The following is a 1,070,204-nucleotide window of genomic DNA, read 5'->3' as shown; positions in this document are numbered from 1 at the left end:
TTTAAAACTTTGAGCACGGCCTGAGCATGTCTTCCTCCCTCAAATCCTAAGCAGCAGCAGCAGCGGAGCTGTCACGAGAGAGAGAAGGGTCCTACAAGTGGCAGCGGGCAAAACCCGCAGTGCTGGCATGTGGGTGCTTGACTGCATCCTCCCAGAGAGAGGGAGGGGGCCTTCTGCTTCTCGTTAAGAGACATCACTTGATGGAAACGATGAAGTTGCCTCCTTCCTCTTACACAGCACTCAAAGGAAGAAAAAAAAAAAAAACCTGTCCAAACCAAACCTCATAAAAAGTACCATTTCTCTTGGCGTGTTTGCTGTAGATGCCTGTAGGCAGCAAGGGAATGAGTAAACAAAGATTTCCAAACCTGCTGAGTATGTGGTGCTTTTCTGAATGTCTCAGATACGGAACCACGTGATTTCTTTTAAATGAAAGATAACATCACTTTATTATTAATATTTTGTATAAAAATACATGAAATAATCCGAATTACTCAGATGCCAGAAACCAAAAAATATGCAGATTTCTGGGGAGAAATATACGGCTACTTTGACTAGGAAAAAAGAGAAAATAGGAGTTTTGCCTACGTGGGGCTAGCAGTGCTTCCTTTCCAAGACCAAGTTCAGCAGTTTGCAAGAAGGAAATCTCCCTGCAGATCTTTGGAATTTAGAAAACTTGGCAGAGGCTGGGTCCGGTTTCATTTCCCTGCATAATTCCTAGTAGGAAGCCATCCAATGGGTGGACGAGCACATTACTGAAGCCTGACTCAGAACCCGTTTGCCCTTGATTTTGCAGGAATCCCGAAAATACCGAGCCCTCCCGCGGGATGCCCCGCGGCACAGAATCACCGCGGTTGGAAGGGACCCCCGAGGTCACCGGGTCCAGCCTCTGACCTAACGCTAACAAGTGCCCCACTGAACCATCGCGCTGAAAGCGGTACACAGGGTGACTCGGCACGCTGGGATGGAGAGCGAGCGTGACAGGAAAACTCTACGAGAAAGAAACGAGCTTTATTTACAACGGCGCTAAAACCGCCGGGACGGATGTAAGCGCGGCGGGACGAGCCCCTAACAGCGGCACAGCCCTCACGGCGATCTCCTGTCGGCGCCCGTCGGTGCCCGTTGTTGGCCGATGGCGGCGGCCCAGCGCCCCAGGGGCGGTCCGGGGCGGTGCGGGGCGGAGCGGGAAGCATGAAATGGCGGGCGCGCGGCGGGGGCAGGGCGAGAGCAGCGCTGGGACGGAGCCGCGAGGGTCGGGGCTGCTGCTCCCGCAGGGTGAGTACGGCGCGGTGCCGCCGCCTCGGGAAGGGTCATCTCCGTACCCGGGAGGGGAGGAGAGGAGCGGGAAGACGGCGGGGCCGGCACCGGCTCGGGCCATCGCCGCTCCCCCGAGGCTTCCGCGGCCGGGCTGCGCCGGGCCGGGCTGCCCCGGGCGGCCGCCGCGGTTCTCGCCCGACCCCCTCGGGCCGTTTCTCGCCCCCCCGGTCCCTGCCCGGCGCCTCTCTCCCTGCGGTTCTCCCCTTCCTTTGTTCCAGCCCGCTGAGCCCTGCCTTCAGCCGCCTGTTTTTATTTTTGTTTTTATTAACTCGCCGCCTTCCCGCCGCGTGCTGCCTGCCCACCCGCTGTCGCTGGTATCACGATGGGGCTCCCCCCTTGCTGGCTCTGACCGGCCGCCGGGTCACCCCCGCCCCGCTGCTGCTCCCGCGGCCCGCCGCCCGGCTTTGTCCCCCTCGGCTGCGCTCTCCCAGCCCGTGCGGGGCCGTGCCGGGCGCTCCCGGGGCGGAGGGCTGCTTACCGGGGGGGAGCCCTGCGGCAGGGACCCCCGAGGGGCCGCTGCCCTCCAGCGGGAGGGGTGGCTGCGGGGACGGGGGGTGGCAGCGATGGAGCAAGGGAAGAGCGGTCCCTGCCTGCGCCTGCCTCTCGGAGCAACAGTTTGCGGTGACTCTATTTTTTTAAGAACAATATTCTATAGACTTCACTAAAAATCGCGGCACCAGCGCCTCAGAACTAGTTAAACTATGCCAGCCTTTGTGCGGAAGGCCCAGGCTCCTTTCAGAACAGCGTGCCCACTGCTCTGGTGTTTCCTGGGGTATCTGGGTCAAAATCTCGTAGTACGCTTCTTTCACGGTCTCTCCGAGTTGCTTAAAAGCCCTTTGGTGGAGGAAGGAGCAAGGTGGTTCCCCGGCAGGAAATTATTTCTAAGGTGTGCTTTCTCTTTCCTTGTAAAGGACTTTTTGCAAAAGTCCGCTTTTGTGTGTCGGGGGGAAATGATTGGGGTTCTCCTGTGAACTTTTTTTTGGTCTGTAGTCAAACTGAAACTTTTTTTCACCTGCTTATGAAGGCATAATATTGTGAAAGATACTGGTTGAAAAGGAGGTTTTTCTGCATGGTCTTTTTTTTCCTGGCATTTTTTTTTAATATAATCTTAAACCTTTTAAGAGCCTTCTTTAGGGTAAAGCAGCATCTCCTCCTTGTCATCTCCTCTGTGCTGCTGGTGATGTACAAAACGGCTGGGGAATGCACTGTATAAAAATAAGTCAAACTAATAGTTTATTTGCTGGAATTTCTGCAACCTGTCCCTTCCCATTTTCCTGCCTTCTCTTCTAGCTCTCCTCTGTCACTGAGTAACTGATTGGCGGTGCTTAAGAACCAGCCAGGACAAACTCCCATTGTGCAGGTGGAGAGCGTAAGATTTGACTGTAAATCTTATGAACAGGTTGCCTGTTACTAAGAAAGATGTGAAGATCTTGTGTTCTTACTTGCCTTCTCCTTCTAGTATATACCTGGTCATATCTGCTGAATTTAGGAAGGAAAAACAGGGCCATTTGGTTAGGTGGCTTTGTTGGGTTCCCACCAGCCCCTCGCCAGTTTCTTACAACCACCTTAGGCCAGCTGGAGCTGGCACAGCTGGGCTTGCTTGCTGTGAGTTCAGCTCCATGCCTAACCACACACCGTCGGCAGGATCGTGCTGCCTGTGCAAGCCTCGAGTCTCTGTTCTCGGGACTCGCGTGCTTGCACCCAGCACTAGAAGGCTGTGTTTGAGTAATGTGAGCACCTTGTAGAGGTGCTCAGTGTGGCTTTTGATTTCCGTTAACTCCAGGGCAGTAAGAGCTGTGGTAATTATAATTAGGGAAGGCTGGTGTGTGTGTGTAGTCTGTGAGCACCCCTAACTGGGGTTGGTTAAGCCAGGTTGTTTCCTGGTATTGTTTTTCCTGTGTAACAGGATGGCGGGGGTCATCCTCGCTCCTCAGAAGTCTAAGGAGCTGGCAGATCAAACAGACTATTCTGTGATAGGATGAAAATGCTTTATCTGGAAGCAGGCAGGCACATAAATCCTGTGACTGCCACCTCTGGAGACCTTTCCGGAGTGGCTTGGCATCTACAAGTTATTGCTTCCCTTATTGCGGGGTGCATGGGCGAATAGGACGTAATACATGTTACAGCCTTAAGCTTGTGATAGCTCCACACAGGGCCCGCTGACATAACTGTGGAGTCGTGGCTGTGAGAGGTAGGCTCCTTGATAAAGCTGCTCCTGTTGCCCCTGGATATGAACTAATAAGCAGCAGGGGGTTGGGGGAATCGGTTCAGCCGACGGTTTTCTCTATTGACAGGAACGGTCTGCGAAAGAGCAGGTTTCATTTCCACCAGTTAGCAGTTCCTCAGTTGAATTTACCAGCAAATCTGATATTTCTTTGCATAGCACCTTCCTCTGGTTTTCTCTTAGCATGCTGTGGCTTTTCGTCTGTGTCATATTGCACATTATTTGGAGCTGGAGTTATCTTCATATCTATGTGCTGTACCAAGCCAAATGCATGCAAATATTTCTAATTAGGGAGTTGAACTTGTCGATTGACTGAAGGTGCAAAACTCCTACTTGAAGTTTGATCCCATTTTAGTTTTGGATGGCTTATCTTGGGATGAGGGAGCTGGGCTAGTTAAAACTCATCAGTTAATGATTACAGGATGGATATAGTTGGTCCTTTCCCCAAAGATTTTGAATCTTTTTGACCCAAGCCAGAGAAGGGTAGAGGAAGGTAAAATGTAGAAAGAAATACTATGAGATGTGTGGAGCATCACATCTTCCTTTTGGGATTTGAAAGCAATCCGTTCTATAGCTTCTGTGATTGCCTTGATTTGTACCAGATGTCTGTAGGGGAAGGTGTCCTGGCATCCTGCTGTTACCCTGACTATAATGGGAAGTGAACAGGACTCTGTAGCTGCCAGTGCCAAGCATTAGACACCTTTCACCAGGATGAGATGGCATGGGTTGTTCCCAGCATGATTTTTGGAGCAGTTGCTCAAGGGTAGGGCACAGTAGTGTGATAATGTCTTTTTTTTTGTACCCATTTTTGCAACAACTACTCTTAAGAGTCCTCTAGTCCCACCTCCCTTCAGTAGACCCTTGGCTTAGTTATAGTGTTGTTAGGACTGCTTTGGGTGTGTAGTAATTCCTGTTCTTGATCCAGTCACCTGGCTTTCCTCGCTTTGCACCCATACAGCACTTCTTGGAGATGACAAAGCGTGCCTCCTGGTCATGGTGGGGTTTGGCTGGGCTGTCCTTGGTGGTGAATATGAGGAAAAGGTGATATGCTGCAATATATCCTTATGTGTGACACTCCCCACAAAAGGGGAGAGGGGTCACTGTGGCTCTAAACACCTTTTACGTTGAGTGTGTTGCTCAGAACTTGACTTCAAAATCCCAGGCCTCTTACTCAGCTTTGGCTAAGGTGTGAGCAGGGGACCTGGGCCGTGTGTACAGTTGTTGCCCATGTGGGTGCTGTTTTTGTTTTTACGTTCACTTTTACATTTGGATTTGGTTTTGCATTCGCTTTCTGGGACAGAACATTAATCTGTTTCCTCTTAAGCTAAAACTGAAAGTGAAATAGGCCGCGTTACTTCGTGCACAGTCATGCTTTTTCTCTTAGTAAAATCCACACTTTTCCGCAGCGCTCACAGACCTACAGCCGGAGGGCCCGAAGCAGTGTCAAGGAGAAGATTGATGCGGGTGCCGAGAAGCCCTGTGCGGCAGTGAGAAATGGTGTTCCCCGGGCAGCTGCTTGGTAGTCCTGCTGCTGCAGTTTCTAAACAGCTCCTGTTGCACTTCTTTGGAAGAGAACATTCTCTTAGCTGTGTGTTCTTGTTTAAAGGTGCTTAACAGAGATTACGCTTTCTTTGTCCTCACAGTGTTGATGAGGAGTTGCTGTTAAAAGGGTTTAATTGGATCTGTGAGTGCTGTGTTGTTACCATTGCTTTTGGTTGCAGTTTGATGAATGGTTTGCTCTGAGGTTTTGGAGGATGCCTTGGCTCCTGTCTTAAGAGATTCCATCGAGGTGACTTTTTTTTCTTTTCCCCTGGCTTCACCTGTTTAATTTCTGTGGCAGGAGTGAGAGTTGGAAATACAACACAAGAGGAGAGGGTTCTGAGGACCAGCACACTTCATGTCACCAAAGGAATGTTGTCAGGCTTCTCTGAGGATCGTCTGCTTGTACTGATGCATGGTTGCTTTCTGAAAGACAGAGGTGTTTATAGCTGTGGGGTACTTGACCTTTAGAAGGAAGGAAGCCCGTTTAAAATGCATCGTGGTGTTTTGCAGAAGTTCTCAAATACTGAGATGGTGCTGTGCATGCTGCCAGAGCAGCTAAGTGTGCAGTTGTGAAGATCTGTCTTTGTACCTCTTTTTCTGTAACTGCTTAAGACCCTCTCTTCATAGAGGGCATTCAGAGCTGGGTAAGGTGAATGGTTTCCACTTAAATTGGCCTGGGGTGTAGCAGCTGCTCTGCAGGAGGGGTGCTGAGAGGAACCTGTCCTGTGCTCAGCACTGTTGCGCAGTATCTTGGCCAGTGCCCTGCTGCCGATTGCATCAGCAGGCTTGTTTTTGTTCAGCGGGGAACTTTGGTCGGGTTCCCTTACGACGTACTGTTCCTTGCACACCTAGTCCCAAATGTCCCCTGCTGATCCAGCATTTAAAATTCTGTGCTGGGAGCATCTTTGCAGCTTCTCTTTTTCAGAAAGCACCGTGGATACTCCTTGTACTCCTGAGTCTGGAGTTCTTGTCCAGCAATATGGTCTGGAGTGTGCCACTGGTGGTGTCCCTATGTCTGTCTTTCCTCACCAGTTCCCTTCCTTGCTCCTGTGATGTCGCAGTTAGGCAAAGTCAGCTCACTTGCATCCTTTACTGGTGGTATCAGCTGTGAAATGTACCTAAGTTGCAAGGTGAAGCGGCATTCCTGACTTTCTGACTGACCCGTGCTCATGCTGGCACATGTTAACAGAGTATGGGTGTTCAAAACGAGGAGGTCTTGTCCTCTAGTTGGCGTGACAGTTTCTGTGTCCAGTCCTCCTTTCCAAGGTCTCTTGGTTGCCAGCAATTGTCTGAGCTTGCCCAGGTGGCACCTGAGTTTGTCAGCCATTTCTGCCAGGTGGCAGAGGCTGCCTGCTCCGTCCCTGGGGCTGGGCGCTTTGTCCCTGCTCGACTGCAGAGGCAGACCGGAGCGCAAGCAGCTGGTGCTTGTGCCCCCAGCAGGGCCATCTTCTAGATCTGGAAGAAAACCTCTAACCTGACACCGCCATCTGCACAGGCTCAGTCTCAGATCAGCATAACCACACACGCTGCAGCAGCCAAGATCCAAATCTTGCACCTTCCTTTTTGGGTGTGGAGGTCCCCAAAATACAGAGACGCGCGGATTCCCTTTGGGTCCAGCTGAATCCAGGTTCTGGCTCTAAGCGTTGGGGCAGTGCAAGCTGCGGACTTTGTGCTGACTAAACCCAGCCCTGGTGCATCCGTAGGCTGGCTTCTGAGAAATGCTGAACAGTGTTGTCATGCTGCCTCCGGCACTGGTCTGACAGAAAAACCACAGTCATCACAAGGGCCTACCTCTTCCTTTTCCTCTTTAAAGAGGACTAGCAATGCGGCAGTGCTCCTTCCTGTTCACTGACGGTGCCACCTAGGGACTGGGTGAGAGCATTTTGAGCTGAATGAAAATTAAGGCTGATGAGGAAGTGGGATGGCTTGTCCCACTAGGAAGTCGTGGAACGGCCTCTGACAACTAGAGGACTGCTGTAGCTCGTGTAGTCAGCATAATCTCCAGCCAAAAGCACAGAATTAAAAATAATGCGAAACCTCTGGGAGACTAAATATATCTCTAATAAAAAGGTCAGTCTAACTCTCCTCTTTAGAAGAGTCTCCAGTACAGCTTTCCTTTCAAAAAGGGGAAGAAAACCCCCACTGAACCAGCTGCAGTGTGTCTGAGCCCACGTGCACAGCTGGGGATACTGTCCAGGCTGAGGTGCGCCCTTAGTGCGGTGTGATTGTGAAGGAGCCACAGAGAAACTGCCCCAGCTAAGGAGCGTCTGTTGGTGCCAGGCCTTGGTGTCCCATTTACAGCACCAGCGCCACAGACTGCTGGGAGGTAAGTATGCAATGAAACTGTTAGGAGCAAAAGTATTCAACGTGTTTCAACGTATTTTTTATCAACAGCGTTACGGGCAAACAGCAGGTTTCTTCTTTTTCTTTCTTTGCTAGAGTGCTTGGAAGTGGTGTTGCTCACAAATCTTAGAGGAGGAAGCAAGCTGAAGCTGGAAGCGAGAGAAACGAAAGCCAACAATCTCGAGCAGTTGGCACTCATACTTGGGAGTGGGAGGGATGGATGAATTTAGGTGTCTGCTGTGTTCCTGACGGGCAGGGTATCTTCCCAAAGAGCCTAGCAAATAAATCACAAGTCATGGGGTTTGTCCTGTGCTGTGCCACAGACTTGCTGGCATTTCAAAGTATTCTGCCCCATGGCTTGCCAGCTTTACCACTTCTGAAATGAAGCCAATGATATATCCTCCCTCTGAGACACGTGCATGGAAAACGCCTGTAGTTTGGAAGCTGCTGCCTATGATGGGAAGTTCCCGAGAAACCTGAAGCCAGTAGCTGTGGTATTAGCCAGAAGGTACCAAGCAAGTGATTTGGTTTCGTGGTAGCACGTGTACAAAGAGGCTTGTTCAGCCCCTCCTTCGCCTGGCTGATACTGTGCGATATCTGTCTGCCCTCCCCAGCCCCTCACCTGAGCTCTTCTTTCCTAAGCCTTAATGAAATCCTTTAGGAGGACAGCAGGTCTCGGGGGGGTAAAAGCTTGGGGCCTTCTAAGAGCTGTTAGGGGCTGGCATGTGCTTTGCAGGCTGAGCAGTGACGAGGATAGATCTTCGGTGGTCAGGATAACATTAGGGTTAAACTTGTTAAGACTTGTTAAACTTGGTACTGCCTCATTTAAACTTTTTTTTTCAGATCAATAATTTTCCTTTTTACTGTGGATTTTCTCCCTCTCCCCTTGCAAAGCCTGAGGTGCACGTGCAGCTGCTGTGTGAGCAGTCAGGCTTCTTCCACAGCTAGAGTTGTGGGGAAGGAGCCTGGTATCAGCTCCTAGCTGGGCCATGCAGTTCCTTTTGGATTCGTGTGCTAGAAAGTGTGTGTGGCAGAGTGATGGGGGATTCCTGGGGACCTTGGGCTGCATGATGTGGATTTTGTTTACACAGAAATGCCTGTGGAGGTGTTAAGGACAATAGACTGGCACAGCTCAGAAATCCTCAAATAAGGAACTTGGTAGAGATCTGTGGCTTGTTTCTGACTTCGCAGTACTGATGCATGTAAAGCAGTCGTGCCTGTGGCATGCTTTGGGGAGCGTCGTGAAATTGGGTGGCTATGGCTTGAAATGTGGATTTAAATGCCAGGAGACAGAGCAAGTTGCATCAGCTCCAAGTGCCCCAGTGTCCCCGTCTGTAAAATGATCCCTCCTTCTGTAAAGGGCTCTGCAGCTCAACAATGAAGCGTTCGCCTGCCAGACAGGTAAAGGCCACCGGGTCCAGAGTTGGACAAACAGGTACTGTTCCCTTTACTCCACAGTGATGTCATCCTGACTGCCAAAAATAACTTCCTTATCTCCAGCTGTCAGGCAGAGAAATCAATGCGCAGGCTGTAAGCTCTCCCCATAATGACTGATGCCTTTTCACAGCTTCTGCTTTGAAGGCTTGAATTTGCTCCTAACCCAAACGTGAAACAAAGATAAGTATCTTGACAGCTCGCACACTAAGTGCTTTGACTGATGGCGGGGCAGTCCGGGTGTTTGTACAGGATGTGTCCTGGAATCTAGACAAGCTGTTACGGGAGCCAGCGCCACCGACTGCGGCTGGGAAGTGTCTGTGACCAGGCGGTGTCTGGTGCAGCTGGGGATGGCTAACCACAGGCCAGGCTGCGAGGAGAGGTGAGGGATCCGAGGGAAAAGTGATGGCAGGCAGGGGCACTGCACGGCATGGATTCCTTTCTGCCTCGTCTTGGGGGTGCAGTGAAAGTGTGGAGAAGGGATGAAAGCTGATTGTGCTCAGCGTTATTGCTGTGGGGGTTCTGGGACCTATGCATCTTTGTGGCTGCCCTGAGAATAATGGCTGCTACTGAGAACTTCCCCCAACAGCAGAGCTCTGTGCTGCTCTTAGAGCAGGTGAAACCTTTGTGTGCTTTGTGGCTGTATCATGTCTGTGCGTAGCTCCTCACCTGGGAAGAGGAAACTGTGTGCTTGCAGTGGTTGCTCTCGAATTAGCTAGTGTGTGGCGGTGTACGGCCCTTCAGGATGCACACAGTACCAGCTGAGAAGTGGCGTTTGTCTTGGAGGAAGCCTCGGAGGCTTGCTGTGGAGGAAGCCACCACAGGATCCTCCTGTGAAAGCTGGGATGCGTGAGGTGACGACGTGAGCTCTGCCATCCTGTGCTGGCAGGCAGCTGGTGAGGGATGTGCTGCTTTGCCTGCAGTCGTGTTCGTGTAGCGCTCAGCCTGTGTCGCGGCAGGCACTGCTTCGGTGGGCAGGAGAGGATCGAATGTGGAGGGTGTGTTAGCAGGTTAACACTTGTGTATTTGTGCTGGAAGTCGTCATGGGACTTGTAAGAAAACAGAAGTGCCTTGGGAAAGTGATCGCCGTGGTCATTTCCAGCTGTCGGATCCCAGGGAAAGCCCAGGGTGCGTGCAGGTACGTTTACATCCACAGAGGCCCATGCAGCAGCTTTTGTGCAAGTGCTACAGGGAAGCGATGCCCTTACTGTTTTAGACTGAGTTTATCTTTTGAGGTCAGACCCCTTGTGGGAAATCTGTCAGTCTTTCAGCACGTTTCAGTTAGGAGAAATGCTTGTTGTGTCATGTCCTTCACAGCCCCGCAGGAGCACACGGTGGCTTTTAGGAGGAATTTTGAATAACTTTGTCTCTCTGTGCCCATGTGTTTTCTCCTGTCAGTGAGACTCCTTGGATGCTCTGCTCTGTGTTAACACAGGACAGCTTTTTCTTCTGGTGCACAGTTTGAATAGGAGGGGTTTCTTCTTATGCTATTTTTTTAATGTTTTTGCTTGTTTTGTTTTCCCACCCGGAGGTTACCTGCCCTCAAGTTGCAGTGATTCAGCTCTACTGGTCTGGCACCGTTTCAGTGCACAGCTCGTAACTGAGCAGGCAGTGGTCACTGAGGTATGGAGGGGGAGGAAATAAGGAGATGAGAGAGATTTGCCACTGCATAAATGGTAACAAGGAAGATCAGCAGACTTACAACTGCAGCTGTGTTTATCAGTGACTGTTCTGCTGAGTGTCGTCTTGACACAGTGCTGAGCTGCAACAGAGACTGTGAAAGAATAATGCATTTCAAATAAATTGGTACTTTACCTCAAAAATCGTCCTCCATAAAATACTTTCCAAGACTTCTAGCAGTTGTAAAGCAGCCTTAGCAGGTGATCTAGTTTTACTCTGAATCTGAGTACAGATGGAGTTTGTAGTCTCCATCTCTATCTTATTTTCATTTTCCTACTAAAGATACTGTTCATCCCATAATAGACAACTTCTTCCATCCATTGGGAGACGTCTTAAAATCTTGATCTACAGCTACCAGGATTCAAAAGCTTTAATGAATTAAAATATTCAGATAGCATTGGTATGATTGCATTTGATTGTTCAGGGGTTTGCTCTTTAAGGGTCTGATTTATATTTTTTTTGAGATGCCACTAAGGAGTTTGACTTCTCAGGATGAGCTCTGTGAATATCAAAACCCCTTGTATTGATTCAAGGGAGTTACCTAAAATTTGAGGCCTCTGGAACTACTAATTATTTTTTTAAAAAAAGCTTCCTGTCTCTATAGTAGAGAGCCATTTTGTGGCAGGAAAGAAGTTATTTTTTCCTGTTCTCAGGTGTGTTTTTGACCACCCAAGTGGAACTTGTTTAGCCAAAGGCTGGAACCCCTCAGGGGCTTTCACTGCCTGGGTGGTGATTGCTTGGTGTGGGAAGAGCTCATGAAATTACCAGCTTCAAGCTTCTTTGTCTCAATTTTTTACCATATAAGTACTCGAGTGCAGCTGGGGGGGACTTTGTTTGTTTTGTCTGTTTTCTTTTCTCTTTATGTCAGGCCCTTAGCTCAGCCCAGTGGACAGGAGTGGACAACCTCTCAACTTGCAGTGAGGACGGGTGATTTTATTTTTGTGTTTTTTAAATATCTTTATTTTTGTGGATTCGCCCTGATGAGTGTAACTTAGATAAAGTGGAGATGACTCCCAGAGGGAAAGGGGATGAGGTGATCCCCCACGTATTGCAGGTGTCTCCCTGGGAGGAATGCCAGGGCAGGGGCTGCTTAGCCCTCTTCCCCCTGCGTTGAAGCTCCTGTCCTTTCTGCCATGACCAGCTTATGTGCTTTTTTTTTTCTTTGAAAAGCACAAAGAGCTTTCCAAATGTGACGATAGGATGGTCAGAGCTGTAGCCAGGCAAGCGAGGCTTGCTGCAGCTTTCCAGGAATTCACGCGAGGAGCGTGCACAGGCCGGCCTGCTCCAGCGCCCCTTACTGGCTTCGTGCGCTGGCGGGGAGCGGTGCAGGCAAGGCGCTCGCTTGGGCATGCCCCAAGCCTCCGTGCCCTGCCTCTCCAGCCCTACCCAGAGAAATGCCTATGGGCATGCTGGGGGGGGGGGGGGGACGGACGTCTGTGTGTGTCCAGAATAGGTCTTTGTTCTGGTAGATTTGTATTTGCAGATTTGGGGGTGGAGCAGGGTGCCTGGTTTCCTTTCCGGACTGGAGCAGTCTGTGCCTCGCTTTTAGAGCAAGGAGGGTTTCTTGCAAGTAGTGTTTCTCTCAGGCTGTCTCTTCTTTATGAATATTTGGATTGTGCCAAAGGGCTTTCCTGTCAGTGTGAACTAGTGTGCCAAAAACAAATAAAAAAAAAAAAACCTAGGGAATCCAGATTTTTTAAAGCCACAGTTTGAGCTTTCCTTAGAAAGTTGTGACAGGTGACAAACACCGCAAGGTGTCTCGACTCCTATTTCCGTTCCATCCTCCTTTTATAAGTAAGAAAGATGGCTTCTGTTCGGGCTGACACCTTATTTAGTCTGTTTATCATCTCCTGACTGTACTCAGCTGACCTTCCAGCAGATTTCTGGAATTCCTCTCCGTGGGGAAGGAGCAGGTCATCCTGTAGCGCTTTGCCTAGGTCAGGTGGAAGCGGTCTTCGTGTGAAGTTTTGCTAGAGAAGTCCCACTCAGCTAGTTTCACTTGCGCATCTGGATGCTTACTTGTGCACAGGCTGCAGCTGCCGGGGCTCGAGTGGCACCGCACGCCGGTCAGAGCTGCAGGACACCTGCCCTGCATCTGCGCCGCCGTGCCCAGCGAGGATGGCCTCGCTTCTCCCCTCTTGAAAGAGGGGGAGACTTGCTCAGCATGTACTCGTATTCCAGAATTAGAACCTGAGCCCAAATGAGTCAGCGTGGGTTAGTCTGACCAGTTGTGCAGTAATGCTGTGGTCCCACGTGCAGCTTTTGGCATCGGCCGGAGCTGGGTGGGGATGACAGTCCTGGGGGAGCCCACGGTCGCTGCGGTGAATGTGGGATTTGAGGCAGATGTGATGTGGGCAGCACAGGCTCAGTACTACTTCAAGCCTCCTGTGGTCTCAGCCATGGTAGTTCAGGAGCTGGTGTTTAACTCGGCAGGCATTTGTGTCAAAGGATATCCCCTTTTCCCTAGTGGTAACACAAATGCCTCTGTTCTGGGCTGGATTGCTTTGAATGGAGAATGTTACATAAAAAATCTGCAAGTTGAGGCTTTGCTTAGCTTACAGGTAAGTTACTGATCTGGGTGACTCCTGAGGAGTTTGCACAAAGCCAAGGTCCTGCTGCTGACTTAATGCTAAATTCTCAATTTCCTCTTGATTCTGGGGATGCTTTATCAAATTCTCCAACCGTAATCAACATCTCTCTCTCTTCCAGCAAAGGCAAAGCCCAGGAGAAGGGTCGCCCTGTTCTGTTGCAGAGCTCCTGTCAGGTCCCAGGAAATCAGAGGGGACTGCGTTCTAACCAGGCAGCACCTCTTTAGGTGGTAGAGGTGAGTGGCAGCAGTATGGATTTGAACCGAACAGAGAAATTGCATGATGCAAAGCAATCTGTTTTAGGAAGCCAGAAGTTTAGTATAATGATTAAGTGAAAAGAAGAGCCCATGGCTGAAAGGCTGGTGTGGGCTATTGTGTTTTTTAAAGTATGTTTGAGGTTGTGTTTTGGTTCTGGGGACTTCTAAGGGTCTTTGAAAAGCTGGGAAATTCCTGGTCTCTAGAAGCTGTTACTGTAGTTTCCTTCAGAGTTTGAATTCATTTCTGCTTTCACTTCCTCCCTATTTTCCCACCTGCACGCTTACCCCTCCACAACTGTGTTTTAAATAATTACTACAATAAATTAGGGTCTGTCATTGTGAGTCCAGATTTTGGTGGCTAGCTGGTGATCTGGTCGGGTGGGCTCTTGGGTGCTTTCACCCCGTTTGGGGTCAGCAGGTACCTGTGCAGCAGCCAGGCTATTGCCTGGGGTGAAGAAGGCTGGGTGGGAATGCAGTGCCTGTTTTCAGGCAGGCCCTGCTCGATGAGAGTCAGAATTAATTCTGCATGTGGTTTTGGGGCTGTTGCACATGAGGCAGCAAATGCAGATTTCAAACTGCATTCTTCCCCTCTTGTCTTGGCCTTTGCTAGGTAGTCCTGTGCGCCTGGTGCTTGCTGTGCTGCTCCAGCACCTCTCCTGCCCTGTGACTTGGGCTGCCAGGTGTGGCTTCTTGGGCTGCTGGTCTGGCCAACCCGCAGCCACACCTGTCTGGATGAGAAGTGAGCACTGCGCTCTTACCAGGCCCCTTTTTTTGGTGGGTGAGGGAGGCCACCCCTGAGCATGCTCTGAGACCCCTCCCTGCATGCCACTTCCCTTGGCACTGCCTGGGTGTAAGACAGGCTGAGGGCTGTCAGCCCTGAGCACCCACCGTGGGGGCAGGGGAAGCTGTGAGCTGTTGTTTTTCCCACTTCTGCCAGTCAAACCTCTCTGGAGGCTTAGCAGAGTTTCGTTGGTGTGACTGAAAGCCTTTGACACTTGATGCCCTCCGTGTTCCTAGATATTTGTTGGAAAAGTGTTGAAACAAGCCTGAGTATATGCATGTATCTCTGTGTGTGGGGCCTTCTTCATAGGCAGCACTTTCCAGAGGCGTGGGTGTGTGTGTGGCTGTGAGACAAGGGCGGACCCATAAGCAGGACTTCAAGATATGTGTATGTGGGAGTTATTTTTTGCCTTTCACCATTTATTCTCACTCTTGCAGGGCAAGGACTTTGATCTGAAGCAGAGGGTGACAAGAGTCGCTTTGTTTCTGAACCTATCATGGAACAGGTTGGTTTCAAATGTGACTGAAGTCACTGGTTCTCTTGTGCGCTTGTTCTGAGACACCTTGAAGGGGCTGAGTTTCAAAAAGTATGGGCTCATCTTCCTCAGAGTTCATGCTGGGGCTTCTGGTGCTGCTCCTCTCCGTCATGAATACAAACAAAAAGCAGATGGAAACATCTAGTTTGCAAGCTGCTTCCTCAGTCTCAGTGTGAGACTTGAGATGCAGCTGACTTTAAGAGCCTACAATGTCTCATTAAGCAGCAAATTACGAAAACTGATAAACCAACTGACACATTGCTGCGATCAATTTATTAGTGTTTTGTGTGATATTAAACACAATCCTGAAGCTACTATTTATCACACACAAGTCTTGCTAAACACTTAAACTACTGTTGAAATGTCTGCCACTGTCTGTACCACGCTTAATGTTAAGGTACAATTCTAGCCCTCTTTCTTCTGCCTTTCCTTAACTCTTCTGACCATAAATCTGATGACAAGTCCAGTGGGTTGTTCGGGGGATTGTTGCTGGTGTCCCAGTGAGCATTGCTGCTGTCTGTAGACACCCATGCTCAGATCATGGAAGGTGTGCTTTCTCTTGATACCTGATCATGCACCTTACTTTCCATTTGTTTCCATTTCCAGATGTGTTGCCCTTGTTCCACTTCTTTGCCCAGTCTCCTCCCAAGTAAATATGATGCCACAGGCATCTGAACGGGTTTATTGTGGAGCTTGTCTAGATCCCTTTCAAAAGGGAGAAGAAATGCAAACTGTAGATTTTGGAGGCTTATGCTGTTCTCTGCGTTCCCCACCTTGTTACTGTTCTGCTCTGATATTTAAATGGGGAGCTGTTGGCTTAGTTCAGTACAGGAAGCAGAATGCCCAATTCCCAAATACCTTCGAAATGCAGATCTGTGAAAAGAGGCGGGTGACTTGTACTGAGTACACAGCTGTGGTCTAGAAGAGTTCTGATCAGGGATTTAGTCCATGCCACTGCTAGAAACATGCAGGAAGAGGTGAGCTGGTGCCTTCACTGCGGGTTGGTAAGAACAGAGCCATCTAGTGTTAGCCATCAGACAGTTCAGTGTGCGCACATCCAGGAGTTGGCGTTAGTTTGCTCGTCTTGTCAGTTGGGCATCATCATGCAATGGGCCCAAAGGAGGCCAGAAGAAGGTGCTCACCGATTGGAAAACAGAATCTGCACAGACCTACTGAGTGGGACATGGGCTTAACAGTGATTCCTTTATGTTTAGGATATCCATAGCGATGGATTTAACCAGATGGAGCGCATGCTATTGTTTGCTTTCCTGGAGGAGTCCTCTGGTTGTGAGTTTAAAGAGCAGCTGCCATCCCTACGAAGCCAGGGGATTGTGTACCCTCTGCAAGACATCCTCTACTGTGACAGTGATGGCGAACTTCAGACTGATGGGAATCGGAGTGGCCACTTCCAGAACGGTGAGCAAGGTGAGTGCTCTTTTCTCCTTCCTACATGCTTTCTCTGAAGGTCGCAGGCTTTTTTTTCCTTCCCCTCTTTACTCTTCTGCAACAAACCATCAGTAACGTTCTCTCCACTGAGAAACTTCAGAGTTGATGGTTGTGTTGGCTGGGATTTTAATCCTTGGGGTAAGACAGCTAGTGCAGTGTATCTCCCTGTGGATTTCAGGACCGCCTGTCTGCAGCACATCAGACAAGGGGCACAAAGCTGGTACTAATGATTGCTGCCCTTGCTGTGATCTTAAGCAGTTCTGCTAGCCTCACGCTGCTCCTCAAGGAGTTTGAGTACTTGGGTTAGGTTTTTGGAGCAACTCTTTTTCTGGTACTGAATGAATCCCTTTGTGCTGTACCAGTGTGGCAGAAATGGCTTCTCAGTTTCTTGTGCTGTTCCTGTTTCACTAGCCATGAGCAGCATGGCTGTTGCCCCTTGCCCAGGATGTGTCAGCTGGCACACTGATCTCAACCCAAGTAGCACGAAGAGTTACTTGTCTACAGTAAACATGTGTCCATCGTGTAAAGCAGTATTGATTTCACACCCCAAAGCAACAATGGGAAGCTCTGCCAAAAGGAGGTGCTATGTTTCACACTGTTCCCTTTCCCTTCCTAGAGGGGGTGTTGGCTGTAGCTGTCCTGCACAAATCTTGGCTGGATATGTTCTGACTCCCCTCCTCAAGTTTTTTGTTTAGGGTAATGAAGCATTTTACTTACACTACACCTTAAAAAGCTATTTGCTTCTTAAGCAAATGTCTGGCAAATGAGGAGTTGGCGGCACAAGTGACCTGTAGTACAGGCAGCTGTCACAATAAGGGAGAGACTGGAGGTGGATGGGGAGGAGGCTGGTAATAGCGATGGGCAAAATGTCATGGGTCAGCTTACCTGCACTGAACCCAGTCTGACTGCAGCCTGTGAACTAAATCCTGCTGTCTGTGTTGGCAGTGTTTGACCCTGAGGTAAATGAAGAAATTGTCCGGACCATTGCTGCTCAGCTTGCTGAGATTGGAGACCAGCTGGATAAAGAAATCAAAGCAAAAGTAGTAAATGATCTAGTGCAGCACTTCCTGAATGAGAATCTGTCTAGAGAGGTGAGTGAAAAACAACCTGATTAGTAGATCCACTTCCAGCTTGCACATCCTTCCTGCTGTAACTCAGAAGCATCAGGCTTGTAATGCATCTCTTTGCTGTTCTCATGCCTTAATTATTGCAATTTTAACATGCAGCCCTAACACTAACCTTCGATGCAAGGATTTTACTAGAGCCGATGCTGTGATGGACCTGTATGCTGTGGCAGCCTTTGCCCTGCCAAGTGGGTTACTTGTGCTCTTTGTCCCCTTTCTGCAGATGGGGAAACAGAGGTAGTTGTGGACAAGGACTGACTTTCAGAGGTAGTTTGTCCTTTATTTTGTTGTCTCAAGGGTTTATCTTTAAAAATCAACTGTCTGGTTAAGGTTCAGTATTTGTCCTTAAGATCTTTGAACTCATGCTGGGTCCTGTATGTCTGTTGCTTGTCACATGGGCAAAACTTGAGCACTCCTAGAAGCTTGGTTTGTGTTTATTACAGTACACTGTGAGACAGCAAGTAGTGAAACCCAGTGCTTCCTTCTATAGCGCCTTAACCCTTTAGCTTACAGGCTGTCAGCGTTGGGAGTAGCACTGGGGTTTGGCCTAGATGGGTGACCTGCTAAAGAGGCCTCTCTGGGTGGCACCTCCACCACTCCAATGCCATGTCTGTCCCACCAAATGGTGTAATGTGGCTTGGTCCTTGGCCCAGCATCTACCGTGCCTCACTGCTCTGCACAGGAAATAATTGGAGGCTTGTGGTATTAAACCTTCCTCTTAAGGATTGGATCCACATCTGGATCCAGAAGCAGTTTGCTTCCCCAGGGCCTTTTTGGCATCTTCAAGATATAACTGGTTATTTGGCTTGTTTGTCTTTCTCTGCCTGTGATGAAGCTTCCTATGCTCCAGAAGCTAGTGCTGCCTTTGATTTGAGGGTATGCCCTTTCTGAAAAGGCAGGACTGAATTTTTTGGGGTGTTTCTTTTTGTTCTGTCCCCCAGCACTTGGCAGGTACACAAACTGATAGCATTCCCCACTCCTTGGGTCTTGCTGTCCACCCAGTTAGGTTCCAGACTTCAACTTTATTGCCTAAGCTTTCAGTCCTCGATAAGGCAGAGACAAACATGACCAGGCAGACCTTGATTTTTTTCAAACTAGTGGTGTAGCTTGATGTGTGCATGCACACATCCTGCTTGGGAAACTGATCCTGGGAGCAAGACAGTGTTCTGAGCCTGGACCCTGTCTCCAGCTCCTGCCTGTTTGAAGGCTTTTCTTTGAAACTTGCCTTGTTGTCCCCCCCCAGGCTGGTGCCACTGATCTTCCCTCTGTTTAAGGTAGGTTCCCCTCACCTGGGAGCCCAGGAATCCTGGGTCATCTCAGGACCAGGCAGGCTAGGTGCAAATCCTGGGGAGGCGTGGTGGCTGTTCCTCCCTGAGCACGAGGCAGTGTCTGAATCTTCCAGTGTTGTTTCCATTGTTTTTTGTCTTGGGTGAGCAGCTGAGCTCTGAGGTACCATCCTTACTGCCACCAGGGGGTGCCTGCGAAGGAGCACAGCACCTCGTGGGGTGCCCCTACAGTCATATGGGTCACTGGCATGGTGCTGGCTGTGCCAAGACCTCTTTCTCCCACAGCTGCTGCACTGACACCCTCTCTTCCCTCCACACAGGAGATAACCCGGTGCCTGTCACAGGCTGTGGAAGTGCTTGCGAGAGCCATCCCCTCAGACCTGGAACGAGAGAAGGCCATGTTGGTGCTAGCAATGGTCTTAACTAAGAAAGTGGCAAATAAGGTGCCCTTCCTTCTACAGCGTGTCTTCAGCACCACTGTGAACTACATCAGCCAACACTTCCACGGCTACGTTGCCAGAATGGTGAGTGCTGTCACACAGCCCTGCGGCTCTGAGAGTTACAGCCAGACTTAAATGGCTTAGGTCGTGTCCCATGGGAGTAACCAGCTGCCTGCTCTGGGCTCTGGCGGCTTGGTGGGGAGGAGCTGCCCGTCCCTTGCAGAGCTCTGACAGCCTGATGCGCTGAGCAGGGTGTCACTTCTGCTTGCCCCAGTCCCGCAGCAACAAGCAGACAGAGGGGATTTATTCTGTGGGGCAGAAAGACGTGAGGGGTTGCCTCTCTTGTCCATGCAGCCACCCTAGTGGCAGAGAGGTGGCCTGGGTGTGGAGTGCTGCAGGGCAGTGGGACAGCAGCCCCCAGAGCGCCTGGCTCGTGTCTGCCTTGCAGTGCTCATGTTATGAGGCAGCGGCACTTCAGTGTTGCTTGGCGCTGCCCTCCCCTTCGCTCAGCTTAGCCTGAGGGGGGTGAGCTGCTGCAGGAACCTGTCGCTGCTTTAAGAGACCGGCCCCTGTGCTGCCACGGAGCAGGGCAGGCAGGCAGATGGCTGCGTGTTAATGGGGAAACAGAAGCGGGGCCCGGGTAGGGTCTGCTCCCCTGGGACTGCTGGTGGCCCCACACCCCTGCCATCCCAGCAGAGAGCAGCGCTGGGGTGGTGGCAGAGCCGCAGCACAGCAGGTGGCAGAGTTGAGGCAGACTTCGTGGAGCTGGAGAGGCAGCGCTGCAACAGGCCCCTGCCCGCTCCCCTGCAGCACAGGCCGTGCTGCTGCTGCCTTACCCTCCCTGGGGGCTGCAGGCACAGGGCTTGTGGCTGGGGCGAGGCTCTGCGGCTGCTGATGCTGGTTCTGTTTCTTTCCCTCCAGCTGCGCGAGTGAGAGATCTCCAGCCCTTGGTGTGGAGAGCGGGTTTCTGAAGACTTTAACATCTGGATTTGCTCAAATTACTTCTGTTCTTAACTTTGAAATACAGCTGTGAAAGGGAAGGCAGAGCTTTGTAGATAGGCTTTTGTAGACTAGCACGGCAATGATGGTAGTGTGAGCTGCATGACAGGTCTGCCAGTGCCTGTAAGGTAGAGTGCTTACCCTTGTCTATTTCACCAGCTTGGGTTTTTTCTTTTCCTTTTCTTCCCCTGTCCCTGTTGGTAGCAGATGTAGTGCAGGGAGGGTGCGGTGGGCACTGAGCTGTCCCTCCCTGTGTTTCTCCTCGCCAGCTGATGGGTTCTGCAGGCTGTTGTGCTGCAGCTGGGCCCTGCCATGTGTGAGCCCTTCCCAGGAAGGCAGCGAGCTGTAGAAGGGGTGGTTTATCAGCACAGCCCACCATGGCCTGCGTGTGTGTGGGGGATCAGCTCCATCTCAGAGGGGTGCTGGCAGCAAGCAGCCTTTAAGAAAGTAGGGATGTCTGGCTGGGGATGGCTAAAGTGAAGGTGCTACATCATCAATCCACATCAACCTGTGGTTGCTTGAAAAATCAAAACAAACTTTAGGTACAAGGGTGACTTGTCGGGGGGAATGCAGTCTGGCTATGCTGGAGGAAAGGTAGTCTTTAGCTTTAGCGCAGCTTGCCAGAAAGAGAGAGAAGGTAACAGCCGTGTGCCCGGCAGTGTACCTGGCATCTCTTGTCAGCAACCTCTTGTGTTTGTGTCTCAGGTTCAGCTAACAAATGTGGACTCAGGGTCTTTGATACTTGTAGCAATCACACACAAGGTGGCTGAGGTTTTGGGGGTGATTCAGCTGCCCCTGAAGAAATTATGTAAATACTTCAGTGTTTTTGCTCATTGTTTTTTTTAAATAAAAATTGTCTGTTCTCATGGCAGTACACTTATTAAGAATGTGAATTTCTACCTGTTTCATTCTCAGGAGCTGTCAGTCTTTTGCGTGCATTCTTGTGCCATTCTCCTTATGATGCTGCTAGTGGTAACACAGCTGCACTCTGGTCATGACCTTGCATAATGAAAATGACCTTTTATTGTTTGTTAGTGTCTGCACTTGAAGGGGGGGAAGGAGGAAAATAACACAACCTAGGTTTTGTTTTTGAAAACTGTACCATTTATTAAAGTGCAACCTGGGGGCATGGTCTTACAGCAGTGTCCCAGTGGCAGAGGGAAAAAGGTACATACCCCTTCACTTAAACTGAATCTAGAACAACAAAGCTGGAAAGAACTTTCTTTTAAAGGTGGAAACACTTTTATTAACCAAATGGCACAAGAAGCTTTAGACAGTTTTCCCCAAGAGGGCTGCACTTGCATATTAAAAGGAATAATATGACCAGTTCCTTGGGCAAGGGGTGACCTCAGGCCCCTTCAGGGTCTCTTCCCCCAGGCAGTCCTCTCGGGAACAGAACCTGACATCCCTTAAGTCAGCCACTGCCTGCTGATAACCCAGCAGAAGCCTAGTGGAAGATTTCCCCAACATACATGTGTCAGAGTCAGTCCCATTAGACTTTGCTACTTCAATCAAGTGGGTTTTAGCTTGACGCTTGAATAAAAGCTTATACTGCAAGTTAAAAATGGGGAGATGCCCCCTAAAGGTATAGCAATAAGATGCATCCTCTGCAGCTTGTTCTGTCCAAATCAGTAGTGTTTCCTTGCCTCCCCTGCAAATACTGCAGGGAGATCAAAAGCAGCTTCCACTGGAAGCTCACTGTAGCTCCCTCTCTCCTACAGCGTACCCATAGACTCCTAGCTAGGAGGAAGCAAGTCAGCCTACCTAAGAGACCGAGACAGGGTCAGCTCTGAATAGAAGAAAAAGCGATCAAGTCATCTGAGTGGGGCGGTGAAGCTGAGCAGTGTGTTCTGGTTCCCCTGGATGTATTGGTAACACCACAGCCCACCCCTTCCGAGCTGCTGCAGGTTTCGCTCCCCAGCTGAATACACGAGCTGAGAGCGTTCGCAGCGGCAGCCCAGCCCAGGAGCCACGGCATAAAGCCAGCCCTCTGCTCCCTGCTCTGGAGCAGGCCCGTGAGCTGGTGGTACTCGTGTGAATACTGGTGGATTAAATGCTAACCCTGCCCACCCCCCTTTTCTTTTTTTGCATGGCAATACCTAGCTCACACTTCGAAGCGCAGCACAGATGCACACAAAGCGCCGCTGCTCCTGTAACCTCCCTAGGCCTGAAACTAGGCAGACCGAGCCACGTGGCAGTCCTGCACAACTTGCCCCATCAGCAGGCACAGGCCATAACGTGCCTCCCCTCACCGTGTTTCTCCTCCTGTGCACCCTGCACCTGTACAACATGCGTACAGGTGAGTCGCCGTTCACTGTGGGTCATGTCTGGAATGAGGCATGCTGCTGAAGGCCTGGGCTATACGTACCCGTGGCAGCTGCGGGGGGCAGGGTAGGGGAGGTGCTCACTTCTCTCCCTCCCCCCCATGTTTCACAGCAAGAGACTCCAGTAAGTACAGTCTCAGATACACATTTTGTAGCACGAGCGTGTGCTGGTTCAGTGAATGAAAGCCTATGCTGCCAGAAGCACTTCTACTTTAGCCAGGATAACAACATCTACCTTACTAGGGCTTTGCTACTGCTGCCACACCACTGTGGCTAAAGGTAGGGAAGGCTTTCTGATCTCAGATTAGTTTTGTCTACTACAGTCATTACAATGAAAAAAGACTAAGCTGCTCAACTATAGTACTTTTTTCCTCCATTTGTGCCCATCAGAAAGCCTTGGTTAGTTTAAAAATACAGTCCAACTCATTAGGCTAGCTGCGATCAGTGCTACATGAAAAGGAAACAGGCTTCCCGCAGCAGAACGGGCCCTATGCAAAAGTGCTCAGCACTACAGCTGCCAGCCTGCCCTTGAGCTGCAGACCCCAGAGCACGGCCCCCAGCCCAGATGCGGCTCGGGCAGGTTGGACAAAGCCAACTGCGAGCACCACACCAGCAGGCACAGCACCATCCATCCCACACTTAAACTGGCATCCAAAACCCAGTGCGACACAGCAACGACTGCACTTCTGCTTCATCGGCTGCTGTTCAGGCAGGTAAGTACCAGCAGCAGGCAGGTGCTTAACAGGTCAAAGCTGACCAGTCTGCAAGCTCGTGCTGCTCTCCTGGCTGCTCTAGCTTGCTCCTTCCTTGGGCCAGCTCTAGTACTTTAAGCAGCAGTTCTCGTCAATATTTAGGCAGCCACGTTATCCCTGGGAGCCTCTCCTGCCCTATTCAAGGAGCCTGCCTTGCGCTCACACAGCGCACGGCTGCCTGCTGTGCTCCTTGTGTCCCTAACTCGGGCCATGCTCCCAAGCCAAGTCTCGGCTGTGTCCAGAGGCATTCCAGAGGGCAGCATTTCACATGTTTTGCAGATCCAGCCCTTTGTTTTATCTCAGCTCGATGTGCTGCAGACCAGGATAAGGTGAAGAAGAAAGAACGGGTCTAAGGTAGATACTTCGTTAAGGTACAGGCCACTCAAGGACATATCGAGGCACTTTTGGGAAGGGGATAAGTAACACAAATGGGAGCAATTCTATATGCCTTTTCTTAAGTATACAGCTACTGCCTTTGCCAGCTGCAAGAGAGGTTGCATCATGAAGTTCAGGGTAAAATAGACCGTGCCATTTAGGATTACTTTACTATACTCAAAGATAAGAAAAAGTGCTTCCATTTTCTAGTTCATGCCTGCAACAGAGCATGAAGCCTGGCGCTCAAGTCAGTAAGAACGCTGCGGTCTGCGCCTACACAGCCCCGCTGGTGACTTCCAAAGGGCCTGTGCCAGCTCTGACCACAGGACTCCAACCTCAGTAGAATCCAAGTCCATAACCAACCCTTCTAGCTAGTGGAGTGTTCCTAGAGGAAAGAGAAATACATGACAGATTTTCTTTCTAAACACACAGAGGGACGGGGGAGGAAAAGGTACAAATGCTTCTTGAATTGTCAAATCTATAAGACCCTAAAGATGGGAAGAACAACAAGAAGGGGCCACTCAACCAAATTACAAAGCAGTGCAGCTGATGCAAAACACCAGGTACTCAAGGCTTTCACACCACCATGAAAATGCTTAACAACAACCACAACAACATTTCTTTTCCTTACTACCGCTACTGCCTTCTTCAAACTGCTGCGTACAGAAAAAGATGCTTACTTAATGTCCCATCAGGCTCCTCACATCAGTAAGCTAGGGACTTTTCCCTAGTAGATTTATTGTCATCTGCCCTGTACTCATCTCCTACACTACAAGTAAAATAACCACATACAGAGAAGAGCCAAAGGAACAACTTGCCCCCACCAATTTGCACACAAGTTATCCATCATAACCATCTCTGCTTCAGAGTGGATTTAGGTACTTCTGCGTAACCCACTGAGCAGCTGCAGACGGGGCATTTCGCAAACAGGTGCCTCACCTTCAGTAAGGAGATGGGGTTAAGAACAGCCCCATTCCCAGCAGCAACATGCCCGGCAAGGACACAAAGCCACCAGCAAAGCAGCAGGAGGGGAGGCCTCTCCTGTCTCACCGGGCAATAAAGCAGCCCTTGCCACCTGGCACCAGCCTCCTACCCTCAGAGCTCACACCACTCATCAATAAACACTGTTGTGACGTGAAACGAAGCAAAACTGTAAACGCATGTCTGTGACAAAAGGAGCATAAAGACGCCTCTCCCCAGAGAGGAAAGCCCCCATGAGGTACCAGGAGGGAGCACTTCGATGGAAGAAGGCCGGCACAGCACAGCAATGAGAGAGGGCACACGAAAAGATAAAAAAAAAAAAAAAGAAAGCCACTTCTATTTTGCAACCTAGTGCATGTTTAGTTTTTATGCTGATTTTTTTTGTTTTAAGGATAACCTGCTACCTCTTACACGCAAGCAAAAGAGCCATCTATGATCAACAGTGGAGTCCAGAACACCCGAGCGAGCAGCAGTACATATGTAACACTCCCTCCTCTCTGCATTCAACCTCACACAGTTCAAAACCCAAGTTTTCTACAAAATCCACTCTCAAAAAAGCTTAAACAAAAAAATTCCCTAGACTCTGCCAGGTTCTTACTGACTTACCAGCATACTGGGATATGGGGTGGGATAGGAAAATGCGGCAAGGATATGCTAAAATAGAGAATATGCTAAAATCTCTGGATTATCAGATTACTTAAGAAACAGGCTCGTTACAAGAAATACTCTAGACAACGTTGTTTAGAAATAAAGTACCTTGTGTTTGTGCTTTACGAAGAGTAAGCTTATACAGGAAGCTCACATTTCAATTTCCATATTATCACAAGTCCCCTTTCACCTACCTCCATCTGTTCTAAGCCACAGTGCCAGCATAAACCCTCAGAGATGCATCAGTAATTCTGCCTGGAAATCTAAGCTCCGGCCCAGAGAGCTGCAGTGCAGACAAGGACAGACACAGACGTGCGCTGGAAGAGGACCACTTGCGGCTGGATCTGATGTGACTTGTGCATGGTAACACACGTTCCGGGTTTCTCTTTACACACATTGGAAATGTTGTGACTGCAGGAAGAGGGGGTTGTATTTTTCCAAAGCAACTGCCTCATCATTTGTGAACCTGCAAATTTAGCCAATTACAGGTTTGGAATCGCAAAAGAAATTGCACTGAACAACACTGCAGGTCAGCTCAGGAACGGACAAACAGGAGACGTTTAATGCTGCTCTGCGTAGCTACTAGAACCCACTGCTCTGCATACCTGGGACTCTGTCACAGCCAACACCGAGTTAGGACTAAGCACGCTGTGCTTAACCTGGGGACGACAATACAGACCACAGCAGGATACGGGGCAAAACAGCGTTTAACCTCTGAATTTCACAGGGGGCACCAGCGCCCCTTTCACACATAGTCGTGCTGTATCTTTGCTGGATATACTCTGGTGTCAAAGCACTCATCAGAATGGCACTGCGTCCAGCATGAATTTGCATCTCTGGTAACTCGGGGGTGGCAGTAAGGTGGGCGGGCAGGAGCATAGCGAATGGATTCCCAAACCAGCGAAGCGCAGCGCAGCACCCCTCCCGCCCTCCTCAGCGGCCAGAAGTGCCGTGCTGCGCCTCTCCCCCACGGACACCAGGGTGCTCAGAGAGAACACAGCGACAGAGGCAGCATCTTTATACGACGGGGGCTTCAAGAACTGTTAGGGGCCAATCCAGGTGTGAGCAAAGAGGTAAGAATAAGCACTCTCCCACTTGGGTTTAGGGGGAACCTGCGAGGTTACGAGGAGCAGTGCAGTACCTGAGAGGAAGCCGAGACAAAAGGGAGACCAGCCTCTCGCTACAGGACTCGGGTTGGCTAACGTTTTGTTAGGGAGGGCTCGGGGCGCAAAGGGAAGTGACAAGACAGCACAGCTGCAATAGCGGTCAGTCTGAGAAGCCAAAAACTCCAGGGGTTGGCAGCAGCTGGCTCTCCCCTTCCCCTGGGGATTCTCCGTTCCAGTTCCTAGAGTACGAGCACCCCTTTCTTCAGCACCTGCACTTAAGTTCTTAAATTTGCAGAATTTATTATTATTATTTTAAAAATACCCCTGTACTTTAATCACGAAAAACCAGTCCCCGCCCCAATTCTACTAAAAACATGATTGTCCATAGCTGGAGGCTTATTGAATGACCTCACCCCGTCACCATTACGTTACTCAAATGTCCAATTAAACAGCAGGCAGCTCAACCTTTAGGTAACACAACTACAAAAATTGGATCGTGCTCTCTTCTCTCCCCCTCCTCCTCCTCCTCCAGAGAGCTCTGTTACTTTTTTCTAAGCGCCAGCGCTACTCCGACCGCCACAGCTAGTATCGCCACTGCAGCAGCCCCACCGTACAGCAGTATAGATTTCCCTTCCGGCAATAAGATAGGCTTCTCCTCTGCAGCAGAAGATTTCTCTTCTATTTCTTCCAAACGGCCCTCTTTCCCCACTTTTTTTTCCCCTGGAAGCAGTATTTTCTCAGGTTCTGGTGCAGCCTTTTCTTCTGACGGGGCTAACTTTGGGACAGGTTTACTTAATATGGGGATTTCAGGTTCAACAAGCTCTTCAGACGCTTTTCCCTTTTCCTCCTGTTTTGTACGCGGAAGCACGGAGGGATGTGCTTTTTCAACAGCCACAACTTCAGCTTGAGGTGGTTTTACTTCCTGTAAAGAAGCAGGGGGTTCTGGAAACGCTGCCTGCATAGTCTCCGCAGCAACTGCCGACACCACCGCTTCCTCAATCCCCTCCGGTATCTCTTCCTTCTCCACGTGAACAATATCTGAGTTGGAAGAGTTGTTCTCGCTCCTCTCTTCGCCCCCTCCGTTGCTGTCCAGGCTTTTGACTTCTTCAGGATCCATGGCCACTTGCTGCCAGGACTCGGGTCCCAGGGAGACGGGCAGGCTCTCCGTGTGCCAGCTCTGGCTCGCTGACAGGGAGACGGGCAGGCTCTCTGACTGCCACGACGTGGTCACCGTGGGAGACTCCGGGGGGCTCACCTGTCCTGAGTTGTCGCTGGTCAGGATGTAGATGTCATTGCTGTCCTCTGCGATGAGGCTGGGGTACTCCTCCTCCTCAGATTCCAAACTGAAGACCGTCCCCTACAAATGAAAAGGAGGAACAACACATGAGCAATGGCTTCAGCATCACGTGCCCTGCACGGGGAGGAGGAGGACACCTGGGAATTTAGGAAGGCTGGCAGAAAACTGAGAGGGCCTCTGCAGGAGCGGGATTTGTCTGACCTGCGTTACGGAAGAGATTACAAAACCCAGCCGGTGCAACTGGGACTTGCAGGGAATGGAACCCCATTGAAGAGCTTTGCTGTGAGCTCCTCCTTGCCCTGCTGTCACCTCATCACAGTACATCACCAGAACATACCATTTAGGCATTATTGCTCAGAGAAGAAGAAACTGAAGTCCAACAAGCATGTGAGCAGAGCTGAACACCACTTCCCTCCCCGTTTTGTGCACATGCTCTGTATTGCTTCTCTGTCTAACAGGGTTTCTGTACGTTAATTTTATTGCATTTCCTGTGCTATCTGAAGCCTGCATCCCTAATTTGTACCAGCAAGCTGCAATCTACGCTAATTCTAGTAATTTGCTAAGAACTAATTTTGCTGTTCTTAAAATGTCACTTTCAAGTCTGACATTACAACTCTGGCCACGCAACTTAAGTTAAACCAGACAAATGAGCACAGACATCCTAACATGCAGACAGGGTTTCTTGGATTTTATTCAGCTAGGCGAAATCTGTAGACACCCTAAAAACCAGGCTCCAGTTAGAGAAAATGCAAGTGTAAAACACTGATTCCCTCCCTGTAGAAGGAACAGCATTGTTGAACCTAGTCATGTATAGACTGCTGAATTTGTAGCACAGAAGAGACATGCCTTAGGGGGAAAATTAAAAGTGAAAAAAGAATTACGTGCAGAAGAAGAACCTAAGACGTGCATGATACCAAGAACATAAAAACAACAGCTAGGGGCCAAGAGGAACCCCAAAGTTTGATATGCCATATAGTCAATGCCTGTGAAACTAGAAGCAAAGGTTAGATTACTCCCTTGTTCCTAAAAAAATGATTTGAACATTTTACCAATCGCTGCAGTACTGGGAGCCTTTCCAGTGCAAATTCCCTTTTCAATTACCAAGCTTTCCTGTACAGTCCCATCATAACATGAAGCACTGGAAAAAAAATCCATTATTTTTCTTTCTCCCTGATCTCTTCTGCAATTAATAGTTCTCCTGTGCAGTTGTCCTCCTCTTTTTTAAACCCTTCCTGACACCTATGTATTTGGGCTTTGGTTCTAGTCCAGTCTCCTACCACTGGTCTTCCTGTTCCAAGATACCTCGTTGGTTCTCCCACAACTTTTTTTGTGGATCCATGCGGTGATCTGTATGAGGAAGTGATCCAAATTAAACATACTATTTATTTAGGTGAGTTGTTTTTAACCCTGATCACCTTCCAGTTAGGTTTGCTGAGATACGCCAGTGTGCTAGTGTGAGGGTAGAAGAAGGCCAGCAACCACTCTTGCTTGCACTGATGCCAAAAAATGCTGTATTTATCCCCGTGCCCGGCTTCCAGAGTAGAAGGAAAATGTATTTCGGCTTTGTAAACTCCCGGTTATCACTTTGTTCCTAATATGCTAAGAATCCAGTGCCTACAAGGGAATGGGTTTTAGCTTTCAGTAGGCATATCAGCAGGGCTGATAACGACCAGGCCAGAAGCGAAGTGCTCTTCTCGCAGGGAAGCGCGAGGGGCCCAGGCTCTGCACAGGCAGTGGCGCATGTTCCCAGGGCTGCCACACACACTGCACTTCTTCGCCTCCCTAGAAGGGGGAAGGATCTCCACACAAATGAAACAAAACCGAGTATACAGGCACAGGAGAGAAAGTTCATCACTTGCATTAACTGAAGAGCACACGAAGCAGGAACAGACCCCTGGCAAAAGCACTGACCTGGGACTTGAGAGATCTGTGGAGCTTATGGGCAGTAACACTTGGCTCTTTCACAGTGTAGGCTATCACTGTATCAATAAACTTGTGTTGATTACGGGAGCGAGGTTTCTCCATTCATTCCCCCCAAACACACTGACATTTTGCAAAACTAGACTGACTCATACCTGGACACTTTAGTACAACAGTGCTATCCTGCACTACAGCCTACACTGGGAACATAAAGATTTCATAACATATTTTGTCAGGGGCAGGATCTGAATCTCCTCAGCCCATTGAGCTTTGGAAGATATTTATGCACTAGAAGAAAAATCTTGCGTAATACTTTGAAAGGAACTTTTCTTCATAAAATCTCTTAAATTGCTTGGATATGGATACTGGTCACTTCAGTACCCTCTTGGAAGTCATGCTTCACTACAAAAATACTTTTTTCAAATACACCACACACCATTAAAATAAAATGGAGCTCTGTGACTTAGGAAGATGCAACAGGCATCATACAGTAAGGACAACAAAAGAGAAAACCTAAGAAGTAAATGCAGAGGCTACTGTATCTGCAGAGACTGAACACTGCAGGCGAGAGCTGCCCTGCAGTGTGCAAGGATGGAAACCTGCACAGCACCATCCGGTCCTGATCCACCAGGTGCTCAGGAGCAGTGGCACTGTGGTTAGCTTCTTACATGCCGCCTTTTGCTGAGTGTGGAAAGGCAGCCTGCTGCCTGGACACACTCTGAGATCATACATTTGCGCTTCTGATCATCCAGATTTTCTCTGGATGTTGATTAAGAAAGAAATATTCTCACTGTAATGCAAGCTGCTAACAAACACCTGTGATAATGGCATTTTTTTTTTTAATTTCCACAGGTGGTACAGACTCAGAACCACCACAATTAAACAACAAAATAACTAAGAGTAAAACCTGCAGTCTCATGAACCTGTGATGTTCCCCTCCTCTCCCCTCAGCACTACTCTTCAACAAATCAGAGTCAATGACTCTTTCCTGGCCTGCCCTCAGCACAACATGACAAACAGACTGCATTTGTAATCTGATGCTAGCAAAAAGAATGGGGAAGAAACCCCACACAATTGGTAACAGCTCTTCTCTTAACATACTGCTGGAAGGGCACAGACATTATTATGACTGGTCAAATATGAAGCACAGATAAATATTCTGAAACCACACTCTCCTACAGAATTGTGAGCTGAGTGGTTGTAACAAACATCTTTTCAACAGCAAACTTAAAAAAAACCCCACTAACTAGGCCTGTATTCAGAGGGCCAAGTTCCCCTGAAGTCTCTGTCTAGATGATGGCGGAAAGTCAAGTGCCTTTGAGCAGTGACTCAGCAGCCTGCAGCAGAGATGAAGGAGCCGCCTATAGTCACTACAGGCACTACAAAGACTGAGGTGAAATTTAAGCCGTTCTAATGTTCCTCAGTACATGTTCCTCTAACCCCTTGGAGTGGGTTTACATGGCAAGGTTGTGGTAGTGGGGGGCTATAGGGGTGGCCTCTGTGAGCAGGGCCCAGCAGCTGCCCCATGGTAGATAAGGGCCAGTTTCAGCTGTCTCCAAAGGGACGTGCTGCTGGCCAGAGCCAAGCCAATAAGTGATGTTTGCGTCTCTGGGAGAGTAGATTTAAGAAAGGGGAAAAAGCCTGCTGCACAACAGCAGCTGGGAGAGCAAGGAGTGAACCAGCCCTGCAGCCCCCCAGGTGAGTGCTGCAGGAGGGCAGGAGGTGCTCCAGGCACGCAGCAGCAGCAGTTCCCCTGCAGGCTGTGGAGAGGCCCCTGGTGGAGCAGGCTGTCCCCCTGCAGCCGTGGGTCCCACACGGAGCAGATCTCCACGCTGCAGCCCGTGGAGGAGCCCCCGGTGGAGCAGGTGGATGTGGCCTGGAGGAGGCTGTGGCTCATGGAGAGCCCCCGCAGGAGCAGGCCCCGGGCCGGAGCTGCAGCCCGTGGAGAGGAGCCCACGCAGGAGCAGGGGTCTGGGGGGAGCTGCTGCCCGTGGGGGACCTGTGCTGGAGCCATTTGCTCCTGGGGGATGGACCCCGTGGTACGGAGCCGTGTGGGAGCAGTTCTCAAAGAGCTGCTGCCTGTGGGCAGCCCCTGCAGATCAGTTCAGAAGGACGGCATCCCATGGGAGGGACCCCACGTGGAGCAAGGGCAGAGAGTGACCGAGAAGGAGCAGCAGAGACAAAGTGCTATAGACTGACCACAACCCCCATTCCCCCACTCACCTGCACTGCTCAGGGGGAGGAGATGGAAGAGAGTGGATGGAGGGGAAGGTGTTATTAGTTTCTTTCCTTTGTTTCTCACTTCTCTAGCTTGTTAGTAATAGGCAATAAATTTTACTAATCTCCTATGCTGAGTCTGTTTTGCCTGTGACAATAATAGTCGAGCGATCTCCCTGCCCTTATCTCAACCTTTGATCCCTTAATGTATCTTCTCCCCTTCCCCTTTGAGGAAGGGGAATGAGAGGGCAGCTGTGGTAGAGCTCAGCTGCCCACCTGAGTAAAACCACCACACCCTTGCTTCTGCTCTGTTCCTGATCCACCACTCAACTCCCCTTCCTCTCACAAGGAAAATCAAAGTTGTTCTTTGATGAGAAAGAAAAGAAAACAAGATCAAAGATGTTCTTTGGAACCCACAGATGGGTTGATACAGATAAAATGAACAAATGATATCAACAAAGCACCACCACAGCTACTATGTGGACCAGTAGCTTCCCAGACCCAGCAAAGTATCTTAGCTCAGCATGACATGATGCCAGATCCTCATCAGGTTAACAAATGGGGGAGTCAACACTGATACATAAGGATCAGGCATTAGTTATTCTAATTATTCCCACACATCAGGGCAGTTTCCAAACGTGATGTGGTTTCCCGGAGCACTATCACTGGAGAGGTGCTTCTCACAAAATACAGGTAAGATCTCGGCATGTGTTGAGGGCAACATGATAAACTCTTCTGGAGAGGGTAAGGGAATGAAGGGATGGTATATGGGGAATATGGGCAATTTTCAGCATTTCAAATTAATGCATGTGCAAACCAAGCCCCACACACCCATCCTACCTTCAGCAGAGTGGAGGGCCCAAGAGGCTCAAGCATTATTGTTCCTTTCCCACACTGTACAGACTGGACTGACCTCAAAAGAGTTATCAGTCACTGACTCCCCTATAAACCAGGCCCTTATAAAGCCCAGGTGAGCCTTTCGGTAGCAAGTCTTCACAGACAATTTAACTTCCACTTCAGTGCCTCAGGGACAGAACTCTCCAAGCTTAAACAGACAGACTGTCCAAGGTTGAAAACCAGGGGGAAAGCTAACATAACGAGTGTCAATGAATAATTTTGCCATGTTTATCATTGAAAGCATATGAAGTTTTAATTGAAAAGCCAAACAGTAATATGCATTATTTAAAATAGATGACTTTTCTTGAGCTGAATTAAGAGTTAATTCAGAAAGTCAAGAGGACAAAGCTGTGCTTTCATACTGATTTGGTTGAGGTTTTATTTTGTTTGTTTGTTTTGTTTTTCTTTTAAAGCAGCTGCAATAAAAACTGAACGACATTTAGGACAACTCTCTTGATTCATCTACAGATGTGACCCAGAAGCAAAGCTTCCACAGACAGATTAATTCAGGACAGGATGGAACATTTGGGAGGATTTTTAATAACCCGAGGTCTTATATAAGCCATACTCTTTAGATTTAATGGTAACTAAGGAATGTATGTATTTCTTTATCTGCTTTATTTATTGTAAATAGATAGTCTACTGCTCTAGACCAGAAAAATCAGAGTTGAGTTTTCAAATCTGGGACGGGACATTTGCAAACTTGGAGTGCTTTTCTTATTCTTACAGAATACCCATTATTCTTACAGAACTATATCATGTTTGCCCACAGAAGCAAGAATAAGTCCTTCACTGCACCACACTGTCACTTCTGACTCCAACCACTGCCACTTGAGGGAAGAGTTGGCACAAGTCATGACAAGAGGAAGGAGAAACAGATAGTTCCCTTCTTAGCCAGAACACAAGGATGGTCCACAGCACATGCGGCTGTCTTGAGAAGGTCAACTTAATTCTGTTGAGGTGGCATCTGCAGATAGAAAAAACGAGCTCCAGAAGTCAATCACTGTCTTCAACCTACTGGTTGTAGAACTTTTCCCCAGGACTTCTACAAGTGACAGAAAGCACCTTCAATAAACATGCTAGACTATTCCTCAGGACAGGCCATGGCCATTACGCTACAGGCCGAGCTACACTAGTCAACTGTAAACCAGTAACAAAGCAATGATCTGAAACCTCCTTCTCTAGGCAGAACCTATCAGTTTGGATTCAGCCGTAGCCCTACTAGCATCACTAACCTGAACTTTGAAAATCAATCTCAGCAGGGAATTCAAAACATTACCAATCTTTAACATATAGTCAGAGATTGCTACTTAACAACACTCGTCAAGTTACAACTATGACTTAAAGACAATGAAAAGCAAAAATATAAAAAAAGTCAAGATTTGGAAACTGATGCTCGTGACAACTATTTTACAAAGTTTTCTAATAGGTCTGTTATTAATTTCATACAGACAAGCTGACTTACTAACTAAAGAAGTTATTTTTGCTATAGAACAAAATCTTTAACTATACATAATGGAACAAAAATATTCAATAGAATAAAAATTACATTTGAATATATATGAAGCTGCTTCTGGTAGAAATAGGTATTCAAATTAAAATACTGAATGCCTCAAAATACAACTTTTTTTCCTACAAACGTAGTGTTACATCTCTAACAAAAAGATGTTGATATCTGGGTTTACAGATTATCTCTGCAATTAGCTTGCTGAGTTGAGCTCCTCAAAAGTCAAGCTAGTAGACAAGGAAGTGCATCTCCCTGCTTCCAACTGAACACATGCTCTGTTTCTCTCCTAACACATCCCCAGAACAACCTGTTATATGATGCTAAATTAACTCTATAAGTAAGTTTTATCTAGATGTTAAGGTTCGCTCTAAAAACATATGAGGTTATAATAAAAGTCTTCCAAAACAGAAAGTGGGTGGTGTTTTTCATTTATTTACATTTAAGTGTTCTGAAAAGCGTGACTGGTCTGGTTCAGTTCTTACAGAAGTTTAAGCAGGCAGGTAACAGCTAACTGTTCACACAAGGAATGATTTGAATAGGCAACTCATTCAAAATTAAAATCTAATGACACAGACAAAAAAAGCTATACAGCCAAATGAGGCAGCCATACACCCCAGATCTTGATTTTGTCTAGAGAAGGTAAAACTTCTGTACGCTGGTCAGAGAGGAGTGCCACCTTCCAGCAAAAAAAAAGTAAATATATGCTGCCTGAATCTTTTTTCTCCTGCCAACTGAATAGATTCACATCAAATGGACTGAGAGCAGCCCTGAGAAGAAGGACTTGGGGGTGCTGGTGTATGAAAAGCTCACCAGAAGACGTCAATGTATGCTTGCAGCCCAGAAAGCCGACCGTACCCTGGGCTGCATCAAAGCAGCGAGGCCAGCAGTGCGAGGGAGGTGATTCTGCCCCTCTGCTCTGCTCTGTGAGGCCCCACCTGGAGCCCTGCGTTCAGCTCTGGGGCCCCCAGCACCAGAAGGACGTGGACCTGTGGGAGTGGGCCCAGAGGAGGCCACGGGGCTGATCAGAGGGCTGGAGCACCCCTCCTATGGAGACAGGCTGAGGGAGCTGGGGTTGCTCAGCCTGGAGAAGGGAAGGCTCCGGGGAGACCTTACAGCGGCCTTCCAGTGCCTAAAGGGGCCTGCAGGAAAGCTGGGGAGGGACTCCTGGTCAGGGAGTGTAGTGATAGGACAGGGGGAATCGCTTTAACCTAAAAGAGGGTAGAGTTAGATGAGGTATAAGGAAGAAATGCTTCACTCAGAGGATGGTGGGGCACTGGCACAGGCTGCACAGAGAAGCTGTGGCTGCCCCATCCCTGGAGGTGCTCAAGGCCAGGCTGGATGGGGCTTTGGGCAGCCTGGTCTGGTGGGAGGTGTCCCTGCCCATGGCAAGGGCATGGAACCAGATGCTCTTTCAGGGCCCTTCCAACCCAAACCTTTCTGTGGGTCCATGTAAATCCCCAAGGAAACACCTTGAAATACAGGAGGAAATGCTGACAGAAAGTGGAACATTCCAGAAGAGCAATATTTACAATAAGAAATTCAAAACACTCAACACAGCCAGAAGTTTCTTAGGCTAGCGTACTCAACTTTACCTTGTAACATAATCTGTCTAAGACAAATGAGGCTCAGTCATTTCTTTCCTTGTCACAGCAATGAAAAAAGTACTAGGAACCCATTAGACACTTTTGTGCTTAAAATCTAGTGTCTGAAAAACAGGAGGCAATGAATTATGAACTGGCCTGCATCCAGGAATACCAAAAGATCTCCCTCTGAGGAAATACGCAAGTTTCCTGCAGTAACACATTTCCCCAGAGCTGGGAGTACACTTGTCATATGATTTCTACTGTAACAGAGGTGTAGCCGTACACTGGTGAACCACTGAAGTGCCGTCCATGCCAAGGGCTGAGCAGGAAAGGCTGTGCCTGCGGACTCGGTGCAGCTTCATCCCCACCCGAGCCAAGAACTCGGGCGACAGACTCCATCCTGCCTCTGCATTCATAGCTGTGCTATGCCTCTTCAGATAAGTCTGAATTCAGACTTAACAGCATTACCGTGCTCGTCCTTCAGAGAAATGGATTATTACAGAAGGGCAGCTCACGACACCCAGATCCAAAATAGTTCCAAAATAATAAAAATCCCCCAGTCACTCACTGTAGCATTCATCTTTATGAAACTCAAGATAGGTGGAGCCAAGAAAAACAGAGCAGAATTCACAAATAGGACTGTCTGACTTAAACTTTCTATCAAAATACAAGAATGGAAAAAAAAGAATGCATTGTTCATCTGAACCAAATCATATCATGCTGATATTACAGCCATTGCTCCTACCCCTTCAACGCCTGTTTGACTAGAACACCCTTCAGAAATGATCCTATTGATTCCCCTGTCCTCCGGCATAACCTCTGCTACGTGCAGAGTGGCAATTCCAAAGCAATACCCTATTAGGTTTTAGCTGTAGCAGTGAAAATTGAAGTAAATTCATTAATTTAGAGACCATTTCGTTAGAAAGGCTGATCTGAACTTGTTGAAGGACAAAATGAAAGATCTAGTTGCTCAGTCATTCACCGTTTCAGTTCCTTTTCCTTCAGCCACAGTGCCTAAAAAAAAATAATAATCTATTACTGTACTAAAGAAGTTACATACACAAAAAAGTGGATATTTCATTGCCATCTTCCATGGCACAAATACAAAGTATAATTATTTTGAAAGGAAAACTCCTTTATAGAACTACTTTAATTAGGTTCCCCTTTCTTGCGCCACTACCGTTATTAAACTTACTTATCTTTCCTCCAGTGTAGCAAGTCTGTCTATTTTTGCATTGTCATTCTTGAGGCAGACACCTGGGCTGCTGCAGAAGATTTTGATCTCCAGTTGCGCACACTGACTGCCTTGCTTGCCTGGGATGACAAGTGCCTCTTTATCCTTTCTCTCCAGATTGTTAACAGACTCTAGTACGTACATTATTCAATAAACAGCAGCAAAGAAAATGTCAAAAAGCAGAAAAGCCCAAACCAAAACACTGGAGATAAAGAACAGCCCTTCTGAAGCTGAGATAAACTGTAAACATTATGCATGCTTCCAGGAAATTTACTTTATCCTCTTCAACACGGGCAAATGACTAGTTAAATTCAAATCCAGGTCTGAACATCCTAAGACACGAACCCTGGGAAGGCAGAGTCGATTTCAGCTATGGGTCATAAATACAAACGCAAGCCTCCTACTGAGAGAAGAAAGGTTACTGGTTCCTGATAAACACCAACTGCATACATTTATTTCACCCCTTTCAGCGATATGAAAGGCAGATGGGCTTGTAACATGAGAGTGAATCTGAGAAAAAAAGAAACAATACCTAGCTTCCAAGTAATCTTATACTTTTTCCCTTTTACAGACATCCCCAGACAGATGAAATCTAACCACTGAAATCAGAATACGCAGAGCTTGAGAAGAAATAAATTACTTAGGAGGAGGGATGGGAAAGGAAGAGGAAAAAATCCTTACCAACTGACTGGCCTTACTGTGCACTTCTCCAGGAGATCAAGAATTGCTTCTGATGCAGCAACATTCAGCCCTGGAGAAGTCAGACAGAGGGAAAAGGGAGGGGAGGTAAGAGGAGGGGAAGGGAGGAGACAGGAGGAGAGGGGAGGGGAGAGCGTGTACACCGCACGTCAGTTTGTTGAGCCCTAACATTGCCTTTGGGAAGTACAATGAAATTACTGCCAAATCAGACTAGGAATGGGCTTGTGATGCTTCAAAACAACACAGAAACAAGATCCTAGCGTGACCACTGGGGTTCAGAGCAGAATCAGAAGGAAGAAATGTGTATTCTCACATGTAGCTATTCAGAGCACTTGAAACGCCAAACGTGCTTTTTGCTCCAATGAGAGATCATACTAAAATTTAAAATCAAGCAGAGTAAATGTAAGAGCTGCAGCAAAACCTGTCACTGCAATTAGTGAAAGAGGGAGACCATTCCGAAGAAAGCAAGATTACCTTGCTTTCCTAAAGTCTTCCAAACTCAGCTTGCAGCTACTTGCAAACCTATGAGATTGTGAACGAGATGGAATAGTCATTTCAACTCTTCATACACAGACATTTCCATGACAGCTGCATCCAAACACAGCATGCAATGCGCTGAAGGCAGACATCCCTCTTCGGAAGACTTTTACCCTAAAGCAGTACAGCACACTAGTAGGAAAGGGATCAACACACACATTTTGATAGCATCCAAATATGGTATACACTTCCACATGCACAAATATGACAGCGATTCTCCTACCAACCAACCATTACAACCCAGTCCCACTCTACCATTAAAAGCTAACAGAATTGAAATTTTAGAGCCTGAAGGAAGAATGGGAGGGGAACATTCATTGTTCAACTCATCACCACATCTTGACAGAACAGAGAAAAAAATCCAAAAGTTACTTCGCACCTTAGAGGTGCTACCTTTAGTTTAGTATCTCAAATTCCCCATTCCTCACAAGCCGTGCTGATTTCCTAAAATACGTTGCCTCGCTATCCATTTTCTCAACATTTATTCCCTTGAGCCAGCAATTGTGCTTCTAATAATTGTTGTCTACTGTCCTCTATCAGATGCTTTCCCACACCTACAAGACGCCCAAGCCCACAAAATAGTTTGAAACCTTGTAGACAGGCAGAATCTCCGGAGCTCTACAAGCTGTACACTGGCAGCACAGCGTTACGCAGCAAACAGTCTCACTGCATGATGCAACACCATACAGTTTTGACTCCACAGAACAGCAGTTTGTATAGAGAAAGGGCTCATCTAGCCCCTGCTCCTCCAACTGACTACTTTTCTTCTGGCAAAGGTAGGCTTCAATCCAAACACCAAGGAGGATCCCAAATTATACAGTGCCAAGGGAATAGACAGAACCTTAAAGACTACAGATTTTATTCAGGTTTAGCACTGAAAAACAGGCTCCTGTAAAGCTCTCCTCTGCTGCTGATCCACAAAACACCAGATATGCTGTTCCGATACCTTTTCAGTTTTAAATAGAGAGCTCTTGCCAGCTGCAGGAAAAACTTATCTGCACACCACTCTGGAATAACATAAAAACCCAACCTCTTAGTGTCCTAGCAGTGTAATTCACTGGAGACTCAAGTTTATAGATCACCCGTGGCTCTAAAAAAGCATTACTGATAACTTGATCTGGCACACAGCACTCCTGTGACAGATGCTTATCTTAAAAAAATGCAAAACACTTGCATGATAGCTAACAGCCTGCCATGTGGCTCTCCCAAATCCTTCTAAAAAATAAAAGTATCTTCCACTCCCTGCTCTCAGCATTGCCATCCCCAGAATACCATTCCCAGTAAAACCACAAGCAAAGCAGGTCCCCCAACCCCAGCCCCACAGCAACTCACAAAGGGTTAGCGCAGCTATGCTAACTCAGTTGGAAAGGATTTTTGTCACCTTGCCTCTTTCCTCGCCTCTTCTGCTGTTTCAAAAATAGCTCTGGCTTGTTTGCTGTACCGCTTATGTCAGTCTGATTTTATGCCTGAGTGGATGTATACAGACAAGTTCGTAGCCCATTAAACACTGGCTACCCAGACCTGTACATACATGCACAGTCACACAAACACAAAGCACACCCCCCTCCCTCAGAGGCCATGCTGAAAAGCTGCTTGTTTTCAGAGGCTTTGCGCTGTATTAAGTATGTTTATAGCAGGCCTCAAATAGGGGCTAGAAAATAGACCACAGCCTTTTCTGAGATTAAAAAAAAAGAAAAAAAAAAGTAACTCTCACATCCACCCCTCTTAAAGTTGTAAGTAAGGGCCTTCCCTGTGATGAAAAGACTTTGAAATGGAAATGCATTTATCAAGTGACCTAAGGTCATTTGGATGCATGCTGTTCAGTGTTTCTGTCCATTAAAGACAACCCCCCTCTCCCCCCCCCCAGAGGTTTTGAAAACCATTATCCACAATTGCCAGGAAGTGAAAGGAGTTAGGTAGGTGCAGAAATACAGAAATTCTGGAACTACTGCTAAAGAAAATTTCAGGTAACGTCCTGAAATCTGAGAAGTCCTTTGAATGAGATTTTTCCTACTAACACTTTTTAATCATTAGGTTTTACTGAATAGCTTTTCTTTTTACAATAAATCAACTTGCATTTCCCTAATCCCAGGTTAATCCCATTCAAATCTGGTATCCTTCCCAAACACAGTAATCTAAAGATCAGCATCCTTTACCACAGCTCTGCCTTCAAGACCCAACTCATCACCTGTGAGTTAACTGATACATTTTTGATGCATCTTGCTCAGTATGCCATGACTCAGGAATATTGGTTATCATGAATTTAAGATTTCCATAAGGAAATGCAGCACAAAGCAATTTTGCTTGTTCCTATATAAAATCCAATATGCATTAACTATTTAATATTAAATAATAATAAATTAGTACCTACTGACATTTCTGTACTACGTGCTCCCCAATTGCTTATCTGCTAAAAACCCTTTGAAATTTAAGAGGAGAAAAAAAAATAACATTTCCAGCAGTCATTGTAGCATGAAGACAAGATTAAAAAGACGACCCTCTCAGGCACTGTATCTCTTTTACTATGAGTCTTTGCATGTACATGTAATTCTATATGTATATTAACAGGAAAGAGCATTCAAACAAAAGCTCAACCATTAGCATACACAAAGTGTATGAAAATTAGTTATTATTTTACTTCAGAGGACTTCTATTTCAACAACAGTCCAACACACCAGACACGCAAAGAACTGGAACAGACCAGCTGGGGAAACTGTGGGGTCCAATCACATACGTCTTCAATACCAACATCAATAACAAACAGGTAAAAGTCAATTATGCCTTGGGGCGGAGAGGTAAAATACATTATTGCCCAGCATCTCTTTCCAAGTATATGGTCCTGACCTCCTGATTCTTTTCTCCCTTTTCTGAGGCATCCCTTCTCCCACAGGCTTAGTACTAGCAATTCCTCTTAGCTTTCTGCTTTATGTACAAATAGCTTTTCTACTATTAAGACCAGTATTATGCTTAGAAATAAGCTTTGAACAAAATATGGAAATTAAACTTTGTCTTCTTACCCATCCTCCTTGTTGAATGATATAGTCTGCAGAATAGTCTTCTAGATATGTCACCCCAAAGTTCACAAGTGCACTCAGTGGTTCCTGGCCTCTTCTGGTTAATTCCATAAGGAATTGCTGTAGCAGAACAAGGGGTACCAAGACCTTAAAAAAAAAAACAAACAAGAAATATGAGTAAATACAGAAAGCCTTATCAATACTATTGTATAGGTAAAATGAAGAACTCGTGGTCTACGGAAAAGGTCTGAATCTACAAGTTCAAAGTTATCAGAGACTATACACTTCATTTTTATAAAGAAAAGAGGCAGAAATACAATACAAAACAGTAAGAAATCTGACAAGCAAAACACCACAATGTAACTTCGGAGTTTCACAGAACAGAACTGCAGTCATTTCTTGACCCCCGTGTTTTCCCAACATGAGATTCAGGTAAAGAAGCACAACAGGTCCAGAACTTACTACCCCAGAAGTGACAAAACGCAACATTATATGTAATTTGAAGGGATATGCATCAAAAATGTATTCAAACAGCAAACTCATTTACAATCTTTAATAGATGCACTGTGTTTTAGAAGTTCACGCTCTGCTTTTAGACAGGACAGAAGCAAACAACTTGGGCTTAATGGGTTATAATAAATGGGGTTACATCAGGCTGGTTGGCAATCACTAGTGGGGTTCTGCAGGGCTCAATTTTAGGATCAATTCTCTTTTATGTTTTATAAGTGAATTGGACACAGGACTAAAATACATATTCAGTTTGCAGATATTACTAAATTAGGAGAAGCTGTTGAATTCCTTGAGGGTAGAGAGGCCTTGCAGAGAGATCTTGACAGATTAGAGTGCTGGGCAATCACCAACCCTGTGCAATTTTATCAAGAGCAAGCACTGGATTCTGCACCTAGGATGGAGTAATCCTGCATCCATACAATACGGACTTGGGGATGAGAGGCTGGAGAGCAGCCCCACAGAAAGGGATCCGGGGGTTCTGGCTGACAGCAACTTGAACACACGTCAGTGTGCTATGGCAGCCAAAAGGGCCAACCGCATCCTGGGGTGCATCAGGCACATCATTGCTAGCCGGTCGAGGGAGGGGATTGTCCTGCTCTGCTCTGGGGCAGCCTCACCTCGAGTACAATTTATAGTCTGGGGCACCACAATATAAGAAAGGCATCAAACTATTAGAGAGTGTCCAAAGAAGGGCTACAGAGGTGGTGAGAGTCTAGAGGACAAGACATGAGGAGCAGCTGAGGCCCCTCGGTTTGTTCAGCCCAGAGCAAAGCAGGCTGAGGGGAGGCCTCATGGCGGCCTGCAGCTCCCTCACGAGGGGAGCGGAGGGGCAGGCGCTGAGCTCTGCTCTCTGGGGACAGCGACAGGACCCGAGGGAACGGCATGGAGCTGGGACAGGCTGGGTGTTAGGGAAAGGTTCTGCACCCAGAGGGTGGTCGGGCACTGGGACAGGCTCCCCAGGGCAGTGGTCATGGCATTGAGCCTGCCAGAGCTCAAGAAGCGTTTAGACAACGCTCTCAGACAGAGTCTGGTTTTTGGGTGGTCTTGTGTGGTGGCCAGGAGTTGGACTTCATGATCCCTGTGGGTCCCTTCCAACTCTATATATTCTATTATTCTATGAACTCCCCACAGCAGCATAACATTACAGGCATGGTTAAAGTGATAAACACGTACCCCTCTCTATGTTTAAAATCTCTCTCCTGTGCCAAATTTACCACGTACAGAATTTCCTGCCTCTGTTCCTACTCCTATTTCTCCTTCCAACTTTTTTAACTGAATGTTCAGTCTTAACCCAAATGTGAATTGCTCTGGAAAATGCAGTAATCTGTGAACTCACCTCCTTTATATAACATAGTTCTAGACACTTCCTTCTGAAATTATGGTTTTGTTTGCCTAAACAACATGCAGTTGAACTTTTAAACTCTAAATTTATTCTCCTAGAGCAAGCAAGTGGCCCTCTGGGCAATGTTTATATGCAGTACTTTGCCAAGTTCAGGAAAAACTGGTATGAATTGAAATCATTAGCATCTGAAAAAGCCACTATTATAACACAAGAGAAAAATAAATATTAATTTTACTGCATCTAGTTTGTGACAACTGCATTGCACTTCTATTCTCTGTAAAGGCTGAAGAAGGTCATTAGAACACTGTGCAAATCAGACCACTGTTTCCTGCCCACACAAGGTAGATACAAGTTAATACTATTGCACAGTTTGAACTCTAAATGCCTCCTTTCCCAGTCTTCTCCTCCTTTAGCCTGATCTTCTTTTCTGTAAATATCCTCTCTTACTATTCCCAAAAATCACACCTTAGGAAGCACAGCTGGAGGAAGAAGCATAGGAAAAGCAGGCTGGGTTTGAAATTTGTACTAAATCCATGGTGAAGTCAGACTCAGATGGACCACTAAGAACAGATAGGGCCTTAAAAATGCCTGCAGTCTGATAAATTTAAAATGTTCTAGTTGATTAAAAACAGTTAGAGTCCAATACTATGAAAAACAGATTATATTACTGTTCTTCTGGGAAGAACAGTAAACACTTCATTCACTTAACTAGAAATGAGATGGTGCTTGAATTTTAAAAGCCTTGTGGTTTTTTGAGTTTCTTGTAATTAATCTCAACCCAGAGGCAGAAAAGATGCAAACTCAGTTACATGCACAGGCACAAGGAACAGGTCAAGGTGAGATAAGTGTCAGAGGAAATTGCAGTCTTTTTGGATTAAAGAAAAAAAATCTGTCAAGACTAGGTATCTTTCAAAGGCTTTGAACACACCCACATAATTCTACAAGGTGAACATTTCAATCTCAAAATATTTGACACTTACTTTAAGATCAAGGGAGGACAAACAAAGGCAAAAAAGAAGCTGCTTAAGAAATGAAGTGAGTTCAAATTATTGCCTTCTTCCTTTGCCAATTTAAACATCTAATCCATCTACTCCTCCCAAATTTAGCATGTCTTGCTGGTCCCTTACTCTTAAGGCCTAATTCAGATGCTGACATTCAGTTCCATGCAGACCAACAAACAGCCTGGTTTTTCTTTCCCATTGAAATTACAGACTTCTACCTTTGAGATCAGCAGGAGCAGGACCAGGTCTGCACAAAACTACCCCAAATTCAAGAAAGAAAACAAGTTCACAGTACTTCCATTAAGGCTAACAACAACTTTTTGTACTTAAGTGTAACTACGAGAATGGTGATAAGATTTAAACTAGACTTAAGTAAAAATGCAGCCTTAAAAATTCAAAGCAACTGCAATTCACTCCACCATTGTGCATAGAAAGGAGTAAGAGGGACCCTTTTCACTTTGACCAAAGAAAACAAATACAGTGTCAAGCAGAGCATGCCAGAAAATAGCTGATGGGAGAAAACTTCTAAGGAATAATTAAAATTAAAATATTTTATGATCAGAAGATTTCTGATTGTGTATATGAAAGATTTCTGCCAGTTATACTATTGCAATCCCACACTACAATATTACAATTTTGAAGAGAGATCTTGAAGTTTTTTTTTATTTTGAAGATATATTGAAAGTAATTGCCATTTCTGTGTAACTTTTTACTACTTCAACACAAAAATTCACCTATTTCTTTACATTATTAGTTCTTACATTTTTGTTTTATTGCTCTTTAGCTCCCATTAATCAGTAAAAATGTGACATTAAGATAACTGCTAACCTACCTACCAGTTCAGTTGGCTCTCAATATCAGTATTTTTTATCCTTTTATCCGATGCACAATAGTGGGATTATGTACTTTTGGAGTATTTACATAATTTTCAATTTCAAGCAAAGCATAAAAAAACAGTGAAGTATTTTGTTACCAGATTTTCAAATATATTCATTACAAAAATAAGATCTTGTTTAAGCTTGTTTTTAGCAGTTTTTAATTTTTTTTTTTTAAACAGAGCCTTATCCTTTTCTTTACAGAATCCATCATATCTATTACTCTCACATCACAATTTCTGAGAAATACATGAAATATTTTTTTCTCCTGTAATTTACTGAGAGCCAACACTTCAACTATCTACAGGTAAACTTTGCTTCTGTGGGATGTTAGTGGAAGAACTGATGTTCCTATGCATTTGTTTACCTGGCAATATTTTCTTATTCACATGAACGCTGATGTTTTAGTGACAGAAAACATTCTTTTACATTCCATCCCTCGTAAGTTAATCACATCTCTTCAGCAGTTCAAGCATACCACTGCACTCTAGAAAAGGTCCACATTTTTAAATGGAAAAAATACCAGCTACATTTAGAAGTGTCTTCTTTCTGCTTATGCTTGCATAATGAACAGGTTCTGTGAAAACTGGTGTGACTAAAAAATTGACACCTTGCCAATTGTAAAACAGATAGGTCAAGCCTTTGTCCATATTAACTTGCAACCAGCTAACTTCACTATTTTAATCCAATACCTACCCAGAATTGTATGCTTACCTGCGTCTCATATACACCTAACTTCAAGCAAGATTTACAAAGACTGCTTTGAGTCTGCTTTGTGCCACAGAAGTACTGCACCATTAGGGGATCAGTGAGGCTCTCTGAGCTCACGTCATTCAATATATTAAATAGGTGGAGCTTTTATATATACACATATATGATAATAGATACCTATATATACATATACACACACACACTATGGATCCAATAACTTGTCAAATGTGAAATCGGAGTAGAAAAACAGTTCATTCTGACTTGGGCTCCTCACCAGTGTCCAGGTTGCTGAAAGGGACCATGGAGCTTTCCCTTCAACAGCAAGGACTCAGAAATTTAAAGTGAGATCTTATATATTAGTTTATAGGATACTAAAAGTAAGAACATCTTGCTGCATGAGGTGCCACTACTGAGCACAAGAGATGCAGCTTACCTGAAACTTATATATTTAATCTATTAGATTTAGTAATTTTATTTCTTCTAGTCTGGACCAAACACAAGCCTTGATCACAGATGTACCGGCCAAAAGTCTGTGGGAAAGCACTTCTACGTTTTTAACCCTTCATATCTGACAATTGCTGTGTCTTCTCAATTTCTGCTCCACCCAAGCAATTAAGGATGTGTGATGGCCAAAGCATATAACAGGGAGTGATTTACTATTCTGCTTAGCTAGCTCAGCTTGTTGTATGTCTTCTTAACTTACACAGTTAGTCATCAAAGGACCTAAGCTTCAATTCAGCAATACTTCTCATTAGAGGGATGGAAAGTCTTCCTTCATCATTCTTAGCAAACTGACAAAACCAAATTCAGTAAGAGACATACCTTTATGGAAAATCTGAGGAAGTGTCAAGAAACTAACCTGTTAAAGAGCTATCTATGGAGTATTGTATTTCTTGCTTTCTCTTGGGTTTTTCATTATAAAGTACATTTAACAAATTTAATTACTAAGTATATTTAGCAAGGAAAACACTTTATTCATTGTAAACTACTATTCTTATTGTCTTTCCCCTCTTAAAGTAGTCACACCATGGGCATCTTCACTGCTTCCCACAGTCCTTTTTTCCTACAGAAATATATCAGTAGATTTGCAGGAGCAGACAAGTCTTCTGATAGTCAATTTAAATACAAATCCTTCATGAACCTGAGGCCAGCATGGCCTCATTTTGCTGCATGTCTTCTAATTAGACCTAACACTGTATGTCTATTTATAGCTATGTTTAAAAATTATTTTACAAACAGCTTCTTCTTAGAGTGAAAATTAAGTTAGACTGAGGTTGGAGGAGAGATACCTAGATCTCTTTTGTTATAAAATATGATGCTGGTTAAGACGATAAAGGAATTTAAAAGGAAATGAAACTAAACCAAAGGTATTCAATCTCCTCAAAACAAGTATTATTAAAGGAACTGCTAGGCATTCCTGAAATATCAAGCTACCACAGAAACAATATAAATGGACGCTGTATTATTATACAAAGTTTCCGTTCTGTTTTGATTGTGGACTAAAAGTTTTGTAGCAACAAGTATTACGGGTAAGTAAAGATGATGGCAAAGACAACATCTGACTGATATTCTCAATCAAAAGCTAATGTGGACCAAAACCCATTAATCACAGAGGTTGCACAAATGTATCAGCAATGGAGGAATAATATAACTGAATCATAAAACTCTCAATATGGATGATCGATCTACCCAGTGCTATAGCTGCAACAGCTGTGTACCAACAGCACATGGAGATGCAGTAGAGAATAAATCTCCATCCATCTCCCCCTGGCCATCTGAGCCATAATGTCTAGTTTTATGCCCATTTATAGTTTACACCAACTGAAAAGAAAAACATAGAATCTTAAAGAACCTTCTTGATAATCAGATTTCATGGTTGTTTAAGCTAAAACGCTATGAGTCACAATACAATAAACTGAAAGCAAACACACCAATTATAATTGACATAGCCATGGGCAGTAACTTGTCAAGAAACATTAACAAACTGCTTTAAAAGTGCCCCACACCCTTGCTTAGATGATCAGTTTCTGAAGCACGCAGGGAAATCTAGTTAAGGAGATGAAATATTTCTTTTAAAAAATTAAAATAGGAAAAATATACTTTAAGACTAAATTTTAAACACTCAATTTATGATTAAATTTGCAAATATTTCATTATTTTTCTGATGCACACTGAACCTGTCAGAGAATGATTAAGATTACAAATTTGAATGGTTAATGAAAGACTAATTTCGGGGGCAGTAATTCTACTCATTTTACATTAAAACTATTACAAGACAGTTCACTTACAAATTTGCATGCTGTTCTACAATGAAGCTTCATACCATTTGAGACAACTACTTCTGAAACCAGGTATGCACACCCTCCTCATGTTTTCTGAGCAACTGATGCAAGAGATATCAAAGTGAAAGTCACTTATTTGGTACCTTGTTCCATCCACTGGCATGAGCAGCTGTCTCTTGTGTGCGCTCTCGATATTCTTGGTATGTCACTGGCCTGCAGAAGTTAAATCAACACTGAAAGTTATAAAGGGAAACAAAAGAACAAGAATAAAATAAAACTCTCAGTTACCAGAGAACAAAATATTTTCACATATATTAAAGCAAATAATTTTCAAGAGCAAACAAGACTCGTATTTCAGGGCGTAAAACACCATCACCAGACAGGGGAAGGAAGATACCACCTTCTCCCAGGTACACAATTTCAAATAACCGGTTAGATGAATTTTATAAGAATTTAGTAGTCTACAAATGGAAGGACATTAGAAAAGTGGGTTCTCTGACATGCAGACAATATTTCTGATCTCTTGCACATCGTTTTTTTATAATCTAAGACTTTGAAGATAAAAAAATCACTACGAAATTCGACTGTGAGATGGAGGTCAATGCAGGGTAAAACTTTTATAAACAGTACAGACTACGAACCACCAATGTATGCTTAATAGTGTTAACATTATTTTAAAGCTCAAGCTTCTAGTTGCAAGAAACAGTACTTTTGATCAAAAAACTTTTTATTTTAGTAGACATCTCAACAAGACTTCCCATTTTAGAATTATCACATCTCTACTTCTCTGAATTCAGATGATAAAATTCCTCTCTTCCATATTCTTTCTTCCAAGATCTAATAATATCTTACAGTCAGTAACAATAAAGACTTTCTGACAAGTGACAACAGAAAATACACTCTTTCAAAAGCAGTTGTCCTGAAGCCAGACCATGATAGCAAACAAATTTAGACTTTGGCTTAAGGGAGAAAAGTGGTAGCTGGTGTTGGACAGAAGAAACTATAACTGCTTATTGAACTTTAAGAATATGTCACAATTTAGTAACTTGCTATACTGTAACACAAAGATACTTGTCTATGTGCATGTAAGAGGAGAAAATATCAAATATAAGCAATATAAGGAAGTATTGTGCCAAATAACACTATTGTAGGAAACATGAGTGAAAGAACAGAATTAAAGCACGGTGGGGGAAATATAATTTGGGCTTGTCATTTTAAGTGCATTCTCTTAACTCCCTTGGTATATTAGTTCCTATGGAATGCAAATCCAAATGAATCAGTAGGATGAGAAGAGAAACAACAGCTGGAGGAAGGATATTATCAAGAGATTAAACAGCAGTTCTGCTTCACCTTATAAAACGGCATGCATGTCACCACATTTACATGTATACACACACACACACATACACACACACACACACACACACACATAGAATGACAAAGTTTTCCTATAGAAAATACAAAAAACCTAGAACATCAGGCTACTACCAGCCATAACCACTTCATTTTCAAAGGCCTCATCTCAGGAACTCTCCAAAGAGATCAACCTAGAATGCACCAATACCTACAATGGGCAATACTCCATTATCTACAATGTATAAGACCTTAAAATTTTAAATACTGTTATTTGAATTTATTACTTTAGAAACAAAACAGAGAGGTTGCAAGGCTTACTGCTGATTTTCCAGCTTGTTGCCAGTATGGTTTTTTTTTTAGTGTGCAGTAACTTATTTTTCAAACCCTTCTCTCTTTATAAGATACTAAGTAAAAATTTAAGGTCACATGGGACAAATGCCTGGCTTGTAAAGGCAGATAAGCTTCTGTCACTTTTGGAGGAACATCTTTTGCCACTTAGGAAGGAATTTGTACCCTGCATAGTATTTTCTGTGGTTATATAACTTTTAGTTTACGCAACACTGAACTTACTGTTTGACCCTATGAAACCTGCATATAGAAGCAGACAGTATATGTATTTATTTCTGAAAGCTAAATGGTGAATTGGCAAACTATTTTTCCTGTGGATAACTCATAGAAGAGACAACTGTCTCCATCAGTCTGGCCAGATGTTACACAGGACCTTTGATATTGAATCCAGGTTGGAGTTCGTCAGTCTTTAATAAAAACAGTCATACAAAGTCAACCACCGTTATAGTTTCTATAAGAAGACAAGCTAGTTAAGGAATCACAGGATCACAGAATGGCTGAGGCTGGAAGGGACCTCAGGAGGTCATCCGGTCCAACCTCCCTGCTTAAGCTATATCTCCTATAACAGGTTGCCCAGGACCATACCCAGGCAGCTTTTGAGTATCTCCAAGGACAGATGCTCCACATACTCTCTGGGAAACCTGTTCCATTGCTCAGTCACCTGACAAGAAAGAAGTGCTTCCTGATGTGCAGAAGGAAAGACTTCCACATTCATAGTCCCTCAGAAGTCTGCCATAAAGGGTATTACCTTTATGAGAAGGTGAGATGCCTCTTCAAAGCCTGCATGGAATGCTTAAGCCCCATCTATGAGATCAGAAATTTTTGCTAGATGCTGATATCTAGGCTTACAGTGATTCTCAGCTTCATTAGAGCCATATTTATTAAACCAATCCACAAAACAGATTCAGATTGCTATTTGCTAATACTGTCTTCACAACTGCATGTGTAAGTGTCCGTAAAGGAGCACTTTGTATAGAGAGCCTGAGTTGCAAACACACTTTGGAAGTCATTCATAAAAGCCAGAAGTGACTCCACTAAAATTAGACTAGTAATTCATATTAGAAAAACAAGCAACCAACGCAATTTTACAAATTTACCGAAGACATTGAGACACTGGCATGCCAAGTACTGTGTGCTATTTAGCCAATAAGCTTAAACTGGAAGGACAGCTCCTAATACACCAAGGTTAGCCCAGGGAGCTACATTTGCTTCAGATGTGTGTCCTGAATGGTGGCCATAAAGTATTCTACCCTACCTTCCCTTCAGGGAAACTCTCCCACTCATCTTGGGTCAGACAATAATCAAACCCCTAGCTCTGCTCTTAACTATTAGGTAAGACAAGCTAATTTGTCCACAGCACAGCATTCATTTAGTTGGCAATGGCAATTGGCAGCTCTCAACTGCTAGCTTCACCAGCAACTCAAACTACTTAAATTAGTCTCATAAGTTCAATGATAAAAGCTTAGAAACCTTTCAGAATTTACATTTGTTCAAACAGAATAGCACAAAAAAGTATTCACACATCACAACACAAAACAAGAAACCAAACAGATAAAGGGATACTGAAAAAGAAAGAAATGCAATACAAAATGTTGTCCCGTCTTTAGCATTTCAGCATCAGTCACAACGCAAAACAGGAAATACCTTCCCTTACAAAAAGGAAGTGGAAACTCACTTGCTAAGCAAGATCTCCAATGCTTTGTGCAGATGCTCTTTCATTTCCTGGGACACTTTCTCCCCCAAATGAGCCAGGCAATCTTCTATTGAGCTCTCTGGATTGGCAGGACTGAACACTGGTGAAGTGTGGCAGTCAAATCCTGTAGTGGTAAATGCTGAAAGAAAAAAGCATACAAAATAAAGTAAACATACATATGAGCAATCTCAAATTTCTCATCCCAACAGTTAAACACAATTCACGTAATGGAGGAAGAAATCACAACTCCATAGTCAAAGTATGCTATGAAGAAATTTTAGTAGAACAAGTATTTTCCAAATATATTCTGGAAGTGGTACTTAAAACGTCATAGATGACGTTGAGCTACATTTCCCCCTCTAGCTCTTATCTCACAACTATATCTTAACCAGCAAGTTAGCCGATTGTGCAACTGTTCTCAATTATAAGCTAATTTTTAAGCCAACCCTGATGGAGCACCAAGACACACTTTTCTGTGGTAAAATTTGCTCATTTATGGATGTCTGCAGCAGTACTACAGCATCAGTTTTAAAAACCATATTCTGTTCATACAATCTTTTCCTTCTCTAAGATTTCTCAGAAACGTCTGTATGGATGAACATAAACAGATCTAGAGTTGTTCTGCTTTGTATTTCCAGTCTGAAACACACATGCAAAGCAAAGATTATTTCCAAATTGTCCCCTGCTGCCAGTCCCATAAAAGCCACATCTATTGATCAAAGCATGTCACAAAAAATAAAACTGGTGAAAGTGAGAAATCTGATGGTTAAAGTCCACACTACTCTGAACGTTAGCTGCTTGAGTATGTTTCCGCTTCTGTCATCAACCGGAGCAGCTTTAATGCCTGCTTACATTTCATTATTTATAGTAGCCTATTAAATGCAGTTCAATTGCTTGCTTTGGCTAGACTCCACCACTCTACACCATCACATTTAACTATTTTACTTCATGTGACAATGGGTAGAAATGCTACCTGGGGTGAGGAGGGGAGAAGATATTCAACCCATCCAAATATATCTGTAACTAGAGCACCTGCTACAAATTAACCACTATTATATGGCACAGAAATTCTCAAGTGAAACGGGAAAATCTGAACAGCACCTTCCAAGATCTCTTCATCGAGACGTTTTAGCTCCTCCTCGATTTCTATTTTAATCTTCTCCAAAGCCTCTTTCTCTGAAGCATGTTGTGCCATAGGCTGTTGAGTCCCTAAAAGAAATCAAAGAAATGTAGTATTTCAAGTAAGGTAGATAATGGAACACGCAATTTAAATATTAACTGTAAAGGAATTCAAGGTGAATATTTTATTTCAAAAAGCAACATGAAATGTGATCCCTTAAGTGCATTTATTACAGAAGTTTTATTATATGAAACCAGAAATACAAAATTCTAGGCCTGTTAAAGACAGAATACATGCTTTAAATGCTAATATTAAAAAAGGTCGGAACACTTAACAGCTTTAAAAACAAATTCATCTTAAATTTAAGACCAAAATCAAACAAAAGGTACTTAAACCAGCAAGCTTTAAAACTAATGCACTTGTTAACAAACTACTTCAAAACAAAGTAGATGTCTTCAGACCTTACAATACCCAATCTTAAGATAGGCATAAGGTTTATTTTAGTAGTAAAATACAAAGCTTATATTGAAAGTTTATACTCTGCAAAGTCTACAGAAGTACTCAGAGTAGCTACATCAACAAAGTGTCCTGAAATCTATTAACTGTGCATCATTTCATTGTTTGTGGGGAGCCTACAGGCCACAATTAAACCACTTAAGACAGGGTTCACAAGTGACAGCAGAGACAAAGGACACCACAATTGTCAGCCAGCTGTCAATTCTCATTTCCTAACCAAGTCATTTAAGAATATGAAATGGCTGCTGTTCCCAGAAGTACACATGCTGTGGTTTGGGATCACAAATACACCTTCTGTGTGCTGACTCTCAGAATCTTGTCACAAGAAGTTGTTTCAGCCATATCACTCAGGATTATCTCAATCATTTTCGTTATTACACTGTAGAAAAAAAAAGATACAGACCTGTTTTCAAACAGGGAAAGGTATTTAAAGCATTTGAATCTTTAAGGTAATGCCTACTGAATGTCAGCCTTTCCAATACAAGGCAGTATGGCAAGTTACTCAAATAAATGCTTTCTACGACAGGTACTGGTGCAAAGGCTAGATGACTGGGACAGTTCCAGCTCCAAACTCTTGCTATTAGATGCTTTTCCTTTGGGTTTGCTCATCTACAGTGTTTGCCTGGGTTTCTTCCATCAGCTTTCAAGCCCGTCTTTAAATACTGTTCTTAAAGTACACTACAAGAACTGTTCCACTAATTGTTCTCTTATTTTCACTATGTATCACTAAGTAAATAGCGTACCACTGAAATTTTCTTCTTTCTTTCAATTCCTTAAAATGTTCTCTTTAGAGCTAAAATAGAACTCTGTTATATCGACATGTATATAACAGTGAGTTTTGCATCAACTTACTCCTTAAATACATGAATAAAATTGGCCACGGAACTTCCCTTTGCTAATCCCCTTCTGGCCATTTCCTTCCCTAAGTTTTGGGCCAATTCAGTCCTCGCTAGCCCTGCTCTTTGCTGCTTTCAACAGTATCGGTGACTTGGTTACCCAAAGCACAGTTTCTTAGCTCTCCTACTTCTGAACATTCCTTAGAATTCTTTTGGGGGACTTCGCATCCTCTCACATCTGTGCTTTAAACACCACCTCCTGGCTGAATTTCCGATAATATTGCTCACAACCACTGTTCCTCGCCCAACCACTGACAAGTCTCCAACTTATCTAACCCTTTCTACATCTACACCAACTGCCTGGAGCTCTACCTGGACATGAAGACACCATTCCACTGTACACTAAACCATAATCTGGTGCTATATGAACAACCGCCTGTTTTCTTTGATTCGTCTCTGTTTAAATCCACTTAAATTCACTATAGGCATTGTATCACCTTCCCCTTTTCTCCATAATGGACATACAGTGTGTGAAAACCATAAAAGCAGTAATACCAGTTAACACACAATATCGTTAGTTTTCACATCAGCAAAGTCTAGCTTACAAGGTCACCTACATTTGAAAAATAAGTTAAAAATCCACAGAATCAACCCACCAGATGTGTACTAATGTTTACACATGCAATGTTCTCTCTAACAAGAGATTTGTGAGAAATTCTTGGTAACCAATGCACGGGTCAGTGTAAAATGTTTACATTTAACTGAACAGTTCAAAGGAACAACAGATAATCAGTCAAATTCCATTTTCCTTAACCACACAATTTTATCATCGTCACCACATGCAGAATAACTTTAGCTTCTGAAATCCCCTCCCAAACAGCCTGTCACTGAACCATAAATTCCAGAGGGGAGCAAAGTGTTCCTCTTTTTGGTTAACGAACAGAGGCTTACTAGCGCCTTGTCAATCCCCTTAAGGCTACCTCTTTGAAGGACCGTACCACAGCTTCACAGCAAGCGCAACATGTATGCGCAAGCACTAACTCTTATTTTAACCTGCACTTCACCCTGTATATGAAAGGAGCGAAGGTATTCAGAAGAGTTCCTGTTCTCATAGGACTGATGTGACGATGATCACACATGACAAGCTGTCATACTTGATAATAAGTCACCCAGAAAATGGAAGGAAGAGAAATTCCATTGCTACCAGCATACAAAAGAGCTGTTTAGATAATCAGTGCTGCAGTCAATGGTTTCCATCTCGTAACACCCACAACTTTGCAGCAGCTGCTGATTCCAATAGCACCTGACTATTCAGACGTGCCAAAACATCAAAAACCTACCCCTCGTGGATGAGTGACTTTGCACTGTTTGTCCCCCTAATTATCAATGGACTTGAATTTGCTGCATCTCCCGTATGTTGACCCCTGGCAGCAAAAATTGCACCCAGTATTGGGAGAATAGTGTATTCCAAGGGCAAAGTTCCTAAGTGGCAGTATCTTTCTCCTCCTTTATACATCCTCAAAGTTTGTTGGCAAAAAGGTAGAAGAAAACAGTAAAAAATAGCTTCTAGTAGATAAAAAAATCATATGTTCATTCTTTAATATTGCAAATGGTCGCACCAGAAATGGTACTTGTAAGATACACAAATGCTGAATGCTTTCCTACGCTGAAAATACAGGTTTGCCCATTAAAAGCTTTTGATAAACTGACTCTGAAAGGCCTCTTCCCAACCCAAAGACACAAACTTGTTACACATTCTTACAAGAAGTTAATTTGTTCTACTTATGGAAAAAATGTTCTGTTTTGCACAATTTTGTTTTGTTAGGATTTTGTTTTTCAGGTACATGGAGGTAACCTGCAAAGTAGGGAAAAATGTCTTCTGAAAGTCCCTGTCTGTGCTTGATGATCACTGACGATCAGACACTGTTAGCAGCACTAACCAAATGTAGTACTTCAGTAAGACTCCACCATTAGGGCCCTTACAGGTCAGTCCCAATTCAAGACTGACCTGTTCCCCAACCTACAGCCTCCGAGGAGGAGGGATGGGAAGCCATGCATCACCTGGAGAGCCACCACACCTTATTCGACAGTGTTTGTGTTGCACTAAATCTAACAAGAGACAACAGGAGCTACAGTGAAAGACTATAATGGTGTTTGCCTTTTTTTTTTTTGTCTTTCAACAAGAAAGCCTTTGATGTCACAGACTGCTCCCAATTTTTTTTCTTTTATGCCTGCAATTGTAATGTACCACTATCTCCATCCTCAAGTTTTTCCTGATGTTTCTACATCAACTTCTATATAGTAGACATTCAATTAAAAACGTATTTTCAGCATGGCTCCAGTATTTCTCTAATATCTCACACTTTTTAAAATGACAAGAAAAAACACATACAATTTCTGCAGTCACTGAGAAGTGACAAAAATGTAAGAAATCTCCTCATAAATGTATTCACTTTTTTCTTTTTAAGGAAAATATTTCCATTACCCCTGCAAACTCCAGAATCCAGACTGCCATACACAGAAGTAGCCCTTGATTTTAAAAGGTGTTTTAAAGCATCCCTTTATAAACCGTAGGAAGGCTTTGCTTTAAATAAACTGAAAGAGTTCAAAAACAGTAAGAACCAACAAGAGACGAGACATTGCCAGCTAGCAGTCTATTTTTCTTGTGGACAGTGAGGAGGCTTACCTAATTCGCATTCCTATCAGGACTACCTCTTTCTTGTCCAATTCCCACCCCAAGACCTCCCTTTCCTTGCCTGAGCTGAGGAAATAGCTCCTCCATAGCCATGGAGTGGATTGTTCCCACATACAATGTGTGGCATTTCAAACTGTGACTTTTCAGCCTAGGTACATATGTTTTGCCATAACAGTGAAGTTTCTAAAGAATAAAATTAAACACTTAAACTTAAGATACTTCAAAAATGCCTTCGTTTCTTACAGACCAGCAATAGGTGCTACGAAGGGTTATATACTCTCTGACAGCCACTCCAATAGTCACCTGAGGATGGAAAATTGTGCAACAACAGTTACCCTACCTGTAACGGTCAAACCACATAAAAGAGATAAAAATGTTACTACATTTGGGATGGCCACCAACGAGTCTTGAGATCACCTGAAATGCACAAATCCTGACCATCTCTGCATACAACAACAGTTCTGGAAAAATAACAAAGCATCTCTTTGCAACCTAATAGATAACTAAGAGCTTCTACACATTTTAAATGAATACACTCATCTGTTGCCTCAGACTGAATGAATTTGCACAGATGATATCTTATCACGTACATTACATCAGATTTCTCTGACCAATTTATGTTACTCACCCATCTGAAAATCGACCAAAAAGGAACAGAATTTACTGGTAACGGACTTCAACTTAAAGAAGCTGAACTGGGTGCTATGCAAAATCACTATTCTGCCAAAACTAGAGTAGAAGTAATCTCTAAAACTATTCCTCAGTTAAGTGTGCTGGATTTTCCCCCGGAGGCACCAAAACCTACTACAGAAGACTATCTGAAATCAACCATGGGATACTCTAAAGCTGTAACGTCAAATGATTGTTTTGTCCAATAAATCGCTTTCCTTCAAGAGCCTAGAAATCTGCAGATGGTTCTCTCCTTAGTCCCTGCACTGAACAGCGGTTATCTAAATGAAACTTTCAAACTAGTAATCAGATGTTAACTTAAGGATCAGCCTTCTTTGTCTGAACTGAGATGTGTTTGTAGCTGTTGTAATTGAAGCCACATTTCTTGCAACAAAACCAAGACTGAGCAATAGAGCCCAAAGGAAATACAGTGAGGTAATTCTCCATGTAATTTGTCTGAGGTTTCTCTTTACTAAATAAAATGTCTCTGGAAACCATCACTCTAGTAAACTGTATCATGTCTGCAAAAATTGAGAAGCAAATCTTAAAGACTTTACTCTTAGCTGCGTTTTCGAACAGAAAGACATGTCAGAAAAAGCACTCTCTAGCACAAAATACAAGAAAGCAGAGGTTTTAGGGAGATGACTGTAGCAGGGGAAGGCAGGTGAATGGACAAAAGCATTCGATTTCTCCTACCAGTTCTAGCAGAGATAAAATAGCACCACTGTTCTTAGGAAAGACTTTGTTGTTGTTGGCTTTTTGATCCAGATGCATTCTGTAGTTTAACTGGATTGTAGAAATTTCACTAAAACCTGGGAGACTGCTGTAGGAGGAGTCTCAAGAGAGGTATACAAATACTAACTACACCTGGTGTATCTCATTTCCCCATGTTTTAAATATATATGCAATGGAAAGAGAGAAGATCCTCAACAGGTGATTCAAGGTGGCTATAATTAGGATCCTGCTCTGAACCGCCCTCTAGAGGAGTCTCTTACTCTCCAATAGGGAAGGAGATTGAAGAGATTAACATAAGAGTAAAGCCAGCCTTTCTGAATACTCACCATATATTTATTATATGATACAGAAATCAGAAAAAGAGTAAAGACTTACACTCTTTTTGCATATATATTTTTTTAGATCCAAGTATCATGTACCAGAGGCAGTATTTCATACAAATGACATGCATAAAACAGAGGAGCATTCTGCAGCTAAACTGGAAATAACCAACAGTCAAACATCACTACTTTAACTGTTTCCCATGAAAGGTCTATCAGCACAATAGCAGACTAAAACTGAACACGATAAGTGACAGGTACTCTGTATCAGAATCTTCTCAACTCATAAATCAACAGCATTCAGCCACAAAGAAAGAAGCACAAGTGACTGGAGTTCTAAAGTACCACAAAAAGCATTAAAAAAAAAAGGAATTAAGGGTCAGTCAAAATTTCAGTTCTATGGTAGATGACACCACATGAAAAACACACTGACAAGAATGATGTAGTGTCATATTATTGCTATGCCTCATGTCTTCATTACAAAAAACAGAAGTTTTCTCTTCCCAATGGGATCCTAAGCAACAACAATTCATTTTCATTTACTGGCTTTCACATCTCTCGCTCCAAGCAGGTTTCACATACCACCCTTGTTACTGTAATACCCAACCACCTTCCAGCAGCACATTAGGCGGTGCAGGTAATATCCATTACAGGCTGCTTGTTCTCTCCCTGCCTCTCCCCAGGGGAGAAGCACGCAGCAGACTGCTTTGGTACAGCTTTCACCAACTGTGCACCAGCCACGTGCTAGGCAACAAGGAGACACGGACTGCGTGTAGCTACTTAATATTCAAACAAGATGCATACAGCACTTCAAAGCAAACACATGGCTGCTACCACACAGAGCCTGAGAGTGTAGCTGGCTGCTCAATTACAAGCAATGAGAAAAGAAGCAGGCAAAATGATAAAAAGTAACTGGTGGACAAATTAAAGATGTTGGAAACAGGCAAAGTAGAAAAGTAGCAGGGAAAGTAAGTTTGGGAAGAATGGAATAAATCCTTAAACAGAAGGGTAGTCTTGGCACGGAGTTCAGTAAGAGCCTGAAGTCTATCCAAGTCATTCAACACAGAATGAGAAACAACATAGAAGATGAAAAGTAAAGGAAAATTATTTTATCCACAGTTGTTGATCATGAAGTGGTAAAAACACTGAAAGGGAGATCTGATTACAGCAAAAGATGACTAAGGGAGGAAAGGTTGCATTCACTTTCCGGTCTGGGGAACAAGGGTGGGGGATATACAGAATTTCCTGTTTAGAAGGGAAGGTTTAGAGCAATGGGGATGACAGCACACATTTGGAAACAATTAATACTTTGGGGTATTTTAATTGTATAGTTGTAACATATATTTTTGCAAATTGTATAGTTGTAATAATTGCAAATTGTATAGTTGTAATATATATTATTGCAAATGCAACTATATCCTGCTGTCCCACAAGTGAAAAAATCTAAATAGTATCTGAAAAGTATATTTGTTATCTTTACTTAAGAGCTTAAAAGTCCTCTTAACTGATAATAAATTTTGTATTTAGGCATTTGTAGCTTTGTCTTTATAGTTTTATTATTGCTCTTTAATTCAAATATTTCCTAGAGGTTTCAGTACTAAGGAACTGTCAAAGTGCTTCCTCACAATTTTCAAACATTTCAAAGGTAACGAGCCAAATTATAAAAAGAAAGCTTTAAGACTAATTTTCCTTTCTGAACCTTGCACTTACAGAAGGAAGCAGACTCTTCCACAATGTAGCTCTGTACTTACTTGATACATTATCAGTTATAGACCACTTATCCCAGATGGGCTGTTCAGAATGAGATGTTATTACTAAAGTGAGTACTTTCTCCAGCAAATGGTTTTATGAAACAGCACACTGACACGAAGGTGCCTCTCCTTTCATGGACTGCAGATGCAGTCACAGTGGAAGAAACAGACATTTCTTAAATGTATAAAGTTTAGTTTTACACTATAAATAATATAACCAGTATACCCTATATGCTATAGTGCCAAACTGATAACATTATTTCTGTCATATCTTTGATGCTCTCTTTCTTTTCAGGCATTTCTCAGTTCAAAACAGATAGCTTCAGTAAGTGACAGCATACTTTCTCAAATGCTTGCCCAAGAAAAAAATATTCTGAAGACTGTCTTTTTTTCCTTTTTTTTTTTTTTAATATGCCTTCATCAGAATAAGTTCTGAATCACAGGAACTAGTAGCAGTTGAAACATCATCAAGAACTGACAAGCAACCAAAACAATCTTGACAAACAATGTTGTTTAAGTGCTTGCCAACACAAAATAAATGAAGTCTTACTACCTAGAATATGAAACACCATCTATCAAACTTCTTTTATTCTGCTTAACCTCCTGTATGTATAAACTAGTTCTGGAAGAAACATCTGACTCCATGCAGTCCTTGACTCCTTAAAAATAAATGAATAAATAGATGGAGTGTAGGCCAGATTAAGTCTCATCTCTACGCTACCACTGACTGACAACAACAGAAGTGTTAACATAATTGGGCAAAACTATTTAGTACATGAGATTGCTTAAGTAGTCACTCCAAGTTTACGCTGGTAAACACCACCTCACCCCTGTTTAATTCTACTTGCCTCCAAAAAAGCAAACATGGCCTGATTCTTAAAATTGCTTAATAAAGATAATACGTATCTATCCTTCCTAATCTGAAGATAACTAACAAAACCACTTATTTGCTTCATAAACACTGATCAGCCCTGGCACAACTCAAATTAAAACAGCAATCTCAATAAAATATCTGTTTCCATCAGCATCTCTTCCCATTATTTTAATGGAATAACACAATTAGGAACTAATTGCAAAAATAGTTTTTTTTTATGTAAATAGGTACATGTAAATACATAAATATGTAGATATTACCTTGAGTTGAAGCAGGAGGATGCTCCTGTGGCTTCTCTTGTGATAAAAGCCCCAGGTAGCTGAGAACTACATATTTTGTTTCATAGTGAAATCCTACAGGCACAGCAGTAGAGGACGCCATCAGGTTGGCTTGCAATGTGTCAGCGCTCTTATTGGGCACGTAGGGTTTTCTCTGGGTTACTGATGAAAACTGTAAGGAAAGAATACGGTGAGGTTTTTTTGGGTTGTTTTTAAAAAAGTTGCAATGGGTCATGAACTCGTACATAACAAGGAATTACGTAACAATCATGAAGTAATATCCAGAGTTTTGCCTTGATATCCTATGCATTCTCATTTTAATAAGAACTATGCAGAGTTAAACCAAATGCCCTCAAGTCTAGGGCCCTGTCTGACTGTTGTTAGCAGTGGAATTTCTCACTCCCGCTTGGCATACATACTCTCACATTAAAGCAAATTAAATAGTTCCTCGCCATGTGTTTGCCTTTTAAATGCCTCCCAACTCAACCACATACAAATATATGCACGCAGCCGTGCAAAGAGGTTTTAAGGATTCTGAAGCCTCAGTTAACTACAACTGAGAGTAAAAATATCAGCTTTAGGGGAATCTCCCCTCCCCTAAGCCTCAGATGAGTACTTTTCCAATTCTGTTTTCTCAAATTCTGTATCATGATGCTCAAGAATTTTAACGCAGAAAAAGTGTCAATTGTCTCAACCACGATTGTCTCCAATTCATTTTATTGTTCCAACAGCAATGGAAAACACATGGTCAACACAGGAAACGCCACATTCATTGTAGGGACTGGAAGAACAGATGGTCATGTGTCCTGGATTTCTCACCCAGACATTAAAACTCATAAAACAGAAATCAGTGTCGAACAGCAACGCCTGGTCAAAGAATTTCCCTGTTTCACTATTTGTTTAGTTGCTTCTTCAGACATGCAAATAACATCAGGAAAAACTAAGGCAAAGAGAAAAAAGTAATAAAAAATAATAAAAAAGTAAAAAACATAAAAGACAAGGGGAAAAAAAAACTCAGAAGCCAACATAAGTGGGGAAAAAAGCTATACAATTGACCAAAACTAATCAACATGCCTTAGCTCCTTGTATTAGGAACGGTCTGGATAACTACTTCCAACCAACTTGGTACATCGAGTAGCAAACAGTAATTGGATCTTGCAGATGAATTTTCAAAATTAAGTTCTCCGTCACTTCAAAGAGTCAGTCTCAAACAAGTAGTAGCTCACACCTGGCCATCAGAAGGGATGCCTAACTGAAAGGCCAACACAAGTGTCCATTCTACGGAGCAGATACTTCATAGACACGGAAGGAGCTACAGAGTTTACAAGTGTCAGAGTGCAGCTGTGTTTATAAGAAATACGTAAGCCAAGTTTACAACTTAAAGCAGTGAGGATGAGAAAAACCCTACAGGTACATAGAACGCAAACTGGAACATCCCAAGAGGGCTCCTGATTATACTGGAAATGCTTTGATATTAAGAGAGAGAACAAGGTTCCCAAACCAAAGCGCAAATGGCAAATGAAGCCTCAAGATGAAAAACAATCATAATAATAAACAGAGCAAGAAAAATATTGATCTGTTCAGCTATGTAAAATTTGTAGGCTAACTTCTAATCCCCCTCCTCCCTGGAAAGGAATCCAGCTTAACAGCAGCGCAACTCCTTACTGAGCATAAACAGAGCCTCAGCTACACTGCAGCATCGTCACCTTGTGAGTAGGTAGCTTGGCACAGAAAAATTGTCTGTCAAACTAAAAGCTCTAACAGGAAAAGAGTTGGTGGAAAAATTGGCTAAGCATTCCTTCATCTTCAGTAACTCTACTTTCTGAAGCTCATTCAGTATTGAAAACAGGAGGACTCTTTCATGAAGACTACGCTTTGGGAAGCTCTGCCTCTTCTCACGTATTTCAAAATGCTTCAAATCCTTCACCAGGAAGGTTCACTTCAGTCTTTGCTACAGCTTGAACTGAAGCAGTCATTCATACAGGAAAGAACCAATGTCAAAACTTTAAGCCAAAGCTCAATGTATCGTGCTTCAGAAACATAAGCAGCTATAGCAGCGGATAAACACAGCTTTTCTACAATATACAGCTACCCTTCAGCCGCTGTCACAAACTGAGATTTTAATAAAGATGGGAGATTTGGAAACAACAACTGCTAGGGAGACGATAGGATCATAAACAATAGATGTGTTCTTCAGAGCAGATCAACAGCTGTGATCACCACAGCACCAGATGTAAAAGATGCCATTCAGCAAAAAGCAAAAGCTCCCCACTACAGCTTTGTTTTGTTCAGCAGAGATCCACAGTCCTGAAACCAAGGCACTTCCTGCGATGCCTACAAAATGAATGGGAGCCCTTCAAGGCAACTGAACAGACCTATCCGGGAAGAGGCAGCCTGTGGGTGGGCCACAGGAATCCAGACACTACGCTGTGCATCAAAGAACAGGTCTGAATACATAACAAACACCATTCTTTAAATCAGAATTTCAAATCAACACAGAGAATGAAAGGAAAAAAATACAGTCTACCAAAACAAGAATGAAACTCCCTATCAGCACAGTGATCCACATGCAACCATGAGGCCTAATTCATGAAAATTTTGGCATGCTTAGCTCAGCACCTCTGGGGGGGAGCAGGAGGGAGGGAGGGGGAGAGAGAAAGAGAATCAGACCACAACTTATTTAAATAGTGTCTAATGTTTCCCTGGGAAAAGAGTGGAGAAAAAAGCTTAAGACGTAAAAAAAAAAAAAAGTAACCAGTTTGGTTGATGTATTCGGAGAGATACTTTTATACTGAAATGACAAGGAAGACTTAAGAACTTGAATGGAAAAACTGTCTTAAGCCTCACGTAAAAGCATTTCAGACTGGAAATGTACTTCAGAATTGCTGATCTTCCTTTGAGAGAAGCCCACAATGAAATAACTAAATTACTCATTTTAAATTGTGAATGATTATTTTTGTTTTCAAAAAGAAATAGACAAATATTGACTCAGATACTGTAAATATTGCAGAAAAGACCATTTTTCAGGAATGAGTGGGTTTAGAACAGGACACACACAGCTTGAAACACCAGACCAGAGGAAGGAGAGCTTTCCATTAGTGGAGCAAAATGGAAAAGAGTCCAGAAACTGTTTAAGAGAATAAGACAAAGGCTTGTCTGGGAGGTGTAGTGGAGCAGGGGAAACAAGGCACCGTAAGAATACATAAGCCTTCAAACCAAGTACAAGGGGGCTACTTCTGGTTAAACAGATTTATTTATTGCCTCTTAAAAAAAAAAGAGCTCGAAAATATTTCTAATTATTTACTACAAAAAAAAAAAATCACCTTTCTTAATTCCTGCACCCTTGGGGGAGAAAAACCTACACTTGTTCGAGCTTACTTAGCTCTTTACTCCTCCAGCCCTGCTGTTATTTGTTTTATGTGGGCTGAGCTCTTCAACTGACCCGAGCATGGGAGTTTCAGTCAGACTGACATTTCCTCGCGCAATCTGTCACATCTTAATCCACAGGAGAGTTACACATTGGATAAAGGGCAACGCAAATCTACCAATGAACACGGTGAATATAATCCCTTAGTGAGGGGGCTCAGCTGTGTTTCAGTCCTCTCCTGAAAAATCCTACTGTGCCCCAAGCTACGCTTACTGTGCATCATTCAACAGCCAAAATGCAATGACGCTGACCAGCGGAACAATTCGCCGACTGCTACTAAGGATTACTGCACATCTATTTGACTGCAGCAGTTGAGGGACTTGCTTTATGAGTTTGGAGCTGTAGCCTAACAAATTATTTCGTTTATACGCAAAATACCAGGTGGTCAATACCGCTACCAGTTTCTATCGGGTGCACTAAGAACAGTTCCAAAAACAACAGCACAGCCAGAGATTGCCTTCTTTAAAACACCACCACCACATCATCGTGACTGTAGCGAGCCCCACTTGAAAACAGTCATTCCAGGGCTGGAAGCAGTTCCCATCTATGGCCCGGGTCGCTGAGCCTCACTTACCAGCTACAGGCTCATGCCAGACCGCTGCTCAGACAGAGCACGTCCCGCTGCTGGAGAGTTATTTCAACGTACGTGTGTTCTCGGTCAGCGAGCGATCACCCGTGCACAGACAGCAAGGTTGAGGGAGGCAACAAAACCGCCGGAGTTCAAATTGTTTTAGGGAAGCATGCCACTGAAACGCTCCTGGGTTTGGTTCATCTTCCTGATACCAGTCCCTGTAGCAGGTAACCTCACTCCCACTTCTCTCGGCTCACCGTATCCACGCTCCCCTACAGCCCCACGTTCACACGGGGCTCTTCACTCACACGCACCCCATTTCAGAGAGTCGCTTGCAGGACATGCAGCTACATAACCACACCCCGCACCGACACCATGGGAAACGCTCGGGCGCCCCGCAGCCTTACCAGGAGGGCTGTGAAGGGATTTCGGGCGAGACCTGCGTGCGCGGGCTCGTCCGGCCGCGCAGCAGTTTGCCTCCCAGCACACCTCCCAGGGCAGGTAGGGCTTCCAGAGCACCCGACCGCGACCAGGTTGGCAGACGAATCCCTCGGCGTGCTCTTCCAGCGATACACACCGCTATGACTAAGAGATTGTTTTTAATAAACCGAGGACGACGGGGTTGAAACGTGCCAATCCCTGCTGGAAAGGGATCGATACCGTGTCCATTACTGATCCTCCAGCGGCACTTAATGGGTGCAAATACTGGAAAACAACATAGCCCTTGATCTGGGCAGGGGCTTTAGCTGACTGTAGAAGGAAACGTTAATTAAGCAACGTTTCTAGACAAATAGCTCGATGTCTTTCAGGAACAAGCCCAGAAGCGTACGGGTTCCCCATTTTCCACGCCCGCCCCACCACGACACCCCCGAGCCCCGCAACACCCAGGCACCGGGTAATGGCCGCGCCCCCCCCCCCCCCCCCCCCCCCCCCCCCCCCCCCAACCGCTGCGGGAGGGGGCGGCAAACACAGAAATAAACGCACGCCAATAAACCGCCCGCCCGCCCCCGGCCCCTGCTCACCTGCGGCGGCGGCGGAGGGGGCGGGGCCGGGCCGGGCCGGGCCGGGCCGGAGCCGCCTGCGGGGGGCGGGGGGCGGGGGGCGGGGGGGGAGGGGGCGAGCGCCCGCGCCGGGCGGTGAGGGCTCGGCCCTAATTTGCCGCCGCCGCCGCCATGATGGAGGGGCGGGGGCCGCGCGTCACGGCGCGCGCGTCCTCTGCGGCGTGGGGGCGGCTGCGCGGCCGCGTCATGCGCCGGGGGGGGGGAATGACGCAGCGGCACGGGGCCGGGCCGGGGGGGGGGGCGGCACCCTGCGTTACTGCGCTGCGGGCGGCTACGCGGGTGGGAGCTAGGGGTTTGGGCTCGCGGAGAGGAAAGTTACGGGTTTTTGTGTAAGGCGTGCTTCATGCCGAGGGGAAGCGGGCTCGTGAGAAATTGAGGAAGCAGAAATAAGCCGGGGGAAGCGTGGATGTGGCACGCAGGACGCGTGACGCTGGTGTGTAAAGCACAGTGCGGTTTGCTCCGGTGAATGTGCCCGCAGAACGCAAACAGAAGCGTCCAGCCAGTCAGGGTCAACGTGTACTATTTATTACAGGTTACAGAGGTTGCTTTAAAACTTGTCATAAAGTGAACAACAGAAGCAGTAACGAAACCCAGATGAATCAGCACATCGTGTGGAAATGGTCCTGAGTCGTTCTCGATCGGAAAATGGCAGGAGGCGATAATACAGAGGCTGTGACCCCCCCAGCGTACTGTACTGAAACTGGTGCTGCAGTCGCTAACCCTACAAGTGCGCCCAGCCCCAGAGGCCCATCACACCGCTTCCCATAAAACACCCCAAAGCCCCTGACCTCCCGCCCCACTCGGTAACCCAGTCCCACCCCTCACGAGGGCTCGCTGTGGCCTTGGGGTTTTCTCTTTGTGCTCGTTAATCCTACACCGCATCTCAGGCACACGTGAAAGGACAGTTTTGTTTTACGCTGCCAGTCCAAACCTGAAAAATGTGAGATTTCATAAATACTATTTCCCAACTTTATACAGCTGGCGGCTGAAAGTGACCTTGAGATACCGAAGCCTCCTATGATGAGCCTAAAGCATTGCAAAAAAAATAAAAAAAAACACACACACACAAAACTTTAGGGTTTTCTAAGCACGCTTCTCTCAGTGTTTAATTTGACTTGAGAAAGTAAATTAATTTTTTCTCGGAAGTAGCTCGTTTTTTAACGGAAGCACGGTAAATATTTCTGTTCCGCCGGCCACGACGCGCCCCCAAGCCGGGAGCGGGGCAGGGCGTCCCGCACCCACCACAAGATGGCGACCGGGAGCCGGCGCGACATGGCAGCGCACCGCCGCAAGCCCCGCCCCTCCCCGTGACGCCGGCGGGCTCCGGGGCTCCGATTGGCCTGGCGGGGCGGAGCGGGCGGGGCGGGGCGACGCGGCGGTGGCAGCCGTGACCCGAACCGGATTCGATTCGATTCGATTCGATTCGGTTCCCGTTGGCCGCCGGCTCCCCGCAGCCCCGCCGGCTCCCCGCCGCCCGCCGCCGCCGCCATGGCGCTCAGCGATGCCGACGTCCAGAAGCAGGTGGGGGCCTGGGGGGCTGCTGGGGGCGGGGGGACGGGGTTCGGGCCCAGCTCCGAAACGGGGGTGGGGGGAGAGGTTTTACACGGGGATCTCGGTGGGAAAGGGGGGTGATGAAGAAAGTGGTTTTTATTTTATTTTTCCTTGGTGGGGTTGGTTGGCCGTCCACTGATAAACTTCAACTGAAGCCTTTTGAGGGTGTGTTGTTGCCAGATCATGACGAGAGGGCACGTGAGTGATCATCTGTACCATCCGCAGTGCTTAACTGTGCTTCCAGGCAGATAAATGCACTACCCTGCATACATACCGTCCCGGATATTTCTCTTTAAGGCTTTTTCACCTTTTCTACACATCTATCCTAAACCAAATTAGCTGTCACTTAGCCCTTTTGTGTGGCCTTCAGCTCTCAGATGCCTATTTCAGTTCCATGTCCCAAGCAGAGCAGTGCAAAGCAGCTCCTGTGATGGAAACTTCCAGGGCTGAAGGCTGGCTGTGGACGCTTCCCCCTGGGTGAGGGCACTCTGTCCTTATTGACAGTAAACAGGGCCCCTGCCTAAAAAACTGCTCCTAGCCAGGCTGAAGACGGCGTGCGCTGTTAAAGGCTGCACGGATCCAGTCGGTGCTGGCCAGCGGGGCTCCTGCAGGTGACAGGCAGATCTGCCGAGTTCTACGTGTCCTTTGCATCAGAAGTGCGTCGTGTCTCACTTTCTCATTCAGTAAACATAGTCTCTTGGCAAGGAAGCATCACATTGAAAGTAAAATCGGTAGGTCATCTATCTCCAAAAGGAGAATTGTGGCGTTACATTCCCTTGCATTTTATTTGCAAAGCTTGCTGCTTGTATTTTTTTACTTCCTCTCCCATGAAGATTATAAAAATAAAGGTGACTTGCTGTGGTCTTGCTCAGCTGCTGTGGGTGTGAACTTCAAAGGTTATTTCAGGATCTGTGGATACACTAAACACCCAGTGCCAATAGAATTTCACACCTGCAACTTGCCTGTCGTTCTGCACTATTGAACCTGGGGTGATCCTGTTGACTGGAAAAGAGAATGCAGCTGATAGCACCACAGTTCTACATGTGCATAAATCCTGGTATGAACCTACCAGATGATCCTCTGAAATCTTAACTACTGATCATGGTGCTTTCAGTAATTTTCACATTGAAAATCAACCCTGCTTATCAATCTTAGATTTACTTGCTTTCTTCCGTCAACAGTGTTTAATTGATTGTTACATCTAATATCTTTAGGTCTGGAAGCCTCACTTAATATCTCTTTTCATTCCTGTGAAGAACAAAATGGGATTTCAGTACAACAGACTGCAAAAGGAATAACAATGTTCGGTCTCACCAGACATGGCAAAACAGATGACATATCACCTTGCTTCCATCTTATTCTACTTTGTTATACAGAGGACATTTCTTGAACATCTGAAACTGTTTAAAGTACTCTTCCAAAATTTGGAAACTGCTGCTATAGAAAAGTCCTTAGCTTCCTTCCACACCAGGGTATTCAGTGAAATTATTTACATGATTTATCTGCCTGTCTTGTCCTTTCTGAAATGCATATAGATCTAAACTTGATTTGATCGGCCATCAGATCAGACAAGTGGGATAAGAAACTGACCTTGTAGGTAGACTTACATTTAGAAGTGTTGCAAACTGGAATTAAAATAAAAATTGTTGACCTGATTTTGAGGATGTAGATACTGTCGTTCACTTCTTCCACTGTACATGCCTAAAATCTTCCACTTGTCTGTTCACTTCTGGTTTTTAGTTTATATGGGCATGGTGCTGTCAGCGCATTGGTTCAGTTCTCAAATTGGCACCTTTCTTATCTCTTTAAAATGTCTCATTTCAGATTATATGAATTGTATATGAGATTATATGAATAGAATCTTTCATGCAAGTTTATTCAGACCAGATTGAAAAGTGTCTTGCCATTAAGTGCAAGCAAAAAGGAGGGTTTCATGGTCCACTTGAGTGTACGGTTCTCTCCATCTGCACTTGGAAATGGCTGTACAGTTAAAAGTTGCCATTTGGTTGGGCAGTGCTCTAGGTTTGAACCTAAATTTAAGCCTGGTCACAGAATGGCATAAGATAAATAAGCAGAATTTAGTCTAATTGGTTTCCCTGTCTTTGAGTTCTTGGACCTGTGCTTTATAAAAGTGTTTCAGGATGCTTTCAAAACGTTTCTTCAAGCTGAACTTGTTAGTGTGTATCTCTCTCTAAAGCAGCATGTGATATACTTGATGTGGTCTTGATCAACTGGTGCTGCTGTCTCTGTTTTCTTCCCCAGCTCCTCCAAACTAATATTCAACTACTTTGTAAAGTCACATGAACTATACAATGGCATTTTTAAATTAAATTCATTTGTCTCAAACCAAAGACCTTTCAAGTTTTTACAGCATTTATTACATTTTTCAAGAAAGATTTCTCAGGTGTATAAACGAACTTCTCGTTGTATAGACCTGGCCAGAGCAGTCAGTAGCCCTTTGCTTTGCTTCGCCTGTTTCTGGTGTGGAAGGCCCAGGTTTGTGTAAACGACACCTATGTCTGACTTAGAGCAAGGGCTCAAGGTTCATCTATACTTCATGTGAATGTTGTAACAAACAGACTACTTTAATTTTACTGTGTAAGGATTTTTTTTTTCCTTTACTATTGGAGGAAATATCCTCATTCAGTGAAGAATGAAAATACTCAGGCTTATATAAATTTAAAATTTTGTTTTATATTTGCATATCTAAGTACATTTTTCTAGTGAAACCAGTGAAACAACATCACAGAAACTTATTTAACAGCATAATAATTTGATTTTCTTGGAATCTGTGTTAAGCAGAGGTGACTCTTTGGCCTGTATGCTCAATTTAATTCCTTCGAAAAACAACACTGTGATATAGATTAGTAAGTGGAATTGGAGGGGCCTACTATACAAACGGGGAATATATGTCTTCCCATCAATATCCTTTCCAACAGAAAATGTTTTCTTTTCTCTCTTATTACAGATCAAGCATATGATGGCTTTCATTGAACAGGAAGCCAATGAAAAGGCTGAAGAAATAGATGCAAAGGTAAAAATGGAAGTTCAATGTCAGTAAGTGCAAAAGGAGAACTGCCTCTGACATCCTGGTTTAATAGTTGCAGTCTGAGCAGTCTTAGAACACTTCTGTAAAGTACAATTTACTTCGCATTCAGTTATTATATAGCAAAAAATGGTGCTACCAAATAAAGTTAATGTTTGCTAACTTCTGTGAAATCGTAACAAAACTACTGAGTTGGATCTGTCCTTTTGTCCAAGTTTTCTTAGTGGTTCTTAAATGTGAATTTATTCCTATCCAAGTTCACTCACTGTTTTCACACAACCAGGAGCGCTGAATGGTAATGTGAATAGACTAAAGTAAGTGGAACACCTTTCCCTACCTCCTATTTATAATTCTAATTTTTGCTTGATTTCCATAGCATGTCAGGCAGAGACATTAGTAAGAAATTGAAGCGAGGATGCTAATAATCTAGCACAAATGTTCGTTCATGCACAAAAATGAAAAAGGCGAAAGTTAAACTGGCTGAATTGTTTTGATGAAAGCTTGTTTTGTAAACACTTTCATAACTGTACCTGAACCTGTGTAGCTACCTGCAGACTTGCTTCTAGGTGTGTTTTAGTAGGTGTCCTGGGAAACTACATCATAAATTTATATTTAAGGCACGAGTTGAACTCTTTGAGGAATTCTTCACTTAGGCTAAACCACAAGACAATGAGTTTGATATTAACCTGGTGATAGAATATGGTTGTTCACTGAAGTAGGAGTAATGGTGCCTTATGACCCTAACAATCTGCATTATACCAACACTAAAATATATGCTGAGTCCAGTACAAGCAAGATGTTTTACTATTATTTTTTATCTCCCATAAACTTTTTGATCAGCAAAACTGTTTAATAAGTTCTAAATCAGGTATTGCTGTTTATCTCCAAAGACAAGTCAGAAGTTGAGATGGATACTACAGTATAAATAAGAAAACTTCCCATGTGTTTGTGGTTTCATATGCTAATGGGCTAGGTTTTATGAAAATGTAATAGCTATACTGTCAGTCTCCTTGTGTAAGAATTAAGAATTACTTATAGTAACATACTTTGTGGACACCAAGTGCAGGCTGGGTTATTTTAGGTAGAACCTCTTGTAGACAGAAATGAGACTAATTCTGTTTAAAAAGAAAAAAAATCATGCCTGGAGCTCGGATAGAATGAATTGTATTTCCTGACAGTGCATACTATATCTGTTTTGTAATTGTATGCCTGAGGAACAAATAGTGCAAGGAAACGTGTTAATCAACAGAGATATACTGATGAAAAAAATGGATCTTAGCAGGGTGTGAGCTCAGGAGTTCAGCAGGACACATGCTGAACTCCCTTTGACTTGCATGTTGGTTGAAATGCTTTGTTTATGTGGAACCATAAATTGTATCACCCTACCTTATCTGTAAATGCGTTCTTAAAGCATGGCCATTTCATTTGATTCTATTTTTTTCAGCCCGTGGAATCAATTTCCGCTTCAGTTATTTAATTTTTACTGTAGGCAGAAGAAGAATTCAACATCGAGAAGGGTCGCCTTGTTCAGACACAGAGGCTGAAAATCATGGAGTATTATGAAAAGAAGGAGAAACAAATTGAACAGCAGAAAAAAATGTAAGTTACTTAGGTTAGATGGTTGGCTTCAGAGCCTGAGCTCTCATCTTATTACTAATTTCATATAAAACCATTCTTCCCTTGCAAATGGGCAAATTGTAGCTAATGTATTGAGCTCTAATTGTGAGGTTCTAATTTTTCTGGGGAGTAATTATCCAGGGTGAGCTACAATAGTATAACTGGTAGGAGGTGTGGTGAAAGAATCTTTCATTTTTCTTTGTGTGGTTAATGTCTAAAACTCTACCCTGGTTTATTACTGTGGGAGAAATGATTGTGTTAGGTTTAGTTTTGGTAGGTCTAGTGCAGTATGGGGTTCTGCATTATAATCGTTTGCATGGATTCAGAAACAGGTTCAGACGGATGAACAGGCTTTGTTATTAAACAGGGTGGTATTGTTATCTTTAAATGTAAAATATACAGTTGAACACTGACAGAACTCCAACATTTAAAGTCTGATCGACTGATTCAACTTTGTCATGAAACTTGCAGTCAGATGTCCAACCTGATGAATCAGGCAAGACTGAAGGTCCTCAAGGCAAGGGATGACCTTATTGCAGTGAGTATCTTTGTAGTAAAGACACAGAGGTTCTATTCCTACCATCTGTTGGGAAATGATCTTATCCATATTCTAAAGAAAAATATGATTTGTGATTGAGTAATATTTGCTTCAACATATGTTAGCTAGCTTTCCCAGTTAACCTGAAAAGTCTTTAAAGATTTAGTCTGGCTTTACTAATCTGCTTTAGCTTATTTTCAGTTTCTATTGCCTGTTCTTTTCAGGAAATCCAGCTTTCTGCCAAGAGCATTGCACTTACTAGTTGTATCTATCATTTAGACAGTAGCTTATTTCATTAAAGAACAGAAACCTCTTGCACGGTTTGTGGAACTTGAAGTTCTGTTTGCATGATTTAACATCTGTTCGTTAAAGCTGGTGTGGCTTAAGCAAGTAGGTTTAAAACACCACTCACTGTTTTTTTTTCTGTCACCTTTAGTGGCCCCTAGTATATGGAAAGGTTTGCTTCTTGTTTTAGTGGGTGACTGATCTGTGTGTGCATGAGTAGGGTGAGTGATCATTTACCAGAGCGGGCTACATTTAGTCTTAGTTTAGCCTTACACCATGTGTAGTGTATTCTCATTTTGCTTATTATACAGCTTGCAGGTTTCCTATCACTGCTTTTCTTATCCTGTCTCAGAAACAGTTTGAGTGTTCTGTATTTTAGCTAGATGGTGCTGTTGAGCTGTTGGAAAAACTGCAAGACCTGTAGAAACCAAGTATTAAAAAAAAATGGTAATGTTGCTTGAGTCAATGCTGCTATGAAAAAGGAGAGTTAGCAAAAGAAAATGGCCAGTTTATTGGTTCTTCAAACCTAGTTTCAAATTTTTAATTGTATTTACAGTGGGAAGAAAAGTGGGTGGCTAAAGAGCTAACTCTATTGTGATAGTCTCTGCTGGGTAATCTCTTCCTCATTTATCAGCTGACTCAACCTCATGCTTCTGAGTAATGCATAACACTCTTCCTTATTTTAAAACCTTTGAAGTCACATGCTGCTACCTCTTTCTTCCCTTATCAGATCTTTTACCTCCTTTGTGAACAATAGAGAGGAGCACTTCCAGAAATGCCCTGTTATTCTAGGGTGGACAGTATAACTAGATTTGACCGCGAAGTTGAATTGTGATAGTCTTATATTTTACTGCTGATTGTGTTAACATGCAATCTACTCTTAAACTCCACAATACAGGACAGTAAAGAAGGGTTTATACCAAATTTTAAAATTCCTGTATCTGAAGTAATTATAATTATGGTTCAGTTCTAGGAGCTTTCTGAGTTGATTCAAATTTCTTCAAAATTCAATCCCATCTGATGTTGATTTGCAGAATAAAGACATTCAGAAACAACTACTTCAAATTAAAAATAAGCTTTCAATTTTGAGTTTCTACTTGCATTTACTTATGATTAAAAATATCAAACCTGAATGTTGTTAGATGTAAAGATAGGTTAGATTTCTTTACTTGACTACAAAGCTGAAAAGGTTAGTTATTTGGACGACTTTATTAGTTTACATTAGGCAACCATTTATAACATATTTAGTTTGTGTGAATTAATGTTATAAATACCATCATTTTACTACTGAGGTCCCCCTTTTTCATGAAGAAAGAATTGTTGTCTGGATGTATTGGGTTCGGATCAGGGCAGGGAGGGGGGAACTGTTTGGAAAGGATGTTGTGCCATGCACATAGATGAAGGTCTAGCTTGGATGAACACCAGCTGGAGTGTACGTTTACGTGTTGGCAGGGTGTGATAGCTATAATAGGAGTACAGAAAGTTGGTAGGCATGAAACCAAATGCCAAACAGATGGGCTCTGCTGATCTGATTTTCTTCTGAATGTAGGATTTGCTGAATGAGGCCAAGCTAAGACTTGCCAAGGTGGTGAAGGATACTGCCAGGTACCAAATACTGCTGGATGGACTAGTTCTACAGGTAAATATTTAAATCGTACCAAATAGATGATTGCAGCTCTGTCCTCCTGTGCATCTTTCTTCAAACATAACCAACTGTAGATGTTACAGTTGTATTGGAATCTAGATCAAAAGTTGCTGGATGATCTTTGAGTTTTAAACATCACTTCTGCTATATCTTTTGATCTTAGATTCTGAACAGATAAAGCTGCAGTTTATTTTGTGGTATAGAACCTAGTAGACCAAGCAGCTGGCTCCCATTATAAGAATGGTTGCAGATGCGCACACATACGTTGTAACATGCACGTTTAGGATGCACACTTTAAACTTCTGTTGTAATTAGTTGGAATGAGTCACTCAAATGCACCTTTGACTAAAGCTGTTCCTTCAAGCCTAGAAGTCAGTAGTTACCTGCAAAGCTAGTCCTGGCTTTGACAAATTTACTACATTATGGTGTGCATTCATGACACATACAAAGATAAATCTAAGCTTTGCATACCAGTCCATCCTCTAGCTCTGGAACTTCACTGCTGGAAATCTAGTAAGTGTTGGCTAGGGTCACTTGTGCAACCACTAGTGCCACCCTCTGGTATGATCAAGTCCTTTTGCCATAAACTCACAGAAACCAGCCACAAACTCTCCTGTCTGTAGTTTAATGACAGAGTGTTCTTAATAGTGTTCCCTTCCAGCTGGTGCTTCCAATTCAGTATTTTTGTTTCCTTGTCCTGCTGCTGCTGTATATCAAACAAACCTGTCTTGTTCATGCAAGCTGGCTGTGTGTCTTGGCTCATTAGATTTGATCCACTGTAGTACTCGCATGTTGCTACAGGAACTGCAAGGCTGGAATTATTAGAACAGGCACCTGAAATTGCAGCCTCTCTTCTCCAAGAATGAGAAAGCTGGCAAGCTGACACTCTGGTTGGACAGCAATGATCCTTACACACACATGTACATTATCTGGGCAACTCACTCCTGTGACAGACACGTTTAGTTGCACTTGAATTCCAAACTTTAAGCTAACACAAGAAAAACGTGATCCGTAGTTGTAGGCTCTCCCAGATATCATTGCCATCCTCTCAGAATGTCTGCATGGGGTGCACTTGCAAGCAAAGAACTCGTTAGAATGAGCTAACATTGTCAGGTTTTGTTTTTCAAATTGATCAGCTCCTTTCCTTTCTTGGAGTTAAATAATTCTAAGACAATTAAAATGTCAGTTTTCTGATACTGTAACGGTTATCTTTTTTACAGGGATTCTACCAGCTGCTTGAGCCCAAAATAGTTGTTCGGTGCAGGAAACAAGATCTCCCTATGGTTAAGGTAAGATCTCCCTATGGTTAAGGTAAGACACCTACAATTATGACAGTATCCTTGCTCATGAAGGCTGAGACCTGGTTGCAAATATTTGCTGCTCAGATCCCATCTGTATGACAGGAAAACAGCTAAAGCATGTTTTCAAGCTGCACTTCTGTTGCAGGTACAATGCAAGACAGCAAGTATGTGCTTCAAGTCAGGGATCATTTCCTTGCTTGGGCATTACTTAGGAAACTTTAAACATCGCTACAGCATTAATAACAATTGTTTTTGGCTCAAAAGCTGTACTAAAATTTGCTTAATTAAAAAAAAAAAACCCAATTCCTTCATTTTAATTCCTACAAATGAATAAGCAACCAAATCCAAGTGCTATTTTTGTGCTATTGTTTATCAATGATAAACAATATGTTTATGATGTGCTATTGTTTATCAATGTTAATTGGAGGTTTATCTTGTGTCCTAGGCTGCTATACAGAAGAGCATTCCAATCTACAAAAATGCCACAAAAAGGGACGTGGATATTCACATTGACCAAGACAACTTCCTGCCAGAGGAAATGTAAGCAAAATGGGAGTCCCTTATAGAGAGTGCTAACTTAAATTGCAAGCCACAGCTCTTACTAGGACAGTCTTGGAAAATTATGTATGTAATATCCCTGCAGTGTCTACTGCTGTTCTAGTGGAATTTGGCACTTCTTTCTCTTAATCAAGTACAGATTCTGTAGCTTCCTCCAGAGAAGCACTGTCTCAGTCAAAACTGTCAATAAAAGTTTTGTGCAACCTCCAGCTGTTCCACAGTATTGAAGTATACAATAACTGTGTGTAGAAACTTAACTAACTGTTGTTTTTTTTTTGAGAGGGAGAATGCAAATGTAGCTCTGCTTTCTGTCTCAAGAGGAAGCAAACTGAGTCATAAGGAATTATGTATGGTGCTGCAGCATAATGACTTGACGGGGTTTGTGTCTGTTAGGTCTTGCAAGGCTGTATTTCCATATAGTATGATAAAGAACATGGAACAAAACTGTATATTCTGAAAGTCAGGGATCGTTTTTTATGTATGAACAAGCAAACAAAGCTTCTAGCACTCTTCTTCGCTTCCCAAAATCTAAAAGTGTTCTATTAATAATAAAATACAGAGTCTGAAGCTGTTTTGATGTGACAAATTTCATAGTACTGTTTGTATTTAGATCATGCTAATGAGTATCCTCGTATGTAGCTATGGTACCCAGTAACTGAAGATGCTCTGCACTACTACTTTGCTGCATCACTTTGTGCTTACTCTCATTAAGGCAGGATCAAATGTATTTATTTAACAAATGAATACCTACACCTCTGGCTTTTCTACAAGAACTCATTTGGGGTAATGTCTCTGCCAAATTATAGCTTTGAGATGTATCATAGCTGTCATGACTTTTATGTTTACTTTCCCTTTCTAGTGCTGGAGGAGTTGAAATTTACAACAGTGATGGTAAAATTAAGGTTTCTAACACCCTGGAAAGTCGGCTGGACCTTGTAGCTCAGCAGGTGAGTTTTTCTCACAACCAAGGTGAACAAGATGTAATTAGCTAGTTTTGTCTTGTAATTAAATCCTTGTGTTTTCAGTGCACGGTAACAGTCCCAATAGTGTGTGGGATCAGATTTTCAGTATGGGTGACAAGAAGTTACTTTTGAATGGAAAGAAACAAATTACCTGCTGCTTGCGCTTCTCTACAACAAACATGGCTTTTCCCAAAAATGATACCTTTTGGACTAAGCATCAGCATAAAGCTCTAGAAGTTATGGTACCAAAAGACGCTGATGACTATACTGCAGTCAAGATGTTGAAATATTGAGTTTAACTTTAATTTCTGAATCCTGCTTGAGTACTAGAAACGTTGGCTGAAACCTTGTATTATAGCTGAAATTACTAGATCTTGCATCTCTTCCTTGTGATGCAGTATAGGTACTCCTTTAATCTATAGACTAGCAGGCAATATGTGATCAGATAAAGGCTTCAGAAAACACAAATGAATTGACTTCTCAGTTTAGAAGACTAGTCTAGCTATCAAACTGCCCGCAGCAAGGAATGCTCGGCAATTGTATTGCATATAACTGATGTATTCTTCCTCAACAGATGATGCCAGAAATCAGAGTGGCTCTCTTTGGTGCTAATGCCAACAGGAAGTTTTTGGACTAAACCTCTGTAAGAGAAGGTGGGATCTGTTCCACTGCCATACTGAAGGGATGCAGAAGCATCTGCTAATTCGAAATCTTGAAATGTAACATTACTGTGTCATCCAATATCTCTTCTTCAATGGAATAATTTTGCATACCTGCTGTGCTTAGCCTCTCCACTTGTGGTTAGAATGTATAGCTTAAAGGATGTGAAGACATGTATTCATCCAAAAGTGACACTAGAAAATGGAGGCATTTGGGCTCTTTGCTTTCCTTGCGCTGTTGTGGCCCTGTAAAGACCAGTGGTCCGTTTAGGGTCACTCTCTTTGCTTTGGCCTCACCTCTTTCAAGTTGTCCAATCTGTGACGTAAATTACTGCGCTGCCCATGGGAAATCCCTTTTCATTTAAGGTCTTCAGTTACAGAGGGCATGCATTCCTTCCCAGGGTTAGTAGTTTGATTCATGTTACTTGATCAGGCAATTTTCTGTTCTGTATATGTGATTTAAAAAAAAAAAAGCCTGAGCCTGTAAAACTTTATTTATTAAAATAAAAAATGTGTGTGTGTATAGAGTTCCTTGTAGTTTCTCTCTGGAGGATTGGCAACAGCCTTTGAAAAGTGCGCTTGTGTGTATAAGGACTTACTACTTGTGGGTTCTCTGTAATAACTATTCTGTGAAGCTAGAAGTCAAGCTTGTGGAGACTGTAAAGCTAATTGCTTGAGTAGTGTTGGACTGGAGGCAAGCCTTTTGCATAAGACTCTATTATGAGCTCCAGTCTTCCTAAAAATGAATCAGTAGTTTTGCTATGTGATCCCTCAATCATCTTTCACAAGAGAAATACAACTGCCCTATTTTCATACAACAATCTATTTACATACAACAATCTATTTCCAGTTACAAGTTTGTTGATTCTGTGAAAAAAAATCCAAACCATACTTCTGTAGTAAGTATGACTGAGGACTCAAGGAACAGCAGCTGACTCTGTCAAAACTATTCTCTTAATTGTTAACCTTTAATACCTTAAAGTTTAAGTAACACAACTGTCTTCACTACCTAACCTGTTAAGATTTATTAACGCTTGTCCTTTGTTTCTGCAGTGATGACTAGTGTTGTCTCCACCTCCTCTGGTGTAGGACAGAAAAATTCTCTAGGTGACTTTCCACACTACAAGCATCTATCAGAGTACCTGGCTCTTCACCTAGTGTTCAGTTCTGAGACTTGCTGAATGGAAATAAGAAACTGCACAAACAAATTACTGCTTGAATGTGTTGCAGTCATCTTCTCTAAATACCGCAGTGATGTAGGAATTCTATATTGTGCCATGAAGAGTACTTGCCAGGTTGCAGCACCACTGCATTATGCAGTGTTTTTAACCTGAGGCCCTTTCCTCTTAAGCAGAGGTGCATGCTCTCGTGTAAAGTATGTTAAAGACACTCAATGCTAGATAAACCGTTTACTGACGCTTCTTCAAAATGGTGATTTGACTGCTATGAAAATCCTGAATCCTAACTTACTTAATTTCTTTGTGAAAGAAATGCTTTCAATTTTTCTTACAAAACAAGAAACATTAGGAAGTTGGTTGGTTTTTTTTTCTTTGCTTGTTTGTTTTTTAATTCTTCTTTATTTTGTACTGCTCCTTACTTTTATGTTTAGTACTTGTTTTCCATGTAGATGGTTGTGGTATTCATTCTTTCAGTGCTGTGCCTTCTGTTGCATGGTTCTACGAGTAGGCAATGAGTATGTAAGACTAGAGGCATACTCTTCCTAGATACTTGGATAACCATTACAGCTTTCATCTTTGCATGTCAGCGATCAAGCTCTCTGACTAAGTACTGGACTGGGGTTTTGTCACACCTGTAGTGGAGGAAAAGCCTTCATGCATGCATGCTTCACTCTTTTGTTTCTTGGTTCATGTGGTACCGTTCAGAACAGATTTGTTTCAGTCCTTTTGGATGGATTCATCCCCCTCACCAATTGGCTGTCTACCAGTGCTTAGAAAATGCACTTGAACTTATCTAGGTCCTTATTTTATCCACAGCTAGAGCTAGAAAGAAATACTCTAAATGTTGAAATAGAGTGCAGTGTATGGAAATAAAATACTGGGCTAGACAAGAGGAGGTTATTACTTTCTGGCAGGTGATGTGTACTGTAAAGATTTGCTCCAATACTCAATGAAAAGACTTCAAACAGTCCACAAGATCATCTCTGAAGAAGTGAATGGCCCACATTTGGCTGTCATGGCTGGAAAGTAGCTTTAATGTTGTCCTGGTGCTATTGCTTCCCTTGGAAAACTGATACAGGCAATAGTGTAATGCATGTAGATGAAGTCACGGGCAGAATAAGCTAAAAGTCAGCACACACAAGAGACAGATGGCTCTGTTTGTTGTACATTATTCCACAGTTATGGGCAATGTTGAAATGTGATCTTCAGGTAGGTTTTATTCAGGAAAAAAAATGTATTAGCAATTATCAAGACTTTCTCTGATACCAGTAACCTAAACATTCTTGGCAGTGACAAAAAAGGATTGTTTATACAGGGGCTGATGGTCTACTTCTTTCATGAAGGAGTAAGACCTTCACCAACCTCCATCTTGCATGTTTTTGAAAAGGAGCATAACAACTCACTGTCTGACTCTGGAGCTCACAGTGGAAGATAGTGGAGTTTCTATTTAGTGTGCTTTCCTTTGTTCATTTTTCATCTCCTTTTTGTATTGTCCTATGCAGATAAGAGGAGGAAGAAACCACTGTCATACTTGCATACGAACATTAGCAACAGTAAGAATGTTTTTAGTTTGGGGGAGTGTGTTTGTTACTTAATCATGTGGGTAGCAGTGGTTCAAAGCAGGTCCTTAAGAAATGGTCTGAGCACTTTGTGTGTATTGCATCTGAAGTCTGAGACTAGTGGTTTAGTGCCCCCGACCCACCCGAACTAAAGCACTTATGCGTACCGAGTTTGTTAGCAGAACTGCATGCACTCTTAGCTTTAGCCATGTCAGCTATGACAAGAACTTCTGTCTGCGACAGCAGTTCCCTGCAAGTGTGTTACAAGAAAGCACTGACTACCGTTAATATTGAGATAACACCACGTGAGAATTCAACTGCAAAAAAGTGGTGTCTGCATTAGCAGGAACATCTTTATCCTTCATCTCGAGCAATAGGGGCGGTTATTAAATTTAGCACCTTAAAGAAAAGGGGGAATGTCCAACCAGGCTTACCTAGTATAGTTTGCAGTCCTGTTGGGTCTTCGTCCAAGCCTCTCTTCAGTGTTTGGATGCCGGTTTTTAGAAATAAAAAGTGAAACAAAAGCTGCATTTCAGGTGGATTTCAGAGTTCCTGCTGGGGTGTCACTGCAGCGCTATTTTATTATTTGAATGGTACTACTGATTTCAGCAAACAAATTAGGATATACAATTTTTGTTGTTGGTGGTGATTTACCAGCTGACCTTGGTCAAATCAATGAGAATATTGATCTTTATCCATCTCAGTATAAGCATGCAAAATAATCCAGTTGTGTACAGTAAACAAGCCGCATCAGCACATTAAGAAACTGGACAATTACAGGGAACAAAGGAGGAGTTAAGTCAGAGTGCAGGTAAAAGAATAAGTAGTGATGGCAGAAGCAAGCATTGCAAATCAATGGAGAGTGCAGAGCTGGCTCTGTCTAGTGTTGGAGAAGGAGTTAGGGAAGGAGGTAATGTTGCACGTGTTCTGCACAGCTGGCAATGGAAAATTTAAGAGCAGGTTAGACGCTAAGTGATCAGCAGAGGACTTAAAATGTTACCGCACATCTGAGTCACAACCCTTTTTTAGTATTTAGTTTTTCACACTGAGAGGTATTAACGTTAATCAGCGAGAGAGACGCTGTATGAATGGTCCCCGGAGGTGTGCATAAGTGTCAAGGTGAGAGAAAGACTGGAGGAAAACAACGAGAAACTACCTGAGAACTGAGGCCTCGGGATCTATTATGGCAGTAAGAGATGATAGAACTATAGCTTTTGAAAGGAAGCTCTGAGATGGCTGCCAGGGTGAGTGCTGCCCACCAGAAAACGGGTGGTGAAAGGGAAGGTAAAGTGCCCAGCACCCTTCTGAGAGGCCGTCTCAGAGGAAAGCCCGGATGTGTTTTACTTAACAAGCCTTGTCTAAAAGCTGAAGTTGAGAATCCAGCTTTTGGGTGAGTCCTGCAGTGACAGCCTGGCTGCGGCCCTTCGGGTGCTCGCTGTCCCCAGGGGTCGGACATCTCCGTGCACTGCCAGAGATGAGCTGGCAGAAGGGGGCGGTGCCTTGTGCCCCTGCCCTGGTCTGCTGATGGTAGCAAGCTGTGGGAAATAAATAACAGAGAATGCACATCCCTGTTGGAAAACAGATGGGTGTTAGGTAAGGCTTTACACAGACCAATAGTGCATGCAGTACAGGGAGGCTGGAGCATCTCCACGGTCCCAGAGTCTGCTCCTAAACCAGTCTGGGAGATTATGAGAAAATTATCTATTTAATTCCAAAGAAACTGACGTAAATGAGAACAGAAACATTTGGAAATAAAAGAGAACTACCCCAGAGGAAAATTCAAAGCAAACTATTTTCCTTGGTTAAATGGGCTCTAAGCTGCTATTCTGGGGGGGGGGGGAAAGACTGAGGCTGCAGTAAGGCAACTTGGCAAAAGGTGTTTAGCCCTGAGCTAGAGGCCAGGCGGGCTGCAGCAGCATTTGGCCATGTTTGCCTATGTTTGCTGTTTGATATGGGCAGCTCAGAGGTGCAGGAGAAATGAATGGGGGCCTCAAACATGTTTGCAGGAACAGGCTGTGACAAGACAGCCCTTCCAGAGCGGGGAGGTTCCTGCTGGTTTCAGCCAAGGTAGAGCGGGCTGGGAAAGCCAAAATCTGTCTTCCTAGGCATCTCTCAGAGCATCCCACACTGTTGCTTTGGCTTTGTTAGAGAAAGTAAGAAAAACATCTGTAAATGAGCAGTCTTAGGTTAAAAACCATGCTGAACTGTGCCAAAAATGTAATTTCCCAACCCATGTTACACTATAGAAATAAAAAGCTGCAGAAATCAAGGATCCCAACATTGTTTTAAGTAGTTGAAGGCTGATGTCTTGTGAGAGGCTCAGGCTGCGTAACGATGCTGTTCAGGGTGGTCCCTCATGAGCTACTCATTCCGTGCGTCTGCTCTTGGCTCCAAATACTGTGAGGGCAAACAGTAGCATCGCTGGCCAGGGTGGGGATGGGGGAGTGGGGAGGCACCCTGCACCAGCAGGATTTGTGCCAGCACCAAGTGACCGCATGGAAGTCTCCGCACGCATACACCGAAGCAACTGGCACCTCACCCTCCAGGATCCTGAGTGCTGAATTTCCAGCCTCTTCAGGGAACAAGCAACTGCAGGGCATCAAGTTGTGACTCCTCTCCCAGGCACTGCTGTCGCAACTGTCTGCAGAGGGCAACCCAGGCACGAACACACGGAGCACATGGTGCTCTATGGTACATGACAGCTGCAAAGACACCACTGCCCAACCAGTGCTCCCAGTCCCAGCCCTGCTCCCCAGTTCCCTGCTCCCAAAACACACTCTCACCCATGCACACCAGACCGAGGCTGCCCAGCAGTGGTGTTTCTTGGCTAAAGGCACACAGGAAAAAAACAACCTCAAAGTGGTCCTGAGATTTGGCATCACAGAAAGAAATTCCCTCCTGACTTCAGCTGTGATGATCAGCTCTAAGCCATGGTGCTCGAGGTACCTCTGTGAGTGTTTTTAGCAGTTAAAAATGCAGAAGCATTGCCTTGTTCAAACACAAACAAACAAAATGGCTTCACAGATGTCCTGCAATGAGTGCCACAGATTACTTATGTACTAGCTAAAAGTGCGTCATAATAAATATGTCTACTGGGATCATATCATTTGTTGACACTTAGCTAAACCTGTGTCATTAAAGAAACTACTTAATCGCGTATCTTCTAAGTTTTCCTCTTTATTTAAGTCTAAACATTATCCAGACAGACAAGACCCTCACACCCCGAGCATGCAGCAGCCCCACATAATCCCTGTGTGCTCGTGTCCTGATCAGCACGAATCCAGTACTCTGGAGAGAGACAGACACTGCAGGTGATACTGTTGGGGCCACAAACCAGGAGACACCCCAAGAGTCCTACACACAGCCCAAGATCCCTACATGCCACCTGCACAACTCACCTGTGCAGCCAGCCACATGGCTGTGCAAGTGTCGTTGCATATACTCGCTATGCCACACTCATGGCACAGACAAAATTAAAAAAAAAAAAAAAAAAGATTTGTGCAATCTCATTCTTCTCAGGAGAACAAGCACCAGCAGAGCGGGGAGGTCTCCCCAGGTCCTGCAGCCCCGCTGGAGGTTAGGGATGGGCACACGAGAGCTGGTTACTGCCAGAGGACACCCACGGCCTCTGCAGCAATAAACCAGGCGGAGGCAGCTCTGCCCTGCTGTGTCCGGCAGGAATCCTTCTTGAATGAGCGTATGATCATCACTCATGGTCTAAATCCTCGCACTTCTGCTCTTTTCATCCCAGAACAGCTGCAACTACCGCTGCAATGCAACTAAAGGTGCAAACCTATTAAAACCAATTAAAATCATTATTACTCTGGCTTTGTCAATGCCATCCTGCAGCAGGACATCCCGCAGCCTCGTACGCATGAGGTGGGAAGGCACGAAGTGTTTGCTTTCATCCAGCCTGAACCATTTGTCTTTCAGCTCCACTAAGTGACCTCTTGCTAAGTCATCTGGAGCTGTAAAGTAAATTGGCGCAACCATCTGGCTCGGTCCTGTTCCTTATTTAATATATTGCTAACATATCTGCCTGCATCTGATCGCTTTTATTGCTCTTTACTAATTGTTCCTTTTTCATCCTGTGTTTCCCTTTCCCGTTAAGCGCCAGCTACACACAGCAGCAGGGAGCGAGGGCTGGCACCGGGCTGGGTCCCGTTTTCCACCATGGCTAGGGCATTACCCAGGAGGAGAAATCAGCAGAGGTGGAGGTCGGGGGGTGCTCCCGGTCACTGTGTGGGGTGGGAGGTGCAGGCAGGCCACAGAGCCTACGGGTCCCTTCACCCCCCAGCCCAAGGAGGGGCAAATGCAGAAGGGATGCAGGAGGGAAGCCCCCGAGGCACCCCCTGGGTGCTGCCAGCCAGGGCAAAGGGTGCCTTCCTGCTGCGCCAAAGGGAGCAGGGCTTGGAAAGCAAACAAAGGGAGTGAGGGGAAATATCTTGGAGAGGAGATAGAGAGCGTGCGTTATAAGTCTGAGGGGATGTGTGTGCGCGAACAGAGGCTGCAGCGAGCAGCAACTTTGATCTCCCAGGACATCTGGCATGTGGGCATCCGCCGTACAGCTGCCTACAGGGCAGGCCCAGGGACATGCGTGACTGGGAGAAGGGGCTGAAAACCCACAGCAGGAGGGTGGCTGTTTCCCATGCTCCACGCTTCTGATCCTTCAAAGCAGGCAGGAGGCATTAGCCCTGGAGAAAACGCCGGTGCTGGTGGGCACAAAGCGGAGTCCGGCCTCGCTCCCACGGCTGCCAGGGCTCTGAGCAGACACATCGAGGAGGCACCGGAGTGCTGGGCTTGAGGGAGATGGCGTGAAATGGCCACCGGGACAGGCCTGTGGCGGTGAGGGGCTTCCCAGCCCTGGCGGTGGTGCTTACCATCAATCAGGGGTCAGGCCCACCTGAACCTGTCTCACACCCACGGGCTCTCGCTGCTGGAAAATGCTTGTTTGATCTAGCTTTGCTTCTGTTTTCCCACCCCCACCACACTGATCCACACAGCGGACGAATCCAGTGGCTGCCCTGCTCCGGGCACAGCCGGGGGTTTTGGGGTGAGGTTGGTCTCCTATGGACTTTCCAGGGGGCTCATGCTCCCCCCTCACAAGTTGGAGGAGCTGCTCTGCACCGTGGTCTGCTGGGGCTGGACGTCAGCACATGGCTTCTTCACAGGCAAAAAGCACCCTACATCCTGCGCGGGTGGGTGGGCCGAGAAGGTGGCCTGGGTGTTGAAAGCCTGTGTGTGGTGTTACACATGGGACCAGATGAAATCCTGAAACCCTCCTTCCTGACCTCAAAATCCAGGGGCTCTCCCAGCGCTCGACCGAGGGACGCTTGTGAAAGAGGCGCTTCCCAAGGGAACGTGCGTTCGGAGGCAGGGAAGCGCAGCAGGACGCGTTTCCCTCGGGAAGCGGAGATCAGAGCAGGGGAGTGGAGGCGGACGGCCAAGGGAAGCGGGGAGGACTGGTATGCACAGGCTGCGTGTCCTCGGGGGAGATCTGTTTCATATGCAGGTATGTCTTCAAAGGGGACACCCTGGCGCAGGGGAGCGAGTGCTGCCGGGATGTATTTCCCCTTGGGAACCTGAACTGAGAGGCAGGCGCCTGCGGGAGCTGTGTCCCAGGGCGTGGAGCTGGGTTGCTGCTGATTTTCCTAAGGAATTGTAGTGGTGCGGGATCTTCCAAAAGCCCATGCAGCCGGGAAATATCAGGGACCATTGGCAAGCAGGGCCATAGAGGTGATAAAGGTGCCAGCATCTCCCATTTTGCCCACGCTCCTGCTGGAGCACAGCCCTGATGCTGGCTGCAGGCACAAACCATGCAGGATGTCTTCTAGCACTCCGCCAAGCCAGCACACCATCGCCCTGCAGCCTTCTCAGGAAGGGCAGCTTCAGCAAACTCTGGCAAATCCCCTGGGCAGGAGCACATCGTGCCCCAGCCCCCGTGCCAAAAATCGCCGTCTGCAGCAGCAGCTGGTGCCCCATAGCTTTACCCCTCCGAGGCCATGCGGGAAGGAGCCCTGCCCCTGCCCCCAGCCCGCAGCAGGGTGATGGATTGCAATTCTCCTCCGCCACGGCCAAAACAAAGGTCACGGCCCAAGGAAATTGCAAACAACTTTTGCCCACTGGCCCCGGAAGGATCCGTGCAGTCGTGACAGGGGGGTGAACTTTTTACGATCCCTCCATGCTGGCAGTCTCGCAGGGAAAGGAATTTAGAAACCACAGCAGGCGCTGGGCAGGGAACATGTGGCCGCCTGGTGCTGACAGAGGAGGAGCAGCCTCACCCACGGGCAGGAAACACCGTGGCAGGCCTGGCCCCTGCCCACCGCCTCTTCTCCAGGAGGGCTTTCTCCATCTCCTCCCCAAAACATCCTCCTCCTCCATCAGGCACCCCAAAGGCCCCTTAGCTCCAGCAAAGCTTCCCCCTCCCGTCAATAGAAGCTCAGTGCATGAGCTCTCTGCTGGAGCTGAGTTTGTTTGCAGGCGCTGAGCTGATCCCCACTGCAAGCCCCCATGGGGCAGCTAGGTGCCGTGATATGGCTGGGCAAAAAGGGAGGGAAGCAGCCTAGTTCTTGGGGAAAGAGAGGCTAGAAAGGAAGTCTGGAGTTTCAAGCCTCATCCTAGGATCTCAGGAAAGCTTTCTCAGGGCCAGCTTTCCCGACCCACGGGAGGAAGGAAGGAGCAGAAGAAAGGAGAATCGTGGCCAGCAGAAGATAGGAAAAAAGGTGAAGAATGAGGGGGAGAAGTGAGCTGGCCTGACGCTGCCCGCCAGGCTGCTGATAGCATCTTGTCAAGGTTGGGACGTGGCATTTCCTCCAGCACAGATAAGCTTTGTCCTGGATGTAGCTACGAGGGCGCTGTGAGCGCAGCGGCTTCCCGCCCCCCGGGACTGGTTCCAATTAGTGTCAGCACCGCACAGCGCCGGCTGCGCCCCAGGATTAGAAATCTTGCCCTGCCACCAGCCCCCTCCAACCCACACGCTTCCTGGGACTGGAGGAACGGCTGAAGTCCAGCCCTGGCGCTCCCCGACCTGCCCCAGGAGCGGGGATGCACTGCGGAGTCACCATCAGCTCCTGACCAGGCCCTTTATTTTGTCTTTCTCCTGTCCTCGTAAAATGCTGGCAGCCTGACTCGCTGCTTAGGGCACACAGGGGAAAAGAGGAGCTGCAGGAAGAAGATGAGGTCCTCGGTTTGGCCAGCAAGCGTGGGGTCCCCCCTCGCACGTGTCTTTTGTGAGCATCCCTTTGCAGAGGCAGCCCGGGTGCCCTAGGATCTGGGCGCAGGAGGCGCAGATGGGCCCCGTGGCGCAAGCTGGCTACCCTGTGAAGCTGTTTTGGCAGGAGAGGAAGATGTGAGCAACAGCATCTGTTACCAGCCCGGGAGGAGACAGAGGGAGCTTTCACCAGCCACAGCCCAGGAGGGCAGGGGGGGCACACAGCATGCCGCCGGGAGCCCCCGTGCCCCCGCCTTCTGCCATCCATCCCCTGCTCCACATTTGCTGGCACCAACTTTGAAAGAAATCACATTAATTTTGCCCTGATGAAAAGCTGCTGGATCAGCAAAACGGAGCCACTTATTCAGGGAGCAGCTGAGCAGGGGCCAAGTGCAAGTCACCCCTGAGCACCTCCAGCAGCCGCCTGCAGCAGCACGGCCAGGTCCTGGTTTTGGTGCCGAAACCCCTGTGAGAAAGGGCTGGGTCAGCTCTCAATGCCCCTCTGCTCAGAGGGCTGCAGCCGCTGCCACATTTCACACAGGAGGTTTATTAAACAGCAAATGGTCTCCATAGGGATGCGGAGCTGCCCGTGGGCTCGGGCGGCTTCCCGCTCTTTTGACAGCCCCCAAGGGCCTCCATCCCCTACCCTGCCTGGCACCGAAACAGCACAAAAGGGAACCACACCGGCTCGATCAGTTTGTCCTTCACAGCAGCGTGACACCGTGGGCTTCACCCCGGGGCAGTCGCCCTTATTAAAGTGAAGAGGCTGGGGGGTGAGCGCAGGGCACCTGTGGGAAACCAGTGACACCACCTCCTTCCCACAGCCGGGCTGCTGGTAGGCAGACAGCTGTGCTTCAGAAGGGGAAACGATCCCAATTAGCTTCCCAGGTGCTCTCCTGTAAATGGTTTTCAGGTGGTCCGACTACCTCTGACCACAGCCCAGGGCTTTGTCTCTCTGAAAAAGACCTCTGTGTTCCCTTCCCGCCCCTCTCTGATCCCCCCTGCAAAGGAAGAGGGAGGACATCCCAAAGACAAGAAAACACACGCACAGCAAGGGTGATCGCTATTTTAAGAATGTACTTTATACAAAATAACCAATTCATATGGAAATAAAATCTACAGACCTCCAAGGATCAAGCTTTTAAAAAAGTTCTTTAAAAAAATTACCCAACACACAGTATTAAACTAACTATTGAGGTAACTGTCGCTCTTGGGGAACAAAGGTAATCAGCAGACCAAGACAAAATATACACAATATAAAAATAAATAGCATTCCCCTTTCCAGTATTGACCAGGAAAGTTCACACAACTTTGCAGCAGCAGGAGAGAGAAGAGGATCCCTGACACTGTGCTCTACAGGACGGGGAGGGAGGCAGGGGGTGAGAGCATGGAGCAGGGTGATGGCAGGGACAGCGGCTCCAGCCCAAATTTGTTCTTGCATGGAGAAATGTGCGCCTCCCAACCTGGCCTTTCCTTGGCTCAGCAGCACGGGCATCTGGCCAGCTGGGTTTCTACCTGAGCCGAAGATGAGCAGGACCAGCCCTCGGGCGTGACGTCCCAGCAGCCAGAAGATGACCCCAGGGCAGATCTCCCTGCCGAAGGACGCAGGCGTGGGTTGTTTTCACAGCTTGGGGGGACTCGTCTGTGCTGCAGCATCTGCTCACCCTCCTGGTGCCCCAGGATAGCTGCGATCAAGCTGGGGTCAAGCTTTTTCCCCCTTGGCTGCTGGGCCCCTCCCCACCAGCAACAAAACCCACAGCAATGCAAGAACAGCCTCACCCTGAACGAGAAAGGCCCCCATTTCCTCCTCAAGCCCCTGACAGACAGATTACATTCTTTACAAACTTACAATAATACAAAACAAAAACAACAAACCCAACCACCCAACATCACCCAATTGCAGAAGAACAGATGTAGTGGCACAGGCGCCCGCTGCCTCCTGCCCAGCACCAAGTCAAACAGCAGTGAGTTGCTCCAGGGTGCGCCCACCCCTCTCCTACCTGCTCTGAACCCAGGCTACGGACAAGGCTCAGCTCCAGCTTGCTCCCTTCCCACCCGCAGGAGAGTGACCGGCTCTCTGCTGGCCACCTCAATCAACCTCACAGCCACTGGGAAGGCAGCGGGAAGCACCTTGCTCCCCCAGAGAACTCGGGAGCCCCGCAGCGCATTTTATGGCCGTCCTCTCCCTGACACAGCAGGGGAAGGTCGAAGCTGCACCGCTGCACATTATTATTGCTCAGGAAAATCAGGCAGCAGTGTTTGTTGAGCTAGCAAGGAAGAGAGGCAACGGGTTTCAGGGCTGTACACAGTGTATTTTTAACCAAAGCCACCTTGGAGGTAGACATGGCAGGGTCCCTTGCCACAGCGCCACTGCACGCGGGATCCCCGCAGCAGGGCCAGGAGCAGGTCCTTGTGCTGGCAGGGGGACAGACACCGCCATCCCAGGGCGGTGAACCCCGGGGGCACGCAGGGGAGCGCTGCTTAGCCACCGAGGACACCTTCACGTCACAAGGAGGGCAACCTGTGCTCCCTGCCTGCCTCCTACATGCATATGCAGAGACAGCTGGCAAGCTCAGCCGCCTGCCCTGCCCTGGACAGCGAGCTCTCAGCTCCGCATCTGACAGCCACTGACCGCAGCAAAGTGAGCAGAGGAAAGCGAGGAGAGAGGAAATGTCGGCGCATGACACAAAGGGTGACCAGAGGACTTTCCGGACTAAAAGTTGAGGCCCAGGCTCCTGTGGCTGCCTGACTAGCTTAGGAAGGGGAGGTGGCTCCTCTGACGTGCTAGGCAGTGCTCGATGCATGAGGTGTCTGCTGCCCCTCACTCGTCTGAAGGCCAAAGGAGCCCGTCACAGCCACCTGGCTCAACTTTGTCCACCGCAATGGAATTTTGCCCACACACTGAGAAGCGTCACTAAGTGTCACTTCTACTTAGATTTTTCCAATTCCTACCTTTCTGCCAGTGAGCCATGTGTTTCCAAATAAAGAGGCAAAGAACAGAGGCACCTGCTAGAACTGGTGACAATCCCAATTATTCCTTAGCCCTAATTAGTCCTTCGTCCCCTCTTCCACTGCTAGATGTAGCTCTCTCTCACTGGCTCCTGGATGCACTGTCCTCTGATATCCTACTTTTCAAAAAGAGGAAGACTTTTTCCAAAAGAAATCTAGGTCACCATTGCAGAATAAGGAGAAAAAACCCAAGTGGATTCAAGGCCAGCTGCAGTAAAACCACAAAGCGCTCCATGGTCTCTCAAATACTGCATGTGAGCAAAGGCAGGACAGCAGCCAAAAAGGGCATGGCATCACACAGCTCACTACTCCTGCGCTTTGAAGGAGCATTTGGATGTTACCTCCTAGGTTCAAATACATACACCATCCTGAATTATCTTCTCTAGGGGCAGACTGAGCTTTGCTCTCGCCATCCCAGCAGCTCCTATCCAAAGGGTCCCCCCAACGCCTTTTCAGAGCAGTGTGCTGGAGGGAGGTGGGCAGCAGAGTGAACACCAGAACGCTTAGTTCATTATGTGCTGGTTAAAAGCGTTTTCCTTCCGCATGGGCGGCAGGGGTCCTGCCAAGCCAGAGTGTGCTCTACCCCCATCTGTATGTTAAACAGGTACAGATGGGGAAAGGCTGGAAGGTCAACGTTTGAGATGCTTTCTTGGTTACAATAAGCACATGCTCTTAAAGCTTGTCACATGGCCTGCAGCTGCAACACCACTTTCATAGCCTGCTATCTCAACCTCGGCCGTGCAGAAAGGATACGGCACTCGCACACCTGCTGTTCAACCACCAGCACCGGCCTTAAAGCAAAACAGGAATTCTGCCAGAGCCGACTCCTCTGCTTCCCCTTACGTACTGTGGCACCTTCTCCGAAACTCCACAGCGCAACTCCGAGGTGTCTCCTTGGGAAACAAACACCGAGCAAAGCCACAGAGAGCAAAGCAATAATCCTGGCTCAACGCAGAGATGCACAGAAGACTGACAGAGATCAGCAGAAGAGAAAAATGCGGGTTGTTGTCTAATTATACTTTCATTTTAAATGGAGAAGTGTTGGGGTGTAAAGAGAAAGGAGCTGCAGGGAAACCGCCTCAGTCAGCAGAATGAAAGACAGCCTCTGTGACTAGCTTTCAGATAAGACATCAAGCTGATAGCTCTCCAAGACCCTGAGAAACCACACTTACAAAAATATACACAGGAGATTTGCTTCAGAAAGTCTGCATGGGAAAGGCATTTGGCAGACGAGAAGGAATTAGAAGCTCTTCCAAGAAAAGTGTCTTCATGTACTTTAGAGTCACAAATCAAGCCAGTTGGGCCTTGAAACTTCAAATTTACTTTCCTCTTTTGTCCTCCTCATTGCAGACTGGTGTCTTGGACTGCTACCAAGTGGTTTGGTGGGTCACACCATGGAATTTATAAACTGCAAGCTTCTGCTGGACACAGCTAAAAATCACTGTGAAGCCTGAGCTACTGACCTTCTTAAAATACTTAGTTGAATTGCCAGGGTCTGTAGTGCTTAAGATGTCAAAAGCCACCAGAGTCCCAGGGGAAGCTTATACAATGGCATTTATAATGACAATCGAGCACCCAGGGAGCCTGTGAACACCACACACCATTCGCAAAGACAGAGGTGGTGGGAAGAGCGAGAGGCTGAAAAGCCAGAAGACAAGTACAAAGCTGCGCTGGGAATATTGGGAACTTTTGGCATGCTTGACATCGTATTTGTTCTTCCTATTATACAGCCTTGTTTAACATGTATATCCATAATTACAGCAAAACACATCCTCCATATGGGAAAAGTAAGGAAACTTTGCAAAGTCACTAGCTCAATATGCTTTCTGAAAAGGGTCCAACTGGTAATATACTATATTACAACAATGCTGGGGGATGAGAAAGAGGGGATCCAATCAGAGTCCAGAATATCTCTATATTCTGTTAAAATGTTATTTGAGAGAGTGATGCAAATACAACAGTCAAAAGCAAGGACATTTTAAAACGCAGTTCCCTTGTTCCTGCACTGTAACACCAACTTATGGGAAAAAAGTACCATCCTGTGCCTAAAGGGCTGCCATTCCTCTCTTCTAAATCTCTACTTAAACCTGTCTCTTTCACAATATCTACAAATCGTCCTGCACAGCATAGGTTAGGAAACCATAAACAATGAAATTCATGTTTTCTGCTTCTCTCCACGTACTTTTGCTTTTGTTCTACCTTAGCTATCTGCTCCCAGTCCCTGGGGGCTTTGAGGGGTGCAAATTTTCAGTGGTTTGTTCAGATTGTACCTAGCGAGATAGAGCTCTCATTTTTGGGGGATGCCTCAATGTCATCACATAATCACAAACAAACAAAACCAACTAAACCAAACCCACAAAACATTTATGAACAAAGCATTTGAACGTCTGGAAACTCAGAGCTAAGGTTCCACAAGCAGCTCTTGATCTGAGCATGCCCTGTCCCCAGGATGTCGCTACAGCCCAGCCATAGTTCCCCCTACGCTACATTAGTACTTTTCTAATACAAACCATGTGTCCTCCCAATAGCAGCTTGTTAGTTGCTTTAATAAGAATTACCAACTACATCAAAAGCCTTTTACCTAGAAAACCTCCCAAGGGGAGGGAGTCAGTTTCACTACTGTTTCACCTACCCTCTGCAAGTCACCTCCTCCCCGGCTTTCCATTAGGTCAGGTAAGGGACTATACCTTCACATCTCATACTCCACGTAGGATCCTCACAGTATCTATCGCTAACACTCTACTACCCTCTCTGCACAGGCTACAAGCAATTCCTGCCTTTCTTATTCCTCCTGTTTTGATCTAGGATTGGTACTCATCCAAATGCCATGACCACCAGAAGCATGTTTTCAGTGCTGGTTCCAGCTGAAGACCAATAGTGCTTTGGCTTGTTCATTCTGTATAGCTTCAAAACCTCCTGTTCCACAAAGCTGACAACGAGCTGAAAGGCACTTCAAATATTTGAGTAGCTGTCCGTGATACAGAAGACACAGGCTGAAGTATGGCAAGGGTTGTTTGCAGAATCTATGTTCACATTTCCAGAATTTCGAATACTTTGCTACAAGCTACATTTCACAGTTCTTCTGTTTTTAATGAAAACGAACCAAATAAAGTAAAGATTGCTTGAAAAAGAGATGCAATAGTTTTCTCATTTGTGCTGGGTTTATTGGCCTGAATAGCAGTTATACTTGCATGCCTTTTCATAAATACCTATTACTGCTTCAGTGAAGGAAAGGCTAAATATCCAGACTTGCATTTCCTAGCAGTTGGGGCCCCTCTGAAAATCCACTGCCAACTGATAAGCCAGCAGTAGACCCTCAGATCTGGGACAAACTCAGATCAGCCACAGCATAGTTCTTGGCCGGGTAGAGCAGTTACCAGCTTCTCACTCCAAGAATAACCTTCAGGATTATCTATTCCAGTTTATACCAATCCACCAGTGACAGCTGTTCCCTGAGTGATGAACACTAACAGGGAAAAAAAATCTCCTTTTAGTAAAGTAATTGACATTATGCTGAAGTTGTCTTTTTGGGAGGAGCCTGCTAAGCCAGGCAACTCACTGGACTGAACAGAGAGCAGCTGTAGTTCACAGGCTAGCTGCAGCAGTGAGTAAGGAGAAGTGAATTTATAAACACACTTGTGGGACTAGCATGAAGAAGTTTAACTCCTCTTAGGCTTGGAAAATGCCTTGGCTCTACATAGCTCATCAGAGGCAAAACTGTAGCAACAGGGACTGAGACTCATTTGTAAGGGTGGCACTAATATATCAGTCTTTCCTCTTTCTTTTTCAAGAAAGATCATTTCTCATCTTCTAGGCCTTTTGTGTTTCCAGAAGCTGAGGACAGAAGGAGTAATGGCTCAGTCAGATGCTACCTGCCATTTGCTCGAACAACTGTGCCAGCACATGGTCGATATACACAGCAGGACAAAGGTGGTGTGGCCGTGCATGCTAGTGCAATCCAGCTAATAGGGGTGACAGCACCATCCAAGGTGACGGAGCAGTCAAAAATTCTCCAGAAACTTGGAGAATAAAACCTTCCCCTGGCTGGTACTGCTGACCAAAGGGCATACTGCTTTGTCCTCACGCGCTCACTTCTGCTGCCACTTGTGCTCCTGCAAGCACAATATGGCCAGCACATTGGCACGTCCTTCTTAACTATATATATACACACCGCTGTCCTTCCAGAGCCAGCCTGCACTAGGGCTCTGGTCCAACAGACCTTGCTGCCCAGTCTTACAGTGTAGCAACTCCACCTTGCTTTACCCCGGCTCCCCCAAGAATATTCAGCTGTGCTAGTTTCAAGATATGGATAAATAGCTGCAGAAGAGATGCCTACTGAACTGATTTGTCAATGAGGGGTTCCCCGTGCAGTGCTGCTGCTGGTGAAAAGTGCCTGCAAACCGAGTATTGCCTTTGAGGGAAGCCGCCACTGGCCCCGTGGTACTTGCTGCTACAACATCAAAAACAATGGAGGTAAACTGACTCAGCTCAAGCACACACCTCTCTCATCACTCACTGCCCAAGCCATTCCACCTCAACATCTGATTTCAAAATCAGTGCTTTCTGAATCACTGGCTTCTTGTAAACACCAAGCCCAACTATGCTGGCCAACAAACAGCTCACACTAGCAAACAAACCATTCCCCCAAAGCAGCCTTTTGCTCCTACTTTCACAGGCAACTGAGAGCTGTCAGGAATCCTGGTGTGGTTTCTGCTTTGCTGCTGCTAAGAGGTGAAAATAGGCAAGGAAAGAGAAAGAAAGGAGGGACTTGGTTCCCCTCCTCAGGCAGGGAGAGGTACAGATCTGCACATTTGTTCTGCTGGACAGGTGCTGCTCCACACCCAGCTGCACTGGTTTCACTGAAAGAAGTCTAAGATGACCAATTGTGCCATTTTCTGTTTTCTAGAGCATAAATTACTCCTACAAGAAAGGCAGGGAGGAGGGTACTATGCTAACAGAAGGGACAATGCCATGAGTGTCCTGTCCTGGTTTCAATTCCTGGTCCTGGTTTCCTTGTTCCCCTATGATGACAGGGAGCTGGAAGTGCACTCAGGCCCTGGATCCAGAGGGGTGGAGGCAGGGGTGAGAGGGCGAGGAAGAAGAGAAGAGAAAGAGGAGGACATGTTATGCCCCTGAGCCATTCCTGCTATTCAGTCAAACAATTACCAGCTGGTGTCTCAGTTGCAGAGGACAGCAAGTCATCCATTGCATGTTCCCTCACCTCTCCCCACTCCCACGAAACCCTCACCCTTATCCTGAAAGATTTCAGCAGTGTGATATGATTGTAAACAGTTAAGGATTCCTCCAGTGCTAAGCCCACTACAAGCTGGGCCCACCCCCTCCCCCATTATGTACAATACATTCACCAACAACAGAAATTTATTTAAAAAGGCAACAGGTTAAATTCTGTAAACTGGATCCAGCTCCAAAACACACACGTTAATACTACAAGTAAAATTCCATCATCGTCCTCTTCCACCCTGAAAAATATACCTGAGTTTAGCAGTCAATGAAAGTTTCAGCCCCTACCCCCGCCCTCCCCACCCCAAAAATCCCTCAAACCCTGAACGAGACGCAGTCTCCGGTCACAGAAAGCCACTAGTTTGGCGATGCTCGCCCTGTGGTGGCGAGCCAGCTGCTCGGCCGGCTGGGGCCCTGCACCGCTCCAGGTTTCCAACACAAAAGCCGCCGTGGCACCATGCTCCACCGACCTGGGAAGCTACGTGCTGCTTGGGTGAGGGGAGGGTGGGAGGAAGGCCTGCCCCTCCTCCCCCTTGTCCAAATCACGTGTGGCTTTCGTCTTCATGAGGTCCTTCCTTCCTTGGACTAGCTCTGGAAAAGGAAGAAGAGTTGGAGACTTTAACTGGCAGCTTTAGGAAGGAACAGTCTCACGATTTCATGCAATTACTTTAAAGCTAGCGCTGTCAGCCCAGGTTGCGTTTTACAGAGACATCCCCAATTCCTCTACCTAACAGTGAGCTCACTTCCCAGCTTCCTCCAATGCTTCCCACTCTTAACAAATATTTTATTCCTTTAACTGTGAGAAAGAAAAAAGGCTCTCATCTGAGCTCTGCTCTCTTTGGCGACCCTTACTTGATCCAGAGGCAACGCTGATGGTTTTTGTGGCGTCAGATCTTCCCGGGACATGGTTGCTGTAGGCATCTTCGGGAAGGGAACTTGAGCCTGATGCATTTGCATTCTGGAGCCAGGTTGAATGGAGAGAGTTTTAGCGCATGAACATCAAGAGCGAACCCCATCTACTTGACCGAATGCATACACACACAACTTTCACATACAAGTACGCATTTTGCATGTCTTCTTTTTTAAGGCTTCCCCCCCCAAACACAAACTTTAATTCCTGTCCCCCTCCCCCAGTGACACAGCTGTAACCCCTCAACACTAGAACACTAGGAGAAAAGTCCTTTGGGTCCTTTTTCTCCATGTCTGCCTTACAAGATTTACCGCTCAAGTTATGATGGAACTATGGCAAAACAGTAACAGCTGAAGCACATTTATGAAGTCTGAACAGGGAATTTTTGAAGTAGCAAAATTTTCCTTTTGGGAATAAAACGTAATATGCAAAATCTCTGTGAGAATTGATTTTCTTTAAGGGAAATACGAGACAGAGAGGAAGGGCAAAGAAAGAAGAGGGTGACATTAAAGTAGAGGAGTTCATAACAAGAGGCTAACTTCCACTTCAGTTAGGTACTCTGTTGCACTATGAGAAAGATGTAATAAAATTCTTGCAAAGAAAATAGTATGAGACCCTTTGATTAAGGGATGCACAACACTGGACAACACATTAACAAAATACTGCCAGATAAAACAAAGCACTGGTGTGGAGATGGACAGGAGAGGCTAACAGGTCTCCATGATGGCTAAAATTATGTGTTTTAAAAAGCTGCAGCAAGACTCTCTTTGTTTCCCAGAAAGGTCTAAGGGACCTCTCACTCCAAGAGTCTAAGAGTAACCGGTTAGCCTTTCATAGCACCTGCCAGCTCCTCCGACTTCAGCCTGGGCCTTTCAAGAATACCCAGCACACATTGTTACCCAGGCATCGCCCCCTCCCACCTTGCCTTCTCACAGAAAACACGCTCTTACCCCGATGATCTATACAAGTCCTGGGGTGGCCCCCCCATGCCACCTCCACTGCCTCTCTGCTCCATCAGCAAGGCCTGAAAGTGACCTATGTTCTCCTCCCGGCAGCGGTACAGGGGTCCCTCCTGAGAGAGGCCGTTGGCCTGGCCAGAGGCTGGATGATGATGAGACAGGTGGGCATTCATGGGCGATCCATATGTCCTGGGTTGGAAATGGCTGGCGGGATGCCGGGATGCATAGGGAGAGCCAGTCTGTAGCATTACCCCGTGGGGAGGGAAAGCCGATGGCCCAAATCCCATTCCCGAACCCAGGTGAGGCGGGGGAGCTCCGTAGAGGAACTCTCCCACTGCCACTGAGCTTTGCCTCTTTGTGGCTGCGTTGTGGTTGTCCAAATCAAGGAACTCTTTGGGACTCTCCGGCCGCTCCTGCGATTCCTCAGACTTCTCATCTTCAGGCCCCAGATCCTGCCCGTCGCTCGGAGAAACCTCTTTGGCACTCGCTATGTCCATGCGGTTGGGAGAAGCCAGGGCAGCGCTCAGTGCCTCACAGCCCTGCAAGCTGCTCACATTCCCCCTGTCGGAGAACGGGGGTCTGGCCAGGGGCGGGTGGCCACTGGGGCTGGCCTGGGGGTGCAGAGGCCTCTGCCAGTCCGAGTAGCCCTGCGGACAGGCGTAGTAGGGCGGTCGCTGGTAGTGGTGGTAGGAAGGTTGAGGCTGGGGCTGGTAGGGATAGGGCATGCCCTGGTGGGGCCGATAGCGGGGGAAGACCCCGGGGTGGGCGTTGCTCGGCTGGAAGCCCCGCGAAGGAAAATGCTGTGGGTGGGACACGGGGGGAGGCTTCCCGCCCATCACCGGGCTGAAGCCTTGCAGCCCTGGGTTGATGTGGTACCGTGCGGCTGAATTGGGGTACTCCAGACCAGGCATGTAGAGAGGGTGGAACTGGTTGGGGGCAGCCCCCACGGTGCTGGTGTCCATGGTAGGGAGGCCAGTGCCCTGCCCCATACAAGGCACGGCCGCTTCGGGCAGAGCCTTCCCCCCGCTGCAGAGGGGCTTCTCCATCAGGCTGGCGGCCAGCCCCTTCCCCTCTGCCGGCCCCTCACCCGCTGCCCCGTTCTCGGGCATGGGCCCTCCTCGCTCGGAGGCGGGCGCCAGGTCCCTCACGCAGCCCTGTGGGCCAGCATAGCTGCTCTCGGCCGGCCAGGCGCCCTTGCTCTGCCCTGCCTTCAGGTCGCTCTTCAGGCCGGAGCCGTCCCCCTCCTCTGGGGGCAAGGCATGTCGGGTGCACTCCATGGGCAGGGGGGGCTTGGGATGAGGTAGGAGTTTGGCATAGGCCCCGTCGGGAATGCTGATGCACTGAGCCTTCTCCTCCACGCCCGCCTGTGGCTCCACTGGAAAGAGAGGGGGGAAGCGTCAGGTGCTGGTCTTGATTTGCACGTCAGCCCTCCCTGCCCCACATGCATGCTCACCCAAGGCAAATTTGCCAGAGTAATTCCTGCTAGCTTAGCCAGATGTGCCAAAACAACCTCCTACCGTCTACTTTTGACAGCAAGAACAGCAGCCGCAGTCATGCTGGGTCTCTCTCCACTTTGGCTGCTGACACAAAGTCCCAGCCCTGATAAATCTCCAACATTTGGATGGAGAAAGGATGGAGAAAGTACCCCATTTTGCTGAACTATTCAAATGGAAGAGGAGTGACTTTCTAAACCAAGAAGCTGTTTCCAAAGACTTTGAAGTACTCCAAAGCCTACAACATCCCATCCTCTACTCAGATCTCTTCACAAGATGGCTGGGGCAAAGCATCATGCTAACTGTGGGCTTTGTGGAGCTGTAGTCCCCTTCTACAGCCAACACAGAGTTGCTCTTTCAGAGACCCATAGCAATTCCAAACTTTGCAAAGTTGGCTGATATTTTGAAAAAGCTCTTTTAAAAGTTACTCATAGGGTTGCACACCTCTCTTAAAAAGATGGGGCATGTAAACAGAATCCTTATGATTTCCATTAAGATACAGCCCCACTGTAGTTTGCAAACCACTTCCACGAGAGAAACATGGCATATGCAGGTTTGCTCTGACACATAGGTGTACAGAGGCTGCCCCATGGAGAGGCAGCTTTGGGAAATACTGCAGAATCCACACGAGAGCAAGCTAAGAGACAGGGCTTTTTTGACTTTACACTGTGTTGCCCCCCCTTCTGGTCCACAAAGCCTGCTTGCCCACAGTTGGGCAAAAGCACTACCACATAGCAAGGTACTGTGAAGCTGATCACAGCCATATTTTAACCAACTGTGATTTGGAGATGCGGCCACTCTGCCCTGTAATCACTCAACGTCCTCTTGCAGTCTCTGTTCTATATCCAGCACAGTTAAATGATAATGAGTTTTAAGCAATGCCACACAAGGAAAGAGTTTCCTCTTAGTCCAAGGCACACAAGGGATCGATAAAAGATACAAGGTTTTTGATCTCTAGTTTACCAGCTAAAATTAATGAAAAAAATTGTTTTTGATCTCTAGTTTTTTTTGTCTCTACTTTAGGTTTGTTTGAAGTTTTTTTTTTTTTTTTTTTGATCTCTAGTTTACCAGCTAGAATGAATGAAATTCAACTAGAAAGAAACTTGTGGTGGCACACATGACATGCTGCCATCTCATCTGAACTGACATGGGTTTTCAGTGCCTTTCTGGCAGTCCTGTTCTGTGAAGATTTTGAGAGGTAAAGCTCACAAGGCACATGTGCATTTCAGAGGAGAAGCCATACTGACATATTCAAGGAAGTGTATTTAAACCATTTATTCACATAATGTCTTCTCTCCTTACCTAACTCTTTGCAGATTCAATTTTTATATTAAATCCAAGTGAGTTCTAGAAGCATTACAGACTGTGCACCCAAAGGCAAACTGATAACTTGCAGGCATAACTGGGCTGGAGAGGACCTCTGACAGGTTACAGTGAAATGAAGAAATCTTAGAAAAATCTAAGTGATGGCTGGAGCAGAAAAGATATTCTGATTTAGAATTTGAAGGAAAAAAGATGTGTATAAACTATGTGCCCCACAACTATTTAAACAAAAATTTAATCTTTTTCTAGAATAAAACCTGTTTTTGTTGCTGATCTTCAGCCAGTGTTTAAAATGGACCCCAGTGAGCCTGAAAGTTAGAGCATCTTTCACACTTCTCTAGTGGTGCAAATCCAAATAAAGCCACGTCTGCAGATACAGGCTTTGTGCATCTGCAACACACTTAAGCTCGGGACCCCAAGAGTCTGGAGCAGCAAAGCTAAACTATGGGGTGTTCCCCAACTCCTCACAAGCACCCACCCACTATGCATGAACTCCCAACCCCAGGGCATAGCTCCTCACTCCCTGTGGCTGCTTGTGCACCCTTGATGTGTTCAGGACAGGCACAAGGCACATGGCTGCATTCTCTGTTGAGGTCCTACAAAGAGCCCGGCAGCAGCAAGAACTGGGGAGAAGCCTCTGGGTGGCTTTTAGTCAGTGCCACGGGGAGTTACCTTGGTTGCTCTCCGGCTCCATGGTCTGATCCTGCGAGCTCCCGTTCCCCATGACCGGCTTGGGGGGTGGCATGCCGGCAGAGGCAGCGTGAGCCAGCTGGGGAAAGGGTCCAGGGAGGTGTGGCGGGGGCGGCTGGCGAGGGTGGTAAGGCACGCCCGGCGGGCACACGCGGGAGGACAGCTGCTGCATCGCGATCATCTCTGGGCTGTCCATCATCGAGTCCCCACCCTGACACCCTCTCTGAACCTGAGCCGGTCCCCCGAACAGAGCAGCTGGTGGCTGTGGCATCCTCTGGCCTGCGGCTTTTCCGGGTGGTCTGATATACCCTGAGGGAGGCACCCCGTGAGGTAGGAAGTTTGGTTGCTCAGTCCACTGGCTGGGAGGCAGAGGAGGCCGTAAGGCCCGGGGCTCCATCATATGGCTGATGGCGCGGGGCTGGAGCGAGGGCGCTGGCCCCATGGGTGCCTTCTCCTCTGGCCCCACAGCACCCTGGCTGGCGGCACTATGGCTGCCATTCCACAGGGCCGGGTGCCCACGGTTCAGGTACTTGTAGGGCCGGTACATATGTCCAGGGGGCACCTCTGAGCCTTCTGGTGGCCTCACCGGAGGCCCGTTGTGCCTTGGAGGGAGGAAGCCCTGCTGGAACTGGGCTGGTGGGTAGACGGTGTCCGGAGGGGGGCCGCTCACACGCCCCAGCTGCAGGGTGCCAGGACGGGGTCCGAGGCCGGTGACGTGGGTCGGCCCTGCACACACCTGCTTCTCAGGGGCAGCCAGCCTGTGCCCACGGTGCTCGCTCAGTCCCACGGCCGGCTGGGGAGGGAGAGAGAGAGGGGTGGCAGTGAGAGGGAGGTGGGGAAAGACTGACACTGGTGTGCCAGCAGGCTGATCTGAGGAGAGGCAATGCCACCGCTGTGGCCATCGGGGCATCCCCACACCATGGGGAGCAGAGGGGACCTCCAGGGCACTGGGTGCCTTGCTTTGTTGTTATGAAAGCAGACAGCAGCATATCTGGAAGCTTTTGTTTGTTAATTACCTGCATGGCAAAGTGCTGGTGCTGCTGAACCGGGTCTCCAGGATGGGGCTCTGGCACTCGCGGTGAGCCATACAGTTTTGTTGGATCTGATCCGCGCAGGGGACCAAACGTTCCTGGTACAGCTGGTCTCTGGGGGTCGGGGAAGGGAGAAGGAAGGAGAAATAAACCCATTTGTGAGATGTAGAAAAGCAGCAGAGCTGCTTCAAGCAGGGGGTAAGCCAAAACCAAAAGAGCCACACAGAAGAACAGACAGGCTTTTTTTGGAGATACCATGAAAAACCTGTAGGCCTTTCTACAAGATGACGTGGCTCCCCTGCCAAAGTCTATCATATATCCCTGAGCTCAGGTTGTGATACACTCACCTACCACCCAGCTATTCGGAAGCAAGCAAGACAACTGGAGGGGACAGTGGTTTATTCCTGTCCTTGGAGCAAACCACAAGAGCACGTAAGCAGAACAATGGGGAACATGCTGGACTTCTTTCAAAACACTTACTGGCTCCAGCTCTCCTGCTGGCTTCTGCTATCTGCATCACAAGAATCACTCTAAAATGTTTGATTTCCAGCTAAAAAAGTGAGGAATAGCCTGGATCTCAGAAAAGCAGCTGTCACACTACACCACAAGACATCATGGGTTAAAATGGAAAAGACTGTAAAGGATGGGTGAGGAACAGCCCATAGAAGAGGCAGAACAGGTGGCCCTCGGAGAGGAAACATCAGGCTAAAGGGAGGTCACTGCTGCAGCCCAGGGTGGCCTTATGTGTGGTTTTGTTTACTGCTTTTATAAATATCAAGGCACAGAATGCAGTAGTATGCAGATGGCACAAAGTTACCAGGCATCTGCAAACAATTGAGACAAAAGAAGGCTGGCTTGTTCAGCATCATAAACTGGAGGTTAAAAGAGGAAACGTGACTGCTTTACATGCACAATAGCGTACCTCTCTCCAGGGAAAGAAAGAAGTGGGGCAGCCAGGACTGCCCAACCACACATGGGTACTTGCCTGTCAAAAATGTTAGTAGACCATTTCTAACTAGTGTGGTAGCGATCTAATACAGCCTCCAGTTACAGAAGTAGCTACTCTTCTAGCTCCAGCTGCTCTTAACGTGGAGTATGTTATTTCCAATCCTGTCTCCTCAGCCAACTACACAAAGACCAGGTAAGACTGAACTGTATTGGTTTAAATTTAAGGGCTGAAAAGTTTCAGTTTGAGAAACCACAGCTCCGACCCTCAATCTCTGGGAAAGAATCCTTGCCACAAAGTAGGGATTCCACAGGAGAGAGTTTAATTCCCTTTTCCCTCCCTGCCTCCCTCCACAGGCAGGATTGATGAACAGCAGAAACTACTCCTTACCATCTGGCCGGGATGTGGCACAGGGCTGGGCATGCTGCCGTACTGCAGCGAGCGGGGGAAACCTCGCCCATTGGAAGGGCCCACTTCTCGAGAAGGCTGCATGGGGTTGCCACTTGGATCCTCTGCAGAGGACGAGGAGAAGGAGGAGGAGGAGGAAGAGGAGGAGGAAGCGGGAGCCCTCGAAGTAGCTCGATATGGTGGAGGTTTCCCTCCATTTTCCAGGCGCTGCTGCCTCTTGCCTGTTCCCTCTGGGTCTCGTGACCGAGTCCAAACATTGCCAGCGCTGGAGCGACCAGCCCGCCGGCTCCTCTTCTCCCGCCTCCCGTCTTCTCTGATCCAAAACTCCTCATCTGTGTCTCCATCTTCCCCAGGGAAATGCTTCATCATTGCTCGGTGGAAACACCTCTCCAAGTTGTAAGCCATCTTGGTATATTCTGCCATCAAAAAAAACCACACCCAGCAACATCAAGGACAGAGCCTTACAGAGAGAAACAGTTAAGCAACACCAGACTTTCCTCATTTCAACAGGCAAATCATCTCTCCCCACAATTTTTTTTTTCAGGGAGGACTTTTGTTCCTAACTAGTTGACAACTGGTCTATACTCTTAAACTCAATAAGCAATGCAGCATCAGATTTGTTCAGTAACCCCACCAGAGGACAGGCACACAGGCATGACAAAGTACCGTTAGCAGCATGGCTTGCACAGTCAGCATTAACCTAACATCCCAGAATAGTACCAAGAATTACATTACGGCAAACACCACCTCTGCTTGCAGAGATGTGTGACCTGCACTGTTAGCCAGCAGTGCTGAGAAAAGAAACGTTAAATTCCAGCAATGTTATTTGATTCTGTTCAAGAGGCTTTTGCTGTACTGGTTCAAATCTCTGCTGTATGTTACAAGACAGAGGAAAAAAATCAGCAAAGATCATTTATCCATTTACAGTTTTTAAAGCACTTGCTGACCATGACACAAAAGCTACTGCAAATACCAGGGTCACGATTGTGCCATTTCCACAGGACAGTTCTGATCAGAGGGGCTCCTACTTTTCATTGGGGTGGATAAGAAGGAAAATACATGTGAGAGGTGTCAATCACAAAGGCTTGAAGCAAATGACTTTCCAGTTGTTTCCACTGAACTAAAAGTTCCTTGGACAACAGAGTTCTCCCACTGGCAGTGCAGAAATGCTTTTACTTAGGGCCCACAGTGACAAGCTGAGAAGCTCTGTTTTCACTTTCAAAGCAGTGCTGTTGAGACATGGTTTGCAGCAGGGACCCACCATATGGGGAGTGACTTCTTACCTAAGCAACGTGCAGAATTTTAATCGGTGTGGCAATTAAACCCAGGGTTTCCCATTTGTGGGTTTATGCTATTCATTCAGTAGCCAAGGAACCTAAAAGATACATTTTCCATCTAAAAGGCTACAGACGTGGCTCATTTTTCACTTTTTTTGGGGGTACTCAACAAATACTGGGGGCTGACCAGACTCTTTATGTTCTTCAAAATGTGTTAGATATCATGAGACAAAGGAACACAGATGCATGCAAGCACACAAAGGAATGAGCTTGTAAAGAAAGAGAATTTCTCCTCTTTGTATGTTCTGCCTTCACCACCTATCAACATGGGAGTCCCTTAGTATGACAGGCCACATGTATCAGCATAACAACTGTGCTAAAAACCTGGCTAAATCCCCAGGCCTTATTACTCAGGAGCTTTCCTCCGGCCTCTCAAAAATATCCTGAAAGAGAGTAAGCACAAATCAAGTTCTGGTGAGTAGGTAGAGATCAGTGACTGCTTTAACTCAGCACTGGAAATAGATGAACTTCGCATCTTACTGCTCTTACCACTGCCTTCACCATTGTACTTAAGACAGTTCCTGAACATGGTCTTCATATCGCCCACGAATTCTTCCTTGGTGCAGTACTGACCTCCATTCAACTTCTTCTCCATGCTAGAGATGTCCATGGGGGCCTGAAATTCAACAAAACTTCCCTTGAGTTACAGCAAGAGCAATGGGACTTACAAAGGTACATAAATTACTAGCTTCCTCACAGAGAGGCATGCAGAGCAGAGGCTGCTCTCCTGAGGGGCAGCCTCTCTTCTTGCATTTCCTACACCCAAAGGGACTACTGCTGCTTGACTGTGAGGATAACACAGCTCACAGAACTTCAAAACACTTACAAATAATTGCACCCCAGCCAACAAAGAGCATCAGTCAAGCACGCTGGGCTGCTTTCCCTACCTTAATGATCTGGTAGTAGTTAGGAGCATACGATTCATCAACAGGTTCCAAGAAGGGCCAAGAGTCCTTGTGAGCCTTTACCACATCTAGAACTGGTAGCAACAAAAGACATGTGATTACACACACATGCCTGGGGGACTGTGTCACTTTGAAGAAGTCATGCAAAGAGGAAAGTTGGGACAGGTGGACTAACCTTTGTACATGGCTGTGAACTCATCATCTAGTTCAAAGCTGTAATTGGAAGAACAACAGTGAATAACAGAGACTTAGGACATATAAAACATTCCCTCTTACCTCATCCTCCCTTCCATGCCACATGCAGTGCCACAAAGTTAACAAACAGGCCTCATCACAAACACTCCTCTAGCGTGGACCAAATCCAGATGTTTCTCAGCTTACTCCTTGCAGCTCTCCAACCTCACTTATCCCTCCTCATTCCTGTGAATGACCACACTCCTCTCCTCCCCTCCCCACAAAGGCTTCACTGCTCGGGTGTGCTGCATGCCCAGCTGCATACTCACAGATCCTTGGTCCTTCGCTCTTCCCTGGTAGGGGAACTGGGATCCAAGTGGGAAAGCTCAGGGGGCAGCTCCTTCCCCTGTGCCAGCAGCCAGGCCCGCTCTTCACGAAGCTTCCTCCTCCTGGCTCGCTCTGCAGCAGGAAGGGGAGACAAGCAGAAAAAGCCATTCAGCACTCCTTGTCAACAACGTCTTGCAGCGAAAATTCAGACAGCTCCTGCAGCTCTCAAGAACTCTCTGTAAAGAAGCAGAGGATCTGAGCACACACAACAAACACACCTCTTCATTTTCCCTTGACTAATCCATCAGTGATTTTGGAGCATTACTGTGATGCAGACGCTCCCCATGCCAGCTTTCAGACAAATTCTTGACCACAGTTTGGTACAAAGAGAGAAGTTCAAAGCAAAGACCAAGGCATAGATCAGTTAAATGGAAAGACATGACTTATTAAATTACCATCCTTTATCTGCTTGCCACCAGTCCCCATGCTGTCAAAAAGGCACAATAATTCCTCAGCCAGGTGAACTCACGGCAGCTGGTTTTGCTCTGAGGTTGATGAAGAACAGTGCTGAAGGAAGGGTGAACTTTTACCAGCTGGGTGGCAACGAGTAGTTGGGGTCAATAACATCCTCCATCACCACAGCTAGCTTTGGGAAGATTGTTCAGGTAGGCCTTCACGGCCAGCAGCCAGAGAGCAAGCTACCACACAGGAGGGCCACTGGGACAGCTTTGGTTTAAGAGGTGAGAGACAGGAAGAAGCAACGTTAGTAATATAACCGGTGGGTTGCAACCAGACAGCTGGCTAACAGATTGCTTCATAATAGAAAGTTTATGGACTCTTATGAACCTCATTTCCTTTTTGTTATAGGAAATCTGAATTCATTTGACTTGCTAAACACCTGTACCAACTTTCTGTTGAAGCAGAATTCTGTGAAAATGCAGCTCAAGGAGAGATGTCACAGGTGTAACAACCCAGGAAATTGGCCACAGAGCCACACCAGGGAAACACCCAAGTGAAAGAAAGATTGGAGAGACTTGGCCAAAATCCTCTAACAGAGGCTCCATCTCTGGACAATGATGTGGAATTGAGAAGTACCTGATCTGGAAGAACAGTATTAATATGCTCTCCTACTCTGCCAGTCAAAAGAAAGCCTGTGATGAGGAGTAGGAGCACAAGAAAACTAGGAATGAGCATCTCCAGGATGACCCTATCTGTATGCATTTAGTCTTTACTCTCACAAGAGAATCACCACTCAAATAGACATTCTGCTGCTAAATAAAGCCTTCCATGCTTCTCCTGTAGGTACTGAGGAAAATGCAGGTACTCCTTCTCTGAAGAAGAGTTGACAGCCACACCTCATGCCCAGTCAAAAAAAGTGATGGATTTCTTTTCTGGAAAGGAATCTGAGATGTCAGAGTCACCAATGGCACCACTGCAAGTCATGGTTTTACTCCAGGAACAATATCCACATCTGAAAGCATGCTCTAATAGGATAATGGATATTGTTTAGGAATAGCTACAAGGTGTATGTTTTCCAGAGAGGTCCACGGCCAGATATATCAAAGATTGGTAAAAAAAAAAAAAAAAGGTCCAAATTTTCTGTTGCAAGACTCCAGACAGCACTGAAGTTGGGAGGACAGGACTTTCATTTAAGATACCGTACAGAATCTATCAGCATCTGTTACACCATTTAATAAGGAGAAGTCTAAAATCAAACTACAGTTAGCAGAGATTATCAGTCAGTCCAAGCACAGTTCAGTATCGCATGCTTCTTTAGTAAAATTAACCTCACTTAGATGACATTATTATGGATGCCTAAATGAAAAAGCTGAGAAACACATATGGTAATGACTTGGGCAACAAAAGGAAAATATCATGCCAACAGCAACCAAGAGGTAAGGTCACGTGGATATTAGAAATCCATCAATGCCTGCCAAGCATCTGACATGGTAAACTGACAGGAATTGCAAAGTGCTACCCCATTACCAGGCTGGAGCTCAGTCGGGATTTATGACAGGTCCCAGCACCACAGGGAGTAATTAATACAGCATGTTAAAGGTAGAGTTTGCTGCCATGCTGTTGGCCTGGATTGAGAGGCCACCAAATACCAAATGCTAACCAATGCCCTAAAGAGTACCTCAAACAGATAGAAAGTCATGTATGTGAGAGGTAATGTTACAACAGCACCTGGAAGAGAACTGGAAGATTCTAACCTGCTGTTCTGGAAGAAATCTAGAAAGCTGCTTTAACTTGTAAATTCAGGAAAGTCCAGATGGGCCCAGCAGGAGGGTCCCTAACTGGGGTGTGCGTTGGAGTGAAGGAAAGTGAAATCCCACACTGGAAAGAGGAATGTGATCTAAAAACAGGCATACAGTCCAAAACCAAGATGCAGGTGAAGTGCTGATGAAGTCACAAAGAGCACAGATATTCCACCCTGTGTTTCATATTACCCCTTGACAGAACACCTTACAAAATTGTTAAATCCTAAGCAGAAGGCAAAATACAGGAAAGTCTTTGTTACCCTAAAAATCTGTCAATGGATGTCCAGCTTTAACAAGTCTGAACCAACCAAAACAAATGACTTCATTTTCAAATCACTTTCTGTCCGTCATAAGAACTATCACAGTAAGTGTTAACAGAGGGTGTTAGAGGGTGTGCTTGACAGTCATAGACCCATTAAGCAATAAGGAAAGATGGTTAAGAAGCCAAAATCTTACCCAGATAGCTGCTGTTTCTATGGATGAAAAATGTAGCACTGATTTAACAGAACAGATCATCCATTCAAATAAACTTTCCAAACAGCTTTTGCACCAGTTTAAAAGCAGACTTCTCTTGACTTAGCCTAAACTGACTGGGAACAAGTTTGAAGTAAATTGAAAGAAACTGCTCAAACCAAAATAAAAGCATGCCTGCCAAGAAAAGCACTAATGTATGCAAAATGGCTTAAAACAGCTTAATGCCCAACCCCATGCCAGTTTTTTGAGCAGCTCTGGTATGTTTGTATCAGACGACATAGTTATTGTATTTACCCCAAAGGTAAATGACAAGGCTTTTATCAAAACAATACCTGACCAACTCTGAATACTGGATTTATCTTTGCAACTCTTCTGGATCTTGAAGATTAATTTTGTCTATACAGATGGAGAGTTAAAGCACAGAGAATATGCAATTTGCCAAGGTGATACAGATATCTGTAGCAGACCTGGAAGCTGGATGATTCTGAGTTTAAAGTACCAGATTAGCCAAGACCCGCAACCAGAAATATCCAAAGGCCAAGCAAGTAATTGGATTTTCAAAAGGTTAGAAAGTAAGCAGGTAAAAGAAACTATTCTTAGATAACATCTGGTCTGCTACCAGACATCTGGTAGCAGACTTGTTTCATCTTGGAAAGTTTACAGGGTTTGCATGAACTCCTTTTTTCCCCCCATCCTTTTCTGATTCTTTCTCCACCTAAGGATTCACAATAGCGATACTGCCATGCATTGTGAGAACAGTTTTCTGACAATATTCAGCGTTTCCCTGGAGCTGCAACAGCCCAGCCAGCCACTGTGGCAAAAGCAGCAAATAAAGAAATCCCTGTAAGGGAGGCTAAGAGAGGTGGTGGTTAGATATGAGACACCAGTACCTACATGTACAGGCTGAATGTCTCCAGTCTGTGTTTCAGACTTACGTATTAAATGCAAGACCATTGTTTCTTGCAGAACAGCCTATATTTGTGTTAAACTTAAAAACATGAAAAAACAAGGCCAAAACTTGAATTTGCTGCCTGCCAGTGCTCTATTTAGTCTGGTTCCCTCACCTTTAGTTCTCCAGCTGATGAGGTCCGGAGCGATATAAAAATACTACTCACTACTCCCATGTTGTCCCCTTCCCTTTCTCCCTGAAAGGAATCCTTCTTTCATCATGCAGTAGGCCAAAAGGACCAAATACTATTCAGTAAGAGTTAAGCCAGCTAATCCCGCGCAGAGGGGAATCTATGAGAACCCCAGTAAGGAGACAAAAGAAGGAAACTAAGGAACAATACGGATAGCAGGAGAAAAATACAGCTACGGCAAGGAAAAAATGAGTACGACTTGAGGAAGACGACAAAACCGAAGGGAACACTAGAGAACAGCCATCAACACAGAGAGGTGGACAAGGCAAAAAGAAAATACAGTCAGGCCAATTTGTCTAAGCCAAGTCCAAGAAGAGTTATTCCCATTAGCTTGCCTGACAGGGGAGGGATGCAAATAGCAGATCTTAATTCAAGATCTCAGACTCAGCTTTGAAATCTCCCACCTCTGCTTCACACTGGCTGCACATACCTTCCACTGCTTTGACCTTCTCCTCCATCTCTCTTTTTCTCTCCTCCTTTAGCAGCTGCTCCTGCTCCCTCTTCTGCACTGCTATAAGGATTTGGCGCTCCTCCTCTTCCTCCCTGCGCCTCTGCTTCTCCATCGAACTGAGCACATTCGGGTTTACCTGTGACAAAACGGTGCACAAAAAACTGTAATGCACTGGCTTATTCAAGTCTGGTTTATTCAGAGGCAGGTTTACTTTGTGCAAGTATTAAGGCATACCTACAGTGAATGGCTGGAACAGCAAAGATGTACATATGATTTCTCAGATAATAAGCAACATGTAAAGGAAAGTTACTTGCCAAGCAATGAAACCCTACTGATTGAAAGGCAAAGGAAGGAGAAGTGATTGGTTAGGCAAACTGCTGCTCCACGAGGGGTGTACCACATGGACTTCCCTTCTGGGCAAAGGAATCTGGCTGTTGTCACCCCTATGCAACACCTACACCCCTTCCAGCTAGCTAAGTCCTGAGTTACAAGTGCAAGCAGAAAGAACTACTCTGCTGAACCTGGCTCTGCTATAAAATACCCGGTACTTAGGATAGAAAAGGAGACCAGTACAGCCTTACGTCAAGGTATCATTTGGAGTGTTTTTCTTTCCCATTCAAACTAAGGCCCACCATATTTCTATGAGCTAATCTCCCATGAACTAGCTCTCAGTCATTTGTTTGTTTCCTGCTGGGTCCCCTGGCCAGCTTTCTCATTCAAGTACGCCTGGCTCTTTATTGCCCCACTTCCTTACCTCCCCACGCCCAGCAGGCTGTAAGGCTGTGTTTGATCCCACTTAGACTGCACACTTCTCAGACCAGGAATTGCCTGCTCCTGTTTCTCCAATAAAGTGAGAGGTATGTATATGGCAGTGTGGAATTACCTTTATTGGCTTAATTTAATTATAAGACAAATGAATCAGCCATCTACTCCCACCTCTTTGACTTCTGCAAGATCAAGGTATGTGTGCTTTATCAGCAGGGAATACTGACCAGAAAAGAACAATGTGCATACAGTTTTGTCCACCTTCATTTCAGGGACTAACCGGCAACCACCACTTAAGCAGAAGGTATTTCCTGAGGATTAGCAATCAGCTGGGGTCCCCTGGCTGCTGCTCAGACCATCAACTTCCCTAGGCCTATTATTAATCCCCAGAAAAAATCTGGCACTATGATTACTATTTTGTCCTTGTTTTGTTGTCTAGAAGGGGAACCTCGGGGTGTTTTGATAAAAGCCTAAAAATGTTGTCTGGTTTTACTGCACATTCATTCCCTCTCTGCCTTTCCTTCCCCTACACAATGCTGCCCTACAATCTGCCCCTGCAGCTCTCCGTGGACAAGCACCACATTATTGTCCTGTCCTCAGCAGCAAAAATACATTAAGAGAATTACACTTCAACCACCAGCAGCTACAGAAAAGTGCCCAAGGGAGCGCTATAGGATTCTTCACAATATCAAGTCCATATCCTGCCTTTAGAGACAGACTGGACAGCAAAAGCACCTATTCTGTGCCATCTTTTTAGGTGAAAGCCACAGCATGATGTCACCACAAGGGAACTCTGCCTATGTTCTTTTCCTTAGTTCTTTGCCAACTATTAGTACTTAATGGTTCCACTGCTTTCCTAGGGAAACCATTCTGCAAGTCCACACTCCTTTAGGTTAGCCAGCATCTCCTCACATTCAGCCTGAAGTTAATTTTTCATCCCCTCATTCCATCCAATTATTCCTAGTTACTCTTTTCTAGTTCAGCATAAATTCCCCTCTTCTTCAGCCACATTCCAATGTTTATGGGCTTCCTCAGACACTTGCACAAATCTTCTGTTTCTGTAATTAGGTTAAATGTTTCCTTATAAAACAATCCTTCCAGCTCCCTAATCATTCCAGTTGTCTTTCTCAGATATTTCCTTCAACTAATCAATATCTAAGCACCAGGATGCCCAGGACTGACACTGGTATGTCGAGTAGAAGAAGAGAACAACTTAAAGAATTGGGTTCTACATTTTTGCTCTTTATTCTTTTTCATATCCCTTTCCTATCTTATTTTCTACTCATGCGCTACAAACTTCTTTTCAGGCCTGATCCTGACAGTCTTTAAACATCTTTTGTCCTAACTTTCTTGTCCAATCTTTAAATTGCAATAGAAACCAAACAAAACCATCAACAGGAAGAGAAAGAGGTGAGCAGGAACCAGCCCTCAGAAGTCAGCAGCACACTAGAGATTTAATTGAGGATGTGACCATCAGCCTTTGGACTCTCCAGCCAGTAGATCTAAGCCAACCTGACATGCCACACTGATTTGTGCAAACGTTGGCGCACAGGTAAGACCTCCCCTTCCCTTAGATTCATGCAGCATCCACCACTCACAACCTACATAAACACGAACACAACACCCAAGTCACAGTGGTCACACCAGGACCTCTCCAAGCCTACTGGGTGCATCGAGCACCCCATATATACTGTAACGGCGCAAGACAGAATCCATAGCATGTTCCGCATCAACCCTTCACAAATATCATGCTGACAAGGCAATGAGACGATTTTAGCAAAGGAGAGAATGTCAACCTGACAAATCTAGGAAGAGAAGGAAAAGGGAAAGGCAGAAACCACAGACTGCAGCAGATGCCCATAACAACTGCATTTGCTCACTGTGGTGCTTGCAGGGCAGTGGCAATGCTGGGTGGATTCTTCAAGACACGTCAGACACAGAAACAGCCTGAATTTCAGAGGGACCTACTGCTTGTTGCTGCTGTCACAATTAAAGCCCATTGGAGCTGAGGGCGTTCATCTCAGGGTTAAAAAATAAACAAACACAAACAAAAGATAGATAGCAAGTTTCAAACTCCTACTAGACGTGATGGAAGCAGACACCCATTGGCACAACAAAAGCAAGAAACCAACACAAGTTAAACTTCCTTCTTGAATGAAGAAGCAGCAAAGAGAACATTTCTCCGGCTTCATTCCCACTTGCATGAAAAAAGCCAAAAACAAGCAAACCAACTCTCACTTCTGTGACCACCACCTCCTTCCCTCCGCCAGAGAGCACTCCAGGACACAACATTGCTGCCTCCCCCCGGACCCCAAAAGGGCCAAATTTCTGCTTTTTACTTTGCTCTCAGACAGCGAGTATCAGACTTCAGGAGCAGGAGGCACGGGCGCCCTGGCCCCTCGCCCTCCAAACCTTCCCTGCTCCGGTTTCCGCAGCACTGCCCTAATGAGGGTGCTGCTCAGGCGGCTCTTTAATGAGGAGCTAATCTGAACCACCTGTTGAGAAATCCCCCACAGGATTAGGAGCCTACGGAGCAGTTGCATCTCGGACCGACGCGGCATCCATCTAATGGGGCCAGGAGGCAGGGGTCACCCCTGCACGGGAGGCAGTTTTCTCCCTGAGGCTTGCCTGCTGCCCACCCCTCGCTCAGCCAACAAGCCATCAGATGCCTGGCACCATCGCTGGCTCCCCTGCGTGCTGCATCCCGCTGGGTAGCCGGCACAACCGCCCAGAGATTCCCCATCCTCATGCTGGCTGAGTCCCCACTCCCCACTGCAGCAGGAGCCAGGAGGGCCCCCCGCTCACTGGAAAACATTTCACTGGCCCACAGGCAGCAATTAACAGCCCTGTGCCTCCACAGACCTGGAGCACCTGCGGTACTGATTAGCATCATTCAGGCTCCATGTGTTTCCCACTCCCCTCCTCCCCTGGGATTTCTGCTGCCTGTGAACAAACACGTGGCCCTGCGCTTCCTGGACGGTGGGCTTTGCAGAGGGCAGCGCTGGCCCCAAACTGACCATCGCCAGGGTCTTATTTTCCTCTCTGCAGGCTTTTATCTGCAGCATGATGAGAGGCTCTTCCTTCCTCTATGTATTTTAAGTAATCGTGTTTATTGTGGGGAACTGTACTTTCTCCTTTGTTTTGCAGGAACCCCTGACTCACGTGGAATATTCCCTGCAGTTCAATTTCCCAGGGTTTGACAACATTCTGGGACAAAACAACAGGTAACTGTTTTCATTACATCTGCAGTGAGGGATTATGCCATGGCCTGATAGAATCAAGCCATTTTTTCCTCTAGAGCTAATCCTGTGTTGCCTGACCAATTTCTTTGGGTAGCAGTTGTCAGTTCAAAGAACCCCCATCTCCACCGCACCATGCCCCTGGCTGTGCCAACGTGACTGTTGGGGGCTGTGTGGTGAACTGGATCGGAAAACTGATCTATGTTAAAAATAACTGACCAAAGAAAAGGGTTATATTTAACTCTAGCCGTTTTTCTGGGTCTGGTTCACTGCACAGACCCGCAAGCAGCAGCGCTTTTACACCAATGGGGTAGAGAGAAGATGAGGGTGAGGAGGCACGGAGGGGCTGTTTTAGCAGACAATACTACAGTTTGATGAGCATTTCTTTAAGCAGCCTAAATTGTGACTTCCATTTCCATCTGACCCCCTCCTAGCTCAGCTCTGTACTACATCAAGTCGTTCTTCTCTCTCTCTGCACTATCTACACCCTCATGTGTTTGCAGCCTCACGTTTTCCCCTTGGCTGAATTTCTGTCATTTCCCTTTGTAAGCCAGTTCTCCTAGCCCTCTCATCCTTCTTCAACTTTTCTTTGAACTGCCTCGAATGTGCCAGCACTTTCATTGAAGTGGAATTCCCCAGGCTGAGTACAGATTTCCATATGCAGCTGCACCAGCGTCTGCGGCAAGGCCGGTTACCTCTGCGATCCAGAGGGCAGCACCTCCCTGCTCGCCATAGAAACCCTGAGTGTCAGCCTGCATTTGACGGGCATTACCACCCATCTCTCTTTCAGCACAAGCACTTTCAAACTACTCCTTTCCACTGAATAGCGATGCTGCGGTTTATTTTTTCCCCCAGGAGGCATCTGCTCTCGCCTCCCTCCGTTGTCCTCCCCCTTGCACCCCCCCTCACCTCCTGCTTGATTGGTTTGATGGGCTGATGGTCAGACATCCACCTGGGAGAAAACTCTGTCCGCTGCAGACGCTTCTCCTGAAACAGGGTTGAGAATTGAGGGAAGGAAAAAGAGAGTGGAGGAAATTAGGGTACATCGGTGATAGTGGCAGGAGAAACTCTGGGGGCTAGAAGTGACCATGAAATCCCTATTAGCTTTACAAGGGCAGCAAACAAACAAACTGAACTCAGTCCAAGAATATCACGCTGACTGCAAAGCCCATTTTACAAAGCCATCCAGACGAAGCATCCTGTTCCTGCTGTCCCACCTGAAAATGTTCCTTTGATGGACAACACCCTTTGGAGTCTAAGGGCTCTGACATACCATCTCAAGCAGACTTAGCTAGGACAGCTAAAGCAGCAACTGCCCCTTTAGCAGAGCCAGCCGAGAAACTGCAGTAGAAGTGAAATCAGAGGCAGCTTGCATAGAAAAGCCAGGCAGTAAATCGCAGCAGTTCAGAAGCAGACAGTTTCCCTGCTAGCAAAAAAGGGACACACAACATGGATGAAGACAGTAACCCCTTCAGCCATCCTACCGTGCAATCATCAACCAGATCTCTAGCCCTACCATTCCATGGGGAGAATCCTTCTCCCCATGCGTAAGCTAGACAGCCCTTGCATCCAGGGCACTTGCAGGTTGGAGAGGGGAGCAGGAGGGGGTGATAGCTGCTCAGATTTAGCTCTCCTTCAATCAGCAAATGTCCATGCTCTTGGAAGCAGTCAAACAGAGGTAAACAGGATGTCATGTCTCCTCACCTTCTGTGCAATCATGTTGCAGATCTCCGGCAGGAAGTCTTCACTCAAGAGTTTGTAGAGCTGCCGCTCTCTAAGGGAAGTCCTCTCTCTGAAGCTCTCTGTGACCTGCCTCCACTCCTCTTCCGTCTGACACAGCAGCCACCATGTCCCACGGCCTGGCCCTTGGGACCCTTCAACAACATGAAAGGATGTTATCTCCACAGCAGTTATGACTAAACTTTTCTTTATCCCTTCTCTTCTCCTGCCCTCAGGGCTTGGGAAGAGGAAAAGATACTGCCCATGGTCACTGTTATGGGAAACATGCTCTAGCAGGGGAAGCACTGTCAGTGTGCCTAAAAACTGCACTGCTAGAGACCCAAAACTCTCAAGCTACTACAAGTATGGTTACTTCCCCTGGTGACACTGAAAGTGATGCCAAGACAGAGGAATTACATAGGTAAAGAAGTAAAGGTGGTGTGACATCGCTGCAATAACCCTCCACTCCAGTTATGATGTACCAGACGGATTTGTTTCTTGTAATGGAGGCTGTCAGCCAGAGCAGGACATAGGGCAATGCAAATGTCTGATTTAGTCTGGCAGCAGAATAAAAACAATGAAAATGAACATTATTTGAAAAAATACTTTTTTTTTTTTTTTTTTAAGTACTGCAAACCTTTGCTGCGGTGAATAAAACCTTCCATTCTACCCAAATGAAACATTTTGTTTGCAGGCACTTGAAAGAACTGAAGAGGAAGTGAAGGATGGGGTTCATCGGGCTGCCAGATGCTGGGGAAGTTGCAAAAGTTCACATCCCATCCCTGCTTGATCCAGAGCTGGATCTGAAGCAGATCTCCCACCACTCTGAAGCATGTCCTAACTACCAAGACATTCAGAGCTGTTCCGCTTTGTGTGAAACATTTGAATATTAATGGTGAAGGAAAGGCTCTCTCGCATGGTGGTTGGAACACCCACCTGGAAAGAGGGAACGCGGTTCCTGCTGCACAAATGTTTACACAGAGCATAGAAGCCTCATCAGTTGCAACTTGCATGCTTTTGCCCCAGGATGCTCTCTAAGCAGAGAGCTTGTGGCTCACTTTTGGAGAGGGGAAGACGTTGGCTCAAATCCTTTTGGGTTGAGGGGTTCTCAGCTGCCTCAAGAAAAGTCAGGCTAACCACTGTCTACTGGAAAAAAGCAATGCCCCCCCCCCCAACAGCAAATGACATGCAGCTTCTCACCACATTTTCAAGAAAATTAACAATGAAAAATAAAAACAAGCGAAAGAACACAGCTCCTCTCTCTCTGAACACGATCCCAGGCCCTCTGTGGATTTGAGCTACCAGTGGCTCCTGCATGTGAGCTATCAGGTTGCCCCAGGAAGGACGGAGAGCTGCAGCCTCGCTCCGGCCACCTGCCCTTGGTCGGGAACCTCAGTGCCGTGGTAGCTGCAGGTCACAGGCCAGAAGACAGCTTAACCTGCCATCGGCTGCAGCTCATGTTAACATACCAGGGACCAGAGAGGGCAAAGCAGCAAACCATGTGCTATAGCTTCTGTCGCCCTGGCTCTGTGATGCTGTCTCCTTTGGCTGAAGGAGGCAGCGGATGGCTAGGGGCTGTGACATCTCAAGCTACCGCAGCTAACCCTGCAGTGGGGAGCTCACCTGCACACTGCCCTGAAGCCTGCCCCTTCTTTTTCCCTTCCCCTGCCAGCTGCCTGTGGCTGACTGGCTTCAAAAGCAGCCAGGACTAATACACTGCTTTGTGCCACCAGAAGATTACTCCACAGCTGAAGCGGCACAATTTGCTAGAAAACAATGATCTGATAAAACCCAGTGTCTCACGCGCGTAGCTGCAGCTCTGCCTCCCAACTCCAGAGCAGCAGCCAGGAAATCTGAGCACAAAGGCAGAAGGGAACGAGGCACGGGAAAGACAATGCCACAGTTGCCTTTTATTGTGGAGGAATGGGCAGGCTGAGCCCGTGAGTTATGTGGAAGCCAAGGGATTCGCATGTATGACAAATGAGCCCTGGCCCCCTCGGACTCAGTTGCACATTATGTTGCCAACTCTCTTTTCCTGCTTGCCTCATTAACCCTTAAGGTGGGTATCCCTAAGTCGTCATTTACACAGCACCAAGCTCAGCCAACAGACACTGGAGGGAGAGGTGAGGAGAATCAGAAAGGTCCTTCCCTATCTTGACATCACTGACCCAGCTCTCTTCCCAGCCTGTGCATGCGGCATGAAAGAAAAAATGTGCCTGCTACAAACAGGGGCTTGTGTTCAACTCCCCCCCAGAGAAGCGAGGGCCATTCACAACCCATTTCTATCAACTTCAGTGAGTAGGTGGGCCCCTAAGGCTTCGTGTAACCCAATATGTTGCGTTTGTTCATCCCAAACTAATCCAGGATAAGATAGGAAGCAGGCAGGTGCCCGGGCTCCCAGCTGCAGGGCAGCCTGTAACACTAACCCCTCCTTCCAGACTCAGCTGGACCACTGACAGACGGACTCTCCCTTTCCTGAGAAAGGCAACTCCCTGAGCTTTGATAATTTCGGAGTTGTGTTAGCTGATATCAACCCTGACCCCAGAAAATCTCTTTACCATTTCTTATCTGAGTCTCACGGATTAGCATGTTCTCTTCTGCCTTCTCCCTACCAAAAAGAAATAGAAGTGATACAATAAATACAATACTTCACATCACCGAAAACAAGACACTTTGGAGAAGAATGGGGATACAGCAATCAATGCACACAAAAAACATGCAAAAAGCCCATCCATTATATTTATGTACGTACATATATATATATATATGTACATACAAACACACATATTTGCCATAGCTTCATAAAGTTTTAAGAAGTGAAGGATGCAGGCTAGAATTTGGCAAGGACAGTATCTCAATTCTCATGGGAATTATCCCAAAATCTATACTGACTCAAGCAGCCAAGATTTTGGCTTCAAGCGCTGCACACTGAAAGCACTCTTTTATCAGGAGCGTATCCCCTAGCACTGCACAGAGGAACTGCATCAAGTGAGGCAGTTGGAAGAGTGATACCCAGTGTTTCACCAAGCTTGGCATCCATCTCAGTCAGAATTTTCTTTGGAGAGCGATCAAAGCACCTACCAAGCCCAAGCTTGCTTCACTTCAGAGATGCATTGAAATTATGGCTGCATGATATATACATACTTACTGGGGGAACCCCAGAAGCACATTATATTATTAATCGCGAGAAATATCAGAGAGACTTCCCTCTGGGAACACACGCATCCTATGTCTCTTGCAGGAACCACCTTTCCATACCTCAGCAAATTTTCCTCCAGTAGTTTTTTCCGCTTAGGGGGTCGTCCTCGTCTCTTGCCTGTTTTCCCAGGAACGTTTGGGGTGTTTGTCTGCCCCCCACACCCCCTGCGAAACAGCAAAACCACCATGAAATATCTACTGAGCACAGGAACCGCGGCTGGCAGGGAGGGAGAAGGGCAGGGAAATCGGAACAGCTGCTAGGAACCAAACCGAAGGAGGGATTATATCAGACGGGGAGGGAGGGGAGAAGATGAGGGCTTCCCCCTTGCTGGGAGCCTGCTCTGGGAGCCGCCGGCGCGGTGCGGGGCAGACAGCAAGGAATGCGGTGGGGCAGGCAGCATCGCTCCGCAGCAGGCTCTCCTGGTGCCACAAAGGCTGCAGGCTGGCTCCGGCACAATGCGCCACGCGGGGCAGCTCGCAGTCTGCCTGGCAACTTCGCTCTCACCCCGCACCGCCGCGGCCTCTCGTTCCCAGCCGCCCCCCCGGGACAACAGCAGTCAGGCGGAGTCCCCTCCGGTCAGGCTGGCCTCGCCGCCCCCCTCCCACCATGCCCCTGCTTGGGCAACAGGGGCATTTGAGGGGCTGTTACCTGTCTGGAGCCAGCTCTCCGTTGGTTTTCGCCTGCACCGGGTCCTCCTTGTACATCCGCGTGCCGTAGAAGTACCAGTACAGGGCACCGCTGCTGTCCTCGCCCAGCGGCTCCACACGGAGGCTGTCGGCGTCCAAGCCCTGTGCCCATGGGGAGCCCCCCGCCAGACAGTGACAAGTTGAAAAGCGGCCACATTGTCACACAAAACATGACGACACCCCTCCGCAAACACCTCCCTCCCTCCCACCATGCCACAACAGCAGTACAGCTGCTCCTCCAGGCCGATCTGGGAAAATGTTACTCCAGGGGGAAGGCAATGTTCGCTCTCCGTCTAAGGAGGGATTGAGATTGGCATCTCTAATTTGAATGGCCTCCCTCGTTTTAACATTTCATCTCTGGTGCTCCTGACAGCGAAGGTCTAATTAGCTCTGGCGACAGTCACGCACAGCCCTGAGAAGCTCCCTCCCCCTCCCCACCACCCTTCCCCCAGCCCCCGGTGCACTTCAGCCCCATCCTTTCATCTCACACCATCCCTCAGCGGCACAGCCCCAGCTCTCCCAGCCCTGCCATCGCAGTTGGAGCATCTCCAAATTCAGTCTTCTCAGGAAGAGTAGCCAACGAAGCCAATTTACTTGTATTACAAACACATCCCTGTAGAACAAGAGCCCTGGGAGCAGTCCTGCATGTTTGCCTTGGTTCACCTGCAAGGTAAGGGTTGGGGAACGAGATGGGGAACCACTGCCCTACAGCACCACCAAGTACCTGGCCTAAAAATTCACTTAACAGTGGCATCCTCTCCCTTCTCAAGAAGATTCCCTAATCTGGCCCAGCTCCTGCAGCCCCATGTTTTTCTCCAGCTGCCCAACACACCTTGAGGAGGTCGAAGACATCATCTGCATCGAGCCGGTAGTCGCAGAGGCGGTGCAGGATCTCGACCCGGGTGCGCAGGGGCAGCTCCTGGAAGGTGGACTCCCGCAGCGGGTTGGGTTTCCCCTCCTCCAGCTCCCAGCGGTAGTTGATGATGTCCTCCAGGTAGCTGTGAAACGTCTGGGATCTGACCAAGGAAACAAATGCCCACACACACTCACTGTAGTTTGCCTGGAGCAACTCGAACACATGCACTGCAGAGACAGGTAGCGCTTGAAGGAGAAGTGTGCCCTACGATGGTTACAGTTAACTGCAGCTCTGTAACTCAGGTTTTCAAGACAGAGCGATCTAGTTGCAACACCATGGGATTTCACATTATACACAGACAGCTTAGCTTGCGGGACTCGATGACTATTATTTCTTTCCAAGCTGAAAGAACAAACTAAACATGATCCCACCCCATCCTCTTTCCGTCCCTGCAGGCCCTGCCTTGTGCTAGCACCAACATCAACCCTTTGCTAAACCAGGATGCAACGAAGCGCATGAGTCCAATCCCCTTCTGCCACTCTCCATCTCATGCAGATACCCTCATCTTCACCTTTCCATTTGCTCCTCACATCTACCATTGCTAAGCCCTGCTCCTCCCTTTCCCTCTTCAATAATTTTCCATGCGCTAGTTCACTGGTTTGAAACTTCTTGTAGCTGATCTTCTCTGCCACCACCACTTCCTCCCTGTTCCATTACCATATGCTTCCCACACTCCTGTAGCGGCCCCTGTTCCCCCCACCCTTGGTCCCCAAATGTGCTGACGCTTTCTGCCCATTCCACCACCTGTGGCTCTGGCAGGACAACTGCACAGTTAATGCACTCGGCTCGGGCCCTGCTACACAACAAGGCTTGCTTCCAACACGAGTGGACCTCCTGAGCAGGGTTCAGCCTAGAGGGCTCTCTTCTCTCAAGTCTCCCAGGTTATCAAATCGACCATTTGAGCTCTTCAGCACTACCACTAAAATGGTCTCTCTCATTTGCCAGCTGGGCCACATTAAATCCTCTTTTCTTTGCCAGCAGTTCACCACATAACCCAAAGAAACACATATTTCTTACTCTCATCTGACGCTGAGGATAAATGTTCCTATCTGACATATATCAAATTGCTGGTGGAGCTTAAGGCTAAAAGAGCTCCTGCCTATATTTTATGGAGAGCTTATTCTGACTGCTGAAAGTTTCAGGGGAGTGTATGAAAAAGGGCTGGGGATATGCGTCCCTAAACATAAAATGTGTCCCTAAACATAAAATTTTATGCCAAGATCTTTCCATATGACTTTGACACCTGAGACTTTCCAGTCTCTTTTAGTCTGCTAGCACTGTGCCCTGAGCACAGAGAAGGGGACCCCCCCATACCCCAGCCATTCCTGCACACACGGGAAGTCCATATGCCGGCAAGAACACCACTGGGTACACATTCCCACCAGCTCTCAAAAAGGCAGCTCAACTTGATAGGTTTTTGGCACAAACTGATTACTCTATATGATTAATGGAACTGTGCCAGCACTACAGAATTGCATTTGCCTGAGAAATTGCTAACTACTACAAAAGCTATTATTTTTAAACAAAGAGATAGAGGAGCACGATCCAACTGGAAGAAGATCGTCAAAGTCAATATGAAGTTAGCTATTAGACAGGGGGGTTCACACGTTTGGTAAAGACTGGACTTCCTTTACAAGGACCACGACTGGACAGTGAGACTGCAAGAACGAGGGAACAGATGCCACATGATTCCTCAAGCCACGTCCACCTGGCAGCGTTTCCCTTCCTCCTCAGATGGAGAGAAGTTGATGTTACCACCCCGCAGATTGCTCCCCACCAACCTGCTTCTTTCTGACGTCAAATGGAAGCTTACCTCTCAGAGCTAACTCCTCTCACCGGATGAGTTTTATCACCCCCTGGTTGTATTTAACAACAGATGCTCAAATGTACCTGAATCTAGTGCCTTTTACAGCCTGGAGTTTGTTCTTTTCTGCACGACAGGAGCAGATCATTGGTATTTCCAAGTGTCATTGTTTTGCCCCACTAATATTAGCAATCAAATGCAACTTGAAACAATTCACAATGTTCGGTCAACACAATAAAGAGGACTGCTCCGTGAAATGATTTCTGTGCTGTCTCAAGTAATAATTTTAGGGAAAAAATACAGAAACTATACTTTTTCAAATGAAATATTCAATGCACAACGCATCTACCTTAAGTTGCTGTGCATTTCCACAGTGACTTCCTCATACCTCAAGATCTAATCCAACTTGCCAATGACTTCAACTTGGCAAAAAGTGTGATACTAGATTCTCTGTATAATCTTTTTGTCTTTGGGAGTGCTACTTGATCACAGAGAGCTTAAATACAAAATATTTACTGAAACCATCGTGTATATGTATAAAGACACATTTGACTCAAGCTTTCAGAACAGAAACAGTGAGAATATCCTTTCCTGAAAGAAGGCCAACACCCATACTCAGATGCTTAGCCCACTGTGGAAAGGGTATGTAGTATCTCCAACAGCATCTGAGTTACAGCACCCTGAGCTCATTTCACCAGATCTGATACAGAGTGTTTATTTCCAATAAAACAGACTGCAAAAACAGTTTTCCTAGGATCCTGAAAAACTAGTGGTGACATGGGATGCCAGGAAGAAGCAACAAAGGGAACAAAGCTTTGACCTGTTAGACTTCTGGCTAAATCTTTTTCCACAAAAAACAGGGGAAAGGTATGCATCAGACAGATACTCTTACCACTTGCATGAGTTCACTGATCTTGCTCTACCATTTCAACTACTCTCAAAGAAAACTGATCCAGGAAGCCCCTCAATTCCAGAAGATCATCTGAAATCTTTGCCTATGTAACTCTCATTTCCCCTGGGGACAGGCTCTGTTGACTTAACCAATTTGGTTTGAGTTTGACTTTCACATAAGTGGCTAACACTAGAAATTTCCGCCATCCACCCAGTGTCCGATACATTACAAGCTCTGTTCTCAAGAGTACTTTGAGTTCCTACCCCCATCAATTTTCAAAGACTGCTACTGTGCATTTGTCGCTTTGAATAAGGATAGAAATGAGAACCAGAGATGGGAACCAGATGTCTCAAGGCATTCCCAATCACTCTCAATCTTACCCAATTTATATTTTCACTCTTCATGGGGGCTGGCTTCTTTTCTCCAGACAAATGTGGGGTGCTCGTCTTCAACCTCTCTGCCACACCTACGGTTAGTCTCATTTGGCTAGCCTCTATTAAATTTCCCTTTGAAAAGGGTTTCTGAAACAGACCCCCTGGTTTGGAGGAGAAAATCTACAGGAAGCATAGCAATCTGTGAGAACTCTGCCCTTGGGGTTCTTCCCCATACAAAGCAGAAATGCTTGCGACTAATTGTTTAGCATTAGCCATAAAATCTAAAACCAAGAACCAGACAGACAGGGTCCTGGAGCGGAATGACGTGGATGCAGGCTGTCAAATACTATTTTTCAAGCTCTCAAAAAAGACAGTGACACACCTGCATATTTGGCAAGTCCCACAGAGTCTCTGCTGCAGTTGAGAACCTCCAAGAACCTTTTTATAGGAAACAAGAAGGCAGGGAGGAGATCGCTGAGATGAGACAGAGGTATCTCTTCTCCCAGGGTTCTCAGCATCACTGGGACTTTTAACAAGATTCAACCAACAAAAGCAATGTTAAACGAGCAATATCTTTTCTCCACAAATCACATGGAGGAATGGGTTGGTGCATGCACACATTCTGTCTCAGGAAACACATCCAAAGGAAAATCAACTCTTCCCTGAAGTAAATTGGAGTTCCTAGAAACTACTTGAGAGACCATGGCCCACAATGACTGCCACTGTTTCTCCCCCTTCTCTCTTCCCCTGCCACACAGCAATAATAATCTTCCATACAGCTCATTAGAAAGGAAAACTATTAGAGAAATCACCTACAAGAGGTCGGAAGAGTTACTTCAGAACAGTCTGTGACTGAAATTTCTTCCTTCCCCCAGAGAGGTATTCTCCCCATCCCAACATCACTAGCCTCTCTCTGCACCTTTAATGTTTCAGAAAACAAGGCAACGTTAACCTCACTTGTCACTGCATCCCCTGCTTTGCAGTTGCCACCCAACACAGTAAGCAATTTGGATAACTGCAGTGGGGAAGTGGTGGGATGGTAAATATGTATCATCTATGCAATACATCTGAGTGGATGCAGCTGATTTCTCTCATGAACCTGACGTAATTTTCATCCCTGACTGTGAAACCACTGGGCTGTTGTCATAGGTCCCTACCTTTTTTGCAATGATTTTCAAGGGGCTCAAGCTGAATTGTACCTGTAGTTGAAAGTTTTTATCATACATTGTGGACCTCTACACATACGAAAGGAAATCTGGGACACAGGGAAGGACACGACCTAGCACATCAGTGTCAAAGGGGAGAAATAACTGCCGACAATCCACGAGAGTACTGGCGAGGCTGCAGCTCAAGTTGCCTGTGATCTTTAGCAGCAGCTGCAAAAAAATCAGGGCATAAAGACGGCGAGAGCAAGGCTAAGGAGGGGCTCCTCCCCAACATGGGTATCAGCGTCCAGAACAGTCGGAGAAATTATACACCCCCCGAGAGCCCAGCGCCGCAGCCCGACCATCTGCCGACCGGCTGCCTCTCCGAAGAGGGAGGTTTCTCTGCACTCCGGGGAAGGGGAGCTGGGGACTCCTCCCCCCTTGCCATCCCAGTTCGGCAGCCTGTCTCTGTGGCTTGCCCTGCTCTCGGAGGCACCCTTCCCACCGCACGGGGTTTTGCTGCTCTGGGCCATGTTCTGAAAAGCGAGGCCAGCGCATGGAGCAAGCCCCCGTCCTGGTGCTTACATGCCTCCCCGAGGGCCTCCTTTGGAGGCTGCTGAAAGAGAATGAAAACTTCACGGGGTTGACGAGATACGTAAGAAAAAATTGTTCGGAGCTTCTGGTGAGCTCTGTTGGGAGAAGACAGCTGCTCGCAGGGACTCCAGCCCCACAGATGCCCTGTAGGGCAAACGCGACGTGGAATTCCTCCTGAGTGAAGCCAGTACAGTTAGGGCTACAGCTACGCACATGCACGCATGCACACTTGCTTGTTTGTTGCTTTTTTTTTTTTCCAATCCTCATGCTGAAAGGAAGCAAAGTCACTTGTGCTTTTAGTTTTGAAGTCTCCAAAGTACATCAAATCTTGGCTGGGAAACTGTAAACAAAATCAAGCCAAAAAAACAAAAGCAAAAACAAACACTGATTCAGTAAGAGAGTCCCTGTGTCAATCTGCACTTCCCGCAGGCAGGGTGCCACGGCCCAAGTATGGAATTACTGTCACAGCATACTTCCCTACGCGGTCTACTGCTGCCAATTTTGTTACAAGCTCCCCCCCATACCACTTCAATTAAAAAACAAAACAAAAAAAGAAAACACTACAAAACAAAAAGAAACCAAAAGAAAACCCAACAAAATCCCCGACCCCGTGAGAGCAAATATTGGATAGAAAGAAACATTAGGATAAAGAGCTGAAAACACTGGAGACAAAAATCTCTCACCGATGCTCAGATACTGCTGGCACACACAGATAAGCCTTCTGAAAGTTCAGATGCCATATAATTGCCTGGACCCACTAGCAAGAGTATCTATCATGTTGACAGTGTTTTAAGTTTCGTTTCATTTAATTTACAAAATGCAACGGAAGAGTAAATACTGGAACACTCTTGAGCTAAAACTGCTGGGAAAATGGCAAGCCTGACCTACGTCTTATCCCAGACAGTGCATTGTTCTGCACTGAGATTAAAACCAAGAACCCTGACCAAACCAGAGGAGGAGAGGGAGCAGGAACAATAATAGGCCACCTCCACCTTCTACCTAAGGTATTTTCAAAGTAGTATGTGGGAGGGAAATGGAAAACAAGACTGGGAGAGCTCAACCTTTCTCTGAAAGACTATTTATTTGAACGGGAATAGAATTACTCTTGTAGTTCCCTTTACAGAGTTCGCCAGTACGAAAAATAATAGAGGTGATACATTTATCCTATAAAAGCTTTAAAAGCTGAAAAAGGCTTGGATTCCCTCAGCCACCCAGCATAACCAGTGCTTATAAGGGTCTCAGTAATACGTGAAAAAAGACTTATAGGGTATCTAATTCACACTGCACAAGAGAACTGTTTTTGCCTCTGTGATCTCCTCTAGTTAAAAGAAACAACAAAAAAATCAAGGTCTCATCAGAACAGACGTTTTATCACAGAATTAATTTTATGGACTGAAGATATTTCACCTTATGGGCTGGCACCTTTTAAGTTCTGAATTGGCAAGAAGGCACCAGCTTGGTGTTGGGAGTCACTCAGGTGTTAATGAGAGCACTAACTGACAGATGGCATTCAGGATATTCCCCCCTCTCCAGTGAAGACAGTTTCTTTGCTACAGTAGAGATTGGGAAAGCTTAATTCTTAACAAGCATACAATGCTTCGGCACAAAGGCAAGCCCACTAGAAGGTAATGGGAAGGATTCAGGGTTTGCTGGGATGACCTCAGTCAAACATCATTAACAGGGTCAGGAGAAGCAAAGCCTATTTCAGAAGAAAAAATAATGTAAGGGCCCCCAAGATCAATCTATCCTGGCTTGTCAGAAAGAGAAAGCTTAGGCTGACCTCAGAAGCAATATGAGTTACTACTACCAGCCTGACCTTGAGCTCTCATGTAACAATGGAGACTTTTTTTTTACTGTATTAATGAGCTTTCTTATCTGAGGTGGGGGAGGAAGGCTTATGGACCGGTTTGTACTTTACCTTCAAACCATTTACCTTACTCAGAAACTAAGTCAGGCATGATGCAGAGGGGAAAAAAGATACTACCTCATCCTTCTGGGTAGGGAATATACCTTATCCAACCCTTTTTTCCCTATTTCCTTCCAAGCCCTCTGTGTGCAGCTCACTTGGAAGGTGTGCAAGCCAAAATAAGGCACATACTCCTCAGTCCATGGGCCAACTTGTCACCAGGGCAATCAGACTGGCAGACACTCAAGGGCAATAAGCACCTTGAAAGGCCTCTCCTCAAAATGTTTCACCACAGCAGAGCAAAGTGACCGAGGAGATGGAGTCCCAGGACCCACGACCTCAAGCTTTCATCCATGTTTCGTTTCCAATCCAACCAGTGGCTTTCTGCATTGCTGGTGGGGACAGACCTCATGAATTCCAGCCAGGGAAGGAGTAACTCGTGGCCCCACCAAACCTGTGGCAGACCTCAGCAAGGTCCAAGCCTGGCAGAACCCCTGGGACAGAGGAAACAAACACCCAGCCTTGCCCTGCTTTTTTCAGCGTCCTCTTGAGTCACGCCTTGAGAAAACCAGCTGACCTACAAGGGGCTGTGAACAAAAGGAGGACAGTTTACATTAATGGGCCCTGAATAAGACCACAAAACAGGAAAAAATAAAATAAATCAAACTGGACTGATCAAACCTCCAGAGTGAAGTTTCTTCTCCTGCAGTCAAAAAGAGAGCAGAGATTGCTGGAGTACGAGGCCATCACAGGCGTGTATAGGCTTGCCTCCTCTGCTTACTTTCAGCTAGAGCTAGTTTTCTGAATGCACACACTGCCCAAACCTTGAGCAATTCTGCGGCTTACCTGTGTGGCCATTCAGGAGCATTGGCAGTGAGGGAGAGAAGAAAAAATATCGAAGAATCGGAGTATGGATTGCACTGAGCTCTAAACACACTGGTCTCTGTCCTTGCTGAACATGGGAAGACATTCTTTCTACATTAAAACCACAATTTTGTCTCAAACCACAATGACAAAAAATAGCTGGTTAGTAAACACTATGTAGCAGCAGCTCTTCTCTGAAGTAGTCTGGTTTAACTCTGTATTGGGCAGTCTGAAGTATGAGTGATCGGAGGTTTCCACATCACCAAAAGATACAGCTAAACTTTCCACAAAAATAGAGGACAGCAGAATAAACTCAGCACGCCCTGCCACTCACCTGTCCATCTCACAACCTGCTCAAACGCGGCACTGAGACCACCACCATGAACAGGCTGAAGAAATGCCTAGAGGTGACACCACGGTTCTCGTGTAATTTAGGACCTTTCCTCCAACGTGACAACACAAAGCTAGGACAGGAGGTTCTCCAGCAGAAGGGCTGCTTGATCTTAATAAGGATATCTAATTGATGTGGTTGGATGCTATGGAATCCACCGTCTGCCCAGGTGAACTCCTAAGCTATTCACATTCAGGAGAAGAAAGAATATGCTCAGAAAAAAAAAGAAAAAGCTGTCAGCAGCTATGAGTACTCCAATCCTGCTCCTCATCTTCCTCCATCTTACTCTGAGCAATCTTCCATAGAATTAACACTGGGGAAGCTGGAAGGGGAGCTGGCAGATATGCCGTATCCCACAGAGAAGCAGAATAGGAACAGCTATGGAGCGAGGCAGTGTCTCCAGGGAGGCTGAGAGAATGGAGAGCTGATGTGGGCTGTCTAGTCTAATAAGGGATCACACCACAGGAGCATGTGCTGGCTTGACAGAAGCAAGTGCAGCCACTTAACCTGGATATGACAGCAGAAGTGGAAGCGTTGCTTTGCTACCCCCTCAAAAAGGGGAGCACAAAGAAAGAAGGAGAAGCCACAAGGTCATCCCAGCTGTTCACCCTTCAGGGAGGTTCCAGGTCTGCACGTACAGACTTCTCCTCACAGCCATGACAGGGAAACTGAGCAACCAGGGAAATTTCCAGCTTGGCCTCTTTAGCACTACGCTCACCAACACATGGATTAGATGGAGATGTCCCTTACCTGCTGTGAGACAATGTGTGCTGCCTTCCATCTCATACAGACCCACCTTCCCCTCATGTGAGTTCCCCTCATGTGAGAACCATGAGGCAGTAGGTCCATCCCTCAAAAAAGAAGCCAGATCTAAGAACTGAACTCATCTCACAAGCCAATGCAGCAATAAGGCATGCTCCTCAGCTGTCTACAGTCCATGCTTTTCCCGTGATTCTGCCTTTATCTAGCAGCCACCCTATGCGCAACACAATGGCCGAGAGTGACTTGCTTGTTGTTTTGCTGAGGGGAGACAGAAAAGCAGCAGAGATACTGGAGCTGATATAATGCTGTCCCATATCAGCGAGCTCTGAAATGGCCCTTCCCTTCGGCTGGCAAATGCTGGGACAGGCAGGAGTGCTGAGATAAGTGTCTATTTGATCTTCTCTCCCCCATTCACCCTGGATTTCTCACTGCTTTATGTTCACAAACCGCCAAGGCAGCTAATCAGTGCTCTGTGACCCCTGTTAATTGGGCTGTGAGAGAGAAAGGCAGCACCGGCAGGAGAAATCACACATACCTGTTACTTTGAACTGTCCTGCCATTTTCCGTCTCCCTGCTTGCAGCGGCTCCAAGCACCCTCCTGTGAGCCAGGGCTGCTCTATTTTCATTGCCAACCCCAGGAGCAGCAGGAGGGGCCACAAGCATTATGTGTAGTTGTCCTACCTCTAACATCTCAAGGTACAGGGAGGCAACAAAGAGGCATGCTCTATCTCCACCCCAGCTCCTCCTTCCAAGTGAGAAGGTGAAAGTGATTTTTGGTGAAGGAAACACAATCCAAAGGCACTGACAACTCTTATTCCACCTGTGCCAAGCTGCTCCTTACCTGCATCCTTGTTGCTCACCCTCTCCACACCAAAAATATCAGGAAGAAATGACTAGATGCCCAGCACCCATTCCCCTGCCTCAAGAGAACAGCAGCCTATTTGGTCAAGTAAGCCACAGAAAGAAAGCAATTGGTTTGAAGATGTGAAACACTGAAGGACAGATTGGTTGGATTTGCCAATTCCAGTGGATTACACAGTATTTGGAGGATGAGGAAGACATGTATGGCTAACTAGATGCACACTGGCTGTGGGGGGACTGCATTTGAGTTTTAAAGTATAAGCAAGGGTTGCTTGCACGTGTTTGTTGTTTGGTTAGGGAAGGGAAGAAATACAAACATGAACAACAACAAAACCAGAGCAGCCAGGAACACCCCAAGCAACAACTAAAAGCATATGGTGGCAAAGGAAGAGAAAGTCCTGGAGGCAGAGGGGATGAGCAGGAAGATGTGTACACTGCCTAGACAGAGCAAGAGAATATTAATGAGAAAATAAAACATAATGACTATTTTTCACTGCCAGCTCAACCCTTCACTCAGACTCAGTGAGTCTCTGCACAGTCTTCCACAAAGGGAAAATTTGTGCTCTCAACTTATGCAGGATTTTGGCATAGAGCTATGGACAGAAAGTATTATTGACCGTAACTGAATACAAAGAGATAATTTGTGACAGTTTTTAAAATATTATTTTTCCTTAATTGTAACAACTGCATAAACATGGTCAAGTGTGATTATGCTATTTTCCACAGGTATTGCTGGGTTTGATTCAGGATGACTATGTTCAACCCAAAGGCATGTCTAAACTCACCTGCCCAGCTTTGCTAGCATACTAACCCTACATATATTCTGTACTTCGCAGTTGATTCAAGTTTACCTTTAAGATACTACCCTGAAACTATTAGTCAAAAGGTGCAATAACAAGTCAAGTCAGTTGCATTCAAGCATGATGATGTACAACCCATGAGAGGAGCAAAGAGAGGTTTAAACTCCAAAAAGGAAATCAACTCTGTAATCAGCCACTAATACGCATTTCCCTACCACCCAAAAATACAGATCTCATTTCCTTGAAACATGGCTGAAATTCTAAAATAATGTGCATCTGGAAAGTCCTAGGAACCTTCAGAAAACTCCTGGTAAGATGGTCTGTCAGATATCCTGCCTGTCTGAGAGGGAGGAAGACTTGAGTGCCTGCCAAGCAATGAAAGGTTTCTGCTTCTTTATCAGGGTTTGCACTAAGAGCAAAGATCATTCCCGGAAATGAGCACTGGATATTATAAAACAACAGCTGCCAAAAAAAATAAATCTAGTAATTGACAGAGGCAGGATACTAGTCGTTGAATAACATGGGATGCTCACTTTGATGGACAGTCCATCAGTCACAGGGAAGACGACAAGATGCACACCCCCAACAGTGTCTGATGCACTTTACCAGCCTTAAAGAATCAATCTGTTTAGCCAAGGGAGCCCAAGAAAGAGGCTATATCAGTTACTGAAGCTTTACCCAGAAAGGGAGGCAGAGCTGATACTAGAACAGGGGGGTTACCATCCCGCATCGTGTTCAAAGTGGAAAAGGACCAAGGAAAGAAGTTATCTCAGCCCAAGCGCCTATAGCAAGTTAATGACAGAATTGAAAATTTCTTTGTATTGTGCCTGAAGGAAGTTTGTTGTTCAGGTGGCATGTAATACTGAGGAATATCCCAAGGGAGATGTCTAAGTGTATGTCATCTCTTACTATGTGATGACATTGATCTTGGCTGGGAAAGGGCCCGGGAAAATGGCTTTCATTAAGCAATTAATTCCCTGGTATGCTAGCAAATAGGGTTGGAGAGATGAAGAGAACCAGAACCCAATGCTTCCCCACCTGAACAGATCCATCACTGCAGCTAGACTAGTAACATAATTTTTCCCTGACAGTGTGGTAGGATAAAGTAGCAAGAATCCCCTGAGACCCTGAAGTGCAGAGTTTTCTGCCAGGCTCAAAATCAGAATATGAGTAACAGAACGGCAGGAGGAAGAAGAGATGTCCAGAGGCACAGCATCAGCACCAGGATGCGTACTGAAGGCACTGGTGCATATACTGGTACTGACGGACAGGAAGGTAACGGTGCTGCGAAATCACAATGACCAATGCTGAGGTTAGTGACACTGGTGCACAAGGCAGAGGTACAGAGTAGGAGAGTGAGCTGAAGAGAGAATGCACTAATCCGTAGGGCACAGCTGGGCTCCTGGTGAAACATTAGATCACCAAAAGAAGATTAAGCAATACTGATGCCAAATTGGAGACTTTACAGGCGTATCAGCAGGCAGTAGGCTTGATGACACTGACAGACTTAATGGTATCAGTAAATTATGTCACTTTTGGATGCAACTGAAAAGCAAAAGAACCTAGGTTCTCCTCAGAGCGCGCGCACACGAAGCAATAAATCTGAGACACAGCAATTCCCAGGGTCGGTCTTAGAGCTTAAGGAGCAATTCCTAGGCTTTGAAACAAAACTGTCTGACCTGGACATTTTTGAGCACAAAGTAACAAAGGAAGGTACCTTCCTTTTGCAGATACTAGGCCAGATTTTTTTTGTTTGTTTTTAAAAGGGAGTCAGACAAAGGCAGAAAGGTCCCTAAGCAGAGTAAACTTCTGATCCTGAAAGGCCCTGAAGCAGCAGGTGAGAGAGAAACTCCTCCAGTCTCAGCATGGATGGATGCCTCCCAGCACCCCCCAGGAATTTGGAATGCTGCATTCTTCTCTGTGCAGCTTATCAGACACTGAGGATGGGAATCACTTATAGGCAAAAGTGATGCCACCACCAGGACAGTGTTTGATGCCTGGGGGCTTCTGCATTGCTTCTCTGTCAAGCACCTTGGGCTTTGAATAACAAAACAGTCCCTTGAGGGATCAAAAAGAAAAAAGGGAAAGAAAGAACCAGTGTTAGAATCATTTATTAATCAATCCAAGAATTATTTATAGTTATTACATACAATAAAAAGGGAGAGAGAAGGATCTGGGTGCTCAAGAGGCAAACAACAAGTACCTTGGAGAAAACTAGCTCTGTCCATCAGTGTTGGGGTGATGGATAATGCTGGGGTGGAATGGGAGGCCTGGTAAGATGCAGCCTGACAGCTACCACCTTGAAGGGTCCTGCTAAGGCAGGCTTTGACTCACATATCCTGGGTGTATAGCCAGAGCATACCGAGCTGACTTGGAAGAGATGCTCAGTCCTTAAGGGAAGGATCTCTGCTGCCACACAGACACAATTACATGTGAGAATTGCTGTTACAGTCTGCTCTTACTGCACTGCTTTCACGTGCATGCCTTGACTCTTAAGGCATCAAGTTATTTCCTCCTTTTTGTGTCTTACTGTGTTTGATCTTGACAACCAACCACACACTGCGTACGCCCAACAACAAGCCACTCCAGAGGTTATGAAGATTAAGCCATAGTAGTTTCTATCTCAGGAGGGATGAACACAGCCTTCTGGATGGTCCAGGATAAAGGAACATACCTAAAACCTGACTTTCACCTGCTCACTTGATATGACAGCAAAGGCTTTGGTCCATTTGTGATTTCTCTTCTCCTACCAATTACCTTCACCTGCACCTAACCATGCTTCAGTTTGTGCTTGCTACTTTTTATCTGTATACTTCTTTCTTTCTACAACTGTTATTTGATGGTGACACTCTTTGCAAAGAAATGCAGATCAACTCCTTGGAGCTGTAGCTGATTAACTTAAGACCAACCCAGATACATCTCCTATATTCTGAAAGAGCAAATAAGAATAAGGCTCACTGTGCTCCACATTCAGACTGTAAGAGGATCATTACTTACTATTCATTCCTGGATCCTTGAAGAACAAATGAAGCCAGCTTAATGCTGCATTGTTTATTCTTAGTGCCCATCAACAGAAAGCATGCTCCCAATTCATAGCCATAAGGAAACACAACAGTACTGCTGCACCATAAGCTCTTCTTATCGTTTAGGGGTTGTAGAGAGGACCTTAGGGTGTTACAGTGATGATGGAGCACTGGGGGGAAGAAGCTGGAGTTATTGTGATGATGACGATAGGGAAATAGGACACGTGTGTATTATGGCACAAGTCCATAGGAAACAAATCATTATTTGCCTTGCTGCTCATAGAAAAATATGCTTAATGTAGGAGAAAAGAGTCTCTTTTGGGGCAAAATTACCAAGCATGGGGTTGCCTTGTAGCAAACAAGCTTAACAAATTCATTTCCTAGAACCAGCCAAACAGATTAAGTATTTTGGGGGACAATGAGTAACAACAAGCTTTTACAGATAAACAAGTGGGTCCTCAAGAAAACCCGTTCAGGATTTGCTTCAGAATGGGTTTTTCCTCTTCTTTTCTCCAAAGTTTCAGCTACTACACTGCTTGAGCCAGAAGAGAACTGAGTAAGGATGGAAGATAAAATGAGAAAACTAAAAGCGTAGATGACTTGGAACAGAGACTTGATGTGACATCAAATCACTGTAGCAGCTTCACAGCTAGGCAACACCCACCCCAGCTGCTCATCAAGCTCACTGAGGTTAAAAGCCTCCAAGAAAATAATCTCAGAACTCCTCCAATATTCAACCTTGGGCTAAAGATTGGTTTCAGAACCTGGCTGAGGTACTGGGAGGTGGTCTGCAAAAACACCTGTGCACAAAGCAAGGGCAAAGGTTTCACATGGAGAAGACTTCCACATCTTGCCCCTCTTTTTCCATTATTCTTTTTGTCTTTTCCCTTCTGCCTAAGCAGCAGTTGTTTTCACATGCTCTCTCAATTTCCTTTTGTCATTGCTTTCTTCCTCTTGTCAAGGGTATTTAGTTTGCAGCATCAAGAACTTAAACATACAGCTGTCCATTTCATATTTCAAACAATGACAGCAGCATGATGACATCATTGCAGTCTCCAAGACTCTTCACTGACTGTTCTTTATTCATCCTTTTAAGTTTAGCCACATATTCCTTCCAGTCAATGTTCTGCATAACTCCCTCTCCCCAGCTATCCAATCTATTTGTCTCTCATCCATCCATCCACCCTGACAATAACAGAGAGCTTTCGCACACACAACACTGTCTTTTATTCCATTTTCATTCTTTATTCTCCCCCCCACCTATGGAATAGCACTTCCAGAACATGCCACCAACTTTTCTTCAAATTCTTCTTTAAAGATTCATTCTATCCATCTGAGGATCAAAGACATTTACTTAGCTTTATTTATACTTGAACTGTATAATTTTATTCCACTGTGCTACTCATTAATCTCTGAATGACCGTGTTATTTTACTGCTGTAATCTCATCTTTCCTTTCCCAACACCTGCCAGCTGCCTCATTTTCACTTTTTACCCTTTAAAAGGCTCACCTTGCATGGCTTGGCTATTATTATAATAAATATTAATATTAGATTCAAGATGAGCAATGTAGCCACTTCATCTCCCTTGCCCCCTCAAGATATCTCCTGCACTGATGATACTGGGTCGATTCGAGGGGCCATCCACCAATCTCCATGATGTATGCAAGGCAGCACTTGTTAAAAGTCAGACTGTAAATAATGCTGATCTTGTTGATATTCACTTAGCATTCATGAATATGATTCTGAGTTAGTGAGGTGGCTTGTGACTGGGCCACTGAAACAGTTATAATCAAGGTCACTGGCACAAGCACAAGTGTTGGATCTTAAAACTCTTCCCAAAAGGTATTGCTTTGGGGGTCTGCTGTGATGGAGCTCAGGCTGTCTGCCCCAGATGCTATGGCACTGACTAAAGTGTTGGATCCGGTCAGACTGTCACGGTACCTTAGCTCAGGTATTTCTGCAGCCTGCTTCACCCCAGTATCCATGAAACTGAAAATCTGTCACTGGTCTGCCAGCTATCCCAGTTAACCTGCAACGTTATTCCCTACAGCAGATCAATACACGGCAGTTCTTGAAAAGATGCAACTCAGAGTCATCTGCAGAAAGACAACTTCAAGATGTTAACCATTCTATTGAGGGCACTTTTACCAAAACAAAAGACCTGGGGTAATCCTCAAAATACCCTTGAAAGACACAGTGCACACAGAATAAAGAACAAGGATGGGCAAAAGTGACAAAGTAGAAGCAAGAAGCGAAATAGTCAGAGCTTTAAACACAGTCCTCAAAAACAGGCATTCTGCCTGGACAGGTTCGCAGATTTCAGATTATCCCTTCTCTCTTTCTAATGATCACTCAAATGAGTGATTAGAGAACAAGCATTAGAAAGTAAGCAGAATAGAGGCAGTATTCTGGATTGGCAATTCAACAGATAGGGAATACAGTTCTTCAGAGGTCACACTGGGAATATTTCTCAACACCAGAACTAAGGATAGGAGAGAAATAATTAAGTCAAATGGGGGCGGGGAAGGAGTTAAGGAATGTCCTCTTGGTATTTACATTAGAGCAAAACAAGCACAAACTACAGGCCAAAGACTGCAAGGTTAGTTTATGGATCCAGAAAGAGCCTAAGGTAGGCACAAAAGAGATGGTCCACTTGGGAAGAAAAAATCCCAGGGAAGAAATGGCAAGAAAAAAAATAATTGAGGTTCCCAAGTAAGCAAATGCCTTCTGTGATGCCATGAAAGTCAATTAGACAGTCTTCAGCTACAGCGATGGGCCAATCTCCTGAGATAAAAGAATCAAAGTCTCATGGGGCATATGCAAGAGAAGAGAGATTGTTTTGTTCCTTCCTTTCTGGCACCTTTGTCCATGTTGAAAAAATAAGAAGTAAAACATGTTATAACAAAAAGTAATTAAAATGTTTTTTCAAGAGACAATAGCAGCATACAAAACATTTCCCAATGAGAAGTATGATAAAGTCACTGAAACTTTTTATGCCATCACACTAAAAAATAGCAAAAATACAATAACAGAGCGGTGAAGAATGAGTTTCACCCAGAGACATGCTGAACAGCAGGAGCTTTTCTGGATTATTTTAGCTGAGTGTACACATCCATGTCACACCATCACTTCTTACTTAAAAACAGCTGCAGAAGGCTCCTGCTGTGGCCTTTGCCGTTAGCTGAAGCTCTGATCTTCCTGTCTTGATACAAGTCATCAAGTCGCATTTCCTGCTGGAATTAAAGTGGCAGCCCCTAGGGACTATGCAGCTGCCCAATTTATATCAGAGAGATTCTGAAGCAAGCATGAGTGTTTTTTCAAACTGCTTAAAAAATTTGTGTATAAACCCAAAATTCTATAGAGACTTCTCTCCCTTGTCACTCTCCACTTTCCAGGCAGCTGCATTTTGAAACAATTAAAAGAAAACAGACGCTTCAAAGTCTGTGCTTAAGAGCTAGAGGTTGGAAAAATGTACAGGTAAACTCACTGACATCAAACCAAATTGTGCCTATAGCATAAAACTGAGCAGAGGGATTGTAGAAATGCTTCAAGGGTATTAGTTATTACATGGTTAGTAGTTAAATGATATGGATGGTATATGAATCCTATGAAGGACATTTAAAAAATAACAAAAGCTGAAGATCACGGCACAAAATTATTTGGATCGGAATGAAGAGAAGAGAGCAAAAGGGAAACTGTTCTGGCCAAGTCCTCTGACCACCCGGTGCCAGACAAGAACAGCCACTGGGTCATCGCTAAAAGATGCGGGAAACCAGAAACGCAGACTACCATCTTTTTGGTTCTGTACTTCTATAGTGCTTAACACACCAAGAATCAGGTCAACAAAGGGTGCTCCTAGCTGCTATCGTTATGATAAGTAACAATTTGGAGGATAACATGTGGCATCTCATTAAGGAATCTCAGTAGTTAAAAGCAGATATCCATAACTCAAATAAAGCTCTAAGCAGACAGTCAAGACTCCTTAACCATCAAGCAAGGTAAAGAAGTGTCTCTTGTATGTAATTCCTTTTTAAAAAGTCTGTCAAAGAATATCAAAACCAAGGCAAAGCTGCAGACTACACTGCTCTACTTCAAAACCAAGAATCACAGAACCCTATAGAATTATTAATATTTTTTTCCAAGTAATAAGCAAATCAAATTAAAGTATGTTAAATTGTGTATTAGAAGGGCTCTCACAGCTAGGTTCTACTTCCAAAATTACTTGAGAGCACATTATAATTAGCAAAGGTATGTGACAGTTTTATACCCCTTTATGATGCATGATTAAAGCCAGGCAACCCAGCTCAGCCGTAAGTTCTGCATGCCGTCAAAACAGATGTGACAAGAACTGCAATCTACCCTCAGACAGACTGTGAGAAAGCATAGACAGATAACATTTTGGTCATCAAAGAGGTAAGACACTACACAAAACTAATTAAAACTCAAAAACCCTCTGAGAAGTAGCTAAACTGTATTTTATATGGAAGTTATATTAAGCATCTTGTGCTTGAGCCTCAGTGCCCCAGCCCAAAACCAAGAATGAGAACAAGCTCCTAGTTTCCCCTCCTAGGTGCAACAAGGAACAAAGTTTACAGCCTAGAGGTTAACAGCTCACAGCCTCAGCGTAAGGATACAGAGCACAAATGACTGTAGAAATTGCTCTTGTAATGCCACTGTGATGTTCTGTGAGATTGCTGATTTTTCCCACGCAAGACAAATACCTACCGTTTGCAACAGAAAAATACATTGAGTCCTGGCCCATCTGAAAAAAGCCAGATTTAAACTCATCTTCCACACAAATTCTGCCTCTTACATTTGCACATCCTTGTCCACTGAGCACTCACTCGAAGCTCAGTTAGAGGCGCAACTGCTTACCATTAAAGGAGGACAAATTTGAGAGTAGGAAAGCTGTACACGAGCCAAGGCTCTTGAGCTCAGCATAGAGGGAACAAAGGTATTAGAAATAAATGTGTAAGGAACAGTGAGAATTTTAGGCTTTAAAAATGCACATTTATTTTGGATAAATACTCCATAGCTGGTTGTGTAAGCATGAAATAAACAGCTGGATAAGTATGTTTCTGAGAAGCATAACCACACCATCATTTTCACTTTCATTTATCTACAGATTTCTGACTAACAATTAGTCTAAGCTTAGACTAACTAGACTAGGATTAAGATTCAGACCAAATCTTAATACTACTTCTTTCATAACATCCCTCTGCATACGATACCTTTCCTTCTGTTTCCAGGTACCCCCCCTATTGCTTCCATCTCAGGGCTTCCAAACCCACCTCCCCAGAGTCCCAGTAGCTCCAGACAATTTTCTTAATACATTCCTTCAGCCATTCCTACCACACTGCTCCTGCTGTGCTCTGTTCCCATCTCCTCTGGGGAAAATACTCTTCTCATTATTCCCCCAACCATGGGTTTGTCCCCTTCTGCAGGAGGTGCTGTTGAAAGGCTTTTGCTGGTTTCGCCTTCAGGGACCCTCATGCTTTCCCTAGCACAACTTTTTGGGTAAGGCATAAGTTCTCTGTAACTCTGCACTCCTCCATCCCCTATACAGCACCTCTCATACTTGACAGACATGGAGCACCAGCTCCGCAGGTACCTAGCTATGCTGCACACACACTGCCTAGGCTGCACAGAAACACGCTTGGGTTACCATCTCTTCCTTCTGCAATGACATTATCTCCTTGCATCTTTTGCACCTCATTGTTAACCAAGGCTGTATTTACACACACACTAACTGGGACCTACACACAATATTGAATAACTACACACTGCTGAGCTGCTGGGTGAGTCATGTTACTCTGCATGAGCGCATACGCATGTGTACATGTGCAAACTTCCCCAAAAGACAAACAACTTGCTAATGCCTAACAACTCACTCATGATTCATGCCTGATTTTTCTTAATTAAAACAGCTGAGAAAGGGGAGGCAATTAAACAGTGCAACTGCTAAATGGACAGTCCTAAATCTCAAGAGTTAAGGAGAACCTGATAATGCCGAACTTATCAAATTCAAATACAAATCTTCCTCTGCTTCTACAAGGGTGAGCTGGCTGGTTAAGGTTGGGAAAACACTTAAACCACTACCTTTCTGGTGTTTCCAGTGTGAAGAAACAAACTCGGCATGTTTATAAGCAGGTTTGTATTGCTCTGTAGCTATCTCAATGAAGAAGGCATATACATGATTGTATATATCATGATACATCACTTTACAATCAAGCTTCTCATCACATCAATTTCATTCACAGACACTAAATGCAGTGCAGCTGCCTGGTTCAGGCCCTGATATACACTCAGGATGACTGTCAACACATCAATGCAAGAGAAACTACTTAATTGGCAGATATATATCTTTTTTGGTTCAATATCATCAGTTAATTCCAAATTGCATTTTCAGTGCAAGCACCTATGGTTACATCTACGTACCAGCCAAAGCCCTGCACAACAGAGGAATGTTACACAGCAGAATTGCTTAACACCTCTTCTAAGCAACAGCAACTGTTGCCAAGCTGTCTTCATCTCCCCAGTTATGCTTTGCTATTAACATGATTCACAGAAGAACAAATAAAAAGCACTGCAACAGGCCTTTATCATCACTGGAAGCACATTGCACTGTGTGAGCAGTGACCCTCTAAAGAATGATGTTCTACAAATGTCTCATTTTGGAAACTACTTAGGTGGACACTAACAAAGTGTCTCTGAATGTTGAAACATCAAGAGAACATGTCAAAGCACTTTCCAACATCCTGCAACTGAACTGTTTTCAATGCTTCTCTTATTTCCAAGAAAAAAACTACAGTTGTCTCTCTGTAAAGCAGAGACAACTTCCACGCAAGCGAGGTGGCTGCACAGCAGCAAGTGTTATTCTACACAACATATATAAATTGTTGAAGACACATGATAATTTAAACTCTTACTGTGGCATCACTAAATTGACCAAATAGAGTTCAGAGCATAAGAGCAGTTGTGAATGTTCTCCGTATGCTTTAGTGCTACATCAGAGCATCAAATAGATTTGCATGAGATATGAATTTTTTTTTTTTCTCAAAGAAGAAGTTTGCTTAACAACGCGTCTGTAAAATTGAAAAACTGCAACTCAGCCTAGGAAGAGCTGGAATTCCCTTCCACTTAGTAAAGAATCTGGCCTGATTGCTGGTGACTGCCGATCACTGCTATGTCATCACTCCAAAGCTGTGAAACATCCCCACGACTGTGTTAATTAGCTCCCCTTGCAAAGCGCTTAAGCCACAGAGCGAGGTTACTCACGTGATGTCCCTGCGCTGATAGCAACCTTGAAGAAGGCAGGCGATCAGGTCGCTGATAAACTCCACATCATCCCTGTGAAGAGCAGCTTCCAGTTCCTAATGAGCAGAAAGGAGAGAAAAAAATGCCACCCATCAGACTAATTCCTTAGAATATGCTCTTAGTTTATTAGGACCAAAAAGAGCCAAGCGGCCTAAAGTACACGCACAGCAGCAGGGCGTATGCTGGGTAAGCCGACCTTCCCCATCATTAAAAATACTGCTATTACCTCCTCACCACAAGAGTTTATGGGGAGACCTTGAAAAGCTTTTACTGAATAACACACTCCAGCTTTTGTCCGTAAACAGAAAAATATGGTTCAGTGAGGTTACGATACTATAACCTAATAAGAAACCCATGATTTCTGCTGTGTTCAGCTGACAGGCAGGAACCAACAGTTTCATTCTCCTTTGTTTTCCACTTACTAAAACTAGTGAGTTCATTTAAAAGATTTGCTCAGAAAGCGCAACCCAAAAAGCCACTACACAGAGAAGCACAAATTTAGATGGGTATGCAGAAATGGGTGAAAGCTAGCAAGCAAATGCCTCAAAGAAATAATCAAAATTGCCTGCTTTTAACTTATTTCTCTTCATTTTTTTTTTCAATAAGGGAGAAAGAAAGGGTGGAGGGATGTCAGACCTCATGACCTGGCCCCAAAGCCTCAACCCTTCACAGAGCAATGGAGAGTATTACAGCTTATTTCAGCATAACAGAGTTTGTATAAAGGTGTGATGCAGAAACTCATCAATAAAAAGGATAAATTTCTGAAATGTAGTTGTTCAAAGTTGTGCAAAGTTTGTGTTTTTCAGTTAGCAATTTCAAGCTTTTCATTTTTCATAATGCTCATAGATTAGCTACAGTTTCATTCATATTCAAGAAGAAGCACTCACGGTAGGAAAATCCACTGCCTGTAAGTGTGATCATCAGCAGTTACCTTCATAATAAGATTTAATATGGATAAATAACATAGCCATAAGAAGCTATTCTTTTTGGGTTTCAGAGTAAATAATGGATTGAATACAAATTCCTACTTGAATGTTACTCCACAGACTGTTACACAAACGGCTAAGCTAATGGCTACAGAATAAAGGTTAATGGCCAGAGAATAAAGGATAAACGTTTTGGCACTTACCCAATAAAGAAGGGAAAGTGCTTTTTTATTAGACCGCAGTAACTGCAGTAATAAAATTATTGATAATAGATTGCAGATTAAATGCTGCTTGTAGTTTTTTTTATTGGAAACATATTAATGGCATATTTTCATTATCAACAACACTCTTATTTACCTCTCGCATAGTACCCAGAGCAATTCGTAACCAGAAGCCTGGCACCTGCCCTGTGAAGAATGTATTAAACATATCTATTATAAGGGAAAACTTAAGGCAGAGAAAGGACAAGGGGCAACCCAAGCCTGACACAGCATCTCTGCCACAGAGGTAGGAAAAGTCCCCAAAATCTCAGTTCTGGCCTTGAGATGACTACCCCGCCTAATGAGAAGTTAACGCAAAAACTATAGTTACTGCTTGCCATCACTTAGGTAGAGTGATGTTATTGCTATACAAACAGCAATCATGCTATGTAAATAATAATTACCAAGTGAATTCACTTGGTAAGCAGATAGTATTTTGGAGGCATTGACTTCTTTTGTTTGTAAAGGACTTCGGTGGTCATCTGCACTCTAACAAAATATACCCGACAGAGGGGGAAAAAAGGTATATGATGTGCTAAAGCATCCCTGGTTACGTTCAAATAAGTTATCACAATGAACTTGTGCAAAATGACATACAAGGAAACACAATAAAGGGGAAAACAGTAAGCCTCCAGTTCAGGATATCCCTCCCCCTTTCCCTCACCCACAGTACATTTGTGCACTAAAGCCGTCAGTCACCAGCCTGCCTTTGCCAGGATGTGACAGCCTTTTGTACGAAGGGATATTTAAATTGCTTCCCGTGAGCCCTTTCAGCCTGCTGTTTGACTAGCACTCATTAAACAGCAGCCACAATCCCCTCAGATAGCCCTGTATCACCAATGATTGTTTTCCAGGCCCGGGGGTGACCTTTACATTTTGGGAGCCTGCAGGTCGCTCGGGGAGATAGGGGACATGCCTCAGGCGCTGGGCAAGGATGGACACACAGGGTGGAGCGGCCTCAGCTGCCTCCCCTCGGCCACCTCTGGGTCATTATTTGGCTGCGGTGGTTAATTGTCTTAGAAAATGGTGCTGACACACCGTCCTGTGAAGCTTTCGTCTACTTCTCTTGGGTTGCTACTTATGATAGGACAGGAGCAGAGAGGTGCTTCCGTTTCCCAGCGATGGGTCCATTGGTTCCATTCAAATCAGAGCCAGTGCCACCATTTTCTATCTGCACGCATTTCTCTGGCTTTCTACCCCAAAAAGGTCTAAATGCTGAACTTTTCCCACATGCCCAGGGTGCTGTGGGAATGCTGGAGAGCATGACACGATGCAGACCTCAGCATCTCAGGACCATGAACAAAGAGTTGGGATCCTCTTGGGTTCGCAGCCCAGATTGTGGAGGAGGAGGGATAAACCTTGTTTTTCCAGTCCTCCCTCCAACAGCAGCCAGCAGAGTGGCATGGAGCAGAGGTGGGCAAAGGACTCCCAGGAGAAAAAGGCCGCCAAGCCCCAGGTCCTGAGGGCAAGGCCTGCCCCTGGGCGCCAGTCCCTGCACTCGGGCCAGGCCCGGGCGAGCGCCTGGGCTTCCTCCCCGCCACCATCCCTCCCCCCGGCGCCTGCAACCCTTTTGTTTTTCCCCTTTCTCTTTGAGCACTGAGCTGTGAGCGCAGAAATCTGAACCTTGCCAAAACGCTTTGGGGACAGAACAGAAAGGAAACAGAAGAGGCAGCAAATCAGCGGAGGAAGGGGGGGACACATCTCCTCCTCCTCCCATAGCTGGAGAGAGCAACAGACAGGAGAAAAGCAGGATTCTCCCCCTCTCCAGCTGGCGTCACACCTCATTAGGGAAAAGCCTGTTTAACGTCTTTCCCTCCCCCAGCCCCGACTAAATCCCCTCTGAGTCATGCAATGGCTGTTGGGAAAAGGCGGCCGCAGGAGCAAGGGTGACCCCCTCGCCCGGGAGGAGCGCTGGCCCACAGCAGGGTGAGCCGGGCCGGGCAAGAGGCCACGAACCCGTCCCTCCGCTCCCTGGGAAAGGAGCCGGCAGGGTGGGCTCCAGCTCCCGGCACGCTGGGGAGGGATGGCCTCACCGAGCTCCCGGCCCTGGTTTCAGAAAACAGGCTCCAAAATCACAGGGAGGTCCAGCACGTGTCGCGACACAGCTGGGCATGGAGGTGCAGGGCCACGGGTTTCAGCTCTGTGCTGGAGCTGAATCATCCATGGCTGGATCTGATGGACATAAACAGTTTAAGCATGGCTAAGCCTCGTCCAAGTTAGCCACCAGTTTAAAAGCCCAATCCCCTCAGCTCTATTCCTATACGGCTGCCATTATCAGCTTTCCACGGCAATGCTCCCAAGTGACTCAACAAGCTTTTGCTGAGGGGTTTAGCAGATCGCCGAAAGCCACCCGTGTGGGCCGTGCTGAGACAGCCCCAGCTCACGTGCTGAAATTTCTGCATTGCTGCTAAATGAAGCCAGGACATCCTCTTCCCCTCACAGATAATTAACGAGGGCAGGTACCCAGGCAAGAGTCTGGCAAATTCATGGCTTTCAGAAAGTGTGAAAAGAAGAAGGGTACAGTAACCTAGATGGTGCAAGGAGATGAGAAGTCAGCTGCAGGTCTGAAGCACTTCCAACAAGCGCCACGTGTCCCTACTGTCCCTGAAGAAGCAGCAGCTCAAGATGCAGGGGCTCCGGGAGGGACCGACTGTCCATCCTCAAGGCATCCCAAAGAGAAGAGCATGATGCCCTCCCTTTTGGTGCGAAGGGCACCCAACTGATCCGCCTGAAATGGCGGCAAGAGGTCAACGCAACAGCAACTAGGATGCAGTCCCAAGGCTGAGGTGACAGGCTTCAGCTACACCACAGGCTGCTTGCTGTGTCAGCCCCATAGCAAGCCTGTTGGTCTATCCGTGGTGCTTGGTCCCCGCAATGTACTCAGCCTACCTAACCCCCCCCCCCCACCCCTGCAGCCAGATCCTTTTCTGCAGCCCAGTACCGTGCACTCCTTGGATGTGATTGCTGCCGTTGTATGGAAATAGTGCTCAAAATACGGACCCTATTGAGGCTCCCAGCCTGAGGTGACAAACAGAGAGGGTGTTGCACTCTGTCCCAGGAGTGCACACAGCGGTGGGTTTAGATGGCTGCAGTAAAGCAGCTACGGTTTCTGGTCTTGATGGAGTCTCCCAGCCACATTATCTTAATTTCAGCAGCTGGTTGGAGGCATCATCCGTTATTCAAGTATTTGAGAGATTATACTCCCAGCCTCACCAGTCCTGGGGACAAAGACGCTGCAGAAACCTGCAAGGCTCCTTTTATGTGCGATGTCCTGGGGCTATATGGCTTCCTGAGCAAAAAGTGCCTCTGGCTCCTCCAGTCTGTATTTGTACCTTGGGGAGAGGGTTGGCAGCTCTCCTCAAGGAAACATCTTCTACTTGTCCCCAGGGGACCACAAGCCAAGCTGGTCTTCTATGGTAACTTCAGGGGTGCAAGGTGAGGGGATTCAATGATACTTGGGGCACTGCAAGCAGCCTCTTATCTGAGACATCATAGTGAAAAGCACACACCTGATTGAGAAGAGCTGCCCTGCTAGAAAGGGACTATCATTTAGGGAGGGGAAGACAGGCGCAGCAAAGGTCTTTCGTTTTCCTCTTTCTTAGGTCAGTCCTTAATGTCTGCCAGTGCCTTCAGAGGCCTCTCTACATCCCTCCCTCGCCTTTCTGTAAGCAGGCTTTGAAGGCTATTTCAAGGCCCTTGTAAATAGGAGCATAATGTTACGCCAGGGCCAAGCAGAGGTGTGAGATGACAGCTTTATACTAGGGAGATGGTTATAAACAGAAAGCCACGGAGAATTTCTCATATTGTCTCCACATTACGGCTCCCTGCAAAGACCAAATCCCGGGGTGCTGGCAGGGCAGTAGGTAGCCATAATCTTCCTTCCCCTAACAGCTCCCTTTGGCTAAGGACAGGGCTGCACAAACACTGAATTCCCTTCACTTCAGCCCAAGGAGGTTTCAAAATACAACCCCTTTCCAATTCTGATGAGCATATTTGGTTAGGCTACAGCTGTCTAGGTTTGGTTTTCAGACATACCATTGTTTTGTCCTTTAGCCTTTCTATCAGGATGCTTAAAAATCTGGGATGAGCACTAGAGTGCTGGTGACCCGAGACCACTGAGCTATCATCTATCCCGCAGCCCCAGAATGGTGGAGTCATCTTGTACTCTGTGTCAACCTGCTTGCCTCTGATCCCCCTTGGGGACTGGGACCCTCCCCTGTTTGCACAGCACACTGCAGCTTGCTCTGCAACTGGGATTTTTCACTGCTGTGCAATACAAACAAATACGAACAGCTCACGCTGGGTGGCTAAACTGTACTGAAAAGAGATTTCAGAATGATCAGTCCTGTCTCCCTCACAACCCAGCAGCCTACTGTTAATAATAACACTTTCCTCTCCTCCTAGCTCACCTTGCCTGCAGGGTAACTGATTTGGGACAAGAACTACATTCGTTATGAGTTTTATGCACTGTAAGCACTTATATGATGTAAAACTGCTGCTCATTCAGTTTCTTCCCCCTACGAAGTACCGTTTCAGATGGACAGGGTACATCTGAAGGTCTGAAGTAACAAGTGATTAGTTTCTGCTTAATAGTTACACATTAGTACTTTATGCCTCCAGAGTAGCTTTCATCCTAGAGCATCAAAGCATTTCAAAAACATTTAATAAAGCTTTACAGCACCTGTGAAGGAAAGGGAGGCACACACCCACATACAGAGCAATTTTACAGATGGAGAAACTAACACAAAGCCCAGTGTCCTTAGCAGGGACACATTTCATTCAGCAGCAAAGCTAAGAGAGAACCCATAAGGTCTGACACTTGATGCCACTGCCATTTTTCTTTTTGATCAGTTGTATTAGCAGCCAACGCATTTGGAGATTGTGCTATTTTCCTCCACAGGATCATTTCTCCTTTTCAAAATAATCCCCTCTTCCCTCAGAGCAGATAATCTACATCATTTACCATAAGCCAGTTATGCTGGCTGAGGGGCAAGCATCACACAGGGCACCAAACTGGCTTTAGCATTGTGGAGAGACAAATTTCAGCCTCAGTAGAACAAATGGTCACCAGCCTGTGGTTTGCAGACCCCACAGAAGACTTCCAAGAGGCCCATGAAGGGCAATTAAGAAAAGCAAGCTCAACACCAGCATGCTTAAATTTCTAACCAGAGATCTGTGCCTTTATGGGAACAGTACTGGGGTCATGCCCTCAAACAAAACACAACAGGAACAACCACCAAGAAAACCCCACACAACACAAAACGCTCTCACATCGTAGCTGACCACTACTGCCCAAGCCACAAGTTCAGCTCCTCTAGCTGAAAATAACCTCCAAACACAACAGCATGAGAGGAAACCAAGTCCACTCAAATTGCATCCTGCTTGCCTCTCTGTAAGAAAGGTACCATTTATTACTGCCTAAAGACTCTCTCCTGGTAGCTGCACAGGTATGGAATAACATGCATTCAGATTGCTAACTTACTTGTAGACTTTACCATTTTAGGCTTAGAATTCCCCCCAAATAGGATGTTTTAGACACCCCTGACCCCCTCTCTCCATAAATGCTGGATTTAGTGTCCCCATTTACTAAGTACTTCCAGTGGCTGAAGACTAAAAATTTTAGTAACTGACATTGCGCCTTGGCTGAGTGAAATCAGGTAGGCAGGAACAACGCCAGCACAGCTACCTGCTCTTGACATTGTTTCTGGAAACAACAACGCCAGGCTGGCTATGGCACCTCCCCGGACGATTCTGCCGCACGATAAATAAAGAACAGCTGATCCTGCGATGTCACCGTCTCCTAGGGTAAGAGGCTTCCTGGGCACCTAGTGGGAGTTCTGCTAAGCTTTTAAGCCCATTGGCAACGTGGTGAACAGTCTGTAGCTCCAAAGCCAAGAGGCTTGAAGTAATAATCCGATTTCAAAGCTCCTCCTCTTCTCCAGCCAAAGGCAACAAGGGAGGATGAGATCAGACTGTAGATGCTCTTCATTTTAGGTCTGGCCATTGCGCTCATCTGCTCAGCATGAGCACAGGGAAGAGAAAGGATGAACGCCAAAATCTGGAATGGATTGCTTGGTGAAAGTTTCTGCAAAGATGTCAAGACTGACTGGGAAAATAACTTTTTAAAGGGAATTTTTGCCACTTTCAATACCTCTAGACTGAGGCATTTAAGGCCAACCTCCACTTTTCTAGCGCACAACTTTCCAAAACTCCCAGGCAATTTGCTCTTTGCCAGCACGCGCTGCTAATGCATGGCATTCAAGCTATGCAGCTGTTTTGCACTCGCGCCATCAAAGTTTTCCTGTAACAGTGAAGAGTGATGCTCCGGCACTCACATGGCTCCCCCCACCCGCCAGGATGCTATTAGCTGCTGCTAGATAAGCACATCATGAAAAAAAACACCTATTTTCTTGTGTGCTGAAACAAGCAAAAAGCACAGATCATCCTCTAAGAATTCAGGTGATTCCCTCCCAACCCTTTCACCCCTCTACTGAAAATGACAGCCTGGCTTTTGAATGGGGAAAAGGTTCCTGCTCACCCTTGCCTGAAAAAGCGGGATGAAACAGTGAAATGCATTAAGATAAAAAAAGGCTGTAAAGCCTTGCTTTTCTCTTTAATCTGATCTCCCCGGCCAGCCATTCTTCTGACTCCCCTTCAGCTGCTGCGCTGAGTGCAGTCCACAGAGTACCCATCGCAAACAAACCCTGGCTTGTGGCTCAGCGGGGAGATTGGCCTTAAAGTGCTATCGGCACGAAAAATTCTTCCTCCTCGCTCCGGGTCAAACAAAAGAAAAGCTGGAGAGAGCCTGCAGCGACACACAGGTACTTTGTGGATTTCTACCAGTGCACGTGGTTGAGAGATGAATCTCACAGTGGTGGTATGCTGAAATCCAAGTTCCAGCATTTTGTTATTCATTAAGCAAAGAAAAAATGGCAAAAATAGAAAATAGCTGCCAACTGATATCCATCCTGATGATGTGGTCAGCTAGCCACCCAGATGTATAAACTGCCTGTTTGCAACAGGCCTAGTCTCAAGTCTAAGAATAAGCTTTAAAAATACACATCTATTCCTTGGCTTATCAGCTTGTGGAAATGGAACAAACAGTCCACATTTGTACTCTTAGATAACAGCCTACACTACTCTGGATAGCCAAAACCAGCACCTTGCTTGTCTGTCAGAATCCAGGAGTTTCTTCCAGGCTTGCACAGTGCAGACACACTTCAATAAAAATTAATGGCTTTTATACATTTTTATTATTATTATTATTGTAAGGAACACAGATGCTACTGTCTGAATGAGAGCTATATGCTCCTGGGGATAGGCTTGTCACAGGAAATGGTGTTCCAAGTCTGTTAAATATCGCAGTGTGAGTCACAGCTCCTCACGCAGCGCTGTCTTTGCCATCTTCGTAACGCATGGTGCCACAGAACCCAGCATCAACATAAATACAAGAAGTTACCTCTTTGTCCTCATAAACTTCAGTCCTGTCCAAAAACTGTATTCCATCAGACATGAGGAAAAGCACCCTCAGAGCTTTTAAAGCTCAAAGCATCCCTCCCCAGCAGCCGGTACCTAGCCCCCATCCAGCATTCGCTCCCAGCCGGCCGCCCAGCTCTGACGGGAATCCCACGCTCCCCGGGCACTCCTGCTCAGCACAGAGACCTGCCCTGCTCCACTGAGCCCTCGTCTTCCAGAGGATGCTGGTGAAAAACCCAGGGGGACCCAGCAGCGTTGCCTAGTGACCAGGGCGGCTGCCTAGAGCAGATGAGACGAGAGCCCCGGACCCACAGGAATTCACATCCCACTCGCGCAGGCGGGGGAGAGGCAGGAGGGAGAAGGGCCTGCTTGGAAAAACAAAGCCAAAAGCTGGGAGCATGCAGGGGTTTTAAGTGGAAAGTCTCAACAGCTGTTTCTTGCCACATACTCCGAATAACTCAACGCTAGTACAGACGGGAGAAGCGCAACCACCCCGACCATCGCCCCTTGGCCAGAGGTGGCAATGAACTACCAGGTCTGGAAGGAGCCCAGCTCAGGTTCGTGTTTGCCGAGGGCAACGAAACAGAGCCCATCGTGCCTTCAGGGGACGGACGCTCCATGTTTTACTCCACATCTGGCACTGCTGCTCTATAAAGAGGTGATGGAGTGTTTGTAGCTCTGCCTTTCCAGCGCACAGGATGAATATTGTCTTCAACATACACGCCATACAGGAATTCCTCTCTAGCTCAACTTGATGCTGCATTTACAGCCAATAAATTTGCAGGCTGTTACAAACACTTGGCTATTTATGTAGTAATTGTTACTAGCCAGAAATGGCAAATTGTTGCTAATGTTAGTAATAATTATGTACATAAACGTTAACACTAACTACACTATTAAAACACATATTATAAACAGTGCCAAATAGTGTCATAATTTGAGAGGACAGTAAACTATTGCCCAGATGCACAAGAAACTATGTCTATCGCTGTAACACTTATCCTACAGACTGTATTTCAGAGTACGTTTCTCCTCTCCCAAATTCTTTCTTCGCATTCAGAGTAAGAAGAAAAATGCAGACTTGTTCCATCACATTTTTAAAAATGAAACAATGGTCTGTTATCTCTTTTACACCTAATAGCCAGCTTTGTTCCTGAAATTCAGTGATGACACTGGATTATCCAAAGATCCGCGCAAAACGCTTCAGTTGGATGAAATAGCTGATCTGCCTGAAGCAGGGAAAAACAACGGTAACAGATAATTACATAACCAGCTTGTAAAAGTGTTATTAGTAGAGAATGGGATCAGGAAAGCCCTGGCCCTTATTCTCACTTCATGCATTCAGTGATGAGAGCTAAACTTGTCTGTCTGTCTCTCTCCTCCCCCTCAACCAAAAGGCTGGATAATCTTTACCCAACCCTGTAAAACACTTGCAATCTTTGAGTAAAAGCAATGCTGAGATTAACGTACTGCTACTTCTCAAATACGCTGTGTTCGATGGAGATAACAGAATGATACTGAAATTTTTTTCCTCTCTGCAGTGTGTTCAGATAAGGTAGCTCTAGGACTCAGGGGTAAACCCTGAAGTTCAACATTTTGGTTTGAAAGGACATTTCCAGTCACTGGCTACTGGAATTCAGATCTTCAGATCTCGACTGAGTGATAAAATACAATAAAAAGAGCTTTGCTGGTACATATCTCTTTCTTTCAAGGAAGGAATGGAATCATCAGCCATTCTGTATATTAACTAGGCATAGCAAAAAAAACACACGTGGACCTTGTTCTCGGTTATCTGCAACTGGACATCTCTGGAAATCTTTCCCCACGAGTACAGCTTTTTCCTCCTTTCTCAGAAACGATAGACAGAGGCAAATCCAAGCAGGAGAAAAATTAAACTAGTGGCAACAGACCTTGAAGGTCTGACAGTGACCTGCAGCACTAAGGTCTTCGAAACTGCTTTCATTTGCCAGAACATAAATTAGATTCTTCACTAGGTACGGCACCAGGGTTAATGGGAGCTTTATAAAGCCTTCTTTGAACATACAGATTATCCTTTTCAAAAAAGACTAATCTTGTGGTTTAAAGTACAGTACTGGGAGCCAGGAAACCTATTCCCATCTTTGTCAGGCTGGGTGACTTCAGGCAACCCACTTGACTATTCTCTGCTGTATTTCAATACACACAAAATAGGGACAAATACCTAAGTCTCCCATGAGGCTTAACATTTGTAAGACAACGAGAACCAGCTTAACTATTCACAGATCTCCCTAACCAAGAGAGGATGGCAGGTTCTCTTTTATACAGGCTTGCTCCAAACTCTCCAAACAGCAAGTCCCACAGATAACAGCGAGGACCAGCTGCACCAGGCAGCTCATACACTCAAGAATCCAAAATTTCAACATTAAAAAATTAAGATCTTTCAGCAATCTCATCCTGTTCAGCACTTCCATCCAAAGGAGATACTCAAAGGGAGCAAAACTGGGGAACAAAAATTCATAGTTCAGAGAAAGCAATGCTGGCCAAGCAACTCTCAGAGAACAGCCTTCCTCTGCGGGACCAGATTTCACTGCGAGCACATTACAAACAGCTTAAGAAGGCAAAAAATTCAATTTTTTAAAAATCAGGAGTTTCAAAGGAAACATACAGAAAAATACCAAGAAGTGCAAGATGAAGCAGAGCATTCAGCACATAGAATACCAATCACTAAGTTTTGGAGAATAAATTCATCCCAGGCATGTCCACTATGAAAGTCAGTACTGGTTTAGAGTATCCTTGCAGAAGGCACATAACATTCCTCCCCCAAACTTCCATAGCCACATACTCTTTGTATTGTGGCTTTGATACATTTGTGTCATTTAAACTCTTAAATAAAACATGGGAGTCTAAGCCATTCATAAAGCTGGTCCACATAAATACTCTAACTTTGTCACATTGTCACACTACCTTGCTTGTTTAAAATTAGACTGTATGCTGCATGAGCTGGGATTGACTGAAATATGACAGAGTGCGTAGCAAACACTTTGGTATAAAGGAATCCTATGATTTCCTTAAAAGAAAGCTCCTTAAAAACTCCTTAAAGGAGGGCATGCACAGAGCTTTACTTGTGCTACACACCACAACATCTGAAAGCATCTGAAAGACTCACATCTTTCAAGACTGACTACACCTGTATTCTGCATACATCAACATTTTGATCAATGCATTTGTATGCTGCTAGCATTTAAAATATCTACTTGCCCATGGGCACAGGTGACTGTGACTTGGTCAGCCCCAGAGGACTGAAGCCCAGAGTGAGGTGATGGGTAAATCCAGTCCCACTGCTGATGGGCTTTGCATCTCTTGTAAATCAGCCTCACCAGTAAACCTTTGGCAACACAAGCTCCAATGACTGCTCTTACCTCTTCTCCCTTCAGAAAGATACAGAAGTCTCAGGAAGCCATTTTAACTCGATAACTTCCATGCCACTTTCCTTTGCTTTTTCTCTTTCAATTGGGTGGAAGAAATCACATTGTACTCCACAGACCACAAAATTTGCTCGTTGCAGGATGATTCATACAGAAGAAAGTTATCAAACCACAGCAACAAAATGTCACTTCCTGTTCCTCTGAAATAAGTTTTGGGAATAAAAATCCCTTGTATGCATTTACTGTGGGCAGCCTTAATCAACACAGGAGCATATCCACAGCCAGCAGTCAAGGAACAGCATCCAGAACTGTTTCTGTACTGATTCCTATCTCGGATGCAAAGAATTTGCTTCCCCCAGCCCATAGACCTAAGAAATTAAAATCCCCCAAAAACCAGACTAATTTTTGTGTAAACTGAGGTATCACAGCTGTTTTACAATCAAAAAACAAACTTTTTTTCCTCCTAGCAGCACTTGAAGAAGAGCTAAAGCAGATGCGGTGCTATTCTTTCTTTCAGACACACACCCAACCTTCCAGCCCCTGTGTGCTTATTGGCTATGTGGAAGGTAAAGCAGTGAGGAACACTGAAGGATTAATTCTCACAATAGCAGAAAGCAGGAGTCCCAGCTCCTGGGGAGGGGCCGGGGGGGGGTGAAGGATGAGCATGTCAACTGCATCACCAGTCTTCGGACTTCCTTGCTGCGATTTCGTATCTTAAAGCTATCTTAAAAGGGAGCTATCCAAGGAAATGGTGCCCCAACGACTCAGATGTAAGAGTGTTATGGGAGTTTTGTTAAACCCGCAAAGACCACGAAAGGAGATTCCGTGTGAAATAAATGCTATGCGCAGAACAGCCTGGAAAAGAATAGCTAAGGCACAAACAGTTTGCAGTCTATTTGTTGGGAGTCATATAGTATTGGAATAGATTTATGATTTAGGTGTTTCAGCATTAGTTAACACTGATTAGCTCAGACTCTTAGAAAAACAGAGAGAGAAAGATTAAGCTTTTGTCCACCCCCGCCCCTCTCATACTTCCCTTGCCTGGCAGCAGAGGTTACCAATTGTTTGTCCCTTTCTTAACATCAGAATGGCTCTGCACCACACGTACTAGAGGCAGATCCCACTACCAATACAATCATAAACATTAGATTCAACAGATAATTTACCTGTAACATCAGATACTCAGGTACAACATTCGCAAGCATTTTAGCGAGATATGATTAAATAGGATTTTATTTATTTATTTGCCCCCACCAATAAATATTATTTGGGACACAGAAAAGCTGACAAAGGGCTGAATTTGTTAGCTTGGTCTTCAACTCCATATAAGCCTGGTAACACATGTACAAGAGGACTTCATGTATCTTTACAGTATGTAAGCTCACAACCACCATGTGGGCTTCTCACAGATAAGTGACTTGCCCAAGATCACACAGGAGGCCCAACGCAGAGCTGTAAAACTGTGTCTCACAGCTCTCAGACCAGACTTCTGACCATCGCAGCATTAATCTGCTTCTAATTCAGTTTCATTTAGCTCAGCTAACATTTATTCCAACGGACTACGGTACATGGAATGAAGCTATACATTAGGGGAAGACATCTGATTTGGACTTTTCTATGAATCACATCTCTAAATGTAAATGTAACGATGCAGCCTCGCAGCCAGTCATCGCCCACAACCAGGGCGCCTGAAATACTGCTGACCTGCCAAACTGCGCCACAGCTGAGCTTGCTGGTCATGGAGGACAGGGGAAAAGGACACTGATCCTGCCTCACTGCACCTGCAGAATGCACGCTGCCAGCTCCAACCAAAGTCCACAAGGGAGCACCTAAACACAAAACCCAATTTTGCAAGCACTTAGAGCCCATAGAAAACCCTTTTTGTTGAAACTGTAAGGGATGCTACACTTTTGAGGACAGAGGGAAGGAATCAGAGTAGTTTTGCCATTGTAATGGGGATATAGCAACTACAGGTTATACTGCTGTGAGCAGAGCTCCCCTGCAATTCCCTGCTTGTGTTTAAAAGATGTGGCAATACAGGACTAGTACAGAAAGGCACCCGATTGCAGATTCCTTTACAACAGACCCAGCCAGCACCACTCCTCCGAGACAACCCTGGACAAACACTTCTGAGCTGACAAAACGTACAACGTAGGCAGCAAACATGATGCACTTGGTACCTCTCCAGCACTGTGTGTTTGCCACTCGCAGAGCCTACATGCAATCAAGCGCGTCTGGAAGGCAAACATGCTGTACATCTGCACATCAGTGGCGCGGCGGGTCCAACACAGACAAGGAACAGGCTTATTATGCATAAGTTACACAGACCATCTCAGTGATTGCTATCCAAAAACTCCCAGACAGGAACACAGGAGGCCCCAGACTTCCCTGGACTGTTTCTTAAAAACCTGCGGTATTGCTTTCCTTGGGATGTTACTCACACTGTGATCAGGTTAAGTTCTGTTAATATAAGACACTTAAACAGTGCAAACTGGAGCTAAACATGAAATTATCTGCACTGGTGTAAAATTATACCTTAATGCACACAGAAACCAGATTAGAAGACAGATGGTGAAGAGGAAAAGGAGAAAGAAGAGTGGATTGGATATACATATGTGGATTTTCATTCTGTGAGCTTGGCACAAATCTTGGAGGCATTTTTTATTTCCAGCATAATAGAAAGTTGCCTGACAGTGCTGGTACACTAGATAAGGGGAAAAAAAAGACAGCAGATGCTTTTGAATGGCTTTGTAGTAGTATGAATCTGGCAGGAATTTAGAGATCAAGGTGGGTAGAAGCAATGGAGGAAGGAAGCTCTTTCAGATAACAGTAGAAGCATAAAAAGGGAGAAGCAAGAGTAACGCTGAGTCCAGATCATAGGCGAAAGTGCATGAGAAATGCTCAGCAGAGATGCAGCTTGGGCAACAGTGTGCATAACTCTGAAAGGGGCAATAGAGTGGAAGCTGTCAAAAATGAATTAATAATAATAGGCAAGCCTAGGAAAGACTTGTAAAATAGCATTATACCTCCGTATAAACAGAGTGTATCCTACACCTTGAACACCACATGCAGTTCTTGTCCCCGCATTTGGAAAAAAAAGAACTGGAAGAGCTAGAGCAGGGCAGCAACAGCGATCAAAGGCATGAAAGCTTCTGCAGGAAAAACAATTACACAAAACAATGAAAGATTATAAAACCAGAAATGGCATTGAGAATGAATGCTTGTAGTCCCTTCTGAAAAATGAATGGACAGACATCAGATGAAATTATCAGGTAAAAGAGAGACACTTTGGATGAGCAATAAACCATCTGTTTCTTTGCCATGGAATATTATGGATGCTAGAAGTGTATTTGCTTTCACAGAAGAAACAGGAAAATTATCAGAATAAAAAAAGAAATCCATCAAGGACTGTTAAATACAAAAGGCAGTTGCTGAGCTGCAAATATGAGCCAGAGGCTGAGAGCACAGTCTAGGGAAGTATCATTGCTCAATTGCCCTACTCTGACACTCTTCTCTGGGTATCCGCTGTACAACAGGAGACAGGATGCTGGGCTAGACAGACCTTTGATCTAACCCTGCACATCCATTCTTGTGCACAAGGCAGAAAAGGGTTTGTATTCCATGCAGAATCAGGCTGGGCATAGCAAAGTTCCAGCAGGAAAAAACGTGATTTAAATGGCAAATGCAGAAAACACTGGCTGCCTCGAGTTGAATGTCACAGAGGAGGAAATAATGTGAAGGTCCTAAAAAATCTTGTTATGGCATTAAAACTGTAGGAATACTTGCCATGAAAAGTTTCATCCCTATTAAAAGTGTAGGAATACAGTTTTAATAGGGATGAAACTTTTCATGGCAAGTGTATATATGAACATAGAAAAATGCCTTTCAGATGTAGAAGGGAATAGAGATTTGATTTCACATGACTTGGGATGTAAGCAGGTAGAGGGGAAAAAAAGAGGGGATAAAAGAACAGTATTGAAGAAGACTCCCAACATGTAAAAACTCTACTCTTCTCCAATGCCTCAAGCTATAAGCAGAGACGAGAGAAAGATGAAAAATGCAGTTTGACACGCTTGTTCAACTTCAAGAGACGAATTTCAGATGAGGCAGTGGAGATGATCATGTAATTAAGGTACTGGACAGGCACAGAGAGATCAGAGTTCATTTCCCAGCTGCGCCACAGACTTCCTTCATGATATTGGGTATTTCACTTTGTTGTTCCATAAAACTAAGAAAATATTTTCTTAATGCAGAGGAAAGCTGCGAGGCTGAATTTTTTAAACATCTGAGAGGCACTGTAGTGTCTGAAGGAGCATAGCTGGGATAGCAAATACTGAGCACTCGCATTCCCAGGACCTTGTCTCACCGGCTACAGGGACCATGTGCAGCATGGGATGCAACCACAAGGGGTGGAAGGACAGGGGAAATAAGGGTATCTCAAGGTGTCAGCTCAGGGAAATTACACCTCCTGAAGTATGAGGGGATGGGATATTGAATCCAGTTAAATTATAAGACACTGAAAGCCTGTTTATGGAGCTGAAAAGTTTGCAATGCCTCTGAAAAACAACACTGCAAACAATGGGAAGGAGTCAGTGTGACAGCACAAGAGTGGGAGATGAATAGGATGCTTGGGCATAATGTGACAAGTACTGTAACATCCAAGTCTACACTCAAGATGCCCTTGAGTACATAGCAATAAAGAAACAATGCTCTGCCTAACATTTTCAAAGCTTTCTGGTTATTCCTCCTCACCCCGTACAATCTAGAATATAAGCTTTAAGTCATTTGAAAATTAACCATATCATTAAAGGAAATATAAATAGACTCTGACTTGGGATAGCAACACTGGTGTAAGTTTATAAAAATCAACAATAGTCTTTTAATCTGCTGAAGCACTACACTCAAACACATAAGATACAGTAATATCTTTAAAACCATTATTATCTAAAATGAAACTTGAAATGACTACTAAACAGTAAGAATGAGGCTTTCCCCAACTTTACCAATCATCTAGATTATATTTAAAAACAGACAAAAGAAGTATTTGCCAAGAGGCACAAAAAGACTCCCACGCTGGCAGGGAACACAGGAGAAGACCCCTGACCAGATCTTCCCAACTGGATAACTGAACCTTAACACGCATGGACCCCATTTGCGAGCAGCAGAGTACATTTCTTCATTTCTGCTGATTCCCCTCACCATGGATGAAGTTTCACATGTAACTTGATGGCAACATTGCCAGGCTGGTGCCACCTTCCCTGCCGGTGTCCCGCCTGTCAGCTTGTTGGCAGCTCTGCAGCAGCTCCTCCCCGTAACTTGATGCAACACAGCAGATCAGCCATTTCTTTGATCCTAAAACTCATCGGCTGGTTGAGTTTTCTTGGCTGTGCTCCTTCACAAATGGATCAGCCTTTCTCCACCCAACTCGTGGTCAATGGTGGCAAACCAGCACAGTGCATGGGAGCAGGTGCCGGGTGGCACCGGTGCTAACTCCAACCCAGGCACCACACCAAATGCACAGGAGAGCACTGAGCTGCAAGCTGAAAACTTACTGCTTTCTTCCGATTTCTGAGTAACAACTTTATGTGAGATGCTGAGATGTTGGCTTCCTACAGATCTGAAGGTCCAGAGGATCCAAAAGCAAGCAGGTCAGCTTGCTAACTCCAACGCCATCCTTTTCATTCCAATTTTACCCAACAGTACTTCCATACAGATCACAAACAAATGGTCTATGCTATAAATATGAAGAAATGGTTCTGATTTTGTAACTTAAGCTATTAAAATGAATCCAAGTAACTGTACATTAACGCCATAAATTGCTTAAACATGTATAAAGAAAAAAATTGAGTTTTATATAAAGCCTGAATTGGGCTATAAATCTGCAGTTCTTAGCAAGATCTGGAGATAATGGATCTTTGACTAACGTAAATGGTAAAAAAAACACATTAAAATCATATTTAAATGAAGATTTACTGCTTGCTTGTTTAAATTAGAAAAAAACCCTACAATTTTAACAAAACTGCTTATGCTTCCCAAAACCGTGAAGATGTGAAGGGGTTATAAGGATACTCAGAGCGCCTTTTTAAAGCGTATCCAGAGTGAGTACCTTCAGAGGAAGGCGGCGCTGGCTGAGCCCCACAGGTCAGCGTGGGATGCAGAACCCGCCGGTGCCGCATGCCCTGGCTCTCCCCACTACTACAGCAGGCGCCTGCAGCCAGGGGTTGTAGAGCAGGCGCTGTAAGCACACAGGGCAGCCTGCCTCTGCTGCCTGGAGTCACATAAAATTAATTTAAATTGGAAACAAACTGGCCCAGGTAGCACTTGCCTGGCTTTCAAGCAACATAAGAGCGAAGCGGCATGTTACATATTTTGCTGGTAGCCCGATCGTTAAAATTAAATAGGAGGTGGCAAAGCTGCAGGGCAAGGCAACGCTACAAGTTCACGAATAAAAAGCAACAGTGAACTTGGGAATTATGGACACTTATAAACCCTACTTTAGCACCTGGTAAAATGGCTCGACTGGGTAGTTATAACAGTTATATTAATGTGATACAGGAGGCCCAGATTAGCATGGCATTTACATAAGAAAAATAGGTACCTCCATATTTTCTGTAGGGAGTATCAAGACCAGTTAGAGGAAAACCGGTAGATATAATTAATTTGAATTTTCAAAAAGCCTTTGGTAATATTAATCACCACAGCCTATTAAGGAAACTAGTCATGGGGTGAGAGGTAAACATCTGTCAATAGATTAAAGCTAATTTAGAAAAAACGAACAGCATGAATAAATGGCCAGTTTTCAAGAGGGTTAATGGGGGAAGTCCCAGGGGCGGATACTATGATCAACATTTAATATATTAAATGATCTGGAAAGGGGCACAATATGAAACAGGGAAAAAGAAATGTTGACAATACTGCTCTACGCTAGTTAAAAGCAGAGAGAATTGTGAAAGAGAATCTGAAAGATCTACCCAAGTTAGAGCAAATAAATTTTAGTATATACAAGTGCAAGGTTATGCAAATTGGCAAGAAGAGTTTGAGATAATTGTAGACACGGATGGGTTCTACATTAATTGCAACCATTCGGAGAAAGATCTAAGTGCTCTCGTGGACAACACAGGGAAAACATCTGCTTAGTGTCCAGCCATTGTCAAAACCACAGACCAGATGTGTAGTTTTGTATTAGAGAGAAATAAAGAATAATATGGAAAACAATTTCAGTCTCAAACATTACATTCAATCCCTTTGTCTTTGTAATGAAACAAAATATCAGAATTTCAGAAAGAGCTGACAAAAATTAGAGCCCCAGAAAGGAACTTGTTTAAGGATGTATTTACAAAATACATGCATTACAAAACAGACCTGCTGGACTCTAGTGAATTTGGATGGCCTACAATCCACAGAAGAAGGTTACTGAATAAGAACCCTAATGATTTTCAAATTTCTGGGCTATGTTCGAGGGTGATAAGTAAGAGGTGAAATGGTCCAAGCATACAATACATAAAGCAGGCAAAGAAAGCCATCTGGATGCACTTATTCTCCATTCCCACCCCCCTTTTTCTCCCAATAAGACAGGAGCAAGCAGTTGTCCAACTAAATAAGAGACAATAGATTTAAAAGTGATCGAAGAAAATACTGCTGCACCCATACAGACAGAACTCTTCTCTGCAGGGTACTTACTGAAGCAATAACCTCAGTAAGATCAAAAACCACAAAACATCAACAATGCCAGCAATTGGAGTAGAGAATTCTGTAGCTTTCCCCCTTGGAAGGAAGATAAAATCCCACAAAGACGAGGTATCTAATATTAGGCATTACTCAGGACAGGAAACGAGAACAAGCTGGGCCAGTGGTCTCTTCCAGAACCTGCTTAGAAGGTTCAATGCGAGGAGGCAGACAAATCCTGGACATGAAAGTACCTCAACGTGAAAGAGGAAGGAAATGCAGAAGACGTGATTTTAACTTCATTGTGTGAGCAGCATTCAAGGAAAAGATGGTTTAAGTCACCAAAAGAATAGCCGAAAAAATGCTGAGAAATGGAGCATTTCATGTCCAAAACCTTCAGCCTTCTCTAGACTGGTAGGAGGTGACATTAACTCTTTCTGCTGTCACCCACACTTACATCCAAGCCAAGTAGGAGGCTTTTTTTTTTTTGCCTAGGTCTTGCCTATACCTGCACATTCATTCAGATCAACAAGAGGACTTTGAAGCAGCTGTTGCTGAACTGCATCATGCACGGACAAAATTTGGAGTGGACATTGTCACAGTGCTGAAGGGGTGACGGGCTGCCTAGGGCAGCAGGGAGGGCTGTTTTTCTGCCCCGCAGGTCACTAACGTGGCCCACATCACATGAGTTTAGGCAAGGAGAAAGCTAGCCTGCATCCTTCACAACAAACACGAAGGACTATCTCACACAGGAAGATCACTAGACATTGGCCATCTAATCCCTTCTCACACCTTCCGATAAATCCCAAGTCACTTGTTTAGTACTTAGTCCACTTCTGTCAAAAGAAGGCATGGCCAAAGTGTGCCCACTCTTCTACTTTGTCAAATAATCCTGATGACTGCTGAGATGAACACACTGCTGGTTCCTAACACTAACCATCCCCTGCTTTCCAACTCACTTTATTATGCATAAAATTCAGAGAGACAGAAGGCATATGAGATCCCATTTCTAACCCTGGTCCATTTGGGGGATATTCTCTGTTACTTCTCTAACTATTTGCCTACTACACGTCTCGAGCTTCCTGTATCTGCTTAGGAGCACTTCCTCGTGTTCAGAATCACTTTTCCCCCACTTTCAGCTCAGCCTATGATTTCCATCACCCAATTTGCTTGGCTCCCTTGGTGTGTCCTTTACATACAGGTAAGCACTGAATATATCAGAGCCTTACAATCTTTCTCTACAATAGGATCATTCTTCTATTATTATTATTTTTAATACCCTATGACTTCCAGTGAACTTTTAAATTTTTGATATTAATGTTCAGAAACAGGCACATCACACACAGGTGTAGTCACAGAAAAGGACAGGGGTTACTGCCAGTCTTAAACAAGTTTTACGGTATAATATTCCTTTATATGCAGCCAGTAGCTTTCCTTTGTATTAACAAATATTTAAGATTAAAACATCATGCAACATATCGTGCTGTTACAGCCTATCTTGAGCTGCTGGTCTGCTTTACTGCTCTAAAACATTCAAAAATAAAACTGTCAGGCCCACAACAAACATGACCTATTAGATTCACAAGATTTTTTTTTAATCTTTTAATGATAAACACTGGGTTAATTTTGATTCTCTACACTAGAGACAGATTTAAATCATATTTTCAAAGCATCTTCAAGAAATGAAATTTCAAGTAAAATAGTAAGTACTGAGAGATTTTGGATAAAAGTCACAGGACATGGCACACTTGTTCTCACTTGTTGAATATCCCCACCAACTTGCTCTGGTTTAGATTATTTATATCCAAGTAGCACAGACTTTCCAACTTGAATTACTTTTAATTTTATCTTTTTGTTTAAAAACATAATTTCTAAAAAAAATTTTCTAAAAAATTTTTTAATTTCTAAGCTCTTACACTTCTGAGTAATACTCCTTCAGCATTTTAAACATCCATGAATTTGATTAATACACTGTCAGTTTCCTTCTCTGAATCATTAGTAAATTTAAGAAAAACTAATTGTCATCCCTGTGGCACCCTGATGTATATCCTCTCGCAGTGCAGCTTGGTTACAATTACAGGTTTGCCAGGGTAGGGAGGGAGAACCTGAGTTTTTTTGGTTATTGCTTTTTCAGTTCAATATAAATTAGGCAACACTGAGACAAAACAAACGCTTTCCAGTAACAAAGTAGCATGCATTATCTACCTTAAATGACAGCACTAAATACAATGTCGTATTAACACTGCTTTACTTACATTTCTGGACCAAAGGAAACTGCACGAAGCATAAAACTAAAGGAAAGGCTACAAGCCAAGTTATTTTCCATCTGAAGAATTACTTTATCTATCTACATACTATTAATCAACATTAAGTCTCATTTTAAGTCCATTATAAAAGGCACTGCTTGTGCTTCGAACATACCAGAGAAAGCAGTTGGCAGACGAGGGCAGGTTACTGGAAGACGGGACTCACGCAGACACGCATTTTCTGGAAGCACACGAAGTGTCTGCAGCCCGTCCACAAACACCATACCACGCGCACTTTGCGTAGCACGTGATGTGGCAGCAGGACAGGGGTTGAGCAGCCCATTTTATTTTACTTCCCTTCCCACTGCTCCCCTTGCTCTCTGCCTCCCTTCCTTGTGAGGGCAGCTCTGTCACCAGAAGACCTTGCCCTGATTCTGCTTGCTGGAAGACTCCAGAGGGACACATGAATCCCTACAAGCTGTTAGCGTTTCCTTAGTAAAAATGTAGCACTGCATGATTCGTCTACAGCACAGCAGATACACTGCCACTGCCTCAGACCAAAGGTTCATGTAGCCAAATATCCTGTCTTAGACAGTGACTAGCAGCAAATACTTGGAGGGTGCGTAAGAATGGTACAAGCATACCATAAGGCTCCCCCCCCCCACCAGCTTCCAGCAAGCTGTGGCTTAAGACTTCCTGTGCCAGAGATTGTATCTTTGTGTTTAATTGCCCTCGATGAACTTCTCTTCCATGAATTTGTTTAATTGCTTTTTGAACCTATCTAGACTTCTGGCATCCACAACATCCTGTGGCAATGAATTCCAGTTTAATCATGTCTTGCATGAAAAAATACTTCCCTTTTGTGTAGGAAATTACTTCCTTAAAAAACAAAACAAAACAAAAAAACCCTACCACTAAGTCTACAACTTCTGGTAAAATATTGCATGGGCTTGAAAAGAAATCACTGCATTCAGCTGTCCTCTCTGGCCCTCTGTAGAAGGTTACTGCCCGAACATTAGACAAAGCTGCTGGTGAAAAAGGTGAAGTGTTGCATGGTGATAGTAGAGCCCTATATGAACTGGGAACCTCCAGTCAATGAAAAAAACAAATAGGTTGCCTGCGTTCCTGACTGTTGAACTCACTTGAAAAAAACAAGATTTGTTCCTTACTGAATGGCAAGAAAAGGTCTACATTCTAAAAAATTTCTGGTGTTACACTTTTATAACTCAGGTGCTGCAACACGGTACAAATGATCATGAAGAACATTGCTCTCTGTCTTGCTTGTACTGTTATTCACTGTTGTGTTCCCCCCTATTAATTACCAATGTTTCAGGCCCACAAGAAATAAACTGAAGTATAGAGAAAGAAAATAGAGACATTATTACATGAAACCTCTTCCTATTTACCCCTCCTTTCCCAATAACAACTCAAACAGCACAGTCTTTCTACACACTGGGTTTTTCTAATACAAGGCAAGGTTGGCAAACTGCACCCTCTTTCCAAAAGTGAAGTCCAAGGATGCTACCAGGGCTGATGATCTTCTCTATAACAAACCAAAGTGATGATGGTCTTTGCAGGACTGAGGAGACACTGTCATCAGCAGTTCCTCCTTTCTGCTAGGCAGAGCATTAAAAGAGTTGACTAATTCCCTATCATCTATCTTCCTAATCTGCAACATTGCTTGCACCAGAAACCAGTTCACTCAACACTATAAATAGGTCCTTACTTATATCAGTTGAACATTACTTCGCTTAACCCAAAATGAGCAAGTGGCTACCCTGCAAGGTTACACACAAATTGCTGGATTCTTGCAGGGGCACCTCTCACAGATCTTATGCCATACATGCTGCTGTTCCAAAATCATTTCCCTATAACCTGAGGGAGAATTTGTTAATTTTCTGTAGACACAAGATGAATATGGGGAAGTGCTGGGAGGCTTTGAGCACTCAAGTTATTTAGCCTCTACCTTTACTGCCAAGTCAGAGGGTTAGCAGCCTAAATGAATGCAATGCTTCCACCATAGGTGAGTCTTTTCTAAATACCCTCCTCACAAGCAGCCTCCACATTTTAGTTCCTTTTGATAACACGCACTGCCAACTTGCCGCAAGAGCGAGACGTGGGGCCAGCTTCTGCTTGGATGGGTGACAGTAACTCAATAGCCAGAACAAGAACAAAACTCAGCCTTCAGTTCTCAGGAACCCAGGCCCTTCCCCTCCATCAGCTGGAGGCAGAAGTACACCCCAAACCCATTTTATTTATAAGCGTGGCTGTGTTCTCTATTCCTGGCAACTGGTGCTCGCGGCCGGTGGCCTGGGACAGGCTGGAGCAGAGCTCCGGGTCACCTTGCAAGTGGTAGCAGCAGCTGCCTCCTGGATCAAGCGCTTGCTAACCAGCAGCTCGGGACCGCTCTAAATTAAGTCCTCTGCTCCAGTCCCACAGCGGGGAGGGACAAAACACCACAGCCACTGCTGCCGAATGCCTGCTGGCATCCAGCAGGGCTCGCTGACGTGTCTCCTCTGCCCGCTCCTTGTCAGGACACGCCACCCGAGCCTAGCTTCCCTGCGGCAGCCCCTGGACCACGCTTAGGCTCCAGCTGCCATGATTTCCCACAGAAATACGATGTAGTAAATCAAACCCTCGGTGGGCCACTGTCTCTTTTTGTGGTAGTGGCACTCAGCTTCTTTCTTGGGAGACATCCACACCTCTGAAATCCCCGTGGGCTGGGCGCTGAGGGTGCTGCAGGCCCGAGTGAGGAGGCCACACCGACGGCTGGCGCACACGTACCCTGGCGCACATGTACCCCGGAGGAGCAGCAGGGGAGGGAGGGGAATGTGAAGTGTTGGGCCCCAGCTGCGAGCTCCTCTTGGTTTTGTTTTAGGGTAATTAATGTTCCCTTGAATAGCGCCAGGCCCTGGGCTCCTGTTTCTCTAGCTTTCAATGCTATCAGCCAGGCTGGGGGGGGCCTATGCTTCCTGCCACCCCCATTACAGGAGGCAGAGGGGGCTGGAGCCCTCCCGCAGCCCCTCACTCTGCCAGGGACCGCAGCCCTCCGAGGGCCACCAGCCCCTGCATACTTATCGATGTCGCTGTCCCCGAGACAGCAGCACACCGTCCCCGATCCCGCCGCCCCTTTCTTCTCCCCTCTCCCAGCCCGAGCTCCCCGCGCGCCTGAATTGGACGCATTCCCCCTGCGCTCCCAGACGTCTCCATCCCCGCGTCCCTTGACAGAGCAATCATTTATCAAGTTGTTTCACGCGTTGTCGGGGAGGGGGGCCCCGGGGGACGGGGGTTTGTTTCGTCCCTTTGTTGAAGCTCCACAGGACCGTCCAGCTTAGTCTCCAGCCAACTGCTGAGAGTTGCCGGAGTCCAGGAGCAAATGTTAAAGGGGCTGCCTTTCATCTGCGTGCTGATCCTGCTGCCTTTTCATTTTATTCTTCCAGCTTCTGGGATGTTACTTGCTTGCACGCCCCCACGCCCACCCTGCTATCATTCCGCATGCATGTTTTCGAGGGAGCAGGAGTTTATTTTCCATGTGCTTGTCTCTTCGCCCCCCTCCCAGACCCGCAGTCTCTCCTGTCACCAGCTCGCTCAGGCTCTGGGAGTTAAGATTTACCACTGGCCCTTTTCTCATCCCTGAATGTAAGATATCGTAAGCCAAATTTGGTTAAAGGCAAGTCCTGCCCATGCAGCTCATCTCTTCCTTGAGTGCGCTTAGGACTACTGCAGGCTTTTATCCCCTCTCTCTCCTCCCATGCGCCTGAGAGATGAGCAACTTTCTAAACGGTATCATCAAAATACTTTTCTTTTTTTTTTAAAGGAAAAAAGAAGAGACGTCTGGCAGAAGAACTAAGTAACGCTAAAGAAAAAAAATGATGCTTCGAGCGTTCTTGAGCTGTAAAAGCTCTTGTGTTTTACACATGTAGGACTGGAAGGCAGATGATCTGGTTTGCATTGCGAACTGCCCAAGGTCACACAGGAAGCCTGCGGCAGGGGTCACGTAACCCCTCGGCACAGCACCACACCTCACCTGCCAAAAGAGAGCCCTGCCCAGCTCCCAGACCCTGCCTGCACTCATTAACCAGCCACCAACACCCACAGCATTCCTGGGAGGAAGGAAACATGGAAAGACAGAAGTGCATTAAACCAGGGACATCTACCTGTATCCCGAAACAGAGTTCATCATTACCTGCCTGCAAACAGATGAATAAGGAGAGTGGTGCCCAAAAAGCCATGAATCCAAACAAACCGTTCCTGTCCTTACAACAAAATGCATATGAAGTGCTCACAAACCTTATGGCTGCATTCATTTTTGGACAACTGTAGTAGTTAGTTACAGTTTGTTTTCTAGCAAACTGCCAAGATTGCCCTCTGTGCTCGAGCATCAGTATTTCCCAGCTATAGCTTACTGTTGTCCTTAATTTAAAGGCTTGACAAAATCTTCAAGGCCAAAAAAAACTAATCTTACTTCCTTAGTAGCTAAGTAGCCATTGTAAATTCCACACATTTCACAGAAGAGAGAGCAGGAGCTGCCCAAGATCTGATGTATTCCTCTCACCACCTTGCCACCATAACTCTTTCTTGCGGAGGAGAGCTGGATTCATTTGCTTCCCAAGTCAATCAACAGAGTTCATGAGTCAGCCAAGGGAATGCTGAAAAGCAAGAGGGTATGCTCCTGCCCCCAGGAACTGATTACGCTGCCTCTTAATTGTTCCCAGATTCTATTATTCCAAGGAGACAGAGCAGCTCCAGCACCAGCCAGCTTGTTGAGAACATCCACTCCACACAGCCTGCCTCATCAGGCATACAGAAATTTGCATTTTTCCAAACCGCAGACCTATTAAGACTACAACGGTTATTAAAGAGAAAAAGTTAGGTCTGAGGTATGCCTATCAGAAAAATAAAGCCATCTGTCTTCTGAATCAGTGCTGCATATTCTATAATTCTGAGTCTTTTGGTTATCACATGATCAGAAAGCAGGACAGTTCAGATCTATAATCAGTATGATGTCTAGATCAGTGATATGCAGAGTAATTCCCTCCATTCTCATTCTCTACCAATTCCAGTAGCTTTAATGATTATTTTTCCCCTGTTCCCTCCTTTCCTCACCTAAATGAGCACACCCTAAGCTGCATTTCACTCTTAACTCATTGTTAACTGGAGTATTTTTGGTTTTTTACATTGCCATACAGCCTCACTTATTACTATTACTTTCACATCATCCCTGCAGGCTTTTGCCCCTCCACAGCAGTTCAGGTGACAGTGTGTGAAGCAAATCCTACATTTAGGACTGCAGAAACAACCTGAGGTCTGCCCCATTATTTATACCCTTTATAACAGCTATTAAATGAGTAATCACATACTTCTCCATTACACTTCATTCAGTACATGGGAGAGTGTGACTAGGAAGGAGAGACAGCTGTTCAATATTGATTTTTATCCTTCTCATTCTTTATGTATCCCTATGTCTAATTTACTACAAGCCCTGCCACCAAATAAGCTATTAATCGCTTCATAGACCTTTTCCTGTGGTGTTCCTCCACATAGCATCTCAATCAAATGAGCATGAACTCTTTTCTCAACCTATTTACAAGTTAATGATTTTTAACCTGATTTGACGGATGAGAAATCAAAAAAGATAACGACCAATTGCTTGCAAAATTCACCGCTCAACTTAAACATCCATCAGCTGCACCTCAGTTTGAGATTGGTCCTCATTCCTTCAGCCCCAAAGAGTCCCTAAAACCCCATGCGTGGGAGTTTGATGGCAGGATTTAGAACAGCACAGACTTTAAACTGTTGGTCTTCTCAGGACTGCGAGAGCGTGGGAAGGTAGCAGTATACCCCAGACACAGGGAAAGTAAGGAAGAGACAGGCACCCTGACCAAAGCTGCCAGGAGGACCTGTGCTACGGGCAGGCTCTTTCCTGTGGCATCTGCCTATCGTTACCAACTTCAGCAGCAAGACCTCAGTGCTTTCTAAAGCTACAACATTAATACAGCTTCAGAGAGTTTAATGCTGAACCTTAAATGCCAGCGAGCACTACCTGGCATAAACTCACTCTGCCATTTTAAATAAACAGGTCTCACCAGTTCAGCTTTGTACTGGCAGGTACCCACTGTTGTTCTTCAGCGGGCATAAACACTGGCTAATTCAGCAAACAAAAACCATGCCCTGTGCAGAGGGAACCACAGCCCCAAACTTCTGCAGCACAGCTGGGGGTGGAGGAGTCTTTGTCCTGCCTTCAGCTGATGCTGTAACCTGCAGAGCACATTCATGATGCCACCTGGGACCCCTTGCCAGCCTCTCTGGGCGCCCCCTATTCTCTCCCAGCTCTCACAAGATCTTGGTAAACAGCAGAGTTACCACGGCTGGGGTGGAAGCGCACATCCAAAGCTGCTTCAGAGAGCACTGCCACCAAATACATGTAGTGGGAATACACCTTCAAGAGTGTGAAGTAGGGCAAATGAAGGTTTCTTGTCAGAAAACTGGGCACAAAGCCAGACTCAGAAGTCAGTCTGGGTCCCTGCAACGGAGATGAGTGCTGAGACTGAACATCAGTATGCTTCTGTCAGCAAAACCCTCCCTTATTCCTTTATGCCTCTTCCATTCCTTTGAGGGCTTCATTGTAAGACTAAAACAGACCACCAGAAATATTCCAGTTAAAGAACAATCAAACAGGAATTTAGCTTGAAACCTGAATTATTTTTTTCCCCGCTTCATAAGCACAGCCCCACAAAGTAAAACTGGTGGACAAAAAGGGGATGTAATCTCTTGGATGAGGAGCAAGAATAAAAGAGGGGAGAGCCAAGGACCTCAAGGCTGCTTTGCCACGGCACTACACGTGCACTTAACCAAAAGACAGCCCTTTCTTTTCCTGTAGCAGCCCCAGTCTCTCATTTCCTGCCCACCTTCAAACTTCTTCAGTAAATGAGGTGAGAACCATATAGCTAACAGCTTCATTCAGTGCTCAGCCTTGATTTATACTCTCAGCACCATCTGTCCTACAAAGTGAGCGCTGCCATTCTCCCATGGAAAAAGCATGTGACCCTGTAATTAAAAACGATCATCATCTGCAGGTACAAGGCGATGGATTAAAGGTTGCACAGGCAACTGTAAATCTATAGTTTCCTGTCAAGTAATTGAATTTGTAATCGTTTAGCATCAGATTCAACACAGAAAACAATAATGCACAATAAAACCCTCACTATTGAGTCACAGCAGCGTTTTGAAACAGACACCTTCTCTACCACTGCTACCACTTGAGCTCAAGTACAAATTACATTAGCAGGCAAGCAGAGAATATTGCTCTTTGAAGCACTCACTACAGGACACAAACACTGAAAAGCATGCAGGAACAGCTCCATTTTATGGGCAGCCTACCCAAAGGCAAGTAGTTAAAGAGACTTTCTCCACCCCCCCCGAGAGCTAACAGTTAGTGCATCATGTTATAGTTAGCAGTTGGATTTTCATGGTTTCAATATTGCTTGCACCTGCCCTGTTAGAAGTTTGGGATTCTGTTTCTAGCTGGTGACATTTTCTATACTTGCAACAGCAGTGAAGGAGAAGCATTATGGACATTAATTAGACATGCTGATATTTTCATTTTTAAAACAGAATCAAAAAGCAAGGTTTAAGTTTGGTGTCTTGTGTGAGCTGGCTCACTCAGTTCCTCTCCATCATCCACGCAGAAACACCTTCAGAGTGATTCATTCTAGTCTAAAATAGACTCCTCTCATCTCTCAAAGATCAATTTCTCTCCACTGACAATGACGAAACCCTGCACAATCAGTCTGACATGACAGTCCACTTTCAACACTAAGTTATTCTTGCTCATTTTCTCATCCCCACCACTTAGTCCAAATCCTAAACCATGCCATGGCTGGCACAACTGTTTGCTGGGCCACTCTATAAGTCAGCTCATAAAACTAACCCAGGTGAAAAATAAACTGGAGGGAAGGGGAGTTGAGTGGATTATTTATTTATTTATTTTAAATTTACTAGCCAAATCAGCTCCCTGACTCATTTGAGTGTGGCCCCACAAATATTTGTACACACCTAAGAGGTCCCACTAGGGATGCAAGGACTAAAAATCAACAGCCAGAACTCCTGGGCTATCTGTTCTCAATTAAAAAATAAATAAAATAAAAATCTTCCTGTCTAGTCTAAGTTGTTTCTAGCAAGGTGACAGCTGCTGTTTCATGTGCTCCTTACCCACAGGTCCCATTTTGAGTGCTTGCATGATGACTCCTGAAGTGAGGTATCAATGCACAGGCAACAACCGTCCCTCAAAAACAAGCTATTCCCTACAGAATGAGAAAGAGAACTGGCAGTTTCCAACTGCCCCTTATTACCAGTTCCAGTCTGAGGCAAGTTTCAAGAATCACCAGTCAAAGGTGTACCACCACCTCAGAACTAAAAACCCTTGTCTCCCAGCTCCTCCCCAGCCCAACCTGAACCTTAGCATTGTTTAGCTAGTTTTAGACCATGCCTTGCTAAATGTTCTTTTAAAACAATTGTGACAATTCTGCTCTCTTTTTGGGGAGGTGGGAGAAGGGAAAAGAACAGAGAAAAGCATTATGTATCCTCCAGGCCACAGTTAACCTGATCTACTGTTGGCAACAGTCTTGATCCAAGCAGAAGGTTACAGTACAGACTTCCAGATATCCTTTCTGACTATGTATTTCTTATGATTCTACATTGGAGTTCCCTTATCAGTCTTTCCTGAAGTCATCTTGACAGGCTTTCCAGTCATAATGCTCTTCACAGATTATTTACACCTTCAACATCTCAGTCTCCATTTAGCATCACCCCTTCCTTGCTCAGCTGCCTCCGCTCTCTGTTCTCCATGCTCCACGAGTGACATAGCACAAAGCCAGAGACACACCACAAAGGGTTAAGGCCAAGCGACAAGCACAGCCGTTACACCCAGGGTAGGACACCAGTGTGACAATAGTACACTCCATCACGACAAGGAGTGTGATGAACAAGCATTTGGAGTTGGATGCACATGTCTATATGAATGCTAGGAGGTTCAGACAGAAGTATGGCTCAGTAATGTCCAACACACCTTGGACCTTTTGATGGAGGAAAGGCACAAATGTACCCAGGCTGAAACAGACCCAAGCTGCAGCACATGGTACTCCCCATCCTGCTTGTTTTTGTAACTGGAAAGTAAGAAACACATCTGGAAGATCAGGGTGGTCCCAGCTATGTCTGAAAGAAAGGCCAGCAGGGGACAGGATTCCTCCTCTTCAGTGGAGGAAGAGCAAGTTACTCTTCTGGGGACACACGTCAGGCCTGTACACCCTTCCTGCAGGGTGCACAGAGACTCTTGCTGGCCCTCACTCTGGGCAGGAGTCCCAGAGTACAAATAAGAGGTTGTATTCGGCAGCTGGGTATTTCTCCCACAGAAGGGCTCTGCCCTAGATAATGTCAAGCATCTGTCCATTAGCCAGGAAACGTCACAGAAGGAAACATCACCCTAGTACATTTGCTCCTCTGCTTCTAAGGAAGCCAGAAACATCCCCAGGCAGTTCAGCATCCCCTAGCCATCCTGTGCTCCTCACCCTGCCCTTGGCAAGCCACCAGGCTAGGCAGGCCAGGGTTCACAAGCGAAGCTATAACTATCGTGCAGCCAACTCCTCAGCATCCAGGTTCATCCTCCTGGCTCAACCATGTGCAGCGCTGCTCAATTTTTAATTTTTATTGGAGGGTGGTAGAGGGGAGATGCATGCTCAGGAGAAGATGGTGGAACTAGCAGAGCCCCTACCATTTGTTTAGCCCAGGCACAGCTTCAAGCACTGCTGCAATTGTCTAGAAATCAAACAAGTGGCTGATAGCGCCAATTAGCACCTTCCAGCAGAACAATACCTCCATCGCAGCTCGCCCCATTCTCTCAGGAGCTTAACATATTGGCACCCTGAACGACTTCTCTGGCAGACAGCAGACAAACAGCAATGTGGAGGGAAGAGAGGAATCAAGGTATACCCAGTGCTCTACCACCAAGAGAGAGGCAGCACACAGTATTAGCAGTTATAAGATCGCATACTGGAATAAAAACTTGGGAGTTGACTTCGGACAACGAAGAAAGCGAAACTAGTTTGCAGAAACTTTTTTTTACTCAGACTTGAAACTTTTTTTGTGCTAATAGCTACAAGCTAAAGAATTTTTCTGAGATGGACTTTTCACCAAAGATACAGTTCCCCCTTCAAAGAGGTGGGAAAAAAGCCACATGACCAATCTAATCAAACAAATGGGAAGATTTAAATTTTCTTCTGCCGAATAAAGAAGCAATAAGCATAAGAAATTACTTGCCTGTAAGTCATCCTCTTTAAGCTTCTTATGTAAACTTATATTTGCAAGTTCAACCACATGCAACTGCCTTGCATTACAGGGCCATACAGTACTGTTTCTACAGCACTCCGTATTCAGTGTACGGATTGGGTACCACATCAAGCAGAAGTCATCTCTAGTTAGTAAATGGGATATCAAAGATAAAATTCAGCTTCAGATGAGAGGCTGTTTTCTGCAATTACAGCATGAATCTGGAGTACATCAGCTTGAAACTATTGGACTTACTCCAGATTTGCACCACTGTGCAGCATTATGCCTCACAAAGAGCAGAAAGGGACAAAATCTGTTATACTCAATATCTTGTTTTATTAAAGTAATAGGATCGTGGATGGGAGATTCCAAGGATTAAAGCAAAGGCAAGTCTGTGGAGAGGTAATATCTTCTACTAAATCAGCAGATTCTGGATCAGAGCCTTTTTTTTTCCCCCCCACTCAAAACTTGTTCTACCTTTTAAAACAGTAAGTTATCCTTGCCTGAGAATAAGGCTAATTACAGTTCAGGGTGACATTGCCCATCTACCCTAAGACTTTGCATCAGTGCAGCTGGATTGATGGCTGCAATTTGGGCACATTCCCAACACAGACAAGGCCTCGGGCTTTGCTCCTCACCAGATCCAGGGAAGTACCTCTGCTAGGACAGACCAGTAATCTCAAACCAGCTCAGCTCCCCGGCCTTCCACCACACCCCAAGGGCCTTTGCCTCAGAGGTACAACATTGAAATGCTAATCCGACTTTGTAAACCCATAAACAAAAACAAAGAGGAGGACAGAAGAGGTAAAAAGCCTCCCTGAGCTCCATCCCCAAACCAAATCTCTGGCATTCAGGCTCTGCCCGGTAGAGCAGGATTTTCCCCACATGAGGATGCCTCAAGGACTGGTATCAAAATTGCTGGCAGGCAATATCTTTATGGTTAGATGCATTTAAATGGCCACTTCTACCACACACCAGAATATTCTTTGTTTCAGAAGATCTCCTCAGAAAATATATATATTTTTTTGCAACAACAGACCAGGCACAGACCCTCTAGCCTTACTCACTGCTCTTTTACAACAGAAAGACATCAAATATTAATAACACTAAAACCTAAACGGTTTCTGCAGCTGGGCTCAAGTCTGACCCCACAATGTGCTAACACACTCTTTCCCCACCTCCCCCAGAACCCACACTTTTCCTTCCTATGCCTGCCCACAACTTCCAGGGACCCAGGCAAAGAGTAAGAGGTGGATACCGGGGGTTGGGGTCTCCTCTGGATGGTGTGGGGTGCACGGAAAGGACAGGAGAGGTCAGCCCGAGAGGCAGGCAGGTCTGACAGCCTGCTGTGAAAGGGGAGTATCAGGGATCTGGTAATAGGGACGTGCTATCTCCAGGCTCTGTAGCCGTTCTCTTGGCTTACTCTGATCTTCTTTCAAACCATGTCAGCATACCCAAACTTGCAGATAGTCAACGTGGGGGGGGTCATTTCTCACAAACAAATGCTCCCTACCGGACAAGTCATCGCAACCATCTAATTACCCCAAAAGCTGTCCTTTTGTTTTGCACCATCCCTGTTTTCTTCTGTCTCCTGACCTGCTTTCACAGGCATTTCAGGCTGCCTGTCGTGTGGAAGCCAGGTTTTAAGGACAAAACAGTGCCTCAGATATTTATCCTTCCACCGAGAACTGGACAACTCTGAGGGCACCACCGCTACCACCAGGGGAGAGGAAGAGGACAAGTCCAGCAATGGGGACTATAGGTAAGGGAAAAGCCATCCTACGTGCCCCGAATGGAAGAGCAGTGATTCTTTACTGGGGTAGCTGAAGCCAGCCATGGTTAACTTGGGCCAGAAGGTCCAAGGGCTTTTTACTGCCAAGTTAAGTCTTGGATGACAGTGAAATGTGCTTAATTTGACAGTTCCATTTTAACATGTATGGGCAGAGTCTAGAAGGCGACAGCAGTAAGGGAGCAGCACTGCGTTACTATAAGGTGGCTTTCCTGCTGCACCAACCTAGCATTCAGGGCTACAAACTGAAACAAAAAATTATTATTGGTGTTCACTATTCACCCTAGTAATGAAACAATCAGTATTCAATGGTATAGCAATATTCTCACAAGTATAGGCAATAGTTATAAAACATTAGCATTTCACTATAAATTTCAGACTGTGCCACACCACTGGCATTACAGAAGCTGAGAGCTCAGGTTCTGCATTGGGGTTGGAAAATGCAGGGAAACTCTCTTTACTACTCTTTGCACATTCATTTTTAAATCTTCAATAAAATTGTGGTACTAATATGACTGCATTCTCCTCAAACAATAGGAGATACGCTTGCTTGTATTCCTGTAAACTTGAGCAAAGTGCAGTTCTTCAAGCATCCACTGAAGAGGTAGAGAACAATAGTTGACCAACAACAAGTTTAGTTAGTGGAATCCTGTCAAATGCATGAGATACCTGGCTTGCTTGGGGCTGCACGTCAGTGGGGGGGAGGACCACTTTGGAGGTGCAGGAGACCATCTTCTGATCTCTACTTGACTGTTTCTCCTAAAGGACTGCAAAGTGCACCATTTGTCACTGATCCTTTGCTCTTCGTCAGGTGAGACAAAGCTGTGGCTGGTTTACAAAGCATGCCTGGGCACCGGCTTCCATAAACCCAGTGTGTTCTTTGGTCTGTTTGGGGTTAAGACCTTTCAGAAGAACACTGCCGTACATACAAACGGATCACCGACCCAGTAGACCAAGCCCCAACTAAACTGGAGGGTAAAACTGCCTATCATCTTCTCTTTGCAAGGCTATTGATAAGAAAGGACCACCTTGGCTGTCCAGCACTGACTGCATCACAGCCATTTCCCCCTTCTGCTCACAGTCCCCCCATTGGAGAAGCTGCCCTCTCCATTTCACACAAGTGCACCCCAGGCATGCAGGGCAGTGAAGGGTTAATTTAATTAGTTCTCTGTGTGCTCAAAGAATTACAGGCAACTTCATTTAATTATTAAGTAGCCAATCAGGTAATCTCTGTATCTGATTAGCACGCTAATGAAATAATGTCTTCCAGTTCAAAGCTGTCATTCCAATCAGGAGACAGCCCTTCAGCTAGAAGGAAAAGCTGGCCAGGTTTCCATGGGCTCCAGGCTTTTGGATTTTGGGGAGGGGATGGGAGCAGGGAGATGAAAAACCCTTCCACCTCTCTCGCCTCTGCCTTTGCAAGGAATATAGCACAGCTCTCCCTTCCAGACAGGCGAGCACATTTGCTCCAGAGAGGCTCCCTGATGGTCCAGGCAAGTGTCCAGCATCACCACCACGCGCCCCTTCCCTCACGCTCCCCGATGCCCAAGAATACCCCAGTTGGTCAGGAACCAAGAGCCCGGAGAGCACAAGGCCGTTCGCATAACGCCTAGGCACTGCCAACCGAGAGATCTGCTAAATATGTGGGGCATGACTCTGCTATGGTCCACATGGGAAAAGAGTCACACAGCAAAGCCATTATAGCACTAAGAGGAAGCCAGAAAGCCTCCTCCCTCCCTCCCCCACGCCGCTCTCTGCTCCTGTGTCATATGCAGTTATTTCCAGCCTGGGGAAAAGTGCAAGGCGGCAGCTGTCACACGAGGCAAGGACTTGCCCCTTTTAAACAGGGATTTCAGGACTAAATGACCCATTACAATTAACACAGCTGCAAGAACTGGGACACTTCCACACAGCCTGAGAGGAGGGAGGTGGGGGAGGACAGGAGGAGAAGTAGAGGGTTAGGATCGTACTCCCAAGACCTGGCATGGAGTCTCCGACCCCTCTGCTTCTCACGTATTAGCTCAGCTGTCCTCTCCCAACTGCTGCGGCTCAGCCTCTCCGCGGTGCCAGCAGCCCAGCTACAGCACTGAGCCGTGTTGAGCAGCCCAAGCCCAAAACAACACCTTCTGGAATGGCCCCCTGCACTCCAGCTCCTGCTCAAACCCCTTCCACTCTACTGGACTGGAGTAGCACAGCTGTGCCCATGCTAACTTTTAATTAGACGCCCAGGTTTATCACAGTAGTTGCAGCAGGATGTGGTTCAGCACGACCAACCCACCCGAGTATTTACCCGAGGAGCCCAGCAGACGATGCTGTCCAAGCTCAAGCCTACGCTGCTGCAAGTGTACTTCTGCATGTCCTCTGCTGCCAGTTTAAATGCTAACTCAGCTAATATTGTCACAGCTGCCAGCACGCCTTTGCTTTGCAGGGCGAGCATCCTCATTTCTGAGAGCAAGATCACCTTCCTGGTGACACTTGCCTTCTCCCGGCGCACTTCCCAGGAAAAGAAACACAGCCTCCAGAATGCTCACGCCAAGCAGCAATAGTTTTGTTAAGCCACCACACCGAAAATGAATGTGCTTACAGAGAGAATCCCAAGAGGGAGCAGAAAAATTGCAGGCAGTCTCCAGACAGCCAGCTAGACAGCTGGCTTTCTATGAGAACGCTGAAGTGTTGACACTTTTTGTTGACCCTTTTTTCCCGAGCATATCCCACGAACAAGAAATAGGACTGCCAAATGGGAAGACGCATCTCCCTCTCTCCTCTCTGCTGACTGCAGCCATTCCAAGTGAAGGAAACTGGTTAGATCAAGAAATTCAGGCTTGGACAGCACAATGAAGCATCCACTAATAATCAATCCCTTCAAAACAGCCTTCCTGCCAACTGGCTACAGACTAGGCAGTGATTATAAATTGTAGTTACTTCTCTGAGGAAAAACAACAACATCATATGGCGATCCTTTAATTCTGAAACCAGTCCCGCTTGCAATTACCAAAAGACAAGTTTTCCTAAATACCCATTCTGAAAAAAAAGCCCTGAAATCCAAAGCTGGGATCCTCCTGGCTCATGCTTTGCTAGCTACAAAGAGATAAAACTTGTGTCATTAACGTTAGCCAAAATTTCTGAAGATGCTGAGGGGGGAAGTTTGTTGGCTAGCAAGATACCATCATTACCCTCGTATTCCTGAGGTCCTGCTACCTCAGGAAACACACGCGACAGGGCCTGCCGAGGCGGTCCCGCTTTACCACTTATTAACCAGCGCACAGATGCAATTTGAGCCCGACTGAAGCACAAGCAACTGCAGCAGCCACCTGGGGACCAGCGTTCCCTGGCAGCCGGTGGCGGGGCACATTCCGGCCCTGGTCCCCCAGCGCTGGAGTGGGGCAGCACAGTGTGACCTGATCTCCACCTCTGATAGCACCGAGCCCCTGTACCAGCCCCTCTCGCCACCCTTGCCACGGTTGGGCCGCAAGCAGCAGGATGCAGATACCCAACCACACACATGAAGGGACTCCCTTGCAACGCCATGGCTATTTGCGGATCAGCCACCATCCAAAAATCCCCAAAATGAGAAAGTCCAGGCGTTTGGCAGGTCAGACACTTACTACAGCGAGTGGTTTGTTCCACCGAGGGACTCGTAACACCCTCCCAAATTACACATTGCCCTTTACAGGACACCGCAGCAGCTGGAATCGGCTCCCTTCTCACATTCCTTAATAAGCACTTCCATCGGAGAGCAGGGTGGATGTAGGGCATCAGCTGCAGTTAATCATAACCAAGCACTGTGCTCCCTTTCTCCATGCTCCACAACACTATCTGCAGTCTAAGAATATCCAGCACCACCCTGCCGGGGCGGGGGGAGTCGAGTGCTCCGAGCTCCCCGGCACTGCAGGTCTCCCTGTTACAGGAGACTTTCACTCTGCCTCCCCCAAGCAACAGCCTTCAGTGGGGCCCCCGATAGCTGGTTGAGATCCTACAGATCATGGAAAGATAATCCATTGCGGTACTAATGCACTACTGCAGCTGTCCATGGAGAAAATCCCCTTTCAACCAAAAAACCCCTCAAGCCCTTTGATCCTCTCCAACACACAATTATCTTAAGGGCAAAATAGTCTTCTGTGCCTCGGCACCTTGTATCAGGCTGAAAGAAAAGAAACCGAGACTGCTATTCCGTGTTTATTCTACACGGCTGCCCTGTCCTACAATCAGGCTCCTTCAGCATGGGCAAGCAAATCCCGATGGACAGATGCCTGCATATGCTGGATGACCAGTGCTTAAGAGAAACTTTGGGGGGGAAAATCAAGTGTGGTTTGTGTTTCTTTTTTAAAAAAAGAAAAACCTGAATTTCTAAGAAGGACTATCAGACAAACTTTTCATGATTGTTTTTGTGCGCTACAGTCAGCTACACTGAGATTAAATCAACTGATTTCAACTGCATGGTCAGGTCTGACTTTAGAAGGAACAAAAAACCACCATCAACTTTTAACTTAACCTTTTTTTTAAGTTAACATTCTGGTTAGAAAAGAAATACAGCAAGCTTTCATTTAGTGCCAAAACCAACCCCCGAAACCTTTCACAGAGGCTTGTCAGGGCTCTTCCCCAGGTGCCCCCCTTGCTGCGTGACCTCTTGCTACCTGTGCAGTTTCGCTCCACCTGCTACCCCTGACTGCAGGGTGATAAGCATTGCTTTCAGCAGAAGGGTCAGCTATAAAAAGCCCTTCCCCTCCCCACTGCCTGTTTCCATTCCTGTGCCACTGCTTCAGCCCTGCTGGTGCAACCCTTTGCAGGGCTATGCACCAAACCACCTTGGGGAACTGACTCCAGTTAAACATAATTCAAAGGAAAGCTGTTCATTATTTTTTTTATTATTATTTTTTAACCCCAGTGAGCCATTTTACCATCATCAGTGAAGAATAAGGGACAAATGCTTGAGAATTCACATCATCAGCTTTTAACAGACACCATGTGTGAGCCCACACTAACAAAACAGCGAAAATGGCCATCCACTGAACAACACAAAAATAGAAAAACAATACAAAGTCCATTCTCTAACCCCCTGAAATCCTTCAAATTTCAAAGGTACTCAACACTAGACTTTATGTCAAGATTTTCAGAAAGCTTGTCTAAAAATCCCAAAGTATTACTGCCTGGGCACATTTCTCCATCCATCAGCCATTAATAACTTCTGAATTCGTCTGACTCAGCTATGAGTGATGGGAGTGCAGAATTCTTGAACACAGTTTCTATACAGGTTGCTCACCATATCTACCCCCTGCGCAATCACCCCAAACACATGTACAAGCCCGCTTGGCTGCTCAGGGCTTGGCTAACAGGTGAGTTGCATGGGATGAGTAATGAGCTTTACAGGAAAGCAATGGAAGAGAGGAAAAGCAAAGAAGAGCATCGGAAAAAGTTAGTTGTGGGGACATACGAGGCTGTCCAGACTGGGAACCTGTATGAAACCATGACAGATTTTACTTTTAAATGCAATGTCATTTGCCTTTCCCTTTTACAGTGCCCTTATTACTTATTCGGGTGTCTTGATGCAAGCTATATAGTGGGCCTAATTCAGCAAGGGTTAGGCCCAAGTGAGGTCTTAAAATACCACAGAAAACATGGCAGGGGTCTTGCTTACTGGGCTTTCTTCCTTAGTTTTTTGTGTTTGAACCTTCAAAGCACACCAGAAGAGGGAGCCTTTCACTCCTCTCCCATGCTCATCATTTGTTTTATATTAGCAACAATGACAAGCTCTATTAAGAGTCAAGCTCTTAAATTAAACTCTTACCCTTTGCCTCCTAAAACAAACAAACAGAAAACCCAAACAAGAAAGAAAAAGGTCTTTGCTTTGTGTTATGGATATATAAATATTTTTTGCTGCCACAACTTGCTGAGTACAGGGTTCACCAGAAATGAAGAAGCCAGCTTTGCCTTCCAGTCCTTTGGCTGCACAAAGCTCTATCTCCTTTAGAGCAGGCTTCACTGGAAAGAGCCAGAGAACTATCTAACGGCTTTACCAAAGAGGAGGAAAAAGACTGTCCAATGATCCTTCTGCATCACCAGCCCCAGGACCAAACTAAGCTAAGGCTGCAGTTTTAAGAGCCGTGGTGGATCCACCTTGGCAGCTGATGGCCACCAAAACCATGAGGTCCCGCTTGCTGCTGCTGTGCCCCAGTATCATTCCAGAGCACCGGAGAGCCACAGCAACAGAAGCAGTGCTAGGGCAAGAGCTTGAAAGGCAGCAGGATCTCCCTTCTGGCAGCAGAAGCCCACGGCACCAAAGCTTCAGGTCCCATGGCTGCCTTAGCGGTGCCCATGCCCTCCTTCCTGCAGGGCCTAGCGCACCAGCTGAACCACAGCAGCTACAAACCAAAGGCCTCACCACCCTGTCACTAAGTCACTACTTCAACACAGTTAAGAGCTGAACCAGTTTAAGTACACCTAGCATGAAGAGGTTGTGCTGTTCAAACCACCCTTAAGATGGTGTTAAACTGGTGGCTGGTCCCACAACAGAGGTGGTCTAAAACATACCTCTTGTGGTTCACATCTTTCAGTATTCGCTACCATGGAGTATACTAGCAGCATTGTTTTTTATTGAGTGGAAGGCTGGCATTTCAGCTAGGCATTTATAAAATGTAAAGAGTTTGTAAAGGAGTTGCCTGCCGCGTGTGGCTGTTGGGCCACCTCTGAGCAGCGCTCACAAAGCAAAGACCTGGGCTGCAGTAGGCCTGTAGTGTCGAACTACTCCCCCGTCCCCCATAAAGGCCAACTTAAAAGCACACACATACGCAAAGTGCATGAAAACACAGTAAAAACACATATCCTGGAAACAAGCAAAATGCACTAAAATCACTTTTCCCTCTCAGCTGTTTTCTCCTCCTCACACAAAAGGCTGCAAACCCCTCCTAATTGCAGGAATACTCAACCTCGCAGAGCCTGCTAGCCCAGCCCTCCTTCCAAGGAACTGGGGAGAACTGGGACACAATAGGAAGGAGACTTGCTAAAGGGAATAGATCTGTTAAATTAACACATTTTCTGTCAACCAAATCAGCTGCCCCCAGTGCCATTGTTGGTGAAACAATGGAGACCCCAGGAATGGGCACCCATTAAAAGGAACAAGCCTGCTGAAAGGATACACTCTAAGGCACAGTGTTGTGTGTTTAACAGGATTCTCTACTGTAAGGAAGGAGGAATCACTGGGCTGCATTGTTCTCGCCATCACAGCAGATGCTGTTTCTGCTGGTAACGAAGGGAAAAATTAATTTTCATAAATACCTACAATAAGACTTAAACTATAAACTTTTAATTCAGGAACTTTTAACTCCCTGGCTGTTGTTGTTTCTCCCCAGCCCTTTTCTTGCAGAGATTTTGCCTGAAAGAAGTCTATGAAAGCATCCATTGCCATTACAAAAGTTAATTCTTCACCCTTCATGCAGGCACTTAACAGATGCCAGGGGCAGAATGGCACAGCTCTGCGGTATTATTTGTAGGGAGAGAAAGACCACAGTTAAGCAGGTCTACACATAAAGCTGCAACACTTTTAAGGTGTTACTTTTAGCTGGTTTAGTTGGAGCAAATTCCAAAAAGCACAAACTCGAGGCCTAATTTAGATGCGGTATGCAGAAGTTTACATCAGCTTCATTAAATTGGTACAGGTTTGTGGTAGTCAAGACTCTGTAAACAAAGCAAACCGCTAAGTCAGATTTAAGCTACTACACAGAGCATATTTTTTTTTTCTAGCAGGGAAAGATTTACACCAGATTATCTTAAATTGGTTTTAAAACAAATTCAGCTTAAACCATTTAACTTGTGGGCACACAAACATTTCAGCTAACAGATACAATTTCCAGTCAGCGGTGTTGATGGAAGAGGTAGTTAGTTGCCTCCAACTAACAACACCGTAGAAAATCTGTGATTATCAAACTCTACGTACTCTATCCAAATCTCCGAAATTTATACTCACTTCCTCTTTCTCTCTGCCTTTGACTGCTACAGTCGTTCTCTGACTTCCCTGTCACCTATCAGATCCATTCAAAATGTTGCTGTCAAAATAACCTTCCTTACCCATTGTTCAGACACCCTTTTTTCCGTGCCCAGTCACTTCTCATTTCTTTTCAGGGGCTTAAGATAATGTTTTAACTCACGTATCAGCCTCCTAAACCACCTATTCCTCTTTTTTGTATCCAATTATAGTAGAGTCTCATTATACAAAATGTAAACACTTGTTAAAAAGTTCAAGATCTACAGTTGTGAAAAATGTGACTTGCATTTGAAATGTAAACTGATATAATGCTTTCCAATTTGCAGACCACTTGAAACAACAGCTCTGAGAAGTATCTCTCTGCCTCCCCCTCCATTAATCTCAATGAACTCTAGAGCCCAATACTGACATTCAGAGTGCTAATGATTCTATTATGAACAGAATAAGTAAGGCAGCAAAAGCCAAGACCAGCAACGTAAGAGCTGCTGCTGGAAGAGATGCGGTAAGAGGGATGAGATGTTGCAGAGTCATCAAAACCAAACGTCAATGGGACAGGTAGGAAGAACAATAAAAACAGTACTCACCGTGCATTTCATTCATTTTTTCCACTTGATACTCAAATTTCTAAGATGCCTACCACTGATGGGCAGATGGCAAGAGGCACATCCTGATGCCTGAAATACTCTACAGAAAAGGTGCTTAAACTAGCTCGGACTTACCTTGTACAAGTAGAGCTGACCTACACAAATTCACTTACATTTTAGTCAGCTTGTTACACCTACTTGTCACATTTATCTTAATTAGATCCTAAATTCTCCCGATCAGAAACTACCCGGCCATCTCAGCCATCATATGACATAAGGCAACAGTAGGTTCTGTAGGTGCTACTGTAACACAAAGAACAAGGCAGTACTGGGCCAGAATAGCCACCGAGGAGCAAAGGCTTAGCACTCGGTTTCGGTAGCACAGTGCATACACAGTTGACTCCATACACACCACTGACAGAAGAGGAAGGCTGTGCAGTTGGTGCCATGGATCTCAAGGGACCCACACAGAGGACAGAAAGCAAGGGGCTCCAGAGAAGTTTCAGTAGGACCTAACAAAACAGGACAGCAGAGGTCAAAGTGCACTTGGCCATCCTCTCCCCACTAGGAAAAAAGGGCACATTTTCCAAAGCACTAAAATTTGAGTGCACCTAAAGGTTAGTGAGTTAAAAGTTTTTGGCTTTCCAAGCTCTGCCTGGTTTGCAGGGGTAAAAGAAATCCCCTGTTCTGTGCTTACTCCTTCACACAGCCTGCAGGCAGCAGCACAGATCCCCCTTCTCTCCACACTCTTCCTCCTCCCCCTGGGGACCCACGGGAGCAGTAGTAGCCACTGGTTTGTAACAACCACATCATATTCCCCGACAGAAAGAGCCTGTTCATGGGCTGGTATGGCAGATACTGCGCTGTAGGAAAAAAAAAAGGTGTGCGGATACTGCACTGTAGGAAGAAAAAGGTGTGCAATAGCAGCAGTGCCCTGTCTTTGGGCAGCAGGAGCGTAGCTGAAGGTAGAGCTAGAGCCTGAAGCATAAGGAAGGGAGAGGAAAAGAGGAAAAGCATCTTAGAGCCACAGCGAAGTTAGCAGCAGAGGCAATTTGCCCAAAGGCGCTTTTAAAAACCACAGGAAAAGATTTATGTTTTCCCTACGTAATGTGGCTTTTCCCCTTTTCCAAATAAACTGAGTTAACAACAATGTTTTGACTATTTTCAAGCACGTTCTCAAAAGTCACCTCCCCTCGACCTACCCAGGCAGAAGTTCCCAAATGTTTTAGCCCAGAGCTCCCAGGAGCACATGCCAGAGAGCTGGGTGGCCGCGCCACGCTGGCTGCTCTCCAGTTCTCTTGTTCTTTAAGTTGTGCTGAAACACGGTTGAAAACATTAAATTTTCTCCTAATATTTTTCTACCCAAACAATCCCTGCAGCTGCCAGGATGATATTTCTGTCACAGAGGGAAGGGCACGCGTCCAGGAGACGCTTTGTCACGAGAGGTGTCCCGCATTACAGCCCAGTCTTGAAGAGGAAAACAAAACACTTCCTATCATCACATGCACCGACCTGACTGTGGAAAGCATCCTTTCTGCCCAACAGGGCAGGCCATACGAAATAAATGTATTTTTTAAAAAATGCCCGGTATGAACAGACCCTCTCCCAGCTGGAGCACTGTTGGAGCAGGTAAGGACAAACCCACCCCATCTAGGTTTCCAAGGCACTGAGAAGGAAACCACAACCGAAGCAGCACGGCAAAAAGTCCACTTTTGAAGCGGTGTGGAAGTTTTGCATGGCAGATGGCTGACACGGCGGCCATTTAAGGGGGTGGCGGTGGGGGGAGACTTTAAAAAACGAGTCTGACGACAGCAGCACTCTCTGCCACCCGTGCAGACCCATGGGTGGACCCAGCCACGTCCTGGCACACACGCGTGTGCTCGCGGCTGTCCCACTGAACTTTTGACCCGGTGTCGGCTGCCCCCTCCCCAGCCCACCGCTGCGGCCGAGGTTTGAAAAGCGCAGGAGCCCCGCGCCTCCTCGCCAGGCGCCTGCATCTGCCAGAGCCAGCATGGGGGCCGCCTGCGCCCACCCCCCTCCCCAGAACAATGCCCAGCGCCCGGCCTGATGGATGCGCTCCTTTATTCGAGTTTTGGACACCCCTTCCCTGGCCGCTCGCTGGTCCAGGGGAAAAGAAAAACAAAACATCTGCTTCCCAGGTTTCTGCTGCGTGCAGCTGCGGATGGCAGCCCACATCTGGAAGCTTCACTTTCTTTCGGACCAATAAGTGTAGGGCAAAAGGGCTGCGTTTAAAAAGGAAAAAAAAGAAGAAAGAGCTCCGCTCTGCCTCACTGTACTGAAGTCCCCAAACTTCTCAAATACCATAGGCAAATCTGCTTGGTATGAGAGGGATGGGTCCAGATGGCCTATCATTACCGAGCCTTGCAACAAAATATGGGCAGACCTACCAGAAGAGAAATCAGAGAGAGGGAAGAAAGAAGAAAAATTAGCTACAGCTTCTTTTTATTTTTTTTAAACATATGGAAGATCAGGTTTTGTCTGCTCTGGGGACTGCCGTGATTGCGGCAGAGACACTCTTACAGCGTACTAACATCAGCGCAACCAGGTGGGCAGGGGATACTTGTTACAAACAAATCAGGGTTTGTTTAAAACTTTTGCCTTTGCAATAATGTTTTAAGAGTTCAGAACCAAAGCCACCTGAGATACAGTAATATCGGCAAAAAACAGATCCACCAAGCAGGTTTTAACTAGAGAGGAGAGCTCAGCCCTCCCACCATCAGCAAGAGCTGACAGCACCCATTGATAAGTCATTAGAGATGAGGGACACCGTCAGACAAGCATTTGCCATGAACCTCCAGCGGTCTGAGCATCAGCACCCTTCAGACGAAACCCCCAGCTGCGTGAGCTTTCCATTTCCAGTTCAACATAGAAAACAGGCTTGCTCAAGCCACCTGTTTTACTTGGCATTAAAGCAGACCAGGGCTTGCACCCCTCGGTTGCCCTTGGGGGACGGTATCTTTTGAGGGAAGGGGCAGCAATGTCTCAAACCACTTCCCTTCAGCCACAAGCAGTCTCCTCAAGAACCAAAGATAAACCAAGAAAACTCCATTTGTGCACACGAGCACAGCTTGAAGCCTGTTGGCTGGCCGTTTTGTTTTCCAGCAAGCTGTAGCATTCCCTAAATGCCCAGAACGGCCACCTCCATTTCATTCGGGCACCCCACAACGCAAAGCCCATCTCAGACACCAGCGTCCCCAGCCCCGAAACCAAGTGGGGAGCCTCCTTTCCGCAGCTGAGTAAAGTACAAACCAAAAGTCTCCCACAGCAGCGCTCTCAGAGAAAAGCAAACAAACAAACAAGAAGCATTATAAGTCCCTTTGCTGGCCACCGGTTTCACGCCACGAACTGTTGGTGTACGCTCTCTGTGCAGCGTGCTGCTCCCATATCCCCGAAGCCACGGATGGGACTGGAAGAGGCAACAAGATGGTGAACTTCGAGGAAGAGCAAGTCCTAAAGCCGCCCATGGTGGGCTGCTGGCGGCATGTGGGGAAGAGGGAGATTCACTCCCCGTGCCTTTAGACGCCAGCTTCCGACAGCTGAATCTCTCCTCTCACAGCGTATCCCGATTTTAACCGTGGTTTCCACTGTCCCTCGCAAAAATCCCATCTTTTAAAGCCTGTTTGTGCAAACCACCGCAGGTCATCGCAGGCGCGGGTTCTGGCGATGTTGTTGGTGGGCCAGTTATGCTCTGCAACACCCCGGTGCCAACCTGCGCCCACTCCTCGTCCCCCAAAAAGCAGGCACAATTTGTTCCAAGCGATGGCAACTCCCCCGTCCTAAGCATGCTCCAGGAACCAAAGGGGAGCCCACATTTACTTCGCCTGTGAAGCAAGCCAGATGCTAATTGCCTCCAAAGGTGAAAGGCTAGTGCCTCGGCCCTTTTATCATTGTAAATTCAGGTTCCTTCAAGACTTTGCGCTGCTGGGCCCGGAGAGCCTCCCCCTTTAATGGGTTTGCATCAATAGGAGGGGGAGGGGAGTTCCCTTTCGCAAGAAGTTGCATCATTGAGAGACCTTATCCCCTTTCAAGATTTCGCACCGCATAAGGGATTCCCCCTCTTCAGAAATTCACATCCTGCTCCAGGAGTTTTGCTCTTTAGGGCTTCGCACATCCTATTGAACTTTTAAGCATCTTTGGAATTCGCATTCAGGGGGCAATTACTGTCTTAAAAAACACACGCCACCATGTTATTCACCCGGTTTATTGCCAATGTGCCGGCAAGAATAGCTTTTCACAGCCAGCACAAAAGATTTCCCACTACCGGGACGCACTTTGTTGGTAACATTTGCAGCCGGAGCAGAAAACACTCGCGGCGCGCGTACCCACACGCGCAGAAATTAACAGCCACCATCCCAGCAAAACAAAAACACGCACTCGCGGACGAAAGTTGGGGAGGAAAAACGCGCAAAAGCGCCCCAAAACGCGCCGGCCCCTCGGGGCGGAGGGCGGGCGAGGTGCCCGAGCCCCCGGCACAAAGCGCAGCCAGGCGGGGACCCCGGCCCCAACAAAGGGCACGGCCCCCCCGCACCGGGGGGACCCCGGGGAGGTTGGGGCGGGGGGGGGCACCGTGCCGTGCCCTCCTCCCCTCTCCAACGTTTGGGGCCGGGCACGGGGACCCCCCTCCGGGCACGGGGACAACCCCAGCTTTGTGCGGCCGGGTGCCCGGCGGAACAATGCGGCCCCGCCGGCACCGGCACCGGGCGGGGGGGCTCGGGGAAAGTTTGCGGAGTTGCGGCACGGGAACGGGACGGGTCCCCCCGGGGGGGGCCGGGCGGCGGGGTCTCACCTCTATCTCGAAGTCGGGCAGGCGGAAGGCGGTGCGGAAAAGCGAGCAGAAGTGCGCGATGGCCGGCACTTCCCACCACGAGCGGAGCTCGTCCAGCGCCACCGCCGCCTCCGAGCCGCCGGTACCGGCCACACCGCCGCCTCCGCCTCCTCCTCCTCCTCCGCCACCGCAGCCGCCGTCCTCCTCCGGGCACATCTCGGCCGCCCGCTGCCTGCCGCTGCCTGGCTCGGCGGCCGGCTGCGTGCCGCCGCCGCCGCTCGGCGCTGCGCTGGGCTGAGCTGAGCCGAGCCGCGCCGCGCTCCGCCCGCCCCCCGGCGCCACGCCGCTCAGCGGCCGCCCCCCGGCGGCACCGCGCTGCCCCCTCGCTGCCGCCCGCGCGCGGGGCGGGGGCGCTAGGGCCGGCGGGGGCGCTGCTGCTGCGGGTACTGCTGCGGGTAGCGCTGCTGCTGATGGTGGTGCTGGCGCCGGCGCTGCTGCTGCTGCCCCTGCCGCGGGCGGCCGCCACTCCGCGGTCCCATCCTCCGCCGCCGCCCGCCCGCGCCCTGCAGGCGGCCGCCGCGCCGCCGGGAGCAGATGGGCGCGGGGAGGGGGCGGGGCCTCGCGCGGGGTGAGCCAATGGGAAGGCGGCGCTGGCCCGGGGGGCGGGGCGCGGAGGGCGCGGAGGGGCGGGGGCGTGGCCAAGGGGGGCAGCGCACGAGGAGGGGGCGGGGCCGGCGCTCATCACAACAACAGGGCACCCGCGCCCGCCAGGCCACGCCCACAGGGGGCGGGGCTAACCGCGGGGTGGGCGGGGCTCCGGCGGGTGCCGGCAGCACGTGGCGGCGGGGCTGGCGGGAAGGGCTCATTGAGGGGGCGATTAATGAGGGGCCGCGCTGCTCGGGGGGGGGGCGGGCAGCCCCATAGCGGTGTACGGCGGGGTGAGGGGCACTCTGTGGGACTGGGAGGGAGCACGTCTGAAACGGTGCAAGGAAATGGTTGTACTGCATGTAATTAGCACGGCGTGTTGGGGTGTAATTAGCACGAGCGTTTGTTAGCACGAGGCTTCATTGAGGCTGGGGGACTAGCAGCGCTCAGGGACGGATGAGGCGTGGGTACGGGCAGCAGGAACACCATGGTCGCATTAAATGGGACACCTATGTGTTATTTAACACCATGGTCGCATTAAACGGGACGTCCGTGCGTTACTTACCTAAGTACAACACCTGTGCCTGTTTCCCCAGAACTACCTAAATTTCTGACAGAGCAATTTTTTTTGTACGGGGTGCCATACGTTACACCAAAAGCCTGACTCTCGCAGGCACGGTGACTCCGAGACCTGATGCTGAGCAAGGCAGCGCCTGATCCCACAGGCAGTGCAGCAGCTCCAGCTGCAACACTGCTGAGGAACGGCGTGCAGGCTGACTTACAGCACTGTAACACCACATAGGAGGATCCCTGCAAAATGCCAGAAATCTGCGAGTGACAAATCCTCAGGCACAGCTTCCTCTGGGCCAGCCACAGCGCTCTGCAGCATTGCTTGCCGTGTAAATAAATGCTTGGTTCTCCCACGGAGCAAGCTTTTTTGTCCTATTGCCATGTAAGGGGAGTTTGTGTTGCCTTTGCTCGCTCCCTGACATTCCTCCCCGAATTCCTGCAGCGCCCAGCCGTGGCTTATCTTACTGCTGCATCGCTGCTTGTTCTTGACACTGGGTCAAACAGCTTTGTAGTATCCCCACTCTCTAGCCCGTTAAGAATTTTGTGAACCTTAATGAAGTCTCCTAGTCTCTCGTTTCATCTGAAAGGCTACAGTCCTATTTTTTTTTTTTTTTTGAATTAATTTGGCTCCCTCTATCGTCCCTATTACTTCTGACAGGCTGTGCTTTCTCTGAAACTATTCTTTTTATGCAAGGATGCTGGGAGCTGCCCAAGATCACTTAAAGTAACTTAACATTGCCAGATTCTTGCACTGTTTTTAAAGCACTTCCCTGAATTTATTATTCAAACACTACAATCTTTGCTCTCTGACTGCTATTCAACAGAAGGCAAAAGACCTGGTGAGTACAATACAGCTTTTCCTCCTCTTTAATAAATATCTCCATTCACAAATCCGTGTGCTTCTCCCCTTCCATGCCACTTCTGGCTGAGTTTCCTGTTCATAACCAAACAAAACAGCATACTCGAAACACCGTCCTTTCCCAGCATGCTATATTCTTCCTCTCGACCATTATTTTTCTAGGCTATTGGTGAGATGTCACCTACTCACTGATTATTCGGCTCAATATCCAGTCCTGACTGCTTGCTTCCCTCCATACATGCTCTCCTCCCCTTGTCTCTTCTCTTCCTTTGCTCCCAACCAGGCTATAAATTGAGTGCTTGCACCACATACAGCCATTCTGGGAGGCTGGTGGTCCAAATTAAAGCCTCATGTTTTTGCTGTTTGAGATCATCTCTGGGTGTCTGAGCTCATTTCCTTAAGAAAAAATGCCAAATTCCAGGTGCCAAAACCAAATAAAAATATTGTAGGAGATAGAGGGACCAAATGTTCCCATTCCTGTTGGACAAAACCTGTCACCTGGAAGCTAAAAGAAGGGAGGAATGCTCTCCAAAAAGGAATGCTCCTCCCAAAAGACCTGAATGATGTGTCTAATTTAGCAAAGATGAAATGTAAAACTTGGTTAACAACAGGTAGATTTCTCATAGCCTGCCTCTGGAAGAGAATGGATTACTGACAGTACAGGTCAGTTGCAAGGCAGCCAAAGTGACATTACTGTTAATAAGGATCTCTTCTTAAAACAAAGAAAACTCTTGCTGGCATTTCCATGTCACAGCTTGAAGCTGAAGCCCCACTGACTAGGTTTTTACAACCAAGGTAGAGGAAGACCTGCAGTCCTCCCTCACGAGGACTCAAAAGCACTTGCAGAAGGACCAGCCATACCTTAGACCCTATCCTCACTGGGAGCATGCTCCCAGAAGCTTCAGGAGTTCATAATTCAGGGGAAACAAAGAACAGATCACACCCAACATTCCTTCAAAACAGGACTCCTGCGCTTCTCTGTGAGAATTGCTTCAGCTCCCTTCTGTAGCACCTCTGAATTTTAGAGCTCCATTGCTTGCGCCCTCAGTAGTCTAGCACCTTGGCTTCTTTCCGCTCTCTGAGTTAAGTACTGATTTAGTCTCCTACATTCACCTCAAGCTGCTTCTACCTGTTAGGATTCTTCCCATTTTCATCCGTCTTGAAGTTCCTCTTTCCCTTTTGAAGGCCTCCTCAGCTGAGGGATTTCATGGTTTGTGTAGCACTTGCAAAGCCTCCCTGAGCAGAGCAAAGACTGCAGCTGAAGGGGAGTGCTTAGCAGCAGGGGGCTGGCTTTTATCCCTTGATCTGACCCAGGCAGCAAGTCAAGGAGATCGAGGCATGCACAGTGAAAATGAGGGCAGGGGTTTTCCTGGGTAGTGCTGGGGCTGGGGTCATAGAGGCAGCTGGAGGAGCGCAGGAAAGGTGCGAAAGCAGATGAGAAACTTGTCCTCCTGTAAGTAAAGCAGGAGAAAAGAGAGAAGAAAACCATGCTGGGTTTCTTATTTCTTACTTATTTTAAGCCTCTGCTTGTGATTTTATGGGTAAGGACAGCAGCGGCCCACAGGAGGCTGAGACAAGACGCACGAAAGCCAAGGGAAGGGAAGCAGCAGTAAATGCTGCGGGAGGAGCTACATGGGAAGGGGTCTCTGTGCCTGCTGCACGGTTTGGAGGCAGCGTGGCAATTTGTGCTCGCAACCACTCGGGGCTTGGAAGCAGTGGGAATGCTGCAAGTTGCTGTAAGTGACAACCCGGCATTACTGCTTATTACACTTACTGCCATCGGTGCTCCTTGCAGTGTCCCAGACAGTTACTTCATGACACACCAGCAGTACTTTTGGCTAAGCAAACTGTTGGAAAGTGTGAGCAATACCACTTACTACTGAAGAGCAGCCACCCTCTCCCTGAGCGCTACAGCAGTCACACACAGCACCGGAGGTTTAGGCAGAAAATTAGCAGCATTGTGCCACTTTTGGCTTACGATGTCTCTCTTAGGTAGTTGAAAAGCATCTGCTTGCTGGGAATTTGGCCGGCACTGCTGTGGCAAAGCGTCTTCCACCAAGGCTGCTCCCCTGTATGCTTTGCTGAGCTGCGTATCAAACCCGGAGATCTAAGCCTTAGGTCTCAACACATTTTCTGCTCTTAATCCATTGGGGCTGAAAACCACAGGTTGTAACTTGATGGTTTGTCCCCTGGAGAGCAATCGACAGGAGCGGGATAATCTGTGGTGGTGGATTTAGAGCTGGGGAACCTGGACCTTTCCCGATCTTCCTCCAGGAGCAGCACTGGGGGCTCCAGCTGTGTTTGTTTGGGGTCGGCTGGGTGCACAGATGCTGCAGGGCACCCGTGCACGCATCTGGCATGGGGCTGAGCTGGGTGCTGGCTGCTCCTGCAGCCACAGAGCGAGACGGGGAGCAGGTGGTCCTTGCAGGAAGCACAGTGCAGGACACACGAACCCAAGTGCTTTTGAGGCCCTCCATCCCCGCTGTCTCCACTCCTGCAGTCCGCAGCTATTTGGCAGGCAGTGGTGCTACAGCACAAACGGGTATGGTAATCGCAGTCGGCAATGGCACTGCTGTGCATGCTGTGTGCTCCGGTGCTGGTCCCTACAGCTGGCCTCCAAATGCCTGGCAAGGGGCTCACAGGTGCAACAGGCAGGCACAAAGAGAAGTCCCAGGATGAGGTGCAGAGGGTGCTTCATGGCAAGGCAGTGCTCTGCCAGGACGAGCTCCTCATCACTCACTGCAGGAGAGAAAGCCTGTGTTTCTTTAGGGGCATTAAGGGAACAGTTTGCTTGCAACCTGTAACCACTGGGTTCTCTGTCTCAACACCTTCTTGGATGGGGGTTTGAGTTATCAAAGCAGCTCTGGCGGTGCTGCTGAAATTTCCTTTGTCACAGACAGTCTTCTCCAGTCGGGACCCAAAGACCTGATATGAAGGAAACCTCGATTTCTTATCTACACCAGCTAATCTCAGAGCTACTAAAAGTTTTGTTTGGCACCTACCTGTGCAAAGCGAGAGAGCTCCCGTTCAGCCCCAGTGTTGCAGACGTGCTGCTTCCCACAGAGGTTTCTGGGCCAGGTCCAGTGTTGATACAAACAGCTAAGGCTGTGCAAACTAAAAAGGGGGGTGAGCACCTGCAAAGAAATTGCTGCAACCCTTGTGGGGGCTGGAAAGGTAGGACACGGGATGGTTTAAGCCAAGGCAGCTCTCTCCAGCACTGTGTTTGGTGCCCACCTGTCAGCTGCTTTTCCTGCTTCACTGCTTCTGTGGTGAGCGCAGCTCCTGGATGCCAAGTTGCTGCAACTTCACCTGCATCCATCCCTAGCCTGACCGGTACCTCTGCCTGTTGCTACTGAATTTGGCTAGGGAGGCAGGGATGCCCCACTCCTTCCATAGAAGTCAACAAAAATTAAAAACACTTCATTTCTAAATCCTACTAAGAACGGGATGCGAGGTTACACTTCCTGGAAACAAGGCAGAGCCTCACGGAGGACAGAGCCACCATCCAGGCATCAGCAGTGCTGAGCTGTGATTCCAGCTCTTTCTCGGGATTGCTCTGTGCCTTGGAGTAAATCAATTCAGATAGATTTTCCTTGTCTATAAAATGGGAACCATCACATTTAGATACCTCAGGGAAGTTGCGAGGCTTAATTAGTTAATGGTAATGCCTTGTCAGCTCTCATTACCATGGTATCTTAGTGTTTATTGCTTTGAAATTATAAAATGCTATTTATACACTAAACATTATTATTCTAGGTACGATGGAGAGACTTAATCCCATTTCTCTTTAAATACAGGGAGCTGACATTCCCAGCAATGCCATTGGTTTGAAGCCTGTCCCACTTGGAGAAAACTTTCCCTGGCATACAGCAAAATTGAGTTATTTCCAGATCCCTGATGTAGATGCTCTCGAACCAGTTTAAGCTGCACTTTTACCAGTTTGCTCAATTCAGTACGTGCAATTAAACTCACCCAGCATAAACACAGCTGAAACAGGAGCACCTGTGTCTGGTGAGGGTGGGGCATGCCTGGGGGTGCAGGGCAGCGTGGCTGCTCCCATCACACGTGCAGCAGGGGACGGGGTGTGCTGAGCGGTGCCAATGGCCACATGGGGTGCTACTGGCTCCCCAGGTCCCCTGGCTCACCCTTCCTCTTGGCACCACTGCACTGTACGTGCACCTGCCAGCTAACGCTGAATCTGAGGTGCTTGGGCCACTGGTAGGGTTTTGTGTGTGCTTGTGCAAGGTTTTGGCTCCAATAGCCACAAAAAAACACCTTCAACACAGGCCACACAGTGACGGCTCTTGGTCATCCCTCTTAGTCACCAACCCAGTTCAAACCAGCAGCATTGAGGTGGACAGGACAGACCTGTCTGAACAGGATTTGGGCAAACAGCCACAGCCAGGTGGGAGAGCACCCCTGCCGACGCAAGGGAGACACAGCAGAGCACCTTTCTTCTCACCTCTGTGGGGAGATGTATGGTGCACAGCCTGCACACCACAAGACCTTCCCATCCTGCTGCTCCTCCGGGCAAAGCTCCACAGACAGCAGAGAAGCAAAAGCCACCCTGCTCTTTGTAAGCATCACCTGCAAGAGGCACTGCCCAGCTGCCAGCCACACGGGGCATTCAGCTGTCTTGTGCTCTGCTCTCAGCCCCGTGGCTGCAAGCAACGCCTCGCCCACGAGCTGTAGGCTGAGGCGACCACCTAAATGATTTCTGGTCGTGTGCTCGGCTTTCCAAGGCCTCAGAAAGGGGCCCCACGGGAGGCCACCGTTTCCTGAGGAGCCTCTTTGGTTAGAGAGGCAGATCTTCACTTTTGCTTTCCTTGCCCTCCCCTCTCTTTCTGATGTAAATAGAGTTTCTAAATACCCATCACAACTCTACCCACACCTTACCAGAGCAAGCGCTTTTCTCAACTAATTTTCCTTTCCCCACAAGAGACAGGTACTGTTGTTGTGAAGCAGCATTACAGCAGTAAGGTTAAAAGCAAAAACAAGCAAGAATCCATTTAGCAAAACATTCAGATACCATTACAACAGTAATATTACATATAAACCAAAGTGACAGCCAGAATTCCCCTGCAGCGTTCCCAACCCAGACTTTGAAGACCACGGTAGGGAAGACTAACAAGCAGAGAGAAAGGGAAGGATGACTTGAAATAAAACAGAACCAGCCAGATTAATTCCTTTGATCTAGCTGAGGAAAAAATACAAGAGTATAAGTGTTAAACCCTTTTTTAATCCTGTCAGGTTATGTAATCCAAACTGTTAGTACAAGTGATCTCTGTTCCCCAAGACCACTGTCTGTGAAATGAAGATACTAACATTAGCTACAGCTACCTGCATTTTTATTAACAGGTCTGTGTTAAATGCCCTTAGCTGCTGCAGGCAGACTACAGACAGAGGCAGCACGTGCTGTGACAACCTGCCCGATACAACACTGTCCACTGCAAGAATTGCTTTACTGTGTGAAGTGGATCCGTACCTCTAATAGCTGTGCTTTGGATGTCGGTGGCCTCATTGCCGGTTCCTTGCTGGAGCACTTCCAGCCAGTTGTGGATCCCACCCTGGGGAACTCAGGGGCATCTCCCGGGCTCGTCAGCACCCATTGCAAAGGATGAAGGGGAGGCAGAACAGCATACAGTTGGTATTCCCAGTATAATTACCAGTCATGGGACGCGTGTTTTCCATGCCAGACTCTATCACTACCTTTCTCCTTCCTGTCCTCCTCCTGCCTGCAGGCTGGTGGGCACAGAGGCAGGCAGCGCTTCTCTCATCCCTCATGAGGGATTTTAAGCCCCTCTCCATCCTTTCCCCGCATCCTCATCTGCTGCAGCTGCCATGCCCCATGCTGTTTCTTTGTACCAGGGAGCAGGGCCAGGGAGAGCAGCAATGTTTTCAGCACTTACTGCCATTTCGCACGCATCACCACCTCTGGTCTGCAGCCACAGGAGTTGCTCCCATTCCTCTCCTGTCCTTTCCCAGATGGATGCCTTCTGTGGTTTAGCACCAATTTCCTAAAAACAATGACCTTTGCTGGATGAGGAACCATAGGCTTATTTCTACTCTCCTACTGACTCAGAATGGGCAGGCAGGGTAAATCTCATGTACAAATGCCTTTACTTAAAGGCTATGAGCTGTCTGGGGCAGTGATTGATTCGTCTTGCACATATGTGCAGCACCCCGCTCCCTGGGCTCAGCTGGAAGCGCCTCATCCAAGAGAAGCTGTGACACAGGGGGAGAGAAATGCTTGTGTGATAGCACAGGGAATAGTTTTGGTGCTCACTTACCCCTTGTGACCTAACATTAACAAAAATGTATCTAAGATTTTATGATTATTATTAAGCCAGCAGCTGGCTCCCTGAAGTTACAGCTACAAAACATCCAATCAGTGCCAAACTGAAGTTTGCTACCGTGGCTGTCCCCACCGCTGTCCCCACCGTGCCAGAGCCTCCCTCTGTTCGCATGCGGAAACACTCTGGGCTGCTGAAATCACAGCACTGTGCTTAGCACTACTGTAACGCATCTCTCCCCTCCCAAATCTTCCCCACAGCCAGAGACACTACCCAGGGAAAGCATGCTCGCCATGCCAACAGCCCTCCCAGCAGAGCCGCTGCCAAAGGCACCCTGCTTCAGGGCCAGGCTGCCTGGATAGCCAGCCCCAGCACAGCCATGCCCCCCACCTCTTTATTCTGCAGCCTTGTGGGGGTTAATGCTCTGCTTTCCCAGTTGCAGAGTGACCCAGGTGGGGCTAATGAGCACTTGCCTTGCTTAGCTAATTAGAGGCGCTGAGAGCAGCAGACTGCACTTCTAGGCGTGGGGCACTTGCAGAGGGAATATAGTGTGTGGGTTTTATTTCCAGCTTTTTTTTTTTCTTTCCTCCTTTGGTCAAATAAAAACCTCTGGCAGGAGTAGCACAGCACAGATGGGAAAGAGCAATGAGATGAGGCTCCACAGCACCCTTCTCTCCCTCCCTCTCCTAATCTGCATTGTTCTGGGGTTTCAGGAGGAGGCAGGAGCACAAGATTAGGTAGGCTGGGCCATTTGCTCCCCTTACACGTTAGATGCTCGGTATCTGATCCAAATAAGCACAATCCTTTGGAGTCTAGCCTACGTCTCCCCACTCCCCAAACTCTCCTTTTTATCACCTCTGCGGTGTCTTGCTGAGCCGCCCCGCTGTCACCTCCACCAGCTGGTGGCCACCCCCTCTGTGCCCAGAGGCACCCCAAGCTCAGCCTTTGCTTAGGGCACTTTCAGGTCCCAAAGAGCAGGCAGGCTGGGAGGAGCGTCACCCAGCCACCTGCCTGCAGTGCAGCTGCCCACCAGCCATAGCAGGACACTTCCTACCTGTGAAAGCAGAGCCTGCCCCCCAAAAACAGAGAGCGATGCCCAGCAAGCCCTGATACGGCTGCTGGGGTCAGCACCCCTGCCCTGTCTCTATCCCGTTTGCACACCCCGGACAGAAAGACAGACAGACAGAGGGATGGGGTGTGCATACACCTGCAGCTGGGCTCTCCTTCCTTGCCTGCCCAGCCCCTGACACACAAACTGGAGTCCAAACCAGCTGCTGCTGGAGGGTGCTTGTTTTGGCTCTGTCTTGCACGAGCTGCATTTTCCCTTGCCTCGTTCTTGCTGGTGTTTACTTCCCTGTGCGTTCTTTTCCCCAGGCTTTTCCTTTGTTTCTTGCCCAGGGAAGCAGCACATCATTACACCGGTCCTTCTCCAGAGCGCTCCTCGCCCAGGTCATTACTTGGCCTGCGAGCCCCAGTGAGGCTGCTGTTTGTCTGGGTGTGAGCCCTGGAAAGAAGCAGCTAATCAATTCAGCAAATCATCCGGGTGGTAACCCCACTGTCAGCTTATTTTCTTCCCTTCCACTTAGACATCAAACCAGCTGAAGAGGGCTCTGGGGACCACGGCGCACACAGAGAGCTGCTCCTCTGCAGGCACATCTGTGCCTTTCATCAGCAGGGCTCGGGGAATACCACTCACCGGAGCTCTTCGGAGCCGAGAGGCTCGCAGCCTCCATCCTCACCATCTGCAGAGCCTCTACCCAGCGGGGAAGCGAGCATTTGAAAGGTGGCCTGCACGCCAAGGTCCTTTGGCAGAAACCTTCAGGTTGCACGCAGAGCTGAGGGGGCAGGGGCAAAGAACACCCCTGAGGCAGCAAGCAGAACCTGGCTGCAAAAATAGGGTGGATACGTGGGGTTGCAACTGGCAACATGCAAATGGTCTTCTGCGGAATGCACTGACTGTGGTTGCCCTCTGCTTTCACCCACTCCTTTTCTGCTCTCTGTCTTCAGGGAACGCACGCTCGGAGCAGCAAAGCTTTACCTCCAGGTCTGGCAATTAGAGGTGTGGATGCATAGTACTTTGTGTGCTGGGACGCGGTGGTGTCACGACCGGTTCAGAGAAGTTAAGTCACATCTGAAAGTCATTCCTTGTCACCAGCTATCCCTTTGAAGGATGGGGGCGGGGGATGTGCCTGTGTCCTACCCGTGGATTTGGCCAGCAGTCTGGAAAATGTCAAGGTTAGGAAAGGCTGAGCTTCATTTGCTTTTCACAGATCTGGGTAATGAATTTTTCATTTTAAAGTATTGTTCTCGCCTGAAAAGCGAGTCTGTAGCACTGGCATCCCGGGGTTCCACATCTGCCTCTCAGTTACTCTGGACCACATTTCCTCAATTCTTGTGTTTTGCAACCCTGCAAAATAAACGAGAGGCCTGAGACTTTAGTAGGGTTTTCCGCTTCACATGCCTTTATCAGTGTGGCAGATTTTGCTAGACACCCTTCATATTAACCTCTTACACTGGTGTTGCTTTTGTGAGGGGGACCAGGCAAAACTGAGATGTGGGAAGGGGGAAAGCATCAGGAACTTACTTTTGTCCTGAGACAGAGTATTTGTAACTCTGAATACAAATAAGAAGTATAACCATGCAGTAAAAACAAAGGCATTTTCCTCCCCGGCCATAGCTGCATCAAAGTCCCTTCTCTGTGGCTGCAGTTTGATAAAACTCCATAAAAGAATGAGCAGCTTGAAAAAAATCATTGAAAACTCATCTCCCTTTTTCATTGCGTGAAATCCAGAGATGCTCAATTATGTTAGAAATAATAGCAGAACAATAAAAGGCAATATTCTTTCATACTGCTCCCAGTTTGCCCATGGATCTTGCCTCTCCCATGTACGATGGAGACTGAGAGTCTTAGTCTCTAAGAGTCTTTCTTAGATTCAGAAAACACTTTTACAGGCCATATTAAAAGCTATAATTAAAGCAACAAAAGCTTCTAGTGATGCAAGCCCTGCTTATCAAAGCTGTGGATTCGGGGCAGTTTTTCTTCAGCAGGCGTGCTTCCTTGCTCCTAGTTGCAGGAAGCTTTTCTGTCCCTGACTGCCATGCTGACCTCTGGCAAAAATAAAGTGCTGGAGGAGAGGAAGAGTCGATGTGATCCAACCCAAAGCCCAAAGTTCGTCTGCTTCTACTATTCTTAGTCCACATCGCCCTTGTCCACCCTGCACCTTCCTTTTGAGCTGCCCACTTGTCCCCCACCCAACCACTCGGCCAGCCCCGTGGTGGCTGTAGGGACTGAAGGCACTGGGGAGGAGGATGCAGGTGAAGGCGCACTCTGACAGGTGGCCAGCGGTATTGATCTCTTTTGTGCCTTGCTGCTTTTCATGTGGCAGGGAAATACCACACGGAGCATTAATTTGTCCAAATGGCTTTAGACAAGGTTAATACAACTCATCGATAAATGCCACTTTTTATTAAGTTTTAATTACAATGTCATCTCTACACTGGACTTGTCCTGCCTCCTCAGCATAGGCAGCAGGGTTTTTGCTTCAGGTGTGCCCCCTTGAGCTTCGCTGACTGATTTCCACCACGGACCTAGGAGGTGGCACACAGCTGGAGAGCCCGATGGTCCCCAGTGTATCCCCATTGGCCTCAGTCCCTGTGCTGGCAACTGGAGCTCAGATCTTTGAACTTCTCACACTGATGTCCCTCCTATGTCCCTGCCTTGATACATCTTTACCTCGGCCCTAGAGAAGAGTCCAAAAAGGCTGCTGGTGGCTGCTTGCACCTCTTCTACTCAGAGAGTGACTGAGAATGAGCTGAATTCTGTTTAACCTTCCTGCCTCCTCCTATAAGTGGGCTTTAAGCACCTGAGAGAGGTTCAGAGAGGGCCTGGTCCTGGTCCAGCTCACAATAGGAAGAATAAACAGAAACTGTCAGAATCACTGGAATCAGGTAGAAGTTCAGCTTGGTTTACAGTGAAATCAGGAACACTGTTTTAGCATAAGGAGGTGCATGCATGCACATGCTAAAACACAGTTCCTCTCTATGCACTACGCTGCTTTCTGTCCCTAGCACTGCTTCAAAACTTTGCTAAAACATGGATATTTTTACGCTATTGTCAGTTTCTGTGCTCACTCCCTTTTTCTGCAGCAACTTGCCATTCTAGCGAGATCTTTAGAGTAGCAGAGAACCTCATTGCTACAGAAGGCGCCACAGTGAGGACCCAGTGCTTGTTGCAAGGCTACAACCCACCCCTCCCTCCACTGCCCTCTGCCTTCAGGAGGAGATAGGGAGGCAGCATCAGTGTTACCCAGGCTTTATCTCTGCCTTGCACAAAGGGGCAGGCAACTAGTGCTCTAAGCTGCTAAAATCCCACAAAGGGGCAGGCAACTAGTGCTCTAAGCTGCTAAAATCCCACAGACATGGAAAAGAAATGACAGCCAGCTTTAAATGGTACCTACTCCCAGATCAAAAACAAGAGGTTAAAAAATCAGAAGCAAGGCTTGATAAAACCAACATCCCCAGTTTTTGCTGTGTGGTTTGCCTCAGGTTGCATTACAGCAGGGTCCGGTGCTGTTCAGGAAGGCAGAACCGAAGAGGAGGGTGCCGTGCAAAGCCTGGTTACAGCATGGCCCCTACCAGCCAGGCAGTGAGCTGCTGCTGGGGCATTTCATTAAAACTGCCCATTGCTGCTATCATGGGCATTTGTGGTGGTGTGGTGCTTGGGTTTGGAGACAGTCAGCAGATGCATGAACTCCTGACATCTATACCTGCTTTGGGCAGGATGGTGCAACGTGGCAGCGAGTGGCAGGGCAACGGGCTCAGGGCTAGGTAATGGTGTAGGTGTCTGGTCTTCCTTAAGAGCTCTCTTCAAAAGCCCTGCTGAGGACCTGTCCTGCTGCTCCCTTTCAACCTGATGGTCTCGGCTTGGTCCCCACCTGGGCTATGTTGCAGCTGTGTTGCAGCCATGCCTGTGCCATGGACCCTTACGCAGAGTGGATGTGAACCCCTGACCCAAGCTGGGATCCATCTTGTCATCAGGGACTTGCCTGGTGATGACAGCACCCTTGGCTGGAGGTGGCTGCGGTCACCAGACCTGCTCTACTCTTCGTGCTCGGGTTCGGTGGGACTCTACCTTCACCCGTGTGGCCACCGCCCTGGGCCTGCCTCGGTGTTGTCCTCAGCTCCAGGCTCTGTGAGTGGTAGAGCTGCCCTCAGCAGAGGGCCTGTCTGTCAGGATACGAAGGAAGCTGCTCTCACATATCGTAATGCATGTGGTAATGGCTCCCCAGAGCTCCCGCCACATCCCTCTGGAGGGGCTATGCTGGATGTGGAGTGGGACGCCAGGATAAGCCAGAGGGATCGGTCCCTACAGCCATGTATCCTCCTGCAGCTAATGATCCAGGGTAGCCAGCGGGGCTTGTAGCAGCACAAACCCAGCACTGTCGTACGGTGTGTTCCTCAGACAGGAGCCACTCCGAGAGCTGGTAGTGAGACTCCCAGGGTGTCTGTTCCCAGGGTAGGGAGAGACCCGGATGTATCCCCTTGCCTACCCGAAGGCACGGGCTCTTTGAAGACCCAGCACAACATATCCTCAAAGCCTCTGTCTGTGCCTTATTTTGTGAGGTCAGCGGTAATGTTGCGTCTTGCTGCTAATGGGCTTCCAGAAGTGACTGTGGGCTTCATGCCCTTCTTTTTGCCTTAGCCAGGATGGGAGCATGGAGGTCTTCTCTGCTCACTGTGGTGGTGCTGGCAGTGCTGTGGTGCCTCAGTGAGCAAGTGTATGGCAGGGTGATGTAGCAACTTAGGACAAGGTAAGATTGCACCTATTGTACCTGCAGGACGGGGCTGGGAGTTGCCAGGGGATAGCAAAGTGCTATGAGCTGGGCCACAACACCTCTGAAGAACAGGACGAACAAGTATAGGCATTCAGGAAATGCCCTGAGCTTTTTCTGTACTGATCCTGAGCAGCTGGGCCTGCGTGTGCCCTGCACAGGTGACGACTGCCATGGTGAGCACCCCTTGCCTTGATTTCAGCTCTGGTGCTCAGCTGCTGCTGTTCGAGACAGCAATATGGATCACTGTGTGGTGCTGCCCTGCCTAGGAAGCTGGATAAATGCCCTGGGGGGTGATGTTTTACGCCAGTGCTGCTAGCACTAGCTGGCTTGAGGCCAGCGTCTGCATTTGCTGTGAGGGTATATGGAGCTATTTCCAAAGGGAGTGAGGCAGAAGCCTTGTTTTGACATCTTGAGGCTTTAATAAAGTCTGGAGGATTGCCTAGGCAGGACAAAGCTTGGCTACAAGACAGACACTTTGGGGAGAGCACTCAGACTTTAACTCAGGAGCTCCTCACTGCTGTTAGTTTTGCAATATACACCTGCTCTAGATATGGTCTTGCTTGCCTCATGCGCAGGAGGAAAAGAAACCAAGGGTGTGTCATGGCCAAGGCCTTTTGTTTCTTACTGGTCAGGCTTGGAGTCCACTTAATGGTGGAGCAACACAGGTGATGTGGATGCAGAGAAACTGAGAGACAGTGAGATGAGGAGATGGTTGAGGCTGTGGAGACACTGGGTGTCCTGGCCAAGGTGACACTGACAGTAGCAGAATGACCAGGGACAAACTCAGCTCCTCTGCACTATGGCATGAAGGCTTCCTGTGGCACAGGGCAGGATGATGAGTCTGGGCAGAGGTATGGTTTGCTTCGGGTGGTTGATGAGAGGGAGAGGCAGAGAAGAGAGCAGGCCCTGGTTTGGGAAGCCATGTGGATTGAGTAGGAGGCAGGGAGTGAGGGGATGGACTATGGCTTTTAGGAAAAAAAATTTGCCCTGTGTGTTGTTGTAGGGCTAGCCCCCTCAAAACCAAGCTGATCTGTGGGAGGCAACACAGCCTGGTGATGGACAGACACCCCAAGGCAGGCAGGAAAGCTGGCGTACCCTTGGTAACCCAGGATGTTTCCGTTGCTTGGTCTGCACTCATTTCTGCTCCTAACAGGTAGGAGAGGGAGAGAATCCAAATAAGAGACTCTTTATTGGAGAGCCCAGCTCAGCAGCAGCGCAGTGCCAGGCCGGCCTGCGTGCAGGCTACTGCAGGTGAGTGCTGCCAGCTTCACTTGCTAGCATGGGTAGAGCCGTGGGGCTGCTGGAGCTGTGAGACCTGCTCTTGGGACCAAGAGCTGAATTCTTGTGCCTGTGCTGGGAATAGCCCAGAGCTCCTCGTCTCACTCGCTGGTCAGAGGAATTCACGGCTATTCTATTTGGGAGGCAGGCAGTGATTGCAAATCAATGACTCCACTCCCCACGTGATTCATTGGTAACCTGGGAGCTGAGCTCTTTCCCTGGCTCTCCCCATTACCAGATCCAGCTCTTGGGGCATCTTGAGAGTCTTACTCGTTTTAAATCATCAGAGAGCTGCGGATGTAGCCGAGGAGGAAGGAAGGACAGATGGAGAGAGGCATGGCTGAGCAGCTAAGGAGAAAGCAAGTTCCTGAATGCGGATGGGGCACCTCGTGGGTGAGCCGAGTTTGGCTGTAGGCTGGGGAGCAATGCTACCAGCATGACCCACAGCAGCCCAGCTTCCCCTCTGCTGCAAGTCTCCAACTGACCTCCTCGCTTGGCTGGTAAATGGCCCATATTTTTGCCTGGCTGGGCACAAAGGGGAAGAAAAAAGGCAAATAAAAAACAAATACCAACATGTGCCCAGCCAGACCAAAGCTGAGGTTATTTAGCAGGCCAGTGGGGAGGTTTTAATCATCCCAAACAATCTGGGCTGGTCTATTCTTAATAACAATTTATAGCACTTAGCACTTTTGCATGTCACGAGCATTCACAGGCATCAGCTGGGGGCTGGAGACCATGTGCTGGGAGCAGGGACTGTCCCGTGCGCTCACCCAGCTCTAGCAGGGAGGACAGGGTGCCAGCAGCACAGGCTGCCCCCCTTCAGCACTGTCTGCTCACACACAGCCATCTTCTACCTCCTCGCCCCACTGCACAGTTTTCATTCAGAATTACGGACAGACCATCGTGCCTACTGGCTTTAAAACTGCGGTCATCTGGCCGCTGGCTGCAGGAGTGCGGCTATTTCACCAACAGATACTGTAAGTAATCAGTGCTGTGATCAAGCAGGGTAGCTAGGGAGCTGACTGCTCCCTTTTTACAAACGAGGCAGCTGGCACAGAAAGGATATCTAACTGGAGAGCTGGGAGCGCATCTCTCGGCTCTGACCTCCTCTCTCTGGCCTTACAGTGATATTTCCAGCACACAGCTTCGATGTCAGCAAGCTCAGGAAGCCTAAGGAGCTGTGAGGCACCCTGACCCTCTGGGCTATCAGATATGCTCCCTGTTTTGGATCTGGCTTGCGCAAAACGTGTTGCCCACACAGGAAACAGCTGTGTCTGCGCTGCCCTTGGTCCGCTCCTTGGCTGGATTTGTCACTACTGTAGCTTTTGAAACCACCTAAATGTGTTGTAGGACCTTAATTTGGGGAAGGTAACTGCAGTGGCACACAGCAAGCAGAAGGGTGGACTTCACAGGATGCTGCAAAGCACTGTGTGATGTGCTGAGCTGGAAGATGGAGCGAGAAGCATGAGTCCACAAGCTCAGCACTGCTGCTGCCTGTGGTCCTTCCCCTCTGCCTGCACCCGAGGGTCTGAAGGGTGGGAGCAGGCAGCCAGATGTGCAAACGGCTGCGAGGGTGCAGGAGGGAGTGTGGGGAGACACGGGGGAGGAGAGCGACAAAGACACTCAGGAGGTTTAAAAGAAACTGGTTGGAGTACAGAACTGAAACTGCACCAGGGAGAACTTACTGCGAGCGCTGCGTGGTGGCCCCCGGCTAATTAAAGCCCCGCATGCACCTGATGTGCAGCTGGGCATTAAGGAGCAGCGTGCCTGCATCTCACACTGCCATACCCACAGCAGCTTTGAGAGGGGCTTTTGAACCCACCTTCACACGGGACAAGCCTTCCCCCACCACGTCTTGGTTCCCAGGGAGGCTGAGCGAAGCATCCCGAGCACCTTCTTATTCCTCGGCGCAGTGCTCCAACATCTGTGCAGCACTCTCCTGGCAGTGGCTGCGGCTGCTTACGTGGCAAAGCCCCATTAAAGAAGTGTTCTAGCACCGGACCTCAGTTTTGTTTCTCAAACTTGCTTTGACAGGATGAGCCTCTGCTGCAAAACAAGCAAATGTCTGAGGCCCTGGCAGGCATTTCTAAGACTACCGCCCAGCTATCAACTGCTCCTTAAGGCCCTTCGCACGGCATTTTAACCCTTCTCCGTGCTCTTCCCCTGCAACCTGTCTCCAGTGCCTGCTTTCTCACTGCAGAGACAGCTTTCCAGCTGCCTAGCCTGAATTTAGTTTTATGGCCCCAACTCCAGGCTTTACTGCTCTGAGATAATTTGAGCAATTCCCTTCCTTCCTTTATATTGTTCCTCTAAGGCATTTACAGGCAGAACACTTGTCCCTGCCAAACCATCCCTTCCCACTCCCTGTCCTTTGCCCTGCCCTCTCTCCCCAAACCTCTCACCCTTGGGTTGTTTAAATCAGCTGATGGTGGCTGCAGAGCATCGCGTGGCTGGGCTGTCTTGCTGCTCCTCTGTCTCCCTTGGAGAGCAGCAGCAACTCTGGGCTCCAGAAAAATCCTGTCCTGCTGGAGGGGGTACCCCACAGCCATCCTCTGGACATGCCAAAACTCTGACCTCGTGGACAGAAGCAGCCAACCCTGTGGTGTTTTTTTAATTTTTATTTTATTATTATTATTATTTTATTTACCACCAGGGATGATGTTGATGACAGCAAAAGGTGAGCAGATCGGAAGGGGCAGGCAGAGATCGTGGGCATCCCACCAGGGTGCTGGGGCACCTGTGCACCCCGTGACTCAATCCATTGCAGTGGTCCCAGCTGATAGAATGGCACGTGTTATTGACCAGATTTGACTTTCTATGCCTTGGAACCAGTGTATCTGATTGCTGCAGGTTGTTTTCAATAGTTCTTGACTTACAAGATCTTTCTCTTATTACTAAAAAATTAAAATAGATAGAATTTGGATTAAATTAAACCAAGTGGACTTTGTTCTCCACTGGAAGCTCTTTATGTAACATCTGTTTCAAATAACTTTAAAGCTCAGTCCATTCAACTGTGAGAAATAAAACGGTGAAATCACAATATTTGTTGGGATTTTTCAAAAAATCAGCGCATACACCCCCCGACCTGACGTAGCCCCCCAGCCTGCATGCCAAATGCAGCCCTGGTGAGTCCGGTTGGGCTGAGGCCAGCCTGCTTTGCACAGCTGGCAGAGAGCAGGCAAAATGACTTATAACTACCTTTACAAATATCTATATAACTTTTTTTCAGTTAAAAAAAGCATTAAGTACAGCTTGCAGTGCTGTTGGCACTACATGTGTGGCGCTCTGCATCAGGTCAGGCAAGCCAAGCTGGAGCAGCCCAGTGGACATGGGTGGACATGGGTGGCCAAGAGTTTCTACAAGGATATTTAAAAGTCATGGAGGCATTTCATGGCGTGCAGAGGGTCTGCCCAGGCCAGACCCGCTCGCTCGGCAGGGAGGGGTTAATGAGCCCGCCGTTGCAGCAGCTGGAGGGGCTTGGTGGGCAACCCCGCTGCCTTGGCCTGCCGCACGCCTGCGCCCCGCTTTCTGCTGGCCTCCCCGCGGCCTCCCTCCTCTTTATATATTCATGAAGCAGCAGGGAGACGGCGGGTGGGGCGCGGGTAAATAAAAGCTGAGCAAGCTGAAACTGCAGCACAGGAAGAGGAACTTTCCGCGCGGTGCCTCGCCGGGACGCAGCCCGCTGCTTATCGCGGCCGCGCCGGCTGGCCGGAGAGACGATAACCCTGCCCTGCTGCCTGCACGCTGGATGCGAGGAGCAGGAGAGCTGTCTGTGAGTGAGTCAGCCTGCCCAGGGACAAGATAATGCCTTTTGGGGTGGCCATCGCTCTCGGTTCAGAGCCAGGCCCAGCAGATTTCTCCCCCGGCACCTCGGGACGGAGGCATCCCAGCGGGAGAGGCTGGGAGCAGGGGGCATGCGTGCAAGCGGGGAGATGATGTGGGATACATGCAGAACTGCTCCAAAACATTCAGACTTTTCCAGCCTGCTTTGGTCTGGAGGGATGGGCGTGGAGGGTCACTGATGCCTGGCATTGAAGGATTATGTTGCAGCTGTGCTTTTTTGGGAAGCGCAGAGCTCTCCAAGTTCACATGTGCCTGCCTCCTGTGATCCCTTACTGCTCCCATATTCTCCCTTTCTTCCGGGACTGCAAGGAAGGGACATGCCTCTGTGGCTGCAGTGGGGCTTTCTGCCTGCAGATTAACCCCTCCGATAGCTGGAGTATACTATAAGGGTGCAACAAGGTCTTCTCTCAATAGCAGAGATCAGCCCTACAGTTTTGTGCACCCCATGTGATCACAGGCTCACCTTGAGCACTGTGGCCTCGCTTCCCCTTATTGGGCACTGGCAAGGTGCTAGCATTACTGCCACCAGTACCCCTTGCTCTGAGGTGGCTCCATCCCAGGTTGCAAGCCAGAGTCCTGACCTCAGCTATCCCCAGCTCCAGGGTTAGACCTTCCCCACCCCGCAGCTCTGTGTGACCTGCTGACAGCCTGAACCAGGGACCTCACCCTGGTTTTCTTCTCACCCTGCCCACAACCTTGCTCCACGCAAACAGCATCACTGGGGTGTGAATACAGACGCTGTGTATAGCGGACATCACCACCAGATGCTCCCTCAATTGAGCACCCAGTTAACCCACTTTTGCAGGCTAGGCCAGCAGTTTTATGTCCCAGTGGGTCACTGGGAAGACGTCACCTCCTGGCTTATGCTAACACACTGATTTCCCTCCCCACATGCACCAGGTGCAGCTACAAGATGAAGCCTCCATCTGGGCAAAGCATAAGGTTGGCATGCCTTCTCCTGAATTTGGCTTCCCTCTGTCTTCCAACCCCGCTCAGGGAGAACCGAGACTCCCTGATGGAGGAGGAGAAAGCCCACCAGACAGGTGGCAATTTGGTGCTGAGCAAACAGGAGCAGCAGCTCAGCACAAAGCTTGTCAGCCTCAAGAGGAAGGAGGTTGCAGCAGCCATGAATGTGGGGCAGTTCCCACCAAGTATGCACTTCTTTCGTGCAAAAAGCCTCATTGACCAGAGCACGGTGTTCAGCATCTTGAAGCACATGCCAAAAGGTAGGCGTTGGCTTAACAGTTGCTCGTCTTACTCACCCTCCTCTTGCCTTTTGCTTTCTACGCCAGAGCAAGGTGCAGCAGACCTCTGCAGGCAAGCTCATGAACTGGGAGTAGTGCTGGCTGGGTCGCAGGAAGAGCCCTGCCTGTCAGCTGGGGGCAGGGGGAGAGAGGAAGAGGGGTGTGGGCTGGGTGAATACACGTTTCCAGCAATTGTACATTTAGTGTGACCTGCAACGTGGATCTTTCAGCCTTTGAAAAGTGAGGCAAGCGCAGAGGAGGTGAAGACAAGACACCACAGAGATCCATGTTTGTTCAGCATGTTTTAGCCAGGGCCTTTCCTTTATCCACATGCGCCACAGCCATGCTAACAACCTTACCTTATCCCACATCTCAGCAGGAAGTGCCATATACCCCAACATGTTTTTCTGCAGGTGGTTCCGTACACACCCGAAAGACTGCAGGCACTAGAAGAGGAAGGTGCTGCCTCTTACACTGCACGATTTTCACTTGTTGAATGCAAGTCAGAGCCTGTGTTATGTGACCCATAGAATACAACACAAAAGACTATGAGAATACAATAAGCTTTCTTAACCAGGCTCTGCTCTGTGCACTTGCATGAGACTTCTGCTTATAAAGGCAGACGTTAGTCCTTTTGTCTTTAGTTTTGAGACCTTGCCTCTCCCTCATCATTCAGCATGCCCTGTGATGACGGGCTGCCGTGCCTTATACCAGAAGAGTCTCTTTGTACTCTGCAGCACACACTAGTTTTAAATGCATTTTGGAACCATTTACCTTTGATAACAGCATGAGATTGTCCAGTACCTTCAACATGCTGTACTGTGCATCCTCTGACAAGCAGCCTGGGACACAGCAGCATTCAAAGGCTCAGTTCTCTGGGTTGCACTGGAAAGGGGGAGAAGAGAGGATACTTTAGGCAAGTGCAAATCCAAACCACCTAAACTGGGTAGCAGCAGCAAGCCCAATGTCTCCATGTCTGCGCTGCTAACAGTTCAGTGGAGAGGTTGAGGTGATTGCTGGAGAAAGTCATTGACTCCTAGCTGGCTGCTTTCTCCCTCTGCATCTCTGGTTCAGAAAGAAGCATTGAACAAGGTGCCTTCTTTAACTGAATGTAAGAGACAGTTGCAGTGAAAGTTGTCCATACCTCCATATGGCTGAACAATATATCCACCTTTCCAGTTGGTCCCTTTTTAGATGCTGAGGCCCATGACCTTGCTGCCTGGAAACAGATTGGTGACTCACTTGAAAAACTCTTGCATGGTGAAGCTGACTGCCAAATCTTTCCGTTTGCCAGGCTGTGACACCAGCGCATAAGAGCTGTCCTGCTTACCACCCAACTTTTCCATCCCAGTTTCCAATGTGGGATGAGGCTCCTTGACCTGCAGCTCCTGAACAGTTACCATATGTGATTGGGATATCAGAGTTGCCCATATCCCTTCATTGCTGAGTAGTAAGGAATTGAAAAGTAGTCCCCTCTTTGCCTCAAATGGGATATCTTTGATACTAAGGAGGAATCAAAGCAAAAATTTAACACCTTTCAACCCAGAATACAGTAAAATAGTTCTCAGAATCTTTGCAAGCACCGTAGGCTTCTACGGCCAAGATCACGTCCTTATAATTGCTTGAGTAGGACCTCAGTCTTGATCACAGCTCCTAGGGATTACTGTTGGTTTCAAGCACTATTGCCATTTCTACTGCTCCTCACAAAGGAAAAAGGGCCATATTGCAAGTGGCAGGAGAAACCAGACAACTGTGGCATGCCCGTTCTGTCACTCCTGCTCTGGTCAGAGCAGTATTTACAGTTGCTCAGCACCTTAGCTGTCAGACCCTCTATAGTGAGATATTATAGACACTATAATATATATTAGTCTCCTGTAGATTAGAGTCTTGTCATATGCATATCAGCACTTATTGTTCCTGCTAGTCATATTCTCCCTTTACTCCTAAGGGCATTAAAACTATTTAGATTATGACATGTCCCTTAGACTAATAAAGCACATAGGCTTGAGTTCTCAACTTCTTTCCTTTACAAAGGAGAAATTTAGTTCAAGCACCAATAGCATAAAAAAAATCTCTGCAAAAAAGGATTTCACCAAAATGAAAGGATGGGCTGAGGAAGGTGAGCATGCAGAAGCTCCCTATGCCAGGAAGGCTGGCCAACACACCACACAATAGCAGAGCATCCCAAAAGCCCACGGTGCTGGCCAGCAACAGTTGCAAAATTTAAGTAAACATGCATTTGGTAAGAGAGAGAGGTGGGTGCTACTTCTCTATCTGACCACAGTTCCCCACTGTGGCATGGTCTGTGATTTTGGTGTATGCCACAGTTTCAGAGAGGAAGGAAGACATGCAGACTAGATGCAAGAGCTGAGGCTGGGAACAAGCCAGCTAAGATGCAGAGGCTTGCCCCAGGCCCACCTTGTAGACTGCTGCCCTCTGTGAGAGCACCTCTTTAAATCAGGGTGGCCTGAGCCAGCTCTCAGGAACACCAGTCTGAAAGAGCATTTTCCATCCCAGCAGGAAGCAGAGATCCCTATTGATTCCCCTTTTGCTCCCAGGGAGCCGTAATGCTCTGCTTGCCCCACGCTTCGTGCAGAGGGGCCACATCCCCAGCACAGGGAGGCAGTCTCTGCTGGGAAAGGTCAGTCACAGCCACCTGGAAGCATCTCCAGATTCCCCTGGCTGGGCAAACTCAAGCTCTCATCACATTAAACCTCCTTTCTGCTCCAACTGCCTTGTCTCAATAGGATTGGTTCTCCTCTCCCCAGGTGCTGTCTTACACCTGCACGACTATGCCATGCTGAGTGTGGACTGGCTGGTGTACAATGCCACCTACCTCCCGGATTGCTACGTGTGCTTCACCCGCACGGGCACTGTTCGTTTTCGGTTTTCCAGGCCTCACCCTCCTCATCCAGTGCCAGCCCAGTGCTCTGAGTGGGTTTTGCTAGAGACTTACCGAAAACAGCTGCACAACGTGACTGAGTTTGATAACAGGTGAGTGAGCATGAGGCGTGAGCCTGCCAACACTCTGTGATAGCACTGCCAGGCCAGCAGGACTGTTCTGGTCCAACTCCCCCATTTGCTTGCTGCTCTGGAAGCAGGGAGCTCCTTTTAAAGCTGTGCATACAGAGCAAGCAAATAGCAATGTAAGAACTTGAAGGTTGTAGCATTAAGTACACCAGAATTAGAGGCTGCCAGCATTTAGGTTTACTGCGGTCCATAGCACAGACATGCTGAAGACAGTGGTTTAAGCTGTGTTACATGACCTGCCCCACCCTTCCTCAGCACCCAGGCTGGATGTGCTCCCAGCATGGGACAGGGTTGTATGGCGAAAGGCCTTGCCTCATCCGTTGAGGCAACGAAGAACGGGATGTGAATTCCTCAGCTACCTGACCTTCTTTCTCAACAGGGACCTCAGGCACCAGGGGCTGAGGATTGCCCCCAAGAAAGCGGGGGGGCACATCTCAGCCTGGCACCCTCCTTCACACTCACCAACTAACAGAGCTTCTCTCCCTACGGGGCAGACCTCCCATAGCCACCTAGGAGTTCACACCCCAGCCTGCTCCCCAAGGCATCACCCTCCATCCTGCAGGAGCTCCCTCCCTGCAGGCAGCTCCTACCTCAACTGCTGGCAGCCTTTTATCAGGACCAGGTGTTAGCTGGCTGCCCAGCAGCCACCCAGCATTTAATTACTTGCAGGTGGGTGGGAAAAGCCTGGCTCCCCCTCCAGACGGTGGTGACAGGAAGACCAAGCCCTATCTCCCTGTCCAGGGGCCATTCATCCCGTGACAAAGCCCTGCTGAAAGGCCAGGGGGAAGCGTGTGGTTCTGCGTTGTGTTCGGGGGCTTGATAGCATGCACTAAATAATGCATGAAGTCAGACACTGAGTGATGAGGACAAAGAAAAATATTGAGTTGTGATCTGTTCAGAAAGTACCACTGTCTGCTGAGCTCCGGGGGGCTGGGGTCCTGTGGAAAAAAAAAATAGCATGTGGTGTAATGTAGTTAAATCAGTGTCACGACGCCAACACACACGGAGAAGGCAGGATGAAGGTGGCGAGGGCGACCCTAATTGTGGCATTTCCTAAGAGAAACTTCATGGTTTGGGCTATGGTGCTCTGCAGTGAGAGCGTGTGCATGTGTCTCTAAATAAAGACCTCTTATCTCTGGTACCGCCTGCACATGGACGCAGTCTGGGCTCCGCGCCCTGCAGATCTAGGAAGGAGGTCGGGCTGGGAAGCTGAGGAGCCGTCAGATCGTTGGCATGGTGTGGCCTTCCCAGCCCGACAACAGCAAGGGGAGCTCTGCCCTGCGAGGGCACACCCAGAGCACCCACCGCTCCTTCCCTGCAGAGGTCTGAGCACTTCCAGAAGGGAAGGAGAAGGCAGTGCCAGGCCCAGGGCTCCCAGCCTTTCATACCCTCAGGCACTATTGCTCTGACATGGGATGGAAGAAATAAGATCCAGCGAGAAGTCACTTACCCACTTCTTTCAAAGAGAAAACCGGTTCCCCATTATCTCCCTTCCATTTCTACTGGGAGCGATGAGGAAAGACCATGGCACCAGCATTCTTCAGCCCCACCAAGAGACCCATAAATAATGTGCAAGAGATTAGATGTTGAAACAGCTTCACTTTCTTAAAGCACAAGCAATTGCACTGGGCATTTGAGGCCCTTGTCAGGAGCAACCCATCACTGTATTTGGTTTTAGTTGTATTTATGTAGTGTGACATCCCCTCCTGGCTGAGGCTAGAGGCCATGGCAACCTGTACTCCTGTGAGGGTGGGGCTGTGCGTGGTTTTGTTCCCAATAGTCCTATTTGGGAACATGAGTTCTCAGAAGCATTGTTATCCCATTCCTCTTCTTTTGTGCTACTTATCAGATGATGCCACAAGTCAGAGCAGGACTTCTGAGACACAACACAGACACAGCTGCAAAGATCTTACAAAGGGCTGAAGGAGAAACTGAGGCAAAGACCAATGAATGGATTTTCCTCAGCAAATGAGTTCCAGAGCCAAGTACAAACCTAGATCTCTTACATCCTGGGTGCTCAGACTTACCTACTTATATTGTCCTTCATTCCTTGCCCTTTTGTGCTCACCACAAAATTGCAGAGGAGTCATTGCACATAATGTGCAAACACAGGAACACCAGCCATGTTGAGGCTCTTCCCCTCCTATTTTCATCTAATCCCTGGGTACTAGTCTAAGGGTTAGGAATGTTTTTTGGCTGCCTGGAAATAGGTCTCTAGCCAGGAATCGGCCCCAATCTGTTCTGCTTCTCAGTTTCTGGAAACTCTCCCAGTCTCTTGAACATGTGCATCCCAGGCTACCTCTTTTCCTGCACTCCTCTTTGCCCTTGAGCACTGACAAGCTGAGAGAAAGCAGATGTCAGAGGGAGGAACGGATGGATAGTTGGGTGGTTTCAAGGAAGTATCAAGGGAGTATGGCTGCAGGGAAGGGTTCTCAAACAGGATAGCGTGGATCAGCAAACACGAAGAGAACAATGAAACTGTTTCCCAGGGGCTGCACCTCTCTTACCTTACCATGTTCCTGACTGGGAAGGCAAGAGGGAGGGAGATAACCACATCACGTTTTTGCTGTTCGTATATTTATATATATATACATATACACACACGTTTATATGTATACGTGAGTGCATGTGTTGGAAGTAAGTCTTTTTGTTCATTTGCCTCAAAAGAAGGTTTTATCATTCATATCCAAAACACAAATTGTATGCGCCAAGACCCTGGAGTATCCTCTTACTGGTAAGCTTCCAAAAGGATGCTATTAGGAGAGTCAAGAGACCATGGGTTAGAAGACAGAGAAAGGCAGGGAACTTTGCTTTGAGAGTTTAAAAAAAAAATAAATCCTCACTTATTTACTTGGCCAACAATTAAGATACAGAAGAATGCCATTTTTTTCCTCAAGGAGCAACATATTTGCCAGAGCCTCTAAAGCAAGGACTCCCAATAAGCATGACCCCCGATATTTAAGGGAAGCAGTGCTGACATTCCAGATATTTGTAAAACCACCCCTGCCCCGATTGCCCAGGGATGGAGGCCATGCCCTGCAGCGCAGCTCCCACGGTGGCAGCGCTCCTTGTCGCAAGGATGAAGTCATCTGCGAGCGAGCTGACACTGCGGCTGGCTGAGTCCCCAGGCACCAGTGGACCTCCATCACCTTCCCCTCCCTGTCCTCCGACTGCCTTATCTAATGGGAAAATAGGGCAGTAGGCACATTGTGCAAAATATATTAAAAACCCCAGTACAGAAACAAAGCGCTCCACTCCCTCTACAAGTCTCCCCTTGGGGAGGAGAATAGGGGAAGAGAGAGAGAGAGAAAGCGAATGAACCACATGTGACAGATGTTAGTCACACTATTTAATGCACCACTGGAAGACATTCAGATACTATGGTGAGGAGCGGGGTATAATTACCCATAGAGGATAGGAAAAGAAGCAGGAAAAATATACTCTTTAAAAACAAGACAAGAAACCGTTCACTTTCGCATTATATTGTGCGAGAAAGCAAAAGAGAAAAGAAAGCTGGAAAAGAGAAAAGCAAAAACATGGCTGAAAATAAATAATCCTTAGCTGGTTGTTTTCGTTGTGCCCCTTTGGGCATACGCATTGCAATAGCATTGTTCACTGCATATATGACATGACATGGAAGGCTATTTGTAGTCTGCACCTGATCACTGGCTAGGGCCCATTCCAGAAAATAAGCAGAAATGCCTTTATGAAGCTTTGCTTCATCTGCATGACCTCCTCGTGGCAAAAAAATTACCAGCCTGAGCCCTTAGGAGATTATCAGGTTATCAAGGCTGGATCACCGCTACACAATAAATCTCCGACAGTTATAGGGATCAATAATCAGTCTTAAAGGAAAGGAGATTATAAAAAAATGTTATTTGATTTATGTGCTTTTAGGAGCAGGGTGGTGTGTGGATTTATTGCTGTATCTAGCCCAAGAGCACGGGCTAGGTAAACAACCTTGTGTTCATACGGCTCGAGTTTAAAACAGGGCATGGAGCAGCGTGCGCGCTCCTTGTTGAAGGATACCGGGAGAAAAGTGCTGGGATCCCCTCTGGATGCTGTTTCTTATCTGAGGCGAAGCTGTGTGTGGCGGCGAGCATGGGCTTGTGTGGCCTTTTGATCCGATCTGCAGGGAGGTTCCTCCTGTGGTGCCGCGGGCTGGGGCGAGCAGTGGCGGGGAGCTCCCCTTCGGCCAGGGCTGGGGCGAGCTGGGCGGGATGGTTGGCTCAGGTGGCACTGCTGCATCTGTTTTCCTAGGGGCTTGCCGCGGAGCCGGGCTCTTCCCACGCCAGATTTCCTCCAGCACACCCTCTCGCTGGGGGCCACTGGTAAATAAGCTCCTTAGAGGTGCCCCTGGCTCTTGCATTCCTGGTTTCTGGGGTGATCCTCCGGTGTCCCTCCCCATGCCGCGATGCAGATGAGATGCCGCATGCCACAGCGGCACGGAGCATTGACCCTGTGCCTCCCTGGACACAGCTGAGCTTCTCCATTGGGTCGCGTTGTTTGCTGGACAGTATCTGGGGGTGCCCAGCCTCGCATGATACTGCAGAAGAGGCCCCTTTGTAACGTGCAGAAGGGCAGAGATGAAGGTGCTGTGGGAACCCGAACTCTGAATTTCCTGACTGGCCAGCAATTAATAACTCATCCTTAACGTGGTACAAATATCTTGCTTATGTACAGTTCTGTTTCTGAAATTGTTCCCAGCAAAGAAATTAGCTGAGTGAAGAAGAAATGAAACTGCAGCTGCTGGAAGAGGGCCTGCAGGGAGGGGAGCAGCAGCCCACAGGCAGGTGCTGGGGGAGCTGGCTCCATGGCATGGTCAGGATGGAGGGACGCAAAAGGGATGTCCCTGCCCAGCATGTCTTAATTTACGGGTCTGGACCAGGTCACATTTTGAGTCTGTGGGAGGGAGGTTTTTAATCCCATCCACAGAAGCCTCCTGGAACAAGATAATAAGAGCTCAAATCAAACCCACATCTCCCGTATAGCAGGAGGAAGCACGGCACTAGGATGGGGGGCAAGACTTCAAACACCAAACATTATTAAAGATCAGTAGCTTTATCAAGAGAAACAACATACTTGGACGAAAGTGTGGCCAAAGGTATTTCTATCTGAACATGCTTAACCTTCGAGCCTAGATAAACGTCAGGCCTGGTCGGACTGGCAAGCCCACCTGTCTGCAAGCACCCAGCTCCACACATCGCTGTGGTGGCTTCAGGCTGTCCACCCAGGAACGAAGTTCGTCACCCCCTGCTCTGCCATTCAGATGTTGCCCCCCAGCCTGATAAACTTATTACAAACCCTTCTTTGGGCGGCCAGTGGAGGAGAGCTGCTGCCAGAGGCAATGCTTTGCATGGGACAAAAGCTAAAAGCTGGTCAGAAGACCAACCAGGTGGTTGCCCTGTCCTGAACACAAGCTGTCACCGCAGCGGTACCCACAACCATGTGGTCTTGCAGTTGCTGACTGCCTGAAACTCTGCTTGATAAAATGACCTGTTGCCTCTCTGGGTTTCATAAAGAGGCGTACAGACCAGCAGATTCAGTGAAGGACATGCATGTTTCCGTCCCAGTGAGAGAAAGCCAGGACCTGCGATTCCTACCTGCTGTTTCCCAGCAGACAAACCTAAAGTTACCAGCAAGGCAAGCAGGATGCTAGGTTTGTTTCACTGGGGAGGGGGAAAAGACTTCTGATTCTCAGTCATTTCCCCTCTGCCCATGTTAGATGACACATTTTGACAAGATGAAGATACCAGGGAGAGTTACAGGTTAGTAATCACATTGGTGGTAGCTCTAGCATCTCCTGGAGATTGTCTAGTGGTGAACAGAGGGACAGGTGTCAAAATCTCTTAGATGTATTTTAAATGTTTGGGAGAATATATTGTCTGCACGAGTAACGCATTAGCCTACTTCTGGATTAAGTATACTCCTGGATAGCAGAGTGTAATTCTTATGATGTAAAAACGTCATGCTTGCTTTTCTAAGACTCATTACTTCTCAAGATTTTGTCCTCAAAATGGTGGGCACTTTGAACATCAAGTCTTACCCGCCTTGTAGCTCGACATGTAGTCTATGGCTTTTTACATGTCAGAGGATACAGGTATTATCTGTACCAGCCATTAGAGGAGTAAATATAGGTGGCAGAAAAATGACCTGCATGCTTCCTAGTCGCACCAGTCGTTACACCTATATATTGCCCTGTCATCGGTCTCTGGGTTAGATATTGGGCCCCTGTCGTGGCAGGCACTGCTCTGCTCCTGCTCTTGGTCCTCCCCAGAGAACACGACCCTCTTGAGCACAGCTGGGCACTGCTGCCCTACATCACCCCACAGCATACAGATGGGAGAGTGTCACATCTGCAAAGCTTGGCCTCTGGGAGCAAAACTCACAACGACCTTGAGGAATCCTGTTTCCTTCTGTACCAAACACTAAGCTGCCAGCTGGTGCCTTTCTGCATGCTAAAAACCAGTAAACTTTGCTCTCCTTATTCTTCCTCTTCCTTTTACCCTTTTCTGCAGCTTGATGAGGAACTTGACTCTGGTGACGGATGCCCCTGAGCTGGCCTACCCTTCCCAGACTTTCATCTGGAAAAGGTTTGAAGAAGTCTTTCTCATCGCCTCTGGACTTATCTGCTATGCACCTGTGTTCAAGGCCTACTTCTACCAGGGGCTGCTGGAGCTCTATGAGGATAACGTACAGTATGCTGAGATAAGAGCTATCCTGCCTCCGGTATGTATTTTTTGGCTTCTCTAGTATTCCTTTAAATCCTTATTTCTCCCAAACTTTTCTCAAGCCCTAGCTTGAATTCAGTTTTTGGATGTTTGCATACCTTGCCTTGTAAGGACGCTGGAAAAGCTTGATCGTATTCAAAGGTCTCTGCTGGAGATTTGCATGCTCAAGGGCTTGAAAGCAAGAGACACTTTGTTCTTAACGGCTAAGGAAGATACTGACTGTGGCACCAGTACAAACTGCCTTGGACCACCTGGCTGGGAGCCGTGTCTAATCTTGTTGGTTGGGAAGATGCACCTCAGCTCCGTCTGCGCCAGAACCACCTGTTGTGCTGTACCTGCTTGGGAGTAAGTTCCCACCTGGAGCAGAGACTTATCCTGGAACAGATGCATTGTTTTAAACCTACAGCTTATTTCAGGATGACTTCTCTGACCAGCATACTATACTAACTGCTCCAAGCCAGGGAGCGTGGCTGTGGGGGCTCTGCAAGGCTGGGACAACAGCACCAGTGCTGCAAAAGCTTGCCTTGCAGCAAAGCCCGCCAGAAGCGGTCACCAAAGTAAAGTAAACGAAAGCTGGGATTTAGCACAAAGCAGCAAACATTGCTGAAAAGCACCCTGGCCCCAGCTGTGTTTGCAAGTTCAGCTGTGCAAAGCCCCAGGTTCCTACAAGCATCAGTGGTGGAAACATCCCTGCGATCATCTGCAGCTGCCCTGTGGCCCCAGGTGCTGGCAAGGGGACACCAGGATGTGATCGGGCACAGGGGCTTAGCCAAGGGCAGTGCCAGGCAGCAGCACCCAGGGGCAGCAAGAAGGTGGGCTGAGACTGCTGGAGGGTGCAGGGGGAGGGCGAAAGGGGAAAGAAAGGAGAGAAGGATAAAGGGAGAGAGGACGGAACGATTTCAGCCTCTGTGATGGATCCAGGCAGGGCCTACATGGGTTAGTATCAGCTGGGTCATGTAGGGTCTAAACCCTGCAGGCAAAACCCTGTGTGTAGCACTGCTAGCAAGGAACTCGCAAAGTAAGCTGATGAGACAGAGTGTGCAAAACAGATTATTTTCCCCAGTTTGCAGCCAGAGAACTGGGAAACCATGGCAAGACTAAGTGACTGAGGGAAGGTCGCACAGCACAGCCCTGGCCTGGAGCTGAAGCTCAGCCCTTGCACACCCGGTGGCTGTTCTTCTCCAGCATGCGTGAGCAGCCACGTGGCTGGGAAACATGCACCAGCATCTGATATGGACACAAGGCACAGGCTGCAGTCTCCTTGGGATACTCAAGAGCGCTTGCTTGCCGTGTCTGAGCATGGGGAAACTTGTTTCTTGCAGTGTTTCTAGGCAGGAAAACTGCTCCTTGCTCCTCACCAGCCAGTAAATGCTTCAAGAGGAACATGTCCTGAACAGTTTTAACTGCTTTTGCTGCCCCGTTGAAAGGACTGCAGAGCACTGCTTCTCCAAAGTTTTTCTTCAGTTCCTTTCTCCCACCTGCTAACAAAACTCTTCTTCTAACTCCTGCTTGCCACGTGCTCTTTGTCCTACAGGTGTACGAACTGGATGGCACTCGGCACAGTAAGTCTTGGTCGGTGGCGACATATCGGGAGGTGACGCAGCGCTTTGTGGAGGAGCACCCCGACTTTCTTGGAGCAAAGATCATATTCACAGTGCACAGGTAGAGGCTGAGCACGGCTGTGCGTACCTGGCTGTGCGGTGGTGGTGGTGGGAAAGGTGTTCAGGCGGTGCCAGGAGAAGCGGAGTTTTCTGAGGGGTGGGCTAGAAGCACTACCATTGCTTAGCCATGCCTGTGCACATCATCACACCTGGGGTTTTGACTCCTAAAGCATTTCCCTGGCACGTGGTAAAGGCTGGGGGTGAGAAATCATCTATATACATCTGCGTATGTGTGAAACGACCCGGGTCAGATCATGGCACGTGCCCAGGAGACAAACATCCACGCTAAGCCCCTGAGTGCAGGAATGAGCAAGGGGAAGGCATTTGCTTGCCCCAGCTCCCATGCCCAGACGTGCTCTCCCTCCTGGCAGGGGCCGAGGCAGTGACAGCAGTTCCCGAGCGTGGGCACCGAGCACTGCGGAGGTCCTCAGGGGACCCTGCAAACGCCGTTCCCCCGGCAGCCTTTGTACGGTATGTTCGTGCTGCTGTTCACGGGCAGACACAAGGCTGCTCTCCAAGTCAGCCAGATGCCACAAAGTCATGTGAGGTGATCCTGAGCAAATATAACATACCTCTCAGCAGTACTTGCTCACTCTGGCCCGGCACGGCGTGGTTTCCAGTTCGGAGCTGGCTTGCCTCTGGCCGGCTTGGGTATGGACAGAGCCTGCCTGCAAAACGCACTGTGATGTTCAAGTCCATCCCCCAAGAGCTGAGGGAAAGCTAAATTTAAAACGCCATTGAAATGCAGCGGCTGTCCCACCCCTCAGCATAATGGTAGAGAGGAAAAAAAATTGAAACATTTTCTCTCCATGCTGTTGCATTCCCTGCTTGGCGTATGGGAAAGCCAGCGAGTCTTAGACAAGCATGCCTCACCTCAAGTGACTGAATTGTCTAGCCAGGCATTTCCTGGTCATTCAGGGGTTTCCTTTCATAATATCAATTTTCTACTGCCATTACTCTGGAGAACTGAAGCTGGCTGTCAGATTCAGGAGCAACTTGCATTTTGGAAATAACCCTGAGGGCCCCTGTTCTCAATTCAAACAAACCCAAAGAAGGCAGGCCTGGGGATGCAAGCCTCTGCACTGCTTTCTCTCTCTTGCTCTTTAGGATGCTGAATGTTTCCCAGATTAAAGAAGCCATCGTCACTGCCATGGCACTCAGAGCCCGCTTCCCAGACACCCTGGCAGGCTTCGACCTGGTAACTGGATTTCTTCCGTGGCTTTGAGTTAACCCCTAGAGGTGAAATATAACTACATGCATATATGGCATGTGTTATACCAGAGCTGCATCTGCTGCTGTCCTGAAATCAGCATGAACAAATCAAAAATCCTCTAGCTAAGGATTTTACTGGCAGTAATTAACCACAAATAATAATAATAATAATAATAATAATAAAATAAAAAACCACTACCCCATCCTGAAATAATCATCCCCTTATCCGACACCCAAAACACGGCATTGTACTTTCAATACAGTTGGCACTCTGTAGTGATTTCTCACTGTGAGACCCACCATCTTCCAGAGCGTGTTCAAAAATACTCTTTCTCCTCCCCAGGTTGGCAATGAGGATGAAGGTCATTCTTTGTGGGAGCTGAAGGATGCTCTGACCATCCCATCTTCCCTGGGGGTCAAACTGCCATACTTTTTCCATGCTGGAGAGACCGGTAAGCACGAGGGCTCAAGGCTTGTTATTGCTTACTGAGGTAGGAGGTGAACTCTTGCAAAGCACAGAAGCAGCAAGTCTGGCCACATCAAGATGATGGGGGTGCACGGTCTGTTTTCCCTGTGCTTCTCACAGCATCAGCTTGTTGCTGCAGAATTCCTACATGGCACCTCCCCTACTTGCTCCCTGCTCCTGAGTGTAGGCTTCATGTTGGTCAGCATCTTTGTCCCATGTATAATATGGAGTCATGCCACAAGAGCTGTTGCTGCTGTGGGTCCCAATATATAGTTCAGTCCATATGGGTGGGATTTATCTTAACTATGCATGACAGTTATGTCTGACTAGTGTGTTATGCTTATTAAATTTTGACATCTACAGAGCAAATGTCTAAATCTGAACTAGTTACCCTGGGCTCCCTTTATAGCCATGCTGAGTAACAGGCACTTCCAAGGTATGCTGCCTCTCCATCTAAAGCACAAGCCATTCCTCAGAAATGATTACTTCTCTCCCTTGACTATGAGCAGAGACCAGCAAGGTTAGCTTAGCTGTGAGAGCAATACTGCAGACACCTACAGCTAGGTGAGTGAGTGGCTATCTCCGTGCTGAGCAATGTCCTCAGCAGATCTGGATTCCCATTTCACTGAAAAAGTGAACTCAGAACACGAGCAATCTTCTTACCTTGCAACTGAGACACATATTAACAAAACTATTTAGCAGTTTGAGAAGATGTGTTTCCCTATAGCACTGCAGTGATTCTCATCTGTCTTTGCTCAGACTGGCAGGGCACCTCTGTAGACAAAAATGTGCTGGACGCTCTGCTGCTGAATACCAGTCGGATTGGACATGGACTTGCCCTCATTAAACACCCAATAGCCAAAAAATTGTCTCTGAAGAGGGATATTCCTGTAGAAGTCTGTCCCATCTCCAACCAGGTATGTTGGTAAAAGCTATGGGATTGGGACATTGGAATGGGATCTGCCTTAGCAGTGAGGAGCAGCAGGGAGCTGGGGGGCAGCCAGATGTTTTGTTGCACCCAGGCTGGCTCAGCTTCCTTTGCACCACATTACGCTGCAGTCTGCTCTGTAGATGCACACTGCACGTGTATAACGCTTGTAACACCAGTTAGCTCAAAATCATTTAAATTCTTATCCAGGGAAACCTGGGAAGGCAGTCCTCCCTAGTGGAGATGAGGCCCAGAGCCAGGAGGTGCCTAAAGAGACATAATGAAAATACTTTAAAGCCAGGAGGGCCAGAGGCTGAGAAGCTGGGATGGCAACCGAGAGTCCTTTTGGTTTTGTAGAACTCATAGCCAGGAGGAACTCTTTTGCAGCACATTGGCGTGGTGCACATTGTCCCCTGGGCACAGCAGGACAAATGCCCTGGGGCAGAGAAGCACTGGAGTGGGCCTTGAGGGAGAGAACCCTGATACCAGCTCCAGGTGCCCTGGGCTAAGCGTCAGGGTAGAGATGTAAACAAGAGACCACTACTGAAATGCTCGGTTAAATTATTATAGATAAGCAGATGTTATTTGCACCACTGGCCTTGATTTAGGTGATTAATTTAAGAAACCAATCTCCTTGTATAGTCAGTGGAGAAAAGTAGGCTCCTCCTGCACCAGTTCAGAGCATTATGCCCTAATGTGCTCCCAACAGCCCTCTGCTGACTCTTTCCCCCCTAATGACTACCTGCTGGCCCAGGTAGCTATAGCAGGCATACGGTGTGATGGGTGCTGTAATGCAAACGTGGCTACGGCAATAACCTGACGTGGTGTTGTCTCCTGCCCTTCCCCACCGAGGTCCTGCTGTTGGTATCTGACCTGAGGAGCCACCCCGCAGCCAGCCTCATGGCTGAAGGGCACCCCATTGTGATCAGCCCCGATGATCCCTCTGTCTTTGGGGCGAAGGGCGTCTCTTATGACTTCTACGAGGTGTTCATGGGCATTGGAGGGATGGATGCCGACTTGAGGACCTTGAAACAACTTGCACTCAACTCCATAAAGTAAGTCCCTCATCTCTCTCATCTAGCCATAGCAATGCTAAGGGGAACATTAGGCTGCTCTCTGAAAATCCACCTAATTTGTGTCTCCTCTGCCACATAAACTGGGCTTCTTTACCCAAAGACTGCTCTGTGTGCGTCTCCTCTGAGAGCAGGACACAGGGACCCCAGATTCTTCTCCTGTCCATGCCCTTAAGTGCCTTTCTCTAACCAAATGTCTCAGTTTTCTTCACCCTTTTTCATCCCTTGCAAAGTTGCCTCCAGTGCCTGACTCTGCATAGGAGAGAAACGTTATGTCCTCATACCATTTGCCTACTTCTGCCCGAATTTGACTTTTTCTGGTGTTTGCCATGGCCCTCTTGGGAAACACAGGAAAACAATTTACTAGCATGTAGTTCTAGTGCATCTAACCACTTTTTCTGTTTACCCAGACAGCTATGAATGACCCAAAAGAGTTTGGCTATGGTGCACAGGGAGTTTCTCCACATTCCTAGAGTTCTGACTGTTTGCCAAATCCCATGCCAATCCCAAATCCCTGCATGGCCAGGGAGACAACAAAAACTCTTATTTCTTACCTATTTGGACCAAGTCCATGGGGCACCTCAAACAACAGCAGAGTCTTCTCTTCTATACTAGGCACTCGGTGCTCCTCAGCAAGCCCCCAGTTTAAGGAGGCTGAGCTGTTTTGTTCTCACAGTGCAAGACTCAGTAGCTGTTGGTACGCTGGGATGCTCAAGGCTCTTTGTATGGTGGTACTCTGGGCAGCCTAGGTATGTCCTGAAAGAGTTAATCTGTTGCTGCTTCCTGCCTTTTCATTGTGGTCACTGATCTTGAAATAGCTGCCCCCTCGTCTCCTGGCTGATACAGGCTTTTCTCCTCCTCACAGATACAGTGCCATGCTACCGGATGAGAAAGCCAAGGCCAAAGAGGTCTGGCAGAAAAAATGGGACCAATTTGTGGCTGACCTCTCTGATAGCTTTTTGAGGGAACTTTAGAAGGGAGGAGACCCGTCTCAGAAGGCATTTGGCAAGCCAGAGTGAGCCAGGCTTATTGCTGAGAGGGAGCCTGCTTCTTCCATATGACTTGAGCAGATGAACAAACCCCTAAGTCTCATCTGGCCATGGGTTACTCAGGTAAGCTAGGCTTAAAGCTAGGAATGAGCTGTATTACCCTGTGAAAGTCTAGGACTGGAGGTGAAATGAAGCAGAGAGCCTTTGTAACAACAACAGCAGAATATGCTGCTCAAAATAGTCAAAACAATTAAAAATTGCCAATGACCAAATCCTGACATCCTTATTCAGGAAAAACATGCCTTCTAATTAGACTTAGTGGGAGATTGCCAACATGAGGATCTCTGAATTTCGCCTTATCATTACAAAACGCAGACCTTGTCCGGAAACAGCTAAGACAAACATACAGCCATTTGGGCCACTGACCTTCAGGAGAGCAAGGACTGAAAATGACTCTTGTTATGTTTAACCCTGGGCCTGCTGCCAAAATAGCACTGCTGGGTCGAAGAACCAGTCATAGGTCTGATGTCTGCTATTTCAGGACCTACTATGGCTGGAAACAGGCAGATGGACCCGTACAAATGTTCCCAGATTGTCTAAGCTTGGTCATACAGAGATCACAAAGCCAAAAAGAGGTGCCTCATTTGATGACAGTTGTTTCTTTTTCTCATTTTTTTTTTTCTTCTTCCCTGTGCTGAATCCTTTCCTGTCCTCTGGTCATAGGGAAACTAAAACACTTTTCAGCAGAGAAAAAAACTCCCTACTTTCCCAGATCCAGCTTAATTAAGCTCTCATCCTGCCCTGGGATGTGCTAACATAGGCCTCTCTGTTTATAGGAAGCACCTTTTGATTCTAGGGGGTTCCACTACCAGCTTTTGTTGCCTAGCTCAGCACACAAACGTGCCCTTATTCAGCACGTCAGACACTCACCTTGGCGGAGAACTACTCTCACACTATGGATGTCCAATATATCTACTCAGACCTTTGTAGTTACCAGTTCTTTCACAAAAAGGTATTGCAACAGCTGCATGATAAATAGTGCCTAGACAAGCAGATTCCCTTGTTTAACAAGCCCAGAAACAGCAGGGAAACATCTCATTTCAGGGAGATTTAAAAATAAATAAAAAAAATTCTTAATTGGGGTGCTAAATAAATTCAGCAAAATCCATCAGCACACATAGCTCAAGCACACAGCCAGAATTGACCAGCACCTGTCTGACTTCAGTGCAATTGCCCTGGTTGCATCAGCTAAGGGAGAACTTGCAAAAGTTCTTGCTGAAAGATGTCCCTTCTTAACGTGGGCTGTCATTTCCTGATCTGACCATCTTAAGCAAATTGGCTCTCTTGATGTTTCCTGCTGATTTTCCCAAGCTGCCTGGTCACAGTGCTTATTTCCACCAACCTCAGTTAAAATACCTTAGCAGGAGGCAAACGTACTCACTACAGAAGTGGATCAAGCTTCACAACCTGTGCATCACTTGTGTGCCCAACGTTAAATCGCCCACATTTCACAGCCTGTAAACTTGTGTCTGGTTATCCCAGGCAAAAACAACAAAAAGACACAGCAAAATGAAGGTGTTTGGATTTCAGAAGCCAGCAACACAAACCCGAGAAAGCAGAAGTGAGAAGGCAGTCACACATCTCGGACTCAGTGCCACGCTCTGCTTGCCCCTTCCAGCTACAGCTGCCTTCACTCCAGCTCTCTGCCCACACGACCCACACCTTCCTTTGATCTGCCAGCAGCTGCTCTTTGCTGTCAAGCCTTCTGTGGGCCTTCACGCAGATTTGGTAGTGGGATGAGCTTTATACTGGAGGAGGAGCCAGTGTAAAAGCACCTCACCTTACCTTTCCTTCTCCTCCTCAAGCGCGCAGAGCTCAGTCCCTGATGTAGGCATTCCTTGCAGTCCCATAACCACTGACTGACAAAATGCCTTACGTGTAATCCTGCTGAGGAAAGCCGCTGCAAACAGGTAGGATGGATGACTGCTAACCAGTGACCTAAAGCCAAGTCTCTCTGAGTGTCGTTCCCTCCCCACCCCCCCAATATTTCAGCTCTGCTGTATGTGATGGGGAGAAGATCTTGTATTTACCATGTGTTGCTTCTCCCATAGTCAAGCCTTTATGCTGCCAAGGTGAAGCTAATCGTTAGAGAGTTGGTGTGGGAGGAGCTGAGTTCCCTAGCACAGGTTGATCCGTGCCTCTTCCTTTTCTTCCACATTAGAAAGGTTTCAGATGATCCTGCATATGGTGTCTTGATGGCTTGAAGCACTGGAGGCCTATTGTTTACCTGTAGTTCTCCCTCCTCATTACCTACAAGTGTTAGCAGCAAGGATAGCTCCTCTATTTGCCAAACACTTGTTGGGACCAGTATCACCTTCCTAGAAAGTGCCTGTTGTGCATTAGGTCATTTACCTACTTGGCATCAGCAGCTGTGACATGACATGGCCCAATATCTGGAACCCCCAGTGGGTGATGTTTGGGATTACAGCACAGAAGTCACTGTGGGTTTCAGATTGTACAGGTCTGAAGACATCTGCAGAAGAGTCATAGAATGGGTTGGGTTGGAAGGGACTGTTAAGGATCATCTAGTTCCAACCCCTTGTCATAGGTCGGGGCACCTCCAACCAGGTTGGCTAAGGCCCCATCCAACCTGGCCTTGAACACCTCCAGGGATGGGGCAGCCACAGCTTCTCTGGGCAATTTGTGCCAGTGCCTCACCATCCTGGGTGAAACATTTCTTCCTTATACCTCATCTAACTCTACCCTCTTTTAGTTTAAAGCCATTCCCCCTGTCCTATCACTACACTCCCTGACCAGGAGTCCCTCCCCAGCTTTCCTGCAGGCCCCTTTAGGCACTGGAAGGCCGCTGTAAGGTCTCCCCGGAGCCTTCCCTTCTCCAGGCTGAGCAACCCCAGCTCCCTCAGCCTGTCTCCATAGGAGGGGTGCTCCAGCCCTCTGATCAGCCCCGTGGCCTCCTCTGGGCCCACTCCCACAGGTCCATGTCCTTCTGGTGCTGGGGGCCCCAGAGCTGGACGCAGGGCTCCAGGTGGGGCCTCGCAGAGCAGAGCAGAGGGGCAGAATCCCCTCCCTCGCACTGCTGGCCTCGCTGCTTTGATGCAGCCCAGGGTACGGTCGGCTTTCTGGGCTGCAAGCATACATTGACAGCTCATGGTGAGCCTTTCATACACCAGCACCCCTAGGTCATTCTCCTTAGGGCTGCTCTCAATCCATTCTCTGCCCAGCCTATATTTGTGCTTGGGATTGCCCTGGCCCAGATACAGGACCTTGCACTTGGCCTGGTTGAACTTCATGAAGTTCACACAGGCACACCTCTCAAGCCTGTCCAGGTCCCTCCGGATGAAGCCCTTAGAAAGGTGAAACCTGACCCTACAGGCCTACGTTCAGATTTGTGACCCCCCTTCTGCTAGAGGTATATGAGGGCTGGCCAGATGGAAGAAACTTTCCCATCCTGATCAATTATGTTTAAATATGAACCTAAAGTGAATGGAGGTCTCTGACTCCACTGGTATAGCCTTCCTCACTTCTCTTCTTGAACAGGGCATTGCCTTATGTGGGGCTTCCCTGGAGTCCTCTTGGAAGATGTGCTGTAACCACTTTTAGGGCCGTAGAGAGTCAGACAGGAGGAAAGGCTGGCCTGTTTTACAGCTAGGGATCAACTCTTCTTAGGGCTGTGACTCATTTCAGAGGAAGGTGATAACAGCAAAACCCAGACTGCATCCTCACCTCTTCAACTCTAGGTGTGCAAAAAAGGAGGGACTGCTGCAGTTAAGAAAGATGAATCCATTCAGATAACCTCAAAGCTTAGGGCAAACTTGGCTATGGGACTTGGCTGAGACTCAGCTTTTAGAACTTGCAGTAACATTTTAAGGATTTTGCGGCCAGTGCATTTCCTTACTCTCAGTACCTTAGTTCCTTAGTTCCCTGATCACATTTATTGTGCAAATACTTTATATATAATGCTCTCTTCCCCATTTCCTTCAGAACATAAGACTTATTTAAATCTTTAAGCCTGTTTCCATTATTGGGTTCCATTATTCTCCTCTTTTTTTTTTTTTTTTTTTTTTTTTGGGTGGCAAAAGTGCTGGGGATACCAGTACTTCATGTTAAGTTTTTATTCTGGAATGTGCAGTGGAGGGGGGGGATGTTCCATGTCATCCAGCGGAATATGATTACGAGGGAGCCTGCAGCATGGTGCAAAGGGCAGTTTGACCCACAGGGCTAACACACTGTGGAGCTAAGCCTCGGCCACTTGGCAGAGATGTGACACAGCCCTCCCAGAAACCTTTCCCCACTCCACACGGTAGCTGCCCTCAGCTCTGGGCCACGGTTTCATACAGCGATCACCAGATGGATGTGATCTGCCTGTGCCACCTCTCCTCCTATTATGGCTTTGTACCATCTCTGTGGTAGCCACAGCATGAATGGCTAAAAGGAATTACTGCGGGTCATTTTACTTGCTTTTAGCATGATTTTAGCAGAGGAAAACAAGGAGAAGAGTAAATACTGTGTGACCATCCCATTCTTTTCAAAGCTGACAAGTGCCTGCTAACTACATGGTACAGTCTGGGGCTCTGTTCCTCACGTCCTAGTGGTGGGCACGGGAAGAAAGGGCCAGCCAGAGAACCTGAAAACACTGAGATGAGGGAGGCATTGGGCTGAACAGGTCTAGAGGCAGCCACGAGGGTGGTGGGAGGCTGCACTGAACAGAGCAAGAGCTAATGGGGCAGACAGAGCCCCCCTTCCGTGTCCATCTGGGCTCAGGAGCAAGGAAGGAGAGCAGAAAATCCCCAGAAGTTTCTGTACTGTTTACTTCAAGTGGTCAGAGGAACATACCAAGCCTTATGCCTGCTCCCTCCCCCACCAGTCACTCCCTGTGGCCTCTTCAGGTTTGATTTGTGTAAAGGGGAGGTGGACAGAGCTTTGTTAGCAGCACACCCTGTCACAAATCCATCGCTGTTTTGTTCCACAGCAGCTTAGACCACCTTTGGGGCACTCCAGTAAATGAAATGTTTACCTCCTGCTCATTCGCTGGCAGGAAACGGCTGATCCAGCACTAGAGGTTGCCGTCAAAAATCATGCCAACAAAAACAGAGAAGTAAAATAGTTGGTTGAAAATAGAGGTAGACCCAAGAGAGCTGCTGGGGCTATATGTCACGTAAGCCTCCATCACCGCAGTGGGACCACGCAGAGGCCAGGTGCAAAGCCCTCTATCTGGCCATAAAACACCAGGCTGGAGAAGCTCCTGCTGCTATGCCTGCTTTAGGTTCTTCTCCTACAAGTCTCTGAATTAGTCTTCTTACAGGTAGCAGACGGACGTTTCCTTGGCCAGAAACTCGTAGCTTTAATCGGCTAAGTACTTAATTCCTTTCTTTACGGGCTTGCAGCAGTTGCAATCACGGCAAGTGGATCAAGCATTTTCTGTCTGCTGAGGAAGAGGCAGGTGAAGGGTCTGGCTCGCAATTCTTCTGGCTTGTCATTTTTATCAGGCTGTGTCCTCCCCCTTGGTCATTACAGGATAAGAAAGGCATTTTACTGTATTTTCTCAACCTTTAGGTTGTCCATCATTCCACTAGCAGGCTGTAGCAGGGAAAGAAAAGAGATAAACTGGGGGGAGGGTTGGCTCAGGCCACCAGAGTCTCTGCAGTAAGAAAAGAGACTGAAGGTAGGGCTGCTTTCGAGGGGGATGTTAGAAGGTCAAGAAGGGGGGTGGGTGGGAGGGGGGGGTGATGACAAGGCTAAGAGTCCAGGGAAAACAGAGCTGCAAAGTTTACACAGGAACCCACAGGAGAAGGCTGCGGGCAACTGGCTGTTTTGCTTGTCTTTAAAGCCAGCTCTGAAAGGGGGTGGGGGAAACGCTGAGGTCGGGGTAGAGAGAGGAAAAGAGAGTCTCCCATGGACTGGTGTGAGAAGGGCAGACAGGCCGTCCCTGGGGCACTGGGGGTGTTAGGGGATGCAGCTGTTTCCAGATGTGATGTAGAAGAAATCAAAAGGCGCACGTATAACACACAAAACCTAGTAGCGTTGCCGATGAAATTTTCCTTTCTTGAAGGAAAATGACATGGCTGGGTGTTTAGCACAGGGACGAGTGGGCTAAAGGCTGCCTGCTGGTGCTGGCAGTGCTGGGCTCAGCAGCCAAGGCAGGCGCTGTGGGGTGCGGTGCTTGGCCGCCCTCAGCTCCTGCCGCGTGTGCCAGGCTCAGCCTGTGCCTGACCGCTGGCAAACTCCCTACGCGGTGGTTTAAAAATAAACACTTGAGCCTGTTGGACGGTCTTCCTCGTAAAAATAAATACGGCATCTCTGCCAGCCCCCTGGGAGCTGGGGCACACGCGCTCTTTGGGGGCAGCTCTTCACCCACCAGGTCTCCGCTGCATAAGTCACCCCATGCGGGGAGCTCAGAGGCCGGGTGGGTGCAAAATCCCCCTGCTGACCCCAGCCCCAGTGCTCCAGGAGGGCTGGCAGCCCCAGCGACATTTTCTGCTGATTCACAGGAAGAAAACAGAGCCCACAAACCAAACAGCAGCAGCAGGGGCAGCAGCTCACCCCCAGCCAGGGTGTGGGAAACCAACTCTCCCATGCACCGGATCTCCAAAAGTTCACTCCGGTTCCCCGCTATCCTCCCCCACCCCTTTTTTCCCTTTAAAGCAGAACAAGCCCTCCCTCCAGCAGGGCCCCCCTGCTCCCCCCGTGCCGAGAGCCCTCTGCCAGCCGGACAGCAGCGGGGCCGTGGAGCAGCGGGGACCCCTGCCGGCCTCTGCGGGCGATGGGGGCATTTACACGCAGTTGTGCTCCGGCAAGCGGCTTTAAAACCCGGTGCTGCACGGCCTGCTGAGAGGCTGCTGGAGCAGAGTACTTTCCGTAATGTCTCCGGGGCCGGCATAAGTTTTGCCAGGGCAAGGAGGAGCTGCAAACGCTTGTAGGAAACTAAAGCGATGCTGGCAGGTTGTGGAAACGATGTGAAATAAACAGTAGGCAATTCAGTTAAGGCAAAGGCACTTAAGGAGGTATAACCATCTGTACAAATGCATAACCCTGTGTTGCCAGTGCTTTAACAGTGCTGCAGAAAGGGCTCTGGGTGCTAAAGTGGGTCAAAAACTAATTAACAGTGATATTCGTGGTGATGGAAATGAACACGATTCCAGTCTTTGTATAATTGATGCTTAAAGTTGTATGTGTTAAACCTGCCGCACTGCAAGAGTCGGGAAATCTTACACCTATCCAGAAAGCAAGCAATCATTGTTTCATCTCCACGGGCACGGAGTGAACCTTTTGCTTTTCTCAGGTTTGAAAAGGCCTCAGCAGAATTCAGCGTTGAGATTTCTGTTGCACGCTGGAAGAAAGAGGGAGCCACTGGGACACATCATCGGAGAGCAAGGAAAATGATCAGGGCTTTAGAAGATTTTATGATCTGTAGGCAAAAGACCATAAGACTTGGGTTTCTATAGAAAAGACTGAGCAAAGGCAGGGCAGCAGTTCTCATAGGTGTAAAAAATGGTCACGGAGCTCCTTCTTTGCATGTGCACCGCAGGCAGGGTAAGTGGCAGCAACCTCCGACTGAACTCAGGCGGAATGAAACCTTTGTAACCCTCAGGACCAGCCCACACAGCGCTGGAATAGGCTCAGTAACAAAACCAAGAGCCTCCCATCGCTGGAGCGTTCGGGAAGGGGTTAGACAAACCACCGTGAGGCTTGGCATAATTGATGTGGAGGCGTCTAAGCCTCTAGCTGTCCTCCTGCCCTTGTGACTCTGCCCACCTCTCCCACAGCTGGCGCAGGCTGCCCCTCCGGCTCCCCCGCGCCCCCCCGTACCGCACCCAACCCCGGCCCCCTCCCGCACTGCGGGGCCGTGTCCGCCGCCGCCCCGCCCCGCCGGCCCCGCGCCCGCCGGGAGCTGTAGTCCGGGAACTACGAGCCCCGGCGTGCCCCGCCGCCGTGCCGAGCCGAGCCGAGCCGAGCCGTGCCGTGCCGTGCCGGAGGCAGGCGGGCGGCCAGGCGGGGCGGCATGGCGCTGCGCGGCTGCCTGCGGGCCGGGCGCGGGGCGCTGCGCGGTGCGGGGCCACCGGGGCCGCCCGGCCGGGGGTGCAGCGCCGGGGGCCGGGTGAGCGGCGGCGGCGGGGGCCGGGCTGTCCGGCCGCGTCCTTCCCGGGGCCCGCGGAGGGCTCGGGGCGGCCGCTGGGGCTTGGGTGGCGGCCGGGGTCGGCAAATGGCGGCTTGGCGGTGACCGCGCGCTCCTCCGCTCGCCTTTCAGCCGCCGGCCTTCGGCTTCCTCTTCGACATCGACGGCGTGCTGGTGCGGGGCAGCCAGGTGGTGCCCGCCGCCCGGGAGGCCTTCCGGAGGCTGGCGGGCGCCGGCGGGGGGCTGCGGGTGCCCGTCGTCTTCCTGACCAACGCCGGCAACTGCCTGCGGGCGGCCAAGGCCCGAGAGCTGTCCCAGGCGCTGGGGCTGCAGGTGAGGGGCGCCCGGGAGAACCTCGGGGCTGGGGACGCCGGCCCCGCGTGCCCCCCGGCAGCCTCTCCTCGCCTCTCCTCTCCTCTCCCCGCAGGTGTCTCCGGAGCAGGTGATCCTGTCCCACAGCCCGCTGCGGCTCTTCAGCCAGTTCCACCAGAAGTGCATGCTGGTGGCCGGGCAGGGGCCCGTGGAGGAGAACGCCCACAAGTATCCTTTGCTGTGCTTGTCCTGCTTCTTGCTGCTGCTTCCCCGCTACATGCTGCCATTCCAGCTCTGCCCCTACACATAACATCTGCTTGGTCAGCTTGTGGAGGTGCAAGGAGACAGAAAGGCCTCGGCTCTTGTCTTATGGGGAGGCACCCGTGTGGAGAGGCTCACATGTAGGCACTTACTGTCGATCTCCATCTCAGTCCCTTCTTGTCTTTCCTTGGTCAGCGTTTCACTTCTCGTGCTGATTGCCTCTCCTGTGAGCTGCGTTACTCTTCTTGCTAGCAAGGTGTCATCAGGGGGCTCAGAGCCTTTGGGCCTCTCTCACTCTTGAGATAAAGTTATGCTCCTTCCAATTCTGGCAAAATGCATTATAGATCACTCCCAGCACTTCCACAACTAAGGTTTTCCCCAGCAATTTCAAAGCAGTTGAAGCATCTCAAATATCATTAGAGCCAGAGCATCGCGGTACAGACATGGTTTAAAAGACAATCTGACACGCGTACTGCCTTCCCAAGGTAAGGGTCTGACGTAGCTCATACCTGCAAGGAGGTAAGAACTGCCTGCAACATCTACAGCATCTTGGCCCATGCATCTACTCACCATTTCAGCCCATCAGCTTCATCACTGAAGTGCTTTGGGCAGCTTCCCCTCATTTGCACAGCCCTGTTCCCTGGGCCTTTGAAGGCATATCACCTTCGATGCCAGGGTTAGCTCTGGAAGGAGAACCTCATCCTAACCTGCTCCTGCTTGCTTAGCTTCTCTGAAGGGGTGGATTTGGATCATGGCTCTGTCTCTCTAACTGAGGGCGTTAATGGCTTCTTTGAGTTAGCTTAACAGGTCCCACAGAGAACAAAATGAACTGGAACAGGGAACACACAGAACAGACCCTCCCCTTCTGTACACGTGTGCAGTCACACCTTGTGCTTAACCTCTGGCTGCATTTGGTACAGAACTTTGGCTTTGCTGTGCTTCCCCAAGACAAGCAGGATGAGCTAATGGAAAGGTGTTCTGCAAGCGAATGCAACGTAGCCTTCCCTTGTGTCTTTTTACCAGCACGCACCGTTGTCTTTTCACCAGCTAAGCTGACGAGAGCGTCACTGATTCTGCTTCTAGCCAAGAAGCCTGACCTGCAGTGCCTCAGTACTAGAGCGCTGGCCTTAAAGGTCTCCTGAAGCACATCCATTCTGTCTTGGAGCCACCTCTGTGCTCTTCCTACTTGCAGGTGTACCTGATTACAAAGTAAATCACTCCAGTCTGTGCTTTTTTTTTTTTTTTTTTTTGGTAAACCTTAAGGCCACCTTTAGGTTGAAGCATAACCTACAGTTTGATTGAAAGCCTTGAAGTTATGCATTACCGGGTTTATGTAACTGCTCTGCTACTAGGACTAGCATTTCTTAATCCTATAGATGCCTTTGCTAGTAACTTAAAAAAAAAAAAAAAAAACATAACCAAACAAACAAAAAACAGACCTCATGTGATTCCTTGATGAACTGAAATAGCCTGGGGTTCAAGCATGTGGTCACCATAGAGGCACTGAGGAAGGCATATCCCCTATTAGACATGGTGGATCAGAGCCGGAGGCCAAAGGAGTTGGTAATTTCTCGACACATCGGTGGAACAAGTGGTCTGGTGTGGTGTTTCTTAAAGGATACAACATGGGGTGGAGAAGCTGCAAAGTCGCAGAGCAGACTTTGGCTGCTCGTGACCTTTAGCGAGAGCCTGGGATTGGTGCTGTGCAGCCAGCATCTCTCTGCTGTTCCCTGTGTTGTCTCCTGCTGGAAGGGCAGTCTGTTTCCCCCTTGCGTACCAATGCCATGCCTATGTTTCACTACTATTCCTTGCAGTGACTGGTAAAATGGCTTGGTTGACACCTCCAGGTCTGAGAGACAGGAATGCAAGATCTGTGAAATCCAATCTGGGATGGGAATGTGGGGGAAATCTTTCTTGGGATTCAAGGTGGCCTTGTCCTGACCCTTTATGGGACTGCCTTGGCAGTTTCAGAGGAAGCATTTTTAGTTTTGTTTTGGAGACTGCATTAGACTTTGCATTACTAACCTACTCCTTTTTTTTTTTTGGCAGCCTCCTCCAACCACTGGCTTCCCCACTATAGAAGGTAAGCAGTGGCCTTTGTTTACATATGAACAGCAAGCAGAAATAACAGTAAGGCAAGCCAGCTGGGATGGGAGCTAATGACGTGCTGTCAGCTCGTCAGTATCTGCGGGTGGCTTATTCAGAGGGTACAGCCAGGTGGCAGCCAGGCAGCCCTCATGCAACGTGAAGCACAAGCCAGTAAGAGCAAAGCCAGCTTTTATGTGTGCTGTGATCCAACATCTGGAAGCAGTGGTGAATGTGATCCAGTGCCATGCAGACTAGCACTTTGGCATCAGCTGCATTTTGATGGTAGCTGTATGAGCCAGGACACCCCAGCAGAAGGTTTGTAGTGGGTAGCTCTTGGTAGCAGGTCGTGTACATGGACACTGAGTTTCCAAGCATCTCTTGACATCTTCCAGGGGTGATTCTGTTTGGTGAGCCAGTGAGGTGGGAGACAAGCCTGCAACTTATTATTGACGTACTCTTGAGCAATGGGAGCCCTGGGGCAGAGCTGGAAGAAATACCGTACCCCCACCTGCCTGTCCTTGCCTGCAACATGGATCTCCTGTGGATGGCTGAAGCCAAGATGCCCAGGTAAAAAGCACGTTTAAAAATTTTAGGGTGGTTCGTACAGCTCTCCTGCAGATGGCCTTTTTTGACACAGTATTTTTTTTTAGTGTTAGTCTGACTGTGTGACATAATTAGCAGCAGAAACACAAAAATTGCATGAGAAACTAAGACAAACTTTAAAGAAGCAAGCCTGTGTAGGAGTCTGTGGGCAGATGCCACGTCCAAACTGTGCAGTATCCTGGTTACAGCAGATGGATTGTCCTTGTCTCTGAGGAGTGTTTGCCATGCACGTGGTGTGACTGGGGACACTGATGACCTTTCTGGAGCAGGTTCGGCCATGGCACTTTCCTTCTCTGCTTGGAGAACATCTACAAGAAGGTGACAGGCCGGGAGCTGAAGTACGAGGCCCTGATTGGCAAACCCAGCACAGTCACCTACCGCTATGCCGAATACCTGATAAACGAGCAAGCCAAAAAGCAGGGCTGGAACTCTCCCATCCGACGCCTCTATGCAATTGGGTAAGAGACTGATTTACTTTCTGGTTTGCTTAGGGAGTTGCGTACTGATTTACGTGGTTTTATTTAATGGAGATATCTAAAACAAATACTGAAATCCCCGTGGTTAAGTGTGCAGCCTCACATCTTAGAACAGGGGATGTTATCTTTTTGCACCCTACACTTCTAATTTGAAGGGCACTGTCAGCCTAGCAAAGCTGTTACTGGGGGTGCAGTGTGCACGTAGCATGACTTGTTTAAAGAACAAGGTAAAAGACCCAAATGTAGTACCGTTGGCCCAGTTAGGCCAAACACTTGGGATTGTAGGGAATACGTGACTGTAATGGCTAAAATTGCTTTGGACGTGATCTTTTCCCTTTGAAATAAGATATTTATGAAGCACGTGGCCTTTACCACAGCCGAATGGGACACACCAGTAAGTGGACTGCCCACCCAGTCCAGGTGGCTCTCCTGATGTTAGCAAATATCTCGTACCCCTTCCTCCCTCAGTGCTGCCTTACTCCCAGACTGCCAGAGCCAGAAATCGTTGTGTGGGTTGGTTTCTCATGTCTGTTTCATGCTGTGACCTTACCCAGGGACAACCCTATGTCTGATGTCTATGGGGCAAACCTCTACAACAACTACCTCAAGTCAGCTCAACGGAACCAGGTCCAGGCTGGGGTGAAGAGGAGCCCACAGGCAGCCAGTCCCCAAACCGAGGACCGCCTTGCAGTGGAGAGCTGCAAGTCAATTCTGGTCTGCACTGGGGTCTACCGCCACAATGCAGAAGTTCCCAGTAAGCCAGAGGAGCGCAACACAGAGACTGTGTTCCACGGCCATCGGGACTTCGGCTTCGACCCCAGCCTGGTGGAGGCATCATACATTGTGCAGGATGTGAATGAAGCTGTGCAGCTTGCTTTCAAGAAGGAGAACTGGAGCTAGGGTTGAGACAGGTGTGCCTAAAGATCTACTGTCAGGAATTATATATAGCGGAGAGGGGAGGAATGGGGAGAGACCTGGGGCGCTCTTTTAACCTAGCCAACATGAAGGAGAACTCTCCGTTTCAGCACTAAAAGCCCCTCACTTTTATTGATACTCTTCTGCAATCTTGCCAGCAGGCTTTTAACTGTGAACTTAAATTGCTGTAATCACAAATTGAGCCATAACGGAAACAGGATACAAGGAGGACTCTTGCCCCAGCAATCCCAGTTTTGTTCAGCTATGAGAGTTCTTTCTTTTCCCCCACTTTGTCTGTGAGGCTCAGGCAAGCCCACCCTCTTCCTTGCAATCTATTTGGGGATGAAGCTCTTCCCTGTGCAGGGTGCCACCGTCAGTCAATGTGCCATTCATACCATGTGCCATTTGTCCAGCCAGAAGTTGTGTTGTGGTGGCACTCTGCCAAGGGAAGACTTTAAGTCTTAGCATTCTCTCTATAAAGAATAAGTGCCTGTGGACTTTAACAAATTCTTCTTGCTTGGGGATTTGCCGCTGTATCACTGTCGGTCTGACACAAAGTCCCATTTTGCAGTCCTCCAGCAGCTACGGAGGGGCTGGGCCCCTTGAAGCAGCAGTAGCCAGAGCAGCTTGCTGCAGGGCCACAGGGGAAGTCATGTTATTCTCACCCCCTCTTTGGCATTTGTGAACACTTCTGCTGTGTTGCATCCTGCCTAGGGAGCCATTAGCCTGTTCTCAAGAGCAGAGGAAACCACTGCAGAGTCTGAGTTTCCAGAGGTGTCCTTGCCTAGTACTCAGTGTTGAAGAAAGAGGGTGTTGTGGCGCCCACCCTGACCCCAGCTGGTGCAAGGGACATCCCCCTGCTCCAGCTGACAGCTTCCAAAGAGGGGCCCCTGAGAGCAAGGGCCAGCCAGCACAAGTCACAGCCCAGCCTTGTTCCTTCTCTGCATGCAAGGATTGAGGTAGGAGATCATCAAGTCAGGGCAGTACCTGAACTCAAAATCCCCGTTCTTCATCTCTGATAGTATGAATTTATCTGTCCTTCACTTTCTTTTTTCCTTCTTCCCTCATGTGGTTTGCAAGTCTGGAATACCCCATGTGGTCTGATCCCTGTTCCCTCCTCTTCCTGTAGCGTGCAGGTAGAGTCCCCCTAACATGAACTGGGACTTCCCTGCTGAAGAACATTTCCATATCCCTAATGGCATGCCCCTTCTACTGCCTCTGTTTTCCTAGCTCAGGCTATCCAGAGGAAGATCAGGCCCTGTGTTTCTTTAGACAATGCAAAGAAGTTAAGCAAGTATTGCTTGGGAAATCCATGTGAAAAATTGGATTAGCAAGGAGCATCTTAATTCCAGAGGAGCATCATGATTTTAGAAACATGTCAGTTTGCATATGCAGTAGAAAGCCTTTGGAGCCAGCACAAATGAGTCAGTGTTCCTAGTTATATCCAGCTCACACCACACACAGATCAGAAATAGGCCTTCTCTGCCCTCACTTCCCTTCTTCCTTCTTAGCCAGGCAGCTCCAAGCACATGGTACAAGCAAAATGTTCTGTGCAGAAGAACTGTATAGATCTTAAAATCTCAGCATCCATCTGCTTCAGCAGCTTTCTATCCTCTTGATACTGATGTGTCTTCCTAGGAAGGTCACACTGCAGAGCAGGCTCTTTTCTTAAGTTATGGCAGGCTCTGTGTCTGAAGGGGACTGGGTGCACTCAGCGACCCAGGCAGAGAGGCCCTTTTACATGGCTTATTTCTCCAGGCTTTATTTTCTGAATAGGAGCAGAAAAATACCTCTTGGGGTGAATTTACCTCTTGTGAAATCATAACAGAAAAGAGCCTCTTCACTAGCTGGGATTCTTCTCCTTTGTCTTACCAGGACAAGAATCATTTGGCTGCTTCTAAGAGCAGCTGTAATGTGTGAAACACAAATTTAGATTTGAATCCTTTGCCTTTCATTGGAGAGGAAAAAATAACTTCTTCATCTTGCACAAAACAAAGGCTTGTCTACAGTTCCCAGAAGTATAAATACAGGGAAGGACTTGGCATATAACTTAGGGACATCTTTTAGATTTCAGAGCATCTCCAGAGTCACAAATGTGCTGTGGACCCACTGTGCAATACTGGAGGCCCAAGTCCCATTTATTCATAAACCAACTGTTGTGTCCCTCAGCTGCACTTTTCACAGATGATATCCACTGCAGGAAGAAGAATGCTCCTTTTCCTTGCAATATTTGCAAATTTGGGTGATAACTTTCATAGGATCAGTTGGGAACCGTCTTCTAGGCCATAATTAGGTAGACCTCAGAGAACTGATTGCTGGTGATAGCTCCTGGCCATGCCCTCCAATTGTTAGGTACTTCTCTGCAGAAATACTGATGTCTGTCCATCTGTGTGCGCAGTGGCCTTTGGTAGAGCTCTCTTACTATTCATTAAGACCAGGTGCTGCTGAACCAACGTTCCCTGAGGGGTGTAGTGCTACCGAAATTGCTGTCCCAAATGGAATCTGGTACCCTGGTGGCTGCTGATGCCAGTGATAGCTTGTGGAAGGAACACAGAGGGGGATTTTGAGAAATCACAGGCAGTTTGTAGTCTCCTTTCAACATGCGTGGTACTTAGCCAGAAGTGGGGTAGGTATCAGGAGGAAGGAGGTAGGGCCCTGTGCAACAAGGGAACAGGTTTGCATTTGCACAGAGAGTGAGAAGGCACCTCCATCTTTAGAACAGTAGCGATGGAGATCTGACTGATGTGAATCTGCTTTGGGTTAGCTCCAGATTTTTTTTAAACTATGTTAGTGTTGAAGCAGTGCTCTGGGAGTCTTTAAAACGTGTAGGAGGAAATTCACTGATAGGGAATTCAAGCAATACTTCACTTGCAAGTTGAAATTGGGTGGAGGGGAAGAGAAGAATTCTAGAAAAATCTTGTAGCCTTTCTCCAATTCTTACCAAGCAAGGTTGTATCAAAGGCTCTGCTTGTTGGTCTGTGCACTAATTAGATAGGCTACCCTTGGTCTGAGCAAGAGACCTTGCCCTTCTTCCCCTGCTCAGCCCCTTGAAACTGCACTTTGTCAAAGTCATTTCCCAGGAATTGTATAGGCACAGTGGATGGAGTAGGAAATCTGGGTTCTCTTGCTGCTGTCTGATACCGACTTGGTTACTTTTATTGAGGAAAGTGCTTGCCAGATCTCTGTTCCATCAGTGTTGGGGTAGTGCGCTGTGCAGGCTCCTAGCTTATCTGCAGTTCATCTACAGGACATGCTAGTGCTAGAATTCAGTGAAATCCTTTTTCCTTGGAAATGCAGTTTCCTGGAATTAGCTTCAAGTTTGGCTGGAACATATCCTTTCGTTTTTCTCATGTATTGCACAGATGTGGCATTTCAGATGCTGTTATTTCTCTGGTTCGGAGTAAGCATACTTCTGTGCAGATTTTTGGACCAAAAAGGAGAGCGGACTTCACTTGTTCTCCTGACTCCTTAATATTTATATGGTGCACTACCCTATGCAATGAACATGGTGAAGTCCTGATCCTAAGAACTCCATCTTCCACAGATGGATCGCTTTTAGTCAAGCTTAAAGGGGATATGTGGTAAGGTGAGACAACTGAGAATAGCAGGGAGGAACTGAAGGAGGCACAGACTTCATTTTGGATCTGAAGCAGAGAGCTTTTACATCATGTAATAACATGGCGGACAAAGAAGACAATTCCTTTATTCGACAGGGCACATGCAACTATTGGCCTGGCATTCAGGGAATCACATAACACTACTGTACCCTTCCTTCTAATCTTAATCCTGGTGTGTCTTTCTGCCCTTCCCTCCCCCTACTCCCCATAAATGGATAATGTTTCAGATTATGTCATGTGCACTGTAGCAGGGTGATTATGTATGGTACAGAGAAATCACAAGCTGTGATTGTTTTACCTTTCAAATTAAGTTTAACCCAGTTCCAGAGCTGCTTCTTTTAACTAGCACATATAAAAATAATAAAAGAGGTTTTCTTTGAAATAAATTTTAGCATGTGGTGTGTGCATTTCATGAGTGTTGTCCTGGCTTCTTTCATGCCTTTGCCCTAGAAGATTATCAGCACCAAACTGTCTTTTGTTCCGTTCATCAAGGCAATATCAGATTGTCTTGAGGGAACCACCCTGAAAGATACCCCTCCAGCAATGCTTTTGATAGGACTGATCTGTAATTCCCTGTAAACTGTATGTCTGCCTTACTCAGATGAGATGAGCGTGACTTTGACCATTCCTACTCTGTAGGGGGGAGGGGGGAAAGGACATGTCACATTGTGTGGTGGCCTGATTGACTCTCCGCAGTCAATTTTGGTATGCCACCTGTATGAGGTGCTTTCACACTAGGCACTTAGTTGTGACCTGACCTAACCAGTTGTTTGTAATGATAACTTCTACTGGGTGGGGAAGCAACAAGCTAGATACCACCAACTTTGTCTGCTATTTCAGATGAAGAAAAAGCCTGAGGGCATATTAAAGCCATCCTTGCCATTAGAAGCTTCCTTGGCACTGTGTTAAACCCATTGTGATCACCTAAGAAACCCACCCTGTTTGACAAGAGCTCTGCTCTGGTACCTTTTGAAGAAAGTGAGTGAAGTTGAGACAGATACTAACTGAGAGAAAGTCACGTTAGAGCCTAAAGGTTCCACTGACTTCAGCAGATGGAAAACAAAAGATCCTACTAGGTGAAAACCATCAGCTTTAATGGTCTAGAAACTGCAGATGTGCAATAGTTCACTTGTGAGCTTTTCCACCAGAAGGTTTTTTTTATCTGCAAAGCTCACTGCTCACAGGAGGCACATTAGACCACAAAACATGCACAAATGACTCACAGCCCTGAGAACTTGATGTTGAAAGGAACAATCGGTTCCTTGCAGTAAAAGCAGTTGTGGAGGGACAGGACAAGGATTCCCATTCTCAGCAGGGAAGGAATAGAGTTGTAGTCCACATCCTGGAGAAACGACCTATGGCTTGGACTTCAAATAAATAAATAATAATAAAAAACATGGACCAATCCCCTCATTTTATCCAGTACTCTAGTAGTTGGAGCATTCACCAAATGTAGGGCAGACCAAGGTTTAGAGATCGAAATCCAAACCTCTCAAATGCATGCTATTAATCACTGTACTGTTAAAACACAGGAGCAGATCAGAGCAAAGGTGTCCATTCTAGAAGGAGACAGCTTAGCTGCCAGCTAGGGTCCCACAGACACCCATAACCAACATAAAGGGCACAGTTAAACATTGACATTAGGAAACACTGAAGAAGGAACAACTCAAACAGGAAGGACTGAGTGCAGTGTTCAAGTTGGAGTTGCCTCCCAGGTGGATGCTGTGGGAAACACCTACTAGAGTAAGCCCTGAGAAATGCTTAGTCTGTAGATTTTGGTGGGCTGTGAACACAGGCTAAGCAATTACCTCCTCATAGACCTTGGCCTTTCAGGGGCATGCCCACACCCTTTGTCCACTGAATCTAACTTCATTTATAAAAATGCAAGTCCACATGGACAAATTATGCAGCCACACAAACAACATAAAGATGTTTATGGATCCAGTCTGCAACACTTTAAAACCCCACACCAGCAAGACAGCTACACACCCTCTCAGAACCAAGCTGCCTCCATCAAGTAATGCCTTTTTCAGTGATTCACTGTAATAAACCAGTTCAACTACTAAGATCTTTCACTTTCTCCTCAAGGCCAGTTCCGATACACACTGTATGCTAAGACCTATTAAGCACAAAATACTGAGAACAACCCTCAAATTCTCTTCACACCCCTAACCCACTACAATAAGCATGAAAAAAAAAGGTCTCCACATTTTATGCTGGTATCAAAAGCTCTTTGAACTGAAATGTAATTATCAGTAACAGATGGTTACACCTTTATCCCTTTTTGAAGAGTATCTGTGTTCCTCAAATCATAATTCTGGATCAGCAGTTTAGTTACAAAGACTCAGCGTTTGGAGGTGGAGAAGCTGAGGAATCTTTGAATTTTGGTGCTGGCCAGGTGAAACTGCTCTACACTCGCTGTAACTTCAACCCTGAACATCTGAATAGACTAAGTCAGTGCAGTACAAAGCCTGTGTTGGAGAATCCCAGAACCTTCCTATCCCACACAAAGGGCGTTTTAACCACGGTTACAGCAGATTATGCTCAAACTCACTGAAATCAGCTTTGCCTCTTTCCCTCCCTCCCACTGCTGCCAGTTTCTGACAGCTTACTGCAGGGTATAATTAGGGTTTTAGCTTCTAGTCTTTCTTTCAGGCATATTTGTCCCCCCACTCCTCTTTTTTTTTTTCCCCTACCAAGCAATTGAATCATTATTTTGTTTACTCTTGAGTTCTGCCCTCAAGAAGTTTTTGTCTTTCCCCCAGCAGGGGTATTTTTGAGGGCACACTACTCATTTCTGCTAGTAGTATAAACTAGAACCAGGAGCATTTTAGATACTCACTACAACTATTTCACAAAACTCTGTTGTCTGCTGCTTGCCTTTAAATGTATACATACACACACAGACACCCTCTATGTATTTACATAAATGTAAAAAGAAGCCAGAAACATAGCTTTGGAGCTGCTGAAGAGTAGAAGCTATTTATAGTTTAGCTTTTTAATGTTTTAACAGTAATGGTTAAGCACTAACACTTCCAAGGGCTGCACATTGCATTAAGTAACTGGATCAAACGGGAAGCATCAGCTTGTCATATCTCAACCTACAGTGTGCTACAAAAAGCTCTTCAGTGCTTTCTCAAGTAGAAGACATTTCTCTCTTCGCTCCCATTTTAAGGTACAAGCACAATTTCTGGTTCTTTCCACACAAATAAGCTCTTTTTTTGTTATTGTTGTTTTTAATTCTCTTTGTTTGGGTTTTGTTTGCCCTGCTGAAGCCATACTCAGCCCAAGGAAGCCCTTGAACTCCCACCCTCCTTGCCAGCACCCGCCATCCTTGCTCACTGCAGGGCCCCCTTCCCACTTGCCTACCTTCAATGCTGGGGCCTTATCCAGTCCAGCAGGGATCCCTCAGTCTCCCAAGATCTGTTTCCAAAGGCACCCCTTGCCCTGCTCCCACAGCCCCAGGCCCAGCAGGCCCAAGCTCACAGGGAGGACACGATGCAGGTCCCTCCACCATACAGGTGCTCAGCCAGGTGGGCCCACTTAGCACCCCGCTGCCCCACTCCCTGCCCCACTCAGGGATGCTCAGTTTTCATTCCATGTCCTGTCACAGAGGTTGAAAATCTTTCTTGCGGTGGAATAGGAATTGTGTTAGAAGCAACACTGATACACTAATCTTCAGGACTGACCAGTCCCTGTCACATTAATCATGCCAGTGACTCAAATGTTGGCTTACCCTGAGAAGGACCAGGTGAATGTACCCACCTTAGATAAGGCCCAGGATTCAGTACGTAAGAACTTGACTTCACCCTCTGCCTTTGATCACACACCCTTACGCTGCCACTGAACCTAGGGTGTAAACCAAAATGATGAGGCACAGCTGGCGACATTGCCAAGCCCCCATGGCCTCGCTGAGGCCGAGCCAAATCGAACTGTGAGCCATGGCCGCAGCGAGGGAGCTCCAGGTACGGCTCACAGAGGAGCAGCACTGGTCCCTACCTGAGCCAGGAACAGCAGTGCAGACAGCAAACCTCCCCTTTGCCCATGGTCTCAGGACTCATGCTCTGTATATAGCATGATAGCCACAGAGCCCTAAGCAAGGTGTTTGCACACTTGTACAAAAATTGCAGTCAGAGAAATCATTTGGACATCATTTTCTTCTTTGGCAGGCAAGTCTCTCAAAGAGAGAAAGCCTTGCAGGTGAAACAGTCAGTGCCTGGTGTTGCAGTGCCTGGAGCCCAGACGTGATGCTTTCAGCTCCAAAGTCACACACCTTGAAGGGCCGGAGTGCAAACATGGTGGGAGCATATCTGGCAAGGGAAGGAGAGGCGCCTCTCTGCTCGCTGTCTTCTTGCGCATTGAAAGCCCTCAGAATAAGCTGCTCAGCTGAAAGCAGCACTGCATTATTTCTGCCACTCAAAAGCGAGCAGTTTTCCTGCTGGGGCCACCGGCTGCCTGGCCTAGATACGTGTGGTGATGCCCAGAGCTGTCTGGGGCCCGCTCTGAGAGCCCTCAGGCTCAGAGGGCCACGTGGTTCATTGCCTGCTGGAAAACGAATGGTGACAGCCCTCTTTGGGCTCACTGTGAATGCCAGTGACACTTGTGACAGTTACAAGGCCAGGGGTGCCTCCTGCTGCACCCGGGCCCTCTGCGAGCAGCAGCAGGGTGTCGTGTCTGTCCTGCGCTGGGATCAGGCCCCACGTCCTCCATCCCGGCACCATCCTACATGCACAACGTCCTACTCACACACTCCAGGCTGGACTGCTACTTTGAACACTCCTATTTCACACGATGTGCTACAGTTACTGACCTTAAAATGAGTATTTTTTATTTGCCCGTAGAAATGTGGAATTAGAGAGAAAGGGCTCGTAAATAGCACCCGTGTGCATGCACGTTGGTCTCATCTCACACTATGCACCGTGACAAGGTGAGTTAGAGGAATGCAATGGACACAAGTAGCACAGGTGCAACGATGAATCCTGGCAAGTGTACCTGAGCACTGAAAACACAGTGTGAGCACAGCAGAAAACAGGTGAAAACAGGTGACCCAGCCACGCAGGTAAGGGCAGCAGAGGTGCGGCAGCATGGACTTTAAAGCAGGACAGCAAAGTGTGGGAGACCATGGGAACACCTGAGGGTTGCTGGCCCAGTTTAGAGATTGTACCACCTCTGTACTGTGCTTCCAAGGAACTAGACCAAAGCTGCATGGCCTCCAGTTATCTTAGCTGGTTTTCTTTTTTTGCTGTCTTGACCATGCTATTAGAAAACAAATTTATCTGTGCCCCTTTGCTCCAGTCTTCATTGAAAGTAATACTTCTGCCGTGATTCTTCTTCTTTCCCTCCTTTTTCTCTTGATTATTATCTGTGTAAAGAAATCTTCCTGTCAACCCACCCCAAATTCTCCCCTTCCCTTTCTCATTCTTTTTTCCAGCATCAATACTCCCGGAAGCCCCAACTGGTTTTAATTTGTCATCAAGAGCACCCACTGGTATTTACTAGGGCAGATCTCCTCAGGGAGCCTGCACCAGAGCATTTTAGATGGCTGTCACTTCTGTCCTGGCTGCTCTTTCCCAGTACTGAGCACTGGGGTCTTGCTCGGCCCCACACTTTGATTAACATTCACCTGCAAAAGTCAAGCCACTTTGGCTTTTTATCAGAAATCATAGTTAATACGACGTTTGTGGGCACAGCTTATTCAGGAAGCTTCACAGGGCTGACAGGTGATGGCACGGGGAGGAGTGAGGGCTGATGATGCTGAGCACCAGGCCACGTTGGGACGAGGTGTGCCAAGCCATCAGTACTGGTGCTGTGGCAGACCCTAGCTTGTTTCGAGGACACTGCTAGTGGTTCAGTAAAGGCCCCGAGAGGTGCTTTCAGTAAAGTAGGAATTTGAGGGCTATTTACATCAATTTGAAGCAACTGCCCCATCAAGGCAAGCTGGGCAGAGCCCTCAGTACTTGGCTTGGCTGAACTCAAGAAATCCGTGCGGTAAAAGCCACTTACTTTGAAGCTCAATTACTCACGGCAGACTGAAAGCGAGCACCCAGCACCCAGCACCACGGACGAGGAGCCTCAGCTCCGTGCCCTGCTGCAGGCTGTGCATACCAGGCCTCGTCTTAGAGGCACGGAGGGAGGCCAGGGCCACTGGAGCACCTCCAATTTTTGGGGGGGCCGGGGGCTGTGGCGTGTGGCCCTCCCAGGGGGCTCCGCTGGCGGGGGTCTTGGGGCAGGCACTCCGAGATCAGGCGGAGAGGGGAAGCCTTCCCCCTCCCCTCTCCTCCCCTCCCCTCCTGGCCCCCCCGGCGCACAGCCGCCCTCCCCTCGCCCCCCCAGCCCCAGCCCCAGCCCCAGCCCACCCCCGCCGCCAGCGGAGACGCCCGCTCCGGCTGCCGCTGCCGCTGCTGCTGCGGTTGCGGCTCGGCGCCGCCCCCGGCCTCCCCCGCCGCCTCCCGGGCTCTCCGTGCCGCCGCCGCCGGTGCCGGTGCCGGTGCCGGGGGCGGGCCGGGGGCGGGCCGGGGGCCGCGGCTCGTCCGTCGGTCCCGGCGCGCCGGCTCGGGGGCCGGCTCGGACCATGCACCGCGCTGCCTCCAACCAGCGCTCGGTCTCCTCCTCCTCGGGCTCCTTCCAGCCGCCGCCGCCGCCGCCGCCGCCGCACGCCGCCGACCGGCAGCCCCTCTTCCCGGGGGGCTCCAGCAGCGGCGGCAGCCGGCGGGACTCGGGGTCGAGCTCGGGCTCGGCGCGGGCCCGCCGCCCCCGCAGCCCCCGCAGCAGCCCCGGCGAGGAGGAGGAGGAGGAGGAAGAAGAGGAGGAGGAGGACAGCATCAGCATCAGCAAGCCCCTGGTGCCGCCGCCCGCCGCCCCGCCGCCCGCCGCCGCCTCGCCGCTCCCCAGCAGCAGCAGCAGCGGCAGCAGCGGCAGCAGCGGCAGCAGCGGCAGCAGCGGCAGCAGCACCAGCAGCGGCAGCCCGGGCCGCGGCATGACGGCGGCGGAGCTGTACGGGGCGGCGGCGGCGGGCGGCGGGGCGGCGGGCGGCGGGGCGGCGGCGGGGGCGCTGCTGGGGCCCGGCGGGGCGGCGGGCGGGCGGCGCTGGGGCTTCCAGGCGCTGTCCCTGGTGCTGCTGCTGGGGCAGGGCGCGCTGCTGGACCTCTACCTGATCGCCGTCACCGACCTGTACTGGTGCAGCTGGATCGCCACCGACCTGGTGCTGGCGGCCGGCTGGGGCATCTTCTTCTGCCGCAACAGCCGGGCGCGCCGCCGGGAGCGGCCCCCGCCGCCGCCCCCCCCCGGGCCGCCGCCGCCGCACCCGCTGCTGCTGCACGGCCCCCCCGGCGGCCGCGGGGCCGGGGGGCGCGGGGCCGGGGGCCCCCCCCGCGGCGGAGACTTCGCCTACGCGCACCTGGCCTGGCTCATCTACTCCATCGCCTTCACGCCCAAGGCGGCGCTGATCCTGGGCACCTCCATCCTGGAGCTGATCGAGCTGCGCCTGCCGCTGGGCACCACCGGCTTCCGCATCACCCTGGCGCTCTCCGCCCCGCTGCTCTACTGCCTGCTGCGGGCCATCGGCACCGAGGGCTCCGGGCAGCTGCTGCTGCCCCCGCAGCCGCCGCCGCAGCACCGCGCCGCCGCCGCCTTCCTCGCCACCTGCCTCGACCTCCTCGACAGCTTCTCCCTGCTCGAGCTGGTGCTGCAGCCCGGCCGCCCGGCGCCGCTGCCCGCCCCGCTGCGCTACCTCCTCATCGCCGTCTATTTCCTCTGCCTGGCCTCGCCGGTGCTGTGGCTCTACGAGCTCAGCGCCGCCCGGCCGCCCGGAGCCGCCCGCCTCGCCCTGCACCTGCTGCTGCCCGCCGGGCTGCTGGACGCCCCGCTGCTGGCCCTGCGCTGCCTCCTGCTCCTGCGCTACCAGCAGCCGCTCTCCCTCTTCATGCTCAAGAACCTCTTCTTCCTCGCCTGCCGCGGCCTCGAGGCGCTGGAGACCTGCTGCCTCCTGCGGCCTGCCGCCGCCCCAACGCCCGCCAAGTACGGAGCCCCCGCCATGCCCCCCACTGCCGCCGCCCCGCTGGCCCACGGGCTCTCGGACGCCGACGTGGGTCCCCACGGGTATGTCAACGCCTTGGCGGTCACTGCCCAGGGCTGAGACCCCACCGCCGCCGACAATGCTACCGCTCCTCACCACGAGGCTTCTTCCAGGCCTCCTGCCCCTCCGTGACGCTCGGAGGAGCCCACCCTTTCCCCCGCCAAGACACCGGGTTGCTGCGTGACCATCGGGGTCCAGTTTCCCTTTCCTTCCCTCAACGGCAGGGACCGTTGGATATTTTCCCCCTCGTTTGGGAACTCCTGCTGACTGTGGTGATGGGATCCAAGTGGGGCCCAAACGACAGCCACGCGCCTTTGGGGTGCGCGCAGGGCAAAGGAAGCGCTCCCTGGTTCCAGCAGGTCTCCCAGCGCCGCCACCTGTGCTTCAATACAGAGCCTGAGGGGGTCGGGGAGAAGCAGCAGCCGGGGAGCCTCTGGAAGCAACCTGCTCGTTTCAAGCCTAGGAGACCCTTCCTCCTAGCTGAAAAGTCTACCTCTGTGCTCCAACCTGTCGCGTCTTACGTTGACTTCACACGCTATGGACCAGGTCCAGGGGCTCACACCCCATTTCACTACCCCCGAGACATTTATTTCTGGTGAGAACAGGGTTTTACTGCAGCCTACTGCTTATTTCAGACAGCAGCACCCACTCGCTGGGGCTCTCATTTCTCTGTGAATATGCATGTTTATGGGATCAGTGTCGGTTTTCTTTTATGCAGAGCGTAGGGGTTCATTTGATGTAGGCCGGGAAGGCTGGAAAGATTTCCTCTGCCCCCTCTTTCCACGTCTGTTTGAGTGCATGCTGAGCCTGCAGGCTGCCCCTCTCTCAAACCATGGGCTGGGTGCTGCTCAGGGTGGCCCTGCACTCGATGCACCTCGCAGCACGGAGAGCAAAGCGCTACAGGAGTCTCTGAGGGGCTCATGAGCCTTGGCGAAAGCCCCCGCACCAGCATCCTGTCCTCCGTGTGCATGGCCTTGGGCGGGGGGGGAACACAACAGTTAATCATAGGCAACCTCTTGTAGAAACAGCGTTATCTTTGGTTTTAAGCTCCATGGATGTTTGGTGCGGGTTAAGGCCTGCTCTTCCGCCTGGCTCATGCAGCTCCTGAAATTCTGCGTGGAAGCAGGAGCACAGAGGCCACGCTTGGAGGAAGGACTTTGTCCCTCACAGGCTTTTATTTTGTTATCCGGGCAAGGCTGCATGCGTTGGAAATATGGCACAGTTTCCTGTCCAGAGCCTTTTTTTTCAAGCTGTCCTGATGGCAAGGGGACCACGAGCACGACCAGCTCCTGCGCAGGGCCCACAGCAGGCCCGCAGGCCCTGCCCGGAGCTCTGTGCCCACACCCACCCTCTTCCAGGGCTCCAGCTTCAGCAGGACAGAGCCCCCATCCCACCCCCTTCCCCAGAGCAGGACCACCACCACAACTTGTTTACAGCCTTGCCAACTCCCAGCTCCCGTGGGCACAACCGTGGCTGCCGTGGGGCTCTTCCCCCAACTCTGGGAGCTGGACAAGGTGGGGCGACGGTGCTGTCCTGCTCAGAGCTGCAACTAGGAGGGCCGGCTTGCTGCTCTCCCCCTGCCAAACGGAGAGCCGGCAGAGACTGGGCTTAACTTTCCCACCAGTGCTTTATTTTTAACCTGAGCTCTTGGGTGGGCAGTTGTGTGAATTTTGGCCAGTGGCCATCTCTTCTGTAACTTCTTTTTGTCTGGACAATCTTGGTGCTGTGAGTGACTGTGATTGTAAAACTAAGTACTGTAAACTTTTCCTATGTGATGTGAGCTGTGTCTAGGGGATGCTAATTTCCTGGCCAAAGGGGGTGTAGTCACAGGTCTGTTATGTCTGTACAGATACTAGTTTCCTCACACCTTCCCTTCTCGGTGTTAGGCAGGTAACAAAAACTCAGAGCTACAGTGCTGTTCAAGAGAGAATGACATGCTACCCGCACCTAGAAGTACTCCCTGCTTCAGTCAAACAGTTGAATGATAATGATAAAAATACGTGCCCAAAATAAGGTGAAGCAAAAAAGGCTATTCACCCCCAGCTATGTTTTGCTGCTCCTATGACGTGGTTTGTGATAGCACCAGAAGTGAGTGAAATCCCTAATACGCTGAAGCATAAGCATAGTTGAGACACTAGAAGAATCACAGCAGAATTACTAATGAGTCTTACTTCATGCCCCTTCATAGCGCACAAGCTGCCGTTTCAACAGGGAGTGCCTTTTTTTTATTTAAGACATTAGTGAGAAAATGGCATAACAGGAACTTACGTAGCCATGGCATATTCAAACCTTTGACTATATTGAAATTAGAGTTCAAACTTGTCTCCAGATACAAAATTTGCCTGGGACAGATGACACTACAAAACAATGCTTCTATTGTGTCAAATTCCCCTGTAGAAGTAGTTCTCTATAGCCCCACAGTTTCTAGGTTGTAAATGTGTTGTTTGGAAAGCGTAAAGCTCTTGTAGCAGCTGGCTGTACCAAAGCCCCCCCCGCAATTAAAAGGGCAATGCTGCTGCTACTTCAATTACTTACTACAGGGAAACATTTAAAGCTCTGCAATGCCCTGTTTATAAGCCTGCTCCACCTTTTGAATTCCCTTCCCTTTGGTAATTGAGCTCTCACTTCCATTTACACCCTTCTGCCACAAAATAGATCTGTCTGTAGAAGAAATGCATAGTGGCACCATCCAAGTGCAAACAATACCTCACCCAACGCACCTTGCACACCTACTGTAGATTCTGCCCAACATTAATTACTGGTCCAGGTCAGTAACACTTTGCTAAGGTTGTGCCACACAAAGACATACGTCCCCTGGAGTCCTGTTACATGGCCTGTAGCAGAACTCAGCTCTTTAGCATTTTGTTGCTGTTTGCTATCCTGGCAAAAGAGATGGCTACTCCCAGAATGAAAAAATGAAATGAAAGATGAAGCCTGCGGCCAGTGCACATTTAGCATCCCCCGGCATTAATCAGAACTTGTATTTTTTAAAAAGCAAGATTGTTAAAATAAAATTAGAAACTTGTGACTGATTTTGCGCTTTTATTCCCTCCTTTGAGTCTTGCTGAGCTTTTCAATTTTATGTTCAGGGACCAACAGATGCATTAGAGTTACTTGCTTTCCTCACATTGGAATGCTAAAATAATGTCTGGATTTTTCCGTCAAACAAACTTCTTGCAAGTGAAACCGAATCCTAAAAGCTGCAACACCACAGGGACTACTTGAGAAGGGAATGACAAAGGCAAAAAAAATCCAGATGACACTTCTGAGCTTCCTACTTAAATGATTTACAGAAGTGAATACCACTTGAAAAGGGCTCATGGGAAAAAAAAATATATTTAAATGCTAATTGCTGTAAGATAAAAGAAATTTCAAGAACTGGGATCAGCAAGATGACAATTATTCACATAATCTGAGAAATGGGTTCCCACTGGAGAAACACCAAGCTCACAGTTACCACTTGCTGAGCTCCTGCTGGATTAGGTCTTGTGCAGACAGGAAATGAAGGTGGCACCGAGTCTGAAGTTTGGATGTGTGCAGAGACTGTCCCTCTCTCTGTTTTTCTAGGCATTTAGCTGCAGAGAAAGCCAGCTCTCTTAACAGCCCTGCCTCACTGACAAGCCCTGCACAGAAATTACAAACATTCCACTTCTGTAACACCCATTTTGCAGGGACACACACGCCCCTCCCATAAGAAGGTCTGCAGCTGTATTCATAAGCACCTTGCAGGCACGGTTTGGTGTTTGTCAGCTGGTTCAGTTCTGGTTCTGCCTCAGGTTTGTCTCAAATTTCTAGAAGAAACACTAACCTAAGGAATTAGGCAGAATTGAGGACAGGAGAGTAGTTAAGTAAATATATCAAAAAGTATTCTTGTTTTTAATTTAAGAAACAAAACACAAGTTATAAACAAATACAATTACAAAATACGCGTAATACAATATTGGTTGCAAGTCAAAAGAGCAGATTATTTTCTGAGATCAGACTTTCAAAATCTGAAATAAAAAAAAAGCTCACAAGATTCGACAAGTAAACATAGACAAGAAGACAACAAGCTTGTCTGAATGCAAGGCAGAAAGGCCTTGTGTTCAAACCATTATCCAGCAGGCTGGACTGCAGAAACTGTGGTAACAAGGAAGGTAAATGCCTGCCTCGACTAGCCCACTGCCCAGTCTATGCTACGGGGGCCAACGTGCAATTACTTGCAGGGAACAACTCTTTTTAGTGCATCCAGCCCAATCTTTTTGAAAGATCGGGAGTTACCATCACGGCTCCGGGAAGATCAACCCCTTAGTCTATTATTAAGAAGTTTCCACAATGGTTAGCCTGAAATACCCGTGCTTGAGTCTATACCCACACAAGGAACATCTCACTCATTTTTGCTCAGCCACTGCTAACTCAGTAATAATCTCTGCTCTCAAACAGTATCTGCTCAAGGTACACATTCCCCTATCCTAGCATCCCAGGAGGCAATACTGGCTCCAGTCCTGTTTAAAATTTTCATTAATGATCTGGAAGATAAGGCAAAGCTTACCCTCGGCAAGTTTACAGATGATACAAAACTGTGAGGAGTGGCTGATACACCAGAAGGTCTTGTTGCCACCCAGAGGGACCTCAACAGGTTAGAGAAGTGGGCCAACAGAAGCTCATCGAGTCCCACGAGGAGAACTGCAGAGCCCTGCCCCTGGAGAGGAACAGCCCCAGGCACCAGGCCGTGCTGGGGGCTGCCCAGCTGGAAAGCAGCTTGGCAGAAAAGGGCCTGGGGGTCCTGGTGGGCACCAATTGGACGTGAGCCAGCAACGTGCCCTTGCTGCAAAGAAGGCTAATGGCATCCTGGGCTGCATTAGGCAAAGCACTGCCAACAGGTCAAGCTTCCCTCTACTCAGCACTTGAGAGACCACACCTTGAGCACTTATCCAGTGCCAGTCTCCTCAGTACAGGAGAGACATGGACATATTGGAGAGATTCCAATGAAGTGCCACAAAGATGATCAAGGGCCCGTAGCATCTCCCTTATGACGAGAGCTGGGACTGTTCATCCTAGAGAAGACTTGGGGGGGATCTTATCAATATACATAAGTAACTGAAAGAAGGGTACAAAGAAGACAGAGCCAGGCTCTTTTCATTGGTGCCCAGTGACAGGACAAGAGACAGCAGGCACACACGAAAACAGGAGGTTCCTTCCGAACATCAGGAAACACTTTTTTATTGTGCAGGTGACTGAGCACTGGGACAGGTTGCCCAGAGGTTATAGAGTCTCCCTTCTTGGAGATATTCAAAAGCTGTCTGAACATGGGACCTGTGCAACCTGCACTAGGTTGCCCTGCTTGAGCAGGGCTGTTGGACCAGAAGACCTCCAGAGGTGCCTTCCAACCTTAACCATTCTGTGATTCTTTAGAGACAGCCCCAATCTAGCTGAAGTTTAAGGCACAGGTCTTTAACACAGTATTTACAACAAAATATTTAAAATATTTATTAAGTTGGCAATGCAAAGTTTGCCATCCTATGTAAATCTACTCTCCAACTCCTGGCCTTGATTTCTGTCCAAGTACAATAAAACCAGTACAGTTGTAGGGAGTTCTGAAGGCACAAGTGGATGAACCACAATAATTTTTCTGCAGTCAGTGAGTGAGGATTCAATACAATGCATTTCTCCATGTAAACTGCCTCTTCTCTCACAGTGATGGCTAGTATTTGATGCTTCTCTCCATACAGAGATTAGAAGCAGAGATTGTTGCCCACTTGCCAGGCCATCCTGCCTCCCGGCAGCAGACAGGAAGAGCCCACCAACAAGTCATTTGTAACACCAGGACAAGAATGGTGCTGGAAACGCAGTTTCAGCATTGTGTGTGGTACTACCTTCCATCTGTGCATTTCAAATGGAGCAGATCCCAGATAAAACCTAACAGCCCTCTGAAGACTGGCTCATGTCTATCAGCTCAGCTGGATAACCCCACTCAGAGTTCCGCTGAATGTCCTGGAAAAAAAGCTGCTGCTGGAGGCTCTTTAGACTGTTCAAGACCTCTGAAGAGAGTTCATGAAAGGCCACCTGGTTTTCCTCCTCGTCCTCTTCCTCCTCCTCATCCTCCTCCTCCACAAGGTCATCGGGAGGCAAAGGAGAACATCTAGAGATGTAGCCCTGGTCTGACTGGACTGACTGTCTTTGGTCTTTGCACTGGTCATCGAAGACCAACTGGTGCTGCTTGTCAGCCTCCTCTTGGCAGAAAGATGGATCTGAAGGAATGACATTCTGCTGATAAAAAGAGTACATGAGTCCATTCAGATGGTGCCTCAGTTCACCTGAGAGGTTTGCAGGACTCTGGTCATCTCTTGCTGGAACTTCACAGTCCTCATGGAGGATGACGTTATTCCTCATTGGAAAACTTGCCTCTAGAAGAGGAACTCCTTCCATGCAGTCCTCGTTACTCAGCACATGATGACCAAGTATATTTTTATCTTCCATGGAAGAGACAGGCTCCACTACCTGAACTTGAGGGGCCTCATCCATAGGAATGACCATCATCTGAGAAGTTGGATCTCCACACAGATTAAGCTGAGGCTGTAGTTTACAGCCCCTGCTCTCACCTTCGTGCATGTGGAGGTTGACGACATAACAGCAGTTAGGGTCAGGCTCCCGTAGGTGCAGCTGCTGTTTCACAATTCCACCTGGTTCACTTAGCAATGAATCCACCTGGCTCTCTCTGTTTAGGGACTGCAACTCTTCTTCATTATCCAGGCAGATGCTTTCAGCCTCAAACCAGTTTGGGTGTTCCATCTGCCAGTTCCTGAATTTTTGTACCGCTTCTTTCAATTTCCTCCCACTAGGGGTATCAATGTAATTTTCAGCTGTGATTTCCTGGATTCGATGGATGCGCCCAGGTTCAAACTTCTCTAAGTCCTGAATCCGAAAATAAACATCCTCAAACTTGTCCATCAGTTGGTACCTGGATGTGACGTTGAACAGATCAGGTATATCCTTCTCACTACTTATCCCATCAAAATAGCAGACTATATACATTCCAAAACAGGCTGGCTTCTTGAAATCTGGCAAGATCAAATTCAAGGCAGGGGTGAACAGATCTCCTGTTGGCTTTTGCTGATCTTGCTTGAGACAAACAGGCACGCTCCCAAGCATGGCCTGCCATTTGGCCTGGGTGCCTCGTGAGCATAAGATGATGATCTTTGAAGATAGGTCTTCCATTTCCTTCTTCTGTCGAGTAAGCCAGGGTAATGGCCCCAACTCTGAGATCTGATGATCTTCTAGCAGGTCTAAGGCTACAGCGGTGCCACAGACAGTCATCAGAAACTCGGCAAACTTCAGTACCACATCCACATACAGCAGGTGATCGGCAGAGTACACAATCCAAACTTTTCGAGGCTTTAAGGGTGGCAGAGGAAGGTCAGTAGATGGTACTGCTGAGAGACAGAAAAATATCAATCCCAGCCACATTCTTGAAATTGTAATGATGCAAACCAGTAGCAATCAACACAGGAGGATGTTAACAAAAGGTTCTAGCAACCACCAGTTTTGAAGCTATTTTAGTAACATATGCAGGCAACGCCTTATTGCGGAACTTTTGTATTAAAGCCCAGACAGTGGAGCTATGATTTATAATAATGCTTGGGTGGTTCATGTAATTTCACCACACAAAAGTAAAACACACTGGCTCTAAGAGGCTTGAAAATATATGTTCCCTGCTGGAGAGGTGAGTGCACCCCAAAACAATCTCCTGTTCCTATTGCTTAAATGATTATCAAGGGTTCTTTTGCCAGTACAGCCTCAGATGTGTCAAAAAACCCCATCACTTTACAAAACAATTATCTCAAATCTGCCAAAGACAGCATTCCAACTTCCATATCCTCTGTCCAATGCTACAGGAACACAGGAGAATCCCTTTTTAGACAACTGCCCAAGACTTCCAGAATATATTACATGCATGTGATAGCACACAAGCAGGACATCTTACCAGTTTGCAAATCATAGTGGCTGCATTTCCCTCGCTGGTGTCCTGGAAGAGAGAGAAAGTCACTGTCAGTTCTGAAAACAAGAAATAAAATTAGCCCCTTCAAATGACAACCCCTTCCAAAAGTTACATTCAAAAACCAAACTCTTTAGTAGCATGGGGATGAAGATGACATGGGGAGGGAGAAGCCTAATAAGAAGTATACTAAATGAACAAAGACTCTTCTACAGCCAATTTTACTTCACTACATTTTCCCTTGGAGAGGAGAAGGAATGCACACACAACCCATTTTCTCCATCTTCCCCAGATCTGGACAGCCTCTCAAAAAGTACAGAACTTCCAAACATTCTCCTACTTCTCGTTAAAGAGAAGAGGCTTTTTTTTTTTAGAGAGAGTTTTTTTCTTAAGAGGCTTCTCTAAGGAGGTGACTAAAACGTCCCCAGCTAAATGTTACAGTTAGATTTTATACTAAGAATTTTTCCAAAATATCTCCAATTACTCCTCTCAGGTAAAAGCACAGTTGCACAACTCACAGTTGTGAGTTGCACAGTTTCCCTACGATAACTGCCCCATAGTTACAGCACAAAAGACTAGGAATTAGTTCTTAATCACTCAGTTTTCCAGCCTGCACAAAGCATATCTTTGTGACCTTTGTGACTATTCTTCTTCCACATTCACTGAAAAACATTACTTAAACTCAAAATAGTATGAAAATGAATTTTGCAGAGACTTTGGGGGACAGGGGAAAGACCATGTTCTGGACAAACAGGAAGCTTCTGCCTTGCAAAACTCTTACAAAATGCAGAAGAAAAATAAATGGAGAGGAGATCTGTAGCAATCTGCAGGAAACAAAGGGCTGAACTATGAGGTTTATTTTTCCCTTATGAGCTCTTAAGCTTTATGAAAACGGAGTATCAGACAGCATAATTCACTGACAGCTTTACTTAACTAGGTGGATGGTATTAGGCTGCTACAAGTCCCACAATGTAGAACAGAGTAAAGTGTTTACATAGGCATTATTTTAGTGGCAGTACATCAGAATGGCAAGGAAGAAAATAGTAAGAGGAATAATTACGGAAGTAGGAAAAATATTTTTAGCACTGAGTCTTTTGTTTCTAGGTGGTATGAGTCTTACCTGCTCGCTTTTTGGTCATACAAATGACACCTGTTATGACTGATCCCACAAGAAATACACAGATCCCAGTGATACACCAGTAGAGCCATATAATCATATCATCTGTGGTACAAAAAGAGCACTCAGACATTACTTTATACAAATAATGAATTTCACTCAGGAACAGAAGCTTCTCGAACAGCAGGGGCCAAGGCAGAAGGACCACGGCTTTGCCCAAACCAATGGGTAATCCAGTACTTCACCCTTACAACATACCGCAGGTGGTATGACATCCTGTTTTCATGATGATGCTCTGCACCACAGGCTTGCTCCACAAAGAACCATATGTGCAACACATTGAAAACACAAACCAATAACCTTCCTCTGTACACAGCAATCAGTGTTTATCCAGCTTTGACAGGCATGCTGCCCATGTCCTGCCTGTTTCACGTAATACTTCTTCAAAAAATTTTTATGATTTTAGGTGAAGCATTTTTTTTCAAACTCAGGTATTTTTTCCTTTTTACATCTCTAGCAAAACCAGCACCTTACAGGTCTTGGTGCAGCCAAAAAAAGATGTTAAATCATTATGCGTATGATTTATCTTGACATTCATAAAAATGAATATATGCAAGCTATTCTCTCCAAGAGCTGCCTTATATTATGCAAAATTTTTAACACTAAGCAAAGTGACAGATAGTGTTTCATATTAAGGCTCTTCTTGTCAAAAGTGTTTCTCAAAGAATTTTATGCAAGTGAAGTACCTCTGAAAAAAATTGCTCTCTAAGATTCATGCTGCATAAAAAAATTCATGCTGCATACAAATACTTGCCTTCTTCAAGCATGGCGAAGTATCTCTAATACAATTCATTCTGAACTCAGTGGTACAAGGGGACATTTCCTGCTCATTGGGTCAGGGAGGATCATTTGGTACTCTATATGACAGTAAAAGAGAAGCAAGAGAAGTTTCAGGGTACTGGAGGAGCTTCTTACCTGATGGGTCTGTACCTGCAAAAGATTAGAGTTTCATTAAAAAATTCAGCTCTCATCTGTAAAACAATTAGAATCTAATTTAGAGAAAAGGAGTACTCACTTGGAGATGGTGTACATGGGATGAAAGTAGAGTGTCTCAGGCAGTCTGTGCCACAGTTTGCAAAGAATGGCTGAATCTGCAGTCAAAATAAATTCAGAATACAGAAGCTATTCTTAAAAGCAATTCTGTTATAACTTGATTTTCCCCTTACCTCTGCAATCCCTGTGTTTTAGCACAGGTACACAGAATTCCCATTTCCACTTCAAAAACAAGATTAATCAAGAATTCTTATGTTATTCACTATACATTAACAAGGCAGTGAGCTCCTGGGGTGGCACACCTGCCATTCCCTGACTTGGCAACCCTACACTAAGAAAGGCCACTATCTACAGAGAAGACATTTATGTAAAAAAAAATAAAATCTTTTTGATAAAATCATTTTCCTCATGTAGACAATGGCTAATCTCCAAATCTCAGAACAGAACACTGGACAAAACCGTAACATTCCTAAACTGCACACTGCCTTGCTGAGGAAGGAGGGACATAGGGACAACAGTAAGACCCCACCTGTACTTCATAGCTGCAGCAAGCTCTTAAGTTCTTCTCCATTTTGATTGTGACATTCGCTTGTGATTGTAGTTCGCCCTGCAGAAATCAGATGTGAGTTAACAGATGGAAGAAGAAAATGGAATGAAAGCAGGAAAAAGAAAAAAAGTTGAGATGAGAATATGGAGTGTTACAAAGAAGCATAAATTCCCCCCCCCCCCCTTTTATTTTTTAAAAAAAAAAAAGGCAACGACAGACCCACAAAGAATGAAACAGATAAATGGTCTGGCCACCATCACTGCAGGTGTCACATATGACTGATACGGTTACGCAAGTGAAAGAGCAGGCTAAGGCTGCACAGGTAACAGGAAACATAATTAAGTTTATACACTGCATAACTTCAAATATGTTAAGCTTACAGTTTCTTAACAATGTTAATGTCTAAGGTTTTAAATGTGTAAATGTATGATTAACAAAGTTCCTCATGTGTTTAATTAAAAAAGCTGTCAACATTGATGCCTCTGGACACTTGAACAGAGGACAAGTTGTCCTTGTTACCTGCAAAATAACAAAATAATAAAATGATAATGTAAATATATTCTTTACAACGCTTAGTAGAGATACTCAAAAATGAGGCATGTTACTCTCTGCCAGGGAAATGTGCACACAGCAGTACCTGCTTGTGTCAGTAACACCACCACCTATCAGTACATGGAATACGAAAACTTTGAAGTATGGAAGGAATGGAAAGATTAATCAAGCTGAATGCCAGCTTATTTGCCCTCCCCCAAGGAAGGGTGGGGACTTGTAACAAATATTCAGTATCCCTCCTCCCTCAGATGCCTGAAAAGGGAGTTTTATGTCAGCAAACTGCATCTGCTTTGAGCTTCTCAGCAACACAGGCTGTAAAACCTGCAGGAATTGATTGTCAGTTTAAGTGAAGCACCTGTTACAAATGCTCATTCTTGATCTGACCTCACTGCTGACAGACTGCTCCATGCATTAGAAAACATATCTTTGAGAACCTCTTTTTGATCTTTTATCCACCAAATTGAAAGAAATTTCCCTTTTCCAAAGGCAAGATGATAATCTGAGAAGAACACCTTGAAAATTGCAGTTCAAGTGCATTCAGTAGATTTTGTACACCTTGGCTCCAACTCCTTGTTTAGCAACTCTTACAGAAATGCTTAAATTACCACAGAAGATATAATTGATATCATTTATAAGGTAATTACCTCTGTGACTTCGCGTGTGATCATTTTACATTTCTTCTCATTCAGGAAACTGGTCACATGAATTTGGTATCGGGTTGACTCCATCCATGGGTTAAAGCTCACAAGCAGAGTCATATCATCTAGACTTTTAGCTTGGATCCTGGGCTCCCACAGGCTGCCTGGAAGTGGTGCAGATATTCCCGTGTTTCTTAACTGTCAGAAGCATTTCAGCAGGGCACTCATGACTACACAGCTCAGACAAATTCTTACCTGTCTGTATACACGGGGTGGTTCTTTTCATCAGAGAGTCATTGCAGTCTGCAAGACATAACACCAGTGACCAGTCAGAAACATTGTACTGCCATTTAGAAAAAACACACATTTTCTTATCAGAAGCCAGACACCTAACTGAGCCTACCTTGATGAGTAGACCTTTGTTTCAAAGAAGTAGAAAAATTCTACAGCAGAATAATATCAGTTTCCAATGTATAAACTAGCCCCTCCACTGTTTTTTTTTCCTAAATAGAGATATTAATAAGAAAAGTCTAAAAACATGCAGTATTTATTAAGACAGTAATATTTGACAAGCCCTGCTAATAGAAGACTTGTACAGAGAAAGTCACAGTGGAATGAAAACTTCATACTGAACTCTGGACCCTGAGTGTTGCAGCCATAGTTTCCTCTAAAAAGCATTCTGCCTCAGGAAAACTATGAAGTTGGAGTCTTTCTTGATCCCAAAATACTTTTTCACATTTACAATTCTGAGCTTAATTTAGCAGATTGGCCCTGCTCTTCGGGACCTTTTTCAGATTCAAATCTGGAGTCACACATTCAACATTTAGCAATGTGGGATTTACAAGTCTAAACTTAAACTGTGTCTCTCCTCCAGGGCTTGGACACAAAGGAAAAGAAAGAACTCCCTACAATGGTTTGCTTAAACAGTTGAAAGAAAACATTACAGATCTTAGTTTCCAACTTTCAAGTTCATGCCCCTGTAATTCACAGGTAAGCTCTAGCCAGCAAAGCTCCTTGCCACTGCTGACCTTGACACAATGCATTAGGTTTCTGAGGAGCAGCACAGGACAAAACCAGAAAGCTCAGTATGACCACGTATGATAAAATACAGGATGGCTGAAAACTGAGTGTCCCCTTCTCCTTTTCCCGCTGACACCGACTGACACACCACATATATTGTCATTTTATAATGAAGTCATGTTGTCAACTATAAGCAAGAAGAAAATTATGAAACATTTTTTAAGCTGTATATTGAATGTATTGATAAAGTAGTCAGTGCAGCCAGAGGGCACTGCAGATGCTCAGCATCTTCAGGGAAAACAAGTTCTTCTTTAGTTATAAGAAAATTTTCACATACACAAGAAAGGGTCAGGCAGTCAGCTCTACCAAGTTTCTCAGTAAGTCATGCCCATTTGTGCCTTTGAAGTCAAAATTCACGTGCCTAAAAATTGGTATTAGGAACCGAATTTAACTTGTTCTGATTTGGACATTTTGGTCTGTACTTCCAGTTTCTACAAGTAGAGGGGCAAGTCTGAAAGATTTAAAATTAAATAAAAGCAGCGATGATAGTCTGCAGAGAACATGAGAGATTAGTCTACAGCCCTACTCTACTCATTTAGGCCAAATATCTTTGTACCTTTTCAGTAACAAAATTCAGGAGATGTAACCTATCTTCAAAGAGCCCTTCAACATGGCACCTGTACTAGTTTTCAGGTTTACTTACAACTTTCTGTTTAGACATCACTGTAGCAGAATTCTTAATGAGCTACAAACACAATGTCTCAATTCAGAGCCCCAAGTCCACAGCTTTGTCTAGCTTTCTATAGAGCGTAACATTTTTTATAGCAGTATCTTCCATGCAGGAACTACTGTCAAACAGGATCAAAATGTCTTGTCTTCACAGTATTGTCCCTCCATGTGCACCTTATTCCAAGTAGAGATTGGACAAACTGCTGGACACAGGATCCCAGAAAAAAAAAAGGACAGTCTTGTAGCCCAAATGATACATGCACTTTGGATATAAAACAAGGGAGTATTGTAGAAATATTAACACCACAGACATTCAAAACAGCAGTATTCAGAAAGGACACCAAGTTCTTATAACATTATCACCTTATTACCAAACTTGCTCACAGTTCACGGGCTTGGTCTGGAAAAAAACAGGTCGATAAACTGTCAAACAAAGCCCTAAGTTCAAGGCCCGGGAAAACTAGAGCATCTCTTACCAGGCATCGTGAGAGACGTGGACTTGCAATTGTAGTCTCCATCTACGCTCAATTTGGGCAGGTGGTAGACAGTCACTTGATAAGTTTGGCCAGGTTCCACCTCAAAACGGTTAAAAGTGAAATTCCACTGAAAACAAAACACATTCAAGGATGTAAACTGAAAATGCTGCGCTATCAAGGCACTGAAATTAACAGCTGAGGGGGTGCATTGTGTTGCCTCATCTTATATGATCTTTTTTCTAAAGCTTGACTGTAAAAAAAAAAAGAAAAGGAACTGAAATTCATTAAATGTACCATTCCTCTGGTCTGTCTCAAATTCTTGTGTTTGGAATGAGGAGGGAAAAAAAAAGAAGCAAACAGCTATCTCTTGGGATCCCTGAGCTGATACAAGGGTCTCATGCCAAATAACTTTATGCAGTTCCCATTGAACTACACTCTGAATTGACGTAAGGAGATTAGGCTAGAATATGCAGTTTTGAGACTAAAAGTTTAGTCCTGTATAAATCTTGCCGTGCTGTGCAAGTGCTAAGCATTTAGAATTGCACTTGCACATGCATTGTTCTGTACTTGGCCTTTCCATAGATATATATTGTTAAATTTGTATTGTTTTCCACGTATCAGCAGTGCTGTGCAAATTCTGGGAGAGGCAATGGCTCCAGCGGGTAAGACAACCTTCATCCACTTCCGTGTGGTAAAGACCCAGCTCCAAATTCCTCTTGTTCATGAGGGGAGCTGTGGATGCTCATCACTTTCCTAAGCATCCATAAATCCTTCCAGCTTATGCTCTCTCCCTAAAGAGAGCATAAGCTGGAACAACCAGGTTGACACTTACTCCACAGCAAAAGAGTATATGAGAGAGAGGATAGTAAAATGAAAGATTGAGTTACAGAGGCTGTTAAGTGTCATGATGATTAAGCAGAACGCAAAAACTGCCACAACTGTTTGCTTTAAGCAACACCTAGAACAGTGACACATGCTAGGCACCGAGAGCAACAATACTTAAACCCTGAGAATGGTAAAAGTGAAAGAGAAACCAAGGTAAGCAGGCAGATTGTACATTGTTACATGCAAGCATAAAACAAACTGGAAATGAAACCAGGTCTCAAGGCCAATATCCTGATTGTTACATCAGCTCTTCTGACTAACCAGCCTGTACTTAATGGAAAAAACAAAAGGTAGCCTTGCTATAAAATAGGGAAAGCAGAACCAAAGCCCTGGACTAGAGTAAGTGGTTTGAGGTCCTTGGCACTCACCCGGCCTCCATCCGGACGGACCTGAAGTGGTAATTTGTTCTGAAACTCAAACTGGGCGCAGATCTGTTGATTGCTGCTCACTTGCATCACAGCCAGCTCTGCCCCTCGGAGGTACCGGATGCTAGCTGCAGGCACAGGGCAGAGAGAGAAGTTTTCCTTTTCCTGTCAGCTGCACATGTACAGGTTGCAACCCCCACAGAGACCACCACCGTGCTTACTCTTGTCACAGTCTGACTCCTTTTGAAGCGCTGGGAACCCCAACACAGAGATAACTGGCCATGAAAACAGCGAGCGTGCAGGGCTGACTGACACCACTGCTGGTGACTAACACCACTACAGGTTGTCCTGCACAGCAAGAGCCCCACCCTGGCAAACAAAGGGGCACAGCAGAAAGCAACTGCATCTTCCAGATGTTCTGGCAGTTCACGGGTTTGGTGCCCTGTTTAGCTCTGCCTCTCAACACTGCTTTACACAGTTTTGGCACCAGAGCAAATACTGGGATTGTTTGTACTAAATAAAACAATGAGAAAGTTCATAACCATGGCTACTTCAAATGATAGTGTTACCTGAGTCATTCCTGCTTCTGTGCTACTACAGCTATACTGAGATAACAACTCTATACCACCCTCAGACATAGGTCTTGCAGAAGCAGGAAACAAATGTGCTTAATTCTGTCTTGAATCAGTGCAAAAATTATGGATGAGAGCACACAAGCACAACACCATAAACAAAAAAGCATCAAATTTATTTGGAGAGTAAGAAAACTTGACCAACTGGTACTTGTTAAGCTTCCAATAAGACAATTAGTCCTTTACCAAGACACACATGCATATAGGAAATTTAGAAGTTACAAGGACTAGATTGCCCTAAATGGGAGGCACTTGCACTGGGTTAACATCACAAACTACTATAGACATGCTCTCAAATTAATTGTCATTTGTTCAGTTTGTAGATGTAATTCAACTGCATGAGAATGCTGCAGTCACTATTATTGCCTTGAAAGGCCACAGCTTGCACTGCAAACCTCCTTTTTCCCCTTACTACTGTGGGAAAGGTACATGCTGTTCTTCAGTTTGTTTTTATCAGCCCTTCCCATTTTAAATGTCATTATCCCACATGCATGGGAACATTTTCAATTCTTGAATACCCAGCATACTCAAAGCTCAGATTCAGTCTTCAAAACAAAACACAACCAAAAACAAAAACAAAACCACTCCTCAAACGAAACCAAAACAAAGCAAAGCAGTCAAACACCCAAATTTCAAAGTTGTCCTTCCACAACTAGACCAGTGAAAGTTTTCACATCACAGTTCTCCTCCCTGTCCTTACTAGACCGCACCTCATTGCTCTGCTCCACATCCCACAGCCACCTCTTACCATCGGTGGCCACTTTCCACTCTATCCGAAGCACGGGGAGCAGCTCTCCATCCGTCTGATGGAAAACTTCAGAGGAGACACGAAGACTGCTGGGGGCAGAAGGTGTCCAGGTCTGATTCTGCAGCCAGCTTCTCTCTATGCAGGTACCTGCCCAGCAAGCAAAAGCTGTTATTCAGAGCAGGGCAGAGGGAAGCCTGCTTAAGTGCAGTTATTGTCTGCCCTTTTGGTGACGGCAACACGGAGGGTAAATCTGCACGACAGACTGCTTCACTGCTCAAAAAAGTAGTTTTCAGCATGCAAATACTTTATAAATTACCTGTAATGTTCTGAACTCAGTGTCTCCTGCAGCAAGTCAATATCTCATCGCTAAAACAGATGTGTTAGAAGACCAGTGCTAATTTCAAGCCTTCCAATGATAATGTCAGATGCCCAAGCATTTTTTAAAACAATGTAATTAATTTTTAGAACCTTCCAGTGACTGCTCGTTACACCTCGCCTAAACTAATGAGCCCGCTGGACAGAAAAATGATTTATGTCCGTCTGTACAGTACTAGGGAAAACAGGTCCTGTAATCTCATCAGAAATCAGGTATGACAGGCATTAGACAGACACGATCTACTTAGACTTTTGTCAGACATTTCACTTATTACCAGAGCACATTAAAAATAGCTCTGCTGAGTACCAGTGAAGCACAAACACAGGAAGAACCAGGCTGACAAACCAAGGAGGAGTTGCAAGTGGGAAACCATTACTGTTTGGATGTTTGAAATAGCTCTGTGGAGGCGAGTGTAGGCCCAACGTTATGCATTTTTCTAAAAAAAAAAAGATTTAAAAAATAAATAAATCTAGAAATAAATATAAAATACCTAATAATAGAGCATCTGATAACTGTCAGGGTGGGAGAGGGGCAGAACTGTCAATAAAAACATATCTGCGTCATTTGGTATACAGGACCATTCAGACAAAACACTTCTTGGTGTACATCTGAGCACACGTAGGGTAGGCCACATCTACCTAACACGAATTTATAACAGTATTTATTTATAACGGTACTGCTGAAAGACTAGCAGAAGAGCTACTGAGCATGAGCTGTGCTGTGTAATCTATGAATCAGACGAACAGGCAGGTGTCATCTCTGAATATATCAAAAAAGAAAAAAGGTAAGAGGTGAAATGATTACAGAGGCTTTGCAGAGCTCTGTATGTAATTCTTTAGCTATTTTGTGCATCCACACAAACACTAAACCTTCTCATGACAGCCTGGCTTTAGGCTAAGGGAATAGACAATCCTCACACGCTCATTTTAGCAAAGAAGATCTAGAGAAAACCTGGTAAAATTGAAGTACCTTATGGAGAAGTATGTTAAGCACTAACAAATCTTTTCCCTACAGGGAAAAAAAAACATAATATGAATGAAGAGACAGAATTTAAACCAAATCCTCAAATAAGGCAGCATTTTAATGGTGGAACTGCAGTTTGGCTTCGCTGTTGCCAAGCTGTATTCTTATATCTAGCTGCCAATGGGAAATATGACCCAACCCGATCCCACCCAACCTCTCTCCTGCCTAAAACATTAAAATCTGGTTATTTTCAGCAGTCAGTTCCCTGGTCTGGCATGCCAAGCATGGCTCCAGAAATACGCGTGCCAATACCAGAACACCAAGGAGTTCTGCCGTGCCCCAGATGCCTCCACATACCTAATGGAGGAATGCTGAACAGGCTCTTTTTTTTTTTTTTTTTAACATTAACAGAAAAATGTAGTGAAGTGTATCAGGTCTGTGTTATTGGTAAAACTTGACCCCTTATGCCTGGTATGTCCGCTGACACCTGCGCTCAGGAGGACCGACAACAACTCCTTTCCTTTTCCAATTCACTGTGCTTCATGCCTGACGATCTACTCATTGCTCTCAGTTGCACCCCTTTACACCCTCTTTTTATTCGAGTTCATACCTTAACTTTCCATCAAGTACTAACATACACGTAGTAGTTTGTAATGAACATATACTGACAAATTTGTCCTAAAATTCCCATTTCTTTACAAATGGACTGTCCTTCTTTTAAATGCAAACTAAATGAGTTGGGCTGTATGTTTTCCACACACCCCAACCGTACCCTGGAAAAGAGACTGAACTTCCCATTTTTCTTTTAGCTGGAGCTGATCATGGATCAAACTGAAAACTCCCAAAGCCAGGCACGACAGCAGTGCTGTTGCACGACAGCGACAGAGTTGCTTTACATCTCCCCAACTTCAGTAGAAAGAGCTTGCTGTATGAACCCAGGCAAAAGGAAGAAAAAAGCATGATCTGATAAGAAGACATTAACAAAGAAAAAACGTAACTTACTATTTTCTACGAGGCAGTTTAAATCCTGTTGGGGAAAAAAACAAACAGGAATATTACTCATAGAATAGAGACTGGGTTGACAATAATTTGCTTGTTTGGTTGCAGAAACAATTTAATAGCAACGCTCCCTCTCAAACCTTGAGCAAAAGCTGGCAGATGCGGCATTAAGGTCCTGGTGCTTATAAAACAAGTGTGCCACCCAAACAGCCAACTCCCCCTGCTCCCCAGGCATCAGCAGGTCCCATGCAGAGCCCCCGCCTTCTCCTGCCCCATCTGGGCTCACAGCCTGCTGCAGGACCCCCAGGACAGGTGGCACTGACAGCCCTGCAACCGTGCCCTGCGTTGGGCAGAGGAGCTGCCGTGTAGCCAAGAGCAGAGAGCATCTACACGCTTGCTGTCAGCCTGTGAGAAACACAGGGGGAATGTAACTGGTTTTGGCATGCTCAAAAGGTCACAGCAGCCACAGCCAACCCGATAATTTGAATATCAGGTACCAGGTTAGTCTGAACTGTACTCTTACAATTACACCCCACTTAACCATTGCAGAGAAATCCTCCATCGAGCATTTATACCCTGAAGCACTGAAAAACAGGTTATGCATATTTAACAGAAATTAAGAGTCGCAGCCTCTGCCTTCCCAAGTAGCTGTCACACGTGATGAGGCCGTGCTTTCCTGGAAATGGATAAACATCTGCCTGCCGGGGGAAACTTGTGAACAAAGTCCTTATTTTGCTTTGCTTGCTTTGATTTACCAATTAATCGGTTTTTATCTCAGCCCAGGATTTTTCTTGCTGTAACCCTCTGACTGTCCCCCATCCCGCTGTGGGGCTGAGCGGCTACCCAGGGCGAGCCCATGGCAGGTGACAAAAATAATGGGCTACTAGCCATGTTTTTTTGTTTGTAACTTAATGACTTCTGTTAAAAACTGACAATTAATATTCAGTCATTTTGTCCTTCTGCTGTTTCAGTTATCAGCAGTTATTGTAAACTGCACCATGATACGGCCCTTACATAAATGATGAGGCATTATTTGCCTGGAGGGCAGCAGTATCTGCTTTCATCTGTGTGTCAGTGTCTCTGTTTATTAGCAGACAAGACAAATAACCGAGCAACAGTTACAATTCCTGCTTTTTGTTTCATTATCAATGTGAATACTGAACCAGCACAGCACACCAGTGGATTCTCTCTCCCTGCAGGTGTATTGTTCCAGGTGGGGTGTTTGCAGTGATGTTCCCAGCATAGATGAGACTCTTTCCTTTCTGGCCACATTTGCCACCAGAGGGGGAAAGGATCCTCCCTCCACAGGGCAGCTTGCACCAGTTCAGCTGTTAGCCCACTCCCTTCCCAATCCCCAAAGCCTCACAGGGGCGACCCAACAACTCCAAACACCTAGAAGAATAATTAATCCAGCCAGGAGGTCCTCGCCGTTGGCATAAGGAAACCGAGCGAAAAGAAGATGAAGCGACAGCGCAGACACAACTTTACACCAGAAAATGTAATTCCAGAGAATGGCAGCCAGAAAACAGGAAGAAACTAAAGACAAAGACAAGCCAGTTTTGCAATAAAATAAGTCAGTTACCTCTAGATTTGCACTGGCCACCTCCTTAGTGCTGGGGAGAATATTGCTGACTTTCCCTTGTAAAGGTCCACCCGACCCACTATCTGATGCACTAGCTCATTTAGGCTGCATTAACAAAGCTGTGGTCAGCAGAAACAATTAACCTAGTTTCCCTCCTTGAGCAAACACAAATTTAGATGATACAACAGAAATCAAGTTGCAGTGGTGATTTTCTGCTCGCCCACGTAGAAGTGGAAGCATGTCAGAAGCACTGACAGAGTCGAGACGTGTGCCAGGCCGCACACAACAGACAGGCGAGCTAATGGGAAGAAAGGGAACAACAAATGCAGAGCTCTGCGTAAAAGTTGAAGATAAAGCCCACAGTCACACAGCGTGCTTGCTGTGCATGTTGTTACGGAAGAGGCCTGAAGCGAGATGTTCTCTTCTCAACATTTTCTTATTGTCTTTCAGGCCCGACAAGCAAAGCTACAGGCATAAATATGAGAGCAAGAAGGTTGTGAGGCTGAAACTATTACTGGTAGAAAAGGACAGGCACAGTCAACTCCTCTCAGTTACTTGTCTTGTTTCCACAGAAAGCTAAACAATTGTTTTGTTTACTTTTTGAAGCCTTTTTCTTCTTTTTGACATCAGAGAAGAACAGGCCATATGTCGCAGAGATCATACGAACGTGGAAAAAAAAAAAAAAGAGAAACCGATTAACAGCACCACGTCATAACAATTCAATTAAATTAATTGGAGGCCAAGATTTCCCGGCAGGATGCTGTGGTAACTAGCAAGAAACTGAAGCAAGCTGGGCAGGCATCCAACTTTCCTTTAAAGAGCAACTGCTGAATGGGAAGGGCTCCAGCTTCCCAAAATCTGCCTCTCACCTAGGAGCCATTCTGCATATCTCCCGAGGCTTGGCTGATTTGAAGTTTACTGAAGTTTCCCTGTCCGGATTCATCGGTTCAAAGAAGCAGAGATCAATAGGACATGAACACATTATATTAATAATTACTGGAAAATGATTGGTTTAAGGCAACCATCTTCTACAAAAATGGTTTGTGGCTTTTTTGTTTATTTGCTTTGTTGTTGTTTAGTTTAGAAACTATGGAGAAAAATGCTCTCTCGTACATATTCTCAGCAAAATAAAAACCAAACTCAAAAGTTGAAGTTCCTTCACAAAAAAAATATAAATAAATAGGGTTTTCTTTATCATGTTTTGGTAACTTTGATCACTAATCTTTTTTTACGCCAAGAAGTCCAGAAATATTTGAAAGTTTGCAAAAATGGACCAGGAAAAGTCTTTCACACATATATCACCACCACTCGTCTTCGTGAAAGATGCTGCATCCATTCTTCTCTAGACTAGTAGTGACTACCCACCAAGCCAGCAATACTGACTTCCAAGAGCAAAGCAGGCACACACCTCGCCAAACCCTTAGAGCTGGCGGGGCTGTTACAAACACGGCATCCCTCTGGGACGTGAGGCGTGCCCGTCAGGAAGCGGTTACAGCCCAGTGGCTGAGCGCCGTGATTAAACACTTCACAGTGAACAACCAGATGGGTATTTAAGTGTGGGTTGATCTTCCCTGTGCCTAGCAAGAAAACCCAGCCCCTCCTCCCTGGAGATGACACATCCAAGTAACAGTTACTGGAAAGAGCTGGGTTTGCAGCTGTGTTATTCAGCCTTACGGCTGGGCAGGTTTGATGGAGCAGTAGTGAATAAGGCCCATTAAGGTCATCTGCTGGTGTTTTAATAAGATGAGCTCCTGCTAACGAACACTTTGTTTTACTTTTGTTACAGTTACAGGTGTCTACTGATACAGACACAGCACTTTCACTCCTCAGCCCCGAAAAAGCCTCTGCCACATCAGAGTTCGGCTTGAAAACCGCTGCTGCTTGCCCTGACCTACCCCGAGGCAGCGGGAGCAGGAGGAAGTGGTCTCACCGCCCCCCGCCGCAGCCACCCGGAGGGGGCCCAGAGCCACCCGGGGTGGGGCGCAACCGTCAGAAAGGGAAGGGGAAACGGCTCTCGGCTGTCGCAACTTGGGCCGATCGCACTCTTTCCGACGTGTGTCTGCAGCTGTGCTGGTCCTTTCAGAGAAGCTGCTAGAGGGTTTCTTTCTGAGCCGACACATTTCTCACACGCCCGCCTGCATTTTGGAAGGCGGCCTGTTGAAATAACGAGCACTGCAGCTGGCTGACACCGCCGCTGATCTGCGAGCGCACCCTGAGTGTGGGGCACCGTGTTTCCTCAGTGAAAGCTGGTGATGTACCGGTGAACTCCTCCCTGAGTTACAGTGGTTAACGTTCCCTTTAAAAGGGAAAGAAACACAGCCAGGAAGACAGCGTCAGTCAAAGCCCAAGCACCAGGGACTCGCAGGAACTCCACGACGTGCGACTGACAGGCTCCATGTGACAAACAGTGTTTGGGATACCCACTGTTGTGTTAAATGCCTAAGCAATTTTGTAATATCCTCTTTCCCATTTGCTAAGATCTTGCACTTGGTAATTGCACAACACCCAGCCTAAAGTAAAATTGCAGAAGTGGAACACTTTCTAGAGGCGTTTTTAAATAGGAGTGAAAGCAGCACAGGGGAGGTCAGGTAAAACCAGCATAAGTACGTGGCCCAACTTTAGGAGAGCAGACAGAGTAGACAAAGGATAGGAAATGTGTACAGGAAAAGGTTGTAGAAGAAGAGTGTCACAGTTTAGGAGGGGTCTTGGCCTCTTGCAAGGACAGGCAGATGGCACAGGACACGCTCGTCAGCTCAGCACCCTGCGGGTCAGAGCTCACCAGGAAGGGAGGTACTTCTCTGGCACGCTGCCCGACAGCAGTCGTGCCCCAGGCTTCACCCCGTCACATACGTACGGGACTCTGAAGCGGGAGATGTGCCAGCTGGGATTCGTCTGTGCTCCTAAGCATCACATTTCCTTCGCGCAGCTGGCCACGCACACCCCGATTTCACACAGGGGGAAATTCCTTTCTCAGGAGAGCTAGGAGTGCTTCCAAGAAGCGAAAGCAGGCGGACTGTGCTACACGAAGCACACCGCTTCAGTGCTCGTTTACAGCTCCGCCACCCCCCAGCGAACAAACACTTTGGGTTACACACACACACGCGCACAGTCACACCTGAGCGGTGCCCCCCGCACTGCTGGCAGCGCGCGGTGACACGGGAGGCTGTCCAGCTTGGGAGAGAGCTGCTTGCTGTCCAGTTCTTATGTACACACTGCTACTGTTAGTGGGGAAAAAATGGAAAAAAAGGCAAAGGCAGACCTTCCCCTCTTGTACGAACTCTTCACGGGCACCGTAGCTAAAAGGGAAGAAATAAAACCAGCAGAGCAACAAGCTGTGCCGGCAGCCAGCTCGGTGGGCTCACTCCCCACGCCAACACCTCCCCGGCTCCCCTCTCGCCCCGCAGCGCCTCCTCCCGCCTGCCGGGGGGCCGCAGCACCGGGGGCCGCCCCGCGCCCTCTCCCGCTGCCCGGCGGCGCCCCGCAGCCCCGCTCGGAGCCCGCCGCGCCCGGCCCCGCCGAGCCCCGGCCGCTCGCCGCGGAGGCGGCCCCGGCGCCTCGCCCCCGGCCCCCCGGCGCCGCGCGCGGCCTTGCCCCGGCCCCCCGGCGCTTACCGGCTGGGAGCAGCTGAAGGGCGGCGCGGCGGCGCCCAGCAGCAGGCGCAGCGCGGCGGCCGCGGGGAGGACGAGGAGCAGCAGCAGCAGCAGCAGCAGGAGGAGCGGCGGCCCCGCACCCGCCATGGCCCCGCCGCCACGGCCTCGGGGCTTCCGGGCTCCGACCTGGGCGCGGGGCGGGGCCGGCCCTCACCTGAGGAGGGGCCGCGGCGGCGGGGCGGGGCGCTGGGACGGCCGGGGAGCCCCGCAGCCGGCCCCGCAGCACGCCCCGTGCCGCCCCCGGCCGCGGGGAGCTCGCCTCGTGCTGCTTCGCGGCCCCGCGGGGCTCTGGCACACAACCCGAGCCCGGCCCGACCTGCGTACCTGGACCAAGTACTGCCTGATTTACAGTGCTCTGACAGGAAATGCAGCGCTCAGCCGGCACTACGACGTAATTGCTCGATAACCGTGCTGTGAGAGCAAATGTAGTCAATCGAGAAGTAAATGTGTGATAACAATGCTTATTATTGTCCCATTAGCTTCGTGGCTTATGTAGGGACTAATGGCGCTGTGTTTAGGCTGCAGGCATTCCTGTTTTTGATGCACGCACTTAATAAAAAAAGAATCCTATGGAGAAAATGGTAGCTGGCTACACGTGAGTCACGCCTCAGACATCATTGCAGGGTAGCATTTTTGTGGTGATAACAGTACAAAGAGTGACTGGGTTTTCTAAGTTACTGTTTAACAGGACAGTCTGTGACTGTCCGAGGCTGTTCTGCAGCCCCTTAAACACCGGAGAGACCCCACGAACTGCGAGGGGACCGCCGCTGGGAAATGAGGGGCTGCAGGATGCTGACTTAGTTTGCAGCCACCGGTGAGAGAAGGGAGCAATGTCAAAGGAGCTCTGATAACATTTACAATACTAAACAAATCTGGACATTGTTTAGAAATTTATTAGCAATTTTAAAATAACATCATTCCTTAGATAAAAATGCAATCTTACAGGAATATACATTTGTCCCACACAGAGATGACCCTATAGCTTGCTTGCGGGCCATTCGCTCTAACTTTCCTCTGTTGACTTTAAAACGTGCGAGAGGGCAAGACGGACTCTGGCACTGATGACAGGCTTACATGACAGTTACAAACTGTACAGCATTATTTACAAAAGCATTTCTGTGGGTTCATGAAAACTAGATATAAAACCGTGGAAGGAGGTAAAGACTTGAGAGAGGAACGGGCTCGGGTGGAGGTGCAAGGGAGGGCTGGGGCGGGCAGGGGACGTAGGGAAGAGTGGGAGAGGAGGTTTATATCTGGACTGCTTTATACTTGAAAGAGGTCATTTTACAGCTCTGGGCAATTCAAATGAAGGCAAAACACTTATATTTATCAACAGTTATAGCTGATGATCAGAGCAGGAAATGATGCTCCAGGGCCTGAACTGAAGAGGTGCTGAGGAACCCCATCTTCCCTGAAGTCTCTGGGAAACGGAGGTGTGCAGTACCTTGCTGGGCCAGACCTGTGCCGTACAGATAAAGGCCGGATACAGCACCCCCCATGCCTTAAACAGTTTTGATCCTGCAGTGCTCAGTCATTGGTGCAGATGTGAAGTCAGACTGAGTGAGAGATCAGCTCCTAAGTTATATTTTCACTTCCAAACTTGGACCAGATTCCAACCACTTCTTGCCAGAATTCACCCAAAGCGCCTTATCCCTTGATCTACCGGTTGGCAATCATTTGGAGGGAGACTCCATCATTCGGAATTGATTTTTAAGGCAGTTTTAAAAGTATCTCCCCCCTCTTTTTGTGTGTGATGCAGCAATGTTTGTCAGAGATATTTACAATCCCACTCCTCCTCCTCCTCTGAAATCTTCCCACATTCAAACTGTCAAGACTGAAGAATCCTGAACCAATCACTCCTGTGAGCGATCATGAAGCTGATGATGTTTAGGTAGTATTGGTTGCCAGTCTACCTGCTTGAGATGGGAGCGGACTGGCTTAGGATGCTTTAAATATTAAAAGCATTACAGCCCGTTTGGGGAAGAACTCGCTTTTTGCCTGACTGGACAAAATGCAAAACGGAATGGAAAAACACAGGTATTTCACCACCCGAACAATGAGGCTAATGAATGGTGTCTGAGCTTGTGGGTCTGTCTTGAACAGGAAAATGCTTTGGAAAGGGGCTGTGTGAACACTGGCAGAAAAAAAATATCGGTGGTGGGGTGGAACCACACCTGGGCTCACCGCGGCCCCGTGGGGCTCGGGGTGCAGGCCCCAGCCCCTGGACGTGAGGGCTGGGCTGCAGAGGTTACCCACACGACGTGGCACCGGAGAACAGCGGCATGAGGGTGTGGGGGTGGGCTCCAGATCACGCCTCCCTAAGCCCTTGGTAATGCTAGGGAAGATTCCCTTATTACTTCAGCCATCGGTGCTGCTCCTCTCAATTAGCCCTTTGGAAAGGGACTTGGTTAAGCTGCCTAATTGTCCCCTGCTGCCTGAGGTCTGTGCCATCCGTGTGGAGCTGATAGACGAGACACCAGCCCCAGGGAAGAGCTGCGTCCTTCTGGGCCTGCGGCTGCAGGCCAGGCAGAATACTGTAGGGTACCTCAAATGGCAGGAGATGCACAGTTAGGCAACTGAATCGAGCCCCATGCCCCTAAAGAAGGCCTGTTTTTTATGCTCAAGTGTTAACAGTTAAGTCAAGTTCCCCACAGGGGGTAGGGGAAGAATGGAGGATTGAACTAGAACACTAAATTCTATCTCAGAAGAGCTTTTTTTTAATTATTTTATTATTTATTTTTTATTTTGTTCCCCATTCCAGTGTGATGCTACTCCTCTGAAAGCAATTGCAGCCCAGTGTTTTCAGTACAGGACATCTCCCTCTGCTGTGCTTCTGCCCTCACCCACCCCATCTCAGGTGCTGTAGCAGTGAGGCCACAGTGGTTTCAGCTGTCCAGAAGCAAAGCAGCAACAGAGAGCAGACTGAGAACCCATTAGAAACCTCTTGGGCCCTGGGCTTGCTAACCCAGAATAACACTTTAATAACTTTGCAACATTCAAAAGAAGAGAAAACAAACCCTGTGCAGCTATTTAAATTTATATTTCTTAGTCTTCTTTTGAGAAGAAAATAAATGCAAGAAAAATATAATCTTTTTTTTTTTTTTTTTTTTTTTTTCTGGGCCTAGTTCTGTTTTCCACATTCTTTACATCGACAAAACTTCCCTGGCCGCTAGTGCATTCTATCCTTGTGTTAGCAAGATAGGAACTGGGGCTTCTGATGACCAGGCATATTTTCCTCATACGCACTACAAATTTCATTATCAGAACTGACAAAATCTCACCACTACCAGAAGTCCCCGACTGTATTCTGCTTATTTCAACAACTTCATTGAGCTCCAGATTTCCAATTCAGTGTTTCCTCTCCCCCCCCTGCCCCTGCCACCAGGACAGTCCTAACGGGACCGTGCGTGTATCTCAGGATACTCAGTTCTGTCCCAGGGGGGCTGCCTCACTTCAGCTCGCCGGTTGGGGTTTCTCATCTAGACGTACGAAGCAAGGCCTCCAACTTCATCTACGGCACAGGGCAACAACCCCACATACTCGTGGTGCTGCTACCTTGTGCAATTGTGTCTGTGTGCAAACATGCATACATTTCGTACAGCGATCTGAAACTATCAGGCAGAAAAGACACAGGAGCCTGGCTGAGACCCATACAACTGTTATATTGGCGTCAGTCTAAAGAAAGCAATGATACATTGCTTTGGAAATTATCAAGAAATGTAAAAAATGCATTTGCCCTTTTTTTGTTGTTGTTTTCATCATCGTTGTCATAGTCATCGGGGGCAGGGTTCTGAGTCAGAAAACAAAGCATAAATAGATGCGATTCTGTACATGGCGCCTCTCTGGCTGTCCCTCCGTGCTGGGGTGTGGTGGGCAGGGTGACAAACCAGGTTGGACCCCTGCAGTAGCAGCAGCAGCATTGAAACCATCATCATTCGTGTGTCCAGCTGAAAGAGGCAGATGATGCAGAAAAGGTCTGTGGATAACAAAACTCCAGCTCTGGACCGTGAGTTCCACTTTCTTCTCCGTCACATCAGCCACACAGAATAAGGAAGAAAAAAGAAATGCACCCGGTGTGGCTGGCCCAGTACTGCCTGGAATAATGAGCAGGAGTGATAAAGGGAGGAGGTTTGTTGTTTTGTAAGAAACGTCTTTAGTCTACAGCATACTCTTGAAGTCAGAGATGCTCAGTGACAAACAGCAGATCATTTTCCCGTTCTTTCCTTTCCTTCCATGCCAATCCTCGGCCACCGGTTCCTCCACAGCACAGTGATCGAACCCACCGTCGGCTCCCAGGCACGGGGAAAGGAAGGACACTCCAGGAACTGCACCTGCCCCCGGCCTTCCCACCGTCCCCAGGCTCCACCTCACCTACAGGAGGCAGTAGCTCTTTGCTCAGGCCTGTCACAATGTGCACGTTGGAAGTACCTCAAATGGAAAACAAATACAAACAAGCAAACAAAAGCCACCCTCCCCGGAAAGAGGAATTTGCACAGCTGGCACCAGCAATTGCTGAATTGAACACCTGTCCCTCAGACCCACAAGGCATCGGCATGCTCTGCTAGCCAAGTTTTCCCCACTGCAGGGCCCAAGCGATCCTCCAGTGGAGCGGGGATTGTCCCTGGCCACTGCTGGCCCTCATCCCTGAGGGAGTTACAGCTTTCATGGGGAATGTGTGGGGTGTAATCCTTTCCACCCTTTTCCTTCCCACCAGGAAAAATCCTAAAAGACGACACACACCATCAAACATCCAGAACACCCGTTGCCTTTGCTAATCTAGATCTGTACTTTGTTCATCAGGTGGAGGAGCACCTGTCTCCTCCTGGAAGGGTCCGGGGGGCTTTATAGTGGAAGAAAAAGAGAAAGGGAGCCCTTACGCTGCTTCCATTTTCAGGCACAGCCAGGCACAGCGTTACTTCCTGCCATGCTAGCTTTGGAGCACTGCAGCACTACCAACAGCCAGCTCTCAAAGGGATGGAAAAGAAAAGAGACAGACTGACATCAGGTGGTTGCTTTCTCCAGGGAAGTCTTGGATTAGGACTTTGATGCCAGATTGTTTAAACGGATTCAACTTTCCCTAGTTTAAAAGGATTTGTTTGCGAGGCATCTTGAGCTGCTACTGGCCAGATCAAAGTAACACTGAAAAAAGAACACCGTCAAAAATATGTTTCACTATTTCTGCTTTATGGCCCCAACAGAATCAAGAAATAAACCCAAGGGCATTACAAAAATAATGTAATCAGCATAGGTAATAAATGATGTTCTCAAACATCTGTGAAGCTCAAGATTGGAACGAAAGTTTAGCTCTGAGTCAGGTCACACCTCCTAACTCAGCATTGATCTGCAAGTTTGTGAAACGACTTGAAAAGGGGGAAAAAACAGCAGTAGTCTAGACAGAAATCAGCCGCGTAAAATCTAATAATAGCTCCCTGTTTTTCAGCCTCTGCCACTGGTTAGGACCATGCACCAGCGTGAGGAAAATCAGTAGAGGTTCACGCTCAGTGGTGGGGAAATACGTCTGGGACACGCCGTGCCATCAGATGTTTTGTGACTTGGAGCCTGGCCTGGACGCTAAGGTCTGGGAAGAGGGAATGGGACCACAAAAAAGTCACTTCACATCTGTATCTTGACCTGAGGTCGGCCATTTTCCTAAGCAACAATCCAGAGCTCCCTCCCTCACTCCCCCTGTGATTTCAGTCCAGAATTAGGTAATTTTATTTTGCTAACGGTTCTGCTTTTTGCATTTGCTTATCCCAGGATCCTGTTCTAGTCCATCAGGATGAGCTATTTAATAACAGCAATTTGAAAGCAGGTATTTTTCCTCACTCCCTGAATTGCTGGTGCCAGCTGAACATGCAGGATGGATCTGCCAAACGGGCTTGGGGATCTTGCCACCCTCTAGTGGGAAGAGACCTTTAGAGAGACTGAGCAATAGGATAGAGGACAAAGCCTGGATAAAATGTCCCGGTCTCAGGAAGAAAGATTCTCTACCAATAAAGTCATCGTGCATGTTTAAAGGGGGTGAGGAGGAAGGATAATGAACACAAGATATGCAAAATCAGTAACGTTCAACCTGTCAGTGGATTGCAGAATAGTTACTTACACCAGGTACACTTTGTTCATTGTACAAATTAAAAAAGGAAAAAAATAAAATAGTACCCCTTTTCCCCAACCACACGTAGAAAAGCACTTAAAAGTTCAAAGGTAAAGCTTGGCACATTCCAAATACGAAATGATTCACTTGACATGCAGCAAAATATACAAGAAGTGATTCTGGTTTTTGTTGTCTTTTTAAACAAACTTAATTCGATTCATTATATTTGCTTGGCACAATTGCAATTCATTTTAAAAAAATATTTGAAAAATACTGAAACTGACCTGAATTCAAGTATAACGGTTTCTTCAACAGAAACATTATCAATGCAATAAAACATCACACGGAATATATCGAAGCGTAACGCCTTCTGTTTTTTTTTTTTTTTTGTCCCCCCCGCCCCCGTAATTTTTTTGTCTATACAGTTTTAATGCCAACACGACTTACAATTGTATTTTTAAAATTAACATTATTGCATTGTTTTTGCATATCTTGTGGAACAGAAAATGCAAAGAGTTACTGATTCCCCTTTCAAAGCACAGACAGTGGCTCGTTTTTGCATCCGGATGGCCCCGGGTAGGGATGTCCCGCAGCCCAAGCCGGGATGCGGAGAACTGCCTGACCTTACACATGCGTGTGCACGCTCGCTCGGCACTGCTCCCACGCTCACAGCCACTAAGCGTGGCACTAAGAGGAACCCAAACCGACCACTCGGATGTGCAAGACTACATCAAGTGCATTGCCTACTGCCGTTAAATTACAAAACAACAACAAAAAAAGGAGCTGCCGCTCGCGAGCAAATCAAGTTACAAACTCCCGGTGTACATAATGGTTGGTAAAACGCAGCTATCCTTATACTTCTACCGAATGCCAATGGAGAAAGAAAACCAAACCAAACCCAACCCAACCCGGTTTAAATAACACAAGCCGGCGGAGGGCGCGGCTTGGGAGTCCGTGCGTGGGGCGGGCGCGGGGCGTGCGAAGGAGCTGTACAGGCGTGGGGCGGTGTCCTGCCGGCCTGTGGGCAGGCGGCGGTCCTGCGGCAGGGACTGGGAAAAGGGGAGCTGCCTCTCCTCCTCCTCCTCCTCCTCCTCCTCCTCCTGGCTCTTCCTTCACGGCCACGTGCCGGGGATATATCCGCTCCTGCAAAGCTCTCTGACACCACCCAACTCTGCGACTCGTCCCAACAGAAATGAATGAAGAACGCTGTTCCGGTTACTCCAGGTCACGAGAACAGTGAGGCACTTCTGAAACAAACCCATTAGGAACATTGAAACAAATAAAAAACCAGCATCGCTTCCAGCCCTGGCAACTACAGGCTGCTGATATAAATCCTGCTGTCCTTGAGCTCCTCCTGACTTTTTCTACAATCCGGGCTCTGCACCTCTTCCTCTTCCTCGCCTGCACTGTCCTGCCCTGCGTCCCTGCAGTTAACAAAAGGCAAGAGGTTGCCATTGGGGCTCTGCTTGCTGTTACCATTGAGAATGTTGTCTGCTGCATTTTCCATCTCTTCTATCGTCATGTCGCAGGCGTCTGCGAGCTCCTGGGTTGTGACCTCAATGAATTTTGGATCTTGAGCAAACTGCATCAGTCCTTCCGAAATCAAGACCTTCAAAAGGAGGCGGGGAACCAGAGACAAAGACATGTTAGCAGTGTGCACCACCGGCCCCGTTGCGCCCCCGTCATGCGCACCCCTCCTTGTTATCCCTGGTGGTCCTCCCCCTCCTCCTCCTCCCCCTCCTCCTCCTCCTCCTCCTCCTCCTCCTCCTCCACCTCCTCATCTACCTACTCTTCCTCCCAGCCACCCTGCAGACCCCTGCATCGAGGGGGCTTCCCCCCACGCCACCCGTGTCCCTCCTGCTGCCGCGGCCTTACCGCTTCCACCAGGCTGCTGGCGCTGCCGTGAAACTGCCTGCTGCTCCCTGCGCTCTGGCTGGGGACGGTGAGGGAGACCGGCCTGGCTCTCCTCGGGCTGCTGCAGCCGGTGCCATCGGGGAAGCCGGAGCTGCAGTGCACTGATGGGAAGCTGCTGTTGAGCTTCTCGCTGGACTCTGCCCCCTCGAGACGCAGTGTGGGGATGGCCTGCTGCGGCCAGCCGCGGCTGCAGGGCGTGGCGGGCGGCGTTGCGCACAGCCGGGAGAACATGGTGGGGGAATGGCTTCGCTGCAGGAGGGGGCTCAGGCCGGCCACCGCTAGCGCCTGTGGACACAGAGGAGCAAGGCGAGTGAGGGACGGCTGCCGTGGCAGGGCCGGAACTGTGAGGTGATGGAGAAATGACCAGAGAAAGGCCTGGAGGGCCTTGAGGCCTGGGAAACAGCTCCTGGAGTGCCTCAGATGTTTCTCGTGAACTCATTTCGCAAGGCTGCCTTTAAACGGTGTCGACTGCGCTCGTGCCTGACCTCATGCCAAGCACCAGGCTGAAAACTCTCAAGGCCTCTTCAGCCCTGATCCCACTGCCCTGGCAGGAAGGACACAGCCCCGTTCCCCAGGGCCCTGCCAGAAACACTGCCTTTCCTCCAGCAGATGCAACAGCCATTCAAGTGATTCCTTCTCCCACCCCTGCCACCATCTATGCTGCTAGCTTTTACTGCCAATTGCTGTTTTCTCTAAGTATCTGCTGTAGAACCTGAATGGATACCAGATGTGAATTTTCGATGTGTCTGCAACTGGTGATAACTGTAAATCCACCACTGGATTTTAAGGCATCTGCTGTTGGTGGGAGGGTCAATATCTGATGGCTATGCATTAAGCCATCCGCTCCTTCCCAAAATCATGCACACAACTTCTTAGTCATCCAGCCTCCTTTGACAACGTAAATTTCTCAAGAAGCCCCTTATTGCAGAGGGCTGATTGGATGCCTCATTCATGGCAACCGCTGCCTTGTTCTGTAAGCAAAGCCATCAGAGCTGGGAGCTCATCTCACAGAGCTCATGGCTGTCTAATATGAGCAAAGAAATAAAGGCACAGAAAACACAAAAATATGTGGATGTGTTGCAGAGAATCGTCTTGTTTGGGTTTGGTTGTCTCCCCCAGCTTCAGCTATCTACAAGCTCTGTGTTTAGTCTCAGCTAACTGTGCAGAGGGATACCAGCAAGCCTCTGGCCTCTTTTGGATACTTGAAAATCTGGAGGATGAGACTTAGACAAAACTCACGCTTGCCTTTTGGAGATGCTATTTCCCTGTTGACCACAGTGGACTGAGCTGACCAGTTGAACTAGACAGCTAACTTTTAGATACCTGAAGTTCAGTGAAGCTCAATCCATCTGCCACTGAAATTCTGTACAACTGCTATCAGCATGCTGTGCTGATAATTTCAGTGGCAGGTGAACAAAAGACTCAGCTGTTGGTCACCAACAAAGTTCACCAAAATTGCCTCAGGAATTAGGTGTCAGACTCCTACCAAATTTCAATGATGAAGAAAGCCCTTAAAAATTAATCTATATAAGTCACACCCTGCAGGCTACGATGGCCTCAGCACATCCCTTAAACTGCTGGGACTTCAAGGAGAGCCTTAGATCTGTCAGGCAGGACAACTGAACCACTTTTTCAGCTTGTTGGTAGAAAAACATACAAGGTGTTTATCCCAAATATAAAGTACTGAGGAGGCTGAAAGAAGCTCGTAGATATTGCTTCAAGCTTCAGCTGCATATATTTACATATCATTATGTATGAGTATTTCATGAGTATACCCCTTCAAGCTCTCCTGAGCAACTGAATTCATCGCGCTTAGCAGAGGCAACCTTTCTGCTTCATGTCCTCATTTTAAGCAGTGTTGTAGGCTGATAATTTTGTAAACGGACTGACACTGCTGGGTGTTGCTGGCCAGAGGCCAGATGCCTACTTCAGGGTAACCCTGCAGTCCAGCTTAATGATGCTGGGGTGGGTAGAGCCCCGTCCCTCTAGGTTTGGGGCTTTATGGTGGGATGAGGAAGGGTGTAGTGACTCCATCCTCTTTGTACAGGTTGGAAGGAGATGACTCTGCCAGCTGGGTGGGCTGAGAGGGTAGGAGGCACATGTCCCCTCTATCTGCACTACTGTGGGAGGGCAGGAGGTCTCAGGAGGGCTGTTAGTGCTATGGGGAGGGTGGGAAGCTGTTCACAGCCCCCGTGCCCCAATACATTCACTGCTTGTCCCTGCCACAGCTGTAGCTCTGCGGATCACAGCTTTCTGGAGCTTGATCCTTACAGTATAACTGGCTGCTGCTGCTGAGAATGGAGGTGAGAAAATGCAGAGAGTCTCAGGTGTGCTCATCTCTCACTCCTCCAGCTGCTATGACTTCTCACTCCTAGCACCCCTGCCCTGTGGCACTTTCTGCCCCTGTGCCACTGTCCTGCCCTGCCCTGGGGGATTGCACGGAGCAGGATGCCCCATGTTGCAGGACTGGTGCTGCCACAGCACCTGTTTCTTTTATGGTGACCGTGGTGCAATCCAAATAGAAGACATAAATCTACTTTGGACTATGACAGCTGGTTAATCATCTAGATAGGTGCCAAAGCATACATTTGGTAGGCTGTTGGATGCAGTTATAAAGGGCTTAAGAGGCAGATTAATTACATGTAATCAGCTATTTTTTAAATGATTAATTGCCGTTACTGGCTACCTTCAATTAATATAAAAGTAGACCCTGCACATTTTATTCATATGTGTACTACCATCAAAGCCAGTGTAATTGCACTTTAGAGTGCAATTGCAATTGCAATTTGAGTGGTTATTTTTATCCTATAGATAGGTTTCTATTTTGCTCTTTCATGGACATCAGGTAATGATAACTCCAAAGGACATGTCCCTGTAGAATTCTTCTGGGAATGATAAAAATCCTGAAATCAGGAGTGAGTGTGATGGCAAATACAGTTTCTAAAAACTGGACCTTTGATATGGGTGAGAAGCTATCTCAAATGGCGTTTCAAGGTTGTCTGGGATGGAACGGGAGGGCAGACAGTAGATTCTCAGTTGCATTGCCGGGCCCTTTGATGTTATTAATGCTTACCTGATGATGTACCAGATGTAAAGGCAGAACTGTCTTCTGCGAGACGTCTACGCCCTGGTTTTTCTGTCTTTTCAGACACTCTAAGTGAAAAGATGCTCTTCGACCTGAAACACCAAACACAAACAACTATGTCCATCACTCATACTACACTACAGGTAATCTGACTTCAATTTCATTTAGTGCAGTCCTGCTGGAGAGACAGCAAAGACACCCACATTTTAAGCTCTGTCTGCTTCCCCTAGACACCTTGCCCTTTCCAAAGTACTTGTATTTGCAAAACAAAGTTGAATATTATGGACCAACCAACACTATCTTCCAAGCAAGCTGCGAGATAAAACTCTGGATGATGATTTTTATTTTTCTACCTTAAAAAATGGACCTAGCAGATATTGTGCAGCTGACTTCTCTCCTAAGCAGTGAAAGTGTTCTCAAACCTTTCTGGTTCAGGTAAAGCCCTCAGCAGGGCTTATAAGGGCAACCGAGGTTCTGGCACTGCACCTGGCTGTACCCAACATGCAGGAGGAGATGTTGGGTTGCTCAGGTGACATCAACCTCCCACATGCATGTGATCTGGGCCCTTAACTGCCAGACGTACCACAGTTTTTGAGGCTGTGTCTGTACCAGGATCATGTGGAAGTGAATTAATCAATGGTTGCATTCATTGGTGAATGGAGGCTTGGGTACATACAGATGTGGTGCTTTCAGAACTTTGGAAATGGAAGCTAAAAAGTCATTTTTTAAAAAAAAGGGAGGAACTATTGAAATATCCACATTGTTTGCTTGGTATGAAATTAAACTTAACTTCTGTAATTATGAGAAGTGTACTCTCTATAAATGAATTTAAAAGGACTGCAAGGTATATTTATGAAAAATTGCAGAGGCTTTTCTTCGGAAGAAGGGCAAATAAACACATTATTAAAGATAGAGCTGCATGGCACACAAAAATATTTTGTCTACTTCTTGATCCCATTGACATTTATGTAAAGTAAGAAAGAAAATTCAAATTCTGAAAACAGTAGGTATATTATTGATTTGCTGAGAAAAGGGCCTCTCAGGGAATGGAGGAAGTATCTGCTACAGAGCAGCGAACCGATGCTACAATGCAGATAAAAAGTATTTTCTCCATCTTGAGGAAAAAAAAAAGTATTACATCACTCTATTAATATTCATTAAAATGTAGTTAATGCAGCATTGTATCATGGGCTGACTGCAAATCTGACCTTCCAGATAGATATAGGAATTCTCATTGCCTAATATTTTAAGTGTTGGAATGAAGTAAATGCTTTTAACATACTCAATTGTATAAGCATTTTGAAGAGGATTTAAGAGGTTTTAAGTCAAGTCTCACTTTAAACAATACACTACATAGACTGTCACTGTTTTTTTTGGTAAAAATCAACACCTTATATACAGGATTCTTTTTAGCTTTTCCCCCCAATGTCTTTTTTATTTTTTTCTTTCTCCCCCCCAGGAAAAAGGATGAAAAGTTTGTCCTGATACCTTCATAAAATCTTGTAATTTATGGTTTCCACCTGTGCATACTTGCTCACTTGAAACACTTGAAAATCTCCAGGTACAATCAGAGCAGAAAGCAAATTTGCATTATGTTAACTTAATCTGAAATTCACTGTTTTCCTTGTAGCAGACAAAAGAGACAACCTCTCCTTTTTCCCCGCTGAACACACACGGAACAGAACACCATATACCCAAGGCTAGTCAATACAGTGACTCCCTGGTGATTGTTTAGAGAGCCTACAGTGCTCTAATAAACTCCCCTAATCAACACACAGGCTTAATCAAACAGACCACATGGACTATCCAAACAACCAGGGATTATCCAAACCGCCACAGATTCATCTACTGACTGAGCATAAAGTCAGCAGAGTCACCTGCCTGGTCAGGATTGCATGCACACCATGGGATTCCTGGTTTCATGCGCTAAATGCAGCAAGCGTCAACACCCAGGCCCACACACACTGGGATTTCTCCAGCAGGATGTGAGAACTCAGACAGGGCAGAGGAGAGCACAGCCCACATGTCACACTGGGATGTTACCTAGTGCTGAGGAGCGCAGAAACCCTTTCTTTGGAGAGTGCCGGGTGTCCTCTCCTTTGTTGTTTTCTGGTGGAGTAAGTTGTCTGTTTTCATCGTCTTGGTATGAAAGCCTGCAAAGGAGACAACACAGGGATTCTAGAAAAGCAGCTCGTGTTGGACAGAATAACCCCTCTTCCAGCAGGAAAGCCAGGAAGATCATGCTATCAAATGGATGCAGCTACTGAGCTTGCTAACGGGTCCAGGAGAAGCAACTGAGACCATGAGACAGGAGATCTGGGAACATTAGGCCATGGAAGTGAATGTGGAGTGGGGGCTGCACATCTAGATGTGTCATTCAGAGGAGAAGCAAAATCCTAGGCAAAAGATCTCCCTTTCATTTTTTTTTTTTTCCTCAGGGCTGAACTGCTTTTTTTTTTTTTTTCCCCCCATTATTATCTGATATTTGAGTTGTCTGACTAAAGTGTTCTGGCCTTATCCCATAAATTGAAATAATTGAAATTTTTGTAGAGAAATGTCACCTCTTCCCACCTCTCCCCCTTAACTCGAGAACCACCCAAACACCTTGACTAAAGCTGCAAATCTCACATTTCAGTAGAGAGCAGACTTGGTTCACTACAGTACTCAATGTCTTCATTCAAATTTTCATCATAAGTCTCATCCTGAGACACTTCCTCTTGGCAAACAATTGCCAGCTGGCTGTCTCTGGAACTGGAGCTAATGAGCAAAAAAGACAAGTCAAGATACAGAGATGGTAAAGAAAATCTGTTATAGAGACAAGAATGACAGGTTCCATCTGTCTTGGTTTATTATAATGTTGAAGAGCTATCATAGAAAAATCAATGACTGAACAGAACTGCAGAGTTCACAAATACAAAAGCAACAACCATTGCCTGTGCCCTCTTTCAAAGGAAGTTTCTTATCAATGTTGAACAATACTGGAAACATATTACCATCATTTGTGACTATATGTACTCTATAAATGTGCACATCACAGTGCCAACTTTCCCAAAGTTGTGAACTTGAGGTAAAACCTGAGATGGGCTCTTAGAAATACAGCTGTTTTTTCTTGTTGCAAAAGCCTTGGTTACAGATTTCAAAGAGAAGCTTCCATGACACTGATAGTACCCTCTCAGCTCTGTGTAGCATGGCCTCTGCCTCCCATATCCTTTATTCTGCACCATCTTTCCCTTCTGTTCCTGTTCATGCTCTCATTCCTGTTCATTCCTTCCTGTGTTTTCCACCTCTGGTCCCTTTTTTCTCATCAATAACTGCAGAGTGCTTCTGCTGCATTCAGCAGGATCTGTTCAAACTCTTAGGCATGACAGCCCTTATTTCCCTGGTTGCCTTCTCCTTGTCCCTCTGGTTCAAGTCTCAGCCCTCAGAATTCACTTCATTCTGAGTTTGTGTTTTCTGAGGAGTAGAGTGAAAACTGAAGGTAGCACAAATCTTTGAAATAGTGACATGAAGGTATTAGAGTCATTTTGCTACTTGCATTCACAGAAGAAAGCAGTGTGACAGTTTTATTATTATTATTATTATTTTAATCTTTCAGGGACCTGGTAGGAAACATTATTTTCTCATTTGTTTCAGGCAAAAAATCACCTGGAGGAGTGTGTATACGCATAGTACAAAACAGTCTGAAGGACAGTGCTGGAGTGACCTTCCTGCTGAGATGGGAGACAAGTAAAACTGCTAAGCTGCAAGGTGAAGAACTCGCTACATGGCAGCTCCCCCTTTTCAGCAATCTGTGTTTAGCCAAAACCATACATAATTTTTGTGTGAGCATGCCAGGGTGTACTGCTCTGTGCTGTGACCAGAGAGTGCCTAGATGTGTGAGCCCAGCTAGAAACTCTAAAAAAACTCCACAAATCAAGAAACCAGCTAGAAACGGTCTGTGCATCGCTATCTGCCAATGAGCAGAAGAGCCCTAAATTGGGAGTATGTCCTGGAGATGTCATGGCAATCATTAAAACCCTATTCCAGCTTACTGACACCAAAAAGAAGAGCTTATCTTCAGCATTAATTGGGATTTGGACTTTCAATGGGACGAACAATGGGTCTACACCCAGAGAGTGTTAGAGCATGAGAGAGAACACATACCGTCCCAGTGTTTCGTAGTAATGCGTCCTAATTCGAGGAAGATGCCCAAGGAAGCAAGGAGAGAAAAGAACACCATGTTAACAGGGTCACAACAGCATGAATCAGCATGTGGGGGACAGAAGATAACACAGTGTGTTATCAACAATTCCTGCAGCCTCCCTAAGGATGGCAGGAAATAAAAAAGCTATTGGTTTGTTTACTTGAGTAATGCTGCACCCACTGAATTTCCTCCATCTAATTGCCATATTCTGTCCTATCCTGGAGCAGCATTTCTCCACCTTTTCACATCGCTCACTGTCTGCACTGGAAAAAAATTTCCATCTCAATCCTGCTTTTATTGAAAGGGTTAAAAAAAATCATACTGATAAAAGTGATATTCCTCTTGTATTAGTCATCTATGTGTAGACAGCCTGAAGGATGTCAAGAGAAGGGGATTTTCTTTGCTTTACGTGGTATTGCATGTCTGAAAGCCTTGCCCCCCTTCTCCCAGAAAGCCTTATGTGACCTCCTTATGGATGTGACGCACTAAATGAAAAACGCTGACTTCCACAGAACTCTCAAGTGGGCTCTTAAGAGATGAAATGCAGTTGCTTTTCCTTTCAATTACCAGTTGATAAAACCTGTGGTGAAGAAAGGGTAAATAAGATTTCCTTTGGTCCTTATAAAAGGTTTTTCAGGATAAAGCCCCAAAAAATCAAGTATGCTGGTCAGTGAGGGTGCTGCTTCTTTGCAGTGGTCAGTGCATCTACCACACCGTGGGCTTTGGCACAAGTGGAGAACCAAAAGGCTCGGTCCAGGCTGCAGGCAGGGCAGTATCTGGTGGGTGACTTTAGCTAGGCAGCTGTGCTTTGGTGTTTGCATGCACGTTCCCCTCCCTGGTCCCTCAGCCAATGTTCTGCTGTGAAGCTTACTTTTTGGAAGGTAGTTTCCAAGGAGCTTCCTGCACACGGATGGTGGGTGACAATGGGGCCCCGTGGCCTTCCACTGTGCTGACAGTGCTGGGGTAGCTGGGTGGGCTGGGGAAGCGGCACAGGGCAGTGTTGTTGGCATTGTTGATGTTGGCATTGGAGCCTGAAGATGAGTAGCTGCTGGGAGTGAAGGTGGAGTCCACCAGCTTCTCGTGAGATGGAGACTCAGTGTCTCCCTGGTTGTTGCCGGACTTGTTGATGTGCAGAGGTCGCTGGGTGGTGAATGTCTGGGGGAATGCACTCCTGCCATCACTTTGGTAGTAGCTGACATGGTTTCCAAATAGGCCTCCAGCTCTCTGTCAGAGAAACACAAACAATTTTTTCCCTTTGTCAGTAAAAAGGTATGTGGGGTGTTCCCTGTCGAGACTGTTGAGGGAAAGAAAATGTGAGAACCAAAAGTGTGGACTATGGACTGGTGCTCTCTCTGCCAGAAAATGCAGTGCATAGACTTCTCTGTCAGAGAGACTAGGTACAGGCAGGCCATGAAAGCTTCATCTTTCTAAGATATTTCAGAGGACTGGCCTTAAAGAAATGAACAAGTGGATAGGTGAGACAATTGTGTCCAAATAACTCCCACCAGCCCTGGGAGTGTATGACTGGGTGAGGTGACAAGAACGAGGTTACTGCTCTCTGGTCTTCACAGTGCAGTCGCAAAACAATATCTAGACATAAGAGGGAATTTGAGAAGAGCACCAGAAGCTATTAATCACCTGGAGGAACAAATGAAGAAAGATTTAATAAGCCAGTTATCTACTGTTTGGATGATGAGTTATGAGAGGGACAGACAGCATCTTTCTGTAAATGATCTGAAGGAGAGAAATGCCAAAGGAGAAGAAATATTACCAGAGGATACAATTAGAAGGAACAGGAATGAAATAAGAAAGAGAAGATTTAGGCAATTGCCCTGGAAATTTCCTCCAGGACTATAGGGTCTCTGTTGGGCTCTGGGGTGCTTTTTGAAAGGACACTACTTGTGCCACTGAAAGGAGGACTGAATAAAAAATTGAATTGTGCCTGGCTGCTGCTCTATGGACCGGAAGATGGCTTAACTTTGCAGTTCTTCTGACTCTTTGGCCATTGCCATTATGATTTTGTTTAGGTTTAATACAGGGCAAACATCCATTGAGAAGAAAATGGGATAAAAGTCATGTAAGATTCCCAGGATCTGGCACCCTGACTCCAACAGTCTGTTTTCCAGTAGGGTGTAGAAAACAAGAAGGAGGGGCCAGCTGAAATACAGAGTACATGCAAGAAAACGTAGAACTCTTTGAGCTAAGCTACTGATCTAGCCTCAGCTTGTAAATTTGTTCCGCACCTACCCGGAAAATATCATCTTCAGAGGCAGCAGAAACAGCTTCTTTCATGGCCTTATCTAGCTCTTCTTCAGCTGTCAGGTCTCCCGAGATCGCCCGTCGGATCTCTGGCCCGATGTCGTGAAGTGTGCGCAAACCAGCCTGCAAAACAGCAAACTATAGAGCTTCATATCTCCGAGTGGTTATGTGAGAAACAAAAGCGATGTTATTCTCCTAAGAACAGTGAGGCCTTTCTACTTAATACAGCATCCCCAGCTCCTAGAAAAATACTAACAAATTCTGTTCTTTCATCTCCAGTTTAGAGAGGGAAAAACTCTTAGTAATCCAACCCAGGAATGCTCATTGCTAGTCCCTCGGCTTCTTCAAAGCAGGTCATAGCCATAAATCCATGGGCCTGACTGTGCAAGTCTGCATGCTTTCAACTTTGGGTTCTCAGATCCACTACCAGAAGCCCTAGAGCAGCCACAGTTCCTGCTGAACAATGTACTCAGCACCTCTGAAAAATATGTTCTTTTTAATCAACATCTTAAATATATATTTCATAGCTAAACTTCTGGCATCTGGATCTGGACAGTCCTCAAACCCCTCACTGACTGGAATCCACTCCAGGGAGGTATGCTGTGGGTATGTGGAGACCTCAGCCTGTATGTCTGTGTCACAACACTTCTTGGCTTGCTGTAAATCCAGAGTCACCCTTCTTCCTTACTCTACAGTTGAAGGACAGAAATGGACAGCCTGTACAGTCAGGGGGGATTTCTTATTGTTTCACACAGCCTGGCAGTCCACCAGTGAACCTGTAGCACAGTGATGAACAGATCCCAGGCACCTGATGGGCTTGGCATCCAGGTATGCTTTTTGCTTTGTAACTGATTTTGCCTCCTGGCAACATGCTCTCCCTGGTCCTGTTATAGTGACTCCCTCAGAAAGGGTCAAATGAATGTGGTAATAAAAAAAAAGTCTGATGGACACTTCATACCAGCTCTCCAAAAGAAAGCCAAATTTCAAACATTACCAGTGGATTGATAAACAGTGACTACACCTCACGTGTGCCTTCCACCTCCAGAGCTAAGGGATGAGGCCCGTGGCAGATAACCACCTATCCAAAAAGATTGAATGGTAATTTAAAGAGTCTACAAGCTCCTTTCTAGTGAGAATAGCCCATGGCAGCCCCCAGAATGGCTAAGAGGGAAGTGGGGTCAAATGCCTCAACCGTACCACCCCTGCCCATCCTGTGCCCATCTGTCACCTGTAAGGAGAGGGCATTGCGCTGGGACGGCTTGCCCACCAGGCCCTGTTCTTTGCGTTTCTTGAATTTCCGGAAATATTCTTGAATCAGGAAAGTAGCGTAGAACTTCCCGACAGTCACCTCATCATCTGGAAAGGGGTATTTAAAAAAAAAACAACACAACACACAACAAAACAAATAAGCAAATGGTTTTAAGCAGTGTGTTTGCTAATGTGAGACTTGCAACTCAAGGCAGAAACACTAGGCACCACAGTACTTCTCTGCTTTTTATGGCTTCAGTACACAGGGCTGAATGAAGGAAGGGATTGCTCCACAGCCAGAGCTTGCTGTAAGTAGTCCGGAGGTGGGGTACACGTGGCATTTGGATAGACTGGCTCCGCTGGCAGAGAACACCTATAGCTATGCACCTCTGGATGCACTTTGGTTTTGGCGAAGTGCCTCTATGCCTCTAAGCTTTGCAGTCTCTGGTGCTGGTTTACTCATGATCTTGCTATAGCAGTAGCCTCCCAGTCTGGGTCAATGCATGCTGCATTCCCTTGTGACAGCCTCGCGTAATGCATACTCCAGTTCTTGTCTCACTAACAGCACCTGACTGACCATCCACCCCAGACGTGATCTGGCCCTTCTCTGCACTGAAATTCTGTCTGGTTGTGTCTAGCTTGGGTGTGAGAGGACTGAAGTGATCACCTCTCCCCAGAAGTGCAGTTATTGCTCAGTCCTTGCTATATTCTCACTCAGTACAAGCAGTTGATGAGCCAAAATGTGCACCCAGCTTTTATCCAGGTAACTCTCCTCGCTTCTCCAAACCCACTGTAAATTTTATAAGATACTGTCCTCTGACTTCAGAGGAGGCTGAGCAAGGTTTCAAGATCTGGCTGTGGCTGTTAACTAGCTGCCAAGTGCTGTTTTGTGCAACAGTCCCTGGAGCAACCTGGAAGGCCAATGAAGGTCCCACTAGATGCCCATGCATCTGGGCTTCTAAGGAGCATAGCAAAGAAGGAGCCTGCAGGCCCGGTAATTACAGCCCACCATGGACGCTGCGTAAAAATCTACAGCAATGAGACAAGGGACAACCCTCAGCCAGTCTGATCTGGTGTAACTAGTTGCTGGACAGTATCTTACAAAATCTTACAGCATCCTGATCTTACAGATCTTACAGCATCCTGGCCTGTATAAGAAGCAGTGTGGCCAGCAGGGCTAGGGAAGTGATTGTGCCCCTGTACTCGGCTCTGGTGAGGCCGCACCTCGAGTACTGTGTTCAGTTTTGGGCCCCTCGCTACAGGAAGGACATGGACGTGCTCGAGTGAGTCCAGAGAAGGGCGACCAAGCTGGTGAGGGGTCTGGAGAACAAGTCTTACGAGGAGCGGCTGAGGGAGCTGGGGTTGTTCAGCCTGGAGAAGAGGAGGCTCAGGGGCGACCTTATCGCTCTCTACAGGTACCTTAAAGGAGGCTGTAGAGAGGTGGGGGTTGGTCTGTTCTCCCACGTGCCTGGTGACAGGACGAGGGGGAATGGGCGAAAGTTGCGACAGGGGAGTTTTAGGTTGGATGTTAGGAAGTACTTCTTTACCGAAAGGGTTATTAAGCATTGGAACGGGCTGCCCAGGGAGGTGGTGGAGTCACCATCCCTGGAGGTCTTTAGAAGACGTTTAGATGTAGAGCTTAGCGATATGGTTTAGTGGAGTACTTAGTGTTAGGTCGGAGGTTGCACTCGATGATCTTGAGGTCTCTTCCAACCTAGAAATCTGTGATACTGTGATACTGTGAAAATTTCTACTTAGACAAGTAGAAAGCAGTTATGTGAGTAAAAAAAGGAGTTATATGCCATATATGCCCAACAAGGCACTAGGTAGTGTCCAAGGGAACAAATCCTACAGCTGAAGTGGGGTGAGATCTAGGAATGAAGATTTCTCACTCCTATTTAAACACCTTTTCTTCCTCCCCTGATTTTTCAGCAGTAAGAACATGATATACATGTTCGTACAGGCAAAAACAGATCTCAGCCTGATGAAACATCCAGCCAGGTAAACAGGTAATAACAGCTTGTGGAAGAAAGCCTGTCCGCTGTACTCCACTTGATGTTCACGAGGTGCAGTAGGACATGTCAGGTGGGGAAAAGACAGACATTCACAGACTGGGACAGGATCCTGCACTCACCACCTGCGGGGGGCACCACCTGGTCCAGCAGCTTCATGCTGGTGCGCTTCCAGATCTTCTTAATTATTGCTCTAAGCTCTTCATTGGCTTGCTCCAGGTTACCTGCAGGGTGAAAATCATCAGAGACAGGAATTAAGCCAGAGCCTGTAGAGGAGCAATTTCGCAAGTCTAGCATGGCAATCTCGGGAGGAAAATACCAGGGCTTTTGCAGTAGTGGAAAGTTTTGGGCAAACAGGCACTCAGACCATTGCTGAAGTCCCCTCACAAAGAGAGTGACTAAATATGCACAGTCATCTCAGAGTAGGAAGGTGACTGTGCTACTGTTTGTCTCCAGAAGCCAGAAACTAGGCAACTACAGTGGTACTTTGTCCTGAAAAGTGAAAATCTCATCCAGTACTTACACATTCTAACTGAGATCCAGTGAAGGTTAAATATGATGAGAACAGGGGTCAGTTAATGGGAAAATACGGCTTGGGGAACAGAAATAATTGTTGGCAAAGATGCAGCTAGAAATCTGAAGACCTGGGAGTTACCTGTCGCAATCCCTGCATCTCAGCATACATCAACTTCTTCACATGGTACTTAGAGACTTCCTTGGAGAGAGTCTGCACAGGCATGCCAGGCACATGCAGAGCTTCCACCCTCTTGCTCAGAGGGCTGTCCCAGGACATTTGTGTTTAGTCTCTCAAGAACAGCATAGGCTATAACAAGCCTTATATATAACCATTTGAACTTAGACATTACGTGTTCCTCCATGGGGCTCTAAGCTAATGAGGTATTTATTAATCAAGCAACACCACCCCTTTGAGAGTGAATGATTGAAACAGATTCAGTTTATATTCTTTCTTTCTAGGTACATTTCCTCTCAAACTAGTCACCTTTAATTTCTTGATTTATGTACATTCAAACCCCTTATACTTGAAGCTCTCTTCTCTCTGGGTGTACTACACCATTATCTTCTCCTTCCAAAGGTGCTGTTTCTCCAACTTTTCTTATTGCTCCCCAAGCACTAAGGCTCCTAAATATGCTGCACAGAGCTCTGCATGCCAGTAGCTCTCTTAATATGATGCAGTGAAGACAGTGACATTAAATAACTTGCTGAGAATGAAACAGCTGGAAAGCATCAAAGGCAGAAATATGACTCAGGAGGGTGAATTCCAAACTTCTGCCCTAACCACTTACAAGATCCTGCAGAGGAAAGAAAGCAAGCAGTTTGAGGCTTCCCAGGAAGGTTGATGGTTTCCCAGCAGTTCACTGGAATGACTTTGAGAGTTTGAGGCTAAGACAAACAAGAAAATCTTGTCTTTTTTGGGTCTCTGTTTCATAGGACACAAGACGTTCTACAGGGGTTGCAGTTGGCTTTCTTTCTCAGGAGAGCCTCTTTGGCTCTAAAAAAGAATTTTAGTGAGGTGAGGCTGCCTAGTCCAAGCTCTTTTGCCTTCCATGGACTGGAAGATTGGTGGTGACAGTGGCGAAAAATCCACCCAGCTCTGGAACCAATTTGCACAGGGGGAAGCTTCTTTGCCCCTCTTACTTCCCCGATTGCCGTTTCAAAGGACGTTGGTCTAAAATGTTTAACTTGCAGATCATCATAAAGAACATGATCAATAATCTGAGATGATACCACGAGAAGCACCAGCTTTCTAGATGATACTCAGCTAGAAACACTGTTCTCTTCCTAGGACACTTTATTCCTCCAAACATCTTTACATTGATTTTTGTACCATGTGCTGCATGTTAATAACTGGTATCATTTTACACAAAATGTCCTTATTGTTGCATTCCAGCTCAACACACTTTGGTGTGAACGTCACTCAGCTACCCGTGCACTCAGCAAGCTTGTTACCTTCTGTCTTGATCCTCAGTGCTGTTCTGACCAATGCAAAGAGAGTGGCATTGAACATCACAGTTCCATCACTGTTCAGTGGCATATTCATGGAGACAAGGCGCTGTGGAGTAAGGAGGAGAAAGAAAACAATCACACTTCATCAAGGACTCAATTTTGTTCTTCCTTACACACTCATAATGTTCTCCAGATCTGCCACCCCTTTCACCTCAGCATTTGTGACCTGTGGGTTTGGTTACACAACTTTAAGAGTACTTCTCATATCCATCATTTGTCCCAGCTGTGGTGAGAGATTGCCCTGGGGTCTCTCTCCCACTGGTAGATACTCTTTCCTTCAATGTGGCTATCACTTTCTAGCCTTTGTTTTCCTAGTTGCCAGTAAGCACTTGAGCAAACTGATTTTTCATACCTCACAAGGCACTTGCAGGCTCATCTGCACTAAATATGTGACTGCTGTAAATACATATAGAATCATAATCTTTCACTGAAAAAGGGGGCAGCCTTGAACAAAGGGGATTGGCTGGACCTGAAAGCTGGTCTGCTTTATCCAGCTATTCCTCCTCTCCCTTTTAATACAGGGCTGTGTCCACCTTGCAGTAATTCAGTAAAGCCAAGGACAGGGAGTGGGTGCTCAGTACTGTTGCAGCTGCAGGGTGAACTTCATTGAGACCAAGGACATATACCTGAGGCAAGATGTAGCCATTACCAGATCTTACATCCTTACTTCTGTCTCAGGAGGTGACAGACACCAGGGACTTGGTTTGAGCTTTTATGCTTTAAGGGGCTGATTTTGTCTGAGCTCTGTCTAATGCCACGTTCACGCAATGGGCCTGCTTCTGTACTAAAGTGGGGAAAGGATGTCATCCCGCATCACTATCATTGCTTTCATAGACTGTGGGGTTTGAACCAGACTGAGGCAACAGACAGACAGTTCCTAGACAGCAGACTGAAAAGGATCGGCAGTAGACCACAGAAGTCACATATTTCTGTGTATATGCCCCATATGCCCCGGTTTTTGTGTTTTGCTCTGAGATTGATAAAACAACTACATGAGTCACATACAAACTCTGGGACTTGTGAGGAGGTGAACAAAGAACTTCAAAGCAAGGAAGCGTAAAGGTTATAAGCATGTCATTATTCACTAGAGAGAGTCTTTTTCACAGCTGGAGTCTCACAACAGAAGACATGAGTGAGACATTTTCACAGAAAATGTGTACTTGTTCTTTCTGTATTTTAATATTTTACTCACACTAGGATATTTTTGTGTGCACTATTTAGTCAGAAGAAAATCTTAGAGATATATTTGCTTGCCCTGTTATTTCTGTCCACCCTGCTTTGTCTTGGTATGTGTGTTTGATACCACAACCACGACTGCTTGTGACACACAGCCTTCCCCGAGCCGTGGCGTGCCTTACTTTGCAAGCCACTCGGTGGGGGCAGAGCTTCCCAAAGCCCAGGGGGGGCTGAATGCGCCGGAGCAGTGTCACCACGTCCAAGTGCTTGATCCGCCCCCTAAGGAAGAAAGCACAGTGAGGGTTGCATCCTTACCACAGGGTGACCTGCTGATCCCTCTGCAGAATGCAGTGCTAGAAGTCTCACTTAGATCTTTCCAGGCCTGCCACTCCCTGTAACCTGAACATAGCTGAGAGGGTATTTCAGACCTCTTATACTTGGTGCATTCCTCAGGATTTGCCCTATACTCACATAACTCACTAGCTCAGTACAGAAATCACAGCTGTCTGTGATTCACAAGTCAATACATTCAAGAATTGACATAGGTGTTTTGAATGCTGCAGTTCCCCTGTGCACGAATGGACACTTTGGGGTTGTCCCCCCACCATTGACATTCTCAAAATCTATGTCTGCTTGTTTGTCTCTTGGCCATAGGGCTATGGCAGTTACAGAGGTACAAAGGGTCTTTTTTTTTTTTCCTTGCCACTTTCCCTCCCATACGCATAGCCCTGAGCCCTGTCTTTTGATACTTGTTTATGTTTTGGGCTGTCACTGGAGCCAGTGCAAAATAAAGTCCTGAAGTTTCTCAGCTGAGACAGCAGCAGTTGGATTTCCTTTAAATTTTGTAAAGGTTATCTCAAAAGAAGAATTCTCTCATGGAGGGAGGAGGGGGTTCAACCATGGGACACTGATGGGGAAGAGGAAAAAAGAGCACATTTATAGATGGGAAGGAACAGAATGTTATCTGGAGTGAGGGGTTATCTATTATATGGCTTCCTCCGCTGCAGTCTTGCCTTCAAACCAACACAAATAGTAGCATCTGTTTTGTTATTTAACTGTATATTTATTAGAATGCTGTGCTTACCCCCTATCTATATTAAAAGTCTCTCTGGACAGTCACCCTGAATGGGAAGAAGGGTTTCAATTTAAGTATCATTCTGATAAAGTGATATGGCATCACATACTGCAGAGCCTGAGCCCAGATTAACCTTGACACTGTTTCCAGATCCAGGACTAAAGAGACTAACTATAGAGACTAACTAGAACTAACTGCTTTTCATTCATGCTAAGGTCTCTTTCTACAGTTTTTGCATTATGAAGGGAGCTTTGCAATTACAATTGTCAACTAGACTGTAATGCCAGAGGGATCTAAACGTACTTTAAGCCAAAGCATGTGTCAAGCAGAGCATATAATACTGGATGTCAGTTAAACTCTTGTGTGAGTTGTTCTTGTGTAACTTTAAATCCCTGCAAGTCTGCTGATGTGAATAACCTTGAAGAGCATGTAAAGCAGTCATGTGAAGCTGCAGGTTGTGATGGGTCTATATGACACATGACAAAATGGAGATATCAGCACAGCAGCTCTTCTGTGAGTAGAAAGCCAAATAGAAGAGTCACAGAATGGATTCAATATCCCTAAGACATGCAACAATAAAACAACCTGCTAACCTCCTTCTATAAATTTTCTCCTGTCTCCTCCCTAAGCAGTCTATATCTCCCCTTGACTGAAAGTGAAGCAATGTCCAACCAGGTAACAGCGCAGCCTAGATGCTGCGATTTTTGTGTGTATCCTTGCATTGCTGGCCTCTGGATTCACCAGTAATACTTTGTGGAGGTATCTATTGTAAGATATTTGCAGAAAAAAGGTGTTCCTACAGGAGGAACATGGCACTTACTGCACTGGATCTAGAGAACAGAAAATAACAGGCCTGTTCTCCTGAGAGGCTCTGCTGTCCAGGCTGGGTTACTTACTTGGCTTCAGGGTCATACTCTGCCCAGATCCTTTTAAACTCATCCAGGTGGTGTGGTCCTAAAATGGACCAGTCCCGTGTCAGGTAATCAAAGTTATCCATTATAACAGCTACAAAAAGATTGATGATCTGCAAACAAGGATAAAGATGACTTGGTGGATGAGGCAGGTAACAGAATACTTTACCGTATTCTCAGTTCAGAGTCTGGATTTGGACTCATAAAACTAGAAAGTCATGGGGGGTGGTTTCTTTGTTGCCCTATGTCAGCCCCACAGTTTAAATAGGAAGATCACAGAGGCAGGATGTCCTCAGCTGGTCATATTTTTCTCCTTGCAGCTAGATGGCTGAGGTCCAGGTTTGCTGTAGGTGTGCTGTGGTGGCTTTTTATTTACCTGTCTTTGCCCACCAGGATGGTATAGCAATGGGAGAACCTGGGATTTATCCTCTATGGGCAGTGGGACTGGGATAAAAGTCCTTTCTTCTGGCCCAAGACGAAAACTCTTAAAATTTTGCTGCTGTTCACTGGGAGAGTTTTGGGCACTGATGCCAGCTGCAGAGCATGTGCTGTCGCTCTGAGCAATGCCGCATTGCCAGCACGGAGCAGATGCAAGTGGGATATGTGTATTCTCACAGTCATTGCTGCTGGCAGGGGAGGAAAAACCTGCTCAGCAGCCAGAAGGAAGGTAGGAGGGAAGGTGGGAAGTGTGGCTGAGGCGTTGCTAGCCTCAGCACAGCCCACAACACGCTAATTTGGTTTTCTCATTCAGGGGGAGGAGGGAAGAGCACTCCTTTGCTGTGCTCAGAGGACTGGGAGCAGAGCATCCCCCAGAGCTGCAGGGAGAGGCAGGAGCTGCAGAGACCGAGGGGCTGTTGTCACTGAGAGGGGGCTACTGGGGAAGGCCCCACAGGGAGATTTCCCATCTTTGAAGCCATCCTTCTGCTGTGCAGCGCTGAGGCAGGGGGGCAGTGTAAAGGGGGGTGGGTTTTGGGTGCTGGGGTGGACTCACCAGGAAGGCACAGAGCATGTAGAAGCTGATGAAGTAGAAGACGGCGAAGCTGCTGCCGCAGGAGTGGTCGGCTTCGGTGGAGTTGGCTGGCTCCGACTCCGGGTCGCACTTCTTGTCTGGGAGACATGCCAGCATGATTTCCTGCCAGGCCTCGCCAGTGGCACACCTGGGCACAGCAGAGGGTAAGGGAAGACAGCAGTGACCTTTGGTGTAGGATGGGAGGGACTGGCACATTAGCAACTTGCTCCTGCTCCACTGAGGTTGATTACAAGCCCGTCAGGCTGACAGACGGGCTCTGACATTCACTGGCATGTCTTGCTCCTCTTTGTTATCTCTATTGCCATTATTGGTGTGTACTGGCTGTGCCTAGTCTGGGTTTGGGGCAGTTGTGGTCTGGCCAGACAGAGTCACTGAGATGTGTGTGACATGGGTACGGATTACAAGAAAAACCTCCATGGAAAGAAGGAGCATAGACTGTTGCACTTACGCCAACTCCCTGCCATCCTCTCACCACCTTCAGGACCTCTCCCTGGCCCTGGCACACCTGGCCACAGCTGGAGCAAGATGATGTGCAAACTGAGCTAGGCCAAAGCATGCGTGGGAGTTCATGCCCCCCTCCCTGCTAAAATTAGCTGGAAGTCATACTGCCTCAATTTGAAATAAAGGAGGAGTTTGTGGTGAGTATCAGCGCTCGAAAGCACTGAACAACTGGCCACCTCTCTTTTGAGTGGGAGGACTTGCCTCCCTCCCTGGGACACTGAGGGCTGGCCAGCATCAGGTGGCAGGGCACGAGGCTCAATGGACTATTTGTTCCACCTGACGTGGCTCCTAGGCTCTCCTACTAAGGGACAACATGTTTCCACTCACCTCGCGAGCATGACACGGTAGAAGGAGATAAGCTGTGCCCAAGAGCAGAGGAATCACGCTCCCGGGCTGACACAATGCAGAGCTGTCAGACACCCACCTGAAAAGCAGCAGCACTGCTTGGGGGAAGGTCTGGAAGTTGTTGTTGCGGTTGATTTCTGTGGTATCGTTCAGTGCAATTTTACCAAACACCTGGCAGAAAGCAGAGGTCTTTTCAGGTTAGCCTTGTAAAGTCCCCAAACCTCTTGTTACTTGTAGCTTTTGGCCTCACCCTGACTTTGAAGACCTGACATTTAACAGAAACTGCTCTTATTTTAAACTGTCTTTCATATTTACCGTTGCTTCCCTTGCTTGTGCTTTATCACCAGAAAAGCACTCATATTTTACAAGAAGCCTCTTTCCTTATTTCATATACTGTGAATGTGTGATATGGGGTCTTACGTTAACAGGCACTCACAAGGGGAGGGGGTCCAGCTGAAAGAAGCTACGAATACAGAAGGAAAGTCTCCTTCCCTCTTTGCTTATCTGTTTGCACCAGGAGGAAATGATAAGCAGACGACCAACAGCTGCAAAGCCTTGAGGTCTGCGTGATGCCTTGCATCTTCCCAAAACAATGTAAAGTATGTTGCCTTGGATCTGGAAATTATCGAAATGCCTGCCCTTCTAATAACCATGCTTGTCACCAGGAGGTGTCTCAGGGCCACTCAGAAGGCAGCAGTGTGAAGATGATGACTAGAGTTGTCCAGAGAAAAAGGGAACGGAGCATTGGAAGCAAAGAGGTGTATGACAGAGAAGATCTAGTTTAAAAAGATCTAGTTTAAAAGCTTTATAATCTGACTGAAAGAAGTGGCTCTCCCTGGTGGAAGTGAAGCAGACTGGTGGCTTGTGTGCTGTAGAAGCGATGCTTTTGCAGAGAAGGTAACTTGAGAATTACAGCCCTTGTGGGGAACTTGGTCTTAGGTACAAAGTGACGGTAACAATTTTAGTGACTGCATAAGAAAAAACTCTGCTGGCTATTTCAGCCTGCTTGGGGCTCTCTCTGCACCATGCCTGAGCTGCTCCATATTATAATGGTGATCTGACAGCCCTTTCCTTAAAGCCACGAAAATGGCCTACAGCTTCCTCCCAAGCCCAACCAACCACTGCTGCACCAACTCATTCATCCATCCACAGCATGAAGCCTGCAACATTGGCCAGACCTTTTAGAGTCTGCCCTCAGATGCGAAGCCCCCCGTGCAGCAGAGTTTCAGGCTCCTTTGAAAAAATCTTACATCACTTTTGTACTTGTGGGCACTGGGGCTAAGAGCTTAACAAACCTTGCCCGGCAGAATAGTCTCTGCCCAGCACAGTTGGTGAGGACTGTTTATTGCCCATCGACAGCAATGTGACAGAGATCTCAAGGACTGAGCACCATTATTATCTCATAGCCGAAATGAGCAGCAGGAACAGAGCAGCTCTGAGAGAACATGGAGCTTCTTTTCAAGCAAATGTCACCGATAATTAACACCCCAAGGCAAACAGTGATGTGGAGAGGAAGCCTGTGCAAAGAGGGAGGGAGGGTCTGAACGTGGCAGGCTTTCTGCAGGGGTTCCTCGTGGACATGTGAGCCTTCCCCAGCCCCGACCGCCCCCATGCCGTGGGTAGCAGTGACAGCCCCAGCTGCACTGAGGAGGAGCAGGAGGACAGTTTAAATGCTCGGAGGCAGCTCGAGCTGAGGCAGCCCATATTTTTCACTTCAGGCAAGCGTAGGCAAGGGAACTTCCCATGCTGGAAGTCTGATTTTTCCTTTCTTCCCTGCTGCTTCCCTCACACTTGATGTACCAGCAACAGCTTCCATGGATGTTTTGTATTAGTCAGCTGCAAAGAGCTGCAGGTAGAAGTTCCTCTCTCATAGCCTCTTCAGCCTGTGCCTCTTGAGCCATTATGTTAGTGGCTCCATCTGTCACCATCACTTTGGATTTTTCCCCTTGGGCACGTTGGATAGCAAGGCTCAAATGTCATTAGGTTCCAAGTCAGGGGAGTAGCTGAGATAAAATGGAAGGTCTTGTTCATGTGGGTAATTCTTACAATTCCATCAGATCTGGTACCTCTCAGCCTTCAAGGAAGCTGCTCAATGGAGTGGGGAAGGAGTTCCCTTCCTACGTGTCCCTGTGTGTGAAGGAAGTCTACCTGTCTGCAGGTTCAAGAGAGCAGCACACAAAATGTTGAAATGCCATTTTGACAAAAAATAGAAATAACAGGCCTGTGGGTTACGAGCAAAGAGAGGAGATGAGAAGAGCTGGTTTTCTTGTTGGAAGGCAGGAGGTCAGAAAGCGATCTAGTGACCTAGATCCATGTGAAGGAGAGATGTATGATCTTCAGGCTGATGAGACTGTTAAAACAGAGGTTTGAGCATTTGCTAAGGATTAAATAGCCAGCTCAGAACTTGCTGATAGAATTATAGAATTACAGAACAGTCTATCTAGCTCTGGCAGTGCCATGATCATTGTAACCCTGTCTGGGTAGGTGTTGGGAAGTCATTTATAATGCTTTATGTAGCTACGTAACACTAGCATAAAAATCTCAAGTGATTTTCTGTATAGCATAGGTAATCCTGTAAAGATCTTGTCCACTTGAACAAGTTAGGTATTAAAGGCAAACCAGCAAGTTTAAAGAATGAGCCCAGTAGATTAAATGACAGCTGTAATTACTAGGGGCAATTGAGATAACCTATGATAATTCAAGAAATGATTAGTTTTATTTTTCAGACTGGGGGAGGGTGGATGGAGTCTGTGAAAAGATGTGATTATAATAACAGGAAACAAATTAAAATAAGGTCACAGAGGTGAGATGAATTTTGTTACAGATTCTTTCTGAATTGTGAAACTAAGAAGCCTGTCATGTATAAAGGCCTCTGGAAGTAATTATGCCTTGCCTTTCTATAGTTTGGTCTCTCATCCCAGATGGCTGACTTGTCTGAGATCTTTGATTAACACAGAAGTGGAAACTGAAGCTTAGTTTGAAAAGCACAGCAAATGAGGCTAGGACTGTCACAGACTGTGCCTGCATCGCATGCTGTCTTCAGTGGTCTGTATGCAACATCAGTTCCTTGCACAGATGAATGCTCGGGCTGGTTCCAAGTTCATTTTGCAAACTGAATAGGATATTGTATTGATGCAGCTTCCTGAAGAACTGGCACAAACACAGGGTTGGTACGTTGGTTCTGATCCTGTATTTGCCTTCATGGGTGTAAATCAAACGCTGCTCTTTACAACCAAATGGATTTAGGCCAGTGAAAGTGATGCAAGAGAAAAATGAGGTTTGTTCGTTGCAGCATGGCCACAAGCCCACTGAAACAACTCTTCTAAGCCAATGAGCAAGGCACTAATTCACCTTTGCCAGAGCTGCTGGGTGTTCCTTTGTGAGCGTGGAGGGCTGGCACATTCCTTTTATTGCTTGCATATTGTATTTTGCCATTAAATGGATCGATTTTTTTTTTTTTTTGGTTTTGTTGGAGCGTGTTGTGATCCTTTTGGCAGTGCGTAGGCAGACAATGCATTCCAACCAAGTAGCTGCCTTCTTACCTTGCTTGGAGAAAATGTTCTTGTAAACCTTTATAACCACACATTGATCAGTGACATTATAGATCACCCCCCAAAACTCTATCAGGAGGAGAAAGACACAGTTGAACCTTTAGTATCACTTACCTGCATCCCGATCACAGCGTAGATGAAGAATAGCATCACTATTAAAAGAGCCACATAGGGGAGAGCCTAGAAACGAAAAAAAGAGAGCATCGTGTCTCCACCAAGCCTGGCATTACGGAGCCGGGTTCTTGCTCCTGGCTTTGGGAAAACTGGGCAGACCGACCGAAACGCAGAGTCTGTAATTCATCCAGGTAGCCACTAGATGCCTCTACAGGCCCATATTTGCTTGCCCTCCGCGCCACCACCCTGCTGCCACCCAGCCCAACCAGGCTCCCACTCGCGATGCTGTGGCTCTCTGCCTTTCAAGTCCCTCCTGTCCTTGGCAGTGAGGAAAGCCAGGGTAGAAACTGCGTCCACAGCTGCTTACCACGAGGAGAAAACTATTGTAACTGGTATGAGTCTGTCCCAAATGGCAGTGCCCTTTGACTGTGTTTTTCCTGGATCCAGTCTGGTGAAACTGAAAATGCAACAGCTGCCCAGATCCAAATTCAAGGCTTCTACAATGGCTGGTGCCATCCTAAGTATCTAAATCAGCATCAGCTTTGTCTTCTGCTCAGTGTTAGGTGTCTGTGATGGTGTCTGCAACTCACTAAGTGTCTGTGATCAGCTGTTGAAGAGGAAATGCAGAACCCTGATTTGCAGAGCTGCCTCAGGAGGGAGAGGCCAGTGCAATCAGCAAAGTGTTGAGTGCTATCAGTTTCCTCCACCACTTGCAGGAATCAAGGGCACAGCTCAGGGCCTCGCTGTCTTGGGTCTTTGAGAAGGAATTTTCTACTCTGTTGCTTTCGAAATATAGTGCTCAGGCCAGAGATTTCCAGACCTTACTTCAGAGGCAATGGGCAGATGTATTCATCCTGAGAATGCCAGCACAGTCCCTGGTCTGGATTTTGAACATCCCATTTCATGGAGTATAAAAAACCTACAACATCATTATTATAAAATATGATGTTATTTATACATTTCCAGTTTATGTCTAAATTGACAATTTTCACTGACCACCATGGGGATTTGACTAAGACATGCAGAAATCATCTCAAAGAGATCTGAATATCAAAATGGCCATAATTTAAACCTTTAAACAGTGTCTGTAATAATCATCTCAAGACCCAGAGGCAGATTCCTCTGTGTTTTATAGGGTCAGATGAATCTACATGGTTACCCCACAATGCCAGTGGAGATGCACTAGCTCAGAACTGGGCTCCATTCATTCTGTGATGATCTAGTTGGGACTTGATTCACAGAGAACCTCAGTAGAGCTCCCAAGGTAGTGTCCAGACAGGACCTCAAGGACATAACCTTACCAGTTCTGTCTTTCACACAGGGCTTGGAAAAGCGTCTTCCCTCCTGCCCTCCATTTTCTTTCCATGTTTTTCTGCTCAACCTATTGATGCACCTTCCCACTCATGTCAGCTCCTTATTCCCTGTGACTCCTTCAGCTCCCCATCTCCCACATTCCACTATCCTGTCAGTGTCCTCCTCCAGCCCCATCTTTCCCTGGTTTTACCATTCTGTCCTTTTGATTCCCACGGCCTCGCCTTGCCCTCAGCACCCCTCTCACTTCCTACTCCTCCCACTTGCCAGCCTGCTCTTTGCCGACAGAAACCCTGCCGAGTGTTTTCCCACCACATGCTCCTCTGACCGGTGCTGCAAGCTACATGTAGGGTGTTATGTGCGCAGAGCACGTGGCAATTACGATGGTATCTGAACTCCTGCATGAGTCCATTGCTTATGAGGCTGCCCTGTGTGAACGACATTTCCTGGACACAGGAGAAGAGCTTGTGCCAGACACAGTCTGCAGGGATCCCAGATTTTCATGGTGAGAGTGGCTGAGTTGAGAGCTCTGTGCAGGGGCTATTCTTAGCTACTAAAGCAACCTCCCAGAATCTGCAAGAGGAGGAGCTCTAAGCAGAGAATACCATGTTATAAACAGCTAAAGGCTTTAAAGGGAAAAGACACTTGCTCGCAGTGCTTTTTTATTTTTTATTTTTAATTCCCCCCTGCTGTGGAAGATACCTCCCTTGATACTTTCTCCCACCACCTTTCAACCCTGCCTAAAAGTGACTCTCCAATCAAAGAGGTCTGGAGGTCACTGGAGGGAAGTACCAGGCACTCCCTTTCCCATCCATCTCATCCTCTCCAGCCAAGAGCCCTGGCAAGCTGAGCTCAGGATAAGAGCGAGCTATTGCTAAGGAGGCTGGAGAAGTGCAGGGGGCATGGGGAGGGGAAGCAGGAACTGGAAAGTGTGACTCTGTCCCCTGCATTGGGGATGCTGAGCTGTGCCAAGGGAATCTCATTCCTATGCATGCAGACAAAATGGTTCCCACTGCAGCTGCTCAGATAACCTGAAAGTTAGCAACTGTGTGAGCAATGGAAAAATGGCCACATGATGCAGCTGTGTCAGAAAACTGCTGTGCCATATCAGATCCTTTGGCAGTCAAGGAGTGAGCAAAACGAAAGTCATTTGCACAAGCCCAGTGCTACAGCTACACCTGAGAACTGCACTAGAAAAGGTCCAGATTTGATCCCTGGTGTAAACATGCGCTGCTCCTGCTGACAGACAGAAGTCAGGGTGATCCACAGCACTGCAGGCCCTGGTCTCAGCTTGTGTCATAGCTGGTGAGGTTCCAGTTTTAAAGTATTGGTCAGTTGCTTTCTCATTTGAGTCAATAAAAATGCAATCAACCATTTAAAGCCTGAATCTGAGGGATATGTGGTAGCTGTTTCAAGATTGCTGTGTTGTGCAAATCACTCTTTCATGGTTTTGTACAGTGGTGTGTCCCTACATCTTTGCTCATGTTTAGATCACCATTTGTATTACTGTGCCATCCTTTCCTGATGCCTCCTCCAGTTCTGCCCCAGCTCTCGGCCAGGTTGTGCTGGCCCACTGAGTCTGGTTCAAATACTTGCAAAATGCAGGAACATGCCGTGCTTCATCTCTGCCTAGCATTTTTCTGCAGGTTAGTGGCTGGTTTAGAAGCAGTTTTTTTCTAGAAATTAGCTATCTCTTGGTGTTAGTTTCATCTCCAGAGGTGATGATTCTTATCTTGTCTGGATTCCTTTGCCTTCTGCTATCTACTCTGGTACTTCACCTAGCACTGAAATGCACCTGCTGCCAGGGCAAAAGCAGCAGCAATTTAATAATTGTCATTGTTACCAAGGCCAAAGGTTTAGGGCCAAAAAGGTGAAATTCTTCATTGATGAAAACACGGGGGCTACACGCCTATAATATTGACTAGAAAGCCTCAAAACAAGGCTTAATGGAAATTTAATTGAGGCCCTTGCCTTCCCCATAGCTGTGAATTGCACTTAAATAAACAGATATAAAATACAGCTCAAATGAAAAAAAAAAAAAAAAGATTGAATGGTTACAGTCAGACAGTAATTGAGCTGAACAGAACTATCAAGGCGGTTCAGGAAGGTCTCAAGCAATTACTCATGCTTTAAAGATGAAACACATCCACCCTGAGCCCTGTTTACTCGCGGCTCACTCGCGCCATGTGCAGCACTGATGAGCATCCTTTCAGCTCGGGCAGCGGCCACGTCAGTGAAAACCCTCCCCAAGGGGCAACTGAGGGGAAAAAATGAAAGGGTTATGTCCTACTCCAAAACAAGTGAAGGGATACCTGGAAGGACTTGATGAAGGTCCAAAGTAGCGTCCGGATGCCCTCCCCTCGGCTCAGGAGCTTCACAAGACGCATCACGCGGAAGAGTCGGAAGAAGGTGATTGAGATGCGAGAGTTTTCCTCTGCGTTCTGGAAGCCATTGTCACAGAGGCAGGAGTTACAACAGCACGGGAGGAACAAGGGCCCTGGGCCACAGAGGACGCTATGCCGAGAGCTCACTGCACTGTTCCTTGTCCTGGTAATGCTCCCTGGCCTTTTACTGCCCCAGCACGCCAGGGATGGCCGAGGCCGCTCTCTCCTGCCTTCTCTCCCACGGTGGTGAGGCTACCTATAAGGGCTACCAAGGCCATCGGCCTCTCCCTTCAGCTTGCCTGGACTTCTAAGGATCAGGTGTTGATCATGCTCCCTCCTCTGCATTCCCCCTAACACGGGAAAGATGCATTTCTCCTTGGTATTTTACTGGAGGAGAGAGACACTTTCTTTTTGGACCTGCCTTGGATGTTTTACCCCAGCAAGCCCGTGATTCAGCCGCTCTGCTGAACCTGCTGTGGGCACCAGCCACGTGCTGCTTGCTCTGCTGGGATGCAGTAGCAGGTCCCAGGCCTGCTGTGGGGTGCGAAACCCCACCAGGGCCAGCCATGTGCTGCCCCTGGCCCCGCAGCCCTGCTGTCCCTGTGCCACCGCGGGCGTGCCGCTGGGGGCTGAGCTGTGGTCACCAGCTCCCGCTGCTCTGCTTCTGGGCCTTTCGCTTTTCTCATGACCCCTTTGTACTTCCCACAGTCTGTGCACTGCCTTTTTTTTTTCTAAAGAGAAAACACAAACGTTTTCTTTTGGCTTCACTGCTACTGTTCAAGCGTGCGGTATTTTTAAATACTATTTTTTTTCTGGCCTGTTTTTTTTCTTTTTTTTTTTTTTTTTCCTCACAGCATCTGCTTTGTCCCTAAGCATTTTCCCTTGGGCTTGCAGCCGGCCCTGACATTCCTCAGACTGCACACATGTGAAGGCAGTCTCCTCCCGAACGCTGAGCTGCCAGCCCGTGTACCTGGGCCTCTGCAGAGGACTCGCTGTCTAGCTCGAGGGGAGGCAAGGCAAAGAAAATGCGATGCTTCCCAGTTCACTAACCCCCTAAAATGCTGTGCGAAGCCTGTGGAGCTGGCGGTTTCTGCTAGGAGCACTGTGGGAATGTAACCTTCTGTCATGTGGGGAGATAACACTGTCACCCTGCCACTTGACCTGCCTGTGGAGCAACGGAGTGCCCAGAGGCCTCCTTCTGTCCCCACCCAGGCTGCAAAGACCAGAGTTGGAGTCTAAACACCAAAAGAGCAACGTTTCGGAGGAAGAAACAGTGCAGATCACCCCCTGCTGTTAACTACTCACCACTGTGTAAACCAAGAGAGAACAGACCCTTGGGATTTCCTGCCATGGGGCAGCAAAAGCTGCATCTGCCTCTGCATTTCTGATAAAATCTGAGGCACAGAAACTGCCCAGATGTACATTTCTGGAATTAAAGCTCCAGCTGTGCAGATGAGGATGCGTACCTGTGCTGTGAGCATGCTCCCATTTCCAACCTGGGACGCGCAGGTTTGTGTTCGGCTCCATCTGCCCTGGCTGCATCTCAGGCCTGTCTGCTGATGTGTGTGCCTGTAATACTTCAGGACTGCACTACAGCTGCAGTTTGTCTGTCTATCCATGTGAATCACCAGTGGATATTTTGGGTAGCTTCCTCCAGTCTGCAGCAAAGGCTGACGCTAGCTGCCCACGCAGTAGCGGGGCGAAAAAGATTAGGGGAACAGGCTGTGTCACAGAAAAGCCTGAGTGTTCCCTAAATCTCACATCATTCTTATTTTTCTGACTTGGACAACAGTCTGGAGGCTTCAGTGAACTGGAAGGAATGGTTCTGAGGTAAAGGAGGGAATGTAGCTACCAAGAAATCAAAACTCTTGGCAATTAATATCCTCAGAACTACAGTCCTAGAGGGCTGGCTGTAAGGTCTTTCCCAAGCCTACAGAAGTTTTATGGCCACCTTTTGACTTTCCCTAAGGAGCTAAATTCCAATACTACCTAAAAAGAATTGAGGTTGAAATTTAAAAATTGTGTGGGCATCACTACTGCCATGGTTGTGACAAAAAAGAAGTTTTTTCTTATTCTACCTGCTGCTTCTCCTTGTGGGCTTGACCCTTTGGATGGCAGCCAGTTGGGGCATGAGTCTGGACAGATGTTTTAGTATTGCTTTGTCTTTCCTTGCTGAGAGGAGGCAGGAGATGTACACAGAAAACTTCCCATGCCCTCCAAATGTCCTGTGATAGACAAAGTCTACACAGTGGACAAAGTGAAACAAATTCCTCCCTGACACATATCTCTGCAACTCGCTGGCATCAAAACTCTTAGCCAAAAATATTCAGTGATGCCTCAGGAGATTACAGTCATTTTCAAACTAGGTGGCTACACATTAACCACTGTCCCAGTAGCTTACTTTCTCCCGGCTTCCGTCCAGCTTTTTGAAGGCACATCTTTGCCAGAGGAGGGAAGTTCTCCAAGGTGGCAATCAGAGAATGGAATTACTGCAGCGCTGTTGGTGTAGCTTAGGAACAGCCTTGTACACCAAAGCAGCATAATTTGTGTGTGCCATTGCACAGCTTATTCTTATTTGTGCAAAGTATGAACTCAAATGTTACATTGACAACATCTCATTGAAAAGGAGCTTTGGAGTTCCAGTCCTTTCTAGTCTGTAAGCTTGGATGTGAAATCGCATTGCAAACTCATTCAGCATCACATTGGTCGTGATGTAGTGTGTTGCTAACAAGAAATCTTACCAGGTCTGGTTCTCTCTTGGTGATTCATTAGAAGGCAGAACGACAGTTAACTTGACCAAAGGAAAGCTCAGGATGCACAAGAAGTACACATGTGCAGCATATTCACAGCTCATGTGAACACCAGACTCAAACACCAATACACAACATGGCAGCTTCATGCACAAATAACTAGGCTGGGCTTGGAGAGAGAACTCGTGATCGGGGGAAGAGAATAAAGGAGTGTGTTAGAAAGAGTGTCACAGAAGCTGGGAGGGTGGTCTGTATTTTTGGTCTTACCATAGAGGAAGAACATTGGGTATGTTCAGCTGGCTTTAAAGAAAGGCAGACAGAAATAAGCTGTAATAAGTCTCCAATCAAGAGCCCTAGTAAACTAGGTCTTGGCTAACACAGGAGCAACAAAATGGCAGAAGAGGGCAAAAGGGAATGTGAAAGAAATGCACAAGAGGCTGGGCTCATTTCCCTGGGATGCCCAGGATCAAAGCTGGCCGTGGCATTAGTAGGTACAACTCCCACTGAATTCAGTGACGTGAGCTGTATCCACTAATACCACACATGAATTTGACCCAGTATCTTCTGAGCGCTAGACATCCTGGAATCCAGGCAGTGGAGGCACTTATGCTGTTAAAATGTTTCTTGTATCACTACTACCAAGTTCAGTACAGGGGTTGATTTAGCTCCTCAGTTCAGATCCAGGCAATGCCTGCATAGGGAGCAGCCAGCTTCTAGTGCATCAATCTGATCTGTAAACCCATAATATCCTGGTACTAAAGCAACACTTTCTATTTATATACCCCTATTCCTCTACACATAGTTCTGGGTGATTACATTGTTGTTACTAAGAAAATGGGCTGGGACAGTGTAATCAGCTCTTGGCAACCCTTCAATACCCACCACCGGCTGTGGAAAGTGTGTTGGTAAAGCTGGTTAGCGTGCTCTACCTTCACCCACCTCACACCAAAGCTCCAGGGACCCATTGGATGCATCCTTTGAGGCCAAGCGGAGCTGAACTGAGCCCCAGTCATCCCTGGAAGGGTCTAGTTGCTGCAAACACTCTGCCTGACACTCCCTGATCAACTTCTGGGGCCACTTCCACTACTGAAAGCAATTATTAAAAACGCCCAAGGCAGCAAATACCTTTAAGTTTAAAAAGCAGAATTGAAAATTAAATAAAGGCAATGTCATCAGGAGTCCTTCAGTTCAATGGTAGTGTAATCCTTCAGGCTTAAACCTCAGTCATATGCCAAACTGGTCTGACATTACTTGTGACTACGCTACCAAAGCTGAAACTGATGTACTTCTGCCAATGGGAAAAATCACTTCTAGTGCCATGAAGGACTCCCGCAGTGTGCTTCTGCTCTCCAAGGACACTGTACTAACTAAGCTGGCACTGTACTACCTAAATAAAAACTGTATGTTGGATGGCTAGCCTATTTGGTGATATAGGTAAATGAGACCAGTTAAACGCCCAAGCTATTCCTAACCATGCAATATTTGTTTGGATTAACTCATTGGTTGGTAGTGTCAGCTTCCATTGGTTTTATCCTCCTCTTTCATGTGTTTGCTCTTATGCTTTCTTTTCAGAAGAAACTTTCAGGCAAGTGTTGGCTTGAATACCAAGTAAAGGAGCAGTGTCCATAGGCACGTTTCTTACAGATTTTGATTTTGTGTTGCTGGGCAAACCTCTCCTTTCCATCAGTGTGTTTCTCTGCCCCATCTCCCTTCCTCTTTCTATGAGTTTTGCCAATCACCTTTTCTAACAAAGGAGGATCCTTATTCTGCTGGTTTCTGCTTTCCTGGTACAAGGTACAAAGCTCCTTCAAGCTGACTGAAGGAAGTCAAACATTTTTCAGCACCTTTTAAGATTCAGGATCTTTCCTGGCTGACAACGTCAGTGTATCTGTGACCGATTGTTTGAAGAAGTCTTGTAAGTTACTGTGGAATACTATACCTTAATTGTCACTTTGATATTCTTAGTATTTCATCAGAAAGGGAGGATAATAGTAATGTAACAGTAAAAAAAATCTGTATAAAACAATATGTCTGTGTAATGAGCTAAGATGACACTGTTGATATGAGATGCTCAACTTGGAGCAGTTGGCAACATGTTGAAAAACTAGGAACCACTGTTAATCTTTGGCACTGCTAAGAAAGGGAAGTAGAGGTTGACTTACTCCACTCTTATTCCCTTAATTAACTGGCCTATATTTCAAGATGGGTCAGATATGTAGCATATTATATCACTACCTACAATAAAGGCTCAAAAGCAGTACAGGAAAGTTTCTGCTAATGTTGGCAGGTGATAGCTGTACAAAGTCAAGCAAAATGGGCAGAGGTTCTCGATGTGCTTGTGCTCATACAGTATTTTGTGCATGAGTACATGGGGGTGAGGGGAATCAATCCCCACTTGTGGGTTGCTGAATACATTTTCTGATGTCCACAGTAGTCTGAAAGAGGAGCCAAGTCCTTACATTTTCCATGAGTGCCAAAGAGTCACCATTCAGACCTGAGCACAGCTATCTGGGAACTTCTTACTGGGATTTTAAAGTGTGGCCATTCCTAATGATAATACAGAGAGCTATTGCTAGATTTTCTGAGAATTTGTAACATTGCAAATGATGAGGGTATGCTAATTTAAGGACAAGGACAGGCACCTGGCACCTGAGAACTTGTAGGTCACATTTGTTCACAGGGATAGAGACATGGTGATAGGTACTTGGATTTGAAGTCGGTGTCCATTGTCCACCTGAAGTGGACAGGATTCCATTTTTACAAATCTCAGGACAATGTACAGAAGCAAATCCTCATCTGTTTATTATATTTGAAGGAGGCTTTATAGAAGCAATACCACTTAACAGAAGGTGGCTTTGGCTGTACTGTTTTACTTGCAATCACCTCTTCCTCTGCATGTGGTTCAATCTGCCAAGGAAATTCACCTATTCTACCCTGTTCTTGTCATTTGGGGCACGAGTAGCATGCACAAAACTGAATTAAGAAAAGGCAACAACAATAACAGTGAGATCAGCCAAGAGATGACGCTCTGAGGAATTTCTATCATAGAGGAAAGGGACCTGAAGTATATGTCACAAACACATCCAGGGACATGGTAAGACTGATATAGAAGGGGACCTACAGGTTAAGATGGGTAAGAGGAGAAATATCTGAGGAAGGATAGTTCTGTTTTTTTTTTTTTTTTTTTTTTTTAAATTTTTTATGTTACCATATTTAAAAAGGTAACAGATATTAAGGAGCAGAAGAGGTCAAGAAACAGAGAAGCAGGTACTAGAAGCCAAAGTAGAGATTGAGTAGGACAGTGACTGAGGGATCCCTGAAGCATGTCTGGAAAGCTCCTCAGGTTATTGTTGCTCATATGTACCTCATTTTAACTATGCTCAGTGTGTGTCAGAGCACACACGGACACACTGCGTGAGCTGCTGCTCACCTGTTCACATCGTTAAAGCTCCTGCAGGCACAAAAATGAAAGGTACAGCTTATGCCTATCATGAATTCAGGATCCCAGGTAAGGAGGTTTCCAGGAAAGAAGACATGCTTTTTCAACAGACAGATACTTAAAACCTCAGAGGACACAGCTCAGAATAAGGTAACTGTTTTGTCTTCCTGCCAGTCTTGCTCTCTGGTTAACCAATAAAGAGTGCTCCACCTGGGCAGGTGGGAGTGAGTCTTACTGGTGGCTACTCCCAAAGAACATACCACCTCCAATTGGGTACAGGGACCATCAGTCTCCTGAATATCTACACTGACTCACATATGAGTCATATCTGGTCATGCCACCAAGTCAAGGAAATATTGCTTAACAGAGGTAAGAGGACTGCTGTGTTTAGGGGCTTTCCAGATGCTGAATATAACACAAATGTTTTGAAAAATAGGAGAGGATAACATTTGCACTTCAGGAGATCCAATTTCAATGTTTTAAGGGTGACGTATAACAGTCAATATTGTACTACAAAATGCTGTTCTGTAATCCATTTTGAAATTCTGAAAATTTTTGAGAAGGGATAACTTGACCATTCAGAGCCATAAAGGCAGAAGCCAAAAGCAAAAAGACCAAAGCAAAAGCAAAAGCAAAAAGACCAAAGATTGTACCATCGTGGTGTTATTGAATTCCCTTGAAATAGCCATGACTTAGAATATCTTCTGGATAGATCAAGATTTGGAAGATAATAATAAGGTGAGTTAATAAATTCAAATGAAATTTTCAGTAGAAAAATCCTGAGAAGAGGCATAAATCTCTCCTTGTTCCTGTGGAACACTAGAGATGGAGGACCAATTTGAGAGGTTTGAGCTCCCTGTTTTTTTTTTTTTTTTGGCTGGTTTGCTGACAAATACAGGTCTTTTCAGAGAAACAGAACCTAGAAAAAGGGAAGGTGCACTAGGTTGGTAATTAATAAATCCAAGGAGGCTCATTAAATGCTCAGTAAGTATGTTTCAGTACTTGTAGGAGCCTGACTATCATTGGGATGACAGGCAGGTGGCATTCCTGTTACCAGCACTGTTGACGGTATTGATTTTTTACACCACAGGACAAACTGAATCTATTGAGCACAGTCGCAGTCTATGCTACGAAGTCCATGATGAATATTCTCCCAGCTTTGAGGAGTAAAACTTCCTACTTTCCAGTAAGACTCATTCTATGTGGGAAGGAATCCCCTTTTTTGTAATTTTTGTAATCCCCTGCAAGGCAGAATCCAACGTTAGGCCTGGCTTGATCTAGGGAACCTATAAGCAACTCGAATGCAGTTACTATTGCTTTGTTTGCCACAGTTGTCTCAGTCAACACAGTGCTATAATGGCCACATCCTGATGTTGCCTGGTAGCCTTAGATCTGAAGAGATGAGAGGAAATCTGTTTAAGACTTTAGCACGATGATATGATAGAGCATCGTCATATGCCTCAAGAAAACAAGTTGGTCAGATGCTTACGTTGCCTTCTGTGACCAACAATTGCTAATGGGATTTCTCCATTGAGGAAAGCATAGCTTGTGGATGAAGCTCCTAAGAGACCGCTTGCAGTAGCTGGTTGTTGGTGACAGTTGTCTCCTGTTTCCTTGATTGGTGTTGATGATTGAAGAATGAAAAGTTACCCATGAAGATGCTGTATCTGTTGGAAGCTTGTCCATTGGTTCTTCAATGAGGAAGGGGGTGATAGGTGATTACCTCTTGTTTTTTTCTACTTATTGCAGGAAGGATGCCTCTGAGAATATGCACTGTAGAGTTCACGTGAGCAGGCTGCAGTGCTGTGTAACTCATTTGCCATTCTAGGATATCAGTCTTTTCGCACTCGAGTTCTTTGTATCTTGAAGTCCTCCAAGACTGCTGCCTACCATAGCCATACTGCAGCTGTGACATTCTTGGACACAAGGTGAACATGACCACATCATACAAACATGGATAAGATTTTGAGGGAATTAAAAGCAGTTTCATTAGGAACAGCTGGTGGGCAACAGCGCTTTGATTTTGTTGCTACAGGGAGTGAGAAAGAACTGAAGGATTGTTTCAGATGGTTGGCTACTTTTATCTTGACTGGGTGTAGAGGCCACAAATAGGGCAACTGCAAGCCAACAGCACTGCTATTCTGGGGATTTTTATTTGACTCATGTGGGTCACTTACAAGCAGAGACAGGATCTGCAAGGCCATGAGCTTCAAGAAGAACAAGAATTTACTAGGCTACAGGAGAAAGAGAGATTTAGAATTTATCAGTGCCACGGAGATGTGATTAAAGACAAGCCACTAGACTTTGTCTTGTGTTTGTAGTGTCAAAAGGCTGAAGGACCTCAGGAGGCTGAGTAACACAAGTCTTTGTGGAGAGAGAGAAAAAGTTAGGGTTTCAAAACAAGCTGGCTGCTGGCAGTACACCGTGGAGTTACCACAACCCCCCCAGAGTCATCTGTCTGCCACTGCTGTGTGTGGTTTTATTAACAAACACTCTAGAGATAAACTACCTGCCACCAAAGTCTGTGAAGTTATTATAAGGCCAGGCAGAAATGTATCTGGTATTTCTCTGACAAGGAATACTATTGGATTGCAGAAGGCATAATTCTCGGTTCCCACAACCTTACAGTGAAACCAAATTATTAGCTGGAAAAAAAACAAAACAGGCAAGCTGTTCAAATGCTGCATTCTTCCATTAAGTGTGCATTTCTTTGAGAATTTCTGGGAATATTTTGAATAAAACTAGACAGAATTATTTTCTTTGCTACAAAAATATTTTCTGTTAGAAAAATGCCGATGCTGAAAGTGAAATGTTCTGTAGAAACATGTCAATTTTGAAAAAAAAAACACATTTCAGAAATGTTAGTAAGACTGCAATCTCACATTTTATCCTCGCACATTTCAATTTGAGTTTTCATTTCAATTAGAAATGTTATATAACTATGAAAATAATCAATCCTGGACTGAACTGTTTTTACTTTACTGAAACAAATGTTTTGATTTTCCCCATCTATTTCTGATGGAATGTTCTTTTACTGGAAATCTTGTAATTTTTCATTTGTATTCTATTTTAAAACAGAAAAGCGTATTAGAATTACAAGGAGATTTTGTGAAACAAACAAAAAAAAATCAAGCCTCCTCATAGCTCTAATTTGGGTGAAGCAACAGAGGGTTTTTGGATAATTTCCATAAGTTGAAGTTTGGTTTTAGCATCTATTGGAAAAGGGCACCATCTTACAGGAAAACAGGGAGTCATAGTGTATGACACTGCCTTTACTGGGGCAAATGGTGAACACCTTGCTGATTTCCCTGGGAAAAGCAAAGTAACTGGCTTCAGACATCTCTGCAGAAGAGACTAAGATCTCTTGCACTAGGGGATTAATTTTTTCTTTGGTACAATGTGGGAATTAGGAAAAAGATGACATCTGCAATGAAGGTTATCATTACATTTCTGCTGGCACTAAACCATGTGGGTCAATACTCATACAGGGCTAGTTCATGCAAATACAACTATATATTATAGTTTCCACAAAACCTCAGATCTTGGGGAAGATATTAGCATCTCCAAGTGAACAAAAGCCTATTCCAAAAATAGTTAATAAGTTCAAGGTAACTTTTACAGCAAGCGAGTCTTGCAGCTATTGTGTGTGTTTTTTTTCTTTCCTTCATTTCCTATGTATTCTAAGATTTTGAAATTCTAGAGCTTGCTTTTCTAATTAGCTTCAAATATGCAAATCATACCAATTTGAATAGCTTATTAATTAATTTCATATATATATCCATGAAATTGTGAGACAGTAATCTTATGGTTTCAAGTGCTTAAGGTAAATATAAGGGAAGTCAATTGCATTAATTTGGTTATGCAAATTACCTTAGATTGACAATTACTGGACCGTTAATGAAAGAGTCCCTTTTTATACAGCTGAAAGCTCTATTTTTTTCATGACTTTCAGAGGAAAAGCAGAACAATTGGTAAAGTATGTCTATGCAAATTATTCTTAATTTTCAGGATGTTTTAATAATCCTTCTCATTAGCTCTGGGTAAATGATGAGTTCAAGTCTTATGGTAATTAGGCCTAGGGGGTTGTTCCTGAGAAACAAGTAGATATTAAACACTGTCAGAGATGCAGTGCTCATCTCCAGGCACTAGGACTGGTCTGACTCGGAGAGGCAGGTGCGGCTTGCCTGTGTATTGTTATTTGCATTTTGTGGGACGGGTAGTCAAAGAAAGGCCTAGAACATACAGAAAATGAAGGCTCCGAAGATAGTGAGCCATGAAAATAAATGTTGAAAGGCCAGCTGTGTGCAGGACTTTTTACTTTTCACTTTAAAGGTGGAGTGATTTAAAAATTTTTCCAGTATGAATATCAGCTGAGGAGAGGTTTTGCTGATCTGAACACCATGGCCAGGTGCCATGTTTGACAGAGTGGACTTTTCCCATTCTTTGCATTTGCCCCATCCTTGATTCACAGGACGAGGGTTTCCATGGAAGGCAGTGAGGCTGTCCCAGCCCAGAGCAGACTGAGGGGGATGACCTTGGGAGCAGACCAGACCACTGAGCAAGACGGAGACAATGCAAGTGTGAAAACATGGAGTTCACAGGTCTCCAGCTTTCCTCTGCTCCATTACCATCAATGCCAATGGTTTCCTCATTGCTGTTTCTAAGTAGTCCAGTCGGTCTCACTATCTTTCCTATGGCAAAATTAACATGGCTTTTAAACACCAAATTTATCACTCTGATGGAAAGGACGGTCTTCTTTTCCTGCACCTCTTTAGGAAGATTTATGTTTTCTCTTACATTGATCCTTTTTCTCTTTCTTTTTCTTTTTCATTGTCTGGGAGAGAGGAAAGAAAATCTGAGGCTGTTACTCCACACGGAGCACAGCCTGGTTCTGGTTTTGACTCATTCCTAAGGACAGTTCATTTTATCTCCAGGTTCTCCCATCCCAAACACCCAGATAAATCCATCACCTCATCTTCTTTGTAGCAGTGCTGTGAAAGCACCGCTGCTCTAGAGGGCTGCAAGTAGAGAGAGGACTTTCTGACATGGCTTGTCTGCTAAGGGTCTTGTAAGACCATGCCACTGATTTTGATCTTGAACTGAAAAAGAAAAGACTGTTCAAAGCATTCGTACCAGTCTTAGCTACTTTAAAGAGATGCTGTTGTGTACTGTAAAAGATGTGGCCTTTTCCATTCCTCATACGTCTTCCCTTGGAAAGGGTAATAGCAGCAGAGTTCTTCTCTGAGATGAATTTGCTGAGGAGCTTTCCTTGTCTCCAACACCTTGTGACACTCCACAGCATTGAAAACATGCATATCATCTACTGACTTCGTATTCCTTGGGGGATGATGATCTGATGAATTAAGCAAATTCCTAAAAGCATGTCCATCTTCTGTCACAGCTGTGCTTGTCTTCAGTGCATTCAGCATTTGAGCCACTTCTTCTACAGCTATTTGTTAATTATTTATTTATTAGCTGATAGGATTGCATGGTGTGGGAAGAGGATTAGGAAGAAGAAACGATGAAGAACAGATTGAAACTTGACGCCTTCTGCATAATGGTGTCACGGGGGTTTCTCTGGGCAGCCTCAACTGCAGATGGCAGAAAGGAGGAGACCTTCATGGTCTCCATCTGTGAAAAGGTTTGCTGGAAGCTCAGTATGAAGGGTTGGTTTACTGAGGTGTGCTTGGCAGGAACGCATGAATCCAGTCAGCTGCATCTTTACAACTCCTGTGCAACTGATGGAGAATTACACCGATGGTGTTAAGGCCAGAAGCAGACCTGTGGTTTGCAGCAAAATCTCCAGTTCCTTCATATGGTAACTCTTCCGTGCACTAATGGAGACAGATGCAGACTAGATCATGAGTAGGTTTTCCTGAAGAGGAAGGCAGACAGTCTACCAGCTCCAAGACTCTGCATCGTTGCCAGGATCCTTCCTTTGGCAAGCCCACAGGCTCTTGGGCAGGGTGAAAATGAATGACCAAGTTATGCTCTGATGAATGTGCTGAAAGAAACTGCACATCCCATTGACACCAGGAGAAAACCCAATCCACCTTTGTTCAAATGCAACAGGACTGTGCATTGCAAGAGGCAGTGGATACAGGTGAAAGGGCAGCCCCTGTTACTTCTAAGTAACGAATCTCTGCTCAAGGGATGCTGGCCAGAGACACCAGCAGCCCAAAGAAACACCAGCAGCCCAAAGAGAGAGTTTGTTATGGACCATTTTCATTTGAGATTTGTAGCAGTTAGTATTTAATTCACAGGCTGTGCCTTTTCATTGCCTTTTCAATTAGAAAGTTATTTAATGTTGATGCAGAACATGCAATTTCCTAGAAATGTGGTGCTTTCAGAGGCATACTGGATCTCTGTATGTTAGTGTGTGATACAATAGAGCCTGTGAACCATTCTGGGATTGGAAATGCCAATCACAGGCATTATCAGAGCATTTTAGAAGTGGTCATATGGAGATTGCAGCTAGCTGTTACAAAACTACTGAGAAACATTTTTGTTCTGCACCTCTTTCCAAGAATAGATGATTATTGATTTTATGAATTTGTCAGTTAAAAAAAATAGTAGGGATGGTTTGGATGAAATGCAATGCTCACTGTATGTGATTTACTATGTTCAAGTCTGAGCAAACTGATGAGACTCAAAATCCCTAGCTCCAAATATCAATTTGTTTCAGTGTCTTTGTATTAACAAGTGCTCCTTTACTGCTGAGGCATCTTTGCCTTCATGTCTGTTCAGCTTAGGAAAAGAAGACACTTGAACTGGCTTTGGGTGAAGCAGATTTTCTCCTAGTCACTCAGACAAGGCTCAGCAGATAGCACCGATGACTGGCATCTCCCAGTTTAAAAATGGATTTTGAGACAAAAGACTGGGATGGGACCAGCTGGGATGTACCACTGCTCTGCGACATGGTCAGTTTTACTAGTAAATAGAGCCAGACACACATTTTTGGCTATCAGTCTGCTGACCATAAGCAGCAACCCAGTGTAAACAGCTAGGTCATCTGGATGCAGCTGGGAATGGGTCCCATTTAGCAGATGTCTAGGAAGATATATAAAGCAGAAGTCATTTTGCTGGCATGTTGTGCCAGACAGTCCCCATGAAGAACAGACCAGTGAGGGAAGGTAAGAGCACAGCTATTTTAAAAACAGTTGTCTAGTGAGAAATAAAAAAACAACACCACCCTTATGTTTGTCTGGTTGGTACATATGAGCATGCAGGGAGGGGTGTTGGAGCTAAAAGAGCGTTATATTGTCTACATTAGAAAGAGTAAAACTAGTTTAGGTATGTTTACCTTCGATTACAAATCTGGCTGGGAGGTCACATTCTCCTGCCTACCAGCCAAAAAGCACAGTGACAGCTTTGTATAATGGGAACCTCAAAAATTCCTGTTGATCTGGGCATTAGGGTGTGCAGAATAGTACCCATCACCATGCTGAACTGCTGCCATGTGCCTGGCACAAAAACCCTCACAAGGAGCAACAGCCTCTCTCCTCTGGACTGATCGTATCTTGGCTGAAGAAAAACAGGGAAAATCACTGTTACTGTAGGCAGAGAGGAACTAATTACTGCCTTAATGAAAACTAATCCCAGTGCTCCTGAGAATGGGAAACATGATCTCTGCTACCCAACATTTTACCTAAATCTGGGAAAGTAGCTGGGTAAAAGATGAGGGAAAAGAGAAAGTTAAAGAGGAAAACACATAAAGTGTTGTTTTTTTTTTTTTTTTTTTTTTTCCCTTCTCCCATCACCTTTGCTGCTTTCATTGCAACTGGCAGTGCAATCTGGAACCAGTTAGCAGATCTCTAGCTATGCATAATAGTAAGAGATAGTGCACGCAATGAGGTCTTGGAGAACTGATGTTAAAAGCTCTTGTAAATTGGATGAAAACCAGAAGCTTTTACAGCAAAATTGAATGAGTAAAATACAGGGGATTGTGCAGCCTTTAGTACTGCAATCTATATATGCAGATCAGCAATGCTGAAAAATTCCTCGGGTGTTCTAAGCAAAGTAGGTTTTAGAAGAAGGAGAATAAAATGCCAGAAAGCATCTTTCACTGCTTCAAGAAATTGCCTTAGATGAGAAAACTAGCTGGGTCTGAACCCAGCCAAGCACCTTTTTGAACATCTAGCTTATGGTGCTTATAACATGAGTATACTAAGAGATGATCTAAGGAGTCAGAGATTTTCTGTGGTTTCACAGAAAGATACAATGTCTATGAGAGTTCAGGCAAAGTTAAAAGAAACGTCTACGCAAAAGGAATGATTTATCCTGGCTAGCAAACCAACGGAAAATATAACTAGTTTGGGGTAGTTTTAATGTTATTTACTATTTTTTTCTTTTGAACATTTTAACTAGCTTTGTAGAAAAACATACTGGCATTAAAAGGAAAATGAAATATAAGCATATCATATTGCAAATGTTGATACCAGAATATTGTAGATTTTTTTTAAAGTGATGTGATAGAAAAATTACAAGAAAAGATAAATATTGGTCAGAAAATCTGGATATAGCTTTTTAAAGAGCTCTTTATACTTAAATACATGTGCCACACACTTACGTCACCATTGAGCCAACAGAGGACAAGGCCTCTAGTACTTTGTGTTCCACCATTAGCTATTATTGCTATTGTAACACTAACTTGCAGTCAAATATGAACTCAGGACTCCTTCCCTAAAAGCTTTAAAACCCACAAATGTTTTGAGTATGTGAAAGCCTGCAGTAATTAAAAGCATGACCCAGTCCCCAGTGCAGGCAATGAGACATGATGCCCCACCATTTTAAAGTGAGCTCTGAACATTTTCACTCAGAAAGATTCCAGACAGGATTGTGCATCAGGCCTTACAACTATAGGGCTATCTAACTTTCCTTTTACTGCTTTTACATTTAGGTTACAAGGATTTGTCCTCCTATGTTCTGTATCTTCTGTTTCTCATATTTTAATTAACTAGCTTGTGTGTGGTTATATTTACACAGCAAGGCAAACTTAATTTTATGCTGCTCTTATAAGCAGCATTAAAATATGTCCTGATTATTCCATCTACCTGGAATAATGTTTAAAGCAAGTATAACTAGAAGTTTTGTGGAAATCACAGTATCAAGGTATTTCCTCAAAACTGGGCCATAAGGAGAGTCTTTCAAAGTGGGAACTACATGCTTTATTCTTGTTGTGCATTGCTAAGATTGGTAGTCACTAGTAACAGCTTGAATACTCAGGTAAACTGAGGAAGGAGCCATTGGCATTCATTACTCCCTTTTCTGCAAAAAACTCACACATATTTATCTTTTTGCCCATATTTCACATATATATATATATTTTAAACAGAAGTTATGCAGTTACCAAAAGCAGTCTTTTGAAGGGGCAAATCATATTATAAACTCTGGAAATGCACTCAGAATACCAACATTTTTTAAACCAAAGAAAAAAAAAAAGGCCCCATGTTCATGGCAAAAATACATAAATAAAAACAAAATAACCTTGTTGAAACATGGTTGTGGTCAGACAGTCTCACCATGCTTCTTTCTCACCAACACAGGGTGAAAAACATGCACTGGAATTGTTGGCTAGACATGGAAGGTGGTCAAATTTTAATTGATGTAAGTCTAATTTAGGGAAGAGCTGAGGGCACCTTTCCTGATGCTCACCGGAGGCAAAACAAAGCATTTTGCACCAGCATTTGCCACTGCTACAGCTCACAACCATGCTTCAACCTGGCTTCCTACACAGAGAAACTGGGGCCACAGTGGTGTGTTACCTGCATTACTCCAGTGATAAAGAACACCACCAGACATTTAGAAAGGCAAACCCAATCCCCCCACCCCCAATCCATTTTATCAGTAGTTTTCCCCAAAAGAAAACAGGTCATATATACATACATATACACGCACACAGGGATAGCTCAGGACTACATACAACTTCTAGGATGGCAGCAGTAAGGGTATGACAACACGGATGTCAAAAGAAGCCGCTGTGCTTCTCCAGCCCTTTGCTACATAATTTGGAGGCCTCTGCTACCCAGATGGCATTTGGGAAAGAGAGAGAGGGAAGGAGAGAGGGAAGGAGATCTTTTCTGCCTTTTCCAGAAGGCAAATGAACTTGCAGGTTCTAGGAACTGCAAAGGTTTGTGTCTGGTGGCAGCTGACGGCCAAAATCTGAGCAGCAAAGGGCGTGGAAGCGAAGAGAACCAGACAGGCAGAGACAGAAAGACAGACAGACAGACGCAGCGACAGAGATGAATGCCAGTCCCAACTGAGGTGCAGGCTAGATGTATGTCGTCCTTCCACCGATCCTTGCTCCCATTGCGGGGTGTGTGTGTGTACAGGACCGTGTCACTGGGGCTGCCTGCTCCAGGCCTTGCGCAGGCCGAACGCCCTGCGGCAGTTCTGCCTGGATAAGGACTGCAGGGTTAAAGCCACTGGTTCTCTGCCTTCAGACACATTGATTGAGGGTGAAAATGAACTTGTGAGGTTTAGTGTGGCTGGAGATGAGGGAGAGGAAAGCAAGGGAGAAAAGGAAGAAAGGAGGGGGGCGGGTTAAAAGGGAAGAGTGCAGGAGAAGGTGATAAGGAGACTTAAACATAGGCTGTCAGATATTCCAAAGAATGGGAGCAGGAGCCCATGACAAATCATATGAAGCCTCTTGACACCAAAAGCAGGATGACTGTAAGGAAAGGCCTCATGCGTCTGGTTTAAGCCTGAGCTGTTTTACTTCAGAAATAAAAGAGACTAACGGGAAAATCAATGTACAGGTCTCCAAGTATCCTTGGGATCTGAACACCCTCCCTGGCCTTACTTCACCAGTACTCAGCAATCAACAAAACTACAGCCCTCAGATGACTTCCTACCAGTAATTTGGAAACTTCTACAGAAATGCAATATATAAAGTATTCAGCCCTCATGAACCTGATGCACAAACTACTACCCAGCAGGCCTGGGCACAACAGACCTGACCAGCATTATCCAGGGGAAGAAATACAGCAAGAAGGGTTTTGGATCTCTCTAACCTTCTTCATAGGGCTGCAATTTCCTGAAACCCCTAGGTACTACGTCTCCCAGATGCCACCATGGATCAGATCACACACAACATAGTACCTCCGTGTTTTCTCCTCCTGTCACCTCATTAAAAAAATAAATAGAACCATGTCTATTGACCCTGACACCTGATGCAATGCTCTCTCTTCAGAAAACACGTACTGCTTCAACAGGAGGGCAACGTACCCAGGGAAATACTCCATTATTTCACACAAGCCACAGGTCAGCAGTTCTTTATCCCTGGTAGTGCTGATCTTGTATCTGTGCTCACCCCCTGGCTCTTGTCACATCTGCTGTATCACACTGGGTACCTGTCATGCATACATCCTCCTCTGTACATCCTCCAGCATCCACAAACACACTCAAAACACACAAGTACTTTTATGGCCACTGAGTAGCACAGGTGGGATGTATACCAGTCCAGATGTTCTGGCTCAGTCATCCTCATGCACTCCCAGACATACACAGCTGACGTACATAGAGGTACCCATAGATGCAGACACACTCAGAAGCACTGGCAGAACCCCTTGGCAGCAGGCTCACAGGTTGGCACAATCCCTCCCTCCCCAACATCCTTTCAAGACAGACAGACAGAATCAAACACACGACATCCCCACTGCCACTGGTATCCACACTGGTGCTCTGGAGACACGCATGCTCCCACCCGACCATGCCTCTGTAACTCACACATCTGCACGGGAGCTGCCCGCTGCAGACTCGGCTGGCCACAGGAACCCATCCAGCTCAGCAGGCGCTGCTATGAGCATCGCTTTGGTGGCAAACAAAGATTCAGCCACAGCGAGACTGGTCTGACACTGGCAGGAGAAAGGATGAAGGAAAAAGGACCCTATTGACCAGAAAGGTGTTGGCTCCTCTCTCCAGCTGAGAGGAAGGACATTGCATTAGCAGCTTTCTCAGTGGCTCAGGGTCTGGTCATTTTTCTCCCATCACTTCGGGCACAGTAGTGCAGAGCACAAATCAAACTTGATTTCCCCCTCTGACACAGCACAACAAATTGGAATGAGAAACTTTATTTGCCTGGAGGAGGGGACAGCAGGCTGTCAGTCAGCTTTACAGTACTGAACTCTGGGCTGTGTCTGCTGATGTGGAAAGGAAGGAAATGCAAGCCTGTGCTTGGGGCTACTTCTGGGATGATATATTCCAAATTTGCTGTCTTTTATTCAACTCCTGTAACATTTTCACTCCTATTATTGTTATAATAGATAGTAATCATTTTTTATCACCATAATGTTTTCCTCTGAGGAACGTAAAGTGTTTTGGAAACAATAATGGCAATCTTTTCTTAACTGAGGGAATAATAACAATCTCCAATTTACTGATAGGGAGACTGAGGAATAGGGATCTAGGCAGAGCCCAAGGAATGCAACCCACAGGCCCTACCTCCCAGGCCCTATATATTACATCATCTTTAAATTTATTATCCAAACATCATGCTTGGTCTTAGCACTTAGAGAGAGTTGAAGCATGGTAATGTGCCTCAGGTTGTTTTTTTTTTTTTAATAGCAGATTAACACCCTCCCCTTAATTTACAGAAAATTCTCAAAACTCTTCATTTTGTGGCTAGGAAGTTAGACACACAATGCTTACTGAGAAGCAAAGTTCTGAAAATGCAGTTATGGAGCAAGATTGAAAATAAAGCAACTTACAAGTAAATTTGGCAGAAACTGCATCACTCTCTGAAATTTTCATATCTGCCAGATTTTAACCTGTGTGTTGCACATTATCAGTGGTGTGAGATGAATCTCTGTGTGCCTGTGGGGCTGGCTGGAGGGACCTGGGAGGTGTTCCCAAGTTGCTGTAACCAAGTGGGCCTAATGTGATGCAATTGGACTTACCATAGTTCCACGCCATTGAGGTGTTAAAAGTGAGAGCTCCCCAAAGGACTCAGAAGTGCTGAAGACAACCTGGGGACCTGCCTGATCAATACATGCCTTCTCACTGTGTGTGAATGCACAGCCATGCTAACAAACATATGCTGAGTTTGACATGCAAGTCTACACTCACCCACAGGCATGCAGATGAGCATGCCTGCATACAGAAGACTTTCAGATATAAACACCCACCCATGAACAAATCAAACTTGCACATTAGGACAGCCACAATGGCTCAGAAAACATGTTCATACACTTGGTTATATACAAAACAACTCATGTGTTTCCACCAGCAACCGCTCACAACACATATACGTGTGCTTGCATACACACGCTCTCACATACAAACATATTCATATCTGTACACTCTCCTATGGATTTGTAGCCCATACACAGGCATCCAGACACATTCAGGAATATGTACTACAACCAACAGAGTACACACACAAAGACCCACACATGCACACTCACATATATCTTAACGAAGGTTTTGGTCTGGGAAATTCCTTTTCAAGAAACAGAAATAATTGTCAGAAGGAATAAAGGGGAACTGCACAATAGATGCGAATGCGTACCTACGCACACACCGTGGTGCCTGTCAGTCAGGGTTCCCATCACAACTACAGCTATGGCAGCGCAGCACCAGCTGGGCATGCTTCCTCTTAGTGCAGACGTCTGATTAACCTCATAGAGATTCCTGTCAGACTAACCTGTGCCAGGTGTCTCTGTCTTTGCTGACTGACCTCAGAGAAAGCTGTCCCTTAGCTCCAAGAGCAGCACCTTCCAGGACACTACCACAAATGTCTGTCAGGTTCTAATGCATTGGGCAGAAACATCTTACCTGCACCTGACCAGGCTAAACATCTCCAATTAGTGGAGTTTGGTGGCATTTTTTTTTTCCAGACTCCAGGTCTACTGGAACAAGACAAGACAGTGTACAGAAACACAATGCAGGGTTTGCTCAAACCCACAAACAGCAAGAAAGCAACAAGCTCCTGAGGAGAAGGGGAGAAGTGTATCTGATAAACTGCCTCACACTGCTTGGGAAGATGACAACTGTCCATCCAAGATGGGCTGCTACTTCCAAAGCCCATCTGCCACAGATGTAACATATCAAGTGCTGCTAGCAGGAAGGGAATCTGACAGGACAAACCAACATACAATACATTCTCTTATTCAATAAGGGTTATAAGTGCAAAGGGATTTCAAAACATTTCAGAACAAACTCCATCCATAGCTGCTGCTTATTTATCAGTGCATCAAAAGATTGTGCAAGTTTTTAGTAACAAACGTTAGAAACTAGTAGCAAAGGATTTGCCTAGATAAAAAGAGAAGATTTAAACATGCCAGGTAACAAAAAGACGTGTGCAGAAATCTGTAAAAACTGTATAGAAGGAAAGGATTCTTTAGAGGAAACACAGGGACCATTATGAAATGCTGTTCATAACCCCTATTAAAAGAGTCAGGGCCTCTCCTGCTGCCTTCTCAACTAAGACAGGCATTGGGAGTTTAGACAGAGGCACACCCTCATTCTTCCCAGACATCCGTAACCTGACACTGGATTCTGGGCTTTGGTTGACATGAACTTGAATTTAGGCAGGGAATGGAAAAGAGAGGGAGTCTTGCCAGTGGTAATTAAACACACTAGTATGGATAGCCCTGGAGACTGAAGATGTGAACATAGCACAACTAGCAGCAGTGCGACTTTCTTGACAACATGCCGAGCATGAGTGTGACTTGCTTAAATTTAATGTCTGAGAGCTGGGCGCCTAGACAAACCTAACAAACCTAGACAATCTTGAGTCACTGGATGGGCACCTCCAGAAAGCAATTCATTTCCCCTGTCATAGACGGGGAGGAATCAGTTGGCCTGGGAAGGTGTATTTCTCTCCACAAACTGCAGAAGGTGACAGTCATCCTCTCAGATGACTGAATATTAATGGGACGTATATCAAAGTGATTTAAACCATGATATAAAAAGTTCTTGAATTTACACAAAATTACTGTGAATTTCTTCAAAAGAGTCCATTAGATTTTCCTGCCATCAGGTTGCCCAGAGAAGCTGTGGATGCCCCATGCCTGGAGGTGTTCAAGGCCAGGCTGGATGGGGCCTTGGCCAACCTGATCTGGTGGGTGGCATCCCTGCCTACGGTAGAGGGCTTGGAGTCAGATGATCTTTAAGGTCCCTTCCAACCCAAGCCAATCTATGATTCTATGATAGGCCCCAATTTATTTGGAAAAACAAAAGGATTTCTCTCCTTTCTACTTGGAATTCTTTTCTACAGACTCAAATATGAGGAGACTCAGGAAAATCTTGCTGATGTTTAGTGTCATTCATCTCCTATTAAATGTAGTTATTTCCTCACCTACCATGTACAGTTCTGCCTGTGTGGATGAGAACTGAACATTTCCACAGTCTGAAGGCTACTAGCAGGTTCCCTGTTTAGTTTTCTTGTGACAAGTGTGGCATAAAAAGACTTTTATGCTGTTCTTTTAAATTAACAACTTTGACCTGCTGATCATTGTAATTTCCCTCTACAAACTTAGCCCAGTCCTAATCTCTCTCTAGTAAAAGGGTAACCAATATTGTTTCCAACATTCTGGGTGAAATTAGAACAGAAAGTAGGACACTTAAGAGATGCAAAAAAAGAAATAAGATTTAAATGTTACAGTTAGAAACTATCTTCTATTCTCTCAAAAGACAAGAAAAATCTGTGTCAAATTAAATATTTAATTCGTTCAATATTTCATTTAATTTCTTTGTTTCAGAATTAAAAAAAAAGGAAGTTAAACAGAAATTAAAGTAGAACCAAAATAGGAAAACATTTTGTTTGAGAAGTTCAAAGCAAGGCATTTTGACTTTTCCAAATTGTTGTCTACATTTTCTCCTAAAGACAGCACTGAGTGAAAACTGCTGTCACTTTTCTGCTTGTGATGGATTGCCTCTACAGTACACAACAATTCCAAGATGGAATGTTTATTCAACAGTAACATCATTCTGCAAATTGATGATTGATTTGCTCTTCATTAACATCTTTACAGCAATTTTCTTTCAATCTTGCTACTTTCCTGTCTTTACTAAGCTGGATTTTGTAATTTTTTTTTTGCCTGTGCTCATAATGTCAGTGGGTCCTTTGTAGTCTTTCTTTTGGGAACCTTTGTACGTCCTGCCTGTCCTTTGTCTCTTTATTCAGTAATTCTATGCCCATCCACCTCCAAAGAAAGAGGAAAAAGCTTGCCTGATGTGATTTATTCCCTTGAACACCAGCTGTTCATTTCAGTCTCCATGGCTCATTCAATCCTTCACCTGTCTGCTGAGATGGGCACCACTGGGGCCAATCAGTATCAGTTGTTCTGGTGGAGTTCGTGAGATGGAGCAAACCAAACTGGGCTGAAACTCTGGTACTTTGTTTTTATTTGGGCTTTCTGCTTTGTTTTTATTTTATTTTTTGTTTTTATTTTTCCAAATTAGAAACTAAACTTTATGAGCAAGATCCTTTAAACAGAGGTGATTTGGTCTTTATTTCTTTTGGAGGAAGCCTGGGTGAGGAGGCACCAGGAGGATTGTTGGTTTGGTTCCCGCAGTTCCACCTCGAAAGAACTGACCTTTAGATCTCTATGGGGTGGAGGGTATTGAACTGCCATGGGAAGCAAAGCATAACACTGGGTAGACCAAAGTGCTGGCCTGGGACTTTTCTAGAAGCTTCCCATGGCAAAAATAGCTTTTTCACTTACGCTCCACATTTCCCATCACTTTTCCTGCTATACAGTTTAATTCATGCCAGGCGGATTATGAAGGGAAGAGAATGATGCAACAGTCAAAAAGTCCTTTAAGTCGTTCCAAAAATTAAATGAGAATAAAAACAAAACAAAACAAAATAAAAAGAGAGAGCTTCAAAACTAAACAAAAAAACCTCTGAAAACAAAATCAAAAGAAAGGAGGAAGGGGGAGGAAAAATAAAGAACCCGGGAAAGACAAATGAATGTTAGAGCAGGCACGATCATGGACAGACGCCAGCTACTTACGTTCACCTCGGTGATTGCTATATCAACAATGCTACCCACAACAATCAAGGCGTCAAATGTATTCCATGCATCACAGAAATAGTGCTGCATGTGGCAGAGAAGCCAAGGAAAGAGAAAGAGAGAGAAAGGAAGAGAGAGAAAGAGCAAGAGAGAAAGAGAGAGAGGGAGAGAGAGAAAGGGAGAGGGAGAAAAGAGGGAAAAACAGGAAAAAGTAAAATAAATTAAAATAAAAAACAAAACAAAACAAAACAAAGCATGAAAGAGGGAGAGAAGAGGAAAAAAATAAGAAAAGAAAGAGGTTACGTGGGCATATTAAATAGTCTCTTACCACTCTACAGTATTGGTTGCTCAAACCTCTGTAACGTTTCACATGATGGAGGGTATCAACAAAAGCCTGGTTAGTCAGAAAGTTACTCTCAAGCATGTCTACCTTTTGGAGGGAAAAAAAGCACACACACCCCAAACTCTGTGCGCTTTCACCAGTCACAGCCTTGGGGCAAGCTATGACAAGTGAAAAAGAAGGAGGCGTTTCCCCCCCTCCTTTTTTTTTCCCTGGGAGAAGGAGAAGGACGACGGCAAGTTCAATAAAAGCATGACTAGAGGGAAAAAAAATCAGAAAAAAAAAGAGAAAGAAAGAAAGAAAGAGAGAAGGAACAGCAGAGGAGGAGGAGGTGGTGGTATCCTGGGGAGGGTAGAGTAATACTCACATTAGTTTCACTGAGAATGACGTCTATAATGCTGCCAATTACGATGAGGAAGTCAAAAACATTCCAAGGATCACTAAAGTAACCCTACATAAGGAAGGGGCAGGCAGGATGGGGATTAAAAAGGAATGTTAGACAGACAAAAACAGTTCAAAATTACCATTAGAATTACTGCCCTGATACCTCAAGGGGTTTTCCTCTTAAGTCTACTTGCTGCTTCTCAAGCCGTAGCCCAGTCCTGGCATCCCTGACTTGTGTGAGCAGCCCCTATCCAGGCAACGTGATCCCAGGCCAGGTATCCCTCAACTCCAACTCTGAGATGGGGGAAAAGGGGAAACCATGTAGATCACTTTGAGCATGGCTTCTCTCAGGAGTAGGGGTTGCAGGTCCAGATCCTCCAGACATCTCTGATTCCTAGCAACATAGCTCCCTTCCACATCTGGTTTAGATTTGGCTGAGGGAAGAGGGCAGGGATGGTGTCATACTGCTTTCTCAAAAAAAAAGACTCCCCTTGCGCCAGGGTGAATATTATTTCACCAGTCTGCATTCCAGATACACTGCTCTGTGCTGGTGCTGAGAACAGTCAGGTGCTGTGGCACGACAGAGCAGAGGGCACAATCAAGCTGGGGATGTGCTATTTAAACCTTACAGGTTGTCACCTTTATCTTTACCCAGCCACAATAAGTATTACGACAGCCATTAGCCTAACAGTTTACTAATGCTATTCTATTACTAATGCTTTTTTTGTCATAAAACTGCAGAGCAGGACTGGTATTTATGTTACTCTGAAAGCATATCTGCACCACAAAATGAAAGTGTGAATGTAGCCTGTGATGGTGCATGCCACTAGGAAAGGGGAAGGATGGGAGCAAAGTCAGTTTTAACATGTGCTCAGAGTGAGACCTGCTCACTCACTCTAAAGACAGTGCCACAGCATCACTGTGACATTAGCTGTGTAGGACAAGCTACGGCAGATCTCCTAGCACATGCTAAACTCATACCTTCACGTTACCGTGCAGAATTACTTGGAGAGCTACCTCAAACATCTCATCGTCCTAAGCTAATCAGCACTGCTTGTCTTCCCCAACCTGCATGATTTTTGGCTGGATGATTCATAAGGATACAGGACCTTTTGAGAAAAAGTCCTGTTCAGCCTAGAAAATGAGTTTCTATATGTAAACTTCCTGTCTAACTTAATGTCATGAGCAAAGAAAATGTGTCTTGGCCCACTGAACACCTGTGCCAACCTCTCCCCTTGTTCTGCAATCCTAAAAGGAGGTAAGTGCTCTGTTTGTGTTTTGGTTTTGTGAGCATGGGCTACTCTGACCTCTCTGTTTCCCAGCTGCAGCATGTCTCCAGTGAGACTGAACCCAAGTTGCACTGCTCCTGCTATTCTTAGCCAGAGAGTCAGGTCATGGGTAAAGTGTGAGTCTGTGTTCCCAGGCAGTGTGTAGAAAGCAAAAAGGAGAAAAGAAAAAAAATCCCACTGGCACTGCATAAGCCAGGCTTGGGAATCTTAAAATACTCCAGGCTCAACCATTATAGGGAGCAGGCACTGGCAAAAAGTGTCTTTCTAAACTCTGAAACACTGCCTACCAGGATGCTTTGAGACTCACAGTTATTTGAGTGGGGCTGGGGAAAAAAAAAAACAAAAAACCCCCCGAAAAAACAGAGAAAGCCACTGCCCACGTGATTCCACAGCAGTGAAGGGAGCTGACAGAAAGGACTTTGAAGTCTTCACAACACCAGAAAAAAAAAATCCCTTTGGCCTCCAATCTGAAATTGGCAAATCTTAGCAGATCTACACTGGGAGGAATAATCATCCCATGACTAGTCGTTACTACACAATTAGCTACAACAGGGAAGAAGGAAACAGGAGCAAAAGCAAATTCAGAGAATATTATTATTCAGCGTCCAGCCTAGAAAATACACAACAAATATTAGAATGAATTCAGCAGTGATGTCCAGCATCATTAGCAACCAGATGGACCTGGAATAAAACTGTAATTAGACTTCACCAAGAGGAAGGGGAGGGAGAGAACAGCAGATTAAATTGTAGAGGCAAACGCATTTTGAATAGATAAGGGACAGACACAGATCGTACAGAGTTGCAAAAAGTGCCTTTGCAGCCTGATGCGACCTTGGCAGAGAAGACACTCGGAGGATCAAATAGAATGGAGTAGAAAACAGACCCAATCCTCCTGCCCCATTCATGTGCACATTCCTGCTGAAGGCAATGGCACCACTTACATGCCAAGTTAATACATGCATTGAATAGCATGGCTATCTTTCCCTTTCCTTCTCAAATTGAACAGTTTGGTAACTATTAAGGATGTCAACAGGAACCCAAACAACTCCAAAAAAACAGAGTTTGCTTTTGGGCAGCTGCAAGGGTGAGGATCCAAGACACGCTGGTCATGTGTTGCCCATGAAAATGACGACTCTACTTTAAAATTTGTGGTGATGGATATGTGGTTATTTTTACTATTTTTATAATAATTGGCATCATACTGTAAAAAATATTTTGGGGGTAACCAAATTCACAGTTTCTTTTTACTGAGAAACTTTGGACATAAAGCCCAACAGCCATTGCTGCTGTTAAAACAGCATTTGCTGCTGGTACAAAACCCAGGCAACAAGCAGCAGTGAATCCTGTCCTCAGATGACCACTGCAACCAGTGAATTCAACATTGCTCCCAGTTGCAGTAATGTAACCTCACCGGAAGCAATGACATTGCATTAACATAGTTGGCACATTTCAGGAGAGATTCAGGCCTGGAAAGAAAATGTCCCATTTTCATTGCTATCACAAATAGCTGCTTTGGACTTTTGTGAGACCACAGAGTATCTGGAGTCACTGCTAAATTCTATGGAGTTTCTCCAGATTTACACTGTGAGCTCTTCCCCCTGGGGTGCTCTGCTGAGTCTCATCAGCCAGCTCCTCACTTGAAAGTCATGGGCTGACCTGCTCTGGGGTCACAGAAAGACCAGCACTATTGCATGTTACTGTGTGGCTGTGAGGTGGACTCAGAGAGCTCTTCTCTTCCTCCTGTACCTCTTAGATGAATGATCAAGAGGAACCACGGATATGAATGCAGTTTTACTCAACCCCACATCCAATATGCTAGTGTTGGATTAAAGAAACACATGAATTTAAAAACCTTCCTTTCCTCCTCACCTGCTCCCTCTGTTTCAAACAGAAGGGTGAAAAACAGGAAGATATTATTCACAGTAAGAGAGCTTAAAGAAAACAGAGAACATAGATGCTTCATTTGTGTGAATGGTAATGGAATCCTTCCTAAAAAGCTACCCTCTTTGGAGACATTCACCTACGAATGGCCATTACTCAGGTTTGATTCAGACCTCATAATCTTGTCAGGAGTTATGAGCACATATTAAGAGTGAATTACACCCCTGGCCCGGGGACATGCTTCTTGTGACCTCAAAGTACCTCACTGGAGCGTACCAGGGTGGCTAATGACAGACAAGCTGAATGAAGGGAGAGCTTTCCCTCTAGTAGAGGTTGTATTTCCAAACTATTTTTCCCACCAGAAAGTTCTGTATACTTTTCCCAAGGGGAAGGAGGTCTGACTGGAAATGAATTGATGGCACTGTTTGTTTTTGCAGTACAGGAATTTAGAGTGCAATACCATACTTTACCCTTAAAGGGAGACACTTCACCCTGATTTAGCTGTATAATTTCATGTCACATTATGGCAGCCCAAGAGGCATGCTGGGGAAGGGTAGTCACCCTCTCTTGTGGGAGTTCTCTGGAGGTCTATGAAGCTTTCAGGGAGAAAGGAGGACAGAAAGAGACCAGGAGGATTGGATTGAATATTCAAGAAGCATGAAATAACCCCACCGTTAGAGCACTTTTTTTTTTCTTTCCATTTTTTATTTCCCCAAAGGTAGCAAAGAATAGTGAATCATCACATGATCCATATGTTAATGAAAGGCTGAGCATAAATATGCAGTAGCTGACTGGAATGGAATCTCATTTGTGTGAGGGGAGCAGACATTGTAGCATTTCAGAATGAGTATGCCAATCATTTTTATGTTTCCTAGTCACTGAGATTAGCTATCAAAGAAGCTGGGGTTTGTTTTGGTACTAATTGAACCACTGAAATCTCTGGAGACCATTTCTTTTACTTTCTGCGAATATGAGATCCTAAATGCAGTATCTAAGAAGCCTCATTAACAACAAGGAAAATCACCCACTGGAGCCTGTCAGAAGGTCTGAGCTCAGAGTCACCTGGGGCCCATAATAAGTACAGGAGGTGGCTGGAGAGCTATACAGCTGTGCTGAAGCACAGAAACCCTCACTGGAAGGGTGCTGTTTGAGTTGTGGTACCAGCTGGGTTATGAGCATCCAGGCCTGTGGGAGCTGCAGGGTCATTTCTGTGTTAATTAACATGGAGTTATTGGTCTGCTTAGTCCCAGGTTTTCATTTCTGTCTCCTATGAAGTGGTTGGCAAAATTAAAAAAAAAACAACAAACAACACAAACCCTCTGAGAGAAAAGCCTCTAAGGATGAAGAGCACGGCAAGGGCCAAGGGTATTCATTGGGTGGGATCTGAATGCACTAGAGAGCATCTGAAAGGGTCAGATACTCTCCAGTGGAAGAAGGTGCCACAATGTCATAGGATAACAGGGAAAGATATGCATGCATGCATGTATGTATGCATGTATGAATACAGAAAGGAAGTATCAAGGCAGAGAAAATGAGACATATAGATAACTACAGGGCCTAAAAGGAAATCAAACCTTGCCACCACTTATCTGAAGTGAACCAACATACTCAGATGACAAAAAGAAACATTAATCTTAACGAGTAAGAGTATATAGGAAGGAGAGAAAGGGGTTGATTGATATTCAGCGTGATTCCTTATCAAAAATATCCTGCTGATCGTAAAGGGCACCAAAGCAGACTTTGCTGGTGACTTGAAAAGTGGGATGAACTGCCACAGTTTGGCTGATGCTTAATATGGGAATTCTTTTCTGAAAATGCAGCACACTATTTGGAGTTGTGAGAGTCAGTTTTCAGACTCCATTAAAAGAGGATTTCCTGGAAAGAATTTTTGCAAGGGACAGTTTCATTGGAAAACAGAATAAAATCAAATGACATTTACACAGTACTGTGACTTTTGGCATACCTTCTCACAGCAGTTCGGAGAGATTCGCATATAAACTGAGAAATCTTACAAACCTACTATAGCTGCTACCAAATGGAGATAATGCAAGTGCAAGTTCTGTTATGCTGAGATACCATTTAGCCGTAACAGCAATCAGAGAAATTAGCAGAAGCTAATAGAGAAGGAATAAAGTGGAGGATGCAGCTGCTTGAAGCTCCTGACAGGCTGTGGGAAAACAGCATCTATTTGCATACTATCTATCAGCTCTCATCCATTGACGGATTAATTCTGAGACTCAGGCTCCCTGCAGCTCACCTACCAGTCACTGTAATGAGTCACTGCTGCAGGGAATTGCACAACTCTCCCTTGTACTCCATCAAATCTTTCTGCAGACAGGGAGCAAGGAGAGGAGCTTTTCAGCTCCCCAGACAGTTCCAAAGGTTTGCTTCATTCTGAAGAGGTCTCCTGCCTCTCTCTGCTTATTCCATAAGAAAATAAGACCAACTTGTAGAACAAGATAGGTGCTCAATAACGTTGATATTTAACTTTATCCTCTCTCACTCTGTTTCATACTCTCTCTCACAACTCCCACATAAAGATGTCAGTAAAAGCAGACAGGTGTCCCTTGGTGCCTGAAAGCCTCTCTGGACATACTAGACACTGACAGAAACAAAGGAGTGGTAGGACTTGAATGGTTCTGTGATCTGGATAAAGACCCCAAATGTTTATTTCAAGGTCACTGGTACAAATCTAAGGTAGCTTGTTACTGGTTAAAAGTGACCACCTACTGATTATCGTGTGAGAGCCTGTAGGTCCTAAAGTGAGTTATCGGTCTCACAACTTCTAGTGGACAAATATCTCAACCACACACAAACAAGAAAAGAAATAAAAGAATAAAAAACCACCATTGCCTGAAGAGAGATTCCTAACTCCTGTTTTACAAACTTAAACATTTACAGAGGCTGGAACTACATAATTTCTTGAGTTAGAACATTTTTTTATGCTCTCTACACCTACAGATAATCAACAATATTGTAGAGACATGCTTAGAGAGGCCTTCATCATACCTGTTCTGGGAACTGGGAATTCCCATTTCCAGATCTTGCAACCCAGATCATTCCACTAGAACGGTATTTTCTAGATATTCCTTTGAGCCCCTCCATTCCCACCTATGTGGTGGTACAGTTATCTCACACCTCTCTGTATTTCATCTCCTCTAAAATGGCTAGTAGTACGCAGCACTCAACCACGTGGGAGGCTTAAAGTGCAATGTTATGGCCACAGGTCCTCCAAAGACTGGCGCAGAAACAGCACGAAGGCAATATGGAAGCACGTACTATGATGTATTATGGAAGCATCTCTTATTGTTGGGACAGATTATATTTCAAGGCAACATGCTGGGAAGGCCTAAGGAAATGATAACAGCAAAACATGCTGAAACTGGATGATTCAACTAGCTGACCTTGATGTCAGAGCTAAGAACCTGGGTCGCTCTTAGCTGCCTTTGAAGAAAGAGTGAGCTATGCCTCAGAACAGTAATGCCTAAGGCCTCCTTGGTATAAATGCATGAAAATTAAGCCAAAATAAAAGAAAGCTCTCTTATCAATGCTGCTGGCCACCTAGAAAAAGTGAAAGAAACTTTCTTAGTTTTCCGACAGGTATGTTGTGGCACAGTGATACCCTATGAGGAGTTGGGCCCTTTTCCTTAGGAGCAATAATTACACCAATCATTTAGCAATCACTGCCCTGCAATCAAAACCAGACTTGCTCTCAGCAAAAGGAAATGAAATCAATAACAGTCTTACTGGAAAGACTGAAAAGTGAATGTGATGGCTTGCTATATCTGAACAGATCATTTATCACAAAATGGATTCTGTGAAAATTTTGCTGTCAAATTCCATTAGGAAGGAGTCGTAAATACTCAAAGACTTTGCAAAGTCTATAAAAAGTAGGTCTTAATGAGAATGAAAAAATAACTTCTGAAGGCAATAAACCAAACCATCAACAAGAAAAAGTATCGTGAAAAGAGCAAAAGGATAGGCTTTGCTATCTAAGCCAGTCTGTCTTCTAAAGTAGGACTGACATCCCAGCTTAGGGAAGAATGATTCAAAAGAAGTAAAACAAAACCTGTAAGAACATAATCTTTCAGTCTGAAGAGCCATTTACTGTGTGGGAAGATGAGACAGTGGCAGGAATTGGTTGAAGAGGCACTCTGAATACAGGGCTGGACTTGGAATAGTTTCTCTTGTTTCTGTATGCACCACGGGAAAAGGCTATGGACTGCTTTGCCATGGTTGCTGCGTGGATAGTGGGTACTCACTGGAAGAAAGGCACAGTCTTCCAGAAACAGGCTAGTAGATATGACTGATGAATATAGAGTCCAGAAACAGGCTAGTAGATATGACTGATGAATATAGATACATTTTAAGGTAAATTTAATGGAGGTTAAGTTATCTCCATTTTCAGAAAGGCTTGATTTTGTATGGATTAGAGCAGTTATGTAGTCCATCAATCACAACTTTCAGAAAGAGTGTGGTTACACTCATTTACACTTGGGGAAACAGGAATATAGAAAACAAAAGTCTCCAAAATCCTACAAAAGCCAGGTGGATGGCAGAGAAGTCAACCATCTTAGACTTCATTTCAGTGACCACTTGGCAGTGGAAATGTTGTTTCCTAAACCAATGAACAGTTCTTAACAGGGGCTGCATCACAGTCTGTTATCTGATACCATTCTTACATGAAAAGAGGATTCACATCTATGAGAACTTTTGACCCTTTAAAATAACCTTACATGAAGCGATAGAAGATTGGGATTTTTCTTCTGTGAGTGAGAGCAAGTCACTTTTTCCTGGATCTGTTCCCTTACATGCTGCTGCAGACGCTGTCTGTGCTGTTGTGAATGAGACCCCAGTGCACCATCCCACTGGGCTTTTAACACTGTGTGAATAATTTTCTGTATTAAATAATTAAGTGTAATAGCTAATACAGCACTTCCCACACTGTTGCATTGTGCAGTCATATCATTATTTTTGATCATTTATAATGACATTAAAACCCTCAAGTGCCAGACTGAAAATAAATCTGTCACAATGTTGCAGTAATATGCAAATTCTCTGGGTACATTTGCTGTGAAGGAAATGGTCCTCTCTCATTGAAGCTCTTATGAGGTTTCTTTAACATTTTTTTCTGCCTGCTGAATTCTCCATTGATCCTCCAGAAAGCTGGAGGATTACACAGCTCTAGCTGATGAGTGTTAGAAACGTCATACATCCTATAAAACAATATTTAAAGGATCTATTTGCGTGCAGAGAATTGTTGGCTTCCTCCTCCAAGAAAGAGAACATCCTGCAGTTAAACAATGCAACATGGGAAGCAGCAGATCAAATAGCCTTTTTGTCCCTCATCAGTTGTTTCTATCATGATGTGAAAGGACCACTTTTTTGCACAAAGAGGGAAATTTGTTCTGAACACTTATTTCATTCTTGGCCTCTTCTTTGGGGGTGGCAACAAAGAAGCCAACTGGGATCAGCTCTGCTGGTGCCCTTCTGTGACGTACGTTTTCCAGGAGGAAATTGGAGAGACCAGTATACTTCGTTCAGGATGCCAACCAGCCCTCAGAAGGAAGACTTGGATGCTTCCTGACTCAGATTCGACAAGAGGTATGAGCTAGGATTTACTGCAAAATTCCACTTCTCATCATCAGACTAGTTTCTTCTGTTACATTCACCTACCAACTGTTTTCACACTGCATGACTTGTTTAGATGGAGTCACGCCTATGCCATCTCAGAATATAAGCATATGCACAATAGAAAAACTTTAGTCTGACACTACTTTCCTTTCCTTTGAAGTGTTGGGAATGGCCAGACTTCCCCTCCCACACATACTCAGGAACTGGTGAGGGACTCAGTGAAATCTGGAAGTATCAATGAGGATTTGCTGTACTTTCACAGTTATTTGCTTGCTGACTCCTCATTTGTGGAAATTGTTACTAAAACAACCAAATCCCTGAGTGTTCTGATGCAAATTTCTTTTTCTGTACTAAATTGGAGAATTTGTTGTTTAAGGCTCTACAGTTACATCAGGTACACTGTTTAACTTAATGGGTCAGCACAGTAAAACACCAGGATGTGGTTCCTTTTTTTTTTAATGTCACTTCCATGTCAGATGTCTCCATAACAGACTCCCGAATGGTTTCAGTTTAAGGCCTGGAATAACAGCAGTGTTGTGGCCCTGGGCTAGTGGGATGCCCTTCCACGTTCTGCAAGGGTCTCAAAGCCAAGCTGCTTAGAGAGGGCAGTGGCACAGAATGTGCTGCAAAAGACTCACTTCCTTTCTGAGCCTCTCTTTTCTCTCTTTTGGATGAAATTCAGATAGAAATTCCATCAAGCAAGCAGAATCAAAAAGCAAGTCTACCTGATGACCCTCTGTTCCAACCCACAAATGTGTATAAAGGATTGAGATAACTTTGTCGTCCATGTCCACAATAATTATTACGAATATTTCTTGACTTTACATCAGTCACCTAAAAATGATGCTCTGACATACAATATTTTCAGTATCACTTAGCAAAGAGGCTCATTCTTCCTCCCAGACCTACAGAAACGAAAGGCTATATGGTCCGCTCTCCATGTGACATATATGCCATGCAAGATGCATGAAACTCCTGGCAGAGAAGTAATCACAGTAAAGAGAAAACAGAGGACCAAGTAATGAAGAATTAAGATTTTTCCCTTTTCTAGTGTATTTCTGAAAACCTTGGGCCTGAATCAGCGGTTCTTTTGGAGACTCAGACTGACTGTATACATACTGTGCAGTGTCTGGAGATGCATTTCAGAAATGCCAGGGACTTCTGGTCATGTAGCTGCAGGGTTTATTGAAGCAGCTGGCAGTAATTCCAGCTGGGCTACTGGCTATATAAAAGATGCAGAGGAATATTAAACATATTCAGACTTCACCCAGAAAAAAAAAAACACACACAAAAAAAATGGGGTGAAAAAGAAAAGCATTTCTGGGGAATCATGCTGTTGTTAACTTTTTGCAACAGAGCTGAGATTATTCCAGAGAAGTGGGGAAATACACTGCACCTGATTTTTATTGCAAATTATTTTGATGAAACAGTACACAGGAAGGTTCTGTGGTTGAGATACTGATGTGTTTGAACATGGAGGCCTGGGATGTCTGCCAGAGAACTTCAATAAAATGTTGAAACACAAAGAGATGTTCATTAGCTTAAAAGCTATGGATTTTAATTCTCTTTTTCATTTTTAAAAACCTCTTTCCATGTCCACTTTTCCTTTCATCCCTGTTTCTGTTCTTCTTTTCCTTCCATTTGTTTTGCCCGATCATTTATTTCTCCATTTTACTAATATCTTCCTCTGTCTGGATCTTTTTGTTTGTTTGTTTTTCTTTTTCCTTCCACCTCTTTTTTCTTTTTCTTTCTGCCTTAAGGAATATTCTGTCCTTTCCCACTTTCCATAATCTGTGTATGGCTTTTCTTCCCATCCAGATTTGGTTTCCCTCTCCTTTTCCCCCAGACATTGTTCTTCCTGTATATTTAGTTCTCTCACTTCCTTCAGTTTACATACATTATTACCTGACTATTCCTAGTTCTCTCCATGCTGCTTCTTACCATCATTATCAAACAGAGCTCACTCTTCCTATTTGTTGAATGAGGTATATTTTTCCCAACCACAGATCCCAAAATATATTAGCTTTCTTACCCCTTCCTTTGCCATTTCATACTCTAACAGAGGCAGGGTTAGAGACTGCCCTTACTGTTGCGCTGAGTAGATGAATCAATCAGCAAATGCTCTGTCTAGATGCTGGCTGCCCGAAACAGAAAGAGTAATACTGAAGCTGAGGAGATGAAACAATTAGAAACCAATTACTTAGGTTATGAACCTGCCAAAGGCAGCAGACAAAATCTACAAAGAGACCTTTTACAACCAGAATTGTGTATCTGAAGCCCATGAGAGGGAGGCAGCTACCTGCACCGTGGGATCTGCATGGCTCTTTTTCTGAGCCTGTGGATAACCCAACAAAAATTAAGGCTTGTTTATACTACCTACACATTTACACAACCTACACTACTAATTTATACCACTATACTTCATCCTAGACCATGTGATTTTTAACCAAACATGACTCCTATGTCTGTTGGATGGAACTGCAGTGCTTTCAGCAGTGGGCAAAAGTCCATGTAATTGTAACCAGGTTTTCTGATATTTTTATATCAGTGCAGAATGTCTTTGTTTTCTCCATATAAGCTGGAGAAATAAAACATTGTGATGAATGGTGCCGGGGCAGCATCCTAAGCTATTTGGGTATTTCTAAAGGTACTAGAATGTAGAACTACACAAAGCATTAGATTTCCAAAATTAACCCGCCTTGTTTCAGTGGTGCAGTAAATAGATTGAATATAAATCTCAGCTGTTTGGAGCCTCTATCCTGATCAAGGAATGACTGATTATGATCTTAGTGAGAAAGAAGAATGTAAGTAGTATCAGGCAGCCAGTGTGACTTCAGGAGAGACTGCTCAGAGGTCTGTTTATAAGCATAAATGTACTAGAAATGGAGTAGTAAAAAGGGAACAAAAACAGATGAGTCATTGTGCAGGTTTGAGAAGAGATAACCGTGCATCAAATGCATGATAAATGCTGAGTGAGAGGTGCTTAACGAGGAATAAAGAACGGCAAATACATCAGGAGAGAAAGAAACACTAAGGACAGGTAGATCCATCCGTAAGCAGAGACTAAGAAATAACCATGGCTGATATTCATGACTTCCACAACTCAGAGGGTCATAGTCCTTCCTGGGATCACATTGGATTATGTGCCTTGTACTGAATGTGAAACTCGTTTGAAACAGTGCACAGAACTCTGAACTCTGCTGCAGGAAAATGACATTAAAGAATGGCAAGAATTCAGAGCAAAGTAGCAGTGATAAATGAAGGACTGAGCTAACTATCTGAGGAAGGACAGATGGCGTCGTTACAGGCTGCTTTACAAGTAACATCCATAAACACCCAGGGAAGAAAGGTGCTGACAGTGTCTGGCAAAGGGAATAGACTTGTGATCTGTAGTCCCTCTGGTAGTCATAATTCCAAAGAGGAAATCCCCAAGATTCCCTTTCCACACACAGACCTGGATTTGACAAAATATATGATTGTGTGCTTTACTTTATGCATGGGAGTAGTTCCACTGGTATATCTTCTATGCTTTGAGATGACAGAGACAGTGGTAGAAAATCCAGAACTCTCAGATTACTAGTCCTGCCCTTGCTAATAGGAGGATGTATGAAATATTTCCCGAAATAAAATTAGATACGGTTCATTAGTAAAACAACCCATTCCAGGGAGCTGGAAAGATCTGAAATTCCTGCAGGAGGATCCATCCCCATATTAGCACTTGTGTTGACAGATGGTGCAGCTTCGTATGAATAGGAATTTTAAGTCATTTTTTGTAAGTTGAAAAGATAAATTCCAGGCAGGTTCTGTATAGCAGCTGGTCCTTTGTAGACCGCGCCTTGTGGTGACATTGTTAAGAAGCTAGGACAGTGGTAACTGTGAGCACACCAGACAGCAGAGCACCTCTCATTCCCTTCAGTAGTTTTCTTTGGAAAATGCACGAAGTAGCAGCAGCTTTCTCCATGCAGGAACTGGAAAACAGCTCACCAGATGGGCTGGAGAATTTATAAAATTAGAAAAACAAAGCAGCAAAAGGCCTTGGCTCAACCGCATTGCTTCTAGACTGTCTCTTTGAAGTAACTACTTTTGAATCAGTTTATGCGCTTTAGCCAAGACAAACACTCAGGTCCATTTGGGAATTTTGCTTCAGAGCAGCGCATTAATACTCTGTAAGGAGATGGAGGGCATGTAGTAGATGTTTTCTACATCAGCAGCCCTAATCAACCCAAATCTCTCTTGCACATTGTTAGCACACCCTCCTGCCAAGACTGCAGCAGACACAGATGAGCTGTCTTATACTGTGCTTATATTTATCCTGCAAGAAACCTGGGAGAACTGATCCTCTCCTCCACAAAATGCACCACACAGAAACACGTGGGCTCTCAGAGGCTGGCCTTGTCCCTGCCCAGCATGTGCTACCTACACCCACAGATAGCTACTACAGCTAACATACCCTTCTTCTCTACAGCCTCCCTGGAGACTAAACAAACCAAAACGCTTCACAGAAGATGGCCAATAAAAAAGCTGACTAGGGCAACCAATCGCAAAAGTAACAGTATGTTTAGTTAGGAGAACCCCTGCCTTTCTACCTTGTTCACATATTTTCTCTAAGTGTTAGAAGATGAGCCCTGTCTCAGACGTGGCTCCTTATTCCTACAGCTGGCTTTTCAATAAGTAAATCTCTGCTCTTACCAGAACGACTAGTTGCAGGGCTGGATTATCCCAATCGATTCTTTGCAGTCAGGCAGATATATGCTCCTACTTAATGTCTGTGCAACTGACTGTGTATTTGCTTTTTTCCACCTTCACTATCAGGAGCAGCAAATAAGCAGGACATGTCTCTTCACAGAATATGAGCAAAGAAAAAAACTGTATGCATTGAAAAATCTGTGCACTCAGAGACTGCCAACTCTTCCATTATTACACAGGTAGTAAGCAGCATTGTAGTGGCAATAAACTGCTATTATTTTATATAATACTGAGCACCACACCACTGCCTGAAGCAGGAATTTTGCATATTGGGAACTCCAGGCTTCCCTCCAAGGCAGGGCATGGGCAAGTCCCCATGGTGACTTCTGTAAGGAGCTAGGGTGGTAGCAGCTCTTAGCATCCCAGAGGTCTCTCCCAGTTCCCTTAGCAATTCTCTGTGGTAAAGGTATGAATAAACAGCAGCTTGTTCTAATTTGCACAGAGGGAAAAAAAAGGGATCCCGTATTGCTGCTGCAGACCATTCATTCCAAGGTGCCTTTAGGAAGCGACTGTGCAAAGAAAAGCTCTGTGGCAGCTGCTTCAGAGTTACAAGTCAGTTAGTGTGCTGCTTGCTGTAGTGGAGGGTTAACTGCAGCATCCACTGCTGGGCTAAGCACTGCAAAATCGTAGAAAATAGAGTGGAGTTCACCACCTTCAGTTCTGTGCTCAGCTCTGTTCTGCCACTTTCTCCTGGGCATTGTCACTAAGGCAAGAACACAACACCTTCAGTTACCTAAGTTTCCTGCTTTCTTGTCAGTTTTACTGACAACAAGCTTACAGCTTCTTCATTTTAGGTACTCTTCAGACAGAAAAAAAAAGTGATGTTGGAGCACAAAATCAAACTGAGCAAAGGAGCTTAAAGTCTGGTTTGTGTTTTACTGCTCTGGAAATTGCAGATGATTCTGCATTTCTGCATTCAGCATTCTGAAATTGCCATTTGGTACCTGGAAAACACTAAAATACCATTTTGCATCTCATTTCTTTGTTTGGTGAACTTGGTTGGTTGGAGGGTAGGGGATGGTGACTGCCAAAGTGATGTTCACCCAGGTGACACAGTGAAATCTTCCTGGACTTTTTCAGCTGTTATTCCTAGGAACAACCTCCACCTGCAAATGTAGGTAGGTTATTTTATATCTTGTGTGATAGGAGGACACAAGGTTAGGCCAAGCAGAGGGCTGTGCTAACAATTTTCTTCTTGCTGAGAGATTCCCACATCTGAACATATTCTAGGCAGGTTCAAGTTCAATCCAAAAGGGGAAGCCTAAATATGAGCAGACTGTGCCCCCAAGTGTTGGTCCACATTGGTCCAAATAGTTTTCTGAGACAGGTGATTTCCTTCTTTGGAGAGCAGGTTCAGTCAATATGGAGCAGGGAATGAAGGCTGCAGGCCAAATCCTTGTACTGAATGGCAAGTTACACAAAGCACTGGTGCTCAACACAATCCAGTGTGAATACAATACTGGTGACACTACTTTTTGCTGTACTAGCTGTTTTCACAAGCTCATTCCTGTTTTTCTTCCCTGTAAAACCTGTGGTCCCATTTTTAAAAATTGTTTATTTCCCCAAAGGTATTTAATTAAGCTATCAGTTTAAGACAGTTTAATTAAATAGATTTGAACTACTTTTGGCATACAGTCCAGACTGTGGTTTTAAACAGATTTATTATTTTATGTGGCTGTTCTTTCAGGATGGGCAGGGCCCAATCTGAGCTTGGTGTCTCATACTTAGTTGAGAAGACTTTATTAATAATCCACTATTCTGGTCACAAGGAAAACTTCTTTTATATACTCACTTTTACTATACTGTAGTAGCTGGAGATTTAAATTGGAAATTACAAAATCATGGAAAATTGGGCTGAGAGGAATCTTGTGACATAATCTAGACCACCCCCCTGTCCCAAGGCAGATTGTACATTCCTAAAGTGATTCCAAGGAAAAGTTCAGCTAACTTAATCTTAAAACCTCAAATAATAGAGATTCCACAATCTCTTCAGGCAATCTGTTCCAGTGGTTTTCTATCTGGAGGATACACGTTTGCCCTCAGCTGATTTTGCTTAACTCTTTGTGGTGCAGCAAAACTTGAAAAGGAGATTGAACACGGGAAAGTAAGGCACAGGAAGTAGAAGGGACCTCCAATATCATCAAGTCCAGCTCCTTACTGCTAGAGGCAACCATGTCAGGTAAAGCTTTTCCTGCATATGTACAGAGTTCAATATTTGAAGTGGTTGGACTCTTTCCCTAAATGGTCATAACAAATTCTGCCACAGAAACTCATCTTTCTTAAACTTAAGAATCTCTTGTAAAGTAGAACCATGAAATCAGAAGAGAATTGCAAAGCCTGTGAGATACAATCGTGGGTATACAATGTGCAGATAATATTTTTCTCTGCCGGAAGATTTGCTCACTAATAGACCATGCAAAATGTCAAAAGTGAAAAGTAGATCCCTCCTGAATATTGAAATCCCATCTGAAACAGATGATAATACTTCTAAATTTCCCAGCGTAGTGCTTGAGATCTCACAAAAATGTCAGTCCTTCACAAGGACAGTATGAGATGTTTCTAATCTTCAAGACAACTGCATTTCAGAAAGGAGAGAGATACTGGGTTCAGGAAAAAATACAAAATTGTGACTCTACTAAAAGAATTCCTAGATGCTGTGGAAGAAGGTGAGAGGCCAGGTAGAAGTAAAGTCTACACAGAAATAACAGGAGAAAGACTGAGTTCAGTAGAATGGGAGAGCGATGTTTCTGAGTTGAGGATGAAAAAAATATTAGTTTAGAGCTGGGAGCTCTACATGAAACCCTACATGTTTAATGGGAAAGACATCTTAGTCACAACTGATGTTTCAGACAGTATTTGCCAACCTTAACATTTCAATATATCCTTCAAGATACAGAATGCCATGGCCCAATGGACAGGACAATACATTCAGACAGGACCTGCTGGGGTGCTGAATATTATCAACGAAGTCTTGAATTCAAAACTAAAGGAATTCAAACTAGCATTAAGCCACAGTCCTCCCAGAAGAAACATTTTTTTCGAAGGCTCATAACCCAAAATGAGTCATGCTTGATTAGCTTCACTTAGGCCAGGAGACTAATCATAGGATGATATTTCTATTTCATTTTAAGAAAGTCAGAGAGAACATCAGAATAATGTTCAGCATGGAAAACATGTTATAGCCTAAACATAGTGTCACTATTATAACTTAATGAAAACAGAGAACTAGGAACCTTCTTTATTAGCAGGTGTCACTGTTTTTCCGTATTTATTTATTTATTTAGCATGTCTACTCTCCAGTGAAAAAATTATTAAATACACATGAGACTCCAATCCAGAGAGCAACTGTCCAGCTCATTTATCGGTGGGGTGAGAGATCAAAGAGTTTCACCTCCTCCTTCTCCTCACAGCTGCCCCGCACACATGCACACACACACAGAGGCTGGGAAACTCTACACCTAAAGCACCTACCTTAGGTTTGAAGGCGATTAATTTCAGGACCATCTCGACAGTGAAGAGGCCAGTGAAAAGCATGTTGAGGATGTTCATGGCTTCCTTGAACATGCAGCTCTGACCGTAGTGCTGAAAAACAGTGTCCCGGCAGCATTGTGAGGAATGGACATGCCAGCTAGTTGGTTATCCACAGGACTACTACTAATCTCCCTCCACATCAAGGTTATCTAAAGGAAACCCCAGCATGCTCCGTTTTTTCAATTTAGAATTCCCATCTCCCTTCAAACATAAGCATTTCTATACCTCTAGCCATTTTTGTAATCTGACTCTGGATCTCTTCTCTTTAAAAAAAAATGTTTTTGATTGGGGGCTACCAAAATCACATTTATCATTCCAGTTGAGGGCTATAAATCTGCATAATGGTACAAGGCAATTTCCAATTGTGTTTGTTATCTTACCCTTCCCTAACACCTGGGTTACTTTTTTTGTTTGATTGCTACTGTGCAGTGAACAGGGGGTTTCACTGAGCTGTTCATAATGATACCAAGGCACTCCCCAAATAATTGCACTTGATTCAGGATTCTGCAAAGTACATCAACAGCTCACATCATATCTTTCTAATATGCATTATCTTGCATTTGCCAACTCTGAATTAAATTTGCAATCATGCTACCATTCACTTAACTTTATTAAGATCTTATGAAGTTACGCTCTGTAATCTATTGATTAATTCAAATAATGTCTTCTGCAGATTTTGCCACCTCATTTTTCATATCCTTATTTCAAAATCTTTATACTTGGGACCGATTACCTTATTTTGAAGTTGTCTTTCAGTTCATATTACAAGACCTTGTTTGTAGTTGCTTAATTTTGACAGTTTTAACCACCTGGACTGAATTTTCCTATTCTGCATTGGATCAGGGTGATTTATTTGAAAGAGCTTTAGTTAAAACAATTCAGATACAGATGAAGGACAGGCTAGGGAAAAAATCCATTGTTGAGGAATTTTCAAAATTGCTCATGACATTTTCCTTGAAAGACTCTAGTACCTGCAGGTCTTTGGTTAAAAACTTGGAATTTTACTGGAATGTGGCTTTTCTAAGTTTGAACCAAAGTGTAAGTTTTTGAAAAACTGTGCTTTTCTCGGGATGGATATGGACTTCCTAGAATCTCCGGAGATGCTGTCCTGCTTGTAGGCTCACAAACATCTCACCAGCTTCTAGATCTATCTGCCCTGTGCATGCCCCAATGTCATAGCAGCTGAGCATGCTCCAAAGCTTCCAAGTGAACATAACAGTTCCCCTCTGTTGCTTCATGACAGTATAGCAGCAGATGCTTCAGCTGAGAGAAGAGTGGGACTGACTCAAAACAAAAAGGAAGGTGATAGAGACCAAGGGCAAAGGCAGAGTGGAAGGTAAAAACCAGAAAAGGACAGGCTTGGGTAAATGTACAGAACTGTTTTTGTCTATACAGGCTCATTCCCTGTCTGAAAAGAACATAAAACTTCCTTTTTGTTAACTGACCACTTAGTAAAGGTTATGTCTTATTCCCCTTTACTGCTCTTCCACCTGCACATGTTAATCTACTACCTTTATTTGCTATTCTTGTAGATCCAGCTGCAGATGTTTCTTTGGTGGATTCCCACTAGATATTTGGAAACCCCTCACACATTAAGGAAAATGAATGCACAGTATAGTGGGTAGTAGAGCAATCAGTAGCATCACTAATGAAGCAAGTTAGGCAAACAACTATCAAGAAATACTTTAGGTGGAGTTGATCCTACTTTGTGGTGATGGAGTAGAAAATACAGCTTCTAGAGGTTCTTTCTCGACAAATTTCTATGATTCTTAATGTAGAACAATGGAGATAATAGGGACCCTCAATTCCCACTTCCCTTGATGGCCTTGTTTGCCAACTTATTCGCTCCCTACTTTTTAACATAGAAAAGGCTAAAATTTGAAATTCAGATCTTAGGTGAGTGACAGTTCAAGGCTTATTCTTGCATTTCATAGAAGACAAGTCAGAATTGAGAAGTCACATGTTACTACAGAGGCCACTGAATTTGCAAGTGATATAACTTTTTAAAATTTTGTTTTAAAACAAGATAAACAGGATTGTTGAAAGCATCACATTTTAGCACAAAGAGGAGAGGCAGGTTCCTAATTCTAACTAAATATCATCATGAGTGAACACAGTACAATGCCTTTTATCATGTTCCTCTCCCTCAACACATGGTGTGAAGGTGAAATTAGGTTTCAGCCTCTGTTATTTCTACATTTCCCCCAACTAGGTCTAATAATTCACCACCTGTGAGGTTTTCTGCTTGCTTACTTACTTGCATGGCCAGGCAGATGGTGTTCAGCAGGATCAAAACGAACATCAGGTATTCAAAATAGGTGGAGTTGACCACATACCAAACTTTGTACTGATACTGGTTTTTAGGGATGTATCTCCGCAGGGGCCGGGCCTTCAGGGCGTATTCTACACACTGGCGCTGTGAAAGAGGCACGGTAAGTTTAAAAATCAAAAAAAAATATGGGATTGATCAGATACTCCCAGATATAAAAAATGTGTTTCAAGTATATATATATATAAAACCTATGTGTTTCAAGTTATTTTCTGAAATGACAATGCCTGGAAGAAGATTTTCTAATCTTTCTAATCTGAATGCATATATTCTACCTGTTTTAGAGATCCATATATATTTACTTTGACCACAGAGTGCTGTCACTCTCATCTAATCTCAGTGAACCAAATGGGACAGCACACATTTTTAAGTAAATACTGTCCTTTGTGCAAATCTTACAGCAAGATTTTTTTTTTTTTTTTTTTAAAGCCAGTTTTCTTAAAGATGGTAGTGAAGCCAGCTTATATTTTTTTGGCACTTTCACATGTTCCTCTATGTTTATATTTCTCTCTTAAATGTTTATTCTCAATGTATTTTCTATCCTTAGTGGCAGTAAGTTATTGTAAATTACCTGGTTCTTGTCCAGCTCACAGTTCTTGTATTCTTGTTCTCCTTGTTCCTGAAATGTGACGATGACGAAACCAACGAAGATGTTCATCATGAAGAAAGCAATGATGATGATGTAGATAATAAAGAAGATGGAGATCTCAACCCTGTGATTATAGATGGGTCCCACATCCTCCATGTGGGAATCAATGGACCTATACAGCAACCTGAAAGCAAACAGGAGCCCAATGCAGAGAAAATCTGCAGCTGTCATGAGGCCTTATAGGTGATGTTATAAAACTCAGTTTTGTGATTTTCTTGGATTGTATCAAAATTACCTCACTCACAGATGCACTGACTTGCACTGATCTGAGTATAAACTCTTGCAAAAGAGAGAACACAGCTTTTATTAACTTTATATGTTTGAACCTGTTCAGCACTTTTAACATTTGTTAACACTGCTGTTAGCATCACCTTGTGACCCATTTCAAGGGCAACCCCATGATAACCTTACATGCCCATGTCACTGACTGAGAGGAACTGTGGGAGTCCTCAGCCCCTGTGACAAAGAGAGGACAGCCTGGTGAGATATCCTGTGTCTACCCATATTGCACAGTTAGCAGTGCTGTATTTCAAAGTGGACCACTGGCTCCACGGGGAAACCTGCAGCACCTAGCAATACTGGTAAGTGCCTGACAGGCGTTTTATATCCCTTTATATACATAATATTTGTATCAATATTGTTATTACTGCTGCTACTGACAATCATTTATTAAGAACCAGAGACAGTGCTATACACTGCTTACAAGTACAGGAACCACAATTCCTACAGGTCCTGAGGAATTTACTACGTACCTAGTACTACAATGACTGCTGCTGCTATTGCTACATATAATGTTTTAGACTTTTTAAATACTTAGAATGGGAAAGTCTGTTCTCTGCATTTGAGTTTCCTCTTTTGAAATGAATGAGGACATTACTAGTGTTGCATCATCTCAAGAAGCACTCACTCTGGCCAGCCCTCAAAGGTCGAGACAGTGAAGAGGGCCATCATGGCAGTCAAGACGTTGTCAAAGTCAAACTTGCTGTTCTCCCAGCTCCGGGGCTGGATCATTGGCTGGTTGACCTCACCATCCTTGTATGTAATGTAGTACCCTCTGTGGGTGGAGAGGAGAGAGAGAATGTGACAGAACTGCACTTCCAGTGCCAGGCCCTGAGAGCATGTGGCCAGGGAAAGGGGCTGAGTGGGAAAGGTCAGACTCACCTGCATTCTGCTGCTGTCTGCTTGGAGCTATCAGTGCAGCTATAGAGTTTGCCCTTGAAGAGGAAGAAAGAAGAATGAAGCCTCCTTTCCTGACAGTGCAAGGGTTAGGGCAGGTCATGTACCAAGGTGGCTGCACTTACTACTTGCTTAACTACTATGGGTATGTTTACATGCTCTTTTGCAGGCAGATGTGAACAAACTGTATCAAGAGTTGCCTACGTCTAGGTAGTTCAAGAGCACAGGCTTTCATCTGCTTGCACAGTGTTTTTCTGTGTGTGTCCTGAGGTGCATGTGCCCTGAGTGCTGCCAAACACTAATTGTCCGAAGGGTGGTGAAGGGCACAGAAATAAAAGCAGATGTAAGGAAGTGAATGAGTAACCTCCAGTAATTAGCTGGCATACCCCATCTTCTGTAAAATGGAAGGTAGACAGCCTGTAATTACCAATCCCTTAGAACAGCCCCCTTCATTTGTCATGCCACAAGCAATTTGGAAAATAGGCTTACTGATGTTACTGGTGATTTCTTACCGTTACAGGTGAAGCACAGCAGTTCTGAAAATACCTGATCCAGTTTTGGGGAACTCCTGGTAGCAGGAGCCCAGGTAACTACGACGGTGCCCACACTGCCTTTCACACGGGAAGATTCCATCTCCCCTCCTCAAGGTTTTTCATATTTTTCTTCCCACCCGAGAAAACAGCTTAGTGTAATGGTTGGATGAACGGGTCCAATGGTTTTACCTTGAACAACTGAACTCCAATGCAGGCAAACATGAACTGCAGCAAAGTTGTGACAATCACAATGTTTCCGATGGTTCGGATGGCGACAAACACACACTGGACCACATGCTGCAAATGGAAGATAGGAACAAAAGTAACTTGCAGGACTGTTCTGAGCTGCTCTGGCTAGGAGTGAAGCCCAAGGCTACAATGACAAATACAAATATTTCATTTAACTATTACCCATTAAGTAATGTCTCAGGAAAGGGGAGAGAAAACCAACTTGTTACTTTTATCATTATAGAAGCAAGCAAAGAGTGGTAGGAAAATTCCAACGCTTAGCTCTCTGAATGGTCCAGTAGCAGAGTCTTACATAGTTGGGCACCCACCAGGCCCACAGGAAGGAATTTAACTAATAGAGTAAGGCTTGAGAGCCCATCTGTAACCCCAGAAAACATCATATAACCTTTGTGGTGAGGCTTAAACACTACTTGAACTGTTGCAAAAGTCCTTGCAGCCTGAAATAACTCAGATTTATACTTTACAGAATGCATTGGGACTCTTCTAACCTTTAGCCCTTTGGCTCTGTTGATGGCCCTCAGTGGTCTAAGTACTCGCAAAACACGCAGGATCTTCACCACATTGATGGCACTGGACCTGGAAGAAAGTATTGGAACGCTTGAGACAGACAGCAATATAGGGGGTGTGCTGCAAGGACAGATGGATTTCATCCACTCTTTCTCATCTGAAGTCCTACATAACCTTAGGATGCTTAGGGTAGCTAGAGAGTAAATTCATTTCTACTTGCTCTGGCATCTCAGGAATAAGGAAATCACTCGCTGGTGCTACCTTCGTAGGTCTTGCTTCCTGATCTATGCAGCATCAGTATACATTCTCCTGGCTTTCACCGTCTCTGTTGTATTACTGAAGGGAATGCAACATGAGCAGGGATTTTTATTTATTTATTTTTATAAGCAGGGCAAGTTGCCAAATATTCTATAGCTTTCTGATGGAAATTGTGCCAATATGTAGGCATTGCAAGACATTTTCCGACAGGGCTCATAGAGAGCTTCTCTGCTGAAATATTCACAGAAGAATGGACACTTCAGGTGACTCAGGCATTACAGGTATACTGTCCAGGTAGGTCCTATAACTTATTAAGCAAATTAGCAAATCAACCAATACAAAATGGAGTGACAGAAGCAGGCTCAACTGATGCTGCCACCAGTGCTCTGCAGATTCTTACGTAGCTTTTGAAGCACTTGATGATCTTCCATTGACCAAGACTTGTGGTATATTAGGAAGTAGGAAATCACTATCATCCCATTTTATAAAGAGGTAATGAGAGCTCTGGGAAGGAACAGTAAGTCACTTAACTGTCCTGAACTGATAAAGTGACTCAGAAATCTTGGAACAAAGCTGAGTGTTATGATTCCCAGTGGATCAAATTTCTTGTTCTCATTTGCTCTTTCTGGAAGATGTTCCCTCCAGGTCATTAGTATAGCATTTCCCAATTATCACATCCCCTCATGAGAATGAATTTTAATGCCTCTTGAATCATCTGAGAAAAATACCTCCAGGCTCATGAGAAAAATCTTACCCAGATAAGAGAATGAGATTTAGGTATCATCTCCCAGCCCAGCCCTCCTGTCCCAAAAAAACAACCGATTGAAAACAGCTCACTCACTGGATCCCAAAGGAGATGAGAGAAACGCTGACCACCAGCAGGTCTAAGATGTTGAAATAGTTTCTGCAGAAGGAGCCCTTATGGAGGAAAGCTCCGTATGCGGTCATCTGCAGGAAGGCACACGACACAAACACACTTTGCCGTTAACATCTGTTCAGAAACCAAACCCATCTGGTTGTGCTCAGAGTATATATTTGGGTAGGGGTGGTATTTCTAACATAGACAAGACAATCTACCCTCAGGCCCCAAAGGAGAAGTTGAGTCCCCATGGAGAGAAGAGAGAGTGAAGAAGACAGTAAGATAACTATGAAAGACCTAACTATGGAAAGCCAACACTAGGTGCAGTGAGAAAAATACGCACTTAGACTGCACAGAGTATATAACATACTGAATCAGTAAAGCAGCAAAAAGAGTGTTTGCAAAAACTACTCATTGCAATCCTATGCATTTATTTATTTATTTTTTCATTTTTCCAATGGCAGAGGACACTTGTGAGTATGATACTAGTATTATATAAAGGCCTCTTTAGTTAAATTGAATAAAACACATGAAACAAAAAGGGCTCTTTTGTGATGTTTTTCAATGCTTATATTGGCTGCAGTGGACAGTTGAGCTCTCTTTCTTCTTTGAAGAAAGAACAGAATCCCTCCAGGACTTCATGCTTTAGAGCTGCACTGAAGCATCAGGCAGAATTCCTGTTCTCTTCAGTTTGCTACTTCTGTTCAGCTCAATCCCATATGCTTTTTCCTACCTCTACACAGTTTCCTCCCTTTTTATTCTAGAAGCAGTTCCATTTTCTCCTTTGTTTTCCTAACAGAAGCCAAGGTAATGTTCCTTGAGACCAAGAAGCCTCTTTGTGGACATAGTCATTATGAATATCACCCAGATGAGGAAGGGAAAGATTTTACATATTTTACAAGGGAGGTCCTGCCCCTCCTGCATACAAAGGGTTATTGAATACTTGCTGGCGCTGAGGAGGATGTCACAGCTCCAGAACTGGATTAAGAACCAGTATAAACAGAAATGGGTCTCAGCCACAATGTCACAATTCTGAGCTCAGGAGAGCAAAGGTCCTGACTCTGAATTTTAGAATGAGCTCAGTTTTAGAATGCGACTAGATGAGTCTGGCATGGCGAAAGAGGGAGAAGTGATAATCTTATTTTTACCACCTACCTTAGCATCAGTAAGTGATCTAACATAACTGCTTTGCAGAAACCCCATTCCCCCAGCTGCTAATCTCATTTCATTACCTGGGTTAGGAACATAGGCTTGTAAATTCAGTCCTCTGAATCTCATCTAAGTTAGATGTCTAAAGTAACCTGAAGCAGACGTCATTAGACTGTTCCTCAATGACCAGACTCTTCCAGCTGAGAAGTATGAACTAGAAATTAAAACGGGAGTTTTCCGGCTAGTAGCTCAGGATGGCATAGCTACTAGTGGCTTCCAGCCTTGCCTACCTGTGACAATTAGGTAGCCAGAGGATGGTGGAAGGGCAAATGGTATATCAGATAATTTTTTCACCAAACATCCATGACATCAGGGAGCCAACTATCAATCAGTCAGACAGAACTGAGAAGGGGAGGAAGTATAAACTCGTCTTGGTTTAGAATTTATACTTATAGACACATTTGATTCGGGAATGGGGGGGTTCTTGCCATAACAAAGGTGGTAAAGATGCCCTTTACTGATTATATTTTGTATGGCAAACTTGAAAAAAAGGAGACACCATTGAAATCAGGAGGGGAAGCTCTGTTGAATTTAAGTTCTATGCAAACTGTGGTTGGGAGATTTTTTATTTAAGAAGAGACTCTCAAAGAGTATGTAACCTGTGTCTGCCTCCCACCTGGTACACTGAACAAAACTCTTAGGGTGCCATTTAAAACTAAACCATAACTATCTTCAATGGCATGTTCAAAACATTGCAAAGTTGGTCACCTTGCTAACGTTCATCAGAATCCACCATGGCAGTGTGGGCTTGGAGGTGTTGTCAGCAACATGGGGGCAGATAAGTTTGTTTCTCTACAGTCTTGATAATCATATAGTTATTTGTTCTTTTGCTTCTTACTGTTTACATCAACTTTTCTGTTGTGCAAAAGATTGTGCTTAATGAAAGGCAGCAGAGAAACAGGCCTGGAGAAACCCAGAAACTTGTGAGGCAGGAACTGATGGGATAAGAACAGAAGAATTTATTAAATATTAGTATTCTTTGCACTCCTCTCCCACTTGTACTTGGAGAAAATCCAAGGGTGGTGACCTAAATCCATTGAAGTTAATGGGAGGGCATCAGGAAGCTCGGAAACAGGTACTATGCAGTACGCTTCCCTGATGAAAACAGAGCAATACACCAGTGGGTTAGGTTACGTTCTGATTCCCCTAAAGTCGTTAGGAGTGTTACCATTTGCTTCAATGGCAGCAGAATTGCTACTGTAAGTTCGAACAGGTGGAAAGGTGCCCTGGTATAGAAAGCTAAGACTTGAAATGCAATTTTGATTTTAAGTGTTGCTGTTAAGATGTTTTCCTTTTTTGACAAGCCTTTTTGATAGGCTATTTGGCGTGTGCACATTCAGATTTATTGTGTAAACACAGATGCACACTGCACAGCAGCATAATATGCACACCTCTTTGGAGAATATTATGGCTTTGCTGATTTAAAATCATGTCAAAAAGCATTCCTCTCTACAAAAATATGTAGGGGCCACCCTACTTGCCAGCCTCCAGTATGGATACTGTTATTAGGGTCTTGAGTTGCAAGATCTGAGCAACCCTAAGGTGCTGCAGGCCAGCACTTAGAACTAGCCTGCTGAGAAAAATAAACAAGCTGCCAAATGAACCTAGCATTTAGAAAGCCAGAACTTTGCCCAATTACTGTTATTTAAATTATTAGGCTACAAATTTGGGAAAATTAGAGTTAAGAATGAGGCAGCCTATTTTTATTTTCTTCTGAGCTAAAACATTCTCCTGCACATTTCCTTTGGTATAGAGCATGTTTTCTGGGAAATGTGAAGCCAGGTTTTAAACAGGCAGTGCAGCAATATTCATTTGTAGCCACAGTCCCTCATGTTTCGGTGATTTGTATTCTTGGTTAACTCTCCGCTCCTAAAACATGAGCTTTTGCACTGTACTCTCTGGTGGAATCACTGCCTGGCTCCTATTTGGCTGTGCACCCTATAACCTTCCATAAGGTATTGGCTGCTCTTTGGCCCAGCCTCATGACTTGTGCAGAACTGAGACATTCTCTTTGAGTTGTAGCATGTATAACAGGAGCATGAGCTCGGGATTCTTTGTACAGCAAATAAGTCCTGTTTTGGAAAGACACGGTAGTGAGAACAGTTTCTGGAGTGAAGGCCTTTTTCTTGGTCCTCTTACTTGTCATCCTGTCATTGCATTTCCCCTAAAAAAGCATTGTGTTGATATTCGCCTTATAAGTCTGAATATCAAAACTTCACATAAGACTTCTTTTTAAGCAACTACCAAAAGCATAAAACCAAAAGATAAGCGATCTTTTGTGTAGAGATAATACTGGAGTTAAAAAAAAAAAAAAGAGAGAGCAAGAGAGGGCAAGAGAGAGAGAGAGAGAGAGAGAGAGAGAGAGAGAGAGAGAAAGAAAGCAAGAAAGAAAGAAAGAAAGAAAGAAAGAAAAAAAGAAGCAGAAAATGAGTTTATTGCTCAGATTGGTTACCTTAAGAATAATTTCTAATGTAAAGATACTAGTGAAGACATAGTCTGCATTGCCTAGGATCTGAAAAATAAGCACAATCGGGTTAGTTGTACTGAGCGTGACCCAGGAACAAACAGGCGTGTGTGTTAGCAACAGATAGTGGCAGAAAACTAGTAAGCTTGTGAACAGGTAATGGTAGAGAAGATGGGCACTTTACCTTCAGAGCAATTTCAATGGTGAAAATGACAGTAAAAACTATATCAAAATAAAAGAGAATCTGTAAAAACAAAAGGGAATAGGAGTGGGGAGGGTAGATCAGTGACTGGCCACCAGAATGGGAAATCACAGTTCAAAATCAAATGCACAAGTCTCCTAACAAGGGAACAAGGAGGGCTATATAGGAAATGGTTTTGTAATGACGTCCTGTTGAGTGCAGTGAAGGTCCTGGCACATAGGACAAGCAGCACATTACATGAAATCTTTTCGGAGTTACAATCCCATAAAGGCTGTGGAGGGAAAACAAGCTTTTGGTTGTTGTTATAGGATTTTTTTTTCTATTTTTTTTTTTCTTAATGTGATAACGCACAGACAATTCAAGTTTTTTTCACAAACAGATTTCCAAACTGAGAATACAAGGATATCTGGTCTCTCAGTGGAAAACATGAGATTTTTTCTCACTAACTGCCATTCAGGCTTGTTTTGTGTCTCTTGTGAAGGAAGAAAAACAGACTGCAAATTGATGCTCTAGCTCATTTTTTTCTATATCCTGACTTGCCCTGGATTAGGATGAATAACAAATACTCTGCCAATTGAACAGAATCACAGTGACCATAATTTGATCATGCACTAAATGTGCCTAACTTATATCTTGCATCTTTCCATTGGCATTCTGTGTAACAGGCAAGCTGAAACACCCCTTGTTCCAATGAACTTAGACCCAGTGGTGGGCATACCTATGGCATGCATAGCAGACCACAAGAAGGGGCCCTAAAGTGTCACAGAAGGCAACAGCAAGTCTGGAAGGGTTAAGTGATTTTTCTAAGTAACAGCATCAAGGATGGAGATGTCTTTCACTGCCCATTGACCTACAGCTCACAAAAGTAAATGAAAACTTTTAAACTTACTACTGGGACCAGAATTGGACTCCATTTGTTACCAATATATTCCAATATCCCAAACCATTTTGACGTTATCTATACCGCAAATGGTTAAAACCAAAAGTATTGTGCCCTTGGATTACTGTTGTTTTAGCTTAACCAAGTTCTAAACCTGAAGGCCAATATAAGGAAGCAGTAGAAACTTGATCATTTTCAAATTTAATCCTTTAGTGCTAAAATACTAGTAAACATACAGAACTATCCTTCCCATCCCACATCTCTTTATTGTATCTAGATGGTCTTGCTCTAATACAAACTCAAAGGTGGCTAGATTCTTACAGCTTGGTATGCCATGGGCAATCGGTAGCTATTGCAAACTACAGGGTTAATTTATATTGCACCCTTTAAGCATGACCCCAACCTAGAGTGATTTGCTGACAATGAAGGTCAAATGGGGACATATATCATTTACTCCTGCTGCATAACCTAAAGCCCCTTAGGTTACTGCTGGATTTTTGACCCCAAGACTTACGCAGAAGTTGTTTTCTCTTCTTTGAGGATGGCTTAGGGTCTATAATTTTTTTTTTTTTGCAAATTAAAAAAGGGCCTTTTCAAGGATGGACAGACCTCAGTTGCATTCTATATTAATTCCCACACATTATAGCTGGAAATGTCCCCTTGCATTGCTGCCTTCTAGGTCCTGACATTTGGTTATTATATCAATGGAATAATTTTATAATGTATGTGCCAAATTCATGGGTACTCTAAGGCTGCTTTGCATGACTCCATTGACATAAAGCAGCCATAAACTTGATTAAAGTGGATGATTAAGCTGGGCCTGCAGCTGCTTTACATCACCAGAGCACTGCAAAGCAGCTACGGCATACTGGTGAATCTGGCCCCAAAGCTGCAGCTAGTAAAGACATTCCATATAGATGAAATCACGCCTAATGGAAATGATCACTTCCCACCTGTGCAGGTGGTACTGTTTACCAGCAGGCATACTTATTATTATCTAAATATATATTTAATCCAGAATATATTAAAATGAAAGAGCACCTTGCCAGGATGCAAACAGGAGAATATTGTGAGACCATAAAGTTTTATGTCTTGCTTGGGATTTGAAGGCTGTTTGATCAGACTGGAGAGGCACTTCCACAGACTTGCTGCCTGAGCCCTGTGTGACACAGGAAAGATGCAGCCACTAGCCCACCCCAGGACAGATGAAATATCCAAGCCTCTTTGCTAGCCCTTGCAGGAGGAGGTTCTCTCTGTTCCTGTCTTCCTGCTCTGGGACAGTTTGTATCAACAGCAGTACAGGGCCACAGAAGGTGAACGCCTGATTATGTTGTCCCAGCATGAGGGCAAGGCAGCGTGTTTGTATTCATCTTGCTTGCTTTCCCTCCCAGGCACTGAGCAGGATCCAGTCTTACTGTTCTACTGTCAAAGTGTATAGGCAGACAACATTTGCAACCCAAACATCTTGTCAGTGTCCCCTTGCATGATACATTTTAAACACCTGTACCTGTAAAAATTAAACACATCAGTGCAACATCAGCAGGTTCAAATACACAAGACAACACTTTGCCACTTTGCACCAAAGTTTCAGCTCTTTTATCTTTCACTTTCACTTTTATCTTTCACAGTTTTCACTACTCTTTTCTTTCTTTTCTTTCTTTTCTTTTCTTTTCTTTTCTTTTCTTTTCTTTTCTTTTCTTTTCTTTTCTTTTCTTTTCTTTTCTTTTCTTTTCTTTTCTTTTCTTTTCTTTTCTTTTCTTTTCTTTTCTTTTCTTTTCTTTTCTTTTCTTTTCTTTTCTTTTCTTTTCTTTTCTTTTCTTTTCTTTTCTTTTCTTTTCTTTTCTTTTCTTTTCTTTTCTTTTCTTTTCTTTTCTTTTCTTTTCTTTTCTTTTCTTTTCTTTTCTTTTTCTCATTTAAATATCTCTGCTATAGATTGTACAGCAGATTCTGTGGAATGTCAGAAGCCCATATGCCAGCTGACATCATTCTGCAGTGCTAATACATGTTGACATACATTTAGCCCTAAATGGTGGGCACACTCAGCCATGCACAAGTGGATCATTACTGACGCGTTTGACTACTATTTAGTACCCTTCTTCAGGACAAAATGCAAAGCAATGCTGAGATACGTTCAGGAATCAGCTTCCATTAGCACCTTCTCTGCATGCACATGTGCATTTAAATGAAGGCTCAGGCCAGAATTCTTCTGCTAGGTAGAACAATGAGCATTAAATTAAAGTTTTAATATTAATAAGTAAATAAATGGCCCACTGTTTATGCCTAGAAAGTTCCTCCAGCTTAAAGGCACCAAAATGCCACTGCAGACAGCAGAGGTCATAAGTCTCATATATGACTGCTGGCAGTTGTGATTTCTGTATGACCCCAGATAAATGGAAACTACCACTGGCAGTTAAGTACTGAACATTTCAAAAGGCTAATATGAATGGTCAGGAAAAAGGTGAGAATGTATCTATGTGATGAATGCCTTCCTCTTCTTCCCCCAGCCTGGCAAGGAGAGGAGCACAGCATATTTTCTGAGGATTATCTCAAACTCAGTGATAGCTTTGCAGGTTGCACTCAAGCAGCCTGATTATAACCTTGATGACACCAATTTCCTCCAAAGTGACTGCATCAAACTCAAGAATTTTACTCCTGATTCACAACCAGTGTGAACAAAGAGAAAATCAGGCCTTGGGCTTTTTAGCTCAAAAGAAAAAAAAACAAAACCAAAAAGAAAACAAACAAACAAAAAAGTGGCAGGAGAGGAAACATTCCAAAGGGAACTTGTAAATCCCCTGAATTTGAATTATTTGAACCCCAATCAATGTTTCTACAGCCCATTTTTAATGCCTTAAATTCCAGGGAGCAATAATTTTGCTTCAGTCTCCTGTCCTTCTACCCCTAACAGACACTTCTGAAACGAACTAGAGGCCAAATTCTGCACTGATTCATGTTCCCTGCAAAAAACAATGATTTTACACACAGTGTACAAAAGGTAAAAATCAGGGCAGAGAATCACTCCCAAAGCCTCTGATGCAGTATTTTCTGCCTTTCCTGGCTACGACTCATGATCTGCTTGTACCACGCCTCTAATACACAGCGAGGGAAGGAGTATGGTAAGCATACTTGGTTCCTAAAGGAGAGGTGTCGGACGGGGTCCTCAGCTGCCAGGGAGATGCTGCTGAGCAAGATGAAAAATAGGATCAGGTTGGTGAAAATGTTATCATTAACGATTCGATGGCAGTGGACACGAAACCTGAAAGAGAGAGGAGAGGCATAACTTTATCTCTCAGAGAACAGCAAAACCTGGGAAACATTTCCCTCTTCCTCTTTTGCTGGCAAGACTGGCCCTGGAGGATTGCTCTGCAGAGCAGCTTCCCTCTGCCCCTGCAGCAGGGAGAGCAATGGCCCAGGCAGCTCTGCTTTGCCCTGCTAGGTGCTGGGCAGCCTTGGCTCTCTGTGTCATGCAGTGATGGTGACTGGCTGCCTGCAGGACTCATGCTTGGTGTGTGATTTAGATATGTGCCTTCCATACAATGATAGCAGGATATGAGGAGTTAAACTTTATAACAGTCCTATGGATAATTCTAGAGGCACTTCATTAATCTATTTACCTCTACTTTTGGCTGTTAAGCCTCCAAGCCCCTATTATAGCAATTTTACAGATGATTGCAGAGGTTAATTTACTTTTCCAACAAGCAACAGTGGGTGGGTGGCAAAGCTGACATTAGAGTCCATGAGTCCCAGTCATCATCAGGCTCTCCCTGTTGCACATACCAAGAAGGAGTGGCACAAGCCCTGCTGAGGGAAGACAGGCTCTGAATTCTGCTGTGCTTTTACGGCCCTGCCTTACTTTCAGACTGTTTGGAGGCAAAGTCCCCAAGGGAGACATTCGGATACATGACACTGTACAGATCACTGAACAGTGAGATAATTTCTGAACCTTTAAAAGATATATTCCCTTGTGGGCCCTGCTCAGCCCTCCACTCATGGCACTGATCTCACGCATTGGTATTGGAAAGAGAAGTGGGGCAATGTGAAGCCACACTGTATGGAGAAGCCTGAGGGAAGAGTGTGAGAGAAAGACAATTCTTCTCAGCCTCCCCTCAGTTCTATGGACTCTTATCCTCCTCGTTTCTTTTCTTGCACGCTTGTTCTTGGTCAGTGACAAGCAGAAAGACAGGAACTCCTTACTGGGAGTATTTTTTGAGAAGATATTAGGACAAGAAGCTCCAGCCTCATGCTTGCCTGACTGCACGATGGCTTGCTTGCAGTTTGGACCTGAATTTGTTGGGTAGTTCCAATTACTGACTTGCCTCTGAGGCTGTTATTTCCAAAGCTTTGATGATTTGTGTCTTCAATCAGACTTGCAGGTGCCCTGTCCTCCCACTTAATGCTGTCAGAGTGCTTTCTACATTTCTGCTTACACGGAGATTTTATGCCAGGGTGAAAGACAGAGTGGTCAAAGGTGGTCTCTGATATTAACTTTTGGAAGGGAGCTCTGCACAACATAACCTTTGGGGACCACTGTGAAAGGGGTACCTGCTCTTCTCCTCCTTGCTGCAGCTGAGCAGCCTCTTAAATACCTGTTGTTAGGACTGAAGATGAAAAAAGCACTGGCATCAGGCATGGGCACAGCCTTTTCCTTGAGGTGCAGTTCAGACATTGGGCGAGGTCGAGGGCCAACAGGCATCTCAGGTTCTTCCTCATCTTCCTCTGCTGCAAGAAACATCTTTATTTTTTATTTCACACAAAATGCTTTTATTTTATGCATAATACTACCCCTTATAGAGTACCGTGGCATTTGTTTCTGTTGGAACTAGAGCTAAAAACTTAGAATCATCAAAATAAGATGATGAAAGCCTGAGGTTCCTTGTCCACTTCCCTTCTCCAAGGCACCATCCACTGCCCAGCGTCCATCCTGGCAAATATAGATCTAGTCTGTTTGCAAAACCATCAATGCTGATAAATCCACAATATCCTCACAACAATCTCCTCATATGCTTCACCGTCCCTTCTGCAAAATAGCTTCCCCTAATGACTAACTTTAATCTTTCTTTTCTTGCTGTAGTCTAAATCCATTATCTGTTGTATTTTTTTTTCATGGACACAGAAAAAGAGGTAATTCCCTTCCTCTTGCAGAAGGCTTTTACATAGTTGAGGACCATTACTATGTTTCTGCCGGGCTTTCCTGTTCCTAGACAAAAACAAGTCTTTCCTGAGGTGCTTTGTTTTCTAGATCTCTGATCATTCTCACTACTTTCCTTTGGATTGTCTGCAGGATTAACCTGCAGTTGAGGTCCTACTGGTGCAAAGGAGAGTTAATTACCTCTTATATTTATAATACTGTTTTCCTGTTTAAATGTTCTTCATGGACACTTCTTTTATTCACATTCTTGTATTAATTTGCCATCAGTTTCTGATTTGCATGAACCACAGATTCTGTACCACAGAATGGTTGCCTAGCCTGTCACTTCCCCCTGCATTTGTGCTGCTGACTATTCCCAAGAGTGACACTTTGACCTCATCCTTATTGAACTGCATCTTATTTTCTTCAGACCCTTTCTCCAGCTTATCAGGACCTTTCTTTCTCCTCTTTGTAAGAGCTCTTCATGAAGCCATTGCCACATCACTGAGTACCCTCAAGGAAGAAAATGTAGAGATGGAAGCTAAGTGGCATGTGAAAGAGAACCTTCCACCTTTGAGGATTTCTTCTACCTGCTGAAATCAGATGCTGTTTTGTAAATGATATGATAGGATTTTGATATTTTGAAGTTTGCAATCCTCTCATTTAATTAGCAAGACAGGAAGAAATATTTTAAGAAGGGTGCCTGACAGGTAAGATACAACTGATTCATCTTCCAGCCAACGCAAAGGCGGAAACACTAGTTAAAAAGGTTTATCTTAACTCCATGAAGTGAAATAAATTCCAGAAAGAATCTATTCCTTTAGGATTGGATATGGTACTTGCTCTGGTAATGGATGCATCAGAAAGATGCTGGTGCGTCTATCAACATAGATCCCGTCTAGATGTCAGAGACAGGAGAAAAGTGGCCTTTTCAATGCATGTCATTATGGCATGCAAATAGGATTCTTTCTTTACACTTCTGGTAGCAAGAGTTCAGCTAAATTCACTTGATAGATCTTTGAATAAATGTTTGATCTGGTACACAGAGTTTGGACTTTCTAAGCAGGTCCATTTTTTAACAGCTCAATTTCATGTTCTAAAACACTTCATAATACCCATTCTACAGACTTTATTCTTTCAGAAGTAGTTTTGTGCATAGTACTTGAAAAAATGTTGTTAATGTTAATGCTTATATTTATATAATATTACAACACTTTGCACTTGCACCTCTTATCTATAGATTTCAAAGTGGGCTGACAAGGACTGAGGTAAGCACATTCCTTTTCTTTAACAGTCTGGAGTACTTATGTCCATGATCATGTAGGACGTTTGAGAGCTTTCACTTAAAAGACTAGTATTCTGAGTCCCAGTTCTGTGCATTTATTATAAGATCACTCCTTTTCTTAAAGAAAGCTTTTCTCAAAGTGTTTTTTATTTTATTTTTTTTTATAAAAAAACTTTTTCAAATGGGTATGAAAAAATGCCTCAGGAAAATGGACTCTTAGCAGAAGGATCAGCCTCATAAAGACCATAAGGAACATTGCTTCTCTCCTCTTTTTCTAATGTCTGTCACAGAGCAAGAAATATATTAATGATTATAACAGCCACCTATCTTCAGACTGGAAAACACATTCAGTTCCTCAGTTATGGAGCAAGAATAATGTTCTAAATGATTTTCATATAAAGTAGGGTCTAGGGCACATAAAAAATCAAAAACTGAGGGTCAAATACAGAAAGGATAACATGATTACAGTTTCAGCTCAGGTCACTGCCTAAGCTATCTACCAGTATAAAGAAACAACATGCTGCACAGTTGCCGGCATTCATACAAGCAAAGGTCAACACAGTATTCCCATGTTGGTTGGGGAACTCATTATCTGCAATCTTACACTTTTTCTCTTTTTTCTATACCTAAGGGATATTAGTGTTTAAAAAGTGACTTTTCTATTCAAGCCTCCCATGGAATCATGAAGAAACATGACTGTGAGCTGCCAAGTTCAGTTCTAGTTTTGAACTCTCCTGAAGTTCAAGGAAATTTAAATCTGGGACTGTCATCTTGAGTTATACTTCATTAGAACAGTTACATCCTTTGGTTGTGAAGCCATAAGCACAAACAAGCTTCAGTGCAGCATCAGTGATATATTCAATGGTGAGGATTTTTTTTCTTTTTACTATACAAAGACCAGAACTCTTGGGCAAGGACATTGCTTTGCTTCAAGCTTCCATGAATCATCCCAAGCTTTTACCTTCATCTGACGTTCTGAATTCTTTGTCTGTTTCTGTACCAGACTGCAAGACTTGCTCCCTGTCTTCCTATAATAAACATGTCATCATAATAATCCTTCTAGTGTACACAAATCTCTGGAAGAACTAGTCCCTCCCTCCAGCAAAGTGGCTAGGTAAACTGATGAGCTGCAAGTACACAGTGTATTCTGGGGGCTAAGAGCTACACCATGCAGCAAATACAGTCAGAAGAGGTTACTGAGAAAACTCTGGTTGAGGCAATAGAAACTTCATAGGAAATTGAGTGGGGTAGATGCAGAGAATAAAGGGAAAGCGAATAAATTGACCTTTTCAGTTGTTTCTGTACCCTAGGTTAGTTTGAAGGTTGTTTTCAGGGGATGGAATGATACACAGCCATGGGAGGTTTAAATCATAATCTGAAAATTGGTAGAACTTGCTCACTGCATCTAAGAAGCAATGAGATGTTTCCCTCCAACAACAGTTGAAATGGATCCACATGTGGGAAACGGGCAGAAAAAATGTTTTCCCAGGTGGGCCATATGTGGCTGCACAGCAATCAGCAGAAGGATTCTGGGCTGGTCTGTGGCCACAGGGGAGCTGATGAAGGGACAGGGTACATGTGGGGATCGGGAAATTCTTGCTTGCTAATGCCAGAGAAAGCCTTAGAGCTTTGTTCCCCAGAACTGACTACGCAAGACAGATGTGACGTGCTATATCAGCTCTGAGAGGGCCTTGGTGTTTCTGAGCTTCATATTGCAGAATGGAGTAGATGACTATGCTAAATAGTATCTAATAAGTGATTTACAAAACTTTACTCCATCTGAGCCTTATGGTAACTTCCGTGAACTCTGAAAGAAGTGGTCAGGCAATTGTGCGAGCCATTAGATATTATTTTCAGGAAAAAAGAAAAAAAAGGAAAAAAAAAAAGGTTTTCAGAGTTCTCTTTTCAGGTTGGAAAAGAGAAAAAGTAACTTCACTCTTCACAAAGAGTAGAAAAACAATTCTGGGAACAGCCATGGGGGCCTGTTTAGAAATGGCATTATAAAAAGGCAAACCAAGATGCTGTCCCTTTGCGTTGATAATGCTTTAGGAGATAGGAGCATCCATTCAAATGTCAGGTTCTGTTGAAAAATATGCCAGTCCAAGGATTGGTACTGCAAGGCAGGAGTTTTAAAATGTCTTTACTTAATTTTCTGCCTTCTAATCCTACACATGGCTGCAGATAAAACATCGATGACATGAATTGTAGATATAGCATTTGTCAAATAGACAAAAATGTAGATACAGCTTTTGTCATGCTAGGCTATTTCTAAGCTGTCTACAGAAGGTAACTAAAATGTAATTCTATTATCAGTAGGCTTAAATTTGCTATACAGGTGGGTGTATCTTCACTTGAAAAAATATAAAGGTCTGCAAATCCAAGCCAGCTGAAAAACAGAAACAGAACTACCTCAGCCTGTTTTAATTTATGCTTGTGACTAAAGACTCCCCAGAACACATGAGCAACTGGGGATGGGTGTGCAATAACTGCCCTGTGCCTACAGGGGTGCTTGGAAGATTAAAAACAGTGATCTGCTTCAGGAACTGCTAAAACTGTATTGCATGGTATTGGAAACAGTCTGTTACTGATTAATAGGCTACAAATATGGATCGATACAAGTATAGCAAATGCACAGATCTTTTGTACTGAAAATCAAATTCAATGAAGTTTTCCTTTTTGCCTGTCTGAAACTCTTGTCCATCTATTTAAAGTGAACTATTGTGTCTTTTTTTCACTCTATCACATCGACCTATTAACAGACATTTATTAGGAATCACACAATAGAAAAGAATGTGATTTATTACTTATTACAGCCTGTTACATTATCATAGAAATGAAGAAGGGCAGAGCAGCAAAGGACAACAAAAGGCCCTCCAGTTCATGCTTCTGCCAAGCTAGGATCAACTTACTATTATATTCAAGCCTTTTCTTGCAGATTTTTTGACTTCTGACCTGTTCTTAACATGCAGGGTTTCCACAACCTTCTTCACAATCTTTTCTAGTCTTCACTGTTAGAAAATCCTCCCCAGGTGTTAATCTGTTACTTCTCTTATTCACAATGGAGATGGAGATAATTTTCCTCCTGCCTCTAACAGCCTTTTATGCATTTGAAAATATTTCTCCTGTCTTTCATAACTCAAACAAGCACAATTCTTTCAATCTTAGTTCCTGTTTCCTTCCTGTATTGCATTCACCATGACCTGTTAGACTCTTTCCAATCCAGCCCCACTTCTCTTTAGGAGGAAATTCTTCACTCGGAGGGTGGTGAGGCACTGGAACAGGTTGCCTAGAGAGGTCGTGGATGCCCCATCCGTGGAGGTGTTCAAGACCAGGTTAGATGAGGCCCTGAGCAAACCAATCTAGTGGGTGGTGTCCCTGACTATAGCAGGGGGGTTGGAACTAGACGAGGTCTAAGGTCCCTTCCAACCTGAGCCATTCTATGATCCTCTTAGGTAGAGCACCCAAAATAAGACACAGAATCTCAGTTGAGATCTTATCAATTGCTAACAGAAAAAGAATTGTTTTGCTCTGGTTAGCTTTCATTGGCCTGTTAGAAGAAATCCATAAAGGGAGTAAAGAGTTGTTTTCGCCGCTTATAATCTCAATATTTGTTTGCCTTTTGAAAGGCAGTAAAATGTTGTTGACTCCTTTTGAGCTTGTGATCACAGGATTTAGATTCTTTTCTCAAGCACTGTTACCTTACTACTATCACCTAAGATCCTTTATTTTTGAATTATTTATTCCTGCCTATGTAGATCCTAGTACTTTCATTTTATTTAGACCATTTATCCAGTTCCTCAGCAGCCCTTCGAATTCTAATGCTGTCCTCCAGCATGCTTCCTGTCCCTCCTAGCTTCATGTCATCTGCAAATGCAATAGGCATATTTCCTCTTCAATCACTCAGGTCATTAACATTGAACTGAACTGAACTCAGGACAGGCCTTTGAGCCATAGTACCTCACTTGTGCCATCACTAATCTCCACATAAAGGGTCTGACCAATTTCTCTCCCAATCATCTAAGCCATGCTTTCCTAGCTGGTTTATGAGAATGTTATAAGAGACAGTCAGAAGCCTTAGCAAAGTTAAAGCATATGATATCTACTTCTCTCCTGTCTTCAAGTTTTTTCAGCCCCTTTTAGAAGAAAGTGGTTTGATGTGATTTGTTCTTGGCAAATCCATGTTCCTGCTAGTCTTCTTCTTACCTTGCAGTCTTATAGCTTGTTTAATCATTTGTTCCAACAATTTTCCAAGAATGGAAGTTGAACTAACTAGTTTATAATTCCTCTGCTCCACCCCTACCCACTATTTTAAAGACACAGCCTTCAAAAATTCTCAGAGAAAAACTGCTCCATGTTCTGAGATTGCTTCAATCATTTTTTTTAAAGTATTTGAGGACGAAGTTAATTAGGTCCAACTGACTTGAAAACTAGTCTAATGCTCTAGCTCATTTTTTTCCAACTTTAGGCTAAGAGCTTATGCCTTTGAATTATACTAATAGTCACACTGTCCTTTTTAATTAAAAAAGTGCAAAAAGGCATTCAGCACTTTTCCCTTCATAAGTATCTGTTGTGGGTCTTCCCTGACCTCAGAGTAATGAAAAAGTAGACTTTTTTTGAAAATAGAGTTGTAGTCATGTAATGCGTGCTGAACAGAGAATCAAATCAAGTACAACTAATTCCTATAGGGATTCTGAAGGAAACGTGGGCAAGTGAAGTGTAGCTAGCAGGTTGAGGGAGGCAATTCTCCCCTCTACTCTACTCTTATGAGACCCTACCTGGAGTACTGCATTGAGGTCTAGGGCCCCCAGCACTAGAAGGACATGGACCTGTTGGGGTGGGTTCAGAGGAGGGCCATAAGGATGATCAGAAGGCTGGAGCACCTCTCCTATTAAGACAGGCTGAGGGAGTTGGCATTGTTCAGCCTGCAGAAGAGAAGGCTCCACAGAGACCTTATAGCAGCCTTCTTTTACCTAAAGGGGGCCAGCAGGAAAGCTGGGGAGGGACTCCTGGTCAGGGAGTGTAGTGATAGGACAAGGGGGAATGGTTTTAGACTAAAAGAGGGTAGATTAAGATTAGTTATGTAGGAGAAATTCTTCACTCAGAGGATGGTGAGGCACTGGAACAGGTGGCATAGAGAAGTTGTTGTTGTACCCTCCATGGAAGTATTCACAGCCAGGTTGGATGGGGCTGTGGGCAACCTGGTCTACCGGGAGGTGTCCCTGCCCATGGCGGGGGGGATGGAATTAGATGGTCTGTCTTTAAAGGTCCCTTCCACCCAAACCTTTCTATGATTCTAAGTGCATCATCTTCTCCCATCATGAAGGCATTATACGTTCAGCGTGCCTGCTACCACAGTTTGGTTATATATGCACTAGCAACTGGAGCTTCAATTCTTTGAATCAAGAATGAGAGGAAACTGAGAGATACCTGGTGCTTCTGTTGTGGGATATGGGCTCTTTTCTTCGTTTTCATTTGGCTGATAATCATCCATGTTGATCTAACAGAAACAGAAGAAGAGAAAAAGCCTTTATCAGACAAGGCAGAGAGTTTTCATTCCCTCAGAAACCCAAGCTGTTCATGCTATCACTGCATAGAGAGTGGTGGCTGGCAGCAGACCTTGGTAGCAGGCGGGGATTCTCCATCAGCAGTGATTGATTTCAGCTCAATTTTCTCCTCCTTTGTCTCCTCCTCCACAGCTGTTTTTTCTATCTCCTGTTTCTTTTCAGGACTAGCAGTCCTAACAATTTGACAAGATAAAAAGCAAACAGTTACAAAGGTGAAAAGCTGTTTCCCTTTCAAGAACTTCATGTAGTACAGCACACACCATGAAAACGATCAGCTGGCTGGCACCTCCATTCTGAGTCCAGCTTATATATCAGTGGCTCCACCTTGTCCTCATCTGCAGGCAAAGGCAGAGACTGCTCTAATTTCATTTATTTTATAGCTTTCTGGATGGCGTGTGTGTATGTGTGTGTGTGTACGTGCGTGCATGCATCTGTGGAAGTAAGTGCCTGTGTGTTTGTGTATATGCATACTTAGGTCTATGACCAGGTATCTCCTCTTCTTTCATCCAGCAACAATGGAATGAAACATTTTCAAGCCCTCTCTTGTGGACTTCCACTAGGTTGCCTACAAAGTTTTGCCCCTCACTGCATTTCCACAGGGAAGGAAACCCTCCTGACTGGTGTGCAGGACAGAGCAGAAAGATCTGCGCAAGAGAACCCCTCCAAGCAGCCTGGAAGAAAGTGAGGAGAAATAACCAGTAAGGAGAAGCTTCCCCACTGTGGCAAGCAGAGAATGAGAGAGAAGGTCTACACCCAGCTCATGTCGCCTAAGAGTCTGCAGAAACACTAAAAGAACTGGCCAGAGTCCTTTGCTAGCTTGTGACATCAAAAGAGAAGGAAGCCTCTGAATCCTGTGTTATGGGAATCTGAAAATATGCCTCGTGGTTCTGAGCAATCAAAAGGCAAGAGGAAGATTCAAATGGGGTTGTCACACTGAAACCACTTCACACTCATTATCTACTGATGCCCTGAAATCTCATCAGTCACCTAGCCTTCATTTCCTCTGCTCACATCTTTGCAACTGTGGAGATTCCCAACTCCTAACAACATCTTGTCTTTTAGTTTGAATTCTTTTACTTAAAAAAAATTACATAATTCTATACATAGTTTTATTAATCATATATATGTAATCTATATACATTCAGAGAAAAGTTATACATATTACATATATGTACATACTTGCACATATATATGTGCATAATGTGTGTATATATATGCATGTACAAATGTATGCATATGAACGTAGATAGATGTATGCATATGGATTTACCTAGCTAACTTTTTCCTTTCTTTTTCCTCTTCCTCCTCTTTTTGTGCAGATGTTAAACTCTCGGCATCAGCAAGGTTGTCCACAGCAATAGCCAAAAATACATTCAGCAGGATATCTGTGTGCTACTTAAAGAAAACAGGCTTTGAAAACTGCAGAACAACATTATACCAAAGGTGTCTTAATTGATTTTTTTTAGCAACTTGTCATCAGATCTCTTCGCTTTTCCAAACTTTCAGTTCACACAAATGTTCAGAGCACACATATTGAGCATGCACAAACCTACACCTTCCAACCAAATGTCTAACACACTATGTGGGGTTTCCAAATTTTACAACAGAATGACTGATAGAAAAGATCCAAGTCCAGACTTAAGCACTTACATTTCAGTTTTTGGTTTCCCCAAAGAGCCCTGTTTTGTGCAACAAATCCCGCTGAGGATAAGGGGAGCTCTAGATTCTTTCCATCTTTGAAGGCTCAGGTAATTTTTTATTAAAGCACTCATACTAAAGAGCCTCATGCCATTAGGCACCTGGGTTTTCCAATTCTGGACTACATATTTGAGTTGAACAACCTCATGATAACCTTTCCCACAGTCATCGGTAGGTTTTAAGGACAGTAAGGATAGCATTTCTGAGGGGACCAAAAGAAATTCATTTGAGTTGAGTATTAAAGCGTTGAGCTGGCAAATCTGCCATCTCCTAGCACAGAGCCCATGTATGGGAGCCACATTATAAACCAGCCAAGCACATGCAGCTGAAGGGTAAGGAATCAACTGCTTTCTTGTCATGCCAGTCATCGTTCAGATCTCATGTTACAAATCTAAACACCAGATTCTTTTATAAATTTCTTGATAGTGGGTCTTATTACACCATGATAACTTCTAAGTAACCTCCAGTTTAAGGCTTAGCTTGGAAATATAGCCACTGCCCTCACTGAGATCCAAGGTCTAATGGCTAAAAAGTCAGCCAGCATGTGAAGCTGGCTCACATTTTCCCCTGTAGTTCATAAGGAGATCCAAATTGTAGCTTTTTTAAGCTGTCAGGCAGACTGCCTCCCTTGACCTTCAGATAAGTGGAATTGCACCATCTCACTTTGAAGAGAGGGCATGCAGGTCAACTAAAATGTCACATAACAGGGTTTGAGAGATCTAAATTATGAGGAGAGGCCAGAAGAGCTGGGCTGAGACTACGAGGTAGCTTTATAGAAGAATTGGTATAAAAAGAGATGTCACCTCTGACACAGGAGGGCTATCTGTTAGGGAAGCAGAAACTAAACATGAACAAATTTGGAGCAAACAGATATGGAACAGAACCATAGCACTATGTTATATGCAAATTCCTATGAAAAGACACTCACAGCCTAATCGTGCAATGTGCTTTGTACGTCTGGGTTAGGTACAGTGCCCTCACTTCACCTTGAAGCCAGAGAGAACTGAAGTTACTTAATATTATTTCAGGCTGGTAGATAACAGAGTACACGATTTTCTGTTTGAAGAACACACAGATTGCAGTAAGTGAAATTGAACATGGTTCTTGTTCGTTTATACATGAGTTAATATATGATCTCACATAAATCTATTATGTCAAACATATGTTACTCCTATTACAGCATTTGTATATAGCATATTGTAGATTATACATATTTTTATTCCACATAAGGTTTGGATGAAAGCACATGGAATATGTTACTGAAATGGCAATTGAAGCAAAAATACATAGTAAGTACTGCAGGTAGACAGAGAGATCAGTTTATGAGGAAGGCAGGAAAGGAAGACCTATGAGTGAATTAAGGGGAATAAAAAATAAAAACACTAAACACGTAAAGATACTAAATAAAAGCTAGCATACAGAACTGGCATGTAGTTGGCTCTTGCAACTGTTTATATGCCTGAAGACTTAGCACTAGCTAAAATTAAACAAACTTGTTTAACGTTTGGTAGTGCAAAGCCAAAATCCAGAGCTAGGGAAAAGGTAAAGATGTAAGGCATGAAATTCATTATTTTCTAATACAACAAAGTAGTAAAGGGTGACTTTAAATTCAGCCCCACTTGGAGAAAAGAGTAGCATCAAAGGATACAGTTTCCACAGATGAAGAGGATGATGAAGTAAATACAGACCAACATTCCTGGAAAAGAGGGGCCGCCATAAGCCATGATCCCATCATACATCACCGAATTCCAGTCCTCCCCAGTCAGGATCTAAATGACACATTCCCACCAATAAGGGACACAGTGTTAGACCACACAGAGAATTTGAAAACCCCATTAACACAAAGATATCTACTATCCTAGAGATCACCCCCTCCCCCAAGATGCTTGGAGACTCTGGCTGTATCCATTCAACAAATTAAAAACAAAAAGAGAGAATGTAGAAAGGGCGCCCAAAGTGTTAAAAAAAAAAAAAAAAAGAGATGCTCCCTTGAAGACTGATGGTTGAAGCCAAATGGCTCTCCAAGACATCTTTGTTTAAGTCTCCCCACCTCTCCCAGGCACTTCCCTCCCACATGTCTGTTGTTTTGGACAAGCTGTGCAACCTACAGCTTTGAGGACAGCACTCAGCACAGCCTGACACTTCCTTTCACCTTGCACGTGAAATCATGATCCTGATGCTGTCGGCTGATCACTCTCAAAACTACAGTCAGCTTAAAGGCTATTTAATTTCTTCTCTGGTGCAGTGAGCAGATATTTGTTCCCCAGAACCGTGGGAGATGAAGGGTTGGGCTTTGGCATGCCGGAAATGCGCTGGGACATGACAGTGGCCATTCTCTTGTATGACCCTGATAAGCCCTGGTGGCCTTGCTACACATGGGCCTTAGCTTATTTCCCCACTTTGGGAGGGAATATCCCCATGTTGGCAACATAGAGTGGTGCCATGCTCCCAGAGCTACTAGCATGGTGTAGTCTCTGGGACTGCCAGGTGGCAGAGGAATGGTGCAGGACCTGGTCTGTGTCTCTCCGTGTAAGCACAAAGTCTTGGTCCCATCTGCACTGCTTATGCTCTTACCTGAAACACAGTGAGGAGGGACTGGGGGAAGTTGTCAAATGTACTCCTCCTGGTCTGCATTTCGTCAAAGTTAAACTTGCCCCCAAAGAGCTGCATCCCCAGGAGTGAGAAGATGATAATGAAGAGGAAGAGGAGCAGCAGCAGGGAAGCAATGGAGCGAACTGAATTCAGGAGTGAAGCCACAAGGTTGCTCAGGGAGTTCCAATATCTGGTCGAGAAAATAGAGGCAGTTAAAATTTCTTCACTCTAAGACAGGTGCTCATGGCCTGCACAGGATATTGGTTCAGGCTGCCTTCTGTGTATAAGCAGGCATTTCCAAACACCCTGTTAAGCAGTGAATCATTGATGTTCTTCCCTAAGATAATGAGACCTACCACAGCTAATGAGTAATTTTACTACCACACATGTACATGCACAATTCCCTCCACCCCCACCCCATACGCACACCCAGAAGATTATTGCAGCACTCTCCATCTAAGTCTCTGCAAATCTTATATCAATATACAGTGATTAGTTCTTGCTGCTTCAGTGAGTTACATTCTAACCAACCTCATTACAACACTCACAGATGTTATGGCATGCCAGAATACCTCACTCCAGAGAATGGCCTGTAATAACTAGCAGGAGCAGATGGGGAAACAGTTTGGATGCAAATACAAACTTGTCCAAAATCTGGTGTGAGTATGCACTTGGGCTCACTCACAAATAGAGGCTGCAACACTTTGTGGGACTGAGAAGAATGAGGAAGATACTAAAGGTCCTTCACATCCTGCAATGCTTGTTTTATATGGACCCTTAAAGGGAGACTCCACATGCCTAAGGACGTTAGTTTCTTTTGCTGTTGGAAGAGCACACTGTCACTGCTTTTTTGGGTACCAAACCCATTATACTTTCTCAGGCAGGCTGCAGAACATTTTGTAAGGGCTTAGAGCCAGATTCGAAGACAGCTGGACAAGACATTTCCAGGATCCCCAGGACACTAAGGTACCAGCTGATCACAATGACCAAAACCAGGAGATGTTTCTTCTGTTCTCTGGGACTAGCATTAATTTATTGTGTATGACTAAGGTGAAGCCCACTCAGACCAGCTCCTGAGAAAAGGAAAAATGATCTTTGACCTAACACAAATGACATACAATTGACACTTCTGTCTTTGGAACAGCTTCCATTAAAGAGAGAGTATGGCTAAGACATGCTCTCCCACAGTTTATTCAGGCTTGTGCCCAGATCAGGCTGATGTATGCTACAGGGAAATGATCTTCTTGCCCTTGTGGTCCCACTTAAGGGTTCAAAGAGACACCAGTAGCATGCTCTACTTCAACATGACCGTTTGCTTTCTTTGCCAGCCAGCACAGAAGCCATGTGTTGGAAAAATGCCGGATTTTTTCTGAAGAATCTACCATATCAGCCATGGAGCAACTTCCACTTCAGTCTTGCATCTGCTTGACCACTCTCACCCTGCTGCTTACTATGTCATGAACACTTTTACTGTATGCAGTTTTGAGTCTGACAGAGCTTTCAGACTAGGTTTAAGATTAGCAGTCATCTCCCAGTCACCTGATTTTGAATGCACATTACTAGCAAGCTTTGGTGGCTTGCACGAGGTTAACAAGCCAGTAATGTTTCCTTGTGATCCCTAAGTTTTCCTTCCAGCACCATCTCTTGTGGCCTACCACCATGATATGAGATCCCACCATGGTCAATATCCTCTACTTCCTTCTCCCAAAGCCCATAACAATGAACCTTTCTGTCCTTAAAAGACTCTGAATTTTTAGACGTATTTTCCTTAGAAAAATAAGCTCTACTTAAGAAGGATGGCAGACATATCTAACACTCCCACTCCCTGGAGGAAGCCTGATAGTTCTTACATACAGATCTGTCTTTTCTGACGGCAGTTTAGTCAGTAGAGACAAGGTCTCTTAAAATCCCCCTTAAATTAGTGTTTTTACAATGTTAGTGTAAGGTTTTCCTTGTCCCCTTGCAGAAATGTTTGAGTGGCCCAAATACTTTCTAAAGGCTAGCAATCTGATGTACAGAGGGGACACTGCCATGTCCTCTGAATTTCAGCAACTAGTTCACCTCCTAGAGCTGAACTTCGGAGAGAACCGTGATGACTCCCTCCAGCCCAGATTCTCTTCTGAAGCACTTCAGAGAAAACAAGAGTGCTTTAAAGTTCAACTGCAATTAAAGAGATGAGCAATATAAAACTACAGAGCAAAGGTAAGGGCATGGAAGCTGTGGGCTCAGTGCCACCAAAGGCCTGTATTAAATGTGCAATGTAACAGCTCACTGTGTCTGTGTTTATGCTTACAGCTTCACACTTGGGGAGGAAGGGAAAATGATACAGAAAAAGGGAAAAACAATTTCTGATGAAACTAGACTGAATTTAGCATCCTTAAACCAGAAAGGGATGGGGCCCAGAACATCTTCAAGCCCTCCAATGTCAGCCAGGACACACATTTTTCTAGATCTTTCTAGCAGTGTCCTTAAGAGGCAGTAAAGCTGTTACACATCTGAATAGTCTCAATGACTCAGTTAAAGCTTAAATGCCTTGCTATCTCAGAGCACAACTGCATAGACTTTTATCAGCTTTGCATTTCTTACAAATGGCTCAATACCTGAGATTCAGTTTCTTATGTAACTTACAAACTTTAAAGCAATTAACTGAGATGACCTGGTGATAAGATTAGTGCTGTTTTATCTGTGCTCTGAGTGCTACCTAGAAATACAGCACCATTAGAAAAGTAAACAAACCAATAAGGGGAAGAAAAAAAAAGAGAGAGAGGAAAAGGAAAAACGAGAAGATAAGGAAGGCTTGACTTGACTAGGATGTGGAAATAACGATGGTCTTATCTCAGCATTCTTGAAGCCTGAACTGAGGTTACCATCTGCAACATTAGGTGGTTGCAGAGCTAACTTGAACACTGCCTCAAAGTGAGATCCGGGGTTACTTAACGAAACACAAGGCTCTTAGGTCAGGAATAGTAAAAGTCCAGACAAAGAAAAAGTCTCTGACCACTCTGTTGTCTTTGGTTAATATACTACAAAGAAAACAAACAAACAAACAAAAAACAGTTAAAATAAATCTCATGGCACTGCAGGGTGGAACTGGAGAATTTGGACCAGGCAGCATACAATGGGAGGTTAAAAAAAAAAAAGAAAGCACTGATGCTTCCCCAGACCTATAGGGAAATGAATGTGTTTCCTAGCATCTCCCAAGATGCCAGTGAATGAGGCACTGCAAAACCCCAGTGAGTAGGACATGATTATGATCCCTGTTTCAAAATGGAGAAATAAGATGCAGAAATGTTAAATGGATTGTTCAACATCTCACATAGAAATCAATTGCAGAACTGGATTAGACCTTAATGCTGTCTTTAATTCTCTTCCTTTTCCTCTTCATTGCTTTCCACTGTGGCTTTATGATACTGGCAATCACAGATGCAGAGCTTAAAACAGTAGCAACAGCTGGCAGCCTCATTGTGGGAAAGCTTCCCACACTGTTCATCCAATATAAAACCATTTTGAAAGCAGGTACATAAAAAGGTGCCCCGTCTCTCCTCCCTAGAGTTAACAGTGACATATCTAGTGACAGGATTTAGTTTTAAAATAACAATTTTCAGTACACTGTTGCAAACAAGTTGATTTATCTTCAAAGTATAAAGGACTAAATACAAGGATTTATAAAGCAGTAAAGTACTATGTATAAAGAGAAAATCATTTGTGTTCTCTCAGTAAAGGAAAATTTTCCACACAGCACTGTAAAAATTAGGGAGAATAAAACATAGATTATATTGACTGCTTCTCTAATGTACAAGACAATGATTCAAAGAGTATTTATAATCTTGGAAGAAATGTTTGCTCTTGAAATTCTAAATGTGGTTTCTAAAATTATGTTTTGTTCATCTGATGGTGTCTTTGTTTCTTTTATATCAGGGAGTTGTATTTGGACTTTTCCTAGAAGTGTATCATCTGAAAGCACCCAGAATTTGTTTGCGCTTGGTGTTTACCATGGAAAATCCGCACAAATATATAAAGATTAGGCTACCTACTGACATACTCTCACCAATTTCCCTGCTTTGTGCCTTTTTAACACAGCTGCTGATCACTAATTCCATCTCCGCTGTATGTCCACGTCACTGCTCCTGAATACACACCTGACATAAAACATTGCACTATCATCCCTCCTATTCTTCCCACCTTTCCAGGACTGTATCTTTCTGTATTATCGTTTCACTCAGGTGGCATTTTCCACTAGTATTGATGATGTCAGTGTCACTAAATTGCCATTGTGTTTAAAGCTAAGTGAATAATGGAAAAGATTATAATTTACTGGAGAACATCAAAAGTGTAAGTTTTACTTTAATGTCAGAATATTCTCTCCTGCAGTCAGACATGAGTGGGCCTGAAGTACTGCTTTGGAGGCTTCTGCTAAGGCCTTCCACATGAGCATGAACTTCACCCACGGAGGCAAAAAATCATGGAGAAAATTATGAATAATTAAAAAACAGATAAATCTGAGACTACTGCAACCTACTTGCCAATATTTTAGGAACAGGAAAGAAGGCAAAATACGATTAATACATTATTCATTGCAAGTTATTCCTCAGCTCTGACTGTGCTTTACACATAGGCCCCTGTACAAATTAGAAGACATATTCCAGGTAACATTTTATTCCATGCAAAACTGGATTTCAGATCTGCTACAGAATGAAGGTAAGTATAACTACTCCTATTGCTGGCTGTTTCCTACATTACATCTCTGCCAGAAGCTTTAGGAATATTTGAGTATTTGAATAGATCAAGCTTCCTGAAGTATTAATGATATTCTCTCACCATTTGCCTTTCTACTAGCTAATTCTTCTAGCACGATTATATATTTTGTGTAGGAGTGGAGAAATGTCTTGAAAAAACAATGACCTCTCCAGGATGCTATGTTGAAGCTTATGCTTTTATAGTTATTGGTATGTTGCCCTGGGTGTATCTGATTACCCAATGCCTGAAACAGCTACTAGTTCCCTCAGAAACCAGGCCTGGGACTCGGTGACGATAGCTTTCAGACCCAAAGATCCAGGAAAAACAGTCCCTGGACCAGAGTTCTCCACTATTTCTGAAAGGGCAAAGATGCGTCTTTTGCTGGAAACTCTTGTTAGCTGGAACATTTTTCCTCACCTATTACTACATGTCTAAATAGGCTGCTTTTTTCTTTTCTTTTTTTTCTTTTTTTCCCCTCTTTTAGTAGTTACAAGCTTGCTTTTGCCACTCCCTCTGAGATTACAAACTGATTTTCTGTCTCTGCCATCTGACCCTGAAAACAATCCACCCTGCCAGAGAATCAAGGCTCAGAGAAGCTTTAAAGGCAAATGTATGATGCAAAAGTCCAAGTCTGTAGTTTTTTCTGCCTCACAGCTCTGCCATCTTGACTGTCTTCCAGTTCTGGTCTTGTTTTTTCTCATGCTCTATCTCATATTTGTCAGAAATTTCCTTTGAGGGAGTTTATAGCAATTCTAGGGACATTTTTGTAGCTGAGCCTGCAGAAAACTCACTCTTTCACCACCTTGGTTAAGCTTTTCATAAGGTGCTGACTGGTGCCCACATGGGAAAAGGCAGGCCCTGGGCTGCTCTGAGTGACCACACGATCAGATTTGTTCCAAGAGCTCCAATCTGGGTAAGTCAGGAGCTGACCTGTCTTATGACCTCCCTTCAAGCTGAAAAACTCCTGCCATACCAAGCTGGTGTTTTGGAGGTATGTGCATGGAGGAAGAAAGGACTATTAAATAGGTACCACTGTGCCTTTATGCAGAGGGAGAGGAGGAAGGAAAAGGAAAAACATGGGAGTCTGGAGTGTGGAAAAGTCTGTCTTTGTAGAGCTGCTGCTTCATGCTGGACTTCTCTGAAGGAAAAGGGCTGGCAACATCTTTTGCCCATTGCTGCTGGTGTTGACACTGTCTCCCACTTAGGCCACTGTTGAGTCTGCTGGAGCTCGCATGGGCTCCTCAGTGTCACCATAAAGCAACAGAAAAGGTCACAAGGCTATCTGCTGGTTTGTTTTCACTTTGTCTTTTGCACAGAACTTAAGAGCACAAACTCAGCTCATGTTATTGTTCCAGATTCCAGTTAATCTGCATGGTATCAAGTGTCTCCAGAACCCTATACCAGACTTCTCCCCAGTCCTTACCACTCATATCATGGACACCAGGTCTGTTCAGCCTTCCCCATCCTGCCCTGGTCTTCAGATGACAACCAGCAACCTAGCACTCTCACTACCCAATTAATGTTAAAAAAAAAAGTAAAGAAAAAAGAAAAAGAAAAGGCTACCATGTGAGTGACTTGAAACTATATATGATGTGCAGCCCTCTTACATTCCAAAACAAGCGCAGAAGTACCTTGTGATTTTAAATATTCTTAATAGCCGAACACATCTCAACACTGAAATGCCCAGTGGTGACATGATCTTTGTCTCAACCAGAATCGTTTCCAGGATTCCTCCACACACAATGAAACAGTCAAAGCGGTTGAAGAGGGACACAAAATAGGCCTGTAGACCAAGGCTGTACATCTTCAGCAGCATCTCTGCCGTGAAAAGAGCTAGCAGCACCTTATTGGCAGTGTCTCATGAAAAACAAACAGAAACAGAACGAAGAAACTTAGTTAAAGGATCATCACAGATAACTATTGACCCTTGCCTGTAAGAACTCCCTTCTGGGATCAGCCTGAAAGAGCAACCTTATCTAAGCTTGGGTCAAAGGATGGACTTCAAAAGTGTGGGCAGCTCATTCACAGAAATGTTTTACAAGGATGGTTACAGCAATTCTTATGTATTGCACATACAGCTGTGATGTGTTACACAACCTCCATGGCAGGGATATGCCTTCCCCAGCTCAACCTCCCATCATAGTTGTCATCTGCAGATGGGAGCGGGAATAGAAGAGCTGCTGTGCTACCTGCTGTTGCTTAATTAAGCCTTTCAGCTGCTCTCACCTCCAGTGAGGATTCAACTGCTCTGCAGACTGAAGAACTTTACAAATCTCTCTTCCTTCCACATCTCCCTGGTAGCTAGAATTTATCATAAACACCATTTCAGGGAAGACCTTGGAGAACTTGTGGCTCCCACTAGCCATCCATAAATTGGAAATCCAATAGCTGCAGATATATATTCAGCATAAACTCCTGATTTCATCTACACCCAGCAGAAAACTGCTTTGGCTAGAAACCAGAAATTTATGTTTTCCCTGAAACCTCTCCTAATGTGGGCAGATATTTTCTTGTATTGGTTAAGGTCCTCCTCAGAAAAAGGACTATCTGCAGCCGTGTATGCTCCTTTTACACTGTGTGGCCCAACACACCAGCTCCTCCCTCAGCCCCCTTTCTTGACACTGACCATAATAAACAGCACCATCAGACTCTCCTCACCTTGAACCTCAGTGAGCCAGTCAGGCTGGTTGTAGTGTTCAGAGGCAATAGTAAGGGTGTTAAGAAACACGAGGAAGATCACCAACCAGTAGAAAACATTGGACTTGACAGCGGCACGGCACTTTCTTCTGCAGAATCGATTCCACCGGCGCCAGTAGCGACTTGAAAAATTAGAAAAGAAAGAGTGCTTTTCAGATAGGGAACCCTAGGCTACTGCAAAGCTCTGTCAAGGGAGACTCTAGTCTTGATTCATTGTCCAAACCTGGTAGAGAATAACTTTGGATTTCACCCTGAGAAATGTTTTATCCTTATCATCTGAGTCAACAGTAGTGATCATGCTTTCTTTAGGAATAAAGTTAGTCCTAAGCCAATTTGCAACATTTAATGGTGAAGAAACCTCTTCAAGCAATGTCTTAATCTGATTAAGATATCCATCACGGCTATCCTGAGGTCTTTTAGCCCAGTTCCCACTGAAATCTTTATTCTTCCTGTACTTAACGCTTGTGGCCTGAACTCAGAATAGTCAATTAAAAGATGTCCACTATATACCATGGACCTCTGGATCAAGCCCTTGGAGAGGTGGGAACAAATAAGTTCTGTGGAAGGTTTCCAACACTCTGCAAGGTTCAGGACCTAGCCTAATCCCAGAGCTAACTCTGATCAGAAAAACTTAGGGGACCTCAACATCTCACCTTCATGCCTGGAACTAAGGATACCATTTGTTAATCAACAAACCTTTTAAAGTTTGCCTGCCATGAACACGTCCTCTTATGTCACTGATTTCTGAGGGTAATTACTAACCACAGAAGATATTTAAAGCTAATTACACACCTCCTACTCTTCAGAATTTAACTTGCATAGCAACCAGTTTCCAGGCAACATTTGCCACTGTATAATAAATCTAATAGTTTTTATATAGACGGTATATACATAGGTGTGTGTGCTCTATAGAGATTCACACATACACAACATTACAGGACAAAGGAGGAGAGAACTTTTCTTGGCTAGTCTTCTCTTACATATCATTTCCAGAGATAAGCTGTGGCCGTGCTTCATGTCAGGGTTCAGCATCTAGATAAACTAAAGCCAGGCAACGTGAATGTTCCACACTGGCCAAGAACTTTGCAACATTTTAACAGATAATCAAATCCAAGCCGTTTTAGCTATGTAATTTGTAAGGGCATCTAGTCTATGTAGCTCAATCATTTAATCAAGGTTGTGTGTTTTGCAGTGAATTGGAGACAAGAAACGATCTTCCAGCTTTCAAAAGTCACAACACATATGCATATACATTAGCCTTAAATCGTCAGCAATCCCCCACACTTGTGTGTACTTGTGCATTAGTGTGCATGCACATCACCACGTGGTGATCGAAGTGTTTTCTTGTGCTTACACTTAATACTTTAAAACCATGGATTGTACAAATGTGATCATGTATGTAATGCTCTGCACAGGGATGCAGATAGGCAATATGTACACATATGTGGATTCCTGAATTGACCTTACTGTTTATTATTTAATTAAAGTGAAGGACAGAGTTATTTTCTTGTCCCAGTTACTGAGAAAGTTTATTTACTTTTTTTTTTTTTTTAATAAAATTGAGTCTGAATTCAGAGTGAGGAGGGCAGCTGCTCCTACCGAAGATGTAGAAGTGGACTGGACATCAACAATCAAGTTACATGTATTCAGTCAACTCTTCCAATGGACGCCCACAAATGACCACCTGAGGACTACTTCACATTGTTAAGAACTTTAAGTCAACAGAGAAGGAAATATCACCATCACAAGATTGTGCCTCATGATAAAAGGGAACACTTCACAAATAACCTGAAGATGCAAACTTCATCAGTTGAAAGATTTACAATCAAGCAGAGTAGAGTACTGGAACAAAGTGTAGAAAACAGAACCTTGAGCTGACAGGGTTGATATTGATGAATGTAGTATAATTATATGGTTGAACTATTTTTTTTTCCTTTGCTTTTATATTTCATGGTTCAAAATGTGCAGATAGCAATCAGATAGGTACTTCTGAGTGAAAATATTCTCAGTAGTCCCTGCGCCTTATTTCAGTATGATATTTAGAAAAAGCATGTTGATATTTCATAGACGATTGACTAATATCTACCAAGTTTGACAGCATGTCCTAGAATCAAGATAGTGTCCAACAGATGCAGGAATAAACACTTCACAAGGTAAGGAGCAAAACCAGTGGAAAGGAAGAAAACAAAAATCAGTTTTACTTACCTAAACTTAGATTTGGAGATCCGATGCCTGAAAGATAAAAATTGCCATTAAAGTTTCTGAAGCTGTCCCATGCCTCCTAGACTTTTATGAGAATAGTGACAGAAAGAAGCAAAGTTAAGCTCAATTTTTTTTTTAAATCCATGCTGTTTTCCTTTTGAATCCCCTGTGAGGCAATATAGGCACTGGGCAGGGCTAGGATTCTCTGATATCTAAATCTTGTTGTTTGGTGGGAGTCATGAAGAAGGAGTCATGCCACGATGGGATTCTACCACTTACAGATATTAGTGAAATAGCCTTTCTCTTGGGTAAAAATCTGGCCTAATGCTAGGGGTATTGTACATCTGCTACCAAGTTTATTTTTCAAGTATAACTCTCTTTTTTTCCTTTTCACCACCAGTTTTTTTTTTCTTATATTAAAATATGTATGACTTTATACAAACAGACTTGTTGCTTTCACACATCACCTGTCACTTCAGGATATATAAGCACATTATGAAACCATGGGGAAAATAATGCTTTCATTTTTTTTTCCAGCAATTGAGGGAAAAACAGTATATGGTGGATATTTCATATTTACATACCAATGATCGTATTTATTGGTCCTTATTATCTGCGTAAAGTGTCTTGAAATTAAATAGGACTGAACAATCAGCAATTCTGTTGCTATCAATGAAATTTGGGATAACAAGCATTCCTGAAAACTGGGCCATGTTCCCACTAAACATGTATTTAAATATTTAATTCCATTCACTCAGGTTCATTCACCTAAATAATCTCATTAGCCTTAAACAAGAAGTCACAGGCAAAACTAGGGACAGATCCCAATTCCCAAGCAAGTGTCTTGCTCTGCTTAACACTTGTCCTGTAAGTCCCTCAAATGTCTTGTGGTATGCACACATTGGTGCACAGAGAGAAATAAAGGTATGTGTATGCAATGACATTACTCAGAGTTGATTTAAGAAGCTGCAAAATCCACTATCAATAATCAAAAGAAATGAAAATCTGGAGAGTGACTATGAATAAGATATTTCTGCTGAGTGGAAGCATTTCTTAAGGTTCCCTCTATGGCAAGAAAGTGATTGATTGTTGACAACAGTCAGCAAAGGTCTTCCTGTACTGGCTTAAAAATGGATTCACTGTTAGCTGACATAGGAGAAAGTAATTCTCAAAGCATCCAACACAACTTTCTCTAGCAGTCTTAAAACTGGTCATGTCCCTCTTTGAGGACATCAGTCACTGACGTGTAGTCCATGATGGGCCAGTTTCCTTACGTGGAAGACATTTTAGTGATAGAAACATTTCACCAGCAGATAGTCCAAGAAAAAAAGAAAACAAACAAACAAAACAAAAAAAAAGCCTTTGCACTGAACTGTTGTGTCAAAGGCAGGTTCTCTGAGCCACACATAGGCAGCAGCATGGTTACAGACATGTGCAAGAACTTCTTCAAAAGAGAAGAAGAAATGCACTGGCTGCACAGACTGCTAAATTATACTGCAGAGGCCATGGAACTTTATTAAAGGTGCTTCACTAGTCATCCACAGAGCATATACTTAATGTTAATACTATCCGAACATCATACTGAGAAGTCTTGCTTAATAAGCCCTACCTACTGTAATGGATCAGATTGACAAGGAACAGGAAAGAAGGATCAGACAAGGCTAGGAGAAAAAAAAATAAGAAAAAAAAATGCAATGACAGAGAAAGCTTGTCACTGAAAATGAGATGGCGAGGACTTTCACAGGAAGAAGCTGGGGGGGAGGAAAAGAGAGCAAGAGAGATGTCATGGGGGATTTGCTCAGTGTAAGGTGAAGGAAGGACAGGGAGTGTGAAGTCCTCTGATGACCTCTCTGGCTGATGGTTTCCCAGTAAGGGAGCCCTGCTCTGTTGCATTTAAGGAATCTCTTGTTTATTTTGGCAAAAAGAGATGTGGCAGGTGTAGTACTCATCACGCATGTGACAATTATCTTTGGAGCATTACGAGCAGCAGCCAAGTGCATTCAGTGCTCCAACAGGTTAGCTACAAACCACTGCCCTCCCCCCCCAGCGCCTTACTGCTACAGCAGAAGGCTCTATCACATGTGGGTGTGCTGTATATATAGAATAGAACAAGGGAGGAGGATTAGATTTATATTTAGAGGCAGAATCCAAGAGCAAATTTGAATTCTGGAAACACGAATTGTACAATAACTGGTTTTGACAACATTATGCCCTACTCTGAAACATATTTTTCAAGTGACCCTTGTGATCCAAGAAGCCTTTGTCTTTCAAAACCAGTATTAACTACATAGTATACAAAAATGTTCTTAGAACATTTTTCAGACAGTCAAATAATCTGAATTTGGGGCCTTGACACGGCCTCTTTGTGACACTCCAAACTAGCACTAGCCAGGGATTCGGTGGACCAGATTCTCTGCTATGGGTTTAAACAGGGATCTCTTACACCCCTGATATTCTGGATGCTTTATGTATTTGGAAGAAGGAGAGATTCTTCACTTGTGTCCTGCTCTGGAATGTAATTTTTTTTTTTTTAATATCACGATATTGGAGTCTATAAGAAAATTATTGCAGATCACTATTGAATGTTTTTGTCATAGAGACCATGTAACTCAGATTATGTTTTAGAAAGGCAAACACAGAAATCAGATTTTTATCGTTTGACTAGATATCTTTAATTCTCTAAAATACTCTTCTAGCCTTACCTGGTTATATACCACATACAGATAAGACAGTGAAATTTAAAGATTTTATAAGCATAAGCTCAGGATAATCAGTGTAATTTAAATGTAGTGAGATAGCCCATATTCTGAGAGATAAAGCAACAAAACAGATCTTTGGAAAGCCATCTTCCCTTTCTGTCTTCATGCTGATGGAAGGCTATTTCATTGCTTCTCGTCAGCATGCTGGAATCTCTGAAGAGAGGACGCCCACCCTGGGGTCCTTCCCCCCTGCCCCCACATTCCTAGGACAAGAGCATATAGTGACATAGAATCAGGAATTCTGAATTCATTCTCATTCAAAGGAATCATTTTCAGGAATGCATGCTGCATACCTAATAATCTCTCATCCTAATAAAGTCTTAGGGCTAAGTTCTACCCTCAGCTACTTCTCTGCAATTCACACTGAAACAATGGACCTCCATCCTTCCACCTGCTCTCCTCAGTACAATGCAATTAATACCGCAGGGACATACAATGACCATTTCTAATTTTTGACCATTTATTAAAAGCTCTAGCGAAACAGAATAGAAGACTGGCCCTGGAGAACTTGAGCTCTGATGTGGACTGAGATCCTTCTGCTTGCCCTTCTTGCACAAGCACTGAAGAACATGCTGACCTGAATAAGTGATGCTGGTTTTAAGAGAGGTGGTTGTTAGCCAGCAGCAATAAGAATCTGCAGAACATCCTTAAGAAAACTGGATCTATCTGTCTTAAAATTGAGCTGCTTTGATATTTATCAGGCCTTCTCGGGCTGGGAAACAGACTGGGAAAATAAGCCAGCACTTCAGAATTTAGTGAATAATCTAGCTCTCCCTGTGGCAAGTCACAGGTAAAGCTGGTCTCAGCACCTGATGCAGGAAGAAATTTCTCCTCCACAAGGGCATGCTATTGTCCTTTAGACACATACCTAGAGCTGACTGTAAATATCAAAAATGCCGTGCTTATAAATAAATTGGAGAACAGTAGCTAAGGCTGACAAACAAAAGTTGATCCTGTGTGTTTCCTGCTGAAGTCAGCACTGGTTTCAGAGCTTTTGGCAGACTTTTCTTATCACTGCTCCTGATGTGCTTGGGACTTTGGTCCTCAAAGGAGGCTATCTTCTCATTTAGGTCAAAAACACCAGCAACTGTAGTGAACCTGCAAGTAAACTGTCTCTTTCCCCTTTACCATTGGCTCCTATGTTGATTATGGCAAGAGCTGCATAGGAATTATTTTACCAGAAAAGCATCAAGTGAAAAATCAGTGATGGTTCAGCTGCCAGGTAAGGCTTCCATTGTTCATAATATTTTAAGGATAACCTTTTTTTTTTCAGTTAAAAAGCCAGCGTAGGCTGTTCATTTTGTTTTATCATCTTTTATTGTTTTAACTCTCTTTGGTGGAAAAAACAATCAAACTGTCCCCCAAATGTATGGAAATCCCAGCCAAGGTGAAAATACCAAATGGCTTATTGTTTCAGTGAAAGCAGATCATTTTAAGCTGTCTTTCCCTTTGAACTCAAGTGCTTCAGTTTTCTACTGTGGCTCCATGGAACATTAGTTTCCACAAAGGTCTTTTTTTTTTTTTTTTTGCTAGTACATATGTATAAAAACAAGTTCTATTTTGGCACTCCGGATCTGTATGACTGTATTAGAAAATTAGCATTCTGGTTGTATTAGAAGATTATATACACTGCCATCCTGCACAGAATAGATTACTGTTGATTATAAGCAACAGCCTGTCCACAGGAATCCAAGACCTGCTGAGCAGTAACCATAGAGGTTTTGAGAAATTACTCGCTACTGGAAAGTCTTGGGTATAAAGCTATCCTGTAAACAGAAACCCATTGCTCCTAGTTCTGGGTTTATCTCACTGATATTTTTAGAGGAAACACATTTCTTTGTATCTGGAGGCAACAGGTTATTAGAGCTGTGATACATCAGAATTAAGATAAGTTCCACTTCCAAACATTGGCCTTGAGGATAAAAGCTGTTGTGTTTCTACTACAGGGCAGATGTCAGCACAGTACAAGGCAATATCGTGACAGGGATGATATACTGTGGATATTCTTGGACATTTTTCAATGTCCAATGGAACCCTACAAAACCTCCTTCAAATTCAGACACCTGATAAAGGTAGCACCCACCTTAGGAAGGGAACTACTCTTGGCCACATCTCACCTGATGGCAGCAGAATTAAACTAGGGATGAATAGGAATGAAGTTTTTGTTTTAGTTTTAAGAAACCGGATTTACACAATAAGCAAAGAGATTAGATGTTATATTCCTCCTGAAACTCCTTCTGCTGGTTTGAAGGCTGGCATTGCTCCAGACAGCACAGCTGATGAAGGCAGTTTCTATTGTATGGATACTATAGAAATAAAAGCTTCTTTGAAACAATTCATCAGTAGGAGATAGCGTGTGTTTGAGAGGTATTCTCTTGATCTCACATAGCATATGTCTTTGTGGAGCTGAGAAAGGCTGTCAGGGAAGATCTCCTTTTCCAAAAGGCATGCTTGAGCCTAGCTTCTCAAGCAGATCTTTCTGTCATTCACAGACCAAGCCTTTCAAAGCTCTACAGCTTTTTATACAAACAAAAAGAACAGCCAGTGATTCTAAGTTATCTTCACTAAAAATGCTTTTTCTTTCAGTCGCCTAGATACTTTTTATCATGAGCCCGTTCCAAAGGCAAGGTCAGCCAGTAACCATGGTGGTGGTGGCAGTGCTAGGGCGGTTAAATGCCCTAGCAGCCTGATGCCACTAAATAAATAAATGTATTACCTTTGACTTGAAATCTCCCTGTTGCTTCAATCATGTCTGGTTGCAGCTTGCCCAGTGCAGTCTCTGCCCTCTGGGAAAAAATGTGTTTAGAGAGAGACAATGGGGACTCGTGGCCACTAGGTGATTTTAGCAGGCTGGTAAAAATGAAGACTCGTCTGCAATACATGAAATTCAACAACTGAACAAAAAACTTGTCTAGCTATTTCAACTGTAAAAACAAATTCCAGAGGGCAGATGACTTCTCAAAAGTCCAGGCCTAGACTTCAACTAGAGTAAATCAGGATGGCATGACCACAATTGTTAACACTTACTGAAAGTCACTAGTACTACTTGAGGAACTTAATTGAAAAGTTCAACTGACTTCTGCATGAACTATTCTTATCCTTAAGTGACCCTGAAGAATTATTGGAAGCACTGGGCCAAATGCTAATGCTCTGAGTCAGGTTCCATTGAAGTTACATACTATTCAAATCATTTCTGAAATCCTTGCTTACATTTTATATGTTCTAGCAAGAATATTGACCTGTGAGAGGTTTAAATGAAGGCTCAGTGAGAAGAGGAGGACATAATCGTTCTTGAAACCAGGAAAGCTGATTTCTCTGTCCACCTGACTATGTGATATGTTAAACAAGCAAGACAGAGAGGAGTCCAAGCCTTAGAGTGCTAGGCACATCTGAATATACCCACAACTGCAGAATTTGGAGCTCCACAAGTTCACAAAATCAGAAAGCATTGATGAAATTTGTATTTAATTCCAGACTTTCAAATACAATGATAGTCATTCATTTTCCTGGTTGAAGGCTCCCATCCATCTCTGAGAGATGAAAAGCAATCTCAGTAAGGCCTTGAGGATCTTGAAGGTCCTTGGGTAAGGAGTAAAAAAAAAAAAAACCAAACAAAAACAAAAAAACAAAACTCACCCTTCTCAATAACAGACTTCAATTTCCCTACTATGCACCACCCATTCTCAATGGAAGTGGAAAGTGGCAAGGAAACTGTTTATCTCCCTGAATCTTAAACATCCTGCTCTGGTGAAACTTAGGGCGCTGTTTTAAGATTTACAGCACAGGAAGAAGAAATGAAGTTCTGTTTTCCTGTCATCTTTCTATGTCTTCTTCCCCAAAATGTATGAGACATAGCTACCCCTTCTCCTAATAATGTGGGCATGGTGATCACTGTGCCAGACCACAGTACTGTTATTTTACTGTGGACATGTTGGACTGTTTTAAGTAAACTCCATTCTAAATGATGATTACATTTAGAGTTGGGTTAAACTTCAGCTCTCTTGACCATATTCCAGCTAAGGTAATTATGTTCTGCATGCCAAAAATCCCCATACAGTTCCGGTGCAAAACAAGCTACCCTTCTTCTACATCTCCTTGTACACTCGTGTCCTTTCTCCTTAAGCTTTTAAACACCTGTCACATTTTACCCTCAAGGTGGCTGAACTCTAACACTATGAAAATAATCCTTGCATGTACAGCTTATAAAGTGTTTTAGGATCCCTTGGGATTAAGGGCATTAAATGAATGCAAACTGTAATATTAAAAATATATGCAACTTTATAGTAACAGTTGACGTTGTTGGCACTGTGTAGCACCAGGGGACCCATTGTGTTAGGAACTGTAACTGCAGAATAGAGATGGTTCTCCAAATTAGATCCATCTGGAAGATGTGGTCACATATCCAGCTACTGCTTCCTACAGAGTGACAAGAGCACAGGCATCTCAGTGGTGTGCTAAAGGGAGCGTTACAACTGCCTTAGCGCTGTCAATAGACCTAGCCTGGCTCCTTCAGAAAAAAGTTCCTAACCTAAACTATAATGCCAGACTCAGCAGGTACACAACAGCAGGCAGGTGAAGGAAAGCTGTCACAATTTCTTCTGGGGTTTGTAAGTCACTGGCTGACACTTCCAGAAAAGCAGATTGAATTTATAACATATTTCACATATCACATCGTGTAATGCAGATAAGATCCCCTCCTCTTCAGTTTGTAGAGGAGAAGGCCAGGGGTGTGCGTGGGAGACACAATCAAAGTTTATGAAGTCATGAAAGTGATAGATAAGCTGAATGCAGAACTGTTGATCACCGGATCTCACAGTATAAGAAGGAGAGGGCATTGACTGAAAGTGGCAGTAGATCAGCTTAAAACAGATACACTAAAGTACTTGTCTACACAACAGGTAGTGAGCTTCTGGAAACTTGTTGCCACAGGAGATTGTGAGGGCAGGCAGCATTAGTAGTTTCAGGTAAATCCATGGCTGACAGGTCCATAGATTGCTGCTAAAGGCAAAAAGAAGTGTGCCCTCTAAGATCTCTAATATGATAAGCATGAATTCAGAAGCAGTAAAAGCTGAATGAAAGGCAGGAAATGATCAGGCTTGCATACTTGCCCTTCTGTCACTGTCAGGACCTGAACATTGGACCACATGTCTGCCAAAATAGTATTTTGGCATCAGTATTTCTTATGTCCTTATGTTCACTAATTAATCAACACTGAAGGGCTCGAAGTACACCCAAGGACAGGACAGAGTCCCAGAATACTCCAGAAGAGTGCTTTGTCCATTTTTCAAGGAAATTTGGGGAGATTAACATATTTCCCTGCAGCATAAGGTCCATTCTTGTTCAAGTCATGCAAAAAGCAAGAAAGCATTCCTCTTGTCTGTTCTTGCTCTCTGTGGTGTTAAAAAATACACCATAAAATATAAATGTCTTCTATAACTGCTATCTCATGTTCTTGAGCACGTCTATTAACAACAATGGTGTGATTTTGAGGAGGCATTATTCTCTCCCCAGTGATGCATTTCTTTGTCACTATGATGTTGTGTTCAGCACTTAAAGGGTGTAATTCAGCTGAAGGATGAGAGTTACCATATGTGTATTTCTATTACAAGATACCGTAAAGTGTAGAGGAATCATTAGTGAAATTAAAATATACCAGTCAATTCCACTGCTTGGTCTGTATATTCTGGATTTGATTATCCATCACTAAAGATAAATTTTAAATTAAGAACATTTATCCATCAGTTCTTCTTTTAGCTACTACGCAAAACCAGCTCTTCTTATTTTGGGGATTCTATGATTTATTTGTATCTATGTAATCCCAGAGGCTCTCCACTAATTTCCGGAGTGAGTTTACATTGCAATTAAGATAAGAAGTGGGATCAACAAATCTTCTCCATCCTCTCCTTTCACCCATACTGTGGTGTACTCCCCCTTAAAGAGACTGACATTTGCCTTGGCTTTAAACCCACCAAGCTCAATCCAGCACCTACATACATATAACTGCGTATATGTACTCACGCTAGCCTAGCACCGCAGTTTTCGCCTTCAATATCTGCTCCAGGGACGTTGTCTGTGTTCACGGACTCGGTCTCACTGGTGGGCATGCTCACTGTAAGAGTCAAAGGGAAGAAAAAGAGAGGGTTGGCCATTAGAACCTGACACATCTATTAATGAATCACATCAGTGAAGGAACTGGTGTAATGAAAAGACCCTCAGCTGCAGCTCCTGAGGATTAGCTGATCAAGTCTGCTGCCTCCCTGCACAGGCCAGGCTGGGCAGGTAGACTTTAGGAACATACATAGGTTACTCAAAAGCTAAAGGAAGGGGAAGAGCCAGCTGCTTATTTTCTTTCTGAGTTGGCTTCTGGAAATGTTATGAATGAGAACCACCGAAAATTAGAGAACCTCCAAAACCAAGAAAGAAGCTTTTGCTTGATTCAGTGAACGCTTAAGATGATTCCCCCTTACTTGCAACCAGCCCAGCCACCTTAATGCCCTCCCCCATCTCTTGTGGAGAGGAGTGCAAATAAAAAGTACCAGTGTGATAGGTGTTCAAAAGACTTCTGTTAGCCTGATAGCAAGTACCACAAATAATACTGATGGCTCATCTGTCATATACTACCATTGATGTGTTTTAGCCCTACACTTAGAAACTGGGCCTATAGGGATAAGAGGGAAATTCAGACTCCGACTCTTTCAGACATTATCAGCAAAGGAACTAATATGGACTGTGGCAGAGATTTCATGCTGACACCCATCAGCCAAGATCTGGAAAGAATTTCCCACGCTTTTGCGGAAATGTCATGGAATAGCCATCAAATGAAAGCAACCTTAGCCATCAAATGAAATGAATGCAAACCTACTTCATCTGAATTCAAGGAGGTGTTATCTTCTCTTATGAAACCTTAATATTTTATTTGCTTCTGTTGATCACAAAGATTCATGGTCTCCGTTCCATGAATTGCTCCCAGCTCCTATATGAGCTTTAATAACTCCTTTCATACACAAACATTCAACTTAAGGTAGAAGAAAAGAAAGGATAGGATACAACATGTCCTCTTCCCTTCCCTCCTTTTTTTTTTTTTTTAATTTTACAAAAATATATGGAAAATGTTGCTTCAAACTGAATAATAGAGGAGTTAGATCTCTCAGATGCCCAACAGGACTGCAAAACATGACCTGCACTGGATGTATATCTCAGATGAGATTCGACAGCATGCACTATTAGCTGTTGGAGGGGCTTCTAATAGCTTGTCAAAACAGGTTACTCATTAATAAGAAAATATCTATTTGGGGGTCAATGGTGCAAAAAGAGACAAAACAGAATAAATATGCTCTGCATTCCAATTGGACTGATGTTTAATGAGCCATGGGTGCAGGTCTTCTTTCAGAAACTAGAAAGATATCAGAAGGTTCTTCCAAAGATCTAAGAAATCCCTGGGTTTCTGCTTTGAAAGCATTATGGTAGAAAAGCCCCTCAAAATCTTTCCTTCACCCCATCCCAATGATGCAAGTGCTTCCGATGTGTATCTTTGGAAATCTAAAGCTCTTGTACAGTTTTCTGTAGGAACACAGCCCATAGGAAATAATGGTCTCTCTACCACTCTTGACATCATGAAATACTGTACTCTAATGGTGCTCATTTCTTTGCAAAGATTAGATGTTTTAATAACCTTATCTGTTCAGAAAGATGAATTAAGAAATCAACTGAATTAATATTTTGATGCACATGGAAGAGTAAACTGTAAGAAAAAATGACATTCACAATTCAAATTTTCAGTCCAGATTAAGCCCTTCAGAGAAAAAAAAAAAAAACCAAACACTGATATTTGGCAAGTCATCTTTGAAGATGAGGTAAAGCACTTTCAAGACATATTTGAGCTTATTTGCAAATGGAAAACAATCTTGAAGACATTAGCAAGAGATTGATTTGCAGAACAGCTTATTATCTTGAGTACATGAAGAGGACACTGCACAAGCAATAAAAAAAGCAAGGCACGCACATGCAGAAGTATACAAAGATACATTATGTGTCAGTCTGCATAGAGACATATAGACACACACACAGACAAATATACGCAGTGTGGACACAAATTGCAGTCGAACATTACCATGGGTTTCTGTGGAGTGACTAAACCAAGCAAACTTTCCTTTCTTCTTATCAGGCAAGCCAGACGGAGTGCTTCCTTTCACAGACAAGATGGTCAGTGTCAAGTACCAGGAACAAGACATCAATAGAGAACAAGCAGCCAGTGACAGGCAAAAGAAAAAAACAAGGAACTCAGCTTGCACATGACATCCACTTCTGTCTGAAAACTTCATCATGTGAATTAAAAGTACAAAATCAAAAACAAAAGTATACGGAAGTAAAAAATATTATAACAGATCATTGGAGGATAATGTTCCCTTTCTGCTATTTTTTATATTTGTCTTCTGAGAACATGAAGTGGCAGAATTTAAGTTTATGGGTCAAATCCTTTTTCCAGTGATATCAATCGCAAAACTCTTCTTGTTTGACTGCGTGACCTACTGAAATCAGTGAGACTAAGGCAATCACAATTTGTCCCAAAGTTATCCCCTGATCCATACTAGACTAGCCTATTTTTGAATGATATGTCTTTTTTTTTTTCCTAAACTTTTTCAATATCAAGAAACTCTTGCAAAACTGATGGAGCTGCTAAAGGAAAGTAGTTGGAATAATCACATTTCTGTCTTTTCCCATCTGTAGAGATTAACAACCTTCAAACACCCAGATTTACCCTGCCTTACTCAAACTAGGACACACCTCAGCTATGCCTCATGGTTTCCATTTGAGTTTACATTTGGCATTTACCCTCTGATGTTCTTCTGCTGCATGGCTTTTCATGGCATTACTTAATGTTGATCCTCTGCTTATTATGTATGCATGGAGGTCCTCAGCCCACACATATCAGAGGTGTATGTGCAAAGGTGTCACAGAGCATACTTTGCACTTCCCTAATCCTTACTGCTGTGGAAGGCGAAATTAAGGTGAGGGATAGAGGTGCAGTGACACACAGGCTGAAGAGCCACCTCCTGTGGTTTGGGCTAGCTCACTGGCATTAACTCCCAGGCACTTCCTACACTGCACTGATGGAAAATGTTAAGGACAATAAAAAGTATTAAGGTATCACGTATAAGAAGAATGATGGCCTAGAAGTTAAAGGTCATGACAGACAGTAGACTAGGACTGTATTCTCAAATGTGATATGCTCTCAGCAGGGCAATCACTAATTTTCTGTGGCACCTCACTTCACCTTCAAAATCAGCGGATAATCATGTGCAGAGCTGCTGTGAGGTTCATTCAGGCCAGCTAACAAATCCTAGAAACAAAAGATGCTGCAGAAGACGTGTGTATAAACTAGGGCTGAATATGAGATGAAGTAAACCAAATACTGCCTATATGGCTTTCTTACCTGATTCAGTTCTCAGGGACACGGACCTCCTGCCTGCACCCCAGCTCCAGCACAGAAACAAGGCAGGCATTTTTTGCAGTCAGGGTAATTAATTACTGCAACCATGTACCACGAATGCTGGTGGTGAATCTACCACAGGAATGTTTTAATCAGGAAGAGATGTTTTTCTAAATGGTGGGCTCTAGTCCAGACCAGAGTTATGTTCAGGCTCATACTATACAGACTATGCCATCTCAGTGGCCACTTCCTCCTTGTAATTTTGGAAGCTGAGACAAAAGCAAGAGAGAGACAAATGCATATTTCCTCCTACCTGGGCACAAATGACTCAGGGGGAGAAGTCCTGGTGCCTTTCCTCCTTTCCCATGAAGTATGCACTCTGACAGAAGTGGTTCCCTGTCATCTTCAAAAATCCTATTGCTTGTGCCCAGATCAGAGGTCCCCGTAGGGCTGGGTTCTACCAGATGCAGAGGACATATTGTTTCTGTGTGCCCCCCCCCCCCCCGGCCTTCAAGCAGACCAACAGATCTTCCATCTACCACATGCTTTGCATTGCAGGCACTTCGGTGTCCAAACTGCAGCACAGACACTATCCCTGTGCATGTGATTCAATTGACCACCTAACACCTGAGGGTATTAGGTTAACATCTAAATGCCTACGTCATACATAGGCGACTCCTTGGCACAAGTGAGAGCAGGTTGTTAAAGGAGTGAGAAGACATTTCCACTGGGTGGTTTGCCTTTGCCTGGCTGCACCAGGAGTAGCAGTGCAGCTAACAGGGCAATGAGCACAAATTGCGGGCAGCCTGCTCCAACCAAACCAGTACAGTGAACTGCTACCAACTGCACAGGAACAGGTCCCATAGAAGATATTATGCACTTCCCTGGGGCAAAACACAGAGGCTTTGCTTACATGGCAATCTTTTTTTTTGGATTTATCCTTAGTCATCACTTCCATAATTCTCTCTGGTTGATGAAATCTCCCATTAATTACACATTCTCAAAGTTGTATAGCAATTTCTTTTTAAAGGGAAGTGAAACAACCTTTTAAAAGCATGAAAGTATTTCATGGTTTCAACAGAATGCAAACCTTAAGGACCAGTATGTTTTATACTTTACAGTCGCTTCTGAAATGTTTGCACTTCTTACATCTCTCCACAGTGTGGCTCATCTCCGAATACAGAATTTTCGTCCTGGACTGCCTAAACTCTGATTTCATTTTACTTACATAGCATTCCTGCAGCAACTGAAGTAGCAAAGACTATCTAGCTGCTTCCTTAAAAATAAATCTGAGATATGCTTCATGTTGTGTTAATTCTAGCTCTGAGACCCAGCAGACAGAAGTAAGGACAAAGAGTCTGCAGTCTGTGACTGGCTAGATAGACAGATGTGCAAGACCCTTTGAGAGCCTCTGTTCCATGTCACTGGCATCAAGCTTTGATACCAGCTCTCCACTTGCACTAACATATGTCCCTCCTCCAACCAGTGCCCTGTGGACATGCAATAAATTATTAGATGGCAGGTTGCCAAGAGACAGCCAAACACTCAAGCAGAAAGCTAGCACAAGCAAGTACCCTTCTCTGTAGCCCTGAAATTTTTTTTTTGCTTTACACACTTAGAGAATAATATATGCTCCCAGTTCAGGAATATCACTACCACTGATGCATCTTGCTTTTATGGCACTTTTGTTATCTTGCCAGTGGAAGTAATTTTAATATTCAGATTTAGCTCCATGGATTATAATGTTGCCACACTGTTGCTGAATCTGAGTTTAATAAACCTCACTGTGAGAACTTAAGACCCAGAAAAGATGAAGCCTGGGCAAGTTCCACAAACAGATGAAGCATATACTTTTCTCAGGTTTTAATGGGACACACTACTAAATGACTTTGCAGACTTGGTCATTAGTTTTAGAACTGGGTATGTTGGAGGCTATTCACTTTGCCTGACTTCACATCTCTGATTTAGCTGTTTGAGTTAAGCTCCAGAGGCAGAGAGGTTCCTATCACAGGTTTTCTGAATGGCTCACTGATGGCTCCCTCAACCACATGGACAGGCTGGGCATTTAAAGTAGGCCCCTAGTTAGGTACCTGACCAAAACCAGTGTGATTACTCAACAGTGTGTTCATCCATATTCAAAATGACTTGCCGTGGGTTTTCAGGTTAAGAAAAGGAACAATATACTTGATTGTGTATTCTGATATATTCACCTGGACTACAATTTCCTCAACTCTCTAATTTCTGCTGGTATTGAGTGACATTGTGAAATATCGACCTAAATCACCCCTTTTGCCCGTGTTGGTATTTGAAGTCAGATGGACCTGATGTTACTTTTTTGTGTCACCTTGCTCATGTGATCAAGCCTTTCTACATATCTGTTCAGTGTCTCTGAAACGGGGATTATAATTCTGCTCTCACCTTGCAAACCTCTCTGAGATCTGCAGATGAAACACATTACAATAGGTGCTAAGTACTATAGTTATTACTGATGCTAATGTCTCCCAAGTGGGACTCTGCAGAACTATAAAGCAAATCTAAAGAGCAAAGAAGTCCTGTGAATTCTCCAGCTGAGATTTAAGATTTCTCCTTTCTATCAAGCACAACAAGAATAAATTGCAATATGCAGGCTGCTTCCTTTAACAGAATGTGCATCAAGTGAATGACTTTGTCTCCAGTAAGGACCTTGCTTCCTGTGGTGCCTCTCATGCCTGTCATTTCATGAATGAGTTTATGGGCAGCTGTCAGAATATCAATCGACTCTTTTTTTTTTTTGGTGGACAGTTCTCATTTTAATTAATATGTGAATATTGTCTAGCTTTCCTCTTCTCATTGCCTGTTTGGAAATGCTATACTCATTCATCATATTTATTAATTTAAATTAGATACAGAATTTATTCTGATACATGCATACGGTGTCTTGGGAACAATCCGTGAGTGTGTTCTTAAATGGAAGCAGCATGCAGAGAATAAACTGTGCAGAGGCAAATGAATAATTTTCTCTAGATCTCTTCCTGATTTTTTGACTGGGGAACATTTTGGGGGTTTCTGTTTTGAAAAGAAGCTTTGCAATAGGAAGGCTTCTACAAGAGAAGAGGAAAGGGAACTTAAACTACCTGTAGGAACTTGGTGGTTACACACCTCCCAAAGACAGACAGAATGCATCAATGAATCTAGCACAAAAAAAAGAATCCAGAAAAATTGTGAAAATGCTTTCAAAATCCTTATGGAGGGCTCAGAGGTCAATGCCCATACAGATGGTATTATGCACACAGTACTACATTAAATATATGCAATACATACACTTTCAATAACCTAATTTTGGGTTACATACAAATGACTGCAATTAGAAGGAGAGAGCTTGAGTTGCAGTTTCACACAAGGTCAAATTGAGGATAGCAACAAAGAGCCATAGAGCGTCTGTCAGTTGCATCTGCTTCAATCAAAAACAGAATGGCTTTTGGTAAAAAGACCTTTACACCAGCAAACCAGCAGCAAAGGTGGTGCAGCTAGTGTGTAGTAACAGGGCTTGTCATTACAGTCATAAAAGCAGGCTGAGAAGACTGATGCAGTGTAGCACAGGTTACCGACTTGAGCAGAAGTAGGAACGTTGCCAATACTGAGATGGAGTATTGTATGTCCAACATTTCACATATACATTATGCATTTTATAATAAATAGCAATATATATCTTTCATATAAAGAGACTTGCTTTCTCATGTTCTCCTCTCCTGAGTGTCACCACAGGCACATATACATCCCATGATGTTGAGGGGATGCAGTCATGGGCTAAGTGAATTTATACCATACACAAAGAGGAACAGGAGACAGAGATCTGTATCAGCTGTGCAGGCATGTGATTAACAGATCTGTCATTAACACATGCAGATTACTGCGCACCTATGAATGCATTACCTTGCCACTACTTAATTTTCCTGAGACTTATTTTTGTACAACAAACACCCCAGCTACCTTAAACAGCTGCCATTTCTTTCTACTTTTTTACAGTAATATTGACACTAATACACAGCTCTCCACAAATATTTGTTCATTTCAGCCATCGAGTGGAATGCACATTTCTCACAAGACACATAATGAGCACAAGTGAACTTCTGGCCCTGATGAGAGGTGGCCTTGCAAGTCTCTGACATGTTCTGTTCTGTACTTGAAAGGAAAAACTTAAAATCCACTTTGCTCTTCGCTGCATGGAGGGCAGGGGTTATTTTTGCATAACTGTGGTATCTCAAATGTCTCAGAGGCACAGGATGTAGGACCTTTCAGAAAGGAGTCTAACTCTCTGTTAAAAAGGGCAAAATGAGCAGTTTCCCTGGGTAACAGCTTGTTCTGCTGAGCTAACATCTGAGTCTGCATTAGGAGCCCATTCACTGCTCTGCAGAGTTTCTGCCTGCAAGGGCTGTGGAAGTAACCTGCTTAATCCCTGTGGCTGAGGAAGGACAGATGGGCCGGGTCACAGGGTGACAGAGCTGCTACCAGAACAGATCTTGAAAGATGTCTCTCTCCTAAATCTGGGTGCTCCAATGACATCCTAAACTTGTTTTCTTTTTTGATAAATGTCTTGTATTGTTTGTCTTGCTAGGAACAACACCTAATGTGCCGAAGTGCAAGGCATTTACTTGCCAGGTTTATAGCCTAAGCTTCTGGTGTCAGTCTAATACTCTAGTTCCCTATAGACTTCTGGAGCCATTCATTAAAAAAAATAATTAAAAAAAAAAAAGAAAAAAGAGAGGGAGAGAGAAGATAAAAGGAACTGAGGCAACTGAGGATATATAACTCTTTCAATGGCATTTTTTGATGGTGAACAAATTATAACAGCACATTCTGAATGGTTCTGCAAGATCTCTCTCATTCTTTAAAATTTTTTTACAGAAGAAGTTGGGACAAGCAGCAGCACCGTCAAATGTTCTTGAATCTACGCCATAAATGATACAAGGACACAAGAAGCAGGAGCATCTCACTTGAAAATCAAAACGATTCTAGTATTGCAGTCTGGTCTGGCAGCCATCTAAGAAGTGGGTGCATGAGAGCTACTATCACACTAGGTGTTGGAAAGTGGTACAAAGACTGATGAAACAAAACAAATAAAATAATTAGCCACAAAGAAAGTGCCCTCAAGACAGTATAATCAACTGAAAAAATAAAATCCCTCCCCCTTTGATCACTTTTGTTCATCTAATAATCACACAGCTACTTATATTTTGCTCACTAGCATTGTTATAAATGAAAATTATCAGCACATGAGCTTCAAGAACAAATGTGGTTTTAAGGCAGGTCATGTGTTTCCTTAAACTTCTATGCATGGGGGAACTTTTGCATCTGCCCATCCACACAAACATACACCTGGGTGGTGAATCAGTAACTTTGATGAGGATCTCTACTTCAGCAAAAGCATCTTTGTTCTTTCAGTTCACAGCCCTGTCTTCCCTGCAGAGTCAGGGAGAAGCAAAAAAATTACAGAAGCTAGTTCTAACCTGATCTGCTTAGGTCATCAGAAACTCTCTGGGGAGCGCTGCTCACCACCTCGATTGCTAAGCTTCAAAGTGGCTAAGATGCAGCTCTAGCTGTTTTATGACATCCCTGTCTGGCACCAGCCATTCCAAGGTGGGTGACACCTGAAGACTCAGCAAGTGGCCTACACTTCGTGAGCCAGAGCACATAAGAGGATGTGTCAGGACAGAGGTGACTGTATTTGTGCTTGGATGGTTCAGCGGGTCAGGGGCTCACAACGCAAATCTTTCCCCAGGGAGCTCCCACACCCTGCAGCCAGGAAGCTTAGGCAGGGATTGTGCCTGGCCTGAGCCAACGGGGAGGAAGGTGTCTCTGAGAACCACCTCCTGCAGAAGGAGGAAACTACGCTCCTGGAGGCTGGCCCTTGTTGACAGAATATCACACAAATAAAAAGGAAAAGTGAACGTGAGGAGCAAATTGTATTATTTCAAAGGACAGGCAGGGCAGCTGGGCAGAGGCTGGGTCATAGGTGAAGAAGCTGTGGGAAAGAACAACTGTGACTGAATATTTCATCTGAAATACTGCTCTGTGAGCTGGAAGAGTAGCGTATGCTTATTGCATGATGGAAGGCATAATTTAGGAGTGACTTACTTAAAATATTTGAGCATTAATATTACCAAATTTAGAGAACAGCAAGACCCCATCCATCTGAGCAGTCCCATTGCACATGCAACACCTGAGACAGATTAACTCTCAGCAAGTGCAGGCATTTTCTAATAGCGGTATTCACGTGGGATGTGTAAGGCGGCTCCCGGGTGATGCATTCCTGATGGTAAACGATCAAGCAATTCAGTTCACTGATCGACAGGTATGGTAACACACACATTAGGTATAGGTCACTTTCAAGCCAGGGCTGTGTGAAAGCGCTGGATCCTTGGAATTGTACTCATGGATCACACTGGACAGATTCTATTCAGCTCCACGACCTGAAATGGAAATCACCTCTTCTATTACGAAATGCACATAAAATTCTGTTTTTAACCCCCGGTCTGTTACATTTCTTCTGTCTTCTGTGCCTAGTAAATAAAATGCTTGTGATTTTGTGTGCTTCTCCTGCATGTGGTGTTCTTTCAGACACTTTTGCTAACATAATGACTAGTCTGATACTAGACACTATTATCACAATATCATGAGTCAGAAGCATGAGACATGCTAGCTGGGCAGGCTGTGTGTTACTGTGCAGCCAGGAGAAAATCAACGAATTCAAGTTAAAGAATTTTGCCCTTAAAATCAGCTTGTCAAACCTGTAATTAAAGCTTTTACACCTCTTGAGTAGGGCATTGAGAATAGGTCAATTACCCCAATTCAAAGAAACAGGCAGTTTATAGTGGCCTTGAAACAATAGATTCTTAGTTTGCAAATACTTCTAGCATGCAGGAGAGTGAGGGACTGATAACAACAGCTTGAGTTAAGCTTAGTGTGGGCAGGTGTTATGCAAGCTTCCCTCACACAGCTGTGTTAAAACAAGTCATTCGTGACCTGGCATAGCCCTGTTATTCTGCTTCTGGTTCTTCAAACAGCTAGATAATACACTTACATTTTGATCAGCACATCTGTGAGGATCCATGCAGCTCTGCCACTGCAGCCTTGCTCTGATGTTTAACCCTTTTGCTACTTCAGCCTCTGGGTTTTAATGCAGTTGATAACACCACCATTCTGATCTCCAGTGACACCTGTATATATATACCTAACCTTGGGCCCCCTGCAGACCTCCACAGTTTGCACTTAGAGGGACACATCTGACTGCAGCCCTTCCTCAAGCAGACAAGGAGAAGCATGCATCATGCTGTGGCTTGTGAACTGTGTGAATGGAAATAAGGATGTGAGCAGCACTACAAACACCCATGGGCCCTTAAGCTGAATTTGAATGTAGGCCTCAAGATTTGAAAGGCTAGTTGTCTAATCTGTTGACTTATCTCCACAGTCCTGCTAACTGAAGAGCTGCTGTAATCAGCAGGCAGACTCATTGCCACAGCTATTTTCAGTTCAGTTCCCCAGTTGGAAACATTTTCCTTCCCCCGCCACCTCTCCAGGCTTGATGTTGTTTATGAGATAACTGGAATGGAGAGACCAGCTTTTCTTCCCAGGAGCAAGTACAACCGGAGATTTTTACCCTATTAGCAGACCGTACTGGAGCAGATGGGAAGTTTCTCACCCAGTAAGTAGAAGTGAGCGGCCACAAAGCGAGAGTGTGACTGCTCCTCTGTCAGAGCTGTGCCTGTACCAGGGTCCTGCTGCAAGCTTTCCAGGCTTCCCACCAAAGCACTGAGAAATGCTAGGTGCCACTCACAACTGTCAATCCCCAGCTGTGCCAGCACTGGCTATCAATTGGGTAACGTACATACTAGCTCAGCTGTGTAATGTCACCCAGCCTCCTTGTCTCCGTGCTCTGTTGCAGGAAGATCACCGCATCACAGACCGCCTGTCAGCTGCAGCTCATTGTGCTGCTCTACTGCACTGCTATCACAACAGCAGGGTCAGCTTTCGAACCCTACTTCCATTTAAAGCAAAATACTACTAATTTTGTCTTTTTTTTTTTTTTTGTGGGTCCATTTAAGGAAGCAATGGACTGCTCGAGCTATCTTGCAGTTGGGGTAGGGAAGGTGGAGGATACAACAATTTCCCCATGAAAGCTTTGCTAACAACGCCCCTCCTGCCTCTCCCCACCTGTCCTGGAATCTCAGAGGTTTTCCAGTTCCATCCCACATAGCTCTTGGTCTGGGCCAAGGAACACAAGGTCTGGACCTCAGTAATTATCTTCCTGTACATATATCTTCAAGCTATAATATAAAACTCAAAAGGAAAGAAAAAGACAGGTAGATAGGTTCCAATGAATATGAACTTCGACCCTGAGGAAAAAAGCTCACAGCGGAACAGCTTCTGCTACAGTTGGTCCTACCACATTCTTCTCTCTACCAAAAACACTTTTAGGACGCCGAGCTTACAAGATCCATACTGAAGTTTCTAGCAGTACTTTCTTCACATATGTCATTGGACAAACCACACTCAGTGCTTATCAGGCACTGGATGGCATTTTTTATGTCCCACCTCATATATGCCGTGTTCTATCTGCTGGTCTACAGTGAAAGTCTCGGGTACCATGAAGTGCCTAAAGTGGCATTCCCTTCTGTACTAGCTTTGCTTTCCTGTTTAAAAAAAATAAATATAGGAATTGTAATACCACCTTTTGTCTGTTCAGACTGTAAGCTCTTGGAGCCAAAGCTGTCTTTGATTTGTGTACAGACACCTAAGTTTTATTTGTGTATATAAGGTGTGCAGGCGTACTGTAGCTCTGATGTCATCTGGCACTGATGTAATACAACTAATTCTCATCCCCAACAGTTGTTCCTAACTCCAAACACATGCTCCCTGTCCCTCTGCCATCATTACTAAATGCCTCAGCCTCTCTCCTGACAGTTTGTTATATCACATTATAGAGTCCTTGGGGTTTCAGCTGCTATCAGTCCTGCTCACTAATGCTTTTTTCTCAATGAAGAAGGCTACATCTGTGATGATAACATTTTTTTCAAATGTTCATCACTGGTCTTTCTCACTGTCTTCAGCGGGAAATGCTGAATACTCCACAGTTTGGAAAACTATTCTATAAGTGTCCTTATAAAAATTTAAGAGCATGTTTTAGGCCTCTACTTAAAAAATTGGCCTTGCTCTACATATATGGAGTTTGGGGAGTTTGTGATATTTCTTAAAATTTTCTGTAGAAATCATGGCACTGAATGCCTTCTACATCTCTCTAACTGTGGGAAATAAAGCACATACAATCTGTCACAAGGTATGGTGATGGCAGTTTTCTCATAGATGGTTTCCTTTAATGTCCCTTCATGAGAATTGGAATCCCAGTGTCAGTGGATGAATCTTGACAGCTTCCAGAAGTGCTTCCTAACAGGGCAGATGGAGATTAATTTATTTGCACAAAGGTGTCTTCCCCAGCTATATAAACAGTGGATTCCCTCTAAACCCATACCTTTAAAGAGATATTTCTCTGTAACATATTAGTACTAAAGAGGATTCCTACATCAACGTAAGTCTTTCTTCCAGCAGGCAAAACAGAGGTGTTATCTCACCAAACAGTCTTTGCTAGGGAAATAGCTTTTATAGCAGACAAACTTAATGCCCTATCAACATTAATGCCAGCCTCTATATGCTGTAGCTGGTCACAAATCACTGCTCTAGCAGTACTCAGCATAACATTGTTTGTGCTCCTCAGGGAAGGGAGAAAAACTGAAGTTGAACGACATTAGCCAGATCTTCAGTTGCAAGACAGCAGAGCACATGGATATCACCACAAAACTTCTTCAGTCACAGAGGATCTGACAGGAAGAGCTTTATCCCAGGCATGAACTACAGCAACCTGGCAGCTTATCTAGTTTAGGTAACTTTTGATAGTGTAAGGGAGTAAGAAGAAAAATTGAGCCTACAGGCAGAAATTTGCACAGTTTTGGACATTACTCTCCACAACTGCCCTCCCTTCTTCCACACAACAGTGACAGCAGCAACACAAAAGATTTGTTAGCTGCTCCTGGCATTAGATTTCACTCAAGGAGCTGGCTGCTGTGGTCAGTCGCATACCTGAATTTGCCCCAGCTCTCCCAGACTGAAAAGTTACTCCGCTCTACTTTCTGGAAATGCTTTTCCTGCTTTGCCAAACAATACCAGGCCTTCTGATATTATGTTGGAACAAATTACTTCAGAATTATAGACCGTAATGCTGGCCATAGCTTTCTCCTGAGGCTTTCTGAATACCAGCAGCTCTTTCTTCTATTTGCTCTCCATTCAAAGGCAACAATTTGTCTTCTCCATACTGTGCTTTGACATAAAATGCAGGCTTGAGCTAAACTGCTTCTTCATTACATTTGGTTAGATGGGATTTACCTACCCTCAGCAGTAACTATCAGCAGAGAAGGAAGGGGAAGAAGGATTTCAAACAGTTGCTTGCTTTTTGTTTTATGATCAAAGCTTTCTTTCAGCCAGAAAGGGAGAAAGAGAAACTGGGAAGTTGCAAAATCTACAGAACTATGAACCTAAATGTTGCTTTTTCATAAAAGCTGGGTTGTTACATTGTACTACTAATTAAAAATAAACCTGTTGATTAATTTATTTACAGACTGAACAATCCATTCTTTCAGGGAAACAAGAAAAGTGTGTCCACCCTGATCAAATCTGTAAATGCCTTATATGATATGATACAAGGTCAAAATTCTGGTATAAAGGGCTGAGCATTGCTATGAGAGACTGGCACTGGCACTGAGAGGGTTGGTGACCTTCAGAACATCATTTAGCCTTTCTGTGACTTTTTCTCTTAACTAGATGAAGCAGGCCAGAACGTTTTCCCCTCTCCAAACCTGCATATGTATTTAAAGAATCAATCTAGTAGATGAAACATTTCTAGACAGAGCTTAAAAGCAAAGTTTTAATTTCACTTTGTTCAGTAAACTAATCTTGTTCTTCTTTTTAAGTTTCTCCTTTCTCCTTTTGGAAATGGTGAGGAAGACAAAACAATTAAGGATAAAGGCCCTACAGCTTCCTTGCTTTGTCACTGGAAAAAAAGAAAAAGAAAAAGAAAAGGCAAGCAACATGTGAAGACAGTCAGTAGGGAAATCTACTCCCAGTTTGTTTTTTTTTTTCCCAATGGGGAAAAAGTCAAATGTTGACATCCTAGTTTTGGTGACATTGATGAAACATGGAGCAAAAGTGAAAGTAAAGTCACCCTAATACATATATATATGCATACATATATATATATATTACTTTTAAATGGCAACATTACCTTGTGTCATTTAGAGGGCTGAATAGGTAGCTACCACATTACCTCACTACGGAGTCACTACGGAGTCTCACAATGTCGTCTCATTCTTTTGTGATATCTGTCGTTTCTCCATTTCAGGATATAAAAGTTTATCTGGGTGTGACCCCATATTTCCATATACAGAGTTGTGGAATCAAAATGCTAGTAATGACAGTGGGTCAAATTCATGACAGATATAAAGGTATTTTAGCCAGTGGAATTATGCACTGGGCAAACAGTACTATCTGGACTATCAAGTCTTGTAAGTGATTTCAGATATGAAGTATCTCATGTTCTCCCTTTGGTGGGTGACAGTTACGAAACAGTAGAGCCATGTGTGAGCATACACAAGCCTCTGGTGCATCAAGGCCTAATATTAGGCATTATTCTCTAGTGTTGACACTTGCCTGTTTTGTTACTGACCTCAGATAAAACAGGTTAGGACCCAAGTCCTTTTTGCCTTACCCAGGCAAAATCCCCAGCAACTCCAGTAAGATTTTTGCCCAAAGACCGCGGGAGTGATTCAGCCTTGTGTGAGAACTAATGTCCCAGAAACTTTTTCTAGGCAGCATGCTAATTATAGACTACAGCTTGACATCTGAAGCACAAACCCATGCACCATTTTGCAACCTGAGCTTCTCTTTCCACACAACAAATACAAAGCTGACTTATCATTTAACAAGGCCTTTTAGCAAGTGTGTGCAAACTGTAGTAGTATTTGTATTAAGAGCAATGTTTGAGCTACTCTAAAAGATGGTGAGGTACAAAAACACCACTTGGACTGTTTTCTACAGTGCATGCTTTGGGCACAGCACACAGCTGGGAGCTGCTGTCACTCATACCTGAGCAAATCATGGTTTTGGACCTCTGCAGCTGAGTATATGGGGCTTTTTTTTTGTTTTTGTTTTTCTAGGAGAATCAAATTTGTGCAAACACCAGAAAACGCTTCTTTTGTCCCCGTCTCCAGGTAAAAAAGAATAAATCTATCACAGCTGCTAAACTCCTTGTGAAACACTTATCAGGTGCCCTTGTGAAATACCCACAATTGTTGGCACTTCAGCTACTCTTTTCCTAGTTACCAGATGATTATTTTCCACATCAGTGGACAATGATAAAACAAGATGACACTGTGCTTTCTGCCTCTTTAGGTGAGGTTTTGACAGATAATAAATCATTTTACAACACTGACTTTTGTTTCCTTACATTTATGCATGGAAAGCAAAATGCAACCAGGTTGTATGACACAAGTCAAATCACCAACTGGTTTAGGAGGAACTAAACTGATAAAGGTTTCACTTTCCAGACTGTGCCTCTTACAGCTTTTGCTAAGATGATCTTAAATCCCAAGTAAGCACCCTGTGTTTTTTTTAACTACTTTTTGATAACAGGCAAAAAAATACTCTCAAATATCAAGCTGTACATGCCTGTTAAGGAGTGGTTGCCCATGTCCTTCCATGTGTATGTGAGATACACTGGGACAAATTCTGTAGGTGAAACTAGAATAAGTCAGGGTGAACTGAATTACTGTCAACAGACAACTTCAGGTGTTTCAAGTGTGTTCTGGTTAAACAAGACATAAAAATTAACTCAGCACACCACCTTTTTGCTTGTAGAGTAAGAAGACATGAGTTTAAAAGGCAACAATGATCAAGATTGAATTTAAAATAAGTATCTTGTAAATATACTCCCTCTCATTTTCCGCTCTGAATCTCCCTTGTTAATTCTCTAACTGTGCAATTCCCCATTAAATTTCGTCATAGAAAGCAGACTAAGAATTTTTTAGGCCACCCTGAAATTTTACCCTGTAACCAGGTCTCTGAAAATCCTGTTATGTGCTTTCTGCCTCAGACGTTATCCCACAGTACCATGTTATTTTTCAGGCTGAAAGTAATAAGCCACTTCCTTGTCAGTACACTAAGCACAAGATTCAAAACCCACAGAGCAAGCTGACATATGAGATTACTAAATGTGAAATTTGAACAACTTGTTGTTCTTTTATCTTGGTATCCTGATTAGATCCATAGACAAAATTCTCCCTAGCCAACAGCTTCAAACCACAATATTTTCCAAAGGGCTGCATAGGATTTAGTGAGAACGTTCACTAAAGTCAATGGGACTTATTTAGTACATAGCCTCACTGAAATCAGTAGAGCCCCCTTATAGTTTAAAAGTTGACTTTGTAAAAGGAAGTCAAGTCAACAGGAATTGGATAGATAAATCCTAAAAAGCCTCAACTTTTAGAGTAAGGTGTTCATACTTTTATCCCTGTTATGTAATAGAGTCAAACTACTGTTGGAGCTCTTGGGAATAAAACCCTGTTTGGGCTGAAATTATTGAGGCTGCTATTTCTAGAGTTCTCAATTTTATTTTATTTTATTTTTTTCCTGTTTGAACTACCAGCTCTCCTGTTCTCTGTATTTCTGGCCCAAATTTCAGAAGCACAAAGTCTTTCTGTGAAACACACAGATTTTCCAAATGTTCTAATTGTCCATAAGCTCCCAATTTTTTCTAAAAGGTTTTCCTTTGCAGCTGAAAACTTTGTCCCTGTGTCAAAATCATTTTCACCTAGGGAACACTCTCACAAGTCTGAGATTAAATTCTGCCTAGTCATGACAACATAATGCTGTTCACAAGAAACAGTGAATGTTGGAGTAAGACAAAATCTGTGGTCCACCTAAAAATTAGGCTGCAGCTGATTCCTTAGAGGCAGTGAACTCAGATGTTAACAAATATTTCCAAAGGTCACCAAGACGTTGCAATAACTGCTCTGAAAGTGAAAACTGATATTATTTCCTTTTTTAACAGACTACTTTTTACATATTTTAGAACCTGTCTGTATTTCTGTACTTTTTTTTTTGCCTTCCATTGTACATTTTCTATTTCCACTTTAGCTGAGGCATAAATCTGAATGTGCAGTCAAGCCTCCCTCCCCTATACCTTTCATTATTTAATGTACTCTCTCAAGTATTGCTGTATGTTTTGATAGGCAACATACCGCCTAGCACTGTTTTTACTGCTGTGTTACATGAAAAGCTGATTATCTACAGCCATCAGTCCCATTGAAATAGAGCCCTGGAGTATGATTAGACTTTGAACTGTTGTAGGGTAAGCTACTTGCAAATCAGCCCTTAAATTTGCAGTACCACCTTGGATATGACTTAACTAGAAGAATGAGTTGTCTTGAGTCACAGAATGGCTTTGTTATCAGACCCGAGGCCAGGCAGTGAGCTGTTACTACTAGAGATTCTCTTGATGTTAATGTGGACATGCTCACATTGTAGGCAGCAGCACCAAATAGCACTGAAGCACAGGAAAACAAAGGGAATGCAAAATCTGAGCAATCAGAAACATCAAATTACTTCTCCCTGCCCATTCACAGCTTTTTACTGACCTTGATGCAGTCAATGGGAATTTTGCCAATTAACTTCAATAGGAGGAAAATCTGGGTTGGATTGAGGTTTCCTGTTTCTGCCCACAACAACACAGATGCATTCCAGACCACTCTTAGGAAGAATAAAAAAGGGCAAATTCCCAGTTACTGTGACAACAGAAGGGGTGATTCTCTTCACTATCATGTAATTTTGAAATTCAGTATCTGCTTTGTGCCATGACATGTATTTCTATCCTCTGTCAAATTAATGTTTTCTTCCCTTGCAGAAGGCCCATCAGGGAAAGAGCATAGAAGAAAACCATCAACACAAACAACCCCTAGACGCCTTTTGACATTTCCCACCTCATATCTTCCAAAATGGAAAAATCATGTTTTCAAATAACAAGAAAAAACTGCCTTAAACATGCACTTCCCAAAACACAGAGGATGAATTCAGACTGAACTGTGAATGCTCCTCAATGAATGCGAGAGGCAACTGGTATTAAACTGCCTCAGAAGAACACTAAGACCACTGCTACGGAGAACATCAGCTGAAGGCTGCACAGATTGTCCAACCTTGGCTACATTTATTTTCTTTTCTCATCCTTTCTTCCATGAGGGCTCTTGCTGCTGTAGTACTTGGGCTTGTTGACCATTTCTTTAAGGGCTGTAAACACCCAATGAGACTTGGGTCAAAGTTTGACCGCTTCAGGAAAGCAGTGGAATATACAATATACAACTGATGATGCCCAAAAGACTGGCACAGGCAGTCAAACCAAAGGGGATGCAAGTGCAATTCTCTTCCCTTCTGCCTCATGTTCTCTGTCTTACAGGAGGCATGTTGACAGGCAGGCAGTCAGTCTTCTTTACAGAGAAAGAAGACAGCGAAACCTGGCTCTGCAGCCAAGGGCAGAGAAGAGACTGGAAACATATGTTCTCTGTGTCTGGGATGATTCAGTTTAGGTAGCCTACCTGGGCCAGAGCCCAGATGGTGTAAACTGCTGATTCTCAGAGTTGCAGATTTACATTAGCTGAGACTCTAATTTAATAAGTATATATTAAAATGCTGAACTCTTACGATATTATTTATTAAAAAAAACAACCAAAACCTGCTTCCGAGGGGAAATTGAGGAAGTGAAAACTAACATGACTTCTTTAAAGTAATGGTGTAATTCACTGTCTGGAACCCAGATCTGCTGAGCATCAGTGTGATATAACTGAAACAAACCTTTCCAGTATGTTGAACTAAAACAACCACTTTAGGAGTACCGAACTGCCGTATGTACTTCAGTGAAATGTTATTTGAAATGTTCAGGGCTGATACCTTGAAAGTCAACACTGTTGATTAATTCATCACTGAACAAAGTGTGTTGGAAAGGGGAAGAAGCACTCTGCTGTGGACCTCAGGACATTGTACCAGAAAGAGAAGGCAGTGAGCTTTGAAGAAAACTCGAGAGAGAACCACACTGAAGCTGTATGTGAGGCATCTGCACTCCTTCAGCAAGAGTATGGTCTGTAGATGGTAGTTGGAAGAGAATTAATACCAGTCCTGCAGTCTAACCCCTACTGGTGATTGATGGCTGGCATGAATGCCAAAACATTCAACACAGCAGAAAACACACACACAAATAAAAACAATACCTTATCACTTATGGCACTTTTTCTATGGCGTTATCTTAAACGGAAGCCATTAAAGAAAAGACCTCTATTTCTATTTGATTTGTTACACAGTGCTCCTTCACCTTATTTGCTAGCAGATCCATCAGCCCCCAAGAGCAGCACAGCTTGAATGCAATTAAGCTTCAGGAGAGCAGATAGGCCTTTTCAGTGCTGCTCTCCATCAGTGTATCCCAGGCAGATATTGGTCTCCAGCATCAGAGTGGGTTGAGATGGTTCTGCGTTAGGTATGTTTGTACGCAATAGGACATATAAGACGTGTAACCACATAGGTAGATACAGTAAATATACAGTGAGTTTCTTCCTATGTGGTATACATGACAGATAAGCATGTCAACAAATGAAGTGAGCATGACATCTTAGGAGAGGATGCCTGTAAACTATTTTGCTTTGTCAAGAAATACAACAGAGCTTAAACAATATGGTACCCATAATTTGGCAAGAGTAAATACAACAGCCTACTAGGAAAGAAAACTAATGTGGTTTAAAAAATACAAAAGGCCAGAATGAAAACTCCTCAACTCTGCTGGGTGGGGGCATGGATCCAGGTATTTTTGTTGGCTGGCGGGCTGGACCTGGGGGTGGGAAAGGGGGTGTTGCTCTTTACCATCCGTGTCTAGGGGCTGTTTGCTTCCCCATCAGAGGAAGGAAGCACAAAGATCCTTTACTTCCATAGTTAAAAAAGCCTTTGGCAGGAAGGAGGTCAAGGTACAGCACTGGAGAGTATGGAACACTATAGAATAGTTCAGTTGGAAGGGACCTACAAAGATTATCAAGTCCACCTGCCTGACCACCTCAGGGCTGACCAAAAGTTAAAGCATGTTATTGAGGGCACTGCCCAATTGCCTCTTGAACACTGAGGGGCTTCGGGCATCAACCACCCCTGCAGAAATCCTGTCCCAGCGTTTGACCACCCTCAAGGTAAAGACATTTCTCCTAATGCCCTGCCTGACCCTCCCCTGGCAGCTCTGTGCCATTCCTGTGTGCCCTGTGCTTGGTCCCAGGGAGCAGAGACCAGCGCCTCCCTCTGCGCCTCGTCTCCTCAGGGAGCGTCAGGGAGCATGGGACAGCCCAGTGTCCTCACAGGACATGCCTTCCAGCCCTTTCACCTGCTTTGGTGCCCTCCTCTGGACCATTTCAAGAACTTTAACATCCTTTTTATATTGTAGAGCCCAAAGCCGCACACAAGATTATTGTTATCAACAGCCTGTTCTAAATGGAAGAAAAAACAAAACAAAAACACAAACCAAACCAAACCAAACCAAACAAAACAAAAAAAAAACTTTTAGAGGAATAGGCAAATAAACTTCATAGAGTGACCTGTTTGCTTGGTCTCTCCTATTCTCTTGTTCAGAGACTTCTGTTAGCATGGCTTTTGTCCCTTGTACATGGCCAACATCAGTCCACAGCATTTCTTCACATCCTGAGCCATTCCTCTCAAAGGTGTGATTCTGCTGTATACCACTAGGCACTGCAGACGTCTGTTCCCAAGCCTGGTCTGTCATGTAACAAGAACTGATTAAGTGTCCCACAACAATGTCAGAGAGAAAGATATGCTGTGTGGTTGGGACTGGTTAACAATCACTGTCCTTAGACCTGGCTCTTGGAACCAACAGCACTGAAGACACTGCATTCATAAACAGTTTGGAGAAGAAATGGGTAAAAAGTTAGTTTGCCGTTAATAGCCGACTGGGAGAAACTCTTGAGAACTTGTCAGATGCAACATTACGGATTTTATAAACCCTGTCTTACCAAACTCACTTTATTCATCTGAAGAAGAAGCACTGTAAGATGAAGATAAGTTATCTTTCAGTTCTTAGTATCACCAGTCAGAAAAGGAGCTTGTTAGCTCAAATTTGGACTGATCCCACCCTGTTGCAATGAATACAATGAAACTACATCTGACCTATTTCAAAACGCTTTTACCAGAGCAGCATTATTTTCATGTTAATTAAAAAGGAAAAAGTTCAAATTAGCGAGTAGCTTTGGCAGGTTCTCATCATACTATCTCAGCAATGTGGCTACACTTTTTTTTAACAGGCATGTCTCTAGGAACTTCCCGCTGAAGTCAAGGGAAAGCCTCCTGGTGACTTCAGTAGAGTGGTGTGACAATTGGCGTCCCCACTCAGATGTCATATAAGGATACCAGAGTCCATTACAGTGGTGCTTTTTTTTTTTCTTTTTTTTTTTTCTTCATAATAGGAAATTCTGCCTATAAAGAAAGGAAATGGGATCACCAGACACGATCTTCCATTTATTGTATGCCACACAGCAGCAAATTTTGTCTATGAATAACAAATTACCGAGGTTAAATTGTGAAAGTAAGCTATGAGCACTTGAAGGCACCAACATAAAAAGAAAAGTAACCTGATCTGGGGAGGTCTGAGCAAGTCCCCCCAATGACTCCCTCAAATCCAAATACATAGGTATCAGGGGTATTCATGACCCCACAAGTGATTTTTTTTTTCTTCCCTTTTTTTCTGAAAGAACTTAAGTGTTCTGGCAGCTACAGGGAGTAGTGCTTACTTCTCCAAAATATCATGAGCATCTGATAGAAATCTTGCTTTTTTTCTGCAGGAATAACTTTTCAGTGTCTGGTCTTCCTGGTGCTGGAATATATGGTTCTGATCAGATCACCCCATAGATTTTGTTTATTTGGTAGGAAGGGTGATCTATAGGGAAATGCTTCATGTCTCCTCCTCCAAAATCAAACTGGGATAATGCACATTTCAGCAATGAAAGCTGAGTAGTATAGGTGTCCTTTAACTGCATAACTGTCTAAAGGTTCCAACTCTGACATTTCCCAAGCACATGACCTGTAATGATAACTGCTAGGTGTTTCTGAAGTGATACAGAACCTGTACTAGTAAAAGATGAGGTGGAGTGAGAAGATTCAATGAAGACAGTGAAACACAAGGAATCTCTGCTTTCTTCAAACCCATCATCCTTCAAGATTTGTAATAAGAAGAGATAGTGAATTCTCACTTTGCATAAACATCTTCTCAACTCCAGAACAGAATAAAAAGAGGTACTTCTCTTACAAGAAATGCCTGAAAGCTTAACTCCAGCCTGGCAAAAGCAAATGCAATTCCGCTGATTTCAATGGAGTTACAGATGGCGCACTTAATGTACAACAGGGTTGACTTGGCCCTTATCCCATACTGTAGCATTGCTTTGCCTAGAAACTTTTGCTTTCAAAGTAATTAACCAAGTGTCAATAGCCTGTAACACTGAACTACAATTAAATAAACAAATAGGAGACACATGTATATTTTAAAACTTATCCCAGTAGCGAACTTCCAACGGCAAGTATTGATCTTTTTTCCTGTTTAATATCAGGTTCTAATGTCAGTATTATAGACAAGAAACTGAGGATCTGCAAAACAATATCCATTATTTTACACATATTTCTCCCTTCCATTGTTTCCAAAAAAGCATTAAACTTGGATCACGTATAAGCATAGTGAGAGTCTCAGAAAGAACCTGTTCTGCCCTATAGGCAATCTCAGCACTAGAGCAGGTGGGCACAGGCTCCCTTGGTAAAAGCGGAGAAAGACAGACAGACAGAAGAAAATTGCTTACTGTTTCGAGGCTTCTCCTCATCCATGCCTTCATCTTCATTTTCTGGGTCAATGTCTTCAGCTTGAGTTATCCAGTCTAAATATCCCTTCAAATCCTCCTCCAGCTGTTGCTTTTCCCGTAACTTCTGGAAATCACCACGAGCCTTAGCCTTCTCTCTTTCTTTGGAAAACTCCCTAGCAAGAGGGAGGGAGGAACGGGACGTGGGTGGAGGGAGAGGAAGAGATTGAAAAACAATGGGTTAGATTGATTTCCACTAGAAAGTCTCCATATCCTCTGTAGCACACCCAGCTTTCTCTGTTCTGTCAGGACAGACACATGAAAGGAGTATCCTTGCACTTGTAAAACAGCTGGAGTGTCCACATTTTTACCAATGCTTACGAGAACATAATTACCTTTTTAATCCTTTCATTCTCAACATTTGATTAATAATTAAAATAAAACTCATATATAATGTTTTTGTACAATACCACACACTTTCTAACATTCTTTACCACTTGATATTCTCCAAAAGCTATCCATAAATATCTATATGGATAGTGGTTAATTCGAGACAATGATGAACTGTTTGACAATAATCTGACATCTGGAGAGTGAGATGGTGGCTCTAATTTTTAGTCAGGTCTCAATCTGTCTTTAAGATTATAGGTATAATCACAACTAAGTTGTACTAATTGTAAGTGTAAGTAATGATACTCACAATTCTGTACACAGATAATTATGGGCAATTTCACCCATAGTACTGAAAAGTATACTTGAAAATTTAGACCTCAATGTTTTATTGCAGGCTTTCAGTATTCAGGCCTGTTATCTGACATGAAACTTAGTTTTCAAGTCTCCAGCTGGGTAGACAAACATGAGCAATAATAGATTCTGCCAGAAAGTGAAACAGGGTAGGTGTTTGATTGTGTGATGAAAAACCACTATTGGGAATATGGGCTTAAAAGAGAGGGCATAGGAACAAGAATTTAATGTTGCTTAGTTATGATCCAGGGTGTCTGCTTTGCCTTCTTTTTGACTGTGACTCTTTTTCTTCCTATCTGTCAGACATCTATCCTGCACTACTTTTTTCTAGAAATGCCAATCTACCTCCATTTAACGATTCTCCTGTGGTTCTAAATCAGGTTTTAATGCTTGTATTTTTAACAGTAAGCTTAATGATTGTGAAAAACACTGGACTAAGAGTACTTAAGCCTTATATCTATTGAAGCAGATCACTACACAAGGTGCACACAGCAGATAACATGGCCCACTGTGTCTAGATATGAGAGGAAAAGTCATTCTCTCAAATACAACATCCATTAGCCTCGCTGATGATTGTCAGCAATGAGTGAAATTAAAAAAAAAAAAAAGCCTAATATTAGTCTTTGTTTTGCTCCTCCAAAAACAAATGGGAAGCCTTCCACTAACTTTGGTGGGACAATATCAGGAGTATGAAAATCCTAATCAAAATATCAATGAGTGCCACATGAAGTGTTCTCAAGCAACTGAGACAGAGATGCATTTCCAGTAGTGATGGTTTAGTGAAGTACTTCTGTCTGGTCAAAACCTGCTGAAAGATTTCCATTGACTTCAGTCTTTTGATCAGGCTTTTTATATTACGAACTGCGCATGATACCAGCACAGCAGCAGAATGAAAGTAGGAAAAGTAGGAAGATATCTTCATTTCAAGCCAAACTATGTGACAAAGGATGCGTGTGCGATCTTCACCCTCTGTCACATTACTGAAGTTTCAGACTGTCCCATGGGATAGTGATAATGAAGGTGCAAATGATGAAGAGAATCACTGGTTTTCAGGCCTGAAGTTAGATCACAGTCAACCCTGGGACCCGATAGCCACAAGGCCGAGAAAGAGCTACTGCAAATATGGCAAGAATGACCCCAGCAATAACAATAAAATCTGTACAAAAGATTTTTAAAAAATCCAATCAATTCCAATTGTTTCTGTTTATAGCTTCAATAACATCTTTCCTCTGGGTCTTACATAGCACCTTATCCAAATTAATGAATGAACTCCAGAAAAATCACTGAATGAAGCTATGCACTATTAAGGCTGTTTGAAAAATCAAATCCTAGTATTTCAATAGTTGGCTTGTAAATTGGTATTTTAGAATCTTCAACAAATAGGTCCATTTTTAAAAGGGAAAAGGCTTTCAACTCCAAGTGAGAACTATGTATTTGCATTGCTATAACTTGCAAGGGTCAGTTTTAGAAACCAAAGTGTGGAAAACGAAATGATCCAGCTAACAGAAAATGGAATTTCTACCCTGCACTGAACTGGATCATTTATATTAGATGCATCTAAGCTGCATGCCTGCTTGGGTCTTGTCAGCCCCATGTACTGTCCCTCTCAAATGTGACCCAGGCTGGAAGAAGAGCTGACTAAACTGAAATGAGCTTTTAGCAGCATGTCATTATGCTGACTGTCTGCATAGAAGTTAACTTGTTACCTGGCTTTTTCATGGCACAGCTGAAAATACTGTGATCCCCCAGTCTAAATGATATGAATTCACCTGTCTTTTTCCTTTGTACAATGTATGGGTTTCCAGATCTTGGATGACTCTCCAAAGAAGACAACTTATTTAAATTATCTTAATTTCTATACTCTACGAGCATTAAACTATTGAGAACAGGTGGCTCAGGAAATCGCTAATACAATTCCAATCACTTCCCATGTGGAATGCCAGCCTGTATGCAGGCAAATGTAGTTCACAATCAAGAATTACTATCCATGTCATTTACTATCCCATGTGAAATGAGTTGGTGACCTCAGTCCAGTTCCTACTGCCGGCAGGTGTGCACATTACCTCTGCCACCATCACAGTTGGCAGTAAATGTTCATTGTTTGCAGTTTCAGCAGGGAGGCCAAGGACCAAATAAGCTTTCTGATAGAAGTGCCATCCTGAGTCAGGAGGTGGCCTTCTCAAAAAAAAATTGCAATATCATGTGAGGATAAGGTCAACAGAGGCTTGCAGAACTACCAAGCAATCTGTCTCTTTTCAGTGAACAAGACAACATCTGTTCACGAGTTGGCGAAATCTCATTGTTTTTCCCCAACTCCGTTTGCTTCACTTTCCTTCACTTTCCCAGGAAACTCTAAGACATCTGCCAAAGGAAATACCAATCCTGGTGGTGAAATATAGATAATTCATGTCTATATCTGATCTCAGTATGAATTCTCTCATTCAGAGGAGTGTTGGAAAGTGAGGAAAATGGCAGAATTCTAGCAGTTCAAAGCTCTTGCTTAATGCAGCACGAAGCTTCAAAACTCATCCACCCTGACAGATACAGCAAAGAATGGAAAGGGTTGGAAGAGGGGACAGAAGACTAAAGAAGAGCCCTGAAATATCAGGAAAACTACTTCTGCCATCCTCAGGAGGAGCTACAACCACAGACAGCCTCCTATTCACTCTGATCTCTTCCTTGGCAGTAACAGCATCAGAAGCAGCCAACTGGGTTTCCAGGATCCTCTCATATCAGAAGAAATGGCTGTTCTCTGGCCCTCCATTTGCCCTAGGAAATTGCTTGTTTGGCCTCTATCCTGCAATTTGGATCACTGATTGGCAAAATGTAAAATAAATCTGAATCTATATGCATCAACATACAGGTCTGAAAGTTAAACACACACTGCCATTTTTTCCCCTCACTAATCAACTGAAACAGGTAGGAGATGCCAACGTCACTGGTCTCAGAAGACCTGTAACAGTGGCTTCACTACTTACAGCAGTGACGTGGACTCCTTTTGCCTAGACTTGAGAAGGTCCACTGTGTTATCTGCTGACTAGGTTTTTCCTTTGGAACACATTGATTTTATAGTGTGCTCAGTCAAAATACGAAAAGGATTATAGCTCTACACACTAATACTCTGTCATACTATTTAGCTTAGCACTTGACTAGAAAATTCACCAGAAGAATCATGAATGGGTGAAATACCTGAGGAAAAACAAATTACAGATGAGATCTGAGGCAGAGCAGAACTCAGTATTTGATTTTGCAGGTGCAATCAAAGTGTCTTTGTGAGTACAATTAATTACACTTACGTATTCAGAAGTGATTAAAAAAACTAAGCTAATCTGTCATTGACGAAGTCTACCTACACAACATGCTTGTTGACGTTCCTGAAATAAATGGGGAGAAATCAGAGGTGCCCAGAATGGATCTACAAAGATGCCCGGGAATATTGCTTTGTGTACTACATAGAACAGACAGGTGGATCATCTACACAAAACGGACTAATAGCAAGTTTATTAAAAAAAAAGCTGAATCTGCAAAGCGAAGACACTTTGCAACTCAGCAGAATTTAGAATTGCTTTAGAAAGTTAATTGTTTAAGAACTGCTTATTTAGCCTAAAGAAAATTTAGAACATTTCTGCCATCATTTCTATTTTTTTTTTCATGGATGCAAATTCTTAAGTTTCTTTTTACTTTTCTCCAGTTGGGAGAAAAACTGCAGAAACAGTGCAGCTGTCATAATAGTGTGAACACAGCCAGAAATAGTGACTCACAGATTAAGCAAGGTGAACTTCATATTTGATTTCAGTTCTCCCTACAGATAGTTTCCATCTCTCACCACTAGCTGTGGTGCTCTGGCTGCAGTGTCTCAGGAGATGGAGTATCTAGGCCCCAGAACACTTTCTTAGGTTAAAAAACAAAAGAGAGAGGAAATGCAAATTTACACTATGTACAGACACAAATCCAGGTGTCGGTAAATTGAATCAGCAATGCTTCAACAATATGCACTCCTCAAGGCTGGGCTCACAGGCACTGTTTTATCAAATCAGATATTACAGAATCTTCAACCACCGTCTTACATGGTCCTCAACTGCATTTCTGATACAACAGACTGCTTACCCACTGTCAGCTGGTCATCCTCCTCCTCTACTGCTGACATCCTTACCTACTGATCTGAGCATCCGCATGGAGAAATGAGGAGCTTACATTTTAAAATTGTACCCAGAGTATCACTCTCCAGAAATCCAAACACAGACTATTGCCTGACACTTCATTACTGAGGGTTTTGTCCTTCTCCATTTACTGCTTGGAAACTCTTCTCTTTGCAGCAGCTTTCTTAGCTGCATGTCTCCTTTAATGAAGTAATGAAGACAATGGCAACACCTTCTGTAGATCTGCTATTATCTTTCTCTTCGCAGGATGATCAATGGAGGATTTTCTTCTCTAGTTCTACTACTGCCTTTCCTATGTTGTTGGCACAAACACTGAGGACACAATTTCGGTGAAGCATCAAGGCTTCCCTCCTGCTCAGAGATGATATTCCCCCTCTTATGATCAAAAGACGGGAGATTTAAGGGTTTCCCACTGAGGCAACGAGTACAGGCTCTGACCAAATTCATTTAGAGCTCATTGAGAGAGGCATGATGTTAGAAACAAAGAAAAAGAGGATGCATAAAAGCCCTCACACCATATTTATCCATCTACATGGAATGGCTATAGGCACCCAGTCATGCCCAAATACGGAATTCGAAGCTTAATTCTAGGAGATCTGTAAAAAAAATAATTGTGTGAGGAATGTTGACTGGCTTGATTCCTCTAATTATCTGGCTCCCCAGGGGCAGTAAGTTTTTAACTACAGGGGACAATATCAATTGTTTTTAATCATATCTACCAAAATGATGCTTCACAGTGAGGGTTATACAGCAGAACTGAAATACAGCTACATGTCTAGATGACTTAGGGATGTTTAAACACTAGAAGAAATTATCCTGCTTCTCTGTTCACCCTTAGGAAAGGTCAGAGAGAAATGATCTTTCCTCCCTGCATAATTTTAGGCTTGTAATCCACACAACAGAGAAGATGTGGTTATTGAAGAAGAAATGTGCCCAAGACACTCTTCAGGGAAAATAGTCTCCCATTAGGCTGTGCTTTAGAGATACTGAGCAATGTGAAAATTTCTCATGTGAGAAAACATAATTTGGCAGGAATCTCATCCCACAACTGCGAAGGGATTTGTCTCGTGCTCTCATTCCTCCTTCAGTCCCAATGACTCTTCTAGAGATTTTACTGTAATCCCCTTCTGTGGTGAATGGTATGCTTCACCCACAGGCAGTTAAACAGTGGAACATAGTATTGTCCTCTTCCCATAGAGAATAGGTAGAGGTTTTAGGTAGAGGAAAGTTACAGTCATAGTTGTCTTTTTTTTTTTCCTTTTTTTTTTCCTCCTTTGGTTTAATCAAAAGACTCTTTCCATGCCATTAGGAATGCCATGTTTTGCTATTTGCACAGCAATAGCCCAGGTCTTCTATAAAGATTCCTGAGATCAACCCACCATTGCCCGTTGTTTTGGTAACAACAGAGTAGGAATAGAAATACAAATTTTAAAAAATAAACAATAACAAAACATTTTCCTGGTACTGCTTACCCGCTAAGTACACCGAGAACCAAGTTAAGTACAAAAAATGACCCTATGATGATTAGTGTAACAAAATAGATCCAGGGCCAGTCCCTTCCTATGGCATCATTGACCTGGAAGAGTGGAATGATAATTAGTGAGACAAGCTCAGGTTCTGAGCATTGCAAGGCTCCAGCCAAAGAGATCCCAAGTCACCAGCAATAAAATTTTCAATAATAATTTTTCTGAAAATTTATGGAAGGTTGACTTTAGCAATTTTGGATGCCCAGACATTAAATTTCTTTGTCAGCATACCTATTCTGTTACCTGCATTGTTATTTGCCAAGTTTGAATATTTGGTCAAGATTTTTGAGAGCTGATGTGAAAGCTTCCTTGGATTCAGATTTTTAATCCCTCCAAAAGAATCCTGGTGACAGGGAAGAACCCTTATTGTGGAGTCTTGCCCTGTAGCATTGGAAAAAGGACACCAAAACTGTCAGCTTACCCGCTCAACACACCAAGAACCAGATTTAGAACGAAAAAGGATCCAAAGATGACCAGACTGACAAAATACACCCATGGTAACTCATAGCCCATAGCGTCCTGCATCTGGAAAGACGAAGGAAAGTTAGAAGACAGAGAGGGAAAGCAGAAATGATTAGGCAAAGGAACAGATGGAAAGGTTTGTAAACAGAGCCTGTGGTTGGTTTACACATAATCATAGCAAGTGTTTCTGTATGTTCTTTCTGGTGTGACCTCTGCTTTGATTGCTTTTTTCCTCTAGCTGTTTCTTTACAGGCAGTGATTAATACAGATTGAGAGTACAACTATGTGCTGTACTGGCACTTCTTTGACTGCAGACTATCACTTTATGGAGTTTACCCACAGCACCACAAAGGTCCATCCAATGACTTCTAAACTTCTGTTCTAATCTCTGTGCATGTAATTTCTGCTTGTGAAAAAGTTGCTAGGTTTTGCTAAGCATTACCTCAGTGTGTTGTCAGCTTATATTTATTTCCCATTTGCAGCACAGGTACACACACTTCAGAGAAAAATGTGTGGTAACTGTGGACATATACTTATCTTTCCCTGGCAATTCTCTGGTAATCTTTAGTTTTCTACAGTCAGGGCAGTAGCTGTATGCTTTTGAGAAAAGTCCTTTCAGGACTTAAAGGTTGGACTAGACAATCTAAAGGCTGGACTAGATGATCTTAGAGGTCTTTTCCAACCTGAATGACTGTGTGACCTAAAGCTTTCTCACAAACTTCCTTTCTCTCCTTGAAGGATGAATCTCTCTTTCAAAATGTGACTCCTACACAAGTGAATGCTCAAAGAATTTGAGACTGTAAACTGAATGGCATGAACATAGATCTGTCTTTAACACTACTATGAAAATCTGCAAATGAAGCCAGCAGAGCATTATTTTAGCACCAGAACCTGTATTATGTGTACAGCAACACTAGCACATATTTTACGTATTCTAAAAGCATGTAGCATATAAACACCATTTTATCTTGAAGTGTCCTCTGAAGTTCAAAATTTTGGAAAGTTGCTGGATACCTCAATATCTCATTTTCATGATGGTATCAAAATACCAAAACCCCTTCTTCATTACTTTTCATAAACACTTATCTCCTGAGCCAGACACAGCATCATTAAAGAAACAGATGGTGGTTAACATATTCAGGAGCACTAAAATGATTTATGAACTTAAACTGCAGACTTGAAAGTACCTAAAAGGCATAAAGCAACTTAGGTTCCTTTGTTTTCCACACTTGTAAAATTTTATCATATGTTGTTCTCTCCTTCTAGGAAAATGCTCTCGTCTTTGCAATCTAAGCATTTGTTGTGATCACAGAAGAACTGTTCTTCCATACATGGGCACTGAGACACACTTTAGGGGAGGCGATCTGACTTAAGATTCATAACAACTCAGGAAAGGAATTTCAGACCTTCAGCAAGACAAGGCAGGAGAGTAACACTAATATAATCAGTTCTTTGTGGATGGAAGTACATCATCCATTTTACTTTCAAAGTACAGTCACTAAAGTCCATGTCTGGCAACAGTCCACAGTCAATGGGCCAATACAGAATTCTATCTCCGGGCTCTTTCAGCTGCAACTTAACTGAAGGAGACTCATTAAAAAGGAAGTTCAAAATCTACCTCTGTGAAAACAGTTCATCAGCTGCTTCCTCACAGGACTGATGGATTTTGTAGTCAGAAGAGAGTACCTGAAACACCTCTCTTCAGAAATTCAGGAGTTTCTCTAACAGTCCCTAAGTATATTACCCACTTTCCCTTTGAATACTGTTGTAGAATTGCTCAGTTATTATGGGAATATCACTAATTATTCTTTATGTTTGCAAGACACATTGCATCCCACATGACATGACCATCCCACAGACACCTCTGCTGTGAAACACAGCAATGCATTAAAGAAAACAAAACACTATGATACAAGATGGAAGCAAATATTCACCCACAATCACAGCAGATAAATCAGGCAGGCAAAGCATAACTACCTAAGCTGGAATGAGGTCAAGAAATTGGACTTAACATCCTCTCTCTTCTACAAAGAATGCAACTATCTATATAAAAATTTCCACACAAACAATGATTAAGAATGACTGAGAAACTGCCATAAGAATTTATGCAGGCACAATGACAACTTGACTTCCTTTTAATTATGATGGATGGTGATAAAAAAGTCTCAGCTATGTGGCACTTATCTATTGGCAGTATTTTTCTTCATCTGGGAAAGTCAGCTGGAAAAGTAGAACTTTTAGAAGTTGTGGTATGAGTGAATCTTAAATAACAAATGCCAAAATTTCTGGTAGAGAACTTTCTACTTCTCTGGTGTGAAGAAATTTCCAGATGACAAGAAGCTTCCTCTGTGGTCTGGTAAGGTATATAAGTAGAATACAGTGTACTCTGGCTAGTCCCAGTGCCTGCACAATTGCATAATGATTACATCAGCTAGCATCAGCACAACTTGGTCCTGAAGAATAGACCTGCTTCCTGGTATAGCAGAGCATTTGGGACTTCTCAGACTGAACATTTGTGAGGTCCATTTTTCACCTCCTTTTTACTGCTCAGCCATATATGTAATGGGTAAGCTGACAAGCAGAGACAGTGGTATCTTCTCAAGAGCAGAGAAACCATCAGTACTTGGCAGATAGCTGAGTATTTACTCTCTCTCTTTCTTGCTGGACTCCATATGTAGGATACTGTCACATCTTGTTTTCTTTAGCAGAAGGTGAGATCATTCCAAATATTGTGAAACTGACCCACGGGTGCTAGGAATGTATGTTATATGTTGATGTAACATTAGGTATTTGATAAACTATGTAAAAACACAAACAAAAAGCTTTGGTATGGAGACAGCACACTGAGTTTACTATTTGATCTTGAAAAATATTTTCAAGAGAAATGCAGAGAGGTAGGCTGCTTGGCAGAGGTTTGGGGAAAAAAGAAGTAACACTTACTCAAAACAGTAACAGTAACGTATCAACATTTAAGAAACGTTAAATTCTTGGCTAAGATTTTATCCTTCCAAATATCTGGAAATGCTTCCTCTAAAATGGAAGTATCCTAGAAGTCCAGGATAGACTACCCACAACTGAACAATGCTCCCATACAGTTATAATTAAAAACCTTGCATCTGTCTTTCATTGAAAACGCTTCTTGGAAACGTCATTATTCTGCAAATAAGGAGCTATTAATCACATGTGCATGCATACATGTGTCCTGTTGACTGAAGCTGGAGGCTTTCACTGCAAACATAACTTAGGAGGTACAGATGATTTTTCCCAATTATGCTGCTGAAATAGAGAAGCTGCACAGGGTCATGACAATCAGAAGGAGATTTACCATTTACACATTACTGAGTGTAGAAAATTAGGTCTATAGAATATTTTTTTGTAGCATTGCCTACAGTGAACACAAAGGGGATCTCTTATAAGTTACATCACTAGGATAGACAGTACAACTGCTGATAGCCAGTTTAGCTCCCTGGTTGCTGAGTGCACTTTTTCTGTTTATGTCTCCCTGGGGTGTTTATTATTAAACATATGAATCTCAACAGAAAAGGAAGATCATTTACAGGTCTGAACAAAGACTATCAGCCAGTGTAGATTTGAATGACAATATTCCAGTTACGGCAGTCAAGGTGATTCAGCTTGGTGTCAATTTAAGTGTGTGTGGGATGATTGCTAGGTCAGCTGGAAGCATAGCATTAGTATAGATCTACAGATGGTCATTTATAGAAATAATTCTGCTTTCTGAGTCAAACTGCCTGACCTTTTATAGCTCACTTCTCCACGCTTACATCTCACTACTGTCAACAGTGAGAAAGTTGGTACAATTCTGAACGCTGCTGATGTGTCATCTCTTAGGGGCACCTCAGAGATTAGGGTCTTAGACTCCTTCTCTTGATTTGCTACATACCTTCTCTAGCACTGTGGGACATCATTTTGGCTCACTACGCTTTAGCCTTCCAATCTACAAAGTGAGATACTGCCTTGCCTCACTGGGTACTGTACAACAGAATGTCACCATCTCATCTCAGTATTCAGGTGCAGACTCAAGATCACTGAAGCTGAATTAGGCTGAACCTCTGCCCTTTCTAGGAAGAAGTTTGCTCAAGAGACTCCTTAGTGACCAAATGGCCTCTGAAGAATCCAGTTTAGCCTCTCATACAGCAACGCTCTAACTTTGCTCTGGGCTCATGTGGATGGGACTGGGACTAGGACCAAATTACTGCACTTTGCAAATGCCTGTTCATACTGTAGTTTACCTACTCACTTGGGCTGAAAGGAACAGGATGGGATTTTTCTCTGAAGGGCTTCTAAGTTTTCCCTCTAACATTAACATTGTTTTGGATAGTTTCTCAATTTTGCGGTGACAGAAGGGACCATTACGGTCAGTAACACTCTGCACCACTTCTCAGCCTTAATGAATGGATTTACTGCCTGGTCATCCTAGACACCTGCAATAAGAGGACAGAGATTTGCATTCCCTGACATACAAGACTGTGTCCTGTTTTCTGAACGAGTTACATAATCAGAATTAAGAAGATCTTTAGAACATTATATTTTGAGCAGGGCTATATAATTAGAGTCCTGCTTGTTATGCTTGGAAATACTGTGATTAAAGAAACACACCTGGCATTCTCTTCAAGCATTTCTGGATCTGTGTCATTCTTTTGCCTTGAGTCCAGTCAATAAATACTCATAAGAAGCAATGATTACTCCTATAGGAGGAACTATATTAGCTTTAAGTACCGTGAACCAAGTTGCGATGGACATACACAATTTATTCTTTTGTCAGAGCTTGAGAAGTAGCCTGTCATATGTTGGATACCCACTACACACTTAACTGCCACATGACCTGGTCTTTGTTTTGGTGTGTTTTGCTAAACTGTCTTTCTGGGAAAACCCATGTCTCCCATTGCATTGGTTGCAACACATACCCCTTGTTATAAATAAACTTGGAGTCATTTTTTCCTCTCTGGACAAAGCAAATAATTTCACTACAAACAATTTCACCAAACACAAACAACTTCACTACACACAAACCAAAGGAATTGGATTCTGATACTTTTTTTTCTTTTTCTTGCAAGTCAAAGAAACTGCTCAACATCAAGATGAAGAGAAAGCATTTCAACATATCTCAGGAAGTCTGATGAACATTGTGTATTGTGGGAGACCTCTTCTTTTCCAAGCATCCTTAATTGCTATGACCTTAGCATTGCAACCTTCAGCTGAAGGCTTTTTTCTCAATGACACAGATAATCGCCTAGCAATAGCACCAGGATTTTTAATTCTGTTGTTTGTTAGTCACAATTACAACCAGCAGTTTCAGTACGGGCCAAGGAATGAAAAGTCGATATGTCTCCATAAATACACTTTCATGCCTATATCTTGTGGTTCTTCAGAACTAGGTGAAGACATATTATTGGAGCTACATGAGACATGGGTGCTCTGGTTGTTTAGAGGTTTTTTTTTGTTTTTTTTTTTTTTTGTTTTTTGTTTTTTGTTTTTTGTTTTTTGTTTTCTTTTTCCCCAGGAACAATAGCTAGGCACATTTTTCAAGTTTCTTGTTCATTACACTAGCATCATAGTTCAAAGATAATGTTAGAGGCATATTTTCTATTAATATAATGGTCCAGCATCACCAAGCACACAGTGGACATCTTTCATCCAGATAATAGGAGGGGAAGACACAATTCACTAAATTCTGCTGACTTGGCAATTCACATACCCACACCCTTACACTTTGTGCCAAATGTCTTTCATAAACAACTGACAAGCTCAAGTTACAGCAGAAGTTTAATCCATCATAGAAGGGCAGCTGTCACTGGAAAGCAGCAAGCCACTCATACTAAATGGACAGTTGAAGAAAAAATCTGAAGTCTATCTTGTTCGGTGCACAATACTGGAGAGCAATGGCTTAGCAAGTTAGCTGGGACACCAGGGTTAGCCTTCTATTTCTTGAATAAATTGCTAATTGATTTTTAATGACTATAGAATGTTATGATAGCCTTTTTTTATATACAAGTCAAGTGCTTCAAGTATTCTGAATGAAGTGTATAACCTTTCACAGAGTGACATTAATCAAGAAGGGCAGAGTACTCAATAAAATTAATGGGCAGTAAATTGGGAAATTTTGAGTAGAAATGCTATTTTTTGCAGGCTAAATCCAATCTGTGGAATTCGCTGCCTCAGGAAATTATCTAGCCATATGCAATGGTTATGGCCAATAGCAAGATCTCTAGCTGAAACTAAATATTGCTTGTAATCATAAAGGGAAATAAAATTGGAGAATATGTGTAGAAGGAGACAGCAGAAAGAAGAGGAGGTACAGGCAACATTTAACTGTCTTTGAACATAGCTTCCTGCTTGAAGCCTCCATTTTTAAAACCCTCTCTTTTGGGAAAAGTACTTAAGCACCTTCAGAATTTAAGGATGTATAGAAGTTGTTTCCTCGGCTTTGATTATAGATCAAATGGTACCCTACTAACAGGTGATACATAAAGGACCGTGTATATACATACTAACATGAGACCTAGATATTTATCACTGATCAATTACAAAATGAAAAGCTTTGTATTATTTTTTTTCCCTTTTCCACTCTCTCTTTCCTTCTCTTCCCGCGAATATTTAGGTAAATGCAATTTATTCTCATATGCTTATGGAACTATGACTTTAAACTCTGCTCAAACAGCATTAGAAACTTTTTTATTGGATAATGCATTGCCTTGCATTGTGAGGGAAAAATGTTTCCCCCAAACTTCTTTAGTCAGAATTCAAGCACAAAAACAATTAAAATAAACAAAGGATGGAGCCTCACCCTTCACAGCTACAGCTGCGTTGAGCATATTCAGGAAGAATCTACATTATAGGTAGTCAGTAAACCCTAGGTCTCAGGCAAAGGCTATGTGGCCCATAAAGCAAAGTACTGTTACTCTTGTATTATTTCTTCTTCTTCCATTATACTTTCATACTGCTTCACAATAGTTAAAGGTTTACTTTTTTTTTTTTTTTTAAACTTGACATTGACTGACTAAAATGCTTTGCATTCATCCAGTCAGTGAACTAAAATGATCTGATAAAATTGATGCAACCCTTCAGAAGTAATTAAGGCAGGATGATTTGCTAGAAAGTGTCCAGATAAATCAATACAGTGAAGAAGCAAAACTTTGAAAGATTCTTTTTGATACCTTTCCTCATTCTAGAGATATCACATCTGCAGAAATATCTGCGGAAAAAAAATTCTCATCCCAAATGAACAAAAGGGTATTGCTAACTGCTCCTAACAACATCCAACTAATAATTGTAAGTGGTGATAGCATGATTTTTGAGGCTGCTCAGCAAACAAAAAAGAAACAATTTGTTCAATAAATCCTTCTTTTCTGGTTAACTTTTCAACTGCAAAGCTGATTCAGGCTTAGGAAAACCTTGGCTCTGACGTCCTTGTTCTCTTTACTTTAAGAGCTCTTCCTAGTAGACAGAGCACTCTGAGGACTTGTGATGTGAAAGGTCTGATTCCTTCCTTTCTCTCAATGTCTCATTAGAGATCTAAGTCATCTGACAACTGGGTCTTTAGTGGTTATGCTCTTCTGAGCATGTTCTTCTAGTTAATTGGTCTTTGACCATTCAGACTGTGATGCAAACAAACCAACCCCTGCGTTTGCAGGAATTTAGCTTTGCTGGTTGGATGTGGTAACAAATCCTGCACACTGTATTCTTCTTTGACCTCTAAACAGTCATAGAATCACAGAACAGCTTGGTTTGGAAGGGAGCTTGAAGATCACACAGTTCCAACCCCCCTGCCATGGGCAGGGATGCCACCCACTAGGTCAGGTTGCCCAGTCCTGTGTATGTTACACTGCTTCTTCCATGTAATGTGCTAAATGTATTAATTATGCATTTTGCAACTTATTATAAATCACACTAATCTAGCATTACTTTTAACAAGAAAATTACTCATTGTTATTCACAATTCCTAACTTTTTCACAAAACTATTAATGCTGAAAAGAAGCCCCAAGAAGATTTGAATGAGGGATTATAAAGAGACACAGTACAAAAATTGTCTTTCTATATATGTCAAGTTCCATAAGCACTTCTAACTTGTGGGACAAACTGTGGGATTGATTATATAGCACTGAAATCCTACAGATTCCGAATCTGCTATTGTCCTTGGAACCTGAATAATTTAAGGCTCATACACAGCTTGTCAATAATGACATGAAAAAAAGCACATTTTTGCTTTAGAAATCCCTGGTTGGTCATACATACACCTCAAGTAAGTCTATATACAGTTTCTGTCTGACTTCACCATTCACAGAAGGAGCAAGAAAAAGCACATATTTATTACCCATCATATGTCTTTAAAGATGGATTTAGACTTACTGCATTATTATCCTAAGAATGAAGATTCCACCTCGCAGATCCTTCAATATTTGAAATCTAATTAGTTGTCTTTGCTTGGTTGGTTTTTAATCCAGTACTTGTGTATGTGCATAATTTACAGCATATGAGTAATTCCATTAAAGCCAATGGTCAATATTATTGTTACCAGCAGAATTGAACTGATATGCATAAGTGCTCTGCTTGAATGGGATGAGGCACAGGACTGGGAGAAATATATGATAAAGAGCTCATTTTCTGAAATTCCCAGGGGAAAACAGCTCCATAAAATTAGAAGTTTTCTGTACACAGTGACTAAGAAATTACAAAATCATTGGTTCAAGCAACAAGATTTAAGCATTTCAGTCTAGACATTCTAGTGCATCATGAGAAGTATTATCATTTATCTTGTCAACTTGAAATACTTTAAGCCTTCCTGAGTCTTAAAGACAGGTGATAAGGAGTGGGAATTGAAGGTCTCAGAGCTGACTCAAGGTAAAGGAGAGAGAAGGGGGTGAAAAAATTACAACCTCCCCAAATAAGCAAAAATATATATTAAAAAGGAAGAAAAACCAAAGGAACTAGACTTACTTTTATGGGCTTGGAATCAATAGAATAAAATTTCTTACGAATGGCATAAAATATAAGCAAAGGACTCCAGATGCCTTTGCTCTTATTCTGGGTAGAATTTCTTTCTAAGCATTGACATTCTAATGGTCTTAAAAGGACTGTAGGCCACAGGTGCTCCTTGCAACCATTCTGAAACACTCTGTATTTTGTAGCTGATGTTATCAGATGGATGCAAAGAAGAGACTGGAGTATTCATCCCAGGCTCAGTCTGATGACACTCAAAGGAAGGAGCAGCACTTGATCAGTTGCTCATGCTAAAAATTATTTGTTTTGACAATCACATTTGCTTTATTTTGAAGTTCTTAAGGGAAAGGCAAGTTTTAAGCTCAGCTGTCATCTCCAAGCACTTGTAAGTCTCTTCTTATCGTCTAACCTCAATTATGGAATTTTACAAATTTTGTATGTGCAAATAGACAGCTAGAATCCTTTTGCAGAGTGTCTTCAGGACACAGGCAAGACAGAGCTGGGTGAAGACAAGTGCACAGGGATCATAAAACAGAGCAAAAAATGCTCCAGACAGGTTTTTCTGGTATACGGTCACTGTAGATAAAAGCAAATAATGTAGGCAATAGTCATCATACATGGCAGTGGGAAGAATAATATGTAGTGTTCCAAGATTCCTACATGCACCTGCGTTCCCCAATTGTTCTATGTGTTGTGTAGTGACAGAAAGAGCAAATTGAAATTCCACCCTGAGCCAGAAATATTAGTTATTTGTTCGGAACTCACCACAGGAGCTAAATGGATACATTTACTGAGAAAGGACTGCCTTGATAAAGACAACAGAAACATCAAGGGAAACAATTCAAGATGAGTACAGAAGAGAGAAGGGGAAGCAAGCAGACATATGAAAAGATGGAGTCTGCAGAGGTTGCCTCTTCAATCCTGTTGACAAAGACTATGTTGAATCTGGTCTAGATGTCCTCACCGAAGGACACCTTCTCTGATCCAGAAGAACATTAATTCATGGTTCATTTTAGAAAAAAAATCTTTGGGTATAGCTATAATTCACTGCTATACTGCCCAATTTTCTTGATAAGACATTGAAGTATCCAGAACTGACCAGGCTTCCCACACTGCTCTATGAAGAAGACAATTGAAAGCAGTGCCAGGCTCAATTTCAGAGTCACAAGAGCATACGCTCCAGAAAAAAGTACACCTTGACTGGCTTGAAATTCTTGGTCAGTGTAAAAGCAGGAATCCTGCAGAAGGGCCCTACCAGGCTATGGCAATCTGTGCAAGAACAAGGCTAGAGTAGAGATCCTGAAGCACGGCCTTCTAACTGTCAGCTGCTTGATGGCAGACAAACTGAAAACATGTAGAATAGCTACTTGAACTTCTCTGCAAGTATACAATCACAGTGGAATGGCATTTTGTCTTTATATGAACTCCCTCCAATGAAGAAAACATAAAAGATATGAAGCAAATTGTATTTTATTTTTGTTGCACATAGTATGCAGGAAGTGCATTGCTACCGATAGAATATGCCAAGCTTGTTTCTTTATAGCAGCACTGAGTTATATTTTCATCACTCATTAACTATGGCCCCACCTTTCCATGGATATGCCCCCTTCTGCAGCTGGGAAAGGCTGTATAAAGTCTGAGACATAAAAAAAGCAACAATTTTCAATCGTCTAGCCCCAGATTGCTGATACCGTAATGCTGACAATGAATCTTTCCACTGCATTTTTTACCCTCCACTGTATAGCCACTGGACTCCACGATATCATTTCATTCTTTGGTAACTTTCTATATTCATATTTCATCTGTTTTTGGTCTGGGTGCACATTGTTTTTTGCAGTCGGCTGTTCTTTAACAGGCTGAGCTATTATGGGAAATATGAGGTCTCTGTCTGAGAGTGGGAAGAGAATTAAAATTTGCATTCAAATACCAGCAGGTCAAAATGTCTGTGGTACACAATGACTGAGCTGAACTTTTTCCACTGCAAGCTACTTGTTTTGAAAATGCTCACTGATCCCATATTTCTATGGCATGGTAGTTTGTGCTTGCAGAAGAGGTAGGGGGAATATTGACATGGGTCTGTTTACTACTGTCTTAATTAAATCCATAATTTTAAGTGGCCTTCACACAAGTCTACTGTCCTTCTTTCTACTGGTAAAGGTTGCTGGCATTTGACTTCACACTTATCATTTCAAAACAGATAAATAGAAAGTTAGGCTCTCCCTTGATTTGAAGAAAACAACAGTGTTACTTAATTTTGATTTCACCAAGTTGCAAGATCTATTAGTACCAGTAATGTCCCAAAGGGGCACAGGTTACCATGGCAAGTCAACAACCTCAAAAGTGGATTTTGCTGACATAACCTAAGCATATTGAATTGTTAGTGCAAGTATCACTGGGAAATTCATGTAGTCAATTATACTAAGGGTGGGAAAACAAAAATAATTGTGGAATAATACCACCTGTGCTTTTAATTAATTTTTTTTTTTTTTTTTAAAGGAGGGTACTATGTACCTCTGCAGAGTGTTTGGCAATACAGGGATTCTGAACTCCTACTGCAAACATTATTTACACAGCTAGAATTTCTTACATCAAAGGCAATTTAATTCAGAGCTCCAATAAACCTCCTCCTTCGCCACCTTACCCTCTTTCTCTAGGTTTAATATGTAAAAGAGGGGGGAAAAAAAAAGCAAAATAAAAACCAAACAACCAAAACCAGAAAACCACAAAAACAAACAAACTTTTTTTCAATATATTTCAATTCAGTTTAGCATAGATCACTTGTCCATGGACTTTAGAATCAATCAGACCATGTCTTCCACTGAGACTTAAGGAAGAACTGTTGGTATCATGATTGATTACTCATGGTTGCTTCTGTTCCTAGTTAGCTAGGAAAGAGTAATTATAACTGTTTCCTTCTTTAAAGTTCATTTTGGAAAAGTAGTATAGAAAAGTGACTCATGTGTGGTCACCGCCAGTCCAGATACCCTGACATACCAGAAACAAAGTAAGCTAGATGGGAATCAGTTTCAGAAAAGCAGGCCTGAGAAGGATTTTGCTATCAAAGAGGCCATCAGTGTTTGTGGTCTGGCCAGTTCATGTCAGTTCCCCCTCCAGTTTCAGCTACATGAACTGTTTCCAATAAAACCTATAGCACTGCACAGAAAACACAAGCAGATTCATGGTGTTCTGTATCATAACTGTCTTTGCAGCCCTCGGTTTCTGTGCTTGGATGTGTAGACCTCTTTTGCCAAAGTGTTAATTCTAGAGTAACTTCACTGAAAGCAGAGAACTGAAACTGTGCCAGTGGAAGATCAGAACTCATCCTTCAGTGTACAGAGCACACTGACATCCTTGAGGGCAACGCTGGAGAGAGATGAATGAAAAGCATTTAAAATGTGTCAGCCATGAGCTGATTCTAGTGCTTCTAGAACAAAGTAGGCGGTTGAACGAAGTGACCCACTGATTTCAGAGTATTCACCCCTTCTGAATTACTGTTCTAGCAGCGATAGCAGCCTAACAATAATTCTTTGGAACCCAGCTTCCAAAAACCCCAATGCAAACTTCCAAAAAAGAAATGCAAACGGACAACTAACTGCAAATCAAAATCCCTCTATATAGCAACGTCTCAGCTATATATTTGCACACATGCATTTTAGTTTTAAATTTTTCTTTGGCCTGTTTTTACCCAAAGACAAATCTTGATATTCATTTATTGCCAAGTTATGAAGCAGCTCTTATTTTGTAGTGCACTGGATCTGTTGCATTTTGAGGATGAAAATAATCACCTCTAAACAAAAGTGTGTTTTTTTTGTGTTTGCTATTTTATTTTATTTTATTTTTTTATTATTTTATTTTATTTTGTTTTGTTTTATTTTATTTTGTTTTATTTTATTTTATTTTATTTTATTTTTTAAAGGTGTTTCAGGTCACCCTCTGTCTGCATTGAGACTGACTGGGCCATACAGACCAGCTGCAAAAGAACAGACAATGCACTGACCCAGGCAGAACTCTGACAGATAAAACACCCAGACTGGGCAGGTCCCCATGACTTTCCACAAACATAGCCTGGAGTCTGGTATGCCATGCCCCTGCTCTTGATCCATTTTGCTCGTTGATACAGGCAGCTGACAGACCATTTTTCCTTATCGTCCCTACTGAACAGCTAACATCATCAGTGGCATTACCTTTGCCTTCTTATTGCACTACTCTTTTTGCCTCCTGAGCAGTAGATCTACTTAGAGGAGATTCATGTTATTGAACTGTCTCCAGTGTTCTGCTGAAGTCAGATCCCTGTACAGAAACTATCATCCATTAAGGCTCCCCATGTTCTCATGTGGCTGATTACCCGACTGGGTTAGCTTGTTGGGTGAATTTACAAGTTGCAGAAATGCTGTGTAGTGACCTCCAAAAATTATTTTGACTTGTGTGACTTAATCAGGATTTGAATTTAGGCCTCCTGAGGCAAAAGTAACAGAGCTTTGCATGTGTTGCCTTGTTCCTACATTAAGTGCATACAGCTTTTTTTTTCCCCTTGAAAAGGAAAAGGTTGATCTTTGAAAAAGTCATCCAAAAGCCCAAAGGCTATTTAGCCACAGGGCTCACAGTTCTTTCATTACAGCTACTACTGCAGTTCCATCTCCTACTGCTGCTTAGTTATTTAAAAACCTTTTCATCTTTTAAAGGCTTTGGAAATTCACTCCAAAAGAATAAAACGCTGATTTCAAGCATGGAAATATCCCCGATGATGGTGGGTTACCAAATCTAAAGATTTCATTTCATCTTAGAATTCTGGGCTTTCCCTTCCTGTCTCTGTTTATTTTGTATTTACATTTGCATGGCTGATTATCCAGAAAGGATTTTCTGCCTGTTTTATTGTACTGCTATTTTAGAAAGGCTTCTATTTATCTCAGTGCAGTCTGATAGCAAATTCTACCACAAGTATATCAGAACAGCACTGATTGCTGCATGCATGGGAATACACGAGCACATACTGTTCATTGATTTACATAGTCAATTAAGTCCTTAAAAATAAAGATAATGAAAAACAGTACTGTAAGCTGTAGATAATCACTACCTTCTTTACTAAGGGGAGGCACCACTATTGATTCTTTTTTTTGCACTTGATCAGTGTATCCCACTTGCATTTGTAGCCAGTTCCCCAATTTATGATATTGCTAGAAATCCGTTCTATATTTCAGATGATGAATCCACCTTGCAGTTGTGAAATCACACCCAAAAATCTCAAATAAAATGCATGATATTTAGATCTCATAGCACACAGCTAGTAAGTCTTCATCTGATAGGCACACTACCCACTTATGCACTAGAGGTATGCTGAAGAAACAACTATCAGAGAATATGAACAAGGTGCAACTGTATATCAGCCGACAAGGCTGCCCCTTCTCTTTTCCTTTTGAATCTTATCAGAAACACCATGTAGACAAGATGAGCACAATGTCCAGGACTGACTTCTAGATATGCTTTAAAAATCCACAGTAGGGATGTTCTGTGGCAACAAGTCCCCTGACTCAGTTCCAAACCCTTCATTTAGTAATTCTGGTCACTTTACATCTTTAGGGAAACATGTCCGACATTTTTAGCCCTTCAATTTGAACACAGTTCATAGAATTGAATTTTGAAGACAGTGGCTGTAGAGGATGCCATGAGAGCAGCTAAACTATATGCTATGACATCATGACCACCTATCAGAGAGCCTGCAAGTTCTGTTTAGGCAGAAATCCCGCTGAAATCAATGAAAAAAAGACAATAGTGGTTAACCAATTCTCTGCACAGGCAGGAAAAGACTTATTTTTTCACAGTGAGATTGGTGAAGGACTGGTTGTATTGCCTTACATCTTGAAAACAAGATGTTGAAACAAAATTAAACTCAAGGATTATAAATCGTCAGTATTTGAGCCACCACTTGTGTTCTGACCTTAGGCATATCCTCCACTCTTTTTCTTTCCCGTGGACTAGATAATGAACCAAAGCCTGTTATTTGTGAAACTGCCTAGTGGATCTGGGTCCAAACTTAACTCCTCTGAAGATGATTACTTCAGAAGGCAGTGATCATCAGTTCTTGAAAAACTGGTAGTATGGCCCAAACAGCGCACCCACAAACATAGGCACTCAAAATCCTAAGACACTTAGAAGTGTCCCAGTAGCTTTGCTCTTAATTTTATAGCTCTGGGATAAAAGATTAAAGAATAAAGACAAGAAAGGTCTCTGTGGTGATTAGATAGCAGTAATTAGGAAAGAGCCTAAGGAAGAACAAAAGAAGAAAGAATAGAGAAAGGGCAACAGAAAGATAGAGCAATTAAAGAGGTCCTTCCCACGCAGGAGCACTGGGCAGAGGTCTCCACTAACACCCCTTTAACCATCCCATGAAGAAGTTTATTTTTAATAGATAGCTTCTTTTCATACAGAGGAAGAGGGCTGAGAGGCCCAAAGTTGAGGCCTGAAGGGCTCATGAAAACTTCATTTCACAAAATAAGTGTCCCTTTTGCATAAAGCAAATGTTCAGCAGCAGATTTTTTGTGGCAGGTGGCAAACAGCAAGTCACTGCTGTTATGTTCAAGGCAGCAGTATAGGCAACCATGACAGTTGCATGTGCAATTGTTCATGAGAAAAAGGAAAAAAATTCAGGTCAGCATTTATGCAAATTAAGGATGGACACTGCTTTTTTTTTAGTGCATTAGTGCTGTGGCCCTTCAGTGCTCTGAACCATGGTCCCTCTTCCCTTACCCACCACTGTTACAGCAGAAGGAGAAGAAATAACCTCTGCAATCCCAGAGATGGGTTGCTCATACTTGCGTGCTTATTCTTTGTTAATTTTTCACATCCATGCCAAAGCCTGCCAAAAAGATGATTAAAAAACCTCAACCCCACAACAATAAAAGCCGAGCACTTTCTTGGAGGGATGGGGGTGGATGGGGAATAAACGCCATGGAAACGTAGACAGATATATTCTTAGAATCAGATCATTCTCTTGTGTGGAAAGCCTTACTAAATCAAGACTAAGCGCTGCAAGAATAAATGGTTAGAAGGAAAAACACAGCTGGCAAAAATTGGGGGTTGCAGCTCTGCGTTTAACATCTTCCACTTTGTGGCAATATCACTGCATTCCTCACATCTTCCTCATTGGCTGCAACAAGCTGTGGAGGGATGAGAAAAGCTCAGGATATTTCAATGCTGTCAGCAAAGTAAATTATACCTGTTGTCCAGTTTATTTCCTATTTTAATTTAATCTCAGGTATTGTAAAGGTGACCATGGTGACCAAAGGTGACCATGAGCTCCAGTTTCAAGTTCCATTTAGTGACTCTTGGAGGTATGATCTCTCAGAGACAGAAGGGTCTTCCAGTACAGCCTGTCTAACCCACTCCATCTAGCACATGCAACACTTTGCTGTCTTTGGGGATGTGATGCTTCTGAAAGCTATGACTGATTCAGTCTCAGTCCACTGTGGCGGCTCTGCTGCCCTATCTTAGATCACTAAAATGTTTTCTTGTCTAGGGACTGGGCAAGTCTACCAAGGATTGTACAGTTAAATTTGAGGGAGTCAATCTACTATGTGCCAGTTCAGGCATTTATTCCAGAGACAGGTTAGTGCTCTGAATCTGATCCAGAGCTGGCTCTAGTCCACCTATAATAATACCACAGTCTTCAGTTTACAGTCAGAGCCTTGAGGTAAACTGTCCCTGGAGGCACTGCATGTTATTTTCAGGGACTCAACCAAGCATTCTGATGCGTTGCACAAACGACATGGGACAAAGCCAATATTCCAGAAATGATAGCAGGCTTGTGGCTGCTCGTTATTAATATTTAATAATCATGGAGTAGATAAAGTAGAATTATTCAGTCCTAGAATTCAAGGTGCAATGGCCAAGCTGTATGCAAAACATCCCACGTCAAGGTTCTCCATTACCCAGCAGTATGAACAGCCCAATGCAACAATGTTCTGTTGCGTTTTGCGTTTGCTCTGTACTCTGTTTTCATTTATGTATATGATTGTTTAATTGCAGGGGAATGGAGAGACCAGGCACTTAGAATTGAGGCGGCAGTAGACAGTCTTGCATGCAGTGTCACAGGGCTCCAGCTGCAGAAAGCAGATTTCGCACAAAGATAAAAGCCTTTCTAGAGACAGGGCATAGTCCAAGTTGTATTTAACTCAGAAGTGAAACTTCCCTGAAGGACAGTAACAAATTGATTAAAAATAATTAAAAGGAAGCGCCATTAGGGAAGGTAGAAAGAACCAAATCTGCTCAGATTAGAAAAAGATTAAGGGGACACAACAAATGCCTACAAATACTTAAATAGGTTGTTAGAAACTGCACAGGGATTTATTTTTCTCCTGAGTCAACAGGACAATAAGAAATAACGGACTGCAGCAGAGACTTATTACTAAATGCCAAATGACTCAATTTGTAACATTTGGCTTTACACCTGCTGCCAAAAGCTCCCAAGACTGAGGGGTCCTCAAAAATGGGCCTTGGTGCCTGCACAGGGGAGCAAGCTGTTGAGGCTGGCTGATCACACTTTAAGAAGGGTCTTGAGAATAATAAATTAAATCTTTCAACAATGCATAAGAAAAATCGTGATGTGTAGAGGTGTCTGTCAGCTCAAATGATTCTATGATCTGACTGCATGTGCGACAAAGCCACCCGGCAGTTATATTGGGACAAAATATGCCTCGAAAGGTTGAGGCAGTGTAGTAGATGTGCTCCTACAAACACTTAACACCTCCTTCAACAAAGATCATTTCTTTAACACCTCCTTCAACAGAGATCATTTCTTTAGCATAAAGTAAATGAGGTTGTTTTGCAAAGATTTTCATCTTGTCCAATATGGTTATTTTATATTTAAAAATTGCCTCTTTATAAGCAATTGTCTTACGTGACACTATAGAAGTGTCAAACTGTTTTTCCTAACATTTTTCTTTTGCATTTCAAAAGAAGCCAATCTACTCACAAATCTTATCTGTTGAGTGAGAGAGGAGATTGGAAAGTGTATTGACCTTATTGATGTCAAGTCCTTCTAGGGAATAAAAGTTTATTGCTTTCCTGTCTCTGATCATCTTTTTGTTAGCATGTGGATCACAGGCTGGGAAGCAGTACTCCATGAAAGAGACAGGCTTCACTACAGATGTGAAAAGCTGAAGGAGACATGAGAGGAAGCGTGAAGAAGGAAGCAGAAAACTGAAGGTAAAATTTGAAATGCTACTTCAGTGGATTAAGAGTCCAGGGTTTGTGGAAGGTCATACAGCTTTCTAACTTTTAAACATGCAGGCTTAACCTTGAAAAGTGTGGCATAAGACAGACATGAGTTTCATGACTTTACTAGTTTATTTTTCAGGGTAACATGCTGCAATATTCTAAGGTACCTCCATTCTCACTGAGAGGAATCTAGGTATCTTTCAAAAGCTGTATTTCAGGAAATAGGAAGATATAATTGAAAAGCACTTACAGAAAAGTTCAAACCAATGGAATTGCTCCATTGGATAAACATTTCCAGCCAAGTAATTCAGCCCAGAACCTTCTCTATCGTTCTACTGAGTTTTAGGTCAGGGTCTTATTTTCAGATTTAAGGAGGGAGCAAAGAAAACTCCCTGCATCAACATGTATGTCCTTGGAAGACCATCAAAACAGCCACAAAGGTCCTGAACAGCCATCTGTAAGTCCTCATGTTGTACACATGACTGCATGTGGAACATCTAGACAGCATAATGAAGATTTTACAATGTAGAAGGTGAGATCCTGACTTTTTGAAATTGGAAATTTGACACTGAACTCAGCCGTATCAGATCCAAAACTTGGTGTCTAAATTGAATTTCAGAAGAACTAAGAACCTAACAGTCAGCTCAAAATTTGAATGCTTAGAACTTTTAATATTAATCCAGTAGTTTATATCATTAAGTTTAAGGAATGACTTCTGAAAATCACCACCCAAAAAATTCAGCCCCATAATTGTATGAATTGCAGAAACCCTTTCTTATACCAACTCTCTAGCTCAGGGCACAGTTGGAGAGGGGAGATATATGACTAGATTTTTAATTTAATTAATTGTGCAGATATATCTCCTAATAAAGCACATTTTAATTTCCATGACCGCTCTGTGGATGAAGGAGATCTTTCAAATTGTTGTTGACCTGAGAATAGAATAGTCTCCAATCTCTGCTCTCTTGTGGAGATGCAGCCCCCAGTGGGTTTTTACAATGAGTCCACTCTTACTGGCTTAAAAAGGCAGAGGATGGGGAGTAGACTTATGAGTGAATCAGGCTTCACTAAATAAATGGTGGCTCACACAAAGTTTAAAATGCATATCTATATCCTACCCCACTTACTAAAACTTTTCATTCACTCTCAGAAATTGAAATACTGCATCTTTTGTATTCTTTACCATCCAGAAATATTATTTCTGTTGATCTGGCTAGCTTAAGCAGGAATGCCCTTTGCATGGACTATAAAACGTACTGTATAAAACGTATCAGAAATGGTTTGAGAAATCCACATATGAAATTGCTGTGTGAATGCTTAGAGATGGTTTCTACATATGAATATTAAAGCCACAGTGCTCCTCATAGTCATGCCCTGTAGTAACTTTCCAATCAACATTTGCCCCCAGAGTAGCACAAACCTCTTTGCAGAAGGAAATACTCATCACATCTCAGATACCTACTCTACTGTATGGCAAACACTGATCCGTGCTGTCTTCTATCCACTTTGTCAATATATAAAACAAAGAGGCAAAAAGTGACATGGGACAATAGGTTCTTAGAATTATTTACAGCAGCTTAAGTATGTCTGTCATTTTAGGTGTTCAAGCATTTACTCAAACTTGGTATTTCACAGCTTTTAAACATAGGTGATATATATATATATATGCATATATATATTTTAAAAAACACAAAATAAATGTACTCTTCCTGTTACTGAAATTGTGTCTGCAGCATTAATTCTAGCTTTTTTAGAGTTGTCTAGGAATAACTGGGAACTGAGGATAGCAAATATTTTTGTTTCCACAGCAAGTGTTCTATCAAAGCCACATCCTAAAAGTCTAACAATATGGTTGCCCTTAAAAATAATGACCATCAATTTGTATTAATTCCAGGTCTCAGTTCACCATATTGTCTCTTAAGGAAAAAGAATCACTCAGAAAATTAGTGAAAAAAAATGGCTAAATATCAAACAAAATCCAACAGCTAAAATCCAGGTTGCTGCAGGGACACCATAAAAAATCAGACCGTCTGCAGCAGTCATGGTGGAAAATCATTTAGCAGTGAGTATATGCTTTTGGCTTCTCTTATTAGATAACTGATAACTGAGTTCTGAATGATTCACATCCAGTCATGTAAATGACACATGGACCCAAAAGTGCAGGGATTGGCAGGGTCTTTTGTAAAACATGCCCTTGGAGAAAATTATGATAACTTGTGGATAGCTTTCACAATACTAAATGACATACACTGCCAAAGCTATTTTCTTGCTTATTTCTGATATCTTTTACTCTCTCCTATTTCCTCTGAACTACCCATAAATCCTCTCAATCACACAAAGACAGATGGTGCTAGGAGATTGGAGGAATGTGAGCTAAATGTGACAAAAAGACAGGTATATTATATATAGCCATAGTAGAGCAGTAGAGTAGTTTTGCCCAGTTGCTATTCTGACCTAACTTCTATTCTTCTCCATTATTTTATTAATTTATCCACTTTCTTCAAGTAAAGCTAATTTTTATGTTCCAAGACTCAGACTTTCCTTGTGGTTTGATCTCTGCCCTTTATCTCAGGCATTAGAAGGAAGCTAGAATCACAGTTCTAATCTAAATTTAAGAGGATAAAGAGACAACTGTTAGCTGTTCCACACAGAGAATATCTATTGCAGATAAGCTAAATCTTCAAAGGAAAATCTTGTAAACCCTAACCCACTGGTGGGTAGAATACAGCTTCAGGCTCATGTTTAAGAAAGAAGCTGATGTTGATTAACAACGCAAGCCTGCTTTAGTCCAGATTACCCTTTCACGTGTTTTGGGTCTTCAGCTGAACTCCATCATGCGTTGTAGCACAAGTTCTATTTACACTGGAATTCCTATCATCTTGGAGAACCAGGTGTCATAACATGCCAGTTGTCAGATGTAGTCATAGTCCACGGTTACCTTTATGCAGTCAGGACTCAGCTGTATGTGGATTAAATGCCTGGACCATAACATATTGCTGCAAAAGTTGATGGCAAGAGCTGAATACAGGAGTGTATATATCTGCTTTACATGTAAAGGCCAAATCTGATTTTAACTCCTATAGTATAATTGTATTGCCACTGAATTCCCCTAACAGGTCAGGGATTACAAGGGAGAAACAAAAGCCATTGAATTTTCCAGTTTTAGTGTAAAGGACAAAATGAGATTTAATTTAAAAATCTGCATTTAGATTAAAGAATGTAATCTTTTGGCTGAAGATGTAACAAAGATTTATACTAATATCAGAGTAAGGAGAGAGTTAAGAATTAGTGTTAGGATAAAAGTCATAATCAGGAGTAGTGCTGGCATGAAGAGGGGTTTGTGAGACCTGTGAGCTGATCAGCATAGTGCCTTTGTTACAGTAATGCCACGGGTAAAGCACCCAGTTGCCTTTTACAAATACTTCAACATCAGTAATCTGGAGACGTAAGGAATAGTTCACCCCTGCAGAGAGGGTCTTCGTATGGCATTCTGGTCAACAAAGGTACATTGCGTATCTTCAAAACAATAAGCCATGTGCCAACTAGTAAGCCATGTGCCATCTTTCAACATTATAATTTCAATGGAAAGTCAATGTTTACATTTAACGGCACCATATAAACCCTCCCATTTCACTCACTAATATGCTGAGTTAATTAAAGCTCCATGCTAGCAACCATGCCTTCACTATCTAGAACAAGCATGAAAAACAAAGATCAAGCTAAAGCCCCAGAGTTTCAACACAAATGGAGCACATGAGCATGCCTTTTAGCTTATCATTTTCGGATACGTACCCAGTAGAGTACATCTGTCCAGCCCTCCATCGTGATGCACTGAAACACCGTCAGCATGGCAAAAGCAAAATTGTCAAAGTTCGTAATGCCGTGCTTGGGTCCTTCCCAGCCTGCTTTGCATTCGGTGCCATTCTGACACTGCCGCCCATGTGCAGACTGGGGGGCACAGGGAGACGGATCATCTTCTGCGGGTGTATCTTAAAGGAGAGGAGGGAGAAAAAGGAGATGAAGAAAATTAATTGCTATTTGACACACTGATAAGCAAGTGAAGGATATCTGATTTTAACAAATGTATTTTGCAGTGAATTTGACAGCTTTCTCTTGAAATACACATGGAACTATTAATTTTAATGGGCATAGGGATGTTTTGTTGTGCTTTTCTTTTTGTAAAGAAAAGAGAAAATGGCCATGTTGTCAAATTTTACAGTCAAAACTGAAATGTATATTTTTTTAACATGCCCTCCTAGGAGGAAGAAATAATGCCTTTCAACATGAGAGGGAACATTAGGTCAAATCTATTACATTTCTTTAGGCTGCATGTTATGACCAGTGTTTTCATATTGCAGTCACCTGACCTCTGGGTTAATCTCAGAAAGGAACTGCAGCACTGACTGGCACTTTGTTGAAGAAGGCCGAACCCCTGCAGCAGACAGGCTTCAGTGCTCTGGAGATAGGATGATATGGTGCTGGGCACTGCTAAATTACAGCTTAGAGTCTCTGGAGCTCTGCTCTTTTGGAGTTCAGAAGCTATGTGGCATTTTATCAATAGCCCAGCAGCACTCAGAAACTTTATAAGACTCTAATGCTCGATTATCCACCCTTTATTCTGTATAGGTGTTACCAAAGATCTCAGAACCTGTCCAACAAGCCTGCCTAAATGCCTTGGTATATGAAAAATGCTACCAAAAAAAAAATATTCTTATAAGCACGAAAGCTCCACAAGTTGTTTTTTTTTTTTTTTCCAGATATACAGACTTCAGAGTCTCATGCCACATCTATAACAGAAGCAGGTATCTATGTGTGGGGGAGCAGATAATTACATTTTTTTTCTTATTCTATATGGCTAAAAAGTAAGTTTCCAAAAGTTCTGATCACCAAAGCATGTCAGCAATAGTTGTATTATAATTAGATGCTGTTGTGTAATATTGACAGTATGGTGAAAGATATATACACTTTAAAGATGTAAAACAAGACTGACAATTCACTACAGTTCTCACGTTTCTAGAAAATGAAATTTTCCAACATTAGAAAAGCAGAAAATATAGAACTTCTGAAGCAATTTCCTGTTGTACAATATTCTCTTGATTATGAGCACAACCAGGTCCTAACATTGGCACCCACCACCACACAGGGAATCATTGCTGCTCAAGTTGAATAAATCAAATGAAAAAAAGAGCAGATGGTTAGATGAGAGAGTGACAACACAAATTAATTATTTTGAAATTTGAATTATCATTTCTGTGAATAATTTCAAAGTTCTTTCCAGATAGATTGGTGAAAAAACTTTCTTTCTATTAATATACTTTTGTTTTCTTATTAGCAGCACCTCTAACGACAGTCACAGACTGTGATTTAAAAAGACAGGTACTGCTGCTCAAGTAGATATTCCTTCATAATGATTCTGGTTTAAAACAGAGATGTGTTTGGGTACAGGATTAATAATAAAATATAAGCATTGATCATTTCCATGATGCCATCTCATTTCCAGCTCAGTCTGCTAGTGGTGAAATCATCGTAACTTTATTGTTGCTTGAGACTGAGGCTGGCTTTTAGTGGCAAAGGGCCACATTAAAGAATCCACTACTGTGTTCAGCAGGAACTGATAGTTTTTCTTGTAGCCTTGACAGACCAGCCAAAAGCTGAGTGCTCAAGATGAGCAAGCTGAACTCTCACCGTTACAGGCAGTCTCTCTACATCAAAGGTGATTCACATCCAAGGAGCAGAGCAGAAAAACCACAACTGTGAAACCTGGAACAGGTACACAGCAGGGAGCAACAGCCACCCATCTTCTGTGCTAGCACAAATGCTCCATTGTGCCTGGAGTCTCCCTCAGAAAATCTTTGTATGTTACCAACCTTCCTTTTCACATACACACCTAAGCAAAGGGCTTATGATCTTGCTGCTTCATCACTTTTTAAAAAATCTGGACCTGAGGGGTCTTCATCTGTCTTTGTCTGCCTTTGAGCAGAGCACCTCCAGTTTCTGCCATTGCTGCTGCAGTGCATCACTCTCCACACACTGGCATGAGTAAGTGACAATGATGTCCCCAGCAAACACAGTGTCTGCATAATGTCTCAGTGTCTTCTGTTTCTACACTACAGATGTGAGCCAAGAAAGCTGTTCAAATGGTTTTTCTTTCACTGAGAGGGATGAAGTTTGGGAGAAGAAATGAGATTAAAGGCAACAAACCAAGTATTCAAGCAATGAAGGAGCTAGTCTTGTGAGAAAGGACATTTCCATTCACCCTGGAGATTTCATTTCACTGCAGCAGGTAGACCAGCAGCACCAAAGTACTTTTTCTCCCACTCCCTGCACTTAAGGATCCTAATAACTGTTTGTTTCATACTTGGCTGTCATTTGCACTAAGACATACAGACTGTCAAATGGCTGCATAAACCTTCTCTCCTGTCAGAACATCAACATCTGAAACTCGCTTTGTACTGGTGAAAATCTTCACTTGAAAGAGAGAAAGCAAAGGAACAGGGCTCCATATCACAGAGAATTCCTCTTACCTATCAGCCCCCCTTGCACATGGTAGCAGGTCTTATGCATCTTTCCCATGAATAACTCCAGTCCAATGATGGCATAGATAATAATGACAAACAGCACCAGCAGGGCAATATGCAACAAAGGGACCATGGCCTTGATAATTGAGTTTAAAACCACCTGGAGACCTGCAGAGAGAACAGAAAGAAGCACTTATTAGCAAGAGAACAAAATTTAGAGGAAGTACCTAAAAGAGAATATAAGTTGCACAATAATGCCATTTTTAACTTGTTCCTCCTCACCTGAACTCATTTTCTTGATGATGCAAAGATGTACATTTACAGAGCATCTTCTCTCCAGAAGATTCCCAACACTTCACAAATTTATCCCTGAAGCCTGAATTGCAGACTAAAGTAAAACTTGTATTACTTTCCCTGCCGCTGAAATTCCACCACCCTGGAAAAGGAATACCTTAGCTGCTTTGCCTGTTCTTGACCTAAGGTGTTTCCCAGATGGTATTCGGGAGAGTTAAAGCATGGGGGGAAAAAAAGAACAACCAGAACTGAGGCAGGACAAGAACAGTGAGACATACAAGAGGGAAAATGGTGGGTTGCCACTGAGCCCCACTGGAGAGGATGGGAAGAGATGGGAAACTGAAGTCATGTCCCTGCTCTGATTCTGGGTTCTTCCAGAGGTGAAGCCAGTCTCAGGCAGAGTCTGAGCTGCTGAAAGACCACCAAATCCATACTGACTGAGAGTTTGTGGCCATCTTGGGATTTCTCTACTCTTCAAATCCACCTCATCTTACTTCAGTCTGAACGAAGGGAGAGTCAGAACCAGCAGTGCTGCTTTTGCCCCAAGATTTAGGTATCACTCTGTAACAGAGGTGGTCCAGGTCCCCAGCAAGGGGTATGAACAAAATGTTATTATACAGATATCATTAACACATAAGTACTGTTCACAATCAAGCTATACATTTTCAGCATGGCCTCGTGACTTGCAAACAAGGTGACTCGTAGCCTGCTTTGCTAAAGTGCTAAGCAGCTGCACTCTCAGATGCAGTTGACACAAGCTGCAGAGTCATGTGCCTCTCTGCCTCCTTCTTCTCATTTGTACAACCAGAATAACAAAGCCAGCCTCAGAAGCTTTTAGTAGGGATTTGCATTTACAGTGTCTTAAAGTTATCATTGCTGGTGGCAGTGATGGCAACCACTGTCATTGGCAAGTTATTAATGTTGGAAATATCGAGAGACCTCTAGAACTCCATAGTCTACAAATAGCCAGATCAGAACAATTAGAAGATCATGATTTCGCAATGACTGAGAGCCAGAAGCCATTAACGTCTCCTGCAAATGCTGTCATCTCCTCAGAGAAGTTGATATTAGCTGTGATTTTTGAAAAATGTGATTCATGAGTTGGAAATGTCTGTTATACTTCTGCCAAGAGAGTATGTGATAACAATTAACTTTTAAAATCTATCATCTAAGATCTTACATTCTGTTTCTCTTTCTCTCTCTTTTTTTTTTTTTTTTTTACAAATAATCTTAATACTTTCTAATAAGAACGACATGTCTCTTGACAAGCACTTTTACTCACAGGCAATCCGCTCGTCAGCTCACAGCTAAGGCTGAGTTTTTGTGTTTGGTCCCCAGCCATGATGGAACTCAACAGAAGCAATCAAGGGTGGTGTCAGCTCCCCGGCAAGCAAGATCATTCACTGCCTGTTAGTAATCCAAAGTGGGCTACTAGCTTCCTCCAGTCAGAACATTTTTTCAGGTGTCTGCAGTCAGTGCATCTACCTGTTAACAGGTCATGCTAACATCCAAAGGGGGCAATATTCTACATGAAATATTCTGGATTTCACAAAGAGATCCTTACACGAAGTACAATACTGACAGGATCAAAACTCATCCTATACAAGAGTAGGATGCTCTGCTTGCTCAGTTACCTCAGGGAACTTACTTTGAATTGGTAATGTCACTGGGAAAAAATCTTGCTGTGATTACACAAAGCAGTCAACCTTTTCCCCTAGCTGCTCACCTCATTCAGCCTATTAATTCTAAATATATACAGAAAATGAACTGCAGTGTACATCAACATTTCTCCAATACTTTACATTAGTAGAGAATGTAATGTTCACCAGAAAGTTAAAGCAACGTCCCACCTTCCCCCCAGACAATGAAAAACAATACAAGGAAGTTAAAATACTGCAGATGTCTATGAACCTGCAAAAAACAACAACCAAACTCTGAAGATTAAAATATTTGTGTCTTCAAATAAATCTACGCAAAAGCACAGAAAGGCCTTCATTTTTAGTGATTTTAGGAACCTTGCTAATCTAAAACATAGCCAAGATTGCAAGGTCGAGAGTCCTAATACCAGGTCTTATGTAATTTACACTTAATTAGTTTACTTAATTGATTTAATATTCATCATAGGATATACCCAGGGCTCTCGAGAGGGTAGCGAGGACAGATACAATGATGAACAAAAACCTCTCTCGTTTTAAATATAGCTTTATTATTGCTCATGCCATGAAAGTGCTTCATCGTACTACAGATGTCCAGAGAAGATAATATCTGTACAAACCAATGCCCTTTCTGTTAACAAAGCAGTGCCTGTGAAATCAAAGGCTTGCACCAAAAGTGTGAGAAGACAAGGTGTTCATACAGCCAAGGGAACATGTACCACCAGAAGATTTACAGATGCTTCAGCTAGACTAATTAAAGAAAAGCTTCTTGAGGATAATAAATCAACCTTGTAGAAGAGATGAGCTACTGAACACTGTTAGCATGAATTGATGTGCGTGCTGTGCAGCACCCGATTCAGGTACTATGGCTTCAAATCCTGATAATTCCAGTAATTAGCAAGCATACATGTATTAACATTAAAGCATTCAGAGAGTTTCTTAAACTTAAAACCACTAGCTGTGTAGCAGCTTTAGAAACCATAGAATGCCCTCTCAGATGTACCAAATTCTACTTGTAGAAGGGCAACGGTTAGATGTGCATGACCTTGCTCGCTGCATTGTAGTCAATGTAGTTGCTGCAATGTAGTTGCTGCGAGTAAGTTGCTTCATAATTCTCAGTTCAGGCAGCCACTTGCAACTAGTTGCAAGAATAGCTGTTGCAGGGAATGGCATGAGGAACTGGGCCCGGACAACCAGAAATCTCTATGTAGTGGCAAGGGAGGAGAACAGGGAGAGCAGATGAAGGAGGATGAAAGCACTGGGGAAAGAGCCATAGGCAGGCAGAACAGAAACACTTTTTTTTTTTTTTTTAAATAAAAAACACATACTTCAAAACACAACAAAACTGTGTTCTGAAAACTGAGAGGTGTAGATCAGTGTCTGAACTAAGCTGCAGATATGTGGCTGATCAAACTCATTTCTGGTCGGGGTAAATCAAGGTGAATCAACCTCTTACACGGAGTCACAAAGCGTTTTCTAAACAATGATGAGAATTTCTGCACACATCTATATGCTCTTTCCCTGTGCAGAGGAAGAAAAGACAGCTGAACTTACTAAGAAATGAATTCTCTGTCCCAACCCATGCATGCTCTTAGTCTTTGCACACTGCAACACATAGATTGCATCTAACATTGGTGTTCGCAGCAACACAGTCCCCATGGCCTGATGCTCTCTGTAACAAACAATGACACACCTTCTGCACTTCATCCCTTGTGGAGGTAAGGCTGGCAGCCTTAGGAATGAGCTGTGCAGCTTATAATCGTAATTAAATCAGAATGCCTGCTGACCTGCTCAGACCCAAAACCTGGCCTCTGGATTTCAAGTAGATGATGCCAATAGCCACCTTCCCACAGCAGAGTGGAGGGCTGTGTTTTCACACTGCTTCACAAAGGCTGGCAGCGCTATCGCTGGTCAGTCATAAACACAGAGCCCTGAACTTATGTCCTGGCAAGTAAATATAGAAAGAAATGTTTTTCAAATATTTGGCATTCTGAACGTACTTATTCATTCGTGGAAGCTCTCTCCATGTGCTAGACACTTTCCAGACATCTGAGAAGGCACAGGATCTGCCTTGGGAAGCTCACTCTGGGCTGGACAAAGAGATAACTGAGCAGGGGTTAGGGAAAGCACCACAAAAGGGATTGCTTGCCATTTTTCAGCCCACGCTTTTCTTCTGTTAATAATTGAAGATCTTAAACAGCTCTTAGTATTTATTTTAAAAGCACTTCAGTTTACCTTTAAAAAAAAAAAACTTCTTGGCTGCATTCTGTTGGCTGACATTGACTCCATAAATGTTTCAGTAAGCCAAACATGTTAATGCCATTCCCTAGGCTCACAGAATTTAGCATTTATTTACCCTGATAAAATGTTTTAAATATTTATTACATAGGAATGGCATTGCTTTTTATGCCAGGTCAAGCCCTTTTCAGCCTCTCAAGGACTGCGTCAACCCAAAGGTTTAGAGCACAGCTGGGGAGTAGGGAGGATGGGGAAGAACGAAGGAAATGAACTTGTACCAAGCAACATAGATCTTTCTCAGAGCTATGGGAAATACACTGGTAGGGATGCTGCAGGGGGTTTAGAGCTATTATATGGTGCTGTATTTTTCTCTCAGGAAGACAATCATGTGAGAGGCTGGTTGGTGTCTTGTCAGTTCAGGCAGTTATTGAAGAATGCACTTATCTGTAAGCACGTAGCTGTTTGCACCTAAAGCAATGGGATTGCCTACATACCCCGTTGTGTACTTACAAGCTTTTTTGGATTTCGACCAATGCTCAGCAAGATGGCACAAAAAAGTGCGCTGGACCAGCTGCTAAAATGTATTTGGCATTGTTGCACTGTGGAACATATCCAAGGAAACTAATGGTAGGTTGGTCTCAGAAAAAACATTTGGGCCTTTCCAAGCACAGCTCTATCTTGCATTTTCACGTGCCTTTAATTTTGGATCAAACTTGGTTTGCTGGAGAGGGTGGTTTCTTCTTCTAGTCATATTAGCAGTCCAGATCGTCAGAGAAAGCATATTCTGAGTCTGCTCCTTCTTTGGTTTTGAGAGGTTATATTTTGTCAACACCATAATGTTGCCTGACCCAGGAGTACGAGCAGAGTCTCATACACACGACCTTCTGGGAATAAGCAGGAATAAAAGCGAAAGGAGGGGACTTTCAATTCTATCCATCCCTCCCCTCCCTCCTGAGACACACACTCAGATTTCTGTACTTAAGCCAGTGCCAAGGGTGGGGGAGGTAATTATTTCTCTGCTAATATAGTTCAGAAGAAAACTACTACTTTCTGAGAGCAAGGAGGAAGCAGGGGAGGATTTGTGACTCAGCACAGTGCCTGAGTCAGACCACTTCTGGGAACCACTCTCAAGAGGCAGGGTTGATGCACTGCTCCCCGTCGCCAGCCGGGCCTACCCGCTAGGCGCAGCTTTGCCTGACAGTGTGCCAGGAGACGGCCACCACGGTTATCTCCATTTCCACAGCACAAGCTGTAACAACCAGCAGTATTCCCCAAAGTGGATGTTTACCATTTAATAAACATAGGCATTGGCTAGGAAAATTGAAAAACATTAAATATTCATAAATATGAAAGGTTTTATACCAATTTTTAAGGCAGCCTGGAAAACGACAGACATTTTGTCACAAAATGGTCCACAGTCATGGCAAGATATCTGAGATAATTGCATCTGAAATGATTCACGAGGGAAAACATTGAGAATTTCCTCACCACTGTTACAAAGGGAACTCAGATGGCACAGTTCAGTTAAGGACAACTGTACAGTAACAATTCAAGGAGGTATCCTTTCCTGTCTTGCTGGAGTCTCAAAATATTAGTGGCAGATTGCTGGATAAGGCAAACTCTGTGGGTGTAGTGTAGTGTTCTTGGGGCTGCAGACATCGTTTCTATTTCAAGAATAATAAAGAAGGGCTTGGAATAGGAAGGAAAGACACGACACTAGCTAAAGTGCTGGTAGCAAAGAAAACCTAGGAAAGACACTTTTCAAGCTGGAACAATGACTGTTTTGGAGTAGGTTATGCTATTTAAACATATATGCTATTTAAACATATACTAACATATAATTCACAACCATGTGCTGGAATTAATAGAAAAAGAAAGTTTTGGCATCTGCTCCTAGTGTTCTCTTTGCTCTGTTTTCAAACTGTTTTCATTGACTTTACAAACTGAAATCCACACACACACAAAAGGGAATTCATACAAATGGGCATGTGTGTGTGAACACAATTGTTACATATTTGTGAAGTCTTGCAATACTACCCTCGCCTTGTCCTTTGAGGCAAGAAAGGGATAGCAGAACAAAAACAAAAGCCACAACAAAACCCATCTCTTCCTTCTGGACCCTTTTCTCTTGGGAAGCAATTCATCTCCAGTATCCCCAGCTTGTCAGAGTGACCTAACTTAGACAAACAATACAGCTTGTCTTCAGCCCCAGCTTTTGGCGGCCTGAGGAAGATGACTGGGTAAATGTATACTCTGCCTTAGGCTCTTTGCCTCTCTGCTGGAAGAAGCCTCAACTTCCACTCATGGAAGCATCCCCGTTCCCTCCTGGCATGGGCTTTAACACTTTTAATAGCTTGTTGTTCAAAGCTTCTAAGTATTCACTTTCTTATAAAGTTGCTTACTGAAAAAAAGACCTTGCTCATCTTTCCAGCCCCAATAATAGTAGTCAGCTTCTACAAGCTAAACTTAATTCTCCAGACATTTGATCCTAGCTCAGTTCAGCTGAGGGTGTGAACATGTAAGATCTACAGATGTTCAAGATAAAAAAAAAAAAGCAACAACAAAACAACAACAACAAAAATAAAAATGTTGTAGTGTCCCTCCCATGCAGTTACCAGTGTACACAGAAGAAGTATGGGGAGAAAAGCAGCAACTAACTGCTTACTGAAAATTGCACATCACAAAAGAAAGAGCATGTTGGTCAAAAACACAAATGAAGTGCTGTGAGTTAATTTTGAGGCTACCTTGAACTCCCCAAAACAGGCTGAAAGCAAGGCAGGTGAAAGGCAGTCCCCAGGCCAGCAAGAATCAGCTATCACCTTTTACCAAGAATTATCTTTGACTTTCTGCTGACTGGATGATAATGGACTCTCCAAGAAAACTGTTTGTGTGCTCATTGTAAAGGTTTTATCTATACTTAAATCCCCACAAGGGATCACAAATAGGGAGAACTTTTATTCACCCCGCTCTCTGCACATCTATGCAAAATCAAAGACAGTCTGGACAGAAGATTGTACTAGTTCTGAGTGAAATGATCCATCACAGTTACACTTTTTAAATTTCTTCCCACTCAAGCACAGCTGTGATGAAGATCAGCCTTTCAAACTCCAGCAGAGGAGCAAATTCTGGTCCATTTCTGTGCCACTGGATTCAGCGCGAAAACTTGTATATGAATGCATCAAAAAGCTGTGCTGCCTAAGTCTGTTCTAGTGTACATAAACAAACAACAACAACAAAATAAAACAAAACCAAAAACAAACCAAAACAAAAAAAACAAACAACCACACCACCAATAGTTAAGACATCTCCGATCTGAGATAATGATGAAAAAGCTTTGCTTCAGCATGATGATTGCTGTTTGAGCACAGCTCTGGATAGCAGCTACACACATTACTGTGCCCTAAAGGATGTAATTTTTGAACCAAGGAACTGCGGCCACCTGTAACTGCTAAAGCATTGTGGTAACAGAAATGGGCTCAAGGCACTTTGGTCTGAACTGTAAATACATCAATATTTAAGTGGAGGACTAATGAATCTAGGTTACAATTACCTTTCCAAAGCTGCCAAATTCTCATGGCCATGAAGGGTGCTATTTTTACCTGCTTATCCTAATAGCTCCCCAGGTAAGTGGACATTATCCCTTTTGTCCACCGCTAAATAATCCTTTCTGTCTTCTAAATAATAAGGATTCTTTTAGCTGTCTGAGCTTCTCCTAACTTACCATTTGTGAACAGGTTTATAAAAGGTAAAAGCTAGGGAGGTAACAAATGTTAACAGCAATCCTGCAAGTGCAAATGTATCCAGGGATTATAACATTACTTTTTTTTTTTTTTTTTCTTGGAGAAAAATATATTGATGACAAAAATAGATCTTCCTGGGGCCCTGTGAGAGCTAAATGTTCCAAGCCTATCGTAACTGGCATACCATGAGCTACACTAAGTTTTACCTTCTCGTGAAAGAAAAAGTCCATCAAAATGCTGAATAAACCCTAAAGCTTTGTCTTTAGATGGCTGTCTATGTAGAAGTGCAGCATCATCAATGCCAAAATCAGGATGTATAGCTCAGGAGAAGAAAACTCACTCCATCTCTTAACTTGAGATAATGTTTAATGAGCATCACTGGGACTAAGCTCTAGATAGACATAGCATGACATTTTCAAAAACACCATGATATGGAGTATTCAGGAGTATGTGAAGAACATAAAAAACAGAAAGTTACTTGATCAGGTAATGAAAAAATTATTCAAACCACACAAAGTGGGATTACTGCTGTGTTACTGTCTTCATGCACTTAAAGGACTTGTTTCCAATTTTTTAATCACTGAAAATGCTGTCAATGAAAGTGCATGGTATGATGATAACATCCTTGGAAATACATGGCCAGACAAATCTAAACAAATTTGCCTCCTAATTTTCAGAAGAGAGTTTGGATTTAGGGACTTATTTATTGAGTTGTTAATTAGCCCCATCTCAGAATACCTAGAAATCTAGCTTTTTTTTTTTTCTTTTTCTACACTAGAAAGACTGCTGCTTTTGATTTTTATAAATCTGATTAGACTTAAAATTCTGCTTGAAGGCATCAGATAATAAAAATGCCCTTGGGGAAAAAAATGTCTTCTGATATAATAAGCAAAACTTCCTTCAGCTCTCTAGGTAGCTCCAGTATCCAGTATGTTTGGACACAAAAATTAACGGTTGTAGTTTTTGCAAAAACATATTTGTCAGAAAAAAGAGTGGTTCTTTATTGATATTTACTTCCTTTGTAACTTTCTTTGTGGCTTGCACAATTCAAAATATTCCTGTGCAAGCTGTGTATGTATTCTTGGAATGCATTGGTACTAAACATTTATTTATTTTGAATTTCCTTTTACATATAATAAGCTGTCAAGTGGGATTCATAAGGCTCTCCTGCTGCAAGAGTAGTGAAAACTAAAAGGCTAAATTAAATTCTTTATAGATACAGACATCTGCAAACATAAATCTGGATGACATTTGGCCTCCTCTGAAGTAAAGATTTTAAGTGCAATTAAGATCTCAGCATTAGAATGTTAAAGCAAAAGATGGGCTAAAATCTAAAGATTTATTTTCACCTCCACTGTGAAGACAATGGTGAGACTCAACCCTAAGCTGTTTCATTGGGTGCTGTTTGTACTAAACAGCTGAACTGCTAGGTAAAAAACAGGCCTTCATAAATCTTGTTTTTGTGGATACATGGACACATTGGTTTGAATTCTGACCAAGATATCAAACTTGATTAAAAGGAAATTTACCTTTTGGCAACTTCCAATACACATTAAAGACCAGTGTACAGTAACAACCTATGAGAAAATATCAGCTGCAGAAATATGCTAAACAGCAAGGAACGGCAGTTATTAGAGAAAAATCATGAAACCCAGCACCCAATGCAAAACAAGATAGAAACATCAACCACACTGCCAATTTAATGTGTTAACAGTAATAGAAAACAGAACAACAGATGATAATTTTAAGATATATAGCTTGCTATGTTCCAGTTCCAGGTGTACTACTGCCTTCAAGAAGGGGCACCCTCTGCAAATATCTGATTGAAAGAGAAAAAGGTTGAAGAAAATGTACAGAGGAGGTTTTGTAATTTGATTATGAAGTCGAATTTCTAAAGAGATTAAAGAGATTCTAAGGCTTGCTAAATTTTGTTTTCTTTATGAAAAAGTGATGTGAATATAACTTTGATAATTTCTTCTATTTCTTTTATTCCATGAGCTACTTCCTGTCAAAAAATGCTTCTGTTGGAAAAATGTTGAACAGCTTCAGCATTACTAAAGTTGAAAAAAGAGATTCTTTGCAGAGGGCTAGCAGATGTTTTCTGAATTGTGATTGATGTGGCAGGACAAACCAGGAGAACATAATCTAAAACTGAAAAAATAAGAGGCATAGCTACTCAGACAACTCAGAAAAAATAATTGCAACAAAGGGTAAAACACATATGGGATAGGTTATTGTTACATGTGTTAAACAGGAATTGGATTTGCTTCTGGGAAAAAGGGAGATTAAGACAGACATCTGATCTCCTTTCCTTCTACCCAGTAGAAACCAAACTTTGATAGAATGTTAAGAAACTAGGCAGGCTAGGTGGGCTGTTGTTCATCTTTGGCCAACAGTTACTTCCCCATCGCTTCCTTCAGAACAAGAAATTACCTGTTCCATCAGTGAACATGTTAAACATGGAAAAGTTCATTAGTTGTTCATAACAGCTAATACTCCTGTGTACTCAACAAGCACACTAATATCAAGCAGATATAACTCAGAAGACAGTAGCTGATTTTGGAGAAGAGGGAAGGTCTCTGGTAGCCATTAAAATACTTAAAATATTTCCTCAAATTTGTCTCCTCTCAGTTCTGTGTACTTTCACATTTTTCCTCTGATAGCACTTATACAAGAGGTAATATCAATATAAATCTAGATCAACACTGAAAAAAAAAACAACAAACAAATACCTTGGCTAAACAGAGACTTAAAATGCATTCACTGGTTGAGACAATTATTTGGTCTGCTGCTCTGTACTTTGTTGATAATGCTTTGTGAAAACCACAACAATGACCACAGGCATCTAACAATGCTGGGATAAACAGAATTAATCCAAATGATGCCAGAGTCACTGGAACATCCATGTACCTCCTCGTGTCCTGAGCTAACAACCCTTCTACACACTCTTGTGCCTTAATTCTGAGACAAATGCTACTCTGGGTGGGTTAGTCATTTTTTTCCCGAGAGGATGGGAAGGCTTTGGGTCTATTAAAAAGTCCCAAAACTTCATTTACAAGTTAACAGATGTACACTGATTTTAGAGAAAATGAACAAAGGATTTCAAACCATTCCTTACAAGTTCTTAAATGAATAAGCAATGTAAAATTTAGCCAATTAGAATCAAAATATAAAACAACACTTGATGTAAGCTTGGGACGACATCAGATGTGGTGGACATGTCAACAGGGAGAGAATGTAAAAAGAAAACAGGCTAGATAATATCCTTACTATTTTGATCTGGAACAGCAATATCTTCCCTCACCCTTCAAGGAGACAGCAACAGCCAGCAAATACAAGTGAGCAACTGGGAACCCAACACACTCCTGCTGATACCGTTAGCTACAACCTGTACATATACTTCTGCTTCTTTATGATCCAGACAACAGCATATCTTAAAAACAATACAAATTGTTCTTGGGAGGTGATAGATGACATTCCTAGATTTTCAGATGCTTCAGAACAAGCATCCTGATGGCATGGACTCTTACACAGACATGCCCTACTCCCATTATTCTGAATGAGACCTCTGGGCACTACCTGAAGAAGGAAAAAGCGGTGCTGGAAAGAGTCTGATCCATCCAGAGCACTTCTGACAAACTTCCTGCTAAGCCAAGCTAGGATTCTTTGACTATCTCCTTGTCTTTGGTGTCAGTGTGAGGTTTATTTTCTTTGGTTGGAAGGGACTACCTACACTCTGATGTAGTGGTCCCACACTGATGGTATTGGGATTTTTTGTTTTGAAGACATGCTGAATAATCATGCCAGTACACATGGTAATGGGTAGGATAAAGGCTAACAGTTATTGGGTACACTCGTAGTTAGTGCTATTTTTAAAAGATCTGCATAGCAAAGATCAAATAATAAATATTTCCTTGTTTTCATTGGCATTCCTTAAATATGAGAGAAATCTGTATCACAAGATGTCTGTACTTCTGTGAGTAACCTTTTCTAAGACAACCCCCTTTTTTCCTACACTGAGTTAACCTCTTCTGTCAAAAATAACAAAATTACATCAGTCTGCAGGTTGTAACACTCAAAGAAACATGCTTTAGATCCTGATTATGTAAGCCCTACTCACAGGAATGATCTTTACCTATAAAAGATGCTGTGCTGGAATTAGATTACTCCCTTGAGTAATGGTGACCTAAGTAAATAAAGGACTTGCAAGCCTGCCTAGAGTTTTAAGTTAAATGTGAAGAAATAAGCTTAATGAGGACATTTGGTTCAGACTGTTCTCTCCTTTTTTCTCCACACCCTTCCCATTTATAATGAAAGCACAACAAATTGGCCACTTGAGATTAAAAACAGCTAGGCAATGACATGGGAAAGGTGGTGCAACTCGTCCTCACATGGTGCTGTATGTGCTGGAGAGATGGTACAGATGGTTGAGAAGCCTTGTTCAAGAGTGGAGGAGCATGTAAGAAATCTGCACAACAGCACGTTTCCTAAAGCTTTTAGAGCCCAAGAGAAAAGAAAGGAACTGGACTTGGCAATAACTGACATAATTAAATGCAACAACAACAAAGTTTAAGACAGAATTAAGATTTGGAAACTAAATTTTGCCTGAAGGTATTTGCAGCAGTTTCTTTTATCATGACCTTGGCTTTGGTGGAAATAAACTGCTAAGGATACGGTCTCCTCCAGCTTCCTCTACTCCTTTGTATCTATGCACAAACCTTTCACGTGTTGGAAGCTTTGATCAGGCCACTTCTCATATCTTCTATCCTCTCTACTGAAGGCAACACAGAATTCTCCATTCATGTGGTATTTATACCATAAACTCATATGCACCAGGAGGATGAACTTAAGCCCCTAGCTCCACCAGTGACACTGTATAAATGCAGAACAGATGACTGTCAACTTCAGTTTGCCAGAAGAATATGTTTTGAAAAAAAAGTTATCTTCCTAACTGCTAGTTAGTATTTGCATAAAACTTAAGGCTTACTATGTACAATTCAACATACAGAAATAGGCAATGGCTCACATTTCTTTGCCATATTGCAAAAATGTCTGCCATCTCAAAAGAGATGTCATTTTGGATTTCTTGAATTCTGTGTTTATTACCTCAATTACATTATTTCTTCAACTATATAAAGTGGTGTTAATTTTCTTGGGCTGTCTGGAAAACAATGAGAACGTACAGTTGAAAATCTGGATTATGCATTCAAAAAAACAAACAAATAAAAAACAAATGCAAGCCGAATAACTGCACTGGGCGTGTTTATTTCAATGACTGCAAAATAGCCATTGCAATAGATTCAGCTGTGATGTCTCAGTGGCGGGGTAGGGAATCAAAGGCTCAAGCAGAAGAGCAATCACAGGTGGGAAAGGCATGTGCAGGGCATGGAATAAGACAAATGTCACAAGCTGAATGCTGAGATATAGAAAGAACTAAGAATGTGTAGAATTGCTGTATGCCCCATCCTCACATTCCTGAAAAGAGGGTTGGCATGTCCAAATTGACACAGTGCTACAAATAGGAGGAATGAATTTCCTCTAGGAAAGGAAGAATTTGAGGGTTATTAAAAATCACCATTCCATTCCCCCTGTTTTATACAGGACATGCAGAACATGGGGGTTCAGTAGCAGCGTGCCTGCAGCAGGAACTGTGCTCTCTGCATGATGCTTGATCCTTATTTACTTGCATTGCCTTCTCCATGCATCAGCTGGCATGGCTTTGAGGCTGCTTCTATTACTCTTGAGCTCAATTTGGTCTGTAAACAGACTAATTTTTACAAAGATTGAAGCAGAGAGAAAATATGATGCCTGTTCTCCCTCTCGTTAGGTATACTACCTCCAAACCAGGTGTAGCTGAAGACTAAGCCTTCAAGAACCACTTTCTAGCTCATGACACTAAGAGGTCTTTCCATTTACAACAAGCAACAAAACCCCTTTTTTATAAACTGTTCCAGAGCAAATTCAGCTTTCTGGGTGAAGATCAAACATGAGACAGAGGATTTGCTTAGACTTACATGAGGAGGACTACCATGGTGGTTTGACCTGTCCTTATTGTCTTAAGCCCTGTAAGTTACATTTTTTCCACAAGTCCTCTCATATTTTTCTATCAGACAGTGGGATCTCTGAATTAAGAGACCACACAAATGGATTTCAATTATGATTTGAAATTATTAGATCATACTCCTTAAAAAAGCAGAAAAAAGAAATATTTCCAGTTTTAGAGTTAAGAATAATATTCATTGGAAAATGTGGACTATAGCCTAAATACCTTATAAGCGTATGCAAGCATTTTTTCTCTTAATTCTCCCCCCAAAACTGACTGTAATTTAGTATCCACAATGTACTTAGTGCAGTGTCCCACACAGACAAAAACCTAGACGGAAAAAAATTCAGTGCTGTCACTCTAGGGTTTCCTTGCTTCACCTACCTGCAGCAATATGGCAAATTAACAACAAGCACAGCTGGATGACTTTGCCAATCCAAAGTTAGTTATTTAAATGCATGTAAATAGTAGCCATCTCTAGGCACTCATGAATGAAAATTCTGGTCTTATTTCATTTTAACTAAAAATATATTCAAGCCCGTTACACGCTGTTGTCTCCTAGACAGAAAGATGTTGCACTGTCATGAGAAGGGTGAGGAAGATCTGCCTTAGGTTCTTCTACTCATATTCTCTGTTTCCCAGTTTGCAATCACTGCAGCTACGCTGTAAGTACTGCAGGTCATGTCAGTAGTGGTGATAAAGACCTACCTATGCTGCCTTTGAGTAACTCACAGGCTTAGCTTTCTATAAGAAAATTAAATACAATAAATGGTTGAACAGTTGGAAGTTTTTGTTCTAGTGGAACAAACAAGTTTCCTCTCTAGCCCTGGAAAGGATATCATGTTTTTCTGCCCACATAAATTGGGGTGGGGTCAGCAGAGGATCTCATTGAAAATACAAGTATGGAGCACAACACTTACTGATCAAATTCAACTTATGTAGAAGAGCTTATAAATTAAGTTTGGCAGATATCAGGCAATAACTAGTGGCAACAATGCAGTTACATGAAGATGAAGTACAAGATAAAGAGGATGAACAGAATGTATGAGGTAATATAATTGAGCAGCATGAATAAAGGGGATAGAAATGGAATTTAATAAGTTAAATGGGCATGAGTTAGCATGTGTGGGAGTAACTGATTGCCCTTTCCAATAGTCAGGAGTGATTTTCTTTTTTAATTGGATCATGCTTCTTCACTGCCAAATTGCATGTTTCTTTTTGCCCTCCTCTAGAACAAAATGTTTAAAATAAGTTTTAAAATACTTAATAATGTAAAATGGATATAGAAGAGTAATCGACAGAAAACTCCTGCCACAAAGGGCTGACTTGATTCTGTCCCTCAAAAGCCTTGCAATATTTTACCTGTGCCAAAGGAGATAACGGGTAACAGTTTCCAAGACACTTAAGTGATTAAGTTTTGGTATACATGCTGATTTTGCACTTGTCTACTTACGTCCATCAAGGGAATTGTTTTCCTTCTCTTTCCTTTCTCAAACCAATATATTGATCTTACTGCCACATTAAGATGGATGCTCCAATGCACATGTGAAGTGTTTTTTTGTTTGTTTGTTTTGTTTTGTTTTTAAACAAGAAGGCTGTGTTGGTACAACAGGAGGTATGCTGAAATAAAGTACATACTACAGAAATGTTATTAGTATGACTGTAACAGAATAGTTGAACAGCGCAGTCTGGCCTGTGTATCAAAGATCTAAAGTACTTATGTCTAATTTTTGGACATAACTTACCACTTTGAAATCTAAATCATCCATGTGCTTTTGAAAATATGCACCATTCATTTACATGTTAATTCCAGGCTAAACAGACTGGATGTGGATTATATTTCTAGAAGCATTATGACTTTAAAAAGGGTTAAAAAAAAAAAAGGTTGCTCAATGATCTCTTTTTATTTTTATTTTGTTCACAAAGCAACTGCCAGCACTGGGATGAGAACTGTGGGAAGTACCTAACCTACTGCCCTGCCTTACACCTCACACAGTCACAACAAAACCTGTACTTCTCACTCCGAAATAGGTTTTCAAGGAAGGAACTCAAAATTCTTATTTAAAAAATAAAAACAACAACAACAAAAAATCAATCCCTGCTGCACTTCTTGGAAATGTATAGATACTTAACAGCAATTTTAAAAGTTGTAATGTGAACCCAAAGGCACTAAATTCAGTGCCCCTGCAGGCTTCTCCCATGATGCTACAAATGTTTTTGTGACCTGGGTACAAAATGTCTATCTCATGTTTTAAACAACCGTCCATCTCTTTCCTTATGACAAGTGGTCTTGTGAATGTCCATATAACTAAGAAGAATAAAAATGTCATCTGTTCTCTTGAAGATTATGGAATATTTATGTCCCCACAACAGTCATCCTGACACAGTCTTCAGGCTTTGTTGAATTCATGACCTCAAACCCTTTTGATTTTAGGAGGCACTAAATTAATATGACACCTGGAATAATTTGAGCTTAAAGATTGTCAATGGCACTGTTACCTGTCTGCTTGTGGGTGAAGTGACTTGTCTGCTTGCAAATGAACCACTTCCTGTGTGTGACAGTCCCTGAATTTTCTGCTACGCAGCTAAGAGTTTTTCCAGCCGGAAAGAGCTGAGTCCCAGTCCATAAAAGGGACTTAGAGAAAAGGGATTCTTAGCTCTGATGCTAATATCCTTTACCCACCTATCTGAAGCTCTCAGATACCTATGTCAACCCAGGTGTCTAGCACTGGTAGCCACTATGAGGCATATAGAGTTAGAAGACACTTAAAGTGTTAAACTTTGAACTTTTGCTTCAGTTTCTCCATCTGCAAAGCATGGACATTAGTAATTTACTTCAGAGGCCAATTCATATGTTGTTTCTCCCACTTCTGGCAACACTTACGTGGAAACTCTCTTTATTCTCAAACAGGTCACTGAATGCTTCAATCTGAATACAAAAGATGTCCCTCCTAAACTGGATTATTTCTTATGGACTGAGCCAGAGGAAAAACAACCAACCAACCAACCAACCAACAACAACAACAAACAACAAACAAACAAACAAAAAACACAGAAAATCTTCTTGACTTAGAAAAAAATTACTCCATCCTCTGCTGCCATGCCACAATCCAATCTCTCCACTCTACCTCAGACAACCCATTTCCTAACCCCAATACAGATGAGCTTAAGATTTACATGCAAAAATTCACCATGTGCTTCATAATTTTATTTTAAAAGAATCATTGTTCTTCAGAATTTCCCCCTCCCCCCCAAACAGTTGTAATTCAACTTGGACCTCAATCCAAACAGCAGATGTTGGGCTTTCCATGCAGAAGAAGGCTGCCAATGACCCAGAGGATCCCCTCTTATTAATCATGCTGTTGCCACACACATACAGAGTCTAAGTGATAAGAAACTGCAGTGCATGCTACATTCATGTAATTTTAGAACAAATCTGTGCAGGTAGCCTCCTCACGGTGAAAAAGTCTGCTACATTTTGTGAGGCAAATGAAGGAAAAGACAATTTTTTATGGATGGCAAAACACAGCAAGTACAATGCTTATAACTCTTTCACTGATGCTGACAATATCTCAGGGACAGCACTTGAATTGGACCTAGAGATCTAGCTTCCAAAACCTCTGTGCTAACTTGTTATGTAATAATGTAACCCTGCAATGTACTATTTATGGTTGGCTCAGCCAGTCTTATCTAAAGACCTCATAAGAAAAGTTATGCTCTAATACATATGGATTTGATAGCATCTATCTAGGCTAATCAACAGGCATTTTTACAATTCAAAAACTCACAGTGAGGCTGTGTTAGCTAGAGACCTCAGCAGGCTTTCTAAAAGCCACATCAGCCCCAAAGAAGCCTGGTTCAATAAACATGTCCCTGATCAGAAACATATAGACTATAATAGAAGATATCTGTCAGGAACTGTTGATGGTTTCCCTGTTTCACGCTGGACTGGCATCTTGTTCTCTAGAGCAAGTATTTGTTAGCATGCACCAGGCTCCCTGGCTCTGTTTTGGTGCAAACTAAATACTTCTCTTGATGAGAAAAGCCACAAATGGACCATTAGATAGTTTATGCTAGGACTGAGGTCATATAAGCAATACGGATATGAATTATGTGAGATTTGGCTCCCTCCCCAAGACTCCAAGAGAAGTAACAAAAGCCTTTGTCTTGAAGAAATAATGTTGTCCCCAGGAGAACAAGAAGTTTAAGGGCAGTTAAGCTCAGCCCATGCCAGAACAACTCTCAGAGCACATCCCGTCATCAGCAGCATCTCACCGAGAGTGCCCCAGTTCACAGACTTTTAAATCTGAGTATCTTCCCCTTACCATTAGGTGGGCACACAACTTGTAAATACCAAAAGGCTTAGACTGGAGAAGGACTAGAAAGAACAACAAAACCTTGATTTACAGCCAGGAATTAAGTCAGTGCCGGTGCAGACTACACTTCATGAGACAAACCCTGCCACAAGGAGAGCTGCATTCTGCACTGCCTGCAGGTATTGCACGGTACACGGCTGTCTGCATCAAACAACACTGCAGTAATCCCCAACACAGGTGGCATGAATAGTGTGGATCATGGTGGCTATGTATCAGAGGAAAAGTTTTTTTTTTTTTTTTTAAAATGCTTGCTACATGCCCAAAGCAACCCCAAGTGGGCACAAGCTAAGGCCTTCCATCAGGTTACCAAGCATGGCTCTTTTGTGAGACCAATTAATAGTGCTGTTAATTACTTTTGTTAACGTTCAGCTCCTCTGCAGAGATTCTCACTGTCCATTTAAAAAGTTGCTACTTTTCATGCCTGAAAACATGTCTCTGATATAATCCATTGGGTCAGAAAACAAGCCAAAGAGCTTCACAATTCTTTTAAAATCAAATACATCATCATTTTTAAGCTAACATCACAGAGGGTATGGTAGCCTGACTTAAGGTTTTTGAATGACTGTGGTTAGAAGTACTTTAAGAAGTACTTCAAGATATCAAACTAGTGGGCTCCCCAGGTGAAAATAAACACAGCTCTCTCCACAACTATTCTGGAGATTAACTCCTTTCCTGCTAACTACATCTCTCATTGCTATGAACATGGAAAGCAATGACAGCTTTCAACTAACTGTCTCTCTGGAAAGCCAATAGGCCCCATCTAAAACTCTCAAAGCCAAAACAATATAAGTGTCCCACACTGTGATGGCCATATTCCACTTCCACAATAGAATTACCAGACTTCCAGTTACTCATACCTTTACTGTAAATAAGAAAATGGATATTAGACTATCAAAAGCTGCTCAAGGGCTTTCTTTGAGGCATTACAAATAATTTAAGAAAATAAGACTAACAGGGAACATGACTGTGTCATTGCCTGATGTCCTGTTGATTCTAAATTGTTCCCAGCACTCTTGATGAGAACATCACGTGCAAAGAAAATGCAATTTTAATGAAACAGCTCCTCTCCTTCCCAAATCAACACAAATGGTCATACAGCATTTCCATCAAGGTCAAATATTTATAATACCAAAAACGCACCGTGACTTCACAATTGTTTAAAGGATCTTCTGCTTGAAATCTTGAAAACCTTGGATCTCCCACTTCCACTGTTTACTAAGGTTGCACAATCGCATCTGACATGCACAAAACTTCCATTCCCCTTCGGCTCTGGGTTGGTCATCCTTTGATTAATACCACGTTTACCATGAAGCTAAGTTCATTTGAAAAAAGGCCTCCTCCACACACCAAAAACAATCTGCATCATGTGCCATCTTCAAAATTGTTACACGAATTACTCCTGCTCTGTGCCGTGCCACAGACATGCATATAAGAAAATCAATGATGTTACTTACTAGGAACTCCAGACACCAGCCGTAACGGACGCAATACTCGGAAAGCCCGCAGTGCTTTAACATCAAATCCGGCACCTTTTCCTCCTATTGAATTCCCCCCATCTGCTTTGGTTGCTTGTTCTAAAATTGCACTAAAAAGCCTGTAAAAAGAAAGAGGAAACAAGCTGTAGGCAGACAGCAAGGCTTGGGCTAAACAGGAACAGAGATCATCATCATCATAGCACACAAACTATCTCACAGACCTGTGAAGAGTGTCACACATCTCACTCGACATTCGCATATGGTGGAGGAGAGACAGACTCTTCCCATATGCAATAGCCTAATGGTGATGTCTATACCATTTGCAAAACACTTGTTTCTGGAACAGACATAAACACAGCATGCTCCTCCTTCAGCCCAGTGGCTCCTTGCAGCCAGCTATAGACTGCCCCAGCGGCCAGCCTGCCTGGTGGCACCTAGTCGTGTGCTCCCTGCCCTGGATGCTTTGAGATGGCCATTCTGGCCATGCTTCATGATGAGTTTGAAGGCTCACCAACTACAGAGCATGTGGGTCAGGTTCTGAAGGCAGCCTCCAGGCTGCCCTTACCAGACAGTCAGGACATACTCCCTGGGAGTTGAGTGGAAAGGCAAGAAACCACAAATTGTAGGGTTTGCCCCTTCTGCTGCCAATACTTTGCTATCTTTATTAACCAGCCATCCACCTTGGGGAAAAAATCATCATTCATCGTTAACCCAATCGTTAATTATCTGTCACCCATTTTACAAGAAATTTAGATTCACCAAGGTCACTGCAGGTAGAACTGGGTTTAAAACTCAGGGATTCTTCAAGGTGCAAATGTTTAGATAAGGGAGTGTGCTCACATTACGTGCTTGTGTATCCATTTGTAAACCCCTTGATGCAGTGGCTATGGAAAGCACAAAACTGTAGGAGTCTTATTATTAGAATATCTTATTATACCAGTCTTAATGTTTTATCTTGCTAGTAGGAGTAGCTGCTTTAAGGAGAAGATGTCTCAGTCAGAACATATTTGAAAAGGCAGAGCAAGGCAGGAAAGATAATATTCTTCTGTGAAAGAGCTGGAGGCTCACCCTATGTGTTAATAAGAACCTGATTTAATAAGTTAGCTTTCAGGAAGCAGCTTCCATTTTTCTGGTAAAACATTAGTACCTTTGGGGGAGAACGGATTCCTCATGAATTTGCTAATGACATTGCTTTCAGCCTTGAAGTCATCAGTTTGAACCCAGCCAAATTCAGTAGAGGTTAAAAGCTGTTCCAGCCTAAATGGATGTTTGGGGCTCTGTAGAAAACCTTGCCTGCGAATGGCAGAGCCCCTGTGGCCGGTAGCATGCCATGGAAGTACCAGATGTAACTTTGAAGAAGCTGTCTGGGATGCAAGGAACAGCCTGGTTGGAGTGCCCTGGATTCAGCACTGGCTGATTTCTCTCAGATGCTGCAGTCTGCAGTGCCTCTCTCAGGATCTCATCATCCATGTTCCCTAACTGGCAGACTCCACAAGAGCCCCCAAACTGCATAGAAAGCAGAGACTGAGCTGCCTGGTTGCTTTGCAAGGGGCTCCAACCCCTGCAGTCTGTGCTTGAAACCTGCTGATAGGGCCACAAATATAGGGAGCGTGTCCTGGATAGAAAAAGGATTCATTTACTGAAGCATCTAAGCCAGCATATTTCCTCAGCACTAAATCCACACAAAAACATGGATTAGTAGAGTGCAAATGTGAAATTAGTTTCTTAAGCAGTTGGTATTTTTTTTTAATTTCTTATAGAGAGTCTTATAAAACTTGTCAGCTGTGACTGAGGAACTCCTATCTGAATCTATTCAAAGCCTCAACTTCAAGCACTGCAGAAAGATTTAACAACTAGGTAACAAGCGTGGGAAAAACTGTGTGTGGGGAGGTTGGATGCTGAGTTTGTAGGTGTTGCAGACAGAGAAGCAGGATGCAGAGAAGACAAAAACAGAGCCTATGAGAAATACTGAGTTGACTATAGACATCACAGAGAGATAAACAAGGGCCGAGGCAAGGAACATGAATTATTGGAACATATGTATTCCTTGAGCTATGTATACAAATTATACAGAGTCACAATTTTCTGTTGGTCTTCATAATAGAAACACTGTAGGCCAAATTTGGCCTAATATATTTCCAGAAGACTAGTGATTAAGCTCTAGCAATGTGCTCTATTTCGTATTCAAACATTTCTATCTTCCTAGTCAACACAATTCCCATAGTAGATGATGAGTGACATTCCCATACAACAGTCCCAGTCTCCTGGGATCTGCTGGAGGAAAAAGAATTCACTGCAAAAGGTTTCCTACACTGTTTTTCAGCTCTCTTGCAATGCTGAAAACAAAAAAAAAATCTCAAAGAACTGAGTCAGCACTTGCGCATAACTGAAGGTCTGGTCTCCTGCTGCCCAGTATCACTGGACCCCTGGTTTTACCAAACAGCAGCTCTTGCCCCTGCACCAAGGACATTTCTCCTGCCACTAGTGCAACGAGTAAATCACTGGCTGCTCTGGAATTCTGCATCCTAGGAAAAGCTATGCATATCCTAAATTAACTCCAGAGAAACAGAAACACAGCCAGAAAGGCCACTCATTCCAGCGGAGCTGGAACCTGCTTTCTGAGACTAATGCAGCTCTGCTGCAGGCCAGTTAACCCTGTTTGTGTGCTCCAGTACCAATCTGCTAAATGTGCTATCTTGAGGTATCCACAGTCATCTGCCTACTCCTTCAGGAATAATTTGCATCAATTCCCGCATCTCCTCATTTAAAAACCCACATTTAAACTTGAATTGCATTACTCCTGCTAATCCTGCTTTAATGCATTTAACCCATGGTTAATATCTCCCTCTATACTAATCCAGCTTTTGTACTATTGCAATACAACTTCTTGCTTCTCTTATGTAGTATTTCATGTCTTTCCCTTTTATATTGAGGTCTACACTGTGTCCAATCTGACCTACTGGATCTCTATTCCACTCTTCAAATTTACAGTACGTTCTGCCTATCATACTTTGTTGTCCATATTGCCTCCTGAGTTAGGGCATGGGCAGATCTATGATTCATAGCTTACATCTACCACATACTTTTTTGGCAGTAACTTCGTTATGACCCAGAGGAAAAAATAAGTCCTCTTCCTAAACACTACAGATGATGAGACACAGAAGAAAGGTAGGGCTTCTGACTGTCTCTTCCATCATCTTCTTTCAGGAGAAAAACCCACAACCACATACAATTGGTACTTTCTAAAAGCTCTATAAAATCTTCCTAGTTTGTCAGCTAATTGTTCTACAGTCCTAAAAGAGCTGGATGGATGTTAAGGTACTGATATAAAATATGAGGCCAGAGTCCTTCTACTTTGTATTTATATGGCAAAGTCTGCTCTTTGATGAAAACCTCTGGGAAAAGCTATGGTGGAGAAAAATGCTGTTCTTTCTTTTCTCAGGTAGGTGAGTTAGCTCAAATGCATGCTTCAAGCAAGGTGTGAGAGAATTCTGTGCTCACACAGAAATCAAAGTTTGGATGGTATAAAAATGCAAGGGGGTTAATCTCTTGTGGCCACTGAAAAATCTCACCTTTTTTTTTTTTTTAAAGAACACAGAAATCAATCATATTTCTTTCCAGCTACCTACATCCTGCCAGCCTAAATTAATGCCCCATTTTCACTTGGATATAGTACTTTCCCTTGAAGAAGCACAATTAACAACATTTTGATTTCTGAATTTCATCCATGACATGACTACACCTGAACTAAATTCATTTGACAGCCATAAGCTATAAAGCAGAAAAATTTCTGTCACACTCAACGCATGTATGGGCACAGTCCAGTTTTGTTTGTTTGTTTCAGATTTACTTGTGACATATGAAGCCAGCCTCACTGTTTTTCTTGCTCTTACTTTTCTGTTTCTTTTTTGACATCTGAAATATCTAAAAGGCTTTCTCTTTGCTAGATGATTCCAACAGCAACATGGCAGGGCTGTAACCTGCTCTACAGCTCTTCATTTCCTCTGTGGGGAAGGCATGCTGATTTTTATAGCATCAAAAAGAACTTGTCAAGGGCCTCCCAAAAATAAAAATGAAACAGAGAGTTTGGTGTTTCTAAGGCCAAAACTCAGCAGAAAAACACAGCTGAATGAATCCTCATAGGTATAAATAAATAGTAAAGTACAGTGATTTTTTTTTCACTGTGCTTTACAGTTCACCTGTGATTCATGAATGTGGAAGTGTTTGGGTCCACCCTTTAGAAACTCCCCACAGGCCTTTGGAAAGACATATACTCTGAACACATTTTCCAATATGTTCTTAATTTCAGATCCTTTCTAAATACCTTCACTGCTTACCTTTCCAAGTAAGAATGCCTTTCAAATTATGACACCTCTTTTTCTGGCAGAAGCTATGGGTCCTTGGAGGATGACTGTACTTGGCAGACAAACCACAGCACTGACAGGAAAGACATATAGTCTTCTAGAACAACGTTGTCAAGTTAGTCTTCTCTCACGAGAAATTTCCTTCAACAGCACAATGTTAAAGGACATCACTGTTTTATCTGAAAGTTTTATGTTTTCCAAAAGAGGAACAGTAAAACTGAAAGAAGCAGGAAACAATTTGACTAATAGTCAGTGCCTGTGGGTTGTGCCTCATTAGGCAGCTTATGGGTGTGATCTCTACTCTTAACTAATAATGTTCTTATCCACAGAGCCTCTGATTGATACCCACACACAGACATTTTTCTTCAAAGCAACATTTAATGGTACCACTATAGCAGGGTCATAGGCTATTTAAAGATAAGCTAGAATCAAGCTTTAAAAGACTTAGCTGATGAATAAGCAGATCTCCCACACTGCAAGAATGATAAGCTGTTACAAGCCTGCAGGTCTAAAGTGCATCCTTTCTCCGGAAAATGTAGCGGTTGTCTTCAGTTTCCCCTAGAATTTACACTTGGCCCTATATATGACCATGTTCCTCTTACTCTACTCACTTTATGTTAAAACATACAAGGAAGCCAATTATGCTGTATTATCTCTTCGAGACATATTAAACTGACCTAAACAAAGAATCATTTAGGTTGGAAAAGTTCTGTAAGATCATCAAGTCCAACCATCTACCTAACATTACCAACTCCACCTTCAATCCACGTCCCTAAGCATCACATCTACATGTTCCAAATACTTCCAAGGATGGGAACTCCACCACTTCCCTAGGCCACCTTGTCTGTGAAGAAATTCTTCCTAATATTCAATCTAAACCTTCCCTGGCACAACTTGAAGATGTTTCCTTACGTCCTATCATTTATCACCCGAGAAGAGACTGACCCCCACCTCGCTACAACCTCCTTTCAGGTGGTTGTAGAGAACAATAAATTCTCCCCTCAGCAAACTTTCCTCCAGACAAAACAGCCCCATCTCTCTCAGACACTCCTCATATGTCTTGTTTTCTGGCCCTTTCACCAGCTTTGTTGCTCTTTTCTGATCATGTTCCAGCAACTCAGTATCTTTCTTGCAGTGAGGAGCCCAAAACTGAACACACGTCACCCAAGCTGTGGTCGCACCAGTGTTGAGAACAGAGGAACCATCATACGTGGTATACTAGATATACTAGCAGTGTATACTAGGTGGATTGAGAGACAAACAAGTATATAAAACCTGTCTTTTTCTTTTTTTTTTTTTTTTCCCCTCCCTTAACTTCCAACAATACTTAAAGAAGTATTTCACTCGTAGCCTTTTTATTTTTTGTAGCAAGAACAATCACTGAAAATGAAGGTGCTGCCTAAGGCAGAACAAGCATGAATGGCAATTACGACAGTCATTTTTGATGCTTCCAGTATTAGTTCCACATCTTCCCTTCCCTCCCAGACCAAATAACCCTCTCTGCCCAGTGCTACAGCTGAGTCCGAATCACTCAGCTTTCTTCAACAACTCCATCAATGGTCAGAAAAAGGTGTCACAACAAAACGTTATGAGCCTGTATTTTTGCACTTTTCTTCCACCTCTCCTTCTCTATCTCTCTTTATTTTATTTTATTTTATTTTATTTTATTTTATTTTATTTTATTTTATTTTATTTTATTTTATTTTATTTTATTTTATTTTATTTTATTTTATTTTAATGGGGCTACCTCTCTTACAAAATATTCAAACATGCTGAAATTTAAATATGATGTCACTGAGGGGTTTCTGACAGCCCCTGGGAAAAGACGACAGGGCAGAACAGGAACAGATGGTATTGCCACATAGATTTTGCAGAGAGGTTGTGGAGAGAAAAAGCAGTGCACAAGGCTAGTCTGCAGTAGTGTATGAGTGAATTTAAACAGATAAACATCAAAGGAACCCATCTGGCCTTGAAGTGGAATCTGTCACTTGAGATTGCTACTATTTAACAGAGACCTTGGGGTCTTGGCCATGTTTATTATACTTGTGTAATCCCTCCCCAGTTACGTTTTTTGCTCCCCATCTAGAGACTGAGAGCTGCTGGAGGCAAGAGCAGTTAGAAAAGCTGAGAGATGCAGCTTCTATCATTGGCAGGGGAATTAATTTCAGCCTGCATATCATCTTGCTGATTAACTGCCCTAGTAGGAAAATTGAAGAGGACTGCACTTAAACTAGATGTAATGCCACCCTGTGATTTCTGGAGCCTTGCTCTCTTGCATTCCAATGGAAGAGGAAGACGTAACATATGCCCGCTCTTTAAAAGGTCTTTCTCATAGAAATTAAAAGGGAACAATCATATTCATAGGACTTCTGTTTTCCAGTCTTTCTTCATCTTAAGCAACAATCCCCAAGCAGGTGACATGTCTGAGGGCTTTCAAAGGCAGAACCAGCTACACAATCGAACAGTGAAAGTGGAGAGGTTGGGGATTTAACAATTTCTAATGACTAATTTGCTGTGGGATCCTCTGACTGTCGGTAGGAACGAAGGGCAAAGGCAACAATATACTGCTGCAGGCAGAAAAGTTATGCCCGAGTAGGAGATGACTTGTCCTCTCTTCCCCTCACTGGAAACTCTCCTTCTGCCCACTTTTCCCCAAGATGCTGAAAAACAGTAGGGAACAGGTAGCACAAAGCAAAGTTTGCTGACATAATTATTTGGGACCATCATTAAAATAGTCAAGATGGACTTTGATTGGGGGCAGAGATTATGAGGAGTGTTGATCACTGGGACTGTCCCTTTTAATGCTTTTCCTAGGACCTGATGTAGGATTTCCTTATGAAAAAGGTGAAAAGACTGAAAGTTTTTGTGGGCAATGAAACGTTTTAACAATGGAGTGGTGGAAGGATGGGACAAATTACTCAGGAGAAGAAAAACATGTTCTCTTTGTATTCAGGGGCAGTTTATTCTTCATTCCTTCCCTTCAACAACCACAATTCAAAACCCTTGTTTCTCTCTTACCCTCGGCTAGAAAAAGTAGAAGGTGGTTTATTTTGTTTTTATTCAAATAAATTAAATGCCAAGCCTGAAAAACACAGAGAAGAATAAGGGGATCAGAAAGTTGCATCTTAAGGTGGCAATTTGATCCACAATAGTACAATTAGTCTTTAAAAAGGTTAAAGCATCAAAAGGGCCAAAATCAAAAGTGTTGAGGTCACCACCAGAACAGTGTGCTTGAACAACAGAACTTATTTCTGTATGAGTATGAAAACTTGAGATTTAAATTTTTCATCCTTCTTTGTGAAAAGTTTGTAAGATGGCAGAATTTATTTTTCATTCAACTCTAAACTTAATTAAAAGATCGCACCTAGATATTCTTAATACTCGCAGACATGCAAAAAAAAAAAAAAAAAAGGGATTTTCTTCCACCACAGTCATGTTTAAGCACTTTACTTTGCCCAGTAGTTTTGCACTACTCCTGTTTTTATTCCTGTTACCAAAGAGCAGTTTAATTTCCATGTCTCGCAAATCACTAAAAGACTTGGAAAAGGCTAAGTAGCAAGGGATACCAGAGAGAAAATGTACATCAACTGAATGTCAATCCTTATGAATCAAGTTATACCTGCAGAAAACCAGTGGGAGTTACCTGCATTTTTAGATTGGACAGTTACACTTGGTAGAAGGTGTGAAGTCTGTAGGGGGGTTAACAAGGTAGGGACAAGCAGTGGTGGTCATGATGGATAGCAACCCCTAACATCACCCGGAAGTAATATTCCAACCCTCATCCACCCTCATGCTCCCACAGGTTCCCGGTGTCCCCATGTGTGCAGTGCATTCAAAGACAAAATGCTGGTACTCACCCTACGACCACGATTATAAAATCTAGTAAATTCCAGCCATTGCGGAGGTAAGCGTTGGGGTGAAAGAGGAGTCCATATGCTATTACTTTTAAAAATGCTTCCACTGTAAAAATTATGAGAAAGAGATATTCCACTCGTTCCTGGAGAGAAGAGAAGAGAACAAAAATGACAATGGTTAGCTTGAGTTACAAATGCCGGACAAGGATGTTTTCTTCTCTCACATTCCACCCATGCAGCCTCCAACCCACTGACTTATCACTTGGGTACATCTAACATGCATGACTTGCCAGAGGACTTCCCTCCTCAAACCTGCATATTCAGCAGCAAGTTTGACAGGACAGTGGCAGCAAATTTTGGTTTGACTCTGAAATTTGCTGCCCTTGCCCTGGCAGAGACTGGCCACGACACAAGTCTGTGAAAAAGAGGAGGGCAGAGGGCCTGCAGGCATGTTGCAGCACTCAGCTCTCTGCAGAGAGCAGTGCCAACTGCTGCCATCCCTGCGAATGAACCGTATCCAGTCCTCTTCTACCTCTGGAGAGGAAACGCTGCTGGATGCAATGTTGCAGAGAGGGGCAGAGAGAAATAGAGAGGGGCACATCTGAGACTGATGGATGTGTCAAACTTTGCCTTCTTTGGGACTCCCTTTTCTTTTGCTAGGAATAGGTAGGCTGACTATTGGTGACAAACGGTTTACAGAACAGGCTAACTAACACAAGAGGCATTTAGTCATTCCATCAGAAATGTACATATCCCCCTGAAATGCGGGCTGCAATTAAGCACATGAGAACAAAGTCATTTCCAGTGACAGTACAGTCTGATTCAGGACAAGCACGCAGCCCTTTGGAGTCAGTACACAGGCTCGCTGTCTCTCATCTCTGGGTTTTTAGCCCCAGTGTGGAGTGTGAATAGCAGCACTGCAGAAGTGGTAGGGACCTCCATCCAAGTAGGAGGGAAGTTGCAGCGTTAGCTAATCACTACAAAAGTGCTGTGTGAAAAGCTGAGTGGGAAAGAAGTATGTGAAAACAAGATGACTGCTAAAGGAGACTAGGTCCCTCCAAAGTTAAATTGAGGTTATTAGAAGTTATTAGAAGTTCCCATTCAAGAAACAAAAGTCTGAAAGAAATACAAATTTAAACAGTCTAGGAGGCATTCTTAGTCATATCTTGTAGGATACCCAGCAAGACAATCAGGCAGCTCACTTTTTTTTTTTTTTAAGCTCCAAATTGCAGTTGCCCTTTCCCTCTGTCCAGAAGTGCTGCTAAATGCATGTATGACACTTTTCATATGATACAGCAATACCAAATGTGCAGGTTTATGAAAAATCATTTCATCATTTGACTGAGTTGTCCATTTAAACCTCTTCCACTCAGCTCCAGGTAATTAACAGGATCTCTCTAACAACTCATTAATCAAAAACTGTAATACCCAGTACATCGGCATGTTTGCATTAACATGTTATTTTACATGCCTGAGAAATTCCACCTGATCGTAGCAGACACGTGCTTGTGCTTTAAAATATTGCTGTCTTCCCTGACATAGTGCTATCACAATGGTTGCAGTATTCCCCAGTGTTTACTATGGGGAATATCTAAAGAAGAAGTATTGTTCTGTAGTTATCTGATCCAGTCATAAAACTTTAGAACATGCCCTCAATACAGAATTTGCTCATCATTGTCCCACATAGAGATAGATCAGGTCACTAAGGATTTTTCTCCATTGAAATCAGAGAACGAAATAACAGCATAAAATACTAATGACTACTCAGCTCTGCTTATAGTAAGTGCATTGGTGTCTTAGCTAAGGAACTGGCATCTAAGTGCTAACATCCAGTAGTCCAGCCATAGGCTTGGCTGCAGAAAAGAGCTTTCATACTCCTAGAAGGGACTGACCTGGCAGCCCCTACTTCCTCCGCTGCCCCTGACAACTGAACATGTACTAAGTGATGTACTACTCGTAGTAAAACAAACACCACCAATCAATCTCGATGCACCCATTCTAAAGTAAGCCAAGCTGTCAGGAGATCTCTTAAAAAAAAAAAATCAGACCAAATCATTGTGTGATGGGAAACCTTGGTGCAGCATTTTTGTGCTGCCGCACCTCTCTATCAGCACGGCAGGACACGGGGCCAGGCTTCGACCTGTGGGGCAGGCAGGCAGGCAGCCTGCAGTGCCTGTGGGACAGTGCTGCCACCTGCTCTGCTCTGGTTTCTGCGTCTTTTGTGGCTGCAGCATCCTGCTGTGCTGGTCTGCCTAGCCAGAAGAGCCTTGCCGCTCCATGAATTTCATTGAAATTCCTATAGTAATACAATCAAAAGACCAAGGAAGCAAATACTTGGGAAAATTCTGGACGAAAAATCTCTTTTTTTTTTTTTTTAATTATTATTATTTAATATTGCACACAGCAGCCAGTATTTCAACACCTAACAGGTTCCATTTGGTTGGGTTTAGGAGCCTCATCCTTTTCTGTCTCTGAAGATGCCTGTGGGATGATAGGCTCCTGTTTTGCTATTGCAATAACACTGTTTGTTGAACCATGTTATTGAGGTTATAATATGCTGAAATCTTACACACGTGTATGTATATCTATACACAGATATATGCATATATCCATATACAACTATGAACTGCTTGAATAAAGTCTTTACAATGCTCTGGTTAAGGTGGAAAGATCCATGAAAATAACATTCTATAAAAGCCTCTGAAATGAACATAAGACACAGAATGCTGAGCAGGGGAGAGAAATTTTATGATCTTCTGCACTTACATTATGATTTCAGGATCTAAAATTGAAGGAGAAATACTGCCCAACTTAAACAGTGCAGCTGCTCCAAGACCATTTCAAGAAGCTATTCCTGCTTGGAATTGAGAAGAATTTGAAGAGCCTGCTAATTAATTTGTGTTCCCTTTCTTCCGAATACTGTACAACTCAAGAGCTGTAGAACTCCGCGGCGAGGTAACATCAATGGGCTCGCAGAACCTTGGGCGCATCCCAGTTCTGGTGCCACCTTGCCTGCCGAACTTACAGGTGTGACTCAGCCGCTCCCTGCCTCAGGTTAGACATGAGAGGCACACCTGAAGCACTTGGCAGCCTTAAAACCATGGACCCGTCTCTGCTAAATGGGATTCTTCAGTTCTGGCTGCTCATTCAGAGCTCTGCTCCCACAGATTAGGCAGACTGGGCCCCGGTATTTCAGGCTCCCTTCATGTCCCACAGCATCACAAAGTGTCCACGACCCCAACTCCTCTAAGAAACCAGTTTGGCGCCATTTCAAAAGAAATGAGGCTAAAGAAATATCAGGGCTGCCTCCTACCTTCTGGGCAGGAAAGGAGATACCAGCAACTCTGCCCCTTAAAGCTTGTACCCAAACCACAGCATCAAAGGAGAGCAAACATTTTGGAGCTGTACGAAAGAGGGTACAATATTTTTTCAATTATATTTTAGAGAAGGGAACGGTGCTGATGTGGCTGGGACACACGAAAAGTACTGTAGGTTGCAGAATTACAAAGCAGGAGCTTCCTGCTTGGACAGTAGTGATGAAAACATTTCAAAAAGGAGAAAAAAAAATAACCAACAACAAAAAACAACTATGAGTGGAGGAAGAGGAGGGACAAAAGTTTTCTAAAATTGGCCTGTCTCTGGAGCATACACAGATGTTTGGGGGCTGGCTCCGCCACCGTTCCTTTTTGGTTTTGTTTTTCATTAGAGATACAGGACATGAGCATCAGCTACCCTAGCTGACAGACTAGCCAGCACTAACACTGCCAAGAAACAAATTGTACATCGTCTTACTCTTAACAGAGAAACAAACAGTAACTTACTGTTGAGCCTCTAAGACATATTTCCGAAAGAGGATTACTGTATTAAGTAAGAAGCCTCCCTAATCCCATGTGCTTTCTGAAGACGTCATTGGTTTGTTTTTGTTTTTAATTTTTAAACTGTACCTAATAACATCTTGGGTTCATAGGAGTCTGAGAACAGGAAATCCCAGTAAAGTACTGTAGGGTGCCATGAGGTTTTCCTCCTGTCATGACAGGGGTGAGTAGACCAGCGCTGTTTCTGAAAAAACAGTCTCCACAATCGTTCGCTCTATCTTGATCCCTGGCTCTCCAAACCCCAACCACACAGCAGCACTGCTAGGTCATAACATTTTCTTTGCAAGAGTCACTCAAGGCTCCAATCAGTCATGTCCTCGCATTTCATACACCCCAGTCTAGAGAGGTGGCAACCTGAAATTCAGTCACTACAGGTTTTCTCAAACATCGCTGTCTCTCTCTGATAGCACCCAGCTCTGCTTGCTACAAACCATGCTTAAAAAACTAGATCTTATATATTTGAAGCAATGCTCAGCAAGTCCTGCGCAGCTAGGACCTTTACAAAGCTGCCTGTTTGACCTTAGACCAAGTTACGTCAGTGTCTGCATTATTATTCCCCAGTGTTTCCCTAACATAACGGAATACATTTCTTCAGTAATGCAAATACTCAGTTATCCAAGGAAAACAACAGTGTTTTAACAGCCTCTGTCATATAGGATGTTTTGGCATTAATTGTATAAATAGGCTCTGAGAGCACTCAGATGTTTTCCTAGTAGGGAAAACAAACTTTTGCTGATTGGAAGTAGGGAGACTGAGCTGCGGAGCTGGGAAAGATGGTCCAGAGGCTTTGCATAAAAGGTGCCGTGTTTTTGGATTACAAATTATCATTACATCTGAGCTATGGAGACCCTCACTGTGTGAATATGCTGACCTGAAGGCTACCGTTAGCATTAATATATGACCTTCAGTGCGGAAGAGCCACATACGTGCACTTAAGGGATCAGTTCAACAAACAAGATGTTAGGACAGGTTTCTTGACACCAAGTTACTTCTGAATGTGTCTGGTTACTCAGGAGACATTTTCAGCTAAGTATGCACGAAAATAGTACAAAAGCACATGAAGGAATAAAAAGATCGAACATGTTTAGACTTTTTTGACTCCTGAAAACTACTGTCACTGCAGAAAGCACTGATAATTTCCAATTCATTTGATAAAAAGAAAGGACTGATAAGATAGCATATAGCTGAACATAACCTATTTTGCTGTTATACTGTGGTTCCTAAGACAATGTCCCTGCTCCCCAAAAAATCAAGCAAAAGAACACTATCTAATTTTACCTGACAAGGACAACAGGAGCCTGAAGAAGGAAGCTGGTGGTTATCACTCCACTAAACATAACCCCCTGTGCTGGTGAACAGAAGTCAGAACAGCTTCTGAAAGGCTAGATTTCCAAATATGATCAGCTCTGTCTTCGGTCCATTCCAACCAAAGGCAGTGCCTATATGACAGTCTTTTCTGCAAGCAAAGTTAAACACATACCAAGTGCTGCAGAAATACCATCTTCAACTAATAGCCGTAAATGGGAGATACTGTCATCTGCTGCGACTTTAAAGATGCACAACGTTAGAAAAATAAACCAGATGAGTGCAGAATTCTTGCTAATCTGAAATAAGCAATTATAAAACAGGTATGTAGCACAAGCCAGCCTTCAGTAGTTGGTAATTCACAACACGCCCATGATCCACTTAAACAACTTCCATGGAATTCAACAGAAGAGAGGATATTAATAGTTTTGAATGATCACAGACCTGATCCACATACACTATATCCAACTGTTCCTTGGCAAATCAACAAATACTTCATGCGTACGCCTGAAGGATTGAGTCGAAGCTCAGGATCAAGTCAAAGCTCTTTTCTCTCTCTCTCTTCTCTCTCTCTTTTTTTTTTTTAACACAAAATTTTGGCTAGGATCAAATGGAAGTTATATATGGGTTCAGCAGAACTACATTTTGTGTCAGAATCCAATTGTAATACAAAGCCAAAGTCAAAGGGGGTCATTCCCCTCTGCTAGGCAACTTGCAACAAATACACTTCCCCTTTCAGTGAGCCACATGTACCTTATAAATGCAAAACAAAATACAGATGATAAATGCCATTATTGTTCTGTTTTATCAACATTTCACCTACAGTTTTACTAATAGAAGTGGAGAAAAAGGCTCTGGCTATACAGAATAATGTAATTATTGGGATTCCTACATTTCTGAAGGGGTTCACATGCCAAGATTATTTGGACCACAATAGGAGGAGAGAGATTTTGAAGCCTTTATGCTGGAGAAGATTCTGAGCAACTTTTGAAGACAGCTCTGCTTTGAGCAGGAATTTGGACTGGACAGGCCCCCAAAGTCCCTTTCAACCTAGAGTTTTCTAAGAATCTATATGCATATTCGATCATTATAAATTGATCTCTAGTCCTCAAAATAACCTAACAAACCAGCTATTTCCTTTCCATTCACACATCAGTGCTTCCCAGCTGAATGTCTCATTCTCTATCGTCAATATTGTCAGACATATGCCTGTCTGGATTCACATAAAGGATTACACATTCAATTGGACTTCAAATTTGGACTCTGGTGCTGATTAAATGATGTCTAACGAATAGAAAATTTTTCATTATGGTCTTTGGCTAGCAATAGCAGAAATCTCTTGGGTTTTCTTGCTCAAGATTTTTTCTTTTTTTGTACTGGAAGAGAACAATAACATTCTACCTATATGTGAATGAAAGCCAGAGAATATGCTCCTTATGGGCTCAGTTTTATTTTGGTGCAACAAAGAATTAAAGCCATCCAGACAACCTATGTACAAACATTCAAACCTGAAAGGCTCTGAAGAGTCAAAAATAAGTCATGTCCTAGTTCCTTTTGTTTTGGTCCACTGCTCTGATTAAATTGAAATGAACTGTCACTTTATATTCTGATCAGACCAATAAGAGATTACCCTTCCAGGGGAAGCAACATTAGGGAAGGCAGCATAAGGTTTATGACTCATTTTTTTGTGAGAGCCTCATTTAGGATCTCTGGATAGGAATTAAAAGCTGGCTAGGTGTTGTGCTGTTACCATGCCTAGGAACAAAATTCACCCCCTAGAAGAAAGCTTTTTACTAGTCTCCCTTATGCAGTTTCAGAGGCATTCTGGCACCTTTTCCCAAGGTTAAAAAAGCCATTTGAAACACCAGTCAATTGTCCATCTACCAACCACTGATTAAGGACAGGGTACCAGAAGCATCCATTTAAATCAGAGCAGCTTCAGCATGACAGCTACATCTAATAGATCATCACAAGGCATATCATGTCTCATTCAGCTCCTAAAATGGCTCAGATAAGTTAGACATTGACTATTCAACACGCTCAGGTGTTTGCATTTGCTCATGTGTGCAATAAGATATACAAGTCTATCAGCCATAAAACATTTCAGTGTCCATTTTATCAACTTTAAAAAATTATTATTAATATTTAAAAAACACAGCTCCCTCTAGCCTAACCTTCCTGTGCTCAAAACCATGTTAGTGTTAAATTTTGAATACTTTGTTGGCAGGCAGAACAGTAAGTATACATCCCACTTCAGGGGGGATTCTAAAAAAAAAATCCATTTAAAACAGCATTGGCTCATTAGGACTGTTTCTAAAAGGCCTTTCAGCACAAGATACATGAGCATGCTTGCTTTTGGAAATAGGATACATGATGTTAGAAATGACTGTTGTAACGATCTTATTGCTTTGTTCCATATACACCCTGAAATTACAGGTGTGGAGTTCTTCTCATCCTATATTCATAATCTGATCATGATTATATGATCAGTGCTTTGAGCACATTATTTTTCAATGAGTTTCTAAACTTTATTGCGGCAGTAAAAACGCTTAACAAAGGCGAATCCCTGTCCCCAAGAGATTTATTAATTTTAAGTCAATCACATGGTTTCAGGGCCAGAGTGACGATGTTTTAACTGCCTGGAATCAACGTTATCACAACTACAGTTTGCCTACCTTGCAAGTTTAAGCTGCTATCACATGCAGTGGTACACTGAGGAACCTTCAGGTTTGTAACTAGGCAACTTTTCTAAGAGCCCACTAAAAATTGGGCTGCAGAACGAAGGACTGAATTTCCAACAGAACTCAACATGTGAACAGTGAATTCCTTTGGAAATGTGCCTATAAATAAGACTTTCTTTGTGCCAAGGGTTTTTATAATCCCTTCGTGGACAAGTGGTGTGGAGTTGCGTTCCATGATATTAACTTAATGAAGCATCTTTTCTCTTAGAAATCTTTTTTTTTTCTTTTTTTTTTTCTTTTTCTTTTTAAAAATGATATGGACCTACAAGATTTTGAGTAATTCCAGTACATGCCAGGTTAGACTAAAATATAGACTAAATCAGGTAGAATTTTGCTACTAATTTTAACATGGAAAATACTGTCCTTTTACAAGCTGAGTCAGTAATTATCCACAGACTGAATTCCCCATTTCTCTAACTTCTCAGGAAACCTTCCTGAAATAGCCTTGCACGGGCGGCCCCTCCACACACTGTGCCGTGCACCTCTGGCGGGGGCCCTTGCCACAGGGCGTACTTTCAGGCGAGGACAGGGCTAGCAGGGGAAGGATGAGGACGGATGTCAGCAAACGTGAAACCACAGCCACATCCAGCACGATTTAGACCCTCTCTGAGCTACCCCCAACTACTGTATGCCCAGACTAGGAACTGCAGAGGCACAAGGGACCCCCTGCAGAAATCCCGCCCTGAGCCTCTGCTGGAACACACCACTGAGCACAGACTTTTCTCTGACTGACCACCCAGAAGAGCTCCTCAAATCCCACTTTTAAAAGATTTCTGTCAAATGCATTTTAATCCAATCACTCTTGGGCATTTTATGATTCTCTAATTTATGTTTTTAATCTACTACAATTCTTTTATAATTGTTTGTGCAGTGCAGTGACGCCTGACAGAGAATGCTTTATAAATAAATTGAATTTATGACTATTTATAACCTCTCCCTCTTGAAATTTCTAAGCAAATAGATGGGTCCCACAGTTCAATTTATCGTGCTCTGAGGTTGGGGTCTCTCTGTGCACATTCATATGAACACACAATAGACACACAATAGAGAGAGAGAGAAAAAAAAAAGAGATTGAACGTGTGTGTGTGTGACCTTTTCTTTCCATGAGTAACTTAAGGGCATATTTAACATTCTGTTCACACTGCTCATGGCAGACAGGAAAAACACAACTGAAGGGAATGAAAAATGAAAAGTCCTTGCAGCTTCTCCGTCTCAGCCTCTATCTTTCTTTCTGCGGGGCAAAGGATTTGAGGTTTTGTTTACTACCCCTGAGTAAGTTTCTGTTCGTTTGCTTGCCGCTTGAATGGACAGGGCACATAAAATGAGGCACCTATAAGGACCTTTGACAACCGGCACATAAAACTCATTTTATTTCCTTAATGGAAGTCTAATTGGTAATTAAAAACATGACTGTGACCTGTGCAGTACCCAGAGAACAGAAATGAACTTCATTTTAAACAGATAAAGCTCACAAGGCTATACAGCTCTGCATAGTAGCAAGATTTCTTCTGGTCCAGAAGTGAAAGAAATGCTTCAGTTTCCTGCAGGTTTTGCTAATTTAGGCTTACCAAAAAGCCCAAGCAACCGATATTCGTTGCCAGTTCTCCTGTTCCTTGGTTTGACTGCCACCAGCCACTCTGCCCACCCTCAGCGTAGTGGCTGCGGGTGTCAAGATAGGCCCAGGGCCTGGAAGCTGGGAACCAGAATTCAGATTCCTTATCCGTCCTGTCAGACTGAGGCACTTATTTTCATTTCTTATAAGACAACCATTTATTTCATCCTCACATGTGCATGTATTGCAGGTGTAAAGGGGACAAGTAATACTCTTGCCAAGCAACACCACCTTCCATCCAGTTAGGCCAGGACTAGGTGGCAATCAGGTGCGACCTCAGCCTGTGGCAGAGGCAGGACACCAGGTTACCCTCACACAGCTTGCAGCAGTGCTTGGGTGGGTGCAGATTAATGCAGGGTTGTGTCATAACAAAGTATTTGGATTTGTTTCAGCAAACCCAAACACATGGATAAGGAACGTTAAAACGTTTTTTTTCAATAGAAATATTTAAATGTAATGCTCTGTTATTTCTGCACTAAAACTAAGAATTTCCCTTTAAGGATGGGCAAGAGGGCAATATCACACACAGAATACTTTAACTTGTCATTCACGTATTCAGCAAAACCAAATTTTGAAATATCAGAATTTCCCAGGGAATGCAGATTTCCACCAGTCTGACTGGAAAACCAGCAAAAAGCAAGACGGAAAATGGAAAGAAGAGAAACATCTCTGAAATGGGTTAGTGCATGCTAATACATTTAGTTTGTTAAAAATAAGGAAAAAGGATTTTAATGAAGTTCAGGCATTAATAAGGAATGAACACTGCACTGGTACCATCTTTTGCAAGCGAAAAGTCTGAAAAGAACTGCAGTGAGCTACCAATTTTCATGCTGCTCTGAGAAGAGAGGCAAGCAATGTACTTATGTTTTCTCTTGCTATGATAAACCCTTACAAAAATATTTATTCTCATGTAGATAAACTTAAAATTAAAATTGAGAAAAATATTGCACTCTGGACAGGGAAAGGTCAGGAGTGTTATTAATATCCTATAATGCTCTTTAATTAAACTCAGCTTGATTAGCTTCTGGCTAGTTTGCAAACAGGCGTGCTCTTCCTACATTCCCTGGCTTCAGGGGTGGCTTTATCCCCTGCAAGTAATGCAGGCTGCAGGCTCTCTGTCTAAAGGGAAAAGTAGGTTTCAGCCGGCCTGTCTGAAAAACCTAAAATCCCACCCCTAACCAGAATTCCCTTTCTTCAGTTACAGGCAAATCTTTATTAAGCCCATTGCTCAGGAGGTCACTCCCAGTGAAATGATCTCGAAGAACTCAGCCAGATTTCCTCTACGTCGGACAGACTACTGCTCCGGGCTGGCAAACATTTTGCCAAATGGACTTGGATTTCAAAGATTTTGTGTTCACTTGATGAAAATAAGATGTTACACACTTTGTGTTTTCACTTACTCTTTTCCCAAGGCTCCCTCTCTCCTCAACCACCCTCAGGCTCTAAGCAAACAGGATTCATATTGATCTGCCTGAAAATTATTTTTAATGCTATTAATGTTATAGGCTGCTGTACTGGATGTCTCCCAAGTTTTTCATCCTTACTAGTTGTTCTGACTGATCTATAATACACTAAAACCATCACTTTTACCTTGCTGCTGGCCAAATCCCTAATCACACTGCTGAAATAAAAGACAGCCGATGCCTGCACTGGAACTCATTTTGGTGGGGCATAAGTGTTCTCTTGTGCTCAGTACATACTCTTCATGGCCTTGCAGACTCTGCACAGTCTCATCCTATGACATTTTTTGGCTTTTTATCCCTCCCTTCCCCCACTCTGCTTTTTGTACATTTTAGGTCATGCATATTAAAGTTGGGCTCATTGCTGCCAGCTCAAAAGTGACAGAAGCTGGATGAACTCCTGGATGCTGTTTTAAGACAATTATTCTCTTATCATACCGTTATCGCCCAGTCAAACATGCAATGATTACTGTGTTTAAACAAAGACTAACATTTTAAATTCAAAAACATCAAATCAAACTACACATTTAATATTGGAAGAAGTAATACCTTAAAGAAATGGTATGATAAGGCATGGCATGGTGTGGTAAAGCTTTTAAGGTACATCGTATAATAAGCTTAACCTCACTTTTCAAAAGAAAGTGGGGGGTAAAAATACAGATTTTGTAAACACTTAAGAAATCTGTCATGGAACAGATTAAAAAATAAGTTCTTATTTGGACAAAATTTTCACCAACTTCTAGCAGGTCTGCATGACAGGAACCAAGTAGTCTTTGTTCCACTAACACCAGAAATTCTTCTATAGAGACATTAAATAGAAATGCATAGTTTTGAGGATTTTAATGTTTTCTTATAATCATCTACAAACTGTGCTAAGGCAGCGTTGTGCTAATGTTTGAGAACTCAATGGTGAAACTGCCAAAAAACTAAAATTAAATAGAATAAGTTGTTATTATTTACAGAATAGCATAAAGGTTCTGAAAAGGAACAGACACAGAAATGGTGAAAAAAAATTGATATAAATTTCATTCTGTGTTAACTAAAATTCTGTGGTACCAGTAGTAACGTACTAATGGAAGGAGAACAAGTTGTACAGATAATAAGCATTGCCTAGTCTAAAGTTTCTTGTGATCCCTTCAAAGGCTGTAGGACCAAATTCAGCAACCTTTTTTTTTTTTTCATAGAATATTTTATTGATGGAAAAGGACTTTGTGATTAAGTTTTACAAACATTTTTGTTCTGCTGAAATATTTTCATTTTAGTCAAACAGTCTAAAGTGAATTTTTCCAAAACTATTTCTCTCTCTTATAGCTGTTCCCTCCCTACAGGATAATCAGGCTTCACAAAGATGAGGAAAAACATTAGTAGGATACCATGTCACAGGGACTTGTCCCATGCCCCATGAGCTTGACTCCACTAGCTACATTCCACAACTCATCTTCTAGGCACACTATCTGTCTTGCATGTATTTTCTTTCACTTTCCCATGAAATGCAGCAAAGTGAGACAGCAAACTATGCATTTTCACAAGGAGATGAAACAAAAGAAGCAAGTGCAACTATGAATTCAGTGGTCTTTGGTAAAGGGTATAAAAAATAACTAAAGAGAATTTTTTAATTTTAATGACAGACATGAGGAATGACAATGAAATCTCTTGTATAACTTGACAGATGTGGTAGGGCTAAATTATCCCACATGTCTTCCAGAACTGATTGAAAGGATGGGATAACTAGGAATAAGTTTGTCTCATCACCTTAGTAGTGCTTTACACCTTCAGAAAAGGCTCTAGAGGCTACAGTTGATTACAGACTATGACTCAAAGTCATGCTATTGCAAAACAAATAAAAGCACACATCATGCTGGGATGCGTAAACAAACGTACAAACCACAAGACACAAGAAAAAATCCTTCTGCTATAGTCAGAGGTGAAAGTTCTGCTGAAAGTCTGTGAATGAAGGAATACAGGGATGGACTGGAGAGGGTGCAGGGGAGAGCAATGAGCACAAGGGGACCTTGTGAAGCATAGAAAAGTGATCTGAAAGATTGTTGTGAGGCTGATCTGCATAGAGAAGAAAAGACAAGACAAGGCTACAGACTGCTGCAGAGACGCAGCAAATAACCCTTTTCCTTTCATTGACTTTGCACACGGCAGAAAGTAATGGCTTTACAATGGGACAAGGGAACTTTAGGATGGACAACGAGGAAGCCTTTCCTTGAGATGCCAGTACTGGTAATAGGGCTGTGCCAGAGTACAACGGCCAGGAAATTCATGGAGTTTAAATCACTGGAGGTTAAATCTTCTTTTGGTGCCAGAAAATGGAATAAACGGCCTCTCAAAGTATCTTCTAGACTTAAATGTTGCAGTCCTGAGGATCTAATAGGCCGCAACCCAGCCAGATTTGTCTCATAAGGGAGGCAGCTGTCTATTGGTTTTGGACAGAAAGACACCAGGGACAATCCTTGTATTCATGAGTAAATAGCCTTTCAAAAATGTCTTTGACACTCTTACAACTAAGCAGATCTATGCAAGAAATCTGTTAGTCATTTGGGATTTCAAGGAATGCCTCCGTATGTCATCATTTGAAAAAGTAGCTCAATAGCTCTCTTGGGGGAAACAGAATTCAGGCTTCTCCCCAGGGCTGATCAGTTTAGAAATGCCATTGCCATCACACTGGAATGGAGTATGCTTTTCTGTTTTTATGGCGTAGTTTCGTAATTTTCTAAGATTACATTGTAGAAGCCAATTCAACTGGAGGGATATTCCCCCTCTGGGAAGGTGCTCCATTATTATTGTTCTGACTGATTCTCATCTGGACTGCTGATATTCATAGTGGAAGGTTCACTTCCTTAGTAGATCTGCCTCTGAAGGGCTTTTGGGAACATGACCTTGTGGATGTTTAGTTGTCTTTTGATCTCTTCTGCTTTGGGTCCACAGAGCCCCTGTAGCAGAAATATAGGAGCTTTGCTGAGCATATTTTTAATTAATCTTGGACTTAGAGAAATTTGAGGATTAGTGGATTGCTGAACTACTTATGTCTCTGGAGCAATGCTGGAGTTTCCCTGTTACAAACAGCAGAGAAAAATCAGCAGTTGTTGAGAATTTGGCTTAGGCCACTGAATCTACTGATTTCCGTAGATCTGAGAAGCCTTCAAAGAAGCATACTACTGGCTTGCATAAACACAGTTTCCTTCATCCAATGATTGCACTAAACTTCACAGACAGTAATGAATGAATTAAAATATAAATCATACCACATGGGCAAGAGAGAAACTGCCTTCAGTTCATAACTGGGAAAATTGAGAAATACACAGGATAAAGGTATCTGAAGATTTGAGGTCTTCAAGTTCCATTATGGGAGAGGCTGATTATTTATTTATTTTAGTTTTTCAGAGACACCAAGTGCTTTGTTGACTAATTGGAGTGAAGATGCCTCAAGGGATGGGAACTTGGTGCACTGGCTTGGTTGACTTAACCAGCTAGTGAGCTAATAACAATTTAGAGAAAATGAACTTCTGACAAGCATAAAACTTTGTCTACATGTTTGGAAATCTTTGATATACTCCTGGTGGATGAAAACTATGATGTTGCTGTCTTTGCCCCTCTTTGTCCCCCTCAGTTGCTACCACCCTACATTTTACCTCCTGTTTCTGCCATCTTTCTCTCCTATTACCATTTGTTGTTGTTGTTTTTTTTTGTATTCCACTTTTCCTCACATACAAGCATTTCCAGAGGTTCAGCTGAAACTGCAGGCGTTTGGGTCTCCCAAAAGCAAGCTGTCCAAAGCGGAAGGACAAATTTGGAAATTGAACCTTCCTGATTACCACCCTTGTGACAAAATCACAAGTGGGGTGGATGGGATCCTGGGGGAATACACTGCTATTCCACACTGTTGATAAAGTCTACGTACCAAGGTATGTTTGTGAGGTGTCAAAGAAACTTCATTATCTGAAAATATTTTTTTGGGGGTCACTTCTCTAAGCTATTCTGATCTATAGTGCTATACCAATACATTTTTAGTGATGTTTGCATTGTTACAACAAAGGATACCAAGGCATTGTAAGTGCAACTACAGTGCTGATAGAGATGAGAAGCACCAACATTCCTTCTCAAACAGCAAATTATATACGACCAATAAAACAACTGACTGTTTTCTCAAAAACAGTCCAGCAGCCTTCCATTGCCATGCTGGTTGCTGGTTAAAAATGGGGAATATATGATAATGATATATGACAGCATAATAATTTTATCATATTGTAGCTGGTATGTAGTTTCATTTGCTAAAAACTTACTGATCTTTAGTCCACAGCCAAATATTGGCTGGGGTGCAGAAGGTGTAGATAAACCCCATTTACCCTTGCCAGGGAGGGAGCTGTAGCACTTGTTGGCCCAGCAGAGCTCTGCCGCTCCATTTACAAACCCTGCCTCGGATGGGCTGCAAGGGTCACAGTGCAGTTCAGAGCCAGACCCTCTGTGTCAGTCTGCTGCTCCTCCTGCCTGTGGTTGTATGGGATTTTTGCTGAGAGACCAAAATCTCCCGTGCAAAATTATGATTCGTTTCAACCACAACAATACCTGATGAGGTGCACTGTCAAGGATTGCTACAGTGATGTGGTAGGCCTTTGCTCTTCAAAAGGCAGAACAAACAAACAAACAAACAAAAAAACTAAAATGAAAACAAACAAACAAACAAAAAAAATAAAAAGAAAGCTCACATCCCTGGGTCTCTGCTGAGAAATAGGCACAATACAGCTCCCTCTGCTAAGGCCTTGGTGCTTCTCTTCAAAAGCAATCAGAAAAATTCACGCTGTGGGCGAATTAAGGAGAAGGGGAACCAGAGATCAAGCTCCGTGCAGGGTCACAAATGAGAGGGGGTACTATTGACTTTCTGTTGATGCCAAGAGGTCACCAGACCTCTTAGAGACGCGTCCTGGCAAGCCTCGTGGGGCCAGCACTGCATGGCATAACTGTGCAAGTGAGGCAGGACTGCACCAGGGGAGCACTGGGGCCTGGCACCCAGTGGCGGTGCCTGAGGAGGGGGAAATGGCGACCTGCCCTCACCCAGCTCCTGCTCCATGCTCGCCCAAGGGAGCTTTACAGCCTCCGAAAATAATCTTTATGGGGCTGTGCTTTACAAGGCAGTAATTTCTGAGAGGAATGCTGCAGCTGTAGCAGTTCTTCTTAGCTGTTTAAGAATATGCTGGTGTTCAGGAAAAAGAGACTGCGAGTAACAGGTACTATCAATTTCTGACTTTCACTGTCTTTGAAATTCAGCCCAGTTAGGAAGGAGGAAAAAAAAAGTGTGTGCTGTCACACATACAAATCTATCCACATCAATACATTTTAATGGATACTTTTTATTTCCTCTTACAGCTTTTCACCTCTGAGCAATGCCTAAGAGCATACAACACCCTTGGCACTGCTCTGTAAGATGAAGTCCCAGGTCTCCCTTGGAAACTTTCCTTTCAGAGCAGTTTAATAAGACGTGATATGAACACCCCAACAGCTTCTTCCTCATCGGTTGGAAGTATTGCACATGCTGTTTTGACTGGATTCTTGCTAGATAAATACAGCCTACCTCTACCAGAAAAATACCCAGGCCCTGCATTTTTGACTGGAAAGGCTTTCTTTCCTTTGGACCCTGAGTAATTCAGTGGCTTTGCCTCCTTTAAAAGCTGCATCCGCCTGCCCGGCGTGCTTGCATGCCAGCGGAGAGCTGCTTAATCCCTCTGTATGCTCCCCATCTTCCTGTCAGGAACACAGAGCATTCCCAGGCCTTTACATGGATGCAATGCAAAAGTCAAATTTTTCTATTTTTGTTTTTATGCTAAAGAATCCCTGTACCATTAAAAAAATAAGACCCAAGTCCCCTCTTTTTCAGTATTATCTGTTTTCCTGCTTTCCTTAGTTATGGCTGATTGGTTATTAACTGCCATGACATATGAGTCATGCAGGATCTAGGACACAGGATGTATTCAGAGTTGCTTAATCATGTTCTCATATTTAACATGTACACTTGTTTATTAAGTAATAGAGATGTGCATGATATTTACATTGCACTATATTAATTTGGGATGTTAGCTAGGAAGGGCCAGAGAATGATTAACAAAAATGATACAGACAAATGAGGAGGAAGAAAGGAAAGCGAAAACAAAGCACAATGAGAAAGAGACCCCCAGGGAACAGGAAGAAAGGCTTCACATTCAGAGTTCTCTGCTGGGACACTTGGAGGTCTCTTCTCAGCTATACTAATTTAAGTTCAGAGTGATTTTTGTCTTATGGTGCACTTCTAATTTTACCCTGGAGTAGCCAACCTTTCTACACCTCAAACTTTCCTCAAAAACACCCGGCTTTCAGATGTTCCTACAACTACTTGAGTGTACGAGGACAACAGTCTGTGCACCAAATCATAACTTCCACTGCCTATTACGAGAAGTTTTCGCATTGGCCTTTAATTGCATAAGGAAAGGGACATCCTATATGAATATATATATGTTTTCCTCTCTTCACTCTCATTCCAGTAGTTAGCTCTCAGTCAGCACAGCAGACACAGCTTTTGCAAGAGCATGCAGAAGGAAGCCAAGCTGTCTCAAGGTGAAGCAGATGATACATTGTACTGAGTGCTGGTACATGAATGTAAATGAAAACACAATTTACCCTGAGGGGTTCTACTCTAAAGAATTACTAGCTTTTTCATGGGGAAAGAAAAAATCTAAATAAGATTGCTTGGTTGTGAAACATATCCAGGAATCACAAAGCTATATAGATAAGATGGAAGAAGAGAAAAACAAGATGTGCTTAGTATATGCAAGGGTATTAGCGTTCAGGATACTTAAGAAAGGTAAAGAATACATTAAAGAAAAAAAAAATGCTATTTGACCAACTTCTCCTGGAAGCACTTGACAGCTGAATGTGGTTTCAAAAGACCTGAAAGCAGTTTACTGTAGGGACTGAGTCAGGAAGCTTTGCACCAGAAAGGAGGATGGCATTCTGCAACACACCGAAGGTAGACACCTATTTTAAGGAGACTTTGCTGTCTCCAGAGACGCTTGATGTGGATACAAGACAACACGGAGGACTGCAGCAGGAGAAGTCCTAGAAGCAGAGCCTAACTTGGATACTGTTTTACAAATGAATTCTGCGTTACTTCAGCTCTTCTTTGTTTTTGTTCCTCGTGCTTGATGGTCTTTGTCTATACTGTTCTCTTTCCTGTGCCTTCTCTCATTTTCATCCCACTTTATCACCACCTACTTAAATGCCATTTTTTTGGCTTCTCTCACACACTGTCAGTATTCCTAAACCACTGATAAACCACTACAAGCACCTATGGTAACACTGTAATCCCTAGACTGTTTTGTTTAATGAAGGCCTACAGGAAAAATGTATTACTTAGGTGTAACCACAAGCTGACAAGGAGGCAAAAAAATTCCAAACAGTACAGTACCAGGAAAGCATAAGGTACAAAAACATACAGCCTAAAAAAAAGCAAGTGGTCTGAGAATCAGTGGTGCTCTGGCTCTTCTTTAACAGCACTCATGGACTGCTGTTCCTGGCCCCATGGCTCATTTCAAACCTTCTTTCCCTAACTTGCAGAGAAATGCTGTGATGAAATCATGTTACTCGTCAGCAAAGAATTTCAGCAGAGGGTACGCAGACAGCAAAGTATTCCCATCTGCTGGTCTGGACCTTTGGATGCAAGCACTGCTGAACTTCTAACCTGTATTATGGTCAAATGACTGCCTAGCAATTGCCAGAAAAAGCGATGACCCCAAAGTCCCACAGCCACATTTTCCCATGCTATTACTACTGCTGCTATGGGCACAACAGTGAATCAGAACCAATGTTTTAAAAAACACCTGTCCGAAACCTAACTTCTTTGTTTGCACCAAAGCACCTACCAGCATATCCTGAACTATCAGTAGCTCTCACGGTCTTCAGTAGGAGGGAAAAAAAAAAGGCTGTTTTCCATTTTCATTTCCATTTTTTTCTCTATTTTTTTTTTTTTACCTTAGCCACCAAGCAGTTTTCTCATTAAGCAGTTTCTAAAAAAAATGCATTTTCCCTTTCCTACATTACAAACATTTCAGTGACATGGCAGAAAAGCTAAAACACACAGCAATTACGATTTCACTTCAATTTATTTTCTGATTCAAGCTATCAAGACCCACACACCCCATGCAGTTCTCTCATAAAACAGGATCTGAAGGGGACAAAACTCATACCTCATCTCTGCAACACTTGTCCAGAGATGTTACCACTTTAGTGCATCACAAGAGATTGTAAAAACAGCAGCATCCCCAATACCAAAATACAGAGGAGCGTTATAAAAATTAATTAGATTTAAGGGAGGAAAGACAACCGATATCTGTGTCCTCTGCCAAACTGCTAAAGGAAAAAGAGTAAAGCAGAGTGGTTTACAACATTGGAAAAGAATTAATCTGACTCATACAATTACTGAAGGACATTTGTCTCCATAACCCAGTAGGCATCTGCATTTTTCATCCTGTTGAACAGGATTTCCAATTTTTTTATTTCTTTGCCTTGTTAGCAAGAAGCCCTTTTAGTCTTGTTGCTTTTTAACAGTTATTTGGCTAAAAAAGAAATATGAAATAACCAGAACGCCTATGTAGGATATTTGCTATATAAGGTGGATGATGGAGGGGAGACACTGAAATCCCTGGTTCCTACAAGGAAAGAGGAGAGAAACACTGCTGTCTTGAAGCTGAGGGACAATATTCAGATACAAGTGCAGAAAGGACTGTGGAAATACAGAGAGGATGCAGAAATTAAGGCATGTCATTTACCTTAGATATGCCTATGGTAACAGAAATTAAGCGTACATAACATTTTGAAGCTAGTGGACCTTCTTACAGCAAAACACTTGTTCCTTAGGTATGCCAAGAGTTCCCAAATGAACAAATTTGTCTATATGAGATTAAATTCCAGCAGAAGTTTGGTGTTTTGCCTGGACTTTAGAAACTGTCATTAAAAACTCAGCGTTGACACGCAGTCACCAGGGAAAGATGACTTTTTTATTTAAAAACAAAAACAAAAAAACCCCACAAAACTAGTTTTTACCAATTTCCAGAAGATGCACCAAACTGTAGTTCAACTCTAATGGCCACATTAATCAGGATGTTAAGATCTTTCATAACCTCAGAGTTTTTTCAACTTATATTAAAAAAAAAGGCGGGGGGGGGGGGGGGGGGGGGGGGGGGGAAGAGGGGAGAGTGCTGGGGATTTCTTCTGTCCTAAGCTACAGATGAGCAAAGGCTCATCAGCCACACTGATGTTTTAAATGGGCCACTCAACCCACAGCAGCACCAAATTAGGGCAGCTACTCTATCTACAGCAGAAAATAGCATCGCAAGGCTGATTTTGTGAGCAGCTTTTCTGCAGTTCTTCAGGCCCACTCAGAAGCTTCACATAAACGTGGAAATTGTTGCTTAAAAATGGGCATTGAACTATAAAAACTCTGGCCTATGTGATTTACCCAAAGAGTACACAGTGAACTGAGGCTATCAGAGGGCACAATCCAGAAGTCCCCTGCCAGTCCCGTCTTCTGCCAGGACCATCTGGAGAAGTGCTGAGGAGGAGGTAAACATCTTCTCACATGTGGCCTTCTATCAGCAAAACAAACATACTGGTTGGCTTTAAACTGCAGATATTGTCAAGTTAATTATTGCTGTCAAGTTAATTATTGTTGCTGTTCTTATTATTTTCCACCCATCATCTCTCCTGTAACAATTCACTAGCTTACTTGGAGAAAGAAGTGTGTCTGTGGGTAATGATTTCACCGCTTTTCCTCCTCTGCCCGCCTCTTGATCACTCTTTTATATTGAATAATCATTTATATGGTAGTTTAATTAGCTAATTATGAACGTGTTTGGGTATTTTAAGGAGGAAGAATCACTGTTTACTTGCTAGTAATTAAGTGGGTTGCATCTGATTTCAGTGTCGGGAAATTTATGAGTATTATTTTTCTGGGTGGCAGTACCAAAATATTAAAAACATAATTATTTGCTTATATCATGGTACCCTGAAGGGGGAAGTAAATTTCCTGACTGTAGGCTTTCAGCTTCTGGTGGATTATCATTAGTATAACTGATATGGATATACTTATTAGGATGTAGAAAGAGCAGCTGAGAAAGGGACACCAGTTACAGACAGAAAGCCTTGCTGCATTTTAAAGGCTTTGCAGAATACTCAATTCACCTGTCTGCCATCAACACCCACACAAACAGCTTCCGACTCCTTCCTCCCCCTTCAAGGGTATAGGCACAAGCTATCATCCAAACAGGTCTTCCACGGTCCCCGTGATCTGTATGCAGCAGCTGCGCTTGGAAAGTCAACATTCATCTTGTGAGCCCAGGAGAAGCTCTGTGTACAAGAAGGCTCCGCTTGATTCTCTTGACACTAACAAACAAGACAGGTTGCCACAAAACAGCAGCAGGCCTGAGTGGAAGGGATGGGTGAGAGCGGTGGAGGCCAAGACACAGCTGCTCACAGCCCTCACCTTTTGGCACCTTCCCAAGAGAGGCTGCAGTGCGACTGCTGCAATTCTGCTCTGCCACGAGTGGCAAGCCAACAGATTTTTAAATGCACAGACCATAAAGCAGAACTTAAAAACAAGCAAACAAAAACAACATATGAGGTTGCTCATGATGTGCCTCTGAATATTGCTATTAACTTCCAAGGACCAGGTCCTACGTGGGGCACTCATCCTTCCTTTCCAACAGCTGACAGCACGCAATGAGACAAATGGTGCAGAAACAATACAGTATGAAGGCTCTGGCCTCCTCAGCCTTTCCATTTGAGAAACACATTACTCAGTCACTCCTACTTAATTGAACATGCTGTTTAGACCTCTGCCACCTGCAGGGAGAGCAGAGCAGAGCAAGGCTTCTGTCAAAGATGAAGCTCCTTCTATCCTCTGTAGTCCATAGCTTAGACCATGAAAGCACTTAGGAAAAAGCAACAGGAGAAATATTAACTTCAATAATGCAAAAATAAGGAGCAAAACATTTAGTGCATGCACACAAGGCAAAAGAAACAACACACGTTCCTGCCAGGGTGCTTTATAAGAGAGCACCAAGAAAGAAGAGATGCTTGGAGGATACCCACAGCTGAGTTCCATCCCAAAGGCTGCTTTCTCTTCCCAGTGGGCAGAAAACCAGCACAGCTCCTACAGTTGCCAGTAGCACTGCTTCCAGCTTCATTGATGGATAAAAAGAGGGGTCATTGCTTTAAAAGCAAACAAACAACATTGGCATACCCCCACAGACACATACTAACACAACTTTCCCCATTTTGCTCCTTTTCAAGGTAACTTCAGAGAAGGTATGCCAGCTCTACCACACTCTGTTTTGTGCTTACTTCTATGCTGCTCATTGCTCTTAGCAGATTTATTTTTTCTAAAAACTGTGTTTATTTCAAACTAGTACATACTACAAACAAGTAAGTGCAGAAGCCCTGAATTTGCCATAAAAGGACCTATTAATAACAATAGTAATGGGTTTTTAGTTTTTTTTTTCTTTGATTTATAGTTTCTTAGGCTTCAGTGCACAATTCTAACTTTGCTCCAAAAACTACACAGGCTGGAATTTTACTGTATTTCAGACCAAAGCAAAAGACAACTTCAGAAAACTGGACTATCATAAAATAATCTACTACTGTAAAACCAGAGGTAAAATTGTGAGATATGACTAGATATGCAGATTAGAATAAGCATGCAAGAGAAGTCCATCCTAGTCCACCAGAATTCATCCCTACTCAAATTCCTGTTTCCGAAAGGTGCCCCAAACGAATCCATCGTGCAATGCCAACTGAAGGTCATTAGGGGTGGGCCCAGCTGCACCACCAGGGCAGTGAGTCCTGGAGCCAAGGACCCAGGCTAAATATAACCTGCCATCAGCTTCATCCTGCCTTAACCTTGAGACTATTATCAAAGCATTCCAGTGAATTACAAATGCTTTGGTATCACGCAAAAAGAAAGTTGCTCTCAGGTATTCGTGCCAGTGTAATTCACAGCTTCACAGTTTATTAATGACACATGTGCTGTGAACTTAGATGTATGAGCCTCAAGCCTCTGGGCCCCTACACCACTTTGTCACAAGTTTGATTTTTTTTTTTTTTAACCCTTCAGTGAAGTAACAAACTGAGAGCAGAGCCCGTTCCGGCATCTCATGGTTAATTAACATCTTGGCCATTTACTACCTAAGCTCTTTTAAAACCTAGTTTATGTAACATTTTCATAATCTAATGATCAGTTATTGGTATTCCCAGTCATATGAACATCTGAACTGACTAATGAATATTAAAGGCTAATACTTGATCAAACATCTTGAGGCCATATATCATCGAGATCTACAGCAGTGACAGCTGCTAAAGTATACAAACCACATAAGCATACATCTAGTAGCTTTGAGATATCAAGGGGTTGGCCAGAATTGCACAGCCACAACTGTAAGCTGCAAGCTTACAGCTGGAGTTTCATTCAGATTTGGGGCAAACCCCTCCAAAATTTAGAATTACTTGGAATCAAATAATGACACAGTTGCCTTGTGCAGAGCCCCCCCCCCCCCTCCCCCCCCCATTTCTGTGGGATCACTACATTTCACAGCAGTAGCACTACTTGTATATTTGAAAAAATCATTTTGGAACAGGAAGAGCAATTCTGTAACTACTCTCAAAAACAGATGTATGTGAACAAGAGTCAGGAAGAGATAAAATTAATGATATAAACTTTTTAAAGCTTCAACCTCATTAAGAACGTTTCTCATTCTCTCTAATCAATATAGCCATGGTGTCCCTTATGTTTCATCCTTGGCATTACAGTCATTATGACTTGAGATTTGTAGATTTCTCTCAAGTCTGATGTCTCACAGATATTAACACTAGCAGCCAAGGACAGAGACATTTCTACAATGCCCCATTAACCGTTGTTTTTGAGCCTCAAAACCGCAGAGAATGTGCTGCCGAGCACAGAGGCCCCACAAATGCTATATATAAAACTTCCATTTCTGTTCCTATTGTTGACAAAGAGTAGGGGAGAATGGGAGAACAAGAGGAGGTGGGATGCCTTCAGAGATGAACATATAAAAGAAAGGAAATATTTCCCAGTTTTTCATCCTTAGCCCCTAAGGAACCCCATTTTTCTCCTTTGATAGAGAACACCACACACAGACATGCACTTCTTATCTTGGCAGAAGTCAAGCTACTAACAGCATGGAAAGGAAAGTCAGAAAAAACTTAACAGTTACAGATGCAAGAACAGGACTGAGCTCTAAAGCATATTTTCCTCAGCAATGTCCAGTCTAATTCTATTATGGTTATATTATACAGATGGAGCTTCTACTATTTCTCTTCCAAATCTCTTCTATAAGCCAGGAGGCCTCACAGTTAGGATGTTTCCTAATACTTGAGTCATCATTTTATTTGTTAAATACTGCTAGTTTTTACTCTATTTCCTTCCTCTAAATGAGTTTCCAGACTGAAAGAGTTCTCTCCTTTAAGTTTTTTGAGAAAAAAAAGAGCTACCCAAATGCTTCAGAAGTGTTGTATTTTTTCTGCACTGAGAAACCAGTCCTTTTTTTATTCAACACTTAGTAGCAAAAAAGAAGTCTACCAAAATAGGATAAGAGACTTTTTAAACCAGGGCGGGAAAGGGAGGACAGATGCATCCCCTGAGTATGCAAAACAGAAATGAGATTGAAAAGCGAATTAGGCTCCAATAAAGTCACCTTGATTCAACAGACACAAAGCAGTAGCATTAGAGCTGGGGCCCTGAGCTGTCTATCCAGAAGTTATCATTCCCTTATTAACACAGAATACTTCCCTGTCAAAAAAATCCAGAGATGGATATCATATCAGATGTACTAACATCCCCCCAGAGTGTCCATACACGCAGGCTACGGCCCACATAGCACCAGGAGCCATGTGGACCAGCCCAACTGATAGCTTGCAGCGAACTGCAGCTGAGCCCAGGCTGCTCAGAGGCAGCCCACCTCTCAGGGAGCAGAGGAAATACCATGCCAAGGGAAAAGATCAGTTCTGCCCCAGCAATGGGCTGTAGGATTTCTTCTTGACTCAAGGTTCATCTACCAGTGCAAGGGCAAAATTGGTGAGAAGGTAAGCAAGACCCAAAACACAAGCGGTTTTGCTGATGCAGCTAGAGGAAGCTTAGTACCCTCCAAAGATGGGGCTGCAACGAAGGCGGGATGGATCCAGCACAGAAGGCTTGACCATCCCTGGGCTATAAGGAAACCATGATGCCCTACATAGCATGCCTCATTCTTCTGGTCCTGTGTTGTCCACATCAGAGCACGCCAAAAGCTCAATCCTTGAGCCTGGATTTCCTTCCCAGTCAAGGACCACATGCCTCAAGGCATAGGGGTTGGGAGCAGCCAGGGAATACATTTAGACCCAAGCAGTGCACAGCACGCTTGGATCTGGCCGTTTGTTTACAGCTGGAGTGAACACAAGGACGGATGCACATTGAGCAATGCCCCGAGGACTGGGATTCAGCCCAATGCACTTCTCCTTTCCCTCCCATTCCCAAAAGAACAAGAGTCCCTTGGATCGAGGCTTGTCGTGCAGTCTGGATCAATGGTTATCCTCAAAAGTATTTCTCTGTACCTTTACACGCTATGAACTTGTTATTTGGGGTTATTACTAAGTGGAAGATATATGAAGCTGCAGATGAAGCTGCTATGTGCAATGTGTGAGTATTTTAACATAGAGATGAAAACAGTAGTTTATAGATAAGTGCATCAGCCTTTTCCTTCTGAAGCTAAACCCTGCCTCTTCAAAGACAACAGGAACCTGGGTCTGGGAGAGCCAAATGGCATTCTCTGATGTGGGCAACAAAAGCATTTCAAAATTTTAATCAGTCTCAGATATGCACACCTCACAGCTTGTACAAAAAAAAAAAAAAAAAGACACATAAGAGAAGTCTTTTCCATGCAGTCGCCTGTCATAGATTCATCTCGAATCCATTTCACTTGGGACCTGAAGACCGGGGGGCTGGAAAAGGTTGCACAACTAAGCATAGTGCTTTGGGGACTGTGACTTTGCAGCCCTTCAGTCTCTGCAAAACCTGTCACGAAGCAATGCTGCGTTGCATACACCAGCACATCACTATACAGGGACACTAGGCAGCTCTTTGGTGGCCTCAGACCAACTAACCTTGTCTGGATAGGAGGCAGCAACCTCATAGTGTTAAAACCTCAAAGTCCTTACCCCGTTACTAGTTTTACAAACAAGCTGGTCCTGCATCCTTCTTTTCAAATTGATTTTTTGGCATGTTTAAGTCTGCATAGACACTGCAGTTATGATTTGGTGATACAAAGGTTTTTCAAAATTCGCTTTTAAATAAAAATCAAATCCAAACCAATTGTGACCTTACTACTGGACTGGAAGGAGCTTAAAAAGGGGCAGGGCTTGGTTCCTTAATTTGTCTTTAGCCTCTCCAAGCCAGTGTGTTCTGGACAGTCAGTCATCAAAGGAAGCAAGAAGCTGGATTTAAAGTTGTTATGGCTTCCAGATGGGGATAGAAATGAACCAGAGAAGATTACTGTGTGTCATTTGCATACTATGGAGGGGGGATGCTTGCAGTGACATGAAATTTGGTGAATTTGTCAAAGGAGTGCAGTTTCCCATGACAAGCTGAGGCATCACACAAGCCTGAAAATGTTTTTTGCCTTGGGGTTAAAGTTTACTCTGTTTTCAGCTGAAACACTGCTCGTGGGTTTTCAAGGTTAAAAGAAGAGACTCTGTGGAGTCCCACATGTGAGGTCCCACTTAACCTACGGACTGCTGGGGAGGCTGGAAACGGCTGGCCTCCTGCTCTGTGGTCACATTTTCTGCAGCATCTTCTGTGCAAGTAGGCATCCATGTTAGCTGGCTCACCAGCTTCAGTGGGTGGTTAGGCAGAACTTGTTGGCAAAAACTGTGTGTTGGGGGATCTGGAGCCTCTGGACTGACTCTCTGGGGCTGTCATAGCTGGTGAGCTCACTTCCCAAGTGGCCTGGCTACAAATCCATGTCTGTTCTCTCTACACTTACACGCATGCATACTCTTACCGACATTTTCTTAATAGGCAGCTGCCAGGCGGGCAGATTATTTCTAATAACTTGGTTTATCATCACAGCTCCTGCTGACATACAGCAGCCCACGTGGAGAATAGCATGTTCATCCACGATCTTTACTTACGTCAGCATGAGGAAGGACAAAACAACCAAGTGCAAGGACAGCAAAACACAATATGCAGAGCTTCAGACCTAAAGTGCAGCCTGGTGGGAGGGAGCTCAGGTGATCTAACCAAAGCATCACAAAGCAGAGACAACCTGGACTTTCCTTTGGCTCTTTGCTAATGCAGCAAGTGCCAGCAATTTAATTCTGGGAATGCTCCAGGCCAAGCCTCACGACAAGAGATACCAGACCCAGCAGCTGCACTGGCAGAACATGCTGGCACGCTGTTCTCCTTTTGCTGTCCCAAGGTGGCTGGGTGAATGCAGTCAGTCTTGTATCAGAGAGAATTTTCTCAGGATAGTTCAAACAGATCTAGGACATTCCACAAGCCAAGTTACTTAACTCCTGCTTGCCCAGTCTGTGGCCAGCAGGTGACCATCTTCTTCTCAATTAATCCAAGACAATCCAGCCATGTCAGATGTTGGGGAGGTTTCAGATCAGCCTTTAGACAGCGGAGACCAGGCTCAAACAGAGCTATGTGCACTTTAGAAAGTACGACTTATCACCTCCTCCCCAAACTCTGACTCGCATACTTGGGTGGAAACCAGCTGGGGCAGGGGTGCAAGCATCTTATGAGACAGCACAGAAGCAAAACCAAGGTCCTTTTTCAACAACAGTTTTGAGGTCATCTTCCTGGTCTGCTTTTGCTCTGTCTTGTCTTGATAAGGCCCCCTTTCTGTCCTTCCTATAATGTCACCCATCATTTCAATATTGTTCACTGTGGCCTTAGTTAGCTGGAAGGGTTACCCAGTATCTCCCTGCTTTACTGACTCCTTGTAAGTCACAACACAGCGAAATATGTGCACAAGACCTTGAAAGTTGTGGAAAGTGGAAGAACAGTGTATAAACAAGTAACCTGGGAAACTGGCTTGCTGGTGCAGAAACAGCAGACAATGACACTTTCTTTCTATCATGGAGCTTAAGCAAACGGGGAAGCTGCTAGCTGAATACAACTTGGGGAAGTACGCCTCTTTCCATCAATGGGAACTCAGCAGGAGCTAAAAGTTCAACAGGAAAGGATGCCAATGTGCACTAAATAAATCTCTTAGGATTGCAGCAACAGGAGCAAAAATATAAAATTAGAGATACCAGCAGGTGAAAAATTTACTCAGAAAAACACAGGGTGGTAAAAAATAAAGACACACTGGTTCCCAGCTGAGGACAGCTAACTGGGTCAGAGCCATATAAAAATATTCTTTATGTGGCTATCTTATCTGCCCTCACTTGTGAAAGAATTTGTGCATTATTTGTTTTAATGGAAGACAAAGATATGCTAAGAAATAATTTTCTCCACGTCTCTAAATTTATTATGATGGCATAAGATTTTTTTTGCTTATCTAATTTATTTTTACAACACTAGTCCTAGGCCAATAGTTTACTGATTTTTGTCCTAAAAGGGGATTTAAAGAACTAAAGTTAAGAGTGAGTTTCACTGACAGTTCTTGGAGGATATATAATGAAGAAAACGAGGGATTACAAAGTCGGGCAAAACTTGCGGTAATCATTTGCAGTAGATAGACCTTGCAAAAATACCCTGTCCTACTTGGGTGAAATGGAATAAAATATCTACTGTAAGCATGAACTTGGGAGAGGAAGGTATATCTGTGTTCTGCAATGTGAGATTCTGAAGAACAACTTTTAAGTGAAAATCTCAAACAAACAAACAGATCCAAAAAAAACGCAGACATATAGAAAGATATGAGAAAGCAAAACTTCCAGTGTTTGAAAAATCTTGTATCAATTTCTGGAAAAGGGAGAAAGAAGGACAAAAATGGATGAAGAAATCTCATATTCCAGCTGCCCTGTTTCAGTACGGGAACTTTTGATTGAGTTCGCAACATGATTTCAGAGTTTCAGAAAGCATTTTAGGAAAAAATGTATTGATCTGGAAAAAAAAATATTGGAGAAAGAGTCATAGCCAAAAATGTGTAGTGAAATATACCTATAGCCTGCATCTTACTGCCTCAGCAACTGTCTCCAGATCAGAAAAACACAGAACCACCAGAGCCAACGTTTCTTTCCCTTTACCATGTCTTCCTTACGGGCATCATAGCACTGGTCTTCTGCAAGGCTTTACTTGCCTCCATGATAAGAATGGATCAAGGGGAAAGTTGAGGAAGATGGGACAAGGCCAGTCAGTACTTGAGAGGTTGAATGACCCTCCCTGTGCTGAAAAATGGAGGGCACAAGAAGGGAATAAATGGAGCTGTGGGCCCCTGCACTGAAGGAAGGAGCACCTGGAGCCCGGAGCGCCTGCAGCCCCTGGTGCAGACAAATCCAAGGAACAAGCTGGTATTTGAGGGAAACCAAGGATGCCAAACTACAGACGTAGGAAGAAAGAGTACAGGAAGGTGCACTGAGCCCGCAGCAGAAGGGAACTGAAGAGATGGGCAAGTCACAGAACTGAAGAGGTGGGCAAGTCACCCAAGTTGTTCGGGAGGGCAGGAAAACAGAAGAATGCAAGAAACCCTTGGAGTGTGCACTGCACTTACAGAGCTATAAAGCACAAGCTACGTAGCTGCACTGCCAGTTACTCTGTTTTGTTCTGTATGCCAACATACCCCTCAGGTAAAAAGAGGAAGTGTTAAAAAAAACAGTAGGAAGCAAAAATCACAATGACAAGGACAGCATCTCACCCAGGCAGCAAGAAGAACTCGAGGATGGAGGTATCTGTAGACCAGCTAGCAGAAGGCCAGCATGGTGGTCTTTGTTATAGTTTTCTCTGCTCTCCAGCACCCAAAGAAAAATATGCAAGCCTCGCAATGCACGGAGGAAGAAGCCCCTCCATGCATAACAGGGGAGGGGAATTGCAACAACTCCCAGCAAAAGCAGTGGTTATAAAAAGTGTGGAAAACTCCTTTGTAGCTCCCCCTGTACATCTTCAAAGGCCAAAGTGATGTTGAGCTTTCTTATCAGAATGTATATTCCATTCTGCAGGGAGGTCAACAGTTTAATGCAAACTAATTAAGATGCAACACCGTTTCCTCTTGCTATTATACAGATTACTTTCCCTTTTATTGGTGATCAGAGTCCTGTAGCGAATAGAACAGGTTACGCATATGACTAACATTAAGAAATGTGTTTAATGTACTCTAACTTCCTGTAAAAAAAATTAGTGTCTAGGGGAAGAGACTGCACTTTGTGACCAGACAATTCTTTGCCGACCACATGAAACAAAACTTGGCTGGCAGACCACAGTCAGTCAGCTCTAATCTACAGAGTAATAGAACCACTCTTTCAGCTGCACTGGTTTCTAAAGACTGCCTGAAAAAAAAAAAAAAAAAAAAAAAACACACAAAAAAACTGAGCATCTTTTACAGAACTATAAAGTTAGTGGCTGTAGGGAATATGGTATACATGATGTATCTCAGTTACAAACATTTGACAGAGCATCTCAGGAAATATTACAGAATTAATTCACTTCAGTCTTGATAGGAACAAAATCATTCAGATTTTGAATGATTAGGCCAAGTTTGCACACTCAGCTTACTAGGAAATTACAGGGAAATATGTTAGCCCATTCTTTACCTAACATCTTCATCATTGTTCCAGAAAAAAAATAAAATGCCTATTAATAAGAACGACATGGTTATAAACTAAAAAATGGTTGAAAACATTAGTCAGGTCAGAAAGCAGAAAAAGAGAAGAAAGGTAGCTTTAAAGGCTGGAGGCACAAATGGAAAATGGGAGACTGAAATGAGCTCTATACCAAGGCATTAGCCACTCTCACAGACTGGCTGCAAGAACGATATCTGGTGCTGTGGACTGCAAGAGTGCGGGATATCACTGCCAGGCTCTCTTCTGCCTATGCTGCATGAATGTCACTGCCCCTCCTGTAACCTTGAAAAACAGCTTTAGGGCTCAAGACAGGCAAAGTAACCCCAGCATAGCTGAAGGATTGGGGTACGGCTTTCTTTAGGGTCTTGGTGGCCCATGATACAACCGTGATTAAACACCTCTACAACTCCAGACAGATGCATGCAGACAGAAAGGCTGACTACGTTCACGCAGCATGTGACACACAGCTCAGATGAGCCTCCACGGTAAATTCAGCATGCCAGATTTGCTCTGCATGCATAATTTATGCACAGGTACATTAGCAACCTTTGCAAACCGTAAGTGCTGGCTTCCCCAGAAACAAAGGTAAAATGATATCGAGTCTTTTTACACAATGTATTTTATATGTATGGGAAATTCTCTAATAGGATATCTGGGAAAACACACATTGGTTCAGGGATCTTGTGACCTTCTTTCAAGCCCATGCATTAAGATGAGTTTGTACTTGGGGCCAGCACACCAGAGAACAGGGAGACTTAGTCCCTATTTCTAGAACACTCAGGAGTATTTCATTCACTTTGAGACATCTCATTAACTTAAACAAAAATCTAACGTAGAAGTAGAGGAGAAACAAGAACATCCGGGGGCTGATTTAAAAGGAGACGCTAAGAAAATGAAATACACAGACCTTGGCTCAGAGACAATGAAGAAGGAGAATATAACAAGAAATGACAAATACTTGAAGGCTATAAACACCAAGAAAGGAGAGGAACTTTGGGTTGTGCAAGAAGTAGTAAACCTACGAGTAATGACATTAATTTTGAAAAAGATAAACTTGCATTGAAACATCAATTTGTCTTTACAAGTAGTTCTAGTATGCTATCAAGCATTCTTCTAACAGAGAGTTCAGAAGATCCATTGCTTTGAGTATTTAAGAGGATTTTGGACAAATACTTGAAAGTACTCCGCAGGGAAAATATTCTGTACTGAGAGCCAGAAAACTTGCATGATTTAGTAAGTTTTTTTCTTACTGTGACTTCTCTGAATCTCTATTTTGAAACAAAACATTGGAATGAGATTTTTCTAGCACACAAAGAGGGTGAAAGTTAATTTGTCTTGTCCTGCTAAAGAAATCCTACAAATTATAAAAGTATTATACATTGTTTATTGAATACTGTTGACATCATTGCATATAATCTCAATGTCACTGATTTAAAAGGAAAGACCAAGTAAGAGCTAACTATACAGACCTTAGCAAAGAGACACTGAAGGAGGAAAACTCAACAGATGACAAATATCTGAAGAACATAAAATGCAAGGAGCCAGAGACAAATGAACCCAGGCAGTGGCAGCTGAAATAATTTCCTCTGAGTGCAGAACTAGACAACGGTGAAGCCAAGAATCAAAGTCAAGGGTCTCTCAAGAAGCTGGGCACTCTGGATTCCCTCCTTAAATAAATGGGACATACGTCTGCTCATATCACAACTAAAGCTCATTCACTCTAAACAAAAGGTACTTTGGGTAATTCTAAACTATAGGGGGTACTAAGAAGCACGCGAGAAATCAGAAAATGAAAGACGTGTTCAGCTCTGAACCAGTCACATGGTAGAACGGACACATTGAGCTGCACTGATGTAATGCAATAACCAAAGTACAAACATTTTTATATTAAAAGCAATTAACAGAGCCTTTCAAATGAATGGAAGCTTTATAGCCTGAAGGGTAAAAATAAAGGACTTGTACCATGTACACATGGCCAAGGTTGGAGATACGAAACACATTGTCATTCAGATATTAAAATACTTGGAGAATTTTTATATCTGCCGGAGAATGGAACAGAAATCTTTCTGACCTTAGATAAGGTCATTTATGCTTTGTACCAGCAAAAACAATCTCAGTGTAGCTAAAGAGCACTTCCCAAATCTCTCATTCTTATAGAGAGAGACAGTATGTTTGCAAGTGCAGCTGAATGTCAACCACATCCCATTCTGCTAAAGTTTCTCCTGACAGTGTCAGCAGTGGTTGCAGATAATCCAGACATCTAGACTTGGAAATCTTCTTTAAAAGCCTAATGATTAATCAGGCCTGCTTTTGCAGTATTAGTATTGTCAGAGGTCACAGACAGGCTGACGAGAAGAGCCCAATCCCTCAGAAATTAATTCAAGTCCCTCAGAAGGGATGAAGCAATTGCATCACCAACAGAAACAGAAAGCATCAGTTGGAAGTCAGTGCTCAATGATTGAAAAGAGGTGCAGCAGCTGGATCCCACTGGATCTCTTTCTAGTACCTGCAGTTCTGACGCAGTGTTTAAGCCTCCAGGGTGATGATGTGCAAGTACCACTGCTGGATGCTATGAAGCTATGGCAGCTTAAAGGAAGCTCAATCTCCTGGGGAAAGAAGTTCAGGCCTTGAACTTAAAGGCTTTCTCTTGTCTGTAAAATTTGCCTTTTCCTTTAATTTAGTGCTTTTTACAGGGAAGTTGAATGAATGGGAGGGTGAAGGGAGCAGCACTATTTACATCTGTTGTGTAAAACAAACAGAAAAGGAAGCATCTGAGCTGTTGGGGTCTCATTAACACACCAGAGTCCAGTGCTGGCAATGGGGATACCACACAGTGTGCCAGCTCCTCTTTGCTTCCTTCTTACCCTGCGCTCATCCTCAGTTTCCCCTCCACATCACTTGTGCTCGTGTGTCCTTCTTGATGCCATGGGGTCAGGGGGCCGCCACGCTGAGCCTGTGGGGCAAACCAACCCAGGCTGCTTTTATTCCTCGAAGCTCCTCCAAGATGAACACCCTGAAAACGTGCAGCCACAGGAGCCTCCCTCCAGCACAGACCTGTCAGGGGAAGCCCAGCTCCAGCCCAGCCCATAGCTGCTCATCAGGACGTGGCCAGTGGCCGCTCTGTGCAGCAGGAAGGGGAGCAGGGTGATGGGGGAGCGAGCCGAGGGTGAGCTCTGAGAACAGCCTGTGAGTAGGGCACAACCTCTAGGCCCGACAGTGAAATCCATCATGAAGCTGGGGGTTGACTGACAGGCCAGGAAGGTGGCAGCTGCTGCCTCTGTTACCCTGTGGAAGGGCGCTGGGAAGTGACCGAGCAGGTCTTTGGCCAGCAGGGCTGATCGCAGCCACCAGCCACCCCCGTGTCGCGCCTTGCCTCCCCTCCTCTGCCTCCCCAGCAGTGCAACACGCGCCTTGCACAGGTCAGGGCGGGCAGCAGGGGCAAAACACGACGTATCGCCTGATTTAGATAGTGGCAGCAGCTAAACGCAGCAGTCTTTTCAACGAAAAGGCTGTAAAAGGCTGAAGGCCAAGCGTTGGCCAGGGCATGAATCAGCACCAGACTCCCTCACGAAGATCCCCTTATAAGGCAATCTGAGCCATCCTCCGAGCCCCCCGCACGCACGGAGCCCCCCAGGCTCGTGCGCCGGCTGGCCTCGCTGCACCACATACATGCCTGGCTCTGCATACACGTACACGGGAAAATAATGAAAAGGAAAAAAGAAATCAGGGAAGAACACAAGAGTAATCCTGGGCAGTAGTGCCAGAGCGGTGAGCCTGTGTTACCACCCTGTTCAAACAGGAAAGTCATCTATGAGTCTTGGAGAAATCTGCAAAGTAAAGCTCGTCCCCACTGGGTTTCTGTGTAACTGTGCTTTCCCACTCGGAGCAGCAGCACATGAGCTGCCTTGGTGTGAGCTCCCCATGCCACTTGCACAGCCTCTGGGGGAAGCCTGTGCTGAGCGGTGCGGAGCCCTAGTGCAGAAGGTGACAGCACTGCGCTCGCAGGGAGACTGAGCGCAGACACTGTGCGGCTTCTGCCCGGTTTCTTCCGAAAAGAAGATCCCCATATAAGGAGAGAGACCCGAGGCTTCCCCTTGGGGCTCAGGCAGTAGGTGGCTGTGCAGGGATTACACGCACACACCAGCTCTCAGCTCAACGTTTTAACTCTTTCCTTGGTGATGAGGATTCGAAACTGCTCGGCTTCCCAGTGGAGGAGGCCAGGGAGGGAAGCGAGCAAGGAAGGGGCAGCTTCTGGGGATGCTCACGGGAAGCCTCAGGCTTCTGCTGGACAGCCTGGCTGCCCTGACCTACGTGGCAGTAGGGCTGAGCAGAGGGCACAATGGACACAGCCACCTCACTTGCCCTCCACCCCATAACGGGGGCTGTACGCTCATCTGGGTGCTCAGAAGAGCCCCAGTGTACAGCATCTGTGTTATCCTCTAAACACAAGGCAGACAGAAGGAGGAGGTACAGAGATGCGCTTGATTCAACACAAACAACTATTATTGGAAGATGATTTCATTAATGAATTATCCCAATTGCAGCTTAGCTAGTGGGCATATGAGAAGTCCAAAGTAATCGGGTAAAGCTGAAGCGATTTGCTTTATTCTGCAATTTAGTTCCTCGGGAGCTGCCAGTCTCCCAACAGTGTCTGGTCGCACACATGCACACAGACCTCACTGTGCATTTTGCCTGCTGACTTCTGCACACAAACTGCAGGTACCTCCCGTACTCCAGATTATTTTCTGATAGAAAGCCAACTGCACGCATGGAAGAAGGGAGGACAGCCACATTACCAGCATCAGGGGAGGGGAGGGTATGAAAGAAGGGTGAATAAGAAACAGAGAGCGATTGATAAGAAGTGAAAAGAAGAGAAATTCAGAAAAAGAGAATGAAGGAGAAACTAGTAAGGGAGGTACGTAGAAAAAAATAAAAACTGCTAAAGAAAAATGTTTTAAGGGTGGGATTCAGTTGTCTGAACAGGGACATTATGAAAAACTCGTATTTTCTGAGTCACCCATGCTGGGCTGGCAGATACGACACGGAAGTTATGGAAGAGCCAAGCTCTCCTGGAGGCCAGGCAGGATACACTGGACACCTGAAATAGCACAACACGCCCGAGCCTACGCAAATGAACTGCAGGCTGAATGTCAAAGACCAGAAGGTAGAGCCAGGTACACAGTGAGAAAAGGAGAGAACCAGGACTGTGTGGACCAGGGGCAGAGACAAACACTATCATTCACCAACAATCTTTTAAGAAAAAAGCCTAAGCTATATGGAAGTCACTAGCTACTACTGCACAAAGGTGGGCAACCCCCGAAAGGGTGGGTCAGAAAGATCACAGTAGCTGAAAACAAGGGAAGAGCATACAAACACTTGAATCAATTAGCTGCCAGATGTGGTTGGATGTGTAATGAAAATGTTGGCTTGAATCAGGAGCAGCCATTACATTTTACAAACAGGTTCATATTGTTTATAATAGGAGTAATACGTGGCAGCATTGAGGGCTTGGGAAAGAGAAAGCAAAATACAAATACAGCAAGCATCATAGCTTGCAGATCAGTGAAAGAGCTGTCTAGATCTCATGGTCACCAACAGCTGCTGCTCAGCTAAGATAAAGGCATGCCTCCACAGATGTGCTCTGTGGAGTGCAGCTTGTAGCGCCGCCGTCTTAGCTTAGGGACTTTCAAGCCACAAGTAATAATTGTTTGCATCTAATGGCCTTTGGTGGCCTCTCAGTATCCACAACATCCTGTGTGAAGGAGCTCCACAGATAAATCCCAGGGCATATTAAAAACCAACTCTCTTTTTGACTGCTTTGAGCTTGTTAGTTTCACACAATTCTTCATCTTCCACAATTTGTGCACAGGAAGAGCTGGTGAACAGTTATTCCTTATATCCCTTTCTGGTGCCACTCCTGATTTTAAAGACCAAGCAGAGCAGTTATACGGAGGTCTGGTGTTTATCACACATATTTTCCTGAATGAGAAAGCTACTTTATCTTTTTCTTCTGTACAGTCGATATTGTACATCATTAACAAGTCAACATAGAGGGCAATCAGAAAATCATGTTTGATGAAGCAAACTGCGGGAAGGCAATATAAATATATTTCCTTACACCTTCCCCCTTTTCAGTGGACTGATCCTTTCTATTAACTACAAACTTCACTGAGCAGCTTTACACAGACTTCTATGTCCTTTGCTAATGTTACCCAATTCAAAAAGGTTTGTTTTTTGTTGGTTTTTTTTTGGACATATTATAATGCCATACTTTGCCTGTGGTAGATGCATACTCTTGTACCCAGAATCTATCCTGAACAGAGGGTAAGGGAAGAGCTGCTACCAGCACAGCCAGGCAAAAGAGATTTTCCTCAGCTCTAGCATCAGCACCTGCCATTTTCCTACAACTTGGGTGGGAAGGGAAAAGTATGATTTATCATTGACTGAGCCTGCTCACTGCACAGATTCACTAGCTTTCAGTGCATTCCTGGAAGAAATATGAAGGGCAACCTTCATTCCTGCCACCACACCAACATACATGTGCACTCATCTCTGCACAGCACCACTGCTCCCTTAGTCAGAATGGATTGCACTTTGGGGTGAATCAGACCAGGCATTTGTATTTTCTGCGCATCCCACCTCAGGAGCAGGAATACAGTATTTCCCATGGAAAGAGAACAGTAGAGGCTAAGATAGGACATGCAGGCATTAACAGGGCAGAACTGATAGATCAAAGGAAAGGAAGAAAAAGAAGTAGAAGGAGTCTGAGGAAAAGGATAAAGTGGAGAGAACGGGCAGGACAGCTGCTCACGTGATGCAGAACAGCTCGCATTTGGAATTAGGTCAGCTGTACGAGGAGGCAAATGATGGTCTGTTTTTACTGTGTATTTTTGAACTTACATAACCTTAGCATGCTCCCAAATTACAATACATTTTATTGCTAATCATTTCCATCTGCAAAACAATCTCTTTTTGAGACAAACTGCATGCAGCATACTGGAGTTGAAGTTGCAGCCACTGATTTGGTAACTGAGTCTGGATTTTGTTGGCATTAGATAACTTGATTTTTTTTTCATTACTGAGAAGAGAAATTCACAATTTTAAAATCGCTTTAAAAATAGATCCATCAAAAGTATTGTTCAATACCTACATTCATGAATGCAAAGTCTTGAGAAATATAGTAGGAGTTAATTTTTAATGCTTTTAGACCAAGGCGAGGTGTGATCACGCAGCAACATAAATAGCCTAAGAGTTATAAAATTAAGACAAAAAGTATATTGTTAATGCATGCACAAATACTGATGTGCATAAAGGACAAGCTTCCCCAGAAGACACTGCTTTATCTTTAGTCAGCTACTACTAGTAATGTATACAAACACACAAACATCAAACACGCTGTGGAAGAGCTTTTGAAATCATTACCCATCAAAACCCATGTGAGTATGAAGTTTAGATTTTGACGGCACAGAAGTCAAGAAATATCTATTCTGTAAAGCTGCTGACCTGGTAAACACCGATATGAAATACCAAACATCTTTGTTGAAGGTATAAGTGAAGCTGCTTGCCATGCAGCTGCTCCCCTTTGAATCTGTCTTGTTCATTTGTTTGGGTCTAGAATAGCTCACTTTTTTTCCATAGACATTATTGTTATAGACCTATATGTCCCATCTGCACTTAGGTCTGCTCACTCAGAACATTTCTGGTTTGAAATAGCTAGGACAAGAGAAAAAATGAACCTCCAACACATAACGTGTTAGTATAAATGTGAGAAGGAGTGTCCCCATTCTAAGGCAGGCTTCCTACACAGCTCTCTTGGACAATGTTTATTCCTATATATTCCACCAGCGCAACTTACAGCAGCATTAGATCTTATTTTTAAGCCATGTCAGAGCTCTCCCTGGATGCTTGTATCAATGTAAGTAGCACCTGTTCATTTCCTGATAAGTGATAAACTGCTATGTGCTGTGTTTAAGTGTGCCAATGCACAGAGCCAAACTTACCTAGACATATTAAAAACAAACAAAACCAATTTTCCACTCAGTTTCCACTGCAGAATCTATGAAATCTCACAGCAGTTAATGCAGCGTAACCCTCAGAAACACAGTTCAGCTGTGGCTGAGTGCTGCTGGCTACGCAAATTACTGCTTACCTCCTTTTGCACCTAGATAAAGAGCCAGGCCATGACTGTGGACATGAGCTGGCTCAACAACCGAGGAAAACATTTTCTTGTGGGAACACATTGCTGCTAAGTGAGAGAAGGAGGCTCCTTATATAGGAACTGAGGTTGGAAACTGCAGCTGTGTCCTAAAACTGAGCCGCAGGTCCTGTGGCTTTGGTGGTTAGACCACTTCTAGCCCCGGTAGCCAATCTGCCTAATTAAGGACCACAACAGAGAGCTCGTTCAAGTATACCTACAGGTTCAGGTAGAAAATAGAAAAATAAATATTCCTGACCTGATTACAAGACCCCTAAGCACTTTCAAATCTCATTTGACATTAAGAAAGCTATAGGTGATCAAGTCTTCAGTAGCAGCAGATGTTTGCAGAGACTTGTTTCATACACCTCAGACTAGTTGAAGAAGAAAAATACTTTGGAAAACAGCTGCCTAAAAGTGAAATGCGGTCAGAAATATGTGCGTGATGTGTGAGTATAAATATATATGGAATGAGTCTGAATGAAATATTTTTGTTAAAATACAACTGAGAAGGACATTAGTTTGCATCCTGAGAAGAAACTGCATTCCTTTGTAGTTTGAGCACTAGCAATTAAACTGTTAATCAAGGTCTAATTGTGCCTCAGAACAATACATTCTACTTGAACCAAAAAGAGCCCAGCTTGGCACTCAGATCCCACTTTCAGAACTGGCTGTTATGTCAGAAACAAAGAAAAACGTTTCTCCACTTACAGATCAGAAGATCTGATCCTGAGGAGGGGCACTATAGAACCCACATAATACGCCTTTGAATCCTTTTCATTTTATACCCAAATACAACACAATGAGGTTCCTCTTTAAAATATAGTACAAGGCATCAGCAGAACAGGGACTGAATATTACTGGGAACCAATAATTAATTCCTAACGACTTCAGAGAAATTGCTACTGCCATGTATCAGGCCCATGTCAGTTCTCAAACTGAAGAAACATGATGTATACAAGAACTATGCCGGAAGAAAGCAGCAATGCTAAACTCACAATATAGTTCGAATCCCTTCAGTTTTCCCTTTAGGATTTCAATAGCCACGTGCCCTAGGAAGTCTGCAGCAGAACTAGAAATGGAAAGAAGCTCCCCAAGAAAGCAGGCTCTTTTCTTAAATTACAGTATCTTTTAAATCTAGTCAATGGGAGGGAAAATGAGGTGCATAGAATTATTGATTAGTGAAGGAGGAGCTGAAACTAAGAGCCAGGACTCATTTTTGTTCTTGGATCAGCCCTCTCCTCGAGCAGCCAAGGGGCATTTTGCCTCTGCTCTGTTCTCGCCTGCACATGCCTGCTCTGGTACTTGCTTCTCCTTGGGAGTTGGGGAGGCCAGGAGCCTGCTTGCTGTGGCTGACTCTGCACTGCTCAAGGAAACTTAATACGGAGAATAACAGGGGATAGAGATTTTCAGTACAACCTCCTAAGCAGAAGCAAAGTGATCCAGTAGTCTAGAGTAAGTTCTTTCTGAACTTTCATAGACAACAGATGTGAGCTTCATTTACCGATGTTGTCATCTTAACTAGGTATTTCAGATCACATTTCCTAGTAGCCTCAAAAGAAACCACTACTTTTCCCAGTATCTTTAGATGCTTTCAGCTCACGTATGCGGAAACTGTCCCTTGTTTACACCTGCCTAGTATCTGGAGAGACAGCCATGGCCTCCTCACGTGCAAACGTGCACTTAAACGCATTCAGGCGCTGCACTGCAAGCGTGATCATCTACTGACATTCTGCACAGTTTTGGCAACTACCTGCACATTTGACTTGAAAAAGTCAGTGCCAAAAGCAAAAAATGAACTTGGACTGAAAGGTCTACATTAACATATGTCCTTACTTTATGTCCTGGCTTCTCTAAATTTGGGGGATGGTTACATATTAAAGGAAAAAGAATTAACAGCTAAAAATGTATCAAAAATTCCACAAGTTCACATATTGTAGAACCACAAATTTGATTGCAATTTATGCCCACTATAAATTTAATGTTAATAATTGTAGCTAATCCGTCTCTTCACAAAGGAAAAATGAACATTAGAATAAGAAATGCGAAAATAGTTAAGAAATCCTTATGCCTGCTCTGTACGCAGCACACCCTTCTAGAAAGCACACCCATTCCAACTTGTCTGTTCTCATGGGGGCAATTTTGTTTTAATTCCAGCCCCTTGGGTTTTAGCATATATAGTACCTCCCGGTACTTCTGTCAATACACCCACACCCTCTTCTCGAACGTGGATGTCCCAGTGTCTGAGTGTCTCTAACCAACACACACAGCAACAGCATAGAAGCAAAAACCTGGAGATAAGCAGACAAAATCCAAGACCAAAACGCATCCTGCAACTCACCAGTGCCTGAGAATTTGAATAAATATATGCTTAACCTGGAGGGGTCAACATCTCCCAAGCAGGAGGGCTAAGCCAACTCTTAGAAAGGGCTGCAGTGCACCAGGATGAAGTGGAGGGCTCACGTGGCTTCTGGCTAACCTGAGAGATGATGTATTGGGACCACAAAGCATATAGCGCACAGAGCTGTTCAGTGAAGTGTGTGCTAAAGGAAAAAGCATTCCTGGGGATACGCAGCCTCACTGAGCTCCTGCACAGCCACAGCTGTGAGCCGAGGCACAGCCTCCCACCAGCGGGGTGGAAGGATGGATGATCTTGCGGAGCTGCTGAGACAGAAGTTGCAAGAGCGCTGCAGGGCATCGCTGACTCCCCACAGCGGGTGGGCTCATCCCTTCCCTATGTACCGTGGGGAAGTCTCTGCACAGATGTTCCCTAGAAGTCACCAAGTCTGGCAGGGAGCTTTGGGCTGGAATTTATGCTGTATGATTAAAAAGATATGCATAGAGAAAAAGCAAGTCAGAATAAAGGGACAAGTTTCAATGCCATCCCTTGCATGTAGGCTCTGCTTCAGAAGGCCAGCTACCAACATTCCTGGTATTTCATCTTTAACAGCCTTATTGAATCCTGACATCTGTGGTTTTGGTTATTTATCCATCAGACCTATTTACCTCTTCTCTAACAGGGGGCTTTTTAACTCGGCAAAATTCCTTCTCTCTCTTCAGCTTCAGTGAAGCTCAGAGTTAAATGCCATGGTGAGCTGTAGCCTTACATACCATGACTTCCTACCCCAGTGCATAGAAAATCCTATTTCTCAATCAATAAAAATTATATGTATCCAGTTAAGTAATTCCTGGCTGCACCATGCACTTCCCTGCAACAAGAAAATCGATTCTGCTGCCTAGTCCTGTGACTGCGAATCAGGGGCAGATTATTTAAAAAGATTGAATAGGGGAGGTCTACAGATACTCTGAACAAGGTCTAAAATATCATGTTACTCAGTCTCAGAGATAATCTTGCATCAGCTGGAGCTATCTATGAGCAAAAAATGCTTTTTAAAAGAATCTATGATTGGCAGGGATCTTCAAGGAGTTTCACATAGTAATTCAGATAGTTTACGATTCAGCATAAATATGTTGGAACAGCAGAACCCTGGATACATGTATGGCTGCCCGAATGACCTTTGGAGTTGTCTGCAGACAAGCACGTACAGCCGTTTAGGTGTCCTGGCCAGTCCTTTCTTGATATTTTGTTTTGAAATATCAGTCTCAGCTCATTATCTTCATATTTTTGGATAAGTAGTAGTCTTGCACTATTTTTTTTTTGTTTTACTTTGTTTTGTTTATCCTATTCAAGCCCCCATTCAAATTCATACACATTTATCAAATTAAATAAGGAAATCTAGCTGATTATCTCAGGCTTAAAGGCCCAAGATTTTTTCAAACTGAAGGCAATTAGTATGGCATATAAAACAAAAGTGAGGACAGAAATGAAACACCTCCAGGAGTCTCTCATGAACCACAAGAAGACCTAACCTTTGTTCTCATAACAGACCCCCCCATGAGAGCCACACACTGCTCTGGTATTTGCCTCCCGAAGAGCAAAATGAATATTAGAGTACAAAGAAATCAGACGTTTGAGGGAGTCACTTCAGAAAGGACAGGTACAGGATGCGGTCATAATATTACCAGAAAAGCTAATAAGCTACTTGAGCATGTTTTGGTTTCAGTCCTGAAAACTTCATGAGTTTCTAAATCTTTAATTCTTGTCCTGGGCTGGAAGTCAGAGAGCTGGAGCAGCAGCTGCGGGAGAGTTTGAAGAGCCACAAGTAGTCCACTGTCAGGCACCGGTACCTGCCAATTCACTGATCACGCTCTGTGCACCTACAACACCTACAACTGAGGTAACTGCCTGTGCCCTTCCTTCTCCTTGGCATTTAGTTTATAATATACCTATCAAGATGTACCACTTTGGGACCCGTGCACTTCACATCACTGCCTCTCCAGAGCAGGTATCACATCCAAATGTGAATTTGTAAATGACTGTAACATCATATAACCCCAGAAACTGCCCTGTAGATCTTGTGCTTCCTTCAATTTGTCCCCATTGGGCTGTACACATGTACACAGCAGCTCCTGCTGGTGCTACCTGCAGCTCTTGAAGACTTCCCAGTCAGTGACACTTCTTCACCACATCTTCACCAGCAGCAAGGAACCCCAAAACCCTTGAATCTCCCCACATAAAACATTTTTTTTTCATAGCAAACAAAACCATTCATTTGAATTTTGGCTTTTTGTATATTATATTGGGTAACATCAATATAGCTGTTAAAAACAAAATAAACATCTCAAAATGAAAAGAAAATCAAAATATTCTATTCCAAAAATCTGGAAATAAAATGCTGGAATGGTCTGCCTCTGTTCTTTCTGTGCTTTAGCTATTTTGTCTGATTTAACACACATCTTTGAAGCATTTCAAGTTTGCTGAAATTACCTTTATAAAAGGGAAATGCTTCCAGAAAATGTCCAACCATTTCCAGCAGCTGTGTCAATCACTAGTACTTGTGTCTCGGCACAGCTGGGTAAAAATACCCAGTGAGAGTCTGAAAGCCGTGAGTTTCAGATAGCTATATTGGTTGCTTGAGATTAACTACTGTTGATTAACCAGAGCACAACATTTAATTATCAGCTGACTTGGTGCAAGATGGAAACTCCAAAAAAAGCTCTTTGATCTCTAACTTCTTTTTTTTCTATCAAGTAAGCTGAGATTTTGCAGAAATTTAGAATGAATTTCACAGTGATATTTAATATCTTATCTTTTGTGTTCATCTTTGCATGGCAGCAGTCATCCTTGAAAGGTACAGTGAGTATTAGATTGCTCAGCAAACAAATAAAATACATTCCTGTATATGAAAACAGCATGAACACTGAATTTGGGGGGAGGAGTTGTTTAAATTTCCAAATACACCACTCTCATTTTTTATTTACTGTGCTTGTCCCTAATCATATAATGCCAATGCATCTATAAATTAACTTGTCAAAGAGTGACTGCTGAAAGTGATAAAAGCTGTCACTTAACCCAAAAGCCTAAATTAATCAAAAGGAAAGGAAAGCAGACCCAGCACCGCCATTAATGCTATTTCCTGCTCCACCAGGGATGACAGACATGACTGAGGGAGCTGCAAAGTTAACAGTGATGACAAAAGGAGACGGAAAACTTGCAGGCTTTAACGCAGAAGCAGGTACACCAGCTGTGCCAGCATCTCCTCCAAAACACCTAAGTCTACCCCGCTGTTTCAGATAAATTTGATCTTTGCCTCCTATTCTCAGGGTGGTAACAAAATGCTCTGCTACAGAAGTGCTGCATTCCACCCCAGAGACAGGGCTTCATTTCAGGAGTGGACAAATAATTCTCATGTCTGGTTTGAGCATCATTTTGCAAGCTGCTGTAGGACTCTGCAAGATGAGCAGCACCATGGAAGTGAACAATATTTCTTCAAAACCGATTCTCTCCTAGAAGCTGCTGACAGGCCCCAGGACTGGGTTAGCACAGGAGGGTGACTCATCACATCTGATTAGAGGAATGAAATAAACACCACTTTTATCAACATGGGAAGTTTTACCACTTCAAGTCCTTTAACACACAGTTCCAAATTACAGGGCTACGTTGTTTTCTCTCATAAGGGATTGCATTTCCACTAATGCCAGGGTGAGCTTGGTATGTAATCTCTTCACCTGAGGCTAGCCAGTAATAATATTGTGCTTTGCTGCCTATACACAAATCACAGGAAATACTAGGGAAGGAGGAGACTTAAGCAAAAAGCACACTGTGCACGTGCGTGTGTTTCAAGCAGGTGTTAGAAAAAGATTTCTGACCAGAACTGAAGTGAGGTTCTAGGACAGCCTCTCAAGTAAGCGCTGTCAAGAGAAAACTATTTTAACATGGAGCCGGATCAGTTTATAAAAGGAATTATTACGTGGCTTGCCTGCAGCATAAGGAGACTTGGATTCAGTGGTCAGGAAGGTCTGAGACATTCCCAAATTTTGCTTTCAGTCTTTCTTTCGCAAGAACAGCAATTAAACCTACCCAGACAGAAACTCTCCAAAAACAAGGTCAGCTACCCTGTGTGCAAATGCAATAAGAGCTTTGGAAAATCCACATCTAATTACTTGACCTCCACAAAGCCTTGACTATTGCAGTACTGTAAACCAGCTGCATACATGCATGATTTCTTTCTAATGCCAGCTGAAAGTTCCTTAAAACACAGAGAGCTGACCTGCTTGTAATCTTACCCAAACCAGATTAATCACGGTTTTTATTCAAATGCAAGTCCAATCCTTACTACCTTACTAACCTATTTGCCTGTTTGTAACACAAGTCAAATTGCATGTTGCACAGAAAAGCATCTTGCTTTACTGTGTTAAATTTGCTTCCTTTCTTCTAAGCCAGGACATCCACGCTCAAGCCTCTCTGACATCAAACTAAGGTATTTTTTTTTATTTGGGTCTGGCAGCGACGGCGCTGCTGTGTGATGCCACATGCCATGGAGAGCCAGCCTGGGTTTTGGGGCCCAGAAAATGAGCTCAGCTTAATCAAACCCTAAAGGAATCCAAACCAACCCCCCACTGCTCACCCCTTTCAGGATACTCTGGGAAATAAGTCTCACACAGACGATTGCATAATTTCAGCAAAAGAAGCAGAATGCTGGCAGATGTGGGCCAGCTCTGTGTAACATGCATCTGCGCAGGACACTTGATTACATGATTCATCCAGCACTTCATTGTTTTAAAAAATGATGCATGTTAACCTCTCTCCAAGAAATACAATAAGCAGCAAAATCACTAATGAAGCCTCGAGTCTGCCATACAAATAACTAAGAATGCCCCAACCTCCCTAATCCCCTGGACGTTTTCCAGTCACCTCATCCTCTCTGCTTCCTTCTCCTAGAGATTTTAGCCAGAAACCCCTTTTCCTGAGGTTGCCTTCCCATTACTCAACTACCTCCTTCATTCACCTCAGGCTCTCGTGCTCTCCTCCGCTTCCACTCACCCCGCAGCCTCCACCCCAAGCCTGTCAGCATTTCTCAATGAGGTAGCAGTGACAGCACAAAAAGAGAGCTCCCTCTTCTTTACATATGTGCCAGATACACACTTTTCTATCACAAACCTTGCAAGAGTCTGATTTTGAGTCCCACTAGTACAGAAAAAATCTGTTAGCTATTCTCTGCTTTCCAAAGGTGTCACCAATAACAAACAACGTGGCATCTGCTGTGTGCTTGCTGCTAACAAAGCCGATGGGCTACCAGAACTCAGAGTTTTCGCCGTACAGATTTCCAAATCAGCAACGTTCTTGTGTTTCCACTGATAAGTGATAGACTATCCGATTATTTGGCGTATTTTCTTTTGGAGATATCCTACCACGTGATTCGGCAATATCATTTACCACTTCAATTCTGCATCTAGAGGCTGTTGGTTGTTCCCGTTACAGAAACTGGCAAAAAAGAAATGCTCTGCCTGTAAAAGCTGCTGTAGTTTTCAAGCTTCAATCACAGTATGCCCTGTCGTGTCTGCTAAGGAACTCTCTCATATCACTGAACAGAAAAAGGGTATTCTCATTCCCTTTTGGTTCCCGTGCCATTTGGGTTAAGGCTATTTAGCAGACCATTCCCCCCACACACACCCAAGACTCTGAAGCTGTGTTGCGCATGAGCCCAAAGACCCTCCTAAGGGACTCCTACAGCTCCTATCATATCTTGCAGCCAAGCTAAAAGGACCTCCTGGATTACAGGGACTCTGTTGCAAGTTGTCACTCGGTGTTGCTAAAAACAGAAGACAGCCTAGCTGCTAGAACGGCCCTGACAAGAGAATGCTGTTTCTGACAGCCAAGCTACATGCCTGAATCACCCAAACCACCCTGCTCAGGAGCGATGACGACACGATTCATGACTCTCTCTTTTTTTCTTTTTTTTTTTTTTTTTAACTAGGTATTCAAAGCTACCTCCCAAACCATTCTCCCTTTAGCAGAGAAAACCAGAAGAGCAATGTCTAAAACTGTTCTTCCATCCACCCAATGGATAATCTGATTTACTAAATGTGTTGCTCTAAGCTCAGAAAGACAAAGGTGTTGCTGAAGACCCCACAGCCTCGGGTAAAACTGATTGCGGGACTGCAGATTTTGCTCTGTGGGTTAGAAATAACCTACTAAAGTAAAGGGATTTTAATTCATTTGGGTCTGTTTTGAGACTGTATTTTTCAAAAACAAAACAAAACAAAACAAAACAAAAAACCCTGCAAACTTCCTATTTTGAGGGAATGTTGTTTTCTGCTTGCAATAAGCCACCTATAGCAGGCAACAGTAATTCAAACGTCTTTGAGGAGCAATTTTGCTCTCCAAGCAACCGAGAGACTGAGGAAGGAGAATGTAAGAAGTGATTGTATCATCTAAATACTGAAAGCAGTGAAGGCCAGATTTCTGCATACAGAGTGTAGAGAAGCAGCCTTGGAAGAGACAGTGTGGAAAAAGGGAAAATCAAGGCCCAGAGCATAGGGACATTTCTCTGGCTGCAGGTGACCACCAATAATGTGAATTTTTGTCAGCTGAAATGTCAGCAAGTAGCTTTAGTTTTACTTTTACTATTTGTATTCAAAGTAAACAGCACATGAGCATATAGCTCAAATCAAAACCAAGTGATCAGAACAGATCGCCTTCTCTCTTCTGCACAGACACAAATACGTATGGCTCTCTTCTCTCCCAAATCTGCCCCTACCAGGGAAAACATGACACTGATTACAGAACTCTGTGGTTCTGAACCACTCTTGTGACTCGGTGGTTCAGAACAAGAAAGCCATTTCCACATTGAACAGCCAAGCAGTATGGTCAGAGAACTGGGAGTTTCACATCTATTGTAATGCACAAACACACCTAGCACAGAAAATATGCCCTGAAGTAGCTAAATTTGGTGACAGAAATTAAAACTGCTTTTCAGTCAAAGAGCAAATAAATTTTTTTCTTACTAATAATTGTTGACAGAAATCAGAGTCTCTGCCAAAATATTTACACTCAATTTGATTACGACAATGATCAGAGTATTGTCAAATGTACTGTGTTCGCTTGGTTTTGGCAACAACAGATATGTGACATAACTCTCTCTACAGAGAGATGTGTATTTAGCACACTTTGATTTATATATTTGTGTGTAAACATACATAAATTTTTATATAGATCCCAGTTTGTTCAGTCTTTTCATTTAGCAAAGCTAGAGCCATCCACTGCATTTCTGACTTGAAGCAGCAAGCACTCGGGGTAAGTTAGCAGGTCTGCACCTTCACCTACCCTGCACTATCCACAGCTGCATACAGTCCACAGTTGTTGCTTTTACGTTGAGAAGAAACGTGTTGTAACTACATGGGAATTTCAGCTTCCACAATACTACTATACAGATCTATTTGAAGATTATAATAATCTGTTACGTTGCACAATATAAAATAGCCATTTGCATGTAACCCTCTCAACCTTAACCTGACCGCAGACCTCACGTTAATCCCTCTGGAATATGTGGAGTGAGGTAGGTAGCTCATTACCCCACCGACACACTTGGTTGGCAGCAGTTGTCCTGCTAAAAAGAGTCTACCATAGACCAGAGCCAGCTTTGTGGAGAAACCTAAACCAAGAACTGAGGCAAGCTTCGCTGCGTCGCACTGAAGCTCTTTGTAAACAACCCAAATGCCAGAAACAGACTTTGACTGAGTGCCGCTGGGTTGCTCTGACTCTGAGGTAAGTGATGGGATTCACCTGCCTGCTCAGAAGGCAGAGAGAAGAAGGAGACCGCTGTGGGGTTGCACGCTGCCCTCCGAGGTGGCTCCATACCATGTGCCCTGTGAAATGGAGCCCAGAACTTAATCCCAAACACCCACCAGTATCAGAAATACCCTCTGGTTAATACCGACCTAGCTCACTTCTGAAAAGGTTAGCTGGCACACAGTGACTGATGAGTTGACGCATACTTTGGACTTCGGGGGGGAAAAGGGTTGGCGAGTGGGAGGATTAAACAAACTGTGAGGAAAGGGAAGCTCTGGGAGAGGAAGGGCTTTTCTTTGGAGCTCTTGCAGCAGTCACAGAGTGCTGCTGCAGAAACAGTCCAAGGTGCTGAGGGGTTTTCCTTCATCATCATCAAATAGTGGCTGCCAAGACATCTACCTGGCTCCAAATGATTTGGTCATTAGAAGAAGCTCTGGCACTTCTCCACCGCCACAGCAGAGTAATCTTTTAAAGAGGATTTCTCACCTTGGGGTGCATTTTCTGCTCTGTTTACAGTAACAGCCTGTTGTGAGATCCTTTGCTCGGGGCCTTCATTTCTCATTAGGATTCTCAGCTTCATGGAAAAGGTTTGAGCAGCAAAAGCTCCAGGCTCTGTGCATGTCACAATGGTTTCATGGCACGTTAAATTCAAGCGCAGCCATAAACTGAGACTTCTCTTCAAGCAACTGGAGTTTCTATTAACTGCAGCGATTACCGAAAAGTGTCTGCAAACGTTTCAGTGTCTGGCTCAGTTCTTTTTTCTGGCTGGAAGGTTCATATAGGATGACAGACTAAAACGGCATGTGGCTTCAGTAGCTTGCAGAAATTTTTTTTTTTAATAGTTACAAAAAATAGAAATAAGGAAGGTATGTATGTAGTGTTAAGAAATAATAGCAGCACTTTACTATGTCTCATATCTGCATTGTCCAGAACATTTTTGAAATGCTAATTAAACATTTCAGCAGCCTGGAAGATGAGTAAGAATTATTCTTATTTATGGATGGTTAAACATAGGCTCTGGGAAGTTAGATGTCTTCTCCTGGTAGACAAGGCCAAACAACTGCGAACGTGGGCCTTGTTTTTTTCAGTACTAGATTCTTGTGTCCAAGTTAATCTTATGTCTCTTGGAAATCTAAGTGCTGCAACAAAATCATTTTTGCCACGCTGAGTTGGGTGATCCCCTCAGTAGGACAGGAACCTGCTACAAGTAGTACTGTTGATAGACGTGCTATTGCATATGAAGGTGAAAAACTGCAGCAGGTCCTCCTCTAAGTGTTCTGCCGCATGACTTCAGAACGAGCATCTTCCCCAATCAGAAAAAAATCACTTCTAGTGGATTCTTCCATGTCCTTGCTTTTAAATATATTACTCTTTGGCCTTCATCTTACCATGCCTTCAGCTATCCCAGACATCCACACCCACCCACCCACCTCCATAGCTCCCTTAACTTAACTTTATGAAGGCTTAAAGCTTTATCTGCTGTTGTTCCTGCCCCATCACAAAGATTCACAACATACAGAACATCTCACACACAAGCAGAAAGAAGAATCTGAATGAAGAACTAAACAAAACAACCAGCATGGATTTGACAGGAAAAGAAAATATTATACATGGTTTCAGTTTTCTTACATAAAAGACACAGTACATCAAGGTTATCACTGAAGGCACTACACTGTAGAAATAAAGAGTAGCTTTGTGAAGATAAAGAGTAGCTGGCGGAACAGTATGAACCTCCACATCATACCACATGAAAAAAACGCAGTTCAGAAAGCATTGCCTTAGGAGCTTAGTGTGTCCTACTGTTACTTGCCATTGATGCTGCAATTTTGTCTTAATTTCATATGATCAGTGAAAATGTACTAAAGTAGATAGGAAAATGCAGACTAAATTCCATAAATCAAACTTATTTGGCAAGGATGAGTGAGCAAGAAGCTAGAATCTATAGCCATGATTTCCAACTATGCTTTTGAAAGTGGGGTTTCACAGCAGCTAACTGCCTTCTTCCTCCCTGTCCCCCCACCACCTTTTTAAAAACAGTAACAACAACAACAACAAAAACTGTTCCAACCTTTATTTTCACTCCTCATCCTAATTCCAGGATCCTCGCAATGACTCCAGGACACAGACTTCAGCCTTTAGCTACATAATTAGCAATCTTGGCTCTTTCAGAGTTGAGACCTCGTGAACATTTAAGATATCTATCCATGTACAGCTTATTAATTCTGTCATTTGTGACACACGGAAGGTGTAGACATACCAAGAGTCAGCTATATTGTTGCGTGCCTCCCAGGCCAAGGAAAATGGGCGCTCATTAAATCACTATGCCCCTGTTGGTGGAATGACTGAAAGGAGCTTCCTCCAAACTTCATGCAGTATGCTGGGACTTCAACAGTATCTTTTTGTTACGGAAAGTAAGAGCACATGAGCAAGGAGGCTTTAGGTGCTAGGATCAACATACAGCAGCTTGGTAAGCATTCGTATGAGGAAGCTCTACCAGGGCAATCTGAGGCCTCAAACAAAAAGTGGGTATCGTACACTGGTGAGAAAATACAAGACTGAATAAACCTGGTTTGATGTGCAAAAGAAGTTTCACGTCTTCTAGACACAGTGCATTGGAGAACCTGTGTTAGTCTTCATTCTGGCAGATGTTGTTGGGTAAGTACATGGTTTTGGAAAGCATAGCAAAAATAGCTGCTTGTTTGCTGTAAGGTAACTGAGTTCATCTAGAAAAGCTTTCTGCAACAAACATTTGCATATCTTTCTGATACTTAGTTACTCTGTAGACTGAGCTCTTCCTTTGGCTATCCCATAGGAATTTTTCAAAACATTAATACACTTGTGCACCACCTCAGCCCACGGCTTAATAAGCACTCCCAGAACACACATGAAATCTCATGAGAAAGCGTGGGAGAGGAAGAAAATTGTTCTTGAATGTGTGTGCTGCAGTTACGGCAAGCGTAATTCCTGATTTAAGGTTGGGAATGTTTCTGAAGATGTTGCTAGCTGTGTTTGTGTAACTACAAAAAGGCCACAGTAGTTATCTTGTGCAATGAGTCTCCCCCCGAGGTTACATAAGCGAGTAGAAAAAGACCGCAGGCTTCTCTCTGCGATATCCCCCACCAAAATATGTGTCCTTAAATGCAAGCTTCTAGCTTCCATGCTGGTTAGTGACCAGGCAATACATAAATATAATTTTCTGTTCCAGGATAACTAGGAGGATATATAAAACAAAAAATCAGTTCAAGTTGCTTAAGAGCAAATTCTGATTTTTTTAGTTTTGAAAAGTTTTTAATGGTATTTGGTTTAACTTTCCAAAGGAAAGGGCATTTTGAAATGAAAAAGCACTATTTTTTAAACCTAAAAAAGGTCAGAATACATGTATTAAAAGTTCTGAAGCTTTCCTCTCCCCAAAAATATTTGCCTAGAAAAAATATTCAAAAATAACTTGTGCCTATGAACTGATTCAGTTTTGATGAACACTTTATCTGAAAAACACCAGTTTCATGGAAATATGAATGACTATCTCACTATGGTGTCATTAGTACAGTACATGCTGTAATGTCTCAAAGCTGAAGCCATCAGTCTAGGTGGCCTATGCTTTGTTGACTTAGGGAAAAAAAAGATTAAGGTATTGGAAAATGAAAATGTTTTTGCTAATTTGGCCTTTGCCAATAAACTGAAAACCTGTTTTCATTGAAATCATCTAAGAAACTTCTTAAAACTGCTAGGTAGGTGAGAAGCTTGATTTCTCTATTAATTTAGGTACTTAAATAATTTACCTAGAAATATAGCCATTAAATTGTACTAACACAACCAACCAAATCCACAAAGCAAGAAGAGAGGAAAGCTAAAGCCCAAGTATTTCTACTATTAAAGTCAAGGAAAAAAAAAAAAAGAATTGCTCAAAAACTGAATTAAAGCATCAGTAAGAGAGCCTTAAATTTTGCAATGAAAGATGACATTCAAGCTTCAGATCATACTGAGGAATGGAAAGCATTCTGCTCTTACAAGTACTCCAGAGGAGACAACCCACCTCTCGTCTCTCTCTCGCACTGGTCCCTCAAGACTGCCCATTAATAATTTGGGTATGAACAACCGAATTTAAGTAGCTGATAATGCAGGCTTAAAACTGAAGAGCTGAGTTAATTCTCTTCATTTTTTTTTTCTGCAAGTTAGTTGCATGGCCCCTGTGACCCTGTCAGCCAATTTTTCATTTGAAAGGAGCCCTTCAGCTTGTGTTGTGAGGAAGCGACAGGGCAGGAGACGGGGCAGCAGGCTGTGGAACAGGCGCTGGGACACTGCTCCGGATAGCACTGACCGCAGGGTGCAGGGACAATGACAAGGTACAGAACATGAACATACAGTGTGAAGACATATGCCATTGCTGAAAGGCTGAGAGAACTCCATCCAGGGAAAAGCCAGACTCTTGCTCTCTGGTGGCACAAAGATCGGTCTCAGACGTATGAGAGGAAAGGCAGCCTTCCTTTTCGGAGCATTATGCGACATTCAATTAGCCGTAGTCTCTTGCGATGCACAAAGACAATCTGTCGCTGCAAACAGCGCTGATTATTTTTCTTTTCTTAGATTGCCTCTTAACATGATCACAGTGAAACTCTCAAGGCTAAAAGCTTGCTCCATTTATGATAAAATGTGAATAAAAACTGACAAAGAGATAAGAACTCTTTTTTAAGACTTCCCTAAAAGGCTGAGGAATCCAAACAAAGGGGTCTTGATTATTAGCTCGGGACAGCCTATCATCACTGCTCCACGGACAAATTGCACTGCATGCCAGAGCACGCTGAAGACACAATAATTTATCAGTCAGAGTGCAGAAAATTGTAGAGTGCATAGTGACTTTCCAGATCACATTTCTCCTCTGCAGGTCCTCCATTTCTGCCTTAAAGAGACAGTGCCACACAGCATTAGGCTAAAACGTGCTTTGGGAGAGAAAGGAAGGAAGCAATCACACAGAAAAGTGCCCAACTTTGAGGACTGGGATTCAGCCTCCCCTTGCATCCCCTGGAAAACAGAGGGGCCCTGGCTAGACGGTAACTCAAGGCCACATTTGAGGTGGTCTGTGCCCCCTGCTCTGGTCACACACATGTGTGCATACTTGCACAACCCACCTCTTTCCATCCAATAGCCAGGGAGCCTGTGGAGAGGAGCCTCTGAGCTTCTTGCACCAAAGTAAGGCAGTGGGTAAAGACAAGGGATGTGATCAACCACCCGCTTGTGCATCACTTCTGGGACACCTGCACAGAGCTTGTATAAACACACAGGAACAGGGAAAAATCCGGTGGTGGTGCTTGAACAGAAAAGCTGTGCTGTACATATTCAGAGCTCTTCATTTTTCCACTCTTAGCAACTTAGGATGGGAAGGAATAACACCAGGAAAGTAAAAGGAGCAGATCTCTAGGCACTGGACATCTATAATCCCAGAGGACTGTCAGAAAAGTCCTCGGGGTGTGTGTGTGTGTGTCTAAGGAAAAAGACATTAAAGAGAGTTGGAAGCTCTTTAATGAAATAATTCTTATGGCCTTAAGTGCCAGCTGCTTCACTGTGGAGGAAAGATAACTCACACAGTAACCTCGACTAGACTGTGGACTCTTCACTGATCTGAAGGATGAAAAGGAAGCAAGCTAGCAGTGAAAACCAAGTCAGATTTCCAAGCAAAATTAAAAAAAAAAATCAACAAGATTACATAGTATTAGAGCATTATCCACTAAAAAGTGTCCAGGGTGCAAAGTTGCACGTAACCAGCAAGACACATCAAAAAACTATCCAATACAGACATTAACAATAAAGGTAGGCTCAAGACCAGTCTGACATGAAACTGAGAGTGAAAGATATTAATGGGTGATGTCAGAAAGGTCAAGTCATTTAATGCTTTGTGTGTTGATCTTCACAAAAGATGAGCTTTCATGAGATGGCTATCATCTCTAATTCCAGTGACAAAAGAACAAGAGCATTTGAATAGAGAAAACAACCTTCCCCCCCCCCAAAAAAAAAAGGTTAACAAATATTAGTTAAATTAAATTTCATTATAATTTTTTTTTTCCCAAATTGCTCAGACCTAATGAGCTTCATCCCAGACTAACCTAAAGGTTTGGCTGATGAGATCTAGAGATTTTACCAGCTGTTTTGAGAACTACTTGAGAATGGATAAGGCATTAGACATCAGATTTACCTTTCTTTTATTTTTTTAAATACATGAAAGGAGAAGGAAGGGAATTAGAAACAGCCAGTTTAACTTCAATTCCTGGAACAAATTAAGAAACATTTGTAACTATATGGGAGGTAATTACTAACATCCAGTAGGCATTGGTTGTGAAAAAAATCATGTCACACCAATCTAATTTCTTTTTAGGACATGGTAACAGGCCTTGTGGAGAGAGGAAAGACATTAGATGTTGTACAACTTCACTTGTGTAATGCACGTAACGTGCTTTTATGTGCCATAAACGTAGAAAACTAGGGAAGCAAGACTTCAATGCAAATAGGTATAAAACTGGTAGGAACACTGTTTTAGAGATTACATATCGATATTTCACTGTCGGTGAAAAATACTGTTTGTATATTGAGATGTATAATAATGATAGCATGCATAATTACCCTTCCATTCTACCGAAGTGGTTGTGTGCCCATTTGTGGGTTCCACATTGGGTCTGATTAAAGAAAGTTCAAAGAGAGCAATGGAAACTATGGGAAGACTAAAAACCACCATTTACAGAAACCTACCAAAGGCATGGGCAGTGATGGCAGATTCTAAGCACCTTCCACATCAGAAGTCTCCAAATAATAACAAATACATTCTTACAATAAACTAAAGATACATAAGTAGGGACAGCCACTGCTTTTATTTTGCATTTTAAGGTCAATTCTAGTTTATCTACAGGGGAAAATTAATCTTTTGCATGACATATGTTTGAGTCAATAAGCCCAAAATGATTAGATGCTATCTTGGCAGCATACAATTTTATGCTGTATTTTATATAAATATGCATGTATATATACAGACACACAAAACAACATAGGTTGGTATTTCCTCAGAATAAGCCTTGTGTGTTTATATTTCTTATAACCCTCCTTATTTGTGCTGAACTATTGATGGTCAGCCTAAAATAGCTGGATGAGAGAAAATTGTGGCCACATACGCTGCACTCTGGTATAAGGGCTCACACTTCCCGTTGACAGGAACATCCCAAATCTCTAGGAACAGTTTCTGCCTCGTCCCCAGAGCCCTGCATGGTTAAAATCTGCTGCTTAGCCCTAACACTACATCAACATTCAGCTCATGAACTCAGAGCTATGAGAGACCTGCACGTCCTACAACTTGCAGCTCTTTACCCTGCTCTCTCATTATCCTGGTCTCCATATCCCCTCCACGTTTTGCAATCTGTTACATCCAGCAGGAGTCATATTCTTGAATTTACCATTAGCAGTTATTATTAATAAGAATAAAACACACAGGTTGTTATGGTAATCTACTTTTCAATATTTCTGGACTTGCAACAATGCCCCTTCCTCTCCCCATCGAAGGGTCAGAGTTCCAGGTAGAAAATCTTTCCTTCCACACCCCCAGCTACCTCTGCAGTTAAAGCACTGCCTGCTAGCTCAAGCGTCGCCCCCAGCCTAGCTCTTTGCCCCTCTGGCAGCGCAGGACCACGGGTTTTGCCACCCCGAGTTATCCCCGGCAGCACCGAGCTGGAGACACCGCTGTCACGGAGGATGGCAGCAGAGTGCAGAGCATGGCAACAGCAGCAGCAGGTGGGCAGAGCAGAAAAGGCCAGATTACCGTCTCTGTGATTACTGTCATTTATCTCAAGTCAGGCAGAAAGCAGAGCATGCTCTGCCTTTGCTTGTTCCTTCCCCCTGTCGCTACAGAGCGATTCCTGAAAACACCGCACAGAGCTGTTAGGCACTTGTTAAGCATTGTTTTAAGCACCGAAAACCATCTCAGTCAGAGCAAGTAATTGCCCCTTACAGCAGGCAGACATCTCTCTCGAAGGCAAGTACTACGGGAAAACAGACAAGGAAGCTTTCAACGTTAGGACCAACTTGAAAAGCTGTTGGATTTTTACACATGTAGATATTTCTCTCCCAACACAATGGGCAGAGCGACATTTGAAATGTAAGCAAGACCTTGATCCTCATGGCTCTCCTTCCTGAGGCAGCAGGGCCGCGATGCTGTCAGGGCAGCTGTCTGCAGGGAAAGCCACAGGGAAGCTGCTGAGCGCCGGTGCAGAAGGGCCAGCGCAGGGGCGAGAGAGGAAGCACTCCCCTCCAACACTGGGATCAGTCCAGAGCATGCTCTTGCATCTGGTTCCCATCTTTGCTAATTCTTCTCTTTTCTCGCTGATATTTAACAGGGTAATATTCTGTCATAGCTAAGTGTTTTCAATTCTGGCTGTCAAATCTCTAAATGAAATCCATATATTCAGAAAGTATACAGATTTATGTATCAATGCTTTGTACAAAAATGTCATTTCTGAATCTTAAAGCAGACTTTCTAAATTTAGCCAGAAAGCTTAACACCATCACAAATACAGCCTTCATCGCAACACATACTTTCCCCCTCCAAAACTGGATCCAAACTTTGCTCCTTGGCCTCATCATTAGGTTAAGAACAGATGATAAAATAAGACTCAGCTAAAGCCCATGTCCATATGAAATATAAATCTATTCTGAGGCCTGAAAATATTCCATATGCCCTCATTTTCATCCCATTGGTCTTGAAGTAGAAGCAAAATTGAGAAGAGATTTGATTCTGGGGGTAAAGTTTTTCCTTTCACCATTAAGGGAGCAGAAAACTCCATAGCCCAAATGAGATTTAACAAGAGTTTACTGAATAAATCCATGGATCTCTTGAGGTTTTTTTTTTTTTTTTAATCACCCACTCAGAGGGGAAGAATAAATGCGTCTCAAAAGGCAGCTGCATGAATCGAAGTCGATACATATAAAAAATGGAGGTGTATTTAAATGTATTGTAACACTCATTTGTCTATCAGCTACCCAAAATTTCTGGAGCCGGCAGTTTCATAGGAAGGCTCATGAAGTCTATTCATCAAATCAAAACTTATTTGCTTCTGCAGTTTATAGTACGTTCTGCTTCAAAGCCAGGCAGTTAAGCTCACAATTAGACTATGAAGAAGGAAGTTCCTGGTAAGATAAACCATTCAGAAGTGACTGTTAACGTGTGTTAAGCATTGGCCTTTTTTAGTCAACAGTGTGAGTAGAGTGGCTTCACCTCACACTACCTATAACTGCTGTTAAACAACTTTTGGTTGCCTGTGCTATTCTGCCCTGAGGGCACACAAAAGCCCTGAGAAGATCATGGTGAGTTTTTGGTCTGTTCTGGAATTGGAACACATTCCCTTAAATCCTGGCTCTGTTGCCAGTCTTCCTCACCAGCCTGCTCTCACAGCTGGTACAATTCTAAGGTGAACAAGGAGCAAAGGTACGGAAGCTCACCTGAAGAAGCTCTAAGCACTAGATTGCCAGAGCTTCCCGGCTTATTTTCACCCAGTAACTCTTTTGAGCTTTCCAGGAACAGGACCTGAATGTCACCAGTCAGATTTTGCCAGACCAACCCAAGACCTCAACAGAGGCAGACTGCCCAGGACCTTCCTCTGTCCCCCCGCCTTTTGCAATAACCATCCCCTGGGCATGGCAGCCTCCCACGGAGACGCTGGTGCATGCAGTGGTGGTGGGCTTGCTCAGATGGCAAGGCCCTGTGCTCTGTGGGGCCAGACAGCCCTTGGACCACAAAGGCAAGGGGCAGATTCTCCCTCGGGCCCTGGATTTCACGGCTACAGAGGTCCAACTGTAACAGCAATAGCTGTGCCTACAGGTCTGTCCTGCTCAGCTCCTGTGGGGATAAGCAAGGGCAAGGTCCTGTACAAGCACAACACAGCCTGCACAGCTGGGCCAGAAAACCAAGGGGTTCCCCAGTGCTCTCTCATCTCACCCTCCTTCAGTGCCAAGGCTACCCCAACCCTCCCCTCACTGCACCGAGGCGGCAGACAAACACCCACCGACACCGCCTCAGAGTGGTGGCGGAGGCTGAAGCCACGAGGGAGAGGAAGGCCAAGCGACAAGGCCGCACACCGGGACAATAACACCAGGGTCCAGAGCGCTCACTACCCACAGACAGAGACAGCTCCCGAAGGAATATTACACCGCAGGGTGAGCAATGAGCCGCTGGAGCAATCGGCTGCCAAGGGGTCCCAAAAATCATGTGGAGCCATGGTTCCAGCTCTGCCTGCTGCTCCCCAGGAGGGTAAGGGCAGCCCAGAGAGGCACTGGGAGATCGTCCCCTGCCCCCGGAGAACCCAGCCTCCTGCATGCCCACTAGGCAGCACCGCCAGCTCCTGCCAGCCGCCTGATAAACCGCAATTAAAAGCGTGAGGGAAAATAACCAACAACCCAACACAACCACCAACCACCCCTCCGGTAACATATCTGCCTCCTCCTCGACATATTAACTCCAGATCACACAAGCTGCTACTTTCAGTCTGCATAAGATAAAAGGTGCGACAAGCAGACCTGAGGTTGCCATGGAGACCGAAATCTTTCCCAGTGCCATGGTAACTGACTCCAGGATGTGCTATGAAAAGCTCACTGCATACCCTAGTTGAGCATTTTCGTATTTTTAAACCAATTAACTGAGAGTTCAGTTAAATTAGTTTCTGTTTAAAGAAAGGCGCTGTCAAAATGGAAGATACATTTGTTGGGATCTTGTGCTTAGCAAAACAGAAGAAAACAAAACCCTAGGGATATTACTAAGGTCTGTTTGATTGTTTTTGAAAAGCCAAAAGCCTTATCTTTTCACATAAGAAAATCAATTTTTATATATTTATACTGAATTATAGGGGTTGAGCAGTTCTAAAACAGCATCCCCTGTGGCTCTGTCTCTTGCATTTCCAAGGCTCTGACATCACGAGAAGTTTTGAATGGACAAGAAATAGGCTTCAAAAGGAGAAAAAAAATGTTTCACTGCAGCGTTTAAAATAAACATCAGAAATCTGTGACAGCAGCTGGACATGATACAGCAGGCATCAGCTGCACATGTACCCAGGTGAGTGAAAATGGGAATCCTCAGTCAGCCCTTTGACTGTTCTATGCCTTGGTTTCCCCAGCGTTAATAGGCAGTGGCTGTTCCCCCTCTCCACTGCACACTGTGATATCAAGGACTGAAAACTTCAAGATATCAGGTATTTCAATTTTCTTCTTTTCTTTTTATTTTGAGCACATGCATCACAAACATACGCTCCTTAACCTGGAGCTCTCTGCACGTGAGGCTGCTACTGCTGAACCTGGAGCTCACACACACGTGGAGCGAAGGTGCCGTTGCTTCAGGTTAGTGAGCAAGGAACATAACACAGCTAAATCTTTACCACATGAACAGAAGATGGTGAAAGGGAGCAGGCACAGGTGAAGTTCTAACATGACAGTCATACATCCTCTGGGGCAATGCTGAGAAAGCTCAGCTATGCCTGGGGAATTCCTGCCACAGCCACATGCAGCATTTGCGATGCTGTCTCAAAACTCCAAGGTGAACAGAGCTCACCTTACGAGCCTTGTTCCCCCGGGTGGCAGAGTGCTTCCCAGAAAAGTCTGCTAAATCAGAAATTTGTTTTAAATCCAATTCTTGTATTTTGGGGGTTGGAAATCTGGCCTTTGGAATTGAGAAGAGTTGTGAAGAAATAAAGAACATGTTGTTCATTTGGGGATGTAGGTGGCAGAGCTCTCCTACTGAAATCATGTAAAAGACTGTCCTCATTTGACCCAGTTGTAAATGGATACCTGGTCATTTGTGCTGTGGACTGAAAGCTGGGCAGGCGCAGCAGCAGTCCCAAAGCACTCCACAAAAGGAGAGCACAAGCCTGATCTTGTGGCACTTGGAGGTTTGCCTTTTACTTGCTAGCTTGTTCTTCAAGCTCGTTTTTACCCTAGCAAAAGCTTCAGCGAGAAATGTCTCTGGGATGCAGGAGTCAGTACTGCACAGCTGCTCCAGCCTGCCAGCAAGTTTCATGAGAGGGGCCAGGTAGAAGGTTACTGATCCTCCAAGTTTTAATAAATATGAAAACTGTCATTGCTAATAAACAGCCTGTAACAACTAAGAACATCTTCTCAGAGTTTAAAGTGAGCAAACTCGGCTTTCTATATAAGGCAGCTATTGCATCAGGAGAAGATGTACTGGGTAAGCTTAAAAAAAAGAAAAAAAAATAAAAGAAAAGAAAGAAAGAAACCCACCCTAGAGTCTATCTTTGTTCACAACTAGTACTTTTAATTATACTGAAAATAAAAATAAAAAATCCCATTGCATTAAATACAGAGAAAGGTTATTTCATCAGAATTAGTTTAGGTTACATTCCTGTCGTATCACAAGAAGCCACGCAGAGAGAGAAAGGGACCTCTTACACAAGAAAAATACAAGACAGATACTACAGTAAACATGTTGCAATCACCATGGAAACACACTCCTAAAGTTTTTGACAGGTATTTAAACAGCGAGAGTCTGGGCAAAAGGCATCCAAGAGTACAGGCTAGAATTCATAGGTCTCCTTCCTCAAAAATAGAGTGAAGGCTTGCTATGAGATAAACATTATGGACCATCAAAAAGGAAAAAAAAAATAGGTGGGTAAAGAGTGCCAAGGAAACAGATAGAAGATATTTTGATGGCAACTACTGGCAAACGCAGCATTGGCTGATCAGCAGCAGGAATCCATTTCAGAGTTTTTTCAAGAGATGCTAAAAATACTCGCAAGTATAAGATGCCAAACCAGCCAGCTAGTCAAGGAGAAGCAAGAACAAAAGAGGAAAAATCCCAACATGCTAGATGCAGCTTATGAAGAAGAAGCACAGAGAAGAGAAGGCAAACAGAGTGAGAATGCACTCCCATCTCCAGCTCATGCTCTGTCCTGCATTATATTCAGTGCATAATTTATTTAGCAAAGGCTTTTTTTGTGTTTTTTTTTTTTTTTAATACTTCACTGAAAGTAAAACTGTAGAATAGCCTTTTGATGTTAGAACAGATTCTGTAAAGAGGTTCCACAGTACAGAGACAAGTGGTCTAAATACAGGGTTTAACCACAAGGCCTAAATACACTTAAATGTAGTCTTATCTCACCAACCTGTACAGTGTAAGTCCAGGGCAAGTTTCAGTGGTTATCCTCAGTGATGCACATTCCTAGTTCTATGAAACGAGTGAATTCTCATTCTGTGTGGCTTTCCTTTTATCTGTCTAGGATGCTAGTGAAGTTTGTCTTTAATCAAATTGCTAACCCAAATGATTAATAAGAGATTTAAGCACGTCAGGCTGAAGTACAGGTTGAAATATTGGCGGGGAGGACGGATCTGTGCTTTACTAATGAACCTACAAAAATCAAGTCTTATTTTGTACTGTAGATAATATTTCTTGAGACTCAGAATTAAATAACAGACGGAGATAGATGAAATATGCCTGTCCCTGAAAATAGCTACCCATTCTTCTTTATCATATTATAAAGTCGAATATACTCTTCTGAAAATATCCTGTGTCCTGAATTGCTGTAGCTATGTGGGGAATTGCCTGCAAGTTCTTTGTGTACTATGAATGTTCTTGAAGTGGAAACTTTCCAGATGTAAGATAAATGACCAAAAAGAGATTAATAACAACAACAAAAAAATAATCACATCTCCATTTCCTCCTCTCCTTACTAAATGCAGTGCTAATTGCTGGTCAGGAACAGCTGGACGAAAGCACTACTGACTTTGAAGACAGAAAGTTCACTTTAGAGTACTGTGAGTTTGGCATTGGCAAATGCTGTCATAACAAACAAACAAAAAAGCCCACTACCTGCACCTTTGTTTTACCCTAAGGCAATCTCAGAACTTCCACAGCTGTTTTTTGACCAGTCAAGAACCCCATATTTATGCCATTTGAGTTTCTATGCTTCTTTATTCGTCTTCAAAATACCTTTATATTCCTCAGAAATACTACTGTCAAAACACTCTAGCCTCCTTAGAAGGAGGCAACTTCCCAAGTTATTACAGGTAAGTTTGTTCCTTGGGATCTCAACCATAAGGAAATCAGTGGCAGAAGCAACCAACTATAGTCTCTTCTGAGAGGACCCTATTCCTGCTTTTTTTTTTTTTTTGACAAAATACCTCCAGGTATGGTCTGCCTCCCTTTACACCTGAAATCTCCCTAACACCTGGGTGCTTGGTCAGGCATGAATAAGAGTAGAATTTCCCTTGCAGCTTTTCCATCAGAATTACTGACTTTACTGCTCTTTCCTTTTCAGTTACTCTGACATTTTACCTGTTTACATTAAATACATGTTAAGAGCTGTATCAACAGTAAAAGGGCAGCTAGCAGACCCTTGTATTATGCATCAGCAATCCCTATCACCACTTTAAGCAAGCAAATGAGCAGCATCAGCTAAGAGAAATAACAGACTTCCCCTCATCTTGGGTAGAAAAAACAAAGGAATGCGCTGCAAACTGTCATCCCAGAAAGGGGAAGAAAATTTTCTTGCAGGTCTGTTTGGTTAAAAAAAGAAAAAATACCACCTCCAGGTACATTACCACAGAAAAATTGTCATCCTGAGCTGCTCCCTTCAGAGCCAGCCGGAAATTAGTCATGGGCAAACCACAAATACCTTGAAGGTTCAGACAGGCATTCACAATGTCTGATACTTATCATAATCTCTTGAGTCGGCAGAATGGTCTTTATTGTGGTTTCTTGATGCTTCTGCACAGAGATATGAAAAATATGAAGCATTACGGCAAAAAAGTGGTCGAACGTTTCTGAATGACAAAAAGAGTTCCATCTGAGTTCTGTGGGAGGACTGCAGCTAGATCTTCTTTTATCTAGACCGGCTAATATATCCTAAAGTACTTTCATGGCAGGGCAGTTTGGAGCTCTTATAAGTCTTTATGCAACATACACTATCCTAATCAGATTCGAACCTGATCTCTCAAAACACTGAAGTACCATTTTTTAATACAGAAAAACAAAAAATAAATGCCCATTTGTATGTGCATTGGCAGAGAGATTTCACTGAGTTAATAAAAAGGTGGGGAAAAAAGTGTTCACAAAAAATCAGTGTTTTTTTCTTTTTAAATTGGGAATAAAAATATAGTGAAATAAGTCTTATAGCAGTAAATCAAAAGAAAGGATCGCTGCTGTGTGCAATGCACTGCAGCATCTGATTATAAGAAAAACGAGAAATAGTCAGACTTCTACAGCCTACAGCTCAGTGCACAGAGACACAAAAGTGAATATAATAATAACTGTTCTTATTACACCATCCACATACTAAACTTCACCCACTGGACTATAGTCAAAACATTACTCAAGCAAAAGAGGCTTCATAGAAACATACAGCATGGGCACATTTTTTCCATGGTTTATTGAAACTGTAGCAGCGCTCATGGATCTGAGAAATGAACTAAAACTTTATGTGAAATGAGGGGACAACTGGAAGTTCAGAGCAATACTGAAGTGATGGGAAGTGGGGTGGGGGGTGACTCTAACCCTAATAGGCCAGTCTCCTAGACAGAAATATTGATATGTATGCTCGTAAGAGAAACCTGTATTATGAAGAGGAATGTAAAAGCAGAGAAAATGCAAAGACATATAGTAAAACAGGAATAAGGAATAAAAGGAAAGAGACAAGAGCTATCACAGCAGGCCAATCTTTTCTTAAGAAAGTTTCTCATATAAAAAATTATGCTCTATTTCTTGTACTGTACAATGGAAACAAAAAATGTTTTGCTGAAAACAAGCAAAAACAAGTTTTTCTGATTGCATTACTGGGTTTCTAAAGACATTCCCTCAAAGAATTCACAGAGGAAGAGAGACTGACAGTATTCTGAGCCACACACAAAAAAAAAATCACACAATATTTAACTCCTTGCACTAAATATACTTGCTCACCTAGTTTGGTATCTCTGCACCCTCCATTTACTTCTTGCAAAAGATTTGTTAAACTTACCTGAAAGGAATTTTTTGAGGAGGGATCTCTTGCTTTTTGGGGAAAAGCCAAAACATTTTAAATGATTCTTTACCTAGAAACTGCCTAATTTGACGATTTTACATGGAAAGGTCAGAAGAGCAATGAAAAAAAATCCACACATCTGAAATACAGACAACGTTATCTTCTGTGTAGTTCTACTGGTAAGCTTGCCAGTGCTGAGTGAAGTGTTGCAGGTACATCCTGAAACCCATTCCACATCCTCACAGTTTAAAACCATCATGAAATAAAGTCAAAACTTTTCTCTTTAGGATCTAATATTTAATTTAGGAAGCAATACTCCAGATAATGGCACAAATTTAGAAAGAGATGTTGCAGAAGACAGCAAAACCAACTTAAAAAAAATAATAAAGTATCTTTGAAGAAATTATTTGCCTTCACTGTCATAGTACTGTTTCTGATAAGTAGCAAAACATTCAAACAAACAAACATGTGGTAGCATCTTGCTGCTATTAGGCATTTTTCCCCAAACAATGACAATGATGCTTCATTCAAAACGTTGGTGTTTTTTTTTTTTCCTCTCTGAATCACATGATAAATTAAAAGAACACATTCACTACAGACTTGTATAAAATCAGAAAGAGAAGAAGTAGGCTGCAATATTGCTGAACTGCTTAAAATACAATGGTGCAGTTTTTCCTCATGTTGATTTAACATGTGAAGCTCAAATAAAGTTATTGCAAAATGAACAACACACCCTGCCCTATTGGACTAGCAAAATGAAGATAAACATCTTGATACTAAATGCCTTTGCTGAGAAAAGAATGACCAGACTTTGCTTCCAAGCACCAGGAAAAGTTTATGAAAAACAGCAGGAAAAAAACAGAGTCTATGACAGCAAGCCAGCATGAGTTTGTGCGTAAAAAACGTTTAAGAGCTTTTAGCTCCTCGAGCAGTTAATGGTCCTGTGTCCCAACTTTGTGGGTGTTTTTTCACGTTACTAAAGCAACTTGCAGTTTATTGAAAAGTTCAAAAATTCAAGTTCCAGAAGAGGGCTGAAAAACACGCAAATCAAATATTTTGACACCAACTAACTCCACGACAAACTGCCGAGAGCTTGATAGCAAGAGAGATTGAGAGAAAGTACTAAGCACAGGTTATTTTGACTACAAATTGCTAAACTAGTGTTTCCTTCAAAGACACAGCTGCACCACGTGGGACAATTAAGAATAGTTTTGTTCTTGAGCTTAAATTCTGCAAGTGTCAGTGAGATTATCTAGGAACAACTCGGGGCAAAGTTTGGTTCAGGCAGTTTTTACTTCAGCTGTCTGTATCCAAAAGGCATATTTAATCGTAAATCCACATCCATCCCTACATTTGTTGTACAGGAAATCCAAAAAGAAAAACAACAATCTTTATTGTATTTGAAGTATGCAAAAACAGATGCCACAGACAGTTGAGTAACGGCAAACTCCTGCATTGTTCAGGAAAATTTAATTATAAACAACCCAAAGACCAATTTAAGCACATGTTTTGATTTAAAAAATAGGGATAAAAAAAAGATATTCTTCTTGCTACCTTCTTGCCTGAGGCCACATTATCTAGGGTAATACAATTACCATCTCAGGACTAGAGTTGATCAGAAGTTTTTATAATTACATTCAACCCTCACAAATCAAGTGCCTTCTTCTGGGTTTGATGTTTGGTTTTAGGTTTGAATGTTATGGTGTTATTGCTGTGATAGCCTCCACACACACCTCCAACCCCCAACTCTGTTTTAAACATAATTGCTATTAGGTAGTTTCTTCTTTCTTCCTTTCTTTAGTCCTCATCACTACGAATCCAACCAGCTAGAAAATCCTATATGTAGCAGAGAGACTCTATGTACGGTTGGCTTGGGATTACTTTGTCTCTTTTCCTTTGTCTCCTTTGATCAGTAACATTTTATTGAAAAAGCATAACTCAGTATTATAGACACATAGCACAATGATGGGTTTTGAAGGCTTGTCTCATCACCTCTGCGATTATGGCATTACTTCTACTGACCCACAGAGTCATGGGATGGCCAAAATACATGATTTTCTGTCCTTGAGTTTTCCTTCATTATTTAGCCCTTCGTATTTGTGGCTTTTACTTCTAGTGCTTAAGCACTCATGTCATCCATATAATTCCCTTTTATAAAGGGATATCCATGACCAGTGCTCCTGGGCCAGGATCATGCATTGCCTGACCTTATTAATGAATAAAGAAAATAATCAGGCAGCTTCCTTCAGTTCCAAGCAAACATTGACAAAGTCCACACTAGTTGACAAGTCCACAGTAAGAATGGAAGACTGAATTGAATCCGTGATTTACAAATAAGGGGAACAACACCCCCCCCCCGGCCCCCCCCCCATTTATACCAGGTACCAAAGTCAGAATTGGAGAATACGAATGGAAACATCAGACTGCCTTTGACTGCTCCCTGGTTCGACTGAGAGCCAAGGCAAGAACAGCTTGGGAAGGTCCAGGTTTTAGTTTCCCTGTGAATTGCTGAGGTGCAGATCAAGTGAAAGCAAGTTTATGTACTTATCATGCTTGCTAACTCAGTTTTCCAGAACCAATAGCATATCCTATTTTCTTATGCCTGCAAATTGGTTCATATGAGAACATATGTACCTCACAAAATGGTTTACTACATCGAGCAGATACTATAAAAACACAAAAGAGAGGGAATTCTTGGCTATCATAATGGCCTGCACTGGAAAACATGCCTATAAACCAAGAGGACAGATAACTAAATCTGCCTGTTAGAAATCACTGGAACTTCCCCAACACACAGGGCATGCGGGACTTGCCAGGTTTCTAGAACAGAGAAAACAGATTTTCAGCTCCCTGAGCCAAAGTTTTAAAGCTATTGAGAAGACTCAAAGAGCTAATAGTGCCAAGTGAGATTTTCAGACACAACTAACCAAGTAAGGCACACATCATCTCCCATGCCCTAGCCTCCTTAGGCACTTCAGAAAATGTCATTAGGCGCATATCTGCATTTTCAGATATGTATGGTTTGGAAGTCTGGTCTCCGTTCTCTGACAATTCAACCTTTTATCTACTTGTTGCCTACTTGTGCTTACACCTAGGCTTTCACAACAAATGCAGTAGATTGTTGACCTTGGAAAAGGGATCCTAGAAAGCTATTTTTGCTGTCTTTTAAAGGAGGAACTAAGCACAGAATAATACCTTTGGAAATAATAGACTGAACAGCATTTTTTTCTGTTTAACCAGCACAGCCATAGATTATAGGGAGTTTGGTTTCATTATATAACAACCCATCATTGTTCCCTAATACATTATCTCATCAGGAGGTCCCATTTCAGAGAGGCTACAAAGACACACATTTCTTAATAGCAGAGCTAAGTGGCGCCATGATCTAGTGGATTAATTATATAACTGGCAACTAGACTTTCCTGGTTTTAATACAATTTTAAATATACATCTTTACATAAAGCTTTTGGACACCTAAAAAGCACTTTAAGTTAAGAGATCTGTATCTAGCTGCTTTGCAGAAAAAACGATCATGTTCTTCCTTAGGAGCTCCATTTCTTATATTTGCATTCACTGCAATCAAATATTTGGGACATCAGTTACTTGAAAAGCATACAAAAAACACCTCACAAATATCAGATACGGAAGCAGGAGCTAAAATCTATGAAGTAAAATTAGATATTTGATAAAGTTACTCATAAGGAAAAGAATAAGCGAAATTAAGTTGAATCCTAAAGCGTTCTTACTATTTTTTTCTTCAACAGTAATTTGTCCGTAAATGTCCAAATAAAAAGGAATTCTATCAAAGTTACACTCATATGCTGAGGGGAGTAAAAACAGTGATTCTCGAGACCTTCATGTAGCGCTTTTCCTTCCCTACCTGGAAAAGCTTCACATTTTTTGTTATGAAATACTGTATGAGATTATGCATTTAGCACATCCTTTTAAATCTTCTCCATATGGTACCAATCACTCCACAAATACAGACCATGTGGCTATCAGGATTTATGAACAATGTGTGCAGACTGTCAGACCGCTGAAGTGGATTCTGAAATAAAGCATGGTAGATAAGTAGATCCCATACACATTCTTCCCCAGGCTTGTACTTTTTCTAAGATTTTTATTCAAGCTCTGCTAAGAATCAATGCAGAGAGGACTTTTACTCTTCTGGAGTCAGAGCACCTTATCAAATTATCCTAAATGGTTTTGCTATAAAATTATTTTAGTGCTCTAGACAAGGTTTCATGCTGGTATTTATGAAGGCTTACAAGAAAATTTCACTTTTAAATCAATGCTATGATTTACCTTTGCATATTGAGAGTGGAAGAAAATACAGAATATAGTCCACTAATTTTTACAAAATCAGTGGTAAAGCCAACCACAGTTACAAGAGTCGATCCAGTTTTGAGATCTGAAAGCTTTCATCTCACTTTTTTCTGACATACTTCTTATACCTTTGCTGATTCTGTTTATAACCTCTCTGCTAGTGTAGAATGATGAATGTACTTCTTTCACATCTCTTCTTGTTGCCTGCAGCTTCCATTTTGTTCTCTCCGCATTAGCAACTGAATAACAATAATTTCATTCATTGACGCATATGTCCTATCTAGACAAACTTATGAAATGAAATCAAACCAACAACTCTGATGGTCAAGGTAGCTGCTGCCAAACAGTCCACAGCAATCCACATTCTCCTGCTTTCCCTAACTCACAACCAATGCTTGCATATTCATGACAAAGATCATCTTGTCTCCTACCTAGGCATAAATTAAGCCTGAGCTAGATTTTAGATCTGACAGGAAAGAATCATTTCCATTCCACCTGATTCTAATCTCATTTGCATCAACTTTTCACTAGTGTCCATTCTACTATTTTATTAAGGGTGTTTTTAATAATCATCATTATAGAAAAAAATCAGGAACTTACATTTCAGGTTTGAAGACCTTGCATCTTAAAACATTTGCACTTCTCTCTAATTCTGTCTATATTAGTAAAAACCTGGAGTAACTCCAGCTGAAAACTATTGACTTTTTGTCAAGCAAATAGTGAAGGAAATTTAGCAACAACTTCTTTTTCTCATGTAACAGACTGCAGCTCCAGTAAAAGAAAACAGTATTAATGGTCGTAACTGTAAATTCTAAAATCTTTCATCTCTTTCACCATGGAAAAGTAGTTATATTACATGATAAAACTATGGAAAGCAGATGCTTTTCCATTTAAAGACTGAATTGACATCAATCAAGTGATAATGAAACTTCCAGAAGACACTTTTCCCAGATCTAAAGAGTACTAGCACAGCATAGTCAAGAAGAAAACTACGATTTTATTTTTTTTTAAGCGAGAACTTTGATTATCTCAAATTATTGATGTTAGGATTTGGTGCTAAATCTTGCACAATGGAGGGGGGGAAACGTTGGCTTAAATGGAAAACCATCCCTCCTACAGAATCATTTTAGATAGTTAAGATTACAGACAGTATGAGTTACAGGGTTAGTAATGTAATTTGAATAAAACTTAACAATTATCTCTGAGCTACAGATTGTCACAAAGTAACGCTTGATGGACAGAAGAGAAGAGACATAAGTGATAATATTTAATAGCAAGGAATCCTCTACTTGTCTAATATTTGAAAATAATCTATTAGGTCATCCTTCCTTTAAGCAGATATATTGGTTCCTGTCATTACGATTCCAATCTCTTCCTTTTAGACAGAGAATAGTTTGTCCAGGGAATCTGTGGGTGTTGGAACAGATCCAGGCTGGTTGCTACTGAAGGAGCAGGCAGCACACGTGCAATAGACCACAGACCAAAGGACCCAACCGATAGGGTCTGCCCAAAGGAAGAGGAGGAGAGAACAAGCCCTAGCCTGAGGTCCTACCCCTATGGCAGAAGTTGGAGTCCATGCCCATTTTTTTTTTCTCCAGATGTGCTCTTAACATGTTCATTTTTTTAACTTCTCCTAAGTTGTGCCACCCCGTCCTTCCCCCCCGCCTTTTGTTAATTTACATTTGGCTATGAAAGCTAAGGGTCCATGTCATTGCCTTGACGGGAGTGCAGTACAAACTAGTGATGGCTCATTTCCATAAGCTTTTCTCTCTGAAGAACTTATTCACAATATGCAAGATCTTCTAGCCCCCTGAAAAGCGTTCCCCTACCATTTTTTGCTATGCCACATCAATATCAAATATTGAAGTTTGTTCAGGTATAGAAACAAGAACCCTTGCACATCTAACCCTGTGCATTCATACTGTTTTTCCAAAGTACAACAGTCCTGAGCTCACTATCACTACTTCCTCAGCCCTTGTTCAGTACTATGCTGACAAAAATACATAGCTCTTTTGAAGAGGTGAGTTTAGGATCACTCATTCACTGGAAAAGTGATTCCAATTTGACTGCTTTTCCAATTCTGCATTACTGCTCAGGATTATTACAGACAATTCATTCAACAAATTGAGCAGTTGTTCCGAATTGTATCCCACAAAGATGACAACATTCACACTTTTCTCAACTGTTCAGTGTATTTCAAATCCATGGATTACTGGTTATCCACACATCTAATATCAACCAACTTGTGTTGTTTCTATTCCCAGATGACCTGGAATATTAGTATTATAAACTAGTTACCCAATGGTAAATTAATCTTTTTTTTTTTTTCTTCCTGCTTCTACCTGAAATTATCACATTTAAAATTAATTTTATCTCTGAATCCAAGATTAGTTTTTTTTTTTTTTCCCAAATAACCTTATGAATAAAATTTCACTATTAAAAGAGTTACTAGCTTTATTTAATGCACCTATGAAGATGTACAGTTTAGGGATGAAGATGATACTCTGCAAAAGAACTTGTAAAGAATATTTCTTACTGTTTTCCCAGCTTTAAATGTTTGTTTTTGCTTAAGTCTGTCTTTGACATGGGCATTGTTATGATTTAAATAGCTTTGGTTTGAGATTGACTGATGGATCAACAGGAGAACATCAACAGGTAGACAGATGAGGGCAACAATTTTGAAATTCACCAGAGGATTAAGTGTCGAGCAAAACAAAAATGTGACCGGTCTCAGTGTAAAAGCCCAGGGGAACTTCTAATATTCCTTGTATCAATTTCATTGTGTTGGAACGTGAAGTCAGATGACACATTTGTGATGAGATGATAGACTGATCGACCACTCCTTGAAGAAATGACCATGCATTTATACAGAGCTCATTTCCTTTCTCTTTATAGCTTATGTTGACAAGTCATCAGAAATGGGCATCCATTGGCTCAAAGCTGAAATGACTGCCATCTTTAAAGACACTTTTCATGAGACGTGCCATATTACAGAATGTATGTGCCAAAGGGTGTATACAAAGCACAAAAGTTCCATTTATGGGGACAATACAGACATGCATCACTGACTGTTGTATAGACCCTTCTGTCGGACTTGCACACTCAGCAAGATCTTTCTGAAAATGCTGGCTCTGATTAGTCTTCTTTACAAAGGCAATGCTTTCTAGAATTTTTGCTGAGGGGGAAGACAATTGAAATTTAGCTGAGGCTTATCCAGTGAAGTCTGGATCTGTGTTCCCTATTGTTATATATGTGGGAAAATACTAAACTGGGATGAATTTTGTCATACATCTCGATGCCTCCAGCAGTGAAAAACTTGGATGTACCAACTGTGTTGTTAAGAGCAATCTCTTTATCTCAGCCTTTCAGTTTGGACATTCCTGCATTACCGATTGCAGAGCTCACTGTACTGTTGGAAATAACACACAAGTGACCACAGGACAGAAAAGGAATGGCTCCCGAAGAACACATTAAGGATAGACAGCTCCAGAAATGCAGGCAGTTAGGACAGGTTTTCTTGCTAGTAATCTCCTTGTCACATGGAAAATATTTGACTGAAAATAAACGATACCCCACAAGTCCTAAGAGAGCTTAACAGGTAATATGGGCATTACAGGCATCAAACTAAAAATTAAATTAAAGACCAATTGCTTTTATTTTTCAAAGACAATTGGACTATTTTACCACAAGTTAATTCAGTTCTGCTTCATTTACAGGCCACTATTTCTCTAAATAGAGAAAGGTAATAGCTCCACGAGTTAACCGTACAAATCACTTCATGAGCCTTGTCTTGAACCACATACAAAGAGGACTGTGAGCATACTAAACTTTCACTCAGCGTGGAGTGGATGGTGGAGAGGATGTGGAGGTTTTCAGAACTTCTCTCTAAATATACTGATATTAGAAGATGCTTTTCTTTTGCAACCCTTAGTAACCTACTCTGGGGGAAAAAAAAATATTGGATCCTAGAGATTCATCTGCTTTCTTCATCCAAAGAGCGGGTAACTTATTTTTATCCTATGGCTTCTGCTAAAGTTGACCAAGAGGCAACCAGGTGATGCTTTTTGAGTTCCCCATTGGTCTAACGAGACCTAAAATCAGTAATGTAAAATTAGTTGTCCTCTGAACAAACATGACACCTCTATGAATTTTAGACTCTTGTGATTTAGGTGGCTTTAAAACAATGACCTTTGAGTAATGGTATACTTGTTTCATTCCAGAACTGTTGAACTGCCAAAGGATTGATACTCCATCACTAAGCATTCTAGAGTGGATTTGTATCTAGCATTTACTTATTAAACTTGATCCTCAGCTCAGAATCCACCAAATTTTATAGCTGGTTCAACATTCCTGCCATCCTCAGGTAAACTCTTAAGAGGCTGGGGCTGACCTGAAATACATTGCAGAAGGAAATGTGAGGACCACATATACCCTTTTGTCTTTGCTGCTTTAACAGAGTTTGCCCTTCCCAAAGAGCCCTTTTTCAGAAGATAAATTTAAGCGATTATGAAATTCTCCTCCCTGACCCACACCCCTTTCTCTAAGCTTCTTACGTGTTCCATCTTTTACTGTGGGAATAGTTATGTCACAGTGAGAGGATTGTGTGTCCTAGAAATACATTAACTAACCAATAGAGAAAGGATATGAAAAGAATAAGAAGGGTGACAATCTAGCCCTTCTCATATACAAATAGCGTAGTAAGTAGCAATTTTGGGACAAGAGTTTCCTGGGAAAAGAATCCAATGTGAAGGGTAAAAGGATTTCTATTTATACATTATGTTTCCATTTGTATTGTTCACGAAGTATGAAACCTCCTTTTAAAATCTATGTCTCCTGGTGTCTTGAAGAAGAACAGACTATTCCTGCCTGTCTGACTCATGTATCTCTGGGCACTCAGACCTTCTGACTCATTGGATAGTCAAAAATCTCAGATTAACAATAGTGCGTGGCTGCTAAAAATAGGAACTGTAGACTCTGGACTGAACATAGACAGAAATAAACACATTTCTTCCGAATATGTGCAATCAGTGAAACATGAGCAAAACTGTGAGCTTTATGCTTCTATCCTCGTATTTCATTAATTTTGTTAGAAAACAAGATAGATTTCAAACTGCCTCTGCAATTGTTTCAAAACATCAGTAGAAGAGACATCTCAAGAAGCAATGACTATGTGTCTTTTTGACCTGTACACCTGGAAGTAACTTGATTGTGTTTAAGAAAGAATGCCTGGACTGACAATACAGTGGTACCTTACCCTACCACTAAATCCTCAGTACCTTTTACAGGTCTTTCAGAATATATGTTCGAATGCTCAAACATATGAAAAGCATCTTTACTTAAGTCTTCAGAAAAACACACTAAAGAACATCTGTCTATACAGTTTGTATATTTCACTGCTAATCTTTTTAAGTGATATGACCATTATGATATAAAGTATGAAAGCAAATTAAGCATCATAATCTGGAAAACAGTCCTGCAAAATTTCCAAGAAAGTTCATCATGAAAGGCAAAAAGACAATTCAGACTACCTTTTATCCTGAATCTGATGTTGATGCCAAAACTGATAGTTAACTAACTTGTCCTTCAGCATGATAATTTTGTATTAGTATTTCTAGTACTCTCACTTTAATCAACAACAAAAAAGTGACCCACCTGTATGACAGAAATTTTACAGAATTGAAACTGCAATTGCCTCTGAAGTGATATCATGAAAGAATTCTGCCCAGAGTTTGGGTGCATGATCAGCAGGAACTCTTAAATCTCTACCTTCTGATCTCCTGCATCATTTTTTTTTCCTCCTCATACTAGTTTCAAGAATACTGAAGCTGCTAACATGCTCCTATCTTGTAAAAAAAGAGAACCCACGACTGACTTAGAAATTACTATTACCAATGCCAAACAATATCTAAGCAATCAAATTCATGGATGAGAAGGCTGGAGAATGACTTCAAATCATGAAAGAACGCAGAAGAATTTAAGTCACTTCCAAAGAATCCAATCAGATTGCCAGTCCCGGGAACCAAAATTTTAGGCATTAAAAGAGATTTCAAAAGCTGTCAAAATTCAACAGGCAGCAGTTCTTTAATCATGTTTTAAGCTGTAGCCTCAAGAAACAACAAGAAAAAAAAAATGAGCAGAAAAACTCTTCAGTCATTTTAACTTTTCCTTATTTTATCTAATGTAACTGTTCGTACTCGTGACTGCCTCAGTTGGGCAAGCCTTTCTTTTATAAAAAATAATTCCACATTGTTTTGAAGAGTCTATTTTTTGGCTGTAATTAGAAATAATGCTCTATCTGGCAACCCATTTTTGCTGGTCCCTGGAGTAGTGCTTTAAAGGAGGCTAGGCTAGAGAGTAAGAGAAAGAATGTGATCATGCATGGCCAGCAAGCTGGAAAATGGATATTAAAGAAAAGGTGGAATAAAATCCATAGAATTCTGAAAAATGAAATAAGATTGGCAGGGATTAAGGTGATTCAATGCCAGAAAAGGGTTCTGCAACCCAATTAGTCCAATCTTTGACTGCTTTCTCAACTCCTGTCAAGTCTAGGCAACAATGCAATGTAAAAGAGTGCCGAAAACTGCCAAAAATTATCAGAGATTGACTAACAGGCTGAAATCACTTCTATTCAGTGCACCACTGAACTGGCTCTTGAGAGATGTAAGTAGACAGCTATTTGGACATAGAACCTTTGGCAACAGCATCAGTTATTGTATTTATGTCACAAGTAACAAAAAATGAGGTGCTCCTTCTTGGAGTGCTGATCTACCCCAGACAAGAATGTCACCTTCATAAAGAGTGTTCATAGTTGATTAGAACATCAGCTTTCCATCATCTTTATACGGAATTTAGGTTGAAACTATAATCCTGCTGAATTAACTCAGAATTTTATCAAAGAGACTCAAGGAATTAAAATCTGGGAGTTAAATCTTGCTCATTCTGTCATAGTCCATGTTAGAACTTGAGCATGTGATCTCATGTTTTGAAACTTCCAGGGGTTCCATGTTTCCAAATGACATTCAAATAGACCTCTCTACCCCACCCCCAACACACAGACACAGTTTTTGCTGAGAAAATTTGGAGATTACAACCAAGAAAACAAGACGAGGTACCTCCAGAAATTACTAGATAGCACTATTGATCAAATTTGTCCATTTTATATTAGTCAAATGAAGTGACAAGATGATAGGAAAGAGACAGGTGCAGAGGTCCACAGAAAATCATTCATTAGTTATTCACAGACAAACTGATGGCTGGAAACAGCAAGAAGTACTATCATTCTGCCAACACAACTTACACCGTATTTATAAGAAGTTTGAGCTATTTCCTATCATCTTCTGCCTGGGCCATATATCGAAGGCTTCTGTTACAAAGGGCTTGTCTAAAGATGTATTACTATAAACAAATAAGTTGAATTCTTGGTTTCGTTTCAGTTCCTACCAGACTTTATCCATACATCACAGTCATCGTTATTGCCAAGTGGCCTTCTTCCTGGCAATCTTAGCAAGAGACAGACGTCCTAGGCCAGTAATGATACTTTCTGTGTGATTTATGTTGAGGCAGTTTGCACTATTGCATGCTTGTCCTGGACCCTTCTTCTTATTAAAGCACATGTTCAGCATGAAAAACTCATGTCAATCACCTCTACTAAGCCAACGTGAAAACATACATTTCAAACATTTTAATCTTTAAGAACTCTTAAAGAAAAAAAATTAGTTTAGAATGAAGTCTTCTTTGTAGTTACCACTGTTTAAGACTATAAAGCAAAATATTCACAAAACACACTGTTGCGAAGACTAGATTTTCCAGAGAACATCTTTGTAAAAGTATTAAAACAGACAATTAAATTAAGCACACCTTTAGTAATAAAAATTCAAATGTATCTATGAAATTATGAATCTCTTCTGAACAATAATCAAAAGCAGCTAAAGGGGTTCACATGTTGATAGCTATAACTAGGTTCTATATCAAACATAATCAGTGCATAGCCCTCAGGCCAGATCTTCCACATTCAATGGTTCAGACTTTCCCACATCCCAAGATTATTAAACAGCTCCTGTTGTCTTCATTTGCATCAAAGTTTTGTAGCATTTAAGTATAGCATTTAATTTGGTGTGGGTTTCTTTTTTTTGCAAACTCTCTCATTAGCTTTTGTGTGTTTCATACAACTTGTTGTTTTTGGTTTTTTGTTTAAAAAAAAGACACTTGTCAGTACACCCTTTCTGAAGTCCAAATCTCTGACTACACCAGAAGTTGCAGCCATGCACCTTATGTAAAATGTGACTGGTACATTGTTAAGGATGAAAGCAGAACATAAGCAGATTCTGAATTTCAGTGGTGGTTTTCTTTTTTTTTCTTCCTCTTTTTTCCTGTGGTGAGATGACTAGACATTAATGTCTAGTGTCAAAAATTAGCAACTCTTGACAAGAAGCCCTGACCATTGCTCAGTTACCTTGAAAACCTTACAGAATTAGAATCTTTCTGCTGCTTACCTGGACACGCAACCAGGCACAGCTGGTGATTTACTAGCGGTTATGAATCACTACACTAAAGCCAAAGTGATCTATATGTCTCTTTTGGAGGAATCATGCTAAAAAATTAGGAGAGAAGTAGTCATTTCTCCCTTTTCAGGGCTTGTGGGGCTACATTTGGAACACAGCGCCCAGTTTTGGGCTCCCTCCCAGAGATCCAAGAGAGGTGTTGACAAACCAAAGCATTCCAGCAGGGTGTTAGTACGATGCTCAGGGGGCTGGGGCAGATGATGTACGAGGTGAGGCTGACAGAACTGGGCTTGCTCAGCCCACAGAAAGCTAAAGGTGGGGAAGTGCGACGAGATCTAGCTACTGCCTTCATCTGCAAGCGCTCAATGGGAGTGGGGAGAGACAGCAAAGCCAAGCTTTGATCAAAGATACACAACAGGACAAGAGACAATGGAAACAAAATTACAGCAAGAAAAACTCTGATTAAAGTGATCCCCCCACACATGCACACACTTCCCCAGGATTTTCTTCTGTGGGTCATATGTTAAAAGCTAGTAATAGTAATAGAGATAAGCCATTACTACAAAATCCAGATTTAAATGGTCTAAATAAATACATGATATTTTCCTAAGGTATGGGCAGTGATCAGATAAAGTTCTCACACCGGCATTGTTCTACTGAACGAACTGACTAATTTTGGCTCACTCATGCAGTCTAGAGATGCTTTCATTTGCATCCAAGTTTCAGAACTAGCCAGCCTTTATTATTCCTTCTAAGGAGAAAGACTGTCCTGTCTGGTGAACTCCACCTCTACTATTGAGATGAAAAGGAGATTTGCTCATGGTAGATTTTCTAAACTTCCTACATTTAGCCATGCTCTTGTCTTACACAAATGCCTTTTTAAAGAATTCTCTAAGGTAGAACATTTAATTATTGTTCCTTGTCTACAGCAGTGAATTAATGCTTCTAGATGTTTCAAAAATTACATAGGGAGAAAAATACAATATTTTTGCACATTTTTCTGGAGAAACATTTTGACTAGCAATAGAAAAATGACTCCGACTTTAAACACCAATGGCCACTTAGCTTAAATTTTGACAGCAGTGACCATTATGTATTTTTATCCATTAAAAATGATTGCTACAGATTAACCTAAATAGAAATCTGAATTTCAGCTCTGCTCTGCCCACTTTGCTTTGTGTTGCTCTAGTGGCAGTTCTGTGGGATCACAGAATCAGAAAGCCAAGAAAAACCTTCAAAAGCCATTTATTACAGTGATTTTCATCCTTTGAAAAGCACAACTCCCTTTTGGGTTACATGTCCTGTCACAACAATTATGTGAATAGGGGGCAGAAATTTCAAGGTCAAACACTATTAGATATAGCCACTACTAACACTTTATGGCTCCTTTCGATTTAAGAGTAGCATGACCCAGAGTTTGAAAATCTCTAGTTTATTTCATCTCTTTAAGCATAATTTACTCCTTCCCTATGTTCCAAGGGAGAATTGAATATACTTATATCATTCCTAACAGATATTTACTTAGTCTATTTTGGAAACCTTCCTATGAAAGACACTCCACAGCCTTCTTTGGCAATGTATTTCAGAGCTTCACCGTCCTTATTGTTAGAATTTCTTTCCTAATATCTAGTCTGCACTTCCTAGACTAAACATTCCTGAACTACAGGTTATGCTTTGATCATGACAAACTCCCAACCAACCCTGAACGTGTGCGGGATTTGCTGCTCCACCTGGATCCATACAAGTCCATGGGTCCAAACGGGATTCATCCCAGGGTGCTTAAAGAGCTGGCTGACATCATCACGGGACCTCTCTCAATTATTTTTCAATGGTCTTGGGAATCTGGAGAGGTCCCAGTGGACTGGAAGCTGGCAAATGTTGTGCCAATTTTCAAGAAGGGTAAGAAAGAAGACCCTAGCAACTACAGGCCTGTCAGTCTCACGTCAGTGCCTGGTAAAATTATGGAGAGGATGATCCTTGAAGTTATTGAAGTGCACCTGGGGGACAATGCAGTCATTGGTCCCAGCCAACATGGGTTCATGAGGGGTAGGTCCTGCCTAACAAATTTGATTTCCTTTTATGATAAGATCACCCATCTAGTCGATCAAGGGAAACCAGCTGATGTGATCTTTTTGGACTTCAGCAAGGCTTTTGACACGGTTTCCCATAGGATCCTACTGGACAAAATGTCCAGCATACAACTTAACACAAACGTCATACAATGGGTGAGCAATTGACTGACGGGCAGGGCTCAAAGGGGTGTGGTAAATGGGGCCACATCTGGCTGGCGGATGGTCACTAGCGGGGTCCCTCAAGGCTCCATTTTAGGGCCAGTCCTCTTCAATGTTTTTATAAATGATTTGGATGTAGGACTAGAAGGTGTTTTGATCAAATTTGCTGACGACACCAAACTTGGAGGAGTTGTGGACTCGGATGAGGGTGGAAAGGCCTTGCAGAGAGATCTGGACAGATTGGAGAGCTGGGCGATCACCAACCACATGAAGTTTAACAAAAGCAAGTGCTGGGTCCTGCACCTGGGACAGGGCAACCTTGGCTATACATACAGACTGGGCAACGAGACGCTGGAGAGCAGCCCCGCAGAGAGGGATCTGGGGGTTGTGGTTGACAGCAAGCTGAATATGAGCCAGCAGTGTGCCCTGGCAGCCAGAAAGGCCAACCGTATCCTGGGGTGCATCAAGCACGGCATCGCTAGTCGGTCAAGGGAAGTGATTGTCCCGCTCTACTCTGCGCTGGTGCGGCCTCGAGTACTGTGTGCAGTTCTGGGCACCACAGTACAAAAAGGACATTAAACTGTTGGAGAGTGTCCAGAGGAGGGCGACAAAGATGGTGAAGGGCCTGGAGGGGAAGACATATGAGGAGCGGCTGAGGTCACTGGGCCTGTTCAGCCCGGAGAAGAGGAGGCTGAGGGGGGACCTCATTGCAGTCTACAACTTCCTCGCGAGGGGGAGTGGAGGGGCAGGGGACCTATTCTCCTTAATCACCAGTGATAGGACCAGCGGGAATGGTGTTAAGCTGAGGCAGGGGAAGTTTAGGCTGGACATCAGGAAGAGGTTCTTCACAGAGAGGGTGGTTGCACACTGGAACAGGCTCCCCAGTGAAGTAGTCACTGCACCAAGCCTGTCTGAATTTAAGAAGCGATTGGACTGTGCACTTAGTCACATGGTCTAAACTTTTGGGTAGACCTGTGCGGTGCCAGGAGTTGGACTTGATGATCCTTACGGGTTTCTTCCAACTCGGGATATTCTATGATTCATTCTTCCTCCTCAGTTGGTTCACACCTTTCTTAACACGTACTACCTAGCATTAGCCTCAGCATTTCAGCTGAAGTCTTACCAATGCCTGGTAAAATTGAAGGGCTCTCCTTTCTACTGCAGGCTGTTGTCCTGACCTTGCATCCCAAGAGGGCATCTACTCCCTTTACAACAGCATGATGGGCTCTTATTATAGCACTGCACTGGTCTCCTACTACTGCCTTCCTTGTTTTTCCTTTGCCTCAACAATTTCTCGATGCCATAATATCCATTTGGGTCCTCAGCCATCAGGGATATAATTTACTCCCAGTGTGAGCTCTTTACAATGGGAACTAGAATAGTTCCCAGCTTCTACCAGAGCTGGAGGACTACGCCCTCCAACAGCTCTGAAGAAAAACAGCCTCAAATGCAGTGGAGGACCTAATCTTTGTAGCCCGTATCAACAGCAAAAAACATGAACATGTTTCCAGGCATGTTACTCCCCACTGCATTTCTCTAGATGCGAGGAAAATAAAATGGTAAGTTGTACAGCTCCAGGCTGGGCTGGTTGGGTTCTTCCTAAACCTACAGGTGCATACAGGCTACAGGATTGCCAAATAATGATTGTGTCACTTCCCAGTACTAAACCTGTGAGTGTTAAATCATTCTTTGCATTGAATTCTTTCAAATTTGCTTTTGGGAAGTTAAACGCAGGATATTTATTAGGATATTATAATCTTATTTTCTTTATTATTAAATGTTCCTTTACTAGAAAATACAGATATTAACTGTATTAAGGTAATTTGACCATACTACACATTTTTTTGTGGAAGACTGGTAGCAAAGTGAAAGGTACAAGATAGGATATAGTCAGTGCTGTGCAGGGAGCTTGATGTTATAATAGAAAACAACTTCAATGTTTCCTCACCTGCTGGATTCAATTATGGAATCTTAACATGAGTTTTGGCAAGATATAAACATTCTCCTCCTATTCCCTTCCTTGCTCCCTGCCCTGCTTTCATCTCTCCTCAATTCTTTCCTTTATTTTGATTTTTTTTTCCCAGAAGGTGGAACAAATAAGTCTTCTCTGACTTGTTGTTGTGAACAATATAGCCACTTGCTCAGCCGAGGAAGGCAGCCCTCTCTTGACTTCTATGGAAAGTAGCTGTTGTTTTGCTTATCGCACCTTTAATTTAGAGTAATGAAGCACTGTAAATATGTGATTACAGGCTATAAAATCAGCCCTTCCAATGCTTTAAATACCTGCTGGAGCCTTTTTATATTCTTAATGCCTCTTATCACATTAAGAGGTTTAGCTGCAGCTCCCATCAGAAATGGAAACATTTCAACAGCCCCAAGCAAGCCTTTGGGATGGCTGCTGTCAGACTCTAGAATAATTTTCATACAGCACACATTCAGTAAAATGGCCACTTTTTTTTTCTTTTTTTTTTTTTTTTAAGTTTCTGAAAGGAAATAAGGAGCTGCATAGTAAGCAAACAGATGTAAGTAAACATTCTCATGGGAGGTTAGTGTATAGTGCACAAGGATCAAGAGCATCTGCATACTGTAAGTAATGATGGGAATCTTAACTGTTTTCATAAGCAAATGTGACAATAATTCCTCAATTCCTTCATGAGTCGCCTAGTCCTGTTCTTGTGAGCAAAATTTCATAGATATTAAGGGCAAATGCATGAAAAATGTTCTTTATGAGATAGCTTGGAAGTGCCTACAGAGATATAACAACTCCAAGATAACCAATAGATGTAGCAATAAAAAGCATAAGAATAAACACCTTTCTATAATGTGCACGTAATCCAGAGCAAATCTGGCAGCTACACATTTTCATCCTGCCTGCAAGAAGTAATGATCTGTAATTCTCCACTATTTTTCAACTTATTTTTCAAAGCCTTCTGTACAATCCAAGGGACTATTTCATATTTACTGATAGTTTTCAGCATGCAGAAAAGTGTTAGCATTGATTTCTTGAAGTGAGTCTGGGACAAAATTTCTTTTCTACTAAAAGCTTTGAGACCTGTATGAATAATAAGTACTAAACAGAGGATCTCAAATCAAAATAATTACTATTGTGGAAGAAGGTTTTAGACTTCCCTCTAGTGCATTTGTCAACAGAGGAGAGCCTGATGGCTTTAATCCTTCCAGAATTTACTAAAGAAAACAAAGGTCTGTATCTCATACTTACTCTACAACCATTGCCAGAGAGAACTAGCAATGATCAATAGCAATATTGGTTTGCTTCACTTGAGCAAGAGGTCTTCATTTCAGAAGAGATCTTGGAAATTGTTCTTTCAATTTTAGAGTCCTCATCAGAGGAGACCTCAAGAATCAGATCTCTCCTCCACATTACCCTCTGTCTGTATGAAGCTGCTGGGAGAGCTGGTAAGATAACAAACACTGCCGTGCTGGCAGTCTGTGAGCCAACCCACAGCTCTAAAACTCCTTTTTATCACATGTAAACAGCACCAACCCTCAGCTTTCTCAGTGCCTCTATGAAAACAGCATGTGGAGGCATGGTAGCTACCTACAGTTGAACAACCTACACAAGACTGAGTAACATTGGTAAGAAACAGCTTTTTCTCTCTCTCCTCTCAAAGAGATTTGTCCTCGGATTTACCAACTGGGTTTTAGTCTCATCTGGACTATCACCCAAATAGCCACTGAACCAAAAAAAAATAATAAAATCCACCTTTGTAAGTGTCTAGAGAGAAAGATAAGACCTTCAGCCCTTCAGAGAGGAGAATATCTAAATATCTGTAGATACTGCCATGTTTTTCTTGGAGATTTCTGCAGCAACTGGCAACACAAATCACAAAGACACTTCCCTGCAATACTCTGCTTCCTATCCCAACGCTGGATATAAAGGTGAAGATCCATCCCTGTTCAGAAAGACAAATCTTCTTGGAGTTATTCCTTAGGCCACCTTAGAGGTGCTCTTCTCCCTTTGTCCAAGCCTTCCCACAACACCTACTTTTCCCTGACAGAACCACAAACGAATGAGCAAAAGACAACAAAATCCTATGACTGAAACAAGCAGTTCCCTTATTCAATCTGGAAAGGAATTGACAGTACTAATTTTTGAACATTTTGTAGTTATTCAGACATGATGGTCATATAGGCTAGACAAATGTTCAGGTGGACGGTCTCCAAATTGCACTGCAATAGATAAGAGCATAAAGCCCAAGTAATCTGCGCGAGTCCCACCACAGTAGTCCCAGAGGAAAGACTGGCCCTTTCATTCTAGAGAAATCAGTTTATAGTAACTAGGTCAGATTAGTGGCTAGCAAGGGATTACTTTTAGAAACCTTAAGAAAAACAGAGTTGTAAGCAGAGCCAGTGGTTGAGACTTATGCGTCCCTCATGGCAGGGATAAGCAGGGCCTCCACAGTGCCCTTCACTGGAGAGTGTGTAAGCTAGAAAGAGAGGAGCCAAGGAGATTTGCCGTTATTAAAATGTTTAGGGAATACGCAATTCCATAGGACCAGGCTGCAGTCACTTTCAGACTCAACCATGCTGCAGATGAACCGCCAGCTACCAAAGCTTCCAAATAATGACTCAACTCATTAAAAGAAGCTCAGTCACTGTCAAAACCTCTGAGTAAGAGCTGAAATAGCTGAAGACACCCATCTCTTTTTTCCTTGTGGCTTTCCAAATATTTGAAGCTGTTCATGGCAAATGATGGTTTGCTTGTTTCTTTTTGTTTTGAAAAGGTAACATGGCTTTGACCAGGAGGTAGAGAGGACTATAGATGTACCAGGCAGCATGCACAGCTTTGACTTTTCCTGATGAGAACCAATCTGGTCTGGGGACAACTCTGTGGGAAAGTGTTTTATTTATGACTGATTCATGGTTATTATATAAAGCCTTCTGCTTTTCCAAATGGTCTTGTGAGAGGATTTTAATAATACATAGTGACCCTAACAGGGATAGGTTACAATGCTATTAATACCTCGGAACATGAACATCTTTCGTATAGCAATGGGTATTGTGGACTTCTGTCTGTGGAGTGCCAGCTGGGTAACAAATTGAAGAAACCAAAAAGGAAACATCATTGTTTTGTAACACAAACTTCTGAAACCCCCCTGACTAATTTTTCTCAGCTGTTTTTATCTTTTATAGATAAAACTATTTACAGATTAAAGTAATTTTACATAAATATTTGATGCTAGACTTCATTATGAATCTGGGTTTAGTAACAGAGACTAAGACAGAACATTTCACAGGCAGCATTTTCCAATACAAAATCATTTAAGCATCTGCCGGCTGCAAGAATAAACGTCTCTACCAACTTGTCAGAGCCTGTCAGGCCTATAATTATGTTCTGCAGCACTAAAGAAACTACTTTTGATTGTGTGGGTATGAACTGCAAAAACAATACCAAATTATGAAGGCTACAAGCAGAAAAGGCTCAGTGGCAACATGCACACTGTTCTCTTGACCAAGGGCTCCTTATCTGTTGCCCCTCTCTGACATGTGCATGGGCCCTGGCAACCTCTCCTACACCATCCTACAGCAAAGGATTTTTAATTGCAGAGCTGATCTGCACCTCCTCTGTTACAGGGACTCCAGTATCTCAGCATACCACCGGCAGCCTACAGACATCCCACCTGACACCGCTGTATCACGAGGTCCCACGAGCTGAAGAAAGTCATATTAGGTCAGCTGCTTAATGGAAGCCCTCCAGAGAACATTTAGCACCGGTGATTTAGGAGGCAACTGTTTTCTGTACGTGGCAGCATGGTCTCTGTTCCCACTCACTTTATTAGAGAGTGCATTTTGAAATCCTCACCGAAGTTTCGACTGTAAATGGTATTCAGCCTTACCTCTCATCCCAAACTCTTGGTAGCATTGCTTTTTGTTGTTGTGCAGCTTTCATATTCATCTCCCTTTTCACCTCAGTCCGGTGGCTATGTTTAAATAGCACACAAGCAGCTTTCTTATATCCTATTACTACCATAAGAAGGAAGGGTTACAAGTTTCACTATTTACTGACTTTAAAGAACATGAGCAAATATACCTTTTAACAGCGTTATTTTTAAAACTGAATGCACTTCTAGCACACTAATCCAAAATGCCTTTTTATTCCAAAACTTTTTGATTATACCTACACACATCTGCATTTCTCTCACTTGCAGTAGGCAAAGAGAAAGTACTGAAAGAATTAGTAATTTTTTGCTTGTAATTAGCATAACACTGACAATACAGATAAATGGTACAGTATATGCTAATTATATGGGCAACATAAAGCTACTCATACACTAAGCACTAATCAGCTTTAAATACTTTACCTCCTAACAACTTCAAGGGAAAAGGGAAAAAAATAATAATATAAAAACATTAATTTTTACCTAGTCTCCAGAAATACCCATTACTTCTAATAAAAAATGAATTTCAAAACTATGCTGTTAGAATGTATATTATTTTGTTTACTATTTATGCCTTTTTAGAAAAATTAGCCTACACTTCGAAGAAAGAAAAAAGCCCCATGCTGTCAGATATTAAATGTCACTATAAGAGAATGTATTGCTCCGATGCACTTTTTAAAAAGCATGTAACACTATAACACTATGTTAGGCAGCAGACTGAGTTTAGTTTTGCCGAAGCCCCCACAACACTGTAAAATGAGCAAAGAAAAACCCTCAGGAAGTCCCACCAAAGAAAACCACTCCTTCTGATCTCCATCCTCAGAGTCATTTATCTGGAGCCTGATTCCTCTTGCACAGAATTCAGTGGGGGGGGGGGGGGGTAACAAAAAAAACACCACCAGTTGACTTCAGTCAAAGTGGAATTAGACTACGAGCATCCAAGATCGGAGAGTAGTCATTTTCTTCCAAGAGACAATTATCATTCAAGACTGGGTCCATATGGTCTTGTCTTGTTTTGTTATGATTCTGCCTGTCCTTAAGGAAGTTCTGCTATAGATCAGAGTTCTTATAAAGAGATAAAAAATAGCGTTGCAGGGAAAATAATGTTCAAGAACTATAATCGCTATTGTGAAACAAATGGAAAAATCTATATAAGTAGCTGCACAAAATTTGCAGTGTGAGAATTTTTTCTTTCTGAGAATTCTTTCATTCTTTGCTGTATTGGCTGTTCTTAGTCTTGGCATACAGTAGAAACACTGTTCATGGCTACATGATCTCAATTTCTTTTTGTTGTTTCATCACCTGCAAAGACTTTTTGTGGCTTTATACACTCCTGTAACTGAACAATGCCCCTTAACTATTTCTAGAAAACCCTCAGAACTAAAAATGGACAAGTATGCTTTTAGAAGCTACAGTACAAACTGCTAAACAAGTCAGAACTCCATGACCAGCTTAAGGGAAATGATACTTAAATGGAGACAAAAGCTTTTGTCCATTACTTTTAACAGCAGCTGAAGAAGAGAATTTCATCAAGCAGCCTGATTGCTGTAGCGATCCATATGGCTGCAAACTGAGTCACTAGTCAAAGGTCATTTGAATGGAAGCCATCCTGCTCTGCCTAACACAAGCCTGCAGCAGCACAGAAATGGGCAGAAGCAATCCGTAGAAAGTCAATGTTTTCTGTATTTCACTTAATGGAGAGTTAAGCTCATACTTAGGCTATTTGCAATCATCCAGTCACCTCTTTTCTCAAAAGTGTTGTTTCTTTTACACAGAAAAGAAGGCCAGTCAATGACCACCCTGTGACTGTCAAAATGAGGGACTTCACAGGGTACAGCAAGGTCCTCCAGCCATGAGTGCAGATCTGGTGACCTTCCCTTTCCCCCTACCCACTCCTCCTCCATCCATATTCCCTCCTATAGCATCTAATGCATCCTGCCCAAGCCTATTCCCATCTATGTCAAGCACGATCAGCTACCAAACATATCTCCTACAACGTCACAAAGCTGTGCCACTTCTGGGGACATGGGAAATACAGGGAATGGTTGCTGATGCTGTGTGTGCCATTTCCCCTTCTAGCATCTGCCCTCTCTTTTTTAGTCTCTCTCCAAGCTGCAGCAGAAATGGCAACAACAGTAGCAGACAGCATGCTCAGGCAGGCAGGGAGGAATTGAAGCGCTCTATAATGTATTCAGCCCAAAGGGCTCTGCCCTGTCCCCCATTGAGGGGGATTTAATAGGCTGAATGGAAGTGTTTTCAACCAGCAATCAGGCTTGCTGGCATAAGCAATCAGTTATTTTATTCCAGGAAAGAGTATTCTTCCACTTTCTTGTAAGAGATTTACACAAAGTGCACCCCGAGATCCTCAGCTTTTTAGCAGAGAATGGATAGGATTCATCTTTATTACAGGTCAGCATCTGAGACAATCAACCTTTTTTTTATTATTATTATTTTTAAGTTAGTGGCAAGTAAGAATCACTCCTGTGATTCACCCGGTCATTTGGGACATCTACTTTCAAGTAGGTGATTCTCATCTTAGACACAGTCAGCTGAATTCTGCTCTGCAGGAGTTAACCACAGAAGTTCACATGTGTATGGTTAGAGAGGCACCTGTGCTCAGCTCTGCTGCTTGTTTAGACAAGGCAAGAGATTAGGATTGCAGTAATCATTCAGGAAAAAAAAAATAAGGGGGCAAGGGGAATAGCTGAATGTATCTTGGATTATTGGACAATCTTGGATTATTGGACAACTGTTCTAAATAAGGATATTTTTCTAGAAAACCAGGAATAAAAGCCTTGAAAGATATAACAGACTTTTTTGTTGTTGTTATTAAACTGTTTCCGTTATATTTCAGATAGGTCAACTGAATTGTGAACTAGCATCAAAAGACAGTCAGGATTTTGAGGAAAAGTTATATTTTCAATTAAGTCTCTTTAGAGCTGTTACACTATACAATTAAGAGACCATTGTACACAGTACAGCATTACAACCACAGGAGAAAATCTCAGTGTTAAAAGAGTGCTGCAATCAGACTATCAATACGTAAGAAGATGCAATACAAACTGAGAACACAACATATGCATCTCACATTTCACTGCAGCTGCACCTTGTAGATATTTTGCATGGGACCTAGAAGCTGTATGTTGTTTTCCTACTACATGTCTAATTAGGAAGGTAGAAAATGTACTGGCCACAGAAAATAGCACCATCTGAGCAGAACTTATTTCTTAAAATGAACTGTGGCAATTAAAGCAAAGAATAATGACCTTGGCTGAAATATTTGACATGTAAACATTCAGGAAAATACAGTCAGGGAGGTGTACAACTCCAGTATGGAAGGCTTCTCTGTGGGCCTTTGGAGCACTAATACACATCGAGTGACAGAAACAGACATTAAGAGAAAGTGATGCAATTTCTACCAAAGGAGAGAAGAAAAAAAGAGAAAAGTAAAGCAAAAGCAGTTTGGTTTAAGAGATGAGAGAAAAGTGAAGGCAGCTATTTGAACAGTTATCTATGAAATCTTCTCTTCTGAAGAAAGAGACCTCCTATGTTTAAGTCACTTACATGGGTGTGCTACTGATGTAACACTGAACTGAGGATGCCACTACTAGCAGCGCTTGCTATCTGCTACTATTTACTTTCTACTACTTGGGCAATACGCATTTCCTTCTGTTGTGGTAGGAGGTATATATAAGTTACTGCACATACTGAAGTCTTGATGGAGTTGATTAGGAAAGTCTGCTCTCCAGCATTACAGAGAGCCATGAGTACACTAAGGCTGGAATAGTGTAAACAAAGGCTAGAACTGTTCAGGAATGGGAAGTTCAGTACTGTCATCTGATATTTCAGCATCACTTTTCATCTAAGATTTGTGCCAAAGCTCAGTCAAAGCCAAAACATCATGCATATTTTGTAGAACATGAAGTTCCCGAAAATTTCAACTGGAAATGCCAATATTTTTCATTTAGACATTAATGTCGTATTGAAACTCAAAGCTACACTTTGAATAAGATTTTTTTTTTTTTAAGATGTGGAATATGACTCTCATAATATATTGCAGTGGTCAAACAAAGGCTAACACAACAGAGAGAGCACCAAGAAAAGGCCCAGCCCAGCAGGAGAAGAGGGACACAAGCCACCCAAATTAGAACAATTGCAAGGAATGACACAAACTCAGATGAACAGAAATTAACATCAAATTGACCCAAATTACTTCCCTTCAGTAGCTCAAATTGATAAATTGAAACATGTTTTTGGATTACAAAATGAAATCACATGTTGGCACAGTTGTAGTTCCCTCCCCCCCCAAAAAAAAACAAAAAAACATGTTCCTAAAAAATTGGTAACACCTAGGGAAAAGAAGTGTGTATATGTATTTACACATGTATTATGTACACACACAATCTAGCATTTTTTCTTCATCTCTTCCCCTCTACCTATCATTTTCCCCAACATCCATAGAGAAGAATTGTTTCCCATCTGCCATGGAAGTAGGTAGCAGAGGAGGGATCAGCAGAGGCATCAAGGGGCTGCTGCTTTCTGCTCTGCCCCCAAAGGCACCCTGCAGCTCGCCTGGCAGGGAGGGGCAGCAGCAGCACCAAGCAGCCTTTGACCTGCACCACAGCTGCTGCTTGCTCTGGGGACGGCACCCTCCGAAAAGGTGGCTGCTGTCTGGAGCTCCTTCTTTATGGAGGGCTTGTGACTAAAGCTGCCGCTGCCAAAACTGTCGTCTTTGAAACGGTTTATCTCCAGGCACCAGCAAAATGAGTTTGGAATTTGCTTCATCTGATGCATATTGTGAGTCACACAGCAGCTTATGTTTCCTCACGTAGACTTTCAGAAGCAGGCTGATGTTCGCTAATTAGTGCTAAGCCCTGTTTTTTGTCAACATTTGTTTTCCATTGTTTTCACTAGATGTTATTTGATCCTGCGTCTTAAGATTTTTAACCTTTTTCTTTCCCTGGAAGACTTGCTGTGTTTGTTTTCTGTGAAAACGCTGTGTTTTGCTTCCTCTGCACAACATGCTGCTTGCTGGGCTTGTGTGGGTCCCCAGGTAGGTTCTTTCATCTTTAAGAAATGTAACGGGAGGCTGCAAGCCTTCTCTGGTGTTAAGGTAGAAGTAGTTTTAGTGGGTTTTACCCATTTGGACCCCCTTAAGTAACCTCAGATCACATCACCCCACAGCCTGAGCATCTCTCAATTCCAAAATAGAAGTGAAGTGCTTCAGATTTCCACACTCAGCACTCTATCTGCAGCATGGCACAATCAGAATGATCATGGTAATGGGGAAAAAAGAGGGTTTTTTTGTTAAGACCCACTATAGCACATCAATTTACTTGCCCCTTGCAGGTAGAGGAACAAAGCCACTCCATAGTGTTTATTTTTATAACAGTTGATTTCCCTTGCTTGGTATTAATCTAAACAATTAATTGCAGATTTACAGGCCTAGTGGTGGTGACAGTAGTTAAATCCTGTGTGCACCCTGTAATGATCACATTGCACCTCACCAAGTCAGGCACATGCAAACCCAAGTAGGGTTATGGCACAGGAATATTTAGGAGCACTGAAGTCCCACTGACCACTACTGGCAACACCTAGGAGACGTTATGAACCTAGCCAAGGACATTTCCTGTTAGAGAAAGCAATTTCCTTCAGCAAAGAGGAAATAATTTTTCCTTCTCCCATAGTCTGCGGTACCTTGCAGAATCGGGTCAGGAAGCATGCAGACGCCAACGAACAGGATATATGCATTGAGCTGCAGCAACGTGAAGACTAGGTGGGCAGGGGGAGCAGCAGAAGCAATTCCCCCCACCCCCACCCCCCCAGATCGAGAGAAAATAGGAAAAGGGATTAATATTCATGAGGCACTTGTTCATTTGCGGTGCCAGTCTTTGCCTGTTTCTTGAAAGGAAAACTATTTAAAATTATTTAGTTTGGCAAGGATGGGAAGGCTTTCTTTGTTTTAAATCTCTCCAACGCTTCCCTTTCCCTATTATTTATTCTGTGAATGCTCGGAAACACTTATGCAAGGCGGGCTTTTATTTCTGCGTGTAGGAAGCAACACATGAGGCAAGTAGCAGAGTATCTGAGACCTCCTCTTCTCTCTCTGGAGACAGCAGTGAATCGCTTAGCACTACAGATCCGGGACAGCAGTTTCTCCTTCCCTACACACCTGGAGACGGCCCTTCACTGCACTAATTGTTTTCAAATTTCCTAGTCCAGTCAAACTTTAGCCAGCCACTGCCTGCAGGTAAAACAATGTCTGGCGGTGTTACCTCAACACTTAGTCTGGTCCTTATCACTGCTGGCAGCCATGCACTGGCGGTCTGGTTGTGCAGCACTCCCCCCTCACCATTTCTGAATGTGCTGTCATCCTGGTGGTATTTCCAGCTGAAGCACCCCTGCCACAGCCCTCCGTGCAGCCTGCAGCAACGAGACCTCGCTCACAGGGCCTCTGCCCCAACCATGTAGGAAAGGTACTGGTCCAACTGAAGTTACGGACTTCAGAGCCCATGACTTATTTTGGCATTATTCAGAGCTGTTAGCAAATAGATGCTGAGATTTTTTTATTTTTGGAAACAAGAGGGAGAGGTATCAATATCTTTTTCCATATGCTCTAAAGTGCTGCATGTGAAGGACAACTTATAGCAAAAAGACACTTTTAAAAACTAAATAGACTAGGCTGATTTTAATGTCACTGCAGTATTCCATAACACAATTAGAGTGAAATCCATTGTCCCAACATCATATCTCCTCAGATCACCCTCCATTCTCTTTGGGTCTTAGTCTTCAACAGTATATATGATCATACTACAGTTATACCTAAAATTAGTAGGACCTGAGAAGCAGCAAACCAATTAAGATATATTATACCCTTTTAAGTGTTCATTAGTTTTCAGTGGTCATGGAAAGATGTTCTTTTTTTTGAAACTGCAACTATGTTCACATAAGCATTAGCTATACTTGTGCAAAGTCAAGCATCATTAGTGCACCCCAACATCTCTTAGCAATAGTGAGATAATATGGTTGCATTAAGTTACCAGAAGGCTCAACCTTGCACTTGAGACCACAGTCTCTCAGGTGTTTCATTAGGCTCAGCTTTTCTGTCTACTGGCAGAGAACCTCAGGAGTGCAAAGCTGTGTTCATGTGCAACCTCTGCCCCTCTGGCTAGTAGGATAAAAAATCAACTTGGGTCTGTGAACCTGAGCATCCAATAACAACACAGATGCATCCACAGTTAAGTACATCATGGAGTAAGGTGGCAATCAAGTAGCTGTAGTGTAGCAAACAAGAAAAAAAAGAGCAACACACACACTTATTTAATCAAGAAACAGAACCCATATATATGCACACACACACAAACACACACATACAAATGGTATACATCTCTCTTTGCCCAAGTCCTGACTTCCCTGCAATGTTATTAATACATGATGTAGGCTTATGAATCAGTGCTAGAACTTCATGCAACTATTACAGAAATATATCCAAAATGCTCCCATGGCCTATTTTAGAATGTGAAAGACAGAAACAAAATGGATGAAAATATGACTCTCACATTTGGGAATATTTACTGAATAGTTTATATATTCTGAATGAATCTTATGTAAGAGTCAACATGTTCAAACAACTAAAAATAGGTCTAAAATTTTGGTGAGCAAATTCACAATATTTCTTTGAAGTTTTATTTTAACTCATTAAAAGCTTTGCATAGTTTGCCCATTTCCTATAGTTCTTTTCACCTCGTAACAGCCTTGAAAATATATTTTGAAGGATTTAAGCAGGATGCTGGGTAGAGGTCTGTGTCTCAGTGTCTGATCTACCACCCTGACAATAATAGGATTAATTCCATTTACTTAAAGTTCAGTAAGTCCCCCTAAGGAGGCATTTCAAATTTAGGGAAAGAAGAGATATACAGGAACTTCTAGTTATTCTCTTATTAATGTATTACTAGAGCAAATTAATGGATCATACAAATGAAACAAGCTAGATTAAAAGGAAACCATTGGACATGTTTCTTGCTCAAGGAAATAGGTGTTACCATGTAAAGTCAAAAAAAGAAGCAACATCATAAGTAAAAAAAAAAAAAAAGCTGCCAAAAATCCGTGCGAATGACATAATTTGATGTAAAAGTCAGTGTAGTTGGAGGTATTGTTTCTGGTTGCATTATTACTTAGAAAAAGGAATCAGGTTACCAGCATTCTGACAGGCATGAATGGATGTCATTTAGAACCACAGAATCATGAAGGTTGGAAGAGACCTCGAAGACCATCGGGTCCAACCAATGTCACCCACTAAACCACGTCCCACCTTTCCTTAAACACCCCGGGGACAGTGACTCCACCACCTCCCTGGGCAACCCGTTCCAATGCCTGACTGCTCTTTCTAAGAAGAAAATTCTCCAGATTTCCAACCTGAACCTCCCCTGGCACAACTTGAGGCCATTTCCCCTAGTCCTATCACTAGTTATCTGTGAGAAGAGGCCGACCCCCAGCTCCCCACACCTTCCTTTCAGGTAGCTGTGGAGAGCAATAAGGTCTCCCCTGAGCCTCCTCTTCCCCAGACTGCACAACCCCAGTTCCCTCAGCCGCTCCTAATAGGACTTGTGTTCCAGTCCCTTCACCACCTTCGTAGTCCTTCTCATTTACATGAAAAACAGAATAGTAATCAGAAACTGGAAGAAGTAACAGTCATTTCAGATTGGTACCAATTTCAATATAACATTCAACCAATGTCCTGGAAACCCTTTCCAGTGTTTTCCCAAATCCTGGTGTCACAAATTGAATAACCAAGGAGCAACTTAAGCTGCCTTACAGCAAAAACCCCAGTCATACACCCAGGACCAGGGTCGCGGCTGGATGACTAGCAGGACATGAACTCCCAAGGCAGTCCAGTGATGAAGCGAATATTAAATTCAGATACATAGGAAAGAGTATGTTGAGAAGCCAGAAAGAGTTTTTACTGCTGTGAGACTAATGTTAATTAGATCATTAACAGAGTAGCACATTCAGTTGTGATGCCTACACTTTGAAAAGGACACAGAAAAATTATAAAGGATCCCCCTGCCCTAAAAAAAGAAGCTCCAGAGATGTAGAAAGAGAAAGCCAGCCTTTTTATGAGAGTTTCAAGAAGAGGAGGCTATAAAAAGAACATAAGCAAAGGAACATTTCTGACGCTCTTGCATCTACCACTTAAAGGCCAGAAGCAGATGACAGAAGTCAGACCACAGTAAGCTTTTAAACAACGCTTAAAAGAAAAAAGTAAAATACTTAAGCAAACTACTGAGAGGTATAACATAGCCTTTGTCCCTTGACTTCATACATCAAGCCTGGACACATTTTCTAGAAAGTATGTTCTAGTTTAAGGTTGCCTTGATAGAGGAATTCCCTCAGTGAAACTGTGGCCCACGTAATTCAGGAGGTCAGAGTAAGTGTTCTCAATTGATCTTAATCTAGCTACCCATTAATATAAGTATGATGGACTAATATTCCCTCTCACAGTTACCAGAGCTCTGAACACCTGTGGCAGACCTGCACATATTGCCTCACTAGCAAAATCTTATGGAGAGAGAATGTTTTTAGACTGTAGACTCAAACTAGACAAAGTTAAAAACATAACCAAACAAACACATTTCAAAACAAACAAGGGAGTTCAGATTGAGAAGGACAGGTCTAATATGTTCATTAATGAAACAAAAATCTTTCCTGCCTGCAAATCACTGCTATCTTCAGTTTTACAATGTAGCCTCACCTACAGGTCAAAGCAGACTGTTCTCAAAGTGACAAAGGCATTAGTAGACCACACACCTCACCTTCTCAGTTTCTATTTCTAGCCCCACTAGCAATGCCGGGAAGAGGAGGATTTATAGATATTCTCAGAAGATCTTGCATACTTTCAGATAAGTACTGTTCATATGGAATTGATTCACAGCATAGACAAAAGAGAAAAAAATATAATGAGGGTTTACATTCCTCTAGAAAACAGGGATTGTATTACATAGAAATTGGTGTGATGTGATGCCCAGACAGGAGAGTTACCAGTAGTTTTTGAAAGAGATGAAAGAATATTTTCTAATACTTTATGTTAGTGGTAACACTTGCTGTACAGTAAACAGCAGCTTTTACTTTCAAAGATTTTAGATTACTTTACAAGACATACTTCCAGAAATCATTGCATTCTTCCTTGAAATACATACACCCCAGGGGTACAAAGTGACTGTAGCACAGGGGATTAAGTGCACATACATGAGGAGCTGGTACAAAGCAGACTGAGCTGCACAGAGGCAGGAAGGAGGTCAATAACCTCATTAACATCATCTCCAGAAATACCTGAGATGCTGCAAAGGCTGTGATCATGGTTTAACCCTGTACAGAGCTAACCAATATACTACTCTGCTCCCAAAAGGCACAGGAAGAGAAAACAGCAAGGTTGTAAGGCAAAACTCTCGATCTGTGGAAAGAGCAATTTCCAGGACACATTCATAGGGAACAGGCCGATGTCCCCAGACATTTCACTATGATTCTCAAGAAATGTGCCCTTTCTAATGCTAAGGAGTTTTTACGAAGCTCAGGAAAGTTCAGTGTGCTGGAACATCTTAAGTTATTAAAAGCATTTCCCTCTTACACTGTATTCTCACCCCCCCCCCCCACACACACACACTTGGTAAGAAGCCTTTGTTTAAGGAAAGCATTACAAGCAGTGGGAATAGGAGGGTCAAACACAGGAAGAGAAGCAAGCAAAAGCTTGGAGGAGGGGAACCGACAGCTTCTTTGCTAGAAGGGCTCTGGGAGGCAGAGGGGTCTTCCCAGGCAGGGCACATAGCCAGAGGAGAGGGGGCCTGACCCAAGCTGCCACCACCCCACAGGTACGGGCACAGCGCTGTAGGACTAGCAGCGAATACAATGCCCTGGTGCAGCTCCACAAAGAGTCAAGAAGGGTAATTTAACTTCCCAAATTAGAACACACATGCATACAGATCTCCTACCCTTGTGAGCAGCTCCAAGGAATCTCTAATTGCCAGAAACTCATCTCTACATCCTACCAGGTCTCTGACAACTTGGGGTGCCCAAAAGCACCACAGAGACCGCAGTTTAGTAGTAACTTAAAGCTAACAAAAAGGCTATCACTGACACAGCTGTAGCCAATGCACTGAGAGGTAGATGTTGTGTTACTTCCAATTTTTTATTTTTATTTTTTTCCATTGGGACTATAAAAATAAAATCAGAAGCTAAATAAGAAACTATTTAAGAGCTCCGATCATCTGCCTGCATTCCCTGCATTGCACAGGCCAGTGCTGCTCTGCTTTGGCTACCTTTATGATGTGCCTAAACTATTCATGGCAAACTTTTGAACTGTCGTTTATCTGACATGTCCCAATGTTAATCTGAGAACAATTTGTAAACCAAAGGGCACTTTCTGCTTATATTTAAAGTCTTTATAAAAAGCAACTATTTTAGGCTACCAAGGATAAGAAACCAGATAGTTTATTAGACAGTTTATTCTCTTCAGCCATAGCTGTGTAACAAGGGAATTCCTCTAAACAGAAAGTTGAATGGAACAGCAGTTAGGACTGCTTTACTCTATAAGGCTTGAAATCTTTTTTTTTGTGTGTGTGAGTGTGTGTGTGTGTGTGTGTGTGTTTGTGTGGAAAGGAGTGGGGAAACATTCTTGTTCACATTAGTGGCTTACAGTAGTATTTCTTCCATATATTTTATTGAAACAACTTCAGACTTGACTCTAATTTCCCCCTAACTGGTCTTATAAGCAGCCTCCTCCAAAGCTGTCATCGTCACCCTTTGTTAAGCATTTGCTTGCACATCAACAGTGCGGCTTCTACCAGGAAATGTGTTTGCACATGCACACACTGATGGGACTTTGAGAAACCCAGTAACCGTATGCCCTGCATTATACCCCTGGTTCCAAAGGCACTACCTTCAGGACAGTTCCTGGAGCTGAAAGGCGGCAAGAAGCCTTGTCCTTGTTGCCTGGGCTGCAGATTGTCTGACCCAATTTCTACACTACCATTAACGGTCTTTTAATCCTCCCCGACACCCGGATGAGCCCTTTCACTTGCCACTCATGCAAAGTATAATCTTATGGTATCCCTGTAAGCTCATCCTCTCAGGCTTCTTGGTAAATCCTTTTCACCCATCCTAACACCTCAGAATAGTATAAAAACATATGCAAGATCCACACTCATGGATAACATACAGAGTTTGCTGATTTTAGGTGTTTTTGCAGGCTACATCCTTCAGGTAAAGATTTAATGCTGTTTGCCCAAGTCCATAGGAAGTCTCCTATTGGATTCTGAAAATTTTAGGATAGGTCAAGCTTGTAGTCTCAGATATAATACCTGACAGCTCAACTTGAATAGTTGTGCTGAGGTTTGAAAGTAAGCCCAACATGAAAAGAAGTCTGATGAGACTTTTAGAAATACTACAACCCAGTACACCCTAAATCCCTTGTGCGCATAAAGTATAAGCAGGCCAGACTCATAACTCCCCTTGCTACTAACTGTGGAAAAACAAAATTGTAGCATGGACCAAGAGGGTCTCCTGAACCTTGAGGGCAATTTATTCTGAGAGAGAGTGACCATGATAAGGACTCCCACTGATGCACGGGGTCAGATTTCTTTCAGACCCAGAAGGCATGCTGAAAGAGTCCATTACAGCAGCGCTCCTTCTTTGCCAAGCCCCAGTGACTCCGGGCTTGTTCTGCACACCACCTTCCTGCCCTGGCAAGGATAAAGCCTGTAATCTAAGTCTGCAGCCTGGGCAGTCTTTATTCTCTTGAAATAGGTGATATCATAATAAGAAAATCCTGCTACGAATGTGTAACCTAATAACAGTGTCTGTTTCCGTCAAAGGCTTTGTATTTGTCAGTTTTAGCTTGTGTGAAAGATTACTGTATCTCTTTTATAACACAGCCAATGTGGCTGATAAAGCAAACAACCTTTAAACACGCCTGGTAAATGCTCCTTGTCAATAGCGCAGCTCATTGTGCTGACAGCTCGGGTAATTTCCCCTTCTCGCCTTCCTCATCACTGTGGGTAATTGACATTAAGAATTTAGACATGTCAACTGAGAGGAAATAAGTGAGCTCGGAAAATTTGCAAATACAATCAGAATTCAACTTGCTTACATTACATTATGCGTGTTTGTTCTCCCAGCAACTAACATGTCTCTTTCCACTCCCATTCCCTTCTTAGCTAGGGGATCACCACGCCATTCAGAAGTCATCACAAGGAAGCATTGGCACAGGTTTTGGGGCACCCTAATGGAAACATTACTGACTCAGGCTCCTTCCTCTATGTTCAGAGCAGCCAAGTTGCACGATTCTGGTTTATGAATCTCAAAAGTCTTCTAAAAAGAAAAAAATCTGACATTCTTCTTCCCAGCTTTGCTGCAGCAAAAGCCTTAAGGCTCCCCAGCTGTTTAGAAGGGCAGTTTCACTGGTTGCTAGCTTACTTAGATACCTTTCTTCAGACTCGTTTACTCATATTCTCTAAGCTATGTGGCAGAAGAATGATTACAAGACCTAAAACCTACTTCTTTTTGTGAATCCTGCTCTCTTCACACCACGCTTCCCACATTTATAGACCACCATGCTGGTCACAGAGGGTAAGGATAATTTGATATCTTTGCATACTGAAGCACCCATGTTTTTGGGGCAAATGTTTCTACTAACTCCAAAACAAACCTTCATTTCAATAGGAAAATAAGGATTACTTAGTGAAAAAGCTCCAGGGGGTTCAGCACACGTTACTGGAATAAAGGATTTTACCACCACCTGGCATGGAGAGGATTTACAATGACAAAGCAAGCAAGCATACTGAAAATTTCTACACATTAAAGGCTTAAGCAATATTTTTACATCTACATAGATGAGTACCTACCCTCTCAGGCACCCAACACTGACAACACTACTCCCAACCTTTTAGCACTGGAGTTGGAGTGGTTTCCTCATCTGTTTGCCAAGAAGCTATTGCTGTTTCTTGGATGCTTAACATATAGGCAAAGTGCCAGTTTCATCACCAATGAATAAATCAGGTGAGACAAATGGACTAGCTCAACATAATCGAATCTTCTTGACAAGAAAAAAGGAGTTCGCCTATTCATTCGTATTTGAGATGCTTACACGAATGCTTATGTCCTGGTGACAGCAGTCTGTGCACACACAGCCACACACAGTCCCAGGAAAGAGGCAGTTAAGCTGCTTTTAGCACCTGAGACAGACAGGTCCTCTTAGAGGGTAATTCATGTCGAGCTTTCTTTCCCCTAGCACAGCCAGTACTTAGTTATCTCACTAGGATTAGCTCGACACTAAATAATGGAAATTGTCCTCTGCAACATCTCCAGCTATTGCATATTTTTGACCAGCACCTTGCATCTCACAACCTGTACCAGCTACAGAGTCACTCTCTGACTTTGCAGAGAGTCACTCCGCAAAGATTAATAGTAATGTATTTTACTAAGATTACTGCCATTATTTCCATATCAAAATACACACATTAAAGACAGCACTGCTAATAAGGACTAGTAATTTTGCAAGCTCATTAGCGCTGGATTGCAGAGGTATCCAGACCTGCAAGCCAGTTCTGAGAACTCCAGTTTGCATGACTGGACAGAGTGCACTGGAAGGAGACATCTGCCACAGCCATCAGAACTAAAATGTCTCCCCTTCTCTGTTTACATTCATTACAAAAAGAAGGGGCTCACCAATAGATTTAGCAGAGCTAACTAGGCACATCTTTAGTTATAGCCAACGTAGTGCTTCTTATTGCTAGAAAATTCTGTATCAATGAAGCCAGAAGTTATTCATAGAAGACTGGTTTCAAATGTACATTTTTGAGGGCCTGGATGTAATTTCTACATCCTTGTGTTTATTCGGGAAGCCATTGATAACTTGCGAATAGATGAAAGAGAAGGATCTCCAGGGTGCAAGTCAATTTGCTTATGGCAAGGAAATTAGAAGGGTTCTCTCTTTGGTAATGAAACTAATAACTTCAAGTAGCCAGTACCAAAATCCACTAGAAATTCAGAGATTAATGTCATCCCACCCCAAACAGCCTAATAGTTTTCCATGAGTTGTGAGTACCCCTATACAGAATCTAAACATTATAGTAATATAGCAGACATCTGTAGTTTTCTAAGTACCACATATAAACATGCCCGATCAGCCCGAGGAATATGAAAAAACCTTCTCAGCCATAATAACTATTAAAAATGGTAGAGCCAGGTGGATTTTGATTATACATTATCAGAATTTTAAAGCTAGAGTCAGTGGGCTCTTTCACAAGAGTTCTGCAGAAGAAAAAGAGGTGGCACATGGTCCTTTTTTTTTAGTATATTAAGTAATACCTCATCTGAATATATGCTTATATGTAAACTTAAGAAATACTAAAAAGATGTACCTGAACATTTTTAGGTATTAAATTAGGATTAAAAGATAAAAAAGATCTTTGAAATTAATTGAGCCAGAATTTCTCCAATGTCATTCATTTCAGGTACAGGGGTCATGTTACACCTGGCATCAATGAAGATCAAAAACAGAAAGAAAAAAAAACACAGAAAAGATGGAGTGGGATGGGAGGCAGGGAAGGAAAAATCTATTTTAAAGAGTTCACCATTTAGGGTGGGACATCACAGACAGAATTCAAATATATTTAAACAGCAAGACACTAAACCAACTGCAGTAACTGGCATATCACAAACAATTCATGGGATGTGTTACCAAGGAGATAGTGTTAATAGGGAAGAAGCAAGAGAGGAGGAGTGGAAATAAATAACTATTCTTTATGCCTTTCGTGTCAATTGTGTTCGTGTATATGGAAGGATAAATAACCTATTTAAAAAAGTGAAAAGCAGAGCTCTATTTTAAAAATAGTTACTGAAGAGCTAGAGCTCCAGCTCAGCACAAAGGTTTTTTCAAAGAAATCAGCTCAGGCAGGCTTCCCCCCAAATGCCATTTATTTAGGAAAGGATGAGCACAAACAATTTAAAAAACAAGCACATTTTGTCAAAAATAACAGATGCACTAAGCTCTGAGTACTGCCTCACGTCCTCCCCCCAGGTGATAGCTATAGTACTAGCGTGCACAGCCCAAGGATTTTCTAAATAATCAGCAGCATTGGGTATATTCCTACCATAAGAAAGCTCTCATGCTGCAGCAGTGAAACCCTCATCTTTCTCAGTTCTGGCAACTAATTATTAAATCACTATTTATTGGAAGACAGACAAAATGAAATATCCTGTTGAATGCTGTCTGTTTAGATATATTTCAGCTTCAAATACTCCTTTTGTACAAAAATTAATGGGAAGGATATAGATTTAGGAAGTATTTCTCTTCCAATAGATGGTGCTAGCATTTTCTTGTTATCTACATAACTGGCATAAGTACTTCTAACTTAGGAAAAAAAAAAAAGTCCCATTAAACAGAACCAAAACCCAATAATCTGCCAACGACAGATTTTTGAACTGTACTTATATTTGATATTTTGAAATTATTAATTTCCTTTAAAACGAGCTAGTTTCTTTTAAAAGTTTCTCCACTGTTTTCAACAAAAGTGAGTCTGATAATATTTGCCTGCATGGACGCATGCTTGTATTCCAGCAAACTGCTATTCCACTTCCAAATTTCTGCTGGTATTTCCTTAAAGTAAACAGGAATTTGATGGACACATAAATGATACTATAAGATTTGATTTCTAGCTTGCTAAAATACTATATCCTCTTTCCATGCACTGTTTTTTTTTTTCCCCCCCAAACCTTCCAATTGCAACATTCTTGAAACAGGAACTGCCTTCTTGACAAACGCGTTAAACAGGGAAAACTAGTATGCAGTTGACTGATTTTTGTGTCTTGTCATTTTGTTCATCCTTCCCCCAAAACTAAAGACACAAGTTTATTTAGGTACAAGGCCAAGACTACAGTATGTCTTTATGTAAGATTATTCACATAAGCTGTGTGCCACGTTTTTGTTGTGCTAGTGAAACCACTAAATCTGGTTTGTATGAAATAAGAAAGAGGGGTAAAACAAGGAAGACAAAAGTTAGACAGAATCAGTTTTGTGGCAAAAACACTCAGCAAATGATTGGACAAAAAAAAAAAAAAAGAGCCACACACCACAAAAAAGCCACATCAATAGCTGAAAGAGAAAATTATGTCAAAATATCCTATTCTGCACACAGAAATATTTTATCTCCTCATTAACTTCCAAAAAATCTCAAAAAAAGTCAGGCCTACAACACAAGATATTTTATTATAAAGTTTCTCTTATTGGAGGAAGCCCAAAATAACAGTTTTTCTTCTTCTTTTACATCTACTTATTACCCATACACAAAACTATTTCATCACAGAGGTCAGTGGAGTTACCTGCCCGTGAGGTCAAACTGTAAGCCTTCAGCCTCAAAATTTATACTTTAAATTGTCATTTTGCAAATCTTTCATTATGAAACACACGGAAAATTCTTGAATTTTCTTGGGTACTAAGTAAACAAACAATACTAACACAAACATGAGCCTAATGCGTCACGTGACGAACACTGTTCATTTATTTTGCAATTATCATTGATAGCGTTATTTATAAGATTTCATAACGTAGTAGTGTCCTTTGGCATATTTCTAAAAGCAACGAAGTCTTCAGTAATGAAAACAAATAAAAAACCCACAGCCTCACTGCAGCATTTTGCTCTTACATCTTTGCTAGAAGTGGCAGGGAAATGGGCATTTTCCTGCACGTACATTAGCAAAAGGAGCATTAGTGAGGTTCCTTGCATCTTGTAAGAGCACTCTGGATGTCTACATTACTTTAGATTCACCAGTTTCCGAGCATCCTTGAATCATCAGCATCTCAACACCCCTGAGACACAGAGATGAGAGACAAAAATCATTATTTCACTCATTACTGAAGCCCTCCCCGCCTGAATTCAGAGAGAAGAGTATTTGTAAGAACACTAGAAGATGAGATGCAAAGCTTATTGTATCCAGACAGAATAGCAATTTTGGGAAGAGGAATGCACGTACTGAAGTCAGAGCGGTTAGCATTCTACTTCTTGCAGAGATGCACAATTCTTGACCGTAAACAGGCCAAATGCTGTAGCTTTCAAACTCTTGTCCATGAAGCTTATCGCCAATATTTAAGCCCAGGCTGATAACCAAAGGGGCAATCCTGCCCCCTTAGCTCCTGATCCCCAGTCACACATCCCCAGACTCTCCCCATTCACCTGAACAGGGATCCACTCTGAAAACCAGCCCTGGCTCTCCTGCAAGTTTAGCTTTCACCCTGCTCTGACTCATCACAGAGCTGTAAAAGCTGTAAGTTCTGGCACAGAGATATATAGCAGAAATATAGAGGCAAGAAAAGAGCAGGCCTTCCTTCTTGGTGAGGACCACCAATTACCATGGAACCACAATTTCGCCTTTTTTGGTGTGTTTTTAATATAAAAAAAGAACAAGTTCTTCCACAGCTTTCAACCTGTCCATTACCCCTCAATGTTCTGAGTTTGTTTTTTTTTTTTTTTTTTTTTTTCTGTTTTGTTCAACCTTTCTTCAAGTTCACAACATAGTGATCTCAATAACACTTCCTACATGAGAAAACAGTATCTTGATCTCTGCTTCACATTCCCCAGCTGTTGTACACCTACATGGCCACTTGTGGGCCCTTCTCAGAGATGGCAGTGATTCTCCAACGCGAGGGGAAGCAGAAGAATCACCTTCCTTATAGCCACGAGTTATGACATTAACTCATGGGAGAAGCTGACTTTGCTTGTAAGTACACGGAATGTGACCTAACATTATTATGTGATGAAATGGTGGAAACTCTAAAACTGAACAACTTCCTTTGGTGTTCCCAATAGCTCCCTTTCTTATAATAAAGATACTGGTAGAAAACTTTTTAAATAGAAAAAAAAATAAAAAATGGATGCAGCTTTAGTTGACACTGGTAGGAGCACAACTGCTCCAACACAGGTGGGAACACATTCACATTTCGTTCCTAACAGCTGTAACGGCTCTAGCAAGCACATGCTGAGCAGGCCAATCTTTCAGCTGTTCTTGATAGCCTGAAATTGCCCCAGCATTTTCAGACCAAAGCCCTGAAAATGGGTTGGTATTTGTATTTCTGGAGAGAAAGAAAGGTCCAGCAGTCAGAGTACTGGCCAGAAACCAAGGACACCAAAGACAGACTTGGCTACTAAACCAGAGCATTTCTGTGCAACTCTGATCATTTGGTTTCCTGCTGTTTATAAAATGGACAGTGGAAACGTGCAAACCTGAGAATATCCTTCATTTGAAACATCTACAGCAAGAACTGTTACCATAGTACAACAGGCATTTTGCTCTTTCATTTTTCTTCCAAGTTATTGCTAACACAACAGTTTTCTAGAGCCCCGCCCTCTTAAGAAGATCAGAACACAGTAATACTCCTCCTCGGAGCTGTTTAGTAAAGATAAAACATATCAAAACTGTCACAGTTTGATACCACTGTTAATATAAGACCTATTAATAACCTTGAGTTTGTAAAGGTAAGACAGAAAAAAAGAGTTTTCAGTTACTAATGGGCTAATTAATTAAATCCAGAAGTGATGCTGTTGATTTCCTTAGACCTCTTTGTAAATCAGACTTGATGTTATTTTGTACAGAACCCAAAGAGCAAGCTGAAAATAACTTGTAATGGGTTAGATTTGCACTTCCATGCCACCATTAAAATCCATCTGCCACAGATACTCCCCTGGAATTACCTTAAATCTATAGTACTGTCATACTCCTGTAAGCGACCCAAATACAACATTATGTAGCCATATCTGTATGCAGCCCCATCACACCCGCACTAAGCCCCTGATGCCCATGAGAGATCTCAAAGTTTAGAGTCCGAAAGAACTCTTTAAATTGGCAGCGATCCACGCAGTGGTGACCTTGCACATCCAGCCCATTTCACTGTGCATCACCCCACCTGCCCCTTGCCCTCAGGCCCTCCTAACATACAGCCTGTACTTGCCTCACATTGTTTTTCTTACCTGGAGAGCTTCAACTCCATCCATGGTGGTGTTTCTTCACAGGGCAAACATTTAGCACATAAATATTCAAAGGCGCTGAATTTCAATAAGCCCTATTTTTCAGATAGGTCCACTTTGTTAGATGGAAACCCTTTTAGTTTGACTGGCAAGTTGACAACTTGGCATCCCTTCATTTTAATGAGCTACATAGCTTTTGAACAGAGTTTAATTAAAATTGTCTATACTATATACACTGCCCAACAGTTTATAGTATAATTTTCAGGTCAGATGTACCTATTAGCACTACCTTTTGACAGCTACAGTTCTTCCAACCAAGTATACTGAACATTGCTCAACAGATGTTATGAAAGCCACTAGATAGCAGCAAATCAAGCAGCACTTTCATTAGTATGTACAGCATCTTCTCCCTGACCCATTTGTTGCATACACAAGCAGCTGTGCTGTTAACATTCACTGTGCAGCCTGTACAAAGGAATACTTGTAGATAGAACAGAGCACACAAAACATACAGCTAAATCTGCACCAGAAATACACGTAACAGATAACAGTCCACGCCAACTAGCAGGCAAAACATCAGCAGCCTCAACAGGAAGAGCACAAGCTGCAGAAAGCATCCTAGCTTGCAGATCACCAGCCAGGTGCTGTACTCAGCTCACGCAGAGCTCCTGCAGAGGGGCCAGGGAGTGCTGGGAGCTGCCACTCAGCACATAGCTTCTCACAGGGGAAATGTCCCCAGAAAAAAGGAGGAGGAGGCTGCCTGCCCTTATATCCCACACTGCCCCAGGGAGAAACAGCTCTCACACACCTCTGGTGGGAAAAGAGATCACCTCTGCAGCCCCTGGTCCTCAGCACAAGCCTGCAGTACCCCTGCCCCAGCCTGAGCTGCAGCAGGAGGCTTCTCCTCGGTGTGGATTTGCTCTTAGTAGAGAAACCTGCGTTAGCCAAATCATCACAAGCTCCTATGCTCATTTCAACTTAGCAAGGAACGCAGCCCTCTGAAGGTCAACCCCGTGACCTCCCGTGATTCCTAGAACTGCAGAAATGAAGATAGAAGTGTTTCTTTGCCCTCGTTTTTCAGTTCTTTAGCTACTCCCAATACTGTGCCACAGAGGGCAGCAAGCAGACTTTCAGTTTCCTATTTTATCAGACATCAAAGCTAGTGATGTGCCTGTAAAATCCTTGTGAAATGAAGACAGCCACAAAAACTGGTAACTGGCATGTCTTAGCAGGTATGACAACAAGAAAAAGTAATGCGCAGCAGGGCCATGACTCTGGTACCAAAGAAAGACCAACAAGCAAACAACAACAACAATGACAGGGGAATTTCACTGGCTTCCCCATGATGTTGCAAAGAGATTAGATCAAAGAACCAAACCCAGTAGTGACATTATATAGTTCATACCACCTTGCCTGGGACAGCTGGGTCAGGCCTGTCTGCAACCACCTGGTCAGTGCTTTTTACCTCTCTAGGACAACTGCTTAGGAGACATCAGACACTCGGGCCTTAATTCATCCTAGGTAGATAGGCATCATGCAGTAATGTCAATACTGGCTTTGAAATAGTCAGCTGTACAGTGGGCGAACCCAAAGGTGCATTTCTTCGCTCCACTGGAGGGAGGAAGCAAACTGCCAGAAAAGATCAATGAGGAATGAAATGTTTCCTGTTAGGGATGTTTACAGCATGAAACATTTAAGATGCTCTGACCATAATGGAAGTGGCTTAAATTAAGACTGACATACACTTTGGAAAGCAACACTTCCTTAGACGAGAGCCTCACCCTGAGCCTCTGCATTTGAAGACCACGTTAGCTGCCAAGCTTCAGATCAAATACTTGCTTTTTGCAGCTTCAAGGTATTCAGATCTGGACTTTGACTTCAAGCAACTCCTCAGGATGCATCTTTGAAAAAGCTGGTATGCCATTATGCAGAATGATTGGCATGTGAAGATAAGGAAGACTTTCTAGCAGTTTCATCCACAAAAAGAATTGTCTGTGTGCTCATGCAGGTGCCTTTACTGTATGCAGGTGGGTGTAAGAATGCATGGGTGACTCTGGGTATAGGCAAGCAGGCAAGTAAAAGAGATAAGAAAAAGCTATTGTTGCTAGAGAAAATAATTTACAGATGTTTGTCAATAACATAGAGAATTATTGAAGAACGCAACATAATCCTACAAAAGAAAACACGGTAGCATTATGAAATGTGCTAGACATGGAGGAATAATGAGAGCAATTAAACAAGAGCAGAGACTGATCTCTGTTCCATGCCCTATCACTCATGCAGGTTCTTTTAACCCCTAAATAAATGATTCAATGAATCAAAAGCTTCAGTCTCACTGCAGGGACCACAGACCCATCAGTACATGCAATACAGCACTAAACTTCAGGTTACCTATCAACAGCCATCAGACCACATAATGCAAATGCTTCCTACTGAAACTATTTATTAGAAGAAGCAACTAGTAAGGCTGCAGTATGTTATATTCACATCTTTGTGAATTCTACCCTCAGTCTTCAGGAGACTGAAGCAACACATAAGGTGAAAATAATCAGTAAGCTGAGGATACAAATACATCCCTTCATGAACTCAAATCTCAAATTCAAAATGACTGATCGTGGAAAGAGATACACACACTGGGTAAGGCTTTTTTGATGTTCTGACAGCAAAAGTCCATCTGAGTCAGTCAACTAAAAATATAGCTTAAAAAATGGAAGAGGTGTGACTTACTGACAAGTCTTCTCACCCACTCTTTTATAGACTTAGAACATGATAGATAGAAAATGGAAAAACATTTTGGTAAATTGTAATTAGGGCTCCACACACAAATTAGTAATAGAACAGGGAGGGAGCTCCTGCAAGGCAACAGCTCAGGTCCCAGCCAGGAGACACTGCGGCAGGAGGGGAGGATGAACCAGAAGAGGTCCCAGAGGGAGAGGGGTTAGAAGGAGAACTCCTTCATCCCGCTTTAACTCCAAAGCCAACTGTCCTGCCACAGCAGTGATCTGAATGGAAGAAAGATCTCTTAAAGCAGGAAGGAATATAAAGGTGAAGCCAGAAGGATTAGGCTTCTCACACAATTATTTTTTCTCTCCTCCCTCCTTTTTTTTTCTTCTTTTGGACAGCTTTTAACATAGGACTTTCAAAAACAACTGTTCTAGGACTCCAAATCCCTCTGACAACTTGAAAATCTCCACCTTGCTATCTCCTTTGTTTACTTTAGCAGCTATTTCATTTGTCTCATTCATAAAGAGGGCTAATAACTTGGCTTCTTTTGCCCAGTTAAAACAACTGAAAAGCTGCAGTCCACTCCCAGGTGTTTCTGCTCAGCTTGAACACTTGGAGAGCAGCAATATCAAAGAGGACATTGCTTCTAAACTACACCAAAGGAGGACATTCTCATTCCAAACACCTGAATTTAGTCTGATCCTTACATAACATATAAACCAAACAGATTTCTTGTCAATGGATTGAGGAGTTTCTCAGTCGGTTCCTTTTTTCTTAAATCTTTAGGGAAGCAGAAAAAGTTCTAGTTTTCCAAATAACCTACTTGGAAAGGAACACAGTCACCAAATTCTACTTTTGCAAACAATCCTTGTTCACTAAGGGTAGAATCATGTCACTCTGATGGTGAAAACTGATAACAGCTCATGCAAGAGAACTGGAAAATTAAACTGAAAAGCAGAGAATCACTTTCCATGTCTGTTAAAACAGAATCAAAACTAATATACAGGATGCGCTTTGTGCTAGCAGGAGTCAAGGCAGCTAACCCTGACAGGGTAAATTTTAAAACAGTAATGAAAGCTATAGAAGACTGAAGGAAGATGAGAAAACTTGACAAGTATATAACTAGTTCAGGAATGTTGTGATAAGCAAAAGACATCTAAGCTGGCTCATATGCTTTAGAAAAGGAACCACCCTAGCTGCATCCACTGATGTTTTAAAGTGAAGGCTATACATATCTGTACCTGAGCTGGTTGGCCTTAGGTTCAGCTGGAAGCTGTCAAGCATTCTCCTTAAATCTACCTCCCTGGGTCTAAAGAAGGTTACCTACTAATCCCATCTGTCCTTACAGCAGGTGTGTTTGGCCTTTTTCCAGAGGACCATAGGACATCTCCTATGACTAGCATCAGTGGTACTACAGCATGACAAGGACAGATGGATAACATGGAGTTACCTGGGTCACGAACAGTGAGGTAGTTGTTAGCGCATATGACAGCCAAATGCATGGCAAGTCATGCTCAGTGTTTTCACCCTTGAATATCAACTGTTTCACCCTAAACCCAACCCTGAATGTACTTCTTGTCTTTAGTACCAGTTTAACTTTGGACCAGAACCCAAAGCAACTCTCAAAATGCAGAAAATATGTATTCTCGGGGAATTAGCAGTTTCATTCATCTTTCTTTTTTGGTGCTAGTTGAAAAGCTAGATCTGTTCCAGAAACATCATTGAAGAGTTGAATAAATGGGAGAACTTAATTAATACACAACAAAAATAATGTTGGCAAATATCTGAGGAAAGAGGAAGGTCCCAAGGGCAGCTAGTTATTGAACTAACCACAAAAATCAATACACTAACAGCAATTGTGTGCTTCAGAAATTGCAGCCTACCTGCCAAGGCAGGGTGGTCAAAGGAATTTGAATTATATTTATAGTCTTCTAATAGATGTTCTAGTCTGTATTACAGTATTTCATACCAAGAAATGTGGTTTCTCTTGCTTTTTTTTTCTTTTTTTTTTTTTTTTTCATTCTTGTCCACTCAGAATGACAACCGAAGCCCACCTCTCAGGCAATCTAGTATATAAGACATGGTGAAGCATTAGGCTGTAAGACTTAAATTTTCCAGCAACTGTTTCAGATAACTTGGAAGATCTTAAAAACTGTTTGGAACTATTGAACTATTTCAGTTTGTCATGTGCCAGTGAAATAAAAACTCTTCGAGTTTCATTTAATGTTAGTGTGAACCCTTGCAACTTGTCAGATGCTTCTTAGATGGGTTTCTGGCATCTCAATTCAGTCACGCATGATAGCCCATACCTAGGGATTACCTCTCCCATGATGGATGTTCAGTATACAACCAGAGAAAAGGCTGGGAGATACGTTGTAGACCAAGGCTGGTCTCTACAGGAGCAGAGAGGCAGGAGTTATCTCAAATATCTCTCTTATAAGGCATTAAACCAGCTCAAGAAATTTAACAGCGAACAGACTTAATAGGAAGATGTTCCTGTTAAATTCAAAACAATGAAATACTTTGTTTCAGGTTAACCAGATTCAAAATAAAACATTTTGTTTACTTTTTCTTCCAAGAAAAATAAAGGAAGTACAGGTAAAACATTTCTCAAGGAAAATACAAGTTTTTCAAAAAGCAAGTTTCTTGTTAAAATGATATTTGCAGGAAATGTTGTAATACATAGATATGAAACAAAGAAATCCTCTTTCATTTGCAACTGCTTGCAAGACCTAATCCGCTCAGGAGATACCCTGTTCCTAAACAACAAAAAGAAATCACTTGTGTCATTTTCAAAGTATTTTAGCTTCCAAGTTCAAACCAGAATAACAAAGAGAGTTATTCCAAATTGGAAGCTGTAAAGACAGTGTAGTCAAAATTTTAGTTAAACGGTATCTCATTTTTTACTCTTTTCTAGGCTGGGTCAAACATATTTTATATACTGTCAGAAAACTTCAGATATATGTCTTATCAAATAGCATACCATCAGCTTTACAATGTGTTCTCAAATCACACTTTTTAAAAGCAGGCCCAAATTTGAAATAAAGGGATGTGTGAGATGTTCACTGCTATATTAATATGTGAATACCCAAACAAATGTCCATGATGAAATATTGCTGCCGAGACATCATACTACAAAACAAAACACAAAGATGTCATGTATAGAAACAGAACTTAGCAACAAAAACTAAGTGGAAAAAAGAGGGCATGCTACCAAAACCTTTTAAACTGCTGTGCTAATAGTTGTAATAAACAGCAAAGCTCTCCTTACAGCCACAGAAGGACAGACCTAACAGGAGCCCTTTCCTTTGCCATTCCTTATGTATCCCATTGTGAAAACTTTCCTGTAAACTTTGACTTAAGCCTTTCACCCAAAAGCAAATACTAAACAAAGTAATATCTTTTCCTATATATTTCTGCGTTACATCCACCTTTTAGTTATGCACCCACAATTTCCAGAACCATATGCAAAAAGCCTTCTATTCCTTCAAAAACAGATTCCACTGAAAGATGGTCCTCAGAGCCATGAGAACATTTAAGGGTGATTAAAGTATGCTAAGAGAATTGTTTTTCTTGGTTTAGCTTCAACTTGGATTCCAGCTCTGTTCGCTTTCTGAAGAGACATCACAGACCAACTACTTGAACAGAAGAAAACCCCAAATAAAGCTTGTTAGGAGGAGCTGTCTCTTTGGTTCAGACATTTTGACTTTAGCATACTCACAAAAACAATTTGTGCCAGACACGCTGGGTATAAACATTTCAAAATCAATCAAATCATAGTTTATGATAGGAGTTATAATAATATTTAGGTAACATCATTATGGTCAGATTAAGGGTTGACTGTGCATCTAATTTTATATTTAGAAGGTCCCTTAGCTATTCTCACTTTTAGTGCTGAGGTAATAGGATCTTTTTGCTAATTAAACGTTAATATGCAACAAAGGAAAAGTACTAGGAAACAAACCCATTTGGGGGCCTCAAATAAACAGCTCTCTTTGAGTACAATTAAAACGTGAGAAATCTAAAGACAGTCTTAATGCACTAACAAGAGAGGAGATAAAGCCACAGAGCAAACTCCAGACCTACTGTAACCTAAATGCTGGATGGGCAAACCTAATTAGCTTAATAACCAGATGCAGACCATCAGGCCAGTAGACAATCATTTTCTAAAGTGAGTGCTTCCCATTTAAAAGGAAAACTCTCAGGGTATGGTTCCTACTGCAGCCTGCCCAAGGGAATGAACATAGCCCTGGAAGCAGGAACAGGATCTGAAAATCCATCTCTATCACTAAGTCTATCACCAAACGCATCTTTTTATTTCTCTGACTCAGTGTCTCTATTTATGCTAAAGAGCTAAGAATCACAGAATATCCTGAGTTGGAAGGGACCCACAAGGATCATGAAGTCCAACTCCCGGCTTTGCAGAGGACCACCCAAAAAACAGATGCTGTATCTGAGAGCATTATCCAAACACTTCTTGTACTTGGTGGGCTCGGTGCCATGACCACTGCCCTGGGGAGCCTGTCCCAGTGCCCGACCACCCTCTGGGTGCAGAACCTTTCCCTAACACCCAGCCTGACCCTCCCTGCCCCAGCTCCATGCAGTTTCCTCGGGTCCTGTCGCTGTCCCCAGAGAGCAGAGCTCAGCACCTGCCCCTCCGCTCCCCTCGTGAGGGAGCTGCAGGCCGCCATGAGGCCTCCCCTCAGCCTGCTCTGCTCTAGGCTGAACAAATCAAGGGACCTCAGCTGCTCCTCATACGTCTTGTCCTCTAGATCCTTCATCAACTTTGTAGCTTTCCTTTGGACATTCTCTAATAGTTTCATGTCTTTGTCTAGCCTATTTTATAGAAATAGTGTCAGTGATATAACCTGAATATTAAACTTCGTTAGTATAGAACTAAATAAATAATTGGTAAAACATGGTATTGTTAATTACTGTTAACATTACAGTAGCACCCACAGGTCTCACCTGGGTTCAGAACTTCACAAGGAAGGGCTTCCAACACATCACAGAATACACTTTCTTATTAAAAAAATACAGTTTACAAATATATGAAAACAAGTGGGAAAGGGAAGATATAAGTGAAGGTTCACCATGAATGTAAGGAGGTTTTATCATTACATAGACTTAGGTATATAAAAAAGGAATGGGGACATGTTTTAATAATAAAATATGTATTTAAGTATTAATGCCTCACATATATAAAGTGGAAACTGATCAAATATTTAAAGAGGACAAATTGAGCCATTCCACCTTTATGACATAAGGAATCATTATTGTTTTTATAGGAGTTAAAGTATAAATGCAGGTAAGTAAAGACAATAGATTCAGATGAAGGAGCCATGGCTGCTGAACTCAGTAGCAGCCCTGCCACCAATTTCAATCAAAGCTAGGGTTTCACTCTGTACTGTAAGGCTAGAAGGGTCTTTTTATAATAATCAGATCTGTCCTTGTGGATGAACTCAAGCACATTTTTCCCAAAGACATAACGATGAGTTGCAAATCAGCATGACTTTGGGATAATCATATTACTGAAGACAACAAACAGTGCTTTGTTTTGTTTCTAAGCTAGAGGCCTCTCAGTGCCATTGGCTTGCTGAGACATAGGTTTTGGTTCTCTTCGCTCTGCAAGAAACCTCTCACTGGAGTTGGGCTCTTGCTTGAGGGGCACCCACCTGCATCAAATCTGCCCCAGAGAAGTATTCCCCATCTGGCTATTGCTGTTTTTTACCATAGAATATTTCAGATGTCATCTTTCTAATAATCTTGTGGAGCTGCAGAGATCAAAAGTCATTCTAATACAATAGGGAGATACAAGGGGTAGTTCAGTACTTCTGAAAGTGCGCGCACATATATATGTGTATAACACATGGAAGTGTATATTAGAATGACAAAGTTATAACTTGATTATAGTAAACAATTCTAAGTGTAGGAATCCTTTTGATGCTGCACTAAAAGCAGATTTCACCAAGTAAATGATAGCTGACAAAATATCTTTGTAGAATGATCAGTGAAAAAATCAACAGAGAAATCCAAAAGCAACGCTGGCATTGACCTGTTTAATTTGGGAAAATATTATATGGGGCAAACATGGCAAGGTGGGGGATATGAAGATTCCTTTGCAGGAGTGAGCAGCTTTTTGGAGGCTCAAGCCCATTCGCATTGCCAATGTTCAAGGAAATACTACATTAGAACATGTGGGATGACCTTAAAAATGCATGCAGTGAAATTTTTCATCAGTTTGCTTTTTTGTTTATTTAAAGCTGTTTATGACTCTGTTTGGAGATTAGCAATTTTCCCAGTATGGGGTTAGCTTTCAACAACTTTTTCTACGCAAACACATGTTGCTAGCAACATAAACATGCTAAGCTTCTTTAGCTAGAAGTTACACATTTCATTTTTGTAATAGTGATGAATACTCCTCATCTGTAGAAAAATAAAATAAAAACGAAGTAACTCACTCCAACTGCAATACATATTATGGAATTTCATGAAATATATTACATTTCAGAAATAAATCAAAATAGGAGGTTGAATGTGTCCTTTATTATTCGTAGCTTGCTTTCTTAAAGAAATATTAGACTTATGCAGCCTTTCAGATTTGTGCTCTATGAGTTATGAAAGCTCCACTATTCCCTTGGAGAGAGAGAAAATGCCAGTAGATCAGTCATTTAACAATCTTAAACTCCCAATCCATATTACTAAGATCTTTCCTTTTTTATATATATACTAAAACAGGATCATTTACATGTTAAATGTTGAGATTATCCACAAATAATTCCCTTTATTTTAATAACTACATTAATTTTTTGACCTTTTTCTGCTTTTAATTACAGTTTTCAGTTATCTGCAGACTCATAGATCTACGCCTATATTTCTTAAGAAAACTCAGAACCTGCGTAACATGTAACTATTATACCCATTGAAGGAAACCAGAAAAGGCATATAGTATACTCTTAATGTTTTAAAAGATGGATTGGAATAATAAAGGATTTTCATCTGTTCTTCTGCTTAAGCATCACAAGACCAGAAAAGTTATTTTCCCTTCAGAGACTTTGCATGGATATTTCAAAGGGACAGACTAGGATGGTATCATCTTAGTTTCCATTTATTAATTTTACAAATTCAGAGTTTTAGAGATGGCCTGAAACACAGGTTTACGACATTAATTGCTCTGCTAAGGAACTGTGGCTTGGGCTGCATGCTTTATAACTGTGGACTGTTATCAGCTTTGGCAAGACTTGACACACGTGACTAAGTCTGTTCAAGAAAGGCCTGAGATTCAAATAGCAAAGCTATTACACAGGTCAGAAGTGAAAAGCATTAGGGACACAATATGAGAAACTGTAAAAGGAACAGAGAAGGATTTTGCAGATTACGTATGGTAGACGTAGTGCATATATCTGGAGCAGTGGCAATGAGGAAGTTTGAAATCAGAATGTGAGAGATGGTCACAGAGCTGGGTGAAGGTCGCAGGCCTGCAGCAATGAGATGTCACGGGCCATGGAGGAGCTGCCTGAGTAGCTCTATCTGACTGCAGCTTTGACTACATAATAACCCAAGCCATTGCAAAAACATATTTACCCTAAAAATGTCACGGAGGAAAATCTGAAAATGTTGTTAAGTCTTATAGTCAAATGATGACTGTTGAACAGCAACACCAATTCTACTTATAGAACATATGGCAATAACTAATTCATAGGCAGATCAAAATAAATCAAAACAAAAGATATATTCAAAGCAAAGCTATCAGAATCTAGCAGCAAATATATTAAAATAAAATTATATCATATTCTCTCTCATTTCTCTTTTGTGAGTTTCTCTTCTCCACCTAGACAGTCACTGATAAATACACAGTGTACAGTGAGGCAGCTGTATACCCCAGCCTGACTTCCAGAATACTTAGTCATGTCAGTACAAAAGTGTCCAGAGCAATACTAAATCATACCTCCCCACTCAGCCACCCACTGGCACAATAAGACATCCCAGGTCCCAAATAACAAATCTAATATTTTTCAGTATCCTCAATCATCATATTACAGTACTAGCACGATCTAACAAACTTTCAACAACACAGGAAAAAAAAGCACAAGCACACAAGCAAAAAGTTCCAATTGGCATCCAAGAAGAGACTTAGAGTTCAAAGGGTATGTAATCTCCTTGAGTTTTCACGAGCTTTAAAATCTCTGTGATAAGACTGTTTTCTGACAAAAAGAACAAACCCTTTAGATATGCCCTGCAGATGAAAGTTGAGAAGTTTTGCTCTAAATATTGATAATATTTTAAAAATGCTTTGCAATAAAAGCTGAAGCATTCAAAGTACTTTACAAATAAATTGTCTACTTTTTAAGGAGAAACCAAAATAAAAGAATGGCAGGATGAAAAAAGTGAGGATGGAAAGAAGGAAATCTGCAAGTCATCGCTGCACAAGTGACTCACAGATTATCCTCCCCTCTCCTGACTCTTTTCTGTAAAATGTGGCAGAAGAAACATTGCAAAGCAAAAGAGCAGAGGGATGAGCATGGAGCATGTCAGACAACCAAAATTAAAAGAGGGATCAGCAGTATTTCAAGGCTGGTATGCCAAAGTGCAATTTCCTTTTCCAAACTGGAGGTTAAGTGGGCCCATAGGAACTTCACAGTAACTGGAAGATGTAAAGGATGGAATGGAAAGGAGAATAGAGACATTTATTTATGGAAGATACATCCAAGCAAAAGAGCTCAGGGTGGCAAAGAGGACAGGAGGATTATCTGCAAAGAAACTTTTCTAGACTGTAATGAGAGCACTCTCTACAGAATAGAGAAGATTAAAAAAAGAAAAAAGACTCAAGTGGGTTTTACATATTATCAGAGAGGAGGAGGCACCTGGGACAACAGCTGCAAATGATTAACTCAAGAAGTTTTCAGATTAAGCAGAAAGGGTACCAGGTGGAAATGAGAGGGACAAATGAAGCCATAGAGAAACTGTTTAACCTGAGACAGAAAAGAATTCAACTGCACTTTGGGCAGAAGAAGTTGGAAGAGGACAAGTTAACATTAAGGAATGGTGGACAGTTAATGTCTTCTTTTTCTGAATTTGACTGTATACCTACATGCACGCACAGGCAACAGTTTTGGTCTAGTTTCAAGACACATTATAAATCAAGTAGTAATCCCTGTTACTATCTCTCTGAATTAGCATTCCCTCGGGGCATCTAAATTTCTTCTGTGTGTTGAAGTCACTTTGCTCATTGCCTGTTCTCCAACAAGTTACTGGCTGGAGCATTTTGTAACTGTCAGGATTTTGACAGCACATGAGCATTTAATTATGTGCCATCCTTACCCTAGGGAGTAAACTTCTCGCTAGCCTCTAGCACGTTGGCCAAGAACCCACCAGGACAGCAAGGAAGAATGTGCACACACACATACACAGCAGCGTACTTGCTCTTTTAGTAGACATACAAGACACTATTAAAGCCAGAATAAATGAAATTAATCTATTTACTTACATGTTGAAGTCAAGTTTAACTAACAAACAGAAAAAGATCAACAGTTCTGGAGAATAATGAAGAGCAGGTATTGAACAAAAAGCTTGTGCAACTTTCAATTGGTTTCTTCTGCACCTCATGGGAGATGCATTTAGGGATTACTTACGAAATCTCTTCCTTCCCTTCTGAGGCTGCCAGGAAGAATACCTTCTTGTGCCAATAATGCTGGTGATTTATTGTAAAGTTGGTACTGGACAGAAACCACTAACTCACATGCCACGAACTGCCTGACAGACTTGTCTCATAACATCCAATCTCAGTACCTTGACACGAGTCTGGAAATGTGCTACAACAGTGTTTGCTGCTATTATTTATCTAAGCTTCAACAGCACAATGAAAATTAATGAATCAATAAGACAAAAAAGCGTTTTGTGTTAATAAATTATATGTTGTACTCTTTAAAATATGCTTATTAAATTCTAAAGAGGTTAATAAAAATATTAAAATCTTTCATAGCAACAGGTAAAGATGTTCCAATAAGAACACAAAGGTTATTTTTGTCTGTGCTTCCAACTCTGTTGAAATTTCAGGCCACATACATGTTTGATGGATCTCTTAAAAAATCCAGTGAATCTCTATAGGGACACCTTTGTAGCCCTTACTCATTTCTCACAACATGTCCTTGAAAGTGAAATTCCCAATAGCATAAATGATTTTTCATTATTGTCTCTGTACCTGGTAGGCAAAGTTCTTTAAAATGATTCAGGGTTCAATAAGGAATGAAAACAATATACACCATTTTGAAGGGGACATCTTACACTGTGCAAACAGAAGCAGCATAGAGGCTCAGACTCAAAGAAGTAAACATCAGAAGAAGACCTTCTAAATCAAACATTGCCTCTCACATTTTACATGGACTCAACTCCAGAACAGTTCAAACACTCATTTTTAAAATATTAAAATGCCAGTCCATTTAACATGATATTAATCTGCAAATTCTGCCTGCGAAATTCCACTAAAACCAAAAAGTTTTCTTCCTCCAGATTTTAAAGTTGTGGATATTTGAACTACCCTAATTAAATACAATTTCTGAAATCCTCTCTCTCTCTCTCTCACACACACACACACAAAAAAAAAAAAAAAAAAAAGTATTTATAATGGATTCCAGCAGAGCAGAACTAGACAGACAGAAACAGAAATCAAATGCCTGTATCCTAGCAAGAGGAAGCTGATGGTGCACATCATAAAACTGCTTTTCTGCAATGTCATTTACAGGTCGTTTGTGTATATTGCCCCTTACCTATGTAGTAAATCCTCACTGATTTGGGGCAAATAGGTGTGCCTCCATTCCCTGGCTGATGGGAGCCCTATTAATTTTATGTGACAGAACTGGATTTAGGAAGTTGGTATTTCTGCACATATCCCTTATATAGGAAGCATGCTGCATTCTTATAATAGGATTTTCAAACAGCTGATTCAGAAGGCCTCCATGAGCAGACAACAGCATAAAACCACTGATTTTTCTGAAAGCAGCACTCCCCAGTAGTGTGGATTCCCCATAACTGAAGTTGTCAGCCAGAAAATGTTCTGTCTGTGTGCATGGCTTTGAACTTTCTTCATTCCTTTCCTTTAGTTAGCCAGGCTTCAATATTTTAATTACCTTATTTCAGGCACCTTTATTTGAAAATTCTGGAAAGTATGATTTACCTGAAGTTATGGAGCAAGTTAGTTGAAATACCAATTTCTGTGTTTTTCACACTTCTCACACTGGAATACGTTGCTCTCTATAGGGAAAAATACCTTTTCCCATCTATTTCTTTAATTCTCAAATGGAAGCCACACACTACCGATAAACAACATATCAAAACTGCCACAGAAAAAAAAATAATCTGCCACTTGTTTTGTAGGCTCAAGTCAATGTAACAGTATAAGCCACTTATCCTTTAATCTTCTTTTCACAGTAGCAGAACACTCAGAAACATATTATCCTGAATTTCCTTTAGGAGGTGTTCAGTAGCAGCAGGCTCCCATTAAACCAGGCTACCTTTTCTTCATGCTGCAACTGTACTCGCACCAAGGACAAGATGGGAGCATCTGTATTTTAATCCTGAATGACCTTCCAGAGCAGGAGTAGTAGCAATTACTTGTTACCACTATGAGCCCTCTCACTAGGAAGACAGGTTAGCATTTTATATGTCATTTAATTTCATTCCATAGTGGCAGCTGATAACTCTTCTTTGCCTGCAGAGTTGGAAGGAAGAAAGACTATTGTCCTATGAAAATATTTCCCATTTTGATCTTCTATGGCATACTTTACTTTCAACCATCAAGTGCAGCTCTAGAATGCAGTACAATATCCTATCACGCTGAGGTAGAAAGAAGAAGAGGATGGATGGAGATAGTTTTACAACAAAACTGAAAAACCACTGATTCAGAAAATGATTTCTTTGACTGTGTCTACATGACAAAGTTTTCTAACTCAACAGAAGAAGATCAGTAGGGCAGAGCAGTTGGTACTGAGGTCCCTACATCTCCAATATATGTAGTTCTAAAGTTACTTCAGATTACATGTAATCTGTTTTTCCTGGATCAAAATAAATAAATAAATAAATAACCCTTCCCTACTGTATATGTGATGTGAAGGTCTCTAGCAAACTGATCCTTGGTTCAGACTCCCACACGTTCATTGGGAGTTGAATTCCTCTTGATACATACCTGGACTCGAGCTTGGGGTTGCTTTTCTTCTAAGAAGAATCTGTTTGGCATGAACCAAAACCATACAAACATACCAATTAGAGAGAAGTGGGGACAACCAGAGGACTTCAAAACCACACCACTTCTCTGAATCAAAATGCTAATATAGGGCCACATTTTCTTTTGGCTGTAACAATTATGGAACAATTAAATGGAACAATGGAACGATTAAAAGGAAACTAATAGGATTGAAAAGAAACAACAACACATGGTTGCAGAATGGGGTTAAGACTGGATTGGATATGGTGAATAGAAAGTCATATAGCTGTGAAAAAAAGGACTTACACCTGAACACTGTGACAATTGCATAGATTTATTCATATCACATGAGAAACCTGCAGCCCATCACCTAAGTTACGGTTCACTCATTTTTTCTGTTACAATGTACACACTAAACTCAGATTGTTTGTTCCATTTCTTCATCTGAAAAAGTACTATCTAAGAGATGCATACAAAATTTCAGAAATATATCTCCTGCATCATTTTATAATCAACAAAGAAAGACTTTTATGACCTGAAAGTCTGACCAACCGTTTTAGTCCCATGAATATGCTAATGGGAATATTATTTTCCCAGCCTGGGATCCAGCAGTTTTCAATCCTGTTGGTTTTCCAACTTGTTTATTTTTTCAGTCCAACAAAGCCGTAATATTTGCTAAGGGCATTCAACCCTGATGGGCTAAGACATTGCAGTATGTAAGAGCTAAATTATTTGGCTGAGTTTCGGAAGTGATTTGTGGTCCTGGGAGTAACTAACTGCCAAAATATTTTAAAAGAGTTGTCTCTACCAAAAAAAAAAAAAAAAGAGGGGGGGAGGAGGGGGAAGATGTATCTATCAAAACTATTATCTAGGAAAAAAAAGTCTCTTTGCCATTAAACACATGAAATTATTTCATTTAAGATACTTTGTAGATAAACAAAGAGAACGTGGAAATTTTTTGTTAATCTGAGGTCAAGCTGATGCTTTATTTGTATATTTTAATATTAGTCAAGAGTACTGTTATCAGAGTTTATGAATGGACTTATGTAAATGCTTATGTAAATGGTATTCTTATATTCTCAAAAGATTGACAGTGGTTTTGCAGGATGTAGAAATCATAATTCATACAATACAGTGCCTAACACATCCTTCCACAGACACAAGCACTTCAGCTGAAAATTAGAGCTTTTAAATCTTTTAAAATCAGCTCATATGCAGTAATGTCATTAAAGACAGTACTGGAAATGCTAATGCAAGAAAGACTCATTTTGAGTAGGACAATGAGATAAATTCCTTTGTAGAAACATAGCATAAAGCTTGAGCCCTTGCACTTTTTTGGCTCTTCTATAAGCATTATAAGCATGGTGGATGTGATGTGCAGGTCCTAGGTTGGCTCTGAGCACTGGCTGAGGAGATTCTGGAAGTCAGATAACAACTTCTGTTTAGACATTCAAATGACCTGCAGAGGTCTCAAAAATATTTTCAGGAATGACCGAGGTTCTTCTCAGTTGGACAGTTTTGCAATAATACAACATACATAATACATACATAATACAACACATTTGATTCATTCTCAGTTTAGAGGGCAACCAAATCACTAAGGACAGGACAACATGGAAAATATAACATCTTGAAAACCATTATGATAGAAACACTATATTGAAATTTGCACTTAACACCATAACAGCCTTCCAAGAAGGAGGAAAGAGAGGTGAAGTAACAGAGTACAGAGCTGTAAAAGCCTATGCTACACTTTGGTTCCAGCAGAGGTGTTACCATTCTTAGTTGTTTGGGCTACACCAAATGCAAATGGAAATCTACAAGAGCTTGGAGGTCTCTAGACATTAAATAATCAATTTAGTACATAAATAAGAGTTAGAAATGGAAATACAGAGATTTAATGATAATTTAGGGCAGTCAAACCAGTTCAAAACTGCAGTCACTGAAACAGCAGCACTGAAAACAGAAGCATGGAACAAAGGATGCAGGTCTATAGGGAAGAAAGCCTAGTGGTCCGAAGTTCTGGTCTGAACTGATCCAGATCTACAGTTCAAGTCATTGAACTTTGAAATAGATAATGCAATGACAGGTATTACTCACTGCAGACATGAGACTCCTAACACCATTTTAAAATTAAAATTCAGTAAAATCAAAAGAAACTTCAGTGTATTTTCTCTTACTCTTTCTATATTAAAACTGAGAAAATAATTCATAACAAGAGGAGGCCAAAAGATATGCAGTAGAGACAGATAAGTTTATTAATAACTTCTGAAAAAATGTAAGCTAATATCAGCATCCAAAATACAGCTTTTTGGAGAACAGGAGTCCCATTCCTCACCCCTGAAAGACCACCACAACCACTGAATATATATATTTTTTAATGTTCCTCTGATAAATCAAAATGATGGCCACTCCCAGGTAAAGATCTTAGATCAGAGGAACCAGCAACTTGATTCAGGGTGGCAAATCCAACCATAGCCTCCTGTGTTCTTCAGAAATAGCTCCTAATTCTTACAAAGAAACTTAAAAACTAAGAGAGACATGAGATCCATATCGCTGGTGCTGAATTCTGTCATCATCTGTTCATCTAGACACAACTATCCCTTTGCTTCTCTACCTTTCCCAGAGCTTCAAGAAGGCTTTTTTGAAGGTGGTAAATTCCTGGGGAAGATGAGGTTCAAAGCAATGTGACCAACATCCAACAGATTCCAGATGTGGGGAATACACTTACAGCATAGCCAGGATCCTATAAAGGTCAAAGATAATTTGTGGTGTTCTTCGTTACATATTTGGGCATATTTATTATTATGGTCCCTGCTTGGGGTGTTTAACTGAGAGACCACCAGGTGCATATTAGCTATGGGTAAAGTACTTCCAAACTGTTTGGCCAAAGCAGCAGCTTGTTGCAGCTTTCATCTCACTGCTTTTATTGTTATTTGTAGCAATAGAAGAAAAGTCAGAGAAAGGGCATGAGTCATTTTCCAGAGGGACCTTAACAGGTTTGAGAGGTGGGCTAGTGTGAACTTCATGAAGTTCAACCAGGCCAAGTGCAAGGTCCTGCATCTGTGCCAGGGCAATCCCAAGTACAAATACAGGCTGGGCAGAGAATGGATTGAGAGCAGCCCTGAGGAGAAGGACCTGGGGGTGCTGGTGTATGAAAAGCTCACCATGAGCCATCAATGTACGCTTGCAGCCCAGAAAGCCAACCGTACCCTGGGCTGCATCAAAGCAGCGAGGCCAGCAGGGCGAGGGAGGGGATTCTGCCCCTCTGCTCTGCTCTGCGAGGCCCCACCTGGAGCCCTGCGTTCAGCTCTGGGGCCCCCAGCACCAGAAGGACATGGACCTGTGGGAGTGGTCCCAGAGGAGGCCACGGGGCTGATCAGAGGGCTGGAGCACCCCTCCTATGGAGACAGGCTGAGGGAGCTGGGGTTGTTCAGCCTGGAGAAGGGAAGGCTCCGGGGAGACCTTACAGCGGCCTTCCAGTGCCTAAAGGGGCCTGCAGGAAAGCTGGGGAGGGACTCTTTGTCCGGGAGTGCAGTGGTAAGACAAGGGGGGATGGCTTTAAACTAAAAGAGGGTAGAGTTAGATTAGGTATAAGAAAGAAATGTTTCACTCAGAGGGCAGTGAGGCACTGGCACAGGCTGCCCAGAGAAACTGTGGCTGCCCTATCCCTGGAGGTGTTCAAGACCAGGCTGGATGGGGCTTTGGGCAGCCTGGTCTGGTGGGAGGTGTCCTTGCCCATGGCAGGGGGTTGGAATTAGATGCTCTTTAATGTCCAGTCCAACCCAAACCATTTTGTGATTCTTTGATAGCTAGAAGACTTCTTTACATCATAAGTTCTACAAAGGTTAGGAGGACATGTAAGAAGGACAAAGGCTGTTTACAAGTGGCTAGGGTAGCAAATTCCCACTGAGATTCCAATTTCTAATATAGTTAACAAACGCCATTTTTCAGAAAGAAGCTTAAGTTGCTGGGTCAAACAGGCGCCAAAGTAGAAGCTGGGCCAGAAAATATCTTGGCACAAAAATATCCTCATTTGCTAACTCTCCCAAAGGAGTGTTTGTTAGTTTGTGAGCACATGCCTTCTGAGAGCAGAGTGAACAGAAATGTTTAATTTTCAATTCTTGAAAGGGTTGCTATTCCATATCCATCCTTAGTTTTCTGACCAAACGTTTTCCTCTCTCCTAAGAGAAGCACTGAAGCTTTCTTATTGAACTCAAAAAGTATTTGAAAGTTCGTAGCAAATTCCATGTTTCGGAGCAACAAAACTAGCTACAGTACATGATGTTTAAACAATATATTATTCGTGCTTTTCCTAGACCATTTCTATGTCTTGCTCAAATATAACTATGCTCTTTCTAATGTCATGAGGCATTCTCATCTATCTGCTAACCAGGAGAGCTGGTAAGTATAAATTCCATGTCATGGAAACTTCTGGTATTTCTCCCTATTTTGTCCCAGATCAGAACATAACACAGCTCTTACCTGCAGTAATTTTTGTGATTATACCACTCACATGCATAGGAGACACCCAGGTTTGAATACATAGCCTTCATCAGAGAGAGATGGAACCTCAATCTGTAGTTTCTTCATCAGTCTGAGAAACCGTCAGAAACCTTCTTCAATAAAAATGTAAATGAGGATGGACAAATATAAAACAAAAATTATGCTGGGGGAATGTATGGGTCCTACATTCCCCACCTCAACTTTTGTTTTTACACCTAAGCACAGAAGACAAGTTAGTGCTCAGGTAGCTATATAAACGCATGACCAGGCAGAAAGATTCTGGGAAATGATTCAGCAAGCTCCATGTAATAGATTCTTATTTAACATTATTTTTAGTGTGTAAGCTTAAACCCTTAAAGATGGAATAGCACACAGTTTATCTCTCAGCAACCCCAGCCCCAAGGAACTATTTTATTGCTTGCTGAGAGGGGCATGCTGTTGGTTCTGAAACACTCCTTACAGGCAGAGCACCAAATATCGCAGCAGAGGTGGCAGCCAGGCGCTGGCACATGAGACAGAAGATAAAATGGACTAAATTCCACAGCATTTTGTCCTTTGGCAGCAGAATAATCAGTTTTTCTACATAATCTAAGAGGATAAGACCATCACAGAGCAGTGTTAGATATCCAACAAGAAAATTGCTTATAATGACACTGTCATTAATTGGCTCTTAATGTGTATGTTACACCAATGCTTTCTGCTGAATAGAACCCACATTTTTTATGTGTGTGCAATAGCCCTTCCACTTCCACCAACAAGAGACAAAGAGTCTCATTTAACACGTGGTCTGTGCTGTTGGAACTACAGTATATTCTTGGCCAGTGCCATGAAATTCCGACTGGCCATGACAGGCAACAAAATTAAAATGGTGAGGCCCCCAGCGTGATTAAAAACATGTCTGAATGCCTTCAGGTTCTTCGCCAGTGACTACCCTGCTGGTTATGTGTATAACTATGTAGAATTACACAGGAATCCAGAACAAGGAAAGAAATATAAACAAGAAAATAGTCAGAGAAGAAAGGTTTCTGGAGACCCTGATGTTACACTGTTGGTCTTGTATCCTAATTTAGGTATTTTCATTTTCATTTTTCATAAATAAATCAGACTCTTCCTTAGAGCTAAACAAATATTTGGGCTATTTTTTTTGGTTTGGACATTAGCTGTAAGTAAATTTTTTTTCACTAGAATTAAAAGCTGAAACCTTATTTCATGTTGAGTGAAAAGTTTTCCATCATTTTGTGTATCAAAACACATACAACCTCTTTTGAAAAGATTATGATTTTTTTTTTGTAGTTCTTAAATTTGAATCAATTTACTGAATTCAGCACAAATGCAAGTAGATTTTGGAGTGGTTCAAATCTAGCTTTTTATAGGCTAATACTGACCAAAATTTCAATCATTTATTTCATTTACTGTTTCCTCTGGTGACCTTACAAACTATGACTCACACTTGTAGTAGGTATATGTCTGTGGATATAGTGTAAAGACTCTTGACTAATTCCCTATATATAATTATCAGGTCCCTCACTGCCCTGAACACTGCTTAGTTTAAAAGATACATTACAAAAGTAAATCTGTGGATATGACACCACTTTCAGTGCAGCTAAATTAAAGCTTTAAAACTAAACTTTTTTATTTACCATGCTTTCTTTACATGAACTGTTATCCACCAAAACTAAGACCTTACAATATGTATAAGCAATATTATATAAAAAGTTGATAGAAAGGTAATTTAGCTCTCTGAAACAGAAGTCACCAATTCAAAATTAAATTTCCTGACTTGATTTAAACAGAGGCCTCAGACTTCATCTAAGAAAAGAAAAAAAGGCTGAAGGTTGAAAATCTAATTTTTTTTGTATGTGATTGTTTTGAAAAAACATTTTCTTTATAATTGTATTTTTCACTTTTGCAAAGATTGGAGAATTGAAATGCCTTTTCACTGTGTGATAGGTTATTTTTCTATCAATTAGCTTCCCAATAAGGAAAAGAAAGTTTAATATAAGAAAAAAAAAAGGAAGGAATATACCTTTTCCATATGTTTTCAAACTTTCATCATCAGAAAAATTCAAATAGCACATGAGAAACTAATTCATTTTCTAACCTTTCAAATTTTACCTTACATTTTTTTCCATTACTAAAAGATGGAGAGTTTCCCATCCTTTAGTAATGAATCGTAACCTTCATTTTCTACTTCCTTTCATTTTCTCTGTTTCTTGGTTGAAAAGAGGAGTCAGTAGCTAGCAGGGAAAAGGACAAAACCCTAAAATAGTCCTGTCCTTTATACTTCTAAGCACAATGAAAATTTTAATTTAAAACAAAGGAATAAAGTAATTTCACTTGTAAGTCTTCCAAATAAAACAAATACTACTTTTTTTCAAAAAAAAAAAAATTAATAATTACCCTTTAGAATACTCTAAAGCAAGAGAAAACCAAAGACTTAAAAACAATTGCAAGCCCAGATTTCTTCTTGATGTTTGAAGCATTGCTACAGACTTTTTCAGCAGTTTGGCAAATCACCCTAATCATTTTATTAATTGTTCTTAAAACAGATGTAATAATATTATCATGTCTAAAAAGGAGATGATAAGGTTTAACATATTAAAGACAGTGAAGTAGTTGAGGAAATTTGTTTTGAAGTCAAACTGCTGGGCATTATAGATAATCTGAAGAAGCTGGAAAGTAGTGCCATCTTTGTTGAAAGGGGGAATAAGACAAAAGTTTGCATCACTGCCTTATGCACTTCAATCACCAGGTTTCAGAAAATAAGCTTTAAAGTCATATTTAAATATTCAGAAAGGCAGTCTGGTTTTAAAAGGCAGTAGCTCCCTGTCCTAGATGCTGAAAGATGTAGAAGCCTAATTTTCATCACGCTTGAATTTTACTTAAACAGACCTAGATTTTCTTCTAATTGTATCAGTTGAGTTTTCCATCACCTGAGCATCTCAAATATTTCACTAAGCACAGAAGAACAGATGGACATCCTAAAACCAGTTAGCCTTTCCACTGTGCATAAGCGCATTGTTACTTTCAGACTTTAGTGCGGTGGGCAAGATGTGCCACCTGCCATGACTCCTTGCCCCAGGCTCCCCTTTTGTGAATATTCAGAGACCAAAGGCACAGCCTGGGTGTTTCTGGTAACTCTCATCAGGCAGAGTATACACCGTATGTGGACAGCAGAATCTGTGCGGTAAAGGAAAACACGTCTCATTCATCAGACAGTGCCACCACCTTTCTGTTATGATCTATTTCCTCTGTAGGATGCCAACTAGCAACATATATCACCTGTCAGTTTCTATGGTACCAAGGACCCAACTTTCTGCTTGCAGCTAGAAGCTAAATATATTGAGGAGCGTGAGTGGAGGAAGGGCTTCGGCTTTGTTACAAAGGCAAGGAAAGTTTTCCTGCTCAGCCATGCCATGCAGAAATGTTCCTTGGAAAGAGATCAGAGGGATTCCAGGCATTCCAGCACCAGCACGGCCGGGTCTGCTCACCCTTGCACACACTTTGGACTAAAGGTGGGAACAGAGGAGAGAACGCTTCGAGTCTGATTTATTATTTCTTACAAAGAAGATGGCACTACAGTGAGTGAGATTAAGAGCATGCTCAGCATAAACAATCTGAGGAGGAATGCAAAATGCGTGGATGATTATCCTGAAATGGAGACTCTGCCTGAGCCATTTTAGGTACTTTTGGATTTCAAAATAGCTCAGGAGTGTTAAAGTCTAAATCTGAATCTTTCCTGAGACAGGATTGTAGGAGCTAAGCCTCTGTGAGTAAGGGATGCCCTGGTAAAATCTGAGAAGGGGAGAACTCAGGGCCTAATCCAGAGCTGAATTTTAAAGAAGGTTTCTATATTTTTCTCTTCCTTATTTTTGCACTGAATTTCAATAGCGGTTGCATTTCTGAAAAATCAAACGAAGATGAGGACAGATGGATCTAAAATAAACACAGAGCTCTTACTTGTTTGTGAGAAGTACACAGATAGCTGAAGGCAGAATCTGTACCTAAATTATTGAAACCTGTAAGTTTTAATTAATACTATCATAGGATCCATTTTCAAGCAAAGCAAAAACTATTGCAATGCTTGAGGTCTGTGACCATTAGCCAACTATATATTCACTCAGCGAAAAAGACAGCAAGTGCAGCTCTGCATAATGAAGCATCTCAATGCCCCAACATCAATATGATGTGCTGTCATACCTTCCTGTAAAAAAACAGAATCTAACCAATCCCTGGTGGGCATTAAAAGAACTGGTTTGGAAAGCTCACAGTAAATGCTTTGGGACAGATTCTCTACCGCCAAACCACTCTTCTGCTGAGAACAGTCTTCAAACGAGGAAGTCACAGCAGGCAGAGAATTGCCCTGGCTGGCATCCACCACCCATCCCGCGGCTGAGGGGGGCTGAGCTGCAGCAAGTGGGGGGGAAGGAAATCATTGTGACACTTTGTGTGCCAGATAGTGTGCGAGTCCCTGTGAGCCAGAGCTATCAGAGGCAAGTTAGAGCAGCCCCAAAGTTACTACACTCTCTATCAAGATCACCACCAAGATTCGGTGGCATAGAGAGCATATCTCTTCATCATCATCCACTCTGAGAGAAGGAGGCAGGAGCCAGGAGGGGGAGATAGAGGAAGCAAACACACCCCGAGTGATGGGTTTGATGTATAGAGGATGGAGGAGTTCCCTACTCACCTGAGCCCCTGGGCAGACCTCTGCAGACAGGGGCCAGCAGCAGCAGCAGGTCAGGCACTTAGGATGCAGCTTGCAGATGGGTTGTGTTTTTAGCTGTTGGTCTGACTAAACCAAACAGAGCTGTCTTTGACAGCTGCAGCTAGGAAGGCACAAAGCTGCACAGCTCACTCACAGCTTACAGTATCCCCTGCATGCAGAATGGGGCACTCTTGGAAAACAAATGGGGAGTCAGCGCTTTCTAATATCTCTCTGTAATAGTGGAGCTGATCTGGATTTTTCACTACCAAATCATCAGGTCCAGTTCAATAAATTTATTTCCCATTCATGATCCATTCAAAACACTCCTCTCAAACCATCATCAACAAGTGTCACACTATTGATCCAAAGGGCACTTTCCAGAGGGAACTCACTGGGTTCAAGTTGGCTTTGTCAGCCCCCAACACAGCTGATTACCAGCACTAGATGGAGCAGAAAGTCTGTTGCTGCCATTGATCCCAGCCAACAGCTTTTTAACAGTAGGAGAAATTTTTCAGGGAAGAACAATACACAAGGTCATATGGAACAGCTGGCCAGAAGCTGCCCACCCACATAAAAGTGGTGGGAGAATTCAACAACTGTTTTCAGCCTACCTAGAAACTCAGATTGGCTTCAGGACAGGTTTGATTTAGATTGCCTAGATGATCTGTTTGCAGTCTAGGAGATTCTGAGAATCTGACACTGAAGAAGTTTAATCACCTCCATTCTTTGAGAATTTGTCCAGGATTCATGATAGGGAGTTAACTTTACTTGCTGGAAGTTGCCTATAAAATTAAGGCATTTCAGAAGCTGAAGAAATGTCCAGATTTATTTTTGGAAGAGAAGTGAGAGGCAGAATTAAAAACTCAGGAAATCAGGGTAAAAACAGAAAGAAATAGGAGACCTTTTCTTGTTCTAAACATTTCTTGGATCATACACCCTCTGTTAGCCATCACCCAGATACGTGTCAAACCCAATTCTATTAGGCCATACACCTCTAGAGGCTGGCATCATCAGACAATATATCTTTTGAACAGAAGATAGGCAGCAAGGAGAATGGAATAGTATAAAGTTCACAAAGTCAGACTTCATTAGAAGGCAAGACCATCTCTAGCATTACCCGACTGTTAGGACTGAATCATCCCAGCAGCTCTCACGTGAATGTTATTAAGAAAGGCCTAAATGTCGCATTTGAAATATATGTTCTGAAGATGTAGCTCCAAAGTAGGACTTAGTTTCATTGTTCTTGATAAGCACATCTCAGTCCTCTTATTAGATTTTTCCTGTTTTGTTTTGATTTTCCTTTTTCACATACAAACAAGGAAAATATTTAAGAGCCATGCTATTCAAACATGGAGCACTGCGGGGGGGGGGGGGGGGGGGGGGGAACGACACGGACACGACTCTTAAAATCTACTGTGAAATATTTTTATTTAAGCAAGGGAAATTAAACTTTAGGACTAGGAAAGTCACTAATTCTGCTTCTAACAGGAATTTGGGATTTGAGATCTGTCACAGCCAACCATGATGGAAAAAATGTTGTTTATTTGTGCATTTTGATCTGTAGAGGTTGGATATGATATTCTTAGACTCCTCAGCATCCATGAACATGACCACCTAGCCATTTTATCCTTGGACTCATTTTTGAATATATCAGAGCTTTTCACCTGTAAACCAAGCTGACAGAGATCTTGGTATACTTTTACTTTAAAAAAATCTCTCTTTCTTTGTGGATCAAATCCTGTACCTACTGAAGTGTATGGAATTAAACTCAATAATGTCAGTAGGATTAACCACAAACCCCGTGAAACAAGCTTCAGAGTCTGAAGAAACTGGTGACAGGTCTTCACTGGAAAGCCAAAACAAATGCACAAGAGAGGTGAGCTAGCAAATCACTGTTACATACCCCAATGGCTGTGTATTTTCCAGTTCAGTCATATTGTTCTCACTGTATTAGATGAATGAAGTGGGAATAGGTCACTAGTGAAGGGAGGCCAGCCAGAAAGACAAAAATAAAAATAAAAGTGCCACAAGAACTGATATGGCCAGAAATATCTCCTTTAATATTGTTCTATAACTGTAAGTACTTTAAAACAATGTCATTGTTTCACTATACAGGTGAATTCACCTGAATATTTGTGTTTAACAAAGAAACCCAACTTTTGCTAACAGTAATTAACCTAAGAACTTTGTTGGGTGAAATATGAACGTATGCTCGTCACCCTATGTTGCCTTGGATTATACAAGTTGGGGCACTGAAAGGACAGAAAAGACAGAATTCTTGGATATCTTTAGGCTTGAATGAAAGTGATTGCATGATGTTTTGCTGTCTCCCCACTGCATCTTGCTCCATATTACACCAGTCTGAGATGATGAGCATCTACACTCCTGTGATTACAGAACTTGGCGATCACTCATTGGAGCACTGATGAGCAGAAGAAATGTGGGAAGGGTGGAGAAAGAAAAAAGCGCTTTATAGATTTCCTATCTAATACACTGGACGGGCAGGCAAACTGCCTGGAAGGGTTGTGGCAGAGCCATCAGCATGAATATGAAAGAGAATGTTTACTTCAAAAGAAAGGAAAAAAAAAAAACAGAAAAGAAAAGTGATACAGCTGTGTTGTTCTATCCATTAAGTTACATTAACACAGATACAAAATGTGCACTTCAGGACCTTGCTGGCACCAAGCTCTTTTATTCATTAATCTTCTTAATGTAGCCAATGAACTTTAGAATCAAAGAATATGCGGTGGGTTCTCTCATTCCTTGACTTACTTTTTCCAGTTCCACACAGCATTTTATCTGATCAGTACGTATAGGCCCATACATATGTATGTACACTTCTTCAAACTTTTGGTGAGTGAGGAAGAGGTCAATTTGCCAAAAAAAAAAATGATCCCATACACCAAAATGATGCTCCTGATCCAGACGAATGAGAAATTAAGGGGCTGGGAATACCCTAAGACTCTTTGGCACATAAGGTGCAGGTTCAGCTGTTGGGACAAGATGGGAAAAAGCATACCCTGTATATCAACATCCTGCTATGACTGCAAACACATATGTTAAATTCAAGTTGTTTTTTCATGGTTAAAAAAAAAAAAAGTTGGAATAGGGAGATCAAAACAAATACACCATCTCAAACCTACTGTAACCTATATATTCATACACTTTCTCACATGGATTCTCTTATTCCCATCTACCCCAGCAAGTTTCCATCTACCCACCTGAATACTATCCTCACTGCCACTACAACATATATGCACCAACACACACATATGCTCACTTTCTCTCTCACCCACATACACACGTGTAATCCATGGGCTGTCCGTGTAACTGTCACTGTGCCTTAGTCATGATGCAATGATTTTACAGCTGCTAAAGGACAGAGAAACATTTGCAGCGATGCAGCAAATTGACTGTAGTTGTTTATGTGTTAGAGAGCAGGGGCAGCAAACAGAAGATACCACGCCATCCTTGTTCATCCTGTGGTACCACGGGACCAAGGACACTGGCAACACCCACATTCTTCATCTTCTGCACTAAGAGCCAACTTTTCTCTCTGTCAGTGAAGAATGAACCAGGGAAAAACTCATGCAGAGGAGGCCCAAAGCACTGAGTTCCCTTAATCAAAGTCAGTGTTACTACAGACTGCCCAAAGATTTCCCTCCAGATCCAACCTTGCGTCAACCAATGTAGTAAGGGCAGCACTGACAAGGCTCTTTGAAAGTGCAAAAACAGTTCAAGAAAAAATGTCCCCAGATCTGAACTTCCCTGCAGTCACCAGGAGGCCGGCTGTAGAAAGCCTGACCTACAGAGAAACTGTATATGGCATTAGCCTAAAGTCAGCTTAGGATTTTTAAATTCACTAGTAGGAGATTTGCAACTGAAATGACAGCAACAGAGAAAAATTCGGCATTGAGAAAATATGATGCTTAGGAGTAGAACAATCAAGCATTACAATTGTTGGTATTATGTCTTCTTTGTAGACTATAGATCAAGCAGAGCAAAGAGTTATCATCCTGAGCTATTTGTGTTTCATGTAATAATGCCTTAATGATTCAATTAGCATTGATTCTTCAGCTGCAACAATATTTTCTGACTGATCTAGTAATTTAGCTCTCACTGTTGATTGATATTATTCCTATGAGTAATAACGCAGTTTGAAAGAAATTTATTTAATAATTCACAAATTGCTTTAAAGAAGATTTTTATTGCCTTTGCCACTAGTAATCCCGAAAATTTCAGAAGGTGGGATATTCCCTTTAACAGTTTGGCATTTGTAATGGTGACTCTTTCTTTTAAGCAGCCTTTTTCCTCACCTGACCTGGCTGTGATAGCTGCCTCTCAGAATACTTACCAGCCTTTAGGTGGAAGAGATTAAGACAAGGGTGGGTAATTTGAAGATGAATGTGCAGTGCATATAAGAGTTACAGATCACACAGAAACAATATGGCTAACATGTACAAAGTCAACACATAAAATCTGTTTTTGAATCTCAGCCAGAAGTCTCATTAGTTATAAGAAAATGCCTTAATATTATGTGTAATCAGGTGTTAGAACAGATCCTCAAAGAGAAAGGTAAAACTAGCACTGAAGGTTGTCGGAGAGATATATTCAAGCCGTATGGCACAGGGAAAATTCTTCTATTACAGAAATGGTAGTATATAAATTAATTAAAACATCCTCGTAAGTGTTTTGGGGAACTGCTTCACAACTTCTGTGGCACACACTGAACCAGTGACAGTTTCATGGTCCAATGGGCTTCCTGATGCAGTCGCAACAAATAAATAAATAAATAAATCACAAGGAAAACTTCATCAGCCTTTCAAAATAGCATCCTTCCCATAATTTGTGTTTGCCTACACTCTACAGTGCCCCACAAATTTCCACACTGATAAGTAGATCCTGTCCAAGTGAAATTGTCTTAATGGGTTTGTATGTATCTCTTTGTGCACGTATTTATACACACTTCTTATTTCATGATGGCTCCCTAGGCAAAATCCCTCATCCTGTTCTATTAATTGGCTAGAATTTCCTGGGGAAAGCAGACAGTTCTGAAACACACGGATTTTTCTTTAAGTCATATTGTTTGACACTTATTTTTAACTCTATAGTGAACAATCCAACTGAAGAGACAATGTGAGAAAAAAGAATATCTAGCAAACACTGAAAACAAATCAGAGAAACCTACACAAAGCTCTGAGTAGGATTAATCCTCACTGGGATGTATCAGCTTCCCTGTTAATTTTAGTCTTTCAAGCAGGATGAATAGCTCTATGTTTAAAATACAGTACAGGGAGACTTCAGACGTCAGTTCTTTTCCTTGTTCCAATTAAAATCATTATGTGACCTTGAAGGAAACAGGTTTGAAACTACACTCAAGTTACCTGCATGTACATGTACCAGCCTTTTGCAAATACACATATTCAAAAGTTGATTGCTACGCTGTGAGATTGGGTTTTCACGATGTGGGGGCAAAATCCAGAGCCTTAATCTGCCTGCTCTGTAATGTCCTATCTTGCCCCAGCATAACCCAGAGATAATGACTCTTACCCAGTTGCACTTCACAGCCATGTTGCGAGGCTCCATTCATTCATACAAAATTCATAAAGCTTTCTGAGATCCCTAATACAAGATTCTACATAGCTACAAATTATTATTTAATGATGGAAAATTGAAACATGGCATGCGGAATGCAAATGAGAGGGCGATATGGTGGTTTTGCTCTGAGAAACTGAGGTTGTCTCCTCAACTGAATGTCGACCAGCATGCAAACATGAACGCAACAAAGATCTGTCTAAGTGCTGTGCTACAAAAAGCCTGTTATCACCAGGCTCTCAAGAGCAGCAGCAGTTCTTTCAAACAAGAATGTACAAATGGCAATTACACTATCAAAAAGGAAAGCAAAACTGAGTATCCATTGTAGGTTTGTTTGTCCCTCTCCTCCTGTCAGCTAAGGAATTCACACATAGGGTCACATTCCCCCTCCTTTACTTTTAATTGATATTATTAATATATCTAGGTCATTTAATAAAAACATTTCTAGAGCAGACCATTATGCTAGGAGCAGGAGGTGACACAAAGAATAGGCTGCTATACAGTTGCTTCCACACATTTTTAAAATTCATGTAAAGTGCAGAATTTTAATTAAATAAATTTTATATTTTTCCTGCTTTTTCCTCAACTCGTTTCTGTCCCTGCTACAGAAATCACTATCTGGCAATGAACAGCCTTCTATTTTGTCTTGCTGTGTTCAATACAGTGCCCTGTGAATTCAGGATGTCCCCAGTTTCCTGCACTTCCTTCACTACAGCTGCCAACACTCACCCGTCCCAAACATTTCCCCTCATTCTACCTGATGTCTCCACAGAGCAGAACTGCTCCTCACCTCCAGGTCTCTTCCCGCCTGCACAACTTTCATACTTGGCAGTCAGTCACTGCTCCTGAGCAGTGAGGCATCCTCAAGCCTTTCTCCTCTCCTTATGTAAAGCTAGAAAAGAATCAAAAGCATTGCAGAACGTGCTGTCAGATTCCCTGACACTTGCTACAGTGAGTGTGAAACTGCACACCTTGTAACCTCTCCATCCATGCTTGCCAAGGCAGAAATCCCCATACAAACCCACAAAAGAGCCTTTACTGCTGCAGGGGTAACATGCACTTCCATGCATCACTTGCACCATACAGGCATGACAGCAGTGGAGCAGATCTTCCTCCAGCCCTCAAGTCTGAAATGTCCCAAGTGAAAACAAATCCAGAAGAGCCATTATCTTAAACAGACTTCAGCTGCAACCCCGACTGTTTAAAAGACAGTATAATAAATGTTTACAGAGCCAAAGCCCTTCCAACACAAAAAATGTTCCTTCCACATTGGAATTGAGGCATGGGATGCTCACTTCATGAGAAGTGAGAAAAGCTTAATATTCACTGCTTTTCATGTAGGATTAGCAACTCCTGCATTAATGCTCAACTCAGTTTAAAAGAAGGAAAAACTCTTCAATACCATTATTTTTAGTCATAGGATCTCATCTAAAATTCCCTCATGGAAAGGTATGACCACAAATTAGGTGAAGAGCACTGTAAAGAAGAAAATGGAATAAGAGACAGAGTGTTAGGTTTCTACAAGTATGCTTCCAGTGGAATGTCTATTAGCAGAACTGTAACACTGAACATTTTCAGTGCTTGGCTTCTTCAAAAATAAGCTCAGAGGAATACTATGTTTCTTTATTTTTCATCTTGGATTACTACATACTAGATACATACTATCACGTATCTGATAAATATTTTGTCTTTTCTTGTTTCTTTCAAACAGGTTTCCTACCATGTAATCTAGTCAAATATTTTAAGAAAGAGAAAAGATGTATGGAACACGTTTTTGCTGTATATAATTTAGAGATAATGAAAGTTATATACGAACAGGAGAACACATTTTCCTCTTTAGCACTGTGACTACAAATCTTGAAACATACAATATCACAAAAAGGTGATTCCCTTTGATTTGCTACAAAGTTCTCAAATATCATCTACAATTTACTCTCAAGAACTCATATGACTGTAAAGCCAAGCCACATATTTTCAGAAAGGTGGCACTACTCTGGCTGATATTAAAGTAATTTGGATACCTTATAATCTCTTTTGAACTTGTGGACTCCACCTATGATCTGTAATGTTCCACATTCAATGAGGCATGCAGCAGCCTCCCAGAGGAAGATGCCAGCTTGGTGGCAGCCGGAGACGGGGGAAGAGCTGGAAGGATGTGCTAAGACAGAGATGTGAAAGTGAGCAGCAAGAGCTAGTAAGAAGGAAAACCCCAAGTTAAAACAATTTTAGTGAGCTGCGGCTAATACATTAGAGAGAAATATTTTTTCAGACTTGTCAACCTCATTGGATCAACCTCGTTTTAGCATAAGTCTCTCTTGCTGCATTCTTGGTATTAGCAGACAAACTCTCTGGATGATGACTGAGTTCTCTTTTATCTATAGGATATTGAGGGCATTTTGCATGCCAACAATTTATGAACAATGCATAACTATTAGTGAGAAGTGGAGACCTAGTCAAATATATGGTAGCTGCAAAATATCTGGACATTCTTCAGGATAAAAAACCATCAACAATATAAATTATTTTTGTATGCCATTTAAAAGCTACTTTTCTGTAAATTTACACTAAGATTTTACACTTGACCTACAACATCAATGTCAAGAACCATTAATTATCTTTCAACATGTTATATGAAAGCAAACACAGTTTTCTGAAGATTTGCTTGAGTTCGAAGGATAAACTAAATTAGCACAACTCAATCATTTAAAAAACATATTTGTCCGAATGTATCTTTTCCTGAGATGGCAGCTCCACCACTCTCACGCAGTGTCTTACCTGCAAATTAAAAATGACCTTTTCGACAGTGCTGATTGTTTTCAACAGCTTAGCAGTGGTGGCTCTTGACTGTGGAACACTGAGAGGAGGTTCAGAAAACACCAAGACTAATATCTAATGGATCCTTCTGACTGCTTCCATAGAAGCATTCATCCTTTCCACACTTCCATTGGATTTTTAAATACGGAGGAATAAATATCCGAATGCCATTCCCTTGTCTGCAGCTACTTCTTGAGTGATTTACTGAAACCAAGCAGGTTAGAGCCTTTAAGGTACAAAAAGATAAATTACTACTGTCTCTGCATTCACTAGGTGCAAGTCAGCAGAGAGTCCTATGCCCTACAAGACAAGCAAGGACAGTGGGCTGAACTCGAAAGTGTAATGTTTGAATGAATAAAAAAAAAAAAGTGTAAAACTTCCTTTGATAAATTGATAAATCTGGCTGTATTTATGTTATGTATAAATATGTTTAAAGTAAAATAAGGTTCACAGTAAAATATATAAGAGACCCTGGCAGACCTTTTTAAAAGACTCATTACTGCATCCTCTCTGTCTCCTTGAGCACAATGTCAAATTGTTCCCTATTGTACATTTATTAACATTTTGTCCAGTCTATATTTAAATGTGTCAACAATAGGGTTCCCACCATTTCTCTGTTCCACAACCTATTCCCCTCAGGTCTAAAATTACTCTGTTATAATTTCCTGTCATTATCTCTATTTAACCCTCTAGTTCCACCCTAAAAATGTTCTCTCTGGTGTTAGATTTATATCTTTACAGTGTGTTCCCACTCTTCCTCTCCTATAGGACAAACAAGCTATCAGAGGTGGCAATATCCTTTTCAGCGATATCTATTTTAAGGCTGTTAAGTGCTTCTTATTAGATTTTTTTTTTCCACTGCTTATTACTGAAATATAACTGTCTTGGTAGAAATTTTTCATCCTGCCTCAAGCTGAGCTTGTGGAACTTCTTTTTAAACTTCAGTTGAAATAATTATTCTGTTGGCCAATGGGACAATATTCTTTTCGCTATGTCTAAAACTCCAGTGACTTTTCCTTCGAGCAGCCCTAGCACAGCTGTTTGAGAACTGAAACTTTACATTTGAACAATCTCTCCTGTTTTTTTATTATTATTATTTTTGTATATAAGTACTCTTTTCAAATAAAACTTATTTTCAATCTCTCAAGACTAACTCAACACGAAAACCTGTATTTCACAGACAGCCACCTATGGCTTTCATTAGCACGGTGATTACCCTTCTGTGCTCCAGTTGCCTGTAGCCTTCACTTATGGCCTGTCCTGCAGGGTACTGATTACCCTCAGCCTCCACTGAAATCAATGGAAGCCGAGCACACTACGCACGACGCAGGAGGCCCTCAGCTACTGACAGGAGCAGGTACTTACAGATTAGCAACATATTGAAAACATCACAGGAGCAGCCACTTGCTAATATTAAAATGGCCCATTTAAAAAAAAAAAAAAAAAAAAAGAGGTCTTATTACTGATGCAAGCAGTGCCTGCTGTATTTAAAGCATGTTATTAAGGGCAGTGAGACACAGCCAAGCTGTTAGAGCAGCAATGAACTTTGGGGAAAAAGCAAAGGAGAGGAAGTGTGATATATAGCATGTGCTTTGCACGTTGCATCGGCCCATTCATTACGGGATGCAAACTCTTCCCTGATCACGCACAAATAACTACAATGCAAATCAGCTGCTGTGCACAGGGAGAAGGGCAAGTTTCAAACAAAGCACGCTTCCACATACCTTATAAAGCAACAGCAACAACTTGAAGTACCATGGGACAAAAATCAGTCTATGGCCCTTCAAGTCCAATTCAAAGTTTATTTGAACAAATTCATTCCTGCCTACAGCTGAGTATTTCCTTCAGACCAAGGTGACATCATGTGGCTGTCCAAATATTGTCTGATCTAATTGAGTCACTTTTCTACAGCTCCAGATCATGGATGATTGATTCACTGGGAGAGACAGGATAGGCTGATGGACTGCTAGTCCTTCAAAAGCAGAAGAGATGGATAAGAGTGAATATAAGACCTGTATCCAAGTCTTGCAGTAGATAGTTCATCTACTGTTCAGACTGCATGAGAATTATTTATTCAACTGCTGCTTTAGGAGTATGTGCAAGGTTGGACATGTTTCCCACCAGTTGTGTAATGGGTTTCAGAAAACTAAGGGAGAGAAATGATAGCCACTGTTGTTCCACATGAAATGCTCAAGGCAAACCACCATGGAATTCAAATGTTGCATGCATCCCAAGAGACTGAATAGAATTAAATCTGCATTTAAAAAAAATACCTTGGGATAGTTCTGTTATTACCTGATTTTGCTCCACAGGGTAATGAAAAAAATATTCCTTGACTTGCAGAATAGTTCAGGTAAGTGAAGTTGTTTTGCAAAACATCAATGCGATCTTGCCAGTAGAATTTTTGTGGGGAAAGTCAGAAAGATTGGGTTGTGATGCCTCCAGATGTTACAGAAGACTAACTATTCTACTTTAAAAACCGTGATTCATGTTTGTAGTGTCCTGATGGCTACTGACTCATTGAAAACTGTGGGGACCACATAATTTGCAGGCATGAGAATTCGTTACATTTGTTAATATTTTACTTTTTAAGAAATGATTCAGAACTGCACAAAAAGTAGGAATTATAAAAGTCAAATTCAATGTAAAAGGAAAAATGGGAAACTACTGCAGCAATGGGGGAGGGGAGGGGAGGGGAGGGGAGGGGAGGGGAGGGGAGGGGAGGGGAGGGGAGGGGAGGGGAGGGGAGGGGAGGGGAGGGGAGGGGAGGGGAGGGGAGGGGAGGGGAGGGGAGGGGAGGGGAGGGGAGGGGAGGGGAGGGGAGGGGAGGGGAGGGGAGGGGAGGGGAGGGAGAGGAGAGGAGAGGAGAGGAGAGGAGAGGAGAGGAGAGGAGAGGAGAGGAGAGGAGAGGAGAGGAGAGGAGAGGAGAGGAGAGGAGAGGAGAGGAGAGGAGAGGAGAGGAGAGGAGAGGAGAGGAGAGGAGAGGAGAGGAGAGGAGAGGAGAGGAGAGGAGAGGAGAGGAGAGGAGAGGAGAGGAGAGGAGAGGAGAGGAGAGGAGAGGAGAGGAGAGGAGAGGAGAGGAGAGGAGAGGAGAGGAGAGGAGAGGAGAGGAGAGGAGAGGAGAGGAGAGGAGAGGAGAGGAGAGGAGAGGAGAGGAGAGGAGAGGAGAGGAGAGGAGAGGAGAGGAGAGGAGAGGAGAGGAGAGGAGAGGAGAGGAGAGGAGAGGATTCTCATAATCTCATGTCACTGTTTACATTCTCAATACCTAATTATAAAAGACAATTAAGAATCCTCAAAAGACATAAAATAGAAAATTGGCTATCAGTCTTATAAGTAAGATGGAGATGTTCCTTAATGCATTTCCATTTTGCAGATACAATAAAAGTCAATTAGATGTAAAAGGTGTAGAATAAATGGATGGTCTGGATTCACACCATCTACGAGCAAAAAGTGTTCTTCATCACCAAGTATTGCCAATACAATGCCAGGAACACCAGCAACACATTTGCTTGGAAGAACTTTGAGTTTCCACTACATATCAGCTCACGGTAACTACAGAATATTACAACCTATCTTACAGAGGACGAGAAATGGACAAGATAAACTGCTTTGTTTTTGCAGTAGAGAATGAAAGCATACATAGAGATACCACTTTTAAATGGTGCTAAATATATGAACTGCATTTTCAGAATTAGATAAACACATCTCTTCAGTAGCTTCCATGCACACAGATATACTCATAGCCACATGCACAGAGTTGTGACTGAGCACAGGTTACAGCTGTTCTGCTACCAGCACAGCCGGGGAATCCCAGGACACAGAACAAGCTGTAAAGATTTCCTTAGAAGCTCAGCAAACACTCGGGCAGTTAGCTTGAGCTGAACTCTGTGCTGCTGTGGTTAAAGAGCTGTTGCTAGCCAAGCTATTTAGTTTGAAAGTTGGCTTCACTGCAATTACACAAGCTGCTGTTATATATATCATTGTCCAGAGATCTGTCAGCTATTTAGATTAAATAGGCTGCTTTCCGAGTCATTTATAACACCTGAGAGCCTTCACATGTGCATATTTGGAAAATACTTCCCCCTTTACAGCCCTCAGCAAGTGTAGAAGCAGGTATTTTTTTTTAAAGCTGCTGCTGATTTGAACATATCAGGCCAGCACTTCAGTGTGGAGCTAGACAATTTAGTAAGCTTTACCACTTCCCTTCCTGACTCCCTCTTTTGTAATCCTCCAACATCTCATCTCACAGAAGCTGGAAGTGAGTGAGCTGAATCCTGACGTCAATTTTGACTCTTTCTGGAAAGAGATGTGAATACATGATTGAAAATGTTTATTCTGTTGCATAGTTTGCCCGTGCTGTGCCCTTACTCATCCCATGGCAACCTCACATCAGCAACATGTGCCTCGGTCACCACGTGGCTGGAGGTGCTGTAATTCTGTTTGCAGAACAGCTACGAATCGTGCAGCTTGTTCGTACCAGATTAGCCCGTCTGTTCTTCTGTTCAGCCATCAGATTTAGCCTGCCCTGAGTGCTTCCCAGGGGCTGCCTGGAGTGGTATTTTGACTTGAAGGTGATCTCATTAACTGCTAAAACCCTGTGTAGCAGAGAAACCTTTGTGCTGCCTGGACTCTGTCCTTGTGCCAGGGCCCCTGCTGCTGGCTGTGGAAGCGGTGGGTCTCTGCACTTTGTCACGGCTGACTTCTTGACAGTGGAATTCACTACTCTACCGCACCCGTTTTATCCTAGATTCCTACCCATTTTTTATTAAACAAAAGCCTCCAGCATTTTTGAAATATCAAGGGGATTTATTTAATGATATTTATTTAATGATTGCTGCTGGCCTTATGTTTATTAATGCTGTGTGTTTCCCAGCCTCCCTCCTGAGCCTGTGCATGTGTAGGAGACAGGGATAGCAGGATGCTGCCTTTGTTTTCAATCTGTTTGCATTTTAATACTATGTTATTTATTTAGTGTTATGAATTTTTATGTTTAAATGAACAATTCATTGTTTAAACAAACAGAATAAAACAAGAAAAGGAGAGTACTTTATAAATAAGAGCATGATTCTAGTTCTGCTGGCATCACAGAGATAGTCTAGGCAGGACAGGGCTGCTTGTCTTCAGTGTTACTGTATATAAATAACCACATTTAATGCTGGTAGTGTCCCGAGGCTCCGAGGCAAAGCTTGAGTGTTTTGCCATCAAGAGCTAAATAACACCTGCGCCGAGTGGCTCCTTTCAGAGCTACAAGGTGGTCCTGAAAAAGAAATGCAGCTGTTACCCAAACCAGGGGCTCTAAGAGCAGTTCTGCTCTTAGAGCAGGAAAGAAAAAAAAAAAAAAAGAAAAAAAAAAAAAAGAAAATCCTGTGGGAAGTCTAAGGGGAAAACAGGTAGAAATATTTTAAAAATTCAGGGACTTCAAGGGAAGGCATGGAGAGAAATACATCTGACAAGAGACTGCTGCCACCAAGATTGAGTGGATGAGCAAGCACAGCCAGGACTGAAGAAGCAACTGAAGAAGCCACCTTTGTCTTCTGGGAGACCCCAAATTCTGGACAAAGTACCCAGGCCTGTGCATACCACAGGCTGTACAGGTTCTGCCTTCGGCCTGATTCTGCAGCACTGCAGGGAGTTAACTGAGAGCAGGTTCCTGGGTGCAGATATTTTGCATGACAGCTGCTTTGTGAGAAGGATCTTTCATCTCCTGCCACACAAAAGGCTGGAGCTCTGAACGTACGGTATTTTTGACCGAAGCCCTCTCATAATCTCACAAGCATTTTTCCATTAGGAGAAAATTTACAATACATTGAGATGTTTTTCAGAAATATTCTTATGCCTAAAAGCTCTTCAGATCTACAGTGCAAGCCAAAATGAAGGCAGACGAATTATGGTACAAGCTAAATCATTTGCAATGATATAATGCATTTGATTTAGGCATTAGGTGTTACTACAGCATCAGTGCATACATATACCCTATCTGTGCCTGTATCCACATACATAAATACAAATATTTCATTGCATAGTAAAACACATAGGAAAAAGAGAGGAGGAGAGAGGACAGACTTCCAAGATAGCAATAAATCCTGCTGAAACAACTCTACCACATCAACTTAGAAAGTAAATGTAGAGCTGCACCCACCCTCTACAGCACATCATGTGATGAGGGGACACACTGAGTAGGTAAGAGACGTGCATACAAATGCGGACAGCCAGCACCCCGTGCTCAAGCTGTGTGCAGCGCATGCTGTCCCGAAGGAGTTAAGCCCAGCATTGATTTTAAGGGATGCCACACACATCTGTTTAGCACACACTGACTAATTGCAGTGTTGGCAGAGCTTGGCTGGATGCCAGTCCTTGCGCTCATGCGCAATTTGCTGTTTCATACATTGATCTGCTTGTCTTGTGTGGGCTTTAAATATCCAGATAAGCCCGCAAAGCTGCAAGAAGATCACATCGATATATTTACCCCACAGGCTCCCCTCTCCCTTCCCATCGTTCTGTTATGTGTCTACCAAAGGTCTGTTGTGAAACAATCTCCTGAGCCCTGTCGTGTTGTAGCTTTTCCTAATGCTAACCGAATTTCCCGTGGTAACAGAGCTACAGTATCTCAGCAGTATTCCCACTCTCTTCTCTCAATAGCTTATCATTTGATAGTGGAGCTATTCAAAATGGCATCTAGTGTTTTCTTCGTACGACTTCAATGCTGAATTATTGATGAATTACAGTGTAATTTTAAAGGAGCTGCAATTTAGCAAAACAGCTGGGTAAGTGATAAATGGAGGGTTGGCACATTTGCTCTGTGGTAAGTTTTGCCTCTAACAGAACTACATCCAATTTCAAGGTCAGGACTCTCATTCTCAGGCAGCATTTAGCTTTAGGAAGAATGCCTAGCAAGTCATGAACATAAATTCATTCACCCTCACAACTTCTCTATGAGGCAGGCAGGTGTTAAGATCTCCATTACACAAGAAAAACATCTTCTGAGACATAAAGAATCCTGTCCAAATTCTGACTCCAGTCATCAGAGAGAAGCCGTTTCAACCATAGTACCTTTGAAAGCTGGCTAAAAATTTTCTAAAGAAGGATTTGCTTTTTTTTTTTTTCTTCCAGAAGACATTGGTAAATTGAAGTCAAAACTTCAAACAAACATCTATGCCTGAATCAAAAAAAGATGTGTTCGCTGACCTAGAAAAATAGAAAGGCTCAACTAAGTTCAGTTTGGCAGTAAGAGAAATCTAGATAAATACGAAATAAATGGGACTCTACAATGAGAACACAAGAGACAAAGGTTTAAGTCTTTGTTCCCTGCAAGCACAGACCTCTATATGGAAAGCGAGCATGTTGTCTGCTGCTCTAGCAGGAGCATCTTTTTCACTTTGAAAGACTTGTCCAGCTAAGGAATGGGTCACTATCTAAAATGTTTCAACATCTCACAGGATGTGAAACAGCTCTTTCTGTCCAGTTCTACTAATTGTTTCTGAAGTTCAGATCAAATAATCTCCATAAATATATAAATATATTACAGACATATGTAATATCAAAAAGTATGTAAGTTGTTAAATATATATAATATCCACAAAGATAAATGAAGCTGGCATGATTGGAGAAGAGTTGTCTTGATATGAAACTTATAGATATATTTTAGAAAGCTTATTAAAAACAAAAAAAATAAGGGGGGGGGGGGGGATAAAATTGGCTTACGTCCTCCAGCAAGTGATGTGGCCCCAGATCAGAATTAAAGCAAATTCTACCTCACTGTGAAGTGGGGTAGGATTTATACAACAGCGAGGAAAGTATTATGAGATAGGGATTATTTCTAACTAAGAGAATCTAGTTGTAGAGCATACAGACAGAATAGAGATAGGAAAAAGGCTGATTTAATTTCATGCTAATGTGAGCATACAGTACTCGAAATTGCAGGTTTAAATTTATCGGCATCTATTTTTAAGTTATAAAGTAATAAATACACTTAAAAGTACTCTTCTTGATCAGTTTTCTCCTAAAATGTAATTGTTTAGGTTATATTTTTAGCAAAATTGTGTACATTTTAACTCCTGTTTTATTCATCTCTTCTTTTGATCAACTTTTAGAGAGTCATCATATTTTTAACTTGTTTTATTTGTGGATGAGTTAAGTTAGAATAAACAGTCAGAAGTTCTTCCATCTCCTATACCAAATTATACAAATTTTTAATTTTATCGAGTATTTTTTTTTTTTTTTTTTTTGGAATTGGAAAGATTTTGTAAAGAATTTTCTGAACTATGCTTACTTATTTTCCTAGGAAAGGGTACCAAACAGGGAGACACTGACATAGCTTCTTTTAAGCTTATTGTGTTAACAAAGGTCGGTCCAAATCAATCCTGTAAACTCTGCCATTTGGCACATGTCATACAGTCCCTATTGACATCCTCGTGATCCACAAATATGAGTCTCTGTGTCGTCCTCTCCCTATAGACTCCTGAAACTGCTTTGTTTGATTTACTTCCCAATAAGTCACAACAGTACATCATGGGAGACATGTAGTGAGCATTTCTGTACCTCAGCTTCTTTGTCTGGACTAACTTGCCAAGCTGTTTCTTAGACAAATTGTCAAGTTTCTTAGATTTCTTAGATTAGTTAGTTTTTACTTTAAACACTCAATTTTAATTTATTTGTAGTTATTTGTTAATATAATTCCAGAATATGACTCTGGTAATAGTATGAAGAGAACGGTAATGGCGAAAGGAAATCTTAAAAATAGAACAAATTCTGTTGGCTTTAGTTCCTAAGTTACCATAGCAGTAATTTCAACACACTACCTGTAGACTGGAGAGCAACCGATAAACAAAAGCTAGAGATATCATATTAAATCCTAAAGGTCTGTTCAGCAGATTTTCTATTTGTATCCATTACAACAAGCAGATCTGTGTGTGGTTTTGATTCCTGGCACCCCTAGCATGACAGAATCATGCAGAAGGTCTCATTGGACCTCATTTCCTGTGGCAGTCGTCTGCAGGCATCCTCTGTGAATTAATTTCTGGTAGGTTTATGTAATAATACAGCTCCACAGAAGCCATCCTCTCTGATGATGAAAGAGCGTTTCTTTTCAGTTTCCCACGAATAAAAAAGAATGCCTAATCCCAGATGCTATCAGCTCACTAAGAATAACCCAATCTTACGTGAGATCAGGTTGTTCTCCAAGTTGAATGCAGACTGCTAATGCTTATCTAATGACAAAGTGATATGTGTTTACAAGACCGGAAGGATACCTCATACATATTTTATATTTTACATCCAAATTTATACGGAATTTAAATCTGTGATACATCTGAATATCATCTGGATATGCAGTTTATCACTGATCTTTTACATACCGATCTGGTTTGTTCTAACACTTCAAAGCCCTGTGGCCTGATTCAAGGGGCAGAATTGAGCTGGATGGTGAAGCAGATGACTGACTACAATCATATCATTGTAAAGTATGTCATCCAACAGATTAGCTAACCCAGATTAGACCATTGTTGTATCAAGTTGTTTGAGCCTATAGCCCTCACATAGTATTATGTAGTTATTATATAGTAAGTTATATAGTAAAATAATTCTATTTCTGAAGTCAATAAAAATAACAGACTAAAAGCAAAGGCAATATCAAACAGCCATTATTGATGCGTAGCTCAAACACAGTTCAGTTTGGCTTCAGAACAAAGTTCTTGCCCAGCTTCAAACACATCCACAGTACTGTGGACTGATTCTTGCTTGAAGTTTGTTGTTTTTAAGAAGCAATTTCCTCACTGTTACTTTACTGGGTACAAGTGAACAATACAGGGCATAAACAGACCTTCCCAAAGGTTAATAAAGAAAATACTGAAACTGCATGGCTGAGATTCTTCTCTGTTACCAATGTACACGACAGCTCTCTCTCTGTGCAAAATGGAAATCAGGACAGAGATTTGCCAGTTCAGTTCTACAAGAATGTTAATGAGATTTTAGTCTCTGTGGGGCTCTCTGGGTGTTTGTCAGTTATGCCACTTTACCTGTCCTTTTGGTTTTTATTTCTCCAGTGACTTCTCTATGCAATTTGCCAAATAACAAAGGATAATAGTGATGAAAACTTCTGTTTTAATGCAGATTTTCATTTGAAAAAACAATCATGCAGCAACCAAATACAATTCGTGCTCTGGATACAGAAGATTGCTTAAGAGTATGATTAACTTTAGGCCTGTGCAGCAGGCCTGAAGTGTTTAAGTCTTTCTTGAGTAGGTTTTTCAGAAGTTTTAGTCTGCATACTATTTTTCCATATCACCTAAGGTGCAGGAATTATTACTTTCCCTGGAGCTTTATCTTTTTACCACTGAGAGTGCCTATGGAAGTTCAATTTCCATCTCTTCAGAGATCATATTTCTACATCAGATGAGACTATCCCTGCTTCAAAGATACTATGATGTTAAATGGACAAGGAAGACAAACGCAAAAGAACTGAAGGCAATAAAGCAGTAAGTAACCACCAAAAGAAAGAGAGCTGGAAAAATGTAAACAAACGAAATATAATATGTTTTCAGGTGAAAGAAGAGAACTGAGCTGAAGAATGCATCTAATGGTAGGAAGGGAAGTCCAACCTGCTCTCGTGCATTCCCATTGACTTCAATAAAGGGTATATCTGGGAGTTTAGACTTAGATTTTGGCTCCTAGCTTTTTGCTTCTTTGAAGAGTTAGATCTTCCATATTGCAGCGTGAACCTGAATTTGAAAACCTCTGTTTTTGCACAGCAGTGCTGTGCAATTGCCTAGCAGGACAGTGGAAGTGTGTAGTAAGCATTTCACTTCTCTTGACAGATTCAGCTTCAGCCACTCTTAGGTAAATTTATGCAAATTTTCTTCTGTGAAAATTAGTGACAAAAATTTTACTAAATTTAATAGTATTTGGGGATACTAAACTCATAAAAGATGCATTGAAAAACTCGTAAGTAAACCTAGGATCCATCAGGACAGTAAAGGAAAAAAATAAAGCCCACATACAGAGGTCAAGAAATCACCCAAGTGTGAATCTGTTCAGTCATCCGAAAGCAATGACGTCTGCCCAACAGCACTTTGAGAAGATATAATTGCCAACTAGTCCTAAATCTCAGTTTGTGCAATGATTGCACATTTGCATAATTAAGAACAGCCACCACAAAGCCCAAATGGCTGTCAGTGTAGAAAAATCTCACTGCAATCTGCTTAAGTTTGTGTGCTAAAAACAAGTGTCATAAGGATTGGCAAGATGGTCTTATGGTTTAACTGGAAAAAGAAAGTATATTTGTGAACTTAGATATGCCAGCTTCATTTGAGACCTTAGACTTGCACTTCAAATACTATTTAATTCAATTTCCCACCTGCAAAGTGTGGATAATAGTATGTGGCCTTTTTCATAAAGCACTTCATGATTCTTGACCAGACCTATAGAAGTGTAAACTATGTATTATTATGCAAACTATTATTGGGAATGACCCTGTGACACCTAACTGTACTTCTTCATATGAAAAATACATCAAAAGCCTTCCAATAGAATTCTTTAATTCTAAACCACTTTCATTCTGTGAATTTATCATGAAGAAGCCTGAAGGGGCAAGACCCAATGTTTTTACCCATTCGTTCTTCAATCAAAATGAAGTTAGTGAGGTCTCTGTTTAAATAACTACCAAGTCAAAGCTGCTTAAGGACATCAGGATTGAGACAGGAGGAAGTATTTTCCTGTGCATCTGGAGAGGAAAGAGGAAAGGACTGGCCTTCTTGAGAAATTATTTTAGTTATCATGCAATAAAATGGATTTGGTAATTTTGATTATTCTTAGTCAAGAAATATACACTTCTACGCAGCACATAATATGCATTCCAGCTGTCATCTAACATACCAAATGTATTCAAATAGATTTTAAAAAGTGAAAATGATTAACTCAGAAAATTGAGTTTATCACAGAAGCAAAAATGTTTTTATTCTTAAGATCTTTGGGAGGCTTCTCTGGACAGATTGATAAAGAATAATCAAGATTAGAAGATCTGAGTTGAAAATGCATCAGGAAAAGCACAGAAGCACATCCATTATAATGTTTTTATTTTGTTTCAGTCTGGCACTCCCACCTGAAAACAAAGCATCTTAACCACAGCCCCCTAAAGCTGATGAATGTCTCTATTTTGACTAAACTAGATTTGATAGCTAGTCCCCAATGCCTTTCAAAGTTCACTGGAATTCAGAATTTTATTTGCAATATACAATCATTACTCTATTTCCCATCTCTCATTTCAGTACAGAGGAGCCGCTAAGCAGATGACAAACACTAACAATTCCCTGGTACATAAAGTTCTACCAAGTGATAATCCACTCGCTTTCTTGTCTAATTTCACATACTCTAGCAGCCATGCAGAAATGCCTTGAATTCAATCTTTGATCTTCATGCATTCAGATTAAAAAAAAAAAAAACAAAACTACACATCACCAAGAAGCTTTAAAGCTTCTTCCACGACATTAAGACATTCAGCGCTGCAGTTAGCAAAGAGGAAGAAACTGCAGATCTTCTTTCTGCAAAAGATTCTCTTCTATGAACAGAGTTTACTTCTGCTCCTGGATAGTAGGTAAAAATCCAAAATTTTTGGAAAATAATCTGTCCTCTTGCTTCACAAGAGAAGGTAGTACGTTCATTTTAGTCATAAAACTCACAGAAGGCTCAAATGGTCAAAAGTCAAAACTCACAGAAGGCTCCAGCCAAATTCTGCGTGTTATAGCATACAAAGAAAGGCCCTGTTTCAAGTGGCCTGAAAGAAAATGGATATTTCCACCAACCCAGCACTTTCTGAGGGGGGTGCGATTTGATTAGTAGGCAGTTACTAGGAAATTCTCCCATTTTGTTTCGTTTGCTTCTTTCCATGCAGCCTAAATGGTCTGAATGGTCCCTGCTCCCTCAATCCGTTGCCTGAATGCAGATCATCGCTGACTGCTTGGTTGCTTCTCCTACCCTGCCTAAGCCTACCCCAGTGCTTGCAGACGGTGGGAGAGAAAACAGGCCTTCATAGGAGGGTGGAAGTGAAGAGGGTCTTCTAGTAGCCTTGGACTAGGCACTGAGATACAGACCCACTTCCTCAGATTGGGACAGCAGCAAGCAATAAATTCTCAGCGACATGGCTGGTCTGGGTTTACTTGCTGTTGATTAGCAGACAATGGTCTTTTTCTTCCTGTGCCCTCCCCAGTGCTTGCAGTTTTCTCCTAGATCCAGCCTTTCATCTCTCCATCTTCAGACCTCTGATGGCTCTAAATTTTTCAGACAATCCCCATTCTGGGACACCAGTTGTGATCTTACAGTATCCAATATAGCATCTCTTTGACATTTTATTAGATACGCATCAAAATGTGTGTAATAAACATGTTTCAAGATACTTCACTCCTGTGAAAACATTTTCTTCTAATCTCACTGAGAATACTGTCAACCCTTACTGTGTAACATTTCACTGTAGTCTTAACTCCTCAGTGTCAGGACCTGTTGTTTTATTTGTCTGTAGAGTGCTGCAAACAGCTGTGGCTCTGTACAAAATATAAAAACTCATAAAAATACAATATTCTTGTTTTTTCTTAACAGCTTCTCATCATCTCTCTCTCACCTGTTAATGCACCAAAGCTAACATGAAAGTTTATCACAAGCAGCCTGACCTTTGCCTTAGGATTTGTCTTAAAATAGGCATGGAGTGCTGCAGAACAAGTCGAAAGCATCGCCCGGTCTTCTGCATGGCAATGGCTCAGATGTCTCACTCTGCTATTTCAAGTGGTTAACCGTATTATCTAAAGCAAGCCTTGATTGTCAGAGCTTGAGCCCGTATTCTTCCCTGTTTTATTTGAAGGTAATGCAATTTCAGATAACTGATTATTTCATCTGATGAGAAAAAAAGAATGACAATGCTGTGTCTAATGCACTGAAACGATCTGAGCACTAATGTCTTAATACACTGTAATGAACATTAAGAAAATATCTTTTCATCTTGTGAAAGGGGAAATTTTTGATTGTAAAAACACATCTGTGATAGCAACAGTATACAGCGTTGTATATTCAGTCTGGCTTGATGATACTTAGAGCACACACAGCAAAGCACTTTTCTTTTCCTTTTATTTTTTTTAAATATGCTTTTGTCCCTGGATTTTAAGTAAGACATTCAAGGAAAGCACAAGGGCAATATTTGAAGTTACATAACATACTGCCAACCCTTCGCCGTTAAAAATGAAAGGATCCAGGCTCTTTTCTGTAATTGTAATTTACAATGAAGAATAGCATGGACATGTTGTCCTAAACAATTTCAGTATTAATTCCTCTTTTTGGTACTTGGAATCTTAAAAGCCCACTGGCTCTCTCTTTAGGCAAATTACACACACAGGGACTTTAATGGATTAGGAATTAGAAAGAGCAGTCCCAATGTATCCTTATTTTCTTCTTTTGTTGCATACAGACAACTGAGAGGAGGTTAAAAACCAACCTGTAGATACACCCCTCACAGTTACTGCTGGAATGCACCTCACCTTCTGTTTCTGCCCAAAAATGTCCTTTACCCTTCTCCTCTCCCAAGATCTCCCCTGCAGTTTCAAAGCACTGTACATTTGTAAGCTGTATTTAACTCCCAGCTATGGTGAGAGGTTTCAGGATGTGAGAGGCAGAGTGGGCCAAAATGGAATTCTGAAAGAAATAGTAGAAAGCTGCATGTAGCTGGCAGAGCAAACTCCTAGCAGAAAGGTCTGTAGAAATGAGTCAGAAGCAGCTCTTCCTATTTTTCAAGCATCCAGTTTCAGGAACCAGGGTGCTGAGAGAGAACACACTGTGGCTCATCCACAGTTACAATACTAAATATATTACTAAAAGCCTACCTGGACAGCTGGCCTTTCTCTCAGCACCAAAGTCCTGTTTGTAAGAGCTGTATTAATTTTTTTTTCTATAAATTCTTAAGACTTTTGTTCTCAAAGGACCGACGAACTACAAGGAGTCACCTGCAACAATACTATGACTGCAACAAGAGGTGTAGCTTGAATGTATTCTGAGGCATCTTCCTTCCTGCCAACAGCTTGCTGGACAGATTATGTTATTGAGAGAATAAAGGGTTTACTATGGCACCGGGGTAATTATATCCAGCGAAAAAAATACATGATGTCTTAAAATTTATCCCCCAAACTGATTTATGTGCAAAAATAAAGAATGATGGTTGTATGAATAATCTCAACTTTAAAAGAAGTTTCTCTTCCAAAGCTCACAGCAACCTATCTTTTCCTCCCTATCTTCTGAAGGTGTCAATCATCATCCTCTTATCACTACAAACACAGTGCAGCCCAGTACTGCCAACTTCTTACCCTGGAAGAGCATTTCAGTGATAGAGGTTTTTCTTTTGTACCTCTTTTGTTTATATATAATTTCCAATAGCTCCCTCGCTCTTAAATATTTAGAGAGAGATGTATTTTTTCCACCAGAAAGTTTATCTATGTATGGCCTCCAGTGACAACTTCTACAGATATCAAAAAACTCCTAAAATTCCCAAACCTTGTGTTAACAAGGCCTTAAGCTGACTTCTGGAGCCCTGAAACTGAAATAGAGGCAACAAAAACCATAACCCCAGGTTTTAAGTCTTGAAATGGAAAGACTCTTGGTAGTATCTAAGGAATGAAATACGTCTTTAACATACGACAACCTTCAAAATTTCCAGTGAACTGAATAGGATCAACAAACAGTAAAATTATTACTGAGCTTTGCAAAGACCACCCAGTAGCTTCAAGTTCTAATGTAATTTTTTTTTGGATCAGAGAGGAAAGGAATCTCTTCATAAATATTTGTTTCAGCCTTTTAAAATCTACTGTGCTAATTAAACTGTTTTAATCTTTCTGGTTATTATGGCTTCCACAAACCCTTTCATGAGAACCTCAGCAATCTACCAGCAAAATCTAGACTCAGAGTAAATTTCTGATGGAATGAGACTGTAACGATTGCTATATGACATAGCCAAAAAAAATAAAATAACTCCATGTATTCACAGGTTTTGTTTAAAAAGTAACCTCTCATAAATAAGCCACTATTTTACTTTAGGTAATACTTTCAACTCACGGGGTTCAACAATGCCAAGCCCACCAAGAACAAGAAACTGGTTTTACTCTCACTGATGCCAAACACTATACTCACAACCAGTGAATATCAATCAACATTGTCAGTAGTTTTATATCAATCTTTAGTTTAAAAAAAAAAATAATTAAACTAGTAACTGCAGCTGTGAGGACACATAATCAATGTATCTCATATATAACATAAAAGAACATTTCATCCATGAATTATGAATGATGAAAAAGGAAATCAAATGGTACAATATTAGATCTCAATTTCTTTAATATATATGCATGCACATTCAAAATCCCTTTCAGATGTTAAAATGAGATATCCCCAAAATTATCTAAATAAGGATATGTACTCTACCAATTCATTACTCCTTAGCACCAATCCAGGAATTTCAGTCAAGTTCAAGTACTGAATTGAGCATTAAGTATTTTACTACTGCTAATAGAGGTATTATGAGATGACAGTTACCACAGTACCAGACCAGCCACAGAATATTCTATTATATTAACAGATATGGAAAATAATTATACAACAGTGCTTTTTTTTTTTTTTTTTAATGCTCTCAGTCATATGTTCTGAATTTTTGGGTAGACCTGTGTGGAGCCAGGAGTTGGACTTGATGATCCTTCATGGGTCCCTTCCAACTCGGGATATTCTATGATTCTATGATTCTTTTATGGGCAACTACAGGCCTCAAAGTGACATGACTGGAAGCATATCTGGGTTTTAATAGCGCATATTTTGGTACAGTTGGGTAAAAATGAAAAATTTTGCACTTCTACGTGATCAAAACCCTCAGAGTGGTTTTATTAAAACATTACAAATAGTAACATTGAGGAAATCTAAGACATGAAAATGGAAAGCTATAAAGAACCTACCAATCTAGACTCATGATGAGACATTTCAAGGCAAACATCCGTGACCTACCAGCTAAGAATAGCATATCAAATGGCACGTTTCCTTCCCAGGTAAGATGGTGAAATATGCTGGTGGAAGCTCAGCAGGACCTGAGAAACACTGCTTTTACTCAGTTCATGAGTACAAGGCAAAGCCTCCCACTGAGTTCTGAAAGCAGGACTGCGGAGGCTTTGACCCCCAGAAATGTTTTTGGAGGGTACCTGTGTGCTGGTCCCACTTTGTGCCACTTCAAACCTGCTGCGTTTGACTATTAGCATATGTGTGACAGGCTGCTCCATTGCTCTAAGGACACTTGCTTTACAGCTCACTTACACACTCAAAAAGGTGGTGACATCACCACCAAAGAATGTCATGATACATTTTTTGATTGATTTGATTATGCTGACATCAGCCCAAGGAATGGCAAACCAGCATGTATTGTATTTAAATGAGGACTGTTTAGAGTAGTCATTTGGTCCCCATGGAAACTTATGTGAGGAAAATCAAGCTTTGAATCCAGCAAGCTTTCCAGGAAAGAAAAGAAAAAAAAAAAAAGTCTGTTTTTCTGTAGGTAGCATTGGTTCAGTTTGGACATAGAGTACTTAGGTTCAGTTTTTCAGAAAAAAATAAAATCAGCTTCTCACCAGTTTGAAAGCATTCTTGAATTTACTTTTTCTCTATGATTATGCTAACTATGCCTCTCCATTTCCACACTACAGAAGACAAAGCATTGCATGTTCCAGTCCTCAGGAACCTCCCCCAGTTGCCAGTACCTTTTGAGGATAATCGATTGGTCTCACAGTGACAGTGTCAGATCCCTCAGCTCATGAGTGTATCCCATCAGGTCCCATGGACTTGCATCCTTTTTAAAAACTCCCTAACCCAATTCTTCTCTAATGATAAGACTTCATCACTCCAGACCTTCCCACCAATCTCACAAGCCTGGGAGTCTTGAAGGTGGTCTCGCCAGTAAAGACTGAGCCAAAGAGGGAATTTAGTGCCTTGGCCTCTTCCTGTACGTTGTAGCCAGGTCACCCACCATATTCAGCAGTGGACCCACATTTATCCTCTTCTTCCTTTTGCAGCTGACACACCTGTGGAAGTACTTGTTGCCTTTCACTTCCCTCTCCAGATTCAACTCCAGTTGGACTTTGGCTTTCCTGACCCCACCTCTCCATGCTTGGACAGTGTCCTCCTGGAACACTTGACCCTGGTTCCACCTTTTGTATGCTTTCTTTTTAAAATCTGGGATTTGTCAGGAGCTCCTTGTTCATCTATACAGTCCTCTTGCCACCTTCTGTATCCTGCACATTGGGATAAATTGCTCTTGAGATTCACAGAAGTGGTTCCTGGGAAAAATAACCAGCTCTCCTGGACCCCATGCTCCCCAGAACTGTCTCCCATGGGATTCTTCCAAGCAGATCCCTGACCAGGCCAAAGTCTGTTCTCTCCTGAAACTGAGGGTTGTGGATCCTGCTATTTGCCTCATTCTCTCCTCTCATAATCCTGAACTCCACCACTTTATGGACACTGCAGCCAATGAAGCTCCCGGCTTTAACATCCCTGACCAGTTCTTCCTGCTACCGCCTCTGGCAGTAAGTTATTGCCAATGCATTCCAGAAATTTCCTGGTTTGTGGTCTCAATTTTTACCCTTGCTGCAGATGTTGGGCTGGTTTAACTCCCCAGTGAGGACCAGGGCCTGTAAACATGAGACTTCTTTCAGTTGTTTGAAGAAGACCTCATCTACCTCTTTGCTCTGATCAGGCTGTCTGCAGCAGACACCTATTGAAAGGATGCCCACATTGGGTTTCCCTATAGCCCAAGCCATAAGATCACAGCTGGCTCATCATATATTCCTAGACTAAGCTCCATCCATTCCCACTGCTCCCTCAAATGAAGAACAACTACCCTCCTTACTGCTCATCCATCCTAAAAAGTCTGAAGGCACCCACTGAAGCACTGCAGTTGTGTGAGCTATGCCACCATGTCTGTGATGCAGATGAGATAGTAGCCCTGCGATTGCACACAGACCCCTAACTCCTCCTTGTCTGTTCCCTATGCTGTATGCATTAGCAGACAGACACTTCAGATGGGCAGTCATGTTGATTTCACAGAGAAGGCATGAAAACTTTTCCTATAACAGTTTCTTATAGGCACTTCTTTACACATAGGCTTGAGGTGGTCCCCCTTTACTTTTGTGGATTAAGAGCTCTCTCCTATCTGCAAAACCCTGTACTCTTTGCTTACAAACTCAGCCCACCCCTTAACTTCCCTTGATTGTTGGTCATCACCCCCATTCCCTGTGGTTTTTAGTTTAAAGTTGTCATCTGGTTGGCCAGTCTGTTGGCAAAAAATGTTTTTGACCCACTTGGTCAGTTGGATCCTCTTCCTAGAAGTCCTCAGTACTCAAGGAAGATCCTGTGGTCATAAAAGCAGAATCTCTGCTATTGACACCAGTTGTGCAAACAGCCATTCACCTGCAGGATCCAACCCCCTCCTCCTCAAGCCACATGGAAGAGGTTTGCAATAAAAATACATTTTTTCTAATGCAAAGAGTTCAATCATTTCTAATTTTCATTAACCTTGGAAAGAAGAGCAGCCAGGCCTGAGTCATAGCCTTTTCGCTGAGTTAAAACCAAGATACGGAAGTTGGAGCAATCCAAAACTGGTAGCAATGCTAGCAATATGTCCCGACATCCAGGGGAGAGAGCAGGCTTTATCTAGAAGCTTTATCTAGCATGTTGTCTTGCCAAGGTCCCAGAAACCAAAAAATGGTAATTTTTGTGTTTTGAGTGTTTAGTGAGATAAACACTCACAATAACTAGCATATGAACTAGCATATTAATTTACAGAAGGATGAATAGCTCTTTCCTGTTGTGCTAGTCCAACCTCATTACATTAAATGGTCAAAATAATGGTCAGTGATAAAACTACCACCAGTGTCTCGCAGAACGTACAATGACAGGCCTGGACCACCTGCACATAATCAGGACGGGTTCTCGCCTTGTGGATTGGATGCCTCTGGCTGAAAGAAATATCCAGAGACAGTAAAAGAAAAAGAAAAGATATTTTCAATAAGCACAGTAAGGAACACAAACAGGCACCGGTTGTGAAATGAGCACAGTAAATGCACACATTGAGCGCCTGGATAACGACTCCAAACAGGAGGTGAACTCTGCAGGAATAGCTCGCTATTCCCCAACAAAAATATGAACTCCAGGCAACAAGCTCCTCCCTTTCTGCTCCTCCAGCTCTAGCATGGACGAGGTGCCCAAAGTGAGCAAGTCGCGCTGTGCCATGGGGCGGCCGCGGGCCCTGCGGCCTCGCATCTACCAGGAGGAGCAGCCTGAGCAGGCTGAGCTCCAGCCACCAGGCCCGTGTTGCCATGGCGATCAGCTGTTGCCAGGTAGCCAGCAATGAGGAGAAGGCTGAGAAGCAGCAAGGCCTAAAAATAAAGATGTCGGGGTTTTCCTAGACGTTTGTGTGCAGCGTGCAAAATAATAACGAGGCGCCCTCATGTTCTCCACAGTTATAGGGTGCTTATATTCCACAGACTTCAGTCACCTTTTGAAATTAGCACATTTTTCTAAGCAGCAAAAACAACCAAATCATGACAGTGGGAAGATAGTCCAAATCAATGAAAGCAGAAAAGGAGAAATATTGTCCTGAATATTCTAAGAAGCTGACTGGTAAAAGATTAAAAACCTTCTAATCAGAGTTGGAAAGCATGGCAGCTCTACTGGTTTATTCCATCTGGGTCAAAAGCATCCTGTAGTTAAGAGACAGGGAGAGGTGGATCTCATTTCTACACCTAAACAATACCAGTTCATATGGACCCCACAAAATAAAAGAAAATGCAACCAAGAATACTGTTCAAATGAATAACTCAAGGACATTGACATTCTCAGGCTGATGATTATGGGAATGCAGTGTGGGCCACATTCTAATTGGAACAGAGTTTAGGAAAGCAAATGTTATGAAGCCTCATCAGCAAGGAAGGTGGTCAAAGAGAAAAAAAATTCAACAGAAGTCAAAGCAACAACTATGAAAGCAAAAGGTGGCTCTCACTACTACTTCCTGGTCACCATGTGAAAGCTTGACGAATAAACAAAAAGTAAAACAAACTACAACAACCCACCCCAATGTAACATAGAAAGACAAATCTGCAGCACCTTTCTTACAATGAGGAAATACTTCAAAGGAGAGAAAGCTGTATGAGTTCCTGTAAACTGAAGTATCAAAATCAAACCTCATCCTAACCAGTAATGTTTCACTGTTAGATTCCAAGACCTGGGTGGTTTTGTGCTACCAAATTCTGAGGAATCGTTCCTCTGAGGTTTCAAGGCAGAGGTCAATGGCAGAAACACAGCTGGCTTGGGCCAAGCTGCTTGTCCAGCTGACTCCCTTCACAGGGAAAGCTAGACAGAGAATGAAATATCGAGTCTGAATCCATTTTTACATACAAAATAAACAATTCTTTTGAGTTTACTGAAAAAGGATCCTCTCCCCCCATTTGTAAGTATGGAAAGTCTGAAGAAACATTATTTTTTTCTACTATGAATGATATATTTTTTCTTTTTTTCTTTTTTAACTGAAAATGAAATGGAATGACAAAACTAAACAGAATTGCACAATAGGAAGTAATATCAGATTAAAATAACAAACCTTCACTGTCTAAAATGATAAAACAAAAGAATTGGTGTTTTTTGAACACTGTTGCTTTTTCTTTGCAAATAAATAACTTGGCAACATAAAATGATTTTCTAAATCATCTTGATGACGCAAGATCTGTATGATCCAGTAGTAGCAAAACACCTGATCAAATTACTGTCCTCTTCTACTCTGAGCACCCAGCCCAGAAAACATTTTCCCCCTAAACTCCATGCTGCACATGACCCAGTGATTAGAACAACATAGCACTTAGCACGTCAGTTGCTATCAGTTGTAATATGATGAAAATGGTTCTCTCATTTTCCCCTTTTTCTCCATATTTCAATAAAGAACATATCCTCTTCAGAGTATATTAGGTAGCAAGGACAAATAGAAAACGTCATAATAAACACTTAATAGTAGTTTGGTGGATGTGAGAAACTGGAAGAACATCCTTGTGCATAAGGACCTTTCAAACAGTGACATAAAGAAGCTGTGAATTTACTGAGAATATTCTAAAAATATATTTTAGACACCCTGAAAAGGCACTAAATAAAAATAGGCCAAATTTGAGTGAAAAGTTACCTTTTTAAAAAGGAGAGAGAGAAAGCTAAAATAATGAGAGCTGGATTTCTTTCTTGTGACTGTTTGTTTTCAGAAAGGACTTAAAATTGAAATGTCTCCTTTCGTTAGGAGAATCATTCTTATCCTCTTCCCTGTGTTCTGGCACACATCACTGAATTTCATATATTTTGACTTGCTGAGTATCAGATAAGATTAATTTGTACAAACATAACCAGACACACAGAACACTTAAAATAACTGTATCTTAATTCTGCTGATTTCGGCCCAGAATTTGATTTTTGTCCGGATGGGCTTCAGCTCTAGAGAGAGATGAAAACAAGAAAAAAAAAAAAAAGAAAAAAAAAGAAAAAGAAAAACGGGGAAAAAAATCAAAGCAATTTCCCACATGATGATAACCTTTAAAGAAGACAAATTCAAATACCAAAAATGCTGGCTTGCTTTTTTGCCTCTCGTTGCCCCTTGGGAAGTACAAGTATCCATCCAGGCACGGTTTCCAGAGACACAATGTTTTCTGAAGTTCCAGAGAGTTATTTTGAACTCTGAGTTACTTAGTTTTGTTTCTAAAATCTAGTTAGCGATTCTCTGGCCCCAGCCAAGTTCGTGCATATATGGAGGTGCCAGTTAGCAGCTCCCCTGAAGAGAAGCGCTAAGTGGCATGACTTTATAAAGGCATTCTGTTCTCTGTGACACGTGCAAGACCCCATCTGTCTCCATTAGGCTTAACTAGTTGGAAATGCTTCCCCCGATGAGTTTTGCATGGCAAACTCCTTAGCAGCACCCAAACGGAGAGCCTGAACACTGCCTTAAGTACAAGGAGCAGTGCCAGCAACAAATGATAGTTACACCAGGGCAGAGGCCACTCTCTTGGTATTATGGAGGTGGCTGAGGGTTGGGGGCTGAAGGGAGAGGTCATCTCTTATTGCATGTGCAATACTAATGGCAAATAAGGGAACAGGACAAAGCCAACAGCAAGTGCTCTCATTGTGTCTTATTTCGTTTCTGCTGTACTACTTCTGCTACCTATACTAAACCTTTCTTTCCATATATTTTAGAGCTAACAAAAAAAAAAAAACAGGAAAGTTCTCGTTTGAATAAATACAATTTTATCAAAACAGAAATGTTTTGCAGATGTGTTGTTGGTATCAACTGAAGTTTTTGACAGAAAATTGTCAAAGCTTTCCATTTCAGGTGTTGAACATAGCAATTAACCTACTCCTGCTCATATTAAACTGTTAATTGTAATCATATATGTAAAAATAATATATATTATACTTAGAAAATACTGTACAAGAGGGGAAACAAATTTAATCTAAATGTTTTGACACAATGAAATAATTGCTATAGTTCGATTCATTCAAAATGTTGGATATATATTCCTATAGTTCGATTCATTCAAAATGTTGAATATATATTCCAACTTCAAATTATTTTCTACTCAAATTTTGGAATTTCATACAGAAGAAAACTGGTACTTCAGTAACAAACAAACATCAGACATTCATATGAATCTCTTGGGAAACAGAGTAGCAACCCAGGAATGTTAGCCAGATGGAATACACTCAAAAAAAAAAAAAACCATCATTAATTTACCTCCAAAATACAGGCATTAAAATGCCATTTAAATTCAAGGATTTCTGCATGTATTCTTTTAGCCTCAAAGTGTTTTAAACATTTTTCTTCATATTGTTATTATCTTTTTAATCTGCTCTATATTTTATGGTTGAAACAACAGCTACCCCAGAAAATATTTGAAAAAGAGTTGCCGTAATATTAACATTTACCTACTCCACCACAAAAGAGAAATGGAAGCTTTGCGTTCAGCTATCAAATGGGGCGAGCTGTTGTGGAGAACCTGGCTGGAGTTAACACAAACAAGCATGCAAAACACAACAAACACCTCTCTACTATTCTGAAATTTGGAGGTTGTGCACTGAAGGAAGAACTGCTGAGACCCGTAACAAAAACAGAAGATGCATCACATTCTTGTGCAGCTCAAGAAGGAGGATGCACTGATTACATCTCAGATTGTACCCGAGAAACCATTGGTTTGAGAAACTTCACCTTAAACACACAGTAGAAGTTTTGGTTTTTTGATGCTCTAATTATGCTGGAATTGCCTTCCAAATGACCATTTTTGTTTTGAGCAATTAAGTAATGTAACCAACTCTACACCATTAGTTAGGAAGAAAGGAGCATATAGTCACTAGAAAGCTAAATCTCTTTAAAATGTCACCATTTGCCTATGCGCAGAAGTTGAACAAAGTGCCAATTTAAAATATAATAGCTAATTCAGAATAGCTTCCCATGAGACTACATTTCCCATTTTTCTTCACTTTTCTGTATTTTTGCTCAGTTGTAACTAATTCAGTAAGTTATAAGATTCTCTTGTCCCTTGACTGGATAAGAAGATCAACATTTCTGACCAAAAAGTACACATCTAAATCATTTATTCTGTAAAACTGTGTACGTTTAGATGTGAATGCATTTTATGCCAGTTGAACTCTAATAAAACCTAGAACTTACAGTAAAATCCTCCCCAGAACCCCAGAATTGCAGCTAATTTTAACTAAGAACTTGTAATTGACTCAAATATACTTGAAAGATTCACAAATCTCTTTATGCTTTCTCCTCTACAAAGTAATCCATAAAAATAATTCTATCAACATGAACACCATCTATATAACCCTGTTATAATGAATTGCCTTAGGTGTTGCTTTAAATTTCTTTTCTTCTATCAATGAGGAAGAAATCTGTCCATCAAAGTCAGACAGGTTCTATTTTGGCTTCTATATCAATTTAGAAGTTTCAATTGAGGTGCAAGAACTGGCAGTTCCTAGCACCTGTAAAACTACACTGAGACAAAGGGGTTGTATAAGTTTCACTGAGAGTCAAATTTTGCTGCAGAATATTACTGGTGATGATGCGCAAGGAGGAAAGAATCAGGTTTGTCTTTCTTCACCAAGTCTGCAAGGCTGACAGCAAAAATATCTGTAATCTAAATATATTTGATCTGAAGTTATATAGAGAGAAACATGACAACCTATCACATCTTTTTTCTTTTTAAACAAAGTCACATTTTTGAGAAGAACTGCAATTTAAAGAGCCTTTCAAGTTTTTAGGTCTGAGTCAGTTATGAAAGCAGAAAACGAGCATAATGAACATGCAAGGCTCCAGAAGAAATATTTAATTCATGTTAAATGAACAAATAGAACATTTTAGATGCCCTTTAGAAGTGTGTCTTTCCCTCAGAAATATACAGGAGAACTCAACATTACTGTCCTTCAACAGCAATCAACACATCCCACCTTCTGGGACGTTTTCTAAGACGGGCTGGAAATCAGCCTGTTGATCAGTTGTAGTTCTGCCTCCATTTCCTTCCAAGAGCTACTATATAAGAGAGGCCAGGAGACCCACCATCCTCCAGCCAGCCTCCCTCTTGTCTCTCCATCCTATGGCTTCAATCTAACTTCTTCTTGAGACCCACAGTGCTACAGTCATTTTTTTCCTCTAATTATTATATATGGCATGCTACAATAACATAGAGAAGAATGCACTTTAAAAACCAGCTACACCATTTTGAAAGACTAAGATCACACAGAGATCTATACTTTCTAGAGTTTGTTCTATTTTTTAATTATTCAAGACTCATTGAAACAGGCTCATCACTTTCAAAAAACAGACTCTATTATATGTAAGGAATATGGGTAAGGCTGGCTGGAAAACAACAAATTTACATATTGAGAACATTTGAAGTTTTGATTTCTTTTGTTTCTCTGATCTGCAGAAGGACTTGATCACAAATCTCCCACGCCTTGCGTATGCACTAATTTACACTAATCTGTACCTGTTTTGCTGAAATTCTAACCAAGATGTGATGTAATTGGCATCAAAACCAAAAGTGTCTAACTTTTGGGGGGAGAAGGTAAGAGATTTAACCAGCTTTAGTTATGACTTTAAGTAGGGAATAAACCACCAACGATAAATTTAACATGGCCTTCCAAGTATGGCCTCAAAGATTTAAAAAGGAAAGAAAGGAAAAGAAAGGTAGCCTGATGCATCTTTTGACTTCAACTAAGAAGAGGCACAAAGAAAAAAAAGACGTTGATCAGCATCTGGAGGACATAAGGGACATGGATATATGGATATTATGGATATATGGATATGGATATTTATGATTTTTCATAGGTCTCTGACATAGCATAGTTCTTTAATTTATGATCTTCAAAGAAAATTTGAGTATCAGAAGCAAAATAGGACCAAATTATCCCCCCCCCCCCAAAAAAAAAAAAAACTTCTATGTCAATAACACAGTCTGCAAATGTGCATAATTTTTAAAATAAAAGCGGTAAAATTCAAGTCTGTCTTTGGGATGAGCACTCTCACGCAGAAATCCAAGTACTAAGAGTCTACCATATCCAACTCTACCTAAAAGGAGGGGCAGTGCACAACCTGCTCCCACCCCCATAAAATGGCACAAATGGCTTCTGAGGCAGGAGAATTAACGGAATAGGCTTCCAACAAATTTAAACCTCATGTCTTCTGCCTCCTTCACTTCCATGGCAAGAAGCTCAACTCAACCCGTCTTTCCCGTTGTACTTGCAGTAGATCTTCTGCATTTCACCAGCAACCTGCAATCCCAGCTAACTAAAAAATGCCTTTTGTTCCTCCCTATATTCTCATTGTTTCTCCATGTTGTTCTCAATGTACTCTCCCTCTAGCATTCCTTGTTTGCTCCAAGCCTCGTTGACATTTCTTAGTTTGGGCAAGGCATAGCATGAGCTTATCTGAAGCCATACATGCTCTTTACTGATGTACTGCACATGTGCATGTACACTTGTGCTGACTGACTGCCAGCTGGCTGTTGCCAAACTCAATGGATAATAACAGAATTGTCTTTGCTGTTCTCTCAGTGGGTCTATTAATGGGATTTCTCTCCTTTAATCAGCTCCCCTTTTTCAGAAGTGTTTTAGGAACTTAACATCTTTGAGACCTCTGTGTCCATGCTAATTTTGATTAAGATTTGCCAATGAACTCAAAACTTAGCAGAAGACTGAGAGGATGCTTTTTTTCTTGAAGAACCTATGCAAAATAATTAAAAAAAAATTAAAAAATAAAAAATTAAAAAAAAAACAGTTCAAAGAACTGTCATTCATGGTGTTCTTCTCTCTTCTGCCATGAAACTCATCTCAGATTCAGTATAACTTTTCTTGCTATATTACACTTTTTTTTCCTGACCAAATCAGCTAGAACTTCATACAGAGTTACAAGAAATTGAAAGGTATTTTGTGCAAGGTCGTACAATATGCTACTGACTCAGGTGCGATTAGAGCTTGTATTTCCCTATTCAGTCTCCCTTCCCCTTTTCTTCTCCTTTCTCTCCTATACTAAAAATCATCAATTTTCTTTTTTTAAGCACTGGAAAAAACAAGGTGTAGCCCTGCATTGTTTCTTCTAAGAGGACATGAATTTCACCTTTATAAAACAAAGGTAACTGTAACAGTGTACTGGAAAAATCAGGATAAATGTGCCAAAAAGATATTATAGGGGTGGTGGAATCTTTTGAAACTATTGAAATGCTGCTGCAACTTTTGGATTGGATGTGCTCAGGTGTTTTGTTTCTATTAATTACTACTTTTAAGCACTTCAATTAATGATTCAGTATAAAATTAATAAACAATCAAGAATGTTGGTCATTTTCTCCCCCAAAACTTCCTGCAACCTTTTAAAAATGAATAATTCTCCCTCTTACTTCCAAAGTGGTTTTGACTCCAATTTCAACAGATTGAACATGCAGCACTGTCTCTTTGGATTGAACACACTACACCTTACAGTCCTCAACAGAGCCACACAAAAAAGTCCCAACATTTCATATCCTTCCTTGCAAAACAGTCCACAACAGTATCACAGTATCACAGATTTCTAGGTTGGAAGAGACCTCAAGATCATCGAGTCCAACCTCCGACCTAACACTAAGTACTCCACTAAACCATATCGCTAAGCTCTACATCTAAACGTCTTTTAAAGACCTCCAGGGATGGTGACTCCACCACCTCCCTGGGCAGCCCGTTCCAATGCTTAATAACCCTTTCGGTAAAGAAGTACTTCCTAACATCCAACTTAAAACTCCCCTGTCGCAACTTTCGCCCATTCCCCCTCATCCTGTCACCAGGCACGTGGGAGAACAGACCAACCCCCACCTCTCTACAGCCTCCTTTAAGGTAACTGTAGAGAGCGATAAGGTCGCCCCTGAGCCTCCTCTTCTCCAGGCTGAACAAGCCCAGCTCCCTCAGCCGCTCCTCGTAAGACTTGTTCTCCAGACCCCTCACCAGCTTGGTCGCCCTTCTCTGGACTCGCTCGAGCACGTCCATGTCCTTCCTGTAGCGAGGGGCCCAAAACTGAACACAGTACTCGAGGTGCGGCCTCACCAGAGCCGAGTACAGGGGCACAATCACTTCCCTAGACCTGCTGGCCACACTGCTTCTTATACAGGCCAGGATGCCGTTGGCCTTCTTGGCCACCTGGGCACACTGCTGGCTCATATTCAGCCGACTATCAACCAATACTCCCAGGTCCTTCTCGGCCAGGCAGCTTTCCAGCCACTCATCTCCCAGCCTGTAGCTCTGCTTGGGGTTGTTGAGCCCCAGGTGCAGGACCCGGCACATAAATTTCTATTGTATATCCATCGAATACAAACAGAATGAACAACAACAGATGAAAATACTGAATACTCTCCCAGTTTCATTTTATCTGATTTATTTTTGGGGGTAAACACCTCATATTTAATGGCTAGATAGTTCTTAAAGTTTATTATTTTAACTGCACTTATCATAGGATTACTCCCAGTTTCTGTTACTCCAGGCACATAACTGTTTTCTGGCTAGTCCTCCTCTCTGTCCTTGTTGATTCTCCAGGTGTAGCACCAATAGAAAGCCTAAAACAGCTAGTACTGAAAACAGTAATTTGCAAACTATATCCCACAGGCCACTAATGGCTCCTTCAGACTATTTGTGGAACATTTTCTGACTCAGGTGAAATATTCTTCTTTTAACATGCAACGCTTCACCTGTAGAGAATGACTTTTTTTTGACAAGTCTTTCCTGCTGTGTATAATTTTTAAGATTTTTTAAATTGTCTTAAAAAATGCAAAAGATCCAATTTTTAATTTAAAAAGAATTGTAGGGCTACAAGAATTGTAGGGCAGTAAGACCCTCCTATGTACTGGGCAGAGAATGCCTCTGACATGTAGAATGTGAGAACTGAAAGCTCTACTCACAACCAAGACGTTTTTAATCCTACATAGTCTAAATTCAGCTGAGGACTTATCCATAGCTGTTCCTTTCCAGGTCCCTCTGGATGGCATCCCTTCCCTCTAGCATGTCAACTACACCACACAGCTTGGTGTCGTCAGCAAACTTGCTGAGGGTGCACTCAATTTCACTGTCTGTTTCACCAACAACATGTTAAACAGGTCTGGCCCCAATACTGACCCCTGAGGAACACCACTTGTTACTGATCTCCACCTGCACATTGTGTCATTGGCTACAACTCTTTGAGAGCGACCATCCAGCCAATTCCTTACCCACCAGGTGCTCCATCCATCAAATCCAAGTCTCTCCAGTTTAGAGACAAGGATATTGTGGGGGACAGTGTCAAATGTTTTGCACAAGTTCAGACAGATTAAAAAAAAAAAAAAAGAAAAAAAAAAGACCCGACCAGCCCTATTCACAGTACTTGTGCAATTCTCTTTAAGGGATTTGCAGACCCTTATGAGAAACAAGAGTCTAAAAAGCAAGCATTTCTTATTGCTTTGCTAAGTTTAGATTTCTCTCAGTGCTCCTTTAACCCTGGCCTTATTTGTTCACAAAATGAAAGGACCCGGAAAACCTAGTAAAACTTCAAACTGACCTCAAGATATTAATGTCTCAGAGATGCTATCACTACTAGCAAAGAAGAGGATACTGGAGAACACATTCAAATTTTTCCATTTTTGTGGAAACCTATAGACCTACAGCATCTACTAGATGAGCTCACTCCAGTTGTGACCCAAGTAAGCAGAGAGATCTTGTCTAAGTTAACTCAAGTTAAGCAGCACTACAAGTAAACCAAGGTCAAATCAAGATGCCTAAAGGGAGCGAAAGTTGTTTGGCTAGAAGAGTCTTACTAATGAAACCAAAGTACAGAAGACACACATCTCCATTCCTCATTCCACAGAAACTGGAAAATACCATGAAACACCGTTATAAGCCATCCAAACCATAAAATAAATGTTGTGTGTGGTTTTTATCCCTACCATTTCTTACCTGTATGTGATTGTAACCGGAAGTGACACATTCATCTAAAACCTTTGGTTTAAAAAACATTAAATAGGAATAATCTGAAACAAAAATTGCAAATTTAATTTCTAGCCCCTTACTGCCTACATAAAGGAGTTAAACATACAGATATGTCATTTCTGGCCCATTGAAAAGGTATTTAGATGATTTACTCTCTACCTAGACTTTGTTGCTGCAGAGAACAGTGTGATTTTCAGGTATATATTAGCATAAAAATATTAAGTATTCTAAGTGCATTGGATGCTTTTCATCTTTTCAGTGCAATTTTGTGATCATGGGACCTCATATGTTCATTAAAAACTGGTGCTAATGAAAAAGAACCAAGCTTTTCTGTAAGAAGTAATACCTTCCATCTTGGAATCCCAAAGAAACAAATAGATGTTGGGAACTAAGAGCGAAAGAAAAAGCTAGGTATTTCTGAACAGTTCAAACACATCATTTGTTTTCTCTCTTGACTGTCATGTGCGTAAAAACTATTTAGAATGTATTTCCTCTACTTTTGTAAATACAGTTTGCCAGAAAAACTGGAATGGGATGAAAAGAAATTAGTACTGAAATGTTCAGACATTACAATAAATTGTAAACAATTTCAGACTGCACTTATATTCTTTCTGTTATAGCAGGATGCAACTCAGACCAGATTTTACATATATAGAAAACCTCATCACAACAACCCTGATATTAGCAGGGGAAAAAATAGAAAAAATAAAAAAAAACTATGTCACAAATGCAGTCAAACTGGAGCAGTTTGCCCTGACAGGTTGTGGAATCTCCATCCTAGGAAATGATCAAAACTCCCTGGACATGGCCCTGAGCAATCTGATCTAACTGGGAACTTCAATCTAACCTTAAAGTTGTTTCTGACGGAGTAGAAGCTTAGACCAGATAACCGTAAGGAAGCCCCTACCAAACTAATTTATTCCGCAATTCTATTTTCAAGGTCAAGATTTTCAGGTTAAGAACGGTAGCATCTTATGATCTCGTGAGTACAGGATGCAGTTACCACCCTGCTACAATGGTTCTTCTTTGAGTTTTGCCCACTGTTCTTTCACAAGGTCTGTTTTCAAAGCACATCTTACATTGTGCGACCATCTCCCCCAGCCAGTCATTATCCAGTCTCCCGCATAGTGCAAACTCCTTTAGCTTTTCCTATGAACATCCGTTACCTCATACCCCCTCCTGAAGGTGGAAGGACCCTGATGGGGGAGCTTTTATCCGAAAACAAAACAAACCAAACAAACAAACAAAAAAACACCCCACTTTGCACTAACTGGTGAACTAATGCCAAAGTTCATTTTCAATCATTCACCTTGGGATTTCTGAACTTCTCCTAGAATTTGCACTGAACCTGTTCTCCTTCCCAGTTCCTAGGCATTCAGCCAACTGCATCTGCACCAGATGTGTCTGTGCTGTGGTTCAAATGCTGACATGTAGGTACAGAAGTAAGGAAATCCTGAGTTTGAAACTAGCTGGTGTGCACTTCATCTCCATTTCTGCACAGCTCCTAGGCTTCATTCAACTACATTCATTATAAATTTAAAACCACGGGAATCTCTTGTAACCAGATTATGGGCTATAATGTAACTGAGTAGACATGACTGAGTTAGCTTGCTGTGGTTTACTCCAGTTAAGCCTATATGACCAGTGGTATTGAGCAAGAAAACAACCATCCAAAATCTAGCCCTTAAGTATCTGCTATGGAGTGGGTGCCCTTGTGCAATTCCCCTTTTCTCCTTGTTCCGATTTTCACCTGACTGCCCCAATTAGACTAAATATGTTCATATAGTAAATACTGAAATAACCTAATCAAAGTACCATTCATAGCATCAAGTCTGTCACACCACTCTGAGTCTTACTCATTAATTATCTTGAACAGCATATGGAAATAAAGTAGCATGAGGCCACACAAAAGGTACTATGATTTCAACCAACTCCTTTCTAATGCCTTAGCCTTCAGCTACCTCCTCCAATGGCTTTATTCTTTTAATCTGCCATAAACAAAAAGACTATACAAATGTAACCATCATGGGCTTTGCTGCCACTGTTTCCTAGGCACATGTAAATCACAGATGCTTCTTCATTAGTGTTTCAAGAGAACCAAGCAATTCTCACTTCAAGAATTAATATTATGTTTCTCTGTGGAACCTAGCCTTTATGAAAAGTGTCATGGTGTTAAAAAAAAAAAAAAAAAAAGATTGACTTTCTGATCGAGATGCACATGCATGCATGCTCACCAAAGAAAAAAAAAAAAAGTGCCCTTTCCTTGGCACTGTGGAAGCATCAGCTTTGGTTTTATTTTGTTATCACTGAGGGATATGCTTCTCTTCGACTTCATCTGACCTTTAACAGAATTGTCTGCTAATGCTAATAGCATGCTACTGTGTCCGAAGCACACTAAAAAAAGAGACTGGCTGCTGGATATACATAGTACACTCAAGCAAGGAAAGTCTTTTTAACTCTGAACAGTGACAGTCAAACCACTGGAGGCTTTAGGTTCCGTTAAGTATACCAAATGGATGATTACCCAAACCTTTACCAAATCTCGTTGGCCTTTTAACACAGAAGGAAGCCTTTCAAGAGCAAGTATGGGAATTTATGCTTCCTGCTTTGTTTCATTTGGTTGGTTTGATTTTATTTTTTCTTTGGGGAAGTTTTAGGTCTCTCCGCAGTCTGGTCTGGCTGGAATAGCTACCCTCCCGTGATGCAGATTTTGCACAAAGATCCATCACTAGAACAAGGCAGTGCAGAGTGCATTAAAATGAAAAAAAAAAAAAGAGAGAAAATAAAAAAGAGGATTAACTTGAAGAGCTTAAAACTGCAAGATCAGAGTCCTGAATGAGTGATTCCAATTAAAATCTGTGAGAGATTTGACAGTTACTTCAAAAGTAGTCTGATCTAGGTTTAGTTCAAGGACTTGGTAAAGAACAGATTCAGTTCTAATTTTATCTGGACTGATTGGCCTATTTGTAATAGCCTGTCCTAAGTGCTCTGTTAACACAGTCCTGTGGATCTTATACCCACACTGATACTCAGACATCAGATTTTAAGATCCTGCAGAGCTTCCCCCCCGCAATGACAAGCTGACAGCTTGACCAAACATATCTTACTAGCTCCCATTAAAGAGAACATATTGTGGAGATTCCCTAAGGCAAGCAATAGGAAAGCAGGCAAGACAGTACGTATCATAAGGAAAACTTAAAGCAGTAGCCAACTCGGAACAAAGTACGCACAAGTCTTACTGTATTAAATGTAAGGAAAACACAAGCAAGTGATAGCACAAAGTACAAAATTGCAGAATGTTTTCTGTGAACACCCAGAAATGGAAGTACTACTGATAGCACCATCTATACCATTGATGAGGCAACAGTAAAAGAATGATTGAAACAACTGTTGTTAGAACAGGAAGAAGCCAGGACTGTATACTCCGATGCCTTTCTCTATGTTCCTCCACTTCATTTACACTGAATTTTAGTTTGGACAAAAATGAAACTTTTGCAGAAATAGAAATCAAGGTTTTACCCGAAGAACATCTGCAGCAATACTTACCAAAATCCCCCAAATTCCTTGCCAAAGCTTTTCAAAATTACGGGGGCGGGGGGGGAAGGAAAAAAAGAAAAATAGAAAACCTCCTTTGAAAGATATTGAGGACAATCCTGCGTGAACATGTTCACTCAGCCAATTATGGTCAAATATTAGCGGTGACTTTTCTGATGTGGGCACTACTGAAGATTTATAGAGAGACTATTACTGTAGCAGCGAAACATTTACTAGAAACTGGACAGGGGCCACCAATTCATTTCACACAAGCTATTGAAGCAGTAAAATATTCTCTTGTCTCATTACTAATTTGAGCCAAAGTTACTCAGTTCCTTTAAATCAATGTTTCTCATTAGCCTGCTTTAGGTTCAAAAAGGCTGCTTACAATCTTTGTGACTATTTATATGGCTTTTAAGCACTTAGTTTAGTGTAGTTCATTAAATAAGGCTTAAAGTAATTGAAATATCCTTGTGAAACATACACAGGCCTTTTTCTAAAACTTTTCCTGTTGCCGTACATTTGAAGCATTTTGCAACAATGAAGGCAGTTTTATAATGTGAACAGTATTGCTGTTATTCCTGGCTTTCATCATTCTTTCTGACTGTTGATGTGGAGAACTGCAAGGAGAAGCCAGCTACGAGAAGTCTGGGACATAGATGCACATCCTTTGTCCAGAGGTTCATAATGAAACAACAGCAACAAAAGAACATGGATATAAGACGGAGTAGAGCCACCTATTATCTTTAACACCATCATGTAATGCATCATCAAGACACAAATGGCTGATTCTAAGCATGAAATAATTCCAAACTTTCACATTCAGAAACTAAGTGAAACAAATTACTGTTACAGATGAGGGCATTCTTCAGACTACAAGAAAAACACAGCACCCTCACTCACTGCACAACCACTAGCTCTGCAGCTAACTACAGCATTCATCTTTGATTTGGGAAATCCTGATTCAGATCTTTACTCTGCTTATTTATGGATGTGAACCTTAATTATTTTTAAAAAGAATGTCTTAGCAACCAGACTATAGAATTATTTGCTCCCAGGCTTTCTTGTTGGAGATGCCTCATCACGTATAAATGAGTAAATGAACTCTTTGCAGCGCAGATTTGAATCTCTTTCACACCTCTCCAGTTGTTGTCCTAACTGTGAACATAGATTCAGTCACCCTCACATTTTGTCACTCTTTGTTCACCAAGAAGAATAGCCCTGACAGGCAAAAAGTCAGGAACTATTCTGTGATTTGGTATTTGAGACATTTTTTGGGAAGGGGAGCCACTGCTTAAGCTGCTGACCTGTATAAAGACTTGCATCTAAATATCTCAAGTGAGCGCCCTGGACACTGAGCCCTCAGTGGCTGTTTCAGGTCGCGTTTGTGAGATTGCATGGTTGCATGAGATGTTTTCTCATCTTAACCATAGATTCCACCCTGAACCTGAAAAGCTTTTCCTGCAGAAACTGGTAGCATACTTTACTATACGAAGTGCCCATTGTGACGCCTGTGCTAATTAAAAAATTCCAGCCCAACGTTTATGCAACCTATATGTTGGAAACTCATGTTTCTCCGAGGTGGATCTGAGTTAGAGGACACTGCTGCTGATGGCACTCTCTCAAAAATGAGGTTTCCAACACAAAATTCTCACTTCCTGCCTTGGTTCCTCCCTCTTTGTATAAACACGTTGTTGCAAGAATCTAGGTGGCCCAGGCAAACGGCTAGCAAATGTAACGATGCTGTGTCTGGTGAATTCCCCAAACTTCCTTCTACTCATCATTTTAACATGCATACTCTACTGAACGTGTTATTAATCTCCTTGCTCCTCATGCAGAGAGGAATACAAGGAGTATGGAACTACCAAAAGGAATTACCTCCTACCTACCCCTCTACTGCTTAATTCTTTCTCCCCTGCAGCCCAGACCAGGACAATAGACCAACCCAAATCAAAGCTTGCAAGCAAATCAAAGACAGGTTCAGTAATAGATAATGTACATGTATTTCTCATTGAATAAGGCAAACTTTAATACATAGCATTTTATTTTACAGATGCAAGCATTAAATTTGCTTAAAAATACTGCAGCCCAGTTTAGAGTATGTTTTGGAAAAGGGAGATAATCAGCAAACAAATGTCAATTCTCCACTTGGCTACTACGTTCAGTCACTGTCTGAAAGAATATTTGCAGAAGATCTTTTCACTCAAACAGCACACTTCATATGACTCAGGTTTATGTTTGTACTTAGTTTATGTTTGTACTGCATCAGCCAGTCTCTGAGGAAAGTCTCCTGAAATGTATTGTAACTGTGCAAATAGATTTTGTTGCTTAGTGTGACTGTTTAAGAAAGAAGACAACTACGTAGGTGGGGAGACTACAGAAAAGAAGTAAAATAAGGCAAGTCCCAGGGAAAAGGAGCTTATAGGGATGGTGTTCTCCACCCTCACCACGGTTGCTTGTTTTTAACATGACAGCCATATTTTCAAATGGCTGTAACCTAGTCCCATCAAAATCTGTGTCATTATACCAGTTTGCAGGGGCTGAGGATCTAGCTCCAAGATTGGTACTCTTTTTTATTGTAAACCACTTCATCTTCACAAATCATCATAACAGTCTCATATGGGCAGAAAGGATCTCATCTCACTAGCTTTCCATGAACTGTAATCAAATACCTTATAGTAGGAATTCAGAAGCTCTGGTCTCGTCTTAATTGTGTTTTCATTAAAGCTAGTATTGTCATTGTCCAAACAAACTGCAAGCTCTACAGTGTGGCCTGACCTACCTCTGCAAAACCCATGCGAACTGCAAGTTCCAGTATACACTAGCTGGAATACAGTACTGTAAAGAAATTAAATGTGATGGCTAGAAATATAGACGGTCAAATTTTAAAGCTACTTGATTAAAAGGAAAGCAACACATAGTCGTTACTGCCAGAAGAAATAATAATGCTAAGCCACTACTGAGGAAAGCAGCCTTATGCAATAGACAAATGGCACTTGCAAATTCATACACAAGTCTCTCGATGCTGCCCAAGTAATACAGACACAATGCCTTCCCAAGAGACGAAGAAAAGGACAATAATTAACAACATACCTTCCAACTGAAACCTGGCAAAGAAAGCAAGTACTCTGCACACAAGGTCCAGGCTATGCAGTTTTGGTTTGACATCTGCTGCAAGAGTAGATTTTCCCTTAAAGCCCCTGCAGTTATTAATATTGAGAAAATAGGATTATTGTCTGAACAGCGTGGAGATGAAAAACTGTATCTGCAAGCTGTTTGCTTATTTAGAAAGCAGTGAATGATTTTTTTTCACTTCATAACACATTTGAAGAACAACTTTGGGAAAATAAACCTTTTGGACTATTTTTCACTTTCTCCTCCTCCCCACAGATGACCTGTGATATTTTCTAAGTGACACGGAGTACAAAAATTCTTGCATCTTCTTACCACATGCATGGGAAGGGTTTCTAAGAGATTAAATTCAAGGATTCCAAATCATATTAGAATAATAAAGAATGATTTGGAGGGCTTCCTACCCAAGCAAGCTGGCCCTGAAGTACATAAAATCAGCCATTGCCATTACGCTCAGAGGTAAGTGTCTCTCAGGTTTTTATTTCGTACCCTAGCTAGAAGAAACTGGAAAACACTTCAAAGGGAGAGTGGATGAAAATACTGGCCCTGATGACGGTTGCTAGGCACCAAGCAATGCGGAGAGGCCTACAACATGCCAAGTTTCAAGCAGATTTAGATATTGTCCTAATGAACATGGAGTGCCATTAAAAACCAAGGGTTGCTTTAAAAAATTTTGCCCAGACTATTCAAAAAAGAAAATGATTTCATCTTAGCTTCCTCTTCAAAAACAGATACAAAGCCCATGTAGGTGAACACAATGACAATTGCAAACACACAGCTCATCATACTTAATTTCCAAATAAAGGAAGATTAAATGGCATTCAAGACTCCTGCTGAGCACAGGCTCAGTGGTTCACTTGCAAAGCATCTGTCACAGATGGGAATCTAAATCCTAACCCACCCATCCTTGTTTCACTCCTGAAAATATCCACATCTTCGTGGCTCTTGGCTATACATCCAAGCGTTCTGGGCCCCTACCCACCTTGTGTGGGGTTCAGGCCCACTTCTGAGAGACCTCCGCTACTCCTAGAGCACCTGAGAAGAAGGCTTACATGTGGCACACTGTACCTTACAAAAAGGCATTTCCAGGGGAGCTGCCATCCCTTTGAGTTCATCTGGCAGGAGTCCAGAGTACAATGTACCTCTGTGTCTTCTGTAAAATGTACTAGAGGGAATCAAAGAATCATAAAACAATCCAGGGTGGAAGGGACCTCTGGAGGTCATCTGATCCAGCCTCCCACTCAAAGACGGGCTCTTGGCTCAAAGCAGACTTCAGGTCTTTAAGCAATTCTATCCTTAGATCGATTAAGCTTCAGAGTCTACACAGTTTGGGGGAATTTTCCGTGGGGGTAAGTTGAAGTCTTTGATCACAATTGTTTTTGTGGATGCACGACATTTCCTCACCCATATCTGCCATTCTCTTTCATGTTTTAGATCTAAACATTGGCTGGAAATAAAATAAGATCCTAAATCTTCCCAGATTTTGGAATATAAATACAGTCTTTCCACTTGTTTTCCGTCTGCTTAAAATGTTTCTGTGAACGTAATTTGATTCTAGTGCTTTCATTCCCTCTCCCCCCATGTGCTTGCTATTACTATTGGTACTTAAAAGATAATTAAAAATCAGAAAACCACCATCACCCCCAACACAAAACACTGTGGACAAGCCCGAATCAGTCACAGAGCTGATCAAAATGCAGATATATAGAAAGACATGAGCTCTATTTCAGAAGTTTTATATTCAGCTGAGGCCATGCTAAGTTTCTCTATAAAAATGCTCGAGAATCCTCAATATTTTTTGCAATATAAAGAATTCACCAGGTCATCTGCTACTAGGGCAGAAGCCTCTGCTTATACTTTCAGTTATCTTGCACCATACCTTCAGAGCATTTATGGTCTGTATCTATCTTCCTATGTTTTAATAAATCTTATTTTCAGGTTGTATCAAATCTTGTGTTTCCATCTTCTAATGATATTTGGACAAAATTTCCATTATTTAAAGGGTTTGGTGTTTTTGGTGTGGTTTTTATTTTTTATTTATTTATATATATATTTTTTGTCTGTAATGAATTAGTTCTTTTCTGTGATTTATTGTGTCAAACTTATTACCTCTATTTTGTTACTCAATTTACTCTTGTAGCAAAATGCATTTAAATAGCCTTCTCCAGTATGATTTTATGGTTGAAGATTTCTCTTGCTTTTCCATAAAACTTTCAATCTCATTTTAACTATTTTCCTTCAAGCCTCACAATAATGGAACCATGTAAATTGCCATAGAAACACCTCTGCTAATAAATTAGACCTCCCCTCACTTAATAGCCAAATTACTTTTAGCCCTCTGTAAAGAGAACTGGTATACAGATTTCTGCCTTTATGAGCTGGTAAAAATTACCATCATTATAGGAAATACTTATCATCCTACTATCTCCAGCTCTTCTGCCAGTTCTTCAGTTAGGTTGTGATCCACATAGCAGCAGCATTAGCACAGGGAAGAGAAATAGGTGATAGTGCAGTTTAGAGTAGCTGAGGGGAGGTATCCCTTGGGACCTGCATGGGCTGGAGGACTTGAGGACAAATGGATCCTGCTCACTGCTGCCCCAGGTGGGGAGAAAGGAGAGGGTTTGATTTCATAGGCAAACCTGGTGACAGTTGAATTTGGCAAAAACCTGGATTCATCCAGTGTAAAAGCCACTGCTGCATCAAGCTATCTACCTGCTCTTCCATTTCCTACAACCGCAGATAACTTCCCCGAGGGTTTGGACAACAGCATGCAGAACATCTGCCAGTTGCGTGTCACTGTGCAGTACACTGCCATGATTCCCAAGGCAGGCGAGCTCCTCTTCACATCCCAAATTGAAATGGGGTGGTGTGGCCAAGCAAGTGGCACATTTTGCTGCCATTTGGTAGCTTCTGTCATGCCCTAATTACCTCCATTATTCCCAGTCTTTCTTCTTTCTTTATGTGCACCAAAGCCAAATATTTATTGTTATTCACACACATACAAAAAAAAAAAAAGTTTCCTTAAAATATACCCTCATGTATCATTCAGTGATTTAATATTGGGTTCATCATAACATTTTCTTGATGATTACATTATAGGTTTTAGCGTATTATCATATAAGTCTTTTCATTATATGGATTCTGGCATGATGTGCTACACTTCTGCTATTACCTGTATTCACTGATGTTAGTAACCAAAGCCAAGAACTCAAAAAGCAACTGCTTGAAGTTAGCATTCTAAGTCTATATTTAGGCATCTAAAGCAGCAGTTTGATTTTCAGAAGTGCTGGGCATACAGCTGCTACTTTAACTTTCAGGATAAAGGCCACTGAAATTTGTATTTCTTTTTCCTTTTTTTTAAAGAAAGTGGCTTTTCATAGTTTATCTGCCTTTATTTTCATGATGCAGCCAGAAAATTTGACAGGTGAAGCAGAAAAGTCTGACTAAATAAATAAAAGCTTTTACAGCAATATTGAATTCATTGCCATAGGAAATGAGGGAGTTCAGAACTTCAGTGAGTCTTAAAAGGAATACACATAAATAAAATGTCTTTTAGAACCTCACTTGGCTTAGGTTCTAAATCAACCTAGTATGAGCATTTTCCTTCTCAGATAGGATTGCACATCATTATGTATTTTCCTCTTCAGCTCTTCTATTCAGACACCACCACACTCCTCCGTCAAAGGAAGGATAGCAAAGAAAGCCAGTATGTCTTTGGTAACACAGGAATTGCCATGTTCTCATTAAGCACCCTAAAACTCACTTTTAGCACTACTTTATGCTCATTTTTAAAATCCCACCTTCCCATCCTTTAGTTCACAAATCCCTCTTAGATTGCATAATATAAGCACATGAACAATATTAGGTGTATTCTTAATTTTTGGGCTTAATACAAATGTGTATCATCCAGGATTTTATGAAGAATACAGATTTGGCATTCCACACCAAAGGTAACAACATTCAGACTACTGAATTTCAAGCATAACCACAGTATGAAAGCTCCACCATGCCGATATGTAGCAAGTCAGAGAAGACAAACTAAATACCCATGTAATATCCAATACAGTAATCACGAATCTAGTCCAATAACCTATATTTGGGTAGAATCCAGTTTCTGAAATTTCATAGGAAAGCACCAAATCCCTATCTGATGCACAGCCAGTAGAAATCTGTAAACATGCGGGAAAGTGGAGGAAGTAGAAGAACTTCATTGATACACACAGGCAACCCTCTAATGTCAAAATATGTGGCAAAACTAATCTGTGATAGTCATTATTTTATTGTATTGAAGTCCAGCCACCACACTGTTTTATCAGCAAATCCTACAGATTAACTTAAATCTTTATAAATGTTCAATAAATTTCTGCAAACTGTCATACACAAAGCAAACAAAAATAGCTGTGTTGTTAGCAATCATATTTACCCTTGATACAATCATATACTATGAAGTCTGTGGAAAACAAAAATAAGATAAATCATGCTCAAGGTGTTCTTCTTTATCCTGGCACAAACTAGAAGTTGCCCCTAGTCAGTCTGCTAATTTTACCTAATGTAGCTGGAAGAGTGTCAAGCCTGTCAAGGAGATAGACATGCTCACACCTCTTCTCTGCCAGCTGCGCAGTTCTTCCAAATGACTTGTCGTGCATGAAGAAAAGATGGAAGACTTTCTGCCTTAATCCACTACTGTGTCAGAACATAAAGTCTTCAGGACAGTGACTCACTACAATGACTGAAATTGCATTATTACTTATTTTAAATATATATTTGATTTCAATAACTTTACATCTAGCAGAAAGTTCTCATCCTCTGTCCTGTTCCTACATCAACACTTTATACCACATAAATATGTAATAACAAATATCACTGAATCTTAGACTTCAGTACTTTTTCTTTCAGGAATAGAATGCAGAATTTAAAACATAAATATCTACTTTGATGTCAGAAAAGGAAGAGCAAGCAAAACTGCAAGGGCCACACTATAAAGGTGGAACTTGTCTCAATGACATAATTCCAACTTGCTAGCTACAAATGTTTCTCTTAATGTCAGAAATTCTCACTATTTTTGAACAAAATTATCATGACCCATAGATCACAAGAAACTGTGCTTCCTCCAATCTGGAATTATTATGCAACTATAAACTATCTGAAGGTAACGAGAGACTACTGTCTTCTTGCCCATTTTTTTTTTCTTTTCTCCAAATAGAACGCTTCCCTTATTAATTTATTTTAATTCCAGCATTACAAAATTAGAAACTTCTGGTAAATGAACGGCCATAGTTTCAAGACAACCACTCACAAATTAATCTCAAAATACAATGGCTATATCCATGATTCTTGGAGCTTAGCTGGTTCAAGTTATGACTTAGTTCTCAAACATTAAATTACAAAAATTAAGGAGGTTTGGGCACATGGGCTATCTTAATACAGAATATAAACAGGTTTTTTTGTTGTTGTTGTTGTTTTTTGTAGGAAGCAGACTGGGTAATTATAGTGGGAATGCTCCTTCCTTCTCAGTGAGACAGGATAGGACTAGAAAAAAAAGCAAGGTTCTGCACACTTGTTAGCAGTGTGACAGAGTGCAGTCTCATGACATTTACTTCAGGCAGAGGGATAGGGTCAGAAAAGCATTGGCGAAATCCCAGTTTAGTGGAGTTTTGTTTTTATATTTTATTTATATATATGTATGTATATATTTTAAATATACTTCATTCCTCTTCTGAAAATTAAATACAATATTTTTTCTTCTGCAATCTTACCACATTGTCCTATCTGTACACAAGCTGAGTAAGTCTGCAGAGTACTTCAAGGAAATCCTAAGATGAAAGCAAGGAGATATGCCCATCTCTGCCAAAACTCACTTCATGCCAATGGCCGTGGGTATCGTGCTACCTTTTCAGAACAGCTGATAGTTGGAGAATTAAACATCAGAGAAAGCATGTGTAAACACAGAGGAGAGCAGGTTCCCACAAATACATATCAGCAACTTCAAAGCTAGCTTTATTTACAACAAGATGGGAGCAACTGCACTTGCCACTGGCTGGAAACTCAGGAGCAACAAGCCCAACGGTGCATGGAAGCAATGCCCTCCATCAAATCTCAACCTGCTGCCTTTCATTTAAAGGTGAAATGCTGTATAGGTGGCAAAAAAATTTTCTCTGTGGAATACTAGGTATTACAACTAATAAGGATTCATCTTTTATGAAAAAAAAAGGAAGAAAATATTAAGCATGGACTAAAGATAACACTAGCACCAGTCTCCTTCTCTTCACAAAACAGAGTGACATTATCTACAGGCTATTTCATTTGAAACAGTCTAAAACTATTGGAGCAATGTTGTGTATTTTCTATTAAAAAATTTCTTCCCCTAACATTTTTTATTAGATTTTCATTAGATGTACATGAAAATCTTGATTCAGAACTAACTTTATAAAGCTAAAAAATGCCAGTGACATTCTTATTCTCATATTTTGTTTCAAGGCAACAGTACTTTATTGTAGTTCTAAAAATGCAAGAACCACCAGACACTCTTCTTCCAATTGTACCATATAAGAAAAAAGTAGCTGAAAAATCAATATTACACTGATAGATCTAGTGCTGTGACAGAGGAATCCTAACCCCACATCTCCTGTTCTGGTAATTTTGCACAGTTAAAGAAAGTGAAAATGCTACGTAAACTCACACATTCTTAGGCACAGACATGTAAAACAGTAATTTGCTATGATAAATGCCACTTGGTTTGAGAAAGCTCTTGATACTCAGATACCAGCTTGTGATGATATATACATTTTCTGTTCACATTACAGAAAAGGAACCTAGTATCCGGAGAAAACTCAGCTAAGCAGGATTGCTTCTTCCAAGCAAGGGGCAAGGTCATCTTTTATTCTTAGCAGTGCCCAGCACAATGTGCACTGAGCTACCACTAAGGCTCCTAGCAGCTTTAATTCTTTAAATAACATTACTGCGATCTAATGGCATAGATGGCACAGATCAATCTGACAACTACTCTGAGCTGCTAATACAAATGTTGTGTGCCACTCAAGTGATAGTGCACTATGTGACTGCACTACTTAAGATAGCAAACCCAAGAAGACAGCTTTATCTAGATCTGTATGGAAGATATTTTCATAAAGATACACAAAATGCTTCTAGAACCAATTCCAGCCTATTGAAGTTCAGCCCACCCCTCCCCTCCAAATCTGAAACCTATGTCAGAAGAAGACCACTACTATATTGGACAACATTGACCATGGACCCTGGCCCTCCTCCATCCTCCCAAATGCACATGCAGACATGCTATCCTGAACAGCAAGCATGACCAGAACCGATACCTTGACAACTGATACCTAAGCTTGTGGTTCAGTTGGAAGGGACAAAGCATCTCTGAAAACACCGATATCACTTAAACCTACAGACTCGCTCACATTCAGTGGTAACAATTCAAAAATCAGTATTTGTACATGTTGCTCATATTATTTGTTATAGTTCCATGTCACTTAAAAATAGTTCAGATAAGTATTATTAAATGCAGCTTCCTTAATTTATCCAATAAAATTCTTTCAAGGAAAAGAAAATTTACTTTGCTAACGATTATTTCTCTAAGGACATAGTTTAGAGAGAAAAACAAAAACATTTTCTACTAGAGTCTTAAATTAGTCTTAAAAATTGGTTGGCAGCACTCCTCACATAATATGCTTCTCACATAATAAGTATTATTCATGTAATTTAGATAGTATTTTTACAGGATTTATTTGTGTTGGTTGAATTAGGACTATCAGTTTGAATCACTTTGCAGAAAGTTTCAACTCAAGGATTTTTATCCTCATTTTATACCTCCTTTGTTTTATGTACAACCAAAGTCTGTTTAAAAATGTATAATTAGCGTTCCTATTAGGACTGAACTGCTTCAAATCACTATATTAACTGTTATTAAAATGACAAAGGCATTGTCATGATACATACACTTAAAATCTACAAGTGGAAAATAGTATAATACCTCACAGATCGTACTTCTATGTTCTTTGTGACCTTCTCTTGACATTGTTAAAATTGTTCTCATGCAGCAGTAAGTGTCATACAAAAGTCGATATCTGTCCTAAATTCAGGTATCCAACTCAAATGCTGGAAGTGGAAGCAAGTGTGGTAAAAGAGCTAGCACACCACTCATTTTCTTATTAGCTGAGACTGGATCACTTTTTTTTGTTGTTGTTTTAACGCCAGTATTATACTTAGGAAGAGTTGTGAAAACAGCAATGAAATAACAAGAAAGGTTCTCTTCATATTTCTAGGCAATAAAAAGAAAAAGCAGTTTCATCAACATTTTCACATAAGAATTGCACCTAGGATAGAGTCCAGGAAGACGATCTGGTGACCTGAAGCCACTGTAGGATCCTCTTGATCCTACGTTACTTATTTCCACGTTCATGTCCTATTTAGAAGGTGAACTTAACAAAAGTTCACAGGAGTTCAGATCTGGAAAGAGATTCATACTAGTCACCCTCCACATCTGCTGATATAGAGAAAACAATGACAAATTAGATGTCAAGTGGATACAACCACAGATTACATTGCAAACAGCAGTTTTGCTTCACCTGGCTTTAGAAATTCAAAGCTGCAATTCCAAGTTTCACTAAATTACTTGAACACCCTCAGGAGATCAGTAGCAACCACTAGTGGTCTATAAAAGAAGCCTTATCAACAAAAGATAAATGTAACAGCAAAAGTCAATAAAACCCTGGAAAAACAGAAGCATGCATATAAAGAAGAGATCTCAATTTTGAAAAGCATTGTGTGTGAAATCTAATGGCATCTGGGTGATATACTAGTATGCTTAAGAAAAAGGCAAAACAAAACAAAAAAACCTTTTAGCTTCTTTTTATTGTCTTTCAGAGTAATTTTGCTGAACTGTCTTCCTAGAGAATCTGAGAAATGCCAAAACAAATGCAAAACACAGCAGGATATTTTCCAACATAAAGAGCCAGCATTCAGACAACACTGGAGACTGGCCTAGATGCCACAGAGCTCATCCCATGCTAGCTCTTGGGCCCAAAGAAATTCCGTTTCATTACTAATATAGACTGAACACAGTTACCTCAAAACTCACATACTGGTTATTACATACCCTGATTTGCATGGGATACAGTATCTCCTCTGTACAGTTGGAAAAATGATTCATACACCTGCTTTACCTAACTTATCTTCAGGTACCACTAGCCGTCTTTTGGAGAACATTAGAAAAGTCAACTCAAAAGGCTTGAAAAAAAAATGTAGAAAAAAGCAATTTTTTCAGCCACTTGAAATTTAGCACCACTCTAAAACTTTCAAGTAGTGAAGCATCAGCAGTGGAACAGCACAACCTTACATTGCTAAGCCACCTTAGAAAGTGTCAAACTGGTGCTCTGCTTCCTTTTTTTAGAAAGTGGAAAGGCTAACAGGGAAGCAGATACTTTGCTAAAAGTGGGTAGAAAACCCACTTGTGATGAGAGATGGCACTTGTTGTTAATGTGTCCAAGTAATAAACATTGCCTGTTTCTGTAACCTGTCTTCTAAGAAAGTTTCCCAGCAAGGAACTTTATTGGAAAGTCTGTGAGGATTCTGCTCTGATAAGGTTTCTGAGGCCCTATAGAGATCCATTTTTCTAGTATCTGGGACACTTATATCTGGACTCAAATTTGCTAGGGAGTTGATGAAAATAGGGACAGTATCTAGACCATGCTGCTAGGTTTGTTTTCCCCAGAGAGAGGCTGAAATGTCTTGGGCCCTGCCATCTCTTTTATAGTCCTTATATATGACTCTCCACTGAAAACTCCTTGAAATAAAGCTACTGAAGGACATCATGAATAGAAAAAGTATCAAAAGTCTGATGCCAAGTTGTCAGCTTCTTTGTGACACTACATTGCCAAGATTCTAGTGCAAGTTTCATTGTACCATTTCACAGATCTCCAATTTCTCCTGCTTCACACTGCTGTTAAAACTAAATTCGACTTCAAAAGAGATGTTTTGAATAGAGAGCTATATCACAAATAAACCAACATGCTGATATTTTCTACCTCTCTCCCCCCCTCAGTTTCTAGCTGGGATTGCCATCTCAGCTTAGTACCACTCTTCTGGCTCTCTGTCACCCTGAGATGAAGAATTTTTGTTGAATACTCCTTCACAATTACTGAACTCTCAGCAATGAATATTCTTTATAACAGGACGACTACTGGGGGGTGCTTTCACCTTCAGGGTTCCAGATTCATGACAGCTTCTTGAAAGGTCCAGAAAAGCACAGGATTTAATTTTGCCAATAGCAAATAGCACCTTAAATGTATCTGCACAGCATTATTTCATAGCAGTAAGCGCCATTACTTTGGGTTTACAAGCCACAGCTCTAATGGCCAGCCTAATTAACAAACCCATAAGAGGGGACTAAAGTGATGTTCTTAAGAGGAGTTCTCCTTTCTGAAAGAATAAAATTCACTATGAATACTTGACCCAGTCAAATTCAGATTTTCAGATTTTCCCAAAGTCATACAGATGCAAGTATGCAATCTGTATGAAGCCAAAGATTATTACCAACTAAACGGGCAATTTGAGGCAAAAATGTATTTTCAGATGTCTACCTGAATTTGGCTGTTCCTACATTACTGTCTCAAGGTGAACTTCTCAGCTGAAAACCTTGAAACTTCCACTTTCCTTAAATTTAATTACAATAACAAGATGTAAGTCTTCAGCTTCAGTTGTTTTCTTTTAAATCAAATCCACTAAAAGAAGAAGACTACTGACAAAAAAAAAAAAAAAGTTTCAAGAAAAAGCGTTGAAAAAAACACTTTCAGTATTATGAGTCTCAGGTATTCCCAACACATTAATTGATCTCCTTTATTTCCTTCCCCTCAAAGCCAGCAGATGACTGACCACAAAACCATAAACCAACCAAACAACATCAAAAAAAATCTCGTCTTTCTGGATTTTGAATTCCAAAGTTCTGACTTTCAGGTTTTGCTTCCCACCCCTGAACAAGGTTTCATTTAATCCACTATCATGCTTCCAAGAGTGAACATAATCAAATGCCAAAGGAAGATCAATTACTGGACAGGCATGTAGTTCTCCCAGATACTCTCCCAGCTTTCAATTATTTTTGGTTTGGGGGGTTTCTTGAGCCTGATGCAGTGTGTCTATTTATTAACCCTCAATGGACCTCTCATCCAAATTCTTCTTCCATTCTCCCCTTGAGTTCATGTAAACTTTCTCTATTCTTATACAACAGTCATACTTCGTACTAAACCTCTTGGTTGTTCATGAAGTAAATGTCAAAGGGGAATGATACAAAGAATGAGTCATTTCTCTCTCCTGACTCAACTTTGCCTGGGAATGCTATTTTCCTGTAAGGCTACAGGGAAAAGGTGGAAACTACTGCTCCTTGCACAAATCAGTCAGATCGGAAGTACAAAAACTAATTTTAATAAGCCAGCAAAACAAAAAGCTTTACTGAAAGTCATAAAAGGCTTCTATGTGTTGTTGTTTTCCATCTTTAAAACGTAGACTATTCTATGATTCACTGAAAGCAGGACGAAAAAAAAATAATGAACATTTGTTCACTAAAACAAAACATCACTGAAAAGCATGAAAAATTCCACCAAGAACTCAAGTCTACTTATCAGCAGTGTAGTCTAAGCTTACTTGACAAACTAGATTCTGTTGTCACAGGATTATGAGTATTTTAGCACGAAAAAATTAATTTAGGTTGAGGAGTCATCACAACCGTCATATCTAATCCACATATAACAACAGATTCTATAACTGCATTTGAAGTTAGAGTCTATCTTTTTCCAGAAAATAGTGAGAAAAAAGGTTTTAATTTTTAAGTAAATAATATCCCCATAAGCATACAGTGCTTTTACTTTCCTCCTTCCTCCCTCTCCCTGTTCTAGTGCTCGGTGATGGAAGCAAAGACAAGTATAAATCACTATATGCCATCAATGCAAAATCGTCCCTGAGAGTCTGGCTACATGCCCAGGTTTTCACTTGCTCCATGATAAGTGGCATTCTCTTCAGCTAGGATTTATCCAGCCTCATCAGTAAATACCTCGAGCATGGTCATGTTATGGACATGATGAGATTAGATTCCAAAACATTTAGGGCTGTGTGTAGTGTTTCAAAATTTTAACAAAGATGGTAAATATCCTGAAGCACAAACATATTATTTTTCTGGCATTAAATGCCTGAACAAGTTCTTGTACAGTCCTTATTGGTGAGCCATAACAAGAGGGCTTTTTAAAATTCACTTTTTTTTTTTTTCCCTGTACATTATTCTGTGGGCTATTTTTCCCTTGGTGTTTGCTTTACAATCACCATTTTTCTCACCTATGCATGATGAGGGAGGATACATTATCATCTGCTTCTTAGGAAGCCAGATCTGGATTTGTTTACAAGCTTTCAGTTCTTTCTTTTCTGATTTAGACCAGGGGATCTAAAATAACAATTTGTAATATGACAAGTAAGTACAACAGATTTAATGCCACAATCAGTCTCTCGCTCTCTAGTCCAATTAAAATGTGTTTGCTGATAACAGAACAGAATAACTACATAATTATTTCTATACAATGTGGGGCTCCAGCAGGTAAGGCAGAGAGAAGATGCAGAGACATGACAGAAGTATCCAAACAGCAGAAGAAACACAACATACTGTTTGCAAGCCGTTCAAATGAGACTCACCAACTGAGCTCAATTTGAATGCTTCTGGTTTTGCTAAAGCAATGCAAGCTTAAAAGTATTTATCAGAACTCAGAACAATTGAACAATATATGTTTCAATACATTCAGAAGCAAAGGCATATGTCTGGAACCAAAGAACTTAGGCCAAACTTATCAAACTCTCACTACATATGAGAGCAGCAGGTCTTCGGGGTGGCTTCCAGATCATGTGCAAGGTCAGCTGATCACAAGCATCTGGGCAAAGCTTTTGGATAAGATGGTTGATAAGATTCCAGGATGTCCAAGAAAAAACACTGAACCAGAAAAGTATTATCAACTTTCTATGCCATGCTAGTGAAAGCATCACTGAAAATTTGATCTAATGTCCTTCCTTCAAATATGGATAGAATACTCATCAGTACTCCTCAGTATTCTTCCCTGGTTTTATTTTGTTTATTTGTTTTTCATGGAAGAATAACAACGCCACCAAAAATCAACAACCAACCCTCCCCCACCCCCCCCCAAAAAGAAAAAAGTATAAGGAAAAAAATAGTGAAACTACCGAAAAGGTTATGGTCCTTATCATAAAGACAATTAAACTATGACTCAAGTGTAATCTGTCAGAATTTACATGGAGCTAGCAAACATTTTCATTCTTGATGCAAATTTGTAGTAGTAGTAGGACAATGTATGGAGGGATTAAAAGGATCCACTATCTTTTTTTTTTTTTTTTCCCTCCAGGTTACATTATTCCTAAGCAGCTTTAAATTAGAGCTGAGGTTATATTTACAAATATGCTATACATTTTTCCTTTTCTTGATAGGTGAATCACTACATGAGATTATAAGATCAGTGGAAATCAAGATTAGATGATCACCTTTACAATATAGCCTGATCACTTTACAATATAGCCTGACCAAGGCTGGACTAGATGATCTTAGATGTCTTTTCCAACCTAAATGATTCTATGATCTATGGAGTTTGGCTCCAAATTTGAGCTTGTGCTCACCTCTGGGTCCTGCAATTGTTTAGTTCATTTGGTCTCTACCTACTCCCACAGGGTCAGACAGACTTTCAGGAGGTCATAGGCCAATTTATTTTAAGCTGATCATGGAAAGAGGAATTGTGTTAAGCTCCCTATGGATTTTCATTCTTCCAAAAGGCCAAAGGCTCTGCTGAGGCCAGTTTCCCTTCTGGGCTGGAATGGTAAAGGCACATCAGCTTCTGTAGCCAGGGGCACACAGAGTGCAATGTGGTTATCGTTGTAGCTTTCTGCATTCAGCCCTCTGCTCTCAGTGACTATATGCATTTACGTATATGCATCGATTACAGGCAACTTTCAACACACTCCTAATCAAAGCTTAGAACTGTCACCCATGGGACAACAGCGAAAAGCCTTACCTGCTCTGCCACTATTTCAAAAGCTGAACAGCCTTGTCTCCTGCACAGGCTGTCAGAGGGACCTGCTACCCATCCCAGCGAGACAGAAGGGAAGGTGCAAGGAAGACGAAGAGGCACCCCTCCTACACACGCAGCTGCTGCTCTGTCTGCACACAGAGACAAGGGAGAAGCCTCCAGACGGGTGCCTGCTACCCAGAACGCCTGTGTCAGTACAAGTGCGTGCTTTTGTTATAGATGTGGAATGACAGGGACAAGGCATACCTCTGACAATTATGCAGCCTCTCAGTGATGTGAGTTGCTATCAACACCACCCAGAAACATCCACAACTCTGGTCCCCAGGAAGATCTCAGAAGTGGGATGCAGCACTCCTGTCAAGGGCAGAACCAAGCTCTTATATTTCAATGTATTTGTTCAACAGAGGCTTTGACAAAAAGCCAAAACATACTGAAGAGCCAGTGATTCAGAAGTCCTTCTTTGGCAATTATTATTCTTCTAAGAAAAGGAAAGCTATAACAACTTACACACTTTATCATCCAATGAAACCTTTCTTTGTATTCTATTGAACAGCATCAGCAGGCATACAGGCTAGGAGCCATGTCAGTTCAGGCCTGGATATCAGAGGGAGGGAATTAACCATAAAAAACACTGACTGTTTTAAACACACTCCTATAAATTCATACCAGAGCCCAACAATGTTACTAGCCTACCATGGAAAATGACTCAAGTAACTGAGATGAATAGAGCAGAGAAGAACATGAGCAGCAGCTTGAATACAAACTGTGATCTCTCTTCCTTTGAAAGGAGGATATCTCTGTGGTATCCTTTTTCAATACACAATATGAAAGCAAAAGTAAACACTTCCAAAAGGATCTGTCAGCCATGACTGAATTTATTCAAGGAGATATTTATCAGAAGTATTTCCATAGTAGTATCAACACTTACTTCTCTCATACACTACATTACATTTTCCCTAGATTGGCTCCTGCTCTTAAAACCTTTAAACCTTATGTCCCTCATGTAGCCATATCTTCTGTAAGGTGACTACTGTCTACACACTCAGAAATTTGCAGAACTAGACCTTCTGAGAATTACAAATACTTTTCAGCAATTTTTCCCCTCTTTTTCATTCACTCCATAAGATTTCAGTATGGAAAGATCATCTGAATGACTCAAACACATTCTCATATTTCATAGCCTCTGAAAGGCTAAAACACTCAACTTTGCTTCATCTGCTTTTTCTTTTTTCCCCTGTAGGCTGTCAAATACTTTCATACAACAGCCTGATGCTTCAGACTGAACATAAAGTAGCTGCAGTGCTGGTTTTTATCATAGGAAAAATGGAAAATGGAGACAAAATAGATTGGATGTTAATATTTATATCCCAGATTAAAAATGATTCTGAAACCGCAATGTAGTTTTAAAGAGTGTTTTAAAATGTATTACACACTTACTTGTAGTAAACAAAAGGTAATGTTGAAGTTCAGACTGCTATAAACAACAATGTATTTATGCCAGGATGAAGCCATCACATTCTTGAGACTGATAAAAGTTATATAATTGTCAAATAAGAAGTAGAATGCAGTGAAAATATTAAATAAAATTAGAGCTATAAAAGACATCGGTGACTTGATTCACAGCTAAATTTTGATTTTGGGTTGGATAAGTGAAAAACATATTATGGTTAATGATTTATAAAAATTAGGATACAAGTTGTTTGCTTTAAAGGAGATGTATCCATTTTTTGATGGTAGAAGTCAATGCAACATCAAGCGTACACCAGCCGTCCTGGGTGGAATGGACATGCCAACTATTACCTATTGTTCTCCCTACTTTGTGTGCTTGGTTTTACAGAAAACACCAAGTGAAAATACAGTACTGTTCAGTTAGTACAGCTGCAGATGATTATTCAGTATTTGCATAAACAGATGCTTATTTAGCTTCTAGGACTCAGGAGGCACCTGAGGCATTTGATAGGAGTGGGAAGCTAGAAATCCTTTCTTTCCTTCCTTTTGTTGCACGGACAGCAGGGACTTTTAAGAACGGAGGCAGCTGAATTCCTTATTCTACAGAAAAACAATCCTTAATAGTTAAATGCCCCAAGATCTGTCAATACAGTGGTAAAAATTGTGTGTCTGAGATCTTAGTTTGTCATTGTTATGATCCAGTGTTAACAGCTAAAGAAGGTGAATAGGAACTGTTCATTCTCTTCGAAGCTATTTTATGTTGCAGACTTTCATCTCAGTCAACCACTCCTGAAGGGCATTGATGTGTCTTTTGTTCAGATTCAGACATTGTCTTGAAGACCATAATGAGGAGAACCTTTCTGTTTGTTTGTTTTTAAATACAAGTTTAGATTGTGAAACAATTATGAAACCAGATCTTTAAAAATTTCTTGTGGCCACATGTTCAGCTGAGTAATCTCATTTAAACAGGAGTTTTTGTTTTAAAGTTACTCTGACAAACAACAAGGCCACACGAGGATAACACTACTATAAGTGGCTGTCAATGAATAAAAAATAATAATAAAATAACATGCAAGTTCCGCTTCTGTGTGAGCGTATGTAGTAGAAACAAAATATTTTTAAATGTCCATGTGAAAAGCATTCATCAAGCTTCAGATCAAGGAGAAATAGTAATAAATTGGCTTACTCTGTTACTAACTAGAAAAACATTTCAACATACCAGATGAGGATAATCATATGCAAAACACAATTGTGTCAGTTTCTAATATAAGCTACCCTCAAAAACACATTTTACAAGCAGCAGACAATAGCAAGCCAGCATAAAAGGAAGAATTCTAAAACCCCAACCTCTCCATCAATGTGAGTGTATCAGGACAGCCTGAAAAACAGTTGCACAGCTGCCAACACAGCTAGCTGGGGAACCACATACATGCCACTTTTGGAAAGCTTATACTATGGGAGTTGAGCATCTGCTCCTGCCATCACCAAATTTAGTTCATGTGGCTAAAGGTGTTGACACCACTGTTACAGAGACTGAAAAGCGACTGTTTTAAGTACTATCAGCAACAAGAGGAGGCTAACAGTTTTACCTGTAACAAGTATGTGCCTTGGATCAGTGGATTCTGCATTAGAGACCAAGATCTGCATGCATAAGCCCACTGTGAGGATCAAGACATCAATTTATGCTATTCATGTATATAAGTTCTCAGGTACAAATCAAGTGGTTTAGCTAAGCAAATACAGCTGGTCTAGCTCCCTTGCCTAGGTTTAGGTGCAACACAGCTTACTAAGGACGTCATAAGGAGAACATGCTGTGCCAGCTTTCCAGCATCTGCCAGAAATGTAACATACTGAGGAGATGTTAATGAACATTTCCCACTGCTTACCAGACATCTTCCCCTAACTGGAGAATGTCCAACATTATATTCTTAATAGAAAAGTATCATTGATAAGCATGAGCTTTTCGTGGTTAGAATACTGAGTAGAAAATAAAGTTTGTTCCATTGGATGTAAACAGACTCATTTCCAGAATTGTCCAGCATTTATCAATAGTGAAATTCAAGGATGGTCTTAGCTTGCTTTGGACTACAAGCTGCCATTCAGCCAGCAGAACTGAAGAGCTGCTATGGCATAAGAACCCTCAGATTTTAGGAAGTAGAAGACAGAGAAAAAGAAGGAATTGTCCCTAAGAGGAAGTGACAATGAAAACTTTGATGGACATACAAAACATTTTCTTCCCTTCTGGCAATTCTGCCCTCTTGGCAAGCAGCACATCCATTCTTTTATTGCCAAGGGAATTATGCAAAATTGTTGGGGGGGGGGGGGTTCTAGTTTGCACAAATACAGGGAGTATCACCTTTAAAGTCAATGATTTTGCACGTCAGCAAAGCCTGAGGTTCCAACAATTGTTTGTCAATAGCATAAAATAAATCAGTGGATAGGTGTGGGTCACTTAGTCAAGCAGACTCCGGTGAGGTCAATGGGAGGTACTCCAAACCATGGTATAATACTAACTATACATGAAGGAATCTAAAACTATTGAATTTCTAGGTAGAGATACTTATTTCCTAATATCATTGATTGGATTCTGATGAACTCAGAAACAAAAGTCTAACATCCCACAGACTTGCAGAGGGATGATGATACTTGTAACTAAAAGACAATACAAGTAGTACCTGCCATTTTGGAAATTTCCACTGTTTTTAAAAGACTCTGTTACTTTTGCAGGAACAGGAATTAAACTACAGTGAAAACAACAGCACTTAAAATCTCTTATTTGGCCTGCTTCCATATTTTTCCTATCTTTCCTGAACAGCATAACAAAAAAGGCATCCCACAGTGAACTTGAGGTTTGATAAACAGGAATAATTACCACCTGGAAAAGAAAAAAATTTGAACATGCACTTGATAAGTCAGATTTAGAAAGCTTACACAAAGAAAGGAAAATTGGTAATCAGGGCTGTCTAGAGAAATAGGATAAATCACTGTTTGGACTAAACCAATAAACTTGCCATCAATCAGAACCAAAACATAGTTAACATTTCAAAATATCTTACATAAAAACATACAGCCTGTTTCAAGTGAATATTTCAACGGACTCGGACCAGTTTGTGTAACAGAAATGTTCTTCCACCACTTCTCTTCCATAGTCCCACTGTAAGCGAATAGGAGTCTCTGTTTTTTCTAACAGTCTTGCAGCTGTCTGTACAAAGGTCCTTCCTCTGCAGCTCCTCTAAACTAGAACAACCCTTTTTGAATAGTCAAATTTTGTCTCAGGGGATTTGAAAGATAAATACATGCCTATCTGAAACCCACTTTTTGCCTTGGTCTGCACCTCTTAAACCTCCTCTCCATACTACTTTATATGCTGCATAATGTAAATGTACTTGAATCGTTACAGCATTATATATAATTCATTATTTAATTCTGAAAGCCTATTATGACACTTCTAAGTATCTTACTGATTCAGTGAGGCACTGTTACACTTTAATAGGGAAGATGTTAATGGAGGTGAATCTCTAGCATTACTTCTGTTAAGGCTAACCAACTCTTTCCATTATTAAGATACTGTTTTCAGCTGCTTTTAATTGTGATATTCTCAAGAGTTAATACAACAGTTTTGTAGGCTGGTTTCTGCTTCAGGCTGAATATCTGTGCACTATTTCAGCCAAAACAGTTTAACAATATCCATTGTTCTAACCCAGTCAAAAAAAAACCCTCAACACCTATTTTCTTTAGTTACCATACAGTTTGCAATAACATCATAAGAACTGGCAAATTAATGGCCTTTGTGTCAGTGCTGCATCTTTTGCCTTGCCAACCCACTTAAGGTTAGCCAGATGGGCTCTTAACTCCATCTGCACAGGCTTCACAGAGACTTGCTAAAACTTAACAGTTAAATTGTCATTACAAATACTAATCTGGCATCTTACAGCTTCTGCGGACCAGAATGCATGCATCACACCCACAGAGCTGAGCAAGGGCTACAAAGGTGTACAAGGACTCATGTAATAACTGTTCTATACTGGTCTGAACCAAGGTGGAATAAAGCAACCAACCTTTGAGTTGGGCCCACTCTCTGAGTATTTCTGCTGCTGGCATCCAGACATCATTGGGAAGGACACAGCTGAGTTCAAAAGCAGAAGGGCTAAGACCAAATCAGGGGCAGATTCAGACTGGGAGAACAATGTGCTGACAATGGAATTGGAAAAGGAGAAAGAGGAAGCTGGATGGAGCACTGGGATTGTTTGGTTACAGAAATGAGGCTTAAGAGCTGAACAGAATATCAGACCAGTGTTAATTAGAGAAATGGTCAGGGGTCCAAAGATGAGGACGGTACTGAGATCAAATGGGAAGATGGGCAACATATGGAACTACTGTGGAGGGGAGACCATACTTAAAAGCACATAGGAAAAGGGACAGGTCTAATGGAAGTTTGACTGGAATGAAGAAACTAACTTGGCAAAGCACAGGTAATGAATCTTAAAAAGGACAACTTCATCCCCAAAACCAAAAACAAAACAGACACAAAGATGAGCGAGATCTCAGAGCAGATCAAGAGCTGATAAACAATAACAAAAGCACAGGGTGGATGAGGACAGTGGGACCACTGGTATAAAGAGAAGCAGAAGACTGGGATTTGACTGAGATATGGAGAAGTTCAGAAGGAAGCATTTTTGGAAAAAAGCACTGGAAAGAGCCCCTTTTACAAAGATGCAGAAGTCCTTCAGTCCCTTCCAGACCCTGGAATAGAACCAGGCATTCCTCTGCTGTGTGCAAACATCTCTGAATCCTGTGAAAGCTTTCCCAATTATTTTTTCACCTGGTCCACACAGAACAACCTCTTACTACTGCCAATTACCACTCAAGTGGCAGAGGTCTTCCCAGGGAATCCAACATTTTTAGCCCTGCTAATAACACACAGAGGTGTTAATCTCTGCTTTACTAGATTCTTCCTCTCAAAGCCTAGGAAATTACACCACTATGTCAGGAATGATAGAAAGGCTGTAGATTTAAACATTCAGAAGAGGTCCCCTCAAATAATTCATCACACAAGATGAAATTGTGATGACGCAGTCCTACACACTTCATAGAAATTAAGATTTGCTGCACCCAGTGCAAAAGAAATGAAGGCTCTGTCCTACCTTTCACCCATCCTTTTTGATTAGAGTCCATGGGCTCAGAACAGATCGCTACAGATTTTTTTCTTGTCTTGACAGTCTTTCTACAACATTCCTCATAACAGTCTGGATGATGTAAGGCACTGACTAATTACATTCACAGTGGAAGCTGTAACCGACTCTTTACAGATGGGAAAACTGAGACCACAATTTACCAAAGGCCATACAGTTTGCTAATACCAGAACCAGCAGATGGGCTTGAATATCTTCGTCTCAACATTCAGTGCTTATTCTTCCACCCCTGTGCTTCATTGCTGCTAGGGATGCTGAGTTGAGATGACCTCCCCCTACCAAAGACAGGAATTCTGAGGACTTTTCGCAATGTTGAACATAAATTCCATTGTATTCAGCTTCCTTAGCATCATACACAACAGCAATTCTCAATCTTTTGAGAGCAAGTCCTCAATGATTTTTTGAACGATCTCTTATCTTCTCCTCACTCCAGTCCCTTTCCACACTCCTCAAGTCCTCCCTTCCAGCTTCTGTTGCTTACTTCTCACTTTTCAAATTACATAGCATCCTCCAGCTGTAGTAACACTGGCATGGGGCCCAAGCTAATAAAACTATCAGAGCTTATTAGCTTGTTATCCAGTCTACCCCATCCTGCACCTTGCCTTTAATGTGAACTTATCTCATTACTGTACAGTACTATACTTTTTATTACTATACAATACTATACTATTACTATACTATATATTACTATCACTCACTGGTTGGGAACTGTCACACAGGAAGATGATAGCAATGACAAAAGAGAACCAAAAGCTTTTGAGTAGTATTCTTCCTTATCTTTATCCAGATAAAACATCCCTTCTTTTCTTGATCCCTCACCCCCATTTTGCTGTCTAACACTTTCTGACTTTGCACAAGAGAAATGGTTACAAGCAAACTGCTCAATATGCTGACTTCAGAACTCATTGATACAGAAAATGTTGAAGTTTGTTACGCCGTTATGTTTGTTATATTAACTACAAATACAATAGCTATCTAGCCACATGCCCTTCTACTGTGCCAGTCTGTTTCAAATGCAAAAAGATTTATTTTTTTTTTCTTTTTGTACAGGAATCGCCCAATCAACTGGATACTACCATAGTCACCAGTTAATAAAGCAGCCACGGCTCCCTGAAAGGCAAGTCCCCTTCCACAGGCAGGTATTCACACAAACACCTGCTGGCACAAGCACTGACAAACAAGCACAAAACCCATCTTCCCTTTCACAAGGTCCTATTTCAAGTTTAACAAATTAGTCTGAAGGTAACATCCAATTATAAGCTGACATAAAAATGCAGATCTTTTTTTTAAAATTTAAATATTGTACAACAGGATTTCCTTCCTGTAATAAGGATAAGGGAAAGTAGAGCTATCAAAACCACACAAGGAATTTTCTCCTGTTATTTATCCAATGTATAAACAACTGACTGAATTGCCTTCCATGGAACGTGCTGTAAACCTTGGTTTTAACCTCATTATGTTATCACCATGCTGTGACATTGACCAGGCTTGTGCCATTTGCGATTGCCAGTAAAGTGACAGAGGCATTTTCCTCTCAGCTTCCTATCTCAGGCAGTCTATAGTTTTATTCCTAAATGTACATTATCTCTGTTCTAATGCATAATTGCAGGGATAACAAGCAGAAAGCCTCCATATCTGTCACAGCCTCTCATGCAGGCTAGCTTCAATTCCCTTCCTACTAGCTCCAATTTTTCTGACTGCATCAAGAGAATACAAAATTGTTATTTGCACAGGGTCATGCATGAGCTTTTCTACTTGCAAATTTAAGCAAAACCTCAGCAGAGTTCATTAATACCAAAACAACATTGCACCTAATACAACTCCCCTCCATTTCTGCAAGTTTAATAGTTTTCCAGACAACACATTGTAGAAGTAAAACCAAAAACTGCCAGAGCCAATTTCAAGCTTTTGTTATTACTACATCATATCATTCTAACATATTTCTTAAAGCAAGTGGCAGAAATAACTCCAGTAAGCACAAAAATACAAAATCTGGGTTTTAGTATATGTATGTGCATCTTGAAAATGAGAGCCTAAGCTACCACCCCTAAACTTGATATAAGCGGCTCGATAATTTATAGGAATTATTATGGAAAGTCAGATTGCAAAAGAACAGTCAGTATGTGTGTGGTTTTTTGGCCTAAACTTCTAATGCATTACAGTTAATCGCAATTCCTCACTAACACAAAAGACAAGGGATTATTTATTGGAAACTTCTGTACTTAGTTCCAATGCTTATGTAAGTTACTATGGCATAGTAACAAACAGGTCTTGCATCTAAAGACAAGGCTTATGAAAATGGAGATATGAACCTAGATTATTTTTTTGTACACATGAATGAGATATGTCTCTTCAAGACTCCTATGGAAGACATACAGCAATAAGTACGCCCCATTGGACCAATGGCTGATAACATCTATGAAACTGACAAAGACCATAGTTATTCATCAAAACATTATTTAGTTATCATTTTTCTCCTTTTACACAAAGAAAACAAACCACTCAGTTCAGAATCTCTCTTCTCTCACCACCCTTTACTCAATGAGCTTATTCAAAATGACTTTTTTTTTTAGCCTCAGACCTGAAAGAAAACATTGTTTGAAAAGTTATGATGAACCCTTAGAAGAGGAACTTTTGGACTCAAAGGGAAAAGTGGCAGTTTATTGGGGAAGTGTTGTTCTGTCACTTTCAGATCTTGTAAAACAGTTACTATCCATCATATATTTTCCATAGATGGTTCCTCTGTGTCTCAGAAAGTTAGGGATGGCTCAGGAAACCAGGGATGTGGGAATTTCTGTGGTAGCTTTACTGCTTAAGAATTAAATTGTAAAATGGAAGTGAAACAAGTTCTTACACAAGTGAAAGTTTCTTCTGGGCAGCTATATGTTCTGTCAAACTCCTGTTTCTGCACAAGACACACATATATGCATGCTATTAACTCAAATGCATGCATTGCAGGCACACTCCATTTCTGTTTCAGATTAAAGCCTTTGGAGCTCTAGACTTCATGGCTACAAAATACCAAAATACATCTGATTGCAAAATACATGCTCACAGGTAGAAAAAATAGTCTTGCAACTTTTGTAAAAGCACCAACATTTAGAAGAAGTTATCACCAACCCCAGCTTCCTTCTAGTCTGTTCCATGTGTAGTTTGGCTACTTGAGAGTAAGGCCTCGCTCTTCTGCAGTTCTCACCATCTAGAATAGCTTTCCTTTCACTCTGAGTTTCATCTATTCTTTCATCTCATTGCAAGACTTTTTTTTGTTTTTAAGAAAAAAAAAAAACCTTTATCACATCCACTTGCCTCCGCTTTCCCTCCCTATTGCTCAGTACTTTACTCACTGATCACTGTGCAATCCTGTGAACAGTTTGGTAATGCAGTGAATGATATACTCAAAAACTTTACTTCCTGACAGCAGGATATACCTGCCAATACATATAACACCCTGAGGAAAAAATAAAATAAAATAAAATAAAATTAAAATAAAATAAAATAAAATAAAGGCTGGGACTAACAGGAGATAATGCTGAATTGACTCCAGTGGAACATGAAGCATAATTCAATGTCCTGGACAAACCATGTTACAAGCTGTCATCTGCACCTTTTTCAAATCACAGGACCAAAGGCTAGTGGGCAGTCAGATCTCTAGGGTTTGATCTATAACGTAGAACAGAATCTTAATTCCACTAGTGCAAACCTCTCCTAGGCCAGTTGATATTAAGTACCCCATTTGCCATTTTTAATCACTTTTTCATTGAGATCCAAAGAACAAAATGCAGTTGAACAGAGTGCCCATTTTACTTTCTTATCTCCTTACTTCTATGAAACACTAGATAGATATCTAAGATAACCATGCTGCCTCATCCTCAAAGCCATTACACTTCTAAAGTCTCCTGGGATTGTAAACATCTAGCTGTTTTGGTTTTGTTTGTTTTTAAATCTAACTCACAACTAACATGGATGTTTTGATAGATTGACCAAATGACATAAAAGATGCAAAAGATGCCTTGGAAAACAGATTCAGAGTAGCAACTCAGCTCACAAATTGCATATATTTTCTAGTAATAGAGAAGTTTCAGTATACCTCATTCAGTTATGAAGTTATTTGAACATACTTCCAACCTAGTACTAGTTAGCAGTCACTGAGCTTAGGAAATACCCACACCCAATTAAACTCAAGACAAATTAGAGCTCCCCTAAACTTCAACTCTGCTTTGTTTTTCTCTTTCAACCTTGTAAGATAGAATGTGCAATAATCAACATATTATCTTCGTATAGCCAGAGGATCAACTGAAACTGTGTTTTTATTAAAATATACTAATTTCTGAGAGATGCCATGCTGAGGTGTTCTAAACATACACACTATGGTTCATCCTTGTTAAACACTATGTCAAACTAGCAAAGAGATGGCAGCAAAAAAGAAACAACAAACCACAAATTCCCTTTATAAAAAGATAGTATGGGCGTGAAATTAAATGTAAATATAGAGAATATTTAAAAAGTTAACAATTGCTTATCTCCTCCTGCTACTGTTTTTAAAGTTCCTTACAGTGTTACAGTGGAAAAGCACTACACTAAGATTAAAAAAAGTTCCAAAGAAGTCCTGAAGTTTGCAATTTCTTTTATGCAACTTCAGGAGATATATAATCGGATTATTTTCTTACAGAGAACAGCATAGATCATTTCAATTATAATGTCTGTCAGCCACCCCAACTATCCCTACATTGGAAGTATGGCTCTTACTCACTCCTCTGTTACTCTAAAAATTCTAATGCCTAGGTACATTTTAAATCAGGAAATAGCATGCCAACTCTTAAACTCTGGGAGTAAGTTTTCATTACGATCCAACTGCGCAAGTAGCAGATTTGTTCACAAGTTTGGGGAGAAGAAAAACGTCTTCTGCTAATTCAGTGAATAGCATTCCAGAACTGTTTTGCATTGTGCCCTTACTGAACAGAATTATTTGCTATGACTTCATACTATGCCAAAAGCGAACACTCTCTCCCCTTTATCTGTGGTAAATATACTATGCTCTATCCTAAAGTACCAGCGTTAGCATCCATGGTAACACAGGAAAAACTATATTATCCCAACAAGAGGGAAAAAAACATTCAACAAGACATGTGTCTTAGTGTGAAATGCAAGCATTAACACACTTCCCAGAAATTAGTCATCAGGCTGTGCTCCCATGCATCACCTGACAGGAGGACAGTATCAATTTCACAAAAGCACTTTATAAAACAAAAAACACCATATAATCCATGATTAAAGGATTTCTTCCACAAACACCTGCAGTTTAAACTTACCAAGCACTTTTGCAGCATGCAGGAATTCACTAGCCAAAACATCACGCACAGCACCCGCACAGTTTTTGGAACAATCTTTTCTAAAGCCAGCTCAACTGAAACAGGTGCTCACATGAATAGAGGAGACTTAGCACTCAAAACCAATTTTTACTTTATTAGGTTATCATCTTTGGTGGATATATTTACATTCTGTAACTTCAACAGTCTCTCTGGTGACTTCTAAAAAGGACTTTCAAAGTAATGAGATTAGACACCATCAAGGACTTACCAGATTGGAATTGGTGGCATTGGAATCATCTTCTGGAAAGGGGATATAGATAGCTAAGGCCACACAATTGGCAAAAATAGTCAGTAAAATAATTATTTCAAATGGTCTGAGGAACGGAGTTAAGGAAATTGTTCTGAAATGTGCACACAAATAAAAAAAAAAAAAAAGATTTATAAGAATTCTGTTTAAAGAAAACATTCCAAGCCCCTTATATTCTGAAAAGAAACATATGCCTTTTTAAGTGCTTTTAGTTGCTCCCAGCCAAGAATCTTCCTAATATGTCAAAAGCAGTGTAGGCCAGTCGCGTGCCAGAGTAAACACAGATTTCTTAAAAGTTTTTTCTTCTTTTATTTATTTAGATAGCATTTTCCCTATTTTCCTTCAAGTGTGGCTGTACTATTTTTAATAACAGAAGCCTGTTCTAGAAGGACCGTCATCTGTCCTCTTACAATTAGTTTCTCCATGTCTTTTCCATCTGCATTTTCAAACCTTAAAGTAATTTTTAATAGAAGCTTATACTTTTTTCAGATTCTCTCATATCTCAAAGTTAAATGCAAGGGCCCAAAAATACATGTACGCATTCTGCTAGAAGACATTTAAATAATAAAATTTAAGGGGATAAAAAGGGTTTTATCCAAAGTGTGCTTATACTGTTCATAGCCACATATACTTTATTTTTTCTTAAATTATTTGAGGTAGTATTTCTTTTTCTTGTGTTTGCATCCTGTCATCAACCTCCTTCAGTAGAGGAAAAAAAAATCAACAACAATATTTGGGATGTGCAACAAACCAACCCTGCACAACCTCTGCTGTCCCACTGTCTGTGGAAAAATCAAAGGACATTTTTGTACTGAATTCAGTTTGCTGGCACTGTATTTCCTTTTTTTTTTTTTTTTTTGTGGACTTCTTAACCTTAGTAGCTGTGAAGTATCTCCAGTCAGACTACAGACCAAATTTACAGTCTGTCTATATTTACTTGCCTGCAAGCATATCCTGTAGGCTAGCTCTGGGATAACTCACCAGTACTCTGGAGGGGAATGAAAAGCAGGAGAGGACAAGGAGAAAGCCAGGTAGTGCACACCATGACACAGAGTGTGTTTGAGTATGAGTTTATCTACCACAGGATTGGTTTTGCAGCATTGCCAAATGTCAACAGAGTATGCATGCTTCTGGTCAGCAGACTACCATTCTCAGCAGGTTTTAGCAAGAATAAACTGGAGATCAGGACGTCCAGCAGCCTGAACTGCAAGACACAGACAAACCCCAGGCACCTGACCTCTGCTCAGATACATTCTATATTTCACTTGTGGAAGAGCCAAAGGCTTCCAAAACCTACTGAACTATCCTGCTTAAGCCTATGAATACTATGAGATATACAATAACATGGAGGAAGACAATAGGTAGGATCCTTTCTAGAAGGAGATTAATTCAGGTGTCATTGTGGCAATTATGGCCTGTAGTCAAATAAGAAGCCAGAACAAATAAAAGGGTAATGTGACAACTACACAAACAGTCTTGGGAAATTCTGGGCAACCTCAGAGATCTGCAGATCAGGGTAGATACATTAGAGGTGAAATCAATGGGATTTCTCATATACCTCAGGTTCGATCTACAGTACTCACTGCATAAAGACCTCAATGTCCATAGGCTTTCTTTCTCTTAATTGCCTTTTGCCTACATTTTTTTTTCCTCCTAACAGGAATATTATCCATAAGCTTATTACTGTTTATGCATTTGTGTTTATTTTTCACTTCTAGTCTCTTTATATATTGTAAAAATACAGTGATATAAAAACTGTAAGTGCACTGCAAATCCAGCAGAATAATAACATATTTTTCAAAGATTTACCTGTGTATTTACTTCATTTCACTTTTTCTTACATGCAGTTGTACTTTCAGGCTCTTAACACTATAATGTTTGGGTATGAAACACCATAGAAGTGCCATTTGATATTTAATATCTACTGTGCTTAGATTTCAGACGTTCAGAAAATTAAGCTAAGTTTTGCTCAGTAATTTTCAGCAATTAGGAAAAGTTTGTGTACAGAATAAAATTAAATCTTATCACAGCCCTTTGATATTTTTATTTGTCATTGAAGTGCTTCATGTTTATAAACACTGTACGTCCAATGAGAGGTTCTGATGAAAAAATATTTCCACCAACTCACCTAAAACCAAACAAACAAAAAAATGCAAGCGTCAGCATCTTTGGATTGCTTTAATCACATTGTTTGGCCCTCCTCTTGATCTCAGCAGTGCTGTATCCTGTTTTACAACACATCATCCCCATCGTTCATTGCTGATCTTATTCATTTATCAAATGTCACTCTGCTCTTTCTCTAAAGACATGGTCACTGGGGTGCTGGCAAGTAAACCAATATTCAGCTTCATCCTGTTAGTCATCATCCATCATCTTATGCTTAAAGTATGAAAGCTATGCCAAAAGGGATGAACAGTAGCAACCTTAATCAAGGGGATTAAAAATTAGCATCAGAAGAAAGGAATAGGCAGGCAGGAACTTTAAGGATATCTAACAATTGACAAGAGTATTTTTAACAAGTTCTTCTGAAAACAGATATCCATGTCAGCAAGACCCAATATGATCATATTCTGCTTACATCTTTATAATGTCCCACCAGATTCCCAAAGGAACAATATTATCACATTGTCTTAAATGACTTTTTTAATTAGTATTTATATATTTTTTAACATATTAACTACTGCTGAGTTCTGTACGGCCTTTCTCTGAAGTGCTTATCTACCCCTAACAATACTTTTTCTTTTCCATTTACTGAAGAACCCCATTAGCTTGTGATTTACTGATGATTACTGTTCAGGGTCAGTCTTGGTTTCTCTTTGGGGAGGCAGGGGAAGTATATTTTTATTTCTGTTTGTATTTCACACAAAATTCACAAATTCCAGCTTTTGTTGATCAGCCTTGGCTGACTAAAAAGACTTTGCTCCTGCCACACGATGAAGCCAACAGCCAAACTCTCGTTGACTTTCCAGGAAAGCAGCACTGACCCTTGCCTTCTGCAGTTCCGTGTCAGTGGTTATCATCCATCATCTGTGACAGTCTGTCTCTTGTTCAGCCTACTAGATCTGGCCTCATACTGCATTTGAGCATGTGGCAGGATTACTTTAGCTATTTTTCTTTTTCACTATTTTCTACTTCCCTACTTCCTAGTTTAACTGGCTTCAGACACCTCACATATCTCCCACTGATTTAAGCTTCAGGCACATGTTTTTAAAAGAGTAGAATTCAGCCCCTAACCATTATCATTTAAGCTTCTGGCAGTTTCTTACACATGGGTATGGTTACAGTTTCAGTCCGAAACATTTTTTCCCCAGCATAAAATATCTCAGTTAAAATATCAGATACTACTCATGTACTTTACGTTCCCAGTGGTGCCTCTCCACTTAATGTATTGATTTCCTCATACTTATGAATAGCACCTGACACACACTAACAAGTTGCTGTTTTTCCAAAGACGAACATCAAAAAGGATATTTCCATTCGACGATGCTGATGCATGCCCTCCGGATGGGATTTTTCAGTGTTAAACACAGCAGTGCCCGGGGAGGACGTGTAGCTGTGGTGGTACCCTGTTTTTTCTGTTTCCCGTACTGCTGCCGTTTTCTCTGCGTGGAGCTAGCTGTGGATATTGTTGCATTGCCAGCACTACCCATCAATTTGGCTTGCCTGGCAGCATCAATTGCAGCTTGCCAGGACAGAGCTGCCCCTGGAGTAGGGATATGCTCTGGGGCAAGCCCTGCAGCTGCATTGGCATTCATGTTGGCATGAGCTGGACGGGGACTCCCATAGTTGGAACCTGTGAAAGGAGAGGAGAAAAAAATTGTGATGATTTTTTTTCTAAACAGCAGAAAAGAGAACAGTGCTTTTTTGTTTGTTTTGTTTTTTAAATCATAAGTATCAGTAAAATCAAACTCTGAGGTTAAGGATAAGTGTAGGTTATCTGCTTACTAGGAGTTTGCTCCTCCAATTCAAGCTCCCCATTCTAAAGAGTTACTACTGTGCAGTCATTCGTCTAGCAAGAGTCTCCCAACAAGACCCAATGGGCACTGCTGTTCAAGTGCCTCCAACCAATACACACTCCAGAGCTTCAACAGAAAAGAAATCGTCTCTCTTTTCATTTTTTAACCGTACTTTCAGCAAGTTAGATTATTTGAAAGCTCAAAAAGTGAGGCTAGTTCTCATCACTATCACACAGGCATTGAACACTATGCTATTTGGTATGTGGCAAAGAAGCCAAATGATACTCTCAAGTCTATCATGAAAAACGTTACATTTTCAATATTACTTTAAGATAAAGTGAAATTTCAACAATGAAATTGTCTCTGCAAACAGTGCGTATGTATAAGCCTGACTAGAAGGAACACTGAAGCAGTAACTGGAACATAAAGGCAGGGTTCACAGCTTCTATGTCCTAAAAGGATGCTGTACATATAGCTTAGACCAACCAACATATGTTTAAAGACTGGAACTAATTCCTTATCCTGAAAACTGATTTTAAGATAGCTGGACTACCGAAAAATCAATAGAGGAACACTCACTTAAAAAGCATGTATTGACTCTTGTCATTCTTAAGCTGTGACCTGGCAGCCCCATGTATTGCACCTCTTTTGGCTGAAACTGAACAATCATATGCTTTCTCTCAATCTTAATAACAGAATATATATGTCAGCTGATGTGTATGATACGTCGAAGGTCTTAACAGTGCAATAAATTAAAAGCACCTTCTCAAGCTACTGCAATCATTCCGTTGTTTCAGTAAAGACGGTTATTAAGCCACCTGTGCCTCTTCAATGAGAATGTTTCCCTTGCCTCTGATCAGAAGAGACTACACTTCAGAAAAGTGCACACTGACAGGATGAATAGTAGAAAGCCAGGGAAGGAGACAGATCACCTTTTATTTCAATGCAATTCAAAGTCTACTATTGACTGTGTTTGACTTTAGATTAAGGTAGAAATATGGTGTTATCAGATAGATCAGATGGGCTCCTATAGACCAGTGGACAAAGCAAACAGAAGAATACATGACTATCTGCTTTCCTTAAACTCTTGGATGAAAGATGATCAAAACCAGGGGAACAAGCACAACATTTCAAGGTTTTGAAATAAAATAACTACCCAAGATGAATATTTTATAGCCAGATGTGCAATGCCAAGAAATCACAGCAATGACTGCATTACAAATGAATTAAAGCAGGTAAGATAAATATAATTAGATTGACAACCACAGTGCTACAAGAGATTTCCCTCCCCAGAAAGCAGGCAAGATCTTGAAGTTCATCTCACTGAATTGCAAGGAAGGACATGATAGAGTCAGACGTTATTTTATGTCAGGCACTGCCTTGAGATTTGCAGGCTGTCAAAGTTTCACTGCATAGCGGGAAAATCGAGAACTTGTCTCTGTCACTGAAAAGCCTCCTAGCTGCAAACCAGCCAAAGGAAGCTGGTGAATAATATGACTGATATGTGAAAGAGAAAGCTGAAAGAAGCAAGAAATGGGAAATAGTTAATTCAAAATTTGTCTCAGATTTTGAAACTGAAGAAAAATAGCTTTAAGAATCACACGGACTAAGCAGATTTCCTAGATGAAGCAGGCAATCAACTGGCAGACAAACTTAGTTAGTTTTCTAAGACTAAGCAAATTGTACAGAGCACTGCTCCTAGGATACATGTTTTTTTTCCAGACTAGTTTCAGATGCAGTTTTCCTCTTTAGCATCCATTTGACCTTCCTAGCCTGAGGCAGGCTGGGAAGAAATAAATGGAAAATTACTCTAATTATTCTCCCAACTCCAGCTCTTCTTTAATACTAACCCATTAGAGCAGATAAGAAAGATGTGTGTATTTTCCAGTAGAAGTAAGCTTGCTGATCCATAGTCACTGTGCTGACTATCATGCTGACTAGACCATGTGGTCCTGAAAATAAACAGCTGCTGCATCTTAATGAAGAGGTTTTTGCAATTTGGGAACATGTTAAGCTTCTCCATTACTATTGCTTATTAGTTACGTTTCACAGGAGGATACGGGTCTATGCGTTTTGACTTTGATGTGCCAGCAAAGTTAAGGATACAGCTTCTGGTGGTTCCATTACTTTTGCTTCTACCACAATCACTAGTCCCATAATAAAGTGCTTTATCTCAAATTAACTTCAAAAGATGAGCCAGTAATGACAGATTTATATCAACAAATATTATAAATATTGATTACTGATAAAGATCTGTCTGTTTTATGAAGCTCAGAGGCTACAGACTATCTACTAAATAACTAACAGCAGTGACAAATGACTTGATCTACAAGCAGTTTAGAGAAATGGATTAAATTAAAGAGTGAAGCTCACACAGCTCCACAAAAAGTACATTGAAGAACTGAGCAAACTATTTTCAAGGACAGCATAGCCAAATTTGCAGGGAGAAAACACCACAAAACTGTAGTGCAGCTGTAACTTGAGAGCTGCACTTACTGGAACTGCTATTTCATTTTGCAATGTAGCAGTTAAAATACTTCATTCTATTTCTCCACAACAAATAAAGTTTCAGTATACCTAAATCACTTTAATCACATTTATTTATGCAGTTATGAAGCTGGAAGTTGACCAGAAATGGGAAGTGGAGATTCAGCCCCCACCCAAAGGGAATAACTCACTAAGCACTGGGATATGCAACATCACCACCCTGCTAATCCCTATCAACCTTTAGCAAGAATTTGTGCCATTGACTGTGTCCAGCTGGTGCACAAAACTCTTCTCTCTCAAGTACTTCTCTTATGGATCATGAATTTAAATGTTTGAATATTAATTAAACAGAAAAGTCCATATAAATGAACAAATTAGATTCCAAGGTCTTTGGTATAGACTTTAATTTCTGCAAAGACTTAGAACCATTTCAAATGTCAAAGTAACAGAAATACAGCTTTCAAAATCAGAATTAAGTCAGAAAAGCAACAGATAAGGTTGCTATACAACAAGAAATGAACCATGTTCTACAAAATGCCTGACGCTGTAAGCCTACAACTAAATAATCAAAATGTTGAATAGTGATGACCATTAAAGCCTTTAAGTGCCATTTGCATTCTAATAATGTACATCTGTCATGCCACCTATTAATTAACAGCAGCATTTAAAGAAAAAAAAATCTAAGCAGTGACCATTCTCTATGAGAAGTGGTAAAGTTAACGGCATGATGGAATTGCAACTTGTAAATTTGTTGAATTTATCTATTTAGCCACACATTTATTATAGAGAAACTTGTGCTTGGATTAATTCTTCAAAAGAAAATAGAGCAGTGCCAGTGTGCGGCTTCGCTGTTTTTCCCCTGTCCCTCCATCGCTAGAAACAGCAGAATCCTAAAAATGCAAACCTTGAAACAATGATGTTGCACAATTGTATTTTTCCCCAAAGTAGAGGGAAAATGAGTACAGTAAAAGACAAAATTGGTTAAATCAATATCTTAGCTGAACACCAAGAACAATCACACACAAAGTAAGAAACTGGTAGCACTACAAAGATCATGTAAGGCGAACTCAAGCACACAGGGAAAATGTTTACGAGACTGAGGTAAGAGGTGCCTAACAAGGAACATGAAAAACAAAACTACCATATGTTATCATCTGTTAATAATACAAAGAACATGGAAAACATTGATCCATTAACCAATGGAGACAGAGAGCATTCAAGAGATGATGTCAATAAGGCTTAAGTGTTATATGTCCTTTTTGCATCAATTTTCACTACAGGAAAAAAAAAAAAGACTGCTCAAGAGCTGGTGACTAGCACAATTAATTTTCAAAATAAAACAGGTATAATTTCCACCTGTAAAGAGAAAGAATAAGTTTAGAAAGTGCTTAAATAAGTAGGATGCTAGCTGAAAGCCTGTACATTAGGTACAGCATCCTAAAATATTAAAGATTTCTGAAATAATCTCAAAGCTGTTAGCTGCAGTTTTCATCTCAGAGTACAGGAGAGATCTGAGAAAGGGCAAATGTCAATCCCATTTGAAAAAAAAAAAGTGGGGAAGGGGCACAAATTTATATTCAGTTGAGCTTCAGCATGCAGAAATAAATAATAATACAGAATAAGTAGAAAGTGTTAGCAAGTGCCTGGAGGACAAGGAAAAAAAACAGCAGCAGACATGCATCTGTCATGAATACACATTAATTTTCACATTGTGTAAAAGGAAACCAACTCCTTCCACAATAGTGTAACACAATTCACAGGCATGACAGAAGCAGCAGTTGCCACGTCTCCTGACTTTATTAATAATTTCATAAGCTCTTGTATAACAATTTGACAAGGATGCTAGGAACATACGAGTAAGAAAAAAAGAAATGTTACAGTACAAGTACAATGACCATACAGTGGGTGCCTGAGAGCAGTTACCAATGGTACATAGTCTAATTTGGAGGATGTCATATGGAGATATCCAAATGCCTGCCCTGGATTTAATCCTGTTCAACGTCTTCATTAATGATCTGGATGATGAAATAGTGAATAGTGTTATTAAATGTGTATGTAACTGTGAAGCTGGGAGGTACAGCAAATACACAGAAGGACAGAATTTGAATTCAAAATAAGCTTCATGAATTGGAGAGTCTTAAAAATAGCACAGAGTTCAGCAGGGGAAAACATAGTGCATTTAAGCGGAATGAATCATCTACCCAAATTATTTTCAGAAAGGCCTTGGGGGTTATATTGGATGCCAAAAAGAACAGGAGTTGATACTGTCATACTGCTTTCTCGCCACAAAATACAAACATCTCAGTGTAGTACATATAAGCAGGTATACAATCTATGCAACATAAGTGATCCTTCTCTTCCTGTGCTCAGCATTGTCAGGGCATCAGCTGAAATTTGGTGGGCAGCTTCAGGTTCTTCACTTCAGGAAGGGTGTGACTCAGTTCAGGCTGTCTAGAAGAGAGCAATGAGATCAACCAAAATATGAACTCTAATGCAAAGCGACAGAAATGAGAAGGCCAGAACTTGGACTGATGGAGAAGAGGACATGGTAAGTTAAATATTTTATATAAAACACATATGTATAAAAATATTTTTAAAAACATACATATGTTGTTTCAAAAAACAGAAGGGGAATAATCTATCACTATACTCACAGTGAGTTTTCTTGCTTAAGAAGCAATGGCTTTTGCAATAAGAAAAAAATTAGGATATACATTAGGAAAACACTTTCTAACAATAGCGGCAATATCATCTATGTATTGATCTCCTGGATTGCTAGTAGTACCTCCCACGCTCTAAGTCTTTTAAACCAGGCCAGCCATTCCTCTGGCATCACATACGTGAGTCAAGATTTGTAGTGAGTAGTCATTTCTCCTGTTAGACTTACACAAATTTGACTGACGAAGGGCCTTTGCACAGAAATTTTCTGTATTTTCCCCCCCATTAATTATCTATCAAAAAGAGAACCACCACCACCTTCTGAACATACCCTGCTTGACTCAAACCTTTAGGTAATCACAGCTCTGTCAGCACACCATAAGATTTATACGTGTGCTCATCCCTCAGAGAGAGGGAGAACCCTGGAACTTAATTTCTTTGGTTTTAAGACCTCACTCTGCAAACATATTTTTCTAAAATTCTTTCAGCATCTCAGCACAATAACTAGCCATACACAAAGTTTAAAATCCTGAAGTGAAATAAGCCAACTTATTTTTATTGAGAAAACAGTCTTTTTCAGAAAATTAAATCATTAAATTGTCTGTTGGCTTTCCTCATTGATGCAAGACTACACACACACACACAATTCAACCCCCCAAAAAGATGATTTGTATATTTTGCCTTTTTTCTTTTCCCAGTGGCTAAGAAAAGAAAGACATTAATTCTGACAGTTAACTATGAAAGTGACTTTTTTTTCCAGAAAAAAAAAATCTTTTGGAAGTAATTTGCAAGTAGCCATAGCAGATACAGTGAAAGCTGAATTGCAACCTTAACTGTGGTTTTTGCTACAACAGACTTTATAACATACACATACACTTTTAAACATCACGTCAGACTAAAATTCTGCGTGTAGTAGTTAGCCCAGATAAGAGAGTTAAAGAATTTTTGCTGTAAATTGTTTTGGAGTTTCAGAACACACACAAAGGATACATGATTTAAGACAGTTCATTCACTGTATTTGAGACTAAACATTTTTTATAATCTAAACAAAAGATCTTATTCAAGAACCATACTTCATTTGCAACTAGATCTTTGTTTTCCTTTATCTCCCCCCCTCCAAACTGAGCTTTCTTTTTGCTGCACACCATTAATGTAAAAAAGATGCTGTGAGCTACCAGCAGTGTGAAAAAACAAGTCCATCTCAATGAAGAGAGCAAGTGCACAAGCTCCTTTCACGTCAAGTAATGAATGCTTCTAGGTTAAATATTTACACTTGGAAATTAACTGGGGATTCTGCATGGTAAATTTTTATAGCTTTGCCAACTTTATTTAGATTATAAATTTTCCAAGAAAGGGACAGACGCTTATTCTACATTGGTAAAACATCCAGCACAATGGATTCCCAGGTTGGGAATAAGCAATAATAATTCCCTGTCAACATCAGATTAATCTTAGGACAACTCTTCCCTCTAAATTCACCCTATATACATTCTTTCCATGTGAACATATCTTGTTTCACTAGAGTTTACTGGAAACCCTCTGCCCTCCTGATAAGATCTTTCCTCGATATGCACTCTCTTAGACATACAAAAGATCTGGGCACTGGAATAGAGATTTCTATGATTTCCCCTCCAAGCACTGTGAGCTCCAAGATTACTCTAACGCAGATGTGTGTGCACAACAACCCAACTGTTCCTTCTGGTACACAGCTTGTTTGCGCTAGGAAATAATTAACTCAGGTGAGGCCCAGGAGAGCCCAGAGCACAGTATTCTTTGCCACCACTGTAACCAGCAGGCCTTTATGCAGGCAGTTGTGCTATCTGGACAATACGCACCACTCTGAAAGAGGTTGGACAGATTTGAACAAAATCTGACAGATTTGAATGGAAGTATTTTGAGAGCCAAGCTCAGCCTTATAAGATAAATATATGCCTAGTAAAACTGATCAGGCGCTTGCAAGGCTTTTCCAGAATCATTTCCCTGTATGATACAATTTGCCATCTTCTGATAAGATGGAGAAAACACAGCAAGAGGAATAGTGTTAATTAAAGGATATGATCTTTCATACTCCAGTACAACCATAGTATTTTTTCCAGGAGTACAAAACAATGTATTTTTTGTTTTCAATTACGACTTCTATTCACATTTAAAAGAGGCAATCTATGCCTAATGATTAATGAATGAACAAGTATGAAATTCACTATAGTATTGCTATAAAAATCAGTAATTTATTCAGCAGAACAATGACCTGAAATAATATTTATTTTCTGTCAGTCACAGAATCACAGAATCACCTAGGTTGGAAGAGACCTCCAAGATCACCTAGTCCAACCTCTGACCTAACCCTAACAAGTCCTCCACTATAACATATCACCAAGCTCTACATCTAAATGTCTTTTGAAGACCTCCAGGGATGGTGACTCAACCACTTCCCTGGACAGCCCATTCCAATGCCTAACAACCCTTTCGGTAAAGAAGTTTTTCCTAATATCCAACCTAAACCTCCCCTGGTGCAACTTTAGCCCATTCCCCACCCCCCACCCCCCCCAAAAAAAAAAAAGAAGCACTGACACAACCCCTGAGAATCAGCCAGATTTTTTTATTGCCAGGACATCTTGCAGGTAAGCCTGCGGGATGTCCGTGGTGTTTGGTGGCTCCAAGCTAATGCTTGCGATGGAGCCTGAGCAACCAGTAGGGGGCTCGCTGGGCACTCCTGCGATGCTGTTGGTGCTCTGAGATGGCAGAGCACAAAGACATGCCACAGTAGTCCCAGGTCTGTTCTGGCAGAGGTGGATTCACTTCCATCCGTTCCTCCACAACTGGTGGATCCAGCTCCATGGGCTCCATGGTGTTGGGCAGAAGGCTAAGCCAGTCCTTGCCCGGGACTGCCCAAACGGGATGCTTTCCATCCGGAATGTTCTTAGGCCAGGGTGCCGAACCAGGGGGTCGTCCAGTTCCACACCTCGGTCCCATGCCACTGTCGGCTTGATTTTCATGCATGGGTCCAACATTGCCCTCTGGCTTACGGCCATTACTGGGTCCCACACTGTGCTCTGGGCTATGGGCACGCCTCTGCTCCCCGCGGCTCTCTGCCTGATGCTCCCGTCTTTGCCCCACATCACCGTTGCTCCTATGGTAAGGCCCAGGCCCCCTATCACTGGGTGTTTGAGAGTCCGGCCTGTTCCCCGCATCGTTGCAGTGCCAGTGATACCGTCTATATGTGTCTGTGGGCTGGGCACCAGAGGTCCCTTGGGCACCGGTGTCTCTTGTGTCGCTGGTGCTATCCCTCCGCCCACGACACATCTCCTTCTGGTCAGGTGCATTCCTTCTTGGTGCTTCACCAGACTGCATTTCTGTCCTCGCACACCAAGGAGGCCTGCTGCTCGCCTTGCTCTTCTAGTCTCTTTCCTGCCGCACAAGCTGGCAGTCAGAGGGCCTAGATGCTCAGCGAATGGTGGGCCAGCTGCAGGGGTCCTGTTTTATAGGGCCCGCACCAAAGGCAGGGCAGTGGTGGCCACTGTGGCCTCAGCAAGCCTCTGTGATGGAGTGGCCCACGCAGTCAGTATGTTTCATTTGAAAAGTGAGCCTTTAATACACACGGGCTCAAAACCCCGTGGTAGAATGTTCAAACATGAAGTAGGCAGAACCATCACCAGTCTTCCATTACTTACTTCAAAGAAAGCAATCACAGAATCACCTAGGTTGGAAAACACCTCCAAGATTATAAAGTCCAACCATCAACCAGACCCATCAAATCCCATCACTAAACTACATCTGTTAGTGCCATGCCCACATGTCTTTAAATACCTCCAGGCATGAGGACCCCACCACTTCCTTGGGCAGCCCATTCCAATGCCTGCCCGACTATCCACCCTCTCCGTGAAGAAATCCTTCCTAATGTCCAACTTAACCCTCTTGTGGTGCAACCTTAGACAATTTCTTCATATCCTTTTCATTTGACAGACCAACACCCTCACTGCAACCTCCATTCAGGTAGTTGTAGAGAGCAATGAGGTATCCCCTTAGCCTCCTCTTCTCCAGACTGAGCAGCCCCAGTTCCCTCAGCCACTCATCAAATCTTGCTTTCTGGTCCCTTCACCAGCTTCAGTGCCTTTCTCCATGCATGCTTGAGGAACTCAACAACCTTCTTGTAGTGAGGGGTCTGAAACCGAACACAATATTCAAGGTGCATCCTCAGCAGCACTGAGTACAGAGGAACAGTTACTTCACTGGTCCTGCTGGACACTCCATTGATGATGCAGGCCAGGACAATCTTGGCCTTCTTGGCCACCCGGGCATGCTGCTGGCTCACATTCAGCCAGCTGTTGACCAGCACGCCCAGGTCCTCCTCTGCCATTCTTCCCCAGGCCTGTACCACTGCATCAGGTTAGGACGCAAGTACAGAACCCAGCACAGAGCCTCGCTGAAGGTCCTGTTCTCGGATGTGGCCCATTGATCCAGCCGATCCAGATCCCTCTGCAAAGCCTTCCTGCCCTCAAGCAGATCCACACTCTCACCTAACCTGATGTTGTCTGCAAACTTACTGAGGGTGGATTTGATCCCCTCATATGCTGATCATTGAGGAAAATGTTAAACAAAACCAGTTCCATGACTGAGGCCTAGAAAACACCACTGGTGACCAGCCATCTGCTGGCTCGGACTCCATTCACTGTGGCTTTTTGAGCCTGGCCATCCAGCCAGTTCATAGAATCATAGAATCATAGAATATCCTGAGTTGGAAGGGACCCTTAAGGATCATCAAGTCCAACTCTTGATACCGCACAGGTCTACCCAAAAGTTCAGACCATGTGACTAAGTGCACAGTCCAATCTCTTCTTAAATTCAGACAGGCTCGGTGCAGTGACCACTTCCCTGGGGAGCCTGTTCCAGTGTGCAACCACCCTCTCTGTGAAGAACCCCCTCCTGATGTCAAGCCTAGATTTCCCCTGCCTCAGCTTAACCCCGTTCCCGCGGGTCCTGTCACTGGTGTTAATGGAGAAAAGGTCTCCTGCCTCTCGACACCCCCTTACGAGGAAGTTGTAGACTGTGATGAGGTCTCCCCTCAGCCTCCTCTTCTCCAGGCTGAACAGGCCCAGTGACCTCAGCCGTTCCTCGTACGTCTTCCCCTCCAGGCCTTTCACCATCTTCGTAGCCCTCCTCTGTACACTCTCCAACAGTTTCATGTCCTTTTTATACTGTGGTGCCCAGAACTGCACACAGTACTCGAGGTGAGGCCGCACCAGCGCAGAGTAGAGTTCTTCACACAGTGAACCGTACTCCTGTCCAAGGCATAAGCTGCCAGTTTCTCTAGCAGAATACTGTTGGGAAGGTGTCAAACACTTTACTAAAATCCAGGTAAATAGCATTCTTACCTACTAAGCAAGTCACCTTGAGATCAGGTCACTCAGGCAGGACTTGGCTTTCATAAACCCATGCTTCTGGTCACTCAATTGTCTCGTACGTGCCATGTGACAACAGAAGCCTCTAAAGACTATTTTTCTTTTTGAAAATGCTATGTTTTTCAGTGAACATAATTCAGATTGTTTTTGTTTGTTTGTTTGCTTGCTTTTGTGGTTTTTTGTTTCTTTTTTTAATGAGACATGATCCTGTACTTGTTGTAAAAGTAATTTATTTATTTTTTACTGACAAATATTTTTGTTTTGCTTGTTTGTTTTAACAGCTCAGTCTACTATAACAAATGATAGAATCCCCCTTATCCCCCCTTCTAACTACCAGGGCGATAACAAGCTATCATCTAAGATTTCACCAGTCAAGTGCCCCTTCCTTTAATTCTCTAGTTTTATCTTTCTGTTCTGAAAGAAAACCAAAGCAACAGTCTCTTTTTCCTCCTTTACAGAAGAGGCACCTTGTCAAATTTTACTCAGAATAATCTAGAAAACCACAAGTTTGAAAACTTTTAGCACTCACAAAAATCCATCTAGCTTCTTCTTTGCTCTTCTGTGACTATGGATTCAAAGAGCATGGAAAGACTCAGAAGCTAGGTCCCTTTTTTAGGAGGAGGAAGAGGAAAAAAAGCAAGGAGCCTACTAAATGTTAAGCTACTTTCTTCTACCCCAAGGCAAGTGTCTAATACGAAGTCTGATAATTGATACAGATATCAAGAGAGACAGAGAAGTCCAATTCAACTGGTTAAAAAATTCAAATTGGAGATAATTTTATTGGTGGGGAAGATCAATTTCCTTTGAAGGACTTCCATTTTCTTGTATCTTTTAAGCTATAGTATACAAAATGCAAAGAAACCCACAAATAATCCTTTTTGGTTTCCTGATGCACACTTCTGGTGGAACCTAGATTAAGTTCTCAGAAATCAAGCCAGGGAACATTTTCTTTTCCTTCAACCATAGCTCATTCATGAAACTAAAAAATAGCAATGGAAGACCAGTGATGTAAAGATCATTTTTTTTCTTTTAAACTAGTAACGGTTTTGTATTCATCTCAAACAAGTCTGAGCGAACCAATTAGCTACGTATTTGAAGGAATGGCGAGCAAGAACTTTTACACAAAACCGGAGTTCTGCTGTGATAATGCAATCTCTCACAGAATGCAAAACACAAAGGCATTTCTAACACTAGATGGAATATAAATTAAAAGCCATGTTCTTCACTTGTAGCAGTTATATAGTACCTATCAGGACAAAACCTGTGCTATAACATGCATACAATGTCATGGTAAATTTCTTGGAACAACATACTGTTTAGACAAACTTTAGGCACAGTTCCTCAAATAGGGACATCAGAGCAAGCTTTCTTGCATAAATGCCTCTTTTTGCACCATTCATCCAAACTAAAGCTACCACCATGAAAGATGTTGAGATCAAGTACATCTTCAGTAAAAATTTCCTTGACATCAGTAAAATTCCTCTGGAGATTAACTGTAACTCAGTAGAGTGGATTCTTCTGACAAACTTGTCAGCTTAACTGCTCATCATTTTCTTATTGGTGAATAATGATTACTCTTCACTTAGCAAGTAATCTAAATATAACTGTTTTAAAAAGCAAGAAGGTTCTTATAGGTTTAAAATAGCCTTTACTGTATTAGATGGCATCCAAATTCTTTGTCTGAGAACACACAGTGGGATAGCAATCAATACAGAAAACTGTTAATGTGATTTGCCTCGCCCTACCCAAACCATCGGAAAAAAGTGATCTTGTCTAAGCTCCCTCTGGGGTCAGTGCAGAGGACCATTCCTTCCACTCTTAAGACTCTGAAATATAAGTGAAACCAGCCTCTGGAAGTACCAATCTTTTCACGTTGTACACAACTAATTGAAAATATAATTTTAATTGCACATCAAATTTAAGTGGATTAAATGAGATGAAATGACTCCCACATGTGTGGGGAGTTACACGCATGCACATGTGCTTGTGCATAAGGTACAGAGGAACTCTATTGTTGCTTTTCTGCAAAAGAGTATGCTGTTGTTTTTATTATGGCCCAAAACATGTAACATGGTCTGGAAAACACAAATGTGTAACATCTAAATAATTCAAAGCCTGCTGTTTCAATGATTGTTTATCCTAGAAAAATCAATCTTAGTTCTTTATAAACTGATACCATTCTCAGTCCCAAAATAGCAGTCTCTTCCCAGTTGCATCAGGTGGATGACTGCTAAAAAATACACATATAATCACAAAAAATAGGCCTATATAGAGATGTCTAAGCTATGAAGTACGAATTTCAATAAAGACAAAAAAAAAAAAGAAAAACACTTTCGCATACAGAACTAAATGGAGATCAGCCCTGATAAACCATACACAGTGCAAATTCTTCTGGCTTTTCAGGTTGAGATTTTTGCTTCCTCTTGTTGTTTATGGGGTTAGTATTCACATGTGTAAAACCAGACAGCAGTCAAAGCTTGATGGAATGGACTTAGCAAGTATGTAAAAAGAAGAGCACACATCTGACCTTCCTTTACATGGTATAGGTACTCCCTGCCAGCCTTCTCTCCCAGTGGTAAAACCCACATTAGGAAGCCATTAATCCACACTATCATACAACAACTTAGGCTAAAAGGGACCTCAGAAGGCCATCTGGTCCACGCCCTGCCTCCTTTTTTGCCCCCCTCATTTGAAGTGGGCAGATTTCATCAACCCCTGTGGCTACCCATGACCTTATTTTGCACTAGTACAGTCTCTGAGTCTGTGGGACAGGTTGCAAGGGCTGAGAACACAGCAACCACCCGAATCAAAGGTACATGAATGAGCAAAGATTCATAATACAAATGATACAGATGAAGGACTCATAATATGAATTATCATAAGATAATATGGTGCATAAGATTGTGTCAAAGTATTTTTCTCCCAAAACAGATAGGATCAATCGTTCTTGTATTCCTGTTTAATCCAGCCACCTAGCTTTCAAATTCACTTTCTATTCAGTGCCATATGTGTTGTCCTCTCAGAGGATATGGCTACCTTCTCATTCTACCCACACTTCCCCACAAAACATACATAGTTTTAACATCTCTTACTCTTCTGGGAGATACTGAATCAGATAGCTTTCTCCATAAAGCTGATGACATTAATTTGAAAGGAGGGATCCTAAGCACCATTAACTTCTTAGGCAAAATCAACGTTCAGACACAATCCTCTTGGGTAAAGTAAGTTTGGTCTAAGTTTTGAGAAGTGACTGCTGATTTTAGAAGTCTCAGGCGTTGGGCATAAAACTTAAGAGAATAAAATGCATCTAATTTTCATATGTACCTACAACACTGTACTTTGTGAAAAACATCTGTAAATTATATCATTAGCACCCACACAAAACAGAGTTCCCTAAAAACTATTTGTTGCTCTTCAGAAAGACAAAGCTTAGAATTTATTTTAAGCTTCATTTACCTAATTTTAGACTATGTACGCAATATCCTAGTAAATTAAAGATGCACTCACTTCTTGAAATGCAGTCAGTTACAAAGGAAAATATGTTAAAAGATATTTGAAGTGTCAAAACTGACTTTGATTTCATCTATTAATCTTAGCATTCTAACAATCACATTTTTCTATTTTTAAAATGTGCTTTTTCCTTGCTGCTTGGAGTAAGACCAAACACCAGAAAAAAAAAGCAACAGTAGAGGAAAGTTCTGAAACCAACCATACAAAACGTTCTACCAAATCCACAATATTAAGCAAGTGAAAATAGACACTTTTTCCCCCTAATTCCAGCACTCCAACTTATGTAACCTTATTTTTGAATAATTTTTACAAAACGAGCGTTTCAACAGGAGGGCTCTTTTTATATTGGCAGCACTAAGGTGCTAGAAAGAGATCATGAAAAAAAAAAAGACAAAATGTGAACTGAAGGAAAAAATGCTGCCTCTGTCACATCATTCTATTTCCTTTCTTCCACTGCATCTCAAGAGGATGCTCCATGTGCAATGGACTCTGCAAAGCAAGAAAAAAAAAAAAACCCTTTCGCTTGGGAGCCTACATTACAACAAATCTACAGAAAATTACTAACTGCACAATTACAAAACACGATATGCAACAAAGCAAAACAATGTCTTGTTTCAACTTCAGGGTGACAGTGAAAGGCAATTTGAAAAAACACACTTTTATTCAAAGTAGGAGTTTGTGATCTAGAGGCATTTCAGCATTAACAGATTTATAGCCACATTTTTATAGTCACTTAGAAAATAATTTTATTGAATTGTTTGGGTATCTAAAGCAGTATTTTCCATCTCTAACATACAAACGTTCCTCTACCATTCTTTTTTATTTACTGGTATCCTCTCAGAGAATGTTCCAAGTCTGAATACTAAGCATGTGCAATATCCAGATGCAAAAACAAGCACTCGACTTGCTCGGCTATTCAAGAGCATTCCCAGGCTAAATAAGGCACTAAATCAGAAAGTTGCAACTGCAGAGAGGAGAAAAAAAAAAAAAAAAAAAAGGAAAATCGGCAAGACTCTTTATATGCACCTTTATGAGAAAAAAACAGCATCTGACTTGCATCTTATGTTTAACATTAAGATGCAACACTGAAATAATTCTTATGTCACTGGCTGTCTATACAAACATTGTTAACCAGCTTCTCTTTGACCTTGCCTCCAGTAGATGCAGACAAATGTTTGAGACTGGCTTCATAGATTCTTTCTAAAAATAAGAAATCCCACTTACATAAAAGCAGATCATTATTAAATTTACATGTACCAGACCAAAGGTGGCAAGAGCAGATGTACACCGAGTTGGTAGAACCCTCGTTTAGAAGTCAGTGGGCAATATTTCTGCACTGCCACGGAGGTAGGGCTGCAATCACTGCTCCAGCTCCCTCTTTCTGACAGTTCTCAGATCATGCTGAAGGAGAAGAAAGCTAAAGCTTTTGCATCCCTTTCTTGGGGCGCTCTGCATTTCATAGGAACAACATCACAAAAAAGGCAAGAAATTTCACACAAGCCATTCACTCTGATAATATCTGAACACTGGTTATGAGATTGTTCAGTTTTACCACTCATTAGTAAACAAAAAAAAACACATCCAGCCTGTTTACCAAGGAATAGTCATCTCTCATAACCTCTGGAATTTGGCATCAGTATCGTGCCCTCCCTGTTCGGAGGCAGAGCTTGCATGCGAGTTCTTTCTCCTCTTTCCTTCGCAAAGCTCCTCTTTCACGACTGCTTTGGCCTGAGAGGAGGTTTGTTGGCTCTAAGTGATGATGAGAGAGAGCCAACACACAGACAACATGGACTCCAGTGAGTTTCAACCTACCCAAGAGCCTAAAAGTCCAGGTAATGGGACTGTACAGACAGAGCCAGAGCATTACTGTGGAACACAGCAGTACAGCCTCCAGTTCTGGAATCCATGCCTCAAACAAAAGAATACAATAGTTTAAAGAACTCAGAAAAAAAGACATACAAGAATGTTTAGACTGGGACAATATCTTACAATGAGAGATTAAAGACATATGAGTCATTGAGTCTTATATAAGAGATGATTTTAAAAATTGATCATAATTTCCCAGCATGAGCACATGAAAGATTTTTGACACCAGACAACCTTTGCACCTAACAGGGGAAAAAAAAAAAAAAACAACTACTTATAGATTAAATATTTGATAGCTGTAACCAGGCAAACTCAGGTGTCTAATAATGTATATTTTGCTAATGAGGAACCTAACACCGGAAAACTGGGTAATGTCGGGGGTCACATACACTTTGTCTCCCACGCCAGACTTGGGTATTTTTCCAACACCCACACTGATGCTTAAACAGGAGGATTTAGAAACCACTGGGTGAGATTCTTTAGTTTGGCAGATGTCCCGTCTGCCCCTAAAACCCGCTACCTACAGACAGCCCAAGGGCAGTAGGAAACGCAAGACTATTATGATGATATTTAAAATACATCACTTGGACATTTTTCTGTAAAATGATGTCTTGTGCAACATATTGAGACCTGTAGTGGGATAAATTCAACATTTTCACACATAGACTGGGGATCCCCATTGTTGTCCTTATTTCAAGTTATTTTCAGCACAATGGCTTAATCAGAAAACTAGTGTTACAAAAACAGTTATGATATTTTAAGCAAATTGCTCCCACTTAAATCTATGCATTTCCTGAGACATTCTCTTGTCTCAAGTTTTGAGTCATTGTATCATTACCAAGCACTGGCAGTAAAAGAGCATTCAAAAGCAAATGGTGAAATGATGACAGAAAACATCATAGACAATCCTGTGCAAAATTACAGAATAGCTTCCCATAGAGGCACAGCATATGTTTGTGATTTCTATAGAAAGTCCAAACTGGAAGCCACTGACAGGAAATACTACATTTTTTGCTTGTTACTGTTTGTGGAAAAAACTCCCCTCGCTTCTCATTTTCAAAATTCAGATTTCAAACCTGAACTAAAAAAAGGTAATTGTTTTATGAGCACCTCACAAGAAAGAGCTTATTTGAAGAAAGGCAAGCATCACGTTGAACTGGTCTACTACACCGCAGTTGACAAGTTCTGTGAGCAGAATTTCCTGCTGATGCCCTTCAGGAAGTCATACCTGTTGCCTCGCATGTCGTTGTTGTCACAGCACACCCCTTCTCCCAGGACAGGGCAGGTATTCCATCACTACACAGCCCGCGCAAAGGGTAATGCAATAAAAGTCAACATTCTGGGAAAGAGGCTCTGAAGAGGTAATAAGATGATACATAAAAGACTTGATATCCCTGCTTGTGGCAATGAGGGGGCACAAAATTTCAAGAAGTTGCGTATTCTTTGAGATAATAAAGTATTACATAAAAAAAAAGGGAAAAAAAAAAAAGCATGTGTACCACCTTTCAGGAGGGGTGATGGAGAAAAGCTCACGCTGCCAAGACAGGTTAACCTTTTCTCCTTATGTCACCAGAACAACGTCCTTTCCCATTCCTCCTCTGGATGCATGCTAGAGGGATGAGGGCTTTCCCCCTTATTTGGGTCAGAGACCTGGCACACTGTGCCTGTTACTCCAGGCAGAAACATGTTTGCTAGCATTAAGCCCAAATGAATTTTGTACCACAATTTATCTTCTCTTTACTGTATAAGTTTGCAAAGGCTCAAAAAGGGCACTTTCAGAACTGGGCATGCTCTATTTGTTCACCTAAAAGCACAAAGCACACAAACCGAAGAGTTAAACTCTCTCTACATGACTGTTACCTAACTGCTAATCTTTCCTTGTAAATTTTGTACATTCCAGTCAGCCCAGTTAACCACACTTGCTAGCTAGAAGAAGCAGATTGAACTGATTACAGCACTATTTCTCTGATGTTGTGTCTTCTGGCATGCTTGTCATCCTTCACTGACACTGCCTGGAAAGTCCCGTCTCCTTCCTGAGGCTACCTATTTGTGCTCACAATACTCTCCACTCCTACACAGTCTAGGGAGAAGCTGGTTGTTCTCACCCCAGATGGAGACAGAGATACTCCTCAAAAAACAGTTTCCCTGGATTTCTATGAGGAATCTTTCCTGAGTTATTGTTTTTCTCATCATCCGTTGCTTTAACCATCTATTTTATATAATGGCATGCATTCATGCAGGAAATATGCGTTTAATGTATTTGCACTCACACAGGTCACCAGAGGGACAGGTGACATCAAAACAAACTGGAGGCACATAACTCTTTTCTCCACACTATACTTTTGTTGTTGACTGTCAAAATTAGAAATCAACACACACGCAGAAAGTGGAGTTCATTTCACTAGGTCTAGCAATCCAAAATCTAGCATTTATTCTAGCAGCCATAAAATCTCTCTATATACAGTCAAGGGTCCCCAAGAAAGCAATCCACCCCAACGATCTTAGACATCTATAAGGTTCTGTGGCCCTGACTGCCTTCCTCTCCACTGACTACTCTTGGACTCTAGACAATTAGGTCCAACTAGAAAATTTAAACACCTACAGAGAAATAAGATGAGACCTATGCCAAATTATCAGTTTTACTACATGAAGAATAACAATCTGAAAATGCATCTCTAAAAGCCTTTAGTCTACACCTTTGGAGTCCCTGGAGTGAAGGCCTTCCCACTGTAAGATGACCTGGATCACAGGGACCACAGCTCATTTCTCTCTTCTTTCAAATCATTTGATTTCTTTCCAGAACATTCATAACAGCTAGATCCCTTCCAAACACAATCACTTATTCTGGTCCACTGAGCAAATTATACTTCTGCTTATATATACACATATGTATGCAAAGTGCAACCACAGACGACTCCACAATGTTCTAATGGTTCCAGAGCAGAGATTTTTTTCCAGCTGTTTGAAAACAAAAACACAAGTGTCCCATCGCACATGATGTAAAGATGGCAGATAAAACCAGAAATGCAAGATTGCTATTCAAGCCCCAGTGGTGCCTACTGATAAACACATGTACTGCTGGGAAGGAAAAGAGAGGCATAGTTCACCTCAGCCATTAGCACTAAGCCTTCTGTGTGCGCACCATATTCTACCATGTGGAGTCTCCGGAGAGAGACCAGAGAGCAGTTCCCTCTTCTGACAGACTCACACGTGATCATGGTGACATCTACGCTTGAGAGAAGCACACTTGATCTCTGCAGCTTGCATCCCTCTGTGACACCACACACGCTGATGATAGAGTATCCAGTTCAAAACTCACACTGACATCTCTGCACTAACTCCTCATAAATCCAAGGCTCCCTGACCATGTATTCCAGTCCTGCCTATTTGTTTCCATTTACCGCAGATACTGGTTTCCTTCCATGACCATTGTGTCTCTTAACTATAAAGGTGCATTAGCAGGAAAAGATCATAAGTACACAGACAAGAATCTTTTATATATATATAAATATATATATATATATAAATATGCAAGACTCACTTCCCAAAGTTCAGACTACCCGGAATGCTTGGCATTAGGCTGCAGGAAAATGACTATGTCATGGCCTAGGTCCTGGCCTGAGGCTAAGGTAACTGAACAAGACAGGGAAAACTACTGGATACAACAGAAGAAACTTCTGGACATGACAAATATCTGAGTGAGAAGTGGACAAAGTTTCCAGTGATATTGCAAGGAACGGCCAAATTTTCCACACACAAGTAAGGGGGAATGGAGTCAGAGATGACCAAATTTCATGTTTAGTCAAAGGAAAGTACTGGAGAGCTTCTGAGTAGTACTGAAAGGCCAACAGTGTCTCGGTAAATGTGTCGGTAATGCTGTATCAGGCCAGGGTTACTGGGTACCAGTATAAGACATACCAAACTTGGTTATGGATGTAGAAAAGCTGGGACCAATGGGGACAAAAAGTAACTGGGCGTGGGGGTGGTTCATTCTGGAGAATACTGAGCAGAGAAGAGAGTTACTAAGGCAGAGAAAAGGAGAGTCATCAGAACTGAAAAGGGATAATGCAAGTCATGGGGCACCCATTGGGAGCCCTGTACTTGACCACCCCAGCTGGAGGCATGCAACAAACCAACAGGCATACTGTTGTTCTGACCACAGCACGAGATTCAGACCTGCTTGTGCAGCCAGGAGGACCGGAGCACAGGGTGCTCCCCGTGGTCTGCACCCAGGCAGATGGATCGAGCATCCTGCTGTCACCATGCCCATGCCTGCTCAAGGCTTGATAATAGCTGTAACACCACACTGTTTCATATCATCCATTTCATTAAAATTAAATGCCATATTCATTTCTTCACCTGCGACTCCCAAAGTAATATCTTCACATAAGCACCTACTCACAACATAGCTTATAAAGAAAAAGAAAATAAGTTTTCCAAGCCTATTGGCCTGGTAGGTGTGGAAGAGTAATAGAGTGTTTAAAATACAGATGTTCATGCTACAGGGATCAGAACCATGTAAATATATAAGGACACAGATAAATAACTTCAAAGCAAACATTTCTTCGCCAGTCTTCCAAAAGGAAAGAAATACAGCCTTTGTGGAAAAATGATAGACTTTCTGGAAGTCTGCAAACAAACATAAAACTAAATTAAAATACAATCTGATCCTCTAAGTGTACATACTCCAGTCTTTACATTAATCTCCCAAATAGCACCTGACAATCTGTCAAATCTTTCTGTTTGGTGTTTTGTAGCTGTGGAATCAGGCCTAGATAGTTTCTATCACTGTTATTAAAACGACTAGCTACACAAACTAGAGGTTTAGATCCCAAGATGACAAGTGGGGCTTTCCATCTTCTACAGTAATTTTGTCTTTAAAGTATTTTAAACTTGTATTTCAACACTGACATAGGACGATGAGTAATAAAATTCACCAATATATTAAGCCATCTGTGTGAGCTTACATCACACTCCTTCTGAAGTATGAAAACACCGATATGTGCTATAAGTTTCCTGCCCTCTGATGTTTGTAGAATGGGCTCCACATAGGATTTCCCCAGACATATTTGGATGCATCCACTGACCCCACAGCATTCATGCCAAAATGCTTAGCAACTTTTAGTCAAACCCACCTCTGTATTCCATACACTAACATTCTCCATGATAAGCCCCCTTAAAGCACAGCAGACAAAACCTCAAAAATGCATACCCCAAAATAAAAACACAAAGAGTTTCTGGTGAAATATGAGCAAAATCAAGGCAAAGCAAGGATGACTGAAGTTCTCAACAAGAACACTAAGTACTAGGGGAGAAAAAAAGGTAGAAAACTGGGCCCAACTGTACTATCAAATCTGAAGGAAAACTTTGCACTTATTTCAATACAAGCTTTGCATTAAGTTAGCAGGATATATATATTCCAGTCAAATATTTATTAAAATACTCTAAGTTGTGTAACTCACATTGCAAATTGAAAGCCCTTAGGATGTCTAAGCACAGTCTTTCATTAGAAATGGTGGACATTGCATTATCACTGTTAGAAGGGTTTTGAAGTATGGTGTTGAACATCTCATATTCTAAAATCTGATCCTTTTTAAAGTGATTCCGGTCTGATCACATGCTAAGACACTTCCCTAGACATGCTGCCAAGCACCTGTAGAGCTCGATACTTAACTCTTCTGATAACCAATTTTTCTTGTTTTGTTTTAAAACATTTAAATAGTTGGTTTTTTTTGGAACTGCCAGTAGCAAGTACCTCTAATTATTTTCTGACTGACTTCCTGGTATGCATAACAGCTTTTATCACTGCATATGAGTTAGGACACAAGTTTCCATCTCTTATTTTCTTCCTTGACACCCTTTGCCTTAAAGCAGATAAAAGCCTTCAAGTCTTGTTCATCTTATTCTTTCACTCTCCACTTTTATTTCTGACTTTTGCTATAATGGCCACATCAACTAGAAATACTCTCTTTATTCCTGTCACAATGATGTCATTTCATTTGCTTTCAAATACAAAATTAAAATCAAACTTACTCTTTTGGTCTCAATACAAATCCAAAAACCAGACTGAGGGTTAAGATTCAACATAGTTCCTCCTGAACTTTCCACGAACTTGGCATTCTCCCATATGCAATTTAAGCTCTATTCCATTTAACAGATAACCATCAATTCTCTTCAAAGAAGACCACAGAGAAATGTGTACGAGAGCTCAGAAGACAGCGTGCTGCCCTGTGCGGTACTAGGACATCCCAAACACCTACTAACACTAACGCTGCACAATCACAGGATTTGTGCAATTGAGTCAAAGCCAGTGAGATCCTATCTGACAGACAAAAGACCTTAGAGTTATATCACTCAAGCCACTCACCAATTCATGAACTCAGTTTCAACTCCACCTGCAGCAAAATCATGTTATGAGCATGAATCTCAGGTTTTTCACTTAAATTTTTAATCAATGTGAAAGTGATATAAGTGTCACATAATTTACTTGTACCTGTTGCTCCCAAATAGTCATACAACAGTTCCACTCAAATCACAATTAAAACCGATTAATTTTAATTTTCAATGAACAAATGTATTTTACTTCTCTGAAGACACCAACTCAAATGTAAATTACAACTGAAAACACTCTGTTCACCTACACAATTCAAAGATCAGCAGTAATAGGCAATTTAAATATCAAATAGGAATAGCAACACACAGGTGAAGTTTTCTTCTCTACACACAAGTCTGTTTGTTCACCAATCAGGAAAATAATGAATGTTATGGATTTCCTCTGCTTCCTTAATAGCAGTTGGGTTTATCTAGCTTAATTTGCTAACTTTGCTGTCAACGTGTTAAATTCATCCCAAGGAAATCAGATCGTTTAAGAATTAACTAAATCCAAACTTCTAATATTTACATGCAGTGCCTGCACAGAAACTGTGGTCTTTTGTAAACTATATGAAAACTACAACATAGAAATCACAGTAAAGTTTGAGATTGCATGTCAGGAAGCTAAAAGTTAAGACTGCTATTTGACGATCTGTATCAAAGTTCAACATACTATGCAGTATATTTAAGTGCAACCTTTTTTCCCCCCACCCCAACATCTTCAACAAACATCATTCTCCATTCCTGAATTCACCCAGATTCCACTGCCTCTCACACAGTCCATTGTAGTGTTTCTGCATCTAAAATTCATGAAATCTACTGCTAACACCTATATTATTTAAGACAAGTTTCAATTTCAGAATAACTATTGTTGTCAATAATGCATGAAACGGAATATAGCTGGTATCTAACAGAGTTGGACTGACTTGCAAGAAAAGAGGCACAGGTAGTCTTTTTGTATATTTAAAATCTTAGTTCATCTGAAAAAAGTGTTAGAGAAACATCTGATGTATCAAAAATACGTATTAAATTTAAAAAGTGGAGGAATCCTAAGAAGTGTTACATCCATGCAGATATATTGAACAACACAAGTCTTTTTTCCCTTATTTGGAATAAAGGATCTGAAATCTGATCACTAACATGAATCCATTCCTACAATGCCTGTAGGAAGAAATGTTGAGTTAATTACTCAATTAGAGCATATTTACTTTGTAATTATAATGTCATGTTCAGTCATATTTAATTGTTTTTTTCCAAAATACCCAAAGGCAACCATCCACATCATGGGCTGAAAACCTGAAAATTTTAAGATAAATAACAATGACATCTAGAGAAGATATTTTAAACATATGATAAAGCATCCTTTAAGGTTGGATGGAACTCAGATAATAATTTCCTTAAAACAATTAACTCTAAGATTTATGTACAAGATGCAAAGAAAATTCCCATAGGGTTAGACAGGTTTTTAGTCTCATTTCTGGGTCTGGTTTGAAAGTCATTAAGTCTCCAGTCACCCTTAAGAATGACTTTATTTTAATCTCGTCTTCCACCAAAGTGGCAGAATTTCCCACTCTCATAGCTATGCTGGCTAAGCATGTCAGCGCGCAGTTCAGAAGACTGATGAATGGATTTCTGTTTTTCCTTACAGGTGCGAGGATGAAAAACTTTTATTCCCCCTCACCATGTTCAGTCAGCCACTGAGATTTAGAATGTAATATCTGGGACTAAACACACACAGAGGGAAAATTGCTGAAGTCATCTACCAATATTTGACAAATACATAATCTTTGAATCCTGTGTAAGCTTCTAACATCTCCTAGAACATCCATGAACAGTTATCTCAATTTCCTTTACTCAGCAGGAAAAAAAGGAGCCTAAATAGAAGTTAGGACTGCCTTTTTTTCTTTAAATCCAAGCCCTACAGTCATCACTTCCACAGTGATTTTATGTGTTGGTGTACATATATATATCCCAAGAGTACGTAGTTAGATTCAGCTGCATGTTTGTAAGTTATAGCAGGATTCATCTATTGACTGGATGCATTAACAAGTATTGGAACATTAAAGTGAACTATTTATAGATTTCTACTGCCTCATCAGTATGTGTGTGCTGGTCACAGTCTATCCACAGTCCCGCATTCATGCCAGTGCAGGAAAACAACCCACTTACAAATTCAGTGATCAAAACTCCAGGCTTGTCTCACGTGATCTGTAAACTCTAATAACGTAAGACTTCTGCCCCAACAACAGCAACAAAAAACAGCCCACAATCTACTCTGAATTTGGTGTGAGACATTGAAGCAAGAGCCCCTCAAGTCCCCCATTTCAACACAAAAACATGGTTACAGTTTAACTATTGGCTTATATAAGTAAGTTAGCTCTCAATCTTAAAATATAAAGTTTAAATATACAGACTTAATCTTTACTTTATTTATTTTTTAAACCATAAGTGCAGCTAAATACTGGAATGTGCTGCCCAGAGCATTTGTAGAAGCTCTGAGATGTCCAAGACTTGGCTGGATGTGGCCCGGAGCAACCTCATATAATTACACCTGTTTTGAGCAGGGGATTGAACTAGCTGGCCTCTGGAGATCCCTTTCATCCTACATTATGATTTTACTTCATTCCCCAATCTTTAGAAATGCAATTTTTTGCAGTGAAATATATAACAGTTAGGGAAGTGTCTCAAAACTATCCTTTATGGGAAAGGCAACTGGAAAGGAGTTTTACAGAGCAGATTGGTTTCAAATCCATTACCAGCAGCTTCCCCTAAATCTAAGCTTCTCTTGAGGAAGAACCATGCTAATAATCTCTTAATTGTAGATCACAATAATTCATCTTTATATCTGGACAAGTGCTGATATGACAAAAACAAGACAAAAATTTGATTCTACCAAGTCTTCTGCTACCTTTTACCTTACATATTTTTTCTTCATGTTTTCCCCACCACCACCACCACCAGAGCATCAAATTCAACAATCCAAACAGTACAATCTATTAATTGTGTATTTAGCTATCTGGGAGAAACTCGGCTAGGTCTTCTGTTCTGGAAATCTCTATACATAGCACAGAGACAACTGCACTCTTCTAGGTGAAAGAGAGCTACCATGATCCCCCTCAAGTTCTTAACAAGGTTTACATTGCTATCACTGGTTTCTGTCAGTTCCCATAGAAGGGCATGACATTTCAAGGATTCTTCTGGACAAAGATTCATATATACCATTGACCTCACCATCATTTATTCCATTAAAGCCTTACAAGATAGGTCACAATTGGTACTCTTACAACCATAAGACATAGTATTTCAGAGCTCCCAGCAGGACCACTTTACCACCTAAAACTCTTGCTGACAGCTGCAAAACACCTGTTCTCAGGCACAAGCACCGTATGCTCATCACACATGTCCTCTGCACAGAAGGCTGACTGTCTCTTCCTCTTCCATAAAAAAACAAGCAAAAAACAAAAGCCAACATACAGAAGGAAGGGGAAGAAATCCTCACGTAGAATAAGCATGCAATGTTTCATTTACTCAAATACTTTCAAAATGATCTAAAAATGATAAGTACTCTATTTTTTCAACTTCCATTTGTAAAAGTCACAACAGGAAAAAAAACAATTTTATGTTAGGTAGTAGATAAACTTTGTTGAAAGGAAAACAATTTGGGGTAATCAACATGTCTGCATGCTCAAAATTGTCCTTTCTTACAGTTAAGAAGTTTTCTTACAGTTAACTGAAACAATAATAAACATTTTAATTAAACTCTCTCTCAAATTCATCTTATTTCCAATATATAAATAAAAAATACAGTGTTTCAGAGAAATGAAAATATACTGAGTTGGTCTACGGGCTTTAAAAAGATAGGCATTTGAATGATTTGATGACATTATGTTTTGTAAAGCATATATCTGCCATTGGTAAAAGCTTTTTTCCAGTGTTGATCTGATTTGTTGTTTTCAATAATTTAAGAGAGACTTTTACTGCACATAGTCACATCTGTTAATGTTGGTTGATAGTCAGTAAATTTAGAGGAATCACTTGCACAGAAGAGGTCTTGAGTTTGCTATTCCTGAACTTCAGGGAGTGTGTCCTTTGAGTTAATTCCCAAAAGGGGTTAAGCGACACAGTTTGTAACAAATCAAATGGCAAATTGATATTCTCAACTGGCCTGTACAAATGATGACAAGTTGCACACATACACGCCCACAAGAAGTAAATGTAAGAGCAATTACCATTCAGATGAATACTATTTTAAGTATGTATGCAGACTCATGTTCAATAAAATTGAAAGAAAATAAGAGAAAACCTAAACACAGACAGGCAAAAGAAAAAAAGAATAAACATAGACAAGCAAAAAAAAAATAGATATCAATAGATATCAAATAATTCAAAGTAGATATCTTGGTAGAATAAATTAATTCCACACAGCAAGAGTGCGTCACATCTGCTGACAAGAATTATAAAGAGGTAACCCCCAAAACATATTAGATTGCAGAGCAGATATGCAACCAAGAGGGTGTTCACAATGGTGAACAGGATACAGAGAGCTCCAGTGAGATCTTTACAAGCAGGTGCTTGTGATGGGAGAAACTCACAAACTTCAGGAAGAACCAGTCAAAAGCATTGCTTTTGACCCAAATCAGCCCCCATGACCTATGACCATTTAAAAGAAAATCTTTCAAAAGTATATACTTCAAATACCATGTTTCTAACAAGTACTTGTACTTTAAAGGATAGGAAATGGTTGAAAGCACTTAAATACTTTTCTGAAGTCTCTACCGGTAACTTTCAAAGTAAATGCAGTGGACTGTATTATACAGAACACTTAAGTACCATTATTTAACATTATCTATTACATTTAATATTTTTATATATTTCATATCATATTGAATTAAACACTTAATACACTGAATGTTCCAAGTACTTTGAGGTAGAAGATCATATTTTATAAATGCCAACATTTATTGTTAAATCAGGGGGGCTGGAATTTTAGTGCTTTGTTTCCAATGAGTGGTTCTGGGTTTTTTTCTCACCACAAATCCTTGTTTTCCAATTTCTTGCTTCAAATCAATTCCCAGTATACTTTATGCCCCACAACTACTGCCTACTGTGATAAACCTTTACAGCAAAATGAGAAGACAACACAAATACTCAGAACTGAAAATTCAGCTTGCCAACCTGATGACTTTGTCACCATGGAAAGAGCACAGTTTCTCCTACATGTCCAAGAATTGCCCCAGAAAAATACAGGAAATAGAACTGGCATTCTGAAAATAAAGCATAAAATTACAGCAAACATCCAATTAATTGTATCTACAAGGGTTTTGTCTTCTAGCACAGCATGAGACAGATTTCTTCCCTTAAACTGAAGTCAGCAGTGAAGTGTACATAATCATCTGTGTATTTATACCTGCAAAGTTAAGGGGAATATTTATGGTTTTGACCCTCACTTCAGGTCAGAAAACGTATCAGGAAGTACGCTTGTGACTTGACCCTCTCACTATCAACAGGCTTCTGACAAATAAAGGGAATGCTAATTAGCCCCATATCTGTAAAATTAGGAAGATACGAGGACTGCAAAGAGAGCGTCTTGCAGAGGAAGACTTCAAGAACAAAATACGTGCGGGTTAGGAAAGGAGGTTGCAAGGAGACCTAATTATGGTCGACAAACACCCGAGGGGGTTCTTTTCACAAGCAGCAGGTAGCAATCTGTTCAAAATACGCAATAAGGACAAAGCCCAAAGGCATTCGCTGAAACTGAAGGAAGGGGTAGCTCGGTCGCGCTGCTTTCGTCTCGGAGCAGGCTGGCTGGAGGGAACGGCCGATCCCCCCACCACCACCACCGCTCCGGGGCCCCGTGCCAAAAAAACGCCGCCCGCTCCAGCCTGCGCTGCGCCCGGCAGCCGGGAGCCGGCACCCCGGAGCCGGCCGCGCCTCCGGGCAGCCGCCGCGGGGCTCATGGCCGGCTCCGCGGCCCCGCACCGCCACCTCCTGGGGGAGGCAGCGCCCGGGGACCCCGCGCCCCTAAACCCCGCGGATCGAAAGCGGGGCCGGCCTCCCCCCAGGAAAGGTTGGAAGAACGAGCAGAGGGCTTTAGCTAGGTGCTGGAGATGAGCTGGGCGTCTGAGGTTCAAACTCGCCACGCCGAAGGCCAGGTTGACTCATGCTGTTCCCTCCCTCGGGAGGGCTGGGAAACGTGATTTTGCAGACCGATTTTCCATTTTAAATTGCGGGAGCAGGTTTTTCAAAATATTATGAGGGAGTGCATTAAAGACGCCCATCTAGGATTACACCAAGTCCCATATGTGCATTAAATGTGATGTAGTTAGTTTTGAAAGCTTTTTCTGGGATTGGTGGGTGGGATTTTTTTTGGTTTTGTTTTTAACATTTTCTAGATAAACACATACTCTGTGGTAATAATGAATAATTAATTGTTATCAAAATATATTCCATTGTGCAGCAAAAATAAACGTTGAAAAGTATCTCAGCATCAACAAATAATACTTCCAAGCTCCCTTTTCTTTGTGTAACATGATACTGCACTGAAAACACAGCAGGCTCATATTTTAGCATCCAAAAAAAAAAAATCTTACTTTTGTGTAATAGATTTCCAGTGTGCTAAGTGGCACCCAAAAAAGTACAAAACAAGTATAACACAAGCCTACTCATATTAGCAGTTGAGGAGTCAACAAAGCATTTTCAAGCCTCCTCCCTGCAGCCCTCACCTTCTAAATAATGGTCTGATAATGGTCTGTAGTACATCTTATTTATTTTAGGGAAGCCACTGTTGTCTTGCCCCCCGCCCCCCGCAGTACAGACTCCTGAGCATCAGACTGCCCAGGTAGCCTGATAAGCAGTTAGCTACAAACAGACATGTGCAGAAAGCAATGGCTGGCAGAGGCCTAGCCATGTCGCTCACAGTTCAAGAACAGATACAAAATTGTCTTGCATCAGTAGTACCTGGAACATTCATCCTGCTGCCAGCAACTGAGAAGGATGCACGAGTGAGACACTTATCTTAAATCACTCCTCCCCCTCATATACGAGGAGCAGACCAGCACCACAGACCTAGGCTTGCCTTCTGCTCATCTTTTTGATCTCCACCTTGCAAGTGGAAATCTGTGGTTGCTTTAATTACTCCGTTCCACATCCTGATTGGCTTGCTCTGATCTCCTTGCCACCAGGTTTTCCTGACTACTGATCAATTTAACCTTTCAAGCGCTGTTTGCACAAAACAAAAATAGATTGTAAATACATGGCAGCCTGAGCACCACCAGGAAACAGAACTTTCTTCCACCTGCTTGATTTTGTTTGCTTTGGAAGTTGCCCTTTCACCTGGCAGAAATGACAATCCGCATCAAGAGACAGATGCAAAACTGTTCCTCCAATTATATAATCACTGCAGCTGATAAGGAGGGAGCAGAATTTGGGTTGCCATAGCGTTGGCATATTGCTATGGAGGCTGAGCTCTTCGTCCACTTCATCAGCTCCGGTCCAGGAAGAGCAGTCCAGTGGCGGCTGCCGAATGCATGTGCTGCGGGCTTGCTCCCGCTTGGCAGGAGCACTCTGCATCGGGGGCCGCTTCCTCCTTTCCCCTCCCACCTTCTTTCTACAGAGTGGCTAGGGTGGGAGTGCCGGGCTTGGGGTTTTTCGTTTTAATCTGTATTTAATTGGGGGCACACGTTCTCGCTGAACGCTGTTTGCGGGCAGGCGAGGTGGCCCCGGCAGCGGTGAGAGGCTGCCCGGGAGGAGAGGGCTGGGGGCGGCGAGGGGGCAGCTGGCCCCGGGGGGGGGGTCCCTATGGAATGAGGGGGGCTCGATGGGATGGGGTGGGGGCCCGGCACCTCATTCCCTCCGGAGGGAGGGGAGGAAATGGCTCTGGCGGCTCCGCAACACCGCCGTGGGTGTGCGGGCAGGGCTGGCGGGGAGGGGAGGGGGCGAGGGCACGCAGGTAGCTAGCGGGATAAAAATAACTTCAGGAACAGCAGGTCGAGGTTGGGCGGAGGAGGGTGGCGGGGAGGCTCCTGGAGTTTGGACAAACAAAGTTGTACTACGGGGAATAGCCGGCGACGTTCGCTGGTGCCGAGGAGCAGCGGCGCGGGTCGGGGTCCATGATGCGGGCGGTGCTGAGCGGAGCCGGGCGAGCAGCCGCTGCCCCAAGCGGAGCCCAACTCCGATCCCCATCTTGCCGCTACGTGATAATTCCCCCTTCCCCTCTCCTTTCGTGCGAGGGATTAGACGCGGCGTAAGAGCAGTGAAGGGCTCCTCGGGAAGCCGGACCCCGACGGCGGCAGCGGGCACCGGCCCTAAAGGCGGCTGCACCCCGAGTTCGCCTTCCTCCAGCACGGCGGAGCGAGCGGCTCCGCAGCTGCACTTCGCCTCCGGCCCCGGCGCACGGCCGCCCCTGCTCGCCCCTCTCCTCCCGGAGACGACGGCGGCGCCTCAAAGCAACTTTTCTTCAGCCCGGTGACACGGCCGCCCCCCGAGGGGCCGCGGGGGTCCCCCCGCAAGGCGGCCGGCCCCGGGTAGCTGCGTGCTCCGCAGGGGGACGGGGGGCGAGGGCTGTCCTCTGCCCGCCCCGCGCCTGCCGCCGGCGGGGGCAGCGGGGCCGAAGCGAAAAAGATCACGGACAAAGGGTAGGGGAGAGATGGGCGGCTAGAGCCTCCGAGGTGGATCTCGAGCTTACCTTGATGGTTTTCTTCGGGAATGTACATCCTCTTGTTTTCATTGACCATTTAAAAACGAGTCCAGATTAATCCCTCCGAAAATCGGCTTGGTAAGATTCAAGGAAGAATGGAGCTGCAGAATTTCCCCTTTTATTATTACCTGATTCCCATTATTGCATCAAACACCAAAAACTGATCCTTTCCACTACTGCCTCCTTTAGTGAAATTGCAATGCATCCTCAGTACATCCGGGCCCCTTCCAAGAATTTAGCACAGCACCTCTGGCTGTTAAACCATAAAAAAAGAACAGGAAGGGGGGAAACGGGAGAGAGGGGGGGCGGGGGGGGAAAGAAAGAAAAGAAAACCCAAAAGCATCCAGGACAAGCCTCTGAGGGTTAAATGTCTTTTTAAAATCCACCAACTACAAGAGTAAGAAAAGGAGGAGGGGAGAAAAAAAAAAAAAAAAAAAAAAAGAGAGATGTTCAAACGCTGCTGCTCCTCCTCTTCAAAGCCATTCTGAGCGCGTTGTGTTGGCAGGGAGCTGTTTCTGCAGAGGAAGAGAGCACAGTCCCAGCCCCTTACTCCCTCCCTCGCTCCCTCCCTCTCCCCCTGCCTGCCTGCCTCCCTCCCCTCCCTCCCTCCCCGCTGCCTGCTCGCCGCCTCCCGCCGGCAGACAGCCGCGCTGAACGCTTCCAGATGTTGCAGCTGCGGCGGCAGCGCGCAGCCACCACCGCCGCCGCCGCCGCCCCCCCTTCCCAAAATTGCGCGCAGCCCGCGCTCTCCGCCACAGACGTGACGTCACAGGGGGAGCGGGGGGACAGCGGAGGGGAGCGGGGCCGCGGCGACACCCGGCGACACGGCGGCGACACCGCCACCGCCCCCCGGCCCCGCTCCTGGGCGCCGCCGCGGGGACGGGGCGACCCCCGGCTGGGGCGCAGGCGACAGCGGGTGTGGGCAGCGGCAGGAGGGCACGGGGAGATGCCCGGAGGATGCGCAGATGTCGGAGGAGATTAAGCAGGGAAGGATTTGCAAAAGCCGTGCCGGAAGCACCGAAGCGCCCCGGCGCCTTCGTTATCCCTGTCGTTCGGCCCGCCGTGCCTGGAGCCTCTGCAGGGAGACGAGAGGACTTCTTCGAAACCAAAGGGGATGAGGAGGCAGCCCCCGGTCAACAGGGCTGGAATCAGAGGTGCCATGTTAAGGAGAGATGCGGGGCTCGCCGCCCAAGAAGCGAAGGGCACTCCAAGTCCCCCAGGGGTCACCACCCGGGGTGTCACATCACCTGCAGGGCCCGGGCTATCGACTTCTGGGTCAAGAGAGCAGCCCTCAGAGCCCTCGAGCACCCAGCACCCTGTCTGCAGCTTGACACAGGGGTTCTCCCCCTGCTCACGGTCTCCGCTCCCACCTACACGAGAAACAGATCATTTTTCTCCAAGCATTGCAAAGGTGGCAATACCTCTCCAAAAGAGTTGCTTTAGAATGAGCTTAGCGCCTTCCCTACGACTGGACTTCAGCGGGATTTATCAAATATGTCTCTTTTCGAAACTGTTTCCTCCACCACTTTGAAGTAGCTGTCTCGCAGATGCAACTCAAAATATAATAGAAAACAGCAACACCTAACACAGTTAGCCAAAGCAGCAAGAACACAAGTCCACTTGGAACTACAAGAGAAACTGGAATAGGCATAAAGCACTTACCAAAAACTGGATGCAACCAAAGCACTTGTCCTAAAAAGAGGCCATTTCTGTTCCTGATAACCACTGGCCATCACAACTTCTGCTTTAGATGGTATCCAAAAGGTAATTTGGCAACAACACATTACCATTGACAGCACGTAGAGACGCGGCTTTGTTTCTGACAGAGAAGGAAGAATTCCTGTGAGCAATTAAAATACTCTGTTCTCTATTGTCTAGTTTTCTCTAGTAATGTCACATGCACTTACTCCATTTAACTTACAGGATCAAGCAAGATCACAGCTAGAGGTGGAATGGCAATATATTGGATTTCATTTTCAATTCTGGTTGCCTTTTTCTTGTTAAAAAAAAAAAAAAAAACACTCCCTTCACCATTACAGAAGGACAGCAAATCCTTCGCTACCTAAATCTGCTGTGTAAATACACATTTTATTTTTCTCCTTGTGAACAGAAATTCTTGTCATTTTGAATTGTGCTAATTCCATTTTTTTCAAGCCATGAGTCAACCAAGAGTTATATGATTCACCCTTGCATGGACATAATCTCTGGGGAAGTAATCAAGTTCACGCTGATCACTCTTGCACAGAAATCAAACACCGGTGGGGCACCTGTAAATACATATAAATATATATATATATATTTTTGCCCTCCTTAGGTCACATTCTCAGCTAGCTAAGGATTTATATACTGCATTAGTTAAACAGTTAACATCCACATAGCCTTGCCTTATGCCAGCTCACATACATATGCAGCCACATACACAAGCTGTCCCTGCCACCTACAAGTCTTTTTCTCCAGTCTTTCTCCTTCTCTCCGCCAAGCTCTCACAATGGGACACAGTTGGGCCAGTTACCAAAAATCAAATCCAGAAAAAAAAATAGAACAAGAAACAAGAATATTAGCTAGCATTAATTTCTTCAGCATAAATAAAATTGTACTACAACTTGAGGTTTTCTTACTCAGCATTTCTGATGCAAATAATTTTCTATATGGAGAAGCAGAAAGAAACTTCAGGATTAAGATGGATCCTGCTAATGAAGGAGAATCAGGTGATATAACAGCAAACATCATGCCTTCCCCTAAAGCATTGGTACTGTCAAAGTACACTAAGAAGTAGTTCATGAAAACAGGTTTGGTAAAGAGGAGACATTTGAAGTAAAAGGTGCTTGTAAGATTTTTCTTAACATATTACTGAAATTCACATTTAATAATAATTCTCACAGGATATAACCCAAGGCTTTTTCCTCTGCAGAAAATGGGAAAAGTCAATTGGCCTAAAATTTGTTTCTTTCCTTTTCCTAGAAATAGTGCAGAAAGGATTTCATTAGATGCCAGAGCAGCAGCTCAGAGACTTCAGAGAAGACAACAGCCCTCCACTGCACGGTCTCTGAATCCTGAGTTCTCTGACTGGGTACATTCGGGGCCACTACTCCAAAGGCAGAGCACACAGCTGAAGCAAGTCAGCAGCTTTCCTATTGCTTTTGGAGGACTGATGCTCTAAAAAAGCTTTAAGGCCTTCTGAAGGGGAAGCACATTTAGCCCTCATCAGTCAGATCCCTCAAACACAGCCCAAAGATGGGTATACAAGTGAGAGAGGTCTTAAATTATGAAATAATACTTCAGTATTATACTTCAGTACAATAATATTTCAGTACACACTCAAAGAGAAAGATAGAAAGATCTTAGTCCTTGCCTGATACAGCAACCAAGAGTCTTAGAGGTAGGATGGATAGGGTTATGAACAGACACAAGAGTATCTCACACCAGCCTGAATCTGTGCTCTTGGACTTCCTCTACACAGATGACCCTAGCTTGTATAACCCATCCAATGCACATCTGGCCTTAGGCCAGCCATAAAGCGGAGATACTAGTTCTCTGATCCACAAGAATGCTAGGAGGAGAATTGTTCTGCAATTGAGAACAATAGTAATAAGGGCCATATAAAGCACCAAGACAGAGATTTCTGAGAAATATCTATTTAAAGTTACAAAGTGTCAGAGATGATTTGTAGAGTCATGATGTTCACATGCAGCAGCCCATTCTGCATATGAGGATTTTTTTGTTGTTGTTCTGTGTACGATGCTGCACTCCTTCCCTCTTAACCAACCATATATAGTGCGCACTGGGCACAACAGCTTCTTCAAAATCCAGCATCAGAAGCCACATCCATCTTCAGAACAGAAATCTCCCAAACAGGTTGCGGACGAGAACATCTTGAAGCAAAAAGGAAGAGCTCCTGTCTTGCTCATATTTAAAGCTGGGGCTAGAAAGTAATGGGATGAATACAGACAAGGATGTATAACAACTCTGCATTGAACTGCTTTTATAACTTACAAAATTATTTGAAAGGCTCTTTTCAGCAGTCTCAGTACTTTTAAAATGATCTAGGGTTTTCATTGGGCCTGCATAAGTTATCTAGCTCTAACATTGCAGTATGTTCACTCTATTTTGGCAGTTGTCCCTGTTATTATAAAATAAGAAGGTAAATGATTCAAGAGTAGAAAATGAGCATATTTATCCCCAGAAATAGTATTAAGGCTTACAATACAAATGTAATTATTTCACATTTGAAGGCCCAGCTCAGAGAAACAGTACCAGAGATCTCCACTACCTTGCTGATTCCCCCCCGCCCCGGTTTAAGGCTTTGCACCTCTAGCAACTAACAGAGATGGCTTCCCTTAAGAATCAGCACTTTCTTGCACTGAAAGTGATGGGATTTTTTGATCACCAGTTTAAATAGATGGGATACAAACACAGTGCAATCTTTCCAAAGACATTGACCTTCCTTTTTTCAAGGGTTAACAAGTTAGTAATTCTGAGTTCTATCTAGTGTCTGTTCCCTTTACCCTTTAAGCACTCCAGCCTAAAATGATAGGCTGATCAGTCCTGGATACATTAAAAGAACTAGCTTGCATGAACAGTATAATACCCTTAACAACCATCTGTCACTCTGACAGCACCACCTTGCTGGTCCACAGACAGTATAATGGAAACACAGGGTGTGTTCTGGAGTTGCATGACTACAACATATTTATTGTAAATCAAATACTGATGGTAGCAAATTCTTCCCCTATATCAAGACCGCTCTGTTTAGAATTGTTCTCAAAGCTACTTGTGATTCTTCTCAACGCCATGTCACCTAGAAGCGTGAATATCATACTCTATTTGTCTTTACCAGTTGTTACTGAAAAAAATTCGTGTTCACATCTATGAGTGTGGATTTCTAAAAATATTATTTATCTGAAAATTTTGCTTTAGTGGCTTAATTTTAATTGGAATTTTAATAGTCCTGTCTAGGGGTATTTCAGAGTGCGATCAGGAAACTGGAGACCTTTCAAAACTACAAGCTAGCTGAAACAGAGGGAATTTCCTCAAGAAAAAAAATATATATATATATATATGGGATGCAAGAGAAAAGGGAGGTTTATGATCAAGATTTGTAGATGATTTCATTTCTTAAAGTCTGGAACAGTGCCATATGCACAGGATTTTTTGACATTTTTTTAGTCAGAAACATTGATTTTCAAAGGCAACTTGGGAAACTTAACCGTATCTTTCATATTGAAGTTTTAGTCATTAGCTTTTATATGTACATTAAAATGTCAACAAGCAACAACAAAATATTAAAAGGAGAATTTATCATCATATTGGTATGGTCTAAGGCCTAGTATTGGTAAACAACAGAAATTATTAGACCTAAAGGGAAATAAAGGAAAGAATGAAAACACTGGTAACTGGATAGGAAAGTTGCTAATAATTAGAATAAATTGTCATTAGACACAGAAGAGGGGTAAGTAGAAAATACGTAGAAATTGAGAATCTTTAGGTAGGTTTTGATTTTCTAGACTGCAGAAGCTTCTAGAAAGTAAGTGGGATATCTAAAAGTAGGATTTTATTCAAATCATGTGAGCTATCTTAGTTTTCAGCTGTAATCCATACAGATGATTCCAGTAGGTTTTGGCAGTGGCGATTTTTTAATTCCAATTGCAGGAATGAAAGAACTTGCCATTTATCATTGTAAATAGGTGATTAGTCTTTAATGATTACCGGGTAGTGTTTAATGAATTCATGGACCAATTTGAAGTGTAGCAGCAAACAAATGCTTAAATACACTGAAGCAACGGGAGACATTTATCTGAAGCAAAATGTAAATACATTGCGTTTCTCAGACTTGAGAATTTGTGACAGTTTTCATGACTCTGTAAGGTAAGATTCATTATGCCATGGTCATCACAGACATCTGGCCATAGCGCTAATTAGTGACTAAGGCAGGTCTAACAGCTCCTCAGAATTTTGATACAGAAGTCATCCCTGCTCCTCAAAAATGGAAAAGGTCAGTTAGTAACTGTGCCATAAAAGCTTAAGGGAAAGGCTTGAATTTAACAGAGAGTGTTGTACTGCTTCTATTTTGTAAAAGAGAATCACTGGGTTTATCCAGATTGGGATATGTACAGATAGAAAGATTTAAACCCAGCAGTTCATTATTAGCTATTAAAATAAAAAATTAAAGAGAAAGGAAAATAATTACCATCAATAATAGCCTAAAATCATCAGTTAAACAAAAGAATGACCTAATAATGTCTACAATAGTATCTACAAAAAGAAATGTACTTTTAATCCAATCAGCCTACCCTTGGGCCAGAAAAAAACCATCCTCAACAGTTTGAATGATATCTTAATTGTCATTGCTTACACAACAAAGATTAGAATAGTAATATTTTCTTCATTTTCTAATGTAGTTCTACAAACTACATATTCCTGAGTATTTTGTATCCTACTCATAACCAAGTTCCACACAAACTGAGATCTATGGCAAATATGAAGGACTTTTTTTTTTTTTGAAGGGGTGGATTATTCAAAGAGTAAATTTACACAAGCTGTTGAGGAATACTTCACAGTGACTAGAAGGATTACAGGACATTGGTGTTTTGAAACCACTGTGGATCTAATTATTAAACAATGAAAACCACACAAAGCCAAAATAAGAAGGCAATGCAGAAATTACATTTAGACAGTACAACCAATTCCAAGTGTAAGAGTTATAAGCTGAGAGGGAAAGGAAGGGGGATGTAGGAGCAGGCTATAACACCAGGTTCCTTCTTTTTAGCATCAAAAGTAGATTTTTGGAACTCCTAAATCTTCTTTGTCAAACAAAGGAAGTCATTGACAGACTCGCAGAAGGTAAGACTTGGGAATTCTGACAGATTCTGGAGGATCTTCAATAGTCGCTAACAAGATGAAATGGTCTAAAAATACATGGTCTTATGTATCAGCTGCAAGGAAGGTGATTAGATTAATCTATTAGTATAGTCAGTTACTGAGATTTTGGCCTTACATACAATGTCAAGCATTTCATTTTGTACAATTGATCTTTCTATTCTATATTGAAGGTCTGAATTTGTTCTGTAAATGAATGCGATTATACTGCAGCATTTGCGGTGTTCTTCTGTGTGTTTTTTTCCCCAAAAAAATTGTTTCTTTCGAAAATGGAGACAATCATAACTCACCCAGCAATCAGTCTGTTTCAACTGTGGCACCTTTAACTCATGTAATCTTGAACCTGATCTAAAACAGTTCTCCTACTGCATCCTGTTTAAATGATCGGTAATCACATTTAGCTGAATAACAACACTAAGCTAAAGGTATATTCCATAGGCAGCCCTGTGAGATTTCAATCCCGTTTTCCAGAACCGTATGGTTACAGACTATAGTCAGTCCAGGGTTATTTCAGTACTACCTAAGCCTTGCACTGAAGTGAGCAAAAGCCTTTCCTTGCAAACCATTCTTTAAAACAAAATTAGTTCCAATAAATTGCTCAGAAGAGCTCTCTCTATTTCCATAAAAATCATCATCAAAACACCACAAGCAAATGCAACACAGACCTTAATTGAATTGGTTAAATCATCAGCTATATAACTGTACATTTCATTATGGTTTCATCTTAACTAATTGTTCTCCTAGGACATCCAAAATCTCATTTAGTGGGACTTTATTAAAGCATTACAGAAGTTCTGAAAGTGTAAAACGAAGTGTTTTAAAGTGTATCTTGCTGGAGAGATATTAAAGACATCCTGGAAAGATTCCTGAACACTGCATAAATTAAATCCTCCCCAACAGCATGGATTTGGGCTTGCACAGAACAGTTGTTCAAATGGGTTTAATTTTACATTGATTGTGTGGCTATCACTGTTTGTAAACTCTATGACTGCTGCAGAATATTCCAAATGTTTGTAGCAATATGTAATGGGTGGTCTCCTGAATATATATATACGTATATATGTATGTATGTATATATATACGTCCTCCAAAGCTTCCTTAGCTCCAGCGGAACTCTAACGGAATAGAAGCAGTAAAATAGGTGGATTGCCAGGCAGCAAAGTTGAGAGTATTATTTGATTTGGGGAATAACACAGTTAGGTAGGTTTTGAATCAACACAGCATAAGAGATGTTTGTTATGTTTACAGTTTCTCCAAAAAAATCTGTAACTTTAGAAGCTGAGAAAAATGTTCTACTATTGTTTAAACGATCCTTCCAGCATGCAAGCAGAAGAGTTTATTTATGTCTCCCCTTTCGTTTCTTCCCATCTTCGCTAAAACATGTAGACAAGCAAAATGAAACAAATAAACAACTCTTCTCTAAAATCTTCACTCACTCACTAATTCCACATGGTTTGAAGGAAATATTTATATTTCCTTAATATAAATAGTTAAGAGTTCAGTTATTTTATAATGCCATCAGATGTGTACACTAGTTTGAGTTGCTTCTCAAGAACTGCATGAGACCAAGAATGACCAGGTTCCTAACACACACACACAAAAGAAGGCAGGTTTATCTATGAGCAGTGCTTTTAGGGTGAGAGTAAGCAAGAGGTAGAGGAAGACCACTTTCTGCTGGAACTTAAATAGTAAGAGTTTTACACAGGGGGTGAAACTCGTTGCCTTCTCACCAGCTAATCAAGACTACAGTATTCTGCAAAGTATCAAAATAGGCAGGGTTCAGATTAGGCTACATGAACAGCTAAGGCTGCTTGAGCTATTACTCATAACAAAACCTTTTTCAGAGCACCATAGAATTTTTCAGTCCTTATTTAGTTTCCTTTTTTAGACCTTGGGAAAAAAATTCCTAAGGAAAATAGAAATCAAAAGAGAATTAAAAGATTATGCCAATCATATATATAACATACACATGTAAATGCATTACCTCATTCCTTGCCTTTATCCCGCCTTCCCAGTCCATGCTCCTCCATTTTCTACATTGTTTTTTTAAATCAAAAGAAATAGGAGTCACATCTTATACTTTTGTAAAGAATTCAGACCTTGATCCTGATTCAGATTTTTGGGCATTAAACCAATAACCTGATAAACTATGGTGATGCTTATCATTGCAATCTTACAAATGGGGTGGGATGTCTAGCTTGAAGTTGCACATGGAGTAAGTTGCAAAGAAAACAGGAACAAAAAGTTGAATTTCCCACTTTGTTCTCCTATTGCTTCCTTTCCAGATGTCCTTTATATCCCATATGTTCGTGCTTTTATGAGACAGTCTGAGTCTTCCAACTTCAGAAGGAGATTGACCAAGTGAAAGCAAGATGAAAATTTCGGGCGTAGCTCCTGAATGACGAAAGCCCTGAAAAAGTCTCCCTATCCAGTTCCTTAGTTTCTTTTTCTAGATTTCCAGAGCAACACAGCCAGGCTCTTTACACTAGCCACAAGCAACAACGGTCATAAACTAAAAACACAACACGGTCCAAGCCAGCAGAAAGTAAACGTTTTTTCCACCCTGAAGACTGTCAGACACTGGATTCTCAGAGGGGCTGTAGCATCTCTATGCTTGAAAGTTTTCAAAGGCAACTGGATAAAACCCTGAGCAAGCTGGTTCCTGCTTTGGAGGGGAGCTTGGAGTAGGTGACTTCCCAAGGTCCCTTCCAACACAAACTGTTCTCTTTCTATTTAGTGAAGGTGGTAAAACTGCCTTTTTTTTTTTTTAAGGAGACACTGCTGGTGTCTATTTTATCATGATCAGTACAAAATGTCTATTGGTTTGCTGTGATTCTGAAACAAGAACAAGTGAAACAAGGTTCATTCACTTTCAGCTGGACCTTACTATCTTCCTTTAGTCTGGAGGGTGCTTCTCTTACATTAAAGTAAGAAAAGCATCAAAATCTCAGTTCCGTCTGTATCATAATGCAAAGTCTTGATCATTCTGCTATTTAACTGAGCATCCGTTGGGCAGAAATAGGGTGTGTTTGGTGGTTTGTTTTCTTTTTCCCCCCCCTTCCTTTTCAGTCTCCTAGGAGAGCCTCTTTTACAATTACTGTATCATCTGCTGCCATCTCCTGCAGAAACACAGCTTGAACTTTGGAGGAAGATGGAGTTATCAGTGCTCTGAACTTTTTATGAGTCAGTGCTGTCTGTCCATCCCAAAGGAAAAGTATCGCCTGCACGTTCCAGGCTGGTACAGTTTGAGGACATAGAAAATGAGTAGTTAAATGCTGTGGGACTACTATGTCCCTTTGATTCCATTTGTCTTCCATTCAAGTCTGTAGTGCTTATGGCAATAGCTGCCATGCACAACAGGGGCTGCTGGTTTTCCCTGCAGCCTGAGGAAGGAGCGCTTATCAGCACAAGCACACCAGCGAAGCTTACGCAGTATATAACGGAGCAAATCCACAGTACATGGGATGCACAAAGTGTACGTGATTTAATAAGACATGTGACTGTTGTTCTAACATGAGCAGGTATAGACTGGTGCCCAAGGGATGGACTGACAGATTTCACATTTTGTACATCTGTATTTAGCAGTACATTACTGTACTGCTGCTTTGCAGCCTGACTGATGTCTAGAAGTGAAAGACACTAATTAGTTGAAGAAGGAAGAAGCTAGAAGGGAAATTCTGCTCTCAAAATCGGTGGATAGAAAAAGAATACTAAAGAAAAAAACCTGTATGACCTAGTGACCCAAAGACATGGCAGTAAGATTATCCTGACCACAGCCAGAAATGACTGTCTACTTACATCAATCTTCCCTTTTATGCTACTCTAGGGTATCAGATAACTTCAGTTTACCAGAAATAGCTCTACAGAAATAGGTCTGTAACCATATATAAACATTTTTTTTCTTCTGTGCTACTCCAGTTTTCAAAAATCACTTTAAAATCATATCGCTATTTTTAAGCCAGATTTTTGCAGCTTAACTGGCCTAACATATCAAAACAAGGTAGTCATCAAGGCAGTTCTAAAGATGGAGGATTGAGCACACTATAGTAGGTGGTATTAGTGTCAAAATGGAAGCGGGCTGGTGGTCAAGCCTGATTGTTCACCGACAGCAACACTGTGCCTGAACTTTCACACAGGAAGAACACTTGGCTTAAACATGCTCAATTAAATTATTTTGCAAATATTTTATTGGAGAATAACAGTCAGGATCCACATTTGTTCCCCAATCCGTTGGAAATATATGTACTTTTCAATTGAACTAAATAAATGCTTGCTGAGAGCAAACCTATTTCCAGTGAAGCTGTCAAGTGTGACAAGAGCTCACACAAAGTGACACTGATGTAGGTCTATCAGTTCTACCAAGTGACTCCCAACTTACTTTATTATAAATGAGATCAGGATCCTTTTTTAGTTTTCAACGGAAGTAAAATCTAACCCATAAAGATGCATCTGCACTTCAGTATTCAGCAAAATGGAAGTGATGAATCACGCTCCTGCCCTAAGAGTGACACAAAGGAGCAATCAGCTTGAGCTGATGTTCTGGCACTAGTAAGAACATACTCGTGATTCCCCATGTTGTTGGTTTCTCAGTCTTTCAGAGAAAGATGAAAAAGATGATGAAAGATGATGATATGGGAACTTCATAGTTCCCATAGACTGCAGTAGTGTCATATAGAGTCACTAATAATATTCAATGCCTTGCATCCAAAAAAACTTCAAAAATGCAAAAAAATGTTTAAAATCATTTTACTAGTCATAAAGATAGAACTGACACTTGAGTTACAGCTTCCTTTTGTATTAATGCCGCATGGTACTTTGAGACTTGGAAGTGAGAATGCCTTGTGAAGTTCTTTAGCTATTGCAAAAATTTAGTCAGAATATAATTATGAGAACAGGAAATCAGGTTGGTCCTCTAAACTTGACTAAAAAGTTCAGTGAGGTCTATAATGACCATAAATTGAGTTATCAGATGTATATGACAGTTGAAAGGCAGCACATTAGGGAGCACAGAGGAAACCAAAGCATATAGGTCTGTTGGCTCAGTACTTATTCCAGGAGAAAATGCAACCTGCTCACTAGCTTCACTACACCTGGTATCACCCTAAATCCTACTTGAAGTCTCATCTGATTAATAAGTCTCAACTGCTTATTTTGCAAGAGTACAATTCCAGGTAATGCAGCAAGCAGAGAAACAAAAAGCTGGACTACGCTAGAGTGGAAAACCAAATCATAATCCCTATATAGTATTTTAACTCTTTTAGCCCGTGCCTTGCAATGCTTTATTAATTTACAGCACCTATGAAGACAGTGAATAAGATCTTGTTCTTCATGTTCGGATTCAACCAGACCAAATTGCAGGGATCATGGAAAAATTGCTTGTAACAAGACCATACTTATGATGGTAAGATCAAATGTATTTTCAAAGAAAGCCAGGGTACCAGTTTGATTATGTGTTAGGAAATGAACAGATGAGTAGGTGGCTGCCTAGCAGTACTCTTATCTGCTAACATTCCCGTGTCCATAAATTACCTCTGAGAATAAATGTTAAATGGACCCTCACAGAAGAAAGTCATTCATTTATTCAATTTTGTAGTTTAAAGAGACAAACACTTGGGTGTCTATGTTTTTTGTGTGTGTTTTTAAATTATTTTCTGCATCATCATCTAACTAATTTTTGTTCTTTATATACTTAATGCTCCAGCATACAACAAAATATTCTCTTTTTGCTTAATAAATCAATACAGTTAGAAGTATTAAGACTTTCAAAGACAAAATGAATGACAGACGATGGAGATTCAAGAGTAAGGGGTAAAAGGTAAATCACAGTTGTAATTCCAATTAATTTGCTGTTTCCTGTCAGCAGTGACTAAAGAATACAGGCCATCATTTCCAAGCTGGTGTAGCCAGATGGTGTGATGTGATGCAGCTAATATTAATGGTTGCATGCTGCCTTCTCTTGACTAATCAAGAACGCTGCGCCTCACTCTTTTTGAGGATAGGGCTGCAGAGCCAAGGAGCTCTGTCATTCTAAGGAAACCTGACACGGGAATTTCTCTGTATTCAGATAGGCTTTGGTGTCCATACTTGGTACCTAAAGTTTTAGAAAGACTCTTTCCTTCAGAATTTTTCTGAGAGCGCTATTGTAATACTGGGAATATTTTCAAATATTGAAGAAAGTGGAGCAAAAACCCTATTCAAAACAGATTCCAATTTAAATTTTTTATTTGGGGTCGTGGATCTTTGCTTCAAGGGCACTTCCCTTCTAAACTCCAAAATATGCTCTAAGGCAGTATTTGGAAAGCCAAAGCAGAACTCACAACAGTCATCTACTTTACTCCCCATCACAATTTGACACTTCACAAAGGCTGAGGAGTTTCTTTCATTGTGCAGGAAACAAACACAGTATGTTATGTTCTTCACCTGATCCTTAAAAGAGAAATACAGGATTCTTTTCAACTCTTTCAGTCCCATCAGCATCCGACTGCTTCAGTCAGGAAGCATTTCTAATATCATAAATCAGCAGCACCTTATGCTACGAAGCCTTAACACACATCTAGATTGCACTACACTAATAATGGATAGCTACGAAGCCTTAACACACCTCTGGATTGAACCACACTAATAATGGATAATTGTGGGAAAATGAAAAAAACCCTGTTAGAGTATAAGCCTTGCTCATTACATCTGCTGTATGTGAAGAATATACCAAGGCTCAGACCTTCATTCCTGTCATCACTTACTGAACATCCATTCTGATGAACAGCAACTCAAAGTTGGATACATTTTTGATACTACAGCTCTATCTTAAAATGAATTGGGCCAATCCCTCAGTGCTTAGCAATCATTCAGATAAAATATTAATCAACTTCAACAGTGACTTCAAATCCATGATGACTTCAGGATTTCTTGTGTTATTTTCCATTTTCAAAATCCATCCTTAATATTAAAAGTCCACGTAAACAACTCCTACAGGCAATCAAGGAAATTTTCGATCTTAAATAATAGTTTTAAATTTTGATCTATTTCTAAGACATATTTTCTTCTTAATTTAGAGCACTTCATTGGTGGTAGATGGCAATGCCATCTGCCCATAGTAAGCAATATTATTTTTCTAATATCACTTCCCTATGTTTTAATTTGAAAGATTTAATGTCTATGGTATATGTTCTGATACTCAGCATATTTTCTTCTTTTGTAAACACTAAGCCAAAAATTTGTCTTTGTAACCTGTAACTATAAACACAATAAAAAATGTATAAAGATTTTATAAAGATTTAAAAAGAATCACATCTTTATATTTTTATTTTTTTTTACACCATTTAGTAACAAAAACACTCCAAAACCTAGACTGGAATAAAATATTTTTAACTAAATTACATTATCAAATTTCATGCAATTTCTATTAATAATATCAAGTAAAATCTGGTTTTGTTTTTCATACTGAAGTGGTACATCTGATCTTCTCAGGCACAAATGCTATTTTTAAATAAAAACTGCTTCTATAAATATTTCAGCTTTAAACACCCATAACTCAGTATCTTTTTTTTTTTTTTAACATCTATAACCGCAGCAGAGCCTTTGAGAGGTTAAACATCTACAAAAAACGAACATCCACATAATGACCGCTAGTAGCATTTCCCCATGTTCAAAGCAGACTGTCCATAATTCAAAGGACAAGACAAGGTCACTAATAAACATCAGTGAACTGTGCTTGCTTTTGCAAGTTTCACATAAAAATCGTGCATCCCTAAAAAACACAAAACAGACATAATAGATTGGTTTAATTCACATCAGAGCACACACAAACACAAGAAACTAATCATCTTTCAATTGCAACAGGCTCTGACTCAATTATTTTGCAACACTAGCAGCCCCATCCTTTGTATAGGGTTAAAAGAAGGGAAAAGAGTTGTTTTGTAACTTAAAACAATTAGAACTAGTGCCAAAGACTAATTCAGCTTCTTTCAGACAAAAGTAAAGACTATTTTGCCTGTCATGGTCTGCACATCTGGCAAAACTGGACATGGAAAAACTAAAAATGCACATCATGAACATGTCACCAATTGAATTATCTCCCACTGGAAATCACATAGATAAGCAGGGTGGGACTAAAGATTTTTATTCTTATTCTGAATATTATTTATTCTGAATGTTACATGTGGCTGAGGGGACCACTTTCAACACAGCTGTGTCACAGAATATTGGATAAAGAAAAATGCACTCCATGTTCCTCTAAGTAAGCTATCTTCAGTTCTGAATGGAGGAAAACAAAAACAGTAACAACAAACAGGAAAAAATTAACAACAGCAACAAAAAAAACATCACCAAGCAAACTGAGCCATGAGTTAAAAGCTGAAATACTGGGGGAAAACACTGGGTACTCAAGAATTCACTAACTATAATGTTGGCCTATGAAGCGCCAACACATTGAAGTTACTTACAAGTAGTACAGAGAAGGTGCTCCTGAATCATTTACTCGATTAAAAACAGAACAGCGAGGCAGCAGAGCGTGGTCATCCTTAATACCCAAGTGACAACTACCGTTAAGTAATCAGACAAAGATCAATGACCTCTGAATTACTTAAGACCTTCATTATTACAGACACCTTCTCGTTTTGTAGCTTACCAAACACATGGAAACTGCCAAAGTTCCAAAGGATAAGCCAGAGTATATCTTACAATACAGTCAGTGCATTTGAATAAAAGAGATGTACTAGACATCCCTCCTTCCCCTCGAAAAAAAAAAAAAAAGGAAAAAAGAATGTTCGATATATTTTATTTGTGTGTTTCTTCAGTACTTGACACTAAGGTACCGTAATGTTTGCATCTTCTGTATACTTTCTTTTTAGTCTTTCATTTTTATCCTTACTTAGCTTTCCGGGTTCAAAACACATTCAAAGTACCCTAAAGAAAGGACAAATTCTTCCTTAAATATTGGTTTCAAGACACACCTTGACTTAGGTACTGCCATGTCCTCCACCCGTTCCTCCCCAACCACCACACAGAGCCACTAAGGATGTTTGTGCCACCATCTCCGCACCTTTCTCCTCCCTTTGTGAGGCACAGTGGAAGCTGGTATCCTCTGGGATAAGCTGGGAAGCAGACTGGTCACTGCAAGGTAATTTTAATATTGAAACGTGCAGAAATGGGAAAAAGAACCACTCAACGTCTCCTTGCTAACTGCATCTCTGCCTAGGTACACCCCCAAGCTTTTTAGTCTCTTGTAACACTGAATCAAGTCAACTTCTCTCTCTCCACTGTGCTCTGTGTTCCTCTCCCCAAAGACCCAGGTCTCTACATTTCAGGGGAAGGAGAGCACCAAGGAGAATTACAGGACTGAAACCTGACCACAGCATCCGTGTGGCTTTCTTTGGCTAAGCCTATGCTCCACTAGAGGACGTGCAGTCTTTTTGCTAACCTCAGGTGGAAGAGATTTGGTTTGCTGTAAAAGTTTTAAGGCTCTTTAACGTAATGTGGTACACAAGGCTTCGAGCACTCTTAGTCTTCAGGCAGATTTCCTCATGACTGGATGCAAAGAGCACCGCAGTCTCTTTGTATTGCTTTTCCCATCCATCACTTCCTCTCTGAGACTGAGTTTTGACTTACCAGTTTTGTAACTTTTTGCTAACATCACCCAGCTATTTGGATAAACAATGACAGGGGAAAGCTCCACGCAAGTACGCCTCCCTTCCTCAGATTAGAAGAATAATGATGAGAAAATAGATTTTTCAGTAAAGTAACATACATCCTAAAAATCTTTGAAGGCATCTAAGGATGATTTGGGAAAAATAGTATCCCCACAAATTCCAATAAATCACTAACATCTCATTGAGGGAAGCTGCATTGTATACTTGCAATAAAGCTTATTTTTCTGTGAAATATTGCCTTCCTGAATCCTGAAAATATTTTGGATGTTTTCCTCGTTATTTTAACACCAGCAGAAAAATGCCCAGACAGATGATGTTTTTTAAGTCTCTTGAGAGCTTTTTCACCAACACAGGCAAATCCATGTTTGCAGGGAGGTTAAATAACTTCAAACTACATGGAATGAAGAAGCGCATAAGAAATAAAAGGTGGAAGTGATTATAAATGAATAATGGCACTGATCATTGTAATAAGAGAGAAAAGCAAAAGGTAAATAGTATCAAGGTTTTGTTTATTATTTAATTATTTCTAAAAGATGCAGGTCTATGGCCAAAATACATTAAAGATTCTCTCCGTACATTTTTTTCTCTGATAACATTAACTTACAGTCATTGGATTCTATTCAAAGAAAGTGCACCAGAAGTGTCCTCTATTAGGAAGTACCCAGAATTATTTCTAAGTTAGTCTGTGTGTTGACAAGTGCTTTTCCAGACAAAAAAAAAGTCACAGGTGTTCATGGGCTTGTACCAACCACACAAAATGTTAGAAGTAAATATCTTAAACTACTTGTAGATACACTGGCAAGGCTTCTGGGCAGGCCATAGAGAGCACTACCTAGAAAGGAACATGTGGGGAGAAAAAAAACACAGATTCTTATCACTAAGCAAGATATCGCAACTGTAAAAGACCTAATTTAAAACTTTCTGAAGTCACATTTACTTCAGTGGCTAATGCAGCAGCACTAAACAAATAGGGAACTACCAAATTTTTCTGGAGATCCTTTGAGAAGGAACGGCTGCAAGTTCAGAGGTTAACAGGGAAGACTGGGTAAACTGTTTCACCTCTAACCTCCAAGCTATCTTGCCTCTTCATTCATATTGAATAATTGTGTCTTCTTTCCCACCTTTTTTTTTTTAAACTTAATAATGAGTGTAATATTTCTGCATCTCACTGAGAATGTTTGTGAAATTATTTTCGATTTTGTAATAAAAGAACTAAAATCCATACTAGTACTCTATGCACTCAGCATCTAAGGTATTACCAAATGTCTCCCTGTAATTTGATTCTCATTCAAAAATAAGCCTGTTCTACACAAAAAAAAAAAGGCAACGCTACCTTAAGACATTCATTTTAGATTTTGATAGCAAAGTTTTAAACTGTTAGATTTAAATTTCTCAGGTTGAATTTGTTCGGCAAGTTTCTAGGGTAGAAAAAAAAAAGATCAGTCATTTCTAAGGGAAGGCTGAAAAGTGCTTTTTCCTGCAATGTTCAAAAATTCATATACTATAAATTCCCAGCAAGAATGGGTAATACATGCTTCAGAGCTAGAACTTGCAATCCAACAAGCAGAATAGCCCAGATTTCAAGGCCTTCAGTCGTATATACAACTTATTTTTTGTCAAATTAAAATTATATGAAAGAGTTGTGGTTTCCATATGCTCAGGATGGAAAAAGAGCAACATATGGGGCCAGAAACATCCCAGATCAAGAGTCACTGACCTAAGAAGCTAGCCTAGAAGAGCAGCAGATCTCTACCATTCCTCTGCTCAGAGAGAATAGCTCCAGAATTCTGTGCAGGTGCTATTCGTGTTTTCTCTTTAGGACTGACATAACACAATAATCACCTACACTTGTTATCAGTTACCCCCGTTTTCCAAATGGCAAAATAGGTGCTATGAATAGAAATGTTTAAGCTGTTTTAATAAACAATGCTGCAATAGCATTCCATATATTTTAATTTAGGGGTGGTGAAAGTGTGCATGTTTTAGGAGATGCATACCAAGAAAATTACATCCAAAAGACTCCATGAAAGAAACGAGAATTAAGCTTGGCTGAGTAACCTTGTAATTCTGTTTCCATGGAGTTATGTCTTACAATATTTAAATTATGTTCAAGTACTACTTTCTGACAGGACCAGAGGAATCCCTTTCTTCTGTGATACTGATTTATCTTCTCTGCCTTTAGAACCAAAGGACTGAGCAAAGAGGTCATATTTCCAGCAAAATCTCTGCCCCTACGAAAAAGATGCATCTCCACACAGAACTAAGCTAGTGTTATTGTAGCTCCAGGCAGACATCACATCACAGTCTCTGTTGATGGATGACCAAGCAAAAGTAGTCTGTATACAATTATTTTTAACTATGACATGGTTGTTTGGAGATAGCCACCCTATCCTCTGATACTGCAAATCAAAATGTCATCCTTCTCCATAAGCAAGATCTTCGTGATCCTCTAATGAAACTGAGTAACAACAGTGAATTCTCCATCAATTTTAGTGTGATAAAGACTTTTCTTGCCTTTATATTTCTAGCAGAGCATGTTTCTCTCTTTGGAATGGCATCATGATGGACAAGTTCATTAAACATTGAAAAAAAATGGAATGCAGGGTTTGGGAGACAGAACTCAACTTTTACAGTCATCCTGAAAATGTGACTTGTCATTTGCAGATTATCAGCTGTTCTTCTGGGACATTAAATATCTCTATGAGCCTGCGCCTTTATGACCTAATTAATTCAGTCATATTTTTCAGTAATCTGCTGTTTTTCTTGTCCTTTGGTAGGATAAGAAAATGTCCTACTTTTCAACAGTACCCTCATGAATGTCCTATCTTCAAAGAGGGATAAAAAATAAAAATGGAAATACTTCCAATCGTGAATGCATATATAGATGATGTACAGTAGTAATACAGTGAATGCTGATTCCCTTTTATATCTTGATATACTTTCAAGTTTTTAACATTAAAATGAGTATATATTTCAGTTATAATGTTGAATGTGGAAATTTAATATTCAGTGCAAGAAATAGCATTACAAAATTGATATGGCTCTGTTAAGTATACACTTAGTAAATCTAAGAAGCTTTTTTCCTGAAGCTTTACATCATTATAAACATGTGCTAGTCTGCATTATATCATGTCCTAATTTTTTATCTGGAAGTATATAACACATGTGTATAGTTGACATTTTTCCCCACAAAACAACTTTCTCGAGTGCGGGGGGATGTAAACTTCATTTTTCAACTCAAAATATCAAACCCCTTCTTCATTTGCTTCTCTCTACTTTGTTTAGAATGAACAAGCAAAGCAAACTGATCATTTTCATAATGCATTCCTTTTTCCCTGATACAACACATGAAAAAATATCTTGAAGAAACAAATATTTGCATAAAAACTAGCACATGGCCAGAGAAACATTTCTAATCTAGTTGAAAGAGGGTTACTAACTGCTCTGAACACATGTGTATAATAGGATATTTATATAATTGTACAACATTTCTTAGAACACTATGTGAAAAAAAAAATCTTAGTGTTTGATTCCTTGGACCTCTCTTCTCTAAGGCCCCTATCCTAACAGCATGCTGGGTCTGCACTCCAGAAAGTCACCTTTTGGATGTCTCCTTGTAGTCCACTTGCCTGGGATAATGCCTACTGATACATGGCTCAAAAGCAGGTGCTAAGTTACTCCTTTGTTGGGTAACTCAACCGTTGACTATGAGCAGTAAAGTCAGTTCACTTCCACAGAAGTGACAGCAATACCTGATCTTATTAGCCTTTTTACTCTCCTGAGAATCTTTATGTAATGCTGCATTAGTAGCCTTTACTAAATTAGAAAGCCAAAAGGGAAGATAAATCAATATGAATGTACATTTGCTGATATCGATTTTTCCCCTCATAGTCAGCATGGGAATATTGTGGCTCCTATTAATATAAAGAGTGGGAGAACTTTAAACAGTTCGGTCTGGCTAATTACCCAGTAGCTTTGCAGACTTATTCAAACTTCTTTAATCTGTAATTTTGAGCTATACATTTCATGAAATGAAAGCCTCCTCATGAATAATCACATGAAGATCCTGATGACAATTTCTTGATGCAGATTATCAACGAGATGACTAGGACAAGCATTCAACCCATTACTTGTGAAAGGTCAAGGACAGCCTAGGCTGTAGCAAACATGATATTCTGCAGTCTGAAATCCTCAACAAGTGAGCAAGGGACAGAGTGGAATCACAGCTCTGGATTTCAGGAGAAATTTCAGCTTGCTTATCAATCTGCTGGGCAAGATCCTGCAGGAGACTGTCTTGCAAGGCAAAGTGGCCTAGGCCCGTTGGTTGGTGCTCATGGGCAACCTTCTCAGTGCACAGGAACAGGTCATTCTGATAGGCAGGAATTGAGCAAGTGTGGCAGAAAGCTAGCATGGATGAACAAGGAGCTCACGACTCTGCTCAAAAGGGCGGGGGGGGGGGGGGGGGGGGGGGGGGGGAGGAAGGAAGCATGCAGAGGGTGGAAGCAGAAAGAGCGTGTTCAAGAGAAATATACAGTCATTGCCCAAGAATGCAGGGATAGAGTCAGGAAAGCCAACCTTTAGAGGCAGCTGGAAACAGTGGGAGAGGTGAAGGACATGAAGACTGCTATAAGGCACATGGGAGGCAAAAGGAACACTAATAAGAATGTGGACCTACAGCTCAATGCAGCAGGAAAACTAGTAGCACATTTCCCTAAGGTACTGAAATTGAGGCCAATAATGTGTAACACATTTATTAAGAATCAGGTTTATCAGAGAGTGCACTCTCAGCTACCTTGTAGAAGATGCCAGACTGGGAGAGCAGCCTGTGCTGGAAGGCAGAGCTGCTGTTCAGAAGAACCACTGCATCAGGCTGGAGAAACGGGCTGACAGGAACCACGTGAGCCACAGTTCAGCAATGGCAAATTCGAAATACTGCCTCTGGGATGGAACAAGAGCCCGGGAAGCAGTTCTGCAGGAAAGGACTGGCAGATCCTGGTAGACAACAAGGTGAACGTAAGCAAGCAGCAGGACCTTGCTGTGAAGACCACCAGCGATATCCTGGACCATATTAGCACAAGCGTTGCCATCAGGTCACAGGGAAGCTTTTCTGAGAGACAACTGGAGAGGCCAAAACTAGACACAGTAAAAGACACTGACACACCAGAGGAAGTCCAGAGCCTTCAAGAAAATGAGGAGGCTGAAGCACGAGAGATATGAGGGCAGGCTGAGTGAACTGGGCTGGTTAAAGCCTGAAGAGGTGATTAAGGGAAACCTTCTCACCATCTTCAAGTACGCAAGGGAAGGATATGGAGAAGCAGGAGCCAGCTTCTTCTCAAAGGCATGGAGCAGTAGGACAAGAAGCAACAGACAAGTCACAAAGAGGAAACTTCAATTAGACAAAGAAAATAATTCTCACTAGGAGGGTGATAAAACACGGAAACAGACTGCCCAGAAAGGCTGTGAATCCTATTGCTACTATTTTTGCTTTAAATCAAAGGTCTGTTCAGATTCAATTATATGGAAAGGGCAAGTGTGGAAGCAAGTTTTTGTTGTTGTTGCTCTAGCAACTCATATACGGTGTTCTCATTCACAGAACAGAGATGATATTCCTCAGCACCTTAAGACCTGAGAATCAATGAAACTACAAACTTAACACAATTATAATTCTAACATAGCAAGATGGATTTGCAATGTGAGAAGAAAAACCCATAAGCCAAGCCATCTTACATAGTTACATTAAATGAAGCTGGAGTCATCATTTGTGGACTTAATGCATATAATTAAGTCCTAGAAGGAATCAAACTTCAGAAAAATCTTTATATCATTACTTGATGTGCTTTAAGGACAGGTAAAATTAACACCCCCTACCCCCACACCTCTTTTTGATTAAAAAACACAAATATACTAATTAAAATTCAGACAAAACAACTTGGTTTATATATTTTTGTAAAAAGTTATAACCAAGATATGATATTAAACATAGTATCTTCCACTTTTTTCTCCCTTTACATCCTTAATCACATTTCAAATTCCAGTCTGAATTGATACACAGCTACTTTTAGTACATAATATAACTGCTATTTATCAGTTGGAATTAATGACTCTATGATATTTGAAAAATGCAGAACTGTCTCCTGACATCGTGCAGGGGGCTTCTACATCTTGTGGCAACTGTTGCCAACTAGTAGGAAAGACAGAGAGGCTTTCTAGCAGGCCTTATCCTTTGACATGCTCCCCCAGTCATCATTACAACATTTCTCTCGATGATCCAACTCCTCCTACAACCATTAAGTCTATGTCCCTTTCCTCCTCAAGCTGACAGAGCAAATGCCTGTTGTTCTGTATCCCTCAGAAACCACTCAGACACAAAGACAGAAACATACGTGATGCAGTAGCTGTCTCCTAGTTGCTCAGCTCTGAGTGAGGAGAGACTCTCCATACATCCTGTTCCATAACAGCAACTGCTTCCAACTAGGTCATATCACAAGCAGTGATTAAAGTGACCTAAAAAATGGTCATGGCAGAAGGGCAGCTTCCAGTAGTGACAACACGTTGTTTACCCATCCTTGTGCTCAGCATTTCATTCCATCTAGACCCCAAAACATCCCTCTTACTCAGAGTCAAACCTACCTTTTCTTTTTTTTTTTTTTTAACCCAACACCTTTACCAACTCTGTCCTTTGCATTTCCTTCCTCGGTTGTCTCTCCCCTGCCACAAGCCGCCTTCATTGTTGCCCCCACACTAGTCCTGCTGTCCACTCCACCTCAGCTCTGCCTCTCATAGTCCAGCCGGCTCCTCCCTCATGTCCTGTCCCCTCATTTTAGCAGCTGGGACTGCCATCTGTATGCTTGGGCACTGTATGAACAATAACACAGTACTATCTCTACTTCTAATCATGCTCTCTCCTATATAATCCAGCCTGCTAATCTGTCTCACACATTTCCTCCCCCTCCCTCCCTCCCTCCCACTAACTTCTCCTTTCCCCTCTCCTTCGGGCTCAGGACTAAGATTCTTTCAGACTCAGAAAGAGATGTGCTGGTTTTTCCATTTTTTTCCCCAAGAAAAATCCTATTGATCAGAACAAGGACCAAATGTGTTTCCTAATGGTTTAACAGGTGTTTAACACCTTCATTAATGACCTTCACAATGGGGCAAAGTGCACCTCCAGATGTCAAAACTGTGAGCAGCAGCTGATACACTAGAAGGTCTTGTTGCCACCCAGGACCTCAACAGGCAGGAGAAATGGGCTGACAGAAGCTCATCGAGTCCCACGAGCGGAAGTGCAGAGCCTTGCCCCTGGGGAGGAACAGCCCCAGGCACCAGGACGTGCTGGGGGCTGCCCAGCTGGAAAGCAGCTTGGCAGAAAAGGGCCTGGGGGTCCTGGTGGGCACCACCTGGACATGAGCCAGCAGCGGTAACCTGGGCTGCATTAGGCAGGACATTGCCAGCAGGTCAGGGAGGTGATCCTTCTCCACTCAGCATTGCTAAGGCCACACTCGGAGTTCTGTGTCTGCTGCTGGGCTCCTCAATACAGGAGAGACATGGACATATTGGAGAGAGCCATATGGAGGGCCACAGAGGTGGTCAAGGGACAACCTCCCTTGTGATGCAAGGCTGAGAGTTAGGACTGCTCACCCTAGAGAAGTCTAACAAAGGTGTCCTCAATCTCTTTTGGGCTTGTTAGGTTTACTACAGTTTAAATGACACAGCAATTCCTGTATACATCACCAAGCAAATTCAACTGAACAGTGCAGGATTAATTTGGGATGATAATAAAATTGACAAATTTGCACAAACCAGCAGGAAAAATAAGAGGAAGAAATAAACCCTGTCTCGCTACTCCTATGGAAGGAGTTTGTTGAGAAATTCTGTAGTTCACATTTCTGCCAAGCAAGGTAATATGCCTCTAAATTTAATCTGACAGAAGACATAGCACAGCGTCACTAGAAAATGACAAAATCAGATTGTAGAAGAAGGACTGCCAAACACCTTCAGAGCTCTCAGAATTCACCAGGGGAAACAAATTCACAGAAGTGTAATAAGCCTAGACTCAGATACCCACTGGAGTTTTGTGGCGCTAATACCTTTAGTTTCCACTTCAAAAATCTCATTCAAAGTGCTTATATCTTCTATTGGATGCCTGCTGGAAGCTGCCTTTGCCCAGATCCATCCCTCCTAAAAAAATGGATAGATTGCATTCATTGTTTCCGAGTGAAACGCTTCAAATGTTACTGAGTTTTATTGTCTGGTGCAGTTACACAAACGTGAATTCCTTTTTCTACACAGGCCTTTCTTCCCATACCCACAACTCCAGATCAACACAAAATGGAGAAATACAATCACAACAAAACATTCTTAGCTTTAAGAGGCAAGTAGCTGCATTTAAAGCATAGAGGTAATTGTGGATCTTGCCTAATGAAAGAAAAAATAGAAAAAATAATTTTCAATTTGAAAACAAGTCTACTTCAAAACATCTCATTTACATATGCCAGCCAAATAAAGCTTGTAGCAAATAAAAGTGATCACCCAAACTGGTAAACAAAGTAGAAAGATCACACTGTTATAGGTCAGATGATCTCATATTATGAAACATGTACAATAGGTATTAAGCCTAATTTTAAATACAGAAGATACATTTTGGGGAACCTTTACAAACTCTTACCACCTGCAATAGCAGGTATTCAGTAGCATCAGTATCACAAGCATCTACCTATGGGAATTTTTGCAAGCAGCTACCAAATCCACAGAAAACTAGGGGGGATACTTAAAGCAGAAGACTTACCTTATTGCTCAAGTATTTTAGCTTTAAGGATCTGTGATTATAGAACCATTTGTATTGACTTCTAGAGAGCTACAACAGATGTGTTATAACACTGACTGTCTTTATTCACCCATGCTACATCTAAAAAAAGCTAGAAAATCCTTTATTGGAATCCTTAATAAGCACCAATGTTCTTCATTAACACGAAACATACATAAACATTTTTGCCAGCCAACAATATAATAACACAAATTTCCTTCATAAAGTAATACTGCAACAGCTACATGTATAGCAGCTGTTGCTACTAGATATACATGCATATAGCAGCATATATGCTATACTACTATAAATACATAGTAGGAATTCAGAGCTTCTTTTTTCAACAGTTAACTCTTAAAAAAAGATGATTTGGATGCAGAGCACGCTTTCACAAAAATATGCTTTGGTGCTAAGGACACATTCCCCTCCTCCCAAACTTGCTGCCCACTTCTATCACGCTGACCAGCCCCAGTGCTCCTTTGGGCTTACTACCACCTTCTTAACAGCAGCAACACAAGCACATCCTTCTGCTGACTCCATTTTTTTAATATGGCAAGAGCTACTATGCCAGGTGAGGTGTAAAAATGAGGTCTTGGCTTAATGTAATTACCTAATGGAACTTTTCATATTAGGAATTAATTAAATGAGGCCATCTTCTCTGTAGCTGGTTGGAAAATAACCCTTTTAGAGCTACAGGTGTTTGATTCTGCCAAATTAAACGGTGATTACCACAAAGATGTGGTTGGAAAGGTATTCTCTTAGGCAAGATATAAATACTGTTACGTGTTATTAACCTATGGGGCATAGCAGGTGTGTCCTAACCTCATTGGTATTTTGGTAGTTTGTCTGGTCAATCAGCAGTGTAAAGAATGAAGTTGATGGATCAAATCAGTTTATTAGGACAGCAATAAGGTAACAGAACAACTTAGCAAAATATGTGTCAAAGAAAGAAACACGCTTTTGGTAAAAACCCAGGTTCTTAGACACAGAAAAAAAAAAAAAGAAAAACAACAACAAAAAACTTCCACTGAAAATCATAATAAGTGATAGGTAATTATTTCATGCACAGCATGTATAATATCAGAACTTCAAAACCAACAATGCCAAAGAATACAATCCCATTTTTCTGTGGACTAACATTTTGCAGGAAATCTCAAGATGGTCTCACAAACTTCACCAGGGAGCAATGTTACAAACACAGATGTGCATGCTAATAGCTTACATGTGCTGGGGTTTATTTGGGGGCAGAGGGAGAGTTGTTTTGAATCTGAATGAAAGTAACCAGATTTAATTTTAATCTAGAGATGGATTTTTTGAATAACTGCACCAGATGAAACTAGGTAGTCACACCCTATGCTCATTAAGGAACTTTTAGGAAGTAATATGTTGCTAACAAAAAGACTGAAATTGCTTAAACCATTTAGGATTGGAGTTAAAAAGTGGTCCAAAAATACAACCAGAAATTTCAGCCTCTGGGCATGAGGGAAGTATTCAAGAGCTACCTTCTGAAAGCCTATAATAAATGTGGGCTAAAAAGACTACCTTTCTACTGTGCCTGGGAAGAGGTGCAGACAGGCTCCAGCATGAACCACTGGGTTCCCAGGTGTGAGGGGTACCGGGCTGCGGAGCTGCAAGCACGTCCCCAGCAGTATATGGAGCACGGGTAAGCAAGTGCTGCGGGATCAGCCTGGCTCCACAAGGGCTACCTGCTCTTCCCAGGAAGACGGCACACTGGAAAGCACCCTATGAAGATCCACTGGAAGATCCTCAGGTAGTTCTTGATGCAGAAGAGGAGCCTACCAATCCTACCTCAGCACCCTTCTTGCCAGCAGGGGGGCAGCAGAGTTGTTGCCAGACAGCGAGAAAGAATTATGGCAGCCTTGGGGAAGGAATAAAAAGGAAAAGGCAACTATTGTGCAATAACAACTCCAAGGGGGCTGGAGATGAGGAAGTGGAGCAAATGAAGTGCTCAACACTACATTTTCTCAAGTGAGTCCTGCTGTTTATTTTAAGAATTGCTGCTCAGAGGAAGGCCTGAATGTGAACAGACAGGAAAGCGGTCAGTCGAGGCTGTGATCACAGCAGCAACATGAAGGCTTGTTTTTCAATCAGTTCACTTCCCTGGTCTGACTGGTTCATGCTGTGGCCACAAACACACTCAGGCCAGTACCACACGGAGGTGCCAGAATAGCAGGAATGAATGGCTGGGACCTGGGACAGGGGTGGCGTATACCCAGCACTGACACCAAACACACTCACATGAAATCACACCCTCAATGTCGATAATTTGCTGTAGGAAGCAAGCCTTAGTTCTTACAATTGCATAGGTTCTTGAATGAGAAGCAAAGGCTTAACGTCTATTTGAAGAATCCTTGCAAAAAGGTTTGAACTAAGCATGTTTATGTTTATCCTTAAAAGAGACCTTAAGAACAGCATGCTGTGTGGATTTTGCCTTAAAAATAGTTTGGATGTTACCTACGCAAAAGCCCTTTTATACAATGGCAAAATCAAAGTTTTTTGTTTGTTTGTTTTAACAGAGTACTATCCAGGTGGGTGGGAGACAAAAATGTGACACTCTAATTATATACTTCATGAAATTATGACATTTTCAAAGCTAGAAAATGACTTTGTTTCATAAACAAGTTACAGCAAAATCATTCTAACTTTGATAGTTATTATGGACTACTGAATTACTGACTGTAAGCAAATAACTACAGCTTAAGGAATCAACCTTTTCAACCTGTGACATTTTTGCTAAAAAGTCCTTAGCTTTAGATGCGGTGAGAATTCACAGTCTTTCTCTATTTAACAAGATTTTGTTTCACTGGAAAATTTTTAAGTCCCCTATCAAGTGGTACCATAACGCATGCCAGAACTAATGGTTTTATTAATTACCTTTACTTCAGGTAAAATGAAAGGAGCAATTATGGCTCACTTACACAGCAAAACAGTTGGAACCAGCAGAAAGGACCACACAGTGCAACAAAATACACAAAGGCATGATCAGAAGCTTGACGGGTTTGCTGGCTCAAAGCGCAGGGCTGGGGAGCCGTCTGCCCAGCTATGTCAGAAAGTAATCCAGGAGGAAGGCAGTACCAAAAAAGCCACAAGCTGGATACTGAAAACAGCCAAAATTTTTGTCAGGCTTACTTCAAGATATTTAACCTCACAGGTGTTTTTGTTTGTTTGTTTGTTTTTTCCACAGAGTTCAAGGAAACAGAACCATCTCCAATCTTCATATGTCAAGAGAAGGGCACAGGAGATGCACTTGACCCAGTCAGGCTCTCTCTCTCACATGAAGAGGAATGTGGTTATGAGTGCCTGGAAACTGGTAACTGAAAACTATTTAAGAATGATAATTTAAAAAAAAAAATGTGCATCTGTACACTACTTGATCAATGTGAATTATCTTTCCCACTTACATATTTTTCTCTTTTTGCCATCCTACCCTGTTCCTTTCCAGACCAAGGACAACAGTTTCCCTCGTCTACCATAAGCCTATGCATTTTCCTTGTTGTTACAGGATAAGCCAGCTGGAGCTTTGTAATGGAACTGGTTAGAGCCTTTTTCTTGCCACATCTATACCAAAACCACCTGAAAACTTCCAAACTCCACAGCTGTGTTTCATTAGAGGCCCAGCTGAAACAAGGTGGCTTTAGAAAAGGCAAGCTAGGCGTGAGACCTTATTATAAGAGGGTATGTTAGGAGTTTTCTTCTCCCGCTGTATACTTGTCGGGCAAGCTGTAGGTCCTTGTTCTTAGGAAGACAATTTTCAGCAGCCTTTGGGGCTGCAGCAAAACCTACGCATTTTCTCCTGGGTCCCAGAGAACAACATTTTCTCCCTGTCCTCTCTGAGAACATGTCCGCTCCTGACTCCACTCAAGAGACTCGCTGTCCCTACATTACATACTGTGAATTCCCATACTGTGTATTCCCAGCTTGCTGCCTCTCAGTTCTCTTCTGTCCCCACTTTCACACTCTGGAAGTTTTTACATCTGGGCTGACCCAGTTGCTCTTGGAGCAGATGCCAGGGCTAGCTCACTCTAACCCACAACCTCCATCTGGCCTGGAGTGCAAAAGTGCCCTTTTAAACATGTCACATATGGGATACTGCAAACAAGCAAAATAGCATCCATTACATTGGCCTTTAGTATTTCAGGCTATCCTATCTCTGGAGGGAAATATGTTGCCCTACTGCTTCCAGGTACACATGGTGGTAACTCCTTCCAAAACTGCTACATGGGTCATGTGGTGAAAAAAATATTTGCTGTCGCAGCAGGTTCAGGCTGGACTCTTAAGCAAGTCCTTTAAGTATAAATGTACGTATTGAGCGTATCTGCACGCCACATAAAGCTGATATACCCGCTGTAAACTGTTGGCATCGATAGACTGATAATAAATGTGTACATTTGACAGGAAAATATGGTGACTAAACTCGTGGTCCTGTCCATCTGTTCCTCTGCAGCTTGTGTATCTCCGTGTCAGGGCACACTTGTTTATGTTTCCTCTGCTCATGTCATATGTATGTGTGTGTAAATATATATACATGTATATGTATATTTATTAAAAGGTTCCCCCCTCAGGCTAACGGGGCACCCCCCGTGACGAATCGAAGCGCTCGGCGCTCGATTGAGGCGGCTGTGGGCGGGAGGAGGAGGAGGGCGAGGGGAGCTCCGCTCGCTCCCCTCGGCGCTGGATTGGCTGCGCCTACGAGGAGCCCCTGTGTTGTTGTCGGGGGCAAGATGGCGGCGGCGGTGTCCGGGGCCGCCCTGCTGGGCAAGGGGCTGGACATCAGCCTGGCGGCGCTGCAGCAGCACGACCCCTACATCAGCAGCATCGTGGACGTGGCCAGCCAGGTGGCGCTCTACACCTTCGGGCACCGCGCCAACGAGTGGGTACGTCGGGGGCCGCTCCCCCCCCGCCCCGGGGAGGAGGGGGCGGGGCGAGAGAGAGCCACGCCCACTGGGGGTGGGGAGGCCCCGCCCCTCTCGCAGCGGAGGGGGGGATAGTGGGGGGGGGTGAGGGGGTGTCCGCCATGTTGAGGTGTGAGGGCTTTGTGAGGGACCCTGGGGTGCCCCAGCGGGCTCTGTGTGCATTAAAAGTGCTGCTGACGGGGAGGTGGCCCTGGGGGTCGTCTTGGTCTCCTTGAGGGGCGGTCAGCACCTGGCTCTTGGTTGAGCGCTGCGGGTTTGAAGGCTGGGTGCTGGCTGCCACCCATGTGCTGTGCCCTTACCTGGCTACATCCCGGCTGCTCCTGGGGTCTGGCAGCAGAGCAGCCCCACTGTTTAATCTTACATCATCCAGCCTTTATCCCGTCCGCATCTCCTCACGAAACTGGCCACCACAAACCCTGCTTGCTCACCACCATCCCATGGAGCTGTGGGGCTTGTTTCATGGCTTCACTGAGAGATGTAACACTGTCAGGGTTAGTAAAACAAAAAAAAAGGGGGCTTGCTTATGTTTGGCAAACCCTCGCTTGAACTTTTTTTGATGTCTTTTTATTCAGGAGAAGACAGATGTGGAGGGAACGCTGTTTGTTTACACAAGGTGAGAGTGTTACATTTTAACATCTGAAAGTAATCTGTGGATGTGGAAAAGCTAGCTGGGACGGAGCTTGGCTGAATGAAGGAAAATGCTCTGAATCACGTCATAGTCAAAGGTGAAAAGAAACTGACACTAGCAAAGACAAATGCAGGGAAGAAAACACACACAAGTAGGCATCACCATTTATGTGGTTAAGACTAAATCTTGATATGGGTGAACCGTAGAAATCTGCACAGCTATCTTAAATAGAACACGACATTTGCAGTTTTAAGGTGTCCAAACAAAAAAACAAATAGTGAAATAAATAACGATATTCCTTAAAGTAAAAGAATAGTAGAATTTCTGAAGTATTGTGCTCCATATGTAGGAGTTCACATTTCTTGTCTCTGATTACTAATTTTTTGTGTATATTTCATCCAGCACGCTGTGTTTTTTCAATGCTCGCTTTTTGCATGAGGTCTGGCTGTAACTTTTCAGAGCTTTTATTTGATCACTTACTCTACCATTTACCTCTGTTGTAAAGCATGCCCTATGTTTGGGTTTCCGAGGTAGTACCCTAGCATTTCCATGTCACTAAAATTAAAATCAGAAAAAGACTTGATGAGCAGATCATGCACTAGCTGCTCGGATGGGACACTGAAGTAGAAATTTTATCCTTCAATGTTCGTGCTTTTGAGGATCCAGTGAGAGAACTGACAAAGCAGAAGATTGTTTTCAGTGGTCAAGAGGCATGTGTGAAGTGAAGTGACAAATGGACAGGGAGGCCCAAGAGACTGTGAGCTTTGTGTGAAGTAGGAAAGCCAGTTTTAATATTTTTGAGCTCTTTTGTGCCAGCAGTCGAAATAATCATCAATAACTTTTCTAAGCTTCTCTTAGGTAAGCGGAAAAGAATGGAAAGGTGAGATAAGATGCTGTTACAATTACCACTACAAAATTAAAGAACTGGCCCCTGGCTGTGCTAGCAGTAGGCAGAGGTAGCTAGTTCCGTGCTGCAAAACAGAGGTAGTATTTCTCTGGTATGTTGGATTTAAAACTCCAGAAGTGACAGCATGTAACCTGGCACTTCTAGTATCTGTGATCTTTTATCGTTATTCTTGTTGGTTGAGGAAGTTTCCATTTACAGCCAGAGATAGCTACCCTTCCTGCCATGTAGGCAACTATACAGAACAGGTTGTGAGCTGTGAGCAACATTATACAGGGCCCTCCCCATCAATTTTAACTTTATGTCCTGTGGCTTTGAACAATGTCATAAAATCATGTAGAAAAAAACATTGCTAACAGACTGCAGGTTGGAGTCTACTGGTGTTTTTGTCACTTCTTATTACTGTTACGACAATGTAAAGTAATGCTGCCCTTTCACTGGAGTTGATTTTATCACAAATTGCAAATTCTGAGGAAGAGTCAAAAATCAGACTTCCCACTGAGTTAACACCAGTGGAAGTGGACTTTTTTTTTTAAGTACTGATTGTTGCAAACAAGGATTCTTGTTAAGGGTCCCACTTGTGTTTAATTTCATGTTGCTTCCTACCCTCTAATGCAGGTCCCTGTGCTTTTGATTTTGTAGAGATGTCCACCAGCAGGCAATTACTGCAGATGGCAACATTACCAAAATTTCAACTATCATTTTCTTTATTGCCATAACATTGTTTGAAAGTAATGTTTCCTGTCTGGATGCTGATAGGGTTAACAGCTCACATTAATAAAAATCATCTAACTGGCTTGAAGTGTAACCCTCATGAACAAGCATTATGATGTACATACTTATGTAATTCCCAAATAGGATTTTCAATACCATTCTCAATTGTTAGCTGAACGTTAGAAGTAATAAAATACTGTGCTCTTTGCCCATGACTGAATCTTACTAATTGCTGTTTTCTACACTAGCAGGAAACTATCAGGTAGATGGTGGTTGGAAAATGTGGTGCTAGTGATCTGGAATTAAGTGGCACTTAGTTACATCTTGCCTGTTCAGAAGTTTTGTAGGCCTTATAACTTGAAACAAAAACTGGACAGGCATATATGATTAATGCTATGGCTAAAGCATTGCACCTCAAATGGTAGTGTCACAGTTGCTGCATGCTCTCTGCAGCTATTGTGAGACTGTCATGGTGCTTCTGTCGTTTCTCAAGTAGAGTATAGGGTTTTGAAAAAATTAAAAAGGATTGTATGAAAGATTATGAAACTCAATAGTACTTTCCTTGGCAACAGAATTAGATTTTTATAGTGTCTCTGAGAAAAGAAAAATAATTTTGGAGAACTATGCAACGACAAAAAATAGTAATTTTTTTTTCCTTGACTTGATGTGATTTCTACTTGATAATTTTCAGATCAGCTTCTCCAAGGCATGGCTTCACAATTATGAACAGGCTGAGCATGGAAAATCGAACAGAACCAATTACTAAAGACCTTGATTTCCAGCTGCAGGACCCTTTTCTACTTTACAGAAATGCCAGATGTAAGTGTGTGATATGTTGGGTTAAATGCTAAAGAGGTGAACTCTTCTTCAGAGTCTGTTCTTGGTTAAGGTAGTACAAATGATGAGACTGCAGATTTCAAGGGCTGAAACTAGCTGGTTAAACAGTTACAATTGAAAGAATACATCCTCTTTGACACGCTGAAAAAGTTGTTCAGTGCTACCTGAACTATCACTATTCAAAAGAAAGTATTAGAACGTGTTCAACAGTAATCTCATCACTTAACTGGCTAATAGTGGACTTTTATGGCCATGTGTACGTGATGGGTGTAGAGGCTGGGAGATAACTGTGTGTTCTGAATATACCCTGTTCAGTGCTGGGAAGTCTCGTCATAAAGCAAATCCACCAAAGGTTAGAATAATACTTGTGATCTCTGTGTTTGTTCTGCATAAAGTTAAACAAATGTAGCTAATTCAAACCCTGCTTTGTTCTTCAGCTCTGGTATGCTGTCCTTACAGCAAACTGGAAGGTGTGTAACTTCTCAACTATTACGGGAAACTCCAACGCCATAGTGTTGAGCCTAATTTAAACCCTGATGAAAGATGAAGATACTACTTTGAGTTTTGTCTTTGTCCTCTATCTGAGAATTAGCATGCATCAGGCAAACTCAGACATGAGTGGAAGCCATGAAAGCTGTACTTTTCATGCAGATAAACACACAGACCATTACAATGTGCAATTATGTAAGAATGAACATTTATAAATATGCAGTTTTATATCTGTACTTGGAAGTAGAGCTGTAGTATGATCTGTACTTTGTGCTTGATGCATAAAAGTTGATTGCAAAAATTCTTTATGTATATATACTGTGTTGCAGAAGTGTTCCCTCTGGATGAAGTAAAAGCAGAGAAAATTCATGGCATACAAAGCAGCACAGTTTAATAATCTGCTAGACCTTTTTATTTTATAAACTTAATTTGGAGTTGGAAAGTTATATCAAGAGGGAATTCTGTTGCTCACACACACTATGTGGTAGAACAATAGAGATACCATTTTAAATAATCTAAATGAAACTTCTATTTTTGAGAGTATTAGATAGGCTGAAAAAGAATTGAAATTTCTCTCTTTGAAAATCCATAAGAAACTGAAAAGAAATACAGATCTGTCCAAACTAGCCTAGGCTAGACCAGACATTAGGATTTTTAAGTACCATGAGACTTATTTCACCCGTCTTTTTTTGAAGAGTCTTTCCTATGTATATGTAATTTATTTTTGCTTCATTTTGAAATTCCTTTAGGAATTATGTATATACTAATATCTGCTTTTTGAAGTCTGATCTATTAATTTTTCACTTTTGTTGAGACAATTGGTATAAAGAGTAATTAGAAGCTGTCATAACTATACTGACATGAAGTAAGATAGTCTTTAGTCTGAATACTACATAAACTGATTTATTTGGGAGAGGAATCTGGTGTTTGGAGGTGGGAGCGTGAGCCATTTGTTCAATAAGAGATGTCAGAATTTAGATTTGCAGTGTCTCAAATACAGTTACTAACGTGCTTCTGAGCAGCAAGTCTGTGTTCAAGTAACACGTCTGGGGCTTTTTGGCCAATTGTGCGACAGCAAAATGCAAAGAGCTTTTTTCTGGGTTCTTCTGTCTAGACAATGGTTCTTTTAGGGTAGGATTTCCATCTGGCAACTCAGAGATGGATTTTCTTGAAAAATTAATTGCCCGTCCATCTTTATGAAATTTAGAGTGGTTTGTTGGTGCCTCTTTGCATTTCTGTGCAGTAGAATTTTATCACACCTTCCTTTGTTCATAAACACACCAAAAGATTCCCCTTTGCCTAGAAAAAATAACACTCACTTCTGCTAGAGACTGTGTAGATCTATACTAGGAGGCGCTACCATAAAGAATTTTGACTGCATTAAAGAACAAACCCAACAAGTGTAACAAGTGAACTAGGGGAGTTAGGGGCAGGAGGACTGGAGCCAGGGTGGTAAAAAGGAGGTCTTTGGAGCCAAGATAATGGGCTGGTTTTGGCTAGAATAGAGTTAATTTTCCTCATAGCAGCTGGTATGGTGCTGCATTTTGGATTTGTGACTGCAACAGTGCTGATCACACAGGGATGCACTAGCTACCACTGAGCAGTACTCGCACAGCATCGAGGCCTCCTCTGTTCTTGTGCAGCCCCACCAGCAAGGTGCTGGGGCTGCACGGGGAGCTGGGGGGGACACAGACAGGACAGCTGACCCCAGCTGGCTGAGGGATGTCCCCAGCATGTGGTGGTAAGCTCAGCAACAAGAGCTGGGGGAGAGCCCCAGAAAAGGGGGTGGAAGAAACATGATTGGAGCTACAGTATTTGTCTTTCCAAGTAACTGTTACACGTGATGTGGCCCTGCTTTCCTGATGCAAAGGGCTAACTTCCCTGCTGCTGGGAAGTAGTGAACAAATTCCTTGTTTTAATTTGCTTATGTGTGCTGCTTTGTTTTACCTATTAACCTTTCTTCATCTCAACCCATAAGTTTTCTCAATTTTGCCCTTCTAATTTTCTCCCCGGCCTCACTGAGGGGAACAAACAAGTAACCCCAGCAGGCAGCTTGCACCATGCAGCTAACTCACAACACCCACATGGACAATTTTCCAGCAGCAGCATGAAAGTAACAGAATTTTTCTTTCAGTTCAGGATCTCTCATCCACAAGGTCTAGTAGCTTTTTGGCCTCGTGGCACTCTATACTGTATCATTCCCTTGAATGCAGGCATGAAAAAGGGTGTTACAAGATCCTCAGCCAGTGTACTTCTTGTTTTAAAAGTCTTCAGCTGGGCCTGTATGTCTGTTTTTTCCAGTGTTAGCTGCACCATCTAATCATGGAGAAACCTATATCTGCAATTTAATTGGATAATTTAATTTTGTAAGAGAAGATTCATATCTGCTTTCCTAAAATAAATAAATAAATTAATTAAAAATCTACTAGTTCAGGATTTTTGTTAGTATCCGATGTGTTCTGTGTTACCCCTAAATAAGGATTTTATTTCCATGAAATATTCTTATAAATGCTTAATTGTTATTTCTCCAATAACAGCTCCAATGAAGCTCTTGGAACTTCAAAGGAAAAACTGTTGTTTTCATAGATTTTTATGGAAACATCTGTTTTCAGAGCAAACTTGGATTACAAACCCATAAAAGAAAAGTTATTTACCATCTCATTTGACTTTTTCACGTTTACTGGGCCCACTGAAATAATTTACATGGTGATTTCTCCACCAAGGCGCAGATAACTCTAGCCCTTCCTTCCTTACCCTGTATTTCAAAGCCTTTGCTACATAAAATAACTTCCTCAGCATTATGGATCTGTTTCCACTAGGGTCTTATCCAAACGTGTTGCTGAATATCTATCTTGAACTGTCTATATGAGTATTTTCATTGGGTTTTGCATTATTATACTTTTGTTTATCACTTTTACAAAACACAGGCCTTAGACTTCTTTCTGGGGTTTTCATCCCAAAATTTTTTAGGCACTAATGTTGTAATACTGCTTTTATTTTCCCGCTTCTAGATACTAACAAGGAGGATTCAGTAATAGCTGCTTTTGTGGCAAAACAGTCGACAGGTTGCCAGTAATTCTTAATCTAGATCTGGAAAGTAGTTATCTTTTTCTGTTTGCTTGATGTTACTTCTTACTCTATTTTTTTGTACAAATTAATAAGTATAACATAATTAGGTATAACAGAGCTTTCCCTGCTTTTCTAACTGGTATGGTTGCTTTCTGACATAAGAGGACTTGTATTTGTTTTTTGTGGTAGTGTAAATTTCAGGGAAGAAAAAAAAAAAGCATTTGGAGGAGTAAAGACATTCTGCCCAGTGTTTTGTTTGTTCTCATATTCTGGATGTTTGCTGAAAGCAACTTGGTTTTAGTACAGCTGAATATGTGTGGCTGATTACATTACATGATCTAAAATAAATATTCTGAGCAGCAAAAGGTGGTACTTGTGTACTGGACAAGTCCACCAGCATCTTTTCAGGTTATACGTATCATTTTGCAAAGATTGCTTTGCATGCAATACGTAATTACAACAGGAAAAGCTTTCCTCACCTATATACAATAAAAGTAAATTTTATGAATACTTATAAAAGGAATATTTGATCTTTTTACTTAATTGTTCTTCATATTTCTCCTGTAGTTCCATATGATCTTGGTAATCTAGAATCAAAATAATGCCTAAAAACCTTTTATGCAGATACCTACAGTCTGTTCCCACAGTCTGGGGCTAGATTTGGGTTCCGTGCCAGTTAATGTTTGCACTGATCCCCTATTTCACAGAAAAGCTTAGTTTAGGAAATGTGTTTGTCTGGCTAGCACTAGGGTTATTTGTGTGAAAGCCAGGAGGGGAGCTCAAATTGCTGTGTGCTTAATGCCAGCAGAAATCCATGTCTAATTACACCAAGAAACAAAAGGCTTATCGGTTAAATAAGTATTTTCAATGTGATCTCTAAGCTTCTGTATTTAACTGCAGTTTTAGGCGCTTTCTTTGTGTGACCAAGACAGTACTTCTCCTTTTTTGAACCATCTGGTGATTTTAAAAATTCAAAAAATTTCCTGGGTTTATATTTGAGTAATCCTAACTACATAATTAATACTTTTTCCCTTATATTTATTCCCTTGTATTTATTGTGAAAAGCACCGTTTGGAATCTGTTGTTTAAAGCTTGACACTGGTTAATATGAAATAGTTCAGAAGAAATGCATAACTGTAAAACATTGGTTAAAATAACTTCAGTTTCTTCTTTAGCAATGGTCAGCTGTATAATAATTTACTTGCAACTATTTCCAATGATGTATTTGTACCAGAAGTATATGAATGTGTACTGGGCCGATTAATTATTTCTTGAATTGACTGATTTATCATTTCATCACCACTGTGATCAACATCACTTAGCTATTTTTCGTGTTTATAGGATATGGAGAGCTCGAGGAAAATTAAGTTGCGTATCTTAGAGCTCAGTACACCTTGTGCGTTTCAGCTGACAGAAAAAAATACAAGATCCTAGCTTATAAGGAGCTGGTATGCTAATTCTCACAACAATCTGTGTCCTGGTTTTGGCTAGGATAGAGTTAATTGTCCTCTTAGTAGCTGGTGTGGTGCTGTGTTTGGGATTTAGGATGAGAAGAATGTTGATATCACACTGATGTTTTAATTGTTGCAGAGCAGTGTTTACACCAGGCCAAGGACTTTTTGGCTTCTCGCTCTGTCCTGCCAGCGGGCAGACTGGGGGTGCAGCAGGAGCTGGGAGGGGACAGACCCAGGACAGCTGACCCAAACTGGCCAAAGGGGTATTCCATGCCATATGGGATCATGCTGAACAATTAATAGGGGGTGGGGGGGCCGGCTGCTCGGGGATAGGCTGGTCAGCGGGTGGTGAGCAATTGCATTGTGCATCACTTGTTTGTACAGATTATTATTAGTAGTACTACTGTCATTATTATTATTTTCCTTTCTTTTCTCTCCTAATAAATTGTCTTTGTCTCAATCCACAGGCTTTCATTTCTTTCTAATTCTCTCCCCCATCCCAGAGAGGTAGCGGGGAGGGTGAGCGAACGGCTGTGTGGTGCTTAGCTGCCGGCCGGGTTAAACCACAACAATCTGATGCAGGTTAATTGGGTGCTTTTATGGTACAGGAAGTAGAGAAAGAAACTGCGTAAAAGCACAACAAATAGTCTTTATCTGACCAGGCTCTATACCTGTTTGTGCATAGATCTTGTTTTTCATTTCTGTGCCACATGTGTAACAAGACCTTTGATCACATCATCTCCTAAAACTGAAAGTGAATGAAGCTTTCTAGCCAGATATGACACATTCTACTGAATATGAGCTTTTGCAGAGGTTCAGGAGTTGCTACGCAAGCAGCCCAGACGTGCCTGCTTTTGGTAAAGCTGTCTAGACACATGGTACGTGTATAACCTCATACTAATTTCAGTTGTCCAGTTTAACCTGCCACCCTGTGTTCATCAGAACCGTGAACAGGGAATATCGTTTTCCCAGATTTCTACGCTGCAGAGACTTCCAGTAGGTGGGATTGGAGGGGAAGAAAAGTTTCCCAGTTGTCCAAAGAAGTAGCCTAAAGTTTGTTATGTGGTTTTTAAGTGTATTTTTTTCCTATTTTTTCCCATAATTATTTATGTATGATTTTATTTTTCCAAATACATGTTTGGTGACGATTGTAAAATGTTTAGGAAAAGATAATGGTGTATATTTTTCTAAAACTATTATTTTTCACTTCTAGATTCTGTTACAGCATCCTAGAGTACTTGCAAATAGAAGAACTCGTCTTCTTGGAGACTGACAGGGGTTCATTTTGGTTTACCCTTCTAATAATTTATTTATAGTATATAAATATATACTAAATAATGTTGCAGTTCTGTGGGCATGTCGGAAGACCCATTGATCGTGCAGGTACACGAATAGTAACGTTTCTCTTGTAAGGAGCATCTTAGTTAAAAGAAGTTTACATTTCAAGAGAAATGAGGAAACAACAGTGATAGTTTGAGCAATGTATAAAAACAACATGGCATGAAAAAGATCTTTTAGATGCCAAAGTGTCTATTTTTATCCTGAAACCTGTTTGTTGGTCTATCCCATGTTGTATATTCTATAATTCGCTATTTAAAATCTCTTCTCTCAAGTGTTTTAAGAACGAAGCCAGCATTTGGTTGTTAAATTTACTTCATGTGCATGTTTAGATTCAGTATTATGCGTATTGATCAATAGACAACTACTTGCTCAATTATTTTCATTGAGATGGGCAAAACAGGTATTTCGGGCTTTCTTTTTACGATGTAATACAGTTTCTGTTTGGGTTTTGGTAAAAATGTCAGTTTACAATAGAGAGCCTAATTTATCAGTCTCCTACCTGCCAACATATGGTATCTGGTCCAATCATGGGAAGAAAAGAAAGCTGAACACAGTAAATTGAAATACGTATTCAGCTGATTATTCTCCAGATGGTCATTGGACATTTTGAAACAAATACCATTACACGTTTTTGATTTCATTCAATTTGTATTAGTTTCCTCTAAACTAAGTGGTCTGCTGATTTAAAGAAAAATAGTTTGTGGCTTTCTGTTACTGCATCAGTAAGCAAAATGCAATGTTTCTGTCACAGCTGAATAACTTAAAAACAATGTTGTTGAGACTAAGCTTGGTTACAGAATTATTATTCTGGCCTTCTGGAATCTGTCGGTTCTGCTGAAGAAAATATTTTTGTAGTGTAAATCTTTGAAAAACTGTTTATCAGTTTGGAACAAAAGTGTTTGAGAAGTGAAAGCTCAAACCATACAAATTCAAAGCAATTTTGGCAGAGGGGCCTGCCCTCATTAGAGGTATGTTCTTGTCAGCTAGTTTGCTTGCTAACCAGATTTGGCTAAAGGTTTTCTAAAAGCTTGTCTGCACCAACCGCTGCCATTTGTTCAGAATACAAATGCACATGTTTTACCTGAGGTGCTGTCCTTGGGAGAAATTTTTGTCTCACAAAAATAAACAAGTAGCTGCTCCTTCTTCCCCTTCCACCATGTCTCCTTTAATCAGCGTGATAAAAATTCATCGTGCCTCTAGCTAGCCAGGAACAGCAGCAGAGGTCAGGATTGTCTTCCCTGGATGTTATTCACCTCTAGTTGAAACCTCAAATTTGCTGAGAACATTTTAATCCTAATACTCTTAAGAACAGATACTACTTTTCCTTTTTAAATTTAAAAGGAAAATATAAATACTGAAAATGCATCAATGTTGTAGTAAGACTTGATTCTAAAATCAGCAAATAAAATTGACTGACAATTAACTTTGTCAGGTTGCATGCATGTTTTCCAAAACCTGTTTTAGTTTGCGTACAGCTTAAATATTTTATAGTTTGTCATGTGCAAATTTTCTTGAAGCAAATTCCTTCCTGCTTCTAGTTATTTACTTATCTGATGCATAGTGGCTATGTTTTCTTTTTTCCTGTGAAATACTGTCTAGTGTTCAGCTGGGTGACTTCTTTGTACCTATATGCAGAAATTATGTGTTCTTAGACTGGTTTATAAAAGCTGGCTCAAGGCAGGAGATTTTTAAGACTGGGAATCCTGATCTTTTGTTTGGCGGTTAGTTAGTTTGCATGTTGTAGAATATACAACCTGATGCGTTTGGTTTTGAGATCTGTAACTAAACTCTGCTTGATTCTTTGGAAATAGGATTGGATTTTTAACACAATGTGATTTCTGAAGGGGACAGGATCTTTTCTTTTTGTAGAGAAAGGTATGTATATATGCAAATCACTGTAAAACTAAATAAAATGGAAAAGTGCAGTAGGATATACTTTTGTTTGGTAACTTGTAGTTGATCATAATTTCTTTTATTTTCCTAACTCTTTATCTTACTGAATTTAGCCCTCTTTTGAGCAGAAGGGTGGAGCGGCTGACCTGCGGAGGCCCCAGCCAAACTAAATTGTTGATTGAGATTTTAGGATTATCAGGTATTGGTTAATTCTTCTTTAGGGTACTTGAGATTTGTTTGTGCTTACTGTGATGAGTAAGTGTAATTCTGTGATTTTTAGATTTAAGTTTTTAGAGTTCAGATCAAAAAAGAGGAGGAACTGTAGTATTCCGATGTGTTTTGTTTTTTTTCTGTTTTAAAGCAAAACTCTTTGTACTGGTAAGTATTTCTAAAGTAATCCTTTTTATTTTTCCCAGCTCAATCTTATTCTTCATGTGTGTCTTTAATTAAAATATATGTTTTTGAGTGGAAATTAAAGGCCTTGATCTTAAGACACCAGTTTTGATGAGTAAATCCATGTCCCTTGTTGCCCCGCGCAGTTCAGTACGGATATATAAGGTTTCGGTTCAGACCTGCCTAAAAGAACGCTTTTGTTGTTTCCTCCTCGCCCTTCCTACCCTGAGGATTTGGTCCCAGTTCTGGAAATCTTTGACTGAGAAATGCAAATGACATAGAATGCTTCGTGTTTGTGAAGTGGATTTTCTAAGGGTGGCAGATTTTGTAACTCTAACTATGATGACTGCAACCATCTCTTTGCTCTAATGATGAGTTTCAGTTGTGATGAAGGTGGTAAAAAAAATACAAGGGAAAGAAATGCAGTAGTTATAACAGATTTTCAGCTATGTGGAATGATGGATTTCAATTTGAATATATGTCATGTGAGGAAAAAACAGCCTAAGGAGCTAAGAGAACAAAGCTATGTAGTTTTTTTTGCAGCTAGTAATTATTTTGAGTATGGTGCAACCGTATCCCAGCCTGGGCAAGTGAATCGGTAGGAAAAGTATATGGAATAGAATTAAAGGCATCTCTCAAGCAACCTGCAGTTGTATAGGGGTTTCTGAGCAGAATGGAAGGAATATAATACTGCGTATATCTGCTAAGCGCAGTCTTTGCTTCCCATTTATGGATGTCGGCACATAAGCAACGTATTAGCTTGTCTGGAAGTTTACTGCTGAGAGTGTACTGCCAGCACTGGCAATTCCGGACATCTCTTCGAGATAAGATAGGCATATGATGTGGTAAAGCTCAGGAGTTAAAGTTGGAACAGATTTTTTATTTTTAAAGAGGGTTATCTTCATGTGACTACCTGTACACCCTCTCCTTCATACACACCCTCTTGTACAGCATAAAATATTAGATGTTTCCAGACAAGTGTGAATATATATGTGAATGCCTACATATTTATTCTGCAAATATTGAAAAACTAGTTTCTTTTTAGAAATCACTCACATAACCCCCTTTTTAAATTAGTCCCTTCACACACACATATGCATTTAATATTTTGAGCTTTTGTATGTTCTGAACTTCTTAGCCTCTTTTTGTCTTTTCTTTCTTGTTTCTTATACCTGTGTGCCTTCTTGTGCCTTTATTTTTTGCTCCGCTGTCAAAATCCAAGTGGGAAAGCAATGTTCAGTATATGCTCAAAAGACGTTATGCTACCGAGAGAAGCTGTCCTTCTGCTTAACTCCACAGATTTGAGAATTACCAAAATTCTCTGAATCCTGCGGTAGTGTGATAACACATACAGGGCTTCACAGTACATTATCCCCAACTATTAGTTTGTTACTGATGTTATTTCATACATTATACAAACTGTTCTGTTTAAATAGAAATGCAATACTTGTCCCAGCAGATAGACACCAGTACAGTTTGCATGCACACTAATGTATAATGCTGTCTTACCTCCAGGTTTGATGTAGAAGCAGTTAAGCTGAGTTTCATGCACCAGCTTCCCCTTATACTTCGTTTCAGGTTCCCCTTGCTGGTGGCTGGATAGTGGTTGATATGCTTGCCGAACAAAGGCTTGAAACATTTTTAAATTCCCTGGAGCGTTGAAACCGCTGAACTTGAGTATATTTCCTATGTATACTGAAAGTAAATTCCTTTTGAGCAATTGTTTCTTACTTTACAGTTACTTTATGTAATAGCCTTGTACAGAAGTTAAAACCAAAAACCAGAACTACTGACAACTCTGTCCTTTCATCTAGAAACTACTTTCCAGCTCTTTGAAACCTTTGCAATATCTTTTGCATTATCCTTCCTTTCCTTGCTCTTCACTCCTGGTCCTTTCTTGTCCTCTGTGCTTTATGCTCAGTTGGAGCCTTCTCCTCCCCCTGTGGTTTTTCAGGAAAACTTGGATTGAGAAGTGGCGATAATGGGCGCCATCCACCCGTCAGCTCATCACCTCACCGAGCCATGACGATCTCTGGTTTCTGTATATCAGCACGGACTTCTCTGATAATATCCTCTTGTGTTTGAAAAAAATAGGTTTGTCTAGCAAGGGGTGGACTTCGGTCCTGACATAGCCAGAAAACTTCTCTTGGAATGTGAGCTTGCTTGCTCACACTCTTTTATGTGTGTGTGTATATATATAAAAATATTTGTAACCTTCTCTCAAAACATGAAAGATAAATATGGAACAAGTGTATCCCACAGTGCATATACAAGCTGCCCACTTCTGTCTATTATTGATTTAATACAAGCTCTTGAGTGCCTCATCAGCTCTGTCTTCATCAAAACAAGCCTTAAATCGGCAGTAAACAATACTCTTCAATTACAGGAGGAAAAAAGAAAGAAATCCTTCTGAAGTATAAGATAGCATACCCTTTAAAGGACAAGGAATGTGTTACATACAGAAAGGCAGTGTAACTGTTCCAGTGGAATTCCACTAGGGCTGCAAATGCAGTGTTGCTTTTTTGTCTTAAGTGGCATAGAAACTGCTAACAGCATTGGGCTTAATATTTGGTATCTGCTCTGCAAATAATGGTTATAGTTGCAGCCCAGTTGTTGGTTTTGCAGTGCAGAGCTTGCTGTAATAAAATTTAATAAAATATAAAGTTTTCATATAATAATATATTTCTTAAAGTACATTAATATAAGAAATATATATTAATAATATATTTCTTAAATATATTTCTTTTCTCCACAAAAAATGTGGTTTGTACCTGCTAGCTTTGTTGTTTTGGACACATGTACTCTTAAGTCTTTTAGAGCCTCTTTCAGTAATCCTTTTGCATAGCAGAGATATTATTTATATGAATAAAACCAGCCAGAGATCCTGTAGCCAAGAAAAAAAAAAAGTGATATAAGACACATGCTTCAGGTCAGAAGTCAACAATAGAGGGACTAGGAAGGTTCTTCCTGTGAATCATCTGGTGCTGGTCATTGTCTTAGACAGGATATGGACTTGCAGTTTGATGAGCTACACCAATTCTTCTGTCTCTGTCAAACGAACTGCCTTTCTGTAAAATTTCAAGATAATTTGCATAACAACATACGGCATTAAATCTTCTTCACGGGAATGTATAGCATCTCTCAATGGAGAGGTTCATGAAATTTCATAATTAAAGAAGCAACAGTGGATTTTTATGTAAAGTATTGCATACCTTCTTGCAGTGCTTTGCTTCTTTTTTAGTTGTCATATCTCTTCTGTTGTTTTTTTATGTCTTCCCTCAAATTAATATTTTGTATGTTGTTATCATAAAGAAAAAAATGAGGTTCAAATTTGCACTGAGAGTTGGAAGGAGGGGAGAGAACAGGGAAGCAAAAGATGGTAACTAATGCTTTATTCCTAAAGGATCATGCATATGGTAAAATACTGCTGACTTATGAAGCAAAATGTAACGATGCACTTTCACTTTGTGTGAGAATAATGCAGTTGTAATGAGAATGGCACAGCGCACAACTCCAAATTTTGATATGTATTGAAATGTATCTCTATAGTTAGCAATTCATAAATTGCAGGATATGTCCCAGTGCTGTTTCAGTATTTTGAAACATCTAGCTTCTTATTTAAAATTAATTTGATAAATACAAAATTTTCTGATGCTTTCATGTGTTGGATTACAGTTTTAAAATAAGGAAATTTTTACCATTCAAATTTTTTTACCATTTAATTTTCATGGTGACACACTTCATCTCAGAAGTACATTCTGTTTCTCCCTCTGTTCAAGTAAACACACAGAATGCCTTGTGGTGGAAGAAAAGTCAGTAAACTGCTAATGTGTATAGTAATCAGAACACTAACTTCCGTAGTTAAAATTAATTTTAAAAGATATACAAATACTTGAAAATAATTACACTAAAAGAAATAAGTAAGGTAGCTCAAAGATATTTGAATCTTTATGAAATAAGTTACTAAGTTGCAACTTTCACAAGAAAAAATAGGTCACAAAATATGCTTTAAACACTTTTATTAAAATCTAAAGGATAAAATGTAATGATCCTTCAGTTTTCAAGCAAGTAAAAATACAGTGGTAGTATGTGAATGATAAAAGGTGCAGCTATCCACTGAAACTTAACCTGCATGAACCTAAGTTAACTAACTTAACAGCATGAACCTATTCTCAATTGGAATAGACTTAATACTGTTCACCTGCAATTAATGAGAACAGTAAATGTCCCTTCTGTTCCAATGGAATTGTATTGTATTTCTAAAAATCATAGGTACTTAGTTTCCAACAGCAGCTCGCTCTACAGGTGAGCAGATGTCATGAAGTCAATGTAACATCTGACTATAACAGAAGAAGAATTTTTTTAATGTATTTAATATAACATGTTACGAGACTGTGGAAAATCAACAAGAGAAAATACGTAAGCGGTGCTGTAAATATGAACTAAACATTTGAAATGTCAGAAAGAGTAGTTCACTTTACAGTTGCCTATTTTACATTTTTTTTCTGACCATTTCAGTAGTAAAGAGATGGTGTAGGAAACAATAAGAAATTGTCTGTCTCCAAAATGTTAGAGCGTACAGAGTGTAAAAATGGGAAAATACATTTTTTTAAATTATGTTAATATTACAGTATTTTTAGGTGTCACTTACTACAAGAACAAGTGTGAATATATATTCAAACAACATAGATTTTTGTCGTTGCAGGTTAACAGCTTATTCCAGATCTGCAAATGTATTTCCATTACTTGGGATGTGAAGCTATGCAGTGGAGAGATAAGAGATGAGATCACAATTGTCGGAATTACAAATACCTATAGTTGAGGTTGCTTATTTTCTTCATGAAGCCCATTTTCAAGTTGTTCTTTTTGCTGGAATCAAACCATTTGGAGTAATAGCTCATCAGACTGATTATAGTAAAAAGACAGAGTTCAGGAAAAAAATACGTGCTATTGAACACTAAATATAAACAGCTATAATACATAATACAGCTATAACACTAAATATATAACAGCTAAAATATTCCTCCTTTTTTTTTTCCTTCTTTTTCTTTTTTACTGGGAGAAAAAAAAATGCACTGTAATTGACACCAGCAGAGTTTGGAAAATTGCTTGCCCTTGAACTTTTACTATAGCTCTGGTATTAAAGATGTACTTAGACCCATGGCAGGTATGTCAGAGATGCACTTTAAAATCATTGGAAACATAATCTTACATTTCACTAAATTATAAATGAGAACTGCAATATTCAAATCCTGTTGAGTCCTCTACCACACAATCATGTATGCCATTTACAATGGAGGAGGCTGTATCCCCAGATAATGGGGATGATAATAAGGAAATGGGAAGTAACAGAAGTGTGTTTACAGATCTGGAATTAGCTGTTAACCTGCAACAACAAAAGTCTTAAGTTGTTTGTATGTATATACCCCAGATACTTGACAAGAAACATAACAGAAGCTGCCACTTTCCTTAACCTTGAAAAGCGGGATGTAAATATAAAGGCTGGACACCGAGAAGGCAAGGGTAGAATTCCTTCCTATTCTTTAAAATAAAAGACAGCTTTTTTTCATCCTTCAGAATGGGGAGAGCATTGTCGCTGCCTCCTTGACTGTGGAGTGTTCTCATTGCTTTTAGCTACGAGGTATAATTTTGTACTCAGCATCAAGAAGAGAGCGTGTTTTCTTGTTTTCCTTCTTTCATTTGTGGCAGTGTTATGTTGGTGTAAGCTTTTCTGCTAAGAAGTTATTTATATATATTTAGCTTATATTTGCATGATGTCATTTTTGTATTATGTTCAGATCATTCATGTAGACGAGGGCCTGATTTCATTTCAGTGTGCATTGAAGGCCTTTTTAATGGTTTGTAGTAGAAATTGGCAGAGATAATAGGGTAAGCTGGGAGCGGTAATAGTTTCAGATTTTGAGGAGTTACACTTCCTTTCCACTGAGCCATCCTCTGACAGTTTTTTCACAGGAAGGATACTTTTGTTGGCTGAGGATATATGGATTTTGTTTTCAGCCTTGCTAAAGACTTCCTCACTTCTCAAAGTCAGCATCTATCACTTTTCTTTATCAAAAATGGAATGAATGGTACTTTCACCCACAATTTGTTTATCTTACTATCTCTTCACTTAGCTGTTAGGTTCCTTGAGTGAGACTGTGTAATCATTTCTGTCGTAAAAGGCAGTGGAGATCCAGTCTGATGTGGATGTTTTAGAAGTCCACTGTGAAACAGTAATAAGAACCACTTTTTACTTACGAACAACTTAACAGTAGCGGATTTATTAAGAACAACTTGTTATTTAAAAATTGATAGCCTGGCACCTGTGGGGGTTGTCTTGTCTTAATTTCAGAATCATGCATCATCATGATTTTAAAAGTATTTGGAACTGATGATGAAATGACAGGGCATGCAATTGGAAAACCAGCGGAGGGGGAAAAAGATCACTAGGCTAGATGGATCATAACATAGACACTATTCCTGCGTAGGGACTAAAAATTCTTGTTGTATCAACAGAATATAATATTAAAGGAAATCTTGCAAATTGAGTTTGCCTTTGGGATATTTTCCAAAAAATAACCTGCCGATGGACGCTTGCATCTGTTAGGCTTTATGGAAATAAATGCATCAGTGGGACTTGAAGTTTCCTGCAAGGCTAACGTAACTTTAGCTTTGAGGCTATTTAAGGGATATTCTTGTGAGGCAGTCTCTTTTTTGTTTGTTTGCTACAGAGTTAATTTTTTTTTTAAGGCATTTCCTATATATTTTGATTTAAAATCTGCCAGAAGTCTGGCTGTCACCGTGGAGTTGCAGACATGATTTTATAAACAATCCACTGTCTCGGAGTTGTCCCTTTTTGCCTCATGAGATCAGAAATATTTGCTGGCTCTGTATCTGGAAGTCTGTGAATTGGTCAGCCAACTTTCATGACTGTAGAAGATCACAAGGTTATTTCAGGGTCCATTTAAAAAAAAAAAAAAGTTTCACGTGTTTAAGGCATAGTTCCAGGTACAATTAAACAGATGGTGGTGAGGAACCTATTCTTGACTTCTAGCGTTGCCAGTCCCTGCCCACTCTCTAACCATCCCTTTTTGGGGAAAGAGGTTTTCAGGAGCTTTTACATGATGTGCGTTGGTTTTTTTTGTTTGTCTTTTTTTGAGAAAGTTACTTGAACAGTTCCTCCTTGCTTGAATTTGACTTGTAAAGCTAAAAAACAGCTTTTTTCACTCTCCAGATGTGGTTATTTGCATTAAAATGTCTCTGAGCAGAATGCTTTTCTTTTTAATTGCTTTTTTTTTCTGCTTGTTTCATATATTAAGTTTTAAACATTTGAAATAAAGACCAAGCCATTCTTTTCCTTGTCTGTGTTAAAAGATACCTAAATAATGGGATCAGAAGCTTTATCAACCTGTAAATGAAGGAGCAAGTATTCATTGATTTGACAGGTTTGTTTCTTTTACCAGCATTTTAGGAAAAGTTAAGCTCACATCATAATACAGTTTCACGTTGGTTGGAAAATTCTTGCATTGTTTTAGTTTGTTGGCATTTTTGTGCCTGGGACATCGTAAAAATTTTGATTCCTCTCTGGGAACCTCCAGAGATAACAGGATATATCTAATCTGAATTTCCATCATTTAGAAATACATACATACATACATACATACATACATACATACATATATATAGTGTTGTTCTGCTTTCTACAGTGTAGGGAAAAAAGAGACATGAAAGTTCAGTCCTGTGGATGAACCACATCACTATCAATATGGCAGTTAAATAATGCAATTTTATTTTTTTTCTTAGCATTTTGTTTTAGCTAAGCAAAATGTTGTGTTTAAAAGGCTGCAAAATTGAGCACTCCTGAACAACCAAAGAACAAAGTTAAGGTTGCTTGTGCAATCTTTTTTTTTTTCCTCATAGAATTTTTAATTACATGTTCATAATCATTTGCAGTACAGTCTTTGCTTCAGTCATCAAATAGTCTGAATGACATTCAGGTAAACAGTGGCTACTTGGTATTCTGGCTTTTCCTCATTACTTATGTGTGGACCTCTTGCTTTTTTAGGCACTGCAGAAGTTCTGCAGGAGCGGCAGAACTCTTCATTGTTGTTTTTCTCATGTTGTTTTGTGTGATACTCACTGATGTAATAGCTGGTGACTTAAAATAAGCAGAACTGTTGCACCTTGCTCAGATTAGAAATATTATTTTTCCCATTTTACAAATTGGGATCCTGGAGCAGAGTGGTTACAATTACAAAGATCCGTTAAATGCAGAGTGTCTGACTTCAAGTTACTCCAGCGTAACTTATCCAATATATTTATCATTCATAAGTTCAAAAACACTTCCTACAGACTTCAGCTGTGATTATAAGTAGCCGGCGTTTTTGCAGGTCATGCACTCAAATCTTACACTCAGGTCTGGGATCTCAAATCAAGAACCGGACATGAAATGTACACACTCAATGACAGCCACTTAAGATGACATTTCACAATTCGCATATCGTTGCATAATATCTCTGGGACAGCGTCAGAGATGGTATTTGTCTTTCTAAGATAGCATGCAGCTGTCTTAACTGCAGATTTTTCCTTTGTTGCAATCCTGTCTTGCTTTGTCCTGTAGAGCAGGATGTCAAACTTGAACGGACAGGCCACCTTCGCTACTTGAACCTGAGTAAAGTGGAAGGAACATCCTGTGGTTGCATCATTATTATGAAGACTTAATTGTGGACAAAGGGATCACATTTGCATTAGAGTAGAATGGTACAAAATTAATATGGCATGCCTTAAGTCATGCTTTAAGTTAAGAAGGCATAGATTAAAAATACTATCATGGGTATAACCTACTTTGGGTCTTTTCTTTTTCTCAGTAGGTCCAGCAGAACGGATGCTGCAATTTTTTAATGTGTACCAGCAGAAGCCGCCTACCTGTTTAAAAATCTAAAAATTCTAAAGATTGATGCTCTTTAAGTAATTGCAGTTAGATGATTTAACCTATGTAGCTTACTCCAATTCAATATTAACTACATCTTGTTGATTTGATAGCTGCATTATATCTTTATAACTTTGTTCAGTCTTGTTAACAGCATCATAACTTTTTGTGCCTTTTTTTTTCCCTTTAATGGGATCAATTCATTACTAAATCTCATTTCCTTTAGTAAATGAAATGAGTTGGGAACTGTTGAATGTGGTTGACTAGATGCATGCCATCTTGTCAGTATAAAACTCTCTCTCCTTACTGGTGTTTTGTTGGCTACTTTTCATGTAGCTGGCTCACTTGGGGAGCAGAAGATACTTGATTTTGATTTGTTCTTTCTTTCTCTGTTTTTGACAGTAATCTCTTGTTGGATAACTTGATAGCTGAATCTGGGCCTAAAAGTGAGACAATATTTCTTCTGTGCTGCAGTGAAAGAATTCTTTTTGTACCTCTGCTGTTCAATCATTCAGTTTTAACATGCAAACGTTTACCATTACCACTCTACAGATGATACTTAGATCTGAATTTCTATTTTTGTCACACACAGCCTAAGGATGGAGGGTGAAGAAAAAATAATCTGTTTAATACCAATAAGACACAAGGTGTATTCATGCTGGTAGGAAGTTTGCAGTGAAATTTGTATTCTATGTATATTTATGTTTTTTATTAGTGGAGAGCATGACAGGTTCCTAGCTTGATGGTTGCAGTTTGTAATCATCTCAGGTTCTCTGCTGGTCCTGGGTTTTTATGTGTTGGCATACAAAAAAAAAAAATGAAAAAATGTTTTTTAAGGCTTTTCACCAGGATGCTATATTAAGTAGTTAGTTGAACCATTTTTAGCTGTATAGAAGACAACACATGGCTGAAAGTCTGAAGGGGGATAGAGATAAATATTACACTTGCATCTTGCAAACAGCTGCACATTCAGTTTCTTTTCAGATGTTAAGAAAGCCAGCTTGTGCTTTGTGTGTCGTAGTTTCAGTTCTTTGGAAGTGAAGAAGAAGTGATTGTTCTTGGACTCCTGTGATTAAAGGAAATGTTACATGATCAGGGTCAGTGTTGCAATTATTTTAAAATGGATACTCCATCCATTTACGCCACTTTCAAATAGAATCCAGCCCCGACTGTGCCAGAAGGCATGCTAGGAATTGCCTTATCTTAGGAAGATTAAGGGAAATCTCTTGCTGCTGTAGGAGGGGAAGAAGGGGAGAAATGTGGTGCCTACCCATTTGCTACCGTATCATACAAGGGGAACCTGGACGTTGCACAATGTTGCAGAGGGGTTGCAGGGTACAGAGGGGAAGATCCATGTTTACCGTGTAAGCACTTCTTCCTTCTCCTTCACAGCAAATTTGTGCGAGAGGTTAAAACTGAAAACCGTGGATGGATCATTGGTGAAAATACGGCCAGACAGTGTTACAGATTGATTCCCAGGCTATCTTACCAGAACTGTATTATACAGTTATGAGTGGAAAAAAGCTTCCTGTTTATGATGTTTGTGGAGGCTGCACTGACTACAGTTGCATTATGCCTGTTACCGTCATGGTGGTTTCACTAGCAGTGCGTGCATTTGAGAATTTTGAACTACTGGTTGATTCAAATCTGTTGTTGCTGGGCAAAACTGCAGGCACTTACCTTTGTGAAGGACAGATTCTGAAGTCTGAATTTAGATGGAGATTTTCTAATCCTGGGGTTGGCTACAGGTAATCACTTCTTTGGGGGTGAAACTAATGGACATCATTACAGGAAACTTGCAAGGAGGCAGAGGTTGGTTTGTACTACCGTAACAACTTTGATGATGTGTAAGATAGGTCTGATCGTTGTTGAAAACTAAACAAATCTTACCTGCTTATGTTTGCGTGCAACACAGCCTGTAGTACACTAGCCACTGGGGTCCAATGCTTATGATATGACAACTGGAAAATTGACAGAAGTAAAGTTTTTAAAGGAGAAAACACACAAAAAACAAACCTCTGGTTTAGTGTTTTGAAGAAAAGGATCAAACACCTTTGCCTGTATCAAAGGTTCAGAGCTGGTGACGTATGTCAGTAGAGATACACCTTTTGATCTTTTTTGATTATACTGGAGGATTTGAGTTGTCATGTTTTTAGAAGGGGAAAACACAAGACAGAAGTAAAATTAAAAATTGCTTTACAGGTCACTTTTAAATATCTACCAGGTAGAATTGCTGTTTGAGAAGATTCTCATAGTTTGTGTTTGATGTGCATTTGCAGTGTCCATATATGGGATTTGGTTTTATGATAAGGAAGAATGCCAAAGAATTGCAGAGCTCATGAAAAAGTAAGTGATGGGTAAACGAGACTTTTTGTGCTTTTTTATGTATGTATTTCTGTACATACATGCACATTATATTACTAGGATGGTTTCTACTTTAAGCCTATTTTCAGAGAATTTGTTGCAAGTAAAATTGTCACACACCTGCATTTTATATATACAGAAATAAGTCACTGTATTGCAATACTTCTTCCCTAATTTGCTACACAGGTTTCCAGCTACATCATAATATAACAGTTCAACTGATATGTTTCCTGATGATCCAACTCTACAAAACAGATATCTGAATTCTTTGGGAGGTGGGGAGGGGGGTGGTGGTGGTAATGAGTTTCTCAGGTTGGGGAGATTTTCTTTTTCAATGTAGCTGTTACCTTTTTCTTCTCACATCAATGTAAGTATGGACTATTACAAAAGCATATTACAATAATACAGTTTGTGTTTATCTTCTTTCTACGCCATGGCTCAGTTCCTGCTTCCTGCTTTTTTAGCAATATATATAGAATTCACTTGGTTTTGGAGTATAAAGCAAGACTTCAATTAGCTTTGAATTTATGACTCTTATATACATATTAAGGATATTTTATATATGTTATACAGGTCTAACTCTGCAATGAAATCAGAGAGAGATTAACATTTCGTAAAAAACTGTACTCTCAGCTGTATTTTAATCTAACAGCACCATGGATAGTTTTTTAATGAACGTTATCATGGATATTTTTTTCACTGCCACTGCTTTCTCCACGTGTCCAGGATCAAGGGCTCATCCTTCTGCTTTACCCTCTGCTTGGTCTAACAACTGACTTGTTTGCAGTGATTCCTTTCTTATGACTGCATTCTGCAGGTTTTTATGTTTGTTTGGAGGAGGAAGGAGCTGAAATCTTGAAGGTTTTATCAACATGTACAATCTACATTTTTTCAGAGGTATAATATGGAGGATATAATAAAGGGACATGATAGGAATGGGCACGTTAGATTTACTAGCTGTCTGTGGTATGTAGGGTTGGACATACCATTGTGTCACAATTCTTGTAAGGGATAGGAGGAACAATGATGTATAGCCAGGTCTTTACCATCCCAAGGAAAGCCGTGGGAGACTGATGCTGTCAAGCCAACAGCATTAGGTAGAAACAGAGTGCAGCGCAAAGGCACAGAGCTGTGAATCTCTCCTTTTCAGGTCATCTGTACCAGTCTTAATAGCCTGGTTAGCAAATGTTTCTGTAGCCAGAAGCGTGCTGAGGAAGCGACATCAATTCTGATTGCTAAAGTATCAAGTGCCCATTTAGATGTCCTGCAGTACAAGTCCAGCCAAGGCTCATCCTCACACATCTTGATCCATAGCAAAGTGCTTTAACTCTTCTACCAGTATGATCCAGGTTGGATTTGTTACAAACTACTGGATGGAAAGTTAGTCATGTTTCCTCTCTGTCTCTTTTTAAAGAATTACCCGCTGCTTTTCATTTTGCAGTGACAAAACATTGTTAAACAGAGACTGTGACAATGATGGGGTTTTGTTTGGGGTTTTTTGTTGTTTATGCTGTATGTTCTGCAGTTCTAAAATGAGTCAGTTGTGACCCAAGAAAAAATTGATGGGGATGAATTTACAGAAATAAGCAATGAACCCTAGGAAATCTAGTTTTTTTGACAGCTAATTTTAGTTAACTAGCTCAAGTTGCAGTTGGTGGTGATTAGCTACTCTCAAACTGGTAATTTACTACAATAAAAACTAGTTTTCAGAGGGTTCATGCTATTGTAAACCATGTGTAGTGGTTTATAATAGCAGTGTTGCATATAGATTTAAAGAAAAAAAACGCACAAAACCTGTCGCTCAGCCAATTGGCTGTGTGTCTAAATTCTCAGCACTCTACAATAATAATAAAACAGCTGGGGCAGGAAATTGGTCATTTGCTAGTAGTTAATGACTGATTTGTGTGTGTTTGCCATCCTCCACCACCAGCCAAACTGAATAACATTACGAATTCCCTGCTTCTTCTGGGAATAGAAATTGTGACCGAGAAATGGAAATTTTAGTCTATGACCTAGAGTATTCAAGATTGGGCAAAATGTTTCTCACACCTGGTCAAATTATTTTTTGATATAGATATTTAAATAGTGGTGGTTTTTTTGTTTGTTTTTTTTTTTTTACTGTTTGTTAATATAGTTGTGGGGTGAAAATCGGGGTGTTTTGTTTTCTTAGTTATTGTAAAGTAGCTGTAGTTAAACTTTTTATATTTTATGGTTTGTTTTTTTTTGTTGTTGTTGTTGTTTTTGTTTTGTCTTGTATATTCTTCTCTCGTCTCCTACTTTCAGCCTAACTCAGCAGGAACAATTCAAAGCACAGCAGGGCACAGGAACAGGAGTGTCCCCAATGATCATGAATTCTGCTAATAACAAAGAAGTGGATATCTTACGGATGCTTACCAAGGCCAAAGATGAGTATACCAAGGTGAGATTTGCTATCTATAAAATGAGGACATTTGTTTTTGGTGATACTGTAAAGTCTGAGTAAATTAGCATCACATTTTAGAACATAAAAGATTTTTTGTAAAATAATTTTACTCAGTGAAAATGACAGCGTAATCTGTTGTTTTGTGAAAGAGCAGCAGGTATAAAAAGTTTTTTGTCAGAATTTTCTAAAGATTCGAAAGAAATGAATGTTGTCAATAAGAACTTGTTAAAGGAGAACATGTATGTGACTGATTATTTGCTGGAGGCTAGGGGGTAAGAACAAGTGTAAATTTGCTTTCATTTTGACTCTTAGGGCTCCTGTGCTTATTGCTTATTGAATGGTACCTGAAAGTTGTGTCCTCTTTTTGGGCGAAGTATTCAAACCTGCTACTAGTTTCTGTGGTTTGCACGAATAATTTACCTTAGGGAAAACATCGAACATAGAAATTACCATTTTTGTTGTGGTTGTTCTCTACTTCAGACACTACTGGAAGGAAATGAAAAGGTTGAAACCTAGCATGATTTCAACCCATGTGCTACTTTGGTCTTCTGAAGCTTCTAAACAAAGAAGTAACTAATGGACTAATAATGTTCTGTATTATTGAGCAATCAAAAATGCTTTACTTTAGGGAATAAAAGTCTAATAATTTTAACCATTCATATATATGCTGCAAATTGTTTCAGAGCCTGCAGGTTCCTACTGCTGTTTCCTGTATTTCATATGTGTTGTCATGCAGTAATAAAGCTCCTTACATAAGTGTTTTGAGGCTAGAAATACATATGTCTTAAGCAATCTAAAGAGAGGAAAAAGTTATTTTTTCTGAAATGTGGCTACTAATAAGATCCTCAGAAAGATAATAAATATTTGAGTTATGGTGAAATGTATGCCTTTTTCACGTTGGTATAGCTTCTTTCGAAGCTAGGACCTTCATATTTTCTGTAATAATGCAATGGATTTAATGTATTATAATCAACAAATACTTCCAAATCCTAGTATATTGTTATGTTTTAAAACTGGACCAGTATGAAATCTTGAACTAAGAGTGTGATTCGATTGCTTAAACGTTTCATAAAATAATTTCATTAAATACCCCTAAAATACTGTAAATGGAAAACTGGAAAATATTAGGCTGTCTTCAGATACTATGAGATGGATGTAGTGCATTTTTTAAAAGTTACCTTCCACTTCTACATGACCACATAGCAAATCAAGACAGGAAAAGATTCTAGAAGATCTGTTGTTTAATAGTTTCCTGATTTTTTTTTTCTGCAGATAAGATATTTAGCAAATTTGCTTATTACCTCATCTTTAATCTTTCTGCATATGAGTGATTGCTAAGGAAATAACGGGAAAACTTCCTCCTTGTCCAGGACATGTGTGCTAGGAGTATCAGACTTCTTAAGAACTGGATTTGTGTTTTTTCTTGTATGGTTGGTAAAACAAAACTAGGAAGGACATGAGAAATAAAGGCGATGACAGCCATTTTTGTATTTTATGTCAATATGTTTCAGAGCAATCACGCTTTTTGGCTGCTTTATAACAAGTATTTCCTTGCCAGCACATGTCTTACAACTTACACTGCTAACGTGTTGAGATCAGTTATGAATTATGTTGTTCTCCTTTTTGAATTCTGTGTGGCTTCATAAAATAAGATATTTTAAAGTGTTGTGAACCATAAAGTAAGAACATCAATTTTGAAGCATCTAAGGGATTCTGCTCAACTAGCAAGTCCTAGGATAAGTCCATTAATGATCACCCATTTAATGCACTGTCCTTTGGTCTATTAGAGGTCGTATTAGGGGAACATCCTTTGTCTCATTGATAAGACCAGAGTAACTGAAGCTTCCTGCTTCATTACTGAAGACACACAGACGTTTGATAAGAACATAATTTCTGATAGGGCACGCATGGCCTCTGGGCGTTTATTTCTGTTGACTGCTTTTTCACTGTCTTCAAGCAAAAAGTTCCAGTGGTACTGCCCTGCTTGAACAGAAATATAGTTTCTAAGATGGCAGGTGTCCTCTTAGATTTCGGTTTGTTAACTGTATGAAAGACTGGATAGTACCTTATCACCTCCCCAGAAGGATGCTCTTTCTTGAGGGCACTGTGCCATACTCTGGCTGGATGACACAGACTGTGTGCTGCTATTCTTGTACAGTCTGAATTTTGTCTGAATGTCTCACTTAAGCAGGGCTCTGGAAATCCTTTCTGCTACTGCTTGCTTTGAGGTGGTTGCTGTCCTCTCCAGTGTCTGTCTTTGAGAGCACTTTGTGCATTTTCATTTGTCTGTTCAATAAAGTTTCCTTGTGGCTCCTTTAGATCACCTAGATTGAAATCCCACATTTCCAGAGCTTCTTAACTGCGTTTGAATTCAAGCAGCTTTGAAATTCTCTATGTTGCTTTCAACATAACCATCTATCTATAAAGCTCTACTAAGTCCTATCAAGTACTGGCCAACCTTCTTTACTCATATCAGGCCTTCTAGCATCTCCTTTTTGTACTTGATAGGTCTTTGCAACTCACGTTTCTCAGTCAGGTTTCTCCTACAGAGCATGACATGAGGATATGATGTGGAATTTGTGTCAGGAAATCTGTGCTGCTCTGGTCCCATGCTTGTCCATTGTCCTTCCTTTTGGCAACATCCTGTTCAGCTTGAGCATATTGTACAGGTGGACTATGAAATCTTACAACATAGAACAGTTGTTTGCCTTAAATGTCTCTGACTATACCAGACTTGCCTAAAACATCCTCAGTGGTGTTTTGTTCATTATGATGAATGTTCTTCACATGTGTCTTTTAAATATTGCTTAGCCGTTCTTTCACTTGATCTTAAAACCTTTTAATCTCTTACGCATCCTTTGTAGGAGCATAGCTTTGAACAAGGTACATGACTAAAGGACTGAACTGTGAAGCAAGATGTAGTAATCATCAAGTATTTTAGCTGATCAGTACTCTGCTGGTTCTAGGACTAAAGAACATATTGACATTTCTTTCATACTTCTTTTTGCTGTTTGTTGATGATGATGGCAGATGATATCTTTCCTTATCTGTCCATGCAACAGTGGCTAAAATGTCATGCTGCCTAATTTATTTGTCAGCTAGGCCATGCTACTAGTGTGCCAAAATGACCTTATATTTTAAGCTCTAATAGCTACAGGTTCCTTTGAAATCAGCACAGTGTATGTGTGTACTGTTCTTCAGTATGCATCCCTATATCAGATGCCAGCCTGTTAGTCATGTTAGCAAATCATGGGAATGATACCAAGTCAGGTTCAAGTCATTCATTATACACCTTTGTGTATAGTTAGTATTTTTTCATTTTGCTGAGGAATTTAATGTTCTTAATGGTTGAACTCTACTACTGCTTTCCTCAGTTGTATTACTTTAGGTCTGGCATCCTGTAAAGTATGGCAGTGGCATCTAAAGTACTTATGGTTTCTGAAGAATTCAGCCTATTAAAATACCCTGGAGAAATAAGGTCCTAATGCATTTAAATTCTGCTGAACTCATAATGAAATATACAAGAGTATGTTATCTGTCATGTTGAAGAAGTTTAAATACGTCTTTATATGATTTTTCCCCAAAAAGCTATGCTGAAAAATGTCAATGAGAAGGAGGCATATTGAAGAAAAGGCAGCATCCTGTAGAAAGAGAAAATTCAGGAGAGAAAAGATTTAATCTTACTAAGTGTGTGTTTGTCCTATGTAACAACATAATGAGTTAGGCTATGTGTGAACTAAAAAAAGAAAATGATCTCCACTTGTTCTAATATAGGTCAAATAGTGGCTACAGGAAGCACTTAATTTGAACTATGAAAAACTTTCATCTGATAATTAACTAGGTAAGATGCCTATTTGTCATTAAGCGAATAAGAGACAACAAAAGTCACCAGTCAGAAATTGACTGAGACAGTGAGGTAAGAAAGTGGTTTAAGGATAATTCAGTCATTTGTCCTAGTGTATTTAAAAAAAAAATGTTAGTGAGTTGCTAAAAGCTCGATACTAAGGCTGATATTGTTGCGAGTCCTTGCGAACTGCCTGGAAATAACAATAAAGGGTGGAGGAAAAAAATAAAGTTCCTCAAATTCAAGGATAACAACATGTAAGCTCTGAAGAACCAAGAACCTAAGAAAATACTTTATGTTTTTTTTTTCCAGAGAGCAGAAAAATATAGCTGAGTTTAAATATATTTTCATGTTTAATGCGGTCTACTCAGATTAGCCATGAAGAAGCACTTGATATGCGATTTTGTATTAACTGAAATTCGGTTTTGCATTGCTGGCAAAGTCAGTACTTTTTACTCATTTTTTCCAACCTAGTGCTTGAGGTTGTTTCTTGCATTATGCAGTAGGGGTACAGCTGGAAAGAAGATACAGGTGCTCGTTTTTTACTCAGATTGAAAAGCAGACCACCCTGTGGCATGATTGTCTGGTGCATGTGTTAAAGTTATTTCTAAAAGCAACATTTGAATCAAATTCACTGCAGAAGTCTGAGACTGATCAAACACCCATAAAATGATTTTTGGGCAGAGACTGGCATAATCGCTGAGGTTGGAAGGGACTTGTGGAGCCAGTGTTGTCCAGCGCCGTTGCATTAAAGCAGTATCAGCTATAGCAGGTTGCCCAGATCCATGTTAATTCAGGTGTTGAGTATCTCCATGGACAGAGACTCCACAATCTCTATGGGCCATCTGTTCTAGTATTTGAACATCCTTACAGTAGAGTTTTTTCTTAAGTTTAAACAGAATTTTGTATGTTCTGTGTTTTGCCTATTGCCTCTTGTCTTCAGTGGACAGAAGGGTCTGGCTTGGCTGTCTTTACAGCCTCCCATCAGGTATTTTGTACACAGTAATATACCCTGAGTCTTCTCACCTGGATGCTAAGCAGTCCCAGCTCTCTCAGGGTCTTCTGGCATGACAGATACTTTACTCCCTCAAACAACTTCATAGCCTTTCAGTGGACTTCTGCTGGTATATCCTCCTTGTTTTGGAAAGCTCAGAACTGGACATAGTACTCCATTACTCAGCAGACATAGCACACACCAGTGCTGAGTAGAGGTGAAGGATCACCTCCCTTGACCAGCTGTTAATGCTGTGCTTAATGCAGCCCAGAATGCAGTTGGCTTTCTTTTGCTGGCTCATGTTTGACTTGTTGTCTGGCAAGGGCCTTGGGTACATTCCTGAAAGATTGCTTTTCAGTCAGGCCCATCCTGTACTGATGCATACAGTTATTCCTCCTTGGTTTCCTTTTGTTGAAATTCATGATGTTCCTGTGAATGGCAGCACAACCATCTGGTCTGTCAACTGTATGTTCCCATTTTATGTCCTCTACAAGCCTCCTCTCTTCCATCATTTAGGTCATTAATGATGTTAAACAGTATGGACCCAAGCATCGAGTTCTTGGATACATGATAGCAACTGGCCGCCAGTTGGGCTTCATGTCAAACATATCTTGAGTCCAGTAGACCAGACAGTTTTCAGTCCACCTCACTTTCCAGTTATCTAACCTGCATTTTATCATTTTTTCTTAGAGTACATTATGGGAGATAGAGTTGAAGGCTTTGCCAAAGTCAAGATAAACAATATCCACTGCTTTCCCATCATCCACTGAGCCAGTCCATCTCACTGTAGAAGGCTATCAGGTTGATCAGACGTGATCTCCCCTTTCTAAATCCATGCTGGCTAATCCCAAACACTTTCTTGTCCTTAACGTGTTTGTTAGAAATGTCTACCAGGAGGATTTGCTCCATCAACTACCCAGGTATTAAAGTGAGGAAAATTGGCCTGAAGTTCCCCAAATTCTTTTTCTTGCCCTTCCTTGAAGACAGGAGCACTACTTGCTTTCTTCCAGTCCTTAGGAACCTCCCTCAGCTACCATTACCTTTCAAAACTAATCAAGAGTAGTCTCACGAGCTCAGCTCTCAGGGTGCATTCCTACAGGCTCCATGGACTTGTGTCCTTTTTTTTGTTTGTTTTTCCACATGCTCCCTAACCTGGTCTTCCAGTGCTGAGGGTAAGTCTTCATCACTCCAAACTTTCCCACCAGTCTCAAGGGCCTGGGATTCCTGAGCACAAATGTTGCAAAAAGGCACTGAGCACCTCCCCAGGACCCTGTCAGGACAGCACCCCTTGAGTCCCTTCAAGGATTCAGCTTTGGTTTTACTGAACAGTCCTGGAACCAGTGTGTATTTTTTGTTGTGGTACGTATTAGAAATGGATTTAACAGTAAGTTTGATATATTTGGGGGAATAGAGGAAGTAATTATTTTCTCACCTAATATATTTGAATTCTAAGGATTTTTTCTCGGAAGGTTCTGGAGAGGGCACTGATGTTTTTATATCCAGACAGCAGTGGCTCTGCTTTGTATCCAAATCGTAGCAGAGTTCAGTGATGCACAGGATGGGGCTCTTAGCTGGAAGGGGTGTGAAACTGGAACTGATCATTCCTTATCCAGTCATTAGTCCCGAGGCATAAAATTTTGAGCCCTTCAAATTCGGTTACTTAATAGTGAATATTCTTGCTAAATAGTATTAGATTTTTGTTAAGTAACTCTTTAAAAAAGAAGGTCTTCTCCATTTCTTGGTTTCAGTCATACCTAACGACAACAACTTCCAGCATACTATTTCTTTTCTATTGACAGTAGCACTCCTTGTATACCCATTGTTTTCTATTTTCATTGACTATATCCTTATTTTTGCTACAGCGTAAATAGGACTTATTCATGTTTTCCATTTCTCTTTCATACGGTGTTTCTGCACATTCTTTCTGAATTATGCCCTTCTCTCTTCATACATCAGTCATTCCGTGTCCCTGACTTTTACTCATCTGTCTCTGATTGCCAATCACTTTATAAATACAGTTTTTAATCCTGTCATGTTTAATAAGGTAACATACCAATTTGGCCACTTAATTAACTCTGTAATTATTGTTCTATGTGGGTATGCAAGTTCCCGAATTGTGGAATTTTTATATAGAAGAGTTTGAGTTAGAATTTCAGTTTTTAGTAAAAAGCATTTTAAATGTTCTTCGAGTGCACATAAATCCTTTATGCATCTAAACTACTTAAGGCTGTTGAAGGACTAGCTGACTACTGATGCAGGAAAAGCATGCCTGGTTCCTTGGTTTCTGAGTTGTCAGATTGATTTTGTGTTAAGTGCAGGAAAAGCAAAAGATGAGAACTGAGATTTAAATTAAAGGAAGCCTCATACTCAGAAAATCTTGGAATGAAGTGTTTATTTTTACATATGCTTTGTGGTTTTAGAAAATTAGTTTGTAGATATAGTTCTTTCAATGGCGTAACACTTCATAGTCAGTGCTACAACTGTTATTTTTGGTTAGTGACTACCTAACTATGTCTGGATTTTACTGTGGTGGAAAACTAAGGGAAAAAATATTGTTGCACTTAACTAGAAAATACTTCTTTTCTGTTTCAGTGTAAGACCTGTTCGGAGCCAAAACAAATAACCAGCTCCTCTGCAATCTGTAACAACCCCAACCTAATCAAACCAATTCCTGTGAAGCCTAGTGAAAATCAGCATCAACGAATATCTCAGCAAAACAAGGTAAAGCGTTTTGCATTGTCTTCTGACCAGTGTCACTGTAATCATGTAGTAAACTAGGAATACTTACTTAGGTTGGGAGGTCAGTGCAAGAACTTGAGGTGAAACCACAGTAAAGATTTTTTTTTAATGCAAAACAAACCTATTTTTGTAAATCTGCTCCCATCCCCACCATCTGACGTAGAAGCACTTAAATTACAGATAGACTGTCCTCATGCAATGGAAAAAACACTAGTCTTTCGATGTTGGGGTGCTGCTTTGATCCCAAGCCGGTCTGATCAATTGCTGAACCACATTTTTTGTGTTCTTTGCCTTCAAGGGAATTCAGGTAATCTAAATAAAGCCTTTTGATATATCTTCAAACTGCATCACATTGCAAAATCCTAAAAGCTGAATTCAGTCAACTGTGACAGCGAGATGCGTTAAGAGTGGCCCTACTTTGTACAAGGGGAAATTTTTGTCTCTTATTAATATTGTATGGATGACTGAAAGGAAAGATGCTCTTTCATGGTATTTAAAGTGAAACCACTGCTATCTTTCAGATTCACTGGTTTTCTCCCACATTAGCAGCTTGACAACTGTTTTCTTGCCCTTATGATGTGACAGAACTATTAAAAGTTCTCTTGGGAGAAAAGAGCAGTTTTCTTGGCTTTTCCTTTAATACTTCTGGCTAAATATTGTCTCCACTTAATGTGGTTTTTCATGCATGAGACAACTATGTTTACTTCTTTTCTTTGTCCCTTCACAGAACGTGGATCCTGAACCACAACACTTGTCTTTGACAGCGCTGTTTGGAAAACAAGAAAAAACAGATGTCTCAGAACCTCTTAATAAACAGCATCAAGAGAACCTTCCTGTTAGGCAGGGTGTGGTACGTTCACTCTCCTACGAAGAACCTAGCAGACATTCTCCCTGTGCAGAGAAACAGCTTTGCCCTGCCATTCAAAAGCTTATGGTGCGTGGGACAGACCTTCACCCACTTGCTGAGTTTCCTGAGAACCGACTCTGTGAAAATGGCAATATCCACCCTGTGGGTGAGACTTTCACAGGACTTTTCCAACCTGTGACTTCTCGTGGTATTGCAACATCTCATGTAGTACAGGATGCTGCTGGTACTCAGAGTTTATTACAGAAATTGCAGAGTCAGTCAGGTTCAGTGACGAAAATGGATCCCAGTGCAACAGGATCTGTGAACTCAACAGCTTCTGTGTTCAGCAGGACTCCTGCTGCTGTTGGAGCACCAGCAGCACAGATAAATAATATGACCCAGCCACCTTTGGTATATTTCAATGGTACCCTGCCAGGTCAGGCTTTAGAGTCTCAGACACTTGGTAAAGAACAGCCCAAACTTCCTAGACAGCCAATTTCTCTCTCTGGCAATCAGTCAGCCAATTCTGGGGTGATATCACCTCAAGAGCTATTGAAAAAGCTCCATATAGTGCAACAAGAACAGCAGTTGCATGTATCCAGCAGACCAACATTGGCAGCTAAGTTTCCTGTTGTTACTCAGAACACCAGTACACTGAAACCACTGGATTCCTGGATAGAAAAGGCACCGGGTACAGAAAAACAAAACTCTCTCTTTCAGGTAGGTAAGCAAGTTCAGATTAAAAAAAAAAAAAAATAGCAGCTTTCTAAACTTGAACTTTATAAGGCTATTCTATGTTTCTTTTGGCCAGTATATTCATGTTTCTGCCTTACTAAATTTTGCTGTCTAACATGCATTTTTCATTTTGCAAGTGACAATTTAAGAACAACATCAAGTAAGTTCTGATTTACTAATTGTAAATTATTGCAAATACGAAGGGGTATGTCTGTTGTACATCACTAATGACCAAAAATTAGTTTTTGTTTGTTTGTTGTTTTGTGTGTGTGTGTGTGTGCTTTTTATCCAGACATATTTCGAAAAGTCGCTTAGTTTTCAGTTGCCATACTTTGTCTCAGGCTGTTGTGAGTAACTGCAGGTAATTGAGTGTGATGTTTTGGGTTTAATAATGTTTTTTCTTATAAAATTAGTCAAGTTTTTCTGTGGAGGTATGCTTTTCTTTGTATGCCAGTTGCTAAAAGGACACTTACTTCAAAAAACTACTGTTAGAAAGTATTTTTATATTGCTGAATTACCTTGTACCATAACAGCTACTCCAAGTTATTCAGTAGTTTTGTTTTTCCACTTGATATGTATTGTTTTGAAAAGTCGCCTTGTATCTGAATGTCTTCAAAAAAAAAAAAATCCCCCAAAACCCTGAATTCTGTTGAGTGTGACCCTAAGATTGGTGTCACAGAAAAATCAGGATATGACAAGAGATTGTGTCTCAAAAGAGTACATTTTTCTATTTTTCAGGAGAACCTCAAATGCAATTACAAAGTCCTCCATCCTAGACAACTAATATCTTTGTTTACAATTCCAGTTTTTGTAGGAGCTTCCACACTTGAATGTCTTCCTATGTCTTTTGGGGAGATGAACATGCAAGCCCCTTTTAACTTCCTTTATTGTGGAAGACTATCCACAGCATTATGTTGTGTTGGAGTCTGACATTGTAAAGCAGTCTAGAAGTTACTTACCCAAATGATAAACTATTCATCTTTTCAGCATAAAATTCAAAAGCTGCTCTTCTACTTTTACTGAGGAATGAAAAACTACAGAATGCTTCAATATCCTCCTTATTCCTAGAAAGTTATTCTACACCTGAGGAGGCTGAAACAGCCATTTAACAATTAAGGGCCACATGAGCACAAACACTGACAGGTCAAAATTTCTAATTCCATGAGAGAGGTCAGGGAAAAATGAATTTGATAGAGCAAATAGCTATCATTATTTTTATTCTTTTAATTAAACTAGTATGATGTTGAATCTGTGTGAAAGAGTGTTTCGTGGTTTAGTCACTAAAATTATTCAGGATTGGTTGCTCACGGATGGTAATCTGACTTTCCAGTGGAGTCCTAAGGAAAAGAAAGAGGATCCAGAGTCACAATAATCTACTGTTTTCATGGGGAATGGAACTTGCCTGCTATAAGTGAAAAAAATTTTCTGATCCACTGGTAAATATGCGTAGCATGGAGGCATAAGACATTCCTACTTTGAAGGTAAAAGTGCAATGAGGCAATTGCCAGGATATAAGCCAGTACGCAGAATAAAAAGTGGCAGAAATCTTGTTGTACTTTCAAATGAAAAATCCATATCGATGCTGATGAGGTTAATGACTTTGTGTATATTTGAAAAAGAAACTGATTCCAGCATTAGTTGCAATATGGAAAGGGAATTAGAGGTCTGACTGGTACTGCAATTCCAATAATTTTACTGCTTGAGTATAAATAGAACAATAGCTTGAGAGAAGAGAACAATTTTCAGTGGAAGAAGCATCATCCACTGGGATTATTGCTGCAATTTTGCTTTAACACATACAAACAAAACAGGAAAAAAAAAACAAGCAAACAAACAAGTAAAAAAAATAAAGAGACTCTTAGTCCCCTTTTGCAAGGCTGTGAGCAGACCAAGAAGATTGGGATTGCCTTGGAATGACTTTACTGACACAGCCACAGCTGCTATAAAACAGTATTAGGTGCAGTTTTTCTGACATATTTAGCGTTGTTTGTAAGACTTAATACATAGAATAAAAATGATGAACGTGTGACTAAGCATTGTTTAGGACACCTAAAGCTCTGCAATCTGGAAGGAATGCACCCACCCCCAAAACAAAACAAAACAAAAACCTGGCAATGAAGGAATGAGTCTTTATTTCTGTAGAATGCAATGAATTAGCCATATGAAGAAAAAATGAAGATAAAAATTTGAAACTTTTAAAACCAACATTAATCTTTTTATAATTACATCTTCGCTGTAGACCGAAGGCTTTAAGTGCTGCCATGCCTGCAGACAGACATTTGAGTGAAATTGAGTTGGCACAAATATATCCACACATGCTCATGCAAAATTGATCAAAGCAAATTCTGATGACAAATGCAGCAAAAGGTTTGTTCTCCGTAATTATCTTTTGGTATTGCATCTTTTACTGTAATTTAGCATACAGAAAAAGCAAATTCTAAAAAGTCTGACAGGAATAGAAATGTATCTGGACAGTGTCTTTGTTATTTGGAAAAATCACATTAAAGGAACATCCCAGATCCATCAGCAGTGCTAAGAAAATTAAAGCAATAGTCTTCTGCACAATTGACACATTACAAGTCCAATTTTAAATTGGCTTCTGCATCTCCATCTGGTGTAAGAACTGCGATCTCCCACGTGGAGAGGAAGAGACCAGTTACAAAAAAAAAAAAAACCACACAACAAAAAAAGAAAACTAAGGAATAATACTCGGAAGCATTCATTCTGGTGCCAGCCCTATTCTGAGAAGTATTCTTTATGCAGATGATGAGTAACGCGTGCTTAGGATGCAATAAAAAAGCATTAATCTGCAATGGGCTTTTAAACATGTTCTTAGTATTAAGCATAAGTTATCCTGATTATAGATACATGCATGCTTAAGAGTTTATGTTAATCAGAATTAGTTTTAAAAGTGCTTGCAATAACCTTGACACAAATCTATCTTTTCTTCAGAAGGCCACTTATATTGCTTGCCACTTACATTGCTTACCACTTATCTCATTTCTTGGAGCATTTTCCATCAAAAATGTGTTTTCTACCTAGTATGTTACGCACTCTGAACAAGTGTATGGTACATAGTAGCTAAAATGATATGATGCTCTCATCAAAGATACCTATTATCTTAACTGCTGTTTCATCATGAGATTATAAACGTGTGCAGGAGGAATACAGTAGCTATTTTAAACTTGTCTTGAAAAGTAATTTAAGATTCTGTAGTTAAGCATCAATAAAAATTGTTTGGATTATACTTGGGAGAGACAAAGCAACGTTAACATTAGCATTATAGTCAGCTGTATTTTAACAGCAGCTGTCTTTAAAGTTCCTGAACCATTCCTAGATAAAATGTTCTTAGTTCTAAATAATGGCCCTACAACGAGTGAGAGGCCCACAGCATCCACTGGGTGCTGATGGTCCAGAGGAGCACCTGATGCGCCTGGAATTGTGCACATGTGGGAAGCAGCACCAGGTCCCAGTGTCCATTACAGGAGATCCACGCACCAGGTCCCAGTCTCCATTACAGGAGATCCATGCGTTTCTTAGTTCATAGTGTTAGGAGAATTTGTCAGCTCTAATTCTGTCTAGCTGCCAGCAGCCATGAAGAATATCAAACATATCGTAGTGAACATTTGTGCTTCAGAGAAGGTATACTATGTGCTGCAACAATTATCTTGCACAGTTTTCATTGTTCTTACTTCATTATGGCACAACTGGTGGTAGACTGCTACGCTGTTGTTAGTGACTCAGAGATTTAAGTATTGACCTGATAAAGCTGGAAGTAATCCAGGGAGGCTGCAACCCACAAGCAACTCGGGTTAGATTCTGTGAGAAAGGAGTTGATCAGCACTGTTTTGGAAGGGCTGTTATGTCTTGTGAAAAATTGCTCAAAGCTAAAAGATTGGCTTGAAGGCCATATGCTCCTACAGAGCATTTTCAGTGCATGCAGCAAGAGCTTGCTGCTATAGGAATTACACTAGTAATGTCACTCTAGCGTCCCACATTTCCTCATGGGCATCAGTTGTCCAAGTGACTAAAGGTGATCTGAACTCTGAATCTGAACTGAAATTTTGCCTTTATGCTTTAAAAAGCAACCATCCTGTTTATGTAAAAGCTTGTTAAGTGTCAGAAGCTTTGAGCACAATCTCTTAGGAAAAAAAAAAAAAAGTACATTTTAATGTTTGAACACAAAACCAAATAGTATGCACTGAAAAAACGCCTGTATTTTCTATTTGTCTCCTGAGGCAAATGCTCCAAGTATAGCAGTAACCTGTAGACACTAGCTGTGTCACCAGTAGATGGCAATATTGCTTATTCCATATAGCTTCCATATGGTTGGCAAGTTCTACCAAAAAGCTGTTTTTATCCAGGAAAAGCAAATAATATTTGATATATGTGTTGTGGTTTAACAGACGTGTGTTTGACAGTAGTAACCATTTAGTACTAAGAACGTGGTTTGTCTCAGGTTTTGTTTATTTGTCTCAGACTAGAGAGAAGTGTCCTTTGATTTCAAAGGACATGTCATTTAGGTCTTTGACATAGTCTGTCTTAAACTGTCTCACTAGTATAAGACAGACCTTATCTCTTCCAGCTGCTCAGCACCGTTCCTTTGCTGGAGGTTCCTACCCTTGCAGGGCAGTTTGTATACGCATTCTTTAAATCCCATTAGGAAAAATCAACTGGTTTAAGCTAACCCTGCCAGTTTCACTTGAGGTAAATTAAAGAGGAGTTACATGAGCTGCATGGATGAGTAGATCAGAAGTGTTGCGGTAAGTGTCTGGAAGCAGCCAGTCTTCCACGGGTACTTTTACAGGAAAATATGTGTGCACAGCCTGAAGGTCTCGCTCTGCAGAAGTATGTCTCTATGGATTTGTGATGGTTTTCTTTTAAAATGAACATTGGTTTTGAAGCATAGGTGCACAAACGTACATACTACCTTACTGTTTTGGAAGCAAACCTGCAATAAGTTAGGAATATCTTAACTCATTCAGGAACTTGAAAGGCAGACTTGATGATTTTGCATGTCATGGGGTAGAAAAAAAGCTGTGGGTAGAGAGTTTCATTTCTAAGTAGTACTCTGTATTTGAGAAAAAATATTAACTTAAAAGCGAACTTGAAGATTTTTGCATAAGGTGCATATTGCATGCTTTCTATATACGTGAGTCTTTCCAGGCCCCTAGTCTTTTTGCTTCCTTCAATTTAGCATAAATGAACGTGAGATCTCATTGATGCTCATTGATTCTTTCTATATCTTTTATATTGCAGCCAAACTAATACTATTCAGAAACGTCTCATGTAGAGCATTCAACTAGGGGTAAGAAGAGCTACCCCCAAAAATGTTTTTTAATATTGAACTACATTGTTTTGCCTACCTAGGAAATCAACCTCAGATTTATTTCCTTAGTTTTAATTTTTCTTGCAATGTTTGAAATCCGGGACACAAAGTAGAGTGCTCCTATAGGCTTTTACCTTCATGGAGCAGCAATAAATCATGCTTCAATTCCAAGCATGGTGGAATTTCTTTGTACCTTTTGTTCTTTGGAACAAAAAAAAATTGAAGATTGGGTACTTGAATACTGAGGAGATGGCTGATTAGGTGAGGATTTATTACTAGTTACATGCAGAAAGCTCCAACATCTACGAACTTAGTGAATAAACTTTGTTATGTCATATGTTATATCTGCTACTATTGATCAGTCCTGCATGTTTTAGAGTTGCAAGATGTATCACAGAATTTAAACATAAAAATTCTTTGACATCTATATTTGCGGGTTGGCATGGATATGACACAGAGAGAACTTGCAGAACTACAGCAGCATCTGGGTTTTCCTTCTCTTTTAGGGCCTTTTTGACTTTCTGAGCTGAATGTTGGTTAGGAGTCAGTTTTGTTTCTGACAGTGCCACCAGCTCACTGCAGCTCTTATAAATCACTTACCTGTTTTCTTTTCCACTCTCCTTATATAAAAGGAGGACATGTGAGTGTGTGTTTGTATGTATATACGTGTGCTTATATGTACATACATATGTGTGTATCCACATATAAAAAGTAATCTGAAAGTTACAGTTAGCAAATGCTTTCTAGTACTGGGTACAAAGATTAGTCTTTAATATTGGTATTTGTATGTAGGCAAGCATATTCTCGAAGATCAAACTTAAGGACTTACTGTCCCTATGTGGAAAACTTTACGTCTGCATTTTCTAAGAATGCTGATTATTTAATAGTGGCCTGATTTCTGTTATAAAATGCTCCTGTACTCAGATTATTTGCCTATCAGACTGTATCATATTTGAATCCATTGTTACGTTTTACTGCGAGTTGGATGGAAGACCTTTTAATTGGGAATTGGACCATATAGGGGTCCTGAACAAGAGTTTCATGTAACTGGACCAATCTCCAGCAATTTCTGTACCTGTTGCAGTTTTAATCATCTTAATTCCTTTGGAATTAATTAGATAAGTTAATTGGTTACTTGATTTTTATATGGACAGGTAATCTCACCTCAGCGCATTCCTGCCACTGTGACTCCTACTTTGTTGATGTCCCCAATGGTGTTCACTCAGTCCACACCTACTCCAGCAAAAGCAAATGAAAGTGGGCGGTTAGCAGCATCAAACCAAGAACCTGCTGCTAGCTCAGCCAGCCTTCTCCTGCCGCTGCAAACCCCAGAGCCAGCTGTGGTCAACAGCAGCTCAATGACAAAGATACAGCTGCAAGAAACACTTTTACACCTGATCCAGGTAAAATGCCAGGAATTCTTCTGCTTTGCTTTAAATCCTTATTCCTATTTTGCTCTAAGCACCTGGACACCTAATCAGTTGCATCCATCTGTCTAGAGGCTAAATGGATAATTAAAATATATGCTGGAAGTTGTGCTACTTACGGCTGTGCGTTAATGGAGCACTATGACATATACAGGGGAGGTAGTAACCTCTCTTTGCACACTGCTGGCTTAACTGCATTTTGATTAATGAACGTAGTTTGGGGATCAGGAAAGATAGTAAATTTGAAGGAAAAGGATAAAAGTGACTGAAAGCTTCATAAGGCTGGCCTATGAGCCAGAGAGATACCTGTTATATTTTTAGCTAAGGATAAATAAAGGGTGATTATTCTACCTGCCAGACACTTCAGAGATGCAGCTTAGCAGTGAAAGAAACTAAGATGGGAAGTGTAAGCAACTTTAAAATATGGGTTAGATAACCTAAAAATATACTAGTTCAGTCTACTCAGTATAATTCTCTACTTCAAATGCTAAAATTCCTCTTGCTGCAGTTATTCAGGTTCAAATCCAACAAAACATGTCAACATATAGGAGACGATTGTTACTGCTCTGAGATGGTATGAATGATTATGATTTATTTTCTGTGACTTGCTCTGAGATGAATACCTGAAGAGCAGAGGTTGAGGAGAGGCTGTATAGCTAAAGAACTGGCTATAACACGTAATGAATAGAGACACAGGTTTAAGGGTCCAACTTGTAGGCCAAAGCTGTGCCTATATGGCTTGGCATTAACATAAAAGTCTTTATTGGAATTCTGATTTGTCTCGCTTAAAATGCAGTTTAAATTATAGACCCAGAAAGAAAATAGTATCTTTAAGAAACCAGAGGTTTTTCTCATTTTCTCCTGTGTTCTTAGTTTGCAATTAAAACCCAAAAATATCACATTATCCTGTCTTTACATACTAAGAATATCTGGATAGTAGGAAAACCATATATAAAGTTAAAAAAGAAATTAGTCAAGAAAACTTAGATTCTGCATTCTGAAACTGTATTTGTAAAATGTATATTCGATCCTGCTGTTCTTGATAATAGTTAGGATTAACTGCATTATCTGGAAATTACTTAAAGTTTAAAAATGTGATGCTGATTGCCAATTGTTTAGGTGTTATTTTCAGTTGTATAAAACTACAATCTCAGATGCTCATGATTTTCTTCAAGGGGTATCTTGATTTTAATCATCTTCATATATTTATGTAAGCTACATAAGACTTTCTCTCTTAATGTGAGTTGACCAGTTCTTGCAAAATGATCTTCAGAAGGCAAAAGTTAAACAAGCATCAGAGGAAAAGGAGCAGCATCAGTTAGGAGAGTTAAGTCTAAAAGAGCTAAACCAGGTGCAAGGATTGGCTCAGGTAGGATTTGGTGTACCCAGGGTGTTTCACTGTTCCTTCAGACATACTTGGAATTATCGCTGAACTAATGGGGGAAACTACTTAAGGAAATCCCTAGGTAAATGAGAAGAGAATAAATGAGAGTGTTGTATAATCACTGCAATATCATGCAAGAATAGTATACTCAAATCCAATGAGAGTTTGGAATGTCTGCTTTCTGTGTATTCATTACTACTTACAGAGATACTCATGCTTGCCACGACAGAATTTATATACCCATGTAGTTCCTCAAAGTCTTGGAAATAGTACATGTATATATTTTTGGTAAAGGAAATAGACTTCCTATTGGTCGCTTCTTAAGACAGAGCAAGGTTGAAAGGCGTTTTGTACATAAAACTGGAGGAAAAAAAAAGAACAAAACAAAAATCTATACTCAGGGATGTCTGCCTTGCAGTAACAATTGTGTTTTGTTTTTCAGAACGATGACAACTTCTTAAATATTATTTATGAAGCATATCTCTTCAGTGTGAGAAAGGCGGCAATGAAGAAGTCTATGTGAAAGATGATTTTTTAAATTAAATTTCTGTTATTTCCTGAATCCCAGGAAAAAGGTTTCAAAATTTTCGAGTGATGCTATGTTTAAAGAAACGAGTGGTCTTAGGCACTTTGCATACACATAGATTTTGCTTGTTGTCAGGTACATGCTGTACTGAGAAAGAAGTGGGCAGAAACGGATTGTGCCTTCAGGGATGAGAGAGTCACAACGCTGAAGACTTAATCAAAAAATATCTTAAATTATTTTTCTTAGAGCGGCCCATGGTTAGAATTGGTTTTCCTGCATAAAGTCTCTGTTCTCAGAATTCACTTTCCTTTTTTACTTATAGCATGGTCACTTACTGACAAGGTATTTGACATGAATTTTCTCTGAGAAGTCATACGCCACTTTCACAGTGAACTATGCCCATTTCTGACCACATGGTGGCAATGTTGGACTATTTTTAGGAAAGTGAAAATGCTGGTGAAATTCTGGAACTGAAAGTCGTAGGTAAACTGTTATGTCATCTTACTTAGTTGTCTGCAGAGCAATTTAGAAGAAATGTCATGACTTTTCCCCAGATTTTTGTAGAAAAATCTTTTTCTATTTTAACAAGAGTATTTTTAGCTAGCCATAGAAATGGGACTCTGCAGGTGTTTTAAAGAATTGGGGGGAGGGTTTTGTTTGTGAATGTACTTGCTATCAGCATAGCTTGGGGGGGGGGGGGGCACTGGATTCATGTTTCTATTATTCTAGATCCAATCTGTATTATTATAAGCAATGTGCAACTTTGTTAAGGGGGAGACTACATGGTGTAAAAGTCCTGTTAATTTTTTAGCGCGTTCCTGGAGCACAGTGATTTCATTGACCCATTTTTAAAGAAAATAAAATGGATAATCCCTACAATGTGGTGATTTTATTTTATTGTACCATGGACTATATATTTAGATTTGTTGGGATCACTTGTATTTCTTTGACTCTGAAATGTTTTTACACTTGGCAGAAGAGACATTAATGAGACCTTAAATCAGTTAGAATAAATGACTGAAAGAAATTTGCTGTATATTCTTATTAACATCTATTGCTGAAGTGTGAGTTTACTACAGTTTAGGAACCCCAAGTTGTTGCTGAGGAGATGTTTCTTTTATGGGTGCCAGGAGCCTGACATGTAATGCATAAATGAGTATATGTTCTTCTTGGCTTTAGGTAGGCACAACTCACTCGCTTTATCTGTGAAGAAAAGGTTCTTCAGTGTAAATTAAGATGTAGGTTTCAATTAATATGTAACTATGGTGGTAAATAGTTGCCCCTATTACCTGTATATCATGCCTTTTTCAGGGTGGGATGGCGGTGGTATTACTCACGTTCCTTGGGAAAGCCTGTAAACTAAATTTTAAAAAATAATAATAATAAAGAACTACTCTCTTTATACAACACAAGTGAAGAATCCCAAGAGACTCGTGCCTGTGATAATGCTAGACTTTTCCTACCTGAAGTAGCTCATAGAAAGCAAGGTGTATTCTGGTTCCGTTTGTAACCAAATTGCTCACAATTCTTTCAGATTCAGTGAAAAGAACGTGTTGCATGGGTATCAGCAAGGGCAGGCCTTAAAGACAGGAAGCCCTGTGGCCATTATGATTTATGTGATTCTACTGAATTAATTCGAATAACTTCTGAATGAACTGGTGTGAAATAAATTGGAATCTGCACAAAGGAGTTTTTGAGATACATAAATACGTGCCTAATGTCTGTGGTTATGGATTATTTGACAGTACAATCTAGAGATGATGGGGATGCATAGTTAAGACCTCATTTGACATGTAGAACTTCTTGTAAATGGCGGGTAAAAATAATCCCTTAGTATCTCTGACTGTGTTTGTGATTGGTTTTCTACTTACGGGAGAAACACTTATTTACCAAAAAAAGCTATTTTGATGCATGAATTTTAAGAACATCCTTATTTATTGCTTTTCAGAGTAAGGCGTCATTTTAAAAAACTTATAGGAATTTTTTTAAAATATACCTGTTAACTCTTGACATGTATGATGACAGTAGTATTGGCACTACACTGAACAAGCTGAGGCATATCTTAAAGCAGACAAGGGTAAAGTTAGTTCAGGGTTTCTACTTGCTGCCCTCTCTTCTGGTTATGGCTACACTGAATAACAATGATGGAACTGTTTTTCTCACATTCTCACTGCTCTAAGGGGTAGCTGGGATTCTTCAGGTGGTGTAAACTTGCTTTTTGCGAGGTTTACAAGGGTAGTTGCTACGTGAAGGAGATGTCATTTTAGTTGACTTGCATACTTACAAAAACAACAGAGGTAAGAATGTAGAACAGGCTCATAAAGAAATATTCTCAATTCTGTGATAACAATCAAAAGGGGAAGAGCATTGAAAGAGCTGAATCGAAGCCAAATTTGTTGCCTAGCTTTCTATTTCAGATAGCCGAATCTGCATCTTCAGAGACATTTGGGAACTGGATTCATACCAGTGTGACCTTTATCACCTTTATGCATTAATCCCAGTCTCAGCATCAAGGTTCTCAGTGTATTTCCACTTAACTACTGCCCACTTCCTTACAAAATTCCATACCTATTGAACTAGAGAGAGAAGATGAGGAGTAGAAAGTCAATGACATGCTGGAACATAATCTCTAACTAATTCTGTCGGTGTTTATCATGGAAATCCGTAATGTTCAGTGAAAGCATCCAAACCTTTCCTCAGGCCCTTCTCACAGAAAAATCAAATCCTTAATTTGATTTTTATTCATTAGCTCTCTATTGCTTCTCTCTCTTCTCTTCCTTGTTGTTGTTGCAAAGGGGATAATTAAAATTGCACAGCAAAATAAAATTTTTCAAGGAGCAGGATGCAGCTGAATAAGCAGGGTGCTTCGTCTCCTCTGACAGCCTATTTACGTTGTGTTGAGCTTTGAATTTCAGTCACAAGTGCAGTGGGTATTCTAGATATCTTTGTCCCTCTAGGATATTAAAACAATAGTTTAATATTTTAGCAAACTTGGAAAAATTTGCCACAGAAAAGACAAAAGAGATTTTTCAGCAAGCATTTGAGGCTCTGATGTTGCAAATGTTATGAGAAGGCAGCAGCTTTACCCAGAGGGATTCCTGAAACCTAGAGAAAAGGCAAAATTCTAGTCATTGAAGTAAATAATGCACTAAAAAATTAATCCTCAGTCAACATACAAATAACTTTACTGCTAGTCCTGACTAAGGACTTTTAAGAGACTCGTGAGTGCCAGCCTTTTCCAAACTGTTATGGCTATCTCCAACAGGCTTGTTCTGACCTCTGAGCATAAATCTGCATGGAGTGGGGTTGGGAGTACAGAAGGGAACTTGATATGTGCAAACAGGAGCAAAATGCAGTCCTGCAAGACACTGAAGAAACAAAGGCTGTAGTTTTATAAACACTTTAAGCTGGCTGTGCTGTTGAAGAGGCATCACATCCCAGCCACCCACTCTTGGCTGCTTACTCCTGCTCCCACACTGGTCTTTCCTTCCATTTTCCATTATTTTTCTCCTTTTTTGTTTTGATTAAGGCAGCTACGTGGTAAAATGTGTTGCAGCAGAAGAGTTGAGGTTAAGACTCCCTGTGCTCAGAGGTTGGTTTAAACGTAGATGGATTTAGTGGGCAGCAGCACAGGCACCTGCACTGGTCTGAGGATGTGGGTGTGGGGCATGTGGATAAACGAGTGGGATCTGCAGAGAAGAAAGTGAGGTGGGAAGGTTGAGCTGCTCTGTTGCCTTAAACTGATTTGAATTTCTGTGAAACTGATCTAAACGCCGTTTGCCTCTTCATGTAGTACTCAGAAGATGCCACAAAGATTGAAATGTGACTTCATTGTTGTGCCCTACCTTGGCTGTTTGTGAAAGCCATGAAAGTGTTTGCAGATACCTCCACAAAGGTTAAGTATTGTTTGTAAGCCTAAACTCTCTAGGCTCTGCGTAGAGGCAGTGCAAGGACAGGATCCTCTTGAGGGCAAGCCTGAGTACAAACCTAATTTAGCCAGGGAGATTAGATTGAGTGGGCTAAAGTTAGCCTCTGCAAGCACCTTCCACAGCACCACCACTGTCTTGTACTGAAACTACTGACAGCTGAGCCAGCCCCTACTTCTCCTCACAATACAGCAGCTTTTTGGGTGAATTTTCCCTTGTTATTTTTCGTTGTTGTTGTTTAATTTAATGGAGACTACCATCAAGCCTCAACAGACTGTTCAGATACAAATCTTCCTGGTATGGAAGTGAATGAGAAATGCAAGAAACAGATTGTTTTTGTGTGTATGGCTGAGAAAACTACTGAAACGAACAGGAAATGAGCAGTGGTAAGATAAAGGGGGGAAGGGGGAAAAGTATATATATTTTAGGTCATTTTAAAGAACAGGTTTTTGAGAAAAAGTGTGTCCTGTATATGATCACCTTTACATTTTAGCTCATGGAAAGAATTCTAGTTGTAAGTAATCTACATTCTTACTTTTAAAGCTGAGTAACACCATAAAGGCTTCCAAAGAATGAATTTAGAATAAGCATCTGGTATACACAATAGGAAGTCATTACATGGGTTTTGGGAGTAACAGCCTCAGTCACACATAATAAACAAATAATTGAAATTATTTGGGTCGTGCATTGATTAAAATCCTTCTTATATTAGGGCACAAATTCTACAAAAAGCAAAGTAAGTTCTGAGTTCATGACAATGTGTGCGCACTAACAATATTTTCAATAGAGACAGAAAAAAACACCTCACGTTGTGTGGTAGCTAACCAAAAGTCAAGCAATTGAAAATATCACAATTTCCCTTACTATCAGTAAGATAGCAGCCTGCTTTCAAGCCGTGAGGGAACTAGGGGAAACGATGACAACGTCCTGCAGCTGCTACCCTGTACACAGCTGGATGCTAAACCCGTGGCTAGATCCTACATAACTATTAACTCTTCTCTTTCCCAGGTATCACCACCCTGCATTTTAGGCCCATCAGCTGAGTGCAGAGCTCCTGTGCTTTGGCTTGAACTCTGCTGGTGTGCATCTCTCTTACTGCAAATAGCTTTGGGTATGGCTATCAGTGCCGTATTTCTTCACCTGGTACCTGAAATCTACTTATAAAACCTACTGAAATAGAGATGGATACCATTATTATGTCACTTCAAAACCTACCCCGTGTGCTTTTCTCCAGCACTTGCCTGTAAACACGGCATGTAGCAGGCAGGCAGGATGGAACATGCAGGCTCTTGGCAGCACTCCCAGTGTAGGGCTACTTGGGCTGGGAACAAAAGCTCTGCTTTCCTTCATTTTTACTGCTGCTTAGCAGTCTGACTCACTGACGGTCTCCTTCTTTCCACTTAGAGCAGTAGCCCCAGACCTACCACTTAGTAAAAGTGTCTGTGGTTCTCATTCCTCTAGAATTTTTATTATTTATTTGTTATGCCTGAGGATCTCCCCTTGGGTTCTTACCAGGCAAATCCTGCACTCCCTGGCCTCTCCCACTGATGCAGCGAGCTGTCGCTGAGAGTTTGAAGAGAGTTTGAATTAGAGGATGAGTCAGGGTGTAGTATCATAGCCGAAGTCTGGGATCCCATGCTTAGTGCTTACAGTTTGGCAATAGAGGTAGCAATTGCCACCTCTTTTCAGAGCTGTGTTTATATGCACAATTCACCATTTGTTCCCACTGTCTCATCCTCTTATGATAGCCTTTTTCCTTCCTGCTTTCACACCTGAGACACTAAGCTAATCCCTGGCTGCAGGGGGCTGTTAAATCCAGCAATCGAAAGTTCTTCAGTGTAAAGTCCCCTGAACAAGCCAGATGACCAAAGATGAAGAGAGTAAGCACTTACTTCTGAGCCATCAGCAGGCGGTCAAAGCAGAGCAGGCTTTGCAAAGAAAGGCACTTTGCAAGTGCTGCTGTGCATACCTTGAAGAAATCAGCTACCAAAATGAGAAGATTTCAGAGAGAAAACACCAGTTTAGGAGGTGATAGAAAGAGAAAAGTTGGGATTTCTTCTTGTTACACCACACATAACAACATGTTTCATTACACTGGTGCTGGGGGAGCAGGTCTCAATACAGAGGTGGTGGGATGAGGAAGATTGGCAGGGTCAGGTACAGGATGGAGGGACACAAAAGTTGTGGTCAATATTTAACTCACAGTGGTCTGCTCATTTTCAGGAGGATGACAAAAGTGGTGATTTCATAATCCACTTAAACATCTTGGGATGAGAGCTCTTGGATGATTTTAAAGGATTTCTGTTTCTTACGTACATTTTGTTTGTCTTCAGCATTGCTCTAAGAGTGTTCTTCTAAAAATAGCCAGATGACACAAAGTGCTTTTTATACAAATTATCCTTGCAAAGAAGAGAGAAAGAAGTATTATCTCCACCTAAAATTGTGGTGATGAGTGGTTACAATGGGTTTATGGTGGTCGCAGAAGAAGTCAAGAGACACAGCCAGAGACTCAGCTGCACACCACTGGGGGCTCGCTCCTTTCTGCATCCCATAATTGTTTGTGGCAAACAGAGAGATCTCTACGTCTAGCCCAAACACCTCTCTTTCCCAGAAGCAGCTCTTCATAAGGGATCAGCATGTTGTGTGGGCAGGGAAAGCTGGAAACAGCAAGGAACAGATAGAGGCAGCAGCACAGTGGCCAAAACTGAGCCCCAAGGCACGTGGGGGTTCAGGTATTACATTTTCCCCTTCCCCTTCCCTGCAGCATCCCTCAGGCTGGGCAGCTTGTGCTGCTGAGGTGGCCTCCTGTAGGGCAGAACTGATGCAACCAGCAGGAGTGAACCAAGCAGCGATGGCGTTTCCACATGCAGTTCCTGCATCGATCAAAAAATGAATTACCGCTGCTCCGAGATGTACTCTCCCAGCTGCACGGCAGAGCCTGTGCCAGAGGCCACCCAGAGCAGGGCTCCCGTTGTCCTTCCCGGCCCACTGGCGTCAGCTCCTCGCTCGGCTCTTGTCTCGGAGCCTCCGCTGTGATTTGTGAGGTGCTGCTGCGCTTCCTCCCTGTAAATGTTTTTCTTCTGCCAAATGGCTGCAGCAGCGCGATGGGAGTCCTAAAGGCTTTCTGATGGCCTGCCAGAGGTGAGCAATTGCTGCTGGCATTCCAGAAAAGAGCAGGGTTAACAGAAAGTCCATTTTCAGGGGGAGAGGAAAAGCGAAACGCATCCCCTCTGTCAGCTGCTCCCCTACAAACACAACTTTGCCAGAACAGGTTGGACTGTCGGGCTGTCGAGATCTGTTGCTGACCCTTTCATTGGCCAGCACAGCCTTCAGAGAAGCCTGGCAGCCCCATACAGCACTGGTCAGCAGTGCTGGAAACCCCTGTGAGTGACGAAATGTCCTCCCGGCTCCTGAAGACAGCATCCGTTCACCTTGTCTGCACGGAGCTGCGGCACAAAGACTGGCCTGGCTGCGTGCTCTCCAGCGCAGTGTCTGTGTTCGTTTCCACAGCTTATTGGCCCTGAACAGCCATCTGCACAACCTGCAATTTTCTAGTGCTAATAACAATTTTCTACTCGGTTAGTGTGTGCAGCACCATACTAAACCCAGCTGATCGCTGTTGTCCCTGCCAAAAAGCAGGGAAAGGGCTCCGCAGCTACTCCACCCCGTCAGCTTTCCTCACCGTCCTACACAATTAATCCTAGGGAATTTTTAGTTGCATCAACCTAATATACTTCCTCTATTTCCATCTTATTCCATACTGGATGCATGAGGTTATTTTTTATGTTTTAGCCCGAACCTGAGCAGCAGTGTGTAGTACTTCAGAACACGCTGGCCTCCCCTCAGCGTTTTAGGAAGCATGTGAAAGCAGCGAGCTCTGTCCTGTGCTGAGCACCCTCGGCATATGTGTGTCAGCAAGAGGAGGAAGAGCAGCAGCCTGCCGCTTGCTGCTGGAGACATCCTCAGAGGGAAGGCTTTGGAAGTAAAGTGAATAACCTCCACATTTTGTGTTGCTGCCTGGGCAAACAAGGAGAAAGCAGCTGCTGGCAGATGTGAAGCCAGACATTAGCACACGGAAAAAAAAAAAAGAAAAAAAAAAGAGAAAAAAAAAAACCAGCACAACTCTGGAAAACCTCTAGATGACAAGTGAAAGCTTACGGCACTTTAAAGACAGGACAAAGCTGACCAGAAACCGAAGACTTGCAAATAGCAGGGTTTTGAGTTGCCCCAGCAGAGGACTTGCTGAGTCCCAGGCACTGTGTCCATCTCAAGGGGGTGATGAGGGGCACCAGGGCTCCAGTTTTGGTGCTGACAGAGCCACTGCCAGCCTCAGCATTGCAGCTCCTGAACGTCCTGGGGCTTGCAGGCTTGGGGTATGAGCTGTGTAAGGGGAATGTGAGGTGTCCTGATGAGGTGTCCAGGTGAGGTGTCCTGGGGATCCCGGTTAGGTGCAGCAACTAGCACAGCTCTCATGTACCCTGTGAGAGCCTCCTTGGGGACCTGCCCCTTCAGACCAGCAGTCACCAGTGTGCCTGGGCTGGCTCTGCTGGCTCCATCCATCACGGCTGTGGTCTTCATCCCTCGCAATGCTGTGCTTTGAAAATGGGCAAAGACCTTGTGGTCTAGTACCTCTTCAGGGCAGAAGTGCTCCATCACCATTACCGGCGGCAAGCTGTAACATCACACGTGTTTCACTGCTGCCTGCTATGACATTTTGGCCCTTACACAGACATGAAGTAGCTCAGTGGCTGTCAGAGCGTAATGCTGCACAGTGGAGTACAAGAGGAGACAGGAAATGCTTCTTCTTTCCAGTGGATTTATAGACCTGGCAAGCAGAGCAGACCTAGGTTTAAACTGCAGCTAGAAAAGGGAATCACTCCAAACCGGGAACACCAATTAACTCCGTCATCACTCAGACAAATTAAGCTGGGGGTAGAGCTGCAGCAAGCAGCCATTGCTAACGAGATTTCAGCAGGGGTCTGCCTACTTGCTGCACATCAGATTTCCCGTGCAGGAATCCCCAGGGCACGACTGTGCCTGGCTTTGGTCTGAAACCTGGGAGCCTCTGGCTCAGAGAGATGTTAGCTTCAGCCTTCGTGCTGTGCTAACCAGAAGGCAGGCAGTTGGAGTGTGTCTTTAGGAAACGGCGAATGACTTTAGACAGACATCAAGGCTTGGAATAAGGATTTTCTTTTTTGTTCCTTATGCATGCATTATCTATTTATCGATAGCTCTGGTAAACCTAAAATCCATTTTTTGTCACATGAAGTGAATGCATTTCTCAAACTCATCTCGAGCGTGCTGCAGACTGCCCTGTCCCCAGTCCAACTAAACGGTTTGCTGCGGTGCCGCCCTCTCTGTCGAGTGTCACACGTGCTGCCCAGCTGCCAACAACAGCAGGAAGAAGCAGAATAAGCGAGGCTGCTAGAAATTGATTGTTTCAGACATAGATTTTGCACATTGTTACGTGTTCCGGCAGGAGGAGAGAGGTGATTTGCTCTCGTAACATGTGTCTGTGTCCTGGCGAGTCACTCTTCCCTCTTGCACGTGTTTTCCTGCCTGCCCAGCACCCCTGTGGGCAGAGACCTCACCCTCAATGGGGGTCCCATGCTGTCAGACGGTGTCCAGGGGGTTAAAAAAGCAACAAAAACTGCTAGCGAGGAGTGCACTGGGTTGCTTCCTCAGCTAATTTGAGCTCCTTGAAGGAAATCAGGGGAGGCATTTAATGATTCTTCTGCGCTCAGCATGATTTGTATCTCCATCCTCTCAGGGCAGACTCGCAGCATTAAATCCTCTGGAGTGGAGGGGAAAATCTCTTTGAAAGCCTCTCGCTGAGCGAGACGCTGTCAGGCAGTGAGGGAAGGAAGGGTGAGTGTGTGCTACGAGAGCTGGCAGGTGACTGAGCTAATTACGGGCTCGGAGGCAATTTAGGGTGACGGGAAGTGACTGGAGTTGTCACCGGGGGTTCAGAGAAGCCCCCGTCCCACGGGCTGAAGGCCATTCCCCCCGGTCATGTCAGCAGTCGTGAATCAGGGAAACACCTTCCACTCGCTGCAGGGGAACAGCGGAGCAAAACGCAGGCTCCTTCGAAATGGTGCTAATCCGATGCGGAAAGCTTCTCCCAGCCTTTCTCTTCCTCAAGACTGTCAGGATATTTTTAATAACAATTGATGGCTGCCTAAACTCACAAACATGTTTTCATTAATATTCATGAAAGAATGGACTGTTTTTATCTACACTTACATCAGCGTGTGGTAAAATGTATCCAAAGCCCAGCTTTTATCTTTAATCGCACCAAAACTTGATCGCCTGTGATTTTTATGGGGAAAAAAAATAGTCCTGTTTTCAAAGGGGAAAAGCATGAAATGTTTTAATTTGTGACCTAGAATTTTGGCAAAGCTTCTCCCTTGTGTGAAATCAAAATGAAAGGAAAAAAAAAAAGTAATCAAGCTTTTAAGATTTTTAATTGAGTTCTGAATATTCCAGCCATGCTGATGTACATTTCTACAATAGCTCCTGTCCAGACACTCAGTATCAGAAGCAAAAGAAAATAAATTAAAATTGCCAGACAACTTTAAAAGATTACAAAACAATTAAAGGAGGCTTTCTGCATAGTCATTGCCCCTTATTTGTGCTATGGTCGCATGCTGCAGCTCTCTGGGGATCAGGCAAGGAAGCTGTATTTATTGTGCAAACCCACAGCCTCAGAGCCCGTTGTCATTATATGCTACACGGGGGGCAGCCGGCTCCTGGTTATTGATGCTATTTTCCCAGACAGGCTGGTGGTGATGCCCAAATTGCTACAGAGGTCTGCAGAGCCCTGCACCCAGCTCTGCTGCTCCGAGCTCAACCCGCTGCCATTGCTGGAGCAGGGACACCACTGCCCAGGGCTCCAGCTGACAACGCAGGCCAAATAAATCAGGGAGGGACACAAAACACGGTGGATTGCTGGCTGTGACCACAGATAACCTGCTGAGTGAGGAGGCAGCCCCCAGCCCTGCAAGAGCACAGAGAATCAGTGAGCATCCTGCACTCCCAAAGCAGCCTGCAGCCGTTCTCATAAATCCTCATCAGGATTTCAGAAAATAGGTGAGGTGGTAACATCAGACCACAAGGGCAGGTAACTCATCTCTGTCCCCCACATCTGCTGACCCTGACGGGGACACAGGAAAGGAGAGGAGGGACCCTCCTTTCTTCTAGCCTAGCCAGCCTGGAGCAACCCTAATTTAGCCCAAACACCGCTGTGCTGTTAACCTTGCAAAGTCCCAAATCCTCATTGACACACTGAGTGGGGAGAAGGAGGTATTTGCAGCATGTCCTCTGAGCAGGGTCATTGCATCATGCGTTTAATACAAAGGATTTGGCAACATGAAGGATGTTGTGAGACGCGCACTGAGTCAAGTGTTTTTGTGGCTGTGGAAATTAGCAGATTAAGTGGCATCATTTGGTTAGTCGCTTGATGCACCGCAGTTCCTGGGGCTCCCCGGGAAGCGAAGCCTCCTCCCTCGAAAAAGCTGTTCTAGCGCAGTCGCTTTACCAGGAGAGGCTTTAAACCCTTTTAAAATGGGGTTTCCCTTCCTCCTAATCAAGTTCCTTCAGGTCATGTGGATTCGAGATGGAAAAGATTAAGTTTAACCCTTTGGTAGAAGAGGGAGAAAGATAAAGCTGACTCACTATGGCTACCTTTGTGACAGGACCCTGGAAAGCTGCTGTCTGCTCACAGCTCTTCCCAAACTGAGCATCTGCTTTCACTTAATACTTCCTTTTTTTTTTTTTCCTTTTTCTTTTTTCTTCTTCTTGCCTTGCTCTGCCTTCAGAGACAGTGGGAGATGCTTCAGTGCTCCTTTTCTCCAGATTTCTCTCCCTTGGTGTCTCCCTGAGTGCCCTGAATGTCCTGCTGCTCTGAACACTGAGACTGCGCAGAGTTTTTTTGTTGTTTTTTTTTTTTTTAAATCTAGTTTCATCTTGGGGTATTTAAACAAGTCTAAATTTAGAGAAGAGCTGTGGGGAAAAAGAAAAAAAAAAAAGGAAAAGGCAAAGTAACCAGCCAAAGGCATTAATTAATATGACACCTACATGGCTGCTTCTATAAACAACAGGGAGAGCATGCAGCCTGCTGATGAACAATCTCCAGGCAGATATTTACAGAGCAGCCGTGTGGAATGGAGGTCTAAAGGGCCATGTTTGGCCAGACATCTGATGGTGCTCTGTAGGCCTGACGTTCATCCATTATTCGCTGCTCCATGAAATGCAGAAAGTCAGATACAATACCTGCCTGTACACCCCCGGGGTTACACCAGGGGTAAATCTGTCCTGCTCTGCAAAGGGCTCAGTGAGGTATCAGTGCACCTGCTCTGTGGAGGGACATCAGGATCCCCTTGTGACCACTGTCGCTCGTCAGCCTGGTCTCCAACAGCAGAGGAACCCTTCCCCGCACCACGTCAGAGGGTATCCAGCATCTCCCCTGCAGCCAGATGGTACTAAAAGCAGCTAGTTTAACCCAGAACACACCTGGGAGTGAGGGGGTTGTCATTTTCCCATCAAGAGCAGTGAGAAAGGGGCACTCAGGAAGATGGCTCAGCCAGCACCACCAGCCAGCACAGCTTCCAGCTCTCCATCTCCCAAACCGCCCAGGTAGGCCGCCAGCTGGGCAGACACCAGAGACCCACATCCACCACCCCACTGTGCTGACCTCCCCGGGGCTCAGCTGGCCGTGGCGTGGTCTGGCCAAGAGGCAGGGCAGCACATGGAGGGGACGGGGATGGGGACAGAGATGCTTCTCCAGACCCCAGCCTGGGGGCCTGCCTCAAGTCTGCAGCCCTTTTCGCCCACTGAATCCACACCTCCACAAACTTGGCTCACGAGTACTAACCCTCCACAGCTCTGAAACCTGATCAGAAGAGATTTGCACGGCCAGCCAGTAAAACCACAAAAAAAAAGTGCTTTTCCTCCACTGGCTCTGGCAAGGGCCCCCTCCTCCTGGCTGCCGATGGGACAGGCAGATCAGATTCTCTGCTACTGGCAAAACACTGCACGGCTGCTTTCCAAACCACTCCAAAGAACAGTTAAACCCACTCAGGCAGGCCAGAGACATCGTCCTCGTATCTCACAAACAGGATACAGGCTTCAGCACAAGCTGAGGGAGCAGTTTCACAAGCACAATATTTGAGCAGGGTAGAAAGGAGCTTTTGTACACGGATACTTAGCTAAGAGGTCCTGCCATGAGACAGAGAGAGGCACGAGGTTATGATCTCAGATAAATGCATCTGCTGTGAGCAAGATCACATAGTTTATTCCCATCAGTCCTTGTTTTAAGTTATAGAAAATAAAAACAAACAATTATTATTAAGCAATGATGCTGCTTTATGTTCAGGATGATGATGGAGCAAGACTTGCTTTGAGGCATGAGGTGGTGGCAAGCACGCAGCAAGATCCCAGTGTCTCCAGAATGAAAATCAACTCAGCACACACATCCTACACCCTCTTCCCTGTCCTAATATCTAGAAAATGTCCCTGATGCTTGCTCCCTGTGGGCCCCGAGTGACTGCTGCAGAGTGCCCAGTGGATGGGGGCTCATCCCTGCCTCACCACATGGGCCACCTGGGAGGTGCACAGGGGGAAGAAGTGTCTGGTGACCAGCTCCAGTCAGACAAAGCTGGCAACACTAGCACCAGTACATGGACATGAGGATTCCTGGTGTCTTTAATAAACTGTCCTCAGGCACCGCTTACACCAGAGTTTTGACTGTATTTGTTCTTTCGCTGGTCCTGACATTTGCCAGCACCTTCTCATAACAAGATAATCCAAACTGGGCTCAGTCAAATCAGAAATGAACAGAGCTGGTAAATCTTCCCTCTGCCTGTGAATACTGCACAAAATCACACTGGCACTTTTTATTGCCCTGTGGTTTTGCAAATTTAGCTCTCATTTTCTCTACTGTCTCACCCCATATCTCTTGCAACCTTCCTCAGATCCCCACACCTTGTTACATATTTGCTCTCATTCTTTCTCACAGGATTCATTTTCTTCCTTCCCAGGGTGACCCTGCTGTCGCTTATCTCCTTCCTGTGCTCCAGCTGTGCTCACGCTGCAGCGCCTGAGCTCCGCAGAAGCATCTCGACAGACACTAATCCCATTAAGGGCTCTCGGTCACCTAGTGTCTTCCAGCTTTCCGTGCTATTTTCATTTCACCTTCAAATCCCATTCCCTTGCAACTTTAGACCATTAAGGAGTTAAGTGAGATACACCCATTAACTGATATCCATTAAACGAGATCAATCCAAATAAAAGAATTTGGGTCTCCCACTTCAGCGTGTTGCTGCATCTCCTTGGTTTTCCAAACACAGAGCAGGGCTCTTGCCAGAACCCATCTGGATTAAACTGGGTCCCAGCTGCAAATAGCACAAAATGACTGGAAGGGTTAGCAAAAAGATGCTGCAAAAATCACTCAGAATAACTATTTGTTTATGGCTCCTTGCAAAGTGGAGAGAAAATGCCATCTGAAATGTGGATTCTCCTGCCTTCAGCTCTCTTTCTCTCTCTTTTCTTTTTTTTTTTTTTTTCCAGCATGTGAATTTTTATCATGTCCTCCCTGAAGTATCCAGAAAAATGTCCTGTTAGGCCTGGACTCTACCCTTCATTTTTAATCCTGGTAAATGAGAAATGAGACCTTGAGGGGTCGGTCTTCATAGACCCTCCTAGAAAAACCTTCTTTTCTTTTCAAGATGTAGAGAGAGGAGAAAGAGAAGGAGGAGGAAGAGGAGGAGGAAAAGCCAAAGAAGCCTGGTTCTGTGGCCCCCAGTGCCAGCAGCACGATCACAGTCCAGGGAAGAGCAACCAGCTCCTTCCATTCTCACAGGCCTTCACACCCCTTGTCTGCAATGAGTATTTATGGGAGGAAGATGTTTCTCCATCTTCAGGGTCCTCTTGGGTAGTCCGTGTCTGTGCTGGCCCCTGTTCACTGCAGGGCCCCCACAGCACATTTTGGACATTTGAGAAATGCATTGGTAAGATCCAGACCTGTCTGTCTATTACCTTCGTCTGCTAACAATGCCATTTGCTGTACAGCCACCTGGTACCCTGAAGGCACTGTCTGTAGAGTGTGAGTTTGTGTGTGTAGAAATTGATTTTTTGTAGATTTTAAGGTCTAAAAGAGCCATTTCAGCCTTCCCATGTAACCCTTTGCACAGCACAGATTTAAGACCATCATCTGGAAATTTCAGCCCTTCGGGCCCACAATATGTGCTTGAACAAGATTGTAACTTAAAAGACACTCAGTCTGGAGTAAAGATTGCAATAAATGCAGAAAACATACTGTCCTGGGGTGAGTCAGCCTTGTAATTATTTAATTGCTCACCCTGGGCTTTCAAGCCTCTACATCATACAATTTAACCTCGATTCCATGTATCACCATTTTATTTCCTTCTCTGTATTTTCTCTGCTACTTCTATTGTCCCATTTAATGTGTGGCACCAAAGCTGCACTCAGTAGCACATCTATAATAGGGGTCTTGGTTTTACTTCAGTAGTTTGACAGGCAGCTAACCCATTCACGTTCTTACCAGAAACTTGACAATCTATTATGGCTTTGCATTTTATATAAAACAAACCATTTTTAAAGGTGCAAAAGGTGATTGGAAGATATTCTAACAAACGGGTGAAAACATAGCCACCGGCTGTTCAACAGATCGCTCTCATCATTTATAATCTTTCCACTGCTCTATCTATAGTTATTTATAATTCATACTCCCCGTGATGATAATGAGCTTTTGAAGCGTGCCCCTCATCTGAGCGTGCACTTTGCTGCTCTCTGTTGTTCATCAAGTTCAGCTGTCGGCCTCCTTTAATTCATTGGTCCCCAGACACAGATCAAGGGATGGCAATCTCAATTGAGTGTTGCCCAAATGAAGAGGTTCGGCTATTAATAAATAATCGCTCACATTAGGAGGTGATTAATGGGCAGAGTCCTTCCTTGCTGCCCAATTCCTGTCCCCTCTGCTGGCCTGAATGGGGCCTCAAGACACCATGAGATGACGAACCAGTCTTGGGTGTGTGTTGGACACTGCCAAGGTGCCCGAGCAGGGCACTCAGCACCCCGTTGCATGGGAAGGAGAGATCAAAGGTCGGGGGGGGTTCAGGAGCGTGGATGCAACCCCTTTAAACCAGGCCACCCTGACCTCCGGCTGGAGAAGCCGAGACCCGTCTTCAGGAATCAGAGTAATCCCGGGTGATTTTATCCCACTCCACTTCCCTAAATCTGCGGCGGCTGCTGCTCGGCCAGGGGATTAAGGGGCTGGCAGGGGATTACGTAGACGCTGCAGCTCCGGGCACGGAGCTGCCTCCCGGTGCGGCCATTCCTCGGGGTGCCGGGCCTGCAGCATGGCGGGGACCGCGCGGGGACCCCCCTGGGGTGGCAAGAAGAGCAGAGACCCCCCGCGTCCTGCTGGCTGGTCCCCTCGCTGATGGTTGGCGCATGGAGGATGGGGCGCGGGGCCGTCCCGACGCTGCTGCTCTGCCTCTTCTGCCTCCTGCCCTCCACCCGGCCCCAGACCAAGATACCGCTGGAGACGTGAGTGCTTCCCTCGCATTTCGGCGTGGGGTGGGAGGGGACTGGCATTTCCCCGAGGCATTGTGAAAGGTGGCAGTGATGACCCCTGGAGAGGACACGGGCACAGGAGCCATGGATTCGGTTCCCAGCTCCAGTGCTGATGCTGAAGCCTCATTTTCCCTACTCGCCAAGCAGGGCAGTGACACCCATCTGCTTTAGATGAGCACTTGGACATCTTTTAATGCTCCACTTGCTGCATTGGGCGGTGGAAGGCAAAGCCAGAGCACAGGCACGTTCACAAGCCCCCAGCCCAGGTAATTCGGCCATGGAGGCAAACACAGGCAGCCTCAGAGTCTGTGCTGAGGGCTGCTCTCACGGGTGCTGGCGTGCAGCCTGTGGGGACACAGCGCTGGCCAGGATACGGCCTGGGGAGCCATAGGTGTGGCGTGTTAGGACGATGACCCTTCTCTTCAACCCTTGAGCCAGATTGTGCAGAGCAAGGTCTGCAGCTCTTTTTACTGTTATATATCACTGGTACTGATCCCTGTGCTAGCCTGCTGTGCTGGGGGCTGAAAAAAGCAGGGGTTCACTGGTGCACACACGCGGCCTGCATGATACACACTCGTATTTATCTGTGTGTTCTAATTCGTGTCAGTGGATGCTAAAGGGGGAGGCTGAATAGAGGACAGGGACCACGGCACCTTGTCTTGCCACTCTGCTCCACCTCAGAGCCCGCCAGCAGGCTAGCAGGGCCCAGCAAGCTGAGCTTGTGGAAACCTCACCTTGTTAAGCTGATTTAGGCAAGTTAAATCCTGTAAGGATTAAAAACGTCAGCAAGGTGGTTGGTAAAAGTGCTTGGGGGGCATCTTCTCTAGGGCTGGGATGGGTTGGTCTGCAAAGGGAAGGGGGATAGCGCAGGGAGGAGACAATGTTGCCATCGAGTTTCAGAAAGAGCTATGTCCTCTAGACCAACCCAAGTCCTCCGGAGCCAGAGTCAACACTTTGAGAAAGCATTTTATGTTCAGAAAGTACCAGTAAGACCCTTGCAGGTGTGCTCACCAGCATGGCCCACCAAGCGCTGCACCGAGGGGCTCTCAGGACACTTTGCCACCACCTTCATTTTGGCTGCCCTTACCAAACCCTGCCTCAGCAAAATTCTTCTCATTTGGGTTTCGCAGAAGGGATTCCCAGGTTGTGCAGAGCGGTGCCCAACCCACCCCACACCTCCACCTCTCTGTGCAGCCAGGGACGACAGCCTTCAAACTGCAGCAGTGTCCCTGTGCTCTTCAACGGGGCCTGGAGACAGGACCTTGAGATCCATATATTCCTCTCTCTCTTTGCTTGATAGAATAAAATGCAGCCTCTATTGTAGAATAAAATTAAAATACTACCTCAGCTGTAGAATAAAATTCAATCTCTAATAATTTCAGACTGTGGGGAAAAAAAAAAAAAAAAAGACTTTCTGTGCCCAGAGTAAATGCTGCATGGAAATACCTTCTAGCCTTGAAATCTGTGGCATTAAGAAGACAGCCTGTCCTTTCTGCTGTTTTTGCCACTGAATACAAGTGCAGGGATTACAGGCAGGCAATCTCTGACCAAATCCTTTTCTGATGTGTTTGGTTATAATGTGATAGCCGATAGCCCTTTACTACTGAGAAAACAGTTGCGTCACTTTGCACAATCTGGAACTTACTCATGTACAAGACTAAACAATGAAAAAAGAGCTTTTCTCCGCTCGTACTGAAACCAGACCAAGAGCTGAATTAATCCCTGGTGTTTCAAATCCACTCATGAATTTGACTGCAACACAAAAGTTGCCCTTTTCAAATAAAATTTCAGGAGAAGTGCACATTGACCAGAGGAGCAAAGGGAGTAAATCAGCAGAAAATGGACCTGCTTCATAGATTGCACAAGGACATTCTGAAGACATAAAACTAAAAGCTTTTAAGCACCGTCTGAGTCTAATCGCTGTAAAGTAACACAAAGCTAACTCAGCCTCTTCTGCTCCTAAGCCTGGCTTTGTGGCACCTCACTCGGTTCATCACCAACTTATTCATGTCTTTGCAAAGATCTCTTGGCTTTAACTCCAGGGGTGCAAAATTCTGCTGGGTCAATTGCCAGCAATGCTTCTGGGGTGCAAGTTTGCCATACAAATCACCTCCTCTTGTCTTCCAGCTTTTTTTATAAGCTGGCCACGGCATGGGCTTGCTTGCAGTCATGAGGATGGTTTGGGCTGGATGCTCAGCCTGTGCCTGCTGGACACATCAGGAAATGCTGGTGGGAGAGGTGAATATCAGTGTGGCTCGGCTTCTTGAGGCTGCCCCAACCACCTCTATCCATTTGCTCCTGAGCTCATGGAGTCAGCAGAATTGTAGACTGACCTTTTCTCTCATTTATGTAAAAAAAAAAAAAAAAAAAGTCACAAACAGGCGACACAGTTGAGTTGAATGCTCAGGCTAGCACTTAACGCTTTGGAGACTGGCTTAGACATTATGTCAATCCTGAACTCTTCCTTTTTTTCTTTCCCTTGAATTCTGCAGTTACCGCGTGTTTCAACATTCACATGTTTACGCTTCTTTTGACATAGCCTCAAAGGCTAAAACGCAAACCCCCCTTTCCTGTTTTTATGAAAGCTGAGAATCCCATGTAATTGCATGGCACCAGGCCTTGATGACTTTACAGCCAAGCAGTTCCCTGAGCAGTGGGGCTTGGTTTTCCATGAAGCTGTGCCTTGTGCTTGGCTTCTCTACTGATTACTAATTGCTAAGCTCATATTGCAAACCTTTTGCCTCAATAACTGCATCGTTCTGCTGCAGCTGCCCAACTACACCCACTAGTCAGAACCTAATATCTCTGAGTCTTCCACCCTGTGGAGTAGAAAAATTACTAGGGGTAGTAGGAAGAGGGTCACATGCATGGCCACAGACGCAGTACAAAACAAAAAAAGGCATGACCACATACCCCTGATTTTTTATTTTTAATTTTGAAAACAGGTCAAAATAAATCTCCCTGATAAAATTACTATCCCAAACTTCATGTTTAGGTTCTCTCTTTCTGCAGTAGAAGGTGAAAAGATCTGGAGAATATTAGTTAATATCAGCACAAAATATCTCATATATAAAAGCTGTAAAACCAGCTGCTGGTGGGGCATCAAGTTAATGTTGGCTCATAGATCCTCAGGCAATAAGACAATTACTACAACAGTCAGGAGAGCATCCCATGGGGTGTCTTTTTGTGTTATCCTCTTCTTTTTTTCTGGGCATGGTAGAATAAGTCTTATAAGCAGCAATAAATCCTAGTCTCCTACCAAATGCTTGTATTCCTTTTGCTCTAAGAATGAAATGAAGAGATAAAAGCTCTGGCTGTCAAAGTAAGATACATCTCACAATGTCCAAACGATGGAGTTGTACTTATTGGCTTTAGCTGGTGCTCGTTCACACTCAGCAGCTGGAAATGAACACCTTGTTGCCAATTAAGGAATAGTTACAAAGGGCACCTACTTGCATTGTGGTCCCTTTGTAGACAGTGAAGAGAAGTGCTGTTAAGAGAAGACTTACAGAGGCTCTAAATCTCAACCCATGGCTGCCCATCAACCTGCATTTGCAATTGAGGACCCTAAGCAGACAGACTTCCCTAGGCTAAGGCTAGCTGTTGTGGTTATTCCACCACTGCTGCGCTGGCTTTGCTCTGGAGCTCATCTTTATATCTGTGTATTATTCTGCCATAAAAATGGTGTGATGTGCTGGGCCATCAGGCCCTGGGGTTAAAGCCTGCTGGGAGCCAGGAGGCATCCACTTAGAGCCTTAGGTAAGACTCTGCAGCCCATAAATAAGTTGTGTTTTCTGGTAAGTGGAGAAGGCCATTTATTCCATTAAATAAATCTCTCCTCAGTGAATCCTTGCTGAAGGAACTGCATGTAGGTGGAACTGCCTAATGTGAATCATGTAACAGATTTCTGATGAAGTGCTCTGTCAATTATGAGAGCCATCTATTTTCATTTGGATGGCTGAGTGTTCAGGCTGCTCTTCAGCATCCTTATGTTCTCCATGTGGTATTGCTATCATCAGTTATTTACAGGATGGCACAAATGTGAGTAGTGTTTTACAATGAGGAGGTGCATAATCTCCTCTGGCATTATGAAGCTGTAGTATCTCCTCTGAGAGCAGTGAATTCATCTGGCTCGTTAGCCTCTGCCCCACACAGCTCTAGCAACTGAATCCAGGGCTGAGTCCTGACAACTTCCTTCAGCACTGATGCTTATTTCTGTTCAGCTGGCTTGACGTTTGGTGTCTGCCCCTTCGTTCTAGGTTCTGTCTGTAATCAGAGAAGACAAGTGTCTCCAGAGAGCTATTTATTTTGCTTTACTTACAACAGAGGAGACCAGATGATATCTAAGACTAAATGTGCAACTTTTACCTTAACACCTCTAAAGTTAGGTGAGACAGATTCCACTCTGAGTCAACAGGCAGTGGCCAAGACCAGCAGATCTCCCTGCTGCTACTTGCTGGCCAGTGTCTTGAGGTTGAATATTCAAGACCACCATCTCTTGCTTCTATTACTGCTTGTCTCACAAGCAAGCTGGAGAGAAAGTGTTATCATTCTCACTGTAGAGGCTCAGAGAAATATGGGAAGCTTCATACTTAGGAAGATGGAACTGTCACTGAAGAAGTAAGCAGTCCTCTTGCCTTTGAATTATTATTATTGATTTTCCCTTTTTTCCTCTTTTTAGGGTGAAGTCTTGGGCGGATGCCTTTGGTGGGGAGCTGTACTCCATTGTGACCAAGTATTCAGGATCTCTCCTGCTGCAGAAGGTAGGCAACAGCTGTGAGGATTCCTCTGGCCTTGCTGCTTCTCCCCATGTAGCCTTCCAACCTAATTCCCTCCATAGAAAATCTGGGGTGGAAGAAGATAAGCATGCAGTTCTCTAGCTAACTTTTAAAACCACATGGGTTCATATCCATGATAAGAGATGTCCCATAGCTATGCTGAACTGCAGAGAGGGTGATCTACTTCATGCCTTTCCTGCCTTCACTACCTATGGACAAATGCCACCTAAATTGTCCAATCGTTTAAATAAAAAAAAAAAAAATTAGCAGTACTTGTCAAGTTTTCCCTGTGATCAGTTCACTCCCTCTCATACTGGCCTTTCAGTCCTCCCTTCCTAACTGCACATCAGTCCTTCTCTGCCTGCTCATCACTCATCTGCTCGTCATCACCCCACTGTCCCCTCCTGTAGCTCTCCAGCTGATACTCTTGTTTGTTTCTGCTTCCTCTTCTGTCTCCCTCCAGTGACTCATCAAGGCACTTTCCTCTCTTTGAATTGTCTTTAAAACTACCCTTTGGACAGGGTCTCTGAGGCACATGTCCTGAAAAACACACTGCTGTGCTAAACTCTCAGCACTGAGGGTTGCGACTCCAGGGACTTTAATTAAATTTTCCTGTTTGCACCCATAGGGAATCTGCCCTGTAGCCTTTGATTCCTTAAGTCAGAGTTGAATGGCTGCTCCTCTTTTCCTCTTTGTGATCACTGCCCAAAGCTGCGGCAGGCTGTATTAATCAACAAAGACACCCAAATTAGGGTTATCTGATAGTCAGATATCTGTGCCTGGTGCTGGATCAGTATTTGCTGTCCAGCAAAATCTGCAGATTCCAGATTTTTTTCTGGAAGGTGTCAGGGGTGCTACCTTATAGTGTGGAAAAAACACTGCCGTCACTGTCTTCTCCTTGCTGCTTCAATACAGCTAGTCTGCGCTATTTCTGTGGGTACTGTTCTTAACAGATTAAGAGTTTATGTTCTTTAAGGTCCAAAAGTCAGTGGGGAGGTGGAGAACAGGTTATAGCTTGAAAATGCTGGCATCATTGAAAGTTAATTGTGGAGGCCGAGGATGGCAGCCATGGCACAGAGAGGTGGGTGCTGAGATAGATAACTGTGCTGCATTGGTCCTCTGGAGATGTTGCACTGGGTCCTCTTACCTCCCTCTGACCACACTGCATGCTTTGTTTCTTGGGATTTTGATCTTTTTTAGAGGTAGGGGTTGCAGGAGACCTGTAGAGGTTGGTACAGAACCACTAGGAGTGACAGTCATGGCAACCAGATCTTGGAGAAAAAAATATAATAATAATCATAACTATCAGCTTTTGGTGTAATTCACTGAAAGAGAAGAAAACCGATGAAAAAGAAGTCTGAATCTAGCCAAATCCAATCTAGCATTCCTCCTGAGGGGAGCTGAGGCAGAGCTATTTTTCCCTGGTGACCTGACAGATCTTTTGGCCTTATAAAATGACATGTGCCTGCCCTAGTCCAGGTTCCTTCTCGTAGATTTGAAGGCGTCTGAATTGCAAGAGCATATCTTGGGGCCTGGATGCAGCACAGACAGGTAGTGGTGTCCAGAGGCTGTGCAAAGCACAGAGCGAGACAGTGTCACCCATGACTCAGAGAGAAAATGTCCTCCAGTGAGTCACTGTCACCACTTCCAGCAGGGGCGACAGATGAGCTTGATCCAGCCTAGCTCTGTCTACACTCCAGCAGAGTCATCTCCCAAATGCACATCCTGCCCTACCCTGGCCAAAGCAGTTCAGAGAGGTCAGGTTTACCTTTCACCCTTCAAGTCCCCCCTCCTTAAGCTTTCATTTCCCCCTGCTTTCATGGGATAATGGAAAAGAGGGGAGGAACAGTCAACACCCATGTCTTCAATCCTTCTATCAGCCTCAGCAAGCACTGAGTTGGACACCTCACAAATCAGCTTCTCAAACCAGGGACTGTCCTGAAGGGCTCCCTCTGGGCCCCTGATACAATTCTGCAGACTAACCTCTTACTAACAGGCAACTTTTTCCACGCCTCATGCTTCTCACAGATGAACCTTTGCAGACCCCCAAATGTCTTTATGGAGATCACTGCCCTGGTGCACAGACTACAGACAAGTCCAGCCAGGGGAGCCAAATGCACCCTGGAAATTCAAACGGTTTTTCTCCCCACATGCCTTTCTCATTTTTAGGCCATTGCCTCTTGCTCACATGAAATATTTCTTTGTGGGTTAGTATGTGCAGGCCGGCACAGGGGTGGGGAATGCAGTGCAGAGTGCCAGACAGCTCTTTCCTTGGGGCTTGTTTAAATCGATGGGTATTTTCTCTTTGAGAAAACACAAACAAACAGTACCTTTCAAATTTTACTTCATGTTTCCTTTGTGCCTGATAGGTATGAAGTAACTAGTTTATTGTTCCGAGAGTCATAATTCCTCAGTTACCTGAATGTTTTGCATGTAAACCTTCTCTTAATTTAGCATAAATTTCCTGTTGTGGTTTACACAGTTTGTTTGGATTCCTATGGGGGTTTTGTGTTAATTTTTTTTCCTTCAGAAGAAACTAAATGTCACACTGCAAACCCAAACACTCCGTTTCCTGCCAGGTTTTATTGCTCACAGAGCCCTGGTGAGCCAGCAGCTGTCTTTGAATCTACAAGGGTGGGTTCTCTGGGCCAGGGAGTTTTCAGAAAGCCCCCCGGTGGCTCTCAGTCCCAAGCAGACAAGGTATCATCAAATTAAACCTCACAGAGGTAGAAAAAGCCTAAGAGTTGCTTTGACTTGATGGCTGAAGCATTTGTTGCATTCTCTTGACCACTGTGCAGCAGGGATCAAGACAAGCTTGTACACCTGTCTGGCATATCAGCCTGCCTTGCTGATCATGGATGTGTGGCAAAATGTCGGATGGGTTCTAGGACAGCAGAGGGCAACACAGCTGGAGTGAAGCAGAGCCTGAACCTGTGGCTTGTTAGGTCTGCTCACCTCTGTCCTGCTGCTGCTGTTGGCTGCCAGTCACCAAAGACCTGGGGCCACCAACTGCAGCCACACAAGGAGGTCCCCATGGTGGTTCTCCTCTTCTCCCCAGGGCTTGGCTTGCCTCTGAGTGAAACAAACACCAATTGGCCTCGGCAGGCCCCAAAGTTAATTTTTCCCCTGCTATGTTAATGATGTATTATAAATGTTTCTGAGAATTAACTCCTGCTTCCTCCTGAGGCTGAAGTGCCAATTGCTTTCCCTGGTGCATAGGGCTGAGAAAGGACAGTAGGGCTTTGCTCCAGCTGTGTAATTACTAGAAAGCACTGCAAATAACTACATGGCAAAGAACAGACAAATAAGTACAGTCAAGACATTTTTCTGGGTAAAGATGAAAGGAATGTCTTTCACACTCTTAATATAGTTTCACTAGCAGTGAGTAATGCAACACTACATACTTCAATGGGCTTAATTTCATGGAGGTGGGAACGAGAAAATATATTTGGTGACATCTCAGTTCACAGATAAAACTTTGGATTCTGAATTCTGGATCTTCCGCTTTTAAATTACCACCCCCACGGAAGGAGAAGCGTAATGAATTGTCCTCCTTCTTTTAAGGGAGTAAAGCGCTAGATGTATGTGAGAAGATCTGTTATTTCAGTTGCATGTTTGGTCCCTTTTTAACATCAGATCTCTTCAGCTGGTTCTCCCTAGCCTGTGACCGATTCCCATACCATAAAATACAGTGATCTGATAACCAGAGCCCTAAACTTGGGCTGTGCTTGGTTGTCTACAAGTGTCAGTGTTGATGCTCGCCATCTTTCTGCCATGGCATCTGGTGATGGTGCTGAAATAACAGGTATCCTGTTGCCTACCTCTAGGAACTCTTGCAATAAATACTCATTAATAGCAGGAGACTTTAGTGGCAGTAATACAAATACAAAATAGCTTGCTGGATCATCTGTAGGAAAAAAGCTCAAAGGGGATCTGAGCCCAAACCTGGTTTATCCCTCACAATAGGCAACTGAAATTTTGCAGCGAAAATTTCTTTTGCCACATCTTCCCAGCACTAGCTAGTTCCCAGGGCTGAGATGTGTATGATATTAGCAGGCTGTTCATGCTTGCTTGTGATTGCTTTTTCCTTGTTAACCTCTACTTGTCAATGTGTCAAAAGCACATTAAAAATAATTGAGAGGCAAAAGCTTTGCTTCTTTTAATTCAAGACGTGACCCAAAGTAAATGATGGCAGGCCGCTTTGTAAAGCGTGTAGTGGTGTAGCCTCCCTTTCGCCAGCTCACCCAGGAGAGATTAATCTCCTCCCCCCGAGGAGGGCCCGATTAAAGTGTGGCGTGGCAGGGATCACCTCCCTCCCGATGAAACCATGACACGAGCTAAGTGGGACAAGCAGCAGCTGGGGTGTGTGCTGCGGTCTCGTCATCAGCCAGGGCCCTCGCTCAGGGGGCTGTTGCACATCCCTCTTTCAGCAGCGTGGTTGGGCTAACCTTTGTGCTCATCCTGACCTCTTCCTCCTCATCCCCTGCTGTCCCAGCTACCCAGCTGCAGCAAAGGGGATGTGAGGCCTGGCATTTTTAATCCAGTAAAACCCTCGCTGTTAATCACACCAGGCAGAGCTAGCAGCTCTGCCATGCATGCTGCAGGCTGGATGCTGCTGCTATTTCTGTCTGACATCCTCAGCCTGCCCCATCCTCAAGGCATTCTTCACTCTGCTTCTCAGCTGCCTTCCCTGATGGTCAGTGAGCTGCTTGAACAAAAGGAGCTCTGCGTGCTCATCCTCAAGACATGCAAAGTCCTTCCGCCCACACTTGTAAATTGAAAAGTGCTGCTAAAGCCCCGGACATCCCCTCACCCTTTTCACCTCCTCACTTTGTACCAGCACAAGAAGCGCAGCCCTGGCTGAGATTGCTGCTAATGCAACATGGAGATGGAGGGGATGTGTACATACTGCAGAGAGAAGTGATGATGAGGGACCAGGGAAATCCAGTCATTTGCCTCTACATTTCCACTGAACAGTTTCATTGCCGGCGAGACAAGGCTCTGTCTTTTTTTTTTTTTTTTTAGTGTTATTCAAATAGTGTCCATTGCAGGTTTTTTGCCCCCTTCTTTCTGCTTACCCCTGTTAGCCTTAGGACTTTTTTCAAAAAAGAAGAAATAAAGATCATTGTATGCAGTCTTGAAAGGGCAGGCTTAGGGAAGTAAATTACAATTATCCAGTTTAGGAGTACTCTCAGGTTTTTTGTGCCTACATTATACAAAACATGGCCAGAAGAAACTGTTCAGTTCTGAAACGATCAGATCCAGGTCGTCCTCCTTATGGTGTCTTTCCCGGTGGAGACAGCATGAAGTAGCCATGCTCATAATTCCTAGGTACACCACTTTTTCAAAAGCCACAAGCTCATAATTGGATCAGTTGCTTTTAATTAGAATGCTTCATGTTCTGGTCAATGATCTGCATGCTCTCAAATTACAGCGTATAAAAGAGGAAATGCAAGGATGGGAGAAGGTGGTAAATCAGGCTGGACCCTTCAAGGCACCTTTCTTTACCCACGACAATACCCAGCTGACAATAACAGTCTCACCCTCTCCTTATGGGCCTCCTGCTCAGCAGGATTTTCTGTTTTCCCTTGGGTAGAAGTACAAAGACGTGGAGCCGACTCTGAAGATCAAAGAGGTGGACGGCTTGGAGCTGGTGAAGAAGTTCTCGGAGCAGATGGAAAGCATGCTCCGCAGGAAGGTCGAAGCTGTTGAGGTACGACCACAGGGGCTGCGGGAAGGAAGTCCCCTCGTGGTGGCCCCACAGCAGTCACCCCCTCCTGCCTGCACCAGGAGCGTGTGGGCGCAGAGGTAGCACGAGGACTTCCTCGCCCAAGCAAGCGCCTGCTGGTGCAGCTGGCTCCTTCTGAGCTTTAAGTAGACACTGGTGGGAGGGCGTGGGCGTTCAGACAAGGGAATGCTGGCTTCTCCGTCAGCCCAGAGTAAGAAATAAGATAAAAACAAAGTCTAGGAATGAATATGAGGGAACGAACGCTCTTAGGAGAAAAGATGTTTAATTCTGTAGCTGTTTAAAGAGCGGGGGAAAACAAGCCTATTGCAAATGGGAATAAAGTTCATCCTTGCCCTATGGCCATTGAAGACTGGTAGCTTGTTTCGGCTGTGTGTGTGGCTCAGGGGAAATTCCTGCAGCCCCTGAACACGATCTGCAAGGAAGGCGCTTGGATTTCCAGCTGCATACAGGGGGAAACACGGAGAAGGTGGCAAGTGGACTTAGGATGTTGCTGTGTTGGAGGCCAGAGCAGGTAATCATTACGGCCCCTCTTACTTCTTGCATCTAAGGATCTATCATGTTCCCTTGTATTTACCCACTGTAAAAAGCCTGTTTCTGTAGTCACAGAGCCTTGACTGTTTAAGGCATCTAATGTGGAAAAGCCATCCAGAAACACATCATTTAACTCTCAAAGTGAAATGTGGGCATATTTAGAGTCAGGGCTTTGGCCCATAACATTAAATTCACAGCCAGGCCTTTCCAGTGTTTGGATTGCCTTACCCTTTGTGAAGGAACAAAAAGTAGCTTTGCTGAGACCGTCACTAATTGTGCATGCGCATGTGTAGCTGGATTCCTCCCCAGTCTGTGCGAAGTGAGAATTGGTGCCCTGAAGTATCATACTGGAGAATACTAGTGCTTGTATTGGCACCCATAGATGGTAAAAGCTTATAAATGGCCCTAGCATCGCTGAGCCCTCTATGAAATCAAGTCATGGTGTTTCAGTAACAAAAGCAGGCTGAGACTCCCACAAGCCATTTTCCTTTGACAAGATACTGACATCAGGCTGGGTCTGGGATGCCTTTCCCATGGCTTTTTGGAAAGGCTCATGGAAAATGAGATATGTCTGTTGTTTGTCTAATTGGACATGTTTCTGTTTGTGTGTACATGTCCTGTGATGCCTGAGATTGCTTGGGACCTATTAGGGACTCCAGGGTAAGCAGGTGTTAATGCACTCAGCCATAAATAGTTGTGAATATACCTTCCAAGTTGTAAAACTGCGGCACAGGATGGCAGGTCACCAGGAAAGGAAGTAGAAAAGAGGGTTTTTAGCCCCATGACTGTGTTGTAGTGAAGGAAGGTGGTCACGTCTTCTCACTATGTGAATTCCTGGTACTGGTGAAAACGTTTCTGGGGACTTCCCACAGCAACCCTCCTCTTTCTTTATCTGTTTGCATTAGCGATTGGTGGAAGCAGCAGAGGATGCAGATCTGAACCATGAGTACAACTCCTCACTGGAGGTAAGTTTATCCCTGTCAGTGACAAAATATGGCTCATATCCTCAGAGGGACCAGCCAAAAGGCTGGCCTAGAAGCACCCTCTCACCTCTAATACTTGGCATAGCATGCTTAACCTCTGTCTAGGAGCCAGGTTAGGGGTTTCTTTGTCTTCAGGACATTCTGCTTGTCTAGAAACCAGTTCAACTCCCCTGCCAGATCCCAAGCCTAGCAACACCTAGGAGGTTAGTCCCTTTGGCTCAGGAATGGGAAGGATTTGGGAAGACACTGGGTTGCACGATGTTATTGGCGTTACCTTTATTGCACACCAGCATTGTTATTACATGACACATTAGTGCAAATTAGCTGGTGTCTCCTGAGTTACTTCCCTGGAGAATGAGCTAAAAATCAAGGGTGTATGAGCAATGAGAAAGGTGCTGTTGCAAAGGCCATAATATTACAAATACCCATAGCAAACCGTGAATCCCAGTGAGAAGAATTTCTCACCAGTTCCAATCATCTTTTCTCTACCCTGCAGACATGCGTGCATCAGGACTTCTCACTGGATGACAGTTCGGTGTTGTCCATGCAATTAAGATAATTGGCTTTCTCTTAATAACTGTTTGTAACTAAGCTAAGGGATTATTGCTAGTGAAGGAAATTGGAGTGAAAACTCTGATTAATGAAGTCCATTATCCATACTACAAACACTCAGCATGTAGCAGAAGTACAAGCTACCCCTCCAAGTACAGCTGTCAATGTTGGAAAAGGCAGGGAATGAAAATCCTTGAAACCAAGCTACCTATCAGTTTTGCCTCTTTTACCTCTTTGTTTAAGAATCACATTATAGTCATACCACTTGGGTCAGCTGTGTTCACAGTAAGGGTTTTGTGTGAGTCAAGGCACATGGCCCTATTCACACACCATTCATACCCCTGAGTACTGTTACTGCTTGAATATCCTTAAATATACTTTCTCTCAGGTAAACTGAATAAAAAACACTTTAAAACTCAGCTGCTATCCAACGGTGGAGACTATCCTGGAGACCTTAACACATCCGTAGGTGGTAAATCCCCACTGGGATTTCACAGGGGAGAAAAGTGTTGTCTTTGAGCACTTTCTGCTCTATCCTTTGCTCTGGATGTCCTCCTGCTGCTTGGAGTCACAGTGAGGGGATACCCCTGGCTGGACGTGCATCAGGATTTAACTCCAGTAAATGACAACAGTAGAGACAGGGCAACTAGAATCAGCATAGGCATGCCCTGTAGCAAACCTAGGAGACAGATACACCGAGAATCATAGAATCATAGAATATCCCAAGTTGGAAGGGACCCATAAGGATCATCAAGTCCAACTCCACCTCTCCAGCTAGAAATTCAAATAGTGCTGAGGGACCATGGGAATCTGTCACTGTGTCCCTTTGCTCTTAGGTGGCTCTTCGGCTGCTGGCTATGACCATGCTTGCAAGTAACATGGGTACCTGACAATAAGAAATTGGGCAGAAACCATCATTTGGGCAGCTTTACACTTTTCCTTTGGTAATGGCTATCATTTGTTGCTCATCTTGATCCTATTCAAAGCCCAAATTCTCCAGATGTCCCATTTTTATTGTTTAAAGTGTTCTTTTGGTTTTTGTGTTGTTGGTGTGTTTTGGTTTTTGTTTTTTTTTTCCAGGTAATACTGATAATAATGTCTGTTATTCTCTCTCATTGCCTTTCCCTTTCCCATTGTTTTCATCAACAGTTTGATTACTACAACTCCCTCCTGATTAATGAGAAGGATGAAAATGACAATTACGTGGAGCTTGGAGATGAATTCATTCTGGAGCCAAATGAGCATTTCAATAACCTGCTGGTGAACACAACATATAGTGATATCCAGCTCCCCACCAATGTCTACAACAAAGGTAATAGACCACTGGCCTTTACTTTCACACTGCTAATATGTTGCTGTGGAAACTACCAGGGAGTAATAACACCAAAATGAAGGATGGGAAGGAAAAAAGACAATTGAGTGAAGGGGAAAAAAAAAAAAAGAAAAAAAAAAAGAAAAGAAAAAAAAACATGTAGATCTGGAAAGGTATTGTTTCAAGGCATGATCATGTCTGTGTTGCAGTCTATCACTGTGACAGGGCTTAGGTATGACTTGCTCTTGGGAGACCTCTAATGATGGACAGTCCTCTGTTTTAGGCAGGCAACATAGTCTGTTAGGGTCCATCCACTCAAACAAAGGAGCTGTGAAATGAACTGTGATGTGAATTTATTGGAAATTACTATTCTGTAGGAAGGGTCGGATCTATCAAGGTCTTTAGGTGTTAATGATAAAACTGATTTCAGCTGAGAAATAAACATTTGTGTTCTGAGGCCCTAACACCTCATGGGAACACTCTAAGCTCCAAGTGATCGTATTCACAAGGGGATGCAACTCACAACTGCTGCTGGGACACGACTGTTCTGGGATATCTTCTTATCTCAACAAGTCTTTGGCACTCTGGCAGCTGCAGGAGCCTGGGAGGCACTCACTTGTACACAGTCTGTCCTCTCCCCCTTGTACATTCACACTGCTCCAGCCACATACCAGAAACTGACCCCTCTTTCAGCTGGTGGGCGCACTGCATAAGCTGCAGGTTGAGGCATCAGTTGCAACTGCTCTAAGTTTACTGCTCTTTACTGCCAAAAAAAAAAATATTATTTGTTTCATAGATGGAGCTCATTTATAAGCCTCAGGACCAGACGGGGCAGGCGCTGTTGACTGATCTCACAACTGGTACATTATTTAGAGGGACAATAGAGGGAGCATTATTTCTTGCCAGATTTTAGATTAATTTTATCTGGTCTGAGAGCCACAGACACTAAAACCCTGTGCGCAACAGAGCTGGCTGTGGCTGAACGAGGTAGGCTGCTGCCTGCAGTGACACACAGAAAGGTGGCCAAATGGCTGCTGTCAGAGGCAGCAGGGACGCAGTGCCCTGCTATCTGATTTCTTGTCTGTATGGCTAGACACAAACCGTCCAGCTGCTCTTGCTATGGCTGGAGGACAAACAGGAGACGGAGGAAGCAGCAGAGGCTGCATATGTGCCGGGGCTCCTCCTGGGAGCAGGACTGGCAGTGCATGGCCATGGGAGCAGCAAGCTTTGCTCTCAGCAGCTCTTTTGGCTCCATTCCTGTGTGGGCTACTTTGGCCTCGTCGCTGGGGAGCCACAGCTCAGTTTTGCCCTTCCTTTGACCAAAACTGCATTTACTGAAGTGACTAAGCAGGAAGTGGTGGGTCAAAGCCCCATCCCGTTTGACATTAATACAGTTAATCCTGTGATGACCACTTTCCTATAATTCCCTTCTCTATTGCTGCTGCTGTTTTTGGCCCCCTGAGGCAATGAGTCAAAACAGACGCTGCATGTACACTGCCTCCTACAAGCTCATGCAAGTCTGCAGCTGTATATTGGTTTGGAAGAGACCAGGGGCAAGGGAGGACAGCTCAAGCTTAGTGAAGGAGAGGGCAGACAGAGAAGAAACATGAGGAAAAAGAGGAGAAACAGAAACAGCATGTGAAGCCTAGGGCTCCTCTGTCTTTGGTAATTGCATCATGGGGACTAGCACACGTTTAAGCACCATACAAAGGCTGTTCCACTTAGTGGTGCGTCAGGCAGCTGCCTTCCAGCAGCTCAGACCTCCCTGCATAGTGCACCGGCTGTACTCAGTGCTTGCTGGTCATCCTGAGTCTCTCAGAGCCTTCTTCCACCTGGATGTAAGAGTATCGGGCATAATGATGTGTGGCCAAACTGGGACCACCTGTAGCCACCAGGCATGATCTGCCCTCCAAGGTCTACTTGAACCATGCATTCAGTTCCCTCCACAGCTTCTGGAAAGCTGCTGCTGAGGGGACAGGAGTCACTGTGAAGGGAGGCACTATGATGAAGGGATGCACCTTTGTGCAGGACAGGAGGAAACACCTCCACAGAAGGCTGTACTCCTACCTGAGCTTTCTTTGTTCCCGTTCCCCCCACCATCTTGGAGGGGTTTGGGGGGTGTCTTCCCCTCTTTTGCATGCTTTTTTGCCCATTTTCTCTCCTTTTCCCCCAAAGACCCCGACATCCTGAACGGCGTTTATATGTCAGAAGCCTTGAATCCTATTTTCGTGGACAACTTTGAAAGGGATCCCACGCTGACCTGGCAGTACTTCGGCAGCTCCACGGGCTTCTTCAGGCTCTACCCGGGTAAGAGAGCAGCCATCAGCCTCACTCCTTCAGCGCAAAGCAGGACAAGGGCTGAGCCGTGCCAAAGCCCAACTTGGGAAGCTTGGGGATCTTCCACAGCTGCTGTGCGTCCTGGTGGCCCCTCTGTCAGATGGCTGAGGTCCCTAGCTCTGTGACCTGCCACATGCTGTGGAAGGGAACGTGGGGACGACTGAGCAGGGAACGTGGGGCACATCCCTCTCTCTGCATTGGCCTCCTTATGCTCTCAGATGTCCTTAGGGAGAGAAAAAATTGGGGGAGTTACAAAACGTTTATAGTAAGTTCAACTGCTCCCCAAAGTCTACCAGATTATACTGAGACACCAGCCAGCACTGAGGTATATTCTTTAACAGAAACTGAATAAAGCTTGCTGAGAACTGTCAACAGCCATGCAGCTCTGTTTGTGCTTTGAATACATCAGCAGGGAGCCAATGCCTGTTTGTGCCTGTGCTGATTGCTCCCTTTGCTGCTCCCCTCAGGAATAAAGTGGCTACCAGACGAGAACGGGGTCATCTCCTTCGACTGCAGGAATCGCGGCTGGTAAGCATACCGGAGGGACGTGGCCAAAGCACCCATCTCTCTTCCCCTCTCCCTCTTTTCCAAGGTGACACTTGGTGAGCTGCTAGCCAGCAGTCACTGCACCAGGCTGCTCCTGTGACAGGAGAGGGGTACATAAGCAAAGGCAATACCCAGTTAGCGAACCCGCCCTGCCACCGGCCAGTGCCAGCTTTCCATAAGGCATCTGATGTGCCACATGGAAAACACCACCTGTGCATCCTCCCCCTGTCCTATCCATCCGAATTCTGCAGCCAGAGGGATGAGGTTGTTCAAACAGAAATTCAGGGCTTTTGTTCAGTCTGTTCTGCACGGCTAAATGATGCGTTAACAATCGTCACTCTTGGCTGATCCTTGAAGCATGTCTGCAGCTGTCCCAACTCTTGTCCATGTGGGAAGAGAGAGGCTGGGGCCAGCAGGAGAGGCAGGTGGGTGGGAAGGACCCCATCGAGTGCCCAGCTGGACCCGGTGGGACAGCTGTGCTCACAGCATGTGTTATGCTGGGGCTTGCATCATGTTACAGCAGTACACCCAGAGATCCTCCTCTTCATACACTCACTGTGCTTCCCCACATTCCTCTTTTATAAAGGTACATCCAAGCAGCCACCTCTCCCAAGGACATCGTCATCATTGTGGACGTCAGTGGGAGCATGAAGGGCCTGCGGATGACCATTGCCAAACACACCATCATCACCATTTTAGATACTCTGGGGGAAAACGATTTTGTGAACATCATTGCAGTAAGTATGTCCTATTCCTAGTGCAGAGCTGTCTTCCTTGTGCCTCGTATCGATCCCTCAGTCCACTTAGCAAGCTGCAGGCATTACGGTGGCATGACAATGCATAATACCCATGTTGAATGGGGGATTAAAACCAATTACCCCTTGGAAGTCAGCTTTGTGTGGTCAGCAAGGTGACTGTCAAGTCATCTCACCCCCCTGTGGAAGGTGTCAGCTGCATCTTTTGGCTTGCTTAGGCATGTGACTGCAGCAGATAACGAAGTGCTATAGAGAGACACCTGAGCCAATAAATTCACCTAGCAGAGAATACCAGAACACTGCGCTTGGGTCCAGTAGGAGTGCAATCCTCAGGATAATATTTCCAGGTTAGAAAATCACTGCCATATGACTTTTTGTGCCCCAGCATCCTATAAGGCTGCAATCCAGTTCAGTCAGCCTGCAAAGGTCTTGGGTCAGGGTCTTGGTGTTACTTTCTCCCTTTTCACAACCCTGCCAGGATGAGGATGGGTTGGTTGCCCATACAGAGCTAGTACCACTGACCACAGAAAGCAAAACTTTCCTGTGTGTATGCTGGCCTCCTTAAAACGAATTCTTGCACCACCTCTTTCTCAGGCCCTTCCATATAAGTTTGCAAGGGCACAATCACCAAGATACAAAGCTTATTTTTTCTTCGTAACTTCCCATTGTGTGAGATGTTCAGAAATTCTAGCGGTGACAGCTCTGGCTTCATATGTCTGGATGGATGGAGGAGTGAACTGGGTTGGCAGAGAAAGGAAGGGAAGTCATTAAGGAGTTGTAGATATGGTCTGTTTAAAAAAAAAAAAATCACAGAAAGATCAGGCAAGCAATATACACTCTGTTGTTACACCAAGAGCCTTCTGGCTTAGACATGTTATAGCCTGACCTAAGCTCCTATTGATCAGCTGAGCCTCGGTAACCATCAGTACCCTCTTAGCCCATGGCAAAACATGTTCATCTGAACCTTAGAGAAAAAGGTTTACAATGACATCTCTTACCTCAGGTACGTATCAGGCTGGAAGCATACACACAACTGATTATCACAGTTCAGTGGATGTGGGGTAACTTTATATGTTATTATTCAGCTGTGTGCCAGAGGCATCAGATATCAGGCTACAAAACCATTTACAAGGTTCAGCTGATGACCAGGGATTCAAAGTCTCCAGAAGTCAAAAAAAAAAAAAAAAAGTGCAAACAGTATAAGAAGCAAGGCTAGGGGCACAAGCTTGTAGAGTGTGGAGATTTCTGGAGTGTCTGAATGGAAAAAAATAATTTTGTATGTGTGGATATGCCCAAATGGAAGTCAGTAAATGCTATAATTAACACAATACTTAAACAAATATGGGATTTATCAAAAATATGATTTGCCATGATCACTACAAACAATTCTAAAGGGAAACTTTTATAAAAATCAATAACGCTTGATACTGTTCTTAACGTCCACCTAGGACATGAACCCACTTTGTGAATTTTCTCCTCTTACAACACCTTTCTTTTCACTTTGTATTTGCAGTACAATGATTACGTTCATTTTATTGAACCCTGTTTTAAGGGTATCCTGGTGCAAGCAGACAGAGATAACAGAGAGGTGAGTAACAGGCTCCTGCTGATGTATATCCAGTCTGCTCCCTTAATGTGATAAATATGTGGGTTTAAGATGTTGCAACATGAAACTCTAGGGACAGGAAACAGCTGTCTCCTAGAGGTATGTGGGTCTGCGTTTCAGAAACAAGCACCACCAGTTCAGTCGTGTGCTGGCTCCTTGGTTCATCTTTGGTTACACAAAGCTGTCATGACATAAGGGTTAGCTGGTGGCTATGTGCTGCATCATCACTGCTCGAGCACGAGTGGACTGGGCTCAGCACGCAGAGGGCAAAGGCTCTCCACCTTTGAAACCCTGCATCCTCAGCCTTCTCCCAATGAATGTCTTCTTAGCCCAGCCTGAGCCTTCTCCAGGGTGTGTTTCCAGCAAACAGCCTCTGATTAGGGGGCTTTGCTGCTCTGGCCCAGCAGGGCTCAGCAGCTGCAGCCCAGAGGTGGTCAGCCTGCATCTGACTGCTCCACCACCCGCTGGGCCAAACAGTATTTTTAGCTCTTCCTACTCTTCGTTTTTTTCTTCATTGTCATCTTTGTATTAATACCACAGAGGTAACACATCCCTCTGCATCTTCAAAACCCAGCTTTTTCTCCAAATATTTCCCAGCCTAGCTCTGGGTCATGAAGCATGACTTCAGAGGGTGACATCTCCTGCAGTGTTTCCCAGAGGATCCACAAACCTTTTGGACACGGTCCGTCTTGCAGTGTGCGCTCTGTCGGTGTTTTATTTGCAACCAGATCAAAGCCACTTATAATTTGAGTGCTTGTTTTCTTCTTTCCCCATCCTGTTGCTCTCACGTGCAAAAGAATATGCTTTGTTGTTTTTTGTTTGTTTGTTTGTTTTCCTGAAGGGGTGGAAAAGGAAAAGTCTGTTTTCTAATAGTTTTCTCCCTTGCGTGATATTTCATGGACTACTAATGGTTCACTGCCCACAGGCTGAGAAATGCAGTCCTGTGGCTGCGTGCAACACGATGGCACTGCCAAGAGAGCAGCCACTTGACCTTTCCCCATCTCCATCCATTGCAGTGCAGCAGATCAGTGCAGGATGGGCAGCCCATGTGTCAGGCTCTCCAGGTCACTCTTTTTTCCCCCCTCCAAGGACAATCCCTGCCTGCAGCTCACTGCTGCCTTTCTGTCTTCTCGCTACAGCACTTCAAGCAGCTGGTGGATGAATTGCAGGCAAAAGGAGTGGGGACGGTGAACAAGGCCTTGACGGAGTCATTCAAAATCCTGAGGGAGGTAAGAGGCTCGGTGCCAACACCCACGTTGGGCACATGTGTCCCTGCCCACCCCTGCTTTCCCCCTTCTGGCTTAGCACAGCCACAGGAGGGACATCAGTGGTATTCATGGGTCTCAAACCTGTGGCAAGCAGTGTGCAAGAGTGACCAGGTGTCAAGGAGGTATTGGCTTGTGCACGATGCCCTGGAGCTGCTGAACCTGCCCAGGATGGCAGCGCTTCTGGGTGTGGGGACCCCATCAATGGGTGCCACTGTGGTGGTCCCATCTGGCCCCAAGCAATCAGCCTCTCCTCACCATTATTGCTGTATTGTGCCAGTTTGCCCTGGGCCAGGAGGATTTTGGCTGTGATAAGATTTGAAAATAATTAATTGCTGTATGCAAACAATTTCGACTTCTGCCTGGAGGTAGATAGGTGGCTTAACTCTGTTTCTGAAAGAATGTTAACAAAAAAGGTCTGAGAGTCGCTGGATGCCCCCATCTCCTCAATCACCCATCTGTAGTGGTGTAGGCGTAAAGATGTCCATGCCTTGGATGCTGGCAAAAATATGTGTGCAGTACAATGTTAGTGGCCATAATGATTGGGATGACGTTAGAGTTGCTGTAATAGAGGACTTGGCATCCTGGGAAAATTTCTCCACTTTCACTCATTTTACAGACTATAAGTTTAATTGACTATAGTGATGGCGTTCCAAATCTATACAAGGGCAAGCATGATCAGAGTTGAACCCAGCAGTGGTGGTGGCTGAGCTGACTTGTCAGTGGTAACAGAAGCATAATGGATTTAATGGCAACTTGAGAAGAGTAATGTAGCATTGTCACTGCAGTCATAGGGTGGCAGCTTGCATAGCAGTAATGGTTTGACATCTTTGGGGGAAGATAATTGCTTAGATGACCACAGAATTTCTGCTAGATTAATCTAAATGTATCCTTGCATTTTATGGCACGATCAATTTTATCTTCAAAACCAAAGATGCAGAGCCAATGTGGGCCTGAGTAGTATAAGTCAGAATATTAAAACAGTTGTTCCACCAGAGGAAAACTGGTTTCTTAATGTCTAACATGCCACTGGTTATGTAGAGTGACAAAAGATTAAAGAAGTTTAATGCAGTTCAACTGCTGGCTCTCTCAACCAGCACAGCTGTGAAGATCTCAGTGGAGAAGGATGGAGCATAGCCCCAAAGGAAGCCCGCTTGCCTCAGCTGAAATAGCAACTGGTACAGGCACTGGTCGGGTCCCAGTAATGAGGAGAATTCATGCCTCCTTCCTGGCCTGTATGGCTCACCCACTAGTGCAGGCAATCCTCAAGCCTGCAGGAGGCAGAACCATTACAAAACCCGTCACAGTCTGAGCCAGGCGTGCCCCTGGGAAGTAGAAGGTACACACAAGGAAAGCTAAGACTGAGAAAAAACAGTCCTCTGCTGACATAGGTGGCACAAAAATAGTTCAGAGAGTCGTGTCCATGCAGCTCAGTGGATCAACACAATTCCATGGTGGTAACAGAGAAGAAACTCGCTGGCAGGTAGAGAAGGATCTCCTCTCTATTCAGCACCAAAAATGCAGTCAACAATTTAGGTAGCCATCATTTACCTTGATCCTTGTTGATTCTTCCTCAGCTAATGAGGCCAAAATTTCTCCTAGACTGTACAGCACCCAATGGTGATTAAAAACAAAACAAAACACAAAACACCACCGTCTGATGTCTATTACTCAGAAAGTGAGGTGCTGCCTCTTGTTATGACTTGAATTAAAGTGACTAAAGAATTTGACACTGTCATGCAGGCAGGACTGCAGAAGCTCCTCAGCAAGCAGAAGGGTGCTGTTGCCCATTTTGTGGCAGCATGAATGTCCATGAAATAGGGGTTCAGATGAATTTGTTGTCAAAGAAAGGTGTGAAACAGGGCTATGCATCTCCGCTGCCCAGTTTTCCTTTCTCAGTAACACTGGTTGCAGCCTTCTCACAGTGTGACAGAAGGGAGCTCATTCACTAGCATGGACCACGGCTGCCTCCTCTTAAGCAAACATGGGGTTAAATCCACAGCCACAGAAGCCATCAGCTGGGAGCCTTGTCTTCAACCAGCTGTGGAAGAGCTGCACATGTGGCAGAAGGTCTGCAGGACCTCCTGCAGCCACTTTCAGCTTCATCCCAGGATTTCTGTCTCCCTTAATAACATTCAGAAGAGGCAGAGATCATGTCTCAGTGCACATACAGCAGCCCTAGAGGCAGTGTGCACCGAGGATGCTGGGGTAGAAGCACCCCTGCTGTCCTGCAGCATCCTTCACAAACTGTGAGTGTCCTAGTAAGGGCTCATCACAGAGGGCTGGGGGACCCCAGGCTATGCAAGTACCTCAGCTGGCCTTCTTGAGGCAGACGGGCACCCTTTGCAAGTGCATGCATGCTTTAAGGACTCTCTGAAATCTTCGCCTAGAGCCTGTTAGATCCCTATCAGTAAAAGGGGAGAAAAAGGGGTTGCATCAGTGTGTCCTGCAACAACCCCATGATCCTGCTGCAGCCATGCAGGTAAGGCCCACAGCAGTGGGGCTGGAGGGCAGTGGGGAGAAGGAATCAGCCACCCCCTTCCCATCAGACAAAATTCACATTCTCAGCCTGTAATCGTAGCTGTTCTTCACAGACTGTCCTGTTGCTGTTCATGGGAGCGTACGCAAGTGAATGAAAATTGCTACATCACACTGATGAAACAGGCTTTGCTGATTACAACAGACAACCAATAATAATATCTGTAATGAAAGTGACTGCAAAATTTCCCTGGTAATTTTCCTTAGTCCAATTGCTCGTAGAATTAATAGCCCAGCAGAGACCTATTCAGCGAGGTATGAGCGGCAGAAAGGGGCTGACGAAGAGCGCAACCTCTCACTGTCTTTGTTTTCCTCTATTATGCTCCGGGATAGGCAGGGTGTATTTCATCTCTGACGCAATCTGCATGACAGCTCCAGGAGCACAGCTAGCCAGCTTCCCCTGCCTCTCTCTGCCATGCTCCGTAAGCCACTTGCACTCTTTTTCAATTTAGTCACACACCGAGTAGTTTTGATGAAATATGCATCACAGGGAAATGATGGCGCTGAGCATACGTTCACAAAGCACTTCCAAATTCTCGAGTGCCAAGTGCAGTCTTTCAAGATTTCTAGTTTATCAAGTTTTAGTCTATCTCGCTACTGCCCTCTCTTCTTTGTTCCTATATGCTGGGCATGTCTTGTCCTCTCACTCTTTTCCAGCAGGATTTATACCCCTTTGTTCTGGCCACTGCTCTGCTCCGCCTTCCCTCAAATGCTATGCTCCCAACAGTACTGAGTGCTGCAGCTGAGAGCTATCAAGTGCTAAGCGGAGCAGAATAATTACTTTCCTTGTCTTACACTCCACAGTCCTCTTAATACAACATAAGACAACAGTTACCTCTCCTCAGACACTGTCACATTGTTAATTCATGTCCAGCTGATCTGCCTCTGTGGTATTCCTCTCCAGACAGTGCTCAGCCTCCTCTTCCTTATTTCAGCCTCCGATTATTCTTTCCAATGTAAACAAATTGTAAATATATTTTTACATTTTTATAGACATGCCATATATACAAGTGTGTACATACATACCTATACAAACACACACCCCTAATTCTAGATGGGAGAGTCATTCATATATTCATTATATATGAACTTCTTAGGGTAAGGCAGGACAAAATCTGCAACTCTCATGGGTCCTCCTTTCTCATGGCCAACTCAGTAAGCAGATGATTTGAAAGCTGATGTTTTTCTGACCCTGTGGAAGAAAAGAAACCCCAGGTTTTGCTCTCCGAAGCCACCATAGAATGATTTCTGCTCTCAACACCAGCTTGTTTTAATGGTACTTTGACTTGCTGTTGAACTCAGACGTGACATAAATTGTGAGGTTAATAATGACTAGGTCAACCCAAAATAGCTATAGGTGGAAAAAAAAGGTGAAACTGTTAACAAACTGGCTTTTGGTGAGATGTAAAGATTTGCATAACATGAGCAGAACTGATGTCATAGAAAAAATAAAACTGTCCGATGTAAGAAGTCAAAGGAGTTTTTAGTCTCTTATGTTCAACCTGTGTGGGACATTCCCTCTGTGTATGCATGAGAGGACAGTCTTAGTAATTCTTCTAGCACCGCATAGATGCTCAAGGAGAGTTTACCCATCTAGTTTATTCCCTTCTTGTAAAATGTACTTTCTGTTGATTTCTTGTTTTCCTTTGGGATCTCATAGAGTCCCAATCAAGTCCCAGCCCACAAGACAGGTAGTCCAGCAACACCTCCTGCCATTCTTTTCCCTTCTTGCTGAGCACAGATTATCTGAATGCTCTCAACTAACTTTCTTTAACCCTACTAGTTTGTGATCCTTCATGTAATCCTTTCTTTTCTTTGTTTCTTATCATTTCAGGCTGTACCCAGCCAATACAATATTGTCCTTTAGATGACGAAGCATGGAGGTTGTAAAGCATCTCTGCCTGGCAGTCTCCCTGTGCTTTTTTATCATTCGTCAACGTGCCCTTTTTACCCACATTATTGCTTTTTATCTGAACATTTATAAGTCTTTTCTTGATTCCACTGACATCTTTCTGGATGTGGATTCTGCAGCATATCTATCAGGATATGGAAAGTGCAGAATTTCCTATATACCAGCTTATGCCATTTTGCCTAAAGTCATCTCTCATTTCTTCTTCAATGGTTTTCCATTTCTTTCTCTACTGCTAATTTTCTCATAGGGGGGATATTTGTCTCTAAGTTTGAACTTCTCAAAATTCTGGAGGCAAGTCTGTGTGAATGAGGCAAAAGGAAATGGAGGGGGGCCACTTGGTCCTCTGGACAGGTGTGTGCATCATCACTCAGTGTGTGAGTATCATAGAATCATAGAACAGCTTGGGTTGGAAGGGACCTTAAGATCATCTAGTTCCAAGCCCCCTGCTGTGGGCAGGGATGCCACCCACTAGATCAGGTTGCCCAAGGGCCTTATCCAACCTGGCCTTGAACACCTCCAGAGATGGAGCATCATCCACAGCTTCTCTGGGCAATGTGTTTCAGAGCCTCTCCACCCTCTGAGTGAAGAATTTCCTCCTAACCTCTAATTTAAATCTCCACTCTTTTAGTTTGAAACCATTCCCCCTTGTCCTGTCATTATTTGCCCGAGCAAAAAGTTGCTCTCTGTCTTTTTTATAAGCACCCTTTAAGGATTGAAAAGCTGGATTGAGGTCTCCCCAGAGCCTAGTCTTCTCCAGGCTGAACAACCCCAGCTCTCTCAGCCTCTCTTCACAGGAGAGATGCATCAGCCCTCTGATCATCTTTGTGGCCTCCTCTGGACCCGCTCCAACAGCCCCACATCCTTCTTGTGCTGGGGACCCCAAACCTGTATGCAGTACTCCAAGTGGGGCCTCACAAGGGCAGAGCAGAGGGACACAATCATCTCCCTCCCCTGCTGGCCACCCCTCTGTTGATGCAGCCCAGGACACAGTTGGCCTTCTGGGCTGCAAGCACACACTGCTGGCTCACGTTGAGCTTTTTGTTCACCAGAAGCCCAAGTCCTTCTCCGCTGGGCTGCTCCCAATGAGCTCTTCTCCCAGTCTGTACTCCTGTCTGGGATTGCCCTGGTCCAGTTACAGCACCTTGCACTTGGCTTTGTTGAACCTCATTAGGTTTACATGGGCCCACTTCTCAAGCAGGTCTCTTTGGATGGCTTCCTTTCCTTCTGGTGTATTGACCGCACCACTCAGCGTGGTGTCACCTGCAGACTTGCTGAGGCTGCTCTCAATCCCACTGTCAATGTTGTTGATAAAGATATTAAACGGTACCAGTCCCGAGACAGACCCGAGGTACACCACTCAACACCAGCCTCCACCTGGACATTGAGCCATTGACCACCACTCTCTGGGTGCGTCCTTCAAGCCGATTCCTTATCCTCCGAATGGTCCACCCTTCAAATCCACCTCTCTCCGATTTGGAGATCAGGATGTCATGTGGGACTGTGTCAAAGGCCTTACAGAAATCCAGGTAGAAGACATCAGCTGGTCTTCCCTCGCTGACTGATGCAGTCACTCCATCATGGAAGGCCACCAGATTGGTCAGGCAAGATTTGCCCTTGGTGAAGCCATGCTGACTGTCTCAGATCACCCCTTTGTCTTGCACGTGCCTTGACATTGCTTCCAGGAGGATCTGTTCCATGATCTTCCCAGGCACAGAGGTGAGGCTCACTGGTCTGTAGTTTCGCAGGTCCTCCTTTCTATCCTTTTTAAAAACGGGAGTGATATTTCCCTTTTTCCAGTCATCAAAGACTTCACCTGACAGCCAGGACTTTTCAAATATGATGGAAAGAGGCTTGGCAACTCCATCAGCCCGTTCCCTTAGGACTCTGACAGGTACAGGATGCGTATATGCCAGAGCTATGCTGACGTTTGTCTCTCTCCACCGTTGCTTTTGCCAGGCTAAAACTGCGATGTAAATGACAATGAGCAAACCAGGGAGTACAAGAGACTATGACCCTGAATGAATTAGATCATGTCTGTTACTCCTGGCAACACGACTGAAGCTATACAGGGGAATACACAGCTCCCTGCCTCCTTTCCAACCGCAGCTCTAGCCCACACCTCTTCAGACATCTGGTCTGTGGGCATCTCGTTCCTCATCGTGCTCTTCTTTCATGCTCCTGAGACTTCAATCAGAGCAGAGAATTATTCTCAGAGCTTCATGTGAGTGCTGCCAGATCATTTGCTACAGCTGCAGCCAGCCACAAAAGGACCTAAAAATCAGGGATTACCTCTTGTTCATTTGTTTTCTCAATCTGTCTTTTTAATCTCTATTTCTATGACACTGATGATCTCATTTTCCCTGTTGAAAATATCATCTACTCCTGTAATTAGGAGATTGCTGGTTCTGATACAGCATCTAATTTCCAGTATCTCAGTATTATGAGGTCTAAAGCAAGCTACATGAAGAGATGTCTTATGTAGTTTGATAAAATGGTGGGTGACCTTAATTAAGCGTTAACTTAATAATCACCTAAACAAAGCATGTTGTAGATTGCAACAGCCTGTTGTTCCTGTTATGAAAACAGCTGGTTTTGTAATTTCAAGGTTTGCGTATCTGTGATTTGAACCTCATTCTGACAGCACCTCCTGCACCACCATAACTCTACGCCTCTGTGATGGAAGCTCATGCTAGCTAGGCTGTCCTCCCTGCTAATCTGGACACAGCTGATATGTGCCTTGGAATAGCTCACCTGAGACTCCTTGTCATCTTCCTATCTGGTGGTCTGTAGCACAATCCCACGTGGCTGTCAACAGTTTTTCCCCTTTCCTTTGCACCTAAAGACATCCTATGCTCGTTCCTGTTCCGCACCCCCAGCCTCTGCCTTGAATCTCCTTGCTGAGCTGGGGACACTTCTGCTCTGACCCCTCCTGGGGTACCAGCTACCCTGTAGCTGGCACTTTTTGTTTGTTTGTTTTGTTTTGTTTTGTTTTGTTTTCAGTGGTACAAGGTATAGAAGCTTTCTGTACCACTGGAAATATCAGACTTTGGGGGCTATGTACAGAAAGACATGGAAATGACCACATTGCATCACTCTTTTCTCTCACAATCATCTGTCCTAACTCTGGTCAGTGATACAAATAATGGGATTATTATACAACAGGGAAGGATGGGATCATACATGTGAACTAATACTGGGTGTACAGAAACTGTTGAATCCATAATCATTGGAGTAGAGTAACAAGTACTTCACTGACAGTAAGTGTAATGTTGAAGAAGGCAGGACTGCTGACATAAATGGCAGTGGATGGAGACATTGTGGTGACATTAACACTGAACCTCCTATTTTATAAAGAGGAATAAACATAGAGGTAATGATAGGAGTGGTGAAATGACTGGGGAAATTTGGACTTGCAGTAGGCTTCCAGGTATCAATGGTTATGACGTTAATCTGCAGATGAACCACAGTGCTATCCATGTTGGCAATCACACTTGCCTTCTGTCCTAACAGCATTACAAAACCGGATGAGATTTGTGAATTGAAACCTGAAACACCTAATAAGTCCCAGCTCACACCCTGCATGCTGTTCTGTCCAGTGCTTGCTTTCATTTTATGCAATTGGTCTTGCCACTTGAAAGCCTTTTGCTAATTTATAAGATACGTCTATGCTCTCCCCATAAAATTGCGGCAGTTTGATGTAAACCTAGTCACCCTTCAATTAGTCTCCCATATGCTCTCCATCTCGTTCCCTTGCTCACGGAAACAGTGAGGCTCTGCGCAACGGAAAGGAGCGCAGGCTGACACAGAGCTAGGAGCCACAACAAAGTCCTCACTTTTGTTCCTTGATGCCCTCTGCTACCTCCTCTGGTGGCTGCTAATTCAACACCTGTGCTGGTGCTGCATGAGGCTCTCAGATCTCCACAGCCAGTGTACCCGAGGGCACGAGAGGCACAGGCTCTGTGTTTGGGAGCTGTAGATAAGCAGCAGCCAAAGGCTGTTTTTCCCAGCTAACCAGGCTGGTTCTGGCTTGCGCTTAGGAGCGCACCCAATCAACTTCCCCTTGCATCTTTGGAAACAGAGCACTGGTGTTTGCACCAGAGTCCCAGCATACCTCTACCTTAAATGCCACTTATGCACAGATAACGTCCTCTCTTATTACAGCGTGTGGTCTTTCTGTCTGATACATTCATAACTTACTTCGGTGCTGATGGCAGCAGCCTTCCTTTTTCATGTTTTCCTGCTTTTCCCTGCTCTTTTTGACAGATTGATGGATTTACCTTGAAATAGAGTCTGATTCCCCCCTCCTCTCGCATTTTCTGCCATAAAAAATGACAGTTATTGCTGTCAAATCAGAATGGCAGTGTTTATGGTCAGTCTACAGCCATTTTGCATAAATGAATGTGACTGCGCAAGCTGTGAGGCAGCAGGGAATCGAACCCTTCCTCCACAGCTCTTTTTTTCTTATTTTATTTTTGTAAAGCCTCCTGTGTCCACATGTGCTAGGAAGGGCTGTAGAAATAATATTAAAAAATAATGTATGCAGCATCGAAACACTGTCCTTTTTCAAGCAGAGCTCTTTCTGAGCACAGTGTGAGATTTTCAAGAGGAAATCAGGATCTGGCCCATCATGAATAAATGTGTTGCAGTGACACAGAAAGGGCCTGTGCTGAGATAACTAATGCTCTTCCACTCTGCAGTTCAGAGACGCCGGTCAAGGAGGCTTGTGTAACCAAGCCATCATGCTGATCACAGACGGAGCCGTGGAGGATTATGAAGCTGTGTTTGAAAAGTACAACTGGCCAGATCGGAAGGTTTGTCTGGGAAGTGACAAATAGAAAGGGCGAGGAAAGATGCTACCCTGCTATGCTGGGAGTAGAAGAGGGTGGGCCAGGATACTGGGCGGAGCTGAGCATCCAGCACCCGCATGCATCCTGCTGTAAACACAATAAAAAGCAGCCAGGCGGGAGCCTGCTGCAGTGATTTTAGTGGTGCTGGGATCACAAATGGGTATCTGTAGGGCAGGGCAGGTTGTTTTTCATACGCATCATTTGCCACAGGTGTGGGCAAGCAAAGCGTTCTCCTGATAAGATTATAAAGACTGAACTGAGTATTTTAAAACAAAACCAAAACACTTCTGCAAAGAATTTTAATCCCATCCAGGACTGTGTGTAATTGGTCCTGCCTGGGAAAGGTTTGGCTATTACCAGTCCTTATGGTGGGTAGGGGAATGCCACAGAATCTCTCCAGGTAACTTCCAGCCCTATTTGCTTTGAGGTCTGCGATTACAGGCTTGTATTAACAGAGCAGACTGTGAAAGTGGGATAGACCAGGCTCATCCTAAACCTTCCTGATTTATTTGTTTAATTCATCCTAGCTAACAGCAATGCACAAAGGGAGAGAAGCAACCTGCTGAAAGACCAGAGTGCAGGCCCGTTAGAGCTGTTTATTTCAGGATTCACTCCTTTGTTGTTGGTCAAACATGAGAAATGGTGAAGCTTGCTTTAAATGATTCACGTGGCCAGCTGTTCCCCTGGGTGAAGGATTCGTGTGAGCTATAAACCTCTCTGCATGTGGTTGCTGAGTGCCTGGCAGAGCTGCTATCATAAAATCAAACAGAATTTGCAGTTCTGGCTTATTATGCAGATGATCCCGGGTGCTACTTGGCTTTCCGAGCTTATTGTAATTGGAAATGAAGTTCCAGCCCAGAAAATGCAAAACAAATGGAGCAAGAAGCTTCCATCTCTGCGTGAAGGCAGAGCTCTTGCCCTGCACCACCAGCGCATGGCAGGGAGTCAAACCTCAGCCGCTAGGATTTGGTAGCACGTGATGGCCTGCTGAGGCTACCTTTGCATTTTTGTTCCCAGGTCCGGGTTTTTACTTACCTCATTGGACGGGAAGTCACTTTTGCCCCCAACGTGAAATGGATTGCCTGCAACAACAAAGGTGCAGTATTGGCATCAGCCCCAATCACTCGCGTCACGTGTGGACCGCAGCCACAGGGCCCTGGGCCCCTCCAAGTCTTCCCCACCATAACTGGGGCCCATTTCTGCATAGCTTCCCTCAGCTGGAAGATGTCTTAGGGAAAAAGCAGGCCCTGCTAGTCTGTGTGGAGTGTGCCTGTGTCCAACTAACACAAGTCCTTAGTGCTGAGCCACCACATTTTCCTGTCTTGGTGCCAAGGGACACTGTGCCTGAGATCCATGCTGGCTGTAGTCCACCTAAGACCCTGTGCTTATTGTGTCCCAGTTGCTGGCTTTTGACAAGCTGTCTAAACCTCTGTCAGCAAGCCTGATGTCTTTTGGCTGAGATGTAAAACAAACATCTTTTTTAAGGGTTTTACAGCATTTTTCACAATGTCTGTGGGTTAACCCCTGTACCCCTGCCAAATTCTTTTTGTGCCAGTGGTTTCACTGAGGTACCAGGACAGCTTGTTATTCCTGCCCCAAAACCAATATCCTCTGTAGCTGGCATGAATGGGAAAGTCCATTCAGAGTAGGTGAATCATCCCTACGCATTTGGGGCCAGTTTAAAAGTCCAGCTAGCCCTACCGGAGTCCACAAGTGTGAAAGAAGAGGGGGATAAAAGAGTCTTCCCTGTTTGGGCATGACTTGGCCTTGGTGCTTCTGTAGATGGCCAGTGACCTGCAATGCTTCCTTTGTCAGTATCCTTCTTCAACAGGGAAAGGCAAGGCAAGGCAAGGCAAGGGAGACAGAAGTTGGGGGCTGATTAGCTAGGGATATCGGCTCTCTGTCTCAGCAGTGTCTCCAGCAGACTATGAAAGGCATTGGTGCATTTGCTACTGAAAATATTTGACAGACAAGAATTGCTGGCCTGTGTGTACATGAGCTGGGGATGTCCAAGGTTCATCTGTTAGTGCTATGAATCACATGTAACGTTTTTATTTTTTATTAGATGAAACAAAAACTTGGATTTCAGATAGCATATGCAGCTATAACATTTGTGACAGGGATTTCATGGTGCCGTTGTTTCACCATAAAATGTGAGAATGGATTCTCCTTGAGAACAAAAAATATGCTCTTAGCACTTGAATTCTCACTTAGCAAACTTGATCTCCAAGGAAGGCTCACTGATTTTGGCTCCTCTATTTCAACACATTTTATAGCTCTTGTAGTCCTCATTTTCAAGCACACAAAATGTTTCCACATCACAAGGCTTATCAAATCATGAGTCTTTTCACATGGCAGTGATTTCCTAGTGATAACATCATTTTTCCACATATCTGGCATACTCGGTGCTACAAGTGCAACCAATCAGATCCATCTGGTGAGAAGCAGGACAAGAGTCCTTGGGACATTGCATTGTTTTAACATTTCTTACCAGTTAAGCAGCTATTGTTGACAGTCTTTTGATAACTCGAAGACATTCTTCCGTTGTACTCCTTGTTGTACGTTAGACTGTTAACTCAAGAAGAGAAGTTGGACAGGGTGAGCAGGCAGCCTGGTAGAATACTTTGCATATGTTTGGATTTGGGGACCACAGGCAGCCTGGTTAGTGGATATTTTTGCCTAAGACCTAAACCAGCCTTTTACATCTGTGTGTCATGGTTGTGATTATATCGAGACGCCGGTCTTGAGCATTGATCCAGTGTGCTGAGAAGAACAGAGACAGTGTTTTGAATCTCTAGATTTCCACAGAAAGTTGTATCCATAGAAAAGTGTGGATACAAAGCATATCAAGGCACTTTTTGTAGAGCAGATTAAACTGTCTGGGCAGATACAGGCTTTGGCACCTGATTTTCTGACTTTGTGTGGACACATTTATAAATATGGGAGATATATCAGAAGAGTGACTCACAGCTCTGTTTCTCCGTGAAGGCTACTACACTCAGATCTCCACGCTGGCAGACGTCCAGGAGAACGTGATGGAGTACCTGCACGTGCTCAGCCGTCCCATGGTCATCAACCACGACCATGACATTATTTGGACTGAGGCCTACATGGACAGTGCGGTAAGAACTGACAGCACAAGTCTTTAGTCAGCAAACAGGAGGGCCTATGAGCCAAACTGGCAAAGGTGTTAGGCATTCAGCTAGTATGTTAGGCACATAACTTAGTCCAGCTTCCCATCTAAATGTCTTGTGTATGTCAGAACCTAAATGAAATCCTGAAATGTATGTAAAACCAGGAGCTGTTTGATTGATAGAAATTACTGGTCTCTGGCTGTGCTGAGACAGGCAATATTTCTTTTCTGCTTGCTCCTGGAGTTGAGATGTATATGTAGACTCAGGTCTGGACCTGAAGTGACCCAGGAGCCCAGGACTAATCACACAGACACAGCATGACGTAAGCAGTACTCCTGTGAAAGGAGGCTAACCTTCTAAAGGATTATTCACAGGAAAGACTATTTACAGCTCAGGATATGGGTCACAGAGATTTATTTCCCCCAGCCCAGTAGCTAACTGCACAGTGCCGGTCAGAAATACAGGTCTCAGTTTGTCACTCCCTCATTCCTTGGGCTAGCAAGATGCAAGGTCACCCAGGGCAGAGCCCCTGTGTAAAGGGCACATCTCGCTTCCTGGGAGGGAAACGGGACCAGGAAGTCAGGGCTCTCAATGCCCCTTGCCTGGCCTAAGGGAAGACTTCAGGCCTTAGGACCACAAACTGGTGCCATCGTGGTGTTATATTGCCAAGGCAGCTTTGAAATCCAAAGGAACAAGGGGAAGGACAAAGGGGATCATCACTGAAGGTGCTTTCCCCTGCACTTCCCCAGATAGAAGGTGCTCCTCAATCTCCATCTCCATCCCCTTTTACATTGCAGAAATGTATGCTGGCATCTTCACCACAGAGAGGTTTCCGCGTAATTGTGACAGAGCTGACCAGAAGTCAGGTTCCCCTATTCCAGAAACAAACCTTGACACTTTGTATGCTTTCCTAGGGAGGAAAAATATTTTCAGGAGACTCTGGTGGGAAGAGGCTGTCCCCAAACTCTGTGCTGTGGCTGACCATTGCGGCTGCAGTCATGGCACACTGGCTCTGTGAGGGTGATGTGGGGTTGCCTTCTGCTGCAGGAGTGGTCCCAAGCAAGAGGTGGAACTTGGTACCTGAGTGTGCTAAGCAAAACCTCCAGAAATGCTGCCAGCTACCCAGCAAGTTTACTCTAGTAGTAAACATGCCATCCCTGGCACTGGTGTTGGGTGCCACACTTACCAAGGCAGCAGCAGGGATTTGTTTTTTGCGCTTTTTTTTGCTGCATTTCTTCTTGGCTTGGCTTGCCATTCTCTTCCTCCACTCCAACCTCTCCATTTTTGTTTCATTCCTTCATTCATGTACTCATTCATCTGTTCATCCATGTCTCTCACTAGCTGCCACAGTCCGAGGAGGTAACTGCTCTCTTGTGTTTTGTGAGCGTGCCGTTCCCCTTGTGCCAGTTGGTGTGTCGGTGCAAGCGCTCACAGCCACAGCTGGCCTGTACATCTGGGGGCAGGGGGCTGCAGCTCTCGACGAGCCCTCTTACACCAGCAAGAGGAGAGGCAATGCTGGATGTACTGGAGAGCTGTGCTGTGGGTCCAAAGTAGGGGTGTCCGTGTTGTGCAGTAGCTTAGATCACTGGATTTCTTCTTCCATGCGTCTGGCAAATGCTGGACACAGGTACTTGGTGTGTGTTAGCAAGAGTGTTGCTGTGAATGGGAATTTTCCACTCAGAATTATCCAGACCAATAACTCAAGATACCAGGCTCAAATCTCCATCAGGCAACTGCACAGATCATTGGCTGGCTGCTTTATGGCTCCTAGCATGCACACTAATGGAGACAGTAGATCAGTTCTGGCCTCGCTACTTACTTGACCAAAGGAGAAATGGAAGGGAGATGCTACTGGCATTGAGGGAATAAGCCCTTTTTAATGCTAGGCAGATCTGGGAGATTTCTGTGCATGTGTCTTGCCTGTTTTACCTCCTTTCTTGTGTGTTTTTAGAGCATCTGCAGTACTGGGAGCCTCTGCTACCCCAATGCATGTGTATGTCTTGTGTCTGCTGTAGAGACAGCTCACTGTGTTGTACCTGTTTGTATCATGATTTTGCCTCCGTCTTTCCTATGCTTAGATGCCTGAGTGACAAGTTTATATAAGCAGGCTGTGTGTGTATTTGTGCCCTTTAAATATTTGCCTGTGCTGTTTCTCATTCGTGCTATTCATGTGTCTGCAATATAGAATATGTTGTTTGTGATTTTGCTCATATTTGTGTTGTTTTTCTTCATTCTGTGCTCTATGTGTTGGTGGTTTTTACACTTGCTGCATAAGCGCCCATGTCTACACACCCATTACTGTCTCCTCCTCAAAACAGCTCTTTAATGTCTCCTGCTCATGGTGGGTATACATGGTGCCACCATTTCTACAGGTTCTCAACACATTTCACTGGCTTTCAGCCCATCCTCATCACCCCACATGAGCAAGCATCCATCCTACGAGCCTCTTGGATACAGAGTACTGAAAAGTGCTGCCATCTGTTTTCAGAGGGGCGTGGGAGGCGAGGAGGTGTCTGATTGTACCCAACATCTGGGCTTCCTGGGAATTCCAGCGCCTTTCAATCGGGTTATCTGTGGTATTGCACCTGCTAACTCACGGCTCGTTGTTCTGTGGCAGCTCTTTGCATCTCAGGCTCAAAGTCTGTTGCTCATGACAACGGTGGCTATGCCAGTCTTCAGCAAGAAGAACGAGACGGTGAGTGCAACGTGGGCTTTGCTCTGCCTCCCGCCAGCAGAGGTGGAAGGCTGCAGCAGACCTTTGTGGGGTATTAGAGCCAGCGCACCTCTGACAGACCTCATGGCCATCAGGGACCATGGCAGACTTTGGACAGGATGTGCAGATGATAATTTTTCTGTTGAAATGATAGCCTGCCATTTCCTCTGAATGCTATTTCTTCCAAATACCTCTTAAATATGACACTTCTCCCTGTTTTTATCCCTCCCATTTTCAAACCCAGCCTAATTCACAGACCCATAAAGTTTCAGACTGGAAGCGATCATTACCTTGTCTAGTCTGTGCATTTTATTGCAGACCTCTACATTTCATATAGACAGTCCTTCATGAGCCCAATAACCTGTGTTTGGCAAAAGTGTCACTGAAGAAAGGCATCCAGCCTTGAGCTCTCCATTGTGGTTTCTCACTCCCTGTTAAAAACTGGTGTCCAAATTCCACTTCGAGTCTGTCTGGCTTCACTTTCCTATCATAATGACTTTCTCTGATGGATTGAAAACCCTGTAGCCCTTGGTATTTTCTCCCGGGAAGCATCTTCTGCACTTCAATAAAGTCAAACCTGTCTTTCTTTTGATAAGATAAAAAGGTTGAAAATTTTTGGTGTCTTTGATAAGGGCATTTTCTCTGGATTTTGAAACCCTTTAGACAGTCTTCTCTGTACCATTTCTAGCTTCTCAACATCATTTTAAAATGGCATCTGGTACCTCACCATTGCTGTATGAGGAATGAAGTCTTCATCTAGGTCCTGTGAGCAATTACTTGCTAAATTTCTTTGCATGCTTGCCTTGTCCTTTTTGTTATTTACACAAACTGAATGCAGATTTTTGCCCTCAAATCTTGTTGCCAGTCATTTTATATTACTTCTGAATCATTATCAAAAATGCAGACTAGTATTGGATAGAAATACTTCTCTCCACAAACAGTATGTTATTTGGTTTTGAATGAATGTACATAAGCTTAAAGAGAACACAAGAAAGGTCAGTAGGAAGTTAACAGCGTGTGTTCAGGCAGAACGCTACTGAAGTTTTGCTTCTGAAAATGGGTTTTCCTTTGTTTTCAAGAGATCTCACGGCATACTGCTGGGTGTGGTGGGCTCTGACGTGCCCCTGAGGGAGTTGTTAAAACTTGCTCCACGGTATAAGGTAAGACTGAAATAAGGCAATTTTATTTTACACTGCAAAGTCACTAGTCATTCTTCCACGGGCATGATTCTGAAAAATCATTCCTCTTCCTGTAGGAAGAAGTATGAGCATAAAGCAAGGGCAGTCAGATGTGGTGATGCATATAATACATGCAAAATCATTCACCACTAGAAGCACTTAGGCTGCTTCAGAAACACAAGGACTGGATGATCCAGTGGATTCACAACTAGTCATGGAGTCTTTGCGCCTTTGTGGTCACCAGTTTAGATCCTTCAGAGATGAGATGGATCTGATAGCCTGTCTCAGAAGAATTAATGTTTTATAGCCAGTTCCCAGTGGACAACAGCTGCCATACCAGCTGGCAAAAAATAAACAAGCTTCACTGTCAGTATTCTTGGCAGAAAAACTGAGGACTAAATTCATTTCAGAGACCAAACTGTTCTGCCATGTCTGAAAGTCTTTTTCTCTACATCAGCATGAAGACTTCTTGGCAGGACAGTGTACAGGAGGTTGGCTCTCACCCACTGATGCTGTACCTAGACAGTGTATTTGCTCTCCAGAAAGTAGTCCAACAGTTACTTCTAGCTCTGTAATCAATATATCTTAAAAAAAAAAAAAATGTTCATGTTCATCCATAGGAAAACACCCCAGAGATGCACTGTTTAGTTTGGTTTCTGCTGCGAATTGTGTGCAGTGACCTTTTGTTCAATCACTCTCCATACCAGGCGACATCAAGCACATCTGAGGATTGCCAAAGTTATCGGGCAGTTTGAGCCATCATTTCAAGTTTTCAGTTTCTCTTAAATAACTATTAAACAACAACTACCAGTTAGGCAGTTGTCCAAAATCTGTTCACTAGAGACCTGCAGGACTGGAAGTGCTGTCAGAAGCTATGCATCTCTGCAGTGCTTCCAGATCTGGATGCAGGATTGGCAGACCATTTGCATGTAGCTGCTGAAAATGGCCCTTCAGGCAACCCAGGAACCGAGAGCATCAGGGTGCAAGTGCTCAGCAGGCAAAAGCTAGTTGGTTTAGGTTTGGGGGAGTCTTGTCTAGGAGCTTCAATTCTTATACACGTTTATTTTCTGTAGAATACTAATAATACCTTTTCATCTTCCTTCTCCCATGTCACTCAAAAGCCATATGTCACAATAATCTTTCTTCTGAGCCAAGAAGGGACACTGTCCTTTCCTCCAAGTAGTGTCATGGAAGAAGAAAAAATTATTTGAAGGATTTATTTACATCAGAGGCAGGACATGACTTCCCAGAAGTTCTTTCAGTTCCAAACCGGTTCATAAACCTCATATTCTCAGCTTGAATCCTTTGGCATATGTGCTGCAAAGGACCAGCTCCAAAGCCCGTGAGAGCTCATACATTTATGATCCCACTTATTGGGCTGGGAAATTTCAGCTTTAATAGGCCAACAAGGAAGTTTGCCATAGTCCTGATCCAACGCCTTGGATTCATTCTGCCACGCTGAGCTGAGCTCTATGTGATTGCAAAAAAAAATGTTTTGTATAAAGTCCAGAGTTTTGATCTGGGATATGTGTGATAAGTAATTCATTCCCTCCAAAAAGGTGCAGGCGGACTGTGAAAGACTTACCTCTCTGCTTCCCTGTTGTTATCCCTCCAGGATTGACTCTATAGGAATATAAAGTTGCTACGTTTTTTTGAAGATAGAAAACTTAGCCGTTCTTGTTTTCCATGAGACACCTCATATTTTGGCAAGCACAGGCTATCTATGAGTTTTCAGCAATTCAGGCTTTAGCTGGAATTTGTATTATGTATGGGCTTGATCTGAGCAATTGCTCTCGTGGAAATTTCTTGCTGGTATTTGCTAGCGAGGCTGGTCAGGCTCTAAGGGGGTGTCTTTCCCTGCTTGTGTGCAGAGACAGACTACCTGCCCATCCCTGTGTGCACCCAAGCACAGCCAGTCTTTTCTGAGCAGCCAGAAATGCAGGGTTAAAAAGGTTGGGATGGAGCCTATTTTCTGCTGGTCAATACCTTCAAAAAGAAAATACTTCTGAATATTGATGGGGCCAGGGTATCAGCAGCACCCACTACACAGCGGTGTTTCTAGCTAAAGCAGAGCTAATTATTCTCTTTCTCCAGCTGGGTGTCCACGGATACGCCTTTCTGAACACCAACAACGGCTACATCCTTTCTCACCCAGACCTCCGTCCTCTGGTACGTATAGCTGTGGAGATCCTTGCTGACTTGGGAACACCGGCTTTTAGGGATGATCCTGATTTCTCATGTTTTATTGATATACGGGCCCTGGGAACATGAGGGACAGAGAAATCAACGTCACACCCCTAGGTGCATATATGTATACATGTGTATGAAGTGGGAGGTAACCCGCCTGTCTGCTCTGTAGGAGTGCGTGTGGGTGCTGTGTTTCTGTGCACTTGCTGTACTCTGGGCACACATGTATGCTCATGCTTGTGAGGCTCCACTGGAGAACCAAATCCCCTCACTTGGGCACATCTCCTACAGGAAGATTCAGCATGGCTGTCTCCCCAGTAATAGCTGCCCAGCAGCTGTAGTGTTGGAAATTTGGGGAATTTGAGGCTAGCGAGGTGGAGTAACACAAATCCTGGTAACATGGGATGTCAGAAACAATTTAGGGACCAGTGTGCTGCAAATACTTGAGGGTCAGAGTGGACACAAGGACGTTTCTCCTTCATGGTGCCACCTGGAACTCCAGACTGCACGTACCTGCAACCACACTATGGGCTTTCTTACCCGGGCATGCAACACATCGTCTGTTTCACACACGTGCCTGTCTGCACAAATCTCCATGTGCACAGCTTATAGGTGTTAATGTGGTTACTGGCAAGAGGAATTGCCACCACAGGGCTTCGCACCAGCTGTCTTCATAAAGGCAGCTTTGCACAGAGAGACCTCAGACACGGGTAGTTACTTCACTATGTGAGGAGAAGGATCACACCATGTTGCCAGGATGAGGCAAAGCAAAGCTAGGCAAGGTCATTGCTTTATCCTCCACCTGAAATTGGCCTCTCTTAGTCTACTTCACACTTTTTTCTTCACCAGTAAGATTAGAGGGAAATAGCTCTCTTCCATCAGTTAACCTGAGGTGAAAAGCCTACTTTTTGTCAGTGAAGCCAAAGCTTAATTCCCATCAGGAAAGATCTCCTGCTGGTATTATAGTGTTAATGGGATTACACTCTTAGCTGTGGGGAAAAAAAAAAATATTTCCTGGAGGTAAGCATACTGTACTGACACATTTAGCTGAATATTCTCGCAAACCAGGCTGTAGCTTTTACCTGCAAGTTCACCTATGTTCCTGCTTGTCCCTTGCTCCTGGAACAAACTTTCCCGCTTGAACTCTCCCAGCTTCGCACCACTCGCATAAAGAAATATGTGGCACGGGACTGAGAAATTATCTGCACCAAAAAACTGCCTTCCAAGTCAGAGAATAAATGAGACTGAAAAATCCTTATTTTTCAAATTAGAAATTAATACTAAATTCTTAAAGGGTTAATTTAAAAAGTTATCTAGTCACTTACTGGGGTGTTTTTTTCTCTTTTTCCTATTTTATCTTTTTTTTTTTTAATAAATGCCAGTATAAAGAAGGAAAGAAACTGAAGCCTAAGCCAAACTACAACAGCGTAGATCTCTCAGAAGTGGAATGGGAAGACCAGGACGAAATAGTGAGTATCAGAAAGTGAATTTAGGCTTTTGTAGCCCCTTCCTTCTATTACTAAGTGTGCCTTCATGGAATGAGGGGGAGGGAAGGGGCAATCCTGTTTTTTCTGTGCAGATCTGGCCCTGACTAAGAGAGACTGGTATTCTACAAGAGGACAAGACCGATGCTCACCTACAAAGTGCTTGCCTTCCTTCTCTGTACCAGTTTTCCTTCCCATGGAACAGGGAGAGAAAGTGCTGGCAGGAGGAAGGAAGTAGTCGGAGGATGCTCCAGGGAGCTGGTCTGTCTGTACCTGACCCACATGCTGGTGGCAGCAGCTGCACCTCTGGACATAGCTTAACACAAAGCCAAAATAGCTCAGTAGTATGGAGGCATCCCATGATGTTGCCCATATGTGTAGTATGTGAGATATAGCTGAAACCACTCAGCTAATGAGATCTGCAACAAGAAAGAAAGTGCAATTCCAAAAGAGACTAAGCTTTGCAGTCATTTCTGATAATAGACAAAGAGCATAAGGAACTTAGACACTCAATAAAAACAGTTTTCCAGGAAACACCTTATTGCACATCTTTGGAAGCACTGAAAACAATAGCTGACAAAGGGAAATGAATAGAAAATCCCCTTTTTACTCTCTCAAGTGAAACTATTAAAAAGTGGTAAGCAAGAAACAGCGTGTACCTCAACGGCTGCATGTTGCAGTGTTTCAGAACTGGGTACCCAGATACAATGAGAAGGCAGAGAGGTTTCTCTGTAGCTGGCTTTCTTTTACTCAGAAGAATTAGGAGAGAATAGCTACTTAAGATGCTAAGGTAAGAAAATAATTTGGAGTAAGACAGAATTAGCTGTGGGATGCATGCTTCTGGATTACAGGGGAGACCGCTGAGATAAAGGGATCTGATGCTATAGATATCACAGAAACAGGTGGGACAAACGAAGTGCCCAGCAAGAGGATTACAGCAGCTACTGCCGCAAGCACAGGGCAAGCAGAAAGGGTCGTGCCAGCAGAACTCAGCAAGTGGAAGGGTGGCAGACTGACAAAGAAAGCACAGCAGGACTGTGTGTGAGATGTGGAAAGTAAGACAAAAATATGAGATTTTACATGCAGTGGACTTGACAGGTTATCTATGGCTTTATCTGGGTTTACTAATGTCTTCTAGCAGCTCTGTCACTGAAGACACTTTTAGAGATACTCCTCTCTACAGTTTGCTATTTTACAACAAAATTTTTTAAAAAAGCATTGATACCTGAATGTATATATGATGCAGTGTAAGGTTTCTGCCCTTAGGCAATCAGAATAAAACTATCCAGAGTGAAATATATACATATATCAAAAGAGGCATACAAAACAAAGCCACTTTGTGTTCCTGTACTGCATCTTCCAGAAGAAAGAAAGGTTGCAGTCACTGATATCTGCAGTGTGACTTCAGCAAGTTGAGAGTCTCTCAAGATACACCCACTGCAGCAGAAAGATGCCAACGTTTCAACACTCAGATTTGCAGCTATGGTATTAGATCAATGACAGACTCAACATCAGTTGCAGTATAATCTCAGCAACACTGATAAGCAGCAAAATCAGACTGGAAAAATATGCCCAAGTGCTAATGATGTGTAATACAGCCAGCTGCTGAAAAGAAAAAGGGAGGGAACACGGCACTGTCTGCAAAATAGAAATTCATGTACAACAGTGCTATTTGCAGCTGGGCAGCAAGGAAGTTTGAGGTTGCTTTTAAAGTTACACAGGGTTATTCTCAGTGTGAGGGGAACAGGGGTCGCGGGGTCCTGCCCAGCAGTCTGGGAGCTGACACCTGAACAAGTTTCTTCAGCCTTGACAGAGCATCTGAAGAAGAAATTAGCCTGCAAGGAAGTTGGGACTGAGTGGCCAAACACCTAGATGTTATGAGAGCCCCCAGGTAAACCGTATGTCTGTGTTGGTTTGAAACCACACGAGTGGATGGGAAAAGGGAGTCAGCAGCAGACAACTCCTCCATCCAGACTTGGTTAGGCATTTGTCAAAGTGAAGGCTGGCTGCTGCCAGCAGTGTCCAGCATAATGAGGACTGAGCATTACAGGGACTCCCAGACACCAGGACTGTGGCTGATTGAGTTCTGCATGCAGGAGAAGCTGTCAAGGAAGAAGCAGCAAGCTTGGGCTGTGGCACTGATCTACAGACACTGTCACCTCAGCGCTGGGCACAGGCCTGGAGCTGGAGGTGAGGAGATCCAAGGAGATCTCATATCCACTGGTTTACTTCTCCACTGCCTCATGGGGCAAGGAAAGACAGCTGGCATTCGAGAAGATATGGACGAAACAGCAATAACCGAACTAAACCCAGAACCCAGAGAAATTGCTGCAGGCTGTCAGACCAGAACAGAGCATGCCGTGGCTCTGGCAGGAGGTCAAACTCTTTTAGCAAGAAAGGAGTTACAGAACTAGTCAGTGTTTTGATTTCCAAGACATGGGCCTTGGAAAACACAAGCTTTATATTCTAGGCCTGTAAATAACCCACATCAAACAGCCATAAGAAATAGAGCTGTGGCCTTGTAAAGCAACTGCAGTTGAGTCTGGCCAGCACCTGAATGGAAGCTTGTCTCTGGAAGTACGGAAGCAATTTGTGTGAATGAATAAGCTACTTCCCACCTTTTTTTCTATCCAGGCTGAAGCAATAGGTTGATATGCTCTGGCAGGCTGGACCTGAAGTCAAACCCTCTGCACTTATGGAAAAATTCCCTGGCTCTTTCTTGCAAGAGGCTGGGAGTCACTGTGAAAATTACATTTTGCCTTTGGAACCTGAATTGAATGAAGTGGTCTTCTCACTGCCTCCCTGGCTATCACACAGCCTTGCTTTGCTGTGTTAAACAGCTGCTTTGCTGAACTCAGAAGTGGTGCTGAATGCAGCCTATAATTTATAAATCAGTTTTAAAAGATGCCAAAGAGCTTTGTACTCGGTCTGGGGGAACCAGCGGGTTTCTCAGGTGTCTCTTCTTTCAGGCTCTCAGAGCACGGTGCTAATGACTTTCTGGCTGCCAAATGGTGAAGTCTGAAATGTGGACTGTCAATTTCATAGCTTCCAGGTCCTTTCCTTTAGCTCAAAAGACATATCAACAAGCTTTCAGCATAAGCCATTATTATTCCATGTTACTGATTGAACAAGGATCCTGACCACTGAGAACAGGTTTTCAGTTTAAAAGAAGCAAGAAAGAGCTGTGAAGAGAAAAAAAAAATGACAGCCACTCTTTCCTGTCACAGCCCCTGTATATTAATGTCAAGCAGCTCTATTAATTCCTGTCCTGCTCTGCCCAGAGATGCTAATGTTGATCTCATTCACCTCTGCAGCTGAGAACTGCCATGATCAATGGGGAAACGGGCTACCTCTCCATGGATGTGAAGGTCCCTGTGGATAAAGGGGTAAGAAATTATCAGGCTTGGGTCACATGGAGGGAGGGGAGGGGAAATGGATGCTGAAGAACCATGAAGGATGTGGTTTTAATGCTCAGCATTTCAGAGTGTGAGGATTTTATTGTTTCACCGCATATATAACACGTGCTAAAGGCATAAAATAGAACGTCGTTAGAAGTGCTCTGTATACCTACCGGCATTCCGTGTGTGCAAAGGTGCTGGAAATGCCTCACAGCTCCCTGCTTTGTCCAGGCAAAGCCAAAAAGCAAGTTGTTCATTGTTTATAGGGCTGTGAAGTGAATCTGAGATCTTCAAGAGTTTAGAGCAGGGGAAGACATGTTGAGCTGATCTAGACAGAAAGGTTTGGAGGCTTTTTTTTGTCTCCCTTTCCTTACCCAGAAGTACTCAAGAAAACTGTCCTTCACTCTGTCAGAATGATTTTCTTTATCCAAGTTCGGGATTAAGTTTCTATGCAAATATTTACAAGCATCTTATGGAAACTCCTAGTGAAATAGAGACTTCTGAAGGTTCCCTACCAGCTCTAATGTAGGGTTATACATCTTCCCCTGGAATCAGTGCAAAATGGACTTGTACATTTAGGTTCACTGGTACTTTTTCATTCAGGTTTATTTAATTCTCTCAAAGAGTTTGGCTTCCATCATTTCCTCTTAGGAAGTATTCCAGAGTCCTGCAAGTTTAGCTGCCCAGAAGTCTTCCAAATTTGAGGAAAATTTTCCATCTTTTGTAGACAGTTTTTTTTCAGCCATGAGGCTGGCTGAGCTGCTCCCATGCTAAGCCACAGTCAGCACCAATTCCAATAAAGCAAGCACTCAGCCACTGTTGAGATTATGCTCTTTTCCAGTGAAGATACCCCTCTGTTTCCCCTGGATGGTTGTATTGCTAGACTTTATAACTAAATTATCTGTCTCTATTTTTGGTGTTTACAACTATTAACTGTCAATGGATTTGCCCTTCCCCAACATCTGCAATTGAAATACTTGCACACGTTTCAGTCCAGCAATTATTTCTGTTCCCTCTGTCTCTTGTATCATTTCTTTTACACAAGTACCAGAGCTTCACTGAATTATTTGAGCACAGTTTCCCTATTGTTCTGTAGAGAGCTTCTTTTCTCTGCAGTTGGTTATTTCTGAGCAGGAAGCCCCAAACTTCATTTCTGCTGTCCCTTCAAATTTTTCTCCATCACACAGTTGACCCAGAATTACTGCCTATGTTTCACAGAATCACAAAATGGCTTGGTTGGAAGGGATCTTAACGATCACCTAGTTCCGACCCTCCTTCACCTAGTTCCAACCCCCCATTTTCCATGTTTCTTACCTGTTTTTTAGGTTTCCATGTTTCTTAGCTATTTTTTCCAGTTGCCTTTTTTTTTTTTTAACCTGAATCTCACTTCTTTTTGTCCCATCTTTCTAATTTTTGGAGCTGTTGGAACTTTTTCTCAGTATACAGAGAAACAGTGATTTATTTTATCTTACACATCACTGTACATAATGGCTCCTAAGATACAGTCTGTCTGTTCCTCTCAATAGATCTTTTTCTCCTGATGCACCATTGTTTACTGCTTCTTTCTGGTTTCAATACTGCAGTTGTTTCACTTCATATCTTATTTAAGTCCACATTAATTAAGTCTTTAGAATAAAATTTCATGAAAAGCTGTTTTAAGTGCTTTATATAAACCCAAATACATTTCATGTCCTTTATTCCCTTCATCCATTATCTTTGTTATTCTGTCAGAAAAGCAAGATCTATTCTTTGTAAGTCTAGATTGCTTATTTCTCTAACTTAACCTCTTTTCTCACCTTTTCTCTGTGCACCCGCAATAGCATACCTTCTGAGTCATCCAAAGATGGCTTTTTAGTTCAATATTTTAGGGATATCTTTCTGTTCCCCTACCCAGGAAAAAAAAGACAACAAAAAGTGGCCTTGGTAAGAGATATTACCTGTTTTATTCTGCAACTCTGCAAGCTTTATGAAGCATAATAGGAGACTGAAGCTGAGCAAGTCACAATTTTACTATTATCTGAATACATGCAGAGCAGGGACAAGAAGCGAAACTTAGCAATTCCCACTAGTACTGTGGTAGCTGATGAAGCAGAGCAGGAGCCGAAACAAAGAAATTGCTGACAGAGCCTGGAAACAGAGAGCATGAGGCAGTCAGCAGAGAGAAGGGCTGAGTGAAGCGGATAGGAATTATTCTGTCAGCCACTTAAAAGAAATTCCACAAGTTGATCTCAGGGAGGTATTGAGAGCAGAATGAGATAGAGAAGGAAAAATAAAGTCCAAAGACAAAGGGCAGTCATTAGAGAAATCTGGTGGCAAAACCTGCTTTTGCTTTCAGCTAGGGGACAAATGGGTAGGCCTGTGGCAAACCAGTGATAAGACCATTAGTCAGGAGTGGCTGCCTAGAACAGGTGCAATACCAACACTTGACCTACACGTGTTCCCAGACCGCTGGTGCTGGTACTGAGCCACCCTGCGTGCCCGTGTCCTCTTCTTCTCCCTCGCTCTGTGCTATGTGGCACAGTCCTGCCTGGCTGTCCTCAGCCCTCCTTGGCTCCAGGGTGCTCTGCTGCTCCCCCTTCCCACGGATGAGTGGCGATGCCTACAGCTGTCTTAGGGAGGCTGTGCATTTCCCCATCCTGCAGAAAGAGAGCTGTGCCAGCCTCCCACAAGCACCAGTGCTGAGTGGCTGCATGCACAGAAGAGGGGCAGTGCGTGCGGAGCAAAGGAAGAGCAGAGCAAGCCCTGCTGAAGCCCTCCTTCTTCACCCTGCCTTCCCCCACAGCAGATCACTCTGGAAACAAGGAAATGGAGGCTCAGTACCCCTTGTACCTTCCCCACAGCCACCAAAACAGCACCATGACATATTGCTTGGGGGTGCCATGGCAATGCTGGTACATCTCAGCTCAGCAAAAGACTCAGCCCCTGCTGCTCCAGTTGTTGCAGTACACACTTGCCATGCAGGGAAAGAGGGTAGAGAAGGAGCTGAGCTGCCTGCCACCTTCTCACCAAACAATAACCCCATCTCCATCTCCCATCTGCCGTGTGCACTAACTCGGGGCACACTGCGGAACTGGTGTTGGCTTTGCCCTTTGTGCATCGTGTCTCTTCTGCAGCTGCACGGCTCAAGCAGGTTAGAGCAGGCACGGCTTTCCCCGGGGAACAGTGAGCTTTCTGTATTCACTCCGTCTCCCACACACATCCTCTCACCTCGTTTTCAGGCTGGGGCTGGGATTTTAAACATATTAGGGTTCATATACTGCCATAAGGCTTGAATAAAAATTTTCCAACAACTTTTCTCCTTTGGAAAAGATTTCCACTGAAATCAACACTTTCCTACAGGAAAAGGCCAGTCTGGCAAGCAGCTGAAGTTCTGAAGCAGCTTTCAAAAATCTGAAATGTCTTGAGTTGAAACGTCAGGCTGAAACAAATATTTTCATGTGAATCAAAATGTCTTGGATTTGAATCAGCACTTTTTTCATTTGAAAATGTAACTTGTTTCTTTTTCTTTTTTCTTTTTTTTAACAAAATTGGAATATGTTAATGTTTTGTCCCCATTTGGCATGAAAGGAAGTGTCAGGAATCTCAGCATTTCCCACAGGAGTGGTGAGAGCTGTCCCCAGCTGCCCACTCATGCAGTGGGTAGGGTGTCCATCCTGCCTCTCCTCCCACCTCACCTCTAGAGAAACGAAAGGTTTAACCGAAGACCTAGATGGAAAGACAGGGTGGCTGCATGGACCCTGAAAGTCATGAGTTGCTGAACATGCTGAATACCACATATTCATTCCTGTCTCTGGACAGTCCTAGATGAGTGCAAAGTGTTGGTGATGATCACCCGCTTCTGCTTATCCCTAGGGATGTAGATCCCAGGTCGCCATCACCGCTATGGCCTTGGTCTGTCAGACAGTCTCTCACTCTCTTATTCCTGCTCTCATTCCAGAAACGAGTTCTCTTCCTCACCAATGATTATTTCTTCACGGACATCAGTGGCACACCCTTCAGGTGAGCATGGGCTCACACGTCACCAATACAATGCATCTGAAGTCTGCCATCAGGGGTGGGAAAATGGTCTTTAAAATGGTCATAAAACGTGACTCATGAGTAGAGCAGTGTGAATAACTGATTTCTTTGTTCCCATAATCATTAAAAAATTATTTATCTGAAGTTCAGAGTCCAAAAGCAACACCTTAGGTGAAGCACATCATTTCATTTCAGAGAAATGAGATATCTTCAGTTTTCATTTCCACTGAATGCTTGATATGCTGGTATTGGTTCTAAACAGAACATTATTGTAAACTGAAAATGCTAAAACATCGCATAAAAAAATCAAGCTAAACTTTTTTGTGTTTTTTTCCACATCCAAAATGTTTTGAACTTGTCATAGATTTGATACATGTTATTGTTGATTTGAACCTTACAACTCTGGCCAAAAATGTTGTCACCAAAAACGTCTCACAGCTCTACAGACAGGTCCCTTAGCCTCTTGTGCTGCAATCAGATCTCACTTAATCCTCTTTCGATGATGTTCTTTTCTTTAATAGCTGTGGAGGGAATTAACATCTTTAAGGGTTGTCACAACAGGGAAGGAAGTGTCGTGTTTTGGGATTACACCTCCCCTTGCTGACAAACCCTCTGTTTTCCCTCCTGCCTGCAGCCTGGGGGTTGTGCTGTCCAGGGGACACGGGGAGTACATTCTGCTGGGGAACACTTCTGTGGAGGAAGGTAGGTGAATTTGGAACAGCCCCGCTGTCCCAAAGGTCAAGGTAGCTGCTCTGAAACTTACTGCTTTACTTCTTCACAGCCTGTATCTGTCTGTCTGCTACCAAATTTAATACTCAGTGTATTATCTGGTTTCAGGTTTGCACGACCTGCTCCAGCCAGACTTGTCTTTAGCGAATGAATGGTAAGTGGAGGAAATCTTGTCAAAGACGCTGGACTTTGTCATGAGCTTTTGTCAAAGTTCCCAGCAGCTCTGCTCGAGTTCACCACCCTCAGTGGCCCAGAGGAAAAGCAGTGCTGTTCAGGGACTGCACCTGGAAAGAGCTGATGGCCTCAGGGTACGATAGTGGTACCTCCAGAACTCAGTTCCATCTCTTCCTTTGTGAGTTCCCACCAAAGCCTGGGACATCCCCCGGTAGGAAATGTCTCCTGAGATTTATTCTCAGTCTTCTGTACTCAAACTCATTTTGTTCTTCCTCGTGTTGCTCTGAATTGTGCTACAAAACCCACAGTATGTCAGACCTGTCAGTGAATTTTGTAGCAAGGTTAGCGAGACACCAAAACATGTTTTAAAATCCTAGCTTATTTTTGGTTGGCATTCCTCTGAACTGAGCCTAGACCTAATTTCTAGTGAACATGGGGGTGATTTACGACCGCTGTTTCAAGAGCATGCATAATTTATGGTTTTGCTTGGTTTGGATATGAAACAGGGTAAAGCATGGCACTTTCCATTTATTGCTGTGAGGTTTGGGATTTTCATGAACCCAACATTCAGTTACACTCAGGCCCATGAACCCAGCCTGTATCAAAGCCAAAATAACTATATTCAAGAAGCCCCACAGCCCTTCACACCTCTCATTACACTGTCAAGTTTCATAGGCACAGCATTTGAGACACATGCAGTGACTTCTCCTTCTTCTACTCCTAACTTGGGGTGTCAGCTTACCACATTTTACATATTCATTACTCTTAGGCCTTGCTCATAAATCATTCCTTTCAGCCCCTTAATGAGATGTAATTCTCTCTCATAACCCCTTCCTCTCCCTTGTCCTGACAGTGAAGCAGTCAAAATTGAAGCAGGATTAGAAGACTGGTTTATTTTATCATACAGAGACCCACACTTGAAAAACATTCTCCCATTTCTCCCCAGACTGTGTCCTACAGCTGTGTCCCCTTAGGAAAGTTTTTGCTGACACCGTATCATACTGCAAGCTCATTCCTCATCTCACATTGCTTCTCTGTCTCCTTTTTTCCACTCCCAAACCAATGTTACTTGCATTGCATGTGGCCTCCTGCTTTTCAGGTCTCTGCATCACGTTGTTATTGTGTAGAGATACACAGGTACACACACTACTCAGTGCATAATATAGATAACCTTGCAGAAAGGATTTGGGAATGCTAACTATGCTGCATTGTGAACTTAAGCTGGAGAACATACCAGCAGCCCTACTAAGTGCAGCAGTTAGATTAACTAATGTTTGGTTTTATTGGTAGGGCTTGACTTAGAGCCACATTGTTAGGATTTGTGTGGCCATGGCATGCAGCAACAGCAAAACCTTTGCAGCCCAAGCTTTCTCACTGTATTTTTGTTTGCAGTTGTTATTGTCATGGAGCGTTTGACTGTGATTCTTTTTGCCCTTTTGGGCTTCTTCTCCCCCCACCAGGATTTACTGCATCACGGACATCGATCCCGACCACCGGAAGCTCAGCCAGCTGGAGGCTGTGATCCGTTTCCTCACAGGAGAGGAACCTGACCTGGAATGTGAGTGCTGGCCATCAGAAGGGCCCTGCTGAGGTTTTCTGTAACCTCACGGGCGAGCGGGGACTGTGAGAAACTGATTGGTGTCAGACTGAGCTCCCGTGGCAACTGCTCCCACAGGCAGGGCTGAACTCAAACCCAGCTTAATTCACAGGTGGAAATGAGCTGAGGATCCACTTCCTTGTCTCCAGCAGAGGATTTTTTTTTCAATTTCAAAGCTGTCACATAACTTAACTTCACTGAAGGTCTCAGCACAGGAAATAGCGAAGGACGAAAGGCTTGAATGGGGTGTGGTGGGGGCTGCACACCATGCTTAAGACAGACCGACCAGCTGGGCTAGAGGATGGCAGGAGGAGGCAGAAAGCTGCCGTCACAATTCTGCTCCCCAGGGCCCCAGCTAGCATCCTCCGTGGGCTGCACTGCGCCGTGTAGACAGATGGATTCTTTCACAAAAAGGTTATTAATTCTGTTTTCCAAAGACAATCAGTAATTTATTTTTTATTTGGGGGGTGGGGGGTGATTTTTTTTGGGGGGGTTGGGGAGAAAAAATGCTACAGAATGATTATCCTCCCTACTCACCCCTTGCAGCAGGTCCCACTCTCCAGGTGAAGTGTAGGCATACAAGCAGCTGATACAGCACCACTACAGAGCGGGACCTCTGTTGAGGGGCAGAGGTGGGCAGCTGTGCATGGGAACTCCCTGCAGGAATTTAGCTTTAGGATGTCCTTAGGTTCACCTCACTCTCCATGGCTTCAGCCTTCTTAGCTGTGCCAAGTGCTGAATCAAGATTTTGTGTATAATGCTTCAGAAACCTCTGACACAAGGATTTGGATCTCTTAAAACTAAAAACAAATGTAATCCGATAATTGCTTCTTTATTATACCATGTGAACAGACCACTCCTGGCTGAGTTTTGAAAAGGCTGAAAAGAGATGTAGCAGTTGAAGAAGACAGGAAGGAGAAAGAAAGTTTTGGAAGAGCTGACTAGGAGAACCACGCAGATTTTAAGTGCTGTGGAGGAAAAAGAAATAGAATTAGGACACATCCTAGGCGTACATGGCCTGAGGAAGGAAAGATCTGCTGGTGACCTCTGGTTCTGAGTTCTGAATGATAGCAAGGATGGAGAAAGGGATCCTGACAGCTGTGACAAATAAAGGCAAAAGGAAGTTGGGATTAGGTGATACCTGGGGCCTCAACCCAGAAACCAGGGCCAGAAACACTGAAACAGATGGGATGGCTCTGCCTAGAACAGCACTGAAAGGGCCTGCAACACGCATTAATCCCTATCTGCAGTATGACAGCCACTGCATTCTCACAGCATGAGACAAACGGAAACAGGGTGGTATAGAAATGAAGCAGGTTGAATAAGGGGGATTTTTGAGTATGCCATTTAGCACAGGATGGTATCTCGAGAAAGGTAAACAGAGTAGAGGCCATCAAGAAGTCACCAGGGGCTTTGAAGAAAGCTCCTTGAGTGGAATGGGGTAGCTGGTATCCTCACTATGGGGCACCCAGAAGAAACGTCAAGGGAGGGATCTGAGGCAATGGCTATAGATAGACTGTTCAATCAAGAAGGCTGGAGCAAAAGTCTGATGAGTAACTTCATTTGAAAGCCTCTCATTTGCCGACACCTTCAAACCTAAATCCTTCCACTGAGCTTACACGGGAACCATTGTTGCGATCTTAGCTGTTACATCTCTTCCTCTGCTCTCCTCCATCCAGGATGGCAGGTCGTGTTCTCGGCCCTGCAAGGGGTGGTCTCTCTTTGTGCCATGTAGCCCCAGTGCCCTGGTCCAGGCAGATGCTCCGTATCTAAGACATCTAGTGGGACATACGTATTTCTCTCCTGATTCTTGTTCTCCTTCCTCCTTAGGTGATGAGGAGTTGGTCCAGGAAGTGCTGTTTGATGCCGTGGTCACTGCACCCATGGAAGCCTACTGGACAACACTAGCCCTCAATATGTCCATGTAAGTCTATGAGAAGCAAGTATGGGTAAAACACCACTGAAGCTGCATTTCCAGATGCTATGGGCTTACGTAATGGCTGAAAAAGTCCTGGATTCTTTCAAAGTATATAAGAAACTTTAGAAATAGCTTAGAATTCTGTTAGAAATAGCTAAATAGCTTTATAGATAGCTCAAAAAGTGTCTCTCAGGAGTGGACTCCAGCAGGTTGGGCCTCCTCAGGTAAGCCTTTAGTTTGGTGAGGGTTTTTTTTGGTAACAGAATATTAATGCCACCCATGTTTGAACTCCACTGGAGGTCAGCAGTGATTCAGTGAACAAAGATCTTCTTTCAGCAGACGACATGCAACTTTCACAGATGCGTGTCTATGGGAATCCTGTCCCTGTTTCAGTTACCAGTATCCCTACTACTAATGGAGCTTGAGCCAGGAGCAATCATGCTAGGACACCCAAATACCAGTGCACACACCCTTAAACAGCCAACACCAACACACACCTCTTACTTTAAGTTTGTGCCATACCACCACGCTGCAGCAGACTCTCTACCATGTAGCTCTCCCATCTGTGCCCTTAGTAACTCCAGCAAGGCACATCCAAATCAATCTACAGAGTCAGTCTGTTACCCTGCCCATCCTGTGCTTGCTTGAGACAGATATTCTCCCTGCGGTCCTCTCCCTCGCTTCAGCCTACGTGTAGGCAGCCTAGAGCAGAGCTAGCAGGAGGAGAACAGCTCACATCCTCCTTTCAAAAGAAAGCAATGAGCAAATTTCAAAGGTGTCAATCTAGGCACAGGTCTAAGCCTAAGGTCCTCACTCGGGCAGAAGGATGGCTCTTCTAAGAACTGTTTGCTTCTGCTCATATATTTCTGTTCCACAGGGAGACTGAGGCAGGGGTCGAGATGGCATTTCTGGGCACTCGAGCTGGACTCATGAGGAGTGCCCTGTATGTGGGCTCTGAGAAACTTTCCAATAGGTAAGTCCCTAATCCACATTAAGGGATTTCTCTCAGTGTTTCTGAAGGGGCAGCATGAAATCACCACCAGGCTTAGCAATGTATTTGGGGATGCAGAAACAGAAAGGAAAGGAGCAAGACCTTGGTGGGTTGGGTGCTGATTTATGCAGGCAGGGAAGGGGCCCTTTGTGTTGCCCTGGTCCTCTTGACTTTTTCCTGAAATACTGTCCCAAAGTGCATTAATTTCACTGTAAAATGAAGAACTTTGATTATGGCCCGAATTCAGCCAGCTAAGAGAGGAAATGTCCACAATTACTCTATATCCCCTGGACCATTTTGCAGTGTAAAGGCTCTGCACTCCAGTGCCCCGGTTATGTTCCGGCTTGGCTAGGTTTGATCTTTCTGTCTCACCTCCTCTCTCCCAGTTTTATTCTGTTCTGACTCTTACATTGCTCCCATCATAGTATCCCAGTGCCTTCCAGTGATGCATTAAGTGATGTGACTGACATCTGTCACATATGATTCATTCTCTTGTCCTCTCCCTAAAGGCAAAAGTACATATTCAGAGGAGGTTTTTGACATGGAAAGGGCACAGTTTTCATTTTAGTTGAGTTTTGAACATGCAGGCTGGTCCAAGCTTCTGTAAAAAAGGACAGGCTGCAAAGGCATCAGCAGCAGATGGAACAAAACAGGATGGTGGTGGTCCTCAGCTTTTTGGTAGGTGTTTCACTGTCTCCCAGTTCTCCAAATACAAATTGCATATTCAAGGCAGAGAGCTCCATTGTGCCTGATGTGCACACCCTGACAGCCACAGTCTTCATGTTTCTGAGGAAGCCTTGGATAACTCAGCACAGCCAGGATCTGGTGACAAGGAAGAAAAAAACACGTGCTAAAAGAAGCTAACATGATGACTCCCTACCCCACACAGTGTTGTTCAGTGCTTTTGAATGGTTGCAGTCACTACATTTCAATGACAGATCCCTGCTTGTCACAGGAGAGGCACTTTTGGAGTCTCCTGAAAGGAAGGAACTGCATAAATGAGTAATTATTGTTATGTCAAAACACATAGCAAAAGGAGAGCCTGAAAACAAAGGGGGTGTGTCACCCAGGAAGGCTGCCCGTGCCCTTAGCGTCTCCTTCTTCACTCCCAGCGCTGCCCCGTGCCCTCGCAGCATAACCCGTGGGTGCACCCCGGAGGAGAGAGCGACGGGGGGTGGGGGGGGGACACCTCTTCCCGTGCCTCGGAGCCCCCGGACGCCCTCCGCAGCCACCAAGCCCGGGGGCCGTGGGGCTCCCCGCGGGGCCCCGACCTCCCCTCGCCCGGCCTCGGGGCCGCCGTGGGGGCGGTGGCGACGGCGGCGCCGAGGGCCTCGGCCTGGGCAACAGCGGCACCTGGCGGGCAGCCGGCGGCGGAGCGGCGGCCGCGGCGGCCCCGGGGCGGCGGGGGTGCTAACAGAAAATGGCGGCTCAAGGGGGCGGGGGGGGTGGTTCTCCCTCGCTGTAAATTGCCTGAGGGGAGGCTGAGGCGCCCCAGCCGTTATCAGCGGGAAACTTGGCTCCTGCCTTTGTGGGTTAGATGTGGTTAGATGTTCCCTGCAGGGGAAGCGGCAGGTGCTGAGGTGCCTCCAGGGGGTGTCCAGCCCGGGGGGGCTGCCTGCAGCGTAGCCCCGAGGAGAGCTGCCCTGTGCAAAAAGCTGCTCTCTGCTTTCTTCTGGCAGGAAATTTCTGACTCGAAAGGACAAGGAGAGTATCTTCACCATGGACCACTTCCCTCTGTGGTATCGCCGGGCAGCTGAGCACCCCCCTGGGAGCTTCATCTACAGCATAGTTTCAGAAGATGATTCAGGTAACCTCAGCCTGAACACGAGAGGAGAGAAGAGAAAGTTTTTCCCGTATAGCTTCCAATGCCACGCTTATCCCACTCCCTTTATTGCCACTCTTGCACAGTGGGAGTTACTGAGGTCCAGCCTCATGGCATTTGGTATACCCTGCGTAAAGGCAGAGGGACAGAACCATCAGACTCACAGTCAGGTCTGATGAGGAGTCAGCAGGGACTCAGGAAGAAGTGACTTTAGAGGATGTCATTTTTTTCCATCACTGATTTCCATGACAGGAAAGGATGGGTTTGTTAGGGAAGAGGGAGGAGTGTTTATCCGTAGTTTTCTCTTGGTGAGGGTGTCTCATTGGTGCCCTATGTTCTTTCCATCACACTACTAAAATATGGCATTTCCTCCTTAGCAAAGGAGCTCAAACACAAGAGAAAAAGCAAAGATTGGCTTTTCAGTGTCTCTTGCTTAGGGTGTTGGTTCCTGTGAGCTTGCAGAGCCTGCCAGGACTTCCTCAAAGGCTGGAAGAGAGCAGAAGAGCCTAGAAAGAAAAAAAAAATCAAAACAAGACCCTGTTGTGAGACTCCTACACAGAAGGCGAAATCCCCTCTGTGCCCTCCCTGGCCCCTAGCACTCAGGCTCTGTGACGGAGCTCCGCACTTTAGCTGTTAAAGCTTTTTGTGGCACAGTGGTGGGAGGCTGGTGGGTGGGAAAGCAAGTAGCAAAGAGAAAACCAGACTGGGAGGCTGGAGGTGAACCAGGATGTAAAGAGGGAGGGATGGGAAGAGAAAGTACTTGAAACCTTCCACCAAAGCCTCTCTCTCTGCACAGCACCCTTACATCTCCCTCAAATGGCAAGTGAAGAAAGAGGAGGAGGAGGAGGCATGGCAGGAGAGACCTTTTACTCCCCTGCACGCAACAGCATTTGCTCTTTGGAATACAGTTTAGAAAAACAGGCAGGAACACCCTGTGGGACTCCCTAGGATAGCTGTTATCCAGGCCCTAGTAGTCACTGCTGGCTAAACATTGGGATTGTGGCTTGATGTGGCTTTATTTGCAGTCGCAGGTAGTTTTGCATAGATAAAGGCAGAATAAAAGCTGCCTATGTTTTTTGTGTGACATTGCTATTGGTCAGGAACTTCAATCAAGTCCAGGACCCCATTTGCCTGGAAACCCTCCAGGCACTATATAAGAAGTAATGCCTGCCTCAGAAGACCTTATTCTCTAAAATGTACAGGAGATTTTTTAGTCTCTTTAGGTGTGAGCAGCTGGGCTTAGTGAGACTGATTCATGAGATCATACAAGATGGCTGTGAAGTGCCTGGAAATAATATTCAGTTCCTCTGAGCCACTGTGCTCCACTGTCAGAGCAGACTCTGAGCCCTTCACTTGACATCCTTAGAAGCAGAGGTGCCTCACCTTTTGGTCAGAACAGGCCACCCAGTTTCTTAAGAAGTTCTTGCTGATTAGATGCCAAAGTACCCCTTCCATGCTTTCCGCATGAGCCAGTGTATGCCCACGGTGACGGGGGGTTCATTGCCGATGCTCTTCTTGTCACATAAGAGGGAAGAGCCCAAAGACCTCCCTGCTGGTGAGGAGTCCAGCAGGGAATGGCTGCAGGTCATCAGAAAAATTTATCCAGAGTACCTCCATCCAGTGTCCAAAAGTCCCAGAGAGAAGACGACAGAAGGGAAAGCTCTGCAAGTCAAATAAAACTGTTCATGCAGTCCAGATGTGTCATGTGATGTTTGTTGTGGTTTTTTTGTGTGTGCTGGGTTTGTTTGTTCCTTTGTTTTTCTAAGGGACAATATGTGCATTTTGCTTATTTGTCCCATCATAGGGGTGAGCAAGAAATTTGGGGTTCACCATAAAGGCAGGATCAGGCTCAAGACATGTGAGCATAAGTTGGCTGGGTATTTGTTTCACAAGGGCTTTACTAGTTCTGACATCCTTGAGCAAGCTAATCTGGCTTCAGTCCAAAAAAAAAAAAAAAAAGAGACTCCAGGCTAAACTGCAGTAGCCACTGAATCATGCTCGGGACATGCTGGGTACCAAAAAGAGTGATGACGGCAGAAGTGGAAAACAGTAACAAAATGCTGTAGCTCTGGGAGAGGAAAGAATCCCTGATCCATCCGTCTGAGCAAGAGTTTTCCATACAGCATGCAAGCAAGGAGTCAGTTGTAGGCTAAATTGATTGTGCTGACCTTCAAACTGTCCCCTGGCAGTTTCAAAAGAGGTGCTCCAGCTGAAGCTAATCTAATCACTTTCCATTTCTGTATTATTATTATTTAATGTAACATGGGCAATTGCAGGATGAAACAACTGCACTAGCAAAGACAGCAAGTGGGGTTCAGTTGCTTAAATCTATCCACTTGTGCTATTTTAAATGCCTTGTTGGATCCAAAAGATCTGCGTGGGGCTGGCAAATGTGACACAGGACCTACAGGGACACTTGAAGCAGCAGCTAAATGATAAAAGGGATGCCCTTGGGCATAACAAAGTTTAGGTAGCTGAATCTATCCCAGAAGACTTTGTTTTTAAAATGGAGTGCACTCTGGAAGTACCCGTGAGTATCGTGTCTGTCTCCAGTTTGTAGTGGTAGCCTGACTTGGGCAACAGAGCTGGGCATTAGCCTGGCCTTTGTTGTGCAAGGGTCAATGCCAGAATTCCCTGTCTTGCTTCTCTGCCTACAGAGTTTAGCTGGTGAGTGAAGCAAACTGATCTTCCAGCCTAAGAGGAGTTCTACCTGCCCAAAACGCAGGAGGCCAGTCCTCTATATTTTATGCCAAGGATGCTACTTTCATCATGAGAGAAACAAGTCTACTCGTTAGCCTTTTAGGCTGCTTATTGGTTTGAAAGATGCAGTCTTCCGAATTCTTGGATCCTTCAGGGCTGAGGCATAAGTATGCACTGATCTGGATGTGAATCCTGCTGCATGTAAACTAACCAAGCCTGCTGGTTTTGTGTCTTGACAGAGGGAGGAGGCCTTCCAAAAGTGGTGACAGTGAGCACAGCAGTGGCTGTATCTGTGGATGGGAAGATGGGTATTGCTGCAGGTAGGAAATTCTGGTTTTTCTTTTATCTTGAATGAAATGGTAGCGTCTTATATTGAGAGTGGGAGTTGAGAGCTGTTAGATTGTCATTCAAAGAAGGTGATGGGAGCCACAATAGATTGTCATGTTGAAAAATAGGCAAAACAGAGAACATTGGAAAAGGTACTAAATGGCTGACATGCCTTTGTAAGGGAAATGGGCTGTTTGAATGCAAGCTTTCCATCTTCAGCACAAGTGATTTCTGTGGATTGAGACTGCCTGTTTCCTTGGAGCATGAGTTGGTTAAGAAGTCAATGCAGGTTTTGAACCACTTTCAGGACGCACTTTTGGTTTTGGAAGAACAGCACATTCCTGCATCTCTGTTGTTTTCTCCATTGAAAAATAACTTTTGCTGGTGAAGTGGGTTTGCTGCTGGATTTCCAACTCGTACATACAGATTTGTAAACTTTTCTTTGCATCTGAGCTTTGAACCCTGTTTAACAGACCTTCACCAGACTCTGCGTCTACTTTTGGAATACTTGTAGGGGACATTGTTTCCCTCTGAACCTCAAAGCTTTTGAAACTTTACCATTTTCAGTAGCAATTGCTTCAGGCTTTACAACAGTACAATAAACTCAGAAGTGAATCAGAGTACCCATTTAACAAAACAAAGCAACTTTAATCAATAGTGTTGGCTTCATACCCAAGCTAAAATCACTGTGTAAGAGTACTGGTGTGAACAAAAATGTAGCTAAATGTGAGTGGATTTTGTTTTTTAGATGTGGAAACAGTAAGGGAATAGGTTGGCAGAACAGATAATGGAGCAGTTATTAGCAGAAACATGCAGAGATGCAAAGCTACCTTTGAAGGAATGGTTAGTGTTAATGGAGTCCCATCCGGTGGAAGGAATGACTGCATACAGCAGATGCTGAACAACAACTTTGAATTTCCAGTTACGTGGGAATCTCTTTTAATTCTTAACAGTAAAATCAGTTTCAGACTTTTCTTCTATACTGAGTAGCATTACAATAGATGTTCTCTAAAGAAAAACTGTGCAATGTTTATCTCAGCATGAGGTTATGCCAATTGCTAAAGAAATATCCAGTAGAGAGAAGGTCATATTACAGATACCTTCAGATCACAGTCAGCCGCTGCTTTTACCTAGGCTAGGTAAGACACAATGGATGGTCTTCAATCTACTGTTCAGTTAAACTACAGCAATTTAACTTCATCTGATGAACCATTCTTTAATTTCCAGGCTTTCAATAAGTTCCAGTTGAGAGTGGTGCTATGTATCACCTGGGGATTGAGACAGTACTTAGAAACTGAGGGAGTGGTGATATATAATAGTGCTTTTAACTGCTATAACACCTTTTCAAATCCAATCAGATTTATTGTGAAGTGAAGCCTGTCCAGGGACCCGTGTGAAATAGAAGAGGTTTCTGTACAGTTCATTTAAAGTAGGTGCTTGGGTCACAGAAACTGCCCCCAGAACTGATACTAGCTGGCACTGTTACGAGAACGAAATAGCATTGAGACTATGCAACACTGGGGCATTTTTCTGGGCATCGATTTGGGAGGAGAAACAAACACTTTTTAAAAAAAAAAATCATTTTTCATGATTCTTTTTGTTTCCTTTCCTGAGCTGTGAGTTAGAGCAGAGGCACACAAACAGTTGATTCGGCACTCAGCATAAATACAAGGAAGGAAACTTCTGTGTGGAAGAGCTGGAGCAAGAACAAGTGACAGGAGGAGCTGCCCCTGACGGAGCTATTTTTCTTCTGTCGGCAGCACTTTTCAAAACCCCTGTGGAGATTTCCACCCTCTCAGTTATGCTGAATGCGGAATAGACTCTGTGTGGACATGCTGTGAAGGGGCAGAATCCTCTGCTGTAGGAAGATGAGGGTGGGAAAAGCAGCAGAGGATAGGGAAAAATCCTGTCAAAACAGTGGTATTAAAGTAAAGTTTCTGTCATTTGTGGAAATTATATAGAACAAACCAGTTTCCTCACATGTAACCACAGAAGCTGAGAGAAATGAATTCTCAATTGCTTTCATTCCTTAGAGGTACCATGGCCCCTGTTGCTAGTCGGCATGCTAGGTGACTTGACCATAAGCATTTTCTGCTTGTTTCCACACGTGATACATTCAACTGGGTGTTCTCCATTCTCTGTTTCTTATGTGTTGATGAAAAATACTCAAGTTTCATCCAAAATATGGGCTGCATGACAGCACTAAGAGAACTAATTTCTCCCAAAGGGTCCAAAATCCTTCAAGGCCCCGGCTGTAGCCCCTCTTGACTTCAGTGGGAGTGGAAGGGTTTGCTGAGGTACATCCCATCTGCTAGATTGGGACGTACATTTACAACTTGGTTTTGGGGCATCAGGGAGCAAAGTGGTTCTGTATCTATATTACCATTTGCATTTTTTTAGTAGTGACTTTTTAGTAGTGACAAGGTTCATCATCTGAATCTTTCATAATAGCAGTAGCCATTAAAAGAAATATATTGTGTTCATGCTACCTATTGCAATACTATTTGATCTTGAGGGTAACAACTATGAGAGGAAGGATGAAGGCCTCTCTTCATCCCCCTCACACTAACATAATCATGGTGAGTAGCTAGGACCTGGTTCTGGGGGACTTTACCATCTGGTATAGGCTGCAGCTCAAATGATGGTGGGCAGTGCTGCAATACCATCCTACCCCCACGCTAGGTACAGGAGAGAGGCGAAGGAAGGGGAGTGAATGGAGACACAGCAAGAGGCAATCAGAGCAGAATGGGATGCAGATTGTTATTATTATTGTTGTTATTTGGATGGCATCAGCCCTCAGAGGGCATGATAATCGTGTTCATTTAGAGTTGGGATACTACCAGAAATCGGCTTGATTCCCAGCACAGGTTCATAGGAAGCCAAATACCTGGGTAGGCTTGCAGTTTCTGGATAAATGCTGTCACAGTTCTGTAAAGGGGGGACAGCAGAAGGCTTTTTAAGTGCCCCTATAAAAGTGTAATTTGAATGAACTGGCCTGTCATTCTGCCACTGATTGTTACTGTCAGTTGCTTGACTTGATGGTGCTTGGGGGGAATTTGTAAGCACTCTGAAATGTTCGCTATGCATGCAATGAAGAATTAAGCTCTAGGATTTACTGCTCTGCCCGTGGGGAGGGGGCACCCCCCGTGCCCCTGCCAGGAGGACGCTGGTGACAGGGCCCCTTTCGTTCTGGCAGCTGAATGGCAGTCCCCGGCCAAGGCGGAGAAAGGCAAGCTCCAAAAACCAAGTGGCCAGGAGGATGACATAGGCCTGGGCTCTGTCAGACAGCAAGGGAGATGTCAGCTGGGATTAGAGAGCAGCCGGCCTGGAGGGCTGAGGGCAGCAATGGAGGGGGGGCACGGGGGCCTCCGTCATCCCGGAGGCCTGGCACGGCCCAGCCTAAGCCCCTGCAGCCAGGGCATCGTGCAGACTTTTGGAGGGTTGGAGGAACCCGCAGAGGACGCCACGGAGCTGCTTGTGCACGCTGAGTTGGGGTGCTCGCAGAGCTGCTGGGGCTTTGGGGAAGCCACGCAGGCAAATCTGATGCTATAGCTGTTACTTTGAGTTAATATTATCTACCTGCTATATTGTGCTTTGGCAGTTCAAAGCTCTATGCAAACATTAAGTAATGCCTGGATGATTAATTATAATTAATTAGCTTGCAGCTATTCTCCTGGGATGTCAGTCCAGTGCCTTTCTCTAGCGCTAACTTCGTTGGAAATGAAAAATAAGGAATTGCAATGGTACTCTCTGCAAGCCAAGTCCTGCCCCAGATAGCACTGTCATCTGCTCCCTCCACTGAGTCAGTAGCCTGGGGCTTTATGGTCCTCAGGGGGTGCGCTGCAGAAATCACATGTAGTTGCTGACAGAAGCTTTTAGTGATTTAAGGCCCCAGTGAAACTGCTGGAATCTGCACGGGAGTTTAGCTGTCACTTTGGGCAGGGTATGACGTCTCTTTTATTGCCTGACCTTCTCCCTGTTTGAGTTATGTGGTAGCCGGCTGGCTGCTGGTCAGACCAGGGACAGGTAGGGCGTTCTTTTCTGTGAGGTTCCTTGTCACTGCTGCTGTCTCAGGGACAGGAGATGGCCGATACCAGCAAACCACGGGGCATGGCATGCACAGGCTCCAACGTGCCTGATAAAACAAATAGGTCATCCAAACAGGCACTTGGGAGATCCAGGTTTATTTTATACACTACCACTCTCTTCTGTTTATATTCAAAGTTAATTTTACTTCTTATTTACAACGATTGGACCACTCCAAAATTGTTACCCCATGATGACAGCAGTATATCCAGATGTGTATGGGGAGAGCCCAAGACAAGCCCAAAGAAGGGTGAAAGAAGAGAAGTATCTTTCCTACTGTACAGAGAGGGCTTGGGGACATTGAGTAAGGACAGTATTAAGGCCAGTATTTTCAGAAGAACTCTGTACTCACAGCAGGAGCAGATTTCCAAAAAAGCTTAGACTTTTTTTTTCAGAAGTATTTGAAATCAGCCAATCTGAAAATGGATAATGGAAAGTAATTTTGCCATTAGACTGCTGGCTAAAATCCAACCTTTGTCAGTCTGACGGAAGCTCCTCATTTGAAAACCGTTTACTGGCCAGCTTGACGTCTCTCCATCCTCTTCCTTGGTCCCCAGTTTTGGCTACCTGCTGTCTGTTACCAGCAAGCAGAGAGAAGAGATGCAGGTGTCTTTTTCAGCAGTTCTGTTGCTGTGGCATCTTTTCAAACTAATCTACACACAATTCTGTATTCCTACGGTTTTGTTGTTTGGGTGGATAAAACATTTCAACCTCCTCTCTATTCCTCTCCAGAAAGTGACAGTTGCACCTGTAAAAGCAATGTAAAATGCATGGAAATAAGCTGAAATAACATGAGCACCTTTTACACTGGAATAGTTGCATCCAAGCTAGAGAATTAAATTTATTTTACTACACTGGCTTGAAAGCCAGCATGATATTGCCTATACAAAATCTGAGAGCAGCTGATCTCTTGAGGGTGTGCTGCCATATACAGAAGGAACGCTGTCCCTCTTTTAATGCTGGATGTTGTGCCAACATCCTCCCAATGCAGGAACTTTGCAAGAAACTTCTGCAAGCTCCCAGGGCATCACCTGGGTGCCTTTATGGAAGGGACGTGATCTCCCTTGCATCCAGTGGTAGAATGGGTAGAAAGAAGGAAGACCTAGCTCATTTTCAGCCCGTTACCTGCTACTTCTGGTTGCTGCCTAATGTCATTCCCTCCTGGCAATCCCTGAAGCCCAAGCAGTTGCTCAGGCATCCCTTTGATCTAACAAACCAAGAGACATCTGAGGGGGCAGTACCTTGGAGCCCAGTCATAAAAAGTGTCAGAGGCACTCAGGCAGAAACACTCAGGATTTTGGTACTACCAGCAGCTGTGCCTTCTCCCGCTGTCAGGACATCCATCTGTAGGCTGTGAGTACACACTTGACTGGTCTAAGAGTTGATCCAGTCCTCTGCAGGCCAGGTTATGAACCTCACACAGTGCCACTGGTGTGCCAAAACCAGTCTCTCTCCATTCACATTGCTTCCTTGCCCTTGTGCAAAGAGACCTGTAAACAAAAAGGCTGGGGTCTCAATGTTCCTGGGGCAGACCCCAGCTACTGTATGAGCCAGACAAAAGTAAGGTGATTGCCTTATTTTTCATGGGGACTGTTCTTACAAAGTCAGCTTTTTGCCAAGGTTTGGAATCAGTGCTGGAACCGCATAGTTCCCTGCTCAGAGCTAGTTATCTTCCAGCCAGATCAGTGAACAGGCAGAAAGAGAAGCATCTGCCTACAAGACTCCACATCTCTGCACATAAACAGTATGCCAGTGGGACCAAATATCTTTATTTTATCCTCAGAAGAATGCAAAAAATAGTAATGTGGGACATTTTCCATAGCATTCTGCCTACTCTGGCTGGGCATCCATCAGCAATTTCCTTTTCCTCTATGCTGTATATGTTCTCTGCATAGATTTTGAGATCTTCAGTGCAGGGATTGTGCCTCCCGGTGTGAGTGGACATTGCCTGTTGCCTTGGGAATAAGCCCTTCTGGGACATCCAGCCCTCAAACGACCCCAGCTGTGGAGCCTGTTCCAGGCTGGAGCTCCAGCCCAGGAGCCTGTTCTTGCCTGTGTGTAGCAGAAATCTTCTAGCCTAAGGTTATCCATCACCCCCGCCTCTGTAGCTCCTCTGATTGCCATGGTTGTCACGCTTGAAGGGAAGAGAGCCCTTGACACTGACTCAGGAGAGGCTTGCATATAGCTGGATTTTTAGATTGGCACCCGGCGCCTTCGCCGTGTTCCCTTTGCTTGCAAATTATTTGATATCATTTTAATTCTGAGCCGAATTAGAGCAGTGCGAGAGTTGCCATAGCAACCATTTCCTTGTGCCTTTTGGTCTGACTCATTGCAGACAATTACTCTCGCGCTCCAGGATTCACAGATGTGATAGGAGAAGAATCATGTGCTGGGTTTTCAACTTTTTTTTTTTTTTTTTGCTTTTAATTTCTTTCCCATCCTCTCTTGCATTAACTCCTACCTAGCCAGGATCATCAGGGACCTATATCTCTGCCCAGGGCCACGTGAGCCCGTGGGAGCATCTCGCACGTAGAATATGTGGAGATGCGCAATGTGCGAGGGAATTTGTGCATATGTGTGTGCTTTTGCATATGCAAACAGTTTCTCTGCAGCGTGTTGTGTGGTTGCGATACCTGTCTGCACATATAGCTATGAGCATGCACAGATGCTTATATTCATGGAGTGATTTGCATATATACTTGCCTGTGGTGGGGCTACATACTTGCACACGTTTTCTGTGTGTACACAGAGGTATGTACATCAGTAATCCATGTGGATGTGGAAGTGTACCTGGTGTGTAGTAGATGCAGGTGTGCAGAGATGGGTGGCAGCAGTCCGTCGGGTCATGGATGGGCCAGGGCCTCTCATTCAGAGCTGCGTGAAGATGCAGAGGCTACCAAGCAAGGGACATTAACACCTCTGACCAAGTAGGGTGCAAACCGGAATCTCTGTGTGAGTGCAAGGCCAGCGCTTTGCCTCACTCACCCCTATCCCCCCACAACAACCCATGTCTGCACATCTAATGTGCTTGGAGTGAAGTGGTGTTACCCATGCAAGGATCATAGCTTTGGCACATTCGTGACTTGATGCCATGAGCTGTGTAAGGGCCTGTAGTTCAGCAGAGGAGCACAGTCATGTGAGAAGATGCTAAAAGGGTCACAGAAGCGGTCTGTGAATGTGGGGAATGAGGGTGGTAAATACAGTACAGCAGGTTATAGGAAATACTTTGTGAGGTGATTTGGCTTAATTTCAGCCAAAGCACAAGCAAACAAGCATTGTGGGTTGATAAACATGGAAACTTAGCAGGTCTGAGGCATTTCCAGTCTATTCCTAAGATGTATGACTTTTACCACCAAACTCAGCCTATTTCCTTCCTAAATTCCTTTTCTGCTGCGCCATCCCCTTAAGGTACAAATCTCCCCATCACAAGGCTATGTAATGAGACTCCCGCTGCCAGGCCTTTTCCCTCATAAGACCTTTTTCTTCTGTTTCTCTCACTGGGATACAGAAGTCCCATTTGCAGGATCATAGGATACTTCAGGCTGGAAGGCACCTCAGGAGGTCTCTAGTCAACCTCCTGCTCAAAGCAGGGTCAACTAGGAGGCCAGACTGATTTGCTTAGGGCTTCATCGCAGGAATATTCCTGATAACGTTCCCCAAAATATTCCTCATTCCTCCCTAATGCAGTTACACTACAGTCTCAGTCTGTAGAGAGGCTTTACTGGCAGCAATTCTCTTTTTCTCTGCCTGTCCTTGCCCCGTACAAGGGCTCACTAGGGGCGGTGGAGGTGCTGAATGCAGTGGGTACGGGCCCAGCGTTGGGTGGTGAGGCCTGGAGGGTGTGAGAGGAAAGGAGAGAGTCTGCAGGAGAGCTTGGGTGGGAGCTCTTCTCTGGAGGCCCTGGGAAGGGCCTGGCCTTCCTGAGGCAGCAAGGAGGCAGAGGAGGGCGGTGGGGTGGGCAGGAGATAGGCCGGCTGTAGACAACCTCTCCCGGAGGGTGAGGAGGGGCGGTCTGCCCCTGGCTCCTGGCACTGCTGCAACAGGCTGCAGTGCAATGTCTGGGGTGCGGGGAGGGAGCTGGCCTGCTTTCCGGGACACTGTGGAGCCCACGTCTCTGGGAAGAGTCAGCAAATGGCAGCGCCTGGTTTTGCTGCCCTCCATCCGTCTGCCACCACAGGCAACTGCTTAGGCGGCTTAAGCTGGCTCTGCAGAAGAGCCTATGTGGAATGGAAAAAAGAAGAGACAGCGAAGAAAGCTGTGTCTAAGAGGTCGGGAAATGTAGGGATAAAGTGAAGATTGCTTACAAATCAAGCTGAGTTAGACTTTGCAAAGCAGATTAAAACAAACAGCAAAAGATTCTTCAGCTATTTAAAGAAAAAGAGAGTAAGAAGTGGGGCCGCTTCTGGGTGATTAAGGAGACTATAAATTGAGCCAAAACCCAAAAGGGCTCTGCACCCGAGTTATTGATAAGGACAGCAGTATCGTCCTTGGGGAAAGAAGCAGTCTGAGTGCTGGAAACAAGCCGCTCAAGCTGCTTAGTGCTGTCAGTGCTGGGGCCTGGATGCTCTCTCTCCCTGGCAGAACTGGCATATGGAAACACAGGCTTATAGCAAGGGTGATTTTTTTCAACTCTGTCCACAGTTGTGACTCCATGTCGGCTGGAAAAGTAAAAATTCAGCAGTCAGGATTAAGGAAGGGGGAGAAGTAAGTTTGTCGGTCTCAGACCTGTAAGTGTGACCTCTGTAATGTTTGTAGTGCTTTAGAGGAAATCTGGAAGGAAAGTGCAATTATTATCATGTGGTTAGGGGAAAAGGGAGTCAGGCAATATGTGTTCAACAATGCTAGCTCATGCCAGACTAACCCATTAGCTTCCTTTCAGATGATTGTTTCCCTGGAAGGCATAAGAAATTTCGAAGGTCTTATCTTTGTGTATCAGTAAGGCACTTGATATGGTGCCCCATAAGAAAGAATTTGTTAAACTAGAGAAGATAAGGAAAGACAGAGGAGCTGTAAGGGACAGAGAGGTAGAATTGAGTCTGGAATGATGGCAACAGCAAGATCACCTGTCCATCTAGCACAAGATTACTTGTAGCACTCCCCCGTGTTCAGCCATGGTATTAGTCTTTGCCAGCATTAACCTGAGACCCTGACACTAATAGGAGTAGGTAGTGAGGAAGTGTCCCAAAGACTCAACACTAGAAGGCATTGCTAGTACAGGGAAGGACCAGGATGTCATAGAGAAAGCCTTATTTGACCTTGGCAGGAGTACCAGAAACAGAATGAATTTCAGTAGTACGACAGACAAGGTCATATGCTTGAGAACTAATATTAGAAATCCGTGAGCTGGGAACTCTCTAAGATCTGGCAGAGAGCACAGCAAGCAGGACTAGAGGCAGCCCTTGTCTTCTGGGAACTGCTGGGTCCATTTTGACAAGTCTCAGTAAGGATCCTCAGTTTAGGCTGTGTTTGCCCCCTGATGCCCACAAAAAAAATTAGCCTACCACAAGATCTGAAATCCTTGCCAAAAGGTAACCAGGCAGACTTGGTGGCTCCCAGCAGCTTTAGCCAGGGCTCAGCAATGTCCTGCTGTACTCAACCCTGTTCATCACCAACCTTTGGCTCTCAAAAGTTCGTGTTCTGAGGATCTGTCTTCCAAATTGAGGATTTAAAAAAAAAAAAAAAAAAACCTCTTCAGGAAAGAGTTGGTAAATATGTCCTTAGAAAGCTGAAAGGAAAAATGCTGAGAACTTTATTAGCTGATGGTAGGATGATGGCAAGTGATGCAGTTGTGGAAGAAGGAAAGGTTATCCTAGAATGCACCTGGTGAGTTATTTCCAATGGGAAGTAACTCAAGTATTAGTGCTACTGCCCAAAGCCCTGTGAGACCTCTCTGGTTTGTTACAATTCGGCCAGAGGAGTACAGGCTCAGACAGGTACAGACAGAAGGAGAGGAAAGGAAGCCTGTCTTCATGAGAGTGGCCTGTGACAGCCCAGCTTGTTTAACCAAGTGGAACCAGAGCTTCAGCAGATAGGCTTGCTGTAGTAAATGCATCCTGGAGGAAACATTTAAACTAAAGGGCACTGCTAGTATGAAAACAGTGTAGTATAGATAGGCCATGAAATTATTTAGGGTGGAAAACTCGTGGAGGGTTTCTAGCCATTAGGATAATATAGCTTTAGAACAGCTTTCCAGACAGAATCAGAGGTAAAAAGCCACATGGGTTTAATGTGAAGCTTGAAAAGTCTGTAAGAGGGTGATGGTGCTTATAATGGAGAGGTGAGACTATGTTAGCTTCCAGCCCCTTCTCTGTCACTGAAGACCAGCTGAAGTCCTTTGTCTCACCATTCAGCAACACAGACACAAGCAAGCATGCGAGCCACGGGACAGTCACTCGTGGTACTCCCCGTTCTCCACAGCCCTCCCTTCAGGTACCAGGCTGGGCTTTTTTGCCATATAATTCACGTATTCCATGATTTTGGTCATGATTGAATAAAAATACTCCTGCTAATGCAGCTGGAGGCCACAGCACAGTGCCAGGAAGGTCACAGGTTGGACGGGGCTGACCTAAAACCCTCCCTCAGCCTTTGACAGCGTGATGGTTTCTCTTGATTGATTTGGGTTTTGCAGGGTAAAGAGGAGGGAGCGGAGAAGCCCCAGCTTATGATAACAAGCCTTTAAAAAGCAGATGGGGATGTGGGGGCTGGCGTGTGTGTGGCAGCTGAGAAGTGACAGTTGAGGAGATCAGAGAAGGGCGAATCTGAAAAGCAGCTGGTCAGAGGCAGTCGCTGAAAGGGGATGATCAGTCACAAGAGAGTGAAAATCAGCGGGAGGGAGGAGGAGTAACCGGGGGATCAAAGACATTTATGTCCAGTGGGAGAGATCTGAAAGGTATCATATGAGACCAGGAGTGAATGAGAAAGTGGGGACTGCTGGAGGGGGACCATCGGTTTAGATAAAAAGCTAGGTCTTCCTCTTGCCAAGAATTGTAGAAATCTGGAGAGTTTTGTGAATCTATGCTACAATAAAGGTGGTTGCGAGTGGGATCAGAACCAGTTTACAATTAACCAGCTCCCTCAAAATGACTTACAGGGTTTTGCAGTAGCTTTTCCTTCTGCTGGCATCTTTAAAGTAGGAATAATGCTCACACAGCCTAGCAAGTGTGTTGTGAGACATGGCTGGTGGGTAGGTGTAGGGAAAGGTGATATTTACTATTGTGTGGCAATAGCTATGTATTATCTGCAAGACAGGTCACAGATTTTAATGGGTGAGGAGCGTACTTTTAAAAGGGGGAAAAATTGGAAACAGTGCAACACAGGGCTACGGTATTGTTCCAGAGCTGAGGAAGTGCTTTATAGTGAAAATGAACTTAATGAAAATCTGCTTATCCTACCAAAAAGAGGATTGGAAGGTGATTTGATTAGTGTATAAAGTACCTTCACAGGGAGAGGTGCTGGTTACTAAACATATGTTTTTTAATCTACCAGAGAGAAGCATAACAAAAACCTATGACAGGAAACTGAAACCAAGCAGATTCAAGTGAGATATTCAGCATGAATGCTAACAATGAGCATGAGTAGTTACTGTAGTAAGGTACCAAAGGAAGAGGGCTTTATTTTTTCATCTCTTGCATGTTTTCAAATCAAATGTAGATGCCTTTCTGGAAAATTCGACTTAGCTGCATGTAAACACACACTGTTGGACTTCATACAGGATAACTTCTCTATTTTCTGTTTCATAAGCTAAACAAATCGAGCTCTTTAAGCCTTTCACAGCAAGGCATTTTCTGCCACCCTCAAATAACGTTTGTGGTTCTTTTCTGCACACTTTCCCAGTAGCGTGCAATACACAGAAGGTCAGACTGGATGATCTAAAGTCCCTTCTGGCCTTTATACTCTCTGAATCTCTGCCTCTGTGAATTCATACAATGTTTGCAAGCTCCCAGAGAGCTGCCAAAGGCAAGCACTATAGAAATGCAAAGCATTGTTGTTACTCTGGATATTTCCCTTGAGCTTTATGCAGAGCTGGGTGAATATCTCAGTGTATCGTCTGTGCATTTTTTCTCAAATGAAATACCTACGTTTGTCGCTCTTTCTGTGCCCTTTACATGTTGACTTTCTGCAGATGTTCTAGCAAACAAGTTTATTCCCAAGTTAGAGCACAGAAAAAGCAAATGTTGAAGGGCCAGATCTCGACCTAGCGCCCCGAGCAAGGAGTTGCACGTTGTCCTGGCTCAGAAGCTCCGTGCAAGACAGGTTGTTATTCTTAGCATCACTCTTTGCTTTCTCCTTGGCTCCAGGTGCCCTGCAAGTGGCCTCTGCCTGGCAGCGTCACTGTGCCACCATGGGAAGGAGAGGTCTATCCCTTTGGTTTCTTCTCTCCCACCTTCTAAAGGGAGAAAAGCTGTGAGGATGCTGCCTTGTCCCTGTCTTTCTAGGGCTGCTACTGTTGTGGGAAGCTCCCCAAAAATGACACAGGAAATTTTTTATTTACTTCAGCTGTGTTCTGTAACTCTAATCATCAGGGGATGCTTATCCTTTGTCTGCACTGCACAGTGTTCTCCAAGGGAAAGCTTTTCGGTCTTCAGAAATCCCATGCTAGGACTTGCCCTTATCTAATCAGTGGATAGAAACTGACCCTCTGACCTGTGCTCCCAATCAGTGCTAGCAAGCGCTGTGCAAGCCTCCAGATCAAGCTGCCAATGATCAAGATACTGAGACGGAATTCTATTTTATATATTTTCCATGTATTTTATATATGCATATACATAATTGCATGTTTATCTATATTAAATTATATGTGTGTGTGAGTAGATATGTATAGGGGGCAAATAGATTTGCCAAATGAAAGATAATCAAATTGCAGAAAATCATAGGCTGCTCCCAGATGATCTGTGAACCAAAAAAGCCTGGAGTCATCAGATGAGTATGTTGGCTTTGCCTTTTCAGCTCTACGTTTCTGGTATTATATGAACTGCTTAGTGGTATCTGTGTGCGCTCCTGTACCTGCACGGTAAAATTAGATTAAACTATGCGTCATAGACACCATACTGTTAAATAACAGGGGTGATTCTCTCACGGCACATACCTTTTCAGCAGGAGAGATGCCTCAGCTGCTACCAGATGAGGAGTATCGGGGTTCTGTTCCCGGTTTCTCTCTGAAGATCAGGCTGAGCATAGCAATGTGACTGAATATAACAGCACGAGTGTGGTGGCACAAGGGTTTGCTTGCGGTGGGGTTTAACATCTTTTGTGACTCCAGGTGCCTCAGGATGAGCTTCTTCTCGGAGGAATAGTATGTGATGAATTGTGTGTGGATAACACTGGGAGTGGATGAGTAGGGAATTTAAACATCTTAGCTGCGTGTGATAAACCTAGCTAGTGAACAGCTGGTGGAGAGACTCATTTAGCTCTAGGGGTGACAGCTTGTGTACTTGGGGGTGCAATAGGATTAGATAGAGATTTCCACTCATTTTAAAATAACCTTGCTCAGGAGGGTAAGAAATCTGGAGAGGTAGGAACCCATCACTCACTATTTGTTACAGCAAGTTTTATTGAACATTATGCTCTAATTAAAAAAATAATAAAAAAAAAGCTTTTGGAATCAAATATGACCTGAATATAACTCCATTGGCTTCTGCATTCTTACACTAGGGATTAATTTGGCCCTTTCTACTTTTATGTAATGAGCTGATTGCCACAGTATCTTATCCTTGTTACACAATCGCCCTTGCCTGGCTGTGTCCCTGGAGCCGTGCCTGTGTGTTTCTAGATCCAGGGTCTCACCTTGACTGACTGCATATTTAGTCCTCCAGCCTCACCCTGACTACGGGCAGATGCTTGCCTGGCACTTACACGCACATGGGAACGCTGTCAGTGTATGTGCATGTTCACTCTACGTTCAGGCACTATGTATAGGCAAGCATAGGCATATGGGGAAATTCAGAATTTTTTCATTTAGCTGGCTGTATCCCTGCGGTGTTTGCTTTAGCAGGGAGCAGGGGAGAGGGAAAGTTACTAGCAGAGATCTCATTTAAACAAGAAGGAGCATAGGAAAATACATTCTTTATTATTCTTCTGTAACAACAAGCCAGAAATATAATATACCTTTAAAAATGATCTGTCTCATGCCAAAGAAACCTCCATTCAGTCATTTTAGAAAATCTTGTTGCTCTTCCTCAAACAGTAACAAAAAGAAAAAGAAATTACAAGTGCCATCTGTTCCCTGCAAGAAATGTGCCTGCCTGTACCACAGGTGGGTGTGTGGGGCCAGAGGGTGGCGGGGAGCAGAAGGGGTGTTTCTGGTGGGCTTGCCAGCGCCTAAGGGACACATGGCCCTGACCTGTTGGTTGGACCTGCCTGCTCCACAAGACCGTTTCCTGAGGGCAGGTACCTCTTCTTGGCATCGGTATCCCTGCCTGTGGCAAAGGGTGGTTTTACTGGGGGTTCCCCCATGCCTAGCCATGCCTGCAGGGGCACTGGGAGCCCCTATCCCACATGCCAGAGGGGAACCCGTTGCCTGGGCGTTCAGGGAGTGCTAGGGCTCGTTCTGTATCTGGCATCCTGCAGGAAACACTCATTTCTGCCTACGTCAGGCGTCGTGTTCTCGATGTGCATGCTGGCAGGGTGGCAGCTTCCCAGGTGTGCTAGGAAAGAGAGTAAGAGCCTGTTTGCCAGCAGTGGTACAAAAAGGGCATTTCCCGGTGAACCCTGTTACTCTGCTCTGCATGAAAGAGGACAGGTCCTTGTCCTTCCACTTGCTTTCCAGTGGGACTCCCCATAGCATCCAGCCTTCATGTTTCTCAGCAACTCTTTTCTCCCCTTCCCTGTCTTCTTCTTTCCTGGGTGGGTTTCTAAACATAGCAGTCCCTTGTCTAGGGTTGAGATGAATCCAGACTTTCTGCCTTAGAAATGAAAACAAATAGGAAAGGATGGGTGAGGTCATCATCAGCCCCACAACACAAGATATAGAAAATATTATTAGCAACAAAGAAAAATTGGTCGGGACAGGAGGTCGTCACGGGGAAGGTGCGGAGTCAGGAGGATTCCCCCTTCCCCAACCCCTGCATTGTCCCCTGGGTCCCTCCTACTCATTTTACCTCTAGTCTATCTCCTTAAAAACAATCTCTCTCACTCTCTCTCTCACTCACTCACACACACACACACACACACATATAGATCCCATTGGTTTTGTGCAATGTTTCACCATTATTTGATGCAAGTAAAATATAGATCTATAAATATACCGCTCTGACTCAAGTCCCATTTCAAGTATGATTGCTGAGTCCAGTATGGTAAAGGGAGAAGTTCCCCTGAGAGGGAGGTTGTGGGGTGGATTTGGATCCAGCAGGCAGTCTAGTCCCAGCTTGCTGGGAATGTGGAGCAGCAGTAACACACATAAGGAGGCTGCAGTGCACCAGTTCTGCCCTTCAGAGCGGGCTACGGTTGCAGCAGATGGGATGGTTTGAGTGCCTATACAGTGCATGGGGGAAGAGTCCTTCCTCCTCACATCTTGCCAGCCCCCCTCCTCCTCCTCTTCCCCACAAGTGGTGTGCCGGGAGAGGGGGATGCAGTGTGTGCACGCACTCGTGGGTGGACTGCTTCTCCCAGTCCTTCTTCCAGGGCAGCCTGGTCTTCTGCTTCCTGATAACATCCTCCTCTGTCCCGTGCAGCCCTCTGTCAAAGGGAAATCACGCTAAAACAGTCCAGAGCATCCTCTCTCTTTGCCTCTGGTGGCCCTGGGTAGGCCAGGAGGGATTTTGCCACGCCAGGCTTTGATTAAAGACTTGTGCTGGCGTGCCCGTGGGTCAGTACAACAACCTGTCCGGGACCAGAAGGGGTGAGGAGCCAGCGTGTATCGCTTCCACAGGGGTCCAGCAGCAGCGAGCAGGAGGGCCGTGAGGTGTCCGAAGGCTTCTGGATCCAGCTGGAGCAGGAGGAAGAGGTGGCGTGCCCTGGCAGGGTCCACCTGCAGTGCCTGCTGGCCTCTGAGCACAGGTGACTCGCAAAGCACCCTGCAAAGCTGGGCTCGCTGCCAGCCTGTTTCCTGACTGCAAGCATCACACCATCCCCAGGCACTGCGGATGCACGACCTCCGGTGTCATCTTCCTAGCCCAGGAATACCCACTGTGACGGGTTAGAGCAGGTTACCATGGCAATGTGCGCTCTCCCCTGGAGACAGCATTTTATCCCACTTCCAGTGATACAAAATGAGTCCTTATGTTGGGTTCCTTTCATTTTTTCCCCTCTAACTTCTTTATTTTTTTTCCTTTCCTGTCAGGTTGAAAAGAGCTGAGACTAATAGGAGGCACTGCAGTCTGAGGGCTTTAAAATCTGTTTTGGGGAAAGTCACCCTGCATCACAGCATCAGTGTGCACAGTCATGTGCATGGGCACACTCGTGCAGCTGTGGATGGCAGTGAGCACAGCGGTGGTGAGCTGAGCGTATGTGGGCTGTGCTGCGTACCGTGTCAGCCCCATCGTGGGCTCTCTCACCTGTGCCACGCTGCGGTCCAGGTTTCAGCCTTCACTTCAAGACCCTCTAGAAGTCACCCCAGCTGCATTACCCTACTCTGTGCGCCATGCTTGCCCCTCTGCCAGCAATGCTGGCTCTCAGGCTGTGTTTCTTCTCCTGCCACCTCCCCCTGGGCCCACACTACCCCTCAGCAGCTAGGCTGGTGAGCCATGTTCTCCTCTGTGTCTTTCCTGATGGCCTACATCTGCTGTGCCTATCAAACATTTCCAAATGGAGGCTTCATATCTTTACCTTCTCTTTTTATCGCAGAAAACATAAAAAAGATAACAAAAATGCCGTTTTTTTCATGCTGTGTAGTCATTTCCACTGACTCATGCTCTAACCTTAATAACTCTGCCTCTCTCTGTCCTCTCCTGCCCATTTCCACTGGCTCTGCACTATGGTGAGATGTTTGTGTTAGCTCCTCAGTGGCAGAGTTCATGTATTTCATCTGAAGCAGAAGGTACTGTGCAGTGTTACGATAAGAGTAAGGTACAGTGGCTAAATGTGTTCATGGTTGCATGCACAGGGCAGATCAGCATGTGCACATGTGGCTCTGCACGCACAGATGAGGTGTCTGGATGTGTGGAGCTGAGGCCGTGTGTGTGCATTAGGATCAGAATGAGTCAGGAAGCGTGTACAGGAGGATGGCTCTGTGTCTGTGCACCTGTAATGGATGATGTGGCCGCTGGCAGATTTGGAGTTGGCCAGGAGCAACAAGAGGGACACTGTGCTCTCTGGCAGCATGTTAGTGATGTACGTATCTCCACCTTTAAAAGTGCAAAGGAAAATCTCCCTCTGCCTGTTGTCACCCCCAAGGGACCTGCCCTCCCTTCCGATGTGCTCTTAGCCATACTGTGGGCAGCAAGTTACCATCACACAGCAGCAGTTACCCTAACCGATGAGGCATGGACACTTTTGGTGTCCCGCTCCTCACGCAAGCTTTCACAGAGTTGCTCTCTCTGTTTGCAGACAGCTCTTGACAGGATACAGGACAACTCAAGACTGAAGCTGAGAGGATGACACAGGTTCCCAGAAGGTGCCAGCTGCCTCCACAGCAGGCATGTGAGGGAAGCTCTGTGCGAGAGCATGAGGCACAGCAAGCACTCGAGGTCTGACTCTACTTTATTTGTCTGGGCCCAAGGGTGAAAGGGCACAAAATGGGCCTGGGGCAGAGGAACAGAGATTAGAGTCAGGTGCCCTGACCCCCCAGAAGCATGTTGCACTGCTTGGGTGAGTGGAGCAATAGCACAGTCTGTCTTTTTGTCTGGGAAGATGCATTTTGGGAGGACCCCATGCTTGACTGCTCTCAGGTACCTTTGTTCATTGCTGTCCCTTCCTTCCTCGAAGAGTTTCATGCCACAGAAGAGATTTGTTTTTGCTCTTCATGTTCCCCCTCTGTGTCACCCATCAGCGGCTGCCTCTTCTTCAGCTCCCGGTGATACTTGGCCATGAGGGAGGCATAGATGCAACCGTAAGCAGCTGCCACCACCATCATGATGCAAACAATGCCACAAACCACGCCTGCGATGATCACAGTGCCAATAGCTCGGCGCACGCTCACAGGCCTATATCTCTGTTTCTGAGGGCATCCCACACTGGGCTCCACCTCTGGTTCTGGGCCCGATTTAGATTTGGAAGGAGTTGGGCTTCCTTTTGTGCAGGGTGGGCCAGTATTGTCCAGCACAGTAGAGCTGTTCTCATCATCCAGCTGTGAGCAGTAGTTAAACATCTCCATGGGCACCATTCGCATATCCTTCCCTTTCAGCTCCTTGGGCAGGGTACATGCCAGCTGGTCGATTTTCCCACCTGTCCCAACAGAGATAACAGGAGTGAACCAAGCTTCATCCTGATGCAGTGCTATGGTAAAGCATTTAAAGACAACAGAGCTAGATCCTCAGGTGCGAAATGTTCCTATGACTCCATTCGTACCTGGCAAGGATTTGCCTTGCACAAGCCAGGCACAGCAGCATTACGATTTTCAAGTGGGGAACTGCTTTGTTGTAGCCTTGGAGCCATAAATCCAGTGCCTCACGTGTGAATGCATTATTGAGTAAAAAGAGCATTCAGAGAGCTTCTCCCTACCCCAAAAGGCAGCCATGACCTAGCACAGGGTGTTTCTAGAGTTCAGGGGTAAGAATGAAGTCAAGAAGTGCTGCAGACCTCCATGTGTTGCCAGATCCACAGTGCTTGTGAAAGGTGGAGGGAGGGAGGAATGGCTGCACCTCCATGCACCAGACAGAAAGAGCACGTGGTATCCTTTAAAATGATTGCTTTGCCTGATTTAGAGACATTTTGCGTGCCTTAGTCCTCCATTACTGGAATGGCTTGAACCATGGCAGCTGGCTGGGATACTTCTACCTAGGTGGGACTTGACAGTAGAGCTCATGGTTCATGATACCTGTGTAGACATCTTTCAGGCAAGACCTGAAAGCCCTCTGAAACCATCTATTAAGTCAGCCTAATGCTATTTACTGAATTACATAAGTGTCAGCAGAATCATTTTAGAAAAGGAGAAAATAAAGCAAAAAGGTAGGACCGAGCTCTATCTTCTCAGAATAACAATGGACACACAGCACCATCTTCTAACAACTAATCCACCCTCCCCCCGATGGAAATAGTGACAGATGTTGAAACAAATGCTTGAGTGAGTTTGGGCAATTTCTTTTGAAAGGGGAAAAAAAATTAACTCTATGCTTTTTATGGATTGTGGGATATGAGAGTCAAAAAAAATAAAAAAAAAGAGAAAAGTGGCACTCGTATCCTTGTGTGATTCTGCTCTCACACATGCATATTTCAGACTGCAGTCTAGCCATAGGAGTAGATAACCTCTTCTCAGCATGGCTGTGATCAGCAGGGATGTGACAGCTGACTGCTGCTATCCACATGATTTGAGACCCTTTCCTACTCATTGGTGCAGTGACGGACAGTCAGGCCTTCAATCATCATTCCTGCAAAATGTGCTATTTTGCTTTGAGTTGCAGGTCCTGAAATCGTGTCAGTCCGTCAGAATTCCTGCACCACGATAGGTACCTTCCTAGCCTTCAGGGGAAAGCTGGAAATACAAACTTGTCAAAATACGCTTGTTTTGAAATAAGGCTTTTATAGCCAGTCTGACCTAGGGACTGACTTGTTAATTTGAGTGTTTGGGTTTGCCAATATTAGTTGTAATATTTTCCCAAGCGGCGCTGTTTCCTGTGGTCCTTTTGCTGAAAGCAAACCTGATGCTTTGCAGCCAAATCCAGCTTTTATTTCCCCCAGCGCAAGGAAGAGAACCAGACAGTTGTTTCCAAGCTTGAAAAGCATTTTTTCTCTTTAGGCATAAAGGGTGAGGGGACTTTATAATTCTAAATTTTGAAGTTATTTGAGGAAAGTTCTTTCCCCTCAAAAAAAAATAATTTAAAAAGAGTGGTCTTTGGGATTAGAAACAAAGCAAGGAGGCGGGGAGTCTGAGGCTGTAGAGGGCTTCTCGGACCTGGCAGCGTTACTGTATGAAGTGCAGCAGCACTGCGCTGTCTCTTAGCCTTACAGCACTGTCCTCCTCGGCTAGGGTCTGGAATTCAGGTCAGCCTGATCTGCCGGACGTGTCAGCCCGTGTTTCTTCCCTTTCCATGAACAACTAGCGCTTGCCAGCTCCGCTCCCGCTGCGCGAGCACCTACCTCGGTAGGAGAACCACTCCATCCAGTGCTTGAAGTCTCGGAGATTGCAGTCGCATTCCCAGGGGTTATCCCCAACTTGGAGCTGCTGCAGGCTGGTCAGTGGCTCAAAGGTCACCCTGTCCAGGCTCTGCAGGCGGTTCGACCTGAGGGAGAGGGAGCGGAGAGCGGGCAGGTCATCGAAGAGGCCCGAGGGTATCTGGGCCAAGCCGTTGATGGAGAGATCCAGCTGGCGCAGCAGGGCCGTATGCTGTAGCAGGTCCTTGTCCAAGGCCCGGATGCTGTTGTTCCTCAGCTGCAGCTCCGTCAGGTTCCCCAGGTCACTGAAGATGTTCTGAGGGAGCTGGTCCAAGAAGTTGTTGGATAGGTCCAGCCTCTGCAGGGCAGAGAGGTTGGAAAACACCGGTCCCGGCAGGATGCTGAGTTTGTTGTTGAGAAAGAGGAAGGTCCTGGTGTTTGTGGGGATGTCTGAGGGGATGGAGGAGAGGCCCAAGCCACTACAGTCCACTTCCAGGTTACCGCTGTTACACTTGCAGGAGGAAGGGCAAGCAAAGAAGGACTCTGCAGCACACAGCGACAGCCAGCAGCCGAGCACTGGTAGGTGAAAAGCAGGGGAGAGGAAGAGAGAGAGCACGTGTTAGAGCAGTGCTTTCCCATCCTCACCCATCACCTCTTTGCACACAGCTGTGGCTACAACACGACCCTCACAGGAGGACTCTTCGCCACAGCGCCCCGAGTGAAATAAGCTTCCTCACAGACAGATCCTTTTACTGCCAGCCTGCACCCTGAGAGCACAAGTTTCCTGTGAGCCTTTTTTTATGAGCAAGTAAATAAATATCCTCCTAGTTTCACATAGAGGTAAGGACAGTGTATCCCAGATGACTTTGCTGCCAGAGCTGGAGCGTTGGATCCTGTCAGAAGAGGATGGAGCAGAGAGCAGTGGGAGATGTCACCTCTGATAAAGGACAGCTACTTCTAAAAAGTCAGAGTCAAGAGACAAGTCACTAGTACGTGTTTAAGAAGCTCTATTATTTTTTTTAAGAAATAAACATGAATGAAAAACTTTTAAGAAAAATCAAAACTAAGCAACCAACATCTCGGTTTTAATCCTGTGGCTTGGATCACAATCTTTGTGATGTCAAGTTCAAGTCTAAGTTAGCCACTAAATCATTTGCTCTCCATATCTACAACATCTTATGTGGGTCTTGTGGCAAAAAACTTTTTTTTTTTTATGAATTAGATTACATTACAAAGGTGTGACCAGGAAAGCTATTAGGAAGTACCAATGAGATCCTAAGCCACCAAACGTTTTGTACTTGCCATTGCTCTCAAAGTAGTTTCTGAGTCCCACAGCAGTAGCCCCACAACCATCTCCTCTGCCCAAAATTACCCATAGCAAGGGAGAAATGATGAAAACATTGCAGGCTTGTAATTGAAGAAAGGGGTATTTGGAAAAGGGTTAGCGTACATCCTCTTTCTCCTATAGTGCCTCAAGTGTAAGGTTGGACAATCCACAAGACAGCATTTTTTAGAGCTGTTCTGGATCACTGTTCCAGACATGGGTTCAGGTCCTGTGAGCAGTGTCAGGGCTCTAATTGTCAACCCTCCTTGGGAGCCAGCAGCTTTTAAAACTTTCCTTTCTGTGACAAGGAAACATCAGCAACAAGAAAGCAAGCTTTGTGCCTCCTGTCATTAGAGGAGTGGGAGTTCTGTTTAAGCAGACTATGTAAAACATTTGCATCCTTCATCCTAATTCCTTTTGTGGAATTGAGATTAATTGCTTCAATGTGGGAAGCAAATTCAGCTCCCTTGTGCTTTTTAAGATGACGAGTTTGAATATTTGACTAAAACTGAAGTAGGCTTGTCTCTGCTTCACGCCCTATCACTCCTCTTCAGAGAAGGCAGTCATTTGGTCTTGGTAATCATTAGGGGTGAATCGTGGCTAAAATAGATGCATTTATTGTCTTGCTGTTCCTTCTTGGACTGGAAACTAGATTCCTCTGCCCTGCCTGCATTCCTGCTTTTTTTTCCCCAAGAAACAATAAACAAGTGTTTCATTTCTTGACCCAAGGAGAATTCTGAAAAGACTGTCGTAGGAGAGAGAGCTGGTGGAGACCCGTGTTGTGGAGAAGCTTTGGCTGGAACAGCTCTGCAGTTAGTCGTGGTTCTTCTCTCTTCCCTCATGCCACTGTCTCTGGAGTTTAGTCTGCCTCAAGTCCTGTCATCCTATGTCAGTTCTTTTTGTGTTCCCAGTGATCCTTGTGAGAATTGGCAGATTTTTGGACTGGTAGCCTAAGGAGAGCTACACAGTTTGGATCCTGAGATATATGACTTTATTAAGGGCCAAGGGATAAGTGCTCAGAGAGAATGTCTCTGCCTTTTTTTTTTCATCCATCTTTCACAGTTCCTTCAAGAGATTTTTCTGGCCTACAATTGAGATCTCAGGTGTACATCAGCCCAGGCCATGCCAATCTGTTCTTTTAATGATAATTATAGATCGTTATAGTGAAATATAAGAGAGATCCCTATCCTGGGCACCTCTGTGCTTTCTTGTCATGCAAAAGTTGGGGTTAACAGCAAAGATTTCCATGAAAGCAGATGATAGCCTGTGAACTGGTGCAGTGCAGGTACTGGCTGGCTGGGCGATATTTAATTCCATTCAGAATACATTGCTCTCTTGTTGTAGGAAAAGAATTAAAAGAATGAGAGCTAGAGTGGGGAGGGGAGAGAGAGACATGAGTCACTCGAGTGACCCCATCTTTTCCTAGATGCTTAACAAAAGTACAGTATTAATAATAGATTGACAGCTGTGATGATGAGATAACACTTAGCTTCTTTGTATACTGAGAAAAGCAAGAGCAGACTGTGTAATGCGATACAGGTGGCATTCTGTTCAGGGCTTATCTCTCAAAATACCTACCTGCCACTGGCCCCCGGCTGCGTGGCTGTGGGGTGCCACCAGTGGCGGGTAGGAACAAAGTCTCAGGCATCTGGCTGTGGTTATGTTCAGGAACTGGACTTAGGCCAAGTTTCTGCAGCCATAAAGGATGTGCCAAAAATTGTCTTGTTGTTACCCATATACTGCTCTGTGCTCTTGAAAATATTGTACTAAAATCACAGAGAGGAGAATGTTTGATTTTATTTTAGGTCCCTGTGAGAGATGCATCCTCTGGAATATGAGCTAAGACCAAGAAATTCATTGCACTGTTGAGGATTCAGCTTTACAAGGAAGAGAGGGAAGCAATAGGCAGAACTTGAAGCTCTCTTCCAGCCCTGCAGAAGTATGAGTAGTGTCTGTTTTTGTGTTAGGAGAAGATGAAGTTACTTCGTGTGGTGTTTGGTGACTCTAGTAGGTGGCAGAAAGCTGATCCAGGAATATCAGATTAAGTCAAGACTCAGTAGCATTCATTGTAAATAATTCATACAGCAGCCCAGTCTGTGAGGATAGATTACAGAAATGCCTGTTTTCTGGAGAAGGAAATAATTCACCCAGCTTCTTACAGTGGCAGCCCCAAATTTGATGGGATTGCAGGAAAAAGGGAAACCACAGGTCTGCTCAGCTGCCTGGCCATGCAGTAGTGATGTGCACTCTCCGAGTGCTCCCTTTCCTCTGCTGTAGTCCCCAGGTGCTTCTCTGAAATGCGGGTACATCCCCTGAAGGCCCTTATCACCCTAGCAGTTCTGCTCTGCACTCAGGAATGTTGTAGCAGATGCCCTGGTCCACTGGGAAGAGGCTGAAGGTTTACAATGTAATTTGAAGCGTATCTTCTTAATTTACTCTTTGATTTTCACTACAAGTGGCAGTGCCTAGTAGGAGAATTCTGCATTTGCATCCTGTATTCCCTTCGAAAATCTGTCATGACTTCTTCTGCCATGGAGAGCTGGGAGCCTTGCTCAGCAGCCTACGTGCAAAGCCCTAGCACAGAGAGGAGGCTGCAGCTTACATGATGCCGATCTGAGAAACGCTCAGGGTAGATCTTTGTGCGGTGGTATCTGTCTCACTGTTTCTCACCTGTCAGGCCCACTGGAATTCAGAAGCAATCATCACTCACTGTCCCACTTTAAGCCCATCTTCAGCTTTAAAGTCTCGTTCTCCCTCCCAGCTAGCCTGGCCTCTAAAGGAATCAGGAATTAGTTCAAACATCTCCATTCTTAGCTGTCCCTCTCCCCTATTCTTAACCCTGGTGCGACCTATTTTCTTCCCACTCCCTTGACAAAGAGGATCATTGTACTTAGTACCCGAGTAGACGTTACTTACGGCAAGCCTCCTGCCACCTCATGAGGAACCTGCTCCTCCACCGGTGGCCGGCAGTTGCAGGCAGCATTGTTGTCTTCTCCAGCGTGTCTTCACATCCACCAGCCAGCCTGGCGCACGGCCCCACAGAGCGGAGGAGTGAACCTTGTAGCCTGCCTGCCTGGTCCTGGAGGGAAGAGCAGAGCAGAATGGGTGGGATTCAGTTTCCTGCCCACAGGATCCAGGGCTGGACGCGGTGCTCTCCTTTCCCCTCCCCAGCTAGCTTTGCCTTTGAGGCCTAATCCCCATTTGGGAGGAGAGCTGGAGGATGATGCAGGAGGCGCGGCATGATGAAGGCGCAACACGAATTCACTTCTACCCTCGCAGTACGGAAGTAAGGCCTAATTCTCATATGTGCCGAAGAGACAAGCCTGTGCTTGAACAGCCTGCTGCGGTAGCTCGGTGAGCCTGATGCTCAAGGTCAGCCTGACGAGCGGCTGAGGTGACCCTGCCGGGGCTGCCATCTCCAGCTCGCTCCCTCTCGCTGCCACGCGGGCTGCTGCCACCTGTGCACCCCGCGCCCTGACGCACGCTCGGGCTCACGACGTCTGGCTACCACCGGCTGCCAAGCCGCTTCTCCCCCCCCTCGTATTTCCCACCAGCGCTCCCTCTCTGCTTCCAGGTAAAATGGATGTGGTGCCTAGAGCAGGGCTGAGCAGAGCACAGCTTCAGCTGGGGGATCTCGCACTGCAGCAACTGCAGGAGCTGAGGAGCAAGCGAGCCTCCGAGGAGAAGGGAGGACCTGGGGCGGGGGAGACTGAGTGGGAGTGTTGAAAAGAGAGGAATTACAGCTTAATTAGAAGAAGGAAAAATGCTCAGTCTAATTAGAAACCCAAAGACCATAAACTCTCCCCTGACAATAAGTGACTGACAACAGGTCCCTCCTACCCTCCCGCTTCCCTTTTGGATACAGGCAGGCAGGAAAAGGGGAAACACCACAGACCCTCCTGACCCGCAGGCAGTCTCTGACATGCCACCCACCCTCACAGCAGCAGCTGGATGGACACATTTCAACCAGGGCACAGAAATAAACCATCCTCCATCCCCTCTGAGGGGCTCTGGCAGCGTCCGTAGCCATTATGTTAGATGGGCACTGCACTCCCACCGGGATGCTCTCCCCACACACGTGCCAGCTGCTCCCCTCCCCCAGGCTCCTGTGACTGATTTATTTGGTAAACTACCAGGAGATTTTTACATTAGCATCTCGGTGAGACAGATGAGCAGGTTCGGTGCCTGGACTAGTACATTTTGCGAGGCTGTTCAGATCATTTACCCAAATGCCAGTGCACCAGATAGAGGCATGCCTCTCGCAGCACCAAATCCAATCTCCCCCTCACCCACTGCAGCCCCCCGCTCCCAAAACTGAGCTGGGTGCCTTCCTGCAGCTCCTGCTGAAGGAGAAGCCTCAACAAATAGCTGTCCCCATTCAGTGCTTGTGCTCGCACCGGCTGCGAACGAGACTTCCAGCCTCCCCCATACCGATGGCTCTGCCCTGAATGCCACCCTGAAGTCTCCTCTCTCCGGCTGCCGGTATCAACAAGGGCAAAGAAAAGCCGCGAGCACTTACCTGGAGGGGCTCTGCCCACTGCCACTTCCACCCGGCTCCCCGGGCACTGCACAGTTACTGCCTCTTCCTTCCCTCTCCCTGCGTGACTTTCACTGCCGGCAGCAGGCTTTCCGTGTGCTCTATTTAACTCCCTACAGCACAGGAATAAACGGCAGAGTTAAGCTGACAGCCACGGAGCCTTATCTGGCTGCTGGATAGCGGGAGTCGCTCACTTCCAAATCCTGTTGCCGAACCATCACGTCCTGGCTTTCAGCATCAGGGGCTGCCTGCCACGCTCTGCCTTTCCCTCTTCCCCACCTTCGCTCCATCTAACTTTGTCTGGGTTATAGATAGCTCTGTTCCTCGCGCTCTTGCCTTTTGGCTCTGTTTTGTAACACCCCATCTGTATCAGCTGGCTGAGCTCCAAGCAGGGGGGCTAAGCTTTTGAAAAAAAATATATATAAAAACAGCTTCCTCTGGGTGCTTCGTGACACCGCTTCCCTCTGCGATCCCCCCTCACTCAGCCCAGGCCCCCGCTCGGTCCCGGGGCTGGTGTTTTCCCCCCGCTTGCTGCTGCTCTGCGCGATTCTGCCACGCCATCCCCGGGGAACCGAGGACAGCACCCGCGTACCCGGGCACGAGGGTGCTGAAGGAGTCAGGGTTTGTGCCTCTGCTCCCTTCTGCTCTGGCAGGCAGAGTCCAGCTCCCGCACTCATCCCTGGTACCTCGCAGGCGCCTCTTCCTACGAAGCAGTGCCAGGGCTCAAGCACCGAGTGCAGGGTGGGAGGAACAGACGTGTATAAATAAGCCCTTTCCCTATGTTTAGAATTTATTACAGTGCATAGTGATTAACACCTGTTCAGGCTTTAATGCTGTCTCCTGCGCTGCAACATGCACAAAGATGGAGGCGCCTTGATAAGCCCATGATTATTTTAAAAGCATGTCACACAAACACAGCGCTCCCTGCCCCATAGATAGCATCCACGCGTTTGTGCACTCAAACACGCTTCTAAGGCTTAAAACCAAGTAGCGTCATACACATATGCAGATAGAGTTGCTAATCTAGCTTACATTTACAAATACGTCTGCAGAGTTGGGCTAGCACACATACTTTAGAGTTTTGTGACCCATATTTATGGAGATCCATGTCTTGCACAGAACTGCCTGCTTCTCCAAGCTTAGCATATGCTCAGGTGGCAGGGCATTAGCTCTGGAATAGGTGGAGGTTCCTGAACGCTGAATTGAAAGGGCCAGCGAGCTTCTGCATTTTTACCTTGAAGTAGAAAGGTTTTCTCTAATTTGTCTTGAATTCTGACTTAATTAGCTGTTGTCAGGTGGTCCAAGAGATGCTTTCTGGTCTGCAGAGCACCAGCCAGATGCAAATGCAGCACTGGGAACCTCATAGCCCTTTGGCCAACCAGCACCTGCCCACAACCCAAAGCTTTCCAGAGCATCACCAAAGCTGCCTGGCTGCCTTCAGCCTTAGAGCTGGGGACATTTCCAGCAGTGGGGACTGTGCCAGACCTAGGAGTGCCCCAGCCCAAGCGGAGAGGCACCATGCCATCCATTCTGAACTAGTGTGGGATTGATGTGTTTGGGAGCTTAATGCCAACACGCAGGGCTGGAGCTCCAAATGCTCTGAATTCTCCCAGGGGCTCTACAAACCCAGCGTTAATCTTTCTTCTGGGCTTATTGGATGGTTCCTTCTCCCTGGAACAACTTCTCAGCTGAATGCCCTATGATCCGTGGGACACGGAGTTCAGAGCTTTCTTCCACATGCTTGGAGTTGAATCTCTCTTCCAGATTCTGGAGAAATGAACAGAGTACCCCGTGGGGCTGGTGATGGCCTTTTCTTCTTGCCATTTGGTATAGGACAGTAAAGCACAACTTTTTTAGTTTCAGCTCAAAGCAGCAGAATGAAATCATCCATTTCTTGCCGTTGGCTTCAGTGGCCAAAAATACTCTGTGCTGAAGTGCCACTTGGACATTCGGCCTGCTGTCAGACTTCCCAGAGGACTCTAATGAGGATTCCCCTAATTAGCTTAAACAGGGAACTTTACTGGGGGGGGGGGGGGGGGGATGCTGGGAAGATTGTAATGACTCTACAGCACTTGCCAGGGCATAAAAGGTACAGCAGGAACTATCAGTGTCGTGTTCTTCCCTTCTCCCTGCCCAGACACCAGTAATGTTTGCGGTATCACTCTAAAGCCTTAGCTTTCGTAAGTAGGGTCCCAAGGAGCATGCTGAGAGGGTGGGGAGGGTTTACTGTTTACTGCATCCACATACTGCTTTAGTAACACTTCAAAATTCTGTGACACCTTCTATCCAAAGCTTTCCATCTGCTTTACAAATGGCTTTTACCATGGTTGTAGGTGTTGCTGCTGTTATTTTGTGTTTAATGACCCCCAGAAGTAAAGCTGCGGTGGTAGCCAGTAGTGCCTCTGCACTAGGCAGGTGGACAAAATTATCCCATTTTCCCAGCAGGGACACTGAGGTATGGAGCCAGGTGACTGTCCCAGCGTGTCACTAGGATGAGCCACAGTCACAGGCAGGGCTCTGTCAGCAACCAGCCGGCAACCTCTGTCTCTGATTCTCTCTCCCAGTCCTTTGCACTAACGCTTGGATCATGGCTTGTGGATCAGACTCCTTTAACAGTCTGGCTTACTAGCATCGGCAGGGCATGTGGGTGACCTATATTATAAAAGGGTAGGTAACAGAGGCTGCAACAGATGCCAGTGATAAATTATGAGAGAGTACAAGCAGACGTTCATCCCTCCCCCATGCTCTCCCTGATGACTGATGGTAAAGTCCCTTTCCAGTGCTGAATTGCTCTAGCCTTTATCAGAAAACCACCAGTGCAAGGGAGGGCATGGAGGACATTTAAAGGAGATTATTCTTTTTCCCCCCTTTTCTTGTTGCTTCTAGGATTCCTGTTTTATTGCCGTTGCCCATAATAGAGGGGGAGAGCGGTACCCCAGAGCCCAGTGATTAAAGTATGTTGTTGTATGTCTGTTCTTCCATCAGTGCTCGGAGGGCAAGAGTCTGTACACAGAGGGAAGGGAGATGCATCAGCCATGTCACCTGATTACAGCAACTGGAATTTCATTAAGTAACTTGGCTGATGAACCCTAGCAGGCAGTTGTACTCTTCTGCAGTATCACATAAGGGTTTAGATGGCGTGGAAAAGATGCCCATTCTTGGTCCCTCAGCACACCTAGGTCAGTCCAGCAAATTATTGACCACAAGAGTTCACACTGAACCTCACTGTCTCAGCAGTAGCTCCTCGTTTGTTGTTTATTTGGACTGCAAAAGAAGCACCCAGACGTGGCAGCCAAGCTCAGCAGCACTGTAGAAACATACAGTGTGTGTCACTGCCCCAAGTGAGCCTGGAAGCTAAATAGCTGGGGGATTCATTTCCAATGCTTGCTGATTTATTAACACGTGTGTTCAGGATTTATTAGTGTTGTGCTGTCACAATCAATGGAAAGCACATTTTAAGTTCACACCAGAAACCCAGCTGCACAAGAAATGGTGCCATCTGACTTGCAGCAATCGATCGCAGCAAAGCAGAACACCTCATACAGAAAGCTGTAAAGTAAGTACAAAGCATGCAAAACCCACTCAGTGTTGTAAGGGAATCTGCCACATTCCTGACTCGGTGTGAATAAACCTCACCCTATTCTCTGGGATGTGAAGGGGTCAAAAAGCTTCTGATCTTTGAAATGACAATGTGTAGGCACCTCTAAAATGCAAATGTGGTTGGTGATAAAAAAAAAACATTCCCTCCCCAAACGCTGCCAAGAAAGGTCAACTTTATCCCCATTTCATGTAGGGGTAAACTATGTTAGAAGTAAAAATGACTGCTGAATTTGGCTGTCTGAAATATCAGCTGCCCAGCCCTTGATACTTCATCGTGGGCTCACATCAGTTCCCAGCTCAAGATTTTCAAAGCTGCCAAGTGCAGTGCTTGCGCAGAATCATATGAGCTTGAGAATGCTCTCCTATCCTGCAGAAATTTGTAGGGCTTAGCAAAGTTACACAAAATAAAGGAGTTTTGGCAGGGCTTCCCCAAAGCTGCCTGACTGGGCTGCACCGAAATCGGGAGAGGAGCCAGGTGTCTTGATTCCTCATCCCGTACCTTAACCAGGAAACATTATTTGCATCCCCAGTCTCCCTGACCAACATACAATAACAAGACTGGGAAAGGTCAGAGGGGCTGGAAATCCCAAGGGCATCCGTCCTCCTGGAAGCCTCTGAGAAAGCACAGAGCATCCCAGGGGGTAGCACTGGTGGGAAAGACCCAGATTGCTGTGGAGAAGTGGGATTCCTTGGGAGGCTGTGGAAGCAGGTGGGGAGACCGGGATATCCAACGCGAGAGTGACAGGAAAGTCCCAGCACAGCGAGAGCGCGGCATATGGAGGAGGCCCAGAGCAGCAGCAGGAGGAGAGCTGAGGGGGCAGTTGACAGGAAGAAATCCAGCCATGTGTGTGCCAGCATCTTCTCTGAGTATTACTGAATGCGACAGACCACGTGCCTGCTTCCTTCAGCAAAACGGAGGCAGATGAGAAGGGAAGCGGGTGAGGGAGTGGGAGGGGGCCTCAGAGGAGAGACACGTGAGCTGGCTACCCAGTTTCCTCCTCTTTTTTTTCTTTCTTTTTTTTATCTTTTTTTTTTTTCTTTTCTTTTTGCCACAGAGTGATGTTTTTGTTCTTCTCACGCTGTTGGCAAAAATTGATAACCAAGTGAGATGTGGAGGGGGGTTCTGCATGAAGACTGAGATAACATTTTCTGATCCAGCCGGGAACAGTTGGCTGTGGGTGGTGGCTTGTCACCAGCTCTGCCAATTCTAATCCAGATCCCAGTTTTTCTCTCAGCTGCGAAGAGCCTTCTCTACAACTTTAATTTCCTACAGGGGTTAATCCCGTGGCCAGCAGTAGCTCAGACCCTTAATCCTTCCGCGCATCCCTTGGCAGAAGGACTGCGGCCACTCCCAGCTCAGCACATCTGAGGGAGGCACAGTTCGGCTCCCAGTCCCTCTCCTACACCCCACGAGCGTCCTTCAGCTTGTTGGCATTTAAAATGCTGCTCCCCCCTTCCTGCCGAGCCTCCCCTGTGGCTGGGTGCTGGGTGGGTGGCGTACCCCAGGGACAGGCTGCGGGAGAGAAGGCGGCTCGGTGGGAGAATCCCAGCTCGGTGGTACTCATCTCCCTCCCCACCCCACACGCAGATCCTTTTCACACTTCTTAGTTGGGTGGTGCTCTGGAACCAAAATTAATTTCTTTCTTGTGTGGATTTTTTTTTTTTGGTTTGTGTTCAAGAAGAAGAGTATGGGCCCATGTTCGCAAAGGGTTCTCTGAGGGCTCAGAAATCTTGAGATGACCCAGTGCTCTCCTTGGATCCCTTATTAGGGTCAAAGGGTGCAGCAGATCCTAACAGGGAAGGTACCAGCCTGTCTGAGATGACAGATACATTTACATGCTCAGAGTAGTAAATGGAGGTGCGTCGATTTAACAGCCAGATACGAAAATCTAAGTTTCATTATCAAGTGCTGAGTAGCTCTCCATTCACAGTTGTGTCCTTGGAGAGGCAGACATCTGTCAAACAGTACAGCCAAAGTGCCAAATCAGAGGTCTTCCAGATCAATGCCAAGACACCTGTTAAGTCTTATTTGGACCAAAGTGCTTCAAACACAGGGCTTTCTCCTTGTGCCTCCTAGTTCCTACGGTCAGGTGAGGTTCTGCAAGCCTACGTGGTGCCATGCATGCGAAGTGTCCCACACCTATTTATCTGCTACCATTCCTGTATGCAGTAGCCCAGGAGCTGGTTTTGCCTTTTTTCATAGCCTGTCTTCTGAAATGTGTCAGGCCCCCAAGCACTAGCCTTCCTGGTGCTTGACTCTTGTTACTTTTGCTTCTGGGAGCTGAGATAGTGCCTGGTGGAGAAGCCAACGTGATGCAGGATTGCTGCCACCTAAGCTGCTGAGCGAGAGCATCCCTCCCACTCTTCCTCACCCAGCACCTTGGCTGCGCATCCCTGGCTGCTGGTTCCTCAGAATCAGACCATCGGCTGCAAGGGTAGCGGCCTCCCACCTTGGCAGTTGGAGCAGGAGGGAGAGGAGGTAGAAAACACTGGGATGAGGGAAGTTCACTGCCATCTCACTCCACGAGCCTGTGCCCCTGGCATGTTCACAGGGGCTGGGGGTCATCTGTGCGTGTGCAGTGGTGGGGCAGAGCACGGGACGCTAGCAGTAAAAATCCTCTCTGCTCTTACCGTAAGGGGATCAGTGACCCAGCACACACACGGCTCCTGGCAAACCTCCCAAGGAAAGGCTGACTCTCATTGTTCACACATGATGCATTTATACTGAACTCTGAATGAGACCTTTCGCTGATTTCTTTTTCTGCCCTAGTGAGTTGCATAGATCTGTTTCACTTGGTTGCCACTGTGGCCTGAGTACCGTGGTGCTGCCTGTCAGAGAGAGCCGGGAGCTCCTCTCCCTCTACCCCATCATCCCCCATCACCTTCTCAGAGCATCCAAGAGGGGCATCCCTGAAAAGTCCATGCAATCTGCACAGGGTCCGGTCTGCTGCCTGCAGCTCCAAGGGTGCCTGAGGCTCGCTGGGACACGCTTACACTCTGTACAAGCTGGGAACACTGCCCACAGCTCAACGAGATGTGGTGACAGCTATCACAGCCCAGAGCTCCAGCCAGGATCCTCAGATGCGTCTGGGCCAGCACACACATCACAGCCCCATGCTACGGGGCTTGCTGAGCCTGGGGAATGTCTTCAGATCTGAGGGGACTTTAGGTTTTCTGGGGGGTTGCAGCCACAGAGGAGGTACAGGCATGGCAACATTCACATCCCATCAAAATCACTGGATGCAGAGCAGGGCCCACTGCAGACCCTCTGTCCTTACAGAGGCTCCTCTCCACAAAATCTCAGCAGCAGCAGCAGCACACGCTACTTTGGGGAGCACCCAGAGGCAGCACCCGTGCCTCCTCCAAGTGAGGAGGAGTGTGATACCAGGGCCTGACGTCGGGGTGGCAGCCTTCACCCGCAGCCCGTCGTGGAGCTCAGACCTGTATGGCCCTGACGTAAATTTAGGTCTCATCCTTCCCGTGGTGGCTGTAAGGTGTTGCAATGTATAAATATCAGAAAGTATCTTGTTTTCCCATTCATAAAAAAGCAAGAAATTATTATTTTCATTTTTAAAAAGATGGCTACCTGAAAGAATATGCCACTAGGTTTGCAAGGGCAGGTACCTAAAAGTGAGGCAATAACTACACAGCCTTAATTCATGCGTTACAGCAGAGCCTTTGCTTACCCGAGCAGGTACTGCTCAGGGCCCTGTGCCATCCTCAGAGTAAACGACACATGATACTCAGGCTAACAATGAAGATGTTGTAACAAACAAGGCTATTTTTATATGGTCAGCATAAGATACTAAACCACAGCGTTGGCAGCTGGCCACAGTCTGTACATTCCTAATTTTGCGGGTGCCCAACACGAGACCCTAGGGGCCATTTTCCAGAACTGCTGAGTACTCACAGCTGTTTTCCAAAATGCTGGCAGCCTAGCCAGTAAGCTGGTACGGTCTGAAGGAATTAGTGGCACTGAGAGCCAAGAGGCCCCAAGCTCGAGTCCTGCACCTGCTGCTCCTTCACTGGCTGGCGAGGGGAGAAGTCTCTCTCCCCTTCAGCAGCGAGGAAAACAACCACTCTCTCTTGCCTCATCAGGAGCACAAATTCTCTATCATCTGTGAGGCAACTATAGCAGCAAATGTCTTCAGAACACCACAAGACGATGCACGCTGATGTATTGCCCGCGGGGTTGGGATGACAGGCAGTAAACAAATAAAAGAGGCACGCGCTTCAGTACCAAAAAAATAACAGCCCCCTGCTTCACTCGCTGAGCACCATGGATCTGGCACCCTGAATGAGGCAGACTCATGAAAATAAAGAGAGATCAAACCAGTCAGGACTGCAACCCAGCACAAGCAGCATGGTGCCCTGAATCCTGACATTTCCTAACTTTCAAGTGCTTGTTTTTGCAGTGGGAATAAAACCATATTTTACATAAACCCACACCTCACAGGTAAAAGAAGCAACTTTCCCTTCAGTCTTTCCAGCCTGCATTTGAAATGATATATAGAAAGAAATGCTACTTCTTGGTATTAGGGTCTCCGGAGCCACACAAAGCATTTTTGTGAGCCAGAAAAGCCATGGCAGGAATCAGGTATGCATTACGAAATGTTTTCATGCTGGAGAGCCTGCAGCAGGGACAGAAACAGCCCAGGGTGCTGACTCCAGCTCCTTCCCACTGCGAACTGGCGCACGTGTCGTGGTGTAGCACTCTGAGCGTTACCCAGCTGCCAGGAGCATCCCAGTATGGTCATCTGAATTACTGCTTGAGCCACCCAGGACTGGGACAGATGTCAAGCACTGTAAGCAGCTGCTTGTAACCAAACATGGCAAGTGAGGGAAGCTGCTTGGTCTCTCTTTTAAGTCAGCAACAGGCAAGTGTGGAAGAGTCACTGAAGACCTGCCCAGAAATACCCTGCCATGGGCTTGAGCCTTTCCCCAGCTGTCCCTTGCTCAGCTCCAGCCTCTGCCATTCTCTGAGACAATACATTCAATTGCCTTCGTGACCCTGTGCTGCTGCTGAATCTCCCCTCCTTGCCATGCTGGGGTCGCACTTCTGCCTCCAGCAGGCTCCTCTGCTTCTGGAGAGCTTAGAAAACCCTTCCTGCGTCAGGGTTAGAAAAGCCATGGGATGGGCAGGGAGCTGGATGGAGATACCCAAGCTGTGAGTACACCTTGCTAGCATGTGGCATTTGCTTCGCTAGAGGCAAGGGTGAAGCTGTGATCCGGTATAAAACTTACATAAGAGGGCTTCCCCCCTTTCTCCCTGCAAACCGCCCCTCTGCTGAGATTTGCCATAATTTCTCCGGGAGGACAAGTTACACCAAGAGAGGCAGCACTGATGTCTGATGGGGAGACAACTCCCTCAAGCCTTTTGCTCATGTGGAATAATTCCCTTGAAAATGTTGTTTGCCCTGAGCGGTTAGAGGAAGATCCTCCCCCCGAAAAAGACCCAAGTGACAAAGCTCAGAAGAAAAATGGTCTGTGATCACGGCAAGGCACCCCCTCCTCACCGCTGCTAGAAACATCCCCTGCTTTGTGACAAGTCCCTCTGTGCCTCTCAGGGAGCCCCTGTCTTTCGGGGTTTCCTTCCTAGCATGGTGCGATAGCATGCTGGAGAGCAGCTGCCCCGGCTTCTGTCAAAACGAGGTCTTCGTTTCTCTCGCCATCCTTCACTGGCAGATCAGGCACCGACGCAGAGCAATGCTGCGCCCTGCTACCTGCAGCTCGCAGCAGGGATGAGCTGGGGTTGGCGTGTTTGGTCTACCTGATGATGCACATTGTGGTCCTGGGGCCTGGCTCCTCAGCTGTGACCTGGTTGTAGCGACAACACCAAGCATCCTCTCTGCCCGGCCCAGGAGAGGTCTGATTTTACACGTCTCTCTCAATTAGAATGAGATGCGGTGGCAGCAATGAGCTGGGCAGGCAGCGGGAGGAGGGGGGCAGGATGCCCCGTGCAGTATGGATGTGTGCACGTGTCTGTGCACGCGTACATATGCAGGCACATACACACACCCTAACGCTCGCATATATGCTCCCCGCCTCAGCTGAAATCTGTAGGAGGCTTCACGTCAGCTCCTTCGGGATGTATGCAGTTCTCCCTCTTTTCTCCCAGGCAGATCTGCCCTCTGTGGCAACATTGGGAAAGGCTGTGAAGTTTCCCTGTGCTGTATTTTCCCCCTTCCTCCTAAAAGTTCAGAAATCACACGCTCAGCCTGCGGGGATTCTGGAAACAGCTTGGGGACTTATTTTTGGCTCCACTTGTGATAGGGCATCCTTCGCTTCATGTCCTGTGGTGATGTCTGTGAGCTTTGTCTGTGAAATTGTACATGCATATACACACACAGGCACTCTCACATGTTTACACACCCCCTCATCCTGAAGCCTGTTTACTGAATGCTGGACCAGTCACCTATGCAGTTTTGGTCCTCATTCCCTTCTCCATTTTAGGTTGCTCTTACTGAGACAGCTGAGACCTAAATGATACTCAGCCAAGCCACCGCAGCTGGGGTGAGCGGCACCTCCTGTGCTGGACCCACAGCACCAAGGGGGGACACAAGAAACAGGGCTCACCGGGACCTGCCCGGTACCTGGTGACCGCAGCACATCGTACGTAGCCCGTAGGCTGCACCTGAGCTGTCAGAGCCACGCGAGGGATGCCGGTGCCATTCACAACTGGGAGAAGTTGCTTCCAGCTGCCCACCCTGAAACTGGACTGGGACCAGTACCGTCAGCCTCCGCGGCAGGACGGTCGCTCTGCCTCATCGGGGGGATCGCTGCCCTTCAGCCTCGCACTGAGGACCTCGCGGTCCTCCCCAGGGAGGCTGCTGGTTCCCCGCGGGCAGCCCCCCTGCTCTCACTTGGGCTGGGGTGGAAACACGGCGGGGAGACGGCTCTACTTACCGTGCTCGGGCTGGGATGGACCCTCCTGTGAGATGGGCAGCTCTTCCAGTGAACCCTGTACAATCCCAAAGCCAAATCCAGCAGAAAGTCCCTCCGTCACCCGGCGAGCTCTCGGAGGACTCTAGTTGGCACGAGCTCGCTGGCTCGCTGGCCAGCCGGCCGGCCCACGCAGGGGGCCGAGGAGCTGCGTGCTTAGGTGGCGGCGTGGGCAAGGGGCCGTAATCCCCTGTAAATAATAAATAGGGGGAGAGGGGTGGCGAGCGAGAGGCGGGAGCGGCTGAGCGCAGGGCAGCGGTGGCTGGGGGGACATCTGCGACGGCAGCGGTGCGCGCACGGGAACGCGCACCCACAGTGCCGAGGCATCACCCCGCCAGGCGGGCAGGGTCCGATCCGGAACGGCCGGGGGAAGGGGCTCGGGGGATCTTCATCTCTCTCACCCCATCCTGGGGAAGGAGCAGTCGCTTGCCTTCAGCCTCTCCATCTCCCTCCTCCCCCCCTTGCTCCCTTCCCTCTCCCGCTGAACGAGGGTCGAGGGGATCGAGGGGGGCGAGGAGGTGCTGGGGTGGGGGGAGCTGCCCCAGCCCCTCGCCAGGCAGACTGGTCCTAGGCGCTGAGGCTGGAGAGGAGCCGCCGAGCCGGACTGCCTCCTCCCCGCCTCCCTCCTGATGTGATGGCTGATCACAATGAGCCCGGAGAGAAAGGCGGGCGAAGAGATGCGCCGCTGTGTCTGCCGCGTTTCCTATAGGGACGAGGAACCCTGCAGGGGAGAAAGCGTGGGGCCAGGGAGCGGGACCCCCTTCCCATCCGTGCTCCAGAGACGGAGCAGGAGGCAGGGCGGGTCACACGGGGACCTCACCCCACCGGGCTGGATGCGCCCTGCCCCGGCTGCCGTAGCACCTCCGTGCTCGGATGGAGCACATCCCGGCCTCCGCTCCCCTGGGGATTCGGGGAGAACTTGAGGGATGCTGGCAGGGAGCAGGGAATAGTGGTAGTGAGGGGAACGGGTGAGAGAGGGGAGCGTTTACACCTGCGCTTTACTCCCCTGGGCTTGGTGAGTGGTGGGCAGAGCGTGCTCAGCCAGGATGTGCAGGGTGTCGCACGCTCTTTCCCCTCACCGCAGGGGCAGGGACATCCCCTGCCCGCCGTGACACTGCCCGCTGATGAAGGGGTGCAGGAGGGACCCCAGTGCAAGCCACTGCCTCTGCGAGGCGTCCCTGCTCTCCTTCAGGCTCCCACAGCCTGCCCTGACGAACTCAAACCCCTCGCTTGCCTTTCTCCTGCTTGCTGAGGACCTCGGTAGCTAACGTTTGCAAGAATTACCACTTTGCTGAGCCGCTTCAGCTGCCTCTTCTGCGTGGCTCAGTAGCATAGGCAGGCTGCCTCGGATTTCAGCTTCTTGTTATTTTTAATGTGTCTCAAAGTTATTTTTTAAGTAACATTTTCAGCGGGCTTCTTAGACTGAGAGGGGTAGCCCCACTGCTGGCTTGAGCGGGAAAATGGGAATATTTCAGAAACAGGGAGCAGGGAATGCAAACGACAAGTACCGGCGGGGCTGTGCTGCTGCTCTGGCACGTTCTTTCATTGGAACCGCAGTTTTTATTTAAACATCAGAGCGGCCACCATGAAAACAGGTTTTGAATGGCAAGGTACATCTTGATAAGCGGGCCACAGGATGTAATCTTGCAACTCTTTGTTACGCCTTTGTGTGATGCGGCAGGCCAGAGAATTAAATCTTGAGAAAAGCTCCTTATGAGAACAGCATATGGATAATCAAAGAGACAAGCCAGGGAAGGCAGACAGAACAAGAGACAAGCAGAGGACGAGCTAATGAGGCAGACACGCTCAACGGAGGCATGAACAGGTGGAGGGGAAGGCTATTATCTCCGTGCTGAATGGCAGCGGGCGAAGCCGGAGAAAGCCGGCTGCGGCAGTGCAGCGGGTGCCACTTGCTGGGAAGCCGTGCACGGGTCTGGGTAGCTCGTCTGCATGGTGTAGCAACAGATCTGTATGCAAGGCATGCAGCATTGCTTGGCCTCGTGTTTTATTTCCTTGCTGGGGAACTACGGTCACACAGGTTATTTGCACGTTAGTGGGAATAAAACAATTAGCTGTGGTCTCCTCGAGGACTTTATGGTTGTTGCTGTGCGGCACACTGGGGCCACTCATAATTTCATGGACCTTGGTCTCTCTTGCAGCACACACTTTGCCACGGGAGCAAAAAGACCCATGAGTTGTACTTTGGAGGAGCAGAGGGGGATTATTCCAGTTTTCTCCCTTCTCATCTGAGCTGTGCAATCGTTGTTTTCCTCAAACTGAACTGTTGTTGTCCTCCTTTTTCCCCATCTTCACCAGAAGCCCAAAGGCACCCAACCATTTGTGACTAGCACCGGGAGGCTGCTCATGGCCTGTTTCTCCTGAGCTCATGTGTCTTCCTCAGGTCGACTGAATGCACGGAAGACTCTGAGTCCTTACCCCCTCAATGGCGAGGAGCCGTGGTGTCAGGCAGGAGCATGGGGCAATCCTTCTGCCACGGTTCCCTCTGATGGGTGTTGTCCAGGCAAACTTGACTGCAAGTCAGAACAGCCCCAAGATTTGCTTTCAAGGACCCCTTCAGACAGGGCAGTGGCACAAGGAGCATGGTGCTCGCAGCCTCCTGAGGAGCAGCCAGAACCGCACGCAGGACCGCTGCAAAGGAAGGAAAGGGCTGGTGCACAAGCCCTGCAGAGAGGTTAGAGCTGCAGAGATGGCATCCAAAGGACAAGGCTTGCTGGTGGGTGGCGCAGAAGGGTTAGATGTGGCTGTGGGTGACGTGGATAGAGGAAGGAGAGAACTGGGGACTCTGCTTTCTGTCCCTGCCACTGGCCACCAGTGCAAGCCCCAGCTACTCTCCCTTCTCGTGCTGCGGGCAGCTCTGCCCAAGTTAAGCAAATGCTACTCGTGCCTGCTGGGCAGAGGCAAGGACTGACAAGCAGGGGCTGAGATACCTTTGAAGATCAATTTGAGGATAGGTGTTCCCTTGGGCAAAAACATGAGCCACTCGGTTAGTCTCTGCTTTGCAAGGTTATTTATCTAGGTGTCAGCTCCTCTTCAGGTCTCATAAAAACTATATGGCCTGGGTAATGCTCAGTCCCACTGATGTGATCTGCTGTGATAACGGGAATAGCTCTTTCTTAAGATGTTGGAAAGGACAATGGTGAATTTATTTAAAGCTATGTACCAAATCAGATGGTCTCAGCAGCATCAGCACCATTTGCCTTCTGTCATGGACTGCTGCTTTGTCTGTGAGAGCACCATGCCAAGCTGTGATAGCCTGGGATAGCCCCACTGGAGATGATGAATCTTCACCAGGGCTGGACTTTCTCCTTTCTTTAGGTTCCTGGAAACAGATACAGATGAATCTCAGGTGAGCGTTGTGTCTCGTCCAGTTTGTGCTCTGTGAGGCTTAGGGCAAGGCAGCAGTACAAAATAATTCCTTTCCCCCACTCACAGGCAGTCAGATCCATCCTACAGCAGGGAGGGCTGGATAAGAAACATGCCAGTGATTGGGATTTCATAAGACATGCCAGCGATGGGAATGTGACAGGAAGGACACCGACACTGGTACAAAAGGCAGGGCTGCTGTACCATGGCTGTGATCGCAGCTGGTGCCAGGCTCTCTGTGCGTGCGGCACGGAAGTACACCACTGCATACTCCGGTTTTAATTCACATCCATCTGATTGAGAACATCAGATCAGACTGTTGACTTAAAAGCACCCACACGGTGCGTAGTGTGGTTCAGGTTTAAAAGCTCCTTAGCTAGGTTCCGTCCCCGCTTTGAAGCTAATTCAGAGGAAATCTGCAGCAACCAGCAACGCTTCACCCGCCCAGCATTGGTGGCTGTGAAAAAGAGCCCAAACCTCCACTCCCTGTACTTCCTCTTCTCCCTCACTGCCACTGCATTTTCTATTTCGAGGTCCTGCTTGAGGCTGTAATTCCTGCAAAGCTCTTTGATTCAACTAGTTGACACGCAGCCCCGTTGTTCCCCATCACAGCACCGGGATGCGCACGACTGCACTGGTTATTATCTGTGCTTGTAGGCAACCGACCCAGGGAATAGCTGTGTTATTCGGCCAGGGAGATCCTGCACGGCTCCTGCTGGTGTGGAGCTGTGTCTTGCTTCAAGAACACGATGCTGGGAATAGAAGAGAAATTAAGCTGAGAAATTAGGACACACTTCATTAAGAAACGCATGCACTTTTTCTTAGAGGAGCATGCACAAGGCTGGATGGGGTACCTGAGCAGTTCTAGCCTACGTGCTCCCATCAAGGGGCATTGATATTTTTGTGCTTTTGAGGTGGTTTAAAAGCAGCCTAAATCACTGCGGTCTCCCCTTGAGACAAGTGGGTTTTCAAATCCCTTCCTCACGCTGCCCTACTTTTGTCTGATTGATACCGGGTTGGGTAGATGAGCCTGGGATGATCCAAAAAGTCAGTTCTGGCCGGACAAATCCACAAAATTCAAAGATGAAAGCTCACATGCTCTCTCTTTTGTTGTGTGTTTTTTTGGGTTTGGGGTTTTTTTGGTAAATTTTTTTTGGGGGGAGGGTGCGGGGGGTGATGCTGTTGCTGTTAATGTGTTTGTAGCTCCGTAGTGTTCAGTGGGAGGGAGGTGTCAGCACCTCGGTACAGTCGGTGCCCACTTCCCCCCTGCCTTGTCAAACCTCTGACTCTCACTTGGCAGCCTGCCTCAGTGCTGGCCCGGCAGTGCATTTGCACTCAGAAGCAGGTCGCAATCGCAGCTCCATCCCATTACTTCGAGCAAATATTTACCCCTCCTTTCCTAACTTGTGTTTGTCTTTCTCTCTCTCTCTCTCGCACATTCCTCTGTTCATCCTCGCCCCTTTCATTTCCCGTAGCGGTGGGTGTGCAAATTAAGCTGGAGTTACTCCAACGCAAGTTTTGGATGGCCATGCAACAGGTAGGAGCACCAGCGATCACGCAGAGACAGTTTAATGCTCTTCGTCAGCGAGGTCGATGCTACATTACATCATGTGTGGTGCCGTTTTGGTGAGGGCTTTAGTGAAATTCATATTAAAAGATTTCTCAAGTAGATTAGCCGGAAGTCTCACGTTTCCCTAATCCTTCGATGGCACTAATGCCATGTGAGCTGTGAGTCTGCTCCGCAAATGCTGTGTTGACAGTCTCAGCATCCTGGCCTGGCATTAGCTCCGCTGCATACGACGCATTTAATTGTGGAAATATGTTTGTGCTCGGTCAGCCTTTCAGAAACCTCATGGAAATCTGAAATTTTGGGCACATGGGAAAAAAAAAATCTACTGCCTTCTTTTATCATCTTGGTAATGGTAATGAAATGCTACTAGCTTGCCAAAATAAAAACGATTTGCTCCGGGGATAAACTTTCAGTGCTGTGCTAATTTTGAATGCTTGGTGGACCACGAGAAGTGGAATAATTAAAGCAGCCCCCTGGTCTGAGAGGCAGGAAGGGTGAAACACTGCCCTGTCACCACCCGGGGGCTTTCCCGAGAGGTTTTGCTTTTGGGTGGGAGTAAGCACACAGCAGAAGCAGCTCTCAGCGGTCAGGAGAGGGAACTGCCAGCAGATGGGGGCTGTGCAGACAGGGGACCAGGAGGATGCTCGGAGGGGCAGAGCACGTGTGAGGAGCAGGAGCATCCAGCGTGGTGGCAGGAGGAGGCAGCCTGGCAGGAGGGAGGCAGAGGGACCTCACGTAAACACCGCCTGAGCTAAAAGACTTCCTTTTTAGCTTAAATATAAAAATCCCCTAAGGGCCATGCCCAGGCAGTTCTCACACAAACACACGCGCAGGCTTGTTTCAGGTGTTAATTGAAACTGGGGATGCTTATTACAGAAGCTGAAAGGAGGCTTGTGTGCCAAGTGCCTGTACACCGCGGTCCTGAGAGGTGCTTGTATGAAAAAAATCCCTTGCCTGGCTTCCTAGGACGTGACCGCAGCCTGACGGGGGGTGACTAACAGATTTTGTTTCTTCTCTCCTGCTGCCACACCTGCTGTGCCGTGCCGCTCTGGATGTCCACGCTGCTCCCCCGTCCCCAGCCCAATGACACCGATGTAAGTAGGCACAAGCTGGGACAGGGGGCATCGTGGTGTGCCTCGCCGCAGCTCTGCTTTGTGGTTGTGCGGTGTGTGTGCCAGCATGGTGCAGGCACTGTCCCTTGATTACATTCACTGGAGACAGCCCAAGCCTGCTGTAGCCTGCACGTGTGACCCCCCAGGCAGTAATGCTGCCTCGTTGCAGCCATGTTTCTCTGCTCGCCGAAGAAATGAGCCCACTGGGGATGAAGTCCAGAGCCACCGCTATGCATATGCCCAGGGAGACACAACCCAACGCTGTTTTGTGGAGAGGCGGGGGAGAGGCTGTGCTTGCATCTGTGGGCAAAGGGATGGGTTTTAACATCATCCCTCGAGCCTCAAAGAGCAAGCTGGAGTGTGAGCGATACTGCAAACAGACTTGACCCTCCTTCGAAATCGAGCAGAGGGATGGAAACCTGAAAATACTGAGTTTGTTCTGCAAAACTTAAAATGAGAAACAAAGCCTAACTTAGAGTAATGGCTCTGTTGTGGTTTGAAATGGCAAATTCACCTCTTCAAATTCAGAATCATCCAGAAGGGGGGCTGGGACTTCTGCGTGAGGGTTTTGCAGAAAGAAAGGACATTTGTGGGAGAGCAGGCAGGCTGTGCCACACATCAGCATCCTCCCCTGACCCTGGAAAACCTCTGGCAGGAAGGGGATCCCATGTACAGAAACGGCAACACCGTGTCAGCTTCCTTTCCTCAGCTGCCAGGGAAAATAGTATTGAGAAATAACACAAAGAGACAGACACACGCAGCCACCGCAAACCCAGAACAATTATGAAATCAATAAGCACCTGAAGGGCTTTGTTACTCACCACTTAACCCCTCGTGTCCCCACCCACTTCAGTGTTGTGAAACAGATGTCAAATCCGGTACCCAAATCCTAAATGAAACAAATGGACGGTGCCTGGGGCTACACAAGCACCATTCACATCCTATTTTATCATTAGCTGTCCGGAGAATAAAGAAACCAACAGCAGCAACAACAAAAAATCACCGCCTGAGAGTAATCCTGATCTAAAATACCATGCCATGTACTCAGACCAGATACTAGCAGATGCTGAAATGCATGCCGTTTTCTTGCCAGTGCACAGTAACTTCTGTTAGCACAGCCGGAGAGCTGGATGCTGCCCCCTTCCTTCCCAAGCACAGACACTGTGCACAGGCACTGACTGGCCGACCTGGGGCTGCTTCTTGTCTTGTTCAAGATGCCAGCGAATTTGCAGGGCTTTATGGGGTGCTTTTCCTTAGCAGTCCCAAGGGGGAGCGTGTAAGATGAGAGCATGCCGTGATTCAATTCCTGCTTTTTCTTTCCAGTGCAGTGCCTTGGATGGTGCCTGTCCACTGAGCTGTCAGGATGACGTAAGTTTCCCAGATGTCTTCTCAGTATCTGTGATGGAATGACTGACCACCTGCTTGGTGGAGGTCTTTGTCTCCCCAGACATCAGGTGTTGCCCCTCATCTCTCAAAACGTTGCACTGCTAGCGTAGGACCCTGTGCTGTTGAGACAAACCTGCAGCTTAGGTCTTCCCCTAGAAGCGGTGTCAACTGTGAGACGTCAGCTGAGCCCAGCGGGGACGTGTGGACTCCAACCAGCGACTCTAAGGAGAGTCCATCTCTTCTAAGGCTGTCCCACCAGTGTTCTGGTCTGCCAAAGAGAGTGGCTGGCAGTGTGACACGTGTATTTATGCCACTGCTCTGTATGTCTCAGGCGTAGTCAGGACACAAGATGCTGTGTCCTGGATGGTGGGATCCCCAGAGAATTATCCTCCTGTGTTCATCTAGGATCCTGATTTTTCCTTGTGAGGCCTGAAGATTTTCATCTAAATTCTGTGCCTCCTATTCCTGCTCCAAAAATAATATATAAATAAAAAATGATAACACCAGAGGAGAGGGTTATTTCATAAGTGTTTATAAAACTCTGAAACCTGAAGGTGGAAAATAGTTGATAACTTATTATTAAAGAGGGGTGCTCTCCAAATATCCTGTCACTGCCTGCAGGATGTCTCCCTAAATATGGTTTGAAGTTTGCTAGAGACCATCTCTGTCACAAACAGCTAAATACCTCAAAATGGAGGCAGAGAGGGAAAAATCAATGGTCCAAAGCCTGTGTTAGCTGAGTGATGGGGTGAGGCGTGGCAGTGCCGGGGCCGAGGCCGCGCGCTTCACCCTGCAGACAGCAGGGCACAGCAGAAGCCACCACTATGCCATCTCTGATGTCGCTTCTCTTTCATCTCCACAGGTTCTGAATTGCTTCCTCATTGATAATAATGGCTTTATACTCATTTCCAAAAGACCTGCAGAGGTAAGAGAGCATAGGAGAAGAAGGGGAGGGTGCTTTGCATGTGCCTGAATAACACACCAGAGCTGGTGAAAACCAGTCAAGTCCAATTGTGTGACAAAGGTGGCCAGGGTACGATGAAACTCAGCTGCGTGGTGAGGGGACGCCTCCAGGCACGGTGACAGCATATCCTAGGTAAGGAAGGAGTTTGCGATGATAAGGAAGGAACTAGTCATACTATCTTTTTTATCAGAAGTGAGGAAATTAAAATCCGCTCCCTCACTGCAGATGCTACTGAAGATGATCTGAGGCAGCCCCAGGAGGCAAGCATGATCTGAAAGGGACAGGGAGGGAGGTGGCACTTCTGAGCCCTAGCGAAGATGAAACAGTCATTCTGCAGCAAAGGAAGTGGAGGGGATGGTAACAGTGAAATGCCAAAGGCAAAAGTGAAAATGGCATCATTTAAGCAAATTGGAAACAGGAGTACACCTAAAGAATTGGGGCATTTAGTGGACTCGTGGAGGTAAAATGAGTAAGGAAAATTACTCAGAATATTAATAAAAATATGAGCAACAGAAATTGCTTCCTTTTTTCCTGCTGCCAGTGCGTCCATGAGCAGTTCTGGAGTGCTCAAGGGGTGCAGTTTGTGTTGAGACATCCTGTTCACCTTGGGCAAAATCAACACCGGTCACTGCATGGTTTAGCTATACTTTTCTGCTCTCTGGTAAATGCACCACAAACCTGTTCATTTCAAAGTCATGAAATTCCATGGATTTGGATGTCGAAAAGTGACATGTGAGAACAGTCTCATAAACTACAAAGCAGTATGTCAATGGCAAGAATGGGCTTACAGAACAAATGGAAAATGAAGCATTTTGTTCCTAACGGAAGTGTGAATTTCAGTGAAATTGTGTAGTACTGGAGTTAACAAATACAGTGTGCATATTTCTAAAAGGCAGTACATCTGATTCTAGAAATAACCTACTTCAGGATGAAACAAACAAGTTGAAATGGTAATTAAAAATAAAATAATAAAACACCTGGTGGATGTGATTGGGACAAGCAGTGCAGCTTCTATAAAGGTAGAACATCTTCTTATCAGCTGTAGTTCTTTGAAAGTGTCGGCAAAAAATGATAACAGAGAATGAATGGCCTACCATATCGCAGTTTTTCAAAAAACCTGTAGCAAGGTCCCTCACAAGAGGCTATTCAAGAGGTTGTAGTTAAGAGTGGAACATGAAGTAGCATCATTGGTCTCAAAGCAGCTGGGACAGAAAAGAAAGAAGAGGAATAAAACAGGATTTTTAGAATTAAAATCTGCGAGTCCCATAGTCTCACATCTGAACTTATCTTGGTTAGCACACCCATAACAGGCTGGCAAAAGAAACAAGTGAGCCTGTGAATCCTGCAGACACTACACAATAAGTTCAGAGAGGCCAAAATGGGCACTGCTGAGGCTCACAAAACAAAGTGAATCTGCAGCACGGTAGCAGCAAGGTGATACAGACGTATAAAGGGGGCACGTAGCAAGGAATAACCAGTCTCTTTTCTGGCAGGATGGTGACCTGCCTGGCACAGTGAATATTTCAGTAAAGCTTCCCCGTCAACAACTTGTTGTGCCAAAAAAAAGCAAATAAAACTTGAAAAGTAAGGGAGGAAAATACTGCAAATATGTATTGGCTCCCTACTCTGGGAGGCCAGGTCCCGCTGTGTGTTCAGCATGGGTTAGTAGTCACTGTTTTGTCCACTGACTTCCATGGCATTTTCAAAGGTGCTTTACTGAGCCCTATCACGTGTCCATAGATAAAGGCAACTGCACCCTTTAGGTACCACAACTACTGTTCGCCCTCCTGGGTTCTATTTTTCCTGCATCTTATGAAAAATGGGTTTTTCAAAAAGCTCATCTCTGAAAGATCTGACAAGCAGAAACATGGCATTATAGTGGATTTGGGTAAATTACAAACATTATCCACATGCCCCTGAGATCAGACATTTGGGCAGGCACCAGCACTGTCATCTTCTCCAGCTGTTACCTCCCCTGACCTTGGAGAGTTCACCACTGCTTTTCTTCCCAAATGACTTCTTTATCTTGATCCAATTACTGATTTTATTTCCCAGTGGCACCACTAGTGTCCAGACTCTTAAACCCTGTAGGGAATTCGAGACAGCGGCAGCATTAAATCAGTAGCCTGTGTTCCATAGCCTTGAAAGCTGAATGATGCTGCATGGGGCTAATTGCCACTCCCTGCCCTCTGGGGACCCTTTGGGATGGGGAACTGGCTCCTGAAAAGCTTCAGGACTGCTGCCTTCTCCCTGGGGCATCTTACAGGATTTTTCTACAAGCTCTGCTCTGGTGGGACTCCAGGGACAAGGGGCGGGGTGGCAGCTAGAAGACCAAGATCCCACCGAGCCAAGCGGAGGTTGTGGAAAATCAAGTGCTAACTTTGTCTGAGGGGTCAGAAAAGCTAGTGCTTGCTCAGACCCCTTCAGCTATGTCTGGGATGATTAAAATCCAAATGCTCAAAGGGGAGTTGGTGTTATGTACTGATTTATATAGTGGAATACCTTCTAAGGCCTGTTAGAAGAGGCTCATAACCATGCCAGGCTACTGATAGATGATTACCATATGATCTTAGGTAAACTTGCCTAAGTTTTGTTTGTTGGTTTTGGGCTTTTTTTTAGTGGAAATGGCCTGCTCCAAAAAATGAAGTCCTCTGACATCTGCTAATGCATGCTAAATGACTGGGGACCTATCTGTGGAACAGTAAAACGTCCCCACAGACTGCATGGGTGGTTCTGTCACATATGGGAGCTATTTGCTGTGAACCAGGAAGAGACAGAGGACAGCTCATATCTTAATTTTTATTATTTATGAGTATTTTATTTACTTGCTTGTAAACCAGGCAGTAGAGTTAGCAGATTCTGAGAAATTCTGTGATGGATTTGTCATGATTTAGTAATCAGGAAAGCCAGAACTCTCATTTGTTTGAAGAAGTCTCTAAAGCAGTGGTTCCTGGATCTAGGGTTGGGACTGTATTTGAGGTTATTGACTCTGAAACATAAATAGGTCCAGAGGGCCACAAACTCCTCTTTTAATCCAGGCATGTAAGTAGGATTTGGGGTGTATATTAGGCATCTAGACAGACTGGATCAGCTGGAGCAGGAGAGAAATTTTACTCTAAAATTGGAATTTTTATGCCTAAGAGCTTCTTTTTTTGTTTGCTTTTTTTTTTTTCCCTTTCTTGTGTTTGCAGGCTGGAAAATTTCTTGGTGCAGTGGATGGCTCAGTAATGACCCAGCTGTTGAACATGGGCATGTTCAAGAAGTAAGCAGGGGTCCCTGCTCTGTGCTTCTCCTTTCTCAGCTGGTGTGTGGGGCAGAGCATGTCAGGCTCCTTCTGTAAGCAGGGCAGGATGAGTGAGCGGACACATGTGGCTCTTACTTTGCATCCAGAGCTCCTTTAGCTGCCCACCCTCTCCCCTGATGTGCTTGACCATTGTCACCCCACACCCTGTTTTTTTCCCAGCTGGAAAGCCTTTCCAAGAGAGGCTGCCTGAGAGGCCTCCAGAGCTGGCATTGCAGTTGGCTGAGAACATTTCTCTCTCTCCTAAAATACCTCTGGTCACCTCACTCCACTCCCCAAGCGCATGTCAAAAGACAGTTCAGATTTTTGATGGCTTGAAATTAGGAACTAGAGGGACTTGAAGTAGATACAATTATAATTCTTCAGCTTCAGACTCTGCTTTACTTATGACCTGTAATCAGGGACATACTTCCTCCTGTACTGACCCAGTTACGTTAATCCAAGGCCTGTATTTCTTGCTTTTCACAGTCCAGCCCTGGCCAAACAGCCAAGACACATTTAAGCAGGCCACTGCTTTAGTTCTTCCACACAGAAATTTTTTTGTACAGTTGGGCCCAAGTAGGAAAAAGCAGTGCAGGCTGGCGTAGTTGCCCCGTAGGTGGTTGCATTGCTCAATTTTGACTGCTTGCTTGTCTTGCTTTGATCCTAGGGTGACCATGTATGACTATCAAGCGATGTGTAAGATACCCTACCACCACCACAGCGGTGCCCGGCCGCTGCTCAGTGTATGTATCTCTCTGCACACAGCCTTCCCTGCTGGGACTGTCGGTGGAGGCTTTCTTTTAGGATATCCCCAACACTGTGGTGTAGCATACTCCTCCCAAAAACTTCATAGCTGTTTGCCTTCAAATGCTGGGAAAGTCCAGACTCATCTGAGGCAGGTTTCTGAGGCAGTGGTGGCCACTGACAGAGGTTTCCAATTTGGCTCTCTATTGGCGTGTAGGATCTTAATGAAAATTGGAAGGACCAGGGGGAGGACAGGAACCATACTATGCCAGGCTTCTTCTGCTATAAGCTGTGACACCAGCTTGCAGCTGAAATCAGCAGAAATACTTTCACAGGGCATAGTTTTTCTCAGCAGCCCAAGAGTTGACCTGAAAGTGAACAGAACATCTGGGAGAAAGTTGTCATCCTCTGAGGGAAGCGTGAGTGGGCTGGGAGTAACAGAAAGAGGGGTCAAAGCTGCTGAGAAGAGCTGGTAGCCCAGAGAACAAACTGTCAGAGGGGAAGGTTTGCCAGCACCCAAACACAACCTCTCTTTATTCTGATACAAACTGATAATCTAATCCCACTCTACCTTTCTAACCTCACCTCAAGCAGGCAGACCTAAGTAATTAATCAAAACTCAGCTCAATTCAAACTAGTTAAAGTAACCCTGAACAGAGATCTGTTTCTTATTGTTATGATCATTTTTTTTGACTCTTTAAAATGTGTTGTGCTGAAAGCACATCTTATGGCATGACATCATCATTTTTTCTAGCAAAAGAATTTTCAAGCAAATATTCCTTTTCAATAATGTTTCACATTTTTTAACAATATGTCAGTTTTGGCAATGGCTATACTGAATCTGGATAGATAAAATAATGTGATATTAATTAAAATATTTGCTTGATCATATCCTTGAGAATTTTCGTTAACAAAAAAAAAAAAACAAAAGAAGTCAAAAAATATGAGCTACCAAAACCAGGTGAACAGGGAAGAGAATAAAAGGGTGAACCTCCAAACTTCACCTCTCTCTTCACCGTCTTAACAAAATCTTTAAAAAGGAAGAAGTCCATTTTTACATATACATTGTTGAAAGGAAAAATCAGTCATATCCCCAACCATTTTACTATTTGCTGACTTATTTTGGTTGAAGATAAGCCAGTTAGCAGTAATTGAACATTCTCTTGTGTCTTGTGACTGATGCATGTGTTTTGGGTTCGAGGACATGGTAGTGATTTGTGAGAGGGAGAGATGAAACTCAGCCATGGTTACCAAGAGAAGAACCAGCAGGATCCTCTGCTGAGTAACTGGCCCTGGGACTATGCTGGATTTCCAATTTGTAGCTGAAAAGAAGAAAAATGATAGAAGTCATGCCATCTTGAGGAAAAGCTGGATGAAAGCACAGTTAAGCATAATCAATCAATAGGAGATAACACTAACTCCTGGACAATGCTGTAGCTTGTCCCAGAAACACCACTTGCAATTGGAATATAAAAGCATCCTACACTGGTGGTGTCCCATTTAGCTGTATTTCTCTCCTGCTCTGAGCTCTCAAGGTCATCCATACTGGAGAGAACTCATCAAGCAATTACATCTTCAAAGTCCTTCACGCATTTGTGATAAACTCCCTGACCCTGACTGGGAGGGGTGAGAAAATATTATTAGCAGCAAGGCAGCTCCGCTGGCTTTTGATGTATTTTGAGCATTTTCCAGTGATGCCCAGACCTTGAATTTCCAGCCTGTCTTTAGGAGAGCTCTGAGTAGTGGAGGGAATTGGTCTGAAACGCGGGGTCCTGCCTAACAATTGTAAAGTTTCTGACCAGGTCCTTATGATGTTTCTCATTTCTTCTTTTGTTCTCCAGCCAATTTATGCCTTTCTAGCTGCAGTGAAATGGCTGATAAGTGATTTCCTCATGTGAGTACAAAAAGATATGGGTATTTGGCAGGCTCAGACCAGCCGGGGTGAGAGCCGAGAAGGCCATGAGCAGAGGCCCCCACATAGGACACTGCTGTCAGCCTTTTTGTGACATTCAGCCCGGTGCCTCGCTCCCGGGAGGCAGAAAGCTATTACTATTCCCATTTCACAAACACAGAGGCAGAGGCCCTGAGCGGGTCTGGGACTTACCTGAAGTCACTCAGTACAACGCAGCAGAGTCAGAAATAGGACTTGGGTCTCTGGAGGCCCCGTGCAGGTCCTCCATGCTGCGTCCTCCTCCCTGTCTCATTCGCCCACGATATGTGAATCCTCCACAGGGGCGAGGGCTGCCAGGAGGAAGCCAGGAAGCTCAGATCTGAGTGGCAGGCAAGGGAGAAGAGAGGGGAGGAGAGGGAATGCTTTGTATCAAGCTCTGGATTCAGGCTCACCTCAAACTGGGGGGGGTGGGAATAAGAGTTAGAGCTCAAATTAGGAGCAAGCTCAAATTGGGACCAAAGCTGCTCAGCTTGCTGGGCCCAGGCTGAAACCCTGACCCTGAGCATCTCAGCCTGAGAGGCTGAAAAGACCCAGATCCTGGGCCTTGAGCTTATTGGCACAGCATAATTCAGCGTGGCTTGCAGCTAGTGCCAGCTCCCTGCAAGCTGCCTGTGCCCACTCGGGTGTGTCTGCAGCGACTGGATCCAGCTTCAGCCTCCAGGGCTGCCACGTTCATCCCTTCACTGGCGAGGTACCCAGACAGTGTTCCCTTCATGAAAAGCCCACTCAGTTATTCCATAGTATAGATCCCATGATACGGAGACATACTATGTCACGTTGAGCAACCAAAAACAAAAACAAACAAACAAAAAACAAACAAACTGGGGAAAAAAGTAATCTCAGACTTCCACTGCCTGAAAATCTACAATAAACATTTTAGAGCTGATATTTGCCAGGCCACGGAGGCATCTCACTGCCACCTGCACCCTTCCAGGCTGCTGAAAAAGCATCCTCTGTTCTTGCTCTTTTGACAGTTTCCTTTTGGAGTTTAACATGAGTAGCTTCTGGCACTCAGACAACTTGGCAGACGGTGAGTACACGGGAGTCCAGCCACCCCGTAGCACGTGAGTGTCACAGCTGCTGGTGGCAGCAGAAACTGTATGGGGAAGCCGAACCTCGTGCAAGAAGCTGCCATCCCACCACATCTCCCTCTGTGGACACTGGAAGCCAGCTTCCAGGTCCCAACACCACCTGTCTCCCTCCCAACCCCATTTCAAGCTGCCCAAGCACCAGAGCCATCAGGGGAAAGCCTGTGCAGCCCAGAGCGTGCTTTCCTCAGCGTAACTGCGGTAACATGGGGAGGTTTTTCTTTCCGAGCACCCCACCCTGTGTGTCCATCGGTCGCAAAGCCCTTCACTTGGAAAGACTTCCAGTCTTTCATGATGATGGCCCGAGGGACAGGACAGAGCAGGGCTGGAGCAGCAGGCTCTGCAGAGCTAGCCAGAAAGCCTGTAAGGTTCAGCTGAGAACAGCTTCCTTGCATCCTTTCCTTCAGCCATCCCACTGAGTTGTGCTGGATGGCTCAAATAACGCATTGAGGGTCTTTACTTTCCCACTGGACTCTCTCTGGAAGGCAGAAGGTGGTGGCACATGCTCCTACAGGCGAGGGACATCAATGGCCCTGAGGTGACTGTAAGGGACAGGTGAAGAGTGCGCATCTACGTAGCAGTGTAGACGCAATTATTGCTTCCTCACTAACTATTCAGCATTAATGGTACTTTGAGTGGACACAGAGGAACTTTCCCTGCTAACAGTGGGGTTGAGTCCTCTGCCTTAAGTTCTCCTGATGTAACAGGGAACCACTTGTTTTCAGAGAGCAAGAAGTCCTTGTAGTCAGAGAGCCAGCGCAGTGTCTGGGTGCTGTCCATCCTACTTACCTCCTCCAAAGAGGCTCTCCAGACACGGCACTAGAAGCTGCAGATCTCCTCTGTGTGGCCCTGGATGGTGCTTTAACTTGTATCAGGATGAAGGGAGTGTCCCCATGCAGAAATCAGTGAGGAAGAGATAGATGAGCAAGTACAGCTCTTCTATAGTGCAGGAGGGACACAGACAGACGTGGTGTTCCTGTGGAGAGCTGTTACGGATGCTAGATGGCTGCAATTTGATTTAATTTTTGCTGGAGGAGATGTGAGGAAAAAGGGAGGGGGTTCTTGCTTCTACACTACTCATCACCATTTCCTTTTGTGCTTTCCTCATCATTCTTGCATCACCTCCATGGCTGCTGCGTGCCAACTCATCTCTTCGCTGTGCTGCCATCGTGTGAAACTGTCATGTGGCTCCATCTTCATTGTGTGTGTGTGCATACTGCTCCTCCAGCCAAGGCTGTCTTCCATCACTGTAAGTAGAACCACCATGTAGCCAAAAGAGGAGGATCTAGCTAGAAATCCCAGGCTAGGAGTGACAATTTTCCACCTTTTGGACAACGGGGAACTTGGAGAAGGGTGTCGTGGTTGCACGGCAGTGCCTGGCTCTATTTCCCTGCACTGCAGGGAATCAGGAGCTGCTGCTGCTGGTTTAGTTCGCTGAGCTGGTGATGTTAAAGGTCTGTCACTGAGAGGCCAACACAAGAAGGGACACGCCAGCCTCCTTAGTGACCGCAGGCCCAAACAAGACCATCACTCGTGGCTATAGCGCAGATGGGCTGTTAGCCACTCTAACGTGGTTCTTCCTTCTCTCTGGCTCCCTGCTGCCCCCATCTTTTCAGGCGTTACACCAAAACCAAAAGCAACTTGTGCCTTCTTGCAAAAAAATCTGTTTGGGTCTTGTTGTCTTCAGATACTCAGAGGCAATTTAAGTCTTCTTTTCCACACCCCATGGCTTAGCCCCTCTGATGAATACCAGCCCAGCTCCAGGATAATGCAGAATTACTTTCAAGCAGTTTAACTGATAAGTATGTGCTGTAGCTCATAAATCCACTCTTGCAGGCAAGCTAGAAATCCCTCCAGACAGAGTCCAGACTGTGGCTGTGTTTGTATCTCACTGCTTCCATATCTAGCTCGTGTTCACTGGTTTGCTCTCTGCCCAGCAAGACGTATGTGTGAGACAGAGATAGAGAAATAGACAGTTGGAATGTGCCTTGCTGTGTGAAGAAGAGGAAGAGGAGGAGAGTGTGGCTGTAGATGAAGAAACAAGGGTCCATGCGTGGGGGAGGGAGTGGCAGGGTGGAAGGAAACCATTGGGGCTGGAAGGAATGGGTTGCACGTGTTGTTAAGAACAGGCTGAAGATTTTTGCCAGGGATGTTAACATTTTCTTGACTGCCTGCCAAGGCTGGCGAATGCAAAACGTATGGAGAGGAGACATTTTCTGGGAGAGAAACTAAGTATATGTTTATTTGAGGTTATGTACAGAGGAATTAACAGTTGGGGATCTAATGTTCACCCCTGCTGTGTGCACCTCTGGCTCTGCAACACTGGTCCTATTTCTGCTTCCCAAATTCTCGTGCTTTCTGGAAATGTGAGGCTTGCCACTGGAGTATGGGCACGATTGATTCAGATTGCATTCCTCATGCAAATCTGCTTCTCAGAGGTGGTGAGAAGACATGTTGCTGCCACAGATTTTTCACTGCTCTCAGTGTCTCTTTCCCCTCTGTGTTTGTAAGGGCTTCTGCTTTTATGGACATCACCACAGATTTGAAGGCCTTTAATTAAGCCAGAAATACTTCCAGCCAAGGCACGCAGCCTAGAAAGGAATATTTCTAGAATTCTGGAGCTCAGAAAAGTTTCTTTCTGACTGCATGGTAAAGCACACAGAGGATAGTCATTTGAAATCTCCATTTTGTATTTGTCAGTGGCAGATTTTGTCTCATTCGTACCCGAGTAAGTCCATTGACTCGGTGCAGATATTCATGATTTATGGTGGTGGGAAAGAGTTCACAATCTGGGCTGCACTGTGTGCAGCAAGGAGCGGCGGCTGCCTTTGCTACTCAGAAGGATTGGTTGCCAACTGTCTGACAAAGTCTTTCTGGAAGTGCAGATGGTAGCAATGACAGCCAGGAATTAACTCACGCTTTGCTATAAAGTTTGCAATTTGTTATCAGCTTCTCCGACTGTTTACTAATCCCTGACCACCAGACTCTCAGAGCTGCTGATAAGGTTTTGATGTCCAGCCTGTGTGCACAGAGGCTCAGCCCCAGCAAGCTGCTGATAGTGTGCATGCTGCCGGGCTCCTCTGAGCTCCCGAATACTGCTGCAGCTGCATTGCTTCCAGGCAAATTAAGTGGCAGTGGGCTTAAGCATAATCTCTGTCTCAGGTCTTGTCTCCATGCAGAAGTCAGGGATTTTAAAGTGGCTTATTTTCATTTAGCCTGTGCCAAGAAACTGATTTAAGATGGTCTGTGCAGGGGAACGTGTGCCAATTTAACCGCGTAGTGCACATGATGAGGTTAACCCAGAGCCAGTCTAATTGCTGGTGTCTGTGAAAGGCTGCAGAGAAACGCAGCTCCTGTTAGGGACTCAGCCCACACTGCCGGGGGCTGAAGAGCCCCTGCAGGGTCCAGCCCCGGTGCACTTCCCATCTCTTACCTCCCTGGTCCTGCGCGGTAGCTGAAGCAGGGCTGGCGTAGGTCAGGCCTGTGAGCGGGGCTGGGCTTGCCAAGGCTCCAGGTGTGCCCTGGTGGTTGGGCATCTTCTTCACTTGCCTTCTCATTAAGACCCCCCTTCTCAGGTCACCTTTGTGGTCGTCACAGCTGTTCTTCTGAGAAAGAAACACCACAGCCTGCCTCAAAAGATGTCTGCTGCTGTGACAGCCCTGGTCAACACCACCATGAGATTCCAGAGGTTGACACAGCAGGACCGTGATAGCTCATGGCTCAAGGACGGATGTGGGGTCTTGCCACACGCATGTCCCTAAGACGGGCTGTACCCGTGGTAGTCTGGCTGCAGGTTACGGAGTTAAAGCATTGTTTTCCCACTAGTATAGCGAATTAAGGCTGAAGGAAAGGGCTCCCATCCCATTCTTCAACCACCTTTAGTCCTTCAGGAACTTCGCTGGCCAGTTTATGGTCATCCAGTAGCTGCTCTGAGCTGGAAAGCACTGGTAGCTTTTGTCATCAGAGCATGAATGAAGATAGTGTGAGGAGTGCTGAATCTTGATGCTGAAATCAAGCCCTCTGTGCTTTTGGATTGGCGAACAATGAACTAAAACATGGTGCTGAGAGGTGGTTCCTACAGCCTGAAAGGATTTAAATAGGAGGCTGCCTCATGGGGGATGTTTTCAGAAAGGTCAGGAGAAGAGCACAAGGCACAGCCACAGGGGCTCTGTGCTGCAGGGAGGTGTTTAAATCCCCTTCACATCCACCTGGGGAGGGCACTAGACGGGAGGCTGGGCTGCAGCCCCTGGCTTCTGATGAATGCCTTATATCTCTGGATTGCCAAGGCAGAGAGAAGAACCAGGGAAAATCATCCTGCCTTTGTCTCTTGCATAGTCCCCATTGTGCAGACAGCGAGCTCCGTGGGGTGTGCCTTCCTCTTCCTGTGCACTTCAGCACTGTGAGGGGAGAGGCGGCCGTAGCGCTTGGTGAGGCCTTGACCGTGGTGCCAATTACCCCTCAGGACCACGGACGCCCTCTCGATGCCTTCTTACCACGCACTGACTGATCAAAATCTCTGTGGCTGCATTTTTCTACCAGTATTCCCTGCAGCAGCTGCAAGGGACAAGCTGGTGGTCCCCAGGTCAGGGGGGCTGCAGCCCCTGGGTCTGGGGGCCGTGAGGTGAGGCCTTTGTGCCCAGCGCCTGCAGCTGGTGTGGAAACAGTCCTCATGCTTCTTGTCTGCGCTGCAGCCGCTTCTCCCCTAGCAACAAAGCCTCACATTTCGATCGGAGACGTTCCCCTGTGTGCCACGGAGGCAGGAGCTGCCTTTGCTACCTCCGACTGCAGAAAATAATTGCCGGCTGGCCCGATCAAGCGAGGCAAGGAGGACTTTGCTGAACGCCTAGAAATGATGCCCTTGCTTCTCCAGGGAGGCTCAGCGAGGCAGTTCAGCTCACCCTCATCCCAAAATTAGTGTGGGAGCCCCACAGAGTGTGACTGGGGAGCAGCAAGGCAGTGGCTCTGCCTTGGCAGAGGATCCTTCCCTGCCACAGCCAGCCCCGCGCGCTCGCCAAGGCTCGGCCAGGCCCTCACAGCCACCTTCTGCTCCCCTGCGGACACATGCCAGCCCTGTCTGCTGGCAGTGTTTTCTTTTTAAAGATGCGACACGCTTTCAGCCCATCCGTTTGCCTGCCATGGGATCTCTCTGAAGCGTCGGAGGACTCAGAAAAGGTCGGAGGCTGACGGAGAAGTGGGAACGCGTGAGGTTGCATTAATTTGCAGACCCGTTTTAGACAGGCTGGCAGGCCTCACCGGCGAGGGGGGGCACCCTCACTGGTAGTGTCTGGGAAGGATTTTCCGTGTGCCCTCTGAACACAGGGGGTCCCCACCAGTGCAGATCTCCAACCACAGGCACCGAGGACCAGCCTGTGCGTGGACCTGACGTGTACAAAAATACATGACCCAGTGCAGGGCAGGCAGGAGGGACTCAGGAGGGACTCCGAAAGGCAGCAGGTGTGGTAGGACCCCCCCCCCAGCGGCCCCACACCCCGGTTTCTGCAGGGAGAAGGGATGGGGAGCAGCAGGAGCATCCCTCGCACAGCCTGGTTTTCCCACACCACCTAGTGGGAGCCAGCATCACTACAGCGCTCCGTGGTGCTGCTCCTTGCTCCTCTGAGCCATGGTAAGCACCTGCCCCTGTTCGGGCCCCTCTGTCACCGCTGCCAAAGTCCCGTGTCTCAGGGCAGATGTCCCCGTTATGGTCCTCTCACCCTGCCTGTTCTTGTCCCTGCCGCAGCTCACAAGCACAAGAAGCACGACACCCTGCAGCCCTGCGACACGGAGTACCCCGTCTTCGTGTACGAGCCGGCCATCAAGGAGACCAACGGGCTGATCGAGTGCGGAGATTGCCAAAAGTAAGAATTACAGCTTCCCTTTCATTCAGGCACGAGGCCACGCCGGCACCACAGCCTGGTCACAGCCCAGGAAGAGTCACCTGCTGCTGTGCCTCCCGTGTCCTGGGCTGGGGGCAGCACAAAGGGAGAACGACCACGTTACAGCTTCTCGATAGAGAAGGAAGGATTAAAGCCATCTGTTAATAAGCAGAGGTGGCTGCAGGAGGAGGGAGAGAGTGTTTAAAAAAAGAAAGTCTCTTTTCCATTCTGCAGATTTCAGAAAGGAGCTGTTTCTGTTTTTTCACGTTTCTGGCAAAAGTTTTCTCCTTAGAAGATTTTCCTTTTTGCAATGCTTTCAGCTTTCCTTTCCCCTTTTTATTTTCCCTCTTTTCTGTTTTTCTACAGAAAAAAAAGGAGGGATTAGGGGAAAAAAAGAAGTGTTAAACCAAAAGAAAGCAAAACAAGGGGAACCTTTTTTACTTTCCGTTTTCATTTTAAGAGAACGAGCAGTCAAAACTAACAGAAAAGTCATTGCGAAAAGAGGCCATTTTCAGCAGTTGTGTAGCACCACCAGTAATCATGCGTGGAAGGGTGAAAGGAGGATGAAATTTCCACTGGTCCAGCTTTTCCTAACGTGCTGTTATGTAGACCCACACAGAGGAGACCAAACAGATCTGACTGGAATCCCTCATAAAGAAAAGAAAAGCCTTACCTGCCTTGGGTCTTGGACCGACTGCAGGAAAGAATTAAAGGTCAAGAAAACAGCCTGTGCTAGTCAGCACTGCTTTATGAAAAATGGGCCTTGCTGTGCGTTGTCAGAGAGCAGAGAGTGGGTTTGGTGACAAAGGGAGCTGTGTCGGTGCTGTAACCTCTGGGAAGAGCCAGAGCAGTCATGCGCCAGGCAGACCTGTTTGTGCCTAACACTGTCCCTGCACAGACCAGCCTTGCCTTGCTGCGGGGCACAGGTCGGTGCCTTGCCCCAGCGGACACACGGCCTGATTCCTATTCACCTCTAGAGGTGAACACAAAGAGCCCTGTAAGCTAGAAGGAGAGGCTGGGCAGTGAGCACCCAGGGAAACAGGGCAGGTCTCCAGCGTGGTTGGGGTGGTCAGGGCAGCCTCACAAACCTCTATGGCCACAGCCCGATCCAGAAGCCCTCTTCCTTGGCTGAGAGCAGGAACAGGAGAGACACAGATGAGTCATCAGGCAGGGGTGACACAGGACGATGAGTGCAACCACGTGGCCACGGGCACAGCAGCCTCCTGTGTGCAGAGCCACGCCTGAGCTGCCCACTCACACACACGTGCGTGCACACTCATGCACTAAGCCACACACATGGCCAAAACACGTGGCTGCCCTTCTGCCCTGACCACAGGAGCCCTCCAGCTCCCACACAGCCTGCAGCCCCTCATGCAGGCCCTCACGTGGATGCCCTGGGGCAAATGCTTGCATCCAGGAACATCCTCGCCTGCACGTGCCCATCACCAGGCCTTTCTGTTTGTCTCATGGGGAGGGGAAGGGAAAGACAGACTGCTGGCTGCAAACTGAAGCTTTACAGGGAGACTAAGCACCAGGTGGCCAGTCCTGTCACGCAGGTGTAATGCGTGATGTTACTGAGCTCCTCCATTTGTCTCTCACTTAACATGAAATTTAGCAGAACTCTGCCCCCTGAGGATCACAGCGTGCACACAGCCTCACGTTCTGCAGGCACATGTGTACATACACGTTGGCTGGGCACTGGCACACCTCCACGTGAAGCCAGGCCTTCTCACACATGATCCTCTGAGACGTGCTGCCCCACTCCGGTGTGCCTGGGGAGGGCTTCTACTGGGTTTTTCTTGTTTTTTTGGTTGGTTGGGTTTTTGGTTCCGATTTTGGCTTTTCTGCTGTGCAGAGTTGTACCGAGCCAGCTGGGTGCTTCCTGAGGACAGGAAGGTGTGCACTGCTCCTCTCCTGCCTTCTGCTGACACCCCTTCCAAGCTTCTCTGTTCCTTTGGCCTTATTTGCTAGGGTGAACAGGGCCAGGCAATGCCAGGGCCATGCCGGGGATTTCTCTGGTGCGCTCTTTTTTCCACAGGATGTTTGTGGCACAGCAGATTGCCAGCAGCAACCTGCTGCTCCTCGTCACGGATGCTGCTTGCGACTGCAACATCTTCCCACCTGTCCTGCTGGATGCGAAAGAAGTCAAATATATCCTTCTGCTTGCCCTGGGGCTCTGGGTTTGCTAGGGTGGAAAGCGTGTGGTAATTCCCACAGGGAAAGGGGTGGAGGGCATAGCTCGGCTTGTGGGCCAGCCAGGAGGCAGGGGAATGGAGCCAGTGTGAGGGAGAGGAGGCAACAGTCCTGCTGCTGGAGCCCAGCCTCCCACCGCGGGGCAGCCCCCAGCTCCGTGCTATTTTGCCATTTGTAGCTGCCGGCCATTCCTTGCCTTTCTCTAGCACTTAGCGGCATCCCCAGCCCATGTACCTGCAGCACCGCAGCAGGGAGGTGGCTGCCCGGCCCCGGTCCTCCCCTGTCCCCGAGGCTGTCCATTTCCCCAGGGGAAATGCCCCAGGGCCCCATCTCTGTGTGCGGCACTCATGCCCCTTCCTTCTCCCCTGCCCGTGTCCTTAACTGCCCCGCACATAACGCCTCCGTGAAGTGCGACCGGATGCGCTCCCAGAAGCTGAGGCGGCGCCCGGACACGTGCCACGCGTTTCACCCCGAGGTACGGCCACAGGGCATCGTGGCAGGCGGGAGAACACAGGGGCTGGGCTTCCCCCGACCCTGGGCACCGTGGCTGTGCACACACGTCCCATCCCCTCTTCCTGCATGCATCGTGCCTGTTTTGTGCCCATCCCAAGATGCAGCCTGGTGGATCCCCAAGGGGCTTCCTCACAGGAGGACATCACACTAGTGACACCTGGGCAGGGCTTGAGCTCCAGTGGTGGTGGGCTTTTGGGTGTCCTCAAACCATCCCTCAGCACGCCTTCCTTCAGGCTGTGCTACATAGCTTCTGCAGCCCCTGCTCTCCCTCCCAAAAGCGAGGGGGGCACTCCCACCATGCCACCATGGCAGCAGGCACGCTGATACCTCGTCTTCTCTGTCCCCCAGGAAAACGCCCAGGACTGCGGCGGCGCTGCCGAGCTCTCTGTCTCTCTGACGCTGCTCCTCCTGCCCCTGGCACTGCTCCTGCGGTGACACTGCCCGCGGCAGGGACACGGCGAGGGACAGGGCTGCAGGAGGAGAGGAGACAGGGCCACCTTTGGGGACGCCCTGTGTGACTCCCTGCAGCTCCAGGGACAGCAGGGGTGGCCAGCACGGCTCAGACACGTGTCGCACGTCCCTGTGGCCCTGCCTGTCTCATGGCCATGGTGGAGCAGTGTGCCCTGTGAGGCAGAGGGCTCTGCCGGGCAGCTCTTGCCTTAGGAGAGCAGGCGGGCAAGAGACCCTGGTTGCTGCTGCTCATAAGAGCTGCCGGGATTTTGAGCACCCAGCTGTGGGGGCCAACATCTCCTGGTCTTGGGGTGTTCATCAACCAGGACCCCAGGCTCAGAACATGGCTCCAGCCCCGAGCTGCACTAACTGCACCCGCAGCTGGACCACGGGGGATGGCACAGCTGGACTGGAGCTGCAGCTCTGCTGAGGGGAACACTGCACTCGCAGCATCCAGATACATCTCCAGGCATGGGCTTGCCTTGAGAAAGGGGCTGTGTGTGACCTGCCGAAGCAGCAGGAGGTGCCCCCTGCCTGCTGGTTTCACGGCAGGAGCAGCTCGGGTATGGGCACTGTTCCCTCGGAGCAGCGCTGCCCTGCCCGGGGAGGCTGCCCGTGGTTGTCCGGGGGTGAGCAGCCCCTGCCCTGAGCCTGGCATTCCCGGCTGGGGTGCACAGGCCCTTTGTCACAGAGCTTTATGAACAAGGGGTGGGGAGCACCCATTTTTCTTCTCTTTTTGTATGAACCGCTCCGTACCACCTCATTAAAAAAAAAAAAAAAAAGTGTATTTTATATAGATACTGAAGTTTCATCACGTCACGTTTGGTGCTAAATGCAGCCCGACATCCCAGGAACCCCTCTCCCTGCCAAACTTATGGGAATGAGGTGCAGGTGGAGAGAGCTGCATGGGCAGGAACCCCCAGACGCACCCCCAGGTGTGCTGGGGCCATGGGACGCTGCCCCTTCTACCAGTGGCTCCTAGCGGGGCCCTCTGAGGCCAGTGGGTGGCTGGCTTTGCTTTCCCAGAGGCGGTGTCACAGCAAAGAGGAGAGGAGCGACTGCAGTACTGGGAGTGATTCAGGCTCTGGAGGGAGATTTGATTTCCATCCTGCAGCTCCAGTGACCTTATCAGAGTCAGACGCAGCCGAGGAAAATGAAGACAGTGTGGGAGGAGAAGAGGCTCTGTCAAACCCAAGTTGTTCAGAGCTCAGGCTCAGCTCCCCGCTGGCAGGACCAGCTACCCAGGGCTCGGTGCTGCTGCCCTTGGCGAGGGTGACCTCGCTGTCAGAAGGGATAACGGCCCCAGCTCCACGCAGCTTAACGAAATTGTGTCAGCACACATTGCCCTGCCGTGGTTGATTTCAGGTGCATTAATCCACAGCAAACACGGTCCCATGAACAGAGCTGTGCTGGGAGAGTAAAGGCGTGAATCACACCCAGCTCGGTTTCTTCAGACAGTGCATGGGTTTTAACTGGAGGGAACAGGACAGAGGTGAGAACCCCATTATTTCTTAAACTAATAACTAAGGGTAGAGGCTTGCCTTTAAGACCTGACCTTAAACCCACGGCGGCACTGGGAGACGGGAGAAACGTCCCATCGAGTGCCCGCAGCCACATCTGGGTGCTGCCACCTGCCATGAGAGACGCTGTGAGCATCAGCACGCGCTCCCCACCTCGAGTCACGCTACCAAGCTCGTGACAGAGCAAAGGTGGTGACTGGACCTTCAGGTATGACCAGACACGGGTGACTTCATGCTACAGAAAATCATTTACATTAGCTGTTTGCAGCTGGGAGAGGGCAGAGAAGCAGCAGCTTTCCAGCAGGCTGGCCTGAGTCAGCTTGTATGTAGCAAGGGCCAGGCAGATCCCAGACTGGGGGCAGCGAGGGGCGGTATGTGCCAGAAGGGCAGGCAAAGGACCCATCTGACAGCCCTGCTCGCTTTTACGCACACCTCTTAGGCCAGAGCCCCAGGATATTTTCCAGGATGCTTTTTCCAGGGGAGCCCAGCTCCGACCAGCTGCAAGGCAAACTCGAACGCGCACAGGTCCAGCATGGCTGGAGTCAAACACAAAGGTACCTATAACAATTTGCCTCTGTCAGGGAAACACATCATTGCTCTGGGAACACAGCCAGGCATATGATTTTTCTCATCTCGTTTACAACCGGAGCAGTTCAGTTTTTACGCCAGCTGTGAGCAGCCTCTGTGCCCAGTTGTTATGTGCCAGCGCTGAAGCTGCTAAAAAACAAGATCAGCTTGAATCTCCAGGGCAAACACCTCCGGGCTTGGAAGCAGCAATAGCTCTGGTGTTCAAACACGAGCGTTACGTGAGGGGAGAAAGGCAAAAGCAAAGTTCTGAGCTAGTTCTGGAATCACCAGAGTTAAGGCTGAGCAGGCAAAGTCTTCTTGTGTGCACACAAGGTATACCAGGGTAACTGCTCACTCACAAACAGCCCCCGTCCCCAAGGCCTCCCTTCCTGGGGCGAACAGGATGGTCCACACCAAGGAACCGGCCCCACAAGGCTGCCCAGATGATGCTGGGCAGAGGAGATCCTGCTGCGCCTTTCCTATCTGCCCTTTGCTGAAATACTCGAGGATGACCACACGTGGTGCTGCCATGAGATCAAGTCTGGTATTCCTTCATCTGTAGCAATTCCAATCTACGGATCTCCTCCAAGGAGCTGATTTTTTTTTTTTTAGGGAACTTTATTCAAAGCACATCAGCTGGCGCTCAGCACTTCTGGAGATCAGCCTTGAGAACTGGGACTTGAGCACTAAAGACAAATATAGAAGTACTGACCAGCAGGAGAGGTTGGCTCGAACAGATTGCTTGATGGCACACAGCAGGCACGGGAATAAAATAATAAAAGGAAAAAAAAAAAAACTTGGTTTTGCAGGGAAGTCTCTAACAGCTTCAACCAAAACAAACTCAGCTCCTTCATCCTGATCATGCATTTAACTTAATTTCCAGCTCCTTTTAAAAAGTTAGGCAATGGCCTTAGATGTTCACCTTGATTGCAGTGCTTCAGTCCATGCTCAGGACAAGTTCACCCTTTGCAGTGAATGAAGCAAGTGATCCCAGGGAGAGGGCAACGCATGGCCACAACTACACACAGAAGAGGTAGGGCATAAAGTTTAGGACTGCCTATGCAACTTTCAAGTATCATTCCAATTTTTGAAAACAAAATAAACCCAATTCATCTTCAAATGCGGTAGCCTTTTTTAGTCCAACTCATGTAATCTGATGCTGAAGTTCTCCACGCTCCTTGAATTTGCTTTTATAAAAAAAATCCATCCTGAGACATCAAGCTGACACAGGTTATTTACTGGAGCTGGCTCTCATACAAGCCTCTGCAAAACATGTATCTCGCGTCAAGTAACTGATAAACAGCCCCGCTGTGGATGCCCAGACTCAGTGTGAACCACCACAAGAGGAGGATTAGGCGTATCTTGTTGAGGCAGTTCGCAGATGTTTGCTGACAGCTGAGGAAGGGAGATTCAGGAGCACCAGGAGGAGCACGAGGCTCTGCTCCAGGCACGGGGCTGTTGGTCGGCCTCACTCCATCCCCAGCCAGACACGGCTCCTTCCCACATCTGCGTGCCAGGAGGAGACAATCAGTCCCTTACGTGGGTACAGGCTGGGAGACATTTCCTCTGCACCACTAATTCCAGCCCAGCCTTCCAGGAGAGCTCTTCCCCCCCCCCACCCCCCCACCCCATCCTCACAAGCTGTCAGGTGCTCACATGAGAAATGTTGCCCCAGGCTATTTCCCTTGGGAAGTTCAGAATAGCTGTGTGCCAGGGGATATCTTATGACAAGCAGCTTGATGAAATGGTGGCACCAGGCACACCAAGTAACACCTCCCTCCCCCGTGCCACTGCCAGTACTGTACTATAGCTGGCGACTCCAGAGAGCACAAAATGAGAGTCTAAACTAGAAAAAAAATCATGCTCCTCTGCCAATTAACACTAACTAAAAGGCAGCACGGTCCACGGACATCTTTGTCAGGCATGATGGCACACAGCGAGCAGCAGTTCAGCACTATGTGAACACGCCCTTAGGCATCAGTTTGGTTTCTGGACTTCTACCTGTAAACAGTGGGAGGGCAGAAAGCCAGCACAACTCTTTCAAGCTTCACACAGAGCAAAGACAGACCCAAGCTAGACAATATTCCATTTGGTTCTTTTATTAGCGAAGTTAAGAATACAGCAAGTAATAAGATCCCATCTTACATGGAACCATCACCGGAGTCCCCAACCATCAAAACCCCAGAATGTGCTTCATTGCTTCAACAGTAAGCAATTTTTAAAAAGAAATATACTGAACAAGGCCACTATTTAATGGGGAAGGAAAGAAGCTGTAGGTCCTAACTATTCTATGGCAATAACCTGCACACAGAGCAAGCAAGCCTCTGACTGCTGAGAGTAAGGCATTCAGGTGCCAACCTGGGAAGAGTTCTCAGCAAGAGCTACAGAAAAGTGCACAGCTAGGTTGCTTTTATTGGAACACACAAACTTCTTGAAGGGAGAGACTGACTGGGTTAAGAATAGCAGGTGGAGTACTGTGTTTCTGTAGTAGTTCTGTGCTGTGTAGGACCAGGTTACAATCACCCTTCAAGGAGTGAACGTGGGATGATCCAGGATGGAGACTGCCGCTTCTGCTGGTACTGTTACAGAGGTATCCCAAAGCGCCGTATGGACAGGTCTGATTGGGATATGCTTCCATACCGTGCTTCCCTCAGGCACCAGACTGCTTCCTGCCAGGCAACTCTACACCTTTGTCAGGGATGCCAGTGCTGCTAGCCCTTACATCCAGCTAATACTGCTCTTTATTTCATCTTAGTACCACACAGACCCGTGATAAGCTGTTTCTGGCCCTACTGGCATCCAGCGTAGTGATCCTACTGAGAACACGTCCCTCTAAGCTCACGGACTCTGCTGCAGCACCTCTTTCTGCAGCCGACCTTGCTCTCAGAGGCTTTACAAAGACTCCAGTCGAGGGGTGAAGCCTTAATATCCACCAGTCAACTTTACGAAGGCATTCTGCTTCTATTTGACTCCATTAGGCAAAGTAACTCCCCGAAACACTCAGTAATACCCAGCATACTAGAAGATCTTCACAATCTACATTTTTTCCCCTTGAAGGACAAAAAAATCAAATTTGTATTTTATTAAAAAAAACAACCCTTTTACCTCCCTTCTTTGTGAACTACAGCATTTTATGAGCTGTTTAACTCATCACGAGATGTAATTGCTCTGAATTTCCAACTAAACGCTCCAAGCAATACCTGTGCCATAACAAACAAAACGTTCAAGTTTCATCTTACAACTCCAAAGATTCTCCTTCAGTCTGGCTTCTGACTAGGCTCCAAAGATCAAGCTACATCAATTAAGCAAGAGAAGGGTATATACCTCCCCTTATATAGGAGGTGTGTCTGCTCCACAGCAATCCAACTGAACTCTTAGTTTCAGGTTTAAGAAATACCAGCAGTCCCATTGCTAAAGCACAGATGGGAAGCAGACCTAAGGAAAAAAAATGGTACTGCATTGGGCTGATTGTGGATTTTTCCTCCTAAAAAGAAAAACCTGCAAAAACTTCCTTGGCATATGGAGCCTGACACATGAGAAGGTAATGTGCTTGAGGTCTGCAGTAACTGTTAACTCCAAGCCTTGGAGCACACAGCTTCCTCTTTCCAGTCAATCTTAACCCCATCTCTGTTTCCCCTCACATGCTCAACTATCTTTTGACAAGTGCATTACCATCATTTGTTCAGACAAAACAGGGCAGGACTCAGACGGCAGCCATCTACTCAACAGGGGTCTTTGGGTATAGGCAGGCACTGATGGAGTCGGACCTTTTGCCATTTCGCGTGCAGTTATCCCATCATGCTCCGATTCATATGATGAGAACCAAAACAACTTACTGTAAGATCCAAAACTATATTGGCCAAGCAAGCTTGGAAGGCAGTTGTCCCACACAGTTAAGCAGAGCATAGATGGATCTTTCAAGTTACTTGAGTAAAACTGGCTAACACTGTGACCCAAATGACAACATGATTAATCCAGCCTTCACAACCCTTGTGTACACATACTGAGCCTACTCCAAGTGCTGGCCAGGACCCCACACTGCCCAGGGGCATGCCCAGGGCATGCTGGCAAAAACGCAGGGCCAACATGCTTCACTCCTGGGAATTTTACCTGGTCCTCCTGCAATCATTCATTTTGTGCAAAATTGAAACAGTGTGTGGTACTTGCATGTTGCATTCTTTACAAAAACCCTTTTCCCCCACCCATTGTTTAAAACATTTATATAAATTTATTTAAACAGAAAGTTAGAAATCTTATTTACAATTTGCTTTTCTCCCAAAAGAGCATCTAAAATCAACTCCCAAACCCTCCAAGAGGATATAAATTTAACCTCAATTTTTTTTTTTTTTTTAAAAAAAAAGGAAACTGCTAAGCTATCCCTCCCCACTTCTACAAATAAATATGGCATTGAACAGAAGCCGATTTGGAAAGGGTCCTCTGTAGCTCAATCTGTAGATCCCAAGAATAAATTAGGGTTTCAGAATTTCCTGGTCTTCAAATTGATTCATTCCATTGCTTGAGGTATAGAATTTATCTTGATTAGTCAGAATCCCCATGAAGCTCCGTGCTCCATCAGCTGAAACTTGGATTCTTCTTAGGTATTCATTTCACTAGCCTGTATGCTTCAACCGCGCTTGCGGTGCTGTTTTGGTTATGACCTTGGGCTGAAGCCTAGTTTTACTGCATCCCCTCTTCTTCTGTGCAGCCTCCTCCGACCGTGAAACGGAACTCCTGGAGGTTCGAAACCCCATGGAAATGCACAAAAGCGCCAGCCACTACAAAGACGTGGAACAGCTGATGGGAGTGGAACTGTGGAAGACAAAACACTTGTGTTCAGCCAGGGTACTTTGAGTACTAGGGGCTACCCTGTCTCCAAAAAAGCCATACATTCAGCTGAAGTACACAGTAACACGTAGCAGTACCTCAAACCACAAGCTGCAGAAGTAAGCTGTGTGTTAAGCCCATCCCTCTCCTACCATTAGCAAAAGGATCAAATTCTCCACACGCACATCCCCACACTTTTCCTTCAGTCATCTGAATCAGCTGATCAATCAACGTATACACTACGTAAATGCTATAGTGTATCTTTGTTAAGGGACAGGAATAACTTCAAAGTTTTGGGCAAAAGTCTTAAAAATAATACTATTTTTTTTAATTAGCTCCTCAACAACACTGGTTGGTTGTTGATAAAAAGGGCTACTTCATACAGCTAACGCATACAAACTCTGCTCTGGTCACAGGTACAAGTTTTACCAACTAGATTTTCAGAACATTATTTTACTTCTCTGCCACAAGGAAACAGAGCAGAAAAAACAGTATTATGTGAAAACATAGAAACAACCAGATGTTCTCAATGAATGCCCAGGATGCTATTGATTATAATCCAGCAAAATGAAAACCATGAAGGGGCTACATGACAAAGCACAGCCTTGTTCTAGGGAAGCCATACCAATATGGATAATGCTCCAAAAATTTCCATAAACGTGTATTTGTAGGCTCCATGGGAAGCTTGGAAAAGAGCTGGTGGTACACCAGTGCTCCTGGATCATATCTTACTATTGTAACAAGGTTTAGTTTGGCCATTTAAATTATAAGTCACCGATGTTTACACCTAGCAAACTGGGGCCATGCAAAAGTTACTAACAACCCAGGGCTTACTCTCACTTCTAGTCTTTAAGGGCCTTAAACTATTTTAATGGAAGCACAATTACCTGACATCTCTTCCCAAAGGTCCGCCTCCCTCTCATCTCTACTCATATGCCACTCAATTTTTCTTCGCATCTTTCCCACAGATCTCTATGACAGTCTTCATGACCCTAGCCCTCCTCCCAGGTTTTACTCCCTACCCACTTGCCCACACCACCTTTCTTTCTTCTGGGCCAGAGATCCCCTCCAAAGTTTTATCGGTTCTATCCAGTGTTTCCCCTGGCCTCACAAAATGAGAAGCCAGACATGGTGAAGATATGAAAGAAACAAGAAGGTTTGCAAAGTTTCTTATCCACCTATTAAAGCTATCTAGCACATGTGCTGGGCTGAACTTGTATAGCAGCAGTTAACTCAGACCAGCTAGCCTATGATAACTCTACACGAGAGGCACTAGGTAAGCTGGGCTCAGAGAGCCCACAGTTGTTTGGCCCCTTAAGATCTGTATGTCTGGTGCAGTTGTTTAGTACTTGCAATAATAAGAAAACACCACTGATATAACATCCTCCAGCCTCAAGGGGAACCAGCTTTCACATTGGTCTCCTCATCCAGTCATTCCGTAGACTCACCCAGATGTCACACTTGCCAGGGAAGAATCTCTCCGGGATGCGGGCAGCATAGAGTGCAGCACCAGTGATGTACAGGCATGCCATGAGTGCCAGCCAGCCTATCTGCCCCATAGTGGCTGCTTTCAGGAGCCCCTCAGAGATGACAAAGTGCAGGGTGGGAATAACCCCACTAAGACCCAGACCTAGAAATACTCCTGGGAGGTAAAGAAAATGTGGGAGAGTCAGCTTTGAACACACTGGCAGTGAAGGGAGACAAAAAAAAGGCAGTGGAAGGAAAACTCAGTATTCGCCAAAGCAGAAGAAAGGTGACAACTCTTGAAGCTGGAGGTCCCTGAGGTAGCTTTAACAGAGGGAAGTTAAAGAATGCACAGATTTCTTTCATATACCAGAAGCTACTTAATTAAGTGTTCCAGCAGATATAAAATGTTTCATTTAATGATCGTGTCTGCCAGCTTTAACGTATATTACACCAGTTACACAGCTGGGACTGTAGAGGGCACTCAGACTACATGAATTATGTCACACTTTACCAAATCAAGAGCAGGACAACAAGGAGAAACAAAGACATTATTTATCATATTCTGTGCAAATGATCCCAGTAAACAGAAAAACATCATATGAGCCTCGCCTGTCATATATGAGAATGTTGTTTACTCAGATTTCATCAGCAAGTACAGAAATCTTGGTGAAAAAAGGTTGGGAGGGGGAATAGGGGGGAAAATAATCATGACCCATCATCCACTGATTATTTTAAGTATAGAAGGTTTAAGTATAGAAGGCTGAACTCTCAGAAGGTACACCAACAGCTTGTCCAAGAAAACTGGATTTACTGACACTCAGATTAAGCAACAAGAAATATTACTATTCAAACCAGCTGTATTCATATTCCATAACTGCCCATGACAGCTTTCTCTCACTCCCTACCCCAGAATAGGAAAACAAATTTGTTTTCATTCCTTCAATCCTGTGACAAGAAAAACTAGGCTTTTGGTCTTAAATAAGTATTTTACCTAGGCAAATCATTCAGATTAATAAAAATCATTGAATGATTTACTAGTGTCAGAGCTTGGTGTTATGGAAAAAAACAAATTGCAGAAGGAATATACACATACACACACCAAGCAGTCAACCATTTTTTGAGCAAAGTTGCTAGGTATAGCTAGAAATGCTTCATACTACCTTTCTAATTGCATGTGTTACTGTCCATTTCAGGAATGCACTTCCAGGACTCGCACCAGCCCTTATCTGTGCATCCAGCTGGCTATAAGCAACACTGAAAAAACCCATCAAGTTCCCAATCGGAGAATATTATCTCTCTCTAAAATTAATCTCTAAGTCTTCAGAAGACTGTTTTTTGAAGTGACAAGTAAAAAGCAAGGAAGGCAGGCAGACAAGAAGCAAAACAATTAACTTCAGGTCTTACCTGCCCTTACACCCCGGTACTGAGGGGTTGCAAACATGTCCCATTGTGAGACAATTATGGCTGCGATGCCCAGGACACAAATCACAATCAAGTAGATGAAGCAAGGCTGCGGGTTGCAGTAGAAGGAGTAATACAGCCATGGTACAAAGCTGCCCATTATGAGAAGTGCAATGCCAGAATAGTCCAGCCTAGAAGGAAACAAAAATCAGTTTGACAGGAAACGTAAGCCTTTCGAAGTTCCTGTACTACCACTCTTTCTAGCAGACCAACAGACAACTACTCACCACAAAAGCAAGTTCTTCTCACTACTGCAAACTAACTTCCTGACTGCAGCTCCTCCACCAGTGCCCTCCTACAGCAATGTATCATCTTGAGAGCACGTAAGGTCAGTTTTGAACAGTCATCAGAAATGTATACAGCAGCCTTTAGATCAAGGCCTTTTGAAGGAAACTCAAAATTTAAGCTTTGGGTGAGGAAAAAAAGCAGCACAAAGTGCTCTGAACACAAAGAAGGGCAAAATATGTTGTGAGAGCACAGCCAAGACAAACTCTTTAGAATCTGACTAATGAGAGTTTGTTAGGCATCAGCTTAAGTGACCGCTGGGGAATAATGTCAGTTTTTCAACCAAGCTGTTTTTCTAAGACACCAATGAACAAAGGAATTCCCACAGCCACTGCTTATTACCACACCCTGATAAAATGCTCATACAAGAGAAGATTGAGTTAATTCTCTAGTATGGGATTTTAACTGCTGGGTTACTTTAGAGGTGGTCCCACAGATTACATAATCCCATGTTGAGTAATCTTAAGAAATAAGAGATATTTAGCAGCTAGTCAATGGAAGAATGTGTAGTAAAACCAAAAGACCAAGATATCTTGATACATATCACAGCTGTCTTACATAAGAAAGTTTAAGATTCAGAGATACCCAGAATAATTGAAGTGACAAGCAGTGACAGTTGCATTAAAAATCCAAAGTCCTACAACTAAGCTCCGGGTGTATTACTTACAGCAGCAAGATGCATGTGCACCTGCTGAACAGTAGAAAAGGAAACAGTTTTAAGACTAAAGAGACAGTACAGAAACCCCATGCTGAAACAAAGAATTAGAAGAAACTGCAGTGAATCTCTGCTCAATTCTGTTCCAAAATTTTCACAGCAGTCATGCAGTGAACCACTCCTACACTGGGGAGCCAGGCATAAATTCCAGTCCTGTTTTCCCAACTGTTTCCTATTTGGTTTGCTCTGTCCTCTAGGCACTTACTTGGAGAAGAGCCGGGAAACACCTTCTGAGTGGCAATAAACTGTGTGGAAGAGCCATGAGAAGGAGAGGCAGAGTATGGCTCCCAAGAAGAACAATCCAACAACCACTTTCTCCTGCACAGGTGCTACAAAGGACATGTTTGGCCGGAACATGTAGAATATTCCCAGACACAGGAAGAACACACATCCTGAAAAAACATAAGGCAGAAAGGTGTCAAGTTTGTGCATACTGAAAGCTTTTCTTTCAAAAATCATGACTTTAACGTACAGGAGTGCGAAGGAGGGGAACTACATGGCAACCAGTAGCACGCATGCAGAATAAAGTTCTTCCAGACTTCAGTTGTGCATTCCAACCACATCTGTCTCAAACTGAACCCATACAGACTTGCATGGACTACGTATTTTCACTCATTTTGCAAGATGCCTGACAACTAGTTGCACATTCTCAAACAATGAAAAAAATCTGCTGCAGAATGAGAACGGTATAGTTTGAAGAAATCCTTTCCCTTCAAAGCTGCTTGCAAGCTGAAAACCACTCATATAAGCTGCAACTTAAGTGTGTTCTTGTGGCAAGGAGGATCTCAGTTAACACTTACACTCTTGGAAATAAAGAGCATCTACTGGTAATTTTTTTAGTGATCAGGAAATTCCTTAAATATGGCATTCAGTACAATTGAATGCATTAACAAACCCCATCCAGCCCTGGTGGAAGAAAATAAGGAGAGGGACACCAAGCTGATTTAACAGGTTCCTAAAGGAATGATAATGCTGACCACCCCATGCCCCCTTCTATCTTGCTCTCAAAGCATTAAGGCAAATTGAAAATACCTAGAAGATGTGTCCAGATGTTACCAGTCTCTGTATGTATTCTGAAGATACTCTTGAAACAAGCCCGGAAGGAAGGCATGGGTGGTCTGTGTCCATGCAACAGGTAGTCATTGTCCTTCAACCAGTCAGGTAGAACATCATGGGGAATGACTCTCCATCGGCCCTCCCATACCTAGAGGATAGAAGGTTTTGATTAAATGCAGGAAACTGAGTTCAAATAAGGCATGGCAATAGTCAGAAAACCCATATTAGTAGAAGTGTTAGAGTTAATGTAGGAATGCAATAAACTGAAAAGGGTTTGATGGGATGTCTCTGGGGAAAAGGCTTTACTCTTGAAACATAACGGTTAAGTCACACTTCCCTATTCAAAACAGTATCATGAAGTTGAGCTGCACCATCAGAAAGAAAAGCACTGCAGTACTTCAGAAAACAAATCTATTGGGCTTTTTTTTTTTTACTGCTAATGAAGGGAAAGCATTTAATTCATTTCCATGTTCAGTTATGAAGCAGATTTTCACATATCAACCTCTCCATTTAATTAAAGAAGCCTACACCTAGCTCTCTCCAAAAAATAAATACAGGTGAAAATATGTCCTGTGAAACACAAGACAACCTGACTATGTATCTGCTAGCATTTGGGGGTAGCCTAGTAAAAAGTCTATCCATCAACACTAACATAGGGCAGAACACATGAAGTGGCAAGAGCCTAGCAAGAAACGTCCAAACCCCTGTCCAAGTTGGAAAAAAAGTTCTCCCACACTCCCAGAACAAACAGTGACAGGTGAGTTAGGGCAACAGATCCATGACTCTCAATTCCATCAGATTTCTTCTTTAAAGGAAGAGATAATGTAAATGCACACGTCTATTCTTGTAGCTGGTAAGTGTGCATGGCTGTTAGCGCTGCTTCAGTGACTTAAGATACATGTAGTCTTCAGTTTGGCTTCAGAAGCAGCACCGCCAAGCAGAGGGGTATCGGGGAAGTGCTTTATGTACCGGGGTTGTTTCTGCAGTGTTCGTTGGATTTGGCGTCTGGCTAGTAATACAGGTGCGGGCCTGAAGAATCCTGCAACACTAAGTTTAAAAAACTACATTCTTATTTCAGTTTCAACATCAAGAGCCTAGAGTTTTTAAATCCATTCTCCTCACTCCTTCACAAAAGGAAGACTAAAATACTTAGAATAACCATCCCAGTTAAAGACTAGGTGCTTACATACATTCAGCAAGAAAAAGATAACTGTTTTACTTTATGAAACAAGTATTTCAATTGAGGTAGGAACAGCAGGAGGGAATTAATTTTACACAATCCACCCTACAAAGCATCTAAAAAGGAAAAGAGATGCACAGCAGACAAAAACACACCACAAGTAATTTGGGTCCCTCTGTAAAAAGATTAAAGTAGTTCATAAAACCAGTAGGAATAAGTATACAAAGGGATAGCACCTCCTTTACCAAGAAAGGAGGTCCAGGGACTGATACAGACCACACCCTGTGGCTTTAAAAAGTAACAAAAATTGAGCCAAGGTCAGCAATTACAAAATCTACAATGGATTGACTTATATATAGTTTTAATACATCCTCATTTTCTATTCGAGTCAGGGACAAAGCTTATTCTACAATGGATGCAAATGGTGCCAGGAAAGCAAAATATTTGCAAGTCTAAAGAAGCCTGGAAAAAAATGACCTTGTAAATGAAAGTGCCTTGAACCAGAAACAGTGGAAGCAGAAGGCTTTTATTTTGCTTTGCACTCACAGGTGTTTCTCAAGAGAGGCTCCTCAGTTGCATGATCAGCTTTAGTCTCTCTTTTATAATCCCTATTGCTCCATGCTTTACAATTTATTCATTTATGATAGACTGAGATCACGCAAAGTTGCAATGCTACTAGTTATAACGAGAGATGCCCATTCAGGGATGGTGTGTACCTGCTCTCTCACATTAGCAGTACTGTTGCTGCACGCATAGTCTGTTGTCCACTGGAAGTTCCTGAACAAGGAAGTTACCTTGGCAGTTTCCACATGCCCTTACCTTACACACGAATTCTTCCATTCTCTCCATAGCATGATGGGCTTGTAGAAGAGGTGACATACCCATAAATCCTTCTTCTTCTTGAGGTGACTCATCATTGTGGTTACTATCTTCAGAACTCTGGGGAGAAAAAAAAAGAAAAAAACGTTTTTGGGAAAACGAACAGAGAAAGGTGTTGTTTTCCATACAAAACTATGATTACTAAAGGTGTTGGCAAATAAAGAAGTTTTGTTTCCTTGTCCTCCACTGAGGAAGGAATTCAAAATAACCAGCCAAAAAAACAAGATTGCATTTTCATATATCTGAGAACAACTCACATGCCTGATCCATTTTATACTGCTTTCTTCCAAACCTGGTGAAAGTATATGTTCCTCTAAGTTATGCTTCATTAAAGCCCAGATATGGAGCCTGAGGCTTGCCATCTACCCACCCCTAGGGAAGGATTACTACCTATTTTATGTTTCAATGCTGCTACATCTGCCTTAATACCACTATAACATATCTGGCATTTTAAGATAATAAAAGCAAGGCAAGGAAAGGAATCCATTTACCTTGCTATAAATGTTTTTACTTCAGTTTTCAGTTTGAATCTGAAGATCTATTCTGTTTAACTGAAACTTCTGTTCAGCTCATAATCCAGCAATGGACATTTAGTCGTTTGTCTGAAATTCAAGGTATTCTAGAAACTACTAAGCTACTTCTGCCAGTTATGCAAAGGCAAGTTATCAAATAAATGCAATAACAGACCAAGTTTTAAGCAAAATTAAAGAGGAATACACAACATCCGTATCACAGAACGGTTGAGGTTGAAGGGACCTCTGGAGATCATCTGATCCAACCCCCCTGCTCAAGCAGGGTCACCTAGTGCACGTTGCACAGGATCATCTCTAGGTGGGTTTTGAGTATCTCCAGAAAAGGAGGCTTCACAACCTCTCTGGGCAACCTGTGCCAGTGCTGTGTCACCCTCACAGTAAAGAAGTTTTTCCTCATAATCAGAAGGACCTTCCTGGGTTTCAGTTTGTTTTCAGTTTGTGCCCACTGCCTCTTGTCCTGTTGCTCGGCTCCACTGAAAAGAGTCCAGCCCCATCCTCTTGACACCCTCCCTTCAAATATTTGCGTACATTGGTAACATCCCCTCTCAGCCTTCTTTTTCTCCAAGCTAAACAGGCCCAGCTCTCTCAGCCTTTCCTCCTAAGAGAGATGCTCCAGCCTGCTAATCCTCTTCATAGTCCTCCACCAGACTCTCTCCAGGAGCTCCAGGTCTCTCTTGTACCAGGGAGCCCAGAGCTGGATGCATGACTCCAGAGGTGGCCTCACCAGGGCTGAGTGGAGGGGGAGGATAACCCCTCTCAACCTGCTGGCAACACTCTTCCTAATGCACCCCAGAATACCATCAGCCTTCCTGCCCACAAGGGCACATCGATGGCTCATGGAATATCCCGAAGGCATACCACGAGATTTGTGAAAACAAACAAAACCACCAAGCCTAGATAGTCAGTTGATACATGCTATTAATAACTATATAGGAAAGAGTTATTCAGTATAGTAATTTTCTACCCTATGTTGACTTGTCACAACATCTGATGCACTATAGTTTTCTTTTTTTTGGGTGGGGATGGGATAGTCCTACACTCTTGTTTGCTCATCAATGCTCACAGCCCATCAAAGATTCCATTCAACGCTCCAGCTTCCAAGGTAAACAAGAAAAGCCAGAAAAGAGAGAATGAGCCTTTTGTACACTTCAGGCTTGACGTAGAAAGCCACCACATCTTATGATCAAGCCAAAAAGGCCCCACAGCCCCTATGGAGACTGGCCTCCCCTATACCACAAACTAAACACTTATTTTCCCTCCTATTCCCATATCAAGATAAACATTTCGTTATCAATAATGCAGTCTAAAGTGACTGGGAATCTAGTATATAACCTCACACAACCAGTGAATTATTACCAGTAACACTAAAGTCAGCATCCTGAGTTTTGAGTGAAGAGATCTTGGTGTGCATTTGTCACACATTACACTTCTTAGAGTAAGGCATTCTTAACTATTTCCATCAACGAGCAAACTGAGTAAGCCTCTTAAAATTTTATTTTTTTAATAAATAGGACTTCTTTAAACCTACAGAAAGCTATCGAGAGTCTTCGATTTTATCTCTCCCCCACCCCCAGAGGGAGGAATAACATGCTATTACTTGCTCATATCCCCACCAGCATGGGGTATTGGGACACGAGCAACGCAGCAGCCACTGAAGCTTCATCTTTCAAAGAGGTCCCCTGAACACATCATTCTTAACACAGTTTTGTTTATCCAGAACACAGATCTCTACTATATAATACGTAGTATACATCCTTTGTATGCTGTGTATGACTTCCCGTTTGTCCACATTGGAACAGCTCCATTGACTAAATGAATCTTTGCACATAAAGCCATGTCACTTTTACTGTTTACTTACCTTCATTTATCATTCCAGCCAATACCACCTCTGAGCAAGTCTGGACAATTTTATATCATATGATTCTTATCTTATACCAAATGATTGATATAAATATTGATCAGCTTTAGGCAAATCCTAGAGCAGTATAAAGCAGCAGTAGATATACTCCCACTGCCTAGATTATGCCATTAATTCTAGTAAGAAAGCCATCAGGCAATATGGATGCAATTACATTTAATACCCTTCTAAAACAGGCACAAATCCTGTTGGGCTAGATAGCATATTATTAAAAAACAAATTTGGTTTCATTCTGACTCAAAGACGTATTTCCCACACTGCCAGTCCTACTGGCTTTCTCAGCTGATGGAGCTCTTCTGTTAGGGTTCTCAGTTTCAACATCGTAAATAATTTACTCAAGGTCTGGATTAGATGTTCATTATGATAACCTGTGAAATCTTACAAATCAAAGAAATCTTCAGGTTCCAAGAAAATCCCTTATAGAAAAGCAAGGCTAGTATCCACGGCCCGAGGCACTTGATACAAGAAGCACTGGTATGGCTTCAGCTGCCCTAAAAGTCTCTCCCCCAGCACCACACAATGACCAGCTGGAATGGAGTGATCGAGTTAATAATCCTCAACTTACAAAACCGGGTGGACTAAAGGAAAAAAGGTCCATTCCCTTACTGAATCAAAGCCTGTATTCATTGCAGTCTGTCCAGTGACTCAAAGCCAAAAAAATGTTCATTTCCCCCTCTCCATATACTCACATTTCTAGAATGATGGGAAGGTTTAATTTGAACAGACTGTAAAGCTCGAAGAGCACAGCTATTTATGAACTAGTCCAAAATCTTTGCATTTTGGCAACATGCCTACAAACAAATCATTAGTGAGCTTTTTAGTGATAAAAGAATTCGTATCATATATATACAGTCCAGATTACTGCCAGAAAATGGAATTGATTTTACTATCTCCTTCCTGCCATTAAGCTGCAAAATTAGCATTCAAGGAAAAAGCTAAAGCTCAGCTTCTTAGTCCTTTTCTTGGTAAGGAAGAAAAATGAGGTCTGTTCTGGAACATCTGTCCTCTCTCAACTCGTTCCCCCCCATGTGCCATTAGGAAGAACAGCAAACTGCACTTTTTGGAAGCTGGAAATGTATAGTTGGAGTGCAACACCAACGCCAGTTTTCATCTGGAAGTCTGAAGGAGTCTATTGACCTTTCATTCTTCAGACAGCAACTGAAGAAAACGATACAATTTCTCTGTTCAGAGGGCTTATCGTTGCAAGGTTTCCAACAGGATGAGCTCCTTTGTATCTTATGATTTCCATGTTTTCTCTCCTTTGGCTGACCGTATCAGAAATGCAGAAATAACTTTAGACCATATCAGAAATTCAAAAATACTTCTAGAACATAACATAAGCAAGCATATGCTTTAGGACCCGTTTTCAACTACTTCTAAATTCTGCCCACCGAATCACTATTTTAAAACTGGAAAAAACAATAGGTAAATAATCCCACCTGCCTGACACCTTACATTATACAAGAACCCAGAACAAAAGCTTTCTTAATGCAGTATGGTATAACCTGAAGCAAGTACGGGTAGAATCATTTTTGCCTTTGTACCTTCCAGGTTGTTGCTTAGGAGGATTTCTAGTTGGGTGACATTTCAGATGCTTTTCTGCATTGTCTAACTTAGTCAAAAGTTGAGAATGCTCTTAAAAGAAGCAAGTCTTTAAGTAAGTAATTCTGTGAAGTCTTTAGAGCATTTGGAAATATTTGATTTTGAAACAAAACCCCTCAATCTCTTGGAATGAGTAATTATCAGCTGTCATTCTTCTGCCACACATGCACAGCAATGCCTAGAATCAGTCTTTCACACAAATCTGAAATCATGGCTTCTGTATACTTACACTTGAGAGGGCCCAGACACTTACTTCTATGAAAATACTAAGCAATCCTTCCAATTTTAAAATGACCACCTTTGCAAATTCATAGTGTTAAACCTACCTACATAGTACAGATACCTAATGATACATAAATTATGTAACGGAAATCTAAATGCATCCTGAGCTGAATAAATTGAACCAGAAAATAAACTAAAATTGAAGGATGAGTGACAATGGTTGGAAGAAAAAGGTTTTACTGATTTATCCATATGCACTTTATTTTGGGAAGCTTTCCAGATTCTTTTTGTGATAGCAGTGATGGACAAGAAGGCAAAAGAAAGAGGTGGAAATTAGATTTGATTATACTGCTTTGTCCAGAAGCCGAGGCAGCACACTTCCAGAGACAGATCATCTTCTAAACAAGAATTTCAAAGTACTTTGCTAGGGATGGAAAAGGCTTAGTGCTAAAAACAAGACTTTGAGCAGTGGAGCAAACAAGAGCAAGAAACCTCACTAAGAGCTCAAATGCACAGTGCCTATCCTGAAGTAAGTTTATTTTAACATCAAAATCTTATTCTTCTGTAGCCCTAGCACAAAGTTGCTTGTTTGTTTTTTAAAAGAAGTTTACATTAAGGACAAGAATCTGTTGCCTGAACACCTTCCAAAAGGCAGTTCACATAGCCAAAGATCTTGTTACAGACAGAGAAACATAGTAAAACCTGCTCTGGTAAAGTCAATATACTTCTTGTCTACTACAACAGCTTATCCTTCTCACACAGATTAACATTTTCTGTACTATCCCCTTCATAACTGTTACCAGATACTTTGTTTATTAATACACTCACTACAGGAAAGCCTGTCAGAAGTCAAGCTGCAATGGTAGAAGATTTCAGAAACCCTTTACCTACTTTTGAGAAAGTTGTGTTCTCCAGACTTCAAGTGGTAAAAGTATAGCTTACTGAGGTCTGTAGTTTCTTAACGTCTGTTTAAAGATTTACTGAAAGTTTGAGAATTTACACGTCTACTACCTTGCACAGGTGACAAGAAAGCTCTTGTTCACCACTTTAGACTTAATTTTGCTAGAAAAACCTCAATCTGTTCATTAGAGTGTGCAAACTGAAACAAGTCAGACTTAAAGCAACAAAAAAAAGCTTTTTCTACCAAAAGTGATGATCCCCCTCACCTCCATCTCCCATTACACTGCTTCTGGCACTCCTCTGACCCTTGGGTTGATTTGCTGATCCAATATTAATCTGGCAGAAATTGCTCACATTTTTTCTAGGTGAGCTTCTCATTAGATAATTAAGTTGATCCAGATAACCAAGAGATTTAAGGAGTTCAAGCTAGTGCAGCAACAACATTTTGCCAAGATCCACTACAGAATACCTTCTGTTGAATATATTCATGGCCATATTTCAGTTCAATACATATTAGTTGAATGCCAGATGATTTCCATTCCCTCCTGTGCTGTTAACCAGTTTAGAAAGAAGCATAAGAACCTAGGTAAGCATGGATTACAGAAAGTTAAACTAATACCCACTTCCACAGGCTGTTATATTCTCAAAACTTCCAGCAGTTTTTGTGACTGCACTTTGAGAAATTTGATGGCTTTAATTGTTTTTTTGTTTGTTTGTTTATTAAGCAGCAATACTAATAATTGCAATATAAGTCACCAAGACCCTGGAAAGGGCTGGACTCTGCTGTGACAGGTTCCTCTTCAGACAAAGTCACCCCTCAGCTACTTGAGGGCTGCACACATACCTTAATGTGCAGGTATTAAGGTCTGGAGCTAACGAAAACCCATGTCTCAAAGCTCAATTGTTTGTGATGTCAGTTCATTATCGAGATGTCACTGGTGCCCTAAAACTACTATCACAGGAATTTCCAAGGCACAATGCTGTCTGAATCTGTTTTAAAGTTCTTGTTGCTTCGTTCAACAGCTGATAGATGCTCCCCTACACTCTTCTTGATCTGTGTCCAGCCAGAACCCTGCCTCAGTATGAACACACCATTGTATCATGAGCAAGACAATTAAAAAAAAGCAAACATCTTGAGTAACACTCAGTCATGGGACATTATACAACTCAGTACTTCTATACAATTCTCTTCTTAAAATAAAGTCAGAAAACATACATTGCCTCATTTACAATACCACTGTTATCTCCTATATTAAACTGAAGTCACAAAGTCTAGACATGAACTTGGAGATCTCGCTCTTGTTTATCTTGATCTCATCGGATGAATGATTAATAGTGTTTAACATGACATTCAAGTCATTTAATGTTTCTTGGGGCAACATGCCAGATTCAGTAACTCGAGAGCATTGAGCATAATGGCCAAGATATGTTGAAGGCTATAATAAAAAAAGCTATTTTTTTTCTGATCACAGCCCTGTAACATTTTTTTCAGTTACCCAGACTGCTTTCTTCAGCAACTCCTGTGTGCCTGTCCCGTCAGCTGACCTTTTACCAACTGGCCTTTTGAAAGGGGAAAGCAGTGATAGGCAGTGCCACGCAATTTCTCCTAAAAAAGCTGCTGCACATTTTTCAGAGTTTTGTCAGCTTATGTTCTTTGGATTATAAGTAATTAACTGGAAAAGCACAGCACTTTTCCCTGACTTCCCTTAGCTTTTGTACCTACCAGGTTACTTTAAAACTGCTTTGTCATTTAGAGTTTGCATCTCTCTTTATCTGGCAGGGTTGTAAACATCCACACAACAAAGTTTCCAAAAAGGCTAACCACCATCACCCTCTAAGCTGTTTTTGCTGTCACAGAACCAAAAAAAAGTCATTCATTAGCTCTGTGCCAAAGACCCTTGCAGACTACTGGTCAAAATATTAAATTGGAGGTTCCTGTAGTTTGGTATTTTTCCTTTGTGGGTCACCTTCCTATAAAAGCTACACTCCATTTAATATGGCATTTGGAAACAGTTTTATACAATTGGTCATGGGTGACTGCTTGCTGGCACCTATTAAAAACAAGCACCAACATTTAACACTTGTTTAGCAAACAGGACAAAGTCACAGTGGCTTCAGCAAGCACACCCTTATTCGAACTAGCTCCCTCATTAAATATCTTCAGATGAATAGGATTTGTTGAATGTATAAGCTCTAGCAACTACTGATTTTATATCAACGCTCAGTACTTGACATGGACCAAAGACCTCAGTGCCCACACCTCCTCATCAGTACGCTTCACAAAAAAGCCTGCAAAAATTGTATCTACTGCAGAGGATTCTTGTGTGCCATTTTCTGCTCCTTTATCATGTTAATCCTGACAGCAGGAAAAAAGAAAACAAACGTGCTGGGCTTACCAGGAAAAAAAACACAGGAAAAAAACGACTGAAAGTGTATTGCTGAACTTAACAGAAAAGTAAAGTCAAGCAATTTAAAACAGTTGTCAGGTTTTAAGATGCAGGTTTTAAGCCACCAGTACAATACTATTTTCTCTTCTATCACTCTGAAGGGCTGCCACTTCCCCCATTACTGCCCAAGTCAGGCAGATACAATCTCCCTGAGAACAAAGGGAAAAACTGTGGAATCTAACCTTTGTCCAGGAAAGCAGCTGTACCAGTGAATTATAAATAAAACCACTCCCTCCCTCCCTCTCCTAGTTTCAACACACAACACAGCAAGCAATGGTTCCAATCCCAGCTGACAGGCAGCAAACTCAGCAGAGCACCAGTACTCCCCCTCTCAAAGAGCTAAGGCTCCCCAGACTAGAAGGAGACAGTTGAACCCAGCTAGCATAATCTACTGCAACCTTCTCGACAACTCACGAGAGTTTTCTGGAAGATAGGGCAGGCACACGGTCAAGGCTCTTTCCCGTGTTACCAGCCTTCTGGGCAGAAACCTGTCTACTCATGGTTGACTAAGTCAACATTTCTATTTTTTTTCTTCCCCCTGCCGACACTCAAGCTCTAAAAGCCTGTTAATAAACCAGGCCCATTAGTAACTCTCAGTGAAGGATACATCAGCATCCAACCAATTCAAGCCTGTGGTGCCTGGAAACCATCTCCATAGATGCATCGCATGTCTTCATACTGTTCAAACAGGGATACTCGGAGATACTCCGCTCTGTATATCCAGAAGTGTTTTGCTGTACAAAAAAGGGCATATTTGTAGGGACAGATACTAGATTCAAGTACTTGCTTCAGTGACTAGCAGTCTGAGCAAAATATGCATTACTTCCAGTGCTTAGAACAGCAACTGAAGGAGAATTCAGACGTTAAGATCTTTTGACCTGAAATAAAATGCCAATTCACGTGCTTTCAAACAGCAGCATTCCTACCCAAGAGCTGCAAAAATGGACATACACGAGAAGTCAAAGAAATCTGCAGAATGAGAAATTTTGAGTATGATCTGTTTTGAAAGAAACATTTTGGTAGGACCTCAAATTCTATTATGCCAGGCCTCTCCCATACACACTCAGAATATGATCTCTAACAACAAAACCTGTAGCACAATGCAGGAAGAAAGCAAAGGCAGAAGCAGCAGCCAAGTTTTTAATCGTAACTCCAAGTAACAACAGTAAATGCTAGAGGGAAAATAAAGTGGTTTCAAATTGAGCGAAGTTGCAAGCAAGTCTATAAAGGAAAAAAAAAGTTAAGGCAGTCAGAATTTATGAATGTAGTTCCAGAAAGACTACTCTTAAGACTAGCTTCGGCCTGCAAGACTATCTGAATCATTTTCACTCAACTAGCATCCATCATAAAGACAAGTTAACAATTCCATGAATATGCATGCATGGTTTTGTCACTAACCGAAACTATTTTTGTAGTCTATTTTTGTAGATAATACACTTCTTTAACAGAAAAAGCTCTAAGTTCTGCAATTCAAGTTAAAACCCCAAGTTATTTGCTCACCTTCCAATTATTCTAAACCTTTTCTTTTATACCCGGAAAACCTGGTATATCCTTCTGTCTTCCTCCTTCACTTCAGTCTTTACACCCTGGAAAGGCTCCTGTAGCCACATGCTGGTACCGTGAATTTGTCAGGGGTCAAGTAAGTTCCACTTGAAGCCAAAACCCATGCTCCCTGAGAAGCAATACAGACGATTATTTGCCCAAGTTTCTTCTGCCCATTTAGATGATTTGAGAGCTATGCATACCTCCTCCCAAACCCTTACTGTTTGTTATCAAACACTTCAGGGCATTGCGTCCTAACTTCAAGAGTACATTTCTGCGCTGCACAGCACAACCGCACAACACAGCCCAACTGCCTGAAAGGGAGCAACGTTCAGGAACATGAAAGCCTGACGGATGGAATAAAGGCAGAGAAAAGGGTTCTTCTGTTCACCTCCTGTCACTGACAGATTATAGTAGAAAAGGAGAAAGTCAAGCACAGGTTTCTAGGGCTGCATAAAGAGCCCATTCATCAGGTTATAAAAAGTCACCCATATTTGATTACATCAGCGTAACAAAGCCACAGTAAGAGGGATTTCTTTAGGAACTATCACTGCTGGAATTACACAGGCAGTTGAGACACACACTAGGAAAGGAGAAAAGATGCTGTCAGGAAGGCTAGGCAATCCAGCATGCGACAAGAGGGAAGCACCTGCTGAAAAATGCTTTTGTTGCACACACACAGAGCACATGCAAAAATTTTGCATTGCTGAAAGGAAGAGAAGGCTTATTGCAGCTTGCCTGATCCTCTTCTCACCACCAAATCCTTAACATTCAGGTACAGTCACTATTTTTCAAAGGTACAGAGCATACACCACTCATCTGCACTATACTAATTGCACGTTTAAACAAGTTAGTGAGAAGTTTACCGCCCTTTCAAGTATCTGTTTCAAAGAATAGATAATCTATGAACATGTAAGCACTCTAGGAGAGAACAGAACTATGGATGAAGGAGACTAAGAGGTTCTTGTGTAAAGAATATTAATTTTATATGATCCATATCTTCTTGTAAGCATCACTATAAAACTGGCAGATTTACAGCACTGGTAAAAGGATGCAGCTGTTTTACTATTATTTTGGGTAGGCATGCTCAGTACAGTGATAAATCTTTGCTACATGTTCTCAGTGAATGCCATGATTTACAGGAAGCAGGATCTTTAGTACTATTTCAGTTCACAGCCACGCAGCCACCCAGGTACATCTGCCGGTACCAAGGCCTCAAGAAAAGCTTTTAGGACTATGTCAGAATTCGCAAGACCACCTATTTTTTTCCCATAAAGATGCTTCTTTCTAAAGAGGACCAATATTTTGGACCATCAAAATTATAAAGAGACAGACACTGCAAGCCGTGGAGGAGGTAGGAAAGTAATTCTGCACAAAATACATGACATGCATCCATAAACCTCCTTTTCTAAGGAAAGACTACTAAAATAATTCATTAAAAGCAATTACCACCTCTTATGAGCTCAGATAGTTTCCTCCTACGAGTGGAGTACAAAGTGAATATGCAAGTAGGCAGAAGAAATGGAATCCTGTAGGAGAGTTTGTGGCGGATTTAACATAAATAACAGAGCTGCAGTGAAATAAATAGGCTAACAGGATCAACAGTTAGCATTCAAGCAACAGAAAAAGGAAACAATGTATTTTTGTCCTGTGATTAAAATTATAAGTATTTTACATTAGTGCCTCAAGCTTTATGCCCAGTAAATTTTAAGGAAATACAACGGTTAATATACACCTGCAAGGCAGTATTAAAGAAAGCCAATATCATTAGCTTGTCATAAGTAGATACATTTAAAAGCCTAGTAAAATACAATGGATGTTCTGATGAATATGCTATATAGCTCTCATCCACTCTCCTTCAACAGCATAGGAATTCCTAGACTGCTGCAACCACATCGAAGCAGAAAGTATTTGGCAATTAAAATACTAACATATTGGGCACCACTTGAGTCCCTTTATAAGGCTGTATTTAGCTTATGTGCCTGTAACCCTTATGGGTTACTATTCCATCTACAGCAGAGCAGTAACCTTACAGTTCTGTTCTCTAAACTAGATTTTCCTCTGGTTTTAAAGAGGCTCATCTTTTTGAAGTCCTCTCTAAAAGAGTTTCACATAGCCAGAAGGTACAGTAGAGTGGAAAAAGTAAATCCTAGCTTGTACATCAGTGCTTCTGAGTAACAGCTGTGTTGAACAACAGCTTTTGAAGACAGAGGAAGATACATAGCACAATGCATTTTCCAGATTATTTAGAACACTGCAGTTTGTCACATAATAAGGGCCATTTGGCAAGCTAACATTGGTACATTTGACAGCAGAGAGTTTTGGGATGCTCCATCTGAAGCGTCAAGTATACAGTTTTTTAAAAGGGAAAAAAAAGTCTATAAGACACCACAGTTCTAAAAGCAAGAAGTCACAAAGAACAGGAATACAGCTTCAAGCTGAAAAAAGGTATATTTATATATATAAAAATAAAATTTAGGCCATACAGGGCAGAGAAAGTGTTGCAGTTCAAGACAGAATAGCCAGGTCCAAGAGGCAAAAACAGATTTCTGTGGCAGCATTTTAAGAGACTGGGAAAGAGGAAAGACAGCAAACAAAAAAGCTAAATATTCCTAGTGAACTAAAACAAAAGCAGCATATACTTTTGTCATAAGGACAAAATCATACTAAGAATGCCTGAAAAAGTAGAGGAGAGAATGAAAGTACTTCAACCATTTTACTTCAAATTCTAAAAAAAATGAATACTTACTCATTGAAATACTTTCTATTTAGCTAAGCAAATGTACTGAATGAATTGCAGACTGCACTTTCACATTTGTCTATTCCATCTCCAGGTAACTCATATTATTCAATCAGGAAAGTCAGAGATAAGAATGAAAACAGACTTCACGAAGGATGATACCAAACACTTTGTAAGAGAAATGTACATCTGTTCAAGATACCTGCTAGCACAGCTCAACTTTTCCTTTCTAACCTTAGCAAATTCAACTATTGACTAACACTTTGCATATTATACATTTCCACATAATACAAAGACTGTTTATTTCCTTTTATCATGATACTGAGAATGGTCTGTAGAAGTTATTGCACTGTACAACCATTGACTCAGCTTCTTGGCCATGAATACCTGGCTTTCATTACACAGACACCTTAAGCTCAATTCAGTACGGGCTCTCAGACTACTAACGTTGAGACAGCCTAACACAGACTTACCATGTCAACTAAACCATGATTGCGGTCCATGCACACAAACAGAATCTGTGGCAAATGCAGTTACAGCAACAGCCCAACTATTCTGCCTTGAAGACTGTTACGTAGCATCAGCATATTTTTGCTGCTGGCTAAACAGCACACAGTTGCTGTAACTAAACCAATACTGTCAGCTCATTAAGCCACGATAAGTGTAATAGTAAGTCCAAGATGAATGCCTCTTCTACTTAACTGACCCGATATTCATCTGTATATATCCTGGGAGAAGCACTAATTACGGTTCTGAAACTCTCTAACCAGAAGGTACTTCTGTCCAACACTCGGATATTACCTTCCTACAACATTTAATTAAGCTGTGGAATGCCTTTCCACAGGATGCTGTGGCTACTAAGTTTTCCAAAGGCTCACGCACCGAAAATTCAAAAACATTGCCACTGGCTCAGAAAATCTGCAAACATCCTATTGCTAAAAGCTGGGAGAGCGTCCTTGGGGAGTAACACTGCATGCTTCTCTATCCTTGTACTCTCCTTAGAAGTCTGTTAATGGCTATTGTCAGAGACAGGATAGTAAGCACTTTGGAGTTTTGGTCTAATCCAGTACAGTCATTCCTCCAACAAGATTGCTTGCAAGCAGATTTTTCTACCCTAATCCCCAAGAGGATAGCAATTAGTCAAGGTTCAGATTATATTCAGCTAGAGTCAATATTATCTTCGCCTTTCACTTGCAATTAACTGGCAATTGCAGAACAAAAATCTGTTGATATAAGCAGCATCTCAGCAGAGAGCAAACTAGTATGACCTCCGTTCTTTGAGGCAAGAATACGCAACACAAAGCTGCTAAACTTACACTTATGCCCAGGCTTGTCACCTAAATTCTCATGCGTTCAGCTGAGTATTTCTGGCATCCTTCTAGTTTTACTACAATTAACAGGCATAAAGTGGTTGTAAACTCTCTGTTCAGAGCCCTGCAACTTAAAGCAATGAAGCACTTGTATCAAAACTCATTTATCTCAGCAAACCTAACAGACAGTCACATAACTTACATTTTCCTGGTCAGAAGACAAAGGTGGCTCCACTAAAAGAAGCCTCTGCTCAGAGCTGTCATCTTCAAAGGCTGCCTGGGTTGTTGTTGAGTCAGACATGTGTCCCTTTCTGAGCCGTAGAACCGGCTCTGGAGAACCAGCATTATCGAGTTCCGTTAGTTCATTCATGAGATGCTGGGAGCCGTCTCAAATATTCTGCCTCCTCTTGATTCGGTTCGGCTGATGATGTGCTGACGCTGAAAGACAAACAGTTCGTATAACTAAACTGAAGTTACAATGGAGATCATAAAAACTGGCTGGAAGAAGACCATGCCGAAAAGCTGACAGACAGCTACGATGATTGCCTTTACATGTGCCCAAATCCCCACAAAACCATCTATCTAGACTTTTATGCTGCTGTAAAGTGAATTCTCATCTTGTGACCACTAACACTTCAGTATCCTAACACAAATTAAGCACACCTTTGAAAGATGACAGAGTGAGCTCCAGAGATTCACAGTAAATTCACAAAAGCACAATAGTGTTTTTACAAATTATTTTTATTTTTACTAACTTGCAAACACTGGACTGTTGATACTATTTATAAATAAATTACTTGTCACAGGCATTCTAGAGCCATCAGCTTTTTGTGGCTATGAGACTCATTTCAAATCATCTGGGCTAGGTTTCACTAAAATCAGGACATTAAGTACTGGTATAGCTGCGTGGTTGGTAGCAAGCAAGCAGAGCTCAAGGAACAACTAGCTATAGCCAGACTGAAAGGAGGGCAGTAGTACACACAGTGAATATGTTGTTCCCATTGCTTAAACTAACACGTTCACAGTTACTGCTAGGAGTGGGTCTGTACCTTTACCTGTACAAGGAATTACGCCAGAAAGCTTTAGACACCATTCATCCCATCCCATCCCACCTATTGGAAACCGATAAATTCCCCCAGAAAACCACAAGTCATACTATCTACTCAGAAAAAAAACTATATTTTATAAATTTATTTATAAACCGCAACAAGAATATGGGTTAAGTTTAACTCAAGGTGCCAAGGATTTAATTAAAATTGCAGAAAACTACCTGATACCAGCCTGTTAATCTGAGCCCTTGTCTAAGAGCATTATTGGTTACCTATTTATCTGGTACATCACTGCATGGCAGTCACTTCAGCAGCCAGCCAAAAGTGATGCTGGCTGTCTTGGGAGGCACAGCAGCCAGGGCACTTTGCAATCAGAATGCCAGAAACCAGAAGGATGAGTTAGTGCTCCGCTGAGACTGCAGAGTCACTTTGAATCAGAAACTATTCGTTTTGTACTAATACTCACTTGGTATCATTCTATTATTGTAGCATTTAAGTACTTAGACGTGACTAATGTAACATTAAGATAACCCATCTAACAAGCTCTACCTTGCCAGAGTGCATAATTAGACTGGAATTTTGGCATTCAATAAAAGATGCTGAACTTTGTCAGAATGGAGAACAAATTAAAAAGATAAGCTGGGGGGTTGATACTGGCTGTCTTGTAGTAAAATGTCACCTCCAAAAAGCCAATAAACCAAGTACCCCCTTCCTCTAAGGGATCAATCTCATTTACATACGACCACGGCAAGATAATTCTCAGCTCTGTCAAACATGCTATAGTTAATTCTGCTGTAGCACTTTGTAACCTTACATCCCTGCAGCTGCCTGGCAGTCCCCAGGGGAGAGAGCTGCTAATGAGCAGGTAACAGCCTGCAGAGCCGCGGCACAGCTCAGCTGTCGGAGGGCAGCACGGCATGCTGCCTTCGTCACCCAGGAAGGGGAGCTCACAGGGTGCCAGCAGAGCAGATGGCGTGCCCACCTTTCTGCTAGCTCCGCTACAGGGTCCGTAACCTCCATCGGAGAGCTAACACCTAAAACGGTCACATCTGTTTGCTTGGTAAACTCGAGAGCCACGGGACTTCTCACCCCATGAGAATTAAGCCAAGGCTTTAACAACGTTATACAGGAAGCCCTATGAAGAATTTGAGCACGTGGATTTTAAGAACAAGAACAAATATTTAGCCAGCTACAGAACAACTGAAATCTTTTGTGATGCTTCAAGCAGCCAATTCACAATTCTATTTTTATGCGAGAAACACGGGGACATCGTCACACTGCAGTTTGCCAAACTGATCTAGGGTAGAAAGAGAGAAGAGTATGCAATAAGAGCTACATTTTAAAAGTGAAATTTACTGGGTAGCTAAATTTAAAAGGTAACTTAAGAGATTAATTTCAGTACAGTACTCTGTACCACTGAAGCCGTAGCTAAAGCAAAAAAGTCTACAAAAGCAAATGGCCATCTGCAAACAAACGGGCACACACGCACCCCTGCCTGAGTTCCACACAGCACTTCAAACAGGTAGGCCACAGCTGGTTTCAAACTATTCAATTTGCATTAGCCATTTAACCAGCAAGTTATACTAGTTTTTCCTTCTACCAGCTTTAAGCAATAGAACCACCAGCGTGCTGCATTACCTGCTATATTGCCTAAGAGCATGTCCTTACTTCGCCTACACCTCTATGACATTGCGGGAGCAACGCTCAAAGGCACACCAATCAACACAGCAGGCTTAGCCACGCTTGGCCAACGTACTTACGAAAGGTTCTTCTAATACAAGAAGATGTAAGGATGCCAAGAGACAGCCTAACTCAGGCCTTGAAGACTTACTTAACCAGCACTCGCTGCCAAGTGATCACTAGGGTTAAAAATAAAAGATGCGTTTCACCTCCTGCCGGGGAGATTTGCATTCAGCAGGAGGGATGAACTGTAGAGCTTCATGTGAATAGAAGTCATCGTGTCTCAGCATTACAGTGGACTTGCTCAGTCCAACTAAGCTGCTTCAACATTGCCCTTGATGCAGTGTCATTTCAGTGCTGAATATGCTTGGCCTTACTGGGTATGCAGGGCAAGCTAGTCAAACAATAGTCCAAACCCATCACTGCTAGTTTTTAGTCCCTTCAGAACTTGTACTACAAAAAACAAAAACAAGTACCTGAGTGCAACATGGAATTGCAAACGCAAGAGTGCTAACAGCCAAAAACTATTGGTTTACAGGTGAAGGAAGGCAAGCTGAGATTATAAACAAGAAAGGCATAAACAGTCTTTAATCTCTGTTGGCATTTCTATGACTCCATGGCTCAGTGAAAGGTTTGAATGCCTGGGATGACTTTTTCCCTAAGAAAAATAGCAAGTCTAAGCATGAAGTCTGAGTGGGGTCAGCAGCACCCAGCCAGAAAATGACAGGTAGAACACTGTGAATGAATGAAGGCAGCATGTTATTCCATTCTGCCTCTCAGACTGGGCAGTTCATAAAAAGAAAATCAAAAAAAAAGACAAAACTATAGAATACTCAAGGTGCTGGAAGAGGTTGTTTTGTGTTTGAGATCTTAAGTCTCACATATAAGGCCTTCAACTTTTTTGCAGCATGCAACAACTTAAAAATATTCATTAAAATTAGCTCCTATTTAAAAAGGAAGTTGCCAGGTACAATTAAAACTACTTAATGACTGCATATATAATAAGCATAATATCAGCATCTAGATCAATTAGTGAGTTCCTGCTGCATTTCAGATCAGCTGAGAAAAGCATCTACAGAGTTTGGTGTGTATATATATTACTTCCTTTAAAATATACAAGACTTCTAAAGGCAAAGTCAGCTTTTAGAAAGGACTTACGACTTTAATACTACCCTAAGCTCTAAAGCAAAACGCAGCACTCCACTAGTCCGTTGCCTCAGTACGCTGCTGCTGCCACCACCAAGCCATAATAGCCCAAGTGGTTATCACTCCCAGCTGCTCACTCCTCCCCAGCTCAAAAGAGGTCAACCCTACAGCGACAACAGTCAGCACCAGTTTCAGGCTGGAGACAGAAACTTGTCATCATTCTGGAAACAAATTCAGAAGGCAAATCTATTGCAGCAGCTCACCGCAGTTGTGCAATGGCAGAGTCGTCAACATCCAGAGCTACAGAGCATATTGAGGACGCTGCCTTACTCCTCAAGATGACGAGGAAAGAGTAGTTACACAAGCCTGAGTGCCACAGGATGATGATGCTGTTCTTTGTAAGCCCTTCCTGGATATTCCCAAGAGAAAAGCCTGTGACAGCTTACTAACCTTCCCCAAGATAAGTCATACAGCCCTTTTAAGCTCCCAAACTTTGCCTGGCACAAGGATTGGCTTTTTACCTAAGCTGAACACCACCACATGGTAGCAAGCAAACACTCTAAGGGCAGTTTTGTAGCTAAATGTTATCACAAGGAGTTACAGATCTCTTAAACAGTCCCCAGATGGTCACATTACCTCCCACTACCAAGGCAAAACAGCCTCTCCAACATGCAGCTCCTCCCAGCATGTTCCTCCTATAAACAGCACAGAAATCCCTTACAAGCCATTTCATTCTGTCTATAGCTAGTATTTGAAACAAGGAAAATGTCATCCCTCTCCATTCCTCTCTCATTGATCAAGAGCCTGATAGAAGCCTTCCTGTTTGGGAAGGCGGTGACATCCACTCTATGTTCTTTCCTTGCTCATCCTCTTCCAGCCAACCCTTAGACTAGCATGAGCAATGTTTAATGAGCAACACAGGACTAATCTTCATAATATTAGTTCATTATCCCCAACAGAGCTTAGTTATTAAAAGAATGAAAGGTCACCATGAAATCTCAGGCTACACCACTACTCACAACATCAATTGATCTTTAAAGAAGGGCTTAAGCGCATGAAAAGTCTCATACAAGGTGCTATTTCAACCTACAAACTTGGCCTCGCCTGCGTCCCTGTACCGTCACGGCTACAAGAACATCGCTACTTGGTTAGCTACATCCACAGCAGCAACGTGGCACAGCTAATTGAACAGCAAACCATCTATGGGCTGACTAACCTTGCAAATCCTAAATTGTTCAGTCTAGGCCCTGACAAAAAAATAGGTCCAAGCCCACTTCCAGAACTGTTAGCACAGATACAAAAGGCAAAGTGCTTCCAGTACAACCTATGGGCAGACTGTGCTAAGAACACAGCTTACAAGGGGGAACAGAGGGGATTTCTGCCTATAATATAGCTGATTCTGGCTATTTTAACTGCAATATGGTACACTAAATAAAACAGTATAAATGCAGTATGTCAAGAAAGCTATAACCTGCTAGAGAGGTTCTGACAGGAGTAGCCCCTCCCAAAGGATGCAGCAACACCAACAGCACTCAGTAGCAGCATCACACAATGGCTTAAATTACTCTCAGGTGACACTGGCATCACCCTATCACCCAAGTCATACAGCAGGTTCCCTCACTTCCCAGCACCAGCGCTCAGCTGGGTTTATCAACAGTGAACTGCTGGCATGTTTTTTGTTTAGGGTTGTAGGATTTTTCGATTGGTTGTGCATGGGTTTTTCTTTTGGTGGAGGTGAAAGCACACAATCTAGGAAAGGGGGAGAGGGAGAGGAAGTCAGAAAAGATCTGTGTCAGATGAATTGCTGTTGTTGAGCTTCACCCATATGTGTGGCCTAGCAAACCCACGCTGGGTCACTTACTAACTGTACGGGGTATCCACTGGTTGGCTGCTTTCTTTGTCATGGATAGAGCAAAGCAGAAGAGATACAAATTCCATACATTTTAAGCAGATTTGTGAATTGCCCCTTGGAAGACCATGACTAGAAAGTTTACGAGCAGTAATATTGAAAGATCCAAGAGTATTACTTGAAATAAAGGATTTTTTTTTATTCTCATCCCTTCCTTTAAAAAAATAAAAAGCCTTTTGATGATGAGCCATGTCTTTTTCAATTAAGGACTAAAGATCTGCAGCCTTCCAAATACTCTCCTGAAATACAAGGTTTAAAATAAACCAACCAAAGGCGCATATGAATGAGAGGAATGAAGAAAAATCACAGGAAACCTTGTTTTCTTAATGTACCCTGAAAGAAATGTAAGAATCAGGCTGTAAAAGTTCTTTGGGGGTCATCTTCAAAAGTGACGAACAATGAGGCGGCAATTCAACTCCTCTTCTCTTAGATGCAACTTCCCTAGATAAAGGGGCATCTACAACACAAAGATTAGACTCCTGCCGAGGGTCAGTGGCCAAAAAGCCGTCTTTGTGACTTGTAAACTGTCACTGGACACTGTGGCCTAAGCTATTTCACAGCAGGCTGCAGAGGCAAACAATCAAGCACATTCTGATGCATTTGGATCCAAAGAAAGGGAACAAGCCAAGAGCCTGCCTACATTAACTAAACGCATCCATTTCAGCAGATCCTATTACAACCTTACAACGTTTGCCCAATTTGTACTGCGAATTGGGCCCCGGTTTTGTAACTGGGTTAAAGTGTTATGTCAGAGGTTGGCCCACCCCCAGCGCACAGGGTCCAGTTGTTACAGACAGGATGGCTGCTGTAAATTTGTTTGACTCTTCAATAAACCAAAGCCAAGAAAATTGTCACAAAAGCTCCATAAAATGAGGAACAGAAGTTCAAGTTCTTTTCACATTGCATTCCACAAAAAGCCACAGCCCAGGCCTGGAAAAATCGCTTTTGTTTCATTTTCTGTTAAATGGTTTAGTTTCTCCACGGGAAAAAACATTCAGTCTTTGTGCCCTTTTATGATTTTATTCTGAAGACATCTTACAAACACACACCAACTTGCTTCACAGTTGCCCACAGTAAAAAGATGCAGTTGGTTTTCGTTAGTAACACTTGGGATCGCAGGCTGTCTACAGGTGGAAGACTGAAATTAGACACAACTTTTCATCTTCAGCAAAGATCTAGACTACAGCCTTTGAACTCCTGCATCACGGACACCCAATTCACAGAAAAGCTGTTGGGTGACTATGAAAAAAAATGTCTTTGGAGCAGGCACTAGAATCCACAGCTATACTAGTAGTAAGCTTAAGTGACATTCATTTCTCCCCTCTACAGAGGGGATGTTGTTGCATGAGAACGTAAATGGCCCAGATCAGCAGCAGCAATCCCGAGAGCAAACACTTCTCCACCCTGCCAGGTACAACGCTCTCCTCCCAGCACACGTGGGTTTCAATCTCCAGAAACTGAACCGAGATACTTCACAACTCGAGCAAACACACTAACGCCTGGAGCAACTGTACAAAACTAAACACTACCACCTTGCTTTTACAAAGCAAGAGGAATACACGTGTTTCAGGCTGCACACTCCAAGCAGGACACATTTAAGACCAGGCACCAAGGATGTTAAATCTGTGTTTTATAGGCAGCTGTCAGTCTGTAACTGATTAGGAAAATGCTACCTGTTGACCAAACCATTTAATTGTCATATACACACAAACCCCAATCTTTACTATAACCTGTTGGCCAGCTGCACAGCAAACCAGACACTTGACCAAGGCTACCCATTTTAATATATTGGTCAGGACCTCAAAAGCTGGCTTGCAAAATGCTGACCACCACTCTTCCCAGTTCTTGGAAGCAGCTGCTCTCCAGTTTTGCTGACCACCTCGATAGGCTTTCTCATGGTGTTGTGAGCTTGCTCATCGGCGTTTTTTTTTTTTTTGAAGTTGACTGCTTTGGTCTACAAAACATGTTCACATTCCTGGATTTAAAAAAAATATGAAAAACCTTACTTATTTGCTTATGTTCAACAATGGCATTTCTTCAGCTGAAAACAGCACATACTCATCACCCTTTAAAAATATAATGTAGTTTTGCAAAAAGTAAAACAATGCTAAAAATCTGCTACTTTTCCACAGCAAAAAAGTTAGGAGAACACCGCAGGAATAACCAGCCTCCTTACCCACAGAACCGAACCAGTCTAAGATCAAAAACGCAGCACACCATTTTTTGCAGACACTTTCTTAACAACCAAGAACCCAAGAAAAAAAAAAGATAGATCTACTGTAACTAGACTGCACCTAATTTGCATCAATTAGAAGCAGACTTAGTCAAATGGGCAAAGTTCTAGCCAAGACCAGGTGAAGTTACTCATTAATTATGTACCTTAAGGTACTTAATGCAACAGACAGAGAACGCAGCCTGTTTTCTGAGAAGATCATCACAGCTGAGAGTTAAGAAATAAGCTTAAGTGAACCTTCAGTACACTCTATTATCTAGTAGCACTCTTTCAGATGAAAATTATTACCAGGAAAGAAATGCAGGACATCATCTCAAATTTCAGAACAAGACCAGGGACACTAACATCCCAATACACCACTGATATAATTCAAAAGCAGAAAGGTTAAGTTAATCATTTATTATTTTCTACTGTCCTATAACTAAGGAGAGAGAGAGCAAAAGACCACAGTTTACTTATGATACTCCATGAGATTACTGCTAAAACTCTAAGAATCAAAATTATTATTTGAATATGTGCAAGGCCTTAAAGTAGAGATGGAGCTTGAACTCAAAACACATTGTCAGGATCTAAACTAATGCAGTCTCACAAAACCTCATCTTGCTGTGGTTTGTTTTACCATCTTGGCATAAGAATTTTAGCTGGTATAACTGTATTCCCCATAGAGGTTTTTGCTAGTACAGCTGTGGTCTGCAGTCTAATCAGCAGAGCTACACTAACATAAATTTTAAGTTTGAAACCATGAACATGCTCTAAGCTAATTTTCAGGTAACCAGGAAGCACTGGGGAGTAGACACATTAGATGTGACGTAACATCACTTACTGATACACCCAGATAGCCATACAGGGCAGGAAAAAAATCCAAGTCTCTTTCAACTCACAAAAGAAAAAGTGCTGCTGGTAAGCTCTGGTGATATGGAGCGCTTCAGATCTATATAATGAAAAATACACGGTCCACACATCAGAGTAGGTAATTGCAAACCACCCTTTCACAGAGCTCCGTTACTTGTTTAGTAAGATGAGTAACACTGCATGGATGACAATCAGCACCATTAAAGCAAAATAAAGAAAATTTTGTTCTGTCAAATCTACCTACAGTAGACACCTCCCTGTTGTCACTGAATCTATATCTTCTGTTGTGAGGTTAAGAAAAAAAATTCTCAGAGGAAGTAGCTAGTATTTACAGTAATAAAAATGTATTACTTTAAAATAAAAATGAAATAAATTTCACATAAAACAGAGAAGTTGGAGTTAAGACAACCAGGCTGTCCTTGCTGCGGACAGAACATGGCATTACTGTAATTGCAACTCACAAAACTATTACCTGAAGCACCTCACGCTAAGTAATGAGGCCTATAAATCACAGTAAAGTGCTACGGGCCGCCCTCAGACCAACACAGGTCTTCACAAGGCAAGAGACAATGGAAAATAGACTGCCTCCATGACCCCTTACCAGGCCCCGACCGGGAGCCCTATGGCACAGGAGGGCATGCAATGCCCTGGCGGGATGCGTGAGCAATAGACAGCAGCCTGAGGACGTCAGAAGGGGGGACGTGCGGCTGTGCAGCTTAGCCCTAGCCCTACCTGTCCTGCCTCATAGCTTCGTTTACTTGGTAGCTGGGACAGCAAGTTCACTAACTGACTAAGGCTAGTACATGTTCCTTTTGCTCATCTTTGTGTGATAAAAATGCAGTTTTTAACTGAGAGCAGTAACAAGCAGTTATTGTCTGTAGAGTTATTTACACGGACGTACAGAAATGCAGGACAAGCATGACAGCAGAGGCTGTGAGCAGGACAGACAGAATGCAGTGTAGAGGAACACAGGCACAGGATAAGAGATAGGGCACAGGCTTGCCACTGAAGACCCCCGGCTATAAACAACTCTCTAAAGGTCAGTTAAAAAAGGCAGACCTGAAGCTGCACAAAACCAGCTTTAGGGGCTACAAAGAAACAGGAACTAACACACAGAAGGGGCACCATATACGGTAAATTTAGATGCAACCCAGACACGCAGGCCAGTGAAGAAAAAGGTGTAAAACCATGCTAGCAAACATATAGAAAATAACCGCAAGTGGATCTTAGAGGTAGGAAGAAGAAACAGGCAACATCATAGTCCTCCCAGCAGAGGACTCCGGAAGCTGACGACTTCGTGGTATCCTCTCCAGCAGCCCAGAGCTGTGGGCATTAAGGCTCAGGGGAGCAGTGCAAGCATGAGCATAACAGAGAAGTGGCAGAAACCAGAGAAGGAGAAAAAAAAATAGCCCCGTTTCCACATTTGACAACTTTTTCCTGTAGCTAAGTATTCTTCCTTCACTGTTCTTCCTTCTTTAAGAAATCTATCTAGACTAATGAATCTTGAGTCAGACTGTTAAGATTATTTCCATTAAACTACTAACACATTCTTGGCTTTACTTACACACACACACACACACACACGCAGCTTCCTCTTTGCCCATAAACAAGGATGTACCAATGAGGGTGGAGTCCTCCATTCCTTCTCCCATTTGCAATTCTGCAGAGCATTAGTTGTCTTTAAAGCACTACAGAACTACAATATAATAACAAAGTCCAAAAGAGCCCCAGGAAAAGCACCGAAGTGGGCCATCTGAAACTGTAATACCCTACCCCCACAGGGAAATCCTTGTACCAGAGTGACCCGGGCAATGTTTTGTACCAAAGGCCCTTCCACACATTTGTATGTATTCCAATGACAGCACCTAAACACAAAAAACAGTGAGCTAAGCAGTCACTGACTATCTGCACTTTCTAATTTCAGAAAGAAGTTCTAGACAACACGGCAGACACCCAATTTCTTTAAGAAACCCTATGAAAAGGAAGGAAACGTGGCCAAGTTGACAAGCAAACAAACTCTTAAGAATAGGAAGGGTAGGAATTTGGGTTGATTTTCTGGACAAGGCCCAGAAAGGAGGAACACACACAGAGAGCAAGAACTGGGTCAGCAAACTACTGAATAGTTATTTGTCCTAGTTTTTCAATACCCACTGAAGGTACTCTTACTCTAGCCCAACTGCATCTGTCCGGGGTATTAATACACATGGAACTATTCAGATAAACTGTTTTGGAAAGAGGTGCAAGTACTGGATACTGGCTCAACACCTAAAAGAGGGATCCCATTCCAGTATAAGCTTGGTATCTTTCCAAAAGAGAAATAAGGCATTTAATATAATTTTGATGCAAAGACTAACTACAGCATCCACAGCTGCGACTGAAAGGCAATACAGCCAGCCAGCCATCATCAATACCGACAGAACGCAGGCCAAGCTTCTCACTAGAGGCTGAGTGCTACACAGAGGATCCAAACGCTAGTCAGTGTGCCAGAGACATACATGGAAACCCAGCCAAGAACTCCATATAGGGGGGTCAGGTATAAAAAAAGAAGATAAACTGCCTCATCCACTTCTAAAGTCTCCAGGGATACTGTTAGGAAAGGTACGAAGGGTTCTTATCATATCAACAGCATTGACAGTAGTTGTATGGATGCTTTCAGGGGAAAAAGTAGGCACTGAGAGACATGCAAATACTAAGAGTCAGCAAACCACGTTGTGAATTTAGTAATATCAGAACAGAAGTAAAATCCTGGATGACAACCAACCTGCCCTGATAAACAGTCATGCTCTGACCCACATAGACAAGCAAGCAGTTGTAGCTAGGGAAACAAGAGTAAGAAGTGACACAAGCCTTGCACGTATGAAATACAAAATCTGAAATCTATTTTTATCATGTCCTAGCTAACCGGCAATAGTTCAAATGTTTTTGCATCACATTTTATACATTTGGTAAACACTTTGGGAGAGGACTTGCTTTGCAATAGCACGGAAAGTTTTATTTTAAAACCAGTGCTGACCACTCAAAAGCACAGTAAGATTGCAACACAGTGCAAGCTTTCTCAATCTTCACGTCTACAACACCACCGGCACCATCCAAAACACCAAGTATTTTCTGTAGACAAGCAAAGGTCACAGAGTTAGCACATGGCAACCTCAAACACAGAAAGCTGTTCTCGGTGCAGCAAATGGGTAAACCTTTGAAATCCCTGCTCCAGAATTGGATTCATCAGGAGACTGGTCAAATCCATCAAGGGGGTGTTAAGCACGTGAAGTCGCCACTAGCTCCAGAAGTCCCTCCATGTCAGTGCATGTTTTCTACGCACTGTTTTTATATTCATGTTTAGAAGCTATTTTCTTTTTTTGGGAATGGGCATGCTTACTGAAACCTTAGAGCTCTCCCTGTGAAAGAACAGGAAGGGGCCTAATTTAAAACAAAAACCAAACAACAATAAGAAAACCACCACCACACACAACAACAAAATAGGAAGAAATCAAATGATTACAAAACAGGAAATTAAAAACCCCACTGAAGAAAGGATGAGGGTCAAACAGGAAATTTCTCAGGGACACCGGGCAGAGCACCCTACCAATATCAATAGCTCCCCAAAGGCATCCAAGGAACCAGCAGGCACTATCCTACGATGTTCTGGCCAGAGATGTTAAGAGGACGAAGGAACAGAAAAACCCTATAGCTGCCAGAATCTCATTTGCCAAATTTCCTCCTTCACCCCTAAGTGGTCAGCTTGGCTGGGACCAGGAGGCGATCCTACGACTTGGCTGGGCTTCAGACACGAAAGGTATAAATGAAAAGGTTACGGACAAAGTGCAGTCAAACCTTCAGTAAGAGGCAGGCTTGCCAGGACTTCTTACTGCAGCAGGGAGGTGCACCAAGTGAACCGTACCACAAACACACCCGTAGCACCACCTGCAACTCATCTCCAGTGAAGGTGAGAACCTGCTGCGCACAGGCCAGCCCAAAGTTTCTTGTCTCCCCCCTCCAAGCAGGAGGTCTTGTTGCTTTGGGCATGGGTGGGACACGAGTGCAAGAAAACCAAGCAAGCAGAGCATGAGCTTGCAGAGATGTTTCCGCAGCACAGGTTAGAGGCAGGCTTAGGCTACATGCAAGCGGGTGGGAGGAGAGGCTCACAGTTGAGAAGCTTAAGCAGCAGCTCCGCAGGCAAGGTAGGATCCTGAGGCAGAGGGATTTCTGGTTTGACCCAGCCTGGCTTACATTATAGCTATCCTGGAATTCCAAGTTTCATTGGAATGACTCACTTTCTTCCAGAGACTCGAATCAAAACACTCAACGTGCCCCGATTTTGATTCTTTTATGCAGATTAGACAGTCACCTAATTGTGATTTTTTAACTTCAATGAATAGTGTGCACACCGTCACTCTGTAATTTGATGTCACCGATTTCCATGGCCACTCAAAGTGAGAGCAAAGGTTTAAGGTAAAAGAAAACAAAAATACAAGAACTCAACACCCCACCAAGTATCTGACACATCGCTGCAGTTTCCCTCCTGAAATGGAAAAGAGTGGCTAATTCAAGACCTCTGACTGGTTTATACTCTCATACACATACCTAGCATTCACCTCAGCTATCAACTCCACATTATAAGCCAAGCTTGTTCTATTAAAAGTCACCTCATTTCAGAACACGTACCCATTTCTTGCAAGCCTCAGTCCTGAGAAATACAACTTAACACAATGAAACAAAAAGATCTGACACCTTTGTTGTGGGGTAACACACAGCACTAAAACACATTTCCTCAAAACACAAGTGTAGCACCCAGTATTCCTGATCTCAAATTTGTTGCTGCCGTCTGACAAACAGCTGTGCTACCTATGAGGAAGCATAGATCAGTTTCTCTCACCTCAGATTTGTCACTGGTTCTTGGCCTTTGTATTCAAGATGGGGTGGGTTACAGTCAGAAATTCCTACAAGAAGGATGTGAAAGCAACAAGAAGGCTGTCTCTCCAAGTTAGCTTAAACCTAAACAAGTTTACACTTAGGAAAAAATCCTTAGGTTGTGTGTGCTGCAGAGCAGCTATCAAACATTTACACTGGATAATGAAACACATGCATTCTGTTTACATTAAAATCCTTTCTTTTTTTGTAGGCTTGCCAACCACGATAACAACTTTGACTTAAATAACATTGTCTAGAGTTACGGCTAAATAAGTATACACACACATCAGCACAAAACCAAGGAAAGCAAGAAATTTTTCACCATCTCAGATACAGCATTCTCCATAAAATGTTCAGTGTAACTATCATTTTATCCAAACTTTTCGCTAAACTAGTACTTGTTAAAACTGATTTATTACTGTCAATTACATTAAACCACATGTCAGCCTGTTTCAGGTCACAAAATGAGACAGAAAGGAGTTTTACCAAACCCTATGCAACACTGCTTTTAGCCCACATGGGAGTTTGAAATCATAGCTTGGGAGAGATCTATGACAAATGCTGCAGCATGAAAACAGCGAGGAATGCACAAGGCTTTTCCTGTAATTCACTTCCATTCTTCTCTGCTTTGTTTGATGGCATGTTGTTAGAGCCTAAAAACATCACTAAATGAAGTCTGAGTTTATCTTAGCATCTTGTGTCACTGGAGTTGTAAAGCACACAGCACTCCCAAGCCAGCTTCAAACTGACATTCATTGCGCTCCAGCAGAGGAGGGAATGTTTATGAGTTAATCCAACCTACTTCACCCATACTTCACATCGTACACAGAACAGAAAAGCTGGCTCAAACATTACACTTATTACAGTATGTTCAGTAAGTGCTGGTCCTATGCCTGTACAAAGTTTAATCCCCAGCAGCTTGTTTAAAGCCTTCACATCGCATGGCTTCCTTCAATATTTCACACGGAAAGCAGAATTGGTTTCACTACAGACCACTTGCCTCCTAGTGCAATCAACTCTCTAGACCACTTACGAGATGATCCAAGGTCTTCAGCACGGTCCAACCAGAAGTTCAGAGGCAGAGAGCGTTGGACAGTCACTGACGAGAGGCAGCTTTAGTGAATACATCCTGCATGTCAGCTTAGCACCTGGGTGGCCAGCCACACCACGTGCTGACACAGCTCCTCTATTATCTGTCACATCCCCTGAAGAAGCAGCCTCACAAATGCAAGCAGCAGTAATGCATATCTTCTGCACCTTTCCTTTTTATGGCTGCCTAGAAATTAATTTTAAGTGCCAGTAATTTGCAATTACGCCATCACTGGTATGACTAAATGTCATTCTACAACAGGAATTATGCAGCTATGCTTTGGTCAACCCCAAATACCACCACTGTCACCTGTGACTTTGAGTGCTGTAACAATATGCTTCAGTGTTCATTTAGAACAAAAACATAGCTTAAATTACTAATTCAGGAGTCCCTTTGGCTTGAAATGAGAAAGCGTTCAATACATCCTGTTAGCTCAGACCAGCACCTACAAGAAGGGAGTACCGAGTCTGAAGGGGGTTTCAATCCCTCCATAGAATAAAGCCTCCCAAAAGGTAGCTCTTTTAGTGCCACCTGAAATCTCACTACTGCACACACAGCACGGACTGCTAAAGGCACAGGAATGCGGAATTGTACCTTTTCAAGGATGACCTTAGCCTGCACAAAACATTCATGTGAGTCTTGCAGGCACACAAGCCCTCAGGCACTTACATAATAATGAACTATTGAAACAGAGCCAAGACATTAGTTTTCAGAGGAAAACAGTCATGAGTTCTGTGATCATGCTTTGTTTTTCACAATGACTTTACTGTGATGTGTAACAAGGGGCTGCTTTGAACCGCTTAACCAGTACAGAAAAAGTCAGCTGGAAAGGGCCTACACAGAAGAATGAGAAACCAACGTCCTTCTGAGAGCATCTTGTACCACCCGTCCCACAGCACTTCAAGACTCTGCTGCTCAAAATCCAAAGCAGACCTGGTTACTTACAGCCACGCAGGGCAGTACTTTTACATCAGCCCTGACCTTACCTGAGTTTTTTTAGGTTTGTTTTTCAGTATCACCTCAGACAGTCTTGTGTCATCTCCTTTCCCCCACACTGACCCGCACGCTGGAGTCCTTCCAAATCAGTTGACATAACTGGCATTTTCAACAGCATCACGCGCTGCTTAGATATTTTGGACAGAAACATTTCTGCAAGTGCTGTGAAACTTGGCCAGCCTCTCTTGCTCTCCGTCAAGGATCAGCTCAACCTGAAATTCTGAGTTTGCCTTTATGGCAGGGCACAGGGAACACCCTGCCTTTAAACTTCAGAGTATAGAACCAAGTCCAAATTAGAAGAGAGGCGTTTTTTTCTCTCAGTTATTTTAGCACTACATCTTTGCTTACTGAATCAACCATTACATCCTTCTGGTTACAAAAATCTAACGTTTAATTATCGATCTTCCCTCTTTATAGTCCCAGTTGATACAAGAACGCCAAGGCAGCTATGAAAAAAATCCTAATAAATATCTTACAAAATCAAATCTAAGCGACCCAGCAATTTCCTTCGCTGCATTAGTGAAGTCCACAAAAAGGAACGATTTTTATAACCCACTCATTATTGAACTATTTCTATAATGCTGCAGAATTAATATGGTTGCCATTTATTAAAAAGGTCACAGAGCAGGAAGTCAAAGAGCCGTTAATCTTCATGTCCATGCTTAAGTGCATGAGGACACAAGCCTTTTTCAGCATTCTCCTCTTAGCTCAGACCACATAAAGGTCAGAAAGCCACTATGTAAAGCTTTTGTTGACTTTGTTATGTTTTTCCTCAACTCTCAGCACATCCACCTCGGAAAACAATCCATTTTGTTCCCCACTGAAGGTACAGCAGGCAGAAAGCCAACAGCTGGCACTTCATCACATAGCTACTTTAACGATAATTATGAATAGGCCCTTCTTTTTATTTCTACAGTCACATTCCATTAAAAACTGCCTAAAAGATTAATACCAAGAACAGCACAATATTGCTGTTATCGACCTTGCAAAGCTATAATGTTGTTCTCCGGAATATATAAGGAGACATAAACAATCGCTTAAACGAAAGCAAATAAAACCACTGCTTGCAAAACACACTGTTCTGTCACATCCCCAAATGCCGGGAAGCACCAGGCTCCACCACCACGACCTTACCCCACAGCTCTAGCACTTGCCTACATAATACCTGCCCACAAATTCCATCAGCTGAGGAGGATGAGACAAAGCATTAGAGGAGAGAGGCGGGGGGACACAGAGAGAAGAACATCCTTCACTTTACGCCAGGCAAGGGCAACCAGCGAGGGTCACGGAGCAGCCCGCTAGGAAACACAGCGAGGTATTTCTCACAACAAGAGCATGCCTCAGCTGCCCGCTGAGAGAAGCTGGAGTGCGCGTTCAGTGGCACTTCAGCTCAAGTCCTACTAGGTATCCACCTCCTCGATCCAAAAGCGAAATCACTTCCCCTGAAGGTACAAGCTTGCCAATGCCCTCAAGACCGCTAACTGAACTCTGCATCGCGTGGCTTTTCAGAGCAGCTCCCACTGCAGACTGGGAGGCAGGTATCAGTACATCTAGTGGAAGCAGGAGTTTTATCACTCAGATGAAATCTAAGAAGCCAGAGGTGCATTCGCCCTCAGAAGACTGCTTTTACTGCCTGAGTTTGATTATTCCATTTTCATCACAAGTTCTCCATTTTTCAAAAACTCGGGAACAGCATACAGACGTGTTGGCTTGAGGTCCTATTATGGCGATGGGTCCCAGAACAGCATCGCCCACCAAGCAGTTTGTACGAGAAATCAAAGTTTGCACAACTACATCAAGAAAAAGTTTCATACAGCATGAAGGTTTGTGGTACGTTCCCTCCAAAAAGCTTGACTGTTTATTCAGATATCCATAAACATCCCATTTACTAAATCTCACACAGCGACATTTTGAGGAAATTGCACTCGTCAAGCACCAGGCATATCCACAAGCAAAGAGCTAGAACAGCAACCTCACCAGAATGCCGTCATTGAAACAGAAGCCCACAAAAGACTCCCACCAACAAAATGACCCTTCACTAAAAACTGCACCAGACCTGCTCAACGTATCCAGTGATCACCTAACTGAATCTATAGCATAAAAGCTGCTATCTTCTAGACCTAAACAGGGCAGCACAACTGACCTTCCCTTCAAACAATGAACAGCAGTCGCTGAAATCCCCTAATCAAATGGAACTGAACAGGCTGGGGAAAATAGCACTTAATTTGGTTAAGAGAGGGGGGTGAATGGAGTGAAAAATGTATTAAAAACAGCTTTCATGTACTTGTAAGTCAATCTAACCGTGCCTTTGACTATATGCAAATGATCAGGACTGCATTCAGCAAAACAGCAATTCACGTTGCAAAGACAACAACCGTAGGCAACGCTGTAACATTACAACACCTGTATCGAGCGTACGTTCAGCTTTCAACATCACATGAAGCACCATGAGTGCTAACTGCTTTGAGCTAAAGCCCTGCCAGGAAGGAGAGAGTAAGGAAGGGCAAAAAAAAGGAAGTAGCTTTCCCCACAGCAGCACCCCGCAGAGGCTCACAGGGTGCTTAGATCTGCCCCCCGAACACTGCAATACCCACTTTAGGTATTCAGAACGGACTTCCAGCCCACTCTGCCAGTAAATTGTCTGCCGTCTTGCTTACTGCTATCTAAAGGTATCTGAGAGCTGATGATTACAGCACTGCCTATTCCAACACTTTCTTCCTGTTAATAGTGCCTATTTTCTGTTCTCACAAGAGCTTAATTAGTCCTGTTCAGAGCAACAGCAGCTGGCACACCCCAGCAGACTCCATTGCATTTTCCCAGCTAATGAAATCCAGCTGAACCATGCTGCAAGTTTTCTGCACTGACAATTACATGTCCTGTGAGCCTTATTCCTACCTACACCTTTGAAGACACCTTTCTGCAAGCAAGTCTGCAGCAATGAAGTCCTGAAGCAGCATGGCGGGAATACATCTCACGTAAGGCCAAAGAGAGCTGAGGCCAGGAAAAGAGACCCCCTCCTCCACTAACGGGGCAGCAGAGGTCTGTGACACTGGAATACAAGAGTAATCGTGACTACATGCAACAAATCAAATATTAACTTAATTTATACCTGTCACCCCTACAACATATTTCATCTGCTCAAGAGATCGTTAATATGCACACACTGAAAAGGCTACAAAATACTTCCTACCCTGACCACATCACGACTCAAACAGATGCCACTTAAAAAAAAAACAGCGAGGGACAGGTAGTTCCATACGGGGGTGAAAATTCAAAAGAAGTTATAACTGAAATCATATCAAACCAGATGACAAGCTGGTATTAAACATGTATTTCCTCTTCCAAATTCCAAACACGTTAATTTTGCCCACACTTCCTTGCTTCGAGTTATTTGCTACTTCTCCAACAAAGCACAGCGGTGTAAGCTGCAGCACCTCCTTCCCCAAGAGAGGCTGCCTGCTTATCGCCACCCCAACTGCCACCCTGCGAAGGGGAGAGCAGCTGCTTGCATTCAAAGAGACTGTCACTGAGCCCTGAAAGGAAACCTTGACGTTTGTCTTCAAACTGGGCTAAGATGAGCATTTTTACATCAAAACAATCAGACAAACTTTCCAGAAAGCATATGTACTCACTGGGCAAGATGAAGTCCGGCTCAGGTTTACAATTACCTAATGGTATAAGTCTGAAGCTTATACACCAAGCTATTGCCACACATAGAAGGTTATTTTTTTCAAAGTACTGCAACAGGAACTACGTGGAAATAACTTCTGCTTTTTATTATTTTACATCTTGACCTGCAGCATCCTACTTCTAAGAATAAGAAAAAAAAAGTGTTCTGGTAGTCGGAACATACTCAAATAAGCAAGCAGAAGTTAAAGATATTTTCAGAAGCCTGTTTTCTGCAGAAGCAAAACTAGTGCTAAGTTTGTCACTGGATTCCTGCTTTTTACAAACCAACTTCTTTGTTGGACTTCTCTTGACAAATGTATTGCTTTAAAAAGCAAAGGCAGCCAGTCACTACGCTCGGTGCAACCAGTGAAACACAACGTCTTGCAGAAAGGATGGGCGCTTGTTAAAAACAAGATTTATCAGAAGATAATACAATTCAAAGTAATAGCCTTCCCTGTAAACTCTGTCCTAAATACTTTTTTGCAATCACTACCATTATCTTGTGTAAGAACGTCTTAAAATCTACCAACACTGTCTGCCAGAAAATTCACTGAATGACTCAGACATAGACACTTTCAGACCATAAATACTCAGAATTGCTATTTCCATTTCAGAACTACTGCTATTTAAGCGTTTGAATTGACGATGGCATAACAGCATAATAATCCAACAACCGCCTGAAGTTTCCTTATCAAGATTTTCCTCATGTACAGACAACATCTCCACTGACGAAAGCAAGCCTGGTTTCTTTGCACAGCATCTCGGACAATACAGTTACACAACCAGAAACCTGTAAAACTTGCAAAATTTTAACTGCCTCACATTGAGCATCTTTGTACGGGAAAGCTTGACACAGCTCCTTGAACCTTCAACTGAAAGCATAAGATGGCAACAGAGATCCAAGCGTTAACATCACTGGCATTACATGCCCTGCCAATTCCCATTAATTTTCCTTCATGACAAATCAACAGAACCGCTCGCCTAGAGCGAGCACAGGCTTTTCAAAGCCCAGCCTTTCCATCCTGCATCCAGGAGTCAGGCTTCAAGTCCGAACCTCACCCACAAGTGCCCAAACCACGGCTCACAAGGCACTTGGGCAGACTTGCAGTGAGGCCACCAGTTCAATGGCACCGACACCACTCCACCGGTGCAAAGACAGGGGTGGGGAGAGCCCTTTGTTTGGCTCAGTTAAAGACCTGACAGAGTATAAGCTCCTATACTCACACATTTTACGTTTGTTATTGAGAACATACGCATCATAAATAAAAATCTGTTGAAGGAATATTCACCATGAAAGGCTTTGTTAAGAACTACGCCAAAATATACTCTCTTCCTTCACGCTAGATTATGTTTTCATATCTGATACATACACAGAAAACATGATTTTGAAAACTTGGGCAGAGTCTGGAAGCAGCTTTTAACTCTGCCATCACCAGCTCTGATTCAGCTTCTGCACTAGTGACTGTTCTCACAAGTTTTCACTATGAAGCTGCCAACAGCCTTATCCACGGGCTTTTTAACAATATTTAGTTGTCAGCTCAGACAAGGGAGTTGCTTCCATATAATCACCTAACGTTACACTTCCAGCACAACAACAAGCTTCTTTTCAAGTTGTCTGCTAACCCCCACTCGCAGTCCTCACACAGGATGAGGTGTCACGGTACAGCTGAAGTTTGCATACATAACAGGTTTCTCTGTGAAGCAAGAACCACAGCCTAACATCATCGTAACTGGAACTGGCTGGTACCCCTACAGGAAAAGAAAAAAACAAACCCAAAATACGATCACTTCCCTTTCTGCATAAAGAATAACAGTTCCAAGCTGAAGATAAGAAAAGAAAACAGGCTGTGCTTTATGACCGCGCTGCACCCTAATTCCGTGACACAACACCTAGCTCTGTCAGTCATAAAGATATTTTCCTCTGCTGCAGCAGCTACCACCCAAATTTGCAGTAGTCTCGTTAAAAAAGACAGTGTCTCACTTCTGAAACGCCACAGAACGGCCCCTGGAAGCCGACGGATCTCACCGCAGAACTCCAAAGAGGCGGGTGGTTGCGTGGCGCAGTTCTGTGACCTCCAGGAGAGGCGAGGAGCACAGCCAGCACACAGCCTGGAACTTAACACTCCCTGACATCAACTACAGCAAGGGAGGGAAAGCGAGAGTTTAAATTACATGTTGGGACCTCAACTCTTGGAAACCAGATTATGCCCAGAGGACCTGTCCGACTTTATAAAACCTGGCCTGTTTTAAGAAATAAACGAAATATTTATGGTTATGAGACAGTTCAACCACCTGAAGAGCTTCCACGCAGCGCTAGGACTGAAAAGTATCTTTAGATAAGGAACAATATCTACAAGTTTTTCTGCTGTGTGACAGGTGCACGTTACCTTACGCTGAGTTACAATGACCTTATGTCAAAGACATTGAAGTTTAATGTTAAGGGTTTTCGCACACATACACCAACACAGCCACCCACTAAAGGCACTAAACCAACCGCCAAAGGTTTTAATTAGGAGTAAAACAGCCACAAGAAGAAACCAACATGCCGCCCACGAAGCTCGCCACGAACAGCAGCTGTCCCATCTTGTTGTCTCCCGGTTGCCTCCCATACCCTCCAACACCCTCGTTTGTCCCGAGCACACTGGGGACGAGCGCCCCATCGCCTCCTGGAGCGAAAAAACTTGCGAGAAACTTTATTTAACCCGCTCTCACCCGGGATCCGCGCTCGGGCTGGCCTCTAGGGCTTGTACCACTGCGCAGGCAGGGCGAGCCTCCCGCACCCCTACCGGGCCCGCAGCCCTCCCGCGGCCTCAGACCCGCCTCGCCGAGCGGCCCCGGCCGGGAGGGGACCGAGAAGGGACCGAAAGGAGACCGAGGGGGGACCGAGGGGTAACTGAGGGGGTCCCGGGGCCCAGCCGCCGCCCCCCCGGGCCCGTCCCGTGCCCCCGCGCCGCTCACCTGGCAACGGCCGGCGCCCGCCCGCCCGCGGCCCCCGCTGCCGCCGCCGCCGCCCCCCGGCCCCGGCCCGGCCCCGGCCCCGGCCCCGCCGCCTCCTCCCGGCCCTACGGCGTCAGCATCGCACGAGGCCGCCGCCGCCAATGCGGGACGCGCCCCGCGCGCCGGAAGGACCGGAGGGGGGGGGAGCTTGGACCGGCCGCGGGGCATGCCGGGAAATGTAGGCGCTCGGCCGAGGGGCGGTGGAGGGACGCGGCTCTGATTGGCGGGGGGGGGCGGTGACGTCGCGGCGGGGTTCCGTTCGCCGCTCGCGCCGTTGCTATGGCAGGGCGGTTGGGCGGGGCGGGGCGGGGGGGCCGCCTCCTGTCACAGCTGCCGCGGGGGCTTTGCCACAGAAACCCCCCGGCCACGCAGCCCTGCCCCGTGGTGGGGCAGAAAGGGGCCTGCGACGGGTCCCACCGGGCGCGGAGAAAGTTAAAAGAGAGGCGTGGTGGGAGCATTTCTGGGGCGCCTTCCTCCAAGGGAACCCGGGCTAGGTGTGGGTTCAGTGCTGAACAAGTGCCACCACAGCACCGCGTGCACCCGCAGCCGCTAGCGCACCAAACACGCAACTAAACGTGATGCTGGTTCCTGGAGGCTTCTGGAAAGCCTGGCTGTTGTGGTGGTGCTGGCATGCCTGACACGAGGTGTCTTTGTTAGGTGATGGGAAGTACAGGCGGAATAGCAGGAAAACCCATGTTAAGATAACTGCTTAGTCCTTGGGGAAAATAGTGGAAACCCTAAGCCTGAATGTTTTACGTCCAGACTGGTCAAAGCACTAGGCCTGCCAGAGGATGATCTTGCGTTGTCAAAGAGAACAATTGGATGATCTGGCAGGACTCATCTAGCTGTAATTTCTGTGGCTCCACTCGCTTCAGTGATCCTCAGAGGCGTGCTCCTATAAACTCCGATCCACACCCAGAAATTTAATCGCAAACAATTGAGTGTAAACAAGATAGTTAATGGAAGCAAAATTATCCCCATAAATTAGTATGTGAAACACTTTGGCCCCAAATGCCTACCAACATAAAATAAATATCGCCCATTCCTTAAAACCTTGCTTACAAAAACATGATTCCCTATTGCCTCCTTTAAAATATTTCCCAACTCACACATTCATTAAAATCTTGAGGGACTGTAAGGCATCTGGGCAGTTACTGAGCACCAAAATGGCACTATTGCATGTATTTAGAGTTTCTATCATCAATCAGAATGTATTTTGACAGCCCTAGGGCTGCACAACAGCAAGCAGCAGCTGCAGAGCCTGCTCCTGGCTCCACCCCTGCCTGTCAGATGAAGCATTTCCTGCCCCGTGTTTCAGTATTTCATCTGTAAAATGGCGCTAATGATTTTAAAATATTTTGAGCTCCAGCGACTAAAAATGTATGTAAAAACTACATGTCATTTTCATCTGTCATTTCCTGTCAGCATAACTTAATGCGTACTCAGCCAGTTAAGAGGGAAATCGAGATAGGAACACTGTTTCATTAAATATTAAATAAACTGAATTAAAGTGGTTTATTCTGGTTCAAAAGCCTGTAAATCAAAAAGCAAAGCTGTGCTCTGCCATACAAGGCAAACTACTCGTTTGGAAAGACACATTTTTTAAAATTGAGTTATGCACTTCTTGGGCATTTATAGACAATTCCTAGAACTCACAGCATTAATATAAAATGTTCACCACCTTAATTCCTCCTCTGACTGTTTTAGTCCTAACTACGCAGTCTTGCACTTTGTGAAAGTTGGCAGGTCATTAGTTAACGCTGTTATTGTTCTTGAGCAAGAGGGAACAAATTTGCCTGTGGTAAATGAAACTCAGACCGGCCAGAATAACCACGGTGAATTGCAGAGCGGCTGCCGCTCTAAAACCCTCACCTAGGTGTTTTCTCAGCCAGAGAAAGGTACCGGCTATTTGGGCAGCTCCTGCAGGCTGTGAGCCAGGCAGGGGCTACAGTCAGCTCTAGCACAGTGCCTGTGTCATTCAGTAAGCGACACTGGGTCCACCCCACCTCCGTTGCTTTGGTTTGGTTTTGCTTCTGTTTTCCCCTGAAAGGCGTAACTGCGATGGGCCCTTGCATGGTGATGCCCCACCCTGCTCATCCTGCCCTGATCACGATGCTCCGGCCGTCATGCAGGAGACTGACACAACTATGTGGCACTCTGGTAACAGCCGAAGACAAATCGTGATTCAGAATAAAACTGCCCTAGGGTGCGGAAGAGCCTGTACATTTTTTTTTTACAGGATATGCCTTATTTCTGCAAGCCTTTAAACTGCTTCATCTATTGGCAAACATATTTGAGAGGCTGCTGTCTGAATTCCCCAGGCGGGCTGCATCCGTGTGACACCGGCGTGGGGCAGCGCTAATGGGGACAACAAGGCCCGGGGTGGGGGGCAGGTGTCACAATCTCCCCATCCCCCAGTGAAGCTGTGCCTGCTCATTCTCTTTGCATTTCCTTACGACAATTAATTAGCTATCAGATCTTCCTTCCCCTCTCAAAGCACGAGGGCATGCTCGTTGCATGCTGTGGCACAGTGCCGAAGGGTGGTGCTTGCTGCAGGAGCCAAGTTCAAAACGGCCAGCATGACGGCTGTTGGCAGCACCACGGGACCATCAGACCTGGCTACCTTTGGGCACACAGCATGGAGAGGTAACTGTGACATTTTTGTGGCCAGCCTGAGTGTCACGCTTCTCCCTCCAGGTTAACAGGGCCCCTGAAGCACCACTGGGCCATCTCAGGTGGGGTAGCCTGCTGTCTGAGCATGGTCTAAATCCAGCCCACCATTCCCAACCCATGCAAGGAGAATAATTTTAAAAATGAAATGCAAAGAAGAGAGGGATGGATTCTGGCCCAATTAATAAACTCCCTCAGTGAGGAGGGAAGCAAGAGTGGTGGAGCAGGAGTGAGGGTAAAAGAAGGTGGCAGCAGTGACGCCTTCCTAAAAAGTCCGAAGAGCCACTGTTGCAACCAGTAATGGTACTCTACCAAGAAAAAAAAAAAAAAAAAAAAGAGAGAGAGAGAGAAAACTGATGTCTTAGAGGCTTCCCAGTGCCTTCCTAAGCACTGTTGAGACCTCCCAACATGTACTCCCTATTGGGAAGGAAAAATTAAAGCCGGTCTCTCTCTTAAATGTAAAAAACAAGCTCCTTAAGATAAGCCTATCTATGGTGTTCTTCCAAAATGAAGTTATAAAACAATGGAAATAAATCAAGGAAAAAAACGTTTTCGTAACATTCCCCTTGTTATACGTGCTACGGGGATGCCTTGGCGTAGGTGTGCCAGTGGGTAGCCCTGCTCTCTGCTGGTGCAGTACAGAACTGCTGGCATCACTAGCCCCAGGAGTACCTTCAGGTGAACCCCCAGGGTGCCCAAGGTGTCCAGGGCAGATGCCTCGCTGCCTCGCTGGCCATATGAAAGACCTGGGTCCAAGTGACTCTGGCATCACCAGCTGGAACTGCATCTGTGACAATTTGGCCTCCCATCACGTCACATCACATCAAAAGAGGGCTGCAGGCACTCTCTCACTGCGCTCCCTGAGGCTGAGGCAGTGCTCAGAGATCAGTACTTCACTGGGGAGCATTTCTTCTAGGGATGCTCGTGATGGAGAGACATGGCTGCAGAGTGTTACATCTGCTCAGAGGGAAAAAAAAAAAGGCTTAAAAATTATTTTGGCTTTCCATTTTGCAAGGAAATTCTGACTCTTTGTAGAGGACAGGTGGCAAAGTCCAACTAGACAAATAGATCCTTTAAATCCTTTAGGTCTTATAGAAAGCTCAAATGCCCTGGAGAGGGCTGGTTTACCCTAGCACAGAGCAGTATCTGCTGCTCCATTTCATGGCTGCCCACCAGCATGGGGAAAAAATAGAGAAACAGCTTCTCCCATCTCACAGAGGCAGGAGAACTCCTGACCCTACTGTTTGTTCCCTTGTTCTTTCTTTGAGGAAATTCTATGAGTAGGTCGTGCCCTTTTGTATCCTAATGCAAAAATAGATTTCAACTGTCATTTAAACAGAGCTAAGAAAGAAGAGGGAATAGTAACAGCTTCAGGCCCTGCAGAAGATTGACAATGGGGAATTCGGCAGGAAGGCATGAGCATACTGTGATCATTGTATTACGCTGTGGGCTTTTATTATTGTTATTTTGGGATTTACAACGGCTGATCATGATTCCTTTTGTCCCTTCTGGTATGTGTCCTGTTGGCCACAGAAATCTGTTTTGCTTATCTTTGAGGTTGGTTATATTTACACTTCAGAGCTGGCATGCTCACGGAACGGCCTCGTCCCTAATCCACCAGCTATCCGTGCTGGAGCTGGGACAGGCTACACGCTCAATGGTCTGTGCATCCATCAGTCTTTGTGCACGAGGCTTTGGTGCCCACACGGCCCTGGCAAGGAGGGCATGGCCAGGATACACATCTGGACCAAGGAGGTTCATGCACCCCCGGGACCCATAGTTCTGATATAGCTAGAGTCTACCTTTGATGAGAAGTGTTCCCTTTGGTGGGAACAGTATTATGTTCACATCTGCCCCGTCTGTTACACGACAGGTCCTTCAGAGCCTGCCATTCGGTGAACTTTATTTCCTAGAATACCTTCTAGAAACTATTTAAGCTGAATATAGTTAATGTAGTTAAACAAGCTAAACAAATGACAATGAATGCCCATATATGCAGCTGGCTCTGGACAACCTTGTGACAGACACTTGAGAAATGCCCTTTAGCTGCTGGAAGGTATTTCCCAAGGCCTCCTTGGGATGTTCTGTGTATGTGTCAGCTGATGAAAATACTGTCTGTATTTCTGTAGCCACAGGTGATTAGGAACTGCTCCCACAGCGTAATTCAAACCTACTAGGCTTCTCCCCGGACAGGGTCAAGTGAGCAGAGAGAAACCCTTGCATGTTTGATTGTATGAGCGACCAAGATCTGCTTCATTTGTGCTTTGTCAGGGCTATAAAGCTTGGGTCCACATAGGCAGCACGAGGTACACTTGAACGACACGTCTGGGTTCAACATTGCTGTTTCCTGAGCTGCAAAGGCAGCAGTCTCTCTGTTCGACATCTTGGAGACAAAGAATAGGAACTTCCAAACAATGCAAACAACCTCGGCCTTAGTGGTGTTAAAAGGTGCATTTAATTTTTCTCACAGCCCTGCCATTACCTTTTTGCTGTAATTACTATCAAATGAAAGTTTCCGTTTGTTCTGGGGTCAGCTATTGCTTAGCTTACCTTGCAGCAGAGTATACTAAGGCCTCATTCATTCACTTTATAACTTATATATTACTAACCAGTTGGAAAATGATGACAGATTTGCATCCTGTTCTGCTCCGTTTAGGAGCTGATGTGCACTGACTTGCAATAACCGTATATTTGCATAGTGCCTTTAACTCCAAAATATTTTAGTTTTACATGACTTACGGGTGGTCATTTCTATCAGCCTTGAAGTGCAGTGACTTCAGGGTTGGAATGTGGCAGTCAGTAACCAGCACACGCTATAAAACAGCATATTGTTCGAATGTCTTATCCATATGAAACTGCAAATAGAATTTAAGTAGACGGGTATTTGATTCAGAAACCAGGCTGCCTTCCCTAAGCCTTACCCTTACTACAGGACATTCAATAGCCGTAAATAAACAAGTCCTGAGTTTTTTCACCTCTCTTTTGTGAAACTGTGCCTTTCCTCTCTGGGGGTTCCCACAGAGCCCCCCAACAATCACCTCTGCACATCGACCTTTTGGGTGCCGCCGAGCCTCTTCGTCCAGGACTGACCGTATCACTTCACCGTGGGGACGTATTGACTGCCAGAGTTAGTGAGTGTATGGAGTAGGCCTTCAATTACCTTTATTCATCTGTATTTCTCAAAGAGTTTTACAGAAAAAGGAGGTGTTCCGCTCCTGTTTTTATATAGGAGGAGGTTGGAGACTAAAATGCAAATAAATTAAGTAACGTGTTGAAGATTACAGAGCAGGCAATTGGCAGAGCTCACAATCAAGCTTAGCTCCCCATCCCCACATCCCCCTACCGCTTTGTGTATCTAACAATACACAGCTTCAAACCCACCACTTTTTAACTCTCATGGTAAAGCAGCAGTTTTGCCAGAGTCTTCTCTTTGACTTTCTCTGGCTTTGCATCAAACCCAACTGGCCGTGCTCTGACTTATTTTATACTTACTGCCACCCTAAGGAGGTTCTCGGATGTGTGGGTGCCATACAAATCAAGGTTTAAGCTAGAGCATAGTGCAATCACATTTTTTGATACAAAACAGACAGAAAGTTGAGAAGACTGAAAGCTAGATCTTGTAAAAAATAAATAAATAAATAAAGTGTGTGGGAGAGAGGAATTGATAGTCACTTCTCCTGTATTGATATATAGCCCCTGTCCAGTAGGAGCTACTGGCTCCAGGCAGGCTGCAAGAGATCCAGAGTTCTGGGACAAATAGCCAAAATCATCTTTTTTTCTATCCAGACAAAATTTTAGGTGGAAAAAGAAGGACATGTCCAGGGACACCCAGATGAATAGCAGCCTTAACAATGCCAACTTTTCCGCTCCCAAAGTTGTTTACACCCACAATATTAATTGTGGTGCCAAACTGCAAGGAGATTTGGGACTCCCTTAAACGTGTGGTCTTTATTGGGAAGGCCAAATGAAATCATTTTGAATTATTAGACACGTTAACAATGCCTAAGGGTGCCATATACAAATAGCTGACACCTTTAAGGACTGATGCAATGAGGATGGACAAGAACATGAGGTGAGGGTGGTGGGAGGAAAGGTCCTTTTAGATGTATCCAAGGTAGAGCAAGTTTTATTACTGGGCTAGAAATGTATAGTATCCCAGGAGTGAATAGCTCACACATTTGATCTGATCTTGGGCTCAGTCCAGCTCCCACTGAAGTTTAATGGGAGTTGGATCAGGCCATTTCACTCACATTTTTTCCATGCATGGAAAACTATTTCCGTTACTTTGAATTACAATACCACTGGCTTTGGATTTTATATAATAAAATAAATCTAAGCCACTGTTTATATTCCAAGAAACTGCATTCTGGGATGCCAGCAAATATATTGCCTGTTGGAGTAAAAAAAATAAAATAAAAACTGGACACATTGGTTTAAAAAAACAACAGCTCCTAATTATTAAACATAATTTTTCTTCCTTGTGCTTTTCTGGAGTCCTCAAATATTTGAAGTATGAAAGGTACATATAAATTCTTCTCTGGTGGTTGAAATGGTGGAATCTGTAAAACTGCAATGCTTTATAAGAAACAGAGGTTTAATATAAAAATAATAATCTTCATGACTGCCTCTTTGCTTATTGGCATATTTTGTGCATTTTAAAATTTACAGTTAAAAAAAAAAACACCTTGGAATGTCAGTAAGAAAGAGGGTGTACATTAGCAAACTCTTGTATTTTTGGGACTGGCTTCTCTTGATTGTTCTCTGACTGCAAATGAACTCTGCAGATGCTGAGAGGCGCAGGAAACGTCTTGTGCTAGGAACAGCATTTGTTCCCTGCTTTATGAATTGGATTCTGCTGAAATTCCAAAGTGGTAACACTGATTAGCAGGCTTTGGTGATGGCTTCTGTCCTACTATGATTTTATTATACCCTCACAGTACCAACGAAAAGCACAGAAAAGACTCCCGTTGGCGGCCATATGCCCACATTCTGGGATCATACTTAACTGCGGATAGTTTATACTGGGGAAGAGCATGGCCTCCAGACTCTGAAATACAAAGCAGCAAAATAAAAGACTCCCCAAAAGAATAAAACAAAAATACACATATACACAAGCAACAGAGGGAAAGAAATCTCATGGAGGGGTGTTTAATGTTAAAGAAAAACTATACATCTGGGACGGCGGTGAGGAGGATTTAACAGAACCGAACAAGGTGAGCACCGCATCCACTTCAAAGAGGAAGGACGGCAGCAGCACGAGGCGTGCTTATGCAGTCACGCACGTGCAAAACTCCTGACCACTGAAAAAATACGAAGTATATTTCCTTCACAAATGTCCCTGGGCACCAGCAGCTTCTCCTCTACAATGACAAGTTAAGTTTCAGCATGGGATTAAAGGAGAAAATGTTCTCCCTCTTGTATATAGCCATGTAGACTGAGCTGGACAGATTTCCCCTTTGTCCAGGCGGCACCAAGGAGCTAGGGGATGGCTTCAGGTGGACTCCCAGGCTGTGCGCCAGCCAGCCACAGATCACACCGTCCTTCCTCACAGCAGCATGCAAACCTTCCACCACCACGTTGCTGGCTGTCCAGCATCCAGGAATGGTTTACAAGACTCTGCATTTTAAGCTGTATTCTTGTGCATGAGCCTTGGCTAACTTTCCCTCTCATGTGACAAAGCCCTTCAGAGGATCAAGAATTGTTTCCAAAATCCCCAGTGGGTTTAGTGGGGCAGCAGGGCTTGAAACTCAGATTACCAGGTCTGCCATGCCTGGCTGTAATCTAAGATGTCCAGTAACAACACAAAATACTGAGATGCAATGCCTAGATAGCAGAGAGCACCCACCCTTCTCCTTCCTGCTGATTTTGTGTCTGTAATGAAATGGCGGTGGTATGTGTGTGTGTGTGTGTGTGTGTGCACATGTGTGTGCAGGGGGAGTTCGATTTGTCAGCACCTCCTTAGCCTCTCTGCCCTACCTGAAGCCTCCAAGGGGAGATGCACTGAAAGACAAACTCCCCAGCAGAATGGGAGGGATGGCAAACCTGCCGGCCTGAGGGGGGAAATTTCAAAACCAAAATGTGTCTTAAATAAGCTTCTTTAATTATTATCATCATCTGTTTATTTATACAAATATAAAATATATCTATATAGATTTATATAATATAGATTTGTTGCTTTGGTGGCTCTTTTCATTTACAGACGTACTGGTCAACGATCTCTGTGCACTTTTTACACTTGACGTAACAGCACCAATGGAACTTGCAGTGGCAGCGCTCCACCTGGACGCTCTTGAACTGGTCGTAGCCCCGTCCGCAGCACATCAGCTCGCACCCATCCATGCCCTCCGAGGTCTTGTTGCACAGGCGGCCCTGAGTGCCCAGCGAGCCGGTGGTCTCGTTGCGCAGGCAATAGTCCGGGCTGGGGTCGACGTAGACCAGGTCCTCCTGCGTAGGCATGTTGAAGCGGTTGTTCACCAGCTCCAGCTTGCCCTTGCGACTGATCCGCATGGCGGCGGCGCTGTCGTACTTCTCCTTCAGCAGGTCGCCCACCTTGCGGAAGTCGGCCAGCTGCAGCCAGCAGGTCTTGAGGCTGCAGGAGCCTGACACGCCGTGGCACTTGCAGGCCACGTCCGCCAGCTTGTACACTGCCTGCGGGGAAAGGAGCGCGGTCAGGCAACGCTGCATTCATTCGCGCTACGCCGGCAGCTGGCATTCATTATAACGAATTCATCAGCACATTTTCATAACTGCTTTGATTATCCCCCCATTTCTGTTGTTTCGCCCTTCAGCACAGACAAAAGTCTCCTCTTCCTCCTGCTGCGATCCCGTTTGCTAAATATTTCTATGTGTGGTCACATTGCCTCTAACCAGAACTCCCCCACCTTTTCCTTTGGCAGATTGCTAGCTTGATGGCACGGCCAGGAACAGGAAAGCCCTATACTTGTGTTTCTGGAAATTCCCCACATCTCATGGACCACCACACTGCATGTTTTTCCCCTCATAGCTGATACAAGGGAACACCTGGGAACCTGTTCATTTCCTGTCAGCTAAAACAGGAACTGATGCTATCGCTCTAGAAATACATCTGCATCCTTTTGAAACAAATCCATGGAGCCTTTCCCCCTCTCTCTGCCGAGGATCTTTTCTCCTGCGGTTCCCAGGGGAGTCCTTATTTTTCAAAGAGCAAGGAGCAGAGATGGCAGTGGAGGTGTGAGAGATGAACGCCTTCACACGGACACAGGGCCACTCACAGCTCTTCGGTCCCTCTGCTTGAGGAGCAAGCCCTGGCTGCAAATCTGCGCCATCTCGTGTCCACATACTCCACTACACTACAACCACCAGCGCTACACAGGAGGACATACAAGTCCAAAAAGCAAACACAACCTTTCACTGCCATCTTTTTCTGAGATACTTTAAGCTCCGTTTTCAAGAGGTTTATGGGAGCTGTAGATGCATCATACCCCTGAAAAGGCAGCATCTCGTGCAGCAAGGCAGAAAACCAAAATTAACAGAGTCTCAAGAATTCAGGCTAATGAGTGTTAAACCCTCAGTAGAGCAAGTATGCAATGTAAAGGAAAACAGTCCTTCCTCCCGCACTAGCTGGTAGGAGAGAGAGAAAATAAAAAAACATTTTAGAATAACAAAGCTCAAAACCTACGAAAACAAACTGAAGTGCAGGTCAGGTTTGTTCTTTCCATTAATTTCAGATACAGGTTCCACACTACAGACTATGTGAGATCCTGTCAGCACCAACAGGAACTTCCAGAGTTTACAAAGTGAAGAGCTGGCACCCACATTCAATCAGAGCTACCAAGTGTTACAGCATTTGACTTCCAGAGCTCTTTATGCTTTACGTATGAGGCTCACATCTGCTCTCCCATGGCCATCCTGCCTCTTGCACGTTTGCAGGGCAGCGCCTCTGCCAGATCCCACATGCCAAACAGAGCTATTTGGCATCGGCTGCAAAATTAGCGCCAGCTGTATCTGGGGTGGGGTGATCAAGAAACGTGAGAAAAATAAGGATGTTTTGAAGGAGACGGCAATACATCTAGCAGGCTTTCTGCTGAAAAAAAGATAGCCAAAGACTGAAGCTCCTTTTCTGTCTCACTCACTGACACCGAAGAAAGTTTCCCAGCTCTCTGCATTCACTTGCCAAGGAGTGGGTGATTAAGGCAATCCTACAAACAAAACCTTCTGCGTATGACTGCATTCTGGACCAGCAGGGAGAGGTCAGAGTTCTCCTGAAACAACTGGTTGCTCCCGGTCTAACAAACACCTAGTGCTTTTGACAGCTAGTGAAGATTCAATTGGGCTTAATGGCTAAATCACATGGAGGCCAACCCAGCTCCCAAGGAAGTCAATGGGCTGAGTCCTTAAAACAGAGAAGCTTTAGTTCTGCTCCTTGGAGCTCAATTTACTGAGGCAATGCCTCACAGCACAGTGTAACAGCTACGGGCTGGGAGTTAAGCGCTCGCCTTGGACTGAACTGTAGTTGCAGAGGACCAACCACGCCGTTACTTAAGGACTCCTGCTGTACTACCACCAGACAGAGCTACAGCTGAATTTCCCGAGGCCCAGACACTTACTATATCCTCGCTGCATTGCCAGCCTGCTCGTTATAAGCTTGTGTTAGCACTTTTCGGTTATGGTTCTGTCAAATCCCAGGCCACTCATGCCTCCCTTGCCCTTGCATATGTTTTTATAAAGTATTATGATTCTTCCTAATCCTGGGCTTTGTTCCTTTAGAAAAACACTGCAACTCGATCCCTCTCAGCTAATGTCATGGGACTGAGTTCACTCTGGCTTGGCTTTAAGCAACTGATGCTCAAAACATCTGGCCCATGTGGGTAATAGCCGTGCGGGGGAACGCGAGCCCTACCAGTTATCACAGGTAAGCATGGTGCCGCTCAGCCCCCCACAGCTCCCACTATCAACGTCCCGCGGAGGTAACCGCAGCTTTACCCTCTACACGGCTCTCCCCCTCGGCTGCCTGGATGGGGAGAAGGCGGAGGAAACCGGAGAACTCCTTTCTGACTGGGCGAGGGTCAAGGTAAAGAATAACAGACCCCACGTGTAGTTCTGAAGGCAGGGCCTGATCGATGGCTGTGCCACTTAAGCAGGTTGAAAATGCCTCTAATGGAAAGGCTTAAAGCCCTCTCCCATAAGCCCAAGTTCTCTTCCAATTCTTTTCTCGCAAGAATGGGAACGGGAAGAGAATTAATGGGGAATTCCTATGTGGTCAATTAGCCAGACCCCCTTCCAGGCTTTTCTGGCACTGGGCTGAGTGACTGATGACTGAGGCCTGCCATATGCTGACTGGGTAAATAGCGCGGAAGGACTGACTGCCACAGCCCGCCAGACAAGGGCAACAGATAAGGAACGCGGGGGAAAGAAGAGAGGGTAGTGGAGCCCAACTGGAAAAAAAGAGACAGATGGAAGGAAAGAGCATATTGAGATAACAGCCAAGGTAAATAAACAAGGGCTATAAAGCCAGGAGCACTACTACAAGGACTGCGACGTGGAGTGAAAGGGTGATGGGGTCAGGAGTGCCTGAAAGCTACAAGGGCTCGGCTTGCTTCCGAGCCCTGTCGGCTCCTTCCAAGAAGCACTGAGAGCAGGGACAATCTTCTCTCCTGCCATTAAAGCTCCTCTGGGTTCAAGGAGAACCATCTCACCTAGATGAAACCGACTGGGGGCACCTGCCAAAAATCAGAAGACATCGTCAACTCAAACACTGGCCAGGAAGTCAGGGCAAGGCTGCACGAGGGACGGCAGCTGGTGGTCACTTAGCAAATGCTCACTGCTGTGTCTCCTTCCCTCACCCCTTTCTTGCAGCACCGGTTTCAGGAGTATGGAGTTACACATGCATCTTCCTACTCCCAAAACCAGAATCTCAGAAGTGAAAACTTAACATTTAGGAATGTAGGACTAGACGGGGCCTTCTTGGTTACTAAGTACGATCTCTTGCTATTGTAGGCACCACTTCAAGTAATGTTTTCCTTAAAAGTATTGAGTGCCCTTTTAAAAGCAATTTGGTTTTCAGGCACCATTATTCTGATCACTGTTTCAATGATAAAGTATCTTTTTCTAATTCCCAGCCTAAATGTATTCACTTTATGCCCATTTGCCATTGTGCCAAATTGGCCTTTTGCTTAAAAAGTACTTTTCCTTCCCTATTATTTCTCCCACTAATACAGACATCAGTCACATCCTCTCTCAGCTTTCACTTTGCTAGGCTAAACATGGCAAGCTATTCTAGCCTGCTTTCTTAGGAAAAGATTCCTATCCCTTGGGTCAATCAAAACAACCCTTTTCTAGTCTGAGGTCATTTTGCTTGGGAATATGAGAGCACACAATATTTTGGGGCCTTACAAGATCTTAAAACAATGGCATTAATATTCCCCTATGTCTTTCAAAAAGACTTTCCCTAGTACATTCCAGGATATTTGCCACCTTATGAGCCACATTACATCTGCAGCTGGCTGCTGCATCCAACTCTTTTCTACTTATTTCCTAATGACTAAAAACGTTTTGCATACAAGACCTTGAAATGACGGTCTTAATGTTGTTTTATTGGATGTCACTAGGTGCTGTACAAAATTTAGATTCTCCTCTATATTCATAATACCTGCCACCTCTGCACCGTCAGCAGCAAATTTCATCGGCCCATTCCAACTCCTGTGTCAAGGCCAAGAAACAAAAATATTAAGCACTGGCCTTCAAGCAAGTCCTTGAAGAATTCTGCTAATTAAGCTCTGTCAAGATCAATATGCATCCTTTCACACAACTTACTGACATCTTCCCTTAAACCAGTTTCTCATTCATCCCACAGTTGCCGTATTTTTCCTTATCTTTTCCAATTTAACCATGTGTTTCCACGTGGGAAATACATGAATTGTCTCACAGAAGTTCATCTAAACGAGACCTATTGGATCTGTTTTGCCTTTCAGGAAATCAGTGATGTTCTAAATGACCAAGTGATCAACCTTTGAGAAATTCTTGTCAGATTGTTTTCCTTTTTGCCTGAGATGTCCTTTCCCCCACGTCCTCCTGTAAACGCTGCCAAGGTCACACTGCCTGTGCTGCCAGGTGCCAGCTCTTTCAGAGAGCCAGAGAAAAAAAATGAGCACTCCCTGTGATTTGGGGGCTTCAGGCTTCCTGATTTTTGCTTCCATCTTGGTGGCAATAATTTCAATTTCCCTTCACTGCCATGTCAACATATTTTTAAGAGACAAGAGCAAAGGCTGCCCTGTACTGGCCAAATATGATCCTGACCAGACAGCCCTGGAACCTGTAGCAGTGCCATCTCAGAGCTGCCTCAGGCCAGGTCGATTCATATTCATCTCCTTTCCTGATCCCAGCATCTCCATTTCTCACTACCCCCAATTCCTCATCCACTCAACCCACTCCAAAGCCACTTACTCCAGAGCCCTCCATTCTTCCAAACCTTTGCTGCCACCATTTGACTCCCATCTGAATCATTCAATCCAATCCTAAACACCTCTCTGTCAGCAGCCCCCTGCACAATCCCACCCATCCCAGGTCTCCTGGCCCCAAACTTCAGTACTCGCTGCTCAGCTCCTCTTTCTCTACCTGTCTGAACACAACAGCTGCCTCCTCAAGCCTTCCTCACCTCCACAGGGTACCAGCATCATCAGCCACTGCCTGCCCCCAGAGCACCGTGCCTGGCTTTCCCCAAAAATACAGTCCCAGGGGGATTTACAAATCTACACCGCAACCATTGACTCCCCTAGGCAGGAGTGCTGAGGACAGAAGACATCTCCGCTGTGCAGCAGACATATGGCACGAGCAACACCCCATTCTGCCTTGAAGCCCCAGGTAAAGCACTCCTTTACTTCAGGGACCAAAACTACTCTGTCTTTAAACTCAGCCCCATTCTCAGTGAATAGCAGTCTCTTCTCTTCCCATCTTTTCCAATTCACTAAGTTAAAAAAAACTTTTGCTATTTCTGTTACTACCCTTTGCAAGGTCTGACTCAGCTTGCTTTTTACTGTTCTCACTTCATCTTTACGCTTCTTGAACTCTAAGACAGAGCATTTTGTTATTTATTTGCTATCGGTTCTTTTTTTTTTCCCATTCTTAGTAAGCTCTCAGTCTATTCCTAATAGCTTCTCTGTGGTAGTTATTCATTCAGTGAGGTCTGGATATTCTTCCTACAAGCTTTTTCCTCTTGCTTGGCATGCAGAATTGTAATGGCTTTAGCATCTTTGACTTGAAAAAGTTCCAGACCTCCTCCACATTGAGCTCCTCAGCTGAGTTTACTAACCGGCTCCCTTAGTTTATCAGAGTTTGTTAATCCACAAGCTTAATTACACACTGGTTTAGAGTTCCATTCAATTTAATCTAAAATGACTTCTGTTCACCTAATCTAAGGTTATTTTCTAAGGCCATCTGTTCTCAGCGTCTACCAAAACCAACCTTGAAATAACATTGTCTTTTGCTGGGCCCTTAGAAAAGCTTTTGTCCAGGTCCTGCACTAACTGGAGACAAAGAAATCACCTTGAGGGTCTCGTCTGCAGAGCCCAGAGAAGCATGTGCACTGTAGCACTCCAAGCACAGCTTATTCAACTTTCTGCACTGTCGTAAAGGCAGGACAGAACTGGTTTTAGCTGCATCCCTAAAAAAGGACAAAGCTTTCTTCCATCTAAAACCATGCCATAGTTAGAACTCACAGCTCGGTTTCTTCCCCGTATAACAAGAATAACACGACATGGTGACGTTTTAGCCACGCTGCAGAGCAACTATCTTCTAACTTGATCTTCTAATTAAGACGTTGCTACAGTTCAGCCGTCCATCAAACTATTGGTCATTTTCTGTCTGTGGTTCTCTCAAGGCCATAGGGCCAGCTGATAAAAATGCTGGTAACACATTCACTTCCTATTTTACACAGGACTTGGATTTGTAGTAATCCAAGTTCATGACTCCAGATATACAAGATGTTCAAAGTACGTAATGTGGCGAAGAACGTCCCATTTAGGCTACTACTCCATGGAGGGACGGTCATCCTTTCTAAGCAAACGCTGACCCTCTGCCCTCCCAAGCCTAAATAAATAAATACATAAATACCCTAACCAAAAACCACTGAGTTCCAGAGCTTTCAAGTCCACCATTTTCCACCTCCTGCAAGTTTACCTCAGTCTGAGTTTGCAAAAGGAGTATGGAGTACGTGCAGAGCCTCAACCTGACACATCAATTCCACAATCAAAAACCAGAGCAAACATATCTGGTGGCAAAAGGAAGCTGAAATTATATGCAGAAAAGCAACACATGAATGGGAAAGGGGAAGATAATTCAGTAACAATTAGAAGTTCGAAATGGCATAAAATTGCTAAGGAAACTAAGGATATTAGTTAAGAATGTGTAAAAGAGCAAGGCTAACTACATCTAATAGGATTTTTTAATATGGATTAGAAACAAAATTAACTTTAGAAAAGCTTGCTACTAGAGAGGAACGATAAAATTCTTAAACATTCTGGGAAGAAAGCAAAAACATTCAGGCATTTCTTCCTACATTTGGAAAGAAGCAGGGTTATAGAGTTGTACGGCATATGAATGATGCTACACCTTCCAGGCTATTAATCACCGAAGGAGGAATTGCATGAAAAGCAGATGCACAGACACTGAATGCATTACAAGGGGACAACTTCACCTATGTTTACGGCATCAGTGAGACCAATACCAGAACTCGACAGGTAATTTTAGTACCTGAATTTTAAGGGATACGGGAACTGGAAAGGGTACGCTGAAGTGATGCAAAAATGGTTTGATGACTGTTGAAAACATCTGCAAGCTAGAAACACTTAAGTTCTCAACTTAGTTTGTCAAAACAAAGAGTGGTGAATAAACCGCAGTAGCTAAATATTTCTATGGAGAGGAGATTCTGTTTACTAAGGGGTTTTTCAATCTATCTGTAAAAGTCAGAAAAAGAACTGACTGGAAGCTGATGCTGGATAAATTTAAATTACAATGATGCACATTGTTGAAAGAGTGAGGGTGACTAATGACAGTAGCATGCTACAAAAAGAGGTGATGGATTCTCCACCTCTAGAGGTCTGCAGATCAAAACCATGCATCTTCTCAGAAAAGGTCTGTTGCCTTGGTGCAAATTATTTATTTTGCCCAATATCAAGGTGTCTAAGCAAGGTGTAAGTTTAAGAGACAGCCAGGAAGCTTGATTCAATGTTTGCCTTATATTCCCCAAAATCTTAATGATGGCAGTAGAAAAAAACTCCACATGCCAACAGACTGTCCTCTTTACCATCACCCTGTCCTTTTGGCAGCTCTGGGAAGCACATTTCTGAGACTTAGACCTGGGAAGTGGGCTGTTAGAGCACCTGGTTTATTCAGTAAGGGCTTACATGTCTGCACACGTGCCATCCAGTATCTCAAAAGACCCCAAACTCACTGGCTTTAGCTGTCAATGGAAGCCAGCCTTTAGAGCTGGAACATCATATTGTGCGTTGTCTGTGCTATCCGTAAAAACAGAGGAAATGAGACCATACACTGTTTCAAGGGAGTTACTGGGGCACGTCTGGACTGTCCCTCACCAAACCTCCAAGGAACGTGACATCCAGCTACCTCACAACCTCTGCATCTGCCCCTCAGAAACAGGGAAGGGTCAGCGTTCGTCTTACCCTGCGACCAGCCTCGTTGTTCTGCAAGTTCATCAGCATGCGCGCCTGCTCCTCTGAGCCTCTCACGTAGTTCTTCTCCCGCTCCTTGGCATCCACAAACTCCTTGGCGAAGCGGTACCCGTACTCCACGTTATCCCCGCAGCCACCCCACAGCCAGTCTCGGGGCAAGTCCTTGGGCCGGGCAGTCCGGCTGCAGCCACAGCTGGAGAGCTCTCCTTCGCGGCAAGCCCGGCTGATGGCGTTCACCACCCCGGCAGCACTGACGGCGTAGGTGAAAGCAGTCTCTCGGCTACCTGCAAGAGGACGTGAGGAGGAAATTAATAACAGGCGAATCCCTTCTAGCAAACAAAACGCGCGTTAAGATGTAACCAAGCAGGCTCAGGACAGTGGGAAGTGCTGTGCCCTGAGAAAGTGCATTAAAACTAACTGGGTGGCCAAGCACAGGAGAACCACCCTGCTCTGGTAGAGGGGGAACTGCCGTAACACATCTCTCTTTTGTTTTCATTCCACAGTAACAGCCCCAGGCAATTGCCTGCCCAGTGCTGGCAGTTTGTGTGTGACCAAGATCAAAAACCAATTCTGACACACACCAGGGAAGGGGCTGAGATTCCTGATATGGCCTGGAGAAGTATCCTTGGGAAGAACATGTTCTCCGTGAATTTTTAGGTGCTGCTCCTCAAAGGTTATTATTTTTTTTAATTTTATGTTTGTCCATTTAAGAGCCTTGGAAGCCCTGAGCCTTGCCCAAAAGAAACAGCACCACCATTGGCAAGGACTGCTCAGCCTCTTTCCCTTTTCTGCCTCAGGTCAACCCTTCAGCATGCTCCGATTCTAACCCGGAGGAACCTCTCAAGCAACAAGAGGGTTATTCATTTGCTGAAAATACAACTGCTGCCACTGAACCTGCCAAAAATCGTCGAGAACAACTGGTGAGGTTGGAGCAGTGCAAGGGGAGCGTTCCCCGCCAGCCAGATACCTCTCTATAACTGTTTCAATCCAACTGGGACAAGTGCTTTTTATGGGCACCTCACCTTCAACTAGTTTCACTTGGGTTAAATATGTCCAGCTGAGACTTGATTCAAGATAAACTGAAGGAAACCATTTTTACACTAAAACGCCAAGGCAGAGGCTCTCCCGACACCTACAGAACCGCAGCGCTGGAAGGAGTAAAACTTTCCCATGTAGCCAGTAATAAATGAAAAGACTTTCCGCTTGCACGTGTATGAGAGGCTGCCCTGCTCGGAGGCCAAGCCGAGCAGCTGGAGCAGGTCTCCTGCTCCGTTCCTGGTTCAGCCCCAGCCTGACCGGGGCACCAGCTTAGCCGAGAACGTGGCACGAGGCCAAGCGTGCAGCACAGTGCCCCGGCTGGAGAGGGGGGAGGCAACCCACACCTGCACTATCACCACACGCTGTAATAAATACCTAAACCAACACCTCCAGAGTCATCGTGTGCGTCACCACACTTCCAGGTGATAAAGGAAACAACTGCCAAAGCTTCACTGGAATAAGCAGCCCAATCCTGAAGAGCTACATACACCAAATCCCAGCAAGAGGTGACCTTTGGATGCTCTCGAGCAAATTAGGCTGACTTCAGAGGGCAGATGCCCCAAGAACAGTTTGTCACCAGTGCTCAATGCCAGCTCACCCAGCAGGACCCAGCTGATGCTTTTGGTATGCTCCTGTTCCAATTTGCATGTGCCGACAACCTGCAATTATTAGCAGCTTATCACCAGCTTAGCGGTAATGACCCAAGACAAAGGCAAGGCTGTGAATGGCACCCACCTTGCAGAACAACTTGTGGTTTATTTATTTTTCCCTAAATGAGGGCTGTATGCTAAGGGCTTCTGCCATGTGCACGAGGACTGATAAAATGCCAGGGGGCACACAGCAGAGAAGGGAGGGCCTCCCTAGCAGGTCATAAGGAAGAGGACTATGCCCCCAGAACCTTCCTGGTCCAAGAAGTAAAGAGGAGTGACTCCTAGTCAAGATAATTCAGCTCAGAGGGGACGTGTGGTCCTTCTGCAGCAACCAGTGTCGAGTTTTTGCACATTACATGCAGTGCTAAGGTAACACCCAATGTGCACTTTACCACTACCGGCCTGTGCCCATGTGGCGGGAGCCCTGTGGCCGTACCAGCCTTCATACTGACTTGACCTGAATCACACAGAGGAGCTCCCAGGGTTGCACTTTGTTCAGAGAGACTGCACGACTCCAGGTGCTTAGGATCCTCACAACTTGCTTGCGATTCCCGTACCAGACGTGGAGGCTGGATCTGCACTTTCACTGCCCGTGCTTTAACCACCTCCGTGTTTCAGATGCAGCAGCACCACAACCCTGCCTGCAGTCCCTGGGTCTGCGTAAGGGGTTCAGGCTGGCGGTGGGAGAGGCTGAAACGAGCAGCAGTGGTTTTCCTTCCTCGCTGCGCTCGAAGCGGAACAAACCACGGTGCTCAGCTGATGTACTTCTGGTTTGGGAGGCAGGATCGGATGTGTGTATGGAATCCCATGCTAATACAAAGCAAATTTGTAGCTGGCAACTGTGGGCTGACACATCCTAGCTTTCGGTTAGATCCCTCACTGTCTTGTCTCTGCTCTCCCACCACACATCCAGCCTTGAAAAAGTGTTAGGATGTTAGCTCAGCTTCTCAAAACTCACCCCACTTCCACACCGCTACGCTGTCATCTCAGTGCTGTGTTTTTCCCTAACCTTGCGGTCACAGCGAAGGTCTCCTGTGCGGTGGGTGCCCTGGGGGGGTGGCGATGCCCCGGGGGGGCTGCAGCCCTGGTGCTGCCAGGTGTGGGAGGCTGGCGGTGGGGCTGAGCGCGGGGCTCTGCTGCCCTCCTCCGCCTGCCGCCGGCCGGGCATCCACCCAGCCACTTGACCTTCCAGAGCTGGGAGAAGGAAAGGGGAGGACTGACCCCAGAGGGGAGACCAAAGGGAAAGAGATAAAGATGTGTTGCTCTAACTTTTTTTTCAATGGAAAAAATGTAGTTTCAAATTATTTTTTTTTAATTCCCTAAAGTTTTCCTGTCTGGAGGAAAAGTATTTCTCTTTGTTCTCATCTTTTAAGACTCCTTTTCTCCTTTTTGCATTTGAAAAGGCAGAAGAGATAAAAATCTTTGGCTCCAGAAAGGACTGGACTAACCTGGAAACCCCAGTCTTGCACTTAGGATTGTGCTGAAGGAAATTACAGGCTGTATATTCTCTTCTCCCCCAAGAAAATACTAACACTACCTTTTTGGATGCTCTGTCTTCTCCCACGTAAGCATAGAATTTAGGACTGTATCTGTATGTAACTTACAGATGTATATATACACACATACTCGGTCTAAAATCCGTATTGACAGGGCAAGAAGCAACTTCAGAAGGATAATTTTTGTACATCAGCAGGTATTGTTATTGAATAAGGCAGAGGGCATGTCCAAAAGCTAAGGGCAATTCTCACGATAATACAAACACTAGGAAATATCTGTTAAAAAGAAGCTGACTTCTGTGCTACAGATGCCCGTGCAAAATTTTTCTACCATTGGCCTGCCTCACCTCTATAAAACACACAAAATGAAGGTGTAATGATTAAACACAGACCAAGCAGGTCTCCCGTTTCTGAGCTGAGCCAAGCTCTGTGAGGTGGAAAGGAAACGAATCATCTAGGTTTCTGAGAGAACGCTCTCCCGAATTTCTCCCAGGCTTTGGACTTGGCCAGGGCAGGTTCTCCTCCCCTCCCATAATCTAGAGCAGCTCAAGAAATCACGTAACATATGCCATGCCTGCATCAGTGGGTGGGCAGCCTAAGGTTGTTGGCACACTACACACCTTCTGGGTCCTTATCTCCTTCCCCCCCCCCAACACGTCTCTCTGGCATGCCTTTGCACTCTCGCAGATATTCTGGTCTCCAGACCCTTCTTGTGCTGCTGGCACGGCGTACAGCAAGAGGGCTGTGGTCCAGAACTGGGGCTTAGGGGTTGAAAACAAGAGACAGGCACACGGTGTGAATGAACCCGGGGAAGAATGACTTTATAGCTGACATGACCTGAGAGACTGAGAGGGTTTTTCTTCTCTAGCATGGAAAACGGACTTGCTGAAGTGATGACCAGTGCCCCATTACAAACTCAGAAAAAGTAAAACCGGAGGCGGCATCCCCCTCTGCAGCACCTTATCGCCGACTTAGACAACAGCGGTGTATCTTCATAAGCCCTGTAACACTCCAGGCCACCTTTGGTGACAATTCTCTTGCACTGGAGAACAAACATCACCTTCTGAATGTGCTCTGACTGATCAAAGTAGGGGTTCTAGAGGAGCCAGATTCAAAACTCCTTGCTAGGATAGGTTTTTGAACAGGGGCAACCACAGGCCATCGCCTCACAGACACCACCATCAGCAGATCCCTACCAGAGGTCCAACAGTACTCCTAACAGGCGTGTACACACACAAACCAAACAGCAGGACTACTGGACACAACCACCACATAACCACAACGCCTCTTTCCTCATCAAACCCCAAATCTACTCTCAATTTAAGCTAACGGCATCAAATTAGTTTTAAAAAGGAAGTATCATCTGTCTTCTAATATCCATGCTCTTCCCTTCTTCTCATACACCCGCTGATCCTTCCTGGCTGCTTTTCATCCTCCAGCTCTGATCTTTATTGTCCCTTCAGATCACACTTCTTTTTTTTCTTTTTTTCAGCTTTGGACTTACCCACTTGACCGAGCTGGGGCTGCAGGAAGGTACTTAAGAAGAGGATGAGGTTTGCTCTTTTCATGCATCCTTGTGGGGTCACTAGGATCTCTTTGGGAATCTGAATTGTGCCCCATTCTTTGGGATGTTAAGTTACATGGGAGGGAGGGAGGGACGCCAGAAGGGAGAGATGGAGAGGTATTGCTGTCCTTTTCCTTTGGTGGCTGAAGTTTCAGTGTTTGTACCCTGAAGCACGAGTTTTAACAGCCTGGGATTGCACAGAGCCTCATCTGGCCACCACTCTTGGTATCAGAGAGCAAGAGATCAAGGATGCGCAGATGCCTTGGATGTGCATCAGCAGCTGAAAGTATCTGTCAGGAAACAGCATTTCCCAAGGGAGCATCCCAGGGAAGCAGGGATTTGTTGGGGTGTGAGCCGGACAGATGGGCAGAAAGGGAGGAATTGAATGGCTCTGATGGGCTGGATTAGGGATTCTGAGAGACAGAGCAGCACGTGCAGAAAAGTCCCTGAAATTCTCCAGGATGATGCCACATAATTTCAGGAGTGAATGGAAGCGATCACAGGACTCAGTTACCCCAGTGCCCTATTGCCTTGACACCCCAGAGGCATTAAAGATGCATCTCCTGGTGTTCTGCTCCCCGTGCAGCTTTTTGAGAGTGAGGCCAGAAAGGTGTAAGCAACGCTGGGGGCAGCTGGGGCCGCAGGAGGTCTTTTTCCATCCCCTATTAAGTGTTTTCCCCGACCTTACAAATGAGGAATAGTGCTGGCCCTGGATTCTTCATTGAGAGCTTTGTGGGTGGGAAACAAAACCCCACCACACAAAGGCTGGTGCGTGTGCGTGTGTGTGTAAGCGGCTGTTTTAACACCTTTTCTTTATTGTCCTGGCTGTCGGACACATCAAACCGAGCCCGGATTTCTCAGTTTCTTGCCATCAGATGATTGCATTTCAAAAGGAGCTGGGACAATGCGGCTAGGTCACACCTCAATTCAAGTGCAGCAATGGCCTGTCAATGCGCCTCTTTTGGCCAGCAGGGCAGGAATTATAAAAATCCCTTCGGTTTACACAGAAAACAGAAGAAAAGGGAGGAGGGGGGAGATCCCAAGCCAGGGAGTCCATATTTCCCACATCTCAGGGCTGCATTCCCTGTCCAAGGGCACTCCAGATGCTGGGAACGATAACATGGGTCCATTGTTCCTGGCTCCAGCTTCTTCCCTCCCTACCTCTAAGCAAGCACACGGAACAAAAGCAGCCCCCTCGTCCTGACCTCCCCACGGCCCCCCCAGGGGGGATGCCCCCTGCCCCAGCTGCGGTTCAGGTGTGCTGCTGCCTCCACTCAGGTGCGGGCAGCACCAGGGGATGGAAAAGCTCATTAAAGGGAGTTTTAGGAGCAGCGCTAACGGGGCTTGGCTCCCAAACACACATTTGAAGGAAGGCAGAAAGCCGCAGGGGGGACACCCAGCGTGCCCCCACCGCTGCTGCCCCACGCTGGGTGCTCCTACCTATCTTCATGACCCGCCCGAAGACGGAGGTGTTGTCCACCGTGCTGCAGTTCCACCTGCGCTGCCGGAACTGGTACTGGCACTCCTTGATGGCGCTGCGGGCCCCCTCGCCGATGAACACCATGTGCTCCTGGTAGAGCTGGCACAGCTTGCGCTGCCCCGGGGAGAGCCCCGGCAGCTGGCTGCAGACGGGCTGAGCGCCGATGATGTACATCTCGGGCCTCTGAATGGGGTTCATGGCCAAAGACCTGCGAGGAGAGAAGAGCATCCAACAGGGGCTGCCGGGGGAGGCCCGAGCACCTTTCCCCGGCCTCGCACCCGAAGGCCGGACGCGTTTCGCCTGTCAGCTGCCTCCCTCCCTCGGTGCTCAGCCAGACACGAGCCCTTTCCAGGGCTCGGGCGGGAGGAACGGGGCTCCTTCGAAACCCGAATTTAACCACCCGGGATGGGGAGTGGGAGCAGAGGGAAAGCTCGTCTCTTTCTCCGCAGGAGGAGAAAGCGGGCTGCTGCTTCGTGCGGGACCGCCGATGGGCGATGCCTCCAGCACGGGGAGGTTCCCGCTGTTTAGGGGAAGGGGCTCCGCGGCCGCTTTTGGCAGCGGATCGGAAACCTTACCCAGCCTCTCCTTACGCCTCCCCCCTCACCCAGAGCCCCGCACAAAGCCCCCCTTGAAACTCCTGCGGGAGAGGGGCCGCGTCCCACCTCCCCAAAAACCAGGGAAGGGGCAGGAGAGGGAGGGGGGGACCTCGCAAGAAGCGAGCAACAGCGAAAGAAGCCCGGGACGGAGCAAGCAGCCAACTTCCCCAGCCAAGCCCCCTCCCCGGACCGGCCCCCTCCCCGGCCCCCAGCCCGGGACAAAGGCTTTTCGGGGCTGCCCGGCGCCCCAAAACTCACCACCAGGAGCTGGCGTCGGCCACCGGCGAGGTGCAGCTGCAGAGGAGCGCGGCGGCGAGCGCCAGCCTCGGCCCCGTCATGGTGGGCTGCGGGGGGCTCCGGCGGCTCTGGGGCGGCCCCCGCGGAGCCTGCCGCCGGGACGGGGCGCCCTGCGGAGAGAGAGGAGCCGAGGAGAAGCCCTGCAGCGGGGCCTGCGTGCGGCGGGGGCGCGGCGAGCACGGCCCCCTGCCGCCGGCGGCCGCCCCCCGGCCCGCCCCGCCGCCCCCTCCCCCGGCCGCGCCCCCGCGACGGCAGCCCCCGAGGAGCCGGGGCCGTGCGGGGTGGGGGGGAGATGTGTGGGGTTTGGGGGTTATTTTTTTTGGGGGGGGGAGGGGGGTGCCCGGCTTTGATGTGCCCCCCCCCCCCCCCGGTGCCCCTCGGCGGCAGGTGTGCGGGGAGCCGTCGGGGCGCATCAAAGCGGCCCCGCCGCCTTTGTAATGCAGGGGGCGGCTCGGAAATGTCGCCCCCCTACACACACACACACACGCACACGGCGCCCCGAAGTGGCCTTCAAAAGCAGCCCACCCTCAGCCCCGCGCCCCCCGGGCAGGGGGGGTCATCGGCCGGGGGCTGGCAGCTCCGCCTGATGGCTGAAGGGGCTGGGGAGGTGGGCGAGAGGAAGGCTTCAAAGGCTCCCCTCGCCCCGACGCCCCTCTCCACTCATCCCACCGGGGACCGCGAGGGACGCAGCTGCACCCGCTCCATCCCCACGCGGCCTCCCCCCGCCGTGGTGACCCCACAGGCAGGCTGGACGCGGGGGCCCCCGGGGGTCCCCTCCTGCGTGGCCCGAGAGCGGCGAGCAGCGCCCAGCCCTTTCCTTCATTTCGCCTCATAAACACCGCCCGAGACGTGAATCACCAGACTCGGCAGCTCAGGCCGCCGAAGTATATTTTCTATCGAATTCCTCGCGCCCGCCACGGTGAAATCGCGGTGTTTGTTTGCAGCACGCTCCGCTGCCGGCCCCGTCCAGATGTGCTGTACCTGCAGCTGGTGGCCGCCTCACCTGGCAGGCAGATGTGCGGCCGCGAGCGCCAGAATGAGCCGCAGGACAAAAAAAGCCTTGTGTGACCCGCTGCCTCCACGGGAGGGGAGCTTTGCCGCTCGGGCACAGCAGGATCCACGTCTGAGGAAAACAGGGTGACTTTATTCACATCTTCCGTAGCCTCCCTCTCCCTCCTCCCACACCCCTGAGCGTGACGGAGGGATGGCGAGGTGTGTGTGTGCATAGCCACGCATACGTGTTTGGGGTCTGTTTCTATAGGGAATAGGCAGAATGGAAAGTTTATCTCTGGGAGTCTGGGGAGGAAGGAAGTTGTGTATGGATGAATGGCTTTTCCATGACAAACAATGAGTCTGCACAGACACGGCGTGATGTCACCTAAAGAATTTCCAAGCCAGCCTCAGATACAGAAAATCTTTTCGCTGGCAGAGAAGAGCACGTGCCACCTTTCCATTTCAACACAGCCAGAAGGAAGGATTAGGGTGAAAAACAAAACAAAACAACAGAAAAAGACCTCACTGTCTCACACACATATACAAGGCACGCACCATGTAAATGAATGACATGATGGGAGAGGCGTACCTCCGAGCTTCGCCCTCACCACGTCTCCTCATGGGTACTGAGAAAGGAGTGAGGAGCAGCAAGGCGTCCCGTGTCCCTGCCGGGCAGGAATGCCACATGGCACCTGCCGATGTGCTTCCCGATCCTCACGGAGCACAACGTGGATGTGCCATCAGCTGCCACGGTCAGCCCACGGCACCAAGGCGTCATGGAACTGGAACCCCCCCCCCTTCAGTAAAGCCTGTGAGATGCTCACGTGGAGCCTGGTCTAGAAACACACAGCATTAAATAAATATCTCAGTTATTAATATTCAAAGGCAGCTGATGATTAATGACAGCTAAGCGCTGTGAATACTACTAGCAGTGCCCCGACCACCAACAAGCACAAGCAAGGCACATTTTCATCTTATCTTGAAACACGAGACACAAAAATTGCTGTACTGGATAAGATCACTTATCCAGCCAAGCTAATATCCTGTCAAAGGCGGCAACTGAAGGAGATGCTTCAGTGGAAAATGTCTGAAACTGAATTCCAGCTCAAGTCTGCCGCTGGCGAGAGTGGCTGTGGATTATGGAAGTGAGTCGTCTTCAAGGTCCTGGAAATAATTTCTTCACTGACTGTGTTTATGACTCCAGATAAAGTGGTAATAGCAGGTGAGGTGTTGTTGCAGGCGTTTTGCCTCAGCCAGCAACTTCCAAACCAAAACCAAAAGCTGCAAAGTATTCGGCCGGTGGTCTGAAGAATGCCATTGATCCCCCTACCTCCACAACTTTTTGTTTCTACCCGCCCTGCAAGTCTTTAAAATGAGATTTTGGTTCTATAAATAAAAGGCCTGAGTTACATTTCAAGCCCCAAAGCAGGGCTGACTCAAACAGCTTTGGCAAGGGTGTTTGCCAAAGCAAGGCTGGGTGGGCGACGTCGGTGAAATTTTGCGCAGAAGAGGGCTGAGGGGCAGGGGGCTGCTGGGGGGCTGAGATGGAGAAGGTCAGCAAAGTGCTGGCCAGGAGAGGGTGGTGATCCTCTACGACTGCCTGGGGTGCTGGGAGGGCCAGCAGGACTCGGGGGTTCAGGGGAAGAAGGCTATGACTCCAAAACCACTGGCTGCTATTGCTTCTGCTGAAAAAGGCCTCATCCCACTCTTTCGGGGGGGGAGGGCTGGCACACTCAAAGGTGGTGGCGAACCCACTCTGCATCTGGTGCTTGCACCCAGAGCACTGAGGATCATCAAACAGGGAGCTGTCACCCGCAGAGGGGACATGAACCTCAGCCCTCAGGGTAAAGGTCTGATGATCCCCTCTCAGAGCAAGCAGCAGCGGCAGCAAGCCTGCATCTCAGCAAAGCCTTGGCACCCTGCAGCATTCAAGCCCCTGCTGCCCTAGGCAACTGTCTCCTGTGCTGCCGAAAATTAGTGCCCCAGTTTTCAGAGGTGACAACCGTGTGTGAAGTTTGCACATTGAGTTTTCAAAGTCACGCTGACGCGGCTGGAGAACGATTGCCACTTTCCCAACGCGGTTCATGCCGTGTGCGCCGGAGCGAAGCTGCAAGGCTCCAGGAAAGAAGGGGAGGTCGTGTCCATGAGATCATTCCCAAAGATTTGGCAGACTGTGAAAAAGTTGAACCCTGGCTGGAAGACAGCCCCGATAAATTGGAAACGGAGAGTTATTCACGCAAACTCCTTGTCCTATACTTACTGTTTTTTAAATGTTTGGGATGTCCCCAAGTGCGACACAGACCTTTACTGAGTGCCGTAAGGAGAGTTGGAGGAAAATGTAAGTCTCTTTCCATGCAACTTAAACGCTCACCATTTCTGCATCTGGTCCAGTTTCTCCCAGACTGGGGAGAACTGGACATGCATTCTTCCTGTTATGATCAAGAGCCTCTTTCAAGTTCCTGTTTATTTTTGCAACTTGACTGTGGTTCAATGCCTGTTTCTCATGCCTTGCAACATCCAGTGCATCCAGAAACATTTACTGCTCTCTCCCTCTAGACTGACATAAGGCACTTACTCAAGATGGGAAAAATATTCACTTAAGTAGAGTCTCCTCTACTTGAGGAGCCAGTAGAGATGCGTAGGGAACCATTCCCAGGAAGGAGGGTTTACATGTGTCAGTCCCTGCCCTCTGACTCGCGCGTTGACAGCACTGAGAGATGCACCGTACTGCCCTACCACACGTCTGCTTCTGGCAGCCAGGCTTGGTTTTAACCACAGTTCTTACTAAGACTTCAGGAATCTCATTAATGTCACACACCTGCCCATTCAGCTCAACCAGTTTTAAAGGGAGTGTAGTTTTTTTTTTTTTTAAAGAAATCCCTTGAAGCTAAATTGCAGCCTTCACCCAGGAGCCCACACCATCTTTCATCCCCCACCCCACGCTTGTTTGGGATTGTGCTGCTCCCCTGCTGCTGACCCTTAGCACTGTGCCACCATGCTGATTTCTTCCACATTTCCTGACCTAAATGTGCTATTTCATTTGTATCACGATTATTACTAAAACCAGAAGTTAGAGTCACCTCCGCAGGCCCAGGCCCAGCTGGGGCGTTACAGGTGGTGTGATAAAACCTCCTCAAAGCATCCCAGCACATCAGTCCTTCAGGCCTGCCTCTTTGTCTTGACATTGACTTGTTGCACACTGTCTGTCTCCGCTGGAAGGGCAGATTATTCCTGTCTATGTCCCGCTTGTTTCTTTTGGTCTTTATGAGCTCAGTTTTATCTTCTGATGTGCTCACGTGCTACCTTCTTCTGCATCTCATCACCTGTCACCCTTGCTGACAGATCCAGATTTCCTTTCACCGCTACCTTGCTCTTTCATTTTTCCATTCCTCCCCTGGCCAATGACATTCGGTCCCACTGCCACCGCGCCGTGTAGAGCACAAACGCCAAGATATACCTGCCAGTCTCAGCAGCCCTGGCGACAGCCGTCCCTGAAGGGCTGGACCAAGGAGAGCAAGAAGGGAGGAAGGCAGCAAGAAAAGCAGAAGTACTAAAAACAACAGAAGAGGCCAGATGTTAAATCTTTCTACCATTTGAAACCATATTTAAAAGGATGGTGATTCTACAAATAAAACAGCTTCTCATTAGCAAAATAGACAGAGCATATGTAAATCCTTATGAACGCTGCCGCTCACCCCACAATACTTCACACACCAGGCAACGAGCTCACCTGGAGCAAGACCGTCACACCTGCTACAAAAAAGGGGCAAAATCCAAGGATAAGCCGGGACATGAACATCCTATCTCCCAAGGTGGTTCTGTACTCTTGGAGAGGCGAAGTCCCCGTGCTGAGCCAGCCTGGCTGCTGGAGACCTGCACCCGGTGGTCCACAGGAAGGTGCAGGAGACTCAGCCACAACCTGTGGAGCACCCGCAGCAGCTGCCTGTGCTGAAGCAAGATCAGCTTCACTCTGCTGTAATGCCTCGTGCCTGAGACTGGGTTTGGCCCAAATTTTGCCCTTTTTGTTCCCATGACTATTACAATCCCAGGGTGTATAGTGCTGCAGCCTTTGATGTCAAACCAAAACCTTCCTACTGTCATTTATTTACATGGACAAGCCTGTATGAAATTAGACAAGCTCCACTACACATAGCCATAATCTTACAAATGCATGTATTTAAATAAAGTAGAGCAAGCATTATCTTGGCTTGGCTGTTCCATGGCTTATTTACCATGCACGCGATGTCACTGTTTACTTGCCAGATAGACACCCCATCTCAGCTCCTTAATTCGTACAAATATATAATTTCTCCCTCAGAGCTCCCCAGGCTCCTCGGAGCAGACCCAGGAGGCCTGGGTGAGGATGCCCAGGCAGGGTGAGGAAGCTCACACTGGTGCTCTCCAGCTCTGCAGGCTTCTAGGAATGAAGGAGTCCAACCTCTGCGGCCATCCAACCAACAACACCTTCCACAAGCGTTCAATTTACATGGAGCATTAGCCGTCTTAGATGGAAGAAGACATGAGGCAAGCAAAGAGAGGAAAGTGCATCCCTCCTTTATTTGTTTGCCAGGGGCCAGCTCGGGGAGCTGGTGATGGCTGCAGGATCTGCAAGAGAGCAGAGAGGTCTGGGCTCAGATTATGGTACTCACAAACAGGTATGTTGGTCCTTCTTGAAAGTCAGGCAGGACAACAGGACAAAGTTCTCCATCAGCATGAGCAACATAGCAGTGAATGGCAAGACAAGTCAAAGCCACCTCTCTGCGGAGGTTTCAGAACACGCCAGGGGAAGGCAACAGCTGGGTGACTTTAAGTATTTTCCTCCTCACCCTGACCTTGCGAAGCCCAGAGCACCCTTCACCCTCCCCAAGGCGGTGTGTAGCTCCCCCAGTCCCTCCCAAAAGGATCTATGTCTCTGCATCCCACAGGTCTGGACCTCATTTTTGCTCCGAGTATATTTTCCTTTTCAGTTTGTCCCACGCTCTGGAATAATTACATTAACTGGCAAAGGCAGTTGAGAATTTAAAACACAGATCAGCTGCTGCTGCAGTGGTTCTTAGCTGCCTTGGAGTGAAAGGCCAGGGGAAAACACAGTTACTGCTCAGCCCTGGACCTCAACGTAGGTCACAGGGACCGGATCCATCCGACTTGGATCAACAGCCTCCTGTCAGCCCCTTTTATTAAATCATTACCAGTAAAGCTTGATATAAACCTTTCCAAAGGAAACAGTAAGCCATGGAATAAATTCTAATCAGATTTAATTTCTCTCTCCTTCCTATTCATCTTCAAAGATGTTCTTATAAAGTCCAGTCTAATGAGAATAATATTAATGATCAGCTCTTCCTCCACTCTAGAACTGCCAGGCACCACATATTAGACCCCACAGCACTAGCAGACACTATTTTTTCCCTTAGCTTATATGAGGGGCAAAAGAGGTGCAGGAAGGGCTGGCTAAGAGGTTCAAACCAGTCTGTCTGGTGCAGATTTATCTCCATTCAGCAAAGCTTTAAACCAGGCGCCTAGAGGTGAGCACACACCTACCCCTTCTGCTGAACCAGGGGCAACATTAAAATATACTTTCTTTTTCCATTCCTCAGACCACCAGATACTTCTGCCCTCAATTAATCATTGTTCCTGCTCAAGTGCAGTGCATTCAAAGCCACAAGTAATAAACAAAACATTTTGGGAATAATGTCCCAGTGAACTGAATCATCTACATAGTTATCGCTGTTTCCAAAACAAAGAAAAAAACATTTTCCAAGCATGCTTATTAAGTTTGAGTATTAAAAAAAATGCAGAAAATGCTGAAACTATATACAAAGCACTATCTATATCAGAAGATTACACCAATTTAACCAATTTCAGAACGTATCTATCTTCTCTACATCACATTTCCATCCAGGGTATCCTGTTAATTCTGGATGCAACAGATTTAAGCTAAACCTGCTCAAACTGTCTCAGAAATAGACTAGACTGCATATACATTTGTATGGAAAAGATCATTTTATATCTCACCCTTATTTTAGCACCAGTCACACATGTACAATTCTAACTGCAGGAAAAAAAAAGTGTCGTGTCTAGGACTGTTTCTAAAATGCTATTTTAACATCATTACCTTCTTAAAGAAAGAGTTTGCAGATAAAAACGCTCAGCAAAATGTGCATTCATGCAAACTTAATCTGAAAAAGTTGTATCAGTACATCAATGTTGTGTAGGTTAGTTACCCTTTAAACCATAAGCATAGCCTTCAAAAGTAAGATCTGCACTGATTTAATTAAACTGTTGAGCTAAATCACTACTTTTTTTTTTTTTTTACTTTTTTTTTCCACTTTAAGTGGATATTGGGAACAAGGAGCTGTGCCTCTTTTTGGGAATACATTGTGTGATCCCATAATACAAACTTTTTGAGCATCCTGAAAGCTGCTTGTTTTATGTGGGGTCCCTGTCTGCAATCTCACCATGCAAAAAAGCTGTGACTCCTTCTCCAATTTCCAGTCTGAATGTATTCACGGTCAGCTCACACCCATTTGTTCGTGTGCCAGCTCGTCCCTTCAAGCTCAGTACGCCAAGACTGAGGCTGCAGCCTGACAATATGGTCCTGCTGGCGGCATTACCGGGGCAATAAATACCTCTCTCCCACCTCCGGGAGTTCATCCCAGCCCTGTGCCGCAGGACACTGCTCTTCCAAGGAGATGGCATAAGCAGATAGAAGCAGATCTGCAGCTATATACACAGATCTACATCAGCACTAGTCCCAGGCTCCCGTCTGCCTGCCCCTGTTCCTGTACCGGTACTGATTTTCATCTGCCCCACAGTGAGCAAGGACAGGGCATTAAAAAGGTTCAGAACTGAACTTACAGAAAGAAAACACTGTTTTTTACTTAATTTAATTGCCTTGGCTGGTTGACAGAGTGGGGCAGGAATGTGTGGCTGGGGGCCTGAACGGTGACAGTGCCACTGTCACCCGATGTACTCGCATGGAGCCGTGCCGAGACTGCAAGGACAGCTGTATTCCTTGGAGGTTTGGGGATTGTGGCTCCAATCCCTGACCAACTTCACAGCACACAGCCAGGCTGAGGCACAACCGAGTGCCTTTGGAAAGGGCACTGCAGAGAAGCTGAGCACCAGCATCTTGGACGGGAGCTACTTAGCCCAATATTGCTACCAAAGCCCTTTGTGGTATCTGTCCTAGGCCTGATGTGCAAGAACATGATAGTAAACACCACCAACAAAAAATAATTAAATATAAATCTTAAAAAAATAGTAACAAAGCATTCAACTGGAAGGCGCTGCTGTAAAATCACCTACTTGGAACAGACGAGGTTTCCAGTGTAGCAACTAGCATTTGCTGCTTTGTAAATCCTTTCCTGAGCAAGAAAGAGAACAGAACTGGAAAAGTAACCAAAACCACTGGTGCACTTTACTCGAGTTTATTCCTTTTCAATGACTTTGAATTTGACTCAGTTTTCAAAGCATATTATATAGATATTTTAACTGCCAAAGCTATCCAAAAGCTTTCCAAAAAAAGCTATGTGTTTTTTTTTTTTCTTTCTGCTTCTCTCCTCAGCATGAACTGCAATGTGACATTTTTGCTGCTGGTACAGACACTAGAGCAGAACTGGTCTTCTCCTCCCACAGCTCTGCTGGCCCAGCAGGGCTATCAAAAGCAAAAACTTGCTTTGTATCAACAAAGAAGCCAGCATGAGTTGCCACCAGGCTGGCTCTCCACCCATCCTGAGTGTTTCTGAGTGCAGCGCTACCCTTTGCACATCCTGCACTCCACTGGTGGGGGCTTTATCCTCCCAAAAGCTCAGCTTCAAAATGAGGAATCCGATTTCAGAAGTGCCTGTGGAAAACTGAGCCTTCCCTTTCCTGCTTTTGACACAAAAAAAATGCCATAAACCACCAGAACCAAAACTCCAAGGGTTAAATCCTCTGGAAAACGTGGGTGCTTATCTAACACCTCATCTACTCAGAAAGTGCTGTGCAGGATGTACCCCAGGGAATTTGACCCTAGGCTGCTCTGAGCATCTAATCCGCAGCACCCACATTTAGCAGTCCCTGACATCCTGAACTCCAAGTCACCCTGCCTGCAGCAGCTGTGGCTGGGCTGGAGAAGGACGCCCTGCCTGGATGGCTGTGATCCTGCAAACTTAAGAAAGGCACCTGGATCTTTCTCTTGTACCACCAACTGGCTTTCCAACACAGTTTGCTATCAAGAGTTGAAGGAGGGCAGGACTGCTTCTTTCGATGCAATGTGGGTCGATGTCATCTGTGAATGACCACACCACTAGAGCGTCAGATGGCACGTGGCTGTCACCAGCTCTTGGGATCATACTGGTAGAAGGCAACAAGCTACTACTGCATGGTTATCATTCACAGTGAAAATCCACGTGTTTACATGATTATGTGCCGATTTATCAGAGGGAAGGGGGGCCTTCCTTTGTCAGGGTCTTCAGAAGCAGACCAAGCTTGGAAGGAGGAGGCTGAAGTCCTCTCCCGCAGCCATCAGGCCGGGTCCCTTGGGACAGCCTGCCTCCCCTCCCGGTCACGTCAAGGCTGCGTCACACCCGTACGCTAATGGTGCTTGTGACCGCCTAATGTGCGGCACTGAACTGGAAAGCAGTGGCATTTCCAGCAGGGAGCACGTACAGAGCCCACACTTTGGCACGAGCAGCCCTCACCGTGGTGGCTCCGTCTGGAGCTCGGTTGGGCTGGAGAGGTGGGGCCCAGGCCCTGAGTCTGGTGCCCACAGCACGGGGCCAGGTCGGGACCTCGTCCTCCCAGCTCTGCTGCTGACCTGCTCAGCCACGCCGTTTTGGTTCTAACTGCAACTCCAAAATGCGCTCTCCTCATTGACCAAGGGGAGGCAGATTTCTTTCAGACCAGTATTGTGATATTGCCTGTGGATGCTGTGATACACTACAGGCTCTAGTACCTTTAAAGATCCTTCAGCGACACCATGTAAACACAGTTATTATCGACCCCATATTCACAGAGACACCCCTCGCAGAACTTTCCAAATGCAAGAGAACAGTCTATAGGTGACAGCTTTTTCCAACGAAAGGAATGTGCTTGCTCTTTCCTTCAAGCTAAAAGGAAAACATATACCCAACAGGAGAAATTAAGTGGGTTTAGGCCTTCCAATTGCCATTCAAAGAGAGAAAACTAAAACCACCTCTTTTATCCTACCATACAAAAGGACATTCACAGTACTATAGGTGGAACGGCTTTCATCAGGAATGCAATCTTGCTTTTGTTGGACAAATACGACGTCCTTGCAGTGCGTTCTGCAAAAAAACGGAGCATTTGCAGAGAAGGTAAGGGCTGCTTGTCCTGCGGGTGAGGAGAGCACGTCGCATTGCACGGGAGGCTGATGTGATGTGTGTGCTGTCTTGTATGCTCGTTGGCAGGCGTGGGCCACAGAAAGCTGGTGAATGAGGACATACGCACCCACCCCTGCGGTGGGCAGGGCGTAGGAGGAGAAAAGGAATTGCCTGAGTCTCTATATTGCAGGGAAAGCAAGAAATCCTATTAAGGATTTATGCTGTTGCAGCAAAATAACTTCCTCGCTTCCAGCAGAAGCCAGCTTTCTGATTGTCTTTACTTCACTCATGCTGACAGGGTGTAGTTCTTCGGTCAAGCCCAGTGCCGTGTTTGTACGGAGAGATTCATCACTATCAGATGGCCTACCAGCATCCCCAGCTCCTCTGCCACTGGCCCTGCTTTTTCAAAAAGCTCACAGCCTTTGAAATGCATTTCAATGGCTCTGAGTGAGTGGCCCTTATATTGCTAAACACTTATACATCGAAAGCAGAGTTATTTAGTATGTGAATGTGTCTGAAAATATAGTGATGTGCACGTTCACAAATATGTTCAAGAGAAAACATGCATGGGAGATGTTTGAAAAGAAATTTATGTGTGGTGCATAGCAATTATAATATGTTTTCATTTACGCAGTGTCTCCTCCACGCACAAGGGAACAGAACAAAAAAAAAAACGCATATACTTGCAAATAAAGGGAGAACGAGCATTTCATACAAAGGTTAAACAAAAAAATCTGTTTAATGTCACTTTGGGGATTAGAGGAACTGGAGTAAAACAAACATGCAGAACAAACTTTGAGGGGTTGCTTCAGGAAAAGCACGTGTGTGAGTGTGTGCCATCACATCTGCATATTCAATACGTCTTGCTGGGACAGCTAGGGGAAAATAGGAAGCTGGAAATTTTCAGTGTGGGAATTAGATGGAAGAATGTGAACCATTCGAAACAAAACACGGCGAGGCTGCCAGCTGACTTGCTAAAATGCCAGCGCTCTCTAGGATCCACTGAAACCCAGCAAAGGACCAGCCCTGCAGCTCGGCGCTGGGTCGGCAGCCAGCAGATCTGGGCTGGAGCCCTGGTCCTGCGAGGAGCAAAGCACGTGAAGCTGGGGCCTGGATTTCCAAAACCTGATCTCGTGCCTGTAATTCTGGGCACTTAACGCCAGGCAGCGCGAGCCCAAACACCCAGCACCCAAGCAGGCAGCTACGCACCTCCCATCCACGTGGAGATACCTTTGGGGCCTCCGTTTCGCCGCAGATGCAACGGGACTAAAACTGGCTCAGGGCAGCCAGAAACACGACAAAACTCAAGGTACTAAGCGCTTACATAGAGCTCCGAGCCTGCCAAACGAAAGGCACTGTGGATATGCAAAGGAGTATTATTTAGTTACCTGCTGCTTCCCACGTCCTGGCAACCATTGCCATTCTATAAATATTTTCACAGGTTTCAATATATCTAAAGATTTTTTTTTGTTTATGTTTCCTGCTTCAGGGCATTAAGGAATAATCTTCAGACGAAAAGATTCCCTGTTCCAAGAGGAACGTAAAGAATACAGCCTGGGTTTGCTGGCAAAAAGCATGGAACAACAACACCAACAAGACTAGGAAAATAGTAGATCTCAGGGGTGAAATAGTGGAAAGAAAGCTGCTTTTCCACATAATTCAGTCCACTTGTATGCTGGAAAAAAAAAAGGACTAAAAGCAGTATTTCTAACTTGTGTTCTCCTGTGCACGTACTTTTTTTTTTTTTTTTAATGGGGAACCATCTGGATTAAAGAAAGTTGTGTTCTCATTGTATATGACAGAGTCTGGCTACATAGACAATTAATTAATAGAGAATGAATATAGGTAGGTCAAGGATTCTGGTGTTTTTCTGAATGGTACAGAAACAAGTTGGAAGAACAGGTAAAAAAAAACAGACTTCGTTTTACCCATTGATTTTCCACCTCCAAAACCATGAACTCCATACATTCCCCCCAACCTGCTCATGTCTCCCCTTAATTTCACCCCCACACTTTTGCAGAGACGATTTTCAAGATTTTTTGTCATGCACTGCTAGATAATGCGTTTTGGTAATTCTAGTGGCTTGAATGAGTTTTTAGAGTGTCTGCACGTACCCAGGGGTGGAAGCGAGAGTGAATGCAGGTTCTGAAAGGCACCTCCTTTTGCTACCACTTCTCTATGTATCTACTGGGGTTGCAGGAAAAAAAAAAAAAACTTTCAGAAAATCAGGCAAATTTAGCACCAACAGTTTCTGCACTTTTACTTCTAGGAACATGATATTCAAGTAACTTTCCTTTGGCCAGGACTAATACGAATCCTTCATTCTGTATAAAACATTATTTTTCACCTTTCTCCTGCATTCCGTATGAAATTTTATTTTGTAACTCTCACCTGCAGTTTCTGTTCCATGCGGGGCTGACATTGTGACTCTGATTTTCACAGCATTTTTCCAAAACAGTACTACCCTATTTTTCAGTTTTCCTCCAAAACCTTACTTCAGAGCCAATGCTTGTAGGGCAGGTGACATAACTTTGTCCAATTCTAGTGAACTGCCAATTTTAGAAGGCTATTTACTACCTGAAAATGTGCTGGTGGCCGCAGTCCAGAGAGGGAGGAGTTAACAGTTAAAATCAACACTGCAGTAATCCCTGGGTACAGAAACAACGTGTTTTAAGAACCGTACAGCTACAGGCGTACCTTCCCCGGGCCGAGCTTACCTTCTTGTGAGGTTACCTCTAAGCCTGTCGCAAGAACATACATTACTCTTCCCTGGACCTTGCTCCCAGGTGCCCCTGGAGAGGGACCGGCCCAGGTATCGATGCCTTCCCTTCCTTGGAGCTTTTGATGGAGGGAAGCAGCTCCCAGCCTCCCTGATGGCCACATAACCCTTGCTTACAAGCTGGCTAGTGCTGCTGCCTCTGCCCTGGCTGTGTGCAAACCTGTTGGGTTGCACCCACTTTTCTCCCATCTCTGCCAGCAGCCGGAGCGTTTCCTCCGTCCCAGGCTGCGTGTGCTGGATGTCAGCAGAGTCACACAGCACTCGGCCTTCTCGGCTGGGTTTTGGACAAAAGGGCTGTCAGGGGGAGGCTTCACAAGCGCGCTGCTGTAACAGGTACAGCGCAGCACATTGGACGTGCACGTCTGCGCTGTGGCTGCGGGGGCTGCCGGCTTAGCTCCAGTTGTAGAGGTCTCAGAGTTCAATCCCCAGGAATGGCTTACGAAAGCAAGTACTACCTGAAAGGCCTCTTTGTTTTTCTGCCACTGCTTTTAATAATAATGATCACATCGGATACTTTCTGCCATATTGATCGTCTTTGGTACTGCTAATAAAGGAACGACAAAGCCCAGCACTTGCAACAGCACCTAGTGCAAGGAACTGGAAGTGTTGAGGTTTGAGATTTTACATCCTGCCCTCCCAGAGCACTTTCCCTTTGATGATTTAACCGCCGTGTACCGAGGTGCGTAGCAGCTACTCAGGGTGTGACATGCGTGGCGGAGCTGTGGCCAGCGCCCCAGCCGCTTCCTCCAACCACCAGGCAGCCCTGTCACACGAGGGCAGATGAGACGTGCACGACAGGTACACGACATTCGAGTGCAACTGCCTGGACCATAATTATTTTGCTTCTTCATGCAATCCTTTCATTTATACTTTAATGAAAAACTGGGAATATAATCCAGAAATCCCATGCTTTATATCCTCTGAGCGTTCCTCCCCATATGAGCACAGTTATATTCTTGTTGGCTACTGCCTAACAAGTAAAATCAAAACCTAAATAATAATAAAAAAAAAAACTAATCCCATAGGCTCAAATTCACAGCTGGTGTTTGCACGAAGACAACTTTGAATTCTGCCCTGGCACCTAACCACATATCGACAGCACACTGTATTTTGGTGTAGCCATCCCCGACACCAGAAAATACATGGCAGAGCAGAATTACCCTGTGCAGGAGGAACCATGTAATCCTAAAATGCAGACTCATATAGCACCTCACCATATCAGAGACACGATAATTGTACAGTAAAAACATTGTTTTAAAATTGTTTTTAGGGAAAGCTTCATTATGACCCAAGCTTCACAAAAAAGCCCTGCAATGCAAGCGGATCCTAATGCTACAAGTTCTACATAACCCCTTAACTAGTTACACTTTCTTTATCCCAAAGGGAATCCATTCACTAACAGCCCCATCCTGATTTATAAACGTGTGTATGAGTACAGTAATATATTTATATATACTTACGTATCTCAAGTGTGCACATTACACGTGCTCTGCCTACATTTAAATGTGCAAGTCTTAATAGAGGTCTTTGTCACGTAATTACTGGTTATATCACAGAAGAGTTCTAGGGGATCGTTTTTGCTTCACGTTCAAGAAAGGAAAGGAACCTCTAAGTCACCCACCTACTTTTCTGACACTTTGCTAAGTGCAGAAGGGCTCTGTAGCAGCAACCAGCCTGACTCGGCGTGTAACACTGACAGCAGCATGTTCTCTCCACGGCGAGCTGGCACCCTCATTTTGCTGAGCCGGAGTATCATGGTTTAGTTATCAGCAGTGCAAAAGGATGGGTTTGATCTTATCCTTGTAACAAAGCCATTTTCCAAATGAACTCTTAAGAAGTTCCACTAGATCAACTTTAACCCAGTTTAAGACAACGGGTTGTCCCAGGCTTAGCTGATTTTTGTGGACACACTTCAAATCTGAAGAGGTTTTGGAAACCAACTTGTGAAGGACAACTGCAGCCACCTGGACATTTGACAGTGAACCGGTGACATTAGAACTTGAACCGGTCCCAAACCAGCATCAGCTGAACTACTTGTTAAGCCAGGTACAAATTTTTTTTTGGAAAGAAGAAATTTCCCCCCTGTAGCTTGGGCTGTGGAGAAACACTTTAAACTGAGAAGTAAGTGTAGCGGTGGGCTGGACAAAAAGACTGAAAAACCCAGCGCTTGCCAGTCACAGGAAATTAGCTAACGGATTTTATCAGGCTACACCCCAAACAGCACAAGCCTGCAACTTCTGCAACAAAACGATAGAGGCTGAGGCCATCCATGCCTCGTTTTTTTTTCAAGGGTGGGAAGTAAAGCACAGCCATTTTAAATGACAGCCTAGATCTCCAAAGACACCGGCATGAATAAAGGATACCTTGGGGCTCCTACTTGCCTTGAATCACCTTGGAGCTCCTACCTGCTAGCCCCGGAGAAGGGCTAGCAGACCCTGGGCCTTACTGTTTAAGCAGTTTTGTGTCATTTCTCTCCTGCAGTCCCAGTGGCCATCACTGATTGGTAAGGAAAAGCCAAATGCCACAAGATTCCTGTGAATAAATTCACAAGTTTTCCATTCTGTGGATGAAGTTGTAAAAATGCACAAAGCGTGTGGAATAGGGTGGCAGAAGAAAAAGAAGGAGAGAGAAGGAATATGTATTTGTTGTCTCTTAAATGATCAATTTCAGCTAGGTGCAGAACAGAAAAAAAATGCCATCCTGCGAACTGGGAAGCAAAAGAAACAAGTAGAGAGACACTGAGATGGGAACTGCAGAAAGCCCTGGTGGACGTTATCGCCAACCATGCAATCAAAGATACGGGACGGACGATGGTGCAGCTTTATCGGCACCGATTGCTCCCAGTCATTGAAGCCACAAGTGAGTTATGCAGATCCTCCTGAACCAACGCCAAGGAAAACTGTCCAGCCTCCACTGAACACCGGTGTAATTGGGGAAAAAAAGAATGAAACATTTATCTGGCAAGTGCTTTCAAAAAGAGAAAGCGGCTGCTGGGAGCTGCTCAAGGGGCTGGAATGTCAGACATGGTTCCAGCGGGACAGATTAGCTGTCAGAGCGCATATGAGGCAGGCAGAGATTTTTAATAAAATGCAGTTTATCACATGCTGATTACCACCTCCTATTTGTACCATGAGACCACGATAAACATGGCACTTATTTCTTTACTCCTGGAAATGCAAAATCAACTGAACAATCATATGATAAATTGCCCCTTTTCATGTACTTTTACTTTTCTTTCTATGTCTCTGTTTCCAAACATCTGTCACTTAGAGAAAGCATACAAAAATCTACTAGAAAAATATTTTGTCTTCCTTCCCCCCCAAAAAATGTAGATTAGGATTAGGAATCCAAATTCCAGGGCAATTCCATTTAACACGTAAATCTTAACTGCTCACAGGGAGGCAAAGGCACTTGAAGTATAACGTGAGAAAGGGAACTTCAGGGTCTCCAAAAAACGCTTCATCTATTTCTAATCCTTGCTGCTTACGCACAACAGGCACTTAAAGACACAACACGGTAAGATATAAAGAAAAAAGTACTTTGCGTTAACTTTTATGCCTTACAGTATGCCCTTCCCCGCTTCCCCCAAATGTGGTTTCAAAGTAAAAGGTTAAGAGATGGGAAATACAGCATTACTTCCATGGTAAGATTCTGCAACCAAATTCGGGATAATACGGTAAAAGACTTCATTAGCTCTCTCTCGGAATGACTTGTATAACTTGCTTGTAGCTTTGCCAGTTATGAGTAATGCACCAATCACTGAGAGATACCAACACCACCTTTGTGCTGCTTTCTTTTCACGTGTTGCTTGATCTCCACAGGACTCATCCTTCTTGCGAGCAATCCCCATCTTCAGCTGAATGACTCCCCCCGTGTCAGCCCCACGCAGCCCATGAGGTGCAGCACACGCCGCACCTCTCGCCTGCTCCTCACTTTACCTAAATTTTCCCTTTTGGGATGCAAAAATTCCCTTTTAATGTTTGAGATTTACCGTCCTGCTGCTCAGCAATACTCACCTAATAATTTTCATACTAACCCGGTGGTTAACCACCACCCTTGACAGTGCAAAAATACATAAATAACACCACGAAGATAAACTCCTATCAGGTGATACCTGGTGCAGTGTCTGTGTGGAGCCATGTCTCTGTGATCATTAAAACCAGACCTACACTTCGCTGGATCACCCAGGAGTACAAATTTGATCGGGATCAGGCCAAGGCACATGATCACACTTCTGCTGAACGAGCCAGAGCACACGATATGGAGCCAGCGCCAATTTTATGCTGGCTTTATGCCAGCTGCAGGGGTGCAGACGATACCTGATCTGGCTGGAGTTGTGTACAGCGATACCTGATCCAGCATAAAGTCTGCTAGTAAAATGTTAACCTGTCAAAAACTTTGTGAACTGACTTGAGCAGGCAGAGTGAATGAGTACCAGGTCAGCACTTTGCATCATGTGGCCAGAGTGTCTTTGAGCCAATACTCGGGAGTTCTGCCGCTGGATCGCGTGCGTTGCCAAACCACAGCCTAATGTCAGTGGCGATGCTTATACGCAGTGGGATCTCGCTGCCGGATCACGGCCTAGCCGTCCTTCAACTCTTGTGGCCTCCAACTTAAAGCAGAAAGGAAAGAAGGCAGAATGAAAACAAAGCAGTTAACCTCTAGGTGGTCAACAGAGTCTACTAATGTGGGATCTGTGTGAAGATGGAGCCGCAGGTGTTTCTGTGGCAGATAGATTTAGATGACGAGCACGTTCTTTCAGGTTAGTCAAAGTCTTGGTAGAGAAAACATGCTGGTAACTAGGCTGATTTGAGTATTTTGGTAATCCAAACATTATTAAAGATGCAACCTGCAGTGTTGAACAAATACAAATTTTATTTTTTTCTTTACTGTTCTTGGGCACGCAAGTTCTTTGGCATAGCACCGCTCCTCCTAATACTGTCCTGTAAAGCCTTACCCGGTCTGTAGCAGCACCCGACCCACATTTTACGCTCCTGCGGCGGTGCCCAGGGCCGGGCACACGGGGCTGCCACCACACGAGGCTGCAGGTTCACACACTTCTCCCCTGACACTGCTGCAACTCCCTGAAGTCGCCCCGTTTACGCGAGCCCTTCAACCGCTTCCAGCCGCAGCAGACCGTCACCCGACAGCCATTTTCGCAAGCTTTCCCATTTCCGCGGAGGCCGCAGCAGCCGGGCCACCAACCCCCCCCCCCCCACACACACACCAAGCTCCCCCGGTCCCCTCACAGCCACACACCCCTGGGGGGCGGGGGGGAGAAGGGGGGGGGCGCCTCCATTTTGTGCGCCGGGCGGCGCCGCAACGGTTAACGGCGGGGAGGGGGGGGCGCAGCGGCCGGGCCGCGCTGTTGCCGGGGCGACGGCTCGGAGTGTTCCGGACCGTACCATTGCGCAAGGGGCGCGGGGAGCGCCGGCTCCTCCTCCTCCTCCTCCTCCTCCTCCTCCTCCTCCCCCCCCCTCCCCCCCCCTCCCTCCCGGCCGGAGCGCGGCGCCGGGGCCCAGCAGCGAGCGGCGGAGCGCGGCGCGGCGCAGCGGAGCAGGCGGCGGCCGGGCCCGGAGCGGCGGAGTCGGTACCGGAGCGGCGGGGCGGGGCCGTGCCGGGCCGCGCCGAGCCGTGCCGCTGCCCAGCCTCTCTCCTCCCCTCCCCGCCTCGCTGCCTCCTCCGCGGGATGCGGGCGGCCCGGGGCCGCGGGCTGTGAGCGGCGGCAGCGCGGAGACAAAGGGAGGCGGCGGGGCTCGGCGGCCGGCGCCGGGGACGGAGCGCGGGGGCCCGCCCGCCGGGAGGCGGCACGATGCGGCACGGCGCGGCGCGGCGGCACCACCACCACCACCACCAGCAGCAGCAGCAGCAGCGCGGCGGCAGCAGCGGCAGCGCGGCCCGCCCGGCGCGGCGGTAGAGGCGGCCGCAGGGCGCAGGGCCGGGCCGGGCCGCGCAGCAGCGTCTCCCGCGGGCCGGGCCGCGCCGCCCGGGCCGGCGATGTGAGGGCGGCGGCGGCGAGGAGGAGGAGGAGGAGGAGGAGGAGGAGAGCGGAGCGCAGCGGAAGGCGGGCGGGCCCCGAGCGGAAGCGGGCCGGGCCCGGCGGCGGAGCGCGGCGCCGGCGGGGGCGGCCGGGCGGGCGCGGGCGGGCGATGGAAACGCACATCTCGTGCCTGTTCCCCGAGCTGCTGGCCATGATCTTCGGGTACCTGGAGGTGCGCGACAAGGGCCGCGCGGCGCAGGTGTGCACGGCCTGGCGGGACGCCGCCTACCACCGCTCCGTGTGGCGGGGCGTGGAGGCCAAGCTGCACCTGCGCCGCGCCAACCCGTCGCTCTTCCCCAGCCTGGCGGCGCGGGGCATCCGGCGGGTGCAGATCCTGTCGCTGCGGCGCAGCCTGAGCTACGTGATCCAGGGCATGGCCGACATCGAGAGCCTCAACCTCAGCGGCTGCTACAACCTCACCGACAACGGGCTGGGCCACGCCTTCGTGGCGGAGATCAGCTCCCTGCGCTCGCTCAACCTGAGCCTCTGCAAGCAGATCACGGACAGCAGCCTGGGCCGCATCGCCCAGTACCTGAAGGGGCTGGAGGTGCTGGAGCTGGGGGGCTGCAGCAACATCACCAACACCGGGCTGCTCCTCATCGCCTGGGGGCTGCAGCGCCTCAAGAGCCTCAACCTGCGCTCCTGCCGGCACCTCTCCGACGTGGGCATCGGGCACCTGGCGGGCATGACGCGCAGCGCGGCCGAGGGCTGCCTGGGCCTGGAGCAGCTCACGCTGCAGGACTGCCAGAAGCTCAGCGACCTCTCGCTCAAGCACCTGGCCCGCGGGCTGGGCCGCCTCCGCCAGCTCAACCTCAGCTTCTGCGGCGGCATCTCGGACGCGGGGCTGCTGCACCTGTCGCACATGAGCAGCCTGCGCAGCCTCAACCTGCGCTCCTGCGACAACATCAGCGACACGGGCATCATGCACCTGGCCATGGGCAGCCTGCGGCTGTCCGGCCTCGACGTCTCCTTCTGCGACAAGGTGGGGGACCAGAGCCTGGCCTACATCGCACAGGGCCTGGACGGCCTGCGCTCCCTCTCCCTCTGCTCCTGCCACATCAGCGACGAGGGCATCAACCGCATGGTGCGACAGATGCACGGGCTCCGCACCCTCAACATCGGCCAGTGCGTCCGCATCACCGACAAGGGCCTGGAGCTCATCGCCGAACACCTCAGCCAGCTGACGGGCATCGATCTCTACGGCTGCACCCGCATCACCAAGCGGGGCTTGGAGCGCATCACCCAGCTGCCCTGCCTCAAGGTGCTCAACCTGGGACTTTGGGAAATGACTGAGAGCGAGAAGGTCAGGTGAGAGGAGGGGGGTGCCCCGAGACCTCCGTCTCCTCTGGAGGGACTCACGGACAGACTGACTGACTGACTGACTGCTGCAACGGAGGAGAGAAAGAGAGAGAGGGGCACGCACAGAGCCATGCTACCCACGCACCCTGGCACTGGAGGGAGGAACACGGAGAAAGAGTATATGTCCTTGACCCTTCTCTGCTGCCTAATGACCCTTGCTCTGGAGGAAGAGGAAGAGGGGGGGCAGGAGGAAAGAGAGAGAGCACCTCTCCTTTTTCCAGGTCGTGCCTCCAGCTCCACAGTGGGGAAACAGAGCTCCCCCACACCCACCCCCCAGCATCCTCTCCTACAGAAGAGGTAGAAGCCCACACTTATGCACTGGGGCTAGAGACACCCCTCTTTATCCCCACTCCCTGATTCCATCCCCTCGTGCACTAAGGATGGATAAAGATCGAGACCCTTGTTCTGCCATGTATTGAGAATAGCTTATTTTTGGTTTATGTAAAGGAGAGTGGGAATGGAGATGGGAACAAACAACAGCAGAAAAGGCTTCCTAGCTACACTAATGTACCCGGCCACCCAGTCGTCCTGTACTGGGCACAGACACAGCTTTTGCTTTTGGTTCTGTTTTTTAAAAGGAAAAAAAAAGCTAAAATCCCCACCAAAAAAAAAAAAACCAACAACCATTCCACCTCTGCGCTTGCCCCTCCCCCATCAACTGGGAATTGTGACAGAAATACTGCTCCCTAGGTACATTGATTTTTTTTTTTGGTCTGTTTTTAATCTCCAGTTCTGTGTTATTCTCTGCTGTGGGTGGATACAGTTTCCCACTACTCCAGTTCTCCACTGCACTGAGAATAGGGATAGCTACAACCTCTCCTTTTGTCACTATGTTTCCATGTCATCCTGCACTATGGTGAAGGGAGAAGCCTAGGCACTCTGTTCTTTCTCCCCATCTCTCTGTACTGGAGAGGAAGATACCATTTCCTCCTACTCCTGTTTCTGTAGGGACTGGACACGGGCCCCGGTCTCTTAGACCTTCCCATGTACTGGGGGACACTGAGAGTTACCGAGAGACTCGTCTTCCCTTTCATCATTCTCTCTCTCTTTCTCCCCTCCTTCTTCTTGGCAACAGGGATAGACATATCCAGCTACATATCCATTCCTCTTCTTCGACTGGGGGCGAGTGGGTGGAAGGGGTGGCTAGCTGCCCTCGGCCCAGGGGACTTAAGGAAGAATCTCCAGCTTCATTTCTGCTTCATTTGAGATACTGTGACCTGTTTTTATTTTGAAATGCATAAAAAAAATTACTGCTACAAAAACAGCCTCTTACTCTCCCATCTATCCCTTGCTTATATCCTGTAACTGATCCCAGTTTTCCTCATTCATTCTCCTCTTTACAGTATTCGTTTTCTCACATGGTTTTATTTTTAAAGACATTTGAAGTTGCTGTTCTTGTGGATTTTTAAGTACATTTTTTTTCTGCTGAATATATTCTATATATATAAATATATATATGATGTCTGGCTACCTCGTTTTAATTTGTTACTTTTTTTTTTCTCCTCAAAAACCCTGGAATTCTTACAGGAAAGAGATTTTGAGACTGAAACATTTTTGTGCCTAGACTGGAATAATGCCCCTTGGGTTTGTTCTTCTTTTTCTCTCCCCCCCCCCTTATTTTTTTTTTAATTTTTGTTTGCTTTTAAGCTTACCCTGCTGTGTCCCACCCTCACATTCTGGTTGTGCCTCTCCGTCCCTCTTCACTGGGGATTGGGGACCCAAACTGTGCTTCTGCATTTTTTACTCTTCTAGCACAAACATGTAACGTGAGAATCCATGCTGAGGATTGGGCTACTGTTAACGGAAATGTGTAAAAATGCAAGTTGGTTTTAAAAAAAAATTATATATATAGATATATGCAAATATTTCCCCCTCCCCTCCCAAATCACCTACAAAAGGTCACTATGTGAGGCTTCCTGTTTGTGAGTGGAGAGAGGAGCAGAGCAGGCCTGCAGGCCCCGAGGCTGTAATGTGAAGGGGAGGAGACTGAAGTTCATCTGTCTTATCTCTGTTCTGTCAATAAAATGGAGCTGGTTCTTTAGATTTTTTTTTATTATTATTTTAAAGAGGAAGAGTAAGTTTTTTTGTTTTATTTTTTTTTTAAGAAAAATATCTTGGCTTTTTTTTTTCTTGTGTGTTCAAAATCTCAAATCCTCCACAGTAACAGGCCAGACCACGGAGTTAACGCAAACCCAGAGACCCCTATGGATTAATTGTACTGTTTGTGAATTTGTATAAAAATAACAAAGATCCTCTTAAAACATTTTATATTCTTACAGTAAAAGGTTAAACTGATATTTATATAATAAAAGAGGAAATATGAAGTATGTTTTTGAAAAAAAAAGCCGTATCTGTGTTGTCTGTGCTTTTTGAAGAGGTATCGACCTGTCTTGGTTTCGGTAAGCGTGCTGCGCAGCTTGTGCAGAGGGGTTGGGGCTGCTCTCAGTTCAGTGAGTGACCGCTGAGGGAAAGGAAGTGGAGAGTCTGGTCCCTCCTGTGCAGGATGTTGAGTAACATCATAATTAAAAGTTTCTAGGGAAGGGTTTTGGTAGGACCAGCGCTGTCTGCGGGAGCGTTCAGCATCTAGAGAGAAACCGAGTAGGACTGCTCGGTGTGAGGCGTCTGCTCCGTCTGAGGTCAGACAAGCTGCACGTGCTGAAGTTTGCTGTCAAGCGAATTAAATATTTTGTGGTAGGGGAAGCCTGACGTTTGGAAGGGGGAGCAGAAGGACTAGGTTTGTTAATTCTTTAAAGCTCCAGGAAGATGGCAGAGGTTTTTTGTGCCTACATTGAGGCCCACCCTCGCCATCCCCTGTGGAAGAGCCATCAATAAAAATACTTCCCAGCGATGACAATCACCTAAAACTCTGCTCTCGCAAGCGCACGAGAACCTGGGAAATCTGAAATGGCTCGGTTGGTTTCCATTGCCCAAGCAAAGATGAAAGTAAAGAGAAAGTAAAGTGGGGATGTTAAAAGAAAAAAAAAAACCTAAGGTATCCTTTGTACTATACCATAATCTTTCTCTTTAATGTATGACTTTTAACCTGACAGGGTCCCTTTTAGACTTCCACGATGTGGGTTTTTTATTGTTGTTTGAGATGGAGCTTAAGCGGTGTTTATAGGGCACGAAACAAAGCTTTTCTCCCTCTAAGTCCTGCAGCAGGGCTTTCTCTCCCCCGCTGCCCCCTTCCTTTCTTAAAAGGAGGAGTTGGGGTAGACAGAATGCGAAATGGTGGAAGAAGCTGGAGCCATTGTTCAGGAAAGTTAAAAGAGGAGCTGTCCTTGCTTGCTTGTTCAGTCATGCATACTGAATCTTGCCGTGTGAGGGTCCCTATGGAAAGGAGGAGGGTGATTCTTCCCCTCTTTTTAACATTCCTCTCCAGGCCTGGCTGTATTTAAGCTGCTTTCCTCTATGCCGAGGAGGGAGGGGGATGGTCTGAAGTTCCTGTACATTTGCATTTTAAGCACTTCCAGCACTGAGCAGGCCACTTTGTTCCCTCTGCGCTATCCGGCTCGCTCCGGCAGCCCCGGCGCATCGGGTGCTGCTCCAGGTGGGTCGGCCGCCCCACCAGAGGAGGTCCCCTGCGCCTCCAGGGCCGGCCTGGCCTCCATGCCAACCTCCTCGTCCGCAGACACTTTTGGCTGAGGCTGGACTGTACGCACTTCTTTGTCTCCAGCTCTAGCCACCTCTCTCTCCCCTCGTGTGCCGGTGCCTCATTTCAAAGGGGAAAATCATTTCTTTTTAAGGGGGCCACAGCTGCGCACTGTCTCCTCCCCACCCTGAGGAGAAGGGCTGGCACCTAGGCTATCTTGAGATTTGGGCTTTGGGGGGGATGTTGTTGTTGTTTCCCCCCCCCCCCAACTTCCAAGCTTTCTGCTGGGAGTTCATCACAAAAGCTGCATTGTTCGCTGTAGGGAAAGCCACCACAATTGGATCTAATTGAGCCTGACACTATATCCATCTTCCTTCACTTGCAGGGAGGTGTGGGGTCTTTCTTTCCTGCGTTAAGAAAAAAAAGTCTACAGTAACTTCTTGACTGAAAAAGAGGATGTACGAGCACTAGAAACAACAGGAATTCAAGATCAGGTTCCCACTACCTCTGAAATTTAAATTCTAATAGGGGAAGTCAGCAGTTCTATCGAGGGATGGAGAATGATAGAGCTCTCACGACAGATCCCCTGTATGGTTTGTTTCTGCTGGATTTGACTGAAAACGCTATCTCCTTATTAAGGACCATGTTCACATGGGTTGGATATCCATGTCAAAAATGCCTAATAATTGAGTTCTGTAATCAGAAATAGGACAGTTTGGTTTTTTCCTTCCCTAAAAACAAAACAAACAAGAAACAACCAAACTTCCTTTCCCCACTTAAAAAAAAAAAAAAAGAAAAAAAAGAAAAAAAAAAACAAACAGCCCAAAACATTGCCCACATGGCTCAGTATGCTATTTAAACGGAAGCCAAGCCTAAGGACACTGCTGAAACCGAAGCCTCCCTGAGGCCCAGCGCTGAGACACCACGGGCTGTTCCCGCAGAAGGAGCAAGTGCTCCTCATGGACTGCCGTGCTCTGGTGCCTGGGAATGACACTTCCTCGGGCACAGATGCAGCCTTACTGTCTGGCGAGGCCAGAGCTGGAAGAATGCATGTGTTTACTAGTGAAGAGAAGGGTTTCTTAAAATAAATAATCCATTGCCAACAACCATAGACCAATTACCATATGACTCCTTAGGGTAACAAGGAAACTTAATTCTCACTCTCCAGCCACTCTTGAAGTTTTGAACACGACTCAGTTGGCAACCGAGGTAGAAAGCCATAAAAACGCTATTTGGAAGCGAGCTGGAAGTCTCCCGTCTGTGTCGCCGTGCTCACAGTGCCCCCACGCTCCTCAGAGCCCCACCGGCTTCGCCCTGCCTGCCCCAACCCTTCGGCCGCTGCCTGCCGCGATGCTGAGCCCAGCGAAAGCGCTGCCAGCGCAGCCAGCCTCGCTGGTTGAGGCGGCCGGCCCTGCCCTGGAGCACCTACAGCTGTGCAAGCTGGGCGTTGAAACGGGGCCAGCCTGCTCCGAGCACCACGGCTCCGGGGAGCAGAGGAGCCACGCTTGCAAGGTGGTGGCAGAAAGTGGAGCAGGCGCGACATGGAGGGGAGATGGGCACAGGCTGGCAGCAGAGGATGCTGGCTCATGAGCTGCAGCGAAGCGCTGGTGTTCGTGGGGTCTCTGCTTGCTGCAGCAGCTGCGCCCCTGGCCAGAGCCTGTGGCTGGCTCCTCTCCTGTCCATCCTCCAAGGCCACATGTGGGGAGGGGGAGATGGGGAGGAAAAGGAGGCTCCACCTGGGTCCTACTGCCCTTGGACTAGCATATGGGAGGCCTGTGTGTGGAAGATTTATACGTTTTACACCCTCCCGCCCCACGCTACAGTTTCGGCTGAATCCATTTGTTGCGGTGATTCTGGGGTCCTTTGTCTCCCCGTTAATAAATCATAGGGGACTGGGGACAGGTGTAATGCAAACTGCCTGGGGTCTGTGCTAGGACAAGAGGTTGTCTCCATGCAAATATAGCTACTGAACCTGCCCTTGGACTGTCAGGGAAGAGTTAAACTGAGAGCTGGGTGACCGAGACACCCAAAGTTTTTGGAACCAAAGCTAGAAGTTCACAGAGGCTGCCCTTAACAGCTCAAAGGTAAGCGTCCCCTGAGTCTGCCGGCATCTCTACATATGTGCACGGGTTGCTTCTAGCAAAGCAGACTCTTTGTCTTCTCTATCTTGATCCTCTACCTTAAATCCCAGTATTTCAGCCAGCAGCAATTTAACAGCGCCTTCTGTGGAGAACAGATAATCGATAAACCCAACTGGGTGGCTCTGGCTGTGTTCGAGGACCCCTAAGGACATCAGCGAGGCACCATGCCAGAGCTGCTGGTCGGGTTGCATAATGCTCCCTGCTGCGGCCAGCCAGAAAGGCCGTCCCACTGAATTCCCCAGCCCTAAGCTGCATGAAATAAAGAGCTGGAGAGGGTTTGCCGGGCTCCTATGCCAGAACTTAGATTCCAGCCACGTTTGGCAGTGACACAAGTGCTTCTCCCCCTCTTTAATTAAATCTACCAAATGCATTAGCTAAATGCCAGTCCAACCTGAAACAGCACTGCAAAGATTTCAAAAGATCTGAGTCCGATCTGTCCTTGTGACAGAACGATGAATGGAAATGGGATTTTCCTAAAAGACTTCCTCAAATCTTGGGTGTGTTTTGGAAGGGGTGTCAGAAGTTTAATATCAGGGACATGTGCTCCAAGCACGTATTTCCATAAGAGGGTTTCTGAGACATAAATCAAGCTCCTGTTCTGCTATAGAAAATAAGGCGGTCAGATCTAGAAATGGCAATTCCTTGTCATTTTCCTCCCCTTGATTCTTGTGTCTCCAGGATTTGAAGATGAAACAATTCCCCCTGCCCCCTCCAAGCTTAAAAAATAAATAAACAAACAACAACAAAACCCAACAAAACCCTATAAATAAAATCTTTCTATCTGAGGTTCACCCTCTTCCTCCCCTTTTCCCCAAGCGCCCAAACTTTACAACCCCCAGGTAACCTAAGCGGTCTGGCAGGTTGGCACCAAAGGAACACAGACAGCACTACGAGGCCACACCGATCACAGCTATGTAGCCAGCGGCCTCTCTTCTTGTTCAGTGAACTAAAACGCCAAGCACTCAGCAGCAATAAAAACCTGCCATTATCTCCTTTCATGACAGCTACAGTTGCACTCCCGGCGCCCCAGCTTCAGAGTAAAGCACACGCATCCTTCAGCGCTATAAATTCCCCCTGCCACATGTCAAAGGGAAGTCCCGTAAGGCTGCTCGTGCCACCGGGGAGCTGGCTTCCTCCTCTCCTCCGGGCTCGTGGCGGCGTCCGAGATGTGACACCTGCTGCTCAGGAAAGCCCGCTCCAGCAAACCTTCGGCAGTTTGCCCACGGCGCCCTACGTGCCACCGATCCCTAGGCGCGGTGGCAGCGATGGCGCCGCTCCCCTGGCAAACACCCAGTAAAGCAGATGGGATGAAACGATAATCCAGAAAACTAAAGGCAGCCCATGCTACAGACATGCTTTTCTCCAGAGCTTTGGGACAAGCCCCTCCAGGCCCTAGCCTCTTCTCAGATGCCCTGCCAGGTGGCCGTGCGCTGTCCCCACCTCAGCACAACCCTCCCTGCGCAGCGAGCCCCCTCAGCGCTGGGGACACGCCGCGGACACCCGTGCCTCGGCCACCTGGGGCAGCCAGGCGGCCCTGGGGGGGCTGCCCCCACCGAGGCGGCTCTCGGCCGGCTCAGGCAGCAGGGCAGGGCCCCAGCTCGGGGCTCAAACCCGCCGCCGCCTCACGGCCACCCCCGGCCGCCACCGGCTGCAGGCGCGGCGCCGCCCCGCCAGGCGGCAGCATTGCCCGCCGAGTGCCGCCCTCCTCGGCCCGCCCGGCCGCCCCTCGGCTCGTGGGCCCGCAGGCGAGGCCCCCGCGGCTCCCCGCGCCTCGCAGCTTAATTAATTAATTAATTAACTAGCACACGCTGGCGAAGCCGCTCCCCAGCGCGGGTGGGGTGCCAAGCGCGGACAAAGCCCGCGCGTGACCGCGGCAGGCTGAAGGTGTCAGGGACGCGTTGTCCCCTCTGAGGGGACGCCTGCCGCCTGGGAGCCACCTGCGGCTCCCCGCGGGCTGAGGGTGCCCGCCGGACGGCCCGGTAGCCGTGTGGGCATGACCGGTGCTGTGGGTGAGATGGCCGCCATCAGGGCGCCACTCTGCCACGAAACGGAGTTTGTCATCGTTGTCACCAACCCTTGATTTCCCTGGGGTTCGTTCCAGTGAGAGCTGCGGCGTGCGCCTCCAGCAGATGAGGCTGCTGTGGGTTTACACCTTAAACCAAATGGGAAGCCGCAGCTCCTGTGGAGACAGCCGCCAGGTCAACCACCAGCACACCTTGCCCCTGTATGAGTCCTGTGTGTCCGGGCCCGGGTTGGCTGCTGCTGGAAAAAAACTAATTTCCACAGCAAAAGCCCGGCCTGGTTCAGAACCAGCACCACCTCGCCCCATCCCAGCCAGGCTGGAGGCTCTGCCACAGCACAAGCCACCAGCGAGCCTCCTCGCTGGCTCCAGGTCTAGTGTAGCACTGTCTAAAGCACCATCCAGGGCAGTCTGCATCTCTTGACCTCTGTAGCTTCACACTAAGAAAATTATGATTATTTTTATAAAGTGTGCAAGTATGGGAATACGAACAGATTAGGATCAAAATAATGGTTGGATTATTTTAGTTCAGTGCAGGGCTTGGTTATGCTGTTGGCAGTTGCTCAGTGGCTTACCTCCTTAGTGATTAAAGTATCAAGGGCTGTATGCACATGACCTTTTTAGGACCTAAACTGCTTTTTTTTTTTCACCCTCCCACTTCTAACACTGCTGCTACAGATAGAGTTATGGTGTCACTTTCAGAAACAGCTGTAGCCAATAATTTACTAGAATAAGTAATTAGCTTCTGCATGGCTCACGCCATGCACAGACATCAGAAAAGGAAGTATAGTCACTAATGGGAAGGAGGGGTGGAAGCAACTTGACTAAGGTAATGTCCCAAATCAGCGAGTGGCCAAACAACATCTGGTGTCCACTCTCTGCCTCCAGTTCTGCTCGCTCCTGGCACTTGGAGAAGCAAAGCCTGAAATGAGCTTTCCAGCCTAACATAGCCCTGGAGAGGGAGAATGAGGACAGAACACTACGTGCACATGGCACCTTTCTAATGTTCTCATAACAGGGTCTGCCACCCAGAGCCCCAGAAGTGCTGATGTATGAACGTAGGTTGTAGAAGAGCTCCCAGCAACAGGAACTACTCCGGCAAAATATCCCTCTCTTCAGATTCTTCAGTCATTGCAGCTTTTATTTCAGGCAACAGCTCGGCTCACAAAACAAAGACAGAGCTGACAAGAAGCGGTGCCTTGACAGTCCTGAAGGCAGACGTCTAGTCACAACAACAGGTACAGCTCGGATTGCAGCGGTACCAGCTGCTCTATCTACATCTTCACCACAACTGTCTCTGCAGTGACTCAGAGGGACCACCCATGCGGATCAAAGGCACAGGCAGGACATGGTCCTTAAGGCTGCAAATGGTATTGCCCATCACCATTTTCCATCCCTAGGGGCACCTGTCCATTAGCACACTTGCACAGACCACACCAAAGACCGATCAAATGGCAGCAGCTTTTGGTTTAGAGACCTAGACCACACTGCGCGAGAACTTGCGTTTGGGCTGTTGGCTCCCTTCCCCTTGTCTCCGTCCATTTGGACGCGGCGTGCCGGGATGACATCTCCCTCACACACCTGCCAGGAGCTCAGACAGACAGGGGGAGGCTGCATGTGAGCGGCTGGGTGTAACTTCCACCCTGTCCCTAGTGCCAAAAACAAGCATGTTAAAGCTAATCTACCCCTGTCTCAGCTCAACTGCTTTTCTGTGACTAAGCCCCTTATAATGGTTTTACTAAAATCCCCTTTTGATGGAAAAAATCCCAGCTGGAAGTTTCGGGCAGCGGCACAATGTGCAAGTCTGCGTGTCCCTTTCCCCAGCTTCACAAAAGCCTCTAATCGAGTGGAAAATTTGCTGGAGGCCAGAGGTTTAGGCCTGCAATTATTTTTTAAGGGATTATCAGGAGAGAATGGGGGGACTTACGACCCTCCCTCTCTTTGTGTTTTGGTCTGTGCCGCTTTCAGAGAGACTCAGCCAGAAACCAAACCACTGCAGCTGGATCCAGAGAAACCACCACCGCTCGTATCAGCAGCAAGCCTCCTCCCAGTCCTACAGCCAGACCCCAGGCTCAGAGTCCTGCTCCTGCGCTGTGCACCTAACAGAAATTCTTTTTCACAGAAGCAACACTGCACACAAAAAGTTTTATTTTTTTTTTTTAACAGCTCAAGAAAAAGCAACCGATTTCAGTTCTGCGAGCCTCGCTGAACTGAAAACAAACAAACAAAAAGAAAAAAACAACAAAGAGCAGGCAGTGATATGGTCCTCCGGACAGGCTGTAAAGGCTAGGCGTTGGCTCTGCAAACCCATTATGCAGGAGGTCTTGCACAAGTTACTTAAGACAAGTTCCAAAAAAGACTTGGCACTGAAGATGCGTGCACTGCAACACCCAGCTTTCCAGAGCCTTGCTCCAAGGGTGGGACCCAGGGTTAGGGTCCTTGGTGCTTTCACAGCTGACACACAAGCCAGACACTTCAGAGGCTCCAAAACAACTTCTTGCTGGGCACTGAGCCACTTGTCAGCACACTCAGCATGGGGCAGCCAGAGGAGAAGCGCTGCCGGCTCTCCTGCCTGAGGAGCAATGTACCTTCCCGGTAGCTCTGGGCAAGTGCCTTTGCTCACACGCGATCCAAACCAATGCAATTAGGTGCTTCTCCTCTGCTGTCAAATTGCTGCGCTCACACCTGTGTACAAGCAAACAAAACAAACCCGGAGGAAGCAGCAGTGCGCCCTGCTTTTAAATAGCCTAAGGAAGCAGGAGACCTGCTTTAATTCCTTCCTCTGTCTGTGGCACTCCAAACCTACACCTCCCAGAGAAGGTACTAAGCACTGGCCCTCAGGCAAGGGCCAGGAGAAAGGGCCACTCTTTATCTTTCCCCTCTAAGCCACGTTGCGGTACAGATGGTCATTTGGGATTCGTGGCAAGAAGAGTACACAAGGAAAGGAATGGCTGCAGACCGTGAACATTTACTCTCAGTCTGTCCTTGTGGAAACCTTTCTGGGCGTTGCATAAGGCAGCTGTTGAGCGAAACAGAAGCAGGTTCTGATCCCTGAGCCTTCCAACCATTTGGTTGGTACATAAGATGTTTCAGTACAAAGCTGCAGCCGCCACTGTCTCAGATCTTATCACATCCATGTGTGCTAGGTGTGCTCTGAAAATGCCTGGGGAGGCTGAGGGGCCAGGGTGTTCTCCTCCTGGATCATGATCAGACCCAAGCAGTTTTGGGCAGGCACGTAAGTACAACACTCTCAGCACCCGACGGGCGTTAAAATAAAAAACAGACAGACAAACAAACACAGAGGAAAAGGCAAATGAGGCATTTGTGGAATTTAGATGCCCCCAGGAGCTAGGTGGTGCCTAAGCTGGGGATTTTGATTTTGCAATTTTGAATACTGCCTAAATGTCATTTGTTTTGCCTTTTTATTTTTTTTCTTGGATGAGGTCTCTCACCTCCCTCTCCTTCTCTCTATCCGCACAGATACTGTTTTTATGAAGAGTTTCAAGATGGTAAGATAAAGGCTAATGGCCTAGCATTTTCAAAATTGCTCATTAAGGCTGATGTGCTTCAAGATAGTCCGTATGTGTCTAACCTTCAGAAGACAGATGAGTCCACTCTTCAAGACAGCTTGACAGCTTCAACATCCAAAGATAAGGAATCCAGAATCACCAGTAGCTACTAGTATAGTATGTGACCTGTATGATTCACTAGGGTTACTAGAAAAGTAAGGTCAGGTAAGGAATCGGCTCTGGTTCTTACCCCAATGAATTGAATGCCAGGCATAACACCACAAGACAGCCATCTTCTACTACTCCCTAAAAAGTGAATCTTTCGCCCAGCCTGCTGCTCTAAGCACCACAGGCAAGCCTTCCTCCTGGAGTTCCCAGTCTATTTATACACAGCCCGTTGTCCACGGATAACCTTAAAAAGCCCTCCTTACAGGGTCACTGAAACACAGCGGACTTCCAGAGATCACTGTCCAACATCCTGCGCGGAGGCAGGATCAAGTATACTTGGATCATTCCTAACAAAGTTTATCTCACCTGTTCCTAAAACTCTGCTGTCGAGGCACAGCCTGCAGCCCCCTACCTAACCACTTCCAGTTTCCTTCTAATAATTCTTCTCCAGGCCCATCTTAAGTCTTTCATTTTTCCTGCAGATTAAGCTCTATTTATTTATTTTTAAATGCTTTCCACAATTGACAACAGAAAAGACTTTACCACTCTTTCTGTTTAGAGAAGCCTCTTACAGTCTTGCACACTACTCCCTTCCCTTCTCAGCTGTCTGCTGATGCACTTCAAATGCAACATGCTTCACCTCTGTGCTGGGTCTGCCTTGCAAAGAGCCTAATTATTGTGTTACGTTACACAGGTAGATCTTTAGATATATGATAAACATGTCTGGAAACTATTACAGTCTTTCCAAATCCAGAATCCCAACAATGTAAAGTGACTTCCTCACAGGGGTGTTGCAAAGATTTCATATATTACTGTATTATTATATAAAGATGTTATAAAGACACAATTTGCCATTGCAAATTGTTAAAGATTCCTACTACATGTTGGTAACTCAGTATTCCCCCTCCATCCCAGCATTCCTACTACCTTCTCTTACAGATTCCTGCAAGCCTTGCTCCTTTATCTTTCTTTTCGGTGATCTCTCATACCGCTCCCCACTAATCTAACTGCGGTGGTCTCCACAGGAATCACCAGAGACAGTATTTCTGTCCCCTGCCCAGGGGCTGCTAGTGGTTACGAGATGATGTGCTCAGTTCAGTAAAAACTGAAGATAACCAGCATGTCACATACAGCTGTTTAAAGTTGAAGGAACTTATTTTCCTAGGGTAGCTCTATAACATAAATGAAAAGAGAAGACTGATGGGCCATGATGACTAAAACCACTGGAGTTGTACACAGCACCAAAACTGTCTTACCACGAGCATTACAGACTTTGAGCTTTACAGGCTCTTGCCAGTTCTCTTACCATTATAGGATGTCCTGCAGTCCTAAAGAAGGGGGCAAAAAATTCCTTTCCAGCTCTCAGCAGAGAGGATGTGCTGACTGTCACCATGCTCTAAGGAGGTACAGCACACAGACTGGTACCTGTTTGCTGCTTGTGCTATCACCACTATTGTCAAGACACAATTGCATCTCCAGTCTCATCGCTAGTGCAGCAGAACAGAGGTACTGGGCTACCATACAGTACAGTACATACCATACAGAAGTGTTGTTGCTTACCCAGGAACTTACAACTGCACGTCTTGAACTGTGTATTGCCCTCACATGTAGCTATGGAATGCACTAGGCATCAGCAGCAGTGGAGTGAGGTAAGTGAAGGGGCTTATGGCTTGAATTTTTCAAAGTCTAAGTGTTCAGAGATGCTAGAGTGCCACAGGAGCTCCTGGTGACTTGCACCTCTGAGGAAAAATAAGACTGTAGATTCTGCTCCAAGCTCACTGCCTGACTGCAGGGAAGTCTTGCCACCTGGCTGCACCTCAGCTGCTTCGTGCATAGATTGAGAGTACCACCATGTATCTATGAGAACTGTAAAGTTCAAAAAAAGAAAAAAAAATTACTTCAGATCTCTGCAAGGAAGCCATCAGAGACAACTCAAATATAATCACCGGTATCCCCGTGCCCAGGACACAACTTCAGAAAGTTGTCAGAACCTCCCAACAGCCCTGGAGGAGGTCCTGGGGCATATTCATTTCTGTTCCCCTTCCACACCATTTCCCTGAAGAATGGTCCTTGTAGAAATAAGTATTTCAAAACACAGCTTGAGTGCTGTAACTGTAGACAAATTGTGTCAGACGGGGCTTCTGTGTTGAAAGAACTGTCTATATATTCAGCTGCGTATTGTTACAAACATTTGAAGAAGCTGCTTTACCCAAAAAGGAAGGACAAGTTCTTATTATTATGAAAGCTGGGGGGCTTCCAGTGTTGCTAGTATGCCAGCAAGTGATCTGGAGCCAGAATAGATAATCACGGTAGAAATGATAGGAAAATCTCCAGGCATCTGAGGACCACCTACGCAACATCTGCACATGTCTCACAAACCAGGTGTTGCTCCCTGGAGCACATAATTTGGGCATGCATTCAGTGTGCCACTCCTACCACCTCCTGCCTCAGACGGGATGTCGCTCCCACCAGAACAATGTCACGCACTGCCTACAGCTACGTGCAAACCGAGGGGTGCTAACCCCAGCTCAGAGAAATCTGTCATTTACACAAGAATATGTTGTGTCAGTATAAAACTAGCCCACAGCTGGGAATCAGCAGGAACATATTTGAGGTATAACACTCACAGAGGAGGAACAGAAAGCTGCGTTGCCCACAACTGCCCAAAAGCAACCGTGGCAGTTTAAGTCAAAGACCTAAAGGAAGGCACGCAGCAGTGAGGGATCAGCCTCCACAAGAGACACAGATTTGTACTCCAGAAAACAGGCTGCAAAATACTAAATGCAAGCAGGAATTTATCCCAGCGGCAAGCTTCACACTGCGTACAGACATGCTTTCTTTGCAAAGGCAAATGCATCATCTCCATGCATCCAGCATCCACTGCAGCCCTGTGGATCCCACCATGCGTGGGATCCCACCATGCTTCAAGGATGGGAGAATTTCTCTCCACCATGCACCAGCTGTTCTCAGGAGCCAAGGCTGAAATCCAGGCAATAGTTCCCCACTCTTGTTAAAAACAAAACAAGAAAAAACAAAACCCAATTCCTACTCGGGAGCCTGCTTCCACCACAGAATGAAAAAAAAAAAAAAAGTGCTTACTTTTCTTCAGGAAGAGATTACATTTCTTGTATCAGATTGAAGGTGGTTGTGAAATGGGGTTCAGCACATGGATGTAGTTCTACAGGATTTTGTTTTAATAAATAAGCATAATTCTGGGGGAAACCTCTGTCAATACAGACCCTATGGAAAATATTGCTCCTGTAGACAGGAGAGAACAGTGCTGTTTGTGTATTCAGGCACTGTATACGTGAAGATATTTTAGAGGCCTCTATACTTAGCCATTGTGGTTTTCATCTTTCCCAGGCCAGAGGTAGCTGTGTAAGCATATAGTCAGCATTGGCTAAACAAGTACTTTTAAAACCATACTATTATTACCAAGTTAGTTAGAGAAGGCTTTTTTTTTTTTTTTTAAGTGATTTCATCTTGAATTACAGATCTTACCAAAAAAAAAGGGGAGGGGGGATGACACCAACACCCTTCTAGCCCTTAAAACGAGCTGTGCTTTTTTTCAGCATCTCTTTCCGTTTAACTGCAGCCAGACCACTTCAGGTCACGAGCTCATCTGATCTCACCAGGACGGCAGTGCTGGGTCTCGCCGATACTCCCAGGAAAACCCAGGGTCCCTCAGGAAGCGATGCGGGTGACTTAGTCAGTGTAACTCTTTCCTCTGAGTCAACACTGCCCCAGTGTTTCAGCATAATGCCAGAGGGCGCTGACCTGCTCGGCGTGTTGTCTTTCAGAGGAAATAAATGGGTGCCTGACCACACTTGCGGTTATTAAAGACAACACGTCGCTTTACACAAACATTGGCATTTGGCTACGTGACCGCTCCTATGTGCATAATTGCATTTCTGCCTCCCTCCACTTTCTGTCCCAAATTGTTTCAATGGCTGCTGTGTTTCACCCAGACCCAAAGGCACTTCAGCGGTTGGAGAAGCAGTTCCAACAGAGCACAGAACTAAGAACCTGAAATTTTATTGCAGACCCCACCTTTGGTTGGCCACATAACCTTGAACACATCCCTTCTACCTTGCCCTTCTACCTTGGTTTCCCCACTTATAAAACAGGCATCGTGAGAAGAATCTCTTCTGTAAAGTGTTTTGAGAGCTACTGATGGAAAACTCCATGTAAGAGACATTAAGGATGAGTTATGCAAGATGGTACTGTTAATTAGGTACGTTTATTAAATATTCTGGGATTTTTTCCAGTAGAAAAGGCGTTAGGGAAAATAAGAGATTTCTAAAGACAGCAGTGAAGTTTTCTGCATTTGATATAATTGTGACCTATGATCTTTGTATAATGCAAGAGTGTGCTGGATTACAGACCAGACTGGTATTACACCCTTTGATGTACAGGACTTCAGGGATGCCTGCACTACGAGGCAAGTAAGTACTCTAAAGGTGCTGAGCATTAGCAGCATTTTTGTCCACAGGCAACTCAGCTGCCTATAATTACCTGAAGAAAAATTCTTCCTCTTCTTCCCTGATCCCAGTGCCCCCATCACATACTACATTTGCTCTGTGGACTAAATTTCAGAGCCACGTGACATTTACAACACACAGTCCTAAAAGCACATGAAAAATACACCTGGTTTGGGGATTTGGCACAAACTCAGCCCAGGTTCACTGAAAGGTTTGTGACCCTTCTGAGCACAGCTGGGACCAAGTTACAGTTTTGCATAATACCTTGTGGCTTGAACGGCAAGATCTGATCAAACTTGGAAGCTTTGACTGAGATGCACTTGGAGAGTTTGAGTTCAGTTCAGGCATAAACTTGGTTTAAAAACTCAGGGGCTGCAGACTGCACTGAATGGAGATCAGATGGAGTATCTGCAGTCACCTGCATTTCAAAAATGGTCGGCCTGACGCTGGAGGTGGGGACTCCATAGCAGACCTGACCTCTACCAACAGCGAGACAGCCACGAGCACGCCAGTAGCCTAGTTCAAACCAGGATTCACTTCCTAATTCAGTCCTCCATCATTCCCACTACCCATGCGTTGATCTGCAACTTGGAGCAGCCTTCGAGCTGGCAAACTGGATTCCCTTCAGATCAAACCGAACTGGCAAACATGCTCAAGGAGGACACATCACACACCTCCTCCATACCCATAGGACCAGAACGGAGCCAGACCAAAACAGGAGCCCCTCACTTCACTGTGCTGCTGTGCAGTTGCCAGGTCTTTGGCACCAACCATTTCACTCTGCAGCCCTGCTCCCACTGGCCCACTCCACCTGCTAGCCTGGATGCACCCACCCAAAACTGGGGCTCAGATGCAGGAGAACCAGTGTGCAGAGGTACCCGATTGCTCAGGCTGTTTATCAGCACCCTCTGCTGGATATTACAAAGCTTTCTTCCCTCCAGGCCAGCCATGCCAGCAGGCTACTTGGGCTAAACCAGCAAAAGGTTGGGGCGTGGAAGCATGAGCCTACCCCGAGTGTCCCCCTGTACACAGTGCCCCGTGCAGCAGCACTGCGGGGACTACTCTGCACCGGTATATCTGCAGCAGTATAAGTCACTGTGCATCAGACACAGAGCCCAAAGACATAACAAAAAGGTAAACCCGGGGAGAGCCTTTGCTACATGATTAAGTTGCTTACAGCTCGTTTCAGTCTGAATGAAACAGCTTGCTGACAAAAGGTGCTGATGGAACACCTGAAATGCATCATCCCCCAAGAGGAGGGGAACGCATAGGTTCTGCTGTCATCAAGTTTTCTGCTGCGCCTCAGATCTGCAGAGGTCACCTATCCCCTGCAGCACTGGGATGGATGACGGGCAAAGAGGTAGCGGAGCCAAGTGAGTTGGTGGTTTGACATGGTGGATAATTATCATCTCAAATCTATGGTCTGCGAAAAACAACATCCTCATGTGCTGCATATCAGCCTTCAGGTGATTAGAAACTCGTGGTCACCTCTGATTCCAGCCACATTTATAGTGACCGTTTGATGCAGAGATGCTCGGGAATGCAAGACTCTGAACTAGCGTCCACTGTCAGACAAAGGAAGGTTCGACACACGATGGAGCCAGTTAAACCAACTACAGCTGGAAGACTGTCCAGGAACAGGAGGCCTGATACCTTCTGAAACAGCTAGAGTAAAATTCATAAACTGTAAGAGTCTTATCCATATAAATGTCTAATCCTTTCCGAATTCTACTAAATTCTTGCTCTCAATTATTTATGTGCTGCAAGAAAAAAGTAAGTTTCACCTATGTCAGATGTTTTGTTTCAATTGAAAACCTTGTACTATGTAAAAGTACACACAGGAATGCCTGGTTTACTTCTCTGTACTTCTAAGTTTATATACATCTGTCACGTTGCTTTTTATTACCCTTCACTCTAACTACAGATGCATAATCTTTTCAGTCTCTCCACAGCTCTAAGCATTTTCGTCACCTTTTTCTGCTAAATATTTGTAGCAGAGTGACCGGAAACGAACATATGATATTTTATTTTAAAACCAAAGGCCAGGCTAGCAGAGAATCACACGTCTTGCACCCACAGAGAGCCAGCACATCCCCATGCTCAGCAGCCTTCTAGTCGCCTAGAGCCAGGGGAGCGATGGAGGAAGCAACGCCTATTACATCAGACCCTTTCACGCTGCAAAATTCACGACTTCTGGAGAGGTTCTGTACTCCAGCGCCATGCCAGCCAATGTCAGCTGTGGTAATGCAAACGAAAAGGCATTAAACCCTGTTCCCCACTAGAGAACAAAGTCTCCCACTCATTCCTTCAAAAAATTTAAAGGTACTCATTTCTGAGGGACTTGTGGGGTGGGCAGATATGTTCACGGCGGTTCTCCAAAGATAGCTCAGAAATAACCTGGGAGGATCCCAGATGAAGGCTGGGTGTCTTCTTACATCTGTCTGGTTTGGGAGATGGAGTGTAAACAGTGGCACATTAGCTTAGATTAATTACAGACTGCCGGTATTTTCCTTTCATGTAGTGAACTCTGGGAACATAACACCGCTGATAATTAAATAGCGCCTTCCATCAAAAGGCTCCAAACCACCCAGCAAACCAGTCAAGCCGTTAAGGTAGGACTGCTGGAGCAGGACACACGAACACAGAACACCAGTTCAGGAAACAAACAAAAAAAATTGACTGAAGCTACAGAAGGAATTATTATATGTTTTGCATTACGTGCACCACAGCAAGACCTGGGCAGGATTAGCAGGAGTGCCAGGAGACCTTCATTGGTTGCACACAAAGTTTTATATCCCCTAAATAAGACTTTCTCCCATGACACAACACCCGTTTTTTTTTTCCATTTTCCTGGAACACCGGTTCAGTACTGATGAGGGAAATATAAAATATCTCCTGCTCTGCCTTCTGCAGCTATAGGGTTTCTTTGCAGCTTTAGTAAACAGAATATGAGCAAAGCCCTGTTTTAGTTAAAGAGATGACAGCCCTCAGGTAAGTATGGGTGAGAAAATACAGAACAGGAGGTAGGTGACAACTGAGAAGAGCTCATAGCAGTGGGGTTAACCATCTGTCTTATCTCATTCCCTCCTTCCCCACAAAAGCACTGCCTGTTGGTTATATGGGACTTCACAATGGGGTCACCACCACAGCCTGCCAGCATGGTGTAGGTACGGGGAGAGGGATGACCAAACCTGCACCCTTCCCATGTGCCACATCCCAGGTGGGTTACCACCTCCCCTCTCCCTGTTCTTTTCCTCCTCTGTCCCTGCTCTTTCCAGCCCAAGACTGCTTTTCCTTCCTTCACCCCCCTCCTCATCCCCTGGCACTAAATGTCTGCAAACTGAGGAGAAGCTCATGCTTACTCCCACTGGCACAGCCGAATGAATTGCTGCTTTAAAGCCAGACCGCTCCCAAAAACTGCAACCCCGACTTGTCAGATGTTCTTTCAAAGGCACGGAAACACGAGAGCCACACAGAAGGCAAAGGGAGAGCCAGGCTGCCAGCATCTACCCCGCTGTTTTACATTCACACTCACAATGGGCAGTGGAACTGGCGGATAGGAGCAGATGTGAGTTTCTCCTGCCCACCACATCCTCTGGCACACTGGGACCCTGCAGTTTGGGAACTCAAAATCTCCAGACTGGCTGCCCTTTGCAGGATGTTTCTTGCCCCTGTGGCAGCACTGACGTACCAAAGCACCAACCAAAACCCTTCAGTGCTCCAAGAGCCACCCTCAGTCTCTCCTGCTGGAGCATCAGCAGATTTTCTGTCAGGACACAACGCCTTGCCCTCGGAGCACGGCGTTATCTCTCAGTGTGCTCACACACCCTGCCCTCCACACAGGCATGCCAGCGGATTCAGCCGATGCTGCTGTCCACAGGCAGGATTCAGGACAAAGCCACGGCTGCCTCTTCACAAACCAGACACCGAGGCCTCGGCCTGCCCACCGCTACTAGATAGCGGGTGGACACAGCCAGTTGTCCTGAAGGGTTACAAGGGTAGGGAGAAGGGCTTAAGGGGGAAAGAGGGAAGGGAGCAAGCTTCATACAGGAGCAGTGCTTATTTTTGAAGGGTTAATTACACGTTATTATGGCTTAGTTAATAACCTGAGGTGGACTAGAGAGACGCAGACACCATCCAATATGTACCTCCTCACCAAATAAACGTAACTTTCTGACACACTGCGCAGACAGGCTTACTTTCCACATAACCATTGAACAAAAAACATGAGTATTCAGCCCACACCACAGCCCGTGGTGCAGCAGGTGGAGCACACGGCCACGGGACAGCTGCTTGTGACTTCCCCCTGCCACTGCCAGGAAACCCTCTACCCCCAGCCCTGCCCTTCCCTGATACAGCAAGGCCTCAGAAGCCATGCAGATTTGAACAAAGCACAAGAAATCTGAAGAAACATAAAGCTGTCAGATATCTACCATAATATCTGCTAGGACTGTTCATTTACCTACTTCCTTCCTAGGGAACATTGGGCAGCCATAAAAGCAGGACAGACAAAGAACCCACAACAAAACCTGAAGAGAAGTATTTCTCAACTGTTCTCTCAGCACTCCTCTGTTACAGAGAGGATAAACTACACCTGGGCAGGCTTGGGTGGTAGTAGTAATCCTCTGCCCTCCCTGCGGCCCACAGCCATTAGTGCCAGGTGAAGCCCATGAAGGAAAAGAGGCACTCCATCTTAGCAGAAGTCACAGAGCCAGGGACATACCCCAGAAATCCCAGCCCTCATCCTCACAACTGAATCCTCCCAGAGAAATCAGGAAGATTTCATTGTCATTGGCATGAAATGCACATCAGGGAGATGGGGTATCCCTCGCTGCAGGTCAGGACCCCAGCATGCTCGGTGCCCTACATAGGTAGAGCTGAATGGCCTTGGGCTTCAAAGCACAGCTCACACTGTAGGAATGTCCCTAGGCCCCAGTGTGCCAGGCACTATAAAGCACAAGACAGGAGTTACTTCATCATTATCCTGCTGGAAAAATATAACTGAACAGTCTACTTATCTCCTATTTTAGTAAGACAGCCGTATACGGACACTGACTTTCCTCTCATTTATAACGGCATAGGCAAGAGAGAGAAAAATATATACGTCAGCCAGAGATTGATTGCCACGTGTTACACATGCAGGCAGGAGCTCCTGGCTAGCTCTGGACAGACAGTGAGGGTTTCCACCTTCCTACTTGCCTGGGCAAGTCCCCAAGAGTCCCCAGCAGATTTGTGTCACCAATGCTACATTTGCCTTGCTGAGGGCAAATGCACCAAAGCTAGTTCAGGTGCTGGACCTGCACCTTGGTGTTTCCACACTCTGGAAGCATGGAAGAAAGACAAGCCAAAAGTCGGAACTAGAAATTGCAAATCTGAACCCTCTTTAGATGCCAAGTTGAATCTGTTCATCATGTATTTTCTTGTAGGTATGTATTTCTGACCCAACATTATCAAAAGCTCAAGACTTCACTTGTCGGTGTGCTGCCAGAGCTGGAGTCCTTCCTGATATATTTAGAGCGTTCAGCATTACACCAACTCCTCTACTCAGTAAACTATGATATTTGAGCTATGATTTTTTTGTTTGTTTTAATGTGACCTATCCAAAGAAGCTCTTGGATCTTAAATCTGGTTTCTGAACAAGAAAAATACGGTTGCTCCAATGTTATTTTGTTGCTGCAATTAGCTTGTTTTTTTATTTAGAGAGCTGGTTCTGTATCTCTTTTACAAGGACAAGCTCCTGATCGAGACTAAAATTCCGGGTGAGACAACTGACCAATGCATCTGACCCAAGGCTGAAAATAAAAGCTGGCTTCCCACCTTAGTTTCCAAGTAAACTCCACCAAATGACGCAGTGCCCCATACTGCATTTCACAGGCAGCGCGGATATATTTAGCGTGGGATGCCCCTCCCAAAGCGCAGCTTGGGGCACAACTGGCCGAGCAGAACCCAGGCAGGAAGAAAGGCAAATGAACCGCGCAAGCCATCCTCTGCACTCGGTAGCGTGACTTTTGTTTATTTGCTTTGCTAAAACAAAACAAAATAAAACAACTTTGGAAGAGGCGTTTTATTTTCAGGTCAGGCAGCAAACCCAAGAAGTGTAATTAGGCCCTGGAAATTAGCAGTTGAATTTATTTGTGCGGTTGAACGTTCTTTGTGTTTCCCACAAGAAGAAGGAACACAGGGGACAAGACCACCATCTACACTTGCTTCTCAAGCTTGCTGCAAGAGAAAAGGGAGTAAGGACCACATGGGCATCACAGAAGCAGCATGCTGGGACTCCCCTTTCATAGGTGTGAAACCAAGGACAATAAACCACTTTAACAGCGATATTTAGGTGCCTGAAGAAGCACACTGGTTGCTTTGGAACCTACAGAACTGCCTGAGGAAGATGGATTTCAGCGGTGTATAGCTGGCTAACTTGCAAGTGACTGCCTTTCAGCAGACACCTCCCTGGAGAGATGCTTCTGGGGGTGACCAAAGGGCTGTGGTGGTCTCTCCTTCTGTGGTCACAAAGACAGCTTAGCTCTAGGAAGCCCACTTTTGCCCTGAGGACCCCAAGAGGTGATCTCCTTGGGCAAATCAGGTAGCCACTAAAACATGTGAAGGTGGTCAGAACGATAAAAGGCAGTGGCTACTCATAAGCATCCACCAACCGCTGGGATTTGGCAACAACATGTCATATATGGTGACCCCCTCCTGCCCTATGAGCTATAGGGACAGCTCTTTGCCCTCTCACGAAGGGCTCCCAGCTGCAGTGCAGTAGCCCATGGTGTCTTCTTGACTTCTACGCTGGTAAATCTCTTGGCCTCAAACTAATCTGACACCAAATCAGACAAAATCAGACACCAAAACCTTAGCTGTAAAGGACTTTCTTTTCAAATCAGGACAATAATCTATTATTACATATTAGAAATTAAACAAGAAATTAGGCCAAAACTTCACTCCCAGTTTGCGTAGACAGGAGAACCCAGTCAAGACCCTTACCCTGCAGCTTTCCCTAACATGGGTGGTTTTTCTGTAAGCCTTTGAGAACCTTTTTTTGTTTAAAGAGGGACTTTCAGTTCAGGGTTGGACTAAGCAGAGAGTGATTCATTAGGGAGACCTCAGTGCAAAACGCAAAGTCATTTATCTTATTTTCTTCAGCCCCAGATGGGAGGTGGATAGGGCCAGGGAATATTCATGGCCATGAAAAGTCTTAAATGTCTGAATGACACCACAAGCATAAAGATAAAAAGATTTTTCAGAGTTGAACTGCTTCATCCTCTCCTGTGACAACTTAAGAGGTTGAGTAGAGTAGCTGTCTCCTAGATTTCCCAGTCTTTCTTTCCTTTCCCTTAAACAGTGCTCTGTTGGGGGCTCCTTTCCATGGCCTTCCTTCAGTCAACAATGGCTGAACATAGCTTTTTGCTCCTAGGACAAGTTATCTCTGCCCCAGGCCAGCCTGCAAAGAAAGAAGACTTATTTAAAGAGGTGCAGAGAGGAACTGGGATGTGATCTTAATCACTGACCCTTGGGTATCCTAGAGCAAAGGACCACAATATGCTGAGACATGAATACCTCTCCTCTGGCAGGGAAAGTTGGGCACTCGCACTATACATGACAACGATCCAAGAGTTAACCAGGTTTAGAAATCCTTCCACATCGGTGTCCTGTTTCAAAGTCGTGCAACCGAAGAGAGGAACAGTAGTTTGAAACACACAACTTGAGGAAACTTCTTTTTCTTCCCAGATTTTTAAGAAGCAGTACAAGTTTTTTTTCTCTAATTTGAGATAAACACTTGTTTATGAGAACTCTTGCAAGTAATTTTTTCCCATAGATTGTTTGTGTGCACACTGCTGAAACTTTCTGATAACTGAATACACCAGAAAAACAGACGTGGATTCCTATCCCAGAATGGATGAGTGCCATTCCTAGACTCAAATTTCAGATGCAAACATTGCAATTTAAGATATCAACAGTTAGGTCCCTTCAGTAACGTTTGCTTTAGCATGTTAACGTGGTTTCTATGAGAATTTCCGTTATTAAATTCCTCCGTTAAAATATTCTCAAAGGGCACAGAAGAGTCTTCAAACACAATCAAACACCCCTGTAAATACTGGCCAAGATCACAAGAAAAGTTTAAAATGTTCACCTAGCTCATCATTGTTCCAGTGATGTAATGTTTGTAGCAGGCCCGCCAAGGCAATACACAGGGGAAGCTGCTGTGAGAACCGCTCTTTTCTCCTTCAGGAATACATCTCCTGCTCGTTTAGACTAATTGATTTCACACACAGTTGTTTATGTGTGTGGCCTCCCCTGATTTTCTGAGCTCTCTTTGCTCCAAACAAAACAGCTTAGGGATGTAGATGGAGCCAATTGCATTTTGGAAGAGTGGAGATAACACCTCAAAGCCAAACAGAAAAAAAAACAAAACCAAAAAAACAACATTTCTTGGTTCTGAGGCTCTCTCTGGATTATGCTTTGAGGCAACTTTACAAAAGCATGCTTCTGAGGAACACCATAAAACTGCTTCAGAGACACAGCGCGCAGAGCCCGGCAGGAAAATGTTCCCCATAGTGGTGGGAAGGGGAAAAAGTAACTTCTGAGCAGAAAGATATATGGCAGCTTGCAAGATTGCAAACAATAGACAACCAAGAAGCTGTCTCAAATTTTAAAACATCCTGATTTCATAGAGCTTGTAGCTGCACTGAGAGAGCATCAGAGTCCTACTTTGTGCATGGATTGTGTATCAGGAAACTGCACTGATCTACCAAACACTGGTTAGAAAGGAAAATTTATCTTGGGCAAGAAATCTGGATATTAATTTGAAAGCACAAAACGGAGCAAGGAAGATTAACTGCCCTCAGACTCTCCAGATCAGCCATGTGGACGCACTGCAGATTCAATCTGCAGTGAATTACAAGTCATCACACACAAAGTATTGAAGTAGCCAGCCAGCAAAACCAGTGGAAATACACTTTTGTGGATCTGGTCAGAGAATGGAATCTCTGTTCCCCAAGAAGGCCTGGGATTTCAACATTTGCCTTCATCCCAAAAAGAGATGAAAGGTCAAAATATTATAATATTTCATGCCATGAACAATTCCAAATGCTTTTGAATTGAAAATGCGGCGGAAAAAAACAACATGTTATTGATAGAAACAAAACATTCAACATGAAATGTTGATCCAAAACAAGAGATTTCAGTGTGTTGACCTGAAATTTAAACTCTTGTTTCAGGTTTCAACTTAAATATCATTTTAAGTCTGAATGTCAATTGGAAACAGAAATCATTAAGTTTTGAAACATCACTATGGAAAAATATGTTTTTCTTCTGGAAATTTTATTTTATACCTAAGCATGTTTTCTAATGAAAGCTTCTTTACTTTGCCTGCTCCGTATTTGTGTTGCTGCCTGAGGACTGGGCATTTGCTCCATGCATATGGAGGTCCCAGCGGGCATATTCACTCTGGGGACACACCAGGAACCAGAGGTACCTCACAGAAGCTCAGGAAATGGCACACCTTCACCCAGACTTGTTTAGGAACATTATGCTCCAAAATATTACAGAGCAATTGCAGATTTTGATTTCAAGGAAAAGGTCCATGGTGTTGGATGGGCACTGGACAAACAGAAACCCACTTCTACACACAGATGATGGGTGGGGTCTGAGGATACTCCTAGATGCCCTACAGAGCTCCACTTCTTATTCAGCATACTGGATTACAGACCACTTTCCAATGGTCTGCACTGTGAAACTTTGGAAAGGAAAAGGCAAATGGGACTCCAGAAATTACCTCTAATCATTTGTTATTTATTTAATATTAATTCTTTGCATACAAACACAAGGAAAAGCTCTAAAAATCCAGAACATTTCTGATGTGTTCATTCTGTCTGAAGACATCTCTAAGCATACATACAACCAACAGTGATTTCTGCCCCATGCAGAAATAACCAACCATTGTTTTCTGTGGAAGTCAGGACAATAAGAGAAAGCAGTGTATCACCAACACAGGGTTGTGAAGTTTGACCAGAAAGGCACCCACACCACTAATGTCTGCTGCTTCTGACAAATGGGATGATGGGCATGAACACCAAGTCTGTACTGCGTAAAAGCCACACAGAGCGTCAATTCACAGCAACCAGTCACAGACACAGGATTTCAAATTACATGGGATCAAGACAGTCTGGAAGTGCAGCTAGAATGATGCAGAGGTGTATTGAGAGAAAGCACTACTAAGGAAAGAGTGAGAGGATCAAGTGATGAATTTAACACTGTTGGCAGTAAAAGCCAAAGGCTCCTGCCCACTTGGGCAGAGGAGCTGACAGGATAAGCAAGGCTCAGTTAGCAGGAGATCGACAGTGCTCAGCAGGGCAGCAGCATCTGCCTGAGACCAAACAGGGAATGGTGACTGCCTGAGACCAAACATGTGAAGGTGACTCTGTGGCTTTCAACATCCGACCAGCATCTGTTACGTTGATGGACCTTCTGGATGACAGTTCGTGACTTGGGAACGGGCAATGGTTCTGAGCTCTTGCAATCCCACAGGAATATATCCTCCTCCTGGGACTTCTCCGTCCCTGGCCCAACTCCAGCATGCCCTGACGGCAGGCATAAAAATGTCCTCTTGCACACAGGCCCAATGGATAACCCGAACAGGGGTTGGGGCCCACTGAAGATCACCACCTTTTACCAGGTGGGAGAATGAGTTACTAGACCAGCTGGGAAATAAGAGGATCATCTTCCATGTTACATCATGGAGGTGCAGGAGCTTGTACAGGTGCCAGGCAAAGCTGTTTATCCCTCCATCCTGTGATGGTGAGCGGCACCTTCAATTTGTCCATCTCAGGAAGGATTGCATGAACCACAAGGTTCACCAGCCCAGATCTCAAGAAGGTTTACCGAAAGTGGCAAGGAACTGACAGAGCCTTATCTCTAACATATTTAAAATAGATTTCCTACTTTGACCTTGTCCATAAGCCAAAGTTAGGCTTAACTAACAAGCTAACTTTGTCTAAACATACATAACCACCTTTCTTATTGCTCATAGCTGCGTTTTATGCTCGACTTGAAGCGTCACCTAGCATTTATACTATGGCCTGGTCCAGACTATCAAGTTTACCCCATAAAACTTCATTAGGTCATGAAGGAAGAAGAAAAAAAAAGTCCCATGCCTCTGTACACCCCAGTTAACACCATTATTCTGACAGAGATCCCAGCAAGGCCACAGCAGGAGGTGTTGTTTCTCCCATGTCACCAGTGCTGGTGCTGCTCTGCCATGAACGGGACCTAACAAAAGCAGTCAAATTCACACAGAGGCTGATCGGAGTCTATTGTTCCATCTAGGCAGGTCTGACCTAAAATGGTGCCATTTTCTTAGAAAATACAGAAGTTTTACATGTCTTGTAGTAAAAAAAAAAAAAAAAAAAAAAAGTGGCTATTATGTGCAGCGGGTTATTATGATGTTGGAGTACAACTGTAGTTATGCAGAAACGCAGACTCGTAGATCATCTCAGCGTGCTGTGGAGAAGACAGCCAGCTCTCGAGTCTTTCAGGATTGCGCAGACTCCCTGGAAAGCACCAGAGATGCTGAAAGAGCCCGAGCAGCTCCAGTAAAAACTGCACATAAACAGCGCTGCACTCACCGAGCTCACCCAGCTGAAAACTTTCTTGCCATTAATAAAGAATTATTAGAAGTTCATTTTGTCCTTTGGCAAAACTCCCAAAAAGCTTGTTAAGAATGGGTGGAAATGGGGAATAGTTAGAAAAACAGAGGAGAAGTCATGACAGGCAATTGGTCATAATTCACGCAAGCACTAACGCGGCGCTACCTGCGTGGCGGGCAGCAAAGTCTCCGCAGGTGGAACAACAGCTGCAGTCACACACAGGGCTGCAGATGTCAGGGAGAAACCTGGTCTGTACACACCCTGCGCTTGAACAAGAAGCAACGGTTCAAATGTGGTTCAAACCCTGAAGCCTCCACTACAGCAAGCAGGGTGATGGGGCTACCCCATGAATATCGCCTCGATGCACGACAGTAGGATTCCAGCTAGTTTTTTCGCATCCAAAGATGGGCAGAATCAACGGTGGTGACGGTCACAGGATACTCAAACCCTCCCAATTGTGACACAGAAATGATAATGGCAACTTATTTTCTAAACAAAACTCTGGCATTCTGCCAGCTCTGATATTTACAATAATTATAGCAAATCTGGACCACAGAATATAATCAGGAAATTTCTATACTGCTCAATCTGTAAAAAGCAAAACAAAACCAAACCACCTTAACACCTTCATTTTCTTTCGCACAGTATCATTTTTTTCTGACTACAGCCAGCTCTGGAGTACTTACGAGCACCTCAGAGACTAGTGAACCTGACAGCCACAAAACAACGTTTTCCGGAAAAGATTCTGTTAATGAAGACATATTTGGGCTCACATGTTTTTCTCGACATTCTTTGATGTGTACCAAAGCTCAGAGAGGTTTTAACAACTAAGCGAGGGATATTCTCAGTTTATTTGCTTTCAAACTGACTTGCACATAATAGAGGTGCTACAATGCTTTGGGACTCAGTGAAACAATGATGCTGAAACAGCCAAGAAACTGAACAGAGAACAATTGGAAGATAAATTTAGGGAGACCACTGAAATACCAGTATTGGTATGACTTTTGTTAACCCTCTGCCCTTAATGACTAAAATAAACCCCAAACACATGCTCCACCCAACCACATCCAATTGAGACCATCCACAGTCTCCACATCCAATTGAGATGGGAGAAGATTTAGAGAAAGCACATTATATTTTCCCCAAATCCTTCAAACAAATTAAAACTTACACTGTATATATATTTTAATATTATAATATATATATATAAATATACATATATATATATATACACACACACACAAAGATACAATGCTGGTCTCCTTTTCTTTCCCAAAGAGAAAAACTATCAAACCCTTCGTATGACCTACTGAAAGCCAAAGATTACACCCAGAACTCTTTTTTCAAGTCTGTACACAACTGTGCCACAAGTTCTCTGGCCATGAACTGCTGCTCTCTCTGGGATGATTTACCCCATCTGTGTATCCCTGCTAGTCACCTAAAGAGTTATCTTATCTAATTTTGTTTTTCTTAATGCCACTCCAGAACCTGAGACAAAGCTTTGCAGAACTGACTCGCCACTTTGAGCAATCAATCCCTGACTCCTTAAGCATGCCCAAGCATCAGAAACAGCTGAGCCTCGGAAGAAAAATCGGGACCTTTGACAGCGTTTCAAGTCGGATACCCCAAATCACTAGTCACTGCTGGAAACCTTGGCCTTCAATACCTTTCTTCTGAATACAAGAGCATTAAACAGAAGGCCACCGGGTTAGCTCAAAGAGTGACAGAGGAGGCCAGGATTCAAACCATCTCTCTCATGTGGTAGACCACAGCATTAACTGCACGACAACCAGGCATGCCTGGAAAAGCAGAGATCAATTAGGGGTCTCTTGCAGGGTTATGCAGGACACTAATGGTCTGATCCTGCCGTTTTCATTTAGATGAATAAGGCTGCCAGGTCAGGCCATATTTACTGTACCAAGCTCTGAAACTCTACAGAAAGTTAATTCTGCCCAGCCTGACAGAAATAGGAACGCTTCCTCTCCTCGGCTTTGCCCTCTCGCCAGCTCCTTTGAAGCAGAGGTGCACATCAGTAGGTTCCCAAACAAACTGGGACCAACGCCAGCCCAGGGAAGCCCAGTTCTGTACCAAGCAAAATAAGGGAGATGCATCCACCAGGAAGGACCGACTGACCACCCGTCTCGGTCCCGACGGGGGCCAAAAGAGGCACTGTCGCTCTAGAGATGGCCACGGAGCCCTTCAGCATGCTGGGAACAACCACAGCTAGAATGAAAACGGCTGTGGGCAGCAATGGGACAAGGGGAGATTTCCCAAAGCCCACTGCAGCATCAACAGAGCATCTAGATATGACAGAGCAAGAGACCCTCCAGCCCCGAGGGCTCTGAGGTGCTTTCTGCACAGCCAGAATTAAAAATAAAACCAGGAGCAGGGAGGACTGGCTTGCCCAGGACCTCGAGAGAACCAGCGTCTGCTGGAGAGAGGGACTGAGCAGCAAACCGCCAGCCCGAGGCCGCCAGGAAACGCTGCAGCACGAGCCAGACCCACAGCTCAGCCACAAGAGAACAGGTCGGCTTAGGAGGGATGCAGCCGGCTGGGGAGTTAAATTTAGACAGGTAAACAGACCGAGGGGAAGAGGCAGGGTTCATCACAGAGCTCCTACTGCCCGTCTTTGCCCGGCCCCAGGGAGGACACCCCAATAACCCTGCCGGGGGGCTGCAACCACAGACGGGGGCTCCTCCACATGGGCTGCCTGGACGTGCAGGTGTAGGAGCACTGCTGGCATGGATGCTGTTTCCCCAGGGAAGCTGGGCAGCCGTGCTGGGAAGCGTGCACAATTGCAGCCTGAGCTGTGGAGCCACAGCCCCACAAGCTGGGTACCAACGGAGGAGAGCTGGGGCTGCGCACACAGGGAACCAGAGAACCAGAGAACACCAGAGAACACCCAAGGAGAAGCCAGGGGGCCACAGGGCTGGTGTAGTCATCCAGGTGCCAGAGCCCTGCCGAGCTACCTTTCTGAGGGAAAAAGGCATGACAGAAGAGGCTTGGCAATTGCTTGTGACACTTAATGAAAGAAGAAGGAGTTAAAGTCTTGCAAACTCAGCCAAATTTTAACTTGAGTCTTCCCAGCCCGGAGGGCTCGAGGGGATACACAGCACTGCCTTCCCCAGGCTGTCTGCAGCCTCGCTGCAAGCCATCAGGCTTCACAGCGTGTTTTACAGCGTCCAAGGACAAGTGAAGGATCCCCACAGAAGGGCAGGCTGCGCCGTACAATGGTCTCAGCTTGCAAAGTGCTTTTGCGAAGAAAGGCTGCGTAATTACAAGGGACATGGGAGCATCCCTACTTTGTGAAGCAGCTGTGCTGCAAAGCGGCAATCTGCTTTCAATGACCCTGTTGCTCTACCTCCCTCACAGCGGAGGAAGGTTTGCGTAAGCCTCGTCGATTTGCAAGCCAAGGCTTGGAAGGGGCAGCAGATCGCAAGGCCCGGTGCCGCCCGTGGCTCTGTACGTGTGTTTCATCCAGTTATCTCTGCAGCCAGCCCCACAACTCACACGCAAGTAAAACGTGTTTTCCAAAGAGACGGTCGGTCTTTATCTGAGGGTTTTAAGAGCTGGAGAAGCTAACGCTTCTTTTGGTAGTTGGTTCCAATGGCTGATCACCCCGCTGTTAAAAACGTTGCCTACTGCTAACACGAACGTATATTGCTTAAATGCCAGCAACATGCTGGTTTTGTGCAGTTCTCTTCTTGAATCGAAAGAGCTCTCCAAGTACCAGCTACCTCCCACCACTGAAAGCACCCAGGTACCGCACCGAGCCACCGCTCGGCTCTTTCTGAAACGCTTCCTAGGCCCACATTCCTTAGGTCTGCCATTAGAAAGGATTGTTTCCTGCCCAGGAACAATTCCCGTGACTCCCGTCTGCACTGCCTTCAACTTTAATGGACCTGGGTTCCTTTTTCCATCAAGCTAACACCCCTTTCTCTGTAAAAATGGAAGCAAATCATGGACTGTGCGGTCTTACATGACAACATGCCTTGGCTATCTGCATCCTGATTTTAAAAGTACTGTGCTTAAAAGTCTCTCTGAAACACTTATTGTGTGTGTGTCCAATTAGTTTTGAAATGATGAAATGCTTTTCACTTGAACTTTGATCAGCCATTAGGAAAAAGATCTTATGAATAGAAACAATTTATATTCATTTAGATGAGCAATCATGCAGTCTTCAGAAAAGACTGGATTCCCTGCACGCCTTGAAACCCAAGCCCAACAACTTCAGGACAAAAGACTCGAGATCTGAAGCAGTCCAGAAACACAGAGGCCCACTGGGCTAGAGAAAAGGACAAATAGCATTAAAGGTGACTGTGCTGATTTATTTGTTGTGTAAATTTCACAACATTTGGTTGCTCGCTAATAGCCCAAACTCCTGGAAACTTCAGTACACGAGAATTTCCATTTTTTCTTAAACAGTTATGTTTCTGGCCTTTGTAGAATAAGCCTTGAAAAGACTTTTCAAGAGAGGTATGTCCTCTTGAAAAGGGGCATACCTTACTCCCTAAAAGCAATAAATCAAGAAAACCCAACTTTTCAGACCCAGCTCTTTCAAGACTTCAATTTTTTTTCAACTGCTCTCACGAGTTCTTGCAGACTGGGAGGGAAGGGGCTGAGAAAGAAGACTTCTTGGTGCTGGGATCCCACAGCAACGATTTCAGCTTCAACATGCCCCGAACGGAGGCATGTTAGTTTTACGTACAATAGAGACAGAGGAAAGGACAAAAGGGCTGCTTAAAGCTACCAGGAGGAGAGGTGAAACATTCCCCAAGTCACCGAATGAGCTGGGGAGGGACTCGTTTCCAAAAAGGAGGAATCTCTCGCCGACACTCCTGGGCACAGAAACGCGAGTGAGGGATGGAGCCTGGGAGCACAGGAAATCCATGGCTGGGCCGCGGCCAGCTCTCCTGTCCAACTCTGCCTCCTACCCTCAGCTGGCAGTTGAGCCTCATGCTTTTCCCTTCATATACTTGGCTAATTTCTTTCAAGAAGGAAAAAAAGAGTGCTCGGGCTGGCTTTGCTGCCACACGTGGTAACTTATTCCATACGGCGTACACTAGGAGTAAAAAAATTCCACCTGAACTCCTTCAGCACCCAAGCTTCACCTACAAATCCGTGTGCCCATGGATGGGACATTGGTTTAAGAGGAGTCTGTCCCTCGTGTGAAGAGGAGAATCCTCTTCTTTCTCTCTTGGGAAGAAGAGCATGTACCAAATTTTGTTCTGCTTTTAAAACACGGTGCATGCGACACAAGACAGGAGCGCACCTGTGTGTTAAAACTGCCACCACGGGAAAAAGGGCTTGCTTCAGACCGCGTGCTGGTGCACCGTGGCGAATGTGGGAAGGGAGGGCAACGCCAGGCTCAGGTGTGAGTGCTGGTGCCCCCCTGCAGACCTGAGGCCTGGGGAGAAGGATGGGGAAGACCCTCGTAACATGCACGTACCAGATGGGGTAAAGGGCGCAGAACAGGCAGACACAAAGAAGATGAGCGTAAAGGAAGGAGATACCTGAGCCCAAATAAAGAGCACAGGGAAAGAACACTTGATGTGTAGTCAGCAGAGGAGGCATTGGTGCAAAAAGGCAGTCCCCACGTGCTGGTGAAGTGTGGTAAAGCACATTATGAGAAACGTGCAAACCACGAACGTGATGTGTGTGCACCAGAGTTTCTGGCTACAAAGAAAACGAAGCAAGAACACAGATGCTGGCACACGGGTGAGCAACAGCACTGCTCTGTCATGAAAAAAAAGATGAACAGGTGAGTATATGTGTGCAGAAAGCAGAGCAAGAGTGGCGATGAACACACGCTGGAGAGTGCATGCAGGAAGGCATTAAGTGGAAGGAAAAAGTTGGATAGAGAGACGGACAGGGATGCTCAACTGGTGGCAGAGGGAAAACACGAGGTAACAAAGCGTGTCACAGCACACGACAATATGTTTGGGGAAGTTCTTCTGCCGGTACCGCTAAGGGAAGTATTGCACCATAATTCCCAGAAAATAAAAAAAAAAGAAAACGAGTTTCACGAAACACGATGTTTGTTATGGGTACAGCGGGGATGCTCGCGCCCCCGTACCGTGGGACCAGGCAGGCTGTCGCTGCTCGCCTGTGTCTCTGGGTGCACGAGCACCTTCTGCCGTGCCAGCACCCGTGCGGGTGCCACACAGCAGGTTTGGGGCGAGACCGACAGCACGGGCAGGGGGCTCGGGGGCTCGCAGGGCAGCTGGTGCCCGCCCCGGGGAGAGAGCAGACCCTCACCCGCCAGCAAGGTCCTTCTTACCGGGGCAGCATCTGCTTTGCCAGAGCCTCTCCTCTCACGTCAGAGGACCATCTGCCTTAGCACGGCCGCGGCTGCCACGCCGAGGAGCATCCCTCACGCCACAGCAGCCTCCCTCGTGCCAGGGCGAGGCCCGGAGCTCCCCCCACCGCCGCACCAGCCCCGTCCCACCACGGGAACCCCTCCGAGCCCCCCGAGCACCTTCTCCCGACCCTCCAGGCCGAGCCGAGGGGCTCCCGGAGCCCCACCAGCGTCCCCGACCCGCTCCCCGCTCTCCCCTCGCCGCCCCCCGACGGCCCCGTCCCCTTCACCGGGCGCTGCGCGGAGCCGCGGCGGGGGTCGCGGGGACCACCGCGCCGGGCCCTCCTCGGAGCCCCCCGCCGCCCCCCGCCGGCCGGGGCCGCCCCCTCCCTACCTGCATGTCCCCGGGCGGCGGCGGCAGGTGTGCACGGGGCTCGGCGCCCCCCGGACACCGCGAGGGGACGCACCTGCCCCGGGGGCCGCGGCCCCGCGCCGCGCCGAGCCCCCCGCCGGCGGCTGCGGGAGGGGAGCGGGGAAGGAAGGAAGGACGGAGGCGGAGGCGGCGGTTTCGGGATAGGGCAGGCTCCCGGTGCCGGGCTGCCGCGGCTCCGAGGGCGCCTCCCGGCCGAAGTTGGCGGCGGCGGCGAGTGCCGGGCCCGGGAGGTGCCGGCGGATCCCGGGGGCTCCGGCCGCCTCCGCTCCGCCTCCCCCCCGCCCCGCGCCCGCCCCCCGCGCCCTGCGCCCGCCCCGCCGCCGGGAGGGGGCTCGCCGGGGCCGGCCCGGGGGGCTGCTGCCGTCGGGGGGCTCCGGGGGGGGGATCACGGAGCAATGGGGTTGCCAAAGGGCGAGGGGACGAGGGGAGGTGGCTCGCTGCTGCTGCTGCTGCCGCCGCTGCTTCCCCGAGGGTCGGCGCGGGTGGGGAAGGGGGCGAGGAGGAGCCCGGGTGCTGGTGGAGAGGCCGCTGGAGGCAGGAGGAGAGCGGATTTCGGGGGGGGGTCTCCGTGGGGCTGGCTCCCCACCAGCGGGTCACACCACCGGGAATCGCGGCGGGGGCTCTGCCTCCCCCTGATCCCGTAAAACTCGGTGGGTTCACAGCCGGGTCCTGCTCCCGCTTCTCCTGGAGGAGGGAAGCGGGGAGAAGCCGCAGGGGCACGGGCAGGATGGGTGCACACTGACACTGGGGGGGGAGAGCGGTGCCCAGCCCTCGGGGCGGCCTGGGGAGCAGCACACGCACACGGGCAGGGTTGACGTGAGCCGGGCGGCAGCTCCGCAGCCGTGCACGAAGCCACGATTTGCACTTGTTGCGTTGGGGTCCCCATCTCTGGCCCCCACGGCGTCTGCAACCCGAGGTCTGGAGCTGCGGAGCCTGGTGCAAAGTGTGAGGAGCAGCCAGCCCCCGCCTCGCTGCTCCTCCGCAGGCGTACGGAGGGACGGGTGTCGGGGCTACATCTGGGAGGCAGCTGGCCCGCTGGAGCTCCTCTAATTTGGGCCAGGCTGCGACAGTCGGCGCAGCTCGAGGCGCGCACCCGTAGGTGAGCATCTCTTTGCAGCCAGCTCTGAGCATCCCTTGGTGTTCGGAGTGGAAACACTCCGTGAGCGTGTTTAGAGGAGCAGGTGAGGGTTTGACTCCAGGATGCCCGGTGCAACTAATTGAAGGCTCTCAGTGTCTTAATTTACAACCTGCTATTGCAGTGTTTCCCATCACGGTAGTCATTAGTGATACTTCCCTTTAATGTGAGCAGGGGATAGAGGAGGTACAGCTGGAGGTAAATAGCAACCTGGTGTTTGTGGTAGGAAATAAGGAACCATTGTCCCCAGCACTACGTAACCAGGAAGATAATAGTTGGTATAGCAAATACCAACTAATTAGAGGGGAAATGCCATCCCAAAATTGCAGCTGGCTGCAGGAAATTTTAGGTGCCAGCTTTTATCCCTCCAAGGTAAAGCTGCTTTGTGATGCTTGTCTGCTGAGCTTTTAGCTTGCATGTTCAGGCTTTGCAGGGCAGGTGCAGGGTGCTCCTGTGGGGAACCAGCAAACACCAGGGTCCTCTTTTGGGCACCTGGTGGCATAAGGGGGAGCATCACAACACGGGGCTTGGTGACACACTGTCGAGTGATGTGCTTTCCTGGTTTTGGCCTTACAAGGGACAGCTAGCCACAGTGGGTTAGCAGGCCTGAGCTCCTCATCAGCACCGTCTGGTACAAGGCCACGGGAATCCTGGGGCCGGCACTGCTTCACACCCAGAGATGCCTCAGGGTTACAGGTGGCAGAGGGGGAAGGCAGAGCTGCTGCAGGACCAGCGGCAGAGACGGACAGGCAGGACTGGATAGATGTGTTCCTTGAAACCTGCAGCTAGGAGCTACATGGGTTATTCAGAAAGATCTTGATTTATTGCAAGACCATGCTGATTTCAGTCCAGTCCATGAGGAGGATGGGACTTCTTGCAGTTTTACTCCATCCTCACTGTCTCCATGCCTGCTTTGGTGGGACGAGAAGAGCAGGAGGGCACGTAGGCGTGTGGCAGCCTGGTGGCGGTGCTGGGTGCCAGGAAGGGCAGGAGGGACAGCTGGGGGTGTGTGTGCCTCAAAAGCTGTGTGGCTCAAAAGCAGGCCCCTGGCTGACTATGTGAAGGGCTGGAAGAAAGGAAAGAGGTCCCCAGCCAGCAGCAATGAGGTGTGTGGCCTGTCTTGGGGGACTCAGAAAGGGGGGGGACACCTGGCATCCCTCTCTGCCAGGGCTGAGGGCAAAAATCATGGATGAATTGGTCACAGCTCCCTGTGGGGCTGGGTGAGGACAGCAGGTCACTTACTGCTTTACCTCACCTTGTCTTCTCTGCTGAAATCACTCTGCTAATTTTATTTCCAGGAGAACAGATAGTTGTCTATTTTTCATCTGTTTTTCCCCAAAAGTCTTCTTTATCCTCCACAAAAACACCAACCCTTGAATATCTAATCATAGTTTATCCTAGGAGGATAGAAGAGGAAAGAGGCACTTGTTCCTGGCCAGAGCTGATCCTCACGAGGTACCGGGGGCAATAGCTGCCGGTAGGAGGGGCCCCTGTCTAGCCTCAGTTGCTGAAGATGTCGTCCAGATGTTCTCTGCAAGATGTCCTGATATGATTAAGCCTCACTGATTTAATAATGAGCCGTGTCCACAACTGGAGCTGGTTGCGGTTTGGACTTTATGACCAGAGTCTCAGATGTGACTAATATTGGTGGGAGACGGTGTCACAGCACGCCCAGGGAAGCTCTTACATCTGAGCATTTGCGAGAAGTACCTTAACCCACGCAGCTCCCTGGACACCACAAGTGCTGCTACAGCTCCGGTCACCCTCACAACACCCTTTCTCTTCTCCTACAGCAGCGGGTGTTGTGTCTCTCACCTGGCTGACCTCCGCTGTTGGTGAGCAGGAGGAGGGCAGGAAGGTGCTGGAACAGCTTGAGATGTGGACATCCTCAGCTCGGTTGGCAGAGGAGAAGAGTGATTTAAAATGTACGTAGGTCCCTCTCTGTTAATGGCACAGCCCTGCAGAATGACTGCAATTCAGAAGCTGGAGACCTTATCACCAGAAAATAAGCAACATGGCTCCAACTTTCTTTTGATGTAGATGTAGTCTAGCATTTATGGTGCTCATAAGCCCTTATCCCTTGGGAAGTTTCTTCTGTCCCTGTTGCCTCTTCACAACCAGCTTCCCCCTAGGCAGAAGGTCCTGTGTCCTCTCTGCAGGCAGGACAGAGTGAAGACCAAGCTGATGCCCATCCTGTGGCACTTTTCAAGGAGTAGCTGCTTCTCCTTTCTACACTTCTTTCATTGGGATGGACTGGACACTTTCTGCCCTTTAATTAACATTCGCCCCACTCTCCTGGGGTAGCATCAGTGGAAGCAGTAGGAGCAAGTCAAAGGAGGTGAATTTGTTCAGAGGAGCTGAACAAGTTTCCTGCAGTGAGATTTTTATGAGTCAAGGTGGAATTCATGGAATAGAAATCTGGAAACGGAAAAAAAATATATCTCCAGCTCCTGCCAAAGGAGGGCTTATTCCAGATGAGTTACCTGATCTGACCTGCCTCGCAGGTGTGAAAACCTTCATTGAACCACCCCATGTTCTCTACCTGCCCCTGCAAACCCCGAAGAAAACCACCACCTTATTCCCAGCCACTGCCCTCATGGGAAGCAGCCAGTTTCCCGGAGGCATAAAGCTCACAACCTGAGAATTTGTGGCAGTCCACAAAAGGAAATATAGGCTAAACTTCTGAAACATTTCCTCATGTTGACGTCTTTCAAGCTGTGGAATCGTCCCCCCGGGTACACATGGATGCTCTGGAGGCTCCTTGAGTCAGTGAGACAGGACCGGACAAGGCACGGGGGGGACACATTGTTGGGAACGTTACTGCCCCCGTCCCTGGGAGAGACAATGAGGGGGGAGAGAGGAAATAAATTAGATGACTTGAATCATTTCCAGCTCTAATTGCTATGATCGTGCAGTAGTTTTCCCAGCCTCAAGTATAACATTAACCATCAAAGCACGATTTCACCCACGGTCAATTAAACCAGGATTCATCTGGCCTGACATCACCAAGTAAAATCCATCCTGGACTCAGGGACACACAGCTGAGAAGAGGTGGGAGCCGAACAGGGGCTCTGCAGGATGGACAGCAGCTGCTGCCTTCGGAGGTGGACGCTCAGCCTGCTCTTCCCCTCCACCAGCGCAGGGCACAAAGAGTAACGCAGCAACTGCTGCAAATTTGCCTTTCCTCACCTCGGCAGTGTGATAGTGGGGTCCCGGGGAGTCCTTGAACACACATCACGGTGCGCCCCTCAGGTGTCCACAATGTCTCTGAGTGTCCAGAGCTGCGTTTCGCAACGTCGAGCTCCACAGGCTGGAGGAGAAGTCAGGGCATCAGGGCTTTCTCCTACAGCTGCAGCCCTTCTCCTTTTGGCTCCTTTCTCTTCTTCCCCTGGTCCCTGGACGAAGGGGCGAACTGAGACGTTTATTAGGTCTTAAATACCTAGAAATCAAATAGTGAGACACCCTCTGCCAAACACAAGGATTTAAAGGATGCGGTCATAACCAGCTGGACCTGGCGGCTGCGGCAAAGGCCTGACTTGCCTGGCTCCACGTAACCCGGCAGCAAGGCTGGGGAGAGCACGCAGAGTTCATGCCTCCTCGTTTAGCGCTTTAATCATTAGACAGGCGCTCCCGACAGCGGGCTCCGTGGGCTCGGCGAGTTAAAGTGTAACTGCCCCCCTTGGCAGCCCCCGGCCAGGAGCCCCGGCTCGTGTGACCACGGGCGCCAGCTCCCCACACCGGGTCTGCCAGCTCCCACTGCCTGCTCGGGCAGGGATGTGGGGCAGGCCCCAGCTGTGGGATGGCACACGGGGGGTGGCAGGTGCCCCCAGGGCCACCGTGGGGCACCGAGCCCGTGCTGGGGGTCCGGGGCTACGTGGTTAGTGGAGGCGTGAGGCCATGGCCACGGCCATAGCCAGACAGTGAGGTAATCTGCCCCCGGCCCCCTCCTCTCGGACCAAGTCTCTCAGTCTCTTCTACTTGGCTTAGACCCCGAGGCGAAGAGTTGTGCATCCTTTCCAAAATTTTTATCGGCATGAATTATGACAACTCTGGATATTCTTGTTGTCTGTTCGAATGGCCAATCCCTTCCTCAAGTCTTACTTAATTCTTGGCCCCAGCTGCTTCCTGTGGTAACAAGCTCCGCAGCATAATTAAACGTGGTCTGTGACAGCAACCGTGCCAATGGCTTCAGCAGGGGCAGCAGTGCATGTGTGTGCATGTACACATGTCCATGCACATGGGTGTGCACACATGCGTGTGCAGACCGGGGCATGCAGGAGGTGCAGCGGGAGCAAGCATCACTTTGCCACAACAGCAGCAACCCCAGGGAGTGGCCACCCCACCAGGCCCTCCGTCCAGATCAGTGCCACAATGCTGATGTCCCATGGATGTGGCAAGATGTCCCCAAACAGCTGAGCATTCACTGCCGGTTTGGGGGAAAGGACACGTGGGGCCCTGTCAGAGACAACAGAGGGGCTCACATCAGTGGGTAGCGGCAGAGGTCGGGGCTAACAGGGGCAGCCCCTTCTCCCTGCCCAGGCCCCAAGCCCCATGTCACAGCCCACAGCAGCTATACCCACCCCTATCCCTGGGTCTATCTATCCCTGGGTCTACCTGTCATGGGCCTGATGCCCCATGGAGGTTTCCTTTCCACAGGGACCTCCCCATTGCTTCAGCTGTGTGTGTACAAGGTCGGTGGGCATCCTCATCCTCCCCTTCACCTTGCTGAGAGCCTCTCCACGCCACTGCTGGCATGGGGTGATGCAAACTGGCTTTTGGGGCAGGCAACACGCTCCTGGCTGGGCAGGTGACCAGGAATGTGCTGACAGCATCAAGCCAGGAGGGTGCGACTGGTGCCGCTGGGGAAGCAGGCAGTGCCTGCTCGGGGTGGGAAGCATCACCCTGCAGGAGGGTAACTTGGGGTGGCCGCTAGGGACACGATGTGTGTCTCCTGGGTGCACAACTTCCCATGGGTAGAGCTCATACAGCCTCAGGACAAGCACTATTTAGAGCCAGCAAAACCACAGCACCCTTCCTGCTTTTATTTCTGGGTCCCACAAAACCCTGAGATGAGCTGAAGAGCGTAAGCGAGGCTTGGGATGATCTCTGTAGCTGCTGGTTTGGCTGCTTGCAAACCAAACAAGTGACAATAAAGCCTTTGTGTGAAAATCATTGCATTCTGTTGGCTCCAGAGCACCCTTTGATAACAAATGCCTTTGGTTAATAGTCTCACCTTCACAGCTCAGCCCAAGGGGAACATAAAAACAATTCTTAGACACAGTGGTTTTTAAACAAGTATGCATAGCATTGGTAATATTGGGCTTACACAAACATCAGCATTAAAGTTTCCTTGTCTGTCTATTTTGTGTGATATAACAACTGAAGCAGCAGTGCAGCCACAAGATACAAGGAGAAGAAACCACGTGGCAGAAGATGGTTCTCTTCATAGGCACTCAGATGTTATGTTGACTGTGGTCTGAGGGCCCAGGCACTAGACAAAGGGCTGCACGCAGATACTGGTGCTCCCTGGCACATTTCAAGGGCTCAGTCAGAAAAATAGTGCCCACAGTGTATATTTATGCACTCAATGAACTAAAGACATAAGACAACAAGTTCCAGCTCAGATTGCAGTCATTTATGCTTGTAAGGGTAAAACTAAAGACAGAGTTGCCCCATGTAGTTTAAGTTTAATTGTTTTTGTGTTCCATATTTTCTCTGGTCAACTTCCTCAAGAAAGTCATGAATGAATTTGCAGCTTGAGGCACTGATCTTCCAGGATGCACAGAACACCTACTGGCTAACACAAGTCACGGCATCTGAAGTTGAGCCAAAATCACTAAATACTTCAACAGATCCTGGGACTGTAATTATATACACCTGCCAAAGAGGAAAAAAAAGAAAATCTTGTGATTCATGCCCCAAAACATGATGCTTGCTCACATGCACAAGATCTTGTTTTCACTTGGGAGGCTTTTTGTTTGGTGGATTTGATTCTTGTTTCTGAGGCTTTCAAGTTCACTGAAGCTCCGTTTTTCTTTGCCTCTCTCCAGCAATGAGAGCTGGAATTTTTCTTTAATTTTTTGGTACATGCAGATGGGGACCTTCTTTCCCTTGCGGGGCACTGGGACTGTCTTTTGAAGAACCAAGCATCATGAAAGATAGTCACATCACATTCAACACTTTCAACTTTTGGCTGGTATATCATCCATTTTATAGAAGCATGAATAACCTGTACACAAAGACCTATAAAGAGTGAATGGGCTTTTGGGTGGTGCAGAGGGCCCAGATCCATCTCTATTGACATTTAATGAATGTATAAAATTGGGCTGCAGGGGTGACTGCATCACTCATTGTCAGAGGGTTACAGGAACCTTTCCAAGCACATGGAAGAGATACTCCAAGGATCAGTCACCTTTTCATTGCCTGACTTGCAGATGGTATGTGTGGACAGAACCCTAGCAAAGGCAAGGAGGGAAAGTGACCTTCAAGTGCTTCTGTTGATTTGCTCTCTATCCTCTTCAATTTCCTTAGCTCTTCCTTACTGAGAAGACGTTGGCAGTTAGTGGTGTCAGCATTTTGGTGAGGATGTGCTTTGAGACACCTGAGAGGCAGGAACCTGGTCATGCCTGGCTCTAAGCTGGGCACAAAGCTATTGCTGCTCCCCTTACTCTTCACATGGTCAGAGGTTCCCAGATGATCCCTTACAGACTCGCTGCATAGTGCCAGGCTGCAACACACCCCGCAGCCACGCAGCTCAAAGGTCTCCATCGCGTCTGAACTTGCCGAGATATCATCTTAAGATTGCACACGTAATGATGAGCACAAGCGATATTGTTGTGCTGAACAAGGTCTCTTACCAGAAAAACAAAAACAGGGAAAGTTGGCGTCATCGTCTCTAACCCCTGTCGCTACTCAGCTGTGAGCGAGTGCAAAGAAAAGCTCTGGGTCAGCATTAGCTGGGATGACTTTGCTGTGTGGGTCTAAGACTGATTTCCCAATGAAGTCACGCTCCAGTCTGTCACCTCACACAAAGGAAGCCTCTGGGTCATCCGCGGTGATATTTGTCTGCAGCTCTATAGATAGCTTTGATCTACTCTTCTGACAGATGAACATAAATAATTGTGCTGCCACTGTTGTTTTCAGGAGTCATCACTTCATGCACAATGGGATCAAATTAAAGCCTCCAACCATAAGGGCGCGGATCAGCCTTTCACTGCCACCTTGAAGTCATTACGCCCCACTTGGGTCACTCACAGGCCAGGGAAGGTTGCAGGGGCTGATGTGGCACCAGGAGCTCCATGTCTGACACCGACTGCATAGCAAAACACTCGGTCCTGCCACTGGTGCTCCTCTGCCTCTCCTGGGCTCACAGGCTGGGTGGTGAAGAGCTGTGGGCGTACAAACAGGTGGCAGGGGTCTGAAGGCACAGGGTTGGTGGCGGATGTGGATTCCCCATGGAAGCTCTGAACTTGTTGTGTTTTGCTGACAAATCCCTGTTTTCTTGGGCTGACTCCAAGCCGCTGCACCCCAGTCCAGCAGAGGACCTGCTCTGGGCTCGAGGTGTTCCTGCCAAACTAACACAGGAGGACCCTTTGGAATGTAGGAAGTACAGTTTGTGGTGCACAACGTCATCACCGTGATGGAGAACTTCAAAGGCCAGTTTCTTTTATGTCTGCTCAGAACAATGCCTCACACCTCTAAAATCATTAGAAAAAATAGGGGCCTTACAGCACTATATAACTAAAAAAAAAGGTCACAGAAGAGTTTGCAGAAACCAGAGAGGGCTGAGCAGTTTGGTTCCTGTTTTCACTTCAACCACCAGCAGCACCATTTGCTGGGGGGCAGCAGCTCCTCCATTTGTCATGCCCATCCGATAACTTCAAAAGCAACCGGCAAACCCCTCCATTTTAAAATTCAAAACTGTTAAACTTAAGATAAAAAGTAAGTGCTGTTTTCTGAGACACACCAAAAGCTGACAGTACTGAAGAGTTGGAAGCCACCGCCTTAGAGCATTTTGCTAGCCTGTCATCTGAGCAGACAATGCAAGCAGTTGAGTTACTGCCCCTTCACAAATTGCTGCAAGTTAGCTGAGCTTCAGTAATTGGCAGAATGCATGCTCTTACCCCAGTGCTAATCTAAGTCAAGTACGTCAGCCTGAACAGTAGCTGCCAGCTACCATTGTCCTCTCCTCACTTGCTGAGTAGCAGAAAGACCTTGCCACGGTCATATATCATTCTCAGTGGAGATTCGTTTGTCCATACAATCCTCTGTTGTAGGACCTACTCATATGCAGAGAATCAAGGTAACAGCATGACTTCCTGCTTATCCCGGTTCATTTTACATCTCTGGGAGCCCTGAGACTCTGCAAAAACACCAGTACTCACCAGTCACGCCAAGCACAGTGAATAGGACATCTTGGGAACAGAGCCAAGCCCCACACAAGCCCATTAATATCTCTGTAGCATAATGCAACTGAGGTGGTAGCAAAGTATTTAAAAAAAACAAAACCAAAAAAACAACCCACCCCACTTAACAACAACAAAAAAGAAGAAGCTAAAGGAGGGCCAAGCAATCTCACTCCTGTCTTCAGTAAAGATTCCTGTCCTGTACTGAGCACTGAACTTTGATGAAGCCAGTCTTCTCTGGGTGTGCTCTGCCCAGGACAGGCAAAACCAGCCACTAACTGCACTCTCTGGCCAGAGCTTTGGATCAATCCCCACCCACAATAACCCAACACAATGCTATGTTTCCTAAGAGGAGAAGAGAGCAATGATTTTTACATTCTGGTAAAAATTGTGGTGTTTTCTGCTACAGCTGGAAGTGTCTACTATTAAATATCAAGCAACTGCTGATAATACTCAGGTTGCAGGCTGCCTGGTCCAGGTGGAGTGACAGTTTTATTGTGCATTCACATTTGATCTTATCCACAGTAAGCAACACACAAAGCGCCTTCCCTGTGAACAACCAAGCATACCTTGGCTCCAGTGGGTGCCACGGCTGGGTGCTGCTGAGCCCCAGTGCCTGTGAAAACAACCTCACACAGCTACTGCTTGGACTGGGAAAACATCCCTGAAGCTGAAGTGAGCTACTTTACAGCAGTCAAAGGTATCAGTACAACATACTCCTGATTTCAACATAGCAATAATTCCAGGTAACCTTGGTAGCCACACTTTGCTTGCTCAAACTTTAATGATTACTACCACCAAAATACTAATAGAAACTATTAATGGTAAATTAATCCAAACCACAGTGGCTTGAACTGCAGACTAAAGTCAAACAAGGACCGAAAAATAAGATGCTGAAATCACTTACCTCCTTCTGCACTCCACACTCAGGCTTTAAGTCACACATGCATGTATTTCACATGTCCTCCAAGTCATTAAACACCTGATAGAACATACCACTGCTCCTACCAGCAGCAGTGTAGAAGCAGATGCAAAAATTTGCCCCTTCTGTGGGACAGCGGTCACTCCAGCAGGCAGAGCCTCACATATCTTATGCAGGACTCTGTAGGAGGATGGAGTAACCTGGAATAGCCTGGCTGAGAAAGGCAATGCATTTAAAAGCCAGTAAGGAAAACTAGAGAAAGCACATCACTACCACCACACTAACATCAAGTCAACTCTCCCTTTAAGTCCTTGCCTCCCTAGCAAGACTCAAACACCTGATCTGCTAGAGGAGGATTTCAGTTACCAGACCCATTGGAAACAGGTGGAGGCAATTCACTCTCAAAGACCCATCAGGTGGGGAGGTGCCCATGCGTGGAGGCAGAATCAGGGCTGCTCACAAACACTGCTGAGTTGTGGAGGGCTTTGCAGCCTTGCACATCCCTGCTAGGTGTTTGGTGGAGAAGGGTCAGACACCTCTGCCAAGAGGAGGAGATAAGCACTGAAGCACAGTGAAGGCTTGGGCATGTGCAGGGGTATGGCTGAAGGGAATTAGATTGCATTTTTACACCTGCAAAACTAAGCTGAGACAAACACCCAAATAAGCGCTTGATATACATAGCCCCCAAATAAAAAGATTTTTCTCATTGGCCTAAACAAAGGAACACTAGCACAGAGAGAAGAGATGATCCCAAATTTAGCTCTGGATCTGGATGATATATATGTGCTTGCTGTGCCAGACTAAATCCCCTGTTCCAGGCACTTGTGGGCTGTGGAATTTGAAGTCTGGGTCTTCCCAAATGTCAGGATCTGGTTCATTTTAGAGTCAAGTCAGAGCAGATTTGAGTTCATGTCTCCTGAAAAGTATGGAAGGACTTTGAGGCAATTCCTTCTTTATAGGAACAGCCTACTTGGTGTCTAGGAGGTCACTGATGTGAGGGACAATTTACAGAATCAAAGCAGTGAGAGCCTTGCAATGCAGAACTGGTGGCCTTGGAAAAAGCACAGATGACAGCAATGCTAGGGCTTATGTAATTACTGATTTGAAGAAATCATTGCATCCTGCACACTTAATGAAGGAAAGGTTCAGCAAGAGAACAGTTGGGTAAATACATCACTGAAAATTGCATCATGGACCCATCAAGCATGGAGTCATGTAGACTTTTTAATTTCCAGACCTTTGGCATTGCAAGCTTAGCATTCTTTAAACACGTTTTTCTGTATGCAGCTGTATATATATATATATATATATATATACACACTATCATACAGATGTACACAGATACACAGAGATGCATGCACACATGCACGTCAATGCATTGAGCTACAGATGACACGCTGTTTAAAGCTAAAAACAGTTTCTATGTGTTATATAACTGAGTTTAAGTGCGTTCATATACATTCCAAGACTTGTGGTTCTCCAAATGGTGCGCCGTTACAGAAAATGAAGGGTTTACTCAAGCTGAACAAAAATCCTTTTAGGAGGGGCTCTGGGCTAGGGCAGCAACCCTTCCTTTTTCCCAACGCAGAAAGAAACCGAGTGACTTAACTTGCCTTGTCACAAGGTTTGCGTTCGTAGATGTTCCAGGAGCTGAATTCCCATGAAAAGAGCAACACGCAAAGGGGCTGTGGATCCTGGGCCTAAATATTTAACTTCTTGGTGACTCATCCAGAACAGTCCCAATGTTTGCAATTGTAACCCTTTGGTAAATGTGACTGGTCACGGATTTAAAAACACATGGATTTAAAGCCCACACCCACAGAATCACTTGCTATAACCCTACTGCTACACCCTTGCTGGTCCTGACTGGCCCACACTGACATGACAGATCACCAGTACATTCAGGAATGGAGTCTACCAACAGAAGATATTTGGCTCTGTTTGCTTGACAAGGAATTGTTGTTCACAGTTATTTTTATTATATGCAGCTAAAATGTATCTGGTTTTCTGGAGCATGCTCCCTTTCTTCAGTTTGAGGGCCTTCAGAGACGGTTAAGGGAGAATTTTGGCCATTTGCCGAAGAGTTCCAAACACCCTGAAGCCCAGTGAGAAGAGCAGCTACTTGATATCTCAAAGCCCTGCTCTAAAGGTCACTTGCCATATGCAGATCACCTCATTAGCACAGGCAATTAGTTTGCAATTACTGTTTTGGGTAATCCTGTGCACGCGCAGTCCAGCTGATGCGTCCCTACAGCATCACTCTGCAGCAGCAAAAAGCATCTACACAGCACAACTGCTGCTGACCCCGTCAGAAACAGGAGATCCTAAATACATTGCCCTTCCCAGCTGCTCGCTGCTGTGGCTTCAGCAGTTTCCCTGAGCAGTGTAATTTAGAAATGAGATGGGGCAAGTGTCACACTCGCCAGGAAGACGCATGCATGGGGATGTGAGAGGCCGGTTAGCAAGGAGGGGAGCCCCTCCTTCCCTGTAACCCACCTTTACAATGCCCACCAAGCAAGAGAGGAAAACATTGCGAACTTCTGTGTGTTTGATCACAGGGCTGACCATTTTCCGTCTTCACTGCAGCCTTGCCTGTTTTTTGTCACAGTGACAGCAGTCAACACGGACAATTTTATTCAGATGCCTCGTTGCGTTTTACTGCAGAATGAACTGTAACCTGATAACGCACAAAAGGGATTTGGCATCTTCGCTTTGTAGCGTGAACAATGTTATTGTTACGGGCCATCCAAGATATGAGTCAGCCTGTGGGGATATGGTGGTGTGGCCCATGGAGCAGCCTGGGCCCTGCAAGTCCTGCCTTGGGCCTGCTCTCCGCTGCTGGTGGCACCACCCTCACCTTTTGCTTGTCCTCCTGCTGGATGGGAGGAGCCCCTCAGAAACAGCACCAGGAGCGCTTGCAGGCTTGCCAGCTCTCCCACTGTACAGCAATCGGTTAAATTTATGTGGCATGTGGTTTCGTTCAGCTGATCTGGGCTCTGCTGCGAAAGCCAGGCACACCCTGGCCTGACTGGAATTGTGAACCCCCTTCCCAGCCAGACACTTAAGTGAACATTAAGCAGACTAGGCACCGAAAGGCCGATGGACTCTTCCTTTCAAAGCTCCTGAGACCCTTAATCCCCGTGTATCCTTTTTCCACACGCAGCTTTGTGCATTTGATTGAAGAGCAAGTGATTGAGATCCAATTAGCAGCGGGAAGGGACCCTGCAGGCGCTGGGACCAGGACGCTTTTTCCTGTCACATGCGAGGTCACTCCGATGGAAGGAGCAAGCTGGGACCTTAAGAGCCCCTTGAAATGATAAATGTAGTGCGAGCAGAAGGGACAAGGCCAGCGGAAAATCCCAGAGAACAATCTGCTGCACGGATAGACAAAAGGGGGAAGGAACGGAGAGGCTTTAAAAGAGAAATTAATTGGAAAGTGTCCTGACGTGGGGAAGTCTTGTCTCCCTGGGCTTTGGGATAGCTGCAGAGAATCTGGTGGAGTGTGTTTAAAATGGACATTGTTCTACCGCTGGGACCTGGTGTTGCAATGCTATTCTCTTTAGAACAGTTAAGAAATGCCAGAAAAATGAGATTTTACAGTGACATTACTCAGGCAATCTCCTGTGTCCTCAAAATGCAGCTGGAAGCTGGACACTGGGTTGAATTTGTTTCCTCCAGTGCTGCAGGGGTGCACAGGCCACCTCAGGTGACAAAGCTGCAACTCTCCAGTAGTAGCTGGTGCCGTGGGGACAGGACCCACCTTCAGGTTTCTTGTGAAGCACGCTGCTGCATAAGACAGCCTTGCTGGCCTTTGCACAGCAAGTCTTTCCAAGCTCATTACTCCATA

General features: G+C 43.9%; 15 protein-coding genes, 3 long non-coding RNA genes and 1 pseudogene across 68 annotated transcripts; 9 read left to right on the top strand and 10 right to left on the bottom strand.

Moving 5' to 3' along the window:
* The first annotated feature begins 1,116 nt into the window (after positions 1-1,116).
* On the top strand, positions 1,117-20,864 carry BID (BH3 interacting domain death agonist). The gene is made up of 7 exons (XM_048047462.2): positions 1,117-1,272; positions 13,247-13,361; positions 14,601-14,668; positions 15,913-16,123; positions 17,090-17,235; positions 18,875-19,078; positions 19,916-20,864. Exons 3-7 carry the CDS (start codon positions 14,660-14,662, stop codon positions 19,925-19,927), a joined length of 582 nt encoding a protein of 193 aa, XP_047903419.1. The 5' UTR covers positions 1,117-1,272; positions 13,247-13,361; positions 14,601-14,659; the 3' UTR covers positions 19,928-20,864.
* Positions 20,865-21,074: 210 nt separating this feature from the next.
* Positions 21,075-66,143, bottom strand: BCL2L13 (BCL2 like 13). 5 transcript variants are annotated; one of them, XM_066998911.1, is made up of 7 exons: positions 66,017-66,143; positions 60,979-61,168; positions 52,304-52,411; positions 51,185-51,341; positions 47,949-48,018; positions 41,088-41,231; positions 21,075-27,536 (listed from the first exon to the last, which is right to left on the bottom strand). In XM_066998911.1, exons 2-7 carry the CDS (start codon positions 61,097-61,099, stop codon positions 26,721-26,723), a joined length of 1,416 nt encoding a protein of 471 aa, XP_066855012.1. In that variant the 5' UTR covers positions 61,100-61,168; positions 66,017-66,143; the 3' UTR covers positions 21,075-26,720. The 5 variants fall into 5 exon arrangements, 4 of the variants coding, with proteins under 4 accessions (XP_066855012.1, XP_013028428.1, XP_013028429.1 ...); XM_013172974.3 differs by lacking the exon at positions 66,017-66,143 and adding an exon at positions 65,402-65,867; XM_013172975.3 differs by lacking the exon at positions 66,017-66,143 and adding an exon at positions 64,998-65,348.
* Positions 66,144-67,410: 1,267 nt separating this feature from the next.
* ATP6V1E1 (ATPase H+ transporting V1 subunit E1) lies at positions 67,411-78,744 on the top strand. Its single transcript, XM_048080632.2, has 9 exons — positions 67,411-67,576; positions 70,575-70,640; positions 72,142-72,251; positions 72,741-72,807; positions 74,642-74,731; positions 75,958-76,026; positions 76,484-76,578; positions 77,456-77,543; positions 78,133-78,744. The coding sequence occupies exons 1-9, from the start codon at positions 67,544-67,546 to the stop codon at positions 78,193-78,195; spliced, it is 681 nt and encodes a 226-aa protein (XP_047936589.1). The 5' UTR covers positions 67,411-67,543; the 3' UTR covers positions 78,196-78,744.
* An 11,248-nt stretch (positions 78,745-89,992) lies between these two features.
* On the bottom strand, positions 89,993-190,492 carry CECR2 (CECR2 histone acetyl-lysine reader). 3 transcript variants are annotated; one of them, XR_007169601.2, is made up of 20 exons: positions 189,959-190,492; positions 142,462-142,556; positions 121,683-121,866; positions 120,813-120,952; positions 120,224-120,328; positions 119,524-119,573; positions 116,951-117,120; positions 116,156-116,233; positions 111,222-111,378; positions 106,920-107,049; positions 106,592-106,629; positions 106,399-106,490; positions 106,001-106,127; positions 104,157-104,590; positions 102,806-102,934; positions 101,772-102,582; positions 98,275-99,658; positions 97,267-97,372; positions 96,736-97,005; positions 89,993-96,653 (listed from the first exon to the last, which is right to left on the bottom strand). XR_007169601.2 is itself a non-coding variant. In XM_048080445.2 (19 exons), exons 1-19 carry the CDS (start codon positions 190,151-190,153, stop codon positions 97,000-97,002), a joined length of 4,431 nt encoding a protein of 1,476 aa, XP_047936402.1. In that variant the 5' UTR covers positions 190,154-190,492; the 3' UTR covers positions 89,993-96,999. The 3 variants fall into 3 exon arrangements, 2 of the variants coding, with proteins under 2 accessions (XP_047936402.1, XP_047936498.1); XM_048080445.2 differs by having other exon boundaries at positions 89,993-97,005; XM_048080541.2 differs by lacking the exon at positions 116,156-116,233 and having other exon boundaries at positions 89,993-97,005; positions 189,959-190,491.
* Positions 190,493-193,507: 3,015 nt separating this feature from the next.
* LOC106031052 (uncharacterized) lies at positions 193,508-201,056 on the bottom strand. The gene is made up of 3 exons (XR_001204085.3): positions 198,578-201,056; positions 197,497-198,028; positions 193,508-194,750 (listed from the first exon to the last, which is right to left on the bottom strand). It is a non-coding gene; the product is annotated as an uncharacterized lncRNA (long non-coding RNA).
* A 7,927-nt stretch (positions 201,057-208,983) lies between these two features.
* Positions 208,984-226,865, top strand: ADA2 (adenosine deaminase 2). 2 transcript variants are annotated; one of them, XM_013172982.3, is made up of 10 exons: positions 208,984-209,192; positions 210,160-210,485; positions 213,272-213,497; positions 220,052-220,262; positions 221,799-221,926; positions 223,033-223,123; positions 223,481-223,589; positions 224,363-224,520; positions 225,384-225,586; positions 226,470-226,865. In XM_013172982.3, the coding sequence occupies exons 2-10, from the start codon at positions 210,173-210,175 to the stop codon at positions 226,576-226,578; spliced, it is 1,548 nt and encodes a 515-aa protein (XP_013028436.3). In that variant the 5' UTR covers positions 208,984-209,192; positions 210,160-210,172; the 3' UTR covers positions 226,579-226,865. The 2 variants fall into 2 exon arrangements, with proteins under 2 accessions (XP_013028436.3, XP_013028434.3); XM_013172980.3 differs by having other exon boundaries at positions 208,988-209,188.
* A 156-nt stretch (positions 226,866-227,021) lies between these two features.
* On the top strand, positions 227,022-243,385 carry HDHD5 (haloacid dehalogenase like hydrolase domain containing 5). Of its 2 annotated transcripts, none has more exons than XM_066998760.1 (8): positions 227,022-234,709; positions 234,860-235,060; positions 235,155-235,267; positions 236,770-236,899; positions 237,350-237,383; positions 237,781-237,955; positions 238,261-238,449; positions 239,022-243,385. In XM_066998760.1, the coding sequence occupies exons 1-8, from the start codon at positions 234,614-234,616 to the stop codon at positions 239,365-239,367; spliced, it is 1,284 nt and encodes a 427-aa protein (XP_066854861.1). In that variant the 5' UTR covers positions 227,022-234,613; the 3' UTR covers positions 239,368-243,385. The 2 variants fall into 2 exon arrangements, with proteins under 2 accessions (XP_066854861.1, XP_066854869.1); XM_066998768.1 differs by having other exon boundaries at positions 234,482-234,709; positions 236,770-236,863.
* A 6,178-nt stretch (positions 243,386-249,563) lies between these two features.
* On the top strand, positions 249,564-254,220 carry TMEM121B (transmembrane protein 121B). Its single transcript, XM_066993342.1, has one exon. The coding sequence runs from the start codon at positions 249,571-249,573 to the stop codon at positions 251,131-251,133; it is 1,563 nt and encodes a 520-aa protein (XP_066849443.1). The 5' UTR covers positions 249,564-249,570; the 3' UTR covers positions 251,134-254,220.
* Positions 254,221-254,917: 697 nt separating this feature from the next.
* IL17RA (interleukin 17 receptor A) lies at positions 254,918-275,540 on the bottom strand. 2 transcript variants are annotated; one of them, XM_066990276.1, is made up of 13 exons: positions 275,342-275,540; positions 270,152-270,176; positions 267,811-267,957; positions 266,434-266,558; positions 265,181-265,307; positions 263,211-263,258; positions 262,962-263,119; positions 261,748-261,825; positions 261,241-261,316; positions 261,141-261,155; positions 260,169-260,270; positions 259,037-259,078; positions 254,918-258,485 (listed from the first exon to the last, which is right to left on the bottom strand). In XM_066990276.1, exons 1-13 carry the CDS (start codon positions 275,465-275,467, stop codon positions 256,972-256,974), a joined length of 2,583 nt encoding a protein of 860 aa, XP_066846377.1. In that variant the 5' UTR covers positions 275,468-275,540; the 3' UTR covers positions 254,918-256,971. The 2 variants fall into 2 exon arrangements, with proteins under 2 accessions (XP_066846377.1, XP_066846378.1); XM_066990277.1 differs by having other exon boundaries at positions 254,918-258,482.
* A 3,482-nt stretch (positions 275,541-279,022) lies between these two features.
* On the bottom strand, positions 279,023-761,683 carry CACNA1C (calcium voltage-gated channel subunit alpha1 C). Of its 32 annotated transcripts, none has more exons than XM_066990238.1 (50): positions 761,148-761,682; positions 686,188-686,509; positions 682,678-682,783; positions 480,534-480,673; positions 472,292-472,431; positions 452,498-452,659; positions 449,766-449,962; positions 427,761-427,864; positions 420,913-421,085; positions 399,638-399,712; positions 397,546-397,636; positions 388,772-388,798; positions 386,528-386,688; positions 385,501-385,726; positions 379,115-379,322; positions 378,189-378,309; positions 376,113-376,227; positions 374,895-375,015; positions 374,706-374,775; positions 367,452-367,584; positions 365,992-366,121; positions 361,968-362,027; positions 361,772-361,831; positions 358,093-358,199; positions 356,975-357,062; positions 356,427-356,534; positions 355,690-355,742; positions 355,436-355,582; positions 354,451-354,652; positions 353,808-353,966; positions 351,491-351,601; positions 333,746-333,829; positions 313,616-313,648; positions 310,527-310,655; positions 306,904-306,969; positions 303,318-303,409; positions 302,354-302,519; positions 301,348-301,475; positions 299,559-299,655; positions 298,144-298,246; positions 296,298-296,399; positions 294,144-294,271; positions 292,904-293,038; positions 291,528-291,880; positions 290,617-290,643; positions 289,102-289,230; positions 288,517-288,626; positions 286,462-286,565; positions 283,350-283,673; positions 279,023-283,083 (listed from the first exon to the last, which is right to left on the bottom strand). In XM_066990238.1, the coding sequence occupies exons 1-50, from the start codon at positions 761,275-761,277 to the stop codon at positions 282,787-282,789; spliced, it is 6,654 nt and encodes a 2,217-aa protein (XP_066846339.1). In that variant the 5' UTR covers positions 761,278-761,682; the 3' UTR covers positions 279,023-282,786. The 32 variants fall into 32 exon arrangements, with proteins under 32 accessions (XP_066846339.1, XP_066846343.1, XP_066846346.1 ...); XM_066990242.1 differs by lacking the exon at positions 761,148-761,682 and adding an exon at positions 717,648-718,260 and having other exon boundaries at positions 292,904-293,053; XM_066990245.1 differs by lacking the exon at positions 761,148-761,682 and adding an exon at positions 715,922-716,547 and having other exon boundaries at positions 292,904-293,053.
* On the top strand, positions 540,304-542,707 carry LOC106030934 (uncharacterized). The gene is made up of 4 exons (XR_001204031.3): positions 540,304-540,441; positions 540,583-540,732; positions 540,904-541,013; positions 541,611-542,707. It is a non-coding gene; the product is annotated as an uncharacterized lncRNA (long non-coding RNA).
* DCP1B (decapping mRNA 1B) lies at positions 746,263-792,206 on the top strand. 2 transcript variants are annotated; one of them, XM_048049091.2, is made up of 10 exons: positions 746,263-746,313; positions 747,566-747,877; positions 748,489-748,529; positions 750,854-750,981; positions 770,847-770,913; positions 773,215-773,350; positions 780,784-780,912; positions 781,658-782,497; positions 788,996-789,244; positions 791,095-792,206. In XM_048049091.2, exons 1-10 carry the CDS (start codon positions 746,278-746,280, stop codon positions 791,173-791,175), a joined length of 2,019 nt encoding a protein of 672 aa, XP_047905048.1. In that variant the 5' UTR covers positions 746,263-746,277; the 3' UTR covers positions 791,176-792,206. The 2 variants fall into 2 exon arrangements, with proteins under 2 accessions (XP_047905048.1, XP_047905632.1); XM_048049675.2 differs by lacking the exons at positions 746,263-746,313; positions 747,566-747,877 and adding an exon at positions 748,041-748,407.
* A 15,028-nt stretch (positions 792,207-807,234) lies between these two features.
* On the top strand, positions 807,235-927,000 carry CACNA2D4 (calcium voltage-gated channel auxiliary subunit alpha2delta 4). Of its 2 annotated transcripts, XM_066990273.1 has the most exons (39): positions 807,235-807,671; positions 812,380-812,461; positions 818,073-818,189; positions 819,662-819,721; positions 821,441-821,603; positions 823,779-823,910; positions 824,408-824,468; positions 825,073-825,223; positions 826,755-826,829; positions 827,987-828,076; positions 837,260-837,373; positions 838,427-838,505; positions 840,398-840,531; positions 843,161-843,238; positions 844,336-844,416; positions 846,529-846,603; positions 848,004-848,090; positions 851,420-851,491; positions 855,441-855,502; positions 856,155-856,222; positions 856,358-856,403; positions 857,884-857,981; positions 859,851-859,944; positions 860,816-860,911; positions 862,609-862,736; positions 865,691-865,771; positions 907,312-907,373; positions 908,486-908,500; positions 909,842-909,886; positions 910,767-910,829; positions 914,060-914,130; positions 914,819-914,894; positions 916,737-916,789; positions 917,821-917,876; positions 919,163-919,183; positions 923,672-923,789; positions 925,846-925,963; positions 926,398-926,475; positions 926,862-927,000. In XM_066990273.1, exons 1-39 carry the CDS (start codon positions 807,565-807,567, stop codon positions 926,946-926,948), a joined length of 3,294 nt encoding a protein of 1,097 aa, XP_066846374.1. In that variant the 5' UTR covers positions 807,235-807,564; the 3' UTR covers positions 926,949-927,000. The 2 variants fall into 2 exon arrangements, with proteins under 2 accessions (XP_066846374.1, XP_066846375.1); XM_066990274.1 differs by lacking the exons at positions 919,163-919,183; positions 925,846-925,963; positions 926,398-926,475; positions 926,862-927,000 and having other exon boundaries at positions 923,672-925,243.
* LRTM2 (leucine rich repeats and transmembrane domains 2) lies at positions 883,482-903,376 on the bottom strand. Of its 3 annotated transcripts, none has more exons than XM_013172989.3 (5): positions 902,417-903,375; positions 891,893-892,023; positions 890,290-890,452; positions 886,035-886,625; positions 883,482-884,183 (listed from the first exon to the last, which is right to left on the bottom strand). In XM_013172989.3, exons 3-5 carry the CDS (start codon positions 890,354-890,356, stop codon positions 883,729-883,731), a joined length of 1,113 nt encoding a protein of 370 aa, XP_013028443.1. In that variant the 5' UTR covers positions 890,357-890,452; positions 891,893-892,023; positions 902,417-903,375; the 3' UTR covers positions 883,482-883,728. The 3 variants fall into 3 exon arrangements, with proteins under 3 accessions (XP_013028443.1, XP_066846384.1, XP_013028445.1); XM_066990283.1 differs by lacking the exon at positions 902,417-903,375 and adding an exon at positions 892,503-893,030; XM_013172991.3 differs by lacking the exon at positions 891,893-892,023 and having other exon boundaries at positions 902,417-903,376.
* Positions 919,665-920,620, bottom strand: LOC136789679 (uncharacterized; annotated as a pseudogene).
* A 4,133-nt stretch (positions 927,001-931,133) lies between the features above and the next one.
* ADIPOR2 (adiponectin receptor 2) lies at positions 931,134-976,782 on the bottom strand. Of its 5 annotated transcripts, none has more exons than XM_048072416.2 (8): positions 976,622-976,781; positions 954,334-954,569; positions 940,858-940,977; positions 938,835-939,006; positions 938,008-938,194; positions 936,746-936,933; positions 935,323-935,516; positions 931,134-933,859 (listed from the first exon to the last, which is right to left on the bottom strand). In XM_048072416.2, the coding sequence occupies exons 2-8, from the start codon at positions 954,499-954,501 to the stop codon at positions 933,728-933,730; spliced, it is 1,161 nt and encodes a 386-aa protein (XP_047928373.1). In that variant the 5' UTR covers positions 954,502-954,569; positions 976,622-976,781; the 3' UTR covers positions 931,134-933,727. The 5 variants fall into 5 exon arrangements, with proteins under 5 accessions (XP_047928373.1, XP_047928410.1, XP_047928319.1 ...); XM_048072453.2 differs by lacking the exon at positions 976,622-976,781 and adding an exon at positions 976,376-976,506; XM_048072362.2 differs by lacking the exon at positions 976,622-976,781 and adding an exon at positions 975,645-975,788.
* A 7,680-nt stretch (positions 976,783-984,462) lies between these two features.
* On the bottom strand, positions 984,463-1,056,141 carry WNT5B (Wnt family member 5B). 2 transcript variants are annotated; one of them, XM_066990282.1, is made up of 5 exons: positions 1,055,930-1,056,141; positions 1,001,076-1,001,224; positions 1,000,182-1,000,429; positions 993,985-994,277; positions 984,463-985,978 (listed from the first exon to the last, which is right to left on the bottom strand). In XM_066990282.1, exons 2-5 carry the CDS (start codon positions 1,001,153-1,001,155, stop codon positions 985,520-985,522), a joined length of 1,080 nt encoding a protein of 359 aa, XP_066846383.1. In that variant the 5' UTR covers positions 1,001,156-1,001,224; positions 1,055,930-1,056,141; the 3' UTR covers positions 984,463-985,519. The 2 variants fall into 2 exon arrangements, with proteins under 2 accessions (XP_066846383.1, XP_066846382.1); XM_066990281.1 differs by having other exon boundaries at positions 1,055,857-1,056,070.
* FBXL14 (F-box and leucine rich repeat protein 14) lies at positions 1,020,237-1,023,709 on the top strand. Its single transcript, XM_013172997.3, has one exon. It carries the CDS (start codon positions 1,020,359-1,020,361, stop codon positions 1,021,559-1,021,561), a length of 1,203 nt encoding a protein of 400 aa, XP_013028451.1. The 5' UTR covers positions 1,020,237-1,020,358; the 3' UTR covers positions 1,021,562-1,023,709.
* Positions 1,056,142-1,061,108: 4,967 nt separating the features above from the next.
* On the bottom strand, positions 1,061,109-1,067,620 carry LOC136791015 (uncharacterized). Of its 2 annotated transcripts, none has more exons than XR_010832095.1 (2): positions 1,066,343-1,067,620; positions 1,061,109-1,065,392 (listed from the first exon to the last, which is right to left on the bottom strand). It is a non-coding gene; the product is annotated as an uncharacterized lncRNA (long non-coding RNA). The 2 variants fall into 2 exon arrangements; XR_010832096.1 differs by having other exon boundaries at positions 1,061,109-1,064,727.
* Between the last annotated feature and the right edge of the window lie 2,584 nt (positions 1,067,621-1,070,204).

Source organism: Anser cygnoides, chromosome 1 (assembly GCF_040182565.1).
Source record: "Anser cygnoides isolate HZ-2024a breed goose chromosome 1, Taihu_goose_T2T_genome, whole genome shotgun sequence".
Lineage (NCBI taxonomy): Eukaryota > Metazoa > Chordata > Aves > Anseriformes > Anatidae > Anser > Anser cygnoides.
The sequence above is the reverse complement of the archived record's forward strand: the minus strand, read 5'-3'. Positions and strand labels throughout refer to the sequence as shown.

What these genes read in the sequence shown, in the direction of transcription:
- IL17RA (XM_066990276.1), bottom strand. Translation starts at nt 275,467, where the DNA reads ATGGCGGGTGCGGGGCCGCCGCTCCTCCTGCTGCTGCTGCTGCTGCTG. An exon ending in AAACTGCCTCGTAGAAAATA is followed by an intron (nt 267,958 to 270,151) that starts GTAAGTTACGTT and finishes CTTGCTGGGCAG; the next exon opens with GTACCTGCATAGAGAGAAGC. An exon ending in GTGGAAAGTGGCCACCGATG is followed by an intron (nt 266,559 to 267,810) that starts GTAAGAGGTGGC and finishes CTGTGCCTGCAG; the next exon opens with CTAGCATCCGGTACCTCCGA.
- CACNA1C (XM_066990238.1), bottom strand. Translation starts at nt 761,277, where the DNA reads ATGTTTCAAGCCTTTGTTCGGCAAGCATATCAACCACTATCCAGCCAC. An exon ending in ATCAGCATCGTCGAATGGAA is followed by an intron (nt 682,784 to 686,187) that starts ATATCCTTTTTG and finishes TCCGTTCCTCAG; the next exon opens with ACCATTTGAAATAATTATTT. An exon ending in AGAATATTTAAAATCACAAG is followed by an intron (nt 379,323 to 385,500) that starts GTACTTCTGCGC and finishes TTTCTCGACCAG; the next exon opens with ATATTGGAACTCCCTGAGCA.
- CACNA2D4 (XM_066990273.1), top strand. Translation starts at nt 807,565, where the DNA reads ATGGTTGGCGCATGGAGGATGGGGCGCGGGGCCGTCCCGACGCTGCTG. An exon ending in CATTCAAAATCCTGAGGGAG is followed by an intron (nt 828,077 to 837,259) that starts GTAAGAGGCTCG and finishes TCCACTCTGCAG; the next exon opens with TTCAGAGACGCCGGTCAAGG. An exon ending in AGAGGAACCTGACCTGGAAT is followed by an intron (nt 857,982 to 859,850) that starts GTGAGTGCTGGC and finishes CTTCCTCCTTAG; the next exon opens with GTGATGAGGAGTTGGTCCAG.
- TMEM121B (XM_066993342.1), top strand. Translation starts at nt 249,571, where the DNA reads ATGCACCGCGCTGCCTCCAACCAGCGCTCGGTCTCCTCCTCCTCGGGC.
- DCP1B (XM_048049091.2), top strand. Translation starts at nt 746,278, where the DNA reads ATGAAGAGGAATGTGGTTATGAGTGCCTGGAAACTG. An exon ending in TTATGAGTGCCTGGAAACTG is followed by an intron (nt 746,314 to 747,565) that starts GTAACTGAAAAC and finishes TTCCCCCCTCAG; the next exon opens with GCTAACGGGGCACCCCCCGT. An exon ending in ACGCTGTTTGTTTACACAAG is followed by an intron (nt 748,530 to 750,853) that starts GTGAGAGTGTTA and finishes GATAATTTTCAG; the next exon opens with ATCAGCTTCTCCAAGGCATG.
- LRTM2 (XM_013172991.3), bottom strand. Translation starts at nt 890,356, where the DNA reads ATGCTGCCTGCAACTGCCGGCCACCGGTGGAGGAGCAGGTTCCTCATG. An exon ending in GAGGTGGCAGGAGGCTTGCC is followed by an intron (nt 886,626 to 890,289) that starts GTAAGTAACGTC and finishes TTCACCTACCAG; the next exon opens with TGCTCGGCTGCTGGCTGTCG. An exon ending in GGAGTGGTTCTCCTACCGAG is followed by an intron (nt 884,184 to 886,034) that starts GTAGGTGCTCGC and finishes CTGTTGGGACAG; the next exon opens with GTGGGAAAATCGACCAGCTG.
- BID (XM_048047462.2), top strand. An exon ending in CTTCCAGAACGGTGAGCAAG is followed by an intron (nt 16,124 to 17,089) that starts GTGAGTGCTCTT and finishes CTGTGTTGGCAG; the next exon opens with TGTTTGACCCTGAGGTAAAT. An exon ending in ATGAGAATCTGTCTAGAGAG is followed by an intron (nt 17,236 to 18,874) that starts GTGAGTGAAAAA and finishes CCCTCCACACAG; the next exon opens with GAGATAACCCGGTGCCTGTC.
- ATP6V1E1 (XM_048080632.2), top strand. Translation starts at nt 67,544, where the DNA reads ATGGCGCTCAGCGATGCCGACGTCCAGAAGCAG. An exon ending in CTGAAGAAATAGATGCAAAG is followed by an intron (nt 70,641 to 72,141) that starts GTAAAAATGGAA and finishes TTTTTACTGTAG; the next exon opens with GCAGAAGAAGAATTCAACAT. An exon ending in CAAGGGATGACCTTATTGCA is followed by an intron (nt 72,808 to 74,641) that starts GTGAGTATCTTT and finishes TTCTGAATGTAG; the next exon opens with GATTTGCTGAATGAGGCCAA.
- FBXL14 (XM_013172997.3), top strand. Translation starts at nt 1,020,359, where the DNA reads ATGGAAACGCACATCTCGTGCCTGTTCCCCGAGCTGCTGGCCATGATC.
- WNT5B (XM_066990281.1), bottom strand. An exon ending in GCCGACGCCAGCTCCTGGTG is followed by an intron (nt 1,000,430 to 1,001,075) that starts GTGAGTTTTGGG and finishes CTCTCCTCGCAG; the next exon opens with GTCTTTGGCCATGAACCCCA. An exon ending in CGGGCGGGTCATGAAGATAG is followed by an intron (nt 994,278 to 1,000,181) that starts GTAGGAGCACCC and finishes GTCCTCTTGCAG; the next exon opens with GTAGCCGAGAGACTGCTTTC.
- HDHD5 (XM_066998760.1), top strand. Translation starts at nt 234,614, where the DNA reads ATGGCGCTGCGCGGCTGCCTGCGGGCCGGGCGCGGGGCGCTGCGCGGT. An exon ending in CCCAGGCGCTGGGGCTGCAG is followed by an intron (nt 235,061 to 235,154) that starts GTGAGGGGCGCC and finishes CTCTCCCCGCAG; the next exon opens with GTGTCTCCGGAGCAGGTGAT. An exon ending in CGACGCCTCTATGCAATTGG is followed by an intron (nt 238,450 to 239,021) that starts GTAAGAGACTGA and finishes GACCTTACCCAG; the next exon opens with GGACAACCCTATGTCTGATG.
- BCL2L13 (XM_066998911.1), bottom strand. Translation starts at nt 61,099, where the DNA reads ATGGCGTCCTCTACTGCTGTGCCTGTAGGATTTCACTATGAAACAAAA. An exon ending in TCCTCCTGCTTCAACTCAAG is followed by an intron (nt 52,412 to 60,978) that starts GTAATATCTACA and finishes GATTTCTTTTAG; the next exon opens with GGACTCAACAGCCTATGGCA. An exon ending in TCATTCAACAAGGAGGATGG is followed by an intron (nt 27,537 to 41,087) that starts GTAAGAAGACAA and finishes TTTCATTTGTAG; the next exon opens with GGGACGGTCTTCAGTTTGGA.
- ADIPOR2 (XM_048072416.2), bottom strand. Translation starts at nt 954,501, where the DNA reads ATGAATGAACTAACGGAACTCGATAATGCTGGTTCTCCAGAGCCGGTT. An exon ending in GTTTCCCGGCTCTTCTCCAA is followed by an intron (nt 936,934 to 938,007) that starts GTAAGTGCCTAG and finishes GTTTCCTTCTAG; the next exon opens with GCTGGACTATTCTGGCATTG. An exon ending in GTACCGGGGTGTAAGGGCAG is followed by an intron (nt 935,517 to 936,745) that starts GTAAGACCTGAA and finishes TTTACCTCCCAG; the next exon opens with GAGTATTTCTAGGTCTGGGT.
- ADA2 (XM_013172982.3), top strand. Translation starts at nt 210,173, where the DNA reads ATGAAGCCTCCATCTGGGCAAAGCATAAGGTTGGCATGCCTTCTCCTG. An exon ending in CCCTGGCAGGCTTCGACCTG is followed by an intron (nt 223,124 to 223,480) that starts GTAACTGGATTT and finishes TCTCCTCCCCAG; the next exon opens with GTTGGCAATGAGGATGAAGG. An exon ending in TCTGTCCCATCTCCAACCAG is followed by an intron (nt 224,521 to 225,383) that starts GTATGTTGGTAA and finishes TTCCCCACCGAG; the next exon opens with GTCCTGCTGTTGGTATCTGA.
- CECR2 (XM_048080445.2), bottom strand. Translation starts at nt 190,153, where the DNA reads ATGTGCCCGGAGGAGGACGGCGGCTGCGGTGGCGGAGGAGGAGGAGGA. An exon ending in TCAAACCAATCAAGCAGGAG is followed by an intron (nt 111,379 to 116,155) that starts GTGAGGGGGGGT and finishes GTTTTGTCACAG; the next exon opens with GTAAACCCGAATGTGCTCAG. An exon ending in GAGCGAAGGACCAAGGATCT is followed by an intron (nt 106,630 to 106,919) that starts GTGAGTATGCAG and finishes TTCCAATTACAG; the next exon opens with CTTTGAACTAGATGATGAGT.